At 38.7% G+C, this 1,153,433-nt stretch overlaps 3 protein-coding genes, 1 long non-coding RNA gene, 1 other non-coding gene and 2 pseudogenes across 13 annotated transcripts; 2 read left to right on the top strand and 5 right to left on the bottom strand.

The window, feature by feature from the left end:
- Positions 1-62,942: 62,942 nt before the first annotated feature.
- Positions 62,943-300,775, bottom strand: Bmper (BMP binding endothelial regulator). 3 transcript variants are annotated; one of them, XM_058584443.1, is made up of 15 exons: positions 300,648-300,775; positions 299,380-299,465; positions 270,093-270,192; positions 245,372-245,454; positions 241,336-241,426; positions 236,843-236,925; positions 167,462-167,561; positions 162,504-162,613; positions 159,518-159,658; positions 157,148-157,252; positions 153,375-153,420; positions 137,336-137,665; positions 130,713-131,049; positions 72,789-72,919; positions 62,943-64,332 (listed from the first exon to the last, which is right to left on the bottom strand). In XM_058584443.1, the coding sequence occupies exons 2-15, from the start codon at positions 299,392-299,394 to the stop codon at positions 64,151-64,153; spliced, it is 1,854 nt and encodes a 617-aa protein (XP_058440426.1). In that variant the 5' UTR covers positions 299,395-299,465; positions 300,648-300,775; the 3' UTR covers positions 62,943-64,150. The 3 variants fall into 3 exon arrangements, with proteins under 3 accessions (XP_058440426.1, XP_046316563.1, XP_046316564.1); XM_046460607.2 differs by having other exon boundaries at positions 300,509-300,752; XM_046460608.2 differs by lacking the exon at positions 137,336-137,665 and having other exon boundaries at positions 300,509-300,754.
- Positions 300,776-525,496: 224,721 nt separating this feature from the next.
- Positions 525,497-528,712, bottom strand: LOC124103955 (uncharacterized). Its single transcript, XR_006855333.2, has 3 exons — positions 528,443-528,712; positions 527,388-527,484; positions 525,497-525,685 (listed from the first exon to the last, which is right to left on the bottom strand). It is a non-coding gene; the product is annotated as an uncharacterized LOC124103955 (long non-coding RNA).
- Positions 528,713-590,964: 62,252 nt separating this feature from the next.
- On the bottom strand, positions 590,965-591,070 carry LOC124103991 (U6 spliceosomal RNA). The gene has a single exon (XR_006855345.1). It is a non-coding gene; the product is annotated as a U6 spliceosomal RNA (small nuclear RNA).
- A 13,615-nt stretch (positions 591,071-604,685) lies between these two features.
- Bbs9 (Bardet-Biedl syndrome 9) lies at positions 604,686-1,102,830 on the bottom strand. 7 transcript variants are annotated; one of them, XM_058584438.1, is made up of 23 exons: positions 1,102,369-1,102,830; positions 1,092,665-1,092,787; positions 1,084,452-1,084,602; positions 1,082,021-1,082,085; positions 1,074,746-1,074,859; positions 969,450-969,624; positions 948,337-948,421; positions 943,734-943,917; positions 941,983-942,112; positions 886,618-886,796; positions 881,123-881,199; positions 878,050-878,103; positions 871,364-871,466; positions 869,114-869,218; positions 866,824-866,838; positions 861,974-862,114; positions 854,222-854,317; positions 846,374-846,546; positions 835,921-836,073; positions 720,170-720,352; positions 694,232-694,454; positions 605,604-605,714; positions 604,686-605,430 (listed from the first exon to the last, which is right to left on the bottom strand). In XM_058584438.1, the coding sequence occupies exons 2-23, from the start codon at positions 1,092,774-1,092,776 to the stop codon at positions 605,402-605,404; spliced, it is 2,658 nt and encodes an 885-aa protein (XP_058440421.1). In that variant the 5' UTR covers positions 1,092,777-1,092,787; positions 1,102,369-1,102,830; the 3' UTR covers positions 604,686-605,401. The 7 variants fall into 7 exon arrangements, with proteins under 7 accessions (XP_058440421.1, XP_058440422.1, XP_058440425.1 ...); XM_058584439.1 differs by having other exon boundaries at positions 604,690-605,433; positions 1,084,452-1,084,536; XM_058584437.1 differs by having other exon boundaries at positions 604,691-605,433; positions 1,102,369-1,102,829.
- On the bottom strand, positions 988,285-991,556 carry LOC131424800 (V-type proton ATPase subunit D-like; annotated as a pseudogene).
- Positions 1,022,036-1,024,042, top strand: LOC124103958 (WD40 repeat-containing protein SMU1). Its single transcript, XM_046460632.2, has one exon. The coding sequence runs from the start codon at positions 1,022,091-1,022,093 to the stop codon at positions 1,023,630-1,023,632; it is 1,542 nt and encodes a 513-aa protein (XP_046316588.1). The 5' UTR covers positions 1,022,036-1,022,090; the 3' UTR covers positions 1,023,633-1,024,042.
- Positions 1,102,318-1,127,023, top strand: LOC131424805 (uncharacterized; annotated as a pseudogene).
- Positions 1,127,024-1,153,433: the final 26,410 nt, after the last annotated feature.

Genomic DNA, 1,153,433 nt, shown 5'->3' with positions numbered 1-1,153,433 from the left:
AGTAATGCTGTCTCTAGGCTACTCAAATACCCTCAGACTGATGCCACTGGAGCTTGGCTAGGGCTCTAGCATCTGTGTGAAGTTTGGATGCTCCTGACTATATCTGAGAGAGGCTGCCTCTTGGATCAAAGCAAAATGAAGCATTCAGACACATCACATCAGCGTGGCATAGCAAACTTAAAGGCCTGGGAGGAAAAGGAGATCTAGACTTAATCCATTAAGGTGGAAGTCAGAGAAACAAAATGAGCCTAGAGGTTAATACCCAGTCAGAATCATGCCTTGAGCCACAACCTGCAGCTTTACCCACAACTATGGGCTCAGGTGAGACCTGGCAGCTTGGAGAAATAGCAAAATCTGGGATCAAATGACACAGATTAGAGAAATTCAAGAAATTCAAATGACTCGTTAAGTAGCTATGATCTTGCTGGGCACAGTGGTGCACTCCTGTAATCCCAGCAGCTCAGGAGGATGAGATAGGAGGATCACAAGTTCAAAGCCAGCCTTAGCAACTTAGTGAGGCCCTAAGCAACTCAGTGAGACCCTTTTTCTAATAAAATATAAAAAGGACTGGGGATGTGGCTCAGTGATTAAGTCCCCCTGGGTTCAATCCCTGATACCAAAAGAAAAAAATGTAGCTGTGATCTTAATTCAAACGCAGTCACTCAGCATGCACAGTGATTATAGTTATTATCTTCTTTTAGGTCTAGTTGATACCCTGGAGCATATATTTCCCAATGTTTATGCTGCCTTTCTTAAAATTTGGTTGGAAAAGTCCTAAGGTGCTAAGTCTTAAAACTGTGTTGAATGTTATATGTTATTGTGACACCTAAGATTACAAAAATTTCATTTCCTTAAATATTATGATGTAGACACCTTTTAAATTCTGAAATATAAGGGGAGAAACATTGTTGGAGTTGGGGCAGACTGGCCAAGTCTCATATTAAAACTTAAAGGAAATGTAAGTCTAAAGGAATGTAAGCATGAGGGAAATATAAGCTAAGCCCCCAGCTCACACTCCTGCTGCTTAGGTTCCCCGAGAAGCTAAATGTGCTTTGTTTCAATATTCTGATGTCAGTTGACATCAGTAAGTGATTGTTGATGTCAGCTCAATATTCTGTGTTTCTCACAATGCTGAAAGCATCCTCAGAGGGCAGCTTCACAGGCCTCTTTGTGGCATCCTGAGGATGGAGCGAAGGCCATCCTTAACTTCATCAGAATGGCAACACTTCTGGTAGAAATGGGAAATTTGGCTTCATATTAGTACACGTTCTGAAGGTTGTCTCAAATATGTCAACAGTGATAACCTTCCACTGAATATAAACGTACATGCCTGACCTTATGTTTTTCTAGACTCATAATTGGACTAGGGCTCGTTTTGTGGGTTAAAGACAAGAGTCAAAGGAGGAATGATCAAATAGTTTTGGTAATATTCTATTATCACTTTTCCAGTTATTGGTTTGAAAAGTAGGGTCAGTAAGTCAGAGGATGCAAGCATGACAATGTGACATACAGGCAGAATTTAGGAAAGAATTCAGCAGAATCCATCTAGAATTGTATGAAGCCTAAATTTTACCATAACACTATTATCCTCTCCCAAACACTCATATATAGTAAATACTTGCTGGTAGACTGGGGTTTTCTGGTAACTGAGAATCAAGGCAGCTGAGAGGAATGAGCTATGGATCTAGTGAATAAAATCATGGGAGCCCATATTTCATCTGATAATTGAGGATCCACTTTCTTCTCCACTTCATCATTTAAGGACAGCATAGGAACTTCCTGGATCTAAGTCCCTTACCTTGTTTTGTTCAAAGACCATACTTTTGATGAAGTTCAAATTTTAATATGTCTACTAAGATTTACTGCCACCAGAATGTTGACATTCTGTTGAGTCGTTCTCATCACCAACCTGTTAGACCTAAACCCTGTATGTCTTGTATGATTTCTCTCTTTCACAGAACATTTCTCTAAGTCCTCAAAGCCATTAGCCAAGCAGGTGATTAGATACCCCTTTCTCCCAGCCACTTATGCTACTTGCTGTGGTAGCAATGGGTGAGTTGGAAGTTCTGAGACTAACACTCTGTGGAGCAGGAGGGATTTTAAGGATGACTCTTCCACCCATCTGGTACGTTTTTTGCAAGTGTTAACCCTGAAGCCTCATCAAGAAGTGCATTGTAAAAAAAAAAAAAAAAAAGAAGTGCATTGTATAATTCAACTATTTTTTGTTTGACTGCTATTATTCTTCCTTACAATTTTGAGGAGAAATCTATCTGGAAAACGATGTAGTAGCCTGTCATCATCTTGCATTGATCTTTCCCTGGCCTCTGATTTCGTATAACAGCAGTGAAGCGGCTTTGACCCAGGATACTGATATCTTTACTGCATTTGCTCTTTAACAACAATATGAGGGTCAAGGTTGATGGAAACAACTATGTGATGGATAAACAACAATCGGGACAGTCAGAAACAGAACTGTCCTCACTCTGGTTCTTTTTAACATATATTTTAGCAATTGGATCCTACTTTCAGTTTGTGATTGAGAGATAGGTATATGTACATTCTTTTTTCTTTGCTGGTTTATGTCTCATGATGAAATACATGTGATCCTGATATATAATTCGCATTGTTATCTGATTATTGATAGCAACCTTAAGCCAAAATCATTAGGCTGGGAAGATATCCCCTCAGATTCACCAGATGTCTATTCATTTTTTCCTAATGAAAGGTTGTTATTCAGTTGGACCCACAGTGTATATTAACCCTACAGGGTTTACTGAGAAGTGCATTGCTTAATTCAAATTTCTATTTTGTATGCAAAAATTCCTGGCAAGTGCCTAACGCTCAGTAAATAGAGGCATCAGGATGACAAGGGTGATTGCGGCAATGATGACAACAGCACTGACATTAGCCTCCTTAGCTGTGAAGTGAGCTGCCCTCAAAAGAGTGAAAACTTCAAAGGCACAATGCGAAGCATCAAAATTAACCCTTGCCTCAAAAAGTTTAATATGTGTTTTTGATATCCAGAGCCATGCAACAGAAACAGCCGCTGTGTAGTTGGATTCATTTGGGGATGACTTACAAAATTATTCACAATCAGACAGACTTGTAGTCAGTATCTGACAGCAACTGAAAATGTGTCTCCTTAGATGTTTTCTAGAGGGATCTAATTAAAAGAATAGGTGGGTTTTTTTCCCCCAACCAAGAACACAGAATGCCTGGCCTAGATCTGAGAGGAAGCAGTAGGAGGCTGCAGGCAGGTAGAGTCACATAATGAGGGCTAGGTGAGGGGAGCATCCTGCAGAGGCCCTATCTAGTGAGAGAGGGGGCTGCACTGACAGCAACAGGAAGTATGATTCACTGAGAGGAATGGGATCTCTCCATGGTGCTCACTAGTAAGTCATGGAGATAACAGAACCGGGGCAGCTTTATGGGTACAACTTTCCACGAATCGGGTAATTAGCTTTATTAACTATCACTGAATCTATATTTCCTTTTCTGAGCACTCTCAGAAACATCTAAATTATAAGACAAGCACCATTATCATTAAATTGTATTAAGTGTAACTAACAGAAATAACTTAGGATGCATGGTGAACATTAAGTGCCTCTGGGTGAATTAGAGGCACCAAACTTTCTTGCTGATCTGTGCATTTAAATCCTTATTCCTTGTCCATAATTGTGGATGTTATATAGTAACTTTGATGATAAATAAATTTAAAATGCTGATAACCTAGTCAGTGCTCGACTTTTATATGCATCACTTGATTTAAACCTCATATTAATTCTACAGTATAGGTTCTATCATTAGCTATATACGTATATATGGAATAATGAAAAGAAGCACAGAGAGGTTAAATAATCTTCCCAAAATGTACAGTTGATGATTGGCATGATGAGGACAACAGTTCAGTGGCTTGAATTTAGAGGCTGAACTGCTAAACATAGTGTCATGTCTCTCTGGACACAGAACTAACAGTCTGAATGAGTGCTAGGCCATGGTGGCAACATCCCAATTTCCTAGCTGTCCAAGAATGTCTCTGAATGCTTTTGTCAGAGCTTCCCTAAAGGTCAGAACTTCCACAGATTTCACCCTGATGCTGCCCATGCTATGACATGGCATTAGGCAAAAAATTCTGATTCACTTCCAGCATAACTGCCATCTCTCAGCCACCTTCCAGATATCAAGGGCAAACTGATGTTGGTTGCCTGGTGTCCTTTCTCAGCCTTTGATGCAGCACTGTTGAATCCTTGTGGAATCTGCTGAGGGAAGGGTACAGAATCCCTTTGTAATCCAGTTCCCCCCAAGCCTTTCCTTTCTTTCCACACAAGAGATGTCCTTGGCCTGCTTGTTGCAAACAATCCTTCAGGTCTCAAACACTTTGTGCATAATTCTAGATATCTAAGATGTCCACCTGTAGTGTTTAAGCAATAAACTAGTTTCTTAAGCAATTTTGATATCTCCCATACAAATGTTGGACACTGTTACTTAATTAAGGTAGAAAGAATGCTAGGAAATGGACATTGATTAAGCATTATTTTGTGCCAGGAATTCTCTTAGACAATATATCAATCAAGGTTGGAAAGGGTAAATCAAACAATGTTTGCAGTTTCTATTACAATATTATCATTTCACTGATAAGGAAAGGGATGCTCAGAGTGATGAAGTCACTAACCCTTTCATACAACTAATAAATTATGGCACAAAGAATAAATTCCAAGTCAGCTTCATTTCAAACCCATTCTCTAGCATTTACACCTGTTCTTCGTATACGGTAATGAGCACATGCATTCCCTGGGGGTCTTGTTAAAAATGCAGGTCCTGATTCAAAAGTTCTGGAGTGAGGCCCAAGATTCTGTATTTGTGACGCACTTCCAGATGAGAATATGGTGATCTGTAGATTGCACTTTATGTAGTGACACTCTACAATGTTCTGCTAAATGTGAGAGAGTCGCCGTCAGGCCAGCACATTCCAAATGTCACAAATCCTACCCCAGTGAGTCTAAAGGAATGCATTTGAACTTGAGCAGGACACATGAAATGCAGCAAAGTATTTTCCAAAGCATGCTCTTTGGATGGCCTGCACAGAAGTCTCTGGAGTGCTTGCTAAATGCAACATTCTGGACAGCACCCAGCTCCACCGGATTGGATTAGTGGAAAATAGGACCTGAGAAGCTGCATTAATCACAAGCTCCCCAGGCTCTTCTAATCCCCATTCAAGTTTGAGAAAAGCTGCAGTGGCCTCAGCACTGTACAGATTGGAAGAAAAATGATGAACACCAACATTGAGTGGGAAAGGTCTTCAGACAAAGGAAGTCAGATGACATCTCCCTGGAAGCAAAAGAATCATTTTGCTCTATGGTGTAAAAGGTGAGGTTAAAGCAGAAAGGGTGAGTCATAAAGTTTTAGAATTGGAAGAAATCCAACAGTTTAGATATTGACAATGAAAATTACTTCCAACATCCTGGGGAGGAGATTATCTCAGCTCCTTATAAGGAAGGAGTCATACTCACCAATAAAAGATTGGCAGATACTACATATTGAACTGATAGACACATAACATGCTTTCTCGGCAGTGCCAGTGGAAAAGAGGAATAGAAATAAGCTCTTATTTGTGTAGTATGTTCTCCATGTGTGTTAATACTCATGACATAAGCCACTCATGCATCATCTTAGAGGCTATAAATAGGCAAAAATGATTGGGTACCAGCCTACAAGTGAGCATGCCAACTCCAACAAATAGCAGACATGCCAGAGATAACCTCTCATCTTTTACTTCATGACTAGACTTTCCAACCAACCTCAAAGCTTCTAGACATGACTGTGCAATAAAATCCCCAAGGAGGCCCTACTCCAGACCAACTGAGTCAGAAGCTTCATAATGGGCCTGGAAATCTATATTTTTAAAATCATTAATATAAGTGATTCTTATGCAATTAAACTATGGAATCATGTTTGGGAACTATTCAACTAGATTATGTAGTTAAAAAGAAAAAAAAACGAGTTTTTTACTCCACAAAGGGACATGTGAAATGGGAAAAAGTGTAAAGATCGGGACCAGGAACCTTTTCTCAGTATGGGAATGGTGACAGGTACATTTAGGGTCTTCCCTGAAGTTTCTCTTTTTCCTGGAATGTTGACTCTTGGAAGTGGAAAACTTTATAAGAGATCTTCTTTTGAGGAAATTGGTCAAAAGAAAGCATAGCTCAGAATGTAGAAGGTTTTATCAGCAAATTTTTTAAGGTTAAGGGACAAATTTAAAATTTCTATAGTTATAAGATAAGGAGAAAGTGGAGGGTATTGCTGCAATTTGGGATTCAGGATCAACTCTTGGTCTGGGTCCTTACTGGTGGTGTAGCTAAGTCAACTAACCTCTGAGATGTTCCAGCACCTCATCTGAAGAAGGTAAAAGCTGTGTTGAGAAGACAACATGAGAAAAGATGAGTGAACATGGAACACATAGTAGGTGCTCTCTGTGGATTCATTGCAATCCAATCTGAGTTTCCTCAGAAGGCAGGAAGGGAGATGGGAGAAACAGAAAGCTGGAAACAGGAGATTCCCTACACCTTCTGGCAAGATCCAAAGTAGCTCAGTCACTGGGATCCAGCCTTCTGTGAGTGGACCTGGTCTTCCACACTGGGCAGCAAACCAAGCAATGTGATTGAGACTTCTCCAGAAAGTGTCTTCAGGATGTGGTGTCTGAAATTCTGTCATTTCACCATGTGGAGACTGTCCCTTAAAACTTCTCTTCTTGTGTTTCTCTTTGAATAAATCCCTGATTAGCCAATTTTATTCTAATTTTATTTACCTGTACTTTTGACCATAGAAACCATAATAACACTGGTCACAGGTTGGCTATTGTGGGGCACTGTAGAGGGAGGATTCATCAAGGGAGAAAGGGGCATAGGAAAGGAAGGTGAGAGGAGCTGAAGCCAAGTTCTGCTGAATTATTGTCTTTCCCATGTCATAAAGCACATCACATGGGGAGATGAACTCAGGGTGCCTAGGAAGGGTGAGAGGTTTGCTACCCAGAGGAATCTGTTTGAGTTTGGAATCACTCCCTTTCAATGGAGCAGGAAGCCCCTCTCAATGAATAGGGAACCTGGTTGTGAAAGCATACTTAGAAAGGAGGTAAATGTTCCTCATTAGATTAAGGAGAAATCATTTTAGTAGGAGGAAAATGTGCTATTCATGAGACTATTCTGTTATATCTTGAAGTAAATAAAGTCTCCCTGTACAGAAGTATATTTGCTCTTAGGTGACTCACCAGGAAATCTACTGTGGTTCTCACTGATTCCCTGACTCCCACTGTTGGACAGAAACATCCTGAACAGGTGAAGGGGGCTCCACTTATTCACGCTGCACTAAGCCTTTTTTTCCTTTTGAGAGATTAGCTGCCCAGTTATCAGTAATCTCTCCTCTCTTCCCCAAGGCTCAGGACAACTGTAAACACGGATGACTTTTCTTCTTCAATCAGATTCCCTAGGAGAATGAATCACAGAAGAAAGATGCAACAGAATATAATGAAAAAATGTGGAATGCTTCGCAACCAAAGATGGACAAAATTTTTGGATTTCTATCATGGTAGAAGAACTTGTAGTAGTTCTCATGGAATCATGGAGGCTCATTACCCTCTTCAAAATGGAGACAAGGAAAGCCTTTTATTTTTTTTGCCATTCTTAGATCATTTCATTCCAACTCCAAGGTGCATGGGGTTTACTGAGCTAGGTCATGCGTGGCCCTTTCAACTCCTGAGTTGCACACATCCTGGCAGATGGACTGGGTAGAGACAGAGTTGGCACTGCCCACCACTGGATACTTACCCCACTACTTCCAGACTTGTCTGGGATCCTGTTGCTGTGCTTGGTCCAACTTGCCTCCACCCTCAGGCAGAGTGAACTCTCTTTCAAGAGCAGCTGTCACTCCTGGAAACCTGACTTCTCTCGTGTTTCTCCCTTGACCCCTTGGAGTATGTTTTTTTTCTCTACCTGGGCACAATATGTGCAAAGAATTCGGCTCTTATTTTGTTGCCATTCTCTTCTTGCACCTTATCTACAAATCACCAATGCAAACAGGTATAGGAGAGTACATTATTACATCAAATCCAAACCATTTCCTCACAGGTAGATCCTTTGTTGCATTAAAGGAAATGACAGTCTTTATCAATTGTTATGGTTTAGATATGCCTTGTCCCCCAAAAGCTAAAGTATGAGACAATGCAAGAAAGTTTAGATGTTAAATGATTGGATTATGAGAATCACAGTCCAAATCATCAATCCACTTGAATGCATTAATCCACTTGAATGGATTAACAGTGATAACTGTAGGCAGGTAGGGTATGGCTGGAGGAGATAGGTCACTGGGGCTGTGGCATGGAGTTCATATTCTGTCCTTGGTGAGTGGAGTATGTTTTTTTTCTCTCCTCCTTCTCCTCCTCCCCCTCCTCCTCCTCCTCCCCCTCCTCCTCCTCCTCCTTCTCTTCCTCCTCCTCCTCCTCCTCCTCCTCCTCCTCCTCCTCCTCCTCCTCCTCCTCTCTGTCTCTCTCTCCTTCCTGTTTGCCATGTCCTGCTGCTTTCTTTTACCACACCCTTCCAGCATGATGTTTTTCTCTCTCTTTGGGCCCACAACAATGAAGTCAGCCATTTAAGGACTAAAGCTTCTGAAACCTTGAAAATCAAATAAACTTTTCCTCTTCTAACTGTTCTTATTAGTTGTTTGCTTGTTTGTTTATACTGGGGATTGAACTCAGGGGCACTTAACCATTTAACCATATCCCCAGCCCTTTTTTGTATCTTATTTAGAGACAGGGTCTCACTGATTTGCTTAGGGCCTTGCTAAGTTGCTGAGGCTGGCTTTGAACTCATTATCTTCTTCCTTAGCCTCCAAGCTGCTTCTTATTTCGTCTTTTAGTCAAAGTGATGGAAAAGCTGACTAAAACAACAATACTGAAATGAGAATGGAATCATCCAAATGCTAGAGATATAATTTAATATAATATTGAGAAAAGATTGTTTGAGGGAGGTATTGGTGAACCCAAGACTCACCTTTCACAAAGGGAACTGTGTAGGGGAGAAGTGGGTGGTACTTTCCACAGGACTCACCCTAACTAACACTCCCACCCGAGAGGAGCAGGGGTTGGAGGTGAAAGAAGCTATTGCATGGTTGCTGAGAAGCAAAAGATAATAACATCTCTGGGAAGTATGCCAAGGCCAATGCGGGAAGTAGCTAACTGCAGCACTCACTAACAGCTTATTCCTGAGCAGAGAGCAGGCTTGGCAAAACAGAGCAGCTCCTACTGCAGCCAAGACAGGTAAAAAGGGAGCATTGCCCTAGCTAACTTTAACTCAAAAAACAAATTCTTCAGTACATAGTGCTGTACCTCTGATTCAAGTTCTCTTCCTACTTCCAATAGCCAAAGTCACAGACAATGTCTATAGATAGTCTATCTAAAGTTTCCTTTCCCCATTTCTATGGACCTGAATTATTTGACATTAACACAGTCATCAGGGGAGACTACCTCATCTTCTTAACTGAACTAAAATGATATGATGTCTCACCTGATAAGTTTGAGCCAAGAAACAGAAATCTTCCTGTGTAGTTAAGACATTAGGTCAAAAGAAACATACACGTTAAGACTAAGCATGGCCCTGTTGAGGTCATGAAAATCATTGTTCAAATCTCCCATTGAACTTTGTCCCCAGCTTCTGTGCCTCCACAGCCTCCAAGCCTTCACATTGAGGCACCTTTCCCCCAGGGCTACTCCAACCAGTGATAATGAACTGGTTGTTCATTGGAAGCCCATTCAAGGAAGATACCAGACTCGTTAACAGGTAATTTGACTAGGCTCCCAAATGTTCTTAGAACTTTACCACAAACTTAGATTCTCCACCCACTTCTTCTTCTGTCTCCTGAACAGGTGTCAGACCTTGTGGTGGAGAGACAGTCACCACCTGCTCCTGCTCCTTCTCCATCAAAGGCGTTTCCCCTAAAATCCTTCTGCATGTCTGTTCCTACCTTTGAATGGGCTCAAAAGAAAATCTTGACTAATATGCACATGAAAACAAAATATGAGAAAAGTCATCAAGTTTTGAAGGAAATTGCATCACTATCAAAAGGCTAGTCCAAGATGAGGCAAAATTACATATTACATTCAGATGATAAATACAATGGCTTTGGGAGTTTCCAATAGAGACAAGAGAAATATGCTGAATCATAGAAGCTATCAATCTAGTTAATCTAAACACTGGCTTGTTCTTGCAGAATTTGGGGGTGGGGATATATTTAAAAGATAAAGAGAATAGACCCTGACAGCCAGTGAATGCATTATAAGTAAGCCCAGAAAAAGGAGATAGCAGAGACAAGATAGAATTAATCATTAAAGAAGGAAAAAAGACATTTTCCCTGATGCTCCAAGATTAAACGTGTCACATTCCTGCTTAAGATTCTACAATTCAAGCAGCACAAGAAGCCATCAGAGCTAAAATCCATGTTCTCAATTGCCCAAGTCTCTGAGAAAGAAATGGTCCTGGAAGACCCTGACTTGAACTCTAGCTTCTGCCAGTCATGCTCTTTGTTAGCTTAGGAGCAAAGAACCACTTACAGCTGGACTAATTTATGATTTCTGGTCAATCATTCTTCCAGCTGCAACGTTGCTAGGAAACCTATCTCTAAAATTATCTATTAGGTGACATAGCATGATCATCAGGTACAAGCTGCCAAGTCACAATAAAATACATGATCTCAATTTGATGTGCTATTATCTAGATCAGACTGGAAAGTTAGAGGCTGTGATTTTATAGTTTCATTTAAAACTAGGTGATGGCTTTTCTTTTTATTAAATTTAATATTGAAAGTCAAAGTGTATCTTCTTAACAATCCTCCTGATAAGACTTTGTACATGTTGGTAAAATACATGACTGACTCCTTGGGGACAGGGCAAAGTATTGGATAATAAAAATATCACCACTTTAATTTACTCACTGCTCAGTCACATGTATGCTCCCTATGGAATTAATGATATCACGACAGTTGCATCCAGACCTTAACAGAATCCTACCATCATACCTTTTTGATGAAAATGAAGATAGGATATATTCAGCATCCTTTGCTCCCCATAAAGAGAGATCTTAGTGTTAATCATTGGTGTTTTTAGTGCCCGTTCTTATCCCTTTGGTGGAAAGACAAAACCAAACAGAATGCAAATTTAGGCTACTATGGTCTAGTCATTACCAACCACTATCAATGCAAAAATTATATTAAAACATGTATGTCTCATTTCACACACCTCAGTACCCATAATCACTATGGTACAGGCACTGGATTCTGATTTTAATGAATTAACAATTTTCTATCTTTTAATAGAGTATATTAAAATCCCATATTATTGGACTTGATACATATTTGTAATGATTTTCTGTGAATGAAATATCCTAATTAATAAATAGCTAATAGCACATACACTGCAGAAACATTATTGATTTTCAAAGAATTAGAACAAAATCAATTCAACACAAAAAGAATCCAGAAAAAAATTAATATATTGCAATCATGTTCTAGCATGAACTTTTTAAACCCTGTCTTATTTCATCTTAATAAATATTTTTAAATAATTTTTATTTCATCAAGTTATTTTCTTTTTCTCAAAATGTTATGAAATTTGAATATTTAAGAAGGAAAGGGAGGAAGAGAATTGTATGAAGTTTTTATGATTTATTAAGATTTGAGTACTAGTTCTTCCTTTTTAATGTATAGAAAAGTGAGAGGGAAAAAAAGGGGAGTTGACATTAGGGGGTAAGGAAAAGCTCAGAAAGTAGTATCCCTTTGATTTACAGCCAAACTATAGAATTTCAGAAAGCAAAATTGCCCTCTAGTGTTAAAAAATCAGGTCATGCCTTGACGGTATATATGTATATAGTGGCATATTATAGAAGAGATACCATCATTTTTATAGGAGTGATTGAAAGGAAGGTTTGACCTTGATGAACCCCTCTAAGTGAATATTGAAATGTTCCAGTCACCATCTCTTCCAGTTCTCTAGTTTCTGGACTGTACCATCTATACAATAGTTTCAAACGGTGTGAATATCACCTCTGTATTTGAAAGGGGTTGAAACCAGCAGCAGCCCAGTCCAACACTGCTAATTCACTACACCAGAGCCATGGGAGTTAAATGTTTTAAGCTGCAAATGACAGCCAACTTGAGCTGGCTGAAGCAAAGAAATGGAAAGGTTTACACAAGTATAATCTAGATGTAAGCAGACTCCCCTCCCATGCCACTTGACAATTATCTCTTTCTTCTGTACTCATTCTTGTACCAGTTCCTTTTGGATTATCAAGATAGCTTTGGGTGGGGGTGGGGGGGACAGCTACATGGCTGGGGATATAACTCAGTGGCAAAGGACTTATCTAGCATTCACCAAGCCCTGGGTTCAATCCCCACGACTGGAAAAAGAAAAAAAAAAAAAACTACAGCAATATTTGGCCTATATGAATCCACAGTATCATCTAGAGGAAGAAAAGTCTTCTATCTCTGAGGGTCTGTCTAAATATAACAAAGTTTTCCCTAGAAACACTAAATAATCTTCTACTTGGGTCCTTTGGCCTGTATTGAAGACCAATACATGTTCTTGAACCAATCCCAATGTCATGCATTGATTTGGATTTGGAATTATGTCTAATTCCCATTTGTTGGATGGTCAATTAGTTTCATAGACCCCAGTGGTTAATGGTATTAGACCACTGGTGCTCAGGTTTGTGTGTGCCTCAGGATCTCCTGGGTTTAACTCCAGAAGTTTCTGATTCAGTAGTCTTGGGTGAAAACAGAGGATTTGCATTCCCCAAGATTTTCCCAGTGATATTAATACTTCTAGCCCTAGAACCAAAACTGGAAAACGCTGGATTCAACCTAGCAAGAAGCATCAGTTATCTCCCTAAATGCCTTTGGTGCCACAAAACAAGAAAGGAATAAAAAGGATGCAAAGGGTCAACTTTTTCACATCTGTATTGACTGTGAGGAGTCCGCATATGCTTGGCATGAGTTTTTGTTCCCTATAATCAACTGCTAATGTAAGTACTTCTAGCACAGCACAACAGAAGTTATCTCTCTTCCTACCTCCTCTTCAGGTCCCTTGTTCCCACATAAGCATGCACAAAGTACCAAGGAGGGTACTGGCTCTTCTGCTGTTCCTGTAGGATGGGTAGGGGGCCTGTGTATGTGTGTATGGGGGTTTAGTTGTTTAGCTCAGAGTTCTTCCAGTTACTTCTATACCTGGAAGTAACTAACAAAGGGAAAACCTTGAGATACATTTCCAGTAGATACCTCACTCTGGAGCAAGTTCTGGTATTTAGGTGTGGAAAACAAAAACACATTGACAAGGTATTTGAATGAAGGCATCCAGGACTAAGTCAACATTCTCCTGGCTGAATACTTGATGTAAGGTTCATGAGCAAGACCTTGTATAATAAGGTGTCAGTATAATATTAAATGAATGTAGAGGGAACTTTTTCCTTTTAATGGCAACTTTCTTAATAAATGCTTCAATCACAGTATAGAGAACATTGCAATTTATCATAAAAATACTATGATATGAGTGATCTCTTTCCTCCTAATGCACGGGTCCTGGTCTGGGAAGGGAACATGTCAGCTGGGAGTGAAGTAGGAATTCATCACTGTTCCCAGCCTCCCTCTTTGTCTATTCGTTGCTTAAAATATTTGATGTAGAAGCTGCAGGAGACAGTGGAAATGAATCACCTCCAAGCCCTCCATGACGGCAATGAATTATACCCATGAGAAATGATCGCATCTAAGGCAGTCAGGAGGGCCAGTTCAGGTAATCACAGTGCAATTACAGCACTAGGCCAAACAGTGCCAGGCCAGGCCAGATGACATATGACTCTTCTGAAAGAGAACAGGGTAAGAGTCCTTGGCAGTGATGACTAAAGCTTCCTTTTGATCATCAAACATCAAATTGGATTTTCTCAAGAATGAGGTGAAGCACTTCTGTGAAGTTACTTAAACCATGTGGTGTGCTGAAGTAGCCACTTACTAAATGGTGCAGGTCAAAGAAAAAGAGAAAAGAAAACCTAGAGAAGGCCTGGTTACTGTTCTCTCTGGACTGCCTCCAGTAGTTCTTAGAGTACCAGAGGCGAGAACAAATGGAAATAGAAGAAATGGATGCTGACTGATGGCTTGCCTTGACGGGAATGGCCTTGAACATCTTGCCCAGCATATGCTATTTGAGAGAAAGGAGTGAGATCAGATACCCAGGTCTATTGATTAAAACCCCAGCAAACTGGGAAGGACTGCAAAGATGGCTGTCTCAATAGAACAAAAGGAGAGTCAAAGGGAAAGAAGGGAGAGAAGCACAAGGATGTCGGTAGCCAAGATGAAAGTGTGGGCAGCCCAGCTCCTAAGGGCTGTGGGGCTCAGTGTTTGGGGGGGCGAATTTTATATATTCATTGACCATAACCAATATTGTATTAAGACAGTTTCAGCTCAGTGGAAAACAGCTTTCTTTTGAATGGTCCTTTGTCATAATATGGAAGGAAAGAGAAGATGGAATGTTCTGCTTAACAGTGAAACAGAAATCTTAAATATTTCATAGGAGGTGAGGGCTTGGGGGATTAGGAGGAGCAGAGAGAACTCTCATGAGAAAAAGGAGAGCCAGTAGGAAGCCGAGTCTCATAAGGAGGTACATGCCAGGAAAATTTTCTCTGGTTTTTAGGATGGCAAATAAAGTATTAGAAATAGGAGCTCCTGACACGCAATTTGACGTTGCTTCCTGTTTTGTGCTGTAAACACTCGGATATCCCCCACATATTTTCACTACAAATGTATCAGACACAGCCTGCCTTGTATTAGTGATGGTTTGGGGGAATAATAAAAAATGTGCTATGTCCACATTGGGTGAAGTCGGTGGACCTCCTGCCCCAGCTGCAGATGTATGAGTTAATGAAATACCAAGGCGGAAGAGGAAATCTCCAATGCGACAGCCAGGGATTGATAAATATTTGCAAAATATTAGCTACACATAGATCTTTTGCAGTTGTTTTGTTGTAAGTAAACATTTTGGTAGTACCCCTGGAGGTAGGAATGACCCTTAAACTTTAAAAGTGATATGGTTAAGAAACAAGGAACACTTTCAAGAGTATCTCACTGAAGTGACATATTGTGATCATGCCTTTAAGTAGTGACAAGGGGGAAATCATTTTCAGCCCCAGGCCCTTGTCTGGAAATACTGTCCTATTAAAGTGGGTAAAATCCTTTTAGCTGCCTTGGCTTGGGCAGAAAGTAAAGCAGTATCATTAGAGCACAGGGTGACAGACTATGTCCTCAAAGAGATAGAAAGCTTCAGGACTTGAAGTTATGGTTACCAATACCCAGGACAGTTAGCAAGCAAGCATTCTTAACTGCTCCAGTTTAAGAATGAACAAATAAAGAGACACGTGGGCAGCTATAGACGAGGTACATTCCATAACTAGGAAAAGGGGGTTCTGAGAAAGAAAGAGAGAGAGAGAAAGAGAGACCAACTTTGGGACAAGAGGAAGAATAGAAACAAAAAAGCTCAAAAGAAATCAAGGAATACTAGAATAGGGCACATCAGACCACAAAAGAGGTTTTTGCAATTCTTCAAGGGAATTTAGAAATTCATATCAGAAGCTACACCAAGGCTCATTTATAAATTATTGCATTATTTTGCTTAAATTGTGTGCATAGTGGATTTTCTATATAGTTCTCATTCTGTTAACAAAATGTAGGTTGTGTTATTGTTAACCAATTGCCTGTGTTCTTATCATAAATGCTTGGATTGCAAAAGCATTCCAAGTATTTATATAAACAGACATATTTTGGACATCATGGCTTATAACCCCCATGCCCATTTATACTCACAGATGAGCTCATTAGTATAGAAGATTCTGGGCTTAATCTGAGCATAAAAGATAGGTTAAGTCATTTTTTTCTCTATGCCCAAACTAAAAGTATAAGTTTACCCATTGAGAGAGAAAAAGTAAGTACATATTTTAAAATTAAGAAATAAAATGCTAATAAAAGAAATTAATATGATTTGTGGAAATCTTGTTACCAGTAGTTTTTGCTTCTTAAAATTATTGACTGTCCTTCAGGGAAGAAAGACTGCAGAGGGGAAATCAGACTTTAAGGAAACTAAACCTTCAATTTCTAAAATAAGATAAAGAAAGTATTGCCAAATACACTTTATCAATAAAGATTAGTTAAAAGAAAAATCTAGGAAAAAAGTGAACAAAGGATATAAGTAGGCAATTTATAATAAACAAAATACAAATGGCTAAGAAACACACAGGGAAAAAACATTTAAGCTCATCACTAAGTGAGAAATGTAAATGCATACAAAATACCATCTTACAGATCTCAAGCTGGCAAAGTTTAAACAGAATGAAAATGCCTATTATTGGTAAGGGTGTGGGGAAACCAGCTTTTCCACGCACTGTGGCGTAAGTGGCACCTGGACAGCTTTCTGGAAGGAGCGTTGGCTTCTGTGTTGAAAAACATCGAATGCACATAAGTTTTGGCCCCATAATCCTGCATCTAGGAATGCTTCACAAGAAAGCAATCAGATGAGCCAGTAAAGTATATATACATTGCATCATCTTACAGGATGATTTAGTTGTTTCAAGTTACAACAATGAAAATTATTTGAGCAGATTATGATGCATTGATACAATGAAATGTTAATTCAGCCACTTAAAGTTGTGATTAAATAGATTTTATTGAAATGAAAATGTTTTCAATATATCATTACCTATGCAATATGGAGTTTTAAGTGTAAAACCTTTTTTTTACACACCGCAACACATAGACATACACATGTACACATATACACATGGAAGAGAAAACATGGAAAGAATTTATAGTAAAATATTATCAATGGTCTGTTATATCTGTGAGGTGAAGCTGTTTATTTTTTCCTTAGGATTTATCTGTATTGTTTCTTTTTTATAATAAACATAAATTACTTATCTAAGATCCATAATAAAAAAGAAAAACAGTACATTCTTCAACTTCCATCAAAGGAAGTTTGGATTCTTTTGTAGATAAATTAGTGTTATTATTATTGGTGATTTTCTTAGTAACAACAAAATTAGTACCAAAACCTTTTTATAGTCATACACTATCTTTATCCAAATAGGCCTATTAAGATCTAAATATCTTTCACTTTCATCTTCATAACAAGCTAGAAGGAGGACTAAAGGCTATTATTATATTATAAATGGAGAAAATGAGGCACAGGTAGGCAGTGAAATTTTCCTTTGAGTTTAAAGAAGAATTAGAAACAGCTCGGAGAAAAATAATTCCCCCAGAGTTTGTTTTGAATAAAAATTGAGTTCCCACAGATGTTTACTTTTATCATCAGTGCATCTTCAACATCATGTTCCTTTGGCCAGAAAAAGGAATTCTTTTATTTTTTACTATTGCAGTGCTTGGAACTGAATCCAGTGTCTTGCACATGCCAGGCAAGCACTCCATCACTGAGTTCCTTTGGGTTTTAAAAGCTTCCTCCACACACCAGGAATGTGTATGCATCTGGAAGGCACTGGCACTGGTGTGTGTCATATCTTACTAATGCATGGGATAGATACTCTGTAGTTGTCCTCTTAGCCCAGTCTGTCCTCAGAAGAATACTTCTCCTTCCACCAGAATGAAAACGTCCCTAACAGGAAGGCTTTAGCAACACTCATGGAGAAAAAAAACAAAGAATCAGACATATTCACATTTGAATCTTAACATCTCTGAATCTGACTTTTCCCCACAACAAAGTGAAGCTAACTAATATTGATGATAATTTTATGTGTCAGCTTGATTGGGCTAAGGGGTGCCCAGATAGCTGGTAAAATATTACTTCTGCTGTGACTGTGAGGGTGTTTCTGGAAAAGACTAGCATTTGGATCAGTAGACTAAGTAAAGAAGATCCCCCCACCAACATGGGAAGGTGTCATCCAAGATGTTGAGGGCTTGGGTAGAAGAAGGTGGAAGAATAAAATATTATGTCTCTCTTCGTGGGCTGTGACATCTATCTTCTTTTGACCTTGGACATCAAAGCCCTGAGTCTTAGAATTTCTGTCTCATGACTTACACCAGCAGCCCCCCTACTCTTCATTCCCAGCCCATTTCTCTCAGCTTGGGAGTTAAACCATCATCTGATTCTGCAGTTGTAGATGGTATATTTATGAGACTTCTTACCCTCCTTGATCAAGTGAGCCAATTTTCATAATAAATCTATTTATTTATCTAACATTTATCTAATCTATCTCTTACTGACTCTGGAGAACTCTGACTCATATACTGGAGAAAAAGAGATAAGTTCCTCAAGCACTCCAAATTCAGTGGGCACATGGTGGGAACCCAACAAAAATTAGCCCTCCCTCCCTCCCCAGACTTCTATACCCTCAGTTACTTGCAATTGCACTCCCTGAGGAATGCCCACAATTCTAAACCCAGATGAGAGGGATCTTAGTGGAGGAGGACAGATCATGAGTCATAAGGTTTAAGCTTAAACACTGGGATTTTCACCTCTCTCCGAGGAAGCCCAATCCATTTAGGAAGAGTTCCTAACTGCTTGCCAAATATATCACTAGAGACTCTGTGTCCCTAAACTCTGGATCATTGATCACGTTTCTGCTCTCGTACACACACACAATATGCACCATCTCCCAATTTGCTTCCCAGGCCACACTCCCAGCCTGTGGCCTGCTTCCAGCTGCTTGTGCTCCCAGCTTGCTCTGGTTCCTCTTCTGACTGGTGACAAGAGCTGAGCCCAGGCCATAGATAAGCTCAGGACTACTGCAGCCAGTTCACCACACACCCATGGACGACTTAGGAAGCTGGTGAGGATCCGACTCCTCTGCCCTTGGACGGGAAAGGATTCTACTGATTTTGTGAGAAAGACTCCCAAAACCTCAAGTAAGCACCACAACACAGGGAAGTGCCTGGGAAGCTCCACCCTACAGAAACACGGTTCTGTCTGTTACATGGACAGTCAGGGCTGATAGGAGGCAGAACCCGATTCCAACACAGGAGAGAGCTATAGCGTGCAGGGAACAGAGGAGAAAAATGGCTCCATATTGTGACAACGTTCTCTCTGCACTTCACTGTCCAGCTTTCACATTGCCTTCTCCGGTTTCTTCAAATCGGCATAATCTGAACAACAGTCATGACAAATTATTGAAGGACCCAAGAGGGATTGTGCCTACCCACAATCCCCTCTTCCCCAATCAAAGAGAAAATAAAACCAGGCTGTCTCTTGAAAGCAGTTCTAGAACTGGGGGGCGGAGATGGGGATTTCTTGATATCTTAGTCCCAGAACCTTCTCATAAACAATGATCCTTTCTTGCTGATGTACAAGGGAGCGTACAGAGAGCCAGCTCTGTAACAGGGGTGACACAAGGATAAGCATGACCTCAGAGGTGACTGGGAGGTCAGGGTTGATGCTCTCAAGTACACCAAATGACTCTCTGACTCAAGCATCTCTCTAAACACACACACACACACACACACACACACACACCCCACCCATCAGGACTGCAATAGCTGCCTACAGTAGACTTTCCTCTCTACTCCCAAATAAGACTTATCATAGAGCTAACAGAGGCCTAAATAAAAAGGACATGCTAATTGAATCAAGTAAATTTGAGGAGCCCAAGCAGTTTCTACATACAAAATTTATATGCTGAAATTATCCAGCAAGGAAATCCTAAACAAGTGAGGCTATTTCTGGCATATTCTCACTCCACTTGCTCTCCCTGGTGAATATACTTGATTTAGTCTAATGTCAGCACCCTTAGGCTAGAGACTATCCCAAGCCAAGTGCCTCCATAGGCACAGTTCTCAGTTACTCACAGCTTGTAAATATTAGTGCAATGGTATTACACCATTTGTGATATACCATGACCTGTGAAAATTCAGATTTAACTGGAAGAAGTATAATAGCTAACAACAGTAAAAGGCTAAATTTCACTTTTCGGAAACAAGCCAGAATCGATTAAATGGGCAGATTGGTTTTGACAGCTCATAGCTTGAGTGTCACGAAATAAACAACACTGGCTAATGTGTTCTGTCATGGAAGACCAAGCAGATGATATTTCATGCTTTTTAGAAATGACTGAAGATTATAAAGCAGCACACTAAAAAAATCAAAATATTCTCTGGTTCATCCCACCCAAAGCCTAATGAAGTCCAGTTGAACCAAAAATCACTTTTTATTCTTTTCCACTCATATACCCATCCACCCATCCAGTCATCTCCTACCCATCCATCAAACCAAAAACTAGCCATGTGCATGTCTCATATTAAGAAAAAAAACTATGAGTCACATAGGACCTTGCTCCCCCCATCATCTCCCTTCTCTTCTCCACACCTTCATGCCATGACTTGTGACTCAAGACTACCAGGGAGATGGGCACTGGAACCCTGGTCAATCAGGGGCAGCTTCTCAGAATCACTGTAGAATCAGAAATCGGGTAGGATCATTACTAAGAAACCAAACCAGAAGCATGTCTACATCCAGCATTGGAGTCTCTAGGACAATGACATCAGAAGCTGGATTTAGATCAGGATGAAGCAACAAGTAATTAAAGGCCAAAGAAGAGAGTCACATGCTGTGGAGTATGAAGGAAACAAACTCATCACAGAATTTTTATTATTGTAAATGATTCTTTTTGAGTTACACTATGCTTATCTCAAAGATTTCCTGTCAGTTCAAGGTATTTTTACTTAATTTTGGTAATGAAAGGAAAAGGAAAATAGAAAGTTTTTTTTTCTAAATATACATTAATACAATGAGTTGAGATCAAGGCAAACTTGGTCAACCATGGGAAACTTCTATATATGAGTAATTTTTAAAACAATATGCAAAGAACAAAGTACATGCCACCAAAGTTCAGTAGCAGCTTTTTAAAATGAATTGCTTTCATTTGCTTCCTATTATAACTAACCCAAAGATCATTCTGATTTGCTGATTTGTTGCAGGATCTTCAGATTCTAACAGCTTGGATGGGAGCCAGATGTGTTTGATAGGCAACCTTCCAGGACTTGACGTTCATTACCAATGCTGAAGCAAAAACTGAGACTCGAAAAAGACAGCAGGAGCAGTTGGGGTGATTTTTTAAAAAAATAAGTGTATATTCAGGGAGTTTAGAGGGCATTCTGTCTGTATTTCCCAAATTTCAGTAGCTAAGCAATGAGACAGGTATGAATTTCCATCTGAGCTCTGTGCCTCGCCCAGATGGAATCTCAGCACAGCATGTGTCAGGTGAGCATGATGATTCCTGCCCACGGAAGTGTTCTCCACACAGCTATAGGGGTGCTGGGAGCATGATGTCATCTCAAAGGAAGACTGCAGAAGCTGTGTTGAAGCTGCATGTGTATCTTACCCTTTCTACATTGATTTTCTCTTCGTTGAATGCTGGACTTGCTGGGGAGACTAAAGCCCTTCCATGTTACCCTTTGTCCACTGTAAAGTTCAGTAAACTTATGAGAAGAGCCAGATAGTAAGTACTAGGTTGTGCAGTCACTCAACAACTATTTAGTGCTACATTGGGGTACAAAGGCAGCCAAACACAATATATAACCAAATGAGTGTGGCTGTGTTCCAATAAATATTTATATGCACAATACATAGCAAACTAGGTTTTATCTGGACCATACTTTGTGGGCTCCAAATGAGAAAGAATATACATATATGAGATACATAGTGTATATTCATTTAGGAGATTATATATATATATATATATATATATATATATATATATATATATATATATAGTTATTTTGACAACGTTTGACATATAAGACATGTTCCATAAATATTTCCCTGGCTGTTTTATTTTGACAGCATCCATGACTCAAAAAGCCTATTTATTCACTCAACAAATTTTGTTTTAGTGCTTTCTGTATGCCAGGATCTATTCTAGTCACCAGGATACAACAATGAATAAGATGAAGTGCCTACTTGTATAGAAGTTATAATGGGAAAATGAGGAAGGAAGAAAAGGTGAGAGAAAGAAAGGGGAGGAAGAAAGTTATCAGACCATGATAAGTGCTATGCTGACAATAAATAGGATGCTAAGCAAGTAAAAAAATGATGACATAGCATTTTGGTAGGTTTAGAGCAAACATCTCAGAGCAGGAGACACTTTGCAGGAATCTCAAAGAAGAGAAGGATCATCCATGCCAAGATCAGGGGGAAACGTTCCAGAGAGTAAACAATGAGAAGGAGCACTGTAGGTACAAAGAACACTGAGGAATACACATCCCCAGGAGCACACACATATATGTGTACACACACACACATAGGTAAAACTAATTTCAAAGTAGATTTTTACTTAACCCAGTATATTCTAAATATTATTATTTCAGCATGCTATTGTTATACAAGGTATTAATATTTTCTATTCTTTTTTTCATACAAAGTCTTCTAAATCTGGTATGCATTTTGCATTTCTAGCACAACTCCATATGAACCATTTCAAGTACTCAATAGCTACCTGTGGCTAATGACTTCCAAAAGTACAACATTGGAGAATCAGAAGTTTGTAAGGGAGGAAAAGGAGCTTAGATTGTTACTCTACATCATTGGGGAGTTGAGCAAAGAGTGATATGATCTAATTTATATTTATGGAACAATATTCTTGTGGATGGTTCTGTGGAGAATGAATTAAAGAAAGGCAGAGGAGAAGGATGGAAGAGGAGCAGTTGGGAGGAGATCAACCTGGCTAGGTGAGGGGAAGGGTTGGCTTGGATTGGAATGGTGGAGGTGGCAGAGGAGATGCAGAGGATGGATTTGAGATGTTGATCCCAAGATGGTGTGATGTTTGTGTAAGGCCTAGAGATTTTAGTGTTGGATTTAGCACCTCTGTCACAGCCACACAGGAACACAGGTCTTGAGCATGACTCCCATTCCACCATGTTGAGTAATGCAATAAGGACTCTGCTAGTCTTTCCTGACAGAAAGGTCCTCAATACCAAGGTCAAACAATAATGAATGAATGAAACTTGGTGGTGGCATGGCTCTATAACTATGTCAGCAAACTAAAAACTACTGGATTGACATGTGAATCATATCTTAATAAAGTTTTTTAAATAAAAAAGAATGATGAATGAAGAGAAATTAGGGCAGGGAAGACTTGCATTGAAACTGAAACAGCAGTAAGAAGAACCCATAGCCTATATTAGTACTGGCCTAAAATTCCCCTCTCAGTTGCCCTCTTTCCCTGTGCCAACCTGGGACCTGCTGTAGAAGTCTAAATTTCTTGGGATCCTGCCCCTATTACCTTACCTGTCCCACAAGCACTCTACCCAATATTTCTCACCTTTTTTTTTTGTTTTACTCCCTTCTAAAAGAAGCAGCAGATATCTCCAACTGACCCATCTCCAGTTCCGGCTGCTTCCCTGACCGAGTCCCAGCCTGTGATACTCAAAGCAAGATAAGGGCCACAGGAAGAAGGGCGCTACTGGAAGAGAGTCCTGGGCAGCTGAGATGAATCCAAGCAGGGAGGAAGCCAGAAAAGGAGCCACAGCTGAAGCAAGGAGCAGACTTAAATAATCCACAAAGCAAATATCACAAGACTAATCATAACAAAAACAGGCCTCATGTTTATGTGACACTTCACAATTTGCTGTAGGTTTTGTTGTTGTTGTTGTTGTTGTTTTTATTCTGTGTAATCTTCAGAAAGAACCACAAGGTACCCATTTTTTAAAACATTTTCTAGAAAGGAAGCTGAGGCTAACTTATTGTTCCCAACTTACTGTGCCCATCTTTTGCTGTTGTGTTATATTGTTCAAGACCACACAGCCTGGCTCCAAACGAATCCCTCACTTTCCATCTCACCCATGCCAAAGTAGCAGTGCGTCCACTCAGCCGTGACAAGGAGCCATGCATCAGAAGTGCATAACCCGTGGCTCAGTCTCCCACCCAGTGCGTGTGGAAGTCATTTAGGTCATGCCCTGTGGACATCAGGAATCTTTCCTTTGTTGGTGCCTCTTTGTATTTGAGCTTCAGACAATACATTGAAGTGAATGAATGATTTCTCTGGACCAAGGATATCAGTAGCATCTGGGATCACTCCTAGGAGGGGGAATTTGGCCAGAGCAGGATGGAAAATGTTTTCCATTGTAGTTTATTGAAATATTTCCAAGTTAAGTTGACCAAGCTTGAAACGCCTTAGAAAGACCATCAAAAAATCTAATGCCTTAAGAGAAAAAGGCAGTTAAGGTACATGAGCTATTTATTTCCTTTTATTTGTATTTCTTGTCTGGATCTAAATCAGAAAAGATTTTTACATATACTTGTGCTGTATTGTCTCCATCATCACAGAAGTGGCACATGAAAATAAATTAACAAATGCCAATGCAGCACTTAATGTGTGGGAGGTGCTAAATGTTTTAACCTTACTTCTGATAACAACTCTACAGGTAAGGGCTCCACAATTATTCCACATTATGAGGAAGAAAGAGGAAGAGGACCAAGGTAACTGGCATTTATTGAGTGATACCCTGGTCCCCTAGTGAGGGAAGCATCATGTGTGCCCTGAACCATCACACTGAATCTTGTCACAATGCTGTTGAGTACACCTGCATTTCACAGATGGGTAAACTGACTTAGAGAGAAAACTCCCCAGAGTTCACAGTCATGTGTGGTGGAGACAGGATTCAAACCCAGGTCTTTCTAGGACATTCCACTATTGCTCCACTAGCTCCTTGTGATTGGGACTCTCATGAAAACCAATTTTGTGACATGGACTGAGAGACACAATTATGTTTAAATGTATGAACAATGATACTTTCCTTTTATTGCCTTGCATTAATCTGGCTCACTATTCATTGGATTGTGTAATGGGCATTTATTGAGTGCCTAATGTATACAGATTATGTATACATCATAATTTTCCCTCTATCTATTTCTTAAAATCACCCAATTTGGTCATTTCTAGTATAGGGGGATTCTGTTCTCCTGGATTCAGGCTTGGCACAGCTGAGAGAAGGGAAATATTTATTAACCACAGGCTGCATGACAGACTTGGTGTGTGGCACCAGCTATGCCTCTAATGCTCATGACAACCCCGTAAAATAGGCATTCCTATGAGCTCTTTACGATATTCAGTTCTTAAGAATAGAAATTTAAAAAAAAGAAATGTTGTGTTCGCCGAAAACTGAAAAATAAATATTGAAATTCTCTCTCTCTCTCTCTCTCTCTCTCTCTCTCTCTCTCTCTCTCTCACTCTCTCTCTCCCTCCCCTCTCTCTCTCTCAAAAAAAAAAAAATTAAAAAAGAATAGAAATTAAGACTCCGGTAGCTAAAGCAAAAGAGCTATAAAGCATCAAATCTTACTAAAGTAATATGTATACTATTTCCAATGTCTACCAAGTAAAAATTAGCAACAACAACAAAATCAAAGCTGATATTGAGAGCTCTGGTCATCTCAAGGTCTAAGCTACTTATGATATCTACTTCCCCCTCCCCTACGACAAAAAAAAAAAGAGGAAAGGAAAAAATATCAATTACCAATTATTAACTAGGTCAAGACAAGTTGAGAAAACAATGCAAATTATATTTCAAATATTTTGGGGTCAATCAATCTCCCAGTATATTCTGCCAAGCTTATGAACCCTTGTTCAATAGAAAAACCATGCAAAATGATGGGAAATAGTCTTCACATATGTCCTGCTCATTAACTTAAAAATAAAAAATATATATAATTTTTAAGAGTCATTGGCTGTGCAAGCTTTTTGAAGGCTCACCATTGATCCGCACTCCAATATAAAACAGGAAAGAAATCTTTCCAAAGTTAATATTCTTGGTAACATTGTCACATGCCATCACCCAGAGGTTCATATATGACTCGGAGCTTGGAAAATATATATATAGCTTTTGAGTGGGGTTCTAAAATGGGAAACTTCCTAAGATACACACAAAATGGAAGGAGAGGAAGTGAGAAAAAGAAGGGGAGAAATAGGCCAAGCATTACTTATTTGCCTTGCTGTGGGCCTTCCAGAATTCAAAGGACCAAACTGGTGGCATTTGTCCTTCAACGGACCAGGACTTGGGCAAGGGAAAGAGCTCAGTGCATTTGCCTGTCTGCCCTCTTCAGCTCCATGCAAGCCTCATTCTCAGAACTCTCCTTACACCTCCACTTCTTCTTCTCCCAACTTGCATTTCTTCTCTTTCCAACCTCTGGCACAGGTACATTTATTGAGCTCTTTATGCCAGAGACCAATTATACTCATTCACTCACTCATTTATATGCTTATTCATGAAATACTTTCTTAGTTTAATGTGCTGGGTGCTGGGGACACACACAGATAGCCTTGCAACAGACCTAGGGCTTATACTAGGACATTTTCCATTTTACTATGCCTTCTTTTCCAAGAGCAGATGGTCAGAGGCCAAAGGGACAGCTGGTGTCTTCAGGATTCAAACAGGTTTTAAACCCTCCTTTCATTTTTAAATAGGATATTTTTCTTTCATCCCCCTGCAAGAAGCCATTTACTCTGAAATTTATTCATGCTCAAATAGTCACCACTTGACCAATAATAATTAAAACATACTAGGTGCCAAAGATCAGTAGGATGCAGTGTAAGATACATAAGCTCCAGAGCTGGACAGCTGGACCTCCCTTCTTCCTTGGCTGGCAGCACCTCTACTTCCTCCACTGTAAAATGGGGCAGGTAATAAGACCCACCTCACAGACTCATTTGGAGAATTTAATACCCTAATCATAATCATAGTTACACACCTAATACATTCAATAAAATGGTAATTATTATTACCACTATGTATGCCACTCACCCTATGAAAGAAAATCAGACAAAAATTTACAAAGGAACCTTGAGAAGACACACATCACACAAAAACAGAAGAGAAAATTGTCTCTGGGTGGCAACTCTGGGTGGCAACTATGATATGTCTCAATTCAGGCCCCAGGAGCAAGGGTAAGACCCTACCCAGGCCCCTAGATTGCTGCCCCTTATTGGAAGGGGGATTCTCTCCAGCAGCTTGGAACACTCCTGCTTGGAGCCACTTCATTTTATGCCTGAATGAACATTATGCATAATTGATCACCCTGCAGAGCCCATACCTGAGAAAGCTGTTAGTGCAATAATTCACCTTGTGAGCTTGCATAAAACAGATGTGACTCCCACAAGCTGCTTGAACATCCATTAGTCCATGAGATGCTGCATCTGATGGCTCTAAAAGAAGCAGCCAGAGCATGCCCCTGAATGAAGAAGCGGGTGAACACACCACCTCTCGGAAGAACACCCAAGACGGGCAGGTTTTATGAGCAGGGAATGAACTTCTCCCTCTGGAGTAGAAAATGTGCCCTTTCAGCTTATAAGGATAAAGTTTAGTAAATGACATTGCCAGAAAAAGAAATTTTCCCTAAGGAAACTGAAAGAGAATGCCAGTGTTCCAAGTGGAGTCAATTTAGTCATTTAGATGCTAAATAGTAACGTAAATATGGGTAAGTGAAATTACTAGACTATTTTAAACTCTGGCATTGGGACAAATAGAAAGAGAGGAGGAGTGAGAGGTGATAGCAGGACCCAGGGAGTCATCTCAGAGAAAGGACTTCTGAACAGAGGAAAATCATGTAGAAAACACCTGCCAGTATTCATTCACCTCTCACCTGTCACCCATGGGCTTCTGCAACAGGTGCATTTAAAGAGTCACTCATTCATTCATCTAAACAATTATCTGTCAATGTTTTAAAGAGTCCTTTCCCATTTGATATCCTTGCCTGTGTGTTTGTATAGTAGCAGAAAAGAACAGAAAGGACCAGAGTAAAAGTGTTCAGTCTATGAAATTCTACAAGTACTCAAACACTGAAACTCTAGAGACTAGAAGTCCTTGTTGAAGTCTCTGACCCAGAGACAGTCTAGGTCAGGAAGCCTTGCCTCTGAGCCAGGACAGACCCCAGCCTTTTCTTTCTGCCTTGTTGGCTATGGGTTTCTCCCTTGGTGAGAGGCTTAGGAGGCAAAACCCAAAGGGTGCCATATTTAGGGCTCTGCATGTGCATTTGTATAATATTCCTATGGTTTTGCTGTACACGTGTGTTTATACATAGTTTGTTGGTCTGTCTGACTGTGTTTTGAGGGAATAAGGATCTCAAGTTGGACTCTACAAGCCAAAGCAGCCACAGTCTATTGCACAGTAAACTGTGTTAGTTTGTCCCATGGTGTGAGTCTAGTTCTTCTCAACCAACACTTTTGTGCTTTTTACAGAGCCCTTTTGGTGCATAGATAGTGTTTGTTCTATTTATAATTCCTCTTTCCCTCTTTGCCACTTCTGTGACTGTCCTGTAAGGAGTGTGTACTGCCCGCCCCACTGACAGTGGGTTTGGCCATATAATCAGCTTTGGCCAAAAGAACATAGATAGAAGTGCCAGTGTGTTTCAAGCTGGGACTTTAAAAATTCCACACAGTCCTTGTGTACTCTTGTGAACTATCGTCCGCTAAGGAAAGCATGACCCAGTGAGACTTCAGCATGAGTCTCAGAACAACTACACTGCGGAGACCATCTGAACTCAACCTACAGCCTAAATCCAAGTTCAGCTGAGCCTTCAAGAGCACCTGGAGAGTCGCCAGCCAGCTCAAAGGCCTGTGAGTAAGAAATAAGCGCATGTTGGTATTTGAGCATTTGTTACACACAATCATTGTAGCAAACATTGTAGAGACAAGTCCCAAGTTAGAAATACTTCATATAATACCGAGGCTAATTGCAACCCATTGATAATTGTACTCAAGTTCATGGTGTCCAAAGTGGAGGGGCCAATCAAGTAACTTCCTTCTCCTGACTGTGGCTGTATCTGGCTGACCATGCTACATTTTTATTTTTTATTTTTTGTACTAAGGATTGAATCCAGGGGTAATTAACCACTGGGCCGCATTCCCAACCCTTTCTGTATTTTATTTAAAGACAAGGTCTGGCTGAGTTGCTAAGTGCCTCGCTAAGTTGTTGAGGCTGGCTTCAAACTCTGATCCACCTGTCTCAGCCACCCTAGTCGCTGGGAATATAGGCGAGCAAATAGCATCAGGCGCTGTGCTACATTTTATATAAGTATCTGAAGTCCAGAATTCAGGACAGCATTCCTGTTTTCTATTGTCTTAGTCCATTTAGACTGCTGTAACAAAATACATTCAACTGAGTAATTTATGAACAACAAAAATGTATTGCTCACAGTTCTGGAAACTTGGAAGTCTAAGGTCAAGCAACAGCAGATTCATGTCTGGCTAGGGCTCATTCTCCATAGATGGCAGCTTCTGTGTGTCCTCACACGGTAGAAGGGAAAGGGGCAAGCAGGCTCCCTCTCAAGATGAAGGTGCTGGCACATTTGAGTCTGGTGAGAACTCACTTCCTGGATCGTAGAAGGGTACCTTCTGTCCATGTGTGCTTACATGATAGAATGGGAAAGAAGACTCTCTGGGGCCTCTTTCACCAGGGCACTAACCCACTAATCACATCCCAAAAGTGCCACTTCTTAATTCCATCTCATTTGGTGATTAGATTTCAACATATGATCAGGGGTAAGGGCTTATAAGCATTTAGAACAAAACAGCTATGATCAAGGAAACCTCAGAAAACTATTTACAGGAGCTATTTACTTCCTTGTTAACAGTAAGATACCATTTGTGCAGTGCTTACTGCTAAGTCTTTTATATGTATTATCTCATTTAATCCTCAAAATGACTAATTGAGATTCTTATTCTTATTCTAAAGCACAAAGAGGTTACAAAAAGCCTCCAAAGCCATACAAGTATAAGCAGGGAAGCCTAAAACACAGACTGCCGACTTCCAAGGTATATAAAACTGCTCCCTTTTGGAACCTATGACATTGAATGGGGCTTAAGGACTTCATTAACACCTCTTTACCCTCCACCACCCTTAGTCATATAAGAGTCTTCCTCTCACCTTTTGCTCCTCATCAAACTTCATAGATTGAGGATGGGATCAGGACACAGGTTTGTGGAGAGCACAGGTAAAGAGATGCCATGGGCTGTCCTTATGTAATAAATACCAGGTTCTAGCAGCCCTGCTTATAACAGGGAGGGGGCTCATGAGCTGGCACTCCTGTGGGACACCTGGGTGTGGGTCACCACTGGCTTCATCCTTATCTTTCTGGGTTCTCAGTGTAGTCACAGTTGTCTGTTCTGTACTGGTTTGGTTTGGTTTGGTTTGTCATGAGCTTTCTTTTCTTTTCCAGAAAAGACTGTTTCTTAAAATTTTCCCTTTAGGTGTTCAATATCCCTTGCTTCCATTTTTCTCTTACCACTCTTATAACTTCATCTATTTTTCTTTGGTTTATAGTCTTTGTTTTTCTGCTCTCAAAATTCCTTAAGGGCTTCTGAGGGCTTTTTATAGCTCTTCCATCTTCTCAGGATGCAATGAAAGGCATATTTCACTCAGGTGGATCTGACATTGTAGTTGGAAAGGAAGTGATCCCTTCTGAGATGGTTTAACCAAAAGGAAAAAGAAAAACAAAATTTCGAAATTATAAAGGTAATACATGTTCATTGTAGAAAATTGGAAATATAAGTAACTACAATAAATAGAAAAAACACTCACAAATCATCCCAACCTCCAGAGATTACTGCCTTTGGTTAATATGTTAATATTTTGATATATTTCCTGCCAGCCTTTTAAATGCATTTTAACATAATCTTGATTTTACAGTCATGAAATTTAGTAGCTTGCTTTCTCATTTAATATTATAATGTAAACAGTTTCCTTCCAAATCTGTAAAAAATTATTAGAACAGCACTTGCCAATGTATGCCAAGGACAATTGGTTTCTAAAAATATCCCTCCAAAATATGGAGACCATGGTCAAATAGGTTTGCAAGAAAATGTTTGCAAAAGGGACCCATCCTAGAGATTCATAGTGCATATCAGCTCATTTAAATATTTGAAAAGCTGTGCAGTAAAGAAATCGGCCTCATTTTATTTACCCAGTATTTCTCAAAGACATTTGTGCATGCATCCCAATTTTTGAAGGGTCAACTATTCATGTCTCACAAGACTGGTGCTTCCTGGGCCAGCAGTCCAGACTGGACTAATGAGGGTCTGGAGGATTTCTAATCAGATGCCCCTTAAAGATCTCACTTGAAATCAGTCATTGGTTTAGAGCTAAGTCTCCAAGCTCCAAAACTGCGAAGTTTCCACTAAACTTTGCAGAAAAAAATCTAGCAGAAGTCAAAAGAAGAAATGAAAGCATATATGGATTTAACACAAATTCCTAAAGAAAAAAGATGAATAAGTAATTAATAAACTAATAACTAATTAGTAATCAACCCATTTCACATGGCATTTTGACATCCCAGCTGCCAGGCATGCTAGGTCCCTTTTTATTTATCTTCTCACATCACTCTCATCCATCACAGATCTGGTTGATTTTATGGTCATGAAATTTAGTAGCTTGCTTTCTCATTTAATATTATAATGTAAAATTACTGTGCCCATTGTACAGGTGGGAAGAAACTGAGAGACTGATTAAAGAGCACATCTAGTGAAGGGCAGAGCAAAGATATGAACTCAGGCCTTCTGCCTGAAACCACACTCTTTCCACAGTATGTACTCAGCTGCGGTCCCCTCTGCTCATCACAGCCAGCGTAATTACTTTCAGTGTACAATTAAAACTAGTGGTCCAGAGGTAAAATGTTTCCTTCTAATGCCATTAACCATCTTCTCAGTCATTCAATTATGTCCCAGCACAGAATTGCTCTTTTCAACCTTATCTTTTAATAGCAGCATCCTCCAAATGCATCTCAGGGTCCTGCACATTTGGATCATAAGCTAAATCTCTGTCCCACACATTAAGATCACTTCACTTAATATAGTGAATTTCAGGCCTTTTATTGGATAGATTAAAAGGTGATGTGAATGCAAAATTAGGTATCTATTTTAACAAGGAACACTGAACAGCAGATCATAGACCATCTCCCCATTAAAGGAGAAGAATTAGCAATGGTTTGACAAGCTCAGTGGGCTTCATTAGGAAAAGATAGAGAAACGGAAATTGGAATTCATTGAACTATCTTGAGTCAAATGCTTTGTATATGCTACCTCACTCACTCTTTATAGCCATCTCTGAGATAATTACCAGTATATCCATTACACAGATAGGGAAACTGAGAGTCACTGAAGGAGCTCCTTGTCCAGGTCCAAGCACATAGAGAGGGATCAATTTAAGAGTAAGCAACATTCTCCCAGCATATGAAGCCATGTGTTTATGTTCTGAGCATGGTGGCTCTCACATCCACCCATCACTTCCAAAGGAAGTGGGCCCAGATATAGCCCTAACCAAGGGGGGTTTGTTATATATTGGCTGCTGAAGACAATAATGCATTTGCCTGGAACAGTGCTGGCTTACTCCTCTTACTATGTCACAATTATTAATAGCACCTCCTTTCCCTTTCAAAATTGTCCCAACTTGGAAGATAAATTATAAAAACCCTCAAATAGAATGAATGGTCCCATCCCCTAGGAGTAAAAAAATCAATAGCAAAAATCTAAGGGAGAGTCCAACTACTATTCCAAAAATAAAATTATAAAGTATAGTCCATGGTTAATTTAAAGCATCCTCCCTTGCTCAAAACTATAAATGTAGCAACCTGGTTAAGACTGAAATGGTGAGTGAATTTGTTTTGAGGAACAGGAAAGCAAGAGAAGAGATGGAGAAGCAACATTTCACCACATCCCAACTGGAGGGAAGAGGGTCCATGGAACACAGAGGGGGAGGGAGGAGAAGGAGTCCTGCTAAGGCCTGGGGAGCCTAGGAAACCCACTTAGCCCTGAGAAGGAGCCCTGCTGAGTTGAGAAGTCAGGGCAGGGCCTCTACCTCAAGCCTGTGGCTACTGGAGAAACAGGTGGAAATTCTCTAACAAGATCTGGGAGAAAGCTATATGCTCATGGGACAACCCAAACAAGTACCCAGGGAGCCCCAATGTCAGAGAAAGTTAGCATGGGGTAACAGAAAGCTAAGGGGATAAAAATGCATGAGTAGAAATGCAGGGAAATGTTAAATTCCCAAACTCAACCATCAGCCCAGAGGGTTGATGTAGTAATGGGTAGTGAAGAAATGTCAGAAGAAACTGATTCCAAGCTACCCATTAGTTAGATCAATAACTGAGTCCTCCTGACTTTCAACAAAGACTAGAACTCAGAATTTTGTTTCATTTCTTTTCCCTTCCTTTTTTTAGTTGTTTGTTTGATGCTTTAATGAAAAAAAAATCCTCAAGCTGTTTCACATATTAAATTCCTATTTCATTTACCTTATGTTTAGATCTGGAATGTCACATGAAAAGCATGACATTTTTGAAATCAGCTTTTTGAAAGCTGATCCCCAGTGCAGCAAGAGGTGGGGCTTTTAGATAGTGACTGGGGCTCTGACCACATCAGTAGGTTAATTTATTTGCTGGATTGATCCATTGATAGCTGAATGGACTACTGGGTGATAATGCAGGACGTGACTGGAAGAATAGTCACTAGGATGTGGCTTAGACATTTTCTTGTTCCTGGTTCCTGTGTGTGTGTGTGTGTGTGTGTGTGTGTTTCCTGGCTGCCATGAGCTGAGACACTTTCCTTCACCACACCCTTCCTCCATGAAGTTTTGCTTCACCACTGGCCCAAAGCAGAGCAGTCAGCTGATCATGAAACTGTGACTTCAAAATAAACCTTTCCTCATCTAAGATGTCATGTACTTTGGTTCCAGTGACAACAAGTTGACTAACACCTTTTAATTTTTCTCCTTTTGGAACATATTAATAAATCCCCAATATAAGGTAACCCATAAAATAATTGAGCACCCCTGCTCAATTATAATTCACCACCCCTGCTCTTTTGTGGCAGGGAGCATGTCCATCCAGTATAAACCACAGTTATTACAGCTGCTCTTATGGCCAGGGGTTGGCCTGGTTATAATGGGGCTCACTGTATGAGAGATGTTACTGAATAGTCTCATGTTTCCCTCTTTCTGTCTCTCTTTCCCTCTCTCGTTATAGCTCATGCTGACCAGTGAATTCTAGAACTCAACCTCCTGGGCCTTTCACCTAGTAGGACAGTTAGAGACAAATGAATAGTAAGAAAAGGTGCATTCCTAGATTCTGAAAGTCTGAATTATGTCTGTAATAGCTCTGTGCTCTAGCCCCTCCTTCAATCCCCATCAGGTATCCTTACATCTTGATGCATCTGAGATCAACTGCAAGCTCCCTAGAAAAGTGCACATGCTATCAGGGTCAACATCATAGGTAGACTGGCATTATCTGTTGTTGGTTGGAGAGAGGGGAGATACAATGGAAAGCCTAAGCTAAGAAAGGCAAAAAAGTATCATCCTAAAAATTAAATCCAGGAGACTTGTAGTAATGATCTGATACATGGTGTTGAGAGGATTCTGAGGGTCATCAGGAAAGGATTGCTCCATTAGCCAAGTCAACCATAAGTGCCATCAGTGAAAGCAGTGAACCTAGCATAAGTGCCACAGGATGTCACTATAACTAACTTCTAAGCCTTTTGCTCTTCATTCTGGAATGCATCTGGTAGGACATCTCTGGAATGCAGTTCTGGTAGGACAAGACCAGTGATGATCTCTTCATGACAAAGAAGAAAGAAGTTGGAGAGAAAGTCCTTAAAATTAACAGTCAATTCCACACACAAAGACCCCCTCTACAATGAGAGAACAATGAGCTGATCCCATTTCACAGTGAAGAACAAGGCCAAGCTAACGGAGAGCACCATGTGCAAATCTCAACAAGTCTCATCTTCAGGACAGATGGGCTGTGGCTCAGAGTCAAGACCCAGATTGACCTCCAGCCTGATTCTCATGAGGCTGCTGAGTCCTTAGAAGAGAGCTGTAATGAAGAGAAGAATCAAAGAAATGCTTGGCTATCAAAGGCAGTGCTGCTTCATGATTCATGAAAGGGAAGCTCCATTCTACTGTCTCAGAATGGGGCCAATTGGATTGGCAAAGAGAATCCACCTGGTTTCCCAGAACACAAAGGAGAGAGGCACTCAACAGCAACAGTGCCCAGCATCCACACCTGGCTAGGTATTTGTAGATGGTCACCATAGCAACCAGTAGCCAGAAGGCCACCAGAAGGAAAAGCATAGTGTGCGAGCCACCTCAGGAATGCTCTCTATGGGCCCAAAATATGGATTTGGAGAAGTTGGTTTGCCAGGATCCACCAGTAGGAGCCAGTTGCAGAATTAGCATCTGGACTGGATTGCCCTGGCTAACGTATCATGCCCCACAGCCAACATCCAGCATCTCTGTCCCCACGTCCCTGGCCCCGGGGTGGCGGTCAACTCTGTGCTTTCCATCCTATCTTCTGAGCACTGGCCAAGCCTGTCCTCAACCTAGGCTTTTCCATTCTAACCCCTGTGTTTCTAGAAAAGCCTCTCAGGGTTTTCTCTTTTCCCTTCGCCTGAGGGGCCTGGCCAAGGCAGTCAGTGTGTCCCTCTTAAACCAGTGGGAGGGAGGAAATACTTCACAGGGCTGATTAGGAGTGAAGTGAATGATTCTGTGGAAATATTTAATTCACTCTTGGCAAGCCACACCACCACGCCTGGAAAAACAGAGCTGCCATGTCACTGTCCCTCAACAGCCACGATTTGCTGCTCTCCTCCGGACACTGATTCATTGGGGCCATAGAACAAAGATGGAAAGAGAGGTAAAGCTGAGGCTTCTCAGCAATCTGGAAGTAGTGACAATGAGGCCTGTGAGGGACATTGTTAGCAGGACAGGGGCAGCAGGGAGAGAGCTGGCTCCAGGCCGGTGGCCTGGGTTAGCAATCAGACAGAATGGAAGCCGCGTGGATCCTACTTACCCAGGCGCTGCGGGATATGCTGGCTTGGGCCTGCTTTGGCAGAGATCTGAGCACTGCCCCTTTGGGATCCTTCTGTGAGGTTCTTTCTTCCTATGCATGAATATGATCCTAGCTCCAAATGGAAGACTGATCATTGTTAGCCCTCCTTGCCTCCCTACCCACCACTAAGGGAAAGCGGAATTGATGTATTCACCACTCAGTGTGGCATTTCACCTAGAACAGAATTGTCTGATGTTCGAAATATTTGCAGTTGCCACTGCAGGTGGGCCTGGCAGCCTGAATTCAGCATCAGCAGTTTCATAGCCTGAGGCCCCATCTCTCCTGTCAAATAGACCCTGCTGAGGGATCAGAGTTCCCTGTCCTGCGGAGAGCTGACCTACAGAATCAACCCAGCCCTCCAGCTGGCCTCCACCCATAGAAGGGAGTTGGCACATGACATGAAACAGATTTGCTGTCCCAGCGTTGGCCACTACATGAGCTTCGTGTTGCCTCTGCTGCTATAGTTGATTGGCTTCATCTGGCAAGGAAAGAGCAACCAACTCAAAATTGAGCAGCTGGAGTGGCAGAATCCCTGGCATTGCCCCAAATACTTTTACCACATCCAAACTAGCTTGGCTGAGCACACCAGGCCCTGCAGCCTGCTTTTTAGTATCTCCCCTTCTGAGTCCTCTGACCATGGGCTTCTGCTACTAGTCCTCCTGGTCACCTGTCCTCAGCCTGGCCCATACCTTCTGGGATACACACTGAGGCAGTGGTTGTCCTGGTTCTGACAGCTCCCAGTACAGAGCTGAGCCTAACAAGGAACAGGGAGCTTGTGTATCCACAAGGGGAACAGACTACTAGGAGCCACAGATTGGGTACAATATTGGTAAAATTTGTTTTAGGGGGAGGCCTGCCTTCTTCACTCATTTATTCCTTTATTCTTTGATGAAATACTCAGGTTTTAGCCTTTTCTGTGCAAGTCAAGATCTGTGAAGGAAATTAGGATACTAAAATGAAAAGACCTGGCCTCTGTTCTAGAAGAGTCAGAGAAATCCCATACAATGCCTAGCCCTACACTAAGTTCTCTTCTTTCTCCCATGCTGCAGTCCCAGAGACTAGGCCCCAGGCTCTTTCTTTTGGCCCTTCCCTGGTAGCCACTGTCCAGTGACCCCTGGAAGATCCCTCTGGAGCTGGGCACTGACAGAGTGGCCTTTGCAAATCTCACTGGGTCCTGAAAAGGTCAATGTATAGATGGGTTTGCTGATCACTACAGGGAAACAGCTGGAAAGAAAGGCAATATGCAAACACAGTTAGGGATAGACATTTAATCATATTTTCTTCAACTATCTTAGTCCCTGGTTGGTGTATACCAACTCCTCCTGTGGTACCTAAAGTCCCTCTGGATGTCTTTCTTCCAAATAACTTTGATTTCTGAACCTTACTACCTTCCTAGCTCACTTCCTGAGTATTATGCATCTTTTCCCCAGGGTCAGGCTAGAAAACCCTTGTTCTCAATTCAGATTGAAAGACTTTCCCCAGACCCTTATTTATTAATACAGAGCACAGAAGAAGAGTAAGTGAAGGCAGAAGATAGGCATTAACAGCCAGGTAGCCCATGGTAATGAGGACGTGAGAGGGAGGGGAGGGAGGGGGAAAGAGGTTTTAGGGGAAGAAAGCCACAAGGGAAAGTGACAGGTTCTCAAAAAAGACATTCTTATTTGGCAATCTTGCTGGAGCCAATTCTGACTACCTCAGTGCTTGTTTCCTTTCCTGTAAAGAGTGCAGAAAGCACCATCTCCTCTCTTTGATTTCTTGTGAGAAGGAGCTAATGAAAGTGGAGACGTGACAGGGGCAGGGGAGGGGGAGGCTGGGGGGACAGAGGCTCTTCAGAGCAGAGCCCGGAGGGCAGAACACTGCTGCAAATTAGGTTCCATCAAAACAGTTCCATGTGAGAAAGACAATGTTGTTTCCTCATTAGTGGTTTTTGTCTGTGATAATTAAACCTCCACATTTGATTCCAGATAACCACCTCTCCTTTGACTTCATTCCTTGAGTTCAGTGAATTGGAGAAGGGAAAGGGGGATGGAAGAAGAATTAACTCAGAAAACCTTTGTTGTGGTGGATGTCTGTCAGGATTAGAATAGAACTTGGTAAGGGCTGCAGTGGGCCAGGGAGCGTTAGACATACAGCTTCCAAAATCTGCTCTCTGGGGGTCTTTAATCTCCCAAGAAAAAAGGCTTAAGCCCCAAATACCAAGGGAAGTTCAATGTCTCTTCTATCCCAAAATACATACACAAGCGGTAAAGATTTCAGAGAACTTTCCAAGGCCTTTTACTCACTGGGCACCTGCTTGCTGTGAACTTGAAGGGCTAGCTAAGCCCTTGGCACCTACTCAGGGTCTCAGCCCCCACACCTCTCTGCCTGGGCTAGTCCCACATGCCCACAGTAGCCTTTCCTCTCCAGTTCACCTATACTTGCACATTCCACAATTGTATGAGGGCTTAAAGATATAAAGAAGGTTCCAACACCTAATTTTTATGCTACAAAGTTTCTCTCTGATGATATTCCATCTTGAGTCCTGGCCTCTCACCACATTTTTATGATCCCGCTTTTTAGGACTCATTGGATTATTTTTTAATTTCCAGGGTATAGCCCACAATTTTTGGTGTAACTCTTGATATAAAATAAATTGCATCTTTGCTTTCTCTTTTCTCTCCTATCTAAAATAGCCCATTGTTTACTCTAAAGATCCTTTAAGGAGTTTTCCTATGTAAAAAGAATGTACCTCCTGAGAAAAGACAGTGTCTTAGTTCTTGTGAGACAGGGTCTCATTGAGTTGTTTAGTACCTCGCTTTTGCTGAGGCTGGCTTTGAATTCCCCATCTTCCTGCCTCAGCCTCCCATGAAGGAGGATTACAGGTGTGGGCCACCATGCCCAGCTAGTCAGTTCAGACTATAACAGAAGGCCATAGACTGATGGCTTAAACAGCAGACCTTCATCTCTCACAGTTGTGATGCTGAGGAGCCCAGGTAAAGATACTGGTAGATCCAGGGTTTGGTGAGGGCCAACTTCCTAGTTTGCAGACAGGTTTTCTTGCTGTATCCTCCCATGGTCAAAAGAAACTTCATGTCTCTCATGTATCTTCTTATAAGGACACTAACCCTATGATTTTACAACTGTAAGGGGCTCCACCCTCATGATATAATCATGTTCCAAACACCCTACCTCCTAATAGCATGACATTGGTGATTAGTTTCTTAAATGTGAAGGAGGGGGATGCAAACACTCGGATCAATGCATTTTCTCCAAGCCCCCAAATTCATATCCTTCTCAAATGCAAAATACATACACTCCATCCAGATAGGTCCAAAGTCATAACCAGTTCAGAATCAATTCTAAGGTCTAAAGTCCAGAGTCTTAGCTAAATATAATTTATAAATAAGATACAGGTAAACTGGAGATATGATTCATCCTGAGACAAGTTGCTCTCCAGCTCTGAATCTATAAAATTAAACATGTAATTGAATATAAACACAGGAGACAGTCCTGTTCCAAAAGGGATAAATAAGAAAGAAGAAAAGGATAATAGGTCTTCAGCACATCTACAACACTGAGTGACTTTCTGAAGTTAGATGCTCTTCCCTCCAGATCCAATGGGTTAGAAGTCCTGCCTTCCAGATCCATTAGGGCAATGGCACTGACCTAACAGCTTTGGGCAGCCTCACCCCTACAATAGCCTCTGCAGTGCCCCACCTCCTCAATGGATCTGTGCTTGAGTCAGATGCCCAAGGTTGTCCTCACCCAGCCTCCAGCTGGAATCACACTACAATAGCTCTACTGGTCTGTGGTCACAGGGACCAGTTCCACTTCCATGGCTCTAGTGTGTATTTCCCTAAAAAGAACTCTCTACAGAGGTCTCACTCTCATGCCAGTTCTCTGCCTGGGCTCTACAGTTCACTAGGACATCCTTTGAAATCTAGGTAAAGGCAACCACATCCTCACAGTTTTTCTGGGTGCATTGCACATTATACCTGGCCCTCTGGTGCTATACCTGAGGCACCAAGAAGTTCCGTAATGGAATGCAGGAAGCACAGTCTTGAGGTAGCACCTGGAAGCAAGTGCCAAGTTTAAATGCAGATGTCCACAGGCCCTTTGAAAATGTTCTATCTCCCAGGCTCTAGATGTCTAGGCCTCTGTTGAGAAGGATCAGGCTTATCATCTCCAAAATGCTATCTAGATCATTCTTCCACTGTCTTGCACATTTCGTCCTGACTTCTGTTAGGTGCCAGGTCCATACTAATCTCTTATCACAGGGACTCCTGGCCACATTCTTGGTGTTCTTTCTGGAACATGCTTTCACTTTACTTTCAATATGGATAATCGAAGAATTTTCCAAAAGCTTAAGTTTTGCTTCCCTTCTGAATAACAATTCCATCTTTAAATCATTTCTTTACTGAAACCAGTGTGTACTTCAATGATGCTGAGAAATATCTTCAGCTGAATATTGAATTTCATCACTCACAAATTCTGCTTTCCACAAAACATGAGTAGGAACGCTATTTAGCCAACTTCTTTAACACTTTATAATAAAAATACCTTTCCTCAAGTTTTAAATAACACATTTCTTATTTCCATCCCATCAAAATGGCCTTTACTGTCAATATGTCTACAACATTCTGTTCACAGCCACTTTGGTATTTGCTAAGATTAAGCCTTTTGCTATAGTTCTCCTTTTCCAAGCCTCCATCAGAATCACTCTTTAAGGTTCATTCACAACCATGTAGGCTTTTCTTAGCATGCACTTCAAAAATCTTCTCTACCCATGATCCAGTTCCAAAATCTCTTGCACATTTTAGGTATTTATTACATAAGAACTCTATCTTCCCTATATTTTCATAGCCCATTCAAGCTGCTAAAATAAAAAGACCTGAACAAAATGTTCTATAAATAACAGAAATTTGTTTCTCAAAGTACTTTTTTTTTAATATACTAGAGGTTGAATCCAGGGCCTCATGCATAGTAGGTAAGTACTCTGCTGCTTAGCTCTATTCCAGTATCTATTTCTCACAGTTCTAAAGACTGGAGACTTCCCTCCAAGTCACCAGCATAGTTGGTCTCATGAGGGTCCACTTTGTGGCCATAGAAAGGTACCTTCTCACCGTGATCTCACATGAAACAAGGCAGTTCTCTAGGGCATCTTTTATATAGGCATTAATTCCATCCATAAGGGCTTAGAGGCCTAGGGACCTCTTAATACAATCACATTAATGATTAGGTTCCATTGTGTGATTTTTTTTGAGTGAAACAAACATTCAGATCATAACAGAGACATGGCCCTCCCTTTAACTGTCTAGCAAGGGAAGACTCAAAAATGCACAGTATCCTCAGTCTCCTTGCTCACCTGATGAGATACAGAAAGACCCAGGAAAACCTCTCTTCTCTTTAATTAATACCAATGTGACATCATCTATTTGCCATTTGGCGGTTACTTCAGATTTCTCTATTTGAAAGTGACATGGAAAGACTGGGTCAGGTAGAGGAAGAAACAGACTCCCTAATGACAAGAAGCATAGAGGAGATCAAATAAGGCTCCATCAATCTCTGGGTGAAAACAGATGAAATGCTCAAATTGTTTATTTTGAGGATGGTTTTTTAAATGGGCTATTTATAAAGGTGTGAATGGAGGTAGGACAATTACAAGGAATCATGTAATACCCCAGATCTAGTCAATGCAGGCAATGTTAACCAACAAAAGACCTGAAGGAGCACAGTGGGACAATAACTAGACCCAGAAAGAGTCTAATGGAGAAAGCCTGGTGACAGGAGCTATGATCTTCAGCTGAAGGACAAGAATAAAGATGAGGAGTAAATACCCAGACCTTATTTCCCTCATCCTCCTAAGTCTTTTGACAGTCCTATATTTGCCAAATCCACTCTGGAGACAGAGGAAAAAGGATCCTATTGATACAAACTTCCATGTCAAGAATAGTGTGGAGGATAAACATGAATTTGCAAATTTACTAGGTAGAGAATGTGTGGTAGCCCAGCACAGAGGTCTTGATGGACCATGCACGATCCCATTAGGAAATGAAAAGCACCTGTTAGCTGAGAATAACAGAATAGACTAGAAGCAGAGATATCCTAAGAGATCATGCAACTGATGAGAAAGAGAGGAAGTAGTGTCAGTCTCCACAAGTTTAGCAGTTTCTTAGCCCTGTATCCTTTATAAGCCCTGGCTGAAGTAGGTCTCTATTCCTGGACTATTAACCAATATTCTGGTGGCTGTGGTAGGCAGTTCCAGCATGACTGTCAATCATCTTTGCCCTTGTGCATTCCCTTTCCCTTAAGCTAGACCTTAGTGACTTACTTCCAAAATGCAAACTGTAGCAGAAATAGTGAATGTCATCTGTAAGGATTATTACATTATAATAGACTAGGTTATCAAAGAATCTTGAGGTTATAAATGACTCCTACCTACTCTTTTAATTGCCTTCTCTTATCTCTAGCTGGCTCTGGGGAAGCAGGCTGCCATGTTGTGATTTGCTTGGAGGAAAATCCACATGGCAAGGAACGAAGGCAACCTCATAACTGAGCCTCTCAGAGCAATGGTCTCTGAGGAACTAAATGCTGCTGAAGTGTATATCTCATGAAGCAGATCTTTCCTCAGCTGAGCCTTGAGATTGGCTGCAGCCCTGGGGCTGACACCTTGATTGCAGCTCCTATGAGATGATAAAAGTCATTGATTTAAGCCAAAAGGTTTTGAAGTAAGTTGTTACACAGCAGTAGATGACTGAGACACTCGCAGAAGATAATTTTTGTCTCTTAATGAGAGTTCTTAGTCCTTAGTGTGCTGACAGGCTGAGTTGGAGATTCCAAGAACATAGCACACTACTATGTGACACTACGTGACTATGGCATCTGTCAGAATCACTTAGGTAAATGGAAGATTCCTTTTCTTTCCAGTCATGGATGAATTCCATGCTGAGGGCCCTTCTACATCCTATCATGTTTCCTGGACTAAGTTGCACATCTCAAAACTCATAGGACCCTCTCTTCTACCTTTAGTTACTCTTCACACTCTGGCTACTTTGTTGTCTCTTTGTTAAATGGACTTGGAAATTTTTTTCCAAAATTTCATGAGTTGTGGGACCTTCATCTCATGTAGTTTCACTTCCAAATTGCTCCTGTTCCAACACATATGGAAATGATGACTTGCATTATTTCATAAATACTTTCATTCTTCCTTTCTAACTTAATCCCTCCATTAGGTTCAACACATATATTTCAGAATGGTAATTCTAGAAGGAGAGGTGAGTGGGGAGTTCATCTAGAAAAAAATCAGGGACAACATTTTTTGTCTCCTTTGAATCCAAATCATTTCAGGAACTCTTAATATTTTGGGAAAAAAAGAGAAAATTTTAATGATAACCAGGATGTTATTTTAAATGCTTCTTTGTTTATATTTCTATGATTTGAGTTATCCGTGCTTGCTTTTTCTTTCCTTCCATGGGAAGAGAGCTGACAAGCTATAAATAAATAAATAAAAACTCTCTGCAACAAATATATTACAAAGAAGGATGTTAAAAATAATCTCTTTAAAGCACTTCCATGTACCTAGTGATAGATATACAATAGAAATGCTTTGTTTATCTAATTTCACCATATTTTAAACAATCTATAATCCTGAGAGAAAGATTTCCTGGCTCTTGAATACATAAAGAATGAAAAATTGAGTGGAAGTCATAATACTTAAGTTGTGATCCCAACATTGTTGCTCATCGGTATGTAACCAGCAAGGTAATTAATGAGAGGTCTTAGTCCTTAATTAATTTTCTTGTTAAAAAGTAAAAATGTTATTGCACAGCATTATTGAGGGAACTAAGAGAGGTACTGCACATAAAGCACTGGACATATAACATATAAGCATAAAATTATATTTTTGAACCTGAGGAAGTTATTTGGGTGAAAGTTTTAATGAACATTAAGGGTGGTAGGAATTCAGATCATCATTTTGGAGTCAATTTCCTCATTTATATATATAACATCACTCTTTGAGCAAATTTACAAAACTGAGTGCAATTGTAACCAACAATCGAAAAGATATTGTATGGTTCTTGATACGTTGGTTTGACATTTGTCGAAACAGTGGTTTAGCAACTCCATAAGCTGAAAGAGATTCCAAGTAGATAAAACATTTTAAAAATAGAACTGTAAAAGTACTAGAAGAGCTGGCCATGATATGTAAAACAAATGAGAACTCTGAAATGTGGAGATAAGAAAGCAGACGGGCTAGGTAGGGTCCTTGGGGCCCAAGGTATGGTAATGATGAATTCCCTGGGCTATCTGCTTGCCTAATGTAGAGATGTAGACTAGCAACTCAAAAATGCCAATAGGAACAGATCAAAAATGCCTAAGAAATGCCTTTTGTCTTTACCTTCAACCAAGAAAGGGGCAACAAGGGAGAAAATAACTGCTGTATTCAATAGAATTTGACAAATAATAATTATTATTATTATTATTATTATTTGACCTCCATCCCATCAGCAAATATCAGCTGGGAACCCTCGGCTTCTACACTTACTGGGCCATAGTGAGGTTTCCTTGGGAGGGTGGGATTTCTTCTGTGGTGGTATCAGAGAAGACTGAGTAAGGGGTAGAACTTTTCTGTCCACCTGCTGGTAGTGAGAAGCTTCCCACATAAGTCAGTGGACCAGTAGGTAAATGACCCCCTCTCTCACACAGGTTGATGTCAGCTGCCCTAGTAGAAAGCCTGAAGTTGTACTTCTGGTCTTCCACGGTAACAAGGTGGCCCTACCCTCTAGGTGTCAGTGGAGGATGAGTGGGGAACATGGACCTCCCTACCCAGTAGTAACAAAGTGCCACCTCACTTCCTCCGAAACTCAATGTCAGGGGAAGTCAGGTGTTATGAACACAATTGAATCTCCTGTCCGTAATTTCTTAATATCCTAACTGAAGCCCTAACCCTCTTACTTCAGAACGTGATTATAATTGCAGATAGGGCCTTTCAAAAAGTAATTAAGTTCAAAGGAGGCTGTTAGGATGCATCCTAATCTAATGTGACTGATGTCCTTGTAAAGAAGAAATGAGAGCACACAGACACGCAGAGAGTCTATGTGCACACCATGAGAAGAGTCAACAAATGGCCAGATGCGTGCAAGAAAAGAAGAGAAGCTTCAGTGGAAAACAACCGGTCAGCACTTTGATCTTGGAACTCTCGCTTCCAGGACTGTTAAGAAATAAAATAAAACATCACCCAGTCTGTGTTATTTGATTATGGTAGACCTGGCAAGCTAGTACACTAGCTAAAACAGAAAGTTTAAATAAATGTCTCTTAATAGAGTGCCCAAAATGTCCAGGACACAATTTAAAGTCACTCAACATACTCAGAAACTGGAAAATCTCAAATGATGAGAGACGAAAATCAACAGATGACAGCACTGAGGTGACACAGATGTTGGAATAATTTGATGAGAATTTTAAAACATCCATTATAAAAATGCCTTGATGAACAACTAAGAACATACTTGAAATAACAATAAAATGATTTAAAATAGAAAATCTCAGCAAGGGAAAGGAAGATACAAAGAAAAAATGAATTGGAAATTTTAATAATGAAAGATACAAAAAGAGAAATTTGAAAAGGAGCTCAGAAGGCAGAACCATAGAAATCAACCAATCAAGGCTTTAGAGACCTGTGGGATTATCACAAAAAAATCTAACTTTCTTGTTACCCTATTACCAAAAGGAGAAGGGAAAGAGAATGAACCTGAAAAATAATAAAACTTTTAAAAAAGGAAGGACTAAAATTTTTTAACTTCAGCAAATAACGTAAATTATATTCAATAAACTAATGAATTTCAAGCAAGATAAAACTAAAGCAATGCACATGAAGATACATTGCAATCAAACTTCTGAAAACAAGAGAAAGAAGCAACCTTGAAAGCAAAGTCAGGAGAGAAACAATTTTTATGATGACAGATTTTACTTATCAAAGTATAGAGACCAGGGGTCAGAGGGTGGCACATTTTTCAAATGATGGGGAAGAAAAAAATAAAATACTGCCTCCAGCCAAAACACACACACACACACACACACACACACACACACAAAACTTCAGAAAGTAAGGAGAAATAAAAGTAATTTCAGATGGAGAAAAACTAAGAAAATTTGTCACTAGTAAATCTGTAAGTATGGCTTAAAGAAGTTCTTGAAATAATGTACTTTAGTGGAATTGTTAAAATGTAAATACAAGTAGTCTATACCATTTATTTGACAATCTCAAATGAGAAAGTTATAGAAATGGAAAACAGATTAGTGGTTTCCAGGGATTAAGAATGTTGTGGTGGTGGGTGGGGATAGGTGTGACTACAAAGGAGTAGCACAAGGGAGATCCTTGTGGTGATAGAATAGCTAGGTATCTTAATTGCTCCAATGGTTAACCAAGCCTAGACATGTGATAAAGTAAGTATAAAAATATATACTTTCAGTTTCCTGGTTTTGATATTATACTAGTTATATAAAATATAACCATCAAGGGAAGCTAGGTAAAAGATACATAGGACCTCTCTCATAATATTTTTGAAAGTTTCCTTGAGTCTGTTTTGAATCTGTAATTATTTCAAAATAAAATCTTTTTCCTTAAGAATAGTAGAAGAAAAATAAGAAAATGCAATTATTTCATGAGTTTGTTAAATGGGTTGGCCTTCCTAGGCTAACGTAAGAGAACAGATTTATATTCTTCCACAACTGCCTTCAAACAAGCTCTGTGGTTTTCCTTTAGCTCCCTATTTGCCATCATATTGAGCAGGTCCCTGAGGGGGTTTAAGTTTTATTAAAACATCCCTTCCAATCTAACTTAAAACTCTATTTACTCATTCAATTCAAAGCTCTCAAAGCTCTCCTTCCCTCTCCCTCTCCCAACTTGAACTTGACCTGACTCCCCTCTCAGACAGTAGCTGTGCTCCCTAACTGTCTTTGATTTGGGTGACTCTGGGTCAAGTGGGAAAGACAAATAGAAGTAGCAAAAAGGTTTTAATAAGATCATCAAAGGTCCTTCCCAACATAACCAGGCCTATTTGTAGTAAACTCATAGATACAGAAGGCTTTCTAGCATGGCAGGCATCCACATTCCAGGCCTTTCTTGTGAGAACACAATAACTAAACCCCAGCCCCTCTCCAGCAAGGACTTCTGGGCTGAACAATTCCCTGACTGCTCTCTTACAGTATTCTCTCATTTCCATGTAGCACTACACCCTGCTGATTCCACATCCGGGTCTGCAGCTGGAAAATAACCCAGAGGGCTTTAGGAGGAGTGCTATTTCACTGTAAGGTATTGGCTCTTTCCTCTCTAACTAGAAAGGGCAATCAAGAAGGTAGAGTGTGCCTCTGAGGCTTTATTTCTCCCCTCCCTGGGCAATCACCGAATTCCTAAACCCCACAGCCCAGCACTTTCAATTTCTTCTTTGGCATCCTCTTGTACAGTTTCTTGTGTTCAGGCTCTGTGACAATGGTGACTGAAGGCTCTGTCCTTCTTCACCTGCCCCACCCTCAGTTAATAAGAAAAAGGCTTGAACTCAGGAGAATATCTCCTTCTTTGTGGGTCACACTGTTGGGACTTCATACTCGTCATATAAATCATCTGAGTCAAATAGATTTTTAATTCCTGGCTTTGTCAGCTACTTGCTGCATGGATTTGGGGATGTCGCTCCACCTCTCTAACCCACATTTAGTGTATCTAGAAAGGATAAGGTCACCAGCAAATGAGCAATTCACATAGCATGGCCCCAAAAATGCTAATATCCTATCAGAGGTTTCCAGATCTCAGTCCTGTGTCCATAGCTTTTGAGGTACAAATGTTCTCTGGCAAATAAAAACCATCCATTTCTTTATCTAGGATTTTCAATTTACTCCAGTGGAGACGTTTAACCTGTCTGTGATCCTCCTTACACACACCTTCCAGAGAAAATGCAAGGGAGAGAAAACATAGAACGTAAAGGGATTCCTGTCAAGCCATTCCTTAATTTGATGTAGTCTTTCACCTGAGTTTACATGAGGTTTTGTCCTTCTGTGATCTTTGTCTACATTTAAGTTTATTTTTTTTTTGTTTTAAACATCCCCAGACTTGTGGAAGCACCTGCTAAAAGAAGTAATAAACTCCTTCATTAAAAAAATTATATATATATATATATATATGTGTGTGTGTGTGTGTGTGTGTGTGTGTACACACACAAACACAAGTCAGCAAAGTTTAAAAAAAAGGCACCCAACCTGCCAGAATTCATCTCTTAGAAATGACAATAGAAGTTGCTTCAGACTTTAAAGCATCTAAATTGTAAGTGGTTCAACCATTTTTAAAGGGCAGGGGAGAGGGTAGTGAAAAGAGGTATCCAATCTCATTAAAATTCTCACAATGATTTAATGAGGATGGATTGTCTTCATTTTACAGTCCATGAAACAAGGGTTTGGAAAGATTAAGCAACTTTCTCAAGGTCACACTACACATTAAAGGGAACTTGGAATATAAAGCCAGTTTTCTTTGCAAATCCTGTGCTCTCAGCGTGAGTTGCAAGATTCCCTTGATACTACCAGGAGTAGGTAGAAGTGCTATGATTAGGGAAAGAAAACCAAAATCAAATGAAAACAAAGAATCGTCTCTGTTGTAGATATTGGAAAATGATGGGCAAGACTAAATAGGAACAAAAATATCTTAAGAGAACAGTCCCTTGGGACTCTTCCAGGGATGGAAAATGGGCTCCAGATGACCCCTCCTGCCTCCACCCCACCCTGCTTTTATTTTTATCCTTGCTCTCTGTGTGATTTGAACTCATTTAAAATCCCCCATCCCTGCCTATTTCTAGCATGGGAAACATGCTAAGGGCAGTACTAGGCTCTGCTTTAATTTCCCAGATTAGGGAAGTGCCATCTGAGGAGTCACTGCCTGTCTCCTCTGTACTTTATCTTCTATGATCACAGGGAGAGAATCTCACGAATCCAGGACTTCCCACTTGTTGTTTCATCTATTTGTCCTGAAGTGGCACCCCCTTTCTCCACAGAAAAGTCTTAACTGGGCTTCTCCAGAAACCTTCACCATGGCTGATTTTAGGACTGTCAGCAAAAAAGTTCTCTGCAAAAGAGTTCGATGTAGATAACCTTCCTATTTTCTTGTGGCCCTGTTTTACTTGGGTACTGGCCGGGAAGATACCAGCACTCCAGGTGCTGGATACCCCTTACTAGTTTTTCACAAACATATCCAGTATAGTACTTTGTACAAATGTGTAAACAAGGCCTCTGGCCTTGAGATGGGCTTCACAGAGATGTCTACATTTTTAAGATAAGTTACCAACTGGGCTCCATGGTAACAGCTGGCAGGGGGAAGACAAAAAGGGGAGAAGAGGCTCTCCTCTCCTCAGGTGTTGTCCTTGAAGTGTTAACTTGCCCTGAACAATGATTTTATGTGAATTTCTGCAGACTGTGAACTTCTGAGCCCCTCCCCTTACATACTGGGTATAAAACTCTGAAACTACCTGAACTCAGGGTTCAGGGGTTAATTGATTACAGCAATAGCTGTGCGCTTCTGAATCTGGCTGCAGCCAAATAAAACTGTTTCCTGCTATCTTGGGTGCCTTGCCTCATTAGTCCTACAACAGTCCCAACAACCCATGCAGTTGATGGAACACAGAGAACACACCCATGGCATTGGAAAGTATTCTTTCAGCAATTGTCTAAAAAATGTGTATTGAGAATTTCTTTAGGTTAGGCATTTTTAAAGTAACATAAATTAATGTAACCCAAACTCTGCTCCATATAAAATACTAAAAACCTGAGGCTTACTGAGGGTTAAGACAGTTGCTAGCATAAGCATCAAATTTACGGAGCACGAATCAGAACTTGGGCCAATCAGGTTCCCAGTGTGTGGATTTTTCTGCTATTTCAGAGATCTTTAAATTTTATCTGTAGATGTTCAGATAGTAAATATTTTAGGCTCCAAGGGCCATATTATCTCTGTCACAATGACGAGTTCTGCTTCCTCACATATTGAAGTTTGAACATCAGAGAAGCACATGGAGGCAAGCATATAAAGCAGGGTTTATTCAAAAAGGGGTAACATAAACTTCTCTAAGGAGGGAGAAGGAGGCCATAGCTGGTATCCTGGTATCCCCAGAAGCGAGGTGTTCTGCCCTTTTTATATGTCCTAGGCTTCCTTTGTTCTCCTGTCCTCTTCCCCTTATCTTTCTCCTTCCTGTGTCTGTGACTAGGCCCAGGAATGCTTGGTGGGATGGCCAAAAGGTGAGAACCAGGTGGGCTGAAGGGGGAAGAGCAGGATGGAGTAGCTCAGGACACTTTAATCAACAACTTTATAGTCCCTGTAGGAAGGGGCAATTCCTGGGACAAGTCACCTTAGCAACAGGTTGGAGCAGGGCAGGATCTTGATAAGGGTGAAGGAAGGGCTTTGAAGGAATTAACAGTTCAATCCCTCAGAGGGACAGAACTTTGCAAGTGTCCTGTAGGATCCTGTTGTTTTGGTTTGTGTTGTAGTGCTAGGATCAAGATGATGAGAAACTAATGTGACTCCATCTTTGAGAAACCAGCCTCTACCTCAGAGAAAAGACTGTCCAAGGAAGGGGGCATGACCCTTGTCCTTGGAAAAATCCACAGAGCACTCCTAGGCACATACCCACCCTGCTGAGTTGTTTGTCTGCAAATAACAGGAGAGGTCTGAGGCACCAGGTGTCCCTGACTCAGTTAAGCTAGGTGAGGACCCATAGCAACCCCCAATCAGCATTAGACAGGGAAAATACCTGGAATGCCAAATGACCCCCCAGTAGTTTATGGTGGTTGATAACATGTTGGGAAACCATGTAGTTTAGCACATACACCCCTCATGGCCTAAACCAATCAGTTCAAAGGAATCCCCCTCTTGTACTAACCAGTCACGCTTACCCAACTTGTTCCCACCAGTGAATGTGCTAATCACTCTTAAGAGTTGTTGTTTGATTTTCCTGCGGTATGGAATGATTTGCTGTGTGATGTTGTGACGCATAGAGTATCCCCCCCAAAACCTATAAAATCTCACTGAACAAAGGACCGGGATTCACTCCCTCAGACCGCTGCGTCGGGAACGGTTGTGAGTCCAGGCTCGAGTTTGCAATAAAGACTCTTGTGTGATTGCATCGGATTCCGCTCTTGGAGGTCTATTGGGGTCCCACAAATCTGGCATAACAATGACAGCATGACCAAGAAGAAGATGCCAGCCATGAGTACCTCAACTCTGGGGTATTCTTGCCAACACCACCCAGAGAATTTGGAGAATATGTACATTTTTCTCTTCTTCTCCAAGAATATAACTATTTAGAACCATGATGTCCATGAGCGCCCCAATCGCCAGCCTTCTCTTAGCATAAATATGCAGTTTCTATTTGGAGAATAACACACATGCATTTCTGTGATTCGCTCAAAATTGGCCTCCTTGATCCAACCTGAATCGATTTACCTATCTATACTGACTGCCTAATTCTGGCTTCACAGAGACACCTCAATAGTGGAGACGGGGTATTAGAAAGAAGCCACTGGGAGAAGATGAGGAGACAAATCCTGTCCCTGTTTACAATAAATCCTATTACCATGACAACTCTCCCACTGAAGATTTATCACCATGACAGTTCCCACCACTGAGGACTTACCACTATGATAACTCCTTTCACAGGTTCAAATTTTAAAATGGAGGTAAAGAGGGCAGTATTCTAATTAGGTCTTCTAAAGTAACCGAGGAGGGGAGGGGAAGTGGAAAATATTCTAATCAGGTATCATAAGATAAACAATGGGGTAAGATCTTCAATCAGGTCCATATAGGAAAGACACAGCACCCCATAATTTAGGATGTAAGACCCTAATTTCCAGATATTAGGGCCTTGAGCCTTTTACCACTCTACCTAATGGAATGCTGTCTCCATATTTAGGAAATCTGTACTTTATCTGTTACTTCTGTGTGTCTTCTCAATTCCTTGTTCAGGACATCAAGGACCTGGACTTCAACTGGACATCCAAACAATCACACTTTTCCTTCAAAAGCAGCTCTATACCACTTGTCAGGAATGAGCATAACTGTGTCTTTATTTACAAAAACTGGTAATGAGTTAAATTCAACCACCAGACAGTGTTTTCCCATCCCCAAAGAAGACCTAAGTCTTGGTTCACATAGTATCAGTTTCCCTAGCCAGGTCCTCGTATTTCTCCATCATCACTTCCTAAACCCAACACCAGATACCTTCTTGTCTCTCTTCCTTCTTGTCCTGATGCCTTTATGCCTTTATGCAAAAGCTAGAAATCTGAAGTCTGCACTGAATTGTACATCTATCTTCTATTAGATTAAAATTTATTAGAGTTACAGAAATGCATGTGTGTTACTCCCCAAATAGAAACTACATATTTATGCTAAGAGAAGACTGGTGATTGGAGCGTTCATGGACATCATAGTTCTAAATAGTTATATTCTTGGAGGAGAAGAGGAAAATGAACATATTCTCCAAATTTTCTGTGTGGTGTTGGTGTTTCGGCAAGAATACCCCAGAGTTGAGGTAGCCATGACTGGTGTCTTCTTCTTGGTCATGCTGTCATCTTGGTCCTAGCACTCCAACACAAACCAAAAGGACAGGATCCTACAGGACACTTGCAAAGTTCTGTACCCTTCTGCCTTTCCATTGGTGTTTGTGTACACACACACACACACACACATACATGTGTCTGATTAAATTGGTATAACACCCTCCCTTCCAGAGGATCCTCACTGAGTAGAGAGTTTTTGTCTACTGTGTGCCAGATGCCTCTCTGGGTACTAGAAATGTGTCTAGAATGAGGTGAGAGATTGAACCGCATAAATACCTGAAGGAAGAACATTCTAGAAAAAGGAATCACAAGCTCAAAGGCCCTAAAGTAGGAATATGCTTGGCACCCCAGCGAAGAAGCCATATGACTGAGGTAGAGTAGAAGAAGGGTAGAGAAGCACATGATGAGCTCATAAAGTCCACTTATGCTGCTGTGACAAAATACCCAAGATTGGGCAATTGATAGAGAATAGAAATCTATTGCTTACAGTTCTGGAAATTAGAAAGTCCAAGATCAAGGCATTAGCAGATTTGGTGTCAGGTGACAGTCTGGTCTTTGCTTTCAACATGGTATCTTAAAGGCTGCTTCCTTTAAGGAAGGAATGACAATGTACCTTCAGGCAGGGGGGGGGGGGGGGGGAAAAAAGGAGGAAAACTCATCCCCTTAAGCCCTTTCAGAAGGTGCTAATGCATTGTGGGGGCTCTGCCTAATTACTACCTAAAGGCCCTACCTTTTAATATTGTCTCATAAGGCCTTAGGTTTTAACATAAATTTTGGAGTGAACACAAATACTCAATCATAGCAGAAAGGGAGGAAGAGACCAAAACATGCAAAGCATTTGTAGATTTTTGGAAAGGACTGGGGTTTTTATTCTGAATGGCAATTGGATTTTGAGAAGGGGAAAGACATACTATGGCATGGGTTTTTAAACACCGGCTTCCTGCTGTGGGTGTGGTGCATGTAGTTGGGGGGGATGGGGAAAAAAGTACAGATGGAAGTGGGAGTACCATAGGAAACGAGTACCATAATCAGGAAACAGGTATTATAATCCAGATGTTGATAGTTTGGGTCAGGGTGGTAACTGTGGGGATGGCAAGAGAGGGCCAGATTCTGGATGTATTTTAAAAGTCGGGTTGACAAAAGTTCCCCATGAGTGAAATGTGAGGTGAAGACAAAGTGCAGAGTCAACGATGACTCTCAGAAATTGCACCCTCTCACATCCTATCCACCAACACTTCCAACAGTTACTGTGGCAACAAGTTACCGTGGGTGCAGCCTGGCAGCACCTTGGCCTCAGCTGCACCCTTGCCTCATACCTGAGAACTTCTCAGTCCCTCTATGGGACTCTTGCCGGTTCATACATTCAGATTCTTGCACAAGCCTGGAAGATCCAGGAAGTCAGCCTCGGGGGCAAGTTTGACAGAGGAGGGTTTAGAGCATATGGATAATCCAGAGATTTAAAGAGTGTGTACTGGAGGAACTGAGCCCCTAGGTGCCTATAGTAGTAACTGGCTTAATTATGCTTCCTTGAGTTGGATGACCCTCTTTCCATTTTCTTCTTCCCAATAGCTATGGTTCCCTGGGTTTCCTTTCCAAATAAACTCAAAACTCCCAAAATATCAAAGAGTTAGGTTGGGTATAAGAAAATTTGAGTTGCTTAATAGATCCATTGGTCTTCAAAGGTCAATGAGCTGCGACATGGCAGGCACACCAACTTCAAGTAACACATATCCATAATACATATGCGTGCCCCTCTGTCCCTTGATGGTTGATTTCTTCTTGGCCTTCAGAAGGAACAGAAGAGGAGGCAATGAACAGTGGAAGAAGCAAACAGGAGGCTTTCCTGTCTTTCGATGAATAGAGGAACAGTCACATTAGCAGGGAGGCTTGATGTAGGTCAGTGGGGCCCTTCATTAAGATCCCCCATGAGGTCTCAAGGAAGAAGAAAGAAAAGTGGGATGGGAGCCAGTTGGAGAAGGAAAGGCATAGAGGATGAGCAGCTTTGTCCCCAGGGTCCTTGAGGCTCCACTGACAGCCCTGGCCGTGCCCCCAGACTGAGCCTGGATTTCCAAGACACTGCAGAGACAGGACATGGCTTTTGTTTTCATTTCCATTTAATTTGCCTAAATGAAAATAGCTATTACTGAGCAGGGATGCTGTCCCCATTCCTTTTGTTATCCCCATTTGGAAAATTCACCCATAAAAGCATTAGATCTGCCTGCATTGTATGTGGAAATCTGCAATGTCATCCTTTGTGCAAGGGATAAAAATTCGCCCTGGGGTACCAATTTTAATAAGGCTTAATTAGACCAATTTGTAGTAAGCTGAGGTTTCCACTCTGCAATTTGACAAGCAGCTTGAGCTGTTCACTACATTTTTATGTTCAGGAATTTCTATGTCTCATACAAAAGGTCAAATGGAACATAAAATCCCATCCAAAAGACTCCTAAAGGAATAGTGAATATCTGCTGTCATTGTGTGTTTCATTTTGTTTTATTTTTTAGAATGTCCTTATTGATGCTAAAAGGGTGATCATGGGAAACCCAAACAATACAGATAGTCTCATACAGTCCAGTCACCCAACAAGGCTCAGAAGGGAACAAAGAACTGGTCATCTCCTATTCAGTTCTTGATAGTAGCTCATATCCCTCTTTCCCTTAGAGTTGAAAAATGACTTCACAGTCAATAAAGATCACAATAACTAAAAGTCATGTGAAATCAACTTGGAAGATAAGCCATCTTTTCTAGTAATGAGAATACATTTTATTCTGTTAGCTTTCTGTCACTATAATAAAATGCCTGAGATAATCAGTTTATGAAAAGAAAAGGTTTATTTTGGCTCACAGTTTTGGAGGTTCCAGTACATTATCAGTTGGCCCTGTGATTTGGGCCCATGGCAAAACAGAATTTATGGTGGTACCATATAGTAGAACAAACCCACTCACCTCATGGCCAACAAAAGAGGAAGAAGTAGGGACTGACGTCCCACAATCCCCCTTGAGGGGCATATCTCCAATCACCAATCCCCACCAGTTAAATGTTTTACCACCTCCATATTGTACCATTCTGGGGACCAAGCCTTTAACACTTGAATCTTTGGGGAACATTCAAGATCCAAACTGTAGCATATATTATCCTTGGACAGAAAAACCGTTTGCTTGAATTATATTACCTTTAAGATATACAACAAGTTGATGTCACCAAGTTGCACTTCAATGCCACATTTCTAAAATTTCATTCAGGACTCTTAGGAGGAAAAGCATTATACATCTTACTCCAGTGAATTTATGACATGGGAAATTCTAGACATTTTATCAAAAAAATGGAAAGAATGTTCTAAAGCCCAAAGAGGTTCCAAAGGGCCTGCAACCAAACAGAGCCAGTCCTCTATGCTACCCACTAGGTAGTATTTACATTGCTTGGGGCAACAAAAGGCCCACCTGCCTCACAAATATTTCCCCCTGGTCAGATACAATACCTAAATGTCTACATGAGACTGGACCATTGGTTAAAGATGTTAAATGCCAACCCTAAGATAAGAAAATTTAAAACTCAGTGCTTTGTAGACATCCAAACAGCTCAAATAGATTGTTGGCAAATTGGCTCTTGTGGAAATAGAATCTAGGTCAACTTCAATTTTTAAAAGTGCTAACAAAGAACTGGAGCATAAAATGCCACCAGGAGGGCAGGCCAGTTTGGAATGGGATGGCACAGATGGTGGAGAAAAGCACAGGGTAACTCCACTTGGAAGGAGACGAAAGTAAGAGAGGATGCTGAAAGATGTAGGAAAGGTCCACCTAGAGAGAGAAGTGGGGCACAAGTTAGTGGCTGACATGACAAAATTGTTCTGATTTCTGTTGGGAAATCTCAGGAAGGTACACTGGGATGGTGAGCTCCAGTTGGAGAAGTTTCCTTGACCCTGGATGCTCAGTTCTAACTGCTGATCACTTCTGCTGAAAATTCGAAAGCCCTGAGTCTGTGAGGGAAGCCATATCCCCTCTCTACCGGAGACCTTACTCTCTGCATAGAAAAATGAGGCCAGTCCTATATGCCTACTGGGCATTAGTAGTGACAGATCCCCAAGCATGTATGCACCATGCCCTGACCTATGGCAGACTGGCTGAAGCACCTACCCACTACCCAAATTCCAGACATCAAATCCAGCCTGGCCCACACACTCTCCAACTTCCATCCAGCCAATCTCTATGGTAAGAAGACCAGACAAGCTGGAAGTTTGCCTCTACTCAATAGACTAGCCATCTGGAGGACAGATCATAGCTTTGATGGAGCACAGAGGCTGCTTTTTAGATATGGGGAGCCTATTCACATGTGTCATAAAAGACACATTCTTGCAAACAATGTGGGTCAGGCCATGTGGTTCATAGGAAAAGTCTCAGGACTGGATTTTATTTCCTTCCAATTATTTGAAAGCAATGTAGATGAAGCCATGTCTACACAACGCTTGCATGAAGCAGCCCTTCTCACACTGTGATGCAAAAATACCCACCTGGTTGTATTAGCTCTATCTTTGCTGTGTGCCCCACAGCCTCCTCCTGTCTCCTGTTGGGTCTCTTATTTCATAGCAAAATGAATGGTGAGTTTAAGCTTGGAGGAGCAGAAACAAATGAGGTTGCATACATTTCTGATGTACAGATAGTAAATGTTAAATCATATGGGATAAATAATATGCATATATATTATTTAGACAAGCATTTCAATACACTTGCTTTCACAAAACAGTCTAAATAAGTTAGCCATATGAATAATAAATCATGGAACCAATTTTAAGGAAAACAAGTTTTGCTTTGGAAAATTGCATTCAAAATGCATGCACTTAGAATCAACTGAATCAACTGGATGTGGAAAATTTAACATTCAGTAAGTTAGATTAGATAGAATTTGAATCTGATGAAATGTAAAATACTAAAAATTTGAGAATAATTTTTATTTTACCCAAATTTGGAAGAATAAAAAAGCATTGATATGTGGATAGCATATTTCTCCTTGACATTTATATAGTTTTCTTCCAAAGTAAAACAAAGGAAATAAATAGCAGTTTCAGAGAGATGATGGAAAAAGCCTTCCCTCTTTTACTTCTTTCTTCACTCTCAAACGAAGACAGAAGCTGATAGCTTTACTGGCCCTCTGGAGCAGTCCAGGCACAGCAAACTCCTGCCGGCTTGATTGTACATTTCAGTTCCATGAGGAGGTTTTTCCATCTACCATCTTTGTTTTCCTTAACCCAACCATTCTGTGTCCCAAACCAATGAAAAGCAAAGAAAGGGCAAAGCACCAACACCTGGAATTACTGGTGGTCTCAACAGGCAAGCCTGTTTGGGGTCTGATTGGGGTGGCTAATGTGTTGGAAAGATTCTCCTCAGAGCATCTCAGAAAATCAGAGAGTCAAGATGGTTGTGTGGATCCACCATGGAAGCAAAATCACTCAGGCTGAACTGCTCTATGAAAACAAGTGTTCCTAAATATCATCTCATGAAACATGTGTACACTTATGCAGCTCCGTGGTACAGTACATGCCTAGCATGCATAAGGGCCTGCGTTCCATCATCCCTAGCACTGGGGAAAAAAATGGAGAATGCTTTCCATTGTGATCAAACAGTCTGTCCTATGTCCTCCCAAAGGTTTTAGGGATGTGTTTGGAGTGGCAGATGTTGTGGATAAACCTCTCTTTTAATCAGCTCTCCTCCTTCCAGCTTTTGTGTTCTTATCACAGCCAGTTAGTTCTGAGAACAAGTGAAGTGAGCAAACAAGGTTAGTAAGAGGGTCCCCCAGGTCTGACTGTCTTCAAGAGTTTGCAGAATGGGAATTCATACTGAGTGGAGAGGATCCTTTGAATTGCCTTCTTCACAGAAGTGTTTGCAGGATTGGGGAAGAGCACATCACATCACAGACTCACATCACCACACAGCCGGCTCCGCACAGGGAGGGCCATTGGCCAGCCTCCTGCCTCTGTCTGCTCCCTTAACACCCATTTAAACATCAAAAGGAGCTGTTCGGGATCCAATTCTTTAAATTACACATAGGAACGTGGTGCAAATGACAGTGTAACAAATGGTATTTATATTCTTGGAGCCAAAGTGAAACTTTTTCATACTGAGAACATTTCCTAAAACTCCAAATTCTGCTCCCGGATGACCTGCCGGGGGAATTACTTAATAAGCCCAGTTCCAGGGAGAGGAAGCAGAAAGGCAGCTTATGTAAGCTTTTCAGGCCCAAGATGGGTTATGAAACAAGTGCCTAGAAAAGGACAGAATTGTTTGACAGAACTTTGGGTGAGCTGTGATTCCAAGTCTTTTACCCACAGGTGTGACGAGAGCTGGTGACACTATTAGGACCAGCTGTTTGGACTCTAAGAATCTACTATCCAGCAGCCCATAGCTGAGCAAGTCAAGAAAGCAGCGTGAGATGTGTGCACGTTGGCTCAGTGCTCTCTCAGCACACCATGCTAAGGGTCCGCAAGGTACTCCACACCACACGCAGGACACGGAAAGTCAGAAGAAACACTAGCTCAAAGCCTTCTCCCTCTACCTTCCCTCCCCAGATGTTCAGAACACAGATCAAGAAAACTGAAGCCCCCTTGGGACAGTAGGCAAAGAGGCTTATAAAAAAAAATGCTTCAAGCCCTGTTTGTGCATAATCCACTAGAAATCAAGGGAGGTTTGCAGAGACCTTTCAGGGTGATGAGTTGAATTGCCATAGCTCAAAATCTCTGTAAATCTTTTCATATCCCAGCAATGTCAAAAGCCCACCGTTCCCTGTACATCTGTGCTATCTGCCAGTGTCCCTTCTTATCCACATAGGTCCCTGTGCCTTAAATGCCCGGGCATGTTCCATCCCTTCCAACACACAGACACACACACACACACACCTTTGCTTAGGTAAAGTCTATTTAGGCTACTGAAACTCATCTAAGTAGTCATTTTATCTGGTAAGCTTTCCTTAACACATTCCCAAACAAAAACTTCAAAATGGGTGTCCTGGGGCTCCCAGCTATGCCTCTCTGGTTTACCAGAAATGATTCTTCCTAAAGTGTGATTGTCCTAGGAAGGACCTTGTCTTAATCCTAACATTCAGAATGACTGTTGAATTAAACCAAACAGAGCCTATGAGGAAACCTTCTGGTTGACAAAAGAAATCACTGTCAATCTGCTCCCCACCCATGCTCCCATGTGGGAGATTGACACCACCTCCACCCAGTCACTCTAGCCAGCGACTGACTTATCCTCTATCAGATTGGTCACAAAGTTCTTCCCTTTCTATCTCCTTCCTCTCTGTTGTGAGGCCCTTAAGATGTCCAGGTGAGACATGATGAGCTCTTTTTGACTAAAAATCCCATCTCCATTTCTGCCAGCAATCTCACTGAGATACCCTCTTTAGCAGATCTGCCCTTGAGAAGACCTTTCTATCTAGTACCTCAGCCCCTGCGAAGATGGTTAGGAAATGAGTGACAGGGATACTGTCACTTCTTTCACTCCTGGGACAGACAGGTATGCCTCTAGCTGTCTATTTACCACAGTCCCCAGACAGATGTGGTTTTCTGAATGCACCACAACATAAAAAGTGTTAGGAAGTACTGCCCTAAAGAATAAAACCCAGGATCCTTAGCATGACTGAGAGTTCCCCCAAGACCCCAGCTCTCTGACACCCTCTCCAGCTACATCTCACAGCTACATCATCGTACATAAACTTCCCTTCATGCCACACAGCCCATGGCACAGCCCAGGTATAGAACAGTTCCCAGCCTCAGCACTTTGATCTCCCTCTGCCTGGGATACCCTTCCCAATTTTCAAGACTCCTCTCTCTATATAAATCCCCCTCTGCTCCCCGACATTCACCTTTGCAAAGCTAGCTTGCTCACAATTAATCTGAAAGGAAATCACAAAAGATGGATCTCGTGCATGGTTTAGCTGAATCCAAGGCAGAGACATGACTCTAAAACCAGAAAGATCTCCTTACAGGAATAAATGCCTGTACTCCTAATTCAGGGTTAGCATAATCACGAGCATTAATTTACTTTCCCTGTTGATTCCTTCGAGACCACATGAACACTACCTTTTTTTTTTTTCCAGAATTAAAACCCTGGTTCCCAAAAAGGTCTGTTTGTTGGGATTTAGAACTGGAGTCTATTTTTGCTTGTTCCTAAGAGTTATGTTTGAGGAGAGAGCTAATTAAAATGTCCTGGTGCCTGTCCCCCACGGCAGCCTCCATCTCTCTCACCTCATACTTCCCAAGCACACATCCTGATAACTTGTCAGATCCAGATGAATGTGAGTGACAAAGAGTGGCAATGGGAACAGAAACTCAGCAAGGCTCAAACTCAACATGTTCCACGCAGAACCGTTGCAATCCCAAAACCTCATATTCACCAGGTTTTGTTTATTTATTCGAGAAAAATTTCCTGTCTTTCTGCCAGATTATTATTCTTAATTAGGGGAATGTATTCCTGGGTGTTTGCTACATTATTGTTTATCCCTTTTCGTATGTCTCAAAGATTTCATAATGAGAAAGAGATTTCCCATCAAAATGGTTTATTTATGTGTAGCAAAAGCTGGGAAAGAGTTTACCCACTGGCCTTTCTTGTTCTTTGGGGAGGTGTCCTCTCTAGGGTTGCTGCTCAGCTGCTCAGGAAACAGCGGATTAGGAGTGGGCCAGACCTTTCCCTGGAAGAGGGTGATTCTCCATCTGCCACTGTTTTAATAAAAATTGCTATCATCAAGGTCAAAGGGCCATTTTTTTTTTGCTAGTTTAAAACTTTAGGTCAGGATGCGCAAACATTCCTACTTTCGCAGGGAGATGGGAGAGAATTTACTTAGGCTGAGTCCCAGTTGGAATTGTAATTTTTGCCTGTGCTTCATCAAGAGTGCTTGTTTGTCATCAAATTCAATAATCACAGCTAATAGCTTGATCAGAGTAGGGATTGTATATACAGAGCAGTATTAGCCTGTGTTTGAAGTCTATATATACCATGAAGCCCACCTAACTGTTAACCAGGATTATGCACATTAAAAGGAGAAGTAGAATATTTTTTTTGTTTGTTTCAAGTCTGTAGGAGTTAGGTCTGGGGAACATCCCATATGAACAAAACATGTCCACTGTCATTGAAGTGTCTCCACTATGATCAGTCCTTAGATAGTCATTGCTTAGTTGGGTCAAAAACGGACAATGTAGATAACCACTCAACTGATTCCCTCAGCCACCCCATCGGTCAGCTGCCACAGTATTGGCAGGTTGAATGATTCTCTGTCCTCTATAAATTTCTTCCTGCATTAGGAATTTTAAAAAATGTACAGAGGTTAAGCTAACCCCTGATAAGGTATATCATACAAGCTTATAATGAAGCCACCCAAAATGATGGAATTAGTCCCCCCAGAATAGTCTTTACCATCCATCCACCATGGTTGGCCATGATTCAAGTGTTGGGAAAGATGATGGTTAGCCTTATTGGGTAGAGTCACTCAGTCCACTGATGAATCATGAGTAATAAATAAACATCCACAATTTTCTTTCCTGCATCATTTCCTTCCTGCAGCTCTCTTTTAATAAGTAAAACTCAGATGAACTGGAAAGGGGTTTATTGTCAACCTAAAAGAATCTGTACTTTTTACAGAAGGTAGAAACCAGCCAGAAGAGGTCAACTTTTCCTTTCATAGGAAAGCAGAGAATAAATGAGATTAAAAGTGGGAAAGAGTTTGCAAGCCTTAGGGGCCTCTGATTAGTGCTTCATTTGCTCACTAGTGGCCAGGAACGAGGTGGGTGTCCAGGTCTCCTGCTTCCCACTATGCCACACAGCCTCTTTACATTACAGATAATCAAAAGTGTAGCCCAAATGTGTCAACAACATGTATAAGGTAACAAACTACAACTGAAATCCAGAGCACCTAAATGCAAGTCCTGTTTCCAAGTGTGGCACTGAAGCAAGGACCAGGCTTCCTTGGGCCCAGACAATTGGGTAGATAGAACCTAAGCAAATCAGTGATAAAACCCAAAGTGCCAACGCCCTAGCCAATCACTACACTCTCTGCACTTTTTTCAGTCTTCTCAAACAACTAGGAATGCTCCAATAAAAAAATCCAAATTAGTGCCTTAGCTGTTATGAATATATATATATATATATGGAATACACATGTCTTTGATTAGTGAGGGTAATACTCTAACTACCAAAAACTTGAGTGTTTTCTATTATTTATTAATAATACTCTTTATGAAAATAAGCTAACTTGGGTTGTATAAATTACATGTAAATAAAACTATTAAACATTAACCAACCCAGGGGCTAGGATTGTGGCTCAGTGGTAGAGCGCTTGCCTCGCACTTATGAGATACTGGGATTGATCCTTAGCACCACATAAAAACAAATAAATAAAATTGTGCCCATTTACAACAACAAAAATTATTTTTTAAAAAATTGACCAAGCTGGTATTGATATAGCTTTATAAAGTACAGTGCAGGACATCTAGAAAGAGAAAGCACACTGGTTTAAATCTTAAGCCCTTTATTTACTATAATGGAGAACATTTTAGTTTTAGACATAAGTGGGTTTTGTTTTTATTGACATTTTCACTTATTCAAAAAACAAAACTCAGGAAAAATCACATGGTGACTGGTAGTAATGTATAAGTAAATTAGAGCAAATACATAGACCATTCTTTGGAGTGATGTTAAATCAGCTGGTCAATAATTTTTTTTCCTGTATAATAATTATGACATATTAATAGTCATCAAATAGCATTGGACAGGAATCCTTTAGAAATAGTTAAAGGCTTTCATTTTATACACAGAATAGTCACAAATGTCGATGGCCTACATCTACTCATTGAATTTGAGATTCAGAGAAATGGATATTCTTCGCATGTTGCACAACAATTTCTCCAAATATCTCCTCATGCTCAAAAGAATTAACATGTTATCCAGATACCCCTTAATCTCTATGCATGACATATAAATGGTCACATCCATCACACACACATATATAATTAGGAGACTCAAGGAATATGCAAAGATGGCAAGAAATTACTTGAGTCTTTGGTTATGCCCTAGTGACAAATATTTATTTCCTGGCAACTAGCCAATTTTGGAAACAATATCAGACCATGACCCAGTAAAGTCTAAAAGCCCATCCCTTGCTTTGCATGCACCATTAGGGCCTGTTACCAATCTCCTGCCATCTCTCTCCGGCATACATTCCTTTCTTAGAAACATGAAATGCCCCCAGATAAACGTACTCTTCTCCAAAGAAACACATTTCTCACTCAATTATAAATCCTGACTCAAAGCTGAAATTAATGCAGGCAGGCAATCGATGGTTCTTAGAAAACGTCCTTAAAAATGACAAATGTATGAGATGTTAAAGCCATCCAATAAGTCTGCATGCCGCCTTATTAAATTAAAAGCACCTGGTATATTTATACAATGTATCCAATGGCTTACAGATTAGGATCCTAGAAACAATACATGTTTTATAGCAAAAAATATACATATAATAATCCACCTATAGTTTATATAAATGATGAAATGTTTTTGAATATATCTATATATCTATCTATCTATCTATATATATATATACACACATATATACTCTGTGTATTTGCAGGATCAGGCACACAAATACTGCAGTCCTTCATTGGCTCTACTATGTCAGTGTCAAGGACACAAGATTTCAAAGTCTTAAAGACTGGAACAGAGGTCACCGCTGAGGACAAAGAACTGGTTTGATGCACCTTCCCTTGTGGAGAACCAAGTTTGCTGGACAGTGGCAACCTGCCACACACGGCTTATTGCATGGACCAATCTCATTCCAGTTGTCACACGTTTTGAAACATCCGGGGCCACAGGTATCATACACGGCACCATGCTTACACTGGGTGGCTGAAAAAGAGGAAACAAAGGTATAATTGAGAGAAATGGACATGTTAACTCACCCTTGCCTGAGACCATCCCTACAGGCTGTCAATGCACACTCCTTTCCACTATCCAGGGTTAGGTTTGCATATTAACAGGGGAACAGGAGCAGCTAATTATCCTCAAACACTCTGGGAATCACTTGGACCTGTGAAAATGAACCCAAAGATCTACCTCCTGGGTCAATGAACTTCAAAATAAAAAATGATAATAGCAAAAGCTTTTCATTCCTAAGTACGACAAACTATAAATCTGTAAGGCTATACAAAATTTTATAGTGTTATTTAGTTATTGCAAATGCCATGAAAAATTAACCCCAAATAGTTTTTCCAGCTATTGAGCTGAGATTAATAAAAATGTTTTGTACAACTACATCAATATTCAAATCTATGGTATTGCACAAGGGGGGAAAAGCCTACCAAAGATATTGAAAATGTGTGACATATTTTAATCAAAGTGATCATGTGTGGAATGAGTCAATTTCAGGCAAGCTTGAGCCAAAGTTGGATAATGCCAAATAGAGACAAATCAGATGTGTGACCGCAGCAAGGGCAGCAGCAGCTGGCTGACAGGGCTGGGGAATATAAAAATGTTGACAACGACGTAGACAAGTCATAGCCAATTTGCTATCTTTGTTAACTCAGAGCTGAAATAGTTTTAACAATATTCTGAGAGATCCTGAAAATTCATGAATAGATTAGTCAGAAAACAATAATGCAAACCTTTGGGAAGTTTTATGACATAGAGATTTTTCCACCTGAGTTAGTTCTATAGAGAATCCAAGGACCTGCCCCTCATTCTCAACACTAGGGAATTATGACACATGTAGGAATTTAGAGCAGGGACTCTCCATGAACACCAGTGGCAATCCAATCTTCATTTGAAGTTGCTCCAAATAAAAGTAATACCAAGGATCAACTGTCATCAGCTTAAATGTCTCCATTGTTGTTTGTGCAGTGTGCAGAATAACATTTGGCAAAGAATAATGAAACCATAAATAGAATTGATTTCCAAGCAAATGAGTCTTGGAAATTATATGTTTGGAGTTACCACAAAACATTGGTGCTTGAACATTTTTAATTAACAGCAAGTTAAAAAGACCCATAAAGTAAATTCTATGAAGGCTACTCAGATATCCATTAGACTACTTAAAACCAAATGAGAAAAGAGGCCTCCTGTCCAAAGAGTAATCAATGATCTCTCATGCATCTTTACTTATTATTAGAAAACTGAGCTGTAGATAGCATAAAATTTTGAGAAACATTTGAATGGAACCAATTTGAAAATTGTTGACAGTATAGTTAATATTTTTTCTCTCTGAAAAATATTGAACACATATTTATTTATCCGTACCACAATTGTTATCATTGTTGTCTAAACTATCGGCTCTCACTAAGCATTGGTTCTGAATGAGGCCTTTTTACAAAATGCTTTGTAAATAGAGATTAATGACATGGTCATCTGTCTGATACACAAACAGAGGGATGAGTTTTTAGTAGCTAATTACCAGTCAACTATATTGAAAGTTCAAATGTAACCTTATTGATTCCTATGCCTAACTCATTCTCTCAATTTTTTGAGGTGTCTTTTTTCATGCCCCAAAAAGAAAACAAAATAAAATTCTCTACCCATTTTCTCTGTTTTTTTTTTCTTCTTTATGCTAATCATTACCCAACAGTATCATGATTTCTTTTGTCTTCTGTATGACTACTAGAATGTAAGCTTGCTCAGGGAGGAAGTTTTGCCAGGTCTATCACTATATCTCTAGCACCTAGATAGTCTGAATTACAAGGCCAACAATAAATACTTGTTGAGTAAATGAATGAGTCATGAAATTGTCACAGCAGAGAGGGAATGAACACCTTCAATTTGTCCCTGTGGATCCACTCTCTGTCCTCTTTGTGCTCAGCACCCACACTGACCTCTGTGAATGACACTGTTTTCCCTACCACTATACACTGGTGATTTTAATGTGCTATCAGAATTAAAATTGTTGTCCTATAAAAGCCCTCACATTCATGCTTCAGGCACTTCAAAGACTTGTTCCTTTTTAGCATACATGAGGACAGATAATATTTCCAAAGTAGAAGTAGGTGCACCATGGAAGCCCCCACTGATTCCCATCATTATCTACCTCACACTTGACTGAAGCACTTCCTCCACCCCAGAGCACCCATTCTCTTTTAGGGTTGGATTTAATTAAACTACAGGAACATCTATAATATACCCTCCTCCTGCCTCTTCTCCTTCTCTTGCCCCTCCCTGCTTACGATTCAGATTTTGTGTCACATCTCCTCCAAGAACTTTGTCCTGCTTGCACATTAATCTTCCCCCTTTTTGTTTAACAAAAACTATTCCTTCCTTTCTTCTTCCTTTCACCTCCAATCCTTATGGGAAAAAAAAATTTATAGTCAGTTTGCCCTATTCTTCTGCAACTGATTGACAACATGTCTTCCTTACCCACCACTTTATTGAAGCAGTTTCCTCCAAAGTTTTTACAAATGACCATGTCCACCGATACACTGACAGCTCTCATTCTCCAAAGATCTCTTTGCAAAATATTTGGTCTTTTTGCCTATTATTGTTTATGAAATCAAGTCCTCCTGGTTCTTCACTGACTCTTTGAGAGCACCTTCTTTTTCTTAGCTTTTTCTGCCTGCTCTCAGACACTAAATGTTCAAATTACTTCCTAGTGTCTTCTCCTTTTTCCCTCCTCCAGTTCAGTCTCTGACATCCCATCTGAAAGCCCTGAAATTTATTATCATTAGCTCTAATTCTTTGCCCAATCAAATCATTTTTGTCTTAATTTGAATGTAACCTCCTTTGAGTAGCTTCCTGCCCCCCTCCTCTGCACACCACAATATTTTTCACATTATAGTTATTCATTTATTTGTTCTAACCACTCAGATGCAATGCAGATATCTTTCTTAATCAATAATACTCATAAGAGTCCCCTGAGGATCTTTTAAAAGATATCTATGCCTCACCTCCAACCCTCAAGATTTTTGCTCTGAGTCTGCATGGGGTCTAGGTGGTCATAGATTTAAAAGGTTCCAGGGGTCACTGTGATAAGCAGCCACAGTTGAAGATAGTGAACCGCTAAGAGCTGGGTCCATATCTTCCATAACTCAAAGTTCTGGCACTGGGCCAAGCATAGAAGAGCAGTGTAATGGAGACACATTGAATCATGAGTTTATCTTAATGGTGTCCAATCCATCACTCTGCTTCCCAGCATGGATTCCATTTGGCTGGACTCAAGTTCATTTTCCACTTTGCTGCTTCCTGAACCCCTTTCAGCTCACCTCACCCCAGATGCTTTTCTCCTGTTCAGATCTTGCTAGGATCCCTTCTATTGGGAAGACTTCTCAGCAGAATTTCTTCTTTCCCACTGAGTTTGTTCTTTCACCCTGACTCTCTGATGTCTTCTCTCTCTGACTCCTTGAATCTTCTGGCTCTACCACTTAACTTCTTCAATGATACCTTCTCTTTATAATATTGAGTACTGATACATCCTCACAGTCTACAAGTAGAAAATGAACTGTAGAAAATGAAGAACTACTAGAGAAAAAGAAAAAGATCTTTCTCTTGGGCATTCTCCCTCAATATATAAACACCCATCTCCATTTCAATTCAAATTAGATCAATAGGCATCAAATGAGCATCTGCCAGATGCCAGGCATTCTCTTAAGCCTGGGGGAATCGAATGGGAATAAGATGTATCTCTGATCTCCAGTTGAAGAAATCTGAGCTTATAACTGAGTAGGAGAAACTGGTATGGACGGTGGAAGGGTAAAGAGAGCGACATTAACCAACATTGAGAGATGGGTAGGGATGGAGGAAGACTGCAGAGAACAGATCCCACTCAGGTCATGTAAGATGAGCAGAACCATGTCAGACAGTCAATGCAGAAGAGCTTCCCAGGCGGAGAGAGCTGCAAGAATAAGGAGAAAGGACAAAGGACAGAGATGGCTGATTCAGGGAAGGAGGATCCCTGGATTGGTGGAAAGGAGGAAGCACAGGAGGGAGTGTTGGGAGATAAAGGCAGAGAAGTCAACAGTGTCCAGAGATCACAAATGACTCCACAAACCTTGGCAAAGGGAAGTCTTGGAAGGATTTAAGCTGAGGAGTGACATCATCATATCTGCCTTCAATTGGCACAATGTTTATATGACTGTACAAAGTTAATACTAAGTTGAGACCCCATTGTGCCCTCAGTGAATCCACTTATTTCCCAAAGTCACATAACAGGCAAAAGATAAATTTTTTAAACATAAATGTGATTTGGTTCACACACATGCCTTTTGAAAGTATTCATTTGGCTAAATTGTTTTTGTTTTTATTTTAAATCAGGAGCCTGCCAAAGTATTAGGGTTAGCAAGCATTTAATCTCCAGAGGACATTTCAACAACTACATTAACACATAAAGACATTACATGCTGATCTTATCAGTATGTCAGATAAGCATAGCTCTGTGTCCTCTGGAATGAGCTGTCTCTATGTCCCCTGCTGGGTGCTAAAGGTTACAGTATCCAACTTTATCCCCTTATTTTTACAGGAGGCATCCAGTCAGCCAAAAAAAAAAAAAAAAAAAAAAAAAAAAGCTCAGTGTATATAACTAGGGCAGAGTTGCTGCAGGGAAGGAGCTAGAATCATCTGGGGGTTGCAGAGATAAACAAAGAAGAAGAAACTGCTCATGAAGCCCAGACTATTCACAGTGCTGCAGAAAGACACAAAAACCTGCTTTCCTAGCACCTTTTCTATGTATAAAATGTATTACTGGGTGTGCAGTGATAATTAGCATCAGCTGTAGGCAATGGCAGAAATTCTGCTAAGGATGGTAATGTTAGACAAAAGGAGACAAGATCCTAACAAATTTACAGCTACAGAGGTATCAAGTAACACCTACCAGTGATAAGAAACAAGTGAACAAAAATTGAAAAGTTACTAAAGTTAATAAAGATCTAGGCAGCAAAAATTTGGATTAATTAGTTGGTGTATATATAAATACATAAATACATTCGTATTTATATTTTTCTACAAATATGAATACTGAAATATTTAATTATTTAAATATTTAATCATTCTTGCTTTTATGTTAGAATAATTAAATAATTTTAATGATTAAATGTTGAAGTTATGATGGAAATTGACCTGGGTTTGATTTCCAGCTTTCTTGATCTATTCAAAGTCTTGATTTCTTTATCAGTAAAATTGGAGTAATATAATGGTAACATATAGGTTATTATGGGCATGGAATTAAGATAAAATATCATATAACATGCTAGTAAATTCCTTGGGGGAAAGGACGTACTTAGAAAATAATAAAGAGCAATATAAATCATTATTATTAAACTTTCATATACCCTCACTATAGTCCTTCACATTGTATTTTATTTGGTGATTCCAAAGCTAAATTAGAGTTCCATTAGTCCTTCTTGACACAGTTAGTGGGCATATGCCATGTCAGAAGTGATGATGGTGTTAAAATTCAGGCTAGCCTTTAAAATGTCACTTTTTAATTCAGAGTTTCTTGCCTGGTTGGCATCTTACTTGTTCAACTTTCGAGCTTTTTACTCTAGAAAATTTTTCTTGTCTGTCATAAGTAGCATTAAGTGCTTTCATGAGTCAGAGAACCTGAGACCTTAAAACAAGTAAACAGTATTCTTAGAGTCTTCAATATTCTAGATGGTTCTGAAATAAATCTACTGAGAGAGTCTCTGTAAATTTATTTCCCCAGGTATCCATCATCAATCTGTGGGATTCCATAATATGCATACATATGTGTGTGTGCACGTATGTGTGTGTGTAAAGTGTTGTCCTCCAACTGCACATTGATGGAGTTATACTTTACCCATATGGCTCCATTAAATTTGAGAGGTAAATGGAACCTTTGAGGGGCCATATTCTTTTTCCATTAAAAAAGCAATTTTAGCTCCAGAGAGTCAGTCCCTGAAATGAGGATGTTGACGTGAAATGTGTAGTCCTCAAATTCACTGTGTGCACTGAAATGGTGCTAAGTGTAGCCCTGGGCCAGGAGGAGAAGGTTCATATATCCTGTATCTAACCCCAGTACCACCACAGCTAATAAAATAAATAGAATTCTGCTGAGCTCTACATTACATCAGGATGGATGGGTGGGTGCTTGACTCCATTTATCTTAGTCATCTTGTGGTAGATTCAAGGGAAAGAGGATTCAAAATAAAGGGAGCTAGGAGAATTCAAGATGGCAGGAAAGATTCAATTCCTCACAAACATCCTCCTCACATACTGCGCTCAGTGCTGATGCCAAAGGTCAGAGGTCAGCCATTTGCTTTGCCTTCCAGCAGCCTCAGCCATGCCTTCATGTGAATTATTTTTATCAAAGCAATAGTCCTCAGAGAGGAGCAGCACTAATAGAGAGAAACTTTTGCTGTGGAAGGTAAACTCTGATGTAAATTGAGCTTGGGTTGGCAGAAGTGACGGCAAAGCTGAAAGGGATGTCAGAGGGAGACCACAAGCTTTGGTGCTTTTCAGAAGTCATGAACTAGTGGCAGCACCAAGGGGCAGCTGAGGAAACTTCAGGAACCACCATCCTCCTCCTCCTCCAAGTTAACACACAAGTGGACTCAGTGCTTTCAACTCTGACTGCAGGTCAGAAGCACCTGAGAAGTTTTAAAGTTCATAACATCAAATGAAGAGGCTATTTGGGCATGCAGCCCAGGCATTGGCTTCTGGTGTGTTTTTTAAGTCCTCAGAGTGACTCCAATTCCAGCTAAGCTGAGACGTACTGGCCTAAGTGAATATGATGTCTAAGCACTGTAAACACAGCTCTGAGATGATTCTTCTTTTAACCAGATGACCACTCCTACCTTCCACCAACGAGGAGATTCTGGAGCATGCAGAGGCATGAGTTGCCATCTTTTCTAAGATCTCGGTTAAGGCTATTAGGAGTATTGTAGAATGATAAAAACTCCAGTCTCTTCATTCTAGGTATATCTGACCCCATATGGAAAAAAGCTTTCCAACCTTTGAACTAGGTGACAAGTACTCAGTCATAGCACCTTCAAACAGAATTAGCAGCAGCTGCCAGTGACAGAGCATCTTCTGTGACTTGGACACTCATCAAGATGCTTCAAGTACCCATCACTAGTGCTTGACTTTTGACACAGTAGAATTATGGAAAATTTCAAAATATGTCCAGACTATCTCCCCTTCTGTCCTAGTTGGGCACTGCCACTATCTTAATTCAAGCTGCCATCAGTTTTGTTTTTTTTTTTTAAACCAGGACTATTGTAACAGCCTCCTGCCTGGTCACCTGCTCTTAAGCTTGCCCCCCTCCAATCTATTATCTACACAATAGCCAGGATCATCTTTGAAAAACACAAAAAGACTTGCTAAAAATTCATTAGTGGCTTCCACTACTCTTAGAATAAAAGCTAGGCTGCTTTCCAAAATCTATAAAGCCCTGCACAATTCAGCTCCTGCTCCCAGCCCACCTCAATTCCCGTCTTTCCCTTGCCCACCAAGCTCCAGCCACACTGGCTTCCTTCCGGTTTGAGAAATTGCCATTTTGTCTCTCTTCTGGCTGTCAAACATGGTTCTTTTGAATGGAAAGTTTGCCCTGACTCCCTTAGAGCTACTCTGAAACATCCCTGTACTTGGAAGCCTCCCCTCTTCATCTGACTTGCCTTCTATCCCTCTCCACTTATTTTCTATAACACTATCCTGTTTGCTTCTCTCATTATACTCACTATGATTTGTAAATATTTACTTCAGTGTTATTGTTTTTGTCTGGTTCTGCCACAAGACAGCCAGCATCTCAATGACAGGGACCTCAACACTATTGTCATCAAAATACCCAGGGTGTCTAGCACAATGCCCAGTACTTACCACTTTGCAACAAGTATGTCTTGGATGAACAAAGGTATCCATTTTACACATATGAAATAAGCTAATTAAGTTGCCTGAGGACAAAGAGCTAATAACAACTATTATAGAAAACTGTCTCTTTGAGAGAAAGAAATATTCTTCTAGGGTGTGTATAACAATCTCTTTAAAAAATCATCATGTTTATCCTTAAGACCTTAAATGACTGCAAATTGCCCCAAATCTCCTTTGCATCACGCATAACCTAAGCTACAGTTATGACTACCCATGTGCTAAGTACATCCAGCTGGTAGTCTGAGGTTGAGAGGATGTTGCAATAGTGGAAATCCTTAAATTGTTAAAATGTGCTTGTCACAAAGCATTTCTCTTAAGTGCTGGCTTCCCAGTGGGAACCCCCTGTGTTTTATCAAGTAGCAATCCAGTTGGGCCACCAATGGTATTTCCTTTTGGCCAAGAGAGGATCTAGCCATTCATACCAACATCTGCAAGAATTCTACATTGCCATCTTGGGCACTGTGGTAAACTTCTGAAGGGTGGATCCCCTAGGGCTTTGTTACCTGCACAGTTCTGCTGAGGCTCCCAGTGGACTTTGATGCCTTCTCTCTGGCAGGCCCGAGTATATGCCAGGAATGACTCACAGTAACAGTTTTTGTGCACTGGACATTCACACATATCTGTCACACAGGACCTAGAGAAACAATGGAGAGAAAAGAATATTCAAAAATATCAACTCATCAAAAAACTGAAATGTGGTTTGCAGAAAGGGTTGGATAGATGGACAGGAAGACTTGATTGGCCATTAAAGGTTGTTACTTCTGCGTCAAATACCTAAAATATTTATTAAAAATTCTGAATGCTGCCTTAGTGCTGAGGACCTCTGAGTAATGTGATATTAAGTTTTCTTTCTTCTGGAGCAGGACTGATAGAACTTTGTGCAATGACATAAATGTTCTAAGACCTCTACTGTCCAAAGAAGTGGTCACTATCCATATTTGGCTGTTCAGCACATTGTATGTGGCTAGTGCAACTGAGGAGTTGAATTTCTAATGTGATTTAATTTTAATTAACTTAGCCACATAGACTTAGTGACTGCTCCATTGGAAAGGCGTCTCTCAGAATAGAGTCACCATTCAATATGCTGTCATTTTGTGTGGAACATGTGTGCCCACTTGATTGTAGAAAGAGGTCAGCTAGCTCTGTGTAGTAGTTGGCACAGCACCTGCTCCAAACAAGAATCAAACTGCAGAAACAGTATGCAAGGATCAATCATCCCAAGTGCACTTGCAAAATTATCACATCCTGACACTCAGAGCATAGACTTGGGAAGCAGGAACTAACAGAGACAAAACAGGAACAACTCTGAAACCTAAAGAGCTTATTCCATTGCACTGACTAGAGAAACAGCATTTGGGGAAATAATGTTTGTCAAACCCAGTTCTTTCCTTGAAGATTTTACATATTTTAAAGACACGAAAGATGTGTTTCATCCCAGAACTTAAAATTCTAAGATATTATTTTTTCACTTTTCAAGTTGATGATTTTTTACACAAAGCTATGCCCAGAGTTTGTGACAAACTGGAAAAGTAGATAGATCCATACTCTCTCTGCTGGCAGAAGGGTAAAATCTGTTGGCTCTTAGGTTGAACACGTTGTTATGCCAAGCATTTTATACAGATTGCCTCCTTTACTCCATACAGCAGTAGGGGATGAGGCAGATATTTTTACTGTCTCATTTAACAGATAGGGAAACTGAAGGCCAGAGATGTTCAGAATCCCGCCCAAGGTCACGTGGCTAATGGCAGATCCAGTTTTGCAAAATTAGGAATAGAATTCAATTTTTTTTCTGGTCTTAAGACCCATATTTATAATAATTGCATTAGAGGAACTTTCTAGAGAACACTTTGACAATATTTATGAATAATCCAAAGAAAGTTTTTTATGATATGATGGAGATATTTTATACCTAAGAAAACAGTAAAGCATGTGGACAAAGACTTCAAATACAGAAATTTTCATCACTATGCAATTTAAGCTAAAAAAGAAAAAAGAAATAACCTAAATGCTCACAGTTGGGGCCCAGTTAGATAATTTAGGTGACTTGTATGATCAGATAACTCTATAGCTATCACAAAGATGTTTTGGAAATATTTGCCTAAAATATGAGGAAATCTTCAAGAGGAATTAATAGGGGGAAAAGCAGGACAACAAAAATTCAGCATTGTGTAATCACAGAGAGAAAACAAAAATAACTGAAAACAGATATGATCATGATGATCAACTCTGGGTGGTGGAATTGTAGCTCTATTTTCTATTTTCTATGAACAGCACATGTTGCTCTTCTTAAAAGATAAATAACACAATTTATTTATTTATTTTTTTTAACATTAGAAACATAGACAGCCCCCAACTTTAATGGTTCAACTTACAATTTTTCAACTTTATAACAGTGTGAAAGCAATACACATATAGTAGAAACTGTACTTTAAATTTTGACTTTGATCCTTAGCACCACATAAATGTAAATGAATAAAACAAGCACATTGTGTCCATCTACAACTAAAAATATTTTAAAACACACTTAATACAGCCAACCTGCCAAATATCGCAACACAATTTATTTTTAAAACAACAAAAAGGAACAAATAGAATATATTAATATTTAAATCAAAATTTAGGAACTATAATGGGAAAAATAAAGTTAAAGAGTGGGGGAAAATTATAAACATCTGTTTATAGTTTGTAGTTATTAAATAATGTCCAATCCATGGCCTCCTGATATAGACTTCAATTTGATTCACTCTGTGCTGTCCTCACACTTCTACCTCATTCTTCTTTGATGCTGTGAACTTGATATCCAGACATATGAAACAGATGATGGAATAATTATGCATGCTTTTGCTAGTTACAAAGGAATTCATTAACAGAAAAATAAAAGCATCTTGAAAAGCACTTCAGATTTCAGGAAGGGACAAAAATATTGTTATTCAACTATTCAGTTTGTGTTTATCACACAATAATTCAGCATGAAGAAAATATAATTTATGATACATTGGAGCTAAATTTTTATGTGTTTGGGGAAGTATATTGTCCCTTAATCAGTATGCACCACTATTATCAGTTTATATTCATTTTATAGAACAAGTAGCAAAAACTTAACTACGTTTAGTAATTAAAATGTGTAGCTTTGGTGTCTCTGCTTTCACAACATTGCTCTGTCCTGATTATGTTCTGCCAGCTGTGGAACTGGTCAGAGAAACAGCTCTCATTGCACCAGTGGGAAAGCACAGACCACATTACAGTCAAGACTGAGTTTTCCAGGAAGCTCTAGACCTAAAGGGCACCTGCCTACTCTTCGAATTTCCACCATAAAGGAATTGACAAAATTACAAAGAGGTCAGGCCTATGCAATTCCTTTAAAGCGTACTTTCCATCACAGGAGCTTTTATTGAGTGCATCTAGAAATGATTTCCTGACTTACCTGCCCTACTCCTGGCATCTTTCCTAGCAGCTGAGAGGTGCAGGAGGACTCCTCCTCTACATGGTCCACACAGCTGCTCAGTGCAGCCAGATGGCAAGAGGATGCCAAGAGCAATTGCAGGTCCCAGTGAGCTGGTGCCCTGCAGGCCCACACTTTGTCACACATTGGCTATTGCCGTGTGTGTGTGTGTGTGTGTGTGTGTGTGTGTGTGTATGTATGTGTGTGGTGTTTCAAGGACTCCTTGAAGACATGTTTTAACCCTTTCCTCCACAGCACAGTAACAGTATCAGAACCAGGGTCAGTTCCCTCCCTGAAATCCAATAGATGACAATCCCTCTCCAGGGGAAATTTTGCCACTCATTTTCCCCCTTCAATCTACTACCACTGCCTCCTGCAAAGCCCTAAAATAGTAACCCCTGGCCACACATGGCTATTTAAATTAAATTAATTAATTATAATTAAATAAAATTACAAATTCAGTTCCTCAGTCACACTAGCCTCACACCAAATGTTCACTGGACACTGTGTTGGACAGTGTTGATTTAGAACATTTCTGTCATCACAGAAGATTCTCAGATGGTGCTGTTGAGTGTTCAGCTCCATCAGATTCAGGAAACCACTCCTGAACTCCAACAAGGATTCAGAGGTGTCCTGAGATCAGGATCAAGTTCACTCCTGCCTTCTGAATGGCCACCTAAGAGAAAGTTCAAATGTCCCTAGCATCAAATTCAAGGTCCCTGCAACCTAGACTTCAATAGACTTTTCTAACTCCATCCTTTTTCCTCCATCCATTCATTCACCAAGTCTTAGGAAGTGTCTCAGCAACCCTCCAGCTTCCTTACACCTTGCTGGTCTTGCCTGAAATGTGCTTCCTTTTCTTTTCCATGGGAAAATCTGAAAACTATCCTTTCAGACTCAGTCCAAATTCCTCAGAGGAGCTCACCCACTGGCCCACAAAAGTGTAGCCACTCTCCTATTGGATCTCACATCCCCCACACTCTGCACAGACCCTTTGTCCGCAATCACCTCTTTCTCTGTTGGGAGTAGGGACTGTGTCTGGCTCATCCAACCCAGAGTGCCTCAAACATGTAGTCCAGTAAATATCTGGTGAATCATAAGAGTGGGTGAGCATGGCCTGATAATCTTTGGCAGCTCACAGGATTGTGGAGCTGCACAGGGATACCTGAAGAACATGAATTCTGTCCCTGTCCCCACTCCCTGGCCACTGCCTAATATGGCCATGGCTGTGGGGGCTGCTGACCACAGAAACCCCTGAAATAAGCTTCTCCTACAAGCATCTGTTCTACTGTCATTTCCCTTTTGAACTTTTGATACATACACTCTCCTATCCCAGTTTTTTATTTTTTTATGACTGCTAGAGAAAGGGATTTGATGAGAGAATTCTGCTTTAATGACACATTTCCAGAAAAGTACACGTTCAATATTGTACAAAATACCTATAGCTCTTCGTGTTATTAAAAAGGCAAGTCTCCAATACTGCTAAAATCAAAACATCAAACATGTTTCTGCTTCCTAGCAACAGCAAAGCCAAGTGGTTTTCCCTCTGCTCTCTCTGGCACAAGGGCCACTTCTGTCAAAAAGAGGCAAGTGCCTCTGCTTCCTAGACACAGCTTTGAAAGACAGATGTGTTCACCATTGAGAACTCTCCGCTCTGCTTCTGGGAAAACTGTAGGGCAAGCAAGGAGTGACAACAACCAGTGCCATGTGGGAGCCAGAAATCCAGAGCTCTGGCTTTCCCCTCTGCTACCAGAAAGGGTCTTTGGCTGACTACGCTGGCCAATCTGGAGGCCAGCTTCCCTGAGAACAACAATAGGATCAGGGCAGAACTGAGCAGCAGGATGAAGAGAACTGGAAAACCACCTTGTGGTCATATGGCTTTCCCATTCCACATATCCAAGAAGTTCACGGAAGCAAGTAAAGGCATCTCAGGTCTGTTGATGTCTGAGCACCTAAGGGAAGGGGCAGGCAGAAGAGATGGGCCACAGACCAGGCTAAGCAGGTCAGCTCTCATGAGACTAAAGCTTCGCTTCTACTTTAACCCTTGAAATTCTGTCCTGACTCCCCTAATCTGAATTGTAGAGAAACTACTGGAGGCAGTAGACAAGGTCAGAAGGCCCATCCATGTCACATTATACCAACAACAACAACAAATCTCACCCAGGTAGCAACTACTTTGCACTCCTCAAGACTATACAGACATCTTCGTACATTCGCTTTTATACCTCCATTGCAAAAAATAAATAAATAACACTCCAATATGAAAAACAGGGCAGCAGATTCAATAATGTGAACCCTGAGGGTGTTTTGTTGATGTTGATGAACAGGCAGGAGCAAGCCCACAGAGCCAGTTTCTGCTGCTGCCTCCAGGTCCTTCCTGGGCCAGCTATAATTTGGCACCACTGTGGTATTTGTCCATTGTGATTCAAATATTGGGGAGAATATTCTGGGTGCTATGGCTGCCTGGGGTTGCTAGGACAGTACAGCAAGTCCAGGCTCCTCTATTCACACTTCCATTTCATAGATTGATCTGAGGGACAGGGAAGGAGACTACTGGGATGGGAGTCCGCCTGTTCATCTGGCTACAGCAAGGAACTTATCCTCCACCCAGCCTCACCAAATTATTTTCTCCACCAAAGCTAGACTTTTAGCTACTCCTAAGTGAAAAGAAGGGATTCTAGGAGAACTGTTTGCTCCAGGAAGTGAGAAAGGCACAGGAACTAATAGAGGTAGGCTCCACTTAGAAAGAGAGATTGTGCAGATATTAAAAACCAAACTCCAAAGGACCAAGGCACTATCAGGACAGGAAACCATCCAATGGAACACTGAGGACTAACTCCACGGGGCAGCAGGGTGGCCAGAAGGCTTCACAACAGGAGACACATGAGCTGGGTCTTAAGGCTCTGTGGAATTTTGCATGGTTAGAGAAAAAGGAAAAGGAAAATCCAGACAAAGGAATGAGACTGAGTAAAAACCCAGAGTTTCAAAATCACCAGATCTTAGATTTGATAGCCATGTGGTCAACATCTCAATATCAAAAAAAAAAAACCTGACAGCTAGCAATGCAGTCTCTTCCCGAACACCTGGGAGGACAGGGGCATTTTCTCTGTAGAGTAGCTTGATTCAAATCATCATCATCTCAATCTTCTCTCTCAGGTCTACTGGAGCCATGAAGCATCAACCAACCACTGTGCTGCTGCCCTTGATGACCCTGCCCCTTGGTTATATCCCTGAGCACCCCTGCTCAACTTTGTGCTGTCTCCTTCCTTCCCTGTAACCTGCTCCATTCACACCTTGACAAAGATGAAAATCCAACAAATAAATTAATAAGAAAAAATTTACCAAATTATTTAGATACATTTTATAGTGGACCCTCCAATTTCCTGCACTCTTATATACATTTCACTTCCTTATATGTATTGCCTAGTCATGCATGGTCAAACAATGTTACCTAATTTAGACTCCAGATGCTGTAAAATATTGACTTTTTAAATCTGCATAACACTCCTCAGGTGATGAATGGCATTACCTGTACAGCAGAAACCTGGCAAGACATAGGAGTTTCAAAATTGGCCATTAGCATCTGACCTGCTTCTGAAGCTATGAATTATTTTTAGGTAACTAGGATACCCATGCCCAGAGTTAAGTTTTCTTGCATCTCAGAATATTTTTTGCAGAATTCTATTCCTCCATGCCTGAGGCTACAACTTAAAGGGCTAAAACCAGACATTATCCAGATTGAGTATCTCTCGTCCAAAATGCCTGGGATCAGAAGTGTTTTGGAGTGTAATTTTTTAAATATTTTTCAGATTTTGGAATATTTACATATACATAATAAAATATTCTTGGGTATGTGACTCAAGTATAAACATGAAATTAATTTTTTTTCATATATGCCTTTTACACATGGCCTGAAGGTAATTTTATAAAATATCTTTAGTGCACCTATGTTTTAACTACAACCTGTCCTGTGAGGTCAGATGTAAAATTTTTCATTTGTGGCATCATGTTGGCACATAAAATGTTTAGAATTTTGGAGCACTTAAAATTTTATATTTTTTCAGATTAGGGATGTTCAACCTGTATGACCAGTGATGCCGTCAGAAATAACCTTATTGAGAAGATAAAGTGCCTTTGGTTGGATATGAAACGCCGGCTCCACAGAGGAAAAACTGACTATGGTTGACAGACATTTGCCAAATTGTCACTCTTCTTGAGATAACTGCTAATTATTTCAGTTTGGGCTGGATCTTGGCAGAGCCAGGCAGATCTTGAAAGACCATTTCACAAGGCAGCCAGAGAAGGAAGCCTGGTCACTACTCCCCTCTAGTGGCCAAGAGGTAGAACACCAAGTAACGGTAATTCTAAATCAGAAGACTCCTCACTTTTTTGGAGGCTGGATGATAAAAGAGAACATAAAAATGGCTGTTTGGCAGAAAAATCAATCACTTTTATCTTAAATTCATGTTTAATTCGTCACTGTCACCCTCACTGTAAAGCAATGGTAAGGCTGATGAACTAACCCCCCTGTGCTCCTGGTCCCTGCCAAGGGTCACAGTCTCTGAGGCTTGACTTCTGCAAAGGGTAGAGTGAGGGGCCGCATGAGAACGAGAAGCTTAAACTCTCCATCTATTTTTGGGAAGTCTTATTTTACCTAGACATGCATTGAGCTTTGTATATTTTAGTTTGTGAAAAGAATCTCAAATATAAAGAGTAACAAAACTCTTCACCCAGCAGAAGAGAGGCATTCTATATCATGAGCAAGAGGAAAGCCCAACTGCTTTTTCTGTTCCCACACATTCACTCAGCAGAGAACACTTCTGGCCTTGATGTGGGGATTTCCCCCCAGCTCTCCAGTGGACACCAGCTAGATGTCCTCTAATCCACTTCAGTTCTGACATTATCTACCTAGAAGTAGACTCAAACCCCACAGGTTTAGGGCTCACTCCCAAGCACTGTCCCCCACTCCTGATGCCAATCACAAACCCTGAGTTGTTTTACCTGTACTCCTAACTGTGGCCATAAATCAGATTTCTAACACACCTTCCTTGGATTCAATTAATTCGCTAGAGTGGCTCACAGAACTTAGAGGAGCACTTCACTTAGGATCGCCAGTCCATTATAAGAGATATGAGGAAGGATTCAGATGAACAGCTAGGTGGAAGAGATACATAGAGCAAGACACTAGGGGAAGGGAGCCAAGCTCTATGCCCTCCCCAACAGTCCATCTTCCAGGAACCTCTACATGTTCAACCTGAAAGCTCTCAGAATTCTGTCCTTTCTGAGGTTTTTGGAGGGTCCATTAATTTAGGCATGACAGATTACATCATTGGCAGCTGGTGATCAACTCAATTCTCAGTTTCCCTCCTCCTCCCCTGGGGTCTTTGCAGTGAAGGACTGGGCCAGGCAACAGATAAAAGGTATCCTAGGCACAATAGTTAAGGGAGCATGACTCCTGGGTCCCTCTCACTACAGGGCTGGCACTTGTGAACAAGCATCTCCTTAAACTTGGGGGCAGTAGCTGCCCATCTCTGGTCCTGGGTGACCATCTATTAGAAAAGGACCATCTATTAGAAGAGTATGCCAGGTAAGAAAGAAATTACCACATCTGGGTTAAAATCCAGCTGTGTAACCTTGAGAACATTATTTCACCCTCTTTAACCTCCTTTCCTTGGCTAATCTTTCCTGCATCTTTCTCAGAAAATGTAAATGAAGTTATATTGTGTCCCCCTACTATCACCAATCCCTAAAGAGAGAAATACATCCACAGTCAAAAACGGAAATGATGGCTAGGGACCAGATAAGGCAGGAACTTTCGAGAAAGAAAGAGACTCCCCACTTTTACCTCAGTTGAAGTTCAGGGTGGGAGGGGTGTGCAGTGGGATTTTTGTCTTCTTTTTTTTCTCTCATTCTATGCTGTCATACTACTCTCTCAATTCTCTGGGCCTCCAAGCACCAGTGGTTGTCTGTGAAATCTTGCCTTTGTGGCACAGTAGAGCCATCACAAGTCTGGCTCTGTTGGTGGAGGCTGCCTCCACGGAGGGTGGAAATAGGAGTGTGCAGTCACAAGCGGCTGTGGGGACATCTGTGAGACTGAAGGCATCCAACATCTGAAGACACACCCCAGCCACACGCAGCCCTGCTACCAGCCTCTGCTTCAAAGGGTTGGTCCTTCCACGGGCCTTTTTCACATTAGGCACTGGCTGGCTGCCAAGTCCCACAAACGGGCAAAGGCACAAATCCTCCACTGCATGCATTAATAAAAGGCGGCAGCGGTGGCTGCCTGGCAGGAGGATGCGGTGGTGAACTTTTTCGGATGCCGGGGGCCTTTCATCAAGCATCTGCCGTGCTTTTTGACTCCAAAATAAACCAGGGTTCACATCCAGTTGCCGCACAAGGAAGTGCCTTTTCACAGCCTGTGTTCTGTGCAGCCTCGGCTGCACAGGGTAACTCAGTCTGCTGGACCCACGCCAGGAGCTCTGCATCCTGAGAGACCCCACCCCACCCCAACTGTGGAAGCTGGCATGCCTCCGCTCTCAAATGCCACCAGACGCTCCCCAAAGCCAAATCATAAACACCACAGCTCCGTGGCCTCCATGCCAGCTGTCCCACCCTGCTAGGATGGGAGCAACCTCTGATAATCACCAGAGAGGTCTGAGGCCTGTTTTGCATAAGCAACTTGGGAGAATAGTGCCTTTGAATCCCTAGAACACACACCCAAAGACATCAAGCAACTTTTTGTTAACATCACACTGTTAACAAGTAGCAAGATCAGCACTCAAAATTGGGTGGGGGTCTCTCCTCTACAAAACATTTCTACCTGGAATGTTCTTCCATTCCATTCTCATGGTTAAACCCTACTTCTTCAACATGAAGCTCAAGAGCTTTCTCAGGGGAGGCTTCTAAGATCCCCAACTAGTTGGAGTGGTTTTAAAACCTTCTTCTGGAGTGCTTACACAGCTCTTATGGCAGCCTGCAACTGTGTCCTTATGTGATTGATGGCTCCGAAGTGCTCAGGGCCCCAGGGCTCTGGGCGAGCAGTTTGGTTCACCAGTTTTCCCAGCCCTGGTGATGCGCCTGGTCTAGAATCGATACTTAATTGATACTTAATGTTTTTTGAATGCATTAATTTTTAGAGCAGTTAAAGTGACTACTAAAATAAAAGCAAGAATCTAATGGTTAAAAAGCCTGAGAAAAGTCAAGGAGAATTGAGCATCCCAGGGATTCAACCACTACTAAGAGACCTGGGAAGGGAGGTCTAAAAACTGGTTTATACAACCAGGTGGTCAGCGGTGGCCTTTGCAGGAATCATTTCATAGAGGTTGGGAGTCACAAAAATCATCAGTGTGTTAAGGGTGGGAAAAAAGCAAAACATTGAGTAAAAACCATTTGTCAGTAGGTTGGCCGTGAAGAGCAGAGAAATGAGGGGATAATTCAAAGATTTTGTGAAAGAAAACTTGAATGTGTTTTGCACCAAGAGGAAAACATCCAACAGAAGATGTAGATTTTGAAGCTAACAAGATGATTAGGTAATTGGTAATGGCATACAGAAATCAGAAGAGGGTGGGGAGAAGGATGTAGGCAAAGATTGCCCTTCTAGTCACCTATAGTGGCCAAGGTCAAATTCCTGAGAAAAGGAAAACATCAAAGTTCCTATGCTTATATAAGACATAACAGAGGAAAGGGTAAAAAAAATCAAGGTCAACTTCCAGATCAGCAGTTGGGGAAGGAAGAGCAAGGTCCCAATGAGAATAACTAGCAAAGAAGCAGACAGGAATGAATGAAATTTGCAAATGGTGTTTCCAGGTGAGGAAAGATGCCAGACAAGAAGCAAGACTAATGCCTCTAGAGTCTAAGAATCCTCTCCACACTCCCCATCTCCTTCTCTTGCCCTTGGAAACTCAGGGCAGATGAAACGAAACAAAACTGAGCCAGAGTGTTAATCAGGAGAAATTTAGTGCTGGAAAAATTTTTCTTAGCACCTATGGAGAAAATGATAATACAACCGATTCTATAGCTCCTAATTTTGTAATCTAAAAGTGAGTAATGGTATATATTTTTTTCTCTAAAGCAGAGGACCTGAAATTTAGAAAATAGTTTTTGGGGAGAGCTATGGGTCACCTTCATAGATGTCTTATTTCTGAATATTTTAATGTCCCCACTATAGAGTGAAAGCCTTCGCAGCGATGATCATGGCAACACACCTTGGTTTATGATGCACAGTGGGCTTGATGACTCTAAAACAGTCACAGAATTATAGAATCATAGTCTGAAAAGACCTTAGAGAACATCTATTCCTTGCAGGAATTCCTTTTATAACACTCCTGACAGATGGTCATACATCTGCATCGCGTCTGTGATAGGAGCTCAGTAGCTTTTTAGGAATCTCATTCCTGTGATAGACAATTCCAGCGTCTATCTCTCAGGAAGTTGTCTTATATATTAAATGAAAATGAGTTCTGTAACTTCCACCCATTTGTTCAGATTCTGCCTTCTGTTATATTGTGGAATCATCTTATTCTATTTCAGCTCCCATATGACATCCTCTTCATATATATTACATAAAATGAAAAGTGTTCTACTTAGAAGTTAAACTTTTGGGGCACTTCCAGAAATGTTCCCATTATGTCATTTTTTACTTCCTGTGCTTTAATTTCCTTTAATATCAAGCAGTTAAAGGATGTTCCACCTAAGCATAAACCTTCGTTTCCTTTTATTTATTCTTTCAACAAATCTTACTGAGCAAAGCGTTGTGCTTGCCTCCAAGGAAGAGGCAACATTGAATAAGACAGGGTTCCTACTCCAAGTTCCACAACATGCTAACATAAATTATGACAGAAGGAGGAAAATGGCGAGTGTTATAAAAGGCAGTATTACCAAGGGAATTCAAGGAAATCTAGAGATTTTCTGGCAAGGGGTCAGGGAGGGAGGAAAAAGTTAGAAAAGATTTCAATGACAAAGGTTCATTTCAAGTTTCATCTCAAAACAAAGAATAAGTTTTGCCCAGGCAAGAAGAAAGGAAAAACTCATACATTAGGTAAACATTTGAGATGCCACATGTTGCTTCTGGGGATCTGCGATTATCAGGAAGGGAAAGATAAGTCCTGGAAAATCAACTGGAAAGGCCGGCTGTGTTCATATCATGGACTCCCTTGTAGGCCAAGCTAGGAAGCTCAGACATTCTGTGGGAGATCAGGAGGAGCCATTGAGGATGTGAGCAAAACATACCTCAGGAAAGCCAGCTGATAGTAGTGTGTTACATGGGTCGAAAAAGATGGAGCTGGGGGAGTAGATCAAAATTAAGCAGTTAATGACCAGATTACAAGATAGAAAAGATGCAACAGGAACCTAGCTTTGGGAACACCAGCAGAAATCAAGAAGAGACATAAAACACACAGGATGAGAGAAAGCATCTGTAGAGTTTGCAAAAGGATCTCACATTGGGGTAAAAAGAAAGGATCAAATATGCATCTGGAGATTTGAACATTTAAAGTTTAAAGTCAACTAATAAATGGAAGGAATGCAGGAGGAGGAGCTGATAGGTGGAGAGGAGCAGGAGCACAGAGGGCGAGTTGAATTTAAACACGAGATACAGCTAGTGGGACAGCCAGACAGGGTGAGGTGGTCGATCCTAGGCAACCAGTTCTTGGGGTTCAGGTGAGGAAAGAGTACCCCTGACTTGTATCACATGCCTATTTCTGTTGCACAAATAGAGTGGCTAATTTTTGTTCTGTTTATTTTATTTATTTATTGGTACTGGAGATTGAACCCAAGGGCACTTAACCTCCTCAACCCGCTTTTTTAAAAAATATATATTTTATTTAGAAACAGGGTCTGGCTAAGTTGCTTAGAGCCTTGCTAAGTTGCTGAGACCGGCTTTGAATTCAAAATCCTCCTGCCTCAGCCTCCCGAGCTGCTGGGATTACAGTCATGCACCATCACTCCTGGCCAGTGTGGCTGTTTTTGAACACAAATGTGACATCACTGACAACTGAACACAGAGTCATAAAGAGATTCTAACAATTGGCTTTACAGAGCCAGTCAAGCCAATTCCAGCACAACACTACACCCAGGTAAAAATGTTTAACAGATATTTTGCAGAGGCGGGATGTGGTTGAACCAAGAGTGTTCTTTCCTTATCGTCCTGTAAACAAAATGTGGTTCTTTGCAAGACAAAGTTAACACCACAACTACAGACATCCCTACATGTGATGAGTATCCCTAATGATGTGCTCTGAACTTCAGCCAAAAGCCACAAAGAAGTTCTCTCATTGTCTCTTATAAACATTCATAAAAACCATAAAAACAAATGCTGACAGCAACCAATGAGTTTATGCTGGTTTTATTTTTCTTAATGTCCTGGAATGATTCCTCCTTTAAGATTTATTATTGTTTTGCCTACCATAAAATGGTAACTAAGTGTTTTGCTAAATCAATTTAAAGCTTGCTTTGTTTCACTGCTACCTTTGCAAGTACCTCTGGGCTGTCTACTGTTTTATAATGGCTCATAATGATGCGGCTCAGTCAATCATAGGATGCAATTTGGTCTTTTAAAAAGAAAAAAAACCTTGAAGCTGCTTTCTATCATTCCAGGTATATAAAATTCCAGCAACATCACTAGATAATGCTGGGGCAGTTAATGATGCTGTGAGGATTGATAAGGGGTATTACGTGGGACAAGATTTAGAAAGTAAGAATAATGAATGGACCATACAATGTTAATGGTTGAAAGTCATGCACTGGGGAAGAAGATAGAAGGAAACAGAGAGAAAAAAAATCATCAACAGTGAAAAGTTATAATTTCTCACCTGTGTATTTCCAACTATAGCATGGACATCATCATATGCCTTCCCGAGGACATAACAGTCCGTTAAATATTTTGGGGCATCTATTTATTAGACAACAACAACAACAACAAAAACCTCTTCAATCCCTACATAGCAGCCAAATGTACTTTTAAATGTATTATACATCATAACACTCCTCTAATCAAAGGTTTCCTGAAATATCTTATCACATTTGAAACACAATCTAACTAAACTCTAATCATGTTCCTCAAGCCCCCAGATGATCTAAGCTCTTCCTACTTTATAATTTCATCTCTATTTAGCAGACTCAGTCCACTACCTTTAAGCCAGGTTGGTCTTTCTGCTCTTCCTTAAACATGCCAAGCTCACTGCTACCTCTGCCTGGGACAATCTTCCAGAATACTGGGGAAGGAGTGGCTCTCCTCTCAAACCAATACCTCTTCCTCACGCGTTCCACCCTTGAATGCAAGTTTGTTTCTCAAGTAATCCTTTGTCCCTACTCCATCATTCTCTCCCAAATCAGAAATTTACCTATTTAGTTGACTGATAGTTTAATTTTGGTCCCACTTTCCAACTTGAATGTGACCATTATGAAAAGCATTGTCTAATTTCTTGCTGAATTTCCAGCACAAGCACATACAAGGTGTTCAGTCAACAAGTGTGGAATGGGGAATTCTCCCACTCCCACTTACTGGACACTTTTTAATGATAAAAGGAAATCTGTGGAAAAAAATGATCCCTGTTTTTCCTACCATCCTGTCCTTCATTATATCTAAATAAATCATCCTGACACCATGATGGCATATTAAGCAATGCAATAGAGGGAATAATTCAAATACATGGTTTGGGGTTCTGCACAGGCAGGCAGGCCATTTTAAAGAAACACAACTAAGAGAGAATGTGCTATTTCTCCCTATTATGCTGGGACCAATTATAGTACCCCAGGAAGATCAGCAGTAGGGCACAGGAAATCTAGGGATGAGTTCCCTCCAGTCTTTCATTCCTCCAACTAGCATTGACTGAGCACCTACTACAAGGATGCGCCGTGCTGGGAACTCCCAGTGGTATAAAGATGAGAATTCAAAATCTCCACCTTCAAAGACTTAAAATAGAGAAACAGATGGAAAAAAATTTTCAATATGATTTTAATATGTTTTTCAAGATAAACAATATTATAATAGAGACATGAAAACAATACTGAGACAGCGGAGGGGGGATGATCAACCAAGTTGGGGATGTGGACAGTGTATCCGAGAAAACTTCAATGAAGAGAGGACCAATAATCATCTTGCATCAGTTTGAAAGGCAAACAGGGAAAGGAAGGAATACAAGGGAGAATAGCATGCAGAAAGCCAGTAAACCCTGCAACAACAGCACCCATTTAGGGAATTATAATTCATTTATGTGGCAGGAGTGGCTGCATGTATATGGGTAGAGCCCATGGTCTTACCAACATATAACAAAAAGAGCAAAGACAAGAGAACTACACATAAATATAAGGGCAAAAAATGCTATATAAATGATATATAAAACATAATCAAGGGGTTGGGATATAGCTCAGCTGGTAAAGTGCTTGCCTCGCATGTACAAAGCCCTGGGCTCAATCCCTAGCACCTCAAAAAATAAAATAAAACATAATGTAATAGTATATTATAAGAATAATGTATTAAACTAAGTAGTATTCATTTAAGGAGTGCAAGGTATATTTAAAGATATAATTTTTCACATTAATAGATGAAACTATTATATGTTTATGTTGACAGGTGCAATACATTACATACTACATTCAACATTAATTTTTATTTAACATTTCCTAAACATGGTGAAACCAAAACAAAGAATGTTTATTTAACATTATAAAGAGTCTATCTCCATTCAGGGGCCAGAATTATTCTTAATGATGAAACAGTAGAGGCATGTCAGCAAATTCAAAACCAAAGGAAACTTTTTCTTGTTGCAATCAGTATTCTTAAAGTTACAACAAAACAAATAACAGGCTTAGATTTTAGGAAGCAAAGGACAGAATTTTACTTCTTACAAATGATATGTATATAATTGAGAAACCTCAAAACTAAAAGCAGTTGTAAAAACCATTTTCCCAAATACCAACAATAATTTCCTAGGAGATACCCTGTACAAAAAGACCCCCAACACCAGCCAGTCAGTGTAATAAGGAATAGACTATAAATACAGAACTTGTAAAACAGTAAGCCAAAAGATGTATTCATGTGAATGGAAAGGTAGTTCCTGGGATAATACAATAGTCTTTTTATTTTTGTATTTTTTTAAAAAAGGTTTATGTTGTGTAAGTATCAACAATGTGACAAGAATCAGAATAACAATGGAAGAAAATAATTTTAAAATATCACTTTGTACAGTACAGGTTGGGAAGAGGAGATGGAGCCCACACTAGTCCATCATGAAAAGGGATTTAACTGTTGGGGGCAAGCAGATGGAAGCAAAATAGATGATAGTCTACACCAAGGCAATGATGATTGCTAATCAACAAGGAAATGGACTTTAGATGTGTGGGAGCTTATGTCCACAAGATTCAGAAAGCGTTGAACATTACAGTTAAAAATTTGATAAATATTTACTGAGTACTTTCTATGTGCCAGCACCAAATTAGACCGGGGGTACTATGGATAATTAAAAGAGCAGATTCATTAATTCAGTATCTTCCTAGGAAAAAGTAATGATTAAAAGATTTAGTTTCAACCCATGAGAAGTGGATTTAAGAACAAATAAACCAAAAATTCTAACATGGATCCTAATTAGTAGGAAATTATGAAAAATATGCTTTCAAGTGAAAGACTAGGCCAAAGGAGACTCTGGATGTATTTAATTTTTGGATAAGAACAACATAGAATGGCAGGGAAAGGGAGCGATAGAAAACCTATCCACAGATGTGGTTCAGAGCTGGACCCATGATCCAGGGGACGACAGAGTGACTTTGAGATGTGAAAGAGGTCCCAGACCTCTCCTCCACTGTCTCTCAGCCCTAATTATACCTTAGAATCACCCCAGAACTTTAGAGAACACTGATGCACATGCCACAACCTGCAGAGATTCTGATTTACATGGTCTAGGAATGGCTAGAGCATCCAAAAATAACTCCCAGGTGACCGGAAAGTGCAGTACTGTCCTAGAACTCATCCCAGGCACTGATCCTTACCATAAGAAGCTCCTGGTTCATGGTCCAGATATTTCCTCCATTCAAGAAGAGCTAATAAGACCCTAATCTTAGTGTCCACAGACTAAACACCAAGCCTCATATTCTCCACAAGAATCATCGTAGTCAGCAAACTTACTTCTTCAGAACCAAAAACTAAGAGATTTTTAGGATCTTCTTAAGTCTAAACCTTCTTTTCTAACCTTAAAAGTGCTGAAAGCACATTACAATCAAATAATTTTCTTCCTACCTCTCTCATATAAATAAAATTGTGGGGTCAAAATATAAGCTTACATTTAAGTAATATTACTTGATTTTAGAAACGTGGGTTGGTATCAAGCTCTCATAATTTTTTAGTTCTATGCAATATTCTATTAAAATAATATATGATATTAAATACCATCATATGAAAGCTGATCTGAGAATTTCTATAATCTCTAAAAGTAATATTTTCTCACTACCCATTGCTCAAGAATCAGGTAAATGCAAGGTAAAAAGTTATTTCGGACCTTTCAAGAAAATCATTCCTGTATAAATATTTTAAACTCAGGAGGAAAATAAATTATTTGGTCATTGTTAAAGACATTTAGAAAAAAATAACTATAATATTTCCTCTCAAAGTCTTTTACTCATAATTGTCCTTCAACTCAAGATCACAGTAAAACCAAAATTCTCCAGAGAAATCACAAAGGAGCAAAGGGCAGACAACAGAGCTCCAAGAGGTGTCATGTTAGCAATGATTTCTCTCCAATAAAAGCAATCTCATTTGTCTGGCTTTGCTCTGTGTGCAGGCAAACCCACTAACAGCTCAAAGTTCAGCTGGCAACTGACCTCGGGACACCTAGTCTACTCAAAACTGGCAGTCAAGGCCTCACCTGGGCTTCCCCCAAACCAACTGCCTCACATCCTGTGTTTCACCTACCTCAAAGGATTTGACTGTGCACAGAAGTTTGGAGAGCAACATTCTAAAACTGATTTACTGAAAATGCAGTACATATAAAAGCAGCAAAACCGTTACCCACAGCTAGAAGGAAATGCCAATCATTGACTCTGTTCCAGATCTACTTAAGTAGAATCTCTAGGCAGTAAGGTTTGGGGCCCCAAGATTTGCATTTTGTCATATTCTGAAGGGAATTTTTGTAAATAGTGAGGTTTAAGAGGCAATAATCTAAAACAGGTTTCTCTGCCCCACCCTATCCCATCTCCAAAGCACTGGCCTCAAAGAGTAAAAACACCCAAAACCAAGGCATAAACAAATCCACCAGAGTTTCAAGGGAACTTCTATTTCATCATTATTTCACTTTATTTTAAAATTATTTCTGCATTTTATAATGGACAATGTACTGATACTAAAGTATATAATTACATGCATGTGTATAATATAAATGAATAATAAATATATATGTCCAAACAACTTCTACATAGATGAGCAAGCATTATTTAATTACATTTAGAGACTACTTATTAACTCCAGTGACTCACTCTGAAACCCAATAGTATGTTGAAATCGGCTTTGGGAGATGTCATAATCAATATGTTTCTAACAGTAGTTAAAGTTCTAAAAAATCATAATTTCTTATTCACAAATTAAAATTAAAATCATATTCAAAATTACCACCATCATAGTATGACTCGTAGTCACTTACATTCTGCCATGTTCATCCATTGACCATTTATCCATCCATCCATCTACCCATCTACCCACCTTCCATCATTCCCTGAAAATTATGTGATAATTATGAAATTATATTTCAGGATCTGGTAATAAAACAGTGACCTAAGTAGACATGGTCCTGCCCTATGACACTCCCAAACTGTCAACAATCAATCAATTCATCACCAAGATGAGGTGAAGGTTGTGACTGGGAGAATAGATGGAGTTGGAAGGACTAGCAGTGGGAGAAATTTGTTCTAGAAGTTGGGGTAGACTCTGAAAAAGTGGAAAATTTGGCCCTAGACCATAGAGTGACTAAATGGAAGAGAAACCTGTAGCTTTAAGACAAGGAATAGCACATCTCCATCGCTCACCTATACCATAGCCAGCACCATCTTGATCACCTGAGGATGAATGTCGGGTCTTCACTGCTTGGAATTTTCACAATAAAATGACATCTTGAAATCTTCCTAAATTGTTTGAAGACTGAATGTTATAATTTGGATTTGGAGTGTCCCCCCCACCCCCACTTGCCTTGCATTTGTTGAAGGCTTGGTCATTTACACCACAATGTTCAGAGGTGGGGTTTTCAGGAAATTATTGAATCATGAGACTCAAACTTCATCAGTGGATTAATCCATTCAATGATTCATAATTGAATGGACTACAGGAAGTAGTGGAAACTGTGGGAGGTCGGGCCTACTTGGAGGAAGTAGGTCACTATGACATGCACTGTACTGGAAGGGTTTAACTTATCTCTGATTCCTTACCCTCCACCCTCTTTCTTACTTTCTCAATGGCTCTGACTCTAGCTCTCACTCTCTGCTTCCCAACCACCATAAAATGATCACCTTTCCTCTGCCATGCACTTCTGTCATGATATTCTGCCTTGCCTTACTACCAAAGCAATGTAGCCAGCCAACCATAGATAGAAATCTCTGAAATGGTGAGCCAAAAATCAATCTTTCCTGCTTTACATTGTTTTTCTCAGGTATTTGGTCAAAGTGATGAACATCTGACTAACTCTGAAAAATTGATCCTGAGAAGTGGGTTCATTGCTATGACTATACCTGACCCTGTAGTTCAGAAGCCTTTGGAGCTGGTTTTCAGGAGGGATTTGAAAAAGTGTGGAGAGGCACAATTGTGAAGCCTTAGAAATGTTGTAAGCAGAGCTTCATGGGCAATTCTGGTGGGAGCTCAGAAGATCAGAATGTTAGAAGAATGTGGCCAGGGAAAATCCAGGCTCATGAAAATTCAGAAGGAAGGGAGAACTCTGTTGGGAATTTGGCTAGAGGCCATTCATGTGGCATTCTGGCAAGAACTTGTCTAGGTGTATTTGAGACTTCATATAAAGCTAAATTGATATAAATCTTGTAGAAGAAATTTCAAGACAGCACAATATTCAGACTGTGGCATGGGTATTCCTCATAACTTTTAGCCATATTTATGGTGAGAATAAGGAGGAAATAGAAGAGTGGAAAGGTTTGGGAAACTTGCAATTTGGCCAGAAAAGAAGCCCTTGTAAACTCAGAACTGTGGAAGATATGGTTGCTCAGGAGATTAGCCCCATTAAAAAGAAGTCACACTCTTTACACTGGGACAATTGAAAAAGTGCCTGAAGGGCATCTTAGGAATTAGTCACCCAGAGCTCAGCCCTAACCAAGTCCAAGAGTGAAAATTATAAACTCATTTGAAAGACTCACTTTGAGAAGAGAGAGATTCTGGGCACCCTGCTCTCAGAAGGCCACCAAGAAATCTTTTCCCCCAAGATTCATATCACTACTCTCAGCTGCCAAGACACTCAGAATCTACTGACGCCATGATCTAACAGGGGCCTAGATACTGCTCCCCACCCCAGGCAGCAGACCTGGGCATTATCTACATGGTGCTAGCTTTGCAGGCATGAAGAATGTAAGAGTTATGGGATCATGGAAGTTTCCACCTAGATTTCAAAGTAAGGGCTGGAAGGCCAGGCAGCATGTGGCAGGGTCAGAATCCCTGCAGGCAGCCCCTAGTAAGGCCATGTGTGAAGCTGTGAAAGTGCAATGGAGACCCGGAAAGGTAGAGATGTCAGAAATATGGAACACTTTCTGAGGAAAGCCACAGACAGGTAGTAGAAGCCCTAGAAAGAGGCCATGTTGGCTGCAACTGGGAAGGCCACAGGGAAGGGGCTGCCCAAGGCTTTTGGAGCTCACATTCTGCCACCCCATGCCCCAGAGACTGGACATGGAGATACAGGATTTAATCATAGGTCTTGCTTTGGTCACATCCCTCTTTTCTATGACCCTATTTCTTCCTTTTAGAATATGAGTAGGATTTCTCTGTGCCATTGTACGTTGGAAATATGTAACTTGCTTTTTTATCTTTATAGGGGATCAGAGCTAAAAGTGGCCTTGAGTCTTAGAGGGTATTTGGGACTTGGACTTTTGAGCACTGCTACAACCGTAAAAACTATGGGACCTCTTGGAGATGGATTGAATGCATTTTGTATTTTGAGATGAACCTTTGGGGTCCAGGGTGGAATATTATTGTTTGGATCTGGAACTCCCCCAAAGGCTCACATGTTGAAGACTTGGTTCTCAATGCAGCAATGCTCACAATAGAGCTTTCAGGAAATGATTTGATCGTGAGAATTCTAATCTCACCAGTGGATTAATCCATGGATAGATTCATAATTAAACGAACTATTGATAGAAAGGTGATAGAAACTTTAGGAGGTGGGGTTTACTGGAGGAACTAGGTTTCCCTTGAAGGAACTAGGTTTCTATGTCCTGAAAGGATATATCTTTTCCCCAACTGCTTTATCCTCCACCCCTCTGCTTCCCACCCACAATTATGTGGGCAGCTTTCCTCCCTCATGCCTTTCCACCATCATGCTCTGCCTAGCCTCAAACCCAAAACAATGAAGCCAACTGACGGTGGACTGAAGCCTCTTAAACCATGAGTCAAAATAAACCTTACCTCCTTTAAGTTGTTTTTATCAGGTATTTTGTCACAGTAACAAAAAGCTGACTAATAAACAGCATGGTTTATACTTTCAATCTCTCTTTTTTTCAGTTTTTTTTTTTTTTAATCAAAAGTTTGGGTTCTAATCTACTTTCCCAAGCATGTCTCCACTAAAGATGTCTACAGAGGATTAAAAAAACAAATATTCCATGATGATAGGAATCTTCTGATACGTGTATCTCTAAAATATCCATATTATCAATGCTGTAATAAAATTATTAATTTGTTTATATTTTCATAATATATTGTATTATTAATTTTCCCATATTTTCATAGAAGATTTAGATGATTTCATAAGAGAGGCAGCTATATTCCTCAAAGAGTTTACTATGTCACTCACTCAGTCACTCACTCCTGAATGTGTGCTCATTGTCTTTATGTGCTCATCTACTACCAGAGGACAGTGAGAAGGCAGACCAGCCCCAGTCCTCCGGGAGCTAAGGACTGGCCAGAGCTGTGTAGTTAAGCACATAACACATTAAGGGGTATGTGAAGAGCTACAAGGAATGGTGTAAAATGAACTGCCTATGAGTCCCAGCCCTGAACTAAGAGCCCTAGGAAGGAGAACCAAACATGCTGTGGGAAGTCAAGAATGGAGTCTCTGAAGCTGGCCCTTGGAGGAGAAAATATCTCCCATTCTTTCAAAATGCAGTTGTCTCAGTGACAGATGGTTTGCCTAGCATGTGTGAGCATGTGTGAGGTGCTGGGTTCAATCCTCAGCAGCACATAAAAATAAATAAAATAAAGTCATTTTGTCCATCTACAACAGCAAAAAAATAAATAAAAATAAAAATAAATGCAATTATCAGTGTTCTGTTATCTTTTTCCAGCTCTGTATTTTCCTTTCTATGGGAAGCCATTTAACTTACCATAGTATTTTGTAGGCAACCAAAAGCAGTAAAAGTTTTTTTTTTTTGAAGACGGTAAAAGTCCTTGCCCTGCCTTTCTTTGGGCCTGCACAATGCTTCAGATTTAAGGCACTATGCTGAGCACATGGTAGGTATTCAACAAACGCGTGTATTACTTGATTGAAAACTAAAAGGAGGATGAAACGTTTTTTCCCAAGACCTATGTAAAACGCACTGAACGGCAATCAGTCTTTAATGCAGAGTGCATTGAGTCAGTGATAAGGCTGGATTTGTATTGCAGACTTACACAAAAGGTCCACCTCTGAAAGCTGACTCTATAATTCTTTTTTGTTTAATATTCATAACCAAACTCTTAGGAATCAAGGAGAAGGGGAGTAAGAATGCAAACAAAGAATAAACCTCGAGAGTGTAAGACTAAAAATCAAGTCACTTTTCAAGTATAAATAAACCTAGAAGAAAATGAAAGGAATTCAGTTTGAAATTATAAACATGAAGAACTTTTAAACAACAAAAAATAAGAAAACCAAAATATTGAAACTAAAATATGAACTTCTAGCTGGCACATAATTCAAACTTTGGTTCATATTGAAATATTTCAAACAGAAAAGAACAAAGATTAATATAACACACACTTATATACCCACCACTCAAATTAACAACTGTTAACATCTGGCTACATTTATTTTATGTTTTTAAAATAAATTCAATATAAGAGGTATAGTAGAAATCTCTTTGGTATCTTCCATTTCTATTTCCATTCTCCTTCCTTCCTCCCTCCACAAAGGCAAGTGACCATCGTTTCTTTGTAATAATTTTATTTTACTAACATAAAAATTGATATTAAATAATTATTATATATCAGATAATTTATATCATAAAGTATATAAATATAACTTAACTAAAAAGAGACTACATGGAAGTATTATATTATCTACAAATAAGTAATTCTTAACATAAAATTAAATATTAAGTTATATAGGTTTATTACACACAACAACTGAAGGTATGGATTATATGTGATATTCTTTTATACTTTTGAGTTTAACTAAATGATTCCTCTGTATATATCCTTGAACTTGATTTTTCTATGAAATATTGCATTGTCAAAATTTATGTTTGGTAATGCAGTTTAGCTGGTTATTCACTTTAACCAATGAATTTATATTTTTAAGATTATCATCTAATTATGAACAATCATAATTAGAGCTACTGTTCAAAATATTCCAGATATACATTTTTGCTTGTATTTTCTTGCTATCATTTTGAAAATTTTAAAAGTCTAATGGTACTATATGTTACATCAATTGTTGGGATGTGTAGGGACTTTTTGGAGTCAAATCATAGTGAATGTTGATTTGCTTTAATAAATATGTCCTTTTTCTCTTGAAAATGCTTTCGCATATGTCTTTTTTTTTTAATTTTTTATTGTGGGTTGTTCAAAACATTACAAATTTCTTGACATATCATATTCCACACTTTGATTCAAGTGGGTTATGAACTCCCACCTTCACCCCATACACAGATTGCAGATTCACATCAGTTACACATGTCTTTTAACTCACATGATTCCAGTTATTCAAATTTTTAACATTCTTACCAATTTTTCAGCTTGAGCTGTTCATTGCTGACAGTACAGTAAAATATTTACTTATAATGAGAAATTGTTAAATTCTCCATATCACATTGTGTATCAAATACACAATGTGAAATCAATAGTATTCGGAATGTGTATCAAATACACAATGTGATACACAATGTGAAATCAATAGTATTCGGAATGGACATGTGCATGACTGACTGATTTTTTTTTAGCAATACTATTCTAATATCATTTTTTACCTGTAATTTCATTTTGTTTATATATTATTGCTATAACAGTTTTCACTGCCTATTAGGACACATTCTTTCCATATCTTTACTTTCAGTTTTTCTGTGTCATTCTGTTAGGCATTCCTCTTTCAAACCACATTAACCATCTATAACTACTTTTTCAGAAATTCAGTTTGAGGTTATCAGGTTTCTAATAGGCAGCTTTTAACATATTAATAATTTTTCTGAGCAATGACCTATTAGATTTTCCTCTTCTATCTTTTTGTTTTTCTGTGTATAATGGGTTTTCTTCTTTTTTGTTCTTCTTCCTGCCTTCTATTTCTTTTTGGAAAATAAAATGTGTCTATTATTTGACCTAGTAATCTTGTTAACAGTTGTTTGCCCTACAGAAATAAGAGATCAAGAAGCATATATGTACATGTAGATGTTCCATGAAGGAGTGTCTATAATGTTGAACTAGAAACATGTCAACAACAGAGAAAATGATTAAATATTTTATAATTACTAGAAATATTCTGCAGCTTCTGTAACATAATGAGAAAATGCTTAACAGTGTTCTTTAGGACAAAAAGCAGAAAACAAAATTCCACATACACTGCATATACCATGATTTCATCCACGAAAAAGTACGTTGGTATTTGGCTAGAAGATGTTCTGCCCATCTGGTTCCGTTGCTCATCATTGCCCTCCTCTGCCATGGGTGCTCTATTTACCCTGGCACATGCAATTTGAGCATTTGACTCAGCCTGGGTCACACATACCTCACTGCCTTTCACTCTCAGAATTCCTAACCACTGATGCATGTACTCATCAAAAAAGTCTTCCTGAATTCACTGCATTATTCTCAGCATTCTCCAAGGAAACAGAACCAGCGTCATGCATGCATATGTGCTATTGCATGCACATGTGTGTGTGTGTCTGTGTGTGAAAGAGAGAGGGGTAAGGAGGCCAGGAGATTGGTTTCAAAGAATTTTCTCATAGGAATATGGAAACTGGCAATTCCAAAATCTGTAAGGTAGACCAGTGGTCTGGAGATCCAAGGAAGAGGTGATGTTGCAGTTCAAGAGGACAGCATGCTGGCAGTACTCCTTCTTGTTCAAGAGAGGTCAGTCTTTCCTATTAAGACCTTCAATTAATCGAATGAGACCCACCCACCTTACAGAGGATAATCTGCTTTACTTAAAGTCTACTAATTTAAATGTTAATCTCATCTAAAATATACCTGCACAGTCACACCTAGAATAATATTTGACCAAATACTTGAGAAGTGTTTCCTAGCCAAACTGAAAGATAACATTAACCATCACACTTTGTTCATGCCATTCATTCATCCCCCCATCTAGGCAAAAAACTTTCACTTAATACCAAATATATGCCAAACATTTCTGTCTTCCTACTCCCTCAAGATAATATTCCTTCCTCAAAGCAGAAAATCCCAGATCCACTGACCACCCTCCCACCCCCAGGAATCGGCTTTTAGAAAAGATCTTCTCCTTTAAGCAGGGAAGACCCTTACAAAAACAGAAGAAGAAAGATGCAAATATGAATAGAGAGTATGTAGAGAGGAGGACAATTTCTTTTATATTACCTTCTATGACTTTAGATTTTATTTTGTTTTGTTTTAATAAAGTGGAATAAATGAATTCAAGGCTTTGTTAAGAAAATGGAAATTGGAAAATGCATCACAAAGAAATGTATGCGAGGTAGGATTTTAGTTCTCAGGGATTTTCAGAGGTTTATGTTTAAGTCTTTAACACAAGAAATAAAAGTTCTGGAAAATGCTTCCTCATCCCCTCAGGAGGCCTGCACTTATTGCATTAGCAGAGTGTCTTTCTCACTGGCCTTACAGGCACCTCTTTGCTGCCAAATTGGCAGAACCCCTTCTATCCCAACCTTCTGTTTCTGGGTGAAAAATGATTTTTGAAGCAAGTTTGGCTTATTCTAAGCAAAGACTTTTCAGAAACAGCTTCCAAAGTATTCGATAGCAGATGAAAAAAATGAAAAAAATATAATAGTAAACAAAGCAATAATAACACTTTTAAAAATATTACTGCTAGTTATCATATAGGTTCTGGGATTGGGAGAATAATTGCATTATTATCCCTCTATAGAGAACTGTATATCGGAGTGATTATCAGGATAATAGCTTATCCCTGTTTCCTAATACATCTGACTTTTTGACCTAGAAGGAGCCTGAGACAAGAAATGGCTCCTTGATACATCCTTCTGGGGAGCTGAGTTCAGTGCTTCTAACTCTAAACCCTTGAGACATCCTCATGCAACTGTGAACTTAGTACTTCTGATTCTGGTGGTCTTGTAAAAATGGCTGTGACCAGTGGAAAGAGCACAGCTTTATATTTGGAATTATCTAAGATTCAGAGGTAACTTCCCATTGATGAATGAGGCCATCTGACCTTTGGTATAACTAAAGTTCTGACATTGAACTCTAATATCAAGTTTGCTCCCAAACTTAAAGGTAGATGAGATTCTGCTTGAGAGGGCATGGATTTGCATTGATTTTTAAAGAATCTTTCCAACATTCAATAATTGTTATCTATATACCAATAAGTATTCCCATTAAGAAAAAAATCATGACTTACATACCAATGTACTTTTGAAAATTTATTGATACATGATTGCTGGAACAAGATAACCTTTATTGCTATTGCTTGTTGTTTATTATTGTTTAGATTTGATGAGAATCGTGAAAACAGATAAGCAGTTCAAAGAATGTGATGATAGTTGTTTGGAAAAATAAAAATAACAAACCATTTAATTAAAAAACTTAATTTCTAGAGTCTCAAAATTCTCTCTTAATTTCCACCAGGTTTGCTATAACCAAAATAGTCAAATAATGGCAGGTATTGGCAAGAAGGTAGATAAATCAGAAGATGCATATACTTCTGAGGACAAGATAACAGCCACTTTGGGAAACATTTTGGAAGTTTTTTGAATAATTAAACATTATAGTAAACATTCAATCCAGCAACTCCAGTTCTTTGTATAAACCCTAAAGAACTTAAAACAAAGTATTCAAACAAATGTGTATATAGCTCTTCATATGCAAATATTGTATATGACTATTCACAATAGCCAAAAGTGGAGACAACTCAGATGTCCATCATCTAATAATGCATAAACAGGATAGGGTATAACCATGCAATGGAATATTATTTGACTAGTAAACGAACTGAAATACTGATGCATGCTACAATATGGATGAACCTTGAAAACATCATGAGAGATGAAAGAAGCCATTCACAATAGACGACATATTATATGATTTGATTGATGTAAAATGTCTAGAATAGAGAACTCTATATAAGACAGAAAGTAGATTTTTTAATGGTTGCTTATGGAGGGGTTCAAGTGTGATAATGGAGATGGGTAGCTAAAGCACATAGGATGTCTTTTCAAGACAATAAATATGTTCTAAAATGGATGGTGGCATTGGCTGCACGCATTTATGAACGTAATAAAAAAATACTGAATTGTAATTTTAAATGGGTGAATTACATGGGTGTGAATTATATCTCAATGATACTGTATTTTTTTAAAAGGAAATAAACAATGCTGTGGCTATTGTCTAAAAAGATTAATCACTTCTCTCCTACAACTATCATTCCATCTCTAAACACTTGCACTAGCTTAGCTGCATTCTTGCTTCATTTTTCTGTGCCATTTTGGCACATATTTATGGTTCTTGGCTAGAATGTAAGCCTAAGAAAGACAGCACACATATCTCCTCCTTCTTGGTAACTCATGAAGCCCTGGTATAAGGTAATTCGAATAGTAAACATTTTTGTGTTACTGAATCATTCATTTGTTCAAAATTAAGATTTATTTTATAACTTAGTAGTTGCTACTTGAATAATGTTTTGTTTTGGTACTATGGATTGAACTCAGGGGCACTTGAGCACTGAGTCACATCCCCAGCCTATTTGTATTTTATTTAGAGACAGGGTCTCACTGAGTTGCTTAGCACCTCACTTGTGCCAAGGCTGGCTTTGAACTTGTGATCCTCCTGTCTCAGCCTCCTGAGCTGCTGGGATTACAGACATGCACTTCCATGCCTGGCTCGGATAATGTCTTTAAAGGAGTGAATGACCACCTTTCCCACTTAACATACTTCCTTAACTCCCTCACTGTGTATGGGATAATGATTTGAATTGTGACAATGGTCTAAGAAACCTGGCCTGGACTTACCTCTCCAGCTTCATCTTACCCACCTGTCCTCTGCCCTCTCCTTTCATCTCCTGAAATACATCCTGTATTTTTCTACCACATGACCTTTGCACTGGAGTTCTGCTCTGCCATACCTTGGTTCATGCCCACTTCTCTTTGGATGGCAGCTTAGGTTTCCCTTTCTGAGGATGCCTTCCTTGTGACCCAGGACCACATCAGGCTTATGTTGTAGCATCTCATAACTCCTCCCAGTTTTCCTTATGATACTTTGCACCTGTCACAGTATGCAAAGATACTTACTCAGGTGATTCCCCATAATGACTTTCTTCCCTATAAACAGGAAAATCAGTAAGAATACACAGCCTTCCCCTTTTATTTGCATATGCATCTCCAAAGCTTCAAAAGTTCTTGGGAATGAAGAGGTGCACAGAAAATACTTTTGAATGAATTAATGATTGGATTCTTAAGAATCAATAAAATCAAAGTGCTGAAGAACCTCAGTGCTATATGTGAGACTTTATAAATTAATAATACTTGTTTCAAATCTGGTTTGAAGAACAGAAATAGAAAGGGATAATGAGCATCCATAAATGACAAACTGGGGACATGGTTAGGGTCAAAGTAGAGTATTGTAGGCCCTTGAAGTGCTTAATTTGCTGCAGCACAATCTGGAAGTTAAGTCTCAGAGCCTTGGACTTCGTGGGAATAGAGGTGAGCTCCCAGAGATCCTGGAAAAAAGTACAGATGTTGCTGCTTGTGGTAGAGATTACAAGAGGAAGAGGATGAAACACACCACATGAAGACAGCTGCCTAAAAATGGAAACCCAGGCTGGTTATACAGGAATCATCTCCCCATAGATTAAAAGCAGAAAGGCAATAAAAATGCCAATCGCGTCAATAAATGCTGTCAGTAAGAGAGAAGACGACACCCATTCACATTCACAAAACAGCTGCACTTACAAAACCAGTATAAGAAGAATCTGAGGGGGAAAGCAGACATAATCCAGACTGCTATTCCAGCAGCAGGGGGCATGGGCAAGAAGAAGGAAGCCACAGACGAAATCATGCTCCTCACCAAGCATGGGCCACTCAGGAAGACATGGGGACACAGCCTTGATAACTAGAGGTCACTTATTGTTAGAAGCCCATGAAATAACCCCCACAAAGCTCTTAGCATGCTACCTGGCACATGGTGAAGTACTTAATAGATGTTAATTCTTAAAAAAATGATTATTATTAAGTCCAAGGTTTTATATTTTATTATACAACTTATTCCAAAACTGCACAGACAACATTTGCTCCCATGTACTGAAAGCATTCTAAATGGTTTTAAAAAAAATGTAGGCTGACCAAAATAAATTCCAGATGGATTCAAGATTTAAAATAAAATAAATGAAACTATAAAAGTTCTTGAAAAGATTGATGTGTATTTTTATAAAATCCAGGGGCATATAAATCCCAAATAAGCATAAATGCAAAAAAACCACAAAGAAAGAATAGATATATATGATTACCAAAATAAATAACACTTGCATATGATAATAAATGCTGTAATCAGAAAAACAAAGGAAAAAGGAAAAAAAAGCAGCATATTGTAAAACGCTAATATCTTCAATACTAAAATAAGTTCCTTAAATCAGTAAGAAAATGATGAAAGAACAAGAAATTGATTTTACCTGTTATTTTTTTAAAGAAGTTCTTTTTCTTTACTCTTAGGATTTTTAGAGTTTCATTGTTTGTTTTGATGAAAAAAACTATGTTAACAAGGGGGCCTGAAGTAACTGTTTGCTCACATATTACTGGTTAAAAATATAAAAATGGCAATTGGTTTGGCCTTTCTGGAGGGGGATGTGTGTGTATTAAAATTTGCATGTAATTTGACCTGGAAATTCCATTTCTAAAAGTTTAGCTGCCAAATATGTCTGTTGTAATGATAGGTAGATCATCATAAAGCATTAGATGTATTCAACATTAGTGGGATGCTAAAATTAACTGTCACATCTATGTTTATACTAAGAGTTAATATTTGTAAATCACTTGGACACATAATAAGCCTTATATAAGTATTAGTGAAATAAAAACTAATGAAATACTATATAAGACATTAAAAATAATACTATAGAAGAATATTTACTAATATGTAAGAATGTGAATAATATATTACTATACTGTATAAATAGGTCAAGCAGTATATACACTCTGATCAGATTATTATAAGATTAATGTATGTGTATAGACATGGACATGTATACCTCAGAATAATAAAAAATAGTGTCTAGGTGAGGTGTTTTTACTTTCTTTCATTGTCTATTATTTCCTAGATTTTCCTGAAGCATTGAAAGAACATACGCATAACACATTTTGGGTAATACTGAACTGGTATTTCAACTTGTTAAAAGGAAAAATTGTATAAATCTTATGAACTCCTCCAAAACTTTAAATGTGAAACTCATTTAAAAGTTTCTATAAATTTTATAAAACAATAGCTATGTCCACGTGCTAGTAACTATTCAGATGATACAAGTGTTTTGTTTTAGGTTCATTTCAGAATTGACAGCAATTCCCACAGACCATAATTTTTCTATGAATTCTTTTCTCCTCAGGGGTCCAAAAAGGTTCTTAGACTGTGAGATTCACCCAGATTACCAAGGAATTAGTTATCATCTTGTCATTCCAATGAGGATCCAAACCAAAGTCTTAAATCTAGATTTACTCCACCTTGTTATCCTCAAGTGAGATTCACTTTCCACAGACCACCCAACTGCCTTCAAATGACTGTAACATTCAGGCCACGGCCAATCAACAAAGACTTTACGACCCAACTGGATCAACAGCCAAATCCATTTGATTCATCAGGCAGACAAACCATACTCATGGAAAGATAGCAGGGAGGGGGACAGAAATTAAATGTGAACAATGACAATTGATACAAGGCAATGGATAAGTAAAATGCTGGGTACAGCTCACGGGGACAAAACCCCAATGAATAATCTAGAACCAAAAAATTATACTACTGAGTCTCTGATTTCCCATTTGAAATTCTATGAAACAGCAGGAAATTCCGTGAAGGCTTAAGAAAAAGTAATAAAAAGCTGTCTCTCTTCAATAATTTTTCCAACAAGTTGTTAACAGGACCATGTCCTTGAAAAGTAATTTAAGCATCAATCTTTCTTATGGAAATCCCAGCATTCGCTTGTGCTTTGCTTTCAAAGCCAGTTCAGCTAGTAGACCTAAAAGAAAACTACTGAACCAGGAGGACATTCTCTCTTGGAAATATTTAAAAAGCAAAAGCAATTTTTTTTAATCTTTCCACAGAATTCATAAAATTCTCTCCTATTCCTTAACCTGGAGGTCTACAAAAAAAAAAAAATCTCACCTCACTAAGGTGGACATCAATTATTCCAGACCTCATTTTTCACACTTTTATCTGACTATTTAATGTGGGTGCATCTCTCTCTCAAATTATAAGTTTTTGAAATTTAAAAAGAAAATAATATGTTCTGGATTAAGAAGAATCATTTTGGGGTTTGGGGCCAGCACCTTTGGCTCCCATAGGAAACCTCCCCAGATGCAGCTAATTCTGGATCTCCTTGCGACACCACTAAACCTTTTTACCAGAAATCCATTTGTACAGATTCTTCCAAACATCAAGGAACACACAATATATAAAGTCTGAAAGCACATACAACAGGGATGAGGAAAGTGACAAACACACTGCTCATGTGATTCCAGACCAGCACGCCAGCTGTTGTTCTCATCACTGCCTCCTTTCTGGAACCCTCCAGAGGCTCTGCAATCTGGCACCAACCCTCAATGCTAAACTAATCAAACAAGCAGGAAGCAAATGCTAACCTGTGCATCCACTTTCCTTCTCTCCTTCCCACCCCACACCTTCACTTCTGACAAATTCAGACACTGAGCAGGTGAGAAGAGCAGGGCTGGTTCAAGGACAGACCGTGGAGAAGTCGTTGGAACAGGATGGCTTGGCGTGGATAGTTAGAGGTATTATATCTTTGTGCTTATAAAGCCAGGTATCCTTTGCCTATGAGAAGAGCAAAGATGATAAAAATGAAAATGCAGCACAGAGCCAACCAAGGCATGGCCAACAAAGTCCACTGCACCCAAGAGCCAATGGAAACCCTGACACATGGTTCAAATTCAGGTCGCCACTTCAAAATCTCATCAGGAGCATGATTTCATTTGAAATGTTTTTGGGGCAGCCAAGGATTTTCCTTGGATGGCATTCCCCCTCCCCCACACCACACAGGGACTGTGAGCAAGATTCTACATAATGTTAAAAATCAGAAGCATAAGAAGGGAAGGAAATTTTGCAAGGATGAAAAAGAAACTAGAGTGAGCAGAGAAGAAACTAACCCATTGGTATTGGTGAAACCCAATCAAGTTAAATTTTCAAAGAAACCTTTTCAAGGGCTAACATGCTTAGGATCGATTAGATTAAAGAAAACTAATTTCTAAAACGAGGTTGGCAGCAGGCATCTAGGTATTATTCTTTAAAAAAAAATACCGACAGAAATAGTCTGAAAAATAAATATCCTTTTCCCCATTCTCCTAATGAATATTTCTGTTAAAGTTTCTAGAGATACCCCCAAGGGAAATTTAGGAACAAGAAGTACCTACCTTTAAATAAGGAAGTCAACAGCAAACACATACTCTATATTTCACTCAACATATCATGACACTTCCCAGCTTAAGCCATTTTCCTAATGGTACATATTAATGATGAAGCCAGAACTTGGGTCCAAATGGCTTGACAATTTGCCCTCCCTTTTAGACATTACACTAAACCTGAATACACTGGAATAACAAATGTGTACAACCTCACAATGCTGAACACCAAAACTCATACATCACACAGCTTCTACCAGCTAAGGGTCTGACATGACATGAAATGCAAAGGAGTCCCACTGGAGAAATAATCCTACAACACAGAGATCTGCCCCGGTTTATTGTTTAAGACCAGAACACAGAAGAGAGGAGAAAAACACCTGGGCCCAACTTAGTTTCATATTTCTAGTTTACTTCCGAAAAAAACCTAAATCTAAGTCCAAATTACATAACACTCCAAATGGCTTACTTAGCCATTTGCCTTTGTTCCAATTTAGTCTCTGGAGAATGTCAGCTAGAGCTATGCTCTGAGGTTTGGCAAGAATTATAAAGTCAGGGAGAATTAGCATTCTAATGTCCAGAGGATACAGTGACAAATTAGTTTGCAAATGCTGTTCAGTTAATAAGGTGATTCAAATTGGTTTCTCCCTATTGAGATAAAGATGCTTGCCTGTTAAGCTGCCACACCTACTGCTCATTTTTGCTAAAAAATCTCAAAGAATTCTATAAAGGAAAGATTTATGCTAATCACATTAACCTGTCTTGTATCAAACCAACTACTGAGAGTCTCCAATGCAAGGAAGCTCAGGCTAAGAGATAGGAAATATAAGTAGGATGTAAGCCTCCGCTTTGTAGTACTTTTACCCTCTAGTTGAGGAAATAGGAAATAAACAAAAGAAGGGGAATAAGCAAAAGAAAGGACAAAGAGCAACACAAGACCTATCAGATTAAGGAACACACAAACAATTACACAGTCAGGTTAACAAGCAAATCAATGCAGTGGTTAGTCCGTACATGATTTCTTCTGTGGTTGGGATCTAGAATGCACCCCAAAGGTCTATGTGTTAATTGTTTGGTCCTCAGCTTGATATTATTAGGAAGCAGTAAAACTTTTAGAGGCAGGGCCTGCTGGGAGGTGTTAGGCCATTGGGGGCATTCCCTCAAAGGGAATTGTGGGACACCAGTCTCTGGTTTTTCTCTTCCCAGCTGCCAGGAGATAAGCAGTTTCCTCTGCCATGTGCTCGCACAATGATGGGCTGCCTGCCACAAGCCCAAAAGCAGTAGTGTCAACTGACTACAAACTGGAACTTCCAAAATTGTGAGGCATAATAAACCTTTCCTCTTTTTAAATTGATTATCTTAGGTATTTTGTAATAGTAACAGAAAGTTAAGAAAAAGCATGTGTCATGAAATCTGAAATGGAAATGAAAAGATGGGTAGGATTTGGAAAGGTAGGAGAGAAGATTCCAGACAAAAGGCCTGAGGAACAACAGAACCTGGTACACTCATTGTCTGTCAGTCTGACTAGACCAGATGTTTGAGAAATAAAGTTTATTTGAAGAGGTAGGCATGATAGAGATTAAAGTAAAGCTAAGAATCAAGGTAAAGAGTTTTAGAATTTGTCCTACAACTAAGGGTGTCCACTTAAAGTTTGGTGAGAGAACCAAAGAGTTTAACCAAGCAGAGAGGTTTGGGGGAAAAGACAATTCTACGGTGTGAATGTGTCCCCTGAAACTCATGTGCTGGAAGTTTAACCCCTCAATGCAACCATTCTGAGAGCTCATAAAAGATGATGAGGTCATGAGGCCTCTGCCTTCATGAACACAATGATGTCCTTACCGTGGGAGTGAGTTAGCTATCCCAAGAGTGGGCTTGTTATAAAAGCAAACCCATCTTGCTCCCTTAGCTTTCAGTACATCTTCTTTCCCTTCTGCCTTCCACCATGGGATGACACAACAAGAAGCAAACCCATCTTGCTCCCTTAGCTTTCAGTACATCTTCTTTCCCTTCTGCCTTCCACCATGGGATGACACAACAAGAAACACTTGCCAGATGCTGGTATCGTGCTCTTGGACTTCTCTGCCTCCCAAACCATGAGTCAAAGAAACTTCCATTATTTATAAACTACTCAGCATCAGCTATAGCAACAGAAAGACAGATTTAGGAAGAGAAGATATGCTAGGAGTCTATGGCTAGAGTACAGGCTCAAGGAGTTGGTGGGAGATGGGGCTTGAGCATTTCAAAGTGTCCCAGGGAGTGAGGAAGGCAGAGAGAGGAGAGCAATACTGGCTGAGCCCTACACCCATGTTCCTGTGCCTCCATACTTTACCTCCATGGTCTCTTTGGGATCTGTCAACCTCTCAGGGAACAGCACTTATCAATCCCACTTTGCAGAAAATAAAAGTTCAGGGAAGTTACCCAGTCTTATATCCAGTCAATGTTATGTATGCATAATTTCTTAGACCAATAGATTTTTTAATTGGTTGACGAGGGTAAAAGGCAAGATGGAGTCAGTTATGCCTATAAAGTTCCAAGCAGAAAAGGCTGAAGATCTCTCCTAGTAACAACATAAACCCAAAAGGAATGCATAGGAATATAGGGTCAGCTTTCTAAGGTAGTTTTCCCTGTGAGAGTCTGGAGTTTTCCCCATAAGAATGACAGACAAGACCCCACTCTTGCGTGAAATGAGCCCTGTTTGGCCCCTAGTCTGTGGCACTTGTGCTCAGGCTACTTGGTAAGTGTTTTGCCAAGAACGGGAAGGACCATATGGAAGAGAGGCTGTGAGGGCTGGGATACCAAAGGCCCAAATACCAACCCAGTTCTCATTAAGCACACATACTTTGGGAAAACAGGACTGCAATCTGGTTTTCTATTCCCCTAATTAAAGGTCAGCAATGATAATTAGCTCAATGCTCCTCCAGCTTAGGAACAATGGTGATGAAACAGTGTCTTCCACGCATATGAGAAATAGATAACCTACTCACTTCAATGAAAAATGGACATTTAGAAAGGAAACCGCCACCTCTCTTAACTGGGAACATGAATTCCACGTGCTTCTGCACTTTAATTTTCTGACTCATAGTCTGTACATTTAGAAGGGGCTAGCTTCATCCTCACTGAGGAATCCACCCATCAAAAGTTATTTCATTTGTCACTGGAAAAATAACAAGGCTCTTGAGTCAAAGATCAAACTATTCTCGTGCTTGGTGAGCCCATACATCTCTGATTGGCCTTCCATGGCAAACTTCATTTCCAAGCAAGAATATGATTCCCTTTGACAGGTCCTCAGATGCTTTTAGTTTTCTTCCAACATCATCTAGAGGGAGGAAGAACAAAGCCCAAATTGAACCTGTCTTCTCAGACCTTTCTTAAGAAAACCCAGTGCAGGACAAGCAGGCATGCATTATTCTAGTGGCATGCTCACAGACTGCTGCCAGCCTCTGCCGATGTACGGGAATGTGTCTGGAATTCCCGCAACATGATGGCCCTGACAGCTTCCATTGTACACAACATGTCTCAAATTGTAATTCATCTGTGAGATGAGACTCTCAGAGGACTGGCAGTTAGGAGAAACATGATTCTACGTAACATGCTCACAAAGAGCTATGAATACCAGGCAACTGGTGTGCTCCTTTGCCTCCTCCCTCCTCCCACCGAAGGCTGGGTACCTGCCACCCTCACACAGTCCAAACGTGGCCAATTGCTGCTACATGAGAGATGTAATAACTCTTAATGAAGATAAGATCGTTGAACAAAAGAAAGCAAATAAAGGCTGCATGTGTGTAGTAAGGGACATCCCTGGGAATCCACAGATCTTGAAAGTGTGCTAGGGTCAACCCTTCCCATTCCACGTCCAAACTGAAATGTGTTTCTAGACACCCCATACAGATCTGTCAGGTTGGTGGCATCTCACATCCTTTCTTGAACCCAGTGAGTAGGTGAGGGGAAGACAAGTTCATCCCAGGAGGTCAGGGAATTGAGAATATGTAGGAGCAGAATGTGTCTGAGCTCATTTGGGGACCTCCTTGATCACGACTGTTCACTGGAATTTCAACCCTAGAAGCAGCTATGTGTTCGGTTGTGTTAAATCATATTTCTCTTTCTCAAAGATAGTTCTGGAAATTTCTAGAGAAAGGAAAAGTGTCCCAAGCTTAGGAGTTGCAATTCAGTTGTCCTAAAAGAAAAGAAGCATTTGCATAAAATTTTTAAAAAGAAAGATTAAAAAGAAATTGCTTGACAAGTCCCAAGACTGAAATACCCCATAATTATCAGCATGCAGCCAAAGCTGAGACTCAGTTCAGCACAACTCCCTCACTATGTCTTTGTTGAACAGTCCCTCTGGCATAGACTGGGGCGTGTTGGGAGGGCGGGCGAGGGACAGAAACATGAATGACAAATGGCTTCTCCCTTCAAGCACTTCTCTCTCTTTTTTTTTTCATTTTTTATTTTTATTTTATTTTATTTATTTATTTATTTATTTATTTTTTATTGTTGGTTGTTCAAAACATTACAAATTTCTTGACATATCATATTCCACACTTTGATTCAAGTGGGTTATGAACTCCCACCTTCACCCCATACACAGATTGCAGAATCACATCAGTTACACATCCATTGATTTACATATTGCCATACTAGTGTCTGTTGTGTTCCACTGCCTTTCCCATCCTCCACCATCCCCCCTCCTCACCTCTCCCCTCCCCTCCCCTCCTCTCTCTCTACCCCCTCCACTGTATAACCCTGAGGGTCTCCTTCCATTTCCATGCAATTTCCCTTCTCTCTCCCTTTCCCTCCCACTTCTCATCCCTGTTAAATGTTAATCTTCTTCTCCTGCTCTTCGTCCCTACTCTGATCTTAGTTACTCTCCTTATATCAAAGAAGACATTTGGCATTTGTTTTTTAGGGATTGGCTAGCTTCACTTAGCATAATCTGCTCTAATGCCATCCATTTCCCTGCAAATTCTATGATTTTGTCATTTTTTAATGCAGAGTAATACTCCATTGTGTATAAATGCCACATTTTTTTTATCCATTCGTCTATTGAAGGGCATCTAGGTTGGTTCCACAGCCTTGCTATTGTGAATTGTGCTGCTATGAACATCGATGTAGCAGTGTCCCTGTAGCATGCTCTTTTTAGGTCTTTAGGGAATAGACCAAGAAGGGGAATAGCTGGGTCAAATGGTGGCTCCATTCCCAACTTTCCAAGAAATCTCCATACTGCTTTCCAAATTGGCTGCACCAATCTGCAGTCCCACCAGCAATGTACAAGTGTACCCTTTTCCCCACATCCTCGCCAGCACTTGTTGTTGTTTGACTTCATAATGGCTGCCAATCTTACTGGAGTGAGATGGTATCTTAGGGTGGTTTTGATTTGCATTTCTCTGACAGCTAGAGATGGTGAGCATTTTTTCATGTACTTGTTGATTGACTGTATGTCCTCCTCTGAGAAGTGTCTGTTCAGGTCCTTGGCCCATTTATTGACTGGGTTGTTTGTTCTCTTATTGTCTAATTTTTTGAGTTCTTTGTATACTCTGGATATTAGGGCTCTCTCTGAAGTGTGAGGAGTAAAGATTTGTTCCCAGGGTGTAGGCTCCCTATTTACCTCTCTTATTGTTTCTTTTGCTGAGAAAAAACTTTTTAGTTTGAGTAAGTCCCATTTGTTGATTCTAGTTATTAACTTTCAATATACGGAAATCAATAAATGTTATTCACCACATCAATAGACTTAAAAATAAGAACCATATGATCATCTCGATAGATGCGGAAAAAGCATTCGACAAAGTACAGCATCCCTTTATGTTCAAAACTCTAGAAAAACTAGGGATAACAGGAACATATCTCAATATTGTAAAAGCAATCTATGCTAAGCCTCAGGCTAGCATCATTCTGAATGGAGAAAAACTGAAGGTATTCCCTCTAAAATCTGGAACAAGACAGGGATGCCCTCTCTCTCCACTTCTGTTCAACATAGTTCTCGAAACACTGGCCAGAGCAATTAGACAGACGAAAGAAATTAAAGGCATAAAAATAGGAAAAGAAGAACTTAAATTATCACTATTTGCAGATGATATGATTCTATACCTAGCAGACCCAAAAGACTCTACAAAGAAACTATTAGAGCTAATAAATAAATTCAGCAAAGTGGCAGGATATAAAATCAACATGCATAAATCAAAGGCATTCCTGTATATCAGCGACAAATCCTCTGAAATGGAAATGAGGACAACCACTCCATTCAAAATATCTTCAAAAAAAATAAAATACTTGGGAATCAACCTAACAAAAGAGGTGAAAGACTTATACAATGAAAACTACAGAACCCTAAAGAGAGAAATAGAAGAAGATCTTAGAAGATGGAAAAATATACCCTGTTCATGGATAGGCAGAACTAACATCATCAAAATGGCGATATTACCAAAAGTTCTCTATAGGTTTAATGCAATGCCAATCAAAATCCCAACGGCATTTCTTGTAGAAATAGAGAAAGCAATCATGAAATTCATATGGAAAAATAAAAGACCCAGAATAGCAAAAACAATGCTAAGCAGGAAGTGTGAATCAGGCGGTATAGCGATACCAGACTTCAAACTATACTACAGAGCAATAGTAACAAAAACAGCATGGTACTGGTATCAAAACAGGCGGGTGGACCAATAGTACAGAATAGAGGACACAGAAACCAATCCACAAAACTACAACTATCTTATATTTGATAAAGGGGCTAAAAGCATGCAATGGAGGAAGGATAGCATCTTCAACAAATGGTGCTGGGAAAACTGGAAATCCATATGCAACAAAATGAAACTGAATCCCTTTCTCTCGCCATGCACAAAAGTGAATTCAAAATGGATCAAGGAGCTTGATATCAAATCAGAGACACGCCGTCTGATAGAAGAAAAAGTTGGCTACGATCTACATACTGTGGGGTCAGGCTCCAAATTCCTCAATAGGACACCCATAGCGCTTCTCTCTCTTGAGGGAAGCTGTCATGTAGAGGAATAATGGCAGTATACTCAAGGCCAAGTGGAATTAGTGCATAAAACAGAACAACCAGAGTGTTAGAGAGAAAGAGTGGGGGAGGGAGAACCCATTCATTTTAGCTGAAAAAAAAAAATGGTCCTTAGACTGGACTGGAATAGGGAGATTCAGGGAAGGGGAGTCCCAGCAAATGACATAAAACATAAACAAAGGCACATTCATTGGAAGGTATCTAGGAAATTCAGAGGTTTCTAGACAGGATAGAGAAGAATGTAGACCCAAAATGGGCAAATTGGAGATTTGGCCAGGGCCACGAGGCCTGGGAGGCCATGCATGCTCCTGAATGTGAATTTGCAGTTGCTGACTGCTGCTGAGCATGCGCAGCATGTACTGAGCCTTAGGACTGCCCCCCACTATCACCCCCACACCACAGATTCAAGGTGCAATTGGAGCCCTGGGGAAAGCTTGCCCTCCAGAAGGCCCTTGGTTCTCCACATTCATATTTATTAAGAGAGTCTTACAATTCATTCTCTTGAAGGTCCCAAGAGGTCTCCCTTTCTAGCAGTCCTGCAGACCTGTAAATGTGTTCTCTGTTGCCACACCTGCATTTGGATTGGAACTACTTTTTTAATGTCTTCCTTTTCTTTGAAGAGATACTGTGTTTTAAAAAATCACTGTGTTTTAAAAAATCCACTGACAGAATTCAATGGCATTCCCCTTACTCCTCTGCCTGAAGCAGGAGGAATAAAAGAAATGGCTGAACTTCAAGTTCATATGATGCTGAGGGAACCACTCATTTTAAATATGCAGGAAAATAATCTTATGTTAGACTTAACTAGAAAGGACCCCAGACAGGGATCAAGAGGCACTGACTGAAGACATAAGAGTAACATATTCCTGTCTTTGTAAAATATGTAGCTTCAAAACATATGGTTACAGAAAATACGTGGGGCAGGGAGCAAAGATGCCAGGTCCTCACAGAGCCCCATGCTGGCTCTTTAGTAGTTGGACATTAATTGAATAAAAGGGCACAGTTCACACTCTCTTCATCCATATTTATTCCATCCTATTTCAAATATCTACCCCTGGCCATGTTGCTCTTGTCTGTCTCACAGTAAAATCCAGCACCCTTACCACTATCTACAAAGCCTATATCTTCTCCTCACTACCCTCCTCGATCCTTCTGGACCAGACATGGTAGACTCTACAAGTTTTTTTGCACTCTGCTTAAAAAGCATTTTTTTTCTGTATTTGAGCCCAGATAATTCCTTCACTCCCTTCAGGTACCAGCTTGAATATTCCCTTAATGGATAGATCTTCCCCAGCCACATTGTGTGAAACAGCTCCCTGACCCCAGTGTCATTCTAGGTGAAATCACCTCATACATGGTGTATGTGTTTTCTGGCTGTCATTCATCCACACCACCCTACCAGGCCAGGGAAACACAAACTTTGTCTTGTGATCACTATTGTGTCCCCTGAGCCTAACAGAGCACCTGGTACATATTAGCAGGAGTTGTAGTTAATTAAGAGCACAACTAGTAGAACACAGGAAGGAGTGGAGAGGTCCATTCTCCCTTCTTCAGGCAAAAGTGCACCTCGAATTACCTTGGGAAGACCCCCATCCCCTGCTCTGTGTACAAGTGGTTATGATGAGCCTTGACTGGTCTAAACCAGTGGTTCTCAAAGAATGGTCCTCAGAACCACAGCATTGGCATCACCTGAGAACTTGTGAGGAATTCTCAGAACCCACCTTACACCTGCTGAATCAGAAACTCTGCATGTAGAACCAGCAATCCGGGCCTTCGCAGACCCTCCAGAGGAGTCTGATGCCAACTACAGTTTGAGAACCACGTGTCTCAACAAAGAGACTCATTGTACCTCCAAACCATGGTGACTGATTTAAAGATGGCCACAAAACCCAGTCAGAACCAATGAGGAGATGAGACCCAATGGGGTCTGGGGAAGAAGAGACTGGCCCCAGCCTGCATAATTTGTCTGAAGCTGTAATTATGCAGAACTGGCAGGAAGACTGAGAGCCTGGGTAGCATTAGAGCCAATACAATAAACAGATGCAAGAACTGGAGGACGTACCAACTCAGGGGACCCACTGAAACAAGGAATCAGAACACTTGTGATGTGAAATCCACCCTGGCATTTTTTTTGTTGTTGTTGTTATGTGAGTTTTATAACTTAATCCACTTTAATCTGGGTTATCATCATAAGCAACCAAAACAGAGACTTAATCAATACAAAGTAAGCAGCAGTACATGTAACAGTTCAGCTTGAGAAATAAGGGATGCTAACAAATTACGAAGGAAAATGATTGTGCCGCATGAATACATGGATTTCTGTTGCATCCTGGGACTGGTGAGGCAAAGACCTTTTACCCATTGCTGTGGGTGATGCTAAGACCAAGAATATGGAACAAAATGTGTGGTCAGATGATTGGTCATAGTTACGAAGAATTGAAGGATAGAAATCAGGAAGCAGGGGGCGGGATGAATGGGTCCAAGAGGAGAGTGAAGGCCAGTACCTGAGAGGGCTGGTGCCTGGGGCTGCCTTTCACTGGCATGTCATGGATCAATATCTGTGAAGAGCTTTGCAAAGCTCAAGCATGAAGCAAATACAAGCAACCTAATGACTTATAAATATGAGCAATTTCACTGATTAGTGCATAATTCCCTTGCCTTGCCCAATTTCTGCATTGTCAATCATTTATTTTAAAAATTCTATTAAGAGACATGCCATCCAATGTAAGTAATGAAGAAATGTGAGTGGCAAATGGGTGACCAGCCCATGAAGGGATGGAAATCTGTCTGCACAAGTGTGGTGGTATACCTTTGGCACCATGCAAGCATGCCCATCTGGTGTACATTAGGGTCAAATTCCAACTGTCTCACAGAACAGTTACCTGGACTCTTTTCCCTGTTTGGGAAAAAAAATAGTGATGATTCTATTAAAATATAAAATCCAAAGCTGTCAATGTGCTATCAAGACTTAAATAGAAGGTTTTGGAATAAACTATTCAACAGTACAGATGAAGCCAATGGAAATGGAGATGACCCAACCAGCACCACTCAAACATTAATACATACATAAATCACCCGGGAACCTTGTCAAAACTGCAGATTCTGATTCAAAGATCTAGGTTGCGGACTGAGATTTTGCATTTCTAGCGAACTCCCATTGCTGATCCAACAGTGGCATTTTGAATCTAAATATCATGGATCTAAATATCATGCTGGTGTAGTGACAAATGTGCATTAGAGAATGGATGCTGGGGGGTGTGACTGTGGCTGGGAATGTATCTCTATGCATGAGGTATGAGTAGCAAGTGTGTCCTCATCATCCCAGATGCATTCTGAAAAAGAACATAGCCCTGATTCCAAGAATACCATAGCAAATAAAAACAAAACAAAACAAAACAAAAAAACTGGAATAGTTGTTGGAACCTGAGGTCATTGCCCCAGCTGGAACAGTCTCAATACAGTAGCCCCCTGGATCCACAGTGTTCCTTTACATGGTTTTAGTTCCCCTTATTCCAATGAGGTACAAAAAGATGAAATGGAAAATTCCAGAAATAAAAATTCACAAGAAGTTCTTAACTGCACAGTTTCTGAGTAGTGTGATGAAATTCCATTCTGTCCACTCCATCCCACCCAAGACCACATCCACAGTGCACATACTACTCACCCTTAGTCACTTAGTAGCCATCTTGGTTATCAGACTGCTGCAGCATTACAATGATTGTGTATAAGCAGCAGCCCCAAAGTGCAAGAGAAGTGATGCAAAGAAGTTGTCTGGGCATAAAACTTGGAAGGATAGAAAAAGCTCATTCCATGTGCTATGGTGCAGGACAGACAGGAAAAAACCATAGAGTATACAGGATTCAGAAAGATCTGTGGTTTCAGTCGTCTGCTGGGGATCTTGGAAGGTATTCCCTGCAGATAAGGAAGACTACTATATTTTTGAATCCCTTTGAGAGCAAAGAGAAAACTCAACTTTGAAGCTCCATAAGAGGGACTTCTATCTTGGGGCTAAATGTGATTTGAGCCATAGCGTTAATTAGTCATTGGCCAGGAGAGTCTATACAATGGACTGTATTAGAGAAGCTTAGGAAGCACACCGAGCTCTATTGGACAGTCACCACACAGGTAGAACAGGTAGACTGCATCAGCATTTCAGAGACTCATTAACATGGCTCACAACATACCCTGCTAGAGGGCTCTCCCTCCTGTCCCTTAAACTGGTTCACTCCAATCTAACCTTTTTATTTCAGTTCAAACATCATTTCCTCATGGAGGAGCTTTTCTGACCCATCTACCTCTCCCTCCCTCCACACTGCACCTACTGGGTCTGATTTCCTTAAAAATGATCTTATACACCAAACTTTTCCTTTACAGCATATGCATACTACCGCATATACACTTTTATTTGTGGGGATTGATTTTGGGGTTAATGTCTTCCTCACACACTAGACTATTAATTTCATGAACATAGGAACCATGTCTATTTCACTCACCACTAACACACAGCACAGCACCTGGAATTTAACAGGGCTCCAAACATAATTATTGAGGAGTAGAAGAAAGAGAGGGTGTAAGAGAGGGAGCAGGGTTTCTTATCCCAGTCTCCACTGACCACGAGACAGAGAACCCCTTATTGTATGTACCCAAGTCACTCTTCCAGGAAAATGAGTCTCAGCTTTCTTCAGAATCCCAAAATAGATGGTGGGCTCCCTAAAGTTAAGAATCACTAAGTCTTGGCTGGGGTGGTGGCTCAGTGGTAGAGTGCTCGCCTGGCATGTGTGAGGCCCTGGGTTCGATCCTCAACACCACATAAAAATAAATAAACAAAATAAAGGTATTGTGTACAACTTAAAAATAAATATTTTTTTAATAAAATAATCATTAAGTCACAGTATCACATCAATTGTAAATATTGTACTTAATATGTAAAATTTAAAAGTTACTTTCTTTCTGTAGAAATTTCTAAAGCATAAGAAATTTAAAAAATTTTAAGCAGTCTCTAAGGTGAAAAAACAGGACACAATTTTAAAATACACAGCATTAAATTACAGATCCCAGTTCCATGGTAAGCTTTATCTTCCAGAGCTACGTCAGTCATTAGTGTGTATTACCTCTAGAATCAATAATGTGGAACAGAAAAAGAAATGTGCAATTTGATAAAGGCCATGATTTTCAAATCCATATTGTCTATTTGTCTTTAAAAGACCAATAGGATGAAATGAAATTTGTTTAATTTACATACATTTATTTAAAATTCAACCAACATAAACCATAGCACATTATTTTTAATGTCTGAACGGTAAATTTGGTTGGGAAAATCTTCTAGAAAATACTTCACAAAATAAATAGTAGTATGTGAAATGTTTGCAATGTCCAAGCATTTTAGCTCAGTTTAGAAATCAGGAAAGCTAGCATCAGAGATTGGTTTAAGAGGAACTATTATCAGATTATGGTGATATTGGTCAAAATCATAGTCTCTGGGTTACCATACATTTGGTTTCAATCCTGGATTTGCTTCTTTTTTGCCTCGCTATTGGACAACATCATTAACACCTTTGAGCTGAGTTTTCTGATTCACATGAAGAAATCAATTTGTGTAAGTACAGCACTTATCTGTCCCCTGGCACAGAGTGAACACTGGAAAACATGCACTCTTTCTTACTCCCTCATCTGTGACAGTTTGTCCATTCTTATTAACACCATAGAGTCATGGAGTTCCTCCAAATGCAGGAACTTAATACACATTCAACTAATAATTGCTATTACTTCCTACTTCCAAGGGCAGTGGACCTACAGGCCTCCATTTTGAGTTAACATCTGATCTTTTTTCTCCTGGAGTAAAATATCAACCTCAGACTTCCCACAGTCCAAGTTTACTATCCAGGTCAATAAATCCTCACAGTGGCTACAAAACTTCAGGTCAGTATCTGCTTAATATCTTTCCTCCCTGGCTTTGATCACAAAGACAAAATGAAGACTCTAATTTCCTGGTTTCCTTTTCATATGGAAAAGCTTTCAGGGTTTCTAAAAGGTCTTCTGGCCCATGTGCAGCTCAAGTGCATCCTACCTACTCACACATGGGCCATTTGCTAGGGAGGCAATGAAGAAACCAGCTCGTCCCCTCTCTTTAAACTCCTAACACTAGGTAAGATGGTAAAGATCATAAAGAACAGCTCTTTCATGTTGAAAGAATTATTAATTCCAGTATTGTCACCAGATTTCCCGATTTCCTTGCAAAGTATTTATTTCTCTACTCTTGGTGCCCATTGACCAAACTCTTTAAAAGCCTGACGCCCATAAAAAGGAAATGGAGTTTTACAGACACATCCTGTTGGCTGTTTTGGGTGCACAGGCCTGGGCTCCTAGCTTTGGGCCTCCCCATCCTGCAAATGGGGGAGGAGAGGGTCCTGATAGCTCAGCCTCTGCACAGGAATGCTCAGTTTCAACTCCGTCCATCAACAAAGCTGCATTGTATCCAGTGTTTTCTCCCCTTCTCTTGCAAGGTCCTGGGTAATTCATCTAAGAGTCCCCAGAGTGGCTCCCCATGTAGCCCTTACTGTGGGAAGTATCTCCGTGACCAGGAAAACTGACTCTGGATTCTAATTCTCACTCACAAATGACCCAGCTAAGCAACTCACTAGGAAGTAGTAAGATTTTCTTTCTTTCTTCCTTTCTTTTCTTTCTTTCTTTAAGACTTAAAAAGATTGACTCTGTGCTCTATAAACTACACACCAAGAAATCACCACTTTGGTCTAGGTAGACATATCCTTTGTCCCCCTCACTCATGAACTCACTCTAGATTCCACTTGGAGACAGATGATATAGGGACCAAAGAAAATTATGCCCATCAGTCACATAAACATCTTTGCAGAAACAAAGATTCAGAGAATTAAGTCCCTACAGGAACCTGGATAGATTTTTCTAGTAATCCGTCCACCTGAGGCAATGGTTCTCAGGATAGGATGCACTCCGCTGCCCAGGATTAGTTAGAAATGCAAATTTTCCAGGCTCATTTAGGCCCACTGAATCAGCTCTGTAGGTGATTCTGATTCTTGTGAAAGAACACGTGGAATATGCAATAGGTAATTTTAAAATTATTGAGAAATAAATGGTAAATCAACAGTCTTGAGCTTTACTGAACCAACTGCTCAGTATGACCAGCTCTCAGGTAAGGGTGAAAGTTATGCCCCATTGTGTCTGATAAACTTGGGGGTGTAAATCCATAATGACTTAGCTTCTGCCTCTGATTTACTGTCCGCAAACCTTAACGTCAGTGGCACACCCCACAGAATTTCTTTTCTTTGGCTGTTGATTAATCATGCCACCTCCTCCAGGAAGTCACCCCATTATCACAGTATGGGTTGTCAGAGCACCCAGCACATCCTCCATCAGAAACTATCCCTCCTTGTCGACACTCCAGGTCCCTCATCTTTCTTATTCACTTGCCTGACTTGCTAGCTCCTGAAGCCTCAAGACTCCTTTATCTGATTCACTGCCGTGTCTCCAGCACCTTGAACAGCGCCTGTTGTAATGGTGTAATCAATCAATCACAACAACAGAAGAGCCTATGCACATTCTTTTTCACAAGAGGTAATATATACCTACTGTAATTTATTACTGATTGATTGATTGCCTGTTAGACATGAATAATTGACCATTAACCTAGAAAAGAGGTCTGTGGATCCAATAATATAATTTTCTCAGCACTTTCTTTCCCAATAAAATTGCCAACCTCCAAGTCTATTTTTTTTTTCTTTTTTAAACATATGCACACTTATGAATACTTGGTATTTAGCAGTACCACAGCCCATCTGTGTGTGCGAGTGGTGTGGACAGTTCAGCATCCGCATCCCTGCTGCTCCTCTGACTTACCAAGTCAGAAGGGAGATGAGACTGAATCTTAGATTTCCATGTAAACTGAGAACTGTGTCGGAGCATCCAGGAATACAAACACTTCCCCTCAGCCCTGACTTTGGCATATGCCCCACAGAGTCTAACTTTGGTCAACTTGATTGGGAAATGAAGAGAGTCCTGGTGGCCTTCAAACCCAGTCCAGATCTGAGCCCTGTCCTGGATCCCTGACATGCTCCCAGATAGCACAGGGTCCAGCGTGCCTACTTTGAGAAGCATATGATGCTGCCAGAATACCAGCTGATTTCACAAGACGCTGTGTCTGATCATGTGGTTTCACTGAGTCACCATGCTGGACTCATAACACATCAAAGTCCCAACCAATCTGTATGTGGCTTGATGGAAACCAGCCCACACAGGGCTGCCACTGAGGACACCCATCCCCAGGTGCTCCTGATTCTGAGGAGTCTGGCACCCCACTGGACATCTTGACTTTCCAAAGGGCAAGCTGAAACCACAGGCTCAGACGTGAATTCAGACGTGAACCATGTGGCCAGTGTCAATAGACTCCTTGTCACTGTGTCTGGGATATACAAGAGAAACCTCATCTAGTCTCATGAGAAGCTCTTGGGTAAAGATATTATGGCCACTTCACAATGAAAAAAATAATGGAAGCAGAGAGAGATTAGATCCCTTGCTCATGACCACTGTCACTTATTCCTTAACTGGTTCCAGGAAAGATTTAAGTCAGCTTGCAAAACTACATGCAGAATGAAATACAATGAAATTTAGTGAATGAAGAAAACAGGAAAGAGAAAAATTAAACCAGGCTTGAGATTAATTCTAAAATAAAACCCATGCCTTAAACTTGTATACACTTGATAGAAATGGTTCACAAACTTGGCCCTGAGTTGTCTGATAACCACTGTGAACAGGAAAGGAGGACAGTCCAAAGACTAAAATTCCTAAGAACTTTTCTCCTAAGAACCTTGGGTCTTCTTTGAGAACCTTTTTATAATTATTTTACAAACAACATTAGATAACACGACTTTCTCTGTCTAAACAAGAGAGTAAAATAGGACAGAGAAAGCTATAACAAGAAGACTTAAGCCAATAAAAATATCTAAATACCAAACTGAGCTCAGAGCTTCTTCTTCATCAAGTGTCCACCAGGAAAGACTTGCCTACCTGCAGGTGATACCCCAATATTACCCTTGAGTTACTATGTAAAGGTTAAATGAAGCTCATGTCATTAATTTAAAAGAAAAAAAAGGAAAAAGAAAACTGGCATCAAAAAGTTAAAATATGTCCAACATTCTTTTCTTATACCCTGTGTCCCAATAAAAACTAAATCAAGACACATGAATTTCTCATCTAGACTTCCACTCTGTAGAGCACATAGAGGACAAATATATTATTTTTAAGCTCAAATTCATCTTTCAGAATTAATTATCCCTTTTGCACCTTCCCATCCAGCTCAAATAGTTTATGAAAAGCACACTGTGGAAATTTTAATTAATTCCAAAGTAGTGTCTGGTTTTGTTTTGTTTTGTTTTAGGAAAAAGTATCAATTTCTACACAAGATAGGAAGAAGCTCTTCCAGATGGTCTAGAAATGACCATGTAAAATAAAAGAAAAACACTTCTTCAAGTGCTAGCACCAGATGGCATAGGTCACTCTGCAGGCAAGTTCCACACAAAGCAGGTTTATATTGCAGTGCAGTGAAATGATACTACTAATAAAACTATCTTGACTGAGCATAGTCCTGTGCCAGGTCTGGATGAGTCCCTTACAGGGAGCATCTAATGCAGTCCTCACCCCCAAACCATCTGGCCACATGGGAGACACTCCACCATCCCCCCCTGACACACAGGGCATCTGTCCTGCGTGTCACATGTGAACTCACCTGCCCAACAGCAATGACATATAAGTAGGGGAGCTCAGAAGATGACCTGGCCCACAGCCTGGTTGCAGAGCCTCCTTGACACCCCACCATACTCACTGGGTACCGTACTGCGTCTCACTTTCTAAAAGCACCAGCCATGGCAGCCTCCTTCCTGGACTTCAAACAGGCCTTTTCCTTTCCAGCATGGGGCCTATTTCCCATGCCCTCCATGGGCCTCCTCACCAGCTTCTCTCATGGTTGGTGGGCCCCACTCACAGGAGAGTTCCCCAAAAAGGCTCTTCCTGTTCACCTAACTCAAAGTGGACAGACCCCGGTGACACCTATTATATTATTCTATTTCCTCCATTACACTTCCTGCCATTGGAAATGGCCTCACTTCTGATTTATAGCTATGAATTCTCTGACGGAAGAGCTTTGTCTCCCTTGTTTGGTCCCCACTCACCACCTTCTCACCACAGTACCTGACACATAGCTGGGGCTTCATGGAAAGTTGTAGAAAGAAGCAATTTAATTAATATAGTTCTCGGAAGCTCATGACAGAAGCAGGATGTGTGAAAACCTGAGTGGACAATAACAAGATACAGAAGCAGCCATATGTGACAGTCCCGCCACATTCTCTAACAGAACCAGACCAGGTGTTCCTGTCAGGCTAGCTGCTCGGGCTCCTCAGGGGGCCTGGAATGAGTCCTTTCACCTCTTGGTGTCTTGATTAGATCCACAGTGAAATGCGGAAATCATTACTCATGTCAGGCTCATTCTCACAGAAGCAAAGGGCTTTACACCCATAAATAATGATACGATAATGAAGTTACACACATACTGCCTCCTGCTTACTAAGAAGTAATCAAGGAGTTCCCTAAGCAGCCAAGAGAGATGCTACAAAATAATTAGTGTTTTACCTGCTACAATGACACTCATTCAAATCTGTGTTCAAAAGCCTCATCTAATTGCATCTCGGAAGGTAATTTTCTGAGGAGAAACGCGGCAGGATTCTAGAATGTTTATGCTTAAAATAAACTCAAGCTAAAATTATACAATCAAACTGAAATCGCATTTGACCTTGAGCTAGGAAGGTTATATGTGAAAAAATTAACCTTGCCCAAAGAGTCTGGTCTTTGCCTTTGAGTACTGAGAGGTGATCCTTAGGCCCCTGGAATGTTTCACTTGACAGTGACTTTTTTTTTTTTTTTTTTTTTTTTTGGCCTGAGCACTGTGATCACCAACGTTTATTAGTGGGATTTAGGATGGAAGCTTTGGGCCATGCAATAACAGTTCCAACCTTCAAAGAAATTGGAGTCCAAAGGCATTACCCACTAGGCCTCTCATAAGGGCTGGAGACCATAGGTCAGCCACAAGGGCAGCATGTGACCAAGTCCTAACAGGAACTTGACTTGGGCTAGCTTCCTGGTTGGAAATACCCAGTGAAAATGGCCACATATTGTGGCTGAGAGGAGTTAACACCAGTCCAGGATGCCATGGGGAAAGAACAGAAAAGCTCTACATTTGGGTACTTCCAGGACCGTCTATCCTATGTGTCCCTTCTTATTTTAATCTGAATCCTTTCCTATGTTAAATTGTCCCCATGAGTGTGATGCCTTTTGGTTTGTTCTAGGGACATTATTGCCCCTGAGGATGGTTAGATGATGCCAAAGTGAGGGTGGCCTTGTGTGGACTGGGCTCTCTCTGTCTCTAGCTGTCAGTTGATTCAATCTCTCCCCCTAGGTTAGCCTGTCTTTTAAGACAGGGGCAGTTTTCTTCATTTCTTCTTCTGTTAGGAATAGTATTTGTCACTTCAATATGAAAAATTAAACATGACAAGATTGTAGATTTGGGTAAAATGACTTTCTAAGTATCTTCACATTTTTCTGAGCATTCACACGTTTCTTTCTACTTTGTCTCTAAGAAAACTGAACTAACCAGGATGGTCCCTTGGAGCTAAACTCCAGGCAGCTGATAAACAAGTTAAGACCTTTCTCTTGGTCACTTTGGTGGATCCAACAGGGAAAACTCTACCTGTGGATGAGGTAGAGTTGAATGAAAGGTTGAAAGGAAACTATCTCAAGGCTTTGGGTCTGACCTGGGAAAAATAAATAAATAAATAAATTCAATGACAAGGCAGATGATGTGACTTCTCTGTAGGAATGCTGAGTAACACCAGGAAAGAAGACCAGCTGGACTTGGCAAGATCACCTCTTCAAAGGAATAGCCATTGTACTGCCATGAGAGGAAGTTAATTTGAGGTATTAAGATTACCTGAGAAAAGCCAGGCAAAAATATCTCTGGGTCAAAATACCACAGATGATATCAAGGCCAAACACCAGCGGAGGAATAGAACTGGAGCTAGAAAGTCCAAGTGGCTTACAAGTAAATTGTGACAGGCAGAGGCAGACACAGAGGCTCAGAAGTACCACCTGGCCTGCCATGGGCAGACACAGTATACATTCATCCAGTAAGAAGTGTTCAGTTTTTGTAGCATTAAAGATGGCCCAGAGGCCCTGCTGACTCTGACCAGTCTACTCTCTGAAAAGACAGAGACCTGTGTACATTCCAATTATAAGTGCATAATTGAGCATGAAGTTGAAGACCTGAAGTTAGCCCAGAATGGGGACCAGCAAAAGCCACAAGTAGAATCCTAGAGGATGCAGCTATGAGGCTGGCTGAGAAGAGCAGCTCTTCCAGGGGTAGTGCTGTGTGAACTGTGAAAGAGTAGAAAAAGAAAAGACAGCCTCCATTTCTCAGGGAACCTAAAATCAATGCTGGAGAAAGACAGTAACAATACAACATAGGATATGTGCTAAGTAATGACAAACATGATCAGAGAAATTAAGACACTAAAGAAAGAGCATTTACAGAGGCCTGGAATGAAATTGGAATTGTGTCTTCAGCTTAGATCAATGCAGAAAACAAGGACCATCAGGAAGACATGAGAGTGACCAACCCAGATGCAGAAACATATATTGTGTATTTAGATAGTCAAAGGAGTAGCTTAAGGTAGAAGTTGAGAGAGAGAGAGAGAAAGAGAGAGAATTGAAAGAGAAAACACTGGGCTGGGATTGTGGCTTAGCAGTAGATTACTCTCCTAGTACCTGTGAGGTCCTGGGTTCAATCCTAAGCATCACATAAAAAAATAAATAAATAAAATAAAAGTATTAGGCCCAACTACAACTAAAAATAAATATTAAATAAAAAAGAAAGAGAAAGCACTAACTAGTAGGAAGGATATTTTGAACTTTAAAACTGAACTTCTCAGAGCTGAAGTCTGGTAGGTGGTACAACTGAGGTGTCTACTGCCACCTGGTGTCAGCATACCTTAATTACAGATTCAGGGTAACAACTCCTCTTAAAAGCTGAGTCAGCCAAAGGAAAAATAAAAAGTAAGCCCTATAATGTCACATTTTAGAATAAACGCTTCATTTGATTTAGAACTCTAGTTCTAGTGGAGGTTGGTCTCAACGAGGTAATTAAAAGAGTAAACAAATATGTTCCAAGCATGTCCTTCTTTGAAGTAAATTGACTCGATTTTAATTAGAGAACAGCAGTAAGTTTTGATTCTCTCACACAGGCACAGAAAGTCTGCACTCCTTGCCTGGATCTTCTCCTCTTGCTTTACAATAAATGATTAGCTTCCTTCACAGGGAACACAAAGTGGGTTATTCAGGAAGGCTGTGATCTTCCCCTGGAAGAAAGCCACTGGCAGTCCCAGGATCCCAGTATATCCAACACCGTTGTGGCTGTCCCTGTTCCAATGTTCTCCTCTGCTACCTCCTGTCTCCTACCTCCCTGTACCTCAGCAGGAAAGGACACATCTGTGAATCCTCTGGCGTCACTTCAATTCCTTACAGCTGTAAAAACCACTGCATGGAAAGAAAAGAACATTTCCTAGACTGGGAATCCCCAGACACTTTCCCAAACCGAACAAGTGAACAGAATTGTTGCTCTGGTGAATTACAACCCATTAAGGAGAGTGCGGGAGGACAGCAGTGCGGAGAGGCCGGCAGTCTGAACGTCTGGGCTTCACCACACTCCGCCTTCACTGTCCTGACTTCTCTGCAATGTGGTCCTGCCCTGACTTAAGAGTCCTGCTTTACTGGCAGGGTATACTCAGTTGGAACTGTGTCATCTGAGATGTGCATCTGAGTTAGGCGGAAAGCCCAAAGCTGGTGCTTTGCAAGCACAAGGAATAGAAGGCCCTCCAGGTCCCCGCCTTGGCCCACACAGCACCAGCCACCTCCCAGCCTCTGTGCCTTGGGCCTAAGGCAGAAGCAGGCAGATGGGTTTGATATTGGCTCCTGAGGATCTCAATCCCTTTTAGACTCCTCAGTTGGCAACTAGGACACAAAGGAGAAGCAGTATGAGACTCAGGGAGGGAAAGGAAAATGAGAAATGAGAAAAGAGACAGGAACACCATCAACACTTTCTCCTCAGAGGAGCCTGCAAGTCAATCATATATCATCCAAATGACTTCACATTAATATAGCCATAGTATACTACCCCTGTAGCCAGCAGGAATTTCCCATAGCACACCAATAAAGAAGAATGAAAGCAAAATTGCTAAAGGGGATTATTTAATTGAAGGAAAAGGCAATTAGCAAAGCTGAGACTTAAAACATGCTATCAACAAAGTCAGCATTTTTATGTGATTCATTACTAAATTATTTTGCGCCCCCACAGAATCAATGGGTTAATTAAAGGAAATTATTCTGATTACAAATAACTTGGTCATGTCATGTTTTTATACCAAATTAGTCAAGAGGGGTCAAACTGATATGCAAATTTTAAAAGTCAGCAAATCTTAAAAAGTTCCTGAAAAAAAAAAAAAAGCTATTGACTCACCTGTAACCATTTCTTATTCACTGACAAATGGTAGTTTTTCAAGTATTTTGACAATGGCCAGTTTTCTATTTAAAAATGTTGAATTATATAAAAGAGCAAAGTAAGAGTTATAAACTCTAGACATTTCAAAAGTGAACTCTAACTCAGAGGAATCTGAATTATGATTTTGATCCTATAAAAAGTGTTATATTTGTAATAGAATTTGCCTAGTGGAATGTGTCATCTGATTAAGGAAACCCCAAATCGGTAATATTTGTACACAGAAATACCCTCCTTACTGCCTCCCTTCTCTCTGTTGCAAACACAAGCGGCTTGAAAAGTTGTATGAATATGTTTAACTACTTTATTCTTTGTCCTTAAAGAAAAATGTAGACATTTCTTTGAAGGATGAGGGGAAAAATAAAAGGAATCAAACTCCAAGGTTACCTATGTATGTGTCTGTTCATGATATCAAGATAATATTCTTTAGTCCTGTAAGGACTGAGAAAAAAATACATCTCAGCCATGGTCCTGAGCATATTTTCAGATTCCTTTTACAAATTCCCTCAATTATTTTAAATACATGAGCAAAAATGCACATGTCTGTGATGTCATATTTTTTATTTGGATTAGGGTCACACAGAGCATCAGGGTCAGCAGATCAGTTGTCCATGATGAAAGTGGGAGAGGTCAACAAGCAGAAATGTAAGTGGCTGGGGGAAGGGGTTTGAATTTGCCCTTGGAAGACAGGAGTGCAGGACAAGGGCACCCAAACACCAATAGCCCACTGTCCATGGACTCCAGGTAGTCACTGTCACACAGATGCTAGAGATAAAAGATCTGGAACTCAGCTGAGCCTCAGGGTCACACAAATTGAAAGCAGCAGACTCGGAATTGGGTACAGTCTGGTTTTACCAGGGTCTCCTTCTCAATTCATTGCTTCATAAAAAGTGACCCTAGAATCCCAGATATTTGATTCTCCTGGAGCTCCCTTGAGAAGAGAATCACCTTTCTATACAGCACCCTGTTGGTTTTCTTCTCCTGCTGCATAAGTGTTTGGAAGAAAGGAGAAAATTCCAGGGTCTGCCCAAGGTGAACCACTTCACTTCAAAATGCTTGAGAAAGCATTGTTTTATTGGACACTGAGATCAGCAGCAGGGTATATGGGAGACAGAACTGCCCTGCAGTCTAGTTCTCCCTTCTTGAGTGCCTCTGTCCTTCCCAGGAAAGGGTGGAAGGCTTTGGAGGACACTCTGCTGCTACACGGTGCCACCGATGAGCACAGCACAAGCCCACATCCCAGCCTCTGAGCCTACATGCACTAAATCCCAAGAGCTTGCTCAAGAGCTTCCCAAACTGGGCATCAAGCCCCTAACTCATATGAGCAATTTCCACTGTGTATCTGTAGTTTCTGTGGCACCTTTAAAGGGCAGAAGTGACCGCCATCCTCTCTGCTCATGCATGTCAAAGTTATCGCTTCTCACAACTTTTGCCAAGACATTCATCATATTCTTGCAGTAGTCCAAGGATCACAGCACTAATTAAATCACCAAATGCCAAAGCAATAGAAATTTGGAAAAAGGGACTAATCTCTGCAGGCCTGCTCTCCAATTTTTGTTTCATGACAATCTTCTGAAATGAGATAAAAACCCAATGGTAGACAACAGAAGCTCTGGGAGAAGCACAGCCTTTCCACTCTATTTTAAACAGAGAAGAATCCAATCCAAATCTGTGAGTGTAATGGAAGAGCTTCCAAAAGAGGCCTTCTTCTTGTTTGTTATTTAAGTGCTATTGGACGCAGCAGTGAGGTATTAGGGAGCGCTCAATATGTGTGGGCTCTTTGCTGAGCATGTTTTGGCCATCCCACTCAATCTGAGTGGCAATCCTTCAAGGCAGCTTCCTTTGTTATCCCCACTTCACAGATAGGCTAACTGAGGTTTGTAGAGCTCGGGTAACTGTTCAAGGTTGTACAACCTGTCTGAGTTTCAAGTTCTGGGAAACCTCATAACTCTAATTGCTGTACTCTACAGCTTCCTATCAGAACTTCAAGGGAAGATGTTTAATTCTAAATGAAGCCAGGTTTCTCCAAGCAGTTAACTCACTTAGTCTCACCTTCAGATCCTTCGATTTCAGTAGAAAAGGGATGTGGCCCATGTAGAGAGGGAATGCAAGGAGGAGAAAGAAGGGAACCCGGAGAACTCAAATTATAGCAGGAAAATGTCTTGAAAGAGCTAAATGTATGACTTGGAGCCAAATGGTTTGGCAGATGCAGCCATGTTCGTGGATTTGTGATGACAGGGATGGTCTTTTTTCCACCCCACTTTAAGCTGCCTTTATAGAGCTTTATCTTTTATGTCCAAAGATCAAATTAAAAAATATCACATTTAATGAGAGCTAGGGGAAATAAACTGGTGGCAATTAAAGAGTAAAAATAACCTCTCTGTGGTTGTAGACCACAGGAGTTTCCTAATTTTAAGAGGCACAGGCAAATCACTTAAACAAGGCCTTTTGGGCTGTGTTCGGCTCATGTTTCCTGCCCCACCCATCGTGGTTAAAGCTATAGGCAGCCATAGCCCTTGAACCTGTGGAATTGTGCAGTAAATGGAAGTACAACCAGGCCAAACTCATCAACTCACAAACGCAATCTTGTGGCACGGAAGTCAAATTCAAGATGTCTTTGTAGCCAGTTGCATTGTGTAGGAGGTAGCTAAACAGAGTCAAAAGAGGTCATGGAACTGACTATTGGTGAGAGCCCTTCCTTTCTCCAACCTCAAGCTCCTTATTTTCCCTGTGCAGATTTGGTCTGGACGAGGCCATGAGGCTGACCTGAACTCTTTCTCAGACCTAGAATAACAGAGTTTATGCAAACCCCCAAAGCTGGCCAGAGTGATTTGAGATTCCATTTGAGGAAATCATCTCTGCCCTATATCACTGTGGTTTAGGCCAGAACTTGGGAAACCCTCCATAATCTTAGGGTCAAGCTAACACCCTGGAAAAGCCCTGTGGTGTCATCAGCTTTTCCATAAATCTGTAGACACACAAAACTATAGAGTGGCCTAGAAGTTTGCCCTAGAACACTTTCTGGAATTTCCCAAATGGGACATCATGTGAAGCTGACTCAAGACAAGATCAGCTACTGAAAAGAAAGAATTTGAGAGGCCTTGTTTTGCATAGCAGGAGATTTGACAAACTCTATTCCAAGATCAAGTCTATCCTAGATCCGTAACCCCACCCCATTCCCAGAACATTGTACTTACCTATAGAAAGTAGCATAGTCCACTGTTGAGTGGCAGGTCTGAAACTCCCAAGATTTGAGCTTCTGGCATTCCCGATGGGCTCGGAGCTTTACTTTCACCGTCCCTTGACACAGCTCAGGAACTGGTTTCCTCTGGGGTCTGTTGCAGAACTCGTTGGACTCCACCCTCCAAGATTCAGCAAAGTCATCCACATCAAATTTGAAGTTTCCATCTCCACCAATTAAGTCATCACGTTTGTGTCCATTGTAGTTGCCACACAGGCCACACAATTTGCCCTTGAGATGAGGGGCAGCCATGACCTCTACAAAACTGTCTCCATCCCAGGATATTTCCAAACCTAGAGGAGAAGAAGGGGAGAAGGGAGTTCAACCACTCCTGAATCTCCCGATAATTCCCATGTGTCCATAGCTTTACTTGGTAGATACAGCCATCGTCTTCTAACAAGGAACACTTCGAATCTATCCAAATTCTTGGTTACATTTTGATCTGACCACATTAAATGTCTTATGAATTACATAAATCACTTATTTTGGGGGATTAGGATTTTTAAATTGAATGAAGTTTGCTCTTAAAATATCTATGTACCCCTGGTTTGATCACCCTACTCTGAGGTTTATATTTTTGTCCTCTTCTAAAGTAATTATGTTAGTCCAAATTGTGCTTCCTTTATCCAATGACTATAGTGTGGAAACAGAAAGAAACAAAGACTATAATTCCTTATGTTATTTTTGTTTCTTTATCCAAAAATTCCTCCATGTAAGTATTTACTCCAAATACCACAGGATATTAAAGCAATAAATAGATAGCTTCTGAATACATCCTCCTCAAGGGATGACACATTAATGCAAACATGTGCTCCTTCATTATTTTATTTTTATTCCTGAGACATGAGCTTCTGACCCATGTTTCCTGGGGTTTAGTTGTTGGGAAATCTTTACACCGTCCATCTCTGGGGCCTCCAATGCAAGAACACTAATGAGTTTCAGCATTTGAGGCAGCACTAGAGGTTTCCAGGCCATGGACAAAAGCTCCTCTTGTGCATCCATCATTAGGCCAGTACTTCCTTGTTCATCAAGGACACTGTCTTCACCCCAGGAGGCAGATGACCAAAGACCCTTCTGGGTTTGCTGAACTAATTATCTAAAATGTTGGAGGGTTTGTCTAAAAACATGCATATTTCTCTAGATATACTGGCCCAAGAGTTCCCGGAGCCACTCTAGCCAAAGATTACTCTGAGTGGGGGCATTTTTCTAGTCTCATGTAGGACAGCCAGCTTATGTCACAGAGCACAGCTAAGCTTGAATAAGAAGAAACACTCTCAACTCCACTCTGATGTTTTGCATGGAGACACTGGTCGCAAGATGGAGGTGTTTGTGAAAGCATTTTAAGGTTCAACCCAAAGTAAATGACTATCTTTCCTAGTTTTCCTTTCTTTTGTGTGTGTTGGAATCTTTTCTTAATTGTTCTCATGATGATCCCCTGGCAGTGCCTGAGCCCTCCTGTGGATGATGGCACTATTTACCAGGGAATGCCCAAGAGCAACCCATGGCATGAGCTCTAGGGAACAACTACAACAGGTCAATGTGCATTTCTACACTGAGACTTCTCCTTAGTCACTGTCACTGTCTCCCAAGAGTAGCAACCACAAAGGAAGTCTCTTTTTTACAAAAAATTCTTTGCTGATTTTTTAAAAATTTTACCCTTTTGGGTTCCTGACAAAACTAGTCTTTTATTTTACCTGTTGTGAGCCTCTGAAAAGAGAAAATTGTCTTTTCTCCTCAAAGGCTTTGTCTTTTATACTGAAAGCTCAAGATTAGCCTGATGAGCAAATGTTCAGAGTTGGGGGATGAGGTGTGAGGGGACAGGAGAAATAGGGGAAGAGAGGGAAAAGGAGGGTGAAGAGAGAGAGACTGAGAATGGCTCTTGTTGGTATGTGAAATTGGCATATGGCAAAAATATTAGAGTAATGGAAGTGAGCTCAGGAAGAAACACTCAGAGGTAAGATTCTTAAGCTAAGTCTGAACACAGTCTGAGAAGAGAAATGGCTGCCCAAAACTCTTTCCAGTGAGAAGCCCACACAACCATCACAGGACAGTTACTTCAGGGAGAATTATTGGTAAAATAGACTAGTGGTCTAAAACTGGGCTTCTTGAGCAATAAACAGAACGGCCCATAAGGAAATCACTGGGTGGTAAGTGGAAGGAACAGAAGCATTCTTACTCCAAGGTGAATGACAGAGAAGATTTCTTGGTTAGGAGAAACAGGCTGGATTCAGAAAAGCAATTAAATAGATCTGGAAAAAGGAGGAAAAGGGCGGCCACAGGGAATGTTTTCCTGGGAGTAGCATAATGAAGAGAAGACACTAAGGGGGCCAGGTAAGGAGAGAAGGGACACACTGCTAAGACATCCACACCCCGGGCTGACCTCCCAACATGGATCTCTGTGAGAAAGTGGTGTCAATTCTGACAACCACAACTTTCACATGAAACAATTTCTCTTTCTTTATACTCCATTAACTAATACATTATCTGGCACACAGTACATACTTAATAAGTGAATAAATTACCCTTGTAATGGTGATGCATTGAATCTGCAAAACCAAAGAAATTGTAAGTTTCATGCTAGTTAAGACACTAAAATAACCATTTTGAAAGAAGGCAAACAAACTATAAAATGATTTGTAATACACTCTCCAAGGTATAGAAGAAACTTGACCTCACAAGCCTGTAGCCGGGCAGTTACTCAGCAAGAGAAATGAGGGGAGAAAATCAATTCCAAACAAAGTCTAACTTTTAGAGCATGATTCCAAAGACTTTTCCATGTTGCAAAATTTTCCAAACTACAAATCTCTTTCCTAGACAGCAGGCAAATACTATTCTTCCAAGTGCCACAAATAGTTGAGAATTTTACACCCAAAGGAACTCCAATATCATTACTGACAATGATATAGTAAGTTTGAGATTTTGGGCAACTGAGTTCATTGGAATTCAACTCACAGTGAACAAATCAATCATTGTGTTCTTTCTTTCTAGTGGACTGGTGGTCCACACATGCTTGGAAAGTTGTAGACCCACTGTGTTTTAGGTAAACACTCCTCAAAACCCATGACAACTCATTCATAAAAACATGGTCTCCAAAGTAAGAGAATAATTTGTTATTCATTCTCTTTTTCAATCTCCTTGTTGTTATTATTTTAAGAAGATTTTTACAGAACAATGCTAGGCTTCACACTGGGAAGAAATGACTTATTTGACTTGGGATGACTTTGACTCTCTCTGTATCACTTACATATGTGTCCGCATGAGTCCTTTTGCCCTCTGAGAGTAAAATCCACACAAAGTTGATTGCAGTCATGAAAGGAAAAAATACTAATAAGTTGTAATTGAGGGAATGTATTTTAACTAAGGATCTTATGAGAGGAAACCATCATGGAAGTGTTCACGGGGCTGTGGGTAGTCCTTTCTGCAGCTGGGTTGAGTTGGCCAATTCTCTGCATGGGAAATTGGGTAGAAATAACTGGCAGAGTCAGAAGGCTAAAGCTGAAGCATATGTCCCATCTGGGGATGTGAGCAGCAGCTGCATTCCTTCCACTTTAGGAATGACCTTCCCATTTCCCCTTCTCTGAGTAACTGCTTTACCAACTTACTCCTCACCCTCAAGAAGAGTAGACAAGACCACAAGCTGGGTTTGTTGTTCGTGTGGTCATTCTTTCCTTTGGGAGGTGTTTGTTTGCTTTGATTTGCTTATTGATGCTTTTGCTGCTGTCCACTCAAAGGGGAGAAGAGATGCAAAATCTATAGACATATCACAGTAATGTGTGAAAATGGATATTTTTTTCCTGCTCAGATTTTATACCAACGGGATAGGAATAGAATACATTGTTTCACTTCAAAAACTATAGAGAAATACCAAGAATAAAATAAAAAGCTGCTTTCCAGTGTGTTAAAGATTTCAGGCAGAGCTGATATACCTCTTCCAGGTAGAGATGATGTAGTACATAGTTGGCAGAAAGGAAATATATTTTTAAATTATTTGCTAAGTGTCGAGAGTTGGGGCAGGGTGTGTGGTGGAGGTGGATAATGCTTAACCCACCAAGCCTTGTCATAGCCCACTTGTTAGCCTAATTCCACCCAATCTCCCTGGCCACCTGTGCTACTCTGATGGATGTAGCATCATGAAGTGCTGATTCCATAAACCACAGGGGCAAAAGACAGGCCTCTCCATCTTCCATCCCCCAGCTACAGGCCTGATTTAAGCTCCTATTTTGAAGACAGTACCCTTTGATCACATGATTTTATGAAATAAAACAAAAATCTGGTGGAATAATACCCTAAAGAAATACTGTGATATTTTAAATAGATGATCGATAGTTGATAAAAAAAGGAAATGTCCCTAAGGGGTAGTTGAAACTAAGATGGTTAGACCTGGGTGCACACACTACTGTCTAGAAATCGAGTTGTGTCATTGAAAGGATAAGTTTAGTGCCCAGAGGAATGCAGCGCTTTCCTAGGAAACAAGCTCGTGAATTTGTGCACTACAGAAAATCGTTCATCTGGAGTGTTAGGCATGCCATAAAAATGACTTACATCGTGGAAACATAGATGGAAAAATAAATTGTAAGACTGAGTTCAAGGCCTAGAATAGTTGAATTTACTAATCGAATTATGGTATTTATGGCCTATTATTATTTTCTTAGCAGTCTCATCCTTTTGCTCATTTTTATGACATGGAATCCTGACAAAGAGTACACTTATTCCATCACATTTTGCCAGCTGAGCATGGAACAGATTTGAACCTCCTAGGCTGTTAGTAATCTTCAAGTACCCAGGATTCCTTTGAGAACTGGGCTGTGGCTGACTAATAATTCCCATATCAGTAGACTTCACTGTGTTTGTGATGACTTGAAAACGAAAGACAAGGTGCTTCTAATTAGTGCTATGTAATAATGGGTCATCTTGTACATGTTTTATAGGGAGCCAAAAAGTGTTTGTCTCCTTTAAAGAAATTAACTCGGGCCTATATTTGCAGAGCACCATGTCTTTTGGATACAAGAACAGGTGTCTGGATTTTTCTGAGCAAGACTAATGTCTTTAAAGTTGAATCATTAGACCTCTTCACATCTGCAAAGTAAAGAATGGGAATTTTTCCCTTTTACTGAATGCTCCAATACATAAATACTTAGAGTTGTCTCACTGAAACTATGATATATTCACTAACTGAAAGCTCCCTAGACTTTTCTTGGCTTCTTGCCTTTATTCAGCTAAACTGGCATGCCATAGGCTCAAATCAATTTGTCAAAATATATTCTGGCCTTAACTGAAACAATTACCAGGGTCTTGTAGGTATGGCAGACATAGTTTCTATGGACCCTCAAAAATGCCTATTCTATCAAATGGTTCCCTTTTGAATCTACATTGTCCAAAAATACTAGAACTCACTCAGTTGATGCCTTTACACTGTTAAATGCTCTCCAATGCAAAAGCAAAAGTTCGCTGATTTCCTTGAAGTTTCATGCTTAAAGAAATAAGAGTGCACAGGAGAATATGCAACCCAACATCCAACTAACTAACAACATGTGTTAACCAAAGGTGGGAACCATTCATAATGTCATGAAATGTGCAAATAAGCTGAATTCATTCTCTAGGGCTGAAAATCAGGAACCTAATTCCTCTTCTAAAATGTTTTTCTTAGGTAGCACCTATCAGACAAAGACTTGAGCCTCAGAGATCACTAGCAGCCATGAACAGTGGCCTAGTGGGAACAAATCTGATCATGGAGTACAAATGCAATCCAGTGGGCATAAGGCAACAGAGGATGCTAAGAGAGGACCTCAGTCACCAGCTTCATGTGCCCAAGCCCCAGCTGAGGGTGAACTTTCAAAGCAAGCCTCCTAAGTATTCTCTAACAAAAGACAATGGTTTGGGCCATCAATTCATTGAGTAGCCTTCCCTAGGGGTTCATATAGGGTTATATGCTGTTCATATAGGGTTCTGGTCACCCCCCACTCCCATCTGCACACTCACAGGCAGCAGCCTCTTTTTCCTTAACATAGGATAACCCAGCGGGATGAAGGCACCCGGCATCCTGTGTATATAGCAAAAGTATGCAAGAATCAGCTCTTCTGATGTGGACATTTTATGTTTCTTTTAAACACCACTGACACTAAGCTATTTACTTTTGAGGATTCCCGCCTTACTTCTTGGACACAGGCTAACAAGGAAACCTTCTTTCTCACAGATGTGAAACTGTTATGCATAACTCGCTGAGCTGGGAGAGATGCTGACAATTCCAAGCTGAACATTAACGGCCTAAAATAGCCACAACACTTGAGAGAGGTTATTTGATGAGTACAACGGCTATTTTTAGAATGAGGATGGAAAGGGTTCTGGATGTCAGAGATTGCAAGACTGGCGTCTAATTGCAAGGATCCACGTGGTACAAACATCCTGGGTCATTCTGTGGCATCTTGGGGATGTGCCTTTCCCATGGGCAAGGAGGAGGCAGGTGAGGTCAGAACACTTTTCTGCCTCTGGGTTCCCCTCCTGCAGGAGGGGCGCTCTAACCAGGGCCTGCTGCCGCTGGCGATGGTAAGGTAAGTAAGAAGGAGGCCACAGAAGCCCCACCTGCTCTGGTGGTCACTTTCAAGAGGTAGCCGTCCAGGTCGATGTGGAAGTGCGGTGCGTGGCAAGGGAGCGCGATGCGCGAGCCGTTCCAGCGCACGGTGAGGTGCTGCTGAAGGCTGATGGTGCTCTCGCCCAGCACCAGCTCCACTGACTTGGTCCAGGAGAAGGAGCGGGTCCTGCGGGCATCGTTCTTCACCAGCACCTGAAAGGGCGAGGCAGGGGAGGAGCAGTCTTTTGTCAAAACGTACTGACATGTCCCCTGAAAGTTAAATGTCCGTCCGTCAAAAGTGTTGTAGTGGGGATCTCCGAATACCGTGCAAACGCCAGGCTCTGCGGATGAGTGAAAGATAAAAGCAGGGTCACAACCAAGCGAAGGATTCAGAGAAATCAGGGGTTCCTGCAATAAATACGGGTAAGGGAGGCCATAACAGAGATGTGCTAAGGGAAATCAACTTTAAAAAAAAATGGGTTGTTATAAAAAGTTTGACTCATTTTTACTTCTGGTGCTTTTATATTTAAAAGTTATTTATAACATCTCTGAAATTTTAAGGCATCTCCATTTGTAACCTCCATGTGCTTCTTTAGATAAGGGAAACTAAACTCAGGCCATTAAGAGCTAGCCTTACTTCATAACTGACATAAACAAGGGCAAATTAAGTGCATAACTAAAAATGGCAACTAGCAAATGACACTACTAAAACATTAGTATTAGTTCCACTTAACCAACTGGAAAAATTCAGAAGCATGATATACTAAATGTTACCCATAGTTCTAAAGATAATTACGATATTCAACTCTCACATATTTGCTAAGAAAAAAAAAAAAACAGAATTGCCAAACAGATGAATGTCTACAAGTGTCAGGAAACAAGTTACTGATCAATGTTTGCAGATTTGTTTTGCAAGTTTTCTAGAAATACAAGATTCTTATATTTTTATCAAATACAAAAATCTAAAGTTGGAAAAAATATAAATCACAGAGCCCATCATTTAGTACATTTAAGAAATTCCAATGAATTCATCACCCTGAAATAGCTTTAATTCAAATATTTATGAGACCAAGGTAAAGTTTTATACTTTGGAGCATCTCAAAAGTTATATAACAGAAAATTAAATATTGTTCCTTTTTTAAAACAAAATTTGGCATTGGTTTGTTCTCTGTGTAAAGATATTTTATCTGTTTCCAAAGAGGCATGAACAACCAGGAAATGAGGAATTTATTTAGAGAAATTAGTCCAAATGATGAAAGAACTATAATAAAAAGAGCAATTTCCAGTCAACATCCAAATAATAATCATGTCAAGAATAATAACCAGAATAAAACACCAGGTCAAGAACATGAGAATGTCCTATAAACAACTGCCCTAAATATCTCCAGGAAGGACTAAGCCCAGACAGACCATAGATATGCCAACTGGTCTGATAGGACCAATGGGATCCAATGCAAACATTTGCTTTTAATTTTAAGGTGTTTGGAGAGTAATGTTTTATGTTGTGGTACATTATGTCATTTCAGATGTCAATTTCATGTGACTCCACACAAATCATATATATTTGACATTTGCTAAGTTAATTATTCTAATTGGTGTTCCTTGTCAATATTTGATGGTGATTCACGAGAGAGAGAGAGAGAGAGAGAGAGAGAGAGAGAGAGAGAGAGAGAGTTAGTTAGTTTAGGGTATGTAGGAGAGTTTCAGTGAACAAATACGCTGATGAATATATAAAAGGCACTACCCAGAGGGGAATGGTAGAAGTGGGTGGGTTCAGCAGTCATATTTGAATTCATCCTCCATTTCTGATCCTTTCTTATTTTTCTCTTCGCCATTTTTTTCTCTTCGCCAATTTTATTCTGCTTATTGCTTCACATCGTATGAGCCCCGCCACCTTCCTAATTCCATATATCCTCTACTAGTATCTCCCATCTAACCTCTGCCTGGTGCATTTTCCAATCATTCTCAGTGGGATTACTTCTGGAATTCTCCTATCACACATCTCCCTCGCATTCTGATTAAAAAAAAAAAAATCTCTCCCTGTCATCAAAATGTTACCTTTTGGGGTTGGGCAAGGCGGTTCTTTGAAGTGTCTCAAGTGATATCAGGAGAATGATGGTTCCAGTTTAATGCGGCTATGAGCCACAAAAGGAATGTGTCTTAACCTGATTACCAAATTCAAGAGAAGGTTTGTTTTTTGTTTTTTGTTTTTTGTTTTCAGGTTCTTAACTCTACCTATTCAGCAAGAAAGCCCAGAACCAATCAAGGCTTCTGAGCTTGGAACAGATGGACCTCAGCTTGGAAAAGCCAAAGCACAACGTGCTGAAGGAGCTAAAATTACACTCCCAAGGGTGTTCTCTCTGCTCTGTGCAGAAAGGAAATGCCCACAGATGCTGTCCATGTCCTGATGTGATGGCCTACACAAGGATGTTCCTACAAGGAACAACCAAGTACCACTTCTCTTGATATCCTAACTGCAACTACATCAAAATTATCATTAATGAAAACATTTGCCAAGCTAACATTTACCAAGAATTCACTACATACCCTAGCATTCTTCTACATACCTATGATGATGGATACATCATCAGAAACTATATTTAGATTGTCTCCTAACATTAAATATATGGCTAAGCACTTTGTAGTACATAATAAAATGAACTATGAAAAAGTTTGTGAATTATGCTCATGACTGAGGAAATGCTTATAGCATAAAGTGAAAAATAGGCAACAAAAGTCTATGCTAATATGTTCTATGATTTTTTTTCTTTTTCTTTTTGAGATAGGGATCTTGCTATGTTGCACAGAGTGGCCTTGAATTCTCAATCCTCCTGCCTCAGCCACCCAGGTAGCTGGGATTATAGATTTATGGCACAGCACCCAGTTCTTTTGAGGATAATAACTATCTTCAAATAAATATATCCACACACCAAAATTACAAACAGTGGCTATTTCTTGATAGCAGAATCATGATTGACATTTGCTTTTTTTTTTCTTTCTTCTGTGTGGTTTTCCTGGTTTTATTTTGTTTTATTTCTGGTTTTACTTTAGTAGTCAAACTCTAGACTCTACTAATTTATTTACTCATGTAGATAAGACCAATTGCATAACAAAGCAAATCCTCAAAGAAGCAAAAGAAACTGTCCCAAGTTGTCCTAGGGAAGCCCGAGCTTGCTCCAAGCTGAGAAAGAGGCAATGGGTAGGTCCAGAGAGACCCTGGGTAAGGGAAATCATGTGTGAATTTGACCCTAAAGAGAGAGATTTTTCAAGAGTCCCTTCTTATGGAAGAGAAGGATTTGGAAATCTGAGTGATTTCAACATGTAACAGCAACACAGAAGAGGCCAGCAAAATTTCATGACTGTGGGGATGCTTGAGAATTATGTGTTGCATTTGGGGACATTTGTATCACGAGCTAAAATAATTTTGAAACTTTGGCCCCTTTCCCTGGCACCTCAAGGTCCCCATGCCAGATCCTGCTGGAGCAGCACACACGTGTGCTGGAGAACGTCTGAAAGTGAGAATCTCAGGATTACAGAAATCTGCCTCACTGAAAAGGAAAAGGGCCAGAGAATACTTAGGGGATAAAAATGAACAGTGTATTCTCATATTTTTTTTTCCAGCAGACCCAGTAAAATGAACTGCAGTCCAACATGTCCAGATGTCCAGTCACACTCTACTGGAAATTTTGGCCAATAGTTAGGGAGAGAGGGAAAGAAGCCGCTTAAACAGACCATCCTCAAACTTGCCTTATTTGAAAGAGCCTAAGTCAGAGGAAGGGGAGAAAAACACCAGTGTCTCCTTGTGTCACTGTTTCAGACTCCTGAAGGCAAATCGTGAGCTCTAATTTTTGTTTTGGTTTGTTTCCCACAGATTGGTTTGGTTTGTCTGTATACAAACACATAGGTATAGGGGAAATAAAGATCGGAAATGTAGAAACCCAAATATTAAAAGTGCATTTATTTTTCTCTTAGGTAATGGAATGATGTTGGGACATCTTTTCCTCTTTTATGTTTATGTATATTTAGATTATTATTTACATTTACATTCCATTGTTTACAATGACTATGTATCCTTTTGGAATAAGAATATTCACTTTAAAAAGTTAAAACTCATGGATGAAGCTACATCACTTTGATGTTCTGTACTTTAATAAGACTGCTGCCTCCAGAATATAGTTCCAATGCTTTTCTCTCAACTGTATCAGGTACATTTGTCTCTACCATGGATGTATGTATTCCAATGAAATGCCTTTCCTCTGAGAGCAGTGATTGTTCTCAAAACATCCATCAAAAAACTTAAGGAGAAATTATAAAACCCTTTGTTATAAAGACTAAGAGAAATTGAGCAGACTGTAGCCACCCCTCCCCCAACACACACACACACACACACAAAGAGAAACAGAAAAGCCCGAGGAAGGGGAAAAAAATAGCATTCATTTTTCAGCCACCAGAAAACAATCACCATTTACAATTTGTGTGTGTGTGTGTGTTAACATATTTAAGAAAATTCTGTGCATAATATTTTATTTCCTATTTTTCACTTAACATGTCATTAGATTTCCAGTTATTAAATGTGTTTTGCTTTGGAAACACCGATGGGAACTTCCACCCTCAGTCCATGACTCCTACAGGGAGGACTGTGTCCTCAGCCCCTGGTACCATGCCACTACATACATCAGTACACCTCCAGAGAGTTCTTCTAACCATGAGGAAGCCTATGAAATAAATGAGACTTTAAACTTTCCTCAGCAAACACTGCAGAAAGACAGGGAACTGGGCCCCAGAAGACTAGCTCACTGTGCTGGGCAGAACTCCTAGAAACCCCAGAAGGACAAGAGTCATTGCAATGACAAGTCTGGGTTAGAAAGCAAGGAAGTCTGGGACTCGGGACACTGCCTGTGACATGGACCTTTCTTCTCCTTGATGAGCTTTCCCCTGAATGGAGATGGAAAAAGTAGAAAAAGGCTGTGGTGTGACCCAGCAGGACCTGAAGTTCTCCATGCAGGAGCTCTGGCCCTTCTTTGGGGTGTCACCAACAGCTGTAGGCCCACAAGGTGCTGAAGTTCCAACAGATGCTCAATTAGGTGGCACCTGGATGCCTATAAGACTTATATTCTTAGATTCGTAAATCTAGAACTTCATTTAATTTTTTTTTTTTGGGGGGGGTACTGGGGATTGGACTCAGAGGCATTTGACCACTGAGTCACATTCCCAGCTCTATTTTGTATTTTTCTTAGAGACAGGGTCTGACTGATTTGCTTAGCACCTCTCTTTTGCTGAGGCTGAGTTTGAACTCTCCATCCTCCTGTCTTAGCCTCCTGAGCTGCTGGGATTATAGGTGTGCACCACCCGCCCCCAGCTTCATTTAATTTTACTGTGTTTTGGGGGGCTGGGGGCAGGAAAAGGGATGGTATTCTCTTTCCACCTATCCATATCTGCCAGAAATAGTAACTGGTCTGCATATGAAATGCTGATTCTTCAAAAAGTCACATAGGTATTTCATTTAGTATATAAATTTGTTTTCACATATTTCCATAACCCCATATACTCACCAACTCTAAACAAAAGAGCAAACAAAGGAAACAATCCCTAACCTCAAAGGTCTAAATTAAAATAAATCCAGATTCAAAGCCTGGAGTGCCAGCACCTCCCCCAGTGGAGCCCAGTGCTTCCTACCTCTCACCTCAGCAGCCCAGTGGGCCTGTGCCCACCCAACACTTCCTCACAGTTCACACAAACACATGTCCTTCAGCCCTCAGCTCCAATGCCAGATCCCCTGTAGCCACATCCCTGATGCCTCAGTCAAGGTCATCTTCTTCCTCCAAATTCCCAAAGCAAAACTGATCGCACAGCTGAGATATTCTGGGATGGTTAATTTCTAATAGTGTATTTGAAGTTATACTATGTTTTTTTTTTTTCATTTGGGAGTCCAAAATAAAGTCACCAAACCCATCATCTGCCTATGATAGATCACTTTCCACTCTTGCTTATATTTATAATGTATTCCTAACTCCTTAGTCAGACCTTGAACAACTCCTTCCATGTAAATTTTGTATATACTTCCACATAGGAGGATATATATATATATATATATATGCCTGTGGTACTACATATCAGGTCTCAATAAATGTCTGTTGAATTAATGCATTAATTCATAATTAATTTTGGTGAAAAAATAAATCGCCTACACTGAATTTATTAAAATACACACACATAAGGTAACCAACAGAAAAATTTGCTTAATCAATTAATTCAATACTTTATGAATGCTTTCAGAACAAAGAGATTATTAGAAAAAAATATGAAAATTGGGAAATATTATGCGGAGCTACATCTGGTGCCGAGAGAGTATACTAAGAAATTCAAATCCATGAATTCAAATACATGGGCAGCAATATCATTCCCCTCTCTGTAAATCTGACATTTTTTTCCTGATGAACAGAGAAAACCTACCTCACTAAAATGTATTGTAAGAATCAAAAAGCAGGAAGAGAAATTATTTCTAATTCATAAAATGGCAAGTGTGATAGGCAGAGTAATGGTTCCCCAAAGATATCCACAAACTAATGCCCAGAACCATGGATGTGTAATGTAAATGGCAAGACAAAATGAAGTCTAAAGATGGAATCAAGGCTGCCCATTAGCTGACCTTTATCAGGGAGCTTATCCTGGAGATCTGAGAGGGATGAAAGCAATCACAAGGATCCATAGAGAAAGAGAAAGGCAGAAACATAAGTGTCACAATGATAAAGTATAAAAACTATTCCATGCTAGCTTTGATGATGGAGGAGGGGCCAGGAGCCAAAGAAAAATGGGAAGCCTATACAAACTGGAAAAGGAAGGAACACAGTCCTTCCAAACACCTTGTTTTAACTTTTTGAGACTCTTTCTGACTTCTGACCTCTAGAACATGGAAGATAATAACTGTGTGTTGTTTCAGCCATTAAGTTTGTGGTAATTTGTTACAGCAGCCATTGGAAACCTTAGCAATAGCTATCGCATCTAGTGTAAAGCAACCGGTCTATGCCAGGTACCATGCCGGGGTGCTTTCTGCATTTTCAGTACCTCCTTTCATCCTCACTATATCTCTGCACACTATATATTATTACCTTAATTTCTCAGCCATGAGTTCAGGAAGGGTGCTTTATGGCCCATTATCACTCAGCCAATAGCAGTAAAGACAGAGTCCAACCTAGTCTCTCTGGCCTAAGACTGGTACCTTCCCCACTGTGACTTGATGCTTCCACACAATCTATGCCCCAGCATCCTCTACAGTTGTTGTTGTTAACAAGTTGGAAGTCCCAGAGCTCTTTGAGAATCTGAAGAAATGTTTAGACATTCATTCCCCCAAATGCATATGAGTGTAGCCCCTCAAGTGAAGAGATTAATAGACACTCTGTCCCAAGGCTGATCAGTGACCCCTGAGGAGTCCATGATTTTCAAATTAAGAATATGTATATAGTAGTTAATTATAAACTATTATACAGTGCTCCTATCTCTTCTTTCCAACTATAAACCCTAAGGTCAGGGCCAGTTTCAGCCTTTTATCCATGAGCTCCAAGAGCACCTTCTAGAATGCTAAAATCTCAGCAAGTATTAATATAAACTTGTTATGGAAGATGTATTTTTTCACCCTCATCATCCAAGTTCTGACCTTAAATTCTCCTTTATCCCCAGTACTGGGGATAGAACCCTGGGGAGCTTTATCACTGAACTACGTCCCCAGTCCCCTTTTCACTTTTTATTTTGAGACCGGCTAGCTTCAAAATTGTGATCCTTCAGCCTCAGCCTCCTGAGTTACTGGGGATTGCAGGTATGTGCCACCATGCTTAGCTTAAAATTTCTTTCTCTTTGCACCAGAACTTTGTATTTATCAATTAAGAAAGCTGTGTACCTGAGCTAGAGTTGGATTTCACATCTCTAAATTAAACTGGCTTACAGAATTAAATCCCCCTTTGAGCATTGCCAACATTGAGTTTATTGTTTTAAAGATAGTTTTTTGTTTGAATCCTGGTCTTGCCATGTACTGACTGTTAAATCATGTACCGACTCCCTGCATACCTCATTTTGTTCATGGATAACATGTATTCAAGGACAATCACCTTGCAGGTAGAAGCCCATTATTAGTTTTATTATGAAAAATACATTTTAAGTGTTATGCAAATCCAGCAAATAGATATCTATGGATGGGTAAGGTAAGGGTGAATAAGACTATAATAGACACATTGAAGATGTAATGTGAGTTGAACTAGTCTATAAAGACATATGAAGTATCAATTAGGAGCTAAAATGAAGGTAGCCTTCTAAACCAAAAGAAGAATATAAATCACAGACATAGAAAGGAAGAGAGTTTGTACAAGAGGAAGAGGAGACCAGTCTGACCAGAATTGGGACTTGTAGACCTTTAGTAGATGTCAGGTACTCATGCTTTCTAAATAAGTTGGCCTGAGATTTATGGCCAGCCTGAGAAGTTTAAATATATTCCCAAGAACCACCATTTCTTAACGTGTTTCCTATGAAACATCAATCCTGCCTGTTGCACTGCCAAAATAAGTATAAATTTTAAAAGCTCTGCAGCTCAAATTAGTTTGGGAGGCACTTTCTACTCCATCACCCTCCTAAAAGTTCACCATGCCCACTGGCATGGAAAGGGCCCTGAGGATTCTGCAGCAAGGAACCATATTTAAGTTTACTTGACCCAGCATTTCCCTAATGTATTTAATCATAGGACCTTGTTTTGAAAATATTACTCAAAACTATCCCTCAGCTCTAGTGTTTTATAAAACAAACGTTGGGAAACTGCAACAGAAAAGGAAGATGGAGGAGGCTCTTGTGAAAGCCAAGTTTGGGTTCTGACAGTGGGATGGGAAAAGAGCTGAAGGAGAGTAGATGGGGTGAGTTGCCAGCAATAGGATGAGGGTCTGGCTGTCGTGGGAATGAGAAAGAAATTATTTATTAGGAAAACAACAGAGAGAGACAATCAGCTAGACTTGATGACTGATTACCAACATGGGAAAGAAATGCCAGAAGTATGAGAAATAACATTAAGGCTCAAAACCTGTGCAGCTGGGATCATGTGGATGCCAGAATTCAGTCAATAAATAGGGGTTGGAAACAGCCATTAACCCCTCCATCCAAATTTCCAACTCAGACTTTGGTGACTCAAAGGTAGCAACTGTAATAAAATTCAAATGCAGTACTTTTCTAGAAGAACATGTTCCTCCAAAAGATTAGAAGTTGAGATCTACCATATTAGCATCTTATGAAGAAGAGATAAATGTTAAGGACCTCTAAGTTTGGATAAATTTGAAACCCAGAATGAGAAAATAACTATGGAAGAGGGACTGTGAAGGTGGAGCTGTTCATTTACACAAGACGTAATTAAGGAAGAGATCTGTGTACTAAAGTGAGATCTGAAGGGTAGAGCAGAGGAGGGGAACCGTGATTGAGGGCAGAGGGTACTAACAGAGAAAGGGACAGTGGTAGGAGAAAGAAGGAAAGCATGCATAAATATGAATTTCATAGCAAAGAGAAATAGTGCAGCCAATGAGTCATGTCTCCATACTCTCAGCATAGGGGAGAACATACGATTTGTAACCCCAGAGACTGAAGTGACTTCATGAATGCAGATGTTTTTAAAGGTAAGCAAATACAACAGCTTTCAAAGAGAAGTCTCCACTCCTGAATATAAAGAAGGAAATTGGAAAAATCCAATGTATATTTTGAAGCAAACCTCCCAAATGAGTAAAAATACAGTTAAGAGAGAACACAGAATAGAACACTGAGAAGTCTGAGTTTTGGCATCTCAAAGAAGAAGGAGTTAGCTGAACTCATGCTTTTAATTTCTCTGACTTTCCTATCCTTCATTTGTTAAAGTTGAGATTGCACAGCTATGAGATGGCTATGAGATTCAAATGAGATCAAATGGAAAAACCAACACAATGTTTAGATATGTAGCAGATGCTAAATACATACTAACTACTGGTGCGGCTACCCCTGCTGCAATTATTGCTGTCATTGTTATTGTGATGATGAAGACAATGATGATGATGATGATGATGATGATGACAGTCATTGTTAACTGTATGGTCTGGATATGAGGTGTCCCCCAAATGCTCCTATGTTAATGCTGGAATATTTGGAGGTGGAATGATTGGATTATGATAGCTGCAAACTTAATTAGTTTATCCTAGTTTGAATGGACTAAATAAAAGGTAACAAAGCTGGGGGCGGAGGGTGATGTGGCTGAGGAGGTGGATCACTGGGGATGTGCCCTAGAAGGGTTCCTCTTCTGAACCCCTTCTCATCTGCTCTCTCTGCTTCCTGGCTGCCATGAGCAGGGCAGGTTTTCACTACCACATCCTTCTGCCGTGATGTTCTGTTTCACCTCAGGCCCAAAGCCACAGAGTTGGTCCACCACAGACTAAACCTCTGAAACTGTGAACTCAAAATAAACTTTTCCTTCTCTAAATTGTTCTTGTTGGGGTTTTTGTTCACTGCACTGAAATGGTAACACTCTAACAGAATACTAACATATTGGGTATTTACCCAGTACTAACTCCTACTAGTACCAGTAAACTACCTATAATTTTACAAGGTGCTAAAACTCTGTAAATGGTATTATCTAGTACACCCTGAAGAAAGTGACACTAGGTGGTGGGTAAAAGATGATTCACTGAAGTTATGAGTCTCCTCCATCAACTTTGCCCCCATTTACAGCAAGAAAATCTGAAGGGAAAGTGTCCTTTAGAGCAGTACAGCACCATGTAACACAGAAAACAAACTGATTTCCTTATACTCCCCAGTGTTGTTTCACCCAGTGTGGGATCTCCTGGTCGCTGCGTGTGGCACGGTCGGGTTTCATTTGCCACCTCTGTCTGCCACTGGCCTCAGGAGAAGTATCAAACCCCAACTCCAGATGCACAAGCAGAAACTTCAGTGGCCACTTAGCTTAACACCTCCTTGGCAGGGCTAAAGTCAACACCACAAATTCTTATTCTACAAGCATCTTGAGCTCTGGTTTCAAATTTCCTTGCTTTCCTGAGTTAAGGACAGACTCTCGGGGTTAAGGGACCTGGAGTTGCTTACAGACTCTGAGGCCAGAAACCTTGCTCAAACACAGAATCACTAATTTGCAGAACCTCTTGTCAGTGGAGATTTCTCATAAAATAGGCCCCAAGGTCATTGTTTAATTATGCTTTTTTTCCAGGGGAATAAATGAAATTGTTGTTCTATTCCCCCTCCTACATCTACCCTATTTAATTGAGGATACCTGCAGGCATCCCAGGGGCTTAAGTAAGACCTGCCAAAACTAGCTGGGGCCAGTTCCACCACTGCCATGGGTGCAGGCAGCAGGCATGGGGTCCTTGCCAGTGAGCTCACACAGATGCACCAAGTTGCGCACAGCTGGAAACTAACCCTTGGAGGGTTTAAAAAGTCACCTGGCAACTGTGAGACTCCTTGCACCCTGAGTTGCTGAAATTTGATATTTCCTGTTACTTGTGGGACTTGCAGTTGAGGTTATTTCAATTAAATGCACATCTGGGCTCAGCATACCCTACCAGCTTCAGTGTTATGTAATCTGTGAACTTTTGTTTTAGGTAGCTCTAAGTACAGCTGGAGCAATCTGAGAGACCTGGGGTAGCCATCCACTTCTGGGCTGCCTTTGGTTGCCCCTGGTCTTATAAATGATTAAGAGATTAAATTCTCTCATATAATCAAAATACCTCTCTCTCTCTCTCTCTCTCTCTCTCTCTCCACACACACACACACACACACACACACACACACACACACACACACACAACTCTCTTATCAGTGAAAACTTTGACACGAAGTGTTATTTCCAAGTCTGAAAACCCACATTCTGCCAACAAAGAACTTATCAGATTCAGGTCTCTGTGGGGTGGTTAGGTCAAGATTCCACCAAGTATTTGCTAACACACAATAAATGAACATTTCCATAAACCAAAAGCTACACTCACACATCAAAAGTGGCCCTCCTGGCACCTAATTCATGGTCACGTGACACTCAGTCAAGGCAAAGCCAAGTCGCTTCAGGCGATAGCCTCATACCTTGGCAGAGACTGTACTTGCCGAAAGCTTTATAAAGTTTGTTTAGCTCACTTCACATATTTTATTTTAAATAAATCATCCAAACCAAATTTAATTCTTTTCTGTTGGAAAGGGAGAAAGAGAGTAGGCCCCAAGTTATTAAAAGACAGCAATGCTTTTCATACTTTCTTCAGGTCTGATTTTAAGAGGATTTTTTTTCCCCCAATGTTGAGAAAATCCTCATTGACCCTCCAGAACAACCCTAAAAAGACTGTCCTATTATGGGGACTACCACAGTTTTGTGCCTCCCTTATTGGGCCCTACCCACAGAATTGCAAATTACCATCATCACTGACTACTGCAGAGAGGGGCCTATTGAAATGTGTTTCCCATTTAATTCAAGTTTCCTCTTTGCTACTCCTTTCAGAGATCTGACAGGGCCTCCAAACACTCCCAAGACTAAGAAGAACCCAGGCAGAAATAAATTCTGTGGGAGTTTAGAAACACAGTGCAATGCCATCTCTATTAGAAATGATGGAGCCTTCATTTAACCACTAAAGATGATCAAAATAAATGTTAGGAGTATTTGAGCTCTGTAACCAATCTATTTCAGTTTTGTGTGTATGTATAGATTATTGCCTCCTCTCAAAAAAAAAAGGATTAAAGAAATGCAGAGGCATATTTACTAATAATTCAAAACACTTAAAAGTGGATAAATATGATGAAGTCAGAAGTAAGCTTATTATTCAAAAACTGCATGTAATTTCGTGGGCCACACATTTGTTTCTAACTTCCTAGCCATGAAAGCAAAGACAGCCACTTTTAATCAATCAAGTTTTAATTATGTATCATAGGGCTAGGGAATTAAAATACAAAAACATACGCATAACTCAGAGGTTTTTGTTCTTTCTTTTTTGGTAATGTTGTTTTGGTTTGGTTTGGGTTTGGGTACTGGGGATTGAAATCAGGGGCACTTAACCACTGAGCCATATCCCCAGCCCCTTTTTAAAATTTTTAATTTTTAATTTTATTTTATTTTTTTAGTTTCTAAGACAGGGTCTCATTAAGTTGCTTAAGGCCTTGCTAAGTTGCCTAGGTTGGCTTGGAACTTGTGATCCTCCTTCTTCAACCTCCCAACTCACTGAGATTAGAGGTATGAGCCACTGCACCTGGCTGGTCTTTCAATTTTTACATCAGAAAAAGGGTACTTTACTCTCCTGCTGTATCTAATTGACAAACATAGAGAGTAAACCATTGCCACTAACCTCAGGGGGATTCATTTTTCATTCACCCACCCCCTTTCCACTGTTTGGGAGTGTCTGTGGTTCTCAACCAGGGCAATTTTGTCCCAAGAACACAGTTTGAATTGTCACAAACTTGGGGAAGGTGGTTACTACTAGCATGTAGTTGGTAGAGTTCAGAAATGTGACTGTTCAACAGAATTATCTATCCAAACTGCCAATAAGACTGAGGTTGAAATCCTGGAGAAGTAAGTGTGTGTGTGTGTGTGTGTGTGTGTGTGTGTGTGTGCGCGCGCGCGCGTGTGTACATGCCCTTGCAAGAGAGAATTTGTGTCTTAATAAAATATAAATCTTTATCCTGGTTATAGAAAACATTGCCTTAATTTATAGTTTCAGCCTCAGTTTCTCTATTGTAGAAATCCATATCTCAGAAGAGATTTCATAATTGACAGAGGAGGAAAAAAATTAGTCCTCAGGTTTGTTCTGGATCCTAAGTATAATGATAGAGGAATTTCAAAGTAGGAGGTCTTTAACCCATATATAAAGGACAGCAGACTAAGTCTACCTGAATATGTTAGGAAAAGTTGGGCATTGCTTAAAAAACTGGAAGCCATCCCATCTCTTAACTGAATCTGCACAAATGAGCCTCGCTAAATAGAATGTGTTTTACAGCAATGATGGAAGAAGTGCTGGAGAGCGAGTGAGAGTAAACAGATGGAAAGAACACCAAAGGAAATGGAGAAATAGCCATCTGATGATATAATTTAGATTTGGACAGAGAACTGCATGCCTGGGCTCTTCCAGCTCTGGCCTGCTAGATGCAGGTGCAGCCGGTGGCCTCCCAGTGCCCCTCCAGCTGGGTGGCTTTCTCCCTTGCCAGTTGCCTCTCTTAGTGATGGAAGGTATGGGCTCATTTACATGTGTCATGCCACACACGATGTAATAGAACAGGTCACAGACTCAGTTCTATTTGACCAGGCCCATGTTTCTATTCTTCTTCTTTTCTTTTTTTCTAAGTCACCAGTCTTCTAGATATGCAAAGGCCAGCTCATAATGGAGAGAATAATAATGAAACTTAGCTTTGCTCTTAACTATCTCAATAGTCAGTGATCCTTGCAACAGAAAGTCAGGAAATTTAAGATTTGGGCTATTTCCATACGAGGTCACCATGTGTTCTTGCGAAGCTCATAAGCAGTGATCTTGCCTAGCAGCCACATAATGGCAAGTAGAATATGACTGTGCTCAGGCACATTGAAAGGGTGAATTAGAAAATATTAGGAGTCCTGATGAGATCTTTCTGCTTCAATTAGGAGACACTTTATAGGGAAATGCAAACCCAACTTTGGGCCTGAATACAGAGGAAATCTTCATCAACATAGGCTTAAGACTGCTCATCCAGAAAGAATTAAGCTAAAGGCAGCCTGTGAGCCATGTGTAAGCAGTTTTTTTTTTTTTTTTTTTTTTGGGGGGGGTGGGGGTAGGGCGGTGATTAAATCTAATAGTTTATACACATGCTTTTAAATCAACTGATGTGTTAATCATAGTGAATTATTCTTCCTGCATTAATTTCTGAACTCTAAAAGTCATATTTCATTGGCCTCCTTTGAGTTATTTTATGTACTTCATTATCTTCAAAGGGAGGCTCTTTCATTAAATCTATAATTTATTTTATGTTAATTCAACCAGCACTTTTATCCAGCACATAATTGTTTTATAGCTATTTCTAAAAATAGTAATATACTTAGTAGATATATAATAAATGACAATTGTAAGACTCTGCCTATCTATTGTCCAAAGGCACTAGCCAATCAAAAAAAATTTACTCTTAGCAATGTAAACATTGATATTTAGATAAATGGAAGAAATAAACCCGTTCCCATGTGAAAACTGGTTTCAACTGCCATAAAAGTTCACTTCTCTAAGCTAACTGGCTCATTAAATACTTTCTAATAGATTTTCTGGCTTTGTTAATCTTGCTTATCATATATCAAAACTAATTTGACAAGGCATTACTAATCCCCCTCTTTCAATGAAATACTTCCAAAAGCTATCGCAAAATCACATGAATTTGAGGAGGACTAAAATGGCAATTTGCTAATAGATGTAGGCATATATCTACATGTGGGGCCAACATGACACCTGTTGCTATGCTCTGTCCCTGTGATCAGTAGTGCTGTCTCCAGCAGCTTTCAGAATAGGCCGTGTTTAGATAGAACCTTCAAGAACTCAGTTAAATATAACAACTGCAAACCCATTGTCAGCCTGATGACCTCTTGTGATCTCTTTGCCAACAGCAACTGTGTGTGCAGCCAGGTGAAATGGTGAAGAGGTGGGGGTAGGGGTGAGGGAAGAGCAAGTGCAGCTGTTTGGTTTTATACTGAGAGAAGGAAAATCCTTCCTAGATTATGTATGTTTGGTTTTACTGGATATCATTATCTTAGCCGCTGTGACTGCAAATGCTATTAGCAGTTAAAATGTGCATTAAGTTATCTGGTGTTTTTAAAAAACCTCATCAGATCATTTATCTTCTTGATTTCTCATAGCAACAAATTCTGATGGAAATATCCACATTTGTCTCAATTGTGCTTCTGTGAGAGTATTACAATTGATTTAAAGTGTCTGTAGGGAGAGAGGATAATCCCATCCTATACCTACAGAATTAAAATGTGCAGAAAACTCACACCACTATTTTTCTTGTTGTATCATAAAACGTCAAACAAATATTAATAGCATATTTTCAAAGAGATGAACTTACTTTCAGTGCAAATAGGACAGCATCCTTTTCTGTTGAGAATTTTACCCTAATCAGGAAAAAAACAAACAAAAGGTCAGTGCTAAGAAACAGGGTCTGCTGAGGACAAATCTCTTTTTTAAATCTAATACCAGATAAACCAAAGAAATCAGTCCAAGCTGTATTTGAACTCGATACCCAGATGGTGATGATGCTGGTGAAAATGAAGTTTCAAGTATCAAATTTTAAGACCCGGCAAAGTCATTCAGGAAGCCTTCCTGTTTTTATCCTCCAAGAAATATGAAACCTGAAGGACTCACTGGCGCGATTTTTCTCACATGGAGGGAAGATGGAGACAGTCTGGGCTCAGCATTTACACTGATATCCAAATTAACTCCTCTGGGGACCAAGTACATATACATCAAAATGGGAATTGTCTGTCAATCCATCAGACCATCCATGGCCTTCTGTCTTCACTTAGTAGAGGAGCCCAAACAATAACTAATCCAAGCTTACAACTCATTGGTCCTATGGATACCGGTGGGCCACCGATCAAATTCAGTCAGACTTCTTCTTTCCAACTTAAGTCATTGTTATGCAAAGTCAATGAAGCTGAGAGTTCTGAAATGCTGAGTAATTTTCCATTATCTTTCTGGAAATATAGTGCAATATTCTACATTGCCTGTCTTTTCATTTTTTAAATGCATGACATTTAAAGGAGGAAATATATCAGAGAATGGCATTGCCTTATCTCAGACTCAGTAGTTAATCACAGAGAAAAAGAAATGCAGAAGTGATTGACATTTAGAGAGAATTTGCGATATAACCAACACCATACTAGATATTTTATTTATGTTACCTAACATCAAGTTAGTTATAAGGATTTAAGGAGATAATACCTGTAACACAGTGTTTGATGAATATTAGAGATTTTTATAATCATCATTATTAAGATGTACAAGAATGTTGTGAGCTGTTTCTCTTTTCATAGAAGAAAAAAATTGATGTTATGAAACACAGTGGTAGAATACAAAACTAAGCCTAATTTTGGTAACCCTAAAGGTCATATTCTCTCCATTGCAGATATTTACCCTCTGTAGTTCTCAATATTTATGAAAATTGAACATTTATCAATTATCTGCTATATACTGGACAGGGTGCTATCCATTTCTCATACTTTATTTAATTTAAATTTCACGACACCACTCCAAATGCAAATGACTTTATCCCCTGTTCACAGGGAAGCAAGGAAATGGAGGCCACACAAAGGCTGCCCAAGGTGCAGCACACAAAGCTCATACACTACTCATTCACTACTGGCCATTTGCATCAAGAGTAGCTTCAGGTAAGTCAAGTAAAGCTATGAAATCAGCTTCAGGTGTTTCAAAAATAAACAATTACATTGATTTTTTAAAAAAAAATTAATTAAATTTATTAAAGAACCAGAACTAGGTCTCACTCATTTTTGTTTTTTACATTAACTAGACCTAAAATGGTACATTAAAGGCTATGATTACTTTGAATGAAAATTAAAATTCAGCCCCATTCTACCATCCCCTCATTTGGAGGCATCACAACAAATTCTCACTATCTAAAGTTTTGTTATCTATCACCATTTGGCATGGAGTTCTCCTTTAATTTTTCATGACCAAAAGCAGTTGAAGACAAAGCCAAATGAGGTCAGCCCAGGCTCACAGAATGGTGTCCCCAAGATGGAGTCAGGTGCTGGATCCCAATGGAGAAGAGCTGTTTAAAGTCAAGTTCCTAACCAAATGTGACTTGACTCTCAACAGCTGCATCTTGGCAGGACCTGCCACCTCCCTTCTTCAGAAAATGCAAGTAGCAGTGGTCATGTTATTAAATCAGTGGAAAATAAGTCAAGTAAAGCTACGAAATCAGAAAGCCTGGATTATATGGAATGAGCTGTGAAACTGGACACACTGTAGCCTCATCTTTGAGAAGGGTCTAGTTGCCACCTCAGAGGAGTGGTCTTAGGAGTTAAATGAGACTATTCCTGTGACTACAGAATAGGTCTCAATACATATCATTAGTGCCCTTGCGGAGTTGCCAGCAAGAGCAGACAAGGAATTCAACCATAAAATCCTTCTTCAACAAGATGCACGTAATACTGGAAAAAGACATGTGTGGCAGCCAAGAAGGATGGAGCAGGCAATACAGAAGCTTTCTTTTTTTTTTTTTTTTAATTTCCCCAGGCGACATAGAGGAGAAGTAGGTTTTTAAAAGGATCTCCATGGTAGAGCTAAGCTGTCTTCTGAAGACCTCGGGCTGGCTTCTGAGAAGGGAAATTGTGAACCAGGGGACCCGCTGGAAAGATGCCCAGGAGCAGAAAGGTGGTCCCTGGGGTGGGAGCCTGGTCAGGAGCACACATGAGGACATGGAGGGGGTGGGGCTGGAGAAAGGGCTTCACTTGGAGGACTGAATGTGCCCAACCCTGAATGTGGCCCACAAAGAAGGAAAGCTAAAGAAACTTTGGTGACATAAAGAGCACTGACCTCCCTGCTACAAGAGGACAATGAAAACCATCAACCCTGACACAAGTGGCAGAACTCAAGTGAAGCTGGAAACTCCACCGCGGCCTGCTGAGGCGAGTTACTTGAGCCACCAGCTTGGCACCGCATACTGTTTTTGTCTTGTACAATAAGGAAGCCTATTATTACTAACATGTGCTGCAAGAGTTCATTAGCAATGAGGGTTCCCCAAGGACTGGCATAAATGATGTGATCCCATTTTTCCTAATGAATATTTATAAGCAGACCATGTTCAAGTCTACTTATTGTATCTCTCTTTCTCTCTCTCCTTTTTTTTTTCTTTTATGGGAGGTTTTCAATTTTATGTCTAAGGCTTTTTAAAGCAAGACTAATTAGGTTTTTTTTTTTTTTTCCTTTTTCTCTCCCTCCTTCATTCAGTTGTGCAATGGCAACAGCTGTTGTTTTTTTGTGCCTCATTTGGCACTCAAGTAAAAACAGCAACTTTTTGTTTATAATAATAACAGATGTGAATAAAATTAAAAGTTGTCTATAACAGAGAAGAGAGGACATGGCCTGAATATATGGATATGTTTTTTTTTTTTTTTTTCATTCCCTGGAAGGTATTGAATAGGTTTGACATTTTCCCAAATGCATAAAACCTTGAAAGGTTTTAAGTAGCTGAGGTGAATTTAATGAAGCTCATGCTTTAGAAGATAATGGTTGCTTTATTCAACACACTGGACTATGGGTTTTTGAAAAGATATATTTCCATAAGGATGCTATTCCATCTGGGGCTAGGATGGGGGTTAGGGTTAGAGAGAGAAAACCTCAGCAAAGGGGCCTGGGCTGCTGCTAGACAGGAGAAGCCCTTTGGGGAATGATTAATAAATTTTTTTTTTAAAAAAAACACATATTCCTTTGGCTATGAGCAGAAAGCTGTGATTTGAGAAGGGAGAGAAGGAAAGAAAAGGCAAAGATGGTTATGATGTTAAACAGAAAACCCAGCAAAAGAAAACAAGGGAATAAATTCAACCAGAGTAGAAGTTGTTTCCATAAAGAACTGGGAGAAGACACTAAGAAGTAGGAGAGCCCAGGTAAGAGCCAGACAAGTGGCATTTTCATGCAAGGCTAAATTGTGAGTGGAAACTGTAAAAAAGGAGGCTTTATAAGAAGCATCTCACTGTTGGGGAATGTGAACACTTTGGGAGATCAGAGTCTGTTCAGAAGATGGCATGAGATCGTGCCACACACGGTGCAATTCCCAAGACACTAAGGTAAAGAGAAAGCCAACCTGAATTCCAAACATACCTGCGGGCAGCTGCTGATGGGAATGCACTGCTTCTTGCGGCACTGGGTCTTGCCTTTCACACAAGCACAGATGGTGCAGTTCACAGAGGACCACATCTCTCCATCCTGCACGACAGAGCACAACATTCTGTTATCAGCTGAAGGCTGCAGGAGCTAAGCCAATGGGCTGAGATTTCTCCATCCAGGAATGCATGTCTTTGTCTTACCCTGAGTCAGAAATGCCATCCCTGGACTAAGTGACTCTGTGGTATCTGTCTATTTTTAAACAATTTAAGATGAAGATTCGGGTTAAAATACATGTCATGTGTGACTAAAAAGGACAAATTAAAAAAAAAAAAAGCAAAAAAATAAAAAAAGATAAAGATTAGGGGGATTTTAGGATGCACACATTACGTGTATGTATGGTGTGTGTGTGTGTGTGTGTGTGTACTCCCTCCTAAATATAAAAAGAATTCTTATACATCTAAGTCTGCATCTGGCACTTGCTCCTCATGCATTGTGTAGTTTTACCCCAGGAGACAACAAAGTATGAATTTTTGTACATGATGTGATTTTTTAAAAAATCTAATTTTCCTCTTTTTGATAGGATTGAAATGTGTAAGTTATCCAAGGCACCAGCAGTTGATTGAGATGTCTGCAGGGGTTGCTTTATACCCAGGTGTACCATGGTTCCGGACCACAGTGAACATGAAAAGAATGGAAGTTAATTCAAATGACCTCCAGTGCCTACTGATATCTGATCAGTGAGCCATCTGAAAAAGCAGAGCCCAGACAAAAGATTCCAATATCCAAGCATAGCTTGACCTTGCCTGGCTGGCACTTTCCAGCCAAAAAGTTGGGTAGCACTTTGGAACATTCCTAGACTAGACCCTTGCTCACAAAAGGAGCTACTAGAGGAAATTCTTCAGTTCACTGAATTTTATAATATCCAGTTTCCAAATGCCCAGTCAGAGAAGAACAGGTAGATATGTGCATCCATGCTTGTGGGTTAAAAAAAAAAAAAAAACACAGACTACAGAGTTAGGCCTAATGGAGGGAAAAACAAATAAGGATTCCTTCCTGGGCTTGTAGATCCAGAAAAACAAGTTCAGATCTTTGGTGATGCCTCCTTTTCTTCCTCTTCCTCACTTTTTAAAGCTATATTAAGGACAGCCTACCTTCTGGTGCCTTTCAGATGAAAAAGGCTTGACTGACTCTGTCTTAGAGGACACCTCTACTTCTCTGAGTATACATTTCCAGAATGCGGGGACCCTGTAAATTATTTCAGGCCCCAGTCATTCCAAAAAACCTTTTTACAAAATGACTTGAAAGAATTTTGTACAAAACACCATCATGATGGTGAATCTATTTTATCTTGGTGTTCTGGAGGCCAAGGGGAACTGTGTAAAGAGGACAATGAGTGATTCTGACAGTCTGGTGTAAATACGACACACCCTGCATGCCCCTTTGCTGGGTGTGACACATCATGTCTTCTTGCAGATTCCATGAGAACTAAGACTTCTCCATCCAACCAGGTCAGTGTAGTAGAAGTCTGGCTCAGTGCAACATGCCTGAGGAGCTTCTACAACTGACTTGACTCTGGGGCTCTCAATTCTCATGCATACCATGAAGTGACATCTTTGAGTACAGCTATGCCTTCTATCCTTAAGGAAAAGACACTAGATGGGAGATGGGAATTCCTTGGAACAAACCAACAAGGTCATTGCACAGCTTTTCACTTGTGGCCATCAAAAAGTAACATCAAGCATACCTGAGGGGGTATCAAATGGCCAACAGACAACCCTCTGAGTTCAGCTGGGGTAGGCCTCTCCCCTTTGCTCAACTATAGTGCTAGTCACCTACCCCATCAGTGTCCTCACCTAAATATCTTACCGATAAGAAAACTTCTCTTTGTAAAAGAGTATTTTTGAAACACTTCTAAAAGCACCAGACTGAAGATCCATCAGGGTGTGGACTAGGGTCATCATCTTAACAAGGGGCCCTGAGTATACCCAGCTGAATGAGATGCTCCCAGACATTTGTACACCCCAAGGACACCATCCATGGGACATGTTCCGCTCAGCCCCAATCACTGGCTGATCACCTTTGCATGGGCAATAATGCACTATGAGTTTGAAATATTCCAGTACAAATAAAGCCAAAGGCAAATAATTTTTGAACAGTTGATCCTCTTCTACTCTGTACTCTTAATTCTAAGTGTATATATGTGTATGTATGATAGTGCAATAGAAATGAATGCACTGTATATACACAGATGTATGTATATATATAAACAAATTATAGAATAATTCAATATGTATGATGTCTGAAGCTTTTTAATAGCCAAGATAGTACAATAATTCCCATAAAGTTGGCTCATGACATACATACCCGGAAAATCTTGTTTCCAAACTTGCACATTTTAACATCTTCTGGAGGCACTCGAAGAAGGCACTCTTCACAGCAGGCCTCCTTGGCTTTGTCACAGCTACCAGGGGGAGAGCACTTCTTCTTACATACCACTGTAGAGTCCTGGGGACCCAAAGGCAAATTAGAAATTACAAATGACTTTCACCTCTACCAAGCATCCTACTTGGCCTTCCCTTAACAACGCACAACTAACTCCTCTAAAACTTATTCTGTAGGTACCATTTTTAATGTGTTGCAATAAATCTTTAATTCACTTCAAAATGCTACCTGTTGATTAATATCTGACCTGGACTATGAGGGCGCTGTGGAGCATTTGGCACATACTCCTAACTTCCAATGGTTTGTACCTTGTGCTCAAGAAACTGATTTACTCCAGCCAGTATGTTGGCAAGAAAGCTCCGTTCACCAAGAGCCAGCCAGCTTCCTCCTTGCCTTCTTCCTCTTTCACATTCTGCATTAACAGAGCTTTCTTGAGTCTATTCCTTGGCTGTATGTCACCATTTAGCATTTAACATAAAAACAGACATCTTTGATCAAAGAGTAAAAATTAAGAGCCAACATACCACTTCAAGATGAAAAGTGCTCACATGTGTTCTATGTTCATGAAGAAACTGAATAAATAATTCCAAAACTGGACCTGGGTTCTAGAGCTCTACTGTAAAAGACATGACCTTGACCAGGCCATTTAGCCTCTGGAGGATACTGACTTATATCTATAACGTAAAAGAACATGGTTTGATTTTTTTAAAAATAAAAATGCTATTCTACTGATTACTTCTTAGGCTGACTGTACATATAAAAGTAAAATGACACATAGGCATTATTAGAAGCCAACTTATAAATTGAAAAAAAATTAATTCTTTGTCAAACCACATGTCTTGATTTCTAGTTTGAACAACAGGGCATTCACCAGCTCTCAGATCCTGCATAGATCACTATGAATCTCCCAACTGTGTGTGTGTGTGTGTGTGTGTGTGTGTGGTGTCACCCACTGTACTGTGTGCCTAGCACTGATTAAGCAATAAGAATACAAAAACGAATGAATGTATTTCTGTCCTCAAGAGGCCTAGAATGTAAAAGGGTAGTTAATCTTGTAAACAAATTAGTTGTAACAAAATGTGCCACACAGAAAGTGTAAAAGTGTAGAGATATAAGGGAAAGCCTCTCTGGAAGAGATGATATCTGAGATGATCTATCGTGGGTGAAGAGTGTACTAATCAGATTTAGAGAATGTGAGGGCCTTCAGGTAGAGAGATCATCAGATTATAAGGCAGGGAGATCTGAAACCATACTAAATTCAAATAATTATGAAACAGTTTTCTGCACCTGCCCTGGAAATCTGAGAAGCACTGGATGAAGATGCTGGAGAGGGACTCTCTAAGCTGACAGAAAATAATACCAGTTACCCACAATGATGGCAGCCTGATTCTTCAAGCATCCACACACTCAAGGTAACTGTGAATTACTACTCTGATAAGCCAGGCTCTTAAAGAAGTATTAATTACAGTTATTATTGTGTATTGGGATATATTATCTATTACCTCTCACAGAATCCATGAGACCCAAAGTGCTGTTCAGGGGACACCTGGCTCCCCGGCAACCGAGAGAGTTAGGAATGGGATGTCTTTTGGCAAAGGCTCAGTTGCCCCAGAGGAAGCTGTAATGTGTGAAGTTTCTAGTGGGGAAAAAAAGTCCTTAGGACAGAAGACAAACCCAATGGGAGGAGCTGCTATACATTTAGCATAGGAAAATGCAAATCATAGGAGAAGGAAGGCACCTCAGGGAAATATTCTCAGGCTTGGGGTTTTCTTTATAATCTTTGTCAGAGAACAGAGCGTGCAGACCTTACCCAGCCACCCCACTGAAGTGGTGCATGCTACCAAACAAAGCCTGTCTCAAGTAATCAAGAAGTCCATTGGATTAGACAAAGGGGAATGAAGGGAAGGAAGGGAGAGGTGAATAGGAAGAAGAGTAGAATTAATCGGACATAACTTTCCTGTCCTTGTATTTTAACACACAACCAGGGTAACTCTGCATGTACAACCTCAAGAATAGGATCCTAATTAGAATAAGTTATACTCCATGTATGTATAATGTGCCAAAATGCATTCAACTGTCATGTATATCTAAAAAGAAAAAATTAAATAAAAGAACTTCTAAACTCTAATCCTACCTATTGACTCATACCAACATTTAGCAAAGCTCGTGTTTTCCGTCTCTAGCTCTTTAGCTATTAAAAATAAAACAATAGCAGCCCTCACCACCAAAATATATTATTCAAACTTGTGTCACACAGATGTATGTGTTAACTAACTAATGAATGATCCTAAAGCCCTCCATGATAAATATTTCTCTTCTTGGTTTCAAATAAAATACACTGCAGAAGAACAGGTTATGAATATGTGATGCATGTCCCTTTAGAATTCTGAAGCTGTGGAATTCTTTCTTTACTTTGAATTAGACTTCCAGTTGCCTTTTGAGAAAAGTGAGCAGAGGCTTAAGTAAGACATGGTACAGTGAACAACACATGAATATTCTTTCCAAACTGCCAGGTTTATCTCTGTGGTGAACTGTAAATGTATGCTTTTTTTTCTCTTGAATGTGATTAAAGCCATTTTCATTGGCAGATATGTTGCAGAATTAATTTTGGATAATTAGAGCCAGAGAACACTGCCACGAGTATCTGTCTGACTTTAGAGAATCCTCAGGATAGCCCTTCAAAGTGTGGCTCTCACCACCAAGAGCTAACTTGTTGATCCTCAGAAGATGACAGTGAATTTAAAGTGGGACCTCTGTATGAACTTCCTTGTGACCTTGAGCATAATTTTACTTCTAAAATGGCACCAGTAATGCCCCACCCCCTATAAATAAAACACCATTGCCTTGGCTTTGACACTGAAAACCCAAATGTCTATCTATATGCCACGGCCCCTCCCAACAGTCTTACCTTACAGGTGCATGCTGTACAGTTGTCATACAGAAAAGAGGATCCATTGTCATAAACATCACTTCGAAAGAGGCAGCTCCCAAAAGGAAGATCGAACACTTTTCTCTGACCTGGAGGGAAGCAAGAGCACAGGGTAAGGAAGCCAGAAGCCAGGGACGTCTTATTTTGTCATCAACAATTAGATCACAGAACTGTTAAACACTCTCATAAGACCAGGTAAAACTGGTGCTCAAAAATAGAGACGTAGGTCAGATGTGCCCAGGAGATCCCCCGGAATCATTTATTTAAAGAGTCATTGTTTAAAAGCCTGATTCCACAATGAACCTGGCAAGTCTGACAAATCATTATTACATGTTCTTCATTGAGAACCAAGATGTATTAGATACAAGCAGCCCTCATTGGGCTTATAGTCCACTAGGAAGCAGAACACACATAATATCATTTCATTCCAACAACATGGTAAGTTCTAGAAAGAAGCCAACATGGGAACTGTGGGGAAAGGGAGCTCACATAAGACTTCTTGGAGGATGTGATGCCTGAGCTACTTCTTAAAGAACAGGTATCCCCCAAATTAGATATTAGCAGGAGGATAGACAGATGTGGACACAGTCAAGGTATCTCAAGGACTAGAACTAGCAAAAATAACTAATTAAATAGCACCTGTTAGGGTCTAAACATTCATGTCCCCACAAAACTCAAATCTTGAAACCCAAGCACAATGTGCTGATATCCAGAGGTGGGATTTTGAGAGATGATGAGGTCATGAGGGTGAAGCTTTCATGAATGGCATTAGTACTCTTATAAAAGAAGCCTAAGATGGACCCCTTATTCCTTCTACCATGTGAGGACACAGCAAAAAGGCATCAATTATGAGCCAAAAGTGGGCCCTTACCCAGACACATAATCTGTGGGCTCCTTGATCTTGGACTTCCCAGCCTGCAGAACTGTGGTAAAAATATTTCTGCTGCTTGAAAGCTACCCAGCTGACGGGAGGTTACTGTAGCAGTCTGAACAGATTATCACAGACTCTCAGTTAAGAGAGGACACAAAGGCATAAAAGGCAAATCTCAATCAAAAGGTGCAGAGAGGCAGGACTCAATGTCCACAGGCCAAGTGTCCCAACCTTCATGGGCATAGTGTCTCCGCAGAATTATTTTGGTTTCTCCCTGATATGAAGATTGGACTGACAATGAAAAGGACCCAAAAAGCAATCCTAAATAAGGAGTAAAATCCAATTCCTCCTTTCTTTCAACATTTGAGTATCTATTCCCTAAAGCACATCAAGATGATCTCTAAAATGTTACTTTAATTTAAGACTAAGAAAACAACAATCACATTCACTCATCAAATTTAAATTCACAATCCTCTTTCTCTTTATTAAAAAAATAGATTAGTAGCAATATCTATCAGCAAGTCCAATAAAATGCTGAAAATGCATGCATAAATACATACTAAGTACTATTCTCAGAATCAGTTTTGTTGAAAATACCATTAGTGGGAGTTTAAAATTTAAAAAAAAAAAAAAGCCAGCTTCTTATGAGACTCAACCCAAAGGCCAAGATGCTAAAGTATAATGCAGAACAGCTAAATAATTAGTTTGGTTCTCACTATAAGAAATAAATGTGTTAGCCTTCGAAAGATGACTAGTGCATTATAATTCAGGTCCCCACATATGGACTCCCTTATGACCTGGAGTGTTATTTCTCCTGTCCTCACTAACATCACTAATAAAATGGCATCAACAACACCACTGTGTCATATTACCACTTCCATCTGCAGTGCTCATACTAAAGTATACAATGAAAACTCTTCCACAGTTAGACAAAATTTAGTATAATCATTGCATTGCCAATATTCCAATTAACACAGGCATACTTATGTGCACACAGAAGTCACGAATCCCTTGAACTTCCTGAGAACTTATATACTAAATGTGAGGGTTGCCTTCAAAATACAAAATTCAACTTTTCCTTAAATATTCCTCCAGAGAATTCCTCCAGAGTTAGCCAAAAAAAAAAAAAAAGTCAGAAAGCTATGTATCCTGAGTCCCATGGATTTGGCCCATCCCATTATAATTCCTTCTGTCAAAACACACCTTAATTTTAGGAAATTATAAAAAATATCCCTGGAAAGTTTTATATTTGTGTTTAGTGCACAAAGGATGGTGAAATTATTTTTCATAAATTTAAGCATTATTCTCTTTTAAACTATCCACCAGATATATTTCTGTCCATTAAGAAGTTAAAATAAATGTGCTTCAGTTGAAGAATTTTTAAAATTTTAATCACCAGACTTGTCTTTTGCCTATCTTTTCTCTGTGTGTGCTTCAGGTATTTTGTAAGCAACCTCGAATCCTCTTTGGCAAAAGGCAAAAGACTAGATACTATCCTCTGTGAAGAAGCTTTCATCTCTACCAATCAAAATGCATCTTTTTCATGGCTGAGGTCCATGTTCCCTCCCCAGAGGTTGGCTACCTCTTAGAACAAATGGCTCTTCCTCTTTTCCCACAGACTAGTGGTTGCGCTATCACTACTGTGCTCAATATTGTTGAACACGTAGACAGATGGCTGGATGAATGGGTGAATGGATCTATTGATGGGTCAATCTGTCAATTGATTGCACAAACAGATTCTTCAATGTTTTCATCCTCCTGAACAAACAAAACCAATGGCTTAAATTATTTGTCACTAAAATATAAATTTAACCTATAACTATGAATATAAAGCTCTTAGCACAGTGCCTGGCACTCATTAATATACCCAATAAATGGTAGATGTTAACAATTATTATTATTAATGGTGATATAATTCAAATATATGGGTTGGGTCACCCTGAGATGAGCACTGGGTACTACTCTGTATATGCTGATCTCTGACAAAACCACTCATTAAAACTGAGAAAATCAAGGAAAAGAATGTTGTAATGCAAGAGGTAGAGATACGTCATGTGCAGAAATCCTGGTCAGGGGAAAATATAAGAGCAAATCAATACCCAACCAGTCAAATAATTAGACAAAGATTTCAGCATTTACAAAGCATCCTCGTGTTTACTTTTTTCCTTCTGTCTTTTGTTGTGTGTATATGTTTCAGTTCACCATCAAAGAACACGAAATCTTACCTTAATCCCAAATTCATCACGGCCCAACTTAAGATAAAACATTCCAGGGAGTGGTTCTGTGTCTCCTTGGACAGCCTGATTTAAGCCATTGCCACATCATTCCTCTGTGGTTTAGCCTAACCAAAAAAGCTCTCATTTGAGGGAATTGTGATTTTTCAAGTTTCCCAAAACTCACTGTTCCTTTTGTAGTCCATCTTAAAACCACAAATGATCAGAAAAATCTGCATTCAATACAACAACCATTGCTCATGTGGGAAACTTCTAAGTTGACTTAGCATGCCCAGAGAATCAGCTTCAAAGCCTTAATCAAGCTTACTTATCTTTGAGGCCTGCCTGGTCCAAACACCACTTCCTTTGTGATGGCTTTTCTGCTTAGCTCGAACAGTACTTCTGCCATGATCCTCAGCCAGGTGACTTCTGTCACACTGAACTAGCTAATTTAACTCCAGGAGCACAAATACACATTGGCAACCCAGAAACATGCATATGGAAATGCCTTTTACAGGGTGTGTCTAAACAGTTCTTTTTGTTCTTCTAATTATTTCAAATTTACTCCAAAAGTGTTTTCTCACGTATCAGACAGGTAAATGTTATTAGATAAAATTACAGTGGAATCCCTCAAAGAGGAGAAAACTATTTTAATTTAATAAAATATCTCCATTTGCAAATTTGATTATAAAAAGAGAATAGACTTTGGAGTATGGCTCTAGTAATCTGTGAATGATAGAAAGAAATCATCAGGAGGCTTTGGAGTTGGAGAAAGCAAATTATGAAAGAAAGAAGACTCAAGGAGAGGATGTGAATGGTAACTAACAAGAGACTGGAGCCCAAACAGAAAAGACAATCAGTGAAATTTTCCCAAAATCAAAATAATTAAGACCTTTTTAGAACAAGGGGACTTAATATTTCATTTCATGGTGTTCTCATGATTCTTTATAGATTATTCTTTGAATAATCATCCTTGTTGGATTCAAACCTCAATAAAATATGTTAAACAATCTTCGATTCAATGGCATCACAAGATGTGAAAAAACTGGGGACAGGGGGGTCTCTGAAAGAAAAAATGGTATAAAAAATTATAAAAAAGAAAATGGAAGCGAGATCAAGAGGAATATCAGGAACATGAACACAAACCCAGAGGTGATTAGGGACAAAGTTAGGCCCCCCCAAGGATCCCTAGAGATTCTAAAGAAATACTGCCTTCTCTGTACAATAAAATTGATAATAACTCCCACATGACACACAGGAGTTCTATTTTTAGAAACTATATTTCACAGCTTCTTGGAAAGATTAAATGAGGGAAAAGCACATAAAATGTCCCTCGTATGTTGCCTAGGTTGGTACACACCAAATGCTCAATAAGAAAATGCTTGAACTTTCTCCTTTTTGACTATTATTCATTTTTCTCTTCCAAATCTCTCATTTTCTGGCACGCTATCCTCCCCTGAGCTTTGGCTTCTGCAGACAACACCAGTCTACATTCTTCCATACATTTACTTCAAATGCTCTGAAAGTATGTTCCTACCAATAATCATAAGGCCCAATTAAAGAGAGCTTCTTCAGTACTGTTCTCACCACATGGGACAAGGTCCCAGGTGGTCTGGTGTACTGGGTTCCAAATATAAGGAAAGATAAGAGCAGCCTCTTTGGCAGCCTCAGATGAGAGCCAACCCCTGTTTACACCTTCTACTCAGGAGATTAGAAGGAGCCATTGTCTCTAACAAACCATGAACAAGACAACTTCAGAACCCCAAGAACCCCAAATAACAATCTGTATCAATACTCAGTCGAAACTCTGGAAAAAAATTGCATTGTTTTTTGACCTGAAAATAGTCACTCACCCAAACATTTGGGGCAGCACTGTCCTGGGGGTGTGTGACTAAGGTGCTGGGGACAAGAGAGAATGGGACAGACTTCTCTCACGCACTGTGTCCTGCCTCCCTAAGAAAAGAGAAAGAGAAAAAAAGCACATTTAGAAAAGTCAGTGCATACAGATTGTACAACCAAGATATCTGGAGCAAACCTAAGGCCCTTCCCTATTATTGGGTACCTGGGGTGACTGCTCAGGTCCATGTAATTCCTCCCAAGCATCCTTTTATCTTCTCCATAGGCTCTATGAACTGCAGATGCAAAAAGACTGCCTCCCAAGAGATGATTCCAAATGGCATCACCTCCCCCAGCCCCGCCCACTACCACCTTTCTTCATTTTTTCCCTTCTCAAGACCAGCTTCAGGTGGGTCTAACAAACAAACCATCTCAGTTTGCCTAGAATTGGAGACTTTCAATCTTAAAACCAGGAAAATTTCATGCAAACTAGGATGAGTGGGCCACCCTAAAGGTCAGTACCCTTCTTACCACTCATTCCCCTGCAAGCAAAGGAACCCTCTGTATTTATTGAGCCTTTTCCTCCTCTTTCTGACTCCCAACTTTCTGCAGTTCCTGCAGACATCTTCCTGCAGGAAGACCTCACTGTCTGCCACAGCTTGAAGGTGTCACCGGGATGGCTCACTGAGGGTCCAACTAGAAGATGTGGCCAATCTGCTGAAAATTGATGGCTCTGAACATTGTTTAGTAGAACCATCTCCCTGGATTCCAGCTAATCAAATCTGTTTCCATTAACTGATGGTAAGGTTATGAAGATTAATATTGGACGAATGGAAAGAGCCTTAGAAGCCCATGGAAGAACTTTTCGAACCTTTGAATATTTTTCCTACTTTCTCATTCTCATTGTTGACCCTTTCTGTTCCTCAGCACCCTTTACTTCTGACACCCCTTCATTATCCTTGGCTTCCCTGCTTTCTCTGCCTAGAAGTATCTCTTCTCTCTCTGGAATGCAAGATGCATCCTTATGCCCTTCTTGTCCCTTAGAGGAGAACATGCTTTTCCAGCCTCAGCAAATTTTAACTGCTTATTCAGAAAGCTGGGGCAGAGAAAAAAAAATACTTTCCAGTTAATTTATATATAACAAACCTGCAAGGCTGACTGACACCTATTCCTTACAATATGAATTACTATGAACTTCATTTATAAGTTTTCTTTTTTTAAAGAAAATATGAAAATTCGATAAACAAATTATAAGACTAATAGAATTTCAGTGGATTGGCTTGTCCAGGATTTGAGCTAGAAATCAAACTAGTGGACTTTCAGGTATCCATTGTCATGAGTGGATAATTTATATCTCAGGGGACCTCAGGAAAAGAGGAACTTGAGGCTCAAAGAGCCTTAGGTCCATCAAGGGAATGACCCCAATGTTAGACATTTCCTCACACCTTCTGCATGAGTAGCAGGCATTAGCTTTGACCTTGGGGATCCTATTCATTTTCATCCTGGCAAACTGCTGTCACCTCTGTTTCCGCTTTTGCTATTTTAATTACTCGTTTATTTTTTTGGTGGTGAGGAATAAAAAAGAGAGGGCATGTTATATGTCTTTTTAAATATGTGTTATTTTGAAACCTCTTTAATGTTGGATTCTTCCCCAAACCAATAGAGAACATGTGAAAATACCACAAAAAGCTCATCTGTTGTTTTTACATTATTTCCCGATCAGAAAGAATCATTAAAAGTCTCCCCCAAATCCCAAGCTATTCTAAGATTTCTCACTCAACCCTACATGATCCTAAAGTTAAGGGCCTGTCATCAGACTTCAGAGGTGGGTGACCTGAATCCGGGCAAGCCCCTGAGATGGGCTCAAGCTTATACATAAAACACAAAAGTCATATCCAGAGGGAGGACAGGATGGCGCTGCCCTTCACTTTTAATTTCAAAGAATTTCATCTGCAAGCAACTTCCTAAATCCTGAAGCTTCCAGCCACACAAGCTTGCCTGTGTGCTGGTTTCTCTTAGGTGTACAGAGAACACTTTCTTTTCACCCATGTATTCTGTTCTTGTTGGATCAACGTCTATTTTTCAAGCATATTTTAAAATTAAAATTTGAAAAACATTGCATAATTGCAAAAGAGTTAACTTATCCAACACTTTGGAAAGCTGGCAAAAGAACATGTGTACTCCAGTAATTCTCCTTACCATGAGGTCAAAGAGCAAATTTTGCATACATAATACAACTGCAGTTTGTGTTTCCCGAGAGTCGTTAAAGTAACTTGAACTCCAATCTGGGTTTGCTGGTTTAGTCAAGTTTTATTTTGTTTGGGTTGCAGTATTGTGGCACAGCCCAAGTCCCGAGGCAGCATTCCAATTAATGCCTCCAAAGAAAGTGCAAGCCCTTCCTAGGAACACAGTCACAGCTTACAACCTGCCTCTATGATTTCAACTCAGCAGGGACTCTGGTTAAACGACAGTCTGTGGCTATGCTGTGAACCAAGAGGGTTAAAATAACAGGAGTAAACATTTCTGGTTCTAAAAATGAACAAATTCCTACTGTAACCACACTAACTCAGGCTCTGTGAGATTGTCACAAGAGCTCTCTGATTGGCTTGTCTGACTCCACTCTCTTCCAGTAATCCCTCCTGGAATGTTCCATATGTCCAGGACTCCTTTCCAATATCTATCCACCATTCCATTATCTTGTCAAATATTTCTTTGGGGCCATCATAATATGTTGGGGATATAGCAATGAATATAATACACAGAAATCACTCGCCTTAAAGGAGCTTCCATTACCAGTGAGCACACCCCCCATTCCTGCTTAGCTTCACCACTCACAACTGCCTTCAGGATAAGGTTCGACCTGCTCAGGCTAAAAGTCAGTGTAGTGGGGTGTAATAGTTGGTGTATGCACACCAAAATCTACTTCCTTTTTCTTTCAAAGAGCTATACTACATTTCCCACACTCCCTTGCAGGTAAGTGTGACCCTATGACTGAGTTCTGATCAATGGGAGGTAGAGGGTACTAATATAACACACCCACAAGCCTACCCAAGAGAAATTCTTCACACACAATCCTCCATGCTCTCATTTATTCTATTAAGAGTTGACCTACTGAATGGAATAAAGAAAAGGCCTAGTTCCCTGGGTCACCCTATCGATATCTACCCTCAAGATCCCTGTAATGAACTGAAATAAGCAAGAAATAAATTGTATTTTGGTACTGCACAATAGACCTTTATTACATCATAAGTGTACTTTGTCAAGACACCCAATAATCTCTCCAATCTGCCTCCATCACAACTCCAACATCAAGTGAAGATTCCAGAGTTATCTTATTTCTTTATTGCCCTCCAATACATCCCACCTTCCATCTTCTTTATACACACCTTTTTTCCCCTCTGACCTCCATCACTGACCCCTATAAAAATTCTGCTTCATTCAAAGTCAATATCAAGAATCTTTCCACCTGTGAAGTTTTCCTGAGCCCTTCATTTTCCTGGAACCTCCTTCGCCTTTCCGTATCACCTCCCTTCTCCTCTATGCCCCTGTATATTGGACACACACATAATTTTCGGTACATACATAAATGCTTAATCCTACAAGATGAAATTAGATTTATCTCCCAGCTACACTGTCTTGAAGGCAAGAACCAGTCCTATCTGCCTCATATCCTTCAGGAGAGTGAAAGTTTAAAGAATACCTCAATAAAAACTTAGTGAATCAAAAGTGGAGCTGTCACACACAATGAGCTCCAGAATCTGGGTGTTTTCCAGACCCCTTTATAGAATGCTGAGTACATGGCTCTGGAGAGTCTGCATCCCAGATTTATCTTTGTATCTCCTTAGGGTTTGCACAGTCTCACCTTGCATTGTGCACATTTCAAGTATTACTAAATGTTGTGGATGCTGAGATGCCCAAAGCAACATTCAACTTCAAAATGTAAAACTGGTACAAGTCCGACCAACATAATTAAAAATCTAACATTGTATTAAATGTTCAAACATTGCATGATGGTTAAAATACATAGAGACAAACTACTCTATTCTTATCTGGTTGTCAAGTAAAAGAATGTGCTAGAAACTTTCATAATATTTGAGTGTTCTGATTTTCACTATTTTGCTTTTCCTTAGAAAGGCAAGTTTGTCCTCGAGCGAAGGTCATTTATTATAATTGCACATCCAAGTACTTCTCTTGACAGTAGCTGTTTTTAAAACAAAAGTCTGAAATCTATCTCAGGCATATTTTCTGTGCTCTTATTTTGTTTTAGCTGATTCAGTCAAGTACACAATTGCTTTGTGTCAAAGTTTACCCTAGAGCAGCAATTTTGCTGCATAATAAAAATCTGTCTTCCTAAATAGTGTGATGAGCGCAAGATGCTAAAACCACAGCCATGTGCATGTGGAATGCCTCTCCAACCCCTGTGGACCCACTGAGAATGAGGGCTGGAAACTGTCCTGTAGCACGAGACATGGCACTGATCCCTTGATCAGGATGCACAGCCTGGCTCCTAACAGGAGGCTGGGAGCAGAGTTGCTAAACAGTTACCAAAAAACTCTCTAGAATGTGGTGGAGCTGATTCATTGCTAAACAATGCTACAGGCTACCACATTCTACAGAGATGTTTTCTTGTACCCAGTTGTTTTAAAAGAATAGAGTTCTTCGTTTATTCTGAGAAGATGGTAGGAAGAAGGGAGAGAGAGCCTGGAGGGGATATGTAGGAAAGAAATACATCTCAAGTGGGAAGGATTCCTGAGTGGCCCCTTATTCTTATATTACCACAACCAAAGGTTCAAAGCCGACTTGCGAGCAGAGCAACCACTCCGAATTAAAAATTGGGTCCAAAGAGAATCACAAAAAGAAGTAGAAGTCCTTAGCCATTCTTCTTTTTGGCCTAGAACTTTATTTCACTAAACTTTCAGAGCATGACACTTATTTCCAGTCTTGTTACTTGAATTTTCCCATTCTTGACCAGCACAGAACAGAAAAAAAAAAAAAAAAAAAAAAACCTGAAAATCAAAGTGGGAAGTGAAGGAGGCCATTGAGCTGCTGAACTGAGGGAGCAGAGGTAGAGCGGCCAAGGGGACAGAAGACTCCCTAGGAACAAGAAGTGGATGTCAAGCCCAGGTTGTTGGAGGCCCTAGATACTTTTGTCATTTTAACACGTCTCCCAAAGACCCTGTGTGCTGCCTATCCTACCCCTAGAGTAGAAGCTGAGGCACTAAACCTTAGGAAACTTGCTCAGAAAACATGCCTCCCAAAAATTAAGTGGCAGGGTCAAAATGCAGATTCAGTCCTAACATCAAAGTGGAGTCCTTTCCATCAGTTATGGCCTCCCAATGGCTGCACAGCTTCTTAGGTGATAATAATATGAAGTATAATCAACTTGATGGTCAGAACTTCTTCCCCTTTGAGCCATTTCTTATATCTTCCCATAGATTCTGGTTACAGCATTATATCTGCTTCTTAGATGCAAATGGTTTAGATACAATGTAGTATCTATATTTTGTTATACTGAGATGAAAATCCAAATCATGCATTCACTTTATTTGCCCCTAGGGCTTTTTACTTGTCTCATTTTCCCTCCCACCCCGCTTCTTTTCTGTTCTTCCCTCTGAAATTAGACATTCCTAATGTGGAAATCTGAAAGTTGGAGGCTTCTCTCAGGGAGCCGTTAAAGGTGATTATCATCCATCCCCATACCTAACTGATAACCCACCAACAAGGCCCTTTATCTCTTCTGCAATTCAATCGAAAGACTTTGCTTTTGAATCCACAAACAAGGATGTACCATGTTCATGCCTGAAAACCTGTAATGGCTCCTCGTTACCATCAGGATTCCCAATCTAGCCTGGGTCAGAATAACTCATGGAGTTCTTGGAAAAGGATACATATGCAAATATACGTGTGTGTGAATACACACACATATACTTGTGTGTGTGTATATTATATATATTGTGTATATATTATATATTATATATAAAACATATATATATCATCTCTCTATATATAATATATAGAAAGATGAGAAAAAAGAGGAACAAATAGGTGCTACACACATACACAGCCAAGTACTGCTTAACAAGGAGGACACATTCTGAGAAATAAATTATTCAGCAATATCCTTGTTGTTTGAACATCACTGAGTGTACTTAGACAAACTAAGATGGCTACAATATCACTAGGCAATACATGCAGACCACCACGGTTGACCAAAATGTATTTATGATGTACATAACAACATGCAATGACAGTGGGATATATTTGTGAATGCATATACCACTGTGGTGTAAGAATTTATGTGTAGGTATCAGACTTACCCATTAGATCAGTATTTCTCAAATTTCAAATTACTGACATTTGGGATCTGCTCATTTCTTGCTGTGGGGACTGTCCTATGCATTGCAAGATGTAGAGCAGCATCCCTGATCCCTACCTACTATGTACCAGCAGCATCCTTTATGCCCTGGTTGTAACAACCAAACATGCCTTCAGACATTGCCACATGTATCCTGGGGATTTGAAGGTACTCCTAGGTGAGAAGAATACCAGACTAGTGTTTCCTCAAACCATCGACCAGGAGCATGCATTTCTAACGTCTTTCAAATGTCCATGAGGATGCTGTCCAAGGCATTCTACTTTGCAAAATGTCTCATTAGCAGGAGCTCCCAGCAAGCAGGACTGAGGTTTGTGTATAATGTTAGTCCCCCCAGCAGTCAGCACACAGCATAGCTCCCAACATGTTCTCGAGACATGTGTTTTGAAGAATGAAGCCCATTTTCCATGGGGAGCACTTCCCACTGAGGGAAGAACCAGGCCCAGTCCACCTCACTGGTGGCTGCAGGCATCTTTTCTTGGGGCTTGGGAAGGTAGGAGGTCAGGGAGAAGCAGGGTGAATTGGAGCTGTGAATAAAGCAGAGTAGTAGAATTGTGCACTGAGACCACCACAGGCTTTATAATCTGTGCAGATCCTGGAAGCTTTCTGCCCTGAGAACCTGCATGTTATGGCTACATATGGGTTTCTGTTTCCAAGTGATAAAATAAAACTCAACTGTAATTTTACACACAGATAGCCACACATGTCAGCAAAGCTCCACCAGCATGCCCATTCTGTCCCATAAAAATCTCAAACAAACAACAACCGCTGAGAGGGACCCACCGGACTGACAAAAACAAAAACTCTTTTGTACACTTCATTACCTAGTCAGAGAACCATGAGCCAGTGCTCCATCTCAAGAATCAAAGCCTGAAACAAACTCCTTTGACTTTTCCCATCAACCCCTGTTTCTAAGTCTAATTGTAGCGTTGTTTATATTGTTTCAGTTTCCTGTTGCTGCTCTAAAAAAATTACCATGAAAACTTAGTAGTTTAAAACAGCATGCATTTATCAGCTTACAGTTCTAGAGATGAGAAGTCTGAATTTCACTTCACTGAGCAAAAGTCAAGTTGTGGGCAGAACTGTGTTCCTCATGGAGACTGTGGCGGGGGAGGAAATCTATTTCCCTGCCTTTTGCAGATTCTAGTAGTAGTCTTGCTTACTTGGCTCATGGCCCCTTCATCCCCATTCAAAGCCATTGGTGTAGCACCTTCAAATCTCTCTTGGCTCTGGCCCACCTGATGTCACTTCATCTCCTTCTCTGACTGACGCTCTTGCCTCCCTTTGATGAAGACTCTTGAAAAAAGGATAACTCATATTATCAAGGATAATATCTATATGATAAATCCTTAACTTCATCACATCTGCAGAATGTTTTTATTATTATTATTATTATTTATTTTGATTTATCTATCTATTTATTTATTTATGTTTGGTACCAGGGATTGAACCCAAAGGCACTTACCCACTGAGCCACATCTCCAGCCCTTTTTTATTTTCATTTTGAGATGGGGTCTCACTAGGTTGGTTACAGCCTCACTAAATTGCTGAGACTGTCTTTGAACCCACCATCCTCCTGCCTCAGCCTCCTGAGCCACTGAGATTACAGTGTACACTACCATGCCTGGCTATAAAATAGCTTTTTTCACTGTGGAAAGTCACATTCACAGGTCATAAGGATTAGGACATGGACATCTTGGGGTTGTGGGGGGGTGGGTATTATTCTGCCTACCACAATTAAGAAATGATATTTGATTTCTCTGTGCAGTCCCAGGTGTGATTCTCTCAGGATGAATGCCACTATAACACACTAAAATAGTCTCCCCCTCACTGAAGAAGCTAGTGTTTGAAATGTTTTTGAGACAGGAAGATAGCCAAGAATCTCAGTGCAAATCCTGAAAAAAAATTCAAGTCCACTCCTTAGTTGTCCTTCCTCCTATTAGAACTTGAACTTCAAACCAGACAATCTGACTATCTCATTTATGCACTCTCTTCTTATTGTCACAGGCAAATCATAAGTACTGATGGACAGCGTCAAGAGTAAATTTTTTCAGACTGAATAAAGTAGGAAAACTGTCCTGGTAACCCACAGGCCTCTTTGAAGGCACTATGCCAGTCCTTCTGGTCAGTACTGACCCCTTAAATTAAAGCTCCCACTAAGCTGTAGGACTTGGCCAGTCACACTTTGGCCCTGGCAGCGAGTCCTGAAGGGACCTCAATGTTCTCACATGATCAGACAGATGGCTCCCAAAGAGTTTGACCACATTCATCATATTCCAAGACTCTTGCCAAAACTGTAGGAAAATGCCTGTCCTGGTCTTAGCGGGTGGATTGTATGGCACATACTGCGTGCCCTGCGCCTGCTGAGACCACAGCCAGAAGCTGTCAACAACTTCCCAAGCCAGCTATGGAGACAGCACTGGACCTCTAGTGCATACTGAGGCAAAGCCAAAGGCCATAATTTTACGAAATAAATATGAGATTAAAAAATATATAGGTGATGGACATGTCGTTACTTTTTGTTCCATTAGTCTTATTTTCTAAATGTTGTTTAAAAATTACATTTAACTAAGTTTCATTTTTAAAGGTAAAAGTCCTTTCATCTTCCCCTTTGAACTCTCAATCATGCCTCTTCCCTGTCACTTGGCTGAATGGCACCGGGCTTTGTTTATGATTTTGTTTTGAAAAAGAAAATTTAGAAATGTATCCCCTTCTTGCAACCTGAGCTTTCCATCCCAGATATGACTGAGTTCCTGTTTGAGGTGCATTCCAACTGGCTGTGGTTTTCCACATATAATTCACTCCCCTCTTGGTCAATTTTAGAAGCAGGAAGATAAGACCACCCCATGGGACCAAGCTCAGATGAGATAGCTGAATAAATACTCTGGGAACCAAGGGGTGAGGAGAAGCCCTGGGATCCGAATCGATTTGCCAGCCCTGGTTTGTTTGGTGTGTGGAAGCAAGTGCTGAGGGACAGCTGGAACATAAGGGATCCACCCTGAGGAAGGTGACACCCCTTCTGGCCCATTAAGCAGGGATGGGAGCTTGCTGATAAGGGCCTAGAGTATGCCCTGCCATACCAGCCAGCATGGGTGTTCCCTCTCCAAAACAATCAATATAAACAAACAAGTAAATCCACAAGAGAGCACCCTCCTAATATTTCAGATTCCCAGAGACCTTGCAGACCACCCTGGTAGTATGTTTCTCAATGCCACCTAGCCACCCAGCCAAAAAAAAAAAAAGGAGAAAGAGAGAGAAAGAGAGCAAAAGGAAAAAAAAATTAAAAAGAGCCCTTTTCCTTTTTTTGTCATTTTTATCAAAGTTCAACCTTTCATCATCGTGTAAGTAGTCAGGGCTGTTACAAGGCTGCTGCTGACACATCAAACACTCGATCTACAGTCTGGCCTGCTTCCAGGGAGATGAAAAGAACAACCATTCAGAACTCACACCTCCTATGAGTTATGAGCCACTCCTGAAAGGAAGGAAATAACACCACCGTGCAGGAGGAGGGATGTCTTCATGTTCCCCAGGCTGTCTATGCCACAGCACCCAGCAAGCTGCTGTGCACTAAGCAAGATGCCACATGAAGGCCTCTGAGGGGTCCAAAGTGTCTAGAAATACTGGACGGCAAAGACAGAAACCCAAGCATCAGCAGCCAACTGACCTTTAAGTTTGACCACCTAAAATAGTTCATCTGTACTTACTGCATTTTTACATATTCTTTTATTTCATCCCCATAATGTTTCATATAGGTGCATCACTTGCCCCCTAAACAAGATGGAACATTCCCTGAGTACAGAGGTCATGTTACTGTTCTGCCTTCCACAGTGCCTGGCTCCACAGAGAGACCATAGTAACATCTGAAGTATTTGGTTTCTGACCAAACACCTACTTGTTGGGTTTCCCATTTAAAGCTGAAAGTAACTCAAAAAAAATGTGCATGCTCCAGTGAGGTTTCCTGAGCTATAAAAACACTGGTTGTCTTGAAATGAATTATTCTTAACTAAGACATATCTGGAAACCCCCCCCCCTCATTATTTTGAGTAAATTATACTTTGAGGGTTTCCTAAGTATAGTAAGTCTGAACACACTACTGAAAAATAAGATTACATTTAAACTTCATCTAAATTTTTGCAGGGCAACTGACTAGTCACAGCATTTTGGCTTTCATTCACCCATTAAACAAACATTTGAGTTTTTCTGCATCAGACATCATGGCTTTTAAATAAAAAGTACCAAAATGTCTGTTTAGTATGTATGAGTATGTCAGTCTCTCTTTTGTATCAGGTGAAAATTCCCAAAATTCTAACAAAAATCTAAAATGCAAGTACAATGTCATGGAGCTCGACAATAAACACTCTGGCCTCCATCAAGGAATACAGTCCAGAGAGACTAGAAGTTTCTGGCAATATTCATTCAAACTAGCAGCACCTCTGGGTATTGGTCTTGTCAACCAATTTTAAGTTTGTGTTTTGAGAAAATCAGGCTGCGACCCAATCTTGGCAAGCTCTCTGGATGATTCGAAACGAGGCCAGATATGATCAAAGGAAAAGAAGTACACAGTTTGTTGGAAACAGCTGTGGTGGGGGGTCCCAGCTTGGGCCAAAGAGTGTTCTGACATGTCTGGGCAAGTCCAAGGAGGGGAGAGGTGCTTGTAGGTTTTTCCTGAGAGAAAATCCACCCTACGGGAAGAAGAGATGAAACATGACAGAATCACCTAGTGACTGAGCCTAGTTTCAGAAAGAAATTATCACAGATGGAACACATCTGTCACTCAAATCACGCCATTTCCAGTATCATGGTTGCCTGGATCTCTGGTCCTGGATGAGAAAGAATGTTGAAAGAAAAACTCAAAAGAACTGTGTCACTAAGGCGTTTGTGGTACAAGATCTACAGATCTGGGATTCCTATAACCGAGAAGAACCAACCAAAAGGAAAGTGATGTTGATCTTTGCTTCCTCAACAGAGACCTCTCATTACTTTGTTACCTGAGGCCATCAGAATATTAGTGACAGTGTACAATCAATGATGGGAAAGTTGTGGCCATGCCAGGATGAGAACAAAAGGTCCTAGGAAACTGGTAGTAGTGCTAAGCAAGGAAACAATGACAGACAGAGATGGAGGAAAATGAACTCTTTCCCAGCACAGGAAAAGTGATAGCTCCTCTATCAAGAATTCTGACTTTTGAGGAAGACGCCATCTTCCTACAGAAGGATGGTTGACATCAATGAAGTTCAGTATGTACTAATATAAAACAGTATATACCCACAAGGCATAGGCAGATTCTTAGACAATGGACTCAGACATTAGCCAGGTGGGAAGAAAAAGTGCTTGACCTGTTGTAGAAACAATGAGCTATATTACATCAAGCTCCTCTTGGAATAATATTAAGCCAGATTCAGAATGATCATCTTGAACATTGACCAGAAACCGCTTAGGAGAGTCCAGAAGGAAGTGGATGCTTCACTAAAACTGCTGCTGGCTAAAAAGCTTGCCTAAAGCCAGGCATGAGATTTGAGTGGACAATAGTTCCATAACTGTGACAATATGATTGATGACCCTAAAAGTCTTTTTCAAGATGGAGAACTGTAGGACTGGACAAGTTAAATTTTTAACTTCATTAAAAAGTATGGTAAGAAAGTTCTACATGAACAACACAATTGGTACCTTATTTCAGAAAATTATACAGAATGGAAAATCATTCTGGACGTTTTTTTTAAGGCCATAGCTAGAAGGACAGAAGTTCAAGGACTTGCCAGGACTACTCTAAAAGCTTCAAATAAAACCAGGGACAATCTCCATGGTTCCTATGAAGGCAATGGAAGAAGACTGGAAACTCACCTTTGAGTAGAAATCGGAGGATGTATAATCCACTCAAAGAACAGTCAAGGTTTCAGTGATTAATGGGCCAGAGAAGTCCTTCAGAACACACCTGAGGCTCTTCTCAAATACCAGCATTGAAGGGGAATATTCTTGGGGCAAATGTCCAAGACTAATTCAGAAATATCCACCAAGCCACCATGCAAGACTAACATGAGGATGATGGTGACATGATACTTTCAAAACAGGTAGATGAAGTGTAAGTTTACATATATGGCTGCACACCCAGCCCTTTGACCAAGAAATCCAGAAAAAAAATCACTTCTTAAATTGATCAATGTTATTAGAGGGGGATTGAATAATCATTACTATGTTTAGTTATCAAGTTCAGAGAACTTACATAAACAAGTAATTCAATGTACATAATTAGCTCATAGTCAGGACATATGCTAAAATTCCAAATTAATTTGACCTTAACCATATGCAATAGCTAATAGTGAGCATTCGCCATGCTTCAGGCCCTAGGTTAAAAGTTTTACTTCTATCTTATCTTTGCATTAACTCAATGAGACAGTATACCTTTTTTCCAATTCACAGATGAATAAATTAAAATTTAGAGATTGTCAAGTCACTCTGGATCATAGTAGTAAGGGATACAACCTGGGGTCTGGAGGAAGTCTCAACTTCATGGGCTCATTTCTTTGAACCATGTAGGTTTCCAGTTTTCCTTCTTAATTTAGAATCTAGAACTGTTTCCTGCCTATATTGAATTTAAGGCACAGGTCTGCTCATGTCAAGAGGAATTAAGATTTCATAAATATTTTTAAAATCTTATTTTCCCTCAAGCTACTGATTCATCCCCTACTATCTGGAATTTCACATTTCTGGATACTTTTACTTCTACAAATCTAATAATACAGCAAATTTGGAGTTTTTGAGAGAATTCTGACATAAATATTTCATACCTAGTGCATGAAGTAAATGTCCTCTTCACAAAGATTTACATCTTTTTGCCCATAACACTGGACTACACACAGGACTTTCTTCGGATCACAGATTTGTTCAACCAGCCTTTGGAGTTGTGAATGTTTGAGAATAGAATCGTTTAAAAATTTTGCTGTGAACAATTTTAGCACAAACACTGCTCCTTTCATTTCCATGTTTTAAGAAAGCTTCTGCTTTTTCAAGTAAAAACCTTTAGACCCTCTGAGAAATATTGATTTTGAACCCTTATCCCCTTGTGGTTGCCCATTTTCCCACCTTGGCATATGTTATTACTGATGTAGTGAGAGGAACCATTTTTCCAGCAGGACTGATTCAAGAGAATGAACCACTTGTGATTCCAAAGAAAGAGAGTACCAAGGAGGGTTTGGGGAAGATGGATCAAAACTTGAGCCTAGGGCTGGGATCGTGGCTCAGTGGTAGAACACTTGGCCTGCATGTATGAGGCACTGAGTTTGTTCCCTAGCACCACATAAAAATAAACAAATAAATAAAGGTATTGTGTCCATCTACAACTAAAAAATACTAAAAAAAAAAAAATATTGAGTCTGGACAAGTTAAAAGGCTCAGTAGATCATACCCTTTGTCCTAGACTAACCAAAATACCTTCTTAAAACAAAAACACAAAATAATCATTGCACAGTAATGTGCAATTATACACAATGAAAGTATAATTAAACGTAACTGTATTTTTCACCTTAACAGTTTCTGGAGGGGAGATGGAGACCTTTTGTTTTGGAGTTTCATCCATAGTCCACGAGCCCACCTTATCAGATAGCTATTTATAACAAAAAAGTAATGTACAGTTTCAATTGTACATTATAGTATAATGTACAATATAATCCTAAACACTAAAGGCCACAGCCACCATAATCTACACTTGTGAATATGCAGTACTTTCTTCAGATCACAAGTATATTAACCAATCAGAACTAAGACTAATATGATCATTAATGAATGAATGAATGAGTGACCTTTTAATTCCTTTTAATCTGAGTCTTGGTTATTTTATTTCAAACAAGGCTGCTATGAAATTTATGAATGTAAATCTGCTTAAATGGTCCCGAACAGTGCTTGATCTATAAGAATTCTGGTTAAACTTTGTATAGCATTGTCCCTACCACTACCTTCAGGCTAGCCAGTCAAAGTGGGTTTCACTGGCCAAGAGAACAAGTCTGTGAAAGGTACAGAGCTGTGGTGACTTTCCCTCTGCATTAGTTGGAGAACGTTTGTGTTTTCCTTGGCACCAAGAACACATGGGGTAGTCTTTAGGGTGCACAGTAGTGTATACATTGCCCATGTATTTGCATAAAGTTTCAAAGCACTTTCTTGACATATACAGTATGACAGCTGCTGTCACAATATATTTATATAAGTTCTACACAGGTTTTATAGAATAAACTTGCTAGTGTTTGTTTTCCTAAGGAGGTGTTTGTTTGGGGGGTGGGGATAATCATTTCATCTCACTGTAGAAAGTAACACATCCTGACACACTCCCTTTACCCAGGCCACAAATAGACTTGTGTTACCTATTAATACGTGAGGCAACCCCACATGTATAGTAGGTCACTGTATTACCATTTTCTTTAAAATGCTTTTTCTGTTAAAAGAAGAAAAATCACTTTGAGGGGTGCAGTAAGCACCATGCACTTGAGGCCCAGATGAAATAGATGGCTATGACCATTAGCACACAGAATCCCTCCAGCTAATCATGATATCCCCAGCCTGGCTGCCCATTTTCCCACATGAAGGACTTAGCCAGACATGAAAGACAATGACAATTCCTTTTCAACATATGCCAACATTCACCTCAGTCTTCTTTTAGAGACATTAGAAGCTCAGAGGAATCACACCTTTCCATCAAAAATATCAGTGAAATTTACATCAATGATCTCCTACAGCATTTTATAACATAAAAGTTGATGGGGTTCCATGACAAGGCATCTACAAAGAAATGGATGTGGTTGGGTTAAATAAAGTTAAATAGATTTCTTTATTGCATGACTTTTTAAAAATCTGTTAATAGATATAGATATCCAATTGGGAGAATACAGGATATGGTGTTTCCCAAACCTAACTGAACACAGAAACTTTATCATGGCACATGAATATACTCTGGCACAATATAATAGGGAACACAATTTGAAAAATGCTGATTGACTTCAATTTACTTCTGTAAAAATTGTAAAAATCAATTTACTTCAGTCCTAAGGATCTATAGCTATAGTGTCCTTCCTAATTGGGGCAATTCTTGGTGAAAATTCTTGTTAAACAAGTTTTTTTTTTTTTCCTTGAGCAATCAACTCTATTCCCTAAAGCCTTTCTACCCATCTACAAACACTATTTAAATTCAATTTTAAATTATATTTTTCTAGATTCCAATTATGTTTTCTAAATGAGACTTTTATAGTGTTTGTTCTGTTTTTTTGTTGATTTATTTGTTGATTGTTTCTTTGTTTTGTTTTTCTTTGTTGTTGTTGTTGTTGTTGTTGTTTTGTAGGATACTGTCAGTAGAAGCTATGTCAGGAACTTCTACATCTCTATATTTTACTATAGAAAAAAAGACTTCTAGGCTTCAACACAATCCTTTTACAATTCTATAAACCAGGTCACCCAACCAATGCCCGAGATTTCTGGAATATTTATAAATATCATAGTATGAGAACTCTACCTCCCACATCCTCTGAAAACATAGCTGGCTACAAATTCCCCAGGCAGATTATGTGGGATATGTGGTTTCCATGCCTTTAAAGGGGGTATTTGTAGGATATGCCAAGGAATATTTCAACCTTGTCTTTCTCCTGAGTGTTTTTAGCCTAGCAAACTAGCCCCTCAATCCCTGACTCCTAGAGAGAGAGACCTCAAAATAGTGACATGCTCTAGATAAGTAATCCCTCATAGGATCCCCAGTAGGTGGCAATGGCGGAAACAAAGATCCAAGGAAAAGGTTTGTTTACTCCATGTAGCTCCCACTGGGTGGGACTCACAGGACCACCGAGGCCTAGACTGGGCTATTTCAGGTCAAAGGAGCAGAGTAAACAGCATAAAACCAGGCAGGAGCTTTGGGGATCAGGCAAGGACACAAAGCTGAGAGCCACAAGGACCAACTGCATTCACTGTGCCTCTTTCCAGCTTGGTGCTTTGAAGAGGCAGGGATGATGGAGCATGGGTTCACACCCATTTCTAGCCACTGATCCCCCTGATACTAAAATTTAAATTATATTTTAGAAAATAGGAGAAGTTTGAAAGCAGCCCCCCCCATTCATCTATTGTTGTTTTTAATTTGGCTCAACATGAATAAATAATTTTATATGTATAGTCAAGTTCTATATCCATTGTTACCACCGTATCCTAGTACCTAGCATAATGTCTTTTTCTAACAAAAAAAAAAAAAATTCACTGATAGACTGCAGTACCACTGGGCATTTTATGTTCTGTAGTTGAAATTCTAGTGAGCACTTTTTATGAGTTTCCATAATTGACGTTTTATTGCCCATGTAATATTCCATGATGATGGAATTTTTCATGATGAACTCATAGTGACTTTTCCAAATGCTAATTCTGTCTTTAGATAAGCATGGCTTCAGTATTAATTTAGGATAAGAATTAGCCTCATCATTCTGGCTAACAGCCATCTCCTCAGCCTGACTGTCCTTCTCTCCACAGAGTTTGCCAGTGGGAAACACAATGACAGTTTCTTTTCTTACACACAAGCTCCTCTCCTCCACTTCAGGTAGGTGGAGTCCATGGCTGGTGCCTCCTTCCAGGTGGGCAATGTTCATTTCGCAGAGAATCAAGGCTGAGGGTCAGCAAAGATCTCATGGGCATTTCTGACAGGCACATGGAAACCAAAGGAAAGTACCAATGCTAAGAAAACCAGTCATGGTTCCCTCATCTGTGCCATGCTCTGTGGAAATCATAGCTAAAACCAGTAGTTCTCAAACATTTTCATCTCAGAATCCTTTTATACTTTTACAAATCATTGACCTGCCAAAGGTGTTGATATGGGTTACATCTATCTGTTGATATTACTGTATTAGAAATTAAAAATTTTTAGAAATACATTCACTTTAAAATATCAAAAACTCACTAGATATTAATCTAAATAATCCATTTTATGAAAAATAGCTATCTTTTCCAAAACAAAAATGTGAGAAAAGTGTCAATATTTTACATTTTTGTAAATCTCCGTAATGTCTGTTTTAATTGAAGACATTGGGTTCTTTCATTTGCTTCTTTCAGTTTACTGTATTGTGTTGTTTAGGGTGTACCCTTACACAATTGTTTGATTACAAAATAAAGGATATTAATAGCCATTTCAATTGTGGATACTCTTCTTTGATACAATGCCAAAATTTTCAACACTCTTAAAAGTTGGTTGCAATATGGAATACAAAACTACATCAATGAACTATCCTCTTACATTAAAATTCATTGCTCTATCTTATATTTTGAGTGGATATTCTATCCAAGCCTGAGGTTTTTGTAACAGTATGTATTGGTCATTTGAAAAGTGTTAATTTAGGTAGTTCATGATTCAATATGAAAAAAAATGCATTTATTAGTACCATCTCTTCAGAAAAGCCTTCATTAGAAAGCTGTCAAGTTCACAGTGCAGATAATTTTCCACAATTTAAGTTTTCACTTGACAGTTTATAACTTATCCCTAGTCATAAACTCTACTACTTGCTTCCCTTGAAGTGGCAGGCTCATTTATTTTTTAATTTTTGAAAAGATATCTGACAAACACCCAGTTCTGTGTAACTATTATGTGTCTGTCAAGTCATTCTTTCTGGTAAATGGAATCCCATGAAAACAGTGATTAAGCTAGTTTACAATTCAAATAAACACAAATGCATCCCCCCCCCCCAGATAGCAACAAGACTTCAACATGCAGCACAATTTTTTTTTTAATGTCCCATGTAAAAATAATGTATAGTCAAGGGTAAGATTTAATAAAAGCTAATAATTTTTAGTGTCATTGAGAACATTTTAAGTGAAAATGACAACCTTTTTCTTTCTCTTTCTTTTGCTACTGAGAATACACAGTGTTGGATAACACACTTTAATGTCACTGTTTGACCTGTGCCCAGGTTCTAGCACTTTTATTCACCATCTGAGCAAAAGTAAATAGCAAAACAGGCAAATAGTGTCTTAGTATTACGATAAAAATAGTTTTAACCTCACAGATCTCCTGAAATGGTTTTGGGGACTCCCAGGGGTCTGGGGACCACACTTTGAGAACCACTGATTTAAATGCTTTGACTTTTACATTCTTGAGGTCTACCTCCATGAAGTAATTCTCATAACTATGATAAACAAACCCAAGTACAGCAGCACATTTGGGTCATAGAAATGAACTCTATGGTCCCACAGAAACACTGTACATCATCACTTAAATCGGCAAGTTCACTTAGCAGACTGCAATGCCATATGGGCTATGCAGTAAAAAAAAAAAGGGGGGGGGGGTCATCAATAGCCACCCACAACGCCAGCCAGATATGGGCAATCAAAGCCAGAAAACACCAGTTTTGTTCCAGTAAAACTGTCAAGAATCCACATTACTCATTGACACTCATATTTTCAGGTATTCAGTAGGAAAAAAAAAAAAAAAAGAAAAAAAGCAAACAAGTCTGTTGTTTGGGTAAAAAAAGAAAAGTGGGCCTAAAAGGCAAGATTGAGAAAGAACAGATGCTTACATCTCTAGAGTTTGTACTTTTTCTCTAAAAACACATCTGTCATCAACTTCGACTTAGAAGACCAACAAAGCACTTTCATAAATAAACACAGTGGCCATTTTCATTTTAGTAACTGAATTCTTGTAATCAATCTGATGGCCCCAAGGAGTCAACTATTCCTTCTCCAATATGCTCCAGGCAGGATGTTCTCATAAGATGGTCATTGTCATAAGTAAATTGGGACCTAAAAGAGTCAGACCTGGTATGCTGAAGTCAACAACATGGCCTTTTCAGCTGTTGCTTAGAAGTTTTATCCAAAGAAGCAAATGAGAAGTTTCCATATTTCCCTTGTTCCAAAACCCATGCAATCCTTACACCAAGTTGATCCATGACAGAGAAATAATTCAACAGAGAACTCACAGTTCATGACAGATAAACATCTATGTTGTCTATAAAATTATCCTTTTGCCTCATTACCCTGACTCTCTCTGATCCCGTTTCCTCACCACTCATCCAAATCTCTCTACCCAGAGCTACAGCCCCTACCCAGTTCCCAGACTGATCAGGGCAGAAGAAAGTAAGACATCACCCAGACTCAACCCTTCTACCCTCCTCTCAACTCCCCAGAGAGGCTTCATACTGAAGCACCCTTCCTATTTGCTGGAGTGTCAAACCCACAAAAAAGTAGTGGGGTCCAAGATTGTTTCTGAAACTCCACAAACATTCTTGAATTTTTATCCAAAGACCTCCTGATAATGGGTATCAGCTTTCAGATCAACTCATCACTCCTCTCTCTGCCTTCCAAAGCTCTCTGCAGCTGGACAAAATAATTAATAAATGCTGGTTCAGTTTCTAAACAAATGTGAAAGACTGACAAGCAGATTTAAAATATCCTGGCATCTCTATCTCCAGTGCTTTTCCTTTTAGGCACTAGAAACACACCAACACACTTGTGTGTCCCTTGCTACTCCCCAAATCTTGTTCATGGACAAACAAGCCTGGAACCTGAAATGAGCACTAGATGCTAATGGAGCCTCCCCATCTGTTCTCTCCCAGCCTGACTCATGTTTTCAGGCTGTATTTCTACCTCAGTCCCTTCTTCAATCACTGAGCATACATTATGCCTAGTATCCAGACTTAGGGTTGCTTCTCTCTCTGTCTCTGAATTGTAGGCTGAAGGGCACATCCTCCTTCTTGCCAGTATAACTTCTTAAAGAGGATGTATAAGCTCCTGCATGTACAAGCACCATGCACTCCTGATTCCTGAAAGTAGGCTCTGCCCTCCTGGGATTCTCAGCTTCACCTTGGGCCCCAAGCTCCAATCATTTGCCTGGGCTGTGGAGATCTTACTCCTGTGTGCCTGCCCTGACATCTGGGTGAACCTCAACTTTTTGAACCTACCAACAACTTCCTCTCCAACAGCTGTACTTCCCAGACAAATATAAATATATTTAGAAATCTAAGGAAGCAATTCAGAACAATTTTTAAAAATTATAAGTCACTTGATTCAAAGGTCAAATTAAAATTTATGCTTTCCTTAGCAAACTCTCTTGGGGAGGGCACATTTACTATGTTTAGGGAGGAGCAAATGCTCATTTATAAACATCAATTAAATAATTACATACAAATAATTTGTTTGGAATTTTAAAATCAATCTTTTCAATTTACTGAGGCAAAACCCCTGAGTCATTATTTATCAATTAATGAAACTTTATATCCTCCACAACTCTGGAAGTTATTATCTGACACCGTGAAAAGAATAAAGGGCCAAACCTAATGCCAGAGATTCTCTTATTTGGAGAAACTTTCTTCCTTGGACATGTACATCAGAACTATCCATTTCCTAAAAATACTTATCACATAAAAGCAAGCTGTTTCTGTAACTGCTACATCAAAATCTAAGTGTCTAGTCTGGGATTTTAATGAACACTGGCATATACTCAAGATTTATATTAGTGTTACTATCAGAATATGAAATCAGTATACGAGAGTCAGTAAATAGAGGAATATGCAAAACAGCTTACGCAATCCTCATTTACCACTATAGGAGTCTACAGGTAATATCTAAAACCGATGAGCCGAGAAAAAGTAGTACACGCATATTCTTGAATAAAATAGAGAAAGAAATCAGAAGAAACAGCTAAAAGCATTGGAATTGGTCACCTATAGGAAAAAGAATATAGAGTGGGGATGGGTGAATGGGATACTATTGATTTTACTATTAACTTTTAACCGTATTTTTCTTTTGCTATGCCCACATTAAATTTGAAAATGAAAATCAATCAAAAATAAAGAAGATAAAATACTCTACTATTCAGTTTTCATTTATTCAAAATAACATTTCCATCCTATTTTTACTAAGCTATGATAGTAAGATGGCACTTCGGGGAAAAAAAGTAGGAATCAAGGGTAATCATTTTTTCAATTTTGGTTGAAAATTGCCTGCTTCATTAAATGAGTAAAGACATTTCACAGAAACATCCCTCTCAATAAAATGGGCAATCTCCTACTAAATCCCTACAAGTGATCCCAAATGAATTCTAAACACAACAACTTGGACCTCTTCAAATTTTTTGAGTGAGAACTGTATAATGTATACAAAAATGTCACAGCATAAGCCATAATTCCATATTCTCTTGGAACCCTTACAATTTCTCTTGTGTTTAGGTCCTCAGAAGACTGAGAGAAGATTTAGAAATTTGGCAAAAGATATTGGAAGTAGCAAGAAACATACTCAGCAAAGGAAAGACAGAAAGATGGAGAGAGGCACAAACAGGAGAAATATGGGGGAAGGACAGATAACTAAGAGGCACTAATTCAATAGTTAACATCCCTCAGCCGCTGTAGCAGAGCTGCCACTCTACCAGCAAGTAAGCATACAAAGGATCGCAATCTGATGACACCAGATCTATTTCCAATATGAAGTGTTTTAGTCAGCTTCACATCACTATAACAAAACACTTGACACAGGCTACTTATGAAATAAAGACAGGTTTATTTTGCCTCACAGTTCAAGTCCAAGATGAAGTGGACCCATCAGCTTGGGCCTCTGTCAAGGGCAGCATATCATGACAGAAGCTCATTGTCAGAGAGAATATTTACATTTTAAACAAGAGCAGAGACAGACGGTAGGCTCTCTCCCCACAGTTCCTTTTGGGGCATTCTCCCAGTGACCTAAAAATCTTCCAGAAGGCCCCACCTCTTAAATGTCCATAGCACCTCAGGAAACCACCACCATCCTGGGGACCTAGTCTTTTCATATGGACCTTTGGGAAATATTCATTTATACTAAGGGAGATGGAGAAAGGCAAAAGTGCCAGGACAAGATGACAAGTAAGGAATCCAGGGTAGGTCCAAACCAAAGGAGCAGGAGAAGATCTTCCGATGAGGTCAACTTCCAAATTGACGAACGTGCTCGCAGACACAAGGGAGGAACCCAATTAGACAGACACTTCCGTACTCCTGCTCTTCAGCGGGGGATCCAACAGAAAAACTAAAGTAGACATGTGGACATAGGGGACACTGATAAACAATAGTGAGATCCAGGCATGGCAGCACATACCTATAATCCCAGTGGCTCAAAAAGCTGAGGCAGGAGACTCACAAGTTCAAAGCCAGGCTCAGCAACTTAGCGAGGCCCTAAGCAACTCAATGAGATTCTGTCTCTAACTACAAAAAAAGGGCTGGAGTGTGGCTCAGCGGTTAAGTACCCTGGGTTCAATCCCTGGTAACAAAAAAAAAAAAAAAAAACAATAGTGAGGAGAGCTTGGAAAGAGAAGGAGATAAGAAAAGGAGGAAATTCCAGGGACAATATCAAGAGCCAAAACTTCCCCACAAGGGCCCCTTGTCTTCAGAGAAATCTATTACTTGCTTTTGCCATAAACCTGCTACTTGCTATCTCTGTGTCCTGTTCTTCAGTTATTTACTGAGCAGAGACAACTAACTCAAGACTCCTAGACAGTAACAATATCACAACACTAAGTAAGCTGAATTGTTGTTACCCTAGGGTAAAATCAGTCTTAACAGATGCCTAACACAAGGTTACAATAAGAAAATGTTTTGCTTTCATTTGGTTTTTGAGGTGCTAGTGATCAAACCCAGAATCTCACGCATGCTATGCAAGTGCTCTACCACTGACCTACATCCCTAGCCCAAGACAATGTTTTCAATGAAGAGAAATGGGTTCCCAAAGATATATGAAGACTAGCATTAGGTGACAATTTGTGATATCTATTACTAAGCAATTGTTTCTTTACTTGGGAAAACTTAAAGCCCTACAACATTAAGGAGATTGACTTCGAAACTTCCAAAATGATGCTATTCTCATGAGAAGACATCTCTTGTGGAAAGTAATGCCCAAGTTTCTTCAGGTTATGCTTTCCCCCTGTGAATCTCTCAAATAGTTCTAATTTCATTTTACTGTTAGTTGCAAAGAGCATTCCAAGCTTCCTCAAATCCTCTCAGATCACATATCAACTTCCATGACAGGAGATAATTTACTGTTCACTTTTGGCATCTCAGAAGAAGCTCAGAAGGATGGCCAGACATATTATCACCAGAGTGAGCATGAGGTAACTGCTGTGTCTGAGACTGTCTGAGCCATTGCAGGGAAAAGGTATATGTTGTTTGACCATTTTGCCAGTGTGGTAGATCCTTTCCTCCCTCTTCTCTTATATTTTACTTTTTATTTTATTTATTTATTTGTTTGTTTATTTGTTTATTCTTGGCAAATCATAAAGGAATTGACTCACCCAGTCATAAGCTTGTTAAGTTAAGCCAAATCTAAATTATCCTTGCAGGCTATTTCAAATTCCAAGTTGAGCAGCAGAACTTAGAAAAATGCTTATAACAATAGCCCATCACATGCGCTATAGAGCTTTAAAAAATATTTGAATTAAATACTAAAGTTTCCTAGATGAAGAAAACTTCTATGAAGGAAATCAGATTCTTCCTAAAGTTTTAAAGCCTCAAATATGTTTAAGTTACCATATAGAATTGAAGAGTTCATCAGCCCAAAAAGACTGTGGAAATGTGGCCAGAGGTTACCTGAGCAGCTCTCTTTACTGTGATTTCTCCCAAACCTACCACAGGAAGAGGAAAGGAAAAAAAATGGAAAAAAATTTCCTACAAGGAATCACTCGTAGAATGATCCCAGAAAAATGAGAAAAGGGTAGAAAGCCTTACTAGTCCTAATTTTTTCACTTTCCAGTCTTGAATATTTTCAAAATTAAAGCAATTTGCAGATTCCTGTAAAGTGGAAAGGTCTACTAAACAATGACAGATCTTTGGAAGTTTCTGCATGAGTTGGACACCTTTCATTAACCCAAGTTGTCTCTAAGAGCCATGATAGATAATATGTATGGAGCAGAACAATCATTAAATTTTGACAAAGGTCTTCATCATGAATTCTTGTATTATCTATATTATACTAGGGTCTCATCCCTGACATTCCATTTCCTGAATGACCAGGGGCTCATATCTCTGTTCACCACTACTTCAAGCTTTTTCAGTGTCTGGAACTTCATAATGGATGGATAGATGTATGGAAGAACAGAAGGACCAAATACAAAGTGAGAAACATTGATTATTTAACTTGGCATTTTCTTAGGATAATAATACCCACAGGAATGAAATGTTAATAATGAAATGTTAATAAGGAACTTGCTTAACATCTTTTATGTTTCTGCCACAGCATAAGCCAGTGGTAAAAGTTGACTAATATGGTACCTTCAGTAAAGCATTAGAAAATATGTAGGAGTCACAGTACTTCAACAAATTTTTGAAGATTTGCATTAGAGGCAGACTTTGGTCTCAGTTCTAGCTCAGTCATTTGTCTATTTGTTTGTTGCTTTATCTGACATTGGTGATACCTACTTCCAATGGTTGCTGGGAAAATCAAACAAAATACCTTATGCAAACTTTCACTTATAGTACCTCACCTAATAAACACAAGTTTTTCTCAGAGTCAAGACTGTATAAAAATTATTCATTTGGATTAGATTTTAATTCATTAATTCAAATTAAAATCTTTTAACTGAGGGACTATCTAGAAAAACATGCCATTACAAAGTACCACACAGGCAATTAGCCTCACTTAAATAAAAGAAACCTCAGGACAATTGATCATTCAGTGTTGCCAAAGAATTCAGAGATAGTCCATATCAGTGGTTGGAACTCACATGAAGAATGAGTCAGCACAAAATATTTTTTCAAAAATTTAAAAGTTTAAAAATCTTTCCATATTTCCACTAATTTTGTCCAAATAAAGAACCATTTTCTTCTATAAGTTTGCGGTTCTAGAGCATCCAGGTTTGTAAAACTTCTCCTTCCACATCAGAATATGAGTATTTGTGAATCAATTAAACTGTAATAGAGGACAGTTAAACTAACCTTTTATTTATCCTAAGCCTCTCTCTTTACACTCAACATGTGCGTGTGCACGCGCACACACACATACACACCACATGCATGGTGGGATATATGTGTGTGTGTGTGTGTGTGTGTGTGTATTACTTTCTAAAAAGAAATGCATTCTTCAGAAAAGAGGAATGATTAGATTTTCCTGTTTGGGAAAATGTGTTAATGTTTAAGGTGAAATCCCATTGAATGATCACGTTCCTGCAAAGCACACTGATAACTGCCTTCTCTGTCCTCATTTTCTCAATTACTCACTGGGAGTCAGCAGGCATTTCCCTAAAGGTATAATCCTGAGAATTCAGTCCAGGAATCCCACCCCTCAAGTCCTCTCTGGAGACTTTGTATTCTACCCCCATGTTTTATTTTCTCCACATACAGCCCCACAGACCACATGCATCAGAATTACCTAAGAAGTCTAGGTAAAATGCAGACTCCATGGAGTTCCCAGAACTTCAGGATCAAAATTTGTGGGGTTGGGCCCAAGCACCCCCATTTCAATAAGCATCCTATAATTCTTAGCATGCTAGAACATAAGGATTGCTGATATTCACATGCATCCAAAGACGATTGCTATGTGCACCCATGAACATGACACAGATTAGACACCCCTGAAATCTTGATTTCTATACCTGATGTCCAGTAGAAAACAACATAAAAAAATGAACACTTGAATCAAAGTGTGAAATATGATATATCAAGAACTATGTAATGTTTTGAACAACCAACAATAAAAAATTTAAAAAAAAATTAAAAAAAATAAAGTTAAAAATAAATTTAAAAAAATGAACAAATTGGCTGTTGTTCTACGCCAAATCCGTGGTCTCTACTCCCAGGGAAAGTCAGATCAGATTTTTTTTTCAATGCTTAATCATTCAGTGTCTCTTGTCTACCCTTAGAATAAAACCAAAGTCAGTAACGAAGTCTCTTCCTACTTATTCTCACCACTTCTTCCACTGCCCACTCCACTCCTTAAACCACTTCTAGGCCATTTCATGTTTTCTCTGGTCACTTTGTAATGCTGTCCCCTCTGCTTCCCTTCCAATATCTTCTTGCCTCTGGCACATGTACATTTATTTTCCATATTCCACCTTGGTTGTAATGTACCTCATTTGGAAAACTTTGCTGAAGAGCTTGCTCCCATCCCCAATTAAGGTCATTTCACTGGCACCTTCTACTAGTCTCTGGAGCACCACTTATTCGTGTGCAGAGCTTCTAAAGTACTTCCTACCATTTTATAGACCTCAGTATAGTGTTCTGTAATTGCTAGTTTATTTCCTTTCATTCTTCACTAAAGCTCCAATAAGCAGGAACTTCGTCTCTCCTACCCACAAGGGCACTCCTGGAGTGTAGCACAAGGCGTGGCACACAGCAGAGCTTCATGGGGCTTCGTAAAATAAATAAATGAACAAATGCATGATCCTTACTGCCTAAATTCTGTTGAAGATGAGAGAAATGCTTTTGTACTTGTGACATCACTCAAAGGAGGGGACTAAACTGAGCAACATCGGGCAGCTTTCCATGAAGACTGCATGAGCTCATTCTCCAAGGACTTTATTGAGGTTGAGAGTGCAAATGACGCAGATGAGAGGAGAGGAAAAAAATGTTTTTAATGAATCCTGGCTCCCATAAGTACAATCTTAGTGAAGAACACTCAGACAAGAGTTAACCTTGGGTAGGAGAGCCCTTGATCTTTGTCCTCTGACTAAGCAGCTCCTGGTCTGCTAACATGAACAGTTTCCTCCTAATCCCAGCTGTCCATACCACGTGATTTATGAAGGAATCAAAACCCAGGTCTCCACTGATACAAGCTATTTGGAAGCAGAAGAAGGAGAGGGAAGTTCATCTTCAGTTTCTCCAAAGCCACATTCTAGACACAGTGACGCAATCCTGCAGGCAACTTGATCTCCTAAACAAGAGGCTCCTTCCCCAAAGATCAACTTCTTCCAGGGAGTAATTAAAGAAGCTGTCAAGCAGGTCATCCATCTGTGGGTCTATTCCTCATCAGTCCTCGGGAAAGCTGCAGTTTTCTCTTCCCACCCTGAGCACTGATGAAGATTTACATAGAGATCAGATACTGAGGTCTTTCCTGCAGCACAGCTGTGGCAATCCTGTATTTCACATCCACAGAACCCTTTCTGAATTGAGGCAAGCACACTTTCATTCCAGGTGAGGCAGGAACGTGAGGCATAAAACCATATGTGCGGGGTTTTTTTTTCCTTTCCTTTTTTTTTTTTTTTTTTCAGTTTTGTTTTGTGATTTTTACCTCCTGGGGATCTGTCTTTCATCTCCCAGATTTACAGGAGGAAAATGAGACAACTTCGAAGGAAAAGCTCCACTACAACATGGTTTCTCTCCAGCATGAAACATCTCAGGAAGTATCTGTGATAAGTCAAGGCAGACCTGCATCAAAAGGATCCGAAATTTGAAGCCTTAAACAAGTGCAAGCCACGTTTAGGCTTGGAAATGAAACATGGCGCTTGGGCAGACTCGACTCCGTGTCTACTTTCATCTCTAAACTTTTGCGAGGTGCACAGAATTTTGCCAGAGTCTCTGGAAAGTGACAATAAGATTCATACACAGGTTTTCCAAATGAGGATCTGATGGTTGTAAAAGTAAATCCACCTTCAATACTGCATCTCCGCTTGCTTTTGCTAACTTTAAAAGACTAGAATCACATAAAACTTCTCAATATGTGCTAAAGGCAAGAATCCCATTTATATTTAAGGCAATTGGGATAAAGAGTGGCTGAGGGAGCAGGTTTCTATTTGGTTGCTAAGGGAGGAAATACTCCCTTATATCCTAGATCCCTTCTTTGAAGTCACTTATTTTTCAACAACCCATAATTAGAGCCTTCAGACTATCATGTTCTCTGCGTTCTTCTAGCAAGGAAGATTGAATGGTAAAACGGATGTGGTTTCTGGTGACTTCAAACTCAGTCCATGCAACTCAGGGCACCTTGTGAATACCAGCAAATACTAAGAGGACAAGTAGTGGATTTTCCAGCTATATTGAAGTAAATGCACGCTTGCCCAACACTCCAACACGCATTCATTAAATTCAATTACTGGCATTTGTTGAACAGGTTAAGTATCTTTGGTGGAGGCACCTAAAGAGGAACCTGGGTCTCCCAGGAGCAAGCAACTTGGGAGTTGATGAGGTTAAAATTTAGAAAATAATAGGTCAGACATGCAGGTGTCTCTGCCAATCAACAACTGGCCTACCCTTTATCTTGATTCTCAAAGCAAAGCAGCACCCTCAGCACCACTTAAGAACATGTTGAAATACAGATTCTCATGCCTTGCCCCAGACCTACTGACTCTGGGGGTAAGGGCCAGAAATTCCTGTTTTAACCAGCACTTCAGGGAATTAAAGTTGGAGAACCTCTGCTTAACTCAGTGGTTCCCAAACCTTGCTTAACCATTAGCATCCCAATGCAACGTGTTAAAACTTCCTGATTCTGAGTGCCACCTGACACCTACTGGACCATAATTTCTCCAGATTCAGTGTTTCAGCGGAGACCACTGAAGCTGTTTATAAGCATAGTAAACAGAAAGCCTCTCTGGAGTGACTGGTATTCCTTGGAGAAGCTAACAATTTTCCAAATGCTGGTTCCTTCAATGCTAGATTGTGTTTCATTCAATCTCAGTAATGCCCCCAAAGGCCTTCTGTGTTTAATAGTAAGTTGATTTCTGCTGCTTACAATAAAACATTGATTAACCAACATTTTACCTGAAAATTCTGAATTTGTAGTAAGTATATATTAAGCAATAAATATCTCTTGTTGCTTCCTCTCCCCCAAAATAATTTTGCTATAAATATTGGAAAAATAGGTTTGGCAAGGGAGTTGCAAGATATGCTTACGCTTGCGTATGAGGGGGAAGTTGCTCAGGTAAAACCATAAAATTGAGAGCCACAGATAGCAATATGTTATGAAGGATTCAATGCAGGTGAGGTGATAACCAAACAACCCAACACCCAGATTAATTCCATCCAATGAAATCAGAGAAATTGTAGATATGATCTTAAAATGCAGTCAATAATCTGAGAAATCATAGAGAGTTGAAAAGAGGCTGGAAATGAGACCAGGGTGAGTACTATCCTAATTTTCAAAGAAAAGGGAAAGTTAAATTTTGGAAATGTCAGGACAGTGAGTTAAACAATTTGCTTTAGAAAGGTTTGAGGCATTGAATTAAACAGGTAGATTTGAACACCTAGAAAAGAAAGCAAAGTGCAACAGTCATTCAAGAGCCAGTCACAGCCACTATTATTAGGCAGTTACTGGGGATCAAAGGATATTTGAGCCATGATGTCTCTTTATTTCAATAAGGTAACTGGCAAACATCCCATTTTTTTTTCCTGAGAAAGGATAAAATACATAGAATAAATGATAAATGTTCCCTAAAGACTTATTAAAACAATAAATATGATCAGGGGATACATTAAGATTCTGACTGAGTTTCTCTTAAAGCCTTAAAACTTGACACTCTTCTCTTTTTTCTTTCTCCTTTTCTCTTTTTTTCTTACTATTTCTTTTTACCTTTCTTTATTTGCCTCCTTCTTCCTTTCCTTCCCTCCCTCCCTCTTCCTTCCTTCCTTCATTTCATTCTCTTTCTTTTCTTCTTGGCTAGCTTTCTAACGTCACAAATAAATGAAACACCAAAGTCACGGTTACAAAACCCCTGCTATACCAGCTCACAAAAACATGCTGTTTTCCAGCAGCACTGAGCCCAAGCGGGGACACACTCAACTCTCTCCCCTTGAGTCCCATTGGTAAGATTCACAGGTTGGAGGGTCCCCGTCATTCAACAGATGTCCCTTCTGGCCAAAATTAGCAGATGATAGAGAAAAACTGATATCCTAAGGCATCAAGTTTCCATATGCTCATCTACAAAGGGAAGGTGCACTTCCTCTTTTATAACAGTCCAGTCTTTTTTGTTTTTTGCATCTCACTAATGGAAAACTAAAGACTCCATCACAGGTGGTAACTGTTGAGCAGCCTGTGTTCACAAGCACATGCAGCCCATTAGATTCAGTTATCGCTCCTCCCCAACCTCAAGTTCCCTGTAGGTAAAATTCTCAGAGGCAGGAAAATACTTCCTATCAGTCCATGCACTTTTTTATGTAGGAGACTCTCTTCTAAGCACTTTCAACAAATCATCTGATAATTGCCCAATTCTGTGAAGTGTTATTTTTTTGTTCTATTTCACAGGTGAGGAAAGAAAAGCACACAGCAGTTAAATAACACTTCCAAGGTCACACAGTCATTGCTGAATTAAAACCTGGGCATCTGGCTCTAGAATCCGGTTTTCTTAACCCAATGTTACATTCAACATAACTTGTCTTTATTTATGTGTATTTGTACCATAACTTAAAAGAATTTCAGTCCACATCTAGATGAATCTTCAGAATATGCTTAGCCCTGACATAAGGGGTGTGCCATGGGTGACCCTTTATTACAAGATCAACAGTGTTTTCTATACCCAGCTTCCCCTGTAGGGAAGGGGACATTACAAGGAATAGAAATATCAGGATGCATGTTACTGGCAAGAAAGCAAAACTAATTTGTAAGAATCTTCTTTAAAATGAGAGAGAGAGAGAGAGAGAGAGAGATTGAAAATGTGCCAGTAAACTAAAGTTAATGAAAAATGAAAACTAATCATTTGATATCTATTCATATTAATGCAAGATGGGTAAAAATACAGGTATTCTCTCTATTGTGCTGACCTTACTATTTAATTTAGTGAGCATATAAAATATTTATAAAGGTGTTTGAAGGTTGACTTACAACCTGGAAGCCTCAATACCATTTTCCTATAAGACCTTAGTTTGCCCGACCACAAGTTCTTAAACTATAAGTATTTTCAGGGCCTGAGTCTCCCCAGATGGGGAGGAAATTCCAACTCCACGGTGTTGGTCTGGCACAGTGCTGTATAGTATGGAGAGGAGATGTCGCACACCCACAGGGATGAATGGGCTGCTTTGACTGGCTGGAATTTATGGTATCACAACGATGTCTTCAAGAGCCATTGAAATGAGACACAGGGCCACCTCTTGCACACCAAGCACAGGACATCTTGTTTGCAGGATTTCCCTCCTTTCTCTGCCCTTAAATGTCATTATCTTCCTATGCCTTCATGGAAGTTTTGCATCTGCTGTCTCTCTGAACACAGTGTGTGTCTCTCCCCATCTCTGACCACACTGGGTCACCATCAAAAACACTGCAGTCTTCCAAAAGCTTGCAAAAATCTTCCAGCTTTCTCGTTTCTTTAATGTCTACTTGCCTTTCCTGTGTGTCTCCATGTCCAAGGAAAATGACAATAGCAACAACCTATAAGGTGGTGGAGGTGGAGGACCCTTTTAAAAGATGCTGCAGACTACCTTTGGTTGAATCCATTGGTTTTTCATTCATGTCATCCATTCAACAAGTAGCAAATGGGCACTTGTGTTTGCCAGACCTTGTCCTAGGCCTTCAAGGATGAGCCATACAGAGAACATCGCTTGATGGGGACTGCAAAGTAACCGGGGAACAGCGGGTGAAATAATCCTATGAAACATAATTTTTCAGTGGTAAGTACAATGAGGGAGATGGAACTACAGGAAATCTTTAAAGATTTTAAGTAGATAAAGAACATGATTAATGGTGAAAAACGGCCTGCTCCCTGGGCCCCAGGCCAGCCAGTGAGCTGGGAGGCCCCAGGGACAGGCCACAGCCTCTGCCCTCGTCCCAGGAGACCAGAACCCAGCCCATGAGGAACACTCCTCTGGACAAGGTAAGGGCCTTAATCGTCCTGGAAAGTGAGCAAAACCCATCATCCTTTGGGGAGATTTACTGGTCATTTGTAGAAGGCCAGTGTATATAATATGAAAGAGCTGCACTCACCTTTCTTCCAACCTATTAAAATCTTGTGCTGGACATTCTAAATGTCAAGAGGTTGCCCGAGGTATGAAAGAGTTAGAAAATAACATCTTGCAAATGCCCATTTGTTTTAAAAAGTCAGAAATGTCTTCTGGAAGTGACTTTGAAATAGATTTGCTAGACAACCTCTAGGATTGACACTTGTCCACTTTTGTTCATGGGTTAGAGGAGGTGGAGGAGACTCTGACTTCATGAGAAGGAAGAGGTCCTGTGCCAGACTGATTTTATGTAGAAGACAAGTTTTTGTAAAATAACCATTGTTTTGTGTGTGCCTTTTATTCCTCATCAATATATATATATAGTTGAAAATGCTAAGTACTTTTTTGGAAATATCTAGACTGTCTAGATGTTCAAAAGTGCCTGATATATGTTAAAGGTAGAAGTGGTAAAATATAAGATATTTTGTAAATTTATTTTTGTTAATATTCTTATGAAATTTTGGGGGTAGGGAGCAATAGCCAATCCCCCTGTTGAGTAGTACAGAGTCATGTCCCCAGGAGTACCAAGCCAAGATGCTTAAGATGAGCTAAGAGTTGTACCTTTATCTGTGGGTTTTGTTTTACTTTGTTGTATACATAGTGTATACAAAGGATAAATGAGTCCTAATCTACATCCAGTCTTTCTAGATGTTAAAGAGGTTGCCAGTGTATGACAAAAGTCGAATAAGTAAACAAATTTTGTATGTATTGTGTTAAAATTCCTAAGAATGATTGTCTTCTGAAAATTTGAGCATTATACAGCCCACTGGGTCAGTGAAGGACCAGAGTGCTCATAGTTTGAAGACACTTTCAAATTAAAACTATTGTTACATGTGCATAGTTTATTCAAGACTGTCATGTACATAGTGGACAAACTGAGACCTTACTTGAAACATTTAGTCTGTCTGATGAAGGGGTGCAATGTATATTAAATGTAGAGGTAGTAAAATATCACTTTGTAAATATCCTTTTTGCTAAAATTCATATGAAATATCGGCTTTGGGGAATGGAACTGTTAAATAACCTCTGTGAGCAGTATAGTACTGTCTGTACTTGTTCATTGATGTGGAGGAGGTGGGAAGGAAGCAGTTGCAAAAGGTAATATGTAAGTGTATTCATACTTGGACATTTTCAGACATCAGTTTTCTGTATGTTTTACAAGTGTATATAGTGTGTGTAATGGACAAGTCCCAATTTTGCAACATCTACTGTTTAGATGTCAATGAGGTATGACCAAGTAGTTAGTAAAATGAGCACATTGTGTAAAAAAAGATCATGATCAGATTTTCATTTTTAAAGGTTCATTATGTAAATGTCCATACTAATGTAAGAGGCTAAAAACAGAGGGATTTGAACATGCATGTTTGTGTGTTGGGGGGGGGGAGGATGGATGTGTATGAAAACTGTCATTTCTGTTTAACTTTTTTTAAATCCAAAATAGGTCTAAAAGTAAAGTCTATTCATTATTTTCAAGTTTATTTTGTAAATGGAAGAAAGAAGTTCATAGCGACTGCAGTTTGGCTATAGGCAATGAATGCTATAACTCATAGACAGAAGTTTGATGAGAATGGATAAAACGAATGGATCACCTGAACTCACAGATCAAGAATAACTTAACAAAAACAGATACATCCAGGCATTATGTGCCTCCTGACAGGAGTTCATGACACCAAATATTACGTGGTCTCCCTAGAAAAACCAAGCCTATGTCTGATGAACCTTCTAGATAAAAACTCAAGTTTCCAAATGACAGGACATGCTAAGTGCCACTACCAGGATGCCACGTGAAAAATGAAAACCTGGGCAATTTGGGAAACAAACAATCTGATTTCTTCAACAAATAACTTACAAGGACAAAAAGAAGGAGTGAGAGGGCAATTTTGGATTATAAGAAACAGAAGAGAGAGAGAAACTGTTGTAATATATGAACATTGTTTGGACCTAAATAAACCAAATGTGCAAATACAACAGAAAAGTGAGAGATAAATTTAAATACCAACTAAATTTTAAGTAACATTGAGGAACTGTTGTTAGTTTTTTAAAGATATGATAATGTAGCCGGGCATGGGGGCATATGCCTGTAATCCCAGTGGCCCCAAAGGTGGAGAAAGAAGGATAGAGAGTTCAAAGCCAGCCTCAGCAATTTAGCCAGGCCCTAAGCAACTCAGAGAGACCCTATCTCTAATAAAATACAAAATAGGGCTGGGTATGTGGCTCAGTGGTCAAGTTCCCCTGAGTTTATTCTCTGAACCAAAAAAAAAAAAAGATATGATAATGTATTCATGGTTGTTTGTTCAAAGGGGTCCTTCACTTTCAAAAATACATATTGAAAAATATTTATAGATGAAATGATCATCTGTCTGGACTGTATTTCAAAACAACCCCAGTTATGGCAGAAACAAGACATGTCATGTGTCAATGGCTACTGATGTACACAGGGACTCTTTACACTATTCTCTTTGTTTTTGTCTATATTAATTTTCCAAAATAAAATTTAAAGAAAGAATATTGGATTTTGGCAATAATTGCACAACTCTTAAAAAAAGAAAGCTCAACTTCTAAAAATCATTGAATGGGGCACATTAAATAAATGAGTTTATGGTGTATAAGTCATATCCTTAAAGTAGCCTATTTATTAAAAAAACATAAAAGATATCCCTATCAAAATTTTTAAAATAATAAAATAAAAAGAGCAAAAATAATGAGACAAGTTACAAAGGCTTCACTACAGAGCAACAAGGTGATAATAGGAGATTGAACTAGGGTGGAAGTAGTGAAGCAGGGGAGAAACAGTTTCAAAAAATGTGGATGATACAAACCTCAGGGTTTGGTAGGCTGGGGAGAGGGAGAAGAAGGAGGAGGTGGAGTATAATCCACAAGGGACTAGCTTTACAGTAATGGAGAGTGGTGCCCTGGGAGGGACAGAGCAGGCAGAGGAGGATCCTTGTTCTGTTAAGGAACCCAAGGAATACCAGGCAGCACCACACAGTCACCACCCTTGACAGCTGGAGCCCGGTGGGTGGAAGCTGAGCACCCTGTTCCACATGCAGTTTCAAGGTCTGCAGATCCTTTTTGTAAGGCTTGACTACTATGGAGCCAGAGCTTCCAGCCGGACACATCTGGGGATTCAAAAATCTGACAGCCAGACAGCAGAAACTCAAGATGCTACCCTTTCAAAAATGTTGAACTGAAATTTTTATTTTAAAATATCACATGGAAACAGTAGGTCATTCAATTTTTCATATTGATTCCCTCTGAAATTATCTTTGAATGAGAGTTTAACCCAATGAGATTGGCTGTTAAGATCAGTATCTTTGACTTTCCTTCTGTTAGTCTTTTTTCATACTTGTTGTTCATACTTCCTAGGTCATTTTATTTGGTTGTGACTATTGTCAGATGAGTCATTTGCTGTTATTATTTGATAATGTTGCATTCATTATTCGTGTATCATCAACATTTTCCTTGGTCTTATTTTTCCCAGGGTTTGAGATAGCATATGGTGTCCCATCACACACAGTAGTGCCCTGAGAAGGAGTACAAAGAGAAAGGACTTGTTTTTCTCTGGATATTTGCGGGGGAGCGGGGGGGGGGGTGGGGGGGGTGGGGGGGTGGTGTCTGTGTGTCAGGTAGAATGGGGAACAGGAATTACAAACAGCTTTTGTCCTTTCTGGCAAACAGCGTAAACACAGGAAAATCAAATGTGTAGTCAACTGAAAGCAGAGTCATTTTCCTTAACTAAGACCTATTTGCCTTATGATTAATGACAGTTCCTTACGAATATCAGAATTTGGTTTCTGCCTATCTCATTTTCAAAGTTCTTCAGAGCATATTCTTTGAAATTAGGGGTAAGGGTAATTTGGGGACAACTGTAAGAGATGGCAATGAGGACTATCATTTCAATGAAATTTTGAACCTGAAATCCCTCAGAGGAAATCAAATTGAGAGTCATCCAGTCTCTGCTGAACTTTTAGCCTCTGCCATCTTTTTAGCATTCAGAAGTTTCTTGTTCCCAGTCTTCCGTTGTACAGCCTCTCAATATAGACTTTGTATTGGAAAACTGATTTCTCTTATTTCCCTCTCATTAAGTCTCTCTGCCCCTTACCAATTTCATCCTAATAATTTGCAGATTTCATTTGGCTTCATTTATTCCCATTGTTACTATTTCGAGGCCCTCTCAATTGCTCCATGACATTCAACTCTGGATGCATTCTTGGGGTTTTTCCTTTCAATTAAATGCTTCCAGAAACCAAATTTCAGAAAACGGGTTCACCCTAGCTGACTCAGATCTGAGAGTCTTTCCAAAGAGATTTTACAGGGAAAATATTACTGGCTTAAGATCTTCTGCACTGAATTCTGGGCTGAAAATTTGAATTTGGCTCTCATTTTTCATATCTCCAACAATGCAAAAATCTGAGCAAAGTAACATGGGTCCAGTTGTCTGGAATGTTCTTGTTCTTCCCAACCAAAGGATTTTCAAGATAGTGTAAACTTGCTTTTGTTTTTTGCCCTGACCAACCAAAAGCAGCAAAGCCTTTATTTATATTCTGGCTTAAAAGGTTTTCCTTTAATGGAAATTTTTACTCATCTTTCATAGAGAATGGTATGAGGATGAGTGAGCACAGTGGAGTATTATGAAACTCTGCGTATGCAAAATATGCTTTTTATTTCCTTTCAGCAATACCTTCGGAGGCAGTTAAGCAATTTCTAATACATTCTTAAAGCTACAATATCATTCCTTGTCCTTGCTACTCAAAGTGTGGTCCATGAACCAGCAGTATCAATAACACCTGGGAACTTGTTTGAAATACTGAGTCTTGGACCTCATGCCAGACCTATGGAATCCGAATCTGCATTTAAACAAGAACCTCAGTTGATTAATATGCATGTTAAAGTCTGAGAAGCATTAGAACCAGATACTGGGTGTTGCTGCTGTTGCAAGTCCATAGAATATACTCATGAGATAACAGAATCTAGGAAATAAAATAAAAAGTACTGTGGAAGAGAACTGGACAGAGGTAAGTCCCCAAAAGCAGGATCAAAACACCAAACAATTCTGAATCCCATCCAGTAAAAGACTTGATAAAAACACATAGGATGGCAATAGAAGAAAAAGAAGTTCTGAAAAGAATAATAATGAACGCCTCTCTCTCTCTCTCTCTCTCTCTCTCTCTCTCTCTCTCTCTCTCTCTCTTTCTCTCTCTCTCTCTCACACACACACACACATACACACACAGAGAGATGCATGTATATGCATATATACATATTAAAATTTCTGTATTTCATAACAACTTTGTAAGATAGGTTCTCAACATTTTTATAACGAAGAAAACAGATTTGTTGTGTTTAAGAGTTTATGAATAAAATCACACAAAATGTTAATACTTTACATGATGCAAAATTAGAATCAACCAACTACAAAGCAGTCTTCAGAAAAAAAATAATTGCTTTTTCTTTTTTTTCAGAAAAAAAATAATTGCTTTTAAAGGGATTACAGTAAAAGTAATCCCTTTATTTTCTGACAGGTAACCTTATTTGAATCAGTATATAGATAAAAAGAAAAAGACAAGATTCAGTTTTCAAAGAAGACATCATTATGTTTTTTGGTTTTTTGTTTTGTTTTGTTTTTTCCAAACTCAAACTGTAGAAAATAATAGATTTCTCTTAAACTCAAGTATTCACAAGTCTCTCTTATTAAAAAGGTATTTTCTAAATTACTTTATTCTGATAACCAAACTAGTATGTAAATAAGACCCATTAACTTGAACATATGTCAATTAATATTAGCTGGGAAAGACCACCTAATGGAATCAATAAAAAAGAAATGAAACTTAAGAGGACATAGAAATTTTCCCTTTAGCCAAATTTCACACTTAATAAGTATAGAATACCATTCTACACAAACCCTTGAAAAATCACATCAAGAAGTAGTCCAGTGTATAGTTACATTATGAAACTCATAAATATAACCCTAGAGATAAATGAAAAACAAACAATATCAGTGGGTACTTGTAACAACATTACACATTGATTTAAAAAGTCCTGGATCTCAAACAACTTAAATGGAAATGAAGATTGTTTACTCTAGAAAAATCACATCTGATGACTCCAAAATAGCCTAGTGATGTCATAGGTCAATCAGATGAAGCTGCATATGATTAGTATAAATAAAAATGTTTTATGAAATGTCAGAACAGAAGATAGTAATGTTCTGGAAATACCATTTCCAGAACTAGTGATTTTAAATAAGTATGTAAAACTAAGGAAGTTAAACACTAAAAGTAGACTTTCGATTATCTCATTTACACCTCTAGAAATATCTTTATTTAAGTTGGACAACGATGTTTTATTGAATTTTCACATTGAACAAATGAAAGGATTCCTGCCTAACACTCAGGAAGCATACATGAGCATTCCCATTCCCAGTAGCAGGGAAATGGAAACATAATTCACCATCTGAAAGGTGTTGGTTGTGAAATCTGTACTAACCACTTCTAGAGGAAGAAGCAAGTGATCAAGGTGCCCAGGAAGCACTTCACCAGGTAACCTCTGAGCTAAGTCTCTAAGATGAAGAGTAGAAGATGAAAGGAAAAGACCCGAAAAACCACTTGCTCTATCACGGGGCTTAGAGGACACAGCACACCTAAGGAACCAGAGGTTCATAAGAGGGGTGAGGGGTGATGGATACACACAAATATTTTGGACTTTGAGTAACCATTTAATGTGCTGATCCTGAAATGGGAGAAAAGGAAAGGCAAAAACCATGGTGTCTTATCAGAAATATATGGAAGGTCACCTTCCAAGATTGCCATATTTCAACAGAAATATTAGACAATCATTTTCCCGCTCTCATGGACAATCAACTAGTCAACAGAGTCACAACACAAGGATAACAATGCAAGCAAAGTAATGCTTTTGAAAAAGAAAAGTGTTTTGGAGGTTCAAATTTCCTGGGAATAAAATCTGAACTAAAAATCTTAGACTTGCGTTAGTTTTCTGGATCATATCTCCCTCCCTTGACTTAGGTTGGTTTTCCCATCCCAAAAGAAAAGCCAGAGCTATCCATCTCTCACATTTATGAATTTGATATGAGGATGTACCTTCCTCTAGCCACAGGACACTCCTTTGCATTATTTTATTATGTAAATAGTTATGACAAGTGTTCTATTAACATTTCAAGGTGGACAATAAGAACAATACACAATGTCATGCATCCAATTAGCAGGGTGGCCCTTATTAGAACAAATGGAGATCCCTCCCCATCCACCAATTCAGCATCCTCATGAAGCCCAGTCTGGGTAGTTTCAGAAAAGCTATTTCATTGTCTTTTCTAGCCTTGTTCAGAAAGAATAAGATCTAATCTTAGAGCATTCTAATATATATTTAATAAAAAGTAAATTATAAAGTCATATTCAAAAATTCAGGTCAATTTTACTCTTAATAAAATAGAGTTGGATAGATACTTCCTTAACAAGATGTCACATCAACCCAAAGCCAGTCCCCTGGGTAACAGAGAAACACTAAGTCTTTGCCCTTCAAGTTAAGGATTCCTCAACAAAGCCAGCAATGTTACTAGAGGAAAACTTAAACACACATGAACTTTCCAGAGGAAATAAAAATTGTTGTTACTGTTAGAGGATATGTTGACTTATATGGAAAGTCCAAACATGACCCTAATAGACATTAACTGTATACTATTTTGAACTAGACAGTTTATGGAATTGATATAATAAGAAAATTAAGAATAAAAAAATGACATATTATGAAGATAAAACCATCAATCTGGGAAGGAAACAACTGGGGACTTTTCATCTCAGCATGGGAAAGAACTTCCTAATACTGACACAAGATCCAGAACCTTTTAAAGAAAAGCTGAATGAATTTAACCATAACAATATTCTCCATGGGAAAAAAAAAACAATAGAATCAATGATGACAAATTGGAAAATGTGACACATAACATAGATAAGAAATTAGTTTCCTTTATTTATTTATAAAGACCCTTAGAAATCAACACAAAAAAACAATAGCCCAGTAGGGAAAAAGAACCAAAAGACTCTTCACAAAAATTAAAGTATATATGGCTTAAGGAACATATTTCATCAATTTAGGTTTGACATATTTTAACATTTAAAAAATATGAATGGGTCTTATAATCAATGTCTTCATATGAATTATAGTACATAAATATACTAAAGTGCACTCTATAGTAAAATAAAATCAAATTAAGACTACAATTAGACAATATTTTTTACCAATCAAATTCACAAAATAAAACAGTAAAAATACTCTGTCAAAAAAGTTAAATCCAGCAAGCACTCACACACACTCTTAGTCACTCCTATCTTCATAGAGAGCAGTTCAGCCATCCTCAAAATAATTTAAATGTATGTACTCAGTGATCTCACAACTTCAGTCCTAGGAATTAATCCTAAAGAAATATTTTTACATGTGTGGAAAGAAAGAGGTAGATAAACAGAGATAGAGATAGAGATAGATAGAGATAGATAGATAGATAGAGAGAGAAAGAGAGAGAGAGAAAGTGAGATTAACTACATCCTTGTTTATAATAGCAAATTATTAAAAGACTATACACAAATTTTCATAACTTACTTTATACTACAAGTGAATTATCCTATACCTATAATTGGAATAACATGCAGCCATTTAAGAGACTAAGGCAGCGTTTAAAAACATTGATTTGGAACAATATCTAAGATATACAATTAAGTGAAAAATGACATTTAACAGAATATAGAGGATATTACCATTTGATAGTTGGAGGTACTGGTAACTAGAGATGAATATGTTTATGGCTATAAATGCTTAGGCCATCTGTGTAAGAATACAAACATATACACAGACACACACACACACACACACATACAAAAACACCAAAAAACAAACAACTAAACAAAAACCCTGCTAACTCTGGTTACCTCCTAGCAGATCCTAAGTGACTTCATTTTGACCACTCATCATCTTGTAACTTAGGAATATATTTGTGCATATGAAACTTATTTTTCTTGGTCTTTTCAAGCTGCTCTAATGAAATATATTAAACTAGGTAATTTTTTTTCAGTACTGGGGATTGAACCCCAGAGAATGCTACCACTGAGCTACATCCCTGGCCCATTTTATTTTTTATTTTGAGACATGCTTCTGGCCCCCGTGTTGCTAGGATTACAGAGGTTTACCACCACACCTTGCAGACTGATTTATAAACAATAGAAACAGTTCTGAAGACTGAGAAGTCCAAAATCAAGGCATCAGCAGATGTGGTGTCAAGTGAGGGCCCAACCCTTATGGATAGCATCTCTATGTGTTCTTACATTATGGGACAGCAAGCTCCCTCAGGCCTCTCAAAGGCCACACTTGTTAATACTGTCACCTCAGGACTTAGTTTCAACATCTGAGTTTGAGTTTGAGGGAAGGGATATACAAACATTCTGACCATAGAAGTTTTTAAAATTCTATTTAATGCAATAAACCTAAACATTCTAACCTAAAGCAAAGTATAGAAAAGGTTGAAAATCATTGACTGCCATGATCCCTTCAGTTCATAAATAGAAAAATTAATCTATAATTAAGCAACTTGCCTCACATTACAAAACTATCTCAATGTCATTTTCAAGTCTAAGAGTCTATGACTTCATCGTATTTATGTGAAAGTATAGTAAATTAGTTATGGAAAGGTAAGTTTTACAGCCTTTTTGTCTCTCATTGAATTCTGACATTCATTGAATTCGGACCTAATTCCATTAAAGATCTCAGAAAATTGTATTAAGAAGGTACCTTAGCACAGAGCAGCTATGCCAACCTGAAATAGGTGAGCAAGGGATTATTTAGACCCTCAAATCTCCATCATTCTGATCTGTTCTCGATTTCTAAGGAACAATCACAAAGGAACAATCACAGAAACATGAATTGATTGCTTTGTTATCTATGCCAATTTGCAGTAGGGGTCAAACTATGGCCACAAAATTCATAAATTCTCTTCCACTGCATCCCAAACAGGAAGAAAGAAATTACAACCTACAGATGTCCAGGGATTCAAACACTATTTGGAAGTAGCACATCAACACTATCAGCACATCTCCTGAGGGTTCCTGGTAATGTCCATGAGTCAAATCACTGGCCGATTGCTACTCAAACATGATACGTCAGTGGCCCTTCCTGCTCCAGGCATCAGTAGCTTCACCCCAGAAAGAACATCACAGATTAGCAATTTTGATTTCTGGAGCACTCATCAAATTTAGCTCTGGCTGCTAGCATATGCTCTACTTTCTGGTTTTATCATTATTTCTCCTCTTTTCCTGGCAAATGATAGAGTTTAGCAAGGTGTTTCCTTTCCATGGAAACCTAGCCAACACTACATGATGATAGTAGGGATTCACTCATACAGTATAAAAACAAACCCTTAATTAAGAAGACATAAACCAAAGTCTCTCTTGGAATTTTTAAAATCCTCATGTGTTATCTATATTTTCCTAAGGATTTAAAGTAAAGTTAGCATTGTATATATTTTTTGAAGAGAGAAGAATACATGATTACATTAGGAAAAAAAATAATAACTATTTTTATTTAGATATTTTTATCTTATGTATTAGAGTCGTTTATTTATTTAACTTTTTAATAGAGTGAAATTTAATAGAGTGCATAGAACTCAGCATTTTCTGACTTTATAACAACATTATAATATCCAGAATTGCTAAACATACAGGAAAACACCCATTTGCATATACTAAATGCAAAAATTGTGAATTGAGAGAATCTTTATGGAAATCAAATTGGCAGACATTATAAAAAAATGAGGAATATTCATCTTTTGACCCTGTAGAGCATAGCTTAAACAAATGTACTACCTTGGGAAAAACTTAGGAACACTGAAGTTTTAAATATTTTTAAATATCAGAAAGAAAATATTTAACCTCAAGAACTTTTCCAGCACTTAGATAAAATGAATTGGTACAGCAAAGTGCAAAGGGTCACAGTTGGCAGAACAGTAGAACAAGGACCTTTGAAAATCCAGTCCTCCACAAATCAGTAAGAGCACTGTCAAAAATCATCGAAATCAACATTATTCAAGCTCTCAAAATGAAAGGCTTGCAGAAATCTGAGGAGCATTTATTGAGGAAAAATAACTGAACCTCAGTAAGAACAGCAAGACTGTAGTATTTTCATGTACTCTGATCCTATCCCTCTCTACTCGGCTCTGCAGCTCTGAAAACCAGAAGCCTATCAACCACTCAAGAGAGAAGAATATGTTTGGAACTCACCAAAGTCCCATGTCTAGAGTCTTGTCACTATTTCACCTGTCCAGGAGCTTGCTGAAAAACTGTACTCTTAGAATTTGTCTTTCTTTCTCTCCAAATCAGAGCTTTTTCTTCCCTAATCCCAGGGCACTTGTTAAAACCTATCAGCTGTGTCAGGATCTTAAATGTCCCCTAAAGGCCAATGTGTGAAAGCTTAGTCCCCAGCCCGTGACCCTGTTAGGAAGTGGTGGAACCTCTAAGGGGTGAAGACTGATGGGATTAAGTTGGGTCATTGAAAACATGTCCTTGAAAGGAACATTGGGACCCCAACCTCTTCCTCCTCTTCTCTTTGGCTTCCCTGCCATGAAGCAAATGGCTTCCTCTCTCCCAGGCTCCCACCATGATGTGCTATGCCAGCTCTAAGTAAAGGGCTTATGGTCATGGACTGAAAATTCCAAAATTGTGAAGCAAAATAAACTTTTCCTCTTCTTAAGTTTGCCTTGGGTTATTGTTAGAGTGACAGAAAGCTGACTAACAAAGCTATGATTATTTAGCTTTGCAGCGCCTGAAGCAGCATTACAAGTTGAGGTTAACAATAAACTGAGTGAACTACTTAAAAGGAAAAGCTGAGAACTTAGCAAAGCCCTACCTAGTCCTAAGAATCCTGAAGGCCACAAGCCCGTAAGGCAGTGTGCATGTCCAGGAAACACCTGAGAAGACCTGAATCGTTGACATTCGACTAACCCTGAGACTCTGTGCAATCAGGAGGTGAAAGATGGGGCAGACTTGAAAACTTTTGCTGGAGTATTATTGAAAAGATGCCTGACAAGTAGCCCTTGGTGAAGGTTAGTAGATATTGGTTCAGGACATTTAGAGAAATCCCTGTCCAATTATTAGCTGACCGCTAAATTGAGTAGATTCAGTGGCCACTCATAGAAAAAATATAAACTTTAATATGAGTCGAACTCACTAAACAAACACAACAACAAACACAACTGGGAAGGATGGAAGGTGAATTTCAGAGTTGCATATTATATTATTTTAAATATCCAGTTTTCAACATCAACAACAAAACTGAGATATTCAGAGAAACAGGGGAGTGTGCTCTTCCCTGCCCTGGCCCCCTAACACATACACACAAAGCAAGCAATAGAAATTGTCCTTGAGAAATTCTAAAGGTTGAACTTACTTGACAAATATTTTAAATTAGCTATTAAAATATGTTCCAAGAGGAAAAAAAAGTCTATAGAAAAAAAAAGTGTAACAGTCATGTTTCATCAAAGAGAGATATCAATAAAGGGAAAAGCATATAAAAAAATATCAGATTTGAAAAATACAATAACTCTAATGAAAAATGCATTATAGAAGCTCAATAGCATATTTGAACTAGCAGAATAAAAGAATCAGGAACTGAAGACAGGTGATTTGACATTATTCAGTCTGAGAAACGAGAAAGGAAAAAGAATTTTAACAGAGTCTCTCAGAGGCATGTGGAAACCTCTAAGTGTGACAACAAACATTAGAAGTCCAGGAAGGAAAGAAGAGAGAGAAAGATGAAACGGATGTGTGAAGAAATAATGGCCAAAAACTTCTCACGTTCAATGAAAAACATTAATTTTATATCCAAGAAGTTCAACAAACCTTTGGTAGTACTACACTCAGACAAATTCATACCCAAATGTATCACAAACTATAGAAAGACAGAAGAATCTTGAAAGCAACAAGAGAAAAATGATTCCAAACATGTGAGGGATCATAAATATAACAAGCAGCTAATTTTTCTCCAGAAAATACTGAGGCCAGAAGACAAGATGTATTCAGAGTGGTAAAAGAAAAATACTATAAATAAAAATTCTATACACATTGAAACTGCTGTTAAAAAAACAAAGAAGACACTCCCAAATAAACAAAAAAGTAAGGGAATTCATTGCTTGTAGATCTGTCCTATGAAAAACTACCGAAAGGAGTCTTTCAGACAAGAATGAAAGAACACATATGAAGGGCACTTTTAATGGTAACTGCAAAGGTAATGACAAAAGATAGGATAAATATTTGTTTGTCCCCAGCTCTATTCTCCTTATAAAATGTAAAAGAAACTGCATAAAACAATACTATAAAACTGTGTTGATGGGCTTATAACACACAAAGATCTGATCCATAAGATAAAAGTAGAAAGGAATAAGAAAACAGAGCTATATTGGAGCAAAGTTTTTGAATATCATTGCATTAGGTTGTATTAACATGAACTAGATGACTTTTAAGAGTTAAGATGTTAATTGTAATCCTAAGGGCAACTATTAAGAAAATAATAGCACATATAGTATAGAATGTACATTATAATATATAGTCCTCTCTCAGTATCTGCTTGATTCCAGGACCATTCACAGATACAAAAATCTATGTATGCTTAACTGCCTTATACAAAATAACATATTTGCATATAACCTGTACACATACATCTCTTGTATGCTTTAAATCATCTCCATATTATGCATAATACCTACTATAACACAATGCTATGTAAATAGCTGTTATTCAATATTGTTTGGGGGAATAATGACAAGAAACAAAGTCTGTACATGTTCAGTACAGATGCAAATTTTTCTAAAAATTTCTATCTATGATTGATTGAATCTGTAGATGCAGAAACCATGAATACAGAGGAACAACTATACATTAGGCTAAATAATTATAATTTATATAATTAGTGTATAATGTACTACCTATAATAGGTTTATGAAATATAAACATATTGTATAAAATTAAAATACACATTATATAAAAATATCTACATAAGAAAAAAAATCCTGCTTTTGGTTCATTAAATACATAATATAGGGCTGGGATTGTGGCTCAGTGGCAGAGTGCTTGCCTCACATGTATAAGCACCACAATAAATAAATACACAAATGAAGATATTGTGTCCATCTACAACTAAAAAAAAATTAAATATATAATAATAATATATAATACATATGATGAAACAAAATGTATATTATATACAGACAAGTATATAATATATAATGAAACAAAATATAATAATATTAAATAAATATTATATTGCATAGTACATAAATGTACAAACTATAATAAAAAGAATGGTATTTTCTTCATTATGTGGACATTTTATAGTATATCTTTATTATATAATAGCATATACCTTACATGTATGTATATGGATACTAGAAAATATCCTACTTAATAAATGTAATGAGGGAATTAAAGAATAAAGATATTAAGTAAACAGAAAACAAAAAAATAGCAGATATAAAATCTACCTTAACAGAAGTTATATTAAATGAAAATAAACTAATATTCTAATCAAAAGGCAGAGACTGGCAGAAAAAAATTTTGAGAAGTATTATGCAACTATGTCTTGTCTACCACAGACACATTTTAGATACAAGGTCAAAGATAGGTTGAAAATATAAAAAATATGGAAAAATATATACTATGCAAAAGCATGAGTCATACCAAAAAGAAATATCTTTAAGACAAAACTGCTACAAGAGAAAAAGAAGGACATTTTACAATGATGCAGAGAATCAAACAGGAAGAAATAATGATTATGAACATGCACTAATAAGCTTGAAACCTAAAAAAAATGGAAGCAAGAATTAGATAATTCAACTATAAATAGTTTGAGACTACAATACTCCATTTTAATAATCTATAGAAAACTAAGCAGATCAATAAGACAGTAGAAGACCTGAACATCACCACAAATCACCTAGACCTAACAGACATCTAGAACACTATCCAATGTACAAGAAACATTCCCAAGATAGACCAAAAAATAATCTCAACAAATTAAAAATGTTTAAATCGTAAAAGTATGTTCTCCAATCACAAAGGAATAAAAGTGGAAATCATTAACACAAGGAAATTTGGGAAATTCAAAAATAGCTGATAATCAAAGAACACACTCCTAAAACCAATAAGTCAAAGAAGAAACAACAAGAGAAATTAGAAAATGCTTTGAGAAAAATGAAAATTAAAACACAACATACCAAAACTTATGGGGTAGAACTAAAGCAGTGCTTATAAGGGAATTTGTATTTATAAACATTTGTATTCAAAAAGATGAAAAATCTCAAATCAATAACCTAAACGTCTACCTTAAGAAACCAGAAAAAGAATTGCTAGCAAACTCAAGACAATCAGAAAAAAGGAAACAGTAAAAACTGAAATGGAAATAAATGAAGGAGAGAAAAAAAATCACTAAAGAATTAAATGAAACCAAAGGAAAGTCTTCTAAAAGCTCACCAAAATTAACAAACCATTAGCGAGACTGAACAAGAAAACAGAAAGCAGACTAAAATTACTAAAATCAGAAACGAAAGTGGGAATATTGCTACTTGCTTCACAGCAATGAAAACAATTGAAAGAAAATAGTATGAACAATTATAGGCCAACAAATTAGGTATCTACATGAAGTGAACAAATTCCTAGAAACACACAAACTACTGAATCCAACTCAAGAAGAATTTTTTTTGAAAAATCTGAATAGACTTATAACAAATAGAGAAATTTAATTAGCAACCAAAAATTTTCCCATGAAGAAAAGCCAAGGCTAAATTGATTCACTGTTGACTTCTACCAAATGTTTAAAGAAGATTTAACACAAATCCTTCACAAAGTTTTCCAAAAAATAAAAGAGGAGGGAACATTTCCCAACCTGCTTCATGAAGCCAGTATTATCCTGATACAAAAACCAGAGACATCCTAAGACAAGTGCAGATGAATATCCCTCATGAACAAATACACAAAAATCTTCAAAAAAATACTATCAAATTGAATCCAGCAGTTTACAAAAAAAAATAGATACAGTATGATCAAGTGAGATTCATCCCAGCAATGATTTAACATAAAAATCAATAAATAAAACATCATATTAATACATTGAAGGACAAAAACCACATTGTCATCTTCATAGATGCAGAAAATGCATTGGGAAAAATATACAGGTATTAATGTTAAAATTAGTCAACAAACTAGAAATAAAAGGAAACTTCTTCAATCTCCAAAAGACATCTTCAAATAACTCATACTTAATGGTGAAAAGGGTTACACGCCATTGACCCATAAGATGGCAAGAAATTCTTTTGCAACTATTTCCTATTCTTTGCCCAGCATTTAATTTTGAAAAATTTCAAATCTTCAGAAAAGTTACCAGAACATTACACAGTCCATACCCCAGCTGTCCTTCACCCCAAATCACCACATTTTTAATGTTTAGTGAGACTTTTTCTCTTCAGAGAGAAAGACAGAGACACAGAGACTCTTTTTTTTTAAATGAAGACTCATTTGTAGACATTTAACTCCTAATTAAAAATGTACCTCCTAAAGCTAAGAACATGTTCCTTTTTCTTTATAATAAAAATATTGTTATCACACTTAGAAAATTTAACATTCGTGCAGTAAATAGTAGCCTATTTAATACACAGTCTATCTTTAACCAATTGTCCTATCATGTCTTTTTATAAATCCAGGATCCAGTCGAAGGTCATGAATTGCATTTATTTGTCGTGTCCCTTTCATCTACTTTAATCTAAAACAGTTGCCCAAATCTCTTGTTTCTCTCATAATATTAAATGAAAGAATGAATGAATAGAATTAACTCCCACACATGCCAGAGTCACAGGACACAAGGGACTTAGGATATCTGAGCCATGTAGCTTCTTTTTGAGTGAGATTTAATCAGGCTATCCCTAATCTCCTTTCCACCTTCTCTTCTCCCACCAGGGCACTCAACATGTGATTATTACATGATTCATGAGTTCCTTAGAGAGAATTACAAACAGCCATTTAGTAGACCAGGAAAACGAAGACTTTTATTAACCAATTTGTCACAAATACAAAATGCTTGCACGTCTTGATCTTTAGGCTCTGGATTGGGCAATCTCCCCTAGAGAGTTTGATGAAGTCTCCAGTCACTTCTGACTATGGCTGCATTTGGGGTTCCAAGGTGGAGGGAGCAATTGAACATCTAGAAGAAGGATGGAAAGTTAAAAAGAAAATACTGGAAGAGGAATGGGTTTTCTGAGGTCTCACTGCCCCTATCCGGTCTTTTCATGGTGCCCATGCTCCAGGTTTATGAGTGTTCAACATCCATTGCTATACAATTGTTTCAAACTCAGTTGACCTCAATGGATTAGGAGAATGGGAAGGTCAGGCACACAGCACCAAAAGCCTCCCTACCTACTTCTTATGTCGATGATAAGGTCTGAACTGAAAATTCCAAAGGGAAAGGTTCTTTTAGAAAAAGGAGAAATTTATTTTAGGTAAAATATCCGTCCTCTCAATAAAATCCACAATTTCTGGTCAAACGATCTTTTTGTAAATGTTGTAAAAATATAAACAGGTAAGTTGAGAAAATGCCTTTTTCTAATTAAATAAATTGGGAGTTGCAATAATTATTATTACATAATAAAAAAATAAATTCAAGAACCAAACCTGCCTGCAGTTGACTCTTTTTATGGGAAGAAGTTAACTTTTCAAAAAGTTTGACACAGTTGGATTTAATCCAAAGCGATTGTACTATTTTTTTTTTTTTCAACTAGCCACAAGACCTTCCAGACTTGGAGTCCTGCATTCTCAATTCACCGAGCTGCAAGTGCTCAGCCATGAAACCTGTTGTCTTCCCAGGGTCCAGGCAGGGAAAGGGAAAGGGAAAGGCAGCCATCGCCTAGGAGCTGCCATTTTGCATTTTGACTCTAAAACTGTTGACAAAGGTTTTATTTCCTCTCTGGGAACATGTAAGAGAATGGTACGAGGCACTCTACTGCTAGAAAGAATGACTTAGTGTGAAATATATTTACAGCCATTGCCAATTTTATGTTCAGGGGCTGAGAGCCGCAGCGGGGGAGGAAAGAGATGTGGACAGATCCTAGCTCACCTCCAGGCTGCAAGTCACAAAATCCGGAAAGACCCTTCCTGATACCAGAGACTTCCCTCTTGCTGAGGCCTTCAAAACTTGGCCTTCTTGGAGGAAAAACAAGTAAGACAAAAGAAAGTTGTTTGGCTTCTAAATTAGACTGGCCTCTCCTCTGAAAAGCAGGCCGGACAGCCACTGAGCCAGACTCTGCTGTCTGCCAGGTTTTCGGCAGCCGGGGGGATCACATCACACTGTTTGGCTGCACAAAGCCATGGTTAGCGCTGCTCCCCACACGCATCCAGCCAACAACAACAGCCCCTCTTACCACTCAGCCTTGACCCTGTGTACATGTTCACAGCGTTCTCAAGGAGTCTGCTGAAACTGAACGGGAGAGGTTTGTTTGAAGGGTTTATGGATTTGTAAAGATAGAGGAGGTAATCCAACCTGCCCCCATTAAATCTTCTACTTGAGAGTTCCTAAGTTTTGAGAATTCTAAGTATCTACTTCCAAAGAAGGAAAAGCATTCGGGGACTCCTGAATTTGACTCTGCTCAGACATTCCAACACTTCACCATTTGAAAGCACTGTTATTGTTTGAAATCACTGACCATCGCCCACCAGGGTCTAGCAAACCTGGATAACAACATGAGATTCACTAGTGAGTCTTCCAAACCAGAGCAAAATGATGCAAAGACCATCTAATTGTGCTTTCCAAACTAAGCAAGGGAACCCTGTTTATCTTGGGAAGAATGGCATTCAAGACTTTCACAAGTGCCAATCAGTTGTTGGTAAATACTGTAATTGGAACTCTGCATTTTTAGAAATTCCAAATGTTTAATATCATCCATCCATTCAGCCAGTATTTGTTGAGTATCTACTGTGCACTAAGCTCCATTTTAAATGGTGGATATACCACAATGAACAAACCATATCCCTGTCTTAGTGGAACTTGTGTTCTACCAGGGCAGGGAAAGAACAGAAAGATTAAAAGGAAAAACAAATATATCAGATGGTGATAAATAAACAATGGGAAAGAATAGAGTCCGTTTAAAAGGAAGCATCTGATGGCAGAGGAAGTGGGTAGCAAAGTAGAGTTGTCATTTAAAAGACGCAGTAAAAAGGTAACATTCAAGCAAAACCTTCAAGGAGAAGAAAGAGCCAGATATGTGAGTGTCTAAGGAAGAGGTTCCAGGCAAAAGACCTTAGGAGATCATGCCTGGCCTGTTTGAGGATAGCAAGGAGCCTAGTGTGTCCGGATAGGAGTAGAAGAGGTTGGGGAGGAAGGAGTTTGGCTTGAACTTTGAAGAGGGGATGCCATTGGAGAATTTGGAGCAGAGATGGACATGACCTTGAATGGGACCCGTCATTCTGGCTGGTGATGAACTTTCATTATCACTCTCATCCTAACTTCTAGGCACAACATGACTATCAACCAGGCAGAGAATATGCGTATTATTATGTGGTGGTATTAGCAGAAGAGACTCTTTATTTACGCTTCAGAATTTGTTAACACCGATACTATTCAACATGGTAGCCACCAGCCACATGTGTACAAGTGAGCCCTTGAAATGCAGCTAGTCTGAAATAAGTGCTGTGATAAATGTACAAGAGAATTTGAAGACGTAGTATGAAAATAAATAGAATATAAAATATCCTATTAATATTTTTATAATGCTTATATGTTGAGATGGCATTTTGACAAAGTAAGTTAAATGCAATGTATTATTTAAATTAACTCACCCCTTTTTCACTTCTTTTAGTGTATCCAGTGGAAAATTTAAAAATTTCATAGGTAGCTCACAATACATTTCTGCTGGACAGTGCAGGATTAAAGTATTGCTAGAGTAATGTTAGTTTTCCCATCATACAGAGGCATTAGGTAAAGTGCCATAGCAAAATATTATCTCCCTACACGCAGAAAGAAAAGCCCTGGTATTTGAACACAAAGAGAGTTTCTTTCTGTGGCCTTCTGTAGGAAGGGCAATAGTCACAGAATGCAGGAAGCCATTTGGTACGTTTCTTCTCAGAAAACCAAACCAGGAAACTCTGGTTTAGAATATTTAGGTTTTACATACAAATGAATGTCCTAAACAGTAAATTACTGCAGTTTACCACCAAAAGTACTAAAGCTAAAAGTCATGTAGCCATCCAGGAAAGGGAAGGCACCTATTAGGTGCTGATTTCTAGACTGGGTGTGTATTAGCACATGAAATTCTCATAACCATCTGGAATTTCTTATATTAAAAATAGTGGGGGTAGGTGTGGTTTTGGCTCCAAAGCCCTGAAGTAAAATCTGCTATTTCATTTCCACAATAAATAAGAGATCTTTATCCTTTTTGTTCTGGATAAGGCTCTTCAAGCATGAGGTAGCTGTGTGGGTTCTGTTTGCTACAACAACCACATTAGAGATGTAAAAAGAAAGCAGAAGGTTCATGAGTATTTTTTGCCAAGAATCAGCTACCCATTGAAAAAAGGGAGGCACACAGTTATATTCACTTGATGGAGAAAAACAGCTAAATTAAATCCCCATCTAATTAAGCGCAGAGACCATGTCTCTCCCAGCAGGCTCACTGGCCTCAGTGGGGTCAGATCCCAGGTAGAATACATGGAACCCATAAGTTGGCCCCTGACTCTGCTAAGACTCCAGCCAAGGCTACCTCACCCCATGGGAAACTCAATTCTCTTCTGTATGAACAGAAGAGACAATATCTGCAATAGAGAAGCAGCAAGGATTGCCACAGAGAAGTAGCACTTTAACGCCTGCCCAGTCTTCATAGAAGCAACACTACTGGAAAGACCAGAGGACTCTCTCTCCTCAAAGGACCTCAAAATTCTTCCAGAAAAACATCAAACTCACACTGCATGTCAAGTTACTGGGATGCTTTTCATCTCTGGGCTACAAATTTAAGGTTGTATAATAAGCAGAGGCACACTAAGCAACATTAGTGGCAGAACCCTGCAACCAGAGTTCTCCTCCTGGCTCTCAATACCACCCTATTTTATTTTCTTACTGGCCTTGGGGAGAAAAAGAGAAGCTTCCTTTACTTCTAACGGCTGCTTTGCAAACAGAACCTACAAATCCATTTCATGAGTAATTGAATTGAAGCCTCTTGCTCCTCATCTTAGATAGACAGGGGATCATACGTGTCTTAATAGTTCTCAGAAACTTTATGATTTAGGAGTCAAAGTAGCTTCTCTTCCAGTTTTTTTAATATAATAAGTTGTAGCAGGATTACAATTATTGAAGACTTCCTGCACCTCTGAATATATGATATTTCCTACTTAAAAAATACATGAATTTGTCAAAACTCCTTATTGTATGCCAAAGAGTGAATTTTGCTGCATTTAAATTTAAAAATAAAATTTATAAAGTAAATTTTAAAATGTGTGGATGACCTTCTATCATATTAGAAACAATGACTTTTATTAGCTGAAATTTAGAGTCCATCAAATAATTTGTCTATTGGTTTCCTGAGAAAATAAAGCCCTTTTTTGAATTGGGCAATGATAGAATTACAGCATCAGGAAAGTTTCAACAGGCTCTAATTTTACTGATGAGGAATCTGAGTCTCAGGGAGGTTATTGGGAAGCTCCAGGTGACATAACTGGTCAGTTCTCATTCCAAGGCTGACTTTGTCCATATCAATCCCCTCTAATGAATAGAGACCCCATATACATTCCCTAAAAGCGATCAGAACAGTATAGAAACATAGGAAAACACATTTTAAAATACCAAAAACTCTCTAGCACTTTTCTTACTGCTTGGTCAAAGGATTTTACTTAATGAGAGAAGTTTAGGGTAAACATCCAGTTTTGGTTATAAACAAAATCTTGCTTCAATCTATGAAAATTTCTGGAAAAAAAAAATAATCCTCTTAGAGCCTGATGTTTTTCTGGCATGTGTTCTATCCTTTCAGTTAGTGGGCTTAGTTATTAAAGACAGCTGTGTCCATTGTTTATGAATATTATGGATGCTGAAAACCTAATAACAATCCCCAAATTCTTAAGAGTCCCCTCCCTCCCCTCTTCTTGAACTTGAAAACTGAGAAAAAATGCATTTCCCACCAATGTCAAGAAGAGTCACTCCTGGCATCTGCCAATCACATTCATAAACTCAGATTGGTGAGAAAAGAGCCTTAAAATCAACACAGTCCTAACACATGATATGTGAAAGGATATTAAAAGCTATTGCATCCAATGGAAGCATGAAAATCTTTCTATATTGGTATGAATGATGTGGTGAGAGTAATTTTTGCATCCATTTTGAAATTTTAAAAGTACTCTTCCATTATTAACTTTTAGTTCTGAAAAGATGACCAAAAAAAAATCCTCCTTCACACTGAGTACTGCTTGCACTCATGTTTGGCTACATTACAAATTTACATTTAATCCAACCAAAAATGAAATGGGTATTCCCCCTACCACTGCCTTAAAAAAAATGCTATAGACAAGTAATGGTCTTTCTTTTTACTGATTATGAATCCTGATCCTTTAATTCAAGGAATATTTAGAGGTTTAAAAAATCCTCACATAGCTTTATAATTTAACATCTGGAACATAATGTTGTTAATCACGATCACAGTCATATTTTGGGATTCTGTCATGTATCACAGAAAACAGAAGGGAGGAGCTAGGGCAAAAATAAGTGGTACTCAGAATTCTGTAACAGAGCATATGACACTAGAGCTAACTGCTAGTCATCTTGTATTTCATGGTGCTCCTTACACTGAAGGTTCATGCACATTCTGGAGACTTGACCCCTTTCCAAACAGCAAAGCCTGCTCAGTATTCCAAGCCGGGCTCTTCTAGACCACAGCTGGAGAATTTAGGTGGGTTTCAAAAGAATGATTCACTGCTTATAACTCAGTGCCGGCTCGGAGATGGGCTGTAGATGAGATTGTTGGACGTGTGCAGGGGAAATACTCTTCTGCTTGTGTGTTTGTGGTTTGGTATCCCCCAGACTTTGGGGAGGACTGTGGCTCCTTGAGATCCAAACATATCGCTGCTTACACACCAAACAAGTGGTACCGTTTAAAATTCCACTCAGAGGGAATGGTGGTAATTGAAGCCATTCACAGGACCGCAAAAGCCCTGCCACCCTCCAAATCGAACATTTGAATGACATTTAAAAGGTGCCAAAATGTGTAATCAATTCATTCAAAAGATATTTCCTGAATATCTAGCGTGTGCAAAACTCTCGGTTGTTATTCGAGGAGAGACGGAGACAGCAATGAAAATGAAATATGGTACTTTACTAATACCAGGCTTTCGTGCAGAGACACTGATGGGAATGAAGAGGGGCAGCTCAAGGAGGACTGGCAGTCACAGGCAAGAAGAAAGCAGGCAGGAAAGGAGGGGGATAGACAAGCAAAGGAAGGGTAGGAGGCCATGAAGTAGAAGAAAGGAAAGGAACAGAGAAGGAGGCACCGACTAAAAAATGAAAGAAAAAATATGAAGTTTTCTGAAGAAAAAGATCAAACAGATCTGAAAATGTTTCAAAGTACCACTGTAACATTAATATTTTACAGTATTATCCTGACAAAAATAGAACATGCTTTCTACTTTCATTAGTGAATGCTTCTTTTTCTCTTCCTTCCACAGCCCAGAAAGATGCATTCTCATACTTGCTATCCCATGAGGTTCTGGGGAGAACGGTTCATTCCTGGGGTCTGAGCTCACCAGCAATCCCCACGCTCCTTACTCTGAAGTCTCGTCAGTTCTTTTAAATGCTTTAGGATGGAATCTCTTCCTCTACAGATCTGTCATGAATCCTTCATGTAACTATGCTTGTTAAAAGAAAAAGAGTGAATATTTAGCTTAAGACCTTTAAGATTTAAACCAAGATCCAGGTTAAAAAAAAAATAGAAAGTTCTGGATCAGCTAACTCATTTACAAAAACAAAGATGTGTACTCCAATCAAAAATCGCAGGTAGTCATTTAGTCCAATGTTGACTGTTTCCTGAATACAAGACACTGTCCTCAAAGATATGAGGCACACAAGGTCCGGGAGAGGGAAGAAGGGAAGGGGAGCAAGAGCCCAAATGGAGGATCAGGCTTGCAAAGTCTGGGGACATTTCTCACTCAGAGCCAAGAGAGAAAGAGAACAGGCTGGGGATGATAGAGAGGAGGAGGCTGCAGAGCTAATCAAGGGAGAGGCGGTGGAGAAAGTCAAAAGAAGGACTTCATGATGGTGAGAGGCAGATACAGGAGGTCAGCAACTCCAAGCAAAGGTGCTAGAGACGGAAAGGAAGAAGCTGTCTTCATAGCCAAGGAATCAAGCAGAAACCTGAAGAGAGAGCCTACAGAATGGGAGGGAAATCTTTGCCACCTGCACCTCAGGTAGAACGTTAGTCTTCAGGATATACAAGAACTCAAAAAACCTAACACCAAAAACCCAAATAACCCAATCAAAAACTTGGCAAAAGAATTGAACAGGCACTTCACAGAAGAAGTACAACTCGTCAGAAAATATAAGAAAAAAAATGTTCAACATCTCTAGCAATAAGAGAAATGCAAATTAAAACTGAGACTCCATCTCACTCTAGTCAGAATGGTAATTATCAAGAACACAAGCAACAATAAATGTTGTTGAGGATGTAGGGGAAAAGGTTCACTTATACATTGCTGGTGGGACTGAAAATTGGTGTGACCACTCTGGAAAGGAGTATGGAGATTCCTCAGAAAAATTGGAATAGAGCCACAGTTTGACCCAGTTATCCCACTCCTCAGTATATACTCAAATGACTTAAAATCAGTTTTAAGAGCCACATCAATGTTTATAGCAGCTCAATTCACAATACCTAAGGTATGGAACCAATCTAGGTGCCCTTCAACATATGAATGGATAAAGAAATGTGTATATGTAAAATATTACTCAGCCATAAAGAAGAATGAAATTATGGTATTTGCCAGTAAATGGATGGAACTGGAACCTATCATGCTAAGTGAAATAAGCCAATCAAAACCAAAAGGCTGAATGTTTTCTCTGATATGTGGACATTAACACACAATAAGGAGGGCGAAGGGAAGAATAGAAATTCATTGGATTAGACAAAGGGGAATGAAGGGAAGGGTATAGTGATTGAAACAGGAAAGGCAGTAGAATGAATGGGACATAACTTTCCTATGTTTACATATGAATACACCACCAGTGAAACTCCACATCATCTACAACCCCAAGAATGGGATTCTAGTTAGAATAAGCTATAATCTATGTAGGTATAATATGTCAAAATATACTCTACTGTCATATATATCTAAGAAAAATAAATTTAAAAGTGAAAAAAGGAAAAGAAGAAGCTGAAGTAAATAAAATTCTTGGACTAATTAACTTTGGGAATCTGACAATGTTGATTCTCTTATTTTGGAGCATTTCAGATTGTAGATTTTTGGATTGGGGATGCTCAACCAGTAAAGTATGTGCAAATATTCCAATTTTGGGGTATGGGAGGCACTCAACCACTGAGCCACATATTCAGCCCTATTTTTTATTTTATTTAGAGACAGGGTCTCACTGAGTTCCTTAGAGCCTCACTTTTGCTGAGGCTGGCTTTAAACTCGAGATCCTCCTGCCTCAGCCTCCCAAGCCATTGGAATTACAGGCATGCACCACATGCCCAGCTTTAAAACACATCTTAACATAACTAGCAAAGGAACAATGTCCTTCACCCAGACATAATCTTCAATACAATTTTACCACCCAATAAAAAAATTAGAAATAAAAACACAATTTGCAGAAGATGCACAAATGATTGCTAGACATTTAGATACGATTCAGTTTCAGAATACAAATGCCAATGGAAACAAGATTTCCAAAAGGAAAATGGCTTGGGTGCAGGAAGATCCATATCTATTTATTTTCAATTGGAATGGAAATTAAGACATCACTTATTTCTAAGTATTTCAGTAACATAAGACATATACCTTAAAATGTTTGTATCCTTGACCCACTAATTATCCAGAAAAATGATCAATAAATTTTGATAAAACAGTGGAACATTGAGTAGATATTCAGAATAATTTTTGCCAGGCATAGTGGTGCATGCCTGTAATCCCAGCAGCTTGGAAGGATGAGACAGGAGGCTCGCAAGTTCAAGACAAGCCTCAGCAACTTAGCAAGGCTCCAAGCAACTTAGTGAGACCCTGTCTCATAATTTTTTAAAAAATTAAAAAATTAATTAAAATAAAAAGGGCAGGGGCCAGGTTCAGTGGCTCACACCTGTAATCCCAGCATCTTGGGAGTCTGAAGCAGGAGGATCACAAGTTCAAAGCCAGACTCAGCAACTTAAGGAGGCCCTATGTGACTCAGGGAGACCCTGTCTTATACCAAAGAGTAAATCCTTTGTACTAAAAAAGGGAGGGATGGGATGTAGCTCAGTGGCAAAGCACCCCTGAGTTCAATACCCGATACCAAAAAAAGGAAAAAGAATTATTTTCAACACATTTTAGTGAAATGGATATATATTTACAATTCAGGTTGAGTATCCCTTATTCAAAAATGTTTAACAAAATAAGTATTTCAGATCTAAGACTTATTAAAAATTTTAGAATATTTGCATAGACTTTACTGGTAGGCCATCCCTAATCCAAAACTCTGAAATCTGAACTGCTCCAAAAATTTGAAATTGTTTGAGCACCGCACTCAAAAGTTGGATTTTAGAGAATTTTGGATCTTAGTTTTCCATATTAGGAATGCTCAAGCTGCATCATGTTAGACGAAAATAATAAGGATAGAAAACGGCATGTGGAAGGTGATCCTACCTAGTTATATAATTGCATATAAATATGGAAGAAACAAGTTGGAATATATTAAATATTGTTATCAGTGGCTATAAATTGAGTAGTACCACTAAATATATTTTTCAATATATTTAGATTTTTTGTAATGATCATAAACTATATGTGGCACACAAAAATGCTCCATTATAGTTTAATTTGGATTTATTTTTAATAAATACACCCAAATCAATATGTTGCAATTGCCTGGAGAGAAAAAATGAAGTCCCTTTCATCAATGCCTAGCACAATCTTTTAAAATTAATAAGTGACTTGGTTGGTTGCAGAGAAAAGAGATATGTAAAGATGGAAGGAGGAATGGACAGATAGTTGGAAAATTCTTCAGAGTTTAGTACAATAAGCATCTTTCCTGAAATTTTTAGAAGATGAAAGGGGTTCATCATCTGATAGAGCAGAAGGAGAAAAAAAAAGAGAGAAATAGAAAGAACGGTCTTTGTAGGGACACAATGGGTTGAGAGGATTGAGCTAACTCTTCTATCAACTCTCAATTCCTATTCCAAACTCCATTCAAATGCTCCACTTTCTTAGACAGATAGGAGAAAGCAACTGTTCAAAAGCTATTACACATTGTTGCCTCCATTCTACCAGGGGGATAAATCCACATCCACAAAGCCACTGAAATGCATGTCCAGGTGAACCCACCTCCTGTATAAAATCTCTAAGGAGGACCTTTCTAAATGGATGCTCAGACCCCGTCAGTGAGCAAGGTATAGATGCACCCCATCAGATAAACATTTGTTCCCATCCATCTCTGGAAGCAGAGGCAATGAGAGTGGCTCTGTCTCCAAAACTATCACATTTTCTCTGTATATCTATAATTTGTTGGCGGAGAGAAGCGCTGTGGATCATAACATCTCCATTCTCCAGCTGTTATGAGGGTAACAGATCTGTGTTCTTCACCCACTCTGGCATCGCTGTGACATACACTTCGGCTGAACGCCCAAGGCTGAAATCTGGTCTGAGTTTAAACTTGCTTAGACTTGCGAACTTTGGAGAGAGGAAGCGTAATGATTTTTTTTTTTTTTGTGTGTGTGTGTGTGTGTTAATATCTCTTGCATCGGATTCAGGGTTCCTTTTGGATGCTCACATCACCATTATCTCTCCCTTGAAATCTTTGGTCATTCTTCACCTCAGAGACGAAATGGCATTTCCCAGTTTCAAATGTCTACAAACAGTCATGGATCACATCTCAAAATTATAGCACATAGTAGGGTAGAAGGTAGATGGGGAGAAATAGCATATGGCTTTATTTTTGGACAGGTCAGGTTTTCTATTATTACTAGCTCCTTGACTTTAGGCAAAATATTAAACTTCTCAGAGTCTGTTTTCTTCATCAAAAAAGAAGCCAACACCTCCTAGGTTATACAAAAATTTTGGAAATTAACATTAAAGTACAATAGGTGCCTGGACAAGAAGTACACATTCAGCAATATCATCTACTATTGTCAATAAGTCCTCTGTAAATAAATCATTTGTTGATCTCTCTTCAAATTGTGTTTTCAGATGAAAGCTCAAATGTCATATAAGAAATTTCCTTTTCAATGATTCTCCCTATTGTGTTTATTATTATAATATGTTAGTGACTACCGGTATAGAAAAATAAGTTTATAGGGTACTTCAACTACAAATTATATAAAGATATAATCATAAAGAATTCTACAAGCTATAAATATAAGATATATGAGGTTTAAAATTCAGGATGTGTTCTGAAAATGCATAAGGCAGGACTGAGCTAGGATTTAAAATATAGGAGAATTATTCCCAAGCTTTTTAACATAAAAAAAAAAAAAATTAAGCCCTCTGTTGGTTTTAGGAATTTGCTGAAAGTACTATCTCATAACACAAATAACTCAACTATGTTTATAAACTCTTAAAGATATGCTGTGAAGCCTTTGCCTCACTGTTTGTACCAAATCTAAACCAATATAACATAAAATGTGTCTAATCCACATCAAGTCCTCACTCTGAAAGACCCACATTAAACCAGAGGCTGCAAAACCTCATAATTACTCCCACCATTGCCCTCTTCCTTCTAAAAATGCTATTAAGGCTCCACATTATAGTGATCAATTACCATAGTAGGCAATTAACCCAGTTTTGCCTTAAAAACAGATCATTTTGATGACATTGCCTAGAAGCCAGAATTCAAAACCCCATTTCAATAGCTGTATACTTAGAGATTCAACATAATCAGAATGGCATTTCAACAGACCTTCCAATAGGACTCTTAGCACAAGAGATAATCATATCCACTTAGATTTATTCTATAGAAAATATCAATATTCACAATCTATGATCCATCCAAAAACAAACAAACAAACAAGCAGAATACCAGCCATTTTTCTAAGCAAATTGGAGGCCCCTCCTAGTGGCCAAGGGCTATCCAGCTCACCCTTTCAGGAAAAGATGGCTTTTTTATTATTGTTCAATTGATTTCTCAAAAGCAAGACCTTTTTGACCTCGGGTGATGGTACATCCATAATGCAAAATGAAACACAGCAGCAATTATGTCAATATTTCAGACTAGTTTTGAAAAACTCCTCTGAGGCTTTTTGGCATACACAAGTTAGATAAACTGCCCACATTGATCTAATTCACTTGATAATTGCTCAATTCTCCAATTTACTGCCCAGATGTAGCCAAATCTCTCCCCATGGACAGAGACGATATAATGACAGCTTATAACTAAAATGTACCAAATTGCACATATTACTTCAAGTAAGGCAGAGGCCATGAGAGAGGGTTCAGGCTTTGAGGGTCCCAAGTCCCCATGTCAGAGAAGAAGTGGATGGTTGGGAATGTAACTTGGGTTACCATGGCATCATGTGACTTCAGCAATAATGAGGAATTCCTCTTTTTCCTAACATAGGTGGTGTGATCTGATTTGGAGACACTGGAATCTGGAATGGCTGGGGGTGGGAGTCAGACATGTTCATTCTTCAGGGCAAGGTCAACTCTGAGGGTAGAGGATTGCACTCTCTTAAAAGCTCTTCCACAGCAATGGCCCTGATCACTGGCAACTGCTCTCTGCCACCACAACTTCCTGCTGCCTAGAGATGTGGGAATCGCCAAGGCTTAGAGAACACTTTTCATACAAGACATCCCCAGGGAAGTCCTACACATTCCACAGACCGCCATTTATAATAAGTGCTACTGCAGATGAACATAAATCCATCTTCGTTTCTGAGCTCCTCCATGGCGAGGTGCATCTCTCTATTCCCTGCTGAACTGGTAAAGATTAAAAATGTTCATGAGGGAGAGAAGAAGGGGAGTGGAGGGTGGGTGGGTAGGAGAGTGGCAGCAGCAGACAGAGGAGACAGGCAAAGGAAAGGAAGGAAAATAAAGTCAGCATTCATTCATTCATGAATTTAGCAATTATTATGAATGCTGATTATGTGCCAGGCACTGAAAAAAACCAAAAGTTATCATTTTACCCTGTTGAAGTTAAATAAAGCCTTTGAGTATAGTTCAAAACAGCAGTGGAGAAAATTTTGAATATTCTTTATACAGAGAAATGATAAATGTCTATGGTGATAGATGGGCCAATTAGCCTAATTATATAATTACACATTGTATACATGCATGAAACTATCACATTGTGCCCCAGTAATATGTACAATTACTGCATGTCAATTAAAAATTAAAATGTTTTTAAAATCATCACCATCAAAAATATCTGATTACAAACCATTTAGACGTCTGGGAATTAAAGCATTGGTTCTATAAAAGGTTTTACCAATAGGAAATGCTCTGGTCTTGGGAGTCAAAGCAAGCATTTCTTTTTTTTTTTTTTATTTTTTATTGTTGGTTGTTCAAAACATTACATAGTTCTCAAAGCAAGCATTTCTGAAGGAGGAATGTTCAAGCCTCCAAGTGCAGGATGAAGATGTGCCCACCTACATATGGGGGGAGAAGGAAGGGAAGGGAAGGGAAAGGGAGGGGTCGGGAGGGGAGGGGGGAAGGGAAGGCAGAGGAGAAAATAACCTAGGGACCATAAGGTATTAACCAGTGTTCCTTAAGCTCTATTTGGCAAATGAATCCTCTAGGGATCTTGTTAAACTACAGGCTTCAATTCTATGGACCTGGAGGAGTGACAGAGACCCTGCATTTCTAACAAGGTCACAGGCAAGGCCTGGGCTGCAGGTGGGAGGCCACACTAGCTAGTGAGGAGCAAGAGTCCTGTCCAAAGGCCAAAGCAGAGAAAACAAGAGAGGCCAATGGTGAGGCCAGAGAGGTGCGCAGGGGCCAGGCCATTCCAGGCTGTGCAGGACATCTTCAGGAATGCAGGCTAGAGGAGAGGGAAGTGGAGACTTCCATTTTCTTTGTTCTCTCCAAATAACTTTCCTCAGAGTTTCATTTTCCCTGGGAGACAGTGCTTTGCAATATCTCAAGTGTAAATGAGAGCAAAGGTGTTTATGGACTTCAAGGCTTCTAAGAGCCAATAAAGCACAGCTCCTTCATCACAGACAGCCCATTAACAACCCATGTTTATTGGTAAAAATCCTCTGAACTTAATATGCCTTTGTCAGCCAAAGTAATTGATCTTGGCCAGCTAATTTGGCGGGTTTTACAGACTGAGGACCTGCCACTCTTTCAAGAGTATCCTGCAACTCCGTGGACTATAATCCCTTCATTAAGTAATTTCCAAGAACCCTGAGCCCATAGGATTCCTAAAATAGTTTGGTTAAAAAAGAAAACGAACATCCCTCATTGGCACCTTTGTCTTTGACCTTACAACCTAGAAGATGGGTTTTACAGAAATGTCTATGCCAAGTGCCACCATCCTTATTTCCTGAACATTCAACTGAACAGTGACACATACAGCTGTTTGCTGTGCAGCTGGCAGGTAATAAAAAGTCAAGTTTAAACTCAGAGGAAGCAAATGTGTGCTTCAACCAATGCTTGGTATGCTTTATAAATTATTCTTTGGTTCAGACTTGGGAAGAAATCATCTCTCTATTTTAAAATTAATAAGGTACTTACGCTGAACACATTGTGTACAGAACACACTCAAATGTGACTCAGATGAGTATACAGAACAGTTAAAGGAATGCAAGTCATCACTCCTCTGATTAGCATCCAGGCTCTGGAGAAGCAACCCTCTTGGCTTTTTTTTATTTATTTATATAATGTGTAAGTGGGGATCATAAGGTTTAACAAGTGAGAATAAAAGCGCTGCATTTCCTAAATCAGTCATGATGATACTCGCACCTAAAAATGTGAGATGCTCTGCTTCTGGAACTGGTACTAGCAAAGGGTTGTGAAATCCTCTCCAGATATCTCCAAAGGTTAGCATGTTCTCAGCTGTCTGGAATGCCGTATATACTGTCCCAACTAAAATCAGGATGTAAAATCATGTGTAAAGCATTTGTTTCATTAGCTAAGGCATTCATCTCAATAAGAGGAAGTGTTTTTCTGGTGGTCTACTATGCTATCATATCACAAAAACATGAGGAAACAGATCTTTCAGAAACTTGAAGAGTATAAAGAAAGGGGTTGGATTTAAATTGAAAGCCACCAACATCAGCAATATTTACTTGACATTGAGGGACACCTCAAAGAGTTGGTGACTCATCCATTAGACCAATGATATGCAAGAGGGATGCTTCTTCCCACACGCATGACTCCAAGGGCAAACAGTCCCCTAATGATAGCACAATATCGACCTGCAGTAGTTCCCCCAGGCAAAAGTGAGCTGGCCAGCATCAAAGAGCAGAACTGTCATAGTAAGGAGGAGAAAACACTAGTGTTTCTTAGTTTACCACAGCAAAAAAACAGCAAGGAAAGGAGAAGAGTGTTACACAGCAGTGCTCATGGCCACTGAGGATGGACAGAAGAACATACAAAGACATCCCCTTCCACAGTCGACACAGGGAGCAAAAAAATAAACCAATCACGGTGATACCACTGGTTGAGTGCCTGCCTGGAAGTGTGTGTGTGTGTGTGTGTGTCTGCATGTGTCTGTGTGTGTGTGTGGGGGGGGGGGGTGTCTGGGTGTGTAAAGGAAAGAAAAGAAGGGAAGGGGGCAGGTAAGCTAGCAAGTGAAAGGCCACAGACTCTCAAGAATAAAAACAAGAAAACCGCTGTCTCTATCTAATAGGATCCAGTACTCAAGCAATTGGAGTGGAATGGTAATAACCAACTTGGAAAGATCAAACACTCATCAGTTGAACAAGGAGAAGGAAGAACAAGGCAGCAGCATGAAGACTGGAGACACAAGAGAGAGTAGTAGGTTTGGGAAAATGCTAGAGGCAGTGGTCTAAACACGCACATAGTTGCATACATATTCAGAGATCTAAAGATAGTAATGTGTATACATTTATGTGCATATACAAGCACACATATGCATGCCTAGCTATTATAGCTGACTCTGTTGTTGCACTCCCCCCCACACACACACATACACACTCACTGCTACCACTTGAACACAAGGCCAGATTTCCAACTGCTAACACCTGTATTTCTTCCTCTGGCCACCTGAGTGGCAGGCTAGAAATGCTACCCAGTCAATGCACTCCTAGGAGAAGCCCCCAACTAATGACAGTTGGGAGTTGGTATAGAAATAACTCAGCTCTTTCATCACTTAGTAAGAAAATCATGAGGCATGAATTTTATACAGGTTTCCAGAGTTTCCCCAGTAGGATTAAGATCTGGTAATCCACACTGATAGTTCATTTGATATCTTGGTTTATTTGTGCTGCTATCACAAAATGCTACCGACTGGGGAATTTAAAAAGAAACTGATATTTATTTCGCACAATTCTGAGACTGAGAAGCCCAATATCAAGGCACCACCAGGTCTGGTCTCTGTTGAGGTCTGCTTTTCCTGCTTCCAAGATGGCGTCTTCTCTGCATCCTCTGGAGGGCAGGAAGTCTGTGTCCTTATGTGGCGGTAGGAATGGAAGGGTAAGAGAAGTCAAACTTTCCCCCTCAAGCCCTTTCATTAGGACACTACGCCATTTGTGAGAGATGATTTCCCCATGGCCTAATTACCACCTCTTAAGATCATCACAATGAGAAATAAAATTCAGCACATGGTTTTGGGGGGACATTCAGACCATAGCACTTGGTAACATACCCTCTACTGGCTGCCTCCCCTCCGTGTTTCATTTCCACATTCTTCTGTCAGTCTTTTTTATCTCCTACATAAACTATTTACATTCAAATAATTGTCTCAGGGTCTGTTTTTGAAGGAATCCAAACTTAGACATGTAAATATGTGTGTTTGGATTTGTATTTATATTCACACTTACATATATATATATTTGTTTATATGTGTGTATGTGTCTAGATAAATACAAATACAGTTTTACATACACACAAATATATGTTCACATAAATATAGTTGGCCTTCCGTATCCATGAGTACCACATCTGTGGATTCAACTGCCTACAGATGGAAAGTATTTGGAGAAATTTCTGAATCTGTACTGAACATACACAGACACAGACTTTTTCCCTTGTCATTATTCTCTAAACAATAGAGTATGACAACTATTTACATAGCACTTACATTGTTTTAGGCATTGTAAGTGATCTACAAATGATTTAAAGTATTTGGAAGATGTATGTAGGTTGTCAGTGATTATCACACAGTTTGATATAAGGAACTTGCGTCTGTAGATTTTGGTATCCACAGGGGGTGCTGACCCCAACCCCCAAAAGATACTGAAGGACAACTGTCCTATATATGTGCTCAAATGAATAAATGTTTTCCTTTTTACCAAAGCACATCAAGTTATTATAGACCATCTTCTTTTGTCAGAGGAACCTGAAGCCTAATGTTCTGAATGGCCCCTACCCCATAATGGCCCCATAATAACCTCCCCAGCAGCATTCGATCTCCTCCTGACCATGGTAGAAGCCCTGCTCCAGTATTTCCCTCTCATTCAGAAAGATGGCACCTCACACCCCACCCATGCTACCCGCCACAGTTACCACGCCAGCTGCTGGCTTACGCTGACGAGCCTCATGCCTGTCAGCTACAAAGCCAGACCATACATCTGCATTATTACATTCTCACGCAGACACCTCCACAGCTGCAATCTCAAATCAAGGCCAAGTACTGCCAAGACATTAGGGTTTTATTTAGTGCACTACATCAAAAGATAGCAAAATGAAAGAATATGAAAATCCAGGTTATTCTAATAATGAGCATCAACAAAGTTTACACCTTAGATTTTTTTGTATTCATAAAAAGAAAAACTGCTCCAGGACCCTCCCCCACACCCAAGCCCACACATCCATGTCCTAACCTCAGGCGAGAACTCCAGCCTCTCTCCCACTTATTCTACTAGTAGAAAAGGCGGGCGTCAGAAATATAATCAAAAGCATAAGTGGCCCTTTAAGTGCTGAGGGTGAAACACACAAAATTAGAAAAAAATCCAGGACTGATAAGAATACAAGAAACAAGACTATAGACGTGTAGGAATGGACATGTAGGTCTGGAAAGAACTCAGCTGGCAGGAAGGCTTGGGCAAGTGACGACATCTTTGGATTTTTACTTTGTCAACCAAAAATGAAAGCAGGACTTTAAGGGGCCTGAACTTGGCCCTAAGGTGTGTTTCATTCAGCATATGCTAAGTTGAAAAACAAATAAAATTCAATGCCTCAGTATATTTGGATCTGTGACCCCTGTGCACATAAGGCCTGAGCTCATTTCTAGTTCCAAGGTTGGATTCCTTGGACTGATGTCATCAGTAGAACTTGAGGAACTCCCATCCTTCTCACCACCTTCTAAGTTTCCTCCCTGAAGAGCTCAGCTATCTGACCTTGACACACCTTGATCAGAAAGGCAATTTGTGCAAGCATACATTTAAAATTTCCTCTTGATAAGTGCCTTATTTCTCCCTCATTCTACTCCTAGAAGAATGAGATTACGATGAAAATTACCAGAAAATGCTACAGCTTCCAATATGGAAGAAATAAAATTGAGAAATTGGCAATATTTAATAGCAAATAGAAATCATTTACATAAAAACAATAAGTCTATCTACCCAGCATTGGCAAGAAAATAAGAGGTTCAACTGAAATATGCAAGGCAATGTTCATTTTCATTGGTAAATTATTTTTGTTTTTAACATATTACATAAATATAACATGTTTTAAACCCAGATATATAGACACATACACATTTTCCTTTCTTCCCTCCTCCCATCTCTTCCTTCCTTTTCTTCTTCTCCATACAAAAACCATCACTCTTGGTCATATTGGTTTTAATCTAGACTCTAGTTTGGATATGCATATGCTATAGGAAGAGCAAAAGATTTTAGAAAAGACATGTAGAGAAATGATAAATGCTATAATTTATGATGATCCACATCTGATTCTGCTTTGGTGAAATTAGGATGCTAGAGTTCCCCATGTATTTTTTATTATTCTGCAATACCCTCTAAGTCACAAGTGACTTGGAAAATGTATGTTCTTTATTACACAAGAGGGGAAAAATATATGGCTGCATTAACTCCCTATTGTAAATAACTTGGAACAGCTGCTGAAGACCAGATTCCCCATCACCACCATCACCACTACCAAATTTAAAGTACATTAATTATAAAGATCCCTTTAAAATTGCTGCATGGGTCAACTTCCTCTTCTCATTCCTATGCATTCTGGGGATATTCTGAGTAAGTGGATTAAAAATCAGCAATGCTTAGAAATAGCAATCTATGGCTTTGTGCTACTAATCCATACTCTGCCCTAAATGGACACAGGCAATTTCCTCCCATCCATTCTCTGCAACTGTACCTGACCAGCTCTCACCCAACAGAATGCACTGAGCTGTGTACTTTTCCCTAACTGCTTACTGTGAGCCTGCATTCAATTCAACAGCTGACTCAGCAAGAAGCTCCTCTGCCCTCAAAAAAGAACAGAAAATCCATGGTATTTCCCAAAAGGAGGCTGATGGAAGAAAATCAGCTGCTCTCTGTCACTCTTTGGAGCAGCAGTTCTTAATTGGAAGCGACTTTGTTCTCCAAGGGATACTGGGCAATATCTGCAGACATTACTGGCCCTACAACTGGGGGGAGGGGTACTCCTTAGAACCTAATGGGTTGAGGCTAGGCATGCTACTAAATACCCTACAGTACACAAGACAGTCCCCACAACACAGAAGTACCCACCCCAGAGTGTCAGTAGTGCTGAGGCTGAGAAACCTGCTTCCGAGGAAAGAGCTTGTCCCTTGGTTGGAGAAGAGAATAGAGAGAACCTAAGAGTCAGGGCTGTTATCAGTGAGTACAAGCATCAAGTAACCGGAAGGATCACCCTAGCCACAGCTACAGCAGGACTTACAACACAGGAACACTTGATACACTTGTTTCCTTCTGGATGAAATTCCTCTCCTTCCCGATACTGCACACCTTCAAACACACAGCCTGGAAAGTAAAGCAGAGTCCAGAATTAGGGCAGAAGCCTTCTTTCAACTTGATGTGATCTTTCCATCCACTGCTCACCTATCTCCCACCCCCACTTCCATTCCCACCCCAACAAGTGTCCTCCTTCACCTGTAGATAAGATTACTACATATTTAAAAAAAAATAAATAGGGTACAAAAGATTGGCACATTGTCATGGGACCAGAAATCCCAAAGATGCCATGAAACTTAACAGTCAAACCCAAGGTGGCCCAACAACAGCAAAAGCACTATAGTGACTCCCGTAGTGAGCCTCTGGAGCTGTGTCAGAATCGTGGTGACCACTACCAGGGGAACCCATCCCTAAGGGGGCAGAAGAAACCAGAGGAAGGCCAAGGGAAAGAGGTCAACTATGAGATAAAGAGCAGATGATGCTAAAGGCTGCCACGTAATGAGTACCAGGGAACTGCACAGCCTCTACAGGCCCTATGTACCCTGATCTCACTCTACTTTCCCAGGAATCCTACAAAGTGGGGTCTCTTATTCCTCATTCCACAAACAAGGAAAACATGGCTGGAGTGGAAGTAATCCACCTGGCAGATAGCCAATTGAGATTCATACTTGAGATTCATACTTGGCTCTGACCCACCCACTGCACTAAGCAGAGGGCCAGGCACAAATGAAAGAGGGGCAGAAGAGGGCAGTAAATGCTCCATGGGTTTTCCACTCCACCCTGTATGTGTTCAAGTGGCTGTGGTCCCTCACAAGTTTGGCTAATAAAAGGATCAAAACTCCGAGTTGTCTCCTAGTCAGAAAGATGCTCAGGACACTGCCAATATTCTAAAGAGATGTCACAGATGACCTGAGGCACAGAGTGCCCAGCAGCTGTGTCCTTCACACTAGGAGAGGACTGTCAATAGCAAAACCACTTTCCTCACAAGGTGCTTGGCCAAGATAGCTGGGGTCCCTTTCCACATAGCAGACTGTGCAGGAAACAGAGCTGCTGGGGGGCAAAACTTAGCCAAGCAAGCTCTTATGAAGGACTAAGGAGGCATCTTCAAGGTCTTCCCACTAAAACTGCCAGAAGAAGCCACCAAATTCTTGGAAGAGCTGCTTCTTAATAAAAAAAGATCAAGAACATTTTCCCCAGCTGGCCTGACCTCTGGCCCCATCCTTCTTAAAGCCAAATATGGCCCTTCATTCAACAGAAAAACACATAGCCGTGTGCCACAAGCCTGAATTTGAATAGGTAAATAAAGTTGAACTTTTAAAAATATGCCCCAGGAATAAGACCTGTTTGATATACACAACCAGGGCTAGCAAAAAGCCACCTCTTTGTGTTCTGGTAATATGGAAAAACTTGGTAAGCATGGTGCCCCCCAGTGACTGCACCCAGCACTGTTCATGAATGGCAGACGATGCCCAGTCTCTCTCTCCAAAGGACACTTCCAACAAAGTGTCTTCAATTCTTTTCTATGTTTGCACCTCTGATTCTGTGACACAGATGGCCAGACGGATAAACCACATAATCTACATTTAACAGCTTAAGTGAAGGAATTTCTCTGAAAATTCTGTTCAAGCTGTTCCCTCATGATCCAGCATCCTTGAGCAAAGAGTCAGATGGGATGGAAGGAACAGACAACCAAGAATGCCCTGAAATCTGTTTCAGGAAGAAACTGACCACAGACTGTACATGTTTGTCATTATGTGGAATACCATTCCCTGATCAATGACAGACGCCAGTCCTTCTGAATTAACAATCATACCCTAAGGCTTCCCTCGACTGTCTCTATCAAAACTTGGCTGAGGCCACTCTCCTAAGACAAAGGATAAGACATGCTGGAGGCAGCTCCTTCCCATGTGCATTCCAAACACTGCCTGTGGGAATGAAGGACAGGGAGCAAAGATGATTCCTGACCTCATATCAGAAGTCACAGAACCTGCCCAGGAAGGCAAGTGGTCAGTGTGTGACACAGGCAGCCTCACTGTTAAAGAAGATTCACCACCCAGGGCACCTGGATCTAAGCAGAATACTTCTCATGGTGTATGGTGAAGTGAGAGGTAGTATAGTGTAGTGGTGAGGTAAGAGAAGGGCCAGGGCCCAGCTATACCTTCAGCCCTTACTCACTCATGTACCTGGGCCTGGTTTCTTCCTGTTGAGCAGTGGACACCACCCCACCCCTCCATGGAAGGCTGTGAGAACTTAGCAGTGCAATATGTACAACCCTGGAGCCCAGCCCTTCCCTTCCCAGGAACACAACCAAAATCAGAATGAAGGAGCCATTGCTCAATTTTTTTTTTTAAGAGAGAGAGAGAGAGAATTTTTTTAATATTTATTTTTAGTTTTTGGTGGACGCAACATCTTTATTTATTTATGTGATGCTGAGGATCGAATCCAGCGACCCGTGCATTCCAGGTGAGCGCGCTACCGCTTGAGCCACATCCCTAGCCCCCATTGCTCAAATTTAAAAACTTCAATGGATGAAATAAATTCACACTGCTGTTTGTGTGCCCACATTTCAAAGACAACCTAAAACATGACTGTCTCCTAAATGAGAAGGCAAGAGGTGATGAGCTTCAAGGCTTTGCATTACCCTTGCTCCCTGAGGGGTCCTATGGTTGTGGGCTGGGGGTGGGGTATCTGAGTCGATTCTGTATCAATAAAGCAACAGTCTGCTCAGAACAACCAAATTCGTATTTGAGAGATTTCATAATTTTTGAATCTGGTTGACAAATAACATTTGTCTCATTACCAGTCCCCAAGCTTGGCTGTGAAAAGAAATGTCAGAGGAGTCCAGGGTCCCACCCTCAGAGGTTCTGATGGAATTGGTCTGAAATGCAGCTGGGCACCAAGCTTCTCTTTCCCTTCACTTTTTCCAGGTGATTCTAACTTGCAGCCTAGAGAACTATGCTCTAGCTTAGCAAAGACCCCATAGACATTTAAGAATGTGGCTCAGGAGGCTGAGACAGGAGGACAGAGAGTTCAAAGCCAGCCTCAGCAAAAGCAAGGCACTAAGCAACTCATTGAGACCCTGTCTCTAAATAAAATACAAAATAGGGCTGGGGATGTGGCTCAGTGGCTGAGCGCCCCTGAGTACAATCCACAGTATCCAAAAAAAAAAAAAAAACAGATTTTGGAAAGAATCACTTTGATGTTTTATAGAAATCTAGTATGAAAAGGAAGCTGAATAAAGACATTCTAAGATATAAGGAAGGTTAGAAGTAGTAGACACTGGCTGTCCTTGTCATTGGAGGTGAGAAAAGACTGAATTCTTTTTTTTTTTATTTGTAATCTACCAAAATATATTTTAAGGACTTATTTTTTTTTCTTTTTTTTTAAATTTTTATTGTTGGTTGTTCAAAACATTACATAGTTCTTGATATATCATATTTCACACTTTGATTCAAGTGGGTTATGAACTCCCATTTTTACCCCGTATACAGATTGCAGACTCACATCAGTTACACATCCATTGATTTACATATTGCCATACTAGTGTCTGTTGTATTCTGCTGCCGACTGAATTCTAAAAAGAGCTCCGCTCTACCACATGGAGGGGAAAGAGCCTAGCTCATTTCTGCACAGTATCCCACCATGTGCCTTCTCATTTCACAGGAAGGTCCCAAGAACAGTGGACCCTCTAGAGAGTAACCTTTCAAAGTAAAGGGTAGTAGCTGTATCATCACCAATAAGGAAGAGTGCTCAGAGAAGACCCAAAATGCAGAACACCTGTTGGAAACACTTGGCTAGCAACTTAAGAGATCAAAAAAACTCTCTCACCTCAAAATCCCCAGGCATATATGAAAGGGCAAGAAAAGATGCAACAGGCCTTTGCAATCCTGTTCAGAAAACTAAGAGGAAACATTCCCAGCCACTAGAAAAGGAAGATCCTTGCTCTCAGTTAGCCAGTGTCCTCTCATTTGTGTCCTCTCAAAAAGACAGTGGGTCCAACTTGTTGAACCACACTGAAAACTTAGACCAGCAAAACCCTAAGCTAAACTCACTAGGGACACAGCTCTCAGTTTTCAGAAAACATCTGGTCACCTCATCACCCGGGTGAGCTCTGGCCAACGTATTGCAATATGAAGCAGTAAAAAGACATTTCTGGAAACAAGTGAAAGCCACAGCCTTTCTTTCCAAAATAAGCGTTACCTGTGGCCCTGCGGAGTGGAAAGCAGGCCTCTGAGAATCCACATGCCAAGACCTACAGCACGTTGTGTTCATACTGGGCACACGGAGGAGGCCAACCAGACATTTCTATGCAAAAGAGCTTGCTTGCTCTTTTAAGTCCATCAGGTACACAGATGTAAAGTGAGGAAAATCCCAGTTGGGTGGGGGGTGGGGATCATGCATACTTGAGAGAAGACAGATTTCAATACTCCTGCACTGCACCAGAGAGCTTTCCAGCCTTCCGTTTCCTGAGAACATTACCTGGACAAGTGGGGCAGCAGGCTCCCAGATGCTCCAAAGGGTTTCTACAGTGAACAACACAGCGTACTTCAGACTGTGTAACGACACCTTCCTGCAAAACAGAATGTCCCAAATCAGTCAGCCCAGAAGTCCTACCGAGGAGCTAATATTGTAGAAAAGTAATCAAGGAAGGTGTTATGGTTTGGAACTGGAACATCCAAGCTCAGCTTAGACAATGCAGCCAGATGCAGAGGTGAAAAGATCAGATTTGTGAGGGCTCTGACCTTGTGAGTGGATTAGTTCATCCTATGGATGGTAATTGTGAGCACGTGAGGCATGGTTGGTAATGGTAAGCACTGGACATTTACCTTGGGGACTGTATCTGTCCCTGGCCCCTCCCTATCCCTATCTCTGCTTCCGAATTGCCATGAGTTGAGCAGCTTTCCTCCACCATGCCTTTGCACCATGATGTTCTGCTTCACCTCAGGCTTAGAGCAATAGAGTCAGCTGACCATGGACTGAGACCTTTGAAACTATGAGCCCAAAATTAAATTTTCTTACTCTACGTTGTTCTTGTCAGGTATTATGTCACAGCAATGAAAAACTGATGAAGAAGGAGAAGAACTGGAAAGGTACAAGATGAGGGTGAGTGTGAGGCCTAGAGATAGATACATGGCACACATGAGGTAAGAGCCATTCACCCTGACCTACTCTGTGGACCTCAGAGTGCAAATCCTGTCTCCTGTTCTTTTTCCTGTTCTTGCACTTTCTCTTCGGCCCTGCCTGCTTTCTTTTAAGTCTAGATTTTAAGGCCTTCTTGCCATCAGTCTGTACCTGACAGTCTGGCTGCTCACTCACAATTGTTTTCAGTACTGGTTATATTTTCTATCATTATTATTACACTTCAAGCCATTAACTGTGAGGAACAGAGTACACACATAACACCCAGGCTAGCATTCAGAGAGCCAGATAAATTCTGACCACCCTTCTAGAAATAACAAGGCTGGTTTTGCAATCTTAAAAATGTAACTTGGTTTCACACAGTCTGGGGTTGGGTTTTCTCTCATATCAAATGAAGAGATATGACAAAACAGTTTCTAAGTTTGTATTTAAGTAAGTCTAAACAGAGACTTCAAGTTTTAGTCATGAAATCAAGTGTGTCATTTGCAAACTCATTTTGAGATTCTACTATCATCTTAATATCAATTGAAATATTTTAAAAATTAATTCTCAGAGTCTGTCTTTGAAGAGTTTCCTCTGTATTCTCTACCCATTTTGTACAGGAATTTGTGATTTTTTGGTATTTATTTGTTTTATTTTGTTTTGAAGGGAGGATAGCACGGGCTGAAGACAGATGTAACCACGTGACAACTAAGCTACTTTCTTCATTATGTATGCCACCATTTAGTACCAATCCAACAAGGAGTGTTCTACACTAAATGTCTTCATATTATATCAGGAATAAGATTTGTAGGACCAGGTGGATTTATTGTAGTTTGTAACACATTTGGAGACAGGAACAATTCTCAAATAGATAAGATTTAAAAAAAAATCCATGTCTTGGTTATGTAACTGAAGCAATGCAAAAATGCTATGATCCAGTCGGGTGTGGTGGCTCAGACCTGTAATCCCAGCAGCTCAGGAGACTGAGATAGGAGGATTGTGAATTCAAAACTATACTCAGAAATGGAGGCAATAAGCAACTCGGTGAGACCCTGTCTCTAAATAAAATACAAAATAGGAATGGGGATGTGGCTCAGTGGACAAGTGCCCCTGAGTTCAATCCTGGTACTAAAAAAAAAAAAGAAAAAGAAAGCTATGATCCAAAGTCAAATTTCCTTCAATGTATGCAATTCCGATGGAGGCTTCAAGTTCGTTTCCAGCATCTCTGATGATCAGGTTGTCCTCTTCTAGTAGGAAATTAAAAATTCATCAGAGGATATAAGAAAGGAGGCAAAATTCAACTCAGACACTAAGGAAATCCTTGAACTCACTGTTGTCTGGACTCTAATTGTAACCACACATAGGCATCTACCAGGAGCATTTTTAATGACAGTCTCGATTATTGCTTCTAACCACCAATGAGAGAGTTCTAGTTATAAAGGGTATAAGTGAAGTAAGAGAGGTTAAGTAACTAGTTATGTGAGCAGCAGAGCCTGTATTTCACCTACTGTCCTACACTGTGTCCTCTGTAACTGATTCTGTGCCCTCAGAAGAGCTTTCGGATAGAGTTTGCAATTGTGTCTGTTCTTTGGAGAAAAAAGAAGACTAGCCTGAGAAGTGAAGATCATTTCCTGCATCCTTTGATGAGGTCTCAACCCCTAAAGACTGGAAGCAAGAGGTGGCAGAGTGGGAAGATTCGAGCTGAGCAAAGGAACAGCTCTATGTAGCTTCCTTCACAGGATCCTGCACCTTTTTGCTTATTGAATGAAATGACATCACACTAGCCAGCAGGGCTTAGGCAAAGTTTTAAAACAGGAAGATGAAAGACAAATTTGATCTTCAGCAGGTAACATCCCCTTTCTGCATGCCACTCTGCAGTTCAGCATTTCCGGACTTCCCATAATAACTTGATTTTCCTGCATCAATTATCTGCAGCCTGTTGAGTGACTAGTAACCAGAGATGATAGGCAATTGAAGGTTTAATGTTAATAACTGATAATGGCTTGTAATCTATTCTTCAGGCAACAAAATATTCCCTCCCTCCATTTAATTTAAACAAGGTCTTCATTCAAAGGCAGGAAAATCTTTAGATACAAGCAACTTCAGGATCAACATGACCTGGGATGGTTGTACACAAATGTTATACTAGACTGCAAAGTTATCCTGTTTAACCAACATTTCAACCAAGGCTTCCAGAACACCCTGCCAAAGAGTGAAAATTACATTGATCAAAAAACAAGGTGGAGGTGAAGTGGTGCAAGTTTGTAAGAAATGTCAGCTTTTGGTGTTATTAAAACTCTTTGCTCTTATCTCTGTATCATGAAGCTGGTTGAATTTATAAACTAGTGTAAAAATTCAACAAATATTTATTGACATAATTAATTTATCATTCACAGCTGTCTTACCTTCTGCTTATTTCACAAATGACTATATAAATAAGATGAATAAATAACTGAAGGTCTTTTGAATGAACATGCTTGCTGTGGGCATATAATAAGAACATGTTAATATAAAATTCATATTTCATAAACTAAATGTCAATATGCATAAGATAAGATCAGAGAGAAATATCTCTTGTGGTTCTCACCTTTTAATCTCCTTTCAATGCAAATGCATTTCCTGAGATTATGAAATGGGATTTGGGATACAATGACTTAATAGCATCTTCGCCACAGAAAATTTCTAAGTTATATTAAAAGTAAATGAGCATTATTTTTTATCAGAGTATTTCTTTAAAGATAAGAAAAGCAGTTTAAAATTTTAGTTCTATGATTCCCTTTGGTTCATCTTTCTGTGTTTAATACCTGTGAGGATTAGAGCCATATGGAATTACTGTTCTTTTTGGAATTCAGCAAGCATCAGCCACAGTGGGCCCCTTGGTTGCTGAAAAAAAGTGGCTCTTGGATTTGTCAGGTTGAAATCATCGAGGTTACAGTGTACCAGTTGCTTCTATTTAATACAGTTTATGGATTGGCTCTGGCTCAAAATCTTTCTAAATCAAAGAAGGAAAACCTATCCCATCTAACAATACCTCTTTTCTGCTAAGAGGAATTCATGTTTTGCTTAAAGATAATTTCAGAGGAAGACATGAATTTTCCCCAAGAATGTATGCATCTTCCTGCAGTTTTTCCAGGCACCGTTTAGCAAGGGTGGACAATTCTGTTGTGTATTTTCTGAAAAAAAAAAAAAAGTCCTATACAATGTCCCTCCTGTACCTGTCTTCTTATGGTGAATGTCACAGTAAAATACATACAAGGATACAGTTGATTTTTCATTTGTTTATCTTTTTTGTTTTTCATTTGAGGGTTTTATTCTGTGTGGTCTGGAAGGGGGAGCTAAGGAGGACCCTGTGGAGTTCTCACTGGTGAGTAAAAAAAAAAAAGCTGGACATTACCTGGCACTGATGCAGGACACAGGGCTCAGCTGGGCTGTGCCATTTGAAGGAGCTGTTGTAGGTATTTCCTTCATAGGTGCAACCTAGGTGGGAAACACAGAAAGAAAAAGAAAGGCCAAAAATGAACATGTGTTTCCTTTATCTTTGGAGCAAAAGAAGTTATATCTAATTACAATAAGACTAGTAATCCCAGGGACCATCAGCTCCCCGGCTATTTTTTCCCAGGACACAGCTAAGCCTTCTAAGTACCTACTTGGCATCCACTTAGGTTAATTCTCTGACTACTAAATCCACTAATTCATGGACTGTGTTTTCAAATGAAACATCACAGATCGATGAACTCTCTTGGCCAAAATGCATGATTTTATTATGCTTAACAAAGTTCTCATACTTTATTACTTCTCATAATACCAGAGCTAAAAGCAGCACTGTGAAAAAGGTGATCTTACATGAGAGCAAAGGAACTCAAAATTGCTGAAGATCAAGAAAGAAGTTTCAAATGTGGCAGGGACTTAAAGCAGAAAACTAAAATAGAGAGACTGATTGCAAAATTCTATACATAAGAACTACTGTCTTCACCGGATAAAACCTTCCAAGGCTTACCTCCTAGCTCGCAGAGCTATGGTTCCCTGGTTCAATTTTATTTTACTCTTAGGTAATGAATTAGATTAAATATATCTGAAACTGCCAATGTATGGATTACTATATGTTAACTCACTGGCCAAAATAAAAGTCATACTTATTCATTGGCAAAGAAAAAAAAAAAAGAAGTCAAAAGACCAGAGAGGCTCCAAAGAGGGAACAATTCATTTAATTGAGATTCCTCAAATAAATAATGGCATAAAGTCAAAGAAATAATGTTGTGAAGAACAAGCCTCAATCTTGATTTAGTTTGTACAAGCAACTTCCACACTGAGGGTTATACTTCCTGGGAAGGTGCAATTGGCTATGCCAACAGTCACTGTAGTCTCAGGAGCCCACCAGGCTTAGAATGTTTAACCCAAAAAGTATAGAAAAGAACACATAGAAGGGATAATACAGAAATCAAAGGGACTGCCTGTCTGTTGCAATGACTTCTGGATACCTAATCATCCTCCATTCTGTTTCAAAGAGGAAAGAATCACTTTCTTCCATGAGTCGTTTTAGATACAGCCGTGGTCAAAAAACTTAATGCATAGAAGCAGAATAATAATGGACTTAGGAAATTTTCAGTAGATGTTTTCATAAACTCAGAACCATGATCTAAATTCCCAAAGAATTATGAATGACTGAACAGAGCTCGGTAATACTCTTCTCTCTAGTTCCTACAAATCAAATTACTAAAGTACACAGCTGATTGGAAACATATTAGGGAAATGCTTTCGCTATATATTTTTTAATTTCCTTTGCATGAAGTGTTACGGAGATAGAGTATTCAACCACAGGAAATTTTAGCACACTACAAATTCTTACGCCAAACCAAGGATGAATACAGTAAATTTTCAACAATGAAAACCAATATAAAACAATTGGGGCTAGCATAAATCTTAGCAAACAAGCACACTTACAATCGACGTGCCATGTGCATGTCTGACCCACTAACACAGACTCACTCAGATAATAAATAACTTGTTCTGAGAGATGGAGGCAGGGAAATCAGAGAACCAAATCCAATTCATGTTAAGTCCAAGTGCATATGAAACGCCTGCCAAGTCTGCCAGTAGAGTTTCCGAATATGCTATATATTTTCATCATCTGGATTAAAAAACTTAAAGAAAGGGTGATTTTTTTTTGCTGCTTATAGAGCAGGCAAAGATCTTGCCATTTTTACTCAGAAGGAAGTGTTGTACAAAACCCATGCAACCCAGGGAGGAAGTGCAGGCCAAAAGATCGTTCTTAACCGATGCCAGGTCATGTGCAAAGGGCTCCAAGAGCAGCACAGGGGCCTCTGGATTATTCCACTCTAAATGGGATAAAGGAATCTAAAGGGATTGGAACAAGTGGTCCACAGTACAGGGAACCCAACAGTGTTTTCTGCTTCAAATAACCGTCCATCCGAAGCATCGTTCCTCCACCATATTCTAACACTTGAAGAAAACTGGGCAACAATATTGGAAAATCAGACCAAGGTCAGACTGTGAAGTGCTTCATTGCTTTACTGCCCTTGTTCATACGTCAATCTATCAAACCTGAATCAAAGTAACAGATTTCCTCCAATGATGGATGACTCTGAATTACTAAAAAGACTCAAAAACATCTGGGAAAATCTCCACAGCAAGGGAAATCCACGCCTTTTCCTTCCTCCCCTACCCTCACTAGCATTAGCTAGTTATGGAGACTGCGGTACATCAGGGATCAGAGGAGCTTTCATAGGTAAGGATTCTCAGAAATAAGATAATTAAAGAAAGGTTATTACCACTCTTAGGGCTCATGTTCAAAGATAAGCATGTTATCTTAGTGAAAGACACTAAGGAGTACTATATGAAGATGTAAGTAATCAAATAAAAACTTAAATATACTCCAGAAGTAAATCACCTCTTATTTTCTTTTTTCTTTTTTTTTAAAGAGAGAGAGAGAGAGAATTTTTTAATATTTATTTAATTTTTTTTTTAGTTTTTGGTGGACACAACATCTTTGTTTTTATTTTTATGTAGTGCTGAGGATCAAACCCAGCGCCCCACACATGCCAGGAGAGCGCGTTACTGCTTGAGCCACATTCCCAGCCCTCACCTCTTATTTTCTATAAGGTAAATTTCTTTGTAATAAATTCTATTTGTCACCAACTTTATGTTGATCACAGGGTACACACATAAAACCTTGCCCTCCTTTTTTGTTTAAGCCTCAGAGGCAAAATATACTAACTCTCTTTTTGGCCAGAATAGAAAGAGGGGCAAAGAAAAATTTCCACCATATATCCAGGTAGAGTTTTCATGCTGCCTATCATGAAAGACGAGTTTTATTTTTGTTTTTCCAATCCAACGCAGACTGATACTTTGAAAAATATAATAAAGATGACTTACTAGAATAATTGAATTTAAAAGACTATGCAAAATGATGTAAGCCCATTTTTTATTATTACATGTAATAGTTATAGAATCCTCTGTCACTGAGCCACATCCCCAGCCCTTTTTATTTTTTATTTTGAGACAGCGTCTCACTAAGTTGCTTAGGGCCTTGTTAAGTTTGTGAGGTTGGCTTCCAACTATTGAGTATCCCACCTCAGCCTCCCAAACCACTGGGATTACAGGTGCACTCCACCATAACCTTTTTTTTTAAATGATATTTACATAAACTTTCTACAAGAAAATTTGTAAACACCCATTCACTTTTCCTCTGGTATCAAAGAGCTTTTGAGATTCCACAAGTTTCAATAAAACCATTAGTACTACAGAAGGAAGAAGTGGTTATTTTCTGATAAAATCACACTATATTTAAACCAGTAGTTTGAAACCAAGGGAGATTTTGCCTCTCACCCCTTCTCCCTCTCAGAGACTTTTGGCTATGTTAGGGGACATTTTTGGTTGTCACAACTAGAGGATTAGGGATATTCCAGGCATCTAGTGGGGTAGAAGCCTGGGATGCTACTGAACAGCTGACAAGGCACAACAAAGAATTAACCAGCCCAAAATATCAATTGTGCCAAGATTAGGAAATACTGACTTAAACCATCATGGAGAGTTCAATAATCTTCATTTATGTCTAAAAAAATACAAAAATGAGCCTAAACTAGTAATACTTTGTTTTTATATGCATTTGGGCTCTTTTTAGATTAAATATTTTCAGAGTGAAGAAGAACTTCATGGTATTTTTTAGCAGACATGCTCTTGTAGAGAAGCTCTGCTTAGTCAACCAGTCATCTCCGAAAACACATGGCGATGGAAACAGGAAGAAGACAAATTAATTGAATCCACAGTTAAACAATAAAACTCATTTTTCCTATTAGTTGCAACCTTTTGCAGTGGCCACATTATCCCAAGGGAGAGAGAATACCACACATTTTCATCATTCTGTTGTTAAAATAACTGTTGAAAATCATCACGACCATAAAAAATGGCACTGGCCTTTGAACAAGTCTTAAATGTGCCTGGTTTCGCCCTTCTAGTCTAAATCCTGTCACTGCTTATGCTAACCTGAGCCTTAGAGCAAAGAACTGGAAGTTATCATCACCGGTAGCTTACCCAAAGTCCCTCACAGTGTGTCCCCAATCTACATTTGGAGTCCTTTCCCTCATCCCTAGAACACCATCATGGTTCCTGGGGTTGCTTTCTCAATGAACCTGCGTGCTTCTGAATGTATGTTCAAGTTCTCAATGGGCAACCTGGCTACTGTGGGATGGCCATCCACCATCCCCATGAAACTTATCCTCTCAGGCTGCAGTTCTCTTCCGAAGTGCATAATCAAAGGACACTGGGTCTTTATCTTATACGACCTCTCTCACACCTTTCTTCTTCAACCCCCCTCACACATTTTAAAAACTCTCTTCCAATTCTTTCCATTCCCTCCATTCTGGCCTCAGATAAGCTGCAGGTTATTTCTCACCTGGACTGTTACAACAGCTCACTGAATATTTTTCCTGGTGTGGTAAAGATGGTATCTTTCAAGTCGTCCTCCCCAATAGCTGCCAGCATGTGCCTTTTCAAGTCCAAATTTTATTATGTCATTTGCTAACTCGAATTCTATCAATGACGGATGGTGCTCAGCCTGGCTGAGATGTAGACTATGTACCAACCCCCCAATCCTTCTTCTCCTGACCAATCGGATCAGAATCTCTAGAAATAGGAAGTGGGAAAAGGAATCTAATGTACAGCTGGGATTGAAAACCACTGACCTTTACTCTAAAATTAAAACTTGTTGGTATATCCAGTCACATCTTGGCATCCATAACGGATAGCTCCAGGACCCCAGAGAATAGCAAAATCCACAGACACTCCCTTCAGAAAACATGGTGTATATTTGCATATAACCTACACACACCCTCTCACATACTTTAAATCATCTCTAGCTTACTTAAAATATCTAATATGATGTGACTACTATATAAATAGTTGTTATACTTAATTGCTTGGGGAATAATGACAGGAAAAAAAGTCTATACATATTCGGTACAGATGCAGTTTTTTAAAGATATTTTCAATTTGCAGATGGTTGAATTCACATGAACAGAACCCAAAGACATGGATGGCCTATTATACAAGCTCCTAGGCCTGACCTTAACTCACCTCTTCTCCCAAACTCAAACTGTCTCCACTGCCTATAATCTGCACTTAGGATTTCACCAAATATGGTCAGAAGATCTCATTCTACGACTTTGCATATGCTTGTCCCTTCTTGAAAAAAAAAAAAAAAAAAACAAATCTCATCCATTCCTTCCATCTCCTCCCAGCCCCCATAGGGACACAGAGGTCATCCAGGCTCTCATCTGCCTAATTCATCCTTCAAGACTTGGCTCAAGGTCACAGCCTCTAGGAAATCATGCTTTAAACTTCCCTGACCAGTCATACTTCCATGCACTTTCTCCATGCACAATGTGAATTTCCAGGTCCCTTGCAGTACTTTGGATGTAACAGGCACTTAATAAATGTTTAATTTCACTGGGAGTAAATAGCAAGCAAGCACCAACACACATTCCTGCAAACTGTAGAAATAGAACATAGAGAAGACAGCATTCTCTGAATGACCTCTCATCTTCTCCTCTTGGGCACATAGGCCCAAATCACCTTCATCTCCAGAAAAGTAAAACAACCTTGGAAAAATTCAGACAAGCTAATTTTCAAAAAGGTGACTTTTCTTCCCCAAATCCACTTTGTCCCCAAACCACTAGTTTCTACTTCTCTTTTGTTGTTTGTTTTTGTTTTGTTTTGTATTGATTAGCACTCAGTCATCTTTACTTAAATTAAACCAAACTTGGCATTTCTGAAATCAGTTCATGCCATATGACGTAGGGAAAGAGAGCAAACAGGCCTGCCATTCTTCCAAGCTTCCGGGTGCCCTGATGGGGTACCCCTACCCCTGGACTTGGTCAATAAACCCCAAATTCCCCAAGCCCAATACAATTTTTTTAATGAACCACTTTTCAGACACTGTTATCCAAAAACATATGGAAGTACAATCAGAAGGGATAAACATAAAATCTGACTAGCCATTTGAGGGCTTAAATTGTGTCCTTAAGAGTTCATTTAAAACAGGCTTTTATTACTCTTTAAGGCTGTACCTACCATGAATCCTGCAGGCAATTTTGCTTATTTTGGGCTAATGGGAATTTTATAGCCAAACCATTTCCTCAATCCCAAGAGAAGAAATCAGGCTCATGAACTGAGTTCTTAAAAGAGTAGTGTATGCCCCTCACCACACATTCTTTTCATAGCTTTTCTTGTTCTGTATTCCAATTAGGAATTCAACATACAATTAAAATGAAATAATCAACAATAGAATAAAAATGGAAAAAAGGCAATTTTACTTAATTTTTGATGATTTTTTAATGCCTAAAGCCCAAATACCTGGAAATAGCCCATGAGCATAGTGCAAATCCAGCTCACTTCACCAGGACAAAGGGACACAAAACCACCACATGACCTGCATGTATTTCTGATCTGTATATTTCTTAGAGACAGCAAAGTGATGAAATAGTGCCTTATGATCTCATAACTTCATAGTCAATATAATATGTTCAATATCTGGCATTGATACAAGATAATAAAATAGATTCTATGAATCACAAATGAATTTGGCTTCTATTGAACAAAATATGCTTTGGAACTTTTAAATATGATTAATATAATGAAATAAAACTGCAAGAGAGAAAAATACTTGCAACTTTTTTTCTTTATACAAACCAGTCACCCATCATTCTTGCACTTGACCTGTTCTAACCTTAAATAATTCTAAACATGGGAGTCCTTCTTCCTTTCACTGGACAGAATCACCCTGCTGCAGCCACGCCACCCTCAGCAGCCCCTTGTCAGGGAGCCAGCACCCACTGCTTCCTGAGAGGCAAGGGAGAAGGAACCAGGTGGAGCTGGCACTAAGCAAAGATAAAGAGAACCAGTAACACAACCATGAGTGACTGTCCCGTCAAGCCCCCAGACTGACCTTCTAATGTGGACAGGAAAATGTCACCACAGGCCATTCCCAAAGATGAGTTCCAAAAATTGTTTTTGAAAAACATTATGTGAAAAAAAAAATCTTCAATAGGCAAAATGGGAAAGAAGAAAGAAAATTAAAATCCTTGCCTATTGTTGCAGGTGGGGCATTATACTTGAGGTTTTTGCCTAGGGTTCAATTTTATTCTCATGGAAGGCCCCACAGGACAGACAACATTTTACCCCTACATTGTTAAAACAAGGAATCAAGGTTGAGAAAAGTAGAATGACTTTGTCCCAGTCAAGCAGCCGCTCTGCCTGTCTTACGCCAAACCCATGAACTACGTGGGTTCTATGGGTATACAGAAGGAACTTAGACAGTGGTGGCTTCCTGAGGAAAAACAATACCCTGAGGAGATGGCATGCTGCCTTTCAGTGACAATTCACAAAAAGTCATGAATGGAATCCTCAGTTTTCCCAAAGTAATTTTTAAACATCAGTAAATATCACTTTGATGATCATAAAAAATAAGTCATACACAGCACACATGTGAAATAATCCCTCTGTGATTAAGGCAATGCTCTGTGTGATTTTTATATATTGGGAATACATAACATGATGTAACCTTTAGTGTTCTTGGGGATGGTTGAACTACTACCCTTCCTTCTCTCTCTCTCTTTCTCTCTCTCTCTCTCTCTCTCTCTCTCTCCCCGGGGGGGGGGGGGGCACCAGGGATTGAATTCAGGGCACTCAACCACTGCGCCACATCCCCAGACCTTTTTTTATTTTTTTATTTTGAAACAGAGCCTCACTAAATCGCTAAATCACTGAGGGTCTCACTAAATTTCAGAGGCTGGCTTTGAACTTGCAATCCTCTTGCCATAACCTCCTGAGCCACTGGGATTACAGACATGTGCCACCACACCCAGCCTCTTTTTTTTTTTTTTTCATTTTTAAAATAGATTCACCAGAAGATACATGGACTTTCTGTTCACAAAGGAAAGGAGGTTTCATGAAGGAAGGGAGGTTTCCAACCTCTTCCAGTGTTAACCTCTTGTATAACCACAGTACAATACCAAAACCAGGAAACTTATAAAATCTACTAATATAGATTTTACATTAGATTTAAACAGAGCTTATGTAGATTTTTACCAGTTTCATACATGTGTGTGTGTGTGTTTCCATTCAGTTTTATCATATGTAGACTCTTACAACCCATCAACTCATAGAACTACACTAGCACCATAAGGCTCCCTCAGGCTATTCATTTATAGCCACACTCACTCTGCTGTATGCTTCCATCCCTAAACCCTAGCAACCGCTAATCAGCTCTTCATGTCTACAGTTTTGTTATTCAAGAATGTTCTATTAAATGAATCATATGTGTGTAGTCTTTGAGATTGACTCTTCTCTCAGAATAGTTCCTCTGAGCTCCATCCAAGTTGTTGCATGGATCAATAGCTTGTTCTTTTTATGGCTGAGCAGCATCCCCTAGTATGGAGGTACCATAGCTTGTTTAACCATTTACCCACTCAACAACATCTGGGTTGCTTCCAGGGTTTTGCTTATACAAGTAAGGCTGTTGGGAACATCGGTGTATAAGACTGTGCGTGCACACTGGTTTTTGTTTTACTGCTCAGGAATGCAATTGCTGAGTCATATGGTAAGTGTATGTTTTTTTGTTTTTTTAAGAAACTGTCATACTAATTTCCAGAGTGACAGAACAATTTGACATTTTCACCAGCTATGTACAAGATTCTCCACATCTTAAGTAACATTTGGTAGTGTGGGGTTTTTTTTAGCCATTTTGATGGGTAAATAGTGATATTTCATTGTGGTTTTGATTTGCATTTTCCTAATAGCTAATGATATTGAGCATCTTTTCATGTGATTAATTGCCATAAGCACTCAAGCATATCAACATACATTATATATACTCTTTGATGAAATGTCTAGTTATAGCTTTTTTCCATTTTCTAATTAGATTTTTTTGTTCTATTCACAAAGTTTTCCATAGAGCAAATGTGTGTTATATTGATGATATTCAAGTTATCAATTTTTCCTCTTATGGTTTTGTGTCAAGTCTGAAAATGTTTTGCCCAACCTTAGATCCCAAATATTTTCTCTGACATGCTTTCTCTAGACTTTTTGTTTTACATTTCATATTTAAGTCTGTGATTAATTTGACTTGATATCTATATTATGTATAACACATATACCAGGTTTATTTTGTTTATTTATTTATATCTAATTACTTCAGCAGCTACTATTGTAGTCATATTATAAGTAAACTGATTCGACCCATTTTATTCTCTTTTTCTTTTTCAGAATTGTTCCAGCTACTCTGGGTTCTTGGCTTTTTTATGTTAATTTTGAAATAAGCTTGTCTATATCTGCAGAATACCTCTATTGATATCACTCCTTTTCATACCTTTTAAAAAATTATTTATATGGGAGATCAGGTTTGATCCAAACATCATTCAGGAACTTCTCTCACTGCCAGATGAAGCTGGCTTATGTTTGCCAAGTCTTACCCTAAATATTGGGAAGCATTTGCCAAGGAGCAGTCCAAGGACTTAAGGGTATCCCTAGGGGCTATAAAAATGCAGATGCATACCACCCATCTTCATCCTCTTATCCGCACCTCCTTTACCTGGGCTTGTTTCTAGAAAGTTTAAGCTAATCTTCCTGTGCTTGAGATGATGTCAGAACTGTGTGGCCAGCAGAAGAGGCCTCTGATTAAACAGGCCACCATATCTGCACAGTCTGAGGGAAGCTGTGTGGTGCCCCTCTGGTCTCTTGCCACAGAATCAGAGAGGGATTTTTGATGTGTTTGAAACACACATGGGTAGGGAAAATTCACCCATTCTAGAAACAGGACAAAACTGACAAGTACCTTAACCTATGGAAAAAAGCCTAACACAGACTGCCAAATATCTGGCAAAAAAAAAAAAAAAAAGCAATCTCTGACTCATGTGATGAAACTGGGAGAGGAATAGGGACAAATCTCCACATGGCACACGTCGCCCACTCGGCACCCAAGCCAAGGTGGAAGCTGGACCTTCAGTCTCAGGTTTTCTGAATCTGAGAGGAATCATTGATTCATTAATTTTAGCTTATCAACAAAGACTTTTCTTCCTAAATTGTATTTGTTTTGTTAGTTAAATTGTTAAAATGAAGAAAATATGAAACACCAGCATGTAGTCAGTGGCGTATTGCTAATGTTTAATAACTGGCTCTGTAGTGAGAAAAAGCTCTGATTTTACATTTTCTAATCCCAAGGTATAAATACTCCTACCACAGTTGATTTCAAACTATTAATGTGCTGTCAGTGAGCACAGAGTTGCAAAGATAAACACTCGAGCATATCAACATACAGAACCACAGATAGACCATCCCTACTCCCAAAATTCAAAACCTGAAACTTTTTGAGCACCAACATGGTACCACAAGAAGGAAATTTTACACCATGAAACTTTGTTTCACACACAAAGCATTTAAAACATTGTACAAAATTACCTTCAGGCTATGTGTATAATTTATATATAAAATCTAAAATAAATTTTGTGTTTACATTTGGGTACCATCCCTGATCTATCTCATATATATTCAAAAATTATTAAACCTAAAAAAAAAAAAATCCAAAATCTGACACACCTCTGTTTCCAAGCATTTTGGATCAGGTATATTTGACTTGTATTTATTTTAAAATTAGATGCTATTGTCTCTGTAAAACCTTTCACCTTCCTAACAGAAGAACATGAACATTTGGCTAGAGTTCAGGGTATTTATTAGCATCAGAGGCCCTGCTGTTTATCCCATATACCTAGATAAACTTACATAAGAAGAGCAATCACATCTTTTCAGTTATTACAGTATAACTGGTCCTCCTTCTCCTAACTCTGGCATACAAAAACACATAATTTAACCAAGAGAACAAGCGTTCCAGGATCAATTAAGAGTACAGGTGCCCAATGAAAACTACACAAATGTCCATCAGAGCACAAATGGATCAACAAAATGTGGTACATACATACAGTAGACTATGATTCAGTCTTTCAAGAAATACGATTATGATACATGCCACAACATGGAAAAAACTTGAAAACATTATGCTAAAATAAGCCAGACACAAAAAGACATATATTGCATGACTCCTCTTACATGAGGTAGCTAGAATTGACAAATGCATCAAAACAGAAAGTAGAATAGATGTTACCAGAAAATGAATGACATTTGTTCAAAAGAAGAAAAATACCAAATACCTGGCATGTCATCAGTGGTGTGCTGCTAATACTTAACAACTGGCTCTCTACGGAGAAAAGGCACTGGCTGGAGGGAGTTACTGTTAAAGTTTCATGGATGTGTAACTGATGTGAATCTGCAATCTGTGTATGGGGTGAAGGTGGGAGTTCATAACCCACTAGAATCAAAGTGTGGAATATGATATGTCAAGAAATTTGTAATGTTTTGAACAACCCACAATAAAAAATTAAAAAAAAAAAAAAATAAAAAAATAAAGTTTCAACTCGGGATTGTGAAAAAGTTCTTGAAAAAGAATGGTAACAAAAAAAAAAAGAATGGTAACAGGTGTACCACATTCATAAGTGTACCTAATACCACTGAATTGTAGACTTATAAGAAGCTAAAATGGTCAATTTTATGTTATGTATATTTTGCCACAATAAAATCAATGCAAATGCCTGGGGCCATTCATTGGAGATTATGATTCAAATGGTCTAGAGCAGGTCTCAGGTATCTGAATATTTTCAAGCAGCTGTGACAATTCTGGGGTTAAAGTAGGTTTAAGATCCACAAATCTGGTCTAGCCTCTATGTTTTAGAGAAGAGGAAACCAAGGATTAGAAATAAGTGGCTAGGTAAAGGTCAAGTAACTAGAAGTGATAAGAGTCAACAACTTATTCCATATCTACTTCCAAGTCCTTTCCCCTTTCATTTCATTCTTTGAATAACTGAGAATCTTTATTGTACAATTCACAATAAAAATACGAATATATGACTCTGGCTTTTGCACTTAGCACCTCAGTATGGCCTTGCCTCTGGAGCTTGGAAGTTATTATCCTTGCTTCTGCATTCACAGCCTCATCAGGGTGGCCTTGCCACAGTCCCCAGGGCCCAATAAAACAGAAGCTCAAAGAATGGGTTCTGAGAATGCCCAAACATTCCTGGGCTGTCAGAGGGCTGTCTCACATAGTCGTCCACAGCTGGTCGATGCCCAAGCACGTCTTCAGATAAACATCATGAGCCTTTAACCACCACACTCCTGGAAACATAAGGAGCTGGCTCTGGTGTAAACAGGCTCACCCTGAATGAAGAAGGCACTCAAGTTCACAAACATACCAATGTGCTTTGTTCACCTTCATTATCATATAGTCCTATTACACACCAGCCTCTTCAGCAGACAGACTTCTAAGCAAATACACACTAGATGAGATTCTTCTCCAAAAGGGGATCTAGAACATTAGATGTTAAAAGAAATAAAAATATATACCAATTTCTGAAGAGATTGTGAGCCTATTCTTTGATAGTCTAGAAGGAATGCTACCATCGCAGCATAATAATACTTTTAATTAATATAGCTAGCTGGACACTCAGGCTTCTTCATAAGTAGAAACATGTCACATATACAGACAAGCTTTCAATTTCACAGCTGCCAAACTTAAACAGCAATTAAAAGAGAACCTAGAGAGATTGCAGGATATTTTACATCAAATCATTCCTTTCCTGTGCTTTCTGATGCTGTACCCCAACTTCCCATTCAGAACACCTAGCTTTACTTTTCTCAGGTTGAGAAAAGTATTATATTATATTATATTACAATGAAATGTAATATAAGACAGTAAGGGGAAAACCATCTGAAAGTGCTAAGCAGTTTACTCTTTAGAGTAGGGGCATTATAAGCAGGCATAGTATTGTTTTAAAAACACCTGCAGAAACCCCCAAGCCAAGTTAGGGGTGCATTTTACACAATGATATAAAAAGAGAACAGGTATGATATAAAAATGATGGTACCTAGGAAATCTGAAATCATAATTGCAGAATATTACCTAGTAATTTTGCACTATTCAATGAGGCACCTATGAAAAAATTACACTTAGGTGAACACTAGGTCAATTAGCACTAAAATACTCAACAGCCACTGCCAGGTGAAAATACACTTAGACCATGGTGGTTGTAAGGATTTTTGTTTTTACAGTTTAGAAAATTCAATGGAAAAAAGAAAACAGTAAAAGCCCAGGACTGACTGACAGGCATTCAGTCATTTTCTTCACTCCTACTTATCCCTTCTTATGCTCTCCCTATCATTCTCTCCCAACTTTTAGGAAGCCAGTAATAACACATTAAATGTACACTTAATACTGAAGACACATACTGAACTAAAAAGACTGGAATTTGGCCCCTTGGCCCCTTATGTCCTGTTTTTCTCTAGTCCCCTTCTTCCTACATATCTTCAGTGGGTACTCAGCATATGCCAGGCACAGGTAGCAGGGCTGAGAAAACTATAGTCACTGTCCTTACAGAACTGCCAGTATGCTGGGAACACCAGAAAATCAAAGGCTAGTGAAGAGAAGAGATGCCTAGTTCTACAGCAAGTGTCCATTGGTGCCAGGAAGCAATGCCTAAAGTGAGATCTGAAGAAAGGGCCAAAGTCATGATTTCCAACCCCTGATAAATATCTACCTTGTATAATCCCATCTTTGCATATGAGCCAGACTTGTGCATTTGATCAATGTCATATGTGGTTAGGTTATGTTAACTGGCAAAAGAGAAGAAATTATATGGGTATAATTAAGGTTCCTAATCAGTTTTGACTTTGAGTTATCAAAAGGAAGATTATCCTAAGTGAGCCTGATGAATAGGTGAGTCCCTAACATGGGTCTATAAGTCAGAGAGGGGCTGTCCTATTGGCATTGAATAAGAAAGCTATTCTATAGCTGCAAGAAACAGAATTCTGCTGATAACCACATGAGCTTAGAAGAGGATTCTGAGACTCAGGAAACTCAGACCTCCCTGGCACCAAGATTGCAGCCTAACAAAGGACCAGCTAAGTATGCCCAAAATCCTAATCTATGTAAGCCACGAAATAATAAATAAATTGTCATAACCAGCTATACATCAATAGAAAATTAATCTCAAGCTCAGCAACAGAAGGCAGCTCTGAGGCTGGTGGCTGCTGTGTTCTGATAAGGCTATCAGGCACTTACATGGAAGATAACAGGGAGAACAGAGTCGCACAATGTTCTTTGTGCATAGCAAAGAACATTCTCAACTTGGCCCACTTTAGGAAAATGAAAACTGATGCACCCAAAGTCAGCGGCAAGCCTTAGAAATCTAATCTCCTAACTTAAAGGCAACCACAAACTCTCCACTTAAACTGCCTTCCCAAATCCTACATAATCCAAAAAACAAAACCCCTGAGAAAATGGGTTGAGGCAAATTTGACAGGGAAAGCTGATCTCTATTTTAAGTTTCCTTACCACTTTTAACAACAAAAGCAGATTTTTGTAAAGTATGACTTTAATGTTAACAAGGTCCTTTTAAATAAATAGGGTCATTTTTATTTAAATGCCAAAATAGCCTGGTTTGTATTATGGGTAAGCAATCTAGGAATTATAATATTTTATACATCTTTTTTCAGTTAGGGAAAAAGGAAAAAAAAAGAAATCCCTATTGTTTTTTATTTTGTTTTTTCTTGTCTTTAGAAACATATTAATGACCCCCACTCAAATTTCTGGTGCTGGGTAGATAAAATGAGTTATACTGAGTTATATTTTACATCAAATCATTAAAATACATATGCAGGAATTCCAGAGACTAACACTTTCATTAAGAAGTGCATCAGAAATTCTCTAAAGCTCCAAAAACTGGTAAAAAAAAAAAATAACAGCAACACTGCAAACTGAGTATCTCAATGATGGAGAGTCAATGTAATTTCCCAAGATAAGTTTAAAGTGACAAGTTAGTGTCAGCACTAAAACAGCTTGGAGTAAATTCAGCAGAAACTTCTCTTGGAAGGATCCCAATAAACTTATACAGAAGTTGACTCCAAGAAAAGACACAACGTATCTGAAGTCAAGAGTGGTAGAGAACCTTGCTTTACTATAGACACTTCTGTACATTTTAACAGTGTGGTGTGCATTATCTGTTTAGAAATATTTGAACCTGGCAATGGTGCACACCTGTAGTCCCAGATACTCAGGAGGTTGAGGCAGGAGGACTGTTTGAGCCCACAAGTTCATGACCAGTCTGGGCAGAACCTCGTCTCTAAAAGTTTTTTTTTTTTTTTTTTTAATTACAAAAGCTAAGTCACAAAGTGTCTCCCTGGAACATTGCTGCAATGACAGTTGTGGTTACTGAAGAGGAAAAAAATTAATAAAAGAAAAATTTAATCAAAAACTAAATTTTAGGTTTCCCCTAAATTTAAATGCCAATTAGTAAGAAACTACTGCCTCCTCAACCATGTGTTGTTTTCAGTCACCTTCAGAAATCTCTGCCTACAAATGGCCTTTGAAATTGCTGGAAGAGGAAGAGGGTAGCAAGACCAAGGGCTACTGAAACAACTCTCATTCAGATGCTATTCCCTGCTATATCTCTGGAGTCCTCTTGACTCTGGGTCTCCTACTTCTTATCCCACTGACAGACCTTTGATCCAAAAGAGGGTTTGTACTCATTTGGGATGCAAAACCTGAGGCAAGCCATCATCCAGGCTGATAATATAAAATAATTATCAAGGAATTTGGTCATGTCTAAATGGAAGGAAGGCAGAAGTTAAGGAAAGAACCACTTTTATGGAGGCAACAGACAATACACAGTTATGATTGCCAAAACAAGTTTGGTTAAAAGCAAACAGCCAGGTTGGCACACAGCTAACTCAGCTTTTTCATCTTAAAATGTTTAAACAATAGGACAGTTTACTCTGTTAACACGGAGAGCATGATTATTCTTATACAAGATTTTTTATTAAAAATGTTTATTCCTGTAGATGGTAAGGGTCTAGTTCCCTCCAAAATAGCCTCATACCAATATTCTGAAAGGCATGATCATCTTCCAGGTCATTCTCAAAGGATGGAGAAAAGACTCTTTATTCATAATCTTTTATTGTACAAATTACAATCTAAAACTAATAATGTTCAACCTATCACCAAAACTATCACCATTATTCATAGTTTTCTTTTCTATAGTCAGTAATTTTTCTGTACAAATGAGCCCAATTAAAATTCCCTATGCATGTGGCTAATTCTTGTTTAACAGAGCCCCTAATGGTTGGCCAGATTTTGGAAGTTAGTGTGCAAAACTGATGTTTTACTTCTTTCTTTTCATTTTACAAAACATCATAGGATAATTGTTAAGTAAAATATAAAAATTAAAAACTACTCGAGCACAATGGTGCACACCAGGGAATCCCAGCAACTTGGAAGGCTGAGGCAAGAAGATCACAAAGCCAGGCTCAGCCACTTCACAAGGTGTTACACAATGTAGTGAGACCTCTCTCAAAATAAAAGAATATTAAAATAAAGGGCTGGAGATGCAGCTCAGTGGTAAAGCAACCCTGGGTTCAATTTCCAGTACCAATAATAAATAAATAAATAAATAAATATATGTTAAAACTATTAGAAAATGCAAGCCATGGGGTCACAACCAACCAAAAGAGAAGAGAAAGCACAATGAAATCAAAGATAAGAGATCTTATAGAAAATAAACCCCACTTGACAAATAAAAGACTAATTTTTTTCTATCTTTCATCAAAGTATTGTGGACAATTAATATTTCATGTTCTATATGAAGAAAGAGAACGGAATTTGACCTATACAGCTTGAAACACACCTTACTCATTTATGATCCTCTAATAACAAACATATATTCAGATAACAAATACATTATTGTTCATGAAAGAACCCCAAATTAAAAGATGATTTTCAGTCCAAGTAAATATAGAAAAGCTGCCAGAACTGTCTGTTTGATTCCCAATGATCTCATTTGTTTTCATCAAACAATATTGAGTCTTTTCAAATTAGATTAATCTTTTGCCCAGTTATTAGGCTATTTGGATAAAAATTTATAACCATTATTAGCATAAGAATAATCTCAAAAGTACTTTGACATAGTTATTTGAGAGGAATTAGTTATAATATACTTATTTTTTGTTTGAAAGAATATTCTGGCTTCACAAAAGTTAAGAGCAATTTGGTAAGAAGCACTATCCCACTAAAATCTGGCACAGGGATCAGTAAATACTTATTGAATTAATGAATAAATGGAACATATGAGCAATCTGATTAAATCAAATAAGAACACAAATATACACATATGCACACACAAACACACACACATACACAAACACACACACAAAAAAAATTTCTAAGAATACTTGTAGAAATCTGAGTTGTCCTAAAGTAGGTCTACTCTACTACCTTCTCTTTAATATCAACATCTATTTCAGAAAAAAATAAGCAGAAATTAGGATAGGATTGTCATTTTATTGTCTGACCCTTCCCTAAACAATCAGTAATCAAAACAATTTTTTTTTACTTTAACATGTTCCCTAGGTGACATGGGATGCAATAATTACATAATGTCTATGCACAATTTCTTGCCTCCATGTGTACCATGACCTGCATCTGGGAACCCTCTCCAGACCAGGCCTCTATGGCTCTGATCCCTCTATGGCTCTGAGTCGCTTTAACTTGATAATAGAAATATGGTGCCTCTTTGGAAACCTTGCAGAATCTCCCAGATCTGTGGCCCTTGAGCATCTTCTTTCCCTATTCCTCCTCACTCTGGCATGCCTTCCCTGGACAACTTCCCCACTGGCTGGTGTTTCTTTGTGCATCCTAGTAGAGCAAATTCCTTGAGGACATGAACACCTTCCACTTGATCTTTGGAAAACTAATACTTTGGTAACTGAATGATTCAACTTCCCTAGGCCTTCAGTTTCCTCATTTATAAAAATAAAGAAATTACCTCCTTGCTGTGAAGACTAGTGATGAGCATAAACCAGCTAACCTAGTATCTAGCAATGGGGGGAAACATTGGCTTTGGTACTTCCATGAAGATAACAGGGGGAAAAGACTTTAAAATACTCCAGATATTCACCTCTCAACCAGCAGGGCTTCAACAGCATGAAATGTCAGGTCAAGTGCCCATGACTGTTGTGAGCCCCAGATCAGAGCTCTTGGTAGATACAAGCAGGTAACACTTTTCAGAACACCATAAGGAGATCCCAACTTATAAGATTATTGTTCCTGTGGCAACAGCATCAGCACTGAGAAGCTGTGTGCCTAACCAGCAGCCTGACCTCGAATAAAGAAAGATAATGACTCTTAAAAACCTATCAGGACCTCTGTGACCCTATATGACTGATGCACAATACAGATAAACTTCTGTAACTATTTAAAGGAATAAAGTGAGGCTCCACATAATCATAAATAAATCATGCACTTAATTAAAAAGTGGCCCAATTAGAAGAAGTATACATAGAAGTAAGCAGAAATACAACTATGAACTAATACAGAGACTTCAAATGGCCCAAATTTCTTAAGAAGACAGTGCAGAAAGAGAAAAATAATATGCCTTCTTCTCTTTGTACTTTCCCCATATGGATTTAGCAAAACAAACAGAAAAAAAATTGTAGCCTCTGAATTTTTTCCAAGGCTTTCAAATGCAGAGTGTGTTGTATGATGAAAAGAATGAGGATGATAATAATAGTATATCTCAAAAGAAAAATCATTCTTAGGAATAACAGATGGTAAAACATTGTCCCTCTCTTCATCTAGCCTGTATTCCAAATTTGTTCAATTCTGTGAATGCAGTTCTGCAGTATTGAACCCAAATCCGTGAAGACAGCATCATTCAAGTCTCAATTTATTGACAACAGTTGGTGCATTCTACAACCCACTGGGAAACATAAGGGCGATGATGGCCCTCAGTGAGGCTCTTGATAGCATTTCTCACCCACAGAAAGAGGGGAGGAAAATATCCCTCATGATACAGAGAAAAGCAGAGAACTGGCATAAGAGTGTGGATGTGGTGGTCTAAATTGAGGCAATCAGCTGGATGGAATGAAACAAGGGAATCTGGCAAGCTTTACAGGCAGGTGTATCATCTTTTAGGGAGAAAGGACTTTAAAACTCTCAACAGAATAGGACAGGAAAATTTACCTTTTGGGTAGCCTTTTAATAATGTCCACTAGAATTTAAAGCATGCACCCACACACCCACACCACATACCACACACACAAACACACACGCACACGTGGACATACACATGCACTTATCACATGCATGTATGCACACACACGCACAAGCGCACACACGCACATGCACACACACAACACACACCACTTTTGGTCACAAGTTTCACAGACACATGTAGGCACACAGCAGGCATGGCAAGGTGGCCTCCATGCTGCTTAGAAAAGTCTTAAATCCAGATATATATCGTCTGGGAGATGTTAAATGAATTATTGCACATCAATGCTATGGAACCCATAAAACAACTGGAAAAGCATGAACTGGCCTGGGAAAATTCCTAAGTCATATTATTGGAGATTTTAAAAAAGCAAACTGCAAAAGACTATGTAGTTTCATTCCATTTCCATACAAATAAAAGCACACACACAAAATTATATATATGACTGCAAGAGGCCTGGGAAAGATATAATACATTGACGACAGTGATTATTTCTAAGCAGTTGACAGTTATTATTTCTTGCATTTTTTTAGGCTCAAAAAGGACTCTCTTTCCCCTTTCCTGGCAAAATGTTTTGGTGTGGTAATGCATTAATGTAGTGGTTATCTAATGAAAGTTAAAATTAAACATAGCTGTGCTAGGAAAGAGAAGGAGAGAAAGAGAGAAGTCAGAAAAGAAAAAGACCCCAAAAGATGATGGGAAATGGTTAGCCAGTTCTTGGGATTCAAGTTCTCCTACTTCCACTTATTTACACAACTGAACAACTAAAAAAGACTTTGCCTAAGCTTCAGCAGCATATCAACATCTGAGTTCGATCTTCTCAGCTTTTAGGGTATGCTCGGCTTGATTCTTGTATCATCATTCTAATTACGTACAATTTTCAAAAAAGAAATAAACAAAGGGTCATGGAAACAAACAGTTTCCCAGCTACAAAAGCAAAGAGACTTATCACCCCAAAATGCTGACTAGGACAGATAATGACTATCAGCCTCCACAGAATGTGGCTCTTCTTCTTCCTCATAAACAACCTCGCTCTTCTCCCCTTCCTTTATCTGGTAGCAGGATCCTCCAGCCTCGGTGTACCCAGGGTCTCAAAGGAGACTTGAAAATGTAGAGCAAGAGCCCAGGCCCAGAGCTCCTGATACAGCACATCTACAAGATTGATGGTGGGACCACCTAGAGCTGTCCCTGTCTCTGTCACTTACTTGCTCTGTGATCTTAGGAAAGTGAATAAACCTCTCAATGACACTATTTGCTCATGTATAAAATGGAGCTCAGGTAGCGCCTCCCATATACTGGTGTCAGATTCAGTGCCTGGCTCCAAGTACACAGTCCCAGAGAACTGCCTCTGCTATTTCAACAAAGAAGATGACCATCTTGGTGACTATAATTACTACTGGGCAAGGCCCAGGTATTTCCATTGTAACAGCTACTTCCATGACACATTACATTTTGAGAATGTTTATATTCATGATTCCCGGTGGTGGGGAGGGGTGATGACAGACCACAAGAAACAGTCCTCAAGGGTCACTTGAAGCAATTAAAGTTTTCACTATAGCTCCTCTAAGAAGCCTGAAAGACCCAAACCCTGTACCCATCCATCTCTCTAGGTTAGATACACACTGTGCGCATCTCTGCAGGAGGCCTGACCACTTCACCTGGGGAGCAGCTTTCAAAACCACTCTGAATGCAGTTGCCTTTCAGAATACAGGAAATGTCGGTCCATTGTTAACTGATTTGAAAAATTAGACACTCAAGGCCAGGTGCGGTGGCACATATCTGTAGTCCCAGCAGCTCAAGAAGATGAGACAGGAGGATTGTGAATTCAAAGCCAGCCTCGGCCAGGGGCAAGGTGCTAAGCAATTCAGTGAGACTCTGTCTCTAAATAACACAAAATAGGGCTGGGGTTGTGACTCAGTAGTCAAGTGCCCCTGAGTTTGATACCTGGTACCAAAAAAAAAAAAATTAGACTCTCAATTTTTTTGCTAAGAAAAATTTATTGCATATTATATTTATAAATTATTTAATTTATATATTATTCCTATATCTGATTAAATTTTTTGACCCTTTGGCAGCTTTGCCTAGAGATTGTTTGGTTCTAAAATAAAATATTATCAGCAAACTTCTGGGTTAGCATGATTCCCCATTGAATCACTCCATTAAAAACAGAAAAAAACCCTTAATGTTAGCACATAGATGCCTGTTAGAAAATTTAGCAGAAACACAGATGCTACTGGCTCAGAATTTCTGCAACATACTAATGATTTGTTGTGGTGGTGGTGTTTTTCCCTTTGTGAACAGAAGATAACAAAAGCTTAGGAGGGGTTTACCAGATTCATGGGTGACCAAAGCCCAAGTGGCCTCTGAGTTAATACCAAAATCTGCACTACACTCAGTGCCCTCTTGAGACTATCTTTGGGATCACTCTTCCTTTGCTGCACAATGCATTTTAGTTTCAGCTTATCATCACCTTTGTTCAAGACTAAAGCACAGGGTACAATCTAAATGCCCCCAAATTGGGTTAGAAATGATCAAATAATTGCTAATACTTTCCCACAACAGAATCTTATGTATGTACCTGTTAAGAACAATATGTCCAGATAAATGGAGATGATATACCCTAACATTAATCTGTAAAATAATAATAATAATAAGAAGAAGAAGAAGAAGAAGAAGAAGAAATACAACTAGTAAGATATCAATGACATAAATACTCTCATGTGGGAAAAATACAAAAATCAATATACCAAATATTAACAATTTTTTATATTAATTTACCAAAAGTTAAAATTGTTAGTTTCTGGATGGTGAGATGAAAAGTAATATCAGCTTTTCTATAGTTTGGACTCTTTTTCAAAGCTTTTCATATAAGCAGTAATAACTATTCTAATCAGAAAAACATAAATGAAACAAAATCCTAGTACTCTTAATACCTAAGAGTGAATAAATGAATACAACATGCTTTCTTTCTTTTCTTTTCTTTTTTTTTTGTTCCAGGGATTGATTCTAGGAGTGCTGAACCACTGAGTTACATCCCCAGCCCTTTTTATTTTTTTATTAACTTATTTTGAGACATGATCTTGCTAAGTTGCTTAGGGCTTCGCCAAGTGGCTGAGGCTGGCTTTGAACTTGCATTCCTCCTGCCTTAGCCCCCCAAGCTGCTGCAAGGTGTGTGCCACAGTGACCAGCTATGCTGTGCTTTCTAAAACCCATGAGATAAGCCTTGTTTTGTGAAGTAGAGAGAGAAAAGCAAGTACCTTTAGCATCCTCACCCAGGGCCCCTGAAAAGTCAAATGCCTTCAGGGTCTCTGTCAGGAAGGGCCACTTCAGAGTGAGTAGAGATTCCTGACCTCCCTACAGATGCCTTGAAATTACTATCCTAAAGAGAACTCAGGGAGCTGAATTCACTGGTCTATTCTTGGATCTAGATAAATTAGAAAAGGCTTATCTAGTTAGAAAGGTTTATCTTGATCATCCAAAAGGATGCTCAGAAAATGTGTCTGTCTTGGATTATTTTTTTTCCCTTGGAAGACTAGGGTAAATGAAGAAAAGGGTGAATAAAATGGATATAACCAGATGAGAAGGAGAGGAGGGCTATTGCTTGACACACCAGAATAGCCCAAGTTCCCTTATGTACCAGGGATCATTGGGAAAAGAAACACAGTGATAATGTGTGCAAAGAGAAAAAACATTTTGCACTAATTTTCCTTTAACTCCCTATAACACTGTCACTATGCTCACTTGACAGGCAATAAATGGGGGAAGGGAGGATCCAGGTCTCCACTGCTCTCATGGTAATGGTGTTGAGTTAGTTAGCTTCCAGTGGCTCCATACACAGTACCACAAAAGTGGTACACACAGTTGGACAGTAGAATGGGGTTATCCAGGCTGGGAAAGATGGGGAGGGGAATAGGTAGAGGTTGGCCATTAGGTACAAAAGCACAGTTAGACAAAAGGAATACATTCTGATGTTCTATAGCACAGAAAAGTGACTATTGTTAAAATAACTTACTATATATTTCAAAGCAGCTGGAAGAAAGGATTTTAAGTGTTCCCAACACAAAGAAATGGTGCATGTTTGAAAGGATTGATATGCTAATTGGCCTTATCTGATCATTATACTTTGAATGAATATATGGATATATCACATTGTGTTCCATAAATGTGTATGCTTATTTTACAATTGATTAAAAATAATAATAATAATAAAGACAACAGGAATTTATTCTCTCACAGTTCTGGAGACTGGGAGTCCAAAATCAAGGTTCTAGCACACAGTGCTCTACCTGCAGGATCTGAAGAAGGCCCTCCTGGCCTTTGCCCAGCTATCCTGGCCCTAGGCACTCCTTGGTTTATAGCAGCATCACTCTAGTATCTGTGTCTCTGGTCCCATGGCCTTCTTCTCAGTGTATCTGTCTGTCTCTGTCTATTCCTTTTCTTATAAAGACATGGGTCACAGTGGATTTGGACCCACCCTGCTCCTGTATGACCTCACCTTAACTAATTATATCTGCAAGATCCTATTCCCAAACCAAGGTCACCTTTTCTAAGGTTCCAAGTGGTCATGAAATTTTGGGGAACACTTCCACCCAGCACTGTAGGGTTCTGACTTGGGAGCATGGCTCCTGAGCCCACGCCCCGAGTTCCTGCCTTTACATGGCCTCCTGGGTGTGCCTCATGGTGGTGCACTATCTGCACATACACTGCACAATGTCAAGACCCCCATCCCATCCTCAATGAGCTGCTCATCTCCTTAACACGAGTGAGATACCAAAGAGAAAAAAGCATATCACTAAAGTGTCCTCTTCTGGATGCCAGAAAAGTTGAAGAGTGTGGAATGAGGGTGGATGGCCTTGGACATAGGCAGCCTCCAGACAGGGTAGGAGGAAGGGGCTGCACTGAGCTAAGACAAGGTGCCACCAGAACAGCCCTCAAGACAGAGCAGGAGTGCCGGAGCAGGACGGGAACCGAGGCTGGAGTTAGAAGATCTCAGAGCTGCTTCACAAACAAGCAAAGGGACTGAGATTTAATTTTGGAAGGAAAGAAAAAAAATGTAATAGGGGTAAAATTCAGGTTTAAGAACTCCTCTGGCCGAGGAGGGCAGGGTGAGCACAGAGCCTGGAAAAACCAAGTTGTCAAAACCTATTGACAAAACACGCTGGGGCGCTTGTGCACGGATATGCACCGGCATCATGACTACATCTTCTCCATTGACAAGTCAACAACTTGCCTTAGAAAATGAGCACGGTATGCAGATGCTCACTGTACCTTCATTCCTTCACCGGGGAGTCCCCTTCCAGGCAGTCCCTTAATCCATATGCAGGCATACCCCAGCTTCCCTCCAATACCCGACCGCACCTCAGCCAAGAGCCGAATAAAAAGGAAGGTGAGAGAAGGAGAAATAAAAATATATAAGCCACAGCCAAAAGAGAAAGCAGCCAGGAGAGAACTCACCTTTGCATCGCTCACAGCAGGCGCCCCTCTGCTTGATGGCCAGCGCACAGTCTCTGGACAGCACTGGGCACTTCTCTCTCTTACACGTCACTTCTTTGTTCTAGGCAAAAAAAAAAAAAAAAGAAACAAGAGATATTTGAAATCAACTTCAAACAGAGTTCCCAGCATCCTAACCCATGACGGAAGTTTTCCTCTATATCTTGCTTTCATCTTAGCAAGAAGTTCTGTGATAGCAAATAGAATTTTTCTCTCTCTGAAACAGAAATATCCATCCAGGACCATGGGACTTTTGGAAAGCACAGGGCTTTTAGAGATGAGAGGAGCTGAAAAGCCCTTTCTGTAAAAGCCAACTTTGCCCAGATAACCGAATGCTCAGGGAGAAGCTTTCTCCAGCTGCATTCTAAGGTTTCCTTTTAGTACACACTCCAGAAATGATAATATTTGTGTAAATCATATTTTGCCCATTGGGCTACCTGGGCCAGGACTGCATCGTGAGAACAAAAATATTTTCTCATGGCCGTCCAACAATCCTTAATAGTTGAGTGCATTAAAATGCAGCAATCTAAAGTTCCAACTCAAATAATGACAAAGTTGAGTATTGAATCAGCTCAGTAAGAGAAAAAATAATATTCCACATGCCAAGCAGAGACACAGTCGTCAGTGTTTTATAGCCGTGGGACAGCTGCGTTACATTAGCACTTATGCTAATGAAAGTGTGGTAAGCATTTGCATCTTTGGTTTTATCCCGAAAGGTTAGCTGTTAAAATGTCTCAGAGAAGATCCAAACATGATGTGTATGCCTGTCTGTAGGAGTGAGCCCACACAATCCAAAAGACTATGTCACAGAACTGCACCGAGATTTGAGTCTTAATAAGAGTTTACTAGGAATAAGCATACTCTCTTTAGAGCTTTCATTCTTACTTCAGTCCTATGAGGTAAATTTTGTCATCATCCCCATTTTACAAATAAGAAAACTGCTGTTCAGAGAGATTCTCAGACTTTTCCAACTTGACACAGCTTCACGACGGGAGAGGTGGAACTCAAGCTTAATGTCACAAATGTGTGCACACGGCTCCCTAACCTGGGTTAAGGCTGGTGCTACCAACTCCATTGCCTGGTGTGAGAGTAGCTTGGAGAGGAGCAACTGGCCAGCTCTGCTCACCTTAAAATAAACCTAGATCCCTCCTGGAATACGGACTGAAGGAATCCCAACTCAACCCTGATGGTGAACTTGAGAAGACTCACAAACGTTCCCCCACACTTCAATATTAGAGACCAAGGAAGAGTTCACCTCACCATCTCTAGTCTAGAACCAAGAAGATGTGTGCATGTGTAAATGTGAATGAGTGTGTGTATGTTTGTGTGTGTGTGTGTGTATGTGTGTGTCTTGAAGGCTGGGAGCCTAAGCCAAGCCCATATATTGAAATCCGTCCCCAAGGCTATTGTTCTAAGATAAAATTTATCACCTCATTATATCAAATTCTGTGGCCTCTGATACATTCCCAGGGTCTAATTCTAAGATTAATCCAGATTGTCACCCTCTATCTTTTCATCAGATATTTTGTGAGCCCCAGAACCCCAATATCTTGAATTCAACCCTCACAGCTCCCCTGAGTGGGTCAGAGGGTATTAGGAGGACAGGGCCCACCTTCCAACAGCTCCATTCCTGCATTAGTTCTGTTGTTTCCTTGCCATATGATTTTGCAAGACCTCCTGAGTCCCACCACAACTCATGTAAACAGCCTGAGGCTATCTCTGGACCTGTCCAACCACCCAGAGACTGAGCTTCAATCCACTGCCCATACCTGAACCCCATTCCTGTAGGGCTGTTGTTGCTGATGGTCTGCGTTTATCATTTACTGGTAGGATTGGAGGGTGTGGCTTCTAAGCATCTCTCTCTCTCTCTCTCTCTCTCTCTCTCTCTCTCTCTCTCTCTCTCTCTTCCCCCTTCCTCTCTCTTGTTTTTGGGGTAGCTGGTGTTTTCTGGTGTTTTTCTGGTGGTGAAGTGCCTTCCTGCGGTTACTCCTCATTTACTCCTTAAGATTCTGTGAGACAGTAGTCTTCATCCTTAACTGCAAATGAGAAACCCCCATGGAGTTCTTAACAAAGGCTGAAGCTGTGGCCTACCCCTTGAATCTCATCTGTCATCTAAGGACAAGCATTAGTGTATTTTCCAACTCCCAGGTAATCTGAGGCCAGCCTGGATTGTGAACTACTGCTCTAAAGAGAGTATGCTTATTCCTGAAGAGGCTAGGAATGAGTGAGGAGGTGAAGGAGCTGTCCACTCTTCCTCTGAACAACAGACTGGGCGTTCTGGCTCCAAGCTCCTTCCCTCACTTTGATTCTTTACAATGAGGGTGGTATCAAAGCTAACTGTAAGTTGCAGCCCATAGATTTATTTTTTAATAACATTTCTCAAATAACAAACATAGCATAGTGACGGTCAGATATTAAATTAAAGAGATCTATGTTAAAAAATTAAGAGTATCATCAAACTAATTCTCACCAAAATCATCAAGAATAGCTGTCAGACACACAGGCTGCTGGGCCTTATTAAGTGTGAGTTTGTTTTGACAAGTGCAGCTTCTGCAAGTCCTGTTTTGACACAGACTGCCCCATTCCAGGTTGACTGTGACAGGAGTTTCTTCCACAAGCAGACTTTGTCACCACAGCTTGATGCACTCAGCCAGCCTGGCTGCACCCTTAGAGAAGGGCCACCAGAAGTGCGGGTCCTCCCTCCTGAAAGGAAGATTCCTCAGGCACAGGGAGTTCAAAGCTCTCAGGCACAGTGGCAGTCAGAGTGGTGTGAAGATGCAATTTGGGATCTGGTAAATAAGAAGGCACACATTCTTCCATAGGAACTCCTTGCTAAATTATAAACCTGGGAGTCAGTCAAAATCTATAACAGGATCCCAAGATTCATAATAAATAGCTTGTAATTACAGTCCAGCACAAAAGTTATTCTAACCAGATGGTTTGTAGATTCACATCTGGATTTTTTTTTCTGTACACACAGAGAAAGAGAGGGGGACAGAGAGAACAAAACTAAACCTGTAGGCTTAGTGGAGTTTTTCCCCTTTCTGATTACACTTAGTTTCTTAAATACTGACAAGGTCATATTGGTAGGGAACTGCCATAGCTGATCATTTATTTCCCTGGTGTCTGATTGACATGGGTATGAAGATATGCTTAGAATCTCCAGCCCTCATGGAAAAAAAAAATTAAAAGTCTGGAGAATCACTGGAGACTGATTCCTCTGTCTCCTTAATTGAGTGCAGCAGCTACAGGGTAAATTTAAACACAGGTTAATTAAGACCACTCCCTTACTTCCCTGATTTTGCCAAGAGAAAAAAACACACATCTTCGAGCCACTGGCCCTGGTGAGGAATGACACACACAAAGCCACACCTCCAGGAGTCTCTGATCTCCTCAGTCACCTTGTCCTGAGGACACCAAACAATCACTGTGGCTCCAGGTCACAGTTCACTCAGTTTACTTTTTCATTAAAGAAACATTTTCTGATACTGGCTCATATTCAAGGTACAATTTCTACAATGTGTTCAGGCTCGAGGCTAAGAATCTCGTATGTATTCCTTCACCAAAAATTCCACATCATCCCCATTTTACTGATGAGGAACCAAGTTAGGAAACACACAAAAGGCAGATCTGGACTACAAATAGGAAGAGATCTGTTATTTAAATATACTTTCTGTACTTTCCAAGCTTTTGGGATACAGAGAACAAAACAATGTCCCTTCCCTGAGGACCCTGGAAAGACTGAGGTCTTCCCGGTGGCTCCATGCATGTGACCTGAGCTCTCCAAAAGAATAACTTCAAGAATCTCCATCTTCACCAGCCATTGGAAGTCAACAGACACCAATTGTCTTCTGGTAGCAAGAAAAGTGGTTCCAATCTGGACATTGACAGGGAAGTGTCTCTCATAACTCTGAAAGCAAGATTGGTATCCTCAAACAGTTTTCCCCAAATTCCAGCTAGGGTTGGAGTCTCTCTATTTCTAAGCAAACAGAAATTATGGGGGGAAAAAATTGCATTCAAGGAAAAAGATGAAAACCTAAAAAAAATCAAACTAACTACAGTAGGAGTGACAAATCTAATCTCATCTTCCATTCTCAGTCTCCTCTCTGTGTTAATCACTTTTTCTGGTCAGCCAGCCATGATTTGCCTGCTAACAAAGGTGTCTCTCTGTATTATCGTCTCCTTTCTGAAAGACAGACAACAGATACCCTAACATTGACCACATACACCAAAACCCAAAATGTATCCTCTGGAGACACCTCAAATGAAGTGCCAACAGGCAAAAGTAAAGGGGAGAGGGGGAAAGGAGTAAAAAAAAATCTACATGGCTGGCAACAAAGGTCTGTAAGGATGGGAGCCAAACCACAGACTGAAGCCACAGCCAAGTTTAAGCAGGATTCTGGCGGCTGGCTTGCTGTATCTAAGACCTGCCACTAGATGGCAGCACAGAGTTCCCTGGCTTTAAAAATTGCAGCCCTGAGCCTGGCTCCCACCTCGGGAGCATTTTTCAGTGTCTGGTGGGGAGGGAAATGAACTCTCCCTGTTGAGGGTTGGGCAGAAGGGTGCAGAAGATAGCAAAGCACCAATGTGAAATGTTTCTGTTTGCTTTCTTCCACCAGACAAAAACGTTTTTGAGATGATTTTATTATATTACCAGCCAATGACTTGAAGATTTTTTTTTTAATTCTTCCAGAACTAATCCTATTATGCAATATGGAAAGTATTACCTGATCTGTCGTTTATGCTTTAAAATACCTTAATAATCTGGAGACAAAAACACAGCAGCTAATATGATGTGAGTGGTGAAGGAGAGACATCCACAGACAGATATTGTTTTAGACTATGAGACAGTATCACAGATCTCGTGAAAAAAAAAAAAAAACTTAATTTGAAAATACCCATTCCTTTGCCTGCTGATCCTTCATTTAATGAGCCATACTAGCAAGGTGGCAGTCCACACTAGTCTATTCCCCTGGAGATGGCATAATTTTCCTTCCATCCCTGTCCCCTATGAAAGCAAAGCCTGCCTCAAAGGCAAACAGCTGTCTTGGCAAATAGTCAAATTCAAAATGCCAGGTAGGTCCTTTCTCAGAAAACTGAGAAAGCTGTGAAGTTATGACATTCCTTTCTGCCCAAATGAACAATACTCAACACATCAATGAAGGACACAGAGAAGGTAGAATCATTAGATGTGGTAAATAAGCAGAGGTGGCTCTTTCCTAAATTAGAAATCCTTCACTCCACCCCTCTCTCCTTTACATACACATATTAACCCCTCCCCCATCATGTCAGTCATGTTTGGGGAAGGGACTTAAAGAATTTGCTGCTGCCAGGTATGATGGCGCAAGCTTGTAATCCCAGCAACTCAGCAGGCTGAGGCAGGAGGATTGCAAGTTCAAAGTCAGCCTCAGCAAAAGTGAGGCACTAAGCAACTCAGTGAGACCCTGTCTCTAAATAAAATACATAATAAGGCTAGGGATATGGCTCAGTGGTAAAGGGCCCCTGAGTTCAATCCCCAGTACTCCCACGCCAAAAATAAATAAATAAATAAAAGAATTTGCTGCCTTCAAAATTCTCCACCCAGAGGCAGGGAGGAAGGTGGAAAGTGCTAAGAAGTGATAGTGGCCAAATTATACTGCTATATTATTAGGTAACAACAAATCCCTGCATTATAAACAACTACAATGCAGCATTTAAAAAAAAAAATATTCTCCACCCAAATGCAAATATTCACTAGAAGGGACCAACATTCATCCCCATTGTTATTAGCTACTACCAAGGGATAGATGCCTGAGCCCAGCAACTCTAAAAGGTGTAGGGACTCAGCAGTGGGGGTTGAACAGCCATGACACCAAAGACTTGGCACATGTGTGCTCAGTGCTATGGGAGAGAGAAGCAGACTGCAAGGTTCCTATCTCTAGAAACATACAAGCTCCCAAGGGAAACAAGACATTGGACACCAGCTGATTATGCAAACGCTGCAGCATAACTTCTGGCACTAAAGGAGAAGCTAGTGAGCACAAATAGGAGTCTTTGACCCTTAATCAAAATCTTAATATTAGAGAACTTATCTGAAGCCCACACACAACAGTGTTTCATGTGGAGAGTCTCCAAATTGCTCATATAGGAATTTGTTTTTAGGAATATGAATGTCTTGTGTTAAATTTCCCAAGGAAGGGAGACCAGAAGAAATGGATCCAACATCAGCCTGTATATTCTCATTGGAATTTCAGGTCTCCCCATGCATGAAGTTAAACAGGTTAACTTCTCCTTGAAGTACCCCATTGTAACCCAATTCCGACCCTGAAAGAGCCAAAGGGAATGTTATGATACTTTTGAACATGGGTCCCAATTTCTCCTACGCAATATCATACCAGTTCTTATAAACAGAAGAATAATACTTTGTGTTTACCTAGCACCTTTCTTCTAAGGAGCTCTACAGACATTATTTCATTAATCCTTACAAAATTCTTTCGATTTGCAGACAGAGAGGAATGGTACACAATGAATGAACTTAAGTGTCTCAGGTCCCTCAAAGAGCTATCGAGCAATGGAGCTGAGCACAGAACATGGTTTCCAAGCCTGGATTAAGAGACCAGCCAGAAAGCTTAGTTTTTAAGGCACAACATTAAAATTTACAGATATATAATATGAGAATTAGACCAGCTTTGACATGACTCTTGAAATTTTGGGAATAGATGAGCATATAGTTAATCTAGCCTGGAAATTTTTCAGAAGGATGGGCTACTTGGGTCAGACAGGTAAGGAAAGATGTCATGGAAGGAATGGGCCTGGACTTGGGCAAGCAGACCTGACTTCAAGCCTTGATGGTTCATAAATACAGAAATGTTGGCAAAAGCAGAAGAAAGAAGTGTTTTGGAAACATCCAAAGACCCAAATGGGCAGAGTCCATTTTTCATCAGCAGTTCTGATCACTAAAAATGGGAAAATAAATTGATTCCCTCTCTGAAATGCATGGTCAGGGAAATCCTTTGCAGGCAAGCATAAGCCTTCAAGGAGGTAATGCAAGCTCATACCTGCTCCAGCCTGTCTCCTTTGGACAAAATCTGCTCTGTCTCCTAGAAATAATAATGAAGTGAGGCTGGGGGAGGGGCCCTGAGATAGCTCACTGGTTGCCAATGGCAGTATTAAATTTGATTGATGATTTATTATTTTAATTAAACTTTTGCTTGCTTGTTCTTCATTGCTGATAGTACAATTGACTTCTCCATAACTCTTATCCCCAAAGAGCTTGAAGAAAAAAAAGTAAAAGCAGTTAGTTGGTCTACCACAAAGCCTAAGTGTAAAGTATTAGGCTCTGGGTCATGTCTCAGCTCAACAGGATTCGGGGGAAAAAAAAACTAACGAAACCATTTCTAAGGTGAGAAAACGGAAGTTGAAAGGGAAAGGAACCAAAACTCCCCCACTGGAGACAGATGGTTTCCCAAAATTTCTTCTTTACAAACTGAGTAGAGCTCAGCACAAGAAATGGGAGAAATTGGCTATAGCCCTTGCACTACGTGCCTCCAATTTTTATCCTAAAGTTGCATTTCCAGCTCTTTCTGCACCACCAACCTCCTTGACTTTTGCAAATCCCTTCCATGGTCAAGGCCACAAACAAAGCTGATCAAAGGAGTCAAACAGTGAATGGCATATAGTTTTGCAGGCAAGATGCTGAACTCTTAATTTAGCATAGCACCCAACCTTTCTAGAAAATCTATTAGGTGCCAGACTGCACTGAACATGCTTTTGTGTATTTTGTCATTTAGCACTTGCCACAAGCCTGAAGAAGGCACCAATTTACCACCCTCTTATTTTATAGGTAAGAAAACTGAAGCACAGGGAGTTTAATGGCTCACCAGGTTTACACAGCCAGCCAAGGCAGACATTCAAACCCAGGGCTCTCTGATATCAAAGTCTGTGCCTTAATCACTATAATATATAACTTGTCTTAAAGGCTAAGAGGAGTCCTCTCTCCTTGCAGCTAAGAACTTGATTAAGCATTCCCCATTTTCAGACCGTTATAAACCTCCGTGCTTTATGGTTTCATTTTGAACACACAAGTAAAAATAGGACCTTTAAGGAAAGACAGATTATGTCTCTGGCTCCACTCAAAACAAGTCTGAGCACCAGGTCATTTGCAAGACAGACCAGAACCTGGGCTCAAACCCACTGCATCCTCTCAACCCTTCTTCCATTTGCCATTTGCACAGGAGGCAATACCCTCCCTGGAGGCTCACAGCATCCCACGGCCATAATTTTAGAGACTTAATGTTAAAATATCTTGTAAGAACATCACGCAATTCATTGCACTACATCTGGGAGTGTTATTCTTTTTTTCTCCTGTCTAGGCTCAGCGAGCCTTTACCCCAGAGACCTGGGCCCTGGCAAACACGGCCTCCTTAGGCCCAGCTAACAGTGCAAACTCCGAACAAAGCTGCCCTTGAAGCCCGACCATTTAAAAGACTTTATGAAGCCCACTGGGGCCCCCCGATTATTTTGCAACAAGTCATATCCCATGAAGAAATTCACTTCTCTGCAACACAAAACAGAGGGAGATTAAAGAAAAAGGCAGGCGGGCGGAGGAAAGAAGTAAGGCCCCCTGCTGCTCTGTCTGGCCAGAATCGTGTCTTTTAGTACCCATATCCTCTACAAAGACGATGTGCTGATGATATATTGCCCTCATACATCACAAAATGACAGTGTTCTCCTGATACTGTACCTTGAAAATATGACACGTGCCAACAGAAGCAACGGGGGATTAATAAGAAGTTCTTTTTTATATATTTAAGTTACTTAACATTTCAATTTTTAAAAAAAAAAAAAAAACCCCAGTCTTTAGTTTGTTGGAGGGATTGTTTGGGGTCTTACTCTGCTTAAGGGTTTAGGTCTGGCTTTTTTTTTTTTTTTTGGCCGTTTCAGGGAACTCTCAGAACAAAGAAACACAGGCCATTAGAATGTCCCAGCTGCTCAAGTACAAACTCTGATTTAAAACAGGGCAGTGTCAAACAGCTCCTCATTCTGTTTAATCATATTTTGAAATAGAACCAAAACATTAGAGATGGCAGAACACAAAAGAAATAACCACCAAATAAAAATAGTAGCCCAAAGAAAGTAGCACGGCCTGTTTTTTATTATGTTGTACATCGTATAAGCAAAGGGTCTGTCGGCAGCACACATTCATGTAACTGAAATGAACTGGATAGGAAGCAGCCAGTGACAGCCCTGTGAGCCCCTTGCAGATGCAGCCCTGCCACTACACGTGGCTCCCAGAAGCAGACTAGAAAACCAAAAGGTACACTGTGTCCTGTTCTGCCAGCAGACAGGAGCCAGGTATGCGAATGGACAGGAATAAATGTTGACGTCCTTCTTTTATTTTGTCCAAATGGTCAGGTCTCCCCTTCTATCCTCCCCATCCAAAAACTGGGATGTGGGATGAAGTGGGTGCTGCAGAGAAACTTCCGATTTGGGAAGATTTTGCAAACTTCTGATTTGGGAAGATTTTGCAAACCAGGGATCCAGGAGAAGGAAGCCCTGCAAAGGAACGAAACCATGTACAAGTGGCCCCGTGACCTCTCCTAACACCTCTGATTATTTTACACTGCTGGGCGCCCTTCAGCACATGGGAAATAATGAATCAGCTTCTTCCCCTGTCCAAAAAGAAAACAAAAAAGAAAGGGGTGATGAAATACTATGAAGATCCTTATGCCTTTCTGTGAGTTCTTTTGACCCAGTGAAAAGATGATGGACCACATGGGGTGGGGGATGGGGGGTGTCCAATTCCAATTACCAGCAGGATCTGTGGCTCAGAGGGCACTGTCCAGCCTTATCAGTTTCTGGGGGGACAGGAGAGAGTCTAATAAATTAGAGTAACTCTACAACAAAGCAGACAACACAACAAGAAGGAAGGTGATACCTGGAGACATTATTTTAAGGGTCCCTTTCCTTACTCACCACAATATAAGAAGCAGGGCTCTCTGGCATAAAAAGACTGAGAATTCAGCAGACCCTTTCAGTTATGCATATAAACGATTCTCTGCCAAAGAAGAGCATGAAAACTGAATGTCTTAATCCTGTTGGCCACTGGTGGTGTCAAAATCACTTCTTTGTGTGACTGACCAGCCCTAGAGGGCTGTCACTCTTGCTGTCAGCACCTATCTCCTTCCTACATCACCCACACCCACAGCGAACCCACCAAATCCTCCAGCACCCCTCATTCTTGTGGGTCAACAACAAACCACAAAGCAGATGAAATAAAAGATTTTTTTTTTCACTGATCATCCCTAGAAAGTCCATGTTCTGTTGGAAGTTACAAAAATTCCTGATTCTGGGGAGTAAACAGAAGTTGACATTGCAGGGAATAAGCATGGAGGAGGAGTGGCTTCCAGCCCATCTGTCATTTTGACAAAGTAACTTTCTGGTCACCAGTGAGACACTTTTAAAGACAGCTGCACAATTGACCCTGACCACCAGCAATCACTGGGCCTTTCAAAGGCACCCCTGGGACAGAAGGCCCAATCAGGTTTAGGCTGGATTCTACCGTCCTGCCTGTGTATATGCTGTTGTGTCTCAGATGCTGAGAAGGTCTCTGCTCCTGGGCTACACTGACCCTGATTCTCACTACAAAGGGTGTCCAGTTAGCCTGAGTAATGACAAGTAGGAAAACGAAGGGACAGGAGTGTTCTAGCTGGTTAGATGTTCACAGAACTGAAAACCCCAGCCTCAGACAGCATCCCCCATATGAAGGCAATTCTGAGCTTGGGTTGGTCTGACTCATTCGCCAGGGCCATTAGCAGCATGTTCTCTTCACCAGAGCTATCCCAGGGGCCACATGCAGATGTCAGACAGAAGTGGAAAAGCCAGAGATTTATTTCATAGGTCTAAAATGTAATTTTAATCTATTAGCTTCTATTTTTAAACTCACTAAGTGGTCAATGAGTGCCATATTTGCATATAATCCATTTTAGAAATTAAGGTGTTATAAAAAAATGAAAGTGGCCAGTTAAAACATTATTAACATAAACATGTTGCTAGGGGGATACAGAGCATGTTTTATTTGTTAAAAGGCAAAAAACCAACCATGGTCATTACCCTTAACCATTACTTTTAACAAAGATGTCACCATAAAACAGCTTCTCAGAGCATTAATGTACCTAAGACAAAAAATGTCAACAGAAAAACAGCCCTTACAAAAGGCAATATTTTGGCTGTAAACATATTTTTCTGTAGGTTACCCCTTTGCACTGCAGAATTCAGATCTATCTGACGGAAAATCCACAAATCTGCTTAAGAAATATTTTGAAGCCCTGCTGTGGGCCAGACACTATGCCAGGTTTTTCTGGGAATAGAAAATATGAATCAGATACATCTTCTGCCTTTAGAAGAGCTTACAGTCCAAGATGGAGAAGGCCCAGAGCATAAACACTGCAGAAGTACCTCACATATTGCAACATGAGTGGCAAGAAGTGCTGGTCACCAGTTCACGGGAGGGAACAGTCAGTGGTAACCCAATTCCACTGCCACAAACTCTTTGGGATCATCTAGATCATCCTGGGTCTTTAGACACTACATCGTAGGTCACTGAATGAGCCTTTAAAAGTTCTGTTATACAATTATCTCACTGAGACAGAATTTGACCTACATATCTCAGCCTCTTGGGATCTCACAGCCCAGATGACTCTTCTTCCATGATGGTACTCCAGTGCACACCCGCCAAGGTATAACAGCATCACGGAATTGCAAGCAGCAGAACACTTTCTTTTACAGATATCATGGGGAAATGGGGTATGCTTATTTTGTTCCATTTTTTCCTTCCTCTGTGAAATTATAATATTTATCACACTTTACTATTTATCTTTCATCTGTAATATGTTTTAGGTAAAATAGAAAATGTGAACACAATTAATTTAATTAACATTCCAAAACCAATAATTATCATGCTACCAAGTCTAATGAAGGCAGCAATATCTTTTTTTTTAAGAAGTTTCCTATAGGAGATACAGATGTTCCTTGATTCACCATAGGCTAATGTGCCCTATGTGAAAAATGCATTTAACTCACTTAATTTATGAGACCGCCCAACCTCAGCAACACAGTGCAATATAGAGTGAGGGTTGTTTCCCTTGTGATCTCATGGCTCACTGCCTGTACCCAGCATCTCAAGAGTGCTGCATATCTCCAGCCCAGAAAAAGATTCAAATTCAAAACATGAAGTATGGCTTCTACTGAACTTATATTGCTCTCATACCATTGTGAAGCCAAAAAATTGTAAGTTGAACCACCCTAAGTCAGGGACCATCTGTCGTTTTATCTTACATTGCTTATTATGTAGTTTGTTATGATGACATCATTGTTCACTGGAGGCAACTCTTCATCTTTCATTGCATTTACATAACTTTCCCACCATCAAACATGATATACAAAGGAATAGGATCTATGTAAAAGGTCAGTCATCAAGACAGAAAGGCAGAGTTGACAGTAGAAAGTATATAATTTCCTTGGAGGGAAGAGAATGAGACCTTAAAATTATTGAATAAAAAAATAAATAAACACCAATGGCACAAACTCACTCATCCAACAAATATATACTGAATGGGCCCTGCCTTCACTGTCCCAGACACTGTGAGTATGTCATGAGCCTTAGAGAGACCATGTCCATACAGAGTTAACATTCTAACAGAGAAGACTGCTAGGAACAAACATGTGTATGATGTGACAGGTACTGGGAGGGCTCTGGAGAAGACGAAGCAGAATGAGAGAACATAATGATAAGGGGATAGTGCTGGTGGGTATCAATGGTCAGAAGATGACCCTCTCGTAAGGAAATAGACACCTGAATGAAGGAATAAGAATATGCAAATACATTGGATAAGTGGGTTCCAGGCACAAGAGCTAGTGCAAACATTCTGTGGAGAAGGTCCTGGATATCATGCAAAAGAAAGGAGAAGCCCAGGAGTGTTGGAGCAGAGTGAAAAGTGAGGAGGGTTTGAGACATAGTCAGAGGTGTCGTCTGGAGTCATATAGAATAAGGCCTTGTAGGCTGTGATCTTCTAACTTGATTCTGGGTGAGATGAGATATCACCAAAGGGTTTTTGTTTTTTTCCTCAAATAAGTGAAATAATCTGTAGATCTTTAAATCACTGATAATGTATTAACTAAAGGCAAGAGTGATAACTGCAATAGTTAGAAATTATTAGATATGTTCTCCAGGCTTTGTTGTCAAGATTGCTAAGAGATTGAACACAAGAGACAAGAGAGGAAGGAATCAAGGTCCACACAGTTGGAGGGCTGAGTGAATGAAGCAAGGCAGCTTCCTGGAAAGGATGTGGTTTGGGGGAGAAGTGGACAATCAAATCTCCTTTGAGGCCTTTTTTAATTTGGGTTACTGCTAGACATCCACACAGAGATTCCAAGAGGACATATGGATATATCACTCAGGATTTAACAGTGAGAGGCCTGGGAATATAAATGTGGGAACTAACAACATATAGAGATCTCTACAGAATCACTCATGGAATAGAGAAATGGAGAAAACATTTTGGTTGAGTCTTTGAATATGGAAAGTTTGAGAAGATAAGGAAGATCTGGTGAAAAGAAAGGCCAAAGAAAAGTCAAGTAGCATAATTCTTATAAATCCATCATGCAAATGTGGAGGGAGTTGTACACATGTAAGTACTTACACACGTGTGTGGATTTACAACTGTATGTGACCACTGGTTGGGAGTATATGTTAACTCAGTGACCACCAGAGGTCACCTTCTCTCAGCACCTGCCACCATGCCAGGTATTAGAGACCAAGATACCACAGGGCATAGCAGCACCCACCGTGCAGGGCTCCAGGAGATGCTGTCTTGACCCCTGTTGGTCACTCCTTATCCCCAGTATTAGTAGCCACCTTGCCTTCCAACCCACATCTCTAAGGGAACAGAGTTAAGATTTGGAAACTTCCAATTGGCTAGAAGTGCTGAGAATGCCAAGGTAAAGGTCTTGGATTAATGTCCCCAAACAAGAAGGCTCAGACCCACCGGAGCTTAGTGAACAAAGGCCAGGTGCATATCTAAGATGGGTGAGGGGGTAAATAGAACATTAGAAATAGATCTGAAAAAAAAAAACTGAAAGGGAGAAATCTCTTGACGTAAGTTCTCCTTCTCAGTTATACAAAGTCCTAAAGCCAGATCCCTGCCATGAACAGAGATCACAGTCAGTCTTTCTTTTCAATTTCTGATCCTAAAAAGCTTTCCATTTCTGATCCCAAAAAGTATGACTTTGTCTTTGCAGCATAAGTAGGATCCAAGGATCCAGGAAAGAGCTTGCACTAACCAGGAAGAACCAGCCAAGACACAGAGAAAACAAGACCCTATTAGCAACTAGGGACTCACTCTGGGCCTAAGGAGAAACTGAAGCTAATGATATGTTGCAATTTTAGGATTAGTATTGCTCTCTGTCCTCTCAACATAGAATTTCCTTCCCACATACTGAAGACTGTTCAAGTTTCTCCTGGACAGTCTCTTCACTAGGAGAAATTATATCAGCACATCATCATCATTAGTGAAAAATATTTACTGAACCCCCACCTGGGCACTTGACTCTGCTCTGAGCCAGCCCCACCACGATCCCCACAGCACTTCTCTTGACCCCTTAACCATGGTCACAAATGGCTATCCTCTGGCTCTCCACCAGATCATCCGACTCCACCAAAACCAGAAAGCTCCACACAGCACACTGCCCATACCCCTGTGCAGCTTATGTGTAGGAAGAATGACCATTCTGCCATAATACCTGATGGTATATTTCAGAATCAGGCTAAAACCAGGAATTAGAAACTGAGACTGAGAAAAACAAGGCACAAAATGTGGAGAGCAGTGACATCATGGAAATGCTAGGCTAATGACAGAGAAAGAGAATAACACAGCTCAAAAAATAACAAAGATGGAGAAGATAAAGGTGAACCCCTGGAATGGTGGAATGCCAATCTCATTTAAATTTTTTTTTTTTAATCAAGATTCTCACTAAAAATATGGCAAACTGTGTAGCAACCTGACCAAGAATTATATGAAGGTGACGTGAATCAGAACCTGGACAGCTTGACTTCACACTCTCCCTGAACAGGAAGAGGAAGGTATGGGCAGAAAGAGGGAAGCAAATGGAGACAGAGAAAATTTCCCAGAATGGATCCATTCTGAACAAGAAAGGTTCCTGCTGGGAAACAGCTTCCTGTAGCAGTTTGTGGGCTGGGTAAGGAGTCTCTAAAATCTGCTTCACCTGGCCCTGGACTCCTCTTGCTCGCCTCTGGTTCCTCCAGATGCTGCTGGATCCCACCAGGTCAGTCATAAAACCTTGGCTGTTTGGTCAAGTTGCTACATCTAGTTGGCTCGTGCTGAAGAAGCAACAAACAGACGTCACATCAGCTTCATTCTGCAGCTGCTGCCCATCACAGAGAGACCACAGGAAACAGAGTACATCCCTGTGGGAATCCAGCACATGAAGAGGCTGGCAGCAACCCAGTGGGTCAGGCTGTCCCACCCAAAGGCGCCAGTCAGGACTCTACCTAACTGGACCACAAGACTGTTCAAAACACAATCCCAAGGGAAGCTATTTGCTGGGTCTCTCTTGCTCAGCCCTCGGGGTGTGTTCTCAACCCTTGTGGTTAGGAAGCATTCTCTCAGAGATGTTTTAGTGGAGTCTACCCAGGATGGAACAGGAGTCCTGTGTTTGAATGTAATCCCAAGTCTCACTGGTTTGCTGTGTGATCTTTGCTTTGCTTTGTTTTTCTCAGCCTTACTAATCTGAACTATGAAATAGGTTTCTGGAGAAAGTCGGTCTGATCTCACTGGGTGACTTTGAGGAAAATGAACTTCTGACTGTCCCCAAGTTATAGGCACAATGTTTATTCACATTTATTGAAGCTTGCAAGGCACTATTCTTGATGCTTCCAGTGATCCTGAGAAGAAATAAATTCTATTCCTGCCCTAAAGAAACATAATTTCTAGTAAAGAAGCCAGTCATGAAAATAATTAGTAAAAATTCAGGGGAGGCAGGAATAAGGGTTATAATAAAAGTATTCAACATATAGGGTTCAAAGAACTAGGGGAGGTTTGATAGAGATGATCTGAAGAGGACAAGTACCACTTCAATGAAGATGATTAATGCTCATGATAATTCTGTGACAGCATCACACAAACAATATCATGTAATTGATAGTTGACTTCTCATAAATTTTGCACTAATTTCAACAGAATTTCAGCGGAACCTGACCAATATTTAAATATGATCATAAGTACTTAGGTTTCTATTTATATGTCCTTCCCTTTCCATTAAACCTCAGTTGGAAAGAGTCTGTTAAAGATCAGCCTCTAAGCTTCTCTGGTCTCTGGTGTAAGGCATGGGAACTGTGAATTTTAGCAAACTCCCTAGTGGTTCTTATGCACATTAAAATGTGACAGCCACCACCGCTGGGGTCTGGGGGAGAACAGAGGAAACTAAAGGCAAAACTCTTAACCACTAACTTGTTAACGATCTACGACCATGTGAGAGAAGACAGGTAGTCAAAATTAAAGTGTGTGAGGGAGGAAGGGGCAGGGCTGCCAGAGACCAGAACAAAATCATCTATGGGTCCAAAACACAACTAGTGGTTACACCTCATGCTCATTTTCCTTTTAGACTCTCCAGTGATAGAATGTAGTTTGTATACTAAAGTCATTATTCAAATATTATATTAAATGCATAATACATATACATAAATATATAAAATCTAGCACAGTCAAGGAATCTGTTTACTTTGACTAATCAAATATTCCAGCCTAGAGTTATTATCTCTGGTTTGTATAAGTTAATCAATTTTCAAAGACCTCTAAAGCAATAAAATATATCTAACTTCAAAACTTTCTCAAATATAGTTTAATCTTTTTGTTCAGGTACAAAGGATTTCTCCAATCTTGCAGTGCCTCAGGACATTATTAACATAAATAGTCAATAAATATGTGACAGGTTTAATGACCATCAATCAATCATTCTCCTGCTTCAGTCCTGCAATGCAGTTCCCATATGTCCTGCAGAGGCCCTACCGTGTGCTTCCCCACTAAGCCTGTCTCCCCCCATTGCCAGCCACCCTCAGAGGGGTCTGGAGGATGTACAAAGAGCTCATTAACTTGGAGTTGAAGCTTCACAGATTAAGAGGCACTTTACCATATCGCAGATTGAGAAGTGTTTTATTCTATCACCACATTTTATTTTTAGTTTACAAACTCAGTGGAAATTCATTCTGGATTTAAAGGTTTCTTTATTCAAGTACATTGCAATCATCTGTCCAGATAAATATCTGACTTGAAAAAGTCTAAAGGTGCTCAAAATATATATTAGATTGGACCACATGAAATTGCTGTTTCTATAGATCAGCAGGAGGCAAATATAAAAATGCCTTAATACCAAAATATAGGCTCTAGATTATTGAAACACAGCCAACTAGTATGCAAAGCAATTTATGAAAATTTCTCTTTGCCCTCACCCATGATATGGTTTACATGAAACAGAAAAAAATAATAATAATTCACTGCTTATAATAAATCCCAACTCCTCACCCATACACACATACTCCCAGAGAGGAAAAAGAAGCTACTGTCCCTAGTACATGCCTTTCCAACATATCTCAGCAGAGAGAAAGAGCTACTTTCTCCAACAGATTCATCCCAGCCACTGAGACTCACAAAAATGACAGGTTTCTGCCCACTTCCCTGCTAAGCAACTACTCCACAAATTCTGAGCTGAGACTCTTATGGTCAAGGATTTCCATGCTGCACCTATGTGCTAATGGGGCTCCCCGCTGACTGGGGTGGGTCCCACTGGGCACCAGAACCACTGTTTCACATGTGCTTGAAAACAGGAAATCACCACAACTCAAGTCTAACAGGCCCATTCCCCCCAGGGATAAACACAGGCCCATGGTGGAACCTAACTGTTTAGGCATAGTGGCTCCCAAGAGGGAAAATGTCTGGCTAATCTTCCATATCCTCTCATTCAGCACAACAGTGTCCCCTGAGATTAAAAAGCACTGCTATGTGAATGTCTTAATGCTACTGCTTTTACACCATAAATCCACAAAGCAAGAGAGACCCAGGAGGCCATGACCACCACCAGAATTCATGAACTTCTGAGAAATAAAGGAACCAAATGAAATAGTCAAATATGGCAGAAAAGGCTTTACCAGAGACAGAAGCTGTGAGCCCCCCACCACTGTCAGGAAGCAGGCCGTGCACTCTGAACCAAGAAGGAGCAAGTCTGATACCTTGGCACAAACAGTTCTCTTTAAATAGAAAACAAAATGGAAAAAGAATCCCCCAGTATTTTTCAATAAGACGCTCTATGAATAGGCATGAAAAAGAATTAAAATGTCATTATTTTATTAAGACAGCAGGGAAGGGTTAAAGGAGCCTTAATGTTATTACTACAGTCCACAATTAGACTCAAAGAAGAACCTCAAATGATACATATCAAGAAATAAAAAATGTTTAATGAGAAAGGGAAAATAGTTAAGAAAAAAATACTGAAAAAAAAATGTTTCTCACTGAGACCCAACGAAATGGAAGGGCAGCTTCAGGTCCTCTGGTTTTTGTACCTCCTTTCCACGGGCCAGGTGGGTCTCTCCTGGAATGGTCTCCCTGAGGTCACCCACAGCTAAAAAGACCTAAAGCTCCTACAGAGGCCAAGCGGCCACACTGAGCCTAAAAATAAGGTGCTCGGCCTACGCCTACAACACTGGCAGCCATGAACAGCCATCTGGCCAAAATCTATTTATTTTACCAAGAACACAAGACTTATTTTGGAAATGTGTGTTTTTATAAGTTAAAAATGTGATGATCACTATCTTCCCAATTTTTATTGTCACCGTCATTCTCTTTGAAGTGGTACTGAGGTACCAGTGCTCATGTTCTAGGTCCTCTCTCAGAGCCATTTTATGATAGGGCACTTGGGGGACATGCTGTGGTCAGTGAAGATACCACTCAGCCCACCCTGTCGTTTTCTCTTATGGAATCACCCATGTGAAGCCTTAAAATCGCCAGTCGGTTCACAGATCTGTGAATTCTCAACTGGCAGATCTGGGTTAGTACCACCCATTACCTAAGATTTAAAAAAAAGGAAGAAAGAAAGAAAGCTCATTACACTACACAACATGTACATACAATAAGGCCTTTGTCCTTAAAAGAAAAACATAATTTTCAACAGAGTCAGCTCCCAGAAGCCAAGGGAGCTAACATCCAAAACCTAATATAAACACCACGGCTTGAGTCAAGATTTCAGTGTTAGCCTGACTGAACCGGGCCTGAAACGTCTGGGGAATGCCAGCTCCAGGGATCGGTAGACATTCTTCACTGAGACTTTTGGAAGTAGAGGTGAGCTGGTCTCAGAACCCCCCTTCTCCACACCTCCTGCCTTGTCATCAACATTTCTGCTTGTGACAGCAGGATATTCCTGTATGAGGGAATGTTCCTTTCATCGCGAATAAAAGCAGGCCTCGAGGTGTATATGACCCTATATTTTCAAATGCAATTGCATTCCTTTTGAAGGAGGAAAAAAAGTGTTTTGGTAATGATTATTTAGGATGTCTTTTATAGAGGAGGGTGACCTTCTGTGACAAACTCTCTGGGAGAGTCATGTTTTGGAACTTGGAGTTCCCTTCTTGGGGGGAACTATCCCAAGTGTTAACAACACGAACTATAAACAGGAAACTTCCAGCCCTACTCCCACTCAAGTCCCAAGGTTGTGGACCTGTCACTGTAGCTACGTGGTAGGCAGACATGACCATGACGAGCTTATTACACTCGAGGACCTCAGCCCTTAAGACATAAATTTGTCTAAGTAACTTCACAACAAGGCAGAGCATTCTCTTAAAGAGAAGCAAAAGGAGGCTCTTGGAAGAGTTGAAGGGCCACTGGTCACAAGCACACAAAGCTCTGTGAATGTGTAGGGCCACATATCCAAGTCCAGCCAGTCTGGGTCATCTGGGCTGACCCCTTAGGATGAGGCCCCATGCCTCAAGTGACTGTGGCTGGTTGGAGAAGACACTGGACTGTGACATACTCTTTTTTTAAATTTATTTATTTATTTATTCTAATTTGTTATGCATGACAGAATACCTTTCAATTCATAGTACACATATAGAGCACAATTTTTCATGTCTCTGGTTGTATACAAAGTATACTCACACCATTTGTGTCTTCATACCTGTACTTAGGGTAATGATGTCCATCTCATCCAACCATCTTTCTTACCCCCTTGCCCCCTCTCTTCCCCTCCCTCCCCTTTGCCCTATCTAAGTTCATGCCATACTCTTTAAAATGAAAAGGACTCAGAAGCATCAAGTTCTGGACTTCACTAAGTCACTAGTTTCACATCTTTGCTTCCCTCCCGCCATACTTATAACTCAGTGGCAAGTGCCATAAAACAACAATGGAGCCCCCCTGGGAAAACATACTTTAAAGTATGTACTTAAAAGCTGGTTTGTGGCAGGTACAGTTAACTTTCTGCATCCATGGGTTCAACCAAGTATGGACTAAAAATACTTCAGAAAAAAAAAATGCATCCATACTGAACATGTGTAGGTTTTTTTTCTTGTTATTCTCTAAGCAATACATTATAACAAATGCTTACATAACATTTACATCAAATTAGGTATTATAAGTAATCTAGAGATGATTTAAAGTATATGGGAGGATTGTGTAAGTTATATGCAAATGCTACATCATTTTATATAAGGGACTTGAGCATCTGAGGGTTTTAATAACTGCAGGGGTCTTGGAACTAGTCCCCCACAAATATCAGGGGATGACTGGATTTGACCTTCTTCTATTTAAGTCCTTTCCCTTGATAATAATTTCTTTGACACTGTTTATAAAAGGCTTTCACAAATATCCATCATATTTAACCTACTCACATCACCTCAGTTAATGGCTACAACAGCCTGATGAGGTCTTCTAGAAGGCACACACACCATTAGTGATTTTCCCAGTCCTCACAACTAAGGTTCAGAGAGACCAAAGTGCCTGGTCAGAGATGCACAGCTACCAGATAAAACCTGAATCCATAACATCAGACACCAAAACCCCCACTCCACAGCCGTGGCTCACCAACAAAATGAGCATTAAAAATTTGATGAAAAGAGAAAATATTTTACGTGAAGACTTGATTCAAAGATATTAAATTATATCATAATATTTTTAAGGCACCATTAACAGTTTAATAGAGCAAACTTGAAAGTTTATAATAGTAAATTTTTATATTAGTCAGACTCTTTTATACTGTTGCTCTTATTCCTAGTAAAAAATGTCTCAATGTGGCCATTTTGCAGGGAATTATAGAAACATCCCAACAATGTTTGGCAGAAGTACATTACTTCTATCCATGAAATTAGTTTTGTTTTGGTACCTTTAAAATGTTGTATGATATATATGCACTCTCTTTTGCTAAGATCTTTTAAAATACAAGTTTGGAAATTTGTGATTTTTGTAATTTTCAATATCCTCTTTTGTGATCTTAGTTCTGGATGCATGCCAAATGGGGTGCCAACAAACCCTACTTATGATCAATTTGATTCCATGTGCAAATGTGCAGTAGGTGCTAGGGAGATGGGACCATTGTTCATTGTTTCAAATAGTCCAAGGACACAGTGACGAGTTCCTTCTTTAGTATTCTTCTAGAATTGCCCAATCTACCGCTCTGTAGGATTTAATACTGTTGGTTGTTGTCTTCCTCAAACATTTTCTTTTTTTTATTTGTTTTTCCTAGATATACATGAAAGTAGAGTGTATTTTGACATATTATACATACATGGGGTAAAACTTATTCTAATTAGGATTCCATTCTTGTGGCTGTACGTGATGTGGAGTTTCACTTGTTGTGTATTCATATACGAACATAGGAAAGTGATGTCCAATTCATTTTACTGTCTTTCCTATTCCCAATCTCTTCCCTTCCCTTTATTCCCCTTCATCTAATCCAATGAACATGCATCCAATGAAGATCATTTTTATGCAGTTAATAAACTGCTCTTCCAGTCCTGATTTCTCTACTAAGAATCAGATCCATGTTTTTAAGAGCCTATGGTCCCCCATCAAGTCTAAGCTTACCACCCACCCTCCCACCTCCCTAATCTCTTTTCTTCCCATGCTGTCTCATTGGCTAGAATGCTCAAAATCTCCTTCAATTTATTCCATTCTTTCACATCTGCCATCTGTTTTCTTGCCAAGTGCTACCAGCTTGGGCTCCAAAATGCCTCTTGGAGTCTAGTGGTTCTCAAGTCTAGTGGTATACATTTTAAAGGTGAATTGCCCAGTTTTTTATTGATGTGTAAAATGTGTTCTACCATTGAGCATAGGTCATATCATATCCATCAGGATGAATAATTTGCCAAATGAAAGTTGCAGCAGCATATCACTGTTTGAGTATGAGGAGACAGCTGGCACCCAAATAGAATTTTGAGAGGGAGCTTCAGGAGGTAAACCATTTTCTATTCCAATAGCAGCACCCTGCTTTAGGAATGAAACATGATTAGCAAGGTGGCTGTGCTAGAGACACCCTACACATCTTTCCACTGCAATGACTACTGCCTTCTACTGGCTGTGTCTTATTGGGAGTTGTTTGGATCTGTTCATCCAAATATTTCAGAACTGGAAAGTAGTTAAGGGATTTGGAAAGATTGTGCAACATTAGTTTATCCCAACTCCTTTCCATCTCCACTGTCCACCCTGCTCCAAGATGCTGCTGTCTCCTGACCACACCACATCCCTGAAGTCTGTTGTCCAAACTCCACTCTCTCCATTTAGACATCCCCCTCAAAAGCTCCTAGAGGCATATAAATAACACTGCTTGTTGTGTCACGTGACTGCATGAAAATATTAAATGGCTCCTCCCTTAACATGAATGGAACGGATATCACTATTGCATTTCAGGGACTCACCAGGGCAGTTCCCAAGGATGCTCTACCTCCAGTTCCATGGAGCTCTGGGCATGCTGGACTCTGCCATTTCCACATAGCCCAAACACACTCTGGGTCTTTCCTGGACTTTGCCTTGCCCCCACCATTCTCTAGCCAGAAACTGTCTACAATCCCCTTCGGACGTGGATTCAAGTCTATCTTAGAGTTTTTCTGGTGCTCCCATAAGTGTTTTCATGCATGTCTCTGTCTCTCTCACCAAATTGTAGTCCTATTGGTCTTTATCTCCTCAAGGGGACCCAACCAGCACTATTCTTCAAATGTAGAGAAAGCTAAAAATAATAAAACAAAATAGAAGCAGGGATGAGGTGTGGAAAGACAGAAGAAAGAATAATATTATTGAATTTATGACCTGCTATATCCCTAGTGCCTTGAGCGGTGTTTTATAGAATTAGGACTGGGAATCGAGAGTCTTAAAATATACACCCACCTCATTTGCTGATCTTAACTAAGTTCAACAAGCACACTTGACCTCCCAGTGCCGTGAAAGGTGGTGTTATTTGAATTCTTTCATAGCACAAAGGATTCTGTACGCCACCAGCCAGGCGGAAGTGCCACAGAAGAGGGTGCGAAAACCTGATACCCTCTGTTTATCCAATACCTTATTATTAACTGGTTTTATTTTCCGACGTTTTGCTTTGCCTGACTTTTCCCATTATCTCCTCTTTCCTGCCCTATTTGTGGTATTCCGGAAAGGGTAGGATCTCTCTCCTTAGCATCACTCCCCGTGTTTCAAATGCAGGCTGCCATCAAGGCGCTGTTGACGCACATGATAAAGACCAACATCACGAAACCAAAGGAAAGTGGGTTGGAAATGGGATGGGGAAGGGAGCAAGGAGTAAGTAGGCAGCAAAAACACAGTCGGGTCTGGAATGGGGTCAAGAGACTTCCACAAGGCGGGCCAGGAAAATCCCCGTGATGCCAGCCCACTAGGCAGTTTTTCCAGAATTACAGCACTCCGAGTCCCAACCCTATCTCTCTGCCAATAAAAGTACAAGTGAAGGTGACCCCACAGGCACAGAGATGTAAATACTCTGCAAAGAAGGAGGTCCCGCTTCCATGGAAAGATTTTTTTAATGTTTAATAGAGAGTAAGGGGAAAACTTACACCAGGGCCCACAGAACACTGGACTAATAAGGAAACAGCCTAGATCAGCCAGGTCCAAGCCTGGAGGAACAGAAAAACTCGATAAATGTTACTGACGTAACTGTTCATAAACATGGTGGGCTTGGCATCATTGTCTCTAGGGCTTTTCTCTATCAGCTTCTCTTTGTATCTTTTTCTGATGAACCTTTGCAACCTAATCCACAAAAGTGATGAGAATTTTTATACCATCGTCAACAACAGCAAAAGTAAATCATTCCAGAGAGCGTTCTATCTGTCATGCTCTGGGCCAAACTTTACGTGCTGTATCTCATTTAATTCTCATGGCAACTTTATGAGCTAGAGGTTGATTTCCCTTTCACTGTCCAGATGAGGAAACGGAGGTTTAGGAAAGTGAAGTAACTGTTTCAGGTACATCGTGAGTTAGACTTGAAACCAGGCTGATTGGATGCCTATGCCTCTTTTCCAAAAATGATACAATACCAGTCAAAAGCTGCATCTTCCCATGAAGGCCTCTCCATGTTTCAGACTTGGCTTATGCTACAAGATCAAAAACCATTCTAACTCCCTGCAAAGAGATCTAGGTTAGCTCTGTGGAAGCTGAAACTATTCTCTGAAGCCTCTGAAGGTGTCTATAGACATTTTTAAGTAGTAAAGAACTACTAGAAGCACATTGGTTTAGTAGATAATAAAGTGGTTTCACATCCTAATTCTGTCTCTCAGTTACTGTGTGACCTCAGGAGATTTGCTCTGTTTCTCTGAGCCTGAGTAAAATGTGGATAAGTATAACTGCCTCAGAGCTGATATTTGTGAATGTGCCAGCACAACCCTGGTACATCCCTCAAAGCTGTTCTCTTAAAAGGCAATTAATTGGCCACATCACCTTTTAAACAGAATAAAAATAAATAAACAAATCTGATCGCTTCCTCAGTGAGCATCCAAACTCGGTGAACGATACCTAATAGTTTTGAGAAAAGTATGGCAATCCACATACATATGGATATACTAAGTGCTCTAGCTCTCTGAACATAACCTGCCACTTTATATCTTTTCCCTGCTCTTTCACACCACACACACACACACACACACACACACCAATTGAATCCTGCTGCAACCTTATCTCCCTGATTCTCAAACACATGCCTAACACTTGCTCAAATAATATATATCTGTTCTCCAGCCAGTTATAACATGGACAGTGAAAAACACAAGAATTTGATGCAGATAAAGCACCCAAGAGAGGCTGAGATGCTGGGAGCTACTTGCTTAGCGATAGAGGATTCCTGTCATAGAGAAAGTGGAAGAGAAAAGACAAGGTCCGCTCTGTTTTCACTATTTGGTTGGCTCTGAGATAGGTGGGCCCCACTTCTTATAACACTGAATTTCACATGGCTTTTTATGAGCAAAGGGTCCATTTCTACATTGCACCTCTGGATTTAAAAGAGGAAATTTCAACCTCAGAATAATGTTTTCTGCTGAACAAAATGTATGCCAAACTAAGCTCTGACTTCTGGTTTTCTGAGTCCCAGCCTCCAAAGTTTTCTCAGGTTTCCAATCCTGGACCCAACTCACTGGCTTCCACCATTTCCTCCTGTGGTACAGTTAGGAGGGAAAGGGCTGAGAAGTGTGAGTACCCCTTCTCATGTACAGTTGATAGATTTGGGGATGCCCAAAGACCCAGAGAATTGCTTCAGATTCATTTACCTAGGTGTGGCTGGCTTCTGAGTGGGCACCAATGTATTTTCCTGGGAATTATGGGAAAAACAACTCTGGCAAGAAGGGGGAAATCAAACTAAACAGTAAGACGTCTGGGCCTCCCTCCCTTGGCCCCATAAAAGATAATTTTGAAAGGCAGGAGAAGGCTGTGCTTTGTTTTCTCAGTAAACAACAAAGCACCTGCATCTTTAACCTAAACTGCCTACCTCTTTCCTGAGATCTTGGAACCTGGTCCAAGGCTAATGCCTCCAAATGTTACTCCTTGAGTAGACAGGACCTGAAGCATTATGGGCCACCTACTTTAAAAGATGGTTCCATCATCCACTAACAAACAGGTTATTCTTAAACTGTGACTGGTTCTGGCAAGATGCTCAAGTCTAGGCAGACGGTGATAAATGAGAATACAATTACGCAGTGGCTACTGCAGCCACTGTCATCCTCGAAATCTCCACAGAAATGAGCTCATTCCACCTCTGAAATATTCCGGAGCTTAAAATTTTAAATCAGGCCAAGCTGATCTTGTGGGGTTTTGCAAGCTTCAACACTGTAATTATATGTAGGACTTTGTGCCACTGATTTCCTCCCAACTGTAACATTTTACATCTTTTTTTAAGCATACGTTGAGGTTGGGGTTTGGTTTTTTGTTTTTTGTTTATTTTTTTTTAGTACATGTTATGAAATAAGATATGAGCTTAAGCCCAGCCTTAGGTATCTTTCTGCCAAAAGGGTGGACCAACACAAACTAAATATGACTATTTTCTTTATCCAAAGTTCAGTTGAGACTATTACGTACCTTCTTAATATACATAAACCTAACTCAAGACCAACACTCCCGGCAGGTCAGCTGAAATCATAACGAGATTTTCCTTTCATATAATGTGATTAACAAATGTTAACTAACCAAACTCCCAAAAGACTCCAGGAGAAAAATAAAATAAAATAATTCATGGAATGCCAAAATGTAAAATAATTTAGATGGTCTTTTATCCCCACTCTTACCCTGCCTGCTTTCTCCTGCCTTTAAATTAACAAATTGCCTATTTATTCTGCTTCTAGGCTAGTGATCTAGAGACAGACAAACCTGAGACTGAGTGTCAGCACTGCCATTCTAGTGAATAAAATAGTAAATATCATATATAAGTTGCATATAAAATGCAACTTTCACTAGCTACCTAGTCTCCTACATTTCCAGTTTCCTCATTTGTAAAACAGAAGGAAAACCCCTCAAAGGATTTTTGTGAGGATCAAATTGAATAAAGCAGGCTTAGATAAGTGCCTGGAAAGTAAAAAGTGTTTCATAAAATGTTTGCTTGCTAATATTGTCAATCTGCTAAATATATCTACTTTTCAAACTAAGTATAAAAATGCCAAGCAGCCTCCTGGCCAAGTGGCCAGATTTGAAATCCATGGAATACAATGGGTCCAACAGAAAACCACAATAACATACATAAAGAGAAAAATGGTCAGCTATCTATCTGACTCAGTTTTACCAAGTCACTGCAAAGGTTTAGAAGCAATAATGACTGTGACAGCTTGGGCCCATAATCCTAAATCCCTGCAAAGGTCATGGTGACATATCACTGAGCCGCTAGCTAAGGAAAGAGCTCTATGGGCCTCCTGGATAATGGGTGAGTCCAACTGCCAAGGTCCTGAGAAAGGACTTCTGACAGCATCCAAGGCAGATAGATGCCTCTAAATGCTGCCTAAATGTTACAGATGTAAAGATCTACTACACTTAGGTAGGCAATTGATAGTTTTCTTAAATAACTATCATTCCCACTCAAATTCAAACTGATGCATCTTTTTTCCTCACATTTTTATCTCTTCACACTTTACCTTCAAAACTACAGGATTTTAACACCTATTTCCCTATTACTAAAATCTCCACTTTCCAAGAAGGGCACTATTTCCCACTGGGGTAGAGTACTGAAAAGGAAGAACACCATGTGGGGAACTCTTCATAACGTTATTTGGGAGCCGTATGCAAAATTCAAACTGTGTATTTATTTAAACTTTAAAAATAGTAATATTGCCAAAGAGAAAAACAATGTTTTCACATGTGGAATTCTCAGCATATTTAAACATTACTTGGTCAGGACAATTTTCACTGAAGAGAATAAGATAAAATAATTCATTCACATTATCCAGATGAAGGAAATGAAAAAAGATACACACAGAGAGAGCATTTTTAAATCTGCAACTGAATAAAAACTTAAAACTTCTTTTCAACAAGTTCTTTAGTAAAGATCATTAACATAGCAGCTTATAACCACAAAATCTGAAGAACCCCCTTTCTTAGCTCTTAGCAGTATTTATCATCTGAGCAAATGTGATGTCTTTTTACTTGTTTCTGTTGGTTTCCTTAGTCTTCGAAGTCGAGCGGGCTATATCATTAGATACAGGCCTTCACCTTCTCATCTTCACCCATTTGTCATTTTACAGCATTAACTTATCTCTTATCAGGAAAAGATTTGGCTTTAAATCCAGATAGCTTGGATTTTGCCTAAATAGAGATGGATCCCCTCTCCAGTTCCACATTGCATGCTGATCTGGTAACAAATATCCATCTATCACTTTTGGGCTTTGCATTTGACTGCCTTAATGTACTTCCAACAGGGGTTTGTGATGTGTAGTTTTTGAGTAAGCTTTGCCAAAAGTGATTGGCATGGTAAAACACTCTTCAGCAAAAATGTTGATCTTTGTGATTCATCTAAGAATTATTATTTATATAACTTAATCTTCCCCAAGTGGTTACTTATTAGACTTATCATTAACTATTAAGTTAAAGTAACTTGAAAAAAATTATTTGTTTGAATCTACTATCATCAGCCAGTGATAACTAAGTAGCTGTCAGCTAAGCATCATTTTCTATTAAGAATGAAATTGGTCTTTCTGATTATGCTTCCAAATCAGAAACAAAGACTATATTTGAGAGGCTAGTGTATAAAGCAAAGAAGTCTAAGAAAGAAATCCAAGATTACATCTTGTCTTCATGTTTGTCCTTTGTGGGAGTCATCTCTCTTATATACCTTATCCTTGACCTTTATGCCTAAATGTTATCTCATCATTTTCCTGCTGAGCTTAGATGATAGAACCAATGCAGAAAGTTTGGTAGTTATCAATGATTTGGTAGCAGTAGCCATTAGGAAGAATAGACATTGCAAAATGTAATATTCATTGAAACAGTGTCATACAAAGTCCATCTTATACTTACTTCTATAAAGATGATATCAATGAGAAGAATTCTAAGCCTGATAAAATGGAAATTGCCAGAACCCAAAAAAACTCAGAAAATGAGCCAAATTCAATGCACAAACTATGTCACAGTTATATTTAATTTTGTGATAACTAAAAACAAATTTTAAGATATGATTATATTATTACATTTAATGGATACACCTTGTCCACAGAGCAATTGAGTTCATTTTACCTGATCTCCACACTTACCAAGCACACACACATTATGCAAGGGTTGTCTGTGATAAATGGAATCTGTAGAACTTCACCCTCATTTTCACATTTTGCAACAGAACCTGAAAAGAAAGAAAAAAAAATTATGTAAACCTTTTTTTGGCATTTTACAAAATCTTAAATTTTCACATTAGTCCTTCTTGAAACATCTACCCAAATTCCAGAAATTCTTAATGAGTTTTGTTATCAAACTCACCAAAAAAAAAAACCTCCTAAAATGTATTTTAAATAGTTTTGTTTAAACAGATTTAAAAAAACAACAACAACACTGTAATATGTTGATAGATCTTCTATTCTCAGATGTTAAACACAATTCCAAGTATTTCACTGAATCTTTAACTTCTGCTTTGTGAAAATATTTCAACTAGGCACACACCCCCACATGCAAAAAATTCAAATTGACCATTAGGGAAGATTTTTAATTCGAAATAAATTCAGGATTCTGTCTATAAGCAGGCCTTTTACATGGATCTGCCTCATGCTGTCGGGTTGAAATCACTTTTTGAAATGCAATCCTCTTTTCTCTTAGAAATTGATTCAACATTTTGTTTTCTGCACCAGGTGTCAGTAAAGTATGTCCTTCAGACTAGCAGCTGAGATCTTCACCTGCTTGAAAACATATAATTATTATATCCTGCTATTATTACTCTTCTTAAAAATGATAGGTTTTTTTTTAATTGAAGATTTGGAAAGCCAATGCTTTAAAAAGCACTGACTAGCACAGTAGAGATATTGAAATCCGATAAACTGCTAAAGGAGGGTGTGCGGAAAACCGCGCAATTTTTTTCTTAGTTGGATATGAGGAAACGATAAAAATAAGGGTTGAGGAAAATACAAAAAATAAATTAAGAAATTTCTCAACTACAAATAGAATATTTATAATCACCACATAGAAGACACCAGTCCTCAGCCTTCAACCTCTCCACCTATTCAAAGCCTTCCCACACCTTCACCCAGGCTTCGCTTCAACCCCAACGCGGGCGACAGGCATGCACCGTGGTGGTGCGCTCTCCCTACCCTCCCATCTCCGGGGCAATCCAGCGCCTCCTCTCCCAAGTACCAAACCAGCGTCCGGAGGGTCAGTCCCTCCCGCGCCCTCCCCTACCTGTCAAGAAGGAGGAAGCCAGAGACATTGGGACCCCCGAGCAATTGAGGAGCAGCAAGACGCAGCAGGTAATCCCAGGCGAGCGCCGGCAGGGACGCTCAGCCAGAGCCCTGACGCCGGAGAACCAGAGCATCGTCACCTGGAGGGAATCCCGGGCGACTGCAGGTCCCGCGCCGCCGCCTCTGCTCCGCTGCCGCCGCTCGCAGTCAAAAAGGGCTTTCAGCCGGCGTGTCGGGAGACAGTCCGCGAAGGAGGGAGGCGGGCGCCCGGGAGCCGGGCGGGAGCGGGCGGGGGAGGGGGGAAGGGGGAGGGGGGCGAGGCGAGGGGTTGGGGGCGCCCAGGGAGGAGGGGTCCCGCGGCCAGGATCGTCCAAGGCAGCTTTTTCCTCCCCTAAGGGAGTTGCTTGCCGCGGGTTAGGAGTCCTCCCCTCCACTCCAGAGAGGGGCCGGGAGGAGGGGATGTCAGAGTGGCCAGAGATAGACGGAGAGGAGCGGCAACGCTGCCGAATGCGCACAGCCGGTCCGCCGCCAGCGACCGGTTGCAGCTACTGCTCCCGGCGCAGCGGCTGCGGCTGCCGGGGCGTCCTCCACTCCCGCACTCTGCAGCTCCCGCTGGTCCTAGCAGCCCTCCGGCGCGGGAGAATTGGACGCACCGGGCACCTCCCGGAACCCGCTGGGGGCGCCCGGGCACAGGAGAGCTGAATGATACCAGCGCCTAGAGCACGCCTCGGCCCAGCGTCCAGCTGGTTCCCCAACTCCTCTGGAAGGCCACCCTCCCCAGGGCGCCGATCCGAGCCGGGAAGGCGCGTCTCCACTGCCCAGGGCGCTTGCCGCCTCCTCCTTTTCCTGAGTAGCCCTCCCCCCCACCGGGGATGCCTCACCACCCACGCTCGCGCCGGGGTGCCCTAGCCCTTTGAGGAAAAAAATGGGGCTCAGGGGCGCCTCAACACCTCTGCTCAGCCCGGGTATCCCGGCTTTGGGAAGGAGCAAGAAACCGGACGCATTAGTCTCCCTACAACTTTTCCCACCCCGTTTTGCTTCTCTCTGGAGGGGGAGAGGCACCAGACTAGCGCGGCTGAGCAGTCGGAGGGACGGGTGTTCTTAGAGATCAGTGCTCTATGTGCTTAAGTGTCTGAGAGCCTTGACACTGGGGAAGACAAGTTGAAACCACAGGCAAGGTCGATTAATAAACGGACTCGGGCAGACAAACGCCTTTCGCCCTAAAAAGAGGAACAGTCACTCAGAAACTCCTCCCTTCCAACCTCGGGTGCACTGGGGCGGGGAGGTGCTATTGGACTAATCGTTCATTCACCCGCGAAAGAGGGAGGGATCCGCCGTGCGGTCCACGGCTAATCTCTAGCTGGGGCCGCCGCTGCGGCGGCCTCAGCTGCTGCTGGGTGTGCAGTCTTCGCTGCTGCCAGGGCTGCAACCTTCTTGCTTCTGCAGCCCTGGTATCAAGGAGTCTGATCCTTTGGTCCTAGCGGCTGAATGGAGACCTCCCACTCAAGCAGTGGCACCCTCTACTCAAAGAGATGCAGTCCAGGAGAGGAGAATTTTTGTAGCTATATTATAAAGGCGTGAGGTGGGTAAGGGACGCTTGGCAAACGTTGGAGCCTAGTGATCAGCTGTGTTTGGGGCCCATTAGGCGACACAGGCTTCTGCTCTTCCAAGAATGGGCACAAGGTACCCGCAAGCCCATCCTCCCAGCGGCAAACCAGTCTGAATAGATCCTAACAGCAAATCATTTCCCCGCGCCGACCCCCCTACCCCATCCCACCCCATGGGACTGGAATGAACCTAAGAGTCTCCAGGCAAATGTGTGGGCTGTTGGTAGTCGGTAGTCGTAGAAACCATATCTTCGAAAGTAAATGAGTCTGTTTGCTTACATGTTTCGTCTAGCTTCATCTTAACCCTTCCCCATTTTTGTTTTTGTTTTTTGTTTTGTTGTTTTGAGTCCACCACCACCCCAGTGATTTGGTGGATTCGCTTAATGAGTGCACACTGCCAACATCCCAACACAACAACCAGCTGATAGGAGCACTTTGCAATGATGTGGGGAAAGTGAGAGAAGGGAAAGCTGTCATTAGCTTAACATGCTCCATTTCCCTCTCAAAACAGATTTTTTTTTAGTGTGAAACTTAAATTAAAAGAGAAAGGAGATGATGTGGTGGCAGTTTTTCCCCCAAATAACGCCATGGCCAGGCAGCTTCTTGAAAATCCATGTACTTAATGTATTTACTAATCATACAGAAAGATAACTTGCAAAAAAGAAAAGAAACATCTCTATACCCAGATTTTACTTCCTGCAGTAGTAACTGGTTTAAAATAAAACATTTAATGTTGCAGATAAGTACAATCAGTCAAAACCACTACCTCCTCTATGTAAAAAAAAATTCTCCCTGGATAGTTTTTAGATCAAATTGTTAATCATGACTTACTTAAGGAAAAGTGAATAATCTAGAGTTGGGAGACCTTTTATTCTCTAGACATCAGTAGATTTGAATAAACACACAGTATAGAATTACAAGACATCCAAAGCATGTGCGTGTATGTTTGATATGCCTTCCCTGGCAGCCGTCACACATCCTCACAGTTTACATGAAAAATATCTTTATGATGGAATTTAGGTACTTGTGGCATTTCTGTAACAGGTGGCATGGTGCTTTGGGATGCATTGGAACTTTCCCCGTAAGTGTAAATTCAAAAACCACCTGGAAAACATTTTCATCTGCCTGGAAGTTTGCAAATGGGAAAGATCTACAGAAGCCTTTGGCAAGCCTGGCTTTTCTTCCTGTTTATTATAATGTGCTGCCCTCTTCATAAATGGGCCCTACTTCTTAAAAAGCGGCTTTCCCCCAAAGAGATTATCAGAATGTTTCCCCATGCATCTACAGCTGCTGCAACCACTCTTAAAGTGTCAGCCTATGCCTATTGGTCTCTGCCCATTAAGACTGAGTTAATTCAGGGGCCAAAAGAAAACACCTGCACTGAAAGGCACATAGATCTGTGTTTACGTTTAACCCAAAAGGTTGTACCATCCAAATGATGTTCACTAGAATCAAAAGGAAGGGGAAAAAATGTATGTTTGACTCTGATTACAACTTCTTTCAAAGGTAAAGAGGCAATGGAGTGCAAAGACCAGTTTAACTCATGGCCTACCCCAGGCTCAGATGGACAAAGTGCTGTCTTCTCTTGCTCTCTAAAATGTGTAACTCAATCATACAGAAAGGGAGAGAGGCCTGGGGTAAGAGAAATTGTCTTCAACTCTTCTCAAATCTATGATGCTGACTTCTCACTGAAAAATTCAACTGAATATACAACTTAGTAATGTGATTTTAAGTCTCAAAGTTACTTCCAGAGAAATCACTTCAACCCAGCTTCCCAAAAATAGAAATAAATAAACCTTTCAACAAGGAACCAGGGTAAAGGAATTGTGATACCAACCACCAGGGGAGGGAAGGAACCCTACCCTAACCCTCATGCATTTATGAGGGTTATACTTACAAAAAACACCAGGCTAGGTATGTAGACTTGATTTTAGACTTGATAAAGGATCATGTCATGAAGGAGCTTACGGTTTAGTAAAGGGGATAAAGCATGCTTACATAATATGTGCAAGGTAGGAAGTGAAGAAGAGCGGAGGAGATAACCTGCCTTGATGATCTAAAAAACAGAGATCAAGCTTCCTGGAGGAGGTGGCACCAGGAGCTGAGCTTGGAATGAAGGAAGGGAAATCTGGGAAAAGCCGGAAGTAAGAATAGAGAAACACAGGATTTCCAAAGAAAATGGGGAGCAGTAATTCTATTGGGCCTATCTGTTGACTGGGCAGAATCTGATGGGAACCATGAAGATGGTGAGGAGTGTATGGATAGCATTTGAGGGATCAACCCCAGATGACCCACAAGAAAGGAAAATTATTTTTTTAGAAGGGAAATTATTTCTGCAGGTGTATTCAGCAATCTGAATGTCTGGTCAGTACTGATCATGATACAGGAGTGCACCATTTCACATGCTTGAAAGTTTTAGGCGATCGAGTGGATGAGGCACATGGATCGTCTTTTCTCAACATCTTAAGCAGTGGTTATATGATTCTTCTTGGGATGAAAATAGAAATGCTACTTTCAGTGGGGCGCAGTGGCTCATGCCTTTAATCCTAGAGACTTGGGAGGCTAAAGCAGGAGGATCACAAGTTTCAGGCCAGCCTCAGCAACTTAGTGAGATCCTGTCTCAAAATTTTAGAAATAGAAAGGACAGGGGATGTAGCTCAGTGGTAATGTGCCCCTGGGTGGGATTCCCCAGTCCCCCACCCCACCCAAAAAAGAAAAGAAATGCCAATTTTAACTATTTTTTAAAGAACTGCAGATCTTAGAAATCATATAAACCTCCTCTTTGCCCTTTCTCTTTCAAAGTCAGAAATCTAAAGACTTAGAGGGAAATGATTTGCCCAGGGTCACATGGTTACTCAATGGCATAGCCCATTTAAACAGAGTTCTTCTGGCTCCCCGATGGTGGTGCTTTCCATTACAGATATTCTGCCTTCTTGGATTATGAGTCATAAGAATTATAGGAAAAGACCATGGGATATTTTAGATATGATGCAAATTAAAGTTACAGAGCTGGCGTGATAGCTACTCAAATATTTATTGAACTGAACTGGAACCAACTATACAAGTTGTAACACCATAAAAAGCAGACCACAACTGAGCTCATCAGTTGAACAGGGAGTTTATTCTTAGATCACTAGGCTAGAATGTGAAAGAACTGCACTCTCTTCTGTGCTTTGCTACTAGTTTGCTTTGTGTGTCATCTTTCAGAGACAGCTAGGCACCAAATGAGGCTAGTGAGAAGTCCTTTAGATTCAGCCAGTGTCCCGGACTCTCATGTCATTCCAAAAACCTCAGAGACTCTGAAATTACTTTTCTGAAGGGATGAGGGGAGTTGGAACAGTGGCCTAAGCACCATCTCAGTGATATTGGTCTAGTTTATACGTGATCATTATTGAAATTGAATTATTAACCATTAGCCTCATCTTACTTTACTGAATCATTTTTCTTCATCTTTTGTAATCTTAAAGACTAAGAAGCTTATCCATTTTTAACAGAGTGTTTTGATAAAGATGATAGGATCCAGACATTTTTAAACACAGTTGCATCAAAATAACAAAATCACGATTTTTCTCATCTTGAAATAATATTGTACTAAATAAACTCCCTTTACTCCTTCTCTGATCACCCATGATTTCACCCCAATCCCCAACCTAAAGATAACAGAAAAAAAATGGTCATAAATAATGGGGTAAGGTTTGCTGTTTCACATAGTACTTGTTTATTTAAATGTACTCTAACCAACTAGGTTAGAGTGTTGCATATTTTCCAGTCCTACTAAAGCAAAGTTCTGAGATTAAAACAAAGATTTTTTTAAAAAATTTCCATCAAAACAGCTAATGTTTTTCCAGGTACTGATTCATTGCAGGAGTTCACCAAATATGTAAGTTGGTTTGATATACAAATCAGATATACATTCAACTCTATCACCAGATAGACACTAGTGTAGCTCATTTACAGAGGATGATTCTTGAGAAAGGCCCCTCTGTTCCATATTCCATATGGAAGACATTTTCCAAACAAATGTACCTAATGCCAGCTTCACTAGCACCAGAGCTGCAGCCCCATCTATCTGAAGTGGGGGATGCACAGGAGAATCTTAGGGCCAATCCAGGGTCCAGGATATTGAGCTAATGGCTTCTCTTGTTGTTCTAGGTTTTAATAGTTCTTGTATAAGACTTTAAGTCAATCTCGTTTGGAGTAAGCATCAGTAGAGAATAACAAAAAATTGCCATTACCATAGAATTCTTAGTCAAGATTAGCTTCCTTATCCACCTAAGGATATACACTACCAGGTTGCTACTTACTATGTATGGCCACACTGGTAGAGACTCTCAACTGGTCCCCAATATCTATTCTCCCCCTCTTTCTCAATATACAACCCCCAGTTTGTGCAGAAATTATCAGCAATAAAGGCCATTTGTCCCATTTTTTTTTCCTTATAGACAGGCATGATCCTATGACTACCTTCTGGCCAATGGGGCAGAAATGGAAAGTGTCATTAAAAGAACAACACATTCTTCCTTCTAATTCTCTTCCTTTCACATGACTGGAGTACAAGGATAATATTGTGGCTGGGGATCCAGCAGCCACCTCTTGCAATGAGATCGGAAGAAAGCTTCAGGGATATGGCAGATGGTAACCAGTTCCTCCTAGGTTTTATCTCAAGGAAATGGCAGAGCAAGAAGAGAAAATATTCGATTCCACAAAGTGAAATCCAAGCTTGGGGCTGACTGCCTCCAGCTTTCCTGAGCAGTGCCATCTTGTTTTAACCCTTGTTAATCAGTTAGGATTTTGTTTTGTTTTTTTCTTGTTACTTATAGCTGAAACTGAAATCTGAAATATGTGGCACATATCAAAGGCAAGGAATAAGTCCTGGATAAATAGCTACATTTGGGCTGGGGATGTGGCTCAAGCAGTAGCGTGCTCGCTTTGCATACATGCGACCCGGGTTCGATCCTCAGCACCATATACAAACAAAGATGTTGTGTCTGCTGACAACTAAAAAATAAATGTTAAAAAAATTAAAAAAGAAAAAAGAAACAGTCCTGAGATTTTCCTTCCAGGTTTTTTCTTTAAAAAAAAATAGCTACATTTATCTATATTTGAAGCATTAATAATTTCAAAGCCATAGAACATGCCTAGGTTGTCAATCATCTATAGTTTCTGTTTACAAGTATCTCAAGTAATTTACTCTGTTTAAACATATTTTATAAGACTCAAGGAACTTAAATGTAAATTAAACAACCTATATATTTTTAAAAACTTTCAGATAATTGTACAACCATGTTCATGGAAACATTATTTATAATAAGCAAAAGGTGGAAGCAATCCAAGCATCCATCAAAGGATGAATGGATAAAGAGAATGTAGTGTATGCATACTGTTCATCCTTAAAATACTATGAATATTATTCATCCTTAAAAAGGAAGTTCTCACACATACCACAACATGCATGAAACTTGCAGACATTATTCTAAGTGAAATAAGCCAATCACAAAAGGACTTACACTATATGACTCCACTTATGTGAAGTACCTAGAATAGCAAAATCATAGGATCTGAAAATAGAATGGTAGTTGTTAGGGGCGGGGCAAGGGGAGAAAAGCATGAAGAATTGTTTAATGGGTACAGAGTTTTAGTTTTGTGAAATGAAAAGAGTTCTGGAGATTGGTTGTACAACAGTGTGACTGCACCTAACCCCACTGAACTATATACTTAATGTATGAATCACAGAAGATGGTAAATATTATATGTATTTCACCATAATTTTAAAATTTAAATTCTCAAATAAATAAAAAATATTAATATTTTCCTATTCATTATAAAATTAACTTATAATTATTGACCAAAAATTAGATTTTCAAAAGAAAAATGTACTATCTCCTAATCTTATTATGGTTCATAGCTTTGTGATAAGCAGTTTTTATATATAATACCTCATTCAGTTCATTCCACAAGCTTATGAGGTAAGTATCATCATTAACCCCAACTTATATCTGAGTATAATTAAACACAAAGTTATAAAGATTGTCCAAGGTCATGCAATGGGAAATTAGTTGAGGAAGATTCATAAGTCAGGTAAGCTGGTTCATGCTATTTTTGGTTTCATTATTGTGAGTTTTTGACACTAATTATCCTTTGACAGCATCATTTTTAATAATTAGGCAATATTTTATAATCCTCTTAAATAATCTGTCACCTGGGTTATTTCCAACTCTTTACTATTAGGAGGGATGCTTCAGTGGACATCATTGTAATATTCATATTTATTTTCCTAATGATAAATGTATTAGCTGGCAGACCAAAGGCATGCTTTTGAGTCCTATTTTTATAATTCTTAATTACAGACTGTTCTCCCTTTGGGGCTTCACCTTTTTCATGCTAAACTTATTAACTTGTTTAAAAACTTCAACCCCTAAACCATTCCTCAGTTACTTTAGTAGGTGGTTGTAGATGCTGGGAATGTAAAAACAAGTTAAGATAAAACTCAAGCAATTGGATTTCTAGACTTCATTGATTGTGTGGTGTAAGCATTAATTTAGAGAAATCTTAAAACCATAAACAGTGGCTTATTTGACCTCTTTTGGATTAATGGCATATTACCATGTATCTGTGAGATGGAACATAGTAACCAGTTCCTCAGAGGTTTTATCTCAGTCTCTGCCTAAAGGCAATCTTCTTCAGTTTGAATTATTTTCCTTCCTCAAGCCTTACTTTTTAGTATCCCCCCATAATAAAGACAATAATCCTATTAATGAATGACCCAGCACCTCTTGGAATGCAGCAAAATAATAAATTCAAATATCTAAGATTTAATTAGTCAAACTATCCCACCGACCCAAGCATAATTGATAATAGCTCATCACCAATTGGATTAGTCAGTAATCATTATAAAATGAAACTAATTTTACTAATGTGAAAAGCATTCAAAGGGAATTTTTTGAAACTAGTCCAATGACTTCCTATCTCATCCTAATTCTGCTACTTGACATTCTAATGATTTGAGGCAAGTTCATTAACTTTGTGAGCCTCAGTTTCCCCTTCTAATAGAGAATGAAATAGTATCATCTCTGCCTGCTTGTCAGGGCTCAGTGTGAAATGATTTAGAAAGTGCTACATTTTAAAAGGTAACAAAACAAGAGAGTTTGAGATACGAAAGGACCCTGAGAAATTATCTACTTTAACTCCTTCATTCTATAAACTATCCAGCTGAAGTCCAAATCAATTGAGCAATTTGCCCAAAGCTATCATGGACCTGAATTTTTTTTTTTCCAGAAAAGCAAACACCTTCTTTGAGAAATGCTGCTCAAAATATGTGGTTTTACTGAGGTCCCCCTTCCTACTGCATACACACTCTTCAGTGGACTGAAGAGGCCAGTGGTCCAAGATAGACCAAATACAGTTTCTAATCTCTCTAACCTCATTTATTGGTTCAGGGTTGGGAACCTAGCTTCAACTCTACCTCTGAATTGTTAAAACTTGAGTCAAACCCCTAGATGCCACATGGTTGGCCCTGAAAGAGTGTCGGCCAATGTGGATGTCATTGATGATAATACTTCTACAAAATTAAAAAGCCAACACCTAGGTTCTCCAGCATGTGTTGTAAGCAAAGCCTCAGTCGAAAGGACTGAAGCTATTTGTAAAAAATTGTAGGTATTAGGGCAGGAACCACAAAGGAGGAAGGAGAACAGGGAACGCTGGCCTCAGATCACAGGATACAGATAGCAGCAGCCTCTTCCCCAGTAGGGAGCTCACCCTTGTCCTCACAGGGTTAACCCAGACATCAGTCTTAAGGTATACAGTCAATAAACCCACACTTGAAAAACTACTGTGTGCATATGGGCATTTCCTTCCCATTATAGGTGCCTACCTTTCTTTCATTTCATTCTCATTACAAATCTACTATTTCCGCTACTCTAATTTGACACATTATATTCTCTAAGACGTACAAGGTAGTCATTGATTTTGAAGCATTTAAATGCATATATTTTATTTGTGGAAATAGGAAGGAGTTGGAGAGAACTCAACACCTTTACTGAATATTTTAATTGATGTGGGGAAAAAAATCAATTCCAAGAGAAGGATCTAGTTCTATTGCATTTCTCATCCCCAGTGAGGTTTATGATGGAAATAATGGCTGAGCATTAGCTATCATAGTACTAACAGATGCAATTAAATGCACCTCAGACAAAATAAACAAGTAAATGGCAGCTTGTTTATAGGTCACTTTGTTCCTTACTGCCACAAATAGCTTGTCCCTTATGCATTATGAGAGGGGCTTGCTGCGCATCACCTGTGAATGTGTTATTTTTTTTTTCTCTTCAACATCTGGAGACTCTGATAAGTGTAAGTATTAATGAATTCCCCAGATCCCTTGATATAAGAAGTTATTTCTTGGTTTTAAAGTGGGTCACTGGGCTATTCTCATTTCCACAAAAGGCAAAAAAAAGTGGACTTGAAACTCACCTGGAAGAGTGGAAAATTATAATTTTGACACTTTTTCTTAACATGGTATAAGTCATTACTTTCCCTTATAGTTGAAAAATAATTCTCATGGTGCCGAAATTACTCTCTGATTAGAGGCAATATTCCTCCAGGTCATAGAGATTCTAAAGATATCACTTTATAGACCAGCCTGCATGAAAAGATAGACTATTCTGGTAAATTCATTCTAACAGGTAAGAAAGTTGTTTTTCATTTGTGTGCTTTTGTTTGTACTGGGGACACTTTACCACTGAGCCACATCCCTTTTATATTTTATTTTATTTTTTGCAGTTGTTGATGGACAGAGTGCCTTTATTTTATTTTATTTTCACACATGCTAGGCAAGGGCTTTACCACTGAGCTACAGCCCTAGCCCCATCCCAGTTCTTTTAATTTTTTATTTTGGTACAGGTTCTTGCTAAGTTGCCAAGGCTGGCCTCAAACTTGCAATCCTCCTGCCTCAGACTCCCAGGTTGCTGGGATTACAGGCTGTGCCACCATGCCTACCCTGTGTTTCTATTTTTGATGGAATACATAGTTTACTGATTCTCAAAACATTAAGTAACAATAAAATATAATGATATGCATGAAATTCAAATTTATTTTGATGATTCAAAGGAACTTGAAGATCATCTAGTTTCTTGAAACACCAAGTGTGGCTGCTGTGCCAGCAGCACATCTATCAGCCGGGACGGTTGTTCAAATGCACAATCTCAGACTCACTGAATCAGAGGGTGCTTTTTAGCAAAGTTCCTGGGTGGTATGTACCTATAGTGTAAAGCTTGTGAAGCTCCATTGGTGACAGGACGATGAATTTGAATGTGATAACTATAGTGTAAAGGCAGCATGCCCAAATTCAGCAATTAAAAGACAAGTGGAGCTAGTAAAGGACAGATATGGTGCCTTGTTTTGTATTTTGATCTGCAAGGTTACTTCATTCAACTTGGCTGGAATGCATAAAAATAGTTTAATTTACAAATGTACAAATATTCAGGACCCCAGCAATAGAGGCACCCAACTCACTTGTGTAAGGGAGAATTTCTCCTACAACATCTTCATTTGAGGAGTCTCCATTTTTAAAGCACTACTTCGAGGTAATTTGCTTTTGCACACACACACAGGATCTCTCCATGACTGTCCTTCTGTCTAGTCAACTCCATTGTGGGCACTTTTATACTGAAGAAAGAGCAAGAAATTAATTAGTGTGTTACAACAAAATTGGACTTCAGAATTTGAGTGACCCAAGTTCTAAACAACTGTGACTTGGATTTCTTATCCTACTTTGTAGTGTGGGTAATAATAATACTGATGTTATCTTTTACGTGGATTAAATACAATAACACATCAAATCACTAACTCATCACCTAGCATATGGGGCTAGGTCAATGTGCACTTCCTACTCTTCTCTGTATGGGGCTTTTATTTAGTTTCTTTTTTTCATCCCCCATCCCCTTTAGAAATAACGTTTGGAAATATGTCCCTGAACTGTTGCGTCTAAGGACAGAAGCATTCAAAACCAATAAGATAGAGGAGCTAACAATTGATGATGACTCTGTGTCCAGCACAGAGCCGCCAAGGAGCCCTGATGGCAGCGCGCTCTGCCTCGCAGACCCTGTAGGTGGCAGCACTGGGATCGTCGTTCGCCCGCAGCCCAGGTCTGATACTCAGCAGTTCCCTCTGAGCTGCGGACTGGTTAAGCTCGGGTCATCGGCCTGAATGACAGATGACACGAATGAAAACTGCCCTTTCCAGTGCCTCTGAAGATTTCCTTCTCCCTTCCCTTTCAGGCCTGCCTCCTCTTCGATTTTTATATTTGCATGGCTTCTCCCCTAGGGTATGAACTTAGCTCAGAAAACTGGCCTGTTATCTCTGCACAATTTCTTGTAGTTCACACCCAAATATCTTAGAATGTCTCTTGACAGTTGCTGCTTGTTCCTTCTGGCCACCCAGGGGCACTCCTGCTTTGATCCCCTTCCAAACTGATGGATCAAGGTGATACATGAAAAAGTGTTGTCAAGTAATAAATCATCCTTGTAAGTCCATATACAGTAAATGTCTTGCACAATTCTAAGCACTTTGGTACCTTAAATCTTTAAAACTAGGCCATGAGGTAGGTGGCAATTTTCTCAAGTTCATATTAGCACACCAGGGTTCAAATTCAGACAACCTGATTTTTGAATTTATATTTTCACCGCACTACAGTGCTTCCAAAAGGGGAAGAATTGGGGAGGTTCAGAGGGAGGGAGGGAGGGAAAGAGCAAGAGAATTGCTTGCAAATTAAAGAGATCTTAGGAAGAAAATCAGTCTCTACCTTTTTAGAATTCCTCAACTGCAGATAACCCTACTTGCCCACAAACAATCAAGCTAATGGGCTCTGTAATACCATGATTTGGACCTGCACCAAGGCAGTAGGAAGGCAGGGGGCATTGGGTCTGGCAGCAGATAGGGGGTCCCATTCAGAAAAGCCTGTGGAAAGGAAAAAATTCTGTCAGGTTATGAGAAAAGCCACCCCCATCTAGATTAAGGCCAGGTCCTGCCCTACGGTGTTGGCTCCATGTCCTCTATATCATTACACTGCCAGAGGAAACCGGCTCTCCTTTCTTCCCCCAGGATATTGAAAACAGTGGTAAGGTGCAGTTAAATTCTTTCTGTTATGGGCTTTGGAAACCAACAGACCTGGTTCAGATTTTTCTATTTTTGAACCTTCTTGAGGACCTGTAACCTAACTAATGGTAATCCAGGTAAAGAGGTTTGCTCAGTGCTCAGCATGCATTAGGAGATTCGCCTGGATTTCTGTAGTGACATTTCTAAATATTTTCATTTCCAGCCTCTATCTGGTCAAATCAGATACCCCACTCCCTTGTCTCCTGCTAGATTAAGGTCTCTGAAGTGGAGCAAGGTGCTGTCACTACCTTGTTCACAAACTTTCACTAGCTCTCACTGCCTGGAAAATAACTTTCAAACTCTTGAAACTGTCAATCATATATCTCCCCAGCTGTCCTAGATGCTCTCATCCTTCCTGAGGCCTGTGCCTCAGCCCAGCTAACACATGTGCTGCTGCCCTGTGTCTGTCTTATGATTTCCTGCCGCTTGGATTTCATTTTGATGTTTTCTCTGCCTAGTCCATCCTGTGCTATTCAATATCAGAACCAATAGCCATACTTGGCTATTTAAGTTAACTAAAATTAAAATTCCTCTTTCATCCCAGCCACATTTCAAGTGTGTGGTAACTGCATGTTTTGGACAGCACAGAATACATCACATTTTTATCATTGCAGAAAATTTAATGAGGCTGTTCTAGCCCAGAGGATATGTCTAAACCTGAACCATCCTTAGGGACCAGCCCCAAATGTCACCAGGCCACAAAGCCACTGCTGTGCCTCTCCAGATGTAAATTATCTTCCCCAAAGCATCAGAGACTCCGCAAGCCATGACTCAGCTGCCTCACTGGTGACCACTAAGACACCAATGTCCCAGGCCACATGCCGCTTTAAGGAAAGTAGCTCTTTGGTCTCTGAGCCTTATGGGTAGGTTTGGAGGCTGAAAGCTCCAGGGGATAGGAAATTTAATGTTCTTGCTCAGACTTGACTTGGGGGAACCAATGTGTCCCATGAACCATTTTAGTCACTTTACTATGCTACCTTGTCTTCTCCCTCAGTGATAGAAAGTAGAAAATTGAAATAGTCTGTGATTAAGTAACCTGCCCATCATCACCTTCTAAGAAGTACTCACACATCAAATGCGGAATCCAGATTTCTGTGACTCACAACAGAGACTTGGTCCATACATAAAGCCTGCCCCGCACCTGCCCCATGATGTTCTCTTGGTTGCTTTTAGAACTGGGGAGTGGAGAGTGGAGAGTGGAGTTGAGGGGTGGATACCCTGAACAAGGAACAAGGGTATTGTGAGTAACACAGCCCAGGCCTTTCATTTCCATAATGAATCCCTCGACCTTACTGTCATCTGGTTTCTTAACTCTATGAGATCCCAGAAGACAAAGAGTAAGTCAGTGTGTGTGTTATGTTGTGTGTGTGTGTGTGTGTGTGTGTGTGTGTAGGTGTGGAGTCTTATTACAGGTATGTGGGGTACAGAGAAAGAAGTTAGGGGATGTGAAACATGAAGTGAAAAGACAAAACAAAAAAACCAAAAATCTTTAAGTATCTGTTTACTGTGTCTGAATATCTCTTATGAATCTACAATATTTATAAATAAAAATGGTTGAATATTGACAATTTCTTATGATTCAACATAATTTTTTTTTTGAGACAGGGTCTCATTAAGTTGCTCAGGGCCTCCCTAAATTGCTGAGGCCAGCCTCTAATTTGCTATCCTCTTGCCTTAACCTCCCAAATTGCTGGAATTATAGGTGTGTAACACCATGCTGGGCTCAACCTAATACTTTTTGTGGGGGAACCGGGGATTGAATTCATGGATACTCAACCACTGAGCCACATCCCCAGCCCTATTTTGTATTATATTTTGAGACAGGGTCTCACTGAGTTGCTTAACATCTCACTTTTGCTGAGGCTGGCTTTGAACTTGCAATCCTCCTGCCTCAGCCTCCCAAGCTGCTGGTATTACAGGCTTGCACCACTGCGCCTAGCTCAACCTATACTTTTGATCATCAAAGCAATGCCTATTTAGGGATGTAGCCCTGAACTTGGCATGATTCAAGTATGGAGGCTTTAGAACCCTGGTCAGAGATATCTTGGATTACAGAAGTAGTACCCTGGGCTGCAACCCTCACCTGAACTTGGAACCATGGTAGCCAGGTGACCTTCTGAGGCTTCCATTCTGTAGGAACCTACATCATCAGAAGAGAGATATAAAAGCCCCTCAAGGAGATTAAGGAACTCTGGCTCTGAGGAGAGAGCATTGGCACATCTAAGGAAAAAAAGGTAGATCTTAGGGTCAGAAAAGGAGAATCTAAACCTGAGCCAGGGGAGAAGCTGGTCCCTGCTCTCTGGGTTGCAGGAACAGCTCTCTTGGAGAAGATGAACTAGGCTAACGGCCATTAAGATCATCCAAGTCTGCCTCCTTTTTCATATTCCCTGAGCACTAATAACTCTGCTTCTCTTGTGGATTCTTCTGCAGGGTAAAGAATTCTGTGTGCTTTACTAGCCATCCCTAAAGATGCAGCGATTTTGTTAATCATGCATAGAAAAGAGGCAGTTCCATCTCCCATTTCTGGAGTGGGCTGTTCCTACCCAGACTGTGGGTGAATTGCAATAGTCAAAAGGAAAACAGGTCCCACTTGTATGAGAATCAGATACAGAACCGGAAGAAAAGTTGAATTCCTAAGGTATTATAAAAAGGGGAAGCAACAAGAGCCTGGGGTTCCAAGTGTGTTTGGCTGAGTACAAAATTCTTATGTCAATATCCGGGTTTGTTACCTTGTGACATTTCACTTCCTGTTAAACTGATGTCCACTGGTTCATGACACATCGAAGCAATCACTACAAGCCAAGCTACTTTGAAATGTTGTTAACAGCCCCTATCAAAGACAAAAATGGAAGTGAAGAAAAGTTTGCCTTTGTAAATATGAATAGCTTCACGGCCTTTCATGCAAATGTGTAACTTCTGACCTACAAAAAAATTAAACCTCACTTTAAGACTTGAGTGTACATAGGATTTTTAAAATAGCATATGATATTTATTTTAGTTATCTTCATGAAAAGACTTTGAAGTTCTTGTAAGAAAGATCTCCATAGGTTCAAATCTATTTGCTTAGTGATTAAACTGCCCCTGAAATGGTGAACTAATGTTTTTGCCCATTCCATTTAATACTTTTAAAGCTTGTGTGGCCAAGTCATCTCATCTTTGGAATTTTGTAAAAATTTGTAGATAACTTTGTGGTTTAAATAACGTATTTCTATTACATTTTTCTTCAACTTGACTATGATTTTTGTAATTAAGTTTTTAAAAATATTCATGGGTGAGCCTGGACACAGTCTCCGTCATCCATACTGTATTCAGAGCAAAAGAACAGGTCATTTTTAAGTTTAAGATGTTGAGACAGACCTGTTATCAAAATACACAAAAGGCTTCTCCTTTTGTTTTTCAGGAAAATGTAAATAAAGGGGGGCTGGTGGCTTTTGTGTTTTATAATGCCTACCTCCAAAACACTCAGAATGCAAGAGAAAGTTTGAAGCCTGGTTAATTTTCAAAAATAGCCTCTGAACAATATGGCCTTTCTTTGAAAGATGGAGAAAATAAATCCCAAGGAAAAGAGCTGATTTGCTCAGCAATTCCTTGGCGTATTCTAGCACACATCACCATCATTAAACTAAATTACCTGGTTGCATCTGGAGTCCACAGGCCCTGGGACTGCCCTGGGCCTACTCTTCTGCATCTGGGCCTCCTCCCAGCCTGCTCCATACTGTAAGCCAGAGATGCTTATGGTCACACCATGGATAACAGTCAAGATGGTCCAGAAATGACTTCATCTCTTCAGAAGCAGGGACCCTCCCCCCACCCCCTTTCCTCAAGTCTTCCTCCTGGACACTTCCAAACCTCAGCATTTAGTGCTATGTTCAGAGTCAGACTGTGACCTATTGCAGGGGTAGCGACAATAATGTAAATAACTTTTATCTTCCTGTTCCAATATTGCCATACGATCCAGACGAAACAAAAATGGATTTTTTTGAAGCCTGAATATCAGTGGACCTGGAGCAGAGCGAATACCCTTAAAATTTTTAGCCTCTTGGTAATGAGATGATGTGAATAAAGTTCACTGAGTCAATAAACCTCCTAAGGTTTGTTTTCAGTGGATGCAAAAATATAAACATAGAAAAAGAAGAGGACCAGCATTATAGTTGCACAGCCTATGCCATCACGTAGGTCCCAGAAGGGCCCCACTCCTGGTTTATTGCTCTGCTGTTGTTACACTGATGATATTAATCATTTTGAACAAGGGCCCAGCCCCACCTTTGTCTTTTGCACTGAGTTCTGCAGATTATATAGATGCTCCTCAACTTACAATGGGGCCAGGTCCTGAAAAAGCATAGTAAGTTGAAAATATTGTCAAAAATGCATTTAATGTACTTAACCTTATAGCTTAGCCTAGCCTACTTAAACATTGTCAGAACACTTAACATTAGCCTATTTTAGCAAAATCATCTGACACAAAGCCTATTTTATAATAAAGTTGTGAATATCTCACGTAATTTATTGAATGCTACACAGTACACTGTAGTTTGTTGGTTGTCTCCCATAGTAATTGTGTGGCTGCCTGGGAGCTGCAGCTCACTAGCCCCATTCAGTAGCTCAAGAAAGTATCTTACATATATCTCAAGCCTTGGGAAAGATCCAAAGTCAACAAAATATGATTTTTATTAAATGTTGATCACTCTTGTACCATTGGAGAGTCAAAAATCCCTAAGTCGTAAATCAGGGGCTGTCCTAAAAGTGAAATCCATCTTTGGTTTGAGGGAGTCCATCCTTGGTTTGAGGGAGCCTTTGGAACAAGCAAGCAGAAGACCCAGGACTCATTATTCTTGCATCCTTTGACTTCAATTGAGTTTTTTCCCCCAGGCATATATTAGTATATTCTCAAACTAGAGAAGGCAGCCCCATGCTAATATTTATTTAAAAAAAAAAAAGACTGTTGATGTTTGATGCAGAGCTGAACAGAAGTCATCTTCATTAAGATAAAATATTAGCAAGAGGCCACAGTCAAGCAATTGTTCCTGTGGCCTATGGTCAACTCAACCTTGTAGTTGAGGTTCTACTATATGCCAGGTCCTGTTTTAGGCACTGGAGATGTAGCAATTAAAATATATATATATATATATATATATATATATATATATATATATATATAGTAATCTCTAATCATGGGACTTATATTCTAATCAGGAGAAATATATAAGAAATACTAGTAAGTCTTATAAATAAGAAAGTGATCAACTGTAGAAATAAAGTAGGGAAGAGGTGTGGAGATGACTTTAATTCAGACAGTCAGGGAAGAGTCGTGGAGAAGATGGCCTGTGAGCTGATGGCTGAAGGAAGCAAAGACACTGTCTCTGAGAGCCACAGAAGTGCCACGGCTCTGAGAGGTATATGTGCTGCTTGAGAAACCAGAAGAGAGAGAGAAGTGAAAAGAGGAGGGGAAGGTGGGCTTATTAGGAGTCTGGTTTGACACAGACCTAGTCGACTGTAAACACTTTACTCTGAATAAGAAAGCCAGGGACTGAAAGGCTTGGAGTTTGGAAGAGACATGACAAGATTGATAGGATTATTCTGGCTGCTGTGGGTAGGGATGAAAGGCGGCCAGATGAAACCAGGAGATCAGATAGGAGAGTTGCCAGGTGATTGGCAGGGGAGGGTAAGAAATGGCTGGATTAGGGGTTTATTTGGAAGGTAGAGCCATTATGATTTTTTAAGGGATAGCCACAAATAAAAACAAAGAGAACAAAAATAAGGTCTTAAACCTGATGCTCCAACTAGCCTAACTTCTGATCAATTCTGCTTCCAATGTTATCTCAGACCCTCTTCACAGTAACTGTGGGTGGGACTTATTATCTGCATCCTGCAGATAAGGAAACTGGTACTCAGAGTGTTACAGAAAGGCACTAATGAGTAAGTAGAGGAGACACTGATCAATGTAGACCTAAAACCTTATCGGTGCATCATGCTGGTTAGATGCTAAATTTCAGGATCAATTCCAGAAAAAAAAATAAAATAAAAGAGAGCAAGAAAAGCCTTATTTGGACTCTGAATTTAAATCTTTGCAAGGGTTGCTAACGTGATTTAGCACTAGGGTCACATAATGAATGAACTTTGTGCTGGAGTTTCCTTCTCCACGATTTCCTACCAAGCACTAATTTAGCAGAAATGAGCTCACCTAGTTCTTTGAAGAATTTTAACAACCTCAGAATTATACCATTAGGATAGAACCAGAGCCAGATAGATATCTGCTAAGGCTGTTTCACACTCAGCCTCTTTCACAAAAGGCTGGACTCCAGGAGCCCATGGCTATAGGCAGGGCTTGTGGTGAACTCCATAAATGACTCCAGAGTTAACAGGAAGCTCTTGCCCTAGGGGCTGAATGGACTGAAAGGCATTTGCCATCCAAATGGGATATGCAGCGGAGGGGGTGAGGGGCTGTCAGCTAAAAGAGAAGGATGGGAAAAGGGCTGGGAGGGAAGACCTGGAGACCCAGTGAGGAGAGGCAATTGTAAAGAAGGTGGCTCATCTTTGCAGGCTGAAAGGGCCCTCATCAAAGAGTGTGGCTGAGATCACCCCCATGTAGTCTGTGGAGGACTGTTACTTTGTGTATCCATCTATAGTTTATTGAAAAGCAAGAACTTGGCAATGGCGGACGAGAATAGGGACATAGAACCCACCCCCCCCCAAAAAAAGAAACAGGATGGTGCCTCTGATGCACAGCAATCCACTCAAAGACATGGTGACATAAAACAACCTATTTATCATGTTCAAAGATTCTACATGTTGTTGGGGATTTTGGTATGACACTTTAGCATAGTTTGTCTCTGCTCCCGTATGTCTGGAGTCTCCACTGGGAAGATACAAAGGTAGAGGCAGGGGTGACTTGATTTGATTTGATTTGAAATAGCCTTCTCTCATATCTAGGCGTTGATGGCAGCTGCTGGTTGGGATCTCACTTGGAGCTGTTGGCCAGAACGCATGGCCTCTCCATGTGCCCTGAGCTTCCTCATGGCGTGGAAGCCTCGTGATAGCCAGACTTCTTACATGGAAGCCCAGACCTCTGAAGACACAGATCCCAACAAGAAAGTTGGCAGCTACATTGACTTTTCTGACCCAGCCTCAGCCATCTTCACAGCCACTTCTGCATTCTATTGGTTACAAGCAAATGATAAGCCCGCCTAGACTCGAACAGTCCCCCTCAGTGCGATGAGTGTCAAAGAATTTGTGTCTGCTTAACACCACTAGAGAGGACCTTAAAATATTCTGACATGGGGGTGCAGAGGGCAGGCTGCACTTATCTCAATATCTAGGAGACTCAAATTCCAACAGGAAAAGCTGTCATCTGTCCCTGTGGGTTCTGCCCTACCTACCTTGACCTCTTCGAGGGCATTATCATCCTCCTGGTTCCTTAGAGTGTACAGATTCATTCATTTTTCTCTTGCTCCTCCCTGCCTTACCACAGTGGCTATGTTATGGGGCCACTCAGTTTCTTACAAGAAACTGAGGCAGCTCAAAGACCCCCCTCTTCAAAGTCCGATTCTTGCGATCAAGTCAGAAAGATTTCAGATGTGTCACTCAGAGTAACAGCAATGAGTTTATTAAAGGAATAGGACAAGGGAAAGGGGACCCCCTTGAGGGAGAGAGTGGGTCCTCTCAGAGAGGAGAGAAACAATGTGCCTCTCCTGAACTCTAGTTTTTTGGGGGATACCAGAGAAGTTTCCAGAGAGTCCTGCCCAGGTCTACCTCTCAACTTTCCACTCACAGCTGGGTGACATCAGTCTTTCAAGTCCCCACTATCAAGGCAACTCTAGGTCACCTTGACCCATGCTGACTGGTTCTTAGCGGATTCTTAACCACTATATTCTTACAGATTTTATCGTTAAGAGGAACTATCCTTATCTTCCAGAGTTCCAGGATCTCCTGACAAAAGTCTTCTGGGTTCCTCCCATTGACATTATCTTGGGCCTGCATTTCTCCTGCAGTTAACAGGTAGTTTGCTGAGGAATGTGGCATATCCTGTCCACTGAGGCCAGGCAGGGCTGCAGATAGATTGCTTCTTGGAAAAGAAAGCATGTGGGGGTCAGCATAGTGGACCCATTTTATAGAATTATTCTCTTCACCTCATGTTCCCACCTTTCACATCCATCTGTGCCCTGATAGTAAGAACTCCATCCACCCCAAGTTTGAGTCCTGACTGCACAAATTCTTAGCCATCTGACTTTGCACAAGTGATATGACCTCTTTGAGTCTCAGTTTCCCAAGGAAGTTTCCTATGGAAATTTTATAAAGATTAAAATAAGATGGTGCTTGGCAGAAAAGCCACTCAGGAGACTGACCTGATTTTAAACTGTTCTAACAAAACTCCCTTTTATTTTTTTAACTACCTTCCTCCTCCTTACACTCTGTTCATAGTCTGGCAAACAGGCCATTTTCACCTCCTGGCCCCCATGTCTACTACCTGCCTGTGTAGCCTCTGGCAATCTCTTCAACCTTTTTGGGCCTCGGTTGGGTCCTAAATTCTGATAGTTGGTAACATAAACCTCAAGGGAATTGGCGTGGATTTTACATATAAATGAGATTTTTTTACATTCAAATGAGATTTTATTAGTAAAGCTGCACTATCAGATAAGGCTCTGGTGAAGAGTGATCCCCTTTCTTGTTCTATTTCATTCCCTACTTTCACCTCCATTTTTTTTTCTTTTGTTGGTAAGCAAAATCCATTCTCCTAACAGATGCAAAACTTTCTCCCAACTCCATCTTATAAACCTCTCCCATCAATAACCAATTTTCCAGTCTCCCAACATACAAATTCAAATACCTGAGCCCTTTGTGAGGGGAGGTTGCTTAGAGATAGCATGATCTACCAGATCCTGAGAAAGCCAGCAGGACAGCCCTTTAGGCTGCGGGCAGCCCCACATCACAGTGGGCAGCCTTGCCTGGAGGCCTGGGTAAATACATCAACCCAGGCCTGGCTCCAGCCCCCTGGTGGGGAGGCTGACACCCCGGTGCTGGAGGCAATGCGCCCCTCACCCTGAAACTGCTACTAATTTCCAGCCTTTGTACCCAAGGAGCCACAGGAGCAATCGTTCCAAAGCCTGAAGTTTTTTTCATTCAAGATTAAACTGGGAATACGGTGACAGGAATTGCCAGGGTGTTAGTCTTCCTTTGAAGGGAAGGAAAGCCTTAAAAACATTTTCCCCCCAAATGGGATAGCCTTAAGTGATCCCAGCCCTAGAGGTAGCATCTTTGCCCAAATACCCGCAGCAGCCACAAACATGTTCCCTGGCAGCCCAGCCGAATTCACTGTCCCCCAGTGACCGTCAGTTTTCCTTCTTCCTTGTTTTAATGGAAGGAGAAGTTATTTATCATTGACAGGAATCTGAGCTCTATTTTCAGTGTTTACATTCCTCAGACCAAAAGGGGAGATGCAGCCCCTGGGAAAAGCAGGCCAGAAAGTTGAATGGGCTTTCCTGCCCCCCACCCCCCCTCTCCTGTTTTTTCCTCCAGCTTCCTGTAAGAAGCAAGAATGAGGTGGAAGGCAGCATCTTTTTTCTCACATCACCAAGGGTCTGCGTTGGTTTATCTACTTATCCCTTCAACAAGCATTTCATGAGCATTTATTCTGTGTTTGGCAAAGTGATCTGTCCTGGGAAACTAAAGATGAGTTAAACAAGATCCAGCTGTCAAGATGCTCTGTGAGTGTTTTGGTGGGACATGGTGGGAAGGCCAGATACACAAATACCGAAGACACATAAAAATCTTTGGGTCTTAAAGGGCTGTAGGAGGGCCAGAAAACGCAGCCACCGGGGAGCACCAAAAGCCTCTGGTGATGAGTGAGCAGGGAATGAATGGGTACTTGGTGTGTGGGAAAGGGGCAGGAGGGCCTGTCAATAAGGAGGGGCAGGCTGAGCAAAGTTTTGAGGAAACATGACCCTCTGAAGGACCACAGGTCCTTGGGGGCAAGTAGGGCCCAGCTGGAAATGAAGCTGGACATGCTCCCTGGGCCAGATCATGCCATGCTACAGACTCTGGGCCTTTCTCCAATTCCCCCACAGAGCTGCTCTTCCAAACTAGAGTAAGCCGGTAGGCAACTTTTCAACAGCCACACCCAGGACATGGACCTGATGCTTCCTCAGTTTCCCTCGTTGGCAAAACAGAATGATTTGTGATCTGAATCTTTGGATCACCTAGATGAGCTACACAGAAAGCATTAGGTGGCTTCCAGATTTCCTCTGTTTTGTCCATTTAAGAGTGTGAATGTTCATTTATTTTTATGAGACACAGGGGCTTGGTGATTTTTTTTTTTATGATTAATATTAAAAAATGAAATTCTTGAGAAAAATTCAAAACTTTGGTTTCATGGCTTCCTGCAAGATTACATTTGGATTCCGCATCTCTCTGGTTAAGCCAGAGAGCTGAGTGATAGCAAACCACTTGGATTTCTTTGAAATATAAATGAATGTGTGCAGTGTTTTCCACACCTCTCCTCTACATGTCCCGCAAATGAAGACTCATGACCGTTTCACTTTGCTGCTTTTCGTGCAGTTGACATCTAAGTCATGAGTTGGCCAGTAAGTTGAGGAAGTAAAGATGTTTGTTTCAATCTGTGGGCACCAGGATGTCCATTTTGACAAATAAAACAATACTACTCACGAAGGGGAAAGAAGTTGTGGCCCTATCCCACCCTTCCTGATGGCTCTCACTTTTCAGCCTTAGATCCCGAAGAACAAGGGTCTTGAGCTTTTGGGCTAAGGTAGACCAGTGTCTGAATTCAGACTCTGGCACTGGGTGTGAGGGGAGCAATAGGAGGTATGCTGCGGTGCTGCGGTGACGTCAGCCCCAAGTGTGGGGGAAAGGTAGGCCTTCAGAAAAAATGAGTAGGATTAAGAGGTATGATGACATAAGCAGCAATTCTGCAAATGGGATTTAGAAAGTCCTGGCATTAGGACAGCCAGTGCTGCTGCCTTAGAATGGAGATTGCTAGGTCCCTAATGGAGTTCCTGAATGGAGTCTTTGGAAGTGAAGTAGAAGAATTCTTCATTTTTTGGTTAGGACCCCAGGTGAAGTTAAACCATTACTATGAAAGGGATTAAGACTTTTGGCTGTGGGGCTAGACAGGGGAGGAAAAGACCCAGGTCTTGCTACTCCTGTGCCAAGTCATTGTGGCCCACTTCAATTGCCTTCTGTCTTCAGAGATGTTCAAAACTCCTATCAGCATTGATTACAGTTGGTTGCAATGAACAGAATTTTTAATATTTAAAAATAATAAGACATTTGATTCTCTCCCATAACCAGGAGTCTGGAAAGAGTAGTCCTGGGTGGGTGGCTTCATCATTAAAAACAGTAAGAGTCAGGTTCACAACTATCCTCTCCCTTCCTGCAGCCCACTTGCAATCACATGTCCTGCTCCAGGACTGCAATTTACTATTCCATTGTACTGTGTCCTATGTGTTGATCAGATGCTCGAATCTTTCCTGCATGGATAAGGTGCATACATAGAGAAGTGTGGAATGCGAGAATACGTTGGTTCTGCTATCACTACCTCAACTTGACAGCACAATGGCTAAACACTGAGCCACAGCCACAGTCCTAGTTTGTATTTTATTTAGAGACAGGGTCTCACTGAGTTGCTTAGTGCCTCACCATTGCTGAGGCTGGCTTTGAACTTGCGATTCTCCTGTCTCAGCCTGCTGAGCCGCTGGGATTACAGGCATGTGCCACTGCACCCAGCCTGAAGAGTTTCTTGATTGGGGTTAAGAAGAATGAAAATCAAAAAACCCAGACTCCAAAACTCACCCCAGCCTATCTTTAGTCAGAGAAGGGCTGAGAGCCAGGGTAGGAAGTAGGAGGAGATCAGGGTAATGGGTCAGTGAATAAACCAGAAAAGGAACTGTGGGCAGCTCTCTTGGGGAGCCACAAGACTGGCACTTTAAGATAACCAGTCTAGACGGAGGCTCAGAGACAAACTCTCGCCTGTTCAACCCAACACAATGGCCCACCCCTTCTCCCGTGGCTTCCCAGCCACCATGGAGTTGTCAGGAAATTTGTGATAATTCTTTTTATTGATCGTCTCTATTGATTTTGTCTATAGTGAAAATATACTGCAGACACATTAAGTAGCTATTATAGGCAAATTGTCTCTTAATGAATTGTACCAAGAGACAGGATTTTATGCTTAACCCTAACTGGGACTTGGACTTGTCTCAAGCACTGAGTGATCACAGAGGGACACGAGGTAAGCTGAGAAACCAAACTGGCATCCGACCGCAGAGATTTCCCTGGGTAGTACTGAAGTGTCCCAAAGACCTATCAAATGGACACACCAAATAAGAATGGGTTCACAAGTTTCATTAGGAGATAAAACAGATCATCATAAAAATCACACAATGGTCAGTTCCGTGACATGCAACTTTTGCCATTTTTCTAAACTTTAAATATTTCCCCATTGAACTCTGGATTTCAGAACTCCAAGGGAAAAAATTGAAAAAGAAAAAAGAGAGAAAGAAAAAGGGATCACTTTGGATTAACTTCCTTATCTCGTCCCACATCTTAAAGCCAGGTTGTTGTTCAGAAAGGATTGAGAGTTCAGAGCTAGCCTCAGCAAAAGCAAGGCCCTAAGCAACTCAGTGAGACCCTATCTCTAAATAAAATACAAAATAGGGCTGAGGATGTGACTCAGTGGTCGAGTGCCTCTGAGTTCAATCCCCAGTACCCCCTGCCAAAAAAAAAAAAAGAAAGGGGTTTAGAAAGCAAGATGTCTGCACCTTGTCAATGAGTCTTCTGTTTCTTCCATTATGTGTTTCTAGTTGTTATCGAAAGGAAGGAAGGAAGGAAGGAAGGAAGGAAGGAAGGAAGGAAGGGAGAGAGAGAGAAATTGGTATGGTATGGTGGTGCATAGCTGTAATTCTAGCAACTCTGAGGCTGAAGCAGAAGGATGGCAAGTTTGAGGCTAGCCTCAGCAACTTAGCAAGGCCCTGTCTCAAAAAACAAAACAGGTTGGGGATAGAGCTCAGTGGTAAAATGCTCCTGGGTTCAAGACCCAGTAGCAAAAACAAAACAAAACAAGCTAAGTATATGTGTGTGTGTGTGTGTGTTTCTACATATGCATGTCTGCATTTGGCAAAACCATATTCAGAAGAATGCTTGGGAGCTCAATAAAATGCCAAGGTTTAGCCAGTGGCAAAATTTTCTAAGTCTGTTATCACAACACATCTCAAAAAAGAGGACTTGAATTGAAAGCATCACTTTGTTCTGGTGCAAGTAGATACTCACAAATACTCTGTTAGCAGTTGCAAGTCTTTGGCTATTGTTATTTTATAATATAGGGGGCAAAAATCAAAGTTAAAAAATGTTATCTCCCATGGGAAAATACTACTTTGCCAAGCCCTTGAAAATTGTGATTCAACAGTTTGGCGGGGAAAGAAAAACTATATTTTTGACAAAAATGAATTATGGTTACAGGCAATTGAATACAGAGGCCAATGTCCCAATTGTACTTGAATTTTGGTTTTAAGGGGAACAATCACTTAAGGCTGATCACATGATAAAACTGCACAGTCTACGGGAAATGGAGTAGTCCTTCCAATTCTTACCAGCCAACACTCTTGGTAACCATTCAAAGGAGGACTCCTCTCCACATCCACAGAACCCAGGCTGCTGCTTAGATTACACGTCCGGAGCACTGACTATGGGCCAGGCTCTGGGCTTGCAGCTTTGGTCCTTCTGCAGTTGTGATTTCCAGCAGAAGCTGTGTCTTAAATCTGTTTTCCCTCTTGGCTCCAAGATGGCCATCTGCAGCAATCAGTATCCATGTGCTTCCTAATTCACACACAGCAGAAAAGAGGGAGGAAAAAAAGAACACTTTCTTCCAACATGGGATGCAAACCAGTCCTGTTTGCATCCCTCGACTGCACTGACAATCATGTGCCCTCTCCTGAACAGTCACAGATGCCAGGGAAGAACTCTTTCCCACTGCTCAGGACCCTGTATTGGAGCTGAAGACAATGTGGACACCTAGATCAACTTCGGGCTTTGTTTGGACGTGAGGAAGTGAATGTCAGATAGGCAATTAAAGCATCTGCTACCCAGTCCTGTAAGTGCTTACTACAATCTTTTGCAGTAAGTGTGATGTTGGTTCATGAATAAATTGAGGCTTACAAATTATGGAACCAGTCGAGGTGCCTGTCAATAGATGAATGGATAAAGAAAATGTGGTATATATACATAGTGAAGTATTACTCTGTCATAAAGAAGAATGAAATTATGACATTTGCTGGTAAATGGGTGGAACTGGAGAACAACATGCTAAGTGAAATAAGCCAGATTCAGAAAGTGAACAGTCAAATGTTCTCTCTCATATGCAGAAGGTGGAAATAAGTAAAGGAAAAGATGGGGGAATTCCATGAAAATTGAAGGAAGATCAATGGAGTAGAGGAAGGGAATTGAGGGGAAGAATGAAGGGATGGGAAAAGGAAGGAACCTCAACATGAAATTGATTAAATCAGTTGAAATATATATGTGTAGCTGGGCGCCATAGCACACGCCTATAATCCCAGCAGCTCAGCCTTTGCCACCTTCACACATCCAAGGCTACACCTAAAAACTCAACAGAAGATTCACAAGTTCAAAGCCAGCCTCAGCAATGGTGAGACCCTAAGCAACTCAGTGAGACCCTGTCTCTGAATAAAATACAAGAAAGGGCTGGGGGTGGGACTCAGTGGTTAAGGCCCCTGAGTTCAATCCCCAGTGCCCCCCACCAAATATATATATAAATGAATTCCACCTTTATGTATATCTATAAAGTACCATTAAAAGAACAATAAATAAATAGGAGGAATACCAGTAGGGTAGAGGAAGGGGAGGGAAGAGGGAAGAGAAAGAGGAAGTACTGGAGACAGAAATGGAAAAATTATATATTTTGTGCATGTATGATTATATCAAAATAAACCCCCCATTGTGTGTAAATATAATAGAACAATAAAAACATTTTTTTAAAAATGAGGCTTAACGATATTAACAAATATACACATGCTGGTACATGGTATAGTTGAACCCAGACTATTCAATGGGGAAAGCCAGTGCCTCATCTCCCCACTGCCTCCACTTGGTCAGAATGGTGCAGGGCTATTTCCTTTAGAAGTACTTATCATCTATGCCACAAAGAAATGATATTTTTCTATTACTAATGTGGACAGGAAAGAGATAAAGGGCATAGGGATGTGAGCAATGGATTCAGCCTTTGCCGCCTTCACACATCCAAGGCTACACCTAAAAACTCAATGGTGTTGGGAGCAGTGGCGCATGCCTATAATCCCAGTGGCTCAGGATGCTGAGACAGGAGGATGCGAGTTCAAAGCCAGCCTCAGCAACTTAGTGAGACCCTAAGCAATTCTTGGAGAACTGTCGCTAAGTAAAATAGTTTTTAAAAGGCTGGGGATGTGGCCCAGTGGTTAAGCACCTCTGGGTTCAATCCGCAGTACCAAAAAAAACCCAAAAATCCTCAATGGTATAAAATAACTATATTAAGGGACAATTTTCAGAATAAGGTAAAACCATGACTCTTGTACAGGTATAAAATGAGTGCACATTAAAGTTTTATTTAACTCATGAATTGGTGGAAACTGGTAGATGCCATAACTGATTCAAAGGAGAAGTTAAAGTAGCAAAATTTATATGGAGTAAAGGAATGCTTAAAATGAAGGTGGAAATGGAGACAAAGCAGGGTTTTGTGGGAAAAGGGAGTTAATCCACCACTGGACAGAATTTATTTACACATGTCTACAGACAAGAATGATTTTGGAATGAGATCAGTTGGTACAAGATGCAGAGGTGGGACATCGCTCCCCTAGACTCACAGTCTGCTAAGCTGGTCGAGTGAGCACTAGACAATGCACAGCTGCCCACAGAAGCACAATTCTGTCCCTGTCCCACAGCATTTATTCTCTTGTGAATTTACAATTAGGGCTGGATTCTGCCTGGAAGCTCTGCTGATTTCTCCTGAGCTCATTCCTGTGGTTGGAGCCCTCTGAAGTCTTGACTCAGGCCTGGGAGTACAACTAGTTGGTGATTGTTCTCAAATATAAATCCATAGGATTTTAATTTATGGAGGCAACTGAGTGACAACTCAGAAAAGCTAATGACCTTGTAAGAGGATTTTTGTGTTTACATTTCTCCAGAGAAGGGGACATACCACAGGCTATAGGGCCACAAGGGGAAGTACCAGATTTCAGTACTGAGGCAGAAGCAGAAGTTAAGGGAACACCTAGGTCAATGACTGTATTGGGGTTTTTATGGGCAAAGTCAAGCAAAGCATGGCAAACAGCTTAGGATCAGCTAATCTGAATGATTCTGGGGGACTGCATGGCATAAGGGCTGTCCCTGGTTGTCTGGTACCTGGCTCTGGATTTATGTAGGACAGAGGATAGATTGGCTTGATATGAGAGTTACATAAGGAGGTGCAGGGCACAACAGTGGTCAGGCAGTCTGCACATGATGGGTGTGTTCCAACTGCCCACCACCCCTGGGAATTAGCTATCCCTGCAAGGGGTGCTTCTTCCCAAGGTCTCAAAGTCCTCCTAGCTGTCAAAACATCATATTGAAATTTTTTTTTAAAATGACTGATATAATACAGTGCTGCCATTCATAAAGGTGCCTCTTTCTCTTCCACCTGGCCTCTCAGTCTTCAGCAGGCTCCTCTGGGCTTCTTTATGAGGTGACTGGATTCAAGAGCAAGAGTAGAAGCTTGCAACATATCTAGAGGCCACTTCCTCTGCATTCTATATGTCAAAGCAAGATACAGAGATAGCCCAGGCTCATGTGAGAGGGGGAAAGGACATCACTTTTTTTTTTTTTAAACAGGAAGAACCACAAAGAATTGGTAGCCACATTTAATCTACTCACAGCAACCATTCACATCATTGGCCAAATTATATTGAAATTGCTTATTGATATGGCCAACTCACACTAAACAAGTATCTTTTTTGTTTGTTTGTTTTTGTTTTTGTTTTTATTCTTTGGCATTGTTTCTTTGTTGAATTATTAGAGCTTTATGGTTATAAATAAACTCATATATGCCTGGAAATCGATTTTGGTTCATGATTCCTCCCTTTACCCTCCTCCTGATCCCTCCCGGCCTCCCTCTCCTCTCCCATTCTCTCTACTAGACTTCCTTTTGCTCACAAACAAGCACCTTCTTATGGGGGGAGACCATGCCTTATTTATCTTTGTAACCAAGGGCCTGAGATATAGTAAACACTGTCCAAAGTTAATGGGTGAGAAGATCTTTTGGATGGATGGAGTTAAATGAATAAAGATAGAGAAGCAACAAAGTACAAGAACTGGCCATGTTTCAAAAGTTGTCCAATGTTGTAGATATATGATAGAGAGTAGAAAACAAAAAATGTGTGATTTTTGTGTTCAAGACAAAGGAGTTAGACTTAGTTCTTAGGGGAAAAAAAGACTATGAAAGGTTTTTGAGTAAGAGAATTGCTGCTATCATTATGTCTTTGAGGTTGCTTGAATTAGTTGATGGCTTAGCTGAGGGGCTAGTTTAATTGATCTATCATAGCAAAGATAAAACCTACAGGACACACAATGGCCCCCATTTTTTTATTAGTTGTTCAAAACATTACATAGCTCTTGACATATCATATTTCATACATTTGATTCAAGTGGGTTATGAACTCCCATTTTTCCCCGTATACAGATTGCAGAATCACATCGGTTACACATCCACGTTTTTACATACTGCCATTGTTATACCTCTCCAACATGGAGCTTGTATCTTCAAAGCCAGCACACAAGAAGGCAAGAGAGGGTTTGCCAGCAAAATGGAAGTCATGATCTTTGATAAACTAACCTTAGAAGTAGCATCTCATCATTTTTCTTGTATTCCATTTGTTAAATTGCTTGCTGGGGATGAGATTGCAAAGGGTAAATGTTGGGAGGCTGTCTTCCCAATAACTTGTAGACCCTCGATTAAAGTCCTTCATGTGTCACCTCTGACTAGGAAGCTGCAAGTAATAAACTGCCCACCTGATGGTACAGAAATGGATTAACACAAGGATTCATCACTCTAAAATCTACATTGGAATACTTTAAATTCATAAAGACAAGATAACAAGCAATGCTACTCTTTTTGCCCAGGACACCAAATCTTATATTTAAAAGATTTCGATTAAAAATCATTTTATTATTAAATATAACTTCCCTATGATCACTGACCTTTTTGTTTAGCTTATTGGTGTTCGAGGTCTTATATCATGTGGGGCTAGTGGAAAAGTAGGAGTGGGTTAAGCTGCAGGAAAAAGTAGACCTCAGTCTGGAAAGTGGAGAAATTTTTAGGATTATGAAAGTTTTGTATCAACAAGGGGTAACACAAAGTCATTGTGTCCTTCCTGAAGTTGCCAAAGTATAGCTGGAAAAAGATAGTTGATATTGAGGTCATTCTTTCTAAGAAAATAGCAAAAAAATATTTTTGTCTATCTTGAATAGAGGAAAGGGAAAACAAAGAAGAGCAAGCTTACTCTGCTAGAAATAATCTAGTCTTTCTTTAGAATTTGAAAATACAAAGACTGTACATTTTGACAAAAAAGAATATATACTTATTTGAGATGTAATTTTTTAAACCTAACATAAAATCAGTAGTTTTTGTGTTGTGATTTGGCTAATGCACTAAAATCTTGGTGTGAGTGAGCCTGCAAACAAACCCCCCGGACAGTCCCTATTGTAAAGGGTGGTGGAAGAAAACACCCTGGACTCCCAACCCTGCACCAGATTAGGTTTCTTGGAAACACAGGACAAGTTGTTATCCATTGCTTTATTCAAATATGACTTGGATAGAAAATCATTCTTGGGGTACGCAAACCACAGAAGGCTTTTGGATGAAATATAACCTCCCAAAATTAAATGATTCCAATCTTGCAAAGTTTCAATTGGGCTGGTGTCCTTATAAAAGTCATTTTTCTTCAGTTTGGTAATTTGAAGGTCAAATCAAAAGAGGACAGAGTGCATACTTTTAAATGGTGTCACGAAGCAGCCAAACCTACAAAATTTCCCATGATTGAGACAACACGTAGCTGTGTGTTACTTGTAAAATTGTTTGATTCTAACAACTACAACAACAAACCTGTAAAATGGCTCAAATGGAAAGCAAAGAAAATGTATTCTTTTCAATTGTGAAAGGAGAACACTATGTCAGCTAACCAGCAATAAGATGAAGACTTTGATTTCATTTGCTATAATTGATAGTGTCTTCATAAATGCTAGATTGGCTATTGAATAAAAGTCACATCGAAAAATAAAACACAACATTCTCTTTTGATACCCTGGTGAAGTCAAGGCATTCCCTGGGCTTAAAGTTTGTTTCAATAAGAAACAATAAGACCTTTATGCAGCTATTCATTTTGAGGTATAAATAACCAGCATCCCAGATAAGGAAATCATATTTGCAGTCTCACTTTCTGATTTTAAAATTGTTGTTTTTCTCCTTAAACAGGTCAGCTGACTGTGGATTGCTGGAAATCCCTGCACATTTTATCATGCCTGGGTCAGCAATATATTCTTGGCTTCAGAAACACTGATGTTGAAAATCGAACATCTGGTCTTCCTTTCCCATCCTCCCCCCATTTCTCTCCCAAATAATCAACATTTCCTCCTTTGTTTCTCTGGTTTGAATAGCATTTAAAACTTGAGTTTGATGTATATTGTATTTATTTGATTGTTAGTGTTTTGTTTTTTGTTTTTTACTAATTTAATAACTATTTCTAGTTCTGAAAAGCTCCAAGCAAGGCCATTTCCTGTGGTTCCTTTTTATAAACCACTTAAAAATGAGAGCGGAGATTATTCTGACAATTATTCTGATAAAACCAGTTGGATTAACTGGTCATTGGTAAAAGGAATTATACTGCTGCCCAAGGTCAGGTGCCTTTTTTAAGCAGACCTCAGTGGAAGTATTCTCGAATAACATTCTAGACCTGGAGTTTTAGAACCCTGGAAAAGATTGCTAGATGCAATGTGTATGTGATTTGGGTAAGTCCATTTGGGGCCTTAATCACTTTCTCAAAATAACCTTAAAAAAAAACCCAATATTTGAAGAACTACACATCTAAACCAAGATGTGTAATTGGTCATTTACTCTTATATGCACCCAAATTCCCTCCGTGGATCCCCAATGATTTTCACACAAGGTGAGGGATTCTGCCAAGCAAAAACTTACTAGGTAGAGCACAGAGAAGAGGCAAACCCAGAGTGTTCCCATGGCATTCCCAAATACATCTGAAACACTGGGGTGCAGAACATGACCAGGATTTGTTAAGTTCCATTTGTATTACCCTGATTCCTTTCTTTTGAAAAGCTTTTTTTTTTTTTTTTTTGTACCAGGAATTGAACCCAGGGACATAGTACCACTGACCCACATCCACAGCCCTTTTTGTTTTTTTATTTTGAGACAGAATCTCACAAAGTTGCTTAGGGATACACACTAAGTTGCTTAGGGCCACACACTAAGTTGCTTAGGGCCTTGCTAAGTTGCAGAGGCTGCCCTTGAACTGCAGTCCTCCTGTCTCAGTCTCCCAAGCCACTGGGATTGCTAGTATGTGACATTGTGTCCAGCTTCATTCTTTTCTTTATTATTCTTTGATCATTCTTACCTCTCTGGTTGAAGATGACGCAAGTTGTATAGTTTGTCCTAGTTTCCTAGCAATAAATTTTTCTGCATTCATTTAAAATACATTGTCCTGGGTCTTTGCAAAAAATAGTAACAAAAGGTTTGATTGAGAAGTGTATTTCCTGTGAGCCTTTCTAGGGTCACTGAGATGTAAACAGAAACTAATAGAATTCACCTCTGGCATTTTATTTTAAAATAGGTCTGAGAATGGAAATGATGCCTTTTTAAGTGGAATTGAACTTCAACTCTTAAGAGATATTGTAGATTTTTGAGAAAGCAAGGGCATGTGCCTGGGATTCAGCATCCCCATGTGGTTTCCAGTTTCTACAATTTATCTCATATGTTTAAAGGGTTTGGTATAAATTCGAGGGACTTCACATTTCTCTCCAATGTGTTAACACTTAGATTAAGACCACACTTAACACACCTTTTTCTTATTTATGAGCGACTAAATGATGCGCTAACAAGAAAAGTGACTTTATTTACAGCACCACCAAAACCAAAAAACAAAAACCAATTGGCAAAGTGATAGTTCTATGAAAATGTGATTTTCTTTTTACATTCCTAAACTAACTTTTTTTTTAAAAAAGTGTCTCCCCCCCCCCCTTTTCCAACGCAGCACCCTTGGAACCACTTGGTGAGTATATATTGAATGTTTTACTTTCTTTTTTCTGTGACACAGCAAGAAGTTCATCCAAATAGAACCACGCTTCTACTACATAAATCATTCAGAAAATCTGGTAACTTTCCATGTGATTCAGTTAAATCCTTTAAATCCACAGGAGAATTTACTTGCTTTTGGCATATTTCACCATATTAGGAGGAAAACCAGTCTCCAGGGATATGGTGGTTAATGAGAATAGGCCAAAAGCAGATGTCCTAAACTCAATTCTGTTAGCTTAGGCATTTTCAGATGATGTTTCTCTTGGTCAAAAGTTCTTCAAGAAGTTTCCTTTCGGTGTCCTCAGTCCTTCCCTAGGCCCCCCACATTGCCTTTAAAAGGACAGAACTTTCTCTCTCGTAATTAAAGACCAGTGTAAAGGGAAGTTAACATGTGAAATGAAGCCAGCCTCACCTACTACCCAACACGATGGGTTTGAGGGCCCAGGAAGAGATGAAGTCAAACAGTGGGAGCGTGGAAGACCACAAGACCCTCACTGGGAATGGGGTGGGGGTGGACGTTGGGGGTAAACCAAGTTTTCCCACCTTTCAATTAGCCCAGGCTGGCCCAGCCCCAGAGTGTAAGTGTGTTCTCTGAGATGGAATTCTGCCTTTTGGAGGTGGTTGGTATTTGATGGGTAGTATACCCCTAGACTGAATTTTAAGCCAGAAGCTTTTCCCATCCTCCTACCCCTCTCTGGTTTAATAAAGCTTTATCTTTCCAAAGGTACCATCGGTTGAATGTGTTCCTACATCTTCACCAGCAGTTGGAGCACCACTTCCTTAGTATTTCTGGTACAAATGCCTGGAGCCCTGGGCCTTGAGCCCTTCATTAAAGAGCTCCAGAAGAGCTGCCCTGGCCCGGGATCAGGAATCTTTAGTCTTCCAGAGACCAGAGTGGGGCTGATGAGCTTATAGCTGGGAACTTCCCTACAGAGTGTGTCCTAAGTAACTTGTCAAACAAGACCAAGTTGTTGAGTTTGTCCTGAACTTTGCCTTTGGACCACTTCTTTTTGGCCTTGCCCCAGATTTGTTCTCTGGGTCTTTGGCTTTCTAGGCCAAGTTTTTGTCACCTTTGTTCTTCTTGTCATCTTGGACAGCATCATAAAACTCAGAGAACAGAGACAACCACCACAACGTAAGATGTTGGACGAAAAAGCAGATCTCACCCTCTGGTCTTTGGAGTGTTATTATATAATCATTAATACAAGATGCCCAGAAGAGTGGGGCCCTGGGTCTCAAGAAGACTTAACAGTTGTCCATAGGTGTTCAGATCATAACATATTTTTTTTTTTTCAAGAGACTATTCTTTCAAGTAAATGTAAAAGAAATGGAGGAAAGAAGGAGACCAAGTCAGGGATGGAATCTCCTCCATTATCAATTATACTGATGCCATGATGATAAGAAATATCTCCTGTAGAAGACTTCACATATCCAAATCAACAAATGACTGAGTGTTGTAAATATTTCCCCATTCCGTGGATTTCAGAGAGAATTTAAAGTTTCTTACTGGGGCACTGTGCTGAAGGTAGTCTAGAAAAATTTTCCCAGAGTACCTGGTGCAGTCGCACATGCCTATAATCCAAGCTATTGGGGGTTCAAGAGATTTGTGAGTTCAAAGCCAGCCTCAGCAACTTAGCAAGGTCCTAAAGCAACTCAGTGAGACCCTGTCTCTAAATAAAATAAAGTAAAAGGCCTAGGGATGTGGTTTAGTGGTTAAGCATCCCAAGTTTCAATCTCTGGTATATATATATTAAAAATATATATATATCCCAGAGTACAGCTAGAGGATTTATAGAATTTCTACCTACAAACATCTTGGTCTCTTTTGAAATACAATAAATCCACGTCTCATCTTGAGGTTTATCTTTCCTAAAATTGAAGCATGGACTGTGTCCGGAAATCTGTGTAGAAAGAAAAGATCAAAAAAGATCTCTTCTTTGTTGTAGAAGAGAAAAAATGTAAAATAGAGGGGTGAGACTGGAAACTAAGGCATACCAAGGGATGCACTGTACTCCTCAATTGGGCTGCCAAGGCATCGTTTAAAGCCCACACCCTGGGACAGAGTTGCTGGCTCTCAAATTGAGCACTTGGATTAACAGCTCCACGCCCACGTCAGGCCCAGGTGTTGCAAGAGTTGGATTAATCTAAAATCTTTTTTAACTCCCCACTTAGAGCACATATTTAAATTCTGGGGCTCCAAGCCAAAATTTCCCTGTGGACTACCTTATCCTTTGTTAATTGAAATAATAATAATAATAATAGTTTGTGGTAGTACACAGAGGCTCTTTTTACAGAAGTGTCTTTGATGCTAAGGCTGCTTCAGAGATATGTGTTCCTGTGCTGGCCATGGATTTTAACCCAAGGCAAACTCAAGGATCTCAAAAGACAAGGGGACAACCTATACTCAGAACTCAGTGTGTTTTCTTTAAAGGCAAATGATCAAGCTTAGGGAACCAAATCAAGAGGCCGGGAGATTAGGAGCAAGAGTTTACCAAGTCAACACTGACCAAAAGAGGGAGCTCAGCAAGGTGGGGTTGTGACCAACACACATACCCCACACCAGGCCATTGTTCTCTTCTCTGGAGGGGCTGACGGCTCATGAAATTCTAACTGCTGCTGATGATTCATTCCAGTCTATGGAATGCTATTGACAACCTACTATTTCTTCATTAGCTTATCTATTACCACCAGGGTAGCAGGAAACATGGGTTTACTAATATTTCATTCATTTTTACTTGCTATGAACAGGGAAGGGAAGCTGGCATGTGTGTGTGTGTGTGTGTGTGTGTGTGAGAGAGAGAGAGAGAGAGAGAGAGAGAGAGAGAGAGAGAGAGAGAGAGAACTTATAAAAGTATATATAACTTATATGACTTATATTAGGTCAACCAGTCAACTTTATACACACACATACACACTTATACACATATACTAAGTTGACTGGGTTTTTTTGTTGACTTGTTTTGGGTTTTTTAAAATTTGTTCTAATTAGTTATACATGACAGTAGATTGCATTTTGACACATTATACACACATGGAGCACAACTTCTCATTCCTCTGGATGTACATGGTACAGTCACACCAGTGGTGTAATCATACATGAATTCAGGGTAATAATGTATGTCTCATTCCACCATCCTTCCCATCTCCACACCTCTTCCCCTCACACCCCTCTGCACAATCCAAAGTTCCTTCATTCTCCCTTCTCCCCTATTATGGATCAGCATCCGCTTATCAGAGAAAACATTCGGCCTTGGTTTTTTGGGTTTGGCTTATTTCACTTAGCATGATATTCTCCAGCTCCATCTATTTACCTGAAAATGCCATATTTTCATTGTTTTTAAGGCTGAGTAATATTCCATTGCATAAATGTACAACATTTTCTTTATCCATTCATCTGTTGAAGGGCATCTGGGTTGGTTTCATAGTTTAGCTATTGTGAATCAAGCTGCTATAAGGTTGACTGGTTTTCAATTATCATGAAGATCTAGCTGAATGTTACCCACTCCCACCTCCCATGTAGAATATTTTTCTTTCCCAACAAGGTGAAGAATACAGATTCTCAGGATGATGAAAGATATCTTCACATGTAGCAAAATAAAAAGCATGGTTATTTCAAACCTGCTTCTGGATGAACGAACCCATCAACAAGCCCACATATAAATAAACTGAGCGGACACACAGGATCAAGGGCTATGTAAGAGAAAGTGTGCTCCAGTCACGTGGCCTCACCATTAAATCCTGACTTCTTTCACTTAGGTGGATGATCAAATATTGAGGTGCAAGTGATTTATCAAGAAAAAACTCCCAGGAGAATAAGACAAACATTTGAGAAACAAACCAGAGAAAGGAAAAAAAAGTCAAGTAGTGTAATTTCAGTAGAAGATCAGCCTCAACCTAATTCTTAGGGAGCTCTGAAGTATAAATTACACCCCAGAGTTTATCCAGAGGCAAAGGAAGCTGGGCTTCTATACTTGTTCATCAGTCAGTCATCAGCTAGTGGGTGGCAAGTCAGGGATAAATTCTTAGGCACTTGGGTATAGCCCAAGAATCTAAAGAATTTTGCAGCCACAAGCCATTGGCAGCAGGACACACCAAACTTAGACGTGTGTGTACAGTGCCCAGGAGGATAGCTAGAGAGGATCTTGGGGGAGAATCTAGAGTGTTCTCTACAGTGAGAACAGGCCCATTTCTTAACTTCTTTAGACATAAAACTTCTTTCTATGAGAAATGTGGATAGTCATATTAACCTCAGAGAATTTTTATGATAATGAACTAGTGATACCATATATTAAATGCTCCAAACCTGGCACAAGTAAGTACTGTCCACTAGCTCTCCAGCTATACCATGAACCCCACAGAGCAGGAATAGCATCTCTAATGTTATCATTGAATGCCTCCTTCCTGGACAAATGCCAGACACATAGGAACCACTCAATAAATATTTGTACAGCTTTATGGCAAGAACAACATGACAGGGGTACATAGCCTGTCATATCGAAAATTATCTGAAATTCTGAATTCCTATCAAAGCTAGAAAACTAAATTCAATTGCAATGGGATGATGAACCCATGGCAATTCCAAACTTCTGAATCTAACAATAGGCAGAACGGTTCTCTTGTGGAGCAGAGGGGGGCACATGAAAGGGATCATCAGGACTAAAGGATGTTGGTTAGCAAAAATGAAAATCACTTTTCTTCAGGTATAGGAATGCATTTTCTAGTCTATGCCAGTGGTTAGGACTTCTTTATTGAGGACCCCCAAAGGGCTTAAAGTAGGGTGTTAACTAACAAATTTACCCATGTAGACACTGAAACTGAGAAATGTTCTGAATGTTAATTATTTAATTTTAAAGAAATGAGAATTACATGTTTTAAAAAAAATAATGTATTTTTATGGGAAAAAAACACATGTATTTCCCAAAACGAAAAAATAAGGCAATAATAATGGCATTGTTTTACATATTTTCAAATTTCTTTATTGTCTATTTTTATAAAGCAGCTGATTCTCCTCTCTGCTTCTGTGTTCAGTAATTGCAATATTATACTTTTTTGGTCTAAAGACATAAAGAAAATCTAACTTTACATAGTTAATAGTTGGGGAAATAATAGTATTTTATTATCTTTTCAGATAATTTTTAACATTTTTCTTTGTTAATACACCAAAACTCTACATGTGTTTGTTTCTTAAAGATGATTTGTAATGTAGAATTTGAAACCATGTCATTAAGCATTTCATACACTGTGACATTAAAGCCATGATCTGTCTTGCATTTTGAGTGCATCTTTTATCCATGCATTACTTTGTGACACGATACCCATAGAAAATATTACCCTGAGTTATTATGCAAGTCTTCCTAATGCTGACACTTTTCATCATACAGTATTTTTAAAAATCCCATTTATTAATAATGTCCCTGATCTTATCAGAAAACTCAAAGTATTGAGAAACTCTCAAGCCAAGTACAAGATCAAAGCTTTCCAAAATTTAATTTTCAGTTAAGAGATCAAATTTGAATTGTTCCTTTAGTTACTCTCAAAACCAAAACACTCTCCCTGACCCTCCCAGCCTGGGCCAACATGCTTCCTGGACAGCAGTATCCTTTCCTGGCCCCCAGGACAGTATTTGCCCCACGCTATTGAGATTATCTGCTTTCTTCACTGGACCATGAGCTCCTTCAGAACAGAATTATGTCTTCTTTCTCTCTATTCTTAGCACCTCCCACATAAACATTGCTTAATCAGGGGATGATAGGATTGAATGAATCTCCAAGGATAATGGATGTGGTGACTATGGAAATCTATCTCACATTTCTTGGCAGAAGGTTTTTATTATAAAGCAATGTAAATCCTGTTATTAAAAATGGGAGCAAAGGCCAGACACAGTGGTGCACTCCTGTAATCCCAGCATCTTGGGAAGCTGAGGCAGGAATATCCAAAGTTCAAAGCCAGCCTCAGCCACTTAGTGTGGCCCTAAGCAAATCAGCAGGACTCTGTCTCTAAATAAAACAGAAAAAGGGGCTGGGGATGTGGCCCCGTGGTTAAGAGCCCCTGGGTTCACTTCAATCCTTTGTACCCCCCACCGCCCCCCCAAAAAGGAGCAATGTCAAAGAGAATTGCTTTATAAACATAGATATCACATGAATGATGCAAAAAGGTGCATCAGTGAAAAAAAGGCCTGTCTTCCTCTGGACCAGGAACCCAAAATATAAAAGGCCAGAAGGAAGCAGGGACACAAGACAGAACAGTGGTGGGTCGTACCTGGGATGTGCAACAATAGTATGTGAAGGGATTGGGAGGAAGCAGGAGAGGTGGGGAAAGGGAACTGAAGGACCAACCAGAAGAAAAGAATAAGAAGGAAGGAAGTTAAAGGATGGCAGAAATGCTGAATTAGAAAGAGTAACCAGGACTCAGAGTCTGGTCAAGACTTACCTAGAGATTAGGAAATGGGTGGAGACAGCAAGGAGAGTAAATGGACACTCAGTTGAGGACAGCAAAGACAATGGCTTGTGAGATTTTCTGCCTAGAACTGATCTGGCCTGCCCCCACCCCACCTCCTGGCCCACATCCCCTGACACCCTGGTGTTTACTTGTGTGATAACATTGTGTCTCAGGATCAATTTACACTGAACACAGGCCTTACCTTCCTCAGATATATTCCTGCTCATCTTCAGGAAACCCTGAAGGCTTCTTGTGTAGGGTCACATCTCCAGCTATCTATAGTGAGTCAGGTGGCCAATTTCATCCACAAAAATCTGTCCTTGTCTTCTGTGTCCAAGACCCATGATTATGCTGGAGAATTTTATCACCAACCCTGCCCGAGGATCCAACAAAACTAACATCACGTAAGAGAGAAGGAACAATGACCGGTAGCCTGAGTCCAGCATGGGACGTCATTGTATGAACCAGTGTGTCCCGTTGAACATTTCTTCCATAGGATGTGGACAACCACAGCTAGGAATAGATTAGGGAAACTCAGGGTCAAACAAAATCACACAGGTTTCTTTATTGCAGGACTTTGTAAAGGTAATCTCCAAACTGGGAAGACAGCCAGCATGTGGTATTTGCCAAACTCATTTAAGAATGAGATCTCTTTGTTTTATTGACACACAGTAATTGTACATATTTATGGGTACAATGTGACATTTCAATATTTGTATACAATGTGTAATGATTATATCAGGGAAATTGGCATATCTGTCAGCTCATTTATTATTTCTTTGTACTGGGAACATTAAAAATCCTCCTTACTGGCTATTTTTGAAATTTCAATGAATTGTTATCAACCATAGTTATCCTGCTGTGCTATAGGACATAGGAAGTTATTCCTCCTACTTAACTGCCACCTGTATCCATTAACCTTCCTCCACCACTCCCATCCGCAGAATGAGACCTTTTCTTCACTGAGCAGTCATCGCTCAGCGTGGTTTCCTAGAGAAACATTTTGGAAACACTGGTATAAATTCTTAACGGCAGACAGAGGGTCCATGGGATCTCAGAAGCTCCTATATAAGTTGGGGAGCTCCAGGTCTTAAATAAGTTCTAACAAATGTGAAAATTCTACAGTTCCCTTGGGGTCCCTCCTCCAAAATTCCAATTAATCTAGAGTCTGTTTCTTAGGTTAGGTGATTACCACCATAGACTAAAGCAGAGATTAAGTTCAAGGCTAGAAGATGTCAGGGGAGCTCTTCCCTCTGCTTGGTACACCTTCTCCCAGATACTACATTGCTCAGGCTCCCTCCTCCCTCAAGGCTGCTCAGATTACATGGCCTCATTGGGGCCTTCTCTGTCCAATTTTAAAATACGCCCTCCCCTGAAACTCCCTATACCCTTTCTCTGCTTTGTTTTCTCCAATCATACCTCTTGACTTCTAATAGAGAGTACGACTCTCTCTCCCTCCCAGAGCAACTGTCCATAAGGGGAGGAATTTTTATCTGGTGTTCACCACTAACTCTCCAGCACCTAAAACAATGTCTGGAGCACAGTAGCCACTCAGTGAATATTTGTTGAGTGAGTGAATGAAAGAATGAATGAATGCAAGAAATATAAGATGTTGGTATTTTCCTTGAGATTGTGGCGTCTGCTTCACATTTCTTGGTCTCCTCCCTCTGCCTGCAGCCTCAGGCTCTCAGCACACTGCACAGAGGCTGAGATTACATTTTGATCCTGCCATGCTGCCCCAACTCAAGGCCTTGTCACAACTTTGGTGTCTGGTATCCTGGAGGTGAAACGGCAGCAGCAGGGGACTGCGTTTCCAAGGATCCGTCACTCATAGCAACATCACACAACCATGCACAAAATGCCAGCTTGCGAAACTGTCCAGGAGCCTGGGGAAAACACTGTTTTCATTTCCACACAAACATAAACGATCAGATATAAACAGCAGCTGCTCTGGAAAACCACCATTGACCGTCAAGAGAAGATGGCATAGTTTAATTAGTATTTCCCTACTACTTTAGGAGTATTCACAAATTTTTCTCTACTGTAAATAATTTGTAATGAACATTTTAAGATATAACTCTTTGATATTTAGCTTTATGGAACAAATGTAAAAACATAAGTACTGAATCAAAATTTATAAACAAGTTTAAGACTTTTGATACTAGCTCTAAATTTCTTCTCAAAAGAAATAATAAAGAGTCAAGGAGAATATATCATTTTAATCCAATGGATATTTGGACTCCATGTAAATTAATACCAATATTTTAGGCAGTAATAATTTCCATCCAGAATGCAAAGTCCTTGGTGGAGCAGCCTTATCTTATTTGTGGTTGAATTTCTCTAGCCAGCACAAAATTGATACTCAATAAATATATGTTGGATAAATGAGATGGTGAATTTTCATTAAGAAAAGCTGCTTTGATCAATTTTCAATTTAAAAATTTCCTACTTATTTGTCATTTTTATTTTACTGATATTCTCTATAGAGTAAATTCTTTGATCATAAATTTTATAAATAGCTCTCAATTAATCAATCAAGTTTTGTGCTCTGTATTAATCACTGCAAATTATAGTTATTGTGTTCCATGATTATTTCCATCAAGTTCAATTTCCTGTGTTCAATTATTTAGAAATGAATTTTGAAAGAAGTTTGTACTCTTCCATCAATTTTAATCAAAACCAGTGTTACCTTATAAGTTTAACTACAAACTATTTTATTTTACACTGAGTATTTCTTGCCTAAATTCTTAATTTGGGGTGAAAATTTGTTGTTTGTACTACAAACAAGAGGTGACTTTTCAGGCAGTTAATAACACTTCTTCTATAGGTTATCTTTAAAAATATATAGTGTGGATTCAATAACAATTTTATCATTTGTGTTTATTTCTTAACAAACTATAATAAAATTATAAGCAATTCTTCTCAGAGTTTGGAAGGTAGCTGTTTTGTAAAAATACCACTCTCAATAGTCTTTCTTAGCTTCAATGGGATTTTATGAGCTCTAAGGTAGAGTCAACACATTCTTGGATTAAAATGGTAGGGATATAAACATTGGGAAAATGTCCTACTTTGAATTAGAAAAAGACCAACAGAAGATGTCAAACTTCAGTTAGGCATATAAGAATAAGATTTGCTGTCAGAAGGAAGGAATACAGATTGTTTTTATGCAATTACTTTGACTTCACCATTTGACCAGGTAAGTGGTCTGATGCTACCCCATCTAGTCCGTTTTAACTCACATCTGTGAATTTTTTTGTCCAAATTTTACCAACACTGACAAATCATCATCTCATGAAATCTTTCTTTCACAAAAGGGATTTTTCTAGATCAAATCCCATTAAATCATTTACTTCTTTCAAAATCTATGCCACACATTAAGAACTTTTTCATTACTATTTTCATTTTTTTGTTCTGGATTTTTTTTTTTTTGGCCAAATTATTTTTCTTGTATATTTTAGGATTTTGTGCCTCACATTTTAACGAAGCTATTAAGTGCCAGAAGCTGTGTTCCAGGTGCTGGGAACACAGCAGGAAACAGGACAGATAACTACTCCTGTCCTCATGCAGCTCAACAAGAAGTCATTAACCAGGGTTTTGTTTTTGTCTCTTAATTCTACAATAGTAATTGCTGCCTTTGTGAACTTTCTCTTTCAGGCCACTATTTCTCACAAGGTCAGTGTTTCTGAGTCCAGTTTTACAGATTTGTTTTTTTGTAAAGGAGTCCCGATTCTTCTATCATTTTCTGTCTGTATATTGCAATGTGCAATTTTAGCTGTTGACAGTTTTATTTCATATTGATTATTTCTACCAAGTCTCATTTTTTTCTTGAGCCAATTCTTGCAGAATCCAACATGACCAACATGATCTGATTCTTTAGACAGATTTTCATTTATAACAAGTTTTACCACTTGCAGCTTTGGTCATTGTCAGTTTCATTTTGTGCTGATTGTTTCTGCGAAGCCAAAACTTTCCTGAAGCAACCTAGTAAAAATGCTCTTTGGGTCAAACTTGTAGGTTCAAAACTTCAGAGTATAAACAAACAAACATACAAACAAACAAAAAACTCCTTGATGGAAATGATGTGGTAAAAATGGTGAGTCAAGACTTCCTATTTTGAGAAAAAGGCATAAATGAAGAGTCCTCCTAGTTTAGAGTGTATTTCTGACATTTCAATATGCATGTGGATGACCTGGGATCTTGCTAAAATGCAGATTCTGACTCAGGGAGTCCTAGCAGGGACTGAGACTCTGAATTTCTAAGTTCCCAGTTGGTGCTGATACTGCCCATCCACAGGCCAATTAGCCAAGAGCTGGAACATGTGCCGGTCTGGGTTCAAGTCCATTGTGGGGCTGTTTAATCTTTAAGAAGTTACTTAACCTCCAAGTTTGGTTTTATTCATTCGTAAAATAGAATGATAATATTACTTACCTAAGAGGTTCAATGTCGGTATCAAATAAGGTGATGCTTTACAAAGGGCTTGGCATCTAGTAAATAGTAAAGGATAACCCTTGTTAACTAATGCGTACAAGCACAGGGCAGGGCAACTTCAGGGAATGAATGGTAAGCAGTCTGGTGTGGCATAGAGCCTGGCTACTCAAAGTGTGGTCCTCCGACCAGCAGCATTTGGGAGCCTAATATAACTGCTAAATCTCTGACCTCAATTCACAGGACTAAATACGGACCTGCACCTTGGAAGGCTCATGCACTCCTTACCACTGGAGAAGTACTAACATTGCATGTAGAGAGAAGGAGCAGGAGGCAAGTCTGGAAAGACATATGAATCTAAGCTGTAAAGGTCTACTTAACCTATGGAGGATTTTGAACCTTTTTTTAGTGGGCCGTGGAGTGGGCAAACATCCACCCTCCCACACCATACCTCTACACTCCCTCCCCACTTTCCTGCCAGGCATTGTTAATCAACCAAGGTTTTTTTTTTCTTTCCTCAGTTGAACCTGGGTTAATCCTCAAGATTCTTATCAACATAAGCTCTAGGCAGGTCACTATCAGTGGATCCAACTTGATGGAAATGATAATTTGCCTTACTGCAAGAGGCCAAAGGGAGCCTATAGAAGAAATTTAATAGGGGAAAAATGAGATAATACTCATAAGTGATTAGAAGAGTGCCTGGTGCCTAGTAAGCACTCAATAAATATGAGTCCTGATTATTTCTATCTAGCCTATCGATGGGTGCCAACAATTTCACCAGACAGCGAGTAAATGAGAACATTAAGAACAATGAATTAACATTAAGGGTAGGATAAAATGTCCAATTTTTGGTGAAATGATGGGGAGAGTTGATGGATTTTTTTTAATGCTCAAATGGCAAAATTAAAACTTCTGCAACCCCATGTTGTATCTGGCTCATTTTCTGTTTCCTTAAAGAATGGGACCATGAACACCTGGAGGTGATTATGACTTCTATAGATGGACTCATGGGTACTTGGGTGGCTTTGTGCCGGCAGAAAACTCCTAAGCAGAGTGGAAGGGGCCCTTCCTCCCTCTCCCATGTCTGCTTTTGAACAAGTGAGAGTGAGAATGGTTTCTCCAGCAAATGGCCAAGTTCTCCCTCTTACCACATCACGCCAGAGTTCACTCTGCACTTTCTGAAATACTGTTGACAAGGATTGGGAATCCATGACAAAACCAGCAGTGGCACAAAGCCACACTGAAGGAATAAACCCCACTGTCCCTGTGAAGCCTGCCGAAACAAGTCAGAAGACACCACCTCCGTGGAGAGCTGGGTGTCCTTATCAGCAGCCCTCAGACACAGGCTAAGATTGGGTGGGATTAGCAGAGTTCCAGGCCCAGAGTTGAGGAGGGTTTGCTTTGTACTAGATGATGACCTGAGAGAACTTTTCCAACGTGAGCATTAGACTTTTGGACACCAGTGAACTGTTGGCTACAGTTTCTGGACACTGTGCTGCACCAGGATACCCTTAGCTCTGAGAGCCAGTGCTGGCTTTGAAATGCAACAGCCTCCTGCTTCCAAGCCCTCAGCCCTCCCTGAGCGTTCACTCAGTGATTCAGAGACCAAACTGTTCTAATAAGCCCAAGAACCAAAGTCGGTTGAGGTTTAAAGCTCCTCCTGCTGAAAAACATTTCGTATTTATTGCCTTTTTTTGTTTGTTTGTTTCAGGTCAAACACAGAATCTACATGCTTCTTCTATGGACTTCTTTGTGTGGTCTCTGGCATTATGTATGAGGTTGCATGGCCATTGGATGCTAGAAAAGGAACATGCAAATAGAACTAATAATCATGACATATAATAGTGAAGCACAGTGTTATGAGTAATATTCTAACTGGTCTCTTCTTGGCAGGGTTACCCAAGAGAGAGAAGGGGAATCAGAGTTCAGAGCTGTACAACAGGCTGGGTTGAGACAGGAATCCCATTTAATACCACACTGTGCACCATTTTTCCAACAGGGGACTGTCCTTGACTTCTTTTTGAATATCCAGCTTACCCAAGCTCATCATTAATTCGCTTTCAAAGTGTGGTATCAACAGACTTGGCATAAAAACATCTCTCAAATAATGAAGGCTTTGGTTCAGCCAGATTGCTTTGAAATGGCAGTCCTTAAAAACATGATTAAAAGTCTCCATTGGAGTTTATTATTAATGAATAAGTTTTTGTATTTATGCATATGAGGCCTTCTACAGAGAAAGATTTTAAATAATTCTGTTCCAAGCAAGACTTGGGGCACACATCACCACTTTGCATCATGAGTAGATTCACTTCTCCACCAGGGCCAGGGCCAGTCTATGTGCTCACTAGAGGCCATTGCTTAAAAGGCAAAGAATTTTAATCTTTTAAGAAAGGCTTTTTAAAAGGGAAAATGGAGCTGAACACCTCCCAACTGTTTTATTGTATGAACAATATCTATTATTTTGGACATTCTAATACTTTTATATCCAGAGCCTTGCTGGGATTGCCCCTCCCATGTTGGCCAATTCCTAGAGACAGTAAACAACTCAGCAGCATGCTTTTCAAATACAAATCAACCACTCCAGAGCCCTCACCCCTAACCTCTTTCTTTGTAGGACTCTCACACTCTGGGATAGGATCTACCTGCCCTGATCTCCCATTCCAACCACCTATATAGCAAGGGTCCTACACCCCTCTTACATCAGTGTCCCTAACCCCAGGTAGAATCCTAGGGAAGTGCACCTGTGTTTCTCTGCCAGCAGGGCTTCACTGCTATTCTATAAGCCAAATGTGCAAGGGAATTATGATCACCATGAACAACTCTCAACAAAAAAATGTGAAACGGGGCATGGTGGTGCACACCTGTAATCCCAGCAGCTCCAGAGGCTGAGGCAGGAGGATTGCGAGTTCAAAGCCAACCTCAGTAAAAGCGAGACACTAAGCAACTCAGTGAGACCCTGTCTAAATAAAACACAAAATAGGGCTGGGGATGTGGCTCAGTGTTTGGCCCCTGAGTTCGATCCCCAGTACCAACAAAAAAAAACAAACAAAAAACCCTCATGAATGTTGGTGTATAAATGCCCCAGCTTACTCTCCTTTTGGGTGAAATGCTCCCTACACCAGGGGAGGCTCTACCCTGGCTCTCAGAGATGCGCAACAGAACTACACTTGAGTTACCACCTGGTCACTTGTGTGGACACTTCCCTTCTTTCCCTGTATCTCCCTTCTACTCTCCCACTCTCCTACCAGGGTTTCCTGGATCATCACCCCTGTGGCCCTTAACTTACTATTGGCTTTGGGAGGACCCCAGACTAAGACATCATTTGTGAAAGACATCCATCCTTTTGCTATAAGTTCTCCTTTTGCAAAAATAAGCAGTGCACTTTACCGGAATCATTCAGGTAAGAAGTGGTTTCGGTCCACATCACAGGTGCCAAGCCCCCTGCTTGGTGCCTCTGCCTAGAAAGAAAGCCAGGCAGCCTGTTCCTAAAGGGCAGTGAATATGAAGGTGAAAAGCAGGGTCCCAGAGTCACAGGGCCTGGGATCAGATCCAGCCCCAATACCTGCTAAATGTGCACTTGGAATAATTTATTCTCAGAGTCTCTGGTTTCCTTATTTGTAAAATAGAAATAATAATGTCCCTACCTTTAAGAATTAAATAACTTATACAAAGCGCTAAACACTTCCTCCAATGCAAAGCAGTGCTCAGTAAGTGGCAGATCCTCTTATTATCCTTCTATTCTCAGTTTAAATGACCCCTGCAGAGGAACAATTTGCATGACCTAAGAGTAAATCTCTCTCCTGTTCTCACATAGCCTGCTTTGCCCAGCATAACCCTCACCACTCTATTTCAGCCACATGTTTCACATCTGTCTTCCCTAAAGAGCACTTGCATGTTAGACACCTTCTTGACTTCCTTGTGTGCTGATTATATTTTTTTGTATGTGTATATAGAATGTACATGTGGGTATTAGTTTCTTGTTTCTGCCGCAGCAAATTACCACAAATTAAGTGGCTTAAAATAACAAAAATGGATTCACTCACTGTTCTAAGGGCCAGAATTCTAAAATCAGTACCAGTAGAGCCAAAGCCTTTTGGAGGTTCTAGGGGAGTCCTTTTCTTGCCCCTTCCACCTTCTGGTAGTTCCAGCATTCTCTGCCTGTGGCTGCTGGGCTCCAGTCTGACTCCAGGTCACATTGTCTCCTTTGTGTCCTCTGTCTTCTCTTACAAGGACACTTACCAGTTAGCGCCCACCTAGATAAATCCTCATCTCTAGATGTCTAATTTAATTATATCCACAAAGACTCTTTTTCCAAATAAGGTCACATTCATAAGCTCTGGAGATTAGGACAAGGATTTATCTTTTGGGTGGTCACCACTCAGCCCTCTACTAGATTTTATATATATATATATATATATATATATATATATATATATATATATATATATATATATACTGAATATATGCACATACATATATGTACTAGATATATGTTATATATGTCATATATATGTATATATGTATGTATATATATGAACATACTGAATATATGCAGATGCATATATGTACTATATATATATATATATAGTACATACCAAATAGTATAGTAAATATAGATGTATAATATATACATATAACATATATTATATATAGTAGAAGGCTGAATAGTGATAATCCAAAAGACATATCTTTGTCCTAACATATATATATATATATTTATAATGTAATATATAGAGAGATATAGATATACACACACACATATATATGCACAAATATATATATATATATAGTGAGTTTTTATATATATTATGGTGAGTTTATGCCTCAAAGTTTGTATCCTCAGTGTGTAGCACAGAGTTATTAACATCAGTGGTCAATAACTGTTGAAAGAGCAAACAGAACAGCATCCCCACCTTCTAAAGCGTTACAAAAACTGATGGCAAAGGCAGGCTTATGTATGTAGACTTAGTCCCTGACAGACTACATCAGTCCTTCCCTACCCTTCTCCAACATCAACTTAGGGAGGAAGCCTTGCCTGCAAGCTTGCCTAGAAATATTGCTCTTTTCAGGTCACCACCTGCCTCCAAAATTCCCCTAGAGAGAACACAATAGCTCTTTTACTTTCTAATTAGCAAAATCCCCCTCCAGAATACTCTAGCACTTAAAAGAAGCTTTCATTCATCATGTTTTCCCTCCAAAGAAATCCTAGCTCTCTACTGTTCACAACTTTTCATTATGAATCTGGGGGGAGGGAGGCAGTGGAAACCCTATTTCCTTTTCCTCAACATATAATATTTCTCCCATGCAGCTTTGCCAAAAATGGCACTTCAGAAGATCTAAGGGGGGAACAAGAGCTGGTTATTGCCAAGAACACCATGGATAATGCCACCCATCTTGGCCACACGCTCTCTCGGGCACACACAGGGAATTTGTTTTTTCCCTTCTTTGATATTTGATAAAGGCTGTTCTATAAAGATATGGGCCTGCTTCTAGGGAACACTCCACTATCTGGAATTGTCTCACAGTTTGAGTCCCTGGGTCATCTGAAGGTCATGGGTTCTTTCAAGGATGTCTAAGCACAGAGCCCAAGTCAAGGGTACCCCAGAGGAGGATTCCCGAGCTCAAGTCACAGTGGTAGGTGCCTTGGCTGTAGACCACCTCTCCGCCTCACCTCCCGTCACCAGACAGCTCCAGATGGTAATCATTTTCATGTTTTCCCAATTAGGTTTGGAACTGAACCAGTGTCAGCATCTCCTCCCCACCCCCAACTCTCTGTAATGGGATTGTTCAGGCTAAGCTCCTGCCATTCGCCTCTGCTATTCCTCAGAGCCCCAGCCTAGATGACTGGGCTTTAAGACAAGGAGCTCTCCCGGGCTGTGGTGCAGCACACAAATGCTGTAGGAAGAGGACAGCATGTCTTGCTTTTCATTGTTGAAAATTGTTTTTCTGGTTACAAAAGCTGAGAGTGTAAAAGTCACCCACAGACCTACTCTACAGAAATAACTACAATTTGATGTCAATCTTCCAGTCACTTTTATTACCAAAAAATAAAGGCCCAATATACCGTACCTTTTCTTTTTTTTAAGTTCTTTCTTTCCTCCCTCGCAAAAGTGGGATCATATAAACAACAGATCTTGATGAATCTCCAAAAGAACTTTTGCAGGTTTATGAAGTAGTATTGATCTCAACAGCTAAAGAAGGATATCAGATGAGGAAGATGAGAAAAGCCCAGTGTGGTGGAGGCTCTCCTAGTGCAGAAGCTAGAGCAAGCAGATCCAAATTGGCTTCTGAGCTTGGCAAACCTGTCTTCCACTTATTGGATCCATGACCTTGAGCATGTCATATAACCCTGGTGCCCACAGCTTCCTATCTCTAGTGCATATAACATGATTAGCATCACACCTGGCAAAGAAGTAGATATATGAAAAATGTTAATACTCTTCCTCCTTTTCAGCAGCAAGGCAGTACCTGAGCACTATATGATCTGAATATTTGTCCCCTCCAATATTCAAGGTGAAATTTAATTGCCAATGTAATAGTATTGACAAGTGTGGGGCCTTTAAGAGAGGTGATTAGGCCATAGGGTGAGGCCTTCTTGGGTGGGTTTAATACCTTAATGAAAGGACTTCTGGGGGTGGGACTTCTCTCCTTAATTCTTGCTCCCTTCATCCATGTAAGGACATAGTGTCCTTCCCCTCTGCAGGATGATCTAAGGGGTGTTTGAGGTGCCATCTTGGATACAGAGGCCCTTACTAGACACCAAACCTGCTGGTACATTGATCTTGAACTTCTCAGCCTCCCAAACCTTAAGAAATAGATATCTATTGTTTATAAATTACTCAGTCTGTAGTATTTTGTTATAGTAACCCCAAATAGACTAAGACAAGCACCATATCTAGCAAGCAGGTAAAGATATGAATAATATTAATACTCTTCTCCTTCTACATGGCAATATGGTGTCCAAAGATAATTCAATTACTTCTTCTGGGTGAATTTCTATTACCAAAAAATAAATGCCCAATCTTAATTACAGATTGTATTGGTCTGCTTGAGTTGCTATAATGAAACACCACTGACTGGTTAGCTTCAACTATGGAAATTTGCTTTTCACCACTACAGGGGTTGAGAAGTCTAACTCGACCTGGAAGCTGATTCAGTTTCTTCCTGGCTTGTGGACAGCAGCCTTCTGTCCTATAAGGCAGAGAAAGAGACTGAGACAGAGATAAAAACAGAGAGAGAAAAAGAGAGAGAGAGATGAGATCATAAGTATAGAGCTCTGATCCCATTCCTCTCTGATGTCTCTTCTTCTAAGGACACTTATCCTGTGGGATCAGAGCTCTATACTTATGATCTCATTTGATCTTAATTACCTCCTTATAGACCCTATCTCCAAAGAGTCACACTGGAGGTGAGGACTTGAATATATGAATCGGGGAGGGGGTGAGGTTATATGACTCAATAAATAGCACTGATCAATAATATTAATAAGGCATCTCTTAAACAATATACTCCTCCTGTGGAAAAACAGCAACATGATGCTTTTAGCCTTCAGTTCAGATGGAGGTGATAGAAAAGAAGAAGGCTGCACGAACCAGCTCACTGTGTGGAGAAGGACAGTGATCTTCTCCCTCTGGCCACCAGTGTGCCCTCAGGGTCTCCGTCAGCTCTGGGGAAAGCGAGCTGAACAGCTTCAGCCTTCAGGAAAAAGTCTTGAGGCGAAAGCTCACTGGTTCGGAGCCTTGTACTATCAGGAGAGGCTTCTGGTTTCAGGAGGTTTTTTTCCCATTTAAATAAAGAATGAATGTCAATTTCTCCTTAGGAAGTTAAAGCAATCCCTGCAGTAGATGTTGGAGCAATTTCCTTTCCTCATGTTCCAATAACTGGTTGGCAAATGATGTTACTGAGGGAGACGGAATGGCTTTGAACTCCGGTGGGAGTGTGATGCATCTTGACTCACCCATTCCTTTCCCCCACTCTTCCTCTTCCCTCAGCCGCCTAAACACTGCTCTGACCCTTTGTCCTCAGGCCAGCTTCTCCTGAAATGCAGGGCTCGGGTGGACTGGATGTATCACACCAGCATAAGGGATGCTTTGGCTCTAGAACCACATTAGCCATTTCCTCTTCATTCTCAATACCAAGAACCCAGGGACATTAGATTCTCCTCTGAGAAATACCTCCAGATTCTGAAGAGTAAAAGTACCCCAGACAGGGAAATTGCTCTAATTTCTCAGTCAGTGGTTTTAACTGGCAGATTTTGCAGGCCAGGATGATATATTCGGGGGGGGTTCCCATAGAGTTATTAACTTTTACATTTTTCCAAGTGAGTGTGCACTCTCTCATACAGAAGGGGGCTTTTAGTTATCCTTTTCATCACTGTGATCAAAAGACCTGACACAAACAACATAAAGAAGGAAAAGTTTATTTTGGCTCTTGGTTTCAGAGGTTCAATCCGCGGTCGGCTGACTCCATAGCTCTGGGCTTGAGGTGAGGCAGAACACTGTGGCAGAAAGGCTTGGTAAAGGAAAGCAGCTCAGAACGTGGCAACCAGGAAGCAGAGAGAGAACTGCATTCACCAAGGACAAAGTGTAAACCCCAAAGGCACATGCCCAGTGACCTACTTCCTCCAGCCATACCCTACTGCCTACAGTTACCACCCAGTTAATCCATATCAGTGGTGAATCCATAATCTAATCATTTCACCTCTGAAAATTCTTGCATTGTCTACTTCATATCTAAACCGTAACAGGAGTGATTTAAAGTAGGAGGAAGATAATCCCAAAATAAATGCCAGACTTTCTTGCAAAGGACCTTTGGCAACTTTACATTGACATGCGGTACAATACCGTATTGTCTCTGTTCTTCTCATTTTGCCCTAGATGATAAAAAAATCAGCAAGGTGGCACCAGTCTATGGGTTCATCTTTTTAGGATCCTTCACCTTTGATTCTGGTCTTCCTTCTTCCCCACTTCAGAGCTGGCTTTACTCTGCTCTGTCCTTTCCTTCTAGCTTTGTCTTCTTCCTGACTTCTTGATTCTTTTACCCACAAATTCACTGACTAACCTCACAGTATCAATGGCTGGCGGATAAGCAGTTGCAGGCAGGGTTGAGGGGCTGCTTCTACGTGACCCACTTCAAGCCCTGCTTCCCATCTAGTATGAAGTAATTTATGTAGAATAAACTTACTTTCCCAAACTTGCAAGTGATAGCAGATTCTAAGCTCCTTGAGGACAGAAACTGGCCATCTTTCATCGTCATATCCTCTTCACAATGTCTGGCCCAAAGCAGGGACTCAGAAACTTTCTTGTCAAATTTATTTATATTGAATGAAAAAGTCCTTCACCTTGATTATTAGTATTTCCTTCTGATCCCAGAAGCGGTGCAGCTAGAGAGGCCTCAAAACAATGGTGTTCGGAACTCATTCCATCACCTTCTCACTTGCACTCTGCTGTAGTTTATCCTCAGAAATAATATCATCCAGGGGTCACCGGGTTAGAGTAAGAGGTAGCCAAGTACCATTAAAAAAAGCAAGTCCTGACCAATATTTCTGCCTTTGCTAAGACTTCTTCCTCCTACTCTGTCTTCTTCAGGGGACTGATTTATTCAGCATGAATGCACGTTCATAATAATCTCCATCTGTGGACCAGCTCACATCACATGAGTAGTGCTCATTTGGTAAACCTCAATATCTTGGCACTTTATACTTATTTGTAAGTATTTTTAAGTATTTATTTAAATAAGCTCTATTTATATTTTATTTGGGAAAAAGGAAATGAAATATAAGATTCATAAAACCAGTGCCAAGCCAGGCATGATGGTACACGCCTTTTATCCTGGTGACTTGGGAGGCTGAGGCAGGAAGATCACAAGTTTGAGGCCGGCCTCAGCAATTTAATGAGGCCCTGTCTGAAAAAACAAAACAAAATGAAAAAGACCTGGGGATGCAGCTCAGTGGTAGAGCATCCCTGGGTTCAATGCCCAGTACCAAAAAAGAAAAAAATAATAAAGGCAGTGCAAGGATCCACACAAATCGCCCAAAACCTTTATCATTTTAGAGATGGAGAATTTTTAAAAAGAGATAACATAGAAGGCTGTAGATTCTAGGGGTCTCTACAACCAACATGCCCAGTGACTGACACCCTAAAACTTATTCAACTTCTTCGCCTTCTCTAATCAAATCACTGAATTCACCCAAGAGGGTTTACAGTTGTTTTAAGAAAGCTCTGAAAGAAGAGATCAGCCTGTCCATCTAACTTTTCCTGTTCAACCAATATCATACCTAAACGGTAATGCCATATCTGTTCAACTCTTACTTACCTAAGCATACAGTGAAATATGGAGAAGGGAATCAGGAGCACTGGTAGTATCAAAGGGATGCTGCAGGACTAGCTATTGGCAATAACCGAGGCACTGAGGTCCAGCTGGTGAGAGTCATGTGCCTGGTACCACCTCACACCAGCCACTCTGCTTGAGCAGCTTTGAACCTGGCATTGAAACATTCCCCTCTATTGTCTTGTATGTTGAAGATTTGAAGTCCCAGAAGTGGTTTCTGATTGATTGGACTTAGTCATGTGCCTGGCCCTAAGATCACATACTCGACCTTTAGGCATGTACTTGGCCCTTGAATGTGGCAATGAGAGGAAGACTCCAGGCACCTAGATCCCATAGTGTGAAGTTTGATCTTGGGATTGCTCTCATGTGGACCCATTCACCAAAGGATTTCCCTCACAGAGTACCTGTGGGAAGGGCAAGGCCTTCTGGTATTAGAAACCAAGAAACAAGAAATTTTTACCCCAAATTTTCATGAGACTGGAAGTATCCCTCTTCACCCAGAAGCTGGCACAGTGTCAACAAAAGTTTTTCAAAATGTTTTCAAACTTATTTTTGATTTGAGGAATCTCTTTCAAAAATACTTTTCCCAATGAAGGAAATTAATTAAGAGCATGTTAGATTCAGGCACGTACATCCTTGCCAGGAGGTCATTTAAAAAAAAAAAATCAAGCTCAGTTTTCATGTTCTTATGATCAAAAACATGTCACATGGGCTGGGGATGTGGCTGAAGCGGTAGCACACTCGCCTGGCATGTGTGTGGCCCGGGTTCGATCCTCAGCACCACATACAAACAAAGATGTTGTGTCCGCCGAGAACTAAAAAAATAAATATTAATAAATTCTCTGTCTCTCTCTCTCTCTGTCTCTCTCTCTTTAAAAAAAAAATGTCACAAAGAAAAGCTCACAATGACTCTCTCTTCCTTCTCCTTCCCCTCTAGTTTCTTATGCCCAAGAAACAAAAAAGTGTGTGGTATAGTGATGCTTCAAGGGACTCTTACCATAAGGCAACCAAAAAAATCCCCCTTGCAGGATAAGATGAAGAAGGAGAGCTGGAAGAAAAGAAAAAGGAAAGAAGTTGAAAATAAAATAGAAAAATGGTTGGGAATCTAGCTGCTACTCTTGGGTTTCCACTGTGTGCCAGGGACAGTATATGCATAATACATACATTATTATTTCCAAATCACAGAGAGGCAAGAGACAGTCAAAGATTTAAACTACTGAATGAATGCTTGAACGAAGGTAATGTTGAGGAGAGTTGGGTGGGGGCCATGGTATGTGAAGTGCTCAGGGCCTGGCCGAATCCGCTCCCCAGGACCCCAGCCAAATCTAGAGAATGCTGTGTGTACCTCAGTTTCCCTTCCAATGATTCTGCTGTCTTTTAGAGTTTAAAATTTGTGTGTGTCAGCTTTTCATCACTGGGTCCAAAATACCCAACAGGAATGACTTAAAGGAGGAATGACTTAAAGGAGGAATGACTTATTGTGTATCTTCTTCTGAGAAGTGTCTGTTCAGCTCCTTGGCCCACATCAGAAATGACTTATTGTGGCTCAGTTTCAGAGGTTTCCATCCTTGTTCATCTAGATCCCTTGCTTTGGGCCTGAGGTAAGGCAGGACATCATGGCAGAAAAGTGTGGTGGAGGAACATTGCTCAGCTATGGCAGCCTGGAAGCAGAGAGAGAGAAAAGAAGGGGCCAGGAACAAGATATACCCTTCCAGGAAATGCCCTCTAGTGACCCAGTTCCTCCAACTATGTCCCATCTTGTACAGCTTCTACCACTTCTTGATGGTTCATTCAACCGTGATGAACTAATCCACGGATGAAGTTAGTGTCCTCATGATCCAATCACCTCCTGAGAGCCCCACCTCTGAACATTGCTGCATCGGGGACTAAGCCTGAAACACATGAGCCTATTGGGGACATTCCAGATCCAAACTATAAAAAGCCTTCTCCAAAAGCCAGAGCAACTGGTCTTTATTCTGGAATATAGCCATTTACCCAAAACCACTCTTCCCTGGGTATCATCATCTCCTGAGGGTTGAACACACCTGACAGGTTTGTCTCTACTTCCCTGTCAGAAGCCCAGCTGAGAAAACCTTACCTCTGTGCTCACTGAACCCTATGATTGGCCCTATCATATTACTAATCACAGTGTGCTTTGGAAGGACTATGTCACTCTCATATTTGTAATCCCAGAACCTTTCGTGAATTAGATAACTAATACATGTTTGCTGACTGTATCAGTCCATTTTCTATTATTATAAAAAAATACATGAGGCTGTGTACTTTATAAAGAAAAGAGGTTTATTTAACTCATACTTCTAGAGGCTGAAAGTTCAAGATTGGAAAGCCCTATTGGTTCAGCTTCTAGTGAGGGCCCCTCTCGACTGCATCACATTATGGCCAATGGCATCATGGTGGGAACACATGCAAGAGAAAGAGATCAATCACATGGCAGAGCAGGAAGTCAAAGAGTATGGAGATTTAGTCTCATTCTTTAAAACAACTCTGTTTAGCAAAAACTAACTGGGGTCCCACAAGAACTACATTAACCCCTTCTGAGGGCAATGACCTCAATAACCTAATAACTGCCCCCATACTCCATCTCTTAAAGGTCTTACCACCTCCCAACACTGCCACACCAAGGACGAAGTGTCTAATACATGAATCCTTAGGGACATACTCAAACCATATCCAAAATCATAGCACTGACTGAAAATCAAAATAGCAGTGAGGCTCTTTGGACTTTGAGTATTGGATTGCTCTACTATCACGTAGAAGCTACTTCGCAAGGAGACTGTCCTGCTCTGCCTAGTTCCAGCCTGTTCCTCAGGGCTTTGCGTTTTTGATATTCATAAAGCATCACACCCAAGCTTGCCTGCAGCATGACAGAGCTGTATCTCAGCTGTGTCTTGCAGGCACTGACTTTCCTAGCTACAGAAGAAATGGTGTTCAGAACATCCCTCAAATGATGTAGCCTATCCTTAATCATTGATGGTTGCTGTGATAAGTTTGTTTTTCCTAAGGAAAGGCACTGGAGAGTATTAAAGGTGGAAATAAAGTACTTCCTATTTACCTCCTGCTTAACAGAAATTCAGTTAGCTGTAACACCTCATTCTCTGAGCATTCATGTTAATCAAGGATTTATTGTCCTAATCTTGGACAATTTTTCCCTTTTGACATCTGCTGCATTTTTATGATCTTCATAAAGCAGTATGCTTCTTTTATAGGGACAGTCTAACTATAATAACTTCCATCAGTACATGATTAAAAAGTACGTTCTAACAACATTCTGTAATGAAGGCAGGGCAGGTGTTAATGGTCTCTATTTTATCCACAATCAAACTGTGTCTTACATAAATAAATGTGTCCAGGTTCACAGGGCTGGTTAAGAATTCCCATCCATGTATTCAACAAATATTTGCTAAGCACCTACTATAGGGTATTGATGTAACATTCGAGCAGCCATCTTACATGTTAACCACCGGCTTATGAGATAAGTTTCGCTTTCCTGTACTTCCTCTTACCCGAACTCCTCCTACCTCAATTAGTGACCTACCCCTTGGTGCCGTTGACCTAAGCCAATCCCATGCTATTCCCCACCTGCCTAGCTCGGACACAAGCACCCCTGAGCCTATCCCATAGCATCACAGCTACGTCTCCAAACCCCTACCCCACAAAAGCTGAACACTCCAACATCTTGGGGCTTCTCTCCTTTCTGTAGAGAGATGGTCTTTATTTGTCAGCTTTGCCAAATAAACTTCTGTGTGGATCTCCGCCTGGTCTCTGTCCTTCATTTCTCCCTTACTTTCTCACTTTCCTTTCACCTACTATGTGCCAAGTTCTGTGTTAGAACTTGGCATAGAATTTTTAAGCAAGACAAGCCATCTCTCCTCTCCCCCTCCTGCCATTTCCAATATCCCTTGCTAGGTCCCCACCGCCATGCCAAAAAATTCCCTATAACCCCCAGGGAAGCTTCCCAACTGCACAAGAAAAACTAAAGCCTGATTCCCTCTGGGACAAGATGGCTGGGCAGGTCCATGTGAATGGTGAAAGCCTCCCTCAGCTCAGTGGGACCAGGGCTCCAGGAGGGTGGAATTCAAGTCACTAGCCTCACTGCACCCAGTTCACCTTGTCCAGCTTTGAAATCCCTGTGCATTCCAGCTGATGTCAGCGGGTTATTTATCATATAATTAGCAAAGTATAAAAATGCTGGAAAAGAAGCGATTCTGGAGCTTATGTGTGGTGCTTAGAATCAAAATTGCCTACTTGTGCATCTATCATGAATAATTCAAAATGTAGAAATAAAAATGATACATAGTTAGGTTTGGGGAGATGAAACCCTGTTCTTGGTTCGTAGAGCAACAAATTGTTGCTATGATTTCAACTTTCTCTTTCATTCAACTCTATGGAATACACACAAAGATCTGAACATGGCAGATCTAGTAATTCACATTCTCTTTTTCTTCCTCCCCCGAAGCTTCTGAGGTCTTTTAGCAGGCCATGATATTTTATCAACAGTGGATTTAGGAAGGGTCTCTGAAAACTAATGTTCTATGGTTATAGGTATTAGATAAGCAACTATATGTATATGTAGTAGATATTATCTAGGCATATATGTATATGTAATATGTAGTAGATAACGTATATGTAGTAGATAATGTATATGTAAACGTAGTAGATAAGCAACTATATGTCTGTCCCTTCTTGTGGACCTCTAACTAGTGGACCACTTATGACCTTGGTTCATACCTATGATAGGCTATTACTGGACTCTGGACAGGTGAACTGCCCCCAGGCAGTAGGCACAATCCCATGACTAATGCCACTTCCTCTCTCCAACCTGATCAATAACCCCATATCCTTTCCAGGCCACTGTAGATAGCATCACCTTTCATCCCCTTGATTACTGAATTTCTGGATCCATATTCTGCCTCTTATATCTACATGTGACTCCTTTTGGTAAACAACTCTCCAGTTTCTCACTGAGAAGATTTGGACTTCAACTTCCAGCCATCCCAATTCTGTTCTCTATTCTCCTGATTCCTTGATTGGGGTGTCCTCGGTGGTCACTGAAAAACAAGATTACCCAGCTCCAGTCCTGAACCTGATAAATTCTCCTAGACTGAGCATTCCTAATACCCTCAACCACTCCTTTCTTCCTATTAGATCTTTTCCCTATCCTCCAAACCCACGCTAATCTATAATTGCACCAAACCAAAGACATCTTGGTAGAAATGGATCAACTTCAGGAAGCAGTGAAGCTGAACACAGTTCCAATCCTTGGACTACTACAATCCTCCCTTCTGAGTAAGCCAAGAGAATCACAGAATGATTTCCAATCTTTACTGCCTGGACTATGAAGGACGATGCTTCATCTGGAAATGCCATGAGGTTGGAGCAGTGTGCCAAGAGGAGGCCAGTGGAGTGACATCCCGCAAGCCATCTGTGGATTCACTGCTGTAAACTAGTGCTAGGCACATGAAGATACTCAATCACCAAGAAGCCATCCCTCCAACAACCATGCAAAGGGACAGGTGATCTGCACAGGTGATGCTTCCACCCTGGTTTTTCAAGGTGCTCCATGGGTAGAGGGGAAGTCTGGAGGCTCCAGACTATCTGAGAAAAGCAGAGAGTCTGCCTGAGTGACTCAGTGGTGGTGCAAATGGTAAGGAAGTAAAAGCCAAGAGCCCCTGCAAAAGGAGACTGGCACAAGTGTAATGGGGACAAGAGATCAGGGAAGGCTGAGCAGAACACCAGGGCTCTGATTTGACCGTGTAAATGGTGGAGACTGTGCTGGAGGCTTGGGGAAGTGGAGGTGATGAGACTGTTTGGAGACCTGTTTGAGCCCTCAGGGGCCCTCCACAGTGGCTGCACCTACAAGATATGTTTGGGCCAGAAGGCTTGAAAATGTTTATTTCAACTGAGAAGCCTACGTGAGAACCAAAGCATAGTTTGTACATAAGCTGATAGAATGACATCAAAACCATATGTATAAATAAATAAATAAATATATGTGTGTGTATATATATATATATAGAGAGAGAGAGAGAGAGAAAGAGAGAGAGAGAAACAAATATATGTATGTATACATATATACATACACACACACACACACATATAGTAATACCCCCTTATCCACAGAGGACAGAGGGCATGTTCCAAGACTCCCACTGAATATCTGAAACCACAGAGAGAATACAGAACCCTATATTTTTTCCTATACATATATATCTATGGTAAAATTTAATTTATAAATTAGTCAGAGTAAGAGATTAATAATAACTAATAACAAAATAGAATAATTATAGTAACACTGTAATAAATGTTATATGAATGTGGTTTCTCCGGCATAATCTCTGGTTCTCTCAAAATGTCTTTTTTATTTATTTCTGGAATTTTGCATATACTATTTTTGGGCTGTGGTTGACCAAGGGTAACTGAAACCAAGGAAAGCAAAGTTGTGGATAAGGGGGTACCATTTTAAAGTGCATTCCCTGGCTATGTAGCTCTTCATAAAAGACCTATTACATCAGGCTGCATTCATCAGAGCATGAGAAAGGGGAAAAAAAGAATAATGGAAAACATTACATTTGTTATGGTTTGGATGTGAGGTGTCCCCCAAAAGCTCACGTGTGTGAAAATGCAGGAAGGTTTAGAGAAGAAATGATTGGGTTACAGCCTTAATATCATCCATGAATTAACCCCTGATTATATTAACTGAGTGGTACTGGAGGCAGGTGGACGTGGCTGGAGGAAGTGGTTCACTGGGGCAGGGATATGGGGTTTATATTTGTATCTGGCGAGTGGAGACTCTCTTTCTCTGCTTCTTGATCAAAATGTGAGCTGCTTCCCTCTGCCACACTCTTCTTCTATGATGCTCAGCCTCACCTCAAGCCCCAAGGAATGGAGCCAGCCTTGTATGGACTAAGACCTCTGAAACCATGAAGCGTCAAATAAACTTTTCTTCCCTTAAAATTGTTCTGGTCAGGTCCTTCAGTCATAGCAGCAAAATAGCTGACTAAAACACATTTTAGGCAAAGAAAACTGCAATCCTTGTGAACTATTACACAGGGCATGTTTGCCTACCTGTCTCTCCATATGTGTCTGTCTGATACTCTTGTCTGTAGGGCCAGGATTGGGAGAAGTGAGTGACGCCCTTAAAGCCAAAGGGACATCTAAAATCTGCAATGATTAAAAATAAATCACTTTGTCTTTATCATTTTAATGCAATCTTTTTTTTTTTTAACTCAGGGGCACTCAATAACAGAGCCACATCCCCAACCCTATTTTGTATTTTATTTAAACACAGGATCTCACAGACTTGCTTAGTGCCTCACCGTTACTGAGGTTGGCTTTGAACTCATGATCCTCCTTCCTCAGCCTTCCAAACTGCCGGGATTACAGGTGTATACCACTGCACCTGGCTAATGCAATCTTTTAAAAATCAAAGTTAATACCAAAATTCATAATAAAAATATCAAGATTTTTAACTAAAGAGAGGATCAATAATGTGCTGAGATGTATTAAAAGCCTAAGGTAAAGGAAAAATCAACAATACTGATCCTACCTTTATTTAAAGTTTTGATATCTGATTCATCGTTGTTTTTTGCATTAACTTCAATTTTCTAAAATATTGCTTATCTTGATTACTCCAGGTTTTGGTATCTCCTCAGTTTTGTGCCCAGGGCAGGTACCTCCTTCATCTCACCTAAATCCCAGCTCTGCGTGCATGTGTGTGTGTAAGACAGTTTTACAAAAAAAAAAAAGTATTATAAAACAGACTTTTAGATTGTGGCATCATTACTTAGCAACCAAACTTTTAATCTCAGATTTCAGGGTGCCTTCATTGCTGTCCAAGATGCATCTACATGGCTCAAGACTTCATTTTGAACACCAGGACTCTAACACCATCACCTTCAGGCACACCAACAGTATACAAGACTCCCATGGTCTCCCTTAGCCACCCACCAACTGTCTCAAACTTGTGCTGCCTGGACCCCAGAGAGGACTTGATCTGCCCTTCCCAGACTGGAGAGTCTTTTTGGACCCTTATTATCAGAGGTCACATAGACCCTTGGGGGACACAGGACAGAGCTAGCTGAAATCAGACTGGGCCGCCACATTTGACCCATCATAATAGAAATCTGATTTATAGGATATAATTCTTACAGCAGCACGCATGAGAGAATCACTCAGATAACTTGAGTCAGAACATGTAAAAACAAGTTCAAATATAAATACATTTCCAGACCTTCAAGGTCAATGACATCCCACAAACACAGGGCTATTACTGCCACAGACAGAAGAAGGCAGTGCACACAGGTAAATTAGACAGTGCTGGGGAGCAGAGACTTGGAACCAGGAGTTCCCTGCCTGCCTGCCGGCTCAGGCTGAGCACTCCAGGTTTAGAATGAGGGAGTACCTGGTTTGTTTCTACTTGGCTGCCCTTGCCCAGTTTAAATGTGGAGGCAATCCAGGCCAATACCTATGTCTAGACAACCCAACGTCACCAACAAATCAGATCTCAATAGCACTGGCCCACATGGCAAAGAAGCCATCAGCGCCACTCAGCTTTATCCATTCTGAAGGAGTATGCAGGAAATCAAAACAAGAATGAGCCTTTTGGCTTGCTAAAACCATTTGACACGTTTCCCAGATTTTGAAGGTCAGTTTATCTGAAATTTGAGCATCCAAGATTTGGGGTGTTGAATTTTAAGAGACTGGATATAAGATGACTCATATGCCAACTGAATCAACTATCAACATTGTGACGTTCAACTAGATAATCAAGATGGCTTCTGAAACCTTCCAGAAGAATGGCTTCTACTTTACCACATTTGGGCTGCCAAGTACTCTTACATGGGAGGAGGGGACTAGCCTGTCAGTTTGCCAAATAGCTACTTCGATTCACGTCCAACTGCTTAACACAATTATTCCTCCTTCAGAACATGAAAATTCCTAAATAATTTTGATTTTGCTTTAAATGTCACCTCAATTTATTTTAAGGGTTCTAATTTCTTACCCTTCATCATCAGTCTTATAAAGAAAGGTCATGTTAATGACCTTTAATAATGTCATGTTAATAATGACAGGAGCCATTATTGCCCACTGGATACTTAGGGAAACCAAAGAGGGATTTGCAAGAGAAAGAAATGAAAAAGATCCAGATTAAATCAACTGGACACCTGCCTACCCTGGTAATTCTCCCTGGACTTAACTTTTTCAAGTTTTCTTTTATTCCATCTTAAAGGGTTCAAGAAATGGGATTTTCATCCTTTCTTTCAAAATGTTTAGGGGCTAAATGATCTAGTGTGTAAACTTTTCCTTGTTGGGATTTTTCTGAGCAGGGTTTATCTAGAATTCTCTAGGAGTCTGTGCTAGATGAATGCAAAACTTTACCTGTTAACCAGGCAAAGGGCCACTGATTAAATTACCAGTAAATTAACATTAGCAGTTAATGTGTGCTATCCTTCAGATCTGAGCTGCATGCTCAGACTCTTTATTGTATTGATTCCTGGAGCCTGCTCCTTTCTGCTCCTTTATGTGAGAGTACTTCTTTCAGTTTGCAATTAACATCTTTCTCTCCTCTTGGGCTTTAAACTCATGAAAGCAGGACACTTGTCCACTTGTCCACGTATGAGTTTCCTAGGACTGCTATAACAAAGTACCACAAACCAGGTGGTGTCAGCAATAGTAAGTCACAGTTCTGGTAGTTAGAAATCCAAAATCGGAGTGTCAACAGAATTGATTCCGTCTCTGAGAAAGGACTCTGAGGGAAGGCTCTGTGCCAGGCTCCTTTGTTAGTTTATAGATGACTGTCTTCATGCTCATACAGTGTTCTCCCTGAATGTATGGTTCTTCCTCCTTCTGTGTATCTCTCTGTCCAAATTTCCCCTCTTAGAGGAGACGGTCATACTGGATTAGGGCCAATCCTGAGGACCTCACTCTAACATGATCACCTCTGTAGAGACCCCATCTTAGGATGCCACCAGAGAGAGTATTTGCAGGCCACAATTCAACCCATATCATCACTATGTCCCCAGCATGTACCACAGCGGTTGCCAAGGAGCAAGGGCTCAATAAACTTGTGGGATGAATGAATAAGATGCTTTAGCTCAGGGCCATCCAGAAAACTTGGCCAAACTTCTAGTCCATGTTGTTTAACTGAGAGAGAGAGAAAAGGGACAAAGATAGTCACAGGACACAGGACATCTAGCATGCCCTCAGTTTCATGGTCCCTTGACTCCTTAGTTATCTCCCAAAAAGGCAACACTGGCACTTTGCAATCGGCACCTTTCCTGGTATATTAGTGGGCCAGATTTTCTGGGGCAACATGATAACAAGGTGGCTCCTTCTTATGTGTAAATTATTTACACATGAAAATTCATTTCAACCCCAAATTATCTGTATTGTTTTAGTATAGTCAGAATTCTCTGGGTATTCATATTCAACACAAAAGAACAAATCTTAAGGGGTTTACAACCAAATCAATTGAATTAAAACCCCAAAACATTTTATTAAATGAGTGCCATGGGCAAAGGGTGAGCTTCACCCTTGGGAGATTTTTTTTTTTCCAGTTCTGAGGTTTGAACTCAGAGCTTTGCCTCTGATAGACAAGTATTGTACCACTAAGCTGCATCTTAGTACTATGGAGAGTTTTTTAAATGAAAAGATGAGGCTTTGTGATAGCTTATAATTGAGTGGGAGGAAAAATTGTGTGCTCAGAGCATTCAATGACAAAGCAAGACATACTGAGATGTGATACAGAGGTTCAGTGGAAATGTTGGAGATGACCAGGGAATGCATGGAAGTGAAGGATGAGTTGTTTTCCCCAAGCACAAACATAGGGAGGAAATGGTTCTTCTAAGAAAACAAGACCAAGATGAGCAGAGATAAGATGAGCCTGGTCCTACTAGGTACCACAGAGGTCACCAAGATAAGGTAGATCTTAGGAGGGGAAATAAACCAGATCCAGATAGGAAGCGGGAGGGATAGGGTGACAGAAAATGGAATTCAGCTGCCATGATGTGAGCTGCCATATGGAGAGGCCCACATGGCAAGGAGTTGGGTCGCTTTTAGCCAAAAAGCCATCAAAAACCAGAGGACTTTAATCCAGTGGCCCATGGGAACCAAAATCCTGCCAACCGCCATGTGAGTAAGCTTGGAAGAGATCCCATCCCAGTCAAACCGCAAGATAACTTCAGTCCCAGCTGACACCTCTATCGCAGTTTGTGGCAGGCGACCTAGCTAAGTTGTGCCTGGCTTCACAGACTGCAGAAACTGAGGGAGAAGATATGTCATTGTGGTGTCATTGTGGATCATCTGTTTACAGCAAAGGATCCCTAATTCACCTGGCTGTGTCTTTGTTCCTTAGGTAACATCAAAAATCACTTCAGTTGGAATTTCACAGGATACATTTTTTTTTTCACTACTCATTTTGATAGCAACTAGCTTAGGGAAGTGAGATGTTAAAAAAGAAGCTTTTCCTTTGACGTCAGTAGTCGAAAACCTCTTCCTCATTTACTCCTCAACTCCATTAATGCACCAACCATCCTGCTGTCCATGATACTGTCACTTATTCAAGGTGTCCTTTACTCCTTGCTAAGGATTCAAATGTTTGCATTATTCCAAGTCTTAATTAAGATGCTAGATTCACTAATTATCCCACCTTGTGTTCTGACAGCATGATCTTTACTGGGTCAATTCACATAATATTGCCCACATGCAATATTTTTCTGACTTACACAAATGGCCATTTGGTATGGTTCAATTCTGCACCTCTCTGAAATTTCTTACTGTTTTGTGTTGAGACTCTTTTTAATGTGGCTGCCTCCTCTTCTAGGCTTCAGTAATTTTCGGGTAAGAAACAGTGATTTATTCATGTAACTTGCACATGGCCTAGTGTCTGCCACATTGCAGACATTAATAAATAAATATCTTTAGAATTCAATTGTTGATTTGTTTACACTGTCTTGCAGAGCAATTAATTATTCATTAACTCAATAATTATTTCCAAAGAACCTGAGTGTCAGGTCTGGGCAAAGTGCCAGAGATGCGGAGATGAATCAGTCCCTATCCCTAAAATGTTCACTGTCTAACAAGAGAAAGACAGATAACAAAACAGGAAGTTACAATTCAACATAGAAAGTGCTTAAAGAAAGGTATCGACAGTGATAAAGGTCACAAAAGGAACTAATTACAATCATGCACCACATGAAAACATTTTGTTCAACCCCACACGATTATAATAGAACTGGAACAGAAACACATATGTGAAGAAGATGCAAGAGAATCAGGAATTGCAAGAAAAAAAAAAAAGAACTCCAAGAAAGCTCACAATGAAGAGTGTAGCAGAAGATTTGAAGTCCTCAACAAGCTCCTTAAAAAAGTGTAAAACCATAGACTCCAGCCCCGAAAGGTTTTCGTGAATACAGAAGCATGTTCCTTGTCCATTATAGGCTTACAAGAAAATCTGTGATGGAAAAAAGAAACAAACCAAGCAAACCCCATGGACATATTTCTAAGGAGAATAACACCTCAAAAACACCTCAGGCACGTCCTTCAAGAGGGATTCCAGAAGAAGATGTTGAGGCCATAGGAAATGACAGTCGCGTGCATGTTGCTGTCCTGAAGGCCTTCAGTGGGACAAGATGTGGAGGTGGAAGAGGGTGACATTGATCCTGACCCTGTACAGGCCTGGGATAAAGTGTGTTTATGCCTCTATTTTAAATAACAACAAAAATTTCAATAAGAAAAGAAATTAAATAGAAAAAAGCTTATAGAATAAACATATAAAGAAAGAAAATAAGTCATCATTGTAGGTCAGTAGTAGAGCATCTGCCTTGAATGCACAAGGCCCTGAGTTCAATCCCTAGTACAAAAATACATAAACAAATAAAAAAAGAAGATATTTTTTTGTACAGCAGTATAGTTACAGTGTATATGTGTTTTAAGCTTAGTGTTCTTACAAAAGACTAAAAAAATTAAAACTTTTTACAATTAAAAAGCTAAAGTAAGCTAAGGTTAATTTACTAGTGAAGAAAGGGGAAAAAAGTATTTTAAAATAAATTTAGTGTAGGCCAAGTGTTGAGTGTTTATAAAGTCTTCAATAGTGTGCAGAAGTGTCCTGGGCCTCTGCATTCACTCTCCTCTCCCTCATCTTCTCCCCAGATCAACTTCCAGTCCTGCAGCCTACATTTGTGGCAAGTGCCCTATACAGATGTACATTTATATCTTTTACACACTGTCTTGACCATACCTTTTCTACATTTAGTTATGTTTAGATACATAAATGCTTAACAATATTTTCTACATTTAGATATGTTTAGATACACAAATGCTTAACAGTATTCATTATAGTAACAGGTGGTACAGGTTTGCAGCCTAAGAGCAATGAATGGGCCACCCACCCGTCCAGCCTGTCTGATACTAGGTGAGGTCTCCTACATTTGTATAAGTGCATTCTATGGTGTTTGCAGAGTGACAACACTGTCTAATGACATATTCCTCACAAAAAATACCACTAGGTGATGCAGGACTCTCTATATATAGGGCAGTTAAGAAAAATTTAAAGGGATTAAGTTCAAATTTAAAGGGATTAAATTAAATTTAAAGGGATTAAATTCAAAGCTAGTGGAGAAATCGGCTCTGGATTTAGTCAGGCCTGGGTTTAAGTCCCAGGATCTGAGGAACTGGACTGTATTTATTTATTTATTGTGACAAATGGACACAGTCTTATTGTCTTAGAACAATGCAAATTATTACCTCATAGTTTCTGTGAGTCACAGAGTTTGTGTGATTAGCTGGGTCCTCTATTTTATGGTCTCTTGTGAAGCTGGAATCAGGTTATCAGGTAGCACTGGGTTCCCACCTGAAAGTCTTTTGAGGAAAGACTTTCCAAGCAATTTCCTTGGTTGTTGGCAGGACTCAGTTCCTTTGAGCTGTGGGACTGAGGGCCAGGATCCAGCTGGTGTGTGATTGGCATCTTCCCTCCATTCCTTGCCAGTTGAGTATTTCCAACATGGCAACTTACTTCAGCAAAGGCAGCAAAGGAGAGAATATGCTCATAAGACAGAAATTAACAATTTCCTAAGATATAGCCATGAAATTGCTATCCTGTCATCTATGCCATATTTATTGGTTAGAAGCAGGTCACTGGTCATGCCTACCCTCAAAGGGAAGTGATTCACAAGTCTATATCTTGAGTTCTGTTTTAGGAAGAACTCAAATCAGGACAGGCCTCATATAATTGCTCACTGGAATCTGGTTTAGAGTTCTGCCACTGACTTTCATTAAGGGATGCCATAAACAGACTTGTGGGATCTTCTGCAGTGATATAGGACAAGGAATCTGTTCACTTGCTGTCTTGGTATCTACAAGGTAAAACCTCCTATTAGTGTCTCCAAAATGCAGGTCTGGAAACCTTCTCTTCCCTTTGGGAAAAGCTCACTTCTCAGGCACAGTGAAAACCTCAATCTCTGCTGAGAGGCATTCCGTCCTGCAGCCACTGGGAACCATCCTTCAGCTATGGCTCCACTAATGCAATTAGATCTGTCTCTATGGCCAATAGCTCTGGGTTCTGTTTTTACCTTTAATCTCAACATTGTAATTCCAATTGAATTTTTCTTCAGTCCTTATTTTTATCTTTTTTTATTTTTTGGATTTTATAAAATGATTGAACTGCTTACATAACAGTTTGAGAAATGGTGTTGCAATGAAGTTTCTGTGCAATTAAGAAAAGTATTTTTATTGTTGTGATGAGAAGCAATATAAGCTTCTATTTCGTATTTGCTGCTGTTTCTTATTATTTTCCTTTAACAGTATTATTTACTTTACTTAGTTATTTGAATTATTTTTAAATTTTATTTTAATTAGGTATATATGACAATAAAATGCATTTTGATTCATTGTACACAATTACAGTACAACTTTTCATTTCTCTGGTTGTACACGATATAGCGTCACACCCTATGTACAATCTTACATGTCCGTAGGATAAGATGACTAAGGAGTTGAGAGGCATGGAAAAAAAATGGAGGAACTTTGATTGGGTAAAGAGGAGGGAGGGAGGGTGGGAAGGGTGCAGGGGACATCAATCCTTATTTTTAAATCATGTTTAGTCATTTTATGTATTTCTTCTTATAAGAAGCCTCAACTTTTATGGATAAAACAGGGCCTGGTTAAATTAAATAATTTTACTTTTGTTTATACTTCTTGATGAATTGCTCAGTTCTTCAGGCAAAAATTAGATGTATGCATTTTTTAAATTATAAGAGTAATTCGTGCATGCTGTTGAAAATATGGTGAATAGAGAAAATTAAAGAAAATGTTTCATAATGTCACTAGCCAGATATAAAACAAAATGTATTGGTATTTGTGTTCTTCTAATTCTTTTCCTATACACATACTATTTGCCAAAATTATGTGATTAATTCTTACTTCAGTCATTTCATCCCATGTTTTTCCCCACTTAAACTGCATTGGGAAAATATGCCATTCTGTGCTATTTTGAAGACTATTTAGTCTTCAAAAATGATACACCTTCAGAATATGTATGCCATAATCTATTCAACCACCCCTGCCTATTTTATTTCAATTTTCCAGTGACATGATGAAAATGTGTGTGTGTGTGTGTGTGTGTGCGTGTGCGTGAATGCGCGCGCGCATCACTGACATATCTTAGGGCAAATTACTTAAAGAGGCATTACTTTATTTAGAGCACACAAATATTTTCATTCAGAGCTCATAACAATTTGCACTCATAATGGCAACAGAGAAGTATGTTCATTTCCCAACCCCTTCCCAGTATTGGGTACTATGTTTTTTAAAAAATGTCAGCTTGATAATATACTGCTCAGATTTAAAGAGCTAATTAAAGAGTGTAGACCTGTCTGCACATTACATTGCTTCTCTTAAAACACCTCCCCATACATTCTTCAACCTCTAATTAAAAGCCAAAATGCTTGATTGAATAAATATATACCGGCCACCTACTTATGCAAACAAGGACCTCACTTCTCGGTTCCATCAGGCAGTATCAGCTTGGTGAAAGTTTTTGGCTCAGGTAGGAAGTAAGTCTTTGCCATGTGCCTGGGAGGCTCAGAACTGCAAATATAGCCAACAAGAGGAAAATCCACAGCTACACGTTTTGGTGCAATGCCATCATTTGTCAAACACTGCAATAAATAATGTCTTTGAGAGTTTTAAAAGTGTGCACTATGCCTGGGAGGTGGGGCACATGGAAAGTTCCCCTGGAGTGTCAGTTTTGACATGAATTCCGATGCCAAGGTCACTCACTACTCCAGCTAGATTCCTCCCCCTGAACAGCGACTCCATGGGAATTCCCATAGTCTACACACAGCTACTACTCACAGAGTGAGAAGGAGAGATGAGAACAAATCTCCTCTGTGAGACCTGTCACTTGAAAAATAATTAACTTTAGTGGGTAGTTTGATACCTTTGAGATCCTTGTTTTCAGGCGGCCCATAAAGGGAAAATTTTAGTTGAATTAAGTTGCCACAAAAATAAGCAATTTTCTCCAGACTGTGGGGTAATCAAGCAACACATCAGGCAAGAGTTCCTGTGGAATCTGGGTGCACTCCAGTGACAACTGCCCTTGGCCAAGAGAGGTAAGAGGAAGTGGGAAGGGATTGACCTTTCGCCTGGATCCCATTGCCTTCTTCTCAGAGACTTATCATGCAAGTACATTTTCTTCCCCTTATATGCACCAAACTTTGGTTTTTCCCACAGCTCTGATGGGGACAGAGGGGAACCAGGTCTGATTTCCTGCCTAAAAATTCAGAAGCATGGTGATTGTTCTTCCTCAGGTCAGAAAACATAGGCCACAAAAAAAAAAAAAAAGTTCTGGCAAACATGGAATCCATTCCCACTCTAACACCTGTGAACCCCAGAACTTTCTCCATCTATTTGTTCCAGGACTGGTTCCCTCCAACCCCCTCAACTTATCCACTGCATGTATGAACATGCACATAGGCAAGAACATACATCCAGACATGCACATAATGCAGTTCCATTTCACATTCCCTTTTTATACAAGAAACTTATTATTTAGTTTTTCATTCCTATTTCTCTTTCTCCTTCCCCTTCCTCTTTCTCTTCCCCTTCCTGTCCCTCCTAGTCATCGTCGTCGACGTCCTCCTCCTCCTCCTCCTCCTTCTTGTTAGCATACTTGTAATGGTAGGATAAAGGCAATCCAACAAATGCTAAGTTGTTCCTTTGGTTGGAGTATTATACCCTTCAAAAATGAACAAAATCCACATTACTCAATGTCTACCCGTGATATAAATAAATGCTTTATATGTAGCAGAGTGTAACTGCCATGTCCCAAGTTAAATTAACCCATTTTAAAATTTTACAGGAAACATTTTGATTTTCTTTAGATTCCCAAGAGAGACTAGGGAAATAAATATCTCTACCCTTTTACCAAATAGAACAAAACGGCACATTTTGGCACAATTTGTGTTTAGAAAAAGGGTAAAAAATGATGAGTAAACAAACATATATCCATATATTTTCATACCCCACCTCATTCCCCAAAAAAAATGTATTATGGAGAAGGAAACACAACCAGAGTTGTGACAACAATTACTTCAAATCACTGGAGCCAAAAGGGAAAATCTAAGCTTCATTAGGTTTGGGCTCCTAGGACCTCATCTCAACTGTTCCTCAAGATGTAAGGCAGAAGTTCAAAGAAACTTAAGAAAGAAAGCAACCAAAGCAAGAATGTCTGGGTCAAAGCTCATTTTCTTTTTTGCCCTGGGATTCACTCTAGTACAAAACAACTTCCCCTTGTCTCCCCCAAGATTCCCCCACTACAGGGCACATCCTTTATGCTGGGGAAAAAAGCATGTGTACCATGTAGTGTGTTTTTCATAGCATGAAATTGAAGTTTGGACTTTAGGGAAGGAGCCTCCAACAGCCAACAAAATGGAATGAAGCTGTGGGTCAAGAAATATCGTGAATCAACAGCAGAAAGGCTGCCCTGAGCTTGGGTTGGTCCCGCCAGTAGGTGTTACTTTAGCCATTAATCCGGGGCGCTCCATGGATGGAGGATGGCCTCCTCCTGCCAAGAAACACACAACAAAACTCCAAACCAAACTGAAATCTGCCAGTTCTGCAAGTCTCCTCTGAAGGCAGAGTTGGGCCCCTAAGACAGGATCCAGAGCTCGCCTGAGAGAGCTGACAACAGCCCCACCCGACTGGGGCAGTATCCCGGAGCCTCCTGGTTGCCATTGCAGACCACTTCACTTCATCATTCAAAGTGGCTTTTGGCGTTGGGATTAGGATGATTTAATGCAATCGCAACAATAACCACCCTCACCGCTGTCTGGGGCCATGGGAGCCCATCCAGTCCAGTTTATAAGCTTTGGCTTCATTCACATGATTAAGCTCTTTTCAGCATGCGTTCCCTGTCCTCTCAGCTTTATTTCTCTCCCAAAGAGCTTTACACTCCAGCTAGAGGACACAAATGCCCTGCATTTCTCTATTTAAAACGTGTGTTTTATGAATTCAAAGGCATCAGGGACAAACAGAAACTGGTCTATATTGACCGCCATTTTGACAGAGTCTTAGGGTCCAACTGTCCATATACATTTGTAAGTTTTCTTGTGGTCCTTGGGCCTATCTTACATTCAAAAAGTCCTCCAGGCCAGTAGAAGGTGCTGCAATCTGTCACATTAAGGACAATTGACTTGTGGATTCTTTGCAAATTGTTCTCTGGGGTGTTTTTTGGACTCAGATTTATATCTTGAATTTCACCTTCTTTGCTTTCTCCTTTTCCTCTTCTTTAGGAGGTGAAAGACTTCTAAGGAGTGAAGGTGTCCTCAGAGCTCACTTAATCCAAGGATCAGCAAACTTTTATCTATAAAAGAATGGATAATAAGCATTTTATGCTTGGTTGGTTCTACAGCTTGCATTGCAACTGCAGATGGTTGCAACTTAAAATGGTTCAATTTATGATTTTTTTTTTTTACTTTACAAGGGTGCAAAAGTGACATGCATTCAGTAGAGACCACAATTTGAATTTTAAATTTGGATTTTTTTCCTAGGCTGGCAATGTACAGTGTCCATTCTTTCAATGCTAGGTTGTAGCAGCAACACGTAGCTCCCATTCAGCCCCAAGATCACTGGTAGAAACAACGGACACTCTACCCATACTGTGTTGTCATAATGTTCAGTAGGCCAAGCAGATTAAATGCACTTTTGATTTAAGATTATTTTCAACTCATCATGGGTTTATCAGGATGTAACCCTGCAAGTCAAGGAGGATCTGTACTCAACTGTGTTGTAGTTTAAAAACTGCCATAAACAATATGTAAACAAATGTAAATACTTTATTTACAACAACTAGCAGTAGGCAAGATCTACCTGCAAAGAGGGACTACTTCCAATCTAATTATTTTTCCTTCTCCTCCTCCCTCTTTTTGTTGTGGAGAGTTACCAGGGATGGAACTTGGGGGCACTTGACCACTGAGCCACATCCCCAGCTATTTTGTATTTTATTTAGAGACAGGGTCTCACTGAGTTGCTTAGCACCTTGGTTTTGCTGAGGCTGGCTTTGAATGCGCTCCTCCTGCCTCAGCCTACCAAGCTGCTGGGATTACAAGCGTGTGCCACTGCATCCAGCCCTCCTTCCTTTTTCTCTGAAGACAAGGAAAAAATTCCAGAAAGGGCAGTCTACTCTGTGGGAGGTCACATGGGTAGGTAGAAGGAGAATTGAGGTTTTCAGACTCCCTACACCTGAACTGTGTGTTTACCCACAAGGCCTGAAAGAATCTCTTAGTCTTGTATTATCAGATAAGATCTATTAATCACCCACTAGATAAACTCCCTTTACTACTTACTGACAGAAACTGGTGTGGCCACATGACTTGGTGAATACCTGAGTCCTGGGCTCTGGCATGCGGGTTGGCTCAGACACTGACTCTATAAGGCAAGAACAGTTCTGGGTCTTTTAGGTAGATCTGTTAACTTTCTTGTAATCCATGAGCTCAAAGCACAACCTCAATTGTGATCCTCAGTTTCCTGTCTAATTCTCCAAATGTCACCCTAGTCACAAGAAAACAGGTGAGAGAGCATGTCGAAGATCAGGGCAAATCCAACTCCCCGGCACTGGGAAACCACTGAAAGAACACGTTTCCCCTCAGAATACCTTCAAAAATAAATGAACTTGCCCTACTCTTGGATGAGTACCATCTGTTTGGTAGAGATAAAACACTCTCTGGGAGAGAACATGATGAAGCAGAAATGATCTATGTCATAGATACTTGAAGTGACTAAGTTAGTTCACCTCACAAAGAATCAGTGTCCAGGTATCAACAATGGAAATAATGTGGTCTCCCCCTAAAGGGTTCTTGTTCAGATTGTCCATAGGACGACAGCATAAGTTATCATCCAAACCAAAATAGTTTTGAAAATGAGAGGGAACTCTATTAGTAATCATGCTAGACGAACAGGCAAAATCTGGGACTGGGTCTAGGGGCCACCTGAGTCACATGGTGCCTGGTACATCACCCTTGACAAATCTTGCTTTTATTTTTTCCCCCTTTTTCTCAAGAATTCAAGCAATCCTGCATTTCTATTCTCTTCTGTGCGTAAAAGTGATTTTGAGTGCCAGAGCAGAACAAGGGAGCCCCCATTCACCAGCTCTGTGAGGCATGGCTCTCCACCACCCTTTCTCAACCTGGCAGGAAGCAAGAGCCAGGCCTTTCTCTCCACCCTTCCAACCTCTGGGTGACACCATCCGGGCTGGAGGGGGAGGCAGGCCAAAGGAGATGGCATTCACTATGCTGCGGAAGGCACAGATGGCCATTTCAAACAACAACTTCCCTATTTGGGAAGCACAAGCGTTGTGCTGTGAACACAACTCTTAGGAGAGCGTCAGGACCGGGCGGCCGGAGGGCAGCTTGGGGTTGCTGATCAGTTCAACCAGTGCGCACGACATGAACTCACTTAGAAATAATAAAGCCTCTATGTCTTCTCAGTCTTGAATTTGTCTTAAACTCAAGCCTGCCAAATTGTGCCAAATTATGTGTTGTTCAACTTGGACTGCCCGAGAACACTAAGCTCATTTTGTTGAGTGAACTGTGCCGTATTTATAAGATTTCAGTATTACAACCGGGAGTTATCGGCAGAGAAAAGGGAAATAAACAGATAATTTTTTAAAAGTCAAAACTACAACCATTTTTTTTTTCACATCAAGCTTGAATCAAGGTCGAATTTGTTTGAGTCCCTGTGTGACACGAACACACATGTGTACATAGGCAGGCTTACATTATACGGTTCTCTGTGTATGATAATATGTAAATAAAAAGAATTAAGATATACACTGTGAACTGCATTGCTGGATTTTGCATCTATCTGAAGACAGGGCATTTTGGATGAACTTCATTTTCACTTCACAGAGTTTTTTTTTTTTTAAACCCAGGCCAAGAATATAATACAAAGAAATTTCTTTTGAAATGTTGTTACCTTTCTTTCTTTCTTTCTTTCTTTCTTTCTTTCTTTCTTTCTTTCTTTCTTTCTTTCTTTCTTTCTTCCTTCCTTCCTTCCTTCCTTCCTTCCTTCCTCTCTCTCTCTCTCTCTCTCTCTCTCTCTCTCTCTCTCGGTACTGGGGACTGAACCCAGGGATATTTAACCACTGAGCCACATCCTTAGCCCTTTTTCATATTTTATTTAGAGACAGGGTCTTGCTGAGTTGCTTAGGGCCTCATTAAGTTATTGAGGCTGGCTTTGAACTCGCTATCCTCCATCCTCAGCCTCCCAAGCAGCTGGGATTACAGGCGTGCGCCACCACACCCAGTGAAATGTTATATTTCTGATGTAGCATTTTTAATTCCTGCACCTTTTCTCTACTTCCCACATCTCTCCCCCAATCAAGCAGGATGGCTGATTAACTGCTTCAGAGTTAGAGTGTAGGTTCAGATCCACTTCTGACAGTGGTGGAGTTACTGATCCCTCTGAGACTGTTTGCTCATCTGAAATTGGGACTAAGGAGAGCTCCCACTTCACAGAGTTTCCATAAGGGCTAAATATTTGTAGAACACTCCAGGCACAGAGGCTTATGTTAGAAATCCCAGCTATTCAGGAGGCTAAGGCAGGAGGATCACAAGTTCAAGGCCAGCCTGGGCAAAATAGCAAGATCCTGTCTCAAAACAAAGTAAATAAATCCTTGTACTTATACCTGTCCCTTCTCTCCTGTGGAGCCTAGCCTCCTCTCACCCCATCCCTGGATTATGACCATGGTCACCTGCCTAGTCTCCACGCCACCTGTCTCATCTATCCCACCTGCCAATCTACCCTGTGAACTACTACCTAATCAGCATTCTTTCTGAACCAGCATTAGAATTCACATCACTTCTCAAAAACTTCTAAAGGCCCCTGATACCTATAGGATAAAACCCAAATGCCCAAAATGTGACAACTCAAAGTTGATACAATCTCTCTGCCCTGATCTCCTGTCCAACCTTACCTTGAACCCCAAACATGAATTACTAATTACCTCCTATGCATTAACAAAAACAGTCTCTTCCCTCTTGAATGCTTTCCCTTCAGCAAAGGCCATCTCAATGCCCCATCTTCTATGAAGCTTTGTCCACCTTCACCACCACCATCCCTGATCCATCCCTGTTCTGAAGTCATGCAATGTTCTGCTGCTGAGGCTCACCTCACTTTGATTTATGAGTCCAGAGTCCAGGATGCAGGTATTCACTAAGTCATGTGGCCACACCAGATTCTGTCAGTAAGTAGTAAAGGGAGTTTATCTAGTGGGTGACTAATTAATTTCTATGATCAGTGTCGTCTTATTATTATTTTTTCCAAGTAGACTGTGAACTTTTGGAGAGCAAAGAATACATTTTAGACATTTCTGGATTTTGGCACTTCCACTTAGTAGGTACTCAATAAAAAAGTTTGTTGATAAACGAATAAATAAAGAAAAATGAAAATATAGACTATAAATGACCAGCATTTTGTAATCTGAAAATGACATTCTATAGTATAAACCAAAGGCTCTGATTTATAATGACAGTAATAGGCTTTTCCGCTCTGGAAATGTATAAAATGATGTCACTCATAAAAATGAAATAGCAATATGATTGACATTTCTTTGGGCCACTTTTTGTAGATGAACATTCCATAGAATTTGGTTTAATCAGGAATAAATGTAATTTTAAAACAGTTACATTTAACTATCATATTAAACCTACCCTCAAGGTCAGTACCACCTGACATCAATCTCTCCCCTTAACTAAAGTTCCAGGAAATAGAATCGATTCAAAGATTATTTAACCTCTACACACCAACCCATCAGATACAATAAGTTAGAGATTCAAACAGATCTTTATTTTTGTAATTACTATATCTCACAACTCCCCTTTAAATCAATATTTGTGGCAAGATAATTTGCTGTGTTCATGAAGAAACTTGATAATGTCTCAACATTGTCCAAATGTCTGAGACATATGCTACCCATCAGACCAGAGAAATGCACAAATGCATCTGTTTTTACTCAACCCCCCCCCCCCCTTTTACATCTTTATGAAGTGAGCAAAACCGAAAAGTCACAAGGAATAAAACGATGGTTGTAACATACACACTACTAGTCACTTAATCCTCTCTCTAGTGCCTGGGCCGTCTCGGCCCAGGATGATAATGCCGATGTTAATACATGCTGTCTGCAAGAGCTGTCGAGGCTGCCCACGTCCCCCTGCTCGATTTGTCAATACCCAAGGGATTACAGAGAGATGAAGCACAGAGCTGAGTCAAGTTTGAGTCCAACATGGATCCGGTTTCCTTGTTTGCCAGTGAGTGCTGATGGATCCCGGAAGACGGTGATGACACCAGCTAAGTTCTCTGCAGGCAGATGCAGTGGAATTTCAGTTCCAAAGCAAAGAATAGGCATTGGGGGCCAGAAAGAACAATTAATGCAGCATCCCCATCTCCAAAACAGCAGGGCTCACTTAACTCACACTTAACCAGAGAAGTTCCAATTGCAGCCAAAACCCAACAGGAGAGAGCCTCAGTTAAAATGTCTGTGTCATTCAAAGCCAGAGTTCAAAAGCCACCCAACACTGATTCAGGGCAATCACAGCACTAGTCCAGGGCTCCCGCAGCTCTGCATGAAGAAGAGCAACCAGAAGAACGAGCAGGAATGTGGGAAGCAAAGAGGAGGAATGTCCCTGCAACACCTGGTGACAGTTGGCAGGTGAGGAAGCAGGGCCAGCTCTCTGAGGCCCTGAACTGATGGAAGTGTTGTGCAACCTTCTTTCTGCTTTGGCAGGGGAAGGCTGGTGTGGGCGTGGCACCAAGCCCGGCTCATCCATTGTCTGAAACACAAGTTCTGCTCTGCCGTGTCTTCCAGAAAACCTCAATTCCAATCCAGCTGGCATTGGAAGAGAGAATAGATGGGGTCAAGTAGCCAGTCTTCATTAGTGCGAAGGCTGATCATGTCTAGAAGGATAACAGGAGATTGATCCTTCAAAGGGAGGCAGTGTAAGAAGAGCTCCGGGCTCTCTCACCAACAGCTGTGGGACTTCAGGTGCCTCACCTGAGCCTCAACGCCTCACCTGGAAAGTGGGATTGGCCACATCTTCCATCCCAGCCTTGTGCCAAGACTGAAGGAGTTAGTTTATGCAGAAAGTACCTGGCATTGTTCCTAGAACTTTGAAGCCCCTTGAAAATATGTTAACATCCTGCAATTGAACACAGAATTCCCAGAACACGAAATGGTTGGGGAGAAGTTCAAAAGCACTGGATCCCAAATGGCTTTTGTTCTGGACTCTTCTGGATCCTTGAAAGATAAGAAGAAGGCAGCCAATCCTACAGAAAGAAATACCCTATCAATACCTTCACCATATTCTCTAATAAACAGGGGGGTGATATATTCTGTGGCTTTAGCAAGACAACGGCAGGCCTTGGCCATAATCCTTTGTGCCTCACCAGATAATTGAAAATCAAAGGCTAACCCTTGGAGTCTCTCCACACATAGTGGTAAAGGCTCAATGTCAACTCCCCAGACAATTTTGTTCTCCTTCTATAAGAGAAAACCAAGCTGCAAAGGGTGAGCTTGGCGTAAATCCAGCTTAGAACAGGGACAGATAGACTGGGGGAAATTTTGCAGATGCATTAACAAAACTGGGGTTAACATTTTTCTGAAGCTTGCTTTCTTCCACTCAGCCCCCTCTTCCCCAGATTCTTGGGGGAATGGCTTGTTCTTCACTTCATTCAGGTCTCTGCTCATGTGTCATCTTACTGGAAAGAGCTTCCCCGACTGCCAGCTCTTATGCACCAGCTCCCTGCCTCCCCGCTACACCCTCATCTCCACCACTATTCTCTACCCTGCCTTGATTTTCCCCCAGCCCTTGCCATCCGGGCATCACAAGTATCACTCGGGTTTTGTTTGTTGTCTGTCTATCCCCTCCCCGGCATGTAACTTTCATGGCAGCAGAGATTTGGCTTGTTTTGCTTACTAAGGTTTCTATATTTGTGCTTGGTAATCAGTTGGTGTTCAATAAATATCTGCTGGATGAATTAAAGAACATTATTCCTCAGATTGTAGGGTATTAGAGTTGAAACTGTTTCTATGCTTTTGTTGTGTGGATAAAGAGGCAGAGTCTGCTGAAGGGAAATGAGCTACCCAAGAGTTCATAACTAATTAATAGAACAACATAGGAGACAAAAATGGAGGCAAAAGTAGCTTAGGCAAGAAGAGAAAAAACAAAAAGAAAGAGAAGGGTAGAAAACAAAAGAAACAAAATGAAAATAATATATATCCATTTTCTTGATGGAAGCAAAGATTCTGGAGTCCAGATACGTTTTAAACACAGTTGAATTAACATGGCATGGGTGGCATTCCAGCTAAGCAGGAGGATGAGGAAGGAAGATCACAGGTTCAAGGCCAGCCTGGGCAACTTGGAGAGATCCTGACTCAAAAAAAAAAAAAAAAAAGAAGAAGAAAGAAAGAAAGAAAGACAGGAGGAAGGAAGGAAGGAAGGAAGGTGGGGGAGGGATGGGAGACAGGGCTGGGGATGTAGGTCAGTGCCCTGGGTTCAATCCCTGCCCCAAGGGGAAAAAAAGAAAAAAAACATGGCTGAACTAATGTTTAATATCCATCATGCACTTTGCAAAATTACCTTTTGCAACCGGACAAACCAAATGGGCCCTGAGAGGCACGGTTCTCCTTTCATCATAGTGGTGCAGTGGAGATATTCTAGCTCCTGAGGTTTGTCTAAACAACAATTATTGCTTTTGTTCAAATCGCCCACCTGCAGAATCCACTCCTCGACAGAGAAGGGGAAAGGGCAGGAAGAGATATTTATTAAACTAGGCACTATTCCAGGAGCTTTCAAGTATCTCAGTTAATTTTCATAATGTCCCTGCGGCCACTTTACAGATGAGAAAACTAAGTCTCTGAGGAGTTAAGTGAACAGCTCAAAATCCCCCAAATCCCTTAGCTAATCAGTAGCAAAGCCAGGATGCTCAGGCCAGCCAACTCCAACGCTTGTGTTCTTTTCACCACTGCTGATTTTTAAAGACCTTCAGGGAAGAAAGCTTCCCCAAGCTTGTCTTGACCCAGGATTCTTACACAGTCTGGGATGAGATAGGATGGATAATGAGCCAGCAGAGTGCCTTGTGTAGATCCTTTGGTTTTACATGACAATATGAGTCCACCGCTCAGTAGACAGGTAAATCATCCAGATTTAGCAATACAGAACACCTGCATTGATTAGGGGTAAAAGTTGATCAGTTTCTCCTGAGGCTACACCCAAATAAACACACAATCCAAGCACAAACAGTGTGTGCTTATTTTGCAAATGTGGCTTTAAAACACGTCCCTAGCTCTAGAGTGACCTGGTTTGCCTGGTACTGGAAGGTAGATAGTGACCAAAGGTGCAGGATTTTTACTTCCAAAATCAGGAAAATTCTGGACAAAATGGAAAAAGTAGGTCACCCAGAGGGTCCCCCTCCCCCAACTTCCAACAAGACTGTCCCTCTTAAACATCCCTCATGCAGATATTCTGAGGTCATACCTGTTCTTACAGAATAGCCAATTATCTCTTAGCCAACTTTTTTTTTGGTATTAGGGATCAAACCCAGGAGTACTTAACCACTTAGCCACATCCCAGTCATTTTTTAGTATTTTATTTTGAGACAGGATGTCACTAAGTTGCTTAGAGCCTCATTAAGTTGCTGAGGTTGGCTTCAAACTTGTAATCTTCTTGCCTCAGCCTCCTGAGTCTCTGGGATTACAGGCATGCACTACCACACTGGCTTGGCCAATTTTTGATTTAAGCTCTTAGTCTGTTATCCATTGCTATACCAAAATACCTGAGACTGGGTACTTTATAAAGAAAAGAGATGTATTTAGTTCAACAGTTTTGTAGACTGCACACCCAAGATAGGGCATCCCCATGTGTTTAGTGTCTGGTGAAGGGCCCATGGCCAGTGGCATCATGCTGGCAGAGTATGTGGGGAAGAGTTAACATGGCGAGACAGGAAACCAGAGAGGAACAGGGGCCAGACTCGCATTTTTATAATCACCCTCTCTCACAGAAAATGACTGGGTACCAGGAGAACTACATGAATCCATTCTTAGGGTGATGCCCCTTAATGACCCAGTTCCCTGTCAGTAGGTTCCACATATTAAAGGTCATACCACCTCCCCAAATTACTATTCTGGAGAATACCCTTCCTACATACTGTAAACCTTTGGGGGAAAAAAACACATCTAAACCATAGCATGCTCCACTGGTAAAAATGTCACCTACAGAAGATTGATTAGAAGATATGCATTTCATCCATGTTTTTATTTTACATTTTCATCCTAGATTCATTGGAGCTCCAGAAGTGTATGCCAATGGGCCACAATCTTTGAGTACTTCTGCAGAGCTCCTTTCAGTGGACTGCACTTTGATATTTTGCTGAAATACTAAAGCCACCATGATAGTAGTATTCAATTTAATAGAGGATCTTGCCTTTCTCAGTCTTCTACAGAGATTTATTCTAGATTTAAGAACTAGGGAAATCTCTGTCTCCTAAGAGAAATTATATTTTCTATAAGTTTTTCTTTCTGAAAATTGGTATCATATACCTGATCTTGATCCTGTTTTTGCTTTAACCAGCAGGAAACTCAAACCCAAATGTGTTGCTCAAAATCAACAACTGTTATTTTATCTGTACATGTCTATTTCAACTTCCTGCATTTTCCAGATCTTAATTTCTATGTAATGTAGTGAGTTGACAGATGAAAATATGATCATCTGTACTTTTCATTATAAGTTTTAGTTTTTCCTTACAACAAACCATTGAAGTGAGTTTTGATGGGAGAATTTAAAGTGCATGTTGAAATCTGCCAGACAAAGGAATGTTTCTACTTCATTATTGGATTGGGAATTTAAGACAAGAGGTAGCTAGACAAACATAACAGTGATTGGTTCAAAGTTTCCTAATTATTCCAACATTCGTCAACACCTTCTATATGCTACCCAAGAAAGATAGAGAATGTCTAGCCAAAAGTTCTAATCCACTCTCTTCACAAGATCCCAGGTACAGAAGGGAAACAGCCTCAGTTCCTGTGGATCAATGGATGACATTGACTGGCCTCAGGTCTGGCCACCTGGCTTGACATGCTCAGGTTATGTCAGGGACAGCTTGGTGCAGGACAGGTAATGGCTTGGGGGTAAAATGTGAGCCCCAGTATTTGTCCCTAGTGTGACCTTGGCTATGTCACCAAAATAATTTGGGTATCTATACTCTCAATGGTAAAAGAGGAAAAAAATAATACCCACCTTAGAGATACATTATGAAGACTAACTGAAATCATGCCTCTAAAGGCATTTCTCCAGCCCCACAGTGCCCAGCATCTGTGAGACCTAAAAAAAAAGAAAAGAAAAGAAAAGTCTTAGCTTTTACTACAGAAAAGTTAATCCTCAAACTGACAGGGTTCACACTGTCCCTGGCAGTGACTGGAGATTTTATCATAAACCTCTGGCAACGTTGCCTAATATAACTTTGGCCACTTTTGCTCATTTGTTAAAGGATACTACACAGACCCAAAGCAGAGGCCCCACATTAAAGCAGTTATAACAGTGGGTCACTGGGGTTCTTTTTCCCTAGGCAACAATGAAACTACATTAACAAGCACTCACCAAGGCAAACCTCAGGCAGTGAACATTAGAACTTTGCAAAAATAATAAACTCTTAAAGAGATACACTGTGCCACAGGCCAGCCTGGGAGATTCTTGGGTTCTGCACATGCTAGGCGGATGGAGCCAACACATTAAAATGGAAGTGTCTATGCAACACTATCTGTGTTCATCCTTGTGATACCTGAGATCCAGCCATTGAGAAGTTGCAGGTACCTCTCAGATTTTGTTAGCTAAGACATGTTGCCTTGTCTGTCCCTCTTGCCTCTTGCTCACCTCCTCCCTGTCTCCACATAACATCCTACCCCGACAGAATTTGATATTCTGTGAATTTCCCCACCCACACATCTTCTCTGAATGCAAGTGTATAGAATAAATAGAAGCATTTGCAAAGTTATCCCCATTCTTGATATTACAACTCCAACCACCAGAAAGAAGCAAAAGACCAACAAGAAAGACCAACAAGGGCTAGGGATATAGCTTAGCTGGTACAGTGCTTGCCTCGCATGCACAAGGCCCTGGGTTCAATCCCCAGCACCGAAAAAAAAAAAAAAAAAAAAAAAAAAAAGACCAACTAGTCTCAAATTGGAATTGTCAAATACTTCATTAATAAGAAAGCCAGGAAGGACAAGGATAGTGTCCCTGAACAGAATGGCAGAGAGCCTTATGACAAGTCCCATGCCTAGGCATGGCTAGAATACAAAGATTATTCAGGGCACAAATTTCAGAGCTAATTTTCAGAGATCATCAAGTTCAACCCTTATCTGAGGTATGAATCTCTTTAGAAAATTTTTACTAACAAAGAAAACTAAACCCATCTAAGACTTCCCATGCCTCCTTTGGGATAACTACGAATAAACTGGTTTTCATATGTCACATAATATCTATGTAATTCCTTTTCATATTAAAACTATGTATTTAATGAGCACATGCTCTGGAGTCAGGCATTGGGCAGAAATTGGGGATACAATGGGAAACTAGAGAACAAGAAGCATGTCCCCTGACCTCGCGGAGCTTATAATCTAACTGGGGAGACAGACATTAGTCAGCCATTACTGATGGATAGAGCCTAAGCACCGTGAAGAGAAAGAGAAGATAGTTCTATGGCGTGCCACCATGGAAGTTGGAAGGAAGAGATAAGGCTGGGTGGATAGGGTACCTTCCTGGTCAGTAGAGCACAAACAGCAGCTGCAGAGATTTGCTGAGATATTTACAAAAAGGCTATTTTTAAATCAAGACCTACATGATTGGGATCCATATCTCTCCAAAGAAGGAAAAATACCTGATCAATACTGTGGACTAAAGGCGCGTGAATGCTTCATGGACACTGAGTGCCTTCCCCAGGATTGGGCAGGGGGCTGACTTCCTGAGACCTGGAGATCTGTATAAACCCCGAGACAAGAGCCACTCTTTGGTATCCGTCTCTTGGGACCCCTCCCTTTTCAAGAGTCTGCTTTCTTTCGATTACTCTAATAAATCCTGTTTCTTTTGCTCTCACCTTTGTGTTTGTAGGATTTTATTCTTCAAATCCATGAGACAAAGAGCCCAACCCCACGCTCCATGCCACACCACCAAGGCTGCAGGGGAATGGGGAGGGAAGGGGTTAGCTGGAAATGTAATGTAATGACAAGCTGAGAGCTGAAAGAGGAATAGGGGTTAATACTAGTAGGGGATAGGGAGCAAGGACATTCCAGAGGGAAGCTCCTGGCTGAAAGGACCACGATGCACCCAAGGGATCAAAAGAACCAATGTGAGTCCAGATAAGTGGGCAGGAACCAGGCAAAGGATCTTTCCTTATTCTAAATATGATGGAAACAATTGATAGAGAGAGGGGGCGTTGGACCCAGTCAATACATGTGCCTCCTCAGGTTCTGTCTGTGTCCACCCTCTCCCAGGGAGACCATTGGTTGCTTGCTCATGGACAGCCCTGGATGACACAGCCCCTGGGGCAGCCACTTCACCTCCAGTACCATCACTGCCCTGGCCACCCTGGCACGCATGTCAGGCCTCTATTGGGTCCCAGCGTCCCCCTGGGTGTCCAGACGCACCCTATCGAGGCTCTGACTCCTCCTACCACTTCCACAATCAGATGCACCCATAACCTACTTCTCTTCTCTCTGGATCTTTATTTCAAACCTCCCACAATGCATTAGTACTTGACTTTGCCTTTGTGTTCTGGAGAAACTATATTTGGAAGATGGTGTGTATAGGGTGCACATGTGTGTGTCTGTGTGTATATATACCTGCGTGGGTGTTTGGTAAGAGGACAAAGGGTAGGGCCAGGACAAAGCCACATTTGTGTTTTGAAAAGATCATCTGTGACTGCATTTGGTGGACAGAATGGGGCCCTGCAGGCAATGGCAGTAGTCCAGGTGAGAGGCAGTGGTAAGTTGGATCCTTGGGAGCCCTGGGAACTCTTTGGATGTCCTAAGACAGCCACTACCCGGCTCTGGAGCCTTCTCTTCTTTAGGTTAAATACTTAAGCTCCTTCTCTTGACAGCTTGTAGGAGTTTTCTCAGCATCTTGTTTACTCTCCTTTGGACATAGATGAGTTTGTGGACCTGCCTCATTAAATGGGCTACCTAGAACTGGTGCCATACTCCAGTGTCCTCTGACAAGCTGGAGCAGGAACAATGGGCATGCTCTTTTTTCCACACAGTGCACAGTCCTGAGCCACCTTTCTGCCTCAGTTGGGCTTGCAGTCTTGAGCTATACCATGGGGCCTGCAATCAAGGACCTCTTTGCTCAGCTCCTGCTGGGTCCAAGCTACTATTATTTTTGTTGTTGTTGTTTTAGCGGAATGTGGGCCCATGTATTCATTCCAATTAAACTCCATCCTATTGCTTTTGGCCCATTGCCCCAGCCCACTGCAAGTTTGAAAGGGGATAGAGTGTAGCAGTGAAAAGGAGAGACTCAGAAATAAGACAGTCCTGGCTCCAGTCCTGGCTCTTTCCCTTATTAAGTGTGTGGTTGGGGGGTATTGTTTAATTTCTCCAAGCCTAAATTTACTCATTGAGGAAATGGGTGTAAGAGAGTACCGCTCTATTATTCAGTTTCTGTTGAATAATAACAAACATTCTCAACAGTTCAATAGCTTCCAGCAAAAACACATTTATTATTACATTCTGCAGATTAACTGTCATTCTAGTGATTTTGTTGAAGCCAATTGCATTCAGGTCTGCTCTACCTGAGGGTCCATGCTGGTACCCAAGGAACCATCTGGAACTTGCTCTTCTTATGCGCAGCACAACATTGAAAGAAAGCAAGTCAAGTGCCTAAAACTCCTACAAACTGCTCCTACTCATTCCATTGCTTTGCAATTTCCCATCACTGCCTCCAGGGGGCTATTGTGAGGAGTATATTAGTCATGTCTGCAATGTTCTCAGCCCAGTGCCTGGCACAGTAAGCATGCAACAAATACTAGCAATCATGATTGCTTGCTCAAAGCTGTCATCTAGCATACCATCATTCCCAGATTTGGGTCATCTGTAGCCACACTTGTCCTCTGTAACAAGGCAAATTATTTGCAACTGCTATGATTCATCACATTCTGGTACAGAAAAAGTGGAATATCTCTATTTCTGCCAGAAATTCAGGGGAACAAGCAATGGGTAAAGAAAAACAACCAGCCCCACATAGGCACTATGCCTCCCTTAGGCTTTCATGATATTGGAGACTATTTCTTTCCAATTGGACAAAAGAAAAAGGCTGAAAAACAGGCAAAGAAGAAAAGGGGATTTATCTTCCAGACTGAACTATGCCTTCTCTTACCAGTTTGTTTTTGAAATAGCATCTGAATGTGAGCTCTCCCAAATGACTCAACAGAAACGTGCCTGACAGAAGAGGAGTTTCTGAACACAGTCATATACTCTCATATATAAAAGTAAGGCACAGATATATGCTTACTATTATTAGTCATCAGAAAAACATAAACCCACAAGATACTGCTACACATCCATCAGATTGGCAAAATAAATTAAAAAACAACAATACCAAATGAAGATGGAGATATGAAGCAGTAGAATTTTCATACATACCATAGTTGGGTTGCAGATTTACATGGCCACTTTGGAGAAGTGTTTGGCAGTAACTCTTTAATCTGAACATACACATACCCTATGATTCTGTTCCTAAGCAATTCTGATCTTACAAAAATGCTTACATATGTGCACCAAATAACATGTGCAAGAATTTTCAAAAGAGCATTATTCATAATAACCCCATTTTGGAAACAATCGAATTGTCCATCAACAGTAGAATGGATGCACTACCCACCATAAAATGTATCATGTATATTTTTTTCTTATGCATGAACAAATCCAAAACATGCCAACAACAAGAGTAAATTTCAAAAATACGTTGTGGAGTAAAATAAGCCAGATTGTAAGACTTCAACATATGATTCTATTTATACAAGATTTAAGAACAGATAAAACAATCTATTGTGTTAGGAGGGAGAGAAATGACCTTTGTAGATGGGGAAGGGATAGAGATTGACAGGAGCCATCAGGACATTCTATTTCTTGACGTGGTTGGTAGTTATATCAATATAGAGAGCTGAATGGTGTTCCCCAAAATATGTCTATCCAGAACCAGAGAATGTGACCTTATTTATAATAAGGGTTAATGCAGATATAATTAAGGCAAATCTTGAGATGAAATCATCCTGGGTGAGCCCTAAATCCAATGATATGTGTCCATATAAGAGACAGAAAGGAAAAAAGCACAGGGACATAGAGTGTAGAAGTCCATGTGTGGATGGAGACAGAGATTGGAGTTATGCTTCCACAAGCCAAGGAACAACAAAATCTGTCAGAACTGAAAGGGGTGAGAATTCTGCGGGTGTGCTCACTTTCTGATTATACATCAAGCTGGCACTTATAAAAACATATTTTGTATGTATACTTTAAAGTGTTTTTAAAGAAAATGCAAGCTCATGATTTTATAAACTACAAATAAATAAGCAAAAATAAGAAAATTAAAATTATACATGCTTCCAATACTTGGAGACAACCCCTATTAACATTTTATTTTATATGCAATTAGATTTTCTTGCCTATACATTTTCATATTTCCACTAATATGGGATCTCTTCATGCATTCTGATCTATAGGCTTTTTCCTTTTTTTTTTCTCTTAATCATACATTTATTGGCAGACAGCTTTCCAATAAATAAGATCACCATCTTGTGTACAGTGTTGCACTCCTGTAATCCTAAGGATTTGGGAGGTTGAAGCAGGAGGAACACAAGTTCAAGGCCTGCCTAAGCAATTTAGCAAGGCCCTAAGCAACTTAACAAGATACTGTCTCCAAATAAAAATTAAAAGAAAGGACTGGGAATGTGCTCAGTGGTTAATGACCCCTGGGTCCAATCCCCAGTACCAAGAAGAAGAATGAAAGAAAGATAATTTGTAAGATCTTTAAAAATGGCAAAATCTTGGGGCTGGGGATTTAGCTCAATTGGTAGAATGCTTGCCTTGCATGCAGAAGGCCCTGGGTTCAATCCCCAGCACCACAAAAAAAAAAAAAAAGCAATACATAGAATTTACATTTTTCAATGTCCTTTAAAAAAATTATCAAGGAGTACAGACGTTTATAAAGCAACAAGCATAGTAAATATTACTCTTCAGAGATAACTTATTTAAGTCTGCATTTCTTTGTTTACAAGCCAGATTAAACATATTTTCACATTTTATTGACCATTTGTATTTCTTAACTGTGAATTGCCTATTTATAGCCTGGCCCCTTGTTTCTATTGTAGTGTTTATTTTTTTCCTGCAGACTTGCAATGGTTCTTTACATATTGAAGATATTAATCTCCTGTTTGCTTTATATGTTACAAATACTTTTCTTAGCATTGCCATTTGCTTTTCAATTGTGTTTATGATAGCTTTTGATGTATAATTTCATATTTATGTAGTTACATATCCAAATTTTTATGGTTTTTGCCTTAAGGTTATGTCTAAAAAGACCTCCCACATGCCCTGATTATATAAATAAGAAACTAGAGTTTCTTTCATTTTTTTAATCTTCTTGGCATTTGTTGTAGTGTATAGGGAGCAGTGAAGAATTAACTTTTGGAGAAGTAGATACTGAGGATTCAGCCCAGGGTTACTCTGCCACTTAACTCTACCCCATAACTTAATATTTTTATGTTAACTTGCCAAGGGTAGCCTTAAACTTACAATTCTCCTGCCTCCACCCCCTGAGTCACTGGGATTACAGGAGTGCACCAACACACCCAGCTTAATTTAGTTTTTAATGTGTATGTTAAAGAGACTTACTGTGATCTTGCTATATATACTTTGTTAAAGAGATTTACTGTGATATTAATATGTATATTAATATAATATAATATATATTAATATGTATATTAATATATGTAGATAAATATTATATCACCAACCCAACCCCTGTTAACCCCTCTTCTACCTTCAGGTCAACTTTTTTATTTATTTGTTTTTCTCTTTAAGTTTTCACATATAGGAAAGGATATGCAATACTTATATTTTGGTGTCTGGCTTATCTTACTTAACGGGATATCCCCCAGTGGTATCCATTTTACTGAAAATGACCAGATTTCATTCTTCTTTATGGCAAATACTCCATTGTGTACATGTACCATATTTTCTTCACCCATTCATCTGTTATGGGAACCTAGGCTGAAACTTAATTTTAAAAAGTTACTCCAGCATCATTTATTGGAGAAGTCATCATTTTACATTTTTTTTAAACACTGTCTTTTTCACATACTAAAAGACTGATTCTTGCATTTGGAGTATCTGTTCTATATCACTGTTCTATCTATTCTAATACAGTTTCTGTGTGTTTATTTAAATCTAACTTACAATTTAGTATCTGTTAGTGTAAATTTCCCCTCCAACTCTTTCTGTTTTTTTTGTTGTTGTTGTTTGGTACCAGGGATGGAACTCAGGGGCACTTAACCACTGAACCACATCCCCAGTCCTTTTTGTCGTTTTATTTAGAGACAGGGTCTCACTGAGTTGCTTAGCACCTTGCTTTTGCAGAGGCTGGCTTTGAATTCATGATCCTCCTGCCTCAGCCTCCTGAGCTGCTGGGATTACAGGTGTATGCCACAGCACCTGGCAACTCTTTTCTTTTTAAGACATATTTTGCTATTCATGCACAGCTATTTTTTTTCAGATAAATTTTAGAAGTTACAAAAATAAATACATTTGTACTTGCCACTTTATTAAGTGTATAGATTAAATTTGGGGAGAACTGCCATCTTTGCAATAAGTATACAGCATTCAGCATCAGAAATGCCAGAGCACATGGAGAAACAGTGAGAAATCCCACTGTGAGATTGAAGAAAATCATCACTGTAGAACCCCATAAAAGCAGAAAAGCCGATAACACAATATCATTAGGTAGTGGCCAGACTGCATTTAGATTTATCTTGGAAACAGTACAGGAACTTTTAAGGAAAATTATCAGAAACATCACATCCTAAAGAAACTGGAGAGTCTGAGAAGAGGATCTCATAATAGTTTGGAGGGAAAAGGAATAGAATGATTATAGAAGTCAGGAGGGGTTGCTTCTCCAGGTATTGGTGATAGAGAGGAGGCTCCTGTGATGCTGTTGGAATGTCAGGCTGATCTGACAGGGAGAAGCTGCTGCCAGCCACAGAAACAAGGAAGTCAGGAAGGGTAAGATGACCGACTCAGATTCAAACCGCTGAGATAAACAGATGGCATAACCTGTATGTGGAAAAGTATTAACAGAAGCTATAGGTGTGGAACTTCTCAGGGAGTAAGGATTGCTTCAAATACAAAACCTGGAACCTAGGGACCCTCAATAAATGTTTGTGGCATTGAATTAGATAAATGGTTGGTTGACAGGCTGCAAGATTTGTCGAAGAGCAAAGATTCAAGAAAGGTGCATTAAACCTGCTCAATACTACATGTACAGGACAGAAGGAAAACTAGAGTCAAAAAAGTAAGCAGAGTAAAAACAAACAGGCCCTTTGGCAGAATGCTTGTGATCCCCAGCAAGCCCTGCTAAGCACCATGGATCTCAAAAGAGGATTGAAGGTGAGCACAAACGCATGCCCCAATGTCATGCAATAGCGTATTTACATGGTTCTTTAAAAACTGTTTTACATCACTTTCTTATTGATCCTTGGAACAAATCTGAAGGTGGGAAATGACTAAAGGCCCCCCCAGCAAGGAACAGGTTCTAATTCAACTAAAATTTGCAGTTCTGCTTGTGTTTAAGGACATGACTTTAATTCCATGCAGTCAGCAAGGAATTGACACAGTATTGTTCCAGTGAGAGTCTAGTGGACCATGCAGAGTTCCCACAAGAGTGTGGGAAGAGCTGTCAGCATTGTGATTTATCATTATAACAGGCTGTATGCATGAACCTAGGTACACAGAACCTGGTGAGTGGGTTAAGGAACTTTTGAGAGTCATTTCGACTCTGATTTTCAAACTTGGCAATGACTTCCAGGTTCTAATCCTTTCCCTCAAACACGGTCCTTTCACATAGTTTCATCATGTTATTGTGTAACACTCAAGCTACTATGAGCCCCTTTCCTGAAGTCAGCCCGGTGAGCTTTCTGGGTGGGAATCCCGCACAGATCACATTGGAGGAAGGGAAGCCTCTGGGGCTCATGCTCAGGCCTGCTGCCCACAGCCCTTTGCACCACCACTAAAGGGAGCACAAATACAGGGGCCCAAATCATGCACTTCAGTATTCAAATCCTGGCTCTACTTTCCATCTGTGTGACCTTGGGCATGATACTTAATGTCACTAAGCTTCAGAGAGAGCCCCCAACTATAAAACTAGGCTAGAAACAGTACCTATCCTGTGGGTCTATATTCAGATTATTGTTAAATTAGTTTGATCTATGTGAAGAGTGTAGAATAATGCCTGTCCTGCTGATCCTCATTAAATATTAACTATTAATTAATACTTCTTACACTTTCCCTGCTGGCTGAGTGGTCAAGTAATTTACCCAAAAATATACAGCTAGTAACTTGCTGGATCTAGCTTCAAAAATCACTTGGCTAGTCAAATACTTTTACTCTTTTACAATTGCTCAAACGTGTATATACTCAAAGCAATAAACTGTCTAAAATATATGTATGGCAAAAAGAAAGGACTACTTAATTCAATTTATGTTCCATTTGTGGGGCATGTTTTTTGTGGAGCACGTACCACATATTTACATATACCCACAAATATGTGTGTTGTGTCTGACTTACGTGTTACTTATTGCATATCAGTAAAGATTGCTGAAGAGTCATTGTAACCAGTCAATCTATGTGTAGATTGAAAAGGGGAATTTTTCCCTCCTCTCTCAGAAGATTCAATTCTATAAGCTTGCTTGATATAAACTGGAAATAGATTAATAGGAGAAAAAGCATGCAAATTTATTTATGTGCATGGGTCATTCAAGAAAGCTGAGTAACAAACAACCCAATGAGAATTAGAAGCTTAAATACCACTGTTCATAGGGGAGAGGGAACTAGGAGGTCTTGACAATTTAGATGTATAGCAAAGGATTTTTAGGAGAGACAAATGGTCCCAAAGAATGGTCAATGGCCTGGAACAAAAGTCTTTGGGTTCTAAGTATGATGTTTGGTTTCTAGTTTGGTTTCCAAAAGATTGAGTTTAATCTTTCTTGCTTGAAACTATGTACAGTGAGAGGATTGAAGGCAGTGTGTTCTTCTTTGGCAGGTCTGATCTTTAGGTAGATGGAGGAACATCAGAGAACATCCTTTTTCTATACTTTGGGGAAGGAACACAGGAAGGTCAGAGGAACCCAACTTCTGAGGCAGCTTCTCAAACCTTCCACTTTGCCTTAGTTCATAGTGCTCAGTGCACCCAAATGCCCTAGTTCAGGGTATAATTTTCTGAGCCCAAGTAAGTGACACACACCCTCTCTCTTTGAAAGAATAGATTACCACAACTTCTAAAAGTGAAGAATGAATCTAGTAATGAATGCATACAATTTATTGGAAACCTGTGATGGTCTATACTATTGTCTCTAAAATCTATACTATTGTCTCTAAAATTTCTCATCATTCCTATAGTCTATACTATTGTCTCTAAAATTTCTCATCATTCCTATTTTATGAATAAGAAAAAATGGGTTTTAGTTTCTAAAACTTAGAACTAAGCTTCACCTGTAAGGGATGGATGGGAATCCAAATCCAGGTTCCTCTCACATTGAAATCTTCTTTCTCCCCCACCTCAACCATGCTGCTCCCACTGAAGCCAGCAGAAATTAAAGGAGAATTTAAATGGTTGGATTTATAAATGATGAACCAATTTAAAAGACACTATTGTGAACTTTAAAGGGGGGGGGGGAGAATTTAGCTGGTTTTAACATGGTTTAAGAAAATGCTTTTACAATGGTCACATTTTCCCCTTACTTTTCATGTTGTCCCCAAACACAAGAACAAAGGGTCAGTCCAAGTTCAAAGCAGGTAAATTTACGAAGAAAAAAAATAAAATATTTTTTTGGCCCTCAGCATGGAGGCCCTCTATGGAATTCCATATCCTGAAACACTGTGGAGTCAAATATCAGGACTGTAGTTTTTAAAAGCATTTTGGTTGATTTAATAACCAACAACAATGCTGGCTGTTGACTTGGGCTAAGATTAGAGTAACCAAATCACATGCCTCAAGCCTTCAGCTGATTTCTGCAGAGGCCAGAGATGCGATTTTTCTTTTCTCCTACTTTGCCATCTGCCACACAACCCAAGAATCCAGAGTCCCCACATGTCCTTCCCCTGTCCTCTGGAGCTCCAGGCTCCTAGTAGGGCAACTGGGTTACTCGTAACCCAAATGAACAAGGCAGCAAATCCCAGTCCCCACAGAAAGAGCTAATCCAGTCATCGAAGGGTTACCCAGTCCAAACCCCCAGCCACAAAGTGGAAACAGAGCAGGGTCTTTGTTTATTGATTTGCCTAGGACCCTCTGACTGGCAAAGGAAGAAAAAAAGCAACCCGGCACAAAATAAATGTTCGATTTCTTTTATGTAAACAAGATTGAGACCAACTTGGCCGTACAAAGCAATTCTTTGCATGTAAAGCAAAAAATAGCTCCCCTGAGGAGGAAGGAACCCAAGCTCCACTCAGATCCCCTCCCCTCCACCCTTCCCCCAGCCATTTTCGGTAACCACTGTGTTTCTGCCAATGAATGTCCCATTCAGAGTCCCTGTGAGAGAATCATTGCAGGGGAGGAGTTCACCCCCACTGCCACCCTATCCAAAATGTTTTCTGATCAAGATAAAGGATATGGAATCTATGCTGAAAGTCAATGTTATTGCCAATTATTTCCATAAAAAAAAAGGAAAAACTTTTATCCAAAAATCTTAGTCTCTGATTTCTTTCTGTGGGGCCCTGATCAGTCCCAAACAGCTTTTATGTGGGTTCAAAAATGGACTAAAGGGAGACCTGAAAAAGTTCAGTTTTGTTTTGTGGAATACCCAGATGGTGGATGGCAATTTGGATACAAACCCTTTAAACAAGGGTCTTGAAAACTCGGTTCACCTTTTGGGATCAAGAAAGTTAATTCTAAATCCTTGTCCCATCCTTATTTGTGCCAAACTCTGAGTGACTTCAGCGAAACATCTGCCAACTTGGATCACATGATTCAGCTTTTTAGCCAGGATATCTATGGATAGAAACATTTTAAGGAAAATAGGAATCTAGCCGAAACTTCACCCAAAACTCAATGCCAACACAAATGAAGATCCTCAAATTTCAGAAGACCTGATTTCCAGTGGAAAGGGGGACTGCTTTCATTTTTATTCAGGTCCCATTTTCTTAGTGCATTCAAAAGGAAGTCTGAATAAATCTCTTTGAAAAAAATCCAATTCTCTTAGAATCCTGGGAGGTCAAGCTGCTAAACATCAAGTGCTTGGAGAGGAGGCTATTTTGTGAGGCTCCTAAAACTCCAAGTGAGGGAGCATTTGGGCATCCATGTCTGTTGGTATATTGAATGAAGGCAAGGAAAACAGAAAGCAGGATTCTTACACCTGACTCACTTCCCAATCAGAGATTGAGAACCCAATCTCAGCAGATAGGTCCAAGGGGAGGACAAAGATGCCCACCAAATAACAATGAAGATGTAAAAATGTGTTTCTGGATTACTCAACAAGCCCATGAAGAATCCTCCATGAGAACACATGGAACATTCCTATGAACCAAACTGAAATCATGGTGGTATCAGTACCATCTTTCCTTTGCTGGTGGTTTATGATTTCATTATCCAGGAACTGTGTGACCTGGCTATACAGGATGGGAGGCCCCAGAGGCACACCCTGTCCTCCTTACCTCCTCCTAACCATCTTGGTGCTCAAGTGAGAGTGATATGGCATGTAAGGAACAGATGAGTAAATATTATACGTCTGTATGCCAATTCCTGGTATCCCATCCCATCCTGGTATCCCATCCATTCCATGGTATCCATCCAGTGTCCCCTTACTGAACCTGTAGCTCCTCAACTTTTCTACCTAACAATGAGCGTAACCTAACAAAATGAGTGATAAGAGCCCATCAACAGAAATGTGTGCTGATCACTTAATTGTCAACATAAGTGTATATTTATAGCCTATCTCATTCCACAAAGTATTTGAGATGGAATGAGTGCTCATATTCAAAAGCCCAGATGGAGCTCTTCATGATGGTTATTATTTTGACTCAACCCAGAAGATAAGAAAAACCTGAGACAAAATCAGGAAAGTCACATATCCATGGGCCCCAGCTAGCTGAACATCTCTGGGTAGAAAATGCTTCAATGGTTAAGAGTATTCTGTTTGGCATTTCTGCCCTAGAACAAATCATCTACCACAGATGGTGCTTCATTTCATTCACTGTCAAGTCTGCCTTAACCACTGGCAGCTGATATCTGCAAGGTCAAGTTCATTCAAGGTTTACCAAAGGAGAATGATCTATGGGCATGGGAGGAGGGACTTACTATCCAGGGACATACGGCACCCTCCCAGTTCCTGTCAGAAAGCTACAAATCTATAAGGCAATTCTTATAAGGGAGGTCAAATTGAGTTAGAAAAGTTTGAATTTTATATTTTTTAAAAATAAATTTGTTTTCTATAGCAGATTTAGGTTTACAACAAAATTAAGCATAATGTACAGAAAGTTTCCACATAGCCATTTCCCATACCAGAGTACATTTGCTGCATTCGGTGAACCAACATCAACACAGTGGTATCATTCCAAGTCCAAAGTTTACATTAGAGTTCACTCTTGGTGTTCTCTGTTCTGTGGGTGTTGATGAGTGTGCAGAGACATGTATCCACCATTGTGATATGATACAGGACAGTTACCATGATGTTTTAGTCAGCTTTTTCATTGCTGTGAGCAAAGCAAAAACAAACAAACAAATAACAACAACAACAACAACCTGACAAGAACGATTAGAGAAGAAAAAGTTTATTTGGAGTCTCACTGTTTCACAGATCTCAGTCCATAGATGGCCAACTCCATTCCTCAAGGACTGAGATGAGGCAGAACATCACGGCAGAAGTGTGAGGCAGAGGAAAGCAGCTGGGGACATGGCACCAGGAAGCAGAGAAAGAGCTCTGCTCAATGAGGTCAAAATATAAACTCCAAAGATACACCCTCAGGGACCTCTTCCAACCACACCCTACCTGCCTACACTTACCACTCGGTTAATCCCTATGGGGAGATTAAGTCCCCTGGGTAAGACTCTCATAACCCAATCATTTCTTTCTTTCTATTACTTGTTGGTTTTAGTTATACATGACAATAGAATGTATTTTGGAAAATTATACATACATAGAGTATAATTTATAGAGTATAATTATTCTATTTAGGATTCCATTCCTCTGGTTGTACATGATGTGGAGTTACCCTGCTCATGTATTCAAATACAAGGCTAGGAAAGTCATGTCTGATTAATTCTACTTTCTTTCCTATTCCCCTCACCCTCCCTTCCCTTCATCCCCTTTTTCTAATCCAATGGGTTTCTATTCTTCCCCTTCCAACTCTCCCTTGTTTTGGTTTAGCATCCACATATCAGAGAGAACATTTGGCCTTTAGTTTTGGGGGAATGGCTTATTTCACTTTCTCCAGTTCAATCCATTCACCAGAAAATGCCATTATTTCATTCTTCTTTATGGATGAGAAATATCCCATCGTGTATATACACCACATTTTCATTATCCATTCATCTGTTGAAGGACACCTAGGTTGTTTCCATACGTTGGCTATTGTGAGTTGGGCTACTATAAACATTAATGTGCTTGGGCACTGTAGAATGCTGCTTTTAAGTCCTTTGGGTATATACTGAGGAGTGGGATAACTGAGTCAAACAGTGTTTCCATTCCAAGTTTTCTGAGGAATCTCCATACTGCTTTCCAGAAGGGTCGCAACAATTTGCAGCCCCATCAGCAATGTAAAAGGGTACCTTTCTCCCCACATTCTCACCAACATTTATTGTTACTTGTATTCTTAAAAATTGCCACTCTTACTGGAGTGAGATGGAATCTCACTTAATTTTAATTTGCATTTCTCTAATCGCTAGAGGTGTTAAACATTTTTTTTCATGAATTTTTTGACCATTTGTATTTCTTATTCTGTGAAGTGTCTGTTCAGCTCCTTTGCCCATTTATTGATTAGACAACCCAATCACTTCCCCTCTAAGCTTTCTTTCATTGTCTCACACACAAACCATAACAACTATCCCACAATCCTCTATTCTTGACTATTCATCACATCCTCCCTGCTGACCCCTATCAATATCTGATATTTTCATCGTGTCTCTAGTTTTGCCTTTTCTAAAACATTATATAGGCAACACAATACAACCTTTTCATATTACTGTCTTTCACTTAGTAATTTATAGTTATCACCATGTCTATCATGGCCTCACAGCTCATATGTTTTTAGTGCTGAATGATAGTCCGTTGTTTAGATGTACCACAGTGTATTTAACCACACACCTACTAAAGGACATGCTAACAAACACCTATTAAAGGATAGTTTTTGTGTTTTGGAAACTATGAATAAGTTGAGTGTAACTGATGGAAGGTATGTTGAGTATGTGTGATTTTGTAAGAAACTACTGAAGTCTTTTCCAAAGTGACTGTACTATTCTGCATTTCCCCCAGCAGTGAGTTCCTGTTGCTTCACATCCTCACAGCATTTAATGTTGTAAGTTTTGGTGGATTTTTCCCACTCTGATAGGTCTATAGTAATATCTCTTTGTTGTTTGTAGACATGTTTAGAATATGAATCACATTTCTTCATTTGAAAGCTAATGCACACTAATGCAAACTTGATTAGCCAAAGGAACCTGATGTTTCAGGAGGATGGACACCCTCTATGTCCAAGACATTCTTTATTCCTATTTGAGGGGCAAGAAAACAAGGGTCAGAGGTGTTGGTTAATTTTCTAGGCCACACAGGTCAAAAACTGAGGTCATATTTGTGTCTATTGTTCTTCAAATGCCATTCTCAAAGCAGAAAGGAAAATGAACTCATATGCATGGAGTGTCCACAGGGATCAGACCAGGCCTTATGAGTTTTGAACCTTAAACAACATTCTCTCATATCCTAAAATAAGGCTAAAAGTGGCATTAGTGTCCTCATTTACAATGGATGAAGACAGTGAGACTCTGAAAGTTTGGGTTCCTCCTGAGTTATGCATTAACCATTTGATGGTTAGACCCTGGGGAAGGATAGAAAGTGGGGCTCTATGGAAGGGACTGGAGTGGAGAAGGTGAGATGGAGACCCTTCAGAGGGTTTATAGAAGAGATGATTTACCAACTAGCCTAGAAGGATTTCGACATGTTAACAATCTGCATGACCACATCAACCAATGCCAGCTCTGGGGGACCTAACAGAGCACTGATGGATTGGAGACAGCAAGGTGGTGAGTAGAACAGAAGAGTATGATATACATCGTCGGTGCTGGCTTAGGCAATTAAGAAGTGTCTTAGCCTGCCTTATGTGGTTTTTAGAATATCAGAGACTGGATAATTTATATTGAACATGAATTTGTCTCATAATTCAAATCTGGGATGTCCAAGAATAGGGGGCTACATCTGGTGAGGGCCTTCTTGCTACATCATGACCTAACAGAAGGTATCATCTGGGAAAGAGAGAGCAAGAGAAAGCAAGAGGAGGCCTAACTTGCTTTGATAACAAGCCCACTCCCATGATAGCAACATTAATCCATTCAAGAGGGCAGAGGCCCCTTCATCTAATCCCCTCCCACTTGTCCCACCTCTCAACACTGTTGAGTGCGGCACTACATTTCCAAAAATGATTTGGGGGACACATCCAAACCGTGGCAGGTAGTGATGCTATTTTTTTGAGAGAAGAAAAACTGTAGAAGAAGCAATCTGAAGGAGGAAATCAGAATTTTAGGGCCATGCAGTTGATTAACTAACGGCAAGATACCAATTATGCTCAGATTTCAGTACTGAGTCAGAGATACAAGTTTGCAAGGAAGAATAAGAATCATTCCTGATCTCAAGCTTCAAGGCAGCCATCCTGCCCCACAACAAGCCATCATAATACAAGGCAGAATAGGAATTGGTGGCTAAAGAGAAGAACTTGCAGGCTGTCCTAAATTCCTTAGTATTTTATATTCTCATTTACCTATTAAGCAACCACACAAATAAATCAACCAATAACATTAACATTAGAATCCCAATGCCAAGTCCAGACCTGAGTTACAGGAAGGGAGGGAATACAGTAAGTGCCCAGAGAGGCCCTGGGAAAGAGCCCTCCATACCGGAATGCCCTTTTGCTTGGCATAGCCTCAACTTGTGTGAGGCATTCATTGTGAGCCATCTGCTTCATGAGCTTTTCTTGGTTTATTTGGTAGGAAGGGTGGGAATGTGCTCTAGTGCTTTGTGTCTAAGATTTTGGCTCTGCTGCCAACTGGATGAGTGGCCTCAAGTAAGATCTGGACCTTCACTGAAATATGAGTCTATAGCTAACTGCCTTTGCTAGGGTGTAGGAAGAATGAGGACACACTGCCTCCCTCTGCAGGATTTCAACAGCCCAAAGAGCCCTGAGGAGGGTCCTGCTGAACCTGGGAGTCACACACGAGAAGGGGGCCCCATGCTCATTTAGGAATGGGCTGAAAACTCCCTAGGGTTTGTATTGAAGAACCACTGAGGCACCCTTAAAAGGTACTCAGCACTCAGTCCTTAAATGAACCCAGAACACTTTTCTGCAAGTACACAAGTAGGGACAGAGCTGTGCCAATTACTGGTTGCACAGGAAAGTTGGTCTTTAAAGAGAATTGAGTTATTGATTTAATGGGGGCAGTGATAGCTTTGGAGACACTTGGCAGAAAGCACTTTTAATAATGACAAGCATGGTTCTACCATGTGGCCAGCACAGTGAAAGATGCTCTTTCTGCTAATTCTCCTTACAATCCTGCAGGCAGGGGAGGACTTACCCAACTTTATATATGAAGAGAATAGAGTTATAGCACTTTTCAGGCCTCTGACAGCAAGTAAAAGAGTCAAGATGTGAACACCAGGCCACCTAATCCCCAGTCCAGCCACATGCTTACCCCCAATGTCAAGGGCAGATCACTGTCATCTAAACTGGTTTTCCTCAAGAATCAAATACACTGCCCTCCAAGGACCTCCTAGGGGACAGCTGCATGAGGTGGTCTCTGAAGTCCTTGAGATCTCAAGTACTGTCAAGGGCTCAGTGTGACTTTTAAGCCAAGATGGGACTGGTTTAACAACACAATTTAAGAGTAGAATATTGGCTGCATTCAGTGGTGCATGCCTGTAATCCCAGCAGCTTGGGAGGCTGAGGCAGGAGGGTCACAAGTTCAAAGCCAGCCTCAGCAAAAGCAAGGCACTGAGCAACTCAGTGAAACCCTGTCTCTAAATAAAATACAAAATAAGGCTGGGGATGTAGCTTAGTGGTCTAGTGCCCCTGAGTTCAATCCCTGGAATCCCACTCCCCCCCACACACACACAAAAAAAAAAGAGTAGAAAATTGCCTTTATAGTTTCCCTCTTACATAATTCCGAATTAACTGCCTTGATTATCCCATTTTGAATAATGGTTCTATACCAAATTCATCATTTATTTATCTTAAAATAAATCCCATGTTTGATAAACACACTTACAACTCAACAAAAAAAAGTTAAGATTAATAATAATGCTATGAAAAAAAAGCAAGAAAAACACGATTTTGCCAAATTTGACAAGGTTTTCATCCTTCTCAGAAAAGTATTCTTCATAAACTGCTGTTCTCTAAGTACGAAGCAGAGAAGCCTTGTCAACGTTGACTGGCCATTTCATCTGTGCTAGGCAACATGCTAAACTTTAGGAAAATTGCTCTGATATAGTCCTTGCCTTAAGAGCTCCCGGTATTGTCTGATGAACCTTGACTCTGTTCCATCATAACACACATGACCAATGGCCTCTGTGTCCCTGGCACTCTAGGATGAATGATCACAACACACACACACTCTCTCTCTCTTTCTCTTTCTCCACGCCTCCCTCATATATCTAATATTTAAATTAGAAAAATAAAACCAGTATATCTCACAGTAAAAGTGATCTAACATTTTCAAATCATAATAAAGGAGCACATTTGAAAATGTTTGTATGTTATTACTTGTGACAAATGACTTGTACAACCTCCTGGTGTGTTGATCATCACAACAGTCTAAAGGCAACTGAGGCTCCAGTTCAGCCTGCAGTACCCTGCTGTGTAGGGTGTGCCTGTGGTGTGAAGCCCCCCAGCCCCCAATCCCTCGGGAGTTATGTGACAAGGTGGGCTTGCCTAGGCTTGCATTTGGAGCTGGTTCCTCTGTCTTCTTGCATCCCAGAATCCCCTGTACTCCCCCAGTGCCCAGGCTAAGCTCCTACCTCACAATCCTCTTGTCAGCTGATATCTGACCTTGCAGGGAAGAAACAGCAGGAATACTGGTTCTAGCTCCAATTGGCTTCTAGGACTACTTAATTTCTTATAAAAAATATGATCTTTAATATAGAAGCTGGGGGAACTCCCTGGTAAGAGACACATCTCTACCCCTTATTTTTTGTGTTCAAAATAAAAAGGGCCCCTGAGGTTCAGGACTGACCACACAGCAATGACCCTACTGCAGAGCACTTGCAAAATCCTAGCAAGTGTTAGAACCATGGGATTCCCGAAGTGGGGAATGGTTTTAGAGACCAATTCCAGGGCCTGGACGTAGCCCATTCCTCTTCTAGGGACAGTGAGTGATCTGGGCAATAGCCAGCTCTATTGAGAGGGACACAGCTCTCTGTGAGAAGGACACAGATGACTTGGCTTTTTGGGACCCCCCCCCAGTCCACTGGTCCTCTGTAAAGATGACGTGTTAAGAGGGTTTATGAGTAGAGTGCAGCGAGCTGCCCCATAAGAATGCCTCTTGTTCTCCCCATAAATAAGCCTAGATGTTTTGGGGCCACTTCTTGAATGTATTCTCATTAGAGTTGCCACAAGGAAAAAAAAAAGTATTTGAAGTAAGTGCCCCTCCCAGCCTGAGAAATCATCCCAGCCATCGTGGCTGCTTCCATTTATTCCCCTTGATAAGCTGCTCCAAAGTCATTTCAAGATGGGAGAGTCAGAAAGATGGATTAGCTCTGTCATCAGGGAGTCCCAACGTCCTGCCATTCACTGAGCAAAGAAACGTGTGCCTGCCATGGGTGGCTGATAAGGGAAGTGGACACAGGATAAACTTCAGCCTGGCCAGCTGACAGAGCTCAAACGCAGCCTTTGAGGGGAAAAAAAAATACCAGAAACCCCCAGGCCTCTGCTTTGTGAAAGCAAAGACTATGGGCTTTGTTCGATTACCAGTTCTCACTGTCAGCAGGAAGCTTGCAACTCTGAGCCATTGCTGCCTTCTGTAGAGACAACAGGACCAAAACTGTACCTTATAAGTCCATCCCCTTGCAACTAGAAGCACAAGTGGCCACAAAAATATGGGCTTTCACCTCCAGTGCTCTTCCTCTCTGCCCTTCACCTCTACCAAATAAACCTGGGCATGCTTATTCATTTTTAAAGGAGCAGACTGGGAGTTTTAAGTAAGGGATTTCCTAATGCATAATTCAAAACAGAATAAGCAAGCACTGATACCTGTTGGAGAGTTTAGTACATTCTCAATAACAACAGTAAGTTGTACATGCAATCACCTTATTGAATCTTCATAACCCACTGTTCTAATAAGCTCCTTTCATAGGTGCAAAAGCCAAGATGCAGCTAGTTAGGCAAAGCACTTTGCCTAAGGTGACAGAGCAGGTAGTCGGTTGCTCTGGGGTTCACCAAGGCCACATCCTCCCTTGTCCTTCCTCATGGAAGGAGGTCATATTGAAAGAAGTTTCATAGTTTGTGAAGGCTTTGGAATCTCTTTCCTGCATTAAAGTTAGGAGAATCACTACAAGCTCTGGGTGCTCCAATGCAATGTAATAAAATAATTAATAATAATTATGACATTAATAATAACCATGACCCTTACAAGGAGTCCCTTGGGTCTGTGCTGTGTCCTTTCAAAGGAAAGCCCACTTTGCTTGTTCCTATCTTATCTTGGTTAATTGAGCCACATTTTATTTTTCTCTGGCTTCTACAAAGATCCCCTTGAAGTTCTCCCCAGCTAGATAAGCCTCCCAGGGAACTTTCTCCTGCCATTAGTCACAATTACCTAATGCTGAGCCTCTGCCAGGAAGGCAGAGGAAGCAGCTCCAAATGCAAATGATCAGCTTGTGTGTGGGGCTTCCACAGAGTTCTAGTCATTTACAAAGGCAGACACAGCTGGCTCAAGGGCAGCTCCCTGACATTTTCTATCACTGAAAAAATGCCTCAGTAACAAGTTGCTTCAAAACAACCAGTCCTTTAACTTCTGTGGAGAAAACTGAGCATACATCTGAAGCCAGTTTGCTGGGTCTCCATCCAGGGGCCCGCCCAATTCAGGCAGTGCTCATGGTGTTGAGTGTTTTCTAAAAAACACTCCATTTGGACCATTTGGACCATTCATCTAGCCATGAAGAATTTTGCAAATGAAACACATTATTCTAGTACCACTTCTTTAATGAACATTCTTCCCCTTGCCATGCAGGCTCCAGAGCCAGAATACAAAACTGCACTGACAACTTAATGAAAACTGTTATCAAGGTGAACAGCTTCAAATTATTTAAGTATTGGGTAATTCTCAAGTGACCATCATTTTTAACAGACAGGGAAACACTATATTTTTGTTAATGACTTTCTCTTCATCTCTCTGATAATAGATACCTTACTTCTGTGTGCATGTATTCAACAAAGATTTCACTGAACCCCTATCATGCACTTGGAAGACCATAGTACCCCTAGATGGGCCCTTTTGAGGAGCTCATGGTCCTGTGGAAGTGACACTCATTGTATTAAGAAGGATTAGCTAGGTTATGCTGCAATAACAAACAACCCCAATCTCTTGTTGGTCAAAATTTGCAAGTGTTCTTGCTCATGGAGCAGTAACCATTTTTAACATTTTCATTCACCATGCAAGAAGAAAAATGATAGTTCAAAAGTCTTGCATAGGTGATTAATTGTTTCATCCCAGAAATGACACTCATCCATTCAGGTCTCATTTCATTGTCCAGAACCAGTCATTGGTCCCATTCAACAACAAGGAGACTAAGAAGAACAATTCTACCTTAGAGCTGGATTGATTGGGGAAGAGGCAGAAACATTTAAGAACAACCCTCATGAATAGTACAACATGTTATTAGGTAATTAGTTATCTACATGTTAGTAGATAATTATGATGCAAAAAGTGCAATAATAGATAAATGGTTAAAAGAGGAAGAGCCGGCCACAGCAGCACATGCCTGTAATCCCAGCAGACAGGGAGGCTGAGACAGGAGGATCTCAGGTTCAAAGCCAGCCACAGCAATGGTGAGGCACTAAGCAACTCAATGAGACCCTGTCTCTAAATAAAATACAAAATAGGGCTAGGATGTGGCTCAGTGGTTGAGTGCCCCTGAGTTCAATCCCTAGTATTCCCCAAAAAAGGGAAGAAATAAACTTAACAAATTCATGAAGTAATTATAAATGGTTCTCATAGGAGGTGGCATTAGAATTTAGTTTTGAAGAATGAAAATATGTTTTTATGTGAAGCAAGGATATGAACAAAAGCAAGAAACATGAGAACACCTTTCACTTAAAGGGAGTGGAGGGAAATCCAGTGTGACTGAAGCACCCCATCTGGGTGGGTCAGAGAAAAGAGGTGGCCAGCCAGGGGCCAACTGTGGAAGGTATTTGCCTTTCTTAGGGAGTTTGCTTTTGCCCTGAGACAACATGGAGATAAGAGGGGTTGTCCCACAGGGGACACCAACTCAGAGGAGTATCAGGAGAAGGTTTGCTTTTCAGGAAGGTAACAAACATTTAGGAAGCACAGATGAGGAGCTGGAAAGGAGAGGGAGCCCTTAAGGAGCTGTGATGTGATCCAGGTGAAAGACGTGAGCCTGCCTCGGGCATTGGCAGGGGAGTCTGAGACTTAAGAGGCATTTCTGAGGAAGAACTTATAAAACTCTCCTGTGGAAGCTGATGACAAGGGAAACCATCAAGACCACTTCAAGGCTATGGGCTTAAGAAAGGAGATAAATTCCTAAGCCGTCCCCCAAGACATGGATTACAGTGAGGATACAGAGAGTTCAGACAGGAAGAAGATGAACTCAGGTTTGGGCCTGTTGAATTTGAGGTGCCCATGGAGATTCAGGTAGAGATGCCCCTGGGAATACAGAGCCCAGGAATCTAAATGCACCAGGTGGTATGACATGGGATTGATGTAATTTGGGTTAAGTGCATATAGTTGGTAGCTGAGTCCTGTTCATATTTATTGTGTCTCAGAAAAATCTGAAGGACAAATGACAACATATAGAAATATTCTAAAGTCAAATTTGTGAGTCAGTACATTTTTAAAAAACAAAACCCCCCCAAAAAATATGTATAAAAAGCTCAGATCGTATGGTAAAAAAAAAAAAAAAAAAAAAAAAAAACTCAGGAACAAATAACTTGGGACTATCTCATCCATCCAAATGTCCTAAGAAAATTACTTCCACAATTTCAGCTAATATTTACCCCCATGGAAGCAAAAAGTTCTTGCCTATGGAAATGTTAATAATTTACAAGCAGATGTATAGATTTCAATCAGAACTGATTTGCTGTTTAACTTGAGGAAAGAATTTTGAAACTGAACTTTTAATGACAATTGTAAGTAATCAAGTTATTTTTCAAGTGAATAATTAAGCTTTGGGGGTTTCAGTAAATTTGGGTGGCCATCCATAGGAATTTTCATTAGGCTGGACTTTTTTTTTTCCTTTTAATTTTTAATTAAATTGGCCTAAGTCAGCAATCAAGGTTTCTATATTACTATGTAATGTATAGGGTAACAAGTATACTGGACTCCCACCAGCTCCAAAAAAAGATCATTCAGAAGGCTGGAGGGAGAAATCTGAACACTATTGTCAGCCTTCCAAGAGATAAACAGAGCATTATAAGCCGTTCTGAGGCACCAGGATCAGGGTTTTTAAATAAATCATATTAATATGTGAATGACAAGCATTATTCTCTTCTTTCAAAATTTAATAGAGCTTTCGTTTCTGCCAAGTAGAAAGGTGACTGCTGGGCTGTGTGGCTGAGGAACCCATCCCAGATTTTCTGGTTTTGCCTCTCACACGCACCCATGTTTTAAATTGTTAACCCCGACTCATGGGGCCAATGAGTTAAGGAAACATAAGGCACCAAGCTCTCTGGTATGGAAGAAGAAATAAAATGAAACAAAAACCATTTCTTCTGGGATACAAATCATCCAGGGAGTGGTAACAATCTATTTGACACTTCTAGAAAGTGAGCAAGGAACAAACAGCTTAAGAGCCAGAGAAGCTATTTCTAAATCTGATTTTTTTTTTTCCTAAGCCCAAGGGACTCAGGGAGATTCAAGCATGTATTCTGCAGATTCAGCCCAACACAAAGAAGTTTGAATAGGTCTTTTTGCATTTTTTTTAAACTAGACATAATCCGCCCTTTTGGGCTAATTCATATTCTGGAAGGCAGTAGCTTTCAAACTTTCAGATCCTAACCCTTACCAAGAAACATACATATATCACTGAAACAGGAGTTTCATGAAACAATGTTTGCTCTTACAACATGCAACACAGCGTAATATTTCCTAGCCAGTTTTATTTTATTTCACTTAAAAATGTCTACTTGTGTCCTAAATGATTCATAACTGCTAATTGGTTTTGACCCACAGTTTGATAGACATTGTAATAGAGTATCTCTTCTCAACATAGACATTTTAAATCTGCATTTTAAAAAAAATGGCATCAGTAACATTTAATGATCTCACAGTGGATGGTACCATTGAGATCCTGGGGTAATTCATTCAGGACTGACAAGCTCCCCTTTCACACTGATACTGGGCAGACTCCAATGGGTCTCAACTCTGAAACTGACTGTTGCTTTTGACCAAATTTATGTGAACAACATATATGTTATGGTTTGGATCCAGAGTGTCACCTAAGAAGCTCATATGTTTAAACCACGATCTCTGATGCAGTGAGGTTCAGAGGTGGGGTTTTTAGGCAATGATAGGGCTCTGACCTTATCACATTAATCCATTGCTAGCTGAATGAACTACTGGTGGAACTATAGGCAGGGGGTCATGCTGGAGGAAAGAGATCACTTGGGGCATGGCCTTAGTCCATATCTGTCCCTAGTCCCTTCCTCTGTTTCCAGCTGCAATGAGCTACATAGCTTTCCTCCCCAATTTCCTTCTGCCATGATGTTCTGCCTTACCTCAGGTCTAAAGAAATGAAGTTGGCCAATCATGGACTGACACCTCTGAAAATGCGAGCCCCAAATAAACTTTTTCTCCTCTAAGTGGTTCTTGTCAGGTATTTTAGTCACAGTGACAAAAAACTGATTAACCTACCCTACCTGACTTTTACTTTCTAAAACAAACCCCCTCCTTTTTTAAAATTAGCTTTAGGCTATAAAGCACTTGACTTTGATGATCACAGATCAACACTACCCAAGGAAGTTTTGGGAATGATGGAGATGTTTTACATTTGCCCCACCCAACAGTGTCCACTAGGCTCCTGTAGCTAGTGAGCACTTGAAATGTGACTAGGGTGGCTGAAGGATTAAATTTTAAATTTAACTTGATTTTTATAATTTAAATTTAAAAAGCCACATGTGGTGAGTGGTCCTTATATTGAACAGTGCTGACTCCAGGCAAACTGTTAAAATACTTTTTTTTTAAATTTTTTATTGTGGGTTGTTCAAAACATTACAAATTTCTTGACATATCATATTCCACACTTTGATTCAAGTGGGTTATGGACTCCCACCTTCACCCCATACACAGATTGCAGAATCACATCAGTTACACATCCATTGATTTACATATTGCCATACTAGTGTCTGTTGTGCTCCGCTGCCTTTCCCATCCTCCACCCTCCCCCCTCCCCACCTCTCCCCTTCCCTCCCCTCCTCTCTCTCTACCCCCTCCACTGTATAACCCTGAGGGTCTCCTTCCATTACCATGCAATTTCCCTTCTATCTCCCTTTCCCTCCCACCTCTCATCCCTGTTAAATGTTAGTCTTCTTCTCCTGCTCTTCGTCCCTACTCTGATCTTAGTTACTCTCCTTATATCAAAGAAGACATTTGGCATTTGTTTTTTAGGGATTGGCTAGCTTCACTTAGCATAATCTGCTCTAATGCCATCCATTTCCCTGTAAATTCTATGATTTTGTCATTTTTTAATGCAGAGTAATACTCCATTGTGTATAAATGCCACATTTTTTTTATCCATTCGTCTATTGAAGGGCATCTAGGTTGGTTCCACAGTCTTGCTATTGTGAACTGTGCTGCTATGAACATGGATGTAGCAGTGTCCCTGTAGCATGCTCTTTTTAGGTCTTTAGGGAATAGACCAAGAAGGGGAATAGCTGGGTCAAATGGTGGCTCCATTCCCAGCTTTCCAAGAAATCTCCATACTGCTTTCCAAATTGGCTGCACCAATCTGCAGTCCCACCAGCAATGTACAAGTGTACCCTTTTCCCCACATCCTCGCCAGCACTTGTTGTTGTTTGACTTCCTAATGGCTGCCAATCTTACTGGAGTGAGATGGTATCTTAGGGTGGTTTTGATTTGCATTTCTCTGACAGCTAGAGATGGTGAGCATTTTTTCATGTACTTGTTGATTGACTGTATGTCCTCCTCTGAGAAGTGTCTGTTCAGGTCCTTGGCCCATTTGTTGATTGGGTTGTTTGTTCTCTTATTGTCTAATTTTTTGAGTTCTTTGTATACTCTGGATATTAGGGCTCTATCTGAAGTGTGAGGAGTAAAGATTTGTTCCCAGGATGTAAGCTCCCTATTTACCTCTCTTATTGTTTCTTTTGCTGAGAAAAAACTTCTTAGTTTGAGTAAGTCCCATTTGTTGATTCTAGTTATTAACTTTTGTGCTATGGGAGTCCTATTGAGGAATTTGGAGCCCGACCCCACCGAATGTAGATCGTAGCCAACTTTTTCTTCTATCAGACGGCGCGTCTCTGATTTGATATCAAGCTCCTTGATCCATTTTGAATTCACTTTTGTGCATGGCGAGAGAAAGGGATTCAGTTTCATTTTGTTGCATATGGATTTCCAGTTTTCCCAGCACCATTTGTTGAAGATGCTATCCTTCCTCCATTGCATGCTTTTAGCCCCTTTATCAAATATAAGATAGTTGTAGTTTTGTGGATTGGTTTCTGTGTCCTCTATTCTGTACCATTGGTCCACCCGCCTGTTTTGGTACCAGTACCATGCTGTTTTTGTTACTATTGCTCTGTAGTATAGTTTGAAGTCTGGTATCGCTATACCGCCTGATTCACACTTCCTGCTTAGCATTGTTTCTGCTATTCTGGGTCTTTTATTTTTCCATATGAATTTCATGATTGCTTTCTCTATTTCTACAAGAAATGCCGTTGGGATTTTGATTGGCATTGCATTAAACCTATAGAGAACTTTTGGTAATATCGCCATTTTGATGATGTTAGTTCTGCCTATCCATGAACAGGGTATATTTTTCCATCTTCTAAGATCTTCTTCTATTTCTCTCTTTAGGGTTCTGTAGTTTTCATTGTATAAGTCTTTCACCTCTTTTGTTAGGTTGATTCCCAAGTATTTTATTTTTTTTGAAGATATTTTGAATGGAGTGGTTGTCCTCATTTCCATTTCAGAGGATTTGTCGCTGATATACAGGAATGCCTTTGATTTATGCGTGTTGATTTTAAATCCTGCCACTTTGCTGAATTCATTTATTAGCTCTAATAGTTTCTTTGTAGAGCCTTCTGGGTCTGCTAGATATAGAATCATATCATCTGCAAATAGTGATAATTTAATTTCTTCTTTTCCTATTTTTATGCCTTTAATTTCTTTCGTCTGTCTAATTGCTCTGGCCAGTGTTTCGAGAACTATGTTGAAGAGAAGTGGAGAGAGAGGGCATCCCTGTCTTGTTCCAGATTTTAGAGGGAATGCCTTCAGTTTTTCTCCATTCAGAATGATGCTAGCCTGAGGCTTAGCATAGATTGCTTTTACAATATTGAGGTATGTTCCTGTTATCCCTAGTTTTTCTAGAGTTTTGAACATAAAGGGATGCTGTACTTTGTCGAATGCTTTTTCCGCATCTATCGAGATGATCATATGGTTCTTATTTTTAAGTCTATTGATGTGGTGAATAACATTTATTGATTTCCGTATATTGAACCAGCCTTGCATCCCAGGGATGAATCCTACTTGATCATATTTTCCTACTTTATTAGCATGCGCCTTCTTCTCTTGCTGCATGTGGAAAAAGGTATTGGCATCACATTGACATTGCACTCTTCCCACTTGGCCTAATCCATTCCTTAAAAATCAGATCTACTGACAAAGATTCAACCCAGTACACATACAATGCTCTCCATTTACCTGTCATTTTCATTTTTTTAGTATGACTTTTTTCCTTTTTCATCGTGACGTCACCTTCCTGGGCCTTTCAAAATCCTCTCCATTTTTGCATGATCATTTGATGATATTTTAGTGTAAGAAAATGAAAAACTCAATCACCGACTCAGTAAGCATGCTACATACTGGTGAGCAAGAGGCAGCCGAGACTAAAATGACCCATCCCAAGTGCTGTTAGCTGGTGGTGGGTGGTGCAGACTTGCTTTAGCTCAGGGCTGTGGGTTTTTTTCATTTATGAATTGGAAATGTGCCCATTTTGCATCTGAAATTAGAGACAACGTAAATAGAGTGACTTCTCTACTGGAAGGGAGTAATACATCAAGGAATAAGAAGATTTTTTTAAAAGTCACTTCCTGCCTTCCAGGGAGCTTTTGATTGAGAGAGGCAGACAAAGGCAGGTGTAGCTTCACTGGGAGGCAGACTCACTGAAGGATGATACTATAGGAAGCACTCTAGGCTTCACCATTTTAGAAAAGGAAGAGTTCTCAGTTGAATGGAAGTATGAAGAGCTTCATAGAACAGATGGTTTGTAGACTGGGACTTCTGGATGGATAGGCATAAATATGTGGGGGCAGAGAAGATCACTGCAGCCTGGAGAACATAGTTAAAGACCTATAGAACATGATGCTGTGTTCAAAGAGAGCTAAGTTCTAGAGTCACGACATCTGATGTGTCTAAGCACACCTGCTTTTAAGAAGATGCATTTATCAACAAATATTTACTTTGGACAGCAAGATAAAAATAATTGGTTAGAAGAAAATAAGACTGGAGCAGGATCAACTGAGATCAACTCTTGAACTGATAAACTAATCCAGGTAAGAGTTAACAATGGTCTAAATGAGAGGATAGGAAAACTGTAGCCCAAGGGCTAAATCAGACCAGAGTCTGAAATTAGAGACCAAAAAAAATTATTTTTGTAAATAAAGGTTTTGGGAACACAGACATGCATTCTCATGGTCTGTGACTGCTCTCATGCAACAAGGGCAGAGTTGTAACAAAACAATATGATTCACAAAGCCTAAAATATTTACTATCTGACTCTTTCAAGACAAAGCTGGCTGATGGGCTGGGGCTGTAGCTCAGCCGTAGAGCACTCACCTCGCATGTGGGAGACCTGAGTTCGATCCTCACCACATAAAAAAATAAATAAGTGAAATAAAGGTATTGTGTCCAACTACAACTAAAAAAATAAGTATTAAAAAAAAAAAACAGAAAAGAAAAAGTTGACTGACCTGTAGTCAAAATGAGAATGATGAGAATGCAGAGTGAAATGCATACATGGGATGACAGCACTGAAATCCACCCGATTCAGAGGCAGATGGCACCATGGGATTGATTTATAAGAAATGTTGGGGTTAAGACATCTTTAGGATCTCCTGCCTTGGAGACATAAAGCAAAACCATCTTTTTAACTGAAATAGGGGCTAGAAGACAACAGACTAGGAGAAAAGGTAAAGAGTTGGGCATTTTATTCTCTAGGCACCTTTGGTACATCCATGTAAAGATGAGTGTGCCTTGCCTTGGAACCAAGGAGAGAGGCCATGATCTCCCAGGCAGTCTTGGAGGGCTATGTGCCTAGAGTTTTTATATAACTTAATTTTTAATAACAGCCATGTTTAACCACCAAATTGCAAAATTTCTGATAATTTGAGGATTGGCTCTCACAGCCAATACAAGCCAACTCCGGCACCCCACTGATGGGGAGAGGGGTTTGCTTTTTCTCCTGCAGGGTGATAAGTAAGTTCACAGGCCCAATTTCCACTGGCAGCCATCATAACCAGGAAAAGATCCAACTTTGGCTGAGGCCAGTGGTGAGGAAGGCAAAGTGCAGAGAAAGAGCTTGCATCCTTGAGACAGCGCTCAGTTAGAGGTCAAACTGTCCGATCACCACCATTGATCTTCTGCAGGCAAAACGGACCACATGCCCTTCGCTCAAACCAGCCTTTCTGAATCTGAGCGTATTCCTAACCATGACTGTTCCAGTCAGTTCCATTTTTAAAAAGGAAACATGAAGCTCAATGAAGAAATCACCTCTAATCATGAAAGCTAAGTCCCCTGAAGTTGGGGAGAAGGTTTTTAGACAGAACCTTGCAGAACCCAGGAAAGACTTGCCTTATTTCATCTCTATGACAAGGAGCTCCCCACTCACCTCTTTATTCTTTTTCCTGCCTTCCCACCTAAGCCAAGTTTTCCTTCAAAACGCAACTGACTCCATTCCTTCTCTTTGAAGCCTACTCTGATTTCTTCTTCCCCTCATTTCCCAAAACAAAGAAGATTCTCTCTCTTAATGCCCTTGTGCCTTTAGACTGCACCTTGTGTTGCATTTTCTTACGTGTCTGTAAGATTCCCAGCTTCCCAAAGGCCAGGATGCTATGACATTTTTTTTCCCTGCATCTCCAGTGACCAGCACACATAAAACACTTAATAAAGGTGACAAAGACTGAATGATGCCACCGTCCAAATTTACGTGTTGAAGTCCTAATGCATGATGTGACTGGTTTCGGAGACAGGGCCTTTAAAGAGATCATTAGGTTTAAATGAGGTCAAAAGAGGGGCCCCTAGTCCAAGATGACTGATGTCCTTTTAGAAGAAGAGATAATAGTGACCCACCCACACAGAGGAAAGGACACGTGAGGACAGCAGGAAGGCCTCAGGAGAAACCAAACCTGCCAGCACCTTGATCTTGGACTTCAGGCTTCCAGAACTGTGAAAAAGCAAATTTTTGTTGCTTAAGCTAACCAGTCTGTGGTATTTTGCTATGGCAACTGAAGAAAACTAGTACAAAATGGGTGTTGAATGAATAAATAAGTAACCTTTAATAAAGATAATGTGTGTATCTTGAGATACACACACACACACACACATATACACACACGCATACACACACACGCAGAGTCCTATTATTCCAAGAATATAATTTCATCAAAACTCTGACAAATTAATGTAATTTTTCTTAAGAAAGATAACAGCAAAATAGCCCATCTCTGCCATGGAATACATGAAACTATTTTCTCCATAGGTCCTTCCATATTCCTACTTTCTGATTTATTTGGTGTGTGTGGGGGGAATGTTTAAAAGAGAGAGTGACAAACCCAGTGGAGACCTGGAAACTATGCACAAAAAGGAAACATGACTAAAGAAAAGGGCGGCTTTCATCTCCCATGAAAGCAAGGCTGTTTTTGTTGATACATATGGAAAAAATCAGGCCCAATTATATATTGAGATTTGGCACCGGGGCTGCAGCCTCACACAGGGCTTTTCTGTCTCTTCACAGATGGACCCTCTAGTCCACCAGAGTGCTGAGCCCTGTCCATCAGACAGGGCAGCGCATCTGCAAGTCTCCTTGGAGAGACAGAGATGCATGCAGCACTGTCGGGAAGGGGCGCGAGTGTGCACCCTAAGGAAGAAGACCTCGACAGGGTCACAGAAGCACTGAGTAAGGCTGACAGTGGAGACAGCCACGCCCGGCCCCTGCTGGCCACGAACACAGTCGTCTTGGCGTCTTCTGTAGCCTTCAGGGAGCCCTCAAAACTGGGACCGCCCTGGAAATTCACTAGCTGACTTTGTCACATGGGCTTTAGGCTGACAACTGTCAATCCTGTTTGTTCACCTCCTGTTCAAAATCAAGAATATTCAGAATTATTAAGGGGGAGACTATCGGGGTGCTAGAGGACCTGGTTCTAGACCTGCTCTGCTTTCTTCCTGCTTGACATGAGCAGGAACCTGCCCCACTAAGAACCTCAGTCTTCTCACCTGTGGAACCAAAGGACTAAGAGGTCTCCAAGGTACCCTCCAGCTGAACCCATCCCCTGTGATGTCCACTATGGTAGCAACTAGCTGCATGTGGTTGCTTAAAGTGAATAAAATAAAATTTAGAATGTAATTCTTCAATCTTACTATTCATGCCTCAGAGGCACACAGGGCCAGTGGCCACTGCATTGGACAGCACCAACAGTATTTTCTGCTTCAGAAAGAGTACATGTATAAAGGCATGAATTGGCATGAGCATACTCTATATACAAAGATATGAAAAATTATACTCTATATGTGTAATAAGAATTGTAATGCATTCTGCTGTCATGTATTTAAAAAAATAAAATCAATAAAACTAAAAAAAAAAAAAGACCTGCTGTTGGACAGCTCAGGGCTGTCATGCTCTTATTTTGTCCATGATTAGAGAGTTTCACAATCAAGCCTGTTAGTTGAATAGCACTTTCATGTTTATAATGCATTTCTTATGTTTGATGACCTAAATCAGATTTAAAAGGTATTTTTATGTGTCCTTTATCAGATGAAGACACTAACTCAAACAGTACATGATTTGCTGCAGGGTCATGTCACTAGTAATCGAACATAGTCTGTAAGTCCAGAGCTCTCTCTAACACATAGCACCAAGTCACAGGGAGAAGACATGCATGGGCCTGGCCAAGGCCATCCAACCTATGGCAGTAGCAAAACCAAGGCCCAGCAGTTAAGGGCTGACCTAGAGATACTGTGCCTCAATTTAGATCTTATCTCTACATATCCTAGCTATTTGATCATGAAAAAGTTACTTTATGTCTCTGGTCTCCTTTCCCTCATCTGCCAAAAGACAGTAGCCTCCACTGCTTATGAGACTTGCCCAAGCAGATGTAAATAAAGTGCTTTGAATGAGCAGCCAGGCACATAACAATTGCTTGCTAAAAGTTAACTACTGCAATGATTAGCATCAGCACTGCCACTGTACTAACCCAGGTCTTTGCATTTCCTCTCTGCCCCAATGGACCCACCAACAACCTGTGTGGGCTCCCCCAGCTCCTCTGAGGAGAGATGCTAAGCTTACACGTGGATGATGACTCCCTTTTGAAACCTACTGAGTCATTTGTCCTCCTAATCCCCTGGGGCCTGGAGCTCTCTGGATTAATTACAAGTTGTGCCGGAAGAGCTCTCTGAGGGACCGTATTAACCCTCTGGGCAGTGTGCCATGAGCAAATGGTTTCCCCCCTATAATTTTTCCATACCCTTTTGGTGCCGGGAACCTGTGGTGTGCCTGCCCCCAGGAAAGCCTGGCCCAGGTACCACCAGTGCTTGTGGGAAGAGGCCTAAGGCGGTGGGGGATAAACTGACAGTCTCCTGCAGGGTCACCTGGAGCAGGATACAGCAGCCGAGCTGCAAAATTGACCCTGCCCAGACTGTATGCTCTCCATTGCGGAGGACAAGCAGACCCGTGCCCCCGCGATGGGTTTTCCTTCCCTGTCCTCCCACAGTGCAGTGTGTGAAACATCAATATTTACACTGATGGAGTCACAGAGTGGGGTTGGGGCAGACTACAAGGCCAGGCTTGCAAGGGAGTGGGTGGGAGGCACTGTCCCCTAGCAGGGCTGGGCTGGGCAAGGCACACTCTAGAGGTGTTCTCAGACCCTATCATCCTCTTGGAGAACTGCGGAAGCAAGGAAGGGTCTTTCCTGCTCCTTCTGGAAAAGGAGGAAAATGAAATGCTTTACTCCTGGGTGCAGCTATTGAACATCTGTGGCACATCTGTGAGTGAATCATTAACAGGCCCCAGTTGTGGCTTCTATCTTCTATCTTCTATTAGCGCTAACACCGAAGCACAAAGAGTTAAGGGATGCATAGAGGCCCAGGGTTTTTTTTCTTGGAGGTGACGTTTGATCTGGGTCCCAGTAGTTCAATGAGCTTTTAAATATGCTGTGGGGAGGTAAAGTCGGAGGAAAGATCTTGTGCAGCTTTGTGGACCACAGTAAGGTGTGGACTCTGAGAGATGTGTGCCACCATTGGAGGCTTTGGGCAGAGGTATGATGTGATCAGAATGTATGTTTTGATGGGATCACATGGCTGTTCTGTTGATAACACATTGTTTGGGGTCAGGGAGGAAGGATTTTGCAGATTACTGCAAAATTCAAGTAAAACATAATGGGGCTTATTGACTCAAGTCTTTAACAGTGCCTGGTGGGGGTGGAAGGAAGGACACAGTGTTATACTGTCCACTCATGTTTTTTAACTACCTGACATTTGGACCATCTAGCCAGACCTGACCTTCTCCTTTCTTCAGCAGTTATCTGAATTTTGAGGTCCGCTCTGACCTAATAATTAGAATCTACCTCTTCCCATGTTTTGCTCTGACTTTCCTCTAAGTCTTCCAATCACCACCAGGCTCATCGATTTTGCTTTCATAGGGTCCTCTCTAAGTCAGTGCTTTGCAAAGTACCTGCTTTATCTTCTGGGTAGTAAGAACCCCGCTTTGTGGATTCAAGAGTGTGTTGCTTTGGAGAAGAATACTGGATCAAGCCACACCTGACCAAAAGGGTGACCTAAAGTTCCCACAGAGCCAAGCATTTCTACAAGGGCTCAGCACAGATAAGGAGAGGTAACTATGGACAGCCCACTTGAGTACAATAGATACCATTCTTCCGGGATTTCTTAGAAGAGACCCTGGCTTTCTTACAGAAGACCCTCTTTTATCTCATTTCTCTCCCTTACATGGTGAGTAGCATCCCTCAAAGGAAGCATTTAGAGGAAAATGTCTTCACAGGCCTGATCCCTTTCTTTGAAAGCATAATAACACTCAAGAATGAGAACAATGAAAATCACCAGAATCATTAGGCAGAATCTCGATGAATTAAAATTGCTTACATCAGGGTAAGATTAGGTCAGCTGCCTTGAAGGGAGCCGTGTTGGGCTTCACTGACTTCCAGCCTGTCAAAAGCAAATATTGTCAGAGCCCTGTGTCCCGGGCTCAGCAGCATGGATAGTCAGGCCTGATAAGATCATCCCTGTCTGGGAAGGACCAAATTACTCTGCTGTTTAGTCCCCTTCATTATCCATCCCAGAAGACAGATTACCCTGGAAACGTTGATAGGGTTGAGCCTCCAAAGAAAGGAGGTCTGGCCACCACGTTAGGGCTGCTTCTGCTCACAACCCAGGTAGCGGCAAGAGAGCTGCCTGTGGTGTCCTGGGGGAAATAAACTGGCATTCAAATCGCCAAGCAAACCCAGGAAGGTCTGATCACCCCAAGAGGTGAAAATCCTGAAAGCAAAACAGAGCCATTACGTCTCAAGCCTGGGGAAAGCCTGGGAGATTCTGGTGCCTGAAACAAATAACAGGAAAAATATGTCAGCTGTGTGGTCATGGCATAAATCATGAACAAAACACAGTACTATGACTCTGGAGGAGCGGGAGGCGCCGTTGCTCCAGTACAGATCTTGATAAGTCTTGAACACAATTTTCATTGCTGAGAGGCAGGTGGTTCGTGACCAAGTTTATTTTAGGATGTCAGGAGAGACTTGTTCTGAGAAGCTTCAGTAGATTCCAGTTTTTTCTTTCCTGTAAAATAAAATAAGGGCTGGGGTTGTGGCTCAGTGGTAGAGCGCTCGCCTTGCACGTGTGAGACCCCGGGTTCGATCCTCAGCACCACATAAAAATAAATAAATAAATAAAGATATTGTGCCCATGTATAACTAAAAAAAATTAAAAATAAACTAAAATAAAACTGGGGAAATTGGGAATGAATTCCTTCAGAGACTAGTGTGTCCTCCAGTCCCAATTATCATGAGAGTAAGATAGGAGAAAGAGCCTGGGTTAAATGCCACAAGCCCTCAGTTGTGTCTGGACTACATGCTGCATTGCCTTTTCTGCCCTCTCCAATCATGCAAAAGTCTTTTGATTTGTCTGTTTTACGCTGCACCATTTTGGCCCCATCTGCACATGCTCTCCTAATCTGGGGAAGGGAAGCCCTGTAGGTGAAGGCACAACCCTTATTGCTCTGGATTCAAATTCCACCTCCTTCATTGATTAGTAGCTAATCTCAGGAAAGTTGCTTGATAATTCTATGCCTTCTTTTCTTCTCAGTAAACAGGGAATAACAATAAAGTAGTGGAGAAAACCAAATATGGTCATCCATGGAAACCATGTTGTTTCTCATTAGCTACTTGTAGAACTCAATTAGGAATGGACTAAAGAGGAGAAGAGAAGGAAAGAATAAAGTTCTTGGTGTATTTTGCATCCGGATATCCCTGAAATGTCCTTGTGGACTTGGTCCACAGCTCGGCACTGTTTGGAAGTTGTGGAACTCTAAGAGTCAGGGCCTAGTGGGAGGTCTTCTGTCCATTGAGGGTGTTCTTGAAGGGCATAGTGTGACCCCTACCCCTTCCTCTTTCTATTCTTTACCTTCCAGCCAGAAGTTTTGCTCTGTCACATGCTCCCTCCATGATATGATGCCCCCCAACCCGCAGATCTAAAAGCAATAGGTCCACCCAACCATGAACTGAAGCCCCCAAAACCATGAGCCATAATAAATGTCTTCTCCTTATAAGTTGATCATCTCGGGTATTTGCTACAATAACAAAGCTAACACAGGTCTATATCACGCATAAAACATAAGACTTGAATGCCTAGTTCATGGATAATCAAGTGTCAATCAAATAAAAATATTGGGGACAATCCAATGGCAATCCATTTTCATTTGGGGAAATACACTTTCATATTTTAACAATTAACAATATAAAACACTTTAAGGCGAATAAAAAGGTAGTGACCAAGAGGAATAGTTATTAAAGTTGCCAAAATAGAGGCAAGTGACCCAAAATTAGCCTGGGGGAGGGGGGATGCAGGAAAACTTAGAAAATGTTTGTTTATAGCTCAGAGTGTGATTGTTCTCTGCTCTAAGGCAAGAAATCCTCTTTGTCCAACATATGGACTTTAAAATTGAGGATACAGGAACCACAAAGCACTTCTCAGAGAAAGAGAAGCACAGAATAGAAAGGGTCAACCATTCACTTTTATTACATTACTCTGCTGCGTGATTCTCAAATATTGTTCATATCGTAACAGCCCCATGAAATAGGTATCCCCGTTTTACAGATGAGGAGATTAGGGGACCCAACAGGGCCAAAAGTCAAGCTACCAGCTGAGTGGAAAGCTGGGTTTATAATCCATGTTCGTCTGACTTCCCACGAGAGCATCCAAGCTTCAGACGTCCCCAGCAATACACGCTTGGAGAGGGAGGTCAGTCCATCCACTCTGCCCACTAACAAGCTGGTCTTTCATGGGAATGATGGTGAAGAGACCTTTATTCTTTTCTTACTGGGTTCTCCTTCCCCCAGGAATGCACAGTAACCCTCAAGCATGTTTCTTCCAGGCAAGTCGAGGTTTCAGTGTCCCATAACATCAAGTTGCCAAGCAGGAGAGGAAAGCCAGTTTTAACAATGCATCTCATTTTTCATCTAATTAGTACCAACACACTTAGGGATACTCAGAGGAACATCTAAGCTGACAGCTGCTGGAGAATTCAGACCCATCCCCGCAAACCTCCTCCTGGCCACAGGGCAGGGGTGTTTCCCCAGAAGAAGGCTGTTGTTCTTGGCTGGTTAATTGACAAAACACGGTCCCTTCTCCTCTATGCTGACAGTCCTGAAAGAGTCTGGCACCGTGTGTACAAGGCTGACCTCCCTCCCAGTGGAGACGTTTCTTGTGATTCTTTACACCTATGAAGCCTGGCTCTGCAGGCTGATGTGACAAGGCCACCCCTTCTTTCACCCAGGAATAGAAACTGCCTTATATCAACTGTTCACCACTGTGGACGCTCCTTCCTCTCTATTTACAAAATGGAAACAGATGAATTCAATCAAACATAAGCCCCCCGAATTATGGCTTCCTTTATACCTTGTGGTCAAGGAGTTTATACATAATTGGCACGTGATTTTCTCCAGTGGTTTCGAGTTGTTCCCAAACGTGAAAAGGAACCTTTCAGTTTGGGAATGGGATGGAGCTTTGTTCCAAACCAATCCATCATGCCTTCTGAAGGCAAAGAGGGTGGGTCGGCTGAGTGAAACCAGGAGAGCAGCGGGCAGGTCACAGCCTCAGCGGCTCACTGGGCCCACGGGGGCAGGCAATGGTTCAGTGGGAAGAGAGGCACGGAAACTCCTTTTTGGCAATTGTCAAAGGTCTGGGCAGTGAGACTCTCTCCGTTGGTGTGGGAAGCCAGCACTCTAGTCTCTGTTATTGGACCATGAGCTAGTGAGGTAAGTCCTACCCTCTCAGGTCAACATTGACCAACACCCAGACTTCATCTTTTACAGACTCTGCAGGTCAAAAGCACCCTCCACCAATAAACAGTAGTTTCCATAAATGTCTGGCACCAAAAAGCAACCCCAGTCACTGTTCAGCTATGTTTGCACAAATCTTTAATGAAAGTCAACATAGAAAACAAGGAAGGGCCACTTTACACTTGGCTTCTCCAAAACTGGGTTTGAAGCCTGACAGGTTTTCCTAAATTACTATTAAAAAGTCAGTAGGTTAATATGTTTTCAAGGCTTCATCCAAATGGGGCGCCTAGATAATGATCCTATTACATTAGGGTAAACAAAAGGGCAATTGTGTTCACCCCCGGATTAGGAAACATCTTAAAATCTCTTTCATATTTATTTTCCACAATTTAGCAAGCCCAGCAAGGAAACGTTCAAGTTCAGCTTCATTAGAGAAGAGTGCTTACATGTTGTGGAAACAAGAGACTGCTCCAAGTTCTCAGGGCAGTAAGGATTCAACTGGGATTTTACCAAGGAGATCATGGGCTTCTGTATGGGTTAGCCTGCAAACTCCCCTAGGAAGAGGGCAGAGGGTACAGGGTTGGAAAGGTGTAGTAGTGTTTTCTTCCCCGTCATAGAAGTCATGACAGCACCCCTATAACAAAGGACAGGTCAACAAGAGAAAAGTATGATTCATTTATTTTATCCATGTTTTACATGATGGAGAGATTTCAGAAATGAACACCCAAAGATCCAGTCTAGTTTTATGCTGAGGCTCAGTGAAGAAAATGAAGCCAGGCAGAAATGTGATTGGAGAAAAGGATCTGGTCTAATGGTAATAGCTGAGGGGAACCCAGCAAGGTCTGCCTCTTCAGATTCTTATACCCCTCTGTGTAGCATTCTTTCCCACTGGGTACAGGGCAGGTCTCCTTATGGGATGAGGGTCTTTTGTTCTTTTATCAGACAAAGTGTGTCAGAGAATTTCTTTATAGCCAGCTCTTACACCAAAAGATGCAAGAAGGTGAGTGGGATGTGTCTAGGTTATCTGGCTGGGTGTGGGAAGAGGGGTTCTTGCCTGCTTAGGGAAGGGGAATCTGGTCTCTGTGACTAACTTTGGAGAAGAACAAGGGTGGGGAGGCAGGAGGGCAAGAAAGATCCTGTTTAAGGGCAAAGGGCCCCTTGCTATTCTGAAAGTTTGAATTGTTTGTGGACTGATAGTCTTCTAAGCTCAGGAAACTTAAAGGTGTTGTACTGAACTTTTTTTCCCATCTGATCTTCCTCCAAGACAAGCAGGAGCCAGGAGCTCTGGTCCATAGAGAAGAGGCGCATAGCAGGAGCCCAAGGCAAAGTGTGGGTTGGATGGTAGAAGCCAGAGGGCTACAGCACCTGGGGCCTGGGCGATCTGGGAGAAGATCATGGAAATCAAGGCTCAGACCTTTCAATTGAGACTGAGTGGAAAGAGACCACTGGTAGTACAGAAATGGTTTGGGGGGCTGGGGAGATGGCCCCTGGGAAAGGGTGCTATGTCCACCATTTATGGGACCTGTGGAATACAACCTCTAAGGTGGCCTCCAAACCTCCCTATCTCTTGGTATGACACTCTTTGTGCAATCCCCTTCACATGAGTACAGACAGGATCCAGTGACTTCTTCTAGTCCATAGAAAATGTCAAAAGTGGTGGGATGCTATTTCCCATAGGGGATTACTATCAAAGATAAAACAGAGCCAAATGGAAATTAAGATAGTGAAGAAAGATTTTGTTGAGGAGCTACTTCAACAGGGAAATACAGACCCCATCATAGAACTAGGCTCCATTCTGAGTGCAACAAAGACAAGTGGAGACATGTGGCCAAGGATTAGGACTGAGGTTGGGGATAGAAAATGACTAAGAAGCAGCATGATGGATGAGTGGTACTATGGCCTAAACAGACTTCTCAGGTCTTCCCAAAACTTGAATATGAAGGCCACGGATAGAGCCCAACTAAGGGCTTAGAGCCTGACTAGAGTAAGGTCAGGGAGACAGCCTTGTCATTACAAAGAGAAGTGGCCTCTGACTCTACACCCTCTCTTGTGCCGACATCCACCTGCCCTGGTGGAATTCACGTGCCATGTTAGCAGCAGCCCTATGGAGAGGCCCACATGGCAAGGAATTGAGGAAGGCCACCAGCTGTCAGGAAGCAAGGAGCTTCGTTCTGTCCAAAACCACATGACAAAGCTTGAGAGTGGATCCTCCCTCCACCTTCAGATGAGACCACAGCCCCAGATGACACCTGGATGGCTACCTTGTGAAAGACCTCATGACAGAAGCATCCAACTAAAGCACTTCCGCTCTTCTGCTCTACAGAAACTATGGGACAATAGACATTTTTAGCTGCTTGTTTTTGAGGGTAATCTTTTACACATAAAATAAACTAATATGGAATCTTTGTGGTCCCAAATGGGAAGGCAGTCTTTGAGGGGGCTCATGGACCCCAAGACTTGATCCTACAGCCTCTGGGTCACCCAAGAGGATGCCTCTGAGGCTCCAGGGTTTCCTTCATTTGATGTGGAATCAAATGGATTGGAATCTGGTGTAACTTGTCATCACCAGGCACCATAGCAACCACACCTGCCACAACAAAGATGGGGCATCCGTCTGAGGCAACATGAGCAGGTCTCATTTTAAAGAAAGGAAAACTACCAGGATATTCTCTCCAGATAAGTTTTATGACTGAACAGAACAGAATCCATGTCCAGGATAATAGCAACCAAATGCAAGAAACCCTTAGAGTTTACAAAGTGTTTTATATCTCTGATGTCATCTAACCCTCACAAACACTCTGCAAGTTTCTTCCTGGACCTTGAGAGGGATCATTTGGAGGGACTTGTAGAGGGGCATACTTTCCCACATTCCCAGTCAGGCTGATGGTCCTCCTCTACCTGGGAAGGAATCCCCCACTTTGTCTAGATTAGAAACTTCAGGTGACGAAGGAAGGGGCTGCCTGTTTCACCAGCCAGGTACCTCAATCCTGGCCAACACAGGAGAGAAACGCTGCGAGAAATGCATCCCCCTCACCTGTGTGCCACAGAGCAGCGGCTGCCTCCAATTCTGCAAATAAGGGCATTAAACTTGCAGAGCAAGCCCAAATGAGCACAGCTAGAACAAGGAAATGGGTACCCAGTTCTGTATCACACACTATCATTTTTTCACTTCCCTAGTTGAGTTGCTGATTATTTATCATACAGGTCCAACTTCAGATCTCCTCTCAGTCTATGCTAGTAATTTTCCCTCAGGCTGCTGCAGGAAACAGATGAGCAAGAAAACAGGAGAATAGTAGCAAAGGAGCTTCATGTCTGAATGGAAATGCTCCTCACTTCCAGTCAATGCTCAAGCTGAAGTAGTCTCCCTTTTCTCTATTCCTCACATGCATTCAATCTCCAACTATTTGCTCTAAAAATATGGAGCAAATGTGTTTCTTTGCTCCATCATTTTTTGCTCTGCCTTAGCACAGGTGACAGCCTCTCTCACCATGACTACCCAGTCTCCTCATCCCTGCAGTTGTGCCTAGAGGTGGCCTTGAGCCTTGCTGTGAGCAAACTTGTCAAAACCCAGATTTGACCCCTTTGCTTCTTTCAAAGCCCACATGTCATTTATAACCTGCAGGATGAACCTTATTTCTGAAATAGCATACAAGGTCTTCCATGGATAGCCTATTAAATAATCAGTAGTCACTAATTTCATTCCCAATATGGGTACATAAGCAAACCTTGTTCAAACTGACTGATCACGATTTCCAAGTAATGGCTCCTTTTGCACCATGAATATCAGAAGACCATGACACAGACATGAAAGCAGGATGCCCTGGCGCCCAGGAGACGCTCGGTGATAAATTAGCCCCGCCTGAGAGGATCAGGGCCACCAGGGTACTATTCAGAACAGGCAGCAGACACAAACTTGGTTTTGTTTCTCTTCCTTTGAATAAAAATGTGTCTGATGCTTCACCTACAATGAAAATATTCTACAAGTTGTAAAAAACAAAAGTAATGACACACTTCATAGGCATGCATGACCATGAGATAATTGTGCTTCTCAGTCCGTTGATGTCACCCACCCCCCAAAGCGGGAGTTATAATGTGTGCCTTGTTGTGTGGTAGTTCCCCAAAATGTTATTCATAGAAGATTTATAATAACAAAGCATTACCATAATAAATATTGGTCACAAGAGAAGAGAAGCCTGAAAACCTTGCTCATATTCCCTACCCTTGATTTAAGATTAAATTTCACTTTTTTAATCAGAGATTCTAAAGCCTAACAACTTTAAACCTTGAAATTGATACCTTTTTTTGAAAGAAAAATTAGATCAAAACTGTCAGAAGGAGTGATCAAAATGACATGAAGCAAATCAGATGACGTGTGGGTAGGCGGTTTTCTTTAGTTCAGCTGTCAGAGAACATTGAAGTGTCTTATCTCCCTCAAAGCCCCAAAGCCAGTGTCCCAGGCCAAGCAAGCCAAAATTGTTTTAAGAAAAAATAAAGGCACAAAAGACTGCTTAGGAGATTCACATTTAAAGTGTTACTTAATCCCATAGCTTGGGCCAGTCAGAAATGAGGACTCCAGGGTGGTGGGAAGCAAATGAAAGAAGAAATTATTTTTACTAGAGATCAAATCCTGTGAAAAGAAGAACTGGAAAGAGACTGGGGTTGTTTAATTATTCTACCCTATTACTCTATCAAATATTCCTTGAAGTAAGTGGGTCAGGATTTAAACCTCCAAAATTTAATTATCATACATAATTTTGTTGGAAGAGCTTTTGTTAGAATGCTTTGACTGAAAAGAGATCCTACTTTTTAAAAATCCTTTTATAATGAAGTATTGGTAACTTCTCTGGAGGGGTCACCCAGATCATTTTAAATGGGTAGTGCAGTGGAGGGAAATCTTAGCTCATGACCAGGGGAGCTAGTGATGATTAAAGTTGCTCTGTTGAAAGTGAACCAGAACCCCACTTGTCTTAACCATTGTAAAAAATATTCAGAAAGCATATGTATGCACTCTCCTGATTAACAAGGATGATATCACAGCCTTGTGTAGTGCATGACTGGTCCCAATTCCCCACCCCTCTCTTGCTCTGGCTTCAGCATGCAGTGGGCTCTGGCCCACACTCATCAGTAGAGGTTCAGAGAAGCAGAACCATGGCGAGGGTGCACCAGATCTCATGTAACAATTAACACCTTATGTGATCCTGGAAGTGGCTTAAGTGGTCTGTGGAAGGAGGGTGTTAGCCTTGCATCTGGTTCTAGGCCTAAGGCCAGCAGAGTGACAGGTGAAAGCTGGATGTGAAGTGGGGAAGGGTAATGGTAAATAAGTAAATGAAAGAAGAAATTATTTGTACTAAAGATCAAATCTTAAGGGTATGTAAGATCCCACATGATGCCTCTCTACTGCACACGGAAAAGCTTGTGAAGTTCTCCATGGAGCTGCTCTCAAACCCAGAGAGGCTGAAGAGACTCAGTGAAAGCTAAAGGGATTGCAGGCCAGCTGCTACCACACCAGCAAGACAAGCCAGCTGGTCCATTCAGTGACCATGCTTCCACTTCCACCTTCTAAAACTCGGGCAAATTTCTCTCATGGCCAACCCATTTCACACCCATGTGAGAAGAGCATGCATGGAACATGGTTCCAGCTTAGCTGAGCCACCACACTGCCCCTGACTGAGTTCAGCCATGTGACTTGACAGGGCCAATGGCATGTGGGCAGAGGTAACAGTGCACTCATTTTATGTCCAAAACCTGACCACTTCCACCATCTTGGACAGAACTGAAGTGATACACAGCAAGTCCACTGCAACCCCAGTAGCCACAACTTAAATCTGAGAACCACAGCCAAACCCAGACTAGATGAGCTGAACTTCAGCCAAGCTGTAGATATCTGAGAGACAATAAGTGATTGTTGAAGCTACTGAGTTTGGGGAAGTAACTGATACAGATCTGCCTTCACTTTGGTGATTAAAGATCTATCTGTATAACCATTACTCTTAGGATCTCCAATCCCTACTATGTTCCAGGCTCCTACTGCCCACAAGCACATAGCCATTATATAGACTGGAATTCTCTAACAGGAATTCACCCCGTTCTCCTAACTTCAGGACACCCCTTCTTAAAAACAATTGGGGTATCCATGCAAACATTCAACATTAAATCCCATCTACAGCCATGATAATGCAAAACCTTGAGGAAAACAGTTAAAGAAACATACAAGTCCTACATGAAGACAGACAAAATCTGATTGAGGGACAAGAATACATAGAAAGATATGATGTTGCTGCATGGGAAGATGCAGTATTGAAAAGAGGCCAGTTCTCTAAATTAAATTATGAATGTAATGTAATTCCATTTAAATTCCCAGTGAGATTTTGGGGGGCAGACAGAGCTCGGTAACATCATGAAAAAACAAAAAAAGATATGCTTAAGAGTAGCTAAGAAATAGCTTTCAGAGGTAAGGGAAGCTGTTATAGAATCTGATGGTGAAGGCCTTTCTGAGTCAGAAGATGCCATGAATCCTCCACTGCTCTCCAAACCTCGACACTTCCACCTCTGCTTAAAGGGAGACTCAAAGAAAATAAAACTGATGAGAGAAACACATATTCACATACTCAAGCACACACATTCTTCTTTTTTTTATCCTTTGAGTTTCTTCTTTTAGCCATGCCTTTCCATTTTTAAGTAACTTCAAAAGTCTGGGAGGTGGGATTATTCCTGGGCAAAAGAGAACAAAAAGAGGCTTCCAAACACCCCCGACCCTTCTCAGTGCAGATGCTGTTACCCCCTTGATTGCGATTTAGACTTAAAACAGCCTGCAACCCAGAACAGGGGTGAATGAGTGATGTCAAAAGCTCCAAGTCTTGCCACGAACAAAGCTGAGGTCAGTTAAGTTGGTCTTTAAGACAAAGGCTTCACCAGCACTCAGAAGCCTTCTGTTTCTAACCACAAAACTCTGAGTGTCAAGGAAATCCCATGCAACCACTAACACTCAACTGTGGATTCTCCTAACTGCTAGACTGTTCTTTATGAAGGCGCATTGGCTACAGCCTGTTGAGTCAAAGACTTTTTTTGGCAGTAAGATTCATGAGAACTCCAAAAAAGGAAGTTCTTATTAACCAGCAAATAATCCCCAGTTCCTTCTGTGGGCCAGGGTCAAGGGGACATAGAGAGCAATCCGGTGGGGATTCTGCTCCCAAAAGGGCATCAGCAGAGGATGGGGGCTGGAGGTGGAGTTAGGTCCCTGGATAGACAATATATGGTTGAATGTATCGGGCACTTTAGGCAGGGGAAAGGAGAGTATGGCTTGTTAGTGATATGTCCTGGGTTTAAATCCCTCCTGTACCGACCATATCGCTCTGAGCAAATTGCTTGGCCTCTCTGAGGCCATACTTCCCATCCGTAGGTGAGTGATAGTGGCTCCCAATGGATGAATCCTGGTAAGGATTAAATGATAAAATTATGTAAAGCCCTCATCACCGTGTCTGGAGTTCAGCAGCACTCAGCAAATACTTCAAGTACAGATGAATGTTGAGAACAGTGTTATAAATCCTGGACTCTAAACATATTCAATAAGGGTGGAGGAGGACTATTAATTTAGTCTGGGGAATTGACCTAGCCTTCTCATAGGAGGTAATGTCTGAGCTGGAGCATCAAGAAGGAATGGCATTTTGACACCTCTTGATGGGAAGGGCTTTCCAGGATGAAGAAACAGCATATGCAAAAGAGGTGGGTGGGGGGAAGAAGCATGGAAGGCAAGAGGGAAATGAGGCAGCTGGGCCCAGCTTTGGGGGTGCATTGTGAGCTACAGCAAAAGTGGGGACTTTGTCAACTGGGAGGGGAATTCACCCTTGGAAGGTGGTGAGGTCAGGGAGGTCCCTGGTCATACATCACTTTCTTATGCCACCTGTCTCTTCTCAAATCAAAACCTTCAAACAGAAAAAAAGCAGTGGAAGGATGGCTAAGAAGCAGGCAGCCCCTGAACCCCCTCAGTCCTTCTACTGCAGATCCCACACTGCCTGTGACACGATCTTCCCACCACAGCCTGGCCAGGCCATGTCTGGTTGCCAGGCTGTTCCATCAAAGACTCATTATCCATTTTCCCAGAGCCCCTTCAGGTATCATAAGAAAATATCTTTCCACTGGGAGTCTACTAAATGTCATGTCTAATTTAATCCTAAATACATTTCCATAGAAAAAGAAGTCAAAGGAGTAAACCTCTCTACCTCTCCTGCATTGCTGATTTCTGGTTTCTCTGACCCTTCACCCACTTCCCATTCTCTCCCCACTTGGCCCCAAGGGAAGTAAAAGTGGACAGGGAGGTAAGGAGGAAAACTCCATCGCTTCCTAATGGGTTTTCCATCCTCAGCCCTGAATTGCTTTCATTCTGGCTGGGACAGGACAGATGGGATTGTGCCAAAGGGACACTAACTTATTTATCTTGAAAGTCTAAATTAGCTGCAATTATCAGAATACTAATTAGGTCCAAGTAAGCACCTCTGCTTCTCCTTAAACATTTTAGTTTTCCCAGCTGCTCATTTAAGTTTTAATGGGGCAGTAGGAGGTTAGGAAGTCAGGGAGAAATTCAGCTTTACTATAGATCTGGGCCCCCTCCTTGCCTCCCTCTCTGATTTCCTTCCCCGTTTCTCTTGAGGAACCTGAAATCATTCTGTTTAGGATCAGATGGCAAGTACCCCAATTAGACATCAGCTTGCCATCATATTCCCACATGGATCTGAACTCTCACATCCCTGAGATTTAGCTTCCACGTCTATAGGACAAGGGATTGAAAAGATTCTCATCAATGTCACATTCCACTCCACCAAAATTTGAAGATTTCAACTCAAAATTGCCTTTTGTTTTTGAATCATATTCAGTCTGACTTAAAACTATTTATTGAAACCTCCTGTGTTGTATATATTGCACAACGCTACTCAAAATATGGTCACGGACCCAGGCAGTTCTGCAAACGGTTACTGGTCTGTGTTGAGATGAACAGGTTAAATTGAGAGTAAACCTTTAGAAACTCTTATGGCAGTTTGACAAGGCCACAACCTCCAAGCAGTGACTAGTGACCTCGCTGGGCTGAGCTTACCTGGTGAGCTGCATATGTCATGATGTGTGTCCTGTTATGTGCAATAAGACCATATACGAAATGGAAATAAAGAGAAAGGAAGAAATACTCTAGCCAAATGAATAAGGCCAAGATGAACAATCACATTGACTCTTTGCCTTCACCTGTGGTCTTCTTCCCTATGATCCCATAAGCCCAGCCTTATCATGAGTAAAGATGTCAGACAGGCCAGGAGTGGTAGTGCACACCTGTAATCCCAAGAGGATCACAAGTTCAAGGCCAGCCTCAGCAACTTAGCAAAACTGGTCTCAAAATAAAATTAAAAGGGCTGATGATGTCACTCAGTGGTAAAGCACTGGCCTACCATGTGAGAGGCCCTGGGTTCAGTCCCAAGCAGCACATAAAATAGAAGGAAGAGAGGAAGGGGAGGAAGTCAGACAAATTCAACAATAGGGCATTCTACAAAATACTTGATCAAGACTCTTCCTGACTGTCAAGGCCTTCCAAAACAAGACAAGCCTGAGAAAAGGTCACAGCCAGGAAGAGCAAAGGAGACAGACATGATGACTAAATGTAACATATCCTGTAGGGAATCCTGGGACAGATAAAGGACTTCAGATACAAATTTGAAATCTAAAAAACCAAGAGTTTCAGTTAATTTATGATTTTTAAATTTGCTTAAAAACAAAGAAAAACCAAATTGTTTCTTATGACAGGAAATTGGAAATTTAAGAATTACTCTATCATATGTTAATTTGTTTAATTCTCACAAAACTCCTGGGAGGCGTAGAGAATGAGCATTAAATGACTATATTTTATAGATTTTATAAGTGCATTTTAAAACCAAATGATCACTAAAACAAAATCTGATGATATTTGGTGAATTGTGAAAGAATGAGATTCAAGTCACTTCTCTTGATTTCTCTTACTTTTCCAAAAGAGAGGCATTCATCCAAATTTAGGCTATTTTTCTACTTGATGTAAAAAATTGGAAATTATACACAAAGATAAAGAAATAGGTTCTTTTTTTCAAAAAGTCATCAGTAATTTCACAATTCAGAACAAACAGTTCTAAACCTTCAGAACACTTCTTTTGTTCTTTCTTTCTTTCCTTTTTCTCGAGTGTTTACCATTTCTAAGTATGAGGAGGTGATGAGTGGGTCCTGGAACCCTGGGAGTGAGGTGGGCCACCCAACAGGAGATTGGGAGAAGGAACTTTGGTGGGAGGGTACAGCCAACTGCTGGGGAAAGGAAGGAGACAAAGAAGGGAATCTAAAGGAGGTAGTAGGACAGGCAGAAGTTTTACCCATTCCAAAGCGGCCATGATCTGTTTGTAGACAAATAAGAAGGTACTAATTGAGGTGAAGGGACTGAAATTGCTAGATGGTAAAACAAGACATGGGAGGGGGGACAGGGTAAGAGCCATGGGGAAGACTGTAATGTTGGAATTAAGAAAAGCCAAGGTCCCTCAAAAATCAGATTGCAACCAAGAGGAAGATGATGGATTTCTGAAATAAAAAAGGCATAGCTTAAGTCCTCATCTTCTTTGCAGGGAAGGGTTAGTAGGATTTGAGGTCACATACAACTTGTGGAGAATATAATCAGAGTTTGGGGAGGTATAGTAAGTTTGAAACATCTGCTGTAGGAATAAAGATTCTTAAGTGAATTTGCCAGCCCAGCCAAGGCTAGAGATATATCATTTCTTAGCTGATCAGTAGAACGAACTTGGACTCACCATGTGAACTTGGCATTGCTGTACTTTCAACTACATGACAGCAAAACTGCAGACAAAACTCAGTAGTCACCAATCAGCTCTCCCAAGACTGACATCAATGGCTTCATCTGCAAAGGCTTGAATTTGACTTTCCCAACACACGGTGATGTGATTCAGCCTGAGCTGTGCTTGCAAATGTCATTATAGAAAAGATGTGCCTACCACCGAAACTCTTATAGTATGATAATCCAATGAGGATCCTAATGTCACAAAGGAAAGCAGAGCCCATTATAAAACAGAAAAGAAAATCACAGCAAACTACAATCTTCTCTTAAAATCCAAAAGGTAGTAGTCCCAGGATCCCCCATAGATACTAAAATCTGCAGATGCTCAGGTCCCTTATGTAAGATGCTTACTACTCATATATAACCACACACATCCTCCCAGATTGCTTTTAATACCTCATACAATGTAAATGCTATGTAAATAATTGTTATCCTGCATTTTGAAGGAAATAATGGCAAAGAAAATCTGTACATATTGACTACAGATGCAATTTTAAAACTAATTTTGATCCGTTGTTGGCTGAAGTTGTTGATGCAGGACCGGTGGACATGGAGGGCTGACTGTACTTCAAAGGGTAGAGCAGAGCAGGCCAGGAAGTGTTATGGATGAATCCTCCAAAGTTAAATGGAGGGAATGTTCCAGCAGGTCAAGTAGTCTGCTCGTTGTCAGAATGGTATGCGGTCTCCCTTTCTTCCTTAGAAATGAGCCTCAATTTTGCTGAGGACAACAACGTTTGCAGTTAAAGGACCATGCTTCCAAATCTCGTTTGCAGATGGAATGGCTTGGTGACATTGCTCTAGTTAACTTAAGTGTAACTCTGTCACACTACAGTTGTTGAACAAAGTTTCCAGAAAACCCTTTTTAAAATGAGGAGTCTTCTGCTGTTTTACCCTTCATCTACCTCCTGTCTAGACCATGGAGAGGATTCCACAGGGGAAGCACCCACTGGTCAACCATGAAGAAAGACAAGGAACCTCCCAGAACCTGAATCCTGATGTCCTCAAGCTACAGCTCCAGGATGGCAACTGTGTGCCTCCAGATGCTCCTTACCCAAGCAAAATAAAACCAGAGATCTGTTTAAGGCTCTGCTTTAGTGTGGAGAGGACACTCTGTTTCTCCCAGCTGACTATAACCCATCCAATAGGTAACATTTCATTTAAATCATTCATTTAGAAGTAGTGTGTCTGATACTTGCTTCAAGCAGAGCCTCATGTAGCAATTATACCTTGAAAGAAGCAGGCCTTTCTTCACAAGCGTGGAAATCATTTTGTAGAACGGAGGGTTTTGTTTGTTTGGGGGTGTCTGTCTTTGCTGTAAAGCAAACTGACCTCCATGGGCCCCATATGATATGATAAGCATGAAGCAGCCCAACTGGTTTTATGAGTTTTCCTTGGGCTTTGGTCTAAAAAGGTTTCTTGCTGAGTTGATTTCACCCCCGATAACTTCCTTTACACTCCACTTCCTAATCGAAAAAGGCCCACATCAGGGGTAGAGAAACAGAGACCGATCTTTTCCCAGCCCTCTCCTGGGGCTCCTTAGCTCTTTACTACACCGCTGGGCTGGCTTAGCAAAAGCAATTTGATGTCCAGAATTTCCTGGCAGCCTGCCACAGCTCTGTCTGCCTCATCAGAAAACTCCAATCAGGGAGTCTGTGGCTAAGGGGAGTCTGAGCTCACCGGTGGTGTTGCCGTGCTTTGTTCTTTTTCTGATGTGCTCTGGACTCACGATGGTTTTGTTCTGTTTTAGTCCTGAAAATTGACATGATTTTGGAAAGTGAAACACGCTTCCCTAAATTCTAGCCCATGCCCCCTCAGATGAAACTCCTCAAGTCATTAACCTTACGGTAAATCTCCTTGGAGGAAGGCTTTTTGTGTTGGATTCCAAGAGCTACCATTCCCAAAACCTAGATTTAAAATTGTTGTTCATTGCAGTGTAACTGCTCCCAACTAAATCAAACGGGGAAGGCCAATGCATAAAATCAATAAAGATGGAGTTGTTCAGATTAAAGTGGAGGCGTGGTGGAGGTAAGGATTATGGAGGGGAGGCAGTCCAAGGTGATGCTCATCAGAAGTCCTCCACAGAACCCTGGGATTCCAAGGAACACAGTTTGAAAATCACTTAAGTCTAGGGTGGCAAAACAATGTTTCCATCATTAAGATGAAAAAAAAAAAACTCTATTTGAAAACCTTCCCACCATTTCTGAATTATTTTTTAATTGACAGATAAAATTATGTATAGGTACCATGTGTAATAATATAAAGTATTTACACATTGTAGTCCATTTCCAAGTAGTACTGTTTTCAAGCCTCTTGCGTTTTATTTGTTTGGATTTTCTTTCTTTTTCCCCATCTTTACTGAAATATAATTGACAAATAAAAATTGTATGTAATGTGGTGTACAATGTGAAATGATTATCACCATCAAGTCAATTAACATCTAACATCTCACATAGTTTACCTTTGGGCATATATAATACTGTATTATTTCCTTAGTCACTATGCTGTACATTCATTCTCCAAAATTTATCCCTCCTTCCTAACTAAAACTTTGTACCTTTGATCAACATTTCCCACTTCCCTCACCTCCCAGCCCCTGGAAACCACCAATCCTCTCTCTGCTTCTCTAACTCATTTTTATATGTCAATGTAAGTGAGATCACGTGTCTTTTTCTTTCTGTCCATGGCTTACTTCAATTAGCACAATGTCCTTCAAGTTCATCCACATTGTTGCAAATGACAGGATTTACTTTTTATTTCCTTCTCTTTTAAGACTGAATGGTGTCCTATTGTTCAGGTGTACCTCATTTTCTGCATCCATTAACCTGCTAATGGACACTTGGGCTAGCTTCATGTCTTGGCTATTGTGAATAATGGTGCAACAAACATGGCACCAGGAGATCTCTTTGAGCTATTGATTTGATTTCCTTTAGAAATAAACCAAGAAGTAGTTGCTGGATTATATAGTAGCTCTATTTTTAGTTTTTTGGAGGACCTCCATACTCTCTTCCATAGTGGCTGCCGCCAATTGACATTCCCACCAATCATGTGCAAAGATTTCTTTTTCTCCACCTCCTCATCAGCACTTGAAATCTTTGGTTGTATCTCTAGCAGTCAGAGAAATGCAAATCAAAACCACCCTAAGATACCATCTCACTCCAGTAAGATTGGCAGCCATTATGAAGTCAAACAACAACAAGTGCTGGCGAGGATGTGGGGAAAAGGGTACACTTGTACATTGCTGGTGGGACTGCAAATTGGTGCAGCCAATTTGGAAAGCAGTATGGAGATTTCTTGGAAAGCTGGGAATGGAACCACCATTTGACCCAGCTATTCCCCTTCTCGGTCTATTCCCTAAAGACCTAAAAAGAGCATACTACAGGGACACTGCTACATCGATGTTCATAGCAGCACAATTCACAATAGCAAGACTGTGGAACCAACCTAGATGCCCTTCAATAGACGAATGGATAAAAAAAATGTGGCATTTATACACAATGGAGTATTACTCTGCATTAAAAAATGACAAAATCATAGAATTTACAGGGAAATGGATGGCATTAGAGCAGATTATGCTAAGTGAAGCTAGCCAATCCCTAAAAAACAAATGCCAAATGTCTTCTTTGATATAAGGAGAGTAACTAAGAACAGAGTAGGGACGAAGAGCATGAGAAGAAGATTAACATTAAACTGGGATGAGAGGTGGGAGGGAAAGGGAGAGAGAAGGGAAATTGCATGGAAATGGAAGGAGATCCTCAGGGTTATACAAAATTTCATACAAGAGGAAGTGAGGGAAAAGGGGAAAATAATACAAGGGGGAGAAATGAATGACAGTAGAGGGGGTAGAGAGAGAAGGGGGAGGGGAGGGGGGATAGTAGAGGATAGGAAAGGCAGCAGAATACAACAGACACTAGTATGGCAATATGTAAATCAATGGATGTGTAACTGATGTGATTCTGCAATCTGTATATGGGGTAAAAATGGGAGTTCATAACCCACTTGAATCAAAGTGTGAAATATTGTTGAGAGCCACAGCCGAAGGGGCCCCAGCAAACTTCCAGCTGCCAGCAAACTTCCAGCTGCCGGCTGATGATTGGCTCACAGCGGCCCCAACAACATCTAGCTGATTGGCTCCTCGGCCCCAGCAACATCTAGCTGATTGGCTCCTCTGCGGTGATGCTCATTGGGCTGTTTCCCTGCCCTTTCAGACCACGGAGCTGCTCATTGGGGGACTTTTTTGGCTCCGCCCACGTGACCCAGCCAATCGGCCTCAAGAGCAGGAGGATTGTGGGAGGTGGAGAGAAGCTTGGGTGGGAGAGAGAGGCTTGTGGAAAGCCGGTGGTGGCAGTTGAGGCTCTGAGGGTTTTTCCTGAGAGGCTGTTTTGTTTGGCGTGTGTGGTTCTAAAAATAAAGTTAGTTTATTTTGACAAGTGGCTCCTGATTGTGCCCATCCAGACTGCGGCAAAATATGATATATCAAGAACTATGTAATGTTTTGAACAACCAACAATAAAAAAATTAAAAAAAAATTAAATGAAAAAAAAAAAAGAAATCTTTGGTTGTTTGGGCTTTTTTTAAATGACTTTGAAAGCTTACAGATTGGCCTAACCTAACTGGACTTGGATCATTCCCATGGCTCCCTTCATTTTCTAAGCTGCAAAGTAATGAGGCTGGTAGGTAGACAAATGACCATATTACATACCAACACAGTAGCTCTGAGCTAGGGCTGGATCACAGGATGTATTCTCTGTAGTGTGTGATGCTTAGGCATAAACAGATAATATTCCCTCCCCCAGGTGCTAGGTTGTATTTCCTTTATGTGTTCTAATGTTTGGTTTTGCTTCTCCCCAATATCTGTACAGGGTCTCCAAATGGACATGTTTTCTCAGACCTCTTTTATGTCTAACTCTTCTCAACATATCATAAACATTCACAAGCAAGCACACCTAAAAGGACAAAAGCCCAATTTCAAAAACTTATTATTTTCTTGCCAGAACAATGGAAGAATAATGCTATGTATGTCCTAGAGTTGCCCAGGAGACTTAATCAAATTAGGTCCCATGAAAGTAACTCAGCACAGTGCCCAACACCTGGGAATTCCGTTTAATTCTTATTTTAATTCTGTCTTACCACTTGCCCTCCAGGACAACAGGAGAAGAAAGATGAAAGTCTGTGAGTAATTAGAAAACAAAGCAGGTGAGTGTCAGAACTCACAGGCTAAAGAGTGCTGGTGAAGCTCCAAGTGGTGGCACCAAAAGCCCTCTGAACTCTGCCTGCCAGGGTCCCTCCATCTCAACACCCATCAGCATCCTCTCCCTCTTCCTTGGTTTGTCTTATCAGTTCTCAGTCCCATGATGGGGTCCTTCTACACCTGCAAGCAAGTCTCTTTGTTCTGACTAACAACAAAGGCTTCCATTTTCTTCTGAGAAACTGGCTCTTTTAAAAAGGGGTTTCACCAGGTGGGGTGGCACAGGCCTGTAATCCCAGAGACTTGGGAGGCTGAGGCAGGAGGATGGTGAGTTCAAAAGCCAGCCTCAGCAATTTACTGAGGCCCTAAGCAACTCAGCAAGATCCTATCTCTAAATAAAATACAAAAATGGGCTGAGAACATGGCTCAGTGGTTAAGGGTCTCTAGGTTCAACCCCATCCCCCAAAAAAAGGGCTTCCTTTGACCAACAGCATAGTTGAACATTAGAGTGCAGTACATGCTCCCCATTTCCTGCTCTGATTTGGATCTGTTTTTTGACAGCGTGGTAGAGGTGGGGACTCAAGGGACACCACATTTAAAGTGTGGCGGAGAAGCCATTTCTATTCAGAACTTCCTCTGGCCACCATGTGCCATAATCACAAGTTGCCTTCAGATGACTCTGATAGTTAGCAGTTACCTTGTATTCAGTTTTCAACTTTAAATGCAAATGTGTGCATGTGTGTACATATACATATGTGTGTGTCTGTGCATGTATATCTGTGTGTATATACATCCACACTCATGTGAGTATAGTAAGACTGGCAGCATCTAGTGGAAGAATACTCCCAACCACTATGTACCCACCAACTCCGTCTCACATTTCACATTTCAGTGTCTCTGGGGAAGTTCCTCATCTGCCTCTTGCCAAAAACTGGAGGTAGCAGTAGGAAGAGATTTTATTTTGATTTTGATTCCTTTGGGCAGGGGGAGCGGTACTGGGGATTAAACTCAGGGGCACTCAACCACTGAGCCACATTCCCAGCCCTATTTTGTATTTAATTTAGAGACAGGATCTCACTGAGTTGCTTAATGCCTTACCATTGCCGACGCTGGCTTTGAACTTGCGATTCTCCTGCCTTAGCCTCCCAAGCCACTGGGATTACAGGCATGTGCCACCCTGCTTGGCTTTTATTCCCTCTCTTAAGCCAGGCTCAGTGCTAGATGCTGGACCTACTTGAATCCATGCAATAGCCCTGAAGGTCAAGTGGACACAGAGGTCAACTACCCCAAACATCCGCATTCAAACTGCATTGGGCTCACTTTCATTCCCAGGCAACAGTCCCTCACACATCACAGGGACTCACTCAGGAAGGTTCAGCTCAGCGTGGACATCATGACGATACCTAATAGACACTATTGGTGAGTGAGCCTGGGCTCCAGAGAAAGGCCTTCACCAAGGGTGGTGAGCACATCATCTGAGTGTTCTCAGTGATAGGTTTTGTGTTTGCAAAGAAAATCAGACCTTAATACAGAAAAGAAAAGCTGGGATTGAATTCCCACCCTGCCAGTTACCAGCCGTGACTTTGGGCATCCTATGTGTTCACTTGGAGACTCCATTTTCCATCTGAAACAAACAGAGGTAGCAGAATTTCCCTCAGTCTGAAGGGTTCAATGAAAGAACACATGTGAAACTTCCCAGCCCAGATCCTGGCACATCATGGATTCTCCCTAAGTGTTCGTTTCTCCCTTCCCTCCCCCACCTCCAAAGCATTCACAGACTCTCTTTATAAGGTGACGGGTTTGTATGAAGTCTCACCGCAGCCCTGAGGTTCACGATCTCAATGACTTTATGTAATGAAGCACTATCTAGGAATGATGATTTAAAAAAAAAATTCAGAATAATGAAACAAGAATATGATACAGTGGAATTACTGTCTTCGATTCATGTTTTCCCCCTTGTAATTGAAACCATTTTCAAGTTTTATTTAGTACAAAATTAATTTCACATTTTCATCAAGGAGCTCATGTGGATCCCAGGGTGATTCAGATTTTCCGATACAGAAATTCATAGCATTCATTACTGGTATTTTTCAAGACAAAAGAGTTTATGCCAGAGGAGACCATTGCAGTCCTGCTACAGGAGCAAAATCAAAAAACCTTTCACACGGCATTTCCAAATTCAGGCCTACAGTAACGTTTTGTAAGAGAGCTGATTTTTTTTTTTTTTTAAGAAAATCTAGATGAGATAGGCCCAACTTTCTAGTTTCCCAAATAAAAAACAGAACTTGATTTACTTTAGGAATAAACTGGTTTCCTCTTGAACTGAACTCAGAAATGACACTGGGCTCACTTGTTGAGGAGAAATGTGCATTAAGTCAAACTATGTGGGTAAAGGCCTGGCCATGGAAACCAGGAAAGTTGGCAGAGTGAGTCTGGCCACGGGCACAGGACACATGGGGTGATCCCACGGCTGTCACACAGACACAAGCCAGACCACACAGTGCTGGAACAAAGACCCCCTCCAGCCTGGGCTCCATCCCAAACAAAGAGAAGCAGAGGATGCCCCTTTGGGAATCTGGCCATTTTCAGGGACAGTCCCTGCTTTGATCCCCAGAGCCATCACCTGGGGTCAGAAAAACCAGCCACACCAGGGCAGGTGAGCAGCAGGCGATCAGTGTCCAGGGAAGGTGAATGGGCTACATCCACACACTCCCATCAGACCGGACCCTGAGCTTCTCTGCCTGCATCCCTCCGGTGTTGAAATCCACCGTCCTCTTCTCTGGCCCTGCCCCAGGCTGGGGGCGCATCTTTTAGCAATCTCCAAAATGCAATCAGGACCCTGTTCCCCAGCACCTGGGAGAGCTGACATTGGTTCCACGGCTCAACATTCCTACTCCATACCCCACCCACTGTGTTTTCCATGGAGACAAATGTCACATAAAATTTGTCATCTTACCATCTCAAAGTGCACAACTCAGGAGCTTTTACTACCCCACAATGCTGTGAAACCATCACCACTATCTGATTCTAAAATATTTCCATCACTCCAAAAAGAAACCCTTTACCCAGTAAGCAGTCCCTCTACATTCCCCGCCACTCCCATTCCCCGGAAGTCACTAGTCCACTTTAATGTGCTCTTAAGGAGCACATTTTCCCCCACGTTTTTTATTGGTGCATTATAGTTGTATATATTGTTGGGATTTGTTGTTACATATTCTTACATGCACACAATACAACGATATAATTTGGCCAATATCATTCCCCAGCACATCCCCCCTCCCTCCCCATCTCCCGTCCTTTAAGTAGCATCTTTGTCTTTGACCAATACCTGAGAAATGACAGTCAAGTTATTAGCCAAGTCATTTAAAAATATCAATGTGTGTTCAGCAAAGCGTTAAATAGCCCTCAGGATAGTTACTGTATTTTTTGTTTTTTTATCTCATTTCCTGAAATCTGTTCCATTACAATAAACCTGTGCTCTTGGTTAACCAGAGCAGGCACACAGGGGTGGCTACATGTGTTTGAACATGCCCCTGCACGTGTATGCATGCGTTGCTGAACATATATGTTCTGAGTTCATAGAGGGTGGATTCCTCCTGTCTCTAAAAGAACTTAAACACATGACACTAGCTTCCAGGGAGAAAGAAGAGTCCTTGATCATAGCCTGGCACTGCAGGAGAAGCAGCACCACTTGATTTGGGCCAAGCTACCCCTGCCCCCAGGTCTCCTGGAATTTGGTCCCCTCTGGATCCAATATCTGTGCTTACAGAAGAGCAGGAAGGGGGTTGTCATCCATCCATCTGTCCAAGGCCTCCTGGCAACACTTGGGGAGCATAATAGAGTTTCGTAGAATTATGTTCAAAGGTCAACTCTACTTGTTAAGATTCTTAAGGTGTCTGTTTCATTTAAATCAAGTTTTGTATTTGTACGTGTGTATTTTTTAAGGGAAAATGGAATCTACGGAGAGAACAATTCCACATAAATTAGAAACACGTGCAGGTGTTCAGGAGGTCAGCTTTGTAAAGATGTGTTATTATATCTTGTGTTTATAGGAATAGTATTCACAGACAAAGCCGGAACGTGAATTTTATGATTCTCTGGTGCCCAGGTTAGCCAGTCCTTCTCAATCCTGATACAGTTGTTTAGATGCAAAAACTCTTTCCCACTCCTTTAGATAGATAAAAGGAAGAGAAACATCATATGACAACTTAAAAGCTAGAGCTTAGCTAAACAATGAGTATGCTCATGAAATATTTCAATGTGCTGTCTCATTTGATACCAAAAAGTAAAAAGAGACACAAGGTCTGTGTGGCACACTGCTTTAAAGTAGCTGAGCCCTGTTTTGTTTTGATCATGATGATGCTGCCCACCTAGGGTCCAATTTCCTATCTAAATATGAGAGAGATTCAGAGAGAAGATTAATTCTATTTATAGAAATTTCTGTGTTGAAAATTAAACTCATAAAACCTTATTTCGTGTGCTGTATACAATTATTACTTCCTCTCCCTGCCTTCCAAAAATTTCTGAATCTCTCATGTCAGTGAAAGAGGGCAGTAAAATTAGGAAAGAAAACTAAAATTCATTGATTGGCTTGCTCTATGAAACCTTATTTTATTTGATCTTATTTTAATTCCTTACACCCACCATGTGAGGCAGATATTATCTCCACTTTAAAGATAGGAAAACAGACATAGAGAGATCCAGCAACTGCTCCGAGGGCACAGAGCAGAGCTGGGACCAGGCTGGGCTGACTTTAAGAATCAAAGGACACCTTTGGGTATAGACCAAGGAGAGGGACAGCTGGGACAAATTGTGGTTCAAAACCCAGTTTTCCAAGGAATCTCCATATTGCTTTCCCTATTGGCTGCACCAATTTGCAGTCCCACCAGCAATGTATGAGTGTACCCTTTTCCCCACATCCTCGCCAACACTTATTATTGTTTGTCTTCATAATAGCAGCCATTCTGACTGGAGTGAGATGAAATCTTATAGTAGTTTTGATTTGCATTTCTCTAATTGCTAGAGATAATGAACATTTTTTCATATATTTGTTGATTGATGGTATCTAAAAAGTGTCTTCTAAAAAGTGTCTGTTCAGGTCCTTGGCCCATTTATTGATTGGGTTATTTGTTTTTTTTTGGTTTTTAGTTTTTTGAGTTCTTTATATACCCTAGAGATTAGTGCTCTATCTGATGTGTGAAGGGTAAAAATTTGCTCCCAAGATGTAGGCTCTCTATTCAGATTGTTGCTTTTGCTGAGAAGAAATTTTTAGTTTGAGTCCATACATTTATTAATTCTTGGTTTTAATTCTTGCACTATAGGAGTCTTATTAAGGAAATTGGGGCCTAATCCCACATGATGAATATTAGGGCCTACTTTTTCTTATATTAGACACAGGGTCTCTGGTTGTATTCCTAAGTCCTTGATTCACTTTGAGTTGAGTTTTGTGCATGGTGAGAGATAGAGGTTTAATTTCATTTTGTTACATATGGATTTCCAGTTTTTCCAGCACCATTTGTTGAAGAGGCTATCTTTTCTCCAATGTATGTTTTTGGCACCTTTGTCTAATATAAGATAATTGTAATTTTGTGCATTAGTCTCTTTTTTTAAATTTTTTATTGTTGGCTGTTCAAAACATTACATAGTTCTTGATATATCATATTTCACACTTTGATTCAAGTGGGTTATGAGCTCCCATTTTTACCCCATATACAGATTGCAGAATCACATCAGTTACACATCCATTGATTTACATATTGCCATACTAGTGTCTGTTGTGTTCTGCTGCCTTTCCTATCCTCTACTATCCCACCTCCCCTCCCCTCCCCTCCCCTCTTCTCTCTCTGCCCCCTCGACTGACATTCATTTGTCCCCCTTGTATTATTTTTCCCTTTCCCCTCACTTCCTCTTGTATGTACTTTTGTATAACTCTGAGGGTCTCCTTCCATTTCCATGTAATTTCCCTTCTCTCTCCCTTTCCCTCCCACCTCTCATCCCTGTTTAATGTTAATCTTCTTCTCATGCTCTTCGACCCTACTCTGTTCTTAGTTACTCTCCTTATATCAAAGAAGACATTTGGCATTTGTTTTTTAGGGATTGGCTAGCTTCACTTAGCATAATCTGCTCTAATGCCATCCATTTCCCTGTAAATTCTATGATTTTGTCATTTTTTTAATGCAGAGTAATACTCCATTGTGTATAAATGCCACATTTTTTTTATCCATTCATCTATTGAAGGGCATCTAGATTGGTTCCACAGTCTTGCTATTGTGAATTGTGCTGCTATGAACATCGATGTAGCAGTGTCCCTGTAGCATGCTCTTTTTAGGTCTTTAGGGAATAGACCGAGAAGGGGAATAGCTGGGTCAAATGGTGGCTCCATTCCCAGCTTTCCAAGAAATCTCCATACTGCTTTCCAAATTGGCTGCACCAATTTGCAGTCCCACCAGCAATGTACAAGTGTACCCTTTTCCCCACATCCTCGCCAGCACTTGTTGTTGTTTGACTTCATAATGGCTGCCAATCTAACTGGAGTGAGATGGTATCTTAGGGTGGTTTTGATTTGCATTTCTCTGACTGCTAGAGATGGTGAGCATTTTTTCATGTACTTGTTGATTGATTGTATGTCCTCCTCTAAGAAGTGTCTGTTCAGGTCCTTGGCCCATTTGTTGATTGGGTTGTTTGTTCTCTTATTGTCTAATTTTTTGAGTTCTTTGTATACTCTGGATATTAGGGCTCTATCTGAAGTGTGAGGAGTAAAGATTTGTTCCCAGGATGTAGGCTCCCTATTTACCTCTCTTATTGTTTCTTTTGCTGAGAAAAAACTTTTTAGTTTGAGTAAGTCCCATTTGTTGATTCTAGTTATTAACTTTTGTGCTATGGGAGTCCTATTGAGGAATTTGGAGCCCGACCCCACAGTATGTAGATCGTAGCCAACTTTTTCTTCTATCAGACGCTGTGTCTCTGATTTGATATCAAGCTCCTTGATCCATTTTGAATTCACTTTTGTGCATGGTGAGAGAAAGGGATTCAGTTTCATTTTGTTGCATATGGATTTCCAGTTTTCCCAGCACCATTTGTTGAAGATGCTATCCTTCCTCCATTGCATGCTTTTAGCCCCTTTATCAAATATAAGGTAGTTGTAGTTTTGTGGATTGGTTTCTGTGTCCTCTATTCTGTACCATTGGTCCACCCGCCTGTTTTGGTACCAGTACCATGCTGTTTTTGTTACTATTGCTCTGTAGTATAGTTTGAAGTCTGGTATCGCTATACCGCCTGATTCACACTTCCTGCTTAGCATTGTTTTTGCTATTCTGGGTCTTTTGTTTTTCCATATGAATTTCATGATTGCTTTCTCTATTTCTACAAGAAATGCCGTTGGGATTTTGATTGGCATTGCATTAAATTGTCCCGGCCGGCAGGACACATCAACGTGGGCAGCGAACCTAGATGGGGAGGAATGAAGGGACAAGAGACACAGAGGATGACAGCAAGACAAGAGTTCTGATCAAGCTGCAAACTTTAATTGTTCACACAGGGGTATTTATATGCTGGGGATGGGGAAGCTCTCTTATCGGCAGTTGCTGGATGTCTGTACAAGGTGAGATAACCGAGGATGTTTCAGGAAGATAGGTTTCAGGAAGATAGGTGGCCGCAGGATGTCTCAGGGAGATAGGTAGCTGCAGGATGCCTCCCAGGCAGGATGTCTCCCAGGGGGCTGTTTCTTGTAAGTGTCAGGCTATTCTTTGAAGGAGAATTTCCTTCTAGTTCCTGACATTAAATCTATAGAGAACTTTTGGTAATATCGCCATTTTGATGATGTTAGTTCTGCCTATCCATGAACAGGGTATATTTTTCCATCTTCTAAGATCTTCTTCTATTACTCTCTTTAGGGTTCTGTAGTTTTCATTGTATAAGTCTTTCACCTCTTTTGTTAGGTTGATTCCCAAGTATTTTATTTTTTTTGAAGATATTGTGAATGGAGTGGTTGTCCTCATTTCCATTTCAGAGGATTTGTCACTGATATACAGGAATGCCTTTGATTTATGCGTGTTGATTTTATATCCTGCCACTTTGCTGAATTCATTTATTAGCTCTAATAGTTTCTTTGTAGACCCTTTTGGGTCTGCTAGGTATAGAATCATGTCATCTGCAAATAGTGATAATTTAAGTTCTTCTTTTCCTATTTTGATGCCTTTAATTTCTTTCGTCTGTCTAATTGCTCTGGCCAGTGTTTCGAGAACTATGTTGAACAGAAGTGGTGAGAGAGGGCATCCCTGTCTTGTTCCAGATTTTAGAGGGAATGCCTTCAGTTTTTCTCCATTCAGAATGATGCTAGCCTGAGGCTTAGCATAGATTGCTTTTACAATATTGAGGTATGTTCCTGTTATCCCTAGTTTTTCTAGAGTTTTGAACATAAAGGGATGCTGTACTTTGTCAAATGCTTTTTCCGCATCTATCGAGATGATCATATGGTTCTTATTTTTAAGTCTATTGATGTGGTGAATAACATTTATTGATTTCCGTATATTGAACCAGCCTTGCATCCCAGGGATGAATCCTACTTGATCATGGTGCACAATTTTTTTGATATGTTTCTGAATCCGATTCGCCAGAATTTTATTGAGGATTTTTGCATCTAGGTTCATTAGAGATATTGGTCTGTAGTTTTCTTTCTTTGAAGTGTCTTTGTCTGGTTTAGGTATCAGGGTGATGTTGGCCTCGTAGAATGAATTTGGAAGTTCTCCCTCTTTTTCTATTTCCTGAAGTAGCTTGAAAAGTATTGGTATTAGTTCCTCTTTAAAGGTTTTGTAAAACTCTGCTGTATACCCATCCGGTCCTGGGCTTTTCTTAGTTGGTAGTCTTTTGATGGTTTCTTCTATTTCCTCAATTGATATTGGTCTGTTTAGGTTGTCTATATCCTCCTGACTCAATCTGGGCAGATCATATGACTTAAGAAATTTATCGATGCCTTCACTATCTTCTAATTTATTGGAGTATAGGATTCAAAATAATTTTTGATTATCTTCTGTATATCTGAAGTGTCTGTTGTGATATTGCCTTTTTCATCCCGTATGCTAGTAATTTGAGTTCTCTCTCTTCTTCTCTTCGCTAGCATGGCTAAGGGTCTGTCGATTTTGTTTATGTTTTCAAAGAACCAACTTTTAGTTTTGTCAATTTTTTCAATTGTTTCTTTTGTTTCAATTTCATTAATTTCAGCTCTGATTTTAATCATTTCTTGCCTTCTACTTCTTTTGCTGTTGTTTTGCTCTTCTTTTTCTAGGATTTTGAGATGAAGTATGAGATCATTTATTTGTTGGTTTTTTCTTTTTTTAAGGAATGAACTCCAAGCAATGAATTTTCCTCTTAGAACTGCTTTCAATGTGTCCCATAGATTCCGATATGTTGTGTCTGTGTTTTCATTAATCTCTAAGAATTTTTTAATTTCCTCCTTGATGTCTTCTATAACCCATTGATCATTCAGTAACCTATTGTTCATTCTCCAAGTGATGTATTCTTTTTCCTTCCTTCTTTTATCGTTGATTTTCAGTTCCATTCCATTATGATCAGATAGGATGCATGGTATTATCTCTACTCCTTTATATTGTCTAAGAGTTGCCCTGTGACATAATATATGATCTATTTTTGAGAAGAATCCATGTGCTGCTGAGAAAAAAGTGTAACTGCTTGATGTTGGGTGGTATATTCTATATATGTCAATTAAGTCTAGGTTATTAATTGTGTTATTGAGTTCTATAGTTTCCTTATTCAACTTTTGTTTGGAAGATCTGTCCAGTGGCGAGAGAGGTGTGTTGAAGTCTCCCATGATTATTCTATGGTGGTCTATTAGACTCTTGAACTTGAGAAGAGTTTGTTTGATGAACATAGCTGCACCATTGTTTGGGGCATATATATTTATGATTGTTATGTCTCGTTGGTGTATGGTTCCCTTAAGCAGTATGTAGTGTCCCTTTTTATCCCTTTTGATTAACTTTGGCTTGAAATCTATTTTATTTGATATGAGTATGGACACTCCTGCTTGTTTCCGAAGTCCATATGAGTGATATCATTTTTCCCAACCTTTCACCTTCAGCCTATGTATGTATTTTCCTATCAAATGCGTCTCCTGTAGGCAGCATATTGTTGGGTCTTGTTTTGTGATCCATTCTACTAGCCTGTGTCTCTTGATTGGTGAGTTTAAGCCATTAACATTTAGGGTTATTATTGAGATATGGGTTGTTCTTCCAGCCATATTTGTTTATTTATGTTACTAAACATGGTTTGTTTTCCTCTTTGATTATTTTTCCCCCCTTTACTGTCCTACCTCCCACTGTTGGTTTTCATTGTTATTTTCCATTTCCTCTTCCTGTAATGTTTTGCCAAGGATGTTTTGAAGAGATGGTTTTCTAGCTGCAAATTCTTTTAACTTTTGTTTATCGTGGAAGGTTTTAATTTCATCTTCCATCCTGAAGCTTAATTTCGCTGGAAACACAATTCTTGGTTGGAACCCATTTTCTTTCAGTGTTTGAAATATGTTATTCCAGGATCTTCTAGCTTTCAGAGTCTGTGTTGAAAGATCAGCTGTTATCCTGATTGGCTTACCCCTAAATGTGATCTGCTTCCTTTCTCTTGTAGCTTTTAAAATTCTCTCCTTATTCTGTATGTTGGGCATCTTCATTATAATGTGTCTAGGTGTGGGTCTCTTATGATTTTGCACATTCGGCGTCCTGTAGGCTTCTAGGATTTGGGGTTCTGTCTCATTCTTCAAGTCTGGGAAGTTTTCTCGTATTATTTCATTGAATAGATTGCTCATTCCTTTGGTTTGAAACTCTGTCCCTTCCTGTATCCCAATGACTCTTAAATTTGGTCTCTTGATGTTATCCCAGATTTCTTGGATGTTCTGCTCATGGTTTCTTAACAGTCTTGCTGAGCTGTCTATGTTCTTTTCAAGTTGAAATACTTTATCTTCATTGTCTGATGTTCTGTCTTCTAAGTGTTCGACTCTGCTGGTAGTATTCTCAATTGAGTTTTTAAGTTGGCTTATTGCTTCCTGCATTTCTAGGATTTCTGTTTGTTTGTTTTTTATAACCTCTATTTCCCTGTATAGTTGATCTTTTGCTTCTTGGATTTGTTTATGTAATTCATTGTTGAAGTGATCTTTCATTGTCTGATTTTGCTGTCTGATGTCTTCCTTGAGACTCCAGATCATCTGAAGCATGTATATCCTGAATTCTTTATCTGACATTCCATCTGCTGCAGCTATTACCTCTTCTAACGTTGAGTTGACCTGCAATGCTTGTGGTCCTTTCTTTCCTTGTCTCTTCATACTGTTCGCGTTCCTTTCTACTTGGTGAAACTGTTGTGCTATTGAATTTTCCCCCTATATATTTATATTGGTCTTGTATAGTTGCAAAGTCTCCCTCGCAGGCGCGGGCGGCGGCTCTGTCCCTCTGCGGGCCGCTAGGCTTGTTCTGTCGGTGGTCACAGTTCTGTCTACTTTGCAGGCGCAGGCAGCGGCACTGCCCCTCTGCAGGCCTCTGGGGCTGTACTGCCAGTGGGTCGCAGGTCCGCCTACCGTGCAGGCGCGGGGGGGGGGGGCGGCTCTACCCTTCCTCAGGCCACTGGGCCTGTTCTGTCTCTCGGTTGCGGGTCTGGCCTGTCCTGATGGTGGTCACAGTTCCGTCTACCTTGCAGGCGCGGGGGGGAGGGGGCGGCTCTGCCTCTCAGCAGGCCGCTGCTCCTCTTCTGCCGGTGGGTCGCAGGCCCGCCTACCTTGCAGGAGTGATTGGAAGCTCTGCCCCTCCGCGGGCCACTGGGACTTTTCTGTCGGTGGTCACAGTTCCGCCTACCTGGCAGGCGTGGGGGGTGGGGGGTGGCTCTGCCCCTCAGCAGGCCGCTGGGCCTGGTCTGTGGGTGGTCACAGTTCCGTCTACCTTGCCGGCGCAGGGGGAGGGTGCGGCTCAGCCTCTCAGCAGGTCGCTGCTCCTCTTCTGCCGGTGGGTCGCAGGCCCGCCTACCTTGCAGGAGTGATTGGAAGCTCTGTCCCGCCGCGGGCCACTGGGCCTTTTCTGTTGGTGGTCACAGTTCCGCCTACCTGGCAGGTGCGGGGGGTGGGGGGCGGCTCTGCCCCTCAGCAGGCCGCTGGGCCTGTTCTGTGGGTGGTCACAGTTCCGTCTACCTTGCTGGCGCAGGGGGAGGGGGCGGCTCTGCCTCTCAGCAGGCCGCTGCTCCTCTTCTGTCGGTGGGTCGCATGCCCGCCTACCTTACAGGAGTGATTGGAAGCTCTGTCCCTCTGCAGGCCACCTGCATTAGTCTCTTTGTCCTCTATTCTGTACCATTGGTCTACCAGTCTGTTTTGGTGCCAATACCATGCTGTTTTTGTTACTATTGCTCTGTAGTATAGTTTAAGTTCTGGTATAGTGATGCCACCTGCTTCACTACTCCTGCAAAGGATTACTTTAGCTATTCTGGGTCTCTTAATTTTCCAGATGAATTTCATGATTGCTTTAATGCATTCCACTGTCATTTTTTTAAAAAAAGTCAATAAAAAAAGAATCATAGGACACCATTAGTGTTAGATCAGAAACTCCCAAATAGAGTAGGCAAAGCCTGGGCAGAGGCCAGGAAATCCGCCTCCTTTGCCATCTCTTGGTAATCCAGTGGCAGAATCAAGAATTCTCTAGGCTTACCTTTGCCCATTGGTGCCATGTTTAGACCAGTGCCTGCCTTCTTGCCTCTTAGAGCTGTCATGAGCATCAAATAAGAAATTGAATGTTGAGGAGTGGGGGAGACATGAAAATACAAAAGCCAAGCCCTTGAATAATATGACTTAGCAATAACAGGCATCACCAAAGTGCGGCGCACAAGCTAATCTATTGGATTGGGAGAAGAAATCACTCAAACTTCTATTTACTTTTCATTTTAACTTAAAATGGGAAAAATATATTGGTATATTGACAATAATAAATACATAATTTACCAATCAATTAAAAGATAATGACCATAGAAGACCCTTTTTTTATTGGGTACATGATCAAAAAAGATTGAAGAGAACAAAAAAAAAAACAGACAATAAACCATAAAAATCCAAAATACTGATACAGTATGGGTACAGTGATGAAGATAGACAAAAAATGAAACTACCACAAGTAGCTCTGAAATGTGTTATGTGTAAGTTATCAAATAATTGTTTTTATTCAAGTATCCTAGAACAATGAAAATACCATAAGTGTCTTTTTTCACCCCTTTTGTTCTTTTAATAGGATTCCACTGCAGAGTTTAAATTATTCATTATCTTCAACACATAACACACTGTCATCATTGGTCCAAGTAGGATGGACTTTTATTCCATTCATTCATTTACTCGTTCCTTCATCCATTTATGCATTCAGTTATAATGCCATGAGTATCTGGAACCCATGGCTCAGGTGGAGAACCCACCATTACACTCTACTGTTCTTTTTTCTGTCTTCTCACTCAGAATTAACCAGTATCCAGAATTCCTGATTGTCACTCCTTTGTTTAGGAGAGTTTGATCATATAGATATACAGTTAGTAATGCAGGTTCATTTTTGCTTACTTTTGAACTTTGTAAAAAACAGAATATTCTAAGAAGTGATGGGACTTCTTTTCATTTAACTTGTGATCCAGTTGCATCGGCATTCTCGTGGGTAGCTGCAGATCACCCTGCTTCACTGCTGTGTGATACTCTGTTCTACAATTATGCCATAAGCTCTTCAGTTCCCTGGGGTTGGGCATTTGTATTATTTCCAGATCTTTGTTATAAAGCACAACACTACTTTGAACATTCTTATACATGATTCCTGGTACTCCTTGTGGTAATTAACTTTGGGAATACGTTAAGCATTTGAGATTTGAGGTTGTAGGGGCATGTGAAAATTCAACTTCTCAGAATAAAGTTAGATTGTTTTCCTTTATTATTTATTTGTTTGTTTATTTATTTGTTTGGGTTTTTTGGTACTGGAGATTGATTGAACCCAGAGGCACTTAACCAGAGAGCCAAATCCCCGTTCCTTTTTCTGTTTTGAGAGAGGTTCTCACTAAGTTGTTGAGATCCTCACAAAGTTGCTGAGGATCTCATGAAGTTGCTGAGGCTGACCTTAAACTTGAGATCCTCCTGCCTCAGCATCCCTGGTCTCTGGGATTACAAGTGTGTGCTGTCATGTCTAGCTATTTCCCAAAGTAGGTATTCCAAATGGTCACTTTCTTAGCCAACATGTTCAGATTTTCTCATATGCAAAACCTGACTAGAATAACTACCTCACAGGTAGCTGTGAAGTTTTAGGAAGGGTTTTTCATTGGTTTGGTTTTTGCTTGTTTGTAGTGCTGGGGATCAAACCCAGTGCCCTACACATGCTAGGCAAGCACTCAACTGCTGAGCCATACCCCCAGCCCAAGATTAAAGTTGAAGAGGAAAGTACCCGGGACACTTTCCTAGAAATAAGTTGGCATTTAAACCCTTCTCCCAGTAACCTCAAAACCATGCTCTAGGCAGACCTGCTTTTCCTAGTTACCTACTGAGGCAGCAGGCCTGGAGGAGCACCAAACCCCTTGCTGCTCTGACAGAGAAGCCAACAGTGGACCAGCAGCCCCTCCCCGCAGGTCCTAGGGATGAAGCTTGCAATCCGATGTGCTTTCTGGCCACATTGGCACTTTTTCCTAATCCTTGGAGCACATACTCCTTCGAATTCCTGCAAAATTAGATGATAGCCAGCAGTTTCTTTGTGTTAAATAATTGTTGAAATTATTATGAAGAGGGAAGGAAATGAACGAGGAAGCTGAACTTACAGTAAAATCCAGTGTCCCTCAAGGCTATATGAGACCAGTGAGCCACATGGCTGACCTCTTCCTCCTCATTGCTTCCTCTTCACTCTCCTGGCTCATCTCTAGGGTTTACCCCTTCTCAACCACTGATCTCACCCAATTTATGGAACACTCCAAGCTAGTTCCTGCCCCAGGGAAGTTGCACAAGCTGCTCCTTCGGCTTGGAATGCTTTATCCCCCCCACTCCTTCAGTAGCTGGCTTGTTCTCATGCTGTTGTTCTGTTTAAAGCCACTTGCTCAGAAAGGACTTCCCTCTCGTACTCCATGAGAAGTTTCACACTTACCCTGAATCCTCTCGGTCTCAGCCTTCACACCCTTTACAACATTTGGCTAAATTTATCATGATTCTATATTTTGACGTTTACTTTTATTTTCAGTCTATCTTCTTTGCTAAACTATTAGCTCTACAAGGACAGAGATTGTCTTCATCATCCTTGTTTTCTCCGACCTCCAAAACAATGCCACAATGGATAGGTGGAATGTCCACTAGCCCTCAGTTTTATGTAAACCACTCTGCCCGTGTAATGTTCTCATCTTCTCATCAACCTTGTGGCCTACCTATTATTAGTCCCATCTAGAAGGAGAGGAAAGAGGCTTATGAAAGTTAAGTAATATCCCAAAGCCTCACATCAAGGCAGCAGTAGAGCTGGGATTTGGGCATAGATATGACTTCAAAGTCCATGTTCTTTCCACTAAATCATAAAGACCACAGGAAGAGGTGTTTCAGGAATCCAACGAGTGTTGAAGAGCCTTTTCTAAGTGCCAATGCAGTTTCCCTGGGAATTTCTCATTTTTTCTGTGCTAGAGCATGGAGCTGCGAGCTTTGCAGCATTGCACAACACACTGATATAAAATGTCACCTGGCTTCTTTATCTGTTAAACAAACATTAAGAATAGTTATTTAGCCGAACTCATGCTATTGTTCCCTCATCTATCACACTACAGTATTACTTATCAATGGAAAAGTACGTTCCCAAATGCCACAGCAGGACTTTAAAAGCTAAGTAGATCTGTAAATTATTCTTCTAAAAGCAACACAGCTGACCTGCTCCTTAGCACTCAGATATTTAATCTGTAAATTATTTAGCTCACAGCATTTCTTTTTCCCAAGGCTTAAACCGGAAAGCAGCCATTTTCATTTCCTTTTGTATTTCCCCAAGTGGCTAGAAAGCAGCACTCTTCAGACACACAGACCACGTTTATGTTTTCAATAAATGGTTTAAGAGAATAGGTTTTATAAGCCCACTATATATACTGTTCTCACTCAAGGGAAACAAACACTGAGGGAAAATTGTCGGAATATAAGTAATTTCAAATTTTCACATAATAGAGACCCAGTTGCTCTCTGTGGACCATCATTTTGGAAAAGACCAGAGACAGCCATATGCCTGGCTACCAAGCACAAGCATCATTTCTTCAAAACTCAGCTAAATGAAGACTGTGACCCCAAGGAACTGGCTCCTGACTGAGGCTTATTTGTGTTGCTCAATTACATCCTCAGCACTGACAGATGACACTCATATCACATGATCTACTTCAGGTTCAAGTATTTCCTTATGTTTTTGTCAGTTGTCCCAAAAACCTGCAGTGGCAACAATCTTGTCATATCTAGATGGCAAGTGTTTCAAGGGCAAGAACAATCTCTCTTAATTCTTTTGTGTTCCAGACAAGTCTATGAATGCATGCTTGCATTATTCTGTCCCCCCATCCATTCAGCACACCTCTTTACAGCAACTCTAAGGTTCTCAATACTGTACTAGGTGCTCCTGCTGCGACGAAACTAAAATATAGACAAGAAATTTGAACTTAATCAAAATAAACAGGTGCTGATTCAATAGACAAGAAAAAAAAATACAACATTGATTGTCTCAATTAAGGTAGTTCAATTCTTTCTCTTACTAATTTTTCTATAGTTTAAAGAAGAATCTGGGTTTAATTTCTATCAGGGTGAAAGTTATTTTAAACAGAATGTAATCACTAAATTGAAAGACCAAAGTCAAATTTACAGAGCAGAGGCGGATAGGAATACAGTAAATAAGCACTCAGATAGGACTTCAAGTCTGAATGCGAGCTAAGACTTTGCCCCTTGATAAATACGTGATCTTTTTCAAGATTTGGTGTCCTTGTCTATAAACTGAAGATGAAAATATCTCCTTCATAGAGTTGTTCTAAGGATTATATGAGATAATGTGACTGAAAATGCTTCACGGGCATTAAGTTATGAAAGGTATTATTTTTGATGTTGTGAATTGGGTCTAATTTCAAATGGAGGGTGCTGGAAGTCAGGCCTATTGTAGACACCACTAAGCATATTATGGGATTAGGAGGCTTAAGGCCAATTATCCACAAAAGTGGTTTAAAAGTTTGGTTCTTCCCACCCCATGGTTGTCACAATTTGCTCAAGATGAGTGAATGCTAAATAAGTCTTGCCAATTCCAGTGCCCTTCTCGTTTGCACTTAAGACCCAAGCACTGGGGACCACAGAGACTGTGGATTGGCAAATCCCTTGAGCTATTTCTTTCATCTTTTTCTGGACTAGGATGAAACTACAAAGATATATTTTTACTTTATTTCCACAAGTCAGGCAAACTGTACAGAGAAAATTGATTAGTATGTCCCACCTACAAAAGAGAGAGAGAGATGGGGCGGGGTGTGGGGGAGTGGAGAAGAGTAAAAAAGTAGAGTAATCCTGTCTGTATCTAAGATAAGAAGAGACGGTAAACTCTGGTTTAGAGGCAAATGAATTCAATCTGTACTCTGATGGAGCCTCAACTTCCTAATATCCTGTATTATCCTTCTTCTAAAATTTCCTCAATACTTTTGGGATTTACTGTGCCTCTCCACCCAAGCTCTGAGGGGAATGTTCTCTACATTTGTCACATGCCGAACTAGGGGACAAACTCCTCACAGAGTGTACTGATTCATTTCCCCTTGTTCTAAATCTCTCCATACCAACCAAAATAAGAGGTGCTTTTTCGAAATTCTTTGACAAAGGTTAGCTAAAGTCAAAACTGGTCTAAGAACTGCTCGATAAATCACAAGGGCTAATCCTTACCTCCCCTGAACCTCAAGACTTCAGCCCCCCTCATTAAATGGAAAGATAACAGCTGTTGGGGTCAGATTACCCCAGGCTGAACTCCTGCCGCCTCTACTCACAAGCCGTAGGGCTTAGGTAAGGCAGTCAGCTTCCTCCAAACCCCAGTTTCTTCCTACAAGTAAGAAGAGCTAATTTGCAAGACTGTTAGGAGAATTAAATGAGATGGTTGTAAAGCAGGAAGTGCCTAGCCCACAGTCAGGCCCGATAAATACTCCTTTCTCTCTGCCCTTCTTGGCCTCTTTAGTGCTAGTCTGAGCATAGCATATGTCTTGGATTGTACATTCATCACAAATTCCTGGACCTCGGGCACATCAGATGTTGCAAGCATTCAGAGGTAATAAATAAATCCCAGCCCCTTAAGCAGACCACCTGGGAGGCAGTCACCCTGCGAGGAGAACAGCTGCCAGACAAAGGGACAGGGGACAGGCCTCCATCTGCACCTCCATCCTCTTGCCTCTAGCAGGGAGGGCAGCCTCGGTCCCCCAGGGGATGCCGGGGAGAGGTTTCAGTGTTCAGATGACAGACCAGTACGTGCTCTCTGACCCAGATTAGACGAGACCCAGAACGAGTTCACCGCCTATGTCACCAGCAAATGATGTTAATTCACTCCCGAGAGACGGAATGAAACACTTGGGCCAGTAACGCACGTGATCTGGCTGAGGTCTGCAGCCAGCCTTCCTAAGGCTGTAGGTGTCACATGTTCCGCTAATATTTCACTAGCCTGTCAGCCTCAGCCCGTCTGTGGGAGCCAGGCTGCAAATTCAGCACTCTGAATTTGTGTCCCCAGACATTTGGGGGAGGGAGATGCCAGGAGGAGACAGGACAAAACTCCAAAGAGAAGACGAAAAGAAAATACACTGAGGACCTAACTTGGCCCTTCTCAGAGTGTGGTCAGTCCAGTGGCACAGTGGACACCACCCAGGAGCTTGTTAGGAATGTAAATTCTTGGGTCCTGCCAGGGACTTCTGAATCAGGACCTGTGTGGGGAGGCCCAGGGCTCTGTGTTTTCACAGGGCTTCATGTGAATCTGAAGCATGGTATGGCTTGAGAACCACTGACTAACTAAACAAAATTTAGGTAAACCAAATTCAATCAGGAGGGGCCCAGGGTAGGGTCGTTATGGCAAAGACAGAAACCCCTGGGTTTGGATAGAGACCCTCAGTGTCAATTTCAACCCCAGTATCCCGGGAAAGTCACCTTTTCTGAACCTCATTTTCCCTCTGTATGCAATGAGGATAATCATTGCTCCTCTGCGGAGTTCAGGGATGAGATATGCTCTCTGTGGCTGGCATAGCATTTATAACCCTGATCTTTTCTCCACTGCAGCACTTGGCTTCCCCGTATATCATTAGGCCAGCTTCTCATCTTCAGCCCTACACACTGGGACCACATAATTCTTTGGGGGACAATCCTGTGCATCATAGGAGGTTTAGCAGCATCTTTGGCCTCTACCCACTAGTTACCTGTAGCTTTCCCAAGTTGTGACAACCAAAAATATCTCCAGTCATTACCAAATGTCCTTGTAGGATCAAATTGCTACTGGTGGAGATGCAGCGTAAATGAAAACCAAGTGCACAGGATTCATTTAGACCTAAGATTCAATACCAATTTGTCCACTAACTAGATGTCTGACCTCAGCCATGTCCAGTACCTAGCTGAGCTTTGATTTCCTCATCTACAGAGTGGTGAGCATGCTATTTTCTTCACAGGGAGGGAGTAAGAGTCAAGAGTTATCATTACATGTGACACTCAATACATTTGCACTCCATGGTGAAAATCTGATCTTTCTGTGCTCTTGATGGAGCTTCTAAGAGGCAGAGGAATAGCTAAGATGAACTTTTGATGAACCCTCTTAAATTACAAAATATAGGACAGCCAGAGTCATGAAATCAAAGGAAAACAAGCAGAGGTCACAGAGAAGGGCTGGGTATTCACCCTGATGAGCTTGGAGTCATATAGTATCCCCTTTCTAGAATAGGTGGTAATAGGCGACTCTTTTCACAGATCATATGATGACTCATGTTCTCAGGTCCCCATCCTGAAGTTTGAAGCCAAGTCAGTCTTCTAGTATCATTATGCAGCTTGTGGCAGCATGGCAGAGCGGGAAATAGTGAAGGAAAGTGAGCGGTTAAGAGTCTGGACTTCCACAGATCTGAGTTCAAATCCCAGCTCTGCGCATTTTGGCTCTGTGCACTTGGCCAAATTACGTAAGGTCTCCAGCCCCAATTCCCTTAGTGGTCAAATGTGTAGCCAAAGAGGAGCTAACTCTTAGGGTCTTAGTGAAAAGTTAGATGAGATCACGTGTATGTGACACTTAGCATAGTGCTCGAAAATTATCATCACATTGCCATACCATAGTCTTTGTAATGTCACTGTATTTGGCTACGCTCAGGACACGCATGCAGGCAACATGAAAACATCGACTCTTAAGGATTATCACAAAAATGATGCATTTCAGTACAAAAAAAAAAAAACTGGTTCAGCATTTTATTTTCCCTCCTCCAGTCCTTTAAAGGCCATTATGAACTTATCAGCCAGCCAAACAGAGAGACCAAATTTCACCAAACCCTAAAGGATTAATCACAATACAGCTTTAAAGGAACACTCTGTGTAAAAACCCTAGGGGTGTGTGTGTGTGTGTGTGTGTGTGTGTGTGTGTGTGGAGAGAGAGAGAGAGAGAGAAACAAGAGAAAAGGAGACCCAATAATGACTGGCTACAATTTTTAACCCCCCAAACAGGAAGGAGAACCTCTCTCTGTATCACTGTTTACTGATAATTCAAAATAATGTAGCTCAGGATGATACCTACACTACCCATGTTATCCAAACAAGAGAAATCCCTTGAGAAACATACTACTGTAGCCCCTATTTTACAGACAGATTCACAGAGGCTCATAGAGCTAATTGTACCTGTACCATCTTAATTAGACAGAGAACTGATCTAACCCAGTTCTTTGATTTTTACAACCATGCTGGGTCAACTATCCCACCATCCAATATTTTCCACAGCCATAAGACTGATCTCCCTCTCTCTTAAGCTTCAAGTTGCTCTGAGACTTTACTCAGGGAGGTGAGAGGAACTGGACAAAAGCCAGAGTAGTGGGCTGGATTTATTGACTTCTCCAAACGTCTTCCTATCCAAGCCAGACACAGCATTTTGGAAAGGAAAGTCACCGAACTGTAGAGATGTCCCTACTTTTTGTACTAGATCGGGCCTCCCATCCTGGATTATGCCTGAATGGCAGCTGGGGGACATCTAGCTGCAGCCTGGTCACGCCTAGCACCATTCTGGGGAGTTGAATGAAGTCTTCCTTTCTTTTGCAGTTTCCCAAATTTCACTGGTTCCCACGTTCTTCATTTTCTGAATCCCAGTTGGTCCTCAATTTTATGTCCCTGCAACGTGGTCATGTATTTTGGATCTTCATTGACTAAACCATCAGCCTCTGGGCTAGTTGGTGGTTCTTTAAATATAACTGCCCTTTGCTCTCCTCTGGAATTCTCAACATCTAGACATGGTTTGGGAAACACCATTAGGAAGATGTTCAGACAAGGACAGATTTGTCAGGAGTGGTGATTGCAGGACTGCTGGGATTGCTTTATATGCAAATACTGACGAGAAATTGCTTTTGTCTTAAAACTTTCACTTCTAAGCTTAATTTTATAAGAAATATCTTCCCTGAATCAGTGGAAAAAATAAAACTATAACAGGCTTTTTAACTGGACTCACAAATTTTGATTTCTAAGGCATTCTGGACCATCGGCCCTAGAACTATAGTGCTCACTCAACAATGGGAAATAACGTGGAAGAATCAAGGCTCCTAGCCTGTGTTAATCCCCAGGATAGTGAAACTCCAGTTCATGTTGGAGCAGAACTTGTCTCTACGGCCTTAAGCATTTGATCTCACCATCTTTGCTTCTTTCAGACACATCTGCACTTCTGGTTTCCAGGCTAACTGGAAATGAAATAAAAGCTAAAATCTTACAGCCGGAAAACCTGTTCATTTTTAATTGATGGTCTTAAGGGTTTGTATCTGGGAGGAAGTGTGGTCTAATTGTTAAAATGATGAGCGATCCTAATGTTCTGAGTTCCAATCTCTTTTACTATTGCCAATTAATCATACAAGTCCTTTGGTGATTTCATTTAAACTCAAAGTGGCCTCATTTTCCCAGAAAGTGCTAAGACCCTAGAATTACTCATGTGCAAATAAGCATCTGAAATGGAGACTGTAATTCTGGGATTGGAGTTTGAATTTATGATCAAACTGGACTAAGAAAGGGAATCAAGTAGATGTATTTACAAAACCTCTACTCAGGCACCCAGAATTAATCATTTCGTTCTCAAACTGGGTTGGAAGCCCCCTTCCTAGAATCATCAAAGGCCACAATGCATATTAATGGACAATTTCCATTCTTTTTTGCACAGGCATTCTATCTAAAATGCTCTATTTCTTTGTTTTTAGCTAAAGAAACACAACTGATCTGGTAACATCAGATTCTGTGCAGAAGTTCTGATGGATTCTCTTCAAGGAATGAAAATCGGAAAATGAGTTTTTAATATTAAGTAAAGTTTGTTTTCTAAACCAAAGTGCTTAAAATATAGGGTCTGTGAGGGAAAACATAATGGTAATCAAGGGGGGTTTGGTGGAGGTGTTTTTTTCAACTATTAGTGGTTGCCTTGTTCTGAGGAAAGTCAAAGAATGGGGGGAAAGAGCTAAAGGAAATGTCAAGAGAGAAGAGCACAAAATATCAGTTACGAAGAGATGGATCAGACTGCATGGTGACTGTACTTAGTAACAACATATTACATTCTTAGAAAGTGCTGAGAATAGAATTTAATTTTCCCCACAAAACCATGAGAAGCATGCAATGCAATGCATGTGTGAATGAGCTTGATTTAGCCATTCCACGATGGCTGTGCATTTCAACACAAGCTGTATAGGATAAATATGTAGAACTTTAATTAGTCAATTTAAAATAAACTTAAAAAGGAAAAAATTGAACAAGCAAAACTGAAAAAAAAAGAAAAGAAAATAGTCACCAGTAAGCCATCCACAAAGCTTTTATAAGTGATACAATCATGGGTTATAGCCCAACATTGGTTTTTGTTTTGTTTTTGCAATGTGAGTGATTGAGCCCAAGGCCTTGCACATACTGGGTATCTTCAAACTTTTTTTCTGTCTACCTATCTATCTATTTTAATTTTGAGGCATGGTCTCACTAAATTGCCAAGGCTAACCTGGAACTTGTGATCCTCCTGCCTCAACCTCCACAGTATCTGGGATTTCAGCCTCTGACCTTGTCTGGGTGATTTATTTAGGTCTCACTTTTCACTTCTCCAACAAAGAAAACGGAAAATAACTGATCTCTAAAGATCAGTTTTAAGGGAAAAATGGCCTAAGTATTGCCAAGGTGTCATTAGGAGTGTTCAACTTCTAAGACCATGAACCCCTATGCTGATTGACCGTACTTGATGGTTCCTAGAGTAGCCAGTGGGAGATAGAATTCTTTTGATGGATGCCTCTTCCCAACGAATGTGAATGATATATTGTTGTTATTCTATAACTCAAGGTTAGTTGTGCATATAGGTTGCTGCTCAACACAAAGCTCACACAGGCACAATTCTGCATGAAGATGGACTGTGTCTCCTAGTAACCTGAGGAGGAGCCAGCAAACACAGCCCAGTCAGTGTGCGGCCATCCTCCCCAGCAGCACTCCTGGCAGACATCATTAATCAGCCAGATATCTTGCCCAATAAGAATCTTTTTCAACATAGCATTCCAGGCATTACTACTCATCAACTGAATTTGGCATAAATTCTATTTGCCTACCTAACTTTAAGACAAAGGTGTCACATAAATTTAAGATATCACTCTTGTAGGCAGTGAGGCATAGGAGAAAAAGCATAGACCTACAATCACACCAACTTCAACTCCCACCTCTGTCACTTAGCTAATGATGTGTGCTTAAGCAAGTGACGTTGCCTCTCTGAGTTTTGTTCTCACATAAACAAGGGTTATATGATCTGGCAGGGTTACTATGAGCATTAAGTAAAATAACATGTCCAGCATAAGCAGCGCAGTGCTTGGAATTCCTTGTGTGTTTGACAAATGCTAATTCTCTCTCCCTCCGATATTAAGCATAAGATATGTGTTTCTTATCTAGAACTCCAAATTCTCTCTACAGAACCCCTACCAAGCAAGCTCACCAGCAGCCCTCCAGTTCACGAGTGCACTGAGTTCCTCAGATGAGTAGAAAATCTCGAGAGGAGAAATTGATTAACTCTGTTGTGAATTTTAGGGCAAGCTGAAGAGTCAAAAACACACAGAGAAGCGCCTAACACTCAGTTTCAGCAGTCAGTTCTCATCCAGATACAATTGGCCCCTGATTTACAATGAATTGAGCTGTGATTCTTCAACCTTATACTGGTGCAAAAGCAATAGCAATGAGTAGAAACCATACTCAGAATTTTTGATTTGGATCTGTTCCTGGGCTGGTGATATGCAGTAGGTACTCTCTTGTGATGCTGGGCAGTGTCTAGGAGCCCGAAGTCCTGAGATCATAAGGGAAAGACCCTCACTCTACAGCACTGTGCTGCTGAGGTTGGGTGGTACCTAGGTCAACAAGCTAAATGAATTTTCAGTTTATACCATTTTCATTTTCTACTTATGATGGATTCATCAGGATGCCATCCCATCATAAGTCAAAGAGCACCTTGACTTTTTACAATCAACTCATGTTAATTTCCTGGGCCCAACATAGCCACCAATGGAACAGTGAAGCTCATGAGAGTATGTGCACATGCCGCCAAATTAAATGAAGAAAAGCAATTAGGAGGGGCTGGGATGTGGCTCAAGCGGTAGCGCGCTCGCCTGGCATGCGTGCGGCCCGGGTTCGATCCTCAGCACCACATACAAACAAAGATGTTGTGTCCGCCAAATACTAAAAAATAAATATATATATAAAAAAAAAAGAAAAGCAATTAGGAAACCAAACTGAGCAGATTCAACATCACCCAGGCTATTCCCTACCAAAAGGTTCTGTGACAATGGAGTCACATCCTCAGCAACTTAGCTTTATCATGCAATGGTTCTCTGCTTCCTTCCTCTGGAACAAATAAAACTTTCCATGACCTGATTCCCAGTGCAGATACCAGATCTCACTAAATCCATGATTTTAGATGGGAAAACTGAAGAATCATCATCAAAAACAACAACAAAAAGCAGGCTGCTACCTTGATGTATTTCCAAAGAGCAACCTGGCTGTTTCTGACGGGTAGGCAGGAGGTGTGAATGTAATTCTGACCAATGCTGAGATTAAACCCATGAATGGTTTGGCATGAGCTTTTGCGAGAGATCAGAATTCTATAGCATAGCAGTATTTACAGGTTTATAGATCTGCCTGGGGCACCCGACGCCCTCGACTATGATTTATTATTACAGGACAGAGATTATCTCAGACTGGTCTGGAAATGGATCTTGGCTGAGTTATTTAACTCACCGGATGCAATGTGTGAGAGTTGATGGCCTTGTTTCTCAATTTGTCAGTTGTAAAGGGAGTCCCCAAGGCTCAATTTCAGACCCAGTATTGTTTACATAGCCCGGCAATAATACATCACATGTGGCAAAATATTACAAATTCATTTTTATGCTGATGATATGGCTCATGCATAATAGCAGTTAATGTGCTTCTCTTTTTATTTGAAATTGCAGCTAAGTTTCTAAAGGCACAAAGAGTCTTTTGTATTTTGAACCATAAAGAAGAGAAAGTATATGACAGTTTTAAGAAGGACTAATGAAGGGTTTGATCTGGCTCGGCTGCCATCTGTAAAAGAGTCCTATTATAGCAGTTACGGTCATTATAATACTATGCCATCTGAAGGTATCTGTCAGGATTTTCCATGCTATTATTGTTATTATTATTATTATTGTTTGGGAAGCTATGGAAAAAGGCTTCCCACTTTGCTGTTTGCATTTAGGTGATGGGAAAGGAATAATTGGAATGATGATTTCCACCTGGTACTTTATTCAAATGGTCTGCACCAATCATATGGAGATGGCACTTTAGCACAAAGCAAAGGGAACACTATGTTTAAAATGTGGAGGTGGCTTTCAACAATCTCTGTATAAATCAACTTAAAATGAGCCACAACGAATTGCCTGCACTTGTCTGAAAAATCTTTAGTGAGAAGGGAATAAAAACCCTAGCATATTTTAAGAAACAAAAAATCCTTCAAAGGGGCAGGCACTGCATCTAGTTTCCGAACGTGGAATCTGAGTGGCCAAATCATGGGCATCTTTCTTCAAAAAGAACTGTGACTTTTTAAATAAGATTTCATGCTTTGTGACACTAACAAATCTAAAAAATCAACAAATACGAGGGCAACTTCCTCAGGAATTCAGTGTGTTTTAAATGAACATTTACATAAAGGGAAAGGTAAGGGACAGAGCCTTTTTATATACATATATATACATACTTTTTTTCAGTTATTTTAAAGCCATACAAAGCCCTATCTTTCCCCATACCAAAAGATAGCCAGTGGCTGCATGGCCACGGGTAATTTGGATTTAATTGTGTTTGCTTAAACTATACATTCCACTCTCAAACCATAAAAATGAATCCCAGCAATTGCAACAATTTCAAAACTCTACCTTCTGTGTGCTCAAAGAAAGAGTCCCAGGAAAGTTTTACTGCAGCCTGTGTTTACTTTTGGGATCTTTCTAACACACAAGTGCCTTATTTAGAAGGAGGCATGGAAGATCCCAAGGTGTAAACACAGCTCCTCCAAGCGCTGCTTTCATGGCAATTGTTAGAAGAGTCTTATCAGAGAAAGCAGGAGGGGACCCCAGGGCCCCCCCCCCACTCTCATTGTATCCCTGTGTTTGCTTGACAAACATGTATTGAGCACTTACTATATGCTGAGGAGAGAAAGCCAAGCCACAACAGTACAGGCTTGGAATCACCCTCGAATTCTATAAATGGCTTCACAACTTTCTAAATGGGTGGGTGACCTTGGGCAAGTTATTGGACTCCCCTATGCCCAGCACAGATTAGGAGGTACTAGGGTCTTAATGTCTCCCCCAAAGTTCACAAGTTGGAAACTAAACCCCAACAGTACAGCAGGACCTCTGTCCTCCTAAATGGGCTAATGTCATCACAGGAGTGGGTTGTTTTAAAAGTGAGTCCAGCCTCTCTCGAACTCACGCTCTCTCCCTCTCTTCGGCTTCTGGCTTCCGCCATGAGATGATGCTTCACAAAGGGAAGGTCCTCTGCAGATGTTGGTGACATGATCTTAGACTTCCCAGCCTCCAGAACCGTGGTCAAATAAATTTCTTTTCTTCATAAATTTCCCAGTCTCAGGTATTTTATTATAATGGCACCTAGTGGACTATGACAGAGGTCCATGAGGATTTTTCAAAGAATCAAATGACTAAGCTTCTGTTACTTAAACTGTGAAATGTGGCTCTCGGGGCCTACCTTGTAGGGCGGTTGAGGATATGATGAGAAAATGGACTGAGCTTTATTGTGATTGTTCTTCCATTAGCTAGTGGTCCCTGACCTTTGGTCTCCTGGAGAGAACAGACAAGCCAATCAACAATTTTTCTGTGGTGCAGTGGAAAACCAAGCAGAACCAGGGGTGGAAGAGTACGATGTGGTAGGATTCAGAAGAAGAGGTTTTCCAGGGAAATTAACTCTTGAGCTAAGTTTTTGTTTTTTTTTTTAAGAGAGAAAGAGAGAGAGAGAGAGAGAGAGAGGGAGAGAGAGAGAATTTTTTAATATTTATTTTTTAGTTCTCGGCGGACACAACATCTTTGTGGGTATGTGGTGCTGAGGATCGAACCCGGGCCGCATGCATGCCAGGCGAGCGCGCTACCGCTTGAGCCACATCCCCAGCCCATGAGCTAAGTTTTATAAGATTGATCAAACTTCACCAGGCAGAAGAAGAGAGGAATGGCATTCCAGGCAAAGGGGTTGGAAAATATGGAGGCAAAGAGGCCTGAGGTGCCCTCAGCTTGCTCTGTGTGGTTCTACTCCTAGGCACATGGGCAGAGAAGAGGTCAGAAGATGTGGCCCTGATTCATGCTGAGTCTCCTGGGCTAGACCAAAGAGCCTGGAACATTGTCGGTGTGCAGAGAACCTTAGGTTCCGAAATCCAAGCCAAGTGCCAGTGATGGGCACAGCTCAGGAAGAAACCTCCAGACAGGGAAGCAGGTAGCAGCAAGGAGCTCCAGGACAGGCGCTCACGGAAGCCACCAGAAGATCTGCAGCAGCCACCAGGAGAACCATTGTTGTCCCGAAGACCTCGACTCCAAAGGACTGCTCAAGTCTCATAGACTTTTCAGTTCTGAATCCCTGAACTTAATGGTTACTGCCTTAGGCGCTGACATTTCTCAGCTTTTCATCTCGTGAGCCTTTTATCTTAATATTTTACCTCTTCTGCTCTGTGCTTTTAACCTTTTGTCTTGTTAGCTCCAAGGCTTTTTATCTTTTATTTTAAATACCACCCATTTTATCTCATGTACCTTATCTTACAAAGATTTCAGATTTTATTTTTAACCAATACTTTTTATTCTTTTCTTTGACATTGTTCTTTTTTTTTTTCCCCCCCTGGGACTCCTGACAATATTTTAGTTTTATTCTCTTTGTGGCCTTCTGGTCTCTTTTCATTTTAAAAAAGATTTCTTCCTCCTTTTCCCTCTCATATCCCACTTCCTCCTCCTCTTTTTTTGCCTTCCTTTTCTTCTATTTGACCCTGTTTGGATTTTTTTTTTTTAAACGTCCAGGAAGACAAATGTTGACAGAGAAGGAGGCATGGTAAGAGGCCACCCCACAGACGGGAGACCTGCTCAGACGCCCTCCCTCCCTCCAGCCCTTCTCTGCCCCTGGCTGTCCTTGAAGCTGCCTCTAAACCACCATCTGAACTCCCTCCTTGCCTGAAATCTCACTCCCACCAGCTCCATGGATGAATGACTTCCCAGCCCTTTAAAGAATAGATTAAGAGAGAGAGAGAGAAGGAAACAGCAATAATAATAATGATAACTTACCTGGACGGAAGAGGGTTAACCCTTCCCCAGGACTACAGTTCTGTGACATTGTATGCAAGAGTTATTGCATTTGAATGTTTTTCTCTTTGACATATCAGGCCTTATAGGAATTTTTGCATGTTTAGAACCCATTGCGTGTGGGGCGGGGATACTGGTGTGCTCCTAATAGGAGGTTTTATATATTGTTCATACCTATTTAGTCTCACAAGACATGAATGTTAGAGAGGATGCCTCCCTCACCCGGTGAAGTTCCCAGGAATAAGGCAGGGAAGGCTGAGCTGCTCCTCTCCTGTGTCTTCCTAAAGAAAACCAAAGCCAGTCTGAGGAGAACGGAGTCACTGAAGACCATTTCTTCAATTCTCAAGTCCAGGCCCCTGGGTGCATAGAAGAGTAACCTAGGGAACTCTTTAAAATGCAGATTTCACAGACACACCCCAGAGATTCTGGTTCTACGTGAGGAAGTCCCGGAGTCTAAATATTTTTCCAAATGCCCCCAGGAGATTTTGGAGCCTGTGGGCTACAGGTTGAGAAACATTGCCTTAGCCCATGTGGCAAAATCTTTGTATACGTGTTTCCAGCAGAGCTTACATGGGTCCCCTTTGTGGCATCCTGCTGAGGGCCTCCCTTCCTGGATGGTTTTTGTCCCACTATAATATAACCTAAGTGCAGCCCCAACTCTGTCCAAGGAAGATACTTCTAGCCCTTTTCTAAGAAGCCTTCAGAGGGCCCTCGCCTCTTCCAACACAGCACTCCATCGTGATCCTGGAAGGTCTCCTGTGTGCCTGACACCAGCACAACCCACCCTGGTAAGGAAATAGCCACGGCCCACCTTTGACAGGATGCATTTAGTGTGTAAAATCTGGGGTGAGTTGCACCAACAGGCAAAACCTCAGCAGTGGCTGGCCCACAGTGTGACATACTTCTGCTGCCATAGACCCCCTAGAGGGAGGCTGTCATCAATAGATTCCTCTCCTGGAGTTCAGCCAGTTCCAGAGTGTGGGCTACAATGCTGGGCTTGCCACTGGGCTCACTGATGGATTTCAATGCTGGATTTGTTTGCTGATCTTTCTGGCTTTGATTTTGCTTTGTTTCTCAAAGATTTGAGAGGCTGTGTGATTGGAGGCTGATGCAATAGAGAGGAGAGGCTAAGATGAAGGAGAAGTAGGGGACTACCTGATGAAGGCCCCTGAGAAGGCAGTGGCAGAAGATCTACTATTTTTCCTCCATTGTGATTGGAAGCAAGAAAAGGAAGGTGAATGTGGGTGCAGGTAGGGGGTTGGATCATCACCAGTGTCCATCTGGTCTACCACTATGAGGTTGAAATTGAGGAAGAGCTACAGTAGAACCAAAAGAGAGTTTAGAGAGAATGAAAAGTTTAAAGAGAATACAGCAGCCCCTCTTTATCCACAGTTCTGCTTTCCTTGTTTTTGTAATCAAACATGATTTGAACATATGAAGCAGAAAATTCCAGAAATAAACAATCCATAAATTTTAAATTGCATACCATTCTGAGTTGTGTAATGAAATCTCATCATGTCCAACTTTGTCCTGCTTGAGACATGAATCATCCTTTTGTCCAGGTATCCACACTGTATATACTACCCTCCTGTTAGTCACTTAGTAGTCATCTCAGTTTTCTGGTTGACTATTGAAGTATCACAGCACTTATATATAAATTTCAGTACTACCCCTGGTTTTAGGCCTCCAATGGGGACTTTGGAACATATCCCAGTGGATAAGAAGGACTACTGTACAAAAGGAATGAAATTACCATGGTGGAGGAGGAGAGAGTGAGCTCTCTAGGAAATGAAGTAAGTTTGTTTCACTTCATTGAGATCCAAGCCAATGTCATTATTCCAGAATTTATGAAGTTGGAAATGTATACATTTTTGCAGATTTACTCTGGTAATTTTGCTCGGAAAAGTGGATGTTGAGTGGATGTTGGGTTGATGCAGGGTTGGGGTTTTGTTAATTCCATTTACAAAAACAGCAACATATATGAAGTTATTTTGCATGTAAAAGAGGATCTTCATGAATTCTGGACTGAACAATTAGGAAATAAAGATAAGAGATAGGTATGGATGATGAGAAAGTATGTGTATGGGGGTAGGGGGAGCTGGTCAATGCTCCCAATTAATTCTAAGAGAAATTAAAGAGAAGGGGAGGAAGGAGTGTGGAAGAAATGACTGGACAGGATGAACGGCCAAGTTAGAGAGTGAGATATTTGTTTTCTATGGAAAAGATCCTAGAGGTGACAAGAACCAGGATGTGACCGTGGAAGTGAGCCGCCAAAACCAGACAGAAGAGAAAAAAAGTGCCATTTCTGAAGAACTACAAGGGTGGCGGATGGGTTGGTTCCTTGAAAGCCATTCCTTTGATAAGCAGATACAGCAACCTAAATGGAAATTCCACCACTACTACTACCAAGGTGGTGGCATTGAATCACAACATGAGATCCTTCTGGGGAAAAAGTTCACATTCCTCACTCAGAGAGGACAGCATAATGCCTATCCCTTTTATGGGTGAACTACAATTTGTTTAATTCCCTCGTTTCTTGTTTTTAGCTAATAGAAACAATACAGCAACGAACATCCCTGTAACTCCATCTTTGGACACACCCATGATTATTTCCTTCAGCAAATTTCTAGAAAGGGTCTTCCACAGCATTATATGTATCTTGATGGGTTTTGATCTTGCCAAGCTGCCATGCAAGACAGTAAGATGAGACGTGTTGGGATCCACACACTCTCACCAAAAGTGTGAGGCATGATGATTCTTTCAAATCAGTCTTTATGATTTTTGCCGATCCCATAGCTGGTAAGTGATAATACGTTTTCGTTTGCACTTTGTGGATTTTCCATGATGTCGAACACCTTATCATACAATATCCCTGGACCCCTTCCCAAACTGCTTTCCCAGCTGAACTTCAGAGTTTTACCCTGAACATAAACAGGACACTCTAAAGAAAAGTCCTACCAAAAAAAAAAAATGTGTACTCACTGTTAGAATGTTGTGGAGAGTTTGGACAATTAAGAAAAACAATATCTTTTTTTCTAGGCCTCATTTTGGTCCTAAGCCTGGTGCTATTTCTGAATATTGAATTTATTTTTAATCTTATTCATAACTGTGGAATATGCAGTTGACTCAAGTCTACTCCACATGCTTTTTTTGGCTTCTTCTGATCTAACTCATATTTACCCTTGTCACATGTTCTTCCATAATTTCTAATTTGATTATACATTGTTTTGCAGGCATTTGTAGAAATCAGCCTGTAAGTACAATAAGGTGATTTATGGTCTGATCATAGAGCATCATGGTTGGAGCCCCTCAGTGCCTCAGCCATCACCAACGCTGAGCCCAGGTGGCAGTTCACAATATTTCACCTCATGGCACACACTGAAAATGATTCTGTTCATATGAATCACTAAAGTAAGTGGAGAAAATTCCTCAGAGTCAGAGAATACTGGTGAGGGGACCAATTCCCACTCCAGCCTATTATCACTGATAATATGAATACACTGATGTATTCATCCCTTTTGTGTTGCTGTAATAAAATACCTGAGGCTGAGTAACTTATAAAGTAAATAGATTTATTGGGCTCATGATTTTGGTGGCTGGAGGGTCTAAACAGCATGGTGCTGGTCTTTTTGCAAGGGAATTCTTGGCTGCATCACAATGGGAAAGGGCAGCATTTAGAAGGCACCAATCACATATGGTGGCCTCCCTTTAGAACTCACTACTGAGAGACCCCACCCACACTACAAGCATGAGGGTAGAGGCCCTGGCCCTAATTACCTTCCAGTGGGTCCCTCCTCTTAAAGGCTCTACCACCTCAGCACTGCCACCCTAGGGACCGAGCTCTGAGCACATAAACCTTTGAGGGACCAAACCATATCAAAACCATAGTAACAGGGTCAGTAAAACAAAAACACTCTATAAAATTAAAGGTAAAAGAGTAAAAGAAAACTCTTTCCTGGTTTGTGTCAACTTCAAAAGCAATGCTTTATATTCCCTCAGAGAAATGCATATTCTTTTTTAAAAATTTCTTTTAGCTGTTGATGGACCTTTAATTCATTTATTTATATGTGGTGCTGAGAATCGAACCCAGGGCCTCACACCTGCTAGGCAAGTGCTCTGCCACTGAGCCACAACCCCAGCCTGAGAAATGGATACTCTTTAGCTATAGGTATTAGAAAGAAAATGAGAACTGTTCCCTAGTGTGAGAGGAGCGCACAGGAGCTGGGGCCCTGTGTCCTTCCTGGAATGTGTTTCCCTTTGACCCTCTGCCTTCTCCCCCACCCCTACCCCCTGTGCTTCTTTAATAGGATTCAAGCCCGGCTGGGGGGCTGGGGTTGTGGCTCAGTGGTGGAGTGCTTGCTTAGCATGTGTGAGGCCCTGAATTCCATCCTCTGCAACACATCAAAATAAGTAAATAAAATAAAGGTATTGGGTCCATCTACAACTAAAAAAAAATACATTAAACAGGGACGAGAGGTGGGAGGGAAAGGGAGAGAGAAGGGAAATTGCATGGAAATGGAAGGAGAGCCTCAGGGTTATACAAAATTACATACAAGAGGAAGTGAGGGGAAAGGGAAAAAAAAACAAGAGAGAGAAATGAATTACAGTAGATGGGGTAGAGAGAGAAGATGGGAGGGGAGAGGAGGAGGGATAGTAGAGGATAGGAAAGGCAGCAGAATACAACAGTCACTAGTATGGCAATATGTAAAAATGTGGATGTGTAACCGATGTGATTCTGCAATCTGTATATGGGGTAAAAATGGGAGTTCATAACCCACTTGAATCAAATGTATGAAATATGATATGTCAAGAGCTTTGTAATGTTTTGAACAACCAATAAAAAAAATATATAGTATCCAATCTTTTCTTGGAACCTAAAGCAGCATCTTCCAGCCACAGAGGTCAGAGACTCTGTCTGCACCTCTTAGTCCACCTTTCTGCAGGCTCCATGACTCTGCTGCCCGCCTCTATTTCTTCTTGGGAGGATCCACCTTCAACATCTCTTCATTCTCTTCCATCAAAACTAGGATCTGGTTGGAATTCAATAGCTCATTTCAATTTTTTTTTCATGATGGTAGAAATGACTTTGCTATGTACATTTTTTTCTTCTTTTCTTTCTTTTTTGTTTTGTTTTGTTTCAGTATTGAACCCAGGCCTTCACATATTATTGTAGCACTTTACCACTGAGCCATACCCCATCCCTTTTGTATTTTGAAACAATTTTACTTACCCAGACTGGCCTAGAACTCGCAATCCTCCTGCCTCAGCCTCCTGAGTAGCTGGGATCACAGGCATGCACCACTGCACCTGGCTGCACAGTTCATTTTTCAGGGCTCACTGTTAAGCCACCTTTCCTGGTACTCGAGCATGTAGGTGGGGCACAGGGCAGAGTCTCGCCTATGGAATGTGAGCCGAGCTGACTAGGTGGCTTCTGGGCCCGTAGAGTTCAGAGAATGTGCCTTCATTTTCTCTCTTCCCTCATCTGCCAGCTGATCACACCAAGATGGACCTTGAAATTCCACCTGAAGATGGCAAAGCCACTCAGGGGCAGGAGTGTGAATCCCAGACATTGCATGGAACAGAGAACTTCCCTGTAAGCTCCCCACTTACAGCTCTGGACTATGGCAGCATGGGAAAATAAATCTCAATATTTTAAGATCACTAGATTTAGGGATTTGTTTGTTAAAGCACTTAGCATATGATAATCAATGTACCATTTTTCTTGCCATTTCCAAAGAAAGAAAAAAGAAGCCCTTCTCACTTTCTCATGTTAGACATATTACTAATCACTAGGGATCACAGGTATGGATTTATTTTTAAGGCAAAGGAGGTTTGCAAATTATCAAAGTCATAGAGCAATAATTTCTCAAAGGATAGTTTGTAGCTCACTAGTTCCCCCAAGAAGCACATATAAAATGTAGAAAAGGGGTTTTCACAGTTTAACCCACTATATCCCATCATCCTTTATATAGGACAAAAATTTTATAGCAGACTCATAATATTGCTCAATTTAAGTTTTATAGGTATCCTATATACAGGATGATGATGATGATGTTATATAGGTATCCTATATACATAATGAGTTTAATAATATTAAGGAGTTCAGAATTAAAGGAAACAGGCTTCCTTGCTGCAGGACTTTTCAGAGCCTTTATATACTGCTGCACATTGTCACTGTCCACAAGGGGGCTCTGTTGAACAGTTTTGTCTCAGCCCAAAAGAATGACTCCTTTGGATGTGAGATTTGTACCTGTGAATACTTTTAGATGCAGAAGTCTTTCTGCTGAGACCCTGGCCTAGTCCAGATTGATTCCTCTTAATGCACATTTTTAATGCCCCCTCCTCCCACCTCCACCCACCCCCAGCAAAGGGCCCAGCCCAGGGTCAACTGTTCCACCATCTGCATCATCATGCTACATCCAACAACCAAGGGTTTGTCAGCGCCACCTCCCCAATGAAAGCAACAGGCCTCCCCCACTTCAGAGCACCTGCTACTTGGAATCACAACGGCCTCTCTCCAGGAAGGTGATAGAACAGACAGACTCTGGCTGTTCACCAGCTGCTGCAGTTGAATGGTTGATCTGGTCCAGCCAGAGAGGAGGCTGGTAAGGGGCATCCCATGTGTGGCATGAAGGGAAAGACTGAGGAAAGACCACCAAGGTCTCAATAGGACAGAGGAAATCAAACCAGCAGGGCAAACATTTGGAGCATGTGTTTAATAAGAGTCCAGATGGGGGCAAGACGCATTATTATCCAAATTCCATATATGAGCACATTAGCAGCCAACTGCCTACAAGCCACTTGGCAAAAGTAGTTCCGATTTGCATAGATCTCCGAAGGGAAGACTGTCTGGACTTGCTCTGAATCACATCCAGCTGAATGCAGTAATGTTACAGTCTTTAAGCCCCAATGCCAGCTCCAAACCGTATCCCCTGCCCTGGCCTAAAACCCTAGATTTCATTCCCTAAGATGATTGCTGAGCACAGATCACAAACAAGGTTGCTTGTAAGATACTCTTAAGATTCACTAAACTGAGACAGGAATAAAGCTCTGCAAGGCCCTGAATTCGATTCCCAGCTACCCCTCCCACCAAAAAAAGCACTAGATGTGCATTTTAGACTTTAATCTCATTTGGAAGATGGTTAGTGGCAACATCAGAAGAGATGTTATCCCAAGAAAGGAAACAAAAAAGTTCTGGCTTCTGTGGTGCTCACCCAATGACTCGCATCTGGGACACATTCATGGAGTGAGAACACCAGCCAGCATAATAGAAGTCATCCACACCCAGCACTTGGACTTGAGTGCTTGAGGACATGAGTCTTAGTCTATCTACACATGGCAAGAGGAAATAAATGTCCAGGCTGAAACTGTAGCCCTGGTCTTTCTGGATGCCAAAGCCCAGACATTAAGAGTCAACCAGTATCAGCACCAGTCACGAGCCCATGCTCTGCCATGGGTGTCCAGCCTGGACCTGCTGATGGGCCTCAGGGAGAGATACCAGAACTCTGCCATTTTTGCTGTATTCCCACAGAACCAGATTCACCAAAGCTGGCTAGATACCTGTGGAGTTAGTGAAAAATGGATAAAATACATGAAAATGCATTTATGTTCTCTAACACCAACTACGTTATTGACCTTTGGTTTCCCCTTTGTACCTCCTAGTTGTTCACCAGCATCATGATCTTGAAAATCTTGTTCAAAATGGGATTCCCAGACCCATCCTTAAACATTTTAAAGAAGAGGCAGAGGAAAGAGCCCAGGAATCTGCACTCTGAAACATTTACTCCAACGATGCAAAGGAGTCCTTAAAAGTAAGAGAACTTATTTTTTAGAGAAGTTTTAAGGTTACAGAAAAATTGAACCAAAAGTATAGAGAATGCCCACACAACCTCTCCCCTTCCAATTTCCTCCATTATTAATATCTTGCCTCAGAGTGGTATGTTTTTTTTTTTTTAAATGGGTAAGCTGATACTGATAAAACATGATTAGTCCATAGCTGAGTTTAGGGTACCCTTTTGACAAATGTAGAATGACTTGAATTCACCATTACAGAATCATACAGGATAGTTTCTCTGCCCTAATAATCTTGTTTCTCTTTTTTCACCTGAGTTTAGAGATTCCCCAAAGTTCTGTTCATGTTGGTTTTTCTCTTCTTGCTCTACTCCCCCGCCTGGGGCATCACTTCCGTCCCCACGTTACTAGGGATCACTGCCATCCTCACAACTCTCCACGTCAGGTCCCTGCTGCCTGCACTACATCCCCACTTGGATGGTGGATGAAAGCCCACTGTGTTCTCTGCCCTGGGTCTCCTGAACACCAATTTCTCTTAATGACAATCCGTTCTCCTAGTCACTCTGGAATCAACTTTGACTATTCTCTCCTTGTCCTTTGAGGCAGAGGCCTCTGAAGGGGGGAAGGGGACAGGGACAGGCTGGAGTCATGCTTGCAATGAGCTTAGACTCTCCGGCTGCAGGGATCTATCTTCAAGTCCTCTGACCCATGCAAGGTGAATGGCAAAAATAATGACCTGGCGAGCCAGCAGCCACTTTCACAGAAGTGCTTCTTTGTAGTCAACCCAGGAAAGACCTCTCCCTCTTTTTTTTTCCACATCAAACACATCTTCCCCTCCCCTGCCTTTGATGTCTCTCTTCTCTGACCCAGGTTTTGGCACCAGTGGGAAGAAAATCTGGATGAGACCAGATTTGCTGATCACCAATAGAGTTATTGAGCTTTTTCTCTGAAGTCAAAGCTCAAAGAATTCATTACAGGTCTCTTTTAAATAAAAACCCATCATTTTAATAAAAACGTACTGTATAAGACTAAGTAAGGCCTATTGTTTGCCCTCAAGTGATTCACTGAAGATTTGAGGAGAAATCCATGTAAATAAGTAATAAAAATTCAGCATGATGTGTACAGTGATAGAAATTGGAGAAGATACAGGACAGTGTTGGGATTAGGATTGTGCACAGGTGCATGTGACAGGAAACTGACAGCAGTGACATCCTTGCCTAGTAGGGGTCATTCTTCTGAATAATAAGAAGTGCCAAGTTAGGCAAACCCAGGCAGGTACAGAAGCTGCCTGAGGCCACCAGGCACCAGACTCTTTTGGCCATTCCTTCTGCTGTCCCTCATTTGTGACTTTTTCCTGCATCTGAGATGATAACTTGCACATCCAGACACCAAATGCAAGTTCTGGGTGTGAGAAACAGGTACAGGTGAAGATGATTAACAGACCCATGTGGAGGGAGACAACCTCTTCTAACCCAGAACAGGAAGCTGGGCCATCATCTACCTACTTGTCCTGGGCGAGAACGGTGTGTAGGGCCACCTGAGGTACAAGTGAGCTTTCTAAAGTGGCCACATTGCTGCCTCGAATAAAATTTGAGATCAGCAAGAAAAGAAGATCTGGGACAAACCAGCAGACATTTACCTTTCAGTTCTAGCGATACCCTTTGTCATTTTGCTACATTTCCCTATGACAGAAGGGGCAAGAGAGCTCTCCAGTGTCTTTAGTGAGAGTACTGATCCTATTCCTAAGGGCTCCACCCTCATGATTTAATCACCTTCCAAAGACTTCACTTTCCAATAGGATCACATTGAGGGCTGAGATACCAACATAGGAATTTGGGGGAGACACAACATTTAGACCACAATAATCCCTGACCCTCAGAAATAGTGTGAGATCATCAGTAATTACTGATGTTTTCATTAAGTGCTGGGGTAATTTGTTACATAGCCATGGATAACTAATATAGAACATGAGAAGGAATATGGATTGGACAACTAGCTGTTCCCCCCCCCCAACAAAGAGGGAATGCTTAACTTTTTTCTCAGAGTTGGAGTACAGATAAATCTCTGCAGAGGAAATAATACCTTCGTAAGGTACATAAGAATAAGCATTTTTCTAGGCTTAGAAGGAAAGCAGGTGGGGAAGTCCTTTCAGATAAGGAAAACTCATGCACAGCTCACCGACCCACAGGTGGAAGGGGAAACTACTGCTTCCCTCTTGCCCCAGCCTATGGGTGGCACCAAAGGCAGGCTGGGGTAAAGGCTGATGGGGAAGGGAAGAGTGGAATAAACTGGAGACGTATGCAAGAATTAAATCATAAGTGCTTAAAATTCTTGATAAGACCCTTAGTTTTTATCTCACAGGGAATGAAAGCCATTGAAGGCTTTTAGGAGGGGATAGTCATGATCAGATCACACTGGCAGTAATGCAGTGCATGAAAGAGACACAGACTTCCTAGATCACTTAAAAGAAGTTTCTGTTTAGAAGCACACTATTTGCCAACCGCATGGCATTCGTACACTAAGTTTTGCAGAGACCACAGTTCTTTTCTGTGAGGCTTAAAAAACATAGACTATGTTGCGTCCTCCTATCTAAAACACAAGTGGTGTACCAAGGGCAGACAGCACGGGCGCCTCATTGTGCACCTGGAGCTGAATTGTAGTCTTGGTTTGGCTCAGTGATAAAGCACCCCTGGAATTGCATGGTAAAGGAAGGAGACCCTCATTATCATACAAAATTACATATAAGAGGAAGTGAGGGGAAAGGGGAAAAAAAAACGAGAGAGAAATGAATTACAGTAGATGGGGTAGAGAGAGAAGATGGGAGGGGAGGGGAGGAGAGGGGAGGGGAGGGGAGGGTGGGGATAGTAGTGGGTAGGAAGGGCCGCGGAATACAACAGACACTAGTATGGCAGTATGTAAAAAAGTGGATGTGTAACCGATGTGAATCTGCAATATGTATACGGGGTAAAAATGGGAGTTCATAATCTGCTTGAATCAAATGTATGAAATATGATATGTCAAGAGCTTTGTAATGTTTTGAACAACTAATAATAAAATAATAAAATAAAAATTTTAAAAAAAGCACCCCTGGGTTCAATCCCCATACAAAACAAAACAAAACAAAACAATATCCCTCCACCAGAAAGGCTGTGACGATACATTGTTCTTATTTATACTTCTGGTTCTGATCACATTCATTAACAAACATAATCTACAACGCTCAGTGATAAACCTGCTGGCACTCAGCTTATAGGAGGTGAGACCTAGTTAAAGGAGATAAGTCACTAGGAGTGGGGCCTGCAGGGATTGACCTTTTCCTCAGCCTCTTCCTCTCCCCAGCCCCTTCCTCTCCCCAATCCACCCTCCCTTTCCAAACTGCCATGAATTGAACTGCTTTCTTCTGCCCCATTCTCTGCCATGATGTTCTGCCTCCCACCAGGCCCAGAGCAATGAAGCTGGTAGACCATGGGCTGAGAGCTCTGAAACCGTGAACCAAATAGATCTTTCTTCCTCTAAGTTGTTCTTTTTATGTATATTGGTCACAGTGAGGAAAACTGACTAAAACATACTTTGCATTTTAGGCAATGCTTCACCATGGAGCTCTTCTAAGCCTCAGAGCCCCTGCCTGCAAGATGTGGATAATGATGAAGCCACCACATGGCTCTGCTGAGCCCCAGAAATAACCCGTGTAAAGATCCCAGCAAAATGCCTGGCATGCTGGAGGATGTTCCTACGACTCTCCTGTGGACGGTGTCATTCTGCCTGCAGACTGTTCAGTGGCAAGACAGTGCTAGGCTGAGTGCTCCACGTCACAGGTAGGGAAACTGAGACAGAGATGGCTTATGATTTATGCTCAGCTGGGATTTGATTCCAGGTGTCCTGACAGGCCATCCAGTGCTGCTCTAGGCAGAAATGATCCATAGCCAAGACAGATCATTACACTGGCACTTTTTCTGATGCTAAAAACAAAAGATGAGAAACTTCAGTGAAAAACAAAATGAAAAACTGAGATTAGGGCAAAGGATTATTCACACAAAATGATCTTCAGCCTCCTCTTCCAGTCCACAAATCTCCAGCCCTGTTATTCCTTATACCGTTATACCACAAGGTAACTAATAAAGATGATCAGACTTTTCTGCAAATGATCTCTTTTTGGGAGGGGATATTAGGGATTGAATGTAGGGGCACTTAACCACTGAGCCACACCCCCATCCCCTTTTTGTATTTTATTAGAGACAGGATCTCACTGAGTTGCTTAGGGCCTCACTAAGTTGCTGAGCCTGGCTTTGGATTCGCAATCCTCGTGCCTCAGTTTCCCAAGCCACTGGGATTACAGGCATGCACTACTGCGCTCAGCTGTGCGTGTTCTCTTTTTACCCTCATCACCCCATGATTGGAAGCAACTGCACAGGATTTTGTCACATATGTTACAAGAGCATTATTTTAATTCAGAAAAAATTGGGAATCTAGCATGTACTAGTTCCTGGGTATATCAGGATAAATAAGAAAGGTCTTGGCCCTTGAAAAGCCTAGATTTAGCAGGGAAGACAGATCTTGAACAAATATCTGTCATGCTAGGTGACAGGCCCTCCCTACCCTAGAGGGTAAACAACCTACCCTGAGGAACTCTGACAAGGAACTAGTCCTTCTACTTCGGAGAGGTAGCAAGGAGGATTCTAGGTCCCCACAGTTATGATGAGGTTTTAAAGAATGAGTAGAAGTTCACCAGAAAGAAGGCATTTAAGACAAAGGGCATTAGCATGAGCAATGCCCAGGAGCACAGATACAGAGTTTGTTCTGGGAATTTAAAGAATTTTGGCATTGCCAAGGTGATGGGTGCATGATCAAGGATTGGCAAGAGATGAAGGTTGGGGAGATGAAGGCTGGGAAGATAAGCCGAGGCCTTTATGCCTCACCAGGGAGGGAGGTCAGGCCTAATTTTAAAGGCACTGAGGAGCACCTGAGATGTTTGCAAGCACTGTCAGACTCTGGGAGTTCATTACTACACTCGTAAAAGTGACACCTATCATGGGGTCCCTTTGCCACCAGGGTCTTATCTGACAGGACTGAGGTTACTCACACAGCAGACTCCCAAGTGGAGACTATCTATTTTATTGGGGATGGAGTCTGTCCCTTTGGTGAGCCCACTGGAGTCACAGATGAGACATAACATGAGTAAATTACATGATCAGGAGACATTTAATCTGGGCAGCATCCATTTGGTCCTGAGGGTGATTTATCAAGAGAGCAAACCCACTGCCAAGATAAGGGAGGAGAAGGCTCCCGGGCTTGATTTACGCCCCCGGCAGAACATTAACGTCATCGCCTTTCTCTCTCCAGCCAGTGCCACTCCCTGGCCACTTTATAGCTTCCCCATCATCCCGCCAGACTACTTGGAAGAGAACCTCACCTGTCAGACCACACAACACCACGTGAACAGGACCAACTGAAAAGAAAGGCTTTGGGGTCCACAGAAGTTGTCGCGAGTGCCCACCAGTGTTGATTTGCAGCCCTCACAGTGGCCTCATCTAAGGGCCAACCCAGCTGCTCCGGGAGACACTGGGCGCCACTAGGACTGAAGAAATTATTTATCACCTGGAGCTTCCTGGGTTGCAGGAGGAGGGAAGCCTGGAAAACTCCAAGGCTCCCATGGTTCAAGGAACACCCAACCTAAATATTATTCTGCAGAGGGCCCTTACTGCCCTTCTCAGCAGCCTCTGGATTCCGGCTCTGGGCCACCACCATGCCCTGGGGGAGGAAGCCCCTGCCATCCCCACCATCCCATCCAGCCCTCTCAGGTGACATCGGACCCAGCCAAGGAGCATACCTATCTGGCTGGCAATGGACCGCCTCACTGCCCGTGAGACACTTAAGAATCTCAGGGCAGGACCCCGTGTTGTTTTGTAACATAAGCAGTTTCCACCCAGGGCACATAAGTCAAGGAGGCTTCGATTGTGGAGTCCAAATAGTCCCTATCGCACTGTTATTGTAGCCTCCCATTCTTCCTCCTGATTACTCCACTCAACATAATCTACAGCGCTCAGTGATAAACCTGCTGGCACTCAGCTTATAGGCAAACAATTCCTGTCTCTTTTCAGACACTTATCTTCTCCAGCAGTCAAAGAAAAACTATATATAGTGTCTCTCTGGCGTCTAATCCTTTTTTTTTTTTCTTTTTTTGACACATGGGAGACACAAAGGTTTTACGTTGGGTAAAGGAGCACAGCTCAGCCTCTTTCTGGATCAGAACAAATGGCTGAGTACCTGGGTGGAGCAGGCTGGCAGCGCAGCAGCCCAGGGTTGGGGGAAGGAAAGGCCAGAACAAGTGCAGTCAAGGCTGCAGAAGGGTCTTGATGTGGTCGGTTTGGGGTGATGATCCCCACATGCAGACCAGATGCAAGGAAATGGAAATAAAATGGCAGCAAAACTAATTAGCAATCATAGCCCTTTATAAAAACCCTCAGCACTTCTCGCACGACCTGGTGTCACAGAAATGCCATAGGAAGTCTGTACAGTGTCTGGTTTAGACAGCACTTTGAGAACATCTGATGGTGTTCCCATCATGACCCCATAAGGCAGGCTGAGGTAAGAACTACTCCCATTTTAGATGAGAAAAATAGACACACTACACGTACTTGGCAAAGGCCTCTGCACTCACTAGTAAGTAAGAAAGAGGGCAAACAGTCCAGGTCTCCTGACACTGAATCCACTGTTGCCTCATTGGAGGGTTTGTTCCCCTGGGCTGGCTCAGTCACACACCCGCAGAGACCACAAGTACCTGTAGGGAGAAATACAGAAAAGCGGCCCATGCTTGTTTCTACTGCAGTATTTATCATATTCTTTGTTTCCTGAATAGTCATAACTGATCAAGAAAATGTTCTTAGTGCTTCAGAAGGAAAGGCAAAATTAATTTTCTGTGCTCTACATTTAGAGAAAAAAGAAAATCCCCCAAATACAAGTTGATAAAAGAGCTTTATTAGGATCATGCCCCCCCACCCCCATCACATAGTTAAGTTCCCAAACCTACATCGCTAGGCCACTGCTGGGAGAGCATATCCCACTCACTGCTCTTTGTCTACTGAAACAGACAACATAGAGGCCGTTAGCAAAACTGCATCAAGAATTAAAAACTAAAAGGGGTTTTGGTTACCATAAAGTTAAAAGAAAACAGCTTCCCAATTTTCGAAGGCTCCAGGTACCTATTTCTACAAGACTTTAAAAGACTTTAAAAATACTTCACAGAACAAAGTGCAATGGTGACTTGCTACACAAAAGCATCTTCCTGTAGGCTTTAAATGAATTTTTAAGGACCCTTTTTTAATCCCAAATCCCATCTAATTCCCTCTACCATGGTGGTGCACACCTATAATCCCAGCAACTCAGAAGTTTGAGGCAGGAAGATCACAAGTTTAAGGACAGCCTCAGCAACTTAGTGAGGCCCTAAGCAACTTAATGAGATTCTGGCTCAAAATAAAAAATAAAAAGGGCTGGGAATTTGGCTCAGTGATAAAGCACCCCTGGGTTCAATCCCCGGGAACAAAACAAAACAAAACAAAATTCCTCCACCAGAAAGGCTATGACAATACATTATTTCTATTTTTACTTCTAGTCCTGGTCACATTCATATCTAACAGGACATCTGTAAAGGCAGCACTTCTTGAGTGGACTGTTCTGGAGACCCTGGTGTGGTTTAAGTCCAGGAAGGAGAGACTGCAGGCAAACTGGGGAAAAATTCCAAACTTGAGGTTCTCAGAGAGTGTTCATCAGCTGCAAGGCAGAACCGGTACCAGAGGCTCAGGGTGTGGAAGGAAAGCTGTCTGACCCCAAACAGGAAAAATAAAAAAATAAAAAACTGGACTCTAGGCAGAAAGGCCCTTGCCCTCGTGGGTGGCAGGAGCTAGGAGGTAAAGTTGGTCCTTGGGGCAGAAACACAGGTCCTGCTCTGCCCTTGAGGAGCTCATGGTCCCACAAGAACTGACTATCAAGGCGATAAACACTGTGCACATGAGCAAAGAACTTACAAGGCCCAGAAGCAGTTGTAAGTCTGTCTGATAGTGAGTTCAGGCAAGGTTTCAGAGTGAGGGTGACATCTGAGTAGAGACTTAAAGGACTTTTCTAGCTAAAGAAGGGCTGGGAACACTCCCACTCTAAGGAACAGCTTGATCAAAATTAAGGAGATTGTCGTGGGTAGAATGGTGCCCCCCACCACTACCCCCACCTCCGCCACCAAATTGGAAAAAGTGTCTTTGCGGATGTCATTGAGTTAAGGCCTGAAGATGAGATCACCCTGGATAATCCAGGTGGGTTCTAATCCAATGACAAGTGTCACTCAGAGAACAGGGGAAGGCCATGTGCAGTTGGAGGAGCCCGCAGAACCTGAAAGTCAAGGAACAGTTCTCCCCTGGGGCCTGTAAAGGGAGCTTGGCCCTGCAGATGCCTTGATTTTGAACTTCCGGCTCCAGAACTGTGAGCCTCCAAGTTTGTGGTGACTTGTCACAGCAGCCACAGAGAACTAACAGAGCTATAGAAGGAGCACCAGTCTAGAGTGTTTGTTCCCAGATCTGCTCCTTACCCTTCTTTTGCCCTGTTCTGTGACAGGGGTTGACCCTGCAGGCTGTGTTTCCTAGACTACCCTGGTCTGCGACAGGCTCAGCCAATGGGAAGCCCTGCAGAGGGCAGAGGAGGGGAGGAAAGGGGCAGGCAGGTCACAGCTCCCCTCCTCCAGAGGCATCTCCAGCTCTGTCTATGTCTCCCCCCTAGCTCTGGCTCCCACCAAATAGGATCACTGTGACTCCAGGTTCCCCTGGGTGCTCCCAGAGCATCACCTCTGCCTTTCCACTCTACCTAAGAGTCACAAAACTTCTGGGAATAATGACCAGTATGATTAGAACACAGGGAATGTGGGGGAGGCGAAGGAGACCAGCTTGGGTCAATAAGTTGGTCAACACTGAAGGGCCAACACTAAAGGCATCCAGGAAAGGCCCCAGGGCTCTCCAGCAGGCAAAATATCAATGGAAGCCATAAGCTCTCATCCCTGACTGGACACTACCTGGTACCAGCCTGGTTACCACAAAGTCTTCTGATATTTCTTGAGAAGGGACTGTATTAGTTTGCTAGGCTACCACTATAGAACACCAGACTGGGTGGCTAAAACAGTAGATATGTCTTACAGTGCTAGAGGCTCGAAATCTGCCATCAGGGTGTGGATTTATTTTTTATTTTATTTTTTATTTTTTTGTTACCCGAGATTGAACTCAGGGGCACTCGACCACTCAGCCACATCCTCAGACCTATTTTGTATTTTATTTAGAGACAGGGTCTCACTGGCTTGCTTAGCACCTCGCTTTTGCTGAGGTTGGCTTTGAACTCCCAATTCTCCTGCCTCTGCCTCTGGAGCCGCTGGGATTACAGGCGTGCACCACTGCACCTGGCAGGGTGTTGATTTTTTTCTGAGGAAAGGCTGGGTTCTCCTGAGGCCTTTCTCCTTGATTGGTAGATGGGCATCTTCTCCCTGTGTCCTCTCATGGTCTTTCCCTCTGTGTCCAAGTTTCAAGAACCCTAGTTATATCGAATTAGGGATCATCCCAATGAAATCATTATCACCTTTGAGACCCTATCTTCAAAAAGAGTCAATTTCTATGTCCCAGGGGTTAGGACTTCACATATGAATTCTGGGGGACAAAATTCAGCTGATAACAGAGATTTAGGTTTTGGAGGCAGACTGAAGGATGGGGCAATCATGACATATGCATTGGGAATCAGACACAGTTGGCGGAGATTCAGAATGAAACGAAGGTGCCCAGTGGACTCCAGTTAGCTGGAGGGGTGCCAGGTCAAGGCCACTGGTGGTGGCTGGGAGCCAGCACCCATGCCCAACAGAAGAGGCCATAGCAGGGGGAAAGGAAGATGTCTGATGGTAGAAGCCAAACTCTTCTAAGAGCCCATGAAAAACCCCAAGGACTTCTAAAAGGCTCAAACTGAGGTTGTAGTGCTGGGAAGGAAAAGGTGTGACAAAGGCTTGCATTATTAATGGGACTGTTCACGTTTCCAAGTTGATGAAACCTATAAAAGTCAAAGTCTATGCATGTTGGAAGGAATTCAGTTCGTCCTGCAGCCAGCTCTCTCCACCACAGCACAAACACACGGATGGTGTCTGGTCTCCTTTACATCATGTCCCTTTAGAGGTAAAAGAAAAAAAAAACCAGGGCCTTCGAACAGTCATGGCAAGCAAAGGGAAAATCCAGTGCAGGTGGCAGGGACTTGACTGGGCTCCATTCAATCAGAACAGCTAGGCTTGTGTGTTGGCCACATGCAGTCCCCTGCAGCCCAGGCGGCAGCTCTAGGACCATAAGTTTATGTCCCAGGGAGTCATATACACGTGCTTCTGCAGATGAGCCACAATTTATTAATATGAGACTCTGCAGGGTGTACCGCAATAAATTGTAATTCGTGAAATTTATAAACTGAGATAGCACTAGTGAGAGGTCCTGCGAATTGTAATTCTCTGGACCTGACAAATGAACTGCTTTGAGCAGCGACAGCTTCGGTGGAGTGAGAGAAATAAATCAGCCAGCTGAGCTGTGGTAAGAAAGCAAACAGTTTTATTGGTCTACGGATCTGGAGAAATGTTGATTAAGTCAGATTTGGAATCCCCCCACAGTTGTTTTACAAGCTGCTTAATCTCGGAGACCCCCCAGGCTTCCCCGTGTTACCACAATCTCCCAGGAAGAATGGGAAGTGAGTTACACCGCATCTGGGAGAGGAAACCAAAATATGTTTTTATGGTCCTGGAAAAAGGTGAGTCTGACCATTCAAGGAAGCTCCTGCGTGCCAAGGTCTACATCGGAGGAGAACTTTATGGAAGGGTTTCCCAAACATCGATAACCTCTCAGGCTCCTTGGTGCAAAGGAAGGAAAATACCTTGAGTCGGGGAACCCACTACATGAGAATATGTTTGGAATAAATGGAACTGATCAGAGGTTAGCCTTTGAACTCACAAAGTTTGGATTTACTTGGCAAGCCAAAGGTAAAGACCAGAATGAAAAGACAACATTCAAACAGCAGATGCTAGGACAAACTGCTTTTAATTATATTTATGTCCTAAGAGGACTCATTTGTTATCAAATAACTAATGTGCTAATTATACTCTGGTCTGTTCCCTGAAGCCGGTCCCCAAAAGACTTCATTCTAGGAAACAGTTTGGTTTCACTGAGGAGTTATATTTGTTTTAAAATACAGCCTTCAAATTCAAGATGTCAGGCATTCAAGATTTGTCTTCCCTCCAATTATTCTGGATTATCAGGCAGGAATGGTTAGATTCTGAAGTTTATTTGCAAGAACACAGCAGGAGAGGGGTAGCAACTCCAGAAAAGGGAAGATCAGGGAAACAAACACCAGTTAGTTATCTACCTACCTAGTAGGACTCTAGCATCATCTCATTTTAGAGAGAAGACTGAGACTCAGAGATATTCATTAACTTGCCGCGCAGTCACACAGCAATGATTAGAAAAGGCAGGAATTAAGTGACCAATAAGTTCACACCCTTTCCAGTGTCTCATGTAACTTTCTAAAATTGAGGACCCTAGGGCCTTCCAGTTAAAAGAGTTCTCTGCCTTGCTTTTTACCTTCCGATACAGATCTGGTCAGGACCTGGACTAGATCACTGCCTACCTTATTCTTTGCCATCTCTGTGGAGGAAATCTTCATGTCCTCCCCCAGGCAAGAAGCACAGGAAACCCAGTTTGTCCCACCCAAGTGGCAGGGCTGCCGTGCTTGACAGTGAGCAGGTATTCTGGCAAAACACCTCATGCCCCCCATGAAGCAGAGCCTGGCTGGAGTTTCCAGTTTCGGGAACTGGATGCCCTAAGATGGAGAACAGCCGGTCAGAGCAGTGCTGCTGTGCAGACCCAAACAATTTGTAGCAACCACAGGAAACTTCCGAAATGGCTTTCCCAGAAGCTCTGGCTCCAGCAGGAGCTGGAGCATGTTTGTGTGGCTGCAGGGCACCAGCAGCAGCTCTCGGGGCTGTCCTGGCTCCCTGCGGCCACAGGAGCAAGACCTTAGTGGGGGTCGGGCATATAAACCACAGCAATGAAATCTGACTTCAAAAACACAAATCCTGGGGACGTTCACTTCCCAAGCACACAGTGTTAGGGCTGATCACCTAGATTTCTAATACCTGGGGTGGAGGCAGGGCACAGAGGTGAGCCTCAGTGTCATTGCTTGTGGGCAAAGACCTAGTTCACCTGCCCTCTTAGTGCTCATACCTGGCCAGCTGCGGGGGCTCCTGTGTGAGGGTCCTCCAATCAACCCTGGGGGGGCTCATGCTGACTCACTTCTTCCATTACTTCACCCCCCATCTCCAAAAACTTTCTTGCTTCATCTTAACCCAGATCAGCCCTTGAATGAGGAGACAAATCTCCCAGGGTCGTGTTATAGTGCAGACTGTGACTCAGCCTGGGATAAGGACCAGGTTTCTACGTTTCTAACAAATCTGTCAAGACCAAGAATGCTGTTGGTCCTCAGATCACACTGCCAGGGGGCAAAGTCCTGGATTCCTAAGGCTAGTGTGGAAAACTCCACGTTGCCTCCCCCAGACGACCATCCCAACCCCTCTGTCTCCTCCCCACCCGTGCTGGCTCTGCAGACATCACCCCCCACCCAGCAGGCAGCCAGCCCGCAGGCACACCCAATCCTCGCTCATCCCCTGGGGGCTCCTGTGTCTGCCCTTTCCCTGTCGGAGGACTTGTGCCCTTCTCTGTTGGAATCATACCTCCCTTCCAGCAAGTCCTAGGCTCCCACAAAGCCCATTGTCTTCCTGACAGGAAGAGCTGCATTCCAGAGTGTGGCACACAAAGGGAGCAAGCCCAACTTTCTCAGGAAGTGTCCAACCCAGGGAGTGTTCTGGAGACAAAGACAGATCTGGACCACCTCCCTCTCAACAGAGCAAGCCCCAGAGAGCTGCCTGGGCAGACCTGCTGCTCCATGATGAAAAGGTGGTCACTAAAGTTTAGATGTGCAACTATTGGGGACCAAGAGCTCTCACAGTGATCCCACCGTGTGAGACAATCTGGTGCAGGTAGAGTTTCATTTTCCCTGATGAGGCCAGATGCCAGTTAACAAAAGTGGATCCTGTACTTTCAACACAAATACTTTGAACAGTCTGATATTGAACTGGGAAATGACTGAAGGACTCTTAGCCAGGCTTTGTTTCGATTTAAATGTTCAGAAGTGCCTGTCCTGACAAAGACCCCTAAGAAAGCCTATCGGGGACACTCCTTGGCCTTCCTGTTTTATTCCAGACAATGAAACTCCAGCCAAGATTTTCTGGTTAAAGAACATTTTCTGATCCTGACATCTCACTGGCTGTGGAAATCATTGGGAACTGGAATGAAAATTTCCATCTTATCTGCCCCTCTGTTATTTTGCAGAGAAGGGTGTGTGTTATCAGCTTGCTGTGGGGTTGAGGGGAGGTGTCAGCCTTTCAGGGCACTCAGTGGATTTTCTCTTCCACAGCTTCGTTGTCAGTTGTTTTGCGGGAAATGGGTAACCGGATCTTAGAATCCCTGGATGTGCAGAGATAACATTGACTATAGGCAATTCTATTTACTGATAAAAATAATATATAGTTTTCAAATAGTCCCATAATGAGTCACTACTAAGTAGTCAGAAATACATTTCCTGCAATTATTCTTGGAGACTAGAATTAATAATTTTATAAAATTACTCCCCTCACTAAGGTAGTCCTGTGGAATGCACGCACAATTAGAGATGTCTTACACTTGCCATGAGTCTTTGGGGACCCACCAGATGTTAATTCAAGTTCGGAGTATATTCTCTCATTTAAAAAAAAAATTCAAAAGAGATGCTATTTCTAGCATCTCTTCCAAACTACAAAGAACAGCGTAAGAGCAAGAAGAATACAAAAATCTATGATGATCAAGTTTCCAGGAGGCCAGAGCACTGGCTTTTAATCCATCCTCTTCTTCGGCAAAGGCGAACATGACATGTCACTGATGGATGGAGCCAAAGCCTAATCTAAACACTCAGCAAAGCTGCAGGATCTTGAAGAAGGAAAAAAAAAAATCAGGAGACCTACTTGCCATGTTTTGCTGCTCTGCCCCTCAATATCTCTGTAACTCTGGGTAAATCTCTTAAGCAATCTGAACCTCAGCTTCCTTATGTAGAAAATGAGGGTTAAGGGCTGTCCCACCCTCCTTGCAGGATGGTTGTGAGGGTCAGATTAGATTAGATTATCCCTAAGCAAGCACCTTCCACATTTGCAAAGAGACACTATGTGATTGGCAGACAAGTAGCTTCTGCAAGTTCTGAGGCTCAACAAAGAAGTTCTGACTCTGCCTACTCTAGTTCCTTGTCAAGGTAAAAGTGGAAAAAAGAAAGGCAACAGATATTTCAGAGAACAGAATCTTATCTAATTTGACAGGTGATTCTTTAAGTGTCTTCCCTGTATTTCCCTCATTCAGTCCCCAAATTCTCCAACCCTATCTTATTACCCTTCCCAGTCACTGATTTAGTTAATTCCAGTTAACTCAGATAACCTATCTTTCCCCATCCCCAAGAAAGAGAGGTCACCATTGTGTTTCTGAGGGCAGATTCCTGGTTATCTTTTCCAAAAGATAGAAAAGGAGACAGTGGAGTTAGAGAAGGGAGCCTGCCTGCAGAGGCCCTCAGGGCCATCAGCAGGACTGGAAGGGACAGAGACCTGTGTTCTCAGGTGTTCAGGTTCAAACTCCCCGGCAACCTTCCAAGAAAGTGGCAGGGACTAGGGGAGAAATGGCAGCTGTGGCAGAGTTTTGCTGGGAAATGGCAGAGCACATCAGTGGTCACCTGTGAGGACGAGAGAGCCCCTCCTGAACATTCTAGATGAATGGACACAGGACCTGGGAGAAAGGGGAGTTCCAGGAGGGCCTGACACTGAATTTCCCACTGCCCTGGCAGGATGGCTATAATAGCATATCAAATTTAATTTAAAGTAATGAAAGAAATGTGACATTTCTTATGCCCTATCATGTGGTGTAGAGTTCACATGCCTGATACCTTTCTGGGACATTCTGGCAGATAAATCTGCTTTCTTTGGAGGCTCCAGAAGTTTGGAAGAAACAGTTTTAAAGATCAGCACAAGATCTTTCTGAAATTACCTTCCGTTCCCACCCGCGGTGAGAATTTACCCTGGGAAATACCAAACGCAGCAAATATTTCCTCTATAACCCGAAACTCAAGCCACCAAGGGCCTACTCCCACCTCACCCACAGCAAACCTTGAGTAGAAAAGAATGTTTTATCTTTTTAATATCCAAAAAGTAACACACCATAAACACATCAAGAAATAAATACAAAATTTTATGACTAGCAAACATTGTCCATGGTAACCAGGCGAGAACCAATGTTGAACCACACCACCAACGAAGGCTCCTGAATTTAGAAATAGAGATGTTATTGTCCTTATTTTACCCTAAAAAAATTTGAGGCCCAGAGGTGTTAACTAACTTGGTACAGATATCAAGGTATTTATTAAGTGGCAGAGTTGGAATTGGAATCCAACTCTGTTCTATTCCACGGGGCTTCAGAATTCCAGATATCTGGTACTCTCAGCATCTGGGGGACAGAGAGAGAGAGAGAGAGAGAGAGAGAGAGAGAGAGAGAGAGAGAGAGAGACAGAGAGGAGCTGCTGAATGCAGACTAGGGAATCCAGATTTTGAAATGTAACCATTGCCATATTTGTTTAGCTCTAGAAGGAGAAACTGTGAGCTTCCAAAAGGCATCCTTTGAGCTTCAGCTGAAATGTGCCCATTGGCTGGTTTAATGTGATAATCAGGGTGGGGGCCCTGGTGACAGGCTATGATGTACAGGCTGTTGTTCTGCACTTTGATGTTCCTTGGAATTTCTCAAAATTTCACTTCAACACTCCCAAAAGTGCCATGGCGTCATCTGTCCCACTCTGTTTGCAAGAGCAAATGGCAGGGGAGTGGCAGCGCATTAAGGTCAACACCGGGTCAGAAAGTTGCAGACCTTTCCTGAGGACAGCAGGCAGCAGCGGCTCCCTGAGCTTACCACCTCACACCCAGGGGATTCTTGTCTTTGGGGGATAAAAAAATCCTTGTTGTCACTAAGTGAAGGGAAACTGCAGATGGCTTCAGTCTCAGCTCAGTCACAGGGCTTCTGGAAAAGGAGTCCACAGCCTTCGTCATGGGGGCTGAGCTGGTAAGGAAGGTGGGCAGAAGGCTCAGGGAATGTGGGGCAGTGGGGGCAGAGCTGGTCCCCTCAACATGCTCCCTCTTGGGGCCGGGCCACCAGCAGCACTGCTCACCCAACCCTTTGGCAGCTGTGGTCACTAAGGCAGCAGCAGGCAGGAAGGCGTGCTGGGAAGGCAAGTTGATGCTCAGGCTCCAGGGGCCGGATGAGTCACCCCAGGGTCTGGCCAGCTGGAGAGAGGTCTATGCCTGTTTCCTAAGGCTGGTCTAGGCAGCATGAAGATTTTGGAACACTGCTGGCACCCAGCACTGGGGATCTGTAGAGGCTTCTCGGAGCAGCTGATATCCAAAGGGTCACTCTGTCCTAGAGGCAAGGAATGGCAATGTATGGGGCAAGGAGTTAAGGGAAAGAGTGGTTGCCTGGAACCCTATCAAGCTAGTGAGCTATTGGGTTGCCTCAAGTTGACCTCTTGATGGACTGGACCTACCCGAACAGAGTCTCAGGAGGCCCCTATTACTGTGACATTAGAATCATTGCTCTAATCCTCCTAGCACAGATGACATCCCCTCTTTTGAGATTCCAACCCCCAAGAGAACAACAACAACTACAAAAAGCCCTATGTCTTACCTCATTCAGGCTGCTATAACAAAATGCCATAAACCAGGTGGTTTATCATCAGAAATTTATTGCTCACAGTTCTGGAAGCTGACAAGCTCAAGATCAAAGCATCAGCAGATTCTGTGCCTGATGAGGGCCCGAGTTCTGACTCATAGATTACACCTTTATGCTGTCTCCTGGCATGGCAGGAGGGGTGAGCTACCTTTCCAGGTCTCTTTCATAGGAGCTAATCCAATTCCTGAGGGCTTTGTCCTCATGACCTAAACAGTTCCCTAAAACTCCACCTCCTAATATGTCCATCACTTAGGGTGTTAGGATTTCAACATGGATTTTTTTTTTCAGGTACATAAACATTTGGTCCATTGCACCATATAACATTTCACTTTAGTTTTCTACACCTGAGTTTCCAGATCTATAACCTGAGATGGGCAATGTCCTAATTCAGAGAGTTGTTCTGAGAGCTGATGTGATTTGTGCATTGGAATGTTGACTCACAGTTCCGGGCACATAGTAAGCACTCAAGAGATGTTAATTGCTTCCCTTCTTCCCTGGAATCCACTGCCACCTCTTTCAAATGTCCATATTAAAAGGAGCACCATTATGCAATAACACAAGCATAGGAGAAAGGGCATTGTGGTATTATCAATAACGGCAAAGCCAGGGACTCAACATGGTCCTAGAGAAAGCAGGCTGATGCTCAGTCTTTCCTGTCCTCAGGCTCATATGAAGGGCATCTAGCTGGTGAAGCTGACAGTCACTCTGACTTGTGGAGGCAAAACTCTGAGGTTTGGACAGTCCAGACACAGATCTGTAGAGAAGGCCTTCAAAGAGAGGAGCCATCAATTTCCCTCTGTCTCAGCTTGAAGGAGAAGCTTCTTTGGACCATAAAGGGCCACTTCTTGTTGCAAACCAATGATTTCTGACAGGGAAGTTACTTGAAGGGTCACTTGGGCTCAACTACTGGGAAATAATTCCAGAAAAGGGCCACGGACATCGAGACAGTTTGGCTCCCGGTGCTGAGATGGTGACGTCAGCCATGCAGATAAATGCCAAAGAATCTATCACCCCTCAAACAATGTTTTACTAGCTTGTAAAATGTTCCTGAGCTCTTTCCATCCTGACAACTTCTGGGGACTGTCCAGGGCATCCTGGCAAATTATAAGAGGGTATATTTCCAATTCTTCCTCACCCAGAGCCTAATTTCTTTTTGACTTAGTCTAATTTCTTTCTATTCTATGAATTATTGTTAAGTGGGAAAACCTGTCCCAGCACTAATGATGAATGCTGTGCAGAAAAGCACAAAAAAATTACCAAACTCTAGGTTTTGATCAGTAAACATGCCAGTGTTTGAATGAATAATGGCCACAGCACTGAAATTATTACAATCTGTCTTTCTGAGTTCTAAGTCATTTGTCAAAAACTAGATACAGACAGACCAGATGTTATCTGCTTATGGATATCTGACAAAACAGCTATGGAATCAGTCCTAAAGGTCATGTCACCTTGTGCCTAATCCTCCTTGGTATCGTTGGCAGAAAACAAAGTGAGATTCAAGAAATCAAACACAAGCAGAGGCAGAAGGGTCTAAAGATGGCAGGAGAACCCTTGATCTACCAAACCCCCAGTGCCTTTTAGGGGGGCTCTTTGAGAGAAGAGAGATTTCCATGGGACAGAGGGAACCCATCAAATCCAAGCAAACATTTTCTACCAGCTGTGAATCCTTTATAGAGAATGCAATCTACTTTAACAAAGAGTATTTGAAAATATGTAACATCTTACTTGCTGCTGACAACAGAGCTGCAATGACAGTCTGCTTATTGCCATTTTCCAGACAAGGAATCAGAAGCTTGGAGAAGGTGCCCTGCCCAGTGTCATACAGTTAATAAGCCATAAAACCAGACCACCCAGGGACCCAGCTTTCCTGAATCCAAGTTCAGTGCTCTTTGCCCTGTATTTTCAGAAGTTCTTACCCAGATGAGTTAACCAGAGCTGTATCACCAGACAACAAGGAAAACATTTGTCAAAGGGCACCTAAACATGCATCACGGGAACTGACTTTTAAAGGAGTGTTTTACTCAAAAGCTCCTCAAACTAATCATATGGGATTCAAATGGCAAGGGGTCCCAGGGTAGGAATCACCCAAAGAGACTATACTGGGCCAAGAAGGACCAGAAGTCTTTCCCTGCCCAGTGAACCCTTTCAGGCTTTCCAGAAAAGTCTTGTCCTCACTCTGGTGTGGACCCAGGTGTCCACTGGGACCTTGGATCCCAGAGCCTTGTGGGACGCCTCAGTAATTCAGGCCTTCCAGATCCTGGGATCTGGTCCGAGCGGGTACAAACCTGGGCCCCACGTTCTCCGAGGACTATTTAGAGAGACCCGGACTTTTTCTCTCTGTCACATCTGCTGGGCGTCAGGAGGTGAAGTGGGGACAAGACAACAACCCCAGGTGTTGAGTCCAGCTTAGGCTCAGCTTTGGGAGCCCAGGCCACAGCAAAATGGCTTGCCCTGGCCAACACAATCATAAGCACAGAGGATCACACCCCAGGCTAAAAAGGCGGAAAACCAGTAGGCAAGGAAACCGTTTTGTCATCCAAGGACAATAAAGTTTATGTATTCCCAGATGTGGGTCCTCCCTCTTAATCAAAGCTGAGGCCCATTCCAGTGAAAAGAGCTTTTCTCCAGTGAAATGGGTAGGCAGCTTCTAAATTTAGACTTCACCCACAGGGGAAGGGCTCCAACTCTTCAGGGCTGCAGACAGAACAAGCCAAGCGTTCAGTGTCCCAGCTGGCTAGGGCCAGGTCCACAGCCAAGCCAGCAGGAGTCTGAAATGTTCCTAGCCCGGGAGTGTGTGCCGTGCAGTCCCTGGGGCAGGGCTCTGCCTCAGGCTGGATCACATCTTGGATGGTGTGTGCTGCTTTGGTCACTCTGTAGTGCGTCACCTCTGTTCTCTGACTTCTCCAAGAAGCAGCTGCTCAACATCCACTATTCCAAAGACTGGGGTTCAACATTACATAGAATACAAGAGGCCAGGAAGCTGTCCCCAAGAACATCTTAAAGAACCCGTCATTGAGAGGGCAGTGCTTGGCAAAATGACCAAATTAATACATGCGATGATAGGGTCCCAAAGAAAGGAGAGTGATTTATTCAGTCACACAGGGCTTCAGTGGGAATGGTGTGGATTTTTTCCTGGGACAGGGACCCTTCCCCCATCTAAAGCCTGCAAAATCCTTGCTCTACATCAACACTTTTTCTAAGTGACCCTGATGTAAACCTGATAGAACATTGGGAGGTGTACCCTGTCCTGAAGAGTGAGTGTTGTCCCTATCCAAGAAAAAGACAGAAAGTTTGATTTGTTTCTCTGCTTGGCCAAGTAAGAGGGACGATGAAGGCATCTGGTATTATCTCAAAGGTAACCTACACTCAAGACCTGGCTTCTCATTTTCACTGTCAGGAAGTAGGTGCCAGCACCCTCCACCATGGCCACCAATTCACTACTGTCAATTCATTACTGTTAAATCATAGCTTAAACCAGGAAGGGCTAGCAAGACTTGGAGAGAGAGTAATAAAATAAAATTGACCTTATCCTCATCTGGAGCTCCTATAGACAGGAATCCTGGTTTCTCAGGAACTGAATAAGATGCAAAATTCACCCCCTGAAAAGCTAAGCACACCATGTATACACAACTCCAATATCTCCTGCTTAGAAGTCTCCCACAGACAGAGCTATACACCATCTCTGCAGGGCTCTTCTGGCCCCATGCCCTCAGTGATAGTACTTACTGCTCTGTGGGGCCATTAATGGTTTGAATTAATGGTTTGAGAACTACACAAAGGAGGGGGTCTTGATCTTAATTAATTTTACATCTCTAATTCCTAGCAGCTAATACACCTTATATAGATATTAAATGGAAGAATGAATAATACTTGAGTGAATGAATGATAGTTAAACATATATGTCCTGCTTAAATATCTTGGTGTTTTCCTTAATAAAAGGGATGGGTTTGAATCCTAGGTTAATTAAGTTCCATTAAAAAAAAAGAGGTATCCAAGGACCATCCAGCCACCCCCTCCACCATATGATGGGCCAAACACTGGAGTGAGTGGGCCCTTGCTAATGTTTATCCCCAACTGGTTCTCACTAAGTGGAAAGAACTGGGCTACAGCAGTATATCAAAGATCCAGGTGCCTTCATTATTTGTAGAAAAGCCCCCTTGGCAACTCCCCAGCCTGTACAAGGGTAGCAGATACACTCAGGAGGTCTACTTCTTTTAAGAAATTTCTCCTCCAGTCCTGGTATGACGAACACAGAGTGAATGCCCAGTGAACAGAGAGCCTTAGGTCTGGCTTGAAGTAGAATTCACAGATAGCTTACTCAAGCACAAGCAATTACTGTATCCTCTAATGTTAATGCCAAACATGAAATTCAAAAGAGAAGCATAGTGGTGTCATCACCCCTGAACCAAATTTTGTTCTGCATCTCATTCAGCCAACCAGAAAGAAAAGCCAAGAATGCAAATCCTACTAAAAATAAATAAATAAACAAATACTTTCCCTGCAGCCAGACATTTCCAAAATGGTCCTTGGGCTTGGAGGCAGTGTATCAAACAAGAATAGCCGGAGATTGCTGAATGGAAGGATGACTAGGGTTGCCCTGTGTTTCCTTTGAAAGTAAATAAATGTAAGTGATCCTAAGCTGCCTGTGTGTTTCTGGACTCAGCAGGTAGGAACTGTTGCCCTCTACTGGATGGAATGTCACAAGTCCACCATGATTTCATGTTCGCAGTTGCTTGGATGCTTTTTATCTTTTCCAGGGTGTAGGTGATTGGGAAGGTAGTAATGGAATTGTCTAGGAAGGACAGAAGCGGGAAGAGGAGAGAGAAGAGGAAGGCAGCCATGACAATGAGGAGAATCTCTTAGATTTATATGAATGGTACTTTCGTGTCTTACAAATCCATTCACATAAATGAAATTACTCTAGTCTCACAATTATCCTGTGAGGGAAGAGGTGTTATGAATTAGATGACTTTGGCCAAGAAATTTAATCACTTGCTTACTGTTTCACACCAATAAGGGGCAGAATTGAGATTCTGATTGACGTCCCAAATCCAAGCACTGGAATGGTTTCCTTTCTCTTATTTGGTCAGTTTTATTTACATTTACTTAAAGCTAGGTTTGGGGGGAGAATTTTTAAATTCTCTTTTATGCATCAAAGATACGATTAACTCATGCATTCATACACAAACATTTATCATGCATCTGATCTATGACTGGTTCTCAAACTGTAAACTAGGGAATAGCAGAGGACAAGGACAAGGCCAGCTCTATGGATTCTCCAGGGGCAGTCAAAACCAAGAGAAAAAAAAAAAAAAAACAATAAGGATCATGATGTCAGAGAGTGACAAGTGATTGAGAAGCAAAAGAACAAGTTGAAGTTGTACAATGGCCCCAAGGTGGAGAATGAGTTTGGCAGATGATTATATTTAACGGCTAGAAATTTTCAGAAAAATAGCTTTTTAAAAAAAGACCAGCCTTGCTTTCCCAAATACAGATTCAAAGAATCATCATCTCAGAGAGTGACCTGGGAGTAGTGGCTTGCCCAGACACTCCTTCAAGAAAACCCCGAAGAATGCAGGTTGGAAAGAACTCCCCCAGTACTAAAGAGGAACAAAGATCCTATCACAAAGATTAAGAGAGCTCTTATCTAAAATATCTGCATGAGTGTTTCTATTCACCTGTTACCTGGCTTCAGCAGCTGTGTTTAGAATATCCAAGCCTGGAAATAACCCAGATCGCCCTCAACAGGTAAATGGCAAGACAAATTGTGGTGCATCTGTATTCTCCGCAACAAAAAGGGACAAATTATGGATTCATGTAGCTTTGGTAGCTATCAAGGGCATTATGCTGAGTCCAAAGAGTCACTCTCAAAGGGTTTCACATGGAAATTAATATTATTGAAATGACACTAATATTATTGAAATGACAACATTATGGACATGGAGGACAGTTACTGGTTGCCTGTGGATAGGAATGAGATGGAGGGTGTGATGACGGCAAGGTGGCCCCCGTGTGGTGATGGAACATTCCAGAAACCACATGTTATATAGTAGTTATATGAACCTATACATGTGATAAAACAGCACAGAATTATAGAAACATCCAAAAAAAAGTGAGTGCAGCTAAAAACTGGTGAAATATGAATAAGATCTGTAATCACTTGATCGTTTTTGGGTCAACTGTCTTGATGTTCTTGCTTCATAATATAAAAGACAATTGTTGGGGGGAAAGCAGGGTGATGAGGACACAGGACCTCTCTGCATCATTGTTAGAATTAATGCCACCTACAATTATTTAAAAATAGAAAGAAAGAAAGAAGGCAAAGGTGGGAGAGGAAGAGGAGGAGAAGACAGAAAAGAACCCACCATGAACAGACTCTCCTGGCACCCTGAAAGATGGGTGTCCCTAGGTCCTGGCTTTGGAAGCTTGTGTGGCAGGAAAGAACCTGACAATGACAAGGACTCCATGTGCATAAGAAGCAGTTGCTTAATAGTTGTAAGAAATAAAGAAGGAAAAAAGCAGGATCCCAGTGAACACTGAGTTTTCAGATCAAACGGGAAACTCTGCATGGAAAACTCACTCCATCAACACCAGGCTCGACAGCCCCATGCAAAAGGGAAGAACATGAGGCAGGCAGTGCGTGGAGCTGGGAGGTCCTTCTCCCTTTGGTTTCATCAGTGCCCTCTGTGTTCATAGGGACCAGAGCCAGGCAGCAGTCAGGGTTCCCATTCATAGCAGTCCGGGCTCTGAGGCTGGTGTCAATGGGATCGGAAGGCTGTGGTGGCTCAAGTGGCAGCCACTCCCAGGGCTGGGGGCACAGCAGAAAAAAAAGGATGCCCATGGAAAGGGCATGCACTCGGGTACTTGGGGACACAGAGGAAAGTGAATTGTGTGCTGGCACCGAGCTGCACGTGGGGGCAGCACATCTTGGTGGGAATTCAATCAGCCCTGAAGATATTTTTATTTTAAATGGAAGGACTGGAGAGACGGGGCTCAGGGCTATTCCAGCCCTAACCTTCTGCGTTTCCATGAGTCATCTAAGCGGATCTAGTCACTGTGATTCAGCATCTACTTGTGCTCTTTGCTTTCAGTTTCCTGGCAGCCAGAGTGAAATCACCTATGTTTTGTGCCAAGTATTTGACACTCATCACAGACAGCTTGTATTATTGACTATGGTTTTATTTGAGTATCTTGTCCCACAACAAAATTGCAAGTTCCTCCTGAGGCCATAATGGACTATTATTTGTAACCCTTGGTGTCTTTCACATAGCAGGCATAATTGCAGAGTTTAATTGAACAGAATTCAATGACTAGAAAATTAAAAGTCCCAGTTGAAAATATTGATAGATTGGACCATTTGATCATATAAAATGTTCAAAGCTTTGCAGAACAGAAATCACCAAAGAGGCAAACATTAATGGTAAATTGGACAATATATTTGAAAAATATGTGGACGATAAAGAGAATAGCTCAACATGAACAATGCACAAAATGAATCAACACGTGGCCATAAAAATATGGAACTATATTCCATCCAATGACCTGCAATTACATGAAAAGTTAAGCACTGACATGCTGATTTCTTTTGGTTTTATTTTGTTTCAATCTATTGAATCAGCAAAAATAAAATTGAATGTTGGTGATGATGTTGAAAAATGGGCATTCTCATACCTTTCTGGAGGGCCTGTTGATGGTGATAGTGGAGATGTAGTCATAGATGGTGTATAGCAAGAGTCTTTAAAACGTGTCTGGATAGTTCATCTCTTAGAGATTTGTTTTGAAAATTAATAGTCAGAGAACAAGGAAAATGCACAAGAATAGTCATTGCAGGGGCTGAGGTTGTGGCTCAGTGGTAGAGCACTTGCCTAGCATGTGTGGGGCCCTGGGTTCAAATTTCAGCACTGCATATAAATAAATTAAATAAAGGTCTATTGACAACCAAAAAAAGAAATCCAAAAAAATAATTTTAAAAAAGAATAGTCATTGCAGAATTGTTTATAAAGTATTAATTTGGAAATAAGCTAATTGTCCATTAATGGAGGAATGGATGGATAGATAGTAGTGTTTGGATCTAATGCTATATGATACTGTAGTTAAATCTTTAAAATGCACTATTGATTCCTAATACCAAGTTGGAAAAGGAAATGTACAGTATAATCGCATTCATATGAATTTTTAAAACACAGAAAATAGTATTACTGTGTCCTTGATATGTACCAACGTATTTTTACAATGTCTATAAAATATACTCATCAACTTCACAATTATGCTTGAGAGATGAGATTGGAAAGGAACACAAATGGAACTTCTGCTGCTTCTATATTTTGTTTCTTTTTAAAAGTAGAGATTATATTAGATAAGAAAACACTGGTAAGGTTCTCACCATTAGTATCTGGCTTAATTAATAGAAATATCAATTATCTGCATAATGTGACCAAGTGGAAATTTAGTCCAAGAGAGGGTCTTTGAACTTCATGTGAAAAATTACAGTGAAAAACAAGACTCAGTGTAAGTATGAATAAAAGGAAGAATCTATGTAGAGATGTTTTCTGTGTGCCAAGAATTCTGCCAGGTCTGTGACATCTACGTCTCCTTGCATCTTCATGGTAACATCAGTCGTGACTTTAATGGACCCACTTCACTTACTGGGACCTTGACATCCCATCAGATTATGAATCTGAACAAAATCATGTTTCTCTTGGTAGAAGATTCTGGATGTGAATCCCTGATGGTTCCATGCCAGGTCTTGTGTCCTTTAACATCAGATCACACAGAGTCTAGAAGTAAAGAAATACAGGTGCTGGTGGGGTTGGCAAAGGAAGTCAGGTGACCAGACTGCACCAACCATGCCTAGAAATGGATGTGCCATTCCTGCTTCCATATTCTCAGATGCTGTCCCAGGGCTGGGGACTGGGCCATTGACCTATTCAACAAACTGCCCTGCTGACAAAAGTGAAGGCTGTCATGGTGGGAGGTGGCATGTGTAGGAAGTGGACTTGGAGGAGTAGGAAGTGGAGAAGCAGATCCCAGCACTTACAGTGAAATCAGCAGGATTTCCAGCAAAGTTCTCAAACTCAGAGGGTCACGGGGTTCCCTGTTTTTTTTTTTTTTTTGCTTTGCTGAGGTCAAACAAGAGCATGAATGATAAGAAGATAAAAACCGCTTATCAAGAAAAACAAAGCCCTGGACATGGGACTTTTGAGAGAACACATGATTTGTGAAAAGTTTTTATTTTTCCTTTCCATTTTAATTGCCAGGACAACATAGCATGAGTTTTGGGGAAAGGGGAGACAGTGCTATTGTTCTTACAGTTGACACAAGTGTTTAGCTAGAAAATGCATGAGAAATGAGTAAAGAATCACTGGTGTGGAGCATGACATAGGTAGTGATTATCAAATAAAAAGCTATGGACCTCAGAGGAAAATGTGTCTAGCACCAAAAAGAAATCCTCTTGGGGACAAAGTAAGAGTAACTCTAGGATATGCCACCTAGGCATGAGTAGGTGGCCTAGGGTCAAGAACCAGGAAGTCTTGAGACTGCCTGCATCCAGATAAGGAGGGATTGGGGAGGCTCAGGAGGATGGGGTGAGGTGCTGGTTGTGAGGAAGTAAGCAATTTTGCAAGACCTCTTAGAATCTGCAAAGAAATTGACACTGTTAAAAGTTTCTCCAAGGTCGGAACAACCTACAAATTTCCATGAACATTGATAACTGCAGTAAGCTGAATAACAGTTCCTCCTAAAAAATAAGATTTTTTTTTTTAACAAGAAACTTGAGTCCTAATATCTGGGACTTACAAATGACCCCTTATATGGCTTAAAAAAACATACATAAGATCTTGTTAAGGATCTTGAGATGGGAATATTATCTTGGGTTACAATTGCATGCACCCTAATAAGAGGGGCATGAGGAAATCTGACCACAGAAGGGAAGGAGGCAATGTGATCAGGGAGGCAGACATTGCAGAGTGCAGCAAAAAATCACAGAATATCAGAAGTCACCATAAGTTGAAGAGGAAGGGAGAGACTCGGGACTCTACAGGGAGTGGCCCTGCTGCCACCTTGATTTCAGTCCAGTCATACTGCTTTTGGGTTTCTGCCTCCAGTCCCTTGAGAAAATAAATTTCTGTTGTTTTAAGCTACCAAGTTTGTGGTGATTCATTATAGCAGCTATAGAAAATTAATATAATGACTAATATTCAATTTTGAGAAATTCGTTGTGATATTCTGGTAACTAATCTCCACACAATGTTAAGAGGTCATTTAAGCTTTGCATATAAAAGTAAAAAGTTGTAAACCTTCTAGGATGTCTATCAATACCAATTTAAATAAATTATTATGTTTTGTTAATAGGAATGTTACATAACTATTAAAAATGAAATGGCAGAAGCATATTTATTGACATAGTACTATGTTCATATTCTTCTTAAAACAACCACAAATACCACGTATATATAAAAAATTTTAGATCTAATTTTTTTTTAGTTATAGATGGACACAATACCTTTTTTTTTTTTAAATTTTTTTAATATTTATTATTTAGTTATTGGCGGACACAACATCTTTGTTTGTATGTGGTGCTGAGGATCGAACCCGGGCCGCACGCATGCCAGGCAAGCGCGCTACCGCTTGAGCCACATCCCCAGACCATACAATACCTTTATTGATTGATTGATTGATTGATTTATGTGGTGCTGAGAATTGAACCCAGCGCCTCTCACATACTAAGCAAGCACTCTACCACTGAGCCACAACCCCAGTCCTAGTTCTAAATTTTGATTCATTTGGAATTTGTCCTGGTATGTGGCATGAGATATAGATAAAAGTTTATTTCTTTCCATTTGCCTCTCCATTTCATTTTTTTCTAGCATCTTTTATTGAGTACTACATGCTTTCTGTACTGATATGTTATTTCCATATTCTCAGGCTTATTTTTAGACCTTTCATTTTGTTCTGTTGGTCTGTCTGCTTATGCAGACATCAGTACCACATTTTTGATATTACTACTTACTTATGATATAATTGAACTTATCATATAATCCCATAAGGACACCCCCCACACCGAGGTCTATTTTTTTTTTCCAAGAATTTTCCTGTTCTTCTTGCTTCACAATTACCTCAGAAAAATCTTTCAAGTCCTGTGGGCTTTCTTATTGTGCTCGTGGTAAATTGATAGTAATGGAAATTTCCATCTTTATGGTGTTTTCTTCTCATCTAAGAATTGGTAGGAGTCTACTTTGGTCAAGTGTGTGTCCACATGCATGCACACGCACACACATACTTTCTTCAGAAGTGATTTTAAGGTATTCTTCACATACTTTTAGAGACCTTCTATGGTTTGGATAAGTGTCCTCCAGAGATCCATGTGTTAAAGTCTTCGTCCCCATCCCATGGTGCTACACCAATGATATAACTTCCTTCCTCTAGGAGGTGGGACCTAGAGGAAGGAAGTTATGTCATTGGTACAAGCCCTTGATGGGGACAATGGGACTCTGGCCCTTTCCAGGATCTCTTTCACTTCCCAGCCACCATGAGTGAGCAGCTTTGCTCCATCACCTGCTCCCCACCATGATCTGCTGGCTCACCACAAGCCCAAAGGCAATAGACCAACCAACCAGAGATTGAAATCATGAGACAAAATAAACCTTTCTTCCTTATAAGTTGATTATCTCAGGTATTATGTCACCATGATGGAAAGTTGACTCACACAATACTCTTCTGAAGCTTATTCATAAGCATTTTATGTCTTTCTTTACTATTAAATATGATTTTCCCCATTATACTTTCTTATTGCGGTTTAAAACATGAAAACTATTTTTCCTCTTTACTAACTTTGTACTGTTGATAGATTACTGAAATGTCTAATTTTTCACTATTTTCCAGGTGCTGCTTGTGGCTTTTATAGTTGTATGTAGTGTCTTCTACAAATAACAATAGAAGTATTTCCTCCTTTTCAATCTTTGTGATTATACATTTTCTCTTATCTGATGCTATCAATTTATACCTTTAGTAAATTAATTTTAAAAACAATGATATCTATATAATATCCTGACTGTGGTGGACTGATTTTAGCACTAAGTATAGTTTACACTGGATTTAGACTTGAATTGATGTCAGTAACTACCCTACTATTATTAATGTTTTGAGTATTTTACCTAGAATTGACATGGGATTATGTGAAAGATCTTTCAGCAATATGAAAAGATACATTTTTTTCTTAAAATAGTATGATTAATTCATTTGTAGATTTCTTAGTATTGACCAGCCTTGCGTTCCTTGCATGATACTTAAATATCATATATTATTATTGTTTTGGTATGCTACTGAATCATGTTTCCTAATTTAGGATTTTAAGATAAATATTCATAAAAAAAGATAACTAATTACTTTGTAATCTTGGAGTCTGGGTATCAGAGTATTCTGCTTTATTGAAAGTCTAAGATCCAACTGTAAAAATTGGAGGTTTTACTTGATTTTTCTATACTTTCTTTATGCTATGGAATTTTTAAAAATTTAATAACATTAGAATTCCCTGTGAAACCATATGGGTCTGGTATTTTTGTGGGAGATTTCTCTTTGACAATTTTATTTATTCTGTGTAAATATATTGCTTTGGGTTTTCTTTCTTTCCTGGGGCCAGTTTTGAAAAGTTATATTTTCCTGGAAAATTATTCCTTTAGTCCAAATATCAAATTTATTTGCATACAGTTGAACAAAACAAAGTTTTGTGATTTTAAAAAAAAATTCTCTATTTCCCTTATCTTTCTTTATTTCACATTTTTGTAGAAAAATAGCCAAGTTCTTAACTTCAGAACAGAAAATGAAAACCTTTCCATGATGTAGCATTCAGGAACCAGAAAAGGGAATTGATAAATTCTACAACATTTAAAAAATGAAAATAAAATAATTCTTTAGTAGCCAAAAACATTTTAAGCACAGTGAAAGGTTTAGCAACAAATTGGGAAAATATTTGCAAGTTACACAATATAAAAAGAGTTAATATTCTTGTGCATGTATGGATATATTAAAAGAGCATTTAGAAATACAAAAAAAAACCTAATCCAATGGAAAAGTTAGCAAAGAATATAATTCAGAAAAAAAAAATTATATGGCCATGGAACTTATAATTGATTCTCACCTCTCTTCATATTAAAACAATTAAGACGTGGAAATATACACAATTGTCCCTCAGTAACATCAAGGAGTTGGTTTCAGGACCTCTGAGAATGCTCAAGACTCTTATATAACGTGTGGTAGTATTTGCAAAAACGTACACACCGCAGCCTTCTCTATTCATTAAACAGTGCAAGCTTACTTATAAAACCTAACATAATGTAAACGCTATGTAAACAGTTGCTTTTCTATAGTGTTTAGGGAAGAAGGGGAAGAGGTCTGAGCATGCTCAGTACAAAGGGCTAACTGTATGTCGCACATGATTGGTCGAACCCACAGACACAGATGGATGTATACAGAGGACCACTGTATCTGCAGAAAGGTTAAAAGTTTGGTCTTGTGCTCTTTTCGGGGGTGGGCTGGGGAAAAGAGTCTCATATATTGCAGGTGGAAGTGACATTTCCTATAATATCTAAGAAGGGAAATTTGAGACTATCCATCAAAAAAGGAAAATGCTTTGACCTAGATGTTCCACCTGCAGAAACATAAGCTACATTTCTGGCCAGCTGGGACTGACAGCCAAATGCAGCTTCTGACACCATCTCTGCTTACAGCAAGCTCCATAAACTCTCACCGGATGGGGACAGTTTTCGCACAGTGGAGGACAGGAGCCGCAACATGCCCGAGAAAATCACACTTGCTGATATTGGCCAGAATATGTCACACAGCTGTTTCTCTTTCCTGGGTTTGATGAGGAGGAATCTTGCCCCGCTCAGCAGACCCAGCCATATGATCTCAGCAATACAACACCTCTGAGTCTTCAAACAATGAAAAAGCCACAAATGAGAAGTGTACTCCCACCACTAATTACTTTAAGATGTGATATGAATCGAAGTCACCCTTCCCTCCCTTTTTTTAATTTGGGCCACTCTATTAATTTTGTTACCCAAAGGTGATTACCCTACTTTTTTCTAAAATTTGCCCACAATCTGCCCTTCACTCCAGATTCATGCCACATGAGAGGAGACCTTTGGTCAAATGTGTCCTACTTCCTTACCATACTTCACTAACTGGTGCATAATATTTTCTCGACCTTTTCAAAAATTCTGTAGTCTCAGTGGCAATATGAACCGGGTCATGAACTTTCATTACCAAAAATTGGTCATGATCCTAATGTAACATACTCTGTTTCCATCTCATCATCCCCACCCCCACCCCAAATCACTACAATCTCTTCTTGCTTTGCTATTGGAATAAAAGATAACCAGATGTTGGGGCCTGAGCTGACAGAAAAGGCAGCATTCGAAGGGTTAATTCATTTCCCTCACGGAGTAAGCATTTTGCTGACCCAGTGTGAGATGCGTTGGACCAAATTCAATTTAGCTGCAGTCAACAGGAAAGTAGGAAGGAAAATAGGATTTAACAAACAAAGCATTAAAAAGGGGCGGGGGGGAAAGGGAGTCCACAGCAGGAAATAATTATTTGGGCAATTGTTCACTTTGTTAAAGGGCTGGCCTGTATGAATATCCATCAGGATGCAATGCTGTGTCCGTGGTTTCTCTGCAGCACCCTGTCTGGTCTAATTAGTTACAAAAGTGGTTCTATGGGCCGAAGAAATTTGCAATTGTGCTGTGTTTCAGGAGAACGAACACATATGTCATTGAAGTAGAGTCTGGCACCAGCTTATTCTGGTGAAACCCCAAGTGGTCGGCCAGAATGGAATCAATAGGAAAGGAAGCTTGAATGCCAACAGAAGTGGTTTACAAAAATAATTCACTGACCATTCCATCTGCCTCCGATTAAGCATGTTAAATGGTTCAGTTCAAGTTAACGTTTCTAATATATAGATGTACATAAATAAACAAAACCACATATTTTTATCAAATATTTGCATTTGAAAAACTACATACAGAGAGAGAGAGAGAGAGAGAGAGAGAGAGAGAGAGAGAGAACTCAAACTGCTCTTTCATCAATCCATTCACTATCCTTTTCCCCTTAAAGCAGTTACACTAAAAACATGAAAACGCAGACTGTCCTGTTAGAGAAGGGTAAACTCCCTCTGGAAAAGAAAGTGAAAATAATATTTTCAGAATAAAATCCTTCAATCTGTAAAAGGAGTTTTTATAGCTTAAGCTCAGGAAAGTCGGCCAAAGGTTCAATCGACCCGCGAACGGAAGCGGGACTGGGTCACCCAGGTTTAGCACATTCGTTGCTTCGCTGTCCCCCACAGTGGGTGCTGGAAGCAAATCAATAACCTGTTGATACAAAACTATCTAATTGCACAGAAAAATCCACTGAACTCATTTTAAAATCACATAAATTAGAATCTAAGAAGAAGACATGTCAAAAATAAATAGCAAATAAAATATGTCAACAGGTATTGAATTTTCACTAAGTTAAATACTTCCCACATAATGGCTCCAATCACCTGTGAGGAAGGTGTTTTATTACTAGCCCATTCAAAAGATGTGGAAACTGAAGCACAGAGTCGTTAAATAACTTCACCAAGGTCACACAGACAGGAAAATGAAGCCTGGAATGGGGATTTGGGCAGTCTGATTCCATATCATGCTCTCTTCTTCTCCCCTGTGTTAAAAAAAGGGGGTGGGGGACCCAGACCAGTTTTCCAGAGCAAGTCTCAGAGGCCGACAGAGTCACTAACTTTTTGTGGGACGTCTTTACCACCCCTTCCCCTCTCACACAGCTGAAGATGAAATAAAGACACCCCCTCATCCTGCTAGTTTTGTACTGCCAGGCTCTGTTCCCTGCTGTCTGGGCTGCCCCAATCACCTGACCCTCACCTGCAGAAAGGAGGGTGCAATGGTATAAAATTTTTGCACAGTCCCGCAGGGAGAGGAAACTGGCTGCTTCACCAGGAATGAACTTCTGGGCCCAACTACAGGATAGCGGTCTAATTCAAGGTCTGCACGGAGTCCTGCCGCGACAAGGGGCTTTAAGTGCTTGTGCCTCGCTGCGGGGTCCATGATCCCTGCTGGCTCCAGGTAATCTGGTAAGGAGGTGGGAAGGGGAACCGGGGACAAAGGCCCACGGATTTGTGAGCACTTCCCATGTGCTCACACGGGGCAATTGACCCTGCTCGCCTCAGTTAAGCCTCACATAAAATCTATGATTGCGGCCGGAGAAACTAAAGCTCGGGGTGTTTAAGAGGCTTGCTCTAAGTCACGCAGGTAGTGAATGGAGAAGCGAGGGTTTGAGCTGGGCTCCGGCTCCAAAGCCCTGGTTCTGTTCTCCCGGTGATGCTTGGCAGCCCTGCCGGCTGCCTCAAAGGCCACTGGCTAGGACTGTTGCATATGCTTACTAGAGACCCGGGGAATATCTCCATGATTATAAAAATCTACAAGACGAAGGACACCCGGGGGAAGGTGGAGGACCGACCCGGGCAGAGCACGAGGGACCGCGCCCGGGATCTATCCCTGCAGGCGGACTCCTCCGACCCGGTCCAGCCTACGTGGGCCGGTGCTCACAGCCAGGGAGCCGGTGTGAGCTCATGCCGCTCCCGACAGGCTGAGCAAGGCGGTGGAGCGCTTCCAGCGCTCAAGGTAACGGGAAATGTTGAGCAAAGTAGGTGAAAAGCCTTGTCTAATATTTCCATTTACCTACTTTGTCTGTCTGAATAAGTGTCATTAATTCAAACCATTTCAAAATGAGGCTTGATGATGTGTGAGAGCGGAAGCCCCAAGCACCAGGCTCCTCCGCGCCACATCCTTGCTGACTCTATCTCTGTTTGGAGCGATCAATTGAACCCCGGCAAATGTGCTGTGAATGTTGCCGCGCAGCTGACCACTAATGTGCGTGGTCTGTGCGCGCGGAGAGGGCGGAGGCTGGAAGCAGCTTCCCAGACCTGCCCTTCCCCCACGCATTTCCCTGGCCTGACTTCCCTCAGCCCCGAAACCTCTCCCCCTCCTTCCCCAGCCACCCCCAGGGAGACCTCAGGAGGGACGCTTCAAAAGTAGAAAAGACACCAAGGAGCGTGATTTTCTCTCTAGGAAATACCCCCGCATCAACCACTTGATTTACTTCTCACTGCTAATGCTTTTCATATAGACAGACGGCAGAGTTCTTACTGAAATAATAATCTTGATAATTCTGCAGCCAGAAGGAAAACCCGTCCTTTTCTGAAAGCAAGAGAAAAGTCAGAAAGCTTAGCAGTGCACAACTTTAATATTTTGGTTGATAACATGCCATAGACTTAGAGTATTTTCCATTTCCTTTGTCCTTTTTCCAGTGATTTCAAAGGCTTTTATTAAATCTATCAAAATCTCAATGTGAGTTGTGATGGTAAAAATTAGGTGCATTTTTCCCCAACAGATACACTAACTAGGAAAGTATATGCATCCAAATGAGTTCCATGCTTTTCAAAATAGACTCTTTTTAAAAATATTTTTTAGTTGTCAATGGACCTTTATTTCATTTATTTATATGCAGTGCTGAGAATCAAATCCAATGCCTCATACATGCTAGGCAAGTGCTGTACCACTGAGCCACCACCCCAGTCCCTCAAAATAGATCCTTCTATGGGACTTAGGCTTATTCCAAAGATATCTCTCTCCCCTCCCCAATATATGCAAACACTTGTGCTGGGCAAACACACACACACACACAGTTATCTGTCTATATGAGAAGTTCTTTTGCAATTACATTCAGACAACCACATCATTTTGAAGATCTTTTATGATATTTGTGGGAAAAGTCTAAGAGTTGAGTGCCATGTATGATATTTTTAAAAAACAGTTCAACTGGGACATAGTAGAGATGGTCCCTGACTTACATGATTTGATTTATTCCTTGACTTTACGATGGTGTGAGAGCATACCCACAATCATTATGCCATTCACTCCACCACACTATTCAATAAATTATATGAGACATTCAACATTTTATTATAAAATGAGCTTTGTGTTAGATGGTTTTGCCCAACTGTAAGTGTTCTGAGTCCATTTAAGGTGGTCAAAGCCAAGCTATAATGTTTATTCAGTAAATCAGGTATATTAAATACACTTTTGACCTAGTGATATTTTGAACTTCTGATGGGTTTATTGGGCCCTAACCCCATCATAAGTTGAGGCGCATCTGTATTGGAGGGTCAGAATGAGATCCCACTAGAGTCAAGAAGTTGATTTCCTTTACATGACTTATAAGTGGACTCTTATAATAATATGAGTCCAGGCAGACCCCAGCTGGACAGCAGTGGATAAGGACCAAAAGCATGCATCACAACATCCATGCTAAGTGGATACTGGGAACATCATGGAACCTCAAGGAACCTGTTTTCTCAGGGGCAAAATCAAGAAATTAACAGCTGTCCCATCTACCTTACAAGGCTATCTGAAGTCCTCTTTACTGGGCTGTTTCCAAAAGTGTCTTCAGAAGTCATGTGTACTGGAGGCCAGTATCAAAACAGGCAAAGCAGAGCTGTTCCAGTTTGACCACTGAGGAGGGGGTGTACACCCCTGGCTGTCCACCCTCTGCCACTCAAACCCTCCCCACCTCTCAGCAGTCCCTGAGGCACCTCTGAGATCCCCTGCCTGCCCTCTGCACAGAGCCCAGTATTCAAACATCTAAGCCAACTCTAGAAAAGCTCTTTATAAACCGTAAAGCCCAGAATAAACATCAGTCTACTCTCCCCAGATTTGCTCTATCAGCCACAGTGTCTGTCATCTGTAGACATCTATGGCCACCACTAAGATAATAATCATTTCAAAACACTCATCTACCATGGTTGACCTTGGCCCTGACCTTTAGAAACTTACTGTCCACAAAGGGGTTCCCTGTTCTCTCGAACAATCGCTACTAGTAGGCAGGATTCTAAAGCTATCCTCAAGATTCCTCATCCCCTGGTTATTTAGCCTAACACTAATTGAGGTGTTGTCGTGCATGGATTTTGAAATGGAATTAAAGTTACTAGTCAACTAACTTTAAAATAGGGAACTTATCCTGGATTTTCCAGGTGGATCTGATGTAATCAGTTTGGACTTGGAAAACAGACGAGGAAGATAGAAAAGGAGTCAGAGAGATACTTCAGTAGAGGGAGGTAATGTTCAGATGAGCTAAAGAGGAAGTCAGAGATTTAAAACAGAAGACTCAGCCCACCAAGACTGGCTTTGAAGGTAGAGTGGAGGAGGTCACAAGTTAAGATACACAGGTGGACTCTGGAAGCTGAGAATGACCCTGGTTACTAGCCAGGAAGGAAACAGGAACATTGGTTCTGTAGCCACACAGAATGAATTCTGAATGAACTGATTTTTTCCCCCTTTAATTGTAGTACTGGAGGCTGAACCTAGGGCCTTGTGCATGCTAGGCAAGTGTTCTACCATTGAGCTACACCCCAGCTCCACCAGAACTGAATTCTAAATGACCCTTGAAGCAGTTCTCCCCATGAGCCTCCAGCTAGGCATGCAGCCCTTCCCACACCTTGACTTTAGCCTGGGGAGACCAGTAACCTAATAGACGTCTAGCCTAATAGAATCATCAGATAGTAGATGGGTGTTATTTTAAGCTGCTAAATTGGTGCTAATTCATATGGCAGCAATAGAAACCTAAATAACCATCCACAATATTTTTCTGAAATCTTCAGTCTTCTAGAGAAACCAGATCATTGTTCTTGGGTGTTAGAAGATCTTGTTTCAGTCCAGTTCATTTGATGAACCTCTGGAACCCCCAGATGCTGGGCATAAACTAGGAGAGAGCAGGCACCAAGGAGAAGGAGAAGAGGACATTCCTAGGAACTAGCCTGTTTACAGCCTGTTATTTGGAAACAGCCATAAGGAAAATGATGTGAGTCTAGTGGTGTCTGACACTGGCTGGTCATTACACCCACTCAGGGAGGTTTTAAAAATCCCTATTCCCCACTCACATGCCAGACCAATTATAGCAAAACCTCAGGAAAAGGGGGCAGCATTATATCCTAAACCTGCATAAGTGATCCCAGTGAAAGCCAAGTTGGAGAACCACTGGTCTCTGAACTGGTTAAACCTGACTAGTTAGGAGAAGATTTCATCTGTTGGTAGAATGTGGTAGAAAATAGTGGAGAATGAAAAAAAAAAGAAAATAGTGGAGAATGAAGCTCACTGCAAATGCTGGAATGTGGCTCTGGCTGAGTTCAGCTTCACTGTTGATGTGGATTATTCCACAAAGCAAGACGCAAACATCATCTGACTTGAAAATGGTCACACCTCCCAGAATTTAGCAGAATCCCTGGCTCACTGTACACCTAATGTGGTTGGGGCTCAAAATGTGTGATGAATGATCTTGCTTTTTCTGTGATTATTAATTCCACTAGCTGCATATGGAAACAGTAATGTCCCTCTGCACTGGGAATAGGTGCTCATCTCTCCCTTGTAGGGAGCACTCTTGGAGTACATGGAAGGTTTTGAACAGAAGTGAGGAAGAGGACAAAGTGGAAAGATAGTCAGTTGTAACACTTTTCCTTAATCCAAAGTATGGATACCAACAGGGCTGTAATCCCTGTAGGGGGTTTCTAGCCAGTGGGTGACAAGATGAGAACCATGGTAAAACTGACAATTCTACCATGTGGGCTGATGGCTAATTTTCCCAATGTTTGTAATTTCCAGAGTGCTTCAGAATCCTCAAATTGTTTTTGTGCATTCTCAATCTTTGGGCACCAGGGCAGGGTATCAGAGAGGGAGGCTCATCTTTCTGGTGACCTAATCTTTTGAGTAAGGCCTGCAGGATTCGCTTGCTGCCCAAAGTTTTCCGCCCCAGATGCCATGTGGTTTGGGATGATTGATCACCCTCCAGAGCCCTTCTCACATGAACTGCATCCCTACATTCTCTCTTCTGCACGAATTGGCATGCTGAGTGGGGCATTCTCCTCTACCTGGAAAGCTTTTCCCACATTCCAAACACCTGAGAAGCATTTTGTCTGTGTTGCTTCTTCCATGGTGACACCAGTCAAAAACTCTTTAACAGCAGATTTTCCCACACTGCAAACTTGCAAGATTTCCTTCCTGGATGGATTCATTTGAGGTCTTTTTTTTTGGCTGAAGGTCTTACCCAGAGCATCCCTGTGGATCTCAGTCTCGTGAGCTTACATGCTGATCACCTTTTGAGAAGATCTGAAAAGTGTTCCTAGTTTTTTCAAGTGTTCTGCTTCTTATGTGTGAATCTGCTTTCATTTGGCAGATGGCCTAGGCAAATACCATTAGCATTTTGAGCACAGGATAGCACAACAAACTTCTCCATAAAATGTTTTTTTCTCTCCTTGCGGCTATTCCCTGGCCAAGGAACATGCTGCTATCGCTTCTCAATTGTTGCTGCTGCTGTAAACGACAGCCCCCAAGCAATCCCCTCTAATAGCCAGTAGGCTTAAAGGAAAATGCAGACATGGGGAAGCAATGTCTGGGGAAGGGAGGCTGAATATAAAAATTGTGCAACTAAAAGGTTTTTACAGTTAATGCAGCTCTTTCCCCCTGCGAAAGGCTACCTTTAAAAGCTGCCATTTCCTTTGCATTAACTAAAAATGGACACATCTGTTGAAAGAACTGGGGAGGGGAAAAGACAATAGCTATTATGATGGTCAGGGAAAGTGTGCATGTACATAAACCACTGAAGAGAGTGCAAAGAGGGGCGAGACTGGTGGAGAGATTGCCAGGGAGTTGCTGTCAGTGATTATTTATGCAGCACCATAAATGCAAGGCCGTCAAAGTCAACAGCCATCTCCCTTAACTGCTACCTAAGTGCTGGCAATTCGAGACCTCAGAAGAATGACTCTCCTATTTAATATTTAACCAGATGCTTCCATTTTTGAAAATATAGTTTGCTCCTTATGGAGGAGGGAGGGGAGTCTGACTTGCAACTTCTGTGATGGATGAGCTAATGTTGGGAGGAACAGAAAACCAGTTTTTGTTCTTCAAACTTTGCTGTCGATATTTCCACCACGTTGGCAAACAGAGCATTTTCTCCAAGTTCAACTTATCCCTTATATTATCGTAAGGTAATGAAATAATGCTAATGATGAAATAAGCTGAGGTGAGCATAGGATCTATGTAACAGAGGTGTGAAAACCGAGATGGGAAGGTGTCATGTGCTTGGACCCATGTCATGTAAGCCAGGAGAAGGGATGAACCAGACCTGTTTTGTTTAGGTTTGAATTTTGTGGCAGAATGGAAATGCCATGTCACCTGAACTGCGGAAGTCTCAAGAAAGCACCAAGATTGTCAAATGGAACCCAACTGCGATTCCATTTATCACACAGTGATGCACTAGACATGGGCATCCATCTTACCCCTGGACAGTTGGCCCGCTGTCCACCTCTTTGCTCTGAGTACTCCATTCCCGTATCTCAGGTGCATCCGTTGACTCTCCAGCCTTTTCTACCTTTGTCCTTCATCTCTGGGCTCTTCCAGACCCATGTACATGCTCTCTCCCATATCACAGCCATAGCCAACCACAGTGAGGGCCAAATACACATCCATTCCAGGGCCTCTTCTCAAAGCTGAGATGGCCATCCATCAGTCAATACAGTGACCAGCTGGCATGCAGGAAACAGTCACCATGAGCCTCCAGGGATCACCTGCCAGACATCCTCTCTCTCTTGTGCACCACGAAGAAATTACCTCCTTCATTCTTCCGTCTGCATGTGTGGTGGGTTTCTGGGTGGCTCTGTGTGTCTGCTCAGGGTAGGGGGGTTACATGGAAGTGGCCAGCCCCTGAAAGGCCCTGTATTATTCCAGTGCTGTTATTGTTTCAGCCCACTGTCAAGCTCTTTCTCCCACGTCTCTCACACATCATTTCCTCCTGTGCCCATATATTTGAAAAGAAAAACGTAAGGACACAAAACAGCCTAAGAACAGGAGAGCAGTATCCCCGCAAGAAGGAAGACTGTCTGTTCTTGTTGTTCTTAGTTTATTTTAATCTCCCCTCTGGGCCTCTTTAATACATCCCACCCTCCTAAAGGGAAAATAAGAGAGACAGGGGAGGCTTGAACAATGAAGCATTTCTCTGCTCCCTTCTCCACCTCCCCCAGCCCGCCACCCCAGCCCCACAAAGGCCAAGGATGACTCCCAGGCTTCATGAAATTTCAGATCATATTGAGGAGAATGTCAGGATGACTTCACTGGCCCGTAGAGACAACATCTATACAGGCTCCTGAGGGAGATGGGACTGGGCACAGAGCAGCCCCTTGTGCTGGGGACAGTATCACAGGGTCCCATTATCTGCAGAAGGGACGTGAAATTGGAACAACTCCAGCTGAGAATGCAGCACGCCACCCCATTTACATGAAATATACGGAGTTGGGCCCGCCACACAGCCGGCTAGCTTTGATCTTGGTGAACTTTTGAATCATGTGTGACTAAAGAATTCTTTACAAAGAATTATTTCAGCTCTCTGAGTTAATGAAAAGCCAGCCTGCACAATTTATGGAAGCAAAGAGACCAGCATTAGATGGGGGGGGGGATAAAAGTCATAAAAAAAATCCCCAGGAGCCCTTAATGCGACAGTCCTCGTGTTCTGTGTGGATCCCTAACTCCACATTTCTCTGTCAGATTTATTAGGTTTTATTGGAATTCATTCTTCTCAGCATAAGGGTTTGTGGAGACAATCATAGGGAGGTTTAAAAAAAAAAAAGCATGTCTGAAACAAAATGAACCAAATTGATGCGATAAGACCCAGGTAGCCAGCTCCTCACTATTGGGCCGCTATCAACCTGATCCCACGGCATCTCAAAGCCAGCATCACTTCAGCTTTGCCACCATCACCTTACCAGGGGTGCCTCTGAGTGTAAGCCATGCAGCAAACCTTCACAAAAATCAACCTGCCATGTTTAGGGCATGAAGTGCTTCTTTCTCCCAACCTACCTCATGGTAGACCATGTAGTCTCAGGGGGGAGGAAATGTGGGAAGCCTGGGGGGAAGTGACCACTTCAAAGCAGAGTGTGGGGCTCTCCTAAAATACATACTGTCTGCATGTCCTTTCCCTGTATTTACTACAGAGCCGCCTCCCAGGGAGGTGATCACATGACATGTACAAAGAGGGAAACCAAAGCTGTGAGTGTGATCAGATGTGGGAATCAGCTCTCTCCCAGGCTGGGCATCATTCACATCCACTTAGCCATTTCCAGGCACTTTCTTTCCAGAAGAGATTAAGCTCGACAGTGATCTCTGAGAGTTCTCCATTCTGTGTGCTGTGGTCTATAAATCCCAGTCCTTTCACTGGTTATCACTCCCCACAAGAAACACTTCAGCCACAGGCTGTTCTCCAGATACTGAGAGCAGGAATGATGGTCTGGAGGATTTTTTTTACTAAGGAGGCAGCCTAGAGCTGAGCTTAAAAGTTTAGTCTTAGAATCCCACCACCTTAGTTGGAATTCTCTTCCTTGCCCCTTCTCCCCTTCTTGGCTGGGAATTTCACACTTAGATTTCTTCTTAATGCTTTAGTTCTATCATGGGAACAATGATAGCATCTCCACTGGTTTCAGTGAGGACCAAATGAGAATAGGCAATAAACTCCTTCCAGGCCACAATAAACTCTTAATGAGTATGAAACAATTTCCTAAAAACAGGTGCCTTGGAAAATAGATAACAGGTTAGGTCCATTTTAATTTAATTTGTGAAAGTTTTTAGTTTGAAGAGGGACAAGCTATTTAAAAACAAGACAACCAGAATGAAAATTACCCCCATGTATTGTTCCAACAAACCTTTCAATTCAACAGATTACCAATAGCTATTTTTTTTCTGGATGTACTTATGTGTAAGATCACTTAATGACCATTATTTAATTTTCCTGCTCAGAAGAAACACGTAGAGAAGATCACCATCTTGTATCTCTAAACAGTGGTCACTGACACCGTGTGATTAGTTCACAGTTTCAGAGACAGGAAGTGTCAGAGTGTCTGAGCATAAGCGCACTCCAATTTTTTTATTCCAAATCCAGAACTCATTCCCAACATCATACTTCTTTTCAGATTGCTTCCTACAAAGTCATCTGTAAAATTCAAATTATAGGATGCATAATATTTATTAATACTACCAGCTTATCACATTAATGAATAAAAAGTGGAATCATATGCTAGTGTATCCCTTTGACAAATATGCATGTTTTTGTCAATGAGGGAAAGTAAATTAGGCACTGTGAGATAATGAGAAATAATTAAGCATGGAATTTAAAAACACTGATGATTAAGAATTGAGACTCAAAGAAGAAAAAAAAGAAAAAAAGTTGGGGGTGGGGAGTTCAAATCAGAGAGTGCTACTAAATCTTCAAGAAACAAAGTGAAGATTTGGAACATTTTTATTTATTTTTTAAAAACCCACAAAAAAACCCTTCTCACTTTAAAAATCACCCATCAATAACTTGTGAATTCTCTTTACTTCCGGTTAAAAGTAGATATTACTAAAAGAGGACATTTCTTTCTCTTTTTCTTTCCTGTCCAACATTCCACAAAATAAAAGAAAACTAATCTGTGAGTTCTTACCCTCCTCCAATACCATTTTTTAAAAGACAAAAGATCCCTTTCTCAGGCCATACTGAGTTCCTCTGGCGTCTCTGGGACAGCCCTCCTGAGTCCTCTCCTGGAGCATAGAGGACAGTGAGCAGCTGTGCCAGGGTAGGGCAACACTTCCACCGACTCCTTCCCACTCCCATGATGCCAGAGTTTGCTGGGTGTTAGTTTGCTAGGACCACTGTAATGAAGTCCCACAGACTGCATGGCTTAAATGACAGAAATGTTCAGTCTCACTGTTCTGGAGGCTGGACATCTGAGGTCAAGGTATCTTCAGGGTTGGCTGCTTGGGAGGACTCGGGGGAAGGATCTGCTCCAGGCCTCTCTCCGTGGCTTGTAAGTGGCTACCTTCTCCCTGTGTCTCTTCACACTGCCCTCCTTCTGTGAGAGTTCGTGTCCACATCTTATCTTTATAAAAGGTTAGCCATCATATTGGATTAAGAGCCCACCCTACACCAGTGTGACTCAACTAATTACATCAGCAACACCCTATTTTTTAACCTTTTTTTAATTTGTTTTAATTAATTACACATGACAGTAGAATGCATTTATGCACTTTGACATATCATACATAGATGGTATATAATTTCTCATTTTTCTGAGTGTATATGTTGTAGAATCATATTGGTCATGCAGTCACATATATACATAAAGTAACAATGTCTGTTTCATTCCACTATCTTTCCTATCCCCACATCCCCTCCCCTCCCTTCACTTCCCTCTACCTAATCTAAGGTAATGCTATTCTTTTCTAGTTCTCCTGCCTTATTGTGAATTAGCATCTGCATATTAGAGAAAACATTCAGCCTTTGGTTTTGGGGGACTGGCTTATTTCACTTAGTATACTATTCTCCAACTCCATCCATTTACTGGTAAATGCCATAATTTTGTTCTTTTTTAAAGTTGAGTAATATTCCACTGAGTGTGTGTGTGTATGTGTATGTGTGTGTGTATATATATATATATATATATATATATATATATATATATATATCACATTTTCTTTATCCATTCATCTATTGAAGGACACCCAGGTTGGTTCCATAGTTTAACTATTGTGAATTGAGCTGCTATAAACATTGACATGGCTGCATTACTGTACTATGCTCATGTTAAGTCCTTTGGGTATAGACCGAGGAGTGATATAGCTGGGTCAAATGTTGGTTTCATTCCAAGTTTTCTGAGGAATCTCCATAATGCTTTCCATAGTGGCTTCACCAATTTGCAGTCCCACCAGCAATGTATGAGTATACCTTTCCCCCACATCCTCACCAACATTTATTGTTGCCTGTGTTCTTGATGATTGCCATTCTGACAGGAGTGAGATGAAATCTTAGTGCAGTTTTGATTTGGATTTTTCTAATTGCTAAGGATGTCAACAACTCTATTTTCAAATGGAGTCAACTTTGGAGTAAAGACTTCAATATATGACTTTGGGGGAGACATAATTTGACCCATAGCAGTGGGTTATGGCTTTGAAATTTTGCCTGGAAAAGATTGACACTAGCCCCTGAAAGGAAGAGTTGAGTATTAGCCAGACAAGATCATTTCCATTAAAGTTATGAGCATTATATAAATGTAAGTGGTATTGTCTCTGTAATCTCCCTGGAAATTATTTCTCCCTAGCCAGGACACTCCCAAACCAGTATAGTGTGATAAGTTACAAAATGGCACTCTGACACTGAGATGCCTAATTTGTTCTTAATATCTAACAACTGGCAGGATTGGGGATAAGTAAAATAATGTAATGTATTCAGTAAAATAATGTTCAGGCACATTATTCTGTTTGAGTCATAATTCATCATTTAGTAAGACAGACAAATGTTTCCCACTCAGGGCTTATTCTATCCAACTCATTTATGATTCAAAGTATTCATGTCAGCTCTGATGTGGCCCTTTCTGGGTCCTCTTCTGGGAACCTTCCCTCTGCTTCCCACTACCAAGATGAATTATCTACTTTCCCCTGGCCTCCCCAGCACCCTGTGTTCCTTGAACATGGTTATTGTCCAGTTCCTGGTGTGTCTCCATCAAGAGACTGAAATCCCTGAGGAGAGAGTCCGTATTTAATACCAACAGCAGTAGTACAAACAAAGAGCACAGTAAACGTTTTTTAAAGCAGTGCCAGAAGTATTTGCTACATAAAATTGGTTTAAAGTGGATCATCTTAACTCCAGAGTCAGAGAACACTGAGCTGTCACTACCTAACAGAGAGGCACAGCCATGCCCCATTTTTTTCTGAAGAGACCATAGAGGGAAGAGGCAAAAACATCAGCCATTACAGTGATAACCTGCTCCCTTGTGATCAGTACTGACTGAAGATATGCGAAGATATGCCCAAGTGGCATATGAAAGAGCACACGCCACAGTTGCCTCCCTCATGAAGGTGGAGAGTTTATTGCAAATAATTTTGAACCTCTTTTAACCAAAAGTATTAAGATTTAATCTATGTCTTCCTTTATCTTGCACTATCTTTGCTGAACCTCTGGCCAAAACTGATAGTAAAAATCCATTTATCTTTTTTGCAACAGTTTATGTTCTATGAGAATTTCTCTGTGGCATTTACTGCTATTTTATTTGGGCACATTTTGTTTCTCCCCAAAGGACGATATTAACTGGCATTAGGAAATCTAAGAAATGTGTTTACACTAAAACACTCTTGAAATTGAATCTTTGAGATGACCCAAGTCTAAAGGGACTGTTATTTTATAAATGCAATGCTGCTTGTTCTAAATTGGCTTTTGTGAAACTAAACCCTCTCCCAAGTTAGGACTGCGTTGGGAGGTGACAAACAAACCTAGCTTAACTCCTTATCAACTCTAAAGGATGCCAAGAGGGGGAAAGCCAATTCCACTTGGGTTTCTATCTCTGAGCTAGCTCAGCATGTGGCCGAACTTTGGCAGCCCTAAACTAACCGCCTTCCAAAGTGCTGTCTTCACGCATCTTCCAGGGCCACCTTTGCATTCAGATTCAAGTACTCAACAGGAAGAAGTTCAAGGGGTGTCTCAGGATTTCAGGATGACACCATCTGCTTAAAGAGTCCAAGTCAATCCTCATTTGACAGCATTCTTCACTATAGAAGGAAAAAAACCGACTTTCTTATTTCATGATATTTTTGTCAGAAAAACCTCAAGCACTTGGGGGAAAAAAAAACTTTCATGTCACCAAGGAGGTTCTCTATTTGCATTGTTCTGGGGATCATGCAATTTAACCTTTACCAGGGCAAAGAAAAGATAGCTATTAACGTTGAACATGCCAGCCTATGGCAGTCCAGATAAAAGCCCCTCTTGCTCCACAGAGGGTAGGGTGGTGTCAAGAGTAGATGTACAACCACAAGATGGAGAACCCAGCCCTCTGCCCACCACCCTTCCCTGCCCTCTCACCGAATCCTCACCTTGAGTAGTGCTATTGTGAACTCTGCAGCCCGATCCACCAAGCCAGGGTCATCCAGGGAGGAGATGGGCTGCTCTTCTATCTCTCTTTCCAAGGAAAACAGTCTACATGGGAGGGGAAACTGCATAGTGGTGAGGTTACAGTGTGAAACCTGCCTTGTCCGTGGCCCACGAGAAAGATGACTCATGTTCCTTCACATCCGGAGATGGATGAGAAAGAATTTCCCTGTGACTCTGAATAGTAGGCACCTGGGATAAGATTGTGGGTACATTAAGCCATAGGCAACATAATAAGTAGAAGCTGCAAGGTCTTTCCCTGCCCTGTAGGATATTTAAACCACCCCCTATTTCCACCATTCTGGAGTCCTGTCTACTACAACCCTGTCCTTTACTTTCTGCATGGCTTCTCCCCTGAGCTCCTGCTGTCAAGTTCTCTCCCCACTCTCCACACACCATCTTGCTTTTCTGCTAATCAGCAGTTTGCCCTCTCCATTAAATAGCCTTTAAAGACCTGCTAAATTGTGTGTCAGGGTCTTGTCACTGCCACCTCCTCAAAGTGGGTTTCATTATCTGTTTCTTTAAACCTGGCTTATTCTGAAAGACAGGCTTCTGTTCCTTTCTTTTCTTTTTTAACATTCGATATTAGACCCTGATCACAACCACTCGAATCTGTTTGGAGCCCTTCCATCGGAGGCCAGTTGTGTTGAATGTGTTATAGTTTTCCTCCTCTAACATTTTCCCCTCCCACTGAGGTAACACCAGCCTGAACTTTCTCTGAAATTAAGTTCCTCTCTGATGGGCTTTTGGGTCTATTCTAATCTTTCGAAGTTAGAATGAGCATCGGAAAATGCCCTGGGTCTAATGCATTTTATCAGTAAGCGGCATTATCAGTTCCCTTAGCCTTCTGGACTGTGGGTGGTGACTAGAGAGGTCATGTGAGGAATCAGGCTCTGCACACCCAACTGTGAAGTCAGGGTGAGCCAACTGGGAAAGGGTGCTGGGAACCACATGGGGGAGAAAAACTGTCTTCAGAAAATGGGCTGGTGTTGCAGGGTACGGTGGCACACTCCTGTAATCCCAGTGGCCTGGGAGGCTGAGGCAGGAGAATCAAGAGTTCAAAGCCAGCCTCAGCAAGAAAGAGTCACTAAGCAACTCAGTGAGACCCTGTCTGTAAATAAAATACAAAATAGGGCTGAGGATGTGGCTCGGTGGTTGAGTACCACTGAGTTCAATCTCTGGTACCAAAAAAAAAAAAAAAAAAAAGAAAAAGAAAAAAGAAAGAAAATGGGCTGGTATAAATTTGGTTCCTTCTAATTTAACACATTCTAGAATTTAACTCAATTCCTAAAGCTAATTCATTAATGGGTATTGGTCAAACACACACATATCTGAAATTATCCTGCCCCCTGGAGAAGACAGAGAACCTGTCTTATTCATTTTTATATCTATACCTTCTAGAAGAGACTTGGTGGAGATGCACAAAGACTGAATGGATGAAGATATGTGTCTGTGACTGCATATAATAGATCCTTTAGCCTTTCATTTTTTTTCAATTTCCTATTAATTTCAAGAAATAGGAGGAACTTCTGTGTCATAGTTTCCTATTGCTGCTCTAACAAATTATCACAACTTTAAGTGTCTTAAAACACCCCAATTTATTATCTTCTAATTGCGAAGGTAAGAAGTTCAAAATCAGTTTCACTGGATCAAAATCTAGGTGTCAGAAAGTCGATATTTTTCCTGAAAGTTTTAGGGAGGAATCAGTTTCCATGTGTTTTCCAGCTCCTAGGGGCTGCACACATTCCTCCACACCTGCCCCTTCTTGCACCTGCAAAGCGCATCACTCCAACCTCTGCTTCCAAGCTCACATTTTTTCTCTGTGATTCTGACCCTCCTGTTTAATTCTTATGTTTACATGGGCCCACCGAAATAATTCAAGACAATTCCCCCATCACAGGATCCTTATCTTAACCACATCTGCAAAACCCCTTTGGGTAACACATTCACAGATTTGGGGGTGGGACTACATCATTCAACCTACCATACTCCTTGTAAAACATAAGTTGATTCTATCATACCTCTATTGAAAATTTTTCCAACTCTTGCCCTATTCTTCAGGAGAAGGTACAAGAGCACACAGTGTCCCTGAAGAACCCACTCGGCCGACTTCTCTAGAAGTTCAAAGTAGCCGTCAAGAGTCCAGATTCAAAGTCCAGAACCTCTGAGTTTTTATGAGTTATGAAATTTTCTTTTTCTTTTCTTATATAGAAGTTGTATAAACGATCATCTGTCCCACAGTTATTGGTGAGGACCAAATGAGATAAATCATGTAGCTATGTCTCTTAGCTGAGTTCCTGGCACATAAAAAGACCAATAAATGTAGTTACTCCCAGAAATATTGCGTGATTTTTATTTTTATTAGTTTATTCAAGTCAGCAACTCTTTGTTAGGCAACTGCTATGTGCCAAGCACAGTTTTAGCCTCTTGGGATACGTCAATGAAAAAACAAAGATTTCCATTCTGTGGAGTTGGAAATACACACACAAGAAATGAAGAAAGAAGGACAAGTGAGAGGGTGATTCATGTTCTAGGAAAATGTACAAGAGCAAGGGAGAGAGGGATGTCGGGAGGAAGACTATGGTACCATATCCAATGGTGGAGAAGGTCAGCATAGGTGTCGGGAACAGGAGATCCATGAGCAAGAGGCTGAGGGAAGCAAGTGGGCTGGCTTCTAGGTAGAGGAAAGAGTAAGTGCAACATCCTTGTGACAGGCCACTGCAACATTGGAGGAATAGCAAGAAGGCTGTGTGGCTCAGCAGGCAAGGAGGAGAGTAGGTCAGTCTGCATTGGAAGTGCTACCTCATCAGCCCTTTGGAAAGTCATGAGGATCCCAAAGGCCTTGTGTGACACAGTAGAGACTCTGGCTTTGACTCTGAGTGAAATGGGGAGCCACCTCAGAGCCTGAGCTGGGGAGTAGCCTATTCTGACAGGCTTCTAAAAGAGTACTGTGTTGGGAACCCGCTGTGGGGAGCCAAGACTAACGGCAGGGAGACCAACGGGGCAGGCTGCAGTCATGAGGCAGATGTGAGAGTGCTCACACCCTGGTAGCAACAGTGGAGACTGAGAAGGAATTACATTCCAGGGTATTCCATAGGATTTCCCAACAGATTGCACCTGAGGTGGGCAAGAGGGTAGTTACACACGCCCCATTTATCATATGGATAAAAGTTGAAGACACTTTGCTAAGTGAGAGAAGCCAGACACAAAAAGCCATCTGTTATATAATTCTATGTATATGAAATGTCCAGAATAGGGCATAGCTACAGAAAGTCAACTAATGCCTCCTGAAGGGGCTGGGGAGATGAAGGGATGGGGGCCCCATGGCTCACAGTTAAGGGAATGCTTTGGAGGATAATAAAAATATTCTGGAATAGCATTGGTGCTGGTACCATTAAAAGTGGACTAAAAGCCACTTAATTGTATACTTTTAAATAGTTAAATGATAAGTTTCATGTTTTGTAAATTTCACCTCAATAAAGTATAACAGCTCATAGTATTCTGGCTTGAGCAACTGGAAGAAGGGAGTGGCTATCCACTGAAATGGGGAAAGCTGTAGATGGAGCAAGCTAACAGGGGAAGTAAACAGAATCATTTTGGACACTTTGAGTCTCCTCTACGTACCCAAATAGAAGTGTTGAAAAGATAATATTTATATTGGAATATCTACATTTGGGAGCTATTGGCTTATCCATCAACCGAGAGCTGTCTTATTCCAATTTCTATGGTAGTTCATTTTGTACTGCTATACCAAAACACCTGAGACTGGGTAATTTATAAAACAAATTTATTTTCTCATGGATATGGAGGCTGGGAAATCCAAGATCAGAGCACTGCGAGTTTCAATTGTCTGGTGAGAGTTGCTTTCTTCTTCCAAAGTGGTGCCTTGTTGCCGACCCTCCAGAGGGGAGGAATGCTGGGTCCTTACAGGTGCAAAGTCAAAAGACTGAATGAAATCACTGTGGCATGAGAACAGACAGAGGAGAAGCTCAATGACACAGTCTTTGTAAACTCTAAAGAATTTAGGTAAAAAAATAGGAAATGGCTAAGGAAATGGAGAAAGCATAACCAGTCAATAGGTATTAAACCAAGAGAGATTATCTTCCATCACTTTTCCAAGTTCACCTTCTCAATCATACATGAAGGTCCCCAAAAGTGTGTCTTGATGTCATGATGTTTTTTGGTTTTTTTTATTTGTTTGTTTATTTTGGTATTGGGGGCTGCCAGGGATGCTCTAACACTGAGCTACACTCCCAATCTTTTTTTAAGTTTTTTGTTGTTGTTGTTGTTGTTGTTTGTTTGTTTTGTTTTAAAATTTTGAGACAGGGTCTCACTAAGTTGCTGAGGCTAACCTTGAACTTCGCAATCCTCCTGCCTCAGCCTCCCAAGTAGCTGAGATAACAGACATGGGCCACTGCACACAGCCTTTGATGTGTCACATCCCAAGGAGGGTTTCTACATGCTGTTCTCTACAACTAGAATTTTCTTTCTCCTTTTTCAACTGTTAACTGATGCTCATCCTTCAAAATGAATCTCCCAATGCTTTTAAGAAGCCTATGCTTCTCCCCAGTTTGATTTAGATGCCACCCCATGCGCTCCCCCAAACTGGGCATCATTTACCTTATCCTTAGCCTGCTAAACAGTGAATTCAGCCAACATTTCATCTTTTCCCCCAAATCTCAAAGAACAAGGTAGTGTGCTTATAATAGCATGCTTAGCATTAGGTCCAAACTCCAGCACATAAAGAATACCTTAAAAATAAACAAGTGAATGGAAGACAACCATAAAAATGCCTTACTTCACTCCATAGAAATGTCCTTAAGAAGCTAAATGTGCGTCAAAGTCCTTAGGAATTTTTTGTATTCGTAATCCTCTGTTAAACAAAATGGGTGGGAATGCTACTTAAATCAACTCTGTAGAAAGCTATTTTATAAAGCAAAGAATTCTACTATACCACACACATTTTTAAAAAAATCACCTCTAAATCAGCTGTTATTGCAAGTGTGGCTTTTATACATATATTTGGAATTCATATGCCATTCTAATAAAACAAATTTGAGGAGCTGTTTTGATATTGCCCTTTTGTATATAATTTAAAATATACAGCTATATTTGGATATCTGGGGTAAAACAAAATTTAAAAATAATACCAGAATATTTTAAAATAAATTCTCCCATCTTTAAGGGGAACTGAGACTAGCACATACTCTAATATTTCCTATGGCTATCAACTGTCAAATGAAGAATAGTTAAAATTATACACTAGTACTTTAATAAAGATGAAAATATTATGCTCAAGTCATTGCATTAAAAAATTGAACACCTTTCAGGAACTTTTTATCACATGAAGGAAATTCTCTCTCAACTTTAAGAAGTTTTGTAATTAAAATTTTTTTTTTAGTTATAGATGGACATAATATCTTTATTTTATTTTTATGTGGTGCTGAGGATCAAACCCAGTGCCTCACACATGCAAGGCAAGTGCTCTACCACTGAGCTACAGCCCTAGTCCAGAAGTTTTGTAATCTTATTAAAGAAAACAAACTCTGACCCCAAGGTCATTCTTAGACAAAGTAATTCTGTATGTTTATTAAATTAGGAAAGGTAGTTGTCAGAGGTCAAACATGCAGAAGATAAAGGTAAACTCTAAAGGAAAGTCACCTGGTGATCATTCGTTTCCCCTTTGACCATGAGCAAGATTCCACAGGAAGAATGGGTGTCTTGCATGACCAAGAAGGGATTCAAATGTTGGATCTGCCTTTAGAAGAAAAATAAAACAATAGTGGAAAATTGCAACAAAATCCTTTTAAGCAATACCCTGACATCCCCCTAGGACCAACTCTTAAGCCTTCCACAGGCCCTCACTCCTGTTTTTACTTTTCTATCTTGAATGCCTGAGGAGTGTTTGGCAGGAGAAAACCAATTTAGCAACTTGGTTCTTTCTTCTAGATTTGCTACAAGCAGAGTTCAGTTACAGACTGACTTTGAGAGTATTCTGGGCTTCTTTCCGTCTCTTGAGATTTACCAAACATCCTTCAGTTAAGGAGTCCAAAGCTGGTTGCCAGAGTGTTAAATTACCACCTCGTTGCTTGAGTGGGACTCAGTGAAGTCTTTCTCAATATCAAGCTTATCTTCCTGACAGACTGTAAAGAAGAGGTTTAACAGGAGCCAAGGAGGAACACCTTGCAAAAGCAGCCTCACCAGTCCCAGCCTCCTGAACACCTCCGTCAGACTCTGGGCCGCGTGTCCCACACACAGCAGCCATGGTACCTAATTGTGTTGCCATTAGAGGAACTATTTGTTCATGTCAATCATAGGACTCAACCCAGAAAATGGCTGCAGGCCAACCCATGCAACTGTGACTTCTCCCCCGCACAAGCGTGCAATGGGATGTAATCCTCTTAGAGTGGCTGTTGTTCAAGGCTGGCAAAGAATGCTAGATTTGCATGCGTCGGGAGTTTGTGGGAAGACCACTCTACTTACCTAAGAACACATTAGAGGAGACTGTCCCTCTTGAAAACTCACTTGGTTAACCCTTCACAACTCATATCTCCCATTGGATATCAGGCTTCAAGCCTGAAGGTCATTATTAATATTAACAGTGTTTAGTTGACTTTCTTGTCAGGCATATTTCCCCCATGCAGCATGTATATAAACAATGGCCAAAACAGCAGTCAGGAAAATATACATGAATACACGTCATTATCCACACTTACCCTGTGGGCCAGAGTATAGGCCCTGAAATGTGATAACACGTCAGGAGGTGACTGTGGTCACACATGGTATGGCATGTGAACTTAGCTGTCCCATCCTGGGAGAGTTCCAGAGTCGATCCCATCATCACGATGAATTGGGTCTGGTTTTCGAACTTCAGGATTATTATTCTTACCTTCTCCTACAGCCGTCTCCCTAAAGATCGTTCCAAAACTGAGTGTTAAGACATGATGCCTCACCCACAAGAAGCATAAACCACACTTTACATAATTATTCCTTAGATTTACTGGATTCGAGTTCCACGTGGGTGAGAATTTAACTCAGCACCTGGCAAAGGTTAGGTCCATAGTTCATAGTTAATAAATGAATACTGCACTCAATTCTTGCAGCCTGGAAAGCTTTCTCAGCATTTTGATAGCCTAAGAGCTTCTGCATGAGACAGCCTCAGGTATATTGCAAGCTTAAAGCATGACCCTGGCAGTATCATTAGATTGCGGAGCCCCCCATTAATTCTAGACTCTCTAGTTAGACTGTCCTTTCTTTAAGAAGCATCTAGGCTTTGTGTGTCTCTTTTAATCCTCTCTGGACCTAACACTAGCTGCAAATAATTCTGGTATTGGCTGGAAGGCAATTTCACCTCCAAAATGTTATGGTCATTGATTAAACTGTGAATTTTGTTACATTTTATCTTAGGTTGGAATGACACAAGAAAATCATGTAGAAAGAACTAAAACAATAAAAAGAAGGGCAAGAGAAATAAAGTGCAGAAGAAAGGCATGGTGACTCAGGCCTGTTATCCCAGCAACTCTGGAGGCTGAGCCAGGAGGATCCAAGTTCAAAGCTAGTCTGAGTACCTTAGTGAGTTCCTATTTCAAAATAAAAAAAAAAAAAAATTAAATGGCTGGGATGTAATTCAGTAGTAGGCCACTTTCTTAGCATTTTCTAGGTTCTGTATTCAATCCCCAGTAATGTCAAAGAAAAAAAAATGTTTTTTCTTTAAAACACAAGAAGTAGGGCTGGGGATGTGGCTCAAATGGTAGCGCGCTCGCCTGGCATGCATGCAGCCCGGGTTCGATCCTCAGCACCATATACAAAGATGTTGTGTCCACCGAAAACTAAAAAATAAATATTAAGAAAAATTCGCTCTCTCTCTCTCTCTCTCAAAAAAAAAAAACAAAAAAAAAAAACAAGAAGTAAAGGTGTATTTATAATTGTTTTTAATTAACTCTTAAAAAAAAACTTGGCAAATGGTTTGTCACTTCTCCAATTTACCCCAAAAGTAATAAAGAACCCTAAAACTATACAATAAAATATAGTTTTTGGTAATTTCTGTTTCTTTCCTTTAGTCTCAGTTGGTGAGTTTTTTTTGCTACAAGAGGAAAATAAGGCTTCAAGGACTACTATTTATCATTTTGATAACCTTTGGTAGCTGAATTGAAGCATTAAAAGGTACCAGTAGAAACAATAACAACAATTGCAACCCTCATTTGAACTATCTGAAAAGCATTATCATGCTCATCATTGCCTTAGAAAAATAAGAGACTCATCTCATAGGAAATGACATCCACAGACTGAAGGTGAAAGTTTGGGAAAAAACATACCACTCACATGGACTGTGGAAACAAGCAGGGGTTTCCATCCTCATATCAAATAAAGTAGACTTCAAGCCAAAGTTAATCAAAAAGGATAAAGAAAGACATTTCATAGTGTTCAAGGGAACCATATATCAATATGACATAACAATTACAAATATATATGCCCCCCAAAATGGAGCATTTACATTCATCAAACAAACTCTTCCCAAGTTCAAGAGTCAAATGGACCAAAACACAAGAATTCTGGGTGACGTTAAAACACCACTTTCACCTCTGGGTAGATCTTCCAAACAAAAGCTAAACAAAGAAACTATAGAACTCAATAATATAATAAATAACTTAACTTGACAGACATATGTAGAATATTTCATCCATCAATCAGTGAATATACTTTATTCTCAGCAGCACACCATATATTATGCCACAAAGCAACTCTTAGCAAATATAAAAAAGTAGAGATACTACCCTACATTCTATCAGATCATAATGGAATGAAGTTAGAAATCAATGATAAAATAAAAAATAGAAGCTACTCCAACACCTGGAGATTAAATAATATGCTATTGAATGAACAATGGGTTGCAAAAGACATCAAAGAGGAGATTAAAAAATTCTTAGAGGTAATTGAGAACACTGATACAACATATTGAAATCTCTGGGACACTATGAAGGTAGTACTAAGAGAAAAGTTCATCGCAGGGAGTTTATTCCTTAAAAGAAGAAAAAGTCAACAAATAAATGACCTAACAATACATCTCAAAACCCTAGAAAAAGAACAAATCAACACCCAAAGCAGTAGAAGACAGGAAATAATTAAAATCAGAGCTAAAAATCAAGGAAATTGAAACAATTGAAAAAATTGACAAAACAAAAAGTTGGTTCTTTGAAAAAATAAATAAAATTGATAAGCCCTTAGCCATGCTAACAAAGAGAAGAAGAGAGAAAACTCAAATTTCTAACATCCATGATGAAAAAGGAAATATCACTATGGACACTACAGAAATACAGAAGATAATTAGAAATTATTTTGAAAATTTGTACTCTAATAAAATAAAAAATATCCAAGGAATGGACAAATTTCTAGAGTCATATGATTTGCCCAAACTAAATCAGGATGATGTACACAAATTAAACAAACCAATTTCAAGCAATGAAATAGAAGACACCTTCAGAAGCCTACCAACCAAGAAAAGCCCAGGACCAGATGGATACACAGACGAGTTCTACAAGACCTTCAAAGAAGAACTAATACCAGTACACTTCAATTTACTTTAGGAAATAGAAAAAGAGGGAGCACTTCCAAACTCATTCTATGAGGCCAATATTATCCTGATTCCAAAACCAAACAAAGACACGTCAAAGAAAGAAAACTTAAGACCAATATGGCTAATGAAAATAGATGCAAAAATTGTCAATAAAATTCTGGCAAATGAAACACAAAAACATACCCAAAAGATAGTGCACCATGATCAAGTGGGGTACATCCCAGGGATGCAAGGTTGGTTCAAATACAGAAATCAATAAATGTAATTCATCACATCAATAGATTTAAAGATAAGACTCATATGATCATCTCAATAGATGCAGAAAAAACATTCAACAAAATACAGCACCATTTCATGTTCAAAACACTAGAAAGACTAGCAGTTTACTATTTCTAAAAGAAGCGTACAATTGTCTATTCTAGTTTATCCAGAAATCTTTCTTTCCATCAATATATCATTCAAAATTCAAATATCCAGTGCAGTTTATGTCACTGTAAATACAACTATGAAGTCATGATTCTGTATTTTTTAAATTCAGAACTTAGATGTTTCCAACAGAGTCCAGTTCTGCAGGATGTCAGCATGGGAGGGTAGCCTTATTTTCTCTATCAAGCCCTCTAACAGATCAGATCAGGAGCTAGTCACTATTGAATAATATGTGACATATGATATAATAATATAGTACTTATCATAGCACTTATAGCACATTACACTGATCATACTATATTTTATGTATTTTTCTATATCTAAATTCATCACAGGAAGTGGACTAAGGACTCATTAAAGGCTAGAGCCAACTTCATCTCTTTCTTTTTTCTATTCCCAGTATCTAATATGGTAACTGCATTATGATAATCTTCTCTTGATAACATCTGATGAACAAATGAGAAGATGAATGAATTAAAAAGTGATTTAATTATGCTTTAAAAAATACACCAAAATAATGGGGTCCTAACTGAAACAAATTATATTTATTCTATGTATGTATTATATGTCAAATTATACCCTACTGTCATACATATCTAGAAAGAAAAAATTTAAAAAAATAAATTTAAAAAAACACTTTTTTCTGGAACTCCTTTCTAAAATACATGCAGAACTATTTTTGCAGGGCAAACTGGGAATGCTTCTTATTACTTCTTAGTGACACCTCTGTCTAAATTCAAATGATAGCTGTGCTTTTTTCACAGGACATTAGATGAGATTTCCACAGTGGAATTCACCCCAAAAGGATGAAATTAATTGAGAATATTCAATAGACCATGCTGCAGGATCTGAGCACAGTCCATACACTAGAATCCACCTTCCCAAGGAAAATGACCATGACAGAGGCCATGTCAATAATTTTAAATCATCATTTTATAGATATTTTCATGGGAGAAAAAGTTTGCTGTTATTCTAAAAGAAGCTAAACTCAACAGTGAGCAAGTCACATGATGCTGTTCATGGACATTATAAAAAACACCACAAACACTAACGGAGCAATGCCCATGTCCTCCAGTCTGATTCTGAGAGGAGATTGAGAACACACAGGTGATTTATCTATCCCCTTTTGTGAACAATCTAGTTAGGAAAACCCATGTTAACCTTAGCAACAAAGTTTTAATATTGAGTTGGAATTCCCTGTATGCCTTAAATGAGGGGGTTATGTCTCAATTCCGTCCCAGGCCTTGGCAGGAACACCTTCTCAGAGAATTCAGGAACAGGCAAACCTAGCTCATGGCTAAGAAAAGTCCCCTTTGTGGTACCAGTCTGAGCACAAGGATTTTCATAGAACATGACAGCTGTTTTCATAGAAAATTATACTGAGAGTTCATAGAGAAGCGCAGCAGAGTGTAACCTAATAAACCACATTAGTGTATATTTTGTGTGTATAATATGTACATGCATATTAGATTATACACTAATCTAATATACCCATGGCAGAGGTCAAACTGAAACTGCTAAGAGGAAGAAACTGGCTTCCTAGTAAAACCCAACATAAATCACTCAGAGATGACAGAGCACAAGCACACCTACACACACACACACACACACACACACACACACACCCATGTTCAGCTGTGTATGTGTACATATCCCATGGTGGCTACACCGCACTTATATAACAGGTATCTCTACATTCTGAATCCAAGAATTGAGAACTTCTGAATTTTTAAGAAGATCATGTTCAGGGGCTGAAAGGAATATGCCCACATTTCTGGAATTCAGAGGCATCGTCAAGCAATTCATAATCCATCAACACTAAATAATTTTCACCTTCCTGTACAATGTTGATCTTCACCTCTGTTAACTTTGCTTATGCTGTCTCCATAATATCGAACATTCTCTTCCTTCCTCTTCACCTGGTAACTTCTACTCTTCTTTCAAGATCTGGTGCTCAACCCTCAGGTATCACCCTTAGGAGACCATTCACTGACATACTCCCACTCCCCCAGGGCCAGATTAGTAACTCGTCATCTATACTCTTATAATACAATCTTCTCTCCCAGCACTTGGCCACTCCAGACCGTAATAATCTGCTCTGGTCCTGCTTCCCCTGCTAAACAGTTATCAGGAAATTTTGGCTTATCTTTGCATCAACAAGCATTATGCCTGGCACTTGGAGTCCAAGAAATATTTGTTCAATAAATAAGCAAGGGAGTGGATTTCTTAATTCTTATATGAATCATCAATCATTTCATCAGTACCTCGGGGATCATTAACACCATTTGTATTACTTTCCCCAGCTGATGAGAGAGGAAACTGAGGTTGCAAAACTCTTTAACTTGCTCAAGTTGACACAGTTCATAAGACACAGAGTCAGGATTCATAGCCTGAAATAATTAAAAAGTCAATCTTTTTCTTTTGTACCAAATTAAGAGATGTGAAGGCCAAGTTGGAGAAGCTAACCCTTATAGTTACCATAAGGAACATGAAACACTGACCTCAAAGAGCCTCCTGCAGTGAAAGTTCCTCATCACCACTTCTCCTCCCAGAAATACTTGGTATCTTTAGCTCACTTTTGATGTTGATGGTCTAAGGCAACTAAACTTAGGGCCAATAGTCAGCACAAGTTCAAAATTTCATGAAAAGCAAACTCAATCTTTGTATAAAGAAGAAAGAGGTTTTGTCAGATTTCTTTAATGTTCATGTATTTATTAGCTAAAGGTTCTATTCCTCATGGATTCTGATGTAAAAATTAACACCAGTGTTCACATTTTTAACAAGGTTCAGCTACAGACACTTCTATCTTCTGGTATTTTCAAAAACCATCCCAAATGGTAGGGAAAAAAAAAATTTTAAAAACAGAAACACAGACTCTATCCTCACTAGCATTAGGAGATATTTCTGACTCTAAGCTGTAATATAGATGTGTGAAAGAGAATAGCCCGACCAGGGTGCAGGAGGGTCAAAGGAAGTGCCTCTAACATGGCACTCCAGATGAGAAGCAAGCTGAGCTCCTCTGTACAACTCTGGAAATTCTCAGACATGAGAAACCCCTAGAGGGAGGCTGAACACAGGGAGATGACCGAAGCCTAGATTCAGTTGGTTATAATTCCAGTTGGTTATAACTCCCCTTACCTAATCTCACCCTTCCCCACACTGTAAATAGGCAGTATGGTCTCTGGAAAAATTGAGCTTGAGAGTCTCCTAAAATATAGACACAAACATTCAGAACATTGGACTAAATACTAAGCAGTGGTACTCTCAGGTTTTCCCACCTATCTTTGAATACCATCAGCCAAATTTAAAATGATTAGGTAGGAAATTGGAGGATTTTTTTTCCCTAAGGTACTATTCCATTGAAAAGATCTAGAGATACCCTCTAGTCACCAATATTAAGGCTAGTTAACAACCAGATCCCACAGAAAGGAAGCAACACGTTCATATTTGCCAAGGGTCATTAGATAGTTAAGGAAAGCTTCTAAAAAGAACAAGAAAGACCAAAACAAACAGACCAAAAGGAGCTCAAAGATTTTCTTACAGAGATACTACAGGAAACAGTTAAAATGTAAAAGAAAAAAAATCATGAAACAAGAACAGTTTGCTATGAAAGGGAATAATTGGGGAAGAATCATTGAATACTAAAAATATAACAGCTATGTATTATTTTGATTTTTTTAGTTGTTGATGGACCATTATTTAATTAATTTATTTATATGTGGTGCTGAGAATCAAACCCAGGGCCTCGCTCATGCTAGACAAGTGCCAGCACCTACCACTGAGCTACAACTCCAGTCCAATAGCTAAGTATTTTAAGTCAGCAAAAAATTAAAATATCAAATCAAAGAAATCTCCCCAAAAGTAAAACAAAAGTATCGAAAAACTACATAATAAAAAAGACACTATTGAGACTTTATTCAGAAAGTCCAATTTCTAGAAAGGAAAATTCCAGAGAGAGAGAATAAAGAATGTGATAAAAATATATCAAAGAAATAATATGAAAAATGGAAGGGCCCATTGAGTGCCCAGCCTAAGAGATAAGAGGGGGAAAAAAATCCCCACAAAGACATATCATCATGATTTTTCCAGGACAATAACAATAAAGACCTTAAAAGCTTCCAGAAAATCAATAAGTTATATACAAAAGGACTAGAAAACAGAACATTCAGACTTATACCAATCTTAGATGCAATTTTTGGTTTGAAAATGCTAAGTGAAAAAAAATTTTCAAAAATCTTGTATCTTGGCAAACCATTAATGAGGTACAAGAAAAAAAATATAAATAATTTAAGACATGTAAAATCTCAAAAAAAAAAATGTTCTACCCATTTTTGTCTCAGGATGTTGCCAAAAGATACATTTCACCAAAACGAGCCAGTCAGCCTAACAGAGAGGGAGAAAGGAGATCCTGCAAACAGATGACAGAACAACAGACAGGAGTAGGGCAGAGTCCCCAGGATGACAGCAGGGCAACAGGCCCAGAAATGACAGACCTCTTTGGAACAGAAAAGGAAATAATTATTAACTAAGAAAAAACAAAAAGTTATTTTAAAAAGTAACAGGAAAAAGAGTCATGGTATATTACTTGGTTCAGCTGATACATCATTAAATATGAATTCAACCAAAAATTCTGACAACTTTGCACATAGTATTAGGTTCTGTAGGACCCAGTATAAGTGCTGGTCACCACAAGCCAACAGCAGGATACCCAGAAAAGAATGTGGGCAGCAGCCTGGAAAGCCCTGAGCCCTGGCTGCACTTCCTCTATCAAGGCTCACTGAATATTCTTTGCATAAATGGACAATTAAGTCAATGAGGTTAAGAACTGGATCAATTGTATATGTTGATTCTTGCTGCCAACAAGATCCGTCCTGCCAATGAGAATAATTTCATGAAGTATACAAACATCTGACAAGCTGAATAAAAGATGATTTGTAGAAAACCACTCTCCAACACTCCCCAAATCCTAAAGTTGATTTCAATTTGTTATGCTTTTTTGTTAGACCCTTTTGGCCTGCTACCAAGATTTTTGAGCCTCGTTTTTAGAGCTATGCTGTAAATGTCTATTTTGATCCAGTCACTTTATAAACATCTATTTCAATCCTCATTTGCCATCTTGTAGGGTAGAAAAGTATAACTACAGGAATCAATTTTTTTTTAAATTGGTTGAAATAACAAATTGGTCAAAATAATAAGTAAATATAGTAAGTAAATAATAATAAGTAAAAATTAATATTTTCAGACGTAATTTTTAGATGTTTTTGTATATCATTAAGCATTATTGGTACTCCTTATGAATTTTCATTTTACAGGTTTTTTTTTTTTTAATTTAGAAAACACTCCAGAATTTTGTTTCCTGGAATTTTTGGCCATTTAATTATGACACATAATCTTTTAGGTAATTTTGCATATTCTGTCAAAACTTTTTTATGAGTTTTCAATTTTTATCTCCAGTGCTAAGTGAACTGATTAAAAGTTAAAAAGCCCAAAATTTATTGGGTTTGGTCCATAATTCCTATACTGATGATGTCTATATATCCTAGAAGCATTTATTTATGGTCATGATTTTTAATATTAATTAATTTCTCTTTAGAGAATTCACCATATTCTAAGTACTTCAAGCTTTTAAAAAAACTTAAATACATTTTCTAGTATTCATGCTAATTTTAGAGGACCTACACCGAACTTGAGAGAAAATGGAACACTACCTATTGCAATGTTCAAATAATGAGAAATTGTCTAGACAAATATTTATCAGCTGTTTATTCTACATTCCATTTTTTAAAAATAACATATTAGTGACCTTCTCATGAATATCTGGCAAAAACTGCATAAAACTGAATATTAAATATTGCAGAGTAAAATTGGTGGAAATAATGGCCAAAGAGTCAAAAATAGGCATTACTCAGTTTTACTTGATTTCCCTTTATATTTCTTTTTGGCCTGTATTTTATCTTTTATTTCTAATATCATTAATTTTCAAAAATAGATAAAAATAAATTCAAAATACTTTTGAAAAATCTCAAAAGCAAAGTATGAAGGGACACTCAAAGCTGCCAGATTATGCTAGGGATCTAGCTCAGTGGTAGAGCATTTGCCTAGCATGTGTGAAGACCTGGGTTCAATTCTCGTCACAGCCAAAAAGAGTTGCTGATTTTCCATTCTAGAGGTCACAAGCTAGAGATTTTTTTTAATATTTATTTTTTAGTCATAGGTGGACACAATACCTTTATTTTATTTTTATGTGGTGCTGAGGATCGAACCGAGTGCCTCACGCATGCTAGGCGAGTGCTCTACCGCTGAGCCACAACCCCAGCCCCTAGAGATTCTTTTAAAATAAATATTCTTTTAAAAAATGCTTTTAAGGTGCATTAAAAGTTGCAAATAGCTAAGATGAATAACTGGCAGCAGAAAGCTAGTCCTTTTCATAATTAATTTGCAAGTGAATAAACTGTTTTTGTTGCAATTGTCATGTCCTGCTACTGCTGAAGAAACAAGATGGGAGAGATTAAGGATCTTGCCAAACATCACACAGCCATTTAGAGACAGACCCTATATATAAATTGGGCCTGCTGTCTTTTACCAACACAGTTCTCCCTGCATGGGCTGTCTCCTGCCCTCTGCTTTTTCTTGCTTGGTCCCTTTTATAGCTGATTCCAGAGGGCTTGTCAACTAAAAGCTAGGCGGGAAATTTCATGTCTAGGTATTTCATTATCCCTTAGCAGTTTTAAAAATTGTTTGATATAAGGGGAAATGGAAATCAGTGGCTAAAATAAGACTTTGAGATTCCAGATGAATTTCCGATGTATTTCACATATTACTGATCCTGAATCATCAAGGCTTGATTCTTCCAAAAAAGCACATTGGATTCCGAACACTGCCCTCCTTTAAGGCAAAGACAAGGCACAGAGACAGGTGGTATGTGAGACAAGTGTCTTTGTACACTGTTCCAAACTGAAATAGGAGTTTCTTTGCCAAAAATCTCTGTGCTGCTTCCAAGTTTCTTTGACTTCTTGACTTATTGAATCAGAAAGATTCTTTAAACAGGCAATGTGTTTTAATCTGAACTGGTTCATTTCCCTAATGTTCTATCTGTCTAAAGGATGTGAATATAAAGCATGGTAAATATTCAGTACCTGTTTGTCAGAGGGATGAAGCCCTTAATTCAAACAGACATCCAGATAAAGATACGTAAAGATTTAGATATTTTCGGTACTGGTCAGTTTTCATTCACTGTGACAAAAATACCTGAGATAAATCAGCTTACAAGGAGAAAATTTTTATTTTGAATCACTGTTTCAGAGATTTTAGTCCATGGTCACTTGTCCCTGTTGCTTTGGGTCTATGGTGGCACAGTACCTCATGGCAGGAGCATGTAGTAGAAGAGGCCTATTGACCTATGTCAGCCAAGAAGAAAAGAGAGATAGGAAGGGGTGAGGGTCCTGATAACCCCCGCAAGACTATCCCCAATAACCAAACTTCCATCAACTAAGCCACATTCCTAAATGTTCTGCTGCCTCCCAATGGCACCACAATGTGGCAACTAAGCCTTCAACACATGGGCCTTTGGGAACATTTAAGATTCAAACCATAGTGGTTGCACAAGCCTGTAATCCCAGAGGGGTGGGAGGCTGAGGCAGAAGGATTGCAAGTTCAAAGCCAGCCTCAGCAAAAGTGAGATGCTAAGCAATTCAGTGTGACCCTGTCTCTTAATAAAATACAAAATAGGGCTGGGAATGTGGCTCAGTGGTTGAGTGTCCCTGTGTTCAATCCCTCTGATACCCCCCAAAAAAGATTCAAACCATAGCAAATTTTAAGCAAAGACTCAATTTCTTTCATTCTTTCTTTTTCCCTTCTTTTTAAAAATTGAGTATCTCGGTACATGCCGATAATCCCAGCATCTAAGGAGGCAGAGGCAGGAGAATTGCAAGTTCAAAGTCAGCCTCAGCAACTTGCAAGGCACTAAGCAATTTAGCAAACCCTGTCTCTAAATATAAAGTATAAAAAAGGGATGGGGATGTTGCTCAGTGATTAAGCACCACTGGATTCAATCCCCAGTACCAAAAAAAAAAAAAAAATTGAGTCTCTAAGTTTGTTTATGATGCTAGTAAACAAACTCCAGCTAAAGTTCACCATTATTCACTAATCAGTAAAATCAGCTTTTCTTTTTAAAATTATCACTTAAATACCTATAAAGGGGAAGGAGGTGTGAGGGAGTGAATTTATGTCAATCACATTGTATACATTATCTCCTTGAATTCTTGCAGCGATCTTGTGAAAAGAGCCATTGTCTACTCATTTTAGAGACAGAGTGGGAAAATTGAGTCTCAGAGAATTTTAGTAATTTGTTCAAGTTCACAACACTGGAACATACCTGAACAGATTTTAAGACTTAGGTCTCTCTGTTCTAAAGCCCTCCAACCTCTCCCCAGTCCACCCAACATGAAGCATAACCTCCCAAGGAAGAAAAGATTCTCAAACATCTTTTTAAGGTTTATGGAAAATTATCGTCTTGAAGGTTAAGTCACATTGGAAACAGTGAATGGAAAGTAGAAGTCGCTTCTTTTTCTATGAAGGCAGTGATTCCACTGGACACACCAGGGTTAGGTTGAGGTGACCCCTCTAGGTAGGAGGAAACAGGCCCCAGGCCAATGTCCCTCTTCCAACTGGAAATCTATGCCATATTGATTGATTGCTGCATTACTTTGGATCAGTCTTCAGAAAGTTAAGCAAATGTGGTCACTTCCCACAAATCCCCCGACTTCCCCATGGCACCAAGGAAAACGCCTTTAGGGTGTCTGATTCTGGCAGTCTCTCTCCTGCAGCCTTAACTCCCTGTGGGAGAAAGTGCATCAGTCTAGGCGGGTCAGGGCTGGAGTTTAGGAACAATCCAAGGCTCCTCTTTCCTGGCTTGCTGTGTGTTTTGAAACAAGCAGTTATAAGGGACAAATAAATTTACATTTCTGTGCCCAAAAAAAAAAATGCCTGAAAGAAAGATCATTTCTGTGGGCAATATGTGGGAATCATTCTTGAGATGAGCACCAAAAGGGAAAGGGACATTTAGTCTAGCAAATAGGGAAGGAGAAAAGGGCAGGCAGAAAAACCAAGGGACAGGAATGGTTGTGGCATGTCACAGGACAGCACTCGTTTAATATTTCGAGTCGTGGAAGTGCAATGAAGAATGGTGGAACCTGTTGAGGAGGTGGTGTGAGTTTGAGAGGAGAGCTGCTTTCACCTCTTTTTCTTCTTCTTTAGCCAATGGGGGCACTCAGGGGGCTGTTGTTTTTAGCTAGGCAGAACCTACAGGAGAAAACTTTCCCTCCCAACGCTCACCCTGTCCCTCTCATTGGCATGGTCCTTTGGGAGGACTCCCATTTAGAACCCCAGAATATCAACTGGATCCATCCTGAAGTTCTCCGACACTGAGGGAGTGTCTTATTCACTCGGCTTGGTCTGTGCTGTAACGTTTTAGACAATAAAGAGTTCCCTATAAATTTTAAGAGTTCCCTTAAAAGTCCACATTCATGTGCTGGTACCTTATGTAAAATCAATTGGATTTAGCTATGAAAACATAGCTCAAGGACAGTCCGTTTCAACAAGGAGGTACTGAATAGGCTATCCCAGGGTCAAAGAGCACCTCCTAAAATAGATCACGGAATATACGAAGATGATTGTGTATATGTGTATACGCAGCATGTATTTTCCCTTATAATTCTTGATCTTCCAGAAAACCTTCACCACTGTTACTTACAAAATCAATGGTAAGCCTAAAATTAGCAATAGAAATTAATAAATTATTCTTAAATCTATACATGTATCAAAGATACAGAGATTCTTACTGAAGCTCCTAGAGATTCCTGAAGTAAATCATTCTTTACCAGGAAGGTGAATGAATACAGGGGTGCAGTTGAATAAGAGGAATAACTTCTAATGTTCTACAGCACAGCAGGTTAACTGTGGTTGGCCACATTTAATTGTATTTTTCCAAATAGCTAGTAGAAGGGATTCTGAATGTTCCCAACACAAAGAAATGGTAAATGGTCGAGGTGATAGATATGTCAATTGCTCTGATTCAAACATTACACATTTATACATGTTTACTGTACCCCATAATTATGTACAGTTATTATGTGTTAGTTAACATTTTAAAAAATATTTTGAAAACAAAACATAAAGTACTCTCTTCCAAAGTAAGATCATAGTTTATAAACTATTGTTCAACCAATTCCAAGTTCAGAAAACGCAATTGCTCTATAGAGAACATTGGCTGAATCTCCCTAAGCAGCTGTTGGACCATGGGTTTCTTAAGGAGGCAAAATGCTAAGCTCATCCTAAGAAGGACCAAGCAGTAACTTCTACTTTTCTGCTGACAGGTGTGACAGAAACCCATCCCCAGGGACCAAGCACAGGACTCAGTGCCCATCCCTGGAGTCCACCATGCCTCGAGTGGACTTCCATCCCAGAGGTCAGGCATGAAGCTTAGAGCAGGGGCAGCGGACACATGGAAGGACCACATACTTTGCTCTGTTAACCCTTTATAGTGGGTTCACAAGGCCCCATGGCCAGGGCCAATAGACGGCATGCATGGAAGTAGCCCTTCACATAAAGACAGGATTCATGTAAATATGTGAGTCTACAGGAAACAGGCAGCCCCTCACTGGTGCCACCTTTTGTTCACCTGACCCAGGACCCAGCTGAGAAATAGATACCCTAAACTGATGCCCATAGCATCAGATGCCCAGATGCCCAGCATCTCTCCCTCTTCTTGTCTAACAACCAAAAAAAAAAAAAAAAAATGGAACTGAACAAGCACACCAGTCAGTCAAGTGGTGACAAACTGGGACACTTCATTCCCCACTCACCTTGCTTTCTCAGAGTTAATATCTATAATGCATTTCAAAACCGATAGCAAAGATGTTATGCACAATCTAAATATATTTATCATTAATCCAAAATAGCAAGTGGCCAGCAACTAGTAACTAGTAAGTAGGGTGAATTCTGGCTGTGGGGTCAAACAAGAATTTACAAAGGAATCTTCCAAAAACCTGTTTCCTTTTGTCACATCCAAGGATGAGAAGTCTATCAGACTTCCTGAGGTCAGGAAGCCATGGGAGCACGGCTCTCCCCAGCTCTCCAGAATGGCCACCTTTTATAGGAAAACCTCAGAGACATTTTTCAGGGTTTCTTTGGTGTTATGATTTATATCTGGAATGTCCCCCAAAAGCCATGACCAGGGGTAGGGCTTTTGGGAAAGGATTTGATCATGAGGGCTCTAACCTCATAAGTGGATTAATCCATTTGATGGATTAATAATTTGAATGAATACTGGGAGGAGATGGAACTGTCGGCAGGTGGGGCATGGTTGGAGAAAGCAGGTCACTAGGGGCATGTCTTTAGGGACTGTACCTTGAAGCCCCCCTCCTCCCCTCTGTTTCCTGGCTGCCCTGAGCCCAGCAGCCTCCTCTGCCAAGCCCTTCCACCATGCCTCTTCTTCCTTGGAAACAACCTGACCATAAACGGAAACCTCAGAAAGCCTGAGTCAAAATAAAGCCTTCCTTCTTTGCATTGTTTATGTTAGATATTTTTGTCATAGTGACAAAAAAGCTGACCAACATATTTGGAAATCAAAAGTTGGGTTTTTCTGGTTTGGGAGATATTAAGGAGCAGGAAAGCATGCTTCCAAGCAAAGAAGATTTCCCAGGGAGGCCTGTGGAAGAACCGAAGGAGAATTTGAGGTTTTCAGGGAATAATGAGGCCAAATACAGACCACGTCCTGCACAGAGCTCCTGTGCTCCAAGGAGCAACATCATTGATGGCTACTTTGGCCTCAGGCCCCTGCACAGCCCTGCAGGGCACTGGAAGTATCTGATCCCTATTTAAAATTTTGACATTTCCTCCCCCATCAAATTTTGTGTTGATCTTGATTTTTAAAAAATACTTACATTAAAGCATTATTTATCTGGGTTATGATTCTTTGACAGCTTCTTTATTTCTTGTGCGCAAGGCAAGTTCTTCCCTCCCTTGGTCCTGCTTCTGTGACTCTTTATATGAAATGCATGCCCACCCTGACTAGGGCAAAGAGGAAACAAACAGAATTGAATTGACTTTCTAGTAAGAAATACCACCAGCAGCCACTAAGAATCAGTGTAAAGGAAAGGCAAAGAAAAATGGAGGTAAAATGTGTGTCTTGACATTGACCCGATATTGTGGTTAAGACACTTGTCAGCTGAGCCAAACAGAAGAGTGAAGGAGTTCCTCCCACCTGCTTCTGTAGCTGTCAGCTTGGTTTTAGCCCTCACAGGAAAAACCCAAGCTCCCAATGCAATGCGTGAGCTGGGACCTGTGGTGGTGTGGAAGGCCTGCAGCATGGTAGAATGTGGCACTGTCAGACACAAGCACAGTCAACTCCTGCCTCCTCAAGCAAGCCAACGTACTGACTTTGCCAGAAGACCCGACGATGGATTTCCATGAGCTTCTGGAGGCTCCAGAGGCAAAAACATGTCTGTTTGCCATATTATAGGAATTAAATTACTCTGGATGAATGGATGGTTGGATGGATGGAAGGAAGGAAGGAAGAAAAATTTTAAAAAGCACAAGCACCCCAGACAGAGACCCTGAGCACTAATTCCATCTTGTGTGACCTTCCTGAACCCTCTAAAATTCAGTTTCCTCATCTGTAAAATGGAGAGGAGAATGTTAACTATTTCACAGGGTTTATAAGAGGATCAAATGATAAAATGTTCCTGAAAGTGTCTCATAAGAATGTAGTTTAACAAAAGATTGTATTGGTTTAAGCAATACTAAGAAAAATGTTGTATGGTCTGGAGGGTATTTTTGGAGAAGGAGAAACTCATCGGAGCCAAAATAAAAACAGCAAGGGAAGGTCATGAATGATTAAGGGAGGTGAGTGTCTGCTACTGTCTATGGAAAACAGAAATCAAAACATAATTCCCTGAAAACAGCAAGATGGGGCTTTCAAGTATTAAAAAAAAAATCATGGCAACAGACCACGGTCATCATTCCTGCATAAATGTGAATATGTTTCAGATTATAGATCGAGTTTACTCAGGGCACAGTCAGAATCCCCCAAAGCCGTCATTTTCTATTTTGAATGCTTTTCCAAATATGTAATATTCAAAATAAATGGTTAGATGCCACACACACAAAAAAAGAGAGTACTCGTGTTTTTAATAGCTTGTGAAATGCAGCCAGGGGTCTGCTGGTTGGGGTTGAAAGGAAGTAGCCCATAAACAACTCCATCAAGCGTGACAGAGCATGTTGGAGCTAAGTTTCACACAAAGAAAATTATTCCATAGTTCCAAGGGCCTGGTCCCTCAAACAAGCTCACATCCTACTGGGAGAAATGCAAGACCCCTCACGAAAGCTGAAATGATACCCTGAAGACATCCCGAAAGAGAGATGTGGCCTGAGGGTTGAGAGTTGTGAGATTTAAGATTTATAAGAAATGTGGGATACGTTCAATGCTTGCCTCTAAAATGGTTTGATAAAATCTTCTCTGACAGCTTTAGGAAGCTAAGGTTTGAATGGAAGCCTATTGTAGAGGGGACCATTTCAATTTAATTTTACTGTGGGTCAATAGGCATAGGAAAAGATAAATGTATCTTTTAGTGAGGGGAGGGAGAAAGTCATTCTTTTAGATTCCTTCTTCTAGTAATTATCTATCTATCTTCTATAATTATCTCTCAAAGTGGTGGGAGCAACTACTCAAAAGAAGTTATCAGAGTCCCCAAGGAGATAGCAGAATTCATTCAAGTATATAGAAAGAACATAAAGCTCAGATCTGTGCTCTACTTGTGATCTATTCATTCAGTCACTGCCTGTATGAGTGTGTCTAAGTCCTGGAATACCCCTTCGTCTTGGCCATTGCTGTGGATAAATGTGAGCCGTGCTTTATCCTCTGGAATGACCCAACCTTGTCTAATAATGGCTGATAGCTCTTCTCTATCCTCAAAGTCACACGGGAGCTACCCTATCTCTACTACAAGATCCCACCTCTGGCTACCGTGGATTAGTCCCATGGGACCCAAGCCTGGGAAATCAGTCCCTACAAAATCTGAATCGGATCTAAGAAAGAGTTATTTTCTGCCACATGGATAGAAAAACAGGGAAGACATGCCGCAAGAGAGAGGAAATAAGCACCTAGGAGAGGCAGAGAAGAGCCGTCAAGGGGGCAGAGATGATATGGGGATTCTTTGGACATCTTACTCCCTAGGTCCAAACCCAGCTTTGTCACTTCTTAGCAGACTCCATTCCTGAAGTTCATGTGCCTTCAAATCTTTGCAGTTCATGAAATCAATACTTCTACTCCATAGTTTGCACATAAGTTTGCTTGATTCAGATTGGGTTTTATAATTACAGCCTATAGAGCCCCAACTAACGGTATTCCTGTAATATAAACCCCCAAACTAAATTAGATGCTATTTGTGAAGCCCATCCCTATGGTCCCCGCACCATCACCACTGCCACCACCTCTGTTTGCTGAGTAAATTAGATTATAGCTTGGAAGACTGGCCGAAACCACAGAGAACATCCAATCCCATCCTTTAGCTGACAGATGCAGAACCAGAGAGGATAAGTGACTTGCTCAAAACCACCCTGTTTATGGTGGAAGAGTCACAGATGCTTTCTGCCTTAGCCACAGCATCTGAGGCATGAGTCTTAGAGGTTTTCAGTTTTTCTCTCTCCCTCTCTCTTTCTCTTTGGATAACTCTTGTTTCAGTGTGCTCTGACAGTGTAGCACAAGAAGTCAGATGTAGGAATTTAAGAGGTTGGGACACAAATCCTATGTTACAAGTCCAGGTACCACAATAAAATGATGCATTCTGGTAGAAAAATACCGTTTGGGCATCATACTGCCTGGGTACAAACCCAGCTCTATCACTCATTAGCTAGGCGAGCTTGGCAAGTTAGTTAAGCCCCTCTAAACTAGTTTCCTTGTCCTCAGCCTATCTCAGGGGGCCGATGCCTGGTATGCCACCACACAATATTGGTTACTACTTTTATAAAATGGCAGATCACCCCAGCAGGCAGAGACTAGGGGGCCACTCCTATGATCTTTTACACTTATGGCTTACACCTTATCAACAATACCCTCTGCCAAGTCTGAGAGGAGGCACAGCTGCCCCTGTTGTGGGAGAAGAAGGCAGACTCACTAGAGATTAAAGAGAGCTTAAAAAGCCACCTGCCAGACGTTCCTGGCTCCCCCAGCCTCTCCAAAGAGACGTGCACTACAATGGGCTCTCTGGGCTTTTTCACGTTCCTCTTTCTGATTTCCACCTCCAGGTGACTGGGATACCTGTTCACACCCTGGAGCCAAATACTTCCCTTAGGCGTTCAGAAATTCTCCACCTATTTCATAGCCTCGATATTTGAACTATGCTAGAAATTTCTCTTTCATTTTGCCCATCCATCAGGTCTTCATTTCTAGCGTCAAACAAAAGTGCTCAGGCACTTCTGCCCCTGACATTGGCAGAGAAAGTAATTGAGCCGAGCGGATATTTATTTAAGCGACTGGGCGTTGATTTAAACGCTAGTGATAAATTTGTGGATCCTGCTCTAAAGACTGTTATTCTTGGTAATGTAATTGTCATGGATCATAACTACAAGACAAAGCACAGCTTCAGCCGCACGCCTTGTTGCTGCAAGATGGAATTCGGGTGCTCTTTTGGCTGTGGAGCATTTCCTGGAGGAGAGAGAACAATAGATCCTTCTCAATGTGGGATTAAATACATATGAAAACACACCTTGAAAGCTGGTAGAAGCATGGATCTGTTGAGAAATCATAGCCCTGTGCTGCTTTCTTTTGTGGCACTAAATGGCATTTAACTGATGGCATTAGATGGCACTCTGCTCCCTCTGGAATAGCTTTGCCTTCCCCTTTTCCCCCATGAACACACCACACTTTCTCACCTGTGGCTTCTTATGCACTCTTTCCTCTCCCTGGATTTCCTCTTTTTCCTCATTTACTACACCAGGACTTAACTGATAATTCTCCCTGACTCCCCAGGGCCAGCTCAACACTTGCCTCTTGAAAAGTTCCCCAAGAGTCCCAAACAGGGTGAGGATCCCTGCTCAGAATGCACTCACTGTTAGAATTGACACACGTCCCGTCCCCAGTAAGTGCCTGTTGTCTCCTCTTAATGCAGGGTCCCTCTGCATAATAGATGCTCGATAAATATTGTGGAATGAATGACTGATCATTTCATGAATCAGCTTTATGCAAAAACAATAGAAAGGAAAGCCATACCTATATCTTATGACCTAGACAAACTGGGAATTCTCTGATGTGTCAGCTGAGCTGAAAGTGCCCATTAGATTTATGGTTAACAAGCCACAGGAACAAAGAGGGAAAATATTAAACAACCATCTTATTTCTATTCGCGTGCCTCATTTCTATTTCCTGTGGGGAGAGTAAAAAGCACAAGAATCACACTGTTCATATGATCTATGTGTGTTCGTAGGGGCTATTTCACAAGAGCCCACCCTAGCCCTTTCCTGCTTCAGAAGCTCTGATCACACCAGCTGTGGTCTCTGATAAAAATGGAGAAACAACAAGCCATCAAAAAAGGTGACCAGCTTGGAAGAATCCACTTTTAAATATCACACATGGAAATGACCCAGACTGGTGATATGGCAGCAGGGAAAGTCAGAAAGTAGATGACATTTTTCTTAGCAACAGCCCTTCTGATGAACCCCACAGCTGAGGCTCATGAGAGCGACACTCTGTCTCCATGGTTCACTAAATTACCCAGGTAAGTTCCTTTTTTGTGCCTGAATCATTGGGGACTCCAGGGCCACAGGTAATCCCTCTACACCATTTCACACTAACAGTTTCCCTTCCTGTTAAACGCTTCCCAAAGAGAGACTCTGCTAAGACTTCCTATGGAGACCATAGTCCAATCTGTCTGGAATTGCTGGCCTTGTATTTAAATGTAAATACAAATACCAGCAATCCAACTGCAAGGCTGGCACTGCACTAAGCATAGTCATCACAAGATCTCTCCGAGTCTCATAGTATTATTCTCTCCATTTTACAGATGAGTAAACTGAGAATCAGAAAGACAGGCCAATGTGATCAGTCACAAAACTGGGATGCCACTGACCCAGATGGAGCCCAGGCTGTCAAACTTTCAGGCACATTTTCTTATTCATTATATTTGGATGGTATCCATGGTCTCCACACTGGATCTATCAGAACATAGAAAAAGTGGGCGTCTCCCCAGCATGAAAAACTCCTTTTAGTTTGAAGACTGTTTCTACTGTGTGTCTCTCCTCAGGGCTGAACAATCACAATCCTTTAATGTTTCCCCAATCAGGTGATTTACATATTCTAGTCATCATGACCACTGGCGTGCTCAGAATTACCATTTACTGAGTCTGGACTGCATTGCCATATTTTTTATTAAACATTTACACAAAAGCCTGAGAAACAAATAACCCAGTTTAAAAAGTGGACAAGGGAACTGAACAGACATTTGACCAAAGAAGACAAACAAATGGCAGACAGATATATGGAAAAATGTAACATCACTAATCATCAGGGAAATGCAAATCAAAATCACAGTGAGATGCCACCTCGTATCTGTTGGGACGGCTAGAAATGACAAGTGACCGTGAAGATGGCTGGGAACCCTGGCGGAGGTAAGTGACCTTGGGTGCAGATTCACTCCAAGTTCTACAAGTGACTGTAAAGGGCTTGTAAGGACTGTAAAATCATGAGCTAGTAGAGATGGGTGGAGGGGAGAGAGGAAAGGGTCTTGAAGCAAAATTGTGTACAATGGACAATTTTATTTACTATGCACAATTTCATGCAAAGCTATCCCAAGTCTGTCATTATGTATGAGACTGATTTTCAGTGTGTGTGTGGGGGGTGTGGTGGAGAAGCCCTTGGATCCATTCTCAGCCCTGCCTTCCTTCCTCCAGTGAAGAAACTTGCTGAGCCTCCATTCCTAACCTGCAATTTGGAGATAAAGTGTCTATCTCATAGAACTTCGAGAGGACTGAGTGAGTTTGCATATACAGGATTAATACTCAGTAGATGCTCAATTAAAGGTGGCTACTTATTAGCAATGAATTTGTTCAAAACTAAGCACCACTCTTATTCCTTCTCAGAGCTGTTATAAACATATTTTCCGTAGTACATATGAAAAGAACTGGATCATCAAAGCCTAATGTGGAGGACAGCTGACATTTTATGTTCACTAAATATTTATACCCATCAAAGCCCCAAAAGGATTTGAAGTCACTTGCAATAGAAGACACAAGCATAAGATCCACCAAGTCATTAAACAAGGGCGACAGAATAAGATTCCAGTAAAAGGGGGAGGGAGCAATGATGCAGAGGAGAGGAGGGCAGGATCTCCACACTGGGTGGAAACCTTATTAAAATGCACATTCCACTTTACCGGGTCCCCAGAGTGGAGCCTGAGATCCTGCCTCCCTAACAAATCCACCCCCCACCGGCCCCATGAAGCAAATGCTGCCTCTGGTCCATGCTGTCTTGTGTAGCAGGATTGGGGAAAGCTAATGTAGAGAACACAGCACCACGTTATATTTCGGATACATCTTTCTGTGCAAAGCGCGGCGTAGATGCTAATGTAGAAATGCATTTCTAATAACCTTTTAATTAGCAGAAAATTCCGAGGGTATTGGCATGTGTGGAACCGTAGCCCCTTTGAAAAAATGCTTTCTCCTCCTGCTCCTCCCCCCACTCCTTCAGCGCCTTCTGGACCTGACACTGTGAGCAAGAAACCTGACATGCCGACAATCCTCTTTCTAAATGATTTCAAGGAAGAAGCAGCAGGCTGCACAGATACTGGAAATGCATGATGTAACCTTTTACTTTCAGAGAAAGGGCCGTCCCTAATTCAAGCCATATTTTGCCCCATGAAGAAGATATATTTGAAACTGGAAAACATCCAAAGAAAATATGGAATCCAATATATTTCTGCAAGTCATGGCCTTTGCCTTCTCGTGGCCCAAATTACCTACCTATGCCTGGCTCGGTCCTTTCTTTCTTGTGCTGGACACTTCCCAATGCTAATTTGTACTTGAGCTCTCAAGTGAGGCATCTGTGGGTGAGAAATCTATAAAGCACTTAAAGGTTGTTGAGAGCTTCCCAGGAGTAAGGCTGTGTGCTAAAAGCTATAATAGTTTATCTCATTTAACCCACAGTGAGGACGTTCAGATGAGGACCTTCATAAAGAACGAGAATATGACAAGGTCACACATCTAGTAGGTGTCAGAACAGGGATTCAGATCGAGTTCTCTCTAACCCAGAGTGTCTTGACCTCTGCAAAATGTCAGTGGATATTTTAGAGCAGACAATTCTTTGTTTTTGCAGGTAGGGGTATGTCCTGTGCTGTATGGGATATTTAGGTACATTAGTAACCCCTCATTCTGGTTATGACAACCAAAAATGCCTCCAAACATTGCAAAATGTCCCTTCAGGGGTAAAATTGACCCTGGTTGAGACTATTCCTGACCCAAATCTGGGTTTTCAATAAAGAAGACTAGACATTATTATGACCTATTTTTTTTTTTTTTTGGTCCTGGGGATTGAACCCAGGGCAGCTTAACCACTGAGCTACATCCCTAGTCTGTTTTATTTTTTATTTTGAGATGGAGTATCACTGAGTTGCTTAGGGCTTCCCTCAGTTGCCCAGGCTGCCTTTGAACTCACAATCTTCCTACCTTAGCCTCCCCAGCCACCAGGATTACAAGCAACACATCCAGCTAAACTTTATTTTTTAACACCTTCAGGGCTGAATTTTGGCCCCTCGCCCCAAATATATATATATATGTATTGAAGCTGTAATTTTTCCTAATGCCTCATAATGGGATTTTATTTGGAGATAGGGCCAGAAAAAAGGACTTGCAATGAAGCCATTAGGGTGCACCCTACTTTAGTCTGATGGGTGTCCCTATAGGAGAGGGAATTTGGACAGAGACACTAGGGTTGTGCATAGAGAGAAAAGACCATGTTAGGACCCAGCGAGAAGGCAGCGTCTGCAAGTCAGGAAAAGAGGCCTTGGAAGAAACCATTCTACTAACACCTTGATCTCAGACTTCCAACCTCCTGAGCTGTGAGGCAGATGTCTGTTGTGGTCGCCAGCCTGCAGGTCTTTCTTATGGGAACCCTCACAAATGCAAATAAGCCCCAAAGAGCCACATCATGTTTTTGGCCTTTACTTTCCCATCTTGATTAGAAGGTTTCAGAATCATTCCAGGGCCTGCAAAACAAAGGGTCAACTCATGAGTTCTGTGAAGATATCCCAAAATATAACTTGGCACTGCTGTGTATAGTCCATATTTCTTTTCACAGATGGGGAATAACTGTGCTAGAAAAATCTTCTTGAAATCCCTCTCATGCCACAGCAATTGCTTTAGACCTTTTTTAACTGGTTGCCATCCACACTCTGACTCTTGTTTGTTCCCTAATCTTTCTACGTCTTTAATGAGAGTATATTTCCTAGAAACTATGTGACATGGCAATATGGTATAGTGCCAATACAGCAAGGATACTTGTGATGTCGCTCCCTACTACAGACATCAAAGAAAGTGAGTCCCTCGCATTCTATGATGAGAAGACATCAGGATCCTTCTTAACACTACAACCCAGGCAAGACTACCAAATGATCAGAGGCACCAGGAGAGATGAAATCTTATGTGCTAGCCTAAATGTAGTGCAGTGTCTGGCTACTCGTTGGAATCATTTAGGAAGCTTTAAAAAAGTACCAGTGCTCAGTCTTCACCCCTTCAAATTCAGGTCAGTTGGTCTAGGGTATATTCAGGTATCAGAGTTGTCCCAGTAACTGCAGTGCCCAGCCAACATTAAGAACACTGACCCCTGGGAACAGAGTGGATTCAAGCTTGACCACACTAACTACAGGGCCAAGCACTAGGCTCTCGATTTCTTCAGGCCTCAGTTTTCTCACTTGAAAAATGGCCATCATAACCCTCTTGCTTATCTTATAGGATTGCTATGTTCAAGTTAGGTAATTTTAAAAACACACAAAACTTACTATACAATCAGTTTTAAAACCGAGCAGAATCGTGCTGACATTGGCACTGCTGCTTGTCATTTGGCCCCTCTATCAATTCACTGTGCAGCCTCAGGAGAAGCAACTTGCCCTTGGGAGGCCTTCATTTAGGCTCACATAGAATTCGGCAGTGTCTAAACTTGACTTTAGTCAAAAGTCCCATGTTCCTGGCAGGAACACTTAATACGTTACATGTAACAATGGCTATTTCAGCTGAGCTCTGATTTTCTCATTAAACTAGAATGTGAGGAGTTTAGCTTCTTCCTCTTAAACATCAAGATGACAGTAAGAATTAAATTTAAATTACCCTGCGGTCTGCTTAGTAATTTGGTAATTTGGATCAAGTGACTTAAATGTTCAATTTTTGGCCCATTAAATCCAATTCCGAGAATCCATTTGTTTTTTAAAGAAAAAATAATCAAGATGTCATCAAAGACTTATGTGTAAGGATGGTCATTATAGCATTTATAAAAGTGGAAGCCCAGGGGAGTGAGGATATAATTTCTAACAGTAAAAATGCTTCTATAAATGATGATGATGCAGTTGTAGGATAGAATACCATATAGTCATGAAAAAACATTTTTTCAGAAAATATTTAATGACAGAGAAAGTATATGTTGAAGGACTAAGTCAAGTCTAGGACTCAGGCCTATATATTGGAGGGCTGTCCTCCAGAGTGGCACTATCGGGAGGTCATGGAAATTTTAAAAGATGGGGCTTAGTGGGAAGTCATAAAATCATTGAGGAGTGTGTCCTCAAAGGGAACTGTGAGACCCTGGCCTCTTGCTCTCTGGCTTTGCTTCTAGGGGCCATGAGGTGAATAGCTTTGTTTTACTGTGTGTTCCTGCCTGAGGCCTCAATGAAATGTTTCTGCCTGAAGCCCCTAAAACTGTGAGCCAAAATGAACCTCTCTTTAAAAGTTGATTGCTTAAGCTATTTATTATAGTAATACAAAGCTAACACATATCATGATATATGTTAAGTAAAACAAGTGATAAAAGGAGAGAAAACTATATAATGAATGCACACGTTCTCTCGTTCTCTCTCTCTCTCTCTCTCTCTCTCTCTCTCTCTCTCACACACACACACACACACACACACACACCTGATAATGATTACACTAAAATATTGATCAGTTCTAATAACTATGATCATGTATAAAGTGTTTTTGTTTTCATTATATTTTCTGTACTTTCTAAGTTTTCTTCCATATTCGTGGAATGCTTTTATCATCAGAAGGAAAAACGCATGATTTAAAAAAGCTACTGTGGGTTCAGATATAGCAAAGACGATAGATTTGAGGAAACATTCAGTGAAGGAAAGCATAAATGCTGACGTCTCAGCCTATGAGAACTCAGATCAGACGGGGCTTTGGGTGAAAACTAAAGACCAGCTGCAGGTATCTCCATTGCCAACAGAGATCTTTTCAATTAGGGAAATGGCAAAGTCCCACAGCTCGGTGTCTAGGAGGCTTTCCCCATCTTCCCTGAAAGACTCACAGTGGAGAAAGAAAGGATGCAATGAAAGGCACCAAGTGGTGGATTTTCCACAAAATCAATGAAGCAGAAGCTTCAGGGCATCTCACTTCACCAGCCCCTTCCAAAACCAGGAAAGCCCCTTCCCTAGCCATGGTCATTATCTCTCAAATTTGCAAAAGTAAAATGAGTCACAACCTCAATATCTTCCATGTTGACTTCCCTCCATCACTCTTCTGCTCACATGGGGTGGTACGGAAATGGCTGTGGCGTTTTGGGGACCCACTTAGTAAAGGCTTCTCTGCTTCAGCACTATTGACACTTTCAGTTGGCTACTTCTTTGTATTAGAGGTCCCATGCATTGCAGGAGGCTGAGCGGCACCCCTGGCCTCAACCCATTCAATTCCAGAAGCACCAGAACCAACCCTACCCAGTCACGAGAACCCAAAATGTCTCCAGACATTTCCCAAAACATCTGAGAGTGGAGAGCGTAATTTCCCCTGGCTGAGAACAACTAGCCTAAGGGGAAATTGAGTTGGGGACACAGTACATTTAGTTTGAGTGCAGTGGAATACAGTTACATGATTCACTATCTCTTCCGTTCATAGTTAAGTTTCCAGCTGTCTTGGTAGGAATGGCTTCCAGGAAAACCTTCCACAGGTTCCTGTACTGATTCATCCCATGTGACATGAAGGTGCAAGGCTAGAGGGGTTAGTTAGGTGTGACGTGAATAAGTCCGTAGCTCTTGGCACTTGTATTTGGTGATGGAGAAATAAGATTAAAAATATGAAGCCAGAAACTATTCGCAGAAGGTTCTTCTGATCAGAAGTGTAAGGGGTTTCATTCCTCACCAACACTGATCAAACAAGTTCTAATCTGCAGCATATGAAGCATAACCTCACCAAATGAGGCCCTCTCATCTGTTTCTGCATGGAACCAAGAGAAATTATTCCGATATACAGATGCAAATTGTAACCAAAACATTTTCAAAGACTACAAAAAATCAGCAATTCCTTAAGAAGGAGAGAAATACTGAATAGAAACCATGAACAGGCCCTGAGAGTTCCTGATACTGCAGCCCAGGAGAAAAATGAACCATCTGAGCATGGGAGAGGCTTTGCCTTTTTGTCTTCCTTTTTTTTTTTTTTTTTGCTTATTTACTTGAAATACTGCCGTGGATGATGATCTCATAGAATACAGAGCTTGACTGAAGCAAGGACATCAGTGATATTCTGTTTAGCAAGTGCTGCCAGGTCAAAGAATGCTTAGGATCGATCATTTCACAACAACACGTGAGGAGCCCTGAAACGCAACTGATGGAGGTTTTCTTAAATCTAGCTATTCTAAAGTAGCTGCTTATAGCAAGTTATGAAGTGGAAAGAAAAAAAAAATTGCAACTGTCAATAACAACGAAGTTACATTGAACCACCGTGCCACAGGAAAAACGAAATTATCTTATTCTCTCCATGGACAGTAATAATTCTATTAAGAGGCAAAGCGTATACAGCTCAAAAATATGGGGACAAGGGTATTAATGAGGTTGGGGTATTCTATTGTTAGTAAATAAAAAATGTTAGAGTATTCTGAATGTTGTAGTATTTGTGATAATTGTTGAATTTTCAAAATTTTGAATTTGTTGAAAATTTCCTCTAATATATTTGTAATGTATAATTTTTTTTTTCTCATGACAGCTTCCACCCCAAGTTGCAGAAGATCCAGGCCTCACCACCCTTGGGGCTGCCCCTGTGATCTCACCCTAGCCGGGCCCTGAGTTTATGACCCCTCAGGCCATCCTCCAAACCACCTAATGAAGTGGAGCATATTATTGTCCCTTTTACCACTAATCTAATTTATTGGATCCTATACCTTTCTCCAAATATATCAAGGATTCTGAGACGTACTTTAGAAGTGCCTAGAAGTCTACATCCCATAAGGAAGCCCTGTCGTCCTTTCTGATGGTGCTGCAGAGTACATGTGGGTTAGTGGCTCCAGGGCTAGAGAACATAGCTCATGCCCACCTCACAGCAACTACAGAGGGCACAGGAACTCTCATGACAGCAGCCAACATTACTGAGCCCCTGTCCAATCAGCTCTGAACTCATCATATCCATTAAATGGTTCCCTGATTTTTAAATGTGAAAGATGTAATGGGCAAATTATACAAAGACGAGGGCAGAATAAATACATTTAGTATGGGCCCACCAAGCAAATAGCTAATGGTCAAGAAGCAATGCAGCATTATTTATACTATTAGGCCATTTACAATGAATATATATATATATATATATATATATATATAGTGTTCTGAGGGGTAAGTTCTTTAGCTTAGTAAAGAACTTGTGAAGAACTCCAGCAAGGAGAAGCTATTAGCCTGTTATGTTTTCCAAAAAGCTCCATGAGGGCCAGGACTTTGTATAGCTAGAACTTGCAGATGCTTGACAGATAATTGCTGAGTGAATAAGACTCCCACATTCCCTGTTTCCTGGAAGTGGAGGAGGAAACAAATAATTATGACTAGTCATTTTATTTGTTAAGCAACTCATGCCTGAAAAGGAAACCATCCTTCAGAAATCTATGAGGTGATAGAAATGAGGAGACCATTAAAAAGGAAACAACAGGCCAGGTGCAGTGGCACAGGCCTATAATCCCAGCGGTTTGGGAGGCTGAGGCAGGAGGATCGTGAGTTCAAAGCCAGCCTCAGCAAAAGTGAGGTTCTAAGCAACTCAGTGAGACCCTGTCTCTAAATATAATACAAAAATAGGGCTGGGGATGTGTCTCAGTGGTCAAGTACCCCTGAGTTCAATCCCTAATACCCACCTCCCCCCAAAAGGGAAGTAACAGTGGATCCCAGTGGCTAATGCAGACACACTGACAGAGAACAGGATGAAGTCTCTTAGAAACAAAATGTCGCTGAAGACAGAAATCCCCACAAGGGCTATTTATTTATTTTAAAGGCTAAATTTAACAACAACAACAACAACAAAGTTTCTTTCATAGCAAAGATGAGGCAATCCAAAGATTCAGCCCTAAGAGGTTGCAATAGACGGTGAACATTTTCAGTTTCCATGCAGTGTGTTCCGTATCTGACTGTTATGACTATTAGCCAGCAAAGTATAGCATCAACCCTAAAATGTGTGATTTATAAAAGTCACTTCGATCTCAATTCCCATTTTTATTACATAGTGGGACCATTTCCTTCCTTCTCTTTTGAAAATGTACACCTCTAAAGCCATATTCCACAGGAAAATGTTTTCTACAGCCAACTTTATAGAAACATATATTAAAAAAAGTTCTGAAAACCATGCCAAAATCCTGTCCTCACCAATGACTGGTTTTGTATTTGTTAGACCTGAATCAATGTATGACCTTCTTATTTTCTTTTCCTTTTGCCCTTTATAGATTTTTATTTAGATGTTTATCTTCATCTTTAAATACATAGTTTGTCTTCCTCAAGTGCAAAGAAAATTTCTTTTAAAAGCAGGCAGTATGAGATGATCGTGAGGAAAACAGAATGTACCACGTTTGATTCTGCGCTTGGCAGTGCCTGGAGTTCAGGGGAATCTCACCCCTGGGCCTTTGCATTCCTTCTGCCTACTCACCAATGGACAGCTACACAATTTATTCCAGTTGCTTATTTGTCACTTAACGTAGCAATGACTTTCCTATTAAATTATCAAATAACTAACCTCAATTTTGTATAGGACATATAGGATATTGCTTCTTTCAAATGTATTTTTCAGGATCACATAGGTGATGGCGACTTAGTTTTCCCAGTTAATTAAATTTGAAACCAGACCACTGGGGAAAAATAAAAAGCATATCCAAATGACTCAAAATAGCACTGGGCTTCAATTATATTTTAATGACTTTCACAACAAACCTCAGTGTCTGTTTTGGCAGTGAATGTCTCCCCTAACTTTATTGAGAAAAACAAGATGGAGATGCCAAAACATTTTTTAGCAAAAATATCACACTGATGGTTTATTGCGTAGTGATTTAAAATAATAGAAATAAATTTTTTTCCCCAAAAGGAGAGTTAGAAATGAAACAATTCAAATTTATTTCTTCCAGCAGATTTTAAAATCTGTTAGAAGATAAGCAGTTGGAGTGGTGTCGGCAGCAATTCCATGCCCATCCTCTTCCTAAGCTCTTCCTTGAAGGAGAGGTGGCCTGTCCCTGCTCAGGCTTGCTTCCTGTTGTTTGTTGTGAGAGGAGGTACTGTTGTGGGGGGCCTCTGACCCAGGAAGCAGATTAGAGGTTCTGCAGGTGGAAGAAGATGCCAGACACAGTTGGGATGGTACACATGCTTTATTCAGGGGTGGTTACATCCATTAGTTGGCTGACATTTCTGTTTCAGCCCCCAGGTTCCATTTTAGCCCCTCCCTTAGCCCATTTCCATAGGCTCTTTATATATGCAGGCCAAACAAAGAAGGCACACTGCCAACAGGTTACATAGGGGGACTCCTGCTCACAAGTTCATGTTTATGACCCTGAGTCTATACACTGAATCAGAGTGTTTCTGGCCTTGACTAACCATAACATGGTCAGTACCCAGCCCTGACTATACACTAAAAACATAACATAGCCTGCTGGAAGTCTCAGCGAAGGAGCCTAACTACAGCCATTTGGGGCCTGCCCCAACAGGTACCCAGACAATGACCATGGGCTTCATATCCCAGAGCCACTTATGACTAGAATCAGGCTCAAAGAACACTAAATCCAAGGTAGGTACTGGTCAGTACTTATTGGCCACAAGCAATCACCATATGACTTTGGCCCTTAATGTCAACAGAACTCGCATATCCCCATGAAGTTCCCTGAGGTGAGGCAAACTCTGGGAGACCATAAAATCTGAGGCTTAGCTGCCTCTTCCTGGCATGCGCCTGCCAGTACCAATAGCTTTTCAGAGCTGGAAATGGGTACATCTTCTCACCAAGCCCATGTCTCAAGGCCCAGGGAGAGGCATGACCAGCCATGTCAGTCCATGGCAGAGCTGAAATTGGGATCCAAGGTTCTCTGTTTGCAATTCACATCTTTCTGTTCAGCTCTGCCACGTTACTCCACCTTGAAATAAACGAGTTCAACTCCTTAATCCTGACAGTGGTCCCAATTTTGCTCCGGGTTCCAGTCATCATGGAAATTCCACTTACTTTCCATCGCAGTTCCCTGTGAGCCCCCGAATCTACCCTCTCTAGTCCATCCCTGGGCTTGCCGTGCTTTCAAGTGAGTGCCAAATGAGGGCGATAATGATGTTAATTGAGTCTCCTTATTTCTCCCCCTGCAAGTTATGAAGTTGCTTGATGAAGCTAATTTATTATAGAGTCAATGTGTTGGTGGGACAGGGGTGGGGTCCTAGTCCATTTCAGTTCCCAGATCTTTTGCTGATGAGGCCTTTGAACTCCTGCCCACACAGATCCCATGAATCAGTGTCATTTACCATGTGCATTTAGATAATTGGAATAATAAAGATGAAATGAATACAAAATATCTACTATTTCATGAAGAACGACTTCTTTTTATCAGTGTACCAACACTGAAGCAGACTAGACCACCTACACTCCTGTCCCATAAAAAAGATCCTATCTCCCCCCCACCCCCATTTTCACAGCATTTCATTTTCTTCTTCAAAAGGCACTAACACACACAGGTGAGCTTCCAATCAGAATCACCACTCTGAATGCGAATGATGTGGGGATTTATATTATGCACAGGAAGAAAATTGAATACAAATGTTTCTATTTTTCTGCTTCACTACAATATAAAAGTTAAAACACACAAAAATTGGAAGTTTAAAAACTCAGCTTACTATAAACTTTGAAATTCTATGCTGAAAAAAAGAACAAAAGTTTTCATATTTAAAGCCACTTAGTGTGCTATAAAATCCGGGGGAAAGTATCATTCGTAAAAGTTAAACACCCTTAAAGCAGTTAGGAAGACACTGTGGCTAAGGGAGGACTTCATTAATTTTGAACATTATTTTGAATGTTCAAGGCAAGTCTCAAATTCCAATGATGATGATAAATTGTGCTTTACCTCCCTGACTAGTAATTAACACAAATTTAAAAGTGACAGAGCTTATAAATTCAAAAAGATTCTTCCAGATCCATTTCCAATTTCAATATTGGTTTTATAACTAGGATTGTGCTTCAAAATGCTAAAACAAACAACCCACAGATTTAAGTTAGAAGGAAATCACTAAATGAAAAGAGTATACTCTCTTGATAAAGAATTCCAGGCAATGAAACTTCTAAGGGATATCTCCATAAAAATAAACATTTGGCAATACATGCGTGGTGCTTCCAATGCACTTTGACTCCTGCCTTCTATACCATTGGAGTACCTCTTGAAAGTGGTCCAAGTTCAAAGCATGGGCCTATGCTAACTTTCCATTGCTGTGACAAAATACCTAAGCTCAATCAACTTATAAGGGGGAAAAGGTTATCTTGGCTCATGGTTTCAGAAGTTTCAATTTGTGGCCAGATGGCCCTGTTGCTTTGGGTCTGTGGTGATACAGTGCATCATGGTAGGAGCATCAGGTTGAAGATGACTATTCACCTCACTGTAGCCAAGTAGTAGAGAAAAGCAGGAAGGGACCAGAGACCCAGTATCCTCTCCAAGGGCACACCCCAGTGATCTAACTTCCTCTAATTGAGCCCTACTTCCTAAAGTTTACACCACCTCCCAATAGCACCACAGACCAATGACCAAGCCTTTGTGGGCCTTTGGGGAGCATTTCATATCCAAACTCTAGCAAGGACTCTTAGCAAATACTTGGGAGTTGTTTCATCCTTCCTCCATTCCAATCTCTCTGTGAAATTGCTATCATTTTAAGTCCCCTTCAAAATTAAATTTTGTGTTGACATTTAATTGCCACAATGATTGGGAGTCAAGACCTAGAGAGATGATTAGGTTATGGGGTCTCTGCCCAAATGAATGGATTCATTCATCATGTTGGGAGTATAGTAGTTATTATGCTGTTTCTGCCATGAAATGACACAGTAGAAAGGTCCTCACTAGATGCTGACACTTCAGTATTGGACTTCTCAGCCTCCAGAACTGTGAGAAGTAAATTTCTTTTCTTTATAAATTACCTGCTTTGAGGTACTCTGTTATAGCAGCAGAAAACTGGCTTATACAGTCATCCTGTGTGCCTTAAGTGATAATTCTCCCTGAACCCTTCTTTGGGGACTGAAATAGTGCCTGGCACACACACGTCACTCGAGAAGTATTTCTGAATTAGTTAGCCTACACTCCCACATCTCCAGGTGTCACTTCAATCTAACCTTAACAACTAGCCACAGGAGGTCAGAACATGATACCTCAAGATACTGCACCTTGACAGGCCAAGTACTTTCAATTAAAGGACCATGGAAATTCCTCAGAGCAAGGTCCTTCGGACCATCTCCCATCCTCTGGTCTCCTGCCCTCTTTCTCCCCCAAAGCAAGTCATAGCAGAATTGGAGAATTCTTAGAGAATATCTCCCCGAGATAGATAGATAGGTCCTAGAAACTAGAACACCTTTCCCCAAGTAAACAATAAAATCTGAAAAGTCACTCTCTCCCTTCTCCCTTCTTCCTTGAAGAGACTCACTCTGGGAGAAGGAACACTGTGCAGAGGCTGAGAAGAATCTGGACAGACAGGCCTTGCTGGATTCTCCTCTCAGTCTATTACCATTAGATCAGACCCTCTGGTCCAGTCACATTTCTACATGGCTATTCATCAACCCTAAGCATAAAAACAATTTTCCCTGGATCTTCCGGTCTTTATTTCTGAAGGCTCTCCTGTCACATAAAACTTCCATTAAATAAATACGTCATGCTTTTCTCATGGTAACCTGTTCTTTGTTACAGGAGCGCTGGCCATGACCTTTATAATGGGTGAGGAAAGATATGACACCTCTCCACCCACCCCTACACCACTCAGCAGGAGAAAGTTCATTTCCCAAGAGCCTCTGCAACTTTCTGCTCCAGCTGTCTAGATAACCCCTTGACTTGGCTATCAAACTGGGCATTTCCCCACACAGCAGTGCTGTATGGAACGCTTTTTACAGGTGACCAAATTGAATCAACAGCAAAGGAGAAAACAATCAGAAATAGGTAAATCACAACTCTCATTTTTCTTTCTCAGCAAATATATTCAAACAAAACTACATGCTCCAGCAATCTCTGAAGGACTTTTCTTCCTTCTCCCTCTCTTCTCCTCTCCTTCTTCTTCATCTCTTTCTTACTTTCCTCTGTCTTTCCTTTTTTCGTTCCGTAAAATTCAGGTATCAGCATGCCAGCATTTTAGACTTATTAAGTTTTTATTTGAGATTTTAGGAGGATTAAAACAACACCAAGAGCCAGGTTTTGGGGACCAGAGGATTCCTTTGTCTTTAGATGTGTCAATAATCAATTCTATAAAATGTTGGGGAAATTGTGGTCCTTAGCATCTATTTGCCAGTTCAAGAGTGGACTAACTCATGAAAAGAAATTCACCATCAGTTCCATATCCAGATCATCTCTGTGAGCACAGTGACAGGCATTCTGCTAGGTAATGGGAATCAGAAATGACTGAGACAGGAGACACCACGGCAGAGTTAAGAGGGTGGAGGGCAGAGTCAGGTAGGAAGGGCTGATGTCTACTGCAGCGCCTCCCTCAGGGCCAGGCTGAGGACCAGCAGGACTGCCCTGAGACCCCAAAGGCCACACACGGACCTCCTGCCAGAGCCTAAGCAGAGTGACCAAAGGGAGGTCACATCAGCAGAGGAGCCACCAAGCCGAGAAAGACTAGGTGAGGTGGTTATCAGCTGCAGACATCAGGAAAAGAGATCCATGAAACACAGGAGGCAAGGCTGCCCGGAAATGACAGCAGCCACAGTGCAGCTGGGACCAGCCAGGGACCCGAGTCCATCCAGAGATCCAGGTGCCATCTTGATGCAGGTGGAGGGACAAGCCCAAGGGAGCAAGCACAGCCTGCTCCACACACCTGCCACTGTCTAACCAGGGACAAGGACAGCGGCTAGAAATGGGGTGGGGGGGGGTTGAGCAGTCACCTCCAAAGATGCATTTATCTAGAGAGGCCTTTAAATCAGCATTGGGTCTAAGATTTAAAGTGGGTGGTATATTTGATTGCTTTCTTCTCTCCCACCTGCCTAGTAGGACAGAGACTTCTACAGATCACAAGACAGTTAAAAATAGAAAAAGAAACTCTACTTGCTCCTGTGCATCTGCGTCACAGTGGACAGACACCTGACAAAGAGAGAAGGGCAGTAAGGACATGCCAGGCTGGGTGTAGAACCGTGAATGTGAAGAACGCATTTGGGAATTTAAGAGATTTTTGTCCTGACTCGATAAGACAGTTTAAGAGCAAGACCCTTCGAGGTCAGGACACTTTAGAGGTTTATGACTCTCTGGATATGGAGGTTAAACCTTATTTTGCTAAATTTGAACTTAAATCTGATTTAGCTAAAGAGCAGCTTTTTTTTTTACTCTGGATTTTAAAAAATATCAGAATTTCAGATTCACATCAGTGTTTACCTTCAATTCTCTGATCCAGAGATCTTTTTCGTTATTGAGAAATTCACAAATAATTCCACTACTCGTAGAGGGAAGAAATATCCTCAGGGTAAAATAAATCTCATGGACAAGAGGAGCTGAATTCATTATTGCATGTTCACGTAAAAAATGATCAAAATGACCAAAATAATAAAAAGAGACACACAGTAAAACTGTACCATGCCAAGGGATTGCATGGTTTTACTTTCCACCGGACTGTAAACTGTCTGAAAGAAACACACAAAAAAAGCATGTCTGGGTTGAATTTCAGCACGTTGCATGAGGAATTAATTACCTCCAATTTTAAACTGGCCTTTCAAGGGTTTGCTTTCAGTTTGGGATATTTATGACTTCGAATTTTTAAAAAAACTGAATTAACAGGTTTCTCCCTTTTTATTATCTGTGGTACAGAGGCAGCCGCATCTTTCCCCATCAGACAGCACAAGATCAGGGTGTGGGTACGAGCCTGCTTCTGTGTTGGGGGGTGTCATCTGGCCGGCAAAGAAACGGCAGCAAGCACTGAGTAATGGAGTATACAATTGTCCCTCGTATATTTTGGGGATTGGTTCCAGGACCTCCGCAGATACAAAAAAATCTAAGGATGCTCAAGTCCATTGCATAAAATGGCATAGTATTTACATAAAATCTGTGCAATATCATCTCCTATACTATAAATCATCCCAAGATTACTTGCAATACATAATATAATGCAAATGCTATGTAAATAGTTCTGTACTGTATTATTTAGTGAATAATGACAAAGGAAAAGTCTGCATGTGTTCAATATAGATGCAACTTTTTTTCTAATATTTCAATATGCAGTTGGTTGAATATAAAGATACAAAACCCATGGATACAGAAAGTCAAGGTCTACCATGTCGGTCAACATGGATTCTCTGAGGCAAAAGGGATTTTGTTTTGCAGGACAGTGGGCTAACCCTACCTCACTCAAAATTTCACTAAGTAGAAATTCTGTCTGGAAGTTGAGGTTGGCTTTCTTTGAAAGTCAGTGGTGCAGTGTTCCTGCCACACAATTTATCCAGGCTTTTAAGATACTGAAGGACTGCACACATGCAGAACTATCCGCAGCACCTCGACCATGCCAAGGGATTTCATTCCCTTTCCTCTACCTCAATGTCCTCACCTAGTTATCAGCAAGCAAACTCCTACCCATTCTTCAAAACCCAGCTCACCCATAATTGGCAAGTCTTCTCTATCCCACAGGGAGGGGAGATTGCTTTCCCCTCTGAGCAACCTTACCCTACTCCCACATATGGCAAATATCACAGTTCATTGTGTTCATCCGTTAAAAGATAGTCAGCCCAACACTCCCCCCAGGGACCATAAGAACCTTTAGGATCGAAAGTGGATTCTAGGACACTTTTTACAAATAGTAGGTATTTACTAAAGGCTGAGTGTAACAGATTCTAACAGAAAGACAATAAGATAATTGAGTTAGGCTCTATTAGGAGATACGCTTCGTTGCAGTGAACTTTCTGAAGTTATCAGGAGCAGGGGTTGAATGCCCAGGTAACATTCAGATCAATGACCGTTAATAGTTAGGTACCAATGAATGACTAATGGTGGGAGAGATTGTTAATCAAACAAAACATTAGAGTTAATAAATAGGATCCCTAAAAATTAACTTGTTAATGGATCATCCCTGCCACTGTAATCTATGAAATACAAGTGCCCATATAGAGATAAACAAGATAGCGGGATGCAGAGTCTGATTAGCTCAGGTCAGTTCTCAGGGTAGGGGTCAGTCCCCAGTCATGAGCCCCATCTGCAGCAGTCAGGGTCTCTGGGACCAACTGAGGTATGTACATTTCAAACATATTTCATGTCAATTCCTATGCATGTCAGTATGAAAACCTGCACCTATTGTTGTGAATTTAAACCTTGAACTTGTTTTCAGTGAAGAAAGTGTGACCTTCCCAGGGAATGTTGTTGGAGCAATGGTGAATCTGTATAGAAAACAAATTCATACCTTGACGCTCCCCCCACACCTCAAACTGTACATGAAAAAATCAATTACAAATGATATTTAAACTTAAATATAAAACAAAATAAAAGTGTAAAACAATAGCTCTTCTAGAAGGAAATATATGTAAATAGCTCCAAGACTAAGATTTCTTAGATTACAAGCATTAATTTTTTTCTCTTAGGATAAATAAATAAATATTATATATATATATATATAATATGTATTATATCATATATACATATACATATATATGTATAAATTGGAACATGTTAAAATTAAGAACTTTTGTTATCAAAAGACAGTGTAAAGAAAATGAAACCTTCTCCACAGAATGGATGGAGATGTTTGTGATACATACATCATATCTGACAAAGGACTCATAGCCATAATAAATAAAGAACTCCCAATAAGAACAAGGCAACTTGACAGTAAGAGAGAAACTTAAGCAGACGCTTCCCAAGAGAATACACAAATAGCCACTAAACCTATGTAAAGGGTGCGGTGGCACACACCTGTAATCCCAGCAGCTCAGGAGGTTGAGGCAAGAGGATTCTGAGTTCAAAGCCAGCCTCAGCAACTTAGCAAGGCTCTAAGAAATTTACCAAGACCATGTTTCTAAATAAAATATAAAAATTGGCTGGGGAATGTGGGTCAGGAGTTAAATGCCCTTGGTACTAAATGAATGAATGAATGAATGAATGAATGAATGAATAAATAAAGTTGCCCAGCATCATTAGTTACTGGGAAAGCAAAAATTAAAACACATGAGATTCTACTGTAGGATTCAATCACTTGATCCCCAAATAGGACACCTTGGTATTTGAGAAAACAGCAGAAGCAGGAAGATCTCCAACTGTCTCCCCAGAAACAGACCACAAAGGAATCCTCTGACCTTCCTTTAATGTAGAACATTAGACCCTCATTCCAGAGAAGTCCTTTCCAAGTCCAGAGGAAAGGAATGAAGACACAGAGACATAGAAGAATCTAAGCAAACAGCCCTTGTGGAGCCCCCTGCCCTGTTTATTCCTGTGGAATCACACTCTCTTGTTCCCCACTCACTCTTTTGCACAACTGTCCACAAAAACATACTTTTCCCTGTGTCCTTGGATCTTTATTCTGAAGTTTCCTGTGTTGCACAAAACTTACATTAATTTTATTTGTCAATCTTGCCTCTTATTAATCTGACTTTTGTTACAGGTATCTCAGCCATGAGCTCTGCAGTGGGTGAGGGAAGGATATTATTTTTTCTCTCCTACATGCAGAGAATGGCAAACAAGTAAAACACTGGCAATGACAAGGTTGGCAACCCAGGGGAGGAAAAAAGATCTTTTTTAACCCAGCTGAGATTCTCCACCTGGGGCCCAGTACCTTAGAGCGGCCAAACACAGATTAACAAGAGAAAACCAGGTTGATTAACAATTACATGGAGTTTGCACATGGGGGTATCAAGTGGTGAGTTACCCAAAAGAGTGGTTGAAACTTGGGTTTATATACTATTTTGGGATAAAACAAAGGAAAAAGAGGTTTGGGGCATCTGGGTGGGGACAGAAATTTATGAGCAGGTGACCGGTTGTGTTGAATAGATTTAAACTGACGCTCTTATGATTGATAAGTTAGTAAGAGTCCTCTTCCTGGTATGGGAGGAGACATCTCTTCAAACAGAAATTTCCTTTACAACAGGAAAACATGTGCCCTGTTTTTAGAGGTTTTCCTGTATTTGCTTTTTCTCAATAAAAATCTATAAGCCAAAGAAAAATATTTTGGAGGGAGGCATAATCTGGTACACCACAGTAAGAATATGAAGCCACCTGAGGACTTATACACAACTGATGGGAGTAAAAAAATGATACAACCACTTTAGAAATGTGTTTGAAACATTCGCCAAACCCCAGAAATGTATATATATACTTCATGACCCATGAATCCACACCTATGTTCACATCCAACATACATAGTTCATATGTCAACCACAAGGCATATATAGGAATATTTAGTAGACCCATGTAATGCAGAAAATTGGAAACAATTCAAATGTCTTTCCATGGTGGAATGGGTGTATAGTAGTACCTTTGGACAATCATATCTTATACAACAAACAGACCTGAAGAACAGCTACAAGGATGAATCTTACCAACCCTCTGCTGAGAATAAGAAACCAGGCCCTGAATAGTCTATGCTCTGATTTGAGCCATATCAAGTCAGCTTCAAACAGAAGTAATCTCTGGTGGGATAGAAGTTAGGACAGTGGAGACCTTGGAGGGATGTGCAGAGTGGGCAGGGACATGAGAGATGCTTCGACCTTCTATTCATCTGAGTTCCGGATCCATGGGGGTATTCCATATGCTGAAATCCACCAAAGTGAATGCTTACAATTTGTGCATGTTGTGTGTGTGTGAGAGATACTGGGGATTGAACCCATTCTCTTGCATGTAGGAAAGAAAAAGTAATATCCTTCCCTCACCCACTGCAGGCTCATGGCTGAGATACCTTTTTCATTTTATTTTGAGACAAGGTCTCACTAAGTTGCAGATACTGACCTCAACCTCTCAATCCTCGTGCCTCAGCCTCCCGAATAGCTGGACTTATAGGTGAGTAAGTGCCACTGTACCTAGCTGTGTGCCTCTTTTTTCTGTGTGGTTGTTTACATGGGTGGAAAGCACACTTGAAGCACAAATGTCTTGACACAGGCCCACCTACCAGCATAGAGGCTTTGACATTAGCATTCCACAGCCTCCTATGCTTTTCCATCCAACAGCGTGGCAAAGCTGGACTCGGCCCATAAAGCCACTCTTCTGTATGATTATAATGGATTTCTGCATTTATGTGGCGCCTTTCCTCTGCAGAGATCAAAGGGCTTCTGCATAATAAAAGATAGCATATCAAATGCAGCATATCAAACGCAGTTAGGTCTGAGGGAATAAAAGGGAAACAGTGAACTCAGGGACACATAATCTAGGAAACTCATAGAGGTAAAATAAGCCATAAAAACTGTATGTAAAAACAATCATAAACATCAACTATTAAGAATTCATTTGTGTGAAATAAAAGGCCCGCTTCTCCTGAGGTTGCTTTCTTACTCTTGACAGGGGAAGGACAGAGAGCGGCCGAGGCTTTCAATTTGGGACTTAGACTCCTAGGCACCACATGGCAAGATTTCTCTGGAGCCGGCTTGGCACCTCACCGCAGTAAAACAGAACAACTAAATAAACTCTCTGTGCTGCCGTTCAAAGCGCTTTCATATGTGCTTTAAGACATAAACTCACTAGCCCTGACAACTAATTAAATGGGCCTTTTTTATATTTGTGAAATACATATTCAATGGCTATATCTCTCCAGGGCATATAGAATTATATACATTGCTTTTATATTCCACAGGGACATGCACCGAATGTGTTATTCTTGAGCTTCAGTTCCCGAAATCACCAAGGGAAAGTATGTCCAATGAGGAATTTTTCACTGACCCAAGGTCGCTTTCGAAACCTCTGTGTGGTGACATTCCGGCTGGGCCAGTGACCCCAGGAGATGTTTCCATTAGCCTAACATAGGATGGATACCCTTGGCTTTATGCATTGTGAAACAGCTGCTCAGACATCTCCGAAATCTCTACACACGTGGAGAGAGGAAAAAGGAAAATGGTTTTCTTTGAATAATTTAAATACTTCAGCAAATGGGTAATACCAACAAAGGCAGTCCAATAAATAAACGCCCTGTTTTAATTTCATGTATGTATCCCTTGTGAGGGACAACTACGGCCATGGTAATGCAGAGGAGGAAAACTGGGTCATAAACATTTGGCAAGCTCTTTAAATGGATAACCTCATTAAATTCTCACAGCGACCTTATTAAGTTAGTAGTTTATTATCTCCATTTTATAGATACAAAAGTGGAGATTAAAAAAAAAAAAGGTTAACCAATTGTCTGAGATCATGCTACATAATAAGTGATGTAATCCCAGGCAATGTGCTCTTTATTGCTAAAATTAATGGGATTAGGTGGAAGAGACACTAAGGTATTCCCTAGTAAGATTTTGTGTGGAAAGAATGCGATGTTATTCTCTGGGACCCATGTTTTTTAGGGACTTCTCTGGCATAAACTCGTCAGCTAACTCTTAATAAGCTTGAGAGATCTGCTTCTCTCAAGTAGAAATGAGCCACCGGTCCTGTCTTCCTGTAGGGCCCCACCAAAGATGGGCCAGGAATCAGGGCACACCTTGAAATCGTGTTTTGACACAATACACATAAATCTAAAATATTAAAACCACTCCCCATCATTAGAGTTCACTCCTTTTGCAGATTTCTGACTTGTCCTTTGAGCCTAACGGCATTTACAAAGGTTTCCCTAGAAGGTAAATTCACGTTCCCTGAAAACCCTATGGAATAAGTCTGATTTCCTCCATAGGCAGTAGCAATGATTCATTCATAACAAGAGTGTTGCTAACTTGTTCAATAGGAGACCAGTCTTTGGGGAAAAAAACAACAGCTAGGAGATTTTCATCTGAACAGGAGGTCACTTTAAAATTCAATTTAGTGACACCCTTGTGGGTTTTCCCTGGCACCTAGAATATATGGACTAATAATTGGGAACAGCTGCTTGTCTTGACTGGAACCACTCTATTTAAATAGCTCCAAGATTACACCCTTGGCCTCTGCTTCTTTATATACTTTGGAAATAAACTACTGTAGATGCCCAAATGTATCCAGACAATGGAAGAAATGATTTATGGGGACTGACTACATCCAGAGCCGCAAGCCCCATTCATTTCTCTGGTTCAATCATCACCACCACGCAACGGTGAGAGAACAGCAAGGTCACGTGATTATTTATCCCAAGAGTCAGCCCAAACAGGAGTTAGCTTGGGATATGAAGTCTTTTTTATGATCCATACCCAGGGCACAGCCATTGCATTTGACTCTCCAAAACACGTAATTATCAAGTATTTTCTTCAATCTGATAACCCCAGACTATTTATTTCTGGCATGCTCCAACTGAAGTCCTAAACTGTTAATGAAATTCCTTTAAAATATGGAATTTATGTCTTCTAACTGAACATTTTAAAAGACATTTTGGTTTTCTTCACATTTGAGCAATTTTATCCAATTTTATTTTTGTTTTGAATCATTGATTCTATGAAGATTTATTATATGCCTCTTCTGAGCCAAGTGCTCATCCTTCAAAGTGGCCTGAGCTAAACCTGCTCATGCCAAACAAATTGTAACCTCCCTTTTTCAATGTAAATCTCCAGCAATAGAAAAGTAATAAAATTCAGCATGGCACAGCCACTTAGCAAAATATTATAGGCCCATTGACAAATAATGATAACGTAATGAAGGAAATTGAGAAAATTAAAGTTATGTTAAGTTAACAAGAAACAAAACTGAGTAGACCCATGATGACAACTATGTAAAATGATGCACAGACAAAAGATGGAAAATAAATAAAACTCAGAAGGAAATAAATATTCTACATGGTGAATCTCTCCATAAATATTCCAGAAAACCATACAGGTGGACAAGATGAGCAGCAAAACCATGAGTAGAGCACAATTAGGATTTCAAATTATATCCAAACAGGTAAATAAATGACTAAAGTCAGAACCAGTTCAGACAAGAAGAAAGAAGAGGGCTTGGTGTGGAGAAACCAAGAAAATACCCCAAAAGAGAATGTCTATCCTGAATAGGAAAATCCTTAGCTTAGGTTTGAGAACAGGCAGGTGGAGCAATGGTTAGCGAAGACCGGCAAGGGAAGAGGGGAATGTCTGCAGGACTATATGTGTGGCACCCTTGAGAAGGCATCAGCTCTGCAGCAGGAGCCACCGGAGAGGGTGGCCTTCCGAGGTGATGGTGAAGAAAAATAAGAAAAGACAACATCAAGAGTATGGAAAAACAAGAGAATCACAAAATCAGAAGACACACTACCAACTCCCAAAGGCGGCCAATTTTTAGTGAAACTGTGCTTTGCCAACAAAGAGAGGAGGAAGCTCTTGAATTAAGAAACCCCCAGCACCACCCCAACCCTTACCCCTTGCCTCTGTCTGTATGAGACAGTTATTGCTGGTTCAGGGGGAAAAAACCATCTCAAAATGACTAACAGGGCTGGGTTGTGGCTCAGTGGTGGAGCGCTTGCCTAGCATGTGTGAGGCACTGGGTTCAATCCCCAGCACTACATATAAATAAATAAGATAAAGGTTCATTGACAATTAAAAAATATTTTTAAAAAATGAGGAACAAACAGCACACTATCCATACAAAGGGACTATAAGAAGTAAACAGCACAAAAATCCAAACCTTTATCTGATGAATTGTCTCACTCCCTAAACACAAAGAAAGCACAAAATGTTAATACCCCAAAGTTAATTAAAAAGCAAGCATCAGAGATGTGAGGGCGAAAAGCACTCTGACTTAGAAATCTAGCACATCGTGCAATATTTTTGCCAAAAACATTTAATCAGAATTGAATCATTCAGAAAGAATCAGACAAATTCAAGTTGAAGGACCATTTTACACAAGTGGCCTGAACATTAAAAAAATGCCAATATCTTTTTTTTTTTGTAACATGAGAGCAGAAAAATAATTCCAGATTAAGAGAGACACAAAAGAAGCAAAACAATCAAAAATATAGGAGATGGCAATTGATTGTACCATGGATAAAAACTGTAAAATGATTGGAACCATTGAGGAAATTTGGAGTGACTGCAATTAGATGACATTACTTTACCAAGATTTAATTTGGGGAGGGTGATAATGGTTTGAGGTTACACAGGAGAATTTTTTAGGTGGTATCTGAGAAAGTAGTACAGGGTAAAAGATGATGTCTACAATTTCACAATGGTTCATGGAAATCTGACAATAATGGTAAAACGTTAGCAATCAGCAAACCTGGGCAAAGGATGTGAAAGTTCATTTTTCTATTCTTTCAGTTGTCCTGCAAGTTTGATTTAAAAAAATAAGGAAAAATTAAAAAGAGACGAAAATGATTCAAAGATGTCAGAAGAGAAGCCAGGCTAACAATCACCCAAGGGATGTATAGGGAGAGTCATGCAAGGAATGGGCATGGTCTGGGGGGCAGAAAAAGTCATCTTTCTTGACTGACATGGATGCAGGTCCCACAGGGATGGTCACTTGAGGAAAACTAGGAGAGCTGTCAATGTACAGTTTCGTTTTCCTGTATGTGAATCATGCTTCAATTAAAAATGTTTTGTTTCAGGCAAGAGTCATCAAATTCAGGAGGTTTAGTTATTTAGTTGGTTATTTTAGCTATTTTTCTTTTCTATTTTTTTAATATCATAGCAAATTAACTTGTATAATTCAAATGTTATAAATAAGTATTTTTAAAGTTTAAATCTCCTTTTCCTCTTCAGGGACATAGGGGCGTGTGGATGATCTCAGGTGTCACACTGTGTCAAGGTTCCATGTCTTATCATTCAGAAAGGGCTTGAGGCAGGCCCCTCCCAAGTGGAAACTTCACTGTATTTCTATGTATACCTCATGACAGGGGAGGTCTGCCTTCTAAATATTTCCCTTTAGAGAGATAAGTGACATTTTCATGTTGATTAAATAATGGCTTATTAAAAAATGCAATTTTACTGAGCAATAAAAGAGAATAATAAAATCATGGCATTTGCAGGTAAATGGATGGAGTTGGAGGAGATAATGCTAATTTGAAGTTAGCCAATCCCAAAACAACAAATGCTGAATGTTTTCTCTGATATAAGGAGGCTGATTCATAGTGGGGTAGGGAGGGGGAGCATGGGAGGAATAGATAACTCTAGATAGGGCAGAGGGGTGGCAGGGTAAGGGAGGGGGCATGGGGTTAGAAATGATGGTGGAATGTGATGGACATCATTATCCAAAGTACATGTATGAAGACACAAATTGGTATGAATATACTTTGTGTACAACCAGAGGTATGAAAAATTGTGCTCTATACGTGTAATAAGAATTGTAATGCACTCTACTGACATATAAATTTTTAAAAATTAACTTAAAAAATAAATAAATGTATGGATATTTCACCTTTAAAAAAATGTTTAGCAGTATGGCCCATGCAACTAATTGTTAAATCTGAGTCTATGCATGCCCACTATCTCTGTGTTGTATTCTCACATTAGTGTGGATATGCCAGATCCAGGAATATAGGGAAAAAGGACCAAGGAGGTCAGCACCAGCATCAGGACCTACTCTGCTCCTTTTCAAACCTGGGCATCATTATTTACAATACACAGTGTAATCTGAGTAATAAATGTGTCCTTCTCCTTATGTCCACTCATTTCAGAACCCACCTCAGAATGCCACATGGCAGATTTCATTTGTAATGCACATTTTTTATGTATCTGCAGGATAGAAGTGAGAATGAACAAAACGGCCTCTCTCTGCACAAGTATATCTGTCTACAGAAGACTGTCAACATTTTTTTTTTAAAGAGAGAGAGAGAGAGAGAGCGAGAGAGAGAATTTTAAAAAATATTTATTGTATAGTTTTTTTCGGTGGACACAACATCTTTATTTGTATGTGGTGCTGAGGATCGAACCCAGGGCCGCACGCATGCCAGGAGAGCGCACTACCACTTAAGCCACATCCCCAGCCCTGTCCACAACTTTTTAAAGGAAAAAATCATCGACTTTTAAAACGATTCTGACCTACACTCCAATTTAATCTATTTGACATTTTTTTAGGAAGATAGTCAAGTCTTTATAAAACAAATAGAGCTCAAAGTGGGCAGTGTCCTTGTGTAGAGAAGCCAGAGACAGGGCTTGGGCAACACAGGTCCATTTACAATAGCATGGCACCTAGCCACAGTCTTATTCTCTATACGTCCATGAGCACAAGCCCTAAAGCATTTCAAATACAAGTTACTAGTTGCCCATTGGTTTCCAAGTCTCAGAGAATAGGGAAAAACTCAAGGATATTTAATGGAGAGAAAGCTTCCAGAATTCATCTTTGAGGGACACCAACTTGAGCAAGTCCTGTCAATCTTTGGCTGTGCCCACCCTCAGGAGATGCAGCACATTCAGAAAGACTTCATCTCTGAGGACAATCTCCCCAAGAGAGGGGGAAAATTATACCCCAGCCTCCTTCTCCTGCAAATTATCATTTCCCTTAAAAGAATAGAATGTTGGGCTGGGATTGTGGCTCAGCAGTAGAGAGCTCGCCTAGCAGGAGCGGGACCCGGGTTCGATTCTCAGCACCACATAAAAATAAAGGCATGGTGTTGTGTCCATCTACAAAAAAGATTCATTCTCTCTCTCTCTCTCTCTCTCTCTTTCTCTTAAAAAAATAATAGAATGTGGATCCTCCCATGGAAACTAACAGAAATATTCAGCCAGACAAAGAGAAAGAAGGAAGTTCTTCAGAAAAATCACACTGTCCATTCCTTGCCTGAACTGAAGTCATCTTGGAATTAGCATTTACAGTCGCAATTTCAAAAGGTCCATAGAAGGAAAAGGATTCCTCCTTGTCCACAAAGTCCTGAGAAAGAAAAAAAGTTTTTTTCTCTTAGTAAACTGAGTTTTTTCAGTTCTTAATAGAAATGGATAAAACTACCAAGGATGGTCACACATTCATCCTTCATGCATTCGTGCCAGCTATGAAGTCCAACGTGGATGAGCTTTCTTCAAGTTGGATAATCTTCATTCCTTTATCATTTCCTCATGTGCAGTACATTTTACCATGTAAAGCTGTAACTCTAAACACAGCACGCTGACATGGACAACACATCCTTGCATTGCAAGATCCTGGCTCACGAACCCTACAAAATTAATTTGAATATTCCTGTCGCCTATTTAGGAATCAGAATGGTGGTTCCCCTTGGGATTGGGTAACAGATACTGTTCTGTTTCTTGACCAGAGTACTGATTACAGGCTTGTATTCTTTGGAATAATTCATTTATTTTTAACTTCTCTGCACGTGTGTTATTGCAGTTAGTTAATTGTTAAAAAAATCTTTACCCAAAAAACAAATCATGCCACCTATAGTCACAGGTTCCTCACTTGCCAGGTAAAAATCTTAATCTCTCCTATCTTTCAGGGTTGTTGTGAAAAAGAATCAAGACAGCATTGGGAGTGAGTGTTATCACATGTGGGGTCCCATGGGCTGCTGTTGATGCTGCCTAGTGTTGACGATAAACTTCTCAAAGAGCCATGTTCAATTGCGCAGGACCAGCCTACATTCATGCAATGTATCCGTAGTTGCCTGTGTAGACAAAGGCAGAAGGAATACATGTTTTACACATTGTTAGACCACAGTGGGAACTCCTATTGCCCAACCCTTCTCCAGCCCACAGTCCCAAGATAGATTATTTTGCAACTAATTACTTGCAGATGTGAAATCATTTAGTGTTATGAAAACAGCAGAATGGATCCTGGAATGGGCAGCACTGAGCGTGGAGTGGACAATGCAACAAGGTCATTGTTATTCTCGGCTCAAGGCCTCATTTTGTAGCTCTCGGTTCTGTCTCCTTCTGTTGTTCTACTAGGGAAAAAGTAAAAACTGTCCCTAGATCACTAAAAAGAAATCCAGGTTGTATTCTTTTTCTTAATTACTCACATCCTCAGTACCAAAACTAAAAACATAACTTCAGTCCTGTTATTTTCAAGAAGTTTTAAGCCTCAGCCAATTGGAAAGAGGATAAACTCAAAAAAAAAAAAAAAAAAAAAAAAGTGAGGCAGAAGGGACGTTAGGTTATTTTTAAAGAGAAGGAAGGTACCGAAGCCCTCTGAAGCCATAGTGGGAAGAGGGAAACCCTGAAGGAGGAAATGATGGAGCGGGATTTCATATCCCTACCTCTCTCTCTGCAAGATACTTAGCCAATGACAGCAACACTACAAAAGCATGACACCACTCCTGCTTAAAGCAATCACTAAAAAAAGAGATTTCTTCTGAATTTCAGAGTGAGAAAAAACACATGCTTCCAAGTTGGAAAAGAACAAAGGTAGAAGGAAAACATTTGCTTCAGACACCATGGGCTCAAGCTCTTCCCACCACAGTGAGCCATCCCACAGCAAATAACCCATGCAGAGGCCTAATCGGTGGAAGTCAAAACTGGGCCATTGCAGGGCAGAGCCTAGAGAACCTGCATCCTTCAGTTCCACACTGTTACTAAGTCATGCCTCAGTTGGCAGATACACTTCCACGCATAAGTATTTATAGGATACCAGGGATTGAACTCAGGAGCACTCAACCACAGAGTCACATTCCTAGCCCTATTTTGTATTTTATTTAGAGACAGGGTATCACTGAGTTGCTTAGCACCTCACTTTTGCTGAGACTGGCGTTGAACTCTTGATCCTCCTGTCTCAGCCTCTGGGAACCACTATGATTCCAGGCATGCGCCACCATGCCCAGCCATACTATAAATTTTTGAGAACATCTTTGTTGCTTTACTAGGTTACAAAAAACTTTGTAAATAAATGATGGGCACTCTGAAACTACAAAGAAAAACAGTTGGCCTACACTGAAATAGTAACCCCAGAAACAAGAGAAAAAAAGTAGTGACTCTGGAGTTAGTAAGGAAAATTATTTTGTACTGCAATTTTATTCACAAGGAAAATATTGTTCACTGAAAACCGTCAATCGAGAACCCTTTCTGTAGGAATAATTAGAAGATAACTTGTAGGAAAAAAGATCAAAATCCTAGATCCAAAAGAGGAAAATATGGGCACATGAAAAAGCAATAAGACAAAAGTCATAGGTAAGCCCAAAAATATATTGATAATATTACTAGTCCTTCAGGCATTTGTCAGGAAATTATGCCTAAGTAGAAGCATAATATAAAAAATACTCTTAGTGTCAACATCAATTTTTTTCTTTCTCCTGGCTCATTCCCATCAGCAAAGAAAATAGAAACAAAAAAAAAAATTCATTCTGCTGCCAAATTTTAAAAAGCATTGCTACAAAATAATCCAAATTGGTAAGAATTGATCATTCCGGAGGCAGAATGACAACTGACACTCATTGTTCTCCTTTCTTGTATATGTTTGAAATTTTTCATAATTAAACACATTACAAATTTTCTCCTGTTGAAAGAGAAATATTTAGCCTGGTGTGGTGGTGCATGCCTGTAATCCCAGCTACTCGGGAGGCTGAGACAGGAGGATTGCAAGTTCAAAGCCAGTCTTAGCAAAGGTGAGGCACTAAGCAACTCAATGAGACCCTGTCGCTAAATAAAACACAAAATAGAGCTGGGGATGTGGCTCTGTGGTTGAATGCCCTCAGAGTTCAATCCCTGGTACCAAAAAAAGAAAAGAGAGATATTTAAAACAAAATTATTCAGAAAAATAAAAAAATAATAAGGTCCCCAGTACCACATTAAATAAATAAACAGTAATATATCAGGTAAATGCTTTCAAAATAAAAGCAGGTATAAAAAGTTTCGTATCATAAAGTATTAAATAAGATAAAGAAAGATTGCATTGAGAGGTGTCAGAGAAACTTTTAAAGTAAATCTTTATGCATCTAAATAGTTAATAATAACAGCAAAAATTTTATATGAATAAGGAAATAGTAACAGATTCAATGTCATAGTGAAAAACTAGCCTAATCTCTCACAAACTGGCAGAGTCATAGGCAAGAATCTACAGAATATCTACAAAAAAATGATATAATGGTCCTCAAGGAAAAAGCATCATAAATTCTAAAAGTAAAACATCACAGAGGGCTCATTCCTTGATCATAATGTAATAAAACTAGAAAGTAACATTCAAAATATTTCTTAAATCCCCTTCATCTAGAAAGTGTTTAATACTTGCTTAGAAACAAGAGGAAGTCAAATCCAAAATTTCAGATTTCTTCCAATGCTGTAATTGCAAAAGTAACAGAATGCAGACAACACCATAAATTGGTACTCAGATAATTTCTTCATCTTAGCTACATATATTCAAAAATAAAAAATATTGGAAATAAAAGAACTAACCATTCAGCTAAAAGAAGGTAGGAAAAGATAGAGGAACCTAAAGAAAATATGTAACTATCCTCTCATTCTATTCTCCATCTCAGCCTGATAGCTCCTTTGTGTGTTTTACTTTAGAGACCATGTTTTTTGGTTTCATTTTTAAGCCAATCGCTGATGTCTTACCATTTTTCTAAAAATTTCTTCCAGAATCCACAAAAGATCATTCTGTAATCTTCAAGATATTGTTCTCTTTCCCTCAGTCAGCAGTATGCAGATTTCTCATCAGCCTACCTTGGAATGTTTTAAATGTTTGTACCCTGCATAGGGAGAATTATCTAAACTCAATTCTTACCAACACTCAGCAACAAGCCTATTTCCCACAGATCTGTGGACACGCCCCTGGAATTCTGGTCAGATCTGTAGAAAGTCCAAGAACATCTCCCTACCCAATTTCATATAACTGGTGGGCACCTGCCAAGTAGAGATCTGCTGGGGTGAAGTGGAATTATTTATTCCCTCTACTGCTGAGAATCTGAATTGGGGATGGAAAATACTTGATCCTTGTGGCATCTCCAGAATTCACTCTGTTCTCAAGGTTGGCTTCACTAATAAGATAAAACTTGTAACAACAATAATCTAATCTGAGATAGAACCTGTTTTTTCTACCCTGCTCCAAATCAATGAGCATGTGAAAGCTCCTATCACTGACCCATGCTTTTCTCAGGCCCCAGCCCCCAGACAGTGCCCTGGCATTGCTGCTGCCCTTAGCTTGGCTTCTGTAGCTCACCTTCTTCCCTTACAACTCTTTTGGATACCCTCAGTAACCCTTAACCTGGGTCATAACCTGAAATGGGCACCCAACAATCAGAATTTAATTTCTGGCAGATTTTTAATTATCTATATGTTGACTTGAACTCCATCTGGAATGATCTAAAATTAAATTACCATTGTCTTTGCTTTTTAAAAAATAAAGTGCCTTTAGCATAGCTGCCAACTACTTATACTTTGAACATTTTAGACCAAAAAAGTACACACAGACCAATAATCTTACAGCAAATTTAATTTCCCACTTACTTCCTGAATGTCATTCAGGGAATAATGTACTTCACAGAAAAAACACCTTAGAGGACTCTCCTATGTTGGGTTACTTAGCAGTGAGTTGAATAAATCCATCCCAGGGAGGGAAGACCTTGGAGTAGATCAAAGCACACAGGATTTTTCCAGAGAAAAGCATCAGAAATACAACACAAGCTACTTTAAACAAACAAGGGGACTTACTAGAAGGGCCCTGAGGTAGCTTGCAGATGAGAAAGCCAATCATGGCTGTAGGGACAAGACTGGTCCTGGGGCCTTGGGGGACTGAGCAGAGCCCAGATCTGGCAGGCCTCTCTCAAGGCCTCTTGTTGGCTTGGCTCAGCCCTGAACTTTCTCTACACAGAAGAACAAGGCCCCTATGTTGTTCCTTCCTTCACAAACAAAGGATAGAAGGATCTTCTCCATTAGTTCCTCCAAGCATCAACCATCTGTGGAGCTTGACTTTGGGGCCCAGACATGGCTGGGGGCATGGGATACCCCGAGGACCCAAGCCAGTATTCTTTTCCCATTCCCAGGGTCCAGGTGCAGGATCTCTGAGTAGAAAGGGACAGAATGGGAGCAAAAGCCAGAAGTGCATCCAAACCCACAGCTACCATGATCAGTATGGCTTTACTTAAAGTACCTTTGTCCCCAGTATCCACAGGGGACTGGTTCCAGGACTCTCTTGAATACCAAAGTTCAACCCTTGTACAAAAGGACAAGATATTTGCATATAATAGATGCATAGCATCCTGCATACTTCAATCATTTCTAGATTATTTATAATTTCTAGATAATATAATATACAATGTTATACCTTATCATCTAGAGAATAAGGACAACAAATAAATAGTCTGTACATGTTCAGCACAGACAGAATGTTTATTCAAATACTTTTGATCCATAGTTGGTTGAATGCATGGATTCAAAAATCCACAGATATGGAGGGCTGACTGAATTGTAGCATCTAATTCTCAGCACAGGATAGGATTTGGGGAAAGGAAAGGACACTGTATCTGATGGCTTAGAAGAGAGAGTGCTGTAGGTGGGAAGACATAACGAGGAGGGAGCTAAGGACCCCAGTGGAGAATGTCACCCTATCACACTTTCTTGTGCACACTGGTACCTGTTTCTGCGACCAAGAGCAGTGTATAAGTTCACTGTCTGTCCCAACCCCAAAGCTCAGGACTGAACTGGAGACTGTAGCCTTTTGTTTTTTGTTTTTAATAGTTTTACTTACTCTTTTTAGATATACATGACAGTTGTTTTAGTCAGCTTTTATGCTACTATGACTAAAAGACCTGACCAGCACAATTATAGAGGAGGAAAAGTTTATCTGATGGCTCACAGTTTCAGAGGTCTTAGTCCACAGAAGGCTAGCTCCATTCCCCGGGACTCTAGGTGAGGCAAAACATCATGGTGGAAGAGTGTGGCTAAGAGAACCAGCTCACATGATGATCAGTAAGCAGAGAGAGACTCCACTCTCCAAATACAAAATATATATCCCCAAAGCACACCTCCAATTAACCACTTCCTCCAGCCACACCCCACCTGCCTCCAGCTGTCACTCAGTTAATCCCATCAGGGATTAATTCACTGATTAGGTTAAAGTTAGAATCTGATCATTTCTCCTCCAAACCTTCTTGCATTGTCCCACATGTGAGCCTTTGGGGGACACTACATCTGAACTATAACAACAGTAAAGTGTATTTTGGCATATCATACATACATGGAGTATAACCTTCCATTTTTGTGGTGGTACATGATGTGGAGTTTCACTGGTCGTGTATTCATATATGAACATAGGGAAGTTATATCTGATTCATTCTACTGTCCTTTCCATTCCCATCCCCCTTCCTTTCATTCCCCTTTTTCTAATCCAATGAACTTCTATTTTTCCTCCTTGCCTCCTTATTGTGTGTTCGAATCTTCATATCAGAGAGAACATTCGGCCTTTGATTTTTTGGGATTGGCTTATTTCACTTAGCATGATAGTCTCCAGTTTCATCCATTTACTTTCAAATGCCATAATTTCACTCTTCTGTATGGCTAAGTAATATTTCATTGTGTATATATACACCACAATTTCTTTATCCATTTATCTGTTGAAGGGCATCTAGATTGGTTCCATAGCTTAGCTATTGTGACTTGAGCTGCTATAAACATTGACGTGGCTGTGTTCCTCTAGTATGCTGATTTTAAGTCCTCTGGGTATAAACCAAGGAATGGGATTCTATTCCAAGTTTTTTGAGGTATCTTCATACTGCTTTCCATATTGGTTGCACCAACTTGCAGTCCCACCAGCAATGTGTGGGTGCTATACCCTTTTCTTGATGTCATCATATGCCTAGCTGTGGAGTCAAGTGATCTGCCTTAGCCTGACAGGTTTTGAATTTGGACCAAGTCCTGCCCGAGCTTTTACCCTCGAAGCACACATACCGGGTGCTTGGACATTATCAACTTAGTCTCTTAAACAGTGCTTGTAGTCATTCTCTTCTGTCATTTCCTACAAATGTGCATTATATCCATTTTGACACAGCTTGGGATGGACAGATGTCACACTCCAAGGAGACAGGATCCATATAAGACAGCTAACAGTGGGGACATCTACAGGAATCAGGGAAAAGTCTGGAAATGCTCTTCTGCAATTATGAATTGGGAAGTATGCAAAATATTTCACACTTATTATTTAGTTTAATCCTCACAACAAGCACAAAAGAAGGCGTTATTATCTCTGCTTCATAGCTAAGGAAAATGAGGCTCAGAGAGGCTGGTCCTGGAACTGATGAGCTGTCAATCATGTTGCAGGCTGCCTGGCAGCAGAGACCACCAAGCACTTCCCTCCAGGTCAGCCCATGGCCGGCCCTGACCTTGTACCTTGAACTCACAGGAGCCTCCAGGGTCCTGGATGGCAGAACACTTCTGCCAAAATTGAGCCCTGTATGCACTCACCTCCCATCTGAGACCTGGGCCCTGGAGGGCCCAGTAGGCAACCTGGACAAACTAGGAGCCTGAGGGTTTCCATTCTTGGGTCTCCATGGGAAGCTGGGCCTTGACATCAATGGGTACAGTCTGTCTCCTACGCATCCCCAGGAAAGTTTTCTGGCTTTGAGTCTGAACTGTGGAGGGGGCAGTGCTGGGGCACTGGGTGAAGCAGCTGTGCTCCCAGAGCAGAATGGAGCTCAGAGAGTGGACCAGTGGGCAGGGGAACAGTTTCCATGCCCAAGTGACCAGCTCCAATTCATGCAGAGAAACGGTGTCTGCAGGCAACAGGGCTCCCTTTCCCTTTTAATGCTCTCAAAACCACATTTACCAAGACTATTGTACAAACACAATTTTTATAAGAGGAAAAGAAATATTTTTTCCCTCAGAACTTGTAAAAGTATACAGAAAGGACTACTACCACCATTCTGTTATTCTGTCATGAGGAAGTTTTTCCCAAGATCTTGAGATGGCACTGGTAAAAATCCATAAAGATGACTGATTACATTTTGGTATTATCCAGCAAAGAGCTCCTTTCCACTCCTATCCCCGACACTTATCCCAAACCTTAAGGGGGAAAAAAAAAAGGTAATTCACCAGCTTCACAGTGCAAGCCAATTTTTCATATTGTTCATGAGAAACCAGCCTTCAAAGTCTGTCGGCTGAGTAACGGGATTTTTTCATGAGAAACAGTTCCAAAATGTGCCCTCCCAAAATATATGTCAGTTTTCTTAGAAGAAAAGGCAATCAAGTGATTTTTAAATTTTTTTTCAATAAAGTGATTTTTTAAAAGTTTTTTAAAGTCTTCTTTTCAAATCTTTCTCAAAAAAAAAGCAAGCTATGTAGAATCATTTTTTAGTAAAGTTGATGACTACATTTTTCCCTTTGCCTTATGAGAAAAAACTAATACAATCAAAGCAGAAGTCATAGGGAAGAAAGGAATGTTGTGTAAGGACAAGCTCAGTGAGTGGCTCTTAGGGATGAAGGTGTGGGCAGGTGGCTTTCCCTGTACAGCATGTCTTTATCCACACAACTCTTGTTTGGTTTGGTTAATCCTAGTTTGGGCCACCTGATTGGGTCCCAAAGTTTTAGAAGGGGTTAGACTGCACACCACTCACCCAGCTAAAGGGTTTTTCTGATCCTTTCTCACAAACCAAAGAAAATTTTCCTTAAGGCTAAAATGAAGGTGTTGCCACACCAGCCTCCAGGCATCCCCCTCCTTCACATTCGCCTCAAAGAAGCCCCAGATCAGCTCAAGGTGGGCACTGACATTGTCTGTATTTTACTATCTATCTATCTATCTATCTATCTATCTATCTATCTATCTATCTATCTATCTTCTATTTATTTTTGGTACTGTTTGTTGAGCCCAGTAGAGCTTAACCACTGAGCCACATCTCCAGCCCCTTTTTACATTTTATTTAGAGACAGGATCTCCCTGAATTGCTTAGGGCCTCCTTAAGTTGCTGAGGCTGGCTTTGAACTCATGATCCTCCTGCTTCAGCCTCCTGAGCTGCTGGGATTACAGACATGCTACATCACACCCAGGACATTTATTTATTTTTAATAAAGAATTATTGAGTGTAGAAATGAGGCCTCTATATAATTTATGCCAATTAAAACCAACACACATAAATAATTCTGTTCCTATTGTCATGAATTGACAGGAGGAATGAGAAGGAAGTGGGGCCTCGAGTTGGCTGGAGCTGGCAGTGGTCATTCTGAAGCCCAACACAAGGCTGGGAAGTGTAGCTCAATGGTACAGCACTTGCCTAGCAGATGTGAGGCTCTGATGTGAATCCTTAGCACCAAAAAAAAAAAAAGAAAAAGAAAAAGAAAGAAAGAAAAGAAAAGAAAAAAAGCTGGGTCATTGTGAGATGCGACAAACACCAACATGGCCAGCCCAGGAGGACAAGGCCCAAGTGGCAAGTCAACAAGCCTAGAGAGTCAGTCCCAAGTGGAAGGGCCCTCTGAAAAGCAAGGGATGATACCTACTGGATGAAGTGTACCCAAAGGTTGGCTTGGCAGTCCTGCAAGTGGGCAGAGGACCAGATGCCCTCAGTACAATGGTTGCTGGTCCCACTTTTTGCTCATTTTTTTTTTTGGTGGGGTGGGGGGCTATTAAGGATTGAACTCAGGGGCACTCAACCACTGAACCACATCCCCAGCCCTATTTTGTATGTTATTTAGAGTCAGGGTCTCACTGAGTTGCTTAACGCCTCGATTTTGTTGAGGCTGGCTTTAAACTGGTGATACTCCTGTCTCAGCCTCCAGAGTGGCTGGGATTACAGGTATGCGTCACCAGGCCTGGCTCCACTTGTTGCTCATTTCACAAGCCGGAGATAATGTCTAAAGGACCTTTCTATTCACTTATGACCCTGAATGGTTAAGTAGATTTCACCCTCTTCTCTGTGGAGTTGGTGGAACCTTGAATACTGAACACTTCTCAGGGATGTTGCTGTGGCTTCTGGGGAACGGTTATTGAGGAAAGAGCTTAATAGTTGGCTGCATGCCAAGAGACACCAACAGCAGGAAGAAACCAGTCCCACAACAGGACAATAAAGGAAATGCAAAAGAAAACCCAGTTACTTCCTTGAGCACCTAACCCCTTCTCACATGTCATATTTCATTACAGTCCTGGCACACCAATCTGGCCAGCAAACAGTTTCTTCTCTAGAGTTTCCAGCCTAATTTGTAGGCAAATCTCTCCTTTCCCTCAACATGAAATACAATACCTTTCAGTGATGAGAGGGAATTTGTTCCATTCTATGCACCAATTAGCAGCTGTGATTCTCCATCCTGGTTCCCCCGTTGCTCACTGGAACTTCCCCAAAAGGGAACAGCCTCCCCCTCCAGCATCTCTTTAATAATCCCCGTCACTGGAACACCAAGCAAGGGAAGCTGATGAGAATCGGGACGGCACCCATAGAGTGGAGTAAGTCATGGTTGAGTTCTTCTGTACAAACCACATGCTTCCACATCACATCCAGTGTTTCCTTACCATCTGAAATTACATCAAGCTGGGATTTGGTTTGAATTAAAAGGGAGGGTCTTTTGGAGGGAAGGGGCCCCTGAACTGGTACTGGATGAGTTAGGGCCACCCGCTGGGAGAGGCTCTGAAAATTAGACTCATACATGAGGCCAAGTAGCTGCATGCTCAGCAAACCAGCAATGCCTGGCCTGGCTTTCCCTGCTACCTGTCCTGGGCTGATTGATGCCTGCTTGATGCCAGAGCCTGAGGATGCAAGATCCACAGGGCACAGGCCCCAGAGGGAGGACACTTCACTCTTAGGAGGAGGCCATCATAGGTTTTTGAGAGGGGGCACTGCAGCTGAGCCTCTAGGGATGAGGGTAGTAGGAAAGCAGGGCTCAGAGAGAAGCAAGAGGGCACTGGCAGAATAGGAGCTGACAAAGATCACAGTCCTCAAGGGCGTGGCACAGCTCTCTCCCTTCCTTGCATAAATCCCACCTCTGTCTCAAGGTCACAGCCACTTCCTCAGAGAAGCATTTCCAGCAAGATCAAGCGCCTGCGTTTTACATCGACCTGCATCGCCCCGCGTGCTTTGTCTCCACAGTGCTCACAGGATGTTGTAGTATGCTCAAGTATGTTGTAGCTTTCTGGGAGAAAACCTAGAGTAAATTCTATTTCCTTGAAGTGGGACCTAAGAGGGTGGACACCTGAGGAATTTTCAGGAAGCAGGTTTATTGACTGCAGGGCTCAGAGGTGGCTCACACCTAAGAATTCTTCCTCTGAACAAAGATTTTGGAAATTCTTTGAACTTTATATCCAGTGGGAGGAGGGGCTTGGGGGTTTTACATGACAAGTGACCTCTGTTCCATCCTGTAGACCAGACACGGGTTTCATAAGTTTTTACCAAAAAAACGGAGGAGATAATATCTTTTCATACAACAAGCTAGCAGACTCTACTCTGTCATACCTTTTGTGTTCGAACTTGGAATTTGCAAGAAAGAGGAAACTACCAGCCACAATAACCTCTGCAGGCATCCTGCTGATCTGACAGGAAGAGATGCTTAATTATGGCAAGGGTCTTCTGGGTGGGGGTCTCTGGCCTGCTTCGCCTCCAACTGGTGGTCACTCCATGAGGGCAAGAACAGGGTTTCTTTGGGGCTTACTATGGACCCCCATCACTAGACATGGTACCTGTACATCCTAGACTCTAAACGTCCTTGAGGGAAAGACTAGAAGACTGAAGGGATGTAGATGAATGATGGCAGAAGGCAGGAGACCTTCCCTCTAGGAGATGTTCAAGAGTACAGTGCGGCTGGAGAAAGGGGTGGGGGTGGTGCTGGGGAGCCCAGAGAAGAAGTCAGAAGAAGGGATGCTGTGGAGGCACCTGAGTCCACCAAGGAAGTGAGTTTGAATTTGACACTGAAATCTCTGGGATCTGCTGAATCATCCTCAGCAGGAGTCTGGCTGCCTGACAAACCCATCTCCCAGAACACTGGAAATAGGCTCTTAAGTATTATTTAGGGCCTTAGAGAACTAGCAGAGAGAGTTTGATCCCCACCTGACACAGGGGTGGGAGACCCTGTGGTTGACTAATCCAATTGAGTTTGCTCAACAGGCAGTAAATGCAATTTGCTGTGAACCATAATTATATATGGGTTTGCTTTTTTATTCCAAAAAAATCTCTGCAGAAGATTCAATTAAGCTCAGATTTTTAAAAATGGCATTTGAACTTGTATCTAAAGGTCTCTTACCTTTCTCACCTCATTTATCTTTTGCTCTGTTTCTGTTTGAATTAAATCTCCCATACATGTATAAACTGGATGGATTTACATAGTTACTCCACTTGAAATGGTTTTTACATAGACCTGTTCTGCTTTGCTTATGTCTCAGCTGTACAACTTCTGTGCATTTTAATAATTATTTGGCAAGGAATTTTTAGATGCAATTAAAAGCAGCTAATCACATCAAAAATTCAAATGGAAAGTTTCACAAACCTGTGGCACATTACAAAAAAAAAAAAAATGTAAATAGTCACAATGTGAGGGCTGTCCTAAGTTTCACAAGTGAGAATTCAAAGTGCACAAATAGTCTTGAAATATAAACCATGGAAGAGAGAAGGCCCAAATCTGAAATTAGCCCTTTCAAGTCTTCTAAATATTTACACAGCAATAAAATACAGAAGAGTTTTAGACGAACTCAGAGGTAACCACAGTAGCAAGTGTAATTGTCGAAGTTTAATTTGTTGATAATGTAAGAAAGATTGTATTTATTTAAAGGCGATTCAGTTGAATTCATGGTTTTACAGAATGTAGTTTTAGCATTAAATAAGGCTATGTTACTGTGGTGGCTTGACGTGTGAAGTTCAGGTACCTTATTTCTGATAAAGTTAAATGACAAAGTTTTAAAATATGTGAAAGGGAAAAAAACACAAAATAGTACCATTTGATCCCCTGCCTTGCGTCAAGCATCCCAACAGAAAGCTTTGTTTTTTTATTCAGCTCAGCCTAGTCAGCACCCCAGAGTGAGGGCGCTACTTTTGGCCTCATTTTAAGTATTATGGAGCACTGAGGAACAGAAAGAGGCAGGCACTGTCTGAGGTCACACAGCAAGAAGCAGAGTTAACACTGCCCACTTCCCTGAGCCCTTTCTATGGCCACCCAGAATTTTCAAAAGAAAAAAAAAGTATTAACAAAGGAAACAAAGATTAATTCTTGAATAGTTTCCTAAATGAGAGCTCACACGTGAGTATTTTAGCAACTTAACAAAGACCCCATAGGCAGGATTTAAGAGTAATTACGTAATGACTAAATGATCTTCTGTGGCTTTGTAAACTAACTCCTTAAATCACACATAACGCACCTCCTTGCTTGGGTTTTTGCCCCACACAGCCTTTAATACTCTTAAGTCTGAAGTCACTGTTTATTTGGCTCTTTGTGCACAGGCTCTATTCAAAAGTGACACAAAGGAGTGCAGGATAAGAATTCTAGGGTCTGGACTGAACCTCACCAAACCACGTTCTGCTGCTCACCTTCCTTGCTCCCCACACTCCTGCCCTGCCCAGGCAAGAGTGGGAGCCTCTTGCTCCTGGCACCCTGGGACCCCCACTGGTAGAACTCACATTACATTTTATTTAGCTCTCTGATTCTCTCCTGTTTGGAGGCAGGAAAGAGTATTTAATTTTATTTTCCAATTGTTTGTTGTTAGCATTTAGAAATATAATGGAGTCTTTGTATTAACTTTTACTAAATTTACTAAATTTATCCTAACAGCTGTTTTCAAGATTCTGTTGTATATGAACAAAGACAGTTTCATCTATTCCTTTACAATATCTGTGCCTCCCCTCCTCACCCACCCATCTTCTGCCTTACTGCACTTGGCAGGGCTCCAAGGCCATGCAAAACCAAGTGGAGGGAGGCATGAGGTGCTCCTTCCATGTACAGTCTGTCCCCACCAAGTGTCAGGTTAGCCCAAGTTATCACATGAAGAAGTCCCTTCCTTTCCTACTTTGCTGAGAGTTTTTAACCAAAAGGAAATACCAAATATTTATCAAATACTCCTACTGCGGCTGCATCTATTGGGATGATCATATTGTTTTCTCCTATATCCCATGAATAAGGTGAATGGCCTTGATTGATTTTAGAGTGTTAAACCAACCTTGCATTTAGGGGATAAGCCTGACCTCATGGGATATGTTATCCTTTTTATATATGGCTGGGTTCTATTAATGTCTCCATCAAATTTTTCATATGTGTTCATGAGAAATATTGTAATGGTCTTTTTCTTTTTCCTTTTCTATCTTGTTTGTTCATTTGTTCTTTTGTATGTTTGTTTCTTTGGTAAGAGGGAGTGAACTCTGGGGAGCTTAACCTCTGAGCCACATCCCTCCATCCCTGTACTTCCATTTTTGTTTTTTTAAAGAAGGGTCTTCCTACATTGCTTAGGACCTGGTTAAGTTGCTGAGGCTGGCCTTGAACTTGCCATTCTCCTCCCTTAGCCTCCCAGAGTCGCTGGGATTACAGGCATGCACCACTGTGCCCAGATTTTGTTTTAAATAACACGTTTGCCCTGTTTTCTTCGGGATAATGCTGTCTTTAAAAACTAATAATAAGTTGAAAATGATTCCCTCCCCCTGTTTTCTGAGTTTGGTAGGGCTGATATTTTTATATTATATGTTTGATAGAATTCACCTGTGAATTCACAATCTGAGAAGGTTTTTAAGTATAAACACATTTTAAAAATAGATATTGCAATGCTCAGATTTTCCTTTTATTCTTGTATCAGTTTTCGTAATAGGTAATTTTCAAGAGATTTTTCTAAGCATTTAAACTGTAAAATTTATTGGCTCAGGATGTTCATAATGCTCCTTCATTATCCTTGTGATGTCCCTAGGATGTGTACTCCAGCCCCTCCATTTATTCCTCACTGCAAAGTTCATGTCTGTCCTCTTTCCTCTTGATTGGCCATTTTTCTTTTTGTTCAGCTTTTCAAAAAGACCTTTTGTTTCATGAGCTCCTTTATCATTTTCTATTATTGTATTTCACTGAGTTCTACTCCTTATGATTGTCTTCCATTTTTCTTGCTTCAGGTTTAACTTACTCTTCTTTTTCCAGTTATGTAAGTGGAAACTTTGGTTGTTGATATTTAGACCTTTCCACTTTTCTAACTTGAGCCCTTAAAGTTATACATTTCTTTCTAAGCATTGGATCAGATTCATCTCACAAATTATGGTATCATGTTTTCATTATCATTCAATTCACAGTATTTTCTAAGTTCTCTTGTGATTTCTTCTTTATTTTGAAGCATGGTGTTTAATTTCTAAGTGCATGGGGTTTTCCCCGTTGTCTTCTTTTTATTGGTTTCTAATTAATGTCACCTGTCATCAGAAAAGATATTCTGAATGATTTTAGTACTTTAAAGTTTACTGAGACATTTTATGGCCAAACATATGGTCTCCCTAGGGGAATGTTCTATGCTCACTTAAAGATAATGTTATTTCTCCCATGTTAGATGTTGTGTTCTTTAGATGTTAATGAGGTTGATGGGGATGTTTGTGTCTTCTATATCCTTATTAATTTTCTGTCTGTTCTCTCAATCAATTACGGGGAGAAGGTTATTGAAATCTCTAAATGTGATTATAAATTTTTCTTTTGGTTCTATTGAGGTTTTGGGGGTAGGGGAAGAGTGTTGGTTCTTTTTAGTTATACGTGACAGTAGAGTCCATTTTGATATAATTATACAACCATGGAATATATATTATTCTAATTAAGAATATGGAACACCTCATGGATTTGCATGTCCTCCTTGTGCAGGGACCATGCTAATCTTCTCTGTATTGTTCAGTTTTAGTATATGTGCTGCTGAAGTGAGCACTCTGTGAAGTTTTGCTTCATATATTTTGGAGTTCTATTATAAGATGTTCCTTCATATAAGATTGTCATCTCCCCGCCCCGTGTTGGGGATTGAATCTAGGACCTTGTGCATGCTAGGCAAGCACTCTACCACCAAGCTACACCTCCAGCCATTATGTTTTTCTGTTTGTTTGATTTTGGTTTGTTTTTGGTACTGGGGATTGAACCAAGGGACATTCTACAACTGAGCTATATTCCTATTATTCCTACTTCTTTTTATTTTTATTTTGAGACAGGGTCTTGCCAGGATACCAAGGGTCTCACTAAATTACTAAGGCTAGCCTCGAACTTGCCATCCTCTTGCTTCAGCCTCCCCAGTTGCTGGGATTAAAGCCATATGCCACTGTGCCCAGCTCTCTTCTGTATTCTTGATAAGCTTTCCCTTTTATTATTAACTTTTCCTCTTTAACTTTGGTAATATTCTTTGCTTTGAAGTCTACTTTGTCTGATATTAATATCATAGTTTAGTGTGGTATATCATTTTCCTCTTAACTTTTAATCTGTCTTTAAATTGCAGTTTATGTTTTGTGGACAGTATTTACTTAGATCTTGCTTTTATTTAATCTAGTCTGAGAAGAATCACACTGGATATAATCATTTATATATTTCGGTGTAAGTCTCCTACTTGCTATTCATTTTATATTTTTCCCATGTTTTCTTTATTCCTTTAATTTCTCTTTTCCTGTCTTTTAGATTAATTGAGTACTTCTTGGTGTTCTATTTTTTATGCCCTATACCTATTTTTTTTCCTAGTGGTCCCTCTGGAGTTTATAATATATACCTTAAAAATATCATAGTCTAATCACCTTCAACTATTATTATATCATTTTATATGTAATGTAAGAAGGTTATGATGGTATGATTTTACCCTCTCTAGACTTTGTACTATTACAACATATTTTGTTTCTACACTTGTAATAAATTCCAAGATGTTATTTTTTTGTTACAAGCAGCCAATTTTCTTTTAAATAACTATGAGTAAAAGGTATATATTTACTCATATTTATCATTTCTAGTATTCTTCTTTCTTTTTATAGAGCTAATCCATCTAGAATCATTTTCCTTCACCCAAAAGAACTTTTAAAATATTTATTTAAGTGTGGATCTGCTGGTTATGAATGAACTCTCTCAGTTTATTCATTGGGAGCTTTCATCTTTATTTGGGGGTGATATTTTCAATGGCTCTAATATTATTGACTGACAATTTTGTCTTCTCAGCACACTGAAGTTGTTCAGTTGTCTTCTGATTGGCATTTTTTCTAATGAGAAGTCAGCAGTTCTCTTATCTTTCTTTCCTTAGTGTAATGTGTCTTTTTCACTGTTAATTTTTAAATTTTTTCTTTATGAATGATTTTCAGAAAATAAATCATGATATACCTTTATATGATTTTTATGTTTCACTTGATATTTTTCTGGGCTTTTTGGATTTGTAGACTTTACAATTTTCACCCAATTTGGAAAATTGTCATCCACTGGTCTTATGAAAAATATTCTTTAAATATTTTTGACATGACCTCCCTCCCATAGACACCTCCCCCAGAGTCCTTCTAGGACTCAAAGTATATGAACGCACAAGTCCTTGATATTTTCATATGTGTTATGGAGGTTATGGTAGTTTTATTTGCAGATTTCTTTTTGAGTTCTGCCTTGATAGTACATATTGCTCTGTCTTGACATTCATTAATCCATTCATTAATCTTGCCTTCTGGTGTGTCTAATTTTCTGTGAAGGCCATCCAGTAAGTACTAGCTCATATTGTTATGGGCCAGGATATAAGGATAATGACCAAACAGACTTCATTTTGTCCTAAGACTCCATATCATGTAAGAAATGCTTCTCCCATGGGAAAGCCCCACATCTATACCCATTAATAGTTACCTAGCATAACACACTTGGCAACACAAAATAGCAATTCTTTTACAATGTAAAATTGTTCTCTTTGGTTTCCATTTTCCTTGGGCAGTGTACCCTGTCAGAGATTGATTGTTTAGACGTTAGTAACCATTCTCTACTAAACTAGGGTCATTTTGACCCACTTTCCTTCTGTTTGCTTGCTGATATGCCAACCTGGAAAGTCCCATGGGAAGTACCAATATACCCATTTCATTGTCTCAGTAACTCCCCAATTCAGCTTGTGTGCCTGCTTGTTTGCAGCTACATCAACCTAGATGTGGTTTTGGCCTTTAAATATCCTAAAATGCTCTGGGTTGGGGCTGTTCCTTGCTGAGACAGTTATGGGTCCTATAGTTGGCAGTCCTACTGCCTGCTGACTAAATAAAGACTCTTCAATTTGGACAAAACTGGGACTTGGTGTGTTCCTGAGCAACCTGCCCCACAACGATACAACTGTATTTGTCTCCAGAAGTTATGATGCTTTTTAAAAAATCTTTATTTCTCTCCTTTTGTGTTTATGTTTTATTTTAAATCCTTAAGTTTGTTTACAAAACTTATATTGAAGACCTTGTTTGCTAGTTTCATTATCTAGAATTTTGGGGTCTACTTCTACTGACTGATTTTTCTCCTTTTTTCTTTAATACAATTTTTCTGCTATGTGACTTTTTCACATCTGTATTTTTTTAATTGAATGCTTATTATTATGAATGTTACTTTGTAGAGTATATAATTGTGTTGTTCATCTTTGAAGAATATTTTGTTTTGGCAGTCAGTTAAATTAACTGAAGAGGAGCTAGATTCTTTTGAGACTGTTTTAAGCTTTCTTGGGCTGTTTTGGTGTTGTCTTTACTCATTAGTTTAGCTCTCTTAATAAGATATAATCCTTTGTGATTTATTTGGGGTCTTTTGTTTTTTGATATTGAAATAAATTTTATTGCATGACTTCCCATAACAGAGAAGATTTTTAAATAGTGACTTTTCCTTACTAAGTTTTTTTGTTTTTGGTTTTCTCCAGAAATGACTAGAAATTTATTTTTCTTTCACTGAGTACCTATGAGATTTTATCTGTGGCTGTGGTATAATTATGTATATACACACATTTATTTGGTCTTTGCCTTGATTTTTCTTATTGGTGCATAATAATTGTACAGAAGAGTAGGTTTCATTGTGGCATATTTGTATATGTACAAAAAATTTTAGTCAGATCTTTACCAAATACTCTAAGTAATCTACAAGATCTCCTCACTCTGGCTGGTTGAAACTTGAATACACCTGCAGGTCTATTACAGTCCTAGAAATTGTTGACCTTACAATTCCCTTGTAGTTATTTTTCCTCCAAAATTGTTATTTTGCTGGTCTTATGAAGTTTTACCTTAAGGAAGTACAATTTGCTGAAGCTGATTTCTATGCTTAAGTTCTTTTCTGTATTGTGCTTGTTCTATCTATCTATATTTCTATCTATCTATCCATCTATTAATCATCTATCTCCTGCTATGTTATATGAGTTGCTATGTTGTTTGTTCTTCTTTCTTTACTGTAGTCCAAAATGGGCCTCAGAAAGAGTGCTGGGGCAATTATAGGACTTGACTCAATTATTTCCCATCACTGAGTAATAGCAGTGTTAGGTGATTTGATGAGTGACTGAAAACAGTTATTTAATATAGTTTGCAAAATTTTGAAGTTGTTTATAGAGGGAGATTATGTTAGTTGGCGTTTCATTGCTGTAACCAAAATACCTAACAAGAACAACTTAGGATAAAAAAAGTTTACTTTGGCTTATGGTTTCAGAGTTTCAGTCCATGTTGGCTGTCTCCATTGCTGTGGGCCATAGTGATGTAGACCATCATGGCAGAATGGCACAGCAGAAGAAAACTGTTCAGGTATTTGCGGACAGAATGCAGGGTGAGTGTGTTCAGGGAATGGGTCACAGAGAAGATAAACCTTTCCGGGGTATGCCCCAGTCACCTACGTAGCTGGGTCCCCACCTGCCTACAGTTATCACCTAGTATAGTAGTAGTTTAAAATTATTAATCCATCAAATGAATTAATCCATTAAATGATCAATGCATTAAATGATTAGGTCAGCACTCTCATAATCTAATCACTTCATCTCTTAACATTCCTGAATTAGTATGAAATTTTGGGCGGCATGTTATGATTTAGATATAAGGTATCCCCAAAAGCTCACATGAGAGACAATACAATAAAGTTTAGAAATGAAATGATTGGCTTATGAGAACCTTAACCTAATCAGTGTGTTGATGCACTTGAATGGATTAACTACATAGTAACTGTGGGCAAGTAGTGTGTGCCTTGAGGAGGTAGGTCTCTGGGGGTGTGCTTTGGGGGTATATATTTTGTCCCTGATGAGTGGTGTCTCTCTCTGCCTCCTGTATGCCATGTTCTCAGCTGTTTTCCTCTGTCGTGCTCTTCTGCCTTGATATTCTGTCTCAGCTTGGGCACAGAGCAATGGAGTCAGCCATCTATGGACTGAGACCCTCAAAACTGTCATCCCCAAATGAACTGTCTCTCTTCTAAAATTGTTATTGTCAGGTCTTTTGGTTACAGAGTCAAAACAAAAACCAAAACCCTGACTATAATAGAAATTGGTATAAAAAGTCGTGTTAATGTGACTAAACTGAACATGTGATTCAGAAGCTTTTTGGAATTTGTATAAAGAATTTTGAAAAGTTTAGAGATGCAAGTTGGGAAAATTTTAGATTATCATAAGTGGAATTCAAAATACCATAATGCTGATAAGAATGTGGACAGTAAAGACTGGGATCATAAGGTTTCAGAAGAGGAGGACTCTAATGGAAACTGGACTAGAGGTCATTCATGTTATGTTCTGGTTAACAAGTTGTCTACATTTTGTCCATGTCCTGAGACTTTCTGTGAGGCTAAATTTTAAGGTGATGTCCTAATTAAACTGGCAGAAAAAATTTTTAGGCAGTGCAGCATTCAGGCAGCAGCATAGCTATTGCTGGTGGCTTTTAGCAAAACTTACTATAATGATCAACAACAGAAATCAGAGCAGAAATATTTAGAAATTTTGGGGTTCAGTCAGAAAAATGCTAATAAAACTGACACTAAGAAACTTGTGGTTGCTAGACTTTATAGTCACTAAAGAGATGCTAAGTACTTAGAGACAAAAGGATAGATGAATTGAGAGCATCTCAGGAATTGGCAAGATCATACCCATCTCAGGCTCAATGACATAAATATAAAAAATTCCCTTGAAAAGAAACTAATGGGGTACTTTGCTTGCACAGGGGACCTTAGGAAGTTGTTTCACCATGCTTATCATTTATTAAGGTCACAATGACAAAAATTCTGGCTAAAAAATGTAACACATTAAATCTAAACCCCTGGCTCCCAAAATCTCATGTCCATCTCACAACAAAATATATTTACCATTTCAAAGAGTACCCATAATCTTAACAGTTCTAGCATTGCCCAAAAGTCCAAGTCCAAAGTTTCCTCTGAGACTCTAGACAAACTTTTGGCTATAAACTCATGTAAAAATCAAAAGCAAGTCATATATGTCCAGTATACAATGGCACCAGCTTGGTACTAGTTCCCAGGGTAGCATCTGCTTGTGGGTTTTTGCTATAGTAGGTAATCATTTTCTGTGTGTGCCTGTCTAATTTAGGGGATAGTTGTTTGCCCTGTGACTTATTGATCTAACTATTAGGAAAAGTTGATTCTCTAGTTTGTTAGTTTTTCACTTGTTTGGACAGAATGATATCTTTTATCCATGGCTGGAAACTGAAGATACAGAGGGATGTTTTTAATGTATATGGATTTAACATGAGGCTGTAAGACAAACAGGATGGGGGATAGGAACTGTTGTTTGAATGCTGGTAGTATTCACCTGTAAAGATATGTGACTATTTTTTTATACACACACACACACACACACACACACACACACACACACACACATATATATATATATATATATATATATATATATATATATATATATATATATAGTTGGGGGCTAAGGTTTTTAGCTTCTGATAAAATTACTTTAAAGACTAAAGAATTATCATCTTTTGTATTTCTTTTTGAGTGCATTTCAAATTATATTTTTAAAAGAATTTAATAATATCACTGAAATTTTCACATTTATTAGTATAAAGTTGTTTAGTACAGAATTTAGCAGAAACCAGCAAGATGAAAGCTGGCTTTGACCCTGGCTGCCCTCTCAAGATTTTCGTTTTCATGGCTTGTCACAATAGCTCAATATATTAAAAGAACACATACTGGTTACACTTCTTTCAGCAGTTTAGTTGTGTCAAGCAGAATTTTTGTTTGTGCAGCCACAGCATGTAGTACAATGTCTGAAAATAATTTAATTTTGCTTTTGAATGAACAAATGGGTAAATAAATATTTTAATTTTGCTTTTGAATGAACAAATGGGTAAATAAATGTCCAGTCTATTCAGAAGGAAAATGGGGTGAAGGAAGCTGATGCAAATCAGAAAGCACATTTTTAGAAGGACCAGGACTAAAACTGAGTCCACCTGATCCTTAGTCACAAGATCTTTTGTTCTGTATCATATTTTCTCCTTTAAGGAGTGGACTTTGAGTGGTTTTCTGAAAGCAGGTGGAATCTTGACCAGATGGAGATGAGAAATAATTCTAAGCATAGAATAAAATTTGGGAAAACATCCAAAGGTGGTACTGGAATAATGAGACAAACAAGATTCTTTGCAAGGAAACGCTGACAGAATGAAGAGATAGGCTGTACCAGGAGATGTAGGAGGGAGGACTGAGCCATTGCCACTGCAGGGGTCAGCTGGGTGCACACAAATGAGGAGAGAGACTCACCTGAAGGACAGGGGCAAGCAGGCATCAGAGAGGTAATGGATTGAAGGGCAGCCTGGGAAGAAGTACATCACAGTTGCTGGAATGGAAAGGGAGAACCAGGTCAAGATGGCACTGGTTTTTAGAAGTAGATCATGTGATGTGTATGCATATGTGTGTGCTGTGTTTTATTATTCATGATTGACAATTCAGAAAAAGATTAAGAATAAATCACAGCTTTTGTCTTCTATCCATTTCAACACAGTCTGGGGTATGTTTAATGTTTTCTTTCAGAATTTCTTGTTGACTGTTATTTTTTTCTTTATTCCTTTTTGGGAACTGATGAATGTGGAAGATGAGTATTTCACTTTCCCCTAAAGAGGAAGTAACTACTAAATTTTTATTCCAAATGACAGTAAAATAAAAGCTTCAGTTTTCTCACTTGTGACTAGAGAACTAAATAAATTTCCTAACTTTAGTCTTGTTTACCTAAATACAGTTCACGTAAATACAGGAAGATAATATTAAAGATTCAATGATTTCACAAAGTGGCAAGCAACTTGAGTCTAGGCTCAGTTAGGACTCTGTTCTGAGAATATAATGTTTCTAGACTTTTTGTTCACATGAAAGGATTTGGTTCCAACTGTCCCTCATATTGAGATGATTAGGGAATGAGAATTTATAGGTGATGCCATGAGCTGCTCCCTCTGGGACTGGGACCAGACAGAGCAAACATGACGATGATGGCCAGTCAGTCAGAATTTAGTCAAATTAATCGCACTTGAAACCTCTCCACTCTCACCAGTCCGATCATCCTGGAGCTGGCTGGGCTGTTTTAACTTCAGTAGTATGCTGTGTGTTTTTCTATCTAAAATAGACCCGTCAGTCTGATTGGATCAAAAACTGACTTTGTTTCTTTTGGGACAACTCCTGGAGCAGTTGCTAAGAAATAAGGGTCAGTAGAACTGCCCCTGAGTGTGGAAGGTGAACCATCTCTCCACAGAGGGGACACTGAGTTCGGGAACTGTTCTGCTAATCCACACAGGTTTACTGGTGTCTGTAAGGGAATAATTGCCAAAAATGAAAAGTGAATGTGTACTTCAATTTGAGCCCAAGGCCATGTGAAAGTGCACAGTGCATACCCGAGGACTCCTGGGGTATATTTAAAGGGATTTTGAACTCCTGTCAAAATCTGCACTTTCCTCCCCTGCACCTACCCCACCCCCCTAAATATTCCTGCCATATACAATTTTTTTGGAGTCATTTCAAACATGGGATAAATTTTAAAAATAAACTCTTCATAGCTTAGTTGTAGGCTCTCTCTTGCTACAAGATAGATTTACTGTGATGCTAATGAAGCTTAATAAGTTCAGGGCACTGTCTTTGCTCAGGTACAGGGTCATGTTTCTGCATCATTTTAATCATAATTGGTGAAGACTACTATCTCTTCTTTGGTTTTCCCTCATATTGGACTTCAGATTTGGGGATCTGACCAAGGAGAAGTTGAGTTGGGGAGACGTTTAATTTGGTTAATGAGAGACATTCACGAGGCTTGAGTCCTTTGAATATGCTTAAATTATTGCTAGATCTTTCTCTGGAGGAATGAATTCCAGGAATTCCACTGTTGCCTATTACTCTTCCTCACCCAGTGTCCTGAAGGAAAAGCACAGAGCAGTAGGCTGTATCAGAGACAGCATGTTCTATGGTGCCTGGCACCAGATGTATAAGCATCGTAGAGATAAAACACGGTGTGAAATGTACAAAATCTGATGCTCTGTACATCAGACATGTCAAAGCATAAGCTGAAGATTCCAGCTTCATGGACACCAAGTCAAAGCAAAAGTTCTGGCATATTGGGAATATATCTGATAATTCAAAGTCTACAATTGTGAACCTACCATTTGATAACGCTTTCCAATATAAGTTTATATGTATCAATAACTTATTCTATCAATCAGTAAGCAAATCATAAAATCATTTTCAAATATCATACCAATCTTAATTAAGATGAGATGATAGATTTTTTATTATTTAATTATCTAGTTAATAAAAAAAGAGTGAATCATATGAACACATTGGGGAATTATTTAAATATCTTGCTGATTTGACATAAATATTGGTGGGGTAAAGGTAACTTTAACAAGGACTTTAATGACAAACTAGCTATTAAGAATTGTCAGTTCCAAGACTACTTCAAATTTACCACTGTACAGAAAAAGGCTGGAAGAACCTAAAATATTTCAATGCAGTTTGAAAAAGTTTAATAGATGTTTTCCTAAATATGACAATAATCCTAAAATCCTACACGACATTCCTAGTAAAGAGCTATAAAGCAAAAAGAAACTTCTATAAACTATCATCATCATCATTTTATTTACTTATTTTTGGTACTGAGGACTGAACACAAGGACAGTCTGTCATTGAACTACATTCCCAGTCCTTTTATTTTTTATTTTGAGACAATCATCATTTTATTTACTTATTTTTGGTACTAGGGATTGAACGCAAGGACACTTTGCCACTGAACTACATCCCTAGCCTTTTTTTTTTTTTTGAGACAAGGTCTTGTTAAACCTCTGAGGGTCTCATTAAGTTGTAAGGCCAGCCTCAAATTTGTCATCCTCCTGTTTCAGTCTCCCAAATCATCAGGATTACAGGCATGCACCACCATATCCAGCTACCATTAATTTTTAAAAATGATCAACAATGCCAGAGGAAAACTATATTTTAATTCACTGTACAGAATATGAAATTACTAAGTTGTTAATAATTGAAGAGATAAATAAGGAATTTGATGATCAAAAAATATGAAACGATTCAAGTATATAAGCTAATATAAATGTTTGGGTATGGATTTTGTGATAATTGTGGCAATTGTCAGCTCTTTACAAATGTGTAACTTGTTATTCTTTTCTGGTTCTAAACACATATTTTTAGTGAGTCTTCAGTGTTGTATTAGAATTTTTATTGAACTCTGTTCAAATCAATGTCACCTAAATACTCATTAAAAAATATGAAGGACTGAAATTTTAAGAATCAGACTTTTTCTAAGTCCAAACTTAAGTAGAAATAGTAGGATAGTTACATTGGCTTCTTCTCAGCATAATCTCTGCAATACAAAACGAGGCCAGCCAGGTCACAGGTACTTGTTCTAAATCACTGGTTTCTCCATTTCTCTTTGACTTGCTGAGTTTTAGGAGGTAAGTTGATCTGTTCATACAATGAAATATTATTTACTAAACAGTGGAAAGAAGCCAAGAACATCTGTGTCCAAGGAGCCTGCAGACCTACCTGGAAAAGAAAATATGACTTCTGAAATAAAGGAAGTGAGAGATACACATGTTAAGAGAGAAGCAGAGTTACACAGGAATCTCGAGGAGAGGAACATGACTGCCAACAATCAAGAGACTCTCCAGAGGTTGACAGGCTTGACTCATTCATCTTCCATCTTGTTACACAAATTATTTAAGGGCACACCAGCACCCGTCAATATAACAATCTCTGACCAGGGGGCCATGGAAGGCACCTGTTGACACACAAAAAGAATATGGGTGCTGTCAGAAATAACCTGGCCAAGCCTATATTACACAATGCCTTTAAAGGGATTTAAGCTCTCCAGACTTATATTTCATTTTGATTTTCTTGCTTATCTGTACCTACAGTTTTATGTAATAGGGCAGACTGCCACAAAGATTACCAAGTAGTCTGAGGCAGATGTTTTTAGAAAAACAAAATACAGAGTTTGTTTGAATTTGTCAGTTTTAAGGCATGGAATAATTTTTTAAAAAATGAAATTATGGCAAAACTATTCATCACATAACCTGATGTTCCTGAACTTCAGCTGATTAAAGCCTCAGGGAATTCCTGTGTTTCCAGATATCTCTGATCTTGGAACTACCACTCCTTTCACAAGCCAGTCCCTTGAGAGGCTAGAAAAACAAAACAGGGAATTGGGGGTTGAGGATGCCGACCTCATCACTGACTTGCCTGTACACACTGATTTAAGTTGGAACACTGTGCCCAACCTGAGCCTAACCATGCTCACAGGGGATGGGGTCAGGCTTGTTCAGGTCTGGAGGGCTGGCAAGCGAGTGCCTGGGCTATTTTAAAGAGTGCTATGGAGTCTTCAGGGAAAACTGATCATGCTAAAGGAGAGAAAGCCTCAAGGGTGGGGCCCAATCCTCAGACTTAAGGATTTTGAAGGCAGTGTAGTGTCTACTGCTTGGGTCACCCTCCCAAGGGTGAAGGAGTGGTAATAAAGAGCAGGTGAACCTAGGAGGCATTTTACATAAAACTAGGAGAGACAGGAAAGCTGAAGAGAATATAGCTTCGTGGCAAATGTAATCAGAGCATCACTTTTGGAGGGTGAGATCGAAGCCTGCCATAGCACAGGACCAAACCACCTTGTCAGGACCTCAGATTGGCACAGGGAAGCAGGAGAGCCCCCAGGGTACCCTAGACTTCACACTGAAGGCACAAACCACAGAGGGGTCAATAGATTTGTCTACTTAAAATTTAGAAAACTTGTATTTAAAAAATCAAACCCAGAAATAAGATGAAAAGTGAAAACTTGAGAACAATGTCTATATCATGTGATCAGCCAAAGATTATGTCATTTTTACATACAAAGCTATGGTAAATCAATAAGGAGATAATTATTACTACCACCACCCAAAAAGGGAAAGAGCACAACCACATAGTTCATCAGAGAAAAAATATAATTGTCCAATATACATTTTTTTTTCAATTAGGCAGCCACCCTAGAAATCAAAGAAGTGCAGCTATCTTACATTACAAGGCTTCAGTTTTAGAATATACTTTATGGTAGTTTTACCAATGTGCATTTGAACCATCTATCAGTGTATATTTGAGCTTTTGGGATGAGACTGGATTAAAACTCCAGTCACCTACCTAGTGACTGGGGATATTGGATAAATTATTTAACATCTATAGACCTCATAAACAGAGATATGAAAAATTGTGGTATATATGTGTAATAAGAATTGTAATGCAAAAAAATGAGTACATGTATAAAGACATGAATTGGTGTGAACATACTTTATACAAAGATATGAAAAATTGTGCTCTATATGTGTAATAAGAATTGTAATACATTCCGCTGTTGTGTATTTAAAAAATAAAATCAATAAAAAAATGAGAAAATTGAAAAAAAAAATCTACAGACCTCAGTATTTTCCCTGGTAAAATAGAGATAACAGTACCTATATCGCATGTTGTGATACATGTATACATTGTATAATATTTAAATCAGGTTAAACATTTATTTCCTCAAGCATTTATCACTTCTTTATGGTAAAAACATTCAAAATCCTTTCTCTTAGCAAGATACATTGTCAATAAACCTAATATCTAATATATTCATGTTTGAGTATGATTATATACAGAGAGTTTTGTGTTAAAGTGATTCAAATAAAAGACAAAAATATTTGGTCAAGTTTGTTAGCCTTCTATTAGTATAATAAAATACCTGAGATAATCCACTTTGAAAAACACATATTCTGGATCACAGTTGTGGAGGTTCCAGTCCATAATCAGTCAGCTGGCGCAGTTGCTTTCTGGTGTCAAGGCAGTGCACGTGGCAGGGTGCGAGTGGCAGAGGAAGCTCATTCACCTCATGGCTGGTAAGGGAAAGGAAAAGAGGGAGGGGCTGGGGTATCAACATCTCCTTCAAGAGTATGTCCCTAGTGGCCTAATTTCCTCCCACTATGCCCCACTTTTAAAGTCTCTTGCATAGCACCATGGACTGGGGACTAAGGCTTTAAACTTGGGATCTTGGGGGACATTTAAGATCGAAACTATAGTGGCAAGTAATTATGTTAATACATTTAAGATGGTATTGATTACCATGAAACATTTACTACACATTTACAAATATACTTCTCAATGTAAAAACTCTAACAAGTAATTGTAGCAACAAAAGTCACCCTAAACTCCCAAACAAGAGAAAGGAAGCCTTTTGAATTTATATTGGTGGTCACTTTCTCATAGAACAGTGAGTGCAGTCATAGATTGTATTTAAAAATGAAAAACAATGGAGAAAGAATTTGAAAGAGATAGAAATCACTGCATTTATGCACACTGTAGCTTTTAGGCATCAAACAATATGCTTTCAGTTTTATACCACAGAAAATAAAGAGAGAAAAATAAAAAAGAGAAGGGAAAGAATTGCAGGAATAAATGGAGAAAAAAATTTCCAAGGGACAGAGAAACCAGAGAGAGAAAAACTGAATTTAAAAAGGAGATTGAAGGACACATGCACATTGGACATGACCCTGTGCCCCCGAAAAGAAGAAAGAGAAAGGAGGACAGAGATGAGCACATGGTATACTCACAGTACAAAAATATCCATGGAAACCAAATATTTAAAGAGAGAGAGAAAGAGAGAGAGAGAGAGAGAGAGAGAGAGAGAGAGAGAGAAACACATTTGCAAGAAGAAAGACACCTCTCTGTGACCTTTCTGAACAGAGCTGTTAAAGATGATCAGAAGTATTATACTTTTGCAGCTATTGACATACACAGAACCACAGCATCTCTGTACTGGTCACCACATGCTGGGTGAAGTTCATCCACAGGCTAGCTGTCCACACCTATGCTCCACAATTAAAAACAGTACAACTCTGTTGTCTCCTACAAAATGATGCTAGAAATAATAAATAATGCAGTTTTTTGACACTTCACATATAGAGAAACCATAAACCACTTTTTCCTTTGTGCTGACAGAAAGGCATTCTAAAACTGGCACGGGGATATTTTAGTCTAAATAAGTCTTATAATTGTAATTCTCACTTGAAATATGCAGTCACTTTAATCTTCTACATACAAAAACCTTAATTTTAATTGTAACAGAGTGTGAATCCTTTTATAACCTGGATTTTTGAAAGGTGTCACTCTTTAGATTTTGAAAACCTAATATATCATCATATATATTAGGTTTTCAAAAATATTTTAAAAAATTTTATACAATACTAGAAAACTTATCCTCTTCCACCTCTAGTCTAACAGAGCAATCAGCCAATAGTTCTGCTATAGTAGTTCTTTTATGTATAAAATAATCACATTCAAGTCTTCCCATGGCATAGTAAACTTTATAATTTCCTTCAAAAATCAATATAGAGAAATCACTTATAGAGCCCTTTGATTATAAATCAACTCCAAGACATTGTTTGGTAATGAGATGCTTTATTAAACTTGATACATTTACTATATAAGAACTCTGTGAAAAAAAATGGGGTATCAAATTATTTTGACTGTGGATCTCTGTATTATGAAGTCTGTTCCCACACTATATCATCTCGCTATGTCATGTGATTATAGGCATACAGATGGCTAAGGGCAGTAGTAGCCTTTCCCTGCAAGAATACACAAATCTTGTCTTCCAGCTGACTTGCATGGTATTCCAAGTCCTCCAGAATAATGAGAAGCCCCATCCCCATCTCCATTCAGTGTCCTGTCCAGGGGTGAGCTTTACATAGCACCTGGGCCAGCTCCACATCTATGCTGAACATGCGGTACACATAGGGTAGGCCTTGGGAGGCATCTTCCTCTCAGCCACACAACTCTGAGTGGACTATTCTGAAACTCCTTGGAGAGCTGAAACTTCTGGAAAAAAGAAAGAGAGGGAAAGTAAGGTCTCACTGATGACACAAAAACAAAAAATAACTAAGAAGTCAGAAAATGACTACTTATGCAAAATGCTCTTTGGTATAACCCAAATTTAACAGTGTTGCTATTCCTGATTTATCACTTGTTAAGGCCACCCATTCTCTTACCAGGCACAGGAGTCTCTGCAATGAGGTGCCTGTGGTTGGTAAACAGCTCCGTGGAGTTTTGTTCTACTGATCTCTCCTCTAGGTCTGATTCTGGAATTGGAGTACAGCCACCTAGGTAAAAAACACAAATGATATTTTAAGCAATGTGTAAGAAAATCTGCCTCTCCACACAGCGACCAGAGCTTAGGAACGCACCAAGCATAAAGGTAATAAATGATGTGACAACAATCTTGAGGGATGGAGCAAAAAGAATTATCTTCAATGTTACTCTGGTGAAAATACTGGGAGTGAGTTATTGCCCCCAAAGACATGTTACAGTGCTTATGACTTGGCAACAGTAGCAACAGTGTTGTCTTCAAATGTACCCTTTTTTTTTTGAAGTCAGAGAAGACAAAACATATAGCATATGTGATATCCATAGTATAACAGTCTCTCAGCAGGAAGTCCCTTTAATACCAGAGCATAGGAAACTATGAATGCACATGGACCAGAGAAGGGATCCTCCTTGGGCCAGGGAAAGTTGCAGGTATCCCAAGACAGTGATTTCTGTGGAATTTGACTCTCTCCCTGAATCCCAACACCTCACAGCACAGACGCCAACACTTCACAACTCAACAGCAAAGCTGTGAACTGCATGTGGGAGACTTTGATTCTAAGGTGACTTGAGGATGAGCTGGCATCATGGAGCTTTTTAAAGATTGGATATAAGTCATCTGACTTTATCCACCAAAATCTTGTATGGGAAACTCAGAATCATGTGAGAATCTCCCTACGATGTCTGCAACTTGATCTGACTAACGTGCCCTCATTTCCTGGAAGTGAGCTAACACTTCACCCTACCCGTTTCACTCCAAAGCCATTCTTCTTGTTAATGAAGTGTGATTTCTTTTTCATAGGCTACTCACACACTGAGTCCAAAGCCTCAAAGCTCAGGTTGGGTTTTATGCTTGAGAAGGTTTATGAAGCTCATGACATTCTGAGGAAAGACAGGGTGTCGGCAGCACTGATTGGAAAACCACATCACTCAGAGGAGAGGGAAGTGGCAAGATCCTGGGTCTGAAGGAAAATACATCTTACCACCCAGCCCTCTGCATTGCCTCTGAAAAAGAAACTGATGTCGAGAGAAACTAAAGAGAAAGGTGTTGCCACACTCATAAAGTGAGAATCAGTGGTAGCCCTAGAGGTGCCCAAATAGGAAACATTGGAATCACCCATCAACATAATAGCTCTCACCTAGATCTGTCTGCAAATGACAAGACCTTTCCTGGAAGGAGAATCAGGGTAATTTTTTAATCTCTTTTGCAATGGTAAGTCTTTAGTCAGGGCACAAGAACTATTGCTATTAAGCAGTTGCTAAGTGCTTGAGACCCTGCCTACATATGTTATACCGTGGCACAAATAGTATTCTGCCAAGGTCACATAATTCTGTAGTGCTGAGAAGCCCAAGAAAGAGCCCCTTTCTTTTTCTCCTTTACACTCAGCCAACTGAGTGAAAAGGAAAGGGGGTGAGATTGGAAAAAGGGGCTGGGGGCACCTGTAAGGTAATGACAGGGAGGAGAGGAAAGAAGGAATGTGCTTCCTGATGAACAGAGCCCTAATCCCAAGAGAAAAAGGAAGAAGAAGGACCTGTTTCTCATTTCAGACTCACCAATCAGATCAAGTCACTTCTCCTAGGGACAGAGGGAGGCCAGGCATGCCATTGTCATGCAGCTACCTTCACACACAAGTAATCTTCAGGAGTGAAATGGGAAGGAGTGCACAGAGCAGTTAGCAATGTCCACCTCTGACTCGAGCTGACTCAATACTGGGGCAAAACAAAAGTATGAAAACTTAAAGAGCAACTCCTAGTTCTTTATCACAGCGGGCACAAAAAGAAAAGTCAGTTGCTGTAGACAGAGAATGGGTGGCCTTAACAACTAATGTAAATTCCTCTTCACTGTCCTGAGTACAGAGGGATGACAAGCTGCCCTGCTGGATGCTCTCTACTCTGCAGATGCTGTATTGGGACCCAACTGTTGCACCTTCTCAGATTCCTTTAGCACATCCCACTTCAGCCAATGCCCACTGCAGGGCCCACCAGTCACCTCCCCTAACAATGAGACCCCCTTTCTTTGAATGCCTCAGGCAGGTGGACTGCCCATCATAGATCAAGAATCCCTGCCATTTCTAGCATGACAGGAACAATGTGGTGTGAGCTCTGGCCTCCTGGCCAATGGGAAATTGGAGAACAGAAGATGCTGCACAGACAGATTGCCTCCTGCCTCTCTCTCCAGGACTTCAGCTCTTTGCAGATCTCCAGGAAGGTGCTGTGTGCTGAGTGGGTATACCTGCTCAGTCTCTTCCTGGCTCTCTGGGAGAAGTGGTCATCTGTGAGCTTGCACCACTTGGCATGACCTCACATATTTCCTTGTTCACTTTCCTTTGTGCTTCACAAATAAATTGACATCACTTTAATCCTTGCCTCAGGCCCTGCTTTCTTGTTCAAAAAGAAAAAAATTCTTTAAAAATTCTTAAAGCCAGGCCTTCAAGATTAAATTTGGAAGCTAGACTGGCCACTCATTATTCTGCAAGAATAAGCTGGCTCCACAGCTGGTGCTGAACAGGATGGCAACCACCTCTAGTTGTAAACAAAGCTTTCATCCATGGTTAACTGGGATGATGTGCACGCAGGGGTCAAGACATTGGGAGATCAAATTATAGTGGCATGGAAATATTTATAATTATAAAGACTTCAGAGTAGTGTGACTGTTCCTGATGACCAGATACCTTGCAAACAGAAAATGCAGGCTCACTGCAGCTAAAAGGCAACAGAAAGCAAATTCAGAAAGTCAGAAGGTTTCTTGGGCCTTGCTAGTGTGAGATCATCACACCAGTAGCAGAGGGATCACCTGGAAACACGTTAGAAATGAAGAATTTCAGGCCTCACTCCACACATTCTGGATTCAAATCTGCTGAAAAGGAGTGATGAGTATATCCAATGAGATTTTTTGCTAAGAAAAAGAAAATGTGTGAGTGTGTGTGTGTGTAAAAAGAAATATATATATGTATATATTTGCTAAAAATTTAAGAGTAAGTGATTAAAGAATAGAAATAAAACATAAAACTTCCAAACTAACAGAGACCCTCTGAAGCCAATCTGTGGAAGCATAGCTTGGGTCCCACGGACACCAGATGAAGTGCCCTTGGCTTGAAGCCCACCCCATAAAAGGAAAAGGGGAAGGAAACCCTCAGCTGGATGAGATCATCAAAACACAAATGGTGTGTGGACACACAGGAGGAGCCAACCGGCAGGTACGGCCAGGATCTGGGACCTTCATGACCTGGAAATAAGGCAAGGGGCCTCCAGGAGGGCAAGGGGCTCAGAGTCTTGGGGTCCTACTGTGTGCTGGGCACTCTGCTGTGCATTTGTAACGTTGATTCAATCGATCCTCAGACAACCCTGCCAGAACAGACTCCCTGCCCTCATTTTATAACTGCAAACATATTGATAGTAATTTGCTTTTCTTCTCTTGTCCTTCCACCATCATCTCTTCCCCTCAAGTTTCCCCAGGCCCCTTTGTGCTTTCTTGCCTCAGGGCAGTTTGGAATGGGACTGGGTAAAGAGTAGCCTGGAAATACAGATGGTCCCAAGTTGTGATGATTCAACTTTATGATGGTGCAAAAGTAATTCTGTAGAAACTATACTTGGAATTTTGAGTTTGGACCTTTTCTCAGGCTGGTGCCATACAGGCAAATCCCTCCACTCAATGCTGGGCATGGCAATGAGTCGCTGTTCCCAGTCAGTCCCACAGTAGTCAGGAGAAATAATGGACCTGAGATAGTGCACATGCTGCTCAGCTGTGAGGTGAGGTGGGTTGGACAGATTAAGTGCATTTTCCATTGATATTTTCAATTTACAATGGGCTTGCTAGGATATAACCCCATCGTAGGTCATCTGTTTCTTTACTCTCTGGCCTTGATTTTCTGCATCCTGGTCTCACTGAAGAGATGAACTGTGGTAATCTGGTAGGGGTAGAAGGGGCAGAGCTCAAAGGGTGAGAGGTGGCTGGGACCTCAGCTGGCAGCAGTTCAGGTCTCCAAGCTGATGAGTCATGGAGGATGGAGGCATGGGACACTGGAAGGGCTGAGCCTCAGGAACCCCATCCTCAGCCACAGAAAGCCTTGAGTTGAAGATTGTCGAGGGTTTCGGCAAAAACATTGTTGGCAGTTACTGTGACCTCACTTTATGAGCCCAAAATATAAGACTGCCTGGACAGCGATGGGGTGGGGCAGGTGGGCACTAATAATTGAGACCGAATTTTCCACATTCTTGCTATTAAAGAAAATATAATTTTGACATTTCTTGCATCTCTGACTTGAACTGCAGACCATCAGCCTTCTTGAAAGTTTCAACATATTAAATGAATTTGAGAGATTATGTTACCTGCCAAAGGTCACACAGCAAATCTATATAAAACTGCAGCTTGGCTCTCTGTACTCTTAACAATACATCTCAAAAGGACCAACTTTTCAAGTTTCCTATCTATCAAAACCAGTACTTCTGTAAAATATAGTTAATAATGAATCACAGGAATTACCAGAAAAATGAAATAATAACGTATCACCTGTCATCTTTTAGTATTCCATTCAATAGTCATAACAGCCCCCTTATCAATCATTACAAAAGTTTCTAAATATTCTCAGTTCCACGTAACAAATGTTTGCAGCCAGAGGCCAGTCTTTGGGTAAGTGGCACATAATTATAAGATATGGTCTACTTTCATTAATATGATATGTGTACCTGAGATTTAAAAATAATGATACATCAAACTTTTAATTATCTAAGGTTCAAATAGCTAGTAAACTCCTGGCAACAAAAGGGGCTCCTTAGATTTATCCACATCTCTTCTACTCAAGTATCTAGAGCAGTCTGGTTTCGCTGTCCCCACCACCACAGGATGCCTAGGCTCCCCCTTCACAGTACTGCTGCAACTGTTACAGAGCTGGGGCCTTCTGTGAAGCTGAGGCAGTGTGGACACCCCTTCCTCCAAACCCTTATTCTTAGAATCAGGCCAAAAGATTTCAGACATATTGCTTAGAGTAACAGACATCAATTTATTAAAAGGGATAGGAAAGTGGAAAGGGAACACTCTCAAGGGAGAAAGTGTGTCATCATAGAAAAGAGAGGGATGGCACACCTCTCCTTCCCTCCAGTTTTATTGAGATCCCAGAGTTTCCAGAGAGTTCCGCCCAGGTCTTGACTGTTGACTGACACCAGACCTTCAAATCCCCACTGCCATGACAACTCTTGGTTACTTAGGCCCATGCTGACTAGTTCTAACTGGAACCTGATCTTACAGATTTTATGGTTGGGGGAATTATCCATATCTCCCTGAGTTCTAGGATCTGGTCTATTCAAGGGTCACAAAAGACCCTGAAGGGGTAACATGTTCTTTTTATCAGTATTTGGGGCCTGCAGTTCTCCTGCAGATAATAGGAGTAAGTAAGAACTGTGACATATTCTGTCCACTTAAGTAAGGCAGGGCTGCAGATAAACTGCTTTTTAAAAGAGAAAGTGTGTTTTAGTATCACAATTAGAATATTGACATTGAAATACCTCATTTACCTTATTCTGATATCTTCTGTTTCACTTAAACATGTGCATGTGTTGAGTGTATACTATTTTTAAGACTAGAAGTATACACAGGAAGTCCGGTGATTTGTTAGGTTTCTTTTAGGATCCAAAAAGATGTGTACTTCCTGGGGATCTATTGAAATGCATAAAATTAAAGGCAATAAAATACCTTAGTGATATTAGTAGACTGTTTAAATAAGAACATCCTGAAGTAAAACTCTCTGAAGAACTCAACTTCTTTTCCTTTAGAGAGAGGAAAATAGGATCCCCCTTACTCCTTTACCATGGATTGAAACAGTATATTGTTAGGGAGAGTGGAAACAGAATTCCACAGCCAATGGGGAACATTACTCTATGACTCCCTGATTCAACTCAGTTCATAAAAGCTCATCAGTATTTCTCTTTTTCTTTTCCTTACGAACAGATTAGGAAGAAATTAAAACTTTTAAGAGTATTAAAAAAGAATCTTTAGTTTTCTGATTTTTAAGTGTTGTAGGCTTTCTTTCATTTATCACTTTACGTTCACATTGTTCTATATAATTTGTCACTTTGTATACTTTTACAAATATTATCTTCCCTTCCCTTTCTCTTCTCTCTTTCCTTTCCCCTGCTTCCTAAAACACAGTTTTGCAAATTGGTACCATTGGGAGGAACTGGGCCAATTGCACGAGGGACCTCTCTGGATTATTTCTTACAATGTGTAAATCTATAATTATCTCAGTAAAATTTTCAATTAACATGTGAGTTTACAACCTTGAGTGGTCATAAACTATTAGTTTATTATTATCAAACAAAGCCAAGCAACTGGATTTCACTATATCCCACTGGAGAAAATATAATCAGCAAGTGAAAAAAATATGAGCCATATATCCTCAGGTTTTTGTACAACTAAAAGGAGAAAAATGATCTTGAATAGCCAAATATCCAAACCACAAATTAAGCAAATGGAAATGAACACGTCTTTTTTCAACTTTTTTTTGTCTATAGAATTTCAATTATAATACCTTCACTTACTCTCAATAGATAAAAATTAATAAAATAACTAAAAAAAATAATTATTTTCACATAGAATTATTTATTGTTTAAATAAAAAGTATTCCTTCTTTTGCTGGTTTTATTCTAGCTGAGTCTGAAGAAATATTATTTATGACAACTTCTTTTGTTTTACTAATTTTCCCATATATAAAAACACTAATCAATTAACTCTCATTATTATTAGTCTTCATATATTGCTCTGTTTTCAGAAAAATATTCTTCATTTTAAAAATAGACAGCAATTGCTTCAAAAGGACAGTGATTTAAGTGGTATTTGGAGTATGTTTTCTCATCTGTTCTTTTTTGTGAGATTCAGATGCTACACAGCAGCAGATAAAGTCATTACAATACTGAAATAAAATAGTGAAATATGAGTAATACAAAAAAAAAAATAAAAAATAAAAGAGAAAGTGTGCGCGGGTCAGCATCGCGGGCCCATTTTATAGGATTATTCCCCTAACCTCATGTTCCCATTGCTCGATCACAACCATAGGAGACCCACCTCTATTTATAAGCTCTTTAACAAAGTAGAGCATCATTAAAGGTCTGGCATCCCCAGTCAGATACATGGATGTGCTCTTACCATGGAATGCTGTTATAAGTGTAGTTTTATTATAGAGTCTTATTGTAATTAAGTTATTACTTTAAAAACTTTTCTGGAGTAATCTGGAAACCTAATCCTTGCATGTGAAATTTTAAAACATGTGGCATGTTTTATGAATTGTGAATGATCAGCATTGAAGCAATTGGAACAAAGCTGTTTATAAACTGCAAACTACACCAGTGATATTAAAAAGGACTTCCAAGCTGCCTGTGATTCTGAATTTTTTTTATTAGTTGCTCAAAACATTACAATGATCTTGACATATCATACATTTGATTCAAATGGGGTATGAATTCTTATTTTTCCACATGTATAGGTTGCAGTATCACATTGGTTTTACAGCCACGTTTATACATATAGCCATACTAGTGTCTATTGTATTCTGCTACCCTTTCTATCCCCCCTCCCTTCCCCTCCCCTCCCATCACACCTCTCTACCCATTCTACTATGACACTTTTCTCTCTCCCCCCCTCACATCATCTTATATGTAATTTTGCATAACAGTGAAGGTCTCCTTCCATCTTCCGTGCAATTCCCCTTCTCTCTCCCATTCCCTCCCACCTCTCGTCCCTGTTTAATGGTAATCTTCTTCTCATGCTCTTCCTCCCTGCTCTGTTTTGAGTCGCCCCCCTTATATCAAAGAAGACTTTCGGCATTTGCTCCTTAGGGATTGGCCAGCTTCACTCAGCATAATCTGTTCTGAATTTTTAACAAATTATATACATGACCATTTGTGTTAATGAAACCTGTTATGAAAATCTGTTTGGGGGAATCTGATTAATACATATAGAAATCTTCACCTAGTCAGATGATTATTTAAGTAGAAAATTTTACTTAAAAGGAGTTCCCCATAAATTCATAAACATAATACAACTCTAGAATTTGCAGGCATGGGGAGGAATTCTAAGTTGTCCTCAAACCTGTTTCTATATTCAAAAGCAAATTATAGAATGGGTGGACTTCCTCCTCAACAAGTGGAACGTATTTTATCATCAAGAGAGTCACACTGAGGAATTTCTATCCATTGTCATAAAAAGAAAAACAAAAAACAACAAAAAGAACTCAGGCCTTCCTGCAGGTTGCTGCTGTAGATGTCACTGTAAGAGGTATAGAGTTTAAAGGTTAAGATTGGAGGTCAGGCAGAAATGAATGTGGCTGACATATGGAATACTAAGATCAGTCAGAATGCAAGGTAAGCAGCACTGTGCTGGTAAATGTGTGACAGCTGGACTTCTAGGAAAAAACAAGAAAAACTCTAATCTATAGTGTTTGCCAATTTCTGTGGTACAAATACTCCCATTATGGCCAGTTTCAAGCAACCAACATGATATCACCAAATATGGAGCTTGGCAGAGTTACACAGTTGTACAGTACTATTTAGTATTTTCTCCTATTCCACACACATAAATAATTTCAAGTACACACCCACTAGTGAAACAGTAATTATGAAAGTAAAATCATTGAGTATGCATATATATAATTTATTTGTTTATAAGTTTACATAATCAAATTTGCAATAATGGCTGTCTTTTACAACTCACAAAATCCCTAGAAATCCAAGAATTGGTTCACATTAGCCAGAGTGAGCAAGCTCTTTTACACTAAAGGTAGGGATGGTGTAGACAGTTTAAAGTTGTGCTTTGAAGCCTAGATTCAAACCATGGCTCAGCATTTACAAGCAAAGTGACCCTCCTGAGCAAGTTATTTCAATGAAATCAGCCTCAATCTCCTTATCTATAAAATAAAACTTTGGCAGCCTACTTCACAAGGGAGAAACAGATGAATGTGAATAGTGCCTGGCACATTAAAACACACATTAAGTTCTGACTATTTACTGTCAGACCAAGTCAGGAATACCAAAAGAAGAGTAGGATAAATAGGCCAAGATAAAGTTCTTTGGGTGGGGTTCTGGAAAGGTAGGGTTCACACAGACTGATAGACCCCGGAGCTAAGCCACAGCTCTGCAGCAGAGAGGAGGGTGCCTGCAAACCTTACACATGTAGCTACCACAGGAGATGGCTGTTCCATCTCACTCAAGCCATACCCAATATCTCTCCTGCTACTTTATCTGCCTTTAATATTTGATTCTAATCCAGGGATTCTGGGGCCCAACTAAACTACTTCACTCAGCCTAAACCAGCAGTTTGTTCAGATAATAAATATTATTTAAGCTCTGCACCATCCAGTTTCTGGTGCCACAATCCAGTTTTGCCCCAGTCGTCCAAAAGCAGTCATAGTAAATGTGTAAATGTGATTAGGCATTGGCTGTGTTTCAATAAAACTTTATTTACCCAAACAAGCGGTGGGCCAGATATGGCGCAAAGGCCTAAGTAGTTTGCCAATCCTGACTTATGGAAAGCTGCTCTGCATATCCTAATTCTAAGGATTCCATGAGGCACTGAATAGTGCTATATGTCTTGTTTTATAACACTACTACTAGAATATCTTACAGTGTTACTATAATAAGTTTTAAAATATTATTGTTTGCCCAATTCAACAAATGCTCTTTTTTGGTTGGGCAGATTTTAGTTTTTGTAACAATTGTAATTGTGCAGAATTTAGCAGATTGAGTACAGAGCATTCCCATATGTCCTCTGCAGCTTCCCTATTATTAACTTTTTTCATTAGTATGGTACATATGTTACATTAATAAGCTAATATTGACAAGTTATTATTAAAGTCCAGAGTTTATTCAGATTTTCTTCATTTCTATCTAATGTCCTTTTTCTGTTTCAGGATGCTTTCCAGAGTAGCATAGCATGGGTTGTCATATTCTTTGTTCCCTTAGTTTGGGGACAGTTTCTAAGACTTTGATTTTGATGGCCTTGATGGTTTTGAGGAGGATTTGTGAGGGATATTACAGGAAGCCCTTCTGTTGGAGTTTGTCTGATTTTTTTTCTTATGATTAGACTGAAGAAATATTTTAAAGGGAGGTTTCTTTTCAAATTATTAAGGTTTTCAATATTTTAGGATGATCTCCAAGTGTTTCTCTCATCTTCTATCAAAAGTAAAACTAAGCAGGCACTGAATAGAGAGGTTACTGAAAGGGACAGAGGTAAAGCACAAGTTCAAGCTCACACAGCAGTGCACTGGCTGGATCTAGCTGTAGGAGCTAGGGCATGTAACCAGTCACCCCATGTGTAAGAAGGGAATCATGATGACACCAATTGTGAGTATTCCATGAAATCACGTACACTGGCACTGTTCTCAGCATGTAATATACACCTTTTCACTCTCTACCTTCTATTAATTTTCTTAGCATAGATGCCCTTGTTGTACCTTTCTGTGGAATCAAAGAACCTAATTTTAGTTCAGTCACCTGCATTTAGTAGATATCAAGTCAGAGACTCAGAGCTGATGCCATTAGAGCTTTCTCAGGATCACCTTTTTCTCCAGGAAGATCTTAATAGTTATTTGCTTGCAATTTGGCTATCTTAACTAGTGCTTCCTTTCAATAATACAGAAAGTCCAGAGGGCTGCAAGCTGTTTTCTGGGTGATTTAAAGACTGCTCATTTGTTTTCTTGCAACAGTGACTTCACAATCAACTGGTTGTATGTATGGATGGGAGTGTTCCACTCCTTTAGGGAGGAGAAAAAATTCATATTTTTAAGAGTAATCAGACAAGAAAATACTTTTAGAGAATCACAAATGACTTGCCAACCAAATAATCTTCTGTCTTCAAGGCCTGAATTGATACTAAGAATTACAAACTGCAGAAACCTCAAAAATATACACCAGTGACATTCTTCTTTTAATCAAGATTTACTTGGTAGGACATTATGCTTTGGAGATGAGGTATCTCTCCTGTGTTAATGCAGGAATGTTTAGAGGCAAAATGATCAAATTGTGAAAGCTATAACCTATGCAGTCCGTCCTAGTTCAATGGAATGACCAGGTGATAACTGTGGGCAGTGGGGCATGGCTGGTGGCTCATCTGCACTGCAACCCCTTGCCCTCTCTCTGCTGCCTGGCTGCCATGAGGTGAGCAGCTTTCCTCTGGCACTGCCCTTCTGCCATGATGTTCTGCCTTGTTCAGGCCCAAAGTGACGGAATCAGCCAACCAAGAACTGAACCTCTGAAACTGTGAGCCCAAAATAAATGTTTCCTCTTCTAAGTTGGTCTTATTGTATATTTTGGTCACAGCAACATAAAGCTGACTTACACAATAACATGTTTTATGAAGTTAACATCAGAACTCATTTCAAAGTTTTATAATTCATGTGAGGTGCAGAGAATGGGTGCTTTGCAAAGAATATCACACTCAAATATGAAGAAGCTTCCTCAGACATTTTCTGTAAATATATTCATTTGGAAAGTTTTATTCTCTCTCTCTCTCTCTCTCTCTCTCTCTCTCTCTCTCTGTCTCTGTGTGTGTGTGTCTCTGTTCATACATATGCACAGAGGTATAATTACTAGTCCCTCCCTTATCCAATACTTCATTTTACATTGTTTCAGTTACCCCAGGTCAACTGCAATCTAAAAATACTTAATGAGAAATTTCAGAAATAAATAATTCATACATTTTAAATTGTACATCATTCAGAGAAGTATGATACAAATCTCATGCTATCCTGCTCCAACCCATGATCTGAATCATTCTTTTTTGCAGAATATCCATGCTATATATGCTACCTACCCTCAGTAGCCACCTTGGTTAACAGATCCACTGGCAGTACTGCAGTGTTTGTGTACAAATATCTCTTATTTTATTGTTCAAAGTGCTAGAGTAGTGATGGCAGCAGTTTGGATGTGAAAAAGAGAAGCTATGAAATATTTCTTTAAAGTAAAAAGGTAAAAGTTCTTGATTTAATGAGGAAAGAAAATAACCATATGCTGAGATTATTAAGATCTACAGTAAAAATGAATATTCTCACTATTAAATAGTGAAGAAGGAAAAGAAATCAGTGGCAGTTTGCTGTTGTACCTCAAGCTGCTAAAGTTACACTCTATGTAAGTGCTTAGTAATAGAGTTTAGTACTCTCGATGGTTTCAGGCATCCATTGGGGGTCTCAGAAATTATTCCCCATGAATAAGGGTAGAATCCTCCATTCTTCATTTTTCTCGTCATTTCAAATGTATTTTTTCTAACCCTAGGAGAATGTAAGCTATAGAAAATCAAGGATCCGGTTAGTACTTTTGGCTGAGTATTTAGGAACTTTTTGGCAAAATGGAAGAATGAAAGGAAGGAGAGGGATAGAAGACAGGGAGGAACAGAGGATGAAAAGGGAAAGGGGAAGGGAAAGAATAAATCATCAATATATATTATTTTTCTGTGTATACACTTCTATGCAAGACATTTGAGATGTCTTACTAAAGGTGTAGATGATGAAGCATTAAACATACAAAACATATTAGTAGTTAGAAAAATATAAACCAGAATAAGAGATACAATTAGGAAGAATTATGCATAAGCACAGATAAGGACTTAAACAAGGGCTATGGTGGAGACAAAAAGAAAAAAGCTCTGAAGAGAGAGTGTAGCTGCACGTCCTCTGATCAATCCTCCTTAACCTCTCTTTTTCCAACCTGGACTTCAGACTAAAGGGCCCATCTGTTCCTTACCTGGACTTAACATTTTTTTAAAGAACGCCACAATTGGTAAAGCTATGTTTGTTGGAATTTTTTTTAACTAATGGTGTGTGTCTGTGTGGGTGTGTGAGTGAGACAGACAGACAGACAGAGAATGTTCTTTGTACATGGGTCAGTTCGGACAGTCAACATTTCTATGAAACTGGTGTTTACTGAACAGATGCCTTCCAGAAAAACTCATTTATACGAGATGGTTAATGAATACAAAATCACAGACCTAATCAAAGCATGTCTTAGAAATACAGTCCTTGGTAATTCAGTTCTTTGCTCCTGTGTTCCTACCACAGCATGGACAATCAGGTTGCTCTCATATGAAGCTACAACTACTCTTGAGATGGGATTGGAGGACATATGTCCATCTCTCTCACCTCCACTTCCATTCTACCTTTCACTGTGTGTAATGAGGAGAGGGACTTATCACTCCTGACCTGGTATAATTTTACCATTTATTAACAGTAGAAGAAAGTACCTTTCTATACAGCCTTAGGTTTACAGTTCTAATATGCAATATTTGTTTATCTGTATTCCTTTTAAATCTACTCTACCACTTTTCTTTCTCCCTGTATTTGCAGAAACCAAGCTGATCACATTGACAGTAGCTGATCTGCTGGCAACAGTAATCTTGGTTAGCCATAGGGAGGCAGGTGAAGGCCACTGCAGTGTGTGTTCAATGTGAAGCTCTGGGGAATGTTTGGAGCTTAGTCCGTTGCTTAATAATCAACTTTGATCCCCCCAACACGGTGAGAATTAAAACATGTTCAAGACTATGCATGTACCCTATGTTTGAAAATATTTCCATTTCACACCTCATAGCAAAGACTAACTGTGTGAATGAAAGGGAGTCTAATACATTTTAAGAGATCTAGCATGTGTCTCAACAAGTTTTAAAACCCCCATAAAGGCTGAACATTCAGTCCCTCAAGGCATAAGGGCTCCAGTCAGGGAGTCTGGATTTAAGAGAATAGGGTGCTCCTGGCATTAAGATGTTTCCACAACTTGAATAACAATAGAAGTCCAAGTATTATAGCTGGACTGCTGGTTAGAATTTAGGTCTATTTGGTAGAGAGGACTAAGAAATTGCAGGAACATTGTCATTTTCATCCATTGATAATTATGTAAACAGAATGTACCAAGCAGAAAGAGAGTCCTATTTACAAAAGAGCAAGCACAGTCTATAAATCCTACAGATTGGAATGAATCCAGGTTAAGAATTTCTCCAGATGTCAGTCTGTAAACAGGGCTTCATAAAGTGAATTCCCCAATTAATTGTTGGCAAGAGTGATCTCCACACTGTATTGGTGCACAATGACCTCTAGCACATGTTGGTACACGGCTGCCTGGCCCTATTGATTGTTAATCAGTTCTAATACAACAGAAGTCAGGGAAAAGAAGCTGCGTCAACACAACTTCTGATATGGCAAGAAGGTTCTACTAAATTATTGCTCAGGAACTTGGAGCTCTGTTCACTGAAGGAAATGAGAACTCTCTCATTTATTTGTGTTACATCTGTTTTTCTAACACATTTAGTTCTTAACCTGGAGCGCTTGGAAAGACACACACCCAGTAAGAACATAAACATGGAAACTTAAAAAAAATAGTCACTATTTTGTTACAGTCTCTAATCACAACGCTTTCACACACGATTGCAAGGCCATTAGACCCTCCAAACAGAAACACAATCGCCTTACCCAGTCATTGTAAAAGGTGAAGAAGAGTAAGTTAACATTTTCTTTTCTTTGCCACCTAATCAATGTGTGGAGCCCTCTGCCATGAAAAGCAAAATCTGTTGTCTTTCAACTAGATCTTTTCTATGCTCATAAGTACAGTGCTTTCTAGTTCAAAAAGAAAGTAGCTGTGGTTTTCAATTGCCATTTTGTTTCTAAATCTTAAGGAAATCCAATGTACAACTGGAAAGAGACATAATTTTAAAACATTTCCATTTCAAATACTTTCCTCTCCTAACTCCCTCTTCAGAGACCAAGACTCTCTCAAAGTACACACGCACAAATAAAACATTAGAGTTACAGTTGAGAAAGAAAGGAAGCCAATAGTTCTGCAATAATAATTTCAAAAAAAAAAAAAAAGAAAGAAATAAATAAAATAGTAAGAGCATAACTCTGCTTTGCCTGGACACCACATAATAAGAGAACTAGTGTTCCTCACAGCTTCCCTCTTGCATCAAGTGGCTATTAATTCCCCAGTGATCCTGGCAACATTTCTTTAACTTGAGTTTCTTTCCACAACCTAATTAAAAGCCATAATCTTGACCAACTTGTGTTGTTTTTAATAATGACAGAGTCTAGGTGGTGATTATGAAACTTTGAGTTCAGCTGGGTCACTGGCTGACAAACAGGGTAAGGGGAAAGAGAAATCATGAGAGCTCTGGAGAGCCAGTGCTGCACCAAGGTCTTTTACATCCGATGAGGAAATGCAGCGAACACTAAGGATCTTTCCAAGGCAACTGTTATCTAGTGCTGTGTGGGTAGGATAGCCCATTAAGCAATGCCACATTTTGCAGAAAAGGATGACAAACTGAACCACTGATCATGGAAAGGGACATTCAAAAAGGGGACATGGCACATACTACCTGGAGCAAAGTCACAGGAGTCTGGGTCTTGGTTTCTTTTCCCTTAAATGCAGACAATACATTATCTACTTTCCAAGAGATGAGGGTTAAATTAATGCTTTTAATGGGTTTTAGCACAACACCTGGCACAGACAAAGCTCCCCAAGAACTATAAATTATAGTACTCACCCCCTCATAGCAGTTATAGCCAGATACATATAAAACTGCAAGTCATGAGGACACCACAGATTTATATGTGATTTTCTAAAAATTGCTCAGGCAAAAGTTGAGGATGGCAAGCAGGCCAGTGGTAGAATGTTTATAGTTGGACCCCGTGGCCAAGGGTGAAGCTGTCAATGAGGCACTGAAAATAATTCAGTCTTTTTAAGAGGGAAACACTGATATTCTGCTATCACAGAAAATGGCTCTTCTGAGATCACAACAGGAATTTTAAAAGGACCCTGATGATGATGATTATGGTGGTGGTATTGGTGGTGGTGGTGTATAATTACATTGTTTATTTTCTGTTTACCAGTAGTGCCCTTACTACTGATAAATGCAAGCCTGCATGCTAATATGACATCAATGGAAGAAACATTAAGATAAAAGGGTAAAACAGTGGTAGGTTTGCTTTCTCATGGGAAATGGAAGTGGCCAGCAGATGAACCTTAAAGGAGGAAGTCTCCTGACCTAGTGTTACTAAACATAGGAAGCAGCCAAGGAATAGAGAAACAGAGCAATGTATTTCAATGTATGCCTTGAAGGAAGCAAACACCGATTATTTTTATATGACTTTAATTCTCCCAGTGAATATTTTATGGGTGTTGGCAAGTCCTTCTGGAAAAGGAAGGGATTATTAATGAAGGATTCAGTGGCAACTGCTTACCGGCATTTTAAGAAGTAACACTTAACAAAGAATGGTTTGGTTTACACCTCATCTCTAAAGATATAGAAATTTTAAAGACACTTTGAAAAAAAATAGCAAAATTATATGTCTACATATATAACCTTTTCTGTTTTGTTTTCAGATGATTCTATAGCTTGTATGATAAACAAACAAGCTTCCCATTGGAACATAAACACATAAAGTTAAGGAGTTAATTTTTTTTCTTATGAAAGAGTGGGTGCATAATATATGCTTGTTGACTTGTAAAGGAATTCATGAAACTTGAGGAAATACAGCTTTTTTTTTAAAAAAAGTCATCACTAAAGAATGTTCCACCACATCATTCCAGGATTGTGGGCTGGACACAGCCCACTAATGTACAGGCTAGTAAATCTGAAGAAATGACCAATGTTGTTTCTCTAACTTATTATGTGTAAAATAAAATCTCTCTAGCTATCAGCTTGTTTTGAAAATTCTCCAGTTGCTTCAAAGAGCATGACCTCTGGAGTGGGGTTGACAGAATTTTAATGCCAGCTATACTGTTATTAGCTTTTTTTTTTTTTAAAGAAACAACTATTTAATCTGCCTCAGTTTCCTTGTTTGTAAAATGCAGAAAATAAATGTACCCAGCTCAGTGGGTAAGTGTAAAGACTGAATGAGTTAATGATATCAAACACTTCAAACAGTGCCAGGTTCCTAGCAGGTAGAACATGAATATTATCACAGTACCATCATCACCCTGCCATTCCCTTGTAAGAGGAGCTGGGGAGCTAAAGAGACTGAGGGTAGTGAATTTTAAGAAGGCAAGAAGCAGCAGCTATAGCTCCAAGAAAATGAAGTGTTGGGTTAGTTAGTCAAGGAAAAATCTCAATTGGTTATCTGATCTGCCAACAAAACAAAACAGTGCTCAAAAGACATAATAGCTTGGTAAATAGAGCAAAGATTGGGGTCTAGATCAATAATAAAAGACAACAGTAAACATCATATCAGTAACAAAATTTACCATCTGTTTAAAAAAATTTTCTTAGTTGTAGATGGACAAAATACCTTTATTTTATTTATTTACTTATTTATTTTTATGTGGTGCTAAGGATTGAACCCAGTGTCTCACACATGCCAGGCAAGTGCTCTACCACCAAGCCACAACCCCAGCCCTACCATTTCTTGATACTACTTTCCTGCCAGCATCTTCTACTATTTCTTTGCTCTTCTTGGAAGCAAAACTCTTCCTAAGAGTGCTCAGTATTGGAAGTTTTCAACATTTCAGCATCTCTCTCATCCATCTCAGCCTACCCTTTGTTCCCACCTTTGCACAGAAGTTGCTTGAGATAACAATGACCTCCACATTGCTAAATCTACTGGACACTTCTCAGCTCCCAACTTACTTGGCCTAAAAGCAGCATTTGACATTGCTGATCATCTGTCTTCCTTGAATCTCTTTTTTACCTTATTTCTAGGATACCACATCCTACCGATTTTCCTCTTAATTCACTACATGCTTGCTCTCATTATTCTTTGCTAGTTCCTTCTCTTTTCCCAAACCTCCTAAAAATTAGAATATCCAGCTCTCAGGCTTTTGTCCTCATCTCTTTTCTAAACTTATTTCCTTGGTGACCTTATCCAGCATCACGGCTTTGAATAATATTTTCATGCTGGAAACCTGTAACTTTATAACTCCAGCCCAGATCTCTCTCCCAAACTCCAGGCTTGGATAGCCAACTACCTACCCAATATCTCTACTTGGATATCTAACAGCATCTCAAACTCAATATGTTCCAAACTTTATTTCTGTTCTTCCCCACAAATCTGTCCCACCCATAGCCTTTACCATCTCAATTCCATCTTTCCAGCTGCTCAAGCCAAAACTCTTGGGGTCATTGTGAACTCCCTTATTCCTCTCATACAGTATTTCCACTTATGTTTACTTATCATGTTTATTATTTATTTTCTCCCCTTATGTTTCAGTCAGCTTTTTTTTTTTTTTTTTGCCACTGTGATGAAAGGACCCCATCAGAACTACTGTAGAGGAGGAAAGGTTTATTTAGTGGCTTATGGTTTCAGAGGTCTCAGTCCATAGACAGCAGGCTCCATTCCTTGAGGTTCAAGATGAGGCAGGACATAATGGCAGAAGAGTGTGGCAGAGGGAACAAGCTTATATTATGATCAGGCAGCAGAGGGAGAGAGATTCCACTCTCCAGATACAAAATATATACCCCACAGCCACACCCCCAATGAACCACTTCCTCCAGCCACATTCCACCTGCTTCCAGTTACCACTCAGTTAATCCCTATCAGGGGATTAATTCACTGACTGGGTTAAATCAATCATTTCTCCTCCGAACCTTCTTGCATTGTCTCACACATGAGATTTTGGGGAACACCTCACATCCAAACCATAATGCCCTGCAAGAATAAAAAACTACAAAATGGCAAGGATCTCAAAGCCAGAGAATAGTTCTTGGCACACAATAGATACACAATAATTACTTATTGACTTGAATGGATAAATTTAGCCTGACAGATTAGACGAAACAATGGAAAGCATTTTTTTACATAATATTATGTCTTTCCACTAGAAGGTTAGGAAGTAAACACAACAAAATATATTATAGAACCTTGTGTTCCTACTCCTAATTCCACCTGGCTTCTCTGTGAACCAAAACAGATTTTCACAAAGAACCTTTCAATAAAGTTTCTCTTTGCTTTAGCTGATATATATCTCTAAGAAACAGATCTTACTGGGTGACAACACATGGAGTGAACCTTTGAGACTGAGTAGGTGTAACAACAAAATGTCCAGCCCAGAAAAGAAATAAGATCCTGGCAGTAATTTTTGTAGGAGCTAAAGTTAAAAAGAAGCAACAGAGCACTTGTAATTCTGGTTCTTGATAATACTTATTTGTAGATGAAGGCTCTGTAAAGGAAGGTACAAAGACATCTGTCTGCTTGGGAAATTTTTCAAAACGAATGAAAAAAGATCCATCTTATTTCCACTGGGGCATCAAGTTATGGCCTGGAACAGTTTATTTTTCCCAGGCTACTTCAAATCTAAATGTGTTTTTAAAAGCAAGCTCAATGAAAGATTAGATAAACAACTAGACAATGTTTTTTACACTCTGGTAACATAAACATTTCAAATTCCTCCCTCTTTACAAGCATAAATCTCTAATTCCAGAAAAGGTGAAATATCCTCAAAGTTTAAACATTACTTTGAATTATTCACATTTACCTTCATTTTCATCTTGCAGTTTTTTGGCAATAAAAGGATGGATTTTATCCAAGGTATGGTACTACCTTCCAAATCTGAAACACCTCAGAGGGATCCCAGCTGTACTTCCTTTGAGGATGGAACATAGCAGACCTTCCCAACAGTTTCTTTTAGTTTCTTTCTTACCTCCTATACATCCTGCACTTCCCTTTTTCAAACCAAGCTTTATAAACAGAAAGGAAACATGGAGCCATATGCCTAAAATTAAGCTATAAAAACAATTTCAAAATTATGTCAATTAAAAAATGAAACTAGACCCCTATCTCTCATCCTGCACAAAACTCAAATTGAAATAGATCAAAGTCTTAGAAAATACTAGAAACTTTAGAACTATTAGAAGAAAACTCCATCATATAGGTGCTAACACCAACTTCATTAACAAGACCCCCAAAGTGCAAGAAATAAAATCAAGATTCAATACATAGGATGCCATCAAACTAAAAAGCTTCTACATAGAAAAGGAAATGATTAAGAGCATGAAGAGAGAGCCCATAGAATGGGAGAAAATCTTGACCAGTTACCCCTCTGATAGGGAATTAAAATCCAGAATAAAGTAAGAACTCAAAAAACCTAACACACACACACACACACACACATAAAAAAATAACCCAATCAACAAATGGGTAAAAGATCTAACTAAAAAGAAACTTCTCAAAAGAAGAAACACAAATGGCCAACAAATATATGAAAATATATTCAACCCAATTGTGGTGGTGCATGCTTGTAAGCCAGCTTGGGAGGCTGAAGACAAGAGGATCAAACATTCAAATCCAGGCTCAGCAACTTATCAAGTCCCTATGAAACTTGGCAAGACCCTGTTTTAAAATAAAAAAGAAAAAGGGCTATGGATAAAGCTCAGTGATTAAGTGGATCTTGGTTCAATCCTTGGTACCAAAGAAAGAGAGAAAAGAAAAAAGGTTTGATATCTCTAGCAATCTGGGAAATGCAAATCAAAACTACATTAAGATTTCATCTTGCTCCAGTCAGAATGTCAATATCAATAATATGTACAATAAGAAATGCTGGCTAGGTTGCGAAGAGAAAGTTTCATTTGAACATTGTTGGTGGGACTACAGACTAGCACAACACTCTGGAAAGCAGTTATGGAGGGAGATTCCTCAAAAAACTTGGAATGAAACCACCAGCTATCTCATTCATTGGTATTTTCTAAAAAGATCTAAAATTAGCACTATACAACAATACAGTATACACACACACACACACACACACACACACACAATGGACTTCTACTCAGCAATAAAAAAATTTCATTTATGGAGTTTGCTGGTAAATGGATGGAAATGGAGAATATCATGCTAAGTGAAATAGGCCAAACTCAGAAACTCAAAGGTCAAATGTTTTCTCTCATATGCAGAAGCTGGAGTAAAATAAAGGAAAAGGAAAGGAAAGGATAAGATAACATAAATAACGAATGAAATATAAATTAAGAGAACGTGAAAGCAAGTCTAGTAGAGTAGAGGAAGGAGAATGGGAGAGGGAAAGGAAGATGGGAGGGAAAAAGGGCAGGGAAAAGAGGGGAGATCACGAACTGAAATTGATATCCATGTATATATGAGTCTGTTGTGATGAACCCAATTACTATGTATAACTATAAATCTATAATAAAAAAAGAAAAAAAATTGTAAAAAAGACAAAAGTAACCATGTCAAACACAACAGAGCTGTGTTGAAATACTTGGTAAAGGAAGAAAACATGAGGGAGAAGAAGGTTCGCTTAGGAAGGAGACACAGAGTAAAAGCTACCTGGAGAAGCAACTACATAGGAATACCATGGGAGGAGAGGTGGGAGGAGACAATGGGGGTGTGAAACCTAGAGGGAATGAGGATAACCAGCTCCTAGTACAACCACATGCCAGCAAGTTTAAGGGTGAAAGGATGGTGGCTAGGAGAGAAGAGAAAATACTGGACTCACAGAGATACTGCATTTATATCGTATTCTACAGTTCACAAAACAATTTCATTTGACCTTGGGCCTCATAACTTGTAATAGTAGAGTAGGTAAAAACCTATATTTCTATGCCCCAGAAAACCCACACACCCAAATGAGCTCCTGGACCTGTTACTTAAAACCTTTGAGTATTTACTCATTTACAAAATGGAAATATCTTCTTATGAGACAATTATGTGTAGTAAATGAGATGTTATGGAATGCATCAGACACAAAGTCATGCTCCATAATTGGCAATTATTATAAATGATAAGAAGATTGACCAACCTAAAGTTAGACAATTAGCCAATGACGCTATTGGGCGTAGAAGCTGGGTCTCCTGTGCAGTATGTATTTTCTACCAAAGCACAGGGCAAAAACTAGAGAAACAGAAAGCAGAAATTGAGAGAGCTCAAAAGACGTACTGATAGATAAAGTGAAAATGTCGAATGATATACTGTATAAATAATAAAGACAAATAACTAGAGATACGGACTACAGGTTCTAAGTGGTGAAAAACTGGATGCAGTTTTCCAACATGAAAAGGAAGGCTGGTGCACAAAGGGAAAAGACTAGCAGCTTATATAAGTGACAGGTGAATAACAATTACATCAGTACCATCTAGAGTGCTTATGTGCTGCTATTCACAGTGCTGCTTACTTTACACATTTGCTCATTTAACAGTGACCTAACCTGGTAGTTATTAATTATCTCATCTGACAGATGATGACACTAGGCTCTAAAAAGTTCAAGTGATTTGCTCAGTTACATACATAGTGAGTATTAGAACCTGAGTTCAAATATGTTATATGCTAACTCCAAAATTCAAGTCCTAAATGATTCTATTTATTATCTATTCTAATATCATGCTTCTTCCTGTTAAAAAGGAAATACATACAAAAATGTAATTGTGAATTACTATTAAAATTTAGAGTTTTAGGCTGCCAAAAATAAGATTAATACGTATACCCCATAAACTCAACAGTTACACCATCTATTGCTCAAAAGAAAAGTGAATATGTTTAGAAAAATGACTTGAGGGTCCATTTCAGTAAAAAAGAAATTAACATAGGAGTAACTTAAAAAGCCACCAGGAAAGAAAGGTCCTTAAACTATCTAAAAAGATCCTTATATTGCTTAAAAAGAATTAAGAACTGATGGATGCTTCTATAGCAATCTAGAATATAATTACAAAGGAGAAAAAGAAGCTCAGAGGAGTGGATAAGATTTACAACTAGAAATAACTGAAGTAATAAAGTGAAAGCTATTGCTTTTTCCAATTATGTTAAGAGAAAAAGATAAAAATCAATCTTTTAGAAGTTGGGAAAGTTCCAAGGAGTTCATAGAAGATAAAATTTAATTACAACAAAAATCAGAGGAAATTTATTTAAAGAATGATTATAGGGAAGAAAACTTAGTAACCTCAAAATGCTGGATGGTGGTAGAACATTTAATATTTATATGGGCATTTGTTTTCCAAAGTTAACATTACTATGCTATGAAAAACACAAAGTCCTGAGGACAAATTTACATAGGAGGAAACTCAGGGACAGTCTCACACACAAATGTATGTGCAAAAATTCAAATTAAGATGTTAACAAAATCAAACTCAGCATTATATTTTTAAAAACATAATAATAAGAAGTTTACTCCAGAAAAGAAAAACAATTCAATCAACATAATTTCATCAAATAAATATATCAAAAAAGACTCTCATAGGGGATAATACTCAACATCCACTTTTGGTAAACTACCTGAAAACTACCGGAAATTAATAGGTGACATAAAATGTATAAGCAAAGCAGAAAAAAAAATGATCACATTAGAAAGGTTAAAGGTGAGAAGTTTGGTTGGTTATCACTACTATTATTTAATACTCTTCTAGAAATTCAAAGAAGTACAATAAGAAAAAAGAAATGTATGCCTTAGAGAAACAGTAGTGATCATAATTTCTAAATGATATGAGGGAATATCTAAAAATTTTCCAAGAATATGAAATAAGAGTCTATTAGAACAAGTGGAAGATTAAAGAATATATATATATATATATATATAGATAGATATAGATATGGGGTGGGAGGCATAGCTCAGTGATAGAGTGCATGTTTAGCATACACAGGGCCCTTGGATCAATTCTCAACATCACTCACATACACATACAAACATAAATATAAAAAATCTTGATAACATTCCTCTACATTAATAGTATCTAGTTGAAAAACATTACATTGAAAAAGATATTCAGACTGACCCCAGCCTGATGCTTGGAGGAGGAGACTGACTTAGCAGTGCCCCCCACCCATCTACCAATGCACTGCTGTCCCAGCCTGCTTCCATCTAGAGACAATAGCCAGGAATGGGAAGACCATCAACAAGGTCCCTGATAGACCTGGTTACACCAGAGGCAAGGTATTGGTAACCTGCAGGGACACTATAAGATTATTGCATAGAAACTGTAACACCTCAGATTTGCACTGCTAGAGAGAAAGACACGTGAACAACATGAAAAAAACAAGGGGGAAGAATGCCCCAAACAAACCAAGATGCTACAATAATAGAATCCATTGACAGCTCAGTAGATGAAATGTCAGAAAAGGAGTTCAGAACATACATAATTGAAATGATCTGCAAAGCACAGAAAAATATGAGAGAAACTATAGGCAACAATTGATAAATCCAACAAAGAGATTAGAGAGCAAATACAGACAACAACTGATCACTCCACCAAAGAAAAAAGAGTGCAAATACAGGTAGCAAAAGATAACTTCTAGAAAGAGATAGAGACTCTGAAAAAAAATCAAACAGAAATCCTCAAAATGAAGGAAAGAGTAAACCAATTAAAAAGCACAACAGAAAGCATCACCACTAGACTAGACAACTTGGAAGACAGAACCTCAGGCAATGAAGACAAAATCTTGAAAATAAAGTTGACCACACAATGAAGATGGTAAAAAACCATGAACAGAACATCCAAGAATTATGGGATAACATTAAAAGACCAAATTTAAGAATTATTGGCATAGAGGAAGGCACAGAGATACAAACCAAAGGAATGCACAATCTCTTCAGTGAAATAATATCAGAAAATTTCCCAAACATTAAGAATGAAATGGAAATCAAATACAAAAAGCTTATGGGACACCAAATGTACAAAACTACAACAGATCCACACCAATGCATATTATAATGCAAATGCCTACCATACAGAATAAGGATAGAATTTTAAATGGCACAAGAGAAAAGTTTCAGGTTATATACAGGGGGAAACCAATTCGGATCTCAGCAGATTTCTCAACCCAGACACTCAAAGCTGGGAGATCCTGGAACAACATAGACCAAACTCTAAAAGAAAATGGATTCCAACCAAGAATCTTATATCCAGAAAAATTAAGCTTCAGATTTGGTGGCGAAATAAAAACCTTCCAAGATAAAAAAAAGTTAAAAGAACGTTCAATGAGAAAGCCTGCACTACAAAACATTCTTGGTAAAATATTCCATGAGGAGGAAATGAAAACCAATAATGAAAATCAGAAAAGGAGGAACTACACTAAATGAAAAGCCAAACAAAGGAGAAACCAACTCAAGTTAAAAACCAAAAATAAACAAAAATGACCAGGAATACAAACATATTTCAATAATAACCCTGAATGCTGATGGCCTAAACTCATCAATTAAAAGACATAGACAGGCATATTGGATTAAAAAAAGAAGACCCAACAATATGCTGAATTCAGTAGACTTATCTCATAGGAAAAGATGTCCACAGACTGAAGGTGAAAGGATGGGAAGAAACAGACCACTCACATGAACCATGTAAACAAGCAGGGGTTTCCATCCTCATATCAGATAAAGTAGACTAAAAACCAAAGTGTCAGAAGGGATAAAGAAGGTCATTTCATATTGCTTAAGGGAATCATACAAAAACATAACAATCATAAATATCTATGCCCCAAACAATGGAACTTCCACGTATATCAAACAAACCCTTCTGAATTTCAACAAATAGACCACAAGTCAATAATACTAGGCAACTTTATAACACCTCTCTCACCACTGGACAGATCTTTCAAACAAAAACTAAACAAATAAACCATAGAGCTCAATAATATAATCAATAATTTAGACTTAACAGACATATATAAAATATTCTAACCATCAACAAGTGAAAACACTTTTTTCCACAGCAGCACATGGATCCTTCTTTAAAACTGACCATATGTTATGCCACAAAGCAAGTCTTAGCAAATACAATAAAATAGAGATATACCCTGCATTCTATCAGACCATAATGAAATGCAATTAGAAATCAATGATAAAATAAAAAATAGAAGCTACTCCAACACCTGGAGACTCAATAATATGCTACTGAATGACACATAAAGACATCAGGGAGGAGATAAAAAAATTGCTTAGAGGTCAATGAGAACTCTGATACAACTTATCAAAATCTCTGGGACACTATGAAGGAAGTGCTAAGAGGAAAGTTCATTCCATTAAGCTCATTCATTAAAAGAAGAAAAAGTCAACAAATAAATGACATAACATTACATCTCAAAGCTCTAGAAAAAGAAAAAAAAATCAATACCAAAATTAGTAGAAGACAGGAAAAAATTAAAATCAGGGCTGAAATCTGTGAAATTGAAACAAAAGAAAACAACTGAAAAAAACTGGCAAAACAAAAAGCTGGTTCTTTAAAAACATAAATAAAATTGATACACCTGTAGGCCATTCTAACAAAAAGAAGGAGAGAGAAAACTCAAATTACTAAAGTTCATGATGAGAAAGGAAATATCATGAAGATACCACTGAAATACAGAAGATAATTAGAAAGTAATTTAACAATTTATACTCCAATAAAATAGAAAATATCAAAGACACTGACAAGTTTCTTGAGAAATAAGAAATGAGAAAGCTGCCCAAACTGAATCAGGAGTAATGAAATAGAAGATGCCATCAAAAGCCTACCAATCAAGAAAAGCCTAGGACCAGATGGATTCTCAACTGAGTTCTATAAGACTTACAAAGAAGAATTAATACCAATACTTCTCAAATTATTCCATGAAATAGAAAAGGAGGGACCCTTCCAAATTCTATGAGGCTAGTAACCTAAAATCAGACAAAGACATAAGAAAGAAAACTTCAAACCAATATCCCTGATGAGCACAGATGCAAAACTTCTCAATAAAATTCTGACAAATTGCATACAACAACATATTAGAGCACCAGGATCAAGTGGGGTTCATCCCAGGAACACCAGGTTGGTTCAACATATGGAAATCAATAATCATAATTCATCACATCAATAGACTTAAAGATAAAAATCACCTCAATAGATGCAGAAAAAGCACTTGATAAAATACAACACTCTTTCAAGTTTAGAACACGAGAAAAACTATGGATAGTAGGGACATACTTCAACATTGTAAAAGCTATCTATGTTAATCCCAAGGCAAACATCATTCTAACTGGAGAAAAACTGAAAGCATTTCAAGAACTGCAACAAGACAGGGATGTCCTCTTTCACCACTTTTATTCAACATTGTTATTGAAACTCTAGCTAGAGCAATCAGACAGACAAAAGAAATTAAAGGAATATGCATAAGAAAAGAAGAACTCAAACTATCACTATTTGCTGGTGACATGATTCTATATTTAGAAGATCCACAAAATTCCAGCAGAAAACATGTAGAACTCATAAATGTATTCAGCAAAGCAGCAGGATATAAATCAATACCTGTAAATAAAGTGCATTTCTATTCATAAGCAACGAATCTACTGCAAGAGAAATTTAAAAAATCAGCCCATTTACCATACCTTAAAAAATATAATACTTGGGAATCAATATAACAAAAGGGTGAAAGTCTTATACAATGAAAACTATAAGACACTAAAGAAAGAAATTGAAGATCTCAGAAGTTGGAAAGATCTCCCATGTTCTTGGATAGGAAGAATTAATATTGTCAGAATGGCCATACTACCAAAACTGTGATACAGATTTAAAAGAATTCCTATAAAAATACCAAAGACATTCTTCATAGAACTAGAAAAAGCAATCATGAAATTCATTTGGAAAAATAAGAGACCCAGAATAGCCAAGGCAGTCCTTAGCAAGAAGAATGAAGCAGAAGGCACCACAATACCAGACCCTAAACTATATACAGAGCAATAGTAACAAAAATGGCATGATATTGGTACTAAAATAGACATATAGACCAATGGTACAAAATAGAAGACACAGAGACAAACTTACATAAACATGGCTATCTCATACTAGACAAAGGAACTAAAAACATACATTGGAAAACAAATAGCCTATTCAACAAAATGGGGCTGGGAAAACTGAAAATCCATTTGTAGCAGAATAAAATTGAACATCTATCTCTCACCCTGCACAAATATCAACTCAAAGTAGATCAAAGACTTGGACACTAGAATAGAGACCCTGCACCTAATAGAAGAAAAAGTAGGCCCAAATCTTCATCGTGAGGGATTAGGCCCTGACTTCCTGAACAAGACTCCTAAAGCGCAAGAAGTAAAATCAAGAACAAATAAATGGGATGGATTCAAACTAAAAAGTTGCTTCTCAGCAAAGAAACAATCAATAATGTGATGAGAGAGCCTATAGAATGGAAAAATCTTTACCACGTGCACCTCAGACAGAGCACTAATCTCCAGGATATAAAAAGAACTCAAAAAATGTAACACCAAAAAACCAAATAACTCAATAAATAATGGGCTAAGGAACTGAACAGACACTTTACAGAAGAAATACAATCAATCAACAAAAATATGAAAAAATTCATCACCTCCCTCCAGTAATTAGAGAAATGCAAATCAAAACTACTCTTAAGATTTTATCTCATTCCAGTCAAAATGGCAATTATCAAGAATACAAACAATAATAAGTGTTGGCAAGGATGTGGGGGAAAAAAGGTACACTCATACATTGTTGGTGGGACTGCAAATTGGTGCAATCCCTCTGGAAAGCAGTATAGAGATACCTGAGAAAACAGAATGGATCCACCATTTTAAAAAAATATTTATTTTTTTTAGTTGTAGTTGGACACAATACTTTTATTTATTTATATTTATGTGGTGCTGAGCATTGAGCCCAGGGATTCACAATGCTAGGTGAGCACTCTGCTGCTGAGCCACAACCCCAGCCCTGGATCCACCATTTGACCCAGCTATCCCACTCCTCGGTTATTACTCAAAGGACTTAAAATCAGCATACTACAGTGATGAAGCCACATCAATGTTTATAGCAGCTCAATTCACAGTAGCTAAACTATGGAACAAATCTAGATGCTCTTCAACAGATGAATGGATAAAGAAAATGTGGTACATATACACAATGGAATATTACTCAGCCTTAAATAAGAATGAAATTATGGCATTTGCAGGTAAATGGATGGAACTACAGAATATCATGCTAAATGAAATAAGCTGATCCCAAAAACTAAAAGCTGAATGTTTTCTCTTATAAGTAGATGCTAATCCATAGTGGGGTAGGGGGATAGGGAAAAATGAAGGAACTTTGGTTTGTGTGGAGGGGAATCAGGGGAGGGGTGGGGTCTTGGGGATGGGAAGGACAGTAAAAAGAGACAGACATTATTACCCTATATACATATACACTAATGGAGTGACTCTGAACCATGTAAAACCAGAGGAATGAGAAGTTGTGCTCCATTTGTGTGCTATACATCAAAATGCATTCTACTACAAAATTAATTATTTTTTTTAAAAAAGAAAAAATACTCAATTAATTTTTTTAACTTGTAGATGGATACAATACTTTTATTGTACTTGTTTTTATTTTTATGTGGTGCCGGGGATCAAACCCAGTGCCTCATGCATGCTGGGCAAGCGCTCTATCACTGAGCCACAACCGCCGGCCCTCAATTAGATTTTTAGAAAATAATTATTAGGGAAAAGAAAAGTAAAAAAATAAATTTCAAGAACTATAGGATAAGAATTAAATATTTATAGATTGATATTCATGATTTGAATAGATAGACAAAAAATACAATAAGTTCAACTGGCTTCAAATTTTAGTGTACTTCCAATCTAAATTCCCAAAGGCTATTTTAAATTCAATGATATGATGCTAAAGTTCCTAGTATTAGAAATAGAATCAAGAAATTGTGAATAAAATAATAGTGATGGGAAATTTGTACCATTGATTTTATAAGATATTTCACAGTTATAACAATTACAATGACATTGGTATCAGTGTCAGAAAAACACAGGAAATGGGATAGCACAGAAATACTAGAAATAGTCCCATTTATATATAAAAATACTTAGATATCACTGATATCAAGGCACACCAAAGAGTCAGCAGTGAACTTCTGAATAAAGAAATTATTAGAGGGCAAGCCAGGAGTTATTTGATAAATTATTTGATTCTAGCCCCTTAGGGTCAGGCAACAAGCAAAGTGGGTATAATTTCTTCAAACACATGTTGGATGCACATAGTGTTTTTAAAAATTTAAAAATGATGTCATCTAAACATCCAGGAATCAGGGTTACAACATCTACACACTTTCTGTTATACATCTCACTCTAAAGATCTTATGGTTAGTTTTCGGAATAAAATCTGGTTTCTCCTTTGCTCTAGATTAAAATGTGTCTCTGCTAGGAATGTCCTCCCCTGATTGCCTTATTCGTGTTCTTCATGAATTAGTTTAGTGAATAATAAGAACTATGATAATGATAAAGGAAACACTGAGCTGGGCTTGATGGCACAAGTCTGTAATCCCAGAAGCTTGGGAGGCTCTCAGCAATTTAGTGAGGCCCTGTCTCAAAATATAAAAGGCTAGGGATGTAAGCATTCCTGAGTTCAATCCCTCGTACCAAAAAAAAAAAAAAGAAAAGTAATAACAACAACAGCTAATATTTATCAAGTGCTTTTAAGAGACAAGTGCTATCCTAAATGATATGCTAAGATATCAATACTGATAGCAATCCTATAAGATTATGCCATTATTATCTTCACTTTACAGATGAGAAAACTTAAGTACCAAGGAGTTAAACAACTTGTGCCAGGGTACATAGCCAGTTAGTGCTAGAGTGTGGATACAAATCCAAACAAAAATATGGTTCTATGTCCTGTTTACAGCTTTCAGTCTGTCCCAGTCACCTCTGTAAAATTTCTTATGCTTCAAGCCCAAAGTCAGGCCCTTGTTCCCAAATCTCCCTTATACTCTTGAGGAGTGTATCACTCTTTATAATATTTCTCTCTAAAATGAGTACAAAGTTTATTGGTTTAAAATAGTCTGTTTAGAACTAAAGAAATGGTTCTTCTCTTTCTTTTCTTTTTTCCTTTCCTTTCTTATTCCTCCCTATCTTCCTCCCTTCCTTTCTCTTCCTGTCACTTTCTATCAAATGTGCATGTTCTCCCCCCTGCCACCCTCATACACACATACACACACACATAAACAAAACAAAACAAAACACAAAACTTTCAGCAAATGTCAGGCCAACACTTTCTTTGAAGGTCATAGATAATGACTGGCTATATAACACAGCTTGGTATAACTACTTGCCAATGTTCAATCTTTACTTTCCCCAAAGGTTTCGTTCTGAATAATCTAGGCCACAATACAGAAAGGGTTAAGCTCTAACCTTCTAAGTTACTGAATCATGGGTCTTAGTGATATTCATGAAAATCCTACACATACAAAACTAAAAAAGTTCAGAATTATTTTAGCATCTCAGCCAAAATCATCTCCTTATATATGTTCAAACCAGAATGATTTTTGTTGTATACCTTTCAACTATTTCTGGAAGAGACAAATGAATAACTCCCATATGCCAGTTTGATTGGTAAAAAATTTCCTCTTGGTGAAATTATCCTTTAACAACCTCCCATGACACTCTCTGGTTCAGTCTTTTGTAAGATTCTTTGATGTTTTCTCTTGTCTCTTATGAGCAGCATATGGATAACCATCACTTAAAAAAGAAAAAACAAAGTCTCATCTGGAGACATAAGGAATAGCAATTGTTTTCCATACAAATAAGAAATCTTATTTCTTGATTGCTACCTAACTCCATTTCTACCCAGCTTTTATAAACTTACCCTCACAGTGCCTATAATTAAAGTTATGTGGATGCTAAAACACCCATTTTTAAAAAGTCAGTTTCTTTCACTGTCTCTCTAGACAAGGCCACATGATTAACTTTCTGTTCTAAGTGATCATCTAGTAGACCTGTCCACCACTAACTACATTACCTGGAAGGACTGAGCTTTAAATTGAAAAACCATCTTGTATGGATATCAAGAGTACCATGCTGGACTGAGATTCTAGGGCTCCAGTTTCAGCTCCACAGCTGAATGTTCTTAGGCGAATAACTTAACCTTGTTTAGTCATCTATAAAGTGGGGCCAATAACTGTACCTGCCTTGTAAGATTTTTACAATCTTCCTAAGGATATGCCAGGTGTATAACAATTGTCAAAAAGTATTAGTTACTGTTATTTTTATTTTTGTAAATAAATTAGTTTTAAAAATAGATGATAAATAAAACTTTTTGTTGCTTTTTTGGTGTTCCTTTTATGAGTACTGACACATAAAAGAAAGTTCTTCATGAAGAACACACTAACTATGACACAACACTATAGATTACCTCTTTTGGTGGTTATTCTGTCCCAAATGAATGAAACTCATCCAGTTGAATATAAACTGTATTAATTTAAGTATTTAAACAAACATTTGCCTTAGGCTTAAAGAAGTAGAGGGAATTGGGCAATTCTCTGTCTTGAAAAGCATGGCTGACATTATATATATATATATATATATATATTTTTTTTTTTTGCCATTGTCAAGGGTACTGAGAAGCTCACTAACACTCTATTGAAATGGATTCTGAAGTCTGGTTGTTGTCCAGGTCATCTCATAATTTAACTTCTCATCATCTGATCATTAAAATGACAGGTAATATCCCAGCCACTGTTGAAACTCTCTTTATGTTTGAGGCTCAATTTGATGGAAAACAAACCTCAGTGCTTCAAGACAAGCCTGTGATATAAACTGAGGCCAAACCTTCTAAAGGGTGCCATAAACATATTTAAACTCTCAATTTAGAGAATAAGTTTCCCTCTGCATGACACAAATAAACAAGACCAACTGGAGATGGTGAATGGCTTGGTGACGCTAAGATCTGGGAAATAAGACAAACACACTGTCTTGTTCCATCTTAGATAGAATAGGGTCTTTTGTACTGATTCCTTTTCAGCTCATAATGAAGTGTTTCAGAGGACGAAATGGCTAGGTTTTGGAGGTCCCGGAAGTACAGGATAACTTCCAAGCTAGACACTGACAAGGATGGCCCCTCAAAACTTCCCACTTTAATTAGGGATTCCAAATAAGAATGTCCAATATTAAGGTTTTCAAGCTGTCAGGACTTAGGGCCAAAGAGCAAACTTAAGCTTTCTGAATGCAGAGAAACAGACAGCCCTGCAGACGGCTGGGAAAGTAGAGCCCAACACTGGGCAGAATTCCCTCCTCTGGACACAGGACACTGAGGATTTTCATTTTCCAATGCTTTTAATGCACACTTCCTGCAGGCTCCAATGTTTCATTCTGCTCTTCTTGCTTATGCTTTTTCTTTGTTGAATATATTCTATGTCCAGATAAAAGATTACATACACCATTTCCCTTTGTTCCAGAGAAATAGAAAATGTGAAAGCTTCTATACTGATAGGGGACAGATCTTAACAGCTCGTGGATCTCAGAACAGGGCTGTGACAATGAGTCCTTTTTAAAAGTCATGTAACATAAAGGCATGAATTCCTACCTGAACTTGTTAACATTTTTGCTGCAGATTATGGCATAGAGATTGTGCAAGGCAAGTGATAACACATTCAGTTTCTAAAACTAGGCTTCAATTAGATAGCATAGTGCTCCATAAAAATAAGAGAAACATGGAGAGAAGTGAAGATAGTATTAAATGGGTCTTCAGGAGATGACTCTGTATAAAAGAAAGAAGCAGTCCTTGATTGTTGCTCCTCCTCAAACCATAGCTGAACGATTTTTATTATTTCTTGGGTCTAAAGTCATACTGCCCAGCTGGGAACTGTTCTGCATGGTAGGGTTGAATGAGTACTGGAGTCAGGAGTCTAGCTAGCTCATCTCCTACTAGCTTGACCTTATCACTGCTACACAACCTCAGACAAGTTGCTTACAAATTCTAAGACTCAGTTTTCTCTATAACACCACAAAATTATCATAAATAATGAAAACAAAAATAAAATGAATGGGCAAAGATAGGCCAGAATCAAGCACTAAGCCTTTTTAGCAAAGGGACTTGGATTTAAGGCTTTCCAAATACTGAGAAACCATTTCATGCAAGGGAACTGAATCTAGGAGATCACCATGCTTTTACCCTCTTAAAGGCTAAAATGAATAAGATGCCAACAGAGAACATGTAGCATCAAATTCTTCTCTGTTCTTCTTTCCTTAGGAAAGAGTGTAATCTAGTTTTTAAATCATTTTATTTTTTAAAAGAGAAAAATATTTACCAGCTTGAAGTCCTAGAGTTCATAATGGTTAATCATGCTATTACCAGCTCTGTTCAAGTCAGATAAGGTGGAATAACAATAGGAACCAGATAAAGCACCCAACTTGTGAAAAGAGATTATCTCCTTTTAATTAAGAGTAGACAACAAACCCAAGTTATAACTTCAAAAAAATGTTGTGGTGTGTAAAATGTGCCTATTTACACAAATCAATTAATTTGTACTTCCATTTCTAGATATTTACCCAATATACATGAAAACATAGTTCCACAAAAAAATCCTATATGTAAATATAATATGGGGTTATGGGGGAAGTGAGACTAGAAAGGCCAAGAGGGGACTTTCTAAGTTGAGAAAAATGTACTGTATCATGATTAGGTAGTGATTACATGAGTGGAAACAACTGTCAAAATTCATCTAACTATACATATAAATCAGGACATTCTATTGTATACAATATATATCCTAATAATATACTGTGCTTGGACACAGAGATCCTGTGTCACAAGATATTGGTTTTCCCCATGTTAATTTATTGGCCATGCTCCTCCCCACAACATAATATCAAGTCACCCTCCCCCAATCTAGAGCCTAACAAGATGATTAGAAACTTAATTTACAATATTAAACAAGCAAGAAAATAATAAAAAAGAACTTTAACTCTAAAAAACGAAGAGCCATAGAGGAAGGGACGTTATAAGACATTTAAACTCTATAAGATATTTAAACACATTATAATTAGAAGTATAACAATGGAACCTGTATAAACAGATGGCCTAATGTAACTAAATAGAAGATACAGAAATAGATCTAACTACCCTGATTCTGAAAAGCAAAAACAAAACTACCATTTCTTTTTTTTTCTTATAATGTTTATCTTTAACATAAAAGTTATGGTTTAGATATGAGGTATCCTCCCAAAGTGCCTATATTAATACAGGAATAGTCAGAGGTGAAATGACTCGACTGTGAGAGCTGTGACCTACAATTCTAGTTTGCTAGTTTGAACGAACTGACTGGATGTTAACTGTAGACAGATGGGGTGTGGATGGAGGAGGTGGGTCACTGGGAGTGTACCCTGAAATGGTGCACCTGCCCCTTCCCCCTTTCTTCTCTCTGTTTTCAGACAACAATAATCTGAGTAGTTTTCCACCATCGTGCCCTTCTGCTATTGATGTGTTGCCTCAGCTTGGGCCCAGAGCAATGGAATCAGCCCACCACAAACTAAACCTCAAAAACCTTGAGCTCAAATAAACTTTTACTCCTAAATAGTACCTGTTAGGTATTTTGGTCACTGCAACACAAAGATAACTAACAGTAAAAATCCCTTGTATTTGGATGTACTTTGAATCTTGAAAATTACTTTTCTATACACGGAACAATAGTTATGATCCATAAAGAAAAAAAAGCAGAATATAAAACATAAGCATATATTATCTTTATAATTAGCCTGTCCTTTTATTAGAGATTGTAATTAGAAACCAAAATCTGGGCAGTAGGTATTCTCACTATTGCTAAAATGTCTGCTCCCAGGCCCTCTCAGCAGTCAGAGCTAGGGGATATTATGTACATCAAACTGTGTGCATATGTGCACATACGCACAAATCTACTTTATTGTTGTACCTATAAATCTGTATAGATATCTGAATATCTATCTATCTATCCATATATATATATATATATATATAAAGATTTAAAGCCATGACTTCATATACTACCTCTGATTTCGGTCCAAGGTTCATCCCTTCCATAACTCTACCTTCTTTGTTTAATCCTAGTATACATATAAACCCATTTCAAAACCCTCACCCCTTTGAGCAACAGATTCGCTAATGTGGAGTACAGTTTCTGTTTATATATCTCTTTTTGCCCTCAGCCTCCAGTCAAAATGCTCAGGTTAGTGCTTTCTTCCCACTCCTTTCATTGTTAATGTTATTAATTCACAACAGAGGCTCATTACAATTTCTATCACACTTTGGGTTCCCACACATTGTTGTTTTATTTATCTACTTATTTTGGAAAGCAGGTATGCAAAACGTTACTATGGTTCTAGGAACCAAGCAGTACACAAAGAGATTCTCAGAAGAGAGCTATTCTTCCTCATCCCTGCTATCCTGTTCCCACCTTACCTATTCTTTCCATCCCTTTATCTTTCACTTTATAGGTAACCATCTCTATTTTTTCCATATTTGCATATACTTTAATAGCAAAGTCACTTTAGCAAAAATTAATGAAAAAAAGGGAGACAAGGAGAACTTAACACATGATCCTTCCACAAATTTGGGTCAAAACAGGTATACATGAAACTTTCAGACCTATACTGTCAGTGTTAATAGAGACTACACCTACTAATTTTGATTATGCATATTTTCTAAAACATAATTATGAAAGAGTGCAAAGTCCAATAATGATGTCAAGAAAATATTGTCCTAAAATTTTAACAAAGCATTTTAAGAAAATCTAAAACCTATTTTCCCAAATTGAGTATCAATTTGCAACTTAAACTTTTACCACTCATAAAAAATTACCAAAAATAGATTGATGTGTCTTTACTAATTGTGACTACTTATATTTAAATTAAGCAAATTATTTTACCTAGTTCTTTATATAAAAATTACCTCTTGTCCTATGTGAAATTTATTAAAAAGTTAAAAACCACAGAAATGTCATTAGAAATAATGCATTCAAAATGTAACTGCTTTCCATCAATGAAGAATAAAATAACTAAATTGAAAAGTACTGGATTTCCCAGCAATTTCAGCTGCAGCAGAATTCCTCATGAAGGTTTTCTGTGATTTAAGGGACTATGTGTCAGTGGGGATAATTAGTGCTCTGTCTCTGAACTTCAGGACCAATACTCTGTATGTTCTCTTCCTAACTTGGATGTTTCCCATTGCCAAGACCAGTGCCCTTGGAGCATCTTCCTTGCTTTCACAGGTGAGTTGCTGACTGTTTCCATGAGCATGGTAACCATCTCTCTAGTTTCTGAGTTATCCTTCCTGTATTTCTTTTGCATAAAGGTGTAAACACATATTTTCTTATATTCTTTCCTTCTTACCTGAAGGGAAGGATACCATAATAGTATTCTGTATTTCCCTTTTTCTTTTAATAGTATATACAATTCAACATGTTTTGAAGTTAAGCTCTCATATGAAATTAGAAGAGATTCTGAAACTGAGGGAAGATCTAATACATGATAACACTGGCAAAACCATTAAAGAAACAGTAAAAAAAAAGTCACGGTACTTCACCCTTACACTCCAGTCAAGAAATATTTTTCAAGCATCCACTATATTCCAGGAATTACTGAGTTTCAACAATGGCAAAAAAAAAAAAAAAATCTTTAACCTTAAGGAACTTAAAATCCAGAGGGAAAGGTGAGAGTCAAAGGACAATTCTCTTACACTAAGGTAAGTCTATGATAGGGGTGACCAATATGAATCCATAGACACACAGAACTTCAACTGGGTGAGTGAGAGGAAGTGGGGATGTCAGCAAGAGCTTCTGGAAGAGGAATCATGTAAACTGAGAAATGAGGTCAATTAGGAACTGGCCAGGGTTAAGCAGTAACATAGGAAGAGGCAGGAATTCCATCCATGAACAAATGTTTAAAGAGAAAATTCATCTTGTTCATGTCAGAGTGATGAGAGACAAGACTAGAAAAGAAAGCAGTGATGAGATCATGAGGTCACAAAGGGTCTCTTCCCATGGTAGGGAGTTTGGACTTAATCCTAGAAATGATGGGAGCCATTGAAGTAAGATTTTAAGCCAACGGGAATTCTTTCTACATGTTCTGAAATGCAGAAAATGTATCAAAGACAATGAGAGGAAGAGAGAACAGGCTGCTGCAAAAAAGCAAACATAGCAAAAGTGGTGGCCTGTGCTAGGCCAGTGGCCAGTAGGGACAGAGACAAACAGTTGGAGGAAAGAGATTTTATATATCAGTTTAACTCTAGTTTGAGTACTTCAGCTAAACAGGTGTTGGTACCAATTCTGATATATAAATACAAAGAAAAATGGGCAAAGGTGGGTGGAATGTGGGAGCTGATAACTTTAGTTCCTGAAAATGTTGAGCTTAAGGTACTTATATCATATTTAAGGGAGGAAAGCCAATAAGTGATTGGATGTATGGAACTACCGCTTGGGAGAGACAAATGTTAGAATCCAAATCTGGAATTCATCAACATATATAAAGTAACCAATGACAAAAATTAAGATCACCCAGTGAGAAGAGAGCCAAGGATAGAACCTAAAGGAATACCAACTTATCAGGTTAAGCAGAGAAAGAAGCCCACAAAAGAGGGTGAGGAGAGCAATGGAGGAGATGAGACAAGGTCACAGACCAGGGGAAGAAAAATGGTCAAGGAGGAGGGAATGATCAAGACCAGTGCTGCTCAATCTGTATACGGGGAAAACATGGGAGTTCATAACCACTTGAATCAAATGTATGAAATATGATATGTCAAGAGCTATGTAATGTTTTGAACAACTAATAATTAAAAAAAGAAAGAAAAAAAAGAAAGACAATAATGTGGGTTACTTCAGAAAAGCTTGATTCTGAAAGAAGTAGAAATAAATAGTAATAGTGATTGAAGAGTCCTGGGATCCAGGCAAATATATGCAATATATACATTTTTTAAAAGGGAGAAACTCAGCTGAGTTTGGATGTTATTGAGAAAAGGAATGAGTTTGCATATTCACAGGTCAAATAAAGAGCACCATATCATAAGATGGAATGAAAAAGCATAAAGATAGGGCCTCAGGTAGGTTCACCTTGTACTTAATGGGGAACAGATGAGGTCTGATTTAGGGATTCTTTAACTAACACACATTTAATTAGATCCACTTTAACATGACAGCAGGCTTCCATTCTGAGAGGGAACAGAACCCAAGTACCCTTCCTCTTTTTCCTTTTATTGTCCTCATTATCTCAATGAACCACCACTGAGAAGGAACTTACCACGTGGGTAAATTTAGTTCCTCATTACAGTTATTTTTCTTATGTCCTTATGTTGTGGCTGTTGTTGTTCTCAATATAAAGGACTTAATATTCTTATTTTCTTTGGAAAAAAATATGTCTCTAATTTGTCAAATGTACATTCTTCTTCAATGAAACTTAAGCCAATTTAGAGTCTTTCATTTGAAAGTTTTGTCTTTATATTAATAACATATGTATAAAATTTTGGCAAAATGTACTGTATATATCCAGTAATGACTTACTAATTCTCCTTGTTTAAAAAAAACGATAGCACTCTGATGATAACCAGAGCTATGAAAATAGCAAACAAGTGTTTAGATGTAAAAGGCTCTGATTCTTTTATCTCTACCTTCACAATCAGAGATATTACTTCAAAACAAACAAATGACATAGAAACTACTCTTTAATTTTCTGGTCACAAGGTCCTTTTTATAAATGTCTGGTTCCTCTCGTTAAATGGGAGATTTAAGGATGATGTTACTCTACAAATTTACTATCTTCCAGGAAAAACTTTCCAACAAAATTAAAAAATAATTAAATGTATTATATATATATATATATATATATATATATATATATATATATGTATATATGATAGGTACATAGGTCATGTATTATGTAGTTTGAGAAATCTTGCATTGTAATTTATTGTAATTTACACTATATATATGTATATGGCTTTCAAACTTTTTAAAAATTTTTTTTATTAGTTACACATGACAGTACATTGATCCTGACATATCATACATCTGAATCAAATGGGGTATAATTTCTCATTTTTCTGAGTGTACAGGTTGCAGAATCACATTGGTCATACAGTCTCGTATATACACAAGCAATACTAGTGTCTATTTTATTCTGCTCAAACTTAACAAAGAAAGTACATGTATTTTTTTTAAGTATTAGCACTTGTCTCTAGCACTTTCTAATCACCAACTTAATATTATTTCAATGTCCTAGCAGTAAGAATCAATCCTTCCCATCAGTACATATCAATATTGTGTCTGTGAATGTGTGGAAGCATAGAGTGCAGCCTGTGACCCACAAGACAGAAATCAACAAAATCTATGTTTAATGGAACCAAACCTAAATAGACATTTAGAGATAAAACTAATCCAGCTGTTATCTGCAGACCACACTCCCTGTGTTTTGTTTTGTTTTTCACCAACAGTAAATAAGGTCCAACTCAGACCCTGAGACATAGTCCTTTCCACTTCCCACCTTGTACGTATATAAATAAATTCTGTTATTGCTATCTAAGAGGTGTCCTGATTTATTTATGGCTATATTTTAGAGTCATCCTTAAAACATCTGTGGAAATGATAGGCTTAATGTTCTATATTGATCTGGGCTCTGCTTTTGACTCACTTGGATACTGGCTGTTATGTAAGACTCCAAGCCAGACCTGAAGATAGGCCATTAAAACTTAAGTGATGGCATATATGTCTTCTCCTTCACTGGCAAGAATATACCCAACAATCTGGCAGTTCATGAGACAAATATAGAATTTAAGACAATCTCTGCTATCTTTGTGTGTACTTAAAAAAAACAAAGACCAGGGAGCCAAGAGAAATAACCAAAGAAAACAAACTCTTGAATGACATCATTTTGTTGACTGCAACAGACTTAGTGAGGGGAAAGTCATTACCTGGCACCAATGCATTTTCTGCCAGCTCACAAATGTTTTAGCTGATACACAGTTACCACATCATTTCTCTCTAAGTCATATTTTCTGGAAACTCTATTAGGCAACTTATGGTCAGGATCAGTCTTCCTCATACCAAATAGGCAAATATAGGAATGACTCAGAAGCAAGGGCTCAAGGTGAGAAAGTACAGAAAGCAGAGCAAGTCAGTAAAAAAGAAGTAGTTATACATGGAAATCTGTCAAACATTGTAGAAAGGGCAGAGGACAATTAGGATCTATTGAGCACCTACTGGGCACCAGATATTGGGTCCAGGTACTTTATATGTGTTATCTTTCTTGACATTTCAATATACTTATGAAGCAGGCATTATGACCACCATTTAGAAATGACTCTAGAGCAAATGACATCTAATTAGTAAGTAGAATCTAGATTTAAGTATGTTCACTCAATTCCAATCTTTAGGCTATTTTTACTTCTCCAAGTAGTCCCATCCCATCCACCACTCTACGCAAAAATTTCCTTTTGATGTTATATCTACACTGCAATTCTACAGCCAGGTATTCTTAAGTGTTAGTTCCAAAAACTTAGTTCAAATCATTCTTTACCTCAAAAAGAGAGATTATCTCCCAGCAATGAATTCAGTTTTTGGAGAAAAAGGCTGGATCTGCTTTCAATCTCAAATGCCTGGTAAGGCAACATAGAAATATTTGTGAGATTGTTATTCTCATCATAGAATGAGCACACATAACATTTTCACCTCTTTTCCAGAAGAAATTGATCAGGGCTTTAAAGCTTTAAAGCCAAGAATTTCTTTATGTAATCTTCCATGGCAGTTTTAGAACATCTGACGCAAAAAGGAATAAATCACTTTCCATTATAACAGTCATAATAAAACAAAAAGTTAGCATGAATTGAGCATTTCCCATGGGCCAGGTCCTGGGCTAAGATATGTCTTCCATGCATATGTCGCAACACTACCATGATATTAAATGAGGAAACTGAGACTCAGAAAATTTAATTGCTCAAAATCACATAACAAATTAAATGATAAGCAAGGATACCAATCCAGGTCAGTCTGCCTCAATATTCATGTTCCTAAAACACAACGTCATCTCCAATAAATTATTTGTTGCTTGTGTTAAATTAAAATGTGTTCAAAGGTCAGACATGCAAGAGGAATTATAGGTGAGAGTTACAAACAGGGTGATAGAAGGGGTCATGGATGAATAGTGAACAACAGATCTACAGCAGACAATTTACATTAATCAGTAATATAACCAAGATGCAATAAAAATTACTGGATCTCAATCTCTCTCTGTTACAAACTCCCTCCCTTTCATTAGCCAATAAAACAAAAAGGGGGAGAAGATTGCTTAAAATAAGACAAAATTTTCATCTTTAAAGTGGGATTCAGTAAAAAAAAAACAATGAAATATATATTTTTTTAAATTGATGAATTCCAGGCAAGATTTTTTTCCAAGTCTTTGAAAGCTAAAATGAATAAACCATAAGTTTTGGTAAGTATTTGGTCTTATTGGCAGCCACATTTGGAGATCTGAAGTTTTAGCTAGTGCTTCCTCAAATACTGCAATCCTGCAACAAGGCCCACAGCAAACACTGTTCAAAGAAGTTCTTGTTTCACATTTCGTGACTCTGCTTTAGCACTGAATGCAGGCTGGCACAGGCATTGTGCTGCACTCCTACTGACATTCCTTCCCTTCACCATCACTTATAGCACACGCTGCAGCTAAACTGACCCATGCGTGCAACTCAATAGGCATGAGGATTGGGTTATTCACATAAGAATCAATTTTACACTAGACCAGTATAAAAAGTTGCTTTTAATGTACCAGAAAAGAGGCCAAAAACACACACCATTTCTTTGGGAGTATAAACACCACACTGTCTCCATTTTCAGAGAGAGAGTAGTACAGTGGTCTATAAAATAAAGTTATCAAAATTGATTATTCTATTCAATGTCTTGATTTCAGATCAGAATAATGTTAAGAAGTGACTAAAAAAAGTTATTTTTTTAAGAGAGAGAGGAGAGAGAGAGAGAGAGAGAGAAAGAGAGAGAGAATTTTTTTTTTAATATTTATTTTCCAGTTTTCGGCAGACACAACATCTTTGTTTGTATGTGGTGCTGAGGATCGAACCTGGGCCGCACGCATGCCAGGTGAGCGTGCTACCGCTTGAGCCACATCCCCAGCCCAAAAGTTATTTTTAATGTAGATTTTAGTAGATTTTAATGTAGATTTGTGGGGATTGCAAATTCTTTCAAAGGCTGTCTCTTAGAATGATGGTCCCATTATGATGATAATAAATTAAAAACAAAACAACTGTTACTAATCCTAACAATAAACCCATTTCCAGATCTAAGATTTCAGTGGTCTTGACCTTGGTTTAGAGTGGAAGTGAAATGTGAAATGCACAGAGGTCTTAAAAGCCGGGGCATAAATCTGGTGAATATCTACACATATTCTTGCAAATTCTTTCATTCTATCCAAACTTATCATTTGAAACCTAGAAATGACTTAACACAATCTGGAGCACTGTTTTGACAGTATTTTTGATTTACAATGATAGATCCATTGCATTTGCCTAGGTTTTAGCATTATGGATTATTTTAAAAAAAGAGAATATTAAGACTGGTCTCCTTTCTTTTTTCTGTAGCTGCTATCACTACATGTCCAAGATATTAGGCCTTTTAATTTTTTGTAGGTTAGCTGTTTCAAGGTTGGTTTAGGATTCAGGGCTGTTCTATATAATATGGCACCTATTGGACTTAATGGAAGCCAATTCATTTAATTTTGGGGAAGATGAAATTCTGTCTTGTCTGAAGACTGAAACTTTGGTCAAATGGCACCTTTTCACAGAAGGAAGAAAAATTAGTATTTCATTTTCTTTTGTGTAGCTATTTTGATTTTGAAGAGACCTAGATATGAGGACTGTGTATAATATATTAATAATGAAAACTAATCTTTAACATTGGTATATATCAATATTGCATCTGAAATGTATGGTCCCTGATACTTGTTGCAATAAAAGCAGAGAAAGGTTTAAAAGTTAGCGTCTCTGAAGAATAACATGAGAAGAAAAAGGCAAAATTCAGTTTAATTGCACTAGAAAGCAAAAGCGGCCTGGGGGAAGCCAGACACCCGCAATTACAACTAGGGGTTGTCAGGTGCTGGTGGGTATTTGTCTTTTATTTCCACTGAAGCCAGGACAAAAGGAAATGAGATTAAATTGCAACAGGAGGGATTAAAGCTAAACATTAGGGGGAAAAAACCTTCCTGATGAGAAGTCTGGTAAGCTAATGGAATACAAAACTAAGAGGCGGTAGAAGCCTATCCCTAGAGATACTGAAGAATAGACATCTATCTTTCTGGGATGGTTTTGATACAGAAGGGCCTAGAATATTAGAATGGAGACTTTTAGATTTTTCTTCCAGTCCTGAAATACTATTGCTTTATTTAATAGACTGTTTCCTTGGCCCCTCTACTGAAGCTGTAATGAATGAGCCAGGGGAAGCAAGCAGCAGCACCAGCTTATTTTGACCTTGGTTGGATAAAACCAATGCTCAGAGCTCCTGAGCCACAGCTTATGCCTAGGTGTGGCTAATCCTAGGTAATTAATGAATGTTTCTCATGAGAATTTCACAGAGTTACAAGCTGGAACCATGCTTCTTCATTAAGCAAAAGGTCTGTAAAAAAAAATGTTTTCATTTAAAAAAGGAAGCAATCAAATTGTCTGTAATGTGATAGGAAGACTGAATTAAATTTCATTATCTTGTTCCTACCCAGAATTATCTAGTGTAATACCTTAGACTGGTTTGGAGAAGATCCAGTTGTTCTACATAATATCAGAGCCAAGAAAGATATACTACTACACTATGTACACTGATCTGTCCCTCACCAAGCATCTCCTGTGGGCAGACTCTGCTAAGAGCTAGGGGTAACCAATAGCAAGAAACATAATCCCTATCTCCATGGAGTCCACAGCAGGGTTGGGTTATGAGAAAAGATCTTTATAATACAATGTGACTGTAGATACGGTGTGTTGGGGAAACAGGGTCAAAGATATGACTCAGGCAGAAAGGAGTGTTAGGTACTGTGGTAGAGGCAGGGAACATGGATGGCCTTAGAAAATATCAGTGCTGTGAAGGACTACAGGGGTCAGTTAGATGGAGCAGGCAAGATGGGAATCCTAGGCAGAAGAGTAGCAAGGCTGGGGACAAGGGAGACCTGAAAACAAGGGGTGGAAATGGTTCCTTCTGGGAGTTGCAGCTGGGTGAGAATGATAGCAGCATAAGTTGCTGGTGGCAAGTGGAATGAAGGGGCTAGAGAGCTAGAATTGATATCATGATTGGACCCTGAGTCATGGTGAGTAACTGGGAGTTAACTGGGAGGCCATGAAGTACATCAAGCTTTGGAGGGAAATGAGCAGACCATATGTGTTTCTATGGGTTGCATAAGATAAAGAAACTCATCTGGCAGCATATGTGACTGAGATTTCTAGTACCTGGATAGTGATTGGGTCAGGTGGGCTTTTGGGTAATTACTGGACTGTTAAATCTCATATGTCCAAGCCATAATCCTATTTTTATTGGGTTAAGTTGCTGTCCAAAACTTCAGCCAGGTAAGCCTGCCGGCTCATTCTGCCTCTGTGCCTGATAGCTAAATGAAGAGATTATAATACTGTGGCAACTCTTGGCATTTATTTCTTAGAGAAGAAAAAGAGGTTAAAAAAAGCCTCATTGTTGACTAATTCTATTCTTAAAGAGCAGTTTATATCACTTGTATCTTCCTGACACTAAGAATTTAAAAATAAATGTCAAGAGTCACAGAGTTCTACTTTATCATCATCAAATTTCCTGCGGTTTCTGAGCAATTATCATAGTGCTTTACCCATCAGCTGTGCAATGTTTATTCCTGGTCTCCTACGGACACAAAAATGTTTAGGAAATCAACTACGAAGATTAGTGTGGCCATTGGGGACAATTCTCTTCCTGACGATCATTTTCACCAAAAGCAGGGAGAAGCATTATGAATCATCTGTGACCACTTATGCTTAACCTGAATACATTAAAATTTAATGGCTTCGGGACAAGAAGCCAGTCCTAACCCTGCACATCAAGGCACTAATGTGTTGGGCCTAATTGTACTTAGACAAGTCAGTCAGGAATGTATGGCAGTCAACTCTATTTTGCTGTAAAATGAAAATTATGAATCTCTAATCACAAGCATGGTTTCTTTTTTTAAATTCATTATTTATGATTTCATTCTCTTTAAATTATTCATTTTCCCAAGTGTTACTGCAGCAGCCTTTTAAACTTTTCTATTCCTTTACTTTCAAGTGATAAATGCCTGAGAACTGAGCAGTGGCAGGCCTTTTGAATATAACAAAATGCTTTTTCAACATGCTTCTGGCTCTGCTCACAATTATTTTGGACTGTGAATATAGACTGGCTATTCAAGGTTAAGACTGTCACCTTTCATTTGGTCTAGGAAATAAAAGATTCATCTAAAAAGTGGCCCAGTTCGAGAATTTTCATTTCCAATAAAACCCAAAGTTTGAAAAAAGGCCTCCTTTAAAATCTGGCTCCTGCCCACCTAACCGATGCTACTTCATAGCATTGTCCCCGAACACATGGGCCTCCTTTCCTTACCTCCATCAAGTCCTTTGCGTGTTCTGTTCCCTTAAACTTGAATGTCCACCACTCCAATCCCTGCTCTTACTCCTGAGACCACCAAGGGATTGTCATATGCTAGCTCTTTTCCAACTTTCCTGTCTCACCTTACATGTTTCCCACTCAGAAAGGTCTGAGAACCTCCTTTACCTACCATTATCACACTACCCTACTCACTGCCCTCATAATATCACAGTTTATCTTTTTTGCTGTTTTTGTACTATTTCCTTCCTCACTAGTCTGGATACTTTATCAGGATGGTCTTTGTTTATTTTGTTCATTGTACCCAGGTTCTTGTATGATAATGAGCACAGAGTAAGTACTCCATAAAGATTTGTAGAATAAATGAATTTTTAATTCCAAGACATAATTATTGAAGTATATTTTACCTCCAAACCACCTTTTCAGTTAATTTCTATTTGTAGCCGGCTCACCTCGGTTTTATGAACTGACTTCATGAGCCATCAAAGGGTGCCACCAAGCAATCAATAGGCTAATATCATAAAACTTGGGATGTTGTAAGTCGAGGATTATATCATAGATGCTCACTGACATAAGCATACTGAGATCCTAACAGAGATAAAGAAAAAAAATTGAGGTGAAGAAAAGTCAAATGTGAAACCATCTTCCTCCCTCAGTATTCTGCAATTCATGAAGGATGTCTGTAGCTAACTGTAGGATGGCTGGAAAGAAGAGAGTCTAGAAACAGTTTATCAACTTAGATGGACTCCTTAGAAATGCCACAGATCCCTGTGCAGCTTAATTTCAGACTGAACCCTCCTCTTGGGTAGAGAAAAAGGACGCACTTTGTCCAGGATTGCCCCTCATCAGCTGTCATGGTCCATTATCACTACCCTCTTCACTTGAGCCCCATCTGACAACAAATCACTAACCATACCATTTTATCCAAAGCACCAAGGCTAAATACAAAAGGAGTAGAACTAAATGGGTAGAGTTAATAGAGGGTAAGTCTCTGACTAAATTTCATTTCCACAGTAAAAAACAAAGTTTGACTGGTACCTTTGAGCATGTTATGCTTTTTCAAATTAAGTGATGGTTCTGGCTAGCACACAATGTATTACTACCATAAGGAAAGCTTAGGTTCAGATATTAAATATGAATTAATGATGATGGCCTTTAAAGTAATTCAAAGTTACTCAAATGGAAACTGAGCATGTAATTACTAGACCCTTTTGGCAGATGAAAATGAAAAAAAGCAAAAGATCTTCAGATAAGCAGTCCAATTAAGCACCTTGGGATTATTGAGAGATGATTTTACAAGTACTTAAGACAGGGTTATCATAGTATTTTTTGGAGTACCAATAAGTTCTTCACAACACTTCTTTGAAATATTATTATTGGCATTTGCAGGAGAATTGAAGCCAGGGAAGGAAAGGTAACTGGTTTTGTTAGAAAATTCATGCCTAAAATGACAACAGAAAGGGGCTTAAGTAAGTACTTGTTGAATAACTGATGAGCCAGATAAAGATTAGAGAAATGGAAAAGCTTAAATTTCAACTCCCAGTCCTACATACAACCCTTTAGATTAGGCAGGTCTTCTTGAAGGCCAGCTTGAACTTCTCATTACTCATTAAAACAAGATTTTGGAATGCCTCCTAAAGTCATTCAGACTGCCCTTTTGTACCTTAGGTGGCTAACGTGGCAATATAATTTACAGAGGTTACATTATGTTAGACCTTACAGCAGATCTGTGATGTTCTCAGATGCCCACCAAGGACTCCAGCAAATTGACACCTCTAAAGTCATTTTCCTGGCATCTCAAGATGAATTTAGTGCCAGGTCTTCAAATATGAATAGCTCATATGTCATCCCATTATGCCACCTGGCCTCTGACCAGCACACCTTTAAAATAGATTTATTTAGGCTATAAACTTACAGGACAGTGCCTCTGTCTTCAAATATATTACATTTAAACAGCTGGGAAAATAAAAATTCCAATTTTCCAATGCTGAAATTTCTGAAGCTAATTTGAGAAACACTATGGAGAAGACTATCAGATTCTATTAAAGACACAAACTTAGATGATGTTTTACAATGTACTAAGGGAAAAACACACAAGAAGCAAAATTTCAGACTGGGAAAACTCTTGAAAGTTCATTACTCTTGTGTTTCACTTGAGGCTCAGTTAACATGATACGTGATAAGGGTTTCACAACTCAGATAGGGAACAAATTCCATTAGAACCGTGGAGTGTATCATTCATTTATTAATAAACTCATTCATTCCTGTTGCCCTGAAAGATACCACTGTCTAATAATTTTTATAGATTCTGAATTAACCCATAATTAGGATATTCTCAAGGAAATCCAAGTATGCAGTGTTTTAAAACACCATGCTCTGCCACTTGTTGTCAGTTGTAATAAACAAAACTAGTCATAATGGAATTTATACTCACATGGATTTCATGTCTTCATTTATAACACAGAGCAATTAGAGAAACAGTGTAAAGCTAAGTGCCACTGGGCAGTACTGTGACAGTAATAGGTTGAAGCATATGAAATTGCTAACATTATTTAATCTAGGAGTGAGAGTAGTCAGCAAAGGGTTGAATATTCAGGGAAGCCTTTCTCCAGGAAAGGCAGACATTGGATGAGCACTCACGGACAAAACTGAACTCATAATCTGTCCCCTTCAAACTCTATCCTCTTCCAAAGATGCCTTTTCAATGAATGGCTCACCAGCTACCTGGAACCAGCCAAATGGAGCTTTCCCTGATACCTCTTTTCCCCCTGAACCCTTCTCTCCAATCAACTACCAAGCCTTGCTGATTTCATCTCCATTGTTGATTTGTAAGTCTGAGCCTCCATCATCTCTTGCCCTCATTGTATTTATCTCATTTTGTAACTGAACATTTTTTTCCTATAAATACTTCTTAATTTATTTTTTAAAAAATTGTGCTGTTAACCTTTTTATGGGATAACAAGCTATGTGAAAAATACAAAACTTTTTGTCAAATGTAACATTGAGAGTGCTTTTGACATAGTTCGCTGGTTTATCACCTGTATCAGTATATGCTGCACAATGGGCAAGGCTAAAATCCATGAACCAAGCAGCAAAGATCTCAAGCTAAATAAGGTAGAAAGATTTGGAGAAACAAAATGTATGTATGCTTACTTCATAAACTGAAAATATAGTTTACATGACTATGTCTGTTTTGCTCACCATTGTTTTCCTATTGCTTGCTAAAGTTCCTGGAATGTAAGGAAAGAATAAGTAAAGAAATTGGTATAAACTGAATGTTTAGCCAGCTTTTTCACTTCTGTGACTAAAGGACCTGTCAAGAACAATTTTAAAGGAGGAAAAATTTATTTGGGGACTCATGGCTTCAGAGGTCTTAATCCACAGACAGCCAGCTTGAGGTGAGGTAAAACATCACAGCAGAAGAGTGTGGTGGAGGGAAGTGGCTCACATGATGATCAGAAAACAGAGACTCCACTTGCCTGATAAAAAATATATATACCCTAAAGGCATGCCCCCAGTGCCCATCTATTCCAATCACAATATACACACCTTCAATTACCACTCAGTTAATCCCCATTAGGGGGATTAATTCACTGATTGGGTTAAGGCTCTCATAACCCAGTAATTTCACCTCTGAATGTTCTTACATTGTCTCACACATGAGCTTTTGGGGAACACATCACATCCAAACCACAACACTGGAGCTAAGAGTTCAAAATAAAGAGAAGATGCCTAGCATGCATGAGGCCCTGGATTCAGTTTCCAGTGCCACAAAAGGGAGAAAAAGAAGAGGAATAAGAGAAGGAACAAGTAAGCCAGACAATGATGAGCTTGGACCTAAAATAATAAGTTTGGAATTGCTCTAGTTAGAAAACTTGGGATTTTTCTGTGTCCTCTGAAAAAAAAAAAACAAGATGGGATACGGGTGCTCATTGATATGTCATCTATATTGGCTATCCCTACATACTAAAAAAATACAAAGTCTATTAAGATACATGTAAAACTTTCCATTAGTGATAAGGAATGAATATATATAAGAAGAAATGTTGCAAAACCTATAAGACTCCAGATAGAAGAAGTATGCCACTCCTGTCTCTGCCCTTACCATGCTCCATGTGCTGACCTTGGAAATCTTCCCTCTCTTGGCTTCCATGTGGCTAGTTTCTCACAGTTTTCCTCTTACTCATTCCTTGGCTGCTTCTCCTCAATTTCCGATGTTGGCTCCTGCCCTTCTACCTGACCTCTAGATGTTGGAAGTCACTCAGCTTAGATCAGACCCCTTCTCTTTCCTCTCCCCATGTAAGTGAGTCCATCCAGCTTGGAACAACACAAATAGCTTCCATCTCCCAACAGTCTATCTGCAGTTCAGACTTTAACTTTGCACTCCAGTCCACTTGACATCTACAAGTGGGTGCCAGCCAGGCCTCTCAGATGGAACACAGCCAAAACTGAGCCTCTGGTTCTGCCATCCTCCAACCCACATCCTACAATATTGTTCTTCCCTCAGACTCTCCCAGTTCACCAACAGCAGTGCTGTCTACCTCATCACTAAAGCCAATATTCCAGAAATCATCTCTTCCCCCTCCCTTTATTTTGCCCCCTACATGCAGTCCACCACCAAGTTCTATATATTTTGGCCTCTAAAATATGCCTTAGATCTGTTTCTACCTCTTTTGACACAACCCATCAAGATGGCCTCTCACTCACACATCTACAATAGTATCTTTAGGTATCTCTGTTTTTATTCCAGCTATTTTCCAATACATTCCCCATACATCAGTCATAGTAATTTTTAAAAGCATAGATAAGATCATGTAACTTCCCTACTTAAGACTACTTGATAGCTTCCTTCTATTCACTGGATAACTATCATTTAAATTCCTTGCATGGAATGTAAGGAACAGTACACGATATAGCTCTTCCTGCAAACTCTCTTCATCCACCAAGAAATCTCTCAACTCTTCTTTCACTGCACTTAATACAACCTGCAATTTTCCTATTTTGTTTTATAATTGTCTATTATCTGGCTCCCCCACAGAATGTGAGCAACATCAGGATAAGAATCCTGTCTCTCTCTCTTATTTAATAATCATATTATTAATAATCTTCTTAATAATCAGCTCTATATGTGAACTGTGGCATTATAAAAAATAGGTGTGAATTAAAAACACAATTGTCCTATTTTATAAATAGATAAATTTCATAAATAAATTTCACCCTTTTAAGGACCTTAGTGTTAATTATGTTGTTAATCTTTTTCCCAGGGTCAAAACAAGAATTGTCACATATGCTTCATTCTAAATTCATATTTAAGAGGCCACAATATAACTGATACATATATAAGACTAGAAGAGAGTTTTTAAAAAAGACAGTTAATAAAATAACATGAATAGTCAGGAGGCATTACTGAAACAAAGGAGAACTGAGAAAAGTTTAGAAATGGGAAAGGAATAACATTAAAGAGCTATCTGACAGGTCAAGTGAGATTAATTTGAAGATATAAGGTCTCTGAGGAAATAAGAAAAGGAGGGATGCAATTGATCCATCAGTTGTCGTTAGGATATCCATTCCATGCAGACAGAGCTGGTATAATAGGGAAATACAACAATACAACTCATAACAAAGATCCAAATATGAATTCTATTTCAGCTATAAAGAAAAAGTCCAAGAGATCATAAGTAAGAATAACAGGAGTCACAGAAGACTTCTTACAGGAAAGTGACCTATAAATCGAGATATGAGAATGTATACAAGTTAGCCAGTGAACATGTATATATGGAGTAGGGTGGCAGGCAAGGGCAGAGTGGGGGTGTTTGGGAGTGAATAGAAGACATTTTCAAGCATATGCAAAGACCAGAGGCAGAAAGAAGTTTGATGAGTGAAGGCAGAGGAGACTTGTGCAGCCAGGATGGAATGGGCAAGGGGAATTGGGAGGGAGAGTTGCAGATGGAGAAGTGGATAGAGAGAGAGCCAGGAGAAGTAGAGACCTCCAGGCCAAGGAATGCCTGATTTTGAGCCTAAGACTAAGCATGTCTTTTCCTGAGAAAGAACAGAAAGACAAAAGATAAATAAAATTACCAATAAATTTTTAAGTGAAGTAGTGGAAAGTGAAGTCTGTTCTGGAAAGGCTTGAGCTCCCCGGGTACAGCAGAAGTGCATTTAGGAGAAAAGAGATTTGAGCTTGAGCAAAACAACAGAAATTAACTCTGTTGGGAAGAAGATAGAAATTCACTCAAAAACCTGATTAGCAGAGAAGGGCTCAGGTAATGTCACACAGCATGAAAGGAGGCAGAAGGAATAGGTCAGTTTTATGTTTAATTTTAGCATTCATCTCTAGTTACAGAGTAGATCTAAGAATAGTCAAAGATTTGCCCAGGTCTAGGAACTGTCATGGAACCTTGAGGAGAAATCCACAAGTTTCAAGAGTGAAGAATACAGGCCAGTTGAGGGACAGACGAAGGTGGATGCATTTGCCAGGAGGTGGGGTGGGGACAACAGAGACAGAGTAGCATGACCGAGAAAGAGAGGAAATAATGGTTCAGCAAGTGATTCAATTCAAATCAATTCCACAAAGATCTGCTGAATACCTTCTAGTTCCAATTATTAAATTCTAAATATGTGGGAATGAATCACAGTCTCTGCCTTCTGAGATGTCATAGTCTAGTAAGGTGATACCATGAGACAGCAGACTTTTAACAGTCGCTAATAAACTCTAAGGCACAATGAAGATAATAACATTATTTTTATGGTATAAAATGTTTTAATGATCATTACAGCCAGTTTGTTAAATTTATTTATTAGGAGAACTTCTCAAGAATTGCTTTGCTTCTTTTCTGAAAACTGAAACAGACTCTTTGATCAGACACTTTTAATATTAACAGTAATAAACTAATCTAAATATTATGTAACCAAACAGAATTGAATAATGAATCTGTCTCAAATAATAAAATATGACAGCTTCTTATTTCACTAAATGAAGAAAAATAGAAAGAGGCTTGGGTCCTAAAAAAGATATAAACAAAAATTGCCAGGTGCAGTAGGGCACACCCCTAACCCTAACATGGCTCAGGAGGCTCAAGTGGAAGGATCTTGAATTCAAAGCCAGCCTCAGTAACTTAGCAAGATCCTGTCTCTAAATAAAATATTAAAAGGGCTGGGGATGTTGCTCAGTGGTTAGTGCCTTTGGGTTCAATCTCTGGTATATAAAAAAAAGACTTATAATCAGCCCTCTTCCCCTCATCTTGATTTACTTTTTTGCATTGTACTTTTCATTGTTTGAACTTTGTTTTCCTGTATAGTGACTGTCCCCTGCCAGCATGCAAATTCCCTGAGTGTTAGGATTGTATCTGTCTGGTTCACCACTGTGCCTCAGTACCTAGAACAACACCTGTCCAGAGTAAGCACTCACAAATCACCTTAGGGTTCTGAATCTTGGTTGGTACATCATGTGATTTTTAATGCAAATAACAGATAAAGTATATAACTTATTGATTTTTGTATGAGTTTACACATTAAATTTAAAAAATTATCACAGTCTGGTGTTTTACTTAATTCTGAAAGGAAATATGTCTTTAAAAAAAGATTTAAAAATATGAGGTATTTATTTGCACAAGTATGCAGTCGTGTATACTGAGTATTTGTTTACAAGATGTGCTTTATTGAACTTGATCTTTTTCATTGAAACCCAGCCAGACTTCTGCACCTACCTGCCATGATTTTTGTTTGTAACTACAGTGGCAATAAACTGGAGCCTGGCCCCCCCCTTACCTCGATATTCACTAGGACAATGTATTTGCTTCTTATTTACATGTGTAGTCATTTCCAAGACTATTTTAAACAAATGCCAAAAATATCTTAGTTCAACCAGTGTGCAAACACCTGTACTAAATAAAAACTACCTATTAGCATTAGCATAAATCATGGCTTCTGAGAGCAAGGGAATGACATCACTGTTTGTAGGTAACATTTACTGTATAATCCTGAACTCTGGTTCAGAAAGCAGACTTGAAAGGAATACAAAAATTCTAGTTAACTAAAATATTTCTTTTAAAAAATTAAGCATTTTAAGAATAAAAAGCTAATTTTTTTTAAAAAAGCATAGAGTTAAAACATTCTGCTGAACAATAAAAGATGTTTACATTTTAGAATAGGAATTTTATACACACTAAGAAACATCAGAAATGAGAACTTGTTTTATTTAAAGTTTTAACTGTTATCCACACTATATATAAATCAGAAGAGTTTTTGACTTGCCCAACAATTTATTGGAATAAACACACTAAAAATGTTTTTTTTTAAATAAAAAGTTTAGTATTAAAAGGTTTTTTAAAAGGTAGGCAGCATGGACCTGGCTTCATTCAGCATGACAATTCTGAAAGAATGTCATCTTTCCTTGTCATGGCTAAGCAGTGTCAAAAGTAAAGCGTTCCTATTTTTGGACAGTTACATTGGCCAGAATTAAAAATGACTAAATAATAGGAATGGGCCCAATTGTTGGGTCTGCCCCATATACATGTAAATACTCTCATCATACATGCATTTAAATTTTGAAAAAGAAAACAATGATATGTGCATGTATGAATATGTAATGACAAATCCCAATATTATGTACAACTATAATGTGCCAATAAAAATATGGGGAAAAAAGAAAATAATGTGACATATAATAAGTCTTTTTAAAAATTTCTTACATACATGACAATAGTGGAATGCATTACAACATTATTTATCCATTCACAGCACAATTTTTCATAACTCTAAATATAAAGTATGTTCACACCAAATTATGCCATTATACATGAGCTCTCATTATTTTTTTTTTTGCATTTCAATTCTTAATACACCTTTATACCACAATTTATCATATCTCTGTTTGTATATAAGGTATGTTGACATCAAATTCACATCTTCATACATATATTTTGTATAATGATGAGGGTCTCCTTCCACCATCCATGCTATTCCCCTTCTCCCTCACTTTCCCTCCCACCCCTATTCCCTAGCTAGAGGTAATCTTCCTCACATGCTCTCCCTCCCTACCCCATTTTTAGTCACCCCCCTTATATCAGAGAAGACACTTGGCATTTTTTTGGGTTTGGCTAACTTCACTTAGCATAATCTTCTCTAATGCCATCCATTTCCCTGCAAATGCCATAATCTTATTCTTTTTTAGTGCTGAGTAATATTCCATTGTGTATAAATGCCACATTTTTTAAAATTTTTATTGTTGGGTGTTCAAAACATTACATAGTTCTTGATATATCATATTTCACACTTTGATTCAAGTGGGTTATGAACTCCCATTTTTACCCCGAATACAGATTGCAGAATCACATCAGTTACACATCCATTGATTTACATATTGCCATACTAGTGTCTGTTGTGTTCTGCTGCCTTTCCTATCCTCTACTATCCCCCCTCCCCTCCCCTCCCCTCCCCTCTTCTCTCTCTACACCCTCTACTGTCATTCATTTCTCCTCCTTGTATTATTTTCCCCTTTCCCCTCACTTCCTCTTGTATGTAATTTTGTATAACCCTGAGGGTCTCCTTCCATTTCCATGCATTTTCCCTTCTCTCTCCCTTTCCCTCCCACCTCTCATCCCTGTTTAATGTTAATCTTCTTCTCATGCTCTTCGACCCTACTCTGTTCTTAGTTACTCTCCTTATATCAAAGAAGACATTTGGCATTTGTTTTTTTAGGGATTGGCTAGCTTCACTTAGCATAATCTGCTCTAATGCCATCCATTTCCCTGCAAATTCTATGATTTTGTCATTTTTTAATGCAGAGTAATACTCCATTGTGTATAAATGCCACATTTTTTTTATCCACTCGTCTATTGAAGGGCATCTAGGTTGGTTCCACAGTCTTGCTATTGTGAATTGTGCTGCTATGAACATAGATGTAGCAGTGTTCCTGTAGCATGCTCTTTTTAGGTCTTTAGGGAATAGACCGAGAAGGGGAATAGCTGGGTCAAATGGTGGTTCCATTCCCAGCTTTCCAAGAAATCTCCATACTGCTTTCCAAATTGGTTGCACCAATTTGCAGTCCCACCACCAATGTACAAGTGTACCCTTTTCCCCACATCCTCGCCAGCACTTGTTGTTGTTTGACTTCATAATGGCTGCCAATCTTACTGGAGTGAGATGGTATCTTAGGGTGGTTTTGATTTGCATTTCTCTGACTGCTAGAGATGGTGAGCATTTTTTCATGTACTTGTTGATTGACTGTATGTCCTCCTCTGAGAAGTGTCTGTTCAGGTCCTTGGCCCATTTGTTGATTGGGTTGTTTGTTCTCTTCTTGTCTAATTTTTTGAGTTCTTTGTATACTCTGGATATTAGGGCTCTATCTGAAGTGTGAGGAGTAAAGATTTGTTCCCAGGGTGTAGGCTCCCTATTTACCTCTCTTATTGTTTCTTTTGTTGAAAAAAAAATTTTAGTTTGAGTAAGTCCCATTTGTTGATTCTAGTTATTAACTTTTGTGCTATGGGTGTCCTATTGAGGAATTTGGAGCCCGACCCCACAGTATGTAGATCGTAGCCAACTTTTTCTTCTATCAGACGCCGTGTCTCTGATTTGATATCAAGCTCCTTGATCCATTTTGAGTTAACTTTTGTGCATGGCGAGAGAAAGGGATTCAGTTTCATTTTGTTGCATATGGATTTCCAGTTTTCCCAGCACCATTTGTTGAAGATGCTATCCTTCCTCCATTGCATGCTTTTAGCCCCTTTATCAAATATAAGATAGTTGTAGTTTTGTGGATTGGTTTCTGTGTCCTCTATTCTATACCATTGGTCCACCCACCTGTTTTGGTACCAGTACCATGCTGTTTTTGTTACTATTGCTCTGTAGTATAGTTTGAAGTCTGGTATCGCTATACTGCCTGATTCACACTTCCTGCTTAGCATTGTTTTTGCTATTCTGGGTCTTTTGTTTTTCCATATGAATTTCATGATTGCTTTCTCTATTTCTACAAGAAATGCCGTTGGGATTTTGATTGGCATTGCATTAAACCTATAGAAAACTTTTGGTAATATCGCCATTTTGATGATGTTAGTTCTGCCTATCCATGAACAGGGTATATTTTTCCATCTTCTAAGATCTTCTTCTATTTCTCTCTTTAGGGTTCTGTAGTTTTCATTGTATAAGTCTTTCACCACTTTTGTTAGGTTGATTCCCAAGTATTTTTTTTTTTTTGAGGATATTGTGAATGGAGTGGTTGTCCTCATTTCCATTTCAGAGAATTTGTCGCTGATATACAGGAATGCCTTTGATTTATGCGTGTTGATTTTATATCCTGCCACTTTGCTGAATTCATTTATTAGTTCTAGTAGTTTTTTTGTAGACCCTTTTGGGTCTGCTAGGTATAGAATCATGTCAACTGCAAATAGTGATAATTTAAGTTCTTCTTTTCCTATTTTGATGCCTTTAATTTCTTTCGTCTGTCTAATTGCTCTGGCCAGTGTTTCGAGAACTATGTTGAACAGAAGTGTTGAGAGAGGGCATCCCTGTCTTGTTCCAGATTTTAGAGAGAATGCCTTCAATTTTTCTCCATTCAGAATGATGTTAGCCTGAGGCTTAGCATAGATTGCTTTTACAATATTGAGGTATGTTCCTGTTATTCCTAGTTTTTCTAGAGTTTTGAACATAAAGGGATGCTGTACTTTGTCGAATGCTTTTTCCGCATCTATCGAGATGATCATATGGTTCTATTTTTAAGTCTATTGATGTGGTGAATAACATTTATTGATTTCCATATATTGAACCAGCCTTGCATCCCAGGGATGAATCCTACTTGATCATGGTGCACAATTTTTTTGATATGTTTTTGTATCAGATTCGCCAGAATTTTATTGAGGATTTTTGCATCTAGGTTCATTAGAGATACTGGTCTGTAGTTTTCTTTCTTTGAAGTGTCTTTGTCTGGTTTAGGAATCAGGGTGATGTTGGCCTTGTAGAATGAATTTGGAAGTTCTCCCTCTTTTTCTATTTCCTGAAATAGCTTGAAAAGTATTGGTATTAGTTCCTCTTTAAAGGTTTTGTAAAACTCTGCTGTATACCCATCCGGTCCTGGGCTTTTCTTAGTTGGTAGTCTTTTGATGGTTTCTTCTATTTCCTCAATTGATATTGGTCTGTTTAGGTTGTCTATATCCTCCTGACTCAATCTGGGCAGATCATATGACTTAAGAAATTTATCGATGCCTTCACTATCTTCTATTTTATTGGAGTATAAGGATTCAAAATAATTTTTGATTATCTTCTGTATTTCTGAAGTGTCTGTTGTGATATTGCCTTTTTCATCCCGTATGCTAGTAATTTTAGTTCTCTCTATTCTTCTCTTCGTTAGCATGGCTAAGGGTCTGTCGATTTTATTTATTTTTTCAAAGAACCAACTTTTAGTTTTGTCAATTTTTTCAATTGTTTCTTTTGTTTCAATTTCATTAATTTCAGCTCTGATTTTCATTATTTCTTGCCTTCTACTTCTTTTGCTGTTGTTTTGCTCTTCTTTTTCTAGGATTTTGAGATGAAGTATGAGATCATTTATTTGTTGGTTTTTCCTTTTTTTAAGGAATGAACTCCAAGCAATGAATTTTCCTCTGAGAACTGCTTTCAATGTGTCCCATAGATTCCGATATGTTGTGTCTGTGTTTTCATTTATCTCTAAGAATTTTTTAATTTCCTCCTTGATGTCCTCTATAACCCATTGATCATTCAGTAACCTACTGTTCATTCTCCAAGTGATGCATGATTTTTCCTTCCTTCTTTTATCATTGATTTTCAGTTTCATTCCATTATGATCAGATAAGATGCATGGTATTATCTCTACTCCTTTATATTGTTTAAGAGTTTCCCTGTGACATAATATATGATCTATTTTTGAGAAGGATCCATGTGCTGCTGAGAAAAAAAGTGTAACTGCTTGATGTTGGGTGGTATATTCTATATATGTCAATTAAGTCTAGGTTATTAATTGTGTTATTGAGTTCTATAGTTTCCTTATTCAACTTTTGTTTGGAAGTTCTGTCCAGTGGTGAGAGAGGTGTGTTGAAGTCTCCCATGATTATTGTATGGTGGTCTATTAGACTCTTGAACTTGAGAAGAGTTTGTTTGATGAACATAGCTGCACCATTGTTTGGGGCATATATACTTATGATTGTTATGTCTTGTTGGTGTATGGTTCCCTTGAGCAGTATGTAGTGTCCCTCTTTATCCCTTTTGATTAACTTTGGCTTGAAATATATTTTATTTGATATGAGTATGGACACTCCTGCTTGTTTCCGAAGTCCATATGAGTGATATGATTTTTCCCAACCTTTCACCTTCAGCCTATGTATGTCTTTTCCTATCAAATGTGTCTCCTGTAGGCAGCATATTGTTGGGTCTTGTTTTGTGATCCATTCTACTAGCCTGTGTCTCTTAATTGGTGTGTTTAAGCCATTAACATTTAGGGTTATTATTGAGATATGGGTTGTTCTTCCAGCCATATTTGTTTATTTGTGTTACTAAACATGGTTTGTTTTCCTCTTTGATTATTTTTCCCCCCTTTACTGTCCTACCTCCCACTATTGGTTTTCATTGTTATTTTCCATTTCCTCTTCCTGTAATGTTTTGCCGAGGATGTTTTGAAGAGATGGTTTTCTAGCTGCAAATTCTTTTAACTTTTGTTTATTGTGGAAGGTTTTAATTTCATCTTCCATCCTGAAGCTTAATTTCGCTGGATACACAATTCTTGGTTGGAACCCATTTTCTTTCAGTGTTTGAAATATGTTATTCCAGGATCTTCTAGCTTTCAGAGTCTGTGTTGAAAGATCAGCTGTTATCCTGATTGGTTTACCCCAAAATGTAATCTGCTTCCTTTCTCTTGTAGCTTTTAAAATTCTCTCCTTATTCTGTATGTTGGGCATCTTCATTATAATGTGTCTAGGTGTGGATCTCTTATGATTTTGCACATTCGGCGTCCTGTAGGCTTCTAGGATTTGGGATTCTGTCTCATTCTTCAAGTCTGGGAAGTTTTCTCATATTATTTCATTGAATAAATTGCTCATTCCTTTGGTTTGGACCTCTATACCTTCCTGTATCCCAATGACTCTTAACTTTGGTCTCTTTATGTTATCCCATATTTCTTGGATGTTCTGCTCATGGTTTCTTAACAGTCTTGCTGAGCTGTCTATGTTCTTTTCAAGTTGAAATACTTTGTCTTCATTGTCTGATGTTCTATCTTCTAAGTGTTCTACTCTGCTGGTAGTATTCTCAATTGAGTTTTTAAGTTGGTTTATTGCTTCCTGCATTTCTAGGATTTCTGTTTGTTTGTTTTTTATAACCTCTATCTCCCTGTATAGTTGATCTTTTGCTTCTTGGATTTGTTTATGTAATTCATTGTCGAAGTGATCTTTCTTTGTCTGATTTTGCTGTCTAATGTCTTCCTTGAGACTCCAGATCATCTGAAGCATGTATATCCTGAATTCTTTATCTGACATTCCATCTGCTGTAGCTATTACCTCTTCTAAAGTTGAGTTGACCTGCATTGCTTGTGGTCCTTTCTTTCCTTGTCTTTTCATACTGCTCGTGTTTCTTTCTGCTTGGTGAAGCTGTTGTGTTATTGAAATTTTCCCCCTATATATTTATATTGCTCTTGTATAGTTGAAAAGTCTCCCTTGCAGGGGCGGGCGGCGGCTGTGCTCCTCCTCCAATTGGGGTGATCTGTCTACCATGCTGACAGGCAGCTGGGCCTGTTCTGCCAGTCTGTCGCAGGTCTGCCTACTTTGCAGGCGTGGGCGGCGGCTCTGCTCTGCCCCTCCTCCAAATGGGGTGACGTGTCTACCACGCCCGCAGACCCCTGGGCCTGTGCTGCCGGTTGGTCACAGGTCGGCCTACCTTGCAGGCACGGGCGGCGGCTCTGCTCTACCCTTACTCCAATTGGGGTGACGTGTCTACCATGCTGGCGGGTCACTGGGCCTGTTCCGGACGCGGAAGTTGGCTCTGCTCTACCCCTACTCCAATTGGGGTGACGTGACTACCACGTCAGTAGGTCGCTGGGCCTGTTCCGGGCGTGGGCGAAGGCTCTGCTCTGCCCCTACTCCAATTGGGGTGACGTGTATACCATGCCGGCAGGCCGCTGGGCCTGTTCCGCCAGTTGGTCGCAGGTGTGCCTACCTTGCGGGCGTGGGTGGCGGCTCTGCTCTGCCCCTACTCCAATTGGGGTGACGTGACTACCACGCCAGCGGGTCGCTGGGCCTGTTCCAGGTGCGGGTGGCGGCTCTGCTCTGCCCCTACTCCAATTGGGGTGACGTTACTACCACGCCGGCGGGACGCTGAGCCTGTTCCGGACGTGGGCGAAGGCTCTGCTCTGCCCCTACTCCAATTGGGGTGACGTGTATACCATGCCGGCGGCTCGCTGGGCCTCTTCTGGATGCGGGCGGTGGCTCTGCTCTGCCCCTCTGGCTTGATGACAAAGTGAGAGAGACTCGGGTGTTTATGACTCACTTTCTTTACCAGGCGACCAACTGTTTCTGTCGCTGCTGGTATCGATGAAGTTATTTCCTCCGCCGCTTTCTGATGACATCAGATCTCTGCCATGTTGGTATCCCATGCGAATGGCAGCATTCCATTCCCTTTGCCGGGTGACCAAAGCAACGGGTGGGTCCTGACTGGCCCTCACAAGCCCCGTCTCAATCCTGTTGCCACTGCCTATGAAGGCTCGGTTGGTATTTTCCTCCACAGTATTCAGCAGGACCCGGACCGAGAAGCAGTTTCCGTGGGTTCTTTAGCCCTGGGCCAGAGCAGTTCCGGGAGCCAGAATTCGGCCGCTCCGGGCTCGGTGTATGTTCTGATAGGAGCAGGCTCCAAGAAGCAGTTTCCACGGGTTCTTTAGCACTGAGCCTGAGTAATTTGTCTGCGAGCCACAGGCGAATGGCAGCCTGAAATTACCTGTTCTATAGCTGAATGAGCTGCGATCAGTCGAAAACAGGGATGGTGACGTCAGCTCACCAAGATGTTGGCCACTGGCTTCCTCTGTGGTCTGACTGGTGTGGAGAACCTAATTGGACCGCTTCCTTCCCCCATCTCAAACCCAGAATTCAGCACTGAGCACAGTGAGTGCACAGCCGGCAGGAGCCCGCAGAATCCGCAGTGCTGTATCTTTGCATTGCTATCTCGTCGTTTCCCAGTGCGCGCCCCAGACTCTAGCCGCGGGGCGATTTGCTGAATAAACAGCGTGACCCACCGTGCGGACAAATCACTCACGTTTGAGCCCCCGTAGCTGATCCTCGTGTGATGGAAATCCTTCATCTAGGTTTTGGAGCACCCCAATTTTGCTGGAAATTCCTAACAAGATAGCTTTTAGCCATTCTATCTCGTCATTCTCCCGCACAGTGACGCGGTACACGGGGGTGATGCACTCCCTTTGCCGCCATCTTCTTTTTTTTTTTTTTTTTTTTACCCATTCATCCACTGAAGGACATCTAGGTTGGCTCCACAGTTTAGCTATTGTGAATTGTGCTGCTATAAACATTGATGTGGCTATGTCTCTGTAGTATAACATTTTTAGGTCCTTTGGGTACAGTCCGAGAAGAGGAATAGCTGGGTCAAATGGTGGTTCCATTCCCAGCTTTCCAAGGAATCTCTATACTGCTTTCCAAATTGGCTGCACCAATTTGCAGTCCCACCAGCAGTGTATGAGTGTACCTTTTTCCCCACATCCTCGCCAGCACTTATTGTTGTTTGACTTCATAATGGCTGCCATTCTTACTGGAGTAAGATGGTATCTTAGAATAGTTTTAATTTGCATTTCTCTAATTGCTAGATATGATGAGCATTTTTTGTATATTTCTTGATTGATTGTATATCCTCTTCTGAGAAATGTCTGTTCAGGTCCTTAGCCCATTTATTGATTGGATTATTTGTGTTTTTTTGGTGCTTATCTTGTTGAGCTCTTTATATACCCTAGAGATTAGAGCTCTATCTGATGGATGAGGGGTAAAAATTTGTTCCCAGGATGTAGGCTCCCTATTCACCTCACATATTACTTCTTTTGCTGAGAAAAAAACTTTTTAGTTTGAATCAGTCCCATGTGTTGATTCTTGGTTTTAATTCTTGTGCTATAGGTGTCTTATTAAGGAAATTGAGGCCTAGCCCCACGTGATGGAGATTAGGGCCTACTTTTTCTTCTATTAGACACAGAGTCTCTTGGTTTAATTCCTAGATCATTGATCCATTTTAAGTTAACTTTTGTGCATGGTGAGAGATAGGGATTCAATTTCATTTTGTTGCATATGGATTTCCATCAGCACCATTTATTGAAGATGCTATCCTTTCTCTAGTGCATGCTTTGGCAACTTTGTCTAATATAAGGTAGTTGTGATTTTGTGGGTTAGTCTCTGTGTCCTCTATCTGTACCATTGGTCTACCAGCCGGTTTTGGTGCCAGTAGCATGCTGTTTTTGTTACTATTGCTCTGTAGTATAGTTTAAGGTCTGGTATAGCGATACCACCTATTTCACTCTTCCTGCTTAGAACTGCTTTAGCTATTCTGGGTCTCTTATTTTTCAAGATGAATTTCATGATTGCTTTTTCTATTTCTATGAGGAATGCCATTGGGATTTTGATCGAAATTGCATTGAACCTTTATAGTGCTTTTGGTAGTATGGTCATTTTAATAATATTAATTCTGCCTAACCATGAGCAAGGTAGATCTTTCCTTTCTTCTAAGGTCTTCTTCAATTTCTCTCTTTAGGGTTCTACAGTTTTCATTGTATAGATCTTTCACTTCTTTTGTTAAGTTGATTCCTAAGTATTTTATTTTTTTGAGGATATTATGAATGGGGTAGTTTTCCTCATTTCCTTTTCAGAGGATTTGTCACTGATATACAGAAATGCCTTTGATTTATGGGTGTTGATTTTATATCCTGCCACTTTGCTGAATTCATTTACTAGTTCTAGAAGTTTCTTGGTAGAGTTTTTTGGGTTTTCTAGGTATAGAATCATATCATCAGCAAAAAGTGCTAGTTTAAGTTCTTTTCCTATAGTTATTCCTTTAATTTCTTTCATCTGTCTAATTGCTCTGACCAGTGTTTCAAGAACTATGTTGATTAGAAGTGGTGAGAGGGCATCCCTGTCTTATTCCAGATTTTTTCCCAATTTAGAATGATGGTGGCCTGAATCTTAGTGTAGACAGCTTTTACAATGTTGAGGTAAGTTCCTGTTATCCCTAGTTTTTCTAGTGTTTTGAGCATAAAGGGGTGCTATATTTTGTCAAATGCTATTTCTGCATCTATCAAGATGATCATATGGTTTTTTAAGTCTATTGATGTGATAAATTACATTTATTGATTTCCATATGTTGAACCATCCTTGCATCCCAGGGATGATTCACACTTGATCATGATGCACAATCTTTTTGATATGTTTTTGTATCCGATTTGCCAGAATTTTATTGAGGATTTTTGCATCTATATTCATTAGAGATATTGGTCTGAAGTTTTCTTTCTTTGAGGTGTCTTTGTCTGGTTTTGGAATCAGGGTGATATTGGCCTCATAGAATGAATTTGGAAGTACTCCCTCTTTTTCTATTTCCTGAAATAAATTGAAGAGTATTGGTATTAGTTCTTTTTTAAAGGTCTTTTAAAACTCAGCTATATATACGTCCAGTGCTGGGCTTTTCTTGGTTGGTAATCTTTTGATGGATACTTCTATTTCCTCACCTGATATTGGTCTGTTTAAGTTCTGTGTATCTTCCTGACTCAATCTGGGCAGATCATATGACTTAAAGAATTTATCATTGCCTTCACTATCTTCTATTTTTTAGAGTATAAGGTTTCAAAATAATTTCTAATTATCTTCTGTATTTCTTTAGTGTCTGTTGTGATATTGTTTTTTCATCCCATATACTAGTAATTTGGGTTCTCTCTCTTCTTCTCTTCGTTAGCATGGCTAAGGGTCTATCAATCTTATTTATTTTTTTAAAGAACCAACTTTTAGTTTTGTCAATTTTTTCTTTTATTTTGATTTCATTGATTTCAGCTCTGACTTTAATTATTTCTTGCCTTCTACTGCATTTGCAACTGATTTGTTCTTCTTTTTCTAGGGCTTTGAGATGTAATGTGAGGTTGTTTATTTGTTGGCTTTTTCTTCTTTTAAGGAATGAACTCCATGCAATGAATTTTCCTCTTAGTATTGCTTTCGTAGTGTCCCAGAGATTTTGTATGTTCTGGGTTTTCATTTACCTCTAAGATTTTTTTTAATTCCCTCCTTGATGTCTTCTGTAACCCATTGTTCATTCAGTAGCGTATTGTTCATTCTCCATGTGATGTAGGAATTTTTCTTCCTTATTTTATCATTGATTTCCAATTTCATTCCATTATGATTGGATAAAACGCATGGTAGTATCTCTACTCTTTTGTATTTGCAAAGAGTTGCCCTGTGGCATAATATGTGGTCTATTTTTGAGAAGGATCCACATGCTGCAGGGAAAAAAGTGTATCTGCTTGATGTTGGTTGATATATTCTGTATAGGTCAATTAAGTCTAAGTTATTAATTGTGTTATTGAGTTCTATAGTTTCTTTATTCAACTTTTGTTTGGAAGATCTGTCCAATGGGGAGAGAGGTGTGTTAAAGTCATCCATGATTATTGTGTTGTGGTCTATTTAACTCTTGAACTTGAGAAGAGTTTGTTTGATGAACACAGCTGCACCATTGTTTTGGGCATATATATTAATGATTGGTATGTCTTGTTGGTGTATGGTTCCCTTGAGCAGTATGTAGTGTCCTTCTTTATCCCTTTTGATTAATTTTGGCTTGAAGCCTATTTTATTTGATATGAGTATGGACATCCCTGCTTGCTTCCAAGGTCCATGTGAGTGGTATGATTTTTCCCAAACTTTCACCTTCAGTCTGTGTGTGTCTTTTCTTATCAGATGAGTCTCATGTAGGCAGCATATTGTTGGATCTTTTTTTTTTTGAATCCAGTCTACTAGCCTAGGTCTTTTGATTGGCGAGTTTAAGCCATTAACATTTAGTGTTATTATTGAGATATAGTTTCTATTTCCAGCCATATTTATTTTATTTTTGTTATAACTTGATTTGTTTTTCCTCTTTGATTAGTTTTTCCTTTTACTTTACTACCTTCCACTGTTGGTTTTCATTGTTATTTTTCATCTCCTCTTCATGTAATATTTTGCCAAGGATGACTTAAAGTGCCGGTTTTCTAGCTGCAAATTTTTTCAACTTTTGTTATTGTGGAAGGTCTTTATTTCATCTTCAAACCTAAAGCTTAATTTTGCTGGTTACAAGATTCTTGGTTGGAACCCATTATCTTTCAGCGTTTGAAATATGTTGTTCCAGGATCTTGTAGCTTTCAGAGTCTGTGTTGAAAGATCAGCCGTTAACCTAATTGGTTTATCCCTAAATGTAATCTGCTTCCTTTCTCTTATGGCTTTTAAAATTCTCTCCTTATTCTGTATGTTGGGCATTTTCATTATATTGTGTCTTGGTGTGGATCTCTTGTGATTTTGCACATTCGGCGTCCTGTAGGCTTCTAGGATTTGGATTTCCATTTCATTCTTCATTTCTGGAAAGTTTTCTAATATTATTTCATTGAATAGATTGTTCATTCCTTTGGTTTGGACCTCTATACCTTCCTCTATCCAAATAACTCTTAAATTTGGTCTCATTATGCTATCCCATATTTCTTGGATGTGCTGCTCGTGGTTTCTTATCAGTCTCACTATACTGTATACACTCTTCCCCAGATGATATACGTTGTCTTCATTGTCTGGTGTTCTGTTTTCTAAGTGTTATACTCTGCTGTGATACTCTCATTTGAGTTTTAAATTTGGTTTATCATTTCCTTCATTTCTAGGATTTCTTTCTTTTTTTTTTTTTTTTGTATAACCTCTATCTCACTGTAGAGTTGATCTTTTGCTTCTTGGATTTGTTTATGTAATTCATTGTCAAAGTGATCTTTCATTGACTGCATTTGCTGTCTAATGTCTTCCTTGAGATTCCAGATCATCTGACCATGTATACCCTGAAATCTTTATCTGACATTCTTTCTGCTGTAGATGTTACCTCTTCTAATGTTGAATTGTCCTGCTTTTTTTGTGGTCCTTTCTTTCCTTGTATTTTCATGTTGCTCACGTTTCTTCCCAGCTCTGTGTGACTGTTGGGTTATTGTTTTTCCCCTATAGATTTGTATTACTCTTATATAGCTCCAAAATCTCTCCTTTGTGATGGGAGACAATGTGAACAGTTCCCAACATCAACTATTCATCATCTATGAGCTAGTTTTTGTTTTTAATACTTTTATAGTTAGTCTCTATGTCTAGAGATGTTGGATTCAATTATTATTTAAATATATTCATAGTTTCATAAAAGGCATCCAGTTTCTGGTGGCATATAGAGAGCTGAGGGTTGGGCATAGGACGTTATGTTAAGGGGGAAAGATGTGAGGGTATGGGGTTAATATATCTTTGCTACTTTGGAGGAGAACTCTAATGAAGGGGGTTATTAGAAGGAGAATAGACAGGAGGTATTTCAGGTTAGTTAAGTATGTGGGAGGACAATAAGAAGCATAGAAACAAACACATATTTGCATTTAGTAAATTATACGTAGTAGAAATAGTAACACTTGGGAGGTTGAGAGAGGAAGAGAAGGAGGAATAAAAGTAATAAGAAGAAGAAAAAAGGGGGGAAGAGAGAGAGAAAGGAATGAAAAAAAGAGAGGAAAAGAGAGAAGAAAATATAAAAAGAAAATGGAAAGAAGGGGAAAAAAGTGCACTCTTAGAATTCTGTTTTCTTCTCTTCCAGTAGGTGGTGTTGTGCATTCCATGTTGAGTCACTGCCCTCAGGGTGGTGGAAGCAATCCCTGTGAGGCGGCTCTCCCTCCCCTGCAGGGTGTCTCTCCAATCCCGGTCCCTTGGGTTGTTCGTGGTCTCTATCCCCCTCCCCTCTCCTGCCCACCAGGCCTCAGTTGATGTATCTCTTGTCTGTAGCCTTGGGTTGATTCTGGGCAGGTGGTGCCCTGGCTGTCCCGAGGTTCTGATCAACTGAGCGCTATCTCTGTGTTGGGTAATCACCAAGTCATCACAGGTGGGGAGAGGGGGAGTTGGAAACCAGCAATCTGTTCTGTTGTATTCCCCCTAATAGCCATGCCCCTGAAAGATGGCGAGAAAGGTTTTGAGTTATCACAGCAGGGGGAGGGAGAGTTGGAGATCAGGCACCTTCTTAGTTGCACTCTGCTCTGATAGCTATGCCCGCTAATAGCTGGCGAGAATGGCTGGAGATGTGGCTCAAGTGGTAGCGCGGTCACCTAGCATGCGTGAGGCACTGGGTTCAATTCTCAGCACCACATTAAAAATAAATAAATAAAGATATTTAAAAAAAAAGCTGGCAAGAACGGTTTTGAGTTATCATAGCTGGGGAGAGGGGAGGCTGGTAATCACACACCTGTTCGGATGCCCATTGCGCTGTCAGCTACACCCACCAAAAGTTGAAGAGTTGATTTTCTAAGAAGGCGACCGCCTGTTTCTGCCCAGGGGTGTCTGGTGAAGTGGAGGGAGCTAGGCTGTTCCTACGCTACGTCCAGAATTCGGTCCTCCGTCAGGTGCCCTGCCGTGATGCAGGTCACTGTGTGGCACGCTCCACAGTAACTAAAGTATCAGTAACCCTGTGTCTCTGCACTGCCAGAACTCCATGGCACTCAATCTCTGCCCGCCTGGGGCAGTTTCCCGGGCTATGCTGCTGGCCGGCTTACGCAGCAAAGAGCGACTCTGGTTTCCCTGCATTCTGGGCTACACTTGCAACAAACTGTTGTTTAAAATCCTGTCACACGCTCCATGAAGCTTAAATTCCTGAATGGGAGCTTCTGTGGGGAAAAACTTCCGACCACTCACTAGGAGTCACGCCAGTAACGGGTTCTCCTCTACTCTGCCATCTTGGAAACCTCATAATAAGTCTTAATGACCGTTTCACATAAGTAACTGGTTAACAAATTGCTTTTAATCAAAGAAAATACCTTATCTGGGCACCCTACAAATCTAAAGGAAAATGAAAAAATTAATTCAACTTTAATAATATTCGTGAATTTAAAGTGAAACTAGAGAAATAGAAGCATTTTATTGTTGAACCTGAATTCTTCACAGAATTAGTAGATAGTGGAAACAGAAGTTTAAGGGAAAAAATATGAATATTTATTATAAGTTTGAGGTGAACCAATAAAACATGACTATTGAAAATAAATTCACTAAGGAAGCAGAAACTGAAGTTAAGAGGTTTTTTTTCTCCCAAAAAAAGTTTTTTGAACTTTTTCAAAAAAAAAAAGTTTCATGTTTGTAGGTACCCAATAGAAATCCCGTAATTTTGCTTTCATTGCCAGCAACTGTTAGAATAAATATATCCATTTTTCATCCTCATATTTGAAAACAAAGCAATCCCAAATGTCCATAGAATATGTAAGAAGTTATTTTTAAAGTATTTTTAGTTGTAGGTGGACATAATGCCTTTATTTTTTTTATTTATTTTTATTTGGTGCTGAGGATTAAACCCATGCCTCACTGGCGATAGGCGAGTACTCTACCACTGAGCCACAACCCCTGCCCAGAAAAGTTATTTTTGATGTGATAGCTTCAGAGATAACTGTCTTCCTGAGGGATGCTCCTGTTACTGAAGTACTTTTTAGTGGGGAGAGGGCGCCTAAGTTATGTGATTTTTAAGGTTACTGAAAACTGCATGCAGTCAGAGGTTCCGCTGTGATATTTCACATGAGAGTAGCCTACAGGAAAATACAGCTTGCCTAGATAGCTGAGTGACCAAAAAAAAAAATGGGCATTTTACAAATTTGACTGTATGACATGATTGAAAAAATAGAAATAATGATATTCTTTAAAAGTTATTTAATGTATCTCCCTCCCTTTCAGGCAGGGTTTTTCCCAAATTATCTTTGGACTGTTGAGTAGTCACATTAGTATAAACATCTGCAGGGAAGGAAATTCCTCAAACTCCCCTGGTATTCTATTCCTGTATTAACAACCTTACTTCCAAGAAGCTGGCCTTTGGTCATCACATTGTAATTAGCTACTAGCCAGCATGTCTATCAACAAGTATTTGCTAAGTACACACAGAGAGAATGTTATTCTGTTGGGTCTTTGATGGGAGACCTCCCTCTCCAACTCCTTCTAATTGCTTCTTCTGCCAAATCAAACTCTAATCCTAGTCTCAAATACTCTTCTACTAATCTTCCATTCATGTCATTATGGTCTATTACAACGAGTAAGAATGTACATCCTATTAATAAATGAGTGCTTCCTTTACTTACACAATACAGTTTTATTTTCAAATAATTTTGAAACAATATGTATTTTTCAAAACAAGGAGGTGTTATCAGTTTTTCAAGTGAGAAAACTATGACTTCAAAAGAATAAACAGTTGTACAACTATGAAATTGCCAAGTTTATCTTTCTTCCAGGGGCTAATACAAATCAACTTCAGGTTACTACCTCGCCATCCATCTTTTCCTGCTCTTTCACAAATAAACTACTTCTCTAAAGCCTGTGTGGCTGAACTTTACTACATTTGCCTCTTTTTTATTTGATTAATCTCTCTATATCCCAATGCATATCCAGGTTCTCACTTTTTCTCTTCTCAAATGCTAACTCTCTGCAGTCTACATGTATTCTACCTTATTCCTTCTGCCTCCCCAAAGCTTCCTATTTAATACAAACATTGGATTGTAGTACTTCCATCTTGCCACACCACCTGACTACAAGCATCTGACAATAGCCTACTTTTTCTGCCATCGGCCTTCTTATACTGTTTTTTTTCCCCCACTAGATTTTTCCTGACCCTCTGTTGTCCTTGATAGTACTGACACTACTTCTTCTGTGAGATCTTTGAAATTCACTGGTCTCTTTAGTCATCTTCTTGTTCCCAACCACAGTTCTTCATCTGGGTCTCAAATCCTGGGTGCTCCACTCGTCATGACTTTACCCCCTCAGAGGATTCAATCTGGTGCAAGGTTATCAATGATGACTCCAGCCTGAGGATACCAAAATCTATTTTTCCTGCTTCAGTCTTACCCTTAACCTAAAAATTCTCAGAGACAGATGTAGACATATATCTTTTCTTTCTTCTTTTTTAAAAATATTTATTTTTTAGTTATAAATGGACATAATATCTTCATTTTTATTTTTATGTGGTACTTAGGATCAAACCCAGTGCCTCACACATGGTAGGCGAGCACTCTACCTCTGAGTGACAACGACAGCCATGACATATATCTTTTTATATCATTCCTTATTTCACACTTCCCTCCATGCTGCATACCACCATTGATTAGTATATCTAAAACATAGCCTTTGTAGGTCACAAAGACACAAGTTACAAACCAACAATAGCCCCTATTACCATCTTTATCATGCCTAATCATTTTGTTCAGCCTCTCAGGTCCTATATCTACTTCTTCTTACTGCTGTTCCCAATGACTTTCTAAACTGAACCTTAACATGCTTATCCACAGACTTATCTTGCTCAGACCACAAGTTCCATCTTCAGGATTTACCATCACCCTTTCTAGAAGCCCAAAACTTATACCTAGTTCAATCCTCATTGATTCCAAAAATATATGGTATGCCCAGGTCAACTTCCTAGTTTTGATGTTGTACTAGTTGTATAAGATGTCACCACTTCTGGGATTGCATGTACAATTGTAGATATGTTCCTGTGAGTCATGATTATTTCAAAATAAAAGTTTAAAAATATACGGTATCAGCTGTGTGTGTGTCGGGGGGGGAAGTGGGATACTGAGATCACAGGGAAGAATACAATAAAATCTAAATGGGATGAGGGACAGAATAGAAATACTAAGTGATGATACTCTATGAGAAGTACTAAAATAGCCATATATCCAGGGTACCAGGGAATACAGAGAAAAGAGTTAACAGTAATGCAAGAAGGTCCATGGAATGCTTTGTGGAACATCAATTCAGCTTGGCCTTCAGAAATTCATGGTAATTTTATTACCAGGCCCAAACTGTCTACCCAGAGCAATGAGACTCTTTATAAAAGAGAAACCTGAAAACCATGGTACATTTGGAGACTATTGAGAAGTTTAGTATCAGTAAAGGCTCTTAAGGAAGAAAATGTAGGGAACATGGCTAGAAGGAAAATGTGGATCTCCTTAATAAAGAACACTGTATTTCAGGCTTAGGACTTTCAATTTTACATAGTAGAAAACTGTAAAGTCTTTTAAAGCAAGGAAGTAAAAATAACCAGATCCATATCTTTTTGAAGAAACCCATACTCATGGAAAAACATAAATTTATCACAATAAACACAGATTTAGGTATAAGAATATTCACCACATAATTGTGTATCATACCATCAACAGAAACAGTTTACATGCTTCACAAAAGGAGACAAGTATACAATCATTAAAATATTGTACATATATAATAATGAGATAACATAATGAAAGTTTTAAAAGTAGAGTGTAAAGCAGTAGGTACAATATCTTCCAATTTTACAAAATATAAGTATACACATGCAAAGAAAAAAGACTATGAGGATATGAATACACACATATATATGTATCTGTGTATATAAGGATACGTATACGTATGTGTATTCATATCCTTATATGCATACTACAAGGATATGTATATACACAGATAGGTATGTGTACTTGAGCTCATATTTACTTCAGGGTGGTTAGATTATTAGTAATTTTAAATTTTCTTTTTGCTTATCTGAATTTTCTGAACTTGTACAAAGAACACTTTCATCTTCTACTAAAAAAAGGCTGTTTTTAATAACTTTATTGGGATTTAATTCACATATAACTTACCTTTTCAAAATATGTGTTGGACGTCTTGCTGACCCTTGCAGAGCCCAGGCAGGCTCAGGATAGCCCTGCCAACCAGCGCAGAGCTCAAGCCCAGGCCCAGGCCCAGGCCCAGGACTACCCTGCCAAACCGTGAGGAGCCCAGGCCTGGTACCAGGAACAGGATTTCACACCACTCTGAGGACCACACCCACACACCACAGCACTGCTTCTCCAAACAGGCTGCCCAAGCAGTCCTTTGACTTGCCAGTTCAACCCCATCTCTAAAAATGGTTGCTACCATCTTGAGACACCTCTAAGGGTGCCCCCGCTGCTGCTACCACCATCTTTAGTTGTGGCAGCTTCTATCTTGGGATACCGGTCAGTGGCTGGAAGCCCAAAACCAAGGTACTTACAGGTTTGATGCTACCCTGCCACCAAATACAGATGTGGACACTTCCATCTAGAGACAACAGCCAGGTTCCAAAAGACTATAACCAAAGTCCCTGCAGCTTTGATACACCAGAAGTATCCCAGCTAGGTGTGCTAACAGCCACCATTTTGTTGCAGAGGCAGTAGAGTTCCTTGCACTGGGCCAACTCTTTCTCTCTTTTCTTCTGTTAACAGCCAACTTCTTTTGATTCATCTTCTACTCTTTCTATGAGCTAATACCTCTATATTATGACTTCTATTTCATGAACATCACACCCTACAACCCCCGTTTCTCTTTGTCCACCATTAGAATCTGTAGACCCTTTTGTAAACCTACTGTTTATATTGCAAATAATAATTGAACACATCATTCCTGTTTACTGTGATAAAACTGTAATCATCTAAATGGGACCTCTTTGGTTTAAGGCTGTATATTGTTTGCATTGGTTGCTGTTAATATTGATCTCCCTCTTAAAGGCGAGACATCAATAACCTGCAGGGACACTATAATATTATAAGGCAGAAACTATAATACCTCAGATCTGCACTGCTAGAAGGTAAGACATGGAAACCATGAAAAGATAAGGGAAGAAAGTGCCCAAAACAAACCAAGATGATACAATAATAGAAGTAATTGAAGCACAGTAGGTGAAATTTCAGAGAAGGAGTTCAGAATGGACAAAATTTGAGTGATCTGCAGATCAAACAATGCCATAAGAGAGCAAATACAGACAACAATTGATCACTCCAACAAAGAGATGAGAGAGCAAATACAGGTAGCAAAGATTATTCAAGAAAGAGAGAAATTCTGAAATAAAACCAAACAGAAATCCTTGAAATGAAGGAAATAATAAACCAAAAAAAAAAAAAACTCAACAGAAAGCATCACCAACAGACTATAGCACTTGGAAGACAGCAACTCAGGCAATGAAGACAAAATATCTACTCTTGAAAATAAAGTTAACCAAACAGTAAAGATGGTAAGAAACCATGAACAGAACATCTAAGAATCATGGGATAACATCAAAAAGACCAAATCTAAGATTTATCGGGATAGAGGAAGGCACAGAGATACAAACCAAAGGAATGCACAATTTCTTCAATGAAATAATATCAGAAAATTTCCCAATGATGAAGAATGAATTGGAAAATCCAATACAAGAGGCTTACAGGACACCAAATTACAGCAGATCTAAACCAAGGCACATTATAATGAAAATGCCTACATATAGAATAAGGATAGGATTTTAAAAGCTGCAAGAGAAAGGTTTCAGATTATATATAGGAGAAATCAATTTGAGTCTCTGCAGATTTCTCAATCTAGACCCTCGAAGCTAGGAACAAGATATAGCAAGCTATGAGACAAAACGGATGCCAACCAAGAATCTTATATCCAGAAAAATTAAGTTTCAGATTTGATGATGAAATAAAAACCTCCCATGATAAACAAAAGTTAAAAGAATTTATAGCAAAAAAGCCTGCACCACAGAACATTCTTGACAAAAATATTCCATAAGGAGGAAATAAAAAACAATAATGAAAATCAACAAAGGGAGGAATTACTCTAAAAAAGAAACCAAAGGAGAAATTAAGTAAAAAACCAAAATGACTAGGAATACAAATCATATTTCCATAATAACCTTGAATATTAATGGCCTAAACTCATCAATTAAAAGACATAGACTGGCAGATTGGATTAAAAAGGAAGACCCAACAATATGCTGCCTTAAAGAGACTCATCTTATTGGAAAAGACATCCATAGACTGAAGGTGAAAGGATGAGGAAGTCATTCTACTCATAGGACAGAATAAACAAACAGGGGGTTCCAACCTCAGATAAAGTGGACTTCAAACAAAAGATAGTCAGAAGGGATATAGAAGGACATTTCATACTGCTTAAGTATGAATCATACATTAATAAGACATAACAATTGTAAATATTTATTCCTCAAACAATGGAGTTCCTACATAATCAAACAAATCCTTCTCAAAGACAAGAATCAAATAGACCATAAGATAATAAAACTGGGTGACTTTAACACACCTCTCTCATCACTGAATAGATCTTCCAAACAAAAACTAAACACAGAAATTATAGAACTCAATAATATAATCAATAATTTAGAAAAAATAATTTATACTTAACAGATATATATAGAATATTCTATCTATTAATGAGTGAATACACTTTTTTTTCTCAGCAGCACATGGATCCTTTTCCAAAACAGACCATATGTTATGCCATAAAGCAACTCTCAGCAAATACAAAAAAAAACAGAGATAATACCCTGCATTCTATTAGACCATAATGAAATAAAATTAGAAATCAATGATAAAATAAAAATAGAAGCTAATCCAACACCTGGAGACTGAGTAATGGGATGATGCATGCATAGCAGAAGATATCAGGAAGGAGATAAAAAAATTCTTAAATCTAAATGAGAATTCTGATATAACACACCAAAATCTCTGGGAAAGTATGAAAGTAGTGCTAAGAGGAAAGTTCATTACATTGAGCTCATTCCTTAAAAGAATAAGAAGTCAACAAATAAATGATTTCACATTGCATCTCAAAGCCCTAGAAAAAGAAGAAAAAAATCAACACCAAAAGTAGTAGAAGACAGGACATAATTAAAATCAGGAGTGAAATCAATGAAATTGAAACAAAAGAAACAATTGAAATTTTTGAAAAAACAAAAGGCTGATTCTTAGAAAAAATAAATAAATTGATAAGCCCTCAGCCACCCTAACAAAAAGGAGAGAGAAAAATCAAATCACTAAAATTTGTGATGAAAAAGGAAATATCGTGACTGATACCACTGTAATACAGAAGATAATTAGAAACTATTTTGAAAATTTATGCTCCCATAAAATAGAAAATATTTTGAGAAATATGAACTGCCCAAACTGAATTGGGAGGACATACACAACTTAAACAGTTCTATTTAGAGCAATTAAATAGAAGATGCCATTAAAAGCCTACCAACACAAGACTGGGGTTGTAGCTCAGTGGAAGAGCCCTTGCCTATCATGTGTGAGGCCCTAGGTTTGATTCTCAGCACTACATATAAATAAATAAAATAAAGTTCCATTGACAACTAAAAAAATATTAAAAGAAAAAAATTAGAAAAAAAAGGCTACCAACCAAGAAAAGCCCAGGATCAAATGGTTTCTCAGATGAATTCTATAAGACCTACAAAGAAGAATTAATACCAATACTCCTCAAATTATTCCATGAAGTAGAAAAGAGGGAACCCTTCCAAATTCATTCTATGAGGCTAGTGTCAACCTGATACCTACACCAGACAAAGACACATCAAGAAAAGAAAACTTCAGACCAATATCCCTAATGAACATAGATACAAAAATTCTCAATAAAATTCTGGCAAATTGCATACAAAAATATATTAAAAAGATAGTGTACCACGATCAAGTGGGGGTTCATCCCAGGGATGCAATGTTGGTTCAAAATACAGAAATCAATAAACGTAATCCATCACATCAATAGACTTAAATATAAAAATTACATGATCATTTCAATAGATACAGAAAAAGCATTTGATAAAATACAATAATACTCTTTCATGTTCATAACACTAGAAAAACTATGAATAGTAAGAACATATCTCAACATTGCAAAAGCTATCTATGCTAAGCCCAAGGCCAATATTATTCTAAATGGAGAAAAATTGGAGGAATTTCCTCTAAGAACTGGAACAAGACAGGGATGCCCTCTTTATCCATTCATATTCAATGTATTCCATGAAACTCTGACCAAAGCAATTAGACAGATGAAAAAATTAAAGGGATACAAATAGGAAAAGAAGAACTCAAACTATCACTATTTGCTGAAGACATGGTTCTATACTTAGAGGATCTAAAAAAATGCCACCAGAAAACTTCTAGAATTAATAAATGAGTTCAGCAAAATAGCAGGATATAAAATCAACACCCATAAATCAAATGCATTTCTATACATTAGTGAAGAACACTCAGAAAGAGAAATTAGAAAAACGACTGCATTCACAATAGCCTCAAAAAATTAATATACTTGGGAGCAATCTAACAAAAGATGTGAAAGGCCTATATAATGAAAACTACAGATCACTAAAGAAAAAAATTGAAGAAGACCTCAGAAGATGGAAAGATCTCCCATATGCTTGGATAGGAACAATTAATATTGTCAAAATGGCCATACTAACAAAAGCTTTATACAGATTTAATGCAATTTCTACTAAAACCCCAACAACATTCCTCATAGAAATAGGGAAAACAATCATGAAATTCATTTGGAAAAATAAGAGACCCAAAATAGCCGAAGCAATCCTTAGCAAGAAAAGTGAAGCAGGAAGCATCACAATACCAGACCTTAAACTATTCTACAGAGCTACAGTAACAAAAACAGCGTGGTATTGGCACCAAAATAGATATGTAGACCAGTGGTACAGAATAGAAAACACAGAGACAAACCCATAAAAATATAGTTATCTCATATTAGACAAAGGTGCCAAAAGCATTCATTGGTGAAAAGATAGCCTCTTCAACAAATGGTGCTGGGAAAACTGGAAATCCATACGCAGAAAATGAAATTAAACCACTAATCTCTCACCATGCACAAAACTCAACTCAAAGGATAAAGGATCTAAGAATTGGACAGACACCCTGCACCTAATTGAAGAAAAAGTAGGCCCAAATCTTCATCATGTCATCTTAGGTCCTGACTTCCTTAACCTGACTCCTAAAGCACAATAAATACAAATGAGAACAAATAAATGGGATGGATTCAAACTAAACAGCTTCTTCTCAGCAAAGGAAAAAATTAGTAACATGAAGAGAATGCCCACAGATTGGAAGAACATCTTAACTACACACACACATCAGATAGAGCACTAATCTCCAGGATATATAAAGAACTCAAAAAACTTAACACCGATAAATAAATAAATAAATAACCCAATCAATAAGTGAGCTAAGGAACTGAACAGACACTTCACAGAAGAAGTAATACAATTTATCAGAAAATATATGAAAAAATGTTCAACTTCTCTAGTATTTAGAGAAATGCAATCAGAACTACTTTAAGATTTCATCTCATTTCAGTTAGAATGGCAATTATCAAGAATACAAGCAATCATATATGTTGGCGAGGATGTCGAGGAAAAGGTACACTCACATATTTCAGGAGGGACTGCAAATTGGTGCAACCACTATGGAAAGCAGTATGGAGATTCCTTAGAAAGCTTGGAATGGAACCGCCATTTGACCCAGCTATCCCACTCCTTGGCCTATACACAAAGTACTTAAAATCAGCATACTATAATGATGCAGCCACATCAATGTATAGCACCTCAATTCACAATAGCTAACTGTGGAACCAACCTAGATGCCTTTCAGTAGATGAATGAATAAAGAAACTGTGGCATATATACACAATGGAATGTTACTTAGCATTAAGAGAATAAAATTATGGCATTTGCAGGTAAATGGATGGTATTGGAGAATAGCCTGTTAAGCAAAGTAAACCAATCCCCCAAAACCAAAGGCTGAATGTTCTCTGATAAGTGGATGCTGACCTATAATGGGGGATGGGAGAATAGAGGAACTTTGATTGGGCAAAGGGGTGGGTGGGGAGGGGAGGGGCATGGGGGCAGGAAAGATGATAGGATGAGATGAACATCATTACCCCAGGTACGTGTATGACTGCACATGTGCTGTGACTCTACATAGTGTACAATCAGAGAAATGAAAAGTTGTGCACCATTTGTGTACAATGAATCAAAATGCATTCTGATATCATGTATAACTAATTAGAACAAATAAAAATAAGGAATATAAAAAAATAAAAATATGTGTGGAATAATTTTTATTATAATCACATAGTAATGTGAACTTCACCATGATATCATTTTATAATATTAGCTGTCACTCCTGCCTTTCCCTAGGCAACCACTAATATATTTTCTGTCTCCATGAATTTGCCTATTCTGGAAATGTTATGTGAATGGAATTATATAATTTATGGCTGTTTGTAGTTGGCTTCTTTCATTTAGCATAATGGTTTCAAGGCTCAACTACTCTAGCATATATCAATTCTTTAGCTCTTTTTATTACTAAAGAATATACCACTGAATGACATAACATATTTACTTATTCACTAATTTGTTGATGGATATTTGGACTATTTCTACATTTTGGTTAAACTTTTCTATGAACATTTATGAATTCTTTTTTAAAAGTAAGAATCAAAAGACAAGGAGATTATTGATAGGTCATTTTAACAGTTTGGTAAGAGATAAAGGGGTTAGGTAATAGCAGGGTGGACAGTGAAAAAGGACATATTTGGTAGGCACCACCATCAGGTCTTGGTGACTGACTAAACAGAAGGATGGAAGAGAAACATAGAGTGGAAGTTGTTCTAAGGTCCCAGCCTGGACATGGGGTAATGTTACCCACTGAAATTGGACTCACGGGAGGAAATGCGTTCCACTCAGGTATATGAAAATGCAGAGGCCTGTAGGGTGGGTACTGGGCGGAGGCATGTGGCATCTGGAAGGGAAACCACAGGAAGATATGAACCTAGAAACACATGGAATTCAGGTGGCAGTTGGATAATATTGTCCAGGGTAACATGAAGAAAGAACATCAGCAGTCTTAAAAGGCACAAGAAGCCAGAAAGCAGATTATCAAAGATAGTTTAAGGGGGATAGGAACAATGTCCTGTACTAAAAAAGAAGCCAAGGGGAAAAAAAAGAAGCCAAGAAATGAAAATGATCCCATTGTAAAATACTGAAAAGTAGTAAAGTAGGTTGTAGGCAAAGGGTTCACCAGATTGACAAGGTGAAGTGTTACTAAGAAATCAGCAACTTGCATAACTTGGTCTGTGCTGGGTGAGGAGCTACAGAAACTGGAAGAAGGCAGAATCCAGAAGTCAGCTGCCCACAATTCTGTAAAGAGTCCTGTGCAGGACTTGGATTAGTTTATCAAAACTGACATACAAACAAGCCCCATAAACACAATGCCCTTTAACAATTCACTTCCTTTTGGGGGAAATAAAGTCAATTTTCCTGATTTGTGGAAATTGGCCCTATCTCCTTACCACCATATCTAATACAATTACACAGCTGTCTTCTTGTTGGAAGTTTCTATCACAGCCTTTTTATAAAAGTAATATACAGTATTTGTAGGAAATGTACACAGATATAAAAAAGGAAGAGTAAGAGGAGCTCCAGATTTCACCTATAACTCTACCACCTGAGGTAATTTCCATAATACACACCTTGGTCTACATCCTTCTGAATCAGATTTTGAGCAGGAATAACTGCAGCTCAGTCTTTTGTTTTCAGCCTTTTCTGACTTTTTCAGAAAAATCTATGCTGATTCCATACCTGTGTATTTGCCTTTATTTCCATATGTGTTTTTGTGATTTCTTTCTTTCCTCCCCGCCCCCCACCCATTTCAAACTGCTTTCGTCTGAAATGTATTGTGGCATATGGTATGAACGAGATCCTATTTCTTTTCTCCAAATGGTTGGCCAGTTACCAACACCATTTTTTAAACTAATTCATCTTGTCCTCTTTCCATTGCTTTGAAATGCCACATTAGCACATGTGGTCAGAGTTAGGGTTCACACATTTTCAATTCTTACATATGTAATTAGGGAGAAGGAGCTGGATCCTCCTATTTAAGGAAGGCTTAATTTTTCCAGTTTTAATTTTTGACTAATTCCTGTAGTCATACAAAAGCAAAACCAGAACACACAAATATTCTTTCAAAACTGACCACTTATAAAATTAGTCTCTAATCAAATATTCTTCAGTGTTCAACGACAGATCAGTCCCTGCCTGCTATCAATATTTTATTGGTTAATCTCTTGCTGGCTATTGGAAATTGTTACAAATTCAACATAAATAGGCTGCAAGGGAAATATACAAATTTCATACACTATGCAAGATTAACACTGTTTAACTAATCTTGGAGAAATGTTCCTGTCACAAGGCCAGTGATCACTGAAAATCTTGCAGTTATTCCTATTAACATTGAAGAGAAGAAAATTGACAAGAATGAGGACATTGTAGATGTTTTAAAATTATCTGGCTGGAAGCAGGGCATAGTGGCACACTGTTGAGAGCCACAGCTGAAGGGGCCCCAGCAAACTTCCAGCCGATTGGCTGGGTCGGCGGAGCCAAAAGAGTCCCCCAATGAAAGGGCGGGGAAATAGCCCAATGAGCATCACTGCAGAGGAGCCAATCAGAGGGCAGCTGGAAGTTTGCTGGGGCCATGGTTTAAATTTAAATTGGGTAAACAGCTGTTGAGGATTGTTTTAATATGTGAACAAAAAAGGAGGTTAACAGATCTGTTTGTTTACTTTCACCTTTCCTTTTCATTATATTTAATAATTCTGTTCTGGATAATGTAAATTGTTCAGAAAATTGTTTTCTTTTAGTGCCTGCTGGAATGTTACATAATTTTTTCTTTAGCCATTATTTCCATAATTCCTATCTTCATCCAAGTGCCAGTGAAGACAAAGATAAAACCAATCTACAGCTTCTGCAATAGCTATCACTGAACTGCTTGCAGAACTTTCCTGGACTATGTATCACTTGTATGCATTGTGAACTATCTGTTGGTGCAGCAACTTGTGGTAGTGCTGGGGTATTTTTGCTGATGGTGTCATCAGTGGTACAAATTTTCCAAAAGGAGCTGTCAATTGGCTTGGTGTATCCTCCTCCCTTCTGCTTGTGATGGTCATTCAGCTAAAATTTGGGGGCCAACAGAGGTGAGGCAAAGAACCTCACCCCCCCACTGGTACAAAGGCCTATCCACAGGTGTGGCTGTATGCTGGACCGGTAGTCAATGTCGGGTAAGATCCAATTGCAATGGTACCAACCTAAGACAGGAGGCTGACGCCTTGAGGTCAGCTCATCCGATGACGGGTAATGACCATATGTAGTATTGGACAACCTAAGGCAGGCACAGTCCCTAAGCCACATGCTTGTTGTTTAAACAGAGAGGGGGAGATGTTGAGAGCCACAGCCGAAGGGGCCCCAGCAAACTTCCAGCTGATTGGCTCACAGCTGCCCCAGCAAACTTCCAGCTGCCAGCTAATTTGGCTCCTCTGCGGTGATGCTCATTGGGCTGTTTCCCCGCCCTTTCAGACCACGGAGCTGCTCATTGGGGGACTCTTTTGGCTCCGACCCAGCCAATCGGCCTCAAGAGCGGGAGGAGTGGGGGTTGAGAGGCTCCCTGAAGCTGGTGGTGGCAGTAGGACTCTTAGGGAATTCCTGAAGAGCTCGGGTAGTGCCGCGTGTGTGTTCTAAAAATAAAGTTCGTTTCTGCTTGACAAGTGGCTCGTGAATTGTGCCCAGCCAGACTGCGGCAGCACACACCCATAATCCTAATAGCTCAGGAGGCTGAGGCAGAAGGGTCACAAGTTCAAGGCCAGCCTGGGCAACTTAGCAAGACCCTTAGCCACTTAGTGAGACTCTGTCTAAAATAAAAAATAATAAGGACTGAGGATATAGTTCAGTGGTTAAAGTGCTCCTAGGTTCAATCCCCAGTACCACAACATTAAATTAAATAAAAGAAAGAAAATTATCTGCATATCAAAAGATTGAGAGAGACCTCTAGGAAAACAAGGATGAGTTAGAATATTTTTTTTCCTGAAAACCACTCTCCTTGTAAAGGTATTTGTAAGGTGAAATTTAAGTGTTTGAGTATGCCAAAAACTAAACAAAAACCTCATTCAATTCTTTTATTGTTGTCTCCAAAAACCAGGACATTATTATAAGCATAACCTAAATTTTGGCAAATATTAGATAAGGTAAACTTACAGTTAATTTTAACTTACTTTTCAAACAAACCTTTTGCTTTCCCAATATCTACTATGAAATATTAGTCTTAGTTTCAGGTGGACTTTTTTTTTTTAATTCCATTTAGCCTCAAACCTTCTGTAATTTAACCAGTTCTGAATTTTCTAACTAGGTGTAAGCTCCTTTTATGATGCACAATTATAATTTACAGTTATTTTATAATAATATTTTAAAAAAGAAAATTTTATACTCTTCTTTATAAATTCCCCATCTATTCTTACATCCCCTAATTGAACCCTAGAATCCTTTGGTTGAATACTCCCAAAATGCCTTTGGGATTTTCCTTTAGTATTTATTATCATTATTGATAAAAGCTTGCTTTTAGTGAGAATTTGCTATGTATAAGACACTCTCTAAGCATTTTCCATGTACTACTCTATTCAGTTTGGCCAACTCTATAATCAAGTACCATTATTATTTCTATTGATAGCTGATAAAACAAAGAAGTAGACAGGCTAAGAAATGTGTTCCATATCATAGAACTGGGAAAGGGCCAAGTTAGCTTTGGAACACAGGCACTTCTGGTGTTGAAGTCCAATTTACAATAGTATTTTGCTATTTTGGAACTAATTAAAAAAAAAGTACAAAGTATCGTATTCTTTATAGGAAAAAGCAGGCTCAAAAACCATTTAGTAATTTTCCTAAAGCCTTTCCTATATTGAATTCATCTAAATTTCCTTAATGAAAGACTGCAAACTTAATAAAAATTCATTGTAAGACAAACAATTAAACTGTACTGATGATATGAAAGTAAACACCAAACATCTTACCAAAAATCTCAGTGAGGTTTTATGAAAAACGAAACTTAAATTCTGTAAAAATGAATCATCTGGAAGTAGCCTCAAAATAACATCAAATCCTTAAGCCAAAAAGGTCATTAGGTTTAAAATACTAAAAAGTGTTAATTTTAATGCATCTCCAAGGGGATAGACTAGGTACCTTATTCATATTTATACTCTATATTCAGATTAATGCTCTGTATTTTCTTCTATCCATTTAATATAAAAAAAGATGCACAAAATATAATTCCTGGGTGGTCCATATCACATCTGAAAATAGTAACTGTTCTGATCCACAACCATGAAAAGGCTCATTTTATTTATCAAACTGTCTTTGCTTCCTCTCCTACTCCCCACCACTGGCTTCCTCTTGGTCCTAAAATCTGGCAGTGCCAAAGAAAATACAGCTGAAGCTATGGCCCATTATGACTTCTGGCTCATGTGATCACATGAAGGAAATATTCACTTGTGGCCCTTGATCAAGCCTGGTTTCCTTTCAAACCCTCTCTCCTTGCCTGGCTTGCTCTGCTTGCCCTGCCGTGGGGCCCGCATCACTAGCCCTCACACTTCATCTAAGATGCCACACCATTTCTTCATGGGCAGAACCTCAGCTGGATGAAATAAAGCTTAAAAAAAAGAAAGAAAGAAAAAAAACTTTATAAATGGACAAAATCTCCCATGTTCATGAGGTTAAAATTATTAATCTCCAAATGTCATGAGTAAGGCCCACCTATGTATGCATTAAGTTGTGCAAAGGTACTTGAGATAATTTCTTTATTGTAAAGAAATTAAGAAATTACAATAATTTCTTTATTAGGCTACTGAAATTTTGTCCTAGACCCTAAACTCATAAAAGGAGGCAAATCTCTCAGCCCCAAGCACCTGCAGAGGCAAACGTAGGTAATATATGAGAAGACAAATTAGACTACCAAACCATTCATTTTCAGATTTGAAAAAACACTGTCCTGATGGCGCTCTGTGACAATTGCTCTAAGAGCAGAGTGCATAGAGTCAAGGCTGCAGGAAAGATTTTAATAAAAGTGAATTCCTTAGAAGCCATATTCCCTAGCAGAAAGATATGAATACCAGAGCTATAGGTAAGAAAAATATAAGTTTGATGGTTCAAAAAGAATTTGCCTGGAAAAGGTTAATTAAAAGTCTGATGGAGAGTCAATAAAGGCAGGCAGGAGAAATGTGAGGCATGAAGACCATCAGGTGATTCCCAGTGGGAAAGATTTTCAAACTCCACACCCCAGGGAGGAAGTTGTCATCATGGCCTTCACTGGAGCACAGAAAAGGCATATCCAAGGTGCTGTGCTCATAAAGTATCCAGACTAGAAAAGACCAATGTTTTTTTTTTTATTCAGAGATGTTTATCCATCTGCAATTTAATAGGGAACATGGTAAAATTACACACACTCCTGCCTTTTAATACTAACCACTTAGTTACTTTACCTTCTTAGGCCTTTGTTACCTCAGCAGTTAAATAAGGGAGGTGAACCAGATGATTTCTAAGTTCTCATCCAGAGTTTTAAAAAGTATCATGTATGTGAAAAATGCTTATGTGTTCAGTAACACACTCCTTCCTAATAGGCCACTGTACCTTTTTATATCATGATGCATCTAGTGGAGCCGAACTTACACAGTAAATTGCACAGTTATAGGCTTGAAGCAGAAATAATTCATTGTCTTATTACCTCTATGCTAATAGTATCATGTCTCTGTAGAGAATAAAATCAAGCACAAAACATACAATAAATATTTAATATATTCCTCACAGAAAAGAAACTGCGTAAAGCCATGTCTTGGCTTTCCCCCACCCCAACATTGCTGGACCAATTTAAGCAAAAGAAGGCAGTTCAGGAACTGCTTACACAGGAGGAGGCTCTGCTTAGAAGCAGATTTGTACCACTGTAGTCTGTGTGGTCTACAGGGCAACACAGTGGACAGGGAGATTTGGATGCTAGGTCTAAACCTTTTAGCAATCATGTAACTCCAGGCAAATATCTCACCTTTACTGCCTCCATTTTCCATCTGTAAAATAACTACACTTCTACATGTCTCTTCTACCTCGAAAATGGGCCAAGTACAGAGATAAAGTATGTGAAAATGCTGAGTTCTAGAGAGGAAAAGTGTCATAGGCAGATAAGTGAGCACTCATTGCCTGAAACACTTTGGCAGTAAACTCACTCTGAAGTAAACTCACTATTGTAATCAGATTGAGACAAGTAGGGTAGAGTCACTGGACCACAGAGTTGCAAAGTGAGTTATCAGAAAGTAAGAGCAAACAATACTGTGACAAGAATGTGACTTTGACAATATGATTGTGACAGGCAGCACACACAGCCTAATCTTCCCAGTGAAAGAACTCAACTAGACTGGCGTGAGACACAGAGGGCTCATAGGCTTCTGGGCTGTGAAAACATTTTCCATCTTTCTTCCTTTATTTCTTCCTCCCATGCATCTCTTCCCCCTTTCCTTCATCCCTTCCCTCCACACATTCAAAGATTTTGCTCTGAAATCTTAAGTGTTCCTTATTATAGATATGGAAATAGACCTTAAATTGCTTAGTCATTTAAATTACAATGACTAAAGTTCCATAATCAGTAAATGTGACTGAGGAAACCCCTGGGCTTTTGCTAGCTTTGTCTATAGACTCCTAATAGCTGCTCCTACAGAGGCTCAGACAAGGGTCTGCAGAGGAAACTCAGGACTGCTGCAGCGTGGACTGGCAGGGGACCAGCCAATCAGGTGGGCTAAGCCCATCTTCCTTCAGATTTTCTCCTTCATATATTCAGCATTTCCCCTGAATATGGAGGGAAAGCCATAATCTATGTGCCAATTATAGTGAAGAGTTTTCAATTATTATCTCATTAAGATACTATTTATTTCTTAGGATATAAATAAATAATTTCTTCTACAATACTGGACAGAAGATAGACAAACAGAGGCCAGAAGACTAGTTTGGAGGATGTCATGAGAGCAAGATGAAGAGGGCCCACATAAAGGCAAACCATATCAGAACTGTCTCTCCGTGGAAAAGCATTTCTATTTGAAAAGGCCAAATAAGAAATATTCTTTTGAAGTAAAAGTTGATTTCTCTGTGTAGTTCAGGTCAAAGTATTTCAAGTCAAAGACTATAGAATCCAATGACTCTAAACCAGCTATTTCCTCACTGCAAAATCTAGAGGCTGAATTATACATATACTGATAACAATGGCAATAATTATCGCTTGAGTTTCTTCAGTGTTTCTCTATTCCCAGCATTGTAGCAGGTGCTTTACAAACACATAAGGCCCTGGCAATAAGGCAGACTTTATTATACTCTATTTCCAGAGGAAAAAACTTGAGATTGAAAAGTTAAGAAACATATCTATAAGTAGCATGGGATAGAGGCAAGATCCAAACATTGGTCTGTCTGCCTCCAGAGTCTGTGCTTATTAGATTATGTTATGCTGTCTCCATGTTTATCTTTTTAAGATTTCGCTCACATTCCTTTTTACTTCTAGGAATGCTGATTAAGGGGAAAAAGAAGGCAACAGCAAGAGCATCAGCAAGGGAGGAGGGGAAGTAGACAAAAGGCATGTTAAGAAGGAAGAAGAGAAAACCACATCACTTCCTAAACTATGGTTCTTGTCTTAGAGAAATAGATGCCACAGCTGTCACACTTAATAAATTCACTTATACTATGCTCCCTGCTGCTGCCTTAGAGAGGGTAGGAAGAGGAAAGTGGGACTTCCAAGATTGCTGGCTCTGACAGACCTGAGTGCAGTGAGATTGACAGCTTGTCGAGCACCCCTCCCAACCCCCTGAAATGAGAAGGGCCGACCTGGGTGCCTATGACCCTCACTGACTGTCTACATTGGGACAAGCTAGAGCTCCTCCTCTACCCTGGCCCACAGGCTCCTCCTCCTCCTTACCTTGGCCCTGAAGCCTGCTCACATCTCCTGATCCCAGGTCTTTCCCTTTGTCTCTTCCTCCTTATTCAGATGACCACAGTCCAAGCAAACAGCAGAAGGGACCTAACTCATCTGGATTACATTAGCTCCTTGTATCATGCTATTTACATTCACGAAATATGGTATTGTGAGATCACATTTAGTAAACCTTTTCCTTAAAAACAGTTTTATTCTCTAATCCACTTTTTATTGGTTAGGAGCAAAACAAAATGGATCATATACTTAAAAGCAGAGGGAAGAAAAGAGACATACCATTCTAGACCTGTCTAGCAAGCAAATGCCCCAAGAATATTTATCCAAGTGGTTACCCTGGGATATCTGAGGGGAAACGTGAAAGCAATTTTCTTGGCTATCATCACTTTAATATGAAATTTAAACCCCAAACACAACCACAAGCACATTCCTTTAATTTGAGGAAAGTAAAATTGCGCTTAGGGAGCGTGGACAAAGCTCTTACCTGGCATGACCATAGTCTGTGGGGCTGCAGCATCATTACTTAAGCAGAGACGGCCACCTTTGGCTAATCTATCGCAAAGCAAGGTGATGTGTTTTTTCAGTCGGCTTGTGTCTTTAGGTATGTTCAGCTGGCTGTTGAGGTTCAAAGCCTGTTCCTTTGAACTCTTTGATAGGCAGGTCTTCAATAAGTGAGAAATGGCAGCATCCACCGTTTCTTCCCAACCCTGTATGCAAAAGCCAGGGAGGATGACAATGAGCCAAGTGGGCACTTTACTGTTAACCAGGTTATCCAAATGATTGAGTGTTTATTATGTTCAGGTTCTGGAAAAAAAGCTTGGTCCCTGCAATACTCCAGACCAGACACATTTTGAATTCTAGCTCTGTCAGCTGTTTGACCCTGAAAAGGTTACTAATTCCTCTTGGCCTCATCCTCCACGAGGGTTGGGGTGATTAAATGAGATGATATATGAGAAGCTCTTAGCACCGTGTCAGGCACAGAATAATCAGTAACAATAAGATTAATCTCCAGTGCAGGTCTGTTTGATGATCTGGTGGGGGAAGCTGCTAGAAGCATCGTCTGTTTTGCTTTATACTTCTGCCAAAGGAGAGCTGGCCCAACAGGCAGGACCTAGACAGGACCTATGGATACCTTGGGAGAAACTGAAATGGAGATAAAACCCTGATGTGTCAGCTTCCAGTGACACAGCCATGGGGTTGCAGGCAAAAAAACCAAAGGAGCTAATTTCAAGATGGATTTTGTGAGACACAAGGGCCCATTCTAGTCCCATTTCACTCAAGTGACAAAAAAAGTAACACAAAGCAAGAAACCATTTAGCCTGCTTTTGTTGGGAATAGTGTGACTGTGCTGTGGTGAAGACCTGGAGAAGTACAGCATCACCTTAGTACCATGAAGGCTGTGATCCTAGGAACAGCGGTGCTGTGGAAGGTCCTCAGCATTGCCACAGAGGATGCTATCACCAGCAGGACTGGCACAGGCAGGGTCACCTTCAGGTGGGTACAGATAAGATTTGCAATAAGGAGTGGGTGGTGAGGGGGTAAAGAGCAGGATGGATCAATTGATGGACTTCCATTAGGCATCCCAGGAGGCCCAGAGATTCCTGGGTAAGATCTTCATGGGGGTTTGAGGTACTGAGCAACAGGGAAGCCTGAATGAAATTTGGGCGTTGGTGTCTAGAACTCTTTCAGTTCCACAGCAACATCACAGACTTGAAGCCAGAACCTCAGAGGCCATCCGCTTGCTGACTTTCCTGCTTCCTAAACTCTCTCCTCAGCCAGCCTCTTGGGAGAGTAGTTTTCCGTCACCCCCAGCCTGTCTCTGGGAGAGTAATTATGTCATTTAAAGAACACCCTTCAGCAATGATCATGAGCAGGCAGAAGTTTCTGGATTTGCTTTTCCTGTTTGGGATAAAGTTTTGAGTACTGAAATGTGAAAAGAGTGATCAAATTATGTTTTTTCCTCCTCTGCTATTCCTTTAAGGAAATAATATTGTATACAGTACTTCCTGCAGGCATTGTTACATTCAGCTTCTTGTTTCCTTTCAAAGCCTTGCTATTAAGAATTTAAGACTTGTAATATCTTGACCTGAAGTGGATTTATTTATATATCCATTCAGCATTAAAAAAAGTGCCATTCGTACCCACAGGCTGACAAGGCCAAGAGCACCATGGGCCATATACTCAAAGTGCTATGCAAAGAGAGACAGAAAAAGAAGTTATTCTCATACAATATTCCAGAATAGTTCAATACCCTTACAATAGAGGTGATAAATCTGAGACTTGGATGACACGTGGCTCTGGAAGCCCTCACTGTTATTGCCACTCCATCTTCAACCTTGTTTTTGAGGCACTTTTGAAATATGCAAATCAGATGATGTTATTCCCAAGCTTCAACTCCTATATGTAAATGCTAAGTTTAGTATTTAAGGCTCTTTCTGCCCCAGCTTCTGCTCCACTGTACTATCTTCCCACCCACCTGCACCCACGCTCCCTCCTGCTCAGGCCTCTCACATGTTCAGTTCTCATGCTGCTATACCCTACTCCTACTCTTTACCTGACTGACTCCCACTTTCACCTCAGCTCAGGCACTGGCACCTAAGGATGACATTCACAGGCCCTCTTCAGGGCTCTAGCACACCTCACCCAATGCTGGGGTTGCTGTTTGCAAGTCTAGCTTCCCCAACTGGAGTGCTGGGAATGATCCACATCATTGTACTTGGTGCACTGACAGTGGTCAAGAAATATGTTTGCAGGACTGAGATGGTAGGATATAGAACCAGCATGCTAGAGTTGGGAGGGTTTTGGAGATCTTTAAGTTAAGTCTTGTGGGATTTTCCCAGGATCCTTTAGATAATACCAACCATCTGCCCAGACAGGAATATCTTCAAAATCCAAAATTATATTATTTTTTGGGGGGGTGGTACCAGGGATTGAACCCAGGGGTACTCAGCCACTGAGCCACATCCCCATCCCTTTTTATATTTTATTTTGAGACAGGGTCTCACTAAGTTGCTTAGGGCCTCACTAAGAACAATTGCTGAGACTGGCTTTGAACTCACCATCCTCTTGCTTCACGTCTCCCCAGCCTCTGGGATTACAGATATGTACCACTGTGCCTGGCCCAAGATTTATGTTACTTTTTGAGGCAGTTCACTCCTCTCAGGACATGTGCAACCAACAGAAAGCTATTTGCTTTCTAAACCGAAGTTGGCTTCAGTGGCCCTTGTTCTAACCTCCAGAACCATGCAAAATCAGTCTAAACTCTCTTATACATGACAGCCCTTTATATCTGTGAAGACAGCAATTCTGTACCCTCTCCTCCAGAATAAACATCCCAGTTCCTCCAGCTCTTCCTTATATAAACATGGTTTCAAGTTTTCTCTCCATCCAAACCACTCTTCTTTGAATGGGTTCCAATTTTAAACACTTAAAAATTTATGCAGCTAAGGAGAGAACCCCAAACTGACCCCAGGACACCAGGCTGGGCCTGGTAGTACAGGCTGGGACACTGGCCTCCCTCCTGTTTTCTGGGGATCCTACCTGCCAGCCTGGCTTCTGCTCTCTTGGCTGCTGCACCATGCTCTTGTTTCACAATGTATACACGAACACTTCAAGCCTAGGCCCTGCCACACTCGCCACTGTCTTCCCTTCTTGGCTCACACAGCAGCTTCATTAGACCAAAGTGCAGACTCTACAACTACTGCAGAACTTGACATTGATTGACATAATCCATTAATCCAGATTCTTTCATCTACTGACCCATTTCTATTGTCCCTTTATTGATGTAACTACGAAAATTAGGAAATAATGATTTTAAAATGACTGGAAAATCCTCTCAAGAAGACCTCAAAGACTGCAAAAACAGTTTCCTAACCACTAAAGAATAATAAACCACTAGTTACTACAAAGATATCTCTCTACTACTACTAAAATCTAAATTAGACAAATATCAAAAATTGACTCTTCATCCCAATAATAATGAAATGAGACAAGGAAAGACCAAAAAAGCAACCCAGATGTTACTGGAGAAGACAAATTTTCAAGTTGCTTTTGGTGCCTTTGACAAAGATCTCTGGAGTATAAGAAGAAAAAATCCTTTGAGTATATTTTGACATTTGTATCCTCTGTGGTCATTTCAGCACGAATACAGTTTTCACTCTCCGATAGACTATTCATCTACGCAAACTTCTGTATTAGTAAGTAGATTACAGCAGTTTATTAGATAATTTAAGTAGGTACGGAATTTAGTTAGCATAGAAGTACCTCAATAGAATTTCTTTGCCTACTTCCAACTTGCAAATCAAGTAAAAAATCACGTCATATTTAGATATTTGGCATGGAATAGAATGAAGCATGATGCCAATACTTCAGAGAGATTGCTACTAAAATACAGAGTTATTATTTGCAAGGTCTGAATTGCTACATAAATTCAAATATGATAATCAAAGAGAATATATTTATGAGACAAGAGGAGCCTTTGAAATGGGAGTTTAGTTTACATAAAAATACAATTCATTAATCCACCATGTAACATACCTACCTAATGAAATATTAAACAAAACTGTGTGGAATATAGAAACTACATGTGAGAAGTACCTTAAAAGTAAGCTATTTTGGTGTCTGAGTCTATCATTTTTATTTACAGCCCATATCTAAACATACCTACATGCCTCACATGCACATACCTAACTTATCCTTTAAAGCTGCATGTAGGAGAGTGAAAGTAAATCTTAATACAGAGGAAATATCTCCAAAAATATCTGGAAGGGAACTAAGCATATACCCTTCAGTGAGAACTGGGTTTTGTTTTAGTTCTCAAATCTACATGTTAAACTCTAAAATCTCAGTTGACTGACCTATGTATGACTTTTAGAAAACAACAGCAGGTAGATAGAGGAAGAACTAAAGGCAGGAAGGAATTTAAACATATGTGTTATTCTACTTTAAGTATTGGAAATTAACTTAGTCATTAGGTTTGGGAAGGGTGTGTTCACATTTTCTAGTATTAATAACTGGGTTTTCCCTTAATTCCCAAGACCTTGTCTATACCCACACTTTATGGTTTGGATCTTAAATATTCTCCCAAAACTCAAGTGCTGAAGGCTGGGTCCCCAGTTGGTGGCATGATGGGGAGGTAGTGCAAACTTTAGGGGTAGAACTAGTTGGAGGAAATAGGTCACTGAGTACATCCTCTTGAAGGGTACAGGGGACTCAGTCTCCTCTTCTCTCTCTCCCTGTTTCCTGGATTCCATGAAGTGACTAGCTTTGTTCTACCATGTGCTCACCACCATAATGTTCTGCCTTGCCAAAGGCCCCAAAGAAATAGAGTCAGCCAATCATGAACTGAAACGTCAAAACCATGAGTCGAAATAAACCTTTCTTCCTTTTAAGCTGTTTATCTCGGATATTTTGTCACAATGACACAAAATGAAGCTGAATGTGGGACACATCACTGTGGGAACTTTATTTTTGTCTTAGTCCATTGCCTGAGTCCCTTTCTTGGGAGCCTACTTAAAGTGTCACTCTGACAGACTGGGCTGCCTTGATCTTTGCCAGATGCCCTCCAATGAACTGGACTCTGTCTGTGGCCTTACTGCCTGTTTCTCCAATGCCCAGTTTCTTGCTATGGGTATCCACAAAAGGCTACCCAGTTTTCAGCTTCCCTGTTTCACCTGCCTCTGCAAAGCCTCTTATACTACATGGGGATCACAGATGTCTTTGGGTACCAGGGTGATACCCAAGTGTGCCCTGTTTCCATGGGTCAGCTCTTTACATTGAAGTTCCTGGCCTTGCTTAGTCTAATCCTCCTGACAGAAGTCAAACAGGTTATTTTTTAACTACAAGACCAGAGAGCTGCAGCTGAGTTTCTGATTGCTCTGCTCTACTTATCCTGCTAGTCTCCACTGGTCACGGTGCCCAAATATCAGTACCAAGCAAGTGGCTTATCAGAAACAGTAAGAAGCAAAAAGTCTAACCCATTTTGTAAAATTAACTCCTTAGGGTATTAATCAAATAAACCAAAGAAAAAATAAAATGAGAATATTCCCAGGATACCTGTAAATTAAAACAAGTGAGTTAAGATAGCTGCCCCTTCTGGGTTCTGACTTATCCTCATTCACCTCCTCTGTCCCATTCACTCAATCTTCCTAAGGTATATCTGAGGTCTCCATAAAAACAGGAATAACATTATTCACTATGTCAATCCTTCAAAGGTGATAATGCACTCTGGAATCTTAATTAGAAGACAATATGGAACCAGTGAATATATTTAATTCTATCTTTTTCCACATTTTTATTGGTACATTATAGTCATACACAATGGTGGTCTTTGTTGTTACACATTAGTATATGCAAACAATATAACAATATAATTTGACCAATTTGGCTCCCCAGCAATTCCCCCCTCCCTCCTCACCTCTCACCCCTAGTGATGCTTTCCTCTATTCTATGGATCTTCCTTTGATTTTCATTAAATTCTCCCCACACACAACTTTTATTCTGTCTTCTATAGCTTCAATCCTGCTTTCTCTTTAAATAACAAAAAAAAATAAGTATAACATTGAAAACCAATGTGCAAAACAACATCTTTAATTTTTTTTTACAAATTATAAACTCCTGAAAACTTGTTTATAATAGAAACACTACCACATTCTTAATTGTAGTAGTATATGGAAAACCCACCAAGTGCCATAGCACTGTTTATTACCAATGTGCAAAACTTAACTCTCAAGGAAAGAAAAAGGATAAAAAAGAAGATCAGTCTAAAGAAACAAATGGAAACTATATGGCCATGGCCCAGGTTTCAGTTGAGGAAAGAAGACTGTCATACACAATGCCTGTCTAGCATTACATCAAGGCAAAACAACCTTTACATCATATTTACTTATCTTTTAAAGACTGTATTAAAGGGAAATAAATTTTCTCTTGCATAGATGTACAGGATTCATACTAGAAAGTCTGGCTATTTATTTGACCCACAGAACATAATCAGCATTATTTTGTACTGCTTTCTAATATAATAAGCAAAACAAAGTAAAAATAATTGTATGAAGGGCCATTATAAACCCAAATAAAACTTTGTATGTTAGTTGTAAATTACATATTGTGGAAGGAATAGTATTTACCTATGTTCAGATTATTTCCAAGGAATAGACTGTATTCAGTCAATATAGGGAGCTGTCATGTAAAGAGGGTTCAAAATATTGAGCTAGTCACCCTTGAGCTGTTAGTCATCTGAAACAGCTCTTTGAATCTGAAATATAAAATAAAATTATAACGTGAAACTAAGTTGTATAGTCTATATGGTATCAATGAATTTGAAATCATACTCATTGATTTTTATAAAATAAAGCATTGAAAAAAGCTTGAAATTTTTCAAATCATTGCTAATAAAATGAAGAAAACTGTACATGTAAACCACTCACTCTCATTCCCCAATATCATTCTTTTTTATTTTAAATTGATCTTGTTGGGCTTTTGGAATTCTGAATTTCTTTTGTCATGACTCCAAAGCTGTAAAAATCTGAGGTTTCAACCAAAATTAGATGGAGGTGGAAACCTATCCACACTACTTTGTGAAAAATCAAGCACACTGCTTGTTACTGGATGAAAATCAAAACCTGTTTAACAAACAAAAGTTAAGCAACCTTCACAGAGCTGCAGTATAAGCAGAAGCACAAGACTGCTTCAAACCAACTGACCCTGATCTTCCCCCCCCCAAAAAGCTTATACTTTGTCAAGAAATTTGCAATTAACCTGTACTCCCATCCTGACCCTATGGTTTTAGGTTGAGGAATAAAAAGCAAATTACCTACATTATTAAGAAACTTGATCCTGGATGGCCATAATCAGTTTAAAAAATAAAACAAAGCATTAATAAAATCTGAAAGAGTTAATCTCATTGATTAAGCACTGAAATTTGCTTCAGGCAAAAGCTTCCAGTCACATGCACTATTCAGAAGCAACTTACAAAAGAATTAAAGACAGGAAAATCAAATTGATAATGAGGGAGTCCAAGGGAAAGTTGATTCTGGTGATGGTAAGTTGAATCATTTGGACCAATTTTCTAAGAATACTTAGAAAAAAAATTAAAAATTTCTTCAAAGGCACAGGAAAGCTAACAAGATAGTAAAAAAAAAAGTACTAGATAAAGATCTAGGGAATAATGGAGGAGCATGATGGTGAACCCCAAATTTGAGGTTACTTTCCTCCTGAGATCATTAGATGTGTGCTGTCACATGCTGCACAGTACCACCATATTCACCAGCTCACACCATACTTGCTAATATATATTTATATATGCTAATATATTTTCACAAAGAGGCTATGAAAAGTACATATTGGAAATGAGAAGACATAAGCTTCTGACTTATTAAGGCTTAAACAAACATAAGCTTTCTGTATCTGAGAAACTTACTTTAATTTTCTAGGTCTCAGTTATCTCATCAGTAAGAAGCTACAACAGTATTTTTCTTCCTGGGTGCTTGTTGAGATTTAATGAGACTTCTTTTTAGTAACTGCAGGTAGTTAATTCCATGCCATGTTTCTTATTTGTGAGAGTCTTCTCTGAAGGTTTATTTCTTCTGTGCAAGTTCACTTGATTAATATCAGCAACAACAAAGAGTAAAACACTTTGAATGTAAGGACCTCTTATATGATAGAAAATGTGCTAAGAATTTTATAAATAGAGGTTGGGGTTGTGGTTCAGTAGAGTGCTTGTCTAGCATGTGTGAGACCCCAGGTTTGATCCTCAGCACCACGTAAAAATAAAACAAAGTTATTGTGACCATCTGTAACTAAAAAACAATCTTTTAAAAGAATTTTACAAATAGCATTTCAGTTCATCCTCTTTACTAGCCTATAAGATAGGTGTCATGATCTCCAAATGAGGCTCTAGATGTAAGGTATTTCATTACAAATGACTTAATTATTAACAATAGTAGCAATAATGAAATCCAGGGCTATAAGTCCCATTTCTTTGACCACTACACTATGGAGCACTTCTTTCCCATTTCATTATGTATATCTTTCAATCTTTTTTGAGAAGATCTGCTTAGGGTCCTTTTACTATATTGAGATTTAGAAATGACTTCTTCCACTAGAAAATTTATGGCCACAATATTAATTCTTGATTTTAATTCTTGCACTATAGAAGTCTTGTTAAGGAAGTAGGTGTCTAATCTGATATGATGGCGATTTGAGCCTACTTTTTCTTCTATTAGATGTAGGGTCTCTCGTTTAATCCCTAGGTCCTTTATCCACTTTGAGTTGAGTTTTGTACCTGGTGAGAGATAGGGGTTTAATTTCATTTTGTTGCCTATGGATTTCCAGTTTGGGCAGCACCATTTGTTGAAGAGGCTACCTTTTCTCCAATGTACGTTTTTGGCACATTTGTCTAATATAACTGTAATTATGTGGGTTATGTACCATTGGTCTACCATCTAATTTGGTGCCAATACCATGCTGTTTTTGTTACTATTGCTCTGTAGTATAGTTTAAAGTCTTGCTAAGGATTGCTTTAGCTATTCTGGGTCTCATATTTTTCCAGATAAATTTCAAGACTGCTTTTTCTATTTCTATGAGGAATGTCGTTGGGATTTTGGTTGGAATTGCATTAAATATGTATAGTGCTTTTGGTAGTATGGTCATTTTGACAATATTAATTCTGCCTATCCAAGAACAAGGGAGAGCTTTTCATTTTCTAAAGTCTTCTTTAATTTCTTTCTTTAGTGTTCTGTAGTTTTCATTGTAGAGGTCTTTCACCTTTTTTATTTGGTTGATTTCCAAGTATTATACTTTTTTTGTGGCTATTGTAAATGGGGTAGTTTTCCTAATTTCCCTTTCAGAGGATTTGTCACTGATATACAGAAATGCCTTTGATTTATGGGTGTTGATTTTGTATCCTGCTACTTTGTTGAATTCATGTATTTTTACCACTTGCACATCAGATAGAACACTAACCTCTAGGGTATATAAAGAACTCTAAAAGCTAAACTCCAAAAAACCAAATAACCCAATCAATAAATGGATCAAGGAACTGAACAGACACTTCTCAGAAGATGATATACAATCAATCAACAAATATATGAAAAAATGTTCAACATCTCTAGCAATTAGAGAAATGCAAATCAAAACTACTCTAAAATTTAATCTCACTCCAGTCAGAATGGAAGCTATTAAGAATACAAACAACAATAAGTGCTGGCAAGAATGTGGGGAAAAAGGCACACTCATACATTGCTGGTGGGACTGCAAGATGGTACATCCAATATGGAAAGCAGTATGTGGATTCCTTGGGAATCTGGAAATGTAACCACCATTTGGCCCAACTATCCCACTCCTCAGTCTATATCCAAGGGTCTTAAAAACAGCATACTACAGGGACACAGCCACATCAATGTTTACTGCAGCACAATTCACAATAGCTAAACTGTGGAGCCAACCTAGATGCCTTTCAGTAGATGAATGCTTAAAGAAAATGTGTATATATGCACAATGGAATACTACTCAGCATTAAAAGAGAATAAAATCATGGTATTTGCAGGTAAATGGATGGAGTTGGGAATATTATGCTAAGTGAAGTAAACCAATCCAAAAAAACCAAATGCCGAATGTTTTCTCTGATATAAGAATGCTGATCCATAATGGGGATGAGGGGCATGGGAGGAATGGAGGAACTTTAGATAGGGCAAAGGGGAGGGAAGGGAACAGAGGGGGAATGGGGGTAGAAAAGATGGTGGAATGCATTGGATATTATTACCCTGCGTACATATATGAAGACACAAATGGTGTGACTCTACTTTGTATACAACCAGAGACATGACAAATTGTGCTCTATATGTGTAATATCAATTGAAATACATTCTGCTATCATATATAAAAATTAGAATAAATTAAAAAAAGAAAAAGAAAAAAAGAGTAGAGTGATCTATGTCAATCTGGTTGAGTCAAACATTTAGAAGAGTTCATCAAAGCTTTTAGTACCTGCATAGACTACTGAAACTGACATCTGAGAATAACTTTGGGGGGCCATGGCTCCTGAAAACATAACAATGATCAGATTTGATTCTGATGAGTCTAAATCATACATGCTCATCATACAGGGACTCATTACTGAGACTACTTGGAGCAGCTACTGATGTTATCAAATCATAAGATTACATGGGGTAACAGACTTCCCAAGTACCAAAATATCTGAGAGAGTCCTAAGAAAATTCAAGAGACTCCCAAGCACTAAAGAACCACCATGTGAGCAAACTACAGGCATCAATCTCTCCACTGACAATGCTGCACTAAATATCTCAAAGAACAGGAATGACCAAACTCAAGGGGAAAAAATGACCAAATTCAAACTCAAAAACACATAAAACCAATGATTAAAGTGTAAAGTAATACACTTTTCCTTCTATTTTTCTCTTCTCCCTTTAATTAGTTCAGATTTTTTAGAACCACCCAGAAACTTCACTATTTTAAGATGTGGGTACCTACTTCCTGTTTAATCAGGATTTCCAATGGGTATGAAACAGCTACAGAAAGATCTACATACAATTCACATTTCTATTTTCTTCAAACAGAATTCAAGTCTGGAGAAAAAGTATGTAGGATAGTACCCAAAATGACTGTGTTGTGTATCATTCAATGTTAGTGTCATTTTTCATAGCAATCAAGCTAAAATAAAGGTAATGCAGTTGCTCAAATCTCAAAGCTGTAATTATTTATGAGGTTGCATGTTTATCCTTATATTGATTCTAATTTTAAATGTCTTTTCTCATTAAATAAAGCACTAATTTGAATACTATAGTCATTTATTTATTTTAAAATACTTAGGGGCAACTAGAACAAAACATTACACTAAATACTGTGAAGTTAAAAACATCAATAAAGTTGAATCAGAGATGGAATTTACACTCCAGTACCTTATACTCAGTGATGAGAATCTTAAAAATATAACAACATAGAAATAAAACGTACTCAGAAAGGTATAGGTAAAGTGCTTTAGGAATGATTAGTTTTAACCCCCATATGCCAGCCCACTTTCATCAAGAATTATTTATCAAATACAAGTTATTCAATGTTCTCTCTGATACGTGGATGCTGAAACAAAATTAGGGGGTTGAGGGATCATTGGGTTAGACAAAGGGGAATGAAGGGAAGGGTAGGGGAATGGCAATAGGAAAGACAGTAGAATGAATCAGACATAACTTTCCTATGCTCTTATATGAATACACAACCAGTATAATGCCACATCATGTACAACTGCAAGAATGGGAAGTTATACTCCATGTATGTATAATATATCTAAAAGAAAAAATTTTAAAAATAACAAAAAAAGTTTCTCAAACCAGAAAGTCTTTATACTTCTCTAAAAAAAATATAACGTATCTTCTGATCAGTTTTGGGCAAGAATTGATTACACAGTTTGAGTTCATTTTAGTATTATGGGAAGCAAACCACAAATTGATTAATTTTGTCAGCATTTTCTAGGACAGAATCCAGCTCAAGTGTATACATAAACATAAAACAATAAATCCACACTTATCCTTGTTAAAGTAGTCAAATTGGAAAAGAATAAAAACTCAACATGATCAGCTCGTCCAAAGTTTCTTGATTGTATCAGATTTTCATTTTTGTGAGGTCCTTTAGTTTGAGGTCAAATCTTTCCTGTTATTTTCTTGGTATGTGACCTTGGGCATATTTCTTAATCTGCATATTGGAGCTAATAGGCCTGAGATAAGGATATGAACATAAGTAGTTTACCTGGGAAATGATCCAAGAAGTACCAACTGGGAGTGGGGAAATGAGATGGGGAAGAGGTAGAAGTCAATAAAGGGTATATTATTGAGCAGGTGCCATTATAGGCAACTGGTTCTCAATCCTGCTGGACAACCCTGGGAGATGGTATTTAGAAGGGAGCTGGGTATTAATCTACCAAATCCCGTCAGTAACTGGTTGAGCATGGTGGCTAGGCTATATAACCTCTACCACAGAGAGGAAGTCCTCAGCCAAAAAAAAAAAAAAAAATGCAGGTTTTCATTAAGTGGAAGCTTTCAGGAATGAGAAGTGAAGAACTTGGGTAGTGCATATACAACATCTGTCACACCTCCTTCCTCAAAGGGATATAGTGAACATGAGATAATGTATCAAAAGTTACTTGTCATTGCCTAGCATAGAAACTGCTCAAGAAGAATTAGTTTTCTTACATTCTTTTGAATTGTCTGAGGCAGGTCCATCTTGTACATGTGCATGCTTAATTCCTCTACTTTTTTCTTTACAAAACAGGAAATATTCTAATTATAGAGGTTTATTGGACTTGAATCTGAGATTGCTAAAAACTACATGGACATGTTTATGACCTTGAATTCAGACCCAATGAGTTAGAAAGCAACTAACCACTGCAGTTAAAGCATAGAAATTAGATTTTATTTCCTAAGAAGCTGGAAAATTTCATCACTCCAAATGCAAAGAGTGAAGTATACTCTTGTTAACAATATTAGTGATTTCATCTGAAAATTCTTATTCACTGTGGTGGGAAAGAAGATCTGCATTTCCTGCAGTTCTCACAAACTCCATATCAGTAAGATCTAAACTTAGATTTCATAACTATGTTATACAATCTGCCAGATTAAAAATGATAGCAATAGAGACCAAATCTTCATTATTCCTCACAGTTTACTTGTGGCTTTATCTTAAAAAATCAACAATTGAAAGATTTTCCTGTGTATATGGAATGTGCTTCTGGTCAAGGATGCCTGCTCCCAGATGGAAAATCAAGACCTTGCCTTTTTCTGTAACTTCCTGCCCCAAATTTAATCTATTTGCAAGATCCCTCTTAATAAAAGAAGTCCATAATTATGATTCTTTTACTCTGTTCTTATAGTTATGTTCCATCAGTTCTGGCACATCCCCCACCCCCCACCCCCACATTTCCACATTTTAACATCCCTGAAGGATGCATCTAACACTTAGTGATATCAACGAGTGCTGGCTTCAGTCTTTGGTCATCCTGTAGTTAATACTGCCTGTGTATATGCAGCCTTTATCTCAGCTGTTCACTTTATGTTACTTCCACTAACTTATACGTCATGTTCTTACTACCCTGTCTAGCTGCCATTTAAAATTTCTTTAAAATTTACACTATGACCTGTCATTGAACAAAAAAGTTACTGTGTTCACAGAAAGGCATGAAAATAGAGCAGTTGGAAGTATTAACTTGTTATTACTGAAGTGAGCATTCATGAGTGAAGACTGACGGCAATTCCATATTTTCTTACAAAGCAAAAGCTAAGCGCTTCCCAGGATGTAAGACAAGAAGATACCCAAAGGTAGAAAAAACTATGTTATGCTTTGTTACTGGGATACATGCACATATAAGACTATCCTTTGCCAAGAAATACAACTGAAATCAGAAAGAATTGCCAAATCTCTGGCATAGATGTGATTTGATTAATTAGCATATCATGCAAAATTGTAATTGGAACAGTAAAGATCAATTTGCCTAAAATGCCCTGCTGTTATTTTAAGCTGTTTAACTTTCAGTAACATGATTCAACTTATTTAACTTAAAGAAATTTTTCAGAATGGATAGCAGAGGCTCAGAAAAAAATGTCATGGAGGCAACAGTGTCATAGTCATTAAGAAACAGTGCATCAACCACAGTCTTCCTGGCACATAGATCAGGCTGTGAGGAAAAACACAATTGGCATGACCTGTAGTGTAAAGGTGATTTAGCAGAATCAAACTTTAAAAGTTTTAGGAATACCTTAATCAGCTTATGTTACTTACACATGTCTTCCTATTAGGGCACAAGAGTACTTATACCATAAAAGATCTCTTACAATTATTATTAAAATTTTTCAAGTTATAAAACCATTATATCATAGTTTAATTGTCAATGTTTCTGTTTTTCTTGTTGTCTTTCCTAACTAGTTTATAAAATAATGGCATAATAACTTAAAGTGGTTGGCATCTTATTATTATAAAACAGTGGTAATAATAACTCCCAATTCTGAGTACCCACCAGCTACCACATTTAGCACTTTATGTACATTACCTCAATGTTCCTCACAAAACCTTAAGAGGTATATAAAGGGTGTCCTGAAGAAACCTCAAACCTTTGAAAAGTTTCCAAATGGGGTTATAAGTTTTTTGTTTGTATGTTTCTTTTTTTTTTTTCCTGGTGGTATTGAGGACTGAACCCAGGAGCACTACATATGCTAAGCACATGCTTTACCACTAAGCTACACCCTCAATACAGATCAGTTTTTTAAAAATATGGTTTAGCACCTCTGGTTGATGATGATGATGATGATGATGATGACATAGATAACTAAACACCAAAACACTAAATCTAAAATGATGATAAAATACTCAAGGGAGGCTCAGTGTGTGGTCTAGTTCACTGAAGCTAAACAAGTGATATAACTCTAAGTTATGTTGTGTTAACAAAATATAATTTGGATGTTATATATATTTGGATGTCTCATTTAAGAAGAAAACCTTAGTGTGTGTGTGTGTGTGTGTATATATATATATTTTTTTTCAATGTTTATTGAGTTTCAATAAATCATTTAAAGAAGGCCACAGGCAAAGCTAATGAAGTCCAGATCATGTGGTTAAAAAAAAAAAAGGCAGCAGCAGCCCCAAAAGGATATACCTGAAATGCAGAAAGAGAAAGAAACTCCTTGAGTAACAGCTCCGGGACTAACCATGTAAGCCTGTGGTACTGCATTCCTCTGACCTGGATGATGCCTTATTCTGCAGACTGTGTTTTCCATCCCACTCTGGGAATAAGACACTGGAGAGTCAAGTTCACTCACATTCTTAATATCATGTTCCTCTTCTGTACCATTTGTTTACTAGTTCAGTAAGAATATAAAGTAAAAACAAGCTGAAACCAAATCTCAATGAACACTCTCCCTTCTCTTCAAAGCAGAACCAGTGCTTAGGGTGTGGACTAGTTTACCTCTGTACAGATCAGCATCCCAATGCTCAAAGTCCCACAACTTTCCTAAGGACACGGATCTATTAAGTATTTGTTCAAAAAGAAATTTGAACCCCAGTCTGGTACATATTCTATTCAACTGATATGACACAGTTTCTATTTTCCAACTATTAGCATTGAAGTTGCTTTCAGTACTTCATAATTATAAATATAAACATTATGGTACCAAATGGATTTTAGTTTACTTCTTTTAGTGCATTAACTTAGATCTGATGTAGGATTAGTTTTATGACCCATATATTCCTAAAGTACTCTCTGGAAAGACCATACCAGAAATAGATGGGTATGTCTATTTTACTACACATTTGTTGGACCATTTTTCAACAAATTTGGTTAAAACAATGTAACTAAAGTGTATATAACAGTAGCTTTCACTTGCATATATTTATCACTGGTAATATTGAAAATTTTGTGTTTACTTTTTTGAGTTATAAGAACCTGTGTGTGTGTGTATGTGTGTGTGTGTGTGTGTGTGTGTATATATATATATATATATATATATATACAGTCATGCACAGCTTAACAACTGGGATACATTCTGAAAAATGTGTCATGAAGCACTATATCATATGAGCATTAGAGTACCCTTAAACAAACTTAAGAAAGCTACCATGTCACCAATTGATATAATCTTATGGTTGTATATTCAATCCATTGTTGGCCAAAATATTGTCAAGTGTCACATGACTGTATATGTGTCATGCCTAGCTATCAATCTATCTGTATCTTTTAATATCTGTATGGGAAAGAACAAGTTTTTTCTTATACAATCCAAAATATTTAGGGGTTATATAAATGGAGATAGTATGTTTCCTTTTCAAATAATAATTTTTAGAAACTGCATAGTTGTTGGAAGAACATCTATAATTATGTAAGACATTATGAAAATAAATGGCTTATTAAGCAATCCCTAGATTGCTTACATATGACTATATGCTTAAATGCTTGAATTCTGTGGGGATGTGAAAAAATACATCTTTATTTTATAAGAAATATAAGACAAGCACATATGACAATTTTAGAGTATACTATGAGAGGTAAATTGTGTCATAACCCCAGGTGAAATTCACAAGAGAATGGAAGGCAGAATAAAAGGAAGGAAATGAAAATTGATCTGCCTCTTTAAAGAGGAAGGCAGAGGGGTAAAGAGCAGATACTATTTGAAGTGAAAAAAAAAAATAGCACTACCAGCCCTGGTTTGATGGAAAGAAATTGCATATCCATGGAAACTCAGCATTCTTAGAGTTAAAGGGGAGGGGGAAGCTGGGAGACATAAAAAACGAGTTCTAGAAATAAGATATGGTAGAGCCAAATGACTGAAAGTCCCACACACCTGGCACCGAGTTCAAACTGAACACAATGACCAAGAGAGCCACAGTAAGTATGGAAGCAAACATGCCAGGGGAGAGCAGTGGGCTGTAAGTCCAACAGACACACAGGCTCAACACTGCAGACACAGGGGCAGAAAAGCTGCTACAGATGCCACCACAGTCAGCCAGGTGGAAAAACAAGGACCTGAGCCAAGAGGGTTTCCCAGAAACATTTCCAAATGAACACCAGAAGGCCAGGGTGAAGGAATAAACATGGAGATGCAGAGAGAAAAGGAACTGAATGTGGCTAAAGCACAGAGGGCGAGCTGGTTTTAAAGGAAAGTCACCAATTTCCATGTGTATGTTTCTGAAAGAATGTATTACCTTAGAAATGTCATAATCATCTATCTGCAATCAACAGACTTCAACTAGGTTAGGAAAAGGTATTTTAAGGAAATTGAATGAATGTAATCACCTTTCCAACCAGGAGTCAAAATGGTAAGCATTATGAGGGAGATGGTCATCATTTTCCTCACTGCAATTGTTTCAATTTTGCTTGTTTAGTTAATTTACATTGAAATCCCGTCTTATTTCAAAAAAGATTTGAGGGCTTATCCAGGAAGATTGATGCTTTAATTCTTCATTTATTGAGTTTCCCAATTTTAAAATACACAAATAACATTAAATGCATCCATTAAAGCACAATTTCATATTTGATACACATAAAGTTTAAAAATTTTGAGTTACAATATGTGCATTGTATCCTGCCTGGCTCCTATTCTGATGTACCTCAGTTATTTAGTTTTTTAAACAGCAAGAAACTCATCTTCTTGCTAAGGTATGTTATATTCAACTTCGGTGAGGTAGAACATTATACAACTTCTTAAAACCAGACCCATCTAACTAGCAACTGTGACACATGGTAAATGACCATTATGAATGTAAAACTAATTATTTCATGTTTATCTTGCTGGCTAAGATCATGGGAATTACCAAAATATTTACTTTCTGCACTATGTTCCCATAGACAGTTTTAATTGTGATGATACTTGAACAGTCATAAAGGGAGACTTAATACTGACACCAGACTTCCTCCTCTTGTTTGCCTTTTAAGAAAAGGTCATTAATAATGGTAATGATTAGCCATCTCGGTCATCACTCAATCCAGACAGCTGGCACAATGGCCCTTACATCAAATCTGACCTGTGACGTAGAAGTCTTTAAACCTTGTAAGTGAGCCTTGATAAGTCCCTCCACACAATAGGATTTCCTATTATAAACATCTGTTTTCTCACATGAACCATGTTGAACATGTTAAAAATAAGTCTCTATTTTCATATCAGTTTGTAAAAGGAATAATCAATCAAAAGTAAGGCAGGAGATCTAAATCTCCTTCTCCAACTGAAGTAAATTTCCATCCTAATTTTCCCAGGGACTTTTAAAGTTCAATACTAGGGAAGGTAACTATTAAACCCGTAAGAACACAATCAAGCTTTTCTTTTTCAAATAGTAGATAATATCTACTGAAGATATTGAATGTACTTTGAAAGAAAAGAAAAATCCAAACAAAATGCTATGCAATGTGCCAATATTTCTTCCAACTCTTGGATTCTATGTAATCAGGTCTCAAAACCAGGGTGTAGTGCTCTTTTCTTAGAGATTCCTCCAGAGTCAAGTGAACATAAATGGACATTAGAACAGAAATCCAACACAGCCCACTTGGAAATGTTGATACTGACTGCTCCTCTTTGCTCTCTTGCCATCTGCTAGATGAACTAAGTGGATTTCGTCCACATACCAACTCCAAATGTAACCACCTAGAATGTTGTATTCAAAAGTATTCAGAGACTATGTACAAGTTAAACAGGAAATTCATGATGATTACAATGTCTGCCAAAGCCAGGAAGGGTATATTAGTCAGCTTTCCATCACTGTGACAATATAGCTGAGATAATCAACTTTGTAAATCGATTACAGATAGAAAAAGTTTATAGGCAGAAAGGTTTATTTTGGCTCACAGTTTCAGAGGTTTCATTCCATAGTCAATTGGCCCTTTTGCCTTTGGGCCTCTGGTGAGGTAGTACATAATGATAGAAGCATGAGGTGGAGGAGCTGCTGACTTCATGGCAGAGACAGGAAGCCAAAGAGAGAGACAGAAAGGGGAAGGGTTCCCCTATCTCTTTCAAGAGCATGCTGCCAATGACCTAACTTCCTAATAGGCTCCACCTCCTAACATTATCTCCCAACAGCACCTGAAATAGCCCACTTGGAAATACTGGTACTTCTCCTTGATGGTGGACTGATGTTTTAGTGTGGATATACGGTGTCCCCTAAAAGTTACTGTTAAGACTAAAACAGATGGCAATCAAGCCTTCAACACATGGAGCTTTGGGGGATATTTCTAAACCATAGCAAAGGGAAACTAGCAGAACGCGTGCTGACTTCTTGTCTCCCCTTTATATAGGTACACAAATCTCTCCATAGAAATCTATTCCTGGGAGAGGATTTAGGTATTGTACATATGTCCATGATGATCCTAGGATACTAGAAACAGGGACCAGTGATGCAAATATCATGGCAGAACTTAATGTCAGAGTCCTACCTTACTTTCATTTATCAAAATGTGCTGAAGCTAGTTCTCTTGATGACCAAAGAAACTTTCTGCAATGATAGAAATGTTCTATATACAGGCTGGTCAATGTGGTAAACACTCAACATATGTGGCTACTGAGCTGTTGAAACGCAGTCAGTGATATTCTAATTTTATTTCACTTAATCTATTTAATATCATGTGACAAGAGGCTACTATATTAGACAACACGGGACTACAATATTTGCCCATGATGTTGAAGAAAAACCACAAAGGATGGGATCTCAGTCTGCTTTGTTTATTGAGGCATGCTGTATGCCTAGAACACTGCTTAAAACATTATTAGGCACTCAATAAATATTCATTGAGTAAATAACTAGATAAAAGATCTTTCTTATTAGGCCAATACTTATTTGGCTTCTGTATGGTATCATGGAAGGGAGATATATCTCATGTTATAATTAAACACTCTTTCAGAATCAAAACAGTAACACAGTCTGCACTGACTGGTAAATAAAATGTTTTCTAAAAAAAATTCAAGTAGTGGATTAGTAGAGGTATTTACATTCTGCACTGAGAATTTACTCTAAACATCCTTAGTTCTTAATTTGAAAGGTATGAAAACAATTAACTTTAAAATTGTCCTATCAAGGGCTAGGGCTGTAGATCAATAGTAGTCAGCAAGTGAAAGGCCCTGGGTTTGATCCCCAGCACAAAAAAAGAAAAAATTACCCTATCACATATTGTGATAATTATTTTTCACAAAACTTCATCAGAAGACGAAGATGGTAATGACAATTACTGACTATCAAGTCCAATAATGGAACTGAGTTTAAGAGCTCTTTTTTTGAGATACCAAGTAGAACATTTAATGTTTTTCTTAGAGTGAAAAGGGGGTATCCCAAAAATACATCTGGCATATATAAGTTTCAGCACCTTAAAAATTATATGTAATAGTCTGCAATACCAGCATTTATTTGCTCTATTATAGTACTGAAAAGTGACAACAATGGAAAAGCATTACTAAAAACATAGATCAAAGAAAACAATGATCAATATTGTTCCAAATGCAATAGCATTTAAACAAAATATTGATTAATGTAATGCAAAGAACATTATTTTTCCATTAGCAATAGTAAATTCTAAATATTCTGTTTTCTGAACCCGATACCATTAGAAAGAAAATATTCTAGAGTTTACTATAGCATTTACCCTGCCTTTTGACACACACCATATAGACAACAACACAACACAATCATTATGCAGAGCTATTTGAAATGTAAATAAAATATATTCTGAACATTTTCTTCTACCTCTCAATACATGTGGGGACATCTGACCTTGAGCTGAGAGTCTCTTCTGAAAATGTTGTCCACATGTCTAAAGTCCCCCCTCCCACATGTACTCTGCCATCTACCCTCAACCAAACCATCTAAATTACATTCAGATTTTTGTGGTATCATAATAACTTCAATATGGGATATATTTTCAACATTCTGGTAAGAGACTCCATTCTTCCCACCTCACCCTCCTTCCAAGTTATTTCAGGTTTGCATATTTCATTTTCACATCTCAGTGGGATACCCATCACATAGCATTTATTTGTGAGGTCTAAAGGCATAATGTGGGGGACTGTGAATGAGTATGTCAAAACCACATGCTGTATATGTATGTCTTAAAGAATGAAAAAGGATTCCTTTTTTCTCAAGACATAGAAGCTGTCTCAACAGTAGAAGTCCAAAGTGAATACCACAACCTAATTAAAGATGAAGAGCATAACAAGCAGTATTAAAATGTCTTTTTTGATTCATTCTTCTCCAAGCTATGTTTTTATCAAATGTCTTGTCTCATTAATAACTCCAATAGACATAACGAGTATGCACACCTTCTAATCTCACCAGATTTGAAAGAGAGTTGAAAGTACTTTCCTCTACATGTTTTCTGGGAGGTATGAAAGAAAAGGTTGCAGAGGATGCAGGGTGGAAAGAGGCTCTGGGAAGAGACTAAGTCCACTTACTTGCCTACAGAGATGATCACACTTATTAATATACTTCCAGACAGAAGAGGCTGCTTTTAATCATCACTGGAGTAAGAAACACCACAGTCTCTCTTAGGAATCAGTTCCTACATTTAGAACCTTGATATCCAGGAAGTTCTTCCATGTTTCAGGGGTAGCTTCCTAATAAACAATGGAGCTGCTTGGTCACTCAGGCCCTTGTGTGTAGAAGGGACTCCTGCCCAGTTTAATGGTTTGTTTGTTTTTTTGTCACCATCTTGAAATTCTTAGTACTTTTATTTTTAAACTGTGTTCTGTAGGCAAAGTCTGATGGGGCAATGGAGCCTGTGTATGAAAAGGGAAGATATGTGTAGTGTGTGTGTCCCATCTCTCCTTTCTGTCCCATTCACAAACAGCCTGGAAACCTCAGAAGTGCCATGGCCCTAGGATGCGTGGGATGCTCAAGTAAGGAAGGTACGCTGTGTCTAGATGATTAATCAGGGACACTGACAGCTCAAGAGGCTTTTCACAGGAACCAGAAAGTGTTTTAAATGAAGAAAGAATTCAGTAGCATTCAAAGAAACATGAATGACTGAGGAAGTCTACTCTATCCTTTCTTACTCCTGTTTCTTTCCCGTATCATGAAACCACTTACATTGAAAATGATAACATAGAATGAAAGGGAAAGATGGAGCCACACGGAGTTCCTTTTCCAAGTGTTGGAGTATGGCACATATCAAACAAAAAGTGAAATAAAAAGTTAAATCTTATGCAGCAATTCCATAGTTCTGTAAGAACGAAACATATCTGCATGTACAAGCTATGAAATACAAGTTGTGTAATTTTGTTGAGTCTTCATATGAGCATAATGCTCTCATATTTGTATTTCAAAATGGCACTGCTCATTATAAAGATCAGTGGTAAATTTTATACTAATAGTTTAGATTTTTAATTTTTCTTAGAAGGACATGAAATAGTAAATAAAAAGCATCATTGCAAGGCAACCATGGTGGTACACTCATGTAATCCCAGCAACTCAGGAGGCTGAGAAAGGAAGACTGCAAGTTCAAGGTCAGCCTCAGCAACTTATCAAGTCTTTCAGTAAGCAAGACCATGTGTCAATATAAGAAATGAAAAGGTCTCGGGATCTAGCTTAGTGGTAAAGCATCCCTGGCTGGGTTCAACCCCCAGCACCAAACAACAACAACAAAAAGCACCATGGCAAGTCGAAGGGAGACAGGAGGGAGGGAGGGAGGGAGGGAAGAAAGGAAGGAAGGAAGGAGAGAGAGAGGGAGGAAGGAAGAAAGAGAGAGAGAGGAAGGAAGGAGGGGGAGGGAGGGAGGGATCCAGGTAGGAAGGAAGGAGAGAAGGAGGAAGAAAGGAGGGAGGGAGGGAGGGATGGAAGGAGGGAAGGAGGAAGAAAGGAGGGAGGGAGGGAGGCAGAGAGAGAGGGAGGGGGGAAGGAAGGAAGGAAGCAAGCAAGCAATCAACCTACCTTGCTTTGTTTTTAGTACAATGATCTCTCTCTTACCTACAGGGTAAGTAGGTAAGAGAGGGATTCCAAAAACCCAGTGAGTGCCTAAAACCTTGCACAGGATAAGCCCTAGGTATATTGTTTTTTCCTATGCACATACCTATGAAAAAGTTTAATTTATAAATTAGGCATAGTAAGAGATTGACAATAAAAACCAATAATAAAATAGAACATTTATAACCATATGCTGTAATAAAAGTTATGTGAATACACATGTTCTCTCTTTCTCTCTCAAGAATCAAGACAAATATTAATATTTTTGACCATGGTTGACCACAGGTTAAAAAAAAACACAAAAAGTGAAAACCAAGGATAAGGGAGACTACCACATCTGTTTTAACAACACTTCAGCACTTTTCCATACTTCATGAACAAGGGGACTGCAATATCCTTTGCACTGAGCTCTACAAGTTCTGTAGCTGGTTCTGCCCTGCTTCCTCCAGTGGTAGACTGCATCCTCTGTATCTGTTCCGCAAGGCCACCTTGGTAACTGTCACCATTTTCTCCGTTCACCCACCCAACAAATACTGACTGCGCTATGCTCAGGCCTTGTGCCAGGTACTACAGATATAAAAAGCAATAGGGTACTCTTGCTCTGAAGTATATGGGGACAGGAACAAATAACCATGGAAAGGTAGAAATATTCACCTTGCATGAATTTAGTGAGGACTATAAATAATACACATAAAATGTATAAACCAGTTTCAACAACAATTGCTAATAAAAATTGTCATCTGACAATTTTTTTGACCCAATTGTTGAAAAATCTGATTCAACTGACAAAAATTGTGATTTTCAAAATTATATTTAGGACTCTTTTCATTAAAATATGGTGTGCTAGTTAAAAATATGTGCTTTGTTTTTTGTTTTTTTTTTTAATAAAAATTGATTTTTATTTTTATTGTTTTTTAATTTTTTATTGTTGGTTGTTCAAAACATTACATAGTTCTTGATATATCATATTTCACACTTTGATTCAAGTGGGTTATGAACTCCCATTTTTACCCCATATACAGATTGCAGAATCACATCAGTTACACATCCATTAATTTACATATTGCCATACTAGTGTCTGTTGTATTCTGCTGCCTTTCCTATCCTCTACTATCCCCCCTCCCCTCCCCTCCCCTCCCCTCTTCTCTCTCTACCCCCTCTACTGTCATTCATTTCTCCCCCTTGTATTTTTTTTCCCTTTCCCCTCACTTCCTCTTGTATGTAATTTTGTATAACCCTGAGGCTCTCCTTCCATTTCCATGCAATTTCCCTTCTCTCTCCCTTTCCCTCCCACCTCTCATCCCTGTTTAATGTTAATCTTCTTCTCATGCTCTTCGTCCCTACTCTGTTCTTAGTTACTCTCCTTATATCAAAGAAGACATTTGGCATTTGTTTTTTAGGGATTGGCTAGCTTCACTTAGCATAATCTGCTCTAATGCCATCCATTTCCCTGCAAATTCTATGATTTTGTCATTTTTTAATGCAGAGTAATACTCCATTGTGTATAAATGCCACATTTTTTTTAATCCATTCGTCTATTGAAGGGCATCTAGGTTGGTTCCACAGTCTTGCTATTGTGAATTGTGCTGCTATGAACATTGATGTAGCAGTGTCCCTGTAGCATGCTCTTTTTAGGTCTTTAGGGAATAGACCAAGAAGGGGAATAGCTGGGTCAAATGGTGGTTCCATTCCCAGCTTTCCAAGAAATGTCCATACTGCTTTCCAAATTGGCTGCACCAATTTGCAGTCCCACCAGCAATGTACAAGTGTACCCTTTTAAAATATGTGCTTTGGAAGCAAGCAGACCTGGATCCATACTGGTTCTGTTGCCCTCTAGTTTCAGAAAGGAACTTCACTGTCACACCATAATTTTCCCATATATGAAATGGGGATGAAGACAGTACCTTAACTATCTCTGTGACATAATTAAAATAGCACCTGACAAGCACTTAAAAATATATTTTCAGAACCCTTATTTTTAGTACCATGTCCTCACATTTGGGTTTAAAATGAATTTGAGGGCTGGGTTGTGGCTCAGTAGTACAGTGCTTGTCTCACACACGTGGGACACTTCAATCCTCAGCACCACATAAATAAATAAAATAAAGGTATAAAAAAGTGAATTTTAAACAAGTTTTCCTTTGAAAGCGTTTACTCTAGTACAAAACACTAAGTTCAAGGGTCCCTAATTTCTAAAATATATATTATTTTTTATAAATCAAAGCATAGAAGAAGTCACTTAGAGAAATTGATCAAATTCTGCTATGTACATGTATGACTCTGTGACAACAAAGTCCACCTTTATGTACAATTATGTCAGTAAAAATAAAGGATGTTAAGAAAAAGTCACCCAGAATGGCATCTGGTGGTTATATATACCTCTATGTTTCAAAGGATTTAAGATGTTTTTATTTAAATAATCCTTCACTGAAAAATTCAATTATCACCTTCATTTTCCCCCTTTTAATTCTAAACTGCCCATTCTAGGGTGAGGGCAAAAAAGTTTATAAACTATTATAAAGAACTCTATAAATGAAAGGAACTACTCATGTCATAGCAAGGCCATCTCAGCTCTCTCTAACCTTTGAAGTGACACTTAAATTTAAGAACACTGAACAGGTTAAAATGGCTGTACTGTTTTCTCTGGAGGAAAAGGAAAGGATTAGCTAAACTGAAGGTTTACTGCCATCATTTAGGCTGTCAAATGACTGTTTCCCTGGCTTCTAAGTGATTGAAGAGCACATAAAAAATAGACTGAATATCACATAAAATGGACTATATACCTATTTTTAAAATAGCTCTAGAAAAAAATAAAGGTCCTCATTTGACACTTTATTATGGCTTAAAGAAAAAAAAGAAGCATTTTGTAAAAAAAAAAAAAAATCTCAAGGCTCTATTTGATAACTTAGAAAACATGGATAGCCATATGACATCTTTCCAAAACCAAAATCTTTTCAACAACACTGGCTGTTCCCACTGCAGGCATGTGGGTCCTTACCAATTCTTGCATGTCTTCCTGTAGTGGCAGAAATGCTGCTTCCAGAATAGCAATCTGGTCAGCACTAAGCTTCTGCCACAGCCCGATCAGCAGAATCATCAAATGGGTAGCACTTTTCAGCTTGGTGAATGCCTGGAACAGATTGCCTTGGTTTTCCTCAACAGCATCTGCTAGAGCTATTACCTGTAGAAATTACAAACTTTGGTTAGGGATAATTTCACGATTCTTGAGCCCTCAACAAATTACATTTGGCACAGTTTTGTTTTTCTTTAAAACAACTTGATGAACTTTGTCTTTCACAAGCATAAGCTATGTTGAGTAATAAAAGAGTTATCATTCATCTACTCATTTCCTTCTTTAAAAAAATGTCCAAAGTAATTCCAAATCCATATGGCCAGAAGATGAAAATATCCACAACATCAGCTTAATGCAGACATTGTTCAGTGTCTGCTTCACCATTGATTGACCTTCAATATTTGGTAATACAAGCAACCTCTAAGAAGGTTTATTATAGCCTTTATTACCAGCCATGGATACCAATCAATTAAAATATTCTTTCAAAATAATTGTATTTTCCTTAAAGTTCAAAATAATTTCATTATACCTTTCTTCAGAAAGTAACGATCTTCCCTGATCGTCTTTATAAGTTACATAGTGTTAGAATAGCAAATATTTATTGACTATATCTAAAAGGCAGATAATTTCAAACATTAGGCCGGTTGAATAATGTAGTTTTTAACCCAAATGTCAGGAACAGCCCACAGGGACATGAAAGAAAAAAAAAGTTTAGGGTGTGTTAGCTTTACAATGCCAAATCTACTTGGGATAAAAATTGGCAAGAGTGACTAGAATTTGCTTTTTTTTAAAAATCCTTTTGAATAATTCTGTGGAAAAAAGAACTAAAGCAACAATTGGATGGAACATCCAAGGCTGCCCAATGGTGTTTTATTTTATTTTAATATCGTGGTGAATTCTGTGCTCATTAAAAGTAATGAACTGACTGCCCCAGAGGCTGACTGTCCCCAGAACACAAATAGCAAAGGCCAATGCAATGAGTACCTTTCTATAAGTCCCTGTCAGCTTGAGGGACTAGAGTTCTGATGAGATTCAGAAGTCTAGTGCAGATGAGCCATTTGGTGATATTTCATGGCTTACTGACTCTGGCCCAAAGGGCTTGTTAAAAAGTCATCATTCAAACAAGCAGAGTCTACAGCTGTGTGGTCTCTCAATTCACTGTGGGGAGAGGGGCTATAAAGGGAAAGTCCTCAGAGTGTCTGGGAGACCCTGGAAAAGAGATACAAGATAGGGAGAGAGGGTGCAACTGAAGGCCCTTGCCTGAAAATGCTGGACAGACCAGGATTCTTTGCCACTTAGCGGAGGGCTTACAGGAATTATAAAAGGTAATCACAGTTCACATTCAGCTCTCCAAGGAGCTATGGAAGTTTGAACCAAGACCAATGCTACAGAAAGTGCATTTCTTATTATGTGCCTAGTATTGTGCTTGCCATTGGCATTCAAAAGAAGTACATGATATCTCAAAGCCCACAAGGATTTTTAATTTTTTGGAAAGAAAACATACATATACAACCAATTAGTGGGAAGAAACATTACTATAATAATGTCCTAATTGTGCAGAACAGAAAGTAAGTGTGAAAGAAGTTAGCAAAGGGATGGATTACTGTGGGCCAGAGTTAATATCCCTGGGGCCTCTTTTACTCAAATGGGCCTTGGAACTCATCCCTTCCTATTACTTCAAGAAGTCCCCTTGAAGAGACGGAGAGAAGCCACTTTCCTAAACCAAAACACCTGGATTTATATACTTCCCCACCCTCACCATGATTACAACTGACTCCTGTTAAAAATCTAAGTTTATACCTTTTTCTCCCTGTGAATGTTAACAATTAAGCCTCATTGTGGAGCCATAGATGCTGATTGTCAAAACATCCAAATCATTCAAAGATCAAGGTCATAAACACCTACTGACTATCAGGTATATGCAAGAATTTGAGGGAAGCCCTGCAGGGAATTCAATGGTGACAGACCTAATCTGTACCTTCAGAGAGTCCATAATAAAGAAAGGAAAAGAGGTCAAGGAAGCAAAAATTGACCATATAAGGAAGACATGATAGACTCTAAAGGAGGGTTCCATTAATGTTATGATTATTATTTTAATGATAATCCCTCTAATTAACTGAGCATAGACTGGTGCCTCAAATTTTGCTCTGTGCTATCCAGGTATCAGTGGCTTCAATCCTCATGCTGTCAATGCAACTTAGTTGATACCATGTCTCTTTCACAAATGAGAACTTTGAGATTCAACTAATGTCTGGCATTTGCCTGGTACTGTACACAGGGTATGCAATCTGTGTGCATACTCAGAAGAGGCCCACACTTAGTTTAAGGCTCTACTGTGTGTCTGTCCTGAGATTCTTAAGAATTTTACTTTTGAACCTGTGTTTTATAATTGAAGTCAATGGAACAATGAAGCCCGCACATGAGCAGAAGATAAGTGCATTCCCACGGGAGTAAAATGCTTTTACATTTGCCTTTAAAACTGGCATTAACATATAAAGATTAATGGTAAAGGCCATGCTTATAGTTTAAATTTTTACATTTTTCCTTACATGGAAATATGTTAAATATAAAATTAAAACAAAACAAAACACCACTGGAAGCTGTGAAAGCAAGACCACTAAAGAAAAAAAAGTCTTCTTATTTTAATAGCTGTTTTAATATCTGCCTTTTTAACAAGAACCCTCATTTTCATTTTGCATTGGGATCTGCAAATTAAGTAGTCAGTCTGATAGTACACCTAGTAGATGAAAGAACAGAATTCAAACTTCACAGTTGTCTCGCTCCATAGCCTGCTTGAGATTACTGCTAGCTGAGTATTGAAGATTTAGGAAGGAGAAGGTGAAGGGGGAACCAGTGGCATGCTGAAGCTGGCTCAATCAGCCCTTCCTAGGTCCTGAGAAAAAACCAATTGTTTAATTGGCAAGGATTTTGCAAACCAGTTGTTTAACATAGCCATTGCTAAAAATTAGATTACATAAACTTAAAACTAAATAAATTACATTAAAAACTAAGGTAATAAATAATCAAAACTCATTTCTTACTACTTGATGTAGGCTCCAAGGTTATTTCTGCCTATTATATCTGTACATTGGAAACACTTTGCAATGGTGGGCTACTGCCCATTTCTTTCCAACTCTGCATTCAGAGACCTTACATTGGCAGCTGAAATCAGCCACCCTGTAGGTATTTACAACATGGAAACCAACAAATGTTAAGGAGTCAGGCTTCTTATACTCCCTCTCCTTGCCACAGAGCCTGTTGTTAAATATTTACCAGCACACCACTGAAAAGAGTTACCTGAAATGCATCCTAAAGCACACACATTAGGTAAAAGAGCTTTAAAAAAAGAAGGAAACAACTTGAACAAAGCAGAAAAGTGGAGGCTGGTTGCTTGGGGAAGAGTAATCTTTTATGCTGGGAAGGATATTTCACAAAACTAAAAATGTAAGCTGGGTAAGTACCGCAGAGGAACCAGAATGTCAGAGAAAAGAGCAGGCACTGGAGCGGCCACTGAGTACTTTGAGTGTGGGTGCTGCCTGATGGAGTAGCTATCAAATCCTAAGAAATATTTGGGGCATTTTGGGGACTTAGGTGAAGCTTTCATGCATGTTCCCGGCTATCGAGAGGAAATTCTCACTAAGTATAACTGCATGTCAGATCATGGACCCACCCAACTTACTAAACACAGCTGCGGTGGAAGAATGACTTCTCAGTGAGACAGCAGCCCAGGCCACAGGATCTTTCCTGAGCAAGACCCAAAATACATCAATCCGGGAGAAGCATCGTCTCTCTCTAAGTTTCCGTCTCATTGGATATATTTCTGTGCCGTTGTGGAAACAGTCCACTATCCCCAAATGGTCACAGAAATTGGAAAGAAATGGGATAAACAATTCCTTATGTAAATTACCCCCAAGGAAAATCTTCCTGACCTACTGGCCAGCATGAAATACTAAACAGATCTCCATGTTCTCAATTTAGTTTTACACGTAACAGCCAAGTTTACTTTGTTCTTCTTGAAAGCCAAATGAATTTAGCAGAATTAACATAGTAAAAAGAGCTGGAAAAACTAGAACCATCAAGATTCAGATCTGTGTGACCAAGGCCTAGAAGATCTCCAGCTCACCTGGAACTGAGAAATGAGGCCAACCAGCTGCTAGGACTTAAATTTGGGGAAGAGTGATTTTTCAAGGCTCATCGCTGGCTAAGCAAGCTGTGTGTTCCCTGGTGTTCAACAGAACTACAGAAAGAAAAGGCTGTAGGAAACAATAAATGCTAACAATTTCAAGCACAATGTGTTGATGGCCTTTGTTTTGCTTTTTCAAATTGAAAGTTTCCAAATAAAATGGAGACCCCAAAGGACATCTCTGTCCAACTGCCATATCAGTTGATGCCAAAGTAATGAGGCAGAGGCCCAGGGAGCTGCTTGCAGGAAAACGCTCAACTCATAAAGTGAGTGTGAAATTAATCCCAAATACTTCCAGCTGCCAAGATAGGCTCTAAAATTGGTTACAGGAAAGCAGCAGCAGCAGCAGCAGCAACAGTGGAGTAGACATGAATCATACTATGTGAACACGACATGTCCAATTTCTTCACCTAAACTTATTGTCCAATCTGCCTCCAAATCTCATGTGTGTGGCATGCAGAATCCCACTACTTGCTGTGTAGGTATCATTTAATGAAGGCTGACTGTGAGCCAGGCAATGCACTCCGTGAGATCATCATTAGGTCAGATAGCAATTGTTGATCCCCTCTGTCCTCACTTCCAGATGAAGAAAAGGAGCTTAGAGACATCTGAGCACATTGGTCATGGTGATGAACAGGGGCAGAAAAGTGTCAGGATTCCAATCTTGTCTTCTGATTTCCGATTGAGTGGTCCTGCCCCTTCTATACAGATACACAAATGTATACAGGTGGCCCCACAAAATAATGCTATGGATTTTTATATTGATAATCAAACAAAAACACTAAGGAAAAACACTACTCATATATTACATTCATCACAGACATAATTTTTCTACCATAGGGCTTTTAACATGGGGTCAATTTGAGCTGGTTGGTTTCTGCCCAAAGTTGCAAAGTCACTATAAAGGAAATGAATTCATAATTTGTAAGGAGGAAAGTTAACATAGTAAGTTTTCTCCTCTTAACAAGAGAAATATTATTATGTTCAATATAGCTCAAAAAAGGGGCTGGGCTCAGTGGTAGAATGCATACCTAGCATGCATGAGGCACTGGGTTCAATACTCAGCATCACATAAAAATAAAAAATAAAGATATTGTGTCCACCTAAAAGTAAAAAATAAATATTAAAAAAATAAAAATATATATATAACTCAAAAATATGAAGATTTCAGACAAAGCATTTATTTTCTAGATCTGCTTATTTAATGAAGCCACTTTTTAAATGGATGGTTCATTTGTTTTTTTTCTAAATTTCACATTATAATGTTTCAAATGGTCTGAGAAAATTGACATTCTATAATTGTCAACATCATTTGAGGATCTCAAAGGACCAGTCACTGTGCAAAAACTTTTTTACCAAGATTATCCCATTTAAATCTCAAAAAAGGCTGAGCACTGTAATGCACACCTATAATCCCAGCTATTGAGGTGGCTGAGGCAGGCAGATGGCAAGCCAGCCTGGGCAACTCAGGGAGACACTGTACCAAAACAACAAATTTTAAAAAGACTGGAGATGTAGTTCAGTGATAAAATGTCCCTGGGCTCAATCCCCAGTACTGCAAAAACTAAAAAAATAAAAATTTTAAAATGTAATGAGGTAAATACTATTATTGCTCCCATTTTAAAAATAAGAGAATTACTGAAAGGGTAAAATGTTAAGTGGCAGGGCCAGAACTCATAGTCAAGCAATCTGACCCAAGAAATGTCACCATATAACACTGCCTACATTAATTATCTGCCCACACATTGGGCTCACCCTAGGCAATATGTGGAACAAATTCTATCAGGAGCTTCCCAATGGGAGGTTTCAGTTTTGCTGACCTTCCAATACCCCAGATGAATTAATATAGATTTATTATAATAAAAGTCCAGCTTGGATAAATAAGTTAAGAAAACGGATGAGTTTATACAACCCCTAGGGAAGAATGCAATAGACTGTGCTGGAACAGACAATGGTCTGGGAGCCAAGAAGATGGGACTTTGCTACTAAGCAGCTCTACATCAGTTTTCAGTTTACTTCCCTTTCTTGGGCTTTAGTTTCATCATCTTGAAAATGTGGGAAATTTATCTCTAATATTCAACATGATATAAATATCTAATGCAAAAACTAATTTGTTAAAAATATCTAATTCTTAAACTAGTTTGTCGTTTTGAACTATACAAGACACTTCTTCCTATGTATTTGGACACACACATGAGGCTTCTTGTTTAATGTTTATTGACTTGGATTTTTTCATCTATAAATTATCATACAATTATGAGAATTAGACAAGAGTCAAAAATAGACAATAGCACGTGTTGGCAAAGATGCAGAGAAATTAGAACACTGTACATTGCTGGAGAAATATGATATGGTACAGTCACTTCAGGAAACAAACTGATAGTTCCTTAAAAAAGTTAAATTACCACATGATCCAGCTATTCCACTTCTAGGTATATGCCCAAAATAATTTAAAATATATATTTACTTAAAAAGTTGTTCATGAATTATGTTATTAGTCAGCTTTCTGTTCCTATAACAATTATCTGAGAAAATAACTTATAAAGAGAAAAGATTTACATTGGCTCACAGTTTGGGTTGTTTCAGACCATGATCAATTAGCTGTCTTGCTTTGGGTCCATGGTGGCACATCATGGAAGGGAAAAACCATTTGACTCATGGCCAGGAAGCAAAAAAAAAAAAGGAAGAGGAAGGGTCCAGGGACCGATTATCTCCTTTAAGGACATGTCCTCAGTGATCTAAAGATCTCACACAGGACCCCACCTTCTAAAAGTTTCCATTACTTCCTAATGGTTCCAAGCTAGGACCCAATCCTCTATCTCATAGACCTTTGGAAGTTATTATATAGCCAAGCTATAACATGAATAAAGGTTAAGAGCAACATTATTTATAATGCCAAAAGGTAGAAACAAATGTCCACCAACTGATGAATGGATAAACAGAATGTGGCATGTCCACATGACATAATGGAATATTATTCAGTCATAGAAAGAAATGAATTATTTACACATTCTCTTATTTGGATGAATCTTGAAAACATTGTACTAAGTAAGAGAAACTTATCACAAAGTACCACACACTATATAATTCCATTTGTTACTAAAAAATAGAGATAATATCTTGCATCCTATCAGGTCATAATGGAATGAAACTAGAAATCAATGATAAAATAAAAACCAGAAAGAACTCCTTAACACCTGGAGGCTAAATAATATGCAACTGAATGGCAAATGAATAGCAGAAGAAATCAGGAATTATATACAAAAAAAAAAAATACTTAGACGGCTGGGATGTAGCTCAATGGCAAAATGTCTGCCTTGTATTTGCAAAGCCCTGGATTCAACCCCCCTCCCCCAGTTCCAAAAAATATTAAAAAAAATCCCACCCAAAAAAATTGAGAATAGTGATAAAACATATCAAAATCTCTGGGACACTCTGAAGGTACTGCTAAGAAGAAAGTTCATTGCATTGAGCTTATTCATTAAAAGAATAGAAAGTCAACAAATAAATAAGCTAACATTACATCTCAAAGACCCAGAAAAAGAAGAACAAATCAACACCAAAAGCAGTAGAAGATATGAAATAATTAAAATCAGAGCTGAAATCAATGAAATTGAAACAAAAGAAACAATCCAAAAAAATTAACAAAAGTTGGTTCTTTGAAAAAAATCAATAAAATTGATAAGCCCTTAGCTAACAAAGAGAAAGAGAGAAAACTCAAATTACTAAAATTCATGATGAAAAAAGGAAATATCACAATTGACACTACTGAAATACAGATGATAATCAGAATGCATTTTGAAAATCTCTAATAAAATAGAAAATCTTGAAGACATTGACAAATTTCTAGAAATATATGACTTATCCAAACTAAATCAGGAGGACATACACAATTGCAACAGATCAACTTCAAGCTATGAAGTTGAAGATGCCATCAGAATCCTACCAACAAAGAAAAGCCCAGGACCAGATGGATTCTCAGCTAAGTTTTACCAAACCTTCAAAGAAGAAGTAACACCAAACATCCTCAAATTGTTCCATGAAATAGAAAAGGAGAGAACCTTTCCAAACTCATTCTATGAAGCTAGTCAAAACCAGACAAAGACACATCAAGGAAAGAAAACTTCAGACCAATATCCCCGATGAACACAGATATAAAAATTCTTAATAAAATACTGGAAAGTGCATACAAAAACATATTTAAAAGATAGTGCACAATGATGCACTATGCACATGAAGTAGAGTTCATCCCAGGATGCAAGGCTGGTTTACAAATCAATAAACATAATTCATCACATCAACAGACTTAAAGAAACACAGGATTATCTCAATAGATGCAGAAAAAGTATTTGACAAAATACAGCATCCATTCATGTTCAAAACACTAGAAAAACCAGGGATAGTAGGAACATATCTCAACATTATAAAAGCTATATATGTTAAACCCAAGGCCAACATCATTCTAAACAGAAAAATTGAAAGCATTCCCTCTAAAAACTAGAATAAGACAGGGGTGCCCTCTTTTATCATTTCTATTTAACACAGTCCTTGAAACTCTAGCCAGATCAATTAGACAGAAGAAAGAAATTAAAGGGATATAAATAGGAAAAGAAGAACTCAAATTATCCCTATTTGCTGATGACATGATTCTATGTTTAGAAGACCCAAAAAACTCCACCAGAACTCATAAAGAATTCAGCAAAGTAGCAGGATATAAAATTAACACCCATAAATCAAATGCATTCCTATACATCAGTGATGAATCAACTGAAAGAGAAATTAGGAAAACTATCCCATTCACAATAGCCTCAAAGAAAATAAAATATTTGGGAATCAATCTAAAAAAAGAGGTAAAAGACCTCTACAGTGAAAACTACAGAACACTAAAGAAAGAAATTGAAGAAGACCTTAGAAGATGAAAAGATCTCCAATGTTCTTGGATAGGCAAAATTAATATTGTCAAAACGGCCATATTACCAAAAGTGCTATACAGATTTAACACAATTCCTATTAATGTTCCAATTATGTTCTTCATAAAAATTAAAAAAACACTCATGAAATTCATTTGGAATAATAAGAAGCCCAGAATAGCCAAAGCAATCCTCAGCAAGAAAGGTGAAGCAAAGGCAACAATACCAGACCTTAAATCATACTACAGAGCCATTCTAACAAAAACAACATGGTATTGGCACCAAAAGAGATAAATAGACTAACTGTCCAGAATAGAAGACACAGACACAAACCCACATAAATACAGTTATCTCATATTACACAAAGACACCATAAACATACATTGGAGAAAAGATAACCTCTTCAACAAATGGTTCTGGGACAAGTGGAAATCCATATATAATAAAGTGAAATTAGACCCCTATCTCTCACTGTGCACAAAACTCAACTCAAAGTAGATCAAGGGCCTGGGCATTTGACCAGAGGCCCTGCACTACTAGAAGAAAAAGTAGACCCAAATGTCCATCATGTTGGCTTAGGAACTGAATTCCTCAGACTCCTAAAGCACAAGAAGTAAAATCAAGAATAAAGAAATGGGATGGTGTCAAGCTAAAAAGCTTCTTCACAGCAAACAATGAAGAACATGAAGAGAAAACCTACAGAATGGGAGAAAATTTTTGCCACCTACACCTCAGCTAGAGCATTAATCTCCAGTATATGTTAAAAACTCAAACAACAAAAACAAAATAATCCAAACAATAAATGGGCAAAGGAACTCAACAGATACTTCACAGAAGAATAAATACGAATGGTCAACAAGTATATGAAAAAACGTTCAACATCACTAGCAATTAGAGAAATGCAAATTAAAACTACACTGAGATTTCATCTCACTCCAGTCAGAATGGCAATTATCAAAGAATACAAGTAACAATAAATGTTGGGAAGGATGTGGGGGAAAAGTACACTCATGTATTGCTAGTAAGACTGCAAATTGGTGAAACCCCTCTGGAAAACAGGAAGGAGATTCCTCAGAAAACTTGGAATGGAACCATCATTTGACCCAGTTATCCCACTCCTCAGTTTATACCCAAAGGACTTAAAATCAGCATACTGTGCTCACCTAGCATGCGTGAGGCACTGGGTTCGATTCTCAGCACCACATTAAAAAATAAAGATATTGTGTCTACCTAAAACTAAAAAATAAATTTAAAAAAATCAGCATACCATAGTTACACAGCCACATCAATGTTCACAGTAGCTCAATTCACAGTAGCTAAATTATGTATCCAACCTAGGTGCCCTTCAATAGATGAATGAATGAAGAAAATGTGGTACATACACACAATGGAATGTTACTCAGCCATAAAGAAGAATGAAATTATGCCATTTGCCAGTAAATGGATGGAACTAGAGACTATCATGATTAGTGAAATAAGACAATTCCAAAAAAACCAAAGGTCAAATGTTCTCTCTAACATGCAGATGTTGGCTCATAATAGGTGGGGTGGAGGGGTAGATTCACTGGATTGAACAGGGAGGAATGGGGGGAAGGGGGGTTGGGAATGGGAAAGACAGTAGAATGAATCAGACATAACTTCCCTATGTTTATATATGAATACACAACCAGTCTAACTCCACGTCATGCACAACCACAAGAATGGGAAGTTATACTCCATGTATGTATGATATGTTAAAATACATTCTACTGTCATGTGTAACTAAAAAGAACAAATAAAATATAAATTTATAAAAAATTCCATTTTTACGAAATGCTGTAAACACAGAAAATAGATTAGTAGCTGCTTAGGGTTGAGGTAGGGATGGATAGAAGGGAGCAGGTAGGAACAGCTAATGGGTATGGGGTCTTTTTTAGGGAGTATGAGGTGCTCCAAAATTAAACTGTGGTAATGATGGCATGACTCTCTGGCTACAACAAAAATTCTTGAATATACTTTATGTGTGTGGCACTGGTGATTGAAAGCACCATCTAGGAAAGTGCTCTACTATTCACCTATATTCCCAACTCTTTTGTTTGTTTGTTTTGTTTTGTTTTGAGACCAGGTCTCACTAAGTTGCTATGACTGGCCTCAAACTTGTTATCCTTCTACCTCAGTCTCCTGAGTAGCTGAAATTAGAGACATGCATCATTACATATGAAGAATTATACACTTTAAATGGATGGATTGCACCCAATATAAATTGTATCTTAATAAAGCTATTAAAATGAGAGAAATAAAAAATAATTTTAAGGGCTGGTGTTTAGCTCAGTGGTAGACAGCCTGCCTAGCATGCATGAGGTACCACATTTGATCACCAGGTTTGAGAATCTAAAAAAAAAAAAAGGAAAAAGGAAAAAGTACTTTGAAAGCACTATTGACATAAGACAGATAAATTAATACAAATAAGGCACCTTTACTTATGCAACAATTTTGATGTGTTAACAGCTTTACCATACTGCATCTAGAGCTTAATGGCATTCTGGATGATTGAATAATCATATGACTTTGGAATCAATCAGGCTTAAGTCTGAATACTGGCAATGCTACTTACTAGCTATTGGACCTTTGGCTAGTTAGTTTACCTCCCTCAGATCTAGTTTTCTCACCTATAAAATAATAATTAATAAAAGATTGTTAACATCCCTTTTATTCATTTATAACTTGTTTGGCTCCTGATTATTTCTTAGTACTCCCCCTAATAGTTTACAACTCATTTCAAATTAGTTATACCAGATAAATACTGCTGTTTATTAAATTAATAATGGCATCCAAAAAGGAGGACCTTTTATTGGTACTTGAGGCACACTGCCAAGTACTCTCTCAAAGTGAGGCAGAACAGCAATCACCCCCTTGTTTCATTACCCTCCCTCTATGATGGCTCAACGGGATACTGCTCATTTTGTAGATAATTCAAAGCAAAAAATCATGAGACTCCATACCAAATATATTACTGAAAGCCCTGTGAGTTACACATTTGAATTCCCTTATTGTCCTCCTTTAGCATTTCTTTTCAAACATGCACACACAGACACACAACTTTGCCTGGTATGACTTGTTCTCTAAAAGTCCTCTGATGCTTGTTATTCAGGGAGGTATGCATTGTTTGATTTTCTTTTATATCTTATTGAAAATGCTAAAAAAATTGGCACACCATGAAAACTAAAGGGAAAATAAAACTCACATTCAAAAATCTCAGAAAATTCCAGTGTAAAAAGAACAACTGATAAGCTCCTAACATGCTCACAATTTTCCAGTATCAGGAATACAGTGGGTGTCCCATAAGTGCTGGATGAACTGATAAACTTCAATGACACCCCCCCCCAAAAAAAAATCCAGCACAATTAGAAACCATAATACCAAAATGCCTCTTAAATCCTATACTCCCTGTCAGGCTACCAGTTTGAATGGAACTCAAGTAATGTCACCTAGAAACAATGGATCTACCTCAATACAGCTGTCATCTACTTAAAAAAGAAAAGAAAAAAAGAAACTGCTCCATTTCACCCTTAGCCATAGCTGCCTAACACAAAGGTACAGACAGCTCTAATGACTGTTGAAAAGAATTTATTCTTCAGATGGCAGCTCTCTTGTTAGCAAGATACATTTTCAGTCTAGGAGAGATTTGGAAGCTGGCAGAAAATAGGACATACTTCCCTCTCAACAGTGCTATTTGCAATGGCATTTGCTACAGACTCCAACCAAAGAGCCTGCAATAAGGAACAAGAAAAAGTTTACCAGGTCTAAACTTTTACTTTGGCTGAAAAGATCCAATTTGTATACAAAAGAATTGTTCTTTTCCAAAAGAAAAATGAAATGCAAGTTAAAAAGGAAAAGAGAAAAGGCATGGAGATGGTTTAAATGCCAGACTAGCACATTGGAAGTGTTGGGCAGCAAGTGTATAACTAATTTATAACCATGTGTACTCATTACCTGCAGGTGAACTTTCAGCTAAATAAAAGAGAACAATGGAGTTTTTATTTTGAAGGCATAGCAAGAATCTAATTCTTAGCTATTTTTGCTACTATGTTAATTTATCAAAACAGGATTTGAGGACTGAATTATATTCTACTGCACCTAAAATGAAGAGAAAACCTAAAAATCCCCTTTACCATGTGTTTTGCTTAAAATTTTAAATGAAAACTTAGATTAGAATACATTTTTAACCATGGTACTTGTCTGAGTATCTAATAAAATAACAGGAAAAATGTATACATTCAGGAAAAAGTTCAGTCACACAAATTATGTCTTCATAGAAAGAGACATACTCATTGGTTAAACCACCTGATGCTTCAGAATACCAAGGTATGATCACTGTGACTCTTAGAAGTCATGATGGTTTTCCTGATCCAGGAGTAGAATTTTCCCTGACATCAATCTACACTTGCCAAATGCCTTCAGTAGTCACATAAAACGGGTCTTAGAAAAACAAATTATTCCTGAGAAATTTCCTTATACTGTGTACTATAGAACACTTTTTTTTCTTTTTCAATATTCTGCCCAGAAGAGTATAAAAGGTAGGCAGTGCTAGGATATAGACTTTGGCTGAGGCTTTTAAAATTTATACCATTGATACATAAAAATGTTAAATGAGAGAGACAATAAATCATTTACAAGTGACATAGAGACAAATTTTGCTATTTCTGCAAAGCTTATTCACCAAATAGACACGTAACTTAATCAGCTGAAAGGAAACTAAATCCAATGCTTGGCTAATATAAAGCTAAAAATACAACTGATCTCAAGTCTGATTACTATTTTTACCTTTTTTCCCCTCTGGCTGACCAAATTTTTACCCCTTTCCATAAAATTATCTACCTATAGCCAAGTGAGACTCAAATTTTAAAAATAATAATTAATGGAATCAAGTTGTAAAAAGAAGAATGAATGTTCTCTGGACCATGGTTACTCATTGAGCAGATTGCTATTAAAGTTGGAATCCATGGTTGGCAATGTCAGAGCTCATTTTACAAGCTCTGGAGAATGCCACAGTTATCACTCTCCAAAAACAACATCCACAGGTCTGATCTGAATAGTTTCTAAGTTTAGAATGTTTCAGGCCACATTCTTACATGCAGACATGTTGGTAATTATGTAGCCACCCACACAGCCTTGAGTGCCATCTCCAATGAAGGCAAATGATAGGCAGTTGGCTGGGTATCCTTAGTGTATTCTTTTACCTAAGGTCACAGATCATTTAGGGCATGATCAATTAGGGCATACTGATGATGATACACCAAAGTGGCAAAAAAAGGGAGCCTAGAGACCCCAACAATGTTGGTGATATTATGCATTATTTCCTCAATTTCAGTTTCACAGGTGAAAGTGACATTTTCAAAAAGTGAAACTGCTGGTTTTTTTTCCTATGAATCTTCTTTTAAGACATCCATTTTTCTGGAGGGTCTATTTCTCTTGAAAACTTGTGGTTTTATGTTTCTGCTTTTTTTAGGTAGAAGATACAGCTGTATCCCTACTACCTGTTAGTACTTTGGCTAGACATGCTACAGTAGGCCTACATGGCTAGAACACATGGAAATAATATAAAAGGCAACCAGTGGAGCTGCCTGGTTTCACATGGAGTGAAACTAGGGCAAACTGTGGTACTTCTATGATCACTGACTATTGGGAAGAGGCTTTGCTGAACATACATGGTGCCTGATTTCTACAGTACTTTAAACTCCTCCAGGTCTTTTATTTGCTGAACCCATCCACAGCCTGTGCTTCACAGCAGGCATTCAATGCATATTTGTTAAAAATTAAATTAAAAATTCTGATGACTCAGTAGCACCAGAGTATCCATTAAGATGGTCATTTACAGGATACTGCTTGGTAAAGGGAAGTCCATCCCTACATTCCAGATGAACAGGACCAGGACCTACTATCTTTGAGAAGTTTTTATAGACAATGTTTTCTATTAGGCTTACCATAGATTGTAAATAACTGGGCTCTACATTCATACCTTTGACATGTACATTGCATTACAATAGATTCCTAAATTCATTCGGTTAAGTCTGTAATTTAACTTTAAAATTCATCACCATAGACAGAGTCCCATGATATGAGCATGTAAGTCAGTTTAAGCTACATTTAAGGGCAGGGTTTCTTGGTTTGCTCATTAATGACATTTAGGGCCAGATGATTCCTTGCTGTGGGGGCTGACAGGTACTATAGAAAGTTTAACAGCATACTAGACTCCTATATTAATGCATCCCACACCATTAGTTAGCATTATTGTTGTTAATTATTCTTTGTCTAAACACCCAACCAACACATGACCACAAATGTTTCCAGACATGGTCAAACATCCCCCTGGAGGAAAAAATCACCCTGTTGAGATCCACTGGTCTGAAGTCAGTGAATTCATGCTCAAAACAGCTATCCTTCTCATCACAAACAAAGCCCACAAACCAGAAGGGGCTATCACAAGCACTTGCATTTAGGCTATGGGTATCCCAAGCAACACTGGAGAATTTTAATTACCATAATAAATGTCAGAAATTAGTTTTGATTGGTGAAATCAGAAGTTTGATGACTGGCATTACAGATATTAGAAACAAGTTAAATATCAAAATCAGTGTTATTCAAGACATGTAGATAGACTCAGTCTTTTTATACTCCTGCTCTCCTTTGCATGAACAGGATATATGAATCCAGCAAGACATTGATGAGCTAGGTCTGAGGCTTTAGCCTGTGTCCTGCCTGCCTTTAGAGAAGCAGATTTCTAGGTATTTGATGCCCAATATGAGGAAAAAGAATCTTGCCCTGGATTACTATACAATCTGCCTCAAGTGAACCTTTCCAGAAAGGTGGTGGTAGTCTAGTATGCAAAAGATAGCACTCAGTCTTTCATATAGGCTGTACAGATTATTCTGTGTTCATAAAAGTTTATTTAGTAAAAATCTTGATGTATGACAAAATTTGACGTGAAACTTCCCTTCATTATAACCAAGGAGAGAGGCAGTGGAGAAACAGCTTATTCTCATCCATCTCAAGTTTTGGGATAGCTATCTTTACTTACAGAAAAGAATTTAAGAGTTGTGCATAACCAAATTGGAAAAGGTAGTGTACAACATCGGGTCTGTGCTAAGTGATGGGGAGACATGTGATTTAGGAACTGCCTGTGAAGAACCAACAGCCTGAACAAGAAAAACACATGTATTAAAAAGAAAAAAACAGCTGCTACTTACTGCATGTCTGCTACGTGCCAGGGAGTCTTGTGAGTGTTGTGTATATTATTCTTAAATAATTTAATAACCCTCTAGGTAATTATTATTTTTGAATGATGAAGAAACCAAGATTCAGAGAAGTTAAGCAACTTGGTCAAAATCATATAGCAGGATCAAGATTCAAACCAGGTCTATCTAAAACCCACAAAGCAGAAATATTTCCCACCATACTATGCTGCATCCTTAGACACATACACACACACACACACACACATACAGAGAGAGAGAGAGAGAGAGAGAGAGAGAGAGAGAGAGAGAGAGAAACACCCCTACCTACCTACTTATATACATAAACTGGATGAAAAATGCTATACAAATGACTGGTAGATTGAGTTGATATGAGAAAATCTTAAAATGTTTTTCCCACCAACTGACCTCTTGAGGATGACGGGATCTGATTCCTTTGTTTGTGAATCTTTTTTTTTTAATATTTTTTTTTAAAGAGAGAGTGAGAGAGGGAGAGAGAGAGAGAGAGAAAGAATTTTAATATTTATTTTTTAGTTATCGGTGGACACAACATCTTTGTATGTGGTGCTGAGGATCGAACCCGGGCCGCACGCATGCCAGGCAAGCGCGCTACCGCTTGAGCCACATCCTAGCCCTGTTTGTCAATCTTAAATAAACATATATTTGAAGGCTTTAATGACTATGGTTAAGAAAGGCATGAGTTCTGACCATTACTCTTTGCTTTCCATCTACATCTATATTATCTGCAAGGTCCTGTAGTCATTTGAGCTTGTAATCCCTGAAGTAATCATAAATTTCAAACATAAAAAACTATACAGGTATGGAAAAGCAGAGATCTACCTCATCACCAGTGATTAAAACAAATATAGACTCTGTGGGATTGACCCTAACAGAGAGACCCTTAACTTCTTTCAGCATCAGTTTTATCCTCTGTAAAAGAGGTGTTTGACATGAAGATTAAATGAGATACAACATAAAATAAGATTATCACAGTGCTTAGCACACAATAAGCTTCAATGAAAGTTGGCATTATTGTTATTAATTATTTCCTGTCTAAACACCCAACCAACACATTATTTAATAAAACAAAGCAGAAATAGCATACACCTGAAGACGATAATATCCCCTTTTGCCTTTACATCTCTAGTTTACCAAATTCCAATAATTTTAGTATCTCTTCATGAGACTGATTTTCACAAAGGTATATACATTGCTTACCAAAGAATATGGCATAATCTCCACACCTCACTCTCTCAAAGCACCTTGTATGTTTCCTTTTATTATATCCATCACATTTAGAATTACTTAATACTTTCAAACTCTGTAAGGACAATATTGTGAAAGATTATACAGGTCACTGGGGACTGCTCACCACAAAACATCCAAGATGTCAGAAATCCATTGTGAAGGAATTTGAGAATGATAAACTGAACACAGTCACATCTCAGTTTACCAGTTTACAAGGTATTTAGATATTTCTCCCCTTTTATAACAGCTATTGTCAGAACAGAGAATGGGAAGGTCTTGGTCATCAGTACTACTTTGATAAGTTATTAAACATCCAAAGTTCCCTTCTACTTACTGGAGAAAACTTAGCCAATTTTAGCAACAAAAAACTTAGCATCAGATTCACTTAAAAAGTTTAAAAAGCCAAAATTCTAGACTGGTCTTCTATGGGTTGAACCTTCTCTAATTAAATTTCTTTCAAGAAGAAAACTCTTACTTATATTCACCAAAAAAGTTTTTCATAAAATTTTAGCCCAGGTTTTCTTAAAAGCTGTCATTATAGAAATTCCAAGTGGTAATTTTGATCTTAAGAAGTTCATACTGAATGTTATTGGGTGTTTCAGACACATACCTGTTATCAATCACTGCTAATGTTCTACTAAAATACAAGCAAACCATTCCTTAATAGAAACTATTTCTAGCAATTTGTTGAATTCTTCTACTCTAGAGAAAAATAAACTCTAAAATTAATGAGACTAGGGGAAATGAGTTTGGCAATCATAGAATCAAACTTCTAGGGCTAGATCATAAGATATCTACATCACACATTGTCTCTATTCCCTGGATTATACATACATTCTTCGAAATAAGGACAGTTCCTTATTTATAGCAAATAACACTATTCAATACATTCATCTGAATTCAACTGACTAAATTTGAAAATACCTTCAGAATCACCTCATCCAAGTCCCATTTTTAATGTGAAACACAAAAAGTTCTAAGACACAGAAAGATTTGATCACAGAAGTTTAGTGCTGAATCCATGTCTAATCCCTCATAACCATGTCCTCCTCTAAGGATTTTACCTATGCAGACTTATTTCGTATTTACAACAATTTTATGAATCATGTAGCTAAAGAATCTAAAGCCCCCAATTTTTGAGGAAAGAATGCAAAATGCCAAGGTCCAAGAGAAGGTTAAAAGGGAAAACTTCAGGCCTAAACTTTTGTTCTTGTGGCACAAAGAATTTAAAATATGCTACGCATTACCACAAGGCATGAGCTAGGAAGGCAGAAGTGAGCCCACTCCAAGTATGCAGAGCAGATGGCCCAGAAGAAAAGGGAAACATAGATGTGGCCTAAAAAGAGATTGCTATGAGGTGGCACAGTGTAGGTGTCTGGAGACAGGAGAGGAACTTGCAACTGGTAGTGGCAGGTGTCTCAACAAAATTGGATCCTGGTCTGGCTTTGATTTTCCATTTTCTCCAAAACTTAGTAATTAATTATCTTCACTATCAGTTTTATAATTTGCCAAACTGATTTCATATATTGTTTCCAATCATCTCTGACACCGCGATTATTTTTCCCATGATCACTAGGCTGTGATATTGAGATATCATGTTGAAATGTTATCTGTTAGGAAAAGTATAAACGGCAGCCATACCCCAGAGAAAAAACCCCAACATGGCGCCTAAGCACCTCTTCTTCCTACCTTCTTCTTTTCTGCAGTGGCGCGAAAAGTTCCCGCCCGTGTGAACTCTCCCACCGGCGCCAATTTCAAATCTCGCTGGCGGGGAAACTTAACCCCAATGAGAACTAATTCCTGGGCTCCGGAGCTGATATCTGAAAGAACTTGCCAGTAAACGGGTTGCCTGCCATTTATCTAAGCCCTACCATCTCCCCCTTAGTTCTATATAAGCACACAGTTTTTTGCAATAAAATTGGAATTCTCCCGGTGAAGTGTCTTTGTGTGGGGAATTCTTTCATTATCCTTATTTTAAAGGAGTCTGAAAGGGCCCAAGCCTTACTATTTCCCAGGCTGGACATACGGTGTTCACTGATGGCCAGGAATGACACAGTGAAGGACAGAGTCCTAGACACATCTGGCCATTCTCACCAGAGATCCTGGGATGAGGGGGCTCAAAAAGTGAAACAAGATGGAAGGAGAAAGAAATGGCCCTGATCTCTTCTCTAGCAGCAAAAACTTGCCTAAAAGTTGCTCCATGGAGTACAAAGAGCATTGGTGCTGGGGTCAACATTTGAGTCCAAGTTCTGACATTTGACCTCAGACAAATCATTCTATTTTTCTACACAATTCTCCTATTTTTCTAATGTGAAAAGAAGCAAAATAACACTAACTTGCCTCACAGAGTTATTGTGAGGGTCAATTAAAATAATGTATGGAATAAATTTTATTAAACTATGAGACAATTTAAATGTTAGCTATCATCATACTGGAAGAGTAAGTAATTTAACATCTCCACATATTCTTCATTAATATTTTACAAACCAAGGCCTACTCCTCAACTAATGTAATTACAAAGAAGACATATAAAATCAGTAGCTATTCTGGGGATGGGGGAAAACAGCATCTGGAACAAATTACGGTTTAAGAAATGGGAAAACCAATGAATTACAACGAATCCTAGGCTATGTCTTTAAACAAAGACTACTATTTATGAGTAAAGATTCGCCAGATTATACAGTACAGAGGGGACATTCAATAGTCACAAGGTAAGGATCAAAAGATTTTCAATATTGAAAAGCTTTATAATAAAGAAAGAAGTTTTGCTTTCGGTAACACTGGTATTGAATTTCAATTTATAAAATAAAACATAGTCACTGACTCAGGACATTCACGTGATGAAGATGTGAGGTAAGATACTACCTATCACAAACTCAACTCGTGTGAAATCAATGAAGCATATTTTTTTCACTGGTGATAGCACCTGTGAGTATCAGTGCTCTCCTCTTAAGCAGCTGGAAGGAACTGGGGGTGGGGGAGGAAAAATCCCCTTTAAACCTAATGGCTAGCAGGGCTACCTGTGAACAGGCAACTGGTTTGCTGCTTGAAGAATCCTGGGACTTTTCAGCATCTATCAAAACAACAATAACAGGAGCAAGAAGTTGGCCTCTAATTTGACTCAAGGTTCTTGACTTTGTCCCCTAAACCCCACATTGCTGATATTAACCTCTGCCTTAAAATCCACATATCCAAGTTAGGCAAAGTTCTTAATATGCAAAAATATGAAATGACACTCTATTGGGAGGGTTTCCTCACTTTAAAGAGTGATTCTTAACAGGATCCCTCTTAAGTTTAGCAACTCCCTAAGGGCAATGATAACAGAATTAGATTTTAAACAAATCTCATTTCCCTATGGTTTTTTCCTCCAAAGTAGATTGTCTGACTGCTGGCTTCCTTGCTTCCAGCACTTTCACGCCCTGGGGCTTTCTCTGGGGCTGCTCCTGACCCACACATCCATGAGGAGGCCATTTACAACCCACTTGAATATTATGAATTTGAGGAGCTGTGACAGCACCATTATTCTAAGACTGCTCCTGATTGTAACCTGAAAAACAAATTTAGCCTACATAGTTTAGACTGAGGAAAAAACTTAACTTTGGCAAGGAATCTTGAACAATAAGGCTAAATTATGTCTCTGAATTTTGGAGAAGACAGAGGCTGCTTTGGTTGATCCCCCCAACTCCTACTCCCCAAAAGAACATAAAAAAGATTAATTTCCAAAGTTAGGAAATCGGGCTTCAACCCACCATTGTGTGGTCATAAGAATTACACCCAACCACTCATGAGTCATCAAGCACTGGATTCAATCAGTGAATGAATTCATCTTTTTTCCTTTTTGATGGAGGTGGCTGGCTATCTACACTGTAGCAAACTGGCAAAAATGAATAATCTGGGTAAAGTAAGCCAATGCCCTTCTTAAGAGTCACACCTAATCAACTAAATTTTTGATTCAAATGTATCAACTAATTTGACCCTATCTTCCCACCCTTGTCAAGGTTGTGGTTCACTACATTACACAAGGTCCACCTTATAGAGACCCAGCTGAAAAGTTCCACTGAGACCTCAGAATTAGGAAAAGTAAATTTACTACTGAAAAAGCAAACAATAACAAAAAATTTAAAAAGAAAACAAAAACTACATGTGTCCTCTCATTCTTTATAATGTTAATGGTTTTTTATTTAGTTGTGATTTGAATGAAAAGAAGCCCTATCCATGTATGGCCCAATGTAGAAATACTATATATTATATACAATATATATTTTTTCTTTTTATCCAGACTGAATAAGGCTTACTGAAAAGTTAAACTTTTTGGTAGATTTTCCTGGGTCCTACTGGGCTGACTCTAACAATCAACAAATATAACTTCTTGCTAAATTAAGTGACTCATACCAGGTTAATCACAATAAGGGTCTTAATTTATCCAAATTAATATTAGCAAGTATTTAAGTCTTAGCTCATTAAGTCACATTTCAGAACTTTTTCTCCAGATCACCTTAACACTAATGACAGATTCTTGTTGATCATTTACATCTTCCTGACACTTTGCCTCAAAATGATTTTCTTCAAATTTTTAAAAGTAATAGTAAGTAAAAGTTTTGAGATTAAACTGGCATCTATTAAACCAAGGCAAATGTCACATAGTAATAAACTGAGTGTTAAACTTCAAACTATTTCCTATAAATAAAACTGGTGGGATTAAAAAATGAAGAGTGGAGTTGTTAGGAAAAAACCTCACTGGATTTTGGAGAGCCTGAATTTGTTCTATCAAAGGAACATGGTGAATCTAGAAAAGGTGTATATGCCAGTGGAGGCCCCAAGGTAAGATTGACACCATGTTTTCATAGGCCAATGAAAAGAGCCATGTCTGAGAAGCAGAACTTAAGGGAATAGTAAATTCTGGAAAATTTACTTAAGGCAGGACTTAGTGAATGACAAAAGACTTGAGTTTAATGATTCCAAAGTCTAAGAAGGATGCCTTTTCTTCCCATCCTAGGTCAATTACTTCTTTATAGAATATGAGGATATTCTGTTCAGTTCAAGGACCAAATGACTATGACACAGGCTACCAATTGTCGAATATGTCAGTCTATTTTTAAGCTATTTCCTAGAAGAAAATATATTCTTTTTTAACCTTTATTTTGTTTATTTATTTTTTTAATGTGGTGCTGAGTATCAAACCCAGTGCCTCACACGTTTGAGGCAAGTGCTCTACTGCTGAGCCACAACTCCAGCCCCAATATATTTATTCTTTATTTAGAATTCATGATTTATTCAAGAAACAAGATTAAAATGTAAAACTGCTCTCCTTTTTTATTTCTCTCCAGGATCTGGTTTACTAAACCTCTTAAAATAGGGATAACTAACATACTTCTATTCAAATTAATTAAATAAATATCATTTCCATTCTAGAATACTTCAAAAATAGAAGTAGTGGTGAGGTGTATATGGCCCAAACAACAGAAAGTCCTTAATCTCTGAAAATCACTGAAACACAAATGCTTTAAATCCCACTTGATTAAAAAGTAAATTTAAGAAGTAAATATACACGTTTCATACTATATAATTTCAACTGAGCTGGAAATATGCAGTTTCTAACATAGTTTCAACAGACAAATTTCAGGCTAACTCTTAAATTGAAAGAAATGTTGTCTAAAATTAGTAATTAGGGAAAGGAAAAGACCAGCAAATTAGAAGTTCTAAAACTTACTACTAAACATAATATTATTTCTAGGATATACCTTTATGTCTCAATTATACAACTGTATTTCCTATTTTGAGCAATCTTCATGGCATCTCAACTGTTATTGTTAAACTAAAAAAAAATAGGCCACCACAGCTTTTAAAAACAGAGCCCCTTTTAGCAGGATTAAAAAAGAGGGGCTACAAACAAAGAACCTATCACAATGAGGTATATTGGCATCACTTATGGACAGTTTCTCCCACCTAAGGCATCATAGTTGTCAAAAAACAGGGAGACCCTCCTTCTATCATTCAGAAACCTGAACTAGATTTTATCCATTTTCCTAGCTCTTGCTTTCTCAGTCTCTCAAATGAGAACAGATCATATGTGCCCATTCTCCTCAAGAAATATGTTCAGAATTGAACAGATATTTCATTTTTCAAGATTGTTGAATTCTATAATAGAAAATTCAAAATATAGTATCAGCTTCAGCTTACTCTATTTTTTGTTTTACTTTATCTCATTCACTTTTTATTAAAAATTATTCTAATTGGTTATACATGATAGTAGAATGCATTTTGACACACTGTATACAAATGGAGCACAACTTCTCCTTCCTCTGGCTGAACATGGTGCAAAGTCACACTGGTAGTGTAATCATACATGTATATTGGGTAATAATGTCCATCTCATTCCACCAACCATCCCTACAACCCCTCCCCTCCCTTCATTCCCCTCTGCACAATCCCAAGTTCCTTCACTCTCCCCCGACCCCATTATGGATTATCATTGTCTTATCAGAGAAAACATTTGGCCTTTGTTTTTTGGGGATTGGATTATTTCACTTAGCATGACATTCTCCAGCTCCATACAGTTACCTGCAAATGCCATAATTTCATTCTTTTTAAGGCTGAGTAATATTCCGTTGTATATATGGACCACATTTTCTTTATCCATTCATCAGTTGAAGAGCATCTAGGTTGATTCTAGTTTAGCTATTGTGAATTGAATTACTATAAGCACTGATGTTGCTACATTACTGTAGTATGCTGATTTTAAGTCAAAATCAAGAATCAATAAATGAGATAGACTCAAACTAAAAAGCTGCTTCTCAGCAAAGGAAATAATCAATAAGGTGAAGAGACAACCTACAGAATGGGAGAAAATTTTTACCACACACCTTCAAAGAGAGCACTAATCTCCAGGATATATAAAGAACTCAGAAAACTTAATACCAAATAACAAACAACCCAATCAATAAAGAGGCTAAGGAACTGAATAGACACTTCACAGAAGATGAAATACAATCAATAAATAAATATATGAAAAAATGTTCATACCTCTAGGAATTAGAGAAATGCAAATCAAAATTACTGTAAGATTTCATCTGACTTTAGTCATAAATGGCAATTATCAAGAATACGAGCAACAATAAGTGTTTTCGAGGATGTGGGGAAGAAAGTATCCTCATACATTGCTGGTGAACTGCAAATTGGTGCAACCACTATGGAAATTTCTCAGAAAACTTGGCATGGAACCACCATTTGACCCAGTTATCCCACTCTTCGGTTTATACCCAATGGACTTAAAATCATTCACTCTTAAGAACTAGTTCAGTTACTGCTTCATATTTTTCAAAATAGTTGAAGAAATTGCCATTAATAAGCCAATTTTTCCATGAAAAATGTCCCAAGCAAGAGGGTACACATCTCTCCAAGCTATTGATTGTGCCAAGTGGCTCAAAACTCTTAATATCATATTTAACTCACAATTCCATTTGTGTCCCCTTCATCAAAACCCCAAATCCCTTCAATTCTGCCTTCAAAATATTTCTCCATATTTACTTTTTCCTCTCCACTCCAACCAACACTATTCTCTACAAATCACCCCTAAGTTACTAAAGAGACTGACAAAATTGAAAAGGTGGGGGATCAAATTATATACCATCTAGAGAGAGCCATGGTTAATATTTTGGGAAATATTTTTTCAAACAATGTTCTCTGAGACTATTTTCATATTTTAGATACTTCACAGACTGCTTCTTTTATATAGTAAATACCATCTTGTTTAATTTACTTCTAAATTATATATCTGTATTTACCAAATGATCTGTTCCTGCCCCTATTTTATAGAGAAATACATGAGGAAATCATGTCCTACTCATGCTATGGAGCAATTTAATAACAATATACAAGTCTTCCCAATCTTGTGTTTATCTTATCCAATCTCAACTTATACTACTTTCCTGTATCAGTTTCTTCATCTAAACTAATTTGTTCCATAATACATCATTCCAGACACAAGTATTCCCACTCCACATATTAACTTGTATTCTTCCTTCTGCCCTCAAATACTTCCTATGTCCCCTAAAGTGTAGTCCTTGCTTCTAGACAAAATAGAATTTCTGCCTCTTTATTTATGCATTAATTATTTATTCTTGTTACATGTATTTCCTAGTATATTTCATAGTGTGTGTGTATGTATGTGTGTGTATGTGTGTGTGATGTATTTCCTAGTATATTTCATAGTGTGTATGTATGTGTGTGTATGTGTGTGTGTGTGTGTATACACACACACACTATGCATCAGTGATAAAGATTCAAAGTAAAACAATGTATATACACCAGACCTTCCCCTAAGCAACATCCCAAATAATGGCCAAGAATGACAAATAAGTCATAACACAAAAATATGATCAACATTAGATCAAAGTATATGGCCCCTTCCAAAGAACTTTCTCAATGAAGCTTTGACAAGACACCCTGGCCCATAATATTGAATCCCAAATCAGAATCCCTCTTCCATTTATTTATTACCTATGTATATTCATTCCAAAACTTGACCTATGTTCTCCTACACTGTAATTTTTGGGGGGGGTACATTTCCTTCCTCCTCACTGAAATTGTTATGTTAAATAATTCTGTGTTCCTAGAAATCAGTAGGGGCTTGCACAAAATAAGTAATAGTTATTGTTATTGCTGCTGCTGCTAACACTAGAAAATAAGAATTTGACTATCTAGTAATTGCATGCTTCAAATAAGAATTTAGAACTTTTTTTAAAAAAATCATTTACATGCTTAGTATACACGAAGCCCTGAATTCAAACTGCAGCACCACACACAAAAAAATTATTTACAGATATTCTTCACATCTCTAAGTTATTTCCGCTTACCTAAAGTTTCTACTGAGGCCCTGATCTCTACTGAGAATTTTGATATAAAAACAACGTTGTGATTCCTCTTGCTGAATTAAGCAGTGTAGAGCTAAAAGTCAACAAGCTTGACACTCAATGGTCTGAATCCCTCAAAAAGGACAGAACTGAGCTGGGCATGCACTGTACCTTCATCACCTCTAGCAATTAGAGAAATGCAAATCAAAACTCCTTTGGAAGCTAAAGTATGAAGACTGCAAGTTCACGGCCAGTCTGGGCAACTTAGTGAAACCCTGTCTCAAAATAAAATTTAAAAGAACTGGAGGTGTAGCTCACTGGTGAACACCTAACCTAGCATGTATGAGATCTTGGGTTCATCTCTCAGTGCTGCAAGAGAAAAAAAAAAAAAAAAAAAAAAAAAAAAAAAAAAAAAATATATATATATATATATATATATATATATATAAAACACAATCCTACCTACTGCCTTCTATAGCCACACTCTGAACCAATCTGATTGGTTTGCTTACTAATATTGATTTCAGGAATGTCAGTTATTAGTAAATATATAGAAAAATACATTTTCAGCCACATATAAATTATGTTTGAGGAAAACAAGAACATTTGTTTTAAAATGTTTTTAAAACCACATATTTAAATTGCTCCCCAAAACAACTTTGCTTTATTCAACTTTGCTTCTCTTGTCTATTTGGAAGAGCAAATTATATTGACTGTTTTACAGAAATATCAAGATACATAAGTGAAGATTCACAAACAATCAAAATAAAATATCCAGCTCTAACGATTCAAGTTGCAATTTATACAGACTGAAAAGTAAAGACCTGAAATCATCTTTCCAAATAAATAAATAAATAAAATTACAAGTATTCCTGATTGTTTTGCTAGGCTAAATTCTCTGATAAGAACACCTTACACTCTGAAATAAAATTACATCAACTGTGCTTTTTGTATTTTCCTTGATGAATATTTTGAATTCTTACTTTTTTTTCCAGTTAGTTTTAACTGTATTGCACCTTGCAGCAGCTACTAAAAGAGGTAGTCTGTAAGAAATATAAGTATTACCAGGATCATGCCAATCCTGCAATCAGAAACTATAGTGGTTCCCAATTACTTCCCAAGTGAATAATAAAATTACAAATATTGGCATGATCCTAAAAACCCTAACCTTTCCTTTAGCCCAGAGCTTTGTAACCTGGACCCCAAATGGGCCTCAGGGGTCAGTAAACCCCCTGAAACTGAAACTAACATTTTGCATGTTTTTATGCATTTTTCTAGAGGAAAGACCCCAAAGTTTTCAGAGTCCCACTGGAGTCTCTGACCTCAAAAAAGGTTCACAACTATAATTTTAAAATTCCCCTTTCATCACCTCCGTCATATTTAATGGCCCACATCCATTATTATTTCACAGATCTGGAATTTCTAGCAGAGTCAAACAAACCTACCTGCTGACTTGAAAAGAGAGATATATGATTTCCGACACTTAAAATATCCTAACAACCCTTACAAAGGTCTCTTTGAAATTCCCTTCCCCAACATTCCACTCCACCAGGCCTCACTGACCCAGTTCACCCTGGTGTATCAGGATTACTCATCCCCAAACGGTGACAGAATAGGACAGCTGACAAACAAGATAAGGACCCGGGGCCAGTCTACTGAATGAATTTGGGCAAATGTGTTCACAGGGGTTTTTCTGTGATACACTCCCTAGGTGATGATGTTACAAGGACTTTCCAAGACAAGTCTTAATAAATTTAAAGATAAAATTTGTAAGCAACTGGAGCCGGAGTGATAATATATTTTAAGGCAGGTCAGGTCTCACACCATCCTTTATGTCACACCAGATCAGCATCCATCTCTTATGGAATCACCTTTAGCTATAAATGGGTTTCAATAATAATCTGTCTCTTCAAATTCACTCCATAGTAATTAATGTTAAAATTCATAAGTGATAAGTACAATCTTAAAAAAATAAGTAAATGTTGCTTTTCCCCTTCTGTTATTATTTCAATTTAATTTGACAAATTTAACAGGAAACTAAAAGCATTTGGGGGGAACTTTTTAATTTCCTTTTCTGTTTTAAGACTGGCATTAATAGCTACCAAAAGCATATGTTAGTATATAAGCTATTATAGATATACACAGTATCTACTTTATTTTTATGTCACTTAAAAAACAACAAAATCTTACGAGAAATATGTCCTAGTAGTCTGTATCCAAGAAAGTTGGGGTTGAGCTTTGAATCAGTAGGAGTTTAATCAACAAAACAGAAACCACTTTGAGTGCTCAAAACTCAGGAATTTTGATGTAGGATTTAATAGGTTAAAAAGGAACTGAGAAGCTAGATGGGGTGGGTTGCAGAAAGCCATCTGTGAAATGCAGGAGGACCTTTTCAGCATTGTAGCCAGTGAGGAGTAAATCTGGTATTTGGGAACTTATAGTGGCACTTCCACTATCAAGACAGCATGATGCAAGTGAACCCCCCTCTTCTGCCAAAAGGTCCTGGGAAGCACCAGAGATGGGTGTGACCCCTTAGGAACTGAGCAACCTACCTGTCCCACCCTTATCCTGTTTCGGTGAAGAACTTTCTATAGAAAGCCTTTGATGTATTCCAATATAAATAAAGCTCCCTTCTTTGATAGAAGCTGGACCCATCTGGTCATCTTTGCCCATCACTGCCCCAGCTCTGAAACTACTTTTCTGTGTTCTGTGGTTATTTAATAGTATACTTTTCTTTATTTCTCAGCCAGCCCATTCCTCCGGAGGGAAACCCACCCCCTCCCTCGCCCACGCAGGAAGTGGGCGATAGTGGGTGGTGGGGTAACCTAGAGATTGTCAACAGCAGGAAATCACCATGATCCCTCAGGCTAGAGGAACAATAGGAGGAGTCTGGGATATCAGAGCCCAGCATCCAGACAGAACAACAGCAGGTTCCTTCAAAGGGACCTGGAACTGAGCAGGAGAGGCAGCTATGGAAGAGATGCTGCCAAAAGCAGACAGGGAGTCAGGAGAAACATGGACTTCTAATTTTTCCTGCCACCTTCAGGTGTCCTGTCAATGCCTTCTTGTTGGCATGGATCCTGAAATGCAGTCGGCATCACTCTATTATACAGAGCAGAGCCAGAGAAGAGTGAAGAATAATGGCACAGAGTAACCACACATTTCCACCATGGCTTTGTTACCTACATAAATATTCAAAGTCAAGTCCAAATAGTATCTAATATGTAAAAAATTCCTAAACAAATAACAACAAAACCATAAACAGAGTTTATATAAAATAGAAAACCAACTGCATTTTATTAGTGTTACTTTTAAAAGGCTAACAAAATTTTATAAATTAAACTATTATTAAAATCTTTGCATGAAAACTAATTCTACCAGAACCAACTACAGATGTCATCTTTAACTGAGGCTTTTTACTTAATGGGATATTTTACTCCTTAATTGTCTACCTCTTTGCATTTATTGTCAGAATCTATAAAGTTCCTTCAATTTTGCCATTAAATTCTTAGCCAAAGAAAATCTTAGAAAATAGGTATTATGTTTCTATTTTCTGGAACTTTCTGTCCAATGAAGTATTTCTCAGGAGTTATGATGTGATTGGCAGAGACACTGCTGGTTGTATCTCCATCAATCATCTTTCTCCATTATTTTCTCACAGCATAGAGATTGGGTATATACTCCTACTCTAAATGTGACAATGAAAGGTGAACCTGTTTCCATATCCAGGAGAGAGAGATCTGAAAAGTCAAAGTCTAAGGGGGAGGTAAAGGGTCCAGAGGTAGAAATTTGCTCCATAGAGAACATTCATCAATGTTTCAAATATTTTTTGGTCATCATACTAGAGGAGAGGCAGAAGTATGGGGGTGGGGCTACTATAATGTAGCGAGCAATGGCTAGAGATGCTGTTAAACATCCTAAAATGCACAGGACAGCAATCCTCCCCCACCACCCCTTCACTGCCCACTAAGAGATAAACAGAAGCCCTGGTCTAAGTCATTGGTTCTAAAACTGAGGTTTCTGAACCATCAGCCTCAGCACCTAACAAGAGGAGCTTGCTAGAAGTATAAATTCTCTGGCTCTTCTCTAAATCTTCAGAATCTAAAATTCTGAGGATGGGACCTTCTACTTTAACAAGTCCCCTGTTAATTCTGATAAATGCTAATATTTCCGAATCACTGAACTAAGGCTTCAAGGGTTGCCACCTGTGTAAATTATACATATTATTGAAACAGACACACCAGTTCATTAACTTACGGTCTATTGTTGCTACAATAGCAAAATACAAAAGATGGATGGCAAGGCCAAAACATTTGCTATCTAAGCCTTTAGGAAAAAGTGTGCCAACTCTTCATGGAATCACCATAAGTCCCAGCTATACCATCCCTTGGTATTTATCCTAAAGAATTAAAGCATCATACTATACATATCCATGTTTATAGCAGCTCAATTCACAGTAGTCAAACTATGAACCAGTCTAGGAGTTCATTGATAAATAAATGAATAAAGAAAATGTGGTAAATACACACATGGAGTTTCATTCAGTCATAAAGAAAAATGAAATTATGTCATTTGCATGAAAATAAATGGAACTCAAGAACATTATGTTAAGCACAATAAGCCAAACTCAGAAGGTCAAGGGTCATATGTTTTCTCTCATATGTGGAGAGGAAAAGGAAAACGAAAGAGGAGATTATGAAAATCAAAGGGGGATCAGTAGAAGGAAAGAGACCAGAGAATGGGAGGAAGGGAGGGAATGGGGAAGTTTTGGGGAGTGACACTCATCTGCCACATTATATTGTTATGTTGCATGCATGTTTGAATATGTAACAACAAATCATTATATACAACTATAATGCATCAATAAAAAATGTGTAAAGAAAAAGTTTGCCAAATCTTAAAACCAATTATGATAATTTTATTATTCTCACCAGTAACTGGTTTAGGAATGGCTTACTTAGGAATAAGACTAACTTGACTATTGTGATCTATAGGATGGAAGAGGAATATTGCTGGACCTAAAGACGGGAAATTAGGCAAAATATTCCTTATTTCCAAGGAGAACAGACACACAAAAAGATATGCTCTATTCTCCTCTGGATATTATGTTATCTGGATGTGATACTAAAACTGCAACAGCCATCTTGCAACCACAAAGAAAGCCAGACTAAGAGCAAAAACAACACTTCAAGAATAAGAGAAATAAAATATGAAACAGCTTGGCATCCAGGTTAGTTTTTTTCCACAATGAGGTTGTATTAATTGAATAATAAGAAAAAAAATAAGGGCAAAAATGGGATTAAAAAAAAACCAAGGGGTGGGGGAAAGAACAAATTCAAATAACCACAAGAGTTTTTAATTACCTTCAGTCTATGTTTAGTGCATGTGTGTTTGTATCCACAATCCATACAAATACTGAAGTAAAACAATTTTGGTTTGAAGCAAATTAAATTTTTCCTCAAACCATAGTGAGGAATAACTATTTCCTTTTCCACTGCAACCAAAGCAACTTAAACTAACAGGCCACATTTGCATAAATATAATCAAAGTTTTACCACAAGACACACACAGTACAAGCTACTATACTTGCAATGCTTTCTCCAAGAAATAAACAGCTGTTGAAGACATCACCACTTGTATTTTCATTGACTTGAATCTGTGATATACCAAAATATAAATTAATATTTTGAATCTACCTCAGGTAAACTACCTCATTTCCCGTAGAATATAATGTAGATTGTCATATGTTTACATAATATATAATACACCTGGCATCGTACAATATTCTAGAAAAAAATACAAATGGGCCATGAGCTCCTGCCTTCAAATAGTTTCTGTCTGATGAAGAAAATGATAAATACACACAGAGAATTACAAGAAAAGAAATTAGAGTACAGAAGTTTGCAGAGTGTTATGAAAACAAAGATTCAGGGCAGATAATCTAATTAGAATCAAAGTTGTGAGTAAGAAAATATTATGAAAACTGTAATTTACAGTTACACTTTGAAAAACTGGTATTTAAAAATGTTGCATACAGAGGAACACAGAGTTTGTTTAGCAAACTAATCTGGATAAAAATATTTAAAATAGATTAATCTGTAGGCAACATATTTTACTTAAAAAAATATTATACTTCCTAAAAGTTCACTGCACTTGGAGATTTATCTTCATTAAATTCTCATCATTCACCTGGTAAGAACACATAATCTTTAAAGATTAGCATTCCAGGGATGGTCCCAATTTCATGAATGATAGTCTTCCTAAGTATAAAGAAGTATCCAATCTAGAGTGGGAGCTCAGCAATACAATCCTGGGTCTACATGACCAACTTAGGGCCTTGAGGCAAGATAGAATCCAAAACTTTGTAGAACCATGAACTAGATCAATACTCAACAAAATCACCATGACTGGGATGAGTCATTTCATTACATGTGTGACCAAGTGGAAAAATTATTTGTTGTGTGGTTATGGTCACTGACACTATTGACAATGTTTATTATGTGATGAATTACACAAACAATAAACTTTATATGTCCACTACAAGAGAAAATAAGGGTGGTTTAGAAGATGGAGCTAATGCTACTATATTCTAGGACCCAAGAACCACAGGTAAGAAGAAGCTATTTGGCCCAAGTAGCTCACATAATTAAACATGCCATTAACTTCAACTATAAATTGCGCTTGTCAATGTGTTCTGCAATTACCTTGCTACTAAGGAATCTCTCAAGCAGTTAACCAAACCCAGACCTGCCAGGGAAAGTGTATTTATTCATCAATACTACCTAACCTTCACATTATTTAACATCATGCCCTGATCTGATTTTATCTGAGAGGTCACCCAGCTTCAAGCTTACTTATTATATTTGGCCCATTTACTAGAATTAGATCCAAAACCTTCTCTAAGAGATATTTTTTTCAAGTATTGCATAAGAAATCAGTGCTACTTTTTTTCCTGGAAAATGATCCTCCATATGAATTTTGTCTTGTTATTATCCACCATAATATCAAAAAATAAACAAAATCCTCCATGATCAAAGTGTAGGCCTTTATCCAAAATTCTCATCTGCTCTCCATCTATTTCTTTTCCTTAAAAACTTCATAAACTCACCTGAACATGTTTACAGTGCTTTAGATAATGCCTATTGCCTCTGAGGGAATAAAAATATCATTTCTCTGCACTCATTATTTATCATTGAGCAACCACTTCTAACACTCTTGCCAACTTCACTAGTTCTCAGCTGGACAGAGAGATGAGATTAATAAATGTCCTTTTAGAAGATGCTCTGTGAGTCAAAAAGCCCTGGAGAGAAATGGGGGTTCACCCTAAGAAATGACTAGGCAAGCAATCCCTAGTGAATGATTTTAGGTACTTGTGGTCAGAGGCAATCTGGCCTGGCGGAAGTCCTCAGGCTGAGCCACCATTACCAGTCTGCTCTACCATCTGTGCAAAACCCTGGCTTCCCATAAAATCAACTTCACTGAACTGGTGGCAGTTCATGGTTTTGAAAATTCCACTTTAACTGGAAATTTTCTAAAATGGCTTTGTAACTCTGGTTTGCTGACAACCAACATTTACAAATTTGGCAAGAATCCCCTGTTGCCCAGCTGCCTCCGATTTACTGTCCCTGGGCACAGTCTCCAGCTTGGCTGCTGGGCTCTACACACTTAGCACTGCCATCGCCTCTGGGCAATGTGTTATGGTGGAAAGCAATGGAAGGAAGGTAAGCAGACCTGGGGCCGGCCCTGCTTCTGTCACTAATGAGAATGCCCTTAAACTTCCTAGATTTTGGTTTCTGCACCTCTAAGCTTTCTTTCTAGCTCTAGAAAGACAATTAAATTCACTAGCAGTTACTAAGCACAGTTTAATGATTCTCTGACTCAGGCAACTTGCCATCTTTTATGCTAAAAAAAAGAAACAGTGCTGATATAACCCAAATTAAGTCCAATATCTCATTTTGTCAACTCTTTTAAAACTTCACCAACTTCTGGATAAGCAAACAAGTAACAATTTAGAATAAATGGAAGACCATCACCTCTGGCTTTCTTCCTTGTCCTACTAGGATTGTCCATTCAAAAATCAACTAAAGGTTGGATGAAACAGGACAAACAAGAAGCCTGGAGAAGTGAACACAACATAATTAGCCAATGGAACAGCAGACAGTTGCCAGAATTTATGCTGAAGAAAAATGCAGCAATACCAGCTAAAAACTACCAGACTATCCACATGAAAGTTGTCACACTGAAAACTGGTTAATCAATAATCCACAGGATAATGACAAGCTATACCATTATGTGGCACAATGGTATTATGGAATCTTCTAAGAATCACAATGATCTATTTCTCAGCTGATATATGTTTGTCCCCTCTTGAAAAGCCTACTCAAAATTTACCTTCCGTAACCACAGGACACCATCTCTGATTGGTGTCCTTTTCTATGTTCATCTATGTGCCTAGATCTCCATAGAAGAGAAAGGATTCAAGGACTCTCTTGCATGGTTCATGCACTGCTTTATGAGCTTGTGTTGACCTTTCTTCTGCAGCTTTAAACACTTCAGAGACAGTATCTTATGGCACACAGTGAGAATGCTATTTTCTGCCTACGTTGGCTTCACATCTTCCAAGGTCTGTTATGCTAAGACAAAATCTAGTACCATCTAAAAAAATGGGAATTCATCATTGAGCACTGACATCACACACATCAGAAAAGTGCTTGTTATATTCATGGAACATGAAAAGGATAAAAGATAATTTATTTGAGAATAATAAATAGTTGTACAAAAGCAGATGAAAATTATATAATTTACATTAGGAGTTTAGGGAGAAAGTCTGATCATCAAAGCAATAGAAATATCTTAGAAAGTCTGGAAGTGATTTTTATAAACCTAGGTTCTAAGTTTCTACAATAGAAACAACTAGTTGAACAACCTGTGTAAAATCATTAATCTGAAAAAGAGGATACTGGTATTCACTATTTACAAAAAACTAGAAAGCTAATACTCAAGTAAATGTGAAATTCTAGGGGTAAAATCATGGTACCACAGTTGGGTTTAACACAAGGAACATTTCATGAGGGCCCACCATGGGCCAGGAGTTGGGCTAGGTCTCCATTCCAAGGATGAACAAGACTCAGTCTTTTCTCTCACAGAGTTTACATTCCAGTTCCAAGCTCAACAAAGGCTTTCTCAGAACAAATCCAACCTAACACACCAAATGTCTGCTAGTTATGGTAATTAAAATAACGGGGACTTAAACATGCTCAAAAGTGTATACTCTTGAGAAAAAGAAGATATTTTTGTAAGAAAATCAAGACAACAGAGCCTGTAGGTTTGAGTTACAAACCTGGGTTACATGCTTTGCCGAACCACAAAGAACTTGTTTTATTATTATTTTTTTATTTTTAAACAGCTGGGAAAGTTGTGGGGTGGTATGTCTGGTCCAAAAATGTTATTATTTTGGCTTTGCTTAGTTTTGCAAAAATAAAAGGGATTTCAAATAGACTTCATATCTTTGGAGTTCATTAAACCCTCCAGATATTTTCCCACTTTGTCAACCATTTAATTTGTATCTTATTTGAAAACATCTCCCTCTTTTATCAATTTCTCTATCATTTTTCATTAAATTTGGTATATTCCTTCTGTCTGTAAAGAAACAGAACTTTGTGATATAAAACATTTCAAAGATATTTAGCCAAATAAAAATTGATGTTGATTGGAAAAGTGACTATAAGATAAAGTGCAGATCTTGTCCAAAATTATTCAGGGTTATTTGTTTATGTACTACATCTAACATATACACTAGTAGACCTCTCTATGGGATTCTTCTTTTTTTTAACCCTATTTTTATGGGTACATTATAGTTGTACAAAATAGTGGAATTTGTTGTTGAATATTTGTACACACAATGTAACCACAGAATTGGCCAATATAACTCCTCAGTATTTCCCCTTTCCCTCCCCTCCTCTATGGGCCTCTCTTTCTAGGTAAAAGAGAAGAAACTATCAAAATTTACAATTTATGGCATCCCAGACAGGGATGATCTTTTTTCTTATTCAGTTTAGTTCAGATGTACTATTCGTTCATTCTGAGCTAAGGTAGTTTCAAAACAATGCCTGTTTCAGTCATCTAAATTGCATACAAGGCCATCAGTGAATCACTGGACAGGGCAATGGCCATGTTGACACTATTTACCCATGCACAGTCAATCTACTCCACTGTGACAGTGACTGTTAACATAACTACCACAAAAACAGATGGCTTCTCAGAAGAGTGGTTTCTCCACTCTTATCACTGTGTAATGGGGTCAGCCTTCATTGTACATTATGAAACAGATCCATTAGAATAGCTTTCAAAAAGTACTGAAAAGTATTTGGGCTTGAGACAACTTGACCCACAATGTCCACACTACCTCCATTAATGTTAATTAAGAGAGTCTCTTTTCCCATTCTACCTAGCTATTTTATCCATTCCCTGGCCTTCTTTTTATCCTTTTTCTTCTGCTATTCTCTATTACATTGGAGTGAAAGAACACATGTATCTTCCTGTAAAAATGAATAATAGTTGAACATTTAGCTCACAGAGCATATGACTAAAGTTTGAACAATTATCAGAACTGATGGATGAGATTTTTTTTTTCAAGGTAATCACATAGTCTTCAGCCAGGGGTTAGACCAGCTCAGATTTCAGCCTCAGGATTGGAATGATTTTTCTTATCACTTGCATTCTTCCTCATTGACAGAGCTATCACATTTCCAATTCACCACTGTTTCACGTAGGTACCCCGACTATCCAGAGTATGTTAAAGTTTCTGTACATTAAAAGATTCACTTCACTTATTATCTTTCAGTACAAAAAGCTTCTATTTATTCATAGGAACATGAATAAATATTCATGGCTGATACTGGTTCTCAATCTTCTACCATCTAAGGATGATACAATGTGATGGGTGATATGTGTTTGTTGCTTATTTGTATATATATGCAAGAACCCCTCCCCCAAAGTAATGTCTAGCTTAATATTAGACCAATTAAATTCAACATCTCCTGGATTTTATTCTATTGACTGAATTACCCTTCATGACTGACACACCAGAAAATAGTGTAGGATTCTCAGCAGTTGCGGCCCAAGTTATGTAAGAGATTAATAGATTAATAGATTTGGGCAAGAAGACATTTTGGGGGTTAGAGAGAGTGAGTTCCAGTCTAGGGCATGATTAATATTCAATGTAATTAAAAGATATAAAGAATTATGGGCCAATAGTGCACATTTTTATAATCCCAGCAACTTGGGAGGCTAAGGCAGGATTACAAGTTCAAGGCCAGCCTCAGCAACTTAGCAAGATCCTCTCTCAAAATAAAAAATAAAAATGACTACGGAAAAAGCTCAGTGTTAAAGCACACCAGGTTCAGTCCCCAATAGCAAAATAAAGAATCATAACAAAGGTCTAGAAATGGAGAAATAGTCATGGTATCATAAAGTCAGAGCTATTGCTCTGTGTCAACAGAAGTCAAAAATCTCCAACTGCTTTAAGCTTACATGAAATTCCTGTGAGCATAAAAATGATATAATTTGATGCAAATTAGATAGCTAAAGGCTGTTAATGGATTCTGTCACCTATGTTACCTGTAATAAGTCAAAAAGAAACCCATAACATGTCTTCAGCCAGTATAATACAGGATCAATATTTTAACAAAAATGCAGACAGACAAGACAGTCATTCTTTAAAAAGAGTAGGAAGGAAGGAAGATAATAAATTCTGCATGAAGAATTTGATATTCTAAGATACTATTCCAGAAAGATCTTTTCATTACATAGGAAAATTCTATTAAGAACTCTAAAGACATAAGATTAACACATTAGATAGTTCAATGGAGTAATTATAAGGCAATGACAAGAGTGCAGATGGAGTGGAGAGGGGTTGTTTCACAGCACAACTGGATTCTTGATAAAGGACGGCATTAGGAAAACATTTTTATAAAGACAAGACACACAATTGGGTCAAAATCAAAGAAATACACAAATTAAATAATAGACTTTTTGTTTAAACTAGGAAGAGGAAAGCACAAATGAGCTGAAGTTAATGATCTTGTCCAGCCACAGAGAAATTACACAGGAAACATAATACAAGGTCTGGAATCCCTAATGATTTTTAAAGAGAGCTGAAAGGTGATATAAACAAAGGAGACAGCATACTATTCTGGGTCTAGTAAACAAATTAAAATGAAAGGAGGTGTTTTGCTGATAAACATAATTGATCAAGCAGACAAGCTTGAGATACTGCACAGAATACTTCCTGGAAGACCATTTTGTCAAAATCAAAGCCCCTGTCTCTAAGGAGGCATGCAGCAAATGTGCTTAGGCCATCTTCAATCACCACCCCCTCTTCTAGTAAAAAAGTGATACACATTCTCTTAACAGTCACTAGTCCCTGGATAGTTGTTAATCAATGGTTGCCATAATGAGGAGTGTGGCTGTCATAATAAGTCACCGCCCCCCTCTTTCCTTGGCATGCTCAAGCACACGCACACACACATACATACACACACACACACACAAACACTTTCATTGATCAAGTACTAGAGAGGACATACAAAAAGAAGACATACATATTTGTGTGTGTGAGTGTGAGTGTGTGTGTGTGTGTGTGTATGTGTGTTATGGAGGTTGATGGTCCTGATACCTGGAAAGCCATCCCAGAGGAAGGCTTACCCTGAATTTCTGCTAATATCCCCCACCTCAATAGTACCACATTGACAGGCTCAAGTCCATTATATATTCCCTGGGTCAAATTTGTGCCTACTGGGCTTCTCTGTGTATGTCCTCTATAATTGTATTTGATCAACATATGGCATTGTCCCATTTCTTCATGTTTATGAAACTCCTCTTTTGAGAAAGAGAGAGAGATGAGCATGTGCACGTGTAGGGGTATTCAGGACTGAACCCGAGGGCACTCTACCACTGAAATACATCTCTATTCCTTTTCATTTTCTGAGAAAGGGTCTCGCTAATTTGTCCAAACTGGCTTTGGACTTGTTATCCTTCTGTATCAGCCTTCTGAGTAGCTGAAATTATAAGCATGTGCTACCATACCCAGCTGAAATAACACTTTAATTATCATATATCCTTCTTTTTTAGCATTTTTCTGACTTTTAAGGATATAAAATGTGATATCATGATTCTTACACTCCCCGCTCAGTAATCAATTATTGTATTTCAAGACTACATTATTCCAGACAAACTATGGAAACAACCTAGCATCTGTCAACAGGGCTAGGGGTGTAGCTCAGTGGTAGAGTCTAGTATATGCAAGGCCCTGAGTTCAATCCCTGATACTGCAAACAAAACAAAACAAAAAAACTCACTAAGTGTCTGTCAACAGATGAATAAATAAACAAAATGTGAATTTATAAACATATATATGTACAGAAACATACACACAGACATACTGGAATATTATTCATCTAAAGAACCAAAAAAAGAAAGTCCTGCCATTTGAAACAAAATTGACAAACCTTATGAGGTTTGTCATTATGGAGGACATTATGCAAAAGAATAAGCCAGACACTGAAAAACAAATACTGCATGATCTCACTTATATAGGGAATCGAAAAAGAGCAAATTCATAAAAAACTAAGAGTTGAATAGTAAATGCCAAAAACTAGAAGGTGAGAGAAATGGGAAAATGTTGGTCAAAGGGCAAAAAAGGTCATTTATGTGGGATGAATAAGTTTAGAAGCATATACGACATAGTGACTATAATTAATACTGTTTTGTGTACTTGAACTTTTCTAAGAAAGTCGATCTTGATTGTTCTCATAGCATACAAAAATCATTACTATGAGGTAATAGATATGTTACTTAGCTTCATTATGGCAATAATTTCACAAAGTATACATGTATCAAACATCATGTTTAAACCTTAAATACATACAATTTTTTTATTTGTCAAGTATACCTCAAAAAAGCTAGGAGAAAAAAGACTGCCATTATTCCTAACTAAATGATCTTTCTTGATTTATATCAATTTGATCTAATTTCATAGCTCATCTGATACAGTGAAAAATGAAATCATTATTTTCATTGCTAGAAAGGGCATTCTTTAAAGTTATTAGTCCAGTTAACTGTGAGCAACAAGGCAAGAATAGACTAATAGTGATAATAGCTAATGTGTATTAAGCACTTAGAATGTCCCATGCACTAAGTTCTTTATGTGTATCAACTCAATTAATCCTCAGAACCACATATAAGATGGGTTATTATTAACCCCATTTTAGAGATGAGAAAACTGAAATACAGACAGTAAGTGAAAGACAGGATTCAAATCCAGACAATTCCTCCAAAGGGATCTGTAATTCAAAAGTGTCACTTTGGATGGAATGAGTGTCATAAAATTAAAATTTATAGAGGGATCATTTTACCTCTATAAAAGGTATAAAGGTATATACCCACTATACAGGAAACAGCAAAAGAAGGAAGACACTCACCTTATTTACTGATGTTCTCTTGAGCACAGTAACATTCCTGTCCCTGCTGCTGTGGCTTCTCTATGTACACCTTTCAGTGCCAGCCACCCCACCCCCCACCCCACAGCTCTACCTCAGGAAGGGGATCTCATTAGGGATGAATTTTATAAGGATCATAAAAGTAATATGCTTCCTAGAAGCATTACTGGGGGAAGACTGAAGAAAAAAGAAATAACTTATTTTTTTCCCCACCAGACTTTGGCTTTGGGGCATTAAATGTTATCTTTAAGTCAAAATCACAAGAATAATCACAGATTCCCCTCTATCTGGAGTTGCCACCAAGTAACTTAAAGATGTACAGGAGCTCTGGTTTTTATGAAAAAAATTGACAAAACTGTAAGAGAGCATAATCAACAAAAGACTGGCACATATCATTGGTGGCACTAGGGTTGTAGATAAAGCAATAAGTACCCAAAGAATGAGTTTCAAAGAGTTGGTCTCCTCACCTGTAAAATACAGATAATAACAGCTAAATAAGGGACTTATTACAAGTTGATAAAATTATGCAATACTTAGTTCCATGAAACATTTGACAATTCTAATATATTATGGAATGCAATTTTAATTTAACAATTTGATGAATGTACTTTCTAATATTAAACATTAAACATTTAATATAAATTGGAGAACAAAATTACCAATACCCCATATTTATGAACTATCTGAAGACTCTAAAAAATCAATGTAATTTCTGTTTTAAGGTGGGAAAAAAACTATCAAACAGATGTCATCATATTTTCAACTGGATTCAGCTAAATGAGGGTCTTTAAAAATTCTGGGGAAAAACTAAAATTTGAAGAAAACTATTCCTCACCACCCTCTAAAATAAGTCTTTATGTAACTGTAAGGAAGTTTTTCAGTTTCATGTACATTTCACATTTATTATTCTCAATTCTATGAAGGAAATTGAAATTAGCATTCCTATTTTATAAGAGAAGGAAACCTAATCAAGGAGTAAATGGAAAAATAGGAAATGAATCCCAAAACTTCTTGTTCACATCCCTTACATTTTTACATTACCCCAGGTCAGTAAGAAATAATGCCTTTATTTTCACAAGGCTATTATCGTTTTATTTTGACCTAACTTTTCTGATAATGGAATGGAATTTTCCCCCAGTTAAACAAAGTCAAAGTCTTTTCAAATACGTTAACCTTTTAAATAATCTGATTAGCCAAAGAAGATAGCCAAACTTATGAGTTCCATGAAACATTTGACAATTCTAATATATTATGGAATGCAACTTTAATTTAACAAAATAATAAAAATTGTCATTTAGATGTATGAAATACTTAAATATGAGCATATCTAAAACACTTAAAGCCATTATACTATAGGATTTGTTAACCTCATTGGACAAAAAGCAACCAATACCTAGAAAAATCTTGCATTATTTAAAATTTCATACACCCAAATATAACACAAACTTCAATTCACAGAATTTTGGAGAGCACTAAGTTTATAGGTGATCAAATCTTAAATTTTAGATTAATCTTTCCATAAATGAATTTAGCATCTTCATATTGGTATAATATTTCCTACAAATTAGGCTCTTCTGCTTTGGTAATCAGAGAGCATAAAAGCTTAAAACACTTGGAAAACATTATTTTAAGTTTGTTGATATTTGGCTACAATAGCTCCATTGTAATAGCTGAAGCTTGTTAAATGTAGAAGAATTTGATTAACTTTATTTCAAACAAAATAAAATGTTAAGGGCAGTGGTAAAAGCACATCATGACTCACAGAGATGCTGAATAAACTCACAGTCTAGAAACACAGAATTTTTAGAATCGGAAAGGATCATTGAAACATGGAAATATTTTGGAACCCATTTCTCCCATTGATCCAAGCAATACAGCTTTGTTTTTTTTTCTTCCACAAGGTTCCTAACAGAAACTGAATCTACAGAGCAAGGTACAAGCATCACCATGTCAGAAAGTTAATGTAGAAGCTCTCTTTCCTATTTATGAATGCATAATGTTAGCACAACTGTTTGTAAAAAGGAAAATACAAGCATCTGAGAGTCTGTGTCTTGGTCTACACAATGCCAAGCAACCTTTGGTAAGGTCTTGTCAATTAACTGATCACCATGCAGTTGAATGGCATAGCCTCAATCCTCTGGCCAGTGACAACTAACCACAAGGAAAGCCTGGGCACACTACTCCCTTCATGATATCTTGGGAAATCCAAACAAATGATGTATTCATTATATTTTACACAGACCATCCAGGCTCCCCATCAAGGCTCCCCAGGTGTCCTTTCTTTACTCATCACACACACACCCACATCCTTCAACATCCATTTTCTTCTGGCTTGCCTCTACAGTCAGTACTAAGTCCTAAAAGTTTCAACGTGATTGTGTTTTTAATCTACTTTTCAGACTTTAAATATTTCCTAATTAAAAAACATTTTTTGAAAAGGTGGACAGAGTGCAGGCTTCCAGAGTCTGTATTGAGGCAAACCCAGAAGAGCAATGCTATTGTTATGAGAAGAACTGCCCATCAAACATGCCCTTTAACCCTCCCTGGGTTACTTCATTCTGGCATTTTTAAGTAATATCCTTCATTTATGTGGCCTATGTTCTAAAGAACCCATGGATAATCTTTACAAGTTTTTCCATAAGTATGTGCCTAAGCACAGAGTTTTAAAAAAGTTCATTTAGAGGCGAGCAGAGTCACCACCACATTTTTGTCACTGCCAGATAGCATGTGAACTACATTCATGTTAGCTTACACAGTTTCAAACTGAGCTACTGCAATTTTCCAAGTCAATCTACTATGATAATTTTCCTATGCACAGTGTTTTCAGATAAGTATAGCCATCAATGGGAGAATTTCTTACCTAAGATGTGCCATCTTCCAATACCAAACCCCAACTATATGATTTCCCTTCTACACTAACATTATGCTTCTTGTCAAAATTTTTTTGACAACTATTTCGTTAATTAAGGAAAGGATTACAAGAAATTCCTGGCTTTAAATGTAACTGTAAACATAACTAGGATATAAAAGACAATCACAACTAAAGATCCAAATTTGGAATTTTTACATATTGATATGATGGGAACATTTTATATTTCACAACAGGAGAAGCTAACACATAACCAAGTATTATCCCAATAAAAAGTTCTTATGTGATCTAACTAGAGTTGAGGGTTCTTTTCTTTTCTTTTTTTTTCAGTACTGTGATCAAATCTAGGGCCTTATGCACACTGAGCAAATGCCTTACCACTGATAGCATTGAGCTACATCCCTAGCCCCCCCCCCTTTTTTTAATTTTGAGATAGGCCATGCCTGGGCTGGACTTGAATTTGCCATTCTTCTGCCTCAGCCTCCCATGTAACTGCGATTGTAGGCATACACCACTGAGCTGACCAAGTTTTACAATTTTATTTATTTTGTCATTTAATAATTAACCTAGGACACAGACCCCATGGGAAAACTACACAGCTTCATGTCTGAATTCATAAAGACACCAAACAGAGAAATAAAACCAAAATGATCTTTGAATTGGGAAATATTAGCTTCACCAGCCCTTGGAAAACATTCATGTTGTACATTAGAGTTCATCATTCATTCATTCAATAAATATTTATTATGTGGAAGAGACAGTGTCAGGTGCTAGGGACATTCTTGTGAACCAGACAGATTTGCTTCCTGCACTTATGAAGTTTCCTGTCTGTCTGGAAAATTAACTACCAATTCAGTTCAATGAGTATTTATCAAACATCTGTAATAAACCAGCTCTGTGTTGACTCATTTGAGGATATGAAAAGCTAACACAGGATCCTTGTCTCCCATTCTATGTCTTTGGAAATTAAAAGTTTACATAAATGAAGTGCTTAGAAAACAATACAAACTGGCTGTTGGTTGCTTTAAAAAAAACAGAATTCATAACATAATTTCTGAATCTACTTGGAAATGAGATACACTGTGAGTAAAGTGACAAGAGAGCATCCTAAGACTATTTTTTTTTTTTAGGCAAACCTTGAAAACTCCAGCAAAAAGGCAAAGAAGAAAAAAACTTTCTTTCTATTCTATGGGTATATCTTCAAATGTAGATCTCTTCTTTTCCTTTTCAGAATAAATAAAATATTTATTATCTCCTCAAATATATAAAGGGCTATTGAGCACCCAACATAATTTTTGGTTTTGTTTTTGCTTTATATCAAGTCATATGGAAAGTAGATACTGTATTGAAAGTTCAAATTGGTTTCAGTGAAGCTCAGGGGAGAGCTAGGTAATTGTTTTAGAGCAGAAGACTAGAAATTAAAGGCCTGGAATCTTTCTGAGAGTCTCACAAACTCTTCCTAAGAGGAACATGGGAATTATGCAAAGTTTTTTTTAAGTATCTTTGGTTAAAGTGGTGGATATGTTAAAGAATAATCTATTTTTTGAATTAAAAATTGAAGTATTGAGAAAAGTATGTTTCCAAATTAAGTATTTTGATTTAAAAAACAGACATAAAATTAATTTTTTTAAAAAATCACTACACTGCTATGGAAAGCAGTTTGGTTACTCCTCAGAAAGGTAAACATAGATATATCATGACTTACAATGCCACTCCAAGATATACAAACAACTGAAAACAGGCACTCAAATACATGTACACACATGTACATGTATTTGAGTAGTAGCAATATTTATTGTGGCCAAAGGTAAAAACAACCCAAATACCCCAAAATGGATGAATAGATAAGCAAAGTGTGGTAATATTAATACAATGGAAAATTATTCAGCCTTAATAAGGAACAAAGTACTGATAGATGCTATAAAGTGGATGAATGCCCAACACACTGTGCTAAGTGAAAAAAGGCAGACAAAGATCACATAAAGCATAATTCACTTATATGAAATATATAGAATAGACAAATCCACAAAGATAGTATGCAGACCAGTAGTTGCTAGGGGCTGAGAGAAGAGAGCAATAAGAGAAACTACTTACTGGGTAAGGAGTTTTACTTTGGAGTGATGGAATATTTGAGAACCAGAGAGAGGTGGTGATAACACAACCATTTCACAAAATGTCAATGAGTTATTCACTTTAAAATGGCAATGGTTACGTTACATGATTCACCTTGATAAATTACTTTTTAAAATACTAAATGATCCAAACTTCAGATAACATAGAGGGTAGTAATGTTTGAAAAAATATAGATCCTGACAATTCTGTTTAAATGTGATCCAAAAGAGATCCTGAATGTAAAAAAGTTTTAGGAATACTTAAATAATTTTGTTTATATTTCTTTACATGTATTCTTAAGTGTGATAAACCATAAAATTTCTATATAAATAAATCTCAAAGAGTTCTTTTAATACATAAATATTTAAGTAACAAGAAAAGACTTGCTTTGTTTTAAAACAAAATTATTTTCACTTGTTCCTGAAATGTTTTTAAAAAATTGCTGATGCTGAATAAAGAGAAAACCCTGACAGGTTAAATAGATCAATCCTGGACCTAGAAGATAGTTTCTGAAATAAGAAAAAACAGCTATGGGCAAAGCTTTAAAATTCTAGAATCACAAAGAAGAATTAAAACCTCTATTGGGATATAAATATTGACTAGTGAAAGACTATCTAATAAACTTGATTGCAATAAAACTCTTCTATCAATGCTCATCACCATGCATATTTTTACCCACTTCAGAACAAATTATCTGTATGTAGGCAGGATTAAGTGCCTTGCAGAACCTGTAGGAAGCTGTGAAATAAAACATGTGGTAAAAGCCATTAATAACAAAATTGTCTGAAAGCACCAGTAGTCTCCAATACCATCAGCATGTTATAAAAGAATATATCTGACAAATCATTATTACAGGTTCTATTTAGCTTACAAAGATGTAATTTCAAATTTCAATGCTATTAGCGTGCTATGAATATCCACATAGGCTCAAACACTATAAAAGTATTTTAAAGTAAATGAATATGAAAAAGACCATGTCTTAAAAATTGATCTTATTAACACATTAAGTTTCAATTGTCGAGTTTTAAAAAACCAGTACCAACCAGCACACCTAATGCCCAAATCTTGATTTCTAATACTACCTATCCTTCAATGAAAGAACTAGGACTCCCTGGAGAAAATGGCTGATTTTAGGATAAGGGCAAGAGATATACAAGTTGAGGCTGGTGCATCTTATAGTTCCAGAAAATACAAAAGTGCTCAAAACAAAAACACTGCAGTGCTTTCACCTTCAAGAGTGGAAGATCTTGAATACTTGCTTGCACAAGCCAGCTGTGAATTTGCAGATAGGAAGCCTTTTAATTTCTTCATCAAGAGCAGTTTCTCAATCTCAGCACTTGAATATTTTGAGACAGTATTGTTTTGTCATGGGAGGCTGTTTGGCGCATTGTAGGAAGTTATGCAGTATCACTGGCATCTAGCCACTAGATGCCAATAGCATCCTCACCCTCTTCCCCAGTTGTGACAATAAAAAATGTCCCAGAAAATGCCTTATGTCTTAAAAGTGGAGGGCCAAAAATGGCCCACCCCCAATTAAGAACCATTTCTCCAGAGAAACTTCAAAAATGCTCAACTAAATAAAATCTGATAGTTGAAACAGAGAACAATGCTGTGAGATTCTGACCAGTATAAAGAACTAATCTGGCAAAGGGAATAGGGGTTCTTAAGGGAAAGGAGCTGGTTTTGTCTTCTTGATCATTTCTCTTCTCCTTTCCCCTTCAGCAATCAGCAAAGGGCCCTCTTCAAGACTCTTAGTACTGTATTCCTGATCCCCTAACTTCATTCCCCCTGCTGCTAAGGAGCAGAGAAAAGCTGCAGTATTTGACACACTTCACCAAAGCTGTCCTTCAAGGACACTCAGTAGAGAAGCAATTTAATTAAAGACAGGGACAATAGCTTGCCAGTTAAACTCAGAAACACCAAATAAGGAGGGTGCTACATTTTCTGGAATCCCATCTCTTCCGCTGCTAGTAAAAAAGTTCACTGAATCCAAAGTACTAAAAGAACTGCCATAATGTATGCAGGGTGTGAAATTGAGAAACACCTATTCCAGTGAATCACTCTTCCGTAACATTTGAGAAGAAGTACAAGTATACTCCCCTTGGGCAAACACCTGTTTACGAACAGGAACATGTGATTAACAGAGACCAGTTTCTTTTACACCCTGTGCCAAATTCACTGTAACTCATTTGGCTTCTGCCAGAATTGGATTCTAATCCTGTATTCTAGACAATTAGCTGCAATCTTTAGCTTCTTGTTCTTCATTTTAGCCAAAAGCAGAGAAGGATTTTCCACAAAGAGAAACAGGCACAGAATTATAAACATAAACACTCTCCAAAATGTAAGGTAATTCCACAAATTCTTTAACTGAACTACAACTTTAAGTGCAAGTCAAATTATATATGCTGATATCTCACAACAAAGAAACTTACAGATCAAACAAGCAAACAGCTACACTGACCCATGTTCTGAAGGCTGTTTTGAAAATAGTAAAAGCAGCTTATTTTATCTCTACTTTTTTCTTTCATTCAGAAAATCATCTTTACATGTGTTCCATTCACCCTTTCTTCAGCTAAATTTTACAATCCTTCCCTGATAAAGAGTAATATAAACCATTCAGACAAATCCAGAGATTCCTATAATGAGCACTACTCCCCAAAACAAAAACACCCCACAGATTTATCCCAGACAAATGGCTCTTTTACAAGAACACCTGAAGGCTCCATTTAAATTGGCTAGTGCTGGTCTCAGGGCAGAACTAGCTAATTGTTTTAGAGCAAAAGACCAAAAATCAAAAGCCTTGAATCTTTTTCTAATTCTGCCACTTACTGTATTATTTTGACAAGTCATTTAACCTCTTTGGACATTTATTGATCTATAAATGACAACTATTTGGCAAATGACAGGGTAATTTATGGAACAGAAAACTTAAAAGCATTGGCTAAAAGTCATAGAATAAAAGTTAAATTGTATTTTTAAACTCTAAATAGATATACTGGGGGTCTTTAACACACTGAAGACACAATTTCACTGAAATTTTTCCACAGAAAATATTTCAGATTTCCATAAAAATTAATCTGTGGAAAAATTTTGCATGCCAGAAGCTGTTTACCCTATAATACATGCTTTCTGTATATTCTGTTAAACATTTTTAAGCACAAAAAATTTATTTCTTTATTACATCAACAAGTAAGTCTCTTAATGTACAGAAATAAGTACAGCGACATTTTTCATTGAGTAACTACAGTGGAACTGTTTATTAAAACAATAATGTTAGCCAAGACTCAAAAGTCCTTTCTCTCTGGCTCAGAGAAAGCCTTAAAATCTTGCCCTCAGGGCAGGCAGAAGAGAAGCCCTGACATCTGCCCTACCCTGTTTCTCTGTGTGTATCAATATTAAGAGACTAGCATGGTGGAGGCAAAAACTCCCCTGCACAAGCAGAAACTAATTTATTTGATTCTTGATGTTCCTCTTGTACCTGAGGAACATATGTGGTCTCTTACCACTAACACCCAGTATGTTAAGGATAATTACTTCTGTGACTTATTAATCAGAGTGTCCTGTGCATTTTCCAGAGAGATGAACCCCTGTGTAAACAAGGTCTGACTAGGCCCACAGAAGACACAGAAGAGGGCAAAAGGATAAATCCTAATCTCTCTCCCAAAGTGCTGGCTTTTCAATAGTCTGGAGTGCACCTAGGGCTCCCTGGTATGGGCTGCAACCACATTCTCTGCCCTGCACCATGGAGACCAAGTCTCAGCTCTACTTACTACTCATCCCACTTAATTAACAGTGTGACTTGTTTATTTTACAGACTTACTTGTCTTAGGAAAATTACCTTGCAATCAGAATCAATTATAAAAAGTTAACCAGTAATCATTCTACTTATGGCCTTTCTATCTGTTCTATTTTTAAATTGGTACTTTTTAGATGATGTTACTTCTTCCCACTTTTTAATAAAAGCTCCATCTGACACCCTGGAGGAGATACAGGGATGTTATTTAGGAGGATCCAAGATTCACCATTTTGTTATCCATGACAGCAATCTTAAACTTTCCATTTTATCTGGAAGAGACATTTATTTACCCATATCCAGGATACAGAAAACAAATACTTTAGGGGAGAGAAAGGAAAAACAAGGGAAGTCCTGGGTTTAATTCAGGTTTTGCTTTTTTAACCCAAACAACTATAAAACCTACCTAGAGCAAAGCAAAAGGAAGCCTTCTAATTATCATTTATAAGTGACTCTTTATTAGATTAATATTAGTACAGGTATGAGTTTAAGACTCTAAAGACATCATGTTATTACATACCTCTCCTTATATTTATTATTACCTCGACACAGAGCTGCCATTTGAACATAATGCTGTCTTAATTAAATGCTTATTTTTCCTTTGATATTGAATAAATTTCAATATTTATGTTCAAATTCAAAGCCTGTGGGAAATTTATCTAGCAGTTGAAAGGATTTCAAATTAGACTCTAAATTCTTAAAGACTTACTATCCCCAATTCAGTTCCAAGATACTTAGTCCCCATCTGAGTATTACCACTAAAAATATTTGCTATTTCTATGATTAAAAAAATATTTACTAAAGAAAACTAATATTACATAAACTTTCATATCTTGGATTAATGCACTGTGTGTGAGTGAGAGAGAAAGAGAATGAAAACACATTTGATCCCATGTTTCTAATGTGATGGTTAATTTTTCCCCAGCATAATAATAATTTCATTATCTCTATATATTCCAAATATTTTTGAAATTGTTATTAAATACAAAAGACAGACATATTGACCTACACAACAGTAGTAATTAAATAATAATTTCCTCTTTTTTTAATATTGTAACAAAATAGATTAAGCCAAATAAGCACCCATTTATCACTAACAGTGTTGTTAAAATAGTACACAATGAAACTAACCCAGATTTTTCCTATAAGTCCTGAGGTTCTGATCTTGAATTAGGTGGAGCCCCAATTCAGACTCTGCCTTACAAAAATCAATAACCTAATTACCACACCATATGGGGGGTGCTTTCACCACTGATGGTTTTCTACAGTCTCTATTACCAAGGCAACCTCTCAATTACTGCTGAGAGGCTTGGCTTCTCAGAGTGCTTGGCTTGCCTAGCATGTGTAAGGACCTGGGTTCAAACTTCATATTATTACTGTGGGGATAATTTTTGTGAAATAAAGCCTAGAGAAAACAGGACTAATTGTGTCAAACTGCCTTGAGTGTGACATGAAAGCAATACTTTGAGGTGAGAACAACAAAAAAGGAAAGGAATAATTTATCAAGAATTTCTTTCTGGTTTAGTAAACTAATTTCTTCTGGAAATTTTTACCTAAAAATTTATGGAGGGCAACAGTGGCCAGAATCTCTATCTAATCTCATCAGAAACGTGGAGACTTCCTGACAGTTGAGTAGGGGTTATGCTGTGTGTTATCTATGACCCCCCGCCAAGTATAACCAACAACAGCTCTTCAATAGGAGTTACCATCTATATTTTACACATGAGGAACTGGTGTCTGAGGAAGTCAAGTGACTTGCCAAAGTCCTCCCCATTGGGAATTTTCACAACTGGGGAATACCTATGTATTTAAAGACTATAAAAGTAGCTAATATTCAGTGAATGCTTACATACAACTTCTAAAAAAAACTCTCACAACTTGATAAACTAGTTAGCAATTCTATTACCTCCCTTTTTCAGAAGAAAAATGTGTCACAGGAGAATTGTCACTTGCTGCTGATTTTATAGCTGAAGACCAGAACTACTCTTAAAACAGGAAGAAGAGCCTTTGCCTTACTCTTTAAGCTTCGAAAGGCCAGAGTTGCACCCTCCTCTAGCCAAACCCTCCCATGGGAAAAGCAGCCCATAAAGCCAAGGAAATGTACCAACCCAGAGACTGGGCTTTCCCCTTCTAGACATGTTCTGACTGGCTTAGAATTCCCTACCCAAACTGCCACAAGCCCACTTCCAAGGTATCTTCCACAAATCCTTCTTCAGGGCTGGTGGTACACAGGTGTGCACATACCCACATCCATCTGCCTATAGTACAGCAGCCATTGAGACTGAAGTAGTTTGACCCAGCTCAAGAGATGAGTTATGATTTGAATTGAGTCAGCTATGATGACTCCATCCTTCTTGACAATGACTGGTTCAATAACCTGCCCCAAACCACTCATTATGTGATATTCTTCCAGTATCAAAGATTGTTTCCAAAATGGACAGGTGACCTAACACACAGGCCAGAGAAAAATAAGGAACAATCTGCTTGGGGCTTCTTGGAATTTATTTTCTCCAAGAGTAAGTGTCTGGATGTTGTGCGTAGCTGTGGGGTCTAGCATAGCTGGAGACATCTCAGTACTACCCACTCCAGGATGAAGCCAAAACCCAGAGGAAGGCAAAAACAAGCAAATCATAGGACAAGAGAATGGAAGCCACTGGATTAAAAACAGTTCTGAGCCGGTGCGATGGCGGGTGCCTATAATCCCAGCTGCTTGGGAGGCTGAGACAAAAGGAGTTCAAAGCCAGCCTCAGCAACTTAGCAAGGCATTTAGCAACTCAGCAAGGCACCTGGCAACTCAGCAAGACCCTGTCTCTACATAAAATATTAAATTAAGGGCTGGGGATATGGCTCAATGGCTAAATATCCCTGGGTTCAATCCCTATTATCAAAAATAAATAAAATTCTAAATCCTCTGGACATTCAGTTAGATGAACCCACACATTTCTTTATTTCTTAAGCCAAACTGAGCCAGGTTTCAGTTACATACAGATCAAAGCATCCCAAACTGAGCCAGGTTAGTTACCTAAAGGCTCTGGATCATTACAAAGTACTGTCTACGATGAAGGGTGAGGGTTCGGGAGGAGCAGCACTGACCCCAAAGGATCCCAAAGTCCTGTATTTGGATGCAGCTTGGCAATTCCTTTAACTTAGCTGCTTGGTGAATCTGAATTCTCCAGAACATACCATCTCTGAAAAGTATAGAGTTCACTTTATCTAATGGCATTACCATTCTTAGCCAATAACTGTGGTTGAAACCTTTAGACCTGATTTCCAGTACTTTAAAATCTTAGTCCTATGGAACATTTGGAAATTCTGGAAAAGCCAAGGGTTTAAAACCAGTGGCAAAACATACATTATTCTGAAGGAAAACCTTTTAAAACTACATCTCCAATTCCATCACCTTCTTAAAATGAGTGCACTTCATGTAATTTAATCTTTTCTTGATGACTCGAGAAGTCACCACTATGAACGTCAACTGCTACATTTCGTTGTAAATTTATCCAGCTAAAAGAAATTGCAGGGAGCTCTTTGGATCCTAAAAGACTTGGTACAACTATTGTACTATTATTGATCTCATGTTTAATTTTATAACTTTTTTTTCTTCTTTCTTTTTAGTACTATCAGTTTTTCTCAATGTTACTAGAATGTCTAGAGTAACCCTTGTAATTTATTATATCTGCTCTACAGTGGTGTAAGAAATTTCAAAATACATAAGAATGCATTTTTAAAAATATTTAATAATAGATACTTCTGAACACTTAGCATGTTTCATGAATTATGTTCAGGGTTTTGTCTCCATTATCTCAATTAATACTCAATTAACCTCATAAGGTACACACTATCTTCTCCACTAGCAAAATGAGAGCATCAAGGCTGGACAATTACTTAAAGCAAAACTCTAAATGAAGATGTATAGTGCTCTCCTCCCAGGATAATGCAAAGGTTTTGTGAACATTATTTTGCATATTCAAAAGACTATGATTCTTGGAAAAATTGGCCAAATCTTCACCATGTTGGCCTAGGATCTGACTCCCTTAACAAGACTCCTAAAGCACAAGAAGTAAAATTAGGAATCAAAAAATGGGATGGATTCAAATTAAAAAGCTTCTTCTCAGCAAAGGAAACAATCAATAACATGAGGAGAGAGCCTACAGATTGGGAGGAAATCTTTACCACATGCACCTCTGATAGGGCATTAATCTCTAGGATATATAAAGAACTCAAAAATTTAACAACAACAAAATAACCCAATCAATAAATGGGCTAAGGAACTGAACAGACACTTCACAGAAGAAGTAATCAAATTGATCAATAAATATATGACAAAGTGTTCAAAATCTCTAGCAATTAGAGAAATGCAAATCAAACTACACTTAGATTTCATCTCACTCCTGTCAGAATGCATTCATCAAGAATAGAGGTAACAATAAATGTTGGCAAGGATGTGGGGGAAAAGGTAAACTCATACATTGCTAGTGGGACTGCAAATTGGTGCAACCACTATGGAAAGCAATATGAAGATTCCTAGGGAACTTGAAATGGAACCACCATTTAACCCAGCTATCCCACTCCTTGGTTTATATCCAAAGGACTTAAAATGAGCATATTACAGTAATGCAGCTCAATTCACAATAGCTAAACTATAGAACTAACCTAGATGTCCTTCAATAGATGAGTGGATAAAGAAAATGTGGTATATATATATTCAATGGAATATTACTCAGCTTTAAAGAAGAATGAAATTACAGCATTTGCCAGTAAATGGATGGAGTTGGAGAATATCATGCTAAGTGAAGAAAGCCACTCCCCCCAAAAAACAAAGGCCAAATGTTTTCTCTAATATGCAGATGCTAATTCACAATACAATACGATGGGGGGCACTAGAGAAGATTAGCGTTACCTTAGATTAGGTAGAAGGAAGTGATGGGAGGGAAATGGAGGGGATGTGGGGATAGGAAAGATAGTAGAATGAAACAGACATTATTATTTTATGTATATATGTGACTGCATGACCAATATGATTCTACAACATTAACACTCAGAAAAATGAGAAATTATATCCCATCTAAGTATGATATATCAAAGTGCATAAATGCATTATATTGTCACATGTAACTAATTAAAGCAAATTAAAAAGGTAAAAAGAAAATACTATGGTTCTTGGTAATGGAAAGAAAGCTGAACTTCAGAAAGATAGAGTGTTAATACGTAAATTAAAAAATTGGAAATCAACTCAATTCCATAAACTTGTGTTAAGGAAATAATTCTCAAAATAAAACTCTTTAAGAATAAATTAATGAGGTGAAAGACTTGTACACTGAGAACTATAAAATATTGCTAAAGAAATTAAAGAAGATACAAATAAACCAAAGATATCCTTGTTCAAGAACTGAAACATTTAATGTTGATAACATGTCCATACTATACAAAATAATACCAGATTCAGTGCAATCTCTATCAAAATCCGAATGGTATTTTATGTTAAAATAGAAAAAAATCCTAAAATTCATATAAAACCTCAAAGGACCCAAAAGAGAAAATAATCCTGAAAAGGAAGAACGAAGCTAAAGAACTCATATTTCTTGATTTCCAAATATTAGAAGGATACATAGGGAGAATGGATATATATGATCAGAGCACATTATACGCAAGGGAAAAAAGTCATAAGAAACCCATTATTTTGTGCAGTTAATATGTGCTAATAATGATATACAAATTACAAAGCTATAGTAATCAAAATAGTGTGGTACTGGCACTAAGACAGACATATAGAGCATTGGAACAGAATACACAACTCAGAAATAAACCCCTATGTGTGTGGTCAAATAATGTTTAGCCAGGGTGTCAAAACAACACAAGGGGGAAGGAGAGTCTTTTCAACAAATAGTATTGGGAAAACTGAATATCCACATGCAAAAGAAAGAAACTGGACCCTTATCTTACCCCATTCACAAAAGCAACTCAAAATGGATTGAAGACTTAGTATAAAACTCTTAGAAAAAAATATGTGGTAAAGGCTTTTTAACTGGTTTTGGCAATGACTTCCGGAATGATACCAAAGGCATAAAAAAAATATGTGGTAAAGGCTTTTTAACTGGTTTTGGCAATGACTTCCGGAATGATACACCCAGGACTATATCAAACTAAAAGCATTCTGCATAGCAAAGAAAACAACCAAGAGAGTTAAAAGGTAGCAATGGGAGAAAATGTTTGCAAACCATATATCTGATAAAAGTACATAAGTACATAAGCAATTCCTACAATTCAAAAACAATAATCACCCAATTTAAAAATGGGGCAAGAACTTGAATAAAAATTTCTCAAAAAAATGTAAATGGCGAAGAAGCATATGAAGAGATGCTTGACATCACTAATTATCAGTGAATGCAAATCAAATCCACAAAGGGAAATCATCTCAAACCTATTATGTTAGCCACTATTAACAAACAAAATGGAAAACAGAAAGTAGTAAGTGTTGACCAGGATTTAGAGAAACGGGAACCCTTGTGTACTCTTTTTAAGAACGTAAAATGGTGGACTGGGGTTGTGGCTCAGCGATAGAGTGTGCACCTAGCGCATGTGAAGCCCTGGGTTCAATCCTCAGAACCACATAAAAATAAATAAAATAAAGGTATTGTGTTCAACTACAACTAAAAAATAAATATTAAAAAAAAGAATGTAAAATGGTACACTACTATGGAAAACAGTATATGAATGTTCCTCAAGAAACTAAAAATAGAACTACAATGATATTTACAGCTTAAGAAATGAGGCACAGGAGATTAAGTAACTCCCAATTCAAATCCAGGCCTGTCTGACTCTAGAGCCCCTATTTTGAACCACTACCCCATGTTGCCTCTATTTTTTTTTAATGCTGAGAATGCAACCCAGGGATGCTCTGCCACTGAGCTATATCCCCTGCACTTTTTTTTGCGGGGGGGGGGGGATTGGGGGTTACTGAGGAATCTAACTCAGGACCTCACATATGGTAGGCTAGTCCTCTACCACTGAGCTGTATCCCCAGCTCCCTCCCTAGCACTTTTTAGTTTTTAATTTTGAAAGAGGGTCCAAGTTGCCTAGGCGGGTCTTGAACTTGTGATCCTCCTGCATCAGCCTCCTGACAGTTATGTGCCACCACAACTTTCTCCATACTGCCTTCTCAACAGCAAATGAGATCACACATGAGAGCCCCTGAAGTAGAAAACTGCCAAGGCAAAGAAAATGTACTAGGAAAATAGAAAACCTCAAAGACACTGACAAACTTCTAGAGGCATATGATCTACCCAAACTGAACCAGAGGACATACACAATTTAAACAGATCAATTTCAAGCAAGGAAGTAGAAGACAACATCAGAAGCCTACCAATCAAGAAAATCCCAGGACCACATGGATTCTTAGCTGAGTTCTTCAAGACCTACAAAAAAAGAATTAATACCAATACTCCTCAAATTATTCCATGAAATAGAAAAGGAGGGAACCCTTCCAAATTCATTCTATGAGGCTAGTATCATCGTGATATCAAAACCAGACAGAAACACATCAAGGAAAGAAAATTTCAGACCAATACCCCTGATAAACATTGTGCAAAAATTCTCAATAAAATTCTGGCAAATTGCACACAAAAACATATTTTAAAAAATAGTACACCATGATCAAGTGGGATTCATTCCAGGAAAGCAAGGTCAGTTCAACGTATGAAAAATAATAAATCACATCAACACACTTAGAGTTAAGAATCATATGATTATATCAATTGATGCATAAAAAGCATTTGACAAAATACAGAACCCTTTCATGTTCAAAACACTTAAAAAACTAGGGAATAGTAGGAACATACCTCAACATTGTGAAAGCTACCTATGCTAAACCAAGGCCAACATCTTTCTAAATAAAGAAAAATTGGAAGCATTCCCTCTAAAAACTGGAACAATACAGGGATGCCCTATTTCACCATTTCTATTCAACATAGTTCTTGAAACTCTAGTCAGAGCAATTAGATGAAAGAAATTAAAGGAATACGAATAGGAAAAGAAGAACTCAAACTATAATCATTTGCTGATGACATGATTCTATACTTAGAGGATCCAAAACATTCCACCAGAAAACTTCTAGAATTAATAATGAATTCAGAAAATTAGCAGGATATATAATATCAACATCCATAAATCAAATGCATTTCTATACATAAGTGATGAACCCTCAGAAAGAGAAATTAGGAAAACTACCTCATTCACAATAGCCTCAAAACAACAACAACAACAACTTAGGAGTCAATTTAACAAAAGAGTTGAAAGACCTCAACAATGAAAACTACAGAACACTAAATAAAGAAATTGAAGAAGACCTTAGAAAATGAAAAGATCTCCCAAGCTCCCAGATTGAATTAATTTTGTCAAAACTACCCAAAGTGCTATACAGATTCAATGCAATTCCAAATAAAATCCCAATGTCATTTCTTATAGAAATAGAAAAAGTAATCATGAAATTCACTTGGAAAATTAAGAGACCCAGAATAGCCAAAGCAATCTTAGGAAGAAAAGTGAAGCAAGAGGCATCACAATTCCAGACCTTAAACTATACTATAAAGTTATAGTAATAAAAATGGCATGGTATTGGCACCAAAATAGACATGTAAACCAATGGTAAAGAATAGAAGAAACAGAGACCAACCCACATAAATACAGTTATATCATACTAGAGAAAGGTGCCCAAAACCACGCATTGGAGAAAAGATAGTCTCTTCAACAAATGGTGCTGGGAAAACTGGAAATTCATATTTGCAAAATGAACTAAACCCCTATCTCTCCCCATGCACAAAACTCAACTCAAAGTGGATCAAAGACCTAAGAATTAGACTAGAGACCCTATGCCTAATAGAAGAAAAAGTAGGTCCAAATCTTCATCATGTTGGATTAGACTCTGACTTCCCTAACAAGACTCCTAAAGTGTAAGAAATAAAATCAAGAATCAATAAGTGGGATGAATTCAAACCAAAAAGCTTCTTCTCAGCAAAAGTAACAATCAAAGAGGTAAACAGAAAGCCTACATTTTGGGAGCAAATTTTTGCCACACGCATGTCAGAGCACTAATCTCCAGGATATATAAAAAACTCAAAAAACTTAATACTAGGTAGGGGCTGGGGTGGTGGCTCAGTGGTAGAGCACTTGCTTAGCATGTGTGAGACACTGGGTTCAATTCTCAGCACTGCATATACGTAAATAAAATAAAGATCAATTGACAACTTTAAAAAATAGATATTAAAAAAAAACTTAACACCAGAAAAACAAACAACCCAATCAATAAATGGGCTAAGGAGATGAACAAACACTTCTCAGAAGAAAATATACAATTGATCAACAAATACATGAAAAAAATGTTCAACATCTCTAGTAATTAGAGAAATGCATACCAAAACTACTCTAAGATTTCATCTCATGCCAGTCAGAATGGCAGTTATGAAGAATGTAAGCAACAATAAGTGTTGGGGAGCATGTAGGGGAAAAGGCACACTCACACATTGCTGGAAGGACTGCAAATTGGTGCAACCACTATGAAAAGAAGTATGGAGATTCCTTTAAAACTTGGAATGGAATCACAATTTGACCCAGCTATTCCACTACTCAGTCTATATCCAAAGGATTTAAAATCAGCATACTATAGTGACACAGCCATATCAATGTTCATAGCAGCACAATTCACAATAGCCAAACTGTGGAACCAACTAATAGATGAATGGATAAAGAAACTGTGGTATATATACACAATGGAATATTATTCAGCAATAAAAGAGAATAAAATTATGGCATTTGCAGACGAATGGATGGAGTTAGAGAATATCCTGCTAAGCAAAGTAAGCCAATCCCCCAAAACTAAAGGCTAATGTTTTCTCTGATAAGTGGATGCTAAATCCATAATGTGGGGGAGGGTGGATGAGTGGAGGAACTTTGGATGGGGCAAAGGGGAGGTGGGGAGGGAACATGGGGGTAGGAAAGATGGTGGAATGAAATGGTCATCATTACCCTAGGCATACGTTTGATTGCACAAATGGTGTGACCTTAATTTGGGTACAACCAGAGAAGTCAAAAATTATGATTAATTTGTATATAATGAATTGAAGAGCATTCTGCTGTCATGTATAACTGATTAAAATAAATGAATAATAAATAGAAAATTTATTGAGGACTGTATAATAGTCAGTAAAAAACATGAACTGAAAAACCAACACAAGCCTATGAGAACACACATCAGAATGGCTAGGAAATGAGGGAGGGACAGAAGCCTGAACTGGGGAATTATCTGGAGAGCTGAGCAGAGATGAAATCAGAACAAGTCCTCAGTTTTCCACATAGCAGCAATGTTTCAGTTATCAGAACAGGCAGAGGCCAGAAACCCGACAGCCAGGAATCACAGTGAAGGAACATCAAAGAAGGCAAGAGGCCTCTAATTTAACTTCCATTTCTCTGGCCAGAACTAACTGTGGAACATATCTGCTCTGAGCTTTTTTTTTTTTTTTTTTTTTTTTTTAAAAAAAGACTAAAAATTTGAGATTTTCTTTTCTTTTCTTTTCTTTTTAACTAGGTGCCAATAAAACTTGTGCCATCTAATCCCTTCTGCACCTCCCAGATATAACTGGAGTTCTGCTAGTAAGTAAAATAGATACCATGTAGGCAGAACTGGAACCATACATATCCATACTTCCTTCTTTATTAAAATTTGTTCTGATTATTTACCTTTTGGAAACTCCCCAAATTACATGCCTATGGTACCTAAGGCATATATATGCTACCAAAAGTTGGCCTCTATGTGAATAAAAATGACAGAAATTCTGTAATAAACACATGACCTATAGCAGCCTTCTCAGATCACTAACTTAATTATTCCACAGACATCAAATAAATATGTAACAGTCCCTTATTAAATATCTCTAGAGCAACACTAAATATTTCTAGGAGAAAATTATGAAGATATTTATGGAGGAAGTCTTTTTTAAAAAACACATAACTAACCTAACAAGCATTCAAATCAAATCTAAAATTTCTGTATGTAAAATTTTTTAAATGTTAGGGCAATATTCAAAATTAATTCAAGTCATGACTACTGAAAATGTAGATTATTTGTTGTTAGTATTTAACTCATGAGGTACTAAGTGCTCATTATAATAAAGTTTGTCCTCAAATACAGGGTCTGACCAGACTGTCTTCCTCTAAAGTCTGTTTCTTTGTGGAGCGCCCATTCTGATTACTCCTCTGTAGTTTCAATAATTAATGTAGGTCTCATTATCAGTCTGTGGCCATCTGGCCTAGAAGTGAGGAGAAAGAACTGCCAACCAGAAATAAAGTGGAATATTCTGGTTTGTCTCTTCTTGCACATCTTTAGCAATCTTTGTTTTTCTGTATCCTCCTCCCTGATAATGTGTAAGAAACACAGCCCTAAAAATATCCACATGGTCTTTGAAAGGACAATTTTAAGCCTTGCTCACACATTGCTGGCAGGACTGCAAACTGGTGCAACCAGTTTGATCTTTGATTTTGCTTATCCCATAAATTCATTGGTTTCTTTCTTGCCTTTGGTTGGCTCTGCCTGTCCCCTCCAGACTATTAAACCTCTTGGTAGCAAGGCTTGCCACCTTCTGCCAATCTATGGTGAAATGTGCCTAGCAGTCGGACTGAATCTGTTCTCCACATGTTCAGGCTCTGTCCAGATGCTAGTTGGAAGGCCTCTGAGGGGCTCCACACCAGATACAATCTGGGGTTGGTGTGCTTCAGACCAAGGGAATGGAAATGCAAACAACCCAAGTCTTCCTGATATTGCTGCCCAACTTCACCCCAGTAGCCTGAGAGAGGAATTCTGGAAAATGTGGTATCATCTTCTGACAAACAGGAGAAATACACACAAGACAATGAAGAAGGCCGGAATTAAGCTACTTTCCCATTTAATGACTTTCTACCTCTTCTGGGCCAAATACCAGGTTCCAACTTTAAGTAAAGCTTAAATGAAAGCCTTAATATTATTTTAGATAAGCTGATTGTCAACTATGACCATAATACTGAACAGGTATTCAATCAATACCTCAAGTTTACCTGATATAGTAGGATGATACTTATGAAACTTCACATTGTAAGGGAATGTCAAGCTCTTTAAAGAAAACAGACTTAATATTTAATTTTATTATTAATCATTGATACTAATTAATTATATATTCATTTATATTTATTTCACAATGCTAACCAAATGGCAATACTATGGACAAAGAATTGTATCCTAATATTAGTCACAGAAGCACAGCAACTTTTGGCTCATGTATGCTTATTCTCTTTCCTTTCATTTTCAGGCTTCCTTTATTTACTTCCAAAGTACTGTGGCTATGGCTCTACAATTGTAGGATTTTGTTGTTGTTGCTGTAGCTGCTGTTTTAATCTCAAGCAACCCCATTTTAGAAGTCTCACTCTCAAATCAAATTTAAATTTTGGGATTTTCATTCTTAATATATTACTTGAAAGAACGATAAAACAAATAGCATCTACCTCAAAAATATATTAATGTCATTTAATTGTATTACAATGGTTTCAATAAAGTGCAATGTCATTTAATTGGATTACAATGGTCTCAAAATGATGAGCAACTTGATAAAAGAGAACATTTTAACCATATGAGAACAAAACAAATTTTTTTTGCCTCAGTTACTCACTGAAGTCTTGTTGCCAAATTTAATTTTATACATCAACATATATGTAGTTTACTAAGTAGATACTCACCAGGGTAGATTATCACTTCTGATATAAATGTAATACATGCATTCCTAAAAAACTTCACATTCTGCAAATATGTATACTAAAACTAACAGAATTAGGGACAAACCACTCAAAATGTATGCAAGTCCTTAATCAGAGCACTAATTAAAACATTAAGTTTTGACAGGAATATCAGGACGGTTCAATCAGGACCTGAAAACCCAGGCTCACACTTCCTCCTACAGGATGTAAGTCCTTATGTGGATTCATTCCCAGTAGAGAACAGTTTCGTAAAAAATCCAACCTAGAGATCTGATGTATCATATAGCAACTCAATCTCAAGCATCCATGATTGATGGGCAACCCTTGAATTAAGATAACCTATAAAAGGAATTCTTTTAACATATTTAAAATAGAACTTTCTGTTAAGATTTCCCACTTTTCCCTTAAGGTCTTCATGTATCGATAAGGCTTTGTTTAGCTGTGAGTCAGCTTGAAGCATGACACAGGGGAAAACCTGGACAGTGCTTCTACTCTCCATTGCTAAAGTTACAGACTCCAAAGCATGGCCTAGAGCTCCCATCATGTGATGTTCTGGGCTCTTATTAAGATCACTAAAGCCTTCACCCTGGCAAAAATCCGAGTCTGCACTCATTTAATACATGTGCTCTTGGAGCCAAGACATCTGTGTGTGGTAATAATGACATGCAAGTTACAAAGGAGTGTTTATATCTCACTTTAGTGTAATGTGAACATTTAACTGTTACAAATCAGCTTTCTATAATGACTAATTCTTAAAGGATTTACTGTATTTCCAATCAAAGTTCTTAAAGTATACAACAAATTTATATGAACTGATTAAGCTATCCATTATAGCGATTTCAGAAGTGCTCTTAAGACAGTAGCCAGACACATTGAAAAATAGAGAAATTTAAAATAATCTCTATCATCCAAAATAACTATTATATTTCACTACTTTCAAATAATTTATTTCATTTTCATCTCCCTGAATAATAAAATTATTATTCTCCAAAACTGACAATGAAGAAAACAAGTTTAGATGGAGGCTATATGGATTTGGGGAAGCACTCTTCCAAGTTCCCATCCAAAGACAGCAATGGAGGCAGCCATCTCTATTTGGTGGTCCTAGTGAAATACAGATGTGCAAGGTCATATTCTGACCCCATGCACTGCACCACAGGTATCACTCTTCAAAAGGAAAAGTTGAAATTCTTGCCAGGGTTGCCTTAGGGGGAAAGGAGAGGAGGGCAATTATCTTTCAGACCTGAAGAAGTAATGTCAAAGATCACTCTGGAGGTCAGAAGACCAATTCAAACAGTTCATCAATTCAAACACCTTCTCTGGATTTTTAAGCTACTCAGCTTGTGGTGAGCACAGTTGGAGCTCTTTGTTTCCACAACTCATAAACCTCTACTGATGACTTCTTTTCTCAGGCATTCACTTTATTTCCTTAAACTTGTCTCAAGTGAAGTCACTCAGCAGTTACAATCTATGGTCACGCAGAAGGGGTCTGGTGCCGTATGTAACCCATTTTTGGCTGGCTTGCTAACAGGACTATAAGAGAATACCAGCATGGACTCTTTGCAGGTAACAATTATGAATCAATGAGTTATTTTCAACGTTTTTTTTAAATGAGAGAAAATACATGTTTATATATAATGACTTCCAAGTGAAGTAAAATGTCAAGTCACTTTGTAGCAATATAGATTGCTTCAAGTGAACATAAAATCTCATATGTAGTTCCATATAGTATTAACAAAATTACATAAAATTGCTATATTATCCTTGAGAGACAATTTTTTAAATATTTTTTTTGAGAGAGAGAGAGAATTTTTTAATATTTATTTTTTAGTTTTCGGCGGACACATCTTTGTTTGTATGTGGTGCTGAGGATCGAACCCGGGCCGCACTCATGCCAGGTAAGCATGCTACCGCTTGAGCCACATCCCCAGCCCAAGAGAGACAGACAATTTTTAAAGCAGGAGTCCATAAGAAAGAATAATGTTGGGGTTTCCAGGGTGAGAACATGGGGCATGGAAGATAGGATGTCTGAACTGAAGAGACTCCCAGTGACACAGCTAGTTTTCCATTAGCCAAGCCTCAGAATATGCAAGAAAGACATTTTCCATATTTCTCTTTGTAAAACCAACAGACATAGTGACAAGCAAGTAACCTTTCCCATCTTTCTTTCTATCAAGACCAAATCAAGTAATTCTGGTGAACTGTTACAAATTAAAGGTTTGATTCAATTATTTGGCTTAGAACAAGTTCCATTTTTACCAAAATGAATCTCCAATTCATAAATTCCTGATAATCCTGCCAGTTCTACCACAAAGTAGTCATGATTTTTCACAGAAATGAGTCCATGATCTACCCATTTATTCATATACAAGGTGTGACAGCAGAATGAGACCAATTCCATAAGCCAGTCATAAAACCCAATTCCATTAACTTTTCATACATGACACAGAAGATGCCAAATATGCTTTATGTTTCCAAGAGACTTCCTTTGCTTTCAAAGCTATTTCTTAGAAGGGTTTTTTTTTTTTTTCTGCCTATATTTATACAGTGTGAAAACTGGACAAGGGCCATTCCAGGTAAAAGTGACTTAATAACTCTAACTAGACTTGCATTAACTAAAGGAATCTGATAAACATCTTGTTAAAAAGACAAACATAAGGAATTACATTATCCTTAATGCATACCTTCTTTGAGGGACAATAATCCTCAAACTTGGTGTGTTTACAGTGGAGCTTCCGATCATCATCGTTGATTTGTGAGGTGCTAATTAACTTTTATTTCCCCACCAGAAGAAAGTAATAATTTATCAGGTCTAAATGGACTCACCATTTTAATCATTATAATATTTTGTTTGCTAAAACTTACTCTGATGTAAGTTTAATTTGATGAAATGTTTCCAACGTCCTTCAAATATATGACACTGATACTTTCTTAAGAACATTTGTTTTTAAAAGTTCATTCTTGTATTCTGCATATAGCTTACATACCACAAACCACAATGCTCTTTTTTATGCTTCATATTACAGTTTGAATTATGCAAACTATTGTTATCTTAATCTCTTTCCTGTTCTTTGAGGAACTTAATACAATAATTAGTATCAAGGGTTTTCAGACTGAGTTCACGGATTCAACTGTCAAATTGACTGAATGTGGAAATTTCTTAGAAGTATACACTAGGGATGGCTGAAAACATTTCTATGATTGATGGGCAACCTTTGAATTGAGATGGCCTATAAAAGGAATTTTTAAACACATCTTAAGCTTTCTGAATTCCACAAGAAATGAGTGCAACTCCTCATAATGGATACTTAGAAAACAAATCAAAAATGTAATAAAACAAAAGTCATCAAAGCAAACATTATTTCAAATAAGTGGGCTAATGATCCTGTGAATACTAATTTCCTGAGAAATAGAGATATTAGAGGTATAAATACAAATGTGGATCTTCATGTTTCTTGCTGTACTAAATAGAATATTCAATTCTCAAAAAGAACATTCTAAAGAAATACATTATGTAGTAATAATCCAAAATATAATTAAATGACTAATTTTTCATAGGCTATTATTACAATTATTTTATTAACAGACCAATTAAAGCATTGTTTCTCCATCTTTAATTTTTTAAAAATTAATCTGAGTCCTCTCTCAGTTTGCACCCTTTGAGCCCTTGTGCATATAGTCTCCAGAATTTAATGGGCCTTTCCCTTCTTTTGCCAATGAACAGATGAATCTTGCCTCAAAACCTAACTCAAGCATTTCTGGGTTAACTCCACTGCAGCTATTTTAAAGATTCCTTCACCCTGTTTCCCACCACAATTAGAAGTTCTACTTGTAAGATAATCTGTAGCTGCTTGACAGTTTCATACCTAGTAATTTTTTCCACTAAACATTTCTGCCTTTATTATGTTGTTTAACTATGCAGGAAATGCATAGATTTTAAGTGTATAGTTCAATGAGTTCTGAAAAATGCACCCACCTGTATAACTAATATCCCACTCAAGAAATGGAATATTTCTATCTGCCTAGAAAGTTTGCTCATTTCATTTCCCAGTTAATCTCCCTCTCTCTCCAAAAGCAACTACTTTTCTGACCTTGATTCCTCAATTATGTCTATTTAGTAAATCATAAATAACAGCAAAGTTGCACTGTATACATCGTGTGCTAAGTCCTTGGATGATGCTAATATTTTATTGTTCCAATTTCATCTACTTTTTTGGCTCCCATAATCTTATCCTTAAAGTCAAGCCTGTATATTGACCTGGTTTTTGACAATACTACTCCAAACCACATAAAAATTAAGTCCTAAAATCCTAACTCTCATATTTCCATGGCAAATTACATACATCATCACAATCAATCCACAATAGGTTTTCAAAATAGGCAGGGTAAGTGGTATTCTATTTTATAGAAGAAGAAGAGATTCAAATGGTAATTGAATTGTTCAAAATTATCTTACAAATTAACTGGTGACATGAGCATTCCTTCTGTCTTTCTTTCTCTCTCTCATTCCACTCTCTCAGGCTGCACCATTATAAAGAGCTAGCTAACTTGTGTTCAAAAGTCAAGCTCCTCTGGCATTTTTTATGTTGCCTACTTTGTCCAATTTCTAGCATACTGCTCAGCACTATTAAAGTCCAAAGATATTGCTACATCCAAAGTTGTCTTGTTTCTTTCTCACTCCAGCTAGACAAAAAACATGAGCCTTCCAGATGTGGATGGTTTTACTTCACTGTACTCCTCCTCCCTTTGAAATCTCTTGGTTTATGTGAATTTGACCTATATCATCCAATGGTATATTGATGGGCCCTGAAATTTTTCCATATTCAATAATTTTTCATGTTTCTCTAATGTCCATTTACTTATAATATTTTGTAATTCAGTAGTTTTTCATTTCTTGATAAATTATTTCTTTAGAAAGGAAATAAATTCTGGCAGTTTCCCTTTATTGACCCCAAACCGTCTGGCATGGTCTCAGCAAACTATAGGGCAGCCCCCACAAACTGGGAATTGTGGCCTATGACCCTGAATGTGCTACCTAGCAGCATCCCCAAGAAGCAACAAACTCATACTTAATAATTTTACATGCTAAAAGATATGCGCTCAGCTGCAGTGCATTTATGAATAAATAATCTGCCATTTCTTTAGAAAAGAAAGGTCACTAAGAAAATAGAAATGAAAGCTACTTTGTATTGAACTATGAGCATACTGATACTACATACTGGATATACAAGAAAGACCGAAAGAATGCTAGACATCATAAAAAAAATAATATTGATGACACTACTATTGCATATGTGTATGGCAATTTATAATTTACAATGCACTTTCAAATAAATTAAACTACACAACTCCATGAGATGTTTTATTATTTCCATCCTCTGATGGATGAAACTATGGCTTACAGCTTTTATAACAGTCTTTTCCAATTTCAAGAGTTTTTATGAGTTTTTCCAAGATCACATAGCTAGAAAACTGCCAGCCCTACAGTCTAAACCTTTTTGTGCTACAGCACTAGAAAACATTACTTAACATTACCAAATTTCCCCTGGTATGCTATGTACTGTTCTAGACAATGCACCTCATGCAAAATCTAAATGCTACGGTTGACCTCACTTGCCTCACTTACCTCACAGTCAATTCCTTGTGCCCTACTACAGGTATCAGAAAAGACTAGAAGTTCCTTAAAGAAGTGACATTTCTTCCTTAAAGACAATAAGTGAATATGGGAACAGACTTATGGAAACAGAAATGTTTCAGTATAAAATAGCGAAAGCCCAGGGCATGGTGGAGCACACCCATAATTCTGGCAACTAAGGAGGCTGAGACAGGAGGATTGCAAATTGGAGGCCACACTTACCAATTTATTGCAACCCTGTCTCAAAATAAATAAATAAAAAGGGATGGGGATGTAGCTGAATGGTAGAACAGCCCTGGGTTCAATCCCCTAGTACATACATACATACATACATAAAATTAAATAATGAAAGGCAGGAAGGAAGAAATAAAAATCATGGATGGCAACAGAAAAAATAAAATAGCATTTCTCCCAAAATAAAATGGAAAAGTGAAATTCTGTGAAACTCGATAGGTCCATTCAATATAAGCAAAAAGTATAAGAGCTCATATAGCTGGGTGCAGTGGCATGTGACTGTGATTCCTGCAGCTAAGGAGGCTGAGGCAGGAGGATCAAAAGTTCAAAGCCAACCTCAGCAAAAGCAAGGCACTAAGCAACTCAGTGAGCCCTGTCTCTAAATAAAATCAAAATAGGGCTGAGGATATGGCTCAGTGGTAGAGTACCCCTGAGTTCATCCCCAGTACCAAAAAAAGCTTATATATACAATCACTCAAAAATCAAAGCATCCCAACCAGAGTACCCAAGAGAAAATTCTTACAAGAAACAAATGGATACAAATAGAGAAGATATATATGAATAGCAGGACCATGTAAGCAGTGGTCAAGTAGCCCATGGAAAAAATGGTAAAGCCAGGCCTTGCACGATCCTCACATCTGAGCTGGCCTTGGGCTTTAGAGTTGGATGGTCCATAAAATTTGCTCAAGAGTACAAGTATTAGACCTGTTTATAAACCAGTTCAAAGTTTGAAACCTCTGTTTACATTCTTGGTGATTTACTTACCAAAACATGAATAGAGTTCTCAAACCTGAGCACTTTCCAAATATTATGCACTAAGGTCATAAGAGACTCCTTTGGTAACTTTAGTCATCAGAATTCTAAGAACTGACCATTCCAACAGAAAGAAACAATATCAATATTATGAGAAAATTTACCTGCTTTGAAAAATTAATATCCTCTCTGTACTTTTTAATTTTTTTATTTTTTAATTCGTTCTAATTAGTTATACATGACTAACTAAATACCTGTGTTCTTTTCTCAACATACATAATATTTTAAAAAATGTTTTAGATGTTCACATGTTGCCCAAATTTATTCATTTTAACTGCTCTCCAAATATACCCATTTGTACTCCTACCAAGAGTATGGAGATTTCTCATTGCTTCATATACTTGCCAAAACTTTGCCCTATTAGATCTTTCCTTTCCTTTCATTCAGTTTGATTTGTATGCAATAGAAATTCACTATGGGGGGGCTGGGTTGTGGCTCAGTGGTAGCACGCTTGCCTAGCATGCGTGAGGTACTGGGCTTGATTGTCAGCACCACATAACATAAATAAAATAAAGGTTCATCAACAACTAAAAAATATTTTTAAAAAAGAAAGAAATTCACTATGGGTTTTAATTTACATTTCTTTGATTGCTACCAAGGTTAAGCATCCTTTTATATTTGGGGCTGCTTCTTTTTGGAATTTTCTACACATAGCCATTGTCCAATTTTTCTATTGGATTTGTTTTTCTTAATATTTATGTGGGATTCTTTTTTTTAATCATGAAATTCATTTGGGAAAATAAGAGATCCAGAATAGCCAAAGCAGTCCTTGGAAAGAAAAGTGAAACAGGAGGCATCACAATACCAGACCTTAAACTATACTACAGAGAAATAGTAACAAAAACAGCATGGTATTGGCACCAAAACAGACATGTAGACCAATGGTACAGAATAGAAGACAGATAGCAACCCACATAAATACAGTTATCTCATAATAGACAAAGATGCCAAAAACATACTTTGGAGAAAAGATAGTCTCTTCAACAAATGGTGTTTGGGAAAACTGGAAATCCATACGTAGCAAAGTGAAATTAAACCCCTATTTCTCACCAGGCACAAAACTCAACTCAAAGTGGATCAAGGACCTAGGAATTAGACCAGAGACCCTGTGCATAATAGAAGAAAAAGTAGGCCCAAATCTTCATCATGTAGGATTAGGCTCTGACTTCCTTAACAAAACTCATAAAACACAAGAAATATGTGGGATTTTTTACATACTCTTTTGGTATAGGATAAACTAAAAATATCTTGTCTTAATTTGGTTCAAAGTTTACTTCAATGTATAAAAGTTACATTTTGATTCAGTAAAATTTATCAGTTTTTTTATTTTAAAGTGTATCAGTGCTGGGCTGGGGTTGTGGTAGAGCACTTGCCTCACATGCGTGGGGCACTGGGTTCAATCCTTAGCACCTCATAAATAAATAAAGTAAAGGTCTACAACTAAAAATTAGAAAAAAAGAAAAAAGAGTGGCAGTGCTTTCTGTAGCTTGTTTAGCAAGTCCTTTCCTGCCCTCAAATTATAAAGATTGACTCCACTTTTTTCTTATACAATCTATGCCTTTCCCACTTAGGTATTTAATTCACTTAGAACTTATTTTTGTTTATGGTATGAAGTAAGGATTCAATTGTAATTTTTATGTATAAATAATCAATTGGTTTAGTTCTGTGGTATTTTAAAATCCACAATATGCTTATTGTAGCACTTATTACAAGGTATTATAATATGCTTTTGATACTTATTACCAAAGATTAAAACTGCTAAAGAAGAGAGCTGTGTATTTTTCATTTCTGTGTTTCAGACCCCAACACCACTTCCAACAAAAATAGTTACTAAATGTACTATTTGTTAAAATTCAAAGATTTCTTCTAAAGATATATTAAAAACATATGAACAGAGTTATCTAAGAAGTTCTCCTTTCTTGCACTGTAATCTTCAATATAAATCAATTTGTGTTTCTAACTAAAGAATTTATGTGAAATACAAACAAGTTTTCCAAAGAAATTGGAAGTAACTCTGACAGACACCATTTTGGTGCTTCTCTGAATAGCCATTAAAAATACCCTGAGGTTAACCTACTATAGCACTTGATTTTATTCAACGAATAATCACAAATCACTGTTTGGAAAGAAGACTGGTGTAGGAGCAGGTAGGTAAGCTTCATGGTCTTTCATAAAGAGCAAACCTTGTTCTGACTCTAAAGAGGTCATTGCCAAGGCAAGTTTCAGTTTACCTCAATAGAAATAACATTGAATTAGATCGTTTCTAATTATTCTTCTAGCTAATGATTAAATATCAGGCATAAGCCTGAAACAGACAAGATTGTGATGAACGAAGATAAATTTTAGAAGGCGGTTCCAAATACTATCTAAAGCTAGAAGCTATATCTTTTCTCTTTATCTAATCCCTTATATTTTAAATCTATTGTTATTCATACAAATATTACCATCAAAATTTATATTAAATAACTCATATTACAGTATTAAAGTTATACAGAAATGATCTCAGACCACTAATATTTTATAACATGAGTGTTTTCTATCATATGCCATGTTTAAATCAATTCAAGATAATTTGGAGAACATTTACCTGGCATTTATTAACAAATGGGATGCTTCCTAATACTTAGGAATATCGTTACAGTGGGGGCACTCACAACTCACAGCTTTGTTAACAAAACAGATGTGTAATAAAATGATTGCAATATAATGTTATAAATGCTTTATTTAAGTGGATCTAAAAGCTGTGATAGCAAAGAGAACAGTCTAGCTTCACTGGGAGCAAGAGTAGAGAAGGGTTCTTGACAAATAAATAGATTTTGAATAGTCAATGAATATAACATCTTTGGTTTGGACTTGAAAAAGTAAAAGTTTTAGCTGGGCACAGTGGTGCTCACCTATAATCCCAGCTATCTGGAAGGGTAAGGCAGGAAGATTGCAAGTTTAAGGCAGGCTGGGCATCACAGTGAGATCCTATCTCAAAAAAACAAAACAACCAATAAATGGATGGAACTGGAGACTATCATGCTTATTGAAACAAGCCAATCCCAAAAAACCAAAGACAGAATGTTCTATCTGATATGCAGATGTTAACACACAGTGCTGGGGGGGCTGTGGAGATAGAAGTTCTTTGGATTAGACAAATGGGAATTAAAGGAAGGGGGGATGGGAATCAGAAAGACAGTAAAATGAATTGGATATAACTTTCCTATTTTCATATATGAATATACAACCAGTAAAACTCCACATCATTTACAACCACAAGAGTGGGAAGTTAGACTCCCATGTTTGTATAATATGTCAAAATACACTCTAATGTCATATACATATAAAAAGATTAAAAAATTTAAGCAAAACAATTAAATGTTCTTATGTTCTTATTTTCTTATTCATAATTTCTAATATGAGAGCTTGGGGTTATGAATCATGTTATTACAAGTGTCATTATATATTCCTTAGGAAATTAACTTTCTGAACAAACATCGAAGTTACAAGGTAGATTCTTCAAAATTGGGATACCAATCAGTCAAGGGACTATTACATAATCATTAATACTAACAAAGTAAAAATTTTACCTGATGGGCATATTTCTTCAAGTACCCCATAATGCACTTATTCCAATATGCAAAAATATGATCTAAGTTCACATCAGTAGCAATGGCGTATGTTTTTGCTATAGGGTTCCCACATTTCTAGGATTCAGGAAATAAGTTAAGTAGCAGACAGATTGCAGGTAACGGCAAACCAACAATAATTGGTTAAGTCACACAGCCCCAAACTGTGGTGGCTTCAAAATCAGTACGGCTATTTTCTTGGAGCAAGGGTGCTGACTTGTCTTGAAGCACTTACACAGCACTTTCATATATTGTCTATATCAAAGAAATGGGGGGACTAAAGTTACCTCCCCAAATAAAACACATGGCACTAACTCTGGCCCAAAGAATGCACTGATAACTCTTAACAGAAACCGTGTTTTACTGTGATGAGCAGCTGAATTACACTGATAATTCTGACCACTTAAATTTTCACACATTAGAAGCACAAGGGACCAAAAACTCAATGTCACAAGAGAACACACCAAATTCTCTTGGAACATATTTTCTCAGGAAAATATGTCTCCATAATGAACATGGACTGCTATTTTGTCAATGACTTATTGATAATTATGATTTTTGCAAATCAGGCAAACTAATTCCAATAGTTGCAAACACAGGATATTGCCTACCCACATAGCAAGCTTGATACTTAATTCAGTATCTATTGATTCATCTGTTTTACAATGAAAGGACAAAAACATTTTTGAAGGTATTACTTTTCTGACAACTGCATACTTAATGGATTTAGTTCTCTTCAATAGAACCCTTGGGTTTAGTCTTAACCTTCCTCATGTTTTACATACAAGTATAACCAGGGTCCACTTTATGCTTTGAGTATAAACCTTGCTGATCAAGCATGAGTAGCTTATTTAAAAATAAGCTTATTTTTAAAAATGATAGCTTTTTTCTCCTTTTCTTTCCCCTTTTCTGCCTCTCTAACAGCAGGGGAAATAAAACTAACATTTTTCCTATCCCAGGCTAAGCTGTCATGTCCTACACTTCTGGATAAGTGTCACTGCCCACAAGAATAAAGAAACGTCAGGGGCTAGAGTTGTAGCTCCGTGGTAGAGCACTTGCCTAACACCTGTGAGGCACTGGGTTTGACCCTCAGCACCACATAAAAATAACTAACCAATTAAAAAATAAATAAATAAATGTACTGTGTCCATCTACAACTGAAAGAAAAAAATAATAATAAAAGAAACTTCAGGCTAAACTATCATGTCCTTCACTTCCCACATGAGTGTCACTGCCCACAAAATAAAGAAACCCCAGATCTGGGAACTGGACCAATAGCTCTCTCAAGAACATCTGATGAACATTAATTAATTATATATACTGATAATATTTTGATCCCAGAATTTGCAAGTCCTTTTTTAAAAGCCCAATGCTCCCATGGGCAGAGAAAAATCACAGCCTCTGGGACTAGAGTCCCCTGAGTTTCTCTTTTGCTAGCAAATCAATAAAACTTTTTTTTTTCTCAAAACCTTGTCTTTGTTATTGGATTGGCAATGGAGACAAGAACTGAACTTTCATATAACTAGGATGAGAAAGGAACCAACTTTTATTAAGGATCATTTATAAACAGGGTGTTTTACTGATTCCATTAAATCTTCGAAGTAATATCATCCCTTATTAACAGATGAGAAAACTGGAGATCAGAAAGTATCAAGAACTTGACAGAGTTCATATTGCCAGTACATTTCATAGACAGAAGGCTTAAATGACTCCAAATATTCTAATCATTCCTATGGTTCTTTCCCTTCACCAGAAGTCTATTGATATAAGACCTAAAAGAGTTCAAGTGGAAGAGATGGGACTATGGCTCAGCAGTAGCACACTTGTCTGGCATGTGTGAGGCACTGGGTTCAATTCTCAGCACAGCATATAAACAACTAAAATAAAGTTCTATTAACAAATTTAAAAATCTTTTAAAAACAAAAACATTTCCTTACCACAAAATAAACTTCATATCATTAAAAAAGAAAAAAAAAGAGTTCAACTAGAAAGAGCACCAGCGAGTGACCTTTTTGAAATGGAATATTTATTTTGCCTAAGGATTCAAGATTACTTTATAATATAACGAAGACAATGTTCCTGTCAGCGTGGGCAGAGGAATAAAAATCATGTTTTATGTATTCCTTATATTCCTTACAGATGAGGTGAGAATTCCTAATATTCCTTAAAATGTCTTGTAATAGAATGCTAAAATGAAGTAATGGAGTCACAATATTAAAATCATTATCCATCTCACATAATGTGTTTAGAAGAGGTAAAATTTTCTAATATTTCTTAAGAAGTCCTGTGATAAAAGGTTAAAGTGAAGTAATAGAGTCACAACAATATAATTAAAACATTCCCTTTGAATTCAGTATTTTCTGTATATTTTATGAGGACAAAGCTATAACATTACATTAAATTCAAATCATCTTTATATCATGACTATCATTTTAGGATCCATTACTTAAGATCCAATGAGTAAGTGAGCAGGTATGCTATTTCAAATATAATTGTTTATATTAATTACCTGGAATATCTACTAATTTTGCCATAATTATAATTTTTTTAAAAAACTAGATTATCAAAGAGTTCTGTAAATGAATTAAAAACACAGGTAAAAATACAATGAAAAGCTGGGGTTGTGGCTCAGTGGTAGAATGCTTGCCTAGTATGCATGAGGCAACTGGGTTAGATTCTTAGCACCACATATAAATGAATAAATAAAAAGTTTGAAAAAAAGGCTCATCAACAAGTAAAAGAATATTAAAAAAAAACACAATGTAATCTCAGTAATTATTTATGAGGCAGTAGACAGCAGCTCTCACTTTTCCACAGCATATTTACAGAACTTTTATCATGTATCTGAATTCAGGCCTAAACCACTCTACCATTCATATATTTAGCTACAGGACCTAGCAATTTAAGTCATCAAAAATTATATCATTAGCAAAGATAGCCCACCCAAAATGTCAGGTAGCTTTTAGCATTGGGAAACTACTAAAATAACCAAAACAGCTTAGTGAATAAACTAATAATTACCTAACTTGGATGAATATATTACTGAAAAGATACCTATACAGCATAACATCAAAAATGACTATAACCAAGTAGGCTAAAACAGGAAGACTTTTAAAAAAACAGAAAATAATGGCTCAGTGTCTATGGAAAATTGTTTGGCAATATACATCAAGAATTTTTTAAATGCTTATATCCTTTGGCCTAATAATCTCACTTCTAGAAATCTAAGGAAATATGACCAAAAACATACAAATAAGAAAATGTGTCATTATTAAAAACAATAAAACCATACAAAAATATGACTGAAAATGATTAAATAATATGATTATTATATATACATCAAAACCAAATTTTTAAAATGTTGTATGGGAAAAGATTCATAATGTAATGCTAAAAAATCAGTATTCAAAACTATATATACAACCATATACAACATGCACTTTATTTTTTAAAAAAATTTTTTAAAAGACTAGAAGATTAACCTGTTACTAGGTGATAAAATTATAAATGGTTTATTTTCCTCTTTACACATTTCCAATTTTTATGGATTACAAATTTTCTAATTTTGGACAACAGTTATCTGTAAAATAAAAGATTATTTACAAGATGATGTTTACATCAGTCTCTATCAGTTTCTTATTTCATTCCAGTTGACATCAACAAAATAAAAAGACCTACTCTATAAAAGATCTACTAATGAGGTCTTTTCTATAAATGTAAAACAAATGAAAAATAGGACAAGCTGATCCAGAAGGCTCTCGACATAATTGTACCTCCTCAGACTGAATACTAATGCTGATAGCACTAATGGAATGAAACCAGAATGGCATGAATAATACATTACTTGCACCAATCAATGGTACGATGTTACAAGCTGATGGAAAATAAATACGCAGAGTAAAAACAGAGGAAGAAATTTCAAATGCAAGTACCGTATAGCAATCCATCTACTATCTCTACCGGATCAGGGTGTGGGAAGATTGTTGCAACTCTGCCAAAAGAATGCAAAATCAGTAACAACTGTTGCGTTCTCAGCAGGCCAAACTATTCTACCCACAATGTGTCAGAGGAAAGGCATTACAGATGACTGTGACTGAAGGTCAATTATTGATTAATATACATGTGTTTTTGTGTAACTATGGGTACCCATCAACAAAAGACTATGATACTAGGAAGTGCAAATTTTGAATTGACATCTCTACTATTAATATAAAATTATATGTACTATGTTAAAACAAAGAACAGAAATAAAATAGATATAAAGGAGTTCATTAGAGTCCACATTATCTATAGTCCTAAATCAAGGGTCTACTAGAATGTGGCATTGGAAGAAATGATTCACAGTTTTCAGCCTCTATGTAAAGTGGCTAGGTGATTGATGAAACATGCCTCAAGGAATACATAAGCCCTATTATTCACATATATGTCAGCTCCTTTTCAACTGAGGGTCTAAATTATAGAATAGATCAGAGCCACAGGAGACAAAACGGGAGAGAAGATACCAGCAGGTAAAAGTCCTACAGTGAAACTCTTAGGGCATAATGTTCCACATATGATAAAATATAGAAAGCGATCTTAGAAAAAGGAAAAAGCATGCTACTGTAAAACCTTATTAGGAATGCTCATATAACTCACCTCTAGGCCTAATAAAATATGATTTCATTTTTATTTCACATCACTTTCCATTTTAAATAACAAAATATACAAATCTGAGTCTTTTGGAGTATTTTTTCTGCTAAATCTTTTCTTCTAAAACAACAAAAGTACATCATGCACAACCAGAAGAATGAGAAATTATACTCCATTTATGTAGGATGTATCATACCACATTTTACTGCCATATACAACTAATTAGAACAAATTTTTTAAAAAGAAAAGAAAGAAACTAAACAAAAGTAAAAAAAGGTGGTTGGGGGGGGGCTGTCTTGATGGTTTAATACTTTAATCTGATGGCCCAAAAGAACACCTGGAATTAGATGATATAAGCTAGTTTTCAATAGAACTCTTTAGGTTTAGTAGAAAAGAAAAAGAAGATCTATAAAAATCACCTTGTAAGGGAATTATACTGACAAATAATTTAAGAAAAAGTTCCTGACACAAATGTTTGACAATCTATAATAATTTTTGGCATATTATAAACCCCTGTTTTCTTGGTGACCCTTCCAAGGATAAAAGTAAGGGGAGGGTTTTTTGACTGACATAGTGGTTAGCAAGTGGTACTTGGTTTGCTCTTCTGTCTTATTTTGGTGTTAATTCCCTTTTAAGGGAATAAAGCACTCCAGAGTAAAGATATTCTCCAGTTACAAAGCACTGCAGAGTAAAAATTTTCATCGATTGTCCACTATACATTAGGAGTAATTTCTACTACACATATGGCTCTTAGTCCATGTGTGTTCCCATGATACTGCTCCCCAGGTACCAGTAAGACCATGCTGCACCAAGTCACCAATATGACTAGACATTATGGGGGAAAGATCCTTTCCATATGAGCCACAAGCTAATTCAGGCTCAGAGCTTCCTAAGACAGACCCTCCTTCCCACAGAGAAGCTGGTCTCAGAAAATGAAGCTTCTAAGTAGGGAAATACCATAAGGGATAGAGTATGTGTGATCCCTATGGCATTAAAGCTCCAGAATCCAGCTAGGAACTCCAGCCTATGCAGGTTTACCTACATGAAATATTAAAGGTAACACATTAGGATCAGTTTACAAAATAACTAAAAATTTTTAAAAAACTCTTTAAGTTTTTAACTTGTTATTTGGTAAATAACTGCTCTCCTAAACTATTATAAAGCTACTGTCTGAAGAAAATAAAAATTGAATTTGTAGAGTGTTTATAAAATCATAAAAATAATAAACTTTGGGAAAGGAACAAAGCAATCATGGTAGGCAGGCAAAAGAATGAAAAGATTCAGAGTGTAATATAATAAATTAGTTGGTTGATTATAAAAAACATAAGGCAAAACCTAGTCAAAAAAGGTGAAGGCAACACAAAAATCAGGAAAGAAAAGAAGCTGTAACAAGAAGTTAGGATGGCCTTACAGAGAGAAAGACAGTGACAGAGACAGGGAGAGCCACTGTAATGTACAATATGCCAATGTGTTCTAATAGATGCTCCATCAAAAAACATTTGGAACTTAAGTGTGGAGAATATTGGGATAAACAAAGTTTCAACAAGTTATTTCCAGCATTTCTACTAGTCTTTAACAGTCTGTGAGTTTACTGTTAAATCTCCAATATACATTATTTGACCACAGAATCATTTCACAGAATACACCCTTTAAAAATATGTAAATATGAAACTAGGCACAGTGAAACATGCTGTAGTTCCAGCTACTCAGGAAACTGAGGCAGGAGGATCACTTGAAGTGTGAGACCATCCTAGGCAACATAGCAAGGCCCCCCATATCTAAAGAACATACAAACAAAAATATATCAATACAGAAAAATTAACAAAATGTATTTACAAAGCTAGCCACACACTGATTAAAAAAAAAAATCTCTAACAAGTGGCACAATAGAAAAAAAAAAAACAACTGAGGACAACTCTAATACCCTATAGAGGTTAATTAAGCAACTAAGTATAAACCATAAGAAGAAAACTATCCTAATTATTAAAGATCTATATATTGTTATTGTCTCTTTGTTATAACTCCCACTTGAAATGATGTCAAGGAAGCAAATGTAAGTACTTTATCCTTTGTCAGTTGACATGGGGTAGACAAGATAGTGTTGCAATTTTCCATCCTCAGCTGGGTTTCATTTAGATGAGGAATGTGGTCCCTATAAAGCCAAGTCAATCATGTTCTTCAGTTTGAGAGGGTGGAGGAAGAAAGAGAAGAATAATCCTCTCCTGTTGTTTTTTAAAATGTCATAAATATTTCCTTTCCTTTGGACTGCACTAAATTCTGGAAACCCTTAAAACACTGAGGTGTGATAAAAGGATGTGCAGTAATCTATTTTGTCTGTATTGGAACTATCAATAAGGGTGGGTCTGCCTTGGTAATGAATCAATTTTAAAAGCACAATAAAATATTTAAAACTATTTGAGCTCAACATATTGACTCAATGGGAGATAGCACCCTAGAATCACACCTGTCAAAAGTTAGTGCAAAAATGACCAAAATTTAGCCTAGTATTTGAGTATTTAACTTTTAAAAAAACATATTTATTTTTTAGTTTTAGTATTTAACTTTTACACACACAAGGTTGACTATACACCCTATACATGGCACTCTAGGCTTACACTGGTTCTCCCGGCATAATTATTCCCTTTCCTCTAGTGTGTCTATAAACACATGGTCACCTTAAACTCAAGACAAATAGTATCATTATCTTCATAAAACCTCAGTTCGCAGGAAGAGAGCAGATTCATAACTCTGCTAATGATGTGATCTGGAGGTGGGCAGATCACTTTCTCTCTAGTTATCAATTTCCTCAGGTACAAAATATGGACAAAAATAGGATCATTATGAAAATTAAATAAAAGAATACCCTGTGCTTAGCATAGCAGCTGGTGTTTAGTAAGCTCTACAAATGCCAACAATGAATATTACAAAATCACCTCACAGAGTCACAAAATCTTCATATATAAATTTGTGACTAATAATACCAAAAAACTGAGTGATATAAACAATTACATGACTAAATCCTTGTAAAGCATTTAGCAGAGTGCCAGGTAAATAATACATGCTGGAAAATATAGTCCTTTCTTTCCCTAAATCTATAAGAGTTGTAATACTAATGATCCTCCATCATTTGGTATTTCATTATACAAAGAGAAATACTACACCTGGTAAAATAAGGTGGAAAAGAACATAGCAAAATATAACTGATATCTAGAACAAAGGAAAGCTACACAAACTGAGATAAATTGGCTCACAGGAACAAACTGGAGGATCCAATATTCCTTTGGATTCAATATTCTAGAATGTTTGGAAGGTGCTTAAATTTAGAATCATATGTTGTCGAACCTCTATTTTTCAATTCTTCAGAGCTTTCCCTGCCTTTCCACCCTTATCACACCCTAGGCTACACAGCCATCACTAAAGAGAAGACCCAACCATCTCCAAGGACATATTTAAGCATCTCCCAACTGTTAAGAACTGTGAAGGGTATAAAAATTAACTTGCTAGCTAACAAGTTAATTTGCCATCGTTTCACTGATGCTTATGGGAGATTTGGCAAAGAATATGACTATTTACAGCATCAACAGTAGCCAGACTGTCAGCCTTTGAGCTTGTTCCTTGAGCCCAAATTCCAATGGGTGATGTGAAAAGAGTCATATCCACTGCATATGTTGTGGGTTGTGTTTAGGAGGAAAACCCTGAGCTTAAGGGAACCTGAATCTTTTATAATGGTCAGTAAGCATGCCTGAACTTTGTCCTGGAAGGAGCAGTCTTCTCTTTATGATACCAGACAGCAAACAATCTACCCTCTACTCTTGCAGGGAGATACTATCTGTATCATCCAAGTCTATCTGCTATAAAATATTCTTAGAAAAGAGTCCAGAGCAAAAGCAGTCAATGCCCCTGTTGATATGACGTACAGAAACAACAGACAACCACACAGAACTGTCTTCCCATCCCAACTAGGCACTCATGAAATGTGTTTCCATTCTCCCACTTACATTCCTCCACATGCAAAGTGTTCTGTGCTTCGATAAATTAGGAAAACAGTAACCACAGTTTTAAAAAGAAAGATTCTCTACAGCAGAACTTCTCAGAGCCTTTAATAACCCACAGTGACTTAATGATTCCAACAAGAGGATATACAGTGCAGTGTTTTAAAATTCACTTTTCACAGAACACCTATTAATATCTCCCAGAGGAATATTCCTTGGATCATAGTTTGGGAAATGTGGGGAGAGGTTATACCATGTGCCCAGTACCATCATTCTCCCTTGTACAAGGTTAGCTAATATTTTCCCATATATGTCCTAAAACCCCAAGTCCACAGGGAAGTGTTTACATAAAAAATGCTGTTTAAGGGGCTGGGATTGTGGCTTAGTGGTAGAGCACTTGCCTCACACACATGAGGCACTGGGTTTGATCCTCGGCTCCACATAAAAATAAATAAATAAATAAATAAATAAATAAAGTTATTGTGTCCACTTATAACTAAAAAAATATTTTGAAAAAATGCTGTTTAAAAATATTAACTTATTGAAGGCAAAAAAATTACACAGAGTCCCTCTGTGCAACAGAACCTTTAAAAATAATTGAGATAGTTTAGGTAAAGTACTTAGCACTAGCTGGCTCACAGTAAGTGCTCAAAAAATAGCAGCTATTATAAGTATTAGCCATTTTTATCATGGTACATGTACAGAACCCTCTTTGTTGTAACACACTGAATTCCTATTATAAGTAAGCTGGTGTGGCTGTAGTAACATCGGGTCATGACTAGTGATGTTTCCTTCTCGAATTCTCCTCCCGTACATTTTCCTACATGCAATGTTTCCATTTTCTTCATGCCAATATTTTACTCCACAAACTGGACCTTATAAACCTCTAGGTTTATTTTAGTCTAAATTTGATAAATGTTACCCAGAACCAGTCTTCCTTTTTGTTTTCTTTTAATGTAAAAAATTAGATCCGCATTTGTTTAGAAGAATTAATTCAAACTTTCTTTGTTTGTGCTTTCTTCAGTTTTTCTCCCTTAACAGGGTTTGCCATTCAAAGGTTGAGCTGGATCTTATAAGCAAGTGGCAAAAGACGCTGGCTTGGTTATCTGAAGCTCAACACTAAAATAAAATTCAGTGAGGCCCACTTGGTATTTCAAAGCGAAGGCAATGTGAAGTTAGCTTGACGAGGTCCCAAAAGAGGTTTCTTAATTCCTCACTTCTTCCAGCCCCTCTCCTAACAGTGCCTTTAGTTTCTGAGCCAGCTGGGAAGGGGAAAACTGGGAGGCAAGTAGCAATCCATCTTTACAAGGCCTCTGTCACCTGGCCAGACTGTCTCTCAAAAGTGTGCCTGTTTGTCTTATTATAATCATGCTTTGACTTAATTACCTGTAACTCATTGAATAAAGGAGGTTTAAGTAGAAAGATAACAATTGGATTTATAACCAGTCTCTAAACATAGGATATGGAAGGGAGGAGAAATTCTCCAATTATTATAAAGGTGTGTATAACAAAATGGCATGGAAATTAAATAATCTAGTACTATTCTTCGTGTTTATCATACATACATCAGAATATCCTTAGATAAGTGCTTTTCCTCCTCATCACTCAAATTCCTGTCTCCTAACTATAATGAGATCATTTCCCCTTCATTCATAGTTTAAAAGAGAGATTAATGAACATATAAAACATTAACTTATACCCAATAACTCATACTATTTAAAATTTTTTGCCATAACATGATGGCTAATATTCACTTGCACATCTGTTACTCTAAGAATGATTAAATCTTTTAAGTTATAAAAAGGAAACTTCTAACGATTAATCTGGCATTCCAGATATTTTCTGAATAGCAGCTAAGCAAGAAAGTAGATTTCCATTTCCAAAAATTTAAAAACAAATCTTATAATTATATGGCCATCAGAGGGAAGAAGAAGAAGAGGAAGAAGGGGAAACTTCCAGATAAGAAACTTTATTAAATGTGGTCTACTTGTTAAAATTGTCTACAAATTCACATTAAAACCTCTGTCTAAAACCATATTACATATACTATTTGTAGATGTTTTTAAATACCTGTTTCAGATAAGGTAAACTTTTTAAAAAATTAGTTCTCAGAATTCTCTTACTAGTGCAGTTCTCACAAGTTACAAGACAGAAAGTTGCCAGGCATTTTCCTGGACCTTGCATCAGAACCACCAGGAAACCTTATAAAAAAATACATCACTCTGCCTTGAAATTCACTGAATCCAGGGTGGGGCTTAGAAATCTGTATTTTTAAATGTTCCCCTCTTGATTGAACCCAAGGCAAATGTTAGAACTCTTTAAGCATCAAGTGTGTACATTTCAATTCACATCTAGTTAGCAAAAGAAAAATGATCTTTGAAAAAGAAATGGTTCTACCTTTTTATAAGACCAGTTGATTCTCTTTTCTTTTGGAATTATAGCTAACAAGTTTTCCTGTGTTCCTCCATCTACCACCTTGCTTAAATCATTTGTTCTTCAATAAGTATTGAAAAGTCAGAATTTTAAAAATAAAATCATATACATATACACAAGGTGTGTACGCATTTCCAGCCACAAAATGACGAGAAAAACAAGATCACTGCTATTGTCAGGTCTGAGAAAGACTGTGCTATTGGTGGCTGAAGTTGAAAATGCCTATGAATAACTGAAAACTCATAAAACATCTTTTATACTAAGTCAAAAAGTAAATTCCAATTTGCAAACTTTACTTAACTTTCATTTTATTTGCTCTAGTTCAAAGAGGAATGAAAGTGGAGTATTTCACTTCCCCACCTGAGAAAAAGCTTTATTGGCCAGACTCATATATTTTTTATCAAATAATGGATGCCCCCTGGTGGCTGCTTACCCCAATTACAAGGGCTTGAGGAAGGCTTACACAGTCTTGAAAGAAGATTTATCTTTGAAACAAGTACAGAAACTAAAGCTGGTTTCTGAATGTCCTAGTATATTCATCCTGGTAAAGTGACTATCTCCAGACCTTTAATTTACTTTCTGAGGTATCTGCAATTTTTGAAGTTCACCAACTTTGACAATAAAACAATGCAAAATATTTTTATGTTTTTTTGTTTGTTTCCTACATTCGTATATTCTTTATTCGATGTATAATAACCACTGTATATAATCTGAGATCCTGGTAACTCTCAGAAGCAGGCTGTGCTCTAACTCTGCATATCCCCCACCCCTCACTAGAGACCAGGCTGTTTCTGTCCCCAGCAACAGAGGCAGATACATTCCCTGCTGTGGAATTGGTCCACATGGTGTTTTTGTAGGAGAGTTATCCCACAATCAGGCCGGCTAAAACTTCAACCCCTCCATGGGTAGCTTCTGTAATCTCTCTAACCTGCCTACAGTTTCCCATTTTGTTGACCTCCTAGCTTCTGAATTAGCAAGTATTGGACTCCAGTCACTCACTGTGGTCATTGTCTTAGACCCTTTAGGAAGTAGCACTCACTTTTGATGGGAAGATCATTAATCTGGTCACCCCAAATACTCTCCCAGTCAGGATTCTTCCAGAACATTATTATGCCAGATATAATTCAAACATATATGCTAATATACAAATTAAATTGTTTGCTTTTTTGCCCCCTGGACTGTGAATGGGAACTAAGGACTTGTACATGTTAGACATACACTATACCACTGAGCTACACCCCCCAGCCCCGATTAACACTACATTTTTCTAAACCTGATAGCACTGCTTCTCTGGTAACTAGCTCTGTTCTATTTGTTGAAAATCAAGCATAATGTCTTATACTTCTTCTCTTGAATTATCAAATTATAAACATAACAGATAACTATTCTTTTTTAATATTTATTTTTTAGTTGTAGTTAGACACAATATCTTTATTTTATTTGTTTATTTTCATGTGGTGCTGAGGATTGAACCCAGGGCATTGCACGTGCAAGGCGAGTGCTCTACCATTGAGCCACAATCCCAGCCCGATAAACCCTGCTTTAAAGAATAGTTAAGTAGGGCAATCAAAAGTAAGTAAATTTTGGTAGATGGAAAGCAAGAAATGTTGAACATCTAGTTTCCTACTTAACTGATATTTTTTTTTAAACATCAAATTTTTACCACACAAATTTTAGGTATCATTACTATGTAATCAAATATTAGTAAAAAATATCACTCTTTCTCTAAAAGCGGGCTTGAAGTTAGAAAGTGAAGCTTCTTAAAGTAAATCACCAACTGAAAGAAAAAAATCAGCTAATCTGAAATGGTAAATATTTATTCCTTGTGGTACACATCAAATATACAGTGGTCTGCATCAGAATAATATTTATTCACAAAAGTGAAATGAATTACTTACATGTTACTATGAAGCAGTAGAACACATTTTTTAAAAAGGCGGAAGCATACAAACTACTGAAACTAGCAGCAAGAATAACTATATTTATTAAAATCTAGAGTTGCCATAACCTTATATATGATTTATATTTATATAAGACATGCACCTTCCAAATATGTAACATATGGACATATGGCCCCATTTAAAAATATTTATATTTCTTATTTATATTTATACATAATACCACACGTTCACAAATCTAGAAGGATATACACTAAACTTAAACTATGATCTTTCTTTTGGGGATTAAGGTAGTTTTTATTTTTTTTCCTTCTCATATGTATTTTCTGATGAAGAATCCTAATATTTAGTTCATACTTTTAAAGAGTCAAATTTAAAAGAAAAGAAAGAAAAAAAAATTTGCTATTTTTATGTCATTTGAAGTTACCACCATATTCTTTCTTGAAGAAGGATCTGCGTTGCTGAGTTAAAAACAAGAGCAAGCTTTTCTTTCTTGTTTGAGACTTCTTGGAGGATGAGGGCAGCAGTGCAGAGAGCACTGTTCCAGGACCTCTTACTGTTTGTATCCATCATTTTAAATATCCGAAACAACTCTATGTCTCCACATTCCAGGCTGACTAAGGAAAGACATGAGTACGTTCTGCAATAATTGGCTTTTGCTGCACTCTGCTGGAACATTCTCTGATGTTCTGCCCAAAATGATCAATAAAGTACACCTCATTCTTTTCTACATCTGCTAAAAAAAATGTTCTCACGAAGATTTACATATTTCTATGAATAATTAAGAATATTTTTATCTAATTAAAAGGGATTGAGTTTACAAACCCATGTGCCACACAAATTTTAGGTATCATTACTATGTAATCATCACACTCACATATTAATAAGTGGCTATCCAAGCAATCATTGATGATGATAAAGAAGTATTTTTAAATGTTATGTTTTGTATAATGCCATCAGACCTAGATCTTTTCTCATTTCCTCTAAACAAATTCAAAGATCCATCTTCAATAATGGAAATGTTGCTGTAAATTCCCTGGATGTACCTAACTGGTTTCACAGTTTGTTGAATCATTTGTTACTTTAAAAAAAAAAAAAAATCTTCGCCAAATTAAAGCAGGTTGTTTTTGCAATTTGCTGGGAAACAGCCAAAGGACTTACACCTGCTTTATCTAACTACCAATCATTGAGTTTTTGCCCTTTTACCTCCTACCACAAAACACACCTGCAGTCAACATTCAATACAAAGCTCTTTTGGTGAAAAGTAAATCAATCTGCTTTGGCCCAAGAATTAACAAAACAGTGTCTGGAGCAGCCTCAGTAACACAGATGCAATGGAAAAGAATCATGGCCGGCTTGTTTCAACAATCTTCTGAGAGCAGTGAGGAAAAACTTTCACCTTAGTTCTATCTTGGGAGTTGCGAACACAAATGTTGGCAAGAATCCCAGCATACACAAAATATTTCTCAATTTTTACTAATACCTGCTAAAATTATGTTTTTACCTCTTTGCTTGGGAAGAAGAGTCTGGAATTACCCCCTTCTTTTGTTATAATCTGCATAAATCTCTCAAAAAGGGTTCATAGGGAAAGTTTCCATGGAACTTTTTTTTTTTTTTTTTTTTTTTGCAAAAAGCGGTGGGGAGGGGGAAGGAGCAGCTTCTTCAGTAATCTCTCTCTGTGGATTTCTCTGCTGCACTATCAAATAAGAATGGGGACATTGCAGGAGTCCATAGGCCACAGAACAAAAGTGCTGAGGGGCCTCAACATGGGCCCTGCCCAGTTCTTCCAATGTTATCATCATAAACTGAGTGCATACTAGCGCCCCCATGTGTCTGATGCTGGACCAGCAGCAAGCCCAAAACTCAAGGCCAAAACAGCATCTTATTCTGTATAAATGATCTGCTACAAGACAACACTGTATTGTAGAGAAGACTCTGGCCTGGCAAAGATAATTGTGTCCATACAGATGAGGCACTTAGAAGGACCAGAACCTGAGCCAGCCCTTCAATTCCATTATCTTAGGATGTCATTCAATGCCCATAAGATGAAAAAAAAAAATCGTCCTCATTTTATAGAAGAGGAAAACGAGACTCACAGAGCCTCAATAACCTGCCCAACGTCACAAAGGTGGTCAACAGTGAAGTCATGGTTGAAACACAGATCTGCCTCACCTCAAATCTCTTTCAAACCCAACACACTGCCTCAGAGACCCTGTTTTTGTTCCATCTCAGCTATTGAAGAACTCTGAGCTGCTCACTAAATATTTGAGGCTGCTATTCTTTCTTCTGTTAAATGAGGTAACAACCTAATTTCCAAGACATCTTCAAACTCAAAAAGTCACTATCTTAGAATCTGCTCATACATTTCTTCCACCTGCCCTTCCCTATCCTGGCAATTTTTTCCTTTGATGTGATATAAGGATGTAAATTTTCTAGGCTAAATAAACTCAAGGTAATCTGGGGGCTTTATATATCAGATGCTTTCCAGTGCTGAGAATAAAGTTTGCAATTATCAGTAATATTCTCACTGAATCTGATTTTTAACAGGGTAGACCAGTTATCAAATAAAAACAGGCCAAATAAAGCACCAAATGCTATTAAGGCATTTAAAATACTACGTTCAAAAATTGTAGTCCCTAAAGTTATTTATGATTAATTCACTACAAGTTTGCCAAAATAGTAACATATTTGGAATCAAATAAAAAGAGGTATTTGTTTCTGCGCCACCATTAGGATTTAGTTTCACAACATTTTGTTTATATTCATCATAATCTATAAATATATTTACATAATAAGGTAGCAATGAATTTAACTAGAAAATTATTACATTTAAAAAGCCAATAGCTCAATATTTTTAAAGAAGCTCCCCATTTTTATCAATTATGTAATCAATTGTTTGGCCTTAATCTGAGCATGGCTATTTCAAAAAGCAAGCAAGTAACACTTTTAAAATCTATTTCCCCCCATTAAAGGTACAGTTTTAATTAAAATACTGATGTACAGTTTTAATTAAAATACCAAGTCTCTATATTTCACTTTTTAAATGACAGATATTTTCATTAATTAGCACATAGTTAACTTACTGTCACAATCCTCCCTAAATAATGTATATGATGAAAAACAATCAAGGTAATGAGGAGGGCAAAAGGTTACTTAAGACTTTACCACAGTGTGAGCTTAAATTATAGGCTTTAAACAAGATGTAAGGATCGGTGCACATTAAAAAAAAAAAGTGCAATTTTAATGGAATGCAGAACGAATTAACTTTTTAACATTTAATTCCACCCAACTGCATAATGGGATTTTTGCTAAGTACTACAGGGGGCAGAAAATAAAAGTAACACGCAAGGTATGCTTCTTAACTACTTCAAATTAAAGGCATTACCGGCCTTCTAAATGTGACTAAATGGACACACTGTGACATACTTGAAAGACTGAGCTCACCATCTGATTTGCATGTTTTATTTGTTTCAAAGAGAGGGAAGATAAAAAAAACTTTTAAGGAGGGCTGGGGTTGTGGCTCAGTAGGAGAGCACTTGCCTAGCATGTGTGAGGCACTGGGTTCCATCCTTAGCACCACATATAAATAAATGAATAAAATAAAGGTCCATTAATGTCTAAAAATATATTTAAAAAAAAAAAAACTTTAAGGAGTCTGTCAGCATATTCCCGAACTCCTCCACCCTCTCTTCTCCAGCCTGAGACAGGCTTCTCTTACAGGGTTATCTTCTCCCTTCTTAGGCCTTCCACCCTAATCTATTAAGTCAACCAGAAAGGTGGCTACAAGATACTTTCAAACCCAGCTCTCTCCAGGGGGCAGAGCCACCACCCCAGTCCCCATCAACCCATAACCGGAGGAGTCTGCAGTTCAATCTGAGCCTCCTACTTGTAAAGCAGTAACCACAGGGCACCGGGCCAGCCTTTGTTTTCATCCAATTAATTGAGTGAAAATGGTTTCCACTGTGAAAAGACCCTTCATGACCTAGCTCCAAAACTTGACAAAAAATGGAATGGAACACCAGCCTAAGCTTCAGAATTACATTGCACAAAGCCACTATGCTAGAAGCAGGCCACACACTCAGTGTCCCCAGAGAGATGGCTCTTTCATGGTCAGTTCTTGTTTCTCAACATTAGGTGTGAAAATATATCCATCAACCTACTAACCAGAAGCCTTTCCACAGAAAAGGCACACTGTGTCCTGAACACAACTGTCAAAATCTCAAAGACCAAATCAGAACCAGCAATGAAGGAACACATACATCTATCCTTTAACATACATTTTTAATAATAATAATAATAATAAAATCCTGCTTAAGCATCCAGAGGAACCAACGTCATGATACTTTGAAGAGCACTAAACTAAACTTCCTCCAAAGATGGTAGGTACCTCACTAACTCTGAGGTACCTACCATGTGCTAGCACTGTGCTTGGATGTGAGAATAAGATAGATATGGTGCTATTCTCACAGAACCTAGGACGTACAGGTTGTTCACTGCCATAAATAGTCTCAATCACTTGGGTTTAACCTAGAAAAGGAAAGTGGCAAACTCAAAAAGTAAACAGAACATACTATTAGAAATCGTATTGTTTCCATCTCTTCTCATTGTGTGCTCTATTTCCTGTTCTTTAATACTTCAATGAAGTCCCCAAAGAATGTAGCTGAATGAAAGACTGGACACTAGAAAGGAAATAGCACTGAGACTTCTTGCTTCCAATGGCTGAAAGCAATTATTGACTTTGATGAGACAGGAAAAAAAAACTCCTTTCTTATAGACAAGATATACTGAAACATTCTTATTTTCCATGTCATTGACAGACTTTACTAAATAGTTATGACAACTTTTGCCTTAGAGACTGGGTAAAACCTGAGAATCCTTCTCAACTTGGCGTTTTAGACAGCTACCCCCAATTTTTGGGAATTGGCATAGGAGGTGAAAATTACTTGTTAGTGTAACATAAAGTTGCATTAAATGAAGTTTCTATACCCAACAAGATTAGAGTACATGACTAAGGCTAGTTTCAATGCCATGAATCTAGGAATATGAAATCCTAAAAAGAGGAAATATCCAACTTACAATTACAACATTCCCAAAGTGTTTATTAGTAGGGTATTTAAGCCCATAGAAGGAATTTCTCCCAGTGAAACAATGCTATAAATTGTGTTTATTTCACAAACCAGTTCCCAGAAGACTCTTTTAGTTAACAATGTGCCAAAATGGAACTGGCTAGTAGTATACATTTGAAATAAGAAGCTAGTAGAGAATAACATACTTAACGGGGGTTAGTATATTATTCACAATAAATGTTTAAAGCAGCTTTGTGGGCTATACCCCAAACCTAACTACTACTTTAAAATGTTATACCTATTGCAGTTATTGGAATGTGTATCTCATCTTCCCAATGAGATTGGAAACTACTTGAGAAGAACAACCATGGTATCCCTCCCTGACTCACCTGCCCAGAGTCTCTCCTAAGTATCCATTAGGCAAGTATAGATAAATAAAGATTTTCCTAGAAGAAACTCAAGAGTATCAGAGAAGCAAATGCCCCTTCTCTTATCTACCCACATAAAAGAGAAAAGGAACAATGGGGCTTCTGTATCATTTTCTGATCACTAAGAGAAGATAATTAGCTCCTTCGTTGACAGCCTCCATCGGAATGGCCATTTATGCCTATAAATTGTTTGTAAGCCAGAGATTCCAAATAATTTGGACAACCCCACTAGAATGTAGCCTCTATAATGGTGTGGACCATGCCTGCCTTATGCACTGTTGAGGCCTCAGTGACCTGGCACAGTGGCCATCACTGTGCATCACAGCTCAGTGGTCTAGCATACAATAGGCACTTAAATAACGTTTGTTGATGAATGAAGGAATAATTGTCTCCAGGCAATACCTTTTAACAGACCTCGGGGTCAGTACTGGTCAGTATAGTGTCCCGAATCCTGAAATTTATGTAACTTTTCAATTCACCATTCATTTTTAAATGTTTATAAATGTGGGTAATAAAAGCAATTTCTTCTTCCTTGTAGCTTTATAATAAGGGAGGAGAGGAAGCACAAACTTGATGATAAAAGATAACTTATTTTCAGGATCAGTGACAGGTGACAATACCAGTGGTGGAAGTTATTAGACAGAAGGCACGATCCATGTGAAGGGGATAACCCAATCTCATCATGAGAGAATGAATACAGGCCCTGTGTTTCCAGAACCTCTGATTTTTCAAGAGAATTTTTTGAAGTCTTCTGGTTTTTAAATTTTTTCACTAATAAAAGTTTTAATAAAAACACTATTTGACACTGCTAGCAATTGAAGCAATGTAAATTAAAACTACACTGAGATTTCATATTGCTCCAGTCAAAATGGCAATTTCAAGGACACAATTAACAATAAATAAATGTTGGCAAGGATGTGGGGGGAAATCTAAACTAATAACATTGCTGGTAGGATTGCAAATTGGTCCAATACTATGGAATGCAGTATGGAGAATCCTCAGAAAACTTGGAGTGGAACTACCATTTGATATAGCTATCCCATGCATCGGTTTATACCCAAAGGAGTCAAAATCAGCGTACTACAGTGATACGGCCTCTTCAATATTTATAGCAGCTCAATTCACAATAGCTAAGCTATAGAACCAACCTAGGTGCTCTTCAACAGATGAATAAATAAAGTAAATGTGGTATATATACATAATGGAGTATTACTCAACCATAAAGAAGAATTAAGTTAAGGCATTTGCCAATAAATGGATGGAACTGGAGACTATATCATGCTAAGTGAAATAAGCCAGTCCCAAAACACCAAAGGCCAAATTTTCTCTCTGATATGTGGTTGCTAACACACAAGGTGGAATGGGGGCATAGAAGTTCACTGATGCAGGCACAAGGGAATAAAGAAAAGGGAGGGGATATGAGAATAGGAAATAAATCAGACATAATTTTCCTATGTTCATATATCAACCAGTGAAACTCCACATAACAAAACCACAAGAATGGGATTCTGATTGGAACAAGTTATACTCCATGTATGTATGTCAAAATACACTCTACTGTCATGTATACCTAAAAAGAACAAACTAATAAAAAACAGAACCACTGTGTGAGCCAATTATAATATCTGACCAAGATTAACCCAACTTATTACTATGCTGCTCCCAAGGAAAAGAGGGAGAAAAACCCCTCTGCTTCCTTAGGAATGTTGAAATAAACCAAGTAAGCCTGTAAACCAGGGATATAAATAAGCAGGAGGCTGAGTCAGACAGCCTCAAAGACTCTTTCAAAGTTGCAAAAATTATGGTAACTAGGGCAGTAGTTGGCAAACTTGCTAAAAATTGAAATCATCAGTGATGCCAAATTAAAAAAAAAAAAAGTTGAGGTATTCAGGTTGAAGACTGACCTTCCCCTCCTTTATCATGATGGCCCGATGGTCCATGGAGTCCCTGAGATTCCACTGAAGACATTTTAGAAAACTGATAACTAGGTGATTGGCTACTCAGGCTGGGAGAAAGGGAGGCAAAATTAAGGCAAATCCAATAAAGGAGATGTGCTCAAGGGTCACAGTCTGGAATATAAATATGTCTTGGAAAACGTTCCACTTTAAAGCACTGTAAATAAGACCCAAAGGCAGGAAGAAACCCAGAATTAATACAGGCCAAAAACTATTATTTTCTCCATACTCCTTGAGTTCCAAAGCATGTGTAGGAGAGTATGCCACTAGAAGGCCTTGAAAAAAATAGATGAAAAAGTGCTTAACAACTGGGGATTAGACTAACCTCCGCACTCAGTCCCCACATCCAGCATTGGACCTGAAAGACGAGCTGGAGCATCCCAAGTGCCAACAAAGATCAAGACTAACCATAAAACGAATTCACACAAAAAGTAAGAGATACAATTTTCATCTATAAAACTGGCAAAGATTTTGTTGCTGTTTTAATAGTAATTTCCAGTGTTGCTAGAGATGCTGAGAAGTAGACTATCTTATCTTATGTGCTGCTGGAGGGAAACTTTTACAAAAATACATAGACCTTGGCCCATCTACTCCACATCTGGAAATTTGGCCTAAGGAAATGGTCAAGAATGAACCAAGTTTTACTCCAAAATATATTCACTATGGTATTATTTACAGTAACCAAATTATCCAACACTAAAGAACTGATTGAGTTTTGACAAAGCCACACGATGTAACATTAAATAGGATGCTACTGTAATATTTAAGATGACATAAAATATTCCTGAGATGAAATTAAAAGAAAAAACAGATTTATATGATGAAACAAATTTTTTAAATAATGCACCAATGTATATACATGAAGAGGAAAACGTTCACAAGAAATTATGGGTATTTTCATTTTGTGTTTTGTAATTGTATAAATTTTACAAATTTTCTACAATGATAATGTTCAATTCTTTTTAAAAAAATAGAAAGGTTACATAAGACAAAATATTTCTAAGAGGGGCCTTTATAAAAATTCTCTTTGTGGGATTTAAACATATTTCACCATAAAATACAATCAAAAGTCAATCATTACTTTCCTTGGAGATAAGCAATGGGGGTAGTTTAGGGCTGACACAGTCAAGGAAAATTCTACTAATTAACCTAAATTACAAAATATGTGCTTGCTGCCTCCTTCTCAGTCCACTCTGGGAGGCTGGGTTTTTGCTGAGTTTGGTTTTTAATTCACCATAAGCAAAGGTCCAATGGGCAGCCCCTGTCTTTAGCTACTAGTACCAATACTCCATGTTTGCTTCCATATGCAATTGTTTGCTCTAATTGTGCTGGGTGGTCCTCCAAGACAGAACCAAGAACACATATTCTTTTCATAATTTCCTGTAAGGAGCTCTAAAAATAATGACGTTTGAACACTTAGTGAAGAAGATACTCTCAGGGAATAAAGAATCACCCTTGCATTTCCAATGTTGTGGGTAGCAATATTAAGTCATAAAATTTGCAACAACTTGATAATTTAAATTAAAGGTTTAAAATGCTCCTGTTCTTTGATTTTGCAACACTTAATATGGAAGCCTATCTTAAAACATTCCTTTTTTTAAAAAAAGAATGTTCAAAACAAAACAAAAATTAACTCAAGTCTTTATAAGAGAATGGTTAACTAAAACACCATTCATTCATAGTCCCAGTGAATTATCTACCTAGAGAAAGCTAAAAGTTAAAATGATTTTTCAGGCACCAGGGTTTTAGGAATACTGGTTCTCCTCATCTTTACTAGTGAAACTATATTTTATCTGGATCACTGGAGGCTAAGTGAGCTGTCATTTAACCTATCATCTAGTGTGGACTATGAAGAGTCCAGAAAAGTTAACTCATAGCAAAAAGTAAGTGGACTTTTTCTAGATTCTGGGTATCTAATATTACCTAACTTTACCTATTTATCTGTATCAAACATTGTAGTCAATAGCTTTCAATTTTTTTATGGAAAACAATTGTTATTTCAAAAAGATAAAGTACTTTACAACATCATTTCTAGTCGATGGGATTCAGGCTCATAAAAAACATTTTTTCTTAAAAAAAGGTAAACCTAATTGAGATGTGACATATAATTTACCCAAAGTGATATAAAACATAAACATTTCAAATGCTTGCAACTTAACACCAAAAGGATGATAGAGCCTATTCTTGTTCCAAGATTATAACTGTTTTCTAAGCACAAAGGGATCATAAAAATTCCAGTGACAAAACTGAAAGTCCCAAAACACAATGAGAACCAAGTACCTGTACTGACTGGAGTAGGAATGATAAACACAGGCATGTAGGTTGTAAAGTATATATCTCATTAGCAAATAGTATCCTGGCCCAGAGGAAATTCCTGGCAGAAACATTAGACAGGCCTCCAGAAACTCCCACAAGGAATGCCAGCTGCTTCTAAAAGAACCAGAGGGTTCCACAAATATGTACTGAGCACCTACAATGACACATCACATCAGACTCTATGCTAGGCACTGTGACACAGTAATGAACAATGTGAGGTCTGAAAATTAATTCCACCCTGGATACAGACTGAAAATCTATTCAACTAAAATATTCAGTACGTATATTCATGCTAAATAGTTTGGGGTCCTGGAAGAGAAATGATACAGAAGCATGGCTGTGAATTTTTTCTAACAAAATAGGTCCAAGTACAAAAAATACATTAAAATAATCTATTATTGAGCTGTGTGGCTCCTACTAGTCATTATTAATGTCAATTAAAATTATGTTCATCTGATAACATTTTAATTTTAAAAAGTATGTATAATAAATCTGCTCATATTTCACTTAATATACATTTTATTTTTCAGATAGTTGTGATTATCCTGAATAGCAAAAAAATAGACTGAGGTAACATTTATTCATCTTTAGAATTATTATCTACATAAGAAAATCATGTTTCTTGAGGCTATACAAACTGTTATAAACACCTCATACACTTCTTCCTAGTCCAAAGAACTCCAGTTATTCAATAAATATTTAACAGATTAATTCCTTAAACTGAATCTCTTCATCCCTGAATTTCACTGATCAAAATATACCCTATTTTTTCTAAGAGAATTTTTTTTCCTTTGAACCCCAAACATTTTGACACATCATGTTGAACATTTATAGATCGAATAACACTTCCAAGACTCAAAAACCACCAAAAGCCAGCAGAAAATATATTCCCCTGGCTGAATCTAAAGCATTTAAATTAGTACATATATAGGATTCTATAAAAACCAGTAAGAAACACACCGTTTTTGTGGAACTTTTTTTAAAAATCTGGTCAAAATCTAAGTTTAAATTTAAGTAAACAGGAAAAGAAGGAAGAAATGTGGTTAATCTCAAGAAGACAATTTTTCAAAGTTTTTATACTGGTTCTACAAAATGTGAAGATTGCATCTGTTTAGTGTGCCTGGCAATAAAGTTTGTAGACAAGCAACAGTGTTGAAACCTTGTCAAGAAATGCTTTAAATATTAAAAAACTATGTCAACCCTTGTTCTGCTCATGACTAAACTTGATACAATCAAGAAAAATTAGTTTCGGATGTGGGATACTTCAGGGATTTGAAGTAGTTTGCTAAATAGGAAGCTAAATCCAATTACTTTTCTGAAGATTTGGCATCTTTAACTGAAAACCAATATTCCAATTAACATTAGACAAATATCCAAGCTTATCCACATATTCCAGGCATACTTTCTGGCTAAAAAGTAGAGTGCATTTCTGTATTTAATTATTCCCATATGCATATATAGGGTCTGCATTATACTGGAGGTACATACAGTAAAAAACAGGAAAATTTTAAATGCTTCTGTGGTCCATTTTTGCATGTGCAAAACCCAAATTTAACCTTCTCTATAATTTTATCTTCTTTTCTAAATTAAAAACATGCCAACATAAATCTTATTTTTAATATGTGATATTCCAAACTTAAATAAATAGTATTAATGTCAAAGGCACTCCCTAAATCACTTCACTCTACTCCCAAATTACAAACAAACAACAAAAAAACACCTCATCATCAAATATTATCCTTAGCTTTCCTGAAGCTTAAATGCAATTTAGATATTCAGAACCAGATTATCTACATGACTCCTTTAACTTCAAGGAAAACTTTCTGAGCAAATAGCCATCAAGTAGAAAAGACACAGTTTATTGTTAATCAGTAGAAGCTCTTCTCAAAAGGAAAAAATCTTCAGGAGTGGGAGGCTTGGTTAACACAGCATAAATGGATATGGTTCAAGGGTGTTATAACTTCTTTAATCTTGTGTCACCTAAACCAAATGTAAAATTTTATATTAATGCTATGCTATGTAACACACCATATAATTTTCTGACCAGGACTTTTGGAGCAAAAAAGTTGTTATACAATAGTGGTCTATCACACAGTATATAACTATGGAAATTGTTTTCAGTTTATTTTCTAAGGGTAAAGACCTGTGCAACAAATGAAAAGAACCTATGTATACATATGGATGTATATGAAGGTGCACACGTCAGTAAAATATCAGCTATTTAGATTGTAATTCTCGGTGATGTCATCCATCCAAACTAATAAGAATTATGAGATAGTGGAGAGGATAAGGAAGAAAAATGACTGGACTCCCATAATAGATTTGTAACTGAAATCTAAAAACTGACTCACATAAAACACTGACATAAACTTCAGGTTCCTGCTCAGTACCTACTACTACTAATTTATATATCAAATAAATCTGTTAATCCCTTTGCTAAATCTACCAAAGTGGGAATCAGCAGGGTTACTATAAATAAGAAGTGAAGATAATGCCCCTAAAACAACAGAAAACAAGAATTCTAATTTTACATTTTTTTAAAGTAGACAAAAAAATTTAAATTGTATGTTAGTTTGAACCATTCACTAGAAGGACAAACAATACTTAGTGGGCCTTAAATGTTGAAGGAACACTAAGCTTAGTCCTCAGACCCATTTTCAGCTTTATCCTCAGTGGTTCCCAAACTATAAGTCATGAACCATAATAGTGGCATGTGAAATCAATTAAATGAATCATGAACAGGTGTTTGTGTATGATAGGACAAGATATTCTAGGAAAAGTACATATATTCATTGAATATGAAAGTAAGTAATGACTATTTCTGATTAATTTTTGTCATCCTTCCCTCATAGTTCCTAACATAGTGCTTATACATTAAAAAAAATAAAATCAAAATGTCCCATAAGGGAAAATTTGAATCATATAAAAATTATTTAAACAGTGAAAGCATATCAAGCAGACTGCAGCAGATCAGACAGAACACAACATTTAAAGGAAGAAGAAAGAAAGAAACAAAAAGAACAAAGAAATAATGGCTGTAGGAATGGCCATATTTTTAAGGAAGTCAGATAAGATTTCCAAAACAGTGAGAATGGATAACAGTGCCAACGCATAAAGGCCATGTAATGGGACAAAAAAAGAAAAAATTGTTGGGTTTGGCCTTAAGAGTGATCTTGATGAAGAGGTAGAGGCAGAAGTCACATTAAAAGTTGATTGGGCTGTGGCTGTGGCTCAACAGTAGAGCACTCTCCTAGCAATTCGAGGCCCTGGGTTCGATCGTCAACACCACATAAAAATAAATAAATAAAACAAAGGTATTGTGTCCAACTACAACTAAAAAAAAAATCCATTTAAAAAAAAGTGTAGGTGCTCAATATTGCTAATTATTAGGGAAATGCAAATCACCTTATACCTGTTGTAGGGTATCAGCTCACACCTGTTTTAATATTATTTAAAAAACAAAAAATAAGTGTTGGTGAGGCTGTGAAGAAGAGGTAACCCTTGTATACAGTTACTTAAAATATAAAATAATGCAGTCACTATGAAAATTAGTATGGATGTTCCTCAAAATATTAAAAATGTAACTATCATATGATGCAGTTATCCCACTCTGGATAATTATCTAACAGAATTGGAAAAGGACCTTAAGGAGAAATTTGTTTTCCACATTATTCACAACAGCCAAGAGGCAGAAACAACCAAATTGTCCTCTGACAGATAAATGGGTAAAGAATATGTGTATATAAGTATAATAGAGCATTATACAGCCTTGAAAAAGAAGGAAATCAGCCAAATGCAGTAGCACATGCCTGTAGTACCAACAACCCAGGAGGATGAGTCAGGAGATTGAAAGTTCAAAGCCAGCCTTGGCAACTTAGTGAGAGCCAATCTCCAAATTAAAAAATCCCTAGTATTTGGAGATTTAATTTGGAGATCTGTTCAGTGTTAAAGCATTTTTAATTCCGAGTACCAAAAAAGGAAAAGAGAAAAGAGAAAAAGAAAAAGGAGAACGACGAGAAGGAGGGAAGGAAGAAAATCAAGGAAGCCTTTCATATCCCACACCATGGATAAACCTTGAAATAAACGAATCACAGAAGGACAAGTGCTGCATTATGACTTGATGTATATGAGGTATCCAACACAGTCAAACTCACAGAAGCAGAAAATAGAATGGAAGTTGCCAAGGAATAGGTGAATTTTGGAATGCAAATTGTATGTCAATAAAGCTGTTTGTATCTTTTCTTATTCTTTTAATTAGCAAAAAAAATTGTTTAAGGTGTCCAAAGTGGTGTTGTACTTTTAATTTAAGGTGGAATGATTACATCAAGCTAATCAACATACTCATCACCTCACTTACTTAACATGTTTTATAATCAGTACATTGGAAATTTAGTCTTAATATTTAAATACACAGTAGTCAATTATTAGCTATATTCACAATGCTGTGCAATTTATCTAAAAAATCAAATTTATTCCTTCTATCTGAGGCTTTATAAAAAAATTATGCCTTTCATGATCTCATTTCACCCCCACCCAAGTCTCTGGTAACTACTTTACCACTATTCTTTATAAATTCAATTATTTTAGGCTCCAAATACAAGCAATAAAATGTGGCATCTGTCTTTCTTTCTGGCTTATTTTACTTTGCGTTAATAATGTTATTCAATTCCATCCATGTTGTCACAAATGACAGAATTTCTTCCATTTTAAAGGCAGAACAGTATCCCATTGCATGCCATTTATTTTATTCCTTGATAGAAAATTAGCTTGATCTTTTAAGAAGATAGGCTAGCTTGACTGGCAAATAGTTTCTGTGGAAATGGGAGTTAACCACATCATGTACAACCACAAGGATGGGTTCCTAATTAGAATAAGTTAAACTTCATAATATGTCAAAATAGGTCATTATGACAAAATACACTCTACTGTCATGTAAATCTAAAAAGAACAAATAAAAGAAATAGGAGTTAGGATTAGACAGATCTGTGTAGGACTCTTCAGAGATCTTTGAATGTCACAGTGAGAAGCCTTGAATTAATCTAATAAACAACAGGTATCCTCCAAAGATCTTGGAATGAGATAAGACAAAAACAAATAAAAACTATGGATCAGTAACCTTATCTAATGTGTCAAACCAGTAGTTGACAAATTTGACCATAAGGACCAAAACTTGTGGGATTCCCTGAGACTCTGACCTCCACTTAATCTTCTTATATACTTTTACCTTAAATCACAAATGTGGAATGACTGATGGAGGGATATGGCCCTGAAAACCTGCCACTTTCACAGGAAAAAAAAATCCTTAAGAATAAACATGGCTTTGAGTTCATCACTCTAACAGGGGAATCAAATGAACAAAATATGAAGGACAACCAGAAGTCAGTCTTAGATGAGTAGAGGTGGTCAAAATTTGGGTTGAGAGGGGTTAGATTTCCTTGAAATCTAATATTCTGCTATAAAAGACTTAGAAATCATATGAACTAAAACTCAAAAATAAAAATACAAGTGGCTCCTCTATCGAAAAGCCCAGTGAAGTTAGAGAGCTGCTAGTCTTCCAGCACATTCATTAATGATTCTTAGGTAGTATGAAAACACATTTAAATTCATTTAAAGTCCAATGTTTAAAGTGTCTTTTTACTTACCACTAACTTGTTTCTGTATATTCATTAGGCTTACCCAAAATATCTTTTAAAATAGAACCTTAATTTATCCTTCGTTACATTTGGTACTTTCAAGCAACACTGAGCATTACCTTCTTTGTGTTACTATAGAGAGAAACACATATCAGAATTATTATAGATACTATGAGAGTTTCTATTCATCAATACTGTTATAAAGATGACACATCTTTTTGTTAGAGTTATTGAGAAATATTACAAAATAATCTCTAGGAAACAGGATTTGTGCCCCTTTATTTAAAGAGAGAAAATGTGGGGAAGGGAAAGAAAGGGGAGGGGAGGGCTGCTAGGGTTATAAGGGTTGTAATAATTTTTAACTCACAATTCAAACCATTCAGAACTCCATTTACAGAAAACTGATACAAAAGGAATAATTGTGCTAGATGGGATTAAACAGGAAGATAGATAAGATAATGAAAGAAAGCCTCATACAATTACAGATAATTGGAGGCCACTTTTATATTTTTCTCTCATCACTGACACAAAAAGATAAGATTTTCATTTCCTTATAATGTATCCATTAATACTTTTATTGTAATATTAGAAACATCTTGCTTCTGAGTATGTCTCAAAGAACTAATTTTTTTAAAAGATCAAACATCAAGTAGAAGGAAATTTTAGCAAAAGAGGGTACCCCATGATTACCTCTGAATTAGAAATCTTTATTTCAGACAGATGATCAAATTTCTAAATCTGATAATTTACCAAGATAAAAATCCTAATATTAAATTTACAATCTAGGTAGTTGTTCAAGCTGACACTAGCAAGCAGAAAACTCAAATGCAGATTGAAGAACATACAGATAAAGAAGTATGCATTCAATTTATAAAAAGCACATATGCCCCAGGGAAGTAAAGCATACCAGATGGTTATTAAAAGTGGAATTTTTTTATACACTAATAGGTCTGTTCTCTCCTTGATGTATGTACCACCCACATTAATGTCAATTAGCATTACATACCTAAATCCAGGGAAGCATAACTTCAATGTTATAATACTTTACACTTACATATCTTGTCTGAATTAATCTCCCAAAGCCCTGGAACTTAGACCATATCATTACATTATCGTTACCAAAAAATGCCAACAACCACACTCCTGTCTAGGAGCTGCCACTAAATGACCCAAAAGGACCCAATGGTTTCTGAAATCCTGAACTGATGAAAATATAAAATCGCAAGTCCCTTGCTATAAATATGTAGATACAATAAACATTTATTGAGAATCTGACTAGAAAATAAGTACCATGCTAGATGTATAAGCACCAATCAAATGTTTCTAAATGAATCAAAGAGAAAAGTGAAGAAGGTGAAGTTCAGAGAAATGAAGTGACAGGTCCAAAGTTAAAAAAAAAAAAAAGGGCTCAAACTAGGACTCAAGTTTGTTGACACAAAGTTTGATAACTTTTTAAAATAATACCTAAAGGCATGGTTTATATGAGCAAAGTTTCCTAAAGAAATTAAGAGTGATTCTCAACTGTTTTGTTATTCATATCTAGTGAGTGAAAGTCACTTGGTCAGTGATACTCTATAAACAAGAATTTGAAAGGATTAAAGAAAAGGAAAAAAACAACAAAAGAGAAAGAAACAATATGAAATTGTGATTTGGCAATTCTATATGTCTTCAGCTGTACTGTTCAATAAAGCAGACACTAGCCACACGTGGCTACTAAGCACTTGAAATAGACTGCAAGTATAAAATAAGCCAGATTTTGAAAACCTGCTATAAAATATAAGACATTTCATTAATAATTTTATTTGATTACATGTTTAAATGATAATATTTTTTATGTGTACAGCTAAATAAAATATGTTGTTAAACATTTTTTTTTCATTTTACCTTTAACATGGCATCTAGAAAATTAAAAATTATATATGTGGTTCACATTAGTGGCTTGGACAAACTTCTTTTTTTTTTTTAATTGGTTGTTCAAAACATTACAAAGCTCTTGACATATCATATTTCATACATTTGATTCAGGTGGGTTTTGAACTCCCAATTTTACCCCAAATACAGATTGCAGAATCACATCGGTTACACATCTACATTTTTACATAATGCCCTATTAGTAACTGTTGTATTCTGCTACCTTTCCTATCCTCTACTATCCCCCCTCCCCTCCCCTCCCATCTTCTCTCTCTACCCCATCTACTGTAATTCATTTCTCTCCTTGTTTATTTTCCCATTCCCCTCACAACCTCTTATATGTAATTTTGTATAACAATGAGGATCTCCCTCCATTACCATGCAATTTCCCTTTTCTCTCCCTTTCCCTCCCACCTCATGTATCTGTTTAATGTTAATCTTTTCTTCCTGCTCTTCCTCCCTGCTTTGTTCTTAGTTGCTCTCATTATATCAAATAAGACATTTGGTATTTGTTTTTTAGGGATTGGCTAGCTTCACTAAGCATAATCTGCTCTAGTGCCATCCATTTCCCTGCAAATTCCATGATTTTGTCATTTTTTAGTGCTGTATAATACTCCATTGTGTATAAATGCCACATTATTTTATCCATTCATCTATTGAAGGGCATCTGGGTTGGTTCCACAGTCTAGCGATTGTGAATTGTGCTACTATGAACATCGATATAGCAGTATCCCTGTAGTACGCTCTTTTAAGGTCTTCAGGGAATAGTCCGAGAAGGGCAATAGCTGGGTCAAATGGTGGTTCCATTCCCAGCTTTCCCAGGAATCTCCATACTGCTTTCCAAATTGGCCGCACCAGTTTGCAGTCCCACCAGCAATGTACAAGAGTACCCTTTTCCCCACATCCTCGCCAGCACTTGTTGTTGTTTGACTTCATAATGGCTGCCAATCTTACTGGAGTGAGATGGTATCTTAGGGTGGTTTTGATTTGCATTTCTCTGACTGCTAGTGATGGTGAGCATTTTTTCATGTACTTGTTGATTGATTGTATGTCCTCCTCTGAGAAGTGTCTGTTCAGGTCCTTGGCCCATTTGTTGATTGGGTTATTTGTTTTCTTATTGCTTAATTTTTTGAGTTCTTTGTATACTCTGGATATTAGGGCTCTATCTGAAGTGTGAGGAGTAAAAATTTGTTCCCATGATGTAGGCTCCCTATTTACCTCTCTTATTGTTTCTCTTGCTGAGAAAAAACTTTTCAGTTTAAGTAGGTCCCATTTGTTGATTCTTGTTATTAACTTTTGTGCTATGGGTGTCCTATTAAGGAATTTGGAGCCTGACCCCACAATATGTAGATCAGAGCCAACTTTTTCTTCTATCAGACGCCGTGTCTCTGATTTGATATCTAGCTCCTTGATCCACTTTGAGTTAACTTTTGTGCATGGCAAGAGGAGGGGATTCAGTTTCATTTTGTTGCATATGGATTTCCAGTTTTCCCAACACCATTTGTTGAAGATGCTATCCTTCCTCCATTGCATGCTTTTAGCTCCTTTATCAAATATAAGATAGCTGTAGCTTTGTGGATTAGTCTCTGTGTCCTCTATTCTGTACCATTGGTCCACCCGCCTGTTTTGGTACCAGTACCATGCTGTTTTTGTTACTATTGCTCTGTAATATAGTTTTAAATCCGGTATCGCTATACCACCTGATTCACACTTCCTGCTTAGAATTGCTTTTGCTATTCTTGGTCTTTTATTTTTCCATATGAATTTCATGATTGCTTTATCTATTTCTACAAGAAATGCCGTTGGGATTTTGATTGGCATTGCATTAAACCTAAAGAGAACTTTTGGTTATATCGCCATTTTGATGATGTTAGTTCTGCCTATCCATGAACAGGGTATATTTTTCCATCTTCTAATATCTTCTTCTACTTCTCTTTTTAGGGTTTTGTAGTTTTCATTGTATAAGTCCTTCACCTCTTTTGTTAGGTTGATTCCCAAGTATTTTATTTTTTTTGAGGATATTGTGAATGGAGTGTTTTTCCTTATTTCCGTTTCAGAAGTTTTGTCGCTGACATACAGAAATGCCTTTGATTTATGCGTGTTGATTTTATATCCTGCCACTTTGCTGAATTCATTTATTAGTTCTAGTAGTTTTTTTGTAGACCCTTTTGGGTCTTCTAGGTATAGAATCATGTTGGACAAACTTCTTTTGGACAACATTGGTCTAGATCATGCAGTCACACAGAAACTGAACAGAACAATGATACACTGATGTAAATTTTGGAAACTGCATTCTAGATTGTACTCTGACCTGGGTGAAGAAAATTTTAAATACTTGTGAAAGCGCTTTGTATACTTCTTTAGTTTAGCTGAAGGAGTAAGAGGGTCAGACAGAGCAAGAGACCACCCACTCTTACCCATATATTCATTCCAACATACCATTCAGTTATCTAATTGCTCTCTTTTGAATAAACAGGAATAAACCAATTCATATATGGAATGATAATCCAAAGCTCTAAACATTCTGAGACCAGAAAAATAAGTTTTTAGAGTATATGCATAAAAAAGTAATGCCTCACTCAGAAAATAACAATGAAGACCAGGAGTTTGTGACCACATCCCATTTTACAAAAAAAGTTATTATTTGTGGTATTATATTTTATCTCAGATAAAACATACATAACATAAAATTTGCCATCTTAACTACTTTTAAGTATGCGGTACTGTAGTATTAAGTACATTCACACTGTTACAAAAAATTATTTATTCTCATCAAATTATGATCAGAATATTAAATTAAGATATTAAACTTATCTAAAACAAACACTCTATTTTCAGTTTTTTATTCCTTCCAAATATTTGCACACTTATCTATTATAGATATCTATTTCATTATTTGTTACTTACTATATACTATTTCATATACTGCTTTCTTCAACTATATGAAATGGTTTATGGTTGTCTAGCTTTTAAAATAATGAAATAATGATGTGAATGACACCACATCAAATAGTAGTACTCAAAAAGACTAGTCATTTTCAAACTATGGAAAGCTGGTAATCAATACTGAAATTTCTTACAAATGAAACTAATAGTATAATATTATTGTTAATTAATATTAACAACTTGATGAATGTATTTTTTCCTTTGTGAACTATTTTCTTAGCTAAATATCCAAGAGTGAACTTACAGGGTGAAAACATGTAAACTTTTTTTACTGCCATCCATTTCTTTACCACTCCCATTCATCCTCAAATATATGGTTGCAAATTCTTGTGCCCTACATTCTCATCCAATGTTCTAGCACCTTTACAGACATAATTTTCTTTAGCTTTTACGTGATCATACAGAAAACAAGTTGAGCAACAGCATCATGTCCTCTATAGCTCCTTTTCAGTCTATCAGCACATTGTTTCTACTTGCCAATGGCAATGAAGGAAGTGGGTCTCTGAATGGTTTCATCACATATTCCTTTGTGTTATCAGCCAAAATCAGGCTCATTTAAAAAGTCAGGGACCAAAACACTCTCAGACGTCTGCGTGACTTAAAATGATTTTTTATATCAATACCATACAAATAAACAGAGTGGAAGGAAGTTTTAAGTACAGAAAAAGTAACAAATAGCAAACTCCAAACCACAGGATCTCTGTTTAAAATTAAGCCTAATATAGCCTCTGTTTTGAAGAAGAGAAAAATTAGCCAAGTGCCTTTCTAGAACATTAATGACTATCAGTCATTACATCACACATATGTCATCTGACACAAACTTTTAGATCAGTAAACATTTTCCCTCTGCTACAACAGAGGGTTAGTGTTCATGGCAGGAGAAGATTTCAGCACACATAAAAGCATCAAAACATAAGCCAAACCAAAGGGCAAATCTAACTTCCCCTATTTCAATTTACTCAGTCTTGCTTCGAATAACAAATGTATGTGAATATTTTATAACATGAAAGAGAACTTATTTTCCAAAACTTTTCTGCCAAATGTAATAAGCATTAGCATTCAATTACAAAAAAGAAAAAACTGTGTAAGTTCACAAATTAACAAAGTCCCCTCTTCCTCTTGAAAATATATCAATTTTCAGATATATCATAATTTAGGGAAATCTCCAGAAGCTTTTATTACTGATAGATATACATGATGAATATTAGATGATCATGAATATAAAAACATACAAAGCATGAATATGTGAAAGCAGTTTTTATGCATCTCCTTATTATTTAACCTGACCACACCTTTCCTAAGAAAAATCTAGCATATCTACATCCCACCTGGCAATGACTAAAGTAAAAATGCCACATGATATATTAAATGCACAGACTTTGGAATACATTTGCTTAATATCTGTATAACTCTGAATAATTAACTTTCTTAACCTGCTCAGAGTCTCAGTTTCTTCATCCATAAAATAGGAGTAGTGCCACCCACACAAGATGATGGAAAGCATTAAAATACTGAAGGAAATTTATTTCAAGCTGAACAGATACTGAATAAACATGAATTTCACCTCTTTTCCCTTACTTTGTCTCAGGTCCTTCAAAACTACATTCAGGTGATTGAGAAAGTAAGGCAATGTGATTACTTTCTTTCAACATTATGCCTCTAAAGTTAGGAAGTACAGGTCAAATTTCTTTCAAAAAGGAAGATTATTTCCCCCAAATTCTAGAATACAAACAATTGAAATTGTGGTCAACAACTTGAAAAATCTTTATTCACTAGAGGCCAGATCTTTTCCATGTAAGAATCCTGAGATGATTTTCCCAGAGTGATATTCCTAGTCCCTCTCCTTCTTTCAACCACTGGCTAACTTCAATAAGGGATGCTTGATGGATGGCCCAGAGGAGTGTGATATAGTGGTAGCTGGCACACAGGAAAAGGAATGCCAGCAAAAAATTGGGGTATGACTTTAAAAACTCCTATACAGGACATAGGAAATGACTTGTGGTTAAAAATAGGAGCAAAATGATTATTTGACCCCCATGTGAATCAAAACTCATAAGTACTGATGGTGCATCTTGAAATCAGTAACCTACCTATTGGAAATCTAAAAGACCAGAGAGAGCAAACTGCAGGATATTATGTCTATATGAGATTACTCATCATGCATGGCTGCTTCATGACCAGTTAACCAAGACACCTGCCCAGAAAGAAGCCCTTACACTGCCCAGAGGAGCTATCAGTGACATCCATTGCAATCCCTTTTCTTCATATTTGGGGAAGCCTATAGGTGATTTGGGGTTAGGGGTAAAATAGTTGTTCTGTACTTCAACCCTGTATTTGAAATCTCAGTTGTCTTACTCTACCCATCAGAAATTTATATCCTAACAGGGTCAGGATCAGCTACATTATTTGAGGCACCCAATGCAAAATAAAAATACAGGGTTGGGGTTATGGCTCACTGGTGGAGTGCTTGCCTAGCACACGTGAAGCACTGGGTTCAATCCTCAGCACCACATAAAAAATAAACAAACAAAATACAGATATTGTGTCCATGTATAATTTTAAAACATATTTTTAAAAATAAAATAAAGGTATTATGTCCATCTATCATTAAATATATATATATATATATATATATATATATATATATATATATATTTAAATCTTACTTTAAAAAATACAGGGTCTCTTGTTTTTAAAGGTATTAAGATTTTGAGGAAAACTATGGCAGAGCATTAAACCAAACACAGGTATCTGTGTAACTATGCAGGTCACATTCCCATGATGCCAGGCCTAGAAGGAGACAAAATAATGGTGCCATCCTTCACACAAGCACATAACTAAGCACAATTGGTAAGTGTGTCAGTAGTCCCAATAGCCTGAAAGCAGTACTGATACTCTGTCTGCTTTAAACAACTATTGACAAACCTAGTTAATTTTAAGATAAATTATCTTCAAAGTCCACAGACCACAACTATTGTAAGACCCTGTATCCTCAGTGAATGCCCCCCAAATTCCTTTAAGCCTATGCATTTCAGATGTTGTTTGGCTCTAGAGAGGACACCAAAAGGAAGGGGTATGAGGACTGTGAGCTCAAGTGGTCATCTTCTAATTCTGACTGATTCATTTGTTACAAGCAATAACCCCTAGAAAAACAAACATTTTCATATGTTCTTGAACTATAATTTGGTACAATGTTTCTGCAATGCAATAGATATGGGTGTGGTTGTATGTTTGTGTGTGTGCGTGTGTGTATGTATGTGAAATGGTTTGGGGTTTTTGATTGATTTTTCTTCTAGAAATACATGCAAATGAAATAATTAGAGTCTCAGAAGAAGGTCACTTGAGGCCGTGATCCTCATGTTCCTTCCCTTTGGTACCCTCTACAGAACCAAACATCTGATATAAGTATGCTTAGAGGAGTTTGGGAGCTGCCTCTGAGGATAAAGATCTTCCTGATTCTTTTTTTTTAATTTTACTTATTTTTTAGTTGTAGATGGACACAATATCTTTATTTATTTATTTCTATGTGGTGCTGAAGAGCGAACTCAGTGCCTCCCATGTGCGAGGCAGGCATTGTACCACTGAGACATAACCCCAGCCCCCTGATTCTTAATTAAGATCTAGATATGTGAGGCTGACAGCAGAGTTTCAGAGATGATGTATTAATATAATCTTCATTTGATCAATTAATAGCACTACTTATGAGCATAACTTATTAGACAAATAAAGATGAATATTTCCCAGAACTATAATTAACATTTGTTGAGAGCTTATTGTATACCAAGCACTCTCTCATGCAATTTATGTGTTTACACAATTGTATTCTCACAACCCATGCAGGAGGCACCATTATCATCAACATTCTAAAAGTGGGGAAACTGAAGCTTAGGGAGGGTTTTCTTTTTGGTTTCTTTAAGTAATTGCCTAAGAGCACACAGCTAGCAAGTAGCAATACCAGGAATGAAGCACAGGCAAGCTGACTCTAGACAGAAAGCTTTTGTTATGGTTGAGATATGCGATGTCCCACTAAAAGCTCAAGTATAAGACAATGCAAGAAAGTTCAGAGGTGAAATGACTGGGTTATGATTAACCTAATCAGTGCATCAGTTCACTTGAATGGATCAGCTGGGTGTTAACTACAGGCAGGTGGAGTATGGCTAGAAGAGGTAGTGCATTTGCCTAGCATGTGTGAGGTATTGCATCCGATCCTCAACACCACATAAAACTAAATAAATAAAATTTAAAAAAAAAGAAGAGGTGGGTCACTGGGGTATATATTTTGTATCGGGCAAGCAGAGCTCTCTCCACTTCCTGGTGCCATGCCCTGAGCTGTTTTCCTCCTCCATACCCTTCTTCCATGATATTCTGCCTCACCTCAGGCCCAGAACAATGGAGTCGGACATCTGAAACTGTGAGCCCCGAATAAACTGTTTATCCTCTAAAATTATTCTCTTCAGGTCTTTTGGTCACAGTAGTGAAAAAAAACTGATGAAAACAGCTCTCGGTTGTTATCCTATGATACACTGAATATACTTCAAACCTTACAGTATTTATTAGAATGTGCTTAAAAAAACAGTGTTGGATTTTTACTGCACCCTTAGAAGCAAAGCAATGGCTTTCACTCATTGGCTCTTGCTGTACCATAATTAAAGGCATCTAAACCCAAGGTCATCCAAGGATTGGAAGCCCACTTCACTGGCTTACTGTCTAAACTACAGGTGCTCAGACTTATATCTAAACATCAAAGATATATTTCCCATACTGTCTGCTCTGAACTTGCCTACTTCTGTACCTTGTCAATGGAACTTCCTGTAACCTAAGAGTAATAGTAGCTACTATTATTGAATATAGAGACAGTAAGCCAAACTTCAACACTAGTAGTCTACTCCTACTAACTATTATATGAATGAATATTCCATATAAACTACCTCAAATTACAGCCAACTTGGCAATGCTTAATCATTTGTTTATTAAGAGTTTAAGCTACATTTTCTGATTTTCAGAATGACTTTATTTAAATTCATAGCAGTTCCTGGCCTATATAGAAACCATGAAATGCCCAAATTGCCTTTTAATTCTACATTTTTGTATCCTGCTTGCTCAAAGGGTATGTTTTAGGAAAAAAAAATTTGCCTTTCTATGAGGAAGAGTTCATCAATTCTATGAACAGGAAATAGAGAGAATCAGACATTTTCATGCTTCTGGACATATATTTTTATAATATATTTATACTGGAAAACCCCAATTAATTCTTATGCCACTTAGAATATGAAGGGATTCAACCTCAAAAACAGCCCATGTGCATGGAGGCAGTTCAACAGATGATCATTTCACATTTCACTGCAGTACACACACTCTCATTAAAAAAAAAAAAAGGAAGAAAAAAGAAAAAAAAAAGATTTTCTCAGCCAAGAATTTGCAGCTATAAACCTTTCCTGGCTTTGTCAGTTTGCCTGATTCCCCCAATTATGTTATTTGGGAAGAGAGAAAAGAGTTTCCATTTCTTAGCAGCTTTTAAGTATTTTAGAAAAAAATCACCCTAATGATGCATGAGCCTGTACTCAAAGAATTCTCTGCAACTTTGTTCTTTGTAGTGGTGCCTTTATCATCAAAGACACAGAGTTTCCAGAAAATTATCTTCATTAGTGACGACAGAGCATTCATTCACAGAATGAATATTTATTAAACACCTATTTTGTGCCAAGACATGCATTATACTAAGAATAGAGTGATGAATAAGACAAAATAATCCCTTCTCCTTGGAGAGCTTACACTCTAGTTTTAGAAAAATAATTGTCTCTGCTTATATTTTTCACATAAGCAAATGACCATTGCTTCCTTAAACGCTGACAATATAGCATCTTCCAGATACTGGTGACAAGACGAACAGAATTAAATCTATCATTGCACGGCTGATTGCTTCTGAGTGGCACTAAGATCAAAAAAAAGGACTGAGAGAAAAATTGAAAGTTCTCTTTCCTAAGAAGAAAAGGACTCCAAGAAGGTGGCAGATCTAGTTTCAAATTTATCAATAAAATACTTTTAAAATCTAGTAATTCATGTAATAGAGTTATGCTAGGGAGAGTAAAATGGGGCTCTACCAGAGCTTATTATTTCATTGCCATGGCTAATCCACCAAGCAAACCATGCTCCCTACCCAAGCAAGGTATGAAGATAAGATAACAGCAAACTGAAGATATGTGATATGCCTGCCTGGTCACAATAGAGTTGTCTAAAAGGAATTTTTCCTTTGTGTTAGATTCAACATTAAAATACTAATAAAATGTTTCCTTTCATAAACTATGGTTTATGCATAGTGCAGAATGTCCGTACCACAGAATACCATGTAGCTACTACAAATAGAGAAGTTGGTCTATGGATTAATATAGAAGAACTCCAGAACACACTATTATAAGAAAAAATAAGAGGAGTTCAGTTACACTAATATATGTGATATCATACTCTTCATAGGTTGTTCTTTAGCCTCACAAAACAATATTTCATTTCTACATATATATAAAAAAGAAAATATCTAGAAAGACAAAAAATAATGATAACATTTCTGGGCAGATACAAAAGAGAACAAGAAGGGAATTAAGCATTATGTATAATATTGTAATTTTTGTGGGAAAATTATATTCATGTTTATCATGTCATTAAAAATTAAAGATAGGTTAAATGACTATTATGATCAAGAAACTACCTGAGGGCTGGGGTTGTGACTCAGTGGTAGAGGGCTAGCCTGGTACATATGAGGCACTGGGTTTAATCCTCAGCACCATATTTAAAAAATAAATAAAATAAAAGTATCCATCTACAACTAAAAAACAAAAATACTTAAAAAAAATGAAACTAACTGAACAATCAACAGCTCACTATAATGTAACTTCAACATATAATTATAAAATGAATGGCAAAGTAAATTTAAGTAACATTCCCCATAGTATTCATATTTTTCATTCAAAATCTTATTTAATCTTTTGTTAACTAAAAAGGATGCAAACTTAAAAATATGCACTCAAATGAAAATCCAGAGTTTTGACTATTCTTGTCTCTAATATTACAAATCATACAAACTCCTAAACCTAACACTAAGTAGAAAAAATTAAAATTTCACATTTAAAATGTATAATAGAGGAAGGAGACAGGGATGGCAAAGCACTCCTAAAACTCTAGCTACATGGGAAGCAAAGACAGGAATATCCCAAGTTCAAGGCCAGTCTTAGAAACTTAGCAATGCCCTGTCTCAAAATAAAATAAAATAAATTAAAAAGTTGAGGACACAGCTCAGTGGTAAAGTATCACTGTGTTCAATTTCCCATGCCAAAAAGAAAAAGGGAAAAAAATAAGACAGAGAGATAGACAGAGACAGAGACAGAAAAAAAAAAAGTCTTGCTTCCTTTAGAAAAGAAAAACTTATAGAGAAATTGTAAAGCATTAAATTAAGCTGCCTCAATGACCCTTTAAACATCCCTCTACCATTGTATCTAATAAAAGAGAGAGCATCATTAAAGACAAGGCTGAGCATTTCTTCAGCTCCAAGTCTGGCAATTATGGCAATATGCTTAAGAATGAAATAGACAAGTGATCAAAGAAATGTGAAGAAGGAAGGAAATGAATACAAACCAAGACAAAAAAAATTCAATAAGGAGAGAAAAGGGTTGTCAGAAAGGGCATCAGTGCCTACAGAACTAGGGGGCTCATATAATTACTCCACGATAAAAGAAACTGGCAGTCTGGATTTGTAGAACAATATACAAAGCATATCCATATACATTACGGAATAGTCTCTGCAACACCACAGTATTGATCCCATTTTACAGAAAGAAACTTAAGTTCTGAGAGGGTAAGGGAATTGCCAAAAGCCTTGCAGATAATAAGTAATGGAATAAAGGTCTTTGACTTCCAAGCCCAAGCCCAATGTTTTTCCCAGTATCCCACTACTCTACAGACTTTCTCTCAAAGTACTAATTTTCAAATAATCATGAAATTTTCAAGAAGCAAATGGATTATCAATATAATACACAAGCTGTTTCCCTTCCTGTAGAAAAAAAAAACTTTGAAAAAACTATCTGTCCTTACAAAATCAACAGATTGAAGTAGGGGAGAGAGAGTAGAGCAGAAATGTGGTAATAAAGGGTAGCATGAAGGAGATATGATGAAGAAGCTATTCAGTATCTGGCACATGGTGGTGGATACACAAACCTAAACATGTGATAAAATTGTGTAGAATACACACATTTAGACAAATGAGTACAAGTTAAATCTGAATAAGAGCTGTGAGTTTTATCAATGTTAATATCCTGCTCATTGTACAGTTTTGCAAAACACTACCATTGGAGAAAAGTGGGGAAAGTATACATGGAATATTTCTATATTATTTGTTAGAATGGCACAGGACATTTCTACTGCATAAAAATCTCAATTTAAAAAATAATATTCAGGCGTGCGAACCGTCACCTCCAATCCCTGTGAATGGCGCGAACTTTGAATGGTGCACTTCCAATCCCTGAAATGGCACGAATTCTCCGCCAATGAAGAAGTAGCAGCCCACTAGCCTTGCTCCTCCTCATCCTGTGTTAAGCCCATGAATATCAACACCCTGTTTGTGCTCGCTTTTTTACTCTCTCTCTCTCCTCCTCTCACCCTCTCTCTCTCTCTCTCTCTCTCTCCTCTCTTACTCTCACCCTCTCCCTCTCTTACTCTCTTACTCTCCCTTTCTCTCTTATTTTACCTCTCTTACTCTCCCCATCTCTTCCCCTCTCTCTCCCTCTCTTCTCTCTCTCTCTCTCTCTCTCTCTCTCTCTCTCTCTCTCTCTCTCCCCCCCCCCCTCTCCCCCCCTTCTCTTCTGCAACTGGCCACTATGGTTCTACTAATAAAATCTTGGACAGGTTAAAAAAAATAATAATAATAATATTCAGCCAGGCATGTTGACATACACGTGTAATCCCAAATACTTGGGAATCTGACGCAGGATATTCCAAGTTGGAAGCCAGCCCAGACAAGACCCTGTCTCAAAATTTTAAAAAACTATTTTAAAGAGCAGGGGATGTAACTCAGTGGTAGAGCACTTGCCTAACATGCATAAGGCCCTAGGTTCAATACTCAGTACTGCAAAATAAATCAGAATATTCTACCACCAACAATGATTTTTAAAACAAGACAGTGATATTATGTAAAAATATTATGTAAAAATATGAAAGACACAATGTAGTCAGAATCTAATCAAGAAAAGGGTTCATTACAGTGGAACTGATAGGAACATTACTCATAAAATTAAAATTTTAAAAATTATTATTCTATGTCAGGGATGATAATTTTGAAGCAGTTTTGGAGATATACTACCTTAAGAGTGAGAGCCTTTTCACACTAGCTGAACAAATAATAAAACTACAGAAAGACACAAGGAAGAGGAAAAAAGAAAGAAGAGAAACAAAATCCATTTGAACTAGAACTCTTTGAATTAAGTTGCTTACAAATTACATTTTAAAATATCAACTGACATAACTAGAAGTATAAATCAGTTTCTTGGAAAGATAGAGAATTATGGTGACAGTTATAGAATGTACCAAGAATTATCTAATAATAATCGTAATCATAATAAACAGGAAAGAAAAACCTCATCTTGGTATTCTCATACATGACTTTAGGGTAAGGAAAAAAAATTATATCCAGTGACAGAAAACTATCACTGACATACTGACCTGCTTGTAGGTTCCATCTAGCAAGACATCCAGGTGTTGAAGGGGGGCGGGTGTTTTATCTTTGAACCTTGTTAATAGCCGGCGTTGGATGGCCCGAAATTGTACAGCTCTTTCAGATAAGAGTTCTTCTAATTTTTCGCCATTTATCCGTAGCTACAATAAAGAATTTCTTAAATTGAGGTTAAATAGATTTAACAAAACATGTTTAAGTAAGAATATAGGCACTAAAGGTTTTAAAAAGGGTAATGAACAAATTTAAATGATTACAGAGTTCTAGGAATTAAAACAATATGGTATTTGGTACATGAATACATAGATAATACAGTCAAATAGTTCATATGGAAATTTAGAAAAGGTGATCCAGTATCACGGGGGTAGAGATTGATTATTTGGTAAATATTTTTTAATAACTGAGTGCATGGGGACAAGAAGGAATTTCTCCCCATTCTTTATAATAAAATCAATTGGGGAGGAAATAAAATTTATATACAATAAAAGCACTAAAAAAATAGAATTGTTCTCTCTAATCTTAGCACAATAAAGGGCTTTGTTAGTATGAGTCAAAAGCCAGCTCCCCCACATACACACTAAAACTGACAAATTACTAAAAAACAAAACCAAAAATATTTAATTCTACATGGTTAAAAAGCCAAGTGATAAGACAAACGGCAAACTGTAAAAAGTAATGGCAACAACCAAAAAAAGACAAAAGTTATCTCCATGACATCTAAAAAGTATCTACCAATGGGACCACAACTCAATAGAAATCAGTAAGAACAAAAATATGATTTAAAAAATGGGCAAAGTTTTACACAAAAGTTAATACAACAGCTTTTGAAAATACAGTTTGTGATCTAACAATTCCATTTCCAGGAATTTAACCTAGAACTATGCTTGCAAAAAATAATGTATATATAAGGATACTCATAACATAATTGTTCTATTGTTAGTATACTAAGATGTTGAACATCAAATGCCCATTAATAGTAGAACTAATTAAATAAAAAAGACTATTCTTCAAGGTAGGTGCAGACATGTGATGTTATCTAAAAATGCATTTAAAGAAGCAAAGCAAAATAATGCAGAATAGTATGTTTCATGATACTATCCATGTGTGTTTTTTAAAATAAACCTGTATAGTAGCATAGTTGTGACTATGTAGATAGAATACTTCTAAAAAGATACTCAAGAAACTGGACACCAAAAATAGCCATCCAAATAGAAGACTGAGGCCAGGTACAGTGGTGGACACCTGTAATTCCAGTTACAGGGGAGCCTGAGGTAGGAGGATTCCAAGTTGAAGGACAGCCTGGGCAATTTAGCAAGATCCTGTCTCAAACTAAAAAATCAAAGGCACTGAGGATGTAGCTCAGTGTTAAGAGCACCTCTTGATCCAATCCCAGGATTGGAGAAAAAATTTAAAAAGAGAGAGAGAAAGATTGAGAGGCTAGGGGAATGAGAATCAGAAATTACTCCTCACCATAACCCATCTCATAACTTTTACATCTAATATTAATAAAATAAAAGAAAGCTAGCCAAAGACATAGAAGACATACTCCATGAGATCAGATCAAATGCACTGGTAATTGAACTTTATAAAACTGTAATAAACTAATTAAAATAAATATCATATCCAAAATGTTCAGAAATCAAGTATATTATGGTTTATATTTCTAGAATCATACCAAACTTCTTTTCATTGCAGGTATACTCCACATACCCTTATATATAAGATAGAATCTACAATTTTATTAACTTATTTTAATCCCAATTTTAGAAACATTAAGTAGTTAACTAAACCAAAGAATATTCCCTGGAGGAGGGGGGAAAACTTTCATTACCAAAAATTAAGTAATACTATCATTTTTTTACCAACTAAATTTTTTAAAGAATATTATCATAATTATCAATAATTCATTTATCTAACTGTATAATTTATTGCCATAATACTTTACTTCCTACCTTTATGAAGTACAAAAATAATTAAAAGACATTCTCAATGTTCAGACATCAGCCAGGTTATCATTCCTTTCAATGTATAAACAAGCAGCAGTGACTGAAATGTTTGTACTTGTCAGAATTTCAACATTTAGCAGATATTTATTGATCCCAGGTCTAAGAAATGTTTTAGGCACTCAGAATTATAACAATAAATAAAACAGACATAAATTCATGCCTTGCTTACACAAAGAGACACTTAGATTCCAAAAGCCATCTTGATTCAACATTTACAATGATTAAAATTGTTGAAAGCAGATAGTGGGATCAGAAATGAAAGTAAGTATAATCATGCCACCTTAATTTTGTATGTAACCAAGGAAAGTGCTTATAGTTTACCATATTTTCTCAGTCCTGCCCAAAAGGAAACACTGTGATGTGGAAACATTCCAAGGAATTCCCAGTAAACAAATAAGAAGATAAAACTGTATGTCAGACTCATTAGTCAACAGTACTTAATATTCTCTACTTTAAATATTAAAAATATGTAATTTATATAGTCTTTCTGTGGACTCTCTTTCATAAACCATTAGAATCTAGTTTGGCATAGAGAAGCAAGGCTATCTTAAAACATATCCTAGAGAAAGGCAAAGATTGTCAATCCTGAGAAGATGGCGGCTAAGGGAGTGCATTACCCCCGTGTACCGCGTCACTGTGTGGGAGAATGACGAGTTAGAAAGGCTAAAAGCTATCTTGTTAGGAATTTCCAGCAAAATTCGGGTGCTCCAAAACCTAGAGAAAGGATTTCCATCCCACGAGGATCAGCTACAGGGGCTCAAACGCGAGAGATTTGATCGCACGGAGGGTCACGCTGCTTATTCAGCAAATCGCCCCGCGGCTACAGTCTGCACTGCGCGATGGGAAACGAGGCGATAGCAATGCAAAGATACAGCGCTGCAGTTTCCGCGGGCTTCTGCCAGCTGTGCAATCACCGTACTAAGTGCTGAATTCTGGGTTTGAGACGGGGGAAGGAAGCGGTCCAATTCGGTTCTCCACACCGGTCAGACCACAGAGGAAGCCAGCGGCCACCATCTTGGAGAGCTGACGTCACCGTCCCTGTTTTCCACTGATCACAGCTCATTCAGGCACAGAACAGGTAATTTCAGACTGCCATTCGCCTGTGGCTCGCAGACAAATTACTCAGGCTCAGTGCTAAATAACCCGCGGAAACTGCTTCTTGGAGCCTGCTCCTATCAGAACATATACCCAGCACGGAGCGGCCGAATTCCAGCTCCCGGAACTGCTCTGGCCCGGGGATAAAGAAGCCGCGGAAACTGCTTCTCGGTCCGGGTCCTGCTGAATACTGTGGAGGTAAATACCAACCGAGCCTTCATAGGCAGTGGCAACAGGACTGAGACGGGGCTTGTGAGGGCCGGTCAGGACTCACCCGTTGCTTTGGTCACCGGCAAAAGGAACGAAATGCTGCCATTCGTATGGGATACCAACATGGCAGAGATCTGATGTCATCAGAAAGCGGCGGAGGAGAGAACTTCATCGATACCAGCGGCAACAGAAACAGTTGGTCTCCTGGTAAAGAAAGTGAGTCACAAACACCCGAGTCTCTCTCACTTTATCATCAAGCCAGAGGGGCAGAGCAGAGCCGCGGCCCATGCCCGGAACAGGACCAGCAGCCCGCCGGCGCGGTAGTCACGTCACCCCAATTGGAGTAGGGGCAGGGCAGAGCCGCCGCCCGCGCCTGCAAGGTAGGCATACCTGCGACCGACCGGCAGAACAGGCCCAGGGGTCAGCGGGCGTGGTAGACACATCACACCAATTGGAGGAGGGGCAGAGCAGAGCCGCCGCCCGCGCATGCAAGGTAGGCAGACCGCCGCCCGACCCTTCAAGGGAGACTTTTCAACTATACAAGAGCAATATAAATATATAGGGGGAAAAAATTTTCAAAAACACAACAGTTTCACCAAGCAGAAAGAAACACAAGCAATATGAAAAGACAAGGAAAGAAAGGACCACAAGCAATGCAGGTCAACTCAACTTTAGAAGAGGTAACAGCTGCAGCAGATGGAATGTCAGATAAAGAATTCAGGATATACATGCTTCAGATGATCTGGAGTCTCAAGGAAGACATTAGACAGCAAAATAAGACAATGAAAGATCACTTCGACAATGAATTACACAAACAAATCCAGGCAGCAAAAGATCAACTATACAGGGAGATAGAGGTTATAAAAAACAAACAAGCAGAAATCCTAGAAATGCAGGAAGCAATAAACCAATTTAAAAACTCAATTGAGAATACTACCAGCAGAGTAGAACACTTAGAAGATAGAACATCAGACAATGAAGACAAAGTATTTCAACTTGAAAAGAACATAGACAGCTCAGCAAGACTGTTAAGAAACCATGAGCAGAACATCCAAGAAATATGGGATAACATAAAGAGACCAAACTTAAGAGTCATTGGGATACAGGAAGGTATAGAGCTCGAAACCAAAGGAATGAGCAATCTATTCAATGAAATAATACGAGAAAACTTGCCAGACTTGAAGAATGAGACAGAATCCCAAATCCTAGAAGCCTACAGGACGCCGAATGTGCAAAATCATAAGAGATCCACACCTAGACACATTATAATGAAGATGCCCAACATACAGAATAAGGAGAGAATTTTAAAAGCTACAAGAGAAAGGAAGCAGATTACATTTAGGGGCAAGCCAATCAGGATAACAGCTGATCTTTCAACACAGACTCTGAAAGCTAGAAGATCCTGGAATAACATATTTCAAACACTGAAAGAAAATGGGTTCCAACCAAGAATTGTGTATCCAGCGAAATTAAGCTTCAGGATGGAAGATGAAATTAAAACCTTCCACAATAAACAAAAGTTAAAAGAATTTGCAGCTAGAAAACCATCTCTTCAAAACATCCTCGGCAAAACATTACAGGAAGAGGAAATGGAAAATAACAATGAAAACCAACAGTGGGAGGTAGGACAGTAAAGGGGGGAAAAATAATCAAAGAGGAAAACAAACCATGTTTAGTAACATAAATAAACAAATATGGCTGGAAGAACAACCCATATCTCAATAATAACCCTAAATGTCAATGGCTTAAACTCACCAATTAAGAGACAAAGGATAGCAGAATGGATCACAAAACAAGACCCAACAATATGCTGCCTACAGGAGACACATTTGATAGGAAAAGACATACATAGGCTGAAGGTGAAAGGTTGGGAAAAATCATATCACTCATATGGACTTCGGAAACAAGCAGGAGTCTCCATACTCATATCAAATAAAATAGATTTCAAGCCAAAGTTAATCAAAAGGGATAAAGAGGGACACTACATACTGCTCAAGGGAACCATACACCAACAAGACATAACAATCATAAATATATATGCCCCAAACAATGGTGCAGCTATGTTCATCAAACAAACTCTTCTCAAGTTCAAGAGTCTAATAGACCACCATACAATAATCATGGGAGATTCAACACACCTCTCTCGCCACTGGACAGATCTTCCAAACAAAAGTTGAATAAGGAAACTATAGAACTCAATAACACAATTAATAACCTAGACTTAATTGACATATATAGAATATACCACCCAACATCAAGCAGTTACAATTTTTCTCAGCAGCACATGGATCCTTCTCAAAAATAGATCATATATTATGTCACAGGGAAACTCTTAAACAATATAAAGGAGTAGAGATAATACCATGTATCTTATCTGATCATAATGGAATGAAACTGAAAATCAACGATAAAAGAAGGAAGGAAAAATCATGCATCACTTGGAGAATGAACAATAGGTTACTGAATGATCAATGGGTTATAGAAGACATCAAGGAAGAAATTAAAAAATTCTTAGAGATTAATGAAAACACAGACACAACATATTGGAATCTATGGGACACATTGAAAGCAGTTCTAAGAGGAAAATTCATTGCTTGGAGTTCATTCCTTAAAAAAAGGAAAAACCAACAAATAAATGATCTCATACTTCATCTCAAAATCCTAGAAAAAGAAGAGCAAAACAACAGCAAAAGAAGTAGAAGGCAAGAAATAATTAAAATCAGAGCTGAAATTAATGAAATCGAAACAAAGAAACAATTGAAAAAATTGACAAAACTAAAAGTTGGTTCTTTGAAAAAATAAATAAAATCGACAGACCCTTAGCCATGCTAACGAAGAGAAGAAGAGAGAGAACTCAAATTACTAGCATACGGAATGAAAAAGGCAATATCACAACAGACACTTCAGAAATACAGAAGAAAATCAGAAATTATTTTGAATCCTTATACTCCAATAAATTAGAAGATAGTGAAGGCATCGATAAATTTCTTAAGTCATATGATCTGCCCAGATTGAGTCAGGAGGATATAGACAACCTAAACAGACCAATATCAATTGAGGAAATAGAAGAAACCATCAAAAGACTACCAACTAAGAAAAGCCCAGGACCAGATGGGTATACAGCAGAGTTTTACAAAACCTTTAAAGAGGAACTAATACCCATACTTTTCAAGCTACTTTAGGAAATAGAAAAAGAGGGAGAAATTCCAAATTCATTCTACGAGGCCAACATCACCCTGATACCTAAACCAGACAAAGGCACTTCAAAGAAAGAAAACTACAGACCAGTATCTCTAATGAACCTAGATGCAAAAATCCTCAATAAAATTCTGGCGAATCGGATACAAAAACATATCAAAAAAATTGTGCACCATGATCAAGTAGGATTCATCGCTGGGATGCAAGGCTGGTTCAATATACGGAAATCAATAAATGTTATTCACCACATCAATAGACTTAAAAATAAGAACCATATGATCATCTCGATAGATGCGGAAAAAGCATTCGACAAAGTACAGCATCCCTTTATGTTCAAAACTCTAGAAAAACTAGGGATAACAGGAACATACCTCAATATTGTAAAAGCAATCTATGCTAAGCCTCAGGCTAGCATCATTCTGAATGGAGAAAAATTGAAGGCATTCCCTCTAAAATCTGGAACAAGACAGGGATGCCCTCTCTCAACATTTCTGTTCAACATAGTTCTCGAAACACTGGCCAGAGCAATTAGACAGACGAAAGAAATTAAAGGCATAAAAATAGGAAAAGAAGAACTTAAATTATCACTATTTGCAGTTGACATGATTCTATACCTAGCAGACCCAAAAGGGTCTACCAAAAAACTACCAGAACTAATAAATGAATTCAGCAAAGTGGCAGGATATAAAATCAACACACATAAATGAAAGGCATTCCTGTATATCAGCGACAAACCCTCTGAAATGGAAATGAGGACAACCACTCCATTCACAATATCCTCAAAAAAAATAAAATACTTGGGAATCAACCTAACAAAAGAGGTGAAAGACTTATACAATGAAAACTACAGAACCCTAAAGAGAGAAATAGAAGAAGATCTTAGAAGATGGAAAAATATACCCTGTTCATGGATAGGCAGAACTAACATCATCAAAATGGCGATATTACCAAAAGTTCTCTTTAGGTTTAATGCAATGCCAATCAAAATCCCAACGGCATTTCTTGTAGAAATAGAGAAAGCAATCATGAAATTCATATGGAAAAACAAAAGACCCAGAATAGCAATAACAATGCTAAGCAGGAAGTGTGAATCAGGCGGTATAGCAATACCAGACTTCAAACTATACTACAGAGCAATAGTAACAAAAACAGCATGGTACTGGTACCAAAACAGGCGGGTGGACCAATGGTACAGAATAGAGGATACAGAAACCAATCCACAAAACTACAACTATCTTATATTTGATAAAGGGGCTAAAAGCATGCAATGGAGAAAGGATAGCATCTTCAACAAATGGTGCTGGGAAAACTGGAAATCCATATGCAACAAAATGAAACTGAATCCCTTTCTCTCGCCATGCACAAAAGTGAATTCAAAATGGATCAAGGAGCTTGATATCAAATCAGAGACACGCCATCTGATAGAAGAAAAAGTTGGCTACGATCTACAGTCGGTGGGGTCGGGCTCCAAATTCCTCAATAGGACACCCATAGCACAAAAGTTAATAACTAGAATCAACAAATGGGACTTACTCAAACTAAAAAGTTTTTTCTCAGCAAAAGAAACAATAAGAGAGGTAAATAGGGAGCCTACACCCTGGGAACAAATCTTTACTCCTCACACTTCAGATAGAGCCCTAATATCCAGAGTATACAAAGAACTCAAAAAATTAGACAATAAGAGAACAAACAACCCAATCAACAAATGGGCCAAGGACCTGAACAGACACTTCTCAGAGGAGGACATACAGTCAATCAACAAGTACATGAAAAAATGCTCACCATCTCTAGCTGTCAGAGAAATGCAAATCAAAACCACCCTAAGATACCATCTCACTCCAGTAAGATTGGCAGCCATTATGAAGTTAAACAACAACAAGTGCTGGCGAGGATGTGGGGAAAAGGGTACACTTGTACATTGCTGGTGGGACTGCAGATTGGTGCAGCCAATTTGGAAAGCAGTATGGAGATTTCTTGGAAAGCTGGGAATGGAGCCACCATTTGACCCAGCTATTCCCCTTCTCGGTCTATTCCCTAAAGACCTAAAAAGAGCATGCTACAGGGACACTGCTACATCGATGTTCATAGCAGCACAATTCACAATAGCAAGACTGTGGAACCAACCTAGATGCCCTTCAATAGACGAATGGATAAAAAAATGTGGCATTTATACACAATGGAGTATTACTCTGCATTAAAAAATGACAAAATCATAGAATTTACAGGGAAATGGATGGCATTAGAGCAGATTATGCTAAGTGAAGCTAGCCAATCCCTAAAAAACAAATGCCAAATGTCTTCTTTGATATAAGGAGAGTAACTGGGAACAGAGTAGGGACAAAGAGCATGAGAAGAAGATTAACATTAAACAGGGATGAGAGGTGGGAGGGAAAGGGAGAGAGAAGGGAAAATGCATGGAAATGGAAGGAGACCCTCAGGGTTATACAAAATTACATACAAGAGGAAGTGAGGGGAAAGGGAAAAATAATACAAGGGGGAGAAATGAATGACAGAAGAGGGTGTAGAGAGAGAAGAGGGGAGGGGAGGGGAGGGGAGGGGAGGGGAGGGGGGATAATAGAGGATAGGAAAGGCAGCAGAATACAACAGACACTAGTATGGCAACATGTATATCAATGGATGTGTAACTGATATGATTCTGCAATCTGTATACGGGGTAAAAATGGGAGTTCATAACCCACTTGAATCAAAGTGTGAAATATGAGATGTCAAGAACTATGTAATGTTTTGAACAACCAACAATAAAAAATTTTTTAAAAATCTATTAATACTAGAAAAAGAAAAAAAAAAAAGATTTGTCAATCCTTAAAATACCTGAACATTCTCCCCCAAACTACAAATTTTGGTGCCACAATTTGGACAAATACATACTGTCCTAGAAAATACTATCACAACAGATGAAAAAAACCCAAATTAATTCAATTTATGTGATAATGACATGATTATTCATAAATGAATTACATGTACCTGAAATTTCCCCTTCAAGTTCATACTACATTAAAAGAAGTCTTGATAGGTGAAAGTCAGTGGTCTTAGAATGTTCAAGGGATGACTGATAAGTTGCATGACTAATCATCTCATTTGTCTCTCTCTCTCACACATACATATCATAGTTTATAAACTGAAATATCTATTAGTCCTTAAAAATTAGTCACTCTAGGAATCAATGCTTTTGAATAATGTTCAAAGTTCTTTCAAACTTCCTATTTTGTACTGCCTATAATAGTCTGTTTATAATATAGGTAAAGTAATTGGAGCCTCCTGGCTTTATTTTTAATATATAGAATTTTTTGAATGATGACAGTCATTGTCCAACCCATTCACAAAACATGTCTCTTTCCAAATACCAAATTAATCTTCAACAGATGAAGATTCAACACCAGATAGCAATGAAGGCACTGTCAAATCTCATTTATTTAGACATTTAATCATTCATCATTTACTACACATCAATTATGCCAGGTACCAGAGAATATTTTAAGTAGTTAACCTTCATGCAGATGAAGGTTACTACTGTGCTTGTTAAAAAAAGGAAAAGAAAAAAAAATCACTTTACTTTATAATCACACCTCATTTATGGCCTGCTAGAATTAGTTAGCCAAATGGATGCCCATAAGCTTGAACAGTTTTAACACTAGGTTATTGGGGTCAAGGGTTAAGTCCCCATGTGGGAGAATTAAATCAGCTCTGTTTCAAGGCCAGACCACGTGCTTAGCTCCAGGCAGCCACTCTGTAAATGTCTGCAACTGATCACAAACTAGGCAAGAGGGCAGGAATGAATTTGCGAAACCTACCATTAGCATAGGAATAACTCAAAGCATGTAGCCTACTAGCATCTATGCTAGAATTCTCACTCTATAGCAGTTCTTTCACATATTTAGGGATTATAGATGATGTGGGTTATAATCATACACACCTCAAAATGATGATCAATCAACTCGAAATATTCTTGAAGGGGTATGGATCCGGAAAAAGAAGATGCAAAATCTTTGATTCCCTGTTTTTCAAAATATTTCTGAAGGCGGAGAATAAGTTCATTTGTTATGAGCCAAAGATCTTCAAATTGTTCACTCTGAATGCGATATCGTTCTAAAAAAGAAAAATAATAAATAAACATAAATAAAAGAAGAAATAAAAATGCTTATTTACATATATTTACTAGCTAAAACTAAGTCAACTATCACTAACCTTGACACAAATACTAAAACTAAAAAAAAAGAATTCTTTTTGTAATATATACGATTTCAGTTAATTTCATTTAAAACATACTTTACTGTTGCTGTTTTCTGCATCAATAATTTAACAATTTCAAATCTAAATGCAAAGATAGATGGTTCCTCTTTACCATTTACCTAATAAAAAGTACAATAAAATCACCCAAATTTTGACTTTTTAAAAACTACTTTTTCTTAAAAAGTAAGAAAACAACCATTGCAAAAGTATGAGCTGGTATTATTACTTTGTTTCAGAAAATCTGGCATTATTACTTTGTTTTGGAAAATTGATGGGAAATAAAAATTTCTATTCAACGTTTTCTTCTTTTTTTAATAGTTTTTAATTTGAAGAGAGATTTTATAGTAAGACTCTATCTGAACAAAAATTTTGTTTCCCTCTTTTCCCTGAAACCTCAGTTCCAAGAGAACTAGATTCCTTGTATTGTCTGTGACAATGACAGTGGTAATGATGATGTTGATGGTGATGCCTCCACCAACAATGATGAAGGCAGGTGTGGCAATAACATATATAATAAAAGCAACTGTTATTTGCTGGGCACCAACTATTTCAAGCATTTTTATTGCAATAGCCCCCTTCTATAAAAAGAAAAACAAAGCACAGAGAATTTTGGTGACCTGCCAAGGATCACAAAGCAAATTAAATGTCAGAGCGGGAATTCATAATATACATCCTTCCCCACCTGTCCAAATCCTCCCTATTCCTCAGGAAGAACCTAACTTTAATTTCATCTATCCTTAAAAATCTTTGACTTCTCTACCATAGAAGCTAATATGCACTAGGCTCTGTCTTAAGCACTCTTTTACTCATTCTCCTTTTCAGCTATATTTAGAGTACAATACATGGGGTAGGCATACCTACCTACCATAGAACATGCAAAACCCTGGTATTCTCTTTTGCTGTCACGCCATTCCTCTCAGAGCCCCCCCTATACTCCCGACACCCCAAAATCAGAGATAATAGTTTTTACATTTCTTTGTAAATGTCACTGAAGGTTTAATGCTTTAGAGGAAGCACAGTTGTGGGGAAGTAGGGGTAAAGAGGGAGAAAGAAGAATGATGATGATGATGACAAAGTACAGTTTTAGAATCCTCTAAATCTAGTTTATTCAAGCTAATCTTCAGATCCAACATATTAAACCCATACTGGTATTTATTCCATGCTTTCATTCATTTATGTAACTCTCATTTATGTAACTCTCTTTAAGACACTGGGGATAAAATCAAGAATAAAGCAAAAGCCTCTGCCCTCAAAGTGCTCAGCGGGGTCTGAGAAAGATGGTATGATGACAGAAGAATGAACACTGTTTCTGCCATCACACATTAAGAATTACTATGCCACTATGAGGCCAGGACTTCCTCCAGAAGATAGATTATCAGTATGACTGGAATTAAATAGACTACCAGCTTCCGTTAAATCACCATGAAGGTATTCCAAGATCTGGAAACAAGGCATGTTCAAGTATGTCCAGGAAAACCTATCAACAAAAAGAAAGTGTAAAAATAGATCACAACTTACCACTGGGGAATATATGGACAGGGTTTTCAGCAAAACACCAGTAGTACTTTCGAGCCTAGGTGGCCAGGGGCTAAGTTGTTCAGGGAGAAGGATGACCCCAATTAGCACCTACCCTGATGCCTCATTGGAGGTGCTGGGTTTAGTCCTCATTCACAGCTTACATTGGGTATGGGAAAGCAGGAATGCTGTGGGCTGGCCAACAAAGGCAGTAGTGAATCGAACTCTTCCCCAGAGAGGTCAAATTGTCTTAGCTACCTATAAGTAGAGGTCCTCCCTTAATCCTGGTAGACTATAGTAGACAACAAATTCTCTAATTTGAGAAGTGAAAAGTGGACAAATCTAACTTCTCGCTTCTACTTTTACAAAGACTTGAATTATCTGAATAGGGACCTATCATCTCTCTGAGAGAGACATCTCAATTCCCAATATTGGGCAAAGAATTCCCCTATTTAAAAGATAAAGTAACAGAAATGTCATGTGAAATTGGTTCAAAAGAAAGAGAAAAATCAAAGGAATGAAATTCACTTTATGAACGAGAAGTAACTAAAGACTACCCTTATTCGTAGATGCAATAGATCCAAGGTAACACTACATCTATTCATTCATTTAATATATACCATTGAAAGATAAGTGATGGGGAGATAATAGTGAACAATACACACATGATCCTGGTCCTCATCCTAGTGAGAAAGACAGGAAACAAAAACAAAATAGAGGTTTTGAAAGGACTATGGTTCAGATAAAAAAGGATGCTGTGATAAGACCAATGGGAGTTTTTTTGAGATACTATGATCATAGAGGACCACACTGAGAGGGCAACATCAGTAGTAATACTAATGAAAGTAATACTAATGAAAGTAATACTCAGAGCTAAAGTTTATCTAGTACTTAAAATTTACCAGGAAAGTATCACATGCTTTTTTAAGAGTTTAGCTCATTTGATTCATATATAATATTATCATATTATTTTATTACCATCTTATAGGTTTAAAAACATTTACTGGTGTTTTATGGACAATTAAATAATCTTTCCAAAGTCATACAGATAAACTGTAAGCCAGAGCTAAGATCTAAACTATTGAGTGTAGAATCCACATTACTAATCATTTTGTGCATAAAGCTTAGATCTTAAGGTAGAGGGAATGACAAAGACCAAGACCTCAGGCCAGAAAAATATCCATACTAGGAACTGAAAGAATGTCAGACTCATAACACACAGGGAGATCTGCAATGCTTGGTAAAGAGTTTGTGTATTATCATAAACATAAGGTTTTTTAGGTAGAGGGTAGCATTGTGATTTTCACTTGTTTCTTTGTTTGTTTTTATTATCAGAGATGCCAAGTAGAAAATGAATTGGAAAGGGATAATAAAGAATTTATAATTAGAACACTCTAACCATGGTCCAGGTAACAGATGGTAGTACCATATGGAGCAATTAAGGGCAATCTTGCTAGGAAGGAAACCTCTAGTTTCTCAGGTCTTATTTTCTAAGAAAAAATAAAATTTTAAATCTATAACTTTAGTTAAAATAGATTATCCAATCTTCAATTTCTTCATTTACATAAAAGGGAAAATAAAACCCCTCATAAGGTTGTTAGGGAGATTAAATATAACACTGTATGGCAAAGACTTTTACAAATGCAATTAGTCTTTGTACTATTAAAATTTAGAGCAAAATTAGTGCTCAAAAATATTGGCTAAAATATTAAAACTATCTGATACCAAAAACCATCTAATACCAAAAGTGTAGAGTAAAACAAATTAAAAATCTAAAATGCAATGAAAAACCAAAATATACATAAAATTCTAGCTATCTGATAGATACTCTACTCTCATCTAGTATTAATGTCACTAAATAATAGAAATGTCAGTATCATAATAAACATTTGAATATGTATGATGCATTCTATAGTTTTAAATTATGAACTTCTTTTCCCAATAAACATTCAGGGGAAAAAAGAAAACTAAATTTTTCTAAAATGAAAAATTAGACTTGGTATTCTGAAAGATGAAAAATATTCTTAAATTAACTTTTTTCAGATTATGAAGAATTAACAGGAATCAATGTGTCAAAAATTTATAAAGCATTATTTTGATTATTAACATTTTCTTAGTGTTAGCATTCTAATATGATTAATATTGTCCTTGGAGTCTTTCCAGATTATATAGTTCATGGAAAGAAGAAATAAAAAAATCTGCTTATAAAATAGCTTAAAGAGAGAAGCATTTTAAAAATACTAGTAATCAAAAAGGCTGCCAAAGTGAACATTCAATTTGTTTATCTCTTTTTCTTTGCATCTTGTAATGGCAGCTCAGTGGAAATAACCATTTCAGTTTCCAAATAAAAGAAATTTGGATAATCAGAACCGAGTCAATTGTCACTCTACTCAACAAGTGAAAAAAAGAATATTTTTATTTAAACATGGCACAAAAATGAATCATATCAATATCATGCTAGAACATCTGAAAAACATCAATATAAATAATGTTTGTATTCATATCATAAACAATGCATCTATATAATTTATGGTATTTGGAAATTATAAATGTAAGATAAAAAAGTACATGAATGCTTTTTAGATCCTAAGTTGGAAGAAATAATATGAACATTTTCAGTAGATATAATAGTCTAAATATACAACCACTTTGGTATTAGTAGACACTAGGGAAGTTTATCTACACTTACATTTAAAAGATTTTTTAAAAGTTGCATTTATAGAATAATCATGATGTCCCTTGATAATTCCTTAATAAATATTAATAGTAGTGGATTAATGAATCACTTCATTATTTAAACTGCTCATAGAGGCATGACTTAAGCATCAGACAGCTTTAGATTTGATCATTACAATCATCAATTGTCCTAAATTTCTTGGCTTCATTAAAGGACTGTCTCAGAGCCCCTAAATATGATGTTTCAGACACTCAAAAGATAATTCACTGATCTCTAAAAACCTCATGCTTTACTAAACATGTGAAGATACCTTTCCCTCTTCCTGGAATGCCCTCCACCTGAATGTCCAACTCATTCCTCAAGACTCTTTACAGATAAAAATCTCCTGTGGAGTCTCATTCTATTGGAATCTAATAGCACTTAGCGTATGCTTCCGTAAGCACATCAGACATTCTATTAGTGATTCCCTTCACCTGTTTGTCTCTCCCAATACTAGTCCAGTAACTACACAAGAGCTACAACTGTCTTTGTATCTAATATGTCTGCTGAATGACAAAAGAACAAAGATATGGACTACCAAGATGAAGTAAAACAAGACTCTCACATCCCTTGTTCTGAAGATATTTTATGAACACAGTTCAAGATCACTACACTTTCTTTTGACAGATATAAAAAGAAAGGCTTTTTGAAGGCCCAATCCTTTTCCCCATGTACAACTACTATTGTATGTGAAAGCAAAATAATTAAAATGGATAAGGAAGTTATTTTTAAACTTGATCTTATTTGATTCATCCACTCTCTCTAGCATGTTAAAATCTTCTAGGATATAGAAAAGTCCAATGTATTAGTTATCCTTTCCATTTTTCAAACGCCTACCTGAAGTTATACAAATTTGTTACGTGTAATTGTTCAGCCCTAATTTGTGACACTGAGAGTATGTGTTTATTCAGCATTGCTTGTTGATTACCAATTTAGCAGGATGCAGAATTCTAAGCTGAAAAGTATTTCCCTTCAATCTTGGAGAAAATGTCTTCATTATCCTATAGCAACCAACAATTTTGATTAAAAGTTAAATGCTTTCTTTATTTCTGTCTGTTGAGTAGCTTGTTTTTTCCTTTCTAATCTGAGTACTCTAAAATTTCAAAATGATTTGTCTGGGTGTATTTCTTTTTCTCATTCATTGGAGTAAACATAAAATAGGTCTTTTCAATATCCACTACTGTGAGATTCCATCTCTTTGTTTCCAAAGCCTCCTCTCTAGTTTAGCAATCCACTCCCCCAAGGTTACAGCCTTGTCTGATGAGCTTATAATTTTAAGAATCTGCAGTCTGTCTGAACTTTTGGCATCAACAACCAATCCATTCTCTGAACACTACCTTTGACATAGTTCACTTGTTTTATAAGTCCTACTACTTCAACTTTTGTGATTTTTCTGTCAATCCAGAGTTCTATACTAGATTTAACACTACATGCTTTCACAGAAAAGAAAAATACCAACACTTGTTGGGGAAAAAAATGATTTCATTGCTTTCTTGGGGATAAATATTCTGACAAAGTAGAAAGGAGCATGAATATCTGTCTCAATCCCAGAAATCTATAGATTTCATGTTTATCTCCTTTATCACAAAATCCTCTGAGTAGAAACCTATGACACTGAAGCCAAAAGACCAACAGTAAATTATAGGGGCTTCTCTTCAGGCTTCAATTTGTGCAGTTTATCTGGGTCCTTGTTTAAAAAGTCCTGCTCTGTTTCATTATTTAGTCTGTCAAAAGTACTACTCTATGGCTATGGCAAGGAACTGCAATATGCTCAAATGAAGTGAATAAATCAGTTTTATATGGCTATTTGGTAAAATTTTAATAATAAGAAGTTAATTGTGGTAAACACCAATACTCTAAGAGCTGCTTTATCTATAAATACCCTCATTTGCACAAACAATAATTTTTGCCTTTTTTAAATGGTCCCAATTACAGATTGGGACAATTACATTTTTTTACAAAGCACCATCAACTGAAGTGAGACAGATATATGCAACTTCCCAAAAATTATGGGCAATAAATTTTTTAGTTTAACTTTAAAAGAATAATTATAATCACCAAAATGATTATATCATCTAATGATAAAAGTTAACTAAAGCAAAAGAGTAACATGTACATATAATCAACAATATTGTTTTATACACTATAATGATATATATCCTCTTAACACTTGTTGGGAAATAAAAAATACCAACACTTGTTGGGAAAAAAAATATTTCATTGCTTTCTTGGGGATAAATATTCTGACAAAGTAGAAAGGAGTTAATTTTTTTTTAAAAAAAATTAAGATACATTAAGAGGATAGACCTCATATTAAGTATTCTTACCACAATAAAATAATTTTAAAATTAAATAATTGTGACAGATCACAAAGGCCATGAAAACTACTAAATCATTCTTCCCGGAGTTGTTTTTTACTTCTGTGACTTACTCTATAATATTTAGTTGTACTCAAGTTCATTTTAATAGTCACCAAATTTACAAATTCCAAAAGCTATTATGATATTAGCCACAGAGATACAGTTTGTTTCATAATGTACCTCCTGCTAACAACTTTCTTTTGCATAAAAGAGATAACCCTTATTTTATTCTGCTTATTACAAAATAACCAATTACAACTGAAAATGCCTAAAGTAGAAAGTAAAGAAACTGGAGTGTGCTCAAACTATTTACACACACACACACACACACACACATTTTCCCCAATACAAATTTGTTAAACACTTTTTAATATTTCACTTTATTTCTTGAAGACGTGTATGATAATATGAGTTCAGTAACTTAAGTATACTATAAACATTAGTCATCAGTTTTGCATTGACCATTTTCAACTAATATTCTCAGATGAATAAATCAATAAAGTATATTCAATTGAAACTTAAACTTGACTGCATAATTACTGTTTTTCTACCTATTGAGATTAGTATCAGCAAAAATCATTTCACTTTCATCTCTACCAGTGTCCAGTTGGGAACATATGAATATAGACATCAAAAAATCAATTCAAGTTTCTGGAAACTCCTATAATCTAGTTTACTATATACCTACCTTAAAAACATTTCAGTTCTTTAAATTCCCCCTCTCAAACCCTTCTCATCCCCCAAACCAGTCATATATCTCTAACAAAACACAATCCTCTCTTCATAACTTTTACATCCAAATACTTAATATGATGGCTCTTAGTTTTTGATATCTGAACATTACCCTTACCCTTTGCAGGATTCTTGATGTGAAAATGCTTTGTGATTGATTGTACTTAATAGAAACTTACAAAAGCAGTAAAAACATGATTTTACTTACGAGAGGTTTTGGAAGCAAGAAGAGTAACTCGGGAGCCACCTAAGAATCGAAAACCCATTACATTGATCTGATCATCATCTGACTGATTGGCAAAACCTACAGAAAAAAGAAAACATACTACATAAACAGAAGACACAATTAACACTTAATATATGAAATTTAGCTGAATATATTTTTATGACATTAGCCATATTTAAAGTCCATGTATTAACGATAATATATTAACTTTGATTTTCATAGAAGCTTCCAATTGCTGAAATTTCTGACTCAGAGTAACATGCTGGAAGATTTCATTTCTTTTATTCTAGTGATTAATTCTGGGTCTGAGGGAGATCGTGCCCAAGAGAACCTAAGATATACTGCCACAGCAGACAGCAAGGAACCTATTCTATGAAAAGGACTTGGGAACCAACTTAAAGAGGCTATCACTAAATCAATTTCCATGCATGTATGAGTTTGTCAGGATGAACCCAACTACTGTGTATAACCATAAAGCTCTAATTTAAAAAAAGAGGCTACAACTAGCCACAGACAAAATATTTGAGGATCAAAAAATATAACAGCTGCAATAAAATGAAACATCAAACATATTTAAAGGTATGTATTTATACTGATACTAAAAACAAAACAAAAACAAATGGTCACTATCAGACTATACAGAGAATCACCTCTATTTGATTCATCTGTATTTATTTCAAATATAGATGCTCCTTAGATTATGATGGGATTATGTTCAGATAAATCCAACATAAACTGAAAATATCATAAGTCAAAATGCATTTAAGTGTTAGGGTTTTAGCTCAGCATTATAATGCTTATCTGGCACATGTGAGGTACTGTGTTCGATCCTTAGCATCACATAAAAATAAATAAAATAAAGGTATTGTGTCCATCTACAACTAAAAAAATTTTTTAAATGCATTTAATACACCTAACGTATTGAACATCATAACTTACCTTTGCATACCTTAAATGTGCTCAGAACATTCATAGTTGTTTATAGTTAGGCAAAAATCATTTAACATAAAATCTATTTGATAACAAAGTGACAATTATCTCATATAATTTGATGACAACCTGAATCCAAAAAACACTGGCAACATAATACAGTGTAGAGTATCAATTGTTTACCCTCATGATTACATGGCTGAGTAGAATTTACTGCTGACAGCTGCCCCAAAAAGCAAGAGTATCATAAAACAAATTGCTACTACAGGAAAATATGAAAATTCAAAACTTGAAGTATGGTTTCTCCTAAATGCTGAAAAATCATTAAGTCAAATCACCATAAGTTGAAACCATCTGTATTTTTTAAACTACTAATAAAAAGAAAAAACAAACACTTCCATTCAAACTGCATTATTTTAAATAATACTGGTTAAGGGAAAGGTTCTCTATATAGAAATATTCTAGCTCAAAATTGAAGAAAGCTTGAATGAAGTAAGATAATACCATTTTTCAGCCTCTAACGGAATAGATCTCAGAACTGAATATCAATCCCTAGACCATCACACACAAAGAGAGACAAACACATATTATATGGCCCCTGATGAAAGTATATACTACCACCAATGAAGAACTCTGGTCAAAATAATTAATCCTGCCTCTGCTAACCCTAGATCCTACTACCAATTTACAAACTATATGGCAGACAGAAGAAAACAGTAAACAACATCAAAAGGAATAAAGGATATCCCCAAGATGATGAGGTAAGAGATGGTAGCCTTCATCTCTCTGAAATAAGGAAGGGAGAAAGGGAGGAAGAAAATGAATGTAGACAGCTATCCACAACCAAAATAGCCCTGAGAGAGTTCAATAGCCCAATTTAAGAATCTGCAGCAACCTAGAAAGAAAAACTAGTAATAGCGGTGTACCTGAGATGCCTATATATAGTTAGAAATAAAGAAAGGTTATCAGTGATAGTCATGCAATTTGAACCACCATGGTCCCAAGTGGCCTGCTATCCAGAGTACACTGGTGTCATTTACTACTAAGGAAACCTATAGCCACTCCTGCCAGGAAATCCCAGAGAGAGTGCCATAGCTGTATACACACCCACTCACATGTAAAAACACATAATGTTGCACATTATAAATATATAAAATTTTATTTATCAATTAAATAAATAAAATTATTTTCAAAAGTAGGCACATATCAGATTTTAAAAACTCAGTTATGCATCATTTATAGAAACCTACTTTAAATACATAAACAACTTAAAAGAGAAAATTATATGTGCCATAGTCACACTAGTTATTTTAACATCATACAAAGTAAATTTCAGGCAAGAAATATTAACAAGGAGTAAGAGAACTACTTCATAACAATTAAGAGAACATACAATTCTAAACTTCTACATGCCTAATGACAGACTTCTAAAATATACATAACAAAAACTGATAGAAATGCAAAAATGAAAAGTGAATAGCCAAGCCCAGTGTGGTGGCCCATGACAGGTAATCCCAGCAGCTCTGGAGGCTGAGGCAAGAGGATCGCAAGTTCAAAGCCAGCCCCAGCAACAGCAAGGTGCTAAGTAACTCAGTGAGACTCTGTCTCCAAATAAAATACAAAATAGGGCTGGGGATGCGGCTCAATGGTGGAGTGCCCCTGAATTCAATCCCCGGTACCCCCTCCCCACCAAAAAAAAAAATAAAGTGAAGAGCCAAAGATTTGAACAAACTATTTTTTTTCATATTTAAAATGACTCCAGATTTTTATTTGTAGTACAATTATATTCATTGTTCATTATATATATAATGTATATATTTTTAACCAAATATACATACATACATATATATACATATATATACATATACATTACATATGTGTGTGTGTGTGTGTGTATATATATATATATATATATATCTTTCAACGTTGTTTGAAAATCGTAGCATTCAGTCCCAAAAAGTCAAAGGCTGAATATTCTCTCTGGTATGTGGAAGTTAATCCAAAATGGAGTGGGGTTGAGGGAGAAGAAAGAAAGAGAGAAAGGTAAAAAAGGGAGAGGGAGTTCCTTCATAATACAGGAAAGATTAGTAGAGTAAGCTAAGGGAATTGAGAGGGGGGAGAAAAGACAGGATAGGGGAAGGGCAGTGGAATGAATCGGACAGAATCCGCATAGGCACATACGTGAATACACCACAGCTAATCTTAACATCAAGTAGATCCATAGACACTAATTTTTAAAAAAACTATAAATAAATCACAGAAAGATCAGTAGAGGAGAGGGGATGGGAGAAGAGGGAGAGAGAAGGAGGGAAGGGAGAAGTTCTGGGTACTAAATTAAAGCAACTTATATTCCATGCATTTGTGGTTATGTCAAAACGTATCCTAATGTCATACATAACAAAAAGAACAAACAGATAAATAAAAAGAAAACTATTGTAACATTGTTTCTGAGCTTCAGAAGCCCAGAAGATTAAGATCCTTGATTTGAGTAGTGTTTAGGCTTATGAATGTCAGTAAATGTGGCCCCTTAAATAAATAACTGTTAAAGGTTTGTTTCTTTATATATTTAAAATGTGCAAGGGACCAGAAGTGAGAAGGAGTAACTATTTTTTTTTAATCAATTTACAGGCCAGGTGTGGTGGTGCATGCCTATAATCCCAGCAGCTCAGGAGGCATAGGCAGGAGGATCACAGTTCAAAGCCAGCCTCAGCAACTTGGCAAGGCCCAAGATAGAAAATAATTAAAAAAAAAAAAAAAAAAAAAAAGCCGGGATGTGGTTCAGAGGTTAAATGTGCATGGGTTCAATCCTCAGTACAAAAAAAAATAAAATAAAGGTCAGCTATTTCTTACAACAGGAGGTAAAAGGCAAGAGGGATAATATAAAAGTGTAAATCTTGAAGAGCACTATAATCTATATCAATGATTTCTTTTTTTTTATTTGAACAACCTATTACTAATAACTAAGATAATAAGTAGATTAAAATCAGTAAGAATATAAAAGAGTAAAAATACTATCAGAAAGCTTTCTTAACTGATATATAAGATTCCATCAAACAACAAAATACCCATTCTATTCAAGTACATGTAGAACATTTATCAAGAAAGTCTCAGATAGGGATTATAAAATAAGTCTCAATAAACTTATAAGGATTCAAGTAATACAGAGTATGTTTTCCTCCAACAGTGGAAATGAATAACAACAGTCAGCCCTCAATATCCATGGGTTCCATATCCACAGATTAAACCAAACACAAGTTAAAAAAATAATAAATTGTAATGCCTCTGTACTCAACATGTATAGACATCTCCCCCTAGCTATTGGGAATGCCAAACCTTTCTTCTAGTCATTATTCCCTAAACAATAGAGTGTAACAATAACTCACATAGCATTTATATTGTATTGGATATTATAAATAATCTTGAGATGATTTAAAGTATATAGGAGGATGTGTGTATGTAATATACAAATACTATGCCATTTTCTATAAAAGACTTTAGAGTCTGTGCAGATTTTGATAACAAGAATAAGTCCTGAAAACAATACCCTGCTATATGGCAATGAATTAAAAAACACACATTCCTTGAAAGACAAAATTATTAAAACTCACTAATGAAGAAACAAATAACCAGAATACTCCTATATCTGAGGAAGAAAACAAATATGTAGTTTAAAAACTAATCTATAAACCTGGTACAGTGGCACATGCCCATAATCCAGGGGCTACGGAGGCTGAAGCAGGAAGATCACGAGTTCAAAAGCCAGCCTCAGCAACTCAGAGAGGTACTTAGTAACTCAGTGAGACCCTGTCTCTAAATAAAAATTAAAAAGGGATGGGGATATGATTCAGTGGTAAAGCATCCCTGGGTTCAATCCCTGGTACAAAAAAAAAAAAACAACTAATAAACTAATCTATAATGAAAACTCTAGGTCCAGATAACTTCGTGAGTTCAAAAGCCAGCCTCAGCAACTCCGTGAGGTACTTAGTAACTCAGTGAGACCCTGTCTCTAAATAAAAATTAAAAAGGAATGGGGATATGGTTCAGTGGTAAAGCATCCCTGGGTTCAATCCCTGATATCAAAAAAAAAAAAAAAAAACTAATCAACTAATCTATAATGAAAATGCTAGGTCCAGATAACTTCCTGGTGAATTCTATGTAGCAAAGAAAATACTTTCAACTTCATTCCACAAACCCGACATTAATGACACACAATTACAGAGAACCTAAATTACAGATCATTAGAACATAGATACTGATTCTAAACTAAAGTTTAGCACATTAAATCCACCAACATGGTAAAAGGTTAATACATCATGATCAAGTATAATTTATCTCAAGAATGCAGTTGAATTCATTTAAAGATTAATCGGCAAAGTAGTCTATCATATTAACTAATTAAAGAAGACAATGATATCTATATCTCAAATGATACAAAAAAGGTCTTTAAAAACCTAATGCCTATTTCAGATAAAATTCTTAAAAATCTAAGACAAGAGGTAACTTCCTCATCCCAGTAAAGGACAAAATACCTGTAGCAAAGCATACTTAATGAAAAACTGAATGTCCACTCTCACTGTTCCTATTCAACATCACCCCAGAAGTTCTAGCTAAGGCAAAAAAGAACAATCCACCAAGACTGGAAAGGAAAAAGTTAAACTGTTTTCATTTGCCAATAACATGATCATCTACATAGAAAATCTAACTAAACATACAAAAAACTAACAACAAGTGACTTAACAATGTTGCATCAAACAAAACCCATGTACCATATTAATTTTATTTCTATGTACCAACAAAGAATAATTTGAAAGTGATGCAATAGCATCAAAATATATAAAATAATTTGGAATAAACATGATAAAATATTTGTAAGACCTATACATTGAAAAAGTTACCCTCCCTGAGAAATGAAATAGCCCTAAATAGATGAAGATCTGTACTTTCATCTTAATAAACTAGAATAAGTAGAGCAAATTATATCTTGTTCAATATTGTTATAATGTTAATTTTCTCTAAATTGGTCTATGCAATCAATGCAATCCCAATCCCAATTAAAATCCCAGCAGGATATTTTTAAATTAACAAATTGATTCTAACATTTATATGAAAAAAAGCTATAATATCTATAGTAACTTTGAAAAAACAAGAATAAAGTTGGAAATATTATAATACCTGAAATCAAAACTTATTGTAAATTACAATAATCAAGACAGTATGCTATTAATATTTAGCAATGTTGGTGGGCATAGACAAATAGATCAATGGAACAAAATAAAGTAAGCAAAAAGTATACTCATATTAATATGGTCACATGATTTTCCACAAAGTTGCAGACAATTTTTTTTTTTTTTGATACCAGGGATTGAACTCAGAGCACTCGGCCACTGAGCCATATCCCCAGCCCTATTCTGTAGGTTATTTAGAGACAGGGTCTCACTGAGTTACTTAGCACCTCACTTTTGCTGAGGCTGGCTTTGAACTCACAATTCTCCTGCCTCAGCCTCACAAGCTGCTGGGATTACAGGTGTGTTACCATGCCTTGCAGTTGCAGACAGTTCTTATAGAGATTATCTCCCTATTCAAAAGTATGTATTTTTATTCAATCTCTGAGTAAGTATAAAGGAATATTTACTAGCAATATATACACACATTTGACTCAAACTTAAGAATAGAATAATTTTAATAAAGAATATTTGATTTTAGAGATGTTCTCAAAGAGTTACATATAAATAAAGTTTTTTAAGTACTTCAAATTAATGAAAAATAAATTTAAAGCACTTTACATAATTAATAACACAAAAGTTGACTTATCATAAATTTCTAAACCTTGTGGGAAATATTCTCTGTATTCTAAATCCTATCCACAAATGAAAGGATGAGGGTACATCTCATAGTCAACAGTGCTGATTTTTAATGAAGGACTTAAAAGGGTGATTTAATCCCCATAATTTTTTCTTTAATTCCACCCATCACCAAGAAAGTTAATGGATGTGATACATTAGAAACCTTGATTAATAAAGATGCTTTATCCAATCAAAGCTTCTGTTTGTCTAAACTACTCAGAAAAACTGAGACTTGGAAAAAGTCACAACTTGACAAATTACCCCAAATGATCATTGTAATACTGGAGCCCTAAATAAGCCCCACAAAATGACCAGAATGAACATATGTTCCCTCCTGCTACTGTAGACAGGAGAACCACAAAGAGCACCTACTTATATGAGATTACTTTTCAGGGATATAAGAATATACTTTCGGGCGGGGGTTGTGACTCAGTGGTAGAGTGCTTGCCTGGCATGTGTGAGGTACTGGGTTCGGTCCTCAGCACCACATAAAAAATAAATAAATAAAATAAAGGTATTGTGGCCATCTACAACTAAAAATAGTTTTAAGAAAGAATATACTTTAAAAAGGTACATATCCAAAGGCCCACATGAAGATAAAGAATTAAATATTTATATTCTTAGAAAGAGGATATGTCAAAAATCCACAATAAAGATAAATAATGAATATTTACATTACAAGCCCCAAATTCCAATCTAAAAAGTTTTTATTTCTGAATACTGAAGCAAAATAATGATTATAATAATTTTAATCAAACTTAAAAGGTACAACTTATTACCTTGTTGATATAAGCCATTTCGCCTTTGAACAGGTCAAATGAGGGAAAAGTCTTTGAGGCATTTTTATATTCTTATTTAACACTTATCAGATAATTGCTCTATCATTACTTGCTAATGAAGAATTCCATTAAAAATTCTTAACATTTCTGCTGCTACAGGCATGTTAGTTCAAAAGTCCTACCTGGGAAGAGACTGGGAAGACTGACTGGAGATTGGTTGGTATCAATAGTTAGTTTGTGGTTTGCAGTTTTTGAAGGCTGACCTGGTAAGCAGATTAATTTCAGGGGAAGTCTAAATTTACACTGGACAACTCGAGGAGTGCCTGAAATAAGAAAAGACAGGAAGATCCATAGATCTGACAAATAATTTGGCAAAGAATAATTGTAGTTTGAGTAGTAACTTATTTTTTGTAAGTCTGTTGCCTGCCCAATTTATTTAGTGTAATGACAATGACTGTAGAACACCATCCTGATTTATATTTTTTAAAAGTGCAAAGCAAAAATAAAATCTTAAAAGAAATATAGGCATAAGATCTTTAATAATAGTATCATATTTTTACATCATCATATTTGGAAACCATAAAAATCATTATAGTTACTTATATTCAATGACTAAACTAAGTCTTTAAAATCTTCAAAGCTCAATCTCTAATCCAAGACTATTAGCTAAAATGAGCAAAAAAAAAATCTGAATTTTGTATCCATAAGACTCTATACAACCATATCTAAAATATTCTCTATCAAAACATTCTAAATATTTAAGTAGTCTTACTTCAAATTATATTAACCATTTTTAATTAATGATGAATATGAAAGCATGATTTGCTCTACTGACATTCTACTGAAGTCCATGTCCATTTTACACATTAGTATTAATAATACTACTTTCATATTACATTTTTAAGACATTTAACTTTGCATATCATTTTAAGTGACATCCTGAAAAGCTTTCCTATCACTCAATTGTCAAATGTTTTCAATATATTCTATTGAAATAGATAACTGAATTTTTGACTGAATAGGATTAAAGATAAAAGATAATATACACAAGTCTATATCTTAGCATACTTCATACTACGCAGAGAAGTGGAAAGCTCAAAATGTACTACTCTACTTGATGGATTTACACATTAATTCCTTTATTTCTTCACAGTGTAGTCAGTGAGCAGCTTAAAAATAGCAAAAGCAGAAGCAGTTATAAGTATGGAGACATGATCCCAGAGCAGGATCGCTGGAATTAGCAATATATTTTGTTAATGACAATTGAAATTGTGTGGCTTACTCTACATCCAGGCTGGGAATACACTTTTCAGTACTACTTATTCACCAGGATAGTGAGAGATCATCAACAATGGCAAGAATATTGATATATGAGGCCAATTAAATACTTTTTCAGAGCATGTGGAGCATATTTGTCATTCTCTTCAGCATAATCTATTATCCATCAAATTTTACCTAGCTCATTTTTTGTTCATAACCAACATATGTTAAATTCACTTCTCCTGGAATCTTAGATGCAAATTATAACTGGTGTCTCTCAAGGAAAATCCCAGGGTATTATTTCCTGACATTCTGTGAGGTTTTTAGAGGCATGTGTATTTATACTTTACAATGATGAAATGTTTTGAATCCAAATAGTATGGTAACATGATCTAAAACACTGGTCAAACCACAACTATCAATATCACTACACACAAAAAAAAATCATAAAAAAAATTATAAAGCACTACTTTTTCCAACTTTAAGGAAATTTCCATATATTCTATATATCCCTAAATTATGAAAATGTGCCCACTGAATATGCTTCTGCCACAAAAAAATTACAACTTTAATTAATAGATATGGTCTGAAAAGAACAAAAAATAGAGATCTTTTTTTTTCCATTTTAACAAGTAGTACAACAGCCAACTCCTGAAAATTGTATCTATACACAAAGGAAAGCTATCTTATATACATTTTCTAATATCAAATTCTAAGCTAAATGTTCAAACAAAAGTTGGCTCCAATTGTTCTTCTAAAACTGCACCATAGCCTCTACATCACTTGGACCAGGTACATACTGAATTCATGGTTAAAAAATAAATTAAGATGATCAACAGCACTAGCTTTATATTACTGAGTCTCTTTATTTGAAGATTATTATCCTAAATCTTCAAGAACTTGTAGCACTTTCCGAAACAGAAATAAATGTATTATAAGCACTAATAAACCCAAGGAGGAAAATACATTAGAACTCAATTCACAATTCAGTTAGGTCACTTAATGACAATATCACACATTAGGGCAATGATCTGTAGTTGCTAAGATTTGTAGAACCTCTCCAGAATTTCTTTTCTCCCCAGCAATTGTAAACCTGCTTCATAGGACATTTGGAAAATATTACTTTGAAAAATGATGACACTCATACTAAATAAAATGATTATGGCTATTTTTTAAATGATGGCAGCTTGAAAAGTTTTACCTTTAGGGAAAAAAATGAAATGACAACCTATAAAAACCAGATTAAGGAAACCATACCTTTAGAAAAAAAATTAGAATGCCACTAATTTATGATATTACCCATCAAACTGAAATTCAAGCATTTCAAAATACAATCTCTATTACATAAACATGGGTTATTTGAGGCACATTTCTATTGGAGTTTACATTTTCTTGAGCAGTTTAAAGTATAAATTTGGCTTCCAATTACTCTTCAGGTTGTAACCATAGTAAAGACTGAAGTCAAAGACCAGTAGAGGCATGCTCGCGTGCACGAGTATGTGTGTATGTGTGTATATACACGCGCGCACACATCTGTCTGTAATAAAGAATTACATGTATTTAAAGACTTTTCAAGGTTGTTCATAGAACAGCTTTCAACTTAACTGAAAGAGCCTAACTGGGCCTGACTTTGCCTATTATCTGCAGTATTTCCTCTATGTAGTACGCAAACCAGTCTCTATATCTGGCCTACTTAACTCTGGTAAGCTAAAAGAAAATTTCAACATGTATTTACTCAAATATTGACCTCATCATTCACCAGTCTGACTTTTTTCTGCAGGGTTTTTTTTAAGCAAATATAATCACTTCTCCCTCAAACACTTCCCTTCCCCTAACCTACTAGAGGAAACGGTTAGTCGCAACTAACACCGTGCAATTAATCACAAAATTATTTAGCACTCAGAGAGAAAATTCACATCAAAACCACTCCTGACAGAACAATTTTTCCAGGAAGAGAATTCTAATTACACCTGGCACACTCAAGAGTCCAGTATCACTGTCAAACAGGAAGCCAAAATGTGTTTTAAAAAGAAAAAAGAACATACATCTATATTAAAGTAGGATAACTACATCTATACATTACACATCTATATAATATCTTAGAACTCTTTCCAGGGGCCTGCTAGAGTAATTTCTTATTGAAAACAAGGAACCCCAAAGCAGTAGCAATGTCTGGTAGCCAGAACTTCCTTGATCCCTTCCTGTTATGTCTGGCTACGTACTGTGCTTCATCGGCAATCATGTTTTACACTGCCCGTGTCATGTAACTTTAATGCAGAAATAATGGAGACTAACTCTTGTGGGACAACATAAAACCTTGTTTGCTTCTCTTTTTCCACATGTAAAAGCAGAACTGCTTATCTACAAAATAACCTGGACACATCAGGACAATAAAGATCAGTCTTTGAAATACGAAGCCTTGCATGTAAGCCCAAGTGGCTACATATTATTTTCTTGCCTACTTCATGTAGCTGAATATTTCAAATATACTCCCTCAAGCTTAATTACAATTTTAAATATATCAGAAGAAATTATTAAAACCAGTTCTAGTTTTGTATTGAAACATTAAAATTTCCATAAATTGTGATACTTTTTCTCATAGTTTCGGCTGAATTTACAGTAAAAAAGAATAAATTTCTTTCAAACATTACTGGTGTTTTTCAACTTAAAGCTAATCACTTAAAATTAATATTCTATTTTATAATATTTAATCCAAAATCTTATCAGTTGCATACAATCTTGAGAATTAAAATGTAAATATTCATTATCAATAAAAGAATTTTTATGAATTAAACTATAATTTAACATTATTTCTATTAAGCTATTTCTCATATAAATACATTTTCAGGTATCAAGATATTTGTTATATGACTCAAATTGTTGTCATTACTAAAATCATGCCAGTAAATATTCTGTTAAGTACTTTAATTATATTTGTTACAAATCAATTAATATTATCTAAAATTTATCTTGACAAAAGTATCTTTAATAAAAATAAACCACCATATGAAGTTAGATATCTAGAAAGAAGTAATGAAAGTAAGAGATACTTTTAGTGCCTGCTGTGTACCCTAATATTGCATAATATATCAATTCACTCAAATAATTCAAAATCTATTAGGAAAGCATAAGAAATAAATTTAATAAAACTCCCATTATGTCATGTATTACAGCAGAGTCAAACAAAGGATTTGGGGAGGTGTGCAGAAATGAGTAACAACATTTGACCCAAGCAAGTTCAATGGGCCCAGAATTTGATGACAGTCCCCCACAAATTCTAAACAAGACAAGAAAGAGGCCCACAGAGTGCGTATACCCAGCATTTTTATCAGAGAGAAAGGTGGATCTGTTGAGGCATGTAGAAAATAGACAATTTAGAATTCAATGACAAGCACCTTTGTTCTTCATTTTTTTCTTAAGTAAAAATAACAAAGCATGTAAATAATAACAAGTACGCTTGTAAATAAAAACTAAAAACACTTTGAGCAATAAGTTGACAATTACATCCTTTAATGTTTTTCAAAAGGAGCCATTCTGTTCTTTTTCCTAACTTTGTTCTTTTTCATTACTCTGAAACAACTAGTAATGATCTAACTCTTCATGGAAATAGCTACTATGTTCTCCACAGCAGGATCAAATCACCACATTATCCTAAAGAGGTCTGTAAAATTAAAACAGCAGTCTATATAAAACAGTTCATTTATGGTATAATGCTCATCAACCAAATCTCAGCTCTGAAATTCATCTCTTTCTAAATTATCTTTTCACTTACCATCAGGATTTCGATCTATCCATTAGATGTAATGCAAAAGGGGATAGAGGAGAAAGAATGCAACAGATTATCTGCAGTAAGGTTACAACATAAATTTAATAAACATCTGTTTAAAATATAAGTTAAAATTTTCAAGATATTCTCACAGATGGTGTAGATGCCCTCTAAACGAACACAAAGTATTCATAATTGAAGAGGCTGGCTTGAATAAATGTAATCCAACAATGTATTTGCACTCAGGAGTCCATGAATGTGTTATTCCAGTGTTAAATGTGGTAAAAAAGAGGTAAAGATATCTGATCTAGTCAAAAAGTACTCAATATGTAAAAAGTACTCAATATGTAAATGGTATCAAGAATATTAGATGGAAAACAACTAAATGGACAAATACATAATCTTTCCTATCACTATTGCTTGAAATAATTTTAGTAGATACTACTCTGAAGCAATGTTTATTTGGGGTTTAGGGGCTTGGTATTCTTTTATGTTTACATAATTTTCTTAACATTTAATTTCTAATGCACTTTCAGCCAATTAATATCTATGTGCTCTGTCCCAGGAATAATTTATAATCTTTTAAATTTCAACTATAAAAAAGCATAGTAGCCCCAAATAGTATGTGCAACCATAAGCTCAGAGTCTGATTTTACAACTTTATAATGTATTTTGAAACATTCTGCCCATATTTAATGACCCATTTCTCTATTTTAAATTTATTTTCAACCAGTATCATGAGTTTTCCTTAAAAAATGAATGAAAGAATTTCTGAAATTAAAGCATTAGCAGACTTCCAACTGTATATTCAACAATGTAGCAAGGTGTGATATGCTGACAATTATTGAAATGTTCAATTAATGAAAATTGTTCTGGAGATCTTAACCAAATATTTCTGCTTCTTTATCTCATGTGTCAAAATGAAAATAACATTGAAAATCTTAGCAAGGTGAAGTGGCAAATGCCTATAATCCCAGTGACTCAGGAGGCTATGGCACAGAATAACAAATTCAAGCACAGCCTGGGCAACTTATTGAGACTGTGTCTCAAAATCAAAAGGACTGGGGATGTAGCTCAGTGGTATACCACTTGACTAGTGCCTTAGGTTCAACCCCTATATGGAGGAAAAGAGAAGCCTCAACGTTCCTTTCAGAAATATCCAACCAAAAGGTCCATTATTCCTTAATTCTTTATGAAGTTTTTCTTTCTTTTTAAAACAAATTTCATCAAAGCTATTTAAACATTAAATACAAATATGTCTATAACCACAAATTTTAAAAAATATGGTATATGGCTAAAGTGGTTACTTCTAGCTAAAAATAAAATTTTAAAACAATTTTTAAAGCAAAATACTTTACAAAGCAATAGAAATAGATTTCTAAAGCATATATGTAGGTTATAAAGTCATACTAAAGCATATAGACTTATCATTGACTAAGCAAGAAAATTCAGACAAAGAAAAAATTAAAAATATGAAAAAATCACCAAGTAAGCAAATGGACATAAATGGTTAGGAAAAAAACATGAATAAGCAATTTTAAAACTAAAATATATATGTATGCACAGAACACTTTTAAAAAGATTAATATTGTTGAAATGCCCTATTATCAAATATACTACACTTAAAAGTGCATTTAAAAAAGTAATGACTACTAAGTTTAATTTTCTACCAAACTCATGTCATACTGTTATCATGGATGAATTCAATACATAGGAAAGAAAAAGAAATAATACTTATCAAGTTGGACTCAATCAAATAGAAATTTAAAATGATTGAAACTTAGGCAACCCTTAAAAATCTAAAAGAGATTTTTTGAAAAAAATACAGACCAAATTTTAATATATTTGTTCTTAAATATTTTAACATATAAAATACTAAGGAGTCTTACATAGTCACCAGAATATTGTCTAAAATTGAATACTGCCATGTTAGAGTAATCCATAATATCCTTTTCTTGTTTTAACTAAGTTAGACTAGGCTTTTCTTTAGTTCAAGTAAATGAAGTTTGATCTACAATAACATTTTTCCAGTGGGAATAAAAATATATTGAATTTGCTATCAACTGCAAAAAGGAACCAAACATTATGTATGGAAGTCAGTTAAATGTACTTAACTCCTCTTAACATATGAAAGTAATTAAAACCTGAATGTTCATTTAACAGTACAAAAGAGCAGGTTTTTATTAAATTATATTTTGCAACATGTCTCCCCATCTTAAACACATCATCATTTAACTGATAATTCCAACAATTTAAAGGCATAAATAGGCTTGCAAATGTGTGAACCACTGTTTACCTGTAGGTTTAGAATAAGAAACAACAGCATTTCCTTCCAAATCAGATGGTGTATAACTTCTTTTCAAATAAACAGAAAAGGATACTGTGCTAATCATCTCTGGTGCTATAAATAAAATAAAAGTAATGTAAATTACATAATCAGGTCAACTGTTATTAATAACAGTTAAAATTTATTAAGTATTCACTATATGCCAAATATTGTCATAAGTCCTTTATTTTTTAATCATTTTCATTAGTGAACATTAATTATACAGAAGAGTAGGTTTCATTTTGGCACATTTGTGTATACACAAATATATAATTTGATCAATTTCACTCTCCAATACCTCTCTAGTCTTCCTTCCCCCCTTGTCCAAACCCCTTCCATTCCCTAATTTCAAGAAGACCCTTTTTCTTTTTTTAACCTGTTTTGTTTCATTTTTTATTTAATTGATTTTATTTTTTAATACATGACAACAGAATGCATTATAATTCTTATTATACATATAAAGCATAATTTTTCTTTATTTGCTTGCTATTTTTTTCTTCTAGCTTCCACATCTGTGTCTGACTTATTCTGACTTATTTTATTCAGAATTACTCTTCAGTTCCATCCATTTTCCTGCAAAAGACCTAATTGTATTCTTCTTTATAGTTGATAAAATTTCACTATATATACACACTACATTTTCTTTATCCATTCATATAATGACAGACACCTAGGTTGATTCCATAACTAGGCTATTATGTTGTCATAGTACTTTAAATGGAGTAACTCACATAATCTTCACAACAACCCTACAAGATAGGTAAACATTATAGCTCCTATTTTTTTATGTGTGAGGAAAGCAGAACACAGAGAGGTAAAGATCATCCAACAAATAAGTAATATCAGGGGTAGTAACTGACTCCAGAACAAGGTATCCAGCATTGGACATTACTACTCATCGTGCAAACAGACAGAAAAAAAGGTGCACAAAAAGGGAAAGAAAAATTAGGGGAAAAATTGTACTTTATCATGGCTAGCACACAGTTTGTAGGGGTAAACGGAAGAGGGGAATTATATATGAATGTAGGAGTAGGAACTTAGCAGACTTTGCATGTCTTTGCATTAATGAACTTGGCCTCCAACTTGTGTTAGAAAGCCATAAGAGATTTTTAACTGGAAAAATAAATTGTTCAGAATGTGTTTTAGAAAAATAAATTGAAAGTATTATAAAAATATTTTAAAAGAAAGTGAGATCTAACGGTTGTGCCTCACATACAAGGTTACTCCAGTCAATCATTCGTTTGGTCATTCAATGAATATTTATTGAGTTTTCATTAGCTGCCATCAGTTGATATGGGAGGTGGAAGGGAACAAAGACTTGAGAGAAAACTCAAAGAGCATTTTCACAGGACTAATGGCAGGCTGGATGTCAGTAGTTGGTGATAATGCTATACAAAGAAATCCTTACTAAGAGTTGCCTTTTAGGACAGGTCTATTGTTTTAGACATTATTATGGATATCTTTTTTGGGGGGGGTTGGAGTACTAGGGATTGAACTCAGGGGCACTCAGCCACTGAGCCACATCCCTAGCCCTATTTTGTATTTTACTTAGAGACAGGGTCTCACTGAGTTGCTTAGCATCTCACTTTTGCAGAGGCTAGTATTGAACTCACGATCCTCCTGTCTCAGCCTCCCCAAGCTACTGGGATTGCAGGCATGTGCCACGCCACCAAGCCCGGCTGGATATCTTGTACAAATTCATTTTCTGATTAAATACACACAGATTCCTTTTCTAATTAAATCCTCAAAACAATACATTTGTTATCCTCTTTTGCAAACTAAATAACTGAGGCTCCAAGTGGTTATTAAAGTAACTTTCCTGAAATTACACATGGAGTGTTGAGCTAGGATTCAAACTCTAAAGTTAATATTCTTTCTACAAATGTTACTGTTTCAATAAACAGGTCACTAGAGAAATACAAACAAAGAAATCCTTCCAAATTATGGTATTTAAACACAATAACTAATCCAACCAGCTTTTAAAAAGTACTTAGAAATATGTATTCCAAACAAAATAACTGATTGAGTATCTATGTATGATACTTGAAGGGAAAATATAAGCAACACAATATAATCACTGATTTCAGAAAAGCCTCATCTTCACTATTTAAAAAAGAAACGTAGCCCTAAAATAAACACACTAATATTGTTTTTGTTTTTTAATAAACAAGAAAGAAACCCTCACACCATGGTAGACTTGAAGCCAAAACACAAACTTACCCAGAAATTCAAAGGTAAATTGATCACAAGTCAATACTAATGGTGGCTGAACATAGATGGATAATTTGACTTTTGGCAATACAATTCGATTCTGCAGTGTGACCTAAGGAAACAGTCATTGACATTAATAGAAAAATCACATTTTATCCAAATTTATATATGCTATTATAATTACTTAAAAATAACTAGCAAATAATTAGGAAAACTGAGAAAAATTAGAAGTAGAAAAATAGAACATGTAACATAAATAGTAGACTAAAATACTCCCCCCAGTTAGAAAATGGGCAAAGCAGTTAAACAGATTTTTCTCCAAAGAAGATACAAAGATAAACAGGATGCTGATGCAAAGATGCTCAATATCTTTAGCAGGAGGCTGAGGCAGAAGGATCATGAGTTCAAAGCCACCCTCAGCAAAAACGAGGCTCTAAGCAACTCAGCGAGATCCTGTCTCTAAAATTTAAAAGTGGGGTAGGGGTGCCTGCTGGGGATGTAACTCAGGTAATTTAGCACCCCTGGGTTCAATCCCCAGTAGAAAGAAAGAGAGAGTGAGTGTGGGTGCCCATGCGCGTGTGCACGCACACGCACACACACACACACACACACTCACACGAGAATGGCTATAACCAAATGACAATTGGTGTTAGCAAGGAATGTGGAAGAACTGGAAATATAAAATGTTACAACCACTAAATAATGTTTGAAAATTTCTTAAAAAGGTAAACATAAATTTATCATACTGGCTCATGATTCCATGCTGAGAGAACTGAAAACACATATCTACACAAAAACTTGAACAAAAGTTCTTAACAACATTATTAATAATAGTCAATGAGTGGTAATAATCAAATGTTGCATCAAGATGAATGATAAACAAAGGTGGCACAGTTGTACAATAAATTAATATTCATCAAAAAAAGAAATGAAGTATCAATAAATGCTACAATATATGTCAACTTTGCAAATATTATAAGTGAAAGAAGCCAGTCATAAATAAGCACATGTTGTATAATTCATTTTACATGAAATGTGTAGAATAACCACATCTACAGAAAAAGAAAGTAGATTAGCAGTTGCTTCAAGATGGGTGGAATGAGGAATGATAGCTATTGATATGACTTTCGGGGGAGACAAATGTTCTAAAATTAGATCATGTTTATGGTTGCCCAACTTGGCAAACATACTAAAAATCACTGGAGTGAGTCATATGGTATGTGGATTATATCTCTACAAGGCTGTCAAAAAATGATCTACCAACAGAAAAGAAAAATCTTCCCTCATAGCTATTGAATAACTACATCATGAAATAAATGTATCCATTCTTTTTTCATATATAACTATACTATCATGATTTATCTTATCTAATATATCAGTATATTTCCTTTTATACCAGCTAATTATTCTCTTATTGTTTCCTTACTTAGAAAGATTTATACTAGTATCAATATATATTGATACACCACATTTTCTTCCGTGGCTTATCACAAAAATATATGACAGAGGAATTCTAGAAAATATTGAAGAATAGCAATATTGACTGCTGCATCTCTAACATGACTGCATTTCCAGACTGTGCTCTTTCTTTGTAATGCTAAAAAAATCCTTCTACTATAATTTTTTAATTAATTAATTTTCTACTCTAATTTTGAATCAAGAGCTAAGAACTCTAGAATATCAGTTTACCTGGAAAATATGGTGAATATGGCTACAAAGGCCAGAACTTCTCCCACTTTCATCTCAGGAGTGTCAGTAGAAACCATCAGACTCAAGGATCTTTACTGAGTCAAAGTGCTAAAAGTGTTATTTTCACACTATCAATAAAGGCTTAAGGACGTAGCTTCCACTGGGCATATTCTTTCTTTGGATTTGGTCTCCTAAAAGTACCAGCCTCTTTAAATAATCTCTTTTAAATCACACATGGATAGTGTAGTAAACCAGACTGTATAGTCACCAATCTAGGTAGGGTCACTGGACCAACTTAGAATCTCTAAGGACAGACCCAAATATGGATAGTTTCTATGGCTTCCACGTGATTCTTATGCACAACAGGGAATCACTGGTTGATAATGAAATACTATTCTACATGGTACATTTTCTATGGAGCAGTTTAGTCTTATTAGATTCTATTAAATGAGACAGACATATATCATTATTAAATGATTCAATATAAATACATTTTTATTTTTAAGAAAAGTAGTTTGGGAGACAATAAGAGAACAAACAACCCAATCAACAAATGGGCCAAGGACCTGAACAGACACTTCTCAGAGGAGGACATACAATCAATCAACAAGTACATGAAAAAATGCTCACCATCTCTAGCAGTCAGAGAAATGCAAATCAAAACCACCCTAAGATACCATCTCACTCCAGTTAGATTGGCAGCCATTATGAAGTCAAACAACAACAAGTGCTAGAGAGGATGTGGGGAAAAGGGTACACTTGTACATTGCTGGTGGGACTGCAAATTGGTGCAGCCAATTTGGAAAGCAGTATGGAGATTTCTTGGAAAGCTGGGAATGGAGCCACCATTTGACCCAGCTATTCCCCTTCTCGGTCTATTCCCTAAAGACCTAAAAAGAGCATGCTACAGGGACACTGCTACATCGATGTTCATAGCAGCACAATTCACAATAGCTAGACTGTGGAACCAACCTAGATGCCCTTCAATGGATGAATGGATAAAAAAAAATGTGGCATTTATACACAATGGAGTATTACTCTGCATTAAAAAATGACAAAATCATAGAATTTACAGGGAAATGGATGGCATTAGAGCAGATTATGCTAAGTGAAGCTAGCCAATCCCTAAAAAACAAATGCCAAATGTCTTCTTTGATACAAGGAGAGTAACTAAGAACAGAGTAGGGTCGAAGAGCATGAGAAGAAGATTAACATTAAACAGGGATGAGAGGTGGGAGGGAAAGGGAGAGAGAAGGGAAAATGCATGGAAATGGAAGGAGACCCTCAGAGTTATACAAAAGTACATACAAGAGGAAGTGAGGGGAAGGGGAAAAATAATATAAGGGGGACAAACGAATGTCAGTAGAGGGAGCAGAGAGAGAAGAGGGGAGGGGAGGGGAGGGGAGGGGAGGGGGGATAGTAGAGGATAGGAAAGGCAGCAGAATACAACAGACACTAGTATGGTAATATGTAAATCAATGGATGTGTAACTGATGTGATTCTGCAATCTGTATATGGGGTAAAAATGGGAGCTCATAACCCACTTGAATCAAATTGTGAAATATGATATATCAAGAACTATGTAATGTTTTGAACAGCCAACAATAAAAAATTAAAAAAAAAAAAAAGAAAAGTAGTTTGGGGATGGGGCTGTAGTTCAGTGGCAAAGCACTTGTCTAGCATACATGAAGCACTGGATTCAATCCTCAGCACCACATAAAAATAAACAAATAAAATAAAGGCACTGTGTCCATCTACAACTACAAAAAATATTTAAGTAGTTTTGGCTTTTCTCTTAAATAAAAGGCATGTATTAGCCTTGCTATATTATAAAATATATGTAGTAAATAGTAATGATATATATTATACATATAATATAAAAATATACAATAGACCTGTAAGCACTATATGTTTATCAGTAAATGTGTTAATTTCAAGTAAAAAATTTTGAACTGCAAAGCAAAATTTTTAAGAGGTAATTATTAATGCAAACAAATATGACAAGCACAGCAAATGAATAGCACTTCCTTGACTTTTAATTTGTCAAAAAAAATGTTCTCCCAAAAGAAAAGAAAAATCTAGTAACAGATTTTGGCATGCCACAAACAAAACTTCCTCAATGATACCTCAAAGGTGAACAATGCAATACTTTTTTAGTAAAACCCTGATGGTAATTATGGCAAGAAAAATGTATGCATGTGGCAGAAATTTCTTCAATAAGTAAATAAATTCTAGCCCAATAAATATATTTAAGTATTACAGGTATTTAACTATCAACAATGATACAATGCCAGTTTGTATGTGTGTGTGTGTGTGTGTGTGTGTGTGTGTATATATATATATACACACATGTATGTGTATTTTAAAAGAAAATTAATGATATTAATAATAGTCATTAGCAGCTTTTATATGCATGAAACTGTGCTAATAAATTATTTCTGTGTATTAATCTCATTTAATCTTCACAGCAGTGTATGCACTATCACACACCATTCTACAGAAAACAGGTACAAAGTAATTTTCCCAAGGCTGCTCTAAGTGGAAGAATCACAATTAAACTGCTATTTGCCAGTACTCAAGAGTCCTTACATTTAACCAACTGTGGTTAAATCTCAAAATAACTCTGCAAATGAAAAAGGATTCCTGTTTTACAGTTTAAAAATAGAGGTTCAGAGAAGGTAAAAAACATGTTCCAGATCACTGAGTCAATAAGTGCTAGAGATCTGAAAACTGTGACCAGGAATATAACATGAAAGTTCTATTTTATAACCAAAAATGTAAACACCTTAAAGTAGTAATATGCTATTTGTAAAGGAGCAGACATTCTGGCTTTGCCTGGCATAATGATATCTACTTTAGACAATAATCACAATTTTATGCTGTTATAAGAAGGGCTTGCATTTAGTTTAGATGCACAATCATGATAGCGCCCATACACAGATTTATTGAATCCCAACAATGGTTTAGGCACTTTCAAAACACAAATCAAAAAGATGTGACAAAAATAACTGCAGTAACAAAGAATAGTTGTGTTTGAGCCAAAAAAAAAAAAAAAAAAAGAATTAAAGACTTGGCTAGATCATAGACTTCATATTTTAAAAGGAAAATAATTATAGAATATTAAGGAGAACATATAAAATGTTAATATGAGAATTTTCCATGCTATTTTCTACTTCTAACGAAATGAAATATAATCTGAAGAAATATAATACCAAAGTTTTATTCTAGATATATAAATATGATTTCAAAGACCAGGTATGAACAACCTCACTGCCTAGTTGCCTGGAATAGATGGTCACGCATCATTCACACATACTCAAAGTAGCCACATCTTCATTCATTTGGAACAGATGGAAAAATTTTCTCAATTAACAGGATTTATTATGATGGAAACTTACATGGTTATATGTCTTGGCTGCTCTTGTTATAAAAGGCCATAAGGAGAGATTTACAGCAGAAATTTGTATAGAAACTGTCAGACAGGATCAGGAAATCATTGTGTCCACTGTGTGAGTCTAGCCAATTTTGTGTAACACTTGTATATTGCATTCTTTCTCATGCTTTCATAATGGCAATGAGAAAGAGTTGTGAGTTTGGCATTCTCAAATATAGTAAATTTCACTAGTGGAGAATTTTCCAGTCATGTCATGCCATCATCTTATGGTGGCTATTTCACATGAAAGCTTCAGAACCGCACAGGAGGGATAGTGTATTTACATATAGCAATAATTCCTGGTTGATTGGGGTGGAGGTGGCATAAGCAATGTTACCTGATTTAGATACAAGATTTCTTTTTTGCAATTTACAGTGTGCTCCTGAATTAGTATGCACATGTGTCTGAATAATATTACATAGGTAAAAGGAGGCTTGTCCACACAAAAGTATAGATCATTTCTGGATCTCTGGTTATTTTTTTTTCTTAATATCTTTGATTTCTTGCCACTAATTCCTTTCCAGACTCAGAAGTATTAATGAGATAGAGTCTTTGATTGGATAGGGGGAAGGGAAACTAGGAAAGACCACCCTTGTTTCTAGTGGCAAGAATCCAAAAAAATTAGTTGAGGAAACTGTTATAAGATTGGGCTCCCTTCAACTTCAACCAAAGATCTCCACACATGGGCCACCCGCTGGGTCCAGTGTAAGCGAACACAATTGGTAAAGCCTGGTGCTCTGTCAAGCTTCTCCAAGGACAGCAACCCATAATCTAAGAAAATATGAAGACTTGTCCAAGTTTTGACTAAGTGAATTGCCAAAATCCACAACTTTTCCTGGCTTCCAAGGTCTGGGCAGTGATAAATATTTTCAGCTTAATAATGTGCTGACTGATTACCACACTCTAATCTAAATGCCTTAAGAAGGTTCTACATTAGAGTTCTAGTTCTAAAGTTCTACAATGATGGGACTCAAAATCTTAAGCAAAACCACATCCTTCATATTCTATTTTTCTAAGACTATCAATTTGTCACTACTCTACTTTGTGGCTTCTTCATTTAATATTTTCTTGCTATAAATACATCCATATAAGGCTAATATTATGCCATACGAATGCCTGGGAATTCTTTTCAAACATATACATGGCCATACATATAAGAATTATATTAGCATCCATGTGCTTCCCCAATATCATTTCACAGTCTACTACATGTGATGCTACAATAAAATGGTTGGTCCATTATGAATGGTGATGACACAATTTCTTTAGCAGATTTAAAATGATAATTTTACTTCTAGGGGAAAAAACCTGAATCATGCTACACATCTAAATAATGGTAGAAGAAGTCATGATGATGGTTTATATTATATATATATTACAATAATTGCAAATATCAGCTTTATATTTGGGTAACAACGAAGGTTTTCTACTCACTACACAAGGTTAAGGAAAATCTGAAAATTTCAAATGTTTATTTTATATTTCCATAAACTTCTTACAGGGTAACGATAGGGACAATATGATGAATATTTAATGCTGTTGGCACATTACAATCTAAAACCTGGTACAATACCTGCACTGTGATGGAAGGGACAACATCAGTTCCGATTTCAACATCAGTGGCTTGCTATAAACACAAAATTGAAAAGAAATGTTACCCACCAATGAGTGAATACATTTGGGGACAATATATACTTCCTACCATCAAGTAAGAAACTAACTATAAAGGATTTATCACTCTAGTGATAACTAAAAGACTCAGTATGGCTTTTAGATTAGCTAACATTTAAAAAAAAAAAACCTCAAAAAGGAAAGGAAAAGTCACATATTTTATCAAACCATTCTATTTCCAAATTTACTTGAATGTACAAATTTACTTGAATGTCCAATGTAGTAACTTTATTAATTTGTTCTTTATATTATATGAAAGAAGCCTTCCTTATATTTCCCAGATAAACATCATGCCATTATGTCACTCATTTAGGTACTTGTCCTTTCAACTTGCAAAAGTATGTTTTATTTAGATTAAGAATATATATCTCAGACATGTAAATAAGAGGCAAATGGCCTTAAACCTAGAAAATACAAATGGAATAGTACTTTTCCTAATAGTTCATGAACTAATGGGCCCTCTTTGAACATCATTGTTACCTGTTCCTATCTCTTAAACAACTCATCGTACATACGGCAAATATCTTCTTATAATTTTATAGAGTAAAAGTGGCATACTGGGAAGAAATGAATATTCATTGTATGATAAAATAAGACCAAGGGGAAACTTATATTGTAATAATACCCATATAAATTCTGTGGAACAATTAAGATTATAATGTCTGTGTTCAACCAATGAACCAAACCCTTTGTGCTTTTGTATTTGAAAATTTTTTTGCTAGGAAAACTAAGCCACTTCTAATCAATGTAGAAAACTATGATGTAATGGGCATCAGCAGAATTAAGAGTTGGGAGATTCACATTCTGTTTGTGGTTCCATAGAAGATCATATTTGAACTCTGGTCCAGTTGCTCAGACAGGAAGATGGGATAGTTATGTTTCTCTCCTCCACAAAAGACTCCATTCTAATATAAGTTATATTTCTGATTCTGAGGTGCATTCTTTCATAACAATGATTCAAAATAAAATATTAATGCAGGCTTTTTGCGCCAGTACCAAGTTACCTAATATCCAGGAAATGTTTCATATTTAGCTGCCCACAGATCTAGAAGAGAAACCAACACCTCCTGTTTCCTGCTCTTTTCAATCCACGTTGAAACACCTAGATTTTTCAAGGACAGTCATATGTTGGGAACATGAAATTATAGCTAGAGAAAAATGGCTATAAGAAGACATCATGGCACCACAGCCACATAAATTGTTGGGCTTATGTTTTCCAGTGGGATGAATATGATATTCTTAAGAAATAAAAATATCAACATAGGGAAAATGAAGCTGAAAAGAGACATCTACTTAAGAGCAAACAGCACTCAAGGTTACCAATAGGGAAATATACATTACAATAAGCACCACTACATAAGACCAAAAGTTCCCAAAGAACAGAAAGAAATTCCTCATTCCAAATAGCCTATGTTTAAAATAACCTAGAAAAAAATATGTAAGTTGCCTAAAGGAAAAAAAAAAAAAAGAGTCATTTCCGCAGCAAGAAAATGTAAGTACATTTGTCAGCTAACTAAGTAGAAATGTTCCATTCAGGCTTACCTTTCAGGTAGAGTAAGAAATGGTGTGTGTTAAATGGCTCATGTTTAAAATAGTTCCTCTAGCATGTGAGTCATCTGGGGTGAATGTTTCTTTCAAATAGTCTTAGAGTACCTAATTTATTATACTACAGGAATGTTAACATGATTTTTATCACAATTTGGATTGGCTGTTTACACAAGATTAATCTTTGAAGACTCATGATAATTACTTATAATAGTATGTTCTGATACTTAAATATCAAGCAACATTATATGATATGAACCACAAATGTAAAATGAGCAAATTCAATCACTTCCCTAAATTGATCAATTTCTGGCAGAAGCATAGATAAACTTAATAGATTTTTACCCAAGCTTCAGGCAATGGATTTTATCCAAACCTCAGGCAATAAGACATAATCAATCATACTCTTAAAAACTATATACAGAAAACTAAACGAGGAGATGGAATAATACAACCAAGAATTGTCGCCCCTTTCATTCCCTTTCATTCTTCCTGGTTCTTAGTTTTACACATTCACAAAGCAAATATTTATTGAGTATCTATTATATGGAAAGCACTAAGGATACAAGTGAACAAGATAAGTAACGGTACATAGGTGGTGGCAATGTTGGAAAAAGTAAAATGCAATTTGGTGGTAGTGGTGGTGGTGATGATGATAATAATAATTATCATAATAATTCAACAAAGTAGATTCTATTATTATTATTCTCATTTTTCAGATGAAAAGTTGAGACTAAAATAATTAAGTACCTTGCCTGGGATCACACAGATATAGTGGATGAGAAAATAATTCCTGGACCAACTGAACTCTTAAACTCCCTTACCACCATCCCAACCAAAAAAAGTATTAAATGCTATAAATAATCAAACTCTAAGCCAGGCCATTTATAAACATCATCTCATTGAACCTTCAACAAAAATCTTGTGGAGTAGGTATTATCATCTGGATTAAAATTATCTCAATTCTATGGTAATGAGAAAGTTTTTAAATTAAAATTAAATTAAAAAAAAAAGATTGGGCAGGGGATGTGGCTCAAGCAGTAACGCATTTGCCTGGCATGAGCGCGGAGCTGGGTTCGATCCCCAGCACCACAAAAAAATAAAATACAGATGTTGTGTCCACCAAAAACTAAAAGATAAATATTAAAAAATTATCTCTCTCTCTCTGTAAAAAAAAAAAAAGATAGATTCAGAACAATAATCTTTCTACTACTCACCCCCCCACACACACATACCCATATAACCTCATTTCTTTTTTAGACTGAAATCCTACTGCAAAAGCTCCCTACTGGCATTAAGAAGATAGAAATGTTTTTATTTGAAAGATTAAAAGCCTAAAATTTGTTATCTTCCCTGAAGTTTCTGTTGGAAGACCTAGAATTTAAACTGACAAACTCTGATCTCAATACAAAATATATGAATACACCTACAGAGACTGGATCAAAGTTAGAAGAAACCATGGCATAAACTTTTAAGTCATCTTCTTTCTCAGGCATGGGCCAAATACCTGTAATTAAAAAAAGATATTTAATCATAAAGTAAAAACTGCTTCATACAATTTTTATTTAAAGGTTTATCTGTACCATATTCTTTAAAGCTCATAAACATACAAATTGAAAAAAATACATTAACAGAATTAGAAGCTCAATCCTAATCTTTTTCTCTACAATAATGTGAAGAAGAATACCTTCTCTTGCTCCAAAGGTATTAGCTAAGATTAGAGTCATTGACCAGTATTGGAAATTGTAATGCTATCTCCTCAATCATTAGTGAAAGTCCAAATTAATACAACTTTTTTGAAGATAAGTTGTGGCTGTAATTATGAAAATATAAAGTGTACCTATCCTGTAACTTAACAATTCTACAACCAAGAATTTATCCAATACTCACAAACCCAAGGAGGTTCTCTGCTATTAATAGCTTAAATATAAAAATAAAAACAACTTAAATATCCATATATCTATTTAATAGGGAAATAGTTAAATAAAATATGGTATATTCATACTGTGTAATGGTTCAAACCTATAAATAAGAGTGCATTCAATCTTCATACACTAATATGAACTCAGAGATATACCTATTAATTTTTAAAAAGCAAAATATAGCACAATGTGTTTAATATGCACATGTTTGGTCAAAACAAGTATATAAACCTTAATATTTTCTAGATGAATACACAAAACTATTGATAAGAATTTCCTTTAAGAAAGAGAACTAGAATAAATGTTAATGTGTAAAAAATAAAAAGAAACAAAGGTAACTAGGGTCTGGATCAAAGATAGACTCATGTTTCACTATTTATCTTTTTAGTACTTTCTGAATTAGTTTTACTATGCATTTCTATAGTTCAAGTATATCCCCCAAAGGTTCATATGCAGGAAGCTTGGCACCAGACACAGTGATGTTAAGAGACAGTGGAACCTTGAAGAGGTGGGACTAATGGGAGGTCCTTAAATCACTGAAGGCACTGACTGTCCTTGAAGAAATTGACATGGCACTTTGGGGACCCTGGATAGTTCTTGCAAGAGGGTTGTCATAAAAAGGACAAGACTGGTCCCTCCCTTCTCTCTGGCTTCCTGTCTTACAATGTAATCTCTGCCCTCTCACACATGCTCTGCCATTGTGATGCCATCTACCATGAGGGCCTCACCAAAAGCAAGCCAATGCTGATGCCATGCCCATGAACTATGAGCTAAATAAAGTACTTTTCTTTATAAGGTACACAGCTTCAAGCATTTTATCACAGAAACAGACTAACATGTACAAGCTGTTTTCATAATTTCAAACATTTTTATTACATAATATTATGAATAAGTGACAAGAGATCCTAAATATGAAGCAGAAATTATTTTATGCACATATGTGTACACATATATACATACACATATGTGGGAAGCCATTCTCGCACATGATTGGGCACCTCCCGGATTGGGTGTGAGGCGTTCTGGCCAAACTGTGTCAGAGCTTTCCCCACCCTCTCCAGGTGTGAGAGCCTGTCCATGTGGGGGTGTGACTGACCATGGACTCTGAGGCCAATCACTAACCCTGACCTTGGAATGCTGCCCCCCTTGACCTTCATTGGATGGAATTCTCCCCTGAATTTCTTGTTCCCCAATAAAAGGCCACTCCCTGGCGTGCTCTCTCTCTCTCTCTCCTGCTAGCCCTGAGTAAGCCTTGCTGCCCTACTGGGTGGTTCGAGGTGAGAGCCAGAGAGGTGAGAGCAGTCTCGGACCTGGTCATAGAAAAAGGTAATTGAGTCTGTGTGTTTTATTTTGATCTCACTAGTTAACTTCTATGCCATGAACCTCTTTAATGAAACCAGCGTGCTGGTCGCCTGGTGGACATATATATATATATATATATATATATATATATATATATATATATATTTCATATATATACATACACATACAGACATATATGCATTCATGGACACACAAACACAAATCCAACAATTGATTGCCTGGCCAGCAGCCATTCTTCCCTCCTCCCTCTGTGGCACAGCCCTAATTTCATTGAGGTAGTCGGCTTCATCTCAGAGAAAGTCTCCTCTCTCAGGCTCCAGGTTCAAATCTAATCCTAGTGATTCCGTTCCACTGACCATTCATTATTTTAAAGATAAACATGATCTTAATCCTGGCAAATAGGAGGAAAGAGAAGTGGGGATAGTGGAATGCTGGCATATGCTTCTGGGAAAGCTGTTTTTCCTTCATAAGAGGAAGACTCAGGCCTCTTCTTCCCTGGAAATCATATCTGCACACAATGCCAGGAACTGCTAGGGTTACCCTGTGATCCTAAGGGAAAACATCCTCACACAATGAGGACAGATGGACAGCAACTGAATACCTCACAAACAAGAAAAAAAATGTCCACAATTGCCACCAGGCATTCCTACCAATAATGCAAAAATTGGAAAGGGAATTTCTAAAGCTGGTAAGAGTACAAAAGGCCACTCATTGCCCATCCAATAACAATGTTTCAATTCTTCATTACTAAAATAAGCCCAATTTTATTATGAGCAACAAAGTACTCAGTTAAAACACTTAACTTCCCTGCCTGTTTTGCAATTTGGAATAGCCAGGGAGATGTAAGTAGGAGCTGTTGAGGGTGTGGCTTCCAGGAAAGCTCTTCAGAGGCTGACTCAACTGCAGATGTGAGAGCAAAAGTTCCAGAAGCCATTCTGGACCAATAGATGACCCTGGGATAGAAGGAATCCGAATCCTTGTGACTAGAACTGCTAAGCTGCCACATCTCTGAGTTTCCACCTTGTTTAAGCTGCCTTATACAGGTATTCTGTTATATGCAGCCAGATATAACCCTAAATTAACAAGGTCACTAAGTTCTAATGTTTCTAGTACTGAGTGGTTATGTCAACCTAAGTCTTCCCAAACATATTTTCAATGGGGTGCAGACTCATTTATATGCCTATGTTTTACTGCTTTCCTACCCTGAAGACATAACTATATGGGTGCCCATCTTAAATGCTGCAACCAGTGTATCATACTCACCCCTAGTAGAGAACATGATCAATTGTTTAAATCATAAGAAAACTCCCATCTCTAAAAGTACATATCATCAGGTATTACTGCCAACTGGTAACAAAAATGCTAGGCAGGATTCTCACTAATGAGTTGAATATGAAAAGCTTCAGAATCCATGAGCCATACAGAAATTATTACTATAATTTCATGCTTACAACATACATTCCTCATATAACTTACACACATAAAATCAGCTTCAAAACACTTTTATTGCAGTAGATAATACACACCATGTGTACAACAAAATGTACTCTTTAAATTGCCTTTAATTTTTGCTGCAACTCTTCCTTTGAAAAAGTTTTTAAGAGCTTTAAGTACAGAACACAGCCCACAAGACTGTGAATTCCTTTTGCAAGTTAAAGCCACTGTACTAAAATAAGTGACATTTAAATGAATAATGAGGTCATCAAAAAGTTCAGAGTTTTAACTTCTCATAAACTATAAATGAAATTATTTGGAACTTTAATATAATTACAGGTATTTTAATAAACAAACATACCAAAGCTTTATAAGGGTACAAAATACTAAGCTTTTTTCCATATCTAGAAATAAAATATTTTAAAAGCTTCACTTTTCAAAGTTTGTTTCTTTTTCAAGAATAAAACCATAATATAGTAGAATAAAAGGGGCAAGGAACTTCAAACATTAACTAAAATTTGAGGTTATGTAAATAATGAACTTTGCACTCAAGTCTGTGGATATATCTCCAGCTTAATTAGCACTTATTTCAAGATACACAAATGAATCAAGGCAATGACAAGTAAAATAGCCTAACCCTTCTCACTCTAGGGCATCATTATGGATGCCAAGGAATAACTTTTAGCTATAAGGGATTTTCTGAGAAATTTCATACACAATTAATGTTAATCAAAATACCATTAGCACATTGCTCATGCAAAGGGCAAAATCTCAAGGCACAAACTTTGGAGTGAAAACCTAGAGTTTTATGAACTCTAGAAATTTCACATTCATGTGCAGGCCACTCTTCCCCAATTACATTTTTAAATGACAAGATGAGACTTATAATTCCATTAATCCCAAAAATACTGGTATCAAAAACTGAAAATAAAATAGTATCTTGCAGTATGACAGCTCCAATGTTAACCATTCTCTAGCCGACATGGGGGTGCTGACAACAAAGCAGCTTTTAAGGAACTGGAGGTACTTGAAAGACCCGAGTTTCATTAGCTTACTTTGAAAACTTTCTAAAAGAATGTGTGAAGCCAAAGCATAACAACTTCATTTTTAATACTCACATTTTTATATATATATCATCTCAGTTCCTTAGAACCAGAGAAATATAATCTTGGTAATACACTCAAAAATACATAAATCTAGGAAAATGATTGGATCAGGATTAAGATTGGCTCTGTTGTTTTGGTTGGCCTTTGATGCTCTGCTTCTTTTACAATTCCTACTTGTTTTAACATTTCTTTTATGCAAGAATAGTCCATATTTTTTCTCATTAAAAAAATACTTTTACCTGACCCTGAAAAAGGAACTTAAAGTAATGCTTTTCACATGTCTAACTCTAACTCCAGGATTGGTGTTTTGTTTCTCCTTTTAATTTACAATAAAATTACACCCTTGTGAGTCCCAAAGTAAGATAATATTGAGTTATTCAAAACTTAGGAACTGAAAATATCATCAGTCTCTGAGTCATTAGAAATCAGCATACCACAGGCTACACTCCATTTGGACAGTTAATTAACTCCAAACATAAATTATATCACTAAGCTGCAAATTACTACATTTTTAGTAACAACATGTACTGCTTTGGTTTCTTTTAAAAGCAGTAACTAAATTTTTTTTCAGGGATATTAGAAGTTAATAAATGCCCACTCTAACCTTCTTCTCAAGGCCTGACATCACAACCCAAAGATTTACTTTTCCTTTTCTTAAAGTTTAAGGGGAAAAAAAAACTAAATAGTGGGCTGGGGATGTGGCTCAAGCGGTAGCGCGCTCGCCTGGCATGCGTGCTGCCCAGGTTCGATCCTCAGCACCACATACAAAGATGTTGTATCTGCCGAGAACTAAAAAATAAATATTAAAAAAAAATTCTCTCTCTCTCTCTCTCTCTCTCTCTCTCTCTCTCTCTCTCTCTCCCCCCCACTCTCTCTTTAAAAAAAAAAAAACTAAATAGTGCTGACCCTGAAACACATTGACAAAAGCATTATCTTGAATACAGCATATTTTCCAGAAAGTTTAGTATACAAAGTAAGCTCAAAGACTACATGCTAAGTAACACTGTCTTTGAAGTATGATTTTAATTAATCTTGGGAGAGGAAATTAACTAGTATGTACAAAACATTGTCTATATGCAAGATAAAGTGGATTTTACAATAAATACTAAAATTAAATAATAAAAGCTGCAAATGAGATACCTTGTGATTTAACAACTTTGATAATTCTCTGAAGTTCTTTCAATTCTACATCAAGTTCATCATAGTTTAATTCTCTAGATTCAACTTTTGGAGCTTGGAACAGAGAAGGGTCTGTCCCCAGGTATGAGCACTGCAAGCGACCATCATCACTGAGGGTGACTATCACTCCCTTTAAGTCCCTACAATAAAGAAGAGAAAATGAGACATGATTAAAAAATTCAAAGTGTTTATCCTTGACAAACTACATTTTTACTCAATTCAGTGTCGACATTCCATGAAGAAAATGATTGTATATCTATTTTTAAAGTTTTACTTGAAAGACTTATTTCAAATGTTTAAATCATCATTATATTTACAGAAGTACTCCCAATGTTAAGATTTATTACAGAAGGGAAAAATAGCCTTTAAAATTCTTATAATAGCCACCATTTTGGGGACCTAACTACATGGTGAATAGTGCTCTCAGGTACTGTTTTTAATTCTCACTTGACAGATTCATGACAAACTTGAGAACTACAGGTTGGTTGGTTGGTTGGTTGGTTGGTTGGTTTGGCACAGGGAATTGAATCCAGAAGCACTTAACCACTGAGCCACACCTCCGCCCCTTTTATTTTTTATTTTGAGACAGGGTCTCACTATGTTGCTAAGGCTGCCTCAAACTTTCGATCCTCTTGCCTCAGAGGTGATGGGATTACAGGAATGCACCATCATGCCCAGCTGTGAACTATACTTTTAAGTCTAAAGGATCAAGAGATGGAGCTGGATGGCTGAAGCTGGAGCTCAGTAATAGAGCACTTGCCTAGAATGGATGAGGTACTGAGTCCAATCCTTAGCAGCACATTAAAAGAGAGAGAGAGAGAGAGAGAGAGAGAGAGAGAGATATGAAGCTGGGATGCTGGCTGGATGAAGATAATGGATGAGGTACAGAAGAAAGGTCAGGATAACCAAAGAGACAAGAGTGAAGATGGTTGAAAAAGCCAGGCAAGGCCTAGGAGAAAAACAACACGTTCCTGCTTTTTTCTCATCTACCCTTAGGGCTAACATTTACTCTCTTTCCATTTCCTTTATACACTTCTCGCTTCCTTTATACACTTCCCTTCCCAAATGCCATTAAATTTGGGGTTTTTTTTTTCCACTCTTAGACCATCGTCCTGCTTCATAACTCTAATCACTCATCATGATTTTCTCTTTTCCTCCCCCTCTGCAACAGTTTGAATGTATCCCCCAAAAGGCGTGTATTGGAAACTTAATCCCCAATGCAAAAGTGTTAAGAGGTGAGACTTTTGAGAGTAGATTAGGCAATGATGCACAACTTCATGAATGGATTAAGGTTGCTTATAAAGAACTTGATGTTCCAAGTTCAATCTCCTGCTGTCTCACACACATGCTCTCTTTCTCTTCCACCTTCTGCCATGGAATGATGCAGCAAGAAGGTCCTCACCAGATGTGGATACAAACTTTGAACTTCCCAACTCCCAAACCATAAGCGAAATAATTTTCTTTTCTTTACAAATTATGCAGTCTCTGGTGTCATTATAGTAGCATAATATAGTGTAAGACACCATCTTTTTACTCTTCCTTCTCTTAGAATCTCTTATTTCTGTTTTACTCTAGAAACTAGTCTTAGTATATAAATTGTGGGTAATTTATAACCTGCCATTGTAAAAAATAAAAACTAAGATTTTCTGAAGTTACTATAAAAAATAGTTGAAATGAATAGTGCCATTTGCTTCCTCCTTAATTTTTCCAGAGGAAAAAAAATCAATATTGGCTTAAGTCCTTTGGGGTAGATATATAATAGACTTATTTTATTTCTGTTATATTTTCTACAGTGATCTTTTGATCAAAAAATTAAAAAAAAGATTTTAATCTTGGTCTAAAGGTTAACTATTAATCAATTGAATAGAAGCTTTTTGAGAGAAAAAAAGGTTAAAAAATGTTGCTATTTATCTGAAGGAAAAAAAAGGAAATATACAATGGATAAGATATATAAAATTTGAGGCTTACTCAGAATAAATAAAAATGTTTAAACTGCCCCAACTATGGATCATTGCAACTCATCATCTCATTAATATAAAAGCTTGGCTGAGCTGAAAGTAGACACCATTATTACTCAATCCATCTCATTGGTGACCACCAACATCCACTTTCCACTTTCTTCAAATACAACATTCCTTATGCACCTTCTCCAGGGCTATGTATGGTGAATACCACAGAACCCTGCAGTGTAGCATCACTGAAATAAAAAAAATTATATCATTGATCCAACAGCTAAAGAGTTAGACTAGAAGTCAGAGGACTTGAATTCTAGCTATGCCTTTGCCCTACAGAGCAGAGCCCACTTGAATTCCTCTTAAACATTCTTTATTCTAAATGGGATGAAACTAGATAATCCCCAGAAATCTTTAAGGTATATGACTTGTTGTGTCATCTACCTCAGAAAATGAACACACTCCAGATGAAATCATTTTCCTAAAATAAAGTGTGAAAAATAACCCCATAGTAGCTCTAGGCTTTGAACCTTTGTTTGCAGGCAACTGAAGCCACCTAGTGGCCAAGGGAATTCTAACTTACAGCTCTGAGGTTTCAAGATTACAAATCCTCCCTCCCCTTCCAGTAGTGACTGTACCCTGGTCTCCAATCCACCCAGCCCCACTAAAGTCTAGGAATCCAAAAAGTGCTCAGGAAACTCTAGACGTTAAAGGGAAGATCCCTAGTTACCTTCTCAAAGAATATAGTAATCATCTGCTCTTGGAATACAGACAGCATTTCCATTTCATTCGCATCCTTTGAGGGATCTAAATAATAGGAAAGCTAGCATGACCCAAAACAAACGTCCCTTCCTATCCAAATTTATTTGGTTATTGGGTAATTTAGTAGTATAACTTTTATTCCATCATTTCAGAAAGCAAATAACTGTCAATTTAGATATAAGGGACTTAACTAAAAAGTCATCTGACCATATGAAATTTCTGAGTTCAAACAGAATTTAAATAATGGGGAATACATATTTCTTTCGGCTCTAAAAATAAACACTCTTTATTGCTGTTAGAGGTATTCAAACAGAAAAGGGAAGAGTTAGGGTCTTCTTTCTCTGAAAGAACTAATCAAATGATTTTCACCAGAATATCATAACAGTTAAAGTCATTACAGAATTTAAGCAATTTATATTTTTCTTATCTCTAGAATTAGAATAACTATATGTATTTAAATTAAAAAAAACATAAATTTCTACTATAAATTAATTCATTTAACATTGTATGCTGTCAGGCACAGTGACATACACCTGTAATCCCAGTCACTCAAGATGCTGAGGCAGGAGGATCGAAAGTTTCAAAGCCAGCCTCAGAAATTTAGTGAGGCCCTAAACAACTCAGTGAGACCCTGTCTCTAAATAAAATACAAACAAGGGTTGGGGACATGGCTTAGTGGTAAGTCTCCTGGGTTTAATACCCAGTAACAACAACAAAAAAAAATCATATGCTTATTTCACAGAAACACTATGACAAATTCTTTATGCTCTAGAATAAATCAGTGGAATTTCTTTCTAAAACATCTAAGATGGACAAAGAGTTTGACTCAGGCCTAGGAAACTACTAAATAAATAATTATTACCACTTAGTATCCTTATATAAAGGGAAATTTTTTATATAAGTATATAGATGATACAAATATCCCAAAGTTAAGCCCAATTTATAAAAGAAAAAGGAAACACAATCAATCAAGATTTTTTTACATACTTCTTCTACTTAAAGAACATTTTATATAATGTTTTCCTTGTAGGTTAAAAGAAAAGGTTCTCTGAATGATAGAATGTTATGCTACAAGGAGTCATCAATTAAATTCAACATTATGTACACTATTCCTTCCAATTTAAAAATGGACATAACACTGACAAAATTAAGGTCTCTGAATTATTTCTGATTCTTGAAACATATTAGCTAACCCAAAGCACAGAATAATGTATTTTATGAAGAACCAAGGTCAAAGATGTTATATTCCTAGGATACTTAATTATTTTATGATTTTAGCAATGGGGCATGAAATTAACCAACAGTGTTTAGCTATGGAATCTGAGTAATTGTTTCATCATTCAGTAAACAGATCCCTGCCTTAATAATACATTAAAATAAAATTCCAGATGGATTTCAAAAGTTAAACTTAAAAATATGAAACTACAAAAATATTTATCTTCTTTTGGGATAGAAAGAACCTTTACTGCCAGAAAGCAATTAAAGGCCACTACAAAGGAAAGGATCTTTAAATGAAACCACACAAAAATTTTAAACCTGTTATATGCTTAAGAAACACAACAGAGTAAAAACGAAAGGTAAACTTAGAAAACACTGGCAACCAATAAAAAAATACAAAATTTATAAAATTTGTATAAAGTTATTGATATTCAACTGCTTTTGACCTATAAAAACAATTTTATATGTTGAACCTAATAAGCAAAGAACTTTTTTACAAATCAATGAAAATATCAATAAGATTATATCACACCAGAAAGAAGTCAAAGGACATGTGCCGACAATTCACATATAAAACTAATAAGTACAGAAAAAAACTCAAAATCAAAGAAATTTATATTTTTAAACTATTTCAAAAGCATAATTGTTTAACACCTCAAACTACTGTATTTAATGAGTCCTGGGTAAGAAAAGGTATCTGGCAACTTGGTGACAATGCAACTTTGTTTAAAATCCTTTTAGGGAACATTTTATGTACACACACACACAAATGCACACATATTTGTGTGATCAATTACATGAATATATGCATATGTGTGTACACAAAAAATCCTTAAAAATGCTCATTGCCTTTGACACAGTATTCTATTTCATAGTTATTAAAGAAATTTAGAAACAACCCAAATGATAAGAAAAGGGAAAGAAACATTATAGTAGAATGTTTACAATCCATTAAAAAATATGTTTTATACATGAAGAGAGAGTGAACAGAATGGGAGAAAATCTTTGCCACCTGTACCTCGGAGCATTAATCCCCAGGATATATAAGGAACTCAAAAAACTTAACACCAAAGAAACCAAATAATCCACTCAATAAATGGGGAAAGGAACTGAACAGACACTTCACAGAAAAAGAAATACGATCAATCAAAAAACATATAAGAAAGTGTTCAACATCACTAGCAATTAGAAAAATGCAAATTAAAACTACATTGAGATTCTATCTCTCTTCAGTCAGTATGGCAATTATCAAGAATACAAGTTAACAATAAATGTTGGTGAGGATGTGGTTAAAAATATATACATTGCTGGTAGGACTGCAAATTGGTGCAACCACTATGGAAAGCAGTATGGAGATTCCTCAAAAAACTTAGAATGGAACAAACATTTGACCCAGTTATCTCACTCCTCAGCATATACCCAAAGGGCTTAAAATCAGCATACTATAGTGACGCAGCCACATCAATACTCATAGCAGTTCAATTCACGATAGCTAAGTATGGAACCAAACTAGGTACCCTTCAACAGATAAATGGATAAAGAAATTGTGGTACATATACACAATGGAATATTACCCAACCATAAAGAATGAAATTATGACATGAAACTGGGATATAATGGGAAAGACAGTAGAATGAATTGAACATAACTCTCCTATGTTCATATATGAGTATACAACCAGTGTAACTCTACATCATGTACAACTACAAGAATGGGAAGTTATACTCCATGTATGTAGGATATGTCAAGATATATTCTACTGCCATACAAAAGTAGCAAAAAATATTAAATGTAAAACAAAGTTCTGCACATCCATTTTATTCTGTTTACAAAATGTAGATTAGGAAAAAATACATAATGCTAACAGAATGGTGACTATCTAGTTAGTGAAATCATAAATTATTTTTATTGTGCTTTACAGTTACAAAAGATTAGAGGAAAAACTTTTTAAGGGGAAAAACGTTTTATTTTCCATTGCCAGAGGCTGAATTTGAATCAGCAACTTAGAAATTAAACATCTGTGGAACTCAAACATTTATCTAAAATATCTTTTTCTGACAAGACCAATCTATAAAAATACAACCTGAAAATATATGAAGTGTAACAGAATAGGCAGAAAACAAAGCTTGTTTCATTTGCTAGTACAATGAAATAAATAATAGTTTTTAAAACAAATTTAAAAATCTAATGGTCTTTTTTCCAGCCTCATTTTATACAAAACAGAAACATTTTAAGTTATCTACTTGTCAAAGTCTGTTTTGCCACCCTATGTAGGTATCAAAGAAATCCTAAAAACTTAAATGCTACCTATTGTACTCAATTTTTACACTCTACCTTGGTAAGAAGCACATTTAAAGTACTTCCTTTCAAGTACTGCAAGACAGATTCAGTACATGTAGCTCTTTCTCAGCCTTGAAGGGCTATACATGGGCACTTGAACATATTTGGAATCAGTCTACCATCATTCATTTAAGCTATGATTATTGAGGATCTGCTATACAACAGATGGTATAAGCTAAAGAAGATATGATCCTTTCCTTATTAAAAGAAGAAAACTTTGGTCTAATTTTTTAAAACTCATAATTACAACTTAATGTGACAGATACTACAGCATGGTAGGAAGAGAATGTGGAGGCCTTGCATCAAAGAGCAGAGAAAGGATTCACAGGACAAAGAACACAAAGACTGCACCTTGACCTACAATTAGATCTTCAAAGATGGAAAGAATGGACAGACTAAAGGCAGAGGACCTCAGTCTTGGCAAACTTATTCAGTCTCACAACTTTAAACATCTCCATTGTTCAGGTTCCCACATTTATATCTCAAGCCAGACCTCTCTCTCCCACAGTCCAGATATGCAAATGAACCTTTGGAAAACAAAGCATATGGAAACCATATCTTATTCCATCAGCAAATATTGCCAGTCCTACTTTTAAATATATCCAGAATTCAATTCCTTCTCACCAAGTTCACTGCTGCATTCCTGAACAAAGGCCCTTATATTCCCCTGAATAATTGCTGTAACCAGGCTTCCTATTTCTACCTTGTGCCTCTAAACTAACTTTCCAAGAATAAGAATGTTCATGTCAGCTTTCTACCCTCCAGTGCCTCCACTGACATGCCACATAAAAGCCCAAATCCTTACAAAAATCCTCAAGACCCCAAATATTATGAACCCTACATCTCATTTTCATTTCCTATTATTCTCTATTCTTCTTCAGCCACAGCTATACAGAAGTTATTCAATCCTTCTAGCAAAATGAAACATGGGAAGCAAGTGTTTAGATACGTCAGTAGCAATCTGACAATGCTACAGCACCTAAGCATGTGATCAGTAAAATCCATCACACTGATAGGATATTGACTTGTCCAAATACCGTGGAGCCCACATAGTAAGTTACCTATGTCACATGCCATCTATTAATCATGTATAGTAGGACCACTCATATGTACAGAAGGAATTAATTTTAAAAAATTGAAATCTTTTACCCCAGAATCTTAAGAGCACTACAAGCACACTCTCACCTCAGGAAATTTATATTAGCTCTTTTCTCTGCCTAGAACTCATATTCTTTTCCCAGATATCCACGTGGAAGTATCCTCCTCTTCCCTCAGGTCATTCCATTCGGGTGCTTAAATGTCACCTGCTCACAGAGGACTTAACCACCATAGTATCTGAAAAGGTAACCATTCCACGCCCTGCACCCCACCAGATACACTTTTTATCCTCCTCTAACACCTTATGTTCTTTCATAGCACTGGTCTAATATATTACATTATGTGTTACTTTCTGTCTCCAGTAGAATATAAGCCATAAGGCAATGAATTTATTCATTTCTGAATGCCCAGAACAGTACCTAGCACCTATTATGAACCCAACACAGCTTTATTAATTGAATAAATGAACAAATGAGAGAGTTCATTCTCAGAGTCATTTACCAAGGCCTTATGTTTATTTAAAGGAATAAAATGAGTAATTAAAGCACATTGGTACTCTTCTTTATCATAGCACAGTTTCAAAAATGCTGGGCACATTACATGTAAGTATCCAGCTAGCTATTCTTTTGATTAAAGGAAGGTTACAGTTTGACTTAAATTCAATCAATATTTGTGAAATATCTACCAAGCCCAGGCTGATGGACTTAAAAGTAAAACTTGTGACACCTGTCAATCTGAGAAACAAGGTTGACTTCAGCTGACCTATCCGACCAGGCATGTGTCCTCCTCACTTAGGTATTATTTCATACATTTGCCTCTCAAAATTAAGCATTTAGTCATAAAAACTAACTCTTCTAATTTTTCATTCAATAAATATAAAAAACCTACAATAACCAGGGATAGTGATAAGAACTGAGATTATATAGTTGAACAAAATATGTACAGAGTCCCTTCCCAACTTTATAGACAGGGAGAGAGCCCCTAAATAGCCATATACTTTTACTTGGGAATATACAATTATTTAAAACCATTCAATAAGTGCTGTATAAGAGAAGTAGAAAGATATAGATTTCAAAGAAACACTAAGTAGATGATGAGAACAGGGCTTTGAAGGGTAGGGATGAGGTTAGAAGAGACCTTGGTCTGAGGTAGTAACATGTAACCCAAAATACAAAGAATGAATAGGGGAGTTGAGGAGAAAGAAAAAATGAGCGATAAAATGGCCAAAGATGTAAAAAGTTTGTTCAACAAGAAAGACCAACATATGTAAAGACTCCAACACAAGTAGATACATGAAGCATCCAGTGAAATAAAGAATACAGAGCAGCTGGAACAAAGAAAGCTCATGAGATTAGGTCAAGATGGGGTCAAAAAATTTTAAAAAGTTTATAAATAATGAAGGCTCTTGAAACTCTGATAAAGAGTATTAATTTTATACTCAAGCAATGGGAAATCACATCATAGTTTTTTAAATATAGGAGTGAGAAATGACATGATGAAATTCATCTCTAATTGCAATGGAAATGGGTATGGTCCAGTGGCAGAGCCCTTGATTCAATAAGAGAGAAAGAAAGAGAACACTTTGAGGGGGGTTAATACTGTAAAATCAGGCAATGGGAGATGGTGGCTCAAGTAAGAATGATGGGAATAGAGAGAAAGGGATAGATTTAAAATCTGTAGGAAGTGCCGCAGCCTGGCTGGGCACAAATGCCGCAGTCTGGCTGGGCACACAATCACAAGCCACCACACAGCTTGTAGATTCAAACAGCAACTCTTTATTCCCGAACTCACACCAGCCATCTACAATCACGTTCTGGGGAAATCCACGTTCTCTGCCCAAATCCACCTCCACTGGGCTTCTGTCTCCCAAAAAATACTCTGAATCCCGTGAGAACTCAAGGGGAACTCAGGCAGCAGGATACTCCCTATTCCCAGCAGGAATAATCTTAAACCTGGAACGCCCTAAACCCGATTATCCTAAACTGGGAACACCCTAATCCCGGATCCGCCCTGGTCCTTGAGCAAGGTCACCTAACTGCAATGTCACTGCAAAATGTCCTATTTCCACGAGTCCTTCCACTAAGCAACATGGGGTACACTGGCAAGGAAATTGTCATACCTACTTGGCTAATGGCTCCCAGCAGGAAGTATGACCAGTTTCTCTTCTCCTAATAATTTATAAGAAGAAGATACTACCTCTAATTTATAAAGAAAAAAATAATGAAACCCACCCAGGCAAAAGAAATAGATCATGACTGCCAAGAGATAAGAAGCAGAACTGAAGTTAAAAAGCAGCAGATGAAAGCAGGGTACTGTAGCACATGCCTGTAATCCCAGCGGCTCAGAAGGCTGAGGCAGGAGAAACCAATGCTACATAAAATATTGTAGAAATGTATTTGCCTTCAATCAATAAAGTTAATATAAAATGATTATGATTGATTCCTCATGTTAAAATGACAACTGTTGGAATTCATATTTGATAGCAATTTCTAAATGGCTATCTTCAGCAGGTGTCAACTTTGCATATCTTGAAAAAATTTTAAAATTCTTGATGAGAATTATCAATTGTTAAAATTATTTTGCTTATAAAGTGGATTAATGAATATCTATACAATCTAACAGGAATGTGATTTTCTGTTTAGTACTTGTGAAGACGCATATGTCTTAAAAGAAATCATTTTCATATTGGAAATACCTGAAATTATAATTATTATTCTGATAGTTAAACTAACTTTGAATTTGTTGTTGTTGTTGTTGTTCTACTTAGTTATACATGACGGCAAGATACATTCCAATTCATTATACACAAATGAAGCACAACTTTTCATTTCTCTGGTTGTACATGATAGAGTCACACAATTTGTGCAATTGTATGTTTACCTGGGGTAATGATGCTCATCTCATTCTACCAGTTTCCTAGTCCCATGCTCCCTCCCATCCCATCCCTCCCCTTTGCCCTACCAAATTTCCTCCATTCCTCCCACCCCACCTTAGCCCAGGTTATGGATCAGCATCCACTTATCAGAGAAAATATTCGGTCTTTGGTTTTGGGGGACTGGCTTAGTTCCCTTAGCATGATATTCTCCAACTCCACTCATTTACCTGCAAACGCCATCATTTTATTCTCTTTTAATAGCTTTGGATTCTTTAGTCCCTTACCAAATATTGAAATAGAAAACAAAAAGAACAGACGAATTATATACAATTTAGTTTTAGCCTCTTTTAACTCTTTTCTCATTTCTCCATTATAATTCCATTCACTCATCATTCATTCATTCACAAAATATTTTCTGTTATATGCATTTGAAGGGCTATAGAACATAGACAGATAAATCAAAATCAGAAATATATTCAAAAAGGGAGGAGGGAAGATGGCGGCGAGGGGAGTGCATTACCCCCGTGTGCTGCTTCACTGTGTGGGAGTATGACAAGTCAGGACGGCTAAAGGATATCTTGTTAGGAATTTCCAGCAATAGTGGGGAGCGCCGGAACCTGGAGGAAGGATTTCCATCGCATGAGGATCGGCTACGGGAACTCAAACGCGAGAGGTTTGTCGCACGGAGGGTAATACTGCTTATTCAGCAAATCGCCCCGCGGCTAGAGTCTGCAAGGCGCGCTGGGATAGAGACGCAGGGTTACAGCGCTGCAGTTTCTGCCAGACGCGCAAGCACCGCACTCAGGGCTGAATTCTGGGTTCGAGACGGGGAAGGAAGCGGTCCATCTCGGTTCTCCACACCGGTCAGACCACAGAGGAGGCCAGCAGCCACCATGTTGGTAAACTGACGTCACCACACCTGTTTTTGACTGACCGCAGCTCATTCAGCCATAGAACAGGTAATTTCAGGCTGCAATTCGCCTGCGGCTTGCAGACAGATTGCTAGGGTTCAGCGCCTGGGGGCTTCTTAAAATCTGATCTTATCGGAGTGAACACGGAGCGCGGGGCGGCCAAGTCCCGGCTCCCGGAACCGTCCCGGAACCGCCCTGGCTCCGGGCTGCGGAGCCTGCGGAGGCTGCTTCTTGGACCCTGCTAATATCAGAGCAAACACGAAACACCAAGAAGCCGAATTCCAGCTCCCGGAACTGAGCCCGCGGGGACTGCTTCTTGGAGCTTACACTTATAGGAGCTTACACCGAGCACAGAGCGGCCGAGTTCCGGCTCCCGGAACCGTCCCGGAACCGCCCTGGCTCAGGGCTGCGGAGCCCGCGGAGGCTGCTTCTTGGACCCTGCTACTATCAGAGCATACACCAAACACTAAGCGGCCGAATTCCGGCTCCCGGAACTGAGCCCGCGGGGGCTGCTTCTTGGAGCCTACACTTATAGGAGCTTACACCGAGCACGGAGCGGCCGAGTTCCGGCTCCCGGAACTTCCCTGGACCGGGGCTAGGAGCCCGCGGAAACTGTGTCTCGGTCCGGGTCCTGCTGAGGGCAGGTCAGGACTCACCCATTGCTTGGGTTGCCTGGCAAGGGGAACGAAATGCTGCCATTCGCATAGGATACCAACATGGCAGAGATCTGATGTCAGCAGAAAGCGGTGGAGGAGAGATCTTCATCAATACCAGCGGTGACATAAGCAGTTGGTCTTCTGGTAAGGGGGGTGAGGCTCAGTCACCCGAGTCTCCTCAATTTGTCCTCGAGCCGGAGGGAAGGAGCCGGGCCGCCGCCAGCCCCCGGAGCAGGCCCAGCGGCTCGCCAGCGTGGTGACCGCGTGACCCCAATTGGAGAGGGGGCGGAGCGGAGCCGCCACCCACACCCGCCAGGTGGGCAGACCCACGACCCAGTAGTACATGGGCGTGGTAGGAGGGGCAGGGCAGAGCCGCCCTTCGCGCTTGCAAGGTAAACAGACCTGTGACAGCCTGGCGGGTCAGGCCCAGTGGCCTGCCAGTGTGGTACACACGTCACCCCAACTCGAGTAGGGGCAGAGCAGATCCTTATCCCACGCCCGGATCAGGCCCTGCCGGTGTGGTGGTCACGTGACCCCAATTGGAGTGGGGGTGGAGCGGAACCGCCACCCGTGCCCGCAGGGTGAGCAGACCAGTGACCAACCTGCAGATCAGGCCCAGGGGTCCGCAGGCGTGGTAGGAGGGGCAGGGCAGATCCGCCGCCCGCGCCTTCAAGGTAGGCAGACCTACAACAGACCGGCGGATCAGGCCCAGGAGCCTGCCGGCGGGGTACAAACACCACCCTAATTGGAGTAGTGACAGAGCAGAGTCGCCTCCCTTGCCAGGAACAGACCCAGCATCCTGCAGGCGGGGTAGTCACGACACCCCAATTGGAGTAGGGGCAAAGCAGAGCCTCCACTCGTGCCCGAAAGGTGGGCAGATCTGCGACCGACCAGCAGGACAGGCCCAGTGGCCTGCTGGTACGACAGACACGTCACCCCAATTGGAGTAGGGGCAGAACAGAGCCGCCACCAGCTCCCAGAACAGGCCCAGTGACCTGCCGGCGTGGTAGCCACGACACCCCAATTGGAATAAGGAGAGAGCAGAGCCGCCGCCCGCACCTGCAGGAAAGATACGCAAGCAGTATGAAAAGACAAGGAAAGAAAGGACCACAAGCAATGCAGGTCAACGCAACTTTAGAAGAGGTAACAGCTGCAGCAGATGGAATGTCAGATAAAGAATTCAGGATATACATGCTTCAGATGATCTGGAGTATCAAGGAAGACATTAAACAGCAAAATCAGACAATGAAAGATCACTTCGACAACGAATTACGCAAACAAATCCAGGAAGCAAAGGATCAACTATACAGGGAGATAGAGGTTATAAAAAACAAGCAATCAGAAATCCTAGAAATGCAGGAAGCAATAAACCAACTTAAAAACTCAATGGAGAATACTACCAACAGAGTAGAACACTTAGAAGATAGAACATCAGACAATGAAGACAAAGTATTTCAACTGGAAAAGAACATAGACAGCTCAGCAAGACTGTTAAGAAACCATGAGCAGAACATCCAAGAAATATGGGATAACATTAAGAGACCAAACTTAAGAGTCATTGGGATACAGGAAGGTACAGAGCTCCAAACCAAAGGAATGAGCAGTCTATTCCATGAAATAATACAAGAAAACTTCCCAGACTTGAAGAATGAGACAGAATCCCAAATCCTAGAAGCCTACAGGACGCCGAATGTGCAAAATCATAAGAGATCCACACCTAGACACATTATAATGAAGATGCCCAACATACAGAATAAGGAGAGAATTTTAAAAGCTACAAGAGAAAGGAAGCAGATTACATTTAGGGGCAAGCCAATCAGGATAACAGCTGATCTTTCAACACAGACTCTGAAAGCTAGAAGATCCTGGAATAACATATTTCAAACACTGAAAGATAATGGGTTCCAACCAAGAATGGTGTATCCAGCGAAATTAAGCTTCAGGATGGAGAATGAAATTAAAACCTTCCACGATAAACAAAAGTTTAAAGAATTCGCAGCTAGAAAACCATCTCTTCAAAACATCCTAGCCAAAGTATTACAGGAAGAGGAAATGGAAAATAACAATGAAAACCAACAGTGGGAGGTAGGACAGTAAAGGGGGGGGGGGAAACAATCAAAGAGGAAAACAAACAATGTTTAGTAACAGAAATAAACAAATATGGCTGGAAGAACAACCCATATCTCAATAATAACCCTAAATGTTAATGGCTTAAACTCACCAATTAAGAGACACAGGCTAGTAGAATGGATCACAAAACAAGACCCAACAATATGCTGCCTACAGGAGACGCATTTGATAGGAAAAGACATACATAGGCTGAAGGTGAAAGGTTGGGAAAAATCATATCACTCATATGGACTTCGGAAACAAGCAGGCGTGTCCATACTCATATCAAATAAAATAGATTTCAAGCCAAAGTTAATCAAAAGAGATAAAGAGGGACACTACATACTGCTTAAGGGAACCATACACCAACAAGACATAACAATCATAAATATTTATGCCCCAAACAATGGTGCAGCTATGTTCGTCAAACAAACTCTTCTCAAGTTCAAGAGTCTAATAGACCACCACACCATAATCATGGGAGACTTCAACACACCTCTCTCGCCACTGGACAGATCTTCCAAACAAAAGTTGAATAAGGAAACTATAGAACTCAATAACACTATTAATAACCTAGACCTAATTGACATATATAGAGTATACCACCCAACATCAAGCAGTTACACTTTTTTCTCAGCAGCACATGGATCCTTCTCAAAAATAGATCATATATTATGTCACAGGGCAACTCTTAGACAATATAAAGGAGTAGAGATATTACCATGCATCTTATCTGATCATAATGGAATGAAACTGAAAATCAACGATAAAAGAAGGAAGGAAAAAGCATACATCAATTGGAGAATGAACAATAGGTTACTGAATGATCAATGGGTTATAGAAGACATCAAGGAGGAAATTAAAAAATTCTTAGAGATAAATGAAAACACAGACACAACATATCGGAATCTATGGGACACACTGAAAGCAGTTCTAAGAGGAAACTTCATTGCTTGGAGTTCATTCCTTAAAAAAAGAAAAAACCAACAAATAAATGATCTCATACTTCATCTCAAAATCCTTGAAAAAGAAGAGCAAAACAACAGCAAAAGAAGTAGAAGGCAAGAAATAATTAAAATCAGAGCTGAAATTAATGAAATCGAAACAAAAGAAACAATTGAAAAAATTGACAAAACTAAAAGTTGGTTCTTTGAAAAAATAAACAAAATCGACAGACCCTTAGCGATGCTAGTGAAGAGAAGAAGAGAGAGAACTCAAATTACTAGCATACGGGATGAAAAAGGCAATATCACAACAGACACTTCAGAAATACAGAAGATAATCAAAAACTATTTTGAATCCTTATACTCCAATAAATTAGAAGATAGTGAAGGCATAGATAAATTTCTTAAGTCATATGATCTGCCCAGATTGAGTCAGGAGGATATAGAAAACCTAAACAGACCAATATCAATTGAGGAGATAGAAGAAACCATCAAAAGACTACCAACTAAGAAAAGCCCAGGTCCCGATGGGTATACAGCAGAATTTTACAAAACCTTTAAAGAAGAACTAATACCAATACTTTTCAAGCTACTTCAGGAAATAGAAAAGGAGGGAGAACTTCCAAATTCATTCTATGAGGCCAACATCACCCTGATACCTAAACCAGACAAAGACACTTCAAAGAAAGAAAACTACAGACCAATATCTCTAATGAACCTAGATGCAAAAATCCTCAATAAAATTCTGGCGAATCGGATACAAAAACATATAAAAAAAATTGTACACCATGATCAAGTAGGATTCATCCCTGGGATGCAAGGCTGGTTCAATATACGGAAATCAATAAATGTTATTCACCACATCAATAGACTTAAAAATAAGAACCATATGATCATCTCGATAGATGCGGAAAAAGCATTTGACAAAGTACAGCATCCCTTTATGTTCAAAACTCTAGAAAAACTAGGGATAACAGGAACATACCTCAATATTGTAAAAGCAATCTATGCTAAGCCTCAGGCTAGCATTATTCTGAATGGAGAAAAACTGAAGGCATTCCCTCTAAAATCTGGAACAAGACAGGGATGCCCTCTCTCTCCACTTCTCTTCAACATAGTTCTCGAAACACTGGCCAGAGCAATTAGACAGACGAAAGAAATTAAAGGCATAAAAATAGGAAAAGAAGAAATTAAATTATCACTATTTGCAGATGATATGATTCTATATCTAGCAGACCCAAAAGGCTCTACAAAGAAACTATTAGAGCTAATAAATGAATTCAGCAAAGTGGCAGGATTTAAAATCAACACGCATAAATCAAAGGCATTCCTGTATATCAGCGACAAATCCTCTGAAATGGAAATGAGGACAACCACTCCATTCAAAATATCTTCAAAAAAAATAAAATACTTGGGAATCAACCTAACAAAAGAGGTGAAAGACTTATACAATGAAAACTACAGAACCCTAAAGAGAGAAATAGAAGAAGATCTTAGAAGATGGAAAAATATACCCTGTTCATGGATAGGCAGAACTAACATCATCAAAATGGCGATATTACCAAAAGTTCTCTATAGGTTTAATGCAATGCCAATCAAAATCCCAATGGCATTTCTTGTAGAAATAGAGAAAGCAATCATGAAATTCATATGGAAAAATAAAAGACCCAGAATAGCAAAAACAATGCTAAGCAAGAAGTGTGAATCAGGCGGTATAGCGATACCAGACTTCAAACTATACTACAGAGCAATAGTAACAAAAACAGCATGGTACTGGTACCAAAACAGGCGTGTGGACCAATGGTACAGAATAGAGGACACAGAAACCAATCCACAAAACTACAACTATCTTATATTTGATAAAGGGGCTAAAAGCATGCAATGGAGGAAGGATAGCATCTTCAACAAATGGTGCTGGGAAAACTGGAAATCCATATGCAACAAAATGAAACTGAATCCCTTTCTCTCGCCATGCACAAAAGTGAATTCAAAATGGATCAAGGAACTTGATATCAAATCAGAGACGCGCCGTCTGATAGAAGAAAAAGTTGGCTACGATCTACAGTCGGTGGGGTCGGGCTCCAAATTCCTCAATAGGACACCCATAGCACAAAAGTTAATAACTAGAATCAACAAATGGGACTTACTCAAACTAAGAAGTTTTTTCTCAGCAAAAGAAACAATAAGAGAGGTAAATAGGGAGCCTACATCCTGGGAACAAATCTTTACTCCTCACACTTCAGATAGAGCCCTAATATCCAGAGTATACAAAGAACTCAAAAAATTAGACAATAAGAGAACAAACAACCCAATCAACAAATGGGCCAAGGACCTGAACAGACACTTCACAGAGGAGGACATACAGTCAATCAACAAGTACATGAAAAAATGCTCAACATCTCTAGCTGTCAGAGAAATGCAAATCAAAACCACCCTAAGATACCATCTCACTCCAGTAAGATTGGCAGCCATTAGGAAGTCAAACAACAACAAGTGCTGGCGAGGATGTGGGGAAAAGGGTACACTTGTACATTGCTGGTGGGACTGCAGATTGGTGCAGCCAATTTGGAAAGCAGTATGGAGATTTCTTGGAAAGCTGGGAATGGAGCCACCATTTGACCCAGCTATTCCCCTTCTTGGTCTATTCCCTAAAGACCTAAAAAGAGCATGCTACAGGGACACTGCTACATCGATGTTCATAGCAGCACAGTTCACAATAGCAAGACTGTGGAACCAACCTAGAGGCCCTTCAATAGACGAATGGATAAAAAAAATGTGGCATTTATACACAATGGAGTATTACTCTGCATTAAAAAATGACAAAATCATAGAATTTACAGGGAAATGGATGGCATTAGAGCAGATTATGCTAAGTGAAGCTAGCCAATCCCTAAAAAACAAATGCCAAATGTCTTCTTTGATATAAGGAAAGTAACTAAGAACAGAGTAGGGACGAAGAACAGGAGAAGAAGATTAACATTTAACAGGGATGAGAGGTGGGAGGGAAAGGGAGAGAGAAGGTAAATTGCACGGTAATGGAAGGAGACCCTCAGGGTTATACAGTGGAGGGGGTAGAGAGAGAGGAGGGGAGGGGAGGGGAGAGGTGGGGAGGGGGGAGGGTGGATGATGGGAAAGGCAGCGGAGCACAACAGACACTAGTATGGCAATTTGTAAATCAATGGATGTGTAACTGATGTGAATCCGCAATCTGTGTATGGGGTGAAGGTGGGAGTTCATAACCCACTAGAATCAAAGTGTGGAATATGATATGTCAAGAAATTTGTAATGTTTTGAACAACCCACAATAAAAAATTAAAAAAAAAAAAAAAAAAAAAAAAAAAGAAATATATTCAAAAAATGGCAACCCATGCAGATGGAAATAGATATGTTCCTTGATAAGTATGACATAAGGTAGAAATCACAGGTATCATAAGACAAATATAAAGTACTTTATTATTCAGAAGTAGGAATGCCATTTCTAGACAGGGAAATCAAGGACATTTTAATGGTAGAAATAAAAGCTTAAGCTAGATGCTCAAGAACAGAGTGTTCTTCAATGACGTTTTCTGAAACAGAGTGTTCTTCAATGACGTTTTCTGAACAGAGTGTTCTTCAATGACGGTTTCTGAAAAGTGAATTAATTCATATGTAAACAAGGAAAAGATGTCAACAGAACTCTGAAGCTGATTCATACTCAGTTTTTCCCAACACGTGAATGTTTCAAACCCTGACACCAAAGCAGGAAAACAGCACAGGATTATACACAATGCACCATTATTCCACTGTTTCACTGCAGCTCAGTTTGCCTGTGTGTGGACTGGCAAGTGCCTCTAGCTGCCTATTTTGATCAGTATGTATTTTGCTCTTGTATTCCCAAAACTTCCTTCACTTTCATATTTTAATAAAGTGCTATTTTATTATGATTTATTGAGGTTTTGCTTTGTTTGGTGGTTTTTGTTTTGTTCACTGTGTTGGTACTCTGATTATATAGTGGTAAAATTTTTCAGTGATCTAAGACAATTTATTTTTAAAAAATATTTTACTGTTAATTTTCAATTTATTACATTATAACATAAATGACTATAATATTTGAATATTGGATTTGGAGAGTAGGTATGAAGAAGATCAAGAATGGAGGACGTAAGTTGACAAAAGCACAAAGAGAAAAAAATGTAAACTACTTATGTGAAAGAATAAGAGCCTGGATACAATATATCATGGCTTTTAAAAAATTAGATTATTGAGTACAAAGCTTCCTATGATCTTAAACGCTAAATTATAATGAAACCAATGTAGGCTTTTGAGCTGGTCTATATATGCAGCACAATCCAAATCACAATTTCAGCAGACTTTTCTCTTTTCCTTTTCCATATAAATTGACAAGCTGATTTTCATGATTTCTATGGAAATGCAAAAGAGCCTAGAATAGCTAAACAATGTTGAAAAAAAGAGAGATGAAGAATCTTCACAGCTATCCCCAAGACACCCTATAAATCTACAGTAATCAAGACAGTGTGGTACTCGAATGAGGAAAAACAGATCAACAGAAAAGATTCCAGAAGCAAACCCACACTCCTACAGTTAATTGATTTTCAACAAAGATGCCAAAGCAATTCAAAGGGAAAGGCAAGTCTTTTCAACAAATGGTTCTGGAAAAACTGGATATCCCTATGGAGAAAAAATAAACCTCACAGTACATACAAAAAATAATTTGATAGGAATCATGAACCTAAACATAGAAGTTAAACCTAAAGCTGTTTGGGAAAAAAACATGAGATATCTACATGACCTAAGATAAATAAAGACTTATTTAAGATATGGAAAACAAAAAAAAAACATAGAAGAAAAATGACAAATTAGACTTTTTCAAGTATCATAAGTTCTGTTTATCAATAGACACAAAGGTGGCATAAGCCTGTGATCCCAGCAGCTCGGGAGGCTGAGGCAGGAGGATTACAATTTCAAAGGAAGCCTCAGAAACTTAATAAGGATAACTTAGTGAGAACCTGTCTCTAAAGAAAACATGAAAAGGTCTGTGGGTGTGGTTCAGTGGTAAAGTACCTCTGGGTTCAATCCCCAGTATCAAGACAAAAAAAAAAAAAAAAAAACACAAAGAAAATGATTAGACAAGCCAAAGTCTGGGGGGAAATATTCACAAAACAAATATCTGCCAAGTACTTTTGTCTTTTGTATATAAAGAACTACTATAACAATAAAAAAAAAAAAATCATGGAGAAGCAGGGGTATAGCTCAGCATTTGCCTAGCATGCTCCAGGCCTTGGGTTTGATTTCCGAGCACTGGCAGGGGAGAGGGAGACACATCCTTAGTCATAAGGGAAATGTGAATTAAAATCATAATTAGCTATCACCACATATATACTAGAATATGTAAATTTAAAAGATTGACAGCACTAAATATCAGAGAGAAGGTGAACCAATCAGAGGTCTTATATACTATTGTTGGGAATGTAAAACACAACTATTTTGCAAAAAGGTTTGGCAGTTTCTTATAAAAGTAAAGATACAGGGCTGGGCTTGTGGCTCAGTGGTACAGCACTTGCCTTGCATGTGTGAGACGCTGGGTTCAATCATCAGCACCACATAAAAATAAAATAAAGGTACGTGTACACCTACAAATAAAAATAAATATTTTTTTTAAAAAAGTAAAGATACAACATCTTTTTGACCCCACAAATCTACTAGTTATTTGTGTAAGATAAATGAAACATACATCCACAAAAATGATTTATACAGAAGAGATTTTTAAAATGAGAAGTATAAGAATTGAACACTACTCAGCAATAAAAAATAGCCCCTGATATTTATTTATTTTATATTTAGCAACATAAATGGCTAAAAAATGTTATGCTAAACAAAATATGACAAACATTAAGTACACATACTATATAATTTCATTTACATTAAGTTCTAGAATAGTTAACATAAATCCCTTGTAGAAAAAAAAAATATGAATAGTGGTTACCTAGGAGTAGAGGAGAGGGAGATTATTAACTGGGAAGGGATATAGGGAAATTTTCTAGGTTATGGAAATGTTCTATAAATTGAGAAAGGTGTGGTATACACAAATTCATCCACTTGTCAAAATGGTACAGTTAAGCTGTCTTTAAATGTTTTAATCTTACCTTACAAAAGGCAATAAAACACAGGAAGTACAGAAAAAGCAAGCACATCAGAATGTTGATTGTTGAATCTGAGTGTGGTATACATGAATGTTCATTTCACTATCTACTTACTTTTTACTTTTTTACTATGAACTTTTCCATTGCAAAAAATTCTTGGGGTGGACATCAGCACATAGAATTCATGTATATACACATACCTACACAATGACACCACCAATGCACCACGTACAGAGCTGATGTACAAAATATGCTGACTGGCATGAGCCTGCTTAACATTCTAGCTCTATGTTATGGTTTAGACCTGTAATATATCCCAAAGTCTCATGTGTTGAAGGTTTAGTTCCCGACACAGCAATGTTCAAAGGTGAGGCTTTTGAGAGGTGACTGGATCATGCAGACTCTGACCTCATCAATGGATTAATTCATTGACAGCTACTGAGAGGTGGTGGGAAAAGGCAAGCAGTGGGGCATGGAGGAAGTAAGTCATCAGGAGCATGCTCTGGTGGGTATTTCTTATTCCATGGACCCTTCCACCTACCTCTACCTCCACCCCACCCAGTAGCAACTTCCTAGCTGCCAGAAGTGGAAGAGCTTTCCGTCCCCATGCCCTTCCTCCATGATGTTCTGCCTCACCTGAGGCCCAAAACAATGGAACAAGCCAACTGTAGACTGACATCTCTGAAATCATGAGCCAAAATAAATCTTTCCTTCTTTAAATTATTCATGTCATATATTTTGGTCACTATGATGAAAAGCTAATTAACATACTCCATATTTATGCCATAAATGTTCTCTCTCCCTCCCTTCAAATTTCTCTACCCTTCCCATTACAATTATCTGTTGGTAGGCTGCAAATATGACCAAAATTTTCACTGCCTTTGCAAAGTGACTTTATAGCTTGTTTCATCTATAGGTGTAGCATCTTCCTCCACCCCTTGAATATGGGACTGAACGAGTGGCTTATTTTGGCTAAGAGAATGATAAGATCATCCTTGATAAAGGTGGGCTGCAAATAGAATAATGTGTCCTTATGAAAGTCAGAAAAGGAGAAGACATATAGAAAACAGTGAAGAAATAGGCACAGATTAGAGTGATGAGTCCACAAGCCATTGACACAAGAGGCTACCATAGTCCACCAGAAGCTAGGAGAAAGGAATGGAACAGATTTTCCCTGAGAGCCTCCAAAAGGAATCAGCCCTGTAGACACGGTGATCTGGACTTCTGTCCTCCAGAACTGTAAGAGAATAAATTTCCATTGTTTTAAGCCAAAAAATTTGTTACAATTTGTTATAACAGCCCCAGGAAACCAGTAAATCAGTCAAGAGGGCTGATTCACTGAATCCAGTCCTAAATTAACAACTCACAGAATCATGACCTAAATAAATAGTTGTTGTAAATTGCTAAATTTGGGGATGGTTTGTTACACAGTAAAACTAATTGACACAATCTGGCAAATACCCAGTCCTCTTTTTAAAACTCTTTCTACAAAGTCAATGTCATTACTTTCAGATAACAGACTACCTTACTTTTATAATCTCATTACAGCCACAAAATAATACTTTTATGATAATACTTACAAAATATTATTACAATTTATTTTTGCATATTTATCACCTTTAAGCAGGCTTAAACTCCCTCAGAGGAAGGATTATGGTAGGATTAAATATGTATCCATTAATGTCAGTGGCAATCACTTTTTAAAAATTAAATTATTTATTTATTCTAATTTGTTATACATGATGGCAGAATGCAATTCATTTCATATTACACACAGAGCACAATTTTTCAAGTCGTGGCAATAATTTTATCTACATGAAATTTTCCAAAATGATTTACTCTGGGTTCATTCAGGTATAATACCTTTTTTTTTGGCGGGGGGGGGGGGGGTAGGGAGGAGGCAGTAATGGGGATTGAACCACTCAGGGGAGCTCTACCACTGAGCTCTATCTCCAATCCATTTTTTTTTTTACAGTTATAGGACAGAATGCTTTATTTTATTTGTTTATTTTTATGTGATGCTAAGGATTGAATCCAGTGCCTCACACAGGCTAGGCAAGCACTCTGCCACTGAGCTACAGGCCCAGCCCCTGTTTATTTGTTTTTGAGGCAGGGTCTCACTAAATTGCTAAGACTGGCCTTGAACTTGCAGTCCTCCTGCTTCAGTTCCCAAGTTGCTGGAAACACAGGCGCACACACACCACCTTATGTGTAATACTTATTTAAAAGCACATATAAAAACACTACAAAATTCCACATACCAATATAAGACTACAGACTAACAAGAAAATGTAAAACTCTTAAATGCCCCTAATAGTTCAAAGAGAACCTTTGAGATCAACACAGAATATGACCAACTTTACTTCCAGCTATCTAATATTCCTTCCTTATTCCTTCTAATTATCAAATAAGACAATGTCAAAAGTGGGTAATGTCTAGGTATACAGGTGGTAGCTCTAATCTAGACTGAGCTTTGAATGTGGAAATGCCAAGAAAACTAGTTATTTTAGTCAGATTTTGCATGGCTGTTACAAAAATACCCAACAAGAACAACTTAGAGAAGGAAAAGTTTATGGGGGCTCTACTGCTCTGCACCCAAAGCAAACCAAGACATTATGGTAGAAGGGCCCAGCAGAGGAAAGCTGCTTAGTTCATGGCAGAGTCAGGAAGCAGAGAAGGGGAGAGGAAGGACCATAAAGAATATGTATTCTGAACATGGCGGCGGGCGCAGAGAGATCAAGTCTCTGACCTTCAGTTAACTCAAAATGGATCAAGGAGCTTGATATCAAATCAGAGACTCTGCGTCTGATAGAAGAAAAAGTTGGCTCCGATCTACATATTGTGGGATCGGGCTCCAAATTCCTTAATAGGACACCCATAGCACAAGAGTTAATAACAAGAATCAACAAATGGGACTTACTTAAACTAAAAAGGTTTTTCTCAGCAAGAGAAACAATAAGAGAGGTAAATAGGGAGCCTACATCATGGGAACAAATTTTTACTCCTCACACTTCAGATAGAGCCCTAATATCCAGAGTATACAAAGAACTCAAAAAACTAGACAATAAGATAACAAATAACCCAATCGACAAATGGGCCAAGGACCTGAACAGACACTTCTCAGAGGAGGACATACAATCAATCAACAAGTACATGAAAAAATGCTCACCATCTCTAGCAGTCAGAGAAAGGCAAATCAAAACCACCCTAAGATACCATCTCACTCCAGTAAGATTGGCAGCCATTATGAAGTCAAACAACAACAAGTGCTGGCGAGGATGTGGGGAAAAGGGTACTCTTGTGCATTGCTGGTGGGACTGCAAACTGGTGCGGCCAATTTGGAAAGCAGTATGGAGATTCCTGGGAAAGCTGGGAATAGAACCACCATTTGACCCAGCTATTGCCCTTCTCGGACTATTCCCTGAAGACCTTAAAAGAGCGTACTACAGGGATACTGCCACATCGATGTTCATAGCAGAACAATTCACAATAGCTAGACTGTGGAACCAACCCAGATGCCCTTCAATAGATGAATGGATAAAAAAAAATGTGGCATTTATACACCATGGAGTATTACACAGCACTAAAAAATGACAAAATCATGATATTTGCAGGGAAATGGATGGTGCTAGAGCAGATTATGCTAAGTGAAGCTAGCCAATCCCTAAAAAACAAATGCCAAATGTCTTCTTTGATATAATGAGAGCAACTAAGAACAGAGCAGGAAGGAAGAGCAGGAGGAAAAGATTAACATTAAACAGAGACATGAGGTGGGAGGGAAAGGGAGAGAAAAGGGAAATTGCATGGAAATGGAAGGAGACCCTCATTATTATACAAAATTACATATAAGAGGTTGTGAGGGGAATGGGAAAAAAACAAGGAGAGATATGAATTACAGTAGATGGGGTAGAGAGAGAAGATGGGAGGGGAGGGGAGGGGAGATAGTAGAGGATAGGAAAGGTAGCAGAATACAATAGTTACTAGTATGGCATTATGTAAAAATGTGGATGTGTAACCGATGTGATTCTGCAATCTGTATTTGGGGTAAAAATGGGAGTTCATAACCCACTTGAATCTAATGTATGAAATATGATATGTCAAGAGCTTTGTAATGTTTTGAACAACCAATAAAAAAAAAAAGAATAAGTATTCTTCCAGGACATGCCCCCCCACGCACCCCACTCCCAGTGATCTATCTCTTCCATCCACACCCCATCTGCCTACTTACCACCCAGTCAATCCATTCAAACTAGGATCAGGTTATAGCTCTCATGATCCAATCATTTCAGCTGGGAACTTCCTACATTAACATAGGAGGTATGGGAGAACATCCCATATCCAAACTATAACACTAGTGTATAGAGAGATTCTTTCCCAAGGAAAAGAAAAAGGCTAATTATTTTCTAAAGTTTAAGTTCAAGGCAAAAATTTTCTACAAAGAAAGCTAGATGTTTAAGTCCTTCCCTGATGCATGGGAAAAAAGACAGGATTCGAGCCAAATATTTACAATATAGTAAACCCTTACTGGAGATAAATCAGGTATTAAGCAAATCACCTGCAAATGCTTTTAGCAAACACATATAGAGGAGTTTCTTTTCTACTTTTTAAAAATAATAACGCTTTGTTGGTCCTTTCCTGCATAACCAGGGCAAAGCTTCAAATCAATGTATTTTGATGTACATGGCTCATACTGCATACAAAAACCTGGGAGACAGGGAGGTTCAAGTCTAGAATCTGTTTTCTTATTCATAGTGAGTGTTCGGTCCTCACCTTTCCATATTAACTTCTCAAGAATGGAAAATTTTAAACAATTTTAAGGTGCAATTTGAGGTTTGTATAAATGACATTCAGTTATTATTGCTATCTTCCATTAGCCTCAATAATCAACAACTAGATTACTTAATGGGCGAGACATGGTAATTAGAATGCTCAAGATGGGGACAAGCAAAATGGGGAGCCAAAGCCAGCTTCCAAACACATCAAAATAGCAAGAAGTCTGCAAAACTAAGTTGTCACAGCAAATTGCAGAAATTACAGAGGTTATACAGGGGAAACTACACAAAATGTCTTTTGTAGTAAAGAGATTTCTTTGCAAAAAACTCTAGGTTTATTTAGCCTGTTCTCTAAAAACTAACTCATACTAGACTTAATAGAAAGTCAACACAAGACAACTAAATCTCACTAATTGTGTTCACAGACTAAACAAATAAATTGTTAACCAGAAAAAAAAAGAAAGTGATGTAACTTTTAGAAGTGGTTATTTTGTACTATGGAAGTAAAATACGTTTATAAGGATTTTGCACAGCTATAACTTCTTTCATAATTGAAAAAATATTTATTTAGTACCTACTAGGTTCAGAAACCATTCTAGATGCTAAAAATAGGTAAACTTCACTGTCCAGTTCCCTCAAAGAATATGAAAATCACAGTGGGTGATAGAGATATATTAGCAAGGTATACTATAGAAACAAATAGAAAGAACTTTAAAATCAGAGAGTGAGGAGAGAGAATGCTTGCTAGAGGGAATGACACAAGCAGAAACTGAATGAGGGAAGGAATAGGGCATTTCAGCAAAGTGTTCCCTTCCTTATAGTGCACACATACACATCATCACAGAGTGCTGCACATTCAGAGAATATATTTTTACTAAGGCCACAATCACTGAGTGCCAAGGATGTACCAGGCATTGTTCCAGAGTAAGACACAGATATCTCTGTCCTCACATTTTAGGGAGAGAAAAAAAAGAAGTAAATATAAATATCCAATGGCAATGGGTGCTAAGGTAAAATAATAAGAAAGTAAATCAACAGTCAAATTAGAAACAGAAAGACAGATATGATTCGCACAGGTATTAAAGCTGGGCAATTTATTCTGAAAAAAGTAGAACAGCACATGCATTCAGACGCATGTGTTTATATCAGCAGAAAAGCCTATATTTCCCCAAGAAGATAATAATGGAAAAATGATTAGTGATAAAAAATTAAGGGTACACAGGACTTTGAATATCTGGCAAAAAGTTGTGAACCTTACCCCACGAGCAATGGGAAGTCACTGAAAGACCCCATGGAAGGAAACCATGTTTGCTTTCTCAATTTTTATATTATATCTGAAAGTACTGATCATGCCTCTGCTGCTTACTCATTCAATAAGGATTCACTGTTCAGCTACTTGACTGTGTGTTAAATATTATTTTTAAAGTAAACATTGTATTATAGCATAATGTCACAAAGAAAAATGCCTATACCCCATTCTAGTCAACACATGACACAAGGTACCAAGTGATATAATGAACGGCCTAAGTATAGTGGTAACACAGAAAAGAATGTTCTAAAATGTTAATCTTGTGAAACCAAGAAAGGCTCCATGGAGGATTTGAAAAACAAATAAAATTTAATGAAGAGAGATGAGCAAAAGAAAGGCATTTTGGGTAGAGAAGCAACAGGAAGGGAGGTTTATAGATATATAATCCCATGTCACTACTAATGCAGGACAGCTAAAGCATTGCTAAGAAAACTCTTTTTGAATAAGAGTTGATTTAACAAAAATACAATTGTCAAAAGAAAAAAATGCAAATGTCTCTCAGCCACATTCTCTTTCAAAATTAAAATAGCTTTTAATATGCCACATGTGGAAAAGTAAATTTCTTACAATTTAGATTATATTCTATTGAATAGAAGAATGTCAGTGGAAAAAACAATGACCACTATTTTTAAGGCATTGAAATGTTGCTTTATAGACATTTTTGAGGGCAGCTCTCTAACAGTAAACATGGAGGGTATGTGAGAAGAACACAGAGATGAGATTACAAATGCAAAAGACTATGACACATCTTTAATTCTGTGAGTGTTCTCTTCAGGCAAATCAGTAACACAATTAGGTAATATTTTTAAAATAAGGGATCTTTTTTGAAATGCAAATTTGATTACATCACTCCCTTTATTAGAAACCTCCAATGGTCTCCCATATGAAAATCAAAATCCTTTAAACAAAGTTGTGATCAGCCCCAGGCTTATCTTACCAGGCTCCCTCTAGGTGCCTCTCCCACCCTGTATCCTCCTCCCATACTGGTTCTTTAAAATGGTCACTCTCCATGCCCTTTGGCACCTGATATAATCTTCCTCTCTCCTCTTCAGAAGGATCTTTGTCTAGATCAGACAAACTCATCTCTCAGATTTCAATTTAACTGTAATAAAATTTCCCCGACTTCAAGGCCCCTACTATATGCTCCAAAGTGCCAAGTACTATTAGTTCCAAGTATTTTTCACTATTGGAATGACATATTTGTGCAATTATGTATTTAATCTCAGTCTCCCCCACTACAAGCTGTGTGAATTCAGTGACCATGACTGCTTTGTTCATAAATGTATCCCCAGGATCTAGCACAGACTATGACACATGTTGAATTCTGTGAGTGTGCTCTTTAGGCAAATCAGTAACATCAGTACCTGGCATAAAGGAGAAAACCAAATAAACACTCACTGCATTAATGAAGAAAGCCAAGTAAGTCCTTGAGGGACTTTCCCATGCATTATAAGATGTTAAGCAGCATCCTTGGCCTAAATTTACCCACTGAATGCCATTAACAGTCTTCCTCCTCCAGTTATGACAAAACCAAAACCTGTCTCCAAGTATTGCCAAATGTCCTGGAGCTGGTGGGTAAAATCACTCTCAGCTGAGAACTACTGAGCTAGTATAACCATACATCCTGATTTGTACAGGACCGTCCCTATTAGCACCTATTTTCCTGGTAAAATTCTTAACAAAAAACCCTTTTCACCCTCAAAAATATCCTAGATTAGATGATGAATTATATTATCATTGTCATTCTACCCATGACCCATCTGGATGTGTCTTTTTGAGTTCTCTTGGCCAGAATCAGTGATTTGTTTTGTTCATAATGATCATAATTTTGCTTCCAACATAGCAGAAATTATTAGTATTATTTCTAATAAAAGTGTTTATTAAATTATTTATTCATTCTAATTTGTTATATATGATGGCAGATTGTAATTCATTTCATATTACACATATAGAGCACAATTTTTCAAGTCACTGATTGTACACAAAGTATTTTCACACCACTCATGTCTTCATACATGCACTTAGGGTAATAATGTCTAACTCATTCCACCATCATTCCTACCTACTTGCCCCCTCCTTTCCCCTCTCTCCCCTTTGCCTAGCTAAAGTTCCTCCATTCCCATGCTCCCCCCACCCATCACCATTATGAGTCAACATCCTCATTACAAATAAAACATTTGGCCTTTGGTTTTTGGGGATTGGCTTACTTCACTTAGCATTATATTCTCCAACTTTATCCATTTACCTGCAAATGCCATGATTTTAATAAAACTGTTTTTTTTTAAAGACTACATAACCAGTCACAGTGGCACATGTCTATTGGGAGGCTGAGGCAGGAGGATGGCAAGTTCAAAGCCAGCCTCAGCAAATGCAAGGCACTAAGCAGCTTGGTGAGACCCTGTCTCTAAATAAAATAAAAAATAGGGCTGCGGATGTTGCTCAGTGGCTGAGTGACCCCGAGTTCAATCCCCAATACCCACCCCCCCAAATACTATGGAATAGGCTTTGGAATTAGTGGAAATTAGTATAATAACAATGGAAAGAAGGAACATACCAGAGACAGAATGAATAATAGGAAATGATCAATTAAATGTGGGAAAAGAGTGACAAGAAGAAGTTCAAAGAAGATCCCTGACTTTTGGCCTAAGAGAACTGGGTCTGAAGCCACCCAACATGATCAGGTATACTTCGGGAGGAGGGCTGAATTTTGTGGAGTGAATGAGATGAAGTGGAAAACAAACTTGGATTCTGAGGTACCTCCTCAAAGGTCAGGTAGTATCCACCAGACACCTGGAAGAACAGGTGTTGCAAACATGCAGACTGTTTTCATGATATGTGCTACTCCTTGGGCTCCACTGCCACTGGACTTCTCTAATTACTCTGGTTTTCTTCAAGGACTTTCCTTCCTGCTTCCTAATTATGAATATCCCTAAACTCACTTTTCCTTTTCTCACTCTCTACTAACTCTTGGAAAAATCAATTCTGCACTAGCTATTACCTCTGTTCTGAAGATTGTTAGCCAACCCTCTCACCTGTAACCTTGAATAAGATTTGGCCAGGTAACTTCTGAGTATTTTGAACTATATTAACTTCTATGAGTCTTTCCAGTCTCTTTGGCACACATTTCTTTCCCTCATTCAACAGAGTGAGAAATAAACATTTCTTTCTTATAAATCTGGTCCCTTTTCCAACTTTCCCATCTCTTTCAGTATGGCTACAATTAGCCCACTGTGTTAGTCAGCTTCGTGTCACTGTGACCTGAGAAAAACAATTTAAAAGAGGAAGGATTTATTTTTGGTTCACAATATCAGACCATGTTTAATATGCTCCATTGCTTTGAGTTGAAGCAGAACATCATGGCAGAGGGTATAGCAAAGAAAACCTAGTTAGTTCATGACAGCTGGGAAGCAGGATAAGAGAAGAAGGGACCAGGGACAATAAGGACCATGGACAATAAGGACCAAGGACGCACTACTTTAACCAGGTCCATACCTCTCACAGCCTCCGCCATCTCCCAGTAGTCCATTCAGATATCAATGGATTAATCCACTGATGAGGTCAGAGCCCTTGTGGTCCAATCACTTCCTGAAAGCCCCACCTCTGAACATTACTGCATTGGAGACCAAGCCTTCAACACTTGAACCACTGGGAGACATTCTGGATCTAAACCATAATACCTATCAGCCATGCTCCAAATACTAACCCAAATTATTTATCTGCTTAATGCCTTTATGTAAATACAGTCACCAAATCAACTTATTCCTTTCTGAGTTTCCTAGCTTGCAAAATAAAACAGCACCTTCTAGCTCAAAAGTGTTATAATTTTAAGTCTTGGAAATTCTTGGATTCATTCACCACTACCTTAGTCTAAGCTAGTGATTCTCAATTCTAGCAACACATCATAATTATTACCCAGGAATCTTCTAAAAAATATGTAGTCCTCCTGAGGCCTAGTTATCCATGTTATTTAAAAACACCCACACACATACTCTCTAGTGATTCCAATGTCACTAAGACCGAGAACCAGGATTTAGGCTCTCATTTTTGCTACCTCTCATCTTGCATATGAAGAGACTCAGACTCAGAGAAGTGTCAAGATTGACTTATTTCATAAGTATTAAATGAACCAAGATCTCTATAATTCCTAAGTCCCTATTCTTTCCATTATGCCAAAAAGCAATTGGTACTTAAAACAATCAATACATCCAACTGATATAATATTTCTTTTACACTGCTTTAAAAATGCTTCATTTTCTCTCATATGTGTATGGCTGGTGTCTCCTAAGTCAAAGACGGAGTCTTCTCATTGCCCCCATAGAAATGATGTAAGGACTGAGATTACAATAAATATAAAGTCCATTCTTAAAACAGCTTCTATAAAGCAATGATTTGGGTTCACGTTTTCAAAATTCCAAGCAGATGTCTATTCATCTCTTTAAAACTTCCACAATAATGTAAATATACTATCAAATGATTGAGATGGAGAATCATTATAGCATAAAATTCTATAGGGAAGGCAATTTCTAGGTTCAGAATTGGAATGGATAGTGCTTTCTTACAGCTGTATGAATATAAAATGGCAAAAATGAGACATTTAGTGTCTAATCTTTGATTAAACACCTTAGCAATAATTCTTTAGCACGTACCAATTAAAATAATTTCAGAAAATCATCGATGTCTATCTCATCATCTGCTTCCCTCCTGTCTAAAAGTTTACACTAATCTTGACAAATAAACCTCTAAACTGTTTTCACAATTCTCTTTGGGCAGCCTATTCCTTAATTCTACTCTTATTTTCTTTTCTCAAGACAGCAGAGGGGTGTGTGACAGCTGCATCTTCCAGAGCAATTATTCCTTGGTTCCATGTCCCTTAGGGGATGCTCCAGACCCTTTCTTGTGGTGCTTCCAACTAATACATACACTGAAGCATACTGTCACCTAGCTACCTACTGAGAACACCAAACCAACAACATCCTGCCTACTTTTTACCATTTACAAAATGGCATTTATTCAATTGTGCATCTTCAGTCCTCACCAACCAAAACACATACACTTCAATCAGCATGTGCCACTTCATTCCAAACTGGCTTTTGACTTATTAGTCATTTAGCAACTGAGGTCATTTTGCAAATCTGCTAACAATATTTCACAACTGGTTTGTTTTAGAACTTGATTTTTGGAGAGTAGAAAGTGACAATATTGCAACAAAATACAATACCATTTGAATAGAATCAAATGGTTCTATTACAAATGGTTCTATTATTCTATGCTTCTACAGAACTTACTTGTTTGCAATCATATTTAGCAACAAACAAATCATCAAATCTACTGGAACACAGCCCAAGTTAGTAACACTTTTTTAAGTTATAGGATACTTTCAGTGTCTACCAGGTACTATAACTGAGAACTCCCTGCAACAAGTACAAAAAAGAAAAAAAAAAGCAAAAGAAGGCAAAGACAGTACTCATAAAAACAACAAATAATTTTTACAAAACACGTCATTACTAATAAAGAATATTTTAAAATTCTAGGTGGCTTATGATGATCCATGAATAGTAACAGACCAATTAAGCATATGTGCTTCTAAATGGGGTATAAGAATGGCTTTCTTAATGGTTACTAGTTACTTCTACTACTACTATTACTACAGGTTGTAAGTCTCCTTTGGGATCAGATGATTTCAGAATGTTAGCAACATTTAAAATCCAATAAACATAGAAGAAGAAAAAAAACACTAATTTTGTTTCTGCATGTATACAACCAAGTGACACTTTAAAGAGAAATACGGGTTATAAGTTGAGTTGAAGATAATACCATATTGCATTACTCATGCATTGCTTATCATTCAATCAGACTGCCTTATGTTTTTGCTTTTTTAAAATTATGAGGTATAAGACAGGAGTCTTGCATTTAATAGCTTTTAAGAAAGATTACTCAGAGATACTACATGCACACAATATCCCTGCAAATATCATTACTTTGTTCAATAGATTGCTTGTAGTATTTGCCATCTCAATTACTTGCCAAAATATTTTATTTTGTGCTCCTTCTGTCATATATCATACTAGAATCACAGGAATATGGATTCTGAAGGGGAATTTCAATGCTTAAAATATGAAACAAATTACTTTGGTATCTAAAAGAACCTAACTGTGAAAACAACTCCTACACACATGTGGTAATAATTTGCAAAAGTTATCTTTTATTGGATTCTAGGTAATAACAATGGCATATGCTTTTTGTACGTCTACTCTTACAAAACAAATTTTTCACAACATAACCTTTTAAGAAATCAAAATGCTTCAGATACTTTCCATCTTGCAATATCAAACTAATAATTCAAATATCTGGCTTACAGGATTTAGAACACAAACTTTTTCAGATTACTATCAAAAGAAAAACAGTTCATCATTTGTATTCCAATATAGTTTAGTGGTTGTAAAAAGACTCTCATATTTTAAATAACATTTTTTTCCTTTTTCTTGTTTTCCTTTTTCTTCATACTTTTGTCCTGACTTGACTATGAGAGACTTCAAGGATACTAGTACAAAATGAATTTGGTGTCTGGAAGGAAAAATTCTTCAGTAGTCTAATGGTCTTCACTACTTACTAACATATTGTGTCCTTTACAATAAAAATTTACCATTTTCAAAATCCTTAGCTTTGTATAATGCTTCAGAATTGATAAGATGCCTTTCTTATTAAAAAGTATACATTCATAACCTTATCATATCATAGTCAAAATGCTAAAAATCAAAGCTAGAAAAGTCTTAAAAGCAACCAGAAAAAGTATAGACTACTTTCAAAAAAGTGACAATTCAATTAAATAGTTAATTTCTCAATAGTATCTATAGTAGCCAAATGACCAATGGATTGATATTTTTAAAGTGCTGTAAGAAAAAGACTACCAATTAATCTAGAATTCTATAGCTAGCAAAAAAAGTACCCTTCAAAAATAACAGAAGATTTAAAAAAAAAACTTTTCAGATGAAGAAAAACTGAAAGATTTATTTACCAATAGATCCACACTAAAAGAAATAGTAAAAGGATAATTTTTTAGGCAGGGGAAAAAATGATCTCAGAAGCTTAAAGATTTAGGAAGAAGACTAATAAGAAAGATAAAAACGTAGATATATCCAAATGTTATTAAATGTACAAAGTTCAGTACTATTTCAGTGAACCATATTAAATCTACTGAGAACAGGAATAGTATCAAAATTATCAGTCATGGGGCTGGAGCTGGGGCTCAGAGGAAGAGTGCTCACCTAGCATGCGTGAGGCACTGGGTTCAATCCTCAGCACCACATAAAAATAAAATAAAGGTATTGTGTCCACCTTCAACTAAAAAATAAATGTTTAAAAAATTATCAATTTTTTAAATTTCAATTAACATATTTTAAAGAAGAATAAAAAAGAAGAGATATATCCAAAGTTCATTTGTCCAAAATTCTAAAGGGAAATCTGGTAACTACAGGGAAAGATTCTTAGTCTACATTCTCCCTCATATAATTAAGAAGACAAAATTTAAAATTAAGATGAAAGAGAAGCAAGTTAAATGCTTTAACAACAAAAATAGAAAATCCTGGCTTTACTTGTGCTTTGACATTGAGAAACTATTTTTTCAGTAATGCATCTGTGAACTAGATATTTTCTGTTCTCCCTGCAAACTTTCCATCTGTTTCCAATCAGATCTGGGTCAGAAGAAGCTGACCACTGTATTCAAGGATCCCTTTTCCTATAGCTTCCAATTGAGTTTGCCCAATGAGGATCACAGCAAGAGACTGGAGAGAGAGAGGAAGGTGAAGTTCAGGTATTCATTTTCTCAGCTCTTCCTTTGCTGCCACGAAGGGATGTCTTATCCCTCAATCTAGGGCAACAGCTCCCCTCAAACAGCCCTCTCCTTTAGCTACAGCTACTGAGAAAACAATATGGAATGCTTTTCCCTGCCCCCTCAGATACAGATTATGTAATATTTACCATTGTTATCAGCATCCCGTAGTGTCTCTTACCCTGTCCACTCCTAGAGTATGAATTACCACATTTGAGTGTGCATCATGCTGCCAAGACCCTGTGTGCCAATTCATAACATGGAGGGTAGTAAAAATAGAATAGGAACACAAGGCATGGTGGCACATGCCTATAATTCCAGCAACTCTGCTGGCCAGCCTCGATCAACAATTTAGCATTGCTCTAAGCAACTTGGTGAGATCCTGTCACAAAATTAAAAAAATAAAAGTAAAGTGCCTCTGGGTTCAATCCCCAGTACCATAAAAATAAAAAAATAAAAACAAAACATAGGGACAAATGGCTCTGATAACAAAGATAGAAATAACTAGACCTGCCAACAAACTATGATCTTCTAAGTTTCTCTTATCTCATTTATAAAATTAAAAAATAATAGTGTCTACTTCAAAAATTATTTTGGTGTGAATTATTTTTAATATATGTGTTTTTCAATTAACTGATACATAATAATTATCGTATTTATGGGCCACAATGTGATATTTCAATACATGTAGACAGTGTGTAAAATATTTATTATCTCTTTGTGATAAAATACTCAAATTTTTCCCTAATTGAAATATACAATTAATTATTGAAAACCATAGTTACTCTAATGTACTATATATAACTTTAGAAGTTATTACTCCTACACATGGTATGAATTATTTAACACAAAGCCCTTGTCCAGTGGAAAGTAAAGGCTTAATAAATATTAAACTATTTGTTATTATTATTATTATTATTGATTACTAGTATTTACTTCACAAATATAGTATAAAAATGACCACAACTATACTCAATATATTTACAGAGAGTAAATTTATCCATCTCACTCAGGTTTTTATCTTAATTACTATTTAACAGATCAAGTTTCACACCTGAAAATCATGACAAAAGCCAAACTATGGCCTTTTACAAAACTTTGCTTGCCACAGACTAAAATGCAACTAGTGTACATAATTTTTTCTCTGTGTAAGTAATCATCTGTGTGTTTCAGAAGAGAGCATTAGGACAATAAGTGGTTTTACTCCAATTTAGCATTACTGGGAAAAAATAGTGGCATAAATTAGCTCAATCTTATTTCATCTGGCTCAGAGCTAAAGTAAATTCTAACTGGGTCAAGTCAAAGCAAATCATTTCAGTACATCATATATAACTGCCCTGAACCCCCACCGTCCATAAAAGGATATATTAGATAGATATAAACTATACACTTGTGGTCAGAAAGGCTCAAAAATAAGAATAATTTGAAAACTAAAACAAAAAACAGATGAAAGAGAAGACAGACCATCAAAATTCAGTACCCATCCTTCAAGTTTACTGTTGTGACTGAAAGTCTTAGTATTCACGCAACTGTGAGTTTAAATACCAAATATAGCCAGCAATACTAAAACTGGGTATATGGCAGCTAGATGAATTGCATGTCCTTTAGAAAACAACTGCAGCTGCTGCCTGCAGGGTCTGCATAATAACAATATATTTGGCAGCTCTAAACAGATAACCATCTTCCAAATTTCCTCTAAGTGAAAAACAGGATCAACAACAATAAAAGACTGCTGACTGCTATTTAAACCATCAACCAAAATATTTTTCCTAGGTTGGTTGTGGTACTCACTAAATGGGTAGAAAGAGAAAAGCACAACTTGTTCCTTTATACTGCATCAAGGTACCAGTTCAGCCTGGTATCCAGGTGGACTGCAGTTTCAGTACTTGATTAGAGATCATAACTGCCATCCTGAATCAAATCCCTGTAAGAAACAATTTCCAACTCTCTCTGAGTTAAACTGTGTAAACTTGATGCAATCCAGCAAACAAAGGAAATGAAACAAATCTGCATATGTGGGACTAAATGATGTTGCTGACTAAGTAACCCATTACCTTATTTTTATCAGGAAATACCTAATTCTTTATCTAACTTTCCTATCTTGAGTCCAATCTTCTAAGAAAGATACCATTCAGAGACAACTTAATTTCTGTCAGGGACTTAATAATTATAGTTAAAAGATCTCAAAAGAAAATAATTATCAAAAGTAAACACACTGGTAAATGTTCTAAAGCTAATACTAATAATAGTCAGAACATACAGTACTAGTGCCAAGTATTCTTCTAAGTTATTCTTAACTCATCCAATCCCCATAACAACCACATGAAGCAGATATTGATATTAGATCCATTTTATAGAAATCTGGGGCTAAGGCACAGAAAATTTAAATATCTTGTCCAGTTCTCAGAGCCAATGAACAACTCAAAGCCCTGTAGGCCACAATTCTCTGTTTTAATCACTATAATATCCTCATCCAAAAAACATGGCTTTTAAAAATATTCCTCAGCCATAATATCACTGAACTGACTAAAGCACTTCTATAGCTCTAATTTCCTCTGTCTGTAAATTAATGAGTCTAGATGTACAAATAAGAGAACAGAGCATATAATTCATTTAAAATGATAAGGCTGTAATAAAATTTCTACCCAATGAAATTTCCAATGGTTCATTATGGCAAATCTATAAATGATTGAGAAAATGTCTTTGGTAGATATTTATAAGGCACATAATTATTCAAGAAGTATTCACTAAGATGATGGTATTTGTGTCTAACAGAGTTGATTCTATTCTGTGTTCAAGTTTTAAAGAGTAGCATCCTTTCACAGTTCACTGGCAAAAACAATCTTAACAGCCCAACTCAAAATTACTATCCAATGCCTGCTTTGTACTTCTTGTATTCCTAAATAGAACATAACCAACTAATGTCCAAGAGTTGGCTACACTGGTAACATGTATTATGAAATAAATCCTCTGTTGCCCATTCACTAAAAGGTGAGAAATATATTCCCAAGAAAAAGGATCTATTTCTTCTTGCTTCTCGTCTTCTTGATTCTTCTGTTGCTTCCATATTACCAAATCTGATGCCAGAATCACCTAATTACAATTGGCAAAATTCATCCACCAGTTGTAAATGCTATAATCTATATATAAACTAAGAAAAAAAACCTACCAATAAAGTCATCTACTATTAAAGACTGATCAGCCATTATAATTTCTAAAGAGAAATGCTCCCTTATATTCTTCAGTTATACAGAGACTTATTTTATTCTTCACAGAATATACCCTACATAGAATGTTCTATAGCACTATTTAAATGTCTTCCGAATAGTGATGTTCATTAAACAGATTTTTACTCTAAAAACTCAGTACAGCAAGTATGTTCACAGGAGTAAACCTCAAGAGAAAAAAAAAATCAACCATCTAAGATACCCACTGACTTTTGAAATAATTCACAACAGGTCATCTCTTAGAATCATAAGTTTTTCATTTCTAAATGTTCTTTTACTCTGGCTTGTTTTCTAAGGCTTACATCCCAGAAAATCAGAATGTTTTCCCTTTCATGTCAACAATGACTTTTTTAAAGGTCTTTTCTATATCAGAGGCAGAAATATATTTCCACTAAAATTTTCTTTTTTACTCTGCAATTCTTGAAGATAACCAGGCACAGAAAGACCATAATTTTCCTTTGAAGAGTAAATGTAACTGGCACTTGGTCATTTTTGTATTTCTGTTGTCTATAACAAAAATACTAAACACTACTGAATTCTATTTGGTTTCCTATCTTAAGCAAACCACAACTGGAGGTGCCAAATTAACTCTGAACAAATTTGCTTCAGGGAACCTACAGGGGCCACAAGCCTTTAATCTTCAAGTAACAAGAGTGTTTATATACCTCTGTTGGAAAGAGGTACAGGTCTAGAATGTCAAAGGTTAGTCAACGGAGGAGGGAAAATGGAGCAGAATCTCTCAAGATGATGGAAGAAAGTAATGAACCCTACAAGTGTTTTCACTGGCAAACTGAGAGAACTGCCAAGTTTGGGTCAGAGGTCCAAAATAGGAGTCCTGTTTTGTGCCTTTAGGTTACCACAATCTCAGTGAAGCTGGTGATCATTCACTAACTAAAAAGAATTTCCAAATTATAAATCCAAAATGAATGCATGAAAAATAATGCAATTTGTAAATATAAAATAATTGCTTTTACTTAACTGGATATCAAAACATGATCAAATCTCATCTATTCACAAATTTTAACAATACATAATATTAAGATTTATAACCTAGCAGTACTAACCAATTCCAAGATACATAAACACACTATTATCACAAGTTACTAATGAACCAAAAATATCCGTCATAATATTTTCTGAACTATTTTTTTCAACAGTTTGGAAAAAACAGTTGTTTGTGTAGCAATTAAATCATCACAATGCAGTGTATTTCTGGATAAACCTATCTCAATTTATCTGCCTACTATAGCTGTTTTGAATTCACACAGCTTTTCTTCGATGTCAGTTTATCTAAAATAGGAGGTCGCTCCATTCCAATACAATCTGGAATAATTTTTTTATTCCACAAACTAAAATAATAATAGGTTGCTTTTTTTAAACTTACATTCAGGGTAGGAAAAAACTGAGAACATTTTAGATGGAGGAAAATTGGAAATGTCATTAAGGAGTGAAAGCAGAACTGAAGTTTAAAAATTCGGTATTACATAAAACTGTTTTTCAAAATTATTTCTTACTCTCACCCATTTTATTGCTTAACAAATAATTTTCAAAACTACCTACTCTATAGTCTTTTAGTGTTGATCTAAAAAATGCTCTTCAGAATTTTCCATTTCAAATTTAAAGTTAAATACCAAACTTCATATGTAAGTAACAGAATGACAAAAGGTGAAAAATATCAAAAACTTCTCTATTCTGGTTAAAAATTTTACTCTTACACATCAATGGCAATTCATAACTCTTCTGTTCTCTAACAGTGAATAAGTAAAACCAAATTCCTTTGAATTCCTGACCCTTTAAACCTGATTTTAAATCCAACCTCATTTAAGCACAAATTCCAACACTGCCTATCTTAATAGTAGACATCTGTGAAATTTTGCAATGTCTCTGTATATCTTTTAGTTACAACTGTATTTCAAATGCTCAACATGGCAGTACTAACTAAAGAAAAAGCTCCTAACTAATAAAAGATCATACTGGTCTCATAATAACAGTAAACATTATTAAGTTACTTCCAATTAGAACAAATTCTACTTAGGAAAGAAGAGACTATTTGAAAAAGCACTACACAAAATAAATTTATCATCAAGAAAATCATTTGCAATGAAACACAGAATATCATAGCATAACTTGCTTTTTTGATTGTATCAATTTGCATAGATAAACACTAAAAGCAACCATTTGAATTTCTATATGAATTGGTTATTATCTAGAAAATCAAATTTGGCTTCATGAATACAAATTCATTTTTAGTGTTTATCATATTTAGACTTTTTAATATACAAGCATGACTACAAGTACATAAAAGCTTCTAAATGTGATTTATTTAGTAAGGACATAACTCTAAGGTACTATATTAAATATTACCACTTACAGTTTGGGTGACCAGCAGTAAAAGGGTCAGCTACATTAGCAAAAGTTAGAGTGCAGAAGTCGTCTATTAATAATGCCCAGTGTCTTAAATCAACAAAAACCTCCAGCCAAGACCCCTTCCAACTCCCCCCTCCCATAAGCCATCCCATCAACTGTGAAGGGGAAGACAGATACACACATGTATGCATACACACATACATAAGCAAGTAAATGGGTGGAATGACAGATGGAGACATAGAAGTGTGTGTGCGTGCATGTGCACACGTGTGCCAGGGTGAGGAGATTTTGCTGCTCATGATAAAAGTAAACATTCTAAAGAAAAAGATATTTAGAAGTCTTATTACTGCTAACTGACCAAAGTTAAGCAGCTTGATATAATACAGAATAAATTGCTTACTTTAGTGGCTTCAAAGAAAGTACATATTAAGATTTGCTGTACTGTTTCTGTATAGAGGTTCTAAGCCACTCGAAAATTGAGTGGCTTAGAAAAAAAGTTTTTAAGACACCTCCACATGATGGCAATGTAACTTGTGCTCCACTGAGAAATGAAATAAGATGAAAATATTTCTAGCAGTCATATTAAAGTCACATAAAATTTTGCTCAGATCTCCTCACATAGGAAAATACTATATCTCTCAGAACCAGGTGAAGAAATAGAGGTATCGATTGAAGAATAAAAATATTATATTGAAGAAGCCAGGTGTGGTGGCGCATGCCTGTAATCCAACTGGCTCAGGAGGCTAAGGCAAGAGTATCTCAAGTTCTAGGCCAGCCTCGGTAACTTAGCAAGGCCATAACCAACCAAGCAAGACCCTGTCTCAAAATAAAAATGGACTAGGGATGTCTCTCAGTGGTAAAGGGCCCTGAATTCAATTCCCAGTACCAAAATAAATCAACAAATAAATCTGAAATGACACTGGTGAAATGAAGTACATTATTCATTAGTAACTGTAGTAATGAAAAGAATATGAATCTTTATGGCCCGGTGGCCTATAGAATAGGTTTTGTTTATCAATTAAATGAGACTCAAAACTATTTAGACAAATAGAAAGCCAAAAGTAGAACAAAAGCTTAGGTAACACATTACAACACATCATCTTATCTGCCCTCAAGAATAACTTGATTTGTTTGTTTCTCTTCACATTTTCTACTGGTGCATTATAGTTGAACATAATGATGGCATTTGTTGGTATATATTTGTACATGCATGATAACTCCCTGTGGGGTTGTTTTTGTTGTTGTTTTTGTTTTTGGCTTTTGTTTTTGGTACTGGGGATTGAACCCAGAGGCATTTAACCACTGAGCCAAATTCCCAGCCCATTTTTATATTTTATTTAGAAACCAGGTCTCTCTGAGTTGTGTAGGACCTCACTAAATTGCTGAGGCTGGCTTTGAACTTGGAATCCTCCTGCCTCAGCCTCCCTAGCCACTGGGATTACAAGCACGTGCCACTATGTCCTGCTGATTTTATTATAAACTATGCTGTCACTTTATCTCAGGTGAAACAATATTTCAATAGAAATAATGGAAATTTGCATAATAAAGTATTAAATTATTCAGTGCCTACATAGAAATATATATGTGCTCTGATTGGTGCTTATTTAGGCATTCTCTTATGACAATTTGTGCTGATTTAGCCTTTATTTCTGTGTCTGAATCCTTAGTTTCCTTTTTGCAACACTAAAACTATGAAGTTTTTCCCCAAGCATCACAGTATTAAATAATTATGATGTCAGTTTTTTGCTGTAACTCTATAGTCACTCACTTACAATTATATATTTCAAGTGACCGATGCTGAGCTATATACATAATATATATACGATAAAAATATAAAATACTTTCACACAAAAATAAATTTTAACATATTCCATTAAAAGATAATTAAATCTCCTGTTTTGAAAATGGTGTGAGAAATTTTATATATAAAAATATATGAATTCAGCTGGGTACAGTGGCATATACCTGTAATATCAGCAGTTTGGGAGGCTAAGGCAGGAGGATTTCGAGTTTAAAAGCCAGCCTCAGCAAAAGCAAGGCATTAAGGAATTCAGTGAGACCCTGTCTTTAAATAAAATATAAAATAGGGCTGGGGATGTGAGTCAGTGGTGAAGTACCCCTGAGTTCAATCCCTGGTATTTCCCCCAAAAAATGTGTGTGTGTGTGTGTGTGTGTGTGTATAAATTCAATATTACTAATATAAAATAAAATTAAAGCCAGAAAACATAATTCTTTTGAAATTTAATTCTGTAATCTAAAGTAATAGTTCAGGTATACTTAGTAGCATAATAAATATTAATTATGGACACAAGAAATTCAAATAGCAATCATGTCTTTTATTAAATATGAATCTAAGACTTCATGACATATTCATCTATGTCTGACAAAATAAAAGAGGTTAGTAAAATGTTTGACCTATACACATTAATGTCCCACAAATAAATCCCCATTATCCATAGAAGAAAAGATAGTCTTACTAGGACTAAATTAAATTCCCATGAATTTGAAATCCCTTTCTTTAGACCATAGTTTTAACCTAATCCTACAGTAACTGCTATATGATTGAAAACAATTTTTAAAGAACCAAACTAAATGCTCTTTCAAGTTTCTAGAGGCAAAGTGAGCAGGTTCTGAAACAGCATGCCCTTGACCCCTCAAGTGAGTCATTTGCTTACAGACCATGCCTTCATTAATTTCTTCATCATTTGTTCATTCAACCAATATTTGTTGAATACAAACTTACTGGTAAAGCAAGAAGAAACTAAGAGTGGCCCCTATAAGAAAGTATCCATTCTATAAGCCAATTCCGTGGGAAAACTTCAGCTGGAGATGACAACTCTACCCAGAGACTTGAGACTCAGAGTGTCCCTAAAGGATACACACCACAGGACTCCAATCCCAGCTATGGAAAAAGCTTAGATATAGCAAATATTTTGTTTCCATGCTACATGGCTTTCTACATAAACCCCACCTAACACTACTGTTCAGTTGAGTTTGTCTTTAAGAAATCAAATCCTGTAGAATTCACTGGGCCTCTTTAGGATAGTGAATATTACTATGGTTTTCTGTTGGTTAATGATATGTGAATATCACTTGGATGGTTCAAATGATTTAAGAAGGAGATCTGGCAAAACTCAACGCACAGCATTAAATCCTCTTAGTATATCAAAAGGTAAATTAAGACTTCTATACACAGCTGGATTTCCTGAATACAAACATGACATAATCTTAGATGATTTTTTTCTAAATTAATACAAATTTTTATGAAATAAATAAAAACTGAAAGAAATCATGTAATTGGGGGAAAATAATATAAGAAAGGTGGTAACACGCTCTAAAGTATATTAGCATTGAAAAGTAGGCAAAAGAAACCTGGACAACAATTATTCTGATTTTAACAAAACTTACTTTTCATAAGAGATCAGTTTTTTGAGACTAAGTAATTAAGGAATAAAAGAGGAAAAGAAAGTTAAAATGAATAACTGATCCAAAATTATAATGATTGTGGCTTTGCAAGAAGTAAAATCAAGAAATCAATAAATGGAATGGTATTAAACTAAAAAGCTTCTTCACAGCAAAGAAACAGTCAAGAACGTGAACAGAAAGCCTACAGAATGGGAGAAAATCTTTTCCATATGTATCTCAGAGCATTAATCTCTAGGATATACACAGAACTCAAAAATCTTAACACCAAAAAACAAATAATCCAATCAATAAGTGAGCTAAGGAACAGAACAGACACTTCACAGAAGAAGATATACACTGGATCAACAACAAATATATGCAAAAATGTTCATCATCTCTAGCAATTAGAGAAATGCAAATCAAAACTACACTGAGATTTCATCTCATCCTGCTCACAATGGCAATTATCAAGAATACCAGCAACAATAAATGTTGGTGAGGATGTGGAGAAAGAGGTTCACTTATACACTGCTGGTAGGTACAAATTGGTACAACCACTATGGAAAACAGTATGGAGATTCCTCAGTAAACTTGGAATGGATCTACCATTTGACCCAGGTAACCTACTCCTTGGTCTATACCCAAAGGACGTCAAAACAGCATACTGCAGGGACACAGTCACATCAATGTTTATACCAGCACAATTCACAATAGCTAATGCCCTTCAATAGATGAATGAATAAAGAAAATTTGGTATATATACCCAATGGAATATTACTCAGCATTAAAAAATAACAAACTCATGGCATTTGCAGGCAAATGGATGGAGTCGGAGAATAAGTGAATTAAGCCAAAGCCAAAAAACAAATGCCAAATGTTTTCTCTGATAAGTGGATGCTGATCCATAATGGGGGTGGAAGGGAACATAGGAGGAATGGAGAAACTTTGGATAGGGCAAAGGGAAGGAAGTAGAAGGAAGGGATTATGTGGGTAGGAAAGATGGTGGAATGAAATGGACATCATTGCCCTAAGTACATGTATGAAAATACACATGCTGTAACTCTACTTTGTGTACAACCATAGATATGAAAACTGTGCTCTATTTGTGCAATATGAATTGAATTGCACTCTGCTGTCATATATAACAAATTAAAATAAATAAAGTTTAAAATTTTTGCATAGAAAACAGTAATATACATTTCCATTTCTAGCAAAAATATATAATATGGAAAAAGAAATAAAACAAGTGCATAATTTTAATGGATCACCTATAGCTGTATTCCTTACTTACAACTTAAGTAAATTCAATAATAAAGAAATTCTAATGTTCAATTCTAACTCAGAAAAAAATTTCTAGACCACTCAAAGAGAAATACGTAACTCTGACTCTTGTAATTTTTTTCCATAAAACTGTGTAATAAGTTCTAAATTTTGCCTTTTTTATATGGTGATTCTTAGTGTTTGCAGTAGTTGCAGTGGTGTCAGTTACACTAAAGAACAACAGATGGGTTGGAGGGGAGAACAAAGCCTTTCCTACCATCTGGAAGCCTGCAGAAATTGAAAAAACAGTGAGATAACTTTTTAAATTACATCCCTCATTACTCTTAATATGACTATGTTTTAATTTTTCATATATTTCTCTTAAACTTAAGTACTCTGGATAGTCCAGTGGCTTGCTCTCCCACACATGAGCCCCATCAACTTTCACATGGTATGGGCACAGTTGAAGCTTCAAAAAGTGGAGTATTTTTTCTAACTATAGTCCTTAACAGATAAATTTGCTTGCTTTATTGTTTACAAGTTTTTATAAAAAGGAAATTCAATTTTTTTATTTTCCTGAAAGTTCAAATTATTGCAAAATGCATTCCTAAATATAAATTGCATATGGTCCAAATCAGAATAATTTTCCCTCCTAGAAATTTTAAAATATTCAATAACTTGTACTTATTCATTGAAAACGCAAAAGTAACAAGATAGGATAAGATGAAAGAAGTTTGATGTTGGAAATAAATACAAATAAAAGATAAAAGGTAGCATTCTAAAATGCTGTGTCCAAAAGCAAAAGGCATTATTTTTCATTATATTTTAACTAATGAATTACTAGAAATTTCTCATTTGCAAACCATAACTTTGACCTTAAATAAAAATGAAAGAGGGAATAGTATTCTTCTTGTTAAAAATACTTAACAATTATCTTTCAATTTTCATTTATTCCAAATTATGTTTAAACCTAACACATTTAAACTGTTACAGAATTAAATAAAAGAGGCGTGGCAGCATCATTAGTTGTCCAAAGACTTGAGTTAATTTTTAGAATACCTGAGACTTTCTAAAAGATATTTTGAAAATGCATTCAGACCTCCCATTCTTCAGTCCTGCCCTCCAAAAATAGTATATTTTGTTTTAGGCTCTTGCTCTTTGATTTCTCAGATGTTTACCTCCACAACTTTAAATAAGATACCTGCCAGATAGAATATTGGGTAGCATTAATCTGAATGAGAAGTAATTGTGTTAGAGGCAGGGAAATGTGTAAGAGATTTTTAGTAGAAATGAAAAGAGCTGGGACTTCTAGCAGCGTGGTGGACTAAATACTCTGAAGGCCCTAGCATATTCTTCTTCTCTCTAGTATAACACTAACCCATGTATGATAGGATTATTTGTTTACATGTTTACTTATGACTGAAACATATTATTTGACTTCTCTAAGCTCCATGTTTCCTCATCTATAAGATCCAGATGGTACTAACTGGAATTATAATAACTATTCATGAAATAATTAAATTTGTCAGTATGTGAAAAGCAGTCAGGATATGTGAAAAGCAGTCAGGATATGGCCTGACACATACTGAACAATATATATTAACTATTATCATCATATGAACTCCAAGAATAGTGTTAGGGTAAAATAATACATTTCTACTTAACTAATAAATATATGTTCATAAAACATTTTTATAACATTTACTACATAGTAGATATCTACAAATATTAAAGTATGCTCACTCTAAAACATTTTAACATCATAGATAGTTTTTCAATGAAATACAGAGGACACAAAAATAACAAATCTTTCTTTCTATACAAAGCAAAGGTAGAAAGCCAAGGTTTACCAACATTAGAACATAAATTCTAATCAGAACATAGTCCATTATGTTACATTAATCTAAATTAAATGAATTAATCTTCAATAATGAATTAATCTTCAATAATGACATGTTGTCATCTGCCACTGAAAAACACTTTAATTTTGAATTTGTACAGTTTTCCTCCATGGTTTTAAATATTATACACTCACAACAAATTACCTGGATATCTGCCACTTTTTGTACATCAATAAAGCATGTAAAAATTTAATTTTACACATATTTTAATAGTAAATTGCATTTTAGTAAACCAAAGTGAATTTTCTCTATGTAAAGGGAGGAAAACAAAGATGGGCATAGTGGTGCATACTGTAATCCCAGCAATTCAGAAAGCTGAGGAAGGAGGATCATAAATTCAAGGGCAGCCTCGGCAACTTAGTGAGCCCCTAAAGAACCTGCCAAAACCCTGTCTCAAAAAAAAAAAAAAAAGAAAAAAGAAAGAAACAGGGATGTATCTCAATGGTAAAGTGCTCCTGGGTTTAATCCCTACTACCAGAATGAATTGAATAAATAAATAGACAGATGCAGGAAAACCACTGAACATAGTTCTCCACTTCAGAATACATGGGAGCCATCCTATTTACAGATTCTATGGATCATAGAGGTCAGAGTTTAAAGCCTTATTTTACCAGTGAGATTTCATTTACTTACACAAGTTTCAAGCTAAAGTTACAAAGAGGCCTTAAATGATATGACTGACAGTATATTTTATTTTTTAACACTATTTTTGGTAATTTTAATTAATGTTCTATTTCTTTATATTTTTAAAATTTTTTATTAGTTTTAATTAGTTACACATGACAGTACAATGATCTTGACATATCATACATTTGAATCAGATGGGATATGATTGCTCATTTTTCTGAGTGTACAGGTTGCAGAATTACATTGGTCATGCAGTCACGTATATACCCACAGCAATAATAATGTCTTTTTATTCTGCTGTCCTTCCATTCCCTTCCCCTCCCCTCCCCTCCCCTCCCATCACTTCTCTCTACCCAATCTAATGTGACCCACTTCTTTTTTCCCCCTCACATCGTCATACATGTATTCTGTATAACGAATGTTCTATTTAATATAAAAATGCATCACTGTTTTCCCACATATTTTTTTCATAAGTGGTAGAGAATTAATGAAGGTTTCTAAACTATTAAACCTGCTATGGTAAACACTTAAAAACTTTTGAATAACTTACCAATGTGTAGTTTTGTTTTGTTTTGTTTTTTGGTTGTTTTGTTGACAGAATCTCTCTACGTTGCTCAAGCTGGGGACCTTCCTGTCACAGCATCCCAAGTAGCAGGGATTCTAGGTGTGTGCTACCACATTTCCACATCTGGCTCCAATGTAACTCTTTATTTAAATTCTAATGATGCAATGTTAACAGTGCATAGCAGGCAATAAATAATACCATATTTCCCACATTTCCTTTCAGATGATTCTAATTTTAAGTCATCCAAAATTAGCCTATACAGTAACAGATATACATTACACTCTACAATATTATTTACATACTTTTTTATTTTGTCAACAACTCAGATTCTGAAGTATAGGCCACACACTAGATAACAGAATAAAGAAACTAAGCCTATCCAGAGTTCAAAGTTCTTTTGCAAAGACATTAGCAATATGTAAACCTAAGTTTACCAATCATTTTTTCCTTTTTATATTCTTTGGTAAGCAACTAAGAAAATGTAACTTTTTCCTCTTCAAAAAAATAAGAGATACATAGAAAAAAAAGGTGAACTCAGTTTATCTTTGAAATCAGTGAGTCAAATTCCAGTTATCAAAAGGAATCAATATTTGAAGTAAGGAGAGAAGCTGTAAAATTGCATGTAGTTCCCAAAAAAAGATAAAAGCAAAGCCACCAACCTGATAAAAATGATCTCCAGGACCAAAGGGCTTAGTGAAAGTCAAGATCTTTGTAGCTAGTGAAAAGCAAAACACTTTTCCTGCTGGCCACTACTCTATTAAACAACTAACTGACTCTACTCTGTTACGGGTTACTGAATCAGCAATCTAAAACATAAAAGCACTTTTGATACTAGCATAGATTATTTTCTTTGAAACTGAGAGTTTCGATTTTAAGAAACATTTACAGCCTCAATGACAGTATAACTGAAGAAGTTTTTCCTGTGGAAATACATGGTAATAAGTACAGTTCTATCACTAAACAATTTAGAAAACAAAATCATAAACACAACTAGCATTCTAAGTGCAACTCCTTATATTTCGCTATTCAGTGTTTCTAAAATCTTTGACAGGAAAATTAAACAGATTTACTACGGAATGTAACAAAATTGAACAATCTGGAACTGTAATTACTGTTATACACCTATGAGAATAAAGATGTTGTATTTTACATTACTGCATAAAAATAAAATGATAATAAAAACACGAGTTCAAGTAGAAGATTTCTAACCTTCATAAGAAGAATTTTCTGAGAATTACAACCCCAATTGACAAATAACAAAGACGGGACCTTTAGTTTATCTATATAATTTATATAATTACCACAAATCTTTTCAACCTAAATAAAAGTATTAAAGTAGCCATACTACAGCTTATGAAAAGTAACACACCAAATGATAGGCCATATGTCAATGTTGGCTTAGACACATGACTGTAGAGACAATACAAACACAATTCTTGTGCTTCTCCAGTTTAATCAATCAATATAAAATTTGGAGGTCATTTCATTAAGGACCTTTGATCTCACACAATGGAAATAGATGCATGAAAGTAATAATGAGCTTCAAAAATAATATAACCCCCCCAAAAAAATTCTTCAATGGGACTGACAGAAACAATTTGTCCAAATCACAGATACTAAGGTACCAACAAGAGGCAGAAAAAATATCCTAAATATCACATAATTCTGTTCTTCCATTACCCACAACTCTTGTGTTAAGAAAATTATATCATTAGCAGGCCCACCAGGCCCTAATAAACCCATATCTGGTAGAGGCCCATAAAAGACAGCGGTTTTCTTGCCCCAGTACTTGTGATCCAAAACCAAAATTATATACTCTTATGCTGCTTAAGCCACAGGGTTCTTAAAAAGGGATTGATCATTACTAATACAAAAATAAGATTTTTTTAACCTCCCAAATAGATCAAAAAGGCAAAACAAAAAGAGACAAGAAAATTAACAAACAAGCAAATAGTGGGGGAAGGAGCTGGATTTCTTAGGAAAAACATAATGGTGGACAATGAAATTCAGTGAGCTTAAACAGATTAAAATGAGCTAAATTAAACTTCATTTAATTAGCATGTCAAAAGCACCAGTTACAACCAAAAACACAATTTCTAGAAAATCACTAAAAGAATACAAACACAACATTAAGATTGGCAAGAGCAAAATCAAGAAAATAATCATGTTAATGTCAAAACCCACTATGTCGAGTTTCATGGAACAGTAAATTCCTTCTTATACTAGAATTTGGCCATAAGGAACACTATGCAAAAAAACCAAACATGAACTGGTCAGGGAGGGTAGTGGATATTCAATAACTAAAGATAACAGTATTTGTTGTGAAAAAAACAAGAATTCAGCAACCATTGGAGAAATTTATCCTTCTAAAAATGTTGACATTCTATTTTTTAATTAAAAAAAACATATCACTTCATTTCTAGCTTGAAGAGAAATTAGTTTTGGAAAATAACAGGTAAATTAAACAGATTTACCATGGAGAGAAATTCACTATTATTCCAGTCTAATTCCTTATTACATTTTTCTCTGCAATTTAAGAATATGATCCTAAGATTCTTCTGAAATATATAAAATAATATAGCAACAGCCTTCAGAGCAATCCCTCCAATAGTTAACTAAAACAGTCATGCAGGAACAGAGAACACACACAAAGGCACAAAAATCACTGAAAAGAGAAAGGAAAGGGTTAACGGCAGGAGGAAAGAGAGAAAAACAACTCTACAAGTTATAAATCCAAAACTTAAAAGGAAGTTAGACTAAGTACCATGTAAATGAAGCCAAAAATCCAACTTTAGCTCATACCAGACTCCAGCTTCATTTCACCTCAACAAAGGTAGAAAGTTGTTTCATTCTTCCTCCCTAATCTCAACCTTGGCCTAATCTGGTTCAGAAACACAGGTTCTATACACACCAGAAAACTGCAGACATCTGTTACTAACCTACATAGTTGAAGCAACCTATTTTATCCTAACTCACCTAAACTTCTCACCTCTACAGCTGTTTAAGAAAAAAGTCACTTTAAATTTTAAAATGGTCTCCTAATAAACGTGATTTTTAAACAAGTAATATCCTTCCCTCTGTGTCTCAGTTTTGTTCATATTTTTAAAAAGGGCTTTCAATTAAAACATCTTTCTAGGAGATAAGTTCTTTCTAGGATGAGAAAATACCCCCTGATGTATAAACACAAATCACAATGACTGTTAAATATTTACCAAGCTATGTTCAGCTTTATGATTTTCAGTATGACATGCAAAGATGGAAAACAGTGCATGATCTAGTTGGAGAGTTAGGAAAATTAAACTGCAGTCACCAACATAATTATGAATATGATAGAAATTCAGAGGAGACCTGGCAGAGAGGGAAGACTTACTTATGTGAATTGAGCTAGGACTCTAAGAAGAAATTTGAAAAGCCAGGGAAGAAATGGAAAAACACTCTAGTCAAGAATACTACATCAATGAAAGCTAAAGAATAAAATGAGAAATACCAAAGTTAAAATAAGTGACTATTAAAAAAAAGAATAAGTTACTATTGTGGGCATAGCCTGCAAAGAAAAACACCAAAGTACCACACCAAATTGTTTATACTATAAAATGAGCTGCAGTAAGATTTTAAAGTACTGTGGCTATAGGCTGCCAGCTAAAGTTTGGAAAGATTCTCATCACTTTGAAATTTTACTCAAATAGACTTCCACTTTTAGGAATATTTGATATCACTAGAGAGGATAATGTAACCAATAAAAGATGATCGTCATTATATGCCATTTGGGAAACAGACCACAGCAGAGGTAAGATGCTCAGCAAGACTTACTTAGTTACTTCATGCAATAAGAAGAATCAGTAATAGCTAAGAATTTAAAGAGCATTATCACATTAAGGCTCTCCTGATTCTGTAACCCATATATTGATTTCATATTTCTATAATCTAACCCACAAAACAATAATTAAAATAAAAGAATTCTATCTAACCAAGAACAAAGTTTAACTGTAAAAGAACAAGGAAACACAGACAGATTTAGAATTAGCATATAATAAACAAGGTAGAAAGGACTAGGGCTGCCAAGTTGGTGGGAGTAAAAGGAAATAAAGCATCTTAGTTTCTGAGTAAAATGCTGTTATTAAGTATAATTGCACCAACTTGATCCAAATCCAATATTTCTTATTCATTGAAAAAAAATTAAAATAGCAGCAATTTCCTTTATAAATAAACACTTCCAGCCAAGAAAGCTTCCACCAAAAAGGTTTAATCCCAAAGGTAATAAAAAGCAGGAGGGAAGTTATTTCAGTTCTTATAATTTCAAATAACTTCTAAATATAAATATGTTATAGCTAAGTAATAATTACTTCTAAAATTCTAATAAAGTTACCATAAAATTCTTTCAAAAATAGTCTAATCTTATCCTTTTAAAGTATATTAAAAATAATGAACATAACTTTCCTGTGTTCTTATGTGAATACACAATCAGTGTAACTCCACATCATATACAACCACAAAAATTGGAAGTTATACTCCATCTATATATGTCAAAATACATTCACTCTCATGTATAACTGAAAAGAACAAATTTTATAAATAAATAAATATAACCAAAAAAATAATAAAGTATATTTTAAAAAGATAGATCTTGGGCTGGGGTTGTGGCTCGGTGGTAGAGTTCACCTCGCGTGCAGGAGGCACTGGGTTCAATCCTTAGCATCACATAAAAATAAAATAAAGATATTGTATCCACCTGAAAAACTAAAAAAATTAACTAAATACATATATATATATAGATATATATAGATATATATATATATATAAAAAAGATATATCTTCAATTGAATAATTAGAATTTATTATTCCTTATTAATGTTATATTATGTTAATATTTATTATATATTAACAATTAACATATAATATGTTAACTGTGTCAATTCCCTCACAAATACTGGTGCCTATAATACAATATGACATGCTAAAGTTGAATATAAACACCATAATGCACACTATATGGAAATTTAATTTCTTATGATAACTTAGTATTATTGTGCTCTTTATCTGTAAATTGCAAGTGGATCAGAAACTAAAAATTTACAATATATATCTGCTGATAAGCCATATCTGTACACTTTCTTAAGTAAGGTGAAAGGTGGCTCTTGAAAGTCCTATATGTAAAATAAGTATTTATTTCAATAAAGTGTTTCTTTCCATCACTCTTCCCATGCCCAAAATATACGCTAAAACCACATTGACTTTTAAGTATTTAAAGATATTGGCTCCTAAAGAGCATGGAGATTATAAGCCAAGATGGGCCACAGACCCACCAGTGTGGATCTGTCTTCTTGCACCTGAGCTGTCATTTGTGGGGCCAAAGAGAACAGTTCTTGGATGAATATATGGACTGCTGTAAGAATTACTCTCCCAGAAGAGAAATACCTGATTTTGCCCTGCTGGCAAGATGTTTTTCCTGTTCTAAATCCTTCTAAGTAAATCTAATACAAAATGTCTGTTGAGTCTGTTTGGTTGGACTTAAAAAGACCATCTGGTGGACATTGTAAAAGCCAATTTCAAATTTTTAAATTATTCTTCAGATACAGAAAAACTATTATTCCTGTTAAGTACACAGCAATTATAACTTCATGATAGTCCTTACTCATAAAACATAAGGAAGTAATCTCTTTTTAAAATATTCAGTATTTCAAAACACTGCTATTTTCCAATATGTAGGCTTTAGGATGAGCATAAATACAAATACGAATACCGCCTCACTGAATTTCAACAATAATATTACACACCCAACCCTACATACCATTTTTTAAATGTGGCACAAAATATTCTAAATGAGTAGAAGTGAGCACGTCAGGAATCTAAAAAAAATTTAGACAAGGTTTTGTCTTGTCACAAGATCATAAGATCCTTGTCAGGATCTTGCCTTTTATACTAATGACCTTGAAAAATTACGCACTAAAAAACAAGATCTCTCTCCTATCTGATAAATTTTGGAACTTTGATGTTAAGATAGATGTTGTTTTTCATTTTAAATGCAAAAGAGTATACTATGATTCTTAAAATCTAAACTGCTTAAGCACATGACATTAGCAGTGATGGATCACTTAACATAATAAAAATAAGTTCAAACCCCATGAACACTGGCAGTAAATGATCTCTAAATGATACCCATCCAATACTATAAAAAGAAATCCTTGTTTATTTTAAATAAAACAAATTTTACTGAGTATACATATTGTAGACTCACACTGGTCAAACAGTCATATATATATACATAAAATAATAATGTCTGTTTAATTCTACCATCTTTCTTATCCCCACATCCCCTGCCTTCCCCTCCTTTCACTTCCCTCTACCTAATCTAAGGTAATGCTATTCTTTTTTTTGCATTACAATTCCTTATTTTTCAATATATGACAATAGTGGAATGCATTACACTCATTATTACCCATATACAGCACAATTTTTCGTAACTCTGTATATAAAGTATGTTCACGCCAAATTATGCCATTATACATGTACTCTTTTTGTTTGCATTACAAGTCTTAATACACATATATACCACAATTTTTCATGTCTCTGTTTGTATACCACAATTTTTGTATCTCTGTTTGTATATAAAGTATGTTGACACCCAATTCAAGTCTTCATACATGTAATATGTATACTCAGAAAAATGAAAAATTATATCCCTTCTATGATATATCAAAGTATATAAGTGCATTCTACTGTCATGTATAACTAATTTAAACAAATAAAAAATTTAAAAAATAGAAAATAAATTTTAAAGAAAATAATCTATCAGGCAAATCAGTTTCTTGGTATCTCAATAGCTTTCACCTTTAATTTATAAGGGACATCTTTTTAGAAATTCTAAAAGAAAATAATGGTGCAAATTAAGGCTTTTTCATATTCTTTTTCAATAAAAGTTAAATTTTAAATATTTTGATTACTGACATCCACACTAAAATGTCACTTGTCATTTTTTAGTAAAATCATCAGCCATTATTTTATAAAATTTCCATGGAATTTCTTAACATTTAATAAAATCATGTTAAATTAAACCACTTACTGAAAACAGCCCACTCTTACTGCCACAGGAATATGGGGAAGCTGAGTAGCCCACTTCAGTGTCACATCCTGATAAACATGCAACATGTTTTTATGGTTTCCAATCAAAGTATTTATTGTTCCTTCAGAAACTGCAGGTTGAAAATACAGAAAGAGAATACTAAGGAAATAATCATTTGAAACAGTATATTATATTTCTTTTAGAGGATTTAAGATACAAATTAATTCTAACAGCTTGAATTTAGTGCATAAAGATTTTAAACAATAAAAAATATCATTTTTCAATTTCAAGCTACCAATATAAAAAAAAACAGTTTACAGACTTGGAAACTATAGATAGTGACCATTTATCTAAAAAAGTATAAATTTTCCAAGCTCAGTGGCACTCGCCTCTAATTCCAGCAGCTGGGGAGGTTGAGGCAGGAGTTTCACAACTTTGAATCTAGCTTCAGCAATTTAGTGAGGCCCTGAACAACTTAGTGAGAACTGTTTCAAAATTTAACAAAAATAGAATAAAATTTTTAAAAAGGGGGATCAATGGTCAAGCACCCCTGAGTTCAAACCCTGGTACAAAAATAAATAAATAAGAAGTATAAATTTCGCTAACATTTAATCATTTTGGCTAATGATTCACTATGGATAAATCATTCTATTATAATTACTACTGTTTATAAAACTGTCCGATGTTCTCTTGGAAGCATCTTGAAGAGTGACATTATGGAAAGCATAATGTATGCTAGCAGCCAATTCTATAAGTCATTTTGTACAAAGTAAAATGACTCACAAAACAAAATGTGTGTTTTTTTTTTTTTGTTAATACTTTATTAGTATTTCCTAATGGACAGAACATAAGGCAAACCAAATAAATTTTTTCATCTTCTCTTTAGGTAATAAAAATAACTGACATTCTGATTGTTTCTTCTTTGATAAGAAGGAAAGTATTGATAGAACAGTTAGGCACACAGTTGACACTTACTGTACAATGATATGCACAAGGTATCTTTTAACAATTGTAATCCTTAAATGTGCTCTTTATATTTTCCCTTGTAATACAGGAGCCATGCTCCTATGAGCAATATTTGTCAATTATAAAAGAATTTTACAAGGAGTGACAAAAAGACTTTTAAAACAAGTCCTTAAATAAGAGGATGCAGCAACAACGGAATGTAAGTTGTTGGGTTAAGAAGACAGTTTAAACTACATCTCAAAACATTAAAAATTCATTTATTTTACAATTACTCAAATACACATGCATAAAATGAAAATATTGCACAAAATTAAAATTTTAGATGTGAAATTTGTATTGTTCTTAATTTTTTAAAAAATTGGTACACTTTCTGGTAGCACTTAACTGTATGATTTTTTTTTTTGATTGTATGATTTAAACATAGCACTTAAATGAGCATTTCCTATAATTAGGGTGTTCTGAATAGTTGCTGAAAACAATTGTGCCATTGACCAATGGATGCACTTGGCTAGCCTTAATTTTTTTTAAAAAAGGAAACATTAAAAACTTTCCTGAATATTTCAGTTTGCTCATTTTAAGTTTGTGCAGCTGGTGTTTGAAAAAAAAAATGTGTGTTTTATATCAAACTTCTATTCAAACTTTGAAAGTTAAAATTTCCATTACATGTTCAGCACAGAACTATTGTCTTAGATGTTTAAAATATGTGTATGAGTGTGGATTTTTCTGATATATATAAAATATAGCCTTGACATATGGAAAAGATAAAAGAAAATCTTTCTACACACCTGAGCAATATGGGAGAAAACAACTCGGGCTACAATCAAGCTTCTTCATGAATCGAATTTGTCCATTATCCTTAAGACAAAAAAAGTTTCTCTCACCCAGAACAAAAACAGAAGATGCTGACTGATTGAAAGAAACAATACATATATCAAGGGCTTGCTCGCCAATATTTAGAGCCCAATCCACCTGCAAAGCAAAACCCGCAATCAGGTTAGTTGCTAAAAACAGAACATTTCACTCATTCTCATATCAATACAAACTAAGAAACTGCTTTATATCAAAACAGAATATAAAGACTAGCTAGGCTTCATTAATTCTTTGGAGGGGGTTGTTTTTTAATCACTGTATTTTGCTACTTTACAAACTCTAGCAGGATTTTTTATATTCAAATTAACCTTTTATTTTAGCCAATTGATCAGTATAAATGCAGAGTTACAGACAAACCAACCCTTCAAACAGTCACATTAAACCATAATGGACTTTGCCACACAGAGGCCATACTATACTACAATAGTAAATCACCCTTTACTTAGCCAGGTTTTTTAGGGGGGGTTGTTTGTTTCTTTGCTTGCTTGTTTGTTTGTTTGTTTTAGTTGTAGATGGACACAATACCTTTATTTTATTTATTTATTTTTAGGTGGTGCTGAGGATCGAACCCAGTGCCTCACACATGCCATACAGCCCTCTAGCATGTTTTGCACCATCTATTATCAGATGATATTAGCTATTTGGTTGTTCAAAAATACCCATTTAAAAGCTATCTTCTTCCCTGAAAAAATCCTATAAGAAAGCTATTGTGGGGGCAGGGGTTGTGGCTCAGCAGTAGAGTATTTGCCTCGAGCATGTGAAGCACTGGATTCTATCCTCAGCACCACATAGAAATAAATAAACAAAATAAAGATATTGTGTCCATCTACAACTAAAACAATATATATTGAAAAAGAAGAAAGAAAGAAAGCTATTTTGCTGTGTTGGACCTGAAACACTGTTATTTCTGTCTATATGCTACTGACCAAACCAAGTCACATGGCCAAGCCAAAGACCAAAGAAGGGAAGTACACTCTGTCCATGATGAGACCATGGCTAGGATGTGAGCTTGCAATAGGGAAAGGGGAATAGAACAATTAGGGTCTATGATACATACTTCACTTAAAGATATTAATTGTCCAAGATGTCAGAATCTGGAATTCAAAACCTATATCTATAGGATCCAATGTCCATGTTATTTTAATATACATTTTTAAATTTTATTCTGTTTTAATTCTGATACAGTAGAATAAATTATTCTTCATTACTCAAAAAAGAAAGAAAGCTAGCTATAGATAGGCTCCTCTGCACACACGAAGTACTCTACAGTGTTTCTTTTGTTAACATGGTCAATGTTTAATAAATGCTTCCTAAAATAATGAAGTAATAAATGTACAATGAACATGTAAAAGTTTTTAAAAAATCATCTTCCAAGTAATTAAGATCTCTAAATCAAGAAGATGCAAAAGAACAATGACATACCATGTTGAAAAATACTGGATGGCATATATCATTTATGGGAATGATAATGAGATGACTTCACACAAATAAAATCGGAACAGAGGAACTAATCCTGCCCTCAAAGTTAGGCTATCATCAACAAACAATAGATCAATGAAAAGTCACATTAAAGCTGCAGATAGATTTTTGGCTATCAAGACATGACCAGGTATTAATCTACCTATTTTAGGTATTAAAATATCTAAAGAAGATATGAGGGCTGGGGTTGTGGCTCAGTGGTAGAGCACTTGCCTAGCATGTGTGAGGCACTGGGTGTGATTCTCAGCACCACATATAAATAAATAAATAAATATCCATCAGCAACTAAAAACATCTTTTAAAAAAAGAAGAAGATATGAAATGCAAATGAAGCTGGTCAAAAGGACAGATATTGCCAGTGTGTGTATATAAGAACAATCAATAGGAGGGAGATGGCAGAGTGAACATAGGTAGATGAATCAGGCTATCTTAAGGTAAACTAAAATTCAACATAAAAATATAATTATCATTTGGTTCATGTATAACTTACCTATATGAAAATTCCACTGAACATGAGACACGAATGGCACTCCCATGGCAGTTAAATTTCTCATTATAATTTTTAAAATATTTTTTTAGTTGTAGATGGACACAATACCTTTATTTTATTTATTTTTATGTGGTGTTGGGGATCGAACCCAGTCCCTCACACGTGCTAGGCAAAGGCTCTACCACTGAGCCACAACCCCAGGCCCTCTCATTACATTTTAATAGGCTAGCATTCTAGCATTTTTTGTCAATGGTTGTAACTCAGGCCAATATGTGCCTGACTCTGAGATATGATTTATTTAGAATGAACAGGCAAATTAAGTTTCTAAGGCCATAGTTTGAGATATAACCACTAGATACTTTGAATTCACCAGGTACTGTCACTCTGTACCTTCATCACATTCTAAATGAATGAGTCTCTTAAAATACAGAAATTAACTAAAGATAGTAATAAAAATGTTTTTCCACTTCCAACCAAGATGGAAGGATTTACCATCCCACCTGAAACAACCACAAAATAGAAAATATATGAAATAACTTTTGCAAAGCGTCAGACAGGAAAAGACAGGGATCCCTTAAAGAAAGAAAACATAGACAGGGGTAGTAACGATAGCTCCAACTTTGGGGGAGTTTCCAGGCTAATGCACAGGGAAGAGAAATCCAGATAGAGACTATCAGACTCCCTGAATTTTAGATATGGACACTCAGTCCAAGGAAACAAAGGAAGTTGGGAGTTTACAAGACAGCATACCAAAGAGGAGAAGGCAACGTAAAGACAAAATTCTGGAGATCAGTAGAGTTCCTCTCAAATATTCAGCTGAGTACTTATCAGTACATTCATGTAAGGAAACTACCCAAAATCAAGGAAAGAGCCACCCGAAAGGACTAGATGTAACAGTGAGGATCATTTCACACAGAGAATTAAACACTGGCTATGCCTGCCAGCCAGGCTGGAAACCTTATAATTCTGAGGAAATTCAATGGAGTACTCAGAAGGATTTTGCCTGAGGAAGGGGAAATAAGTAGCCCTAGAATAAACACTGCTCTGGTCACACCTAATAAGTCTTAAAAAACAACACTCAAAAAGATCTAACTAGTTTTCAAGTAGCTTAACTGTATCCCAGGGCTAAGCTCAAGAACAGTTTTAATAATATAAACATATCTAGTACCAACAAGGTAAAATTGGCTATATCTGACGTTTTATAAATTTTTTTTTATTTACCAACCACGAAAAAAAAAAAACAAGAAAATATGACCTACACAGAAGAAATAAATAAATTAACTGAGGGGCTGGGGATACAGGTAAGCTGGTAGAGTGTTTGCCTTATGTGCACAAAGCTCTGGGTTTAATCCCAGCATCACAAAAAAATTAAAAAAAAAATAAATTGAAACTGATACAGATATTAGATTATAAAACAAGTATTATAACTGTATTCTAAATCTTCAAAAAGTTATGTAGAGGCATGGAAGATATGAAAATATACAAGCTGAATATGTAGATATGAAAATTATAACAAATGAGAATTAATACCACATTAGACACTGGAGGAAAAATGATTACTGGTCCTAAAAACAGCAACAGAAATTCTCCTAGAGGCTAAGGATGTGGATCAGTGGTAGAGCATTTGCCTGACATGCATAAGACAAAGTGATGGATTAGATTCCCATCACTGAAAAAAAAATAGCTGACATTTAAAAAGAAATTTTACCAAATGAAATAGCAAGAGTAAATAATTATTTTTTTAATGGGATGTAGTTCAGTTGTAGAGTGAGACCCTAGGTTCAACTCCTAGCACTGCTAAACAAATAAATAAATAAAATGAAAATCTGTCAGCTGTAGAACAACTGCAAGTAGCCTAACTATATGTATGATTAGAGTTCCCGATGAAAAGAAGAGAGAGAAAGAACACAGAAAAACTATTTGAAGAATTAATGGCCAGAAAAACAATGAATTCACAGATGGAAGGAGCTCAACAACTCCTAAGCTGGGAAGGGAGAAAGAAAGGAAGGAAGGAGAGAATGCAAGAAGGCAGGTATCATAATCTAAGTGCTCAAAATAGGTAATAGGAGGAAATATGAAAATTAGGCTCAAGAAAAAAGACATTATGAATAGAGGAATATAATGTACGTAAATTTGCCTATTAAAGAGGAGATTTTTGGAGATTTTTGAATGTTGGAATATTTACACAGACTTGATCAACTGAGCATCTCTACTCCAAAAATCCAAATTTCAAAATGCTTCAAAATCCAAACCTTTTTGAGCATTAGGTCAGCACTCTATTTTGTATAAGTTTATACTCACTTCAGTTAAAAGTATCCCAATTTCAACATCCACAATTCTAGTGATACAACTCTATAATTTGATTTATTATAGCTATGACTAGATATGTGCCTCTGTTACTCAATAGCTAACTAAATTCTTAGGTAATTGATGTAATTATACATAGAAAAGAGAAATGATTTAAGTATTTTTTAAAATTTTCTTCCTAGGAATTCTTGTTCTTAACAAACAACTATGATTAGATATGAAATATTTTTAAAAGGCCTTACAACTAGTCTTTTTCCAGAACCAAGTTTTTGCTGTTCAGTCTCCTGCCTTTTATCTGCATCTGTTGCAAAAGCAAGTACTTGGTACCTGTATGAAAGAGATGGAAAAAATATCAGTGACTTTAAAATGTAAGAAGCACAAATCATTTTAAACCTTAAGGGCAATAATCCATAACATTACAAATGACTTTTTCTTAAGTTTAAAAACTAAAACATTTGCAATTGATTTTTAATTGCATTATGTCATGAGATTATGCAAAACTGTCACAATAAAGAAACTATATTCCAATTATTCAATGTTGGGGGAAAAAAAAGCTTTATCAACTATCAAAGCACTTTCATTAGAACTCTGTGTGACAAATAACATGCAAGAAAGACCTAACATGGCCCCACCAAACAAGACAGAAGTTACTATAAACAATGCAGAGGAGTTAGATGTACTATAAACTATTAATATATAATCTATGGAACCAAGAAAAACTAAATTTACTTCTCAGGTAATCTGCTTACTCACTGTGAGTGAATTTTGGCAAATTAATCACTTTGTGCTTTTGCTTAATGAAATTAATAATCTCTAACTTAAACAGTAGTAAAAAGGAAAAAAAGACTAAAAATAAGTTATTAAAAAGTATCTAATACATATACACATTAAGTATTCCTTACCCAAAATTTTAGGACCAGATGTAGTTCAGCTTTTGGAGATTTTTGAATTTTGGAACACCTGCACAGACTTGACCAACTAAGCATCCCTACTCCAAAATCCAAATTCAAAATGCTTCAAAATCCAAACCTTTTTGAGCATGAGGTTAGCACTCAAAAAGTTTCAGTAATCAAAGCATTTCAGATTTTAAATTTTCAGATTAAGGATGTTCAACCTGTATTAGGTGCCCAATTATTGATTATGGATTGATAAAGAGATAGATACACATCTACATATAGATAGATTATAAGATTATTATACTATTAATTTAGTATGTAATAGGTTCCCAATAATGGTTATTATGGATATTATGACCTCCTGAAAGTATTTTATAGCTTCTATTTCAATAGTTACTATTAGCCTACACTATTCTTTTTTTTAACTGTATTATTTTAGTTGAGAATTAGCACACTTTATTTTTCACTTCTTCACAGGATTTCATAGTGTTACATGCAGTTTTGCAAAACTGTTATTATTTCCCAAGTATTTTATATTTTGATTTTCATTTATATTAAAATTTATAAAATTCTCCCTTTAGTTTCTTTTAGAAACATCCTTGGCTTTGTTCTCATTAATTTCCACTTTATTATTACTCAGCAATAAAAGAGAATAAAATCATGGTATTTTCAGGTAAATGGACAGAGTTAAAGAAGATAATGCTAAGGGAAGTTAGCTAATCCCAAAATATCAAATGCCAAATGTCTTCTCTAATATAAGGAGGCTGATTCACAGTGGGGTAGGGAGGGGGAGCATAGGAGGAACAGATGAACTCTAGATAGGGAAGAGAGGGGGAAGGGAAGGGAGAAATGATGGTGGAATGTGATGGACATTATTATCCAAAGAACATGTATAAAGCATGAATTGATGTGAATATACTTTGTATATACCCAGAAATATGAAAAATTGTGTTCTATATGTGTAATAAGAATTGTAATGAATTCTGCTGTCATATATAAATTTAAAAAATTAGCCTATACCATTCTTAAAAACAAATTACAAATAGCATTCAATCTAGAAATAATTTAGTCAATCAAATTTATATTCCTTTAATTCCCATTGATTAATGGTATATTTTTAGAATAGTAATCCTACTCTAAAAAAAGAAACTTGCTTTCCTTTCTATTGAATCAAAGCTCCTTTATCATTCTTCCATAGCTCAGAGGAAAATTAAGAACAGATAAATTCAGAAACCTCATATTTTCTAAGAACTTTAGATGTCTGAGAATAAAACCCAGGGACCTACATGAATAAAATGTGGAATATCTAAATAAGCACTGAAACGTACAGTGTTATTCCAATGTTACCTCCCACTATAGTTTGGATGTGCAGCCCCTAAAAGCATGTGTTAAAAGCATAACCCCCAATGCAATAGGGGAAGCCGATAGGGAGATGTTTAGGTTCTGAGGGCTCCACACTCATGAAGGGAGTAAAGCCCACCATTAAAGGGCTTGAGGCTACAAGATCCATCTCTAGCTTCCACTTGTGCTTGTTGGTTTGCCCTTCTACCAAGAGGTGACACAGCAAAAACACGCTCTTGTCCTTAGACTTCCCAGCCTCCAAAACTATAAGAAATAAATCTCTGTTCTTTATAAATTATCCAATCTGGATATTCTGTTATTGTGGCACAAAATTAAAACATTTATCAACTCCAAAAAACATCCTATCTTTATCAGGAATAATTCATTTCTAAAAACACATTTCAATAGAAGGCAAAATGACTATAGATTAAGGTAAACTTTGCAAGGCACAGAAACTGATGAGAAACTTACAATATCCTATTTAAAAAACAGGCTTATAGTTATTATAAAAGCTCAGTGTTTATAAATTTCATTCATTCCATAAATATATAAAAGAGAACTAATACAGGTATTAACAAGAGAAAATACTACTAAATGACCTGTACTCATCAGGAGCTCCCAAAGTAGTTGTGGGAATTCATAGATCATCAACTAAGTATAACTCAAGAGTACCCTGAGCTAACAGAAGGTATGAACACAGTTTCAATGGAGTATGATAGCAGAAACAAGAATTGGGGTTTAGGAGATATGCTCATATTATAGGTTCAGGAAAATAAAGCTATGTTTTAAAGAACAAGTAAAAATTTGTCATGCTGGCAAAGAGAAAAAAGCATATGATGAAACAAATAGCACATGTAAAAGCATGCAGCAGTGAAAGAGACATGAAAGGCCCCAGTAGGAGTTTAGGAGAGGTGCATGGCAGGGAGAAATGAGTCATGGGAAATGAGACAAAAAAGGTAGGAGGGAAAAGATCCTTGTAAAACCATGTTAAAAGATTTCACAGGCAGCTGCAGCAAATATCTCTATACCATCTCAGACTGACCATCAAAATCCCAAAGTCTCCAAAAGTGCCAAATAATTAGGCCTCACCTTCCAAGTCTCCAAATAGGAATGTTTTTCTATTTCTATTTCATAATAACAGAAACAGTATGCACTGGTGACTAGAACATTATCCCAGAACTGGTCCCACTATAGATCTAACCCCAGGCAATTAATTACATAGGTGGTTTACTTCCTGAGACACCAGCCTACCTGAGGATGATATGGATATTAATGATATTGTTGCTAAAATACAAAGCTTCTTGAGCTGTTTGAAGCTTCTTACATAACTACTAAGGGTTATTATTTCATCTGAGGAATAAGTGAACCCCTAAAGTGGCCTCATTAACATCAAAACAGCAGGCAGAGACACAGCCGAAATTGACTCCTGATTTCCAAATCCAGACTATTCACTTCCTGGAAGACAACTCAGAAGAGTATTTTATTACTTAAACATAACTGACAGTAAGTTTAGATGATGACAAACTTATAATAGCATCTGTTTTATGGTTCTCCCTTAACTCCTCTTAACTGTGACCAATAATGTACATGAAAATCTATTTCCAAAACGAAACAAATCCAAGCAGACTTGGAAAGTCTGAAATAAAGAAAACACTTGATTCCTTTTTTTCTTACCACTCAAGTGTTCAGTGATAAAAGCTAAAGAATAAAATTCCCTTGTTGAGACTGCTGAAAGAATAATCAGGCCCCATGCAATAAGATTTTATGAAAGAGTGTCAGACATGTTTCTCAGAACACAAAGGTGTTAATCACAAATACAGCAACTCTAGGTGAATGGCAGTACTTTCTGACTCAAAGTTTAACCAGTCCCATGGAGCACCAATGACAAATGCAACCATATAATTTAGTGCTCTTCCATATCACATCATAAAAACAGCAGTAAGTAACTAAAATATGGATCGATGTGTCACAGAGCACCAAAGTAAACCCTCTGAAATAATTTATTTTCAAATGAAACACAGTTGTCACCTCAAAGGGTACCAGGTGATTTTTAGGACCTTAATATTTAACCTGGAGAACTTTACTAGAAATGGAAACTCAGCATACAAAGCATTATTATGTTCATTTCATGATAGCTAAAAAATTCTTGATTATGCCAGGAGAACAATTTTCATTGAAAAACGCCTGTCACAAAACAGAAGCTTTCTTTACATACTTTACTCCTTCATGGAATTGCTATTAAACACCTACTCTCGGCAAAGTATGATGCACTTCATGGGGATACAAAATTCCTTGTCATCCAGGAACACTGATTCGAATCAAGAAGAAAAACAAAGGGGCAAATATTTAATATCAGTGAAAGCATGCAGCACTTAAAAGCCAGAACATGTCAGTATGATACAGAAGGCAATATATCATATTGGGCAAAAATCAATGTATTTAGACAATTTGAATCTAGGAGATTTAAAAAAAAAAAAAGTGTAGTTGAACCAGTTAACGTGCACTGTGATACAGACCTCCTCAGCAAAGCTCTGCTGTATCCGGTATCACAAAGTACAGAAATAGCTGATCAACTTGCTGCCTCTTACACTGGCTTCAATACTACTTGAGGACAATAGACAGATCTTATTTAACTTTTCATTTCCAGTACCTTGCACAGTGTATAGCAGATAAGGTTCTTGAAAAACAATGGGTAATTGAATGACTAAATAAATGAACTAAATTATTCAGTCAGTGAACAGATGGTTAAGACATTTCTTTTCTCAAGAACTGATAGTACCCTGCGCCGGCAAGGTAGACAGAACTGTGACCACCCACAGAGCAGGCCCAGCGGCCTGCTGAGGGACAGAGCCGCCCCCCACCCCCCGCGCCTGACAGGTAGGCGGAACTGTGACCACCGACAGAAAAGGCCCAGTGGCCCGCGGAGGGACAGAGCTTCCAATCACTCCTGCAAGGTAGGCGGGCCTGCGACCCACCAGCAGAAGAGGAGCAGCGGCCTGCTGAGAGGCAGAGCCGCCCCCTCCCCCTGCGCTGGCAAGGTAGACGGAACTGTGACCACCCACAGAGCAGGCCCAGCGGCCTGCTGAGGGGCAGAGCCGCCCCCCACACCCCGCGCCTGCCAGGTAGGCGGAACTGTGACCACCGACAGAAAAGGCCCAGTGGCCCGCAGAGGGGCAGAGCTTCCAATCACTCCTGCAAGGTAGGCGGGCCTGCGACCCACCAGCAGAAGAGGAGCAGCAGCCTGCTGAGAGGTAGAGCCGCCCCCTCCCCCCGCGCCTGCAAGCTAGACGGAACTGTGACCACCATTAGAAGAGGCCAGACCTGCAACCGACAGACAGAACAGGCCCAGTGGCCTGAGGAAGGGTAGAGCCGCCCCCCCCCCATGCCTGCAAGGTAGGCGGACCTGCGACCCACAGGCAGAACAGCCCCAGAGGCCTGCAGAGGGGCAGTGCCGCTGCCTGCGCCTGCAAAGTAGGAAGAACTGCGACCACAGACAGAACAAGCCTAGCGGCCCACAGAGGGACAGAGCCGCCGCCCGCGCCTGCAAGGTAGGCGGACCTGCTACCGACCGGCAGAGCAGGCCCAGCGGCCTGCCCGCGTGGTAGGCACATTGCCCCAATTGGAGGAGGGGCAGAGCCGCCGCCCGCTCCTGTGAGGGAGACTTTGCAACTATACAAGACCAATATAAATATATAGGGGGAAAATTCAATAGCACAACAGTTTCACCAAGTAGAAAGGAACGCGAACAGTATGAAGAGACAAGGAAAGAAAGGACCACAAGCAATGCAGGTGAACTCAACTTTAGAAGAGGTAATAGCTGCAGCAGATGGAATGTCAGATAAAGAATTCAGGATATACATGCTTCAGATGATCTGGAGTCTCAAGGAAGACATCAGACAGCAAAATCAGACAATGAAAGATCACTTCAACAATGAATTACATAAACAAATCCAAGAAGCAAAAGATCAACTATACAGGGAGATAGAGGTTATAAAAAACAAACAAACAGAAATCCTAGAAATGCAGGAAGCAATAAACCAACTTAAAAACTCAATTGAGAATACTACCAGCAGAGTAGAACACTTAGAAGATAGAACATCAGACAATGAAGATAAAGTATTTCAACTTGAAAAGAACATAGACAGCTCAGCAAGACTGTTAAGAAACCATGAGCAGAACATCCAAGAAATATGGGATAACATCAAGAGACCAAATTTAAGAGTCATTGGGATACAGGAAGGGACAGAGTTTCAAACCAAAGGAATGAGCAATCTATTCAATGAAATAATACGAGAAAACTTCCCAGACTTGAAGAATGAGACAGAATCCCAAATCCTAGAAGCCTATAGGACGCCGAATGTGCAAAATCATAAGAGACCCACACCTAGACACATTATAATGAAGATGCCCAACATACAGAATAAGGAGAGAATTTTAAAAGCTACAAGAGAAAGGAAGCAGATCACATTTAGGGGTAAGCCAATCAGGATAACAGCTGATCTTTCAATACAGACTCTGAAAGCTAGAAGATCCTGGAATAACATATTTCAAACACTGAAAGAAAATGGGTTCCAAACACCAAACACCAAGAAGCCGAATTCCAGCTCCCGGAACTGAGCCCGCGGGGACTGCTTCTTGGAGCTTACACTTATAGGAGCTTACACCGAGCACAGAGCGGCCGAGTTCCGGCTCCCGGAACCGTCCCGGAACCGCCCTGGCTCAGGGCTGCGGAGCCCGCGGAGGCTGCTTCTTGGACCCTGCTACTATCAGAGCATACACCAAACACTAAGCGGCCGAATTCCGGCTCCCGGAACTGAGCCCGCGGGGGCTGCTTCTTGGAGCCTACACTTATAGGAGCTTACACCGAGCACGGAGCGGCCGAGTTCCGGCTCCCGGAACTTCCCTGGACCGGGGCTAGGAGCCCGCGGAAACTGTGTCTCGGTCCGGGTCCTGCTGAGGGCAGGTCAGGACTCACCCATTGCTTGGGTTGCCCGGCAAGGGGAACGAAATGCTGCCATTCGCATAGGATACCAACATGGCAGAGATCTGATGTCAGCAGAAAGCGGTGGAGGAGAGATCTTCATCAATACCAGCGGCGACATAAGCAGTTGGTCTCCTGGTAAGGGGGGTGAGGCTCAGTCACCCGAGTCTCCTCAATTTGTCCTCGAGCCAGAGGGAAGGAGCCGGGCCGCCGCCAGCCCCCGGAGCAGGCCCAGCGGCTCGCCAGCGTGGTGACCGCGTGACCCCAATTGGAGAGGGGGCGGAGCGGAGCCGCCACCCACACCCGCCAGGTGGGCAGACCCACGACCCAGTAGTACATGGGCGTGGTAGGAGGGGCAGGGCAGAGCCGCCCTTCGCGCTTGCAAGGTAAACAGACCTGTGACAGCCTGGCGGGTCAGGCCCAGTGGCATGCCAGTGTGGTACACACGTCACCCCAACTCGAGTAGGGGCAGAGCAGATCCTTATCCCACGCCCGGATCAGGCCCTGCCGGTGTGGTGGTCACGTGACCCCAATTGGAGTGGGGGTGGAGCGGAACCGCCACCCGTGCCCGCAGGGTGAGCAGACCAGTGATCAACCTGCAGATCAGGCCCAGGGGTCCGCAGGCGTGGTAGGAGGGGCAGGGCAGATCCGCCGCCCGCGCCTTCAAGGTAGGCAGACCTACAACAGACCGGCGGATCAGGCCCAGGAGCCTGCCGGCGGGGTACAAACACCACCCTAATTGGAGTAGTGACAGAGCAGAGTCGCCTCCCTTGCCAGGAACAGACCCAGCATCCTGCAGGCGGGGTAGTCACGACACCCCAATTGGAGTAGGGGCAAAGCAGAGCCTCCACTCGTGCCCGAAAGGTGGGCAGATCTGCGACCGACCAGCAGGACAGGCCCAGTGGCCTGCTGGTACGACAGACACGTCACCCCAATTGGAGTAGGGGCAGAACAGAGCCGCCACCAGCTCCCAGAACAGGCCCAGTGACCTGCCGGCGTGGTAGCCACGACACCCCAATTGGAATAAGGAGAGAGCAGAGCCGCCGCCCGCACCTGCAGGAAAGATACGCAAGCAGTATGAAAAGACAAGGAAAGAAAGGACCACAAGCAATGCAGGTCAACGCAACTTTAGAAGAGGTAACAGCTGCAGCAGATGGAATGTCAGATAAAGAATTCAGGATATACATGCTTCAGATGATCTGGAGTATCAAGGAAGACATTAAACAGCAAAATCAGACAATGAAAGATCACTTCGACAACGAATTACGCAAACAAATCCAGGAAGCAAAGGATCAACTATACAGGGAGATAGAGGTTATAAAAAACAAGCAATCAGAAATCCTAGAAATGCAGGAAGCAATAAACCAACTTAAAAACTCAATGGAGAATACTACCAACAGAGTAGAACACTTAGAAGATAGAACATCAGACAATGAAGACAAAGTATTTCAACTGGAAAAGAACATAGACAGCTCAGCAAGACTGTTAAGAAACCATGAGCAGAACATCCAAGAAATATGGGATAACATCAAGAGACCAAACTTAAGAGTCATTGGGATACAGGAAGGTACAGAGCTCCAAACCAAAGGAATGAGCAGTCTATTCAATGAAATAATACAAGAAAACTTCCCAGACTTGAAGAATGAGACAGAATCCCAAATCCTAGAAGCCTACAGGACGCCGAATGTGCAAAATCATAAGAGATCCACACCTAGACACATTATAATGAAGATGCCCAACATACAGAATAAGGAGAGAATTTTAAAAGCTACAAGAGAAAGGAAGCAGATTACATTTAGGGGCAAGCCAATCAGGATAACAGCTGATCTTTCAACACAGACTCTGAAAGCTAGAAGATCCTGGAATAACATATTTCAAACACTGAAAGATAATGGGTTCCAACCAAGAATTGTGTATCCAGCGAAATTAAGCTTCAGGATGGAGAATGAAATTAAAACCTTCCACGATAAACAAAAGTTTAAAGAATTCGCAGCTAGAAAACCATCTCTTCAAAACATCCTAGCCAAAGTATTACAGGAAGAGGAAATGGAAAATAACAATGAAAACCAACAGTGGGAGGTAGGACAGTAAAGGGGGGGGGGAAACAATCAAAGAGGAAAACAAACAATGTTTAGTAACAGAAATAAACAAATATGGCTGGAAGAACAACCCATATCTCAATAATAACCCTAAATGTTAATGGCTTAAACTCACCAATTAAGAGACACAGGCTAGTAGAATGGATCACAAAACAAGACCCAACAATATGCTGCCTACAGGAGACGCATTTGATAGGAAAAGACATACATAGGCTGAAGGTGAAAGGTTGGGAAAAATCATATCACTCATATGGACTTCGGAAACAAGCAGGCGTGTCCATACTCATATCAAATAAAATAGATTTCAAGCCAAAGTTAATCAAAAGAGATAAAGAGGGACACTACATACTGCTTAAGGGAACCATACACCAACAAGACATAACAATCATAAATATTTATGCCCCAAACAATGGTGCAGCTATGTTCGTCAAACAAACTCTTCTCAAGTTCAAGAGTCTAATAGACCACCACACCATAATCATGGGAGACTTCAACACACCTCTCTCGCCACTGGACAGATCTTCCAAACAAAAGTTGAATAAGGAAACTATAGAACTCAATAACACTATTAATAACCTAGACCTAATTGACATATATAGAGTATACCACCCAACATCAAGCAGTTACACTTTTTTCTCAGCAGCACATGGATCCTTCTCAAAAATAGATCATATATTATGTCACAGGGCAACTCTTAGACAATATAAAGGAGTAGAGATATTACCATGCATCTTATCTGATCATAATGGAATGAAACTGAAAATCAACGATAAAAGAAGGAAGGAAAAAGCATACATCAATTGGAGAATGAACAATAGGTTACTGAATGATCAATGGGTTATAGAAGACATCAAGGAGGAAATTAAAAAATTCTTAGAGATAAATGAAAACACAGACACAACATATCGGAATCTATGGGACACATTGAAAGCAGTTCTAAGAGGAAAATTCATTGCTTGGAGTTCATTCCTTAAAAAAAGAAAAAACCAACAAATAAATGATCTCATACTTCATCTCAAAATCCTTGAAAAAGAAGAGCAAAACAACAGCAAAAGAAGTAGAAGGCAAGAAATAATTAAAATCAGAGCTGAAATTAATGAAATCGAAACAAAAGAAACAATTGAAAAAATTGACAAAACTAAAAGTTGGTTCTTTGAAAAAATAAACAAAATCGACAGACCCTTAGCGATGCTAGTGAAGAGAAGAAGAGAGAGAACTCAAATTACTAGCATACGGGATGAAAAAGGCAATATCACAACAGACACTTCAGAAATACAGAAGATAATCAAAAACTATTTTGAATCCTTATACTCCAATAAATTAGAAGACAGTGAAGGCATAGATAAATTTCTTAAGTCATATGATCTGCCCAGATTGAGTCAGGAGGATATAGAAAACCTAAACAGACCAATATCAATTGAGGAAATAGAAGAAACCATCAAAAGACTACCAACTAAGAAAAGCCCAGGTCCCGATGGGTATACAGCAGAATTTTACAAAACCTTTAAAGAAGAACTAATACCAATACTTTTCAAGCTACTTCAGGAAATAGAAAAGGAGGGAGAACTTCCAAATTCATTCTATGAGGCCAATATCACCCTGATACCTAAACCAGACAAAGACACTTCAAAGAAAGAAAACTACAGACCAATATCTCTAATGAACCTAGATGCAAAAATCCTCAATAAAATTCTGGCGAATCGGATACAAAAACATATAAAAAAAATTGTACACCATGATCAAGTAGGATTCATCCCTGGGATGCAAGGCTGGTTCAATATACGGAAATCAATAAATGTTATTCACCACATCAATAGACTTAAAAATAAGAACCATATGATCATCTCGATAGATGCGGAAAAAGCATTTGACAAAGTACAGCATCCCTTTATGTTCAAAACTCTAGAAAAACTAGGGATAACAGGAACATACCTCAATATTGTAAAAGCAATCTATGCTAAGCCTCAGGCTAGCATTATTCTGAATGGAGAAAAACTGAAGGCATTCCCTCTAAAATCTGGAACAAGACAGGGATGCCCTCTCTCTCCACTTCTCTTCAACATAGTTCTCGAAACACTGGCCAGAGCAATTAGACAGACGAAAGAAATTAAAGGCATAAAAATAGGAAAAGAAGAAATTAAATTATCACTATTTGCAGATGATATGATTCTATATCTAGCAGACCCAAAAGGCTCTACAAAGAAACTATTAGAGCTAATAAATGAATTCAGCAAAGTGGCAGGATTTAAAATCAACACGCATAAATCAAAGGCATTCCTGTATATCAGCGACAAATCCTCTGAAATGGAAATGAGGACAACCACTCCATTCAAAATATCTTCAAAAAAAATAAAATACTTGGGAATCAACCTAACAAAAGAGGTGAAAGACTTATACAATGAAAACTACAGAACCCTAAAGAGAGAAATAGAAGAAGATCTTAGAAGATGGAAAAATATACCCTGTTCATGGATAGGCAGAACTAACATCATCAAAATGGCGATATTACCAAAAGTTCTCTATAGGTTTAATGCAATGCCAATCAAAATCCCAATGGCATTTCTTGTAGAAATAGAGAAAGCAATCATGAAATTCATATGGAAAAATAAAAGACCCAGAATAGCAAAAACAATGCTAAGCAAGAAGTGTGAATCAGGCGGTATAGCGATACCAGACTTCAAACTATACTACAGAGCAATAGTAACAAAAACAGCATGGTACTGGTACCAAAACAGGCGTGTGGACCAATGGTACAGAATAGAGGACACAGAAACCAATCCACAAAACTACAACTATCTTATATTTGATAAAGGGGCTAAAAGCATGCAATGGAGGAAGGATAGCATCTTCAACAAATGGTGCTGGGAAAACTGGAAATCCATATGCAACAAAATGAAACTGAATCCCTTTCTCTCGCCATGCACAAAAGTGAATTCAAAATGGATCAAGGAACTTGATATCAAATCAGAGACGCGCCGTCTGATAGAAGAAAAAGTTGGCTACGATCTACAGTCGGTGGGGTCGGGCTCCAAATTCCTCAATAGGACACCCATAGCACAAAAGTTAATAACTAGAATCAACAAATGGGACTTACTCAAACTAAGAAGTTTTTTCTCAGCAAAAGAAACAATAAGAGAGGTAAATAGGGAGCCTACATCCTGGGAACAAATCTTTACTCCTCACACTTCAGATAGAGCCCTAATATCCAGAGTATACAAAGAACTCAAAAAATTAGACAATAAGAGAACAAACAACCCAATCAACAAATGGGCCAAGGACCTGAACAGACACTTCTCAGAGGAGGACATACAGTCAATCAACAAGTACATGAAAAAATGCTCAACATCTCTAGCTGTCAGAGAAATGCAAATCAAAACCACCCTAAGATACCATCTCACTCCAGTAAGATTGGCAGCCATTAGGAAGTCAAACAACAACAAGTGCTGGCGAGGATGTGGGGAAAAGGGTACACTTGTACATTGCTGGTGGGACTGCAGATTGGTGCAGCCAATTTGGAAAGCAGTATGGAGATTTCTTGGAAAGCTGGGAATGGAGCCACCATTTGACCCAGCTATTCCCCTTCTTGGTCTATTCCCTAAAGACCTAAAAAGAGCATGCTACAGGGACACTGCTACATCGATGTTCATAGCAGCACAGTTCACAATAGCAAGACTGTGGAACCAACCTAGATGCCCTTCAATAGACGAATGGATAAAAAAAATGTGGCATTTATACACAATGGAGTATTACTCTGCATTAAAAAATGACAAAATCATAGAATTTACAGGGAAATGGATGGCATTAGAGCAGATTATGCTAAGTGAAGCTAGCCAATCCCTAAAAAACAAATGCCAAATGTCTTCTTTGATATAAGGAAAGTAACTAAGAACAGAGTAGGGACGAAGAACAGGAGAAGAAGATTAACATTTAACAGGGATGAGAGGTGGGAGGGAAAGGGAGAGAGAAGGTAAATTGCACGGTAATGGAAGGAGACCCTCAGGGTTATACAGTGGAGGGGGTAGAGAGAGAGGAGGGGAGGGGAGGGGAGAGGTGGGGAGGGGGGAGGGTGGATGATGGGAAAGGCAGCGGAGCACAACAGACACTAGTATGGCAATTTGTAAATCAATGGATGTGTAACTGATGTGAATCTGCAATCTGTGTATGGGGTGAAGGTGGGAGTTCATAACCCACTAGAATCAAAGTGTGGAATATGATATGTCAAGAAATTTGTAATGTTTTGAACAACCCACAATAAAAAATTTAAAAAAAAAAAAAAAAAAAAAAAAAAAAAGAAAATGGGTTCCAACCAAGAATTGTGTTTCCAGCGAAATTAAGCTTCAGGATGGAAGATGAAATTAAAACCTTCCACGATAAACAAAAGTTAAAAGAATTTGCAGCTAGAAAACCATCTCTTCAAAACATCCTTGGCAAAACATTACAGGAGGAGGAAATGGAAAATAACAATGAAAACCAACAGTGGGAGGTAGGACAGTAAAGGGGGGAAAAATAATCAAAGAGGAAAACAAACCATGTTTAGTAACATAAATAAACAAATATGGCTGGAAGAACAACCCATATCTCAATAATAACCCTAAATGTTAATGGCTAAAACTCACCAATCAAGAGACACAGGCTAGTAGAATGGATCACAAAACAGGACCCAACAATATGCTGCCTACAGGAGACACATTTGATAGGAAAAGACATACAAAGGCTGAAGGTGAAAGGTTGGGAAAAATCATATCACTCATATGGACTTCGGAAACAAGCAGGAGTGTCCATACTCATATCAAATAAAATAGATTTCAAGCCAAAGTTAATCAAAAGGGATAAAGAGGGACACTACATACTGCTCAAGGGAACCATACACCAACAAGACATAACAATCATAAATATATATGCCCCAAACAATGGTGCAGCTATGTTCATCAAACAAACTCTTCTCAAGTTCAAGAGTCTAATAGACCACCATACAGTAATCATGGGAGATTCAACACACCTCTCTCGCCACTGGACAGATCTTCCAAACAAAAGTTGAATAAGGAAACTATAGAACTCAATAACACAATTAACAACCTAGACTTAATTGACATATATAGAATATACCCAACATCAAGCAGTTACACTTTTTTCTCAGCAGCACATGGATCCTTCTCAAAAATAGATCATATATTATGTCACAGGGAAACTCTTAGACAATATAAAGGAGTAGAGATAATACCGTGCATCCTATCTGATCATAATGGAATGGAACTGAAAATCAACGATAAAAGAAGGAAGGGAAAAGAATACATCACTTGGAGAATGAACAATAGGTTACTGAATGATCAATGGGTTATAGAAGACATCAAGGAAGAAATTAAAAAATTCTTAGAGATTAATGAAAACACAGACACAACATATCGGAATCTATGGGACACATTGAAAGCAGTTCTAAGAGGAAAATTCATTGCTTGGAGTTCATTCCTTAAAAAAAGAAAAAACCAAGAAATAAATGATCTCATACTTCATCTCAAAATCCTAGAAAAAGAAGAGCAAAACAACAGCAAAAGAAGTAGAAGGCAAGAAATAATTAAAATCAGAGCTGAAATTAATGAAATCGAAACAAAAGAAACAATTGAAAAAATTGACAAAACTAAAAGTTGGGTCTTTGAAAAAATAAACAAAATCGACAGACCCTTAGCCATGCTAGCGAAGAGAAGAAGAGAGAGAACTCAAATTACTAACATACGGGATGAAAGAGGCAATATCACAACAGACACTTCAGAAATACAGAAGATAATCAAAAATTATTTTGAATCCTTATACTCCAATAAATTAGAAGATAGTGAGGGCATAGATAAATTTCTTAAGTCATATGATCTGCCCAGATTGAGTCAGGAGGATATAGACAACCTAAACAGACCAATATCAATTGAGGAAATAGAAGAAACCATCAAAAGACTACCAACTAAGAAAAGCCCAGGACCAGATGGGTATACAGCAGAGTTTTACAAAACCTTTAAAGAGGAACTAATACCAATATTTTTCAAGCTACTTCGGGAAATAGAAAAAGAGGGAGAACTTCCAAATTCATTCTACGAGGCCAACATCACCCTGATACCTAAACCAGACAAAGACACTTCAAAGAAAGAAAACTACAGACCAATATCTCTAATGAACCTAGATGCAAAAATCCTCAATAAAATTCTGGCCACTCGGATACAAAAACTTATCAAAAAAATTGTGCACCATGATCAAGTAGGATTCATCCCTGGGATGCAAGGCTGGTTCAATATACGGAAATCAATAAATGTTATTCACCACATCAATAGACTTAAAAATAAGAATAATATGATCATCTCGATAGATGCGGAAAAAGCATTTGACAAAGTACAGCATCCCTTTATGTTCAAAACTCTAGAAAAACTAGGGATAACAGGAACATACCTCAATATTGTAAAAGCAATCTATGCTAAGCCTCAGGCTAGCATCATTCTGAATGGAGAAAAATTGAAGGCATTCCCTCTAAAATCTGGAACAAGACAGGGATGCCCTCTCTCTCCACTTCTGTTCAACATAGTTCTCGAAACACTGGCCAGAGCAATTAGACAGACGAAAGAAATTAAAGGCATCAAAATAGGAAAAGAAGAACTTAAATTATCACTATTTGCAGAGGACATGATTCTATACCTAGCAGACCCAAAAGGGTCTACAAAGAAACTATTAGAGCTAATAAATGAATTCAGCAAAGTGGCAGGATATAAAATCAACACGCATAAATCAAAGGCATTCCTGTATATCAGCGACAAATCCTCTGAAATGGAAATGAGGACAACCACTCCATTCACAATATCTTCAAAAAAAATAAAATACTTGGGAATCAACCTAACAAAAGAGGTGAAAGACTTATACAATGAAAACTACAGAACCCTAAAGAGAGAAATAGAAGAAGATCTTAGAAGATGGAAAAATATACCCTGTTCATGGATAGGCAGAACTAACATCATCAAAATGGCGATATTACCAAAAGTTCTCTACAGGTTTAATGCAATGCCAATCAAAATCCCAACGGCATTTCTTGTAGAAATAGAGAAAGCAATCATGAAATTCATATGGAAAAACAAACGACCCAGAATAGCAAAAACAATGCTAAGCAGGAAGGGTGAATCAGGCGGTATAGCGATACCAGACTTCAAACTATACTACAGAGCAATAGTAACAAAAACAGCATGGTACTGGTACCAAAACAGGCGGGTGGACCAATGGTACAGAATAGAGGACACAGAAACCAATCCACAAAACTACAACTACCTTATATTTGATAAAGGGGCTAAAAGCATGCAATGGAGGAAGGATAGCATCTTCAACAAATGGTGCTGGGAAAACTGGAAATCCATATGCAACAAAATGAAACTGAATCCCTTTCTCTCGCCATGCACAAAAGTTAATTCAAAATGGATCAAGGAGCTTGATATCAAATCAGAGACACGCCGTCTGATAGAAGAAAAAGTTGGCTACGATCTACATACTGTGGGGTCCGGCTCCAAATTCCTCAATAGGACTCCCATAGCACAAAAGTTAATAACTAGAATCAACAAATGGGACTTACTCAAACTAAAAAGTTTTTTCTCAGCAAAAGAAACAATAAGAGAGGTAAATAGAGAGCCTACATCCTGGGAACAAATCTTTACTCCTCACACTTCAGATAGAGCCCTAATATCCAGAGTATACAAAGAACTCAAAAAATTAGACAATAAGAGAACAAACAACCCAATCAACAAATGGGCCAAGGACCTGAACAGACACTTCTCAGAGGAGGACATACAATCAATCAACAAGTACATGAAAAAATGCTCACCATCTCTAGCAGTCAGAGAAATGCAAATCAAAACCACCCTAAGATACCATCTCACTCCAGTAAGATTGGCAGCCATTAGGAAGTCAAACAACAACAAGTGCTGGCGAGGATGTGGGGAAAAGGGTACACTTGTACATTGCTGGTGGGACTGCAGATTGGTGCAGCCAATTTGGAAAGCAGTATGGAGATTTCTTGGAAAGCTGGGAATGGAGCCACCATTTGACCCAGCTATTCCCCTTCTCGGTCTATTCCCTAAAGACCTAAAAAGAGCATGCTACAGGGACACTGCTACATCGATGTTCATAGCAGCACAGTTCACAATAGCAAGACTGTGGAACCAACCTAGATGCCCTTCAATAGATGAATGGATAAAAAAAAAATGTGGCATTTATACACAATGGAGTATTACTCTGCATTAAAAAATGACAAAATCATAGAATTTACAGGAAAATGGATGGCATTAGAGCAGATTATGCTAAGTGAAGCTAACCAATCCCTAAAAAACAAATGCCAAATGTCTTCTTTGATATAAGGAGAGTAACTAAGAACAGAGTAGGGTCGAAGAGCATGAGAAGAAGATTAATATTAAACAGGGATGAGAGGTGGGAGGGAAAGGGAGAGAGAAGGGAAATTGCATGGAAATGGAAGGAGACTCTCAGAGTTATACAAAAGTACATACAAGAGGAAGTGAGGGGAAAGGGAAAAATAATACAAGGGGGACAAATGAATGTCAGTAGAGGGGGCAGAGAGAGAAGAGGGGAGGGGAGGGGAGGGGAGGGGGGATAGTAGAGGATAGGAAAGGCAGCAGAACACAACAGACACTAGTATGGCAATATGTAAATCAATGGATGTGTAACTGATGTGATTCTGCAATCTGTATATGGGGTAAAAATGGGAGCTCATAACCCACTTGAATCAAAGTGTGAAATATGATATATCAAGAACTATGTAATGTTTTGAATAGCCAACAATAAAAAATTTTTAAAAAAAAGTTAAAAAAAAAAAAGAACTGATAGTATAAGACATACTCTGGAACATGTCTGTATGATACAGATAGCAACATATACAATATTGGGTTAAAAAATTCAATGTTTTTTGGCAATTTTATATCTAAGAGATGAAAAAAGAATAGTTGAACCAGTTAACTTTAAAAGTCCCATCCAAATCTGAAAAGTCCACATCACAGAGGTTAAATGGGCTGGATTATAAAAGCACTGAATGTCAACACAGTCGTCCTTTGATATTCATAAGGAACTGTTTCCAGGAGCCCCCCAACCCTCACCTCTGTGGATTCCCAAAGCTGCAAATACTCAAAGTTCTTACATTAAGTTTCATAGTATTTGCCTACAATCTACACATATCTTCCTGTATACTTCTGTTTTGCTTTGTGGCGCTGGGGATCAAACCCAGGGCCTTGTGTATGCTAGACAGGCACTCTACTTCTGAGCTATATCCCCAACCCTTCTATGTACTTTAAATCACATGTAGATTGCTTATAATACCTAATGCTATGTAAATAGTTGTTATGCTGTATTGTTTAGGGAATCATGACCCAAAAAAGTCTGTAACAGATACCTTTTTTTGGAACACTTTCAATCAAAGATTGGTTGAATCTATGGTTGTGAAACCCTGGGATTACAGAAGGCCAGCTATCTAAAAAAGTTCAGATTTTGAAATGGGAAATGAAGTTTATTCTAGACTCAAGAAGTGATTTAAAAGCACAGATATAAGAAAGACCTTTCAAATACTAGATTGCAGGGGGGTGGGGGGGTGTGTGCAGAAAGCCAAGTGAAATGATAAAGGCCTGAACCAATGATAATGGGAAGCAAGGGCTGAATAAGAGAATTAAAGATAGAATGGGCAGTGTTTACTGACTAAATAATTCTGACAGGCAAAGGAAAGGAAAAAAAAAAAATAAAAGAGGATTCAAAGTTTGAACCCACATGCCAGAGAACAATACAAAAGCCCTTTCCCCTAGTCCAAAAAGACAAGCAATTCTTTCAATCCAAAAGAAAAATCACAATGAAAGTGTGTCCTGAATTAGAATCACTAGGAATATGCATTTATAATGAAGATTTCTGGATCTTATCCCCAATACATCTAAGGTACTAGAATGATGGCTCATTCTATAACCAGATGCCCAGGAGATTCTAATGCAAACTAAAAAATTTGAGATCCAAAACTCACATTAGTTTCTGTCTGAACATGACTGAACAGAGATTAAAGTAATTAAATGTCAATATCAAAAATGAAAATGAACTATATCTTTAAAACCTATGCTATTAGCCAACTACATTCTATTAATAGATAATAGATTTAGTGAAGCCTCAAAAGAACAAACCTATAGTTTTCATGCTTTCTCCAATCCTAAATTACACCAGTGATTATTACTGAATTTAACCTATTAAACTTGAAAGTACAACATAGAACTTAAAACCGCTCGATTGTCATTTAATCATAATTACATTTCATTCATTTTTACCATTATAAAAAAAAGTTTCATAATGGATAAAGCATGCATTTTTAGTACTAGATGGAGATGAATTTAATAAATTGGTATGTTGGAGAATTTCCACAGTTAAAACAATGTAGGCTTCTGTGAAATTAAACACACACATTAACAGTAAGCAAACTATGCACCACTTCCTCACCCAATAACTCCTGGAGTTATTACCAAATTAATTCCTATATACATATTTCAAAGAGTAAGTAATGGAACATTCAATTCTTTGCATTGTGACCCTAGCATAACACTACTTGGCAAGTAGGTGAGGAGAAGAAGCTGGGTGGAAAGCTGAAAAGCAGATCTTCTTAATACTGCTTAACTTTTGGCAGGCCTGAGTAAATGACATAGATAGTTCTCTCAACCTCTCAAGATATATATAATATTTTATTTATTACCAGTAGCCACAATTCACTGATTTCCTTTAGTTCGGAACTAAGTTAGTTACAGAAGGAATATAACATGATGATACACTACCTGCATCAATTTTTGCATAGTCACAAACAGTTGCTTATTTTCAGGATTTTAAACCCTAGGTGACCCAACAATTATTCACAGAGGGTACACTGCCATTTATGAAGGGAAAATTGCATTAACTCACAATATATACAATATTGATACTTGAAGACAAAAATTTTACAGTTATCTGCTAATGAATTTATATATTCTCACCTTGGGAAAAATCAGGTTCTATAATGATGTGTTATTTAGAAGATGTTTAAATTTTTAAATGTTGTATCACAAAGATAACAATAAAATAACTGAAGTTTTAAAACCCTCCAGCTCTATTTTTTTCCCCATTCTGAATTTCTACTTTTTTTCTCCAATCTTTCTCCCAACAAAAAGCTTCAATTTTTATTAAAGTTTAGTTGACGAAGAAGAAAATGGTCTCTCTCAAACACAATTCACCAAGATCAATAAGAATTCCTAGCAAAAAGTATAAACCTTTTTTTTTTTTTATACTGGAGCCTGAACCCAGAAGCACTTCACCACTAAGACACATCTTCAGTACTTTTTATATTTTACTTGAGATAGTGTCTTGCTAAGTTGCTGAAGCTGGCCTCAAACTTAAAATCTTTGTGCCTCAGATTCCTAAGTCACTGAGATTACAGGCATATACCACCATGCCCAGCTATAAGCTGTTTTCATAGGATCATTTTCATAGTTCACCTTTCTTCAGAATAGTTTTTTTTAAAATCATTAACATTCATAATAATACTTAGATCTTTTCTACTATTTTTCCAATGTCATATACATTCTTTTTTTGGTATAAAATCATTTCATACAAGCACATTCTTGTCTGGTTTTTTTCATTCAACATTATTTTATTATGATTCACGGAATAATCACAGTAACTGTTGAGCATTTTCTACAGAGAGGCAACCTGACATCCATTAATCCTTATAACAACCTTGTCAAAATGATCATTATTACCTCCTTTAGAGCCTAGATAAGGACACTGACAGCTATGAGCAAAAAGAGAGAGAGAAACTTCAGCACCTCCTCACAAATCACTGCACTACACTGCCATTCAAATATTTTATAATAAAAAGTGATATGCTCTAAGCACAACTACATTTTATCAAAGAAACCAGTCTGTTTTTCATTTGAAATATTCAAGTTCTTTGTGGAAAAGAATTAATCAGCAACAAACCAATAAAATTATGATTTCAAAGATTTAATTTACAAACATACTTGTAACTTTCCACTTGTCTGCAGGAAGAGACAGTAATGAAGGAATCTGTACGGGAACTGTAAGCAAGAGGGCCAGGCAGAAGAGAACCAGGCAGAAATCTCCCAAAAGCATAGCTCTCCTGCTCAAACACCATCAACATCCCATCCATAGACTGGATACAAATCAAATCTCGACCTAAGAAAGAATTAGAAGAAATTAGATAACCTAGTCTTTTTGTAATTATAATGGTTTATTTTATTACTATCTGCCACACAAAAAAATAAAATATTAATTTTTCCCCAAGAGGCAACTGCATGGTAGTTTAAATTTTAAATTACAAACAAATGAAGCTATCAGGTTACTACTATTAATATACATACATTTCCAAATTTTTACATTATTTAAGTATGTCTATAATTTTAAGTACATTTATTTTTATTCATCATATGCTGAAATCTTCTACCACAAAATAATCCCTAAGAATAATCATGACTCTGGGTAAGATATCATTTTTTCCAAATTCAGAAATACAACAAAAACTCTTGTTTATGGAACTGCTACTCTTGTTCACCCTATGTCAATTCCATACTTTAAAATGATCTAGATTAGTCAAGCACAACAGACAGGAGGCTATAGCTCAATGATGAGATGCATGCTTAGCATGTGAGAGGTCCTGGATTCTCTCCCCAGCACACAAAACACACACACACACACACACACACACACACACTCCAGATAAAATCCATAAACTTGTCTTACACACTAATTGTGTATACATCACAATGCTAAGCAGGGTTGGGAGTGAAAAATACAAATATTGAAAAACGTGAATCCCTGCTTGCCTTAAACAATAGATTGATTTTAGGTGACTTTTATTAATCTATCAGTATTAATTATGAAACTCACAGTTCTTAAAATATACTAAGATGATGATGGTTTTTATAATATCACTAATCTGAAAAAGATCTAGTGGCTATAACTCTGCACGCTCTGCTTTGATGTTTAGTGTATCTCATCACTTACTGTATAGGGTGAAACTATGTCAGAGTAAAATTAAGCCAGTCATTAAAGGAATAAATAAAAGGTCAACCTTCTAGTTTGTCTTTTCTAGCTCATACTTCCATATACAGCAAGTCCTATAGTAATTATTCCTTAATACCTCATATATCCCTAGCAATATTGTATATAGTATATTTAAATTTCAAAGAGTGGCATTGCTCAAAGAAATCAAATTGCATAGAAATAGATGCAATTTCTTTTTATCTAAGGATAATAATATAGCTGAACAATTTTCAAAAGAAACACATATAGCCAAAGAAGGTTATCATTAAAAGAGAAAACAAACAGATTTAAGGGTGCTTTTTAACTGCAACATATTCTGGCTCATATTTACCAATACAAAGGGTTAATCATCCTTAAGTTTCAAGGGACACTTAAAATTGAATACTGTTTCAACAAATGAACATTCACTAAACATATATACTGAACCACTCAGAGATCTATTTAGAGACACAGGGACTAATCAAATGATGTTTTTATGTATGCATGGATATGCCACAATGAAACCCACCATTTTGTATAATTAACATGCATCAATAAAAATCTTTTAATTAAAAAAGGTATTCTCTGGGGGATGAGGCTGTGGCTTAGTAGTAAAGCACATATCTAGCATGTGTGAGGCACTGAGTTTGATCCTCAGCACCACATAAATAAATAAAATAAATATACTGTGTCCATCTACATCTAAACAATATATATATTTTTTAAAAAAAAAGATATCCTCTCAATGCTCAGGTTTTTAATATGCATACTTTTATCTTTTAATTTAGTCCTTGTCTTCCATATTATTAAAGGTTCCCCAAAGAGGTGTATGCATGCTAGATGTACTAGCAGGTTGTATGTGTGTATTCACAGAAGCAAAGAGTACCGGTCTGCTCCCAGCACTGAGAAATAAAAATGCTTCCAAGTGTTGGAAATGGATGCTGCAAAAACTTTGTAATTATAAGGAAAATCTTTTATTAGTAGAATCCCCAGGTCTCATTCAGGGCATCAATTCTTATTTTAGTTATGGTCCAACAACTGTAGTTTTTATAAACAAGTTGCAGATACTCCTGGGGCTTCAGCCTCTTCATTTATAAAATGAGTATATTTGTATAATAGCTCCAAGTTGATCAACCAATCTTCAACAAAGGCCCCAAGAATATGAAATGGGAAAAATACAGCCTCTTCATTAAATGATGTTGGGAAAACTAGATATCCACACACACAGAAAGAAAGAATTGGATCTTTATCTTCCACCATACACTAAAATCCACTCAAACTGGATTAAGGACTTAAACATAAAACCTGAAACTGTAAAACTCCTAGAATAAAACACAGAGGAAGCTCAGTAATAGTGAGCTTAAAGGAATAAAAAAAAGTTTTTTTTTAATATAGGACAACAGAAGAATAGGCAACAAAAACAAACATAAAAATGAGATTATTATCAAATTAAAAAGCACTGCACAGCAAAGAAAACAATCAACAAAATGAAAAGGCAACACACTTAGAATGAAAGAAGATATTTGCAAACCCTGTATCTGATAAGAGATTAGCCTCTAAAATAGGAACTCTTAACAGCAATAAAACAAATAACTCAATTTAAGAAGTACGCAAAGGAGCTGAATAGACATTTTTCCATAGAAGAGGTAAGAATGGTCAATAGATATATGAAAATGTATACATCATCACTAATCACCAGGGAAATGAAAATCAAAACCACAATGAGATATCACCTCACCCACGTTTGGGATTGCCTTTACAATAACAGGGATAAACCTAGAGGGCATCACGCTAAGTGAAATAAGCTAGATAGAAAGAAAAATACTACATGATCTCCCTTATAGAATCTAAAAAAGTCAAATTCACAGAAACAGAGTAGAAGACAGGTTGCCAGGGAAAGGGGATGTGGGGAATGTGGGGGGACACTGGTCAAAGGGTACAAAGTTATACAAAAGGTACTGCAGTTATAAGGCATGTAAGTTCTAGAAACCTAATGTATAGTATGGTGACTAAACAGTGAATAACAATGTATCAGACACTTGAAATTTACTAAGAGAATAGATCTTAAGTGTTTGCACCACAAAAAAATTAAAATTAAAAATTAAAAAGTAATTATGTGGGGAGATGAGCTTGTTAATTAGCTTGATTAAGATAATTATTTCAAGTATATACACATATTAAAACATCACATTGTGCATCTTCAATATATATGATTTTTATTTCTCCATAATACCTCAAAACAGCTGAAAAAAGTTTCAAGTTAGAGATTAAATGTCAAAATTCCTAACATTATATAGTACATATAAGGAAAACAATAAATTACAGCATTATTATGAGGGTATTTATTGTTTGCTTCCCCAGCCCAGAGAAAAGAAATTATCAAATTAGAAAAGGGGTAAAGAGAGATCCAACATGGCGGCGGGCGCGGACAGATCAAATCTTTGACCTCTTCAGCTGTGCGGGCATAGGGAGTCATAAACCATCTAAATGCTGTTTGCTCAGGATCACTAGGCAGTGCTGAGCTGACGTGGATCTGGGGCAAACAGTCTGGGCCTCTCAGAACACACACTGAGCCCAGATCGGCTGAATTCAAGCTCCCGTTCGCCTGCGTCTCGCAGACAAACTGCTGTGACTCAGCACTAAACAATCCTGCTGAAACAACTGGTTGGCCCTTCTGAACCTACGGAGGTTAATACCAACCGAGCCTTCATGGGCAGTGGACACAGGATTGAGACGGGGCTTGGGAGAGACACTCAGGACCCACCCGTTGCATTGGTCACCCGGCAAAGGGAACGAACTGTCGACATTTGCATGGGATACCACCATGGCAGAGAACTGACGTCATCAGAATGCGGCGGAGGAGATAACGTCATTAAAACCGGCGGTGACAGGTGTGTAATCCCCTAGCCCTTCCTCTCCACACAGCGGGGAAACCTTAGGGACCCTCCCAGCTCTCCCGTGAGCACAACAGTCAGACCCAGGGAATCAGGAGTGGTACAGGACCCGCAACATGGAACCCCCGGCTACCGCTCCCACCAGTGCTGACAACTGAGGTCTCTTGCACCAGCTACCGGGGGCGTGGCTACGGGAGGGCAAACAAAATATTGCTGAGGGTTCTCAGCCCCAAGCTCCACAAACTTAGGGTCTGAGGGAATGGCAAACGGGGAGAGTATGCCCAGTTGTTCAAGAAAACAGGGCTCCCGGGAGCAGCAGACCTGGCGTGTAGCCAGTATTGTGGTGAGCGTCACCAGTGAGCGGGGCCTGGCTTGAGGAAAAGTGGAGAAGTGACTAGACACAAGAGAAGGCCCTAGGCACCCAGGATTGGAGACCCGCCCAGTCTGGGAGGAGGAGCTGCCGCACAGTGATTGGTTCCTGCGTATTGAGAGGAGAAGCTTGGCCCGGTGGGCACAGGTATACCAACTGGAAGAGAAGTTAATCAAACTCTAAGACTGCATTTATTAAATTTTGGGGGTTTTTTTTCATTTTCATTTTTTTTATTTTTTAAATTTTTTTATTTTTTTTATTTTAATTTTTTTTGATTATTTTTTTAATTTTTTTTTCTTTTTTTCTTTTCCATTTTTTATTCTTTTGTCTTTTCATTTCTTTTCAATTTCCTTATTCCCCCTTCCAAGAATTCTACCTGCTTACTCTCATTCTCTTTAGTGACTTCTTCCCTTCCCTTCTAATACCTTTCCTCCCAAGCATCAAATAAATTTATAGGCATAAGCAGTAACTCAGCAGTCAAACAGAACAAGAAGTAACATGAGCAGCATGAAAAAGCAAGGAAGAAAAGGAGTACAAACAATGCAGGACAGCCTAAATATTCAGGAGGACCTAGAGGCATCAGAAAAATGGCCAAATAAAGAACTCAAGGAATACTTTAGACAGATGGAATGGAATCTTAAAGAGGATATGAGACAGCAAATTCAAACAGTGAAAGAACACATTGAAAATGAATTACATAAACAGATAAAAGAAGCAAATAAGCATCTTTATCAAGAGATAGAGATTATAAAAAAAATCAAACAATACTTCTAGAAATGCAGGAAACTATAAACCAAATTAAAAACTCAAATGAGAGTATCACTAACAGAGTGGAGCAAGTAGAAGCCAGAACGTCAGATAATGAAGACAAAATATATCATCTTGAAAAGAGTCTAGCCAATTCAGAAAGGCTGGTAAAAAATCACGAGAAAAACATCCAAGAGATATGGGATAGGAGATCCAACATGGCGGCGGGCGTGAAGAGATCAAGTCTCTGACCTCTTCAGCTGCGTGGGCATAGTGAGTCATAAACCGTCTAAATGCTGTTTTCTCAGAATCACTAGGCAATGCTGAGCTGACGTGGATCTGGGACGAACAGTCTGGGCCTCTCAGAACACACACCGACCCCAGATCGGCTGAATTCAAGCTCCCGTTCACCTGCGTCTCGCAGACAAACTGCTGTGACTCAGCACTAAACAATCCCGCTGAAACAACTGGTCGGCCCTTCTGAACCTGGGGAGATTAATACCAACCGAGCCTTCATAGGCAGTGGACACAGGATTGAGACAGGGCTTGGGAGAGCCAGTCAGGACCCACCTGTTGCATTGGTCACCCGGCAAAAGGAACGAACTGTCGCCATTTGCATGGGATACCACCATGGCAGAGAACTGACGTCACCAGAATGCAGCAAAAAGATAACTTCATTGAAACCAGTGGCAACAGGTGTGTAACCCCCTAGCCCTTCCTCTCCACACAGCCGGGAAACCTTAAGGGCCCCTCCCAGCTCTCCCATGAGCGCGATAGTCAGACGAGGGAATCAGGAGTGGTGCGGGACCTGCGGCGCGGAACCCCTGGCTACCACTCCCAACAGTGCTGACAACTGAGGTCTCTTGCACCAGCTACCGGGGGCGTGGCTACCGGAGGGCAAGCAAAATTCGCTGAGGGTTCTCAGCCCCAAGCTCCACAAACTTAGGGTCTGAGGGAATGGCAAACACGGAGAGTGTGCCCAGTCGTTCAAGAAAATAGGGCTCCTGGGTCTACAAAGAAACTACTAGAACTAATAAATGAATTCAGCAAAGTGGCAGGATATAAAATCAACACGCATAAATCAAAGGCATTTCTGTATATCAGCGACAAAACTTCTGAAACAGAAATGAGGAAAAACACCCCATTCACAATATCCTCAAAAAAAATAAAATACTTGGGAATCAACCTAACAAAAGAGGTGAAAGACTTATACAATGAAAACTACAGAACCCTAAAGAGAGAAATAGAAGAAGATCTTAGAAGATGGAAAAATATACCCTGTTCATGGATAGGCAGAACTAACATCATCAAAATGGCGATATTACCAAAAGTTCTCTATAGGTTTAATGCAATGCCAATCAAAATCCCAACGGCATTTCTTGAAGAAATAGAGAAAGCAATCATGAAATTCATATGGAAAAATAAAAGACCCAGAATAACAAAAGCAACTCTAAGCAGGAAGTGTGAATCAGGTGGCATAGAGATACCAGATTTCAAACTATACTACAGAGCAACAGTAACAAAAACAGCATGGTACTGGTACCAAAACAGGCGGGTGGACCAATGGTACAGAATAGAGGACACAGAGACTAATCCACAAAGTTACAACTATCTTATATTTGATAAAGGGGTTAAAAGCATGCAATGGAGGAAGGATAGCATCTTCAACAAATGGTGCTGGGAAAACTGGAAATCCATATGCAACAAAATGAAACTGAATCCCCTTCTCTCACCATACACAAAAGTTAACTCAAAATGGATCAAGGAGCTTGATATCAAATCAGAGACTCTGTGTCTGATAGAAGAAAAAGTTGGCTCCAATCTACATATTGTGGGGTCGGGCTCCAAATTCCCAGGACACCCATAGCACAAGAGTTAATAACAAGAATCAACAAATGGGACTTACTTAAACTGAAAAGTTTTTTCTCAGCAAGAGAAACAATAAGAGAGGTAAATAGGGAGCCTACATCATGGGAACAAATTTTTACTCCTCACACTTCAGATAGAGCCCTAATATCCAGAGTATACAAAGAACTCAAAAAATTAGACAATAAGATAACAAATAACCCAATCAACAAATGGGCCAAGGACCTGAACAGACACTTCTCAGAGGAGGACATACAATCAATCAACAAGTACATGAAAAAATGCTCACCATCTCTAGCAGTCAGAGAAATGCAAATCAAAACCACCCTAAGATACCATCTCACTCCAGTAAGATTGGCAGCCATTATGAAGTCAAACAACAACAAGTGCTGGCGAGGATGTGGGGAAAAGGGTACACTTGTACATTGCTGGTGGGACTGCAAACTGGAGCGGCCAATTTGGAAAGCAGTATGGAGATTCCTTGGAAAGCTGGGAATGGAACCACCATTTGACCCAGCTATTGCCCTTCTCGGACTATTCCCTGAAGACCTTAAAAGAGCGTACTACAGGGATACTGCCACATCGATGTTCATAGCAGCACAATTCACAATAGCTAGACTGTGGAACCAACCCAGATGCCCTTCAATAGATGAATGGATAAAATAATGTGGCATTTATACATAATGGAGTATTATGCAGCACTAAAAAATGACAAAATCATGGAATTTGCAGGGAAATGGATGGCATTAGAGCAGATTATGCTAAGTGAAGCTAGCCAATCCCTAAAAAACAAATGCCAAATGTCTTCTTTGATATAATGAGAGCAACTAAGAACAGAGCAGGGAGGAAGAGCAGGAGGAAAAGATTAACATTAAACAGAGACATGAGGTGGGAGGGAAAGGGAGAGAACAGGGAAATTGTATGGAAATGGAAGGAGACCCTCATTGTTACACAAAATTACATATAAGAGGTTTGAGGGGAATGGGAAAAAAACAAGGAGAGAAATGAATTACAGTAGATGGGGTAGAGAGAGAAGATGGGAGGGGAGGGGAGGGGGGATAGTAGAGGATAGGAAAGGTAGCAGAATACAACAGTTACTAATATGGCATTATGTAAAAATGTGGATGTGTAACCGATGTGATTCTGCAATCTGTATTTGGGGTAAAAATGGGAGTTCATAACCCACTTGAATCTAATTATGAAATATGATATGTCAAGAGCTTTGTAATGTTTTGAACAACCAATAAAAAAAGAAAGAAAAAAAAATTTAAAAAAGGGTAAAGATAAATATCAGCTGTAAGCAGTGACAGCTAATGTACTAACAAAAAAGGAAAAGTTATTACATGGATTTAATGTAACTTGCTATAACTCAGTCATTTGCAAAAAGAGCTTTGACGGAGATGCTAACTGTTCCTTCCAATAGCCATTCTTTCTTTAGTTCTAGAACTATGAATTGTCACTAGAAACATAGTGATCCAAAATAAAGCCTACATTTACAGTCCTCTATTACAGACACATCATAGGACAACAATGTTAATGAGACAGGAGCAAAGGTCAAATGTACAATTCTCAAGCATGCCCTTAAAAAGGGCCAACTATGCACTCCACTCCCCTCTTAGAATCATGATGGTAGTAGGTCTGAAGCAGCTGTCTTGGCCTCAGTTATGAGAAAAATAGAGCCCTCCTAACCAATCCTGGACCACTTTATCTCCAGGTGGTAAAATATGACAGAAATAAACTTCTTTTTCATTTAAGTCATCATTAAACTGGGTCTTCATTAAAGCAACCAAACCTATACTGTACTAAAAAACACAAAAACTATCTCTTTCTCGAGATTCAGCCATTCATTATTGATGCCTCTTAAAATTTGATTTTGATTAAATCCTGGCACCAAAACACAACCTGATAAAAAGCAGAGCTAAAGAAATTTTAATATGACTCCATGTTAAATAACATTAAGTAATTACAGTTAATTTTCTTAAGTGTGATCACAGTATTATGATCATGTAAGACAACATTCTTATTGGAAGATATATGCTGAAGTATCTATGAGAAAAGAGGTACAGGTCTGTAACTTATTTCAAATAGTTCACCAAAAAAATGTATGTCTGTAGACACATGTACAGTTACAACCATTGACTCTTAAGAGCAAAAACATGAATGTATGTGCTACTTTTTCTTTTTTATGTTTTTGTTAGTGCATTATAGTTACATATAATAGTGTGATTCATTGACATATCCATACATGCATATAATATAATTTGCTCTATTTCAGTCCCCACTTTCCCTTCCTTTCTCCCTCCCCCTACTCCCCTCCTTCTGCATTTCTGGTCTTCCTTCTAGTTACTCTTTTATTATTATTATTATTATTTATTTATCAATTGCAATACTGGGAATTAAAACCAGAGGTGCTCTACCACTGAACTATATCCCCAATCCTTTTTTAATTTTTGAGACAGGGTCACACCAAATTGCCCAGGCTAGTCTTAAACTTGCAGTCTTCCTGCCTTAACCTCCCAAGTAGTTAGGATTACAGGTGTATGCCACCCACCCAGCTGTTGTTGTTACTTTTTCTAAACACTTTTCACAGTAAAAGTATATAAAAATGGAGTGTTTAAATATATATAAATTTGTATGTGAAGCATGTACCAAATGACCTTGATCTGTGGGAGAGGATATCACAGTAACCAAAATATACTCTTGATATCTGCATTATTAAAGACTGTGAGGTCAGAGCATATGTTCATGCAAGTAGAAGTATAAATAAAATTTGTATTCATGCTAGGCATAGTGATGCACATTTGTAACCCCAGCTATTCTGGTGGCTGAAATAGGAGGATTGAAAGTTCAAGGCCAGACTAAGCAACTAAGAAAGACCCTGTTTCAAAATTTTAAAAAAAAAATAAAATAAGGGGTTGGGGTGTCACTCAGTGAGAGTATCTCTGGGTTCAATCTCCAGTGCTAAAAAAAAAGAGTGTTCATTTCAATATGTGGTTGTCATTGAACCCTGAATTTTTAGTCTCTCAAAGGCCTTAAAGAAGTAGTTCTTAAAATGTGGTCCCCAAACTAGTAGCATCAGCATCATCTAGAAACTTCTAAGAAATGCAAATTCTAGGATCCAAATCTAAACCTACTGAATCAGAAACTCCAGTAGTGGGGCAGAGCTGCAAGACTATTCAGATGCATGCTGAAGTTTTAGAGCCTTAGCATGAAAGGGAAAAAAATAAATAAATAAAAGAAGGGATTGAAGAAAATTTGAACCCCAAAGAAACCTGGCACTCTTGACTCCCATAAACATGGATGACATCAGAAGCTAATTTCCTGAACCTCTGGCAACACAGAGGAGATACTTAATACACTGTAAATTCTAAGCGGATTGCCTCCAGAGCCAGATAATCTACATTTGATACCAGTTCCACCAATTCTTAGCTGTGAGCCTGGGCTCAAATTTCCTTATCTGTCAGACACTGTGCCTAACTTGTGAGAATTAAATAATGTATGGAAATGAGATCCAGTAGTAATAAATATTCAATTGCATTAAAATTAATATAATTATTTTCAAAGTTTCATGCTACATGTTGGATTAAAGTTTAACTGCTTGTTATTTTTCCATACACATCATAATGATGCATGCATTATCCTTACTTTTGTTTTCCCTTCTCAAAAAAAAATTCCACTTTTCTTCCCCTGGTTTACTGGACATTTGCTAGCTTCCTCATGGTCATCCATCTCCTCTCCTCCCATGCTCCTCACATGCTTAGCCAGAATGGGGAGAGACTGACCTCATTCTAAGCTTGAGGTTAGGCCCTGACTTACGTAAACCAATTAGTATCTCACTAGTCACAGTGGTTGGTTCAGAGATGAGTATAATTTATACTCAATGAAAGAAACCAAATCCCTAAATGAAACTAAAACTAGAGAAAAAGTTACTCTCCCTGGAGAGTAATGCATAAGGAGGATAAGGTCTGGAATCATAGAGTCTTTCTAAGGGCACAGTTCAGAGAGAGCCAGATAAGGCATCATTTGAGTCAGTGCATCAAGGCTAATCTGGAGACAAATCTACCTCTGAACTTTCTGGCAATAAATTCTCATTATATTAAAGCCATTTTGAATTGAGTTTCTGATTCTGAATGAAATTAATCAACCTATTTTTCCTGTGAGAGACAGCATAGGTTGAAGCTCATCTCCTCCTATAAACCCCTCTCTCCCCTTCAATCACCTTGTGTCTGTGACCCCATAGAGCCCCATCCTACCATCATCTTAGAACAAATCATCTACCGAAATGATCTGTTTCTGTGTCTCTCATTAACCCTAGACTAAACTCAAAGGCAGAAACCCTGTCTTACTCATCCTTGTAATTCCAGCAGCTATAAAATGCCTGGCATTAGTAAATGTTTGTTGAGCTGAAGTAAGCTAGGCAAAATAATTTATTCATCTGCAGTTCGAATTGGCTGAGATTTTACTGTGTTTCACATAATGAATTTGAAGTATGTGAAAAATGTTCTATTTGTTACAATCTTGACTACTAATGTTTAGAAAAATGTGGGAATCAATCCAAAACATTACTCAAAAATAAATAAATAAATCCTTCAAATCATATTTTGAAACCACTTCAGAATACATACCAAAGGTTCCTCTTACAGACAATGAGAATAGAAGAAACAGTCCAGAAAAGTCATGAAAGTTTTGAAGGTCTGAACAGAGCCAACAAGAAAACTTCATAAAAGCAATGAGATTTTAGGAGATATTTCAATGACCTAACCATGAACCATACCCAAAGAAGTGCTTACCACATGCTTGATATCATATTAAGACCTATAAGAAATTCAGGACAACAAGATTAACTAAACTGTCATTTATTGAGTACCTTTTATAATCTGGCCTTGTGCTAAACATTTAACCATTTTATTTGCTATAATTTTCAATAACTCTAAAAATTAGATAATAGTCCCATTTTATACATGAAAAGACTAAAACTCACAGAATTTAATTTTTAATATCAAAGAATTAGAAAGTGACAGAATAGCATTCCAATCAGCATCTATTTAGCTCTATTATATATCACTGAATCACTGGAAGGCAAAATTTCCATCCACTTTTAAAAAATCACACATAATAATATACAAATCTAAATGACATAAAGTTACTCTCCCTGGAGAGTAATGCATAAGGAGGATAAGGTCTGGAATCATAGAGGCTTTCTATGGGTACAGTTCAGAAAGAACCACAGAAGTCATCATTTGCATAAAATAGACTAAACGCTATAGGAAAGCAGTGTTTCATTATAGTGAACTTCCTGAGAAAGATTTCATGATAAAGGTAGGAAGAATTGTGGACTGCAGAGGCCAGACAAAGGGAATAGGAGTCAAGGTAAAAAACACAGAAATTTCTGGGAGAGAAAAGGAACACATTATACGAAGATGCAGAGTCACTTAGATTTGATCCACAGTATAATGAATCAAGTTTTATCAACAGAGCATAAAAGATAAAAGCAATCGATCAAAAAGATGACAACAGCTGGGCACAGTGACTCACATCTATAATCCCAGAAGCTTGGGAGGCTGAGGCAGGACGATCATGAGTTTCAAAGCCACCCTTAGCAACTTAGCAAGGCACTTAGCAATTGGGCGAGACTCTGCTTCTAAATAAAATATAAAGGGCTGTGGATGTGATTCAGTGATTAAGCACTCCTGGCTTCAATCCTCAGTACAAAAAAAAAAAAACTAAGATAACAATATTTTAATGATACTTCCTCAAAAAATATGCTTTCACTATATAGAAAAAATAATTATGAAGGTTGAAGATTTCATCAGAATTTAGACATTTATTTTATTAATCTTAAGCAAAGAGAAAAAATAACTTGTGATTTGAAATATCATTTGTAAGATCTGGAAACAAATTGAGAAAGGACCTTTTAAGACCATTTTTAAAGGACTTTGGAAATTAGTGTTTATTTTCAAAAACATAATTTTTTGTGCCTATGGGGATGGAGAATGAAAGCTGTAAAGTCCCATTATGACAGCCTCATGAAATGAGTATTTATTAAATAGCATACCTCATTTCCTTGTGTTAAAATATCATGTAGTCAAAGCTTTAACATGATACATAAACTAATTATATTCTGAAATGACTGCTGGATTAACAGTTTTCTCTATTAAATTATATAGTCTATTCACTAAAATGGTGTGTAGAAGGATGTGTGTATGGGTGGGTCCCCAGTCCAGAAGTTATTTCTACCATGCACGACCCAGAGCATTTTCCGTAATTCATTATTATGGCAATGAGGGCCCCATAGGGGACACTCCCGGATGACATTTCCTCATTTCTCTGTACCCTTTCCTTTCTTGTGCAATCTATGCAAGAGAGCAAGTGGAATGGCATACATGAAAGAAGACTACCACTACTCAGTATGCTACATGTCTTCTGAATCTATGCTCATATTTCTTCGTTGCAATGAGAAAAAATACAAGGAAAAAATGCAAACATGACCTGTGGCCAAGCATATATTGCAGTTCAGCATGCAGCTGTCAAAAATACTTGGTCTTTCTCCAAGTCTGAAAAACAGCTGTATAGATAGTCAAAAAGGCAGACAGGAAACATCAAGAGAATGATACATAGGAATAGAAGAGTCCAAAAGTCTGTAGAACTTCCTCTCTTTTTATGCAGCATGGAAAAAATTTTTGTTGTTGTTGTTACAGAAAAACTGAAATACTAACTCATTAATCTTTAGTGCAAACCTTATTCAAAAATGATACAACATGTTTGCTATGAGCAAACACATAAAAATGATCGGAGTAGGGTTCCAATAGATACTGCCTTAAAAACAACTAGTAGGTGGATTTCTAGAGCTTGCAGGGTTATAAATTTGCCATTACATATCAGTTTTATACTTTTCATTTGTATCATCATACAAATAAAACTATCACCATTGTTTTGAGATACACACTACTCTCTAGCTAAGCTTAATCATCAGTAGTAATTTGAATAAAAGAGCTAGTCTTATTACTCTTTCAAATTCTTTTTGTTTGAACATTTTCAAAGTAACTTGTGCATAATAATAATAATTCAGAATCTAATTTAGATTCTATGTTTAAAAGCATCAGCATAAATAAACAAGTTATTTTAAAACCCTAAGCAAACACAGGAAATCAACAAATAGAATGCATGCATCGAGCTAAATAACTAATATTTTAAATTATGTACCGGGTAAAAGTACACAAATTCTCAACTACTATTCAAGTGTTACCTCAGTAAATAACTTCATGAAACTAATTACTTTAAGACTCAAGAAAATAAACATTGGGTCTACATACTAACTCTTCCTATGAACTTGTCTTCTGACATTTTAATGTGTCTCATTTTAATAGCAAACTTTAATAGCTTTACAAAGACCACTACTGTGTGTTTCACCAAGCTATTTATCACAGCCTTTCCCTCTAAACTGTGAACAAGGTTAATAATGTATTATAAGGAAAAAACAAGCACTCGTTAAATTAGCATTATATGTGATAGATTCAGTATGAATGCAATGTTAAAAGTCTAAAAGAAGGTCCTAAATGTTATATCATCACTTGCATCATAAAATAAATATTGGAAGAATTATTTCAACAGATAAAATGATCAAGTTTTAACAACATCCTCCATGCAAAAAAATCCACAAATTTGCGACCCTCAAAAAGTTCAGTGAATGCAAGAGGAAAGGCACACTCATACATTGCTGATGGGACTGCAAATTGGTGTGGCCAATCTGGAAAACAGTATGGAGATTCCTTGGAAAACTTGGAATAGAACCACCATTTGACCCAGCTACAGGGACACTGTCACATCAATGTTTATACCCGCACAATTCACAATACCTAAACTGTGGAACCAACCTAGATGCCCTTCAGTAGATAAATGGATAGGGAAACGGTGATATATATACAAAATAGAATATTACTCAGCATTAAAGGAGAACAAAATCATGGCATTTGCAGGTAAATGGATGGAGTTGGAGAATATTATGCTAAGTGAGTTTTAGCCAATCCCAAAAAAAACAAATGCCAAATGTTTTCTTTGATATGAGGATGATTTAATTAAAGGGTGAGCATGGGAGGAATGGAGGAACTTTAGATAGGGCAAAGGGGTGGGAGGGAAAGGAAAGGGACATGCAGGTAGGAAAGATGGTGGACATCATTACCCTAAGTACATGTATGAAGACATGAATGGTGTGAATCTACTTTATATACAATCAGAGACTTGAAAAATTGTGCTCTATATGTGTAATATGAATTAAATTGCATTCTGCTGTCATATATAACAAATTAGGATAAATAAATTTTAAAAAGTTCAGTGAAAATGAAGAGGCAAATGATTAAATATTACAACCATATAAGAACTGAGAAATATTAAAATTATTTAAAAGCTATCAGAGCATGATTAACCATGTCTAAAAGAATCAGGGAAAGCTTCAGAAAAAAGATAACATGTGGGTCTTGTAGGTTAAGAGAGAGTTGTCAGGCAATGAGAGAAGTAAAAGCAGATGGCACACCCTGCACAGAGACATAAATTATAAAAGAGCTGGTTGGAGGGCGTTAGGAGAGAGGCAATGGATGGAAGGACACACAGACAGCTAATAAAGATGACATGCTTATCAACTGATAAGCATCTTTATTTCAGTATTGAGAGCCCTATCAGTTTCCTCATCTATACAGCAGTAGTACAGAGAGAATATTACATGATGCTGTTATAAGTAGTAAATAAAATAAAGATACACATTGCCTTAGAACCTGGTAAGCATGCCAGGTAATTGTAATTGTTATTGTAATTGTTATTGTAATGGTAATTGTTATTGCTAGGCTGATCTAAAAAATATTATGTGAAAAGCTTAAAATTCAAGGGGAAAAATTTCTACAAAGAAAAAAAAGGATGGACATGGACACACACACACACACACACACACACACACACACACACAATCAGAAATTCATCTTCTTTGCCAAAGCAAGGAGGTTTTAAGACCTTAATTACTATGGGAAATTTCTCAGAACTAAAGTCTGTGTGAACCCTTGGTTGTTCAAAATGTGTTTCCATCTATTTTCAGTTTATTTTCCTCAAAATAGCAATTTCCCTAAATTAACTAATTAAATCACTAAAGAAGTATATTGTGAGTGTGCCAGAAACCTATCTGGGAGTGGAAGATGAGCTGACAGGCAGTGTCACCCTCACCACCAGGACACACACTCATTCACATATTTATTCATAGACTCCCTCTCCCTCCCTCCCCACTTTCACTCTTCCTTCTCCCCTTTTCTTTCTCATACTGATCTTTTTTTTTTTTTTTTTTTGCAGAATCACTCCCTATATAATATATGAAACTCAGATCAGATGATATCATACAGAAGAGGCCATGTACTCGGCATTCCTTTCTTCACCCTCTTCCAAAGGAAAAATTCTTAAGGGATGTATATAATACTAGGGTATAAATTTAAAAAAAAAATAACTAATTTCCAAGTGAGATAAATTTCTCAAAGTAATACCCAATCATAATAACAAACCCAGAGAGCACTTCCAAAACATTGAACAATAGAATTTTTTTGGCGGTGGGGTGGAGGATACTGAGGATTGAACTCAGGGGCACTAGACCACTTAGTCACATCCCCAGCCCTATTCTGTGTTTTATTTAGAGACAGGGTCTCACTGATTTAGCTGGCTTTGAACTCACAATCCTCCTGCCTCAGCCTCCTGAGCCACTAGGATTTAGGTGTGTGCCACCATTCGGGCTAAACAATAGAAAATTTTAAAAGTACCTCTTCAGAGCTATGGATATAACTCTGAGGTAGAGTGCTTGCCTAGCATGCATGAGGCCTTGGGTTCAATACCCAGTGCCCAAAAAAAAAAAAAAAAAACTTCGTTTTGTAAAAATATATTCCTCATCTGTAACCTACACTGAACTATGATCAATTAATTAAAGTTATGGGGAAAAATAATAGCCAGGAAATTCCTGGTCTAAATTCACATGATTTCAACAGATAAATCAAATGAATTATGAATAATGACAATAGCTTTAAATTTCCTGAACTGTCAATTCCTATCAAGAGTTCAATGTGCCATTTAACCACTATTTGGTCTATTAAATTTCTCTGGTTTCTTCTAAAGCAAGCAGTTAAAAGGCTATATCTTTAATAAATGTCATAAGAATAAATATACCAAAATAATCATCTTCAAATACACATGCAACTGTGCTGTCAACCCACTCAAAACCTTTTTGGAAGTACTCCAGTATCTCCAGGGTTAAATGCCAATTCATAAACAAGACATTCAAAGAACTCCTTGGTTTCAGTACTTCCTGCCGTCCAGTCCCACCAGCCAAATACTCCACATAAAATAACTCTGCCATAAGTGCTTTTATATCTTTTCTCATCTAGTTCACATTTCCTTCAGATTCCATTCTCCAATCTCAACTTCACAAAATCCTTCTACACATTCTCAGCCCCCAATATACAATACCACTACTTCCACATAGCATTTTCCAATTCTACCCTCCCTCCGTTCTTCCATAGTATAGTTTCCAACACCCACTCTTAGTACTGAAAAAAATTTTCCTGATGAGCTAAAGTGGATACATCTTCCCCCCACTTCCAAAACTGACGCATAAATTTCTTGACAATAGAGCTATTTGAATTATTGTCTAGCCTGCAACTTTGAACATAGCCCCTTATTGGTGCTCCAAAAATAGATATTCAATTACACCAATCTTTTATCAAAGTAAGAAACCATGTCAAATATTAAGACTAGATACCAGGATGCCCATGATCATTAAGACAATCACAATGTTCCATAATACATCACCATATTCACATGAAAACTCCTTAAGTCCTGGCATTCTATTTTATTAACCATGCTCACACCCACCATTCCCAATGGACTCTAGTAAACTTTTGGGTTTGGGGGCATGACTCAGTTTGCCTAGCATTCTCAAGGTCCTGGGTTCAAACCCCAGTACCAAAGAAAGAAAGAGCCTCATACAAGAAAATAAAGGAAGGGCGGGGTAGGACCCAAGGAAACCATTCAACTATAAAGAATGAATTATGGAACCCCAAGTGGATACCAAAGGAGTAGAATGATCCTTCAATCCATCCATATTTTATAGAATTCTGACTTCAAAATATACTCAGATTAAATCTTAAAGATTTAGTAATTATTAGAGCATAGGTACAAAGTTTTCTTCTGGCTAATACAAAACAGAAGATTATCTGGGGCCCAGTAGTGCACACCTGTAATCCCAGAGGCTGGGGAAGCTGAGGCAGGAGAATTGAGAGATCAAAGCCAGCCTCAACAAAAGCAAGACACTGGGGGAAATCCAAGATGGCGGGCCAGAGAGAGGCAGCATTCTGCATAGCTCCAAGACCCAGGTCACAACTAGTGGGAATATTGCTTTGCTGAAAGTGATAGAGAACCCCTCCACAGCTGATGCTGCGCATGAATCACAACCACCTCAGTGTTAGAAAACTACTACTACTACTCACCCATGCAGGTCTAGCGGGTGCCTTAGAGGGACCATGAACATCAACACCAGCAAAGAATTCCCAGACACCACTCCCACAAGGGACACTCAGCCCCTACCCACGTGTAGAAACTCCAGCTGCCACTCCCTTGTGGACCCCCATCTACTAATGTGGGGCTCACCACCCCCCCGCCACTGTCACCTCCATCTTGGGACTCGGCAGCTATTGCCATAGTCTCCTACTCACAGTAGCCTTCCTGCACCTGGGGACATCATAGGCTCTAATGACAGCCAACAGTTACAACACCGCACACACAGAGTTCATCTCTGAATGCATCTGACAATGCCATCGCTCAGCTCCCCCCACCCGACCGCACACCCCACTATTGAAAGCAGCAGTCTCCATCTTGGGTCACCTCCATCACCATCTTTAGTTGGGGCAACTACCAGTTTGGAACACTGGATAGCCAGGTACCCATGGTTTTCTAATTTCCCAGAATCCCTAGCAGCCACTAACTCAGCAGAGTGACTGCCCTATTCAAAACTGCCCTCCACAACAGGTGCGCAGCCACCACAGTGCAACACACAAGACTCCCAGAGAGAAAGATTCCTGATTAGGAAGTAGAAAGGGAGAAGTTGAGGGAAATACACTTTAGAGACTAATTTAGAGGGCAGGAACTGTGAGGTCTACAGGCAAGATAAGAAGATAAGACCCAGCACCCACATCACAGGAGCAGATGGCAAAGGAGATCCTTGAGGTGCAGTCTCCCAGTGGTATAAGTGGATGTCATACTCCACTTATAGGTGCCCTGCATCCAAGACCAACCCTCACACCCTGGTAATCCCCACAGTCCTGAGGGCAGAGATACCAACTAAGAACAGACAACCCCACCTATTTATTGGATGAGAAGGGAAGCAGGAAAGATATTAATCTCCAACCAAAACAATCCTTGTTCCTTCCTTTAAGACTTTTTTTCCTTTCTTCTCCCTCTTTATTTTCCCATCCTTACATCCCCAACATATGTGAAACCGAGTACTTTTCATGAATTAGGATATTGGAGGACTGAGACAACTGAATAGTATATTACAGTTGTGTTGTATATTCTTTCTTTTTTGGTTTGTTTGTTTTTTCTCTTTTTCTCTCTCTCCAATTTTTACTATTTTGACATTTTTTATTTTTCTTATTATATATGTGTGTTTGTCTTATGTACTCTACAGTCTTCCCTCTTGTCTACCCAAAATTACTACCTCTCTATTCTCCTGCTACTAACCTTCTTCTTTAGATTTCTCTTTCACAATTCTTTTTTTTTTCTACTTTTTAAATCATTTTACTCTGTTTATAACACACATTAAAATTAGCAGAACTGTTCCATGACAGATAAGAAGAGATCTGTCACACAAGGAAATGAAGATTTTCATAAAGCTTGAGGAGAGAAGTATCACAGTGAAACAAGACTGCACTAACATCAGACAACAGCGCCAAGGTTTGTAGGTAGGAGCAAAGGCAGCTCCACTGTAGTTGGCTTAAGACCACTAATGTTCCCTAAAGGATATGTCCTAAAATGCTTGGTAAATAGATCATGTGTAACACAATGGAAATGGAACAGCATGACACTTCAGCAACTAAATCCTGTAAGTTACTGGGAACGTTTTACAAATCCCATTCACCTGTGATAAATAACTGAATTATGAGTCTGCAAAAGTAACCCCATAAGTGGACACCCAGGTAAATTTTATGACCAGTGAATTTCTTAGGCCAAAAAATAGCCACATGTATCAAACCTACACTGAATTAAACTGGAACCAGTGTTGGAGGTTTCTGAAAAAACAGAGCAGGCAAGATTATTCAAACAGAAGATCCTCATCCTCCTCCTCAGCAAGAAGGTTAGCAGGCTCCATCACCACTCCAGCTGCTTTCCATTGCTCCAAGTCCTTCTCACATTTTTACTTGAGAATCTTGTTCTTCTCCTGTATTTTCTTTAACCTATAGAACTCTTCTCACTCTCTTTCGTCCAGCTCTGTGATGATATAAGCAAGGGTGTGTTCAATCCGGGAAATGATGACATGTGCAATGGCATTCACACACCTGTTAGTTATCTTAATAGCTTCATCCAGAGTCACAAAGGAAGTCTGTAGTGAAGCTAGTTCCACCAGTAGTTCCACTGCTTTGGCATAATTCCTTTTTAATATAGCCAACTGTTCCCCACCTCTGGTTAAACTAGTTAGTTCATAACTGTCAGTTTCTTCATGGTAATGTTCAAATACTGGTAAAGTAACACCTGCTACATTGCCTTTCTTCGCTGAATCTTCACTTGGGCTTTATTTACATTTTGAGTAACTGTGGTGCTGAAGTCCCCTGCTGTGAACTTGGCCTCAGATAGTGAAAAGGCAGCTTCTGTCATCACTTCACCCATCAACATTTTAGTCTCTATTATCTTCTTCAGGATCTGTCAGAATCGAAGAGTTAGGGCATCAGATTTTTTTTCAGGAGGTTTCGGCCTGTTTGTGCTCTTTTTTTAAACAAGCCTTCAAGATGGTCTGTGCCATTCGCGAGGAAAAGATTTCGATCTGTTCTTTGCCCGACATTCTGAGGCTGACTGTTCAGCTCGGATCCCGGCCGGGCAATAGAGGGTGCAAGAGCTCCAGTACTGGCCACCACCGTCCCTTCTTCAACCAGAGTCAACGATTGTGTCACATGACCCCTCGGGTTGCTAAGAGGTAGCAGGGATACCCATTTTTCACTTCCGCTTCCAGAGATGTGAGGGAGTGGGCTCTCACAATTCTTAAGATATAGTAACTGTATATCCTCATCTCTTACCTCCTCAACTTATCTTCCTATACCTCACCCCCGATTCTTTGTCCACCATCAGAAACTGTAAATCCTTTTTTAAGCCTACTGCTTATATTGCAGATAATAATTGAATTCACCATTTCTGTACATTGTGACCAAACTGTAAACATCTTAATAACAATTATTTGTTTTTAAGTGGTATTTTGTTTATATTGGGATCTGTTAACATTGTCCTTCACATCAAAGGAAAGGTATTGGATTCCTACAGGGGCATTATAAGCCTATAGAGTAAAAATGGTAATGCCCTGGATCCACAAAGCTAGACAGAAAGACCACAGGCAATATGAAAAGACAAGGAAAGAAAGTGCCCCAAACAAATCAATATACCACATTATTAAAATCCATAGCAAGCACAGCAGAAAAATCACAGAGAAGGAGTTCGGGATGTACATAATTAAAATGTTCTGTGAATTAAAGGATGATATAAGAGAGCAAATACAGGCAGCAAAAGATCATTTTGACAAAGAGCTACATAAACACAGGAAGCAAAAGATTACTTCAATAGGGAGATAGAGGTTCAAAAAAAAATCCTTGAAATGAAAGAAACAATATACCAAATTAAAAGTTCAGATGAAAGCATCACCAACAGATTAGACCACGTGAGAGATAGGACCTCAGACAATATAAAATCTTGAAAAGAATGTAGACAACATAGTGAAAATGGTAACAAATCATCAGCAGAACTTTCAAGAAATATGGGAAAACATAAAAAGACCAAATTTAAGAGTTATTGGGATAGAGGAAGGAATAGAGTTCCAAACCAAAGGAATGTGCAATCTATTCAATGAAAAAATATCAGAAAATTTTCCAAACATGAAAAATGAATGGGGAAACCAAATTCAGGAGGCTTATAGGATTCCAAATGTACAAAATCACAACACATCCACAAAAAAAGGCACATTATAATGAAAATGCCTAACATACAGAATAAGGAGACAATATTAAAAGCCACAAGAGAAAGGAATCAGATTACATATAGGGGGAAACCAATTAGGTTATGTGCAGATTTTTCAACCCATTCTCTGAAAGCTGGAAGATCCTGGAACAACATATATCAACCTCTAAAAGAAAACATGGATGCCAACAAGAATTTTGGATCCAGCAAAATTAAGCTTTAGATTTGATGATAAAATAAAAACCTTCCATGATAAACAAAGGTTAAAAGAATTTTCAACTAAAAAACCTGCACTACAGAACATCCTTGGCAAAACATTCTCTGAAGAGGAAATGAAAAAAAAATGAAAATCAGCAGAGAGAGGTGTTACACTAAAGAAAAAGCTAATCAAAGGAAAAGCCAAGTGAAGTTAAATAACAAAAATGGCTGGGAATCCAAATCATGTCCCAATAATAACCCTGAAAGTTAATGGCCTAAACTCACCAATCAAAAGACATTGGCTAGGGCTGGGGTTGTGGCTCAGTGACAGAGTGCTTGCCTTGCATATATGAGACACTGGGTTCAATCCTCAGCATCACATAAAAATAAATAAAACAAATAAAGATATTGTGCCCATGTATAACTGAAAAAATATTTATAAAAAAAGACATAGGCTAGCTGATTGTATCAAAAAAAAAAAAAAAAAAAAAAAAGACCCAACAATATGCTACCTCCAAGAGACTGACCTCATAGGAAAAGACATACACAGATTGAAGGTGAAAGGTTGGGAAAACTCATACCACTCACATAGACTGCAGAAACAACAAGGGTTTTCCATCCTTGTATCAAATAAAGTAGATGTTAAGCTAAAGTTAATCAAAAGGGACAAAGAAGGATATTTCATACTGCTCACTGAAACGATATACCAACAAGACATAACAATTATAAATATATATGCCCCATAAAACAAACTCTTCTCAAGTTCAAGAGTCAGACAGACCACAACACAATAATTCTGGGTGACATTAACACACCTCTTTCACCACTGGATAGACCTTCCAAACAAAAGCTGAACAAAGAAACTACAGAACTCAATAATACAATCAATAATAGACTTAACTGACATATATATAATATTTCATCCTTCAACAAGTGAATATACTATCTTCTCAGCAGCACATGGATTCTTCTCTAAAATAGACCATGTATTATGCCACAAAGCAACTCTTAACAAATACAAAAAAGTAGAGATACTACCCTGCATTCTATCAGATCACAACAGAATGAAAATAGAAATCAATGAGGAAAGTATATTGCATGAAGTTCATTCCTTAAAAGAAGAAAGAGTCAGCAAATAAATGACCTAACACTACATCTCAAAGCCCTAGAAAAAAAGAAGAGCAAATCAACACCAAAAGCAGTAGAAGACAAGAAATAATTAAAATCAGAGCTGAAATCAATGAAATTGAAACAAAAAAACAATTGAAAAGATTGACAAAACAAAAAGCTGATTCTTCGAAAAAATAAATAGAATTGACAAACCCTTGGCCATGTTAACAAAGAAAAAGAAAGAGAAAACTCAAATCACTAATATACATGATGAAAAAAGAAATATCAAAATAGACACTAAAGAAATATCGAAGATAATGAGAAATTATTTTGAAAATTTGTACTCTAATAAAATAGAGAATATTGAGAGCATTGACAAATTTCTAGAGGCATATGAGTTCCCCAAATTGAATCAGAATGATATACACAATTTAAACAGATCAATTTCAAGCAAGGAAAGAGAAGACACCATCAGAACCTACCAACCAAGAAAAGCCCAGGACCAGATGAATATACAGCTGAGTTCTACAAGGCCTAAAAAGAAGACCTAATACCTATACTCTACAAATTAAATAAAAAAAGAGGAAGCACTTCCAAACTCATTCTATGAGGCCAATAATATCCTTATTCCAAAACCAGGCAAAGACACATCAAAGAAAGGAAACTTCAGATAAATATCTCTAATGAACATAGATGTAAAAATTCTGGCAACATATCAAAAAAATAGTGCATCACAATCAAATTGGTTCATCCCAGGGATTCAAGGTTGGCTCAACATGCGGAAATCAATAAACATAATACATCACATCAATAGACATAGATTAGAATCATATGATCATCTCAACTGATGCAGAAAAAGCAGTCGATAAAATACAGCACCCAAACATTTTCAAAGAACTAGAAAAACTAGAGATAACAGGAACATATCTGAACATCATAAAAGCTACCTATGCTAAGCCCCAGGTCAACATCATTGTAAATAGAGAAAAATTGAAAGCATTCTCTCTAAAAACTAGAACATGACAGGGATGCCCTCTTTCACCACTTATATTTAACATAGTTCTTGAAACACTAGCCAGAGCAATATACAGATGAAAGAAATTAAAGGGATACAGATAGAAAAAGAAGAACTCAAATTAGCACTATTTGCCAACGATATAATTCTATACCTAGAAGATCCAAAAAATTACACCAGAAAACTTCTAGAACTAGTAAATGAATTCAGCAAAGTAACAGGATACAAAATCAACACTCATATATCAAACACATTTCTGTATATCAATGACAAATCCTCTGAAAGGGAAACAAAGAAAATTACCTCATTTACAACACCCTCAAAAAAATAAAATAAAATACTTTGGAATCAATCTAACAAAAGAGGTGAAAGACCTCTACAATGAAAACTACAGAATGCTAAAAAAAGAAATTAAAGAAGACCTTAGAAGATGGAAAGATCTCCCTTGTTCTTGGATAGGCAGAATTAATACTGTCAAAATGACCATACTACCAAAAGCACTATATGAGACTTAATGCAATTCCAATCAAAATCCCAACGACATTCCTCATAGAAATAGAAAAAGCAGTCATGAAATTAATCTGGAAAAATAAGAGACCCAGAATAACTAAAGCAATCCTTATCAGGAAGAGTGAAGCAGGTGGCATCACTATACCAGACCTTAAACTATACTTCAGAGCAAAAGTAACAAAAACAGCATGGTATTGGCACCAAAACAGACTGGCAGACCAGTGGTATAGAATAGAGGACACAGAGACTCATCCACATAATTACAGTTATATTAGACAAAGTCACCAAAAACATACATTGGAGAAAAGATAGCCTCTTCAACAAACAGTGCTGGGAAAACTGGAAATCCATATGCAACAAAATGAAATTAAACCCCTAACTCTTATCATGGACAAAACTCAACTCAAAGTGGATCAAAGACCTAAGAATTAAACCAGAGACACTGTGCCTATCAGAAGAAAAAGTAGGCCCAAATCTCCATCATGTTGGATTAGGCCCCAACTTCCTTAATAAGACTCCTATAATGCAAGAATTAAAATCAAGAATTAATAAATGGGATAGATTCAAACTAAAAAGCTTCTTCTAAGCAAAATAAATAATCAGTGAGGTGGAGAGAGAGCCTATAGCTTGGGAGCAAATTTTTACCACTCACAAATCAGAGCACTAATATCTAGGGATATAAAGAACTCAGAAAGCTAAACACATACACACACAAAAAAAAACCAAATAACCCAATCAATAAATGGGCCAAGGAACTGAACAGGCACTTCTCAGAAGATAATGTACAATCAATCAACAAATATGTGAAAAAATGTTCAATATCTCTAAGCAATTAGAGAAATGCAAATCAAAAAACTACTCTTACTCCTGTCAGAATGGAAGCTATTAAGACTACAAATAACAATAAGTGTTGGCAAGGATGTAGGGGCAAAGGCACACTCATACACTGCTGGTGATATGCAAATTGGTGCAGCCAATATGGAAAGCAGTATGGATATTCCTTGGAAATCTGGGAATGGAACCACCATTTGACCCAGCTATCCCACTCCTCAGTCTATACCAAATGACTTAAAAACAGCATACTACAGGGACACAGCCACATCAATGTTTATAGCAGCACAATTCACAATAGCTAAACTGTGGAACCAACCTAGATGTCTTTCAGTAGATGTCTTTCAGTAGATATATATACACAATGGAATATTATACATAATATACATACACAAAGAGAATTAAATCATGGCATTTCCAGATAAATGGATGGAGTTGGAGAATATAATGCTAAGTGAAGTTAGCCAATCCCAAAAAACCAAATGCCAAATGTTTTCTCTGATATAAGGAGGCTGATTTATAGTGGGGTTTGGAGGGGGATCATGAGAGGATTAGTAAACTCTAAATAGGGCAAAGGGGTGGAAGGGGAAGGGTGGGAGCCAGGGGGTAAAAAAGATGGTGGAATGAGATGGATATCTTTACCTTAAGTACATGTATAAAGACACAAATAGTGTGAATAATACTTTGTATACAACCAGAGACATAAAAAAAATGTGCTCTATATGTGTAATATGAATTTTAATGCATTTTGCTGTCATATATAACAAATTAGAATAAAAAATTAAAAAACGAGACTCTAAGCAACTCAGTGAGACCCTGTCTCTAAATAAAATACACAATGGGCCTAGGGATGTGGCTCAATGGTTAAGTGCCCTTGAATTCAGTCCCTGGTACGCTCCCCAAAAATCATAGGAGATTACTGCCAAAAAACAAAGTACCAGATAAAAGGCATTATTTAGGTTACGCCTCTGAATGTTCTCTCTTCCCAGAGCAGAACTGGTATATCATAAAAAGAAACATTGAGGGGCTGGGGTTCTGGCTAGAGTGCTCGCCTAGCACAGTGAGACCCTGGGTTCAATCCTCAGCACCACATAAAAATAAATTAATTAATGATATTGCCTCTAACCACAACTAAAACATAAATATTACAAAAAAAGAAAGAAATGTTGAGCAAATATGGGTAAGGTACCAAATGTAGAAAAAGTGTAGATAAGCAGTAAATATTTTGAATGAGAAAGGCAAGATAATAATGCCTTGAATCCTAACTCCTAGATATGTCACCTTTGGTCGTTTAACTTTATTCAGTTTGTGTACCTTATTACAAACTCCAGACCCTATTTGGTTGCTATGAAGACTGAAAGAGAGAACATAAGTTTAACTACCCAGAACAGTACTGGAAGATGGTAGAATTGTATGCCATCTTAATCCTAAACTTAGCACCCTTAACAAAAAGAACAAACCAACTTCCTTTAGCATTTATCTTGGACATAAGATAATTTAGTCCTTCAGTCTCAGTTAGGTATTCAAGGATAGAAAAGATTTCAGAAGCAAACAAGGCCAACGGTGACCAGGAAGCTAGAAATTGGTTCAATTCAAAATTTCCCATCTTGATTGTTCAAGTACTTGTTAAAGCACTGATTCCCAGGCTTTTAAATTTCACTCTCCTATAAAACTTCAGCAACTACATTCATCATAACATTGTCAATTTATGAACTGCCCAAACAGGTTTTTTTTTTTTCCAAAAAACAGGCTATCATCACCAACAAAATAATACAAATAAATAGGAAGTTTGTTTTTTTTAAAGTCAGTAAAATTTCAGCACAAGTACAGCTGATGGGTTCTCTACATTACTCCTAGGCTGGAGGATCCTCCTGCCTCAGCCCCCTGCCCATGCCACCATGCCCAGCCTAAATACAGACTTTCAACTGAAGAAATGTTAGCTTTGTTTAAAAAAAAAAAACTCACTAAATTAATCTTTTTTTTTTTCATTATCTTAAGACCATTCAAAACTTTCCCGGGGGAACAGCATTTTAGAACCATTTGCAGCACTAACCAATTTTAAAGAACTCCACACCAGCACTTAGGAACTATTATTAGAAAGATATTAGAAAATAAGGACAATATTTTTTCCTTTGCAGAAGCAAAGGACAAACTGGCTGTAAATCTTATTCAAGCCTAAGTACGGAAACAAATCTTTTTTTTTTTTTTGCATGTTCTCACTTATTTTTTATTTTATTTTATTTATATATAACAGCAGAATGCATTACAATTCTTTTTTTATAAACACTACTGTCCAACTTCTGGAAACAAAAAGTGAGGCAAAGGCTCCCTCTGCTGACAAGTAGACAAAGAAATCCTAACAGGTAGCAACTTTTTTTTTTTTTTTTTTTTTTTTGGTACTAGGAATTGAACCCGAGGGCATTTAACCACTGAGACACATCCCCAGCCCTTTTTTATTTTTTATTTTGGGACAGGATCTTGCTAAGTTGCTTAGGGTCTCAATAAGTTGCCTAGGGTCTCACTAAGTTGCTTATGGCCTCACTAAACTGCCAAGGCTGGATTTGAATTTTTCATCCTCCTGCCTCAGCCTCCCAAGCCACTGGGATTACAGGCATGTGCCACCACCATACCCGGCCAGCAACAGAGATTTTAAAAATCTCTCCAATACTGATTGGGTACTGCATGTACTTTTACTATTCTCTATCAAAGACTACTTCATGCTTTCAAACACTAGAATATTATTGCATCAGATAGGAATATGAAAGACACATTTAACTAGGTATTGCTCCTTATAAATTGCCTTACAGGCATGTAGTGCAAGCCTGTAATTCCAACTACTAAGGAAGCTGAGGCAGGACAATCCCAAGTTCAAGGCCAGCCTCAGCAATTTATCAAGACCCACCTCAAAATAATAAGCAAAAAGGAACTGGGTTCAGGGCTGGGGATATAGCTCAGTTGGTAGAGTGCTTGCCTTGCATGCACAAGGTCCTGGGTTCAATCCCCAGCATCACAAACAAAAAAAAAAGGACTGGGTTTAATCCCAAGTACCATAAGAAAAAAGAACCAATGAATCTTCGTAAACCAGTTTTCAAATTCACTGGCTTCTGCTCTGGGCTTTACCAAACTATGATGCAGAAAAATTAAACGAGGAAGGCTAAAGAACTGTGGCAGATTTTAAGAGGTTATAAGGAACAAAGGCAGCAATTTCTAAATGCACTGACAACCTTATAGAAGTCCAGTGAAATTAATAGAACCAAATTGTACTTCAAAATTAACAATTCTTGTTTAACAAGCGCTGGCCTACACATTATTAATACATTTAAACCTAGCTACTATCCAGTAAATTGGGAAGGTCAAGAACTATTGTCCTCATTTGACTGTGGAGTGAACTGATGTTCAGGAAAGTTCTATGATTTCTTAAAGGATTCAAAGTAGGTAAGTAGCAGGGCCAGACCTTACCATTCTCTATCTTCTAATCTCCATACTGCTTATCCAACTTAATGTTATGCTTACAGTAGACACATAATGAAATCCATTTCTGATTCCAAATTTAATGTGGCCATCATCACAACTGCACTTTGTATGATATAAGAAACATGGAATCTAAATAGTAAATGTTAAATGTTTCAAATATTTCACTTGAAGAGATTAAACTTGATTGAATTGCTCACTGAATTTTTTATAAATTGCTTGCAAAGATAATAAAATTAATTAGTAAAATAAGTAAAGGAGAAGAATGACAGATAATACCAATTCTCCCACTAAAATGCCAGAATAAAATGTTTGTTCAAAGCAGCCTTTTAAAGTACATCAATACATTGCCCAACAAATTCAGAAGCCAACAACTAAGTGAAGTAAAACCTACAAAGGTAAACAGCCCTTGAGACATTTCCCCAAACCAGATAAACTTAAGGTTGTTTTCATCTTCTCAAATGATATACAGAAAGGAAGAAAATAAAGGAGGTCCGCCTTTAAGGGAATCTAATAGATCCTTACATTGTCTCCATCCCACAGTATAAAGCTAAGGCCACAAAGAACTCTACCCCTAATGTAAGGAGAATTCATATAAGTAAAAAGTAAAAATTTGATCAAAAGACGTCTAACTAGTCATACAAATAAAATAATCTACAACTGTAATAAAATGCTATTATGATTTGGATATAGAAGGTCTCCCAAAGGAGACCTTCATGTGTTGAAGATTTGGTCCTCAGTTGTTTTGTTTTGTTTGGGGGGGGGGGGGTGTTGGGGGAGAGGTGATCAGGGATTGAACTCAGGGGCACTTGACCACTGAGCCACATCCCCATCCCTATTTGTATTTTATTTAGAGACAGGGTCTCACTGAGTTGCATAGCGCTTCACTTTTGCTGAGGCTGGGTTTGAACTCACAACCCTCCTGCCTCAGCCTCCGGGACAGCAGGGATTACAGGCATGCGTCACTGCATCCGTCTCTGCAGTTGTTTTAATTAGCTTTTTCATCACTGTGACTAAAATACCCAATAAAAACAACTTAGAGGAGAATAAGATTATTTGAGGCTCATGGTTTCAGAGGGCCTATTCCATAGATGGCTGACTTCACTGCTCTGGATGCAAGGTGAGGCAGCACATCATGGGGATGGGGGTCAGGGAACTGAAAGCTGCTCAGCTCATGAGAGAGAAGGCAGGGAGGGTGAAGGAAGAACAACACTTCCAGGGCAACTCCCAGTGACCCACTTGCCTAGTTACCACCCAGTCAGGCCATTCAAACTAGGATGGACTGGTTAGGTTACAGCTCTGATCATTTTACCTGTGTATATTCCTGCCTTAACAGGAGTTTGGGAGAATACCTCATATCCAAACCTTAACACCCATTCAGACATGGGGATTTGGAGAATTGAATGGATCTTGGAGCTCTGATCTCATCAGCCCATCACTGATAGATTCGTGATTTGATAGCATTATTGGGAAGCAATGGAAACTGTAGAAGGTAGGACCTAGTTGAAGGAAGTGGTTCTTTCAACATATCTTATCCCGTGTGTGTGTGTGTGTGTGTGTGTGTGCGCACGCGCACGTGTCTGTCTCCCTTCCTTTCTCTGTTCAGCCACCATGAGGTAAGCAGCTCTGCTCCACTCTGTCCTTCTGCCATGTTCCACCACCTCAGGCTCAGAAACAATGGAGCCAGCCAACCATGGACTGAAACCTCTGAAACCATGAGTTCAAATAAATCTTTCCTCACATAAGATTGTTTACCTAAAGTATTTAATCACAGCAAAATAAAGCGGATTAACACAAATGTCAAACAAAATTCTAACATGATTCTTTTTCAAAGAACTCAACTATTTTTTGAAGTTCAGGGGAAAGTGGAAAAGAACAAGATAACAAAAAAAAATTTTTTTAAAAAGAAGAACAATAGGGGCTGGGGATGTGGCTCAAGCGGTAGTGCGCTCGCCTGGCATTCGTGGGGCGCTGAGTTCCATCCTCAGCACCACATAAATATAAAAAATAAAGATGTTTTGTCCACCAAAAACTAAAACATAAATATTAAAACTCTCTCTCTCTCTCTCTCTCTCTCTCTCTAAAGAACAATAAAGAATAATTAGTCCTCCCACATAGCAAAATATACTGCACTTTTTTTAAATGATACAACACTCTTTATATAAATACATTATTTATAGACAAATCAAGGAAATGAGTAAGAGTATAAGATCAAATTAATAACTATGGGAATTTAGCATATGAGAAAAGAATATTCATAAATGGTGGTTAAACAAATGGATATGTATTTGGGGAAAAATAAAATCAAGAGGTCTATATGCCCTAAATTAAATATAAGAGAAGATATGAAAATACCTTAGAATATAAATGTAGGAAAGGTCTTAATAAGAACAATTTAAGATCAGATGTCATAGCAAAAGATTAAATGTTTAACATCATTAAAAAATAAATCATATGTACAATTCAGCAAATGAAGTTAACAGTTAAAGACAACCTGCCACATACAGGATGAGTGCCCATGGAAGATTGCTTAATCTTGTCAAACCTAAATTTTTTTCATGCCTATAATGACAATAATGACCTACTGTTATGGTTTGTATATGAAGTGCCCACCAAAGACTCATGTGTTGAAGTTTTGATCCCCAATGTAGCAATGATCAGAGGTGAGGTTTTTAGGAAATGATTAGATCATAAAGGCTTCTGAACTTTTTAAAAATGATACTACCTGATGGTGGCCAGATATTATACATAGCTGATAAAAGAGTAAATTGGGCCTATCTCTGTACCATAAAACAATTTAAAATGTGTATCAAATTTTTTGTACAGCTAGACATGGTTACACATGCCTGTAATCCTACCTACTTGGGAGGCTGAGGCAGGAGGATCACAAATTCAAGGTCAACCTCAGCAACTTAGTAAGAACCCTGTTTCAAAATAAGAAATTAAAAGGGCTAGAGATATGGCTCAGTAGTTGTGTGGCCCTAAATTCAATCCCCAGTACAGAGAGGGAGGGGATGAATTAGATTAATGTGGTAATCCTAAAGAGAAAAATCTCTTGCATTCAGTTTATTTGATCAAGATTTCTGCAAGCTTCTAGAATCTTCTCACAACTTCCTCTAATATTTAATCCCATCTCTCACCCTGCAAAAACACAAGTCAAAGAAGTGGATCAAGGACCTAGGCATTAGACCAGAGACCCTGAGCTACTAGAAGAAAATGTAGGCCCAACTTTCTATCATATAGGCTTGGCAACTGACTTCCTCAACAAGATCCCAAAAGCACAAGAAGTAAAATCAAGAATCAATAAGTGGGATGCTATCAAACTAAAATGATTCTTTATAGCAAAGGAAACAATCAAGAACATGAAGAGAGAGCCTATAGAATGGGAGAAAATCTTTGCTATATGCACCTCAGATACAGCATTAATCTCCAGGATATATAAAGAACTCAAAAAACTTAACACACACACAAAAAAAAAAAAAGAAAAAAAAACAATAAATAGCCCAATCAACAAATGTGCAAAGGAATTGACAGACACTTCACAGAAGAAGAAATACAAATGGTCAACAAATATATGAAAAGATGGTCAACTTCACCAGCAATTAGGTAAATGCATATTAAAACTTCACTGAGATTCTACCTCACTCCAGTCAGAATGATAATTATCAAGAATACAAGTAACCATAAATGTTGGTAAGGATGTGGGGGAAAAGGTACACTTATACATTGCTAGTGGGACTGCAAATTGGTACAACCACTCTGAAAGGCAATATGAAGATTCCTGAGAAAATTTGGAATGAAACCACTATTTGACCCAGTTATCCCAATTGATATATTCCCAAGGACTTACAATCAGCACACTACAGTGACTCGATGTTTGTAGTAGCTCAATTCACAATAGCTAAGCTAAGGAACCAACCTAGGTGTCCATCAACAGATAAATGGATAAATAAAATGTGGTACATATCCACAATGGAATATTACTCACAATAAAAAAAAATGACAGTGTAACTTTTATCAGTAAATGGATGGATCTGGAGACAATCATGCTGAGTAAAATAAGCCAATCCCAAAAAACCAAAGGTCAAATGTTATCTCTGATATGCAGATCCTAACACACAACAAAATGGGAGAGAGGGAAGAACAGAGAAGTTAAGTGGAGTAGATAAAGGGTAATGAAGGGAAGAGAGGAGGACAGGAATAGAAAAAAAAGGAATGAAATGGACGTAACTTTCTGATATGAATACACAACCTAGGCTGGGTTTGGACATAACTTTCTGATATGAATACACCACCTGGGCTCAGCAGTAGAGCGCCCACCTTGCATGTGCAAGACCCTGGGTTCAATCCTCAGCACCACATAAAAATAAATGCATTGCTTTAAAAAAAAAATACACCATCAGTGAAAATCCATATCATGTGTAACTGGAAGAATGGGATCCTAATTAGAATAAGTCATACTCCATGTACTTATAATATGTCAAAATACACACTACGGTCTTGTATGTCTAGAAAGAATAATTGAAAAATTTAAAAAGACTTTTGTAAATGTCTAGAATGTTTCAACAACTGCCTCTAACCTCTACCACAAGATCAACAAATACAAGTAATATTAATTGTAAATGCTAAAATACATGTCATGTCAGACCAATGGGATACTCACATATGAGTTTTACTCTGAGTCTGTTTATTTATGCAGAGCAAAACAATGAAAAAACACAGTCTATAATTGCAAGTTTTAGAAGCAATCTCAATGACTAAATAAATTATGAAATATCCATATATGGAATTCTATATACCCCATATAAGAACATAGATAGGTCTGTATGTTTGGACATGAAAAGATGTCCATGTAAATGAATTGTGCAACTTATAGACTAAATATATAGTGATATCATTTATGATTTATTTATGTAAAACAAAATGTGTTTGTAACTGCATTGAATAATGTATGTAAGTAAAGGGTTGCACTCCATCTTGGGAGAAGAGTGAGATTTCATTGAGAGAAGGAAATGAAAAGGGCTTTCAGTTTTTATTTTTTATAAAATAACAACATATTAATTTTAAGGCTGGGAATGTGGCTCAGTGGTATTGCCTGTCATGCATGAGGCCCTGGGTTCAATACCCAACACTGCAAAAAGAAAAAAAAAAAGGATTAGCTTTATACTTTTAATAAATGTATAAAGAATCATTAAAAAGAAAAAAGTATTAGCTTTATATTTTTAATAAATATATAAAGAATCACTAATAAGCTGGGCATGGGAACACATGCCTATAGTATCAGTTATTCAGAAGGTTGAGGAGAGAGAATTGTTTGAGTCCAGAAGTTGAAGATCATCCTGGGCAGCATAAGAAGATATCTCAAAATAAAAAAATATTTTAAAAAGGAAAACAAATTCAGTGATTAATTTCTTAAAAATTAAGAGCATTAAATGGACAAGGGGGAAGCAGGGGGAGGGGATCATGAACTGAAATCGAATTCCATGCATGTATGAGTCTGTTGGGATGAACCAACTACTATGTATAACTAGAAAGCCCTAATTAAAAAAAAATTTTAATTATGATATATGTTTTACTCCTCACACTTCAGATAGAGCCCTAATATCCAAAGTATACAAAGAACTCAAAAAATTAAACAATAAGATAACAAATAACCCAATCAACAAATGGGCCAAGGACCTGAACAGACACTTCTCAGAGGAGGACATACAATCAATCAACAAGTACATGAAAAAATGCTCACCATCTCTAGCAGTCAGAGAAATGCAAATCAAAACCACCCTAAGATACCATCTCACTCCAGTAAGATTGGCAGCCATTATGAAGTCAAACAACAAGTGCTGGCAAGGATGTGGGGAAAAGGGTACACTTGTACATTGCTGGTGGGACTGCAAATTGGTGTGGCCAATTTGGAAAGCAGTATGGAGATTCCTGGGAAAGCTGGGAATGGAACCACCATTTGACCCAGCTATTGCCCTTCTCGGACTATTCCCTGAAGACCTTAAAAGAGCGTACTATAGGGATACTGCTACATCAATGTTCATAGCAGCACAATTCACAATAGCTAGACTGTGGAATCAACCCAGATGCCCTTCAATAGATGAATGGATAAAAAAAAAATGTGGCTTTTATACACAATGGAGTATTACGCAGCACTAAAAAATGACAAAATCATGGAATTTGCAGGGAAATGGATGGCACTAGAGCAGATTATGCTAAGTGAAGCTAGCCAATCCCTAAAAAACAAATGCCAAATGTCATCTTTGATATAAGGAGAGCAACTAAGAACAGAGTAGGGTCGAAGAGCATGAGAAGAAGATCACCATTAAATAGGGTCGAGAGGGGGGCGGGAAAGAGAGAGAGAAGGGAAATTGCATGGTAAAGGAAGGAGACCATCATTGTTATACAAAATTATATACAAGAGGAAGTGAGGGGAAAGGGGAAAAAACAAGAGAGAGAAATGAATTACAGTAGATGGGGTAGAGAGAGAAGATGGGAGGAGAGGGGAGGGGAGGGGAGGGGAGGGGGGATAGTAGAGGAAAGGAAAGGCAGCAGAATACAACAGACACTAGTATGGAAGTATGTAAAAAAGTGGATGTGGAACTGATGTGAATCTGCAATACGTATACAGGGTAAAAATGGGAGTTTATAATATGCTTGAATCAAATGTATGAAATATGATATGTCAAGAGCTTTGTAATGTTTTGAACAACTAATAATAAAAAAAGAATAAAAAAATAGGTAATCATAAAAAAAATGTATGCATAAAATGAGGTAAAAGGAAAAGTTTAAATTAGACTGGAAAAACAAGTTTTAGTGATCTATTACACTGCATGGTGGCATAGAAAGTAAAAACATATTGTATATTTCAAATTTACTATAAGAATAGATTTTTAACATTTTCACCACAGAAAACTAAGGTGGTGAAGTGATGGATATGTTAGTTAGCTTGATTTAATCTTTCTAAAACGAATACATGTATTAAAATGTCACATTGTACCTCATAAATATACATAATTATATTATTTGTCAATTAAAAATTAGTAAACAAATAAAGCAATCCTACTAACATATGGAATAAATAAACATTTTTTAAAAGATGAGGTCAATTTATATTTATTGACATGACAAATAGTCACAATATATTTATAAGGCAAACCATTTTCTTTAAAGTATGTATATGGATATAAATGAATATATAAATTCTGAATTAACAATCATAATTAATCAGAAAATTTAAGTGTCCTCTGTTGTAATTACTTTGTATTCATTTAACTGTACTTTCTAATTTATAAAGAATACAGTGGTTATATAGCAATGAAAAATACTTCATAAAGTACTTTCATTACACAAAAAGGGCTCTATACCTAAAATTCATGAATAAACTCTAAGCCAGTTTCTAATCAAACAAAGTAAAAAATAAAATGATTATTTACCTAATTTTATATAAGCATGTGTATGCTGATGTGTACTTGGAGGAAACTGCTAAGTATTTCCGATAAAGGTTGAAAATGTGAATTGCCCTATACTCACCTCTGCATTTCCCCTTCACTTCCTGTATGTGTACCCACAACCTCAGTTACTTTCTTTATCAGTGCACAAACACTTCCATCTTTAGTCATGTGTATAACTTTAAAAGTCCAATGAATTTTGTCAAACAAAAAAGTTATCAGTAAAGCCAACAACTTAATTTAACATTTTCCCAACAGAAGTTGCTACATTTTAGTGTACCTTTATAAAACTCATAAAACAAGCGTTATAATGAAAAAGAATGCCACAAAACTATTAAGATGATGAGTTTTAATCTTTTTTAATGCACAACGGGCATTTTTTAAATCCTGAAGCTCAAATGTACTATAAGTTTATAAAAGAAAACTCTATTCCCAAGTTCAAAATTCTCATTGCTTAAAAGTAATAATAAATTCCCTAGTGAAACCTGGGTTCTGGTTTTAATTAGAAATAAATGTGCTAAGATTGCCACCTTCTGCTAAAGAGAAAGTCAGGTTCTTCATGACCTACCTCAGGTGGACTTTCAAAGGACCTCAGATTATAACCAGTCTTAGAGAAAGGGAGGACAGGAAAATATATATTCTTATGTGGAAAAATTAAATGAGACTATTTAAAATAGTCAATGGTACTTTAAATGCAAAGTGGTCATTCCCACAAAATAAAGCATACTCTTCTTTGGGTCCATGTTCTGAGATAATAAGTATAATAATTTCTTGATGACATTTTCACATCTAAATATCAGTACACACTTCCTCTAATTAAGCTCAACTATACTTGTCACACATTAAATTCAAAACCAAAGTATATTTGCAATACTAAATTCAAGTAGAAAACTATATTATCAAAACACTAATTTCATTACCTTCCATTTCAATTTATGTGTTTTTATACACACATATATGTACACACACATGTACATATACATGTGTGTGTGTGTGTGTGTGTAGACACACAAATATATATGAAGGAACAAATGTGGTCTTTTTCAAGTTAAGTCAAAGTTTGTATTCTGACTTTGCCAACTTTGTTATCAACAGAATGAGAACAATATCCACTTTGCAGGTTATTGTAAAAATTCAGATCAAGGGGTACAAAGTTTCGATCATGCAAAATGAAGAAGTTCTAGAGATCTAATCTACAATAATGTGAATACATATAGCTTGTAATGTATATACATGAATTCACTAAGAGTGTAGATCTTAATTGTTCTCACCAAAAAAAAAGAAAGGAAGGAAGAAAATAGTAACTATGTGAGGTGATAGAAATGTTTATTAGCTTGATTTAGATATAGATATAATCAAATTGTACACTTTAAATACAAACAATTTTTGTCAACTAGACCTCAGTAAAGCTGTAGAAAAACAGAATTAAATGGAAATATGTGAAGGTAATCTGGCACAATCCCAGACATATAACTTGCAGTTAAAAAAAAAAAAAAAGTTTTTCTCCCTCTGTTTCTCGTTCCTGTTTTTTTTTTTTTTTCTCTCTCTCTCTCTCATTTTGTTTTGTTTGGTTTGGTCTTGTCAGGTTTGTTTTTGTTTGTTTTTGACTGTACGTGGATTACTTGAAATCTTTGCTTCCATATTGATTTGTTTATCAAAGTTAAAACAAAATTATATTGGGTCTGGGGTTGTTGCTCAGTGGTAAAGCACTTGCCTAGCATGTATGAGGCACTGGGTTCGATTCTCAGCACCACATAAAAATAAATAAAAGTCCACAGATAACCAAAAAAAAAAAAAATGTTTTCTTAGCCTTTGGAAAGAAATAGAAATTTCAAAGTTAACAGGCTTTATCAGAAGACATCTTTAGCACAAGAAACAATATAACATCTGTAATTGTATTAGTTTTTTCTTCCTTCTTAAATCAAATACACTCTCCATCTAATATATTTTAACAATTATTTACTGACTTCACACTTTAGGATGCTAGTTATCTAATATATCAATAGCTTTCACTGGGGATATAGTTCAGTGGTAGAACTTCTGCTTAACCCGTGGAAGGCGCTGGGTTCAACCCCCAGCACAACCACCCCCCAAAAAAAGTTCCATCTAACAAAAACATAAAGTAATACATAAAACACCATATCCTTCCTCCTATGGAAAGTTCTTATTCTTCAATAAATATCATTTAAAATAAAATAAATTTCTAATATTCTAAAAAGCATCTCAGCAAAAGCTAATAGAGAAAAGCCCCTCTCTATTAGTTAAAATAAGTAATATTCTAAACAGATTTTTGTGACTTATTAAAATGTATTTGCAACCTGGTAATATTTTGCTAAGTAAGTTCTTGAAATCAGTCAAAATTGCAATGGTACATTCTAAAAAAGGACAATAAAATAAAAATAAGTTAAAATTTCCAGCATCATCAATAGCCACGCAAATTACCAGTGCCAAGATTCAGAGTTAACCTATAAAATTAATTCATTTTTCCAGAATGACTTATTTCTTAGTCTTCCTTCTTTCTCCAACACAGCATACATCAAGTTGGGAAATTTCTAGTTGTTAAAATCTGCTAAAACTTTGAGTCAATGAACAAATGTTTCTCGTTGCAAAATTCAATAATCGTAATAGAATTAAGAGTTTAACATATAAAGTCCTGAAAGCATTTCTAAACAGATGAATTGTTTCAGAGTTACAACTTTCCTTAAGTCTGCCTACACCAAAACACATGTTTTTTCAATTATATAGCAAAGACTATGGCTTCTGTTCAAACCTAAATTTTATTGTTTATAAAATTAAAAACAGACACACATACACACATACACATATATATAAACATATACACCTAAGCTATATATTACATATGAACAGTTGAAAGGTTTAATGTGTTACAAAAGAAGTTACTTTACACACATATGAGGAAATTAATGTTAATCTCTCAAATGGATAATTCATTCATTAACAAGTCTTTTTTAATCTCCCACATATTCTTGTACATGCTATCACGATTATTTATACAATTCAGACAAAATTAAGTGATGTGAAAATATTGGTGCACTCTAGCATCATTTTTTTTTAATTCGGTGGGTAATGGGAAATAAACCCAGGGCTTTGCATGCTAAATATATGCTCCACTACTGAGTTACACCTCTAGACCCAGCACCTTTTTGTTTTGTTTTGTTTTAATCAAGAATTGTTCACAATCATTGTCTATCATTTTTAACCCAAGAAAGGAGAAATCCATTTTAAGCCTCTAGTGTTCACCAAAATTACACAATATTTTTCACCAGTACTTTGCTTAAAATACACATGGATAAAAGAGTATTCTAATTTCCTTAGTATTTTCCAAATTTTCTATGAATTATATGAAATAATTTTAAAGAAATAATTAAAAGATTCAAGTACAAAATATAGATCAGAAAGCTTAGCATTGCTGTTGTAGTCACTGGCTTAAGAAAATGTGTAATAATACCAAAGAGCTAATCTATGAAATTTTTACTTCTAATGATCTTTTCAAAAGAGACATATAGTAAATTCTAATTTGGATCTAATAATTGTAGTAAGAAAACAGGAGTGCAAGCTACACTTAAAATGCAATCCTCAATTTTCATTGATATTAATCCTATAATATAGAGCAGCAGGTGATTTTGCTCCCTGTAGTCATCATACCGGATAGGAGACATAGGGGTGCTGCTGATATCTAGTAGACAGAGGTCAGAGATGCTACAGAATGCCCTATAATGCACAGGACAGCCTCTACAACAAAGAATTATCCAAACCAGAATCTCAATAGTTCCAAGGGAAGCAAACCCCTGATGCTTCAGGATAGGGGTGGGGCATACATCTTAGATTTAAATTATAAATCAAAAATCTAAAAAGATAATGATAATTTTAATTCAAAAAAGCATTCATATCTGTTTTCTTTTGAAGTATACATTAATTCAGATTTTTCCAAGCATCTAAATTATCTACTTCTTTAAAAATGTTTTAAAATGAAACCTAAGGCTAGGGTATAGCTCAGAGATGGATCACATGCTTAGTATACATGAGGTCCTCAGTTCAACACCAATCACCAAAAATAAAAAATAAAATGTAACTGTTCTTTTACACTTAATTTCATTCTCTCTTCTCATTTTCTGTCAGCATACATCCAACCTGTGTTTTCTTGGAATTGCAATCAAATATAACAAAATCTACCATTTCAACCATTATCAATGTACAGTTCTGTGGCATTAAGTAAACTCACAATGTTGTACCATTCATTTATTATTTTTTTCACCTTTTTCAACTAAAACTCTATCAAACACTACTCCCCAAACTCCCTTTCACCATACTGTGGAAACTACCATTTAACTTTGTGGCTCTATGAATTTGAGGAACTCTAGGAACCTCATATAAGAAGATTCATAGAGCCAAGCATGCATAGGCACAACTGTGATCCCAGCAACTTGGAAGGCTGAGGCAAAAGTATCAAAAGTTTGAGGTCAGCCTCAGCAACTCTGCAAGGTCTAAGCAATTTAGTGAGACCCTGTCCTGTCTCAAAATAAAAAATAAAAAGGGCCAGGGATGTAGCTCAGTGTTAATGTGCCCCAGATTCAATCCCTCATGCCAAAAAAATTAAAAAACAAAAAAGAAAGAATGAATGAATCATGCAGGGGTGGGATATAGCTCAGTGGTAGAGTTTATCTAGCATACAAGAGGCCCTGGGTTCAATCCCCAGCACCACAGTAAAGACAAGAAGAAGAATCATACAGTATTTTTCCTTTTGTGACTGGCTTATTTCACATAGCATAGGATCTCCAGAGTTCAATCATATTATAGGACATATCAGCACTTCAATCCTTTTTATTGATACTCCATTGTACATACTTACCACACGTTTATCCATATATCTGTCAGAAACTAGACTGAATTCCTTATTGAGTTCTTTATGTACCCTAGAGATTAGTGCTCTATCTGATGTGTGAGTGGTAAAAATTTGCTCCGAAGATGTAGGCTTTCTCTTCACCTACTGATTGTTTCTTTTGCTGAGAAGAAGCTTTTTAGTTTGAATCCACCCCATTTATTGATTCTTGATTTTAATTCTTACACTATAGGAGACTTATTAAGGAATTTGGGGCCTAATCTGGCATGATGTAGATTTGGGCCTACTTTTTCTTTTAATAGGCACAGTGTCTCTAGTTTAATTCCTAGATCCTTGATCCACTTTTGAGTTGAGTTTTGTGCATGGTGAGAGATAGGGGTTTAATTTCATTTTGTTGCATATGGATTTCCAGTTTTCCCAGCACTGCTGAAGAGGGTATCTTTTCTCCAATGTATGTTTTTGGCACCTCTGTCTAATATAAGATAATTATAATTATGTGGGTTAGTCTCTGTGTTCTCTATTCTGTACCATTGGTCTATCAGTCTACTTTGGTGTCAATACCATGTTGTTTCTGTTACTATTGCTCTGTAGTACATTTTAAGGTCTGCAAAAGGGCCAAGAAATTGAACAGACACTTCTCAGAAGATGATGTACAATCAATCAACAAATATATGAAAAAAATGTTCAACATCTCTAGCAATTAGAGAAATGTAAATCAAAACTACTCTAAGATTTCAGCTCACTCCTGTCAGAATGGCAGCTATTAAGGACACGAACAATAAGTGTTGGCGAGGATGTGGGGAAAAAGGCACACTCAATCACTGCTAGTGGTCTGCAAATTGGTGCAGCCAATAAAGAAAGCAGTATGGGGATTCCTTGGAAAGCTGGGAATGGAACCACCATTTTACCCAGCCATCCCACTCCTCAGTCTATACTAAATGACTTAAAAATGGCACACTACAGGGACACAGCCACATCTATGTTTACAGTAGCACAATTCACAGTAGCTAAACTGTAGAACCAACCTAGATGCCCTTCAGTAGATGAATGGATAAAGAAAATATATACATATAGACAATAAAATATTACTCAGCAATGGAAGAGAATAAAATCATGGCGTTTGCAGATAAATTGATGAAGTTGGAAATATAATGCTAAGTGAAGTTAGCCAATCCCAAAAAACCAAATGCTGAATGTTTTCTCTGATATAAGGAGGCTGATTCATAGTGGGGTTTGGAGGGGGAACATGGGAGGATTAGATGAACTCTAGATAGGGCAAAGGGGTAGGAAGGGAAGAGAAGGGACTTGGGGGTAAAAAAGATGGTGGAATGAGATGGATATTGTTACTCTAAGTACATGTATGAAGACACAAATGGTGTGAATAATACTTTGTATACAACCAGAGAGATGAAAAACTGTGCTCTATACATGTAATATAAATTTTAATGCATTCTGATGCATATATAACAAATTATAATAAAAATTTTTAAAAAAAGGAAACTAGATTGGATTCCATCTTTTGGCTATTGCAACATGGGCAATATGGGTAACAAATATTTGTTCAAGTCCCTACTTTCCTTTCTTTGGGGCATATACCTAGAAATAGAACTGTTAGATCATATGGTAACTCATTGTTTAATTTTTAAATTTTTTGAGTATTCATTAATTCTTGAAAACATAAATACATACTTTGTTTGACCCTTACATCCTTTTCTTTTTTTCCTGCATAAATCAGAAGTGATAGGAAAGACTCAGCAATACTTACTAACAATTATTTTTTTAAAAAGATCTACAATATATATCTATAATATCATGAGAAAGTCTAACTAAAGTAGACCTGTGTATTTGTTTAAACCCTAAAGATAATCACCATCTAACAGTATCAAATCCATTAAAAAGTACCACCCATGCAAACATGCAAAATTCTCCTGGAAAAAAATCTCTACTTTGAGATGAGTCGGGGGGTGCATACCTATAATACCAGCAATTCAGGAAGTTGAGGCAGGAGAACCATAAGTTCTAAGTCAGCCTAGACAAATTAGTGAGACTGTCTCAAAAGAAAAAATAAAAAGGGGCTGGCATGTAACTCCATTGTAGAGCACCCTTGGGTTCAATACCCAGAAACAAAGAGAAAAAATAACCTTCATTTTAGAAAGTATAGGATAAATTTTTCTATTCTGGGGCTCAAATTATCAAGGGAGCAAGAGCAAGCTTTATTTTTCAAACTGCACTGATATTCACCTATCAATGAAAATTTATAAGTTCCCCCTTTCAAAACTGAAAATGGATCACTGAAGCTAAAGAGTAGCTATAAGGCGGAAAAGTTTTATTTTTGATCAGATTATCTCAATACTGTGGATGAAGTTTGAAATGTATTTGGAAAATTCAAGTTGAATGTTCAGAAGATTTTGGAAATCTAGAAATTCAGTTAAGAAATAGGACATTATAAACTCATGCATATAAATATTACACATATTAAACTTATAAATATTATCACCCATGAATATAAATATTATACTTACTAAAGTTTAAGCATTAATAAAAATAATTTCAATGAATTGAAATGCATAAAATATGAAAATAATTCAATAAGCTGAAATGCCTAAAATATTTAAATTCATAATAATATACAAATAATTAATTTGTTACCTTCAAAGATCACAGCGTTGCATTTTTAAAACAAAGGAAAGAATCAAACATTCATCCTACTTTTCCTCTATGAATGTGTCTCTGAGAATTAAGTAAATTTTTTCTTTTAGGTATACTTCAGCTAATATACAATAAAGAAATGATAAAATAAGAATATAACCATTTTAAAGTCTATAAAATAATAGATCTCTAGTACTGTGTAGATCATCAGTTTTTTAAGAAAATGATGCTTTTACTAGATATCAAAATGCTTTAGTAAACTAGCATGAATAATTTTTAGAAGAATATTTTTCATTCTTTTTAGATGTACATGACAGTAGAGTGTATTTTGACTTATACATACATTCCATACATGGAATGTAACATTCTAATTAGGATCCCATTCTTGTGGTTGCACATGATGTGGAGTTTCAAAGGTAGTATATTCATATATGAATATAGGAAAGTTATATCCAATTCATTCATCAATCGTTGTTGATGACAACACAAAAAGAGGGACAACCAGAGGCTGGAGTTGTGGCTCAGAGGTAGAGTGTTTGCCTTACATGTGTAAGACACTGAGTTTGATCCTCAGCACCACATAAAAATAGATAGATAGATAGATAGATAGATAGAATCAAGATATTGTGTTATATACAACTTAAAAATGTTTTAAAAAAGAAAACCATAAACTAACTGTGAAGCTATAAATCAAACTGAAAATTTACAATAAATATGGCCTCGGGAGGGGCTAGAGTGTAGCTCAGTGGTAGAGCGCTTGCCTGAAATGTGTGAGGTTCGAGTCTCAGCACCTCATATGAATAAATAAAATAAAGGTCCCTTGCCAACTAAAAAAAAAAAAATTTTTAAATATGGCCTAAGGAAACATTACAAGACACCATGGGAAAAACCAGACATTTGGAAACTAATAGCATGAACAGTCCAACCTATTCAACAAACAAATTATAAAGAAGGGTGGAGGAGGAGGTATGAAAGAGAGAAAAGAGGGGAGAACCTATTTTTAACCTATTAATATATATTTTAACATATTTTTAAAAGCCAGTAAAACTTTATGTTAAAACATTATTTTGCCTCTGTCAAGTTAAGCCTAACTGATATGTTTGCTGTAAGAACAATTTTTAAAACTTGAAATGAATTTACTGTCTTCAAATTATTATTTGCAATTAGTGTCATAAATGTAACAGGAAGATATAGAATAGTTAAGAAGTTGGACTACAGAGTCAGATTCACCAAGTCCAAATCTCAGCTGTGCAGTAAAGTAGCTGTGTGAACCCAAGCAAGTAATTTTAGAAGTATCAATTACCTCATCTGTAAAATGAGGTAATCACACTGACTTGATTGTTTTGGTGATGAAGTAAGAAATTATATGCAAAAAATTTAGCACATAATCACTCCTGAAATATGCCCAATAAATCAAGCTACCACTAGTAGTACAATAAATACTAAAGGTCTCATATTAAAATTTTAAAAACACAAATTTAGCCAGGCACAGTGGCACATACCTGTAATCCCAGCAACTCAGGAAGCTGAGGCAGATAGATCGCAAATTCAAGGCCAGGCTCTACAACTTAGCAAGACCTGTCTCAAAAATTTAAAAAAAAAAAAAAAAAAAAGGTCTGGGATGCAGCTCAGTGGTAGAAGTCCCCTGAGTTAAGACCCCAGTCCCACATTAAAAAAAAAACTGAATAATCACAGAACTCATATTCAAAAACTATATACTATACTCTGCACATTAGAACACACTAAGACTTAATTAAGAAAATATCGAGGAAGAGAGAAAAATTAATTTTAAATATGTTTCAGTCAACTTTAAATGTATGCTAACAAACTATAAAGTTAGGTATTAGAAAAATCAACAACTGTTGTTTATAACAAAGTAGTTCTAGACTTAGACTAGTAGCTATCAGCAAAATGAACTCAAAAATAAGAAATATTAAATAATCCTTCAAGTTATTAGGATTGTATTCATTCAAGAAACAGAAAGTATGCCAGATGAAGAAATAAGTCTTTTTGACTTGAAGTAACTCATAATCTAGTGAAAGAAAAATTTAAAAGTATAAGGTTATAGAAGCACACAGAGGGTCTCAAAGTTTCACACAAAAAGCATACCTAAGTCTGGTGGGTGGAGAGTGGCGAAGGAGAGGTAGGTATAAATGATTCCAAAGCCTTCTTGCCTCCAAATAAAAATTGAAGCCTCAAGTAAATTTTGAAGGAGTAGAAGTAAGCAAAATGAAAAATTATGCATAGGCTGAAGCATGAGAAAATATTGTTTTGAAGTTCCAGTTAGATAAAAGGAATAAGTTCTAGAGATTTGTTTTACAGCATGGAGACTGCAGTTAATAATAACATATTGTATATTTGACAATTGCTGATAGTTTTTTTGTGGGGAGGCAAGGTATTGGAGACTGAACCCAGGATACTCTACTCCCTAGCTATATCCCCAGATCTTCTTATTTTTTTAAGATAGGATATCCCTAAATTGCTGAGGCTAGACTAAAATTTACAATCCTCCTCAGTCTATCAAAGTGTTAGAAATACATGCACGTGCCACCACGCCCAGCTCTGAAATTTTAAAGGGACTCAGAACAAAAAGTGTATGTGTGTGTGCATGTGTGTGTGTGAGAGAGACAGAGAGAGAGAGAGAGAGAGAATGTGTGTGTGAGAGATGATGATGATGATAGATATGTTAATTAGCTTGATTTAATCATTCCACAATATATGCATATACCAACACACCATGTTGTATACAAATAAGTATATACAATTTTTATCAATATGAAAAAATAAATTAATTTTTAAACTATTGCTTTGACCTGGGGTCTGAAGTAAAACAAGACCAGAGAACTTAGCAGGATACGAAATTTACAATAAGCACTGTTATTGTTTTTATGAGTGACAGAAGCCATGAGGAATTTCAAGCAGGACAAAAACATGATCAGATTTGTTCTTTGATCTAAAGCAGCAGAATGGAGAATGGAAGGAGAAAAAACAGAGGGAGCTAGGGAACAAGCTAAGAGGCACACAGACCATAGGGTGCTCTTTCTATAATGCAGATGGGCAACAAAGAAGGTCAAATGAGGCAAAGCTGGTAGAGATGGTGATGAAGCATTTCTTCCTTCATTATTTATGTCATTAGAATTCTCTGCTCAGAAACTAAAGAACACCATCAAAATAAAGGCAAATGACCTTGATCCTTCAGTCCATGACATTAAAAAAATTAATTTAATTTTAATTTTAATTTTTAAAAAATCATACATTATACTAGCCTAGAAACTATCCCCTAGCTTTTTCTTAAAACCAACTAGAAAACCAATTTGATACCTTGGTTTTTATAAAAATAATGAAAAAAAAAATTTAAAGCAGACCCATATGATCTCTGTCATTTCTATCAACAATCACATGCTTGAATGCTTAACTTAAATACATACACACAAACAATACAAAATTTTTTTTAAAGTTTCAATTTTCAAAGGAGTTCATGCTGCAAAGACAAGAGGCCATAAATATAGTCAAATGCATGGTAGTGTCTGCTCCTGCTTAATTACAGGAGTGACTTTCTTTAATTTATGAAGACCCCATATTCCAGTGTGGATATATCAAAATTTTTCTTTTTAGGATTAAAATTTGCATGCTATATTTGGTGTTTAATCAAGAGTATTACTTTAAAAAAGTAATTCCATCATTTACAGGTTCCTCAAATGTATATACGATTCCCTTTTCAAAAAAATCTTTCTAAAAATTCAAGCTTGAATGTGTTTCCAAATTAAAATTTGCTACATAACTCAATGAAGAACAGCAACTCTGATAAGGTTTGTAGGGTTGGTAAAAATTATTAAAGAGTTTATAAGCAATTAAAAATTCATACTATGGGTTGAGGCTGTAGCTCAGTAGCAGAGAACTTGCCTAGCATGTGTGAGGCACTAGGTTTGATCCTTAGCATAAAAAAACTAAACAAATAAAAGCTTGCTGTCCATCTACAACCATAATTTTTTTTTAATTCATTCTAGTACACGAACAATACAAAACCTTTACCTTGAGTTATGTGGACTACCTAAAGCACTCCAGATTTATTCCAGAATTACAAGGCTCTACAATTTCTATCAACAAATCAGGTAATTTAAAAGCAAGAGAATTATTCTAAGTAAGGACATATAGTCCCATAGTAGAAAACAATTTTCTCTAATTTCTTTTCTTTTCCTGTTAAAATTAAGTGTCCAATATTACTCAGCCATAAAGAAGAATGAAATTATGGCATTTGTCGGTAAATGGATAGAACTGGAGACTATCATGCTAAGTGAAATAAGCCAATCCCAAAAAACCAAAGGACAAATGTTCTCTCTGATACATGGATGCTGACACACAATAGGCAGGGGGTGAGGGGGTGGGGGGGATAGAAGTTCACTGGATTAGACAAAGGGGAATGAAGGGAAAGGGAGGGGGATGGGAACAGGAAAGACAGGAGAATAAATCAGACATAACTTTCCTATGTTCATAAATGAATACATGAGTATTCGTGTAATTCTACATCATGTTCAACCACAAGAATGGGATCCCAATTAGAATAAGTTATACTCCATGTACGTAAAAAGTGTCAAAAAACATTCTACTGCCATGTATATCTATAAATAAATAAATAAATAAATAAATAAATTCAATGTTCAAAAGAAAAGCTATTTTAATTCCAAATTAAGCTATCTTTAAAATAAATGCTTTTGCATGGAGTTCACAGAACTCAATGATCTTAATCTCATACATGGTCTTTTTAAAAACCAAAATATGAGCTGTGCAGTGGCACACACCTGTAATCCCAGCAACTCAGGTGGCTGAGGCAAGAGGATTGCAAATTCAAGGCCAGTCTCAGTAATTTAGCAAGGCTATAAGCAACTTAGTGAGACCCTGTTTCAAAATAATATATATAAATATATAAAGGGCTAGGGATGTGGGTCAGTGGTAAAGCAACTCTAGGTGTGTGTGTGTGTGTGTGTGTGTATTTAGCATATTCATTCCATCCAGACACTGGCTACTTGCTATATGCTTGAAACTGACACTAAAGATTAAAAACATGAATAAAATATGGTCCCTGATCTCAATAAAGAAATACTGAGGTCCAGAAACACTAAAACAAGTCATTATACCATAACTTAATACATGAAATAATTAAAGGTAAGGCACAAAAAGACTCTGTAAACTAGCAGAGAACTAATACAGCAGGGCTTCACATAGAAAGTCACACCAGCAGATCAGAGTCTCAGAATCAGCTCTGGCTGTGGCTGATAAGCCTTCAGGTTGGTGAAGGCAATCTGAGAAGGAGAAACTGCATGTGCAAAAAAAAAAAAAAAACATTGCTAAACTTCTAAGAGATGTTTGAGATTTTTCTCTTACACTTTAGGAAAGATACATGGCTTTAATTTTGTAGTTGTAAAACAAATTTCTTAGTCTAAATCAAAACCATAAAAACATGATTTCTTCCCCCTTATCCCTAGCCAAGTGAAATTTTATAACTTATATTTTAAATGTGGTCTCAAAGTGTTTCCTTTTATTGTTATTATTACTCCATGTAATATTCAGAATTAAGAAGGACATAGGCATTTCTTTAGAACCATCAGTATAAGATTAAACATAAATGAGTACATGAATCAGACAATGTACAAGAAGCAAATAATATAAAGGGATACATCGTCGTGTAAAACACATTTATTTTTATCTGTCTGTTCTTGTTTTTGCAATACTAAGGATTAAACCCAAGAGCATTTTAACACTGTGCTACATATCCCCAGCCCTTTTTATTTTTCATTTTGAGATAAGGTCTAATTAACTTGCCTAGGTTGACCTCACACCTGCAATCCTCCTGCCTCAGCTTCCCAAGTAGACATGCGCCAACGCTCCTGGATTGGAATTCACTTCTTTTCTAATAAAATTAAGAGTGTTTGCAAGATAATCAATTGTCTTAATATTTAATTAACATATGTACATTCAAACAGCTTAATTTCTGTTCTTTTTTTCTTTTTTTAATTTTTAATTGATTTTTTAAAAAAATAAATGACAGCAGAATGCATTACAATTTTTATTACACATATACAGCACAGTAGTTTAATAAAAGAAACACCACAATGGTGAAAACTCAGTCTGACCATTACAAGACTCAAGCAAACATGTAAATCTCAAGTGCAAGTCAATCAGGAATAACTTAAATCCAAAGCCCAGAGAGCTTCTCACATTTGGCAACATAGGGTCACAGTCAAGAAGGATCAGTGGCATCCCCTCTGATCAGACTCCCAGCAAAGTACCTGGCACACAGTAAGCAGTCAAAAATTGCTGTTGTGAGACCTTCAACTAACACAGTTGATCACATGATGTCTATCAATCACAGCGCTGTATATGGCACAAGTCAGCATTTAACTTGTGTTGGTTTCTTTTTTCCCCCGGGGCCTTTTATTAGATTACTAAAATATCACAATTGGTCTAAAAATCAGGATCTTATTTCTGTAGCTGGACAACTCAGATCTTATTCATCAGCCTTCTGAATTGTTCCTGTTTCAGAGACATTTTCTGATATCCTTACTTTTTTTTTTTTAAATTCAGGGGTACTTAACCACTGAGCCACATCCCCAGACCTCTTTATTCTGCATTTTATTTAGAGACAGGGTCTCACTGAGTTGCTTAGTACCTCACAAAGTTGCTGAGGCTGGCTTTGAACTTGCAATCCTCTCGCCTCAGCCTTTGAGACACTGGGATTACAGGCATGCGCCACAGTGCCTAGTGATAGCCTTGCTTTTAACTGTTGTGGCTTCCTGAATCAAACAAAGTAGCTGAATTTGAAATAAGTTAAATTTCATTTCCCTCAAAGATTAACTGATCTTTCTGGGCTTGAGACACTCTGAACAAGCAGCACTCATTCAAACATTCCAGCCGTATTATTCACCCAAGGAATTTCAGATTTCAACAAGAGACATGTTTACCCCAGACCTCATCTTGCTCTCGATTACTGTGGCAACAGTAACCAGTTACCTTCTATTTTACTACCCTTTATCTATGTGGAACCACTTTTTCTGTACAGAGACTGAGTTCTACATTAATGTAACTAAAGTCCTTCTGTTTATCTGGGGCCCTTTACAATAACTACCTATCCCTTTGAGTGATATCAACATTTTCTGAAATGTTGACAGTCAGATTGATAAGAATGTTCTTCATTCTCACAGATGCTGCAAAGAGCTCATATTGGTTTCTTTCCTTCCTTTGGGGTGGGACACTAGCATATATTTGTCTTGTAACTCTAACAGTATTGAGCAAAGATTTTAAGAGAAACCCATGGTAGATCCTAACTAACTAAAAGGTTTGTGTAACTATTCCTGAGTACCCATCCATCTCCCAATGCCACATGTGGTTCATAAGCTTTGGCTTGGTCTATTCAGTTACTGCACACTATAAAAATAATACGCTGAATTTACAAAAATGGCTTTCTCACCAGGAGCTTAAGCCACTAGTAAATAACAGTTCATTACCGACAATGACAGGATGAGGCAAATGTATGACCACATTTTGAGGGAAACCCAAAGCTAGAACAAAATGTATTTTATATGGGCAAAGTCAGTCAACAACAAAGCAAGGACTCATACTCAGAAATTTTTGCATGAAGTTGAGTTTTTTTCCAACCTAGACTGCATTTCCTCAAAGGACAAAAGAACATTGATTCACCTAGATTTTCTAAGTCTTCACTCAGTAAGTTCAAGATCAACATACAGTTATCATTAAACATTTATAAAAGAAGCCATGTCAAATCTTTTTCCTTATTATACTATACAATATATACTTCCCTGTAATATTTGAGTTTAATTCTAAGTCTTTTGGTTTTTTTAGGAAACTTGACTCTTTTTATGTTAGTATAATAATTTTTAAACCTATCACAAGTAAAATAAATTAAAATTGTGCACAAAATTTAATGCTTTCATCCTTTTTATCGTTGCATCTTGTTTCCTTTAATCATTTGCTATTTATATGTAATCAATGAATAGTGGGCTTTTTTTAAGGTTGTTTTTAAAACACTGTCTTCGAAAAACTCCAGCCAGAAATGTCCATTTCAAAATGCCTACTCCAGCCAATTGGCTTTGTCAGTGGCATATGTGCAAAGCAAAAATGTAGTCCATTGTAATTTTCTGCAAGTCAGATGGAATCACTTAGCATGCTCAACATGGTTTCCAGTCCATGCCTCAAATGAAATGTCCTACAGCCAGCAAGTGTTTCTTTTAAACATCAAACCTGCTACTGTTGTTTGAACATGAGTGTTATCTCAGCATGATTGGAATATATGTGCATGCTGAAAATTATAAACATTATTCTGTATCAAGATACAATTAGGGGTGTGTTGCGCGACTGGGCTTTGGAGTGGAGTGGGGCCTCCTCCTGGGAATTTACCACTATGTCGATCGAAATCGAGTCTTCGGATGTGATCCGTCTGATCATGCAGTACCTGAAGGAGAACAGTTTACATCGGGCATTGGCCACCTTACAGGAGGAGACTACTGTGTCTCTGAATACTGTGGACAGCATTGAGAGTTTTGTGGCTGACATTAACAGTGGTCATTGGGATACTGTTCTACAGGCTATACAGTCCTTGAAGTTGCCAGACAAAACCCTTATTGACCTTTATGAACAGGTTGTTCTGGAATTGATAGAGCTCCGTGAATTGGGTGCTGCTAGGTCACTTCTGAGACAGACTGACCCCATGATCATGTTAAAACAAACACAGCCAGAGCGGTATATTCATCTGGAGAACCTCTTGGCAAGGTCTTATTTTGATCCTCGTGAGGCATATCCAGATGGAAGTAGCAAAGAGAAGAGAAGAGCAGCAATTGCCCAGGCCTTAGCTGGGGAAGTTAGTGTGGTGCCTCCATCTCGTCTCATGGCATTGCTGGGACAGGCACTAAAGTGGCAGCAGCACCAAGGGTTGCTTCCTCCTGGTATGACCATAGATTTGTTTCGTGGCAAAGCAGCTGTCAAAGATGTGGAAGAGGAAAAGTTTCCTACACAGCTGAGCAGGCATATTAAGTTTGGTCAGAAATCACATGTGGAGTGTGCTCGATTTTCTCCAGATGGTCAGTATCTGGTCACTGGGTCTGTTGATGGATTCATTGAAGTATGGAACTTTACTACTGGAAAAATCAGGAAGGATCTTAAGTACCAGGCCCAAGATAACTTCATGATGATGGATGATGCTGTTCTCTGCATGTGTTTCAGTAGAGATACAGAAATGTTAGCAACCGGAGCCCAAGATGGAAAAATCAAGGTCTGGAAGATTCAGAGTGGACAGTGTCTAAGGAGATTTGAAAGGGCACACAGTAAAGGTGTTACTTGTCTGAGTTTTTCTAAGGATAGCAGTCAAATCCTTAGTGCCTCTTTTGACCAGACAATTAGAATTCATGGTTTAAAGTCTGGGAAAACCCTGAAAGAATTTCGTGGCCATTCCTCCTTTGTTAATGAAGCAACATTTACACAAGATGGACATTATATTATTAGTGCATCCTCTGATGGCACTGTAAAGATCTGGAATATGAAGACTACAGAATGTTCAAATACCTTTAAATCCCTGGGAAGCACTGCAGGGACAGATATTACTGTCAACAGTGTGATCCTGCTTCCTAAAAATCCAGAGCATTTTGTGGTATGCAACAGATCAAACACAGTGGTCATCATGAACATGCAAGGGCAGATTGTCAGAAGCTTCAGCTCTGGTAAAAGAGAAGGTGGTGACTTTGTTTGCTGTGCCCTCTCTCCCCGTGGTGAATGGATCTACTGTGTGGGGGAGGACTTTGTGCTGTACTGTTTTAGCACAGTGACTGGCAAACTGGAGAGAACCTTGACAGTTCACGAGAAGGATGTGATTGGTATTGCACATCACCCTCATCAGAACCTGATTGCTACCTATAGCGAAGATGGACTCCTAAAGCTCTGGAAACCCTAATTCAGCTTTTCAGAAACTAGCTTGAAAGCATGTGTTTAAGTGAGGATATATTCATGTGTTGCTCTTTTGCTTCTTTAGGCCAGCTTTTCTAAGCAAAGAAATTGTCTGAGTTAGCCATGGAAATAATTTTGTGAAAATTCTTGCCGAAGTAGCAGTTACCCTTTCTAAAAAATATTTTTAAGGTATTAGTTTATCTGCTTCTAACTGGGGCATTCACTTAATGTTTTCATTTATCTTCTTTCTGGAGAGTGAAAATGATATTTCTAGGAAAAAAAATGTACTCCTTTGATTATTTGAAATGCTGATTAAAATGTGCCCATCCCATCTTAAAACTTGTAAATAAGTATCCCCATATTCAATAGCTTCTTTTTTTTTTAAAGATGTTAATAAACTTTACACCTTTCTGGAAAAAAAAAAAAAAAAAAAAAGATACAATTAGGATATGTTTGCTTCATGAACACTGTATGAAATCCATATAAAATTAAATAACTAGAGGTAGAGTTTAGAAGATTAAAATCTTAATATTAATCATTTCCTCAGTTCTAAAGTTTCTTTAAAGCCAAAAACACTTCACAGATATAATAATGCTTCATGTAAGCGGAAATGGTAAATGTCAAAAGAAATCAATTATAGTATTAAAAAATTAGAAGCTGCAAATAGTCTTATGTTATACTCTTTTATGTCACATGACAAATAACTATTAGTATATAGCCTTTTTAGTAAGAAATACCACAAATACACAAAAGTGTAAGAAAATTTAAATTCTTACAAAATGTCACTTTCACCAAATATATTCCTTGTTTTTCCAATAGTTGCATTTTTAGTCAGGTAATTACTTCAAATAGAAAGGCAATTGCAATGTTATAAAAGAATATAAAAGGCAATTTGGTCCTTCCAAAAGACATTCCCTTCATTCCATATCCATTAATTAAGAAAACACATGCATCTTTTGCATTAAATAAGGTCAAAATTCTCCCACAAACTATGACCATGTGACAAAGCCAAGCAAAGGAGAATTCTTGCAGGTTCTATAACTGCTTTTCAGTAGGTTTATTATGTGATTGCCCTTATACTATCCATAGATTTCTCTCTGTTTAAAGGCATTGTTTTTACTATAAAAAGGCAATTCATGCCTGTGCTGTGGCCCTCATCCATAATCCCAGTTAGTCAGGAGGCTGAAGCAGGAGGATCCTAAGGTCAGCCTTGGCAATTAAGAAGAACTTGGCTCAAAATAAAAAATAAAAAGGGGTGAGGATATGGCTCAGTGGTAGAGTTCTTGCCTAGCATGCATAAAGCCCTGGATTAAATCACTAATGGGGTGGGCAGGGGTTAGGGGGGTGGCAATTCATTTTTACCCAGTGATTATAAACTTGAACCAAATATTAGTAAGTATATTTTCTTATGTGGAAAAGAATTACTCTTCTTTGTATAGGCAGACAATAATTTCTTTCCTTGGTAAATAGAAAACTTAAAGTTCAGCTCTGTTTTTTGCAACGACAGAAATGCAACCTAGATTTAGGAACCAAAAAATTGTGTGACAATCATCCATTAAAAAAAAAAAAAAAAACAACAACAACAAACTTTTGCTAATGGAAGAACCATTCTATCTTTAATGGCAGTGTTTAGAAAAGGGATATTGTTATTAAAAGCAGAAGGGTATATGTCATTTGAATACCCAGAACAGCATGTGCATTATGGCATTGTATATTTACCAAGAACACAAAAGGCCCAGTGGCCAAGAGTCAGAATGTGTGCTGCCTTGTAAGGAATTTGAGTTCAAGATCATTAAATGAAGCCTTTGATCCTCAAATGGGCAAGACTGAGAAAACTAATAACAATGAACTATAGATGGTAATAACCCTTTCCCTGCCTAATGTAAGAATCAGCATTCAAATCTTCCCTTTTATGTTAGTTTCCTAAAATGTGAAATTCGTCAGATGTAAGAAAAGTCAAGAAGGGGCAGTACAAATCTAAAATATCTTATAATCTGTGTATGTGTGTGTGTGTGTGTGTGTGTATATATATATATATATATATACACAACATATGTGTGTATACATATGCATATATTTATTTATTTATTTAATCTAATGATAAAATGATCCTAGAGCTTCTCTTTTCATCCAGTGTCCATATTCTCTACTGGCCCACCATGTTGACTCCAACAACACAATAGACTGAGAGAAAAATCCAAAGTTAAATCCTCTTACCAAATAGCATAGTGGAATGGTGACACAAATTGAGGCTCTTTAGGACATTTAAGAAGACACACCTCCACTCATATATGAATACAAGAATATTGACCTAGTCAGTATTAAATGCATTCTAAAATGTTTTCAGGTTATGAGACTAAGCTTCTATGGAATCAACCACAACCTTTTAGTTAACTGCCAAAAGGTAAAAGTGGATATGGATGCTGCAGTTAATTAGCCAGTGATGGGCTCAAATCTACAGGTATAGTTTATTAATATTACTTGAACCAGATGACCCTAAAGTAATTCTGTCCCTCCTAGGAAGCATCCCTACTAATTTGGTATCCCTTAGATACACAGAGGTAAATGAAAGAGAACATATCACAGAAAAAAGGCTAGGGAAAGCCAAGAAATTGGAAAGGGAGGCAAAAAACTGAATTAGCAAATGCATAATTTAAAATTTCTGTGTCACGCAATTCATATAAGTGAAGTATGGAACCAGTTCAGGTGCCTCTCAACAGGAAAAAGGACAAAGAAAATGTGGTATATATACACGATGGAGTTTTACTTGGCCGTAAAGAATGAAATTATGTTATTTGCTGGTAAATGGGTAGAACCAGAGAACATAAGCCAGACTCAAAAAGTCAAGAGTCAAATGTTTTCCCTCATATATGGAAACCAGAGAGGAAAAAAATGAATAAAAAAACGTATCTCATGAAAATAGGAGCCCAATAGAACAGAGGAAGGGGCTTGAGAGAGAAGGAAGAGGAGAAGGCAATGCAAAGTACTGAGGAACAAAATTGACCATTATGCCATGTCCACATACAAATATACCACAATGAATCCCACTTTTATATATAATTAAAATGTACTGATTTTAAAAATAATAGAAGGAAGACTAGTAGAGTAGAGGAAGAGGATCAGGGGAAGAGAAGAGGGGAAGAAAAGGAAAAGTACTGGGGAATAAAATTGATCAAATTATGTTATGTGCATGTACAAATATGTCACAATAGATCATACTACTATGTGTCATTATAGCACTCCAATAACAACCATAAAATATAAATAAATAATAAATAAATTTTCTGTGTCAAAATGTCTACCATTAGCTGGGCACGGTGGCACATGCTTGGAATCCCAGTAACTCAGGAGGCTGAGGCAGGAGGATTACTAGTTCAAAGCCAGTCTCAGCAAAAGCAAGGCACTAAGCAATTCAATGAGATCCTGCCTCTAAATAAAATACCAAAAAGAAAAAAAAAAAAAAAGAGCTGGGAATGTGGCTTAGTGGTTGAGTGCCACTGAGTTCAATCCCTGGTACAAAAAAAAATTTAAAAAAAAGTCTATCATTAATGCAATTTCAAAAAACAAAACTGTCTTTGTAAATATCTGCATAATTACTTGGTTGGGAAAGTAGTTTATCAAACTGATCAAAGAATAAGAATTTTATTTTTTAATTCTGGTGTTATTTTCATCATAAGTTCATCTACATTGAATTGTGGATATGTACCCACTTAACGTTTCTATTCTTTTCCTGATATTTGAAGAGTCGGAGACTATCAAAGGGCTGAATAAAATTTTTTCTTATTAAAATTTGTTCCTTTTATGTTTTTCCAAATAAAAACACTATAAACAGAGCAAAATTATAAAATATATATAGACAAATACATACAGTCCACAGGGTCTCTTGGAAACAATAATTGTTCTCAATTTCAAAGAAGTAGGATAGGGGCTGGGGTTGTGGCTCAGAGGTAGAGCACTCGCTAGCATGCATGACTGGGTTCGATCCTCAGCTCTATATAAAATAAAATAAAGATATCGTGTCCACCTATAATTAAAAAATAAATTTAAAAAAGAAATAGGGTAGTACTTACCTAAAGAAACATTTAAATTACAACCCTTTTGTAGAGAGATATCTATACAGATGCTGCCAACCTATGAGGACCTAGGAGAAAAATACATCATATCCACCCTTCCAATAGAAACTTTGCTCTGTGAAGTTACTTAATTGTGCTCAAGGCACTCCAAGTTAGAATTCAGAAGACATTTCTTACTAAAAATCATGATATAAACACTGGTTAGAAATGTTTAATGGTAATATACCCTGATTTCATTATAAATTAAATGAATTTTTGTAGAAGCTAATCATCACTAACATTATAGCTATGGGAAATGCATCCAAGAGCCAAAAAATAACGATGAAATAAATTTTTGGAACACAACTCCATCATAATTAAGAAATTACTATAGACATATGAGGTTTAAAATAGTCCATATAAAAATTCAATGGTTATATATAATATCCTATTGACATTTTTGCACAACACAAAGGAAAGATCAACATCTATTACCAGGTTTCCCCAAAGTTCTGTTTTGAAACACTAGTCTCATTAAAAGCAATGAAAGTATTCCACAGTCATCAAGATGTGGAATATAGTACCTCCTACAGGCCTCTGAGAGTTGCAGTGCACACTTGAGCACATTAGCCACTTTAAGAACCCCTATTTAACTGATTAATGGAGTATCTCCCAGACTCATTTGGCCAAGGAACACCTCTTTGCATGTAACAGAAGCACCATTCAGTTGAACATACTTCGGGAAGTTCAGCTTTAACAAACCAATTTTTAGAAATCAATCTTCTGAAAAATCATTCTTTGCCAAAGAAACAGGTTCTTGTCTTGCTCCTGACAATTGCACTGCTGTTCCTCTCTTGAATACTATCTTTTCCTCCCCAGTCACTCTTTCTTCTTTCCCTATATCCTTTCATCTTGTTTCAAGTGCCAAATCACCTTCTCAGAAGCCCATGCAGACACTTAAAATTAGTTTAGATACTCAGTACCTGCAATTTCCCCTATTCATTTTTTTCTTATCTAGAAAGAAAGTATTAGGAACTTCATGATCTATTTTCCAGCACTATCCAAGGTCCCCAAGAAAGATTCTGGAGTCAGCTCAAGTTCAGATTTTAGGTCTGTCATTTACTAACTTGATGACTTTAAACACATTACTTAGGTTCTCTGAATTTTCTTGTATGATAAATTGTGGTAAAGTATTCATTTGTCACAAGTATTTATTTCTTAAGGTATACATTATCAGTAACGAAAAGCAACTAGCAGAGTATCAAAAACAGTGCTCAATAAATAACTGTTTTTATTTTCATTACTTTAGAGATAAGGTCTCACAATGTCACCCGGGTTGGTCTCCGACTCCTGAGCCAAGTAATCCTTCTGCTCAGCCTCCTAGGTAGTTGGTTCTACAAGAACATACCATTATACCCAACAATAACTATTATTAATCATGTTAATGTAAAAATTAAATGATGAGGGCTGGGATTGTGGAAGAACACTTGGCTCACATGTGAGAGGCCCTGGGTTCAATTCTTAGCACCACATATAAATAAATGAATAAAATAAAGGTCCATCAACAACTAAAAAAGATATTTTTAAAAAAATTAAATGATGAAAGAAGTTCATGAAGCCTATGAGTCTAACATTATTATTCGTATATTCTTGATCAACAAATCATATATTTTCATTTTAGTTAAGTAAGTAGATTACTCCTTGGGAAAAAAAAATTCTCTGAGCAAGATTACCAGAAGTCCAAAACTCAGAATAACAAAAGATTTCAAATTATTATCTTTTGTCATTGTCAAAGCTAAGTAATACTAGTAAGCAAGAAGATATTAGCACTTATCAAAGGACTTGCTGAAAATCATCTTTAAAATCATAAGAGCTTGTCATGTTACATTTGAAAATTTATATTTTGGGGCAAGCAGCTCTTATAAGACATTGGCTATTCTTAAATATGGTTTGTTTTTAACCATATAAATTCTAAAATTACTAAAATAACAAAATGAAGCAGTGAGAAGAATAAAAATTTCCTTCCCTACTCCTACTCCCACTCCTCAGGTTTACTCTGCTTTATGAACTTAAGAAGTAATATGTCACACCAAAAACATACACTGGAGAAAAGATAGCCTTTTCAACAAATGGTGCCAAGAAAACTGGAAATCCATATGTAGCAAAATAAAATTAAACTCCTGTCTCTCTCCCTGAACAAAACTCAATTCAAAGTGTATCATAGACTTAGGCACTAGAACAGAGACCCTGTGCCTAATAAAAGTAAAAATAGGTACAACTATTTATCATTTGGCTTAGGACCTGACTTCCTTAACAAGATTCCTAAAGAACAAGAAGTGAAATCAAGAATCAATAAATGGGATAGACTGAAACTAAAAAGCTTCTTCTCAGAAAAGGAAACAATCAAGAACATGAAGAGAGAGCCTACAGAATGGGAGAAAATCTTTTCCACATGCACCTCAGATAGAGCATTTATCTCCAGGATATATAAAGAACTCAAAAACTTAACGCCAAAACAAATAACCCAATCAATAAATGGGCTAAGGAATTGAACAGACACTTCACAGAAGAAGTACAATCTATCAACAAATATATAAAAATATGTTCAACATCACTAGCAATTAGAGAAATGCAAATCAAAACTACACTGAGATTTCATATCACTCAGTCAGAATGGCAGTTTTCAAGAATACAAGCAATAATAAGTGATGGTGAGGATGTAAGGAAAAGGTATACTTATACATTGCTGGTGGGACTGCAAATTGGTGTAACTACTCTGTAAATCAGTATGGAGATTCCTCAGAAAACTTGGAATGGAACCACCATTTGACCCAGCTGCTATCCCTCTCCTTGATCTATACCCAAAGGACTTAAAAACAGCATACTACAGTGACATAGCCACATCAATGTTTATAGCAGCTCAATTCATAATAGCTAAACTATGGAACAAAACTAGATGCCCTTTAACAGATGAATGGATAAAGAAAATTTTATATATACATATAATATATATATGTATATGTATGTATGTATGTATGTATATATATATATATATACATACATACATATACATATATATAAATGGAGTATTACTCAGCCATAAAGAAGAATGAAATTATGGCATATTCAGGTAAATAAATGGAGCTGGAGAATATCACCTAAACAAAATAAGCCAATCCCAAAAAATCCAAAGGCTGAATGTTTTCTCTGATATGCGGATACTGATCCATAAGGTAGGGCAGCAGTTAGGGAGAATGGAGGAACTTTGGATTGGGCAGAGGGGATTGAGGGGAGAGAAGGAGGTGTAGGGGGGTGACAAACAGTGGGATGAGACAGACATTATTACCCTGTAAACATGTAAGATTAAACAACTGATGTGACTCTGCATTGTGTATAGCCAAAGGAATTTGTGTACAGTGTATCAAAATGCATTGTGCTGTCATGTATAATTAGAACAAATTTTTTTAAAAAGTAATGTCAAGTTTTTTCCTTAGAAGTTTGATTGGATATCTATTATATTTATATTAATTACAAGGAAAATAAAATCTTTACACCATTGAGTCCTCCCTTTAAGAACCATAATCTCTCTCCATCTTTTACACATACTTCAATGCAGTTTTCTTCAATTAGATTTTTTCCTAAGAAATTTGTTACTAGGATCTTTTTCTCAACCTATTAGTTGACTATCAACTATTGCTGGTATCTATCAACCTATTAGTTGATTATCCATTGTTGCTGGTATCTAGGAAAATATATGAGACAGAAAATTTTTTCCTGTTTTTGTCTCTGATGTATCCTTAGCATATGATAGGTACTTGACAGGTATTTTATAAATAAATTTACATAGTTGAATTGTATTATTGTTTGCAGTGGTTCACTCTTCATAGTCCCCTCCTTACTCTTTAAGAGGAAATATATACTCTCACTCAGTGAAAGTCACACTCAGTAGGTATGACTTGCCATTCTCTCCATGAAAGTACATGACCCCACTTTACTTGGGTGTGGCCATAGTTTTGACCCAGGGAACATGAGCAAATATTATGTGTGCCATTTCTAAACTGAAACATTAGGAAGCATCACAAGTTTCTACCAGTTATTTTGCTCTTTCCCTCTACTTCAAGAAAGGACATCAATTCATAGATGCTGTGTCCTAGAATAAAAAGACATAAGAATTGCTACTGATTGCTTAGAACATAACAGATACTACCAGGAACAAAGGCCCAGGTTTGCACATTGACACAGTCAACTGAAATCTCCTTGCAATGTAAGCAAGAAATACACAGTTATTTTAATGTCACTGAAGTCTGTGATTTGTTTAAATGAATATAATATATAATGTACACACACACCCTTGTACACATGTGCAAGAGTACCTCAGAATGTAATTACTGGCTTATCAGATATGTGAAAGTTCAACTTTTCAATTTAATACCAAACTAGGTTCAAAGATGGTTACAGAGATCCTATTGGACAAGACCCTCTATTAATTTTTGTCAGGTTTCAAAATTTTTACCTATATAAATGGTATCTGATTATGGTCTTAATTTGCATTCCTGGATCAGTAATCAGCCTGAACACCTCTTTTTTTTTGGTTGCGGGAGGAATACCAGGGATGGAACTCAGGGGCACTCAACCACTGAGCCACATCCCCAGCCTTTTTTGTATCTTACTTAAAGAAAGGTTCTCATGGGTTACTTAGCAACCTCCTCGATGTTGCTGGGGCTGGCTGTGAACTCAAGATCCTCCTTCCTCAGCCTCCTGAGCTGCTGGGATTACAGGGGCATGCTACCATGCCTGGTTCTGAACACCTCTTTATGTGATTACTGATCTTATATATTTTCTCTAAGAAATGACAATTCATCATTTTTACCCATTTTATAGGGTCATTTGTGCTCTTATTGATTTCTATTAATTGCTAATATATTCTTGACACTCGTACATTCTAAGTTTAAATGCATTGCAAATATTTTTTCCTACTTTATAACTTGCTTTTTCATTTCTTAATGAAAAACTCATGTGACTTCCTGATAATACTGTAGTTCTTGTGTTCAATTATAGTCTCAGAAGTACTTATTATATTATTTTTTAAATAGCTATACTTATATACACAGTACAAAACTATTTTCAAACAAATAATAAAACAGTGATAAGAGTAATTCATAAACTAAAGATTGTAAGTCCAATCCTATATACCTAAGACTGAACTTTTAAAAATATCACCAATCATTATAAAATTATTATGATTAGCAGAAAGAAACTCTTCCTTTTTTTTTTAACACGGTATTAGCAAAAGCATGTGGAAAACTCCAATTGTAGAGAAAAAGCAATCCCCCTCCATAACTGCTATATAACTAAGTCATAAATCACAAGTTAACCTTAAAAGGAAAATATGAGAAACAGTAGATGATAGTCACTGGAGGTATAGGAGAGGAAAAGGTTTTCCTTAACACTTAGGGGCCCTGGCTGTGTCTAAAAGGAAAACTGACAAAGACAATTAACAACAGAAAAGCATACAGATTTATTTAATGTGTTTTATGTGAGATGGGAATCTTCATAAGGAAATTAAAATCCAAAGAAACAAATCTGTACATTTTTCTGCTAGGTATGATGAAGAATGGACAGTTAAGAAGCAAAACAATAGGGCAAAAGGGTATAATGAAATGAAAATAAACTGGCCTGCTTGCTCAGATTCTACTCTAGGACTATGTCTTTGGAGATAAGCAGTCTACTTTCTTTGAATACAAGGAAGTCATCTTTACAACCTGCTACACAGAAGGATTAAAAATCTCTCATATGCAAGACAGTGGTGCACACTTAAGGAGGCTAAGGCAAGAGGACCGTAAGTTCAAAGTCATCCTTGAAAGGCACTAAGCAACTCAGTAAGATCCTGTCTCTAAATAAAATACAAAATAGGGCTGTGGATGTGGCTCAGTAGTCAAGGGCTCCTGAGTTCAATGCCAGGTACTCAGGAAAAAAAAAAAAAAAAATCCCTCGTAGGGTTCAGGGAAAAAATGAAAACGATCTTCCTGTTTCTATTGTTTTCTCAAATTCCTATATCTTAAAATATTCTGGGGTAGCATTTCCTGGACCCCATCAGAGATAATGAGGACTTACCAGAAATTACCTAAAAATCCACTTTAAGCTTACCACACTCATGTATAGGAATGTCCCAGTTCACCAAAAAAAAAAAAAAAGTATAAGGCTCATGTCCCCAGATTAAGGCCTGCTCTACACCCACATCACAAGGCCTAAAACCAAGCCTTGATAAGATTCACACAGAATAAAATCTGGGAGTTAAAACATCCCAAGTAAGAAAGATTTAGGAAATATTTTGGACATTCCACAAGGTCTTCCCTGTGAAAACATAAAGTCAAATAATTATAAGTTCATAATTAGTTATTAATTGAACTTAATATTTTCAGTCTTTTATTTTAGCCTTTCTGCTAAGTGTGTAGAGGTGCGTCAATAGACTTTTTATAATTATGGTTTTAATTTCAATTTCCCTGAGAGGCAAATTGTGCTAAGCATCTTTTCATGTCCTTACTAGATCATTTATATATCTTCTTTTGTGATATGTCTCTTAAAATGTGCCAGTCTTTAAAATTTGAGTTGTCATATTACTGAGTTATAAGAGTTTAATTATATAGTCTAAATATATATTTTTTAATTTATTTATTTACTCTAATTATATATATATATATATATATATATATATATATACATATATGAGAGCAGAATGCATTTTGACACATTGTACACAATTTCATTTCTCTGGTTGTACATTATGTAGCATTGCACCATATGTGCAATCATACACGTACCTAGGGTAATGATGTCCATCTCATTCCACTATCTTTCCTGCCCCTATGTCCCCTTCCTTCCCTCCCTCCCCTTTGCCCAATCACAGTTCCTCCATTTTTCCCATGCCCCTCAACTTCCCCCATTATGGATCAGCATCCACTTATCAGAGAGAACATTTGGTTTTTTGGGATCGGCTTTTTTTTCACTTAGCATGATATTCTCCAACTCCATCCATTTACCTGCAGATGCCATAATTTTATTCTCTTTTAATGCTGAGTAATATTCCACTGTGTATATCTACACCACAGTTTCTTTATCCATTCATCTATTGAAGAGCATCTAAGTTGGTTCCACAGTTTAACTACTGTGAATTGAGCTGCTATAAACATAGATGTGGCTCCGTTACTATAGTATGTTGATTTTAAGTCCTAGTCTAAATATATTTTTGTCAGTTATTTGCATTATAAATATTTTCTATTAGTCTGAGACTTGCCTTTTCACTGTCTTTTTTAAAATTTTATTGATATAAGTATACATTATAGTAGAATTCCTATGATACATTCACAAATGCACATGGCACAAATTGATTATTTCATTCTGCTATACCTCCCCAATCCCTTTTATCCTCCCTCACCTAAATCCCTTTCTCTATTCTTCCAATCTCTCTTCTGTGTGCATGTGGGTTTTTTTATTTCTTCTCTCCACTTTCTGCATATGACAGAAAGCATACAATACTTATCTTTCTGAATCTGGCTTCTCTCAGAATGTTCCCAAGCTCCATCCATTTTCTTGTAAATGACATAGTTGTGTTCTTCTTTTTGGTTGAAAAAAACTCCACTGTGTTTACGTGTGTGTATATGTGTGTGTGTGTGTGATATTTTCTTTCCCATTTGTCTCTTGATGGAAACCTAAGTTGGTTCCATAACTTGTCAACTGTGAATTGTACTACTGTAAACGTGGGTAGGCATGTACTGCTCAAGTTTGCTGACCTTAATTCTTTGGGATAAGTATAAAGGAGTGGTATAGCTGAGTCATGTGATGGTTCCCTTCCTGGTCTTTTGAGAAACCTCCACACTGATCTCCATGGTGGTTGGATTAACTTAAAATCATATTAACAGTGTATAAACATTCCTCCACCCCACACACATACACCTGTATCCCTGCCATTTTGTTATTTTGGGTATTCTTAATGATTGTTATTCTATGTGGAATTAGATGAAACCTCAGTGTAGTTTTGATTTGCATCTAATTTATTCAAAAACACAAACACATACTATGTTAATGTGTCTAATAAAATGCACTAGAGGTAACTAGAGGTCCACTAAAATAAGATTTTTTATTAATCAAACATTTATTAAGAGCATATCACACCAGTCATGGTGGCACAAGCCTATAATCCCAGCAGCTCAGGAGGCTGAGACAGGAGGATCAGAGTTCACAGCCAGCCTCAGCAACAGTGAGGTGCTAAGGAACTCAGCGAGAGAGTTTATTTTTCTATAAATAAAATACAAAATAGTGCTGGGTTGGTGGCTCAGTGGCTGAGTGCCCCTGAGTACAATCCTCGGTACTGGTACCAAAAGAGAGAGAGAAGGAGAGAGGGAGAGGAGAGAGGGAGGGAGGGAGAGAGAGAGAGAGAGAGACTGACTACAACACAAACTGGGAAGAAACTTAGGACAGCCACAGCTTCAGCTGGTACTTTTTCTGCCTGCAGAACATGGGAGAGGAAAAGACACTGATTTGAAACTGGTGGTCTGAGCTCTGAGAAAAGGAGTGTGACTGATGAAGGTAGGAGAAACTGGGGTTGATCAGAGTCAGATGGAAAGTAGTGATCCCTGTGCCATCTCCCCCAAACCCAAAAGGGGATGGAGGCTAAGCTGACAGGTCCCACACACCTTCCTCCAGCACATGGGTTGAGGGTCTCAAAGGAGAAGTACCACAGAGCTGGCCAAGCAAGAAGAGGATGGAGCTTAGCATACAGGCTCCCCTAAAAAAAACTGGGCACCGTGGCACACGCCTGTAATCCTAGTGGCTGGGAGGCTGAAATAGGAGGATCACAAGTTCAAAGCCAGCCTCAGCAACAGCAAGGCACTAAGCAACTCAGTGAGACCCTGTCTTCAAATAAAATACAAAATAGGGCTGTGGATGTGGCTCAGTAGTCAGTGCTCCTTAGTTCAATTAAAAAAAAAAATGCCCCACAGCAGGGACACCACACCAGACTCCCCTAACAAATTCAATAAGTTTGGGTCAGTGGATGAGAGCAAACACCAAGATACCTGCATTACACATCACGATCAAGTTGACTTCAGTCCAAATATGAAAAGATGTTTCAACTTATACAAGAAACATAATTAACCCTGTAAATAATCACATGATCATCTCAACAGATACAGAAAAAGCCTTTGACAAAATTCAACATCCCTTCATGAAAAAAAAAAAACATGAAGAGGCTAAGGAATACAAGGAACTTACCTCCAAATCACAAAGGCTACATATGACAAACCAAAGCCAAAATCATACTGATTGGGGAAAAAAAATGGAAGCATTTCCTCTAAAATCAGATACATTACAAGGATTGCTACAGATATTGAACATTTTTTCATATATTTGTTGGCCATTTGTATTTCTTCTTTTGAACAAGAGTATCTGTTTAGTTCATTTTCTCGTTTATTAACTGGGTTATTTGGTTTTTGGTATGAAGTTTTTTTTAGTTCTTTGCATATATTCTGGATATTAATCCTCTGTCAGAAGAGTAGCTAGCAGATTTTTCTTCCTTTCTGTAAGTTCTCTCTTTATAATCTTAATTGTTTCCTTTGCTGTGCAGAAGTTTTTTAATTAGATGCCATCCTATTTACTAACTCGTGGCATTATTTCCTAAGCTTTAGGGATTCCTTTGAGAAAATTGTTGCCTGGGCCTATATGTTGTAGTGTTAACCCTACATTTTCTAATTCCTAGGTCTTTGATTCATTTTGAGGTGAATTTTATACAGGGTGAGAGATAAGGGCCTAGTTTCATTGTTCTACATATGGATAACCAGTTTTCACAGCAATATTCATTTAAAAGGCTGTCTTTACTCCAAGATATGTTTTTTTAAAAAAAAAATACTTTTAGTTGTAGATGGCACAACACCTTTATTTTATTGATTTATATTTATGTAGTGCTAAGGATCAAACCCAGGACCCCACACAGGCTAGGCAAGGGCTCTACCACTGAGCTACAACCCCAGCCCCCAGTGTATTTTTTTATTAATTAATTTACTTTTTCTAATTTGTTATACATGACAGCAGAATGCATTTCAATTCATAGTACACAAATGGTGCACAATTTTTTCATTTTCTGTGACACAAAGTAGAGTCACACCATTCATGTCTTCATAAATGTCCCTAGGGTAATGATGTCCATCTCATCCCACCATCTTTCCTACCCCAATGCGCCCTCCCTTCCCCTCCAACCCCTCTGCCCTATCTAGAGTTCCTCTATTCCTCCCATGTTTCCTCTCCCTGTCCCACTATGAATCAGCATCCTTATATCAAAGAAAACATTCGGCTTTTGGTTTTTTGGAAATGGCTTACTTCACTTAGCATGACATTCTCCAACTCCATCCATTTACCTGCAAATGGCATAATTTTATTCTCTTTTAATGCTGAGCAATATTCCATTGTGTATATATACTACATCTTCTTTATCCATCTTTATTGAAGGGCATCTAGATTGGTTCCACAATTTAGCTACTGTGAATTGTGCTGCTATAAATATTGATATGGCTTCATCACTGTAGTATGCTGTTTTTAAGTCCTTTGGGTATAAACTAAGGAATAAATGGGATGGATTCAAACTGCAAACGTTCTCAGAAAAAGAATCAATCAGTGAGGTGAAGGGAGAGCCTACAGCTTGGGAGCAAATTTTTACCACATGCACATCAGATAGAGCACTAATCTCAAGGATATACAAAGAACTCAAAAAACTCAACACTAAAAAACCAAATAATCTAATCAACAAATGGGCTAAGGAACTGTATAGACACTTCTCAGAAGAAGATATACCATCAATCAACAAATATATGAAAAAATGTTCAACATCTCTAGCAATTTGAGAAATGTAAATCAAAACTACTCTAAGATTTCATCTCACTCCAGTCAGAATGGCATCTATTAAGAACACAAACAACAATAAATGTTAGCAAGGATGTGGGGGAAAAGCACACTCATACATTGCTGGTGGGACTGCAAATTGGTGCAGCCAATGTGGAAAGCAGTATGGAGATTCCTTAGAAAACTTGGAATGGAACCACCATTTGAGCTAATGTTTTTGGCACCTTGTCAAGGATTACAAGACTATAGGTGTGTGGGGTTGTCTCTGTATCTTCTATTCTGTACCATTAGTCTATGTACCTGTTTTGGATGTTGGTGTTGTTGTAGATAAACACAACACCTTTATTTTATTTTTTTTAATTTGGTGCTGAGGATCAAACCCAGTGTCTCACATGTGCTAGGCAAGCACTCCACCACTGCACTACAGCCCCTGCTCCTACATACCTGATTTTATGCCAGTATTCAATTTTTTCTTTTGTCGGTTTTAATTAAGTTATGGTTTAAGTCATTTGTTTATTCATCATTATTTGCATAAAGTTGTTCATTAAAATCTTTTTAACATCTTTGAGAACTAAGAGTATCTTTTTATGTGAAAAGATTCATTTAATGAAAGCCTTTGCTAAAAAAAAAAAAAAAAACAGCTTCTTAATTCAGAGAATAATAATGCTCACCCAATTCCCCTCACCCCCTGAAAAACTATAAAACTGTTCTGCCCCCGTGCCTTCTGCATTACTAGGACATAGAACATGGCAGACTTCATCATATGTAGAAGGGAAAAACAAATTCATACAACACATCCACCATCAGCTCGCTGCTGCTACCACAAACCTGAGGGTGTAGAATAAGGATGGGAAAGCTTATAAGATACTATGAAAAAGAACAAAGGGAAACAGAGAACTTATGGAAAGCACAGACAAAATCACCCCAGAAAGAAAACGTGAACAATAAATGCAAAAAATCTCAATGTTGGTTGAGACCTACAAGTTTTAAAGTATGTAGAATTCAAAGTGGCAGCCTCAGAGACTACTGATTCTTAGAGAAATTTGCTATAAGAGAAAAACAAAAGTTTGTTTATTGTACTGATATGATTAGAAACAATTCTGAAACTATTTAATCCTACTATGGGAATGTGGAAAATAAATACATATCTTGATGTTGTTTGAAGCCAGGGATCCACTATTAAATAAATAAATAAATATAGAATGGAAGATGGCAAGAAAGAAATATGTAGAGATAGACTGAAGATGGTGATACTGGTATGAACTTATGATTTCTTAATTATGTATATGTGTGAGTATGCACATTTATGTATATGTTCATGTGTTAAGTTTATGTACATTTGTATGTGTGTGTGTGTTTATGTGCATTACATGCACAATTTCCTTGACTTGCCCTCTGAAAGGGCCTAGAAGTAAAGTTATCATGGTAATGTTACATACCTCACACCCAGATCTTGGTCTCTACCACCATTTCCCACGAAAAGGAACCTGGGCTTCTCAGAGAAATAGTTTATTCTTTGTCTGAAATAGGATAAGTATCAAATGAGCCTAAACAACTTATTATGATAAAAATAAACGCTTTTTAAAAAAATGATGGTAGCCAGGCACAGCAACACACATCTATCCCAGCAACTCAAGAAGCTGAGACAAGAGGATGGAGCCAGCCTGGGTAAGATGTAGCGAGATTCTATCCCAAAATTTAAAAAAAAAAAAAATTAAAGGGCTTGGGATGTAGCCCAAGAGTAGAGTGTCCCTGTGTTAAAACCCAAGTACCACCAAAAAAAAGGAAGAAAAAGAGGGTGGGGGGAGAAGAGGAGGAGAAGGAAGAAGAAGAAGAAGAAGATACATCAGTGGACACAGGAGCTAGCTTGAAGAGGCTCCCACTTGACCAAATCGGGGACAATTTAAGCACCAAAATTATTAAGTTCAAGATTGAATTATAAACTGACAGGAAAAAAGAAATTCATGAGTCTATATTAATAATAAACAAATGGGAGAGAAGAAATATTTACTGCTTACAGTAGAACAATGGGAGCTAACTGGCAAATGTGAAGGAAGTGCTGATTTCAACCATAACAGTAAAGATTACATCAGGCAATAATGATAAACTCAAGGGGAATTTTTTATGAATAACAGGACATTTGAACTACTTAACTACTTTTCCGGGGGAAAAACATAGTAATTACACAGTGATTATGCAACACCTGAACTAGCAATCAAAATTAATTATCAATGAAAGCACTTCCATGTGATGTGAGAACACAACATCACCTATTCTTGGCAGTATTTTGGCCAAAAATTGCACAGTCTCAATTTAGTCACAAGGAAGTAATAAATAAAACGAAGACTTTTTTTAAGTGGAAGGAAAAAAATAACAATATGATAAAATATAAAGAAAGGTGGAACAAATTTATCAGATTAAAAGAGGGTAAATAAACATGACAACTAAATGCAATGCTTGTCCCTAGAATAGAACATATAATAGTTGGAAGGAAAAATGCTATGCTGCACATCATTATATTATTAAACGTAGTGTTCCAATGTCATAAAAACAAATAAATAAGAATAATGATGACTTTTTTCTTGTGGCAAAAAAACCCAGGGCCTCACACACATAAGGCAAACACTCTACCACTAAATGATATCCCAAGCCCTTTTTATTTTATTTTGGGACAGATCTCCCTAAGTTGCCAAGGTAGACCTCAAACTTATCATCTTCCAGCTTCAGTCTCCCAAGTGGCTGGGATTTTAGGCATGCACAATTACACCCAGCTAAGGATAGTTTATTTCTAATCCTTGTTACTTGAAACCTACAGAACAGCATTTCTTATATTATGGTCTGCAGAACTCCTGTGGTTCCTATGTAAGAATTATCTGGAAAGGGGCAGTACTAGGGAAGGAGTGTTATATTGTTAGATTAAGTACATGTACAAATACATAACAATGAATCCTACTATTACATATAATGTACCAATAAAAATGGAAGAAAAAGAAAAAAAGAATTATCTGGGTTACTTAAAAATGCAGATTCCTGGACTCCACCTCATATTTCCAAAAACCAAATTTCTAAAAGTAACACCATAGAAATAATAATTTTTTAAACATTTTTTTAGTCATAGATAGACATAACATCCTTGTTTTATTTATTTGTTTTTTTAATGTGGTGCTGAGGATCCAATTCAATGTCTTACACATGCAAGGAAAGCATACAACCACTGAGCCCCAACCCTAGAAACAACAATTTTAATAAACCTTTTCAGAAAAGTTTCTGTACACTGAAGCTTAAGAGTCACTGTTATACAGTAGTGGTTCTCAAAGTGTGGTTCCAAGACCATCAGTAGCAGGAGCCCCTAGAAACTTGTTAAAAATGCAAAACCTTGGGCCCCATCCCAGTCCTAGTAAATCAGATATTTGGAGGCGGGGGGCCAGGAATTTATGTTTCAATAAGCCTTCCAGGTCATTATAATAAGACACTAAGGTTTGAGAACAAGTATTGTATAATCTTGTCTCTTTATATTAAACATGCAGTTTTTATCAGGAAGCGACTATTTCCAAATTCTAAATGATTCCAATGGGACTACCCACCTTATCAACCCCTACCACATCCAAAGAGCTATGGACTTAATCAAGAGCTGGCCCATAGAGAATATCATCTTCTGATATTATCTATGGGCTCAAAACTGAGCACAGGATCCAAGCTGGGCCACTTAGAACCTGACAAGTCCATGTTGGTCAGAGTTATTAGGGGAGACTTACTTTCCATTGAGGTTGCTAAATTGGAGACTGACAATTGGTAAATGGAACCAAACACACAGGTCTAAGTGCTTACAAACATTATAGCATACACTTACTCTGACCAAATGGGCTAAATTTGGGGTAATATGGGAGAGTCATGTGAAAAAAGCTTATATGCTAACAAGATTGAATCAGGCTTTCTAACTGGAAACACAAAACTGGAACCTGAGATTACAAACATCTCTGACAAACACTGGATTAAAATTATCTTATAGAAGATTGTGGACAGGTACAGTTTTCATCTTCTCTCCCTCCAGATATCATATCAGAATGACAGCTATCCTATGATTTAGCAAAATTAAGAATGCAGGTTTGGGTGGGGGGAGCATGGGAGGAATGGAGGAACTTTAGATAGGACAGAGGAGAGGAAGGGGAAGGAAGGGGGAAGGAGGGTAGGAAAGATGGTGGAATGAGATGGACATCATTACTCCAAGTACATGTATGAAGACAGGAATGCTGTGACTCTACTTTGTGAACAACTAGAGACATGAAAAATTGTGCTCTATATGTGTAATATGAATTGAAATGCACTCTGCTGTTATATATAACAATAAATAAATACATTTTTAAAAAAGAATGCCTCCATTCTCTGAACAAAATCAATTCTATTTATAGCAATGAAAACTGAAATTGTAGGAAACTAAGAGACAGAGCCTGTTCAATATTTTATTCTCCTTATATTCTCTATTAATTATTCATTATTAATTATACTCAGGTATTACTCACCCTGATACCAACCATGTGAGATTACTCCACGGTCTGAATATTCACTGGGTCTCAGAGGTGAAATAACTCACTGAACTATGGAAGCAGACAAACAAGCTCTTTGCCCATGACTTATAACCAAACTTCTATGATCATGACCTGGCAACCATTCTGATGCCCTTTACTATTTCACTCAGGACAGAAATTGGAGATAGCCAATCATTTTTTTTTACCTGACTAGTGACTCTAAAGACAAATTTCTCCTCAATATATTATAGAAATATTATATCAAAAGAGCAAACATGATTTCCTGTTTCAAGAGAAAAAAATGATGAACTCCTCCAAAGATATCAGAACTGTGGTAAGCTGAATGACAACCTGTGAAGATGGAAAGAAAATGGAGAAAAGAGAAACAAAACAAAAGAAGAGCAAGGTTAACTCTAAAGGCCTAGAGAGGAATATATTGATTCACCCACAGAATTCTGAAAATGCTCAGGATATAAAAGAACCAGGCACCCAGAAAGTGGAATGAGTTAGATTCTAAAAGTAGAGAAGTTGTTTAAAAGTCTATGAATATGGGCTGGGGCTGTAGCTAAGTGGCAGAGCATTTGCCTGACACTAGGTTCGATCCTTACCACCACAAAAAATAAAATAAAGGCATGTACAACTACAAAAAAAAATTTTTTTAAAGTCTATGAAAGTAACTACTAGATATTGAGGACCCCCACATACAAACACTCAGACAGGAAATAGAAATCAGAGTCTCTGGAGAAGGTACACTAAATAAGGGACTTGAAATTAAGGGGACACAAAGCAAGGAAGGAACACCAGGCATGGGAATAAGACATACACCTGAGAACACAGGTATAAAGAAAGTTTATATCCTGGATAGGCAATTCAACAACCTCCTTCCCCACTCAGCTCCAGAATACACACAACTATACTCATGCTCCCTAGACAAGGACAAAAGAAAGCTCCAAAGAAAGAAAACCACCTCAGGGAAGAAAGCATAGAGCTATTGGTATTTGTGTCCCCAATAAACAGCCAGGTAGCCCCCTAACTGTCCTAAGGTGAAGCTAACCAGTTGAAAAGCCATGGCCCTTGCCCCACAGACAATGGAGTTTATAGTCAACTTTTATTACATGATTGTCAAATATAAATTGATAGCCAATAAGCACATGGGGAAAAGTTCAACTGAATGGCCATCAGGGGAAATGTACATTGAAAACATGAAATATCACCACACCTACTAGAATTACTATAACCCAGAGGCTGAACAATAATGAATGTTGGTGATGGTGTGTATAATCTCAAGCATTTCGAGTGGGAAGGTAAATGGTGCAACAACTTCAGAAAATAGTTGGACAATTCCTCAAACACAGAGTTACCATAAGACCCAGCTCCTTCACACCTAGATATATACCCAAAAGAAATTAAAACTTATATCCAAACAAAAACTTACATATAAATGTTTGTAAATAGAAGAATTTATAATAGTCAAAAAGTGAAACCACCTAAATATCTATTAGCTGATGAGTGGATAAAGTATGGTATATCCAAGCAATGGAATGCTATTCTGCAATAAAAACACATGAAGTTCTGAAATATGCAATATCAAGAATAAAACTTAATAACATTATGCTCAGTGAAAGAAGCTCATCACAAAATATTTCGTATTATATGATTTCATTTATGTAAAATGTCCAGAATAAATAAATTTATAAACCCATAAGGTGAGTTAGTGATTGTTATTATCTATAACTGAAAAGCTTACATGAAAATGGGAAGTGACTATCAATGACTACAAAGTTTATTTTGGAATGGTGAATATATTCTAATATTGATGTGGTGATGGCTAACAACTCTGAGTATACTTTAAAAAATCACTGAATTATATACTCTAAGCAGACGAATTATATGTGATATTATCTCGATAAAGTTGTTTTTGAAAAAAAAGAAATACAACACAATCAGCCAAGAACAGTAAGATAACCAACTCTCCACTTTTCTTCCCACTTCCATAGTCATACCTCTAGTGCCCCCACTCCCAAAACAAAAAAAAGAAAAACAAGGGGGCGGGGGGGAAGAGGGGCGTTCTCTTGCAAAGGCTACTGACCTACCTGAGAACTAGAGTGAGCAATGTGAGTACTAGACTCTAGCTATACATCCCTCCTTACAGGCATCTGGAGGTCCCTAATTCAAGCTATTGCCCCATCCCCTCATTTCAAAGTCAGGCCAGTTAGTCAAAATGTCAACATATGGCTTTTGGAAAATAGCAGATTAGAGGCATGTGGCACATACTGACTTCTCCCAAGGATTAAATCCAATCAACAGATATGCAGATGCATGAAGGGGGCAGAGGGACCCTATGGTAAAGCACTGGTGCAAGGTAGAGAGTCAGAAACCCAGTGAATTTCAGAAGTATTGGGTTTTAGAATAATAAGAAAATTAAAAACAAATAAATTACACCAGCATAAGACAAGCAGCAGCTCAGTGGGAAAGGGGAAGCTTCCCTCCAAGAAGGTAAAGAAAACAAAAATCTCAAGTGATTTCAAAAACTGCAGACTCTGACTCTGCCATCAGGCATATATGAAGTAAGCAGAAAGGAGACCTGGATCCTGCTCAGCAAGATGGCAGGGGAGAAAAAATTTCCTGCACTTCCCTGAGGGAAGGGGAGTCATCTTCGAAGAAGCTTCATTGTGTAAGCTTCTCCATTTTTATTTCTAAGACCCAATGGTCTCTTTCTCTTTTGTTTTCAACAGGTCAGTGGATGCCTACTTCAAGAGGCAGTCAGGCCTCAAGAGTGAGATTGTGATACACACCCTTTGGAAGCTCTAGGCAACAGGCAGCAAGATTACCAGTCTGCAGGACTGAAAATCAGAGGAAGGTAGAATGCACATCCTTTAGAAATTGGCGATCTGAACATTGTGACAAGTAGTGAGTCAGGCTGGGTGTGGATACAGAACAGAACTGGATACAGGAGTGCTGTACCTGGGTCTGGTGGAAAGCATGAATTATAGGAAATGTGAAAAAATAAGCCAACAAGATGCTTCCAAAAGTGCAAAATTCCCTAAAAACTGAATCCATAGATAAAATGCCCAACAAGGAATTCAAAAAATATTCATTCCTAAAATAATCAATAAATTCAAAGAATTTATTGTTATTCAATGAATGAATTAACATAGACAATATAGGATATAAATGAGAAATTCAATAAAGAGAGATTCTGAAAAAGAACCAAACAGATGTCTTAGAAATAAAAAGCTCAGCAAGTCAAACAAAAAAACTCAGTTGAAAGTCTCACCAATAAGATGGATGCAATGGTGCATGGCTATCAACCCAGCAGCTTGAAAGGCTGAGGCAGGAAAATTGTGAATTCAAAGCCAGCCTCAACAACTTAGCAAGTTCCTAAACAACTCAGTGAGACCCTGTCTCTAAATAAAATATTTTAAAAAGGGGCTGAGGGGCTGGGATTGTGGCTCAGCTGTAGAGTGCTCACCTAGCACGTGCAAGACGCTGGGTTCGATTCTCAGCACCACATAAAAATAAATAAAATAAAGGTATTATATCCAACTACAACTAAATAGATATTTTTTAAAAAATAGGCTGAGATGTGGCTTAGAGGTAAAGCACCCCTGGATTCAATCCCTGGTAGAAAGGAAGGAATGGAGAGAGGGAGGGAAGGAGGGAGGAAAGAAGGAAAAAAGGGAAGGAAGGGAAGGGAGGAGAGGGAGAGAGAGGAAGGAAGAAAGGAAGGAAGGAAGGGAGGGAGGAAGAAAGGAAGGAAGGAAGGGAGGGAGGGAAGGAGGGAGGGAGAAAGGGAGGGAGGGAAGGAAGAAAGGGGGAAAGTCAGTCAGTCTCACCAATAGAATAAGTCAAATACAAGTTTGAAGACAAAGTAGATAAACTAGAATATTTTATCAATAATTTTTAAAAAAAAGGAACTATGAAGAGAAAAGACAAGAACTCTAGAACAACATTAAGAGACCTCACTTAAAATTTGTAGGCCTCAAGGAAGAAGTAGAGATACAGGTTAATGGCATAGATAACCTATACAATGAAATACTGAATATTTTCCAAACCTTAAGAATGAGATGGGAGAGCTGGGGTTGTGGCTCAGCAGAATGTTCAATCACTCTAGAAATCAGTATGGAGATTCCTTAGAAAACTTGAAATGGAATCATCATTTGACCCAGTTATCCCACTCCTTGATATATGCCCAAAGGACTTAAAATCAGCATACTACAGTGATGCATCCACATCAATGTTTATAGCAGCTCAATTCCAAATAGCTAAGCTATGGAACCAACTAGGTGCCCTTTAACAGATGAATAGATAAAGAAAATGTGATATATTTACACAATGGAATATTACTCAGCCATAAAGAAAGACGTAATGACTTTTTCAGGTAAATGAATGAATCTGGAGACTATCATGCTAAGGGAAATAAGCAAATCCCCCAAAAAAACAAAAGCTAAATGTTCTCTCTGATATGCAGATGCTAACACACAATAAGGAGGAAATGAATAATGGACAAAGGAAATTAAAGGGAAGGAAGGAGGGCTTGAAATAGGAAAGACAGTAGAATGAATCAGCTATAATTTTCCTATGAATACACCACCAGTGAAAATCCACATCATGTACAACCACAAGAATGAGATCCCGATTAGAATAAGTTATACTCCATGTACATATGTCAAAATACACTCTACTATCTTGTATATCTAAAAAGAACAAATAAAAAATTAAAAATCAGGCCAAAGAGACAACACAGTCATACATAATAGTGAAGGGAACAATCCAACAAGAAGATATAATAATTATAAAATTTATGCCCTCAACATCATGCACCCTGTTTCATAAAATAAACATTAATTAACATAAAGGACAGAAGATAGGCACCAATTCAATACTAGCAAGTGACTTCAAGATACTTCTTTCACTAAAAGAAGAGATCATCCATAGCAAAAAAAGAAAATCTCAAAAAGTACTAAGGAGTTAAACTATACTTTATTTTTTTTATTTTTTTTTTTTAATTTTTTAGTGTGGGTTGTTCAAAACATTACAAATTTCTTGACATATCATATTCCACACTTTGATTCTAGTGGGTTATGAACTCCCACCTTCATCCCATACACAGATTGCAGATTCACATCAGTTACACATCCATTGATTTACAAATTGCCATACTAGTGTCTGTTGTGCTCCGCTGCCTTTCCCATCCTCCACCCTCCCCCCTCCCCACCTCTCCCCTCCCCTCCCCTCCTCTCTCTCTACCCCCTCCACTGTATAACCCTGAGGGTCTCCTTCCATTACCGTGCAATTTACCTTCTCTCTCCCTTTCCCTCCCACCTCTCATCCCTGTTAAATGTTAATCTTCTTCTCCTGTTCTTCGTCCCTACTCTGTTCTTAGTTACTTTCCTTATATCAAAGAAGACATTTGGCATTTGTTTTTTAGGGATTGGCTAGCTTCACTTAGCATAATCTGCTCTAATGCCATCCATTTCCCTGTAAATTCTATGATTTTGTCATTTTTTAATGCAGAGTAATACTCCATTGTGTATAAATGCCACATTTTTTTTATCCATTCGTCTATTGAAGGGCATCTAGGTTGGTTCCACAGTCTTGCTATTGTGAACTGTGCTGCTATGAACATCGATGTAGCAGTGTCCCTGTAGCATGCTCTTTTTAGGTCTTTAGGGAATAGACCAAGAAGGGGAATAGCTGGGTCAAATGGTGGCTCCATTCCCAGCTTTCCAAGAAATCTCCATACTGCTTTCCAAATTGGCTGCACCAATCTGCAGTCCCACCAGCAATGTACAAGTGTACCCTTTTCCCCACATCCTCGCCAGCACTTGTTGTTGTTTGACTTCCTAATGGCTGCCAATCTTACTGGAGTGAGATGGTATCTTAGGGTGGTTTTGATTTGCATTTCTCTGACCGCTAGAGATGTTGAGCATTTTTTCATGTACTTGTTGATTGACTGTATGTCCTCCTCTGTGAAGTGTCTGTTCAGGTCCTGGGCCCATTTGTTGATTGGGTTGTTTGTTCTCTTATTGTCTAATTTTTTGAGTTCTTTGTATACTCTGGATATTAGGGCTCTATCTGAAGTGTGAGGAGTAAAGATTTGTTCCCAGGATGTAGGCTCCCTATTTACCTCTCTTATTGTTTCTTTTGCTGAGAAAAAACTTCTTAGTTTGAGTAAGTCCCATTTGTTGATTCTAGTTATTAACTTTTGTGCTATGGGTGTCCTATTGAGGAATTTGGAGCCCGACCCCACCGACTGTAGATCGTAGCCAACTTTTTCTTCTATCAGACGGCGCGTCTCTGATTTGATATCAAGTTCCTTGATCCATTTTGAATTCACTTTTGTGCATGGCGAGAGAAAGGGATTCAGTTTCATTTTGTTGCATATGGATTTCCAGTTTTCCCAGCACCATTTGTTGAAGATGCTATCCTTCCTCCATTGCATGCTTTTAGCCCCTTTATCAAATATAAGATAGTTGTAGTTTTGTGGATTGGTTTCTGTGTCCTCTATTCTGTACCATTGGTCCACACGCCTGTTTTGGTACCAGTACCATGCTGTTTTTGTTACTATTGCTCTGTAGTATAGTTTGAAGTCTGGTATCGCTATACCGCCTGATTCACACTTCTTGCTTAGCATTGTTTTTGCTATTCTGGGTCTTTTATTTTTCCATATGAATTTCATGATTGCTTTCTCTATTTCTACAAGAAATGCTGTTGGGATTTTGATTGGCATTGCATTAAACCTATAGAGAACTTTTGGTAATATCGCCATTTTGATGATGTTAGTTCTGCCTATCCATGAACAGGGTATATTTTTCCATCTTCTAAGATCTTCTTCTATTTCTCTCTTTAGGGTTCTGTAGTTTTCATTGTATAAGTCTTTCACCTCTTTTGTTAGGTTGATTCCCAAGTATTTTATTTTTTTTGAAGATATTTTGAATGGAGTGGTTGTCCTCATTTCCATTTCAGAGGATTTGTCGCTGATATACAGGAATGCCTTTGATTTATGCGTGTTGATTTTAAATCCTGCCACTTTGCTGAATTCATTTATTAGCTCTAATAGTTTCTTTGTAGAGCCTTTTGGGTCTGCTAGATATAGAATCATATCATCTGCAAATAGTGATAATTTAATTTCTTCTTTTCCTATTTTTATGCCTTTAATTTCTTTCGTCTGTCTAATTGCTCTGGCCAGTGTTTCGAGAACTATGTTGAAGAGAAGTGGAGAGAGAGGGCATCCCTGTCTTGTTCCAGATTTTAGAGGGAATGCCTTCAGTTTTTCTCCATTCAGAATAATGCTAGCCTGAGGCTTAGCATAGATTGCTTTTACAATATTGAGGTATGTTCCTGTTATCCCTAGTTTTTCTAGAGTTTTGAACATAAAGGGATGCTGTACTTTGTCAAATGCTTTTTCCGCATCTATCGAGATGATCATATGGTTCTTATTTTTAAGTCTATTGATGTGGTGAATAACATTTATTGATTTCCGTATATTGAACCAGCCTTGCATCCCAGGGATGAATCCTACTTGATCATGGTGTACAATTTTTTTTATATGTTTTTGTATCCGATTCGCCAGAATTTTATTGAGGATTTTTGCATCTAGGTTCATTAGAGATATTGGTCTGTAGTTTTCTTTCTTTGAAGTGTCTTTGTCTGGTTTAGGTATCAGGGTGATGTTGGCCTCATAGAATGATAGATCAAATGGACTTAACAGACATCTTCAGAATATTTATCCAGCAATAGCTAAATACACTTTCATTCCAGTTGCTGATAGAACTCTCTCAAAGTTAAATCTTATAAATCATAAAATAATTATATAATCATTGGGCACAAAGCAAGTAAAATTAGAAATTAACAGCAAGAAAAGCTACAGAAGCCAAGTGCAATGGAACATATCTAAAATTATAGCAACTCAGGAGGCTGAAGCAAGAGGATTTAAAGTTTGAGGCCAGCCTCAGCAACTTAGCAAGACCTTGCCTCAAAATTAAAAAAAAAAAAAATTAAAAAGGGCTGGGAGTATAGATCAATGTTAGGGTGCTCTGGGTTCAATCTTCATTACCAAAAAAAAAAAATAAAGATTACATTTCACCCCATCCAGAATGACAATCATCAAGAATACAAACAACAATAAATGCTGGTGAGGATGTGGGAAACTGTTGTACACTGTTAGTAGGGATGTAGATTGTACAGCCACTTGGAAAATCAGTATGGAGATTCCTCAACAAACTAAAAATAGAACCACCATATGATCCAGGTATACCACTTTTCAATCAATATCTGTGAAAAACAATTAAAGTCAACATGCTTTAGAGATATATTCCCATGTACATAGCAGTACAATTTACAATAGCCAAGTTATACAATCAATCTAGGTGGCTATCAACAGATAAATGGATAAAGAAAATGTGCTATAGACATAAAATGGAGTTTTATTCAGCCATAATAAAGGCTGAAATTATGTCATTTGCAGCCAAATGGTTGGAACTGGTAGAAATCATAGTAAGTGAAATAAGTCAGATTTAGAAAGGCAAGAGTTTATGTTTCTCTCACAAGATGGTGGGGGGTGGGGTATTATGAAAGTAGAAAGTCAATTGGAGTAGAGGAAGATGATCAAGAAGAGGGGAAAGGAAAGGGTAAAGGGAGGTACTGGTGAGTGAAAATGATAAAATTATATGCATGTACCAATATGTAACAATAAAACCCACTATTCTATAATTAATATGCACCAATTTTTTAAAGGCCAATCCACTTTTACAGTACTCAATCTTTCTACTGGTTCACAATCAAATAAAAACTGACAATCAGACCTTTCAGAAAAGCCTGCAATAACAAGCCCAAGAAAACCAAAATAATAAAATAAAATTTACTCCAGAACAAAATAAGATAATAAAAAACAGAAAATGGAAGGATTATGATCCCTTGCCTCCAGGATGACAAGAAGGCCCCCTAGCAACTAGCAGGAACTGAGAGATGCAAAAGATCTGAGGAATTCCAAGACAATGTAGAAAAATATGTATTTCTACACAAGTACCATTTTCCTTTACTACCACAGGATTCTGGACACATAATACAAGGACAAGGAAATGTGATCCTGGTACTTTAAATTGAACAGTATTTACATAATTCAAAAAAAGTATGTTAACTTTTAGAATTATGATAACTCATGGAAGATTTGGTTATAATTACATACCAACATGTAAATATTATTAACCTCGACACTGTAAGAATAAATAGTGTTAACAAAAGTTGAAAGATTTAAGGCAGGGAGAAAAAACTATAAAGACAAGATAGCCCATGTAATCATTTTTGTAAAATGTGGAATGAAGGATTTAAAAGATGATAAACCCTAAGTGAAAAAAGCCAAACCCAAAAAACCAAAAGGCAACATGTTCTCTCTGACATGCAGATACTAATACACAATTGGAGGGGAGAGGGTTAGGAAGAATAGAAGTACTTTGGATTAGACAAAGGGGAATGAAGGGAAGGGAGGGGGGTCAGAAGTAGGAGAGACAGTGGAATGAACCAGACACAAATTTTCTGTGTTCATATATGAATACGTGACCAATGTAACTCCACATCATGTACAACCACAAGAATGGGAAGTTTTACCCCATGTATGATATGTCAAAATATATTCTACTGTCATGTATAACTAAAAAGAACAAATTTAAAAAATTAAAAAGATGATGAACCAGGAAAAAACATAAGTATCCTGCCAGGTACAGTAGCACACACCTATATACTAGCTTCTTGGGCGGCTGAGGTAGGAGAATGGCAAGTTCAAAGCCAGCCTCAGCAATATGGTGAGACCCTATTTTAAATTAAAAATTAAAAAGGGCTGGGAATATAATTCAGTTGGAAAGCACCCCTGAGTTCAATCCCCAATTCTGGGGGTAAAAAGGAATAAGTATCACGTTTTAAAATGCAGAGATGGGCTGAAGTTGTAGCTCAGTGGGAGTGCTTGCCTAGCATGCATGAGGCACTGAGTTCGATCCTTAGCACCACATAAAAATAAATAAATAAATACAAGACTGAAGGAAGGAAGGAAGGTATTTAAAAAAAAAATGCCGAGGTGACTCAAAAATGAGAGTAGTGATAAAATTGGAAGAAGAACAAGAGAAAGTGTCAATATCAAACCTTTATCACTGTGATATACCAAGAGACAAAATTGAAATAGGATAAATCAAAAACTAGTGGTACAATATTATTTAGAGGTAAGAAGTTAATCACCAGAATAAAGTTAGAGATGCATTATTTTGGAGAACAGAGGGGGAGACTAATACCTTCATAAGCTTGCCTAGTACTTGACATTGTGTTTTATCAAATTAATTATTTTAAATTTTTCTGCAATCTTGCACAGCTTAAAGTAAAAGGTCTTTTTTTTTAAAATACAACATCTTGTATTCTGAGTATGTGGTCTATTTTTTAAAGTATAACAATATATCTTGCTACTATACTTCTAATACCTCTTTCCTTCTAATATCTCATCTCCTAGGAACTTCATCCTTGATTTTCTAGCCACTCTGCAGTGCAATGAAACACATAAAAGGGCATCTTTAAATTCTACTGCCATCATTTAAAATTGTACATAAATGTATGGGGTATGTAATCATTTTTAAATGGGAGAGGGAAGAGAGGAAAGGGAACAGGTATAATAAAAGTTTTTAAAAAACTAAAAAGATTGCTGAAAAGCCAAAAGGCAGAGAACTGACTTCTACACTTCAAGCTTGCTTCAATAACTGTGTGATAAATACAAAGAGCCCAACTATTCTATAATAAGCACTATATAAATCCTAAAACTCTACCATAATATATTAGCCTTTAAAAGCCAGAAAAACACAGTTATTGCCAGTTAATCTTAAAACCAGGGAAAATTTACAAAAAAAAAATATTTCAGGCATATTAGAGCTCCCTAATTTTAGTGTCCTCATTAACTGAGTAACCCATTAGGCCAAATGGCTACTAACCTATATTGTTTGTCAAGCTTATATTTATTCCAATATAACTGATATATACTGATTTCCCAGCAGATAATCTATTTTGTATATAGATATCAAAACAATATGGTTTTCAGAAAGCTGAGCAGGAGAAGCAAAGAAAGAATAAGGGATGAATGATGGAGCCAATTTCCCAAGTTTCAAAAGAATTTGTCACCATCTTTCAAAAAGAAAAGAACCATTGATTGGGTTCCCAAATTATATTATGTGTTGATCAATTCAAGAACAGCCTAATACTGCTGAGAAAACCACAGAAAAACAGAATTTTGAATAATCTTTCACTGAAAGGCAAAAGTTAAACATCATATTCCTTAAGAGAACTAGCAACAGTAGACATATTAATCGTGCTAGGCACTGTTCCTAATATATCAGGACCCACATTAAAACCACTGCTAAAGTCTAGAAATGGTCATAACAAATCTTTCAACCTTACAGCATAAAAGTCAGTTGATAATTTCTTTGTCTAACACCTAATAAAATTCATTCTTCCAAAATTGTGGAAAAGCTAAGCACAGTCCTCCCTTATTATAAAGTTTCCTGTTACAAGGTTGCATGGTTTACACATATGTTATACTTTATTATTGAAAAAAAAGTCCTCCTTATAACACCCTCTTTGTTGTAATACTCAACTTACTTTGCCTCCAGGCTAGAACTAATATAATGAAAGTAAAATGAATTCAGACAGATTGTTGGGGGGGGGGGAACTAGTTTCTTTCTAAAGTCTTTTTTCTTTCCTTGTAGCTTTTCATCATCTCAGCATTTTGTTCCTACTTAACATTTTCCTTTACTTTTTACATATTTCCTTCAGTAAATGAAAAGTGAAAGATTGCTTAAGCCAGTTTGTACAAATTGGAAACAAGCACTTCTAATACAACTTACGCCTTCCAAAACTTTGTACAAATTTCATCTTTAGGACAATGAACAATATAGGACTTAATCAACTAACTGCAAAAAGCCATATGAAATCTTAATTTTCCACTGCCTATTTTATGTTCACAGTTCCCTAAAAGCATAAATATAACATTTCAAATTAGAGTTAGAAATATTTATCAGTTATTGTTTCCATATTAAATAGCATTATCTCATTTTAGCAAATATCTAGAAATGATTTAAAAGTTTCTTATTCACAAATTTCAACATAAGGAGATTTGGTTTTAAAAATCAAATTCATTTTTAATTTAAATAGAAATATAGAGGCTGGGGATGTGGCTCAAGTGATAACGTGCTTGCCTGGCATACACGGGGTGCTGGGTTCAATCCTCAGCACCACATAAAAAATAAAGATGATGTGTCCACCAAAAACTGAAAAATAAATATTAAAAAAATTCTCTTTCTCTCTAAAAAAAAAGAAATATAGTTCAAACATTAATCTAATACAAACAGACTTATTCAGATATGCACAACTTAAACATTTAATATTCTAAATTAGTCAAAAGTGACTTAAAATATGTATTATATGAAATACTGAAAGTATAAATTTTGTAGATGTAAAGATTAAGAGGTAAGCTGAGTGTGGTGGCACACGCTGTAATCCCAGCAATTTGAAAGGCTTGAGGCAGTAGAACTGAAAGTTCTAGCCTCACCAACTTATGCACAGGCCTAAGCAACTCAACAAGACCCTATCTCTAATAAATATAAAAAAAGGGCTGGGGACATGACTCAGTGGTGAAGTGCTCCTGGGTTCAATCTCTAATAGCAAAAAAAAAAAAAAAAGATTGAGGTAAATGTATAATGTCATTTTTTCCACATAGAGCATGCTTCTAACATTAGAACTCTATTCTCAATATCCTTAGCTAACAACATTTTATAATAGTAAAAAGAATTGAAAAAATTAACAAATAGTTAAAGAAAAATCCTACATTTATATGACACTTATTTTTACACTGTTCACATAACAAATTACATAAGGAAATTCACTATAGCTTTGTTCATATCTGTAGAAAAACTAGAAACCATTCTAAAGTCTATCAAAAAAATAATACCCTTAAATTTTATAACATACATATATCCTTTTTTTGTGGGAGTGGGGAGGACTAGGGATTGAACTCAGGGCCACTCCACCACTCAACTATATCCCCAGACCTTTTTATTTTTTATTTTGAGATGGAGTCTTGCTAAGTTGCCTAGGCTGGCCTAGAACTTTTGATTTTCCAGCCTCAGCCTCCCAAGCAGCTGGGATTACAGGCATGCACCACCACATCCAGCTCTAATATACCCTTAAAAATACCATTAACATGGTTGTAGTTAATACAAACATCTGTTTTTTCATATTAAGCATTCACATCTATTTCTACCTTGCAGTTTAGAATTTAAATCTGTAAGTAAAAATTTCCATGTGGAATGGAAAAGGGTTACTGAAGCAATTTAACAGAGACTATGGGGAAAGAAAGATAGTTCATTTATGGCACTGTGTTTTATAGATAAATTTCTGAAACTATTGGAACTCTCTATGTATCACAGTGTCATTTGAGTAAAGCAATTTGTAATGATCATTTGCCTTCTCAATTGAATAAAATATCTAATATTTGTTATCCCATTGTCTAAAGAGAAACCATGTTAGAACATGTGTACAGATCAAAAATGATTTCCAAACACTAATAGAGAACTACAGTTTGGGTTTTCCAGGCTGGCCTGAAACATGCAATCCTCCTGCCTCGGTCTCCCCAGTAGCTAGGACAACAGGTGCACAACCATGCCCAGCTAAGAATACCACATTTAACCATCCCTTTGTCAAAGACAGTGCTGACCAGAGACATTACCATAATACTTTTCCAGTCTTCACAATCAGCCACTATAAAAGAAATTCCTGTACTTTTTTTTCAAGCTATACCAAGAAACTTTAAACATTCTTTTAAGCCTTTGTTCCTCTTAGAAGAGCAGGCAAAGAGGTATTTAACAACTCAATTTCTATAGTGTATACAGAGAAAGAATCAGAATTCACCTTTTAGAAAAAGTAACAACTTTAAACCATTATGTAAAAAATGAATTGGCAGACCACAGGGAACTGTCTTTATAAGTCTTCCCTCAGGAGCTAAAAGTTTTATACAACATAATATATAGAAAGACGCTATTTGAAAATAACATTGTTTTATGGGTCTTGGACCAGAAATTTTATAAATGAATGCCATGTATATGAGAAAACCCAGCACAGGATGAGAGTCAATCCTATTATCCCCTTGATCTCCCAACTTCTCACTGTGGATCTATAAAGGATCTTAAAAATAAATGAGGGAAGTTCTCCAATATTATAAAACACCTACACTTTAATACCTATGCAAGAACAGGAGCCAGTATACTGTAGAAATTCTTCCTCTAACATTAGTGTCTAACATTTCAACCACATGTATTAGAAAATAGGGGCCATATGGTTCACTGGTAAGACAAGGGCTATCAAAACATTATCCCCTGATTCCCTAAGAGAAAAATAGTGTTACTCTTTTATGTGCACTAAGAGTCCCACACCAAAGAGCAAGGCTGTGTTCTGGCTATTCATTCACCCCAGCTGAGCATATCAGCTCCCTCTCTGGATAGCAATCAAAGAATCTAGACAGCTGGGAGAAGCACAGCCTCTCAGCAACCACATGTGGCCACTGATACATTCTCTTGGCAGACAAGAAAAAGGCTGCACTTTAGACAATTAGAAGTTATTTGAAGGCTGAGAATCTGATTATCTAGAGTTGCCTCAAAATGAGGCAAAAGGTGACTGACTTTCCCACTGACTTTTCACTATTTTCTTTGGCAGGACTTTTATTCAAAAGAATTCATGAATTTTTATTTATGTGACAATATAATCCCATACGAGCTTATAGAAGTCATTTTATGATTTAAAAAATATTCTACCATGCTCATATATATCATTAGTAAAATTCTGTTCACCCCCTTTACTGACAATTACAGCCCAAACATACTGAACCTTTTATATATAGTATTTTCTTTCCACCTCAATCCCAAGTGCGGGACTACTGTGCTGCCAGACCTCTAATCTACACCATGCCCATATTATGTCTACATTCTGACGTTAAACTTTCCTTGGTAAAAATTCTGCTCTTTCTGAAGTTCCATTTGACTGAAAAGAAAAAAGTAGAACAACTGGAAGAGTTAAAGGAAAATGAGCTTTCAAATGGCATAATAGACAAGAGAGATTAAGGTCAAAAGGAAGTCAAATGTCTTTTATATTAAATATTAAAGGATTTAAGTAATATTTTTATATCAAAAACATTTTTATTTGTGAGCATTATTATACATAGTAGTTCTAAATTACAATTTATACTAAAAATTAATAATAAAAGGATGAAAAATGTATAGAAACACTACAGCAAGTAGATGAAAACTTGTTATTTGTACAAGTAAGCTTAACATGTAAATACTGCACCATTGGTAAATTGAGAAATATTTTGAGTAAAGATAAACCCAGAAGACCCAAGTAATCACCCACACTTTACCACTAAGGGGGACAGTGATAACCATAACTCATACATTGTAATAGATGATCAACACATTGTTTGTTATATAGAAACACAGAAGCTGGGTAGAATGAAGGCGCTGGGCTAACATTTGTTCTGAAAAATACCCTTGAAGGTCTAATATAACATTGACTCTGCCCAGTCACTGTTTTGGCTCATTCATTCAACACTTATTTAGCACCCAGTACTTGCCATGACTGCCAAACACAACATACACAGTAGTCAACAAAAGCCATGGTCTCTACCAACAGTAAACTTACAGGAAAGTCTCCCTTTCCTTCCTCTGAGAGTACATACAGACCCTCTCTCTCTAACTAGCAAGGCAATTAAATAAGAGGTAATGTATTAGAAAGGAATGTATTTGGAATTACATAGCTCAAATCCTCATTGTGCCTGGTTATAATTTCAGAGAGGACCTTTACCTTTGCTGAGCTTTGATTTCCAGTCTGAAAACAGTAATTAATAGGGTTAAATGCAATAGGACAACACATAAGAGATCACAAATAATAGCTCACTCTCCGCGTAGTTTTCTCTATTAATAAATATAAAAATTCCTGCCAGAAAAGCAAACTCCAGACATCAGAAACATAAAAACTCTGCATAGAAGAAAAGCTTCTTGGCTTACAACAAACAGAATAAATTATGTAGAAAAGGAACAATTTGACCACATCAAAGCAAACACATTTAAAAGCCAAAAACAATCTGGAAAAAAAAAGATATTCATATCAAATACAATGAAATTAATCTGTACTAAATAAATAGCTCATTTAATGGAAATAAAAGATTGCCTGTCCGGGATTCTACAAGAATCATCAAACAACTACTGTTGAGGCCACAAGAATTTTTTTGATGAACATCCAGTTTTCAAATCTAGCATGGGGATGAGTTTCAAAAGCCCATTCAAAAATGTAATATTGTTGATTAAGAAAACAAATAAATTAGTTAATAATAAAGAACAGCAAACATGTACTAGAAAAACTGAAACTAAGGAAAAGATATAATATTATATATAGAGTCTTTGAAAAATGTTGACCATCAAGCAGATGTTTGTGAGAATCTTTAGGACCAAATGTCATGCATTTTGTAAAACTGCTAACTACAAACTTCACACAAGGAGGAGCAGTGGTAAGAGTGTGAATAAACAAAATTCTGAAAATCTCACCAAAACTTCCAAATTTAGAGGAAAACAGATTCAGGAGGGAAACAGTCTGGAGAAATGCAAGTGTCCATAATACCAAAAATCTCTAACTTCACCATATTCCCTTCCTGTCAAACAACAACAACAAAAACATATTGACCCTTTGCATATTTTTCGTAAAAAAAAAAAAGGCAGGAGTAACTCAGGAGGCTAAAGCAGGAGGATCACAAGGTCAAGGCCAGCCTAAGCAATTTAGCAAGATAAGGTTTCAAAACTTAAAAAGTAGCTCAGTGGTAATACACCACTGGTTTCAATCCTCAGTACCAAAAAAAAAAAAAAAAAGGAAGGAAGTAAAGGAAGGAGGAGAAAAGGATAGACTATAAAAAAGTACCAAGCAAGCTAACTATCTCCAGCAATTATGATCAGTATGAGTAAACAATGGGCTAGAAGAGAAACTGCCACATGAACCTTCATACACACTCACGTGGGGCCAAAAGAAAAGTGGATGGGCTGGGCATGTCAGCACATGCCTATAATCCCAGCTCCTCAGGAGTCTAAAATAGGAGGATTACAAGTTCAAGGCCAGCTTGGGAAATTTGGAGAGCCCTGTTTCAAAATAAAAAATTAAAAGGGCTGAGGTGTAGCTTATTGTGTATAGCACTGCTGGGTTTAATCCCCACTGCTGCAAAAAATAAAAAGAGGGTAGGGAGGTAATGGAAATAACTTATGATGAGATTTTGACAAACAAGAGAAGGAATATATGCGACTGACTCAGGGAAACCTGATGAGGAAATCCTTACCCAGAAGATCAAAGTTTGAGAATATCTCCCATACCTTCCAAGATAACAGGTTACTGGCTACCCAGGAGTATAAATTTCAAGTTAAAGGCCATCCAAATAGTGTGAGCTTCACACTATTCAGATAGTATGAGATGTAAGATGCAGAAAAAAGGGCTGAGGCCATATCCTCCAGGAAGGCTGCCACAACCACAGAAAATATCTCCACCTACCATCCCTAACCCATTACCCCCATAGACAGGTGATAGGCAGAGACTAGACAATATCTTGCCCTCAAAACAGTATATCAGGAAGGAAAACAAACTCATCTTTGATTGGGTGGAACAGATGGTAGGAAAAAAAAGATAGCACATACAAAAGCAGACTAGCCCAGACAGAGTTGACCAAGCAAGTCTGTAAAGAGACTGGCCTAGCAAATGCTCAAACACACTACAGAAGAAAGGCAGGGAGAGGGTAAGCAGGAAAGACAATATACAAAAGGCAGATGGAGGAAAAACAGAACCAGGAATCAAAGAAAGCTCACTGAAAACTTTTCACACTACTGAGCAATTTAATAAGAATATGAATTAAACAAAACAAGCCTAAGGGAGGCTAGAGAACTAAAACTATAAAATGAGAACCAAAACAAACCTAACATGTTGTATATGTGTATGTGTTGCATTATAAATAATTGAGGGACACTCTGCTGAGGAATGAAACATAACTGTGGTGTCATATATCAAATCTCAAATGACAAGTGGGTCATGTGATCACTGCGTCATGAAGCCCATATCCACATAACATGAACAGTATATAAAATGGACAGATCAACCACCAGGTACAGTGACACACACCTGTAATAAGAGCAACTCAGGAGGCTGAGGCAGGTTCAAAGCAAAGCCAGCCGCAGCGGGCTGGGGTTGTGGCTCAGCAGTAGAGCATTTGTGTAGCATGTGCAAGGCCCTGGGTTTGATCCTCAGCAACACAAAAAAAATAAATAAAATAAAGTGTCCAATTACAACTAAAAATTTAAAGAAAAAATTTTTTAAAAGCCAACTCGGTGAAGCCCGAAGCAACTTTGCAAGACCCTGCCTCAAAATAAGAAATTTAAAAAAAGGGCTGGAGGTATAGCTTGGTAATAAGCACCCCTAGGTTTCAGTCCCCAATACAATAAATAAATTAATTAAAATGGACAGATCTAAAATCACTGCTAGAGGCTACTTACTATGATCTATATGTCCCCAAAGTTTATGTATTAAAACTTAATCCCTATTATGGTGGTATTTGGGGAAGTGATTGAGTCATGAAGGCCCGATCTGCATAAATGAACTAGTGCCTTATAAAAGACTAGAGCATATGGCTCAGTGGTAAAGCACTTGCCTAGCACATGTGAGGTCTTGGGTTCAATCCTTAGCACTACATAAAAATTAATTAATTAATTGTGCCCATCTACAACAAAAAAATAATTTTTTTTTAATTTATAAAAAAGAGGACATATAAAGAACTCAAAATACTTAACACAAAAAAAAATCAAATAACCCAATCAGTAAATGGGCAAGTGAACTAAACAGATACTTTTCAAAAGAAGAAATAAAAATCAACAACAAATACATAAAAAAGTGTTCAACATCTTTAGCAATTAGAAAAATATAAATCAAAACTACACTGAGATTTCATCTCACTCCAGTTAGAATGGAAGCCATCAAGAATACAAATAATAAGAGAGGCGCAGTGGTGCAAACCTATCACAAGTTTGAGGCTAGCCTCAATAACTTAATGAGAACCTGTCTTCAAGTCTAAAAAAAAAAAAAAAAAAGGAGAAGTCTGGGGACATAGCTCAGCAGTAGAGTGCTTGTCTAGCATGCACAAGGCCCTGGGTTCAATCCCTAGTATCATAAATAAGAAAAAATAGTTTAAAGATATATGCAATATGAAGTCAAAGCTTTCTAAGAAATATCCATTTAACATTTATTGCCATGTTGCTTACATCCCATATTATACAGCACCAGACTTTACATAATAAATGTAACATTTTTCAATGGTTGTGCCTTTTTGATGATGAGAGGTAAATTCCAAAAAAATAAAATTACTCAAGTTAGCTCACATTGGAACTTTCTGATTACATTATACTGTACTCTGGTATGTTATCAGCAGTTATGTCTGAGAGGTGGTGCTAAATCAATTACTTTCTCTTTTCTATAGGTCTAGATGTTTAAAATATTAATTTGAAAATATGATATCAATGAAAAGATAACATTTTCATATGATAACAAAAGTATGCACATTTTGGTGTGAGTAATATTGAAGTGAGAAAGAGATGAAGTAAAATCATGCCCTACATTGTTATAAGTTTTAATCTATCTATAAATAATTTGGGACATACCCCCAAATTTAAAATATCTATGCATCCCAGAACTAAAAATATAACAAGTGACCTTGCAAAGCATTCAATTGAATTATAACAAAACTCTCAAAATGAAGAAACATTGAGAGCAAATATTCCCCAACAATGTTGCCAGAATAAGGTTGCTGGGGACCCAGGGCAAGCCTTTGCCTTCACCAATCCACTTACACCTCTTCTAGCACATTCCCAAATCACCACTGCTTGCCTCTCCTGTCATATGGAGAGGTTCTGGGAGGTAAAGAGAAACCAAAGGTAAGATGGCTCTTTATAGTTCTGAGGCACCCAAAACCCATTTCATTCTCTCTTGTTACTATACTGTTTTGCTATTATTTTGTTATTATTACGTAACTGAGTTAAGGGTGGCTCCTGTCTACACTAGCCCCTTCTTTGAGCAGGATCTTAACTCACAGACAGCCCAAACAAGCATATTTTTACCAATTTAGAGTTTGTCTGTTTTTGTATATCCTATAAAACTGCACCTAATATCTGCTAACCAAAGATAAGACAAACCCTAAGGCTTAAAAACAGCCAAATTCAATGTTTTCTTTTCAGTGTTCTTTCTAACTGTCAGCTGAAGCCAATGTAATCTGCAGTTATACCAAAAGCAAGGCTGGAAAGAGAACAGAAGTACACCCAAATCCACACAGAAAAGCAAAATGTGGTCACTGCAAAACTTGAGAGATTCTGGTTTTTTGTTTGTTTGTTTTTTGTTTTTGTTTTGGTGTTCCTACTGATTTGAACCCAGGGGTATACTTTACCACTAAGCTACATCCCGGCCCTGGTTTGGTTTGGTTTGATTTTTTGAGACAGAGTCTCACTACCTTGTGAGATTCTGATTTTTGATACTAACAGTCCTTTAAGTCTTTAAGTTATGTGTTTACCAGAAAAGCTCAAAATGTGAATAGCCTCACATAAAACTAAGCTTATGATCAAGAAAAATAATCTTTAAAAATAGAACAAAGAAGTAAATAGTGGTGATAATCTTAAAGAATCCTTTTTCCATAAACCACAAATTCATTATAAGAAGAAGGCAATGATGCAATATGACTATACAGTACAAATTATGTGATAAGAAATAAAATTCTAAGGAACAAAATAGGCACATCATAATACAAATAACATAATTTGTAAAATAAAAATGAACACAATTTTTCAGCAAAATATTATGGAAAACATTTTGTTCATCAGATAAAGGTTTCATCCTGTATCTTCAAAGACTTCTCCCTCCTTACTTTTCCCTCGCAGTTATGGCCTTAATTTACCCCTCCCTTCAAGACCAAATTTCTTTTTTTTAATATTTATTTTTAATATTTGTTTTTTTAGGTATACACAATATCTTTATTTTACATATATGTGGTTCTGAGGATAGAGCCCAGTGCCTATGCATGCAAGGTGAGCACTCTACCACTGAGCCACAACTCCAGCCCAAGACCAAATTTCTTTATATATGAGCTTTCCTTTTGGATTTCCATTTCTCCTCTAACAATTCCTCAATTTCCTGGGCAACCTGACCAACATTCTTCCCCTTCTTTTAAAACTGTTCCTGTATCATAGATGACTTAAAAATAGCCAAATCCAGTGGTTTCTTTTCAATGCTCCAGGTGCTTAACCTGTGACATTTTTGACTCCTATTACTGCTTGAAACTCTTCCCTCCCAGCCTGGCACTGAAATGCATGCCTGTAATCACAGCATCTTGGGAAACTGAGACAGAAGGATCTTGAGTTCAAAGCCAGCCTCGGCAACAGCGAGGCACTAAGCAACTCAGTGAGACCCTGTCTCTAAATAAAATATAAAATAGGGCTGAGGCTGTGGCTCACTGGCTGAGTACCCCTTAGTTCAAACCCTGGTACCAAAAAAAAAGAAACTCTTCCCTCCCTTTATGTGACAGCATGTTCTCCTCTCTCCACTTGTATGCACTACCACCCCCAATCCTGGCAATCAATCCCACAGCTTCAAGTATGCTAAACAACCACTCTGCCACTCAGCCACAACCCATCTGCCCTCCATCCCCACATTTTTTTGTTTTTGTTTTTTTCTTTTTTCTGTACTGAGTATTGAATTCAAAGAGTTTTACCTCTGATCTACATCCTCAGCCCTTTTGAATTTTTGAGGGTCTCTAAATTTCCTAGGCTAGCTTCAGATTTGTGGTTCTCCTGCCTTAGCCTCCTAAATCACTGAGATTACAAGCATGGACCACAATGTACGTCCCATTTGCATCTCTTAATCTCTGTGTTAATTCCTCTTCCTATTCTCCTTAAATTTTTCAATCTCAACAGAGTCATAGTATTCTTGAAGAGTACTATGTCTATCTCCACTAAAAATCAGCTAATTGCTAAAGATGATAATTTTGCCTTATCATGGGCTTTAAACTATAAGAAAAACCAATTTAATAGTCTGAAAATAACAAGATTTGGTTTTTGTTTGTTTGGAGGGGGAGAGGGTTACCAGGGCATTAACTTTTATTTTGAGACAGTCTCTTTAAATTGCTAAGGTTCTCACTAAATTTGCTAAGGCTGCCTTTGAACTTGTGATCCTCCTGCCTTAGCCTCCCAAGCCATTGGAATTACATGCATATGCCATCATGCCTACCACAAGGGTTTTTAAAGCAATGTAATTTTTTAAAAAGTGCTCTAAAGTCTAAAGAAAAATCTTCTCAAGAAGAATAAGTTATCTTATTCTTCAGTTACCTCAGGAAGCTGAGGCAGGAGGATCACAGGTTTAAACCCAGCCTCAGCAATTTAATGAGGCCCTAGCAACTTAGCAATACTCTGGGTTCAATCCCCAGTACCTAAATAAGTAAATAAATAAATAGGGCTAACATATAGCTTGGTGGTAGAGATTGTGAATAGCTCAACCTTTAGGCAATGAAAGCTTTGTACTAAAAACCAAAAAGTTGATCATGTATCAGAAACTAAGATTAGTAACTTCTGGATTAAAGTGGATAAAAAAGGAAGTGGTGGCATAAAAAAAGATAACAGTGCATCCTCACCCAAATTCAATTCTCTCTCTCTCTCTCTCTCTCTCTCTCTCTCACACACACACACACACACACACCCCATTCACATGACCTACAGAGAGCTTCTCTATCCCAGAGCTCCCACAAAATTTTGCATATATTCTCCTTTATTATGACTGACTGCAATACACCACAGTTAGTTGTTATTTATCAACTTCTAGATTGTGAGCTGCTTGAAACCATAAACAATTTTATTCATCTTTCTACTCAAATTAGTACAGTGCCTGGACTCTCAGAAGATTCTCAGTAAATATGCACTGGTTGGTTGAAGGAATGGATGGAGAAAGATGATACAAAGATGGACTAAATATATAAGTCTTGGTTCGATCTCTAAAAAGCTCTGTACACCTCTTAAAAATCAACAATACCTTTACAGTGTCCCTTTTGCATGCTTAAAAGATTCCTATACATTATAAGGTTTATCAATTTATCACTTATCACAGTCCTACAGGACAAATTTCGGGTAAATAAGGATGTAACTAACAGTATCTCCAAGTCAGATGATGAGTAAAGAAAACTCCAGTACAAATATCTTGACAGTAGCCAGATACATTACACAGACAACATAAAGCATCGTATTCTACTGAGCAAAGTGAAAGCAGTTCATCTAAAAATAATATTTGTCTTTACCACTGGCCTTCTATCCCAGCAGCTTGGGAAGCTGAGGCAGGAGGATCACAGGTTTAAGCCCAGCCTCAGCAATTTAGTGAGGCCCTAGCAACTTAGCAATACTCTGGGTTCAATCCCCAGTACCTAAATATTAAATAAATAAATAGGGCTAGCATATAGCTTGGTGGTAGAGACTTCTGGGTTCAATCCCTAGTACCACCAAAAAACAAAGATAAACTAAGATAAACCCAGGTCCATGTGCCTTCAAAAAAGCAGCTTAGATTTAAACTTCAAAAAAAAAATAAATGTTGGGGCTGGGGCTGGGGCTCAGTGGCAGAGTGCTTGCCTTGCACATGTCAGGCACTGGGTTCGATCCTCAGTACCACATAAAAATAAACAAAATAAAGATATTGTCTTCATATATAACTAAAAAAAAACATTTTCTAAAAAAATATAAATGTTGGTCAGGAGCAGTGGTGTATGCCTATATCTCAGGATCTGGGGTGAGGGTGAGGTGGGTCCAAGGCAGGAGGATCCAAGTTCAAGCCCAGCCACACCAACTTAGTGAGGCCCTAAGGAACTTACCAAGAGCCTGTCAAATTAAAAAATAAAAGGGCCCAAGTATGGTAGCACACACCTGTAATCCCAGCAACTTGGGAGGCTAATGCAGGAAGATCACAAGTTCAACTCCAGTATCACCAACTTAGCTAGAATCTAAGCAATTTTGTGAGACCCACTCCCAAAATAAAAAATAAAAAGAACTGGGGATATGACTCAGTGGTAAAACACCCCTGGGTTCAGTGCCCAGTACCCCACAAAAAAAATATTAACTTCAAAACATATCTTCCTCAAGGCTGAGTTATGGCTCAGTGGTAGAGCATGTGAAGCACTGAGTTTGATTTTCAGCAATGCATACAAATAAATAAATTAAATAAAGGTATTATATGTCCACCTACAACCAAAAAAAATTAAGAATTTAACAAAAACACATCCCCTATTTAAAAAAATAGATAGTTAGAAAAAATATCATACTTTCTTTGGGACTATTTTTTGGACTTTTCTTACAAACCAAAGCACCAACCACAAAACTGAAATTGAAAAATCAAATATATGGCCCAGAAATTACTCAGCATAGTTCCCCATAATCTATGAAGAATCAAAGTTATACACTTAAGCCAAACAAAACAACACTCACCAATCAATCCTATCCCATCACCCTCCCCCACACTGGGGATTGAACCTAGGGCTTCCTGTATCCTAGGGAAACATTCTACAACTGAATTATATCCCCTGCCTTTTATTTGAGATAGTCTTACCATATTGCTGAGGCTGGACTTGAACATGTGATCTACCAACCTCAACCTCCTGAGTAGCTGGAATTAAAGTTATATGCCACCATACCCAGCGAGTAACTATCTAAAAGGAGAGCTTTATTCTGAATTGGAAAGGAGGTAAATTCACTCACAGACCAGATATGGGTGGCAGATTAGTTTGGTTTAAACCACAATCTTCTACATGCATACAACCTGGGTTATGAGCCTTCACTTTTTAAATTTTAGACAAGGTTTTCAACCTGTAAAGAGCTTAGAAGACTGCCTGGTTCAAAAGGAGCATTTGGCAGGTGCAGGGCTACCGCATGCAACTTCACATCACCTGAAATACCATCAGAAATTCAGAATCTCCAGTCCAATTACAGACTTAGAGTCAGAATCTGTGTTTTTATCATGATCTCCTTGTTATTCAAATGCAAATTAAAGTTTGAGAAGCACAGCTAGAAAGCACTTTAACATTATATTCTATGTTAATGAAGCCAGAATTATACAGGCAGTCAGTATAAATAAGTAAATTGAATCAGGTCAGATCAAGGAGGCCAATTTTGAGTGAGTCCCACAGGTTGGAGACTGTCCCCTGAAAGACTGAAACGTTAATTCCTTCAGAGCCCTTCCTCCACCCTTATCAAGAACCTGCCCCGATCCAACCTGTTGCTAAGGTGACCTATCCCAGGAATTGACCCTGTCTACAGGAAGCTATAAGGTTTTTAATTAATGTGTCTTTGGCTACTCCATCCTGCCCTTCTCCCTTCAGCCCACCTGTTTCCCACCTTTTGCGCATCCCAAGGAGCATTTCCTAGGCCTAGTCAAATGCCTAGTCATGTACGCAGGAAGGATAAAGAAAAGAGGAAGAGGGCAGAAAAACAAAGGAAGCCTAGGACATATAAAAAGGGCAGAACACCTCACTTCTGGGGATACCAGGACACCTGCTATGGCCCCCTTCTCCCTCCTTGGAGAAGTCTATGTTACCCCTTTGTAAATAAACCCTGCTTTATATGCTTGCCTCCACGTGCTTCTCTAATGTTCAAACTTCAACATGTGAGGAATCAGAACTTGTATTAGAATTTTAAAAACACTATTACTATTTTTAAAAACACTATTATTTTCTGCAACTTGAAGAAGTTACATTTATTTTTAATAAGAGGCAAAGAGTTAATTTGAGATCAAAATTCCTCCATTAGTGATTTCATACCATACCTTATTCAGACAGTATAAAGGCACAAAGTTGTAGAGGACTGCCATCTAGTGGTAACTAATTCTGATGCAGGTACAAACAGGCCTCTTCTGCGGCCTTCCCTTGTTTTAAAACATTTTGTTTTAATGCTGAGTAATATTCCATTGTGTATATATACCACAGTTTCTTTATCCACTCATCTATTGAAGGGCATCTAGGTTGCTTCCACAGTTTAGCTATTGTGAATGTGCTGCTATAAACATTGATGTGACTGCCCAAAATAAAGACTGAATAATAATAAGTGGACGATGATCCATAAGTAGGGGGGCGGTGCTCTTGGGAAAAATGGAGGAACTTTGACTGGGCAAAGTGGAGAGAAGGGAGGGGAGAGGGGAGGGAAGAGGAGAGGGGAGAGGAGATGGGGAGAATCAGATGGACATTATTACCCTAGGTACATGTATGACTGCACATATGATGAGAGGTTTGCTACAATTGTGTACAATGAATCAAAATGCATTCTGCTGTCATATATACCTATTTAAAATAAATAAATACATTTTAAAACATTTTGTTTAAAATATTGTTAAATAATATTTGTTTAAAAACCCGACGCGGAGGGGTTTTGGTTTGGTTTTGTGGTACTGGGGACCAAATCAGTGTTCTACCTCTGAGCTGCATTCCCAGCCCTTTGAGAGAATGGAAAATCGCAAACTTGCAACCCTCCTGCCTCAGACTCCTGAGCAGTGCTGGGTTTTGTTTTTGTTTAATTCCTTTATTGAGGCCCTAAGTTTCCCTTTTTTATACCCAGAATAACTCTTAGGAATTTTTCAAATTAAAAGAATGACCCACTCTCTTCTGGAAAGGTGAGACATTAAGTTTAGAAAATGAAACTTTTGAAATGTGCATAACTTAGAGGTGATTTTTGCTTTCTTCTCCCCAAGTTCTATACTTTGTACCATTTATTTGTATAGTATTCAAGGGAAAAGCTTTCTTTTTTAAATGTTTTTCTTAGTGCATTATAGTTATACAGAATAGTGGTGTTCATTTGGTCATAATCTACCTGCAGGAATATAATTTGCTCCATTTCAGTTCCCAGTGCTTCCTCTTTCCCTCCCCTCGTCCCTCCCCTTACTCCCCTTCTACTCTACTGATCTTCCTTTTATTTTTTTAATGGGTGCTTTATAGTAATTCATAAAGTTGGAATTCACTGTTGTATATTCATATATGCCCATTAAAGGCTACTTATTATGAAGAAAAAAGTCATTTTATAATTATCTGACCTAATAACCTCTACATTTTACCCTAAAGAAATAATCAGAAATGTAGGCAAAGGTTAATGAAGAAAGATTTCATTTCAACAAATGAAACAATAGGTTTATAATAATCCACTGAATCAGCTCATCAAAACTTATGTAGCATTCTCAGTTAGATCACCTATAATTTCTTCTTACTATAAAAAAAAGTACATCTATTTATATACAAAAGGAAGGAAGGAAAGGCAGGAAGAAGACAAAAATAAATAAATGGCAACTTTATACTACCATATTTTGGATCATTTTCTAATATACATTCCCATCCATATTTCTATGACTTATGTTATAGTATCAAGGACATTTTCATGGGCTGGGGATATAACTCAGTTGGTAGAGTATTTGCCTTGCATGCACAAGGCCCTGGGTTTAATCCCCAGCACAGAGAGAGAGACAGAGAGAGAGAGAGAGAGAGAGAGAGAGAGAGAGAGATGACCATGAAGAATGAATGACTCACCTCTCTAGCATTAGATTTTATCCTATGGATAATTTTTTATCAACTTTATTGAGATATCACTCATATACTTCAAAGTTCACTCTTATAAAGTAAACCACTCGATAGTTCTTAATGTATTTAGAGATGTGCAACACACTTGTATGTGTGTAGATGTGTGTATGTTACTGGGGATCGAACCCAGGGGCACTCTACTACTCAGCTACACCCTAAATCCCTTATTTTAAATTTTTAGACAGGATCAACAAGTATCCAGGCTGGCCTTGAACATACAATCCTCCAGTCTCAGCTTCTTAAGTCACTGCGATTTTAGACGTGAGCCTCCACACCAGGCTTCTATAATCTAATTTTAGAACATTTTCATCATTCCCAAAAGCCCTGAGTTCAATCCCCAGCACCACCAAAAAAAAAAAAAAAAAAGAAAGAAAAGAAAGAAATGGATAGTTGGTAGAATGAGAAACGTTATTATCATATATACACGTATGATTATACTATTGGAGTTACTCTACACCATGTACAGCCAGAGGAATGAGAAGTTGTGCTCCATTTGTACAAAGTATGTCAAAATGCATTCTACTGTAAAATAAAGAAAGAAAGAAAGAAAGAAAGAAAGAAAGAAAGAAAAAAAGAAAGAAAGAAAGAAAGAAAGAAAAACATTGATCACTAGGAAAAAAAGAAATTGGAAAAATATGATAGAGCCAAGGGGGTATGATCTAATGGTAATGAACAAGGTACTCGGCAAAGCCTGATTATTCAGGTTCTTCTCTGTGACCTTTCATCTTCAGAGACAAGGATACTTCTCCCCTTTGGGTATGGGAAGCACACCTCTCCTATAAGTCTAATGATCTGCTTCAGGGCAGAAGGGTAGAGGGAAGGTCAAAGTAATCTCCCTGCTACTGTGGTGTTCTTCAAATTGTCAAGGTCTTTCTTATTTTTTTTTTCCTTCTTATTTGGTGCTGGGAATTAAACCCAAGGCCTCATACATGGTAAGCATGTGCTCTACAACAGAGCCATACCCACAGCCCCATGATCCCATATTTTAAGACAGCATGTCCTGAACTCTATCACATTACTTTGGAGGTCCATTATAAAGTCCAGCAAAAAATGTCACACAAAAGCAAGAAAATTCTTTAATTGGGTTAATGTGATCTGATAAAGAAATAAAAAATACAATATAATCTATATAAAATAACATTTGCTATGTGATCTAAAGAATTGTCATGAGTCTGCTGTGGTGGCTCCAACCTGTAATCCCAGCAACTCAGGAATCTAAGGCAAAAGGATCACAAGTTTGAGGACAAACTCATCAGTTTAGTGAGGCCTTAACTTAGGTAACTTAGTAATTTAGGGAGACCCTGCTTCAAAATAAAAATTAAAAGTGCTTGGGAGATACTGTAGCTCAGTGATAAAGAATTCCTGGGTTCAATTCCCAGTACTCAAAAAAAAAAAAATGTTGTGATATAATTTTTAAAAAACTACTTTTAATTAGCCAAAGCACTTTTTTTTCTCTAATTATAATTTTTTGGAATCCAGATGGAATACAGAATTTAGCAATTTGCTTCTGGGGATTTGACAGGGAAAAATAAGTTGAAAATAGCAAAGGGAGACCTAAATCCCCCAATGGTGTCAGACTTTAAAAAAAAAAAAAAAAAACAGTGAAAATCAATTCTAAAAGCTGAGAGTGGAAGGAGGTACTGACTAAAATTTGCTTCTCACATAAATCTCTTTCTCTTTTCTCTTCATTAACTCTAAACATTTCCCACACTCCTCAAATAATGCAAACATTCCCATTACTCGAGTTAAGTAATTATGCAATCTAACCAACTGTTGTTTCACATCACTTTAGGTGACAGCAAACTTTTAGCTGCACATCACCACCAAAAGTATCTATGATTGTGCAGGTATGGAGGCACATTCCTATAATCCTAGCAACTCAGGAGGCTGAGGCAAGAGGATCTAAAGTTAGAAGCTAGTCTGGGCAACATAGTGAGACCTTGTTTCAAAACAAGAAATAAAAAGGACTAGGGATGTTACTCAGTGGTAAAACACCCCTGGGATCAATCCTCAGTACTGCAAAACAAAAGTCTATGCTTGGTAATTGGTATGCCCAAATTCATCTATGCCCTCCCTGCTTTCACCTCTATGTATGAATAAAATGGAGTTCACACAGATGAAAGATATTTCAAAAATAGTCATTTCTTGTGTAATTAAAGAAAAATGTAATATAACTAACCACTGTAATGTAACAGTTAAAAAATAAACTCACAAAAACATAAACTCAAAAAGAGCAAAAATATTATAAAATTCCTAATCATGTTCAAAAGGTGGCACAAGTACATATATAAACATGGGTAAGTGTCACCACATGACTTCTGTTCTCAACCCAGTACCACCAGCTCTTCTTCCGTGTTACAGCACAGTGAGAAAACTCTGGCCATCAATAAGAACTCCCAACACACAAATAGCAGTAGTGTACACAAGCACTGGAGATTCCAGAAGTTCTAGGTCTAGTACACATACTGAAGGGAGCATTTTTGCTAATTAGAAACAAAAATGCCAAGGTTGGAAGAACACATCCTTACCAGCCAGTACAGTCAGCCTTCCTATTATAGCATTCTGCATCAGTGTATTCAACCAACCTGGCATCAAAAATATTCAGGAAGGAATGGGCCTGGGGTTATGGCTCAGTGGAGAGCGCTCATCTAGCACATGTGAGGCCCTGGGTTCAATCCTCAATACCACATAAAAATAAATAAATGTATTGTGTCCAACTACAACTAAAAAATAAATATTAAAAAAAATATCCAAGAAGGCTGGGATGTGATTTAGTGGTAGAGCATTTGTCTGGCATGCAGGAAACACTTGGGTTCTATCCCCAACACAGAAAAAAAAAAGATGCTCTGAATTAAATATGTACAGACTTTTTTATTCTGGTCATTATTCCCTAAACAATACAATCTAACAACTATTTATATAGCACTTACATTGTACTAGGTATTATAAGTAATCTAAAATATTTTAAAGTATACTAAGGATATGTGTAGGTTATATGCAAACACTATCCCCCCACCACCTTTTTTTGTTTTTGTTTTTGTTTTTTTGTACTGTGGATTTAACCCAGGAGCGCTTAACCACTGAGCTACATCCTCAGCCCTTTTTATCTTTTATTTCACTAAGTTACTGAGACTGGCCGCAAACTTGCAATCCTCCTGCCTCAGCCTCCTGAGTTGCTAGGATTACAGGGGTACACCACTATACCTGGCTTACCTAAGGGATTTTACATAAGGGATTATGATATCTACAGGTAAGGGGAGTCCTAGATTCAATCTCCCAAGGCCCAAGGATACCAAAGGACAACTGTACTTGGGAAAAGTGATGCCTTTGTGAAATTTAAAAAGGCACCCCTTCCTCTAGGGTAGATTTACTTCAAGCCAGAAAGTGTGATTTGATAAGCAGAATCAAGCCTATATCTCAGCCCTCACTTGTCCACTCTTACAGATGCTCTTGCATAAAAACAACCCATAAGAACTCCATGCAGCAGCTCTGGAGATGAGTAGGATGAAGAGAAGGGTTTGCAGCTTCACCATGTCTGTAGCAGATACAGCAAGTACTGCCTGTCAGTAAGAAGGTCAGCCCTTAATCTCCCTCAAATAGGCAGGCACACAGTTCTAGCACACACACACACAAAAAAAAAAAAAAAAAAAAAAAAAAAAACCACTCAATTTCAGTCAGCTTATAGGCATTTAGAAATGTCTCCGTAGACCATGTACAAAGGCTGTTGGTTATATGAAAATCAAACACATCTGTTGTTTAAAGTTTCCTTTTTTATTGTTTTGAATATTTGGATACAAATTTTTCAATAAAATATCTTATTTTAACTTGCTCTAAGATTCAAACTACAAAATCCTCCATTTTAATATGACCAAATATTCTAAATCTATCATTTAAAATAACATACTGATGATTAAAAACAAATTACCTTTTACCCCACCAAATGATCCATAAGTCATATTGCAGGCTGTTCTTTGAAGATTATGTTCATACATTAATTTAAGCTGATATTGGTTCCCATGTTCCACATTACCCAATGTTCCTAAGGAGAAAATAATTAAAAGATTACTTTATATTTATTTATGTGAAAACTCATTAATTTCTTCTCATGCTCTATACCAAGTGATTTAATGTTAGTGAAAATTGAAATGACAAAGCACTAAGACATTATGAACAATTAGCATAATGATAACATAGCACAGTTAAAACCAGTTAAATCTCAGCTAGATTTTACACCATTAGATGAAATACTACCTGGGGAACATTTTATTATCTATTTCTATTAGACTTGCCTGAGTGAAGTGTAATTATTTAAATAAAAACAAAATACTCTAATTTCAGTTCTCAAATAAATGAGGTTAAGTTCCTTGCATTTATAAATAATAACAGAGCAAACAAAATGACTTGAAGTATCTAAGAAAAAAAATCTCCAACACTTTACAGAAATGCATTTTCCCATTTCAGCTCTCAAAATACTCAATCCCCTAATGCATTATATACTATGATTATGGAGAGATTCTCTAAGTTTCCCTCAGCAAGTAATGTGTTTTAATTTAACTTTGCCAAAATCACCTCCTTCAAAACAAAGAAAAAACACTTTCTCTGCATTTAATAGATCATATGAACTACAATTATCCTCTAGTTCTTTTCATAAGAGAAAAAGTTTTGTTTGTGATTGGGTTTTGTGTTTTTGGGGGGGGGATTGAACTCAGAGGTGCCTAACCACTGAGCACATCTCAGTCCTTTTTATTTTTTTATTTTGATACAGGGTCTTACTAAAATAGCTTAGGGCTCACTAAATTGCTGAAGCTGGTAATCCCCCTGCCTCAGGCTCTGGAGTTGCTGGAATTACAAGATTGCACCACCATGCCAGTCAAGAAAAAATTCTTTATCCAACACAGGGCCAGCCTCAAGAATTTAGTGAGGCCCTAAGCCACTTAGCAAGATCCAATCTCGAAATAAACCATAAAAAGGGGGCTAGGGATATAGCTCAGTTGGTAGAGTACTTGTCTCATGTGCTCAAGGCCCTGGGTTCGATCCCCAGCACCACAAATAAATAAATAAAAAGGGCTCAGTGGTTAAGCACCCCTGGTTCAATCCCCAGTACAAAAAAAAAAAGATCCTTTTTTTTGGGGGGGGAGGGGGGCAGGGGGATTACTAGGGATTGAACTGGGGTTGGGGGTTACTGGGTATGCAACCACTGAGCTACATCCCTAGCCAATTTTTTTGGAGACAGGGTCTCATTGAGTTGCTTAGCACCTCTCTTTTGCTGAGGCTGGCTTTGAACTCGTGATCCTCCTGTCTCAGCCTTCGAGCCACTGTGATTACAGGCATGTGCCACCACATCCAGCCCAAGAAAAGATTCTTTACCCATATTTTTTCTCTGATGGTAGCCTTATAGTTAGAGCTACAGACCAGCAATCAGGTACAGCATTAGGAATAAAGAAAAAAGATTCAAAAAACAACTTTCTCCATAAGGAAGCATCTCTGAGCCTGGCACAGTGGTACCTGACTATAATCCCAGCAATTTGGGAGGCCAAGGTGGGAGGATTCAAGTGCAAGACCAACTTGGGCAATCAGACCCTGTCTCGAAATAAAATTTAAGAAGGGCTGGGGTATAGCTCAGTAGTATAGCCCCTAAATTCAATCCGCAGTTCAAAAAAAAAAAAAATGAAGAAACATCTTTGTCATTTATTCATTCAAAATGCAAAAATTAAAGAAAATTTTAAACTACCAGAAAACAAACAAGAGTCCCCAAACTGGGTAGTATTTGATCATTAAAACAGTCTAAATATATAAATATGTGCATCTATTTGTTTGGGGGTTTTTGTCCCAAATGACTTACCAACGTGCATTTAGAGTATAAGAATATTTTTTTCCATTTTAAAATAAAGGCAACCTTAAATTCAAAAAAAAAAATTTAAGAAATTTCCCCAAAATCACATAACTGGTAAAAGATATTTGCTCAAACCAGGTCTTCAGAGTCAGGCATGATATAGCCTCATGCCTGGTTATCCATCACATAAAAACATGTAGGGAATTTGGTCCTCCCCTCAGTAAAGATCATAATGTCCACAGATATGGTCAATAACAATTTCCCAAATTAAAGTAGCAAGAATATGCCACTGCAAGCTAAGTGCAGTGGCCTGCACCTGTAGTCCCAATACTAAGTAGGCAGAGGCAGAAGGATTGCTTGAGCCCAGGAGCTCCAGGCCAGTCTGGAAAATGTGTGAGACCTTATCTCTTTAAAAAAAAAAAAAAAAAAAAAAAAAAAAAGAAAGAAAATGAAAAAGAAAAGGAAATGAGAGAAAAAAAGTAACATTAAGGAGCTGGAGTCGTGGCTCAGTGGTAGACTGAGCACTTTCCTGGCATGTGTGAGGCCCTGGGTTCAATCCTCAGCACTGCATATAAATAAATAAATTAAATAAAAGATCCATTTACAACTAAAAAATATGTAAAAAATAATAATAATAATAATTCATACCAGGGGGCTGGGGTTGTGGTTCAGAGGTAGAACACTTGCCTAGTATGCCTGAGGCACTGGGTTCAATCCTTAGCGCCACATAAAAAGAAAATGAAGATATTATGTCCACCTATAACTAAAACATAAATGTTTAAAAAGAAAAAAAAAAAAAAAGAATTCACACCAGGGGACTGGGGTTGTGGTTCAGTAGTAGAGAGCTTGCCCAGCACGGATGAGGCACTGGGTTTGATCCTCAGCACCACATAAAAATAAATAAAATAAAGGTATATGTTCATCTAAAAAAAAAAAAATTCACACCAGTGAATACTGGATTCAGCAGTTAATATTTAAACACATTTGGCATAAAATAATAATAGGATTTGTATTTTTCCTATAAAAGCATCAATGATACCAATTAAAAAATTAGTAGGCTGGGGTTGTGACTCAGTGGTAGAGCACTTGTCTAGCATGTGTGAGACACTGGGTTCAATCCCCCGCACCACATTAAAAAAAAATCTAAATAAAGGTATTGTGTCCATCTTAAAAAAAAAATTACATTTCCACAAAGATAAAAAATTATACAGGTTTTGTCCTTAGATATGTAGACTGAATATAGTAAGTATATGATTTGTCTACATGAAGCTGAAGTTAATAAAAAAATTTCAGTTAGAAAGTAACTACAAACATAAGAATGGGAACCTAATAACTTATACTTTAAGTATATTTTGCCAAAATACATTCTACTGTCATGTATAACTAAAGTAAAAAAATTTTAAAAAGAAAGTAAACACATATTTAGAACATTTATTCTACTGGTCTTATCACACAAGAACATTTGATTTATAAAAAAAAAAAAAAAAACTCCAGAAAACCAAAAGTCAAAGAAAGAATCAAAGATCTCCTTGGTGACAGTTTTCAGTGTAATTTTAGATCACTACTCCACAATCTAAAGATGTTCAGTGAGTTAATTACAGATCAAGTACGTTAATTGAGTTTAAGAACTAATTAGATTATATAAGTCCATCAAACATAAAGAACCACATCTTTTTTATCCTTCTCATGGCAACCATTAAAATTCTGTAAGTTGAGCTGGCGCTATAGCTCAGCGGCAGAGTGCTTGCTTGCCTAGCATGTGTGATGCAGAGGGTTCAATCCTCAGCACCCCATAAAAAAACAAACAAATAAAATAAAGGCATTCTGTCCATCTACAACTACAAGAAAAAAAATTTTTAATCTGTAAGTAGTCAGATTTGTACTGACTAGTTATGAATTTATGTACTACACTTATGTTATGTAGTACACATTTGCATACAATTGGAAAAGACTACAAGTACAAACTCAATATCGCTCACACATCTGTAAGCATTTACTCAGAAACTGAAGCCCATCAAAAGGAACCTGAGGCTGGGCACAGTGGCATACCACAGTAATTCCAGGGACTTAGAAGGCTGAGGCAGAAGTATCTCAAGTTCAAGGTCTCATGAATTTAGTGAGACCCTGCCTCAAAATTAAAAAATAAAAAGGACTGGAGATGTAGCTCAGTGGAAAGCACTCCTGAGTTCAATCCCCAGTGAAAGAAAGGAAGGAGGGAAAGAATCAGATGCCACATGATGCTTTCTCTTACTACAGTATGGTAAAATGGGCTACCTTCAGGTCAGCAAGATCCTATTATTTCAATTAAGCACACATTTAATGACACATCACTAACCAAAAAAAGGTTAGCACAGTAGTCTCTGACTTTTAAGGGCTGTTTGGGCCTGTGGTGGTAGCGCATGCCTGCAATTTCAGTGACTGAGGTGGCTGAGGTATGAAAATCACAAATTCAAGGCCAACCTTGACAATTTAGTGAGACCCTGTCTCAAAAAATTAAAAGGGCTGGGGTGGTTGGACACACTGATGCATGCCTATAATCCCAGAAACTTGGGAAGCTGAAGCAGGGGGATCTCAAGTTTGAGGCTATGCTCAGCAACTTAGTGAGATCCTATCTCAAAATGAAAAATAAAAAGGTCTGGGAAAGGGCTGGCATTGTGGCTCAGTGGTAGCGCGCTCGCCTAGCAAGCGTGAGGCCCTGGGTTCGATCCTCAGCACCACATACAATCAAGTAAAGGTACTGTATCCAACTACAACTAAAAAATTAAAAAAACTTTTTTAAAAAAGTCTGGGAGAGTAGGTCAGTGGTAGAGCACTCCTGGGTTCAATCCCAGTACCAGGGGAAAAAATTGTCTGGCAGTGGGTATTTGGTATGTCCAAGAGACTTTACTTTGAAGATCTTCAGTTTGCCTCAAATCCTTTTCAGAAGCACACAGACGATAAAAGAAAATATTTCGGGAGGAGGCAGTCAGGGGACAGGATGTCAAGTTCAGCTAATATTTTCATTTCCCAACACCAGTCATTTTATTTAAACTAGAAACATTTGTGCTTCCCATGTTACAGTAAAAGCTAGGTAAAAGTTCAATCTGGAACCTCAAGAAACATTCAAAAGAACAAAAATATTGATTTCCCATGCCTCTTAATTTAAGCCATGCCAGGAAAAATAGAGAAATTGTCAGTTTACAAATATCATAAGAGAATGAAGAAATCAGAGACAGAAGGGAAGTGAGGTGGGGCATAAGGGAATGTAGTTTGGACAAATCTTGGTCTCTAGAGAACATAAAGCTTTTAAATGAAAACAAAGAATAAAAGAGCAATAAAAATCACCATTCCTGTGGCAAATAACTTTCATTTTCAACACTAATTTGGAGGATAGATACCACAGTCCCATAAACAAACTGTGACCAAACATGCCAGCAGGCTTTTTAGAAAAACATTTTATCCCCAGCCTATGCTTTAAGCCCAGAAGCACTTTAGAGGTTTCTGTCTTTCTGAGCCTATCTCAAATGCGACCAAGGAAAGCTAAGAATCTAATCTAATTTTTAGTTTCTAAGAGGCCCTGCTTAGAGCCCAATGGGCCCTCTAGAAGGGACTAAATATTAACTGTGGGTAAGTTCTCTTCCTCCATTGCCTGTGTTAATGGAGTCAGTAAAATATCACTAGTAATTAACATGCTCCCAATCAAAAAAAGAGGATTAGATCCATGCAATATAGTAACCTATATCATAACTTCTCTACTTACTCTAATACTAAATATATAGCCTAATACTAAATATATATCCTATCACTAGGAGGAGCAGCATCTTTTACCTGAAACCAATGAAAGTATACTCCATCAGGCCTCTGATATAAACAGAAAGGAAAAGAAACTGACAGAGATAACAGAGAAATAAAAGGAAAACATCACATGATAAAGAATAATAAAAAGCCACTGTCAATTGCTTCAGCATCGCCCACAAATTCATACACTCATTTTTCAAAGAAGTTCCTGGATATCTACCAAATACCATATCCCTGGTTACCAAGCCTGCCTTAGAAAGTTAATAGACCTTCACCCCAAAAAGAGACTACCTAAGTGTCAGTAAAGTAAAAATTATTAGTCAAATTAAAGGCAAAGTATAAAGAAAACCCAAAGAGAGAGAATGAATCTGAGAAATTCAAACTCTAGAAACTAGTCTTTAGAGCAAACTCTCTACAGAGTATCACTTTTGTACAGAACAGCCCTACAGACACTTAGCTTTATCAGAGCCATATAAGAAATTCTCCAAATCAATATACGCAAAAAATAACTCTGAAGTTGAAGTAAAATTTACCTAAGAACTGAAATTAAAGTTATCTTTTAATTTTAATCAGAAGCACAATGAACTACTATACTTCTGCCCACAGAACCATGTCATAGAATGAAATCTGATTAAGCCTCAAAATATGTGCCCTGAGGTCAAATGAAGTGAAGACAACCAAAGCCAAGAAATCTGAACTATAAAGAAAAAATACTTGAGGTTTACCAAAGAAAATGTATTTCAAACCACTATAACTCAGCATCTATGAATTTTGCTGGTACTGTTGAACACTTAAGAGTCCCTCCAGTGCACACCTGTAATCCCAGCGGCTTGGAAGATTGAGACAGGAGGATGGCAAGTTCAAAGCCAGCCTCAGCAATGGCGAGGCACTTAGCAACTCAGTTAGACCCTGTCTCTAAATAGAATACAAAATAGGGCTGAGGATGTGGCTCAGTGGTTGAGTGCCCCTGAGTTCAATTACTAGTGATGGGGGGGTGGGGACTCAAGAGTCCCAAATATCCAGAAGTAGCCTAGATCAGTCATAGGCAATCCTGAACATAATTCCTGAGAGGAAGGAGATCACAAGAAACCTTCTGCTAGAAATATCAATATGCATAGAAATAACAGACCAAGAAAATGTAATACTTTTAAGTCTCTGAAAAAGTAATGAACAATAGAAAAATGCTAAGACAAAAAAAAGAAAAAAAAAACTTCAAATGAATGTTTTGTGTTCTCCCCCAAATCAGCACTAGAGAATATCTATTCTTAGCCATGTACAGTGGCACATGCCAGTAATCCTACCAGCTTGGGAAGGCTGAGGCAGGAGAATCAGAAGTTCAACACCAGCCTCAGCAACTTAGTGAGACCCTAAGCAACTTAGCAAGTCCTTGTCTCAAAATAAAATACAAAGAAGACTAGGGATGTGGCTCAGTGGTTAAGTGCTCCTGGGTTCCATCCCTAGTACAAAAAAATAAATAAAATAAAATAAAAAAAGAAAGAAAATATCTATTATTATAGTAAAGAACCCAGTTTTATAGTAAGGAATCCAGTTTGTAATATAAATTCCACATTGAAAATAAATGTTTCTTACCTGAGACAGAGTAGACACAAAGTTTTCTAGAATGCAACACAGCCAAATGAAGCATTTCAGTACCTCTGAAAAATAGGAAATGTTTTAAATGCTTTTAGATATTAATGTTCAATATAACCAAAAAGTTATTAAATGATTACAAAAAGATCTAACTATACCTACTATGAGTAAACAATTCATTAGAAAACATTCTGAACTGAAAAATAAATGTCACAACAAATAGGACAACTGACAATTCAACATCCTCAAATACTCTGTCTTGTCAGGAACAGAGGCATCAGCTGTAATTTGAGTTGCTCCAGAAGCTAAAGCAGGAGAACTGCAAATTCAAGGCCAGCATAAGCAACACAGCAAGACCTTCTAAAGAGAGGTAGAAAGGGAAGGACGGAAGAGGGTAGTAAGAAAGGAAGGAAGGGAAGGAGGAGAGATACTCTGCTTCAAGGACCTGCCTTCCAGATTGAAATCAACTAAGGACCCAAGAAGAGTCAGAACTGAGGCTTCGTCATGAGTACTCTCCACAGTAAAAAGCTCCAACTTCTGGTTCTGGCTCTCTGACTAATTCATCTATAACTTTGGGCAAATCACTTAATCTCTCTGAACCTGTTTCCCTTCTGTAGAATAAGAGGTTTCAAATAAATCAAATAAAGTCATGTGAAAGAACCTTGTAAAGCTTAAAGCACCACAAAATTCTAATCATTATTAGTAAGTGGCACATATCACTTCCAGATCTGAAATTTATTAAAAGTATTGAAAACATTTTTTTGGACTCTCAAATAAAATAAAATGCCAATATCCCCACTACATTTCCCAGTCCATGTCAAGTTGGTTGCCAGAGACAGCAGCATGGCACAGTCTAGAGCTCCCAAACTCAGAGTCTTCAAGGGTCAAGCTAATGGATGTTAATGAGGAAAAGGTGTAAATGACTGTGATTAACTGGAGACTGGGGCCAGGCTAGAGGAGGTGGCTACTATTTGGTTCTGGGCTTGTGGCCAGATCTCCACATTTTTCATGAAACACCAGAAAGCAGGGGTTTTATGTGAAATCTCCTAGTTCTTAAATGTTGGCAGCTCTTTTACAGTTAAAAACTAGAGGCCCACATGTGCAAGCAGGTCTCTAGTCCAATCTCTGTTATAAACTATTCAAAACTACAGGACTGTAATTGAACTCTGAATACCTGGGTTGGGACTCAGACTCTGTACCTTACTTTACCTGTGATCATTTAATTGTTCAGAGTGTCACTATTTTACTTACAAAATAATAATTGTAGAAGATAATATCTGCAAAGCACTGGTACGATTGATATGTAAATACTTATTATTCATTCTACAAATGCAAAGAGACACAGCTATCATATAATTGATAGTGCCTTCAGAAATTTATTTATGTATTCACATTCCAGAAAAGAGTATAATAATTGGAAAGATAGTGAATATGGAATCAAAATCAAGTTTTGATTGTGTGATCTTACACTATAAGCTCAAGTTTCCTTATCCTGATACAGATTATATCTGCCTTGAAAAATAAGATTCTTGAGGCAATGTTTATAAAGACCTAGATCAGTATCCACTCATTACTGTCAACCTCTTCCCCTTCCAAATGATCACAAAAATGAGAATTGTACATAGGACTATAATACAGAATGAATGTTGATCATGTTTCCTATTTTTTTCCAGTGGAAAGGTCAAAATGCTTTTAAAGGCAAGAATTCCACTGGGAGTGGTGGTACATACCTGTAATTCTAATTACTTAAGACGCTGAAGGTGATAATCACAATTTGAGGTCAGCTCAACCCCTTACAGAGGCTGCTTTAAAATAAATAAAAACGACTGGTGGTCCAGTGACCACAGGCACAGTGGTCATACCAGCAACTCAGGAGGATGAAGATTGTAAGTTCAAGGCCAACCTGAATAATATAGTGATTTTATACACACACACACACACACATATGTAATTTTTTTTGTACCAGGAATTGAACTCAATGGCATTTAACCACTGAACCACATCTCACCCCTTATTTAATTTATCATTTTGAAACAAGGTCTCACTAAGTTACTCAGAGCTTCACTAAGTTGCTAAGACTGGCTTTGAACTTGTGATGCTCTTGTCTCAGCTTCCCAAACGGCTGGGATTACAGGCATGCAGTGATAATTTAGTATATCTTTATTTGGTCATTTTTTTTAAAGCTCATCTCATTTCCTTTAAATCATTGATGTGCCAGGTACCTTAGATTTGTTCCTATAAAAAGATCCAAAATTATTCTATCTTAAAGGTTTTTATAAAAAAAAAAATTCAGAAAATGAAAAACACCTACATGACAATGTCAAGGATACATATATAGTCTCCTTTGAAGAATTCACAAAAGATTCATAGTAAAGAACTGAAATGCTCTCCAAGTAAGACAAAAATACCAGAATTAGTGGGCTGTACTTACGAAACAAACTTTCCTACTTCCACTTGAAGTATGGGATCTCGTAGATGGACTTCCAGGAGCAAATCTTCAGCTTGAGCTCCATCTCCTGTTTTTACAGGATGAGGGTTAAAGATTCTTAGGTATCCCATAAAGCTACCCACAATTATTTTATCTGTAGAGAGATTTTTTAAAAGAAGATGTAGACAGAAACAAACATTAGAAAATATCTTTGGGAATAAACTTCCTAACGTCTAAGAGAAAATAAAATCAGTCTTGCTTCATATAGAAGTCCACTGCGCCAATAGAAGATGCATTTAAAGTGAATTTATTTGAATAACACATAGCTCTTCAAAAATCATTTTACATCACCAAAATTCAAGTATACTAATGTATTACATTTTTTCCTAAGCCTTGATTTGTTATCAGTCATAATTTAACAATCAAAGCAAACTCTTTAATCAAAGAACTGATTCACTGGAACAAGACAGGGATGCCCTCTCTCTCCACTTCTCTTCAACATAGTTCTCGAAACACTGGCCAGAGCAATTAGACAGACGAAAGAAATTAAAGGCATAAAAATAGGAAAAGAAGAAATTAAATTATCACTATTTGGAGATGATATGATTCTATATCTAGCAGACCCAAAAGGCTCTACAAAGAAACTATTAGAGCTAATAAATGAATTCAGCAAAGTGGCAGGATTTAAAATCAACACGCATAAATCAAAGGCATTCCTGTATATCAGCGACAAATCCTCTGAAATGGAAATGAGGACAACCACTCCATTCAAAATATCTTCAAAAAAAATAAAATACTTGGGAATCAACCTAACAAAAGAGGTGAAAGACTTATACAATGAAAACTACAGAACCCTAAAGAGAGAAATAGAAGAAGATCTTAGAAGATGGAAAAATATACCCTGTTCATGGATAGGCAGAACTAACATCATCAAAATGGCGATATTACCAAAAGTTCTCTATAGGTTTAATGCAATGCCAATCAAAATCCCAACGGCATTTCTTGTAGACATAGAGAAAGCAATCATGAAATTCATATGGAAAAATAAAAGACCCAGAATAGCAAAAACAATGCTAAGCAAGAAGTGTGAATCAGGCGGTATAGTGATACCAGACTTCAAACTATACTACAGAGCAATAGTAACAAAAACAGCATGGTACTGGTACCAAAACAGGCGGGTGGACCAATGGTACAGAATAGAGGACACAGAAACCAATCCACAAAACTACAACTATCTTATATTTGATAAAGGGGCTAAAAGCATGCAATGGAGGAAGGATAGCATCTTCAACAAATGGTGCTGGGAAAACTGGAAATCCATATGCAACAAAATGAAACTGAATCCCTTTCTCTCGCCATGCACAAAAGTTAATTCAAAATGGATCAAGGAGCTTGATATCAAATCAGAGACGCGCCGTCTGATAGAAGAAAAAGTTGGCTACGATCTACATTCAGTGGGGTCGGGCTCCAAATTCCTCAATAGGACACCCATAGCACAAAAGTTAATAACTAGAATCAACAAATGGGACTTACTCAAACTAAAAAGTTTTTTCTCAGCAAAAGAAACAATAAGAGAGGTAAATAGGGAGCCTACACCCTGGGAACAAATCTTTACTCCTCACACTTCAGATAGAGCCCTAATATCCAGAGTATACAAAGAACTCAAAAAATTAGACAATAAGAGAACAAACAACCCAATCAACAAATGGGCCAAGGACCTGAACAGACACTTCTCAGAGGAGGACATACAGTCAATCAACAAGTACATGAAAAAATGCTCAACATCTCTAGCAGTCAGAGAAATGCAAATCAAAACCACCCTAAGATGCCATCTCACTCCAGTAAGATTGGCAGCCATTATGAAGTCAAACAACAACAAGTGCTGGCGAGGATGTGGGGAAAAGGGTACACTTGTACATTGCTGGTGGGACTGCAGATTGGTGCAGCCAATTTGGAAAGCAGTATGGACATTTCTTGGAAAGCTGGGAATGGAGCCACCATTTGACCCAGCTATTCCCCTTCTTGGTCTATTCCCTAAAGACCTAAAAAGAGCATGCTACAGGGACACTGCTACATCGATGTTCATAGCAGCACAGTTCACAATAGCAAGACTGTGGAACCAACCTAGATGCCCTTCAATAGACGAATGGATAAAAAAAATGTGGCATTTATACACAATGGAGTATTACTCTGCATTAAAAAATGACAAAATCATAGAATTTACAGGGAAATGGATGGCATTAGAGCAGATTATGCTAAGTGAAGCTAGCCAATCCCTAAAAAACAAATGCCAAATGTCTTCTTTGATATAAGGAAAGTAACTAAGAACAGAGTAGGGATGAAGAACAGGAGAAGAAGATTAACATTTAACAGGGATGAGAGGTGGGAGGGAAATTGCACGGTAATGGAAGGAGACCCTCAGGGTTATACAGTGGAGGGGGTAGAGAGAGAGGAGGGGAGGGGAGGGGAGAGGTGGGGAGGGGGTAGGGTGGATGATGGGAAAGGCAGCGGAGCACAACAGACACTAGTATGGCAATTTGTAAATCAATGGATGTGTAACTGATGTGAATCTGCAATCTGTGTATGGGGTGAAGGTGGGAGTTCATAACCCACTTGAATCAAAGTGTGGAATATGATATGTCAAGAAATTTGTAATGTTTTGAACAACCCACAATAAAAAATTTAAAAAAAAAAAAAAGAACTGATTCAATCATAGTTGTAAATTCTACAACTAATATGACTACTGAAAATTCCATATTAAGCCAGGCATGAAGGTACATACTGTAATGTATGAGCTGACAAATTTCTTCAGGTTTCTAAAGTAAAAGTAAGGATGTTAATCAGAGTGAGTAAGAGTATACTGTTATAATGGAGTTACTAAAAGTTTAAAAAATGATTCATGCTTAGCTTCTTTGGGTCCTGTCATTCCCTCAGCCCATTATAACTCACTGAAAAACCAAGCATTGACTTCACTATAGACCTACACTCAGAAATAAAAAGGTCAAGATGATCAAGTCCATATGGCAACAAGCTAATTCTCAAAAGCAAAGTGTATATGTATGATTTTGTAGGGGGAGGGGACGGTAGTGGAACTGAACCCAGAAGCACTCTACCACTGACCTACATCCACAGACCCCCTCTCTTTTTTTTTTTTTTTTTTGCATTGAGACAGGTCTCACTACTAAATTGCCAAGGCTGGTCTCAAACTTGTGATCATCCTTTCTCAGCCTTCTGAGTTACTGGGCATCACTATGCCCCATTCTATGTATGATTTTTTTTTTTTTTGGTACCAGGGATTGAACTCAAGGGCACTTAACCACTGAACCACATCCCCATCCCTTTTTTTTTTTTTTTTTTTTTTGTATTTTATTTAGAGACAGGGTCTTCCTGAGTTTCTTAGGGACTCCCTAAATTGCTGAGGCTGTCTTTGACTCACAGTCCTCCCAAATTGCTGGGATTGCAGTGTGCAACACCGTGCCTGGCTCTATGTACGATTTTTATAATAGTTAGCAGGACTGTTATAGTAACCAGATCCCAAGTAACAATCTAACTTACAGATTCAAGCTATGGTTAACTAATATGGGATTGCACAGGAATTAAACAAACAAGAAGGTATTAAATGGAAAGCCATTAAGGCCTTTTTTATAAGAAATAATTAAATTGTGGGGCTAAGGTTGTGGCTCAGCAGTAGAGCACTTGCCTAGCATGTGCAAGGCCCTGGGTTTGATAAAAGCATATATAAATGCTGAATACTGGCTTTGAGTTACTGAGTACTAAATCTAGAAACTCAAAAGACACTGTTGTTGCCAATTAAGAAGGCCCAGGGATACATGAACTTTTTATCAAAGTTCATCCAATGTGAGAACAAGGCCAATCTGTGCTTTTTTTTCCTTCAATTTCTGAGAGCTTAAAGGAAACATATTTCCTTAGAAAATGATACACCATTTATTTGGTTTCCTAACACATACACTTAAGAGATTTATAATGGCTATATAGAAAACTACCTCCTCAACAAGGACAATATCAAAATCAAACACAGGTCCCTGTTTAATTAACCAAACTTCCTAATACTAAAATCTGCACTTGTAAGTGTTTTTGGCTTTGAAATTTGAAAACTATCCCAAATCTGGCATAGTAGTAGTATAGACCCCTGTTTAATTAACCAACCTTCCTAATACTAAAATCAAATGGATCTTATAGAGTTCATCAGTATTCACGCAAACTTCTCTACATCTGTATTCACTCTTACCTTCCTGCATTCTGTCATGGTGAATAAAGATCTCATGCCTGTTCAAGGTTAACCTTTACATCTACATATCAGACACCATCTCTATCCACATTCTCAGGATCCCTGCTATACCAATGACAGCCTCTATCTTACCCATTATCCCTACATTTCCCCATATCATCATCATCATCCTTTTTTCCTTCACAGCTAAATTTCTTTAAGGAAGCATAAATTCTCAGTCTCCCCACCTTCCACTCTCACTGCAAATCTGGATCTCATTATCATTGTGGACACCCTCATCACAACACCAATGAACCACTTGCTGCTAAATGGAATGGAAACTTTCCAGGCTTCTTATCATTAAAACTTCCCTCCTAGGTACTAGCCCAGCTGGTTTATCTGACTCTCTGCCAGCCTCCTCAGAATCAATTACTGACTACTCTTCCCAACTCCCCATTTAATGCTTGAGTTCTCCAAATTACAGTCCTACACTTCCCACATCTTAATTCCAACTGCTCTCCATGTGGAATTTCACCTATTCTCAGGGCTTTAAATACAACTGTCACCCTGTTCATTCCAAAAATCTGCCTCTATTCTGTATAACTACAAATCCAAAACTGCTCTCATCAACCTTCTATTCCATAACAATCATAACACTCAAACTTCAAAGTGCCACCACTCAACTTTATAGCTTTTCAAAATTCAAATACCTAGCCCCACCACCTCACCCAACTCCAGAGAATACAGTCTTATAGGGTCTTGTAAGTCTGGAATAGGCAATCTTCACATATAATAATCTCTTCAAGATATTACAACACAGGTATCCGGGCTTTGAGAAATAATGATTAATGTTTTTGTCTATGTAAGACATAAACATGCAATAGTTTTTCTATAGCAATGCTTGGAAAAACATAGAAAGCTGCTCACAGCTGGACATAAACTGAAGGCAAGCAATATCTCAGCATACTGGTAACCCACTGGTGGTACTCCAGAAGAAGCTCTAATAGAAATACATATATGAAGCTGGACATGGTGGCACACGCCTGTAATTCCAGCGACTTGGAAGGCTGAGGCAGGAGGATCATAAGTTCAAGGCCAGCCTCAGCAACTTAGCGAGGCCTTAAGCAACTCAGTGAGATCCTGCCTCAAAATAAAAATAAAAACAAAAAAAGGTAGCTGGGGTTGTAGCTCAGTAGTAGAGGACTTGCTTCACAAGCATGAGGCCCTGGGTTTGATCCTCAACACCACATAAAAATAAATAAATAAAAATAAAGATATTGTGTCCATCTACAACTAAAAAGAAAATTTTAAAAAATTAAATTAAAAAAATTTTTAAAAGCTGGGGATATGACTCAATGGTTAAGTACCTCTGGGTTCAATCCCTGGGGGGGGGGGGGGAACAGAACAGAAATACATGAAATAAGCAATATGTAATTCAGAAAATCAGTAGGGAGGATTCAGAAATAATGATTAATGTTTTTGTCTATGTAGGACATAAACATGCAATAGTTTTTCTATAGCAATGCTTGGAAAGAACAGAAATACATGAAATGAGCAATATGTAATTCAGAAAATCAGTAGGGAGGATTCAAAAATAATGATTAATGTTTTTGTCTATGTAGGACATAAACATGCAATAGTTTTTCTATAGCAATGCTTGGAAAGAACAGAAATACATGAAATGAGCAATATGTAACTTTGCAAGTTCAAGTCCAGCCTCATGAACTTAGCCAGATCCTAAGGAAATTAGTAAGACCCTATCTCAAAATAAAAAATAAAACAGAACTAGGAAAGTAGCTCAATGGTAAAGTGCCCCTGGCTTAAATCCCCAGTACCAAAAAAAAAAAAAAAGAAAGAAAGAAAATCAGTAAGTATAGTTTCCAACTTAGTTGAGATCTAAATATTTGGACAGAGGTGGGTTTGAAATTGTTCTCTCTGGTAGATATTTTTATGGCAAGACTCTTCTGTGGAGTCAGATAATAGGGGAACCAAAAACTTTAATAGTTGGGCAGAACCAGGATTATCCTTCAGAGACCACCCCCACCCCCCCACCCCTGCCCAAGGACATCCTCTGAATAGAAGGTCATCCCATCTCCTATTAAAGAAAAGGAAGGCCCAGATTTCCTCAGAAATAATTGAGAATGTGCTCAGTGTAGTTTAAAACCTCTCGCTCTCCTTGGCCAATATAATTCTCCCTTTTCACTTTTTCCCCAGATCCTAGTAATTTTATACAGTGAAAAAAAAAAAAGAAAGAAAGAAAAATATAGGGGACATTATTTATATATCCTGAACAAAACAATGGTTATAAGTTTTCTTTCTAAGAGACCAAAGAGTATTTGAATTGCAAAATAAAGTTCATTACTATAAATTATTTAAACCAAAAAAATGTTCATACAATACAGAATTAAACTGTATTTTCTTTTATTTTGGGGAGGGGGGGAGAGGGGGACTTGGGTTGAATTTTTATTTTGTTGTTGCTTTTTGTTTGTTTTTTGTTGGTTTTTGGTTTTTTCCCCCCACCATGGGGATTGAACTTGGGTGCTTTACCAATGAGCTACATTCCCAACCCTTTTTAAGTCAGGATCTTGCTAAATTACCCAGGCTGACCTTGAATTTGGAATCCTCCTGCCTCAGCCTTCCAAATCACTGGGATTACAGGTGGGTGCCAATGTGCTCAGCAGAAGTAAACTATTCTAAAGACCCCTTAAAACACATGAAGATCCAGGCATGATGGCACATGCCTGTAATTCCAGTAAATCGGGAGGCTGAGGCAAGAGGGCTGTTAATTTGAAGCCAGTCTCAGCAACTTAGCCAGGCCCTAAGCAACTCAGTAAGACCTTATCTCAAAATAAAACATTAACAAAGGGCTGGGGATGTAGCTCAGTGTTAAAATGCTCCTGGGTTAAATCCCCAGTACCCAAAAATTCAAAAAAAAAAATAATAAAACATATGAATATGTAAAGAGAAACAAATAATATAAAAATAGGATAGAATATGGGCTGGGGTTGTAGCTCAGTGGCAGAGCACTTGCCTAGCATGTGTGAGGCACTGGATTTGATCCTTAGCACCACATGAAAAAATTAATAAATAAAATGAAGGCATGCTGTCCATCTACAACTATAAAAACAAAACAAAAAAAATAGGATAGAATACATAATAATAAAAGGATAATGAAGCCAGAATGAAGGTCAGTCATTCAGCATCCCTGCGTTCCATCTCTAGTACCACACATGCACACATACATAAATGATTATAATTGTGTTCCATAATGTATATATCTAAAGGGGCAAATCCAATCTAGGCACAGTAGCAAATGCTTCTAATCCAGTGACTCAGGAGGCTTATGTAAGAGGATTGTAAACTCAAGGCCAGTTTGACAACTTAGTAAGATCCTGTCTGAAATGAAAACTAAAGAGGGTTGGGAATGTAGCTCTGAGGTAGGGTGTCCCTAGGCTCAACCCTCAGGCAAGTCAAAGTTTGAGGGTATAGCTCAGCGGTAAAATGCTTGCCTAGCATACAAAAGGTCCTGGGTTTTGATCACCAGAACCACAAGAAAAAATAAAATAAAATAAATAGCCAGGCATAGTGGTGCAAGCCTGTAATCCCAGCAGCTCAGGAGACTGTGGCAGGAGGATCATGAGTTCAAAGCCATCCTCAGCAAAAGCAAAGCACTAAGCAGTGAGTCCCTGTCGCTAAATAAAATAAAAAATGGGGCTGGGGATGTGGTTCAGGGTCGAGTGCCCCAGAGTTCAATCCCCAGTACCCAAATTAATTAATTAATTAATTAAATGAAATAAATAATAAAAAATTAAAAGGAAGATCACTTATATTTTCTGTCTTTAAAGTTTTAAAAATTTTAAAGATGCATAGTCATGATGGCTGTGGCTATAGCTCAGTGCTGGAGCACTTGTCTAGAATGTGAGAAAAGCCCCGGGTTCAATGCCACACCACCACCAAAAAAAAAAGAAGCATGGCACAAGTTACTTACCTTGTCCACTTCCACTATTATCAACATCAGCCAAACACAAACAGCCTTGATCAAATTCTTCTTTTTCCCCCAGAACAGTAGACCACCAATCACGGGCTTTAAATAAAGACATTTTCTTTCACTCTAAAAAGAAAGCATTTGTTTATAATAAAAATCTATTTCACACTATGAATTAATCATCACTTAAAGCATAACAAATTAAATTTGGATACCTTTGAGATTAACATTTATGTATTTAACTTTGATTTTTTGTATTTGGTACACTTACATGAAACTACAAATCCAAGTGAATGTAATCCACATTAATTAGGTATTTTACAATGCCACTAGTAAACTGGGCTGAGAAATGTTTCACTCAGGTTGAACTAATTCTATAATCTAGAAAAGAACTGTACAAAGAACAACAAAAAAAAAAAAGTGCTTTGCATGATCAAGATTCAAAATCTAGTCCAGCATAATGGTGCACACTTGTAATTCCAGTAACTTGAGAGGCTAAAGAAGGAAAATAGCAAATTCAAAGCCAGCCTAAGTAACTTAGCAAGACCCTGCCTCAAAAAGGGCTGGAGCCAGGCATGGTATACATGCCTATAATCTGAGGGACCTACGAGGCTGAGGCAAGAGGATAGTAGACAACTTCAGCAATTTAGTGAGATTAAGCAACCCAGTACGATCCCTCAAAATGAAAAATAAAAAGAGATGGGGAACATAACTCAGTGGTTAAGCACCTCTGTGTTCAATCTCTGCTACCAAAAAATAAAATAAAATAAAATAAAGGGCAAGAGATGCAGCTCAATGGTAGAGTACTTGCTTAGCAAGCATAAGGACCTGAATTTAATCCCCAGCACTAGGGAAAAAAAAAGAGAGAGAAAGAGATCTTATAGAAAATATGTATGATTTAAGGTTGCTGAATATCCCTGTTTATCCACAAGACTTAATCCTTTGTTTCAAAGAAAATATACCTGCAAAAAAAACTTTCTTTACAAACAGTAGCTGTGTTCCTAAAAAAGTAAACACAAAATCAGGGATTTTTTCCTTTTTTTTTTTTTTTTTCTGTACTGGGGATTGAACTCAGGGGAGCTGTCACACTAAACTACATTCCTAGCCCTGTTTATTTTTTATTTTGAGACAGAATCACTTAATTGCCCAGGCCAGACTTGAATTTGTAATCTTCCTTTAGCCACCTGAGTCCCTACGATTTCAGGCCTTTGATCACATCACCTGGCAGGTTCCATTTTTGGCATGGCATATGATAAACTCCATAAACCAAATGTCCGTGAAAATTATTTTAACCATTTAACCAGGTTTATCAGTAATCCACTTAGGAAGCTGAAGCAGGAGGATCACAAGTTCAAGGCTAGCCTCATTAATTTAGCAAGAGTCTCAGCAACTTAGTGATAGCCCGTCTCAAAGTAAAAAATAAAAAGGACAGCATTCCTGGGTTCAAACCCCAATACCAAAACCATAAATAAATAAATAAAAAGTACTTGGGATATAGATTAGTTATAAAGCCCCTCGGTTCAAACCTCATTACCAAAAGGGAAAGAAACCATTTCAAGTCTCTGGAAATAAGACATAAAAGCATATGTCAGGGGCTGGGTTGTGGTTCAGCAGTAGCATGCTCACCTAGCATGTGCAAGGCGCTGGGTTCGACCCTCAGCACCACATAAAAATAAATAAAATAAAGGTATTGTATCCAACTAAAACAACAACTATATATATTTTTTAAAGCATATATCAAAAAAACATTATTCAAAGAAAATAAAGGTCTATGTCTAGGGATATAACTTAGTGGTAGAGCATTTTTCTAGTGTGTGTGAAGCCCTGGGTTATATTCCTAGCACTGAAAAAGATTTTAAAAAAAAAATCTACTGAAACTCAGTAGGAACAACAATAGTCTCTAGTATTTGAAATAAGACCCATTCCTTGTCTCCCTGTTTCTATCTCAAATACACAAAAAAGGAACTCAAACTAGATCAAAGGCCTAAATGTAAGCTAATGTGTAGTTTAAACCGAACATATTTTGTTGTTGTTGTTGTTCAATATTGGGAATTACACCCAGGTCCTTGCCTGTTCTAGGCAAGCACTCTACCAGTGAGCTACATCCTCTGAGTAAAAATCTCTTTTTAAAAAGTATTAATAATTGGGCGTGGTAGTCCATGCCTATAATCACAGCAGCCCAGGAGGCTGAGGCAGGAAGATCACAAGTTCAAAGCCAGCCTCAGCAAAAGTGAGGCACTAAGCAACTCAATAAGACCCTGTCTCTAAATAAAATACAAAACAGGCCTGGTATGTGGCTTAGTGATTGAGTGCCCCTGAGTTCAATCCCAGGTACCAAACAAACAAACAAAAAAAAAGTACTCTTAGAAGAATGGTTAAGTAAATTTTCATGACAGATTTAACAGATTCATGAAAGCATGAACAACAAAAGAAAAAGTAGACTTCATCAAAATTTAAAACTTTTGTATTTCAAAGGACCCATCAACAAGATAAAAAAGACACCCACAGAATAGTGAAAATGTTTGCAAATCATATATCAGACAACTGAAGCTGCATTTGTAACCTACAAAGAACTCATACAACTCAATAACAAAAGACAAAAATATAATTAAAAGTGGGCAGCTGAAGAACACAGAAGATGTAAAGATCTCTCAATATTCTTGGATAGGCAGAATTAATATTGTCAAAATGCCCATAATGCCCAAAAATGTTATACAGATTTAATGAAATTCCTATTAAGGTTTGGATGACATTCTTCATAGAAACAGAAAAAGCAGTCATGAAATTCATTTGGAAAAACAAGAGGCCCAGAATAGCCAAAGCAGTCCTTAGCAAGAAAAGAGAAGCAGGAAGCAACACAATACCCACACCTTAAATTATATTACAAAGCTATAGTAACAAAAACAGCATGGTATTGGCACCAAAACAGAAACAAAGACCAGTGGTACAGAATAAAAGACAGAGAGACAAACCCACATAAATATAGTTATCTCATACTAGACATGCACTGGAGAAAATATTTATTGAAGAGACAGATAGTGCTGGGAAAACTGGAAATCCATATGTAATAAAATGAAATTAGATCCCTATCTCTCACCGTACACAAAAGTCAACTCTAAGTGGATCAAGGACCTAGGCATTAGACCAGAGACCCTACACCTCAGAGAAGAAAAAGTAGGCCCAAATGTCCACCATGTTGGCTTAGGAACTGACTTCCTTAAAAAGACCCCTAAAATGCAAGAAATAAAAATCAAGAATCAATAAATGGGATGGAATCAAACTAAAAAGCTTCTTCAGAGCAAAGGAAACAATCAAAAATGTGGAGAGAGAACCTAAAGAATGGGAGAAAGTCTTTGCCGCTTACACCTCAGATATAGCATTAATCTCCAATATATATAAAGAACTCAAAAAACTTAACACCAAAAAAACAAATAACCCAAACAATAAATGAGCTAAGAAACTGAACAGACACTTCACTGAAGAAGAAATACAATAATCAACAAATATATGGAAAAAATGTTCAACATCACTAGCAATTAAAGAAATGTAAATCAAAACTACACTGAGATTTCACCTCACTCCAGTCAGAATGGCAATTATCAAGAATACAAGCAACAAAAATGTTGGTGAGGATGTGGGGAAAAGATACACTCATACATTGCTGGTAGGACTGCAAATTGGTGCAACCACTCTGGAAAACAGCATGGAAATTTCTCAGAAAACTTGGAATGGAACCACCTTTCAACCCAATTACCCCACTCCTCGGCATATACCCAGAGGACTTATAAATAAGCATGCTAGAGTGATGCAGCCACATTGATGTTCATAGCACCTGAATTCACAATAGTTAAGCTATAGAACCAACCTAAGTGCCTAAGTGCCTTTCAATAGTTGAATGGGTAAAGAAAATGTGGTACATATACACAATGGAATATTACTCAGCCATAAAGAAGAATGGAATTATATCATTTGCCAGTAAATGGATGGAAATGGTGGCTATCATGCTAAATGAAATAAGCCAATCCCAAAAGACCAAAGGCCAAATGTTCTCTCTAATATACAGGCTTCTGACTTACAACAGGCCAAGGAAGGAAGGAGGAGGAGAGGTCCGCCAGATTAAACAGAGGGGGCATGCAGGGAAGGGAGAAGAGATGGGAATAGGAACAGTAGAATGAAACAGACATAACTTGCCTATATTCATATGTAAATATACAACCATCATAACTCCACATCTCATACAACCACAAGAATGGAAAGTTATACTCCATGTATGTATGATATGTCAAAATACATTCTACTGTCATGAATAACTAAGAAGAACAAATTTAAAAAACACTGGGCTACTGATATGTACCCTAATAGTAGAGTACACACCAAGCATGTCCCTGGATTCAACCCTCAGCACAAAAAAAAAAAAGGGAGGAGGGGGTTTGAGGACAATGGTTCTGAATAGACGTTTCTTTCAATCAGATATACAAATGGAGATAAGCATATAAAAAGAGGCTTAATACAATTAACCATGAAAATGCAAATCCAAACTATAATATACTGGGGCTGAGGTTGTGGCTCAGTTGTAGAGCGCTTGCCTAGCATGTATGAGGCACTGGGTTCGTTTCTCAGCATCACATATAAATAAATTGAGTAAATTGTCCATTGACAACTAAAAAAAAAAAAATTTTTAACTACAATATACCACTTCACCCACTATGATAGCTAGTATCAAAAAATCAAAATATGCATAAATTGATTTTTTATTTAATTTAGCTAATTGTCTTGAATTTTAAAGAAGGAACTAGGTGCAGGGCATAGTCGCACAATCAAAAATCAAAAAGTGAGATAGTTGGGTGATAGGTAAAAAAATCCTTAACAGATACCAATGCCTCAATCTTATACTTCCCAGCCTCCAGACTTGCAAGAAAATAAATTTCTAATTTTTTATAAATAACTCAATCTGTAGTATGGAGTTTTAGCAGCACAAATCATGACATGATTCAGCAATTTCATTCCAAGCTACATATTAAAGGGAAATAAGAACATATCCATATAAAAATATACACACGAATGCTTATAGTAGCATTATTCATAATAACCAAAAGGTGGAAACAACCCAAATGTCCACCAATTGATGAATATATAAAGAAGAGGTGGCATATCCATAATATCATATGATCATAAACAAAGAAAAGAATTAAGTGCTAACATATGCTACAACATGAATGACCCCTAAAAATGTTATACTACCCAGGCATGGTAATGCATAACTGTAATCCCAGGGCCTCAGGGGATAAGGCAGGAGGATCACAAGTTCAAGCCCAGCTTCAGCAATTTAGGGAGACCCTGGCTCAAGATTAAAAATTAAAAGCAGGAAGATCACAATTTCCAGGCCAACCTCAGCAGTTTAGCAAGGCCCTAAGCAATGCAGTGAGACCTTTCAAAATTAAAACATAAAAAGGACTGGGGATGGAGTTGGTTTAAAAGTGCCCCCTGGGTTCAATTCTCACTACCAAAAATAAAAAATTATTAGAAAACAATAATTTGAAGTTAACAGGTGCAGACCTATAAACACGCATAAAACATTAGTTTCTAAGTTCTTAAAATAATAAATGGGAGATACTCACTTTATCCCCTAAACTCCAGAAAGTCTCTTCAACACATTATCACATGACACTTTCATTTTACTTTTTATTATTTATTTACACACATATTATTTTCCATACCAAGTTCACTTAGATTTAGGTTACATTTAAGAGATAGATGATTTTAATCTCATTGACCTAGTCCCACAATATGGAAGAAGAATAGAAGAATGGCAGTGGCAGTGAAAATCCCAAACAACATTGTGGGAGAAATATATAGGTCTGAAAGCAGATCCCAGAATTAGGAGGCTATGACCCTGACGCTATTTCTCATTTTTGGAACATTGCTTTCTCCAGGTTATGCTAGTATCACATCATATTTCAAAAAGTAGGAATCGGGTTTTCCACTCGAGCACAGATGACAAATGCATGTAAAGTTAGGAGAATTTTGCTTTCAAAGGCAATATTACAAGGTCCCAGTGTTGGGGTCTCCAGGAAGACTTGAAAGCCAGGCTTGGTGGCTCATGCCAATAATCCCACCTACTTGGGAGATTGAGGCCGGAAGATCACAAGTTTAAGGCCAGCCTCAGCAATTTAGCAAGGCCCTAAGCAATTTAGCAAGATCCTGTCTCAAAATTTAAGAAAGGGTTGGAGGTGTGACTTATTGGTTAAGTGTCCCTGGGCTCAATCCCTGCAAAAAAAATAATAATAATAATAATAAAAGAAGAAGAAGATTCAAAAGGCATAGGAAATAAAGTCAGACAGACCTGGATTTACTTCTTTACCCCACATTCTGGCTATATGATCTTTGGCAAGTACCTCAGCCTCTAGTCTTCAAATTGTTCTGAGTGGTGGGAAAATAAAATGGCCTATCCAGAAAGGGTGGCACACACCTGTAATCCCAGAGGCTAAGGCAGGAGGATTACAACTTCAAGATATTGCAATCTTGCCCTGGCAATTTAATGAGACCATCTCAAATTTAAAAATAAAAAGGGCTGGGGCTATGGTTCAGTGAGAAAGCCCCATTACTGGATTCAATACCCAGTACACACAAAAAAAAAAAAAAAAAAAAGTGAAAAGAAATCAAATGAAGCCACGCATGACCACAAACTCCTACCATCTCAGGAGGCTAAGGCAGAAAAATAGCAGCCAGGTCAGCCTCAGCAACTGAATAAGACTGATTCAGTCTCAAAAATAAAATAAAAAGAACTGGGGATTTAGCTCTGAGAAACAGTGCCCCTGCATAAAATCCCCAGCACCATAAAATAAAGAAAAAAAAAGAAGCCAGGTGAAGGATGCTGAGGCAGGAGGATCACAAGTTCAAAGCCAGACTCGGCAAAAGCGAGATGCTAAGCAACTCAGTGAGACCCTGTCTCTAAATAAAATACAAAAAAGGGCTAGGGTTGTGGCTCAGTGGTCAAGTGCCCCTGAGTTCAATCCCAAGTACAAAATAAAAAAAAAAAAAAGGAAAAGAAATGAAATAGCCTAATACATGTAATTTTTTTGTGGATGCCCAATTCATAATAAGCACTCAATAAATATCAGATAAATGCCATTAGTAATGTAGTAGAAATAGCAGTAGTAATAACTGTGATGGTGGTAATGGTAATGTGTTCTGAGAAAAACCAAATTACAAATACTACTTTCAACCTCCAGATTTAACTTTTTTCGGGGGCATGTACTAGAGATTGAACCCAGGGGTACTTAACCACTGAGCCACATACATCCCAGCTCTGTTTATATTTTTATATTTTGAGAATTTAAATGAGACCCCCCAAAATACTAATAGCATTTTGTGTGTGTGTGGTGTAGGGTACTGAACCCAGGGCCTTGCACATGAGAAATAGTCTACCACTGAGATACATCCCCAGCTCCTGAAAGTAATCTTTGGCAGGATATGGGAAAATGTTGTGTTTATATTGTTTCAGTACTAGGGATACTGACCACTGGGCCTCACACAAGCAAAGCCAGCACTCTACCAGTTAGCTACCTCCACAGAGTTTTTTCTTTTTCTTTTTTTTTTTTTTTTTTTTTGGTACTAGTTAATGAACTCAGGGATGCTGTACAACTGAGCTACATCTCTACCATTTTTTTAAAATATTTTTTAGTTGTAGATGGACACATTACCTTTATTTTGTCTATTTAGTTTTTTTATGGGGTGCTGGGGATCAAACCCAGTGCCTCATGCATGCTAGGCAAGCGTTCTACCACTGAGCCACAACCCCAACCCTCCACCACTTTTTGTTTTGAGATAGACTCTGACGCTAGGATTACAAGCATGGACACCAAGCCTGGCTCTGTAACCCTTTTTAAAATACATAGTTTGAGATATAATCTCCCTTAAACCACTACAACCCATTGTCCCATTAATGGAACACCTATAAAAATATAAGTTGGAGAAAAGTTAGCCTTTTTAACAAATGGTGCTGGGAAACCTGGAAATCCACATATAAAAGAATGAAATCTAAACCCTATCTCTCACCCTGCACTAAAGTCAACTAAAAGTAGATCAACGACCTAGGAATTTGACCAGAAATTTTGCAACTGCTAGAAGAAAATGTAGGCCCAACACTCCACCATGTCAGCACAGAAACTGACTTCCTCAACAAGACTCCTAAAGCTCAAAAATAAAATCAAAAATCAATACTGGGCTGGGTATGGTGGTACATGCCTGCAATCCCAGCAACTTCAGAGGCTGAGGCAGGAGTGTCACAAGTTCAAAGCCAGCCTCAGCAACACAGCAAGGCCCTAAAAAACTTAGCAAAATCTCAGGATGTGGCTCAGCCCCCTGGGTTCAATCCCCAGTACAAAAAAAGAAATCAATAAGTGGGATTGCATCAAATTAAAAAGCTTCTGAACAGCAAAGGAAACAAGCACATGAAGAGACAGCCTACAGAATGGGAGATCTTTGCCACCTGCTCCTCAGATAGGGCATTAATATCAAGAATATACAAAAAACTCAGACTTAACAGCAAAAAAAACATAAAACAATAACCCAAACAATAAACAGGTTAAGGAACTGAACAGACACTTCTCAAAATAAGAAATACAAATTGTTAACAAATATATGAATAAATCTTCAACATCTCTAGCAATTAGGGAAATGCAAATCAAAACTTCATTGGGATTTCATCTCACTCTAGGCCGAATGACAATTATCAAGAATAAAAATAATAATTAATGTTGAGGATGTGGGGGGAAAGGTACACTCATACATTGTTGGTGGGACTGCAAATTAGTGCCACCATGTGAGCAGCTCTGCTCCATGCTCCTCACCAGCATGTAAGTTTACAAAATAAATCATGTCATCTTTAAAAAAAAAAAGACCCATAGTTCCGCCTCTCAGTATCTTCCAAATTGTATTATGTGTGTGCACATGTAAGATGTGTGTGTGTGAGAAATTATTTCCCATTTAAAATAAAACTAAGATACCAAAAAAAAAATCTATAAAATTTCTCCAGGAAATTGGAAGCTGGTTGCTGAGCTTTATTGGGAAGAGGTGCTGATAAAATCAGCTTAGTTCATTTAAACTGCTGTGGTCTGCAAAGTAAAGAGAGAAGGAGAAATAGTAATCCTATTGCAAGAAGAATTAGGAGGTATTAGTACATGCATTCCCCTTGAGTCACAGACTAAGAACTGCTTTAACGCTTTGCTCACAAGACCTGTTGAAATGTCACAGAAGCAGACTACAACTGACACTAGGAATGCTGTATGTATACACATGGATATATATCCAACGTGATCCTGCAATCTGTACACGTGGAAAAATGAGAATTCATACCCTATTTGAATCAAATGTATGATATGTCAAGATCATTGTATTGTCTTGAGCAACTAATAAGAAAAAAAGAAATGTTACAGAAGGATGCTCATGCATCACGTGACTCCTTCAATGGCATCCCTTAAAAACAAAAAAAAAAAAAAACAAAAAAAAAAACACCTTTTTCTCAAAAGAATCTCACTCACTTTTGCTCTTTGTTGCTCTTCTTTAAATACAAACATTCTTCCTAAGAACGGATCACCTTACATTCCCAAAACCATTACATGGCATAACAAGATGTCTTATCCACAAAACAAAACATGGAAAAGGCAATCGTGCACCACAAGTTGAATTCCAGACATATTTCTTACCTGTTGCCAAGTGGACTCTCACCCTCCTTCAAACCCTATGTCCGCAAACTTCCCTCTAAGAGCTCCTTGAGGAGGACCCCAGTGATGAAGCACAGAAGGTGAAAGAGAACAGCAGCCCTTTACTATCCCTTCTTGTTCTCCTGCTCTAACTTGTACGTTTCGGGCTAAGAGAGTGCCATGGCAGGTAGCATCACCAGCTTCACAGAGTTAGAGATGTTCCCCAAGAAGCTCCCCTGTACCCCATCACCCCCGAAAGTCAAGTAGGGGAAACACTTATCCCTTGGAAGAGACTGGCAGGCGAGAACAACTGTAAGTCCCGCTGCTCACACACTGGAGGAAATGATGCAGGAGGCAACGTGAGCGAGAGAGCAGAAAACGGCTGGCCAGCGGAAGGGACACCTCCCAAGTCCAGCCTAACTCCAAGCCATCCTCGCCCTGTTGTCATAGCACTTTACAACGGACGCTACTGCGCAAGTCACACGCTGCGGCCGCGCAGCCTACTGGGGGCTGTAGTCCAGAGAGGCTGAGGCCCGGGAGGCGGGGACTGGTTTCTGGGAGGGCCGCGACTGGAATCCGATGTCGCCTGGGCTAGACTCTGCCTACTAGACTTCAGCAGAGGGAATTAGCGCAGTTCTTCTCCCTCAGACCCAGGTTGTGAGAAAGCCACGCCGCCTTCCGGGGCTCGGGACCGACGCCTCGCCTCCCGCACCAGGGCCCCACCCACTCGGCTCCAGTGGGCGGGGCCCACGCAGAGCTGCCGTGAGAGGCGCGCCGCGGCTCCGCGGCTCCTTCGGTTCCCGCGCGTCGGAGGCTGGCGGCCTTGTCGAGTGAGCGGCCGCTAGTTTTTTCAACGAGATGAGCCCGAGGGCCTGTGCATGAACTAGGCAGTCTTGGCCAGCGTGTGCGCCCTCGAGGCGCAGGTGGTGCTGGTCTACTGTATACTCAATTTGAAAAGGAAAATGGGCTGCAAGACCAAGATCCTCAAGCTGGTGGAGGGTTTTGAACAGTTTCTAGGTTTATGTGGCTTTTTTGATAATTGAACAAGTATTATTATGAAATTATTTGTACCTGTCCCCTGATACACATGTGTAAATTATTCTTTTTAGTAATCGCCTCAAAGTGGCTTTCCTGTTATATAGGGTATGCAAAATATTCAACTTCGTAATGTCAATTAAAAAAAAATACTTAGTTGTAGATGGACAGAATACTTTTATTAATTATGTGGTGCTGAGGGTTGAACCCAGTATTTCACATGGAGGAAGCAAGTGCTCGACCACTGAGCTACAGCCCCCATAATGCCAACTTTTTTAACTTTTTTTTTCATCTTTACTTTCACATTGCACTTAGCTTATAATACCTTGTCAGTCACTTACCTCAAAATTTTGTTCTTTTTTCAATGGATTCCAGTATAGGCTTTAAAGTTTTATGTTTTCCACCACTAATCCACATTCCCAATATAAGACACATTTCTAGCCAGACACAGTGGCACACACTAGTAATCCCAACTATTTGGGAAGCCAAGGCAGCAGGATAACTGAAAGTTGAAGGCCAGTATGTATAACCTGAAACCTTGTTTCCAAAAAAAAAATTAAGGGGTTGGGGAAGAAAAGAAGATCCCTGCAACCAGATAAGTCTGAAAGCTGAGATAGGTACAACCTATTTCAGTGACAATGTAGGATAGTTTGAAGAACGGGATTTGCTGGGAAACCTAATGTTATTTTGCATTTGTAGCATGAAAAGCTCAGTAATGGTGCCAGAATTCTTCTCAAGGTGTATGGTAGTTACAAAAATGGTAATAGTTTTTATCCTTGCTTGTTTGCTATCAAGCTTTACATATCCATCCCTTAATTATGAATTTATCCTTAATGACTTGCTTTGGATGAATAAGACATTAGTAAACATAATGTAGCCAAACCTTGAAAGGTGCTTATGCATTGGGGCTTGCCCACTAGGAAAACTGGGTGATAACAGAAATGTTGTCAGGTAATCTCCTTCCTCTAGAAGGTTCACACTAGAGAAACAAGCCCAAGTACAGCCACCAGCTAAATGCAGAGATAATCTACCTCAGAGCAGAACTACTAAAAAATATTTTTTTAAATCATCAGAGACATAGGGACCATATCCATCATCAAGGCCATTTGTTTGTTGAGCCAAACACTAAATAAATAAACATATATAATATGTGCAAGGCACTACGTTAAGCATGTCCCATAATTTAATATTCAGAATACAGATTTAAATCACTTTTTACCTTAAGTCATAGGACAAAATAAATTTGGGAAGAAATAATACTAATCTTACTTATCTGTGATGCCCTCTGATATTTCTACTTCGCAGGGTCAGGGACTGGGGACCAAGCCTAAGCCTCCTGAGTAACTGGGACTATAGGTGCATGGTAGCACACCCAGTTGTTTTGTTTGGGGGTGCTGTGAAGGGTTTTTTGTTATTGTTGTTGTTGTTTGTTTGTTTGTTTTTTGTTTGTTTTGCGGTGCTAGGGATCCCATTCAGGGCCTTGTGAATACTAGAAAAGCACTGTGCAGGGGCTGGGGTGGTGCCTCAGTGGTAGAGCGCTCACCTCACCCGTAAAAAAGTGCCTTACAATTAAGCTAAAAAATTTTATTTTTAAAATATTTCTAGCAATTCCCTAAATTTGAATTCACAATCCTCTGGTGACTCTCAATCCACAGTAAAATATAATATATATATTTTATATATATTATATATGAAAGTTGCATTCATCAGTCCTAATAAATACTTGTGGAATTTTGTTTCCTTCTCATCTTGCTTAATCTATTTGAGATCCAGATCTTTCACAATTTATGCCAGACCTAAGACAACTCCATCCCCTCCCATCTGCCTCTCCAGCATTATCTTATGACTCTGTCCCTTGTCTCATAGACCTCCAGTTTCATGTTGGCTTTTTCTTTCTCACATGCACAAAGCCTCTTCTAAAGACTTATTCCACCTCCTGGGATGCTTTCTTTTATTCCTTGTTCCAACAACTCCTACTTGTCCTTTAAATCTCTGCTGGTTTGTCCTTTCGTGGGAAGACTTCCTGAGATGTCACTAGAATAGGTATTCCATGTGTCTTCATAGAAATGGTCACTGAAGCCGGGCACTATGGTGCACACTGTAATCCCAGCTGCTCAGGAAGCTGAGACATGAGGATTGCCAGTTCAAATCCAACCTCAATAACTCAACAAGACCCTGTCTCTAAAAGAAAATAGAAAAAGAGGTTGAGGATGTGGCTCAGTGTTTACAAGCTGCTGGGTTTAATCCCTGGTATTAAAAAAAAAAAAAAAAGAACTGATCATTGAGTGGGGCGTGGTGGCACACACTGTACTCCCAACACTAGGGAAGCTAAGTCAGGAAGGATCTCTGGAGCCCAGGCATTCAAAACCAGCCTATGAAGGATCTCTGGAGCCCAGGCATTCAAAACCAGCCTAGAAATATAGCAATACCCCATCTCTAAATAAATCAGTAGATAACACAAACAAACCCTTGTCATTAAAACATTAATATATGGGTAATTAGTGGTTCAACATTTTTTATTATGTAAGCTTCATGAAGGCAAAGAGCAATTTATCCCCTCCACTTAGAAAATTGTCATTCCATAGTGATAGATAATCACGTGTAGATGGGTAGGGGAAGACACTAAAACGAAGTAATTTATAGAGAGGGCATCAAGCATGTACATCAAAGGTATTCCATAAGTCACAGGACTTGGAATAACAGAAATTTTATCAAAGCAAACAAAAATCTGTCAAATGGGAAAGTTTTTTAATATACAACAGGAGACATAGCTTTCCAAATGACCCTGATGATCAGATCCAAATAGAACACATTTCTCCGTCACAATCATGAATGAAATGTCCATTAGAGCTGGTTGTGGTGGCACACACCTATAATCCCAGTGGCTCCGGAGGCTGAGGCAGGAAGAACATGAGTTCAAAGCCAGCCTCTGCAAAAGTGAGGCATTAAGCAACTCAGTACAATCCTGTCTCTAAATAAAATACAAAATAGGGCTGGGGATGTGTCTCAGTGGTTGAGTGCCTCTGAGTCAATCCCCGATACCCCCTCCCCAAAAAAATGTCCACTAGAATTTTGTTGAATGAGCTGGGTATGGTGTCGAACACCTATAATTCCAACAGCTGGGGAGGTTGAGGCAGGAGGATCATGAGTTCAAAGCCAGCCTAAGCAATTTAGAGAGACCCTCTCTCAAAATAAAACATAAAAAAGGGCTGGGGGATGTGGATCAGTGGTTAAGTGCTCATGGGTTCGATCCCTGCAACAACAACAACAACAAAAAAAAAATTTTGTTGAATGATGCCAGGCTTCATGGAACATGCCTGTAATCCAAGCTATCTGGAACAAGGATGGCAAGTTCAAGGCCTGCCTGGAAAAATTATCAAGACCTTGTCTCAAAATAAAAAGTAATGGGAATGGTGGCACACGCCTGTAATCCCAGCAACTCAGGAGGCTGAAGCAGGAGGATTGCAAACGTGAAGCCAGCTTCAGCAATTTAGTGAGGGTCTAAGAAACTCAAAAAATATATATATTGGCTGTGTAAGGTCCTTGCTTAACATCTGCCTAGCCATTTTAAGTGACAGCCACCATTTTAAGGAAAAGTTTCACTTTCCCACCCTGGTGTTTCTGAGAAAGTCTCACCACTCCCTTATACCAACCCAACCCCTAACTGCCTGCACTAGGATTGCCTGGTTGTGATTCCTGAGCCTCTCACATAAAAGTCCCAGAACTCAAGCCTGTTTTGCGTCACTCTCCTATAGAAAGATGGCCTTTATTTGTCAGCTCTTACAAATAAACTCTCATTTGTATCTCTGCCTGGTCTCCTTTTATTTCTCGCTTACCGTCTCTTGTTCCTCCATTTCCCTTCAGGCCAAGAACTGTGGTGCAAACTGTAATCCCAGCTACTCAGGAGGATGAGGCAGAAGGATTCCAAGTTCAAAGCTAGCCTCAGCAAAACTGAGGCACTAAGCAACTGAGTGAGTCCCTATCTCTAAATAAAAAACAAAATAGGGCTCAGGATGTGGCTCAGTAGGTAAGCATCCCTGAGTCCAATCCCCAGAACCAAAAAAAGAAAAGGAGGAGGTGGAGTTGTAGCTCAGTGGTAGAGTGCTTGCCTAGCATGTGGAAGGCACTGGGTTCGATCCTCAGCACCACATATAAATAAATAAATAAAGATATTGTGTCCCTCTACAACTAAAAAAATAAAAATTTAAGAATTAAAAAAATACATTCTACTGTCATGTGTAACTAAAAAGAACAAATAAATAATTACAAAGAAAAAGTAAAAGTAAAAAGGGTTGGGGATGTAGATAATGGTAAAGTTCAATCCCCAACACCAAAAAAAAAAAAAAAAAAAGTTGCCCAGGCTAGCCTTGATCTTGAAACCCTCCAGCCTAAGTATCTCAAATCACTGAGATTACATAGAACGTAATTTATTGGGATTACTGTATGTACCCAGCTACATTTTCCCTGACTTGTTTTTTTTGTTTTTTTTTTTTACTCCTGAGTTTTCTTGAGCCATTCTTTCCTGCAGTCACTTTGGATTCCAGGAACAACAGGTCTGATAAATAAACATCTATTGACAAGAGAAAACTAAGCTCCAGAAAATAGCAACTTTATTATCATGACACCATCTCACCTAAAATATCCTGAGATAAAGACCAAACTATACCATGCCCTAAGATTACCCACTTGGCCAGCTGTGCAAGCCCTCTAGATATTCAAACCCTCAGCCTTTGCCTTCATTCCCCTTTCTAAAAACTTCAAAGTCTTCAGCCCCCTAAAGACAGGACTAACAATGCTGGTCCTCTTATCTTGCTGGTGTAGCTACACTAACTAAACCTCTTTTCCTTTACCACTGTTCATCTCTTGAATTGGCATCTTGGAATTGGTGGCCAATCTAGTCTATTGGGATCTCTGAATCTGGGGCCTTCATCTTAAAACTCTGGTTTAAAAAAAATAAATAACCCTTGATGCTATAAAATCACCACCATCTTTACCCAAACACAAACTGTAGCTTTGAGGATTGATTGTTCAACTGTACTATGCCAGACTATAGGAGAAAGAATAAGGTTCACAGAAGGATAATTCACCAGGTGGAAGTGTTATAGGAATCAAATGTCTGGGCTGTCCAGCTGTTCAGTGACCCAAATTTGGTAGTCAGGAATTGAGGCAAAGTGTGGACAGCAGGCTGTGTCCTTCTGAGTTACTCCATCATATATAAACATCAGTTTTCAGCCTATTCCTAACCAGCTACTATTTTGTAAAGCAGTAGTTAACCATTAACTAATCCATTTTGAGTTTGAATGCATGCCACCCCAATAAAAATGACTGCCTATGAATTTATCTAATTAATCAGAAGTACATGGATCCATGTACCTACCATTATCAGAAAGATGAGGCCCACAAACATATAAAACACATCAGACTGCAGGGAGTGGTGGCGCACACCTGTAATCTCAGAGACTGGAGAGCCTGAGGCAGCAGAATCAGGAGTTCAAAGCCAGCCTCAGCTGGGGGGGGGGGGCGGTGAACAGCAAAATGCAAAGGGCTGGGGAAGTAACTCCCTGGTAGAACACACTGGGGGGAAGAAAGCAGGGAGAAGAAAAAAAATGAAGGAATACTACTATGTTATGAGTGGACCTATCAAACTCATCATAAACACGACAGGGCTGGGGGGCTTGTAGCTCCGTGGCAGAGCGCTTGCGAGAATCCTTAGCACCACAGGGAGGGAGGAAGGCATTCTGTCCATCTATAACTACAAAAATTTGAAAACTGAAAAAAGACCGGGCCCATGAACTAATAGTGTGCAGTGTGTCCAGCCCCAGGGGGACAACGTGACTTGCAAGGGGCCTAGGCCCACAAGGGGGTGTGGCCGGGCAGGTAACCTGGGTCCAGAAGCCTTGTCAGGCTTCGCCCTACCCGCGCCCGCCTCGGCTCTGGGTTGCCGCCAGGGGGCGCCTGCAGGCGCCTGTGGGGACCCGGACCCGTAGCCCGGAGGTGGGGGTCGCGCAGGGAGGCGGGGGGCCGGGTGGCCTCGGCTGGGACTTCGGCTCCCGGCCTGGCGGGTCGCAGGGCAAGAATAGGGGCGCTGCTAGCCGGCCGGGCGCCACACAGAGGAACTGCGACCTTGGCCGCGGCCTCCGCCCGAGCCGCGCGCGGGGCAGTGTTGTCGTCCGGACCCGGACGCGACGACGCGGGAGGGGGCGGCCTGCGCGGCGGCTGCGGGAGCCGGTGGAGCAGGAACTGCAGCGACGCCGGGAGCAGAAGCGGCTGCGCACGACGCGCAGCAGCTGCAGCAGCTCAAACATCTGGAGTCGTTGGTGCCGCCGCCCCTGCCCTCTGGGCCGCGGCCGGAGCCGGGGACCGGGCGACGCGGACCTGCACCTCAGGCCCCTCCTATGCGCGAAGGGTGGTGGCCCCGGCGCCTGCGAGCTTGGCCTCCTCCGGGCACGGGGGACCCGGGCCCCCGAGGCATCTCCTGCGCACAAGGAGGGCGGCATCGGCCCCGGGGAGGCTGCGGGCGGCGTTGGTGGACCGAGTGACAAACACGCCCCGCCGAGCACTTTTGGGGACTCGTTCCCTTTGATGGCTCACCGCGAAGGGGCGATCCCAGACCCTTCATCCTCGGCCGTTAAGAGGGAAGAGGAGCGCCGGGCGTGTCGCTGTGCTATAGGGAGGAGACTGGAGCCCCGAGGACTCGCCCAAGAGCTGGCCCTGAGCGTCCCAAGGCTGGCGGCGGGGTCGGCGAGGGTGGCGCCAACGCAGTCCTCAGAGTCCCGGCCGGGCCAGCCCTCGCGGCAGTGCTGAAGGCGCTGCAGCTCTGCATCCGGAGCTCGGGATGCCGTGGTTCACAGTCAACCCGGCTGGGTCGAGGCAGCTCCGTGTCCCCTCGCTCCTGAGGCCTCCAGGAGTCCAGATGACCTGGAGAGCGCGGGCTGCAGAGCAGAGTCAAGTGGAATCTGAATCTGCCCTTCTAGGTTCTTTGAGTGGGCTCTGCTAAATGGGCATGAAACACTCTGAGAAGGGAAAAGCCATGTTAGTTTAGAGACGCGAGAAAGAGCCAGGGAAGCCGGGCACTCGGGAGGCTGAGGCAGGAGGATCTCAAGTTCCAGGCAAGACTGGGCAACTTATCTTAAAATTTAAAAAATAAAAATAAAAAAAGTTTTTTATTTTAAAGCTGGGATTGTAACCCAATGGGCTTAATCCTTAGTAAAACAAACATTGATTAATTAATTAAAAGGACTAACTAATTGAGAGGAGGAGGAATCTAGGAATAGGGCTTTGGGGCTTCTGAGAGGTGTGGAGACAGATTAAGACCCTAAATGGAGGCATAAAGGTTGACTTGTTTTTCAAAAAGTCTGAGGTGATAACAGTTGACTCCAAGCTGTTCTCTTCCTCTTAGCATACGGACTAAGAAAAATTTATCTTTTAGATGTAAAGTTCTCCTTATAAAAGGGAATTCTTACAAATTATTTTAGACAATTGAAGGGTTAGTAAAGTTTTCCTGTTTTGGCAGGGTCTGAATTTCTTTTAGCTCAATGTATGTCAGGGGTTTATATTTGGGGGTGGAATATTCCAGTTTCAGGCAGTCTAAATAGGATTGTGGGGGCGCTGTTCTGACCCCTAACGTAAATATCAGGCAGGAGATTATATTATCATTCCCTTCATTTTATGATTCTGTAGTTAGCCATAAAACTCAAATATTTCTAAATTTGGTAGTCACACATTCAATAATTTGTTTCTGTTTCAAACACTTCTAGTTACCTTTGTTAGGTAAGTTATATAAGGAAAGAGCCTCAAGAAATTTCTAAAATCTTTCCTAATTAATGTTGTTAAACCTCTGATGAATAAGTATTCCTTTGCTGGGGGGTCTGGCCCAAAAGCTGAATACTTTTAATTTCATCAGGGCAGTAGATAGAGGATACAGGCCCTACATTTCTGCCATCCACATTATAGGTATCCACATTATAGATGGGTTTTGGTCCGTTGAAGTCATTCAGTGGCACACTAGATTTCCCATGCAAGCCAGATAGATGTTCAAAGATCTTTTCCTAGTTTAAGGCCAAGCAGGGCCCGGCCCTACCCAGCTATCAATATTTATGGACTTTTTCTGTAACTCATAGACCTTTATTCACCACTGAAAAAGATTAAAACATGCTTTTACAGAAAATTGAGATTGAGTAGTTAAGTTGTGTGGTCAGGGATACAGTGACCAGTTAATGTGCAAATCTAGAGCCAAATCCAATGGTCAGATTCTCACACTAGTAGGGGTTTTGCCAGTTGAAGAAACTTAAAACAGAGTGGGTTGTTGACAAGTTTGCTTTTGGCCATTTTGGAGTCTTGTTTGGTTTCTAACATCAGAGAACACTTATATATAGTATTTTTTAAAATAAAATGATACTAGAAATACTAAAAAAAAGGACTGGGGCTGGGGTTATGGCTCAGTGGTAGAGTGCTTGCGTAGCATGTGTGAAGCACTGGGTTCGATTTTCAGCACCACAAATAAATAAATAAGATAAAGGCCCATCAACAACTAATTTTAAAAAAAAAAAGTAATGGACTGCTTGACTCCTCAATAACCCCACATGCTCTCTGTGGCCTGCCCCAAACAAAATTTCATGTTTTATTTTTGTACTTTTTTGTTTTTTTTGAACTGGGGTGTTTATGTTTATCCACTGAGCCACGTCCCTGTCCTTTTTTATTTTTTATTTTGAGACAGGGTCTCACTAAGTACTGAGGCTGGCCTACAATTTCTGATCCTCATGCCCTAGCCTCCTGAGTTCCTGGGATTACAGGCATATGCCACCAAGCCCAGTTAGCTTATACTTCTGAGATATAACTTCATCTTTCTAAACTATATACTGTTTTCTTAGAGTCAACAATTCTAGGCTAATCTATTAACTTTCTGTCATAGTAGATAAGGGTGCTATGACTAAGCCCAGGCTTACATTTGAACTACATCCCCAGCCAAATGCAGATATCTTAAACTGTCACAGCTCAGAATGTAAAGGGTACATAACGTTATTCCAGTTTTGTAATCTCTGATATTTAGTACTTAAATATTATTTTAAACATTGAGAAATATCTTTTCTAATGTGTTACATTGGTCAATTGGTTAGCCCTAGGAATAAATATCAGCCACCTTTCCACAGATTTATGAAACAAGTTGTAAAATGGATTTTTTAGAAAATGCCATTTCTAATGTTAATATATTGCAAAACAGAGCCAGGCATGGTGGTGCACACCTGTAATCCCAGGGGCTTGGGAGGCTAAAGCAGGAGGATCTTGAGTTCAAAACCATCTTCAGCAACAGTGAGGCACTAAGCAACTCAGTGAGACCCTGTCTCTAAATAAAATACAAAATAGGGCTGGGGATGTGGCTCAGTGGTCAAGTGTCCCTGGCTTCAATCCCCAGAACCAACAACGACAACAACAACAAAATATTGCAAAACAGCACATTCTTTTTCATCATGGCAAAAATATATTTTATTCATGAATTTGAGTCTTTTTTTTTTTTTCTTGACAGGGTCTGGCTAAATTTTTGAGGCTGGCCTCAGAGTAGCAATTGTGCCTCAGGTTCCCTAGACCCCAGGATTACAGGCATGTACCATCACACTCAGCTTGATTCTAAATTTAATTAGCCATATTTTGTTGTTTGTTCAACTCCTAAGATTTAAAATGATGTGTTTATTGGATTTGGGGATTTATACACTTTACTACCAAACTCCTTTCAGACCAGATGCTTGAGGCATCATATTATTGTTTCTAACAAATGGCTACCAGATGGGGTCTACCATCTTGTCAGGTTGTTCAGATTTCCATTGCTGTTGTTAAATTAGCCGTGTGTCATGACACACATTCCTGTTAATACTGTAAAGCCGGGGGTTGGGGAGCATGCTTCTAAGTCCAGCTACTTGGGGGGCTGAGGTAGGAGGATCATTAAAGTTGGAGGACAGCCTGGGCAAATTTAGCAGGACCCTGTCTTAAGATAATCAGGGCTGGGGATATATAGCTCAGTGATAGAGCACTTGCCTAGCATCAGTTAGCCAAGTATTGCTGGTAGCCATTAGCCAAGTAGGTATGACAATTTCCTTGCCAGCGTACCCCATGTTGCTTAGTGGAAGGACTCGTGGAAATAGGACATTTTGCAGTGACATTGCATGTAGGTGACCTTGCTCAAGGACCAGGGCGGATCCGGGTTTAGGGTGTTCCCGGTTTAGGACAATCCAGGTTTAAGGTTATTCCTGCTGAGAATAGGGCGTATCCTGCTGCCTGAGTTCCCCTTGAGTTCTCACGTGATTCAGACAGTATTTTTTGGGAGACAGAAGCCCAGTGGGGGTGGATTTTTGGCAGAGAACGTGGATTTCCCCAGAACGTGATTGTAGATGGCTGGTGTGAGTTCAGGAATAAAGAGTTGCTGTTTGAATCTACAAGCTGTGTGGTGGCTCGTGATTTTGTGCCCAGCCAGACTGCGGCAAAATATCAGTTTGGGGAAGAACACTGTGCCAATTCTAAGAAGCTAATTCTGTTCATATCCATTCATTTACTAGGTAATCTTAAGGAGACAGATCCTCCTCTGACCCTTAGAAAAGCTCTGAATTAGTGACTTGGACATTTCTCATGCTTCATCTACCAAGTGGTTTTCTCCCACATCTTAACAGAAGAAGAGATGGAAAATCATTTCACTTTTCCCTCAGTGTATTCTCCTTGACTTTCATCCCTAATTTTCATTCTCCTCTGAAGGGTCTTTTAAACTCTATTTGAGAGTCAGAGCGGAGGAAAAAAAAGAAGAGTCAGAATGAAGAAAACATTAGATTGTGAGTGTTTCTGTCCTTTCCATCCATTCTGAAATATTAAAATGAGTGCTTCTTTGCAGGCTTAGAGGAGTGAGGCACAGATCTAAACTAACCACGTTTATGTGTTACTCTTTGTAGAAGCAGTATAGATGCCTTTAAAAGCCTGAGATTTGTTCTGTGAGCACATAGATGACTGTACAGTGTTCTTCCCCTTTAGACATTTGTCTGAAATGTAAGCATTTCACACCCAGCCTCTGGTCTCTTCAGAGTACAGTCAGCGCTTGCCTCGTACATGTGAGGCACTAGTTTGATTCTCAGCACCACATAAAAAAATGAATAAAATAAGGATATCATGTCCATCTACAACTAAAAATATTTTTTAGAAAAATCACAGAGTTTTAGGGGTTGAGGTTGTGGCTCAATGGTAGAGTTCTTGCCTAGCACATGTGAGGTACTGGGTTTAATTCTCAGCACCACATGAAAAAATAAATAAAACAAAGATGTCGTGTCCATCTACAACTAAAAATATATTTTTTAAAAAACCACAGAGTAGGGTCCTTCAAGGGTAAAAATGACAATGTGGGGAGTGTTTGATAGTTGAGTACAGCTGAGCCTAGGCAGGGGAACCTTTCCACACTTCTGAGGTGATTCCTGGTCTGCAAACCAGATGAGAAATGCTTATCCTTGCTAAAATGTCTAATTAATAATGCTATAGCTCTGCTTTGCATTAACTTGGTGTGTTTGATTCTGTTAATATAGTTGATGAAGTTTTGCTTGTTTGTTTGTTTGTTTTTTTCTTTTTAGCTATGAAAAACCTCCTCCTGGATTTATGAAGGTTAGTGTGATGTCTGTACTCTGATTATTCTGTTAGACATACTTGCATACCTTATAACTTGTTAGGAAAAATGACTGTATGGGTTTTAAACCTCCTTTTATGAAAATGCTGTTTTTTCCCTGCAGATGCCAGACAGGTCCTAATTTGGGCTTTGTTCCTTTGTGGAAATTTCATCAGGCATATTCCCTCCCCCCACCAAAAAAAAAAAAAACCCAACCAGGCACGTGCGCACTGTGTGTATATGTGTGTGTGTCTGAGTTGGTGTGTGTCTGGGTGGGTGTGTGTGTTCGTTTCCTGGGCTATAGCACCCCTTCTCTCACTGTTGGCTGCCTCTCCTCAAAGCACTGCTGCCACATTTTCCTTGCCTACCTTACCTGGCCAGATCCTCAGTACACCCCATGCTGAGGTCTTAAGTGTCCTCAGCTCAAAGAGCAACCTCTCAGGAGATCTGAGAGCGCATCTACTTCAGTCTCCCTGAACAGGGACCCCTCTCTCAGCTCCCTGACCACCCTGTCAGGGTATTTCTGCATGTGGGAGACTTAGAGTATCAGATGAAGCCAAAAGACCTCTTGTGATTTATAACTGTTGTTGTTGTTGGGAGGTGTACTGGGGATGGAACTCACTCAGGTGCTCTACCACTGAGCTACATCCCAAACCCTTGTTATTTTTCATTTTCAGACAAGGTCTCACTAAGTTGTCCAGGCTGGCCTTGAATTTGCATCTCCTACCTCAGCCTCCTAGATAACTGGGATTAGGGATTACAGGTGTGCACTATTGTGTCAGGCCATAATGAACTGTTCTCATATAATATACTATCTCTATTATTACGGAAAACCTGGTTTACTTTTTTTTTTTTTTTTTTGGTGGTTCTGGGGATAGAACCCAGGCCTTATACATGCTAGGCAAATACTTTACTACTAAGCTGCATGCCTAGCCCTATTTCAGTTTTATGCCTTGCTTGATTCCACACATTTTGAGGGAATGGAACCTTTCTTTTGATCATTGCATCTAATTTACATCAGAAATGTGGAGGAACTCACAAATCATTTCTGTGTGAAAAACAGACTCATGCTTCCCTATAACTTCCCTATAGTAAAGTCTGTTTTTTTCTGAGGAAAGTTATTTTTCTGGTGTAGTTCTACATTGATTTCCTGTTTCTCCTATCAGGTATAATTTGTCTCTCTTGTTCCTGGGGATGATTTAAGAGAAAGCAAGGCAATAGTGTGTTGCTAGGAAGAAGGGAAAAAAATTATGATGCTTTGTTGCCATGTTGTTTACACACTGTTCCCTTCATTTAGGAAGATGAGATTAAGCCAGAAGACTGTATTCCTGATGTACCAGGCAACAAGCATGCCCGGGAATTTCTGGCTTACGCGCCAACTAAAGGACTTTGGATGCCACTGGGGAAAGAAGTCAAAGTAATGCAATGTGGGTGTGGAAGAGTTTAAATAACACTTTTTGGTCTAACTATTTTTGTTTGTTTTATTTTCATAACAAGGACCAAAAGGGGGGTAGCTTATAAAAAAGTTTCTTTGGGGGCTAGGGTTGTATGAGGCACTAGGTTCGATCCTCAGCACCACATAAAAATACATAAACAAAAAATAAAGATATTGTGTCCATCTATAAATAAATAAATACACACACACATACACACACATATTTATGTATATATTTTTTTTTCCTAAAAAGTTTATTTTGGGGTTTGGGGATTTAGTTCAGTAGCAGAGCACTTGCCTAGCATGTGCAAGGCTGTGAGTTCAGTCCTCAGCCCTGAAAAAAAAGAAAAGTTTATTTGGCTCACTAATCTGGCAACTGGAGGGTCCAAAAAGCATAACCTTGGCATCTTGATAAAGGTTCCCTGGCTGCAACATGCATGATGGAGCAGTGGAAGGGAAACCTGTTATGACCAAGAGAAAAACTCAAGACAAATGAACTCTCTCTATAACAGCTTATTCTCACAGGAATTAACAGAGTCCCAGGAGACAGGATGCACCCCAATGACCAGTTACCTTCACCTGGTTCCACCTCTTAGAAATTCACCACCTCAATACCGCTTCACTCTGGACCAGATGCCAGCATGTGAACCGTTGAGGAACAAGTCCCATCCAAACCATAGCACTCTTCCATACATCCAGTTATGTAACAGTTTACAAAGTGTGTTGAGTTCTATTTAGCTTGGTCTTAGCACACTCCTCTTTTGATGGGGACAGGGGATTGGACATCAAATTAAGGGCCTTCTTCATGCCATATAAGCACTCTATACTGAGCTATATTTCCCTTTTTGTTTTGAGACAGGGTCTTGCAGATTCTCCTGCCTTAGCTTCCCAAGTACCTGGGATTGTAGGCATGCACCTGATAAGATCATGGCATGATCCCCTTTTCTAGAAAAGAAAAGAAATTGGCTTATGTCAGTAAGTGGTCCAAGGAAACAGAACAAGAAATAACTCAAAAGTTTATGATTCCAAGATCATTGGTCTTTCATCACATCAGGAGTACAAGTGATATTCCTCTAAAAAAAAAACAAGAAAGAAAGATATTCCGTGGTAGAAATGCCATGAGTGTGAGGGATATGGAAGGGCACATGACTTTTGAGGAGCCATCAGAGTCCACAGAAGGTATGTCTGGACAGGTGGAGTTCTTCATGCACATTCCATACCTCACCCTGCCTCCCTTGGTGCTATTATTGTCTTACAAATTACATCGTTAGTCTGATGAGGTTTTGGAGGTCTGTAAACCAGCAGCTCAGGAGGCTGAGGCAGGAGGATCACAAGTTCATTGCCAGCCTCAGCAACTTAGCAAGACTATAAGTAACCTAGTGAGACCCTGTCTCAAACTAAAAAATAAAAAAAGAACTGGGGTCAGTGCTCAGTGGTTAAGCATCTTTGGGATCAATCCCCAATACCCCCCTCCTCCAAAAATTACATCTTTATATATAATAAGTCATCACAGTTTTATAAATATTGCTTTCTGTTGTTTTTTTTAAAGCAAGAGAATAAAAGAAGTACCACAAAATATTTCTTTTATATGTACCTCTCAAGTTAACTTTACTGGTGCCATATTTTTTCACATGGATTTGAGTTACCCCTAGTGCCCTCACATAATTTCAACTTTGTTTCTTTTATAGGGCAACTCTCTATGATGAGGGCCACAACCAAGTTAAGATGGCGCCGGGAAGTATGCTAGGAAGAGTGGTTTCTGAGCCAACGCCAGGGAGACATTAAGATGATGAGGATTCTTTAATGACTGACTGCTGTGTCTAGATGATGTCAATTAAGTTAAGCTGTGTGTAATTAGTTGGGTATATGTACCTCTGCAGTCCGGCAGATAAGCGGCTCCTGCTACCTTGGGTGCCCGCTACTTTGAGTTCTTGGTTCCTGCTGAGTTCACTTGCAATAAAGTAGTTCCTGCTTCAACCTTCAAGTTGCTTGTCACCTCTAGGTTATTTTGCCCAACCGGACTTAGGCAGCCCAGCCGGACTTAGGCATCTATATACAACAAATTCTGTAATTTTGGTTTTGTTTTGTTAGGGGTCGGTGGTGCTGGGGATAAAACCCAGGGCTTGGCATATACTAGGGAAGTACTGTACCAATGAGATGAACTCCCAAACCCTCAAATTCTCTTCAGTTTTGTTAATCTAGAAATTCTTCATTTTTCTTTTTATTTTTGAAGTGCAATTTGCTGGCATAAAATTCTGATACAATAATCTTAGCATTTTTTAAATGTTAAACTGAATCTTCATTCAATATTCAATTTGTTTTCTTTTTAAGTCTTATGGTTTAGAATATATCATTCCAGCCAGGCTTGATGGCACATGCTATAACCCCAGTGATTCAGGAGGCTGAGGCAGGAGGAATTTGATTGCAAAGCCAGCCTCAGGAATTTAGTGAGGCCTTAAGCAACTTAAAGAGACCTGTTTCAAAATAAAAAAAATGGGCTGGGGATATGACTTAGTGATTGAATGCCCTGGGTTCAAACCCTGGTACCAAAAAATAATAATATATCATTACACAGCCTTCTGGTCTCAACAGTTTCTAATTCCTTCTTGGGAATTGTCTATATTTGTTTTTTGTTTAGTTTTTGTTGCAAAGGATTGAACTCAGGAGCACTGTTAGCCATTGAACCACATGACCAGCCTTTTTTATTCTTTATTTTTATTTTGAGGTAGGGTTTCACCAAGTTGCTAAGACTGGTCTTGAACTTGGCAATACTAGTGCCTCAGCCTGCTGAGTCCCTGGTGCACTACCACTTATAGCCCACAGATTGGATTGCGTATATATGATGAACTACAATCACTTGATATTGTCAAAATTCTCTTGTTATCTTGGCTTTTTAAAAAATATATTCTCAGTTTTAGATGGACACAATACCTTTATTTTATTATGTATTTTTATGTGGGTGCTGAGGATCCAACCCATTGCTTCAAATGTCCTAGGCAACTGCTCTACCACTGAGCTACCATCCCAACTCATCTCTGCTTCTTAAGTTTGTCTGTGTTGTATGAAGGTAGGGCCCTCTTTCAGTTTATCCTACTTGGAGTTTTTGAGCTTCTTGGCTTTGTACATTGTTTTCATCAAATTTAGGAAGTTTTTAGTCATGGTTTCTTCAAATATTTATTTCTCTTTAACTCCTTCTGGAATTCACATTATTTGTATGTTATTAAACTTGATGATTCCACTTGGATATGGGGATACAAACTTATAATCCCAGGTAAGGTACTCAAGAGGTTAAAATTCTTAGAGTTCCTACAGCCCCTCACCCCAACTCTTTTTTTTTTTTTGTACTAGAGATTGAACCCATGGAAGCTTTACCACTGAGGTACATTCCCTACCCTTTTAGATTTTTTTCTTCTGAGATGGGGTCTCCTTAAGTTACTGAGGCTCACCTATAACTTGCAATCCTCCTGCCTCCGCCTCCCAAGTAATTGGGATTACAGGCATGCGAAATGGCTCTCAGATATTTATTTTATTTCTTTTTTTAATACTTGTATTTGTAGATGGACACAATACCTTTATCTATATTTATTTATTTTTATGTAGTGCTGAGGATCGAACCCACTGCCTCACATGTGCAAGGTAAGCTTTCCACCACTGAATCACAGCCCCAGCACCCCAGCTATTGATTTATTTATTTGTATTTGTTCTAATTAGTTATTCATACCAGCAGAATGCATTTCGAAGCATTATACATTAATTGAGCACAACTTTTCATTTCTGGTTGTATACGATGCAGAGTAACACCAGTCAAGCAATCGTACATTTACATAGGGTAATAATGTTTATCTCATTCCACCAATCTTTCTACCCCCACACCCACTCCCTTCCACTCACTCCCCTCCACTCACTCCCCTCTTCCCAATCTAAAGTTCCTCCATTTTCCTACCCTCCCCCATTATGGATCAGCACCCACATATCAAGAAAACATTTGGCCTTTAGTTTGGGGGAATTGGCTTATTTCGCTTAGCGTGATATTCTGTAACTCCATCCATTTACCTGCAAATGCCATGATTTCGTTCTTCTTTAAGGCTAAGTAATTCAAGTATTTATTTATTTAGTTTTAATTTTTTTAGCTAGTTAATTAGTTTTAATTTTTTTAGTTGTTGATGGACCTTTATTTTATTCATTTATTTATATCTGGTACTGAGAATTGAACCCAGTACCTCACACATGCTAGGCAAGCACTCTACCACTGAGCTACAACCCCAGCCCCCCAGCTATTTATTTTTGATGCTGGAGATTTTACACAGGGCCTTGAGCTTGCTAAGAACACACTCTACCACTGACCTACACCTTTAGCCTGCAGAATCAGACACACTTGATAAAAAGATTTATTCACAAAGCTGTAGTGACACAAAAAATATTTAGGGAGACTAAAAATAAATTTCCCCTTTTGGGGTACTTTTTCATGGAATTTTTTGGTAAATATTTCATAATAGAATATTTTATTCCTAATGCTACATGATTCAAGGATGCTTGGAAGCAATTAGTTGATCTGTATTTTGGGGAAACTTACTTTCATTTTCATCCATTGATTACATTTACTTTTAGAATTAGAATCTAATGGATAAAAACTTAATCTGCTGAAATTTAACAATGTCATCTTACAGAAATATTGCCCCTTTCATTTTTAGGTTGTAAAAGGTATGGGCACCGAATAGGCAACAAAGAATGCCCTTTCTTTATCAAAGACAACCAGAAGCTAGAACAGTTCAGAGTAGTAAGTAAAACCCCAGTGTCGATTACATTTATCAAAGACAGTGTATATCAAATGAGTCAGTCGTCATCAGTGAATCAAATGTTCATATGAATACATTCTCCAGAAGCCTTTGATCAGAGTTGTCAGATGGTAAGTGCACCTTTATTTTTTTTGGTACCGGGAATTGAACTCAGGGGCACTCAACCACGGAGACACATCCCCAACACTATTTTGTATTTTATTTAGAGATGGGGTCTCACCAAGTTGCTTAGTGCCTCTATAAATTGCTGAGGGTGGCTTTGAACTCATGATCCTCCTGTTTCAGCCTCCTGAGCCCCTGGGATTACAGGTGTGCACCACTGCCTCCAGCTGCTATGCATTTTTAATAGATTAGGTCTTTAATAAAAAAAAAAAAACCTAACTTTGCTAGGCATGGTGGTGAATGGGTGAAATCCTAGTGACTACAGAGGATGAGACAAGAAAATTGCAAATTCAAGGACACCTTCAGCAATTTAGCTAGGTCTTAAACAATTTAGAGAGACCCTGTCTCCAGTGAAAAAATAAAAATGAGCTGGGCATGGTGGCATACTCCTATAATCCCAGTGGCTCAGGAGACTGAGGCTGGAGGATCACAAGTTCAAAGCCAGCCTCAGGAACTAAGAAATTCACCAAGACTCTTGTCTCAAAAGAAAAAAAAAATGGGCTGGACATGTGGTTCAGTGGTTGAATGCCCCTGGGTTCAATTCCTGGTACCAAAAAATATACAACTAAAAAGGTCTAGAGGATATAGCTAATAGGTAAAGTGCTCCTCCATTCAGTTCCCAGATAGGGTAGGTGGGTGGGGGTGGGCTCACTGCAATTAAAATGTTCTTATTCTGTTCTGAAAGCAGACACTGTCTATTCAGCCCCAAGTTATCAGATGTAAAGTTATTATTTCCTTACTAAAATAAAAGTGTTCATTTCCCAGACTTATCTTACTTTTTTTTTTTTTTTTTTTTGCTACTGGGATTCGAACCCAGGGGCCTTTATCACTGAACCACATCGCTGGCACTTTTTTAAAAATTTTTTTAGATATTGATGGACCTTTATTTTACTTATTTATTTATATGTGGTGCTAAGTATCGAACCCAGTGCCTCACACATGCTAGGCAAGTGCTCTACCATTGAGCCACAACTCCAGCCCTCCTCAGCCATTTTTATTTATTATTTTGAGACAGAGTCTCAGTAACTTGCCCAGGCTGGCCTCAGGCTTGTGATCCTCCTGCCTCAACCTCCCAGTCTGCTGTGATTACAGGCAAAGGCCACAGTGCCTGGCACTGTCTTACTATTTTAAGCTATAAGTGAATATATGTTTCCTCTATAGATGATAGTAAGACAGAACTATCATATCCTCACTTTATTTGAATAGAACTACCTCCCAGAGATATAAATACATCATTCAGTAATTATTTCTGTCAAATGAAATATGCTGCTGTGTGAATATACTGGGTTTATCAGCATGTATCAAAATCAGATCTGGCCAAGGCATGGTGGTACATGCCTATAATCCCAGTGATTCTGGAGGTGGAAGAAGGAAGATTGCAAATTCAAAGCTAGCCTCAGCAACTTAGCGAGGCCTTAAGCAACTTAGGCCCTAAGCAACTTAATGAGTCCCTATTTTTTTAATACCTTTTTTTTTAGTTGTTGATGGACCTTTATTTTATTTATTTATATATGGTGCTGAGAATCGAACCCAGTGCCTCATACAAGCTAGACAAGCTCTCTACCACTGAGCTACAACCCCAGCCCTAGTGAGATCTTCTTAAAAAATAAAAAGGTCTGGGGATGTGTTTCAGTGGTTAAGTGCCCCTGGGTTAAATCCCCAATACCAAATTAATTAATTAATTAATTAATAAAATCGGATAAGGTTGGGGATGTGGCTCAGAGGTAGAGTGTTTGCCTGCCATGCATGAGGCATTAGGTTCAATCCCTTGGATTGCAAAAAAGGGGGTTGGGAGTGGTTAGCATACATAGACTAATCTACACCCTCAGCTCTAGGAGTAATGTTAAAGGAAAATGTTCATGAAAATGAACATTTTATGTAATGTTAAAGGAAAAATATGTAATGTTAAAGGAAAATGTTCATGAAAACCTAAGTAAAAATCAGTAGAATTATGTATATCATAAAGATGGGAATTCTTCCTAAATTAAGAGTAACCAGTAGAAGAAATGTATCAAAGTTTAATAGAAATTACCTATTTTTATTAAATAGGATAATAGATTATTTATATAGCTAGCTCTGTGTTTATTGATTTATGTATTTATTTTTTGCAGTACTGGGATCTTTTGTTGTTTATTTTCTGGTGCTAGGTATTAAATTCAGGGCCCTGTATCCAGTAGGAAGGTACACTGAGATGTACCACCTGCCCTCAATACATTTTATAAATTTAATTTTTTGGTAATATCTAAAATGTATACAATAAATATATTCTTTTTTAGTTCAAAGCTAGTCTCAGCAACTTAGCAAGGTCCTGAGTATCTCAGCAAGACCCTGTCTCTGAATAAAATTTGAAAAAGGGCGGGAGATATAACTTAGTGGTTAAGTAACCCTGAGTTCAATCCCTCGTACCCCAAATCAATCAATCAATAAATATCTTTTAAATTGAGATGATTTACTTACTATGTTTCTCCTATATATTTGTATGCTTGCTTATTTGTACTGAATATGGAAACCAGGAGCTCTCTACCACTGAGCTGCATTCCCAGTCTTCTTATTTTTTATTTTGAGACAGGTCTTGTTAAGGCTTTGTGTAGTTGCTGAGGCTGGCCTAGAACTTAAGACTCCTCCTGCCTCAACCTCCCAATTGAGATTACAAGTGTGCACAACTGCACCCAACTTCCTATATGTATTTTTATATTAAGCCTTTTTTTTTTTCTTTTTTTTGGTAACAGGTGGAACTCAGGAGCTCTTAACCACTAAGCCTCATCCCCAGTCCTTTTTTATTTTTTAATTTGAGAAAGGGTCTCACTAAATTGCTTACAGCCTCACTAAATTGCTGAGTCTGGCTTTGACTCTGTGATCCTCTTTTCCCCACCTTCTGAGCCACTGGGATTACAGGCATGTGCCGCCATGCCTGGCTTGAAGCCAATTTAAATTATGTAAATGGTACAAGAATACATTTGTCTTATTAAGCAAAATGAAAAACTTACATAAGGTTTTTACCACCAAGTCCAATCTTACTTATCTCCCCAGAGTGGGTCTATAGAAAGTAGTTGGATGTACATATTTCCAGACTTCTTGGGGTATGTAGCATATATTTTACTGTACTTATAAATGGATTATTATTACACATCATTTTGTAACTCATTTATTTCACTAAATACTATCTTCTTGTCATCTATCCACATAGGCCAAAGAGAATCACCTCAATATTTCTCAAATTGAGTACTGTTTTATAAAACGACCATACCACAGACTAGGTTGTGGCTCAGCAGTAGAGTGATAGTCTAGCACATACGAAGACTGGGTATGATCCTCAGCACTACATAAAATAAAGAAATAAAATAAAAATATGTGTCCAACCACAATTTAAAAAAAATTTAAAAAAAGATCATGCCACTATATGAACAGTTATTGCCTCCTGAATAATATTATTTCTTGTATTTTTTAATTAGAAAATTGTTTTTCTAGCCTTAATGAATCTACAGCAAAATGACCCCTAAAAAGAATTAGAATATGTTAAACATAAAGTTATATCAAATAAAGTAGGGATTTTTAATGGTGAATGGGAATGGGAAAGATAGTAGAATGAATTGGACATAACTTTCTATGTTTGTGTATGAATACATGACCAGTGTCACTCCACATCATTTATAACAGGAATGGAAAGTTATACTCCATGTATGTATAATATGTCAATATACATGCTCCTGTCATGTATAACAAAAAGAACAATTTTATATATATATATATATATATATAAAATTCAAGTGAAAAAAAACAAGGATTTTATTTATATTTAACTACCAGTCCAGGAAGCCATACAAAACCTTAACCTTTTCTGATCCCTTAAGGTACATGAAGATCTCATGTATGACATCATTTGAGAGAATAAAAGACATGAAAAGGATGTGAGGTGAGATCATTAATTGTGAGTGATTGGGAGGCCAGGAGTGATTGCTAAGCAGGCCAGTTTGGAAGTAGTACTACGCCAGCCTCCTTTTAACCAAGCACACTCACTCCCCTAGAGTTGAGGTTGAAAATTCACATTGTGGTATCTGCTTATAATTCATTCACTGTTCAATGAGTTCAATATATCTTCTCCAACATCACTGAGAATCTGAGAGCTTTCATTAAAATTTATTCTTAGACATGATTAAAGACAGGGTAAAAAAGGAACAGGGCACATTAGAACTCACCAATAATACCAGGTACTCAGGAAGAAGTATTCAAGGACAACCTGGACAGTGTCCCCTATCATGTGAAAGCCTCTGGGTTCAGTCCCCAGTACCCCACCCCCAACCCCATGAAGAGGGAAGGGGTTTTTTTCAAATTGCTTACACTAAATTGTACTTCTTGAGAAGGTAGACCAATTTGACGCTGAGCAGTGTGGAAAAAGGTTCATTAAGTTTGCATCTTTAGTGAAGTGCAGTGATGCATGATGCACACCTGTAATCCCAACAGCTTGGGAGACTGAAACAGGAGGATCACAAGTTGAAAGCCAGCCTCAGTATAACTTTTTCAAAATAAAAAATCTACCTAAATCCCAGCAGAGCAGGAGGTTGAAATAGGAGGATCTCTAGTTCAAAACCAGCCTTAGCAAAAGTGAGGTGCTAAAGAACTCAGTGAGACCCTGTCTCTAAATAAAATACAAAATAGGACTGTGGATGTGAATCAGTGGCTCAGTGCCCCTGTGTTCAATGACTGTACACCCTCACAAAAAAAGAAAAAAATATATATATATATGCACACTTATATAAAAAAGACTAGGATGTGGCTCAGTGATGAGGTGCCCCTAGTTCAATCTCTAGTACCAAAAAAAGAAAAATGGTGGAGGCAGAGGATATGGCTTAGGGGTAAGAACCCATAGGTATGTTTCATCACTGGTATAAAAAAAATGCTACATGTTTTACAAGTTATAAAGACTATGGGAACCGAACCATATATGAACAATGAAACCCTATATGTTTAATTGTGGCTTTTACCTGTCTCAATACTGCTTTTAAATCATGTTTACCTAAAAGAAATATTCAATGTTAAGCATCACATTTCTTTGATCAATCTTCTATGCCTAGGATACAACAGTTACTGGAGAATTCTACCTCAGAAGAGGATGGGAGCAACTCCAGTTCCTCAGAATGTAAAGGGAAGCAAAAAAAAAAAAAAGAAGAAGAAGGAAAAACATAACAAAGGGAAGAAAGAAAAGAGAAAGAAAAAGAAAGGGAAGCATAAGTCTTCCAAGTCATGTGAGAGTTCAACTCAGACTGACAAGGACTGGACTTGCTCAGCAGTCTCTTTCCAACAATTCAACCCTGTGGCCAAAGAACAGAGATGCTTCCCAAGAGGAATAGGACAGAGAACTAGTACAGGAGCGCACCTGGCATCAAGGCCAAGGACTACCTTGCCAAGATGAGCCGGCCCACGGGAGCAAGCTGTCACCACACAGCCGCTAGGTCTGGATGCCACTGAGTTGTCAGGACAAAGTTCATTCACTGTTCGCCACCCTACCAGTTGCTTGAGTCTGCAGTTCCCTTGAAAGGTCTCCTGCAGCATGGCAGTGTAGAGGGAACCTCCTAGAAGGTGCTCTAAGCATTTGTCGCAATTTTTGTTCCCCATGGTAAAGCAACTCAGATCCCATGGACTGAAGTGCATTACTTAACCCATCTACATGGCTGAAGAGAATCAAACTTGTGATTGATTTTTAAATATACTTATTTATGAATGAAAGAGGCATGTGGGCTGGGGTGTAGCTCTGTGATAGAGCTCTCATCCAGCATTCCCAGGAACCTATGTTAGATCAGCATTGCTTTAAAAAAAAAATTGTGACAATTCTTCCTACATCATTTCTGTCTTCCACAGTGGTTCCCGCTCTTACCAGTTTGCACTGACTTCTTTCAGCACTGACTTCTTTCAGAAATGCACATCACAAACAGGACTTTTATATGTCAGTGCATTGCATGCTCACCTATGCGTTGTTTTTTGTAAACCTAACAGTAGGAAATATGAAAGTAACGATCCTCATTGCATATATGGAGGCCTTGTTACTGCATATAATGTGTACATGACTTGTGGATTGGGCAAAAAGTCCCCCTAACAGCTTGAAAAACCTCAAGACTTCATTATATTGAACATGTTAGCATCTCAGTACCCAAATCTTCAGATTTTCTCACAGTTTTAACTCAGGAAAATGATGAAGAATAGCCAGGCGTGCTGGTGCACACCTATAATCCCAGCAGCTCTGGAATCTGAAACAGGAGAATTGGAAGTTCAAAGCCAGCCTCAGCAATTTACAGAGAACTGTCTTAAAATATTGGGGTGGGGGGCGAACAACAGGTTGGATTTGTAGCTTCGTGGTCCAGCGCCCCTGGGTTCAATCCCTGGTGGGGAGTGGGGACAGGCGTATTCACTGGGTAAACTCTCCGCTATCATTATCTGTTCCTCTTTCCTCAGGGATGTTGCTCCCTTCTGGATCCAGTCTCACTCCCATTGCAAACTGCTGATTTTCCACCAGGAGTCACATTCTATAATGAGCTGTGCAGGTGCTACAGGAACACTGCAAGGTCACAAAATCCAGCCTTGCATTGGGGTGAGAGTAGCTTTCCAGGAGTGCCTAAACAAGTCCCTAGGCAAAGGTTAAGTCTGACCTTCTTCAGACAGCAGACTGAAAAATCAGATTCCCCTTTGCTGGACTTTGTACATCCCATTTGGCAACTCTCTTAACAACTCTCACTGAGAGTCAGATCTCAAAAGTTTATTTAAATGAAGTTAAACTACAGTAGAGACATTTTCATCACCTTCAGGCTAATCAATGGACCCCTCCCTCTATAGAGCTGTCCAGTCTATAAGTACCAGCCATGCTTCCTGGAGGATCCTCTGCCTTCTCCCATGATCTTCACCTCTGTGAGGCCAACCAGGACCTGCTTTTTCAGAGACCCTTGGTTTAAGATTCAACTACTCTTCTAACTCATTTTGCGGGCTGGGGTGGTGGCTCAGTGGTAGAGCGCACGCCTTGCATGTGTGAGACACTGGGTCAAATTCTCAGCACCACATATGAATGAACACAGTCTGTCAACAACTAAAAAAATAACCTCATTTTTCAAACAGAGTATTCACTGAGTATTCATTGAGAGATTTTGTAAATCTAGGTGTACCTCTGAAAAGCTGTTTGACTGTTGGTGCACCTTAGTGGTAGATCACACACTTGGCATAAAAGTTTCTCTTTGGCTTCTTCAAGTTAAGGACTGCAGCAGGTCTGAGAAAGAGCAGACATGGCCAGGTGCAGTGGTGCTCACCTGTAATCCCATCCACTTGGGAGGTTTAAGACAGGAGAATCGAAATTCAAAGCCAGCCTCAGAAGGGCTAGATACTTAACAACTCAGTTAAGACTGTCAATAAAACACAAAAAATGACATCTGCGTGCAACTTGACCCCCAGCATAGTATCCACATTGGACCAAAGGGCATGTGACAAGCTCTCAGACACTGAGTGTCTCCACCAGGATTGGGCACAGGGCTATCTCCTTTCACTCTGTCCATGGATGTAAACCTCCCCCTCCACCCACAGACAAGTATTCTGGTAACCCTCTCCTGAAGCCCCTCCCCCTTTGGGAACTCCCTTTTAGCCTGAATAATTCCCATTACTTTGCGCTCACCCTCTTATCTGTGAATTCTATCCTTCAAAGTCACAAGAAAAATCAACGCTGAGTTACAACACAACCCATCAGTCCATATTTGGTGTTAACCAACACCATAGGTGTTGGCCAAGGATGTGGGGGAAAAGGTACACTGGTACACTGCTGGTGGGACTGCAAATTGGTGCACCCAATATGGAAAGCAGTATGGAGATTTCTTGGAAAGATGGGGACAGGACCACCATTTGACCCAGCTATCCCTCTCCTCGGTCTATACCCAAAGGGCATAAAACAGCATACGAAAGGGACCCGGCCACATCAATGTCTATAGCAGCTCAATTCACCACAGCTAAACCATGGAACTAACCTTGATGCCCTTTCATAGATGAATGAATGAACCTAATGTGGCAAATAGAAACAAATCAACTCGTGGCATTTGCAGATGAATGAATGGAGTCAGAGAGGGTAATGCTGAGTGAAGTTGGCCAATCCCCAAAAAGGAGGCTGACTCAAAGTGGGATGGAAAGCAGGAGCAAGGGAGGAACAGAGGAACTCTGGAGAGGGCAGAGGGGTTGGAGGGGAAGGCAGGGGGCATCTGGTTACTGATGATGCTGGAATGTGACCATCATTAGTATCCAAAGTACAGGTATGAAGGCGTGAATAGGTGTGAAAATACTGTGCTTAGAACCAGAGATAGGAAAAATTGTGCTCTGTATATTTAATAAGGATCGTAATGCATTCTGCTATCATAAATAAAAAGCAATGAAATTCAAAGAGATAAAGTGCCTCATTTTTAAATATGAAAATGGATAGAATGCATACTCTGTTAGCAAGTAGAGTGTTCTACAGGATTTCCCTCTCTGGACACCAGGCAGAAGGACACAGTTAGCCTTCTTAACCTTCCAAAGACAAGGGTGCCATGCCTGGGGGTTGTGAACATGCATGGATTCTTTGGAAAACAACTTCAGAGCCACCTATGGCAGCACACCAATTATAACAGCAAGTCGGGAGACTGAGAGAGGAGTACCGCTGAGTTTGAGTGGTGCCTCAGCAACTCGGACCCCAAGCAATTGGGAAGGAGCCTGTGTCCAAAAAAAAGCTGGGGTTGCGCCCCCGTGGTAAATCATCCCCGTGTTCCACCTCCAGTATCAATCAGAAAATATGTAGTGAAGACACACTTTATTCTTATCACTATCCTCGAAATAGTCTATTTAGATGGCTTTTACGCCGAATTGGGTACAAGTCATCCGAGTGACTGAAAGTATAGGGAACATGTGCATGGGACATGTGAAAAGACATGACTCCAAAGGACCTGAGAATACCACGTGTTATACTAGTCACGAGGCACCCTGAAAACAGACCCATGCAAATACCACGGGACAAATAAATATCCAAACTTAATGGCGCACTTGGAGTTGTATGTAGATCAGTGGCTCAGTGCTTGCCTCTCGTGTGTGAGGTGCTGGGATAGACCCTCAGTACCATGTAAAAAAAAATTAATAAAGAACCAAGGGGGGAAAAGAAAGTGTGCACATCTACAAATAGGGGAAAAAAATATTTAAAGAGAACTTAATGGCAGATGTGGGTTTGATATTTGTGACTCGGCCACACTTTGGGTGGTGAGAAGGGGAAAAGCTTAATCACATTCAGGAATCCCATATTTCTTCAATCTCATTTATTCCGTTTTTAAGACTTCACATTCTTCCTAACTTGTTTGTGGGTCCACTGGAGTCGTTACTTTGGAAGGTCTTCTTTCCCCGGGCAGACGCGAATCGGGTACCATCTCTACGGACGAGTACAGCCTAGGAAAGAACGAGAAGCAAAACATTACCTGAAATCGATGGAAGAGACATAGTCTCACAAGCCTCGGTAGGAAGAGATCTCTAGTATCCCGGTTGTGATAAAGCTAAAGGTCTTCATTCTGAAATCTTGTCAGGGCTCGCTAATTAGTAGCCCTTTAAGACCACTGCGGGGCAGGAAGGGCCTTTCAGTCAAGTGACCTCCAACCCCCTCCCCCCCACACTCAGGGCCAAGGCTTGGGAGTTGGGGAGACATAATCAATGCCAAAGCTCAATCAAGGGAAGCCTTTCGCCCTGCCAGCTCTCTGCAGGGTAGGCCAAGGCCGCCTTGCTCCAACAGGGACACTGGTCAAAGTCAGAATGACATTCGCTCCACCCACAGGCCCACTGACTCCCCTCCCGAGATGGGGAAGGGAGAGTCCCTCTGGCACCGTGATCCCTCCAGGTGGGCTGCCCTCGCTGGGTGCCTTCTGGCACCCGACATCAAGGGTCTCACAGCCCTCCTCTGTCTTCAGCCTAGGGAGCTTGGGCGGCTTCAACTCACCCGTCTTTGCACCACCGCTCAACAGCAGAAGGGGCGGGTGAGGGACCTCAGACCTCCAGGGTTCTGCTGTCCCAATCTCTTTAAAAATTCTGCCCTTCATGTAAATCAGACGGTCCTCGGCGTGGACTTCTTGGAAGAGGCCTTCCACCTCATAGATCCATTCATCCTGGCTGTTGTCCAAATCCTCCAGCGCGATGTCGTAATCGGGGTCTCCCTTCAACACACAGATCATCCTGCGGTTTGGAGAGAGAGCAGTGGCTTCCTTCTCCCTGCTCTGCGCACCCTTCCGGAGCTTTGGGCTGCTTGTTAGGTGATCACTGGCCTCCCCGAAGTCAGCTTCCAGGACCACCTCTCCGTCTCTCCTGAACTTCCTCCTCTCCTCTTCTCCTGAGGTCTTTTTTCTTCTCAGGGACCCCGCAGTCGCGGAGCTGTCCTCCACAGAGGCGTCCTCAGGGGCGCTCCAGTCACACTGCTGGGACTTGATTCTGGGAGACCCAGCCTGCGGCCCAGGAGCGGAACAGGCACTCTCGGAAGAGCTCACCTCCACAACCACGATCTCCTCCCTGTTCTCCAGGTACTCGGACAGTGTGTCTGAGTCACAGTCAGGTATCCAGTACATACACTCAAAGGCACGTGTCTTCTTAGGACGGCTCGGATCCCGCTTTTTCGCTTCATCTCCTCGGATCTCAGCGCTCCCTCTTTGATCCTCCTTAAGGGAGAGACCTAATTTCGGGGAGGGCATGTCAACTTTTCCCTTGTATGCCGCTTCCGATACATCTCTCAATCGGACACCTTCCTCCTTTTGCGATGCCCAGTCTCCCTCAGGCTTCGAATCCAAACCAAAAGCCACCGGTCCTCTGGGACGTGGCTTCCCACTCCAGGTGGAACTCTGCTGGCGTGGTTTGCGGGCTTTGGGCTTAGCCCCCTCACGGTGGTAGGAATCCACAGACCTCGGACTCCACATAGAGTCCTTCGTTCCCAGATGGTCCTCCATGAGTAACTGTGACTTGAGGTACTCCAGCCGCTCTTTAGAATCATATGCTTTAGTCTTCGAACCCGGACCAGAGACCACACATCCCAACAGAGGCTTCTTCTCCATCACCCTAACATCCATTTGGATCGCTGCTTCAGAGACTTTCTTGCACTGTCACTAAACAAAATGCACACACAAAAAGGGCTGGGGATGAGGTTCGGTGTTCAAGTGGCCCTGAGTTCATTCCCTGGTATCACAAAGCAAGTAATCTATACACTCTTTAAACTTTTACACGGGTCTTCAAAGCTGAACGGCCACAATCAGTTTTGTAAAACTGTGGCAAAGCCAGAGGAGTCAAGGCTACAGATGTCCCTTCCAGAATCCAAGGCCTGGAGTTCAGGAGGTAGCTCAGTGCCAGAGCTATTGCCTAAGGTTCTGGGTTTAATTCAGCATGCAGTAGTCTAGGGAGGCACTGGGAGCAAAGCCTGGGTGGTCCTGTTCTCTCCTACAGCCTGCCTGCTATCCAGCAAATGCACCACCATTATCAGACAGCCCAAACCATCACATTAAAGACCCTTGGGAGCTTTGGCCACAGTGGCACTCACCTTTAATCCCAGCAGCTGGAGAGGCTGATTAGGAAGATGGCAGCTAAATTAGGAAGCAACTCAATCAAGGAGACAACTTATCCCAGAATCAAAACATGAATAAAAAAGAAACTAGGCCAGGGGTGTGCCTCAGCGGTTGTGTGCCCTGGGTTGAATCCCGGTAAGACTAGAGCACTCTAGTCTTCCCAGTGGCTCTGGTGGCTGAGGCAGGAGGATTGCAAGTGCAAAATCAGCCTCAGCAAAAGCCAGGCGCTGAACAAATCAGTGAGACCCTGTTTGGAAAAGAAACTACGACAGGGCTGGGGATGTGGCTCAGTAGCCCGAGTGCCCCTGAGTTCAATCTCAGTGGTAAACAAACTGGAGCTCAAAGAATGGCCTGTGGCCAGTGGGAGCGAGCACAGGGATGGCAGCTCCAAATCATGCTGAGCGATCACAGTGTTCACAATGCAACAAGCAGCCAGGGATCACCCCTAGGCCCCACTTTCCAGAATACACACCAGGGACCCTGAACCTTGGCACCCTGGCCCTCAACCTATGAGGTCATCTTTGCTCTTGCCTGCACCCTTTCCTTGTCCCAGGGAGTTAACCTGGGAGCCCAGCAAGCTCTTCCCCTCCTCAACCCTCCTCCTCAAAGCTTGCAGGGCCAAGGCTATCCAGAGCACCTCCACACTGCCAAAGTATTCCACTCACCAGACACTCCCTGGGACTCCAGTAGCCTCCAGTGGCTCTAGTGAAGTGCACAGCTCCAGCTGGGGTCCCTCTGCTCTTATAGGCGCGCCACGCCTCCACAGAGCCCCGCCCATACACAGCTTTGCATTGTGGGCCACAACCTGCCCTTTAGTGCTCCTCCTTTCCACCTTTCCTGGAAAGTGATCCTATATTCTCCTCCCTAAACCTCTCTCTTTGTAGGTTGGGTGTGGTTCATTGGAAGGTGAGAGGTTTTACATCCCTTTGATGGGCCCAGGGGCCGGGTTGGGCCCAGCTTCACAGAAAGAATGAAGCTACATTTCCCTTTTGAAAAAATTTTTTTGCAATGTACATGCAGGGATGGGACCCAGAGTCTGGGGCATGCTAAGCACGCACTTTACCAGTGACCTACGAATTTCCCTCTTTAATGTTTCCTTGCTTTATGGGCCTCGGTTACCCTAAAACAGCATGATGCCCATTCCCCAATTTTTAATCTCCATTCTCTGGATCCACAGGTTTTTCTCAACATTAGACTTTGGTCATCATTAGGTCAGGCACACACCATTGCTGTCAGGTCTACTTAAGGGGTAGACGGTTTCCTCACACTCCCATCAATAACACCCATACCAGTTGGGGAGCAGGTGAAAATGCATGGGTGGGCTCAGGGTCTGTGGGACAGACCCATCATCCCAGGAATTGGGAGACTGAGGAAGAAGGGTCTCAGCCTCCACACCAGTGTGAGAAATGTAGGGAGAACATGTCTCCAAAAAATGGTTTTTATTTTATTTTGTTCTCTGTTCTACTAAGTCATACATGACAGTAGACTGCACTTGGACACATGGTACATACACGGATGATGACTTCTCATTCTTCTGGTTGTCTGTGATGTAGAATTACCCCAGTCATATATGCACACAGGGTAATGTCTGAATCACTCTGCAACCTTTCCTACCCCTTAACCCCTCCCCTCTTTTGACTCCCCTCTGTCTGATCCAAACTACCCTGTCCTTCCCTAGCCACACAGCCCCCCCCCTTTGTTGTGAATTAGCATCTGCGTGTCCTACAAAACATTCAGCCTTTGGGTTAATTGGGTTTGGTTTTTGAAAATTGTTATTTTTATTTGATTATCGTCCCTTTGGGGCAGTACTAGGGACTGAACCCAGGGCCTTTCGACCACTTAGCTATATCCTCAAACTTTTTTATTTTTCATTTTGGCCCAGGGTCTCCCTAAACTGCAGAGGTTGGTCTTGAACATAGGATCCTCCCACCTCAGCCTCCTGAATTGTGGGATCATATGCATGGACCACCACACTCATTTCAAAATGGATTCTTTTTTTTAAAAGCCCTGGGGACCTAGCTCAATGGTAGAGCCATCCTGGCTTCAATCTGGGTCTGGGCCAGTGTGGGGGAAGGGGGGGGGGGACGTTGGTGAGCATGGAATGAATAAAAATGGACTATTCTTTAATAGGCTAAATAATAGAATTGTGAGGGCTTTTGCCTTTTTGGAGGCCCAACAGCAATCTGGATTCAAGATGAACATGTTGAACATCTGGCCAAACCGCATATGACTGTTTTTCTGCATTTCTGCATGAAGCCCTGAATTGGATCTCCAGCACAGCCAAAAAATAAAATTTTAGGAAAAGGTCAAGATGGACATGGTGGTCAACGCCTGTGATCCTTGCGATTTTCAAGGCTAAACCTGGAAGATGGCAAATCCATGGATGGCTTGGGCTATTTAGTGAGACCCTATCTCAAAATAAAAAATACAAATGGCTGAGAAGGGCACACAATGGTGATTTGCCCCCGGTTCAATCCTCCAGAACAAACAAATGAAACATCATAAATCTATACTGTCTAGAAAAGGAAGGAATGTGTTTGTTAGCCTGCTGCCTAATATGTGACCACTCTGGGGCCCTTAAGGGTGGGTCTTTTTCATTTTGGGAACTGTGGAGCCCATCACAAGACCAAGAACTGATCCAGCAGCAAGAAGATAAACCTTTACTCTTGGCCAAGAATGGAAATGAGAGACTCAAAAATCAGCCTCCCCAGGGCTGGGGAGTGAGGAGAGTATAGGTGTAGGGTAAAAGAACAGAGGGGGAGGGATAGGCCAATAAGGAAAAGAATGCCCAGGTCTTCTAACATTGTGGAATCAGAGGCTGACTGGACCATTCTGGCCCCCATTTGACATCCAAGGACCCTGGGCCCACCAACCCAGGCAGGAAAATGTGACCTTCAGGAACTCTCTGCTCCAGGACAATCAAGATTAGGGTGGAGCTGGGTGAGGTGGCTCCTGCCTGTAATCCCATTTGGAAGGAAAAGCAGGAGGATCGCAAATTAGAGGTGAGGCTCAGCAATTTTGTGAGACCCAGAGCAATTTAGCAAGAGTCTGTCTCAAAATAAAAAGAATAAAATAGGAGGGCTGGGAATATCCCATGTGGTGGGACAGGCCTCTAATCCCAGCAGCTCTGGAGCCTGAGGCCGGAGGATTGAGAGTTCAAGGCCAGCCTTAGCAACTGCAAGATGCTAAGCAACTCAGGGAGACCCTGTCTCTAAATAAAATAGAAAATAGTCCTGGGGATGTGGCTCAGTGTTCAGTAACCCTGAGTTCCACCCCCCAGTACTAAGAAAGAGGAAAGAAAAGATTTCCTGTGCCTCTTGGATGACCCCACCCACTTTCTTCCAGGAGTAGGAAGACTTGTAGAATATCCTTCCTGAGAATCATGTGTGAAGTAAATTTGCATTCTTGGGACAGGATGGCTATTATTTCGGGTTTTTTTTAATACTTTAATTTTTTGGACCCGGGGTAGTTTTTGGACCCAGGTAGCAGTTCAGTTTACTGATGATCTACTTTCACAGTCCTTATTTTGGGACAAAGGGAGTCACTAAATATCTGAGTTTCTCACTAAGCTGCTGAGTCTGGTTTTGAAGTTGGAATACTTCTTCCTCACCCTCCTGTCAGTAGGCTAGGATTACAGGCCTCTGACACAATGCTGAAAAAAAAAAAAAAAAAAAAAAATATATATATATATATATATATATGTTCTAGATAGACACAATACCTTTTTTTTCTTCTTGTAGTGCTGAGGATCGAACTCAGCATCACACATGTGCAAGGCATGCACTCTGACACTGAGCCACAACCCAGGCCATTCTTTTTCTTTTTATTAAAAGAATTTTTTAAAAAATCTGTGAGTTCTATGGCTGGGATGGTGGCTCAGCGGCAGAGAACTCCCCTAGCATGAAGTCCTGGGTTCAATCCTCAGGCCCACATAAAAATTCATGTATAAAATAAAGATATTGTGTCTTATGCATTAGGATGGGTGAAGGTCTTGCTGACATGTGGCTTTCCTTGGAAGAATCAGGCACCTGTCTCTAAAGAAAATACCACAAGGACTGTGATGTGCTCAGCAGTTAAGCACCTCTGAGTTCAGTCTCTGGTGCAAAATAAAAATAAATAAATGATGCATTACATAAAATAGTCCAGTGTTTGCTTTTTTTTCTCTCTTTTTCTTTCCTTTTTTTTTTTTTTTTTGTACTGAGGTCAGGATTCAGGATAGAGAGAAATACGAAATCTTAAAGGAAATACTGACAAGCTATTAAGATGTAGAAAGCATAGTTGTAAATCTTGAGCAACATTCCCTTGGCCCATGCCCTTGAAAAATGACAAAAAGACTCAAGTGCATGAAAAAATCGGTTCTAAGTTGTGCATCTTCACCCTGGTTCCGCCTCCAGACCAGATCCTGATAAAGCCCTTCTACAACTATTAGAGGACCCCCCTGAACCCCAGCTTAAGTCAGGTCTTCTTCTCACTCTCCAGAAAATCTGCATTATCCTTTGAAAACCTATGTATATGCCTCTGTCTGCCTCATGCTGAAACTCTTTTCTGTCACATATTCTAAGAAACACCCTTGTGCTGATTTGAGTTCCCCCTGTTCTCCCTGAATTCCTCTGACCCTTCACCAGAAATATCTCTTCTCCTGTGCCAGTCAAGGATTGAACCCAGGAGTGCTTACCCACTGAGCCGCATCCCCAACCCTTTTTATTTTTTATTTTTATTTATTTAAACTAGGAAATTTACCCAGGAGCACTTCTTCAGTGAGCCACATTCTCAGCCCTATTTTATATTCTTTTTTGTGGTACTGGGCATTGAATCCGGGGCCTAACACATGCTGGGCAAGGAGTGGGCCATTGAGCCACACCCTTTTTAAGTCTTTTTAATTTTGAGACTGGGTCTCCCTATGATGCTCAGAGCCTTCCCAAGTTTCTGAGGCTGGCCTGGAACTTGCGATCCTCCTGCCTCATCCTCCCAAATCACTGTCATTACAGGTGGGTACCCCCTCACCCATACTCATCTTTGATGCTTTGTGATACTAGAAGCAAATGTAACTCCGCTTTGTTTTATGACTGCATCCTGTAAAACAACCATGCCAAGTAGAAGGGTCATGACTGGGGCAAGATGTTCTTTTCCTTTTGCTATAGAAACCTTTAAAACATGGAACTACCTAATGGGGCATTGTTGCTGTAACTAGGGAAATGGGGTTCGGCTTTTGTAACTGGGGTGACTGGGCTAACTGATTGGTTAGGCTTTGCACCTCTAGACTGCACACTTCCGCTTCTGTAACCTGGCTTGCTTGCATTGGCTAGACCCCCTAACATCCCTTTTGCAGTTTTTAGGCTTATAAGGAGCCCCCATGCAATTGTTCAGGGCTGATCAGGGGAACAGCTTTATGTTCTGGTAGCCGCCACCAGTGTGCTTCAATAAAGGCTTGATTGGATTATACATGAGTGGTCTGGAAGTCAGTTTATGAAACCCCGGGATGAAGCTTTAACTATAATACTTAGGGTGAGTGAAGAACAGACACTCTTGTAGAAATGGGATTGGACAAAAAGGGGAGGCTCTAACAGTAATAGACTGAAGGGGAAAACCTTGCTGGGCCTTTCTGTTCATATTTTTCTTGGCTTCTTTGTGTGGCGTTCCTTCTCATAGGAGGGTTCACCTATCTCTGAGGGGCTTCAAGGCAGAAGGACAGACTTACAGACTTCTTTGGCTTGACTCACCAACATCAGTTGACCTAGCGGGTGCCTTCAGATGCATTGCAGCCTCCATTTTGCATCTGCTTCCTTTGCTGAGTCTTCTTCCCAGGCAGTCACCTTGGATTCCAGTACCACCAAGTGTAACACATAAATCCCACTTGACCAATCCTGAGTGAAGGCCCAGGAGACCTCAGTTGGACCCAAACTGTTCAACTATGCACACTTCATTCCCCAATTCCCCACTTTATTCCTTCTACTATTTAATCTCTGTTTTTATTTTTATTTTTGATTTTTGGTGGTGTTGGGGATTAGACCCCAGGACCTCGTGCATGCAAGGCAACCACAAGACACACTGAGCTATATCCCCAGGCCTCTCCTACTATCTTTCTCTTTCAAGAGCTGGAAGAGAGAATTTTACACATGAATACAACTTTAAGTTGTAGATGGATACAATATATTTATTATATTGTATGTGCTGCTGAGATTGGAACCCAGTGCCTCACGCATGAGAGGCAAGCCCTCTAGAGGAGCTATCTTCCTCAGCCCCACCTTTCACTACTGAATCCCGAAGTTCAGGTCAGTCAGCTCAAGAAGACAGGGCTGAGGATGCTGGATCCCCCACCTTGTCTTCCTCATATAGCTATACTGAATACTTTTTTTTTCTGCTTCCGTGTGTGTGTGTGTGTGTGTGTGTGTGTGTTGCTGGGGACTGAACCCATGGTGTTGTTGTGCATGTGAAGCAAGCACTTCACCAACTGAGCTATATCCCCAGCCCCTGTTTTTCTGCTTTTCACGATCACTCTTTCCATTTGTTTTCTGGGGAGAGTAAGATGCCTGATGCATTCGGACCTCCAGATTCAGGTCTCCGCTCTAGGACTCTTGTGGAAGGAGGAAGGCAGAAAGTCACATTTACAAATTTTCATGGCTTGCTTTGGAGAAGTGGTGTTCTAGTTGATGTGATCCAACATGGAGAAGTAGCATTCTGGTTCTAGACATCACATGGCTAGAGAAACAGGAGCAGGAATAAGAAGATGGTGCAGGGTCAGAAAAATATGTTCCCTTTGTATAATAGCCATGTTTCTTCATCTTTTTTTTTTTTTTTCCTTTACTGAGAATTCAACCCAGGGGAGCTTTGTCAATGAGATATATCCACAGTCCCACAGTGTTTTTTTTTTTTTTTTTAATTTTTTGAGACAAGGTTTCGTGAAGTTGCTGAGGCTGGCCTCCAATTTGAGATGCTTTTGCATTAGCCTCTTGAGTTGCTGGTATTATAGACATGCTCCATTGTGCCCCACAAATTCTATCCTTTCTTGTCTCCTCTTCTGTCAATTCTCTATATGATGTCTCTAAGCTCTTTTGATTATTTATTTACGATTTTGGTATCAGGGATGGAAAGCAGGGGTGCATAACCCCTGAGCAGTATTTCTGGATCTTTTTATTTTTTTTAAAAAAAAGACAAGGTCTCACTGAGTAGCTTAGTGTCTTGCCTGGCCTTGGATGAGGCTGGCTTTGAGCTGGCTCTTGTCTCAGGCTCCTGAGCCACTAGGATTACAGGCATTAGACCCTGTGCCTGGTTCATTTATTATTATTATTATTATTATTATTTAAGATCAGCAGACTTCGCTTTATTCAATATTTAGCAGCAGAGTCAATTGGTGGAAGCCTGCAGTGGCTCATTTTGGAGGCAGAAACTGGCTGAGGGCTGCAGCAAGGGCCTCGGTCATACAGGCTTTGTTTAGGGTGGGACAAGAGGGCACTATATTTCAATTTCAGAAATGGTCTTGCTAAATTTATCAAGGCCTCACTAAATCGCTAAGGCAGCTTTAAATTCATGTTCCTCCTGCCTTGGCCTTCAGAGCCTCTGAGGTTATAGGCTTATGTCCCCAGGCCCCACCCCCACCCCACATCCTCTTTCATTCCCTGCTGCTACTTGATGAATTCCTGCACCATCTCTTGAAAACCTGATAGAAACACAGCATATCTGGCTTGGCACAGTGGTGTGTGTCTGTTATCTCACTGGAGTGTCTGCTTTATTGTTCATTCACTCTTCAAAGTGATTTAATTTATCTTCTCCAACATCATTGAGAATCCAAGAGCTTTGGTGAAAATTGATTCTCAGGTGTGATTAAAGAGAGGGTAAAGAAGGAACCTGGCACAATAGTGCACACCAGTCATCCCAGGAACTCAGGAGGAAGTATTCAAGGACAACCTGGAGAATGTCCCCTATCAGGTGCAAGCCTCTGGAATCAGTCCCCAGTACCCCACTCACAGCCCCCAAAAGAGGGAGGGATTGTTTTCAAATTGGTTGTGCTGAATTGTATTTCTTGAGAGGGTAGACCATTTTGACACTGAGCAGTGGGGGAAAGGCACATTAGGATTGCACCATAAGCCAAGTGCAGGGATGCATACCTGTAATACCAGCAGCTTGGGAGGCTGAAACAGAAGGATCACAAGTGGAAAACCAGCTTCAGTAAGTTTCTCAAAATAAAAAAATCCACCAGTAATAACAGCGGCTTGGGAATCTGAGACAGGAGGATCACGAGTTGAAAGCCAGCCTCAGCAAAAGCGAGGTACTAAGCAACTCAGTGAGACCCTGTCTCTAAATAAAACACAAAACAGAGCTTGGGATGTGTCTCAGAGGCTGAGTGCACCTGAGTTCAATTTCCGGCTCCCCCACCCTTCCCCGCCCCCCCCAAAAAAGCTAGGGATAGGATATGGCTTAGGGATAAGCACCCATAGTAGGTTTCATTACTGGCACAAAAATAAAAAATAAAAAAACATGTTTTACAAGTTATAAAGACTATGGGATCTGACCCATATATGGACAATGAAAACCTACGCATTTCATTGTGGCTCTTTACCTGCCTCAATACTGCTTTTAAATCCTGTTTATCTAAAAGAAATATTCAACGTTAAGCATCACATTTCTTTGGTCAATCTTCTATGCCTAGGCTACAACAACTAAAGCAGTCACTGGAGGATTCCCATTTGCTGATAGTAGGCCCGCCCTGGCCCCTGGGGACTCAACCCCCAGTTCTTTGTTATGCATGTCAATGTGGCCAGCTCACAAGGCCATGACGCGGGCTTGCGGTTCCCTGTTTATCTGCCTGGAGCATATGTGTCTCTCGGGAACATCTTGACCTGTTCGAGCCTCCTGATAGGGGACGGTGACGTGACGGTAACCCAAGGACACAGTTATTACTCTCCCCTCCTCACTTTTGAGTAATTTCCCGCAGCTGTTAAAAAGATATATAAGGGGAACAAATTTGGCAATAAAGCGCGCACACGCTCCCTCCTGGATGAAGAACCTTGGTGTCCTGTGTATTTTTTAACCCCGCCGTCCCTCGCCAGACTCGGCTCCCTTAGCCAGACGCGGCACCATTCGCATGAGGAAGGGAGCAGCTCCAGTTCCTCAGAATGTGAAGAGAAATATAAAACGAAGAAGGAGAAACAAAAACATAGGAAAAGAGAAAGAAAAAAATAAATAAAACGGAAGCATAAGTCTTCCAAGTCAAGTGAGAGTTCGACTCAGACTGACAAGGACTGGACTTGCTCAGCAGTCTCTTTCCAACAATCCAACCCTGTGGCCAAAGAACAGAGATCCTTCCCAAGAGGAATAGGACACAGAACTAGTACAGGAGCGCACCTGGCATCAAGGCCAAGGATTCTTGTTACCTTGCTGCAATGAGCAGGCCCTTAGGAGCAAGCTGTCTCCACATAGCTGCTAGGTCTGGACGCCACTGAGTTATCAGGACAAAGTTCATTCACTGTTCGCCACCCTACGAGTTGCTTGAGTCTGCAGTTCCCTTAAAAGGTCTCCTGCAGCATGGCAGTGTAGAGGGAACCTCTGAGAAGGTGCTCTAAGCATTTGGTGCAGTTTTTGTTCCCCATGGTAAAGCAACTCAGATCCCATGGACTGAAGTGCATTACTTAACCCATCTACATGGCCGAAGAGAATCAAATTGTGATTGATTTTTTAAATATACTTACATATGAATAAAAGAGGCATGTGGGCTGGGGTGTAGCTCTGTGATAGAGCTCTCATCCAGCATTCATAGGACCCTATTTTAGATCAGCATTGCTTAAAAAAAAAATCATGACAGTTCTTCTTACATCATTTCTGTCTTCCCCAGTGGTTCCCGCTCTTACCAGTTTGCATTGAATTCTTTTAGCTCTGACTTCTTGTAGAAATGCACATCACAAACAAGACTTTTATATGTCAGTGAAGTACATGCACACCTATGCGTTGTTCTTTGTAAACCTAACAGTAGGAAATATGAAAGTAACCATCTTCATTGCATACACGGAGGCCTCATTGCTGCATATATTGTGTCCATTCCTAGTCCCCTGACATGACTTGTGGATAGGGCAAAAAGTCCCCCTAACAGCTTGAAAAACCTCATGACTTCATTATATCGAACATGTTTGCACCTTAGTACCCAAATCTCAAGATTTTCTCACAGTTTTAACTCAGAGAAACGATGAAGAATAGCCAGGCGTTCTGGTGCACACCTGTAATCCCAGCAGCTCTGGAATCTGAGACAGGAGAATTGCAAGTTCAAAGCCAGCCTCAGCAATTTACAGAGAACTGTCTTAAAATATTGGGGAGGAAAAACAAGAAGTTGTATATGTAGCTCGGTGGTCCAGCGCCCCTGGGTTCAATCCCTGGTGGGGAGGGGGGACAGGCATATTCACTGGGTAAACTATCCACTATCATTTTCTGTTCCTCTTTCCTCAGGGATGTTGCTCCCTTCTGGATCCAATCTCACTCCTGTTGCAAACTGCTTATTTTCCACCAGGAGTCACACTCTGTAATGAGCTGTGCAGGAGCTACAGGAACAAGGCAGGGTCACAAAATCCAGCCTTGCATTGGGGTGAGAGTAGCTTTCCAGGAGTGCCTAAACCAGTCCCTAGGCAAAGGTTAAGTCTGACCTTCTTCAGACAGCAGACTGAAAAATCAGATTCCCCTTTGCTGGACTTTGTACATCCCATTTGGTATCTCTCTTAACAACTCTCACTGGAGAGTCAGATCTCAAAAGTTTATTTAAATGAAGTTAAACTACAGTAGAGACATTTTCATCACCTTCAGGCTAATCAATGGACCCCTCCCACTCTAGAGCTGTCCAGTCTATAAGTACCAGCCTGCTTCCTGGAGGTTCCTCTGCCTTCTCCCATGATCTTCACCTCTGTGAGGCCAACCAGGATCTGTTTTTTCAGAGACCCTTGGTATAAGGTTCACCACACTTCTAACTCATTTTGCGGGCTGGGGTGGTGGCTCAGTGGTAGAGCGCACGCCTTGCATGTGTGAGGCACTGGGTCAAATTCTCAGCACCACATATGAATGAACACAGTCTATCAACAACTAAAAAAACCCCTCATTTTTCAAATATTCAGAGTATTCACTGAGTATTCATTGAGAGATTTTGTAAATCTACTATCTAGGTCTACCTCTGTGAAAGCTGTTTGACTGGTGGTGCACCTTAGTGGTAGATCACACACTTGGCATAAAAGTATATCTTTGGCTCCTTCAAGGTAAGGACTGTAGCAGGTCCGAGAAGGAGCAGACATGGCTGGGCACAGTGATGCTCACCTGTAATCCCATCCACTCGGGAGGCTTGAGACAGGAGGATCGAAAGTTTGAAGCCAGCCTCAACAAGGGCTAGACACTAAGCAACTCAGTTGAGACTGTCTGTCAATAAAACACAAAAAACGACATCTGCGTGCAACTTTACCCCCAGCACGAAGGGGGGCACAGTATCCACATTGGACCGAAGGGCATGTGACAAGCTCTCAGACAATGAGTGCCTCAACCAGGATTGGGCACAGGGCTATCTCCATTCACTCAGTCCATCGATATAACCCCCTCCTCCACCCACAGACAGGTATTCTGGTAAACCTCTCCTGAAGCCCTTCCCCCTTTGGGAAATCCCTTTTAGTCCGAATAATTCCTATTAAGTTGCTCTCACTCGACTATCTGCGAATTCTACCTTCAAAGTCACAAGAAAAATCCATGCTGTGCTACAACACAACCCATCCATCCACATTTGGTGTTAACCAACACCATAGGTGTTAGCCAGGATGTAGGGGGAAGGTACACTGGTACACTGCTGGTGGGACTGCAAATTGGTGCAGCCAATATGGAAAGCAGTATGGAGATTTCTTGGAAATTTGGGGATAGGACTACCATTTGACCCAGCTATCCCTCTCTTCGGTCTATACCCAAAGGGCATAAAACAGCATACGAAAGGGACACGGCCACATCAATGTCTATAGCAGCTCAATTCACCACAGCTAAACCGTGGAACCAACCCTGATGCCCTTTCATAGATGAATGGATGAACCAAATGTGGCAAGTACACGAGTCAACTCGTGGCATTTGCAGGTGAATGGATGGAGTGAGAGAAGTTAATGCTAAGTGAAGTTGGCCAATCCCAAGAAAGGAGGCTGACTCATAGTGGGATGGAAAGCTTGAGCAAGGGAGGAACAAAGGAACTCTGGACAGGGCAGAGGGGTTGGAGGGGAAGGCAGGCGGCATGGGGTTACTAATGATGGTGGAATGTGACCATCATTACTATCCAAAGTACAGATATGAAGGCGCGAATAGGTGTGAATATACAGTGCTTACAACTAGAGATAGGAAAAATTGTGCTCTGTATATGTAATAAGGATCGTAATGCATTCTCCTGTCATAAATAAAAAGCAATGAAATTCAAAAAGAGATCAAGTGCGGCATTTTTAAATTCGAAAATGGATAGAGTGCATACCCTATCTGCTAGCAACTAGAGTGTTCTACAGATTTCCCTCTCTGGACACGAGGCAGAAGGACACAGTTAGCCTTCTTAACCTTCCACAGATGAGGTGCCATGCCTGGGGGTCATGAACATGCATGGAGTCTTTGAAAAACAACCTCACAGCCACCTATGGAGGGCCCAAGGCCCAGGTCCACAGCTGGGTGTCAGAGTTGGCGAGCAGGGCTTGGGCTGTGGGAGGCCAAAGGTCCCAGACATGTGGCAGGCTACATTTCCCAAAAGGAGGCCACATGGACAAAAAAAAACAGGTCCAGTTCCCTGGCCCTGGTGAGAATCTTGGAAAAAGAATCAGGAAAAGGGGCCTGGCAGGGACAGGGATGACAGGAGGGCCTAAGAAAGGCACAATGTGAAGGGCCGGAGGACCAGTGTTGGTGGGGAGCGGTCCAGGACCAGTAAGAAACTCAGGCTAGGGACCTAGAGCAGGCCCAGGCCAGGGAGAGCAGGAAGGGCAGGGCCAGGTCGGTGGGTGGCACTGGGGTTCTGCAGTACAGGAAAGCCAAGGGGAAGAGGGAAGCAGCTCAAGCAAGGGGCCCACAGTCCAAGCCCAGGGATGCACAGAGCAAGAAGGGCCACCATATGGTCAAGCGAGGAGCCAGGCCTGGTAACAGAGAGCTAAGGGCCAAGGCTGGTGGAGAAGGCTCAGGACAGTGGACAGCGCTGGGGAGGGAAGGCTGAGGATCCATTAGTGAGGAGCCAGGCTCATGTGCCAGCTCCACTGCCAGGTGTCATGGTTCCGGGTGCAGGACCAAAGGACCAGGGAGAGCAAGGGGCCCATGTGAGGGGCAGGGCTCTGTTTCCCACAAGATGCCCTGGCCCAGATGAGAATCAAGGGACAGGGACCAGGCCAAGGGAGCCTGGCAAGGGACAAGTTCCAGTAGGATGTCGACAGGAAGGCATGGCACAGGGTTGCCATGGATGAGGAGTGGGGTAAGAACCAGGATCCAAGCAAGGATTCCAGGCAAGAGACCAACCCACCCAAAAGAGGATTAGGATTAGGAACTTCCCCTAGCACTTTTCTCTCTCCAGGGGAAAGGGCTAGGGGAAGGAGAAGAAGAGGCAGTGCTAGCAAGAGGAAATAGAGGGTGGAGCCAAGGGCAAGGAGGGGAGCTCACTAGGAGGCCCAAGCAAGGGGCCCCCATGAGACCCCATGGGAAGCCACGTGACACATGGAACACAATTGGGGGACTCAGGTGAGCAGCCAAGCCTGGGAATTTGAGTGCGAACTGTCAGGGTTAGAAGGGCTGGGTTGGGGTAGGGGCATCAGGCAAGACTAGAGGGCAGAGGATTGAAGGGAGGGGATCTGGCAGGGCAAGGTCAGAACTAGGCCTTCAGTGGGCAGAGGCCAGCCAATTCCACTCCTCTGCCCCAGATGTGTGGATCCTGAGAGAGGGACCTGGAACAAAGGAGGGCCAAAGGAGGGCACTGTGAGGGGATACCTTGTGTCCAGAATTGGGTGGGTTGGTGGGGAGGCAGGACCCATTCTTAGAGCCCAGCCTAACAGAAGCAGGGAGAGGGGAGAGTCCAGGCAATGCCTGGATACCACAGTACGGCTGTAGGGTCAAATGAGTCAAGGCACCAAACATAGCAGGAAACAGTTTTATTTGGCTCCAGCCAGGCTCAGAGGGCACAGCTTTTGCTGTAATCAGTGAATCCCCTGAACCCTGATTTCAGGCAGTTTCAGAATTTTATATCCAGCATGTAAGGGGAGGGGCTCAGAAGTTCACATGAAAGCAGCTTTTTCTTTCACTGTTTTGGGCAAGTTAACTCTTCAAGGACAACACCTGAGAAGGGGAAAGCTTCTTTTCCTCATTTTTCCTCTCCCTGCCAGTTGTTACCATGGAGCCCATTGGTAATTATCATAAAAATGTAGACATCTCTGTGAAGCCCAGATCAAGGCCAGTGGCCTTGTGTGCACATTTCTACAAAGTACTATACTGGATATGTTTGTGAAAAACTAGTAAGGGGGTGCCCAGCACCTGGAGTGCTAGTATCTTCTCAGCCAGTGGCCAAGTAAAACAGGGAAACAGGAAAATAGGAAGGTTATCTACATTGAACTCTTTTGCAAGACTCCTTTGCTGACAGTCCTAAAATCAGCCATGGTGAAGATTTCTGGAGAATCCCAGTTCAGACTTTTCTGTGGAGAAAGGGGATGCCACTTCAATTCCCCGCTTTAGTCATGCTCCCCCATAATTTAATCATTTAAATTTAACAGCATCATTTTCATTATATTGGTTTAAAGCCTTATATAATGTCAAGACCTTAGTAGTTGTCATCCTTTTAACAGCAGCTTCTATAGTGAACCCATTAGTTCTAATGCACAGTGAAGCCAAACATGGGAGCAATAAATAGGTTGACAACAGAATACCCACTATACCAGTTAAGCTTTTAAATCTACCAAAGTTGACAACCATCTGCCAAAAGCGTGTTTGGGACCCAAAGTTTAATGCCCTTCTAGGTATGAACTAGCACATATACTAGTTCTCTTGTGTTATTGGCTATACTCTTAACTGTTTGTTTATTGTCATCCAGTTGGATGCAACAATATGAGCTGATAAACTCTGCACATATTTCTCTTTCCTCAGCTTGTAGGTAATCTAATGCCAAGTGGTTTTGATAGTTAGCCACTTGCATCGGGTCTGTTGTGTGGCTAGGAGGTCAAAGATTGTGGCAATCTGATTAATAATAATTTCTAGTATAGCTTGTAAGTGAATAATTCTGTTCAACATGTAAATAGGAGTTCTCTAACTCCAACTGCCATTTTGTGCCAGGGTAGCGGGAAAATAAGTGGTAATAATCCTCTGGGGTGGCCAGTTATCTTCACCCCAAGATTGGTGACATCATCAATAAAGTTTCTTCCCAGTGTATCTCTTTTTTCTTTCCAAACAGTCATCCATCCATTGCATTCCTCTGGCAGGACAGGTCCTAAATATATGTTTTACAACCTCTTGGTTATAGTGGATTGTTTTGATATGCGGTTCACATGATCTCCAAGGTTGGAATAGGAGTAGAACAGAACCACTTAAGGTTATCAAAGGAAACCAAACTAAATAATAGACTAATGTATTGGTTAGCATAGGTTTAACAGCATAAATTAACAAAGCCAAACTAATAACACCAAACAAATCCTAGAAAATTTATGTAAGCAAGATTAAAAAAATGATTATTTACCCAGTGTCCAGTCAGTAGGAGTTATTGTTATCAAACCAGTAGCAAAAACCAGAGAATTATGTATGTATCTAGAAGCAAGGGGTGGCAATGCATTATAGTATAAGAACTATCTTAGAGGTTGAAAGAGTTGATTAGTCCTGGTGGAAAGTTTATCTTTCATTGTGCATTGATCAGCCAGTCTCTCCCCTGTGGCTGAAGCAGGGCGTAGTCTCCTCAAGTTTTGGCCTTGCATACACTAGTCAGCTTGCCGAGTGACTGGAGCAGGGCTGTTGTCCTTCTGACCCTCAAGCTTCTCGTGTGTTCATTTTTTTTCTAGACAGTGAGCTTCAGGGTGTAGCAGCATCTGAAGTGCACGCCCAGTCCGCAGCTGCAGGCTTGAGTCTGGTGTAGTCAATCCAGAGACCTATTTCTGCAAATTTGACTGCAATTGGGGTGGTTAAAATAACAGGGAAAGGGCCTTCCAAAGAAGTTTAGGTGTTTGAATATCCCCAGAGATAAGAGAGGCAGAATAGCCTTTCCTACCTCCTCTGTCCCATCTGGGTTGTCATAAATGTTGTAGGGTCAAATGAGGCAAGGCATCAAACATAGCAGGAAACTGTTTTATTTGGCTTCAGCCAGACTCAGAGGGCACAGCTTTTGATGTAATCAATCAAACCCATGAAATCCGAGTTCAGGCAGTTTCAGAATTTTATACCCACCATGTAAGGGGAGGGGCTCAGAAGTTCACAGTCTGCAGAAGTTCACATAAAAGCAGCTTTTTCTTTCACTGTTTTGGGCAAGTTAACTCTTCAAGGACAACACCTGAGAAAGGGAGAGCTTCTTTTCCCCATTTTTCCTCTCCCTGCCAGTTGTTACCATGGAGCCCAGTTGGTAACTTATCTTAAAAATGTAGACATCTCTGTGAAGCCCAGATCAAGGCCAGTGGCCTTGTGTGCACATTTCTACAAAGTACTATACTGGATATGTTTGTGAAAAACTAGTAAGGGGGTGCCCAGCAGCTGGAGTCCTGGTGTCTTCTTGGCTAGTGGCCAAGTAAATAGGGGCAATAGGAAAATAGGAAGATTATCTATATTGAACTCTCTTGCAGAGACTCTTTTGCTGACAGTCCTAAAAACAGCCATGGTGAAGAATTCGGGAGAAGCCCAGTTAAGACTTTCCTGTGGAGAAAGTGTGTGACACTTCAATACAAGGAGAAAGAGGGGAGGCACAGGAGGGGGCCTGATAAAGGGGCTTGAAATCAAGGGAAAGGGACAGGATCCTGGGGAAGGGCAGCCTCAAGCAAGGGGCCAGGCCCAGCAATGGAGAGCCAAGCATGTTGGCAAGGGCAGGGCTCTTGTGAAAACAGACAGGGCTAGGGAGGGGAGGGAGGGGAGAAAGGGGAGCAAGTAGTGCAGACAGAGGAGGGCTCAAGGCCCAGGTCAACTGATGTGTGTCAGGGTTGGGGAGCAGGGCCCAGGCTGAGGGAGGCCAAAGGGTCCAGAAAAAGAGGAAGGGCCACATTTTCCCACAGAGAGCCCGCAGGGGCCAAAGCCAGGTCCAGTCCCCTGGCCCTAGTGAGCATCCTTACAAAGGGATCAGGAAAAGGGGTGCAGCAGGGATATTGACAAGAGGAGGTCCCAAGGAGGGCACAGCAGGAAGTGCCAGGGGACACCTGTTGTTGGGGTGGGGGCCAGGATCTCACCAAGGATACCAGGCTAGGGACCTAGAGGAGGGCCATGTCCTGTAGAACAGGAAAGGGCAGGGCTGGGCAGGCAGGCAGCACTAGGGTTCTGCTGGGCAGGGAAGCCTAGGGGAACATGGAAGCAGCCCAAACGAGGGGCCCCCAGTATAAGCCCAGGGAAGCACAGAGCGAGAAGGGCCACCAGAGGCTCAAGTGAGGAGACAGGCCAGGAAATGGAGACAAGGGCGATGCCTGGGGCCAGGGGTTCAGGATAGTGGACATGGCAGAGGAGGGAAGGCAGGGGATATGGCAGTGGCGAGGCAGGCTCCAGGCCCAGGGCCATTGCCAGGTCTCAGTTTTCTGGGAGCAGGACCAAGGGCCCAGGGAGAGCAAGAGGCCCAGCCTAGGGACAGGGGTCTCTTTCTTATGAGGTGCCCTGCCCAGATGAGAAACAAGGGCCAGGGACTGGGTGAAAGGGGCCTGGCAATGGATTGGGGCCAGGAGGAGAACAATGGAAGGCCACTGTGGGGGGTCGCCATGAGTACAGAGAGGGGAAGAGCCAGGACCCAAGCCAGGATCCCAAACAAGGGACCAATCCCACCAACAGAGCATTAGAAACCCAACAAGCAGGAGGCCAGCACTCCAGGGGAAAGGGCGAGTAGAAGGGGAGGAAGGGTTGGCACTAGGATGTAGAGACAGAGGGCAGCTCAGGGACACCCATGGAGTGCAATAAGGGGCCCAAGCAAGGCACCCCAGGTCTTACCCAACGCAAAGTGACACCTCACAATGCCACATAACACGAGGAACATGGTCCAGGACACAGGCAAGCAGCCAGGCCCAGAAACTGAATTGCGAAATGTCTGGGTTAGGGAGGGCTTGGTTGGGGTAGGGGCAGCATGCAAGGCTAGATGGCTGGGGAGGGAGGGGAGATGATCATGCAGGGCAAGGTCAGTGGAAGGCCCAAGTTCACTGCCAGGTGTCAAGGTTTGGAAGGCGAACGGGGCCCAGGTGAGGGCAGGACTGTGTTCCCATAGGGAGCCTTCAGAGCCCAGAGGCCAGCCAATTCCACTCCTCTGTCCAGGTGAGTAGAACCTCACGGAGAGAGGAGTACCAAAGGCGGGCCAAAGTTGAGCACTGTGGGGGGATACCTGGCATCCAGAATTGGGGGCGGGGTCAGTGGGTAGCCAGGACCCCTTTGAGGAGCCCAGGCTAGGGAGAAACAGGGGGAGGGGAGGGTCCAGGAAGTTCCAGGATACCACAGTACAAGAGGAACAGAAGGGAGGCACAGGAGGGGGCCAGAAAAGTGGGCCTGAAATCACAGATAGGGACAGGATCCTGGAGAAGGGCAGCCAGGTGTTCAATCAAGGGACTAGGCCAAGGAATAGAGAGCCAAGAGGCAGGACCTAGGCTGATGTCTCATGAAAATAGACAGGGCTGGGGAGGGGAGGGAGAATAGAAATGGGAGAGGGTGGCACAGGGAGAGAAGGGCTCAAAGACCAGGTCCACTGCTGGGTGTCAGGGTTGGGGAGCAGGGCCCAGGCTGAGGGAGGCCAAAGGGCCCAGGCAAGGGGCAGGGCTACATTTTCCCAAAGGGAGCTCGAAGGGCCAAAAGGCCAGGTCAAGTCCCCAGCCCTGGTGTGCATCCTAGTAAAGGGATAAGGAAAATGGGCACAGCAGAGACAGGGACAACAGGAGGTCCAAAGGAGGGCCCAGCGGAATAGGCCAAAAGATGGGTGTTGTTGGGTTGGGGGCCAGGACCACAGCAAGGAGACCAGGCTAGGGACCTAGATTTGGTCCTATGCCAGGGCAGAGCAGGGAAGGACAGGACTGGGCAGGCGAGCAGCACTAGGGTTCTCAGGAAAGGGAAGCCAAGGGAAGCAGAAAATTTGCCCAAGTGAGGGTGCAAAGTCAAAGCCCAGGTATGCAGGGAGCAAGAAGGGGCACCGGAGGGTCCAAGGAGGAGCCAGGCCAGGGAATGGAGAGCTGAGTGTCAAGGCTGGTGCAGGGGGCTCAGGACAGTATACAAGGCTGGGGAGGGAAGGCAGGGGATCTGAGAGGCAACAGGCAGGCTTGAGCACCAGGGCCACTGCCAGGTGTCCACGATCCATGTTTAGGACCAAGGGCCAAAGGAGAGAAAGAGGCTCAAGGGAGGGGCAGGGCTCTGTTCCCATAAGGTGCCCTGGCCTAGATGACAATCCAGGGCCATTGAATGGGCAAAGGGGGCCTGGCAAGGGATGGGGCCCAGGTAGAGGGCAATGTGAGGGCACGGCGTGGGGTCATGGTGGGTGCAGAGAGGGGCGAGAACCAGGACCCAAACAAGGAGCCCAGGCAAGTGTCCCACCCGTCCAACCAAAAATGAGGGACCCAATGAGCAAGAGGCTCCCGGGTACGCCCAGGTAAAAGACAAGGGCATGGGGAAAAGGGGGCGAAACTAGAAGTAGGAGTCAGCTGGAAGCACAGGGCAAACCAAGAGGCGCACAGTAGGGGGCCCAAATCAGAATGACACCAGGTGAAGCCACAGGATGCCAGGTGACTCGGGAATGTGGTCAGCGGCTCAGGCGAAGGTTCATGGTCTGGGAGGGCTGGGTTGGGGTTGCTGCAGCATGGAAGGCCAGAGGGCAGGGGAGGGAAGGGAGGGAATGACACAGGGCACGGCTGGCACACAGCACACTACTACTGCCAGGTGTCAGGGTTCTGGTGGCGAGGGGGATCAGGAGCGGGGCAGGATTGTGTTTCCATAAGGGAGACTTCAGGACATAGAGGCCAGCCAATTCCACTCCTCTGCCCTGGGTAAGTAGATCCTCAGAGAGGGACCAGAACCAAAGGAGGGCCAAAGGAGGGGACTGTGAGGAAATACCTTTCGTCTGGACTTGGTGGGGGGGTCAGTGGGGAGCAAGGACCTAATCAAGGAGCCCAGTCTAGGCAGAAGCTGTGGAGGGAGTATCCATGCAGTGGCAGGATACCACAGCATAAGGAAAACAGAGGTGAGGCCTATCAGGGCCCCGAGTAAGGGGCCTGAAATCAAGGGACATGAGCACTGTCCTTGAGAGGCCAGGGGCTCAAGCAAGGAGCCAGGCCCAGGAACAGAGAGCCAAGTGCAAGGGC

Source organism: Marmota monax, unplaced genomic scaffold (assembly GCF_021218885.2).
Source record: "Marmota monax isolate L192 unplaced genomic scaffold, Marmota_monax_Labrador192_F-V1.1 WCK01_AAM20220418_F8-fsc00107, whole genome shotgun sequence".
Lineage (NCBI taxonomy): Eukaryota > Metazoa > Chordata > Mammalia > Rodentia > Sciuridae > Marmota > Marmota monax.
This window is presented reverse-complemented; position numbering and strand designations above follow the sequence as displayed.

What these genes read in the sequence shown, in the direction of transcription:
- LOC124103958 (XM_046460632.2), top strand. Translation starts at nt 1,022,091, where the DNA reads ATGTCGATCGAAATCGAGTCTTCGGATGTGATCCGTCTGATCATGCAG.
- Bbs9 (XM_058584437.1), bottom strand. Translation starts at nt 1,092,776, where the DNA reads ATGTCTTTATTTAAAGCCCGTGATTGGTGGTCTACTGTTCTGGGGGAA. An exon ending in TTGTGTCTACTCTGTCTCAG is followed by an intron (nt 1,074,860 to 1,082,020) that starts GTAAGAAACATT and finishes TTTTCTCCTTAG; the next exon opens with GAACATTGGGTAATGTGGAA. An exon ending in TAGATGGAACCTACAAGCAG is followed by an intron (nt 720,353 to 835,920) that starts GTCAGTATGTCA and finishes TAATTTCTACAG; the next exon opens with GTAATAGCTCTAGCAGATGC.
- Bmper (XM_046460607.2), bottom strand. Translation starts at nt 300,641, where the DNA reads ATGCTCTGGTTCTCCGGCGTCAGGGCTCTGGCTGAGCGTCCCTGCCGG. An exon ending in CCATCAGCAGCTGCCCGCAG is followed by an intron (nt 153,421 to 157,147) that starts GTATGTTTGGAA and finishes TTTCCTGATTAG; the next exon opens with GGTAAAATTCTCAACAGAAA. An exon ending in GAAAGTGACCACCAGAGCAG is followed by an intron (nt 131,050 to 137,335) that starts GTGGGGCTTCTG and finishes CTTCTCCTCTAG; the next exon opens with GTTTGGAAATATCCTGGGAT.